The sequence below is a fragment of the Triturus cristatus genome, chromosome 4_2 (assembly GCF_964204655.1).
Source record: "Triturus cristatus chromosome 4_2, aTriCri1.1, whole genome shotgun sequence".
In the NCBI taxonomy this organism is placed as follows: Eukaryota; Metazoa; Chordata; class Amphibia; order Caudata; family Salamandridae; genus Triturus; species Triturus cristatus.
In genome coordinates this window covers 160,039,855-161,193,287 of record NC_140586.1, presented here as the reverse complement: position 1 = coordinate 161,193,287, position 1,153,433 = coordinate 160,039,855, and the positions used below count along the sequence as shown (strand labels likewise).

Here is a 1,153,433-nt window from a genome sequence, read left to right as displayed (position 1 = left end):
TCACTCACTCAATAGACTTTTTATGTTTCATCCCTCACCCCTGAGTTGTCCCTCCACATCCCTCATCCCTTATTCCATCTCTTTATCTCCCACTCTTTTTTTACTCACTCTCCATCACTTATTTGTCATATTCCTTTCAATGAATGTCATATTCATTTCAATAATGTCTTATTCACCTTAACAACTGTCATAATTTTGACATGGGTCATATTCGTTTCAATATAGGTTATATTCATTTCCATACATGCAATATTCATTTTGATGTGTATCAAATTAATTTCAAAACATAACATTCATTTTGACAAGTTTCATTTTAATTTCAGCATTGGTCATATTAATTTTAAGGCATGTTGCATTATTACAATGTGGCTCATATTCATTTCAAAGCATGTCATATTCATCTTAGCACAAGCCATATTCATTTCAATAGATGTCTCATTCACATTAACACATCTTATATTCATTTTAACATGAATCATAACCATTTCAACACGTATCATAATCATGTCAATGTGTATCATATTACTTTAAATGCAAACCGTATTAACTTTGATAAATGTCATATTCATTTCAATGCATGTCATATTCCTTTTTACATATTACATATTCCTTTCAATCAATGTTATATTTATTTCAATGGATGTCATATTCATATTAATACTAGTCTTATTAATTTTAAGATGCAACGTATCTATTTTAACATGTATCATATTCATTTGAATATGTATCATATTCATTTCAAAGCATGTCGTATTCATCTTAGCACATGCCATATTCCTTTCAATAGATGTCTCATTCACATTAACACATCTTATATTCATTTTAACATGAATCATAACCATTTCAACACGTATCATAATCATGTCAATGTGTACCATATTACTTTAAATGCAACCCGTATTCACTTTGATAAATGTCATATTAATTTCAATGCATGTCATATTCCTTTTTACATATTATATATTCCTTTCAATCAATGTTATATTTAATTCAATGGATGTGATATTCATATTAATACTAGTCTTATTAATTTTAAGATGCAACGTATCTATTTTAACATGTATCATATTCATTTGAATATGTATCATATTCATTTCAATGCATGCTATATTAATTTTGACAAATGTCGTGAGAATTTCAGCTTTGGTCATACCTATTTTAAGACATGTCAAATTCAGTTCAATGGGGCTTATATTAATTTCAACACAAGCCATATTCATTTTAAATCAACTTCTATTCATTTCTGAAATTCTCATATTCATTGCAATCTGGGTAACAATAATTTCAACGCAATTCATGTTCATTGCAACATGTCTAATGTTCATTTTAGTGCAAGTTATAATATTTTCAATGTGCATTGCATTCTTTTCAGAATATAATATATTTATTTAAATCTGTTATATTCATTTCAATGTATGTCATATACCTCTTGGCATATGTGAGTCATTTCAAGAAATGTCCCATTCTGTTTGAAGCATATTGTATTCGTGTCAGTGATTGCTATATTGTTTATAGTGAGGGCCATATTCATTTCAGTATGATTGATATATATTTAGGTATATCTCTTATTTAATTTGGAGTGTGTGTTATTCATATTAATCACAAAGTAGCATATTCACTCTGCCAGGTTTCATATTTGTTTTGATTCAAGTCAGATTCACTCTGCTAGGTATCATAATTATTTCGACACATATTACATTTATTCTGGTGTGTGTCATATTCATTTTGTAGCATGCTATGCATTTCAGGAGGTGGCTTATATGGGGATCTGTAATTTTGACATGAACGGCTTCCCATACTTACCCGAGTACTTCACAGGTCTTTAAAAGACCATGTACATGTTAATGAGGCTTTGTTTATTTTTTCACCCCTTCATCTCCAACAGGGGCATGGCGAAAGGCGACACATCCTTTCTTTGGCCTCGGTAACCTTTGCCTACTGTCTTGCTGCGTGGATATTCTTTTTCTATGCAGCGCAGGAGAAAAGAAGTTTGTTTATTTTGATTCACCTTTCCCAACCCCTGCAGCTGCTTATCACTTCAGGCTGCGACACTAAGATTGACTCACGGAGTAGGTAGGAGAATGTGTCACTATTTGTTTTTCTATTTAAATTCTGCACAGACGCAGCAGGACATGTACTTTGTGTGTGCTTCATTTAATCCGTTTTTATCATTATCATGGCCGATGCAGGACAACAATAAGACAATAAAAAATGCCCAGATAACGCTGGGGATTAATGATCCTGCTGGAGAGCAATCATTTCTCTGTTAGTAGTTACGTGCAGATGAACTGTATTTTATGTGGAAGCTCAGTGGGTTACTGCCTTTGTCACAGAGACCCTTGTGTTACTTGCAGTTCAGAAGTTACAATCCTAACATAGGACAGTGACCAATGAACTGTCATCAAAGAGCTGTATGCAAACCTGAATGATATAGTTAGAACTTCGCGGTTTTTGTTTTGTGATATAGTTAGAACTTCCCCAGTCTTTCATTATTCTAATGTTGCTAAAATGAGTATCTTTGGGCAGATATACCTTTTTATCAGTAAAGCCAACCCCTAACCACTGGAGTACTCTTTAAATCCTGAGTTTGTGCTTCTCCAGACCAAACCCTCTTATAATAACTGCCCACCAGTATGGATGACATGTGATTCATACACCTTGTAATCCTCATTGGCTTATGTGACATTCCCTGTAGGCTGATTTACATACTTGTGTGATTCGTTGTCTCTGTGTGCGTGGTGTAAAGTACTGACACACACTACACTGATATGAGTAGCGCTACACAACAAATGAAATGCATATGAGAGAGGGGCTACATAAAGATGAGGGGCACTGTTGGAGGGTGGCAGTGAGGGAATCCGAGGAGGAGGTAGTGGGAGTGGCTATGGAGCGATGAGGGGCACTGTTGGAGGGTGGCAGTGAGGGAATCTGAGGAAGAGGTCATGGGGGGAGGGGGGAGCTAGGGAGAGATGAGGGGCACTGCTGGAGGATGGTAGTGAGGGATTCTGAGGAGAAGGTCATGTGGGGGAGGGGCTACAGCGAAATGAGGGGCACTGGTGGAGGGTGGCAGTGAGGGAATCCGAGGAGGAGGTGATGAGGGGGAGGGGCTATGGGGAGATGAGGAGCACTTGTGGCGTATGGCAGTGATTATTGGTGAGGTGCCAAAAAAGACTTTCGCATCAGCGCTAAAGCCGGCCTTGTCATGGCCTTTCTGTTTTTGTTTATTTAATTAGCAGTCGGGTCATAAGGGCTACTGTGGAACATACTTTAAAGTGTGTGCTAATTATATTTACTGCTATATTCAATGTTTTAAGTTTGAAGGTGATTTTACTAATGTTTTTACCTGGAAAAATGAAAGTGGAGCCCGATGGTGCCTGATATGGGGCAGGGGCCCAAGGTCAGCTGTGAGATAAGGTGCACTGGAGAGGAGTAGTGGATAATCAAGCCTGTAAGGAAGTGCGTTGCGGAGTCTGGGGTCAGGTGGAGGTAGCAATGAAGAGGGATCCTCCATGAAGGCTCGAACAGAGGGTGCCCAACTAGTGTCACTTGCCTGATACTACCACCTCAGAAACCTCCTCTTCCCATCAAAGGAAAATTACATAGAAAAAACAGTTTTTGAGAGTGATAATATTTAGAAAAAGATTTGGAAAAGAGTGCGATTTACTGGGCCTTGTAAGACTAAGAAGAGATAAAGGAGGGCCCGGAGGATTTGCAGTCTGGGTGTTGCTACTCCCAAGATAATTTTGAAAAAAAAACTATAGGGTCAAATACTGCATTTTATTTTCAACACCCCATTTTTACACAAATTCTCTCAAAAGCCATTACTGTGCCAAAACAACATCCCCAGGAGTTGACCACATTTTTTTTCAAGATGCACAATATGTTCCTCCCATAAGTAAATATTTACCTCCACTTTGCCAAGGCCTGTGTTTTGTCCTGCTTGCTCACATGTTATCTCACTCAGGCTCACTACCCCCATTATTCATTCTCATTCACTTTCCCTTTTACTCAAAATTGCTCACTTGCACTCCCTCTTCAACATTCGGTATCACATTCTCACTCACTCAGTCTCACCACTTTTTCATACTCTGATTACCTCATTCTAACTTACAGTTTCACTTACTCTACGTGACTCCTTCTCACTCACTTTCTCTCACTTTCATCGACATACACTCTTTCACTCATGCTCAGTTACATTCAGGCACTCAATCATTCACACCCACATTTACTTACTCGCACTCATTCTTCTTTGCAGGACACTTGAATACATATGTGCTATACTATGTTTAGAGAGAGCTTGGGGAATGTGCTCTGGAGGTAGAAGTAAGACTTCTGGCAATTGGAAAGGTGCTAGATATATGTTGGGTGTCCTCAAGTGAAAGATCTGTGAGAGCTGTTTGGAATAACTACAAAGGACTTATTAAACATTTCATGGAATCTTCCGAAGACTCAACGAGGAGTGACATTGAGCAGAGGAAATATGCTGGTTTAAACCGTTTATTAACCTCCCTGGTGTTTGTTGAAAATATGGGCATTTTATATGATGCTCTCACAGAATTGGGTGACCTATCCAGAAGGCTGCAGCGGCGTGATATGACCATATATGAGGCCGATCGTTCAATACAGATGCAGATTTTAGTGTTTGAATCAATGGCTGATGCACCTGGGCCCTTTGTTTGCTACAACTGCGTTAGATGCTGCTGAACGGATGCAGTTTGCTGGTGTAGGACTGCAACAGAACAAAGGCTGTGTTAGCATCAATAGGGCACAGTTCTTTAGGAGCTTAGCAAATAACCTGCGAAAAAGGATGACAATGTCTAATGCATCAAATGTTTCTAGATGCACAACCACAAACAATGATGAAATAGAATACAAAGAGTTAGTACATAGAATGAAACTCCTACAACCAGTTTATTGGCCAGATCCAGTAGACATCTTATACGGTGAGGGAGAATTACAAAACCTTTGTAGCAGGTTGCATGTATTTGATACCAGGCAGTACATCCTTGGTTTCAGAGAGTACAAACAAAATAAAAATTGCATCTCTGAAAGCCTGAAACCATTAATGCACATTATAAACACCTTTTGTACCTCAACTGCTGAATGTGAACGGGGCTTTAGTGTAATGAATGATGTGCTCACACCACTGCGGAACAGAATATCAATCAATCGTCTGCCTTCTACAATGTTCATAAATATCGTGGGGCCACCTGTCATAGAATTTAAACCTGAATTTTATGTTCAGAAATGGTTAGAAAAAGGGAGGAGAAGTGCAGATGAAAGAAACTGCATGGCTCGGAGACAAATGGCTTATGATTCCACTTATAAGCGTATTTGGAATATTCTGTGATTGGAAACATGTCCCACATTGTAAATGAATTAAATATAAACAACTTATATATTAAACCTCAAATAAACATGTTTATTGATTCTTTGAATTAAATAACGTTATAAGCTGTAACTGGTCAGTGAAATGCCAAACGTTCAAAAATTGGTATGTTTTGCTATTTCTAGCCACACCTCAGACTCCGCCCACTAATCCAATCCTTGGGTTATTCCCGCCCCCTGAGTCTCCGCCCACAGTTCCCCTACTTTTTTTCCCCCACTTCGACCACTGTCCAAACCCAGTGAGATAGTTCGTGGGGTTAATGTGCCTACTCATGAGATGTGTGTGCAACTCACAGCCACAGGCTCCATTCGCAATATGACAGTTCGCTGGGTAAACGCAGCGGTGCCCACTACACCCAAGGTTTCAATTCCAGTGAAATAGCCATGAAGGTAAATGCACATGCTGCAGAGATGTATGCTACAGGCTCCATAAGAAATAAGGCAATGCGGCGTGTTATTGTGTTAGCTGAAGATATATGCAACAAGCAGGTCTGCAACAGCCGAGTAGGAGCAATTCATCTTTCTGTGATTGGTCTCGAGTACCAATGGGTTGGATATACTAACATCCCCCAACAGAACTTTCAGATAGCTGCTCTAAAACTGAACACCGCCATCCATTCACCGCGCCGAGTCCAACCTATGGAACCAGGAGCATGGCTTCCATTGGTGCAGCGGCACCAGGGCTCCGAGGCCTGAGGGGCCAACTGAACCCTGGTTGCTGCTGTTATAATTCAAACAATAGCGAGGGAAGGGGGGGGTTGCTTCTTGCACTAGTGTCAGTGACACACATCATGAGAGGCAAACCGGCAACAAAGATGTTTCTAGAGCCTCGCGAGTTGGCGAATAAACGAGTCTTACTGCCCACTCCCTCACTCACTCACACCTGCCCTTCTCGTCAAACAGGTGACTGCGTCAGCCTGAACATCCATTTACCGGAAACACGTCGAACCCCCCTTCGAATCGGCGTGTGGCGCTGGGACGGAGGCAGATACATGTCTAGGTGCCTGGGGGGTGGGTAGGGCTGACAGACACAATCTGTCACGTGAGCCTGATAGGTCTGGAGCAATGCTAATCACGGTAAGCCAGTGTCTCTGAATGCGGGCCCCGGGGGAAGTACAGGTCGCAGACCAGTCTTCCCCCGGGGTATTCGCGCAACGACCGGAAGGACATGGTGGGGGTGGGATCATAGGAAGGAGGGGGACGGGAGTTGGGAGGGTATATAGGTGTCAGGAGAGGAGTGTCCGGCCTCTTCCTGACACCTGAGCACCACCGGGAGGGAGAAAAAAGTTTGTAGCTGATAGGTCATGCAGTGTTAGGCCAGCTGCCGATTGGTCGATCGGCGGGGGGCTGGCACTGGTAGTCAGAGTAGGGAAAGGGAATTTGCCACAGCGGGCTGGAAGGCATGATGTCGTCGATGCGGCGGACGTTTGAGCGGCATGAGGTCTTGGATGGGCCGGCCGGGTGGACATCCTACGTCCTGGGGCAGTCTCATCAGGCGTGTGGGCCGGGAAGGCCTCGCGTGCGCTGGAGGGGGATTCCGTACGCTGGATGGCAGATTCGACCGTCCGCTTCAGGTAGGGGGCGGGGGGGCTGCCAGATCACGGTTGTCCGGGATGCGCGGGGGCAGGGGGGGCTCTGAATGCGGGCGCGTCTGTCGTTTGCGCGAGCGTGCTGTCATGGGTCATGTGGGAGGGGGGCGGGCGCAGGGACGGCACTCACGGCGGCGCGAGCTTGTCAGGCGGCCCAGGGCGGGACTGAGGCGGGGGAAGGCGGGGTATGCGTGTGTCGCCCGGCATGGTGGGAGCGCCCTAGTTTCTTCACGCGGGGTATACAACGGAGTCTGGGGGGCAGAGGCGGGACCCCTCCTCTTTCTGCTTCCCGGAAGGGGGAGCTGGTTTTTCCGACGGTCTGCTGCGCTGCCGCCGCGGGTGCAGGAATTCAGGGTTCGAGCCTCGGGGTCGCGCTCACGTCCGGTGATTCTGGGCAAATCACTTACTCTCCCCGTGCCGGAATGTGTAATGCAGATAAGGTGCGATGGAAAGCGCTCCAATACCTTATGGTCGAGTTAGCGCTATATAAATATGCATAACGGGCTCTGCACATTGCCCACGGGGGTTCAGAGGGACGTGGTTTGGGGTGGGGGGGCGGCATTGGTAGTTTATTACGGTTTGCCCCAGCATTTGTGGAGCCGCTCATGGTAGCGGACAGTGGGCCCACCCCAGCGGCTTTACCCTCGGCTAGGCAAGGGCCGGCATAGGTTTCGGGGGGGGGGGCTGTAGCAGGTGGCAGTGTAGGAAGAGCGAGGCAGGGCTTTGCATAGGTGCTGCTGCTAGGGAAGGAGGTGTAGGGGGTGGGCCTAGGGGGAGGCGGGGAGCTGCAGGCAGTAGTGGCTAGGGTCATCAGAGTCCGGGTGAGGGACTGCCAGCACGGCACGAGGCCCGGTGGTGCTGGGGACCCACTTAGTTTCGCGACCGAGTGGGGGGGGGGGGTCCAGGACCGGAGAAGAAGGCCGGCAGATAAGGGGTGATGCCAGCGGGCCGCACAACGGCCCCGAGATGCTGGCCAGAAGCAGTAGGGGGTCCGCGGCGGCCTGCCCTCCTTCGAGGGATTCGCGCATTGAGCAATACGACCTTGTGAATCCTACCAAGTTCTGAGTATGTGCTGTGTGAAGGGTGGTATGGATGGTGTTGCGGTGAGGATGGAAGAAGGTGACAGTGTGCGACGGAGGAGAAGTTGGCGTGCCGGATACAGTGCGATAGGAGGATGTCCGATGGGGCCTTGGAGTGGGGGGTTGCCAGTGGGGTGCGGGGGGGGGGAGTTCCGGTAACCAGTCCATTTTGTTGTTTGTTTCAGGCGAGTGCGGCCTAAGATGGAGCGGGGGCAAGGAGCTCCAAGGGGGATGGAAGCTTCAGTCTGGAAGAGGAGGTCCCGGACGGACACTCAGGTAAATGAATGGGGGGGTTTAAAGTCTGGGAGTCGTACTTTGAAGATTAGGTGTTCACGCCCTGGTTGTCACCGGGTGCTCATTTATAAGTATATGCAATGGCATTTCCTTCGGTAAGGTTGGGACAATGCTGGGGGCCTGGGGAACCCAGGGCCCAAATGACGCACAGCTGGTCAGCTGGGGAGTTCGTGGTGATACAAGCAAGGAGGCGGCGTACGTCAGACGATGGGAACCTTGGGGTGACGCGAGGAGAGGGTTTTGGGTTTCGAATGGGCGATGGTGATATCAGGCGAACGGAAGGCTGGCAAACAAGGGGTAGCTTGTCCCTATTTGCCGTGTTTAGCGGCTATTTGCCATGCTTGGAGGGTGACTTTTGAGCTGGGGGTGCCAATTGACGCAAGTTGTGGATATCGGTCTCAAACACATGGGGCAGCATATTGAGGTGTGAGGCCCGGGGACAGCTGGGGGTATTATAAGATGGAGGGGGTGTGTGCTGGGCTGGAACGGTGGGAGAAGGGTTAAGGTCAGCCCGAACGTAGCTCAACTTGGGGTGGTCTTTCTTCGACGCAATATTCAGCCGCTACCCACAGCTGGGAAGGCTGGCAGGAGAATTTTCTCGGCACTTACGTTGATGGGCCAGTAATCAGACGAAGGGTGGACCTGGAGGGAGGGGGTGTGGGTTTTTCGGGGGACTTTGTCACGGGGGGACGGAGGCGATTGGTGAGGGCTCCCGTGTCGGTTGAACAATGACGTGGGAGGGACGGAGTCATTCCGGGGCAAGCTGGGCCGCACCGGTGGATGGGGGAGAAGCCCTTGGGGATAGGCAGGGGCCTGGAGGTCCTTCTCGATCAGTTGGAGGCCATGGGTCCATGGCACTAGTTGACTCACATGAGGAAGCAGTGGCTGCGGCGATCAGGAGCACTGGGAGTCGTGGCTGGCCATCACGGATGCCCCCTCCCCCCCCCTCTTTTTTGTACAGGAGACCTGGGTGCAAAGTCCATCTGCACAGGAAGCATTTGAGGACTGGGAGTAGGGGAGGTCTCCGGGTGGGGGGGTGGATGTCGCTGGGTGCGAGGGCAGCTGTTGGACAGGGCAAATATGCAGAGGAAGCGGGATTGCCTGACTGACTGTGCACACTGGGTGGGGGCTTAGGTCTTGAAGAAATTTGGGGCTCTGGGGCCTCAGTATCTGGAGCGCGAGCGTCGCGAGGCGTGACGGGGGCAGTGTTATACAGGTAGGGACTTGCCTGGGGAGTGGGACTGGTAGAGGTAGTTTGTTGGCGACTTGATAAGATAATCACCTTTGGCTAGGCATCGCAGTAAAGGAGGCTGAGGGGGTGCGCCTGAGGGGGGGGCTGACGAGATGGAGAAGGCTTGGGCCGCTGCTTGGGGGAACCAGACAGGGTTAGGGGCTTTCGGGCACTGCAAGATGCGTTTGGGGTTGAGATGGTCACCGGGGTTGTAGCAGGCAGTAATTTGGAAACAGGGATTCTGGCTCACAGGACGCAGTTTTAGTTATAGGGGCGGGGGAGATGTGTTACGTGTCGGGAGCAAGGAGCCAGCACACGGTGGTCGTGTCGTAACACCACTGACAATATGGCAATTTCGTCGAGGGCATCTGGGAGTATGGTATTGCAGGACACAGGAGACGCGATGATATGGTACCGGTGGGGCAGCAGACATGGGTGCAGTAGCTGTGGTGACGGGCGGTTTGTGCCTGGCTTGTCTGGGTGAAACAGGGGCACGACGTTTTTTCGCAATAGGGCAGCGTTGGCGCTTGAGGCGTAGTGGAGAATGAGGGTAGTGGCCCGGGAAAGGGCGATTGGGAGGTTTGGGTTGTTGTTCGGCTACAGCGGTTGGGGGGAAGTGGAGCGGGTGGCAACGGAGCTGGGGAAAGCGAGGAGGGGGAATGAGGCACCAGTGATTGGTGGTAAGAGAAGGGAGGCCTATGGCTGGGGAATTGGGGTTGCCAAATGCGGAAGCTAGTTTAGCGGTGCTACAGGCTATTTAGGTTTCGTTTGAGGGCTGGGCCGACGGGAAGTGGCTCCCTTAAGGAGAGGCACGATTCTTACACCTGAGGGCTGGCACAGAGGTGACATCATGAGGGCTGTTCGGGGGTGGGGGGGAAGTCGGAGATTGGGGAGATGGCAGTATAGTAGGGTGTGTTGTGCCGTTATAGGTAAAAGAAGGGGTTTTGCAGGGGTTTTGGAGAAACTGGGGAAGGAAGGGAAAGAGACATAATCCTTACGGGACTAATCATTCTTTTTCTACTGCAGGTAGGGGTAGTGGCCTGGGATCCAGTGTGGTCGCCTGGACAGGCGGACATTCTCTCGAACGTTGGGCAGCAACAGAGGCGACATAGCGGGTGTACGGATGTCATCAGGCGGGGAACGCAGTCATTTGGGATGTTTGATGATTGAGAGGGGAACAGTAGAATTGACTCAGGGTGAGCGTTGTGGCCAGTGAGAGTGACTGTGTCATACGATATGGGACCTGGCTCTAATACAAGCAAAGCTGTGGGAGAGAAGGTACTCAGGAAAATGGCAGGTCTGGTTTTAATCCAAGAGGCATGGCAAGGTATATGGTTCAATGACAAGGAACTTCAAAAGTGGGTTATGGGGAAACACTGCGCCTTGCAATGAATGGTCTCTGGGGACGTCTAGCATACTTACAAGGAAATGGTCTGCAGTGAATGAGACGGTTTGAGGGGAAACTGGTGGCCTGGTTGGGGATGGGGCACTTTCATGGATGGGGATGGTCCTGGACATGTTTCTTGTTTACAAGGGACACTGGAGTAAGGGTGGATGGTCATCCACCGATGGTGCCTTGCAGAAGAGGGAATTTTTGGGGGTTGTTGAGCATGCTTAACAGCTACTAGCCCACAGGTAATGGGGACTGTTTGAGGGGACACGCCACTTTATACGGGACGCAGGTTAGGGGATGGAGGGTTGTCCACAGGGTGCCGTAAGGTAGACTGGATGGAGGCGAAAGGTGCACTAGAACTGGGGGTGGGGCAGGGAACCGCCCTCCGGGGGTTTCCCTGGTTGGCGGTACTTTGGAGGGGTGGGTAGTCACATATGGGCGGATCCACCCCTCGGGGGAGAGAACGGTACACAGGTGACTGATAGCGGGCGTGGGAAGCAATGACCAATGAAGGAAATTACACAGAGGATGCTTGGAGGGCAAGTGAAGGTGAGAATGGGGAGAGGAAGGAGGTCACCGAGTGAATGGGGGAAGAGTCTAACAGGTGAGATGGTTTTGAGAATGGATGAAAGGAGAATGAGTCGGTATGGGATGGGGAAAGTATATTTATTGCATTTATGTACTGTTGAATAAAGTCTAAACGATTGCAACCATGTCCTAATAAAATGGCCTTTTACGCTTCAAGTAACAGCGTGGAGTGTGGTTCTTGCTCGATGCGGGCCCCGGGGGAAGTACAGGTCGCAGACCAGTCTTCCCCCGGGGTATTCGCGCAACGACCGGAAGGACATGGTGGGGGTGGGATCATAGGAAGGAGGGGGACGGGAGTTGGGAGGGTATATAGGTGTCAGGAGAGGAGTATCCGACCTCTTCCTGACACCTGAGCACCACCGGGAGGGAGAAAAAAGTTTGTCCGCCCACCCACCCTACAGACGTTAAGCGAAGGGTTGGGATAGATTTTGGGCTGAGCGTGCCATTTTAGGGCAGGTTGCAGAGTAGAGGCGTCACGGTACTTTGGAGGGGTGGGTAGTCACATACGGGCGGATCCACCCCTCGGGGGGGGGGGGAGAGCGGTACACAGGTGACTGATAGCGGGCGTGGGAAGCAATGAGCAATGAAGGAAATTACACAGAGGATGCTTGGAGGGCAAGTGAAGGTGAGAATGGGGAGAGGAAGGAGGTCACCGAGTGAATGGGGGAAGAGTCTAACAGGTGAGATGGTTTTGAGAATGGATGAAAGGAGAATGAGTCGGTATGGGATGGGGAAAGTATATTTATTGCATTTATGTACTGTCGAATAAAGTCTAAATGATTGCACCCATGTCCTAATAAAATGGCCTTTTACGCTTCAAGTAACAGCGTGGAGTGTGGTTCTTGCGCGAAGGCGACTGAGACTCGAACATGTTTTCTCAGCTCGAAGGTCGGCTGCTCTACCACAACCTCGCCCACAAAATCGAGCAGCATTTTCAATATTATATACAAGGAAGTGATAGTTGTTGCTTATTTATCTTATGCAACTTGTTACAACCATTGATAAAGCCAATAGCCCTGGCTTGTTGCAGGTGTTATGTTACCTGTTGTGTTATATATCTGGATGAATGGACAGAAGCAGCAAAATGCAAGTGGGGCGGCAGGCTATGCTAAGGACACATTTTTAGCTTGTGTTTTAAGCCACGCCCTTATGAGAGACTCCCCATTTTTTTCCATCCCTTTAAAGCCCTGTGGCAGGCCATAGCCTCTGAAAGGCAGGAAGGGTTGTAACAGGGTCAATCAGGTGTCTGATTCTGCCAGTGAAGCCGAGTGTGCTCGGGGTAAAGTCCATCGTAGCTCACTTATGTCGCTGAAAGAGAGGTAGGGCTGGGCCAAGGTCAGTCACATGTGATACCTCCGATAGGTGGAACGAACTGGAGGCTGGTTAACAGCATGACAAGCCGCTACCTCTGAAAAGTGGGTAAGGAAACGGAGCAGAGTTAGTCAGGCCAGGCCGGTCCTCTACAATGTGAATGAGCCAGTCAGGCCTGGAGCAGTGTCAGTCAAGAATCACAGCACTAAAACATGAGCGCAAACACCGAGTCTCACTGACAGAGCTGCACTTAGAGCCGAGTTTAGTAGGGCAGTTTACTCTCTGCATAAATCTGTGCGAACCCTGCAGGAGGAAGGCTCGACCTCTACGAGAACAGTGCGGCTTTCATCTTTCCGAAGTCGATCAAACGGGGACCGATGACGTTATTAATTACATCATCTGCTCCGAGAGCTCAGAGGCCCAAGCCATTCTGTACGACCCGCTATGAAAACGTAATAATGATTGGAGCAGATCAGTGCTTTAAATGGGGAAAAATAAGTGCAGGTACGCATTAAAATAGAGGAGTGGGCGGGGCTAGGGGCGGGGCTAAGGGCAAAATAACATCATACATAGAGACTTCTGTACCAGCTGCAGCACATATTAAAACACATGAGAGATGTGTTTATGTCAAAAAACACAGATTAATTCATAACAAAATGAAAGTCATGATGGCACTTTTCCCCCGAATGGTCGCTGCGCACCTGATTGACAGTGCAGGGTCTGTCTAGAGACCCTGCCCTGTTAATCACAGCGTGACTGCCGTGGCACAAACCCTCTCACCCCCCTGCAGTTTGGGGACAATGAAATGGGCGCTGCTGGAATCTTCACCAGCAACTCTGTAAAAGGATACTTCAGCCGAGTGTAGTACAAGCTCCTGGGAGGCAGAGCGGCCTCTGCCCTGCAATGGAGCAGAGAAACCGAGACTGCCGTGCCTTGGATCAGGGTACCGGTACTCTCCCTGGCTACAGAGAAGTGCCGGTACTGACGGCAAAAAAATTAGGAAGTGCCGGTACTCAGTACCGGTGAGTACCGGCCCATTTAAAGCACTGGATCAGATCTCATCTCTAACATGACTCCTTGGCGGATCTCACTGGCTGGCTGCAGTCACACACCCACACGTCCAGATAACAGGGCCAAAACTGGCGATAAGAGCTTCTGTCATGATAGAAAGATAAAAGAGAAGAAGAAAGATAAAAGAGCAGAAAGCCCCCGTTCCCCTGCGGGACCTACTTTGGGCAAGTCCAGAACTCTCATGTTTGTGGTCTGTACTGCGCCCCCTGCTTTCCAAGCAAGCGCATCAGGAGACATTACATGGAACCACACACATAAAATAGCAACACTTCACTGAAAGTGTACCTCAACAGCAGCGCTTGACGTGTACAAACATAGGTGTCAGGGTCCTCTGCACCTTGGCAGTTAGCCCCACCCACTGCCCCTGCCACGGCTGCCAATAACAATTGACAGAGACAATTCAGAATATTCTAGGCCCCAAAAGCTATATGAATGGCTTTGGCGACAGGTATTAGTCATTTTTTGAAGTGTATTTAATAAATAAACAGCTGTTTTGCTCATCTTTAAATTAGATAAACAGCACCACCATAAGGCACACTGTTATAAGTGCTGGTGATAGAGATCAGGGTGTATATAATATCCCTACTTCCACGGATAGAGTAATCTCACAGTTACACGCACATACATTCTTCATACACTAGGGCCCATTTCACTAACATACACTCAAATACTCTACCAGCAATAACCTGTGGGAAGGAAAAAAAAAACCTAAACACCCTGCATCTATATCGAGGTCGATAAGATCTGGTTATTGAGACTGCCTTTAAACATAATCTAAACAATCTATACAATAATAATCAAAATATAATACTCAATGATTGACAAGAAATAATAACCAACACCATATTCAAAATTATATTGCTTTATCTAAAATTAGTCAAAGAAAATCAATCAGAATAAATCATTTTTCTCATAGTTACCTATTCTAGCTAAATGTCAGAACGGGTCAGGACCAGTCTCTCGGTAAAGTCTCTCAAGACGAAGTCCTCTCAGCAACGATCCTCACCAACGCAGATTCGGAACGCGGCAAAAGGCAAATGGCAAGTGGCAAGTGGCAAAAACCCTCTCTAGGCTAACAATTCTTATAGTGAATTAAACAAAGGAAAGACACAATTTGTATTGACTTTTTCCGTCGAACCTCTGAGCAAAGCGAGAAGGAAAGGATGTAGCATCGCTACATTTGAAAATCTCCGCTCAGGAAAAATCACAAAATAAACATAACGGAACAGGAACCAAAAAAATACATTTGTATCTTGTAGTTTCCACATCTCCTCGGCAATGAGATCATAGTTCAGAGTCTTTCTTTAAAGCTCCGTGGTTTCCCAAAGCTGCCAAGGATGTTTCATTTCATTTGGAGATCGCCCAAAACTGCTGCTGTCCTCACGGAAAATTTTAACCAGGCAAAGCGAGGACTGTGGTCAGCTGACTTCAGGACCATATTCAGCAAGGCTCTCTCTCGTCACAGTTTTCTACTCGAGGCCAGGCTCTACATGTCGGCCATCTTTACTTAGGCCACAATAGGCCACAATAGACCATCTTAATTAAAAGAGACAAAAACAACATTACCACAGCATAGTGATTGAACAGTGTTAACCCCACTAATACCCTTATGTGTATGTAATTATCTAGCTCTTGCAACATAGAAAAGCATTAATTCGAAAAGCGTTTTGTGCTTAAAAATAAACAGCACACAGCAATCTTTAAACATGTAAACACGCACATTATTAATAAACAGCACACTTATGCGTTCCCACGTGTAATTCTCTCTTGTTAAAACAAACGAGTTGATTAGTATAAACACTTACACAAGACAAATAATTAATAATTAATAATTAATAAATTAATATAACAAATAGACATGCCAGAGCTTCAAAACCCAGTTAATTTTCAAACTGAAAACTCTGCTCTAGCAATCCCCCCTTTGGTGATTTTATCACCAAATAAACCCCAAAAAAAATTAGTGAAAATTTAGTCCCATTTTAGGAGAAATCGGAAATGTCTTTTTCTCCTTACACAACACTACACACCAGTCACTCTTTCATCATCCCTCTTTGTTTCTAAATAAACACTCTCCCTCAATTCTTCTAATTCAATTTCTTGTGGTTCTCTTTTCAACCTTTTGTTTTTCTTCTCTTTATTTAATTTCTTCCTCCCTCCCCTGTTTTTACAACACACACACACTAATCTCAGTATCAATAAAGCAACAATTATACAAGTTAAAGGAAACAATATTCTACCTATAATAGTACTACCTATTTTTGCAATAAAATCTTTAACAGCTATCACCTTATTAGCTATTTTAGTCCATAAACTCTCAGCTTCAAGTGGTACTAATTCTTCATGCAAATCAGTAATATTTTTGATATAGACCTTCAGGTCTTTGCTTTCGTCTGGAATGTAAGTGCAACAATGTTGAACTTTCAACATTCCACAAACTCCACCCTCCTTGGCCAATAGAATATCAAGGGCAAGTCGATTTTGCATTGACATGGCACGTACGGCACTTAATTCCGTATTCACAAAAAGAAACCCTCCAGCGGTATTTGTCGATAAGCGATCCACCACTGTTGACAGTTTCCGAATTCCATAAGCATTTAAAGAAATTCCCACTGCTGGAATTAAAACCCCAAAAATATCACCCACTATTTCAGACCAAGTTTCTCTCTTGAAACGCATTAGTAAATTAATATGTTCTACATCTCTTATTTTATCTATATGAAAAATCTTTGGAAAGACCAGGCCCACATAACACGTGCCATACCAATGGTCAGGCAACTTGTAATAAGCCTTGTTCCCACAAACATAATACACTCCTGGGAAAACTGTATCTTCTCCACCTCTAAAACCCCAACCTGTTGCAATGAAGTATGTATCATGGCACTCACTAGTCCCAACAAAATATGTATCATATTGGGATTTCCTCCTTGTAATGCATAGCTTACCCTTCTGTGGTGCATCTAGAGCTAAAGTTGGACTAGCCCCATTTCTCAATTCTTTTCCCATCTCAATGTCCCAAATTGTCTCACTTACTTCATGTTTCCCTGCTTTCTCATGCATGTTCAATCTCCTTTCCTCTACCATATCCAGGAAAGCTTTCTCCTCTTCTTTCAGACTGCAAGTTAAATTATTCTTAAAAATGTAATCTAATGTTAATCCTTTCTCTTCAATAAAAATCTCACCAAAAGTGTTAGCTTCTTTAGCTGGATTCAGCTCTTTGTTCATTGGCAAATGCCCAAAAATACTATCTCTGTTAGACATCTTATAATCTATTTTCCCTAACAAATAAAAAACACTACTTAATATACTACATGAAATACCATATGTAGCTGGCAAATGATGATAAGTAACACCCTCTGAAACGGATGCAGGTAATTGCATACAAACGTAGCAATCCCCAACTTCCATTGTTTTCACATATTCGTATAACAACCTTGAAAAAACATTACTAGAAAAATTATTAATTGACCTATCTTTGTGTATGTAAGTATTACTAATTCTAGTCGGAACTACTTTTTGCGAATTCTTCTCTATATCTGTCATATTTTCTGTATGCATCTCAAATGTAACTTTAAAAGTAACTAATAAAATTAAAACTCCCCATAGTAGCATTAATAATCCAGTACAGCAGCAGCACATTCTACACCATCTTTTAAAGAAGGCACATCTACTTTGATTATCCTCTATGTTAGCCATTTTACTACTTTGACCTTGTCTTTTGACTTAGCCTCTACTACTCCACTACTGTGTTTCTCAACTTTGGATTACTTCAGACAACTGATTTTCAGACTTTCTCCTTTCACTTTTTCTACAAGTGATTTCTCAGTTCACTCAATTTGGATATTCATCAGTTTTCACTCCTTCTTCTTCAGTAACATCAAATTGTATCAGATCATCAACAACATCCTGTGCATCATCTGACTCTTCTCCAATGTCAGTCAGGATAACTTTTAAGATTCCTTCTTTTTCCTCAACCACTTTTCTCAAGATCCCCTCCGGATTATCTCGAGTCACTGTTTCTTCTTCTCCTTCTTCAGACAGTGCCACATAAGACCATTCCGGTGATCTGTACTTTTGGTTGGGTTTTCTTATTCTTTTTATTTCCTCAGGTTCTCTTGATTCTTCTTGCTCCTTTCTTTTTACTTCATTTTGACTCGATACTTCATTCACTTGTTCAGCTTTTGATGTATTTGCTCTTATTACTCTGTATCTCAATCTCTTTACTCTGTTGTTAGGCCAACGATCTCCTTTTATCACCTTTTTCGGCCTAATTTCTTTATTATTTCTTTCTCCAATCCAAGTTCTCTTTCTCAGAACTCGACCCTCTGTTTGTTCATTCTCACTCTCATCCAATTCTGTTTCAAGTGCCTTCTGTTTTCGTTTTCTAGCAGTTTTCTTTTTCTCCACAGTTTCTTTCACCACTGTTTGAGACTTCCCTACTCCTGTCCCTCCTCGGGTCTCCGACACGCAATCTTCTTGCTGTCTACTTGTCCCTTCACCTAGCTTGTCAAGAATGTTCCCTACACCTCCTCGGGGGTCTTCCGCAATCTGTCCCTCTCTATCTTCTTCTGACCCTGCTTCTTCAAGTATAATCTCAAGTGGTTCTTCAGTCTCCTCCTCTTCTGATTCAGGAGTAATCTCTGTGGAATTGCTCTTTTCTTTTCTTTTTTCTTCACTGCTTTTTGAAATTTCAGGCTCTCTTACAGAATCTGATTTCTTTTCTGAGACTCCCAATGGTTCTTTTGAACCTTTTTCTGCTTCTTTTCTCACTGGTTCTGGGTCTTCATCATCACTGGAATCCGATTCTTCAAAGTACTCTTTACCAGTTCCCTCTTTTGGATTTGGAACTCTCAGAGTATGACTCGCATGCACCCAGTTTTTCACACCAGCACACTTCACTGCAGTCGTCGTAGTTAGAATGACTTGTCTCGACCTTCCCCACCTTGCAACTAAGCAATTTCTTCTTCTGTGCACCTTAATCCTCACCCAGTCTCCTGGACTCAGATCATGGGCTTGCTTCTTCTCAAGTGTGGTAGCTTCTTCTCCAACCTGGTGAATCACAGAATGAACTGCGTCAGCCAGGCCTTTACAGTAATCCAAAATCATGTCATCAGTTATTGTCATCAACTTATTGACAGGTACAAATGCATGGCGCATTGCACGTCCCATGATTATTTCGTGCGGACTTAAACCAGTAGTTCTATCTGGAGTAGATCTAATAGTCATTAGCACTAGAGGCAAGACGTCGGGCCATTTCATTCCAGTGGCTAAGCACATTTTACCAATCCTGTTCTTAATTGTGCCATTTATCTGCTCAACCACACCAGAAGCCTCTGGTCTGTATGCACAATGTAGCTTCTGCTGTATGCTTAATGCTTCACAAATCAAACTCATGAGTTCATTATAGAAGTGTCCACCTCTATCAGACTCAATCGTTACTGGAAACCCGTACCTAGGAATTAACTCTCTTAACAGTAATTTTGCCACTGTTACTCCATCATTTCTCCTAGTCGGATAGGCCTCAACCCATCTTGAAAACAAACAAACTACCACTAGAACATACCTCAGTCTGTTCACTTGGGGCATTTCAATGAAATCAATCTGCATTCTTGTAAAAGGACCTCCTTCTCTGCCTATTGTTCCCAGACTCACCACTGTCTTTTTCCCAGTGTTAAATTGCTGACAAATCAAACACCTTTGACAGATGCTCTCTGCAATTGTCCTGAACTTTGCATTGTACCAGGTCTGCTTGAACGACCTAATCATCGCATCCCTCCCCAAATGTCCCTGGCCATGATACATCCTTGCCATTGACGACAAAATGGAGTTTGGCATTACTGGTCTGCCATCCCTATAGACCCAAACATGGTCTGTTTCTCTTGGGGCACATCCTGCCTTAATCCAATCTTTTTTCTCTTCCTCTCCTGCCTCATCCTGCAACTGTTTCACTTCATCCCATGTCTCTAAGACATTAGTAAACATCACAGAGCAAAAAGACATTTCACCCTCTCGTTCCCGATTAATAGACTGATTGTATTTCGCACAGTATTGAGCAATGTCATTAGCATAACGGTTTCCGACCGTTATAAAATCCTCCCCTTGTCCATGGGCAGCACACTTTACAACTGCTAACTCCTTAGGCAGCTGTATCGCCTCAAGTAATTTCCCAATCACTTCAGCATTCTTTATTGGAGTTCCACTCGATGTCAAGAAACCTCTTTGTAGCCAAAGCTGGTCAAAATCATGCACAACTCCAAATCCATATTGACTATCAGTCATCACAGTCGTCCTCAAATCTTTCCCAATTTCACAAGCTTTTGTCAATGCCACCAATTCAGCAACTTGTGCAGATTTCACTCCTTTCAATGGTGATGCTTCCATAACCTCTGAAACTTTGCACACTGCATATGCTGCACATAGCACACCATCATCATTTCTCAGGCATGAAACATCCACAAACAACACATGATCACTCTCATGCAAGGGAAGATCCCTTATGTCTGGTCTCGGTTTTGTACAGTAATCAAGCACATCCAAACAATCATGATCATCTTCTGTTTTCACACCCACATTTTCAATATCCGGCAAAAGTGTCGCTGGATTCACATTTACACATCTCTCAAGAGTCACATTCGATGCTCCTAGAATCACTTTCTCATATTTAGTCAGCCGACTATGTGACATGTACTGTGTTCTGCTTCTTGTCAAAAGAATTGCCACATTATGAGGTACGAATACCCTTACAGGATATCCCATTATGATTCCCTCACTCTGTTCCAGACTCCTGCATGTTGCAGCCACAGATTTCAGACAACCTGGTAAACCCACAGCTACAGGGTCAAGTGTCGATGAGAAGTACGCAATAGGCCTTCTCAGTAATCCATGCTTCTGAATTAACACTGAAAGTGCACATCCATTTCTCTCACTGCAGTACAATTCAAACTCCTTTTCGTAGTCAGGCATACCCAAAGCTGGAGCCTCACACATTCTATTTTTGAGCTCTTCAAATGCTGCCATTTGTTCTCCATCTAGTTCCAATGGGTCTGTCATCTCACTTTTTGTCAGTTTAATCAGTGGCTTTGCTATCAGCGAAAAATTAATTATCCACTGACGACAATAACCCACCATACCCAGGAACATTCTCACTTCCCTCTGGGTCTTTGGGGCTTTCATTTCCCTGATGATTCTGATTCTGTCATCAGTCACTTTTCTCAGACCTTTTTCAATATTGTGTCCAAGATAATGCACCTCTTTTTTGCAAAATTGCAATTTAGCTGGAGATACCTTTAACCCTCCATCTGCCAGATGATTCAGTAAAGCTATGGTATCTGCTTCACGTGTCTTTGATGCCACAAGTAGGTCATCAATATATTGTACTAGTACTGAGTTTTCAGGCATGATCAAACTCTCCAACGATTTTTTCAACAACTGATTGAATATCGAAGGACTCTCTGTGTACCCCTGTGGGATTCGACACCATGCTAAAATACGCTGGCCAAACCTAAATGCAAAAATCGGCTGGCTGTCATGATGCAATGGAATTGAAAAGAACGCATGACACAAATCAATCACTGTATACCACTCAGCATCATGTGGAATCTGATACAGGATCACTGATGGATTTGGCACAATAGGACAACATGCCACCACAATTTGATTAACTTTTCTCAGATCCTGTACGATCCTAAATTTCCCATTAGGCTTCTTTAGCCCCATTATCGGTGAATTACACGGACTACTCAGTAGTTCTCTCAGGACTCCCTGCTGAATCATTTTCTCAATTATAGGAGTTATTCCTTCAATTATTTCTGGTGTCATTTTGTACTGAGGAATGTTAGGATATGTAATTCCCTCTTTCACTGCAATTTTCACTGGATCTACATTATTCATCAATCCCACATCCTCTCCAGTAAAATCCCAAACTGTCCTTTTCACTGTGTCCCTCAGCTCTCGAGGCAAATCCTCTGGATCAAACACAGCAAATGCACCAATTAACTCACTTTCCCTATTTTCTAGAGTCACTCGGTACAAAACATCCTCATCTGGTGTTTCAAAAGCTATTCCATCCGGTGTACAGAAAATTGTGCAGTTCATCTTGCACAACAGGTCCCTACCTAACAGGTTCACTGGACTCGTGTCACAGACAATAAATCTGTGCATGTCTGAAAATTTCCCTATCTGTACTCTTACTGGTTCCGTAAGACGTGTCCTGATTTGTGTATTGGCTACACCAACTACTTGGATTGCTTCATCCGAGAGAGGAAGATTTCTAACATCTGTTGACCTGACAGTTGATCTCGTCGCACCTGTGTCTACCAAAAAAGTAACACTCTCTTCATTTATTTTCCCATCTACAAATGGTCCTGCCTGGTCTATTTCTAGAGTTGCACCAAGTATGCACTCTTCCTCCTCTCTTCGGCACCGTCAATAATCACCCTCAGATTCACTCCCTTCATTCTTTAACAAGTACTGTTGTACCTGATTAGAACGCCTTTGTTTGTTTACCTGTTCATCATTGTAGAATCCTGAATCCTGATTATACTTTTGTGCTCCTCTATTCTGCGGCAAGGGCGGTTTTGGCTCTTGACTCTGCTGTCTCACAACTTTCTGTTGTTGCTGCTGTTGATTACTTCCTTCACTCTGCACCTGTTGATTTAAGGTTTTATTCTCATTACTCACTAATGGTGGATTGGTACACTCAGACCTCCAATGTCCCAATTGGCCACAGTTGTGACATGGGAACTTCTTTTTTGCTTCCTCAAGATTCCCCTTTCCTTTCCCTGCATATCTAGGTCTATTCCCTGCATTATTTCCTGGATTATTCGCCTGTTCCATCAACTGTGCTTCCTGTCTTTCTGCAACTTTCACTTGTGCCCACATTGCTTTCTCTTTCAGCTTTCTTTGTTTTGCTTCAATTTCATCACTGAAGTATTTCGCATGTCTCAAAATCTCATCTATTTTCTTACTCTGCCAATCCACTGTGTGCTCACGAATTCTCTCACCAATTTCAAGTCTCAGGCCATATACAAATCTGTATACAAAATGACTCAAGTCTTTGTCACCCAGGTGTTCATCTCCACTGAATTGTTTAAACGCCAGTATCAGCCTTTCGAAAAAAGCATGAACTGATTCTTTTGCTTCCTGTTGTGTTCTATCTATTTTTACCCAGTCTGTCTCTTTTGCAGGTACTTTACTCTTCAGGTATACCATCACCTGATCATACTTTCTCATTACTTCTGGATCTGGTGCTCCTGTTCTTGGATCCCTTGGATATTCCTCAGTAGGCCAACTCACAACTATTTTACACTCAGTCCACAAGTCTGCTGGAACAATTATATCAAACAGACTATTCAGGTCAATCCACAGCACTTTTGACAATTTCACAAACCTATCTACCTGCCTATACCACTCGACGGGCTTTTCTCTCAATCGAGGGAAATCATTCGTAAATGATAAAATATCCTGTCTGGTCCATGGAACATGTACATATCCTCCTCCAGGTATTTCTCTCATAGGATAATTATCCACTGGTTTCTCTTTTTCTCTCACTGGAAATGCTGAATAAGTTGTTCTATCTTCAGATTCCTCTCTTTTCTTATACCACCTATCCTTCCATTTTTCTACATCTCCCCATCTTCGCAATAATGCAACCATTTCTTTAATCTGTCCTGTTCTACCAGTTGCATTCAAATTTTCAATATCCTTTTCTGTAAAATCCATCCTGTAGATTTTTTGCAAAGCTTTCACTTTATCAATGTCAACTCCCTGCTCATTCGCTATTGCTCTTAACCTGTCATGTGTATTTCTCGCTCTCCAGGTAATATTTTTGCACATGAACATTAATTCACCATCATGATGACTCTTAAGAATTTCTGTTGGAACTGTCCCTGTAACAAGCTCTTCTAATTCTACACGTAACCTAGCCACATCAATTGCTTGTGAATCTTTATCCTTTTTCTGAAGAACTTTCATCCAATCATTCAAATCTTCAGCTGTTATTGCAGTAGTTTTTCTCACTGGAACCACTCTCTTTTGCGGTTCTAAAATTGGCATCCCTGAACAACTAGCTTCACTAGCATCCAATATTTCATTACATGTGTCATGTCTGGATTGTCTCAGGTCACTACTTTCTGTCCTTTTTCCTGAATCTCCTGAAGGACCAACTGAACTTATCAAATTATTCCCAACATATGGAATCACCAAACCATTTTCACCTATTCTCTGCTTGTCAAACACAGGCATAACCGGACCTATGGTTACAGGCACCGTAACAGCTTCCAGATTCTTCGTTAACTCCCTAATCTTTTCGGTCAGCTCTGTTGTAGTTCTGGCTAATTCTCTTGCATTTTCGTCACCACTTCGATTCCCTTTCTCCCTGAAAGAATTACCACTTCTTGATTCAGGTGTCACATTTTCTGTCTCAATGATACAAACTGTATCTCTTATCGGAGAAACAACTGGTGTACTCTCATCTGGTTCTGGTCTATATGGAGGTGGTCTTTTGTAAATCATGTCATTCAAGACCTCATCCTCATATTCATTAACTCCATATCTTCTCATTTCTGACTCAGGAACCCTCTCTGCTCCCCCTTCAACTGTTCTCATCGGATATAATCCCTCTGACATACTAGCATCTCGCCACCTTTTCATTCGATCATGATGAGTCTCACGATCATGTCTCCTCCCAAACATGTACCTGTACTGTCCTCCAGATCTCTGTTTTTCTCGCTCATGTACTTCCTCTTCCCATTCCACTAAAGCCTCAAACTGTGTAGGTCTTGGTTTCGGGTCTAGACATAACATCTTTTCCTGTACATTTCTCAACACCGCCAGATTAAATGAACCATGTTCTGGAAATGCTAGAACACCATCCTCTTTGGTATACCTAACCCAATTCTCCAACCATATACAGGTATGATACCCATATCTTGCAGCCATGTAGGATGCAGGTGTTTTCGTTGGAGGTAACAATTCACCCTCTCTCGTCTTAACATCTTTATCCTTGTTAAACCACTTTTTAATTTTTCCAAAGAATGTTTTCTTCTTTTCCTCTTCTTGGTAATACATTTTAGCTTTTACCAAAACTTCTACTCTTTTCCGTATTACAAATATACAATACGAATTTTCAACCAATAACAGCGCGACTCACACTAACGCACCAATCCTGGAGCGTCTACGTCACTAGAATAGCTCTTCCAATCCTTGCGCGGCTCACACCAACGCACCAATCCCAGCGCGAACACTATTCTGATCTATTATCCAATCAGAGCGCGGTCTTCCTGACGTCAGCAGTCGCTGCAGTCGCTTGTCTCCTGTCTCCTGTCACTCGTCTACCCCTCCTTTACAAAATCTTTTCAGTAGACTTCGTGTCAAAATTTCTACAAAATCTATTAGTTACAACATATAAACATCTCCATTGTCTGCTTCGCTAACCACAGAATAGTAAAAGAAATCTATTTCACAAGAACCATCAAACTTTCATACATCTCTTAACTGTTTCCTCCAGGACTTATCCAAAGAGTCTTACAATCAATTAAATGTATATACATTCACGCACATTCATACAAGAAAATATAGTACATACACACAGAATCCTGCTTCCCGAGAACAGCGAACAATCTGCTCCACTACAGAATTATAACACACGTTAACCAAGCAGCTTACCCCTGCCCAGTTCCTCAAACAAGCTCAGAGAATACCTATTACTCCTCCCGCGATAAGCTTTAACGGTGAACCTTACGGATCCCTGGGACTTAAGACCAGAGTTTCACAGATAACCTTCACTACCATACACACTCCTTATATACCAGAAATATATTCTAATAGTAACATACAATAATGTCACTGATTCCGAACTCAAACAATGTGAATTTTCCTGCATACATACAGGACCAACAATCCCGTCTTTCCCGAGAGCAGCATATACTTCCCTCTGCCCTACTACGGAACTGCTACCAGCTTCCAAGTTCCAGAAGCACTACATATAACTCAACATGACGACTCCAACATATAGTATTAGTACATATACCAACATCAATAATCAATAATCAATATGTAATCTAATCAGATCAAGAAAATCATCAATAACCATCCTACTCTGCTACCAGGAAATTGATAGAGATCAGGGTGTATATAATATCCCTACTTCCACGGATAGAGTAATCTCACAGTTACACGCACATACATTCTTCATACACTAGGGCCCATTTCACTAACATACACTCAAATACTCTACCAGCAATAACCTGTGGGAAGGAAAAAAAACCCTAAACACCCTGCATCTATATCGAGGTCGATAAGATCTGGTTATTGAGACTGCCTTTAAACATAATCTAAACAATCTACACAATAATAATCAAAATATAATACTCAATGATTGACAAGAAATAATAACCAACACCATATTCAAAATTATATTGCTTTATCTAAAATTAGTCAAAGAAAATCAATCAGAATAAATCATTTTTCTCATAGTTATCTATTCTAGCTAAATGTCAGAACGGGTCAGGACCAGTCTCTCGGTAAAGTCTCTCAAGACGAAGTCCTCTCAGCAACGATCCTCACCACAGCAGATTCGGAACGCGGCAAAAGGCAAATGGCAAGTGGCAAAAACCCTCTCTAGGCTAACAATTCTTATAGTGAATTAAACAAAGGAAAGACACAATTTGTATTGACTTTTTCCGTCGAACCTCTGAGCAAAGCGAGAACGAAAGGATGTAGCATCGCTACATTTGAAAATCTCCGCTCAGGAAAAATCACAAAATAAACATAACGGAACAGGAACCAAAAAAATACATTTGTATCTTGTAGTTTCCACATCTCCTCGGCAATGAGATCATAGTTCAGAGTCTTTCTTTAAAGCTCCTTTGTTTCCCAAAGCTGCCAAGGACGTTTCATTTCATTTGGAGATCGCCCAAAACTGCTGCTGTCCTCACGGAAAATTTTAACCAGGCAAAGCGAGGACTGTGGTCAGCTGACTTCAGGACCATATTCAGCAAGGCTCTCTCTCGTCACAGTTTTCTACTCGAGGCCAGGCTCTACATGTCGGCCATCTTTACTTAGGCCACAATAGGCCACAATAGACCATCTTAACCCCTTCAGTGCCCATGACGAGCTGGACTCGTCATGGGCTGCGGTGGCGCTGTGCCCATGACGAGTTCAGCTCGTCATGAACTCCGCCCGCTAATACAAAGCGCGGCACTGGGCGGGGAAAGGGGCGGGCATGCAAGGGGTTAATTAAAAGAGACAAAAACAACATTACCACAGCATAGTGATTGAACAGTGTTAACCCCACTAATACCCTTATGTGTATGTAATTATCTAGCTCTTGCAACATAGAAAAGCATTAATTCGAAAAGCGTTTTGTGCTTAAAAATAAACAGCACACAGCAATCTTTAAACATGTAAACACGCACATTATTATTAAACAGCACACTTATGCGTTCCCACGTGTAATTCTCTCTTGTTAAAACAAACGAGTTGATTAGTATACACACTTACACAAGACAAATAATTAATAATTAATAATTAATAAATTAATATAACAAATAGACATGCCAGAGCTTCAAAACCCAGTTAATTTTCAAACTGAAAACTCTGCTCTAGCACTGGTGTTAACAATTAAGTGCGGGTGCCCAACACCGGAAACCACGGGCTCAAATTAAGCATTGCAGTGTGTGCAGGTTCCACTATTGTGACGGTGTTTTAAAGCTTTGGAATCTTTCTTAACTTCACAAAAAATAAAATGGAAAAAAAACGGTAAAGGAAAAAGCCTAAGCGAAGCAGATTTACTGGACAAAAACTTTGCAAGAAAACCCTCACTTTTTGTTTGAGAATTACATCACAAGAAAAAAACAGAAGTCTAATTACCAAAATTCAGAGAATTTCGGGAAAAAAATATTTTGCCAACTGTGTGGCAGAAGTTTTCACCTTCGCCCACCCTAACCACAACAGATCGCGCAGTGCAGAATAAAATAAATTATAGAATAAAATAAAATAGAAAATCCATCTTTCCACTATCTACACCACACACTCAGATGCTTAAGAGGTGTTTCTGTCAATACCTATTAACTTGATCAACACTTCACACTAAAATTCAACTAACTCTACCAGTGGTGGACCAAGTCCAAAAAACGGAAACAACCAGGAATAAAACCAACCACCTACCCAGGAACCTGGACTACCAAGAGGATAAGCAATGGCAAAGCCAAAATGTGCTAACACATCAGAGAAAGACAAACAAGAGGGAGTGGACAGAGAATGCTACAGTTAAGTAGTCTCTCATGCAGTTTGATGCAAGCACTGGAGTGGAGGCAAAAGGATACACCCAAACAGTTAGTTGAGAAATTAATAATCCACCGGTCTGAGCCAAGATGTGACTGACAGTCTCCAGCCAATGGCTGAAAAAGGGTAGTCAGAGAAAGTTAATGGTTGAAAGGTGCAAACTCAAACTCAACTTTATATATGTTGTTACCAAGAGGTCTGTTGAAAAGTGTGTGGTCAAAACCCAGACCTAAAAAGGAACATCCTTTTGAACACAACAGGTACAACACAGCAACTAAAATTGGACTCCCCCACAAAGAAAGTACTTTGAATCGTCCAAACAAGGGATTGCAAGAGAACCAAAGACAACAAAAACACGATTACTACAAGGATCACAGAAGCTCCCAGCCAAACTAAAGCTCTATGCAACCCCAACGGTGGGCCACTTGTTGTATCGTGTCAGTGCTTATGTGGTGCTCCCAATTCAAGATGGTCCTATGCCCGGGCACCGTACTATTCCACTATTTGCGCCTCATTTTAGTGTTATTATCCAAATATCCTCATTTTCTCACACCTACACAGAATGAGTAACAATACATCAACGTTCCTCAGCCAACCACCTTGTAATTGTACCAGGACTAGCCCAATCTAGATTCTTTAGGCAGCTTTAGTTGCCACTTTTCCAATTCTGCCCAAAACATCACAACTTCACTTAACAGTACTCCTCTTCACTGCCTTCTCACACCTCAAGACCCCCACCCTTGCCAGTCACAATAACTTGTCTGTTGCCCATATGCTAAACAACCGACTGGCCTCCCTTTTGCCCCACCATCTCCCATGCTACAAACAACCGACCGGCCTCCTTTTTATCCCACTAGCTCCCATGCTACTACATCCCCCCTCCAAACAACAAGCATTTACAATGCAACGGTCTCGGCATTGTTAAAGTTAGAGCTATTGGCATTGCTCATGACATTATTCTATAGCTATCATTTGAGGACAGAAGGACAGAAATATGGAAGACAGTTGGTACAGCCATACAGAGGAGGTGATAAACTGGTAAGACCAAGGAGGCATGAGAAAAAGGACACTAACTGACCAGACTGCTGGACCAGGCCAAGCAAGATGTTGAACAGGACGAATCTTGGTGGGAATAACCTAGTTCAGAAAATGTGCCAAAACTTATAGACCAAATAAAGAGACATATGCTGGAAGTGAAAAACAGGAGGTAACAATTGTTTGGAGACAGCTCTTACAAAGAAGACTGTGGAGGCGGAGCTAGAACACCAGCAGCTGTCACAGGACCAGGAAGGAAGTACACAAATAGGGAGGTATCACATTTCTGCAAGTGGAATAATTTGAGCCGGATGAAACATGAAGAAACTGCTCACATGCATCCTTAGTTCTTTAGGCAGATGATGTACTCTGGCTGTTATTGAGCACTACTAAGTATCTGACGTCTTCTGGGTTAAACAAATGGAAGAGTGGGTAAAAACAGAAGTTCTGAAGGAGAGGACACATAAGGGTTTGTTGTCAGTAACATGCCTAAGAGAGCAAACAGTGATGATTATAAACGAATGTAAAACTACTGGAGGGGTAGATGGAGGACTAGAAATGTGGGGGACTGACATGACAGCCCAGGAGCACGGGGAGCCAGGCTATACAGAAGAACAATAGGTCTGGGTTGGTGAAAGAGCACTAGGACTAAGGAGGAGAGGCTGGTAGGACACATACAGATACCGATTCTGGTTAGCTCCAGGCTCCGTGAGGTCTCTATAGAACAGCAATGCCTGGAGCTCGCACCTGGCGTATGTTCTGGAGTTCATGCAGGTAGAGTGTAAGGTGCCTATTTTTGCTTGTTTCGCTCCAGGATTTGTGGGCCCTGAACAAAGATTTCCATTACCTGGCTTATGACTAGAGTATGACGGTCTTCAAAGGATGCAACGTCCATTCAAGGATAGGACTGGAGTAGCTGTCTAGAACGAGTAATGTGATGACCGTATGGAGGCAAAGGCTTAAGTAGCTGTCTTCTCTACAAGTGTTTCTGTCTTTGCTTTTCACAGGAGGGCTTGAGTTGTGGTTTCCTGTAGACAGGAGAAGCACCATTATAGGCCATATCTGAAGTGGGTGCAGCCATCTGAGGGCGCTGGACCTCCTTTCACACGTAGAGGCGTCAGTGAGGGTCTCTCCCGAGAGCTGCAGAGACTGCCCACAACAGGTGGTGTGATATTCTTTCACAAGAGATGGCTGCTTTTCTACAGATACCAGATTAAGTAGTGGTCTACCCCGTACGCAGAGTTTCCTAGTACACGAGCGGAGTGAGTGCAATGTCACGCTGTCTAGGAGAGGACGAGTGGTAGGGTGACCGGGCGTCCCGGATTTGCCCGGACAGTCCCGGTTTTTCGCCAGCTGTCCCGGAAGATTTCAGGAAATTAAGCTCATGTCCCGGTTTTTGGAGAGGGACGGCTGAAAAGAGTAGGAGTTGCCTTTTTTATGTTTTGCAAAGAAGGGATAGCTAGCAGCTGTTATAAAAAAGCAATTTAATTAACAGAAATGCTACCGGCTTTAAAAACTGCATTTTATGTATGTTCTTACTGCCATGTCTGTATTTCTCTGCTAATTAGCACTATATCATTCTGTGCGCTGGGTTGAAGTAAAAATGTAGTCCTTCTTCCATTTTTGGGAAATGTTCCGGTTTTTGGCTGTAAAGTTCTTCTGGTCACCCTAACGAGTGGTTGTTTTTCTCAATAAATGCCGAGGTGTCTCTTTGTGGATGCGGGCTGCAGTGGGTGTCTCTGCCTCACCTACAGTGCTTTGACTGGGAAGGACCAGTCCAAGTACAGATGTTGTCTCCCCCGATTGTTCAAGTGTCTCTTAGAGACAAGGGCTGGAGTGGTCGTTGCTTCCCCCTCATGCTTCTTTACAGGGGAGGGACGGACTGGGGGGGGATTCTCTAAGCCGGATGTCTCACAAACTCCTGGGCTGGAGAGGTTGTCTCCTCGTGTGAAAGTTGCTGGTGCCTCTCACTTCTAATACGCGTTGAATGTTGTGCGCTGATCAGTATTCTCATGGGGCACCTGTTTGTTTGTGCCCCACCCCCACCGCAGTGGAGCAAGCGCCGCGCTCTGTTCACACACAGACCCTCAGTTCAGAGCGCCTCACTCACACTACGACCTTTGTGCCCGCGCCTGTGAATGAACCGCCTTCTTCCCATTCACTCGTTGGGCACGGCTGCCAAGAGTGGGCAGGGCGCCAACTGCGGCCTGCGGGGGGCCTCGTCCAGTCCTGGGAGGGGCATCTTCTCACTTCCCTTTACTCTAACTCTAAGCTCGTTTTTTGGGAAAACACCTTCGCAATGTGAACCTATGTAGCACACCTGTTTGGAAGTTTTCAGCAGCGGGGGCAAGGATTGAATGGGCATGGAGTTCGAAATTTCTTCTCGCCCACTGGAGCACGACGGTGTGTGGGCGGGGCGAAGACTGCCACCGCGCACAATATGCAGGATTACAGGCCTCGCTTTGAAAGCCATTAGCCGACACCAAACAAACATTGGCTCCGCAAGCAGGTGTCACTTTCCTTCCGAGTCCTGCTTCAAACAATGAAAAAAAGCCTGCCTGCTGAGTGAACAAGCACACCACTGCCTTTCTCCGAGGCGAAGGAGAAATGCCTCGGAGAAAGGCAGCGGCATTTGCGGATTCGGGGGCGTGTTTGTCTTTTCTCTTTCTGCAAAAAACACGCCCCCCGATCCGAAAAGGACGGGGCCTAATCGGAATGACGGGACCTCTTCTCCAATGGCTGGCCAGCATTGAAGAGGCCAGCCAATGGAGAACAGGGGAGAAGAGGGGCGGGTTCAAGCCCCTCTTCTCCAAGTCATTAAATCTCGGATCGAGACTGCGCAAGCGCAGCCTTCGAGCCGAGACCTAAAAAGCACCATAGCTTTTTGCTTGATTCTAGTCTGCGCCTAATTGTTCTGCCCTCCTCGCTGCCAGAATGCCACCGGTTCCATGGGCCATCTATACAAAAGGCTTCTGCAACCACAAACCCTCTGATTCAGTAAAAAACAAAGTCTGCAAAAGTCCTTTTGCATATCGACAAAACAGATTTTGTGATTAAGAAATGTTTTTGTTATCGCTGCAGGATATCAAAGGGGCGATAGATGGGATGCAATCTTCGATTGGGCGACAGTTTGAGACCCTGGCGCACAAGGTGGACATGATTCTGATCGATGTCAACTTGATTCGCGCGGACCTGGGCAAAACCAACGAGCGGGTCAAGTCCCTGGACCTCAAGACCACTGGTCTAGCGGACGATGTCTCGGAACTTCAGGCTGAGGTTCGTAAGTTGCGAACCGCGAGTGACCTCTCCGCCCGCCGGCTCGAGGACTTCGAAGGTCGGGCCCGGCGCAATAATGTGCGCCTTATTGGGGTCCCGGAAACCTCAGAGGATGTCTCTGTGGATTTACTCGTCGAGGATTTGGTGGTGAATCATCTCGCGCCTAAGGGCCTCAGCAAGTTCTTTGCGGTGGAGCGGGCTCACCGAGTGCCTGGAGGACGGCCTAAGGTGGGAGCCCCCCCGAGACCGAATGTAGCCCGGATCTTTAATTTTCGGGATCGAGACGCTATCCTGCAAGCATCGAGGGTGACAGGCCCGGTCCCTTTTCAGAACGCCTCTGTTAGTTTTTATCCTGACTTCACCCAGATGGTGCAGAAACAGAGGCAGAGTTTCCTGGGGGTGAAGCGGCGGCTCAGGGATATGGACCTGAAGTATGCCATGCTTTTCCCCGCCAGGTTACGTGTGGTGTATGAGGACCGGACTGTCTTCTTCGAATCACCGGACATGGCAGGGGACTGGTTGGATGCACTCCCTCGGAGGCGGCCCGGCCGGGACAGCGTGGACGGAGCGGAAGGCGATCGTGATGGACAGAAGTGATACCTCCGGTGTTGGCACCTATTGACTCAGCCCCGGACAGTGACTCGCACCTTCCTGCAGTAATGAGAGGGCGGCGGGGGGAAGATAGGAGCTCTTTCCTCCCTTGGGGTACTTTTTGTAGATTTGTTTTTGATAGGGCGACAGGCACACTGCAAGTTGGGGGGGCTTTGTAAGCTGACGCAGGGGTGCAGGGAGGGGGGGGGATTTGGGATGTTGGGGTTGTTGTTGGGGGGTGTGTTTTTTTTCTTGCAAGGCGTAGCAATTGTTGTCAGCATTGTCCGATCATGGTTCTCCGGGGGGGGTGGAGGTCTCTTTGTGTTCGGGGATGGGGGATTGGGGCTTAAGCATAATCAGCTGGAATGTTAATGGCTTAGGGGACCGTATTAAACGGGGGATAGTCCTGCAATTCTTGAAACGGACCTCGCCAGATGTGGTCCTCCTGCAGGCGACCCATCTTATAGGGAATACGTGTTATGCACTCAACAGAAAGGGCTATAAATTCATAGCTCACTCGGGATTCTCCTCGGGCTCCAGGGGTGCGGGCATACTTGTTAGAGCTTCCCTACCATTCGAGGTTGATTCCACCATTGCCGATGACAGGGGGCGCTTTGTGGCTGTGGCGGGGAGGTGGGAGGGCAGAACGTTGGTATTGGTTTCCGTTTATGTCCCTCCTGCCCTGCAGGCCTCCACGTTTGCTGATCTGGGCAAGGCCTTGTTGGAACTCCCCGAAGGGACGCTGGTGGTGGGAGGAGACTTCAATGCGGTTGGTTCTGGAATGCTTGATAGGTGTCCGCCCAGGGACACCGGGGGTGCTCAGAAGTGGCTTCCCGATTTTATAGACACTTTTGGTCTGGTAGACTGTTGGAGGCTACGGCACCCCACTCAGAGACAATATACCTTCCATTCCAGGGCCCACGGGAGTCTCTCCCGGATTGATTACTTGCTCACTCTGGCTGCGCACGCCTCCTTGGTATCTGAGGCTAGGCACCTGGCCCGGGGCATTTCTGATCATTCACCGGTGTGGGTCCGCTTGAATATTGGCCGGGTGGCGGGGGCAGGGTGGCTCCCATAAACCCCTGGTATTTTCGTGACCCCAAGCTGCGCAGTGCGTTGCTGAAGTCAGTTGACCGTTATTTTCAAGAGAATCAGGGATCAGTCGAATCTGCGGTGTCCTTGTGGGAAGCTTTTAAGACTGTGTTGAGAGGGGAGGCCCTTTCCCTGGTAGTGGCTGCCAAGCGGCGGAGAGATGCCGAGGTGACGCAAGTAGAGGACGAGATAGCGGCCTTGGAAGTGGCCTTGGAAGAGGATGTTACACCGGCCACACTGCATAATTTGAGTCTGAAGCAACGGGAATATAGGGATCTGGTGACGAACGCTGCTCAGACCCTTCATAGGGAACAGCAGGGTCGACTGTATGATGTCGGCGATAAGGCCGGGAAATTGCTGCCGTGGCTGGACAAAAAAGAGCGTGTCAATCGAGTGGTGCCGGAGTTGTCTACGGATGGGGGAGAGGTTGTTACTGACCCTGACGGTATAGTTCAGTGTTTCTCGGACCATTTTCGCACGGTATACACCTCGGTCTCGGATAGGCCGACTGAGGATTCGTGTGACCTGTTGCGGGATATCGCTCTGCCCTGCCTTTCTGCCACTGATAGGGATGACCTCGATGGTGATATAACTGTCGACGAAGTGGCTGGTGCCATCCGCGCGTTGCGCTCCGGTAAGGCCTCGGGCCCAAATGGTTTGCCGGTTGAGCTGTATAAGCTTCATCTGGATAAGTTGGCTCCTCACCTGCGCGCCATGTTCGTGGAGGCGCGGGTGAATGGGTTTCTTCCGCTCGACCAGCGGCTGGCGACGATCGTGGTAATACATAAAGATGGTAAGCCCCGTGACAAGTGTGGCTCCTATTGGCCGATATCACTTCTCAATGCCGAGTCGAAAATCCTTGCTAAGCTCCTTGCTAACCGCCTGGTCCGGGTGCTTGGCGACATGATCCACCCGGATCAGTCGGGCTTTATCCCGCACCGTAACACTGCACTGAATCTTCGACGCCTTCATGGTGTGATTGCCAGGACGGGCACGATGCGGGAGCCGGCTGTGGTGGCGTCCCTCGATGCCACGATGGCCTTTGATACGGTGGAGTGGGCGTACCTGTGGGCTGTGCTAGCCAAGTTCGGCTTTGGGCCTGGATTTGTGGGCTGGGTGAGGTTGCTCTATGAGGGACCTCTCGCCAGCGTCGTGGTGAACGGGCGGGCGTCGGCACCGTTTGAGCTCGGGAGAGGCATCCGGCAGGGTTGTCCCCTGTCGCCGTTATTGTTCGCTCTTGCTCTTGAGCCGCTGGCGGCGTGGATACGATGGCACCCGGACATACGTGGGATTCGCTGGTCGCCTGACCACGAAGACCGTATTTCACTTTACGCCGACGACATTCTGCTATACCTCGCCTCGCCTAAGAAATCTCTGATTGTGGTTTGTGACGTCTTGATTTCTTTTGGTAGAAACTCTGGTCTTGTCATTAATTGGGGGAAGTCCTACTTGTATGTCCTGTGTGGTGATGTCCCGCCTGTCCCGCGCAACTGCCCGCTCCAGATAGCCCAGCAGGGCTTTTTGTATTTGGGGATCTATATTTCCATCGATCCCATCTTGCGGTACGAGAAGAATTTGCTCCCTCCCTTGGCGCGTCTGCGGCGGGACGTGGCGGGCTGGCGGCGGTTGCCGCTTTCCCTCCTTGGCCGTGGCGCTCTGTTCAAGATGATGTCTCTTCCCCGTTTCCTCTATGCCCTGCAGAATACTCTTGACTGGGTCCCGGCCAGTTACTTCCGCGAGGTTGAAAGCCACCAGCGCACGCTATTGTGGGAAGGGCATCCGCGTATAGCGATTGCTAAGTTGACGCTTCCGTGGTACGACGGGGGTATTGCGCTTCCGGACATCCGACGTTATTATTGGGCCACCCAGTTGAGTGCGATTAACCATGGTGTATAAGGTCCGGCGCTGGGCCCTGGTTTCGCCATGGACCGATGGTTGCTACGTGGGGGTAACTACTCCAGAGCGCTGTATTCGAAGTCGTCAGACTTAACCCTAACGGGGCCCACTAGGGTTGCTGTGCATGTATGGAAGGTTGCGACGGATTCGCTGGGTTGGAAAGGTAAGCTTACCCTCGCCACCCCTCTATTTGACTCCGATATTCTGGGTAAGCTTTGGCACACAAAAGGGTTTGAGAAATGGGACCTGATCGGCATATCCAGGGTTGGAGACCTCTTGGATAAGGGTAGGATAAAATCATTCGAGGAGCTGCAGAAGGAGTATGAGCTGGGGAGCAAGGAGTTCTTCCGATACGCTCAAGTGTTCCACGCCTTGCGGTCAGTTCTTGTAGACGGGGAGAAGGTGCCCGAGTCTTCCCCGTTGGAGGACCGGATCCTGGATGGCCATATGCCAGAGAGTACGATCTCGCTCATTTATAAGAAACTTATTAATGTTCGGGCAGATCTTCTTCTAGGGTTACGTGCTCAATGGACCAGGGATGGACTTGAACTAGATGACGAGGACTGGCAGTACGCAGTTTCCTCTCCCAAAGAGGTCGCGATCCCCGCGCGCCTGCGGTTGGTGCAGCTTAAAATACTCCATAGGGTCTACGTGACGGGGCCCAGGCTGGTCCATATGGGTTTCTCTGAGGAGGGCTTATGTAAGAGAGGCTGTGGTATGGTGGGCACCTTCCTACATATTATTTGGGAATGCGGTGCGATTATGGAGTTTTGGAGGCGCATCCACGAGGTGATGGGAGAGGTGACGGGCATCGTCATGCAGCCTGAGGCGCGGTGTTGTCTTCTGAATGTTTGGGGTCCTACTGACCACGACGCGGCACAGACTCAGTGGGTGACCCTGGGTAACATGATTGCCAAGCGCGACATTGCTCGTCTGTGGGGCTCTACTGGGCCTCCTACATTGACAGCATGGATGGAAAACATGGATTGGAGCATGTTTAGGGAGAAGACAGTGTATTGTGCTCGAGGGCGCCCTCGGAAATGGCATTCTGTATGGGGGCGCTGGAACCAGTACAGAGGGGGCATATGCCTGCCCCCGGACCCGGATCCGCCCGAGGAGCAGCTTTCCCCTTAGCTTTCTTTCCGGCTTTGAACTTCTTGCTGATATGTGTATGTTTTCTTGAGTCTCTGACTTCCCCTCCCTTCCCTTACTACAGACCTGTGCCTGTTAGACGAAATGGGGCTCGCCTCCCCTGATGAGAACCCCTTCTGGTGCTTACGGTACTTATCGCCTTGCTTGTGTTTAGGTTTGGATTTGTGTTTATTTAAAACAGAACCTTCGATTCTTCTGTCATTGGAATGTTGACGCTAGCATGTGTTGTGTTTTTAAAGCTGCCGTACCTCCGGGTTGTCGGCTGAATAGCTGTGTCAATGATTTTACAGAATAAAGGTTTAAAAAAAAAAAAAAAAAAAAAAAAAAAAGAAATGTTTTTGCGATTAGCAAAATGGCATAGAAGTGATGACCAAACGGCAATCTGGAAGGGCCATGCAAAGGGAGTCCCTTCTGTATTTCGATTCAGTAAGCCATGTATCAGTGGTTTGTGGCTATAATCCCAGTCACAAACTATTAATCAGTTAGTTACCTACTGGCAAGCTGAGGTGGTAACTGATTCTCAAAGGGGAAGGGGTCCATTTGGTCCCTTCCCCCTTGGGAATCAGGATGGCTGCTGCGGAGAAGCAGGCAGTGGTCCCGGTGACCACTGCCATGTCTCATTGAAGTTTTTTTTTTAAAGCAGTTCAGTTTTCTTTAAGGAAATCGGGCTGCTTACAAAATATTCTGTAGTGCAATGACAAATACGGTAGTCTGCTGTCCCTTGCAGGCCACCATTTCAATCACTGCAGTCAATAACAGGGTGTCATACATTGGATATATCTAATGAATATTATTGAGGTTATTCATTTTGCCGAGTGTTTGCCGAAGCATGGACCTCTGAGGGATACCCACGTCATGGGTAATTTTTTAAGTATGTTTACCAATCTTTACTATCTCAATTATGCAGTTTGATAATGTCCGCAAACCTGCTCGGGAATGCACTGAATAGGACATAACAGAGGTAAAAACCCTTTGGAACTTCCCAGCTGCATTTGGCAGGAGCAAATGGATGTATCTGAAAAAAGTTCTTGTGGGGTTAGGGGAAAAGATGATATGCTCACACGGGTTTTAGCTTTAAATTTCAGGTTTGCTAATTTATATTGCTTTCTCACATCTTCTTCTTTAGTTTTATGTTTTATAAGAGGGATTTTGAGACTAATTCATTTTAAGCTTTTTGACAAGTCTCCAAAGGGAGTCACTGAACCCTAGTTCTGATTATCTTTTGCCTGCTGACGACACTAAAGTCAACATGAACATCATAAACGGCTTAAGAGCCACCTCGGAAATCCAAAGCTTCAATGTGGCAGTGAATGAAAGCTAATGACTTTAGCTCAAAAACAGAAAATCCAGTCTTAGGCAATACAAAGGTTGTATGTCAGAATCTCATCTACAGAAATATTGTCTGATATAACTTCTATATCCTAAATTTTGTATACAATTCACTGAAAAAACCATAGGTTTCAGGGGCTTTATAGTTAGCTGGACTTTTCACTCGTACAAAACCATAGAAATTCCCCCGTTATAGTTAGTTCAGCTAACTATAACTCGTGCGCCCGCAATGCACTGCTGATGACGTTACATATTACATCACTCATGACATGGTCAGTGACATCACTCATGACATCACTGATGACATCTCAAATGACATCACTGATGACATCACTGATGACATCATCCAGTGAATGTGTGTTTTTCTGAAAATTACATATGTTTTATATATGTATATCTCAAGGTCGATGGAAAAATAAATGGGTATATAAGTGTCTAAATGGATGATTTGTTTTTGAAAAGTTGATTGTATAACTGACTGATTAAGTGTATCTTAGTGAATACATGGCTTAGTGAGTAATGTTTAAATATGTAAATATCTGTATCAGTCTCTCACTTTGTGTATAAGTGGCTGCATGCGTTGGTGAGTAGCTACATGAGTGTCTATATAGGTTATTAGTTGTTTTTTTGAGTATCAGTATAAGTGTCTGATGTCTGTATGGTTCGGTGGGGGGTATTACGTAGTGCAAAGGTGCATGAATGAGTGACTCACTGTTTGTATGTGTTGAAGACAGCATGTGTGAAGGACTGTATGGGTGGATGAGTGTGTGCATGGGTGTGTTAGTGAGTGAATGACTGTCTCAATAGTGTCTCTATGAGTAACTACATATGTTTTAAACTAGTATATGTGACTTTTGGTGTATATAAGTGAGCATATGTGAGAGTGAGAGATTGAAAGAGTTCCTGTATGAATAAGTATGTGTTTCTATAAGTGATTGTTAAAAAGACTAAGTATGTGTAAGTTTCTGTAGAAGTAAGTGTGGTGGTGTGTGTATAACTGTATATGCAGGTAAACGGATTTTTGATTCTTTATTAGCATGAGTGACTATGTGTGTGAGTAACTTTATGGATGAGTGGTGTTGTGTAACAGGATGTATAGGTGTATGAGTACATATGATGAGTGAGTATATGTATGAGTGACTGTATAGGACTGTTGGTGAATGAGTGGATGTGGATGTGGATCTTACAATTACTGAATAGGTTGTTGTAACTGGTATTGGTATGTCCATTGTTTTGAAAATTTTAATTTCTATTTTTGAATGTGTGTATCAAAGGTTATAGTAGGGGGAGAGGAGGTTTGCCACTCTATCACAAGGATGATATAATCAGTGATGTCATGAGTGATGTCATGAGTGATGTCACTGACCATGTCATGAGTGATGTAATATGTGACGTCATCAGCAGTGCATTGCGGGCGCGCGAGTTATAGTTAGCTGAACTAACTATAACGGGGGAATTTCTATGGTTTTGTACGAGTGAAAAGTCCAGCTAACTATAAAGCCCCTGAAACCTATGGTTTTTTCAGTGAATTTCTAAGGTTTTTTAAATGCTAATTCCTAGCTATAACGTGCCTGAAACCTATGTTTTTTTCAGTGAATTTCAAAGGTTTTTTTTAAATGCTAATTTCTAGCTATGCCTACAGAGATAGGACATGTGAAGAAAGAAGGAAAAACGCACAGAAAGAAAAAAAAGAAATGCAGAAAGAAGCAACAGAAGTCCTCAAAGACGAAGACAAGTGCAGGAAGAAGTATAACGTGCAGAAATAACAAACAGAAGAGCAGAAACAAGCCTTGTTGCAAAATCATCCTGTACCCTCAACTTTTTCAGACGGATACTGGTGGTAACTGAGTCTGACTAACCAGTCCTAGAGCCAGTGCTATGTTAAAAGACACTCAGAATACAATGAAAACACCTACATACACTAGGGCACACTATGTGTTGGGGTCCCCCTGTGATTAGCATGACCTCCTCTGTAAGCCCCTAGTATATAATAGGGCAGGGGATTAAAACTACCTCTTAAAACGCACCACAGGGCGTGTTTGAACACGTCACCTCACGCCCCGTCCCCTCCCTTCCCCACTGTGTAAACACGCCCTGTAGCCGTTTTAAGTTGGGAGATTAAGTCCCCTTGAATCCTGAGGGTCCCTAGGGTCCAACTAGACCACTAGGTACCTCCAGTAAGAGCCACAGAGCTGCGTTGCAGAGAGGTGTAAAAAGTGGCACGGCCTGCACCACCTCTCTGCAACGCAGAGCAGTGGTGCTTACTGGAAGCACCTGGTGGGCTAGTTGGACCCCAGGGTCCCTCAGGATTGAAAGGGAATTATTTCCCCAACTTAAAAACGCGCCACAGGGCCTGTGGGCGTTCTGAGTTGAGAGATTAAGTCCCCTTGAATCCTAAGGGTCCCTAGGGTCAAATTAGCCCACTAGGTACCTCCAGTAAGCGCCACAGAGCTGCGTTGCATGGAGGTGTAAAAAGGGGCGTGGCCTCAGAACACCTGTCTGCAACGCAGCTCCCTGGCGCATACTGGAGATACCTGTTAGGCTAGTTGGCCCTCAGGGACCCTCAGTATTGAAGGGGAATTAATTTGTCAACTTACAACTGGCCAGGGGGCGCGTTTGCAGAGTGCTGCAAGGAGGGGGCGTGGCCTTCGGCGCGATGCCGGTCTTTTATTTATTTATTTTTAAGAAGGAGGACTGTGTGGCCCCCTTTCTTTTTCTAATTTATTAGCCCTGGGGACCCCATCCCCCAGGGCCTGCACCCTAATTTTTTTTGTTGAAAAAAATTAATTTGGTGCTCCCAAGGCCTTAATCGGCCCCGGGGACCCCAACCCCCAGGTCATGGCCTTTTTAAAATTTTTTTATTCTTTAGGAGGGGGGCTGTGTTGCCCCCCTCCTCAGGCCACTTATGGCCCCGGGGACTCCATCCCCCGGGGCCGGCTTTTGTTTTTTAAAAAAAAAAATATATATATATATTTATAGAAACACCTATCACCATGACGATTTGCGTGATATTCATGAAAAGGCGACTATGCATACAATGAATCCACGTAGAATGTATTCACACCGCTAGTGAAGCTCTGACATGTCTGACACCCTACCGTGCCTAATCCCGGCGCCCCCGCTGGTGGGTACTCTCCAAGTAGACACCCTTGTCGTTTATTTACACAAACATGGGTAGCTATTGATGGGCACATTTAATACACATGCACACCAAGCCATTCAAAGGGGATTCGACAAAAATTTGACCAAACTATGCAAGAAACCCCCTCACGGTTAATAAAACACACATCCACTGCCGGTTGTGTGATACTTTTTATTTTACTCTCTGGAAAGGAGACAAACCTCACTTGAGAGTCACAGCGTGCTCCTGGCTGAGCCCAATGCTGTGTTACACCCACCAGTGCCCGCCGAGTGCCACACACCTCTGTGTTGTATTCCACCAGCTAGTGCGTATGCTATGACACTCTCTAGCCCATGTGCACTGTAACACCACCCCGTGAATATGTCATGCGACACTTACCTTCGCACGGGTTATATTGCCCCATCTAACGTGCCTTCCTCGATGCCTATGTTATAAAGCACAGCGCTATGCCATACATATTACAATCTGGGATCCATATCTTTGTCACAGTGCATATGCAATGTTACACTACCCAGCACATATTTTATATTACAACTTTAGAGACTACTTAGGTTACACAACACTGCCCTGTGCATATTACACTCCAAGGCACATATCACATAGCAAGCGCTAGTGCCTGTGCTATCTCGCGCTCTCCAATGAATCTGTCATTGCGCACAATGTATTACATATTATATTTCACGCCCCGGTTCATCTTATATCACACTTTTTGGTGCATAGTTTATACCATATACTATATCTAGTTTTCATTTTCAATCGTGCTCTCGGGACTATGTTCTATATAACACTGCGTCCACCTACCCTTTTCACGGGCATTACATTTTGCGATGGGGGGTGGAGGGTCAGGGGATGTTTCTGCCAAGTGAGCCCGGAGTCACAGTCCCAAACGTCCTCTTCTTCCTGAATAAAAGTGAGATTATGCTGCATACTTGTTCATATTTTAAGTAGTTCACACAGACACACATTTTAAAAACAATAAAGTTCCTAATACCCACCTTCTATGAACAGTTAGCTTGCTGCCCCATCCACCTCCTCCCTATCCTCTGTTGTCTGAATCCATGGACTAGCCTCCTCCCTCCTGCCATGCATGGTCTGATGTGCTGCCACTGCCCTGCATTTAGCATGATGTACCAGTCCACTCATCCTGCCCTCCATTGCCCAATTCTATGGCCCATCATTGAACTCCTGCTTAGCCTCTGTGCTTTGCTTGCTGCCCCTATTCTCCTTCCCCCTGCCCTCCGATGTCTTTGTGCATGCCCCTGCTCCATCCTTTTTGACCACCATGTTCCATGGACCTGCCACTCCTATCAACTCTGAGTGTTCTGTTGAGCTGCCACTCCCCTACCACCCGCCTAGCATTTTCAGATGACTGTACCCTGTCCCTGCCACCTCCACCCTGCCTGTCCACATGCCATGCCCCTATCCCCTTCCTCCTGTCCTCTATGGTCCATATTACTGCCACACCCTTCTGCCCTCCCTGGTCTGTTGTGCTGCAACTTCTCCTCCTGCCTGCCCCGCGCGGTCTGTTGTGAGGCCCCTTCTCCTGAACTCTCTTGTCTGTGCCCAGGTCCTGACCCTCCCTTCTATCCTCCATGGTCCTTTGTGCATGCCCCTGCACCCTCCTTCTTGCCCATCATAGCCATTGTGCTGCCACTAACCCTCCTGCTTGCCATGGATGGTCTTCTGTGCTGCCATGGCCCCTCCCACCTTCCCTGTGTGGTCAGCTAGCTGCTCCTGACCCCCTCCCACCTTCCCTCCATGGTCTGCGTGTATGCCATCATAGTCTCACTGTTGCTCTCCATGGTGTGTCTTGTTTCTAGTGCCCATCCTGCCTGATCTCCATGGTCATCTTGCTGCTCCTGCCCTGCCCCCTTGCCCCCAGCCCTCTGTTTCCATGTGCAGACCCCTATTCCCTCCCTCCTGGCTTGTCGGTTCCATTGTAATGCCCCTGATCCGTCCCTCCTGCCCTTTATGGTCTGTTATGCTGCAGCTTTCTCTCCTGTCTGTCCATTATGGTCAGCTAGCTACCATTGCCTCTTTCCCCTCGGTTGTCTGTTGTCCATGTGCATGGTCCTGTCCCCTCCCTATTGCTTTCTATGGATTGTTGTGCTGCACTCCCGTCCCGCATGCCCTGTGTGGTGTATTGTGCTGCTGCAAACCCTGATGCCTGCCCTGTAGGGTCAGTTTGGTGCACCTCTCAATGTCCCTCCTGTCCTCTGTTATCCGAGTCCATGTCCCTACCCCAATTCCTCCTGCCTACCATGATCCAATGTACCATACTTGCGAACATTTTGAACTTGGTAAGAGGGAGATTTTGAAATAAAACTGGGGTATTGATTTTCCCCTTTGAGTTACATTGAAAAAGAGAAGATTGTAGACAGGAAACAGATCAAGTAAAGCCCATTTGAGCTTAAAAACATTGGACGTTTCCAGGCTGAAACGGGTCTGTTGGCATGTATGGTTGTATGACCACTGCCTCTTCCTTCTGCCCACAATGATCTATTATATTGCCACAGCCTCTCTTGCCAGTCCTGTATTGCTGGTTTGTTGCCCCTGCCCCCCTTTCCACTGCCCTCCATAGTCTGTTGTGCTGCCCTTCCTGCCTGCCTAGTGTGGTCAAATTGTTGCCTCTGCACTCTCCTACCTGCCTTCAATTTTCAGAGTCCGTGCCCCTGGCCTCTGCCTCTCAACAATACCCCAATGAACAACTAGATTGCTAACATTCTATATTTATTACAAAAGTGTGGAATGCCTGACGTCATCTTGATGTAATCAAAACTGTAATGCCTAGAGCATTTCCTTTAGAAATTACATATATGAGAGGGTCTTATTTGCATCAAAATTATGGTTAGTGCTCTAAAAAACTAAAATGAGGACATATTTTCTGAGTTTTCGAATAGCGACAAAGAACTTTTAAATTATTTGTAATCTTAGTTTTTTTATCCAGTTGACCACTTGATTAAATGTTGCATATAAGGGGAGAGGGTGTGGTGTTACTTCCAGAGCTGCAGACTTTGCAACTGGGGAACCAGGTTGGAGTTTCTGCTTCAGCTCAACATTCTGTGATTCTGGTCAAATCACTTAATCTCCCCATGTCTACAACCAAAATGAATTTGATCTTGTGTGATGTGACCAATGTTCATGTAAAGCACTCCAATACCTGACAAGTCTGCACTATATAAAACTGCAAATACACAAAAAATAAGTGTTCTGCACACTTCTGTCATTGGGCTACATTTGGGCTACATCTGGGTGATATTTGGGCTACATTTGGGCTCTTTTGTCTCTGGTGGCCATTTTAGGAGATTTATTTGTTATGAAGTTTCCTAATTTCCTCATTTACTGCAGTCTCCTCAGTAGGAAATGCTTTCAGTTTTTTACTTTGCTTCCATCAAGAAGGTATTCAGATATGTCACACATTTGCCATAAATTCTGAATGTTAGCACTCTAGTTGCTCATTAGATCACTGTAGTAAAGCTACTGCTCACCACGGAAGTCTGCTGCTAGTATTAGAAGTGCATGTTTCAGTCTGCATATCAGAATTTTTTAATGAAATAGAAGAGGATTTGAGAAGTCACTCAAAATGTGCCCTAATTTTTCTTTCTTCAGCACTAATCATAATTTCTATGGCAAAATGAACCCCTCATTGTGTTCCTTTTTAAATTAAATGTTTTAAGTGTTACCAGTTTATTCCAATCAAGATAGCTTCAGGTGTGCCATACTTTTGTCATAAGTGAGACAGTAAGCGCCCTAGTTGTTCTTAAGAACACTCTGGGACATTCTGTCATTGGGCTATACTTGGGCTACATCTGGGTGATATTTGGGCTACATTTGGGCTCTTTTGTCTCTGGTGGCCATCTTGGGAGATTTATTTGTTATGAAGTTTCCTAATTTCCTCATTTACTGCAGTCTCCTCAGTAGGAAATACTTTCAGTTTTTTACTTTGATTCCATCAAGAAGGCATTCAGATGTGTCACACATTTTCCATACATTCTGAATGTTAGCACTCTAGTTGCTCATTAGATCACTGTAGTAAAGCTACTGCTCACCAGGCAAGTCTGCTGCTGGTATTCAAAGTGCATGTTTCAGTCTGCATGTCAGAATGTTTTTATGAAATAAAAGAGGATTTCAGAAGTCAAAATGTGCCCTAGTTTTTCTTTCTGCAGCACTAATCATAATTTATTTGGCAAAATGAACCCCCTCATTTTGTTCCTTTGTAAATTAAATGTTTTATGTGTTACCACTTTATTCCAATCAAGATGGCTTCAGGTGTGCCATACTTTTGTCATAAGTAAGACTGATAGCGCTCTAGTTGTTCTTTAGAGCACTCTGGGAAGCTGCAGTAGAACACAAAGGAATCAACTGACAGTCTCTGCCCTTGTTGGATGTACATGTTTTACTGAGAATGTCAGACTTCATTCTTACATGACTGAGAAAGATAATGTGAATTTACGGAAAATATGCTCTCAGTTTGGCTTATAGATCACCTTCCAAACCTCTGCAGGGGTGTGGAATTTTCCAAATAATCTAGTTGTCCAAGGGACAAAATGCCACTGAGATCTACATGTCCTGTAAAATCCACTTGTCCCACCTACCCCCGTTCCACATCAAACCTAAGGGCTCCGGCTGACAGAGAAACATTAATATATTTTTGCTTTATTAAAATCAGTAAACCCTTGAATGCTGTGCAATAATAATGCTAAAGGAAAACTTGTCAAGCGATATTATCGCGTCCCTGCCCCCCTGCGCCCCCTCCCCTTAACCCTGACGGCAATTCTTTTATTTCTATTCCCCTTTTTTCCCATTTTTTAGGCTGTGTATTTATTCCCACAAAATACGTACATTTCATACCATACGTAATGTACTAATTTACCGTCACCCTTGGCTGTGTATTTATTCCCACAAAATACGTACATTTCAAACCATACGTAATGTACTAATTTACCGTCACCCTTGTTAAAACGTATGGGTGGGATATAAAAGGTGTCAGCCAGCGTGCCTCCTGCCATTTCCCCCTCACATTTGCAGCTGGCCAGACGTGAGCCCTACGTTCCTTGCGAATCGGTAAGTTGTATCGAAAAAGAAACAGCAAAGTTGGGAGCTTCCTTTAATAAGAATTGTTTTTTCGCCAAATGTACCCTCTTTGCAACATTAATCAATTGTGTAATGTATATTTGTCGGTGTGTTTACGCAGTTATGGGCTGAAAGTTAATAGCTCACTATTCTATATTAGGACTTTAAGTTATAAATTGCAAGTCACCAACGGATGTCTCTTTTGAAAGCATTAATCTGCAGATCTGTTTCCATCCTATGCACTCTGTAATCGACTTCGTACATGTTCTTTGCAGCAGGCATATTAACCCTCTGCACTAACTTCACAGAGGTCACAACCTCAACTATACAAAACACGGATCTCTTTCTAGGATGGTAATTCATCACACGAGTTTTCTACACATTTCTGTGAGGCCTGGTAATTGCCGGCGGAAAGAAACGCTGCAGCAGGTGCTTCGAAAGCTTTTAGTGCTGGCTGCGCCGTATGCGACAATGTTTTTTTGCCCATAAGCCAAAGGAGTGAAAGTGTAGGAGTCACATGTCACCCATACTGGTAGGCAGTAGTTTAAGAGTGCTTGGTGTGGAGAAGCACAAACGCAGAGTCGAAAAAGAAACAGCAAAGTTAGGAGCTTCCTTTAATAATAAGAATCGTTTTTTTCGCCAAATGTACCCTCTTTGCAACATTAATCAATTTTGTAATGTATATTTGTCGGTGTGTTTATGCAGTTCTGGGCTGAAAGTTAATAGTTCACTATTCTATATTAGGACTTTAAGTTATAAATTGCAAGTCACCAACGGATGTCTCTTTTGAAAGCATTAATCTGCAGATCTGTTTCCATCTGCGGTATGAAGGCTCCGGACCCGCAATGTTAAACCCGCGTTGCGATGGCAGCGCGTGAATCTGAATTCGTTGTAATGGGTGTTTCCCCCATGAAGCGGTGGTAGCGCACCGCGCCTGCTTGCGATACGCTTTTTTGACGTCCTCATCTGAGGCGCCGAGGCGGGCCAGTCCTATGCTTTTGTACTAATTAATCTACCCACGCACGGTTGCTAAAAATATAAATAAAAGAAAATCGCAGCACCTCCGTCACAATATCACACAATTCAAACGGGCAAAACTGCTTATTTTACCTGAATGCTTATTGCAAGCCTCGTGGCGGCCACGGACTACTGCTTGCAGAGGCTGAGTGACGTTTCACTCCCCCAGCCAATCACTAGCTAGAGCCCAGTCATGGGCTGCTAGCCAATCAGATGCCGCCAAAGGCTCTCTGCAAGCTTCGGATTGGCTGTGAGCCCCAGAGTGCCCACAGCCTGTTGTTTTAACGTGATTAAAACGTGATTAATGTCTACATGTCCTTCGGACATAAATAGACAATAAATCTTCTTGCCCGTCAATATAAACAACATGGTTCGGGCGTAGGGCGATATGATTCCCCCACCCCTGCCTCTGTGGGAAAAGTATGAGAAAATAGTTTTCTCTCAAACATGGTTCGTAATATCACAGCAGAAGGCTTTTTCACATGGTAAAATCACCTTAGAACACACCACAATTCCTAAAATGAGTATGGTACCATCAACAAATGATTTATAATGTAACTAAAGTCTTAAAACCTTCTATTAACTGCAATGCTTTTTAATGAGGTGCTATCATGTATATTGGTCCCAAGATGGCTGCCAACACTTCTTGGATGAAGTACTGACAGCCAATCAGATCTCACGATGAGATGTGTGGTTAGGCTCCGCCCAGATATGTATGTGATTTTACTTTTGATTTTCTCAGGAACTACTGAACAGATTGACACCATATATGCAAAAGGCACATGCCTGACCTGAGGACTACCTCTTTGCCAAATTTCAAGTAATTCTGTTCAGCCGTTCGGGCTGTACCTTGGACTAAAGGTCCCTATGGAAAATTGCACGGGGAAAACGCGTTTTGGGACCCCCTTTTTTCTCAGCCCCCGATTGACGAATCCCCCCAAGACTTTCAGGGTAGGAGCGGAGCGCCCCACCTATTTTGAAAATTGTGCGAGGATTCGTCAACCGGCGCCAAAGTTATTCCAAATAGAATGTTGCGGATTTCCTATGGAAACACGGTCCTAACTACAGTGGTGGCTGGTGACATTTGAAAGTGGTGGGCGTAAAAAAAGGGTCTAAATGTGTTTTGTGTCATAGCGAGCCTGATTGACTAAAGGGGAACTGCAGGACCCTCACGCCAAGGAAATTTTGAAGAACAAAAAAAAAAGGCCCAAAGGATGCAGGTTAAACCACATTTCAGAAAGCAAGAATATTTATAAAAGTAGGTAGGATATGTAGACTTGAAATAATTAAACACATTTAAAACTGTCCCATATCGTGCTTCATTCCTGCTTGCACCCGTGCCATCCATTTAGCCTGACTGCATTATTTTAAAAGAATAGGGAACATTGGCGTTAGCCGCCTGACCTTATTGCCAAAGAAAGATGAACTATATGTCACCTCAGGTCTCCATTAGGGCCAAAGATTGGGTGGCGAAAACAGTGACCAAGTCTCCATAACCACACTCTCTCAGATGCATTGAATTAGTTATATAGCGCCACTCATACCAGTGCAGGGTGTCTGAGCACTTTGCATCACACGCATATTACACACAGACATTCAATCATACATGTGTAAATCACTGTGTAGGAAATGTTACGTAAGCCAAAGGACTAAAAGTGTAGGAGTCACATGTCATCCATACTGGTAGGCAGCATAGTTTAAGAGTGCTTGGTGTGGAGAAGCACAAACTCAGAGTCGAAAAAGAAACAGCATAGTTGGGAGTTTTCTTTAATAATAAGAATCGATTTCTAGCCAAATTAACCCTTTTTGCAACATTGATCAATGTTCTGTACTTTGCAGAGTGTATGCAGTTCTAGGATGAAAGTTAATACCTCACTATTCTATATTAGGACTTTAAATTATACATTGCAAGTAACCTGCTGATCTGTTTACATCTGTAATCTACATGGTACACGTTCTCTGCAGCAGGCATATTAACCCTCTGCACTAAGTTCACCTAAGTTAAAACCACAACTATACAAAATGCTGATCTCTCTCTCCAGGAAGATAATTAATCACACGAGTTATCTTGACATTTATGTGAGCCCTGGTAATTGCGGGGTGAAAGAAACGCTGCAGCAGGTGCTTCAAAGACATAATAAACTTTCAAACACGGCGCCCCCAGGATTCCAGCAGCCGGTGCGGTGGCACCGATCGCACCGCCCTAAAGCCAGCCCTGACTGGCATTGATACGGCACCGGAGGGTCTAAAATAGTAATGAATGTGCATAACTATTTTAGGCCTAAGGAGGGCCTAAAATAGTTTTGTACATTCATAACTTCACAGTAACGGCCGGCATGATGGGGGTGGGGGTCGTCACGGGGGGTGGAGGCGGGTGGGTAAATTAAAAATTATTATAAAACTTACCATCCTCGTCCTGCAACATCTTCTGGATGCATTTCAACTCCCGCTCCGTCCTGCAACACCGCAGCTTCTGGATGCGTCCAAACTGCCGCTCCCGCCGTCCTGAAGCTCTCGTCGTCATGTTGTCATCAATGAAAGGCAGTCTCCCTGCCTCCGCTCTGCCAATCACAACGCTGAGGCGCAGTGGAGAGCGCCCCAGCCGGGACCATTTTCACTATGTAGAGTGGGCCCCGTGGGCGGTGCTGCTCGAGGGCATGGGGGGAGTGGCTTGCCCACTGTTGTACATACGGACTGTTTGATCGGCCCCAGGGGGGACCAAACAGTCCCTATGCACAACAGTGGGCAAGCCACTCCCCCCTGCCCTCAAGCAGGACCGCCCACCCCCGATCAGGCACTTCTGCTTTCTCGCAGTGCGAGAAGGCAGAAGCATAAATGGTAGTTATTACCATTTATGTTTCTGCCTTCTCGCACTGCGAGAAAGCAGGGGGGCGGCGCCCAAACGCCCCTATGGAGGAGCCGTAACTATCTACTGGCGACCGCCAGTAGATAATATATCTTCCTATTGAGTGTAGATGTTATTCATTAACTCCAACGGGCTGATATTTTTGTAAACGGTATTTAGGACACAATATTTATGGTAGACAATAGTATCATACCCAAAACACAACTGAATGCTTCGTGACCACCAACTTTAGGAATGGTTATCTTTCTGATTGCAAAATACCAAGAATAGGAGTTGAGTTTGACAAAGAGTTCTCATTCATGCCAGGGAACAGTCCGTTATAAAACCACAACATTCTTACGGCGACAAGAACAAGAAATACATTTGCTTCTACCAATTCCCAAAAAAGAAAGTCCTCAATTTTACATCCAGTTTTTAAGCTACAACTCCATGTAGACATATCACAGCATATAAAATGTTAAGACATTTTTTCCAAATAAGTGTTGTTACATTAACTTTCTCATACAGACTCGATCTTAGGAAATTATAGCACCTATCCTTCATTGTAAACAGGATTCTATAACCATTATAGAAACAGCATGTTTTCAACAGAACAGAATATGCAATTAAAATAGACACATTTTGACTCAGTCTAAAAAAAAAAGTTAGTGCAACAAGTCTGAAAAACAGAACACTGATCTCAGAATACATTGCGAAAAGAAGAACAGTAAGTTTGAGACCATATAAAAAAAACTGCATATACAATACAGATGTCAAGTCTGAAAAAAGTTACTTTTAAGCCTTCTCAGAAAATGTGCGAAGTTCAAATCAGATCTCAAAAGTCAAATTGATAAATGTTCAGTCATCTCTGAAAAACTGCAAGTAAAATACAGATCTCAAAAGTGTCATCTTCATCTAAGAATAAAATATGCAGGTAAAATTGATGTATAGCCATCCAAGAAAAAGTGCAAATATACGTCAAATTTCTAAAGTATAAACCTGTCTTCAGAATAAAATGTGTATTTAAAATTCATACATTTTGTACCATCTCAGAAAAGTGCAAATGCAATCAAATCTCAAAATGGTAATCCTTACCTAAGAATACAATATGCACTGAAAACGGGCTTATTTTAAACCAGCTCAGGAAAGTGACCTCTACAATGTAATACTGTTCTCAGAAAAAAAATTGAAAGTGCAAACGCAATCCAAAATTCAATTGCCATTTCATTAAAAAAGCGCAAGTACAATAAAAATGTCAGGAATGTAACCCTGGTGCCACAATATGAACATTTCTGAAAAAAACTGCAGGTGCAACACAGCTCCTGATTTCGCCCCTTTTATACATACAATAAACAGCACCACTGCTAGTTAGGGATATAATTCCTGCGACTGCAGAACCCCAACAATGATACTGTAATTAATTATGTCTAGATCTACCACAAAAAATACAGTGAGAATTAGAAACGGGGCAGTTTCAAGGAGCAACACATACTACAAAATGCAAACAAGAGTTTGCCTTCTCTAGCTCTCTCCAGAGACGTAATTGCCACCAATCTCATACAGAAACACCTAAAAACCCCATGCCTAGTTTGCCGCCATTTTAGAAGAGTGGACCAAAATAGTAGTGGATGCCTCCATTGCAAGCATACCCTCCAAGTCAAGTTATCAAAGCCGTCATAGGGGAGACTACTCTCGACTGGATCACATACTACCTTCAAAACAGGACTAATGTCATCCATACCCCTCTTTCTCATCCAAACCGTACTTCACAAAAGCCGGGGTCCCTCAAGGCTCTATCATCTCACCCACGCTTTTCAACATCTACATTAAGTCATTACCAGTACCAGGGCACAAGTCCTAAAAAAAGAAGTGGGGGAACGCTGACGTCACGTCAGGAAGTGCCGTCACAAAAGTTGGCTTGCACCATCAGACTCATTGCCTCCCCTCGTTCACCCCTTAGATGCGATTGCATCAGAGAAGCCAGCGCGTGAGCAGCGTTCTGAATGAGCTCCGATCTCGCCCTAGAGAGGCCAAAGAGTGAATGTGTGGCTCCATTTGCTCCAGTTATCGAGCTCCCGGTAAAATAAGTGGGGGGACATCGCCGTCCACCCGCGTGGTACCCCGACTCGAGCCCTGACCGGTACTGATCAACTAATTTCACCTCACATACTATAACTATGCAGATGAAGCACAAATACTCCTTAAACTGGAAAGCCCCAAAGACAATGGAAACTCACAAAATTGCAATTGCCTCAGAGCCATTGATCATTGATTGGAAAAATTATGACCCACTCCCCACCTGGCCTGACGATCTGGGAATACCGGCTAAATTATCTAAGTAAGAAACCTCAGAAATACAAAGTGAACATACTAGCAAGATCAAGTTTCATTACTATAAAAACTCTGCGATGCATCTTCTCCCAGCTGGGATGTCCACACAAAGTCCAGGCTACCATCTCCCTTGTTTTGTCCAAACTTGATTACGCCAATTGCCTCTACCACTGATCATCTTTAACAACTATGAAAAGACTACAACGGATTCAGAACTCTGCTGCCAAACTATACTTACAAGTAAAGCCACAAGCCCACATCGCCCCTGCCTTGAAGCCCTACATTGGTTACCAGTTGCCAGAAGATCCACATTCAAGCTGCTTTGTATCAACCACAATGCGATACATAGAAAAGGACCACTCTTCAGTAAGAATAAACTCACCAAATACATTCAGCAAAGGAACCTCTGCTCTAGATTGGCACCGCGCTTCAAAATCCCACTATACAAGAAAAAACACATAGGTGGCACATCTTTCTCTGTTCAAGCAGCCAAACTATGGAACTCTTTACTCCCAAACATAAGATCCACGCATAACTACCTAATCTTCAGAAGACTACTCAAGAGTTGGCTCTTCCCCTCATAACCACCACACTCAAACATATTTATACTGCATATCCATGTGTAAATAAGCATTTATTTGGATTATATATACGTACCTGAATATGTGTATACATTTGTGTAAATGTGTATAATAATTGTGTTTCTAAATGTACGTATTACTTATAGTTATAATTTAAATTAGTTATTCAGTCAAATAAAAAATAGACCATAAAAGCAAATGATATCTCATACAAATCTATAGTGTAACAATAATATAAATACAAATTTACATTAATTAAACATTTTTTTAAGTGTAATTACATCAGTGCGCTTTAAGTCTCTGAGTTCATCATTTAACCAAATTAAAAGAGACACAGTTTTCAATTAAGAAAGGAGCACATAAAAACCTCAAGTAGGGTCCGCCATGTGCTCCTAACTGATACTGAAAATGAAATATAATAAAAGAGAAAACACCTCAACCTAATACTGTCTAACAGAGGGAGGTTCGGTGCAGGAAAGTTAGCCATTCATAGTTTTTCTGTCCCAAATGGCTGCTTTCAGGAAGGCACACACAAAGTATAAAGTTTCACATGAGCGTGAAATCTGTAAGTGGAGCAGAGCTACTCTACACCGTCGAAATCCTAGCTTGCGTAACAAAGGCTGGATAAAGTGCTTGTGTGCTAGACTGTACGATTTGCAAAAAAATCGTAAAGTGCAGGAGTGATTTGTGATTGGTTATCACAGGAGCAAATCAAATCTGTGTTTTCACCAGAATCAGGATTTATTTTTAAAACAGCGACCAATAAATGGATCCTGCCCTGAAACGGAAACGGAGAGATCTCTCCCATCTTGTGAGGTCTAAAGACAGATACACAGCAGGTATGCCTGGGAATAAGGATCTATAGAAAGTCGAAACTGAAGGTTTTTATAACTCAGTTTTCATTCTTAAGTCTACACTGAGCTCCATGTATGTTGCTCTCACCTCTGCCTAAGCAGTTTTAGGAATGCTATTAGGTTCAGAGAACCAGGCAGATAGACCCAGAGTTCCTAAGGTATCCCGAATATAACTTAGCCATGGGATAGGAAGGACCTTATGGAGTGCAAAGCAATCACGTATGATATCCCTACATAGCCTTGCCGCTGGGCTCGTCCAGACGTTGACCCACAGTAGGAGTGGTGCCACATGTACTTTATCTGATATGTAACCCTGATTTTGTTCCGAGTGATTAACAAAGCTGGAAGTAGTAGGTTTGTAAACTCAGCAACTTCCGAAGGAAATGTTTTTCCTCGGACTGAAGGCCAACGCATTTGTTAAAACCACAAACACCTGCACAATAAGTGGCTGCACTTATGCATTGAGAATTATGCACTTTCAGAGGAGGACGAACATACCCTCTAAAGTCTGCTCTTAACGGAGTACAGACGGGTCCTGCAGTTCTACTAAGCTTTATGCTAGCCTGCACCAGGTGGGGGTTCCAGGACCCAGATGAGCTAAAAGTTAATCCTAGGTAGAAGAAACTATCCACAGTCGTTAGATCTTGCCCATTGAGGCTGATTTTGTTCAGCCTAATTTTTCCTGGTCCAAAGGACATGATGTGCGACTTTGTTGTGCGACTTTGTGTAATTAGTTTTCAAATTCAGTTTTGATATAAAAGAGGTGAAAAGCTCGACCTGATGTCTCAATGCATTCGGGGTGAGGGCAAGCAGCACTGCATCGTCAGCATAGAGTAGCGCAGGGATTGGGGAACCTGCTATTCTAGGGATAACTGAGGGGCGGGAAGTTAAATGGGCTGTTAGTCGTTATACATATAAAATGATTAATAGAGGGGTAAAAATGCATCCCTGTCGCACTCCACTCTTCAGGGGGAAATCAGCAGAAAGCTCACCATAGGAATTCAAACGCACTCTAACCGAGAGACCTAAATGTGATGAGAATAAAATATTAACCAGAAGGGGTCCACTCCTTGATCCAGCAACATTTACCGTAGCTTGATTCTTCCACCGAATCAAAGACAGTGGACAAATCCATAGCAGCAAAGTAGATGGGAGATCACCTGGCATTGGTGTATTTAGAAATTATCGTGGCCAGGTTCAAACACTGTTCATTAGTACTTAGGTTTGAGCGGAAACCAAATTGGAAAGGGGACAGAATGTCCTTGTTCGCCGCCCAGTTTACTAAGCGGTCGTAGATGACTCTGCCGATAATTTTAATCATACTGTCGATAAGCGATATGGGGCAGTAACACTTTGGGGACAAACGATTACCCTTTTTAAATATCGGCACGACCATTGTGGTAGCCCAGGAAGGGGGGATATTGTTTGTTACACAAGAATTAAATATATTCGTAATAAGGGGGCCCTCAATCTTAGGCATGGATTACACCAGATCCATTGGTACCTCGTCTAGGGCTGGTGCTGTCCCTCCCTTAGTATGATGGATGCCCAATTCTACTTCCTGCAGCATTATTAAAAGGTGTGGGGAGCTCTGTAATCTATTATGTAGTTCAAATAGCGTACTAGGATCTTCCTCAATAGAGTAGATGGAAACTTATGGTTATATTAGACTATGTTTAAAATGTACATAGTTCACTGAATAAATAAGTACATTTTTATCATAACTATTTATTGACAATTGCTTCACTATTGAACAAAAAATATATAAATTATTAAAACAAATAGATTAACTTAAAGTATAGCAATACTTGAAAGTCTGAGTTTATTATTCACTACTCTATATCTCACTCTATACCTCTCTCAATATATTTATTTATTTAAGAGTTTTATATAGCGCTAGCCAGACCCAAAGGTATCAGAGCGCTTTACAACATATATCGTGATGCAATCAGTTATACAGTATTACAATAAGCAGCATTGTCTTGTGTTGATTCTTGTTCCAGCAGTCTTGGGAACGAGAAACAAAAAAACAGGCGATGGAAAGCCTTCTTATTGAAGTGTCTAAGTTCTGCGCTGGGCAGGATTCCTTTGGTGGAGGGGCTCTGTCACATTGTGAGGCATCTCTCCCTTCAGATAAGATTGGTTGAGAAAGAGGTCTTTGAGCTCGCTTTAGAAGTTTACGAAGGAGGGATTAGTCCTGATGTGGGCTGGTATGGAGTTCCATATTTTGGGCACATTTCCCGAGAAGGAGCGAGACAGGGTTTTTTTGTTTGCGAGTTTTCGGCGGAATGAGAAGAAGAGTGTTGGTGCTCCTGAGGTTCCTCTTTTGTCCTACTTTTTTGAGTTTGGAAGCCAGGTAGGCCGGTTTACCGCTGTGAAGAGCTTTATGTGTGAGACAGGCAGTTCTGAAGTTGGCACGCATTTCGATTGGGAGCCATTTTAGTTCTCTTAGAGAGGGAGAAATGTGGTTGTATTTCTTTGCTCCAGTGATCATCCTAGCCGCTGCATTTAGAGTTACTCAGAGGGGAGCTAAGTGAGATTTTGCTGTACCCGTGAGAGTTGCGTTCCCGTAGTCCAATCTGGACAGAACCAAGGATTGTGTAGCCAGTTTAAGGCAATTGGGGTGATGAAGGGTTTTATTTTGTTGAGTAATTTTAGGTTCAGGAATGCGCTCTTTGCTGAGTTCTTGATATGTTTGTCCATGTTTAGTCTTGGGTCCAGAGTGATTCCCATGGATTTTACAGAGTCTGCCAGGGTAAGTTTGCAATTAAGAGCGTCAATGGATTTTAGCCTTTATGTGACTAGGGGGGTCTGCTCCTTGTTGGAAATGAAAAGGATTTCCGTTTTGTCTTGGTTGAGCTTTAGGTGGTGTGGGATAGCCAGTGTTGGACTTCTCATAGAGTATTATTTCATTTCTGTATGTCTCCAATTGATGATGTTTCTAGGTAGATCTGGGTATCATCTGCATAGAGATTGAAGGGATGTAGGCTTGAGTATGGAGGGGAGAGGCTCCATGTAGATGTTAAACAGTGATGGGGAGAGAACTGATCCATGTGAGACTCCCCTGGTTATGGAGAGAAGGTCAGACGTAAAGTTGTTAATTTTTATTCTTTGGGAGCGTTTCTTAAGGAAGGAGGTAAACCATTGTAGGACCACCTCGTCTGCACCAATTCTCTCTCGGAGTGCATTTATGAGCAGATTGTGGTCAACCGTATCAAAGGCTGCCGATAGGTCAAGGAGTATGAATAGGCAGCCATGGTCTGCATCGAGTGATTTGTAGATATCATCTATGATGTTCAGGATCGCTGTCTCTGTGCTGCAACCTTATCTGAAGCCTAATTGGTGAGTATCTAAAAGGTTTTTGCTGTCAATGTGTTGGTTAAGTTGAAGGAGAACACATCTTTCCAGGATTTTGGATAGGAGAGGGAAATTGGAGACCGGCCTGAAGTTGTTGGGGTTGTTTGGGTCCGAACCTGTTTTTTTTAATAAGGGCGTGACTTGGCCGATTTTTAGACAGTCTGGCATGATTCCAGTACTCAGGGAGCTATTTATGATCTTGGCACAGAGAGGGGCTAGGATGAGGTTGAGCTTTTTAGCCAGTTGAGCGGGAATAGGGTTGGCTATGTGTGAGGAAGGTTTGGACCTGATAATTATTTCTGTGATGTCTGCTTCGGAGATGGGGTTGAATGTCTTCCAGCTGCTCGAAGGGTGCCGAGGGGTGTTGTTTCCTTCGTTGCTGGGAGGTGAGTTATGGTTGGGTGACAGGAGGTGGTCATCAAGGGGGCGTTCGATCTTGGTGATTTTTTCGCGATAGAAATTAGCAAAGGTGTCACATAGTTCTTTGGAAGCCTGCATGGTTGATGCGGGAGGCTTGGCTGCTTGTTGTTTGATGAGATTGAAGAGTTCTTTAGGGTGTTTTTTGGCATTGTCTAGTGCACTACGGAAGAAGAAGGTAGATTTTTCATTCTTATTACGTTTTTAATATTTCCCGCGTTCTGATTTGAGTTGGTCAAGGTGGGTTGAGGACGGGTTTGTCCACCAGAGTCTTTCTGCAGCTCTGAGATGTCTTCTTTCAGAGTTTAGGTCTGTATTGAACCAGGCTCTTGATGGGTTGTTCCTGACTCTTTTTTGCTTCAAAGGGGCTATTTGGTCTAGAATGGTTGTCATTGTTGTGTTGTAGTGTGTAGTAAACTCAGTTGTAGATAGGTCATTCAAGTTGGGGGGGAAGTAGTGTTCTTACTCTTTCTTCCAGGTCAACAAGGGGAATCTATCTTAGATTTCTTACCCAGTGAAGGGCATCATGTGGACAGGGAAGGCAGTGGGTCAGATGGTTAATGTAAAATAGAATGATGTGGTGGTTGGACCAGTCGACAGGGAGGATGTGGTCGATAGTAACTATATCTTCCTGCGCTATAATGGTGTCCAGGATTGAGCCTCTATTGTGCGTTTGCTCTGTGCAGTGTTGGATAAGGTTATTGTTGAAAAGAAGTTCATTTAGGGATTGGATCAGAGTGTTATTTTCATCATTCCAATGTAGGTTGAGGTCCCCTAGTATTATGTTGTTGGAATCTAAGAGTGAGCAGTGTGTTATCAGGTCGGAAAGGTGTTCTCCGAAAGAGGGAATGTTGCCTGGTGGGTGGTAGAGGAGATGGCAGTATATCGTTTTGTTGTCCTTCGTCTTAATGGTGGAGGATAGATATTCAAATGTGTTGTAGGAGAAGGAGTCGATTTTGGTTATAGAGAAGTTGCCCTTGTGGATGATTGCTATATCCCCCGCTCCAATGGTTCTTTCTGTCTTTGTTTATGATTGAGAACCCGGGGAGCACAAGCATGTCAAAGATTGGTAAGGAGGATTCGTTCAGCCAAGTTTCTGTGATGAACGCAATGTCGTGGGTTAGGATGGTTGTTGGGTAATAAATCTTTCAACCCTCCTCAGAGCGGCGCAAAGCAAACAGACTCCAGCAGCCACAAAACACAGCAAATGTATTTGCACCTTTCTCCGTTTATTGGCATGCCAAGGCAGAAGGCAGACGCAGTGTCACATCTTGGAACAAGCTTCTTCTGCCCCACATAGATAATCAGGGGAGCATTTTTAGGGCAGAAAGTGCTGTCATGAGTAAAATCCTTAGATGTGGACAAGGCCAAATACAGTTGTACATATACAAATAGAATTGTCATCCAAGCACAAGACAGAGCAAAAATAAGGGCACAAGGGGACAGAAAGCAAGTTTAAGCAAAACCTGCAAGAATCAAAGGCTTTTGACAGCTGTTAACCCAGGACGTGTCAGAGAGGGCAATAAAACGTCCTTGGGTCAGGCTGGAATAGATTTGTAAAGGAGGGGAGATTTTAGGAGCACAGAGCAAGCAGTTTGGTCAGAGACAGACATCGTTAGCTCAGTGAGTCTGAGATAGTGTGGGGGAGAAATTGGTATTGATTCACTTATTTGGCTGATGCAAACATATAGTCATATATATTTTTCCTCACAATGGTTTCCACCAGTTCTGTTGCGTGTGTGGTGGCAGATCTGCAGTTCATAAGCATGCAGTGGGTCATTGTCTTGTCGGGTTTCTTCTGAGGAGGGGCCATGGGTACATTCGTGAGGAGGGCTGGTGGTCTCTCTGTTCTTGGTGAGGTGTGATCTCTCCCATATCCAGTGATTCCCTGATTGTGTGCTTGTGGTTGTTAGTTGTAGAGGAGTCATAGGAGTTGGCAAGATCGTTCCCCTCTTTCATGGACATTGTGGCGCTTGTTCTTTTGGGTCTCTGAGGCTGGTTAATGAGGGGGATTGAGTTCCAGTTGTGTGTCTGTGGATTGTGAGGGCTTGGGTGTTTTTTGTTGGAATCAGTAGGGGAGTGTAAGCGTTGGATAGGCTCCAGATGTGTGGTGATGTTCGATAATATTTTGCTTAAGGCCTGTATTATAATCTCTAGTTGGCTTTCCACCAGAGAGTGTCTTTGAGACATATTCATTGAGTCAGGAGAGTTTAGGCTCAAGATGTCTTGTGTGGGACAGTATAGGGATAATGTGAGCCTGTCGGTGAGAGGGTGAGGTATGGTATCATTGGTACCTATGTTGCTCCTGTGGTTGGCCGAGGGCATGTAGTGGGAGTACTCTTGTCGTGTTTTAAGCAACGGTTTGTTGAGTATTGTTGTGTGGTGAGAGTTGGGAGACTTTGATCGTGTGTCGGTTCCCTTGGTTATCTGTAAGGACAAATTTCTAGGAAAGGGAAGGGAGGGGAAGATGTCTGTAGGGGGATGGTGAGTTTTAGCAGAGACATATCTGGGAGAAGCTCTGGCTGAGAAGTGTTTGGTGTGTGAGTGGGAAGTTGTGTAAGAGGAAGAGAGGGTGGTGTCGGAGGGAGTGAGATTAGCTTCGGTGGAGTGAGTCTGGAGATTGTTTTGTGAATTTGCAGTAGGGGATCTGGCTGAGAAGTGTTAAGTGTGCGAGTGGGATGTTGTGTAAGAGGAAGAGAGGGTGTTGTCGGAGGGAGTGGGATTAACTTCGTTGGAGTGTGTCTGGAGATTGTTTTGTGAATTTGCATGAGTGGATTGTAGGTTAGAGGAAAGGGGGATTGGCTATAGGGGCTTTGTGAGTGTTTAAAGTGTAAGTGAGTGATGGCGTTCCATAGCTTGTGGAATAAGGAGTCAAATGAGTCTAGGTTGGTGTTGTTGGCTTGAATCATGACTATACTGTTGCTGTAGATGGTAGCCGAGGTGTTGCCGCTGCGCGAAGGGTGTTTCTCGTTAGAGATCGTCAGTTTGCAGCTGAGAGGGGTGCTAGTTGTTTTGGATATGTGGAGGTGGGATCTAAGCATGGTGTTCCATTTCGCGGGATGCTGGGTGTGGAAGATGAGATCCATTTTCTGTTAGCCTTTGGAGGAGCAGTGGTATATATCGGCAATGAGAGTTTCCGGGAGTTGTCTAATCAACCTATGTTTGAAGTTTCTTTTTGCTTTGAGTGAGAGATTAGGTGGGAGGATGATGGAGAAAGAGTTAGGACCATGGGTTTTCGAACATTTCGTAGCGGGGAGGAAGGAGGTTGATGGGGCGAGAGGCATCTTGCCTCAGTGGGTGTCTTGATGTCGTATGCACACAGTTGAACGGGTCTCTGCTAAGGGGTCTCCCAGGGTGATGGAGTAGGAGGGGCAGATTTGGGAGGTGCTGGAGGAGGTTTAGGACCTTAGTGATCTGCAGATTATCCAATATTTGTTGATTTTAGATTCCCAGGTGGTTTAGTTTCCTCCTTAGAGAAAGTCAACTTTCAGTTCCCTAATTTCCCAGCCTGTCTTGGGAGAAGGGATTAGACCCTTTATAGTTGTTTTTCTCTTTCCAGGTTCTTAGCCTGGCTAGTGATGGAGGGCTTAGTCATTTGTTCTTTTTCCAGAGTAAACTGAGTGGTTAGGCATTAGAACCCCAGTCAGGGATTGTTCAGAATTGGCTCATTGTATATAAAGGAATAATACCCTTTATTGTTCGCTTTCTCTTCCCATGTTCTCAGCCTGGCAAGTGATGGAGGGCTTAGACCTTTGTTCTTTCTACAGAGTAAACTAAGTGGTTAGGAATCAGAATCCCACTCAGAGTCTATGCGTTGGCATTGTCAAGAGGCGAGGTCACAGTTTTTTTTTTATTAGGGTCAGTGACTGTGCGATCACTATTCCTTTGCTGGTCTGAGAGTCGCCATCTTGTGAGGCTAAGCCTGGAGTCCATGAGGAGGGAGTAAGAAAATGGAGGGCAGGATGAGGGCCTTGTGAGAGTAGTGCCCCGACTGTAAGGAGAGGTGCTAGGGAATACTCAAGCTAGGCAAAAGACATTAGCGCTGTTTGTCTCAGTAATAGAGGAAACAGCCCCAGTGGGAGTCTTACCCGGTATAAAGTTACTTCCAGTCCGGTCGCAGGTTTCCCCTGCCTCATCACGTCATCCAGGGAAGTGTGAGCGAGGTGTGTAGGGCAGCTGTTGCACTGTAGGGGATCGGGATGATCTTGCATGCCCCAGCAGTGTTTCACCGGCAGGTTCCAGTTGGCTGGCAGGGTCACCCGGAAAATGCAGGCAGAATATGAGGCACGCCAGGTCAACCGGGAAGTGCTGGCGTCTGTGAGGCAGGCCGGGACGATCTGAAAATGGTGGCAGTCTGAGAGGCGGCCGGTTCATCCGGGAAACGCTGGCAAATTTTGTGGCAGATTTGCGGCGGGTGGAAGCTACCTCAGTGTAAATGCCCTCGCTGGAGCCGAAGACCTCTGGGTCAACTGGAAGATGCTGGCAGATTTTGCGACGGGCAGAAGGCTACCCCAGAGCCGAAGCCCTCGCTGGAGACGGAGACCTCCGATATATCCTCTACCCTCCCTCTCTGACTCGTCCCAAACCCCATTCTACTACTAGGATCCTCAAAATAACCCTTTCTAGACTCTTCCCTCTTCTACCACTCCTTGCATCACTCAAACCTCTTTTACTAGTCACATCTTCCAAACAAGCCTTTCTAAACCCTTCCCTCTGATTATTCCCCCTCTCCTTTACTCATCCCAAACCTCCTCCTACTGCCATGATCTCCAAATAAACACTTTCTAGAGCCTTCCCTCTTCTATCCCTCCACTATCCTTTTCAATCCAACTAACAGACTCACATGTCAACTGGTCAAATTAATTTCCTATTTTGCTATACTAATTCACCACTAATCCTGTTTGGGTTCCAGAGTAGCGTGAGAATGATGGTAGGCTGAGTTGGGCTTGTCGTGATTCACACTCAGTGCTTCAGTCACACGTGAGAGAGTCCAAGTGTGAGTTTGGCAGGCAGCTCACACCTCTTCTTCGTCAACCGAAACCCAAAAATGCCTTAGTGGTGAATTAGTAGAGGGAAATATGAAATTAATTTGAGCGGTGGACATGTGAGTCTGATATTTGGATTGAAAAAGGATAGCGGAGGGATAGAAGATGAAAGGGTTTGCATATATATATATATATATATATATATATATATATTACCTACTGGCAGTCGCCAGTAGGTAGTTATAGTTAGGACCACGTTTCCATAGGAAATCCGCAACATTCTATTTTGAATAACTTTTGCGCCGGTCGACGAATCCTCGCGAATTTTTCAAAATAGGTGGGGCGCTACGCTCCGCTCCTACCCTGAAAGTCTCGGGGGGATTCGTCAAGCGGGGGCTGAGATAAAAGGGGGGTCCCAAAACGCGTTTTTCCCATGCATTTTTCCATAGGACCTTTAGACACAGCTACAGCCCGAACGGCTGAACAGAATTACTTGAAATTTGGCAGAGAGGTAGTCCTCAGGTCAAGGAAGTGCCTTTTGTAGGTTTGGTGTAAATCTGTTCAGTAGATTCTGAGAAAATAGCCTTTAAATCAATATATATATCTGAGCCAGCTTACGGTGCGCTTACGGTGCGCTTACCGTACGCGTACGGTGACGTGCGCGAGAGCGCGATTCTGATTGGCTCTTAGATCTTAGTAAACATTCGAAACGGCCGAAACCAGGAAGCGGCGGCCGCCATTTTCTCTCTCGCACTCTGAGTGGGGCAGCATAAATGAAGCCCAAAAATGTGTAAAGGGGCAGTAAATTGAGATAATAAGCACCCAGCAGTGATATACGGGCCCCCAAACAACCCCCAAGGCCAAAAAAATTTTTTTTTTTTTTCGAAAAATCCCCGATTACGCTTACCGTACGCGTACGGTAAAAATTTGTTTAAAAAAAAAAATATATCCACACTCTCCCCACCCCATGTTCAAATGGTGCCCAAATGGCACCATTTGTGCATGGCTTAACAACTAAACGAAAATAATAAACAAAACATTTCACAACGATGAGCATAATATGTCCTCCATGTGCGCACGGTGCGCGAAGTGCATCGTGCGTACATGGCCCATCCCGCATAATGTGGGCACGCGGTGCGCTGCGCGCACCGCGTGACCACCGTGCGTGCATGGCACTAACTGCGTAAAGTGGGCGCGCGGTGCGCAAAGCGCACCGCGTGCTCTCTGTGCGCGCACGGTGAACGAACTGCGTTAACTGGGCGCACACGCCACGAATGGCGTAAAGTAAGTTAGCATTTAAAAAACCGTACAAATTCACTGAAAAAACCATAGGTTTCACACACGTTATAGTTAGGAATTAGCATTTAAAAAACCTTGCAAATTCACTGAAAAAACCATAGGTTTCACACATGTTATAGTTAGCTGTACATTTTACTGATAAAAAACCAATGAAATTCCCCCGTTATAGTTACTGTAGGCAACTATAACTCACGCGACCGTAATGCTCTGCTGATGACATATGTGTCTTTATGAAAAAAAAATATTTGTAATATATGTATAGCTAAAATTTAATGGAAGAAGACATGGGCAAATAAGTGTCTAAATACAGTATTAGCATCAGCAGAGCATTACGGTCGCGTGAGTTATAGTTGCCTACAGTAACTATAACGGGGGAATTTCATTGGTTTTTTATCAGTAAAATGTACAGCTAACTATAACATGTGTGAAACCTATGGTTTTTTCAGTGAATATATATATATATATATATATATATATATGGTGCTTGCTACTCGGACTTGCCGAAAAGCACTTTAATGCCTTGTCAGGGGTAGTAAGCGCTATATAAATGCAATTACAATAAAAAGCCTTGACGAAGAAGAGGTGTGAGCTGCCTGCCAAACTCACACTTGGACTATCTCACGTGTGACTGAAGCACTGAATGTGAATCACGACAAGCCCAACTCAGCCTACCATCATTCCCAGGCTGATAAACCCAGTGCCACAAAATCATTTAACAGTAACCTCCTACGACGTAGATTAAGTTCAACTCATCATGGACACTGAGTAGTGGCTGGTTATTCCTAAATAAACAAATATCCGCTGTGACGGATCTGCCTCTCTTGTACAGCGCCTACTGTACTGTGCAATCTATTGAATATATATGTACTGTATAAGTCAACTGTACCTATGCGCCTTTCTGTGACATGAGGAGACAGTGAATTGGCTGTTAGCTCATATGTTTTGGTCCTAACAAAGATAAATGTAAAAAACGAAAATAGTGTCTATAAAATACAGTAACAGTTGTCATATGTCTGTGGTGCTTAGAAGCAAAAAAATAAAGGTTACACCATACTCAGTAACTTAGAGACTGACATATATATTTCAATATGTCAATGACAATGGTGCTAGGGTAGACTTTTTCTGGTGGCAGAGGCCAGCTCCCTCAACTTTGGTGTCTTTGGTTCCCTGGTGTAAAAGAATGACTGCAGCAGCCACTGTTTTGGTGCCTTCCCATAGTCAGAGCCCCATCATTCGTGTGGCAGGCAAATATATCATGATAATGCCTGCTTCACACACCGCTAAAGCCGGAACATGATACTCCATGCCACACAAAATGGGACACAACATTTTAAAACATATTGAATAAACTAGCATTCATAAACATTCTAGAGCGCCTTGTCATGAGACGAGTGTGCACCACTTGTGCGTCACCCTTGTAAGTCTCATTGTAATGATGATATAAGGGAGGTGAAGGGCAATTACTCAACGACGATGTCCTTTGAAAGCTCCACTGATGCTCTTACAACATACTAAAGGGAGGAGACTGGGATTAAACAAACTTCCATCGGGGCTTAATTCTAACAAACGGTCATGGCTGCGCTCTTTTGCCCACACCTCTTGCTAAAAACTCGTGACTGGCAGGCATCGGCACAACATCGCGACTCTTGTGGAAAGCGGGCCTTTATGACCGCGAAAGCCCTCCTTGCAAGTGAACGAATAACCGCTCGCCAGCACAGGATGACCATTCCGTTGAACATTTTAGGGACCCAAGTACACAGAACATAATTAGGTGGCACTTAAGTGTGACTGCCAGAGCGCTCTGTGGCCGGGAGGACGCCCCCTCCCTTTACTACGCAGTGTTTATTTCTCTCTTGTTGCGGTCAGTAGTATTTCCCACTATCGCTGCGGTGTCGGTGACGACACTTCTCATTTTCTCGCGCGGCAGCCGCGCGCCCTCAGAGCCCTGATAAGGGCTGATAGAGTGACTCGGGCTGGGATCTGGGAGCGGGGACTCTGCCGTGAGTCAGGGGCGGTGAAAACCTGGGGGTCCCCCGGGGAAGGCGTTTTGACGCACAAGGGGAGGGCGACAAAGAGTGGCCATTGGGTTCAGTGAAGTCTGGAAAGCTGTGGGCACTGCCACGGATAGTGGGGTTTGAACTAATACATGAAGAATTACATTCGGAATCCCCAGAAGCTATCCCTTGGGATACACATTAGCACGAGACAGCGCAGCTATCTCTCACATGTACAAATCCTATGGGCTCAGACTGCAGGCAGCAAATGTTAACCATCAGGTTTATATATATATATAGCGTCCAGGCACAGTTCTCAGGCAAATGGATACCTAGGGGCTCACTCCCTAGACAGGAGATCTATTCCACAGGTTACACATACCTAACAGGCTTCAGTCTCAGCACAAGCTTTCCACAAGTTTCACTTACTTTACTAGCTCGTCGTCCCTGAAACAGCAGAACTGTCTGCGTGTTACGTAGACCACCAAAGGCTCAGAGCGGAGGTTGCACACCTGTCTAGTGACGCGTTTTCAATATCGTAACACAGCAGCAGCTCGCTAGTATAGTGCCAATATCGGCAACTGTTGTCACATAACACACAAGTACATAAATAAACCACACAACACTTTTGTAAGTGGAGAAATATTGCTGCAGGTTTATTAGCATAACCAATATGCAAACATGGTGGGTTATCTTACGGGCGATCCCAGGGCAGGCCAGCCCCTATGCCGCCTGCCCGTCTGATAAGCCTAAAGTACACCGTGGCAATCGCCAATTGGTGTATACCAAATATTGGGAGGGGCCACCTCTCCCATCCGTGGACCCCCAGTCCACTTGCTTATTCACGCCCCCCCGTGAGAGGTGGGTGGAGCGTTCATGGCAGCCCCCGGTTGCTCAGACCCACAACCGCCTGTCGGCTAACGGGGCGCCGTAGTTCTTCCAGGGGACAACGCTAAGACATCCCTGGGTATCCTGGCTTAGCACCACGCTGTGCTGCTGCATGAAGTACCCCTTGGTATCTGCAGACTCTGGATCGCCCTGTAACTCCTCCTGCAACACAAAGTAACATGTTAGAAAGCCTAACCCCCCCCCCCCTTTGTACCTCCGGATGCTGGGTAAGCGGAGGGGCGGGCAAGGCGAGACGAGAGGGACAAGAGGGCGAGGAAGGGGCGGGGACAGCATAAATACCCCTGCCCCTTCCCCCCCCCCGCCGGAAGTAGCCATTTGCTGGACGTCTTCCCTGGCCGAACCCAGGGACTAGACCTCCCACCCCCAGTGTCCTTCCTGTGGCACTAAGGCGGCCGCCCTTTTAGGGGGGCTGCGCCCGGGCAGCCTTGCATAGTACCAATATCGGCAACTGTTGTCACATAACACACAAGTACATAAATAAACCACACAACACTTTTGTAAGTGGAGAAATATTGCTGCAGGTTTATTAGCATAACCAATATGCAAACATGGTGGGTTATCTTACGGGCGATCCCAGGGCAGGCCAGCTCCTATGCCGCCTGCCCGTCTGATAAGCCTAAAGTACACCGTGGCAATCGCCAATTGGTGTATACCAAATATTGGGAGGGGCCACCCCTCTCATCCGTGGACCCCCAGTCCACTTGCTTACTCACGCCCCCCCCCCCGTGAGAGGTGGGCGGAGCGTTCATGGCAGCCCCCGGTTGCTCATGCCCACAACCGCCTGTCGGCTAACGGGGCGCCGTAGTTCTTCCAGGGGACAACGCTAAGACATCTCTGGGTATCCTGGCTTAGCACCACGCTGTGCTGCTGCATGAAGTACCCCTTGGTATCTGCAGACTCTGGATCGCCCTGTAACTCCTCCACAGCCTTAGGAGTGGCCACCGTCACTACCAGGGCCCCCCACCAAGGTAGGCCTTTTTACTTACAACATGCTGATTACCGGGCTTCTCCCAGGTCCAGCCAGAACAAGTCTTAGCCCATACAGGACCGGAGTCCAGCATGCCCTGATAAGGACAGGTGCCCCCATCCTTTCTAAACTCCCCTGTGGATTTTTGACTTAATTGACCTGAAAAACTGAATAGGCGTTGGTCTCATATTACCTTTGCCTGGCTGAAGAACAATACCTTTGACAAGCCACTCCTGCCCGGCAGTGCCAATGCGGGAGGGGGTAAGAGTTGACAAGCCCGCCTTACTTCCTCTTTCACTTAGTTGTCTGAGTCTAGCGCTAGTCGGAGTATGTCCATTGCATTACGTCAGTCACTACCCAATGTGAAGCCTTGCCCTCCCAAACTTCTTCTGATGTACCAGGGAGCAGACAGGACAAAGTGACCTCAGAGGGGAACCAACGTGTAAAATACCTCTCAATTTTGAATACTGGGAATGCCAATTGTTCTCCTGCTACTTTGTAGCCCAAATGTGTTTCCCAGGGGTTCCCCCTATCTTATGGACCAACTCCCCCCCATTGGAAGGCAACTTCCACAACCTGCACAGCTGCCAGCCAGTGCTGGGGGGCGGGAGAAATTACCCGTTACCGTTACTCAAATCAATGGTACCTGTTTCATCGAACTCAAGGACGGGATACTAAGTGAACCTACCAGGATCTGCACCTGCAACCAGAGGTCGGACCCAAGCCCCTCTAAGTTCTGCCGCTCCACCTGCCTGTGAACATGAATCCCAGGGCAGACCTCAGGCATCTAACCCATGCGTGGCCATGCCTGCGCCTAAACACTTCTGAAAAAGGCATGACAACCGGCAAACCACCAACGTTGCAGTCCAAGTGTTTACTGACGACTCCCACGGTAACTTGGCCTCACTGAAGCAACTGGTAACATGCCAACAATAAATTAATATAACCTTCACTATGGCTGCCACATGTGCTCTGGAATTGTCCGTATGGTGCTCCATCCCCTCCAACTCAGCACTAACAAGGCAACGCGCACTCTCTTGGGAATGGCACCCACCCGCACCTGCTGACAGAAAGTGCCTATTCGTGTGTCACCCACGGCCTCCCGTTAATTACTGACGGTACACCTGGAATATGTTCAGACTAGCTGGTTCTACAGTTTAGTGCCCGAGCCCCGTCCCAGGTACGACTTGTCCTCGTCAGTTTCTTGCTGCAAAGCATTGTGACATTGCCAGCTCCCATCCCGGTGAAATGAAAGAAGCTTTGCTGCTACCCCTGTGAGCCGCTGCTGGTGCTAATAAGGTACAAGTAGCACCGCTAAAGTAGACCGGGAGTGTTCCTGAGCATAGAAAGGTATGACCACCACCATACTCCGCATGTGAGTTACCTGCCAACTGCAGTAGTGCAGCCATAATTTGCCGGCATCTAATCTGAGCAGTATCCTGTTCTGTGCAGTCCCCCACATGCATCCAGCTGGGCATCTCTGCCTGATGTAAGTGACTTAGGTACAATGTCTCCCTGCCTGGCGGCCTGCCAGTGAAAATTACATCACATACCCCATAAGTACCCTACCTGCCTTTGCAATTTTGCTAAATTCTTGCCTGACCTTCCTTCCTTCCCCGATGTACCCAGCAGAATTGCTGTATTCGTCCTGACCAAACATCCAAACCCACCAGTTTGGGCCACATAACCTGCCCCCAAACTCTGCTGCCACGACCAATAACAAGGAATGACATAAGGGAAGGGGCTCCCTGGTGTACTTTAACATTTCCTACTGCCCAACCAGAAGTGCTCCTCGGAGGCTACCACAATCGCTTTGGATTTGAGCATCACTCAGCACAACCCTTTCCTCCTGGACCTACTTCCAACATGACGTGTAATTGAGCGCGCTGAAACCTTAGGGGTCTGCTGGCTCTGGCAGAGCAGTGGCAGGATGATGCCTGCTACCCTGCCCCCAAACTCCCAGAACCCCTATGTGTGCGAGCTAAACACCAATGTTCTGCCAAAGTTTGCCTACCCATATGTTTACTTCCCCTAGAACGAGAAGGGGCAGTCCTGTCCAAAGGCGCATGTATTGACCCATATGCGTCCTGTAATTACCTATGAATTGAGTACAACTGAATAATTCATAGTACCTGGGGTTATTAGTAACTAATAGCAGGCCTGACAGCCACAACAGGCATCCTTAGCTTACCTCAGGAATGTTGGATTAAAGGGATCCAAGGACAGGAAAATTATGACAGCATCCCATCTAACCAATAGTGGTAGGAACCACCTCCTGTCTAATCTAGTACACATCGTCCCTGTTAACCTGGCACTGCCTGATATGTGACCTGTGTACATGGTCCCCTTGCCTGATGGCCTGCCAGTGAGACAAACCTCCAATACACAATGAGTACCACTACCTTCCTTCGGTAGAATCCTGCCTGGCATCCCTACGTGCCCAGCTATCCCAAGCGATACTGGCTCTCTTCAGTCAATTGACCCGACCACCGGGCTTGTTGACACCCCCCACATTAAACCAAGTGTGACAAACAAGGAGATTCCAGATAAGCTACACCCCATTTCGCGTAGAACGACCCCCCAAATGGCCGTGCCCAAATAACAACCATCCCGCACCAACTGACACGATGGAAAGACAACAGGAATCTCACACTCTACACCCGGGGTAAACACCGCAAGTAACTAAAAGTTATTGAATCGATCGAATAAATAACAAAGGACATCTTATCAGCATCTGCTACGCGAGGCGCACTACCTACACCAAGCCCATCTATTGTATAATCAGTGCTTTTAAATCCTATAGTGAACTAATTCCCCATTATAGCTCAGTTGCATGGCCAACCGAGGGCTATTCTACCTCATGTCAGACTGGCAGCGAATACGAAAGCTGGGCTGGCATCCCCACACCAGCAAACAGCCAATTCTACACAACACCCGGAGGAGCCCTTAATAAAAGGCGAGGAAGAAGGAAATGCACAGGCTATACAGTGACCTCCTCCGAAGGAAGGCCCCCCCAGCTCTTCCCTTTCCGTTAGAGGCAAACCGTCAGCACCGCCGAATCCTCACTCTCAACGCCAATAACGATATAATTCCATAATCATCGTAACCTGTTGGGCTTTTACCTTAACCTCCTACTCTTAACAACATAATGCCTATGTGTGGCAAGTTGCGGCCCCTGTAACTGCTTTTTTTTTTTTTTTTTGGAGATAGTTGCCTCAGTAACTTAAGCAACAACTGTAGCTCCGTTGTACATGTAATGGTTCTGGAATGATGAGGCTGTGTAAATCCTAATCAGTCACTTTGAAGTTACATCCCCATTACAACTGTCTACCAAACTACACTTTATCACTGCAATGTCCCGACCGCAGGCGAAACCGCGCTGAGACCAGACAAAAGCCAAGCTCCTGGACTGTTGTGTCGCTTTTCACCAGTTTTTAATTTGTAAATGAATGTGTGCCTGTGCACGAACCGCTGCTCAGGAACCCGCGACCAGCGCTAGCACGTTTCCACAACCAAGGCTGCTTAGTCTTGATTAAAATTATCCATAAACTGGTGCACGCATCCACGCACACATTGCTGCAGGAAATATGGATGAAATGCGCTCATAGCGAGCACAGGCACCTAGACTGCAAGGCACGCGGACAGCAGGGGCGCCCAAGCCAGGCGAAGGTCCCACCCCTCAACCGGATAAAACCAACTGGAGATGCCGGGGGTTGAACCCGGGGCCGGCCTTGGTGTTGGTGGCGCCCTGTGCAACAATGTTTGTTGGCGCCCCCCAATGCCACCTCCACCACGGATTCTCTCACTAGCCCCCTTTAACAGTGACCAAGTCTCCATAACCACACTCTCAGATGCATTGAATTAGTATATACTACCAGTGTAGGGTGTCCGAACACTTTGCATCGCACACAAGTTACGCAGAGCCAATCAATCATATGCGTGTGAATCAGTGTATCGGAAATGTTACCTAAGCCAAAGGACTCAAAGTGTAGGAGTCTCATGTCATCCCTACTGGTAGGCAATATAGTTTAAGGTTGCTTGGTGTGGAGAATCACAAGCTCAGAGTCGATTTCTGGCCAAATTAACCCTTTTTGCAACATTAAGCAATGTTCTAATAATGCTTTGCGGTGTGTATGCAGTTCTAGGATGAACGTTTGTAGCTCACTGTTGAATATTAGGACTTTAAGTTATAAATTGCAAGTAACAAAAGGAGCCTCTTTTGAAAACAGTAACCTGCTGACCTATTTACATCATACGCACTCTGTAATCTACTTGGCACATGTTCTTTGCAGCAGGCATATTAACCCTCTGCACGAACTTCACCGAAGTCAAAACCTCAACTATACAAAATCCTGCTCGCTCTCCAGGAAGATAATGAATCACACGAGTTATCTTGACATTTATGTGAGGCCTGGAATTGCCACGGAAAGAAACACAGCACCCGGTGCTTCAAGAAGCATAATAAACTTCCAAACCCGGCGCCCACAAGAAGCCAGCACTCGGTGCGATGGCCCCGGAGCACCGCCCTAAATCCGGCCCTGCCGGGGCCTCCCATACGCAATCCATGAGCTCTACCACTGAGCTACACTCCCTGGCATAATGACGACCGAGCTCCCCACCACGTATGCCTTGATGAACAGCACCGCACAGGGCCCACCCGGCCACGCAACCACACCAAGCGCATCACCCAGCCGCTCCACAAAGACTCTCGCTCTCAACAACCACCAACACTCACCGGGATAACCGGGATCACGAAACAACCCGCCGCAAGACCCGGAGGAGCGAACGGCGTCAAGGCGAGACGACAAGATAGTTGAGGATGCATCTACTTAACAACGACAGACAACACATGCAGGCGGGGGCAAAACCCTGTGGACCACACAGCATAAAGAGCCCTCAATGCTAAACCATCCTGCATGCTCAGTTATTCACGGTTGTGGAACCGTGACATAATTGCATTCAATATCAACCATGTCACCATGCGCCCAGAGGGTTTGGAAATACTCCAACAGAAGAGTAAGGCCTGGGGATATTACTATGCTTCATACTCTTAAACTGAGGTCTACCTCATTTCCTTTGTATAATAGATGTAGCAGCTTAGCATAGTGCGGACCGACTAGCATGCCACCATGACATGGACACAGTCCCCTTACACGCCCACAGCCTTGCGATCGCGTTGTGCCCGGCCGCAAGGAAGGCTCATCTGCTGCCAGCATATCAGGACACCACTGTATGCACTCAGACTGCGAGTGTGGGGCCCAATGCACACTGTAGGGAGCAGCCTCAGCCACTGCAGTGCAAACAACCAATAGTGCGTTACCTGTACATAGAGTTGGTTCCTTCAAAAGGGGGGAGGACCCAGCTACAATCACGCAGCTTGAGCCTGTCACCACCTGCAGCGAGCCCGAGAACCCTGGCCTATCGCAGCTAAACACAGTGCAAGGGCCACGTCCTGCTACCCAAGCCCACTGCCAATGAACACTTACAACAACTGAGGCAGCCAATCCCATACCCCCATCCCTCCTTCTCGCAATGTTTGCGCCCACGCCGTTGGCTGTGAGCCTTTCGTGAAACTGCTGGCTGCCACAGCGGCCGTTACCGGAGCATTGGAGAACATTGAAATGGAAACTCGCAAATGCCTGATTTCGTGGGGTGTATGGTAAAGGTTGGAAGCAAAATGCCAAGGTGAAAATCTGTAGAGCCGCAACAGGACACCGCCCTGGGCAGCCAAGGCCTCAACGCCGCCCCCTCTCCATGCCGCGGCAACGCTAGCCTGGGAACAGAGGCAGCCCTTCCCCCAAGGGCACACCGCCGGGAGGTAGTAGCCCAGAGGGGGCCCAGCACCCACCTCAAACACCGACCCACATGCTGCTTGGTTGACCCCACCTGCCGGCACCCCCCCCGGAGTCTGGAGAAACACACCACACCCGTCCTCTACCCGCGGAGCTATCATGAGGTGAGCCACTAAATAAGGCCCCCCCCCCGTGCCGTCACGGGGTGGGGGGGTTTAAAACATCATCCCATCCGGCACTCACACAAAACCCGGTCACCTGCGTCCCATTCGCACCACCCTGTGCGAGCGGTGCGCTGGGAACTTCACAAGCCGTGAGAAGCTTTGCGGACTTGGTGCAAGGGGGATGTGGAGAGTATGTCTGGGATCCGCGGGGACAGGAAAACCCTAAAGGTATCCTAAACTGCGCTGCTGAGGGAGCGTGGGCACGAGGCCCCACTGGGGGCGAGGCAACCCCCCCACCAGCCCACCCGGTTACACCCGGACACACCGGGATCCCCAGCAGATACACCGGAGCCAGACTTGCAGGGGAAGAACATGTCTCCACCTCACCGCCTGAAACCGACCCCCAGGGGGTTGCAAGACCAGGGGACACAGAGGCGTGCTGGACAGAGTAACTGGCAGCGGCGGGCACCGGAGTCTCCGAAGAGACGGAGCCAGGCAAAGCGCCTCCCGGCAACTTGCTCGCGCATGCAGAGGCACTGGCGGCAGCCCTGCCAGCGCGTTAAAGAAAGAGGGTGAATATATTTTGCATCTCAGATGGGAATCGAACCCACAATCCCAGGCTTGAGAGGCCAGTTACTTAACCCTTAGGCCGCGAATGCACACATAAGCAGAGAGGGACTCTGACGAATCAGGAGGGAGCCCCTATAGCTCGCTGCTCCCCCTCCAACATGCCCGCGCGGGCCAGCGGCCCGCTAACAGCGGCCAGTTATAATGGAGCAATGGAGGTGGAAATCACGTGGTTCTCTCTCCCCCCACTCACTGGCCCTTCCGCACCCCCCCGGCCACCCCGGGCAGGGTCCTGCCCTGAACCACACGGCAGCCTAGAGACCTGGGCCGGGCGAGGGCTCTGGCCTGTGCCCTCCAGGAGCTGTCACCCCCACCCCCCTTCAAGGCGGACAGACGCATCGGCAATAGCCGGGCTGAACCGCCCAGAGGGGCTGCCCCGTAATAGGGGAAGAAGTGGGGGTAGACTCACCGTGAAACAGCTGCCGGAGGCTCGCACACATCCAAACGGCGTCAGGGTCAAGGCGAGACGAGAGGGACAAGAGGGCGAGGAAGGGGCGGGGACAGCATAAATATATAGATAGTTAACTGGCTTAGGAATAAGTCTTAGTATCACCCTCAAATTCTTGCTCTCCTGCCCTCTTGGTGCCCCTGTGACCAGCTGAAAAGCACAGTGGTTTGGAGATTTCAAACTATTGTTTTTAGCACTTTTGTTAGGCCTGGACCAGTTTCACTCTTAGCTGCCGGGGTTTGACTCTCAGATTGTGTACAGATTGAACAGCGCATAGTGGTAGACCTAATTCCGCTGGCCACCAATCATCAGTCCAGAATTGAGGATTCAGACCAGGGCACAAGTCCTATAAAAAGAAGTGGGGGGACTGACCAAGTGAGGTAGTATGCAAGTAACATTTTAGTGCGTGCCATCACAGCACATGACGTCAAGACGCATGACATTCCATGTGGCATCACAGTAAGTGACTTCACAAGAAGTGACATCACAAGAAGTCACATTAGATACTAAGATCTCACACATATGTTTATCAGGTTATCATGAGTACATTTAAGTGCAGTATGATATTTAACAAATGAGATTTGGAGTCGGGATTGTGCCAAAAAAAGTGGCGCCATGCTGACGCAAAATCTGGGTCTCAACTAATAATTTTTTTTAAACCCTGCCACATAGAAATTGGCAACAAGGAAAAGCAGGGTAGTAGATCTGTTCTGCTCAATTGGTTGCAAAGTCTGCATTTTATAATATTTTATTGGGTTAAGGTATCTGCTGCAGAGGTTCCCAGTAAATCTCAGAGAATAATAATAATGCTGAGATAACGCTGGAGGTTAACACATTTGTTGGAGAGAGCTGTATTTTGTGTAGTCCCACATTTGAATCAAAGTAGTATAGAAGATTAAGTTGTCTCCTAAAAAACATAATCACCCACTGTACTTAGGGAATAGGGGGCGTTTGGGGATTTCATTACAAGACCGGAGGCTACCATTATGCATATTACTTTTAATACGTCACCAAGCAGCCGCATACATCATAAAGAAGAAAGGTTCTAGAACAGAACAACAAGAAGACATACAAAAGCCATGAGGACATAACAATCAGCCTCTTTTAAATGCGGCTGCCAAGCAGATAAGTCATCCTTTACTCATCTCCTATTGATGTTATATATTTATATTATATTTATTATTTGTTCATTGCTAGTTTAATTACTCTCTCTACTACCTCTTTATACCCTCTATGGGCTGATTCTCCTTGTTTGTGATCACGACCTCCCCTCCCCCCCCCTCCTTCCGGTCTACCAATGTCCAATTTATGGTCCTTGGTCCTCCCCTGACCTTCTACCCTCATTCGCGCACTTTCCGTGATATACGACTCTTTTCTTGATATACGAGCCTATTACCACATACCTCGCTCTCTATTTTCACCGCTTTTCACTTAGCGGGCTTCCCGTCACAGCACGCTCCTCCTCGATAAACATCTACTCGAGAGCTGCCTCTCCCTAACGCTTACCGGGCCTGCCTCCCGCAATAGCCACATCGCTTCCAGGCCCACTTCCATAACGGAAGCAACTTGGAAGAAAGTACCTTGGCAACACGCGCGCAACGTTTGCACGTTGCCAAGGTACTTTCCTCTAACCACCATGATGCATAGCAACCATCCTACGCTCGAGCTGAGCTACTGTTGCTCGTTTACTTCGAGCAAAGATTCAACCGGCTAAGCGCTCCTGAGGCCCCCTTGATTCAATACACCTTATTTATATCTCATATTTAAACAACATTTAGCTTTCTTGACCCCATCTACCCCATAAAATATAATAATCTTTTAGAGAAAGGCAGATCCTATATTTATACTCCCATAATTAAAAAAAAAAAAAAAAAAAGAGGAGTTTAACTACTTTTATCTTTATTAATATATATAAACTTAAGATTAAAAATATATATATATATATATAAAAGTTATAATAATATTTAGTTTTGAATACAGGGGATTAAATAATTATATATTTTTCTTTATTCATCTTCCCCTAAATCTCCATGTCTGATATAGACTCGGATGAGGCTAGCGCTCCCATCCCTAATATGGAGAACGAGGCAATCAAAAATATGATTCATGATGAGATGAGATCCTGTATGTTGTCAACTTTATCTAAAGTTATTTCTTCAAAAAGATCACTCCCCCCTGAGGAGAATGACATTAACGAAACTCAACATACACTTCCTGATAACGATCTCATTGAAATACGTGTATTTTATCCCCAAGAGCACTATGGGAGGTCACAGCACCTCAAATCTCATGGGAGGTCTTCGCACCTCAAATACTTCAGGTGTCCATAGCGGCACGACTTTTAAAGGTGTCCCTTGCAGCACAAAATATATGGGTGTCCCTAGCGGCACAAACTATCGAAGTGCTCATTTAATTGATCCACATTTTGATCAAGATGATGATGATGCCTCTGAACTTCCTGATGAATATATCCTCGACCTAGATGAGGACAATCAGGATTTTAATTCTCTACCCTTCGATGATGATCTGCCTTCCTCTTCCAAGGACACCATCCTAGACCCTTTAGGCGGAGAGATGTTCTCTCCCCTTAATATTAAGCACCCAAGAAGCAATGATTGGGTTCCACAAGAGCATGTTTGCAAATTTATTGCTAAATGGTTAAGAAACCCTGTGGAAAGAGACACACGAAATCTGTTAAGATCCAAGTGCTCCAGACCCTTTATTGAGGACAAGGTCTGCCAAACCCCAAACCTCGACCCAGAGCTAATCAAATACCTTTTTAAACTTAGGCGAGATCCCAGGAAAGGCATGGAAAGATCAGTTAAAATCTGCCAAGATCGCCTCCTAGACATCCTTGGACCTCTGGCTAAAATCATCGATGTTGCAGAAGATAGCCACCTCAATGGTTCCACATTGAATACTGATGTAATCCGAGGGTGGAGCCAAAGGGCATTAGTCTTTTTGGGCAACGCCAATGCCAGCATCAATTCAGAGAGAAGAAGAGTTGTCCTCACAAAAATTAGTCCCAAAATGAGCGACCTAGCGGATAAAGAACCCTCTATCAATCCTAAAGGTTTACTCTTTGGTGAAGATATGATCAAGACCGTAGGTAAATACGTCTCTACCTTTACCGCACTAGACAAAGCGAATCAAAATATGAAAAGAGTCTTCAACAACTATAACCTTTTTAAAAGGACCGGAAGAAGGGGCCAATCTTCCGGCCGCTTCAACCGCAGGCCATACTCCAGATTCAGAGGTTACGGTGGAAGAGGCTACCAACCCTCAAACATACCACAATTCTACCCCCCAAGAGGGAGAGGATTTCGCTCAAGAAATTTCAGAGGAAGAGGAGCATCCAGTGACATCAACCCCCAAAGTGAGTACTATTATTCTTCCCACCCCCCCTCCCGCTCTCCAAAAGTAGGAGGCAGACTGAAACTCTTTGCTCACAACTGGAAACTAATTACTCAAGACCCTTGGGTCCTGAATACCGTGAATGGATTTATGATAGACTTCATAGACATTCCGACTCAATTTACACTACCGAAAAACATTCCCCTGACCTTAGATCAAGAAAAAATTATAGAAGAAGAGATTTCCTCTATGCTTCTGAAAGGAGCAATCGTCAAAGTCCCTATGCACATGCTAAGATTTGTGAGCACATTATTCCTAGTAGAGAAAAAGGACAAAGGTTGGAGACCGGTTATAAACTTAAGGGAACTCAACAAATTCCTTGTTTACAGACACTTCAAGATGGAGGGAATCCATCTTTTGAGAGACTTGCTACTACAGGGAGATTGGCTAGTCAAATTAGATCTAAAAGATGCTTATTTTACAATTCCCATGGCCAAATCTCATCAACCCTTTCTCCAATTTATTTGGAAAAATCATCTTTTTCAGTTCCAAGCTCTTCCTTTCGGTCTCTCCTCAGCCCCTTGGTGTTTTACCAAGGTGATGAGGACAGTTGCCTCATGCCTACGGGAAAAGGGTATTCGCCTTATGATATACCTGGACGATATCCTGATCCCGTCTCAGGATCATTCTCAAATCATTCAGGACCTGAACTCCGTAATAAACCTCCTAGAAACTCTGGGTTTTATCATAAACAAAGAAAAGTCAATTCTATCCCCACCAAAAACTTTGAAATTTCTGGGTTTCACTGTGGACACCACAAATTGTCTCCTCCTCCTTCCTTTAAATTTTTTTTCAAAAATAAGGAAAGTGATAAGACACGTTCTCAAACAAGAGGATTTATCCTTAAGAGAACTAGCCAGACTTCTCGGTCTCCTTTCCTCTTCTATCCAAGCCATCTTTCCAGGTCCTCTAAACTATCGAGCTCTACAAAGAATAAAAGCGAAGGCTCTGAGATCAGGTCTGTGGTACAGAGATCGGATTTCTCTAAACCAAGATGCCAAGTTGGAACTGAACTGGTGGTTTGAGAACTTAGACGCTTGGAATGGCCGAGCAATCTTTGGCTCAGCCCCAGATTTTATCTTAGAATCAGATGCCAGCCTTCATCGCTGGGGTGCATGTTTCCTGGATCAGAACACAGGAGGAGTGTGGTCTCAAGAAGAATCTTCTCTACATATAAACTTTCTAGAGCTCACTGCCGGTCTTTATGCTCTAATGAGTTTTAAAAAATTCCTTCAAGGGAGATCTGCTATCCTAAAGATGGACAACATGTCTGCTGTCGCCTACATAAACCGTCTGGGAGGTACGAAATCCGCAGATCTCTCGAACCTAGCAAAGAAACTTTGGATGTTCTATCTAGAACACAAGATCTCCCTAAGAGCAGAATATCTCCCAGGAAAGTCAAATCTATATGCAGATTATAACTCAAGGTTCCTCTTAGATCACAGCGACTGGAAGCTCAACACCTCTGTTTTCAATTCTCTCAACAATTTCTGGGGTCCTTTCCAAATAGATCTCTTTGCGAGCAGACTAACATTCCAACTGATGAATTACTACAGCTGGATGCCCGACCCGGGTGCTCTAGCAGTGAACGCATTTCTCCAATGCTGGAAAGGGATCAACGCCTATGCCTTTCCCCCTTTCGCCATGATACAGAGAGTCCTCCAGAAAGTCAGACTTCAACAAGCTTCAATTGTCCTAGTAACTCCCTTCTGGCCATCCCAAGCATTGTTTCCCACTACTCTGGAACTTTCTTACGACCTTCCCTACCCAATTCACCCCCTCGCAGATCTACTCTCAGACGTGGACGGTCACATTCACCCTCTAGTCCTATCAGGGAATTTGAACCTTCTTGCCTGGAGAGTGTCAGGAGATCCAACCATCTCGCAGGACTTTCATCAACAGCTTCAACTCTCCTCAGCGAGTTTTGGGCCCCCGGTACACACTACCGGTATAACAACATCTGGAAGGTTTGGCTACGTTGGTGCTGGGAAAGGAACCTGGATCCCGTGGAGGCTCCTATCGTTCACATAGTTGATTTCCTTGTCGATCAATTCGAAAGGGGACTTAGTTATAGATCGATCAATTGCTATAGATCAGCAATCTCCGCAGGCCATGCTCTCATTAATGGTAAAACAATAGGCAAAAACAACATTATTTGTAGAGTCCTCAAAAGTATCAGACTTAGAAGACCTCCTAAACCTAGATACCAATCTCTATGGGATGTCAATGTCATTCTTGATCTCTTTTGTAGTTGGCCCGATAATCTTTTGAATAGAAAGAATCTCTCCATCAAATTAGCCACTCTACTCTGCTTAGTTTCCTGCCATAGAGTTTCTGATGTTAACGCTCTTGATATTTCATATAGATCCTATGACATCTTTGGAGTCAATTTCGATTTGTATAGAAGAACAAAAACTATGTCTGACTCTATCTTTTACCCACAATTTGACCTTTGCCCAAAACTTTGTGTTGTAAACTGTATGAAAGAATACGACAATAGAATGAGTTCTCTCCGTCCTTCTGGTGTAAATCAGTTACTCATCTCCTTCGTTAAACCTCACCTAGGTATTAGCTCTACTTCTATCGCTAGATGGGTTAAAATCGTTATAAAACTAGCAGGTATTGATCTAAATATATTTAAACCTCACTCCATCAGAGGCGCTATGACCAGTAAATCCTTCTACTCAGGTGGTAAGTTGAATGATATTCTTAAAGCTGCTGATTGGTCTAATTCTACTACCTTTGCAAAGCATTACTGTAAACCAATCTCTCATATGTCTGATGTGTACTACATAGCTACCAACATGCATAATGGTAGCCTCCGGTCTTGGAATGAAATTGCGATTCTCCTATTACCATGACTAGAGAATCTAGATTTCATTAAAGAAATGGAGGCTAACATTATCCCTCCCACCCTTTCCCCGGATGGTTGATTTATGGCTTACAGTTCTTATATTGCTATTTCAGTGTGACACTTTTATATTGGTATTTTATTCAATGTCTAACTGCATTAAATAATTTTGTTGTTCAGTATAAACGCTTACTTGTCTTCTCTTTGAATATTTGTACCATTCTTGTTATTCTTATGACTTTACTTTTCTTTTCAAATAACTAATTCCTAAACTTCACGATCTTCATTTTTGGAGGAGTTCTTTCATCGTTTCTTCCATATCTTCATGACGACCTAAAGAATCTACATGGACTCTAAAGTTTATTGGACTTATCCTTCTCTATACCATATTTTAAAAGAGGCTAATTGTTATGTCCTCATGGCTTTTGTATGTCTTCTTGTTGTTCCGTTCTGGAACCTTTCTTCTTTATGATGTATGCGGCTGCTTGGTGACGCATTAAAAGTAATATGCATAATGTTAGCCTCCGTGTCTTTAATGAAATCTAGATTCTCTAGTCATGGTAATAGGAGAATCGCAATTGTTGAACCTCAATTTTGGTGCTACCTTATTAATGACATTGCAACACACATGGTGTGCATCTTATACAATTTTGTGAGGATAAATGTACCACTTAATTGCGCAATAGTGCTCTGATATGTGTATTACATTGATTTGAACAATTACATGATTTATTTTGAATGGATAATGTGTATATTATGTAAAGCACTCCAACACCCTGCATTGGGATGAGTAGCGCTATAAAAGAAATAAAATAGTGCTATTTAAATTGTTATTTGTGTAAATACTGGGTCAGACTAACCCATCTGACATTCTTACATGCATGCACTTATATACAGGCACTGAACAAAGTAAAAAGCATGCATCTCTCAAGTACATGTGAAGAGAGAACAAGCTGCCTGCTTTGATTCCTCTCCTCTCCGTTGCATTTGCATGTGCATGTTAGTGTGAGGTTCCAGGCTGCCTCCAGCCCGATAGTCGATTAAAAGGAGGCCTGATGGCCCCTTAAATTCAGCCTTTATCTTTAGCACAGCTGGAGGTGAAAAAAAGCCCCCTCGCTGCCTGCACGTTGCTGCTGGGAATGGAAAGGAGACAACGTGCAGGAGCTGCTGAACATATCCTGGTGTCTGAAAGTTACACTGTGACAACTTCACCATATTTCTGTGGGGCCCAACTTCTTGGCAGTGTGGAGGGCGTCAGCCCTGTAAAAAAAGTGGGAGGACGCTATGTACCCCTGACTCAGACCACAGATCTGTAACTCAGTTTTATCGGAGTTTAACCTTAAATGATTTTGAGATATCCACTTAGTGACTGATGTCGTACATTAAATAAACTTGAGTCTTGTTTGTCCATCCTCCAACAATAGAAGCACAATTAATTGAGTGTCGTTTGCGTAGGAAAACACTTCAAAACCATACTCCGACACAAATTTCCGGCAGATGATGCAAAAGATAAGTGTAGTAACCAATGCAGGAAATGAGGAGGAATCGTACAGGTTCCCGTTTCCAGCAGCTACTTCTGAGCTGGATGTCATTTTTGGCTGACCCAGTGAAATATGCTTAATTTGTTGTGGTGTAACTTTTCGACATCAAGACATAATTCAGACGTGCCTACACATTGACTGAATTCAGTTCGGAGCAGCAACCTGTAGGCAGAGAGGGGGCTTTCTTATTTTCACTTCTAGCTGAGTACAAAACAAAGGCCTGATATAAAGGTTCACCAGTCCATCTTTTGTTTAAATATCATCCTCGCTGGGAGCCATCTGGAGCCTAACTCCCAAACGGCAAGGCAATGAACGGAAATAAAGGAACACAGCTTATCACTTCACAAGTACATTAAAAGAAACTATGATTTAGATGCAGGTATTTGACTTTGTTCAACAACTCCTTCCCTCCAATTCAAGAGATGTGCATGCACTGCAAGAATGCCAAATGTATCTGTGTACACAAGTTATTACACAAATAATGATGTACGGCACTTACTGATTTCGATTTTAATCCTTGTACAGAGCTACTCATCTCAGTGTAGGCTGTCAGAGCGCATTACGTCTCACAAACACACAGACAATAAATCATGCAAGTGTGTAAATCAATGTACAGGAAATTTTACATAAGACAACGAGGCTTATAAGGTGTAAGAGTCACATATCGTCCATACTTGCAGAACTTATATGTTAAGAGTGACTGGTCGTGAGAAACATTATGTCAGAATTTTATTACTACCCAATGGAACCCTTCTTTGGAAACTTAGACGAACAACAGATAGAGAGAAAAACACAATAAGCATCTAAACCCAAGGCTTGCAATCTGCATACAGCTTCTTGGTGCTGGTTCATAGCTCATTGTACTATAATAGAAGGATTGCAACTTATGAACTGGAAGTAGCAAAAGGATCTCTGTGTCAAAAGAAGTAATCCACTTACCTATATACATAAACTACAAATCAGTGATTTGCTACATGATGTGCTTTGCAGCTGGCACATTACCCCAATGTTACTTTATGAGTCAAAACTGTGACTGGACAAAAAACAGAACTCTCTTGAACTGCATTAACCAGATGTGATGTCATATCATGTTGTGTTTTCTTGTAGAGCACACAACTCACCCGAAAGGGTATCCCAGGGCTGATAAGCAGAGGCTAAAAAGCCTGGGGCCTAAGTAAAGAGCCACAGCTTCAGATTTATAACCACAATTCCAAGGTTCTTGGCTTGGGGGCCTAGCAGAGTGAAGGGGCGAGATGCGCTGGCCATAAGGTGGAGTTCAATAGTGAGGAGTCTCCACAGAAGAGTACTACTTCTATTTTGTCGGTGTTGAATTTCAGACAGTTGGTCCTCATCCACCAGGCTATTTCAGACATGCAGGTGGTGAAGCTGGCCCAGGTGCCAGGAGGGAGAGGTTGAGCTAGGTGTCGTCAGTATAGGAGATGGTGTTGACTCTGTGGTTCCAGATAATGTTTAAGAGCAGAACCATGTAGTTATCGAAAAATGTGGGACTGAGAGATAATTCTTGAGATACACAGCAGATGAGTTTGGCAGAAGACGAGGAGCAGGGAGCCTGGCTGACTGACTGGGTGCAGTCACTGAGCAAGGAGCAGATCCAGTGAAGTATGGGTCCTTTTACGTCAGCGTCGTGGTGACATCGGATGAGAATGAGGGGAGTGACAGTGTTGTAGGTGGCAGATAGGTCATGAAGGATGAGGGCTGCGGTGTCTCCTCAGTCCATGATTATTCAAATGTTGTCTGTGGCAAAATTACAGTGGTCTTAGTGCTAGCCTGAATCTGTATTGAGTTGGATTGAAGAGGTGGTTGTGGTAAAGGTGGGTGGCTAGTCGCTTGTTGATGATCTTCTTTAGGACTTTTACAGGGTAGGGCAGCAAGGGGATTAGGCGGTAGTTGGAAAGCATCTTCAGGTCTGCTGAAGATTTCTTCAGGAGAAGCAGAATCGTGGCATGCTTCCACATGTCCAGGAAAGTGGCTGTGTAAATGGAGTTGTTTAATGTTGGTGTTAAAGCAGAGCAGATGGGGTCCTGTCCTTTAGTGAATTTGTGGTAGGGACAGGGGTCCAATGGCTTTCCAGAGTGAATGGGCTGCAAGGCTATTGTGGTTTCCAAAGCAGCGATGCTGTGCCAGGTGGCCATGGTGGGCGTCTGAGGGCGCGCCCCCATGGGTAGTATGGCAGCGAGCGTGAAAGGTTCCACTGTGGCTCGAAGATGTTGTAGATGTTGTTGATTTTGCTACTGATCAAGCCAGAGAGCTGGGTGGAGGTCCTTCGAGAAGGTGATAGTTGTGGGGATTGCAGCAGATGTGGTAAAATGCGTGAGGGTGGCTAAGATTTCTTTGGTGCTGTTTTCGGTGCTTTCAGTGAGAGCTGTGTGCTTAGCACACCTGATTTTCTCATGGTAGAATCTGAAAGTTGTTGTGTAGGTGTTTTTATCGGTGTTGTCATGAGTCTGACTATATTTGTGTTTGAGATGCTTGCAGCGGAGTTTGGTGAGTCCTTCTGTATATCAGCTTGCTTGTTGCCTTGTGCTATTGGCTGTGGTGCTCTTGAATGAGCTGCTGGTGATACTTGTAAAGTACAGTGAGAGGTCATTATGGTGTTGTGGTTGGTGGGCTAGAAGTTCTGAGGTCCTTGTTTCGTCTGAGCTCCTATCCTATTCCAGTTTCATCTGGTAGATTTGGTGGGTGCAGTTTTCTGAAGGTGTGGGGTGGAACAAGAGCATGGTCAGGTCACATGAGAGGTGTGCGATTGTCCACCATAATGTTGTTAAAGTTAGTGAAAATGGGTCCAGGTGATGACCAGTGGCATGGTTAGGGTCACTTGCTGGGTTAGTCCAAGAGTGGACAGGTCCGTTAGGACGTTGTTTGTGATGGGTGTCGGTGAGGTCCTCCAGGTGGTAGATGAGGTCACCAAGGAGGATGAGGGAGCTGGAGTAGAGTATCAGAGGAGCCAGGAAATCTGAAATGGTGTTGCCGAAGTTGGTGCATGGTCGGGGAGGTCAGTAGATGAAGGAGCCGCCCAGGGTGGAGCTGCTGGAGATATGTAGTTTGATGGCCAGGTGTTCCTTACTATAGGAAGTGGACGAGATGGATCAGCGGATGTTCTCTTTGAAAATAATAACAAATCCTCCTTCGAGTCTGCTGGCTCTTTCGTGTCTTATGATCTAGTAACTGGGAGGGATTGCCAGTTCCTAGATCTTTCTAGTTGGGGGCTAATGACTAGCTGTGTGGGGGTGAGGAGTGGGGTGCATGGTTGTGAGAGTCGGGAGGAGAGGGGAGTGTGGGGGCAGGAGGCGTGAGGGTGGGGAGAAGTGCAGAAAATGGAGTGGCACAGAATGGCGTACAGTGGAAGGAAACAGAGTCGAGTAGTAAAGTGGAGTGTCGTGGAGTAGAATGGAGAGGTGTATAATGGAGTGACATACAGTAGAGTGGTGTAGAGTAGAATGGCAGATTATAGTGGAGGAGAGTGTTGTAGAGTGGAGTGGAGTAGAGTGTTGTAGAGTGGAGGAGAATAGAGTGTCGTGGAGTGGAGGGTTGTAGAGTAGAGTCGTGTAGAGTGGGGTAAAGTATCATAGGGTGGAGTGGCCTGGACTGGCATGGAGTGGAACAAAGTGTCACTGAGTGGCATGTCATAGAATGGAGTGAGAGAGAGGAGTGGCGTGGTGTAGAGTGGAGTGGCATGGTGTAGCATACAGCGTAGTAAAGTGTTGTGGAGTGGCATGGCATAGAGTGGTAGGGCGTAGAGTGGAATAGAGTATCGTGCAGTGGCACAGAGTGTTGCAGAAGGGAGTGGTATAGAGTTTCAGAACATAGAGTGGCATAGAGCGTCATACAGTGGAGTGGTCTAGAATAGAGTGGAATAGAGTAGTGTACAGTTGATTAGAGTATTGTATTGTGGAGTGGCTTACAATGGAGGGGTGTAGAGTGAGCGTGGAATTGAGGAGCGTACAGATTGGAGTGGCACAGAATAGCGTAAAGTGGAGTGGAGTAGAGTGGAGTAGTCGATAGAGTAGAGTGGAGTAGTAGAGTAGATTGGAGTGTCGTAGAGAGGAATTGAGGGGCGTATAATAGAGTGGCATACAGTGGAGTGGCATGGAGTAGAGCAGAGGTCTTCAAACTGTGGGGTGCACCCCCCTGAGTCTGCAATTACATGTAAAAACAAAATAGCCTGGACGCATGAAAAGTGCGTTTCCAGGCAGTCTTCATTTACATGCAGCAGTTAAAGCCCATTGAAAAGTGTGAGGAAGGTACGCTTTTGATATGGACGGTCAAATATATCGTTTTAAATGGTGAGGAGTTATTGTAAACATTGAAAAGCATAGATACAGCCATTAAACGGCATTAAGGAATTGTTGATTTCTCTTTTAAGGGTTGGATTGCTTTCCTCTGTATTCCAGTGGGAAGTCGTGTGGGGTTTTTTCTTCGCGTTTTACTTGCTTTCTACTGTTGAAAGTTATTCTGATGTAATTTTAATTAATCATAAAAAAAATGTATTCTGGTTCTGATTCTTTCTGTGAGTAGGTGTTGCTGTGTATGAAAGAGAGCTATATATGTAACTGGGTTATTTAAAATGGTCGTGCTTATGGGTGTCTCAGAGAAAAATACATTTTTGTAAGTATAATTTCCTGTGTGCATGTAAGAGAGTAAAATATGTGGTGGTGGGTGGTGGCGGGTTGGAAGGGGTGTGTGTGTGTGTGTGTCTGTGTGTGTGTGTGTGTGTGTGTGTGTGTGTGTGTGTGTGTGTGTGTGTATGTGTGTGTGTGTCAGAGTAGACAGCCTGCTTCGCAGAGCTGTAGGCTTCATTGGTGCTGCAGGCCATAATTGCTGTGCCAGTGTTTCTTTGATCCTTGAAACAATGGTCCAAGGGAGGGTAATACGTAGGCAGAGGAGATCCTCACCTTGATTTGGGCATCAAAGAGGGAGAGGGACTCAGAGATGAGAGGGATGATGAGACATGGGAGGGAGAGGAATAGTGTAAGATGGGAGCTAATTTTAACAAACTTCAGAGACAACAGCAAGGCAGTACCTATCTTTAGTGAAACCTGTCCAGTGACACATTTTCCCAAGGGCCCACTGCATCATAATTATGTATGCTTTGCAATACAAAGTGGACATGGGGGCTCATTTTCTTTGCTAGTGTTAGGGCAGATGGAGTCCTTGGCACAAAAATGGAGGGCAGCATGCAGTAGCTCATTTTCTTTCAGAAAGACAAAAGACTTGTTTCGAGTTTGAAGTAATGGTCAGACAAAAGAGGAAGGAGTGAAAGAAGAGGTGATAGTGCAGAAGGTGGAGTGCATTGGGGCCCACAGAACCCCAATTATGTGCAGTAGTGTTTTTGGTGAATTCTTTTTTTGTTTAATGTTGTCGCTTTTTTATAAGTCCCACATTTAGTATGGATTCTGAGCTACAGAAACTCAGCCCTGAAATGATCTCATGATCCCCGCCCTCTGTTATCATCCCTACTCCTCCCACTCCCAAATCCTTGGCATATAGTTTTGGAGGTGGGGCCATTTCAAAATATTTTGCTTAGGGGGGCTCAGAGCAAAAATGTTTGAAGACCGCTGGAGTAGAATGTTGTAGAGTGGAGGGTCGTAGAGTAGAGGGTCGTAGAGTGGAGAGGCAAAGAGTGTCGTGAAGTGAAGCTTCATGGAGTGGAGGGTTGTAAAGTGGAGGGGCATAGCATGGAGTAAAGTGTTGTAGGGTGGAGTGGCCTAAATTGGAGTGACATGTAGTGGAGTAAAGTGTCGTAGGGTGGAGTGGCACAGAGTTTACTAAAGTGGCATAGAGTGGAGTTTTGTAGAGTGTCATTGAGTGGCATAGGGTGGAGTTGAGTCATAGAGTGAAGTGGCGTAGAGTGGCCTAGACTGAAGTGGCACAGTGTTGTAGAGTGGAGTGGCGTAGAATGGAATAGAGTGGAGGGGTACAAAGTGGAGTAAAGTGTCATAGAGGTAAGTGGAGTGGCATAACGTAAAGTGGAGTAAAGTGTGAGAGTGCCGTAGCGAAGCTTGGAGTGGCGTAGAGTGATACAGACTGCTGTAGAATGGAGTGCTGCTGAGTGGAGTGCGGTAGAGTGGACTGTCATAGAGTGAAGGGTCGTAGAGTGGAGTGGTGTAGAGTGGAGTAGCTAAAGTGAAGTGGCAATGAGTAAAGTAGAGTAGAGTTGAATGGCATAGAGTGGCATACAGTGGAGTGGAGTGTCAGAGAGTGGAGGGTTGTGGAGTGGGATAGAGTGGAGTGGCAGGGAGTGCTGTGGAGTGTCAGATAGTAGAGTGGAGTGGTGTAAAGTGTAGTATGCATGGTATGGGAGCACAGTGCCATTACAGACAGCACATTTTCAAATGAAATGACCATTGAATATGTACATACAGTTCTACTGATAGAACTATACAGCGTACAAATGATAATGTGTAGGAATGGCATTATCTAGTGTACTTATTTGTTTTGATCGTATTAAAATATTTGTTTCTACAACACTTCAGAATTACAAAACATTAGCTCCATTTGTGCTTTCTGAATTCTGATATATGCTGGAAAAACTGCAGTTCATTTAAAGGCACTTACATGTTGTTGTGTGCTAGAAAAAAAACCTTTCCATTCCCAAACCAATATCCAGCAAGATTGTCAAATAAATTCTCTCACTTTGAAGTCAGCGAAAGAAAAGTAAACATTATGCTCCCTCAGAGACATAACCTGAAATTTGACCTCTAGGTTTGAATGTACAGGAAATGTGACAAGATAATGACAAAAGTTGAAGGCCTGTTAACAGAAAGAAAGCACTCACGGAAGAATACATGAGGCGATGATAAACAGGCTATACTCCACAGGAGGGACAAAGAAATGCTGGACATAGTAAAACAAATAAAGTCAGCAAATAGAAAGCAAGCAAATGTTAGTTACAAACCACAAAGTCAATGGTAAGAAATGGGCAGAATGCATTCCCAGGGAAACTTACAGAATGTCCACAGGATGACAGCTGTCCTATCTGGTAGATTTTGACTTAAAAAGGAGGCACAAAAAAGCAGAGAAATACACAGAAGAAGAAATAAGAGAGAGAAAGGATATGGAATAAGTGATCAGTCACAGTTCAAAGATAAAAGCAGTGTGGGAGAGAGCAGTAAAGTAAACAAGCATAGCCATAGCCAATAGGTCTCGCCTTTGGGACCTTATAAGTGGTTAGCCAGAGGTACACCTCTTCCTGCTGAAACAACTGAGCGCCAACCTTCAGTCACCAGCGTTCACTCAGCCTCTTAGGACCTTCCAGAAGACACACCTCTTCCTGTTGAACAAACTGACCTCCCACCTTGGAGCACCAGAGTTCATTTAGCGTCACTCACGCCGAGAGATGCACACCCTAAAAATGTATTCATTAACATGGAATTAATCCAAACTACAATTGTTTTTACCATCTTTTATATTTCCTGAACGACGGTGTTGCTTGTTGGTGATTTTTGGGACACTTATGGCACATTCATAGCCAAATGAGTTCAAAACCACTTCTTTGCTTCTAAGTGGGGAGGAGGGTGCTTCTTCTAGCAGGCCAGAAAAAGTACAGCCACGGTCAGCAGAAGTCTGTAATTCAGGGACTGCAGTGTTTTCTGCATAATTATGTATTTACCATATTTGCTGCATAATCTGCCATCTGCTGCACAATTTCACATTTCAACAAAATATGTTTCTAGCTTCAACAAATCAAAGTTACTAAAACGCTGCGCATAAAAAATGCAACCCAGCCACTGACATCGGTCGCCTTCCACCTGTTGCTCGCTGCATTTATGATGTCAGAATTCAGGCCACATGGGGGGTAAAGATCCCGCGCGGAGGGAGGGACCTATATGTCGACAGCAGAACATTACCCCAGATGTTTAAACATAACTGAGCCTCTCTAGTTCACCACCTGCAGATGGTCACCACAGGCCGCTACATGAACACCCCACTCCGTTACCAGCTCCATCTTGAGGATGGTTAATTCATCACCTCACTTATCCTTGGAAAACTGTCTCTTTATGCCGGGCACGTCTTGTAAAATATGTATAAACTAATGTCTCCATATTAAGCAGACACAACGAAATCTATTGTTTCCAGAGTTCAGACGGTCGGTTAGCACCCAGGTCATCAATATGCATTTAATCGACATCAAAAGGATTAAAGGCTGAGTCAGCCCCGTCGAGAATGAATCCTATACTCTTTCAGTGGGTGATGACCCACCGAGTTACTGAGCTTCTAAAAACGCATTGTACATGGTCAGCTGGACTTCCCAGCAGGCACAGGTGAGTTTTGCACAGCGGCAGAAGCGCTCTCCCTGACGTCCAGCGCTGCCCCTTCAGAATGTGGCATCTCAGACAAGCAGCGCAGCTGCAGCACCTCCCTCCCTGACACCCAGCGCTGCCTCTTCAGGTTTTGACACGTCAGACGAGCTGCACAGCAGCACCACTGTTTCAATGCTGTAGGCTAAAACAACTTCAGGCTGCGTGAGACCCCAGATGTGTAGCACGGAAGCCAATGGCAAAGTTAGGGTCCCGTGGACCCCGAAGCAAGCATGGGATATGGACCCAATTGGTAGTAAAGCAGAGCCACCTTTGGGAAGTGGAGGGCCCCTTGCTCACCTGTGACCTGGTGCCACTGCACCTCTGACAGCAGCAGCACTACCCCCCTCTGGTTCCTAGAATGCCCCCTCCTGCCGTGGGACCCAGCCGGGCTGCGGTGCTGGCAGCTCCGGCCCAGTCAAGCGGCAGCTCTGTTTACTCTACAGCAGAGGTCTTCAAACTTTTGGATGCCGAGACTCCCCTGTCAACATTTTGAGGTGTAAGGACCCCCTCCTGACAAAAATGTCTAAACCTGTAGGCAGCGCTACTGGAATTATGAGGCAGGTGAGGACCAAATTACACGACAGGCTTGACTAAATTGTGTGGGAAGAAAATGTAAATTATGTTATGTGATGCAGCGTATTTTGGGATAGCATTGCTTCATTATTATGAAACTAATTTTTTACACACAGTAACACAGAGGAAAGATTCCATCCCATCAGTACCTGTTTATAACCTAAATACAGCAATTAACATCAGAAAGACTTCTAGTCAACCTTTGTGAAGGGGCTTCCACTCCGCAGGAATACGTGCTGCCACATTAGAAGCTCACCTGGCCTGGGCCGGGAGAAGCAGGGGTCCCTCAAAACCCTTGCGGTTTTGAGCAGAGTTAAACAGTTTACCCATGCAGCTTTCCTCTCACTCACTCACTCCCTCCCATCCCTCTCTCCTCTCCCAAACCAGGATCCCTCTTCCACTTTGCAGGCCATTTTCTTTCACCCCTTTTTACAACTTCTGAACTCTCCCTATTCAACCTCTCACTTCACCTTTAATCGCCTCTTGCCAGTCTGTCTTTTCACTGCCCTTATCTCTAACAGTCTCTCGCACTTATCTCATTTCCTCTCTGGCCCCGTCACCTCCCGTGCTCCTCAGCACTTCTCATTCACCTCTTCTCTCCATTCAATTTTTGTCTATTTGTATCTTACACCTCTCCAGTCCCCCCCATTCATCTTTCACATCTCCCCTTTGTTCTAACAGAAGCCCTCACATTTGGCTCACACTCACTTCCTGCGTGTCCACACTTCTCTTCGGCAATTCACATTTCTCCTCATCCCTGACCTCTTCAATCGAATTCTCTCACTCCCTTGATGTCCTTTCTCATCCTCTCATCTCTCCTCACCGAGCACACGGGTTGGACCCGTATGCTCCTCTCTGCCTGTGCCACTCTGCTTATTGTTCCCTAATTCAAGAAGGCATGAGTTGTCTGTCTCACTGTTTTGGTGCAGGCCACGCAGTTATGGAACTTGCACCCTCCTTTGCTTCACTCCACCAAGAATCTATTATCATTTAGGACAATATAAAAACCTTTCTCTATGCTCTGTAGGTTTCCCCATTTGGCTGCTTCTCCTTCTGAGTGTTGCTCATTGTCCTTCCGGCAGCAGATGTTTATTAGCCCCAGGACATCTTTTGGTAACAGTAGCGCACTACAAATGTAAATAATTATAATAGGGAGAAGCAGGGGAGCCACTAGACCAGAACTTCGGGGGTGGGGGCTAACACTCCTAGCCACGGCTGGCCCTAACACTGGTTACACACTGTGCAACAGTCTTTTTTGGTGCCCCACCCCCGTTTCCTTTTCTCCATGAATTCCCTCACTACCACTCACCAACAATGCACTTCATCTCTCTATAGCAGCTTTGTGACAAATATTTCAATTTTTATAGCACTACTCATACTTTAGTCACACTAATTTCTGTGATCGGCATGGTACATATTCTTTGTAGCAGGCACATTAACCCTCTGCACTGTGTGGGTGACAAGAGTGCCCATGTGAGTGCACGGTGAGAGATGCAACATTGTGAGAGTAGGGTGAGAGGAGTGACTGCAGGGTGAGTGAGGTGGCCGTACGAATTTGAGTGTGGATGCAAGTTCAGAATGGGACAAATGAATGTATGATTACTGATGGGCTTGTTTGAGCGAGTTGCATATTGAGCAGTGAGGGGGACAGGTGAGTGAAGTGTCACATGAGTGCAGGGTGAGTAGTGTGCTTGTGTGACTGCAGGGAGAGGTATAGGGTGAACAGCGCAAGTGCATTGTGAGTGCAGAGTGATCACTGTGAGTGCAGGGTGAGCAGGTGAATGGTGTGAGTGCATGGTAATCAGTGTGAGTGCATTGTGAATGCTGTGAGTGCAGGGTGAGCGTGAAAGAGAAGGGCAAGAATGATGAGTGAGTTATCTGAATGCAGGGTTTATTCCCAGGCACTTGAAGTAACTCAGCATGTTATTGGAGGCAGAGTAGGGTTTAAGATCTAAGTTAAACTATTGCTATTATGGCATCAATCTGGGATCGAGGGTGGAGGAAATAAATAATGTGCTGATCCTGCTACAAACTTCCAGTCCTATGGTTAGGGTAGCCAGCAGATTATTTTGATGGCCCAGTTGGTACAAAAATAAGCAATCACCTAAAACAGTATTTTAAGCACGTATCTGTGTATACTTTGAACAGCAAATATAAATAGAAAGCACTTTTAATTGTGTTCTAGGGCTGCCGCAATGATCCATGACTGATAATTAAAGAGAACAAAGACAGAAAAGTCACATAACGAATGAATACATACTTTTTTATTTATAAGTCTATTTGGTGTCAAGAGAAGGTCTTTGTAGGCTCTTTAAATAACACATGGCTCGCATTTTTCTTTTGGCAACCCTACTTTATATTCCTTTTTATTAAATGCATTCTCACACTACAGCAGTAAATCTAAAATACAAATGTAAGGAATAGGCAGAGTGAGGACTCAGGGGGTACTGGAAGGGGGGGGACACTAACCCTTTGTAACCGGTTCACAAAGGCATGCAAATATGCAAATGGTCTTTAACCCCTTCCCCACTCATGACGGAACCACTCCGTCATGAGCCACGGTCGCCGTGTGCTCATGACGGAGTGGTTCCGTCATGCTGCGGCCGTTGGCGGCCGCGCCGCCCACGCGGCGCTAATTCCCCACCTGTGCGGGCGATTAGCGCAGTGGGCGGAGTCATGACGGAACCACTCCGTCATGAGCACAGCTCAACCACGGCTCATGACGGAGCGGTTCCGTCATGAGCACCGCGCCACCGCGCTGCCCCCAAACCTCCCGCAGCGCTGCGGCGGAATTCCCGCCGCAGCGAAAGGGTTAAAGACCTGTGAAAAACTCGGACGGGCATGCCGGAGATAAGACTCCAGACACTGCCCAGCTGAGCCTCCAGCAGCTCGAGTTGCACTGCAGCAGCCCGGGCTGAGACACAGGATGGAGGAAGAGGGGGGCTGAATCCCTTGGGCCTCGGCAGAAGTGTGCTTGGGAATGCACGACCCCCTTTGCATCACTCCACGCCCACCCTGGGGGTCGTGCCCCACAGTTTGAAGACCCCTGCTCTACAGCTTTGCAGCGCTGCACAGAAAGAGCAGCGCGAAGCGCCGCACACAGACACCTAGGCGCTGCCTTTTGAGTCGCTCGCAGCTCTAGAGGATTTGGGACGGTTGGTGGGGTGGGGGCTACAAGACGCCATCCCAGGCTTAAAACAAGCACTGGCAAAGTCAAAAGGTCTTGCCATCATGACATTGACAATGGTTTTCTTAAAAATGAAACACGCTTCTAAGCGTTGCTATACAGTATCTGTAAAACAAGATATGATGAACGGATGCGCACATATGTGTCTTTACATTATGCAGCAGCGTCACTCAGTAGACATGCGCTATGACGTATTACGCATATATGCATGCACATGCCTACAGACTGGCACGGGCCACATTTTATTTAAAAAATGTATTTACTGATCCAAAATAGTGGGCATCACCTGGAGTGATAAAAATTAATTTTCAAGTATGCAAAAGTCAATATTTAAAAGTGGAGCAGCCAGGAGCATATGGGTGCTGCTGAGCCCTCCAAAATATGTTTCGAAATGTATTCTAAGGAGTGGGAGAAGAAGGCAAGTGTCAAGTCAGCAAGTGGTCCGGGCGTTAATATTTTATGTACAAAGGGGTCTATAAAAGACTGTCTTGAAGTACTTACAGAAATGTTTGAGTGATGAGGCTCCGGTTGATTTAAAAGGCCGTCACTGTCCATTCCAGAGGGGTCATCCGCCTTCCCTGCAATGGCCATGGCGACCGCGCGCTGCAACAGCAGCCACCAGGAGACAAACCAGGCTGTGACCACGGCTCACGTCATTGTATTCACCTTCAACACTTTAGGGTGAAACCTGGTATAAAAGGGGAGTGGGAGGAACACCGATGAAACTGGCATGAGAGAGTATAGGGAATCTTCAGACAGACAGTTGTCTCAGCCCCTGAAAGCTTCAATGGTCAAAACGGGGTATTTTTTGACATATATCTGACCTTCTACATTACTACTGACCTTTCAAAGCCAACAGGCTCTTAGGGTACCTATCATTTTGCAAATAGGCCAACCCTTTATTTCAGCGATGAGAGTCACATTTATAGAGTGCGCTTTAAAAAAATAATTGGCCTCCAGGCGCTTTGAGTTACTTTAAATGCACACATTCTAGAAAAGCTCAGTACTTCCCAACAGCCACTAAACCCTGGAGTTTGTGCTCTCCTGGGTCACTCTAATGCTGGGAAGCTAAAGCCGCATAAGTCCGCCCACGATTAGGAAAAACAGGCTGACTCGTTTTACACAAGTGGTAAAACGGCATTTAGCACAGTCGTAGCACCCTGTATCCATGGTGAGTTCTGCCTCAAAGCGAGAGTGCGCCGTCACCCACAGAAGCCACACACAGGGTGCCATGCAAACCACACCGGCATAATAAGTAAAGGCAGTGAAAATGAACCAGACGCGGGGGGAATATCACCTCTTCATGCCCATCATCCTGACCCCCTCACCCCGTACAACTCCCCTGCCCCCTCTCCTACACTTTTTGAGGACAAGCCATGAGTGACGACGAGAAACTGGGTCACTTCCCTTGCAGAGAGTGAGCGGGCTCTCTCATCCCCTGAATGGTGCTGCAAGAAGGAAGTTGGACAGTGCAGACCCCCTCTCATCCACCCTGAGCGGGCTCAGCAAGGGCTGCACACATCTGACCAGTGCTTTCGGTTTCTGAATGACAAGCTCTGTCCGGGGTGGGCTTCTCCTCCTAGTCGGGTGCCAGTCACATCAGCCGGTTGCTCCTTTGTAGCCCGCTCACAGATTTGGTTAGGTCCTCTGTGAAATAGGACTCGCCTTTTTGTAGATGCAGCACAACAAACAGGGCCACAGACGTTCGAAAAAAGAATGCGAGTGGTGCACGCGCGCGCCACAGCGAGCGATCTGTTTTCAATTATCGCGCCCGTGTCTGGGCACGATAATTGAAAACAGATGTGGCCTGCGCGGGTAACCGCAGGCAAAAGGCCGTGGGTGGAGCAAAGGCAGGACATGCGCCCGCCTTTGCCCAATTGCGTGCTGTTTTTCTTAGAAAGACGCACGCAAAGCCCAATAGCCTGGGAGAAAAACATCACCACTCGCACGAGCATGTGGTGAGCTTTCTAAAGCCCGTTACTAAAAGTCGAGCAAGCAGCGCATGCGCGTTGCTCTAGGCTCGACCTAAAAAGCGGTCACAGAGCATAGATAAAAGTGGTGAGAGAGAGAGAGCAAGAACAATGAAAACAGCAGTCACACAGCAAGGATAACAAGCATTGGCATAGCCAATAGGTCTCGCTTTTTGGACCTTACAAGTGTTTAGACACAGCTATTGGCTTTGCCAATGTTATGTTTTTAAGCTCTGCTGTAGAGCAGCGTGGCTGCTGTACTGCATGGCGAAAAGTTATAATAAACGAGAGTTAGAGCTATTGGCGCTGTAAATGACAATGTCTTTAGCTATGTTTTTTGCTGTGGAGCGGAGTGGATGTATGTGGTTTGGAGTAGAATTATATGTGTTTTATTGGAATTGTTAGTTGTGGAATTGTGTGGGAGGGAATTGTGCAGTGTAGAGTCTATTGATTTGTGGAATGAAATTATGAGGCATGGGCAACAGATAGGGGTTGGGGCCTGTAAAGATTAATTAAGAAGACAAAAGTAGGAGCTGCAGGAGCAAACGGGAGTAAGGAGAACAACAAAGGAGCTGGGTGGGATGTGGGCTGTGTTTGTCTAAAACTAAACATTGGCGTTGCTAATGATAATGTGTTTTACCCATGTGTTATGGAGTTGAGTGGATGTATGTAGTGCAGTCTGGAATTATGTGGGTTGGGTTGGAATTGTTAGTTGTGAAATTGTGTGGTGTGGAGTGGCATTGTGTACTGGAATTATGTGACATGGTGTATAGTGGAATTATGTGGATAGTTATTATGTGGTATTAAGTGTGGAGTGTAATAATGTGAATTAGTATTTTTTTGTTGTGGAGTGGTATGTAGTGGAGTTTAATTATGTGGCATGAGGTTGAATTATGTGGTTTGGATATATCTGGCATGTTGTGTAATTGTGTTGTTCAGTTGAAATATGTGGTTTGTTGTCGAATTAAGAGGTGTAGAATGGAAATGTCTGGGGTTGAACTGTGTGGTGTTGAGAGAAATTATGCGACTGGAATTATGTGGCATGGTGTGCAGTGTTTTGTGGATTGTTGCTATGTGGTATCAAGTGGTGTTATGTGGGGTGTATGTATCTGGTATTGAGGTGAGTGTAAATATGTGGAGTTTAATTATGTTGTGCAGAGTGGTATTATGTGGAGTTTAATTATGTTGGGTGGTGTAGAATTGTGTGGCGGTGATCTGAGGTGAGGAATTGTGTGTGTAATAAGTTAACCCACACTTTAAAACGGATGTGCAATGTTACCACATAGAAAAATAGCTCCCGATAGCAGTGTGCCCTCTACCTCAAATCTTTCTTTAACATCGAAGTATGTATGTTTTCGTGAGGGTAACTCTGTAGACTTATTGCTGTATTTGGGTGTTCAACTGGTCCTCAGGTGAAACCTAAGCCCTGGCAGGTAAGAGTGTAAACAGATCAAAACAATATAGTAATACTATCAAAAAACGTGTTGTAATGCACCGCATAACTTCCTTTCCTTGCCTGCAGAAGAATTTGGTCCCCCCTGCCGCATAATTTCAGTGACTCTCATTATAATGCTCTAGAATGCCTGACCAATGTACTGTAAACATTGTGTTCTACATTGCTGCCAATCAACGCAGGGCTCACTTTGCCTAGAGTGTTCATACATTTTCTCTATACAACGCTCTGAAATCTGATTGGGTATAGTTTACACTTTACAATGCGACAAATAAACCAAGAACATCACCAATAACATCGCATGTGATCCCCCTCTGTATATCCCAGTAAGTGTGCTCAGAGGCAAGCTATCCTGGTTGGCATTACCTTGCCCTCTGCAGTGTGCAGGGCCAGAGTAGAGAAATTTGGAAAAAAGTCCAAATTAATTTTCTCTACCTCTTCCTTGAACTTTGCGAAGCAAACTATTTTTAAAAGTCACAGCAAGACGCCTGGCTGAATTTTGCACCATGTGCAAAATGACATTGCAAACTTACGTGACGCACAAAAATCAAGAAAAAGTGCGGTTTTTTCATTTTCTTTCATGAGGTGCTGTAAATTCTTTCTGCGGACCGGCTTGGGAGTAGACAGCAGGAGGGCACCTGCCTACAGAAGGCATTGTTACCTACCAAATATTGTCTTTCTCCTTAAGACTCAGTCAACAGTGCTTCGAAGTAACAGCGCTCTGCAAAGACCTAGATAAACAAATCAGTTCTTCAGATCAGATTCAGATTCGCTGTCAAAGAAGGAGCGAGGAATGCCCATGCCTCTCCGACTGATCCTGTCCGTCCTGCCTCCCTCACTCCTAAAATATATATGAGTGACCAAGAGTCCCCTACCCCAGGAGCCATTAAACCACTTGAAATCACATGCAGTGTAGACCGCGCATAACTAAAAACAACATAAAAAGAAATAATCGAGAAGAAATGTTTGTAAAAAGAATAACAGAAAAATGCATAAGTAGATTAACTTTATATAGAATTAAAGGCACATGACATGACATGGTTTCGTGACTTCACCCCCTTTCCTCTGCCACACCTTGTCCCCCAATTTATGAGTTCCCAGAGTAAACTGATGTTCCAGCACTGATAGTAACCCCATTCATGTCCAATGTCATTTTATGGTAGGGCCAAAGACCGAGTGAACACAGAGGGTGCCCTCCTTTCATCTTTCCGTTTTCAGGGATTGAGTATACCTGGAGTCCTGGACCACTAATCGTCATTGCTTTCCAGCCATTTATTTGCCCGTGGCTCAATCCACTATCATAAAGCGGCTCAATCCATTATTATTAGGCACGGTCCATCATTTCTAATAATTATTATTTGTAATCTATCCTTAGGCATTCAGCCAACCACCTCTCCACTTGCCTATACGACACCCCTTTAGCGACGAGAGGGCGCGGAGGCTGCACTCACCCCTTAGGAGATCTATGTCGGGATGACCTCAGTGCCAGTGACGGCGTAAACATGACTAAGATAGTGAACAGGGAAGCTGCTACTCATATGTCAAAAGTTTGTCACCTCAAACAACAATAGGAACCGTGGGCATTTTTAATTTTTTTTAATTTCCTTCCACGGGGACCGGCAGGGGAAAACAATGTGTGTTGAAAACCTCAAAATCTGCATGGAGGGACGCAATTCCTGAAAAGCATGGCGACGCCGATGACGTGAGGGCGCAGAGCGTCCAGGCTTCCGCGCTGGGCACGGCGGAGCAGCACCGGGGCGCCTTATCTGCAGAACGTGGGCGCGTAGGTTGCTGGGGGCTGCCTCGGGCACTCCAGAGGGGGAACCCCCACCCCACACGTGACCTACCTGAGAAGAATAAAAGGAGCCGGTCCCAGCCTTTATGGTTAGAGGCAGCACGTCGAGATGCAAGCCGGCACGTGCAAGATACAAGACTAAACCGGGACACCGAGGCAGAACAGGCTCATTTACAAGGGCAACACGCTAAAGCTCAGAAGACAAAGTCCCCACAATTCGGGGTCCCGCAATCGAAGAACAACCTGCGCTTCACCGACAAAAGACACGCACACGCCAACAATGAATGACAAGACGACCATGGAGCGCCATAGAAAGCGAACCCTTCGAAAAGTCGGGAAGACAATGCAAGCGGACCTCGCATCCCCCCAGCGGTTCACCTTTACGGCTCGGGCCTGGTTACTGCTGGCAGCTTTACTCTACACGCTAAGCCAGTGTGAGCAGAATATTGGGGCGACGGCCATCCCGCTTAATTATGAGCAGAATATTGGGGCGACGGCCAGCCCGCTTAAGAACCGCAAGCCCAACTGGGGTGAATGTCAGAAGGAATCCCGGAATCTGTACTTGGGCGCCCTGGACCTGTACAACGCCACTTGGGTAAGTGCGCCTGCCCTCCCTTCACTTCTACCCCCTCCCTCCCCCAAACCACTTCTTGCGTTACTTTTCTCCTACATTACACCACTCTCACATCTTTTCATACATTCCTTCAATCTTATTTCACTTTCCCATTCCCTTTTCTCACATTCTTCTTCCCACATTTATTTGATAACACTTCCTTTCTCCATCATTCACCCTTTGTTTCAATCTATTCTCACGTTCCTTTTCGGATATTCCCTTTCTCCCGCATTCCTCTTCTCTTCCATTCTTTTCCTGACAATACTTTTCTAATGCATTCAGTTTCTCGCATATTTCTGTTTTCCCTTATTCCTCTTCTGCCACATTACTTTTTCTCACATTTCTGTCCTCGAATTCCGTTTTCCCTCCGCCCCCTTACCAAATTCCCTTTCTCACATTCCACATAACTGTTTCTTATTCCACTGTTCACATTCGAATTCTTGCATTCATTTTCGGTCATTGAAATTCTCTTATATCTTTGTTCTTTTTTCTACTTCCATGACGTACAACTTCTTGCATTCTTTTTCTGACATTCCACTTCTCTCATTTCTTTTCTTACATTCATTTTTTCTCATTTCACTTCCCACACATTCACTTTCTCTTGCATTCTCTGTGCCTCACTGTCAAGTCTCTCTCATTTAACCCTCATGGACTATAACTCAAAGCCTTTTACAAGTCCGGAAGAACTCTTGCATGTACATACATCTAAGGTGAATCAAACAATCAATGCACCAGTGAAACTCTGAAGAAGAGCTGAAAAGAAACCTGAAACCTATCTGTTAGTAAGATGCATATGGATTCTGGTTCTCATATACTGAAACAAGTGAATTAAGAGAATAGAGAGTGAATTAGGAAAACATTGTTTGGTGCATTGAATATTAAAATAGAGTCTAAAGGAAATTTGATTGGCCTTGATGTATGTTCCTGCAAGGTTCCCTGTCAAGTTCCGGAAGAGTTTATGGTTGCTCTAAGGGGATCCTGGAATCCAACACTACCAGGTAAAACACCCACCTTGGTTTGATTTGGGAGGTACTGCTCAAGTGTTGCATAATATAAGTACAGCCTGAAGCTGCTGTTTGGTAGCTAGCTACAACACCTGAGATCACAGGAAAGACAATCCAGCTAATTAAACGTTTAAATAATACTTGAGTCTCACCAGGTAATCCAAAGTTCTCAAGTAAGGTGTCATGTGCATTGAGCGTTTTTTTTTTTTTTACATCATCTAAGGATAGATATGATTCAAATTTTGCAATATCACCACGTGAGCAAGACATTGATTGCAGTCTTACTATTGCACTAAGGACCTTAGCTGTACTAGGGCAAGTTTTGAACAGACTGTAATCCCCTGGTCTTGGGAAGTCCCCAAGCTAGAATGTTTGGATAGCCACGGTCTATGAAAACAGTTCTACTTTAGATTTTTTACTGGTAAATGTACCAATGTAGAGATTCTGAAAATCTGACATCGATCCAGCCTTGGTGACAATTACTGAACAATACTCCATAGTCCAGTACGGACAGCACTAAGGCCTAGGCCATAATTCTAAGTTCAGCCTGCTGAGTAGAATTTCTGGATCTATCAAACAGGTGGGTCTGTGCAGAAGCTGACCATTAAAATCTTTATGGGAAGAGCAGACTGCCGTGAAAGCCAGAGGTCTTGCATAAATGCTATAGTGAGGCATCTTTTGTACCCGTTCTATTAGCTGAAGATTATCAGAAGGTGAAAACTGTTCACTGGGAAAAATTAGCCAATTTCAGGCCTGACAGATTAGTAACCAACAACCTGATTTTCAATTTTCAAAAAAGCAGAGTAGGTGGCCTGATCCTAGACAATTGGAAGTGGGAGTAATGGTTCGCGGATTCGGGAATTAACCGGTCACAGGATATAGTCCAATACCCAGCAGGCTCAGGGAAAGTGAGGAGCTTTCAGGGCTGCAGCCTAAAGGCCGCCTTTAGGAAGCTTCACACAATTTCCTTCACAGTAACCCTAAAGATTTGCGGATGAAGAGAACAAAAACACTTCGGAATACCGTGCCAGACCATGATGTCCTGGAGTATGTTATGCTTTTCTCTTCACAACTTTCTGTTTAAACGTATGGTTTTCAATCAGTATATTTCAAAAGTGTGGTGTGAATGTGCCTGTCCCAGTTTATAAAAAAAAAAATGAATTGGGGAAAACACCCACTCTCTGAAAGCTTTGTGGACAGGGATGGGCTCACTCATGGGCGCATTTACCATAGATACTTTTAGCTTGTATTCAATGCATAATCACTATGATTGGAAATGTACCCAGAAGACCCCATTTGGATATACCTGGGGATAGAATAGCATGGAATAAAGAGACCTCTGGGGTAGCAGGAGAGCAAACCTAGAAGTAAGAACGCTCACAAAGTGTTGCTGTAAGATAGATTGCAAGCTGACCACAGCCACCACTGATTCTCATGATAATAAGTTAAGTGTTCTGGTGGTTAATGGTGTCAAATGTCGCTGAAAATTTTAGAAAAACTAAAAACCAGGATGTACTCTCACCGGGCTGTGATACGTATCAGGGAGAATCTGCACTGCTCCTTGAGCAAGAGTGCTAGCTAGACCCCCTGAGAGGCTGTGTATCTTCCCAGAATCATTCTAGGTGCATGCAGAGAGGTTAACTATAGCAGTCAAATTATTGTGGTCAGCGACCATGAATTGAAGCTTCCTGGTTTAGAATGCCTTAACACCTCCGAGTATGCAGTGCTTGCATCGGCACTAGCATGTCTATATTTTGCATATATATATATATATATATATATATATATATATATATATATATATATATATATATATATATATATATATATATATATATATATATATATATATATATATATATATATATATATATATATATATATATATCCTAATATTCTAGTTGGAATTAGGATTAGTAAATTCTGAATTTGGAATATTTGTGCATTTTCAATGCCTCCTTTCCACTTTTGAGGCTTAGCATGGAAACAAGGTAATTTTTTACTGAGTTTTAAATAGCGCGAACTTGACCCGAAGGTATCGGGTATCAGAGCGCTTTACATAGCACCAGTTGTGTTACATGAGGACACATTCATTTTTGTTAGGTACGGGGAGATTACGTGATTTTCCCAGAATCACAGGAAGTTCAGCGTTGTTGCCGAGACTCGAACCCAGTTCACTAGATTCGAGAATGACCGCCCTAGCCATTAGGCCAACTCCTCTCCCATGTTCCATGTTCAATCAGAATACCTGCTTTTTGTTGAAGGTAATTCTTATCCCTCCCCCCCATACTCCCCTTCCCCCCATGGGAAGCAAACAACTTGTTGCAAGCAAGAAGTGGCCTTTTTCAAGCCGTACCCCTATTGGCTTTTCATCAGGACCTAGGGAATTTCCTGGTACAACTCCTGCTCTTTCACACTGGACGCATACTTATTGCATGCCAATAAAAGGGTATATGCATTTACCACCTATCTGGTGATCACTGTCTGCACTGATTTAGATTGCTTAGCTATTGTCTCATGGTTCTTCAGGGGAGAGTGAAGCTATAGTCACAATGACGTCTGCCCTTCTACCTATTTGGTTTAACCACCGGGCGGCGGACAGGAGTATGACTTTATTAGCATGAAATAAGTGTGCGCACAGTGTGACAGAGCAGGAGTGGTACCAGGGAATTCCCTAGGTCCTGATGAAAAGCCATTAGGGGTACTGCTTGAAACATGTCGAACTTTTAGAAAAACGGGTACCCTGACACCCCTTCCCCCACCCCCCCCCCCTCCCCCGTAGGTTGCTTCATGTCCTGCAGTGGAACGGGATGGACCCGATGATGAAGCATTCTACCAAGGGGTAACCCTGGTGGGCGAGGGTTTTACAAGAAAACTCCGTTTTCTCCATTGAATGGTTAGTCTCTTAGGCTTAGCTGGGTTCTTGTTTTTTGCTTATAACTTTGCTTTTTTGCTGTCAAAAACATTGATTTGTGAACAATGAATGTAAGAAGCATAAAGGTAATCCGTTTCCGCCATTTAGTTCCCGGTTATATATTTGACATGTTTCACTTAATCTTGCATCCCCTAAGGGTGTTCCAGAATGTTAGGTGTCATTATGTTTTTTCGTGCAGCACACTACTCTTGGATAGTGCATACTTTGAACCGAGTTGCCTCTAGGTGTTTTTAACCATCCCGATTGATTGGCCTGGATTTGAAGCTGAAAGCAGTGCGAGTTTCTCACAGTGCCTGTCACTGTGCAAAATACATGGCCATCCATTCCTTGGCCTCTCTGCAGAAAACACAAAATAATGGTCTCGTATTCCAGTTCCAATTGTGATTCTGTGCAAATGTGTATAAAGGTGGTACACAGTTGGCAACATATTGACAAAGTAAAAGGAAATGCATTGGGTGCATTGTGTGTTTGGAGGCTGGTGAAATGAAGGAAATGCAAAGAAGTGCATTCGGGAAAGAGTAAAACGAGTGCTAAATAGGCAAGAAATGGCGTGTAAGATATGCAGAAGGAGGTGATGTGGAGAGACTAATAGAATCACAGAAATGTAGTTAAGCCGTACCCTTAATTACATGGGCTACAAACCTGTAAGATCCCCCTACACACACACTTTATTTTCTCCCACTCAAAGCGCTGCTAATGCCTGTGCTAGAGGTTTGTATGTTGGACTGGGCAGTGAGTGTGCGCTGATCTTCAGCTGCCTAAAGATGATGTTTGCTGCACATTATTGCTGCCAGTGCCGCCGGACAGGGTCGCCTCGTGTTTACCGACTCTCGTACTCTTCTCTTTTGCAGACTTCCCACAGCGTCAGTGCAGACTTGACAATGGAGATCCCCCGAGTGAGCTGCGACCACCACTGCGACCCCTGGACCCTCAGGAAGGATCTACAGGTAAGTAAACCCTCAGTCCCAGCGAGCCGCACTGAGTGCGAGCACGGAAACAGCACAGGGGGAGGGACAGCAGACAGGGGATGCTCTGGACAGAGTGGATATGAAGGGGGTCTCGAAGGGGGGCAGGGCTTGTGCATGGTCACTGACATGCCAGGCACGTGCCTGGTTTTAGGCAGTGTCAAAACCCACCTCAGGTGCCTCTAAAAGGCACACAGAATCAGTTTCTCATTCTTATTTTCATTTGTTAGGTTTCTGGAAATAAACTGAAAACCCTTTGCAGCTTGTTTTTTGTCCTCTAGTTGTTGCAGTATTATGTCATGTCCCTCTAGCATATGATGTTATTTAGGTTATGTCTTTCCTTTATGTCTTTGCTCTGAAGGAGGGCCATTTGAGCCCTTGATTATTTCAGATGCAGATAGTGAAGGTCGTTCTGATGTAGATTTCCATTCAATTCAAACCAAAAAGCAATGTCTGTTGCCCTGGCTTGCAAGAGATGTTCTAGTTCTGGCAGTGTGTTGCCTAAGGATGGGCCATTTTGTTTTCTGCACCTCTGGATTCAGTTTGGTAATTTGTGATACTTCTTTCACCAATTTCTGGCCTGGGGTCCCAAATTCGTAGAGCTTTGTAGGGTTCCATTGCTTGGGTGTCTGTCGAGGGTCTCTTTCAGTAGGTTGCCTTTTATATCTCTGTTGCTGATCCCCTAGAGTCACCATGGTGGTTTACCATTGCCTGTGTTTGTTTTTGTAGATCTTAACTGCTACTGTTCATTTAATGTTGTCTGTGTGGTTGAGGGTCTTTGTTCCTTTTTCAATCTGTGTGCTCTTGCTCCTATTTCGTTGTGGAGTTTCTTTAAACTTGTTTGAAATTCTGGTGAACCTCAATTTTCTCCTTCATGTCAATTTTATCTATGTGATTGCCCCTAGTCTTGTTCTCACTTCAGGTTGCTGGTCTTGAATCTATGCAGCAACCTTGTACTCCTTTCTGAAGATGGAAGATATGATTGGTACGCAGTACAAGGGCGGGCCCCGTGTTGTTATCATTATCTTGCTGTGGATTTGCCAGGATCCATGTTTTCTTTGCAATCCTTCATCAGCGGATCGCCGGTATGTTTATCCCACTTTAGCGCAGTATACCTGAGCTATCTAGTTAACAATCTTGGTGTTGTTGAGGCAGGCAGTGTTCTGCACACGATTGCTGTTGAGGAGAGGTATCACTGTATGGGAAGGCATGAGGCGTCATCTGTATCTTTTTTCACCTCTCACTCACCTTCTATTTTCCTTCCAGTCATGTCTGCAGCAAGTTCACAAAGTCCTGCACTGGTATCACAATGCTTTCCAGTTGGAAAATGTCTTCAGCAGCTTCGAAGCGCATCTGATTCGTGGCATAAACCACTCACTGCACAGGCTGGAGGTGAGAGAGCTCAGATCCAAGCAGGATTATTCTATGGGAGAGGGCAGGGATTGGTTAGGTGTGAATGAGCCCCTTGTACCACCCAACTATCTGACAACAGCAACCCACCATGGCAGATACTCAGTGAAACAGCCGTCTTTGGAGTTTGCACCAAAGAAGAGGAGCTCTTATTTTGTGTTGCAAAGATTCTGCACAATCAGACCCCTCCCACCGGTATTCTCACAAAGATTCATTAAAAAAAAAAAAGTCATGCAGGCCATTACACGGTCAACTTAATTACAAAACTCATTAATATAAGTCTACATAGGTGCCCAGAGAAATAGAAAGATGCTTACATTGATAGGGAATTACCAGTCCTTTGAGATTCCTCTGGAAAAGTATTACATATCTAATGAAACAGTGTCAGGAAATGGTGGGTAAATGCAGCCAACGCTTGTGTAGCTCAGCACTGTATGGCCCAGCATGTATCTCATGCTGACTGTCCAGTGCAGCGATTATACTCAGAGGAACCCAAGTTTCGTGAGGCATTTCCTAGGGATAAGGATTCACAGCAGGACCATGCGGGGGCTGTGTTATCTTCCATCAGTCGGTTAGATATCTAGTTGCACAGCTGCTGCCCTTGTACATCTTTTGCAGAAGAGAAGCTTGCATTGCTGCTGCCCATCCTGTACTCCTTCTGTGTATGATGGACACTTGCACTGATGTTATATGATTGTCCTGTCCTGCATATGAACACGGCTGCCTGCTCTGGTTAGTGGGAGGCTAAACAGAGAGAGGTTTCAACCTTGGTAATGGGGATCCAGGACTGAGTCTTGTGTCGGCTCAAAGTCCTATGACTCTGGGCAGATCACTTAGTCTCTCTGTGCCTTAAAGAAATCCGAACATATGGAATGTAATTTGTGCTCATGTAAAACGCTTAAATGCCATTTGCCCAAGTTTGCGCTACGTAAATGCAAAAAAAACACGTGAGTAATATTGATTGTTCCCTTTTAGGTCTCCCTATATGCAGCTACTAAGCAGAAGATCGAGGCACTGGACATCCCCCTTGTAGAGAACTGGGAAATAAATTACTTTGCACAGCATGTTGCCCAGAACCTGCTCACCTTCTCCAGCTTAGTCGCTCGCATCTTCCACCCCGGGAATCCTGCCAACCACTCAGAGCAGTAGAGCTGGTGAATGAACTCCGGGAGCAAATGTGGCTCACCCCTCTAGATCAGCACAAGGTCACAAGGGGAGACCACCTTTATGTGTTGACTGTGACAGGGAATCTCTGTTTGCGGTCAATTATTTTTTTTACTTTTAAACAATTTTTTTTCATAAAAAAATGTTTGTCTCGTTACACATGGAGATATTAAATATGGAAGTGCCTGGTGCATGTTCAGTACGCCCAAGTGGGCGAATAGCGACTCGGTACCCGCGTTTTAACACAACTGGATCCCTATTATAATTGGATATGTTTATTATTTATTTATTTATGTATTTAAAAACAAGAAATAACATATTTGAAAACGTTTTAAACTAATTCAGCCTGTGGTGCAGAAATGTAAAAGTAACTCGTACATAAAAGTTGTTTGCATCACAGAGTTCTGAATGGGCTACGATGCCATAAGAATTGCAGGTTGAGGACTATATATGACAAATAATATGCATCACATTTGAATTATGCCATCACATTCAGATCTGATGTCTGCACAATACATCGTACCCATAGAACGTGTATTAATAATACAAATGTGAATTCCTGTGTTAACTATTTATTTTTTATTTATAACTGTTGATTTGAAAAATGTGTCCATGTCTTTTGCCTCCCCTGGGGGGATATGTATTAAATAAACCATGCAAAATCACTTTTTGGCATTTTCCTTTTTACAGTTTAATATGCATGAGAAAAATAGTAAATTTACCAACGAGATATATTTGCTTATATGCTACTTACGTAGCGCCTCATCCATCATTTTCAGTGGCCCCTTGGCGCTGTTAGGAATTGAGAAGCCCTATTTATTGACCCAGTCTGGAGTACGGGTCTGCTGGTGGATCACGTAATGCGAATTTCAATCAGTGCCTTTGGATTTGTACCCCTTACTTGATTGTGTGGCCTGTACCTCTTTAGTGGTTGGGCTTATATTAAGCGTCAGACCAGTAGCTGTCAACAGCAGGGTGTTTTTTCCCATTCATGGACTCCGAGTGACAATCTAGAAAGTGCAAGTAAAGCTACAGCTGTCCATGATGCCAGTGAGTCCTTGAGGTGAAAAACAACCCGTTTGTTGAAGGCAAACAAGAACCATAAAAGCGAAGCTCAAGTGGTCTGTGATGACTCCTAGAACCTTTATGAAAAGCTTTTCTAAATTGCAGGCTAACCCAGTGGCGGCTGGTGACATTTGAAAGCGGCGAGGTGTAAAAATTAGGAATGACTGGTAAGTAGCGAGTAAGCATTGCCTATTCTTTCACTTTCGCATTGACAATACTTTCAAAACGATGTACCCCATCATACCAATTTGTACAGAGTCACTAATACAACTAAAATACGTGACCACTGCCCTGTGTGCTCTGCAGGGAGGCCAAGGACAAGATGGACATTTTGACTCGCTGACAGGTACTGTGGGAATCTCGCAGTGCCCTCAACCTCCGCTCCAGAGCTCTCAATTGTGGCCTGTAATTAACACCTGGTGCCACTCAGTTCAAAGTATGTACTGTACAAGAGTTACGTGCTTCGTGAAAAAATACAGAAACAACATCCTGGAAATAGCTAACCCTATGCAGTATTAACTAAAAGTACCCACAAATAATTTTGACTTGGACTCTGAGGAGACCTCCACCCCAATTGTTTGAAATGTTAGTACCCACCCTCACTCCCCTTCCTGAGACGTTTGCGGCTAAATGCACTCAAACCCTACTACCTGTATGTTTTTGTGAGAGCAGTGTATTAAAACATGCAGTCTAATGACTTACTTTGTCGGCTGTATTGTACTCCTAGCCATAGCACATCATTAAACAGATCTAACCTCCCAGTCATGCACCACTGTAGTGTTGGTGCTACAACACATTTCATTGCACATACACGCCTTGGACCTATATACAAATCGCTTTATTCGTACAGCACATTGCCCGAGTGAAAGATTACACCGCTGTTGAAAGGAGTTGGCCAAAAGGCTAGGACGCTGAACATCCTGTGATTCTGGGCAAATCACTTAATCTCCCCGTGCCTAACAAAGAATGAATGTGTGTCCTAATGTAACGTAACTGGTGTTATGTAAAGCGTTCTGATACCCGATTGGATTCGGGTCAAGTTCGCGCTATATAAAACTCTGCAAAAAGAAAAACCACCTCACAATCTGGTGCATTAGACATATCGGTGTTAACTAACACCATCCCTTTGCCTAATTTAGTTCATGGTATTGTGCGAGGTATCTTGAATTTTAAAGCAGTCCGACTTAGAGAGAAGTACTGCAAATGCGAAAATGTAGAAACCACTAGTGCCTAGATGGAGTATATTGAGGACCTTTCATGCAGTGAGGCCATTATTTAAATACCTGAACATTAATCTCTTTTTTCCAGTCTATTGTTTCCAGGTGAAATATCAATGTAACTAGACTAATTCGCCCCGATTCAATAAAACCACAATTTAAAGCACTTTTTACTTTTGGGAATTCTTATGAAGCACTGACTGTTTCACTAACTGCCTCACAGGGATCATTTGTTTGGTCAGGCGAACGCTGGGGCTGGAGAAAGTAAATGTTACAATTGTTAACACCTAATTATATCACTCAATAAATGTTTATTTTTGTCTTATTATATTAAAACGTATAATAGAATGTTACCTCGATGAAGCTGCGGGGCATGGATACGAGCGCGGGGTCTCAGAGTAGTGATAACTAACTTTACCATTCCAGGAGCTGCTCTCATGAAGCGCCATGATTGGAAGGAGCAGGCTAACTCATCGCTCTTTTTGAAACTGAGGGCCTGTGTCTGTGCCCCACCCGGCTGTCTAACACAGCTCGGGTCGAAGATGTCTGAAATGCACATGTCAGGCTGGCCGTTGCAGGATAACCGGCCAATCTGACATGCGCACTTAGACTTTAGGCGGAGGCGTTCCTGCTGCAAATCAGCAGGAATGGCTCTACTCTCCACCCTCACATTTGCGTGCTTGACACTGCAATCAAATGGTAATGACCATTTTACTACCATTTACTTTTGCTACTGTTGCAGGCTTGCAGCATGGGGGCGGCGCTCCTCTGCTCTAGAGTCAGGGTGGCGCTCCTCTGCCCTAGAGTGGGAGCTGCCTCAGAGCTAACTGAGAAAATGAAAGCAAACCTCGATCTATGATGTCACTCAGACCTGTTTCAGGTGTGGTGAGGCATCCTTTGCTTTTAGGTAGCAGAGCCTGGTTAGAAGAGGTGTTATTGCAACCTTTTGAGATGTCACCACAGTGAAAAAACAGGCTGCCTTTTTACTGCTCTAATGTCAGCAGGGAGGACATGTGGGGGAGTTGATGCTTTGAAAGGAAGCAGTGGCGGGCTGGGCTTGGGAGTAGTGGGGAAGGGTGTAGTCGGTAGAGCAGGGTCAGAGCGGCTCAGAGGTCTGAGACTTTGAGTGCTGGGAGTGAGAAATAGATAGCAAGAGGTGACAGTGCACTCTCACGCACATTGCGGAAGGAGAAATGTTTTCCTACTACTGTGAAAAGGCCACTTGAGCACCCCTTTTTTGTTAAAAAGGAGCTTCATAACTATGTGGTGTTGACAGAAGGTCATATGTCTTCTCTCATGGTCTGGCACTCAAATGTCTTAGTTGGGGTGGGAATGTGCCCTGCATGGCTTACAGTTGTGTTCTCCTGCCTTTAGTGCCCACGTGCATTTATTTGGTATCATGTTTTTTTTTATTTGAACTCCGCCTCAAGCTAATCTTTTGTGCACGCAAAGGCTTAGGCCTGTTCCTTGACATGAGTGAGGTCCTACATGGATGCAGGAAAAGGACTAACATCCCTAACACAGGTTTAACATGTAGAGCAGTGGTAGCAGACTTCAGTGTTTTGTGAATCAGTAGTTGTGACCAGACCTTTTTATCTTTGTCTCGGAAGTGAAGACCTGCTGGGCCAAACATCTAGAGTTCTGCTTCTAAGTGTTGACCCAGGTTCTAGCACTAATATTTCAGTGTATATTATGCATGTACTTATGTCTATGTAGCATGTGTGGTCCATGCACTGTTTGTATGAGGGAGTGCAGAGTAATGGTGGCCAGTGTTTTCCATTGTGGAACCCCCTGGCCTGCCCAGGTACACAAGATGGAGGAGAGGTTGTTTTCTCAGACTGTGGAAGTGCATTGCCGGCATTCCTGAAACTGGAAGAAGGAGACCTAGACACTGAAGTGGAGAAAGAAGAGACAAGATCAATGTCTTTTGTCTCTTTCCTGGTTATTGTTCAGTGCTACTGTTGATAGCAGGGTGCAGATAGCTCACTCCTTTTTAGGCCTCTGTGGCGGGTATTCCAAACGGAAGAAAAGCCGGCTGTGAGGAGCATCACTCTACCCAAAGGCTGTATCAGGAAGTAGCCTGGAAAGAGCGCATGAATTATATTAAAGTGGGAGATGATGCCCACTCCTTCCAGTTCCAAGTTCTCTCTAACCAAGTGAAAGAGTGCCCCACAGAATAATCAAAGGACCGTGGAACCAGATCCGGTGTCTGCCTGATAACCAGCTTTCCTGACGTGAGGCAACATCACCTGAAGTTTAACGTTAAAGGAACAGCTGCATCCCTGTCCTGAAGCCATTTAAAGTTGACCTGTTTGCCGATGATGGAAGGAGTGTAGCAAGCAGCACAGTTGACAAGAAACAAATTTAAGGTAGGAGCCTTAATGGACGTAACCCCTTTCACAGTCCTACACCAGGCCAGTTGACTCAGGTAGAATCTTCATAACATCAGTCCTGTAATGCATTCTAGAATGGAGCACGTCTAAACACAGCAGAGTCATCATTATTAGCGTATTAAGTGTAAATGCATGCACAATTAAAGTAGTATACACATAAACAACAATCAACAATTCTACACATCTTCCCTCCAAACAACAAAACAAAATACATCATAAGAAATGTTGAAATAGCAGATGTACTGAAGTGAACCAACACCCAAAATAAATGGCACCGACAGACGAACACACACATTAACTAAACAAAGTCTTTGAAATATCCAGGTCTCCTGGAAACCCTTTTGCCAACACACTGGCTCTTACCATCATTCTGGCACTCTATTCAATGCTCTATATGGGAACCAATTTGGAAGCTATATCACAAGAAACCCCAACATCTGCAAACATATAAACCCTGATTAATTTACAAATCCTACAATCTGTGACCTTTAAGGCATTTTTAAATTTACCACTTCAATTTAAAAACTGTACAAAGCTTAGTACATTTAGAGAATTTGTGACACCCCACAGGAGCTTTAATTCGCACCCAATCACAGACAACAAATTCACATTCTTTGTGGCCCACCTTTGATCAAAGTTTGTGTTACGCTTTTCCTGCAACTTCTTCTCATGCTCTCTCAATGAATCATCAGAAGGCACATTAACACATCCATTCTTCAAGTCCCGCCAACCTGGAACAACCTTACAATTGGGTATCCTATCTCTGAACCAGTCAAAGAGAGGTTTACCCGTTGTTTGATGTGAGGACAACTTATATGCCTCCACCGTTTTTCTTTCCAGTCTACACCTGACATGCTAGCTAACTGAATACCTTTCTTTACTGTATCATTCAATCTTTAAACCATACAGTTGCATTCAAGGTAGGTACATGTGCCTTTCCTAGGATAAATCCCACATATATAAAAAAATGAATCAATTTCTCGCGAACAAAATTGCAATCATTATCAGTAATTACAACCTTGGGATATCTTTATCTAAGGAAACCCTCTTACAATAAACATTTTTCACACTGCTAGAGATAATATTGTTTACCCACAGTGTTTCTGGCCAACACAAATACATAGAGGAACAAAACCACACCTGACAATGGTCCTATCAAATACTTTGCAACTTATTCCCAAGGAACACTCTGGAACTTCCTGCAACATACTGTTGGTTTACAAGTCTTCATATCTATCAAAGAATTTCCAAAGAAGGGAGGGGGGACTAGGAGCTGGAAAAAGATCCAGTGCCCGTGCTCCTTGGGTTGAGATAAACGAAAAAAATGGGGTCACTGTTCCTAGAGAGTAGAAGAGGAGGCATGAGCAGGTTGAACAAGGTTCGGGCACATGAAAACTGGCAGTCAGCAAGACTGTTTGATGTTGCCCTCGCACAGCCCAAGGGATTTCCTGCTTCATCATAGTGCTGTTGCTTCTCGTTGGGCCGGCGCTGCAATGCAAATCAGTCTTAACCGTGCTCCTCATGGGAACAGCCCAGTCCAAACTGCCAAGCTCTGTCATCCCTGAACCAGAAACTTCATGCAAACAGCGACCGCTTGCTTCTCTGGCCCACATAAAACTCCAATGGCGACTTGATCTTTGCATCAACATCTGTCTCCTTGCAGTTCCCAGCCGAGGCTCCTTGCTTGGGCTTGGACTGTGAGAAGGTAAACTCTTCACCAGCACTAATCTGGTCCCTGTACCAGACCTGTGCTCCATCATGGTCGGCCTGAACGTGTGACTTTAACCCAGTCCAGCACAACAAGATAACCATGAGTAGCATTTTCGGCATTTTGTTGCTATTTTCACCTGAAATTTAAAAAAATCATAACTCTGGTTGGACTGACTGAATTTTTGTTGTTTTGGTGTCATTCTATTTATTACAATGTATTCTATTTTCTAAATTGATTTGGGGTTATTCTTGTATTGTGTTTTCACTTTATTACTGTTTGAATGTTGCATAAATACTTTACACAGTGCCTCTAAGTTTTAAGCCTAACTGCTTCTGTGCCAAGCTGCTGGAGGGTTAAGCACAAGTTTTCAGCAGATTTTGTGATTCAACCTGAAATGGATCGTGATTATCACCTGAGTGGAGCTCTTACCCCTCTCAACTAAGAACCCAATTTCTTACAAACGTGGTCCATGCTTTTCACAATAACAATCACTGCCTTTACAGGAGGATCACTGTATTCCCACAATTCCTCATGAATTTGAGCACAATAACATTTTAGCACAAATTGATCCCTAATAGGTTCATCTGTCAGTACACAAAATATGCAACTAGTGGTCAACTTCCTCAAGGCTGTTAGATATTCCTCTCTATTTTTATTACTCCTTGAATTCGCTTACCAAAATAATATCTCTTCATAATAGTACTGATCCGAGGTAAATCACGAAGATCTAATTTTTGTATACACATCTCAAAGTCACTCGGGCCTGTTTCTTCTCTAATAGGAAGTTTAGGTAAATTATCTAACACCTCTTGACCTTCTGCCCCAAACAATTTAACAATAGTGACATTTCCACTACACCCCTAAATTAGTTCCACATACTCTGGCATTGTTCAAAAATAAATGTTTCCATCTAGCCCATCTTATGGCTGTTTCTCCTGATTTATTCAAGAAAAATAGTGGTGGTATAATATGCTCTATGGTGCTTAGCTTTGTTCACTTACACCCCAATAACCAAATAAAGTCATATTCTTGCCCAAAAATATATAAACTTTCAGGAGTTACTTTGTGCTTCAATCAATCAGTCAATCAGGAATTTTTTAAGCGAGCTACTCACCCGTGAGGGTCTCAAGGTGCTTGGGGGATGAAGGGTGGGGGGGAATGGCGTGAAGATCCGAATCAGCCAAAGAGCCTGGTCTTGAGGCTCTTCCTGAAGATTTGCAGAGTGGGGAAACGTCTGATGTTGAGCAGGAGCTTGTTCCAGGTCTTTGTTGCGATGTAGGAGTAGGATCTTCCGCCCGCTCTGGCTCTGCGGATGCGCAGGGTTTCGGCGAGAGCGAGGTCAGCGGAGCGGAGGTTTCTCTTGGGTACGTGGAAGGAGACTCTTTCGTTGAGGTATTGGGGTCCGGTGTTGTGGAGGGATTTGTAAGCATGAGTGAGTAGCTTGAAGGTTACTCTCTTCTCGATGGGGAGCCAGTGGAGGTCTTGTAGGTGCAGGGTGATGTGTTCATGTTGTAGGATGCCGAGGACGAGTCTGGCAGCAGCATTCTGGATGGTCTGGAGTTTTCGGAGCAGGGATTGGTTTATTCTGGTGTAGAGAACGTTTCTGTAGTCCAGTGTGCTTGTAATGAGTGCGTGAGTGACGGTCTTTCTGGATTCGGGGATCCACTTGAAGGTCCTGCGAAGGATGCGGAGGGTGTTGAAGCACGTGGAGGAGAAGGCATTGATCTGACTTGATCTTGAGATGGAAGTAGGAGCCGAGTTTGTTGCAGAGGTCTTGGGAAGGTGTGACATCCGATGCTTCGCTGAGGGGTTTGGTGTAGTCCTGAATAATGCTGAAGAGTTCCTTCGAGTTGCTGGAGTTGACGTGGATTTTGTTTTGGATGAAAGTCCTTTTGGTGGATCTGATGCGTTGGTGGTATTCTGTCATGGCGTTCTTGTAGGTGGTTCAAGCTTCTGGGGTTTTGGTGTTTCTCCATACTTTCTTGAAACATTTGCAGGTGTGTCTGGATTCTCTGAGGTCGGTGGTGAACCAGGTGGCTTTCTTGGGGTGCTCTCTGTCAGAGTTATGGAGGGGGCAAGCTTGTCTGCGCAGTTAGTGATCCATCTGTGTAGTTCGTTGGTTGCTCAGTTGACGTTGGTGTGGTGGGAGGGGGATAGTGGTTGAGAGTGGAGTTGAAGTGCTCCTCGGTGACCTTGCTCCAATTCCTTCACGGAGGGCATGGTGTAGGTTTGTGAGGGCTGGTTTCTTGAAGGAGAAGTGTACGCAGTGGTGGTCTGTGCTTCAAACTAATAAACAGTGGCGGTGCGTCCATTGGGGCGGTGGGGCGATGCCCCACTAACCCAGCCTGCCAGCACAATGATGAGCACAGAGTCAACTCAATCAAAAAAAGAGAAATCCTCGAGAGTCTGCGCGCTGCGCATTATGTGTTCACGGTCGCGGATTCAATCGCGGCGCTGATGGGTGGGGGCAGGGCCAGGCTGAGTGACAGCAGAGGTAGCTGGCAGGTGCTGCAATACTAATACCAGTGCGGGTAAGTGCGCATGCTCGATTTTGAGAGCTGACCATCCCGAACATGCGCACTACCACTCAACCAGGGAAGCGAGTTGAGGAGGGGGGGGGGGAGAAATCAGAGCCGAGGGTTGCTTCATGCAGCAGCCCCCGGTCTCCAAATGGGCGAGCCGTCATCAGTGCTCTAGCCAATCCAATCCGGGCGCTGCTAATGCAGCGTCTGGATTGGCAGAGACACCGCGCAGCCTGAGCCTGAGGGCAGGCATTTGCCGCATTGGGTGCCGCGCGTGGGTGGGGTGGCCCTGCCGCTGTGCCGCACTGTGATTGGCTGGCATACATTTGTGACATGACCGGAGCTTGCACAGGCTCCGTCACGGTCACCGCGTCGTCGTTACTCAGTGCCACGAGGAGACTGACTGCTGCTGTGACCACGAGACCTCGTGCGGTGCAGGCGCAGCCACAGGCCTACTACTTTTCTGGTGAGTGGCGATTCATGTCTAATCGAAGACGTGTGTGTGATTGTGAACTTAACTTAACTACTTAGTCCGAGTCGACAGCACTCTGCAAAATTGTGTGCGGTAAGGGCCTCCAGTTGCCGCCGTGGCTGCAGTGCACTCCTAGAATAGAATAGTCAAGCTCCCTGAGGCTGAGAGTATGACATTGCGTCACTTGGAAAATATATTTTTTTGTTGCATGACTTGTTGTGCCCTTCGAATGAATGTATGATATGTAGCCTTGTGTAACGTAACCGGTGCTCCGACTTCGAGTCGAGTTCGCGCTATATAAATCTGCAGCAAAAAAAAAATAATAAACTAAATCCAGCCGACCAAAACACAGAAAAAGGCCGCAAAACTATTAAACTGTCAAATGACATTCACGGACGTTCCTATTATATGACGGCTGTTTCAAAATCATGCGCAACGTTGTACCAAGTCCATTATCAGGCAAAAAATCATAACATTGAAGACATATATTTTGGATTCTTAAATGGTGGAATTATTTAATGATTGCGAGAGAGGGTGTGTTCATGCGCAGCGTTGCTTATAAACCTGTGGGGGTATACCATGGTTTCGGTTCGTAGTGCAAGCTGCAGTGGCCTCCGGACAAGGGCCCTGGCAATTATGTATTTTTTTTGTTTTTACAAATTAAGCACTGAACAGCACTCAGCAGCCAATGAAGGACCCAGAATGAAGGGGTATGCCCTCACAGAATGTGAGTAGCATATTTTGAGGATGTCAAATGACTAATCAAGGAGACTAAGGCCAATGAAGTAGATCGTTTAACGATTTCTTAATGAATTACATTTTGAGAACCACAATAAAGCAATGTACTGTATTTTTCTTTTACTATAGGGTTTATACAGTAGTTATCATGTCTAGGAAGCGTATTTTGTTTCCATGTCGAAACCACAAGAACCACATTTTTTAATGCAATCAGAGTTTTGGGTGGGTTTTTGTTAACAAAGGGATTGTGCTTAAGGACTCTGCACAGTGACGTAAGGAGCGCAGGGTCACTCTCTGGCGCGCGTGCGAAACCTCACCACGCGCCTTTATAAGTAGGCCTCTCGGGGGTGTACGGTACCCTCTGCCCCTCGGGCTGTGGAACCGTGGGGCTGCGCCTGTTTAGATACTAGTGAGCATCCTGTGTTTACCCTACTTTTTAAACAAGAATCTGGGTTCAACCTTAATGTCAACCTAGGTAGTGGGACGAATTGCGGAGGGCCAACCCAAAACAGGCAAGCAAACATTACGTGCCAAAAACAATAAGGCGCACTGGACAATAAAAACACCCTGCGAAGGTTTTAACATCAAACACAAAGCAACATATCTCAACAGTTTGGGAGCCTCGTGCAGAAGTGTTCCTGATAATTCCTTTCACTTAAAAGGTGAGCCGAGTCGGCTCACCTTTGTGACAGGCCTACTACTTTTCTGGCGATTCATGTCGAATCGAAGTGTGAACTTTACTTAGTCTACTACTCTGCACAGCACTCTGCAAAATTGTGTGCGGTAAGGGCCTCCAGTTGCCGCGGCGGCTGCAGTGCACTCCTATTATTTAAATAATAGAATAGTGGGGGGAGGAGCTTAGCGCCTGACCAAGATGGCCGCGTGAGCTTTGAGCTCCCGGGACCCACGCGCCCTCCGTCGATTATCCTGTCTTAAATCCTGTTTTATATGCACGGCATCTTGCAGATGACTCATTGCTGAGGCGATTGATGCTGCCCGGGCTCGGATCGCCCACCTGGAACTGGAGTTGTGCACGGCGGAAGATTGAGGCCTATCTCCGAGGGATGCCAGGGGCTGGCGTTGGCAGGATGCCCGGCCTCTAATTGAACAACAGCGGCCTGGCGAGGTGTGAACTGGCGGACGGAGAACGCCGTACTTTCACTTTCACTTTCTCGCCCTTTGTTTGCCTTGGCCCGGGAGTGCCTTCTGATGCTTTACTATCCTCTGGACGCCTTGCGCCCTACTCTGACTGGTTATTGCAGATCTGGCTTCTCCTGTTCCCTCTGACTGAGAGAGGGTCGTCTCTTTGCACCGGATTGCTCGGTGCCAGACATGTCGGGTAAAGCAGAGGTGGATAGGCTGAAACCCAAGGCTACCAGGCGGGGAGCCTATACCCAATCCAATAATATGGATCGCTATGCCCAGCAGAAGGGATCGCCTGGTGGATCGGGCCAGTCGCTGGACGTACAGAAGGCTGCCTCATCCCCGACCTCGGAGCTCTCGTTGCAGGATGTCATGGGTGCGCTCGAGGGGATGCAGGCCTCGATTGGGAGACAGTTTGATGCCCTGGCGCATAAAGTGGATACTATCTTGGTGGATGTCAACCTGATCCGCGCGGATTTGGGCAAAACTAATGAGCGGGTTAAATCCCTTGATCTCAAGACCACAGGCCTCGCTGATGATGTCTCGGAACTTCAGACTGAAGTTCGTAAGCTGCGGGCCGAGAACGATCTCTCCGCCCGCCGGCTGGAGGACTTTGAGGGCCGGGCCAGGCGCAACAACGTGCGCATTATTGGAGTCCCGGAATCCTCGGATGAGATCTCCGCAGATCTGCTCGTGGAGGACTTGGTGCTTAACCATCTGAAGCCTAAGGGCCTTGGAAAGTTTTTTGCAGTCGAGCGGGCTCACAGAGTTCCTGGCGGGAGGCCCAGGGCGGGAGCCCCTCCGAGACCGATTGTCGCCCGGCTCTTTCACTTCCGAGATCGGGACGCTATCCTGCAAGCATCGCGGGTGACGGGCCCGGTCCCTTTTCAGAACGCATCAGTGAGTTTCTATCCTGACTTCACCCAGCTGGTGCAAAAGCAAAGGCAGAGTTTCCTGGGGGTGAAGAGACGTCTTCGGGAGAGGGACCTGAAGTATGCTATGCTTTTCCCTGCCAGATTACGTGTGGTGTATGAGGACCGGACTTTCTTCTTTGAGTCGCCTGCTATGGCCGGAGACTGGTTGGACGCTCTGCCCCGACGACGGACTGGCGGGGATGCTGCCACAGACGTGGAGGGTGACCGGGATGGGCAGGGTTGATGCCTTTGGAGCCGGCCTGACTTGCTTTGGTTCCGGACACTGACTTGAGCTGATTGCAGTTATACGGAGGTTTGCGGGAGGAAGATGGGAGCTCTTTCCTCCCTCAGGGTACTTTTTGTAGTTTTGTGTTATGGTGGGGCGACAGGCACACTGCAAGTTGGGGGGGCTTTGTAAGCTGCAGCAGGGGTGCAGGGTGGGGGGGAGAGTTGGGATTTTGGGGTTGTTGTTGGGGGGTTTGTTTTTGCAAGGCGTAGTAATGGTTGTCAGGGTTGTTCAATGGTGGCTCTTCGGGTGTGGGGTGGGCCTCTTTGTGTGTGGGGATGGGGGGTAGGGGCTTAAATATTATTAGCTGGAATGTTAATGGCTTGGGAGATCGTATTAAGCGGGGGATAGTCTTGCAGTTTTTGAAACGGTCTTTGCCGGATGTGGCCCTACTGCAGGAGACACACCTTATAGGTAATACTTGCTATGCTCTTAATAGAAAAGGTTACAAATTCATCGCTCACTCGGGATTCTCCTCAGGCTCCAGGGGTGTGGGCATCCTTGTTAGAGCTTCACTCCCTTTCGAGGTGGACTCCACCATTGTTGATGATAGGGGGAGGTTTGTGGCGGTGACGGGGAGGTGGGAGGGAAGAACGTTGGTTTTGGTTTTGGTTTATGTCCCTCCTGCGCTGCAGGCCTCCACGTTTGCAGATCTGGGTAGGGCCTTGCTGGACCTCCCGGAGGGTATGCTAGTGGTGGGGGGAGACTTTAATGCTGTCGGCTCTGCGTTGCTGGATAGGTACCCGCCCAGGGACACCGGGGGGGCTCAGAAGTGGCTTCCCGACTTTATAGATACACTCGGCTTGGTAGACTGCTGGAGGCTCCGGCACCCCACACAGAGCCAATATACCTTCCACTCCGGGGCGCATGGTAGTCTCTCTCGGATTGATTACCTGCTCACTCTGGCTGCGCACGCCTCATTGGTATCTGAGGCTAGGCATATGGCGCGGGGCATATCTGATCATTCGCCAGTGTGGGTCCTGCTGGATGTCGGCCGCGAGGGAGGGGGCAGGGTTGCTCCTATTAACCCCTGGTACTTTCGTGATCCCAAGATGCGCAGTGCGCTGTTGAAGACAGTTGATCACTATTTTAAGGATAATCAGGGTTCCGTTGATTCGGCTGTGTCGTTGTGGGAAGCATTTAAGACCGTGTTGAGAGGGGAGGCCCTCTCCTTGGTAGTGGCCGCCAAGCGACGGAGAGATGGCGAGGTTATACAGGTTGAGGATGAGATCGCGGCTTTAGAGGTGGCCCTGGAGGGGGAGGTTACAGCGGCCTCACTGCATAATCTGAGCTTGAAGCAAGCGGAATATAGGGACCTGGTGGCGAATGCCGCCAAGACCCTCAGTAGGGAACAGCAGGGTCGCTTGTACGATGTTGGCGATAAGGCCGGGAAACTCCTAGCGTGGCTGGACAAAAAAGAACGTGTTAATAGAGTGGTGCCGGAGCTGACGAGAGAGGGGGGAGAGGTGGTTGTTGATCCCGAGGGTATAGTACAGTGTTTTTCGGATTATTTCCGTATGGTTTACGCCTCGGTTTCGGATAGGCCAACTGAGGATTCGCGTGACCTCCTGCGTGACATCGCTCTGCCCTGCCTTTCTGACGTAGATAGAGATGACCTCGATGGAGATATAACGGTTGACGAGGTGGCGGGTGCTATCCGCGCGCTGAACACGGGCAAGGCCTCAGGCCCAAATGGTTTGCCGATTGACTTGTATAAGCTGTTCCCGGATAGGGTTGCCCCTCACCTGCGCGCCATGTTCGTGGAGGCGCGGGGGAGTGGGTCCCTTCCGTTGGACCAGCGACTGGCGACGATTGTTGTGATACATAAGGATGGTAAACCCCGGGACAAGTGTGCCTCCTATCGGCCAATATCACTCCTTAATGCTGAGCCGAAAATTCTGGCTAAAATTCTGGCGGGCCGCTTGGTCAGGGTGCTTGGAGACTTGATCCACCCGGATCAATCGGGTTTTATCCCGCACCGTAAGACTGCGTTAAACCTTAGGCGTCTTCATGGAGTGATTGCCAGGGCGAGCACGCTGCGAGAACCAGCTATTGTGGCGTCTCTTGATGCCACAATGGCTTTTGATACGGTGGAATGGGCATATCTGTGGGCTGTGCTTGCCAAGTTCAGCTTTGGCCCTGGTTTTGTGAGCTGGGTGAGGTTGCTTTATGAGGGTCCCCTTGCGAGTGTTGTGGTAAACGGGCGGGCGTCAACTCCGTTCCAGCTTGGGAGGGGCACCCGGAAGGGTTGCCCCCTGTCGCCTTTGTTGTTCGCCCTCACCCTCGAGCCGCTGGCGGCGTGGATACGCTGGCACCCGGATATACGTGGACTTAGATGGTCGCCCGATCACGAGGACCGTATTTCGCTCTATGCCGATGACATCCTGTTATATCTCGCCTCGCCCAAGAACTCGCTTATAGTGGTTTGTGACGTTCTGACATCTTTTGGTAAGAACTCGGGTCTCGTCATCAATTGGAGTAAATCATATCTGTATGTTCTGAGCGGCGATGTTCCACCTGTCCCGCGAACTTGTTCGATCCAGATCGCCCAGCAGGGCTTCGTGTACCTGGGGATTTTTATCTCCACTGACTCCACTTTGCGGTATGAGAAGAACCTGCTCCCTTCCCTGGCGCGTTTGCGGCGGGATGTTGCGGGCTGGCGGAGGATGCCGCTCTCCCTCTTCGGGCGCGCCGCCTTGTTCAAAATGATGTCTCTTCCCCGGTTCCTCTACGCCTTGCAGAATACTCTTGATTGGGTACCGGCCAGTTACTTTCGGGAGGTCGAAAGCCTCCAACGATCGTTGTTGTGGGATGGGCGGCCGCGCATAGCGATTGCTAAGTTGACGCTTCCGTGGTACGACGGGGGTATTGCGCTTCCGGACATTCGACGCTATTACTGGGCCACCCAGTTGAGCGCGATTAATCATGGTTTCTATGGTTCGGCTCTAAGCCCCGGCTACGCCATGGACCGATGGTTGTTGCGCGGTGGTAATTATCACAGAGCGTTGTACTCGCGGTCGCTGGACTCGTCCCTCACAGGGCCCACTGGGGTGGCGGTGCGGGTGTGGAAGTTGGCGACTGACTCGCTGGGCTGGAAGGATAGGCTCACCCTTGCTACCCCGTTGTTTGACTCTGAAAAATTGGGGAAGCTTTGGCATACGAAAGGTTTTGAGAAATGGGACTTGATCGGTATCTCCAGGGTTGGAGATTTGCTGATTAAGGGGAGGGTGAAGTCCTTTGAAGAGCTGCAGAAGGAGTATGAGTTGGGGAAATCCGAGTTTTTCCGCTATGTTCAGGTGCGTCATGCCCTGCGGTCAGTCCTCGTAGAACTAGAGAAGGTGCCTGAGTCCTCTCCATTGGAGGACCGGATCCTCGATGGCCATATGCCAGAGAGTATGGTCTCTCTTATCTATAAGAAATTGATTAATGTTCGGGCGGACCTGCTATTGGGGCTGCGGGACCAATGGACTAGGGACGGACTTGAGCTGGACGACGAGGACTGGCAGTCTGCGGTTTCCTCTCCTAAGGAGGTCGCGATCCCGTCGCGTCTGCGGCTGGTGCAGCTCAAAATACTCCACAGAGTCTATGTTACGGGGCCAAGGCTGGTTCATATGGGATTTTCTGAGGAGGGCTTATGTAGGAGGGGCTGTGCTATGGTGGGTACCTTCCTGCATATCATTTGGGAATGTGGCGTCATCATGGAATTTTGGAGGAGAGTCCATGCGGTAATGGGGGAGGTGACGTGCATTGTTATGCAGCCGGAGGCGCGGTGTTGTCTCCTGAATGTTTGGGGGCCTACTGATCACGATGAGGCACAGACCCAGTGGGTGACACTGGGTAACATGGTGGCTAAGCGAGACATAGCGCGCCTGTGGGACTCCGCGGGACCCCCCACATTGGCTGCGTGGAAGAAAAACATGGACTGGAGTATGCTCAGGGAAAAGACGGTATATTGCGCTAGAGGGCGCCCTCGGAAGTGGCATGCCATTTGGGGGCGGTGGAACCAATATAGGGGGGCATATGTCTTGCCCCTGATCTGGATCCCCCCGAGGAGCAGCTCTCTCCTTAGCATTCTTTCCAGCTCTGTACATATATTTAATTGTTAATTGACTTCTTGGGTCTCTGTTTTTCCCCTTTTTCCTCTTATCACAGCACTGTGACTGATAGACGAGGGGGGTCCGGTCTCCCCTGAGGGACATTCACCAGTTGTACTCAGTGTTTTTCGCCTTGCTTGGGTTTGGTGTGTGTTTGTGTTTATTTAAAATAGAACCTTTTTGCTTCTCCTTTTATGCACTGTGGACGCTTCTTTGTACTGCCCTCTTGAAGCTGCCGAACCTCCGGGTTGTCGGCTGAATAGCTGTGTCCCTGTTTTTTGATGAATAAAGGTTTTTAAAAAAAAAAAAAAAAAAAAAAAAATAATAGAATAGTCAAGCTCCCTGAGAGTATGAGACTGCGGCACTTGGAAAATATCTTTTTTGTTGCATGACTTCATTTTCTTTTTATTTTGCCAAAGTTACCATGTTTTTCAAATATGGCCTTTACTTATGGGAAAGCAAAGCCATCCTATGAAAAGTAAGGTTTTTTCATGTCGATGGGCATTTTGAGACAGCCAAGAGCAGCCCCTTCTGAAATGTTTTGAAGCCATAGAAGCCAATGATGAGTTTGATTACAAAAGTCAGATTGAAGCCCATGGCTTTGGTAGAACACTACAAGACAGAGAGTTTCAGTTCTCACTGTTTTTATTTCATGATATAATGGTAGCTGTCGACCTGTTATACAATCAGTTACAAGCACGAGAGATAGATACTGTCAAAGTGCAAGTATATACTACTATGTTTGTACAAAGCATAAGCAAAGTGAGAGATGGGGTTGACAATTTAGACAGCAAACTGCCAGAGAAATCTATTTTCGCAAACCGCAGGAAAAACATCACCACTATGGTCCGAATTGCAAAGGAGATCTGTGACATTGTAATTGTGCAGGCAAAAGAGCGTTTTTCTTTCACAAAACATTTGGTGAGTGCCACATTATTGCAAAGTCAACAGTTTGCCAAATATGATGAATCCTTCCCGGAGCGTGCTCTGAATGAGGCTGTGGGAGCTTATCCTATGCTCAATAAAGAAGAGCTGAGAACTGAGTTGACTGTACTGTACGCAATGCCTGTGTACCGGATGGCCACAAGTGCCTTGTCTTTGCTGGCTTTAATTCATAAACTTAATATGGAAAAGTCACTTGGAGAGACAGTGGCTTTACTTAAAATTGTCATAACCACTCCTATGACAACAGTCGAGGCAGAACGATGTTTTTCAGCCTTAAAGAGGATTAAGACATTCCTGAGAAACACCATGCTTGAGGAAAGACTCAATGCTTTGGCAATGCTCTCTGTAGAGAGCAAGCTAGTTCAGAAAATCCCGGACTTTAACACTAAAGTTATTGAAAAGTTTGCTGCTCTTAGAGAGAGACGTGCTGATTTCATTTACAAAAAGTAAACAATTTTCAATGCTGCTACTTTGCAACCAGTTTAGTTTGTTAAATAAAAAACATCTGTGAGTGAGGTACTCAGAAATGCATTGTATCTCGAAGTCTGTTATGAAGCTCTGTGGTTATACACTGAATAAGCAGCTACCTATGTTATATGACATCTCTTTATTAATGTTATAACTGCACTTTCACAATTGCTTTATTAACCTTCCTGCTTTCTCAAATTTGCTTGAAAATGCACCATTTCTCTTCTCTTTTTTCAAAATTTTCTCCGGGGGAGAACCCCCCCGAACCCTCCTTATAGAGGTTCGGGCTCGCTCGCTACGCTCGCTCGCAACGGATAAGTATACCAATCATTTTACGCCCCACCACTTTAAAATGTCACCAGCCGCCCCTGCTAATAAAATCTATACATTTTTACTGATCTTAAAATGGGGTAAAGCAATAAGTCATATGCACCTGTCTGAAATGTACAGCATAGGCATGATAGGCGTTCCTGTCACCAATGAGCAGAGATTCAACTTAATATAGGTAGAAAAGTTCCTCAGTCTCCTTCTGAGATTGCCTTGACTGTTCTTACTCATACCACACTACCAGACTACATCTTCATAAGCATCCTTGGCAAAATTTTCTCTGTCTTTTTGCCTCTGATTCCTGTATTTCTTGATGTTATGCTGGACTTCCTTTTTACTGGTTTAGGTACTCTGGGCACTTTACCACTACTGATCAGTGCTAAAGTGCACATGCTCCCTGTGTCGACCTGGCAAGTGCACCCACTTGCCAGTTCCAAACCTTCCTTTTTATTATGTATAAGTCACTCCTAAGGTAAGCCTAAGGTAGCCCCATGCAGTGTATCTGAAAGGTAGGACATGTACAGGTGTGTTTTGCATGTCCTGATAGTGAAATACTGTGGATTTCATTTTTCACGATTGTAAAGACTCCCATAGGTCATCATTGAAGCTGACTTGTAACTTTCAATTGGGAATAGCTAGAGATTTGGAATTTGGGCTCTTTAAGCTCAGAATTTAAAACATACATCTTTTAGTGGAGGTGGTTTTTAAATTGGGTATTTGAAGATTCTACTTTTAGAAAGTGGGCCTTCTCTTGCTTTACCATCCTGTGCCTCTGCCTGCCAATGGATTCAATGTCTGGCTTAGACTAACAGGGGACTGTTTGTGCATTCACTCTAGACAGTCACACAAAGGGAGTTGAGGTGTGCCCTGCATATCCTGATGGCCCATCACCAGGCTGATTGGCCCTCCTTAGCTAGAGGGATGTGAGGAGTTGCCACATACACATGAATAGGGCTGTGCCTGGCCTCTCACAATGCTGTCTCCACTCCCCTGGAGTGAGTCTTGAGCCCAGACAGGGCAGAACAAGAACTTGTACACTACATAGACAATTCTTTGAAGAATGCCTACTTCAAAGGCCAAAAAGGGTAAACGTATTGGACCTAAAACCACAAACTTTTAGAACACTTCTGGATTGAGGACTCTGCCAAGAAGAAGACCTGAGAAGCTGTCAGGAGTACTGCCCCTTTGCTATGTGTTGCTTTGCAGGGTTTGCCTGCAGTTGCTGCTTCTGTCTGTGAACAGTGAAATTACTGGACTCTGCTTTTTGAAAACCTGCTTTCCAAGTTTTTCCAAGGGCTTGTGCGTGCTTGCCTCCTGTTGGAAGTCTCGGGGTCATCAATGACTTCATCTACAGCACCTGGACTCTATTCCTGGGAGTCCAGAACCTGGGCAAGTGGTGCCAAATCCAGTACTGGGCAAATGGAGGTGTTTGCTGGGCTGTAATCTCCAGAAAAGCATTCCCGACGCCATCGCCGACATTGCTGCCAGCACCGACGCCAGGGTCACTGTTCCCTGAGTGAGCGCAGAACGGACCTTGACAACACCGCAGCCCTGGTCTCACCAACGGCACTGCTTCTTGCTGACATTGATGCTGCTGCCTGCACCATGGTGTGGGCACCGCCTCGCTGCACCGCCCTTGACGACACTGCAGCCTCGGGCTGCCGAGGACTGCATCATTGACTCCAATGCCAGCGCTCCGCGCTGATGACACGCCAATGCCTGCACCCAAGCCACGGACACCACGTGAAGTGCATGACGCACCGCCCACAACGACATAGCAGCTCCAGCACTGCCGACATCAGCACTCTTGACTTCGACCTCACAGAGTTCGATCTGCATTACATGTGACTTCAAGGACTCACCGTCTTCTGCACTGATGTGCAGCCCAACGCCTCTCAACTCCAGCGACGCCTCATCGCTACACTTCACCGCAAAACCCATGCGGCCTCTCGGCCCTCGACTCCACTGAGGTTAGACTGGACTGTTGGATTTGTTGGTCACGACGCAACAATAGCCCTGGTTGGCGCTATCGACTTAATGGAACTGTATTTTTGCTTTATTCTTTGAAAATTCATATCTTTGCTTGTGTATGTTGGATTTTTGTCGTTTCAGGCTTGTTTTGATTAGATAAATATTGGCTATTATATCTTTCTCACAATTGTGGCTAGACAGATACTGGAATAAATGAGTGGAAGGTGATGATGGTGGTGATCGTAGGGGAATGCTTAAACAGGATATATGGCACCAGGCGACAGCTGCAGCATGATCTATTAGAGAGTGAGGAACAAGTAGCCCGTCTGCAAAGGCTGCACCTGGCAGGGAAGAAACGTTGGAGAGAAGTCATAGGGTTGAGGACTTCTCATATGCACTGGATCGATTTACCCGCAAAGAGTAAAGGCAGAGACTGCATTAGGAGGGTGACAGATCCAGGCGACTGTTAGCCTGGGTCTTGAGCAGAAAGCAAACCTCTCCCCTTTAATATTAGCGCCATCTAAGCCAGAAGGCATGGTGGTTGCAACTCAAACAGTTATCAATGAGATCCTCCACGACTAGTTAGCTAATCTATATACTAAACCAACTACACAGGAGGGTACCCAGGTGAAGGACTTTCTGGGGCTGGACTTGATATCTAGCCTCTCCGAAGAGCAGAAGGCTGTCTTGGAGGTGGGTGTCAAGAGAGAAGTTCCTAAATGCCATGAAAGATATGCCAAGAAGCAAGGCACCTGGAGTTGATGAATTTCCACCGATGTTCTTCCCGTCCTTTCCAAAACTGCTTCCTGACAGAATGTTAGCAGTTATTAATGAAGCCAGCGAACGCAGTGATTTATTGCCATCCATCGAGGGAGGCCATATTAACGATGGTATTGTAACTCCCTAAATCTAGGTTAATATAGGCTTTTTTCTGTGGTTAATGTGGATACTAAGGTGTTGTCTAAGGCCCTGGCCTGCAGAATGTTCTGCGAGGTGGGTATACTGGTCCATAAGGATCAATGTTGCTTTATGCCAAAGAGGGACAACCAAATCAACCAAGGGTGACTTCATCATGTGATGCACAAGGTAGAAGGTACTGAGGTTTAAAGTGATTGTCTGGTGCTCAATATTGAGAAAGCCTTTAACACCCTGAACTGGGAGTGTGTGGACTGTGCTGAACGAGATTGGATTTGGCTCCAGCTTTATAGGGTGGGTTAGGTAAAACTGTTGTATACAAAGCTACCAGCATAGGTCCAAACTGAGGAAATGGTATCAGAAAGCTGGACAATACAGAGGGGTACCTGGCAGGTATGCTCCCTGTTCCCTTGTTTGTCCGTGATGGTGACGGAAACCATTGCAATATGCCTGAAGAGGAAGATGTGAGTGGGGAATTAAGGTTGGCAATACTCAAATACAGTGTCCACATATGCAGAGGATACTTAAATGCTGTGGTACTCATAGTACGGCCCGTGGGCTGCCAGCGGCCCGGCAGGCCTTCATTGGCAGTCCACGGACCTTTCCATGGCCGGCACTAAACACAGAAGATGACCGCAGGAGCATACGTAGTGAATACGTATTAAATAGGTATCCACTACTATGCTCCTGTGGCCATCTTCTATGTTTACTGCCAGCCTCTGTGACGTCAGGGCACCTTCACAACTTTGGAAAGCTTCTCAAAAGGCCCTTTAAAGTAACTGTAAGCGCCTTCACAGCTGATTTTTAAAAGGGCCTTTTGGGAAGCTTCCTGTTTGGACAGAGACAGATAGAGGCAGAGACAGATAGAGGTGATGGATAGAGGCAAAGACAGATAGAGTTAGGGACAGACAAAGATAAAGATAGAGACAGGCAGAGACAGACGGTGAGAGATAGAGGCAGAGACAGATAGAGGCAGGGACAGATAGACACAGGGCCAGACAGAGACAGATAAAGGCAGAGACAGATAGAGACAGATACAGATAGAGACAGATACAGATAGAGACAGGGACAGACAGAGACAGGCAGAGATAGAGACAGAGACAGACAGAGATAGATAGGGAGAGACAGGGACAGGCAGAGACAGATAAAGACAGAGAGGGAGACGGAGGGAGACTGAGAGGAAGACGGAGGGTATGAAAGAGAGAGAGAGAGGAAGGTAGACAGAGGGCGACTGAGGGAGGGAGAGCGAGAGAGAGGGAAAGAGACAGAGGGAGGGAGAGAGAGAAAGGGAGACAGAGAGAGAAAGGGAGACAGTGAGAGAGGGAGACAGAGAAAGAGAGAGGGAGACAGAGGGCGAGAGAGAGGGAGACAGAAGGAGCCAGAGAGGGAGACAGAGAGAGAGGGAGACAGAAGAAGACAGAGAGGGAGACAGAAGGAGACAGATAGAGAGGGAGAGAGAGAGGGAGACAGAGAGAGAGGGAGACAGAGGGACGCAGAGGGAGACAGAGGGAGGAAGACAGAGGAGGGAGACGGAGGGAGACAGACAGAGGGAGACAGACAGAGGGAGGGAGACTAAGGGAGGGAGACAAAGGGAGACAGTGGGAGAGAGAGGGAGACAGACAGAGGGAGAGAGAGAGAGGGAGGGAAAGAGAGAGAGGGAGGAAGACAGAGAGAGAGAGAGGGAAAGAGACAGAGAGGGAGAGAGAGCTAGAGAGAGGGAGGGAGACAGAGAGAGAGAGGGAGACAGAGAGAGAGAGAGAGAGAGATATGTGTGTATGCCGGGTCTGGTGGCTCAGTGGACGAATGCGTCCGCTGCAGGGGCCTGTTTTCAACCTCATGGTCTAAGTTTTTTTTCTCTAGCCCCGCCTCCTCCACCACTGACCCACCCCCACTGGTGCGGACCTCGGCCACAAACCACACTGTAAATTTGGCCCCGGAGAGAAAGTTTGTGAGTACCCATGCTTTAATGTATCTTCTGCAACCACAGAGATTGGTGTCTATATTGCTACAGACTGTCAATTGATTTGAGTTGGCCTCGGATCTCTATATGAATAAACATAAGACAGTCCTCTTCGCTTAGCGGACCTCACTGAGCGAAGGTTGGTGGACGAGCCGGATGATAGAGTACCCTGGGAACTGTATATGTTCTGTTATTTAGGAATCCAGATAGCTCACACATCTGACAAGCAGTATGCATATACTATGGACAGAGTAGTACAAGGGCTTAAATCGTCAGTGACGTTATAGAATGCACTACCGGTGTTGGGTATGGAATATACTACTGGTGTTGGGAATGGAGAGAAAACAGATAAGCACGATAGTACTTCTCCCTTGATGCCTATAAGTCCTACAGGATTCTATTTGCCTGATACTGAGGTCCCCCTTTAGGAAGAGAAACAGCCTGTTGATTTCCTTGGTATGGGCTGACAAGAGAAGCAGAGCAAACATGGAAATATAAAAAAATGGGTAGGAGTGAGGGGGCCTTGGGATACCAGATCTACTATATCGCAGCGCAGTTATATATGACTGGTCTCCACAGCTTTCAACGCGTTCAACAGGTATCAGTATGAGACGCTGACAGGAAGGAGGCTGTCAAAGTGGGAGATTTGTATCCAGGTGGTGTTTATTACTTTTAAGGAAGTCCAGCAGAAATTGAATCTGGGCCTGGGTCCCGTTTGCCCGGCTAACAAAGATTGTGCTGGTGATATCGCCAGGTTTTCCAGATCCACTGGAGTCTTCTGGGACCCTTGAGCTGCTGCTAGAAGCTGGGTCACCTAAGGGCCTTGTCTTGTGCCGCTATGTCGCTTTGAAAAGGGACGTTGTTTAAAGAGAGATGGCTGTGGCACTGGCAGGCAGGCTTACAGTGAGAGTGAATGGAGCAAGGCGTGTGCATAGGTGCAAGATGTAACTAGTAACGACAGGTTTAAATTGTCACATTCTATTATTTACACAAAACCAATCATACACCACTGAGACTTAACGGAATATCCCTGACCACATCAGCAGTCAGCCAGAGTTGCGATAACAGTTGCCTCGTTCTTGCACGACATCGACACGCGGAATGCTGGCAGATTACTGAAAGTCAATAATGGCGATACGTAGTCATGTAACTAGTCTAAAGCTGGCCAGCCACAGTGAAACATTGGCCATTAGGAATAATACCCATGCTAAACAAGCATTTGCAATGCAATAGGTCTCGCATTTACGCGAGTTTAAGCTATTAGCATTGTAATTAACAATGCCTTTTATTTATGTTTTAAAAAACAAAAATAATAGGCATTGTCTTTTACAATGCCAATAGATTAAAATCTCTTAAATGCGAGACCTAATGCATTCCAAATGCTTGTTTTTAACAGCAATCTCCACTAATGCAAAGTGAAAAAAACAGTACAAAATATGGTTTAACAAAGCATCAAAAGAAAAGGTTGCATAGTCTTACCCCAAGATGGGCAAAACGGCGCCATGATGGGGTCAGTCTCAAGCTCGCTCCGAGTCTTGACAGAGCCATAAAGCCTGCTGTGCACAAAAAGGATTCTTTTCTGCATACAAGGCATGCATGACACAAATAATGAAATGTGCTAAGACAGTGTTCTTTTGGAATGTTAAATAGGCCCTGTTAGATCTGGGGGTCTCTAGTTGGCAGAGGTATGCACCTTAGACCAAATAGGGACCCTTGCTTCTAGTCAGGGTACAAGGACACACACGGTAGATAACCCCTGCTCACCCTCTAGGTAGCTTGGCTCGAGCAGAAAGGCTTATCCCCAAGGCAATGTGTAAGGTATTTGCACGTAGACACCACAATGATCCCCCCCCCGCACACCACAAACTTAGACCACACAGGTGAGTTATATCAAAAATAATATATCTTTATCTAGTTTCCACAGTTGAAATCGAGCATCACAGGTTTACACTATATTCGCTTTCTTGGTTGGTCGGGATCTTTAAGACGATAGTCTCTAGTCTCTTGCGTGATTCGATACTCACTGAGAATGAATCAGTTCGTAGGCTCTTGGTGTTTAGGCAGCTACGTCGCTCCGTCGGTGTCACTGCGCTCGTTGTACAAAGCGCTCCTCTGGCTGTTCGGTGCACGGTTTCCACAACTCCCTCGACGAGCCCCCAGTGACGATGTCGACGTCACCGGAGTCAGCCACTCACAGTGCAGCTTCGTAGAGCAGGGAAGTACGACTCTCGATCTGCTTCAGGCCTCCGGGTCGCGGCAAGGCACGTGCCGATGAGCACGTCGGTCTTCTTGATGCGGCAACCGGCGTCAGGCCCGGGTCAGTGCGGCACTCTCCAGCAAAACAGAGAGCAGCCAGCCCACTTCACAGGCAGATGTTGAGAAGCTTGGTAGAACAGTCCCCGGTCCCTGCAGCACACAGCAGCGCAGGGGGGACACAGCAGAGTCTTGAGTTCTTGGCAACCTTTCTATCCCTGGGTTGCGTAACAGGAGGCCAGCTCTTCTCAGGCCCTTGGAGATTCGGTTTAAGACACAGCACACAGCAAAGTCTTGTTTGGTCAAGTGGGTAGAGTCAGCACACAGCAAGACCCCTTCTCCTCCTCAGCTTCAGTTGTACAGCAGAACAGGTCAGCCCTTGGAGCACACAGCAAGGCAATCTTCCTTTAGTTCTTCAGCGGTCCGTCTTTCAGCAGAGGTTCCTCTTGATGGTAGAATCTAAAAATCTGTTGTCAGGGGTCTTGTACTTATAGCCCCTAAAAGTCTTTGAAGTCTTTGTGCAAGTGGGTCCTGAGCCCGGTCTGATCCAGTTCTAGGTGTTGCTGGAGCACTTTGTTTTCCTGGCTCCTACATTCTTTTCAGAGCGAGGGGCAGAGTCGTCAGCCGCCCAGCAGGAGGTGGAGCCAGCAGTGTGGCAGGCAGGCACAGCCTTATTCACTCCCAGGTGCTATCTCCTCCCTCCACTCTCCTTGCAAATGTCGCCATTCAGCAGAGGGCTGACTCAGCCAACCTCCTGGGGGATCCCCAGCCCCTGTCTCTCTCAAGCCAGACAGTCAATCCACAAGCACGCCCAGGCACACAGAAGGGTCAGACAAGAGAACAGCTACTCTCTAAAAAGTACTATTCTCCAACTCAGGATTTAAAAACAACCTCTCCTAAAAGATGTGTTATTAAATGCTGAGCTCAGGGATATCAAACACTCATGTCTTATCTTGTTCCTATGAGAAGATAGGCGGATAGCCATTGGCACCAGCCTCCCCCATGTTAGCCTATGGAGCAAGATAACCTTGCAGCAGTGAACACACAAAATGGCCGTTGTTCACTACCAGAACATGTTACCTGCACTAGTACATGCTCTACCTTTTACATACACTGCACCCTGCCCAGGGGGGTACCTTGGGCCTTCCATAGGGATGACTGACGTGTATAAAAAGGGAAGGGTTAGGCCCGGTCAGTGTGGACACTGGCCAGGAGGACATGGCAGCCCGGGGACTGCAGGCAGGCCTGCGGTGGCAGGCCTGAGACACCATTTTAGGGCTACACAGGTGGGTGGCGCAATCAGCGCTGCAGACCCACTAGTAGCATCTGTCATCACCAGCCCTGGCACACACAGTGCACTTTACTAGGAACTTCATGGTGATACAGATATGCCAATCAGGTATATCCAATCAATATGATATTTTACACAGGGAGCACTTACACTCTGGCACTGATTAGCAGTGGCAGAGTGTCCAAAGCTTCTAAACCAGCAAAACGAAATCCATCACAGCATCAAAAATCCAGGTAGCAGAGGCAAAAGATAGGGGAAAAACCCACACCAAGGATGTCAGGTCTAACACGTGTCCCCTCCAGCTGAAAGTGGGGAGAACTACCCACCCTCTTGGGAGTTCTCATCGCTAAGGCAGAAAAACCTGGACAGACCATCAGCATTGGCGTGCTCTGTACCGGGACGGTGTTCCACCGTAAAGTCCATTCCCTGTAGGGAGATGGACCACCTCAACAGTTTTGGATTCTCACCCCTCATCTGCATTAACCATCTGAGGGGCCTGTGGTCGGTCTGAACACGGAAGTGAGTCCCAAACAGGTAGGGCCTCAGCTTCTTCAGGGCCCAGACCACAGCAAAGGCTTCCCTCTCAATAGCGCTCCACCTCTGTTCCCTGGGGAGTAGCCTCCTACTAATGAAAGCTACAGGTTGGTCCCCGCCCTCGTCGTCCATCTGTGAGAGTACTGCTCCCACACCTTGCTCTGAAGCGTCTGTTTGCACTACGAACTCACTCGAAAAGTCGGGCGCCTTAAGCACCGGTGCTGTGCACATTGCAGTTTTCAGGGCATCAAAAGCAGTTTGACAGGCCTCGGACCAATTCACTTTCCTGGGCTGATTTCTAGAGGTTAGTTCTGTCAAGGGGGCAACAAGGGTGCCGTATCCCTTGATGAACCGTCTGTAATACCCGGTGAGTCCTAGAAAGGCTCTCACCTCTGTCTGCGTCTTGGGGGGTTCCCAAGCCAGAATGGTATCAATCTTCCCCTGTAGGGGCGCCACCTGGCCGCTCCCCACCTGGTGTCCCAAATACACCACCGAACCCTGCCCTATCTGGCACTTACTGGCCTTGATAGTGAGGCCTGCCTTCTGCAGCGCCCTCAACACTTCACAGAGGTGTTGCAAGTGTTCCACCCAAGTGGAGCTGAACACAGCAATGTCATCCAGGTACGCGGCGCTGAATTGCTCCAGCCCGGTCAGTACCCGGTTGACCAGTCTCTGGAAGGTGGCAGGGGCATTTTTCAATCCAAAGGGCATGACGCGAAACTGGAAGTGCCCCTCTGGTGTTGAAAATGCCGACCTCTCCTTTGCCCCTTCAGTTAAGGCAATCTGCCAGTACCCCGAAGTCAAATCGAAGGTGCTGAGGTACCTGGCAGCTCCCAACCGATCCACGAGCTCATCAGCTCTGGGGATGGGGTGCGCGTCAGTCTTGGTGACCGCATTGAGCCCGCGGTAGTCCACGCAAAACCGAAGTTCTGACGGGCCACCGGGTGTAGCATACTTCTTGGGAACGAGGACCACTGGGCTAGCCCAGGGACTGCTAGAGGGCTCAATTACCCCTAACGCCAACATCTTGGAAACTTCTTCCTTGATGCTGGCCCTGACCTTGTCAGCTACTCTGTAAAACTTCTGTTTCACAGGCAGGCTATCTCCAGTGTCCACATCATTGACGCACCAATTGGTGATACCTGGTGTCAGGGAGAACAGGGAGGCAAACTGACCCAACACCTGGCGACAGTCTCTCTGCTGCTCTGGGGTCTTGCTCCTTGGTTGCCAGGAGGTCAGGGAGAGGATCACTATCCTCCTCCCCACCGTCATCGGTAGCCATGAGCATCGTCACTTCAGACCTCTCGAAGTGGGGTTTGAGGCGGTTCACATGCAAGTCTCTAAGGGGCTGCCTAGGAGTCTTCATGTTGATCAGGTAGGTCACCTCACTCTTGCGCTCTACCACCTCATATGGCCCGGTCCACTTGTCACGGAGCGCACAAGGCTCCACCGGCGCCATTACCCACACTTTCTGCCCAGGATGAAATTCTACCAGAGTGGTATTCTGGTCGTACCATCTTTTCATCTCCTCCTGGCTGGCTTCTAGGTTCTCCTGAGCGAGCTTCCTGAAGCGCTGCGTTTGGTTGCGGATGGCCAGCACATAGCTGAACACATCCTGGGGTGTTTTCCCACGGGATTTCTCCCACCCCTCCTTCACCAGTGTGAGAGGTCCTCTAACAGGGTGGCCATACAGCAGTTCAAAGGGGCTGAACCCTATGGACTTCTGAGGCACCTCCCTGTAGGCAAACAACAGGCATGGTAACAAGACGTCCCACTTCCGTCTCATGGGCTCCGCTAGGCCCATAATCATACCTTTCATGTTGCGGTTGAACCTTTCAACCAACCCATTTCCTTGAGGGTGGTAAGGAGTGGTGAACTTATAAGTTACCCCACACTCCTCCCACAGAGACTTCATATACCTAGAGATGAAGTTGGTACCCCGGTCGGAGACCACCTCTCGGGGGAACCCCACACGGGAAAAGATCCCCATCAATGCACGGCCCACCACGGGTGCTGTGATTGTCCGGAGAGGGACTGCCTCCGGGTACCGAGTGGCGTGATCCACCAAGACCAGGATAAATCTATTGCCTAAGGCGGTCTTGGGATCCAGGGGCCCTACTATATCGATGCCCACCCGCTCGAAAGGGGTGCTCACTACAGGAAACGGCTGGAGGGGTGCCACGCACTTCCCTCCGCTCTTACCACTGGCTTGACAGGTTTGGCAAGACTTACAAAAGGTACCGACGTGCTTCTTCATCTGGGGCCAGTAGAAGTGGGTGACAAGCCTGTGATAGGTCTTGTCTTGCCCCAGGTGTCCTGCGAGAGGCACGTCATGAGCCAGACCCAGTAAGAAGTTCCTGAAGCGCTCGGGTACCACCAGCACACGGGCTGCACCGGGCTCAGCGAACTTAGGCTCACTATAAAGTAAGTCATCCTCCCAGTAAATCAAATGTTCCTTGGACCCTAGGCCCGCTGCCTGGTCTGCAGCCTGCTGCCGCACACCAATGAGAGAAGGGCACTCCTGCTGAGCCTGGCAGAATTCCTCCCTGGAGGGACCACCTTCTTGCTGCCAATGGGTCAGCTCAGGCAATTCCCCTAGTTCGGCCACCTGTTCCCCTGTAGGTTCCAGGGCATCCCCCTCAGGTTCTGCTTCCTCCTGGACCGTGGGAACAGTGGGGGCCGGTTTCCCGCACCCTCTGCCCCTTCCTCTCCTGACAGGTCCCTCGGCCATTGTTCCAGGCTCCAGTTCTACTAATCCACCCTTACTGGCTGTCATGGCACGTGTGGATACACAGATCCACGCTGGCAGTCCTAACATCTTCAAGTGAGTTCTGTGCTCTACGTCCTTCCATGGAGAACTCTCCAGGTCGTTACCCAACAGACAATCTACCGGCAAGGCATCACTAACACAGACTTCCAAGGTACCAGAGACTCCCCCCCATGTAAAGGGAACACGCGCCATCTTGCAGTGGCGCACTGAAGTGTCAGCTGCCACTACTGGGCGGAGCACATTGGGAATGACTTGCTCTTCAGACACCCACTGACACCTGACAGATGTCACACTAGCCCCGGTGTCTCTCAGAGCCTCTATCTCCCTCCCATTGATGGTCACCTTTTGCCCGTATTTCTTAGTGTTAGCGGGTATCAAGGTATCCTGGACCATCTCTTGGTCTCCTAAAGAGACAAGGGTCATCATAGCTAATCCCTCCTCCCCACTGGAAATCAAATCCCCTCCCAAAGCTACACTAGCTAACCCTGGGACTGGAGCAGCAGCTGGTGCTGGGGGTTTCTTGGGACATTTAGGGGCGATGTGCCCCACTTCCCTACAAGCATAGCAAGTAGGCGGTGGTCTGTTGCCCTTAGGGGGCCAAGACCTCTTTGGCTTGGGGGCTTGGGACTCCTTCTCCTGGGAACTGTTTTGGGGCCCTTTAGAGAACTCCTTACTGTTACCCTTGTCCTCCCCACCTTTCTGCTGGGGACCCTGTCCACCCTTGGCTGGCATACTTACCACCCCTTTGTTGACCCTGGTGCTAGTCCAGCGGTCTGCCTCTTTAGCAAGCTCACTGGGATCAGTTAACTTGCTGTCTAAAAGATGCTGGCGCAGCACTGGAACACATAGACTACTCAAGTGCTCCCAACTAATCAAGTGACACAACCCCACATAATCAGTTACTTTGCTGCCCTTTATCCAACCTTCCAGTGCACGTGTGTACATACTCACACACTCCACCCAAGTACTCGAATCAAGTTTCTTGAAGTTCCTGAACTTCTGGCGGTACTGTTCTGGTGTAAGCCCATACCTTAGGCATAAGGCCTCCTTCATCGTGGGGTAGGTTAAGGTCCCTGCTGCTTCTAAGGGTGCCAAGACATCCCTCCCAGAGGTCTCAAAATGCTTCCACAACCCTGCTCCCCAACTCTTCTCAGGCACTTCATTCATCTTCAAGGCAAGCTCATAGGATCTAAACCATGCATAGATATCCTCACCCCTCTGATAATTCTGTACCAAATCTTTCGGTATGTATACTTTACCCGCCTGTACTGGTTGTGCGCTGCCACCATTCGGACTGGACTCCACCTGTTTAGCTTTAATGTCCAGCTCCCTCATGCTCAACTCATGAGCCAACTGGAGTTTTCTCTCTTCCAAAGCGAGAGCATTCCTCCTCTCCTCCGCCTCCTTCTCACTGTCAAGGTGCAGTTTCCTTTCTTCCGCTTGGGCTTTGAGCTTAAAAAGTTCAATCTCATGGGCCCTAATCCTCTGATTTTCCTCCAGCTCCTCTGGAGAAAGGCTCCTACTGGAGTGGGTGCTGCCAGCCCTAGACGCTGGCCTATTCACTGGCAGATCATCGGATCCAAATCCGTGCTCCGGTGTGCCATCCCCTTCAGTAGTTTCCTCGGTTGCGCCATTCTTGGCCTCCCACCAGGCCCTTAGAGCTTTCTGTAGCTCCGTCTAGTTTGCGCCGCCCTTCACTGGGCATCCTAGCTGCTTGCAGAATTGCTTTAGTTGCTCCTTCTTATATTCGAGCAACTTTTTCACTTCGAACTGCAATTCCGACTCCTCACCTACTCCATTTAGAGACATGATGCTTCGTCGATCCTCCAAGAATAGTCTTCGCAAAAACTTCGTGCAATGCAACTGCTTACTATGTTAGTGATGTACGAAGAATCACTGCAGGTCAAGGTCAAATACTGGTTCTAATCCGCACCGCTGACCACCAATGTTAGATCTGGGGGTCTCTAGTTGGCAGAGGTATGCACCTTAGACCAAATAGGGACCCTTGCTTCTAGTCAGGGTACAAGGACACACACGGTAGATAACCCCTGCTCACCCTCTAGGTAGCTTGGCTCGAGCAGACAGGCTTATCCCCAAGGCAATGTGTAAGGTATTTGCACGTAGACACCACAATGATCCCCCCCCCTGCACACCACAAACTTAGACCACACAGGTGAGTTATATCAAAAATAATATATCTTTATCTAGTTTCCGCAGTTGAAATCGAGCATCACAGGTTTACACTATATTCGCTTTCTTGGTTGGTCGGGATCTTTAAGACGATAGTCTCTAGTCTCTTGCGTGATTCGATACTCACTGAGAATGAATCAGTTCGTAGGCTCTTGGTGTTTAGGCAGCTACGTCGCTCCGTCGGTGTCACTGCGCTCGTTGTACAAAGCGCTCCTCTGGCTGTTCGGTGCAAGGTTTCCACAACTCCCTCGACGAGCCCCCAGTGACGATGTCGACGTCACCGGAGTCAGCCACTCACAGTGCGGCTTCGTAGAGCAGGGAAGTACGACTCTCGATCTGCTTCAGGCCTCCGGGTCGCGGCAAGGCATGTGCCGATGAGCACGTCGGTCTTCTTGATGCGGCAACCGGCGTCAGGCCCGGGTCAGTGCGGCACTCTCCAGCAAAACAGAGAGCAGCCAGCCCACTTCACAGGCAGATGTTGAGAAGCTTGGTAGAACAGTCCCCGGTCCCTGCAGCACACAGCAGCGCAGGGGGGACACAGCAGAGTCTTGAGTTCTTGGCAACCTTTCTATCCCTGGGTTGCGTAACAGGAGGCCAGCTCTTCTCAGGCCCTTGGAGATTCGGTTTAAGACACAGCACACAGCAAAGTCTTGTTTGGTCAAGTGGGTAGAGTCAGCACACAGCAAGACCCCTTCTCCTCCTCAGCTTCAGTTGTACAGCAGAACAGGTCAGCCCTTGGAGCACACAGCAAGGCAATCTTCCTTTAGTTCTTCAGCGGTCCGTCTTTCAGCAGAGGTTCCTCTTGATGGTAGAATCTAAAAATCTGTTGTCAGGGGTCTTGTACTTATAGCCCCTAAAAGTCTTTGAAGTCTTTGTGCAAGTGAGTCCTGAGCCCGGTCTGATCCAGTTCTGGGTGTTGCTGGAGCACTTTGTTTTCCTGGCTCCTACATTCTTTTCAGAGCGAGGGGCAGAGTCGTCAGCCGCCCAGCAGGAGGTGGAGCCAGCAGTGTGGCAGGCAGGCACAGCCCTATTCACTCCCAGGTGCTATCTCCTCCCTCCACTCTCCTTGCAAATGTCGCCATTCAGCAGAGGGCTGACTCAGCCAACCTCCTGGGGGATCCCCAGCCCCTGTCTCTCTCAAGCCAGACAGTCAATCCACAAGCACGCCCAGGCACACAGAAGGGTCAGACAAGAGAACAGCTACTCTCTAAAAAGTACTATTCTCCAACTCAGGATTTAAAAACAACCTCTCCTAAAAGATGTGTTATTAAATGCTGAGCTCTGGGATATCAAACATTCATGTCTTATCTTGTTCCTATGAGAAGATAGGCGGATAGCCATTGGCACCAGCCTCCCCCATGTTAGCCTATGGAGCAAGATAACCTTGCAGCAGTGAACACACAAAATGGCCGTTGTTCACTACCAGAACATGTTACCTGCACTAGTACATGCTCTACCTTTTACATACACTGCACCCTGCCCAGGGGGGTACCTTGGGCCTTCCATAGGGATGACTGATGTGTATAAAAAGGGAAGGGTTAGGCCCGGTCAGTGTGGACACTGGCCAGGAGGACATGGCAGCCCGGGGACTGCAGGCAGGCCTGCGGTGGCAGGCCTGAGACACCATTTTAGGGCTACACAGGTGGGTGGCGCAATCAGCGCTGCAGACCCACTAGTAGCATCTGTCATCACCAGCCCTGGCACACACAGTGCACTTTACTAGGGACTTCATGGTGATACAGATATGCCAATCAGGTATATCCAATCAATATGATATTTTACACAGGGAGCACTTACACTCTGGCACTGATTAGCAGTGGCAGAGTGTCCAAAGCATCTAAATCAGCAAAACGAAATCCATCACAGCATCAAAAATCCAGGTAGCAGAGGCAAAAGATAGGGGAAAAACCCACACCAAGGATGTCAGGTCTAACAGGCCCTCACATTCAGGCTCCCTGAACAACGTACGACCGAAGTACTCCTACAGGCACAAGAATCTACCAAGCAGGGCGCGTTAAAAAGAGACGTTTCAGGAAGGTACGGTGGGAGCTCAAGAGAGGGGCTCTGTGCTCAGGGGGAGTGGGAGGGGGGGGGCTCGGAGAGGACGAGGGGATCGCCAACACCTGGAACCACACCCTGCAGATGCTTCCAAATGTCAGAACGCACGAATTCTTCTGAACTACCAGCCCCCGAGGAGACGCTGCTTCCTGGCCCCGCATGGACGTGCAGGGGAGGGAACATCTTCTGGTTCTGTCCTGTGGACGCGTTCCTCAGGGGGGTATATTGCACTGCAGGAAACAAGGGCATATTGTTCTAAGAGGGCGGGTTAAACATCCTTTTTCAAGTGTGGGCATTTTGAGCCAAGTGTCATCAACTGTTCTGCAGTTGCAAAGTCTGAGATCTGCAAAAACATCAAATTACAACACACAAACATACTATGTGAGTCGGAAATGTCTCTCTGGCTGTGAAGTACACCTTGTGGCTTACTGCAAATCGGAACGAGGGGGGGGGGGGGGCATGAAAGGGACCATCCAGTCCATAATGCATTGTACGGATGCTTTACAGCTGTAACTGGGTTTGTAAACTGTTGACAAGTTAACAAGCTTTGAAGCAGGTATTAATGATCTGTAAAGTGGACAACTTCCACTCTTCAAATTACACCTGGGAGCTGGGGGGGTTGGAACAGGCAACGATCCAGGCCCGGTATCTTCCCGGTGCTATTTGCCAGACAAAGAAAAAAGTAGTAGACATTCTGAGTATGCAGGGACCGTGGCTTGGCAGTCGGCTGTCCCTCACAGGCCTCCATCCCTGCAGTTGCAAAGGATCGCGAGAAGAATCCTGCCTTCTGTATATTAGAGAGGAGCAACTTTTTGTGACTTTTTGCGAAGGGTGGTTTTGGGCTACGACTGATTTGTAAATTTGAGGCCATGTCATCAAGCAGTCACTGTACAGAAAGCAGCCAACAGCTTTGTGACATGGCTTTAGTACCCAAGGCCTCTGGTTCTGAAGGAAGAGGCGACACCTTGATTGTTTAGGTGTTGTACATCGCACTAACAGATTGCCTTCTGGCAGCTTCAGAGCACTCTGAGACACTGCAAGCATACACAAATGCCAAAGCAAAACGCTATGAAGGTAGTCGCAGTGAGCACAGTGCATTTTGTTTTGAAGAGTCCTGTGTGCTTGTTCTTTTTGGTGAAGGCATCTTCTTGGCACGATTGGGGATTAGGTGAGTTGGTCCTGTTCTGTGGGTTTGTACCTTGCTGCACTGTGACATTCCTAAAATGATGGAGCTGGCCTGGGAAACTGAAAGCTCCGTTAGTGTGACAGCTCCTTGAGGTCAGAGGCGTGCCTGGAGGCCGGTGGGCACAAAGCAGCGCTAGAGAGACTCCAGGTGCTTTTGGGCTTAGAAAATACTTGGCAAAACCCTTCTCCTGCTGTACAGTGGGAAAGAAGAAATATTTTGGATTCCTAAGCTCTTTTGAGAGCAAATCCAAACATCAGACGCGCATGTCTGCAGCCAAAAGTGGTAAGAAAGGGGACAATTAATCGTTTTATAAAAACTTGGTAACAAAACAAGGCATACCCAACAAGGAATGTAGAGTTGTTGTAAGGGGTACCGAGCCTCGTTAATCCAAGACAGCCCTTCTAGGCCACATTAGTTAGAAATGGCCGGAAGGAAGCTCCACGAGGTGGGCGCGAACACTCCAGGGCTCCCGCAGAAGCCTGTGCGGGAGCCAGGGAAGAAGAATCAGAGCAGACAGGACCAAGGCCTCTGGGGATCTTCCCGAGGAAACAAGCGCCGAGAAGGAGGCGCCCAGCGGGTGCCCCGCCAAACACGGAACATCACCGTCATTTCCTGTCTGAATACTTGAGGCTCGCCGGGTGTTGATTCAAGCAGAGGTGCGTGAGCCAAGGACGGCTCCAACCCCGCTTGAGCCAAGCCTCTGCCTGGCTCTGGGCCGCAGAACGGTACAGTTGCAATTTTAAGTCTGGCGTGAGCCAAGACCCTTTGTTTTTGGCACACTCTTTAAGAAGCAAGCGCTGAAACAAAAAACGCGGCCCCGCGGCTGCGAAAGTGAAACAGTACTGTAGTGGGAGGGGTGGGGGGAGTGCGAGAGAACACACAGCGATTCCCTTGCGGGAGCGAGCAAACATATGTTGCCAAAGCTCGCTCCCGCAAGGGAATTGCCATACATGCACGCATTGCCATTGAAAGCAATGCAATGCGTGAACGTTTTGGGCTGAAAAGCCAAAGCGATTTCTATAGGTCTTTTTCCTATGTATCGCATGCGCACTGCGTAGGCGAGACCTAAAAACAGAAGGAAAGTTCAGACCAGATTTGAAGCACTGGGGCTGCTGCTGGCTAAGAGAAGGATATAAGTGTCAACAATAAAATCTCTTAGAGGAATCTATTCTTTCACCTCATATGTACTGCACTTCTTACAATCCATGCATTCCTTTGCATCAGTCTTGAAAAGGACCCACAAGACAATTATTAACAATCAGTATTTAATGTATCAAACCATATGGAGTCATTTATACAGTTACATAACTGGGCACCCATCTCTGTTAAATTTGAGGAACGATGTATATTATATGTTGAAAACGGCACAGATAAATTCATATGATTCCTTCAAATTAACAAAGTTTTAAAAACAAATTTGTATGTCTTATGTGTTGTCTGTCGTTACAGTGTATTTGTGATATCTTGTGCAATATAATTTTTTATTGAATCTTAGACTGTTAAATTGATGAATTGTATGTAACTGTATAAATTACTCCAAATGGTTTGATACATTAAATACTGATTGTTAATAATTGTTTTGTGGGGGCGTGGCCGAGGCGTCAAGATGGCGGTCGCACTCTAAGAGTGCTCTGGACCCCCTCCGTCATCCGCCTCACATCCGCCCGTATGCAGCTGCCATCGGACCCTCTAAGCTGCCCACAGAGGTTCCCTGTCCTGCCTGCATCGCTTTGATCCCTGATGCTGGTAGATTTGGGCTCCCGCCGCCTGGATCTGACCTCTCTCCTCCCGGGGCCTAGAAGCTGCAAAATGTCGGCCTCCTCTGCTCTCCACTCCATCCAATGCCTCTGCCCTGGCGCTCCGCCGCCTGGCTCCCCCCTTGCTGCTGCGGAGTGATGGAGGTGCCTGACTTGAGTCCGCTTGTCTCTCCCACTGCCTGAGACACCCTGAAGCTGCATCTCCGTGTCGGCGCCTACCTGCGGCACAGCACCGCCTGAGGCCGCGCTTGGGGGATCGCTTCGAGGCCTGAGGTGACCGAGGAGAGCCGAGGAATGTGCGTGGCCCGGCCATCCAGAGGACTCCCTCCTGGCCCTGCGGAGAGCTGTGCACCCGCCTGGTGTCCCCGGTGAGGCTAAGCCCCAGTTCTACGCAGCTGCACCCGCCTGGTGAGTGAGGCCCTGCAAACCCGGCCACCATTATAGGGTGGCAGCGCAGGAGGTCGGATGTCGGCTCCCTCTACCCCCCTACTGCATTTTGTGTCCCCAACTCCGTGCCCAGAAGACCCATCCACTTCTTTTGGGGGCGGAGGGTCGTTCTTGCCCTCTGGACGCCGCGTCTTGCCGGTCCTGAGGGGGGACGGCGGACTCGGCCCTTGGCGCGGCTTTCCATCACTGGGGGCTGCCTTTGCTCCGCAACTTGCTGGTGCACCCTATTGTTGTTCTGCTGCCACTCCTGGCCCTGTCTTGCCCCCCCTGCTCTTCATGGCCCAAGGCAGTGAGGCGGATCCACCCTGGCTCCCGGGCATCGCTGGCCTCTGAGGATGGCGGGAGGCCCCCGTGACCTTCGCCTACGGGCTCCCGGTGAGTGGGGTAGGGGGTGAGGATCGGCTGCCGTGTCGGGTGGCAGAGCGGGGGGAGGCAGTTGGTGCTTCCGCCCCCCCCTCTCTTCCTCAGTGACTTATCCCCTCTCCCCCCTTCTGCCTGCACCGGCCTGTTGTTCCTGGAGGGGCCCAGCCCAAGATCTTCTCACCGCCACACGCTCGTGGAGAAGGGAATCGCTGGACACCGCCCACCCTCCTGGACCTGCCTATACCCCGGTGTTTGGAGCCCGCGGTACCGGACCCCTGCACTGGATTGGGCTTCACCCTACTGCGTGGTTAAATAATGGACCGGCTCCCTGGGACCCCCTCAACATTGACTCACTGTGGCCTATCTTGAGACTGGGAGGGGGTGCCATCCTGTGTCGACCGTCGCACCGGACGGAGGTGGGAGAGGGATTCGCGGACTCGCGCTGGTCGACCTCGGGGGCTCACGGGGACCTGGGGGATTTGACCTGGACACCCGGGCCCGAGTATTGACGGTCTGGGTGCCGGCTTCTTCCCCCTTTGGGACCGCTGACTGACTCTCTCGCTCGTTCAGCGGCTGGGCCCCCCCACTCTATGGAGCAATGGGCAGGGAACGTGCCCCGAAGACAACTGCCCCACAGACCCAAATGAAAATGGACCAATACACCACCAATGACCGGGATCCTGGAGGGGGGGCGTCCAATACCCCTGCCCCCGTGGGGGAGATCTCTCCACTATCTTCCAAGCGATTGGCGCGTCGCAGGCCTCGGTGGAGAACAAGATTGGCGAGGTAAGGGTGGACATGGCCCTCATTCGTCAGAACCTGCGCAACGCCACAGCCCCAATCTCGGAAGCGGAATCGCGAATCTCGACGGTCGTGGATGATATTAGCCAACTCAAGACCCAAGTGGCCCGCTTCCAAGCTCAGACCTCGGAACTCCACCGTCGGGCCGAAGACGCCGAAAATAGATCAAGGAGGAACAACCTGCGCCTCATAGGATTTCCTGAGGGGGCCAAACAGGATCGAACGCACACATTTGTGGAGACCTGGGTGAGATCCTGGATGCCAAGGAGTCCCTCTCCCCATGGTTCGCGGTCGAGCGCGCCCATCGCTAACTGGCTCCACGGCCTCCACCCCGGCCCATCATCTTGAGGGTCCTCAACTTCCGGGACAGAGACGCTAGCCTTAGAGCAGGGAGGACACAAGGTCCAGTGCTTTATTCAAAATAAGAAGATCATGCTTTTCCCGGACTAGACCAAGGAGGTACAGGCCCAACGACGAACTTATTACGATGTCAAACAGAAGCTCCGTAACCTGGGTTTTCGCCATGGCCTCCTCTTTCCAGCGCGACTCCCAGTTGTATTTTAAGAGAAGACACTCTTTTTCAATACCCCCAGGCAGCCTGGACTTGGCTCATGGAGGAGCACCCTCTCCGGACCCGTCCTGCCTCCCCCCCTGTTCGACGGGAGCCTACGCAACCTCATCCGACCCTTCCCAAGCCAAAGCGACGTCAGGCGGGGTCCCGCAGGAATGGAGACCGGCGTGGCGGGGCCTCCCGGTCACCGGATGCAGTGTCCCAATTGCTCATTACCTCTGAAACACCTCGGCTGACTGGGACCCACAGCCTGACTGGTTCCTTGATTGATCTAAGCCGGATCCCAGACCCCTCTGAGATACTGCGCCCTGCCATATCTGACTCTGACTTGTCAAGGAGCACTGCATTTCGAGGTTCTGGGGAGGACGACGGAGTCTGACCCCTGGGGCCCACCGGCTTAGAGTCCATTATTTAATTGTTCTTACAGCTGTTAACGTTATCATATCCGTCTACATGGAGGGGTCCATCTCTGCCACGCTCATGCTCCGCTAACCGTTTTAGCTTAGCACTCAGAATTATTTGTATTTCTGTTTTGTCGTTTTCGTTTTCAGGGTGACAGATGCTTCAATTTCAGAAGTGTAGGGTGGGGGTCTTGGCGGGCGGGGGGGTGGGAAGACCGTTGTCTCCCGATTGTTTATTGTTTTTGGCCGCCTATGGGCCAATGTTTTTTGTTTTTTATGGCAGCTTTCTGTGCATATATCAAGAATGAACAGGGGGGGGCGTAATGGGCTTTGCGAGGAAGGTCCAGCTGAGTATGCCCTTAAAGTGTACAAGAAAAATGACAAAGCTGTTCCTAAAAGTGGGTGAGACAGACCATGTAGTGTTCAAGGACAGGTTTTATTTGGATATTGAGGCCCTCACACAACCATCAGGATGTCGTGAATCACGGACCCCTCAGGATGTATCATGTCATCATCGGGCTGCTCCTACGTCGAGTCGGCTGGTGCAATACCCAACGGGCTCCTGTTTAGGGAGCACTCTTCTGGAGATCTTTTTATCCAATGCAGCCGGTGGGTGAATGGGAGTATGGGGCTCTTTTGTGATGTAGATGAAAGACAAAGGTTGTTAAAAATAGGGGTCGGAGTGCTTACTCAACCAATTTATTAGGAAGCCTCCTCGCCTAATTAAAAACTGTGAGGTTGAGTGTTAGTAACTTAGGATAATGGGCTAGGTTATATACACTGCCTCGTTAGGGTCGACATGTTTCTCGCTCTGATAGAGAAATACTCTGGCGATTCTTCAGGACCAAAAATTATTTTCTATCTACATTCGAATCTAAACTGTTTATTCTAAATAACAGTGAGCATTCTCAATCATAACTGTTATTTTACCTGCAGCTCGGTCTACCTGGAGAGGGAGAGGAAGACCATGATGGTTATAGAATGCGTATAAACAGTCACTGTATATTTACATGGTGTATCTCGTGAACAAATGAGTGCAACTATGGTGATGGTGCACTCTATTCGTAGTGAATAAATAAATAAATATATACATAGTGAAAGTGAGCCATGTGAAGTGATCACTCCAACTGGTGGTAAAAAATTATTAAAACCACAATACTCCGGGGTTATGTAAGCCCCTTCTCTTAATTGTAAAGTTAATAAATGGAATAATGTTGTCATCTGAAGAGATCATAGAACAATAAAGATTAGATGCAGAATTACCAGGCTCAAGAATGGTATGGCCCCTAGTCTCTTTCTTTCAAACAACATGTGGTATGTTCAACTAACACAGGTTAAAAGTCCCAAGTGTCAGTGCCAAACAGCCCGTAAATGCTGTGGTTTTGTATCAGATTCCCAAATGCGAAGAACCCCTTTGTCTCATAAATATCTGAGGATGTTTGTTTGGTTAAAGTGATGACTTGTTTAAGCTTATCTCTTTTCTCTTCTATTGTTATTTGAAAATACACCCAATACACGAAGGTATTATATAAATCATGTGAAACATGGAGACTCGATCACTTGAGTATAATTAGGAACTTAGATCTCCAGTGTAACCTTCTCGTAGTGGAACATGGAGAATCAATAGCTTAGAAGCGCTTCGAAGACTATGTTACTATTGTGCCCTCCTTATCGTTAGAATCCCTATGACAACGGACTTAGTCCGGGGTGTCCCACATAATCAGGCGTGCTCTTAGTTAAACAAACAGGTCAGTAGGTAAATTATTTGTATACTTACTGACACGCCGAGTCCGTGTCTCCAGCAAACCTACCCCGCTCTACCAGGACTGGGTGGAGGTGTTTCAAATGTCGCGCGGAAATATAAAGGGAGCGTTTTTTCGTCTCGAATGCGGAAATGGAAGTGATGATGTCAATCGCACGTAACGAGCTATACTGGCGGTTCAGTTTGGTCGCCATCTTGGGTGAGGATCTATCTACCGGTTAAGGGTGTTCCTGGTGTATAAATCATTGACTCGTTAGCGGATGTAGTCATCTGTATGTCTTATTCTTTATTGAATTGGCAACAACGGGTATGTATTACAATTAGAGTAGACTTATTGTTTATGAAATCAAAGCCCTTTATACCCCGCCCTAGCTTAATGTGTCAATGAACTATAAGTGAGTGAGGGCGAATTTCATGCTCGAAGTGGGGGATGATGTAATCACCAAACGGGGGGTTGTCTATGTTTTAGGCTAGAAATGTAGATATGACATTCCTTGAACACTACATGGTCTGTCTCACCCACTTTTAGGAACAGCTTTGTCATTTTTCTTGTACAGCTTTTTGTGCACACACGTCACCAATGACGTCAGGAGACCTATCAGACCACACAAGCTCTATCCCCGCGCCCCGGCTATGGGATGTTACCTCCCTTGGGACCCGGGTCTACCCACACTGTTCCACATACACACTACCCACTCTGATGACGTCCACCCTTAATAGACCCCTCCACATTTTGTCGTGGAACGTCAATGGCCTACTAGACCGAATAAAGCGAACCGCAGTTCTTCACAGTGCCCAACGCCAGGCGCCCGACATCCTCTTTCTACAGGAAACACATCTTCTGGGAACTCATTGCACCTTCCTCGCCCGTTATGGGTTTGACAGGGTCGGGCATTCTGGTTTCACATGGGGCTCCCGGGGAGTGGCCTTACTGATTCGCAGGGGTCTCCCCTTTACTTTGATACAGGCCAAGACTGACGCACAGGGCCGCTATGTGGCCTTGACCGGCAGGATTGAGGGTCATCTTCTTAATATCTTGTGTGTATACATTCCCCCTGCCACAATGCCCTCTGTCCTTCGATGCCTTACGCAAATAGGCTCACCCTTCCCTCAGGGTTCGACGGTCATCGGGGGCGACTTCAACGCTGTTATGCAACCTCCTCGCGACATGACAGGTGCTCCCTCTGCGTCCCGTCTTGCCTCTGCTAAGCGCCTTTCTGATTGGTCATCCACCCTAGGTCTCTGCGACACTTGGAGGGTGTGGAACCTCGCCGAGAACAATATACTCATACTTCGGCGGCCCACCGTACTCACTCCCGTATTGACCTGCTCCTGTTGCCGGCCATCAACTGTCAGTTGGTGTCCAGGTTTACTATCTTGCCACAAGGTTTCTCAGACCACTCCCCTGTCTCCCTCCATCTCGGGAGTTCCCCCGGTCGAGTCCGTACAACTTGGTGGATGAACGCTTGGTTTCTGCAAGATGCGGAATTCGTCGAAACCCTCGGTCAGGAACTGCGATAATACTTGTTGATCGATTAGGATCGGTCCCTCGCCGGTTACATTGTGGGAGGCCGGCAAGGCCACTACACGAGGCATGGCTAGAGGCTTGGTCCTTGCGATGCGCACGGCTCAGACCGCCCGCCTTGTGCAGCTCGAGGCCCGCACTGCACAGTTGGAAACAGCCCAGGCTTCTGCCGAAAGCTCTGACTCCAACCGACAGCTCGCAGTGCTCCGTGAGGAGATCGTCAGATCTCTCTGGAATCCGCTAAAATGCTATGGCGCTCCTCAGTGGCGCGCGTATATGGCTGGGGTGACAAAAATGGCGAATTACTCCATAACCTAGTCTCGTACCCCAAAGCCAACCGCGTAATCCCCAAGGTCCGCGATGCGGCCGGCGCTCTCCATTTCACCTCTCAGGCTATCGCCCAAGCCTTTGCGGGCTACTATGCTAACCTTTATGCGGTCTGACCTCCCGAAGCCACCCTGGCTGCATTGTTGTCAGAGACAAGGACCCAACTGCCCTGTCTTCCCCAGGCGGTCTCGAAGACTCTGGACCTCCCCCTTACCCCGGAGGAGATACACGGGCCATTTCACTCTTGCATTCCGGTAAGATTCCAGGGCCGGATGGCTATCCTCAAGAATACTACGCGACCTACCACGACTTGTTGGTTCCGCACTTAGTGGATCTGTTCCAGCATGTGTTGGACACGGGGTCCTTTCCCCCAGAGACTGACGTGGCCACTATTGTGGTTCTTCCAAAGACACAACCGCCTTCCCTTGCCTGTGTGGACTATCGCCCCATTTCCCTCATCAACACCGAGGTGAAAATATTTGCCACTGCCTTGGCCCAATGTCTACGCCCCCTCTTGCACGACTTGGTCCACCCAGACCAATGTGGCTTCATGCATGCCCGGGGTACCCGGCATTGCATACGCCGTCTCCACCTCGCCCTCGCACACCGCCATCATCTCACTCCGTACTTGGCCCTGCTTTTCATTGATTTTGAAAAAGCATTTGATACTGTTGACTGAAGCTATCTTGAGGACGTGCTGGAGGTGTTGGGTTTCGGCCTTCCATTTCGGCGCTTCATCCGTGTTTTATACTCCAGCCCTAAAGCGAGGGTTCTAATTAATGGCATGCTCTCGGAGGCATTCCCCATCCACAGGGGCACTTGCCAATGCTGTCCGCTCTTGCCGCTTTTATTTGCGCTAGCGATGGAGTCCCTGGCCTCTCTCATACGCCAAGATCCCCACATCCGGGGTTGGGCTTGGGATCCTTATCAGGTCGATAAGGTCGCCCTTTATGGCGATGACGTCCTCCTATTCCTGGCGGACCCCGAGAACTCCGGTCCACGGTGCTTGGATGCCCTTTCCGCCTTTGAACGGGTCTCTGGCCTTCGGGTCAACCCGGCGAAGTCCACTCTGGTTCCCCTCCACTCGTCCCGTACCTGCTTCGATTGGCAAACAACCATTCCTCTGCGTAGGCAGACCTTCAAATATCTGGGGGTCTGGGTTGCCCTGCTTCCAGAACTTGAAGGGGCCCTCAATATTACACCCCTGGTTACCAAGGGCAAGGCGGACAACAGGCGATGGCAATCCCTTCCTCCTAATCCCCTTAGCAGAAGTGCCCTTTTTAAAATGATGGTTCTCCCCCGTTTTTTATATATTCTACAAAATATACCCTTTCACCTCCCGGGGAGCTGGTTCTTGGAGATTGATGGTTTCCTCACCTGGTTTTTATGGAGGGGCGGGAGACCGCGAATGTCCCTGGCACACTGCCGCAAACCTCCTTATGACGGGGGCATGGGTGTGACCAATCTTCACCTTTACTATCTGGCCACGAGACTCATCGTGGTCATGACTGGTTCGCAGGTTCGCAGGCAGCTGGTACGATCCGGCGTACCAGGTTGAGCTCCGATTGATGGACTTTCCACAGCTCCAAGCCTACTTGTATGGGGCCCCCATACCACAAGTCCTCCCCCCATCACTAGGATGGTCCTACTGGCTTGGCGCACTGCCCTGCACCACACGAAATAGGATGGGAAACTTACCCAACAGATACACCTGTGGCATGGTACTTGGCTGCGGGAGGCCTCGACCCTCCGGGACTTCCGTCGGTGGGACCACATTGGGATCTCGCTTCTTGGGGACGACTGGGTTGGGGACCATATCAGAACCTTGCAGGCTTGCAGTGGCGCTACTCCCTCCATTCCTCCCAATTTTACAAATACCTACAGCTTAGGCATGCCCTCAGGGTGCACATTCCTTCTCCCACCTCCCTCCCTGAATTTAGTCCCCTCAAAGCCCAAGTGATGATGGGGAACCTAGGTAGAAGGGGGTGTCACAGATTTATAGCTACCTCGTGAACAATGGCCCCGCAACCCTAGATTCATTGTGAGCCCGCAGGGAGGGTTGTTTGGGCCCCTTAGAGGATGCGGACTGGAGAAACGCTCTTATGGCCCCCAAGATCTTGACGACCTCCTCCAAACTGCATCTAATCCAACTCTACTATTTACACATGGCATACCTAACCCCTGCACGTCTATATAGAGCCTGACTGCGGCCCTCCCTGACCTGTACACGATGCAATCACGCCCCAGCTGACTTTTATCACATGATCTGGCAATGCCCTGCCCTTGCACCATTCTGGGTGTGTGTGGAACTGAAACTTACACAGACCCTGGGGTGGATGGTTCCCCACGACCCACTACCTCTGATTCTAGGTGTGTTTGACGGCCTGGTTGGCTCTCGGGCCGACATGCGCTTCCTCGGGACTGCAGTGACGAAATGTGACATTGCGGCACTCTGGTCTCAGGCCAAGTCCCCCACTATACGGAAGTGAAGACGGGCGTAGACTGGTGCGGAACTCAAAAGGAATCCCTCTTTGAAGCCCGGGGCTGCCCTGAACTATTCGGAAATATTTGGGTAAATGGTTCAATCTATTGTCCTGAAGGGGGTGTGTGTTTTTATGAATCGTGATAACCTCGTGCAAGACTCTATCCTGAAGAATGATTTACAGGTCTCTGTCATCTTCCTTGCGGTTGTATACTATCCAGACAATGTGCTTGATTTTGCTGCCAATGTAATTTTGTGGTTTGTTTTAAAATCAATAAACTTAATTATCAAAAAAAAAATTGTCTTGTGGGTCCATTTCAAGACGGGTGCAAAGGAATGCATGGATTGTAAGAAGTGCCGTACGTATGAGGTGAAAGAATAGATTCCTCCAAGAGATTTTATTGTTGACACTTATGTCGTTGATGGAACCCTGCCTCTTGCAGTAGCGGGGCCTCTCTCTTTAATTTTGAGATAAGAGAAAGATAGCCATACATTGGATCTTCTCTGTAGCACATAGGATCCAGACCTGGATTGGAGACATCTCCAAGCGGGCAGTCGCTGAAGAGTGATGTATGAGAGAAGTGCGAGTGGATGAGAATGCAGAGGAAGACTTTAAAGCATGGACAGTGATGATCAGTCAATTGACAGTAGGTAGATCCAGACGAACGACCTTTGCAAGATGAGGAACAAACAGAACAGGGGGTAGTCATCGATGCCAGCGAATGGTGTAAGAGAGCAGAGGAGAGACCTAGGAGAGCGAATACTCCTAGTGGCGGAGCTGGGCAAGCTGGCCCTAGGCCAGATAGGCGTGCATAAAAGTTGCTGGTCCACAGGATGCCCAGATGGAAAAGAAAGTTGTGCAGTCAGGGAATTGTACTGTATATTTAATTCTTGTAGAACGACGGACATTGGCTGGAATATTATAATGCTGTGTTGCTGCATTCACATGTATTTCTGAAGCTAATGTTATTATGCATGTTATAAAATGACTAATAAAGTTAAAAATAAAAAGCAAACAAGATGTCAGGTTGATATCCTGGTAAAAATTAGCAAATAAAGTGCCTGATTTGTTTTGAAAACACTGATTCCTGCATGTCATTCCCTATTCCAGCTGCAAAACTCAGGATGACCCGAGCAAGGGAAGAAATACTGCATGGTAATAGTGTACTGAGTATTATTACTGCGTCCATGTACTGGGCCACTTGTGATCGCCCCCTTAGATGTGTCAGATAGCTGGGAAGAAGTAAATACCTGCGTATCAAACAAATTCTAGAAATTACCTAAAATGAACCTCACCCCTACAGAGTGATAAAAGTTGGACATACACATTTAAATGTTTCGTATTGTCTTCTTTTATCTCGTTCTACCTTCCTTGAATCATTTCTCTGTATTCTTCCCGACTGTAAAGGGACACTTCCTCAACTATTTTCCTTTCATATTCCGAGCAATGTAATAACATTCTAACTAACAAGTACGAACATTGATTGATGTTGTAAATGCGTACTTGCAGAGGAGTACAACCTGGGTATTCCACGTGAGAAGTTTGAAGATGACGACACCGTGTTTAAGGAACCTCCTGGGCCAATGTTTACCTGCTTCAGTCACATACCGTAGAAACCCGGGCAGCGAGTTCTGCATTTGGGAAGCGCCCCGGGGCGGGCAGGGCCTGAAGAGATGACAGACCAGTGAGGTCAGACGCCGGTTACCTTTGTCCCACTAGTGAGTGACGTCACTTCCCTGCCGGAAGCGCTGTGCACTGGGAAGGCCCCGTCCCGTGCACTCCCTCCACGCGCAGGGCCTGGGAAGTACTCACTTCGCTCGAGCAGAGCCGAGTCCCTGAGCACCCACCGCGGATTGTGCCCACCTCTGCTGCAGACCCCGAACCCTTCGGACAGAGTCACCTGTCGCTGAAAGACAGGACACCCCCTTGCCAATCAAAGATGTCTAACCCGCGTAACACCACCAACAAAGTACGAAAAGCACAGTAATAAGTTTCCAGTCTCAACAAGGATTTTGGAAAAATAAAGTTAAAGAAAAGATATACAAAATCCGAAGGATGGGTGGAAACTAGCAACCAGAGCTAGCAAGTGGCCAACAGGTCGCTTTTAGGTCGCACTCTGGTTCAGTGCTTAATTTAGGGAGGAAAAAGTAAGTGCCAGGGCCTGTCTCAGGAGGCCACTGCTGCTTGCACCGCCCACTGGCCCAACATGGCCGGCTTTAGCACTGGTGGCGCCCTGTGCGACAATGCTTGTTGGCGCCCCCCAATGACCACATCTACCACGGATTCCCTCACTACCAAAATGTAGTGCTCCTCAAGTCTCTATAACCACTCTCTCTCAGACTGATTTAGTTTTATAGTGCCACTCATACCAGTGTAGGGTGTCAGAGCAATTTAAATCTCACACACACATTGGCACAGAGACACAGGTGTAAATCAGTGTATAGTAAATGTTACATAAGACCGAGGACTACAAGGTGTAGGAGTCACATGTCATCTATACTGGTAGGCAGTATAGTTTAAGAGTCCTTAGTCTGAAAAAGCACAAATTCAGAATTTAAAACATATATTTGTTCGGGGTTTTCTTTAATAATAAGTATTAAATTCTACCCAAATGAACCCTTTTTTGCAAGTTTACGATAACGAAAGACAGGGCTAAAAGACATATAGCTCTAATACATATCTTTGAGTTCGCATGCAGCTCTTTGATGACAGTTAGTAGCTCACTATGCTATATTAGGATTTTAAGTTATAAACTGCAAGTAACAAAGGATCCCTGGGACACAAGCAATAACCGACTGACCTATTTACATTATATGCACTTTGTGATCTGCATGGTACACATTCTTTGCAACAGGCATATTAACCCACTGCACTACCTTATGATGAGTTAAAACTTCCACTAGTCAAAGTACAATCTCTCTCCAGCAGGAACCTTAATCACTGGAGTGATCTTGACGTTTTTAATAACAGCTGAACATTGCTGAAAGCAAGGAACACAGCAGCAGGTGCTTATGAAAGGAAAATATACTTGCAAACAGGGAGCCCCCAACCCAAGTCAGCGCCCGCTGCAGTAGCACCAATCGCACCGCCCTAGAGCCGGCCCTGCTGCCTATGTCAGTACCAACACAAGCACTAACCATCAGTCTCCTACAAGTGTGACAATTCAGACTATTCTAGGCCACCCAAAGCTATTACAAGCATTTGCAATGCAATAGGTCTCGCATTTGCAAGAGTTTAAACTACTGGCATCGTAAATGACAATGCCTTTTATTTATATTTTGAAAACCTGCAAGCGGTGCATAAACATGCACTTTGTACTTATAGTCCCTGCTTACGGGAAGTAAGGATGGCTGTAAATAGAGGCGCAGTTACTGCCAGCCGTGCTTCTAGTAAGAGGAATTCAAAGAAGCAATAGCTTTCCCAACAGTCTCTGTTTAATCACCGGAGTTTAGACATTTTGTTTTAAAGATTATGTGCAGTTGCCTCCTTTGGCCACAATTATTACCAGACTTTTGCCATTCTTCCTCCCACCTCCTGTTAAGTTCTATCTTATTTTAGTAGCAACATTTTTTAATTCTTTTGATGTACCTTCTGCTGCACAACTCACGTTTCTAAGTGGTGTAAATAAAATGCATTGTGAAAACCTATTTTAAGTGTACCCATAAAACTGAACCTGAAAGGATGGAAGCCTTAGTTGGCCTCTCTCTGATTGGTGCTTTTGACCTGCAGATCAAAGCAGATGTCAGCGGTGAGTGTTTACTGACTGTGTCATCCTTTTAACATATTGGAACGATGGCTCCAGTTGTGCAACGCAAAATGATGGGGCTCTCCTGCAGAATGTGAATAGGGGCCCCTTAGTCTCCCACATCTCACAGATATTCCTTGGTCTAAATGGGGCGTGTTGAAGGTTTGAGGGGACCCTGAAGCGGTGTGCCATCCCCCGCACCGCAGAGGCTGCTGAGGGACAGAGCTGTATGTCCCTGGCTGACTCCACTTACCACTGAGCTAGTGTTCAAGAAGAGGCTTGGAGATGGAACAATTCAAGGAAACAGAGTCACAATGAAAAGGAGTGAAAAAGAGGATAGAAAAAAGAAAAGAAAATTGTGACGGATTGGGAGGGAGGGAGAAAAGAACAAGAGATAGACATGACAAAGGGAAGATGACAGATGGCTGAACCAATGAGGAAGGGTGGGAAGCTGGTAGGGGAAGTGACGGGTAGCGGATGGAAAGGGAAGAGCGGAGAGGAGGTGAGGGGAGTGATTCTGTTGTCATAGCTCTTAACTGTTTCAGTCTTAAAGGTGGGTGAGATCAAGGTCTTAGGTGATGAGCCCTCTGAAATCAACAGAGAACGAAAACAAATCTGAGGGTGAGGTGGGGTTCCAGAGTGGGTGTTCATGTGGAAGTCAATGGAAGGCTTTTTGCTTTGTTAGAAGGTGACCAGGGCTTTAAGAGGGCTGGGTCCTTCTAAATAGCAGGTGCTAAGACAGGTCCCTATCGGGCTCTCCATTTCTGCCCTCACCCCCAGGGTGAAAAAAATCTTCCCTTTGCAGCAGTACCACCCTTCACTGCATTTGATGTAACCTCGAAGAGACTTGTTGTAGGTGTTTTATAGTCTCATTATTTCAGAACTGAAGCATTTTCACTATTATAAACAACAAAGCCATGTTGTTGTTTATTTATCTTATGCAACTAACAACCACTGGCAAAGCCAATAGTTCTGGCTTGTTGTAGGTATGATGCTACTTGCTGTATTATATATCTGGATGTAATGACAGAAACAACAAAATACCAGTTGGACGGCACACTATGCTAAGCACAGGTTTTTAGCTTAGGTGCTTTTAAGCCACGCCCCTAATTACATAGGCCAGGTCCCTTTGAGAGACTCCCCAAGTTTTTTTATCCCACTTAAAGACCTGAGGGGAACAATGATACTACCGTGAGTGACACCCCCCAAAGGAGGGTGAGAGGAGAATGACACCAATATGTTTGTTTTCTGACTTCCTCTTCACTACGAATACTTTTGATTGTGAATTGCTGAGTTCCTGAGTTGAATAAAGTGTATTATAATTAAGGCTCCCTGTTTTCCGTCTTTACTAATTTTTACAGATAAATACAGAGAGAAACCCATTTATTTTCTAGTCTGTGTTTATTTTTAAATGTGGATAAAAACGGAAATTGGGTGCTTTTTTGAGTGATTCTAAATACACTTTGCCATGACTGCCAGGCCAATAACTGTGTGGATTGATAGGTAAGGAGGTTAAAAAAGAAAGGAATTTTAGTAAAGAGGCTTAAACAGCAGTAGCTATGCACAAGGCTGATACTGAAATGTGCATATTTTTATATGGGTGCATTGATTTATCTTCTACGGGTATTCACATCACTGAAACCTGGCAGGCATTCAAGCATGACTGCATGGTTACATAAATGTGCAACTATACCAGTTTTACCTTTACTTTTTTCACGAAACCCATAATAAATATGGATATATACAGATAAAGTTGACAAAAAATAAATATGGATAAATACAGATGGAAATGACATAAAAATAAATACCATAAAACAGGGAGAACTAATTATAATCCCAAAGGCTTCAACCTCCTGCCAAGCGCATTCCTCGGTTCTTAGTGTAACAGAACGTCCGGTAAGGTCACCTCCAGTGATGCCATATGTTTGAAAGGTCATATTTCACAGCTCATCAACCCCTACCCGCCCCGTCAAAGTCTGGAAGTTGGCTCCCCTTTCGCTATATTGAACAGGCCAGACCTGGTTGGATACAAATTGGTACAAAATGTGAGGTACTTCCTTTGTGGGCATACTTAGCTAAAACAATTGTGCCTATGTGCACTGCATGTGAATATACCTTATGGGGAAATCTAATCTAATCTTGTTTCAAAGCAAAAGAAGCAAACACACATGTTCAGAATAGGCTGCACCACAGCTGACAGCCATCCCGCCATCGCAGCGTGCAGCGGTTTTAGGGAAGGCATCTGAGGACAGGGCCTGGCGGATGTATGGAGCTAAAGGTTAAAGTACACAAACAGTTCTAGAAGCAATTATACTTTTGTTTTCTTGGAGTACTATATGTTATTTCATTACAGCAGTTTACTGCATTTAGCAAGAAAAAAACAAGCACAGGTAACCAGTGACTACCCACATTTGTATTTTACAAACCTCTCTCACTGGTGTATTACAGCATCAAAGTGACCAGTAAACGCCTGCAGAGACTATGGTCGGTGCCGCAATGATTCATGCTTTACAATCTTATCATGCAACATAAAAAGTATCCAGTTTCAACACGTACACAAAGCAACAAAAGGTTTTTCTAACCTTTTCGCGAATTTCAATACTCAATGATATACTTGTTTTAATCTGGAAATCCAAAATATAACGTGCCCAAGTTTTAGTTCAAAAAGCGTGTGCGCACTTTAACTGAAGTTACAACAGGTATCGGTTTCCATTATTTGTAATGATATGCACATCGCATACATGTCATTGAACTATACTCATTACTTTACATAGTAGATGATGCGAGTGCATGCTTTTATGCCGTCAAGAAAGAACGTATGTAATGTTTTGTAGAGACCTGTTTATTTTTTTAGACGGCAGCGAAACAACATATAGCATTTCCATCCTGAATTATTCATTCAAGAAAAAGAATCTACATTTTATTCCACACGAAAAACAAGACCATAAATTGGACTAAAAAAGGACTTCATACCTCACACTACTCGATTTAACATGTCGGTATGTTTAGCAGGATATTCGCTGACCCTTCCATTTAAAAGCTGCAGGTATAGATTGTTTTACCAAATGAATCAACACTACATGGTCAATCTCTTCTTGCCTTTAGGCATTTTACTGTTTTGCTGATCAGGAAAGAAAAGTAGTAGTCCCCACATGAACAAATAAGCACCTACAGTGTAAGGAAACTGTAGTTGGCCGGTGCTCCTGTGCAAAAAATGTCAGTGATGTATCGGGAGCACCAACCAATGAGGAGCCAGCAAAGAACACTGACACAATGAATCAAGTGGCTTGTAAAGTGCGACTACTCCTCCGTAAGGGTCTCAAGGCTTCGGGGGGTGGGGGGAGTGGGCCGGGGGACTGCAGATGCATCTAAGGCAATGTGGTTCAGTTGAAGAGCCAGGTCTTGAAGTCCCTCCTGAATTGGGGCACTGACAGTGATTGTCTTAGGGGGAGAGGCAGGGTGTTCAAGATCTTTGCTGTGAGGTAGGAGAAGGATCTTCCCCCGGCCGTGGTCTTAGGAATATGTGGGACAGCGGCCAGGGCCAGCTGGGCAGAGCAAAGGCCTCTGGTGGGTGCGTGGAACGAGATGCGGTGGTTGAGGTATGCAGGTCCCGTGTCATGTAGGGCTTTGTAGGCATGTGTGAGGAGCTTCAAGGTGATTCTTTTGTTGACTGGCAGCCAGTAGAGGTCTCTCAGGTGGCTGGTGATGTGGCTGCGGTCGGGGATGTTGAGGATGAGTCTGGCAGAGGCGTTATGGATGCTTTGCAGGTTCTTGAGGAGTTTCTGGGTGATACTGGCGTAGAGTGCTTTGCCATAGTCGAGTCTGCTGCTGATGAGTGCATGAGTAACCGTCTTTCTGGACTCGGTGGCCATCCACTTGAAGATCCTTCGGAGCAGACATAGCATGTGGAAGCAGGAGAATGACACTGGACAGGAGTGAACCTATGGTAAGCAGCAGGCGGGATTACACGCCTAGAGTGAATACAACAGGTCTTGCAGACAGCGCATAGGCAGTGACGCGCTACCTAAAAATGGCTTCGGAGGCAAGTATGCAAGACACAGGTCCTAAATAAGCATTGGCATAGCCAATAGGTCTCGTCTATGGCTTTGCCAACATGTTTTCGCCATGTTGTGCTTTGTAGCTGTAAATTTCCACAATTCCAATGGCCCTGCTGATGGTGCAGAAAACTTTTTAGGGCACTGGTGAACTCCTGGGCCTCTTTATTTCTAGGTAATGTTTATGTTGTAGACCTGACCAGTTAATGACTCAAGATTACACATTGAGATCAATTGTAACAAAGATTACTGCCCAAAAAAGTTGCAGACTATCAATGATGATCGTGAGAAAGGCAGGTGGTGGGGAGCCCTGGAGTGCTACAGTACAGAGGCAACAGAAGCCTTTTCAGGGGGGAGAGTACAGTGGGTGGGTAATGCGGATAGCATGTGAATAGGACAAGGGCATGGGAGTGGGACATGGGGGCAGAGCACAATACAAAGAAAGAGGAGATAAAACACATGCAGGAATAGTGATGTATGCAAAACACCAGTTGAAATTGAATGTGTAAAGCGGCTTTTTTAAGGGAACCAATAGCCAGGAATAAGAAAACGTTTTAAAGGGAAAGTGCACCTCAAGGTATGTATTGTGTTGTCTTTAGAGCAACAGGGCCCTCAATGACGTCGTCCTCCCAGACCCCAGTGAACTGGATACAAAATAGAGCAAAACTCAAACATTCAGAGCTTCTTCAATACACTTCAAACAGCACTTACACTCTAGATAGCTGAAGCAATACACACACACAAGCATTGGCAAAGCCAATTGGATGCAGTGATCCCAGGTATTGGCATTGGTGTTGTCAATGTCTTTTAGCCATGTTTAGCCTGCTCTAAAACTGGGAGGATATGAAATGGTAAGTGCTTAAGTGACTTAAAAATGGTGCAGATAGATGGATAGATAGAGAAAAGATAGATAGATAAAAGATAGATAGGTAAATAGATAGATAAAAGATAGACAGATAAAGGATTGAAAGACAGATAAAATATAGATGGATAAAAGATAGATAGGTAGATAGATAAAAGAGAGATGGATAGATAGGTAGATAGATAAAAGATAGAAGTGAATGTCTTTTAGAGACAGCACATGCCCAGTCTAGAGCAGAGACCTAAAAATAAGGTATAGTTTCTAGTTTACTGCTACCTACTAATACATTCCTGCTACAATACTCTACAAGAGGAAACGGAAGATAGTGAAGCGATGCCCATAAACACTAACGGCAACTGCATGCAATCCGTACTGGGACTTAAATAGAAAACATCTTGGGCCTGTTTTAGTGGTTTAGTGTTATTTTTTGTTCATTTTATTTTGTTGAATTTAAATGACATCTTAGAGCTTCATGAAACCAACACAGACTGTAATAATAATGAAATCCTGTTCCTACCGCTGACATTAGTAAGAGCCTGCTCAGTCCTGGATACTGAATCATGGTAAAGGCTCTCATTTTGTTCTAATTTGTATGGCACACAGACCAGTCCGGCCAGGGGCGGTTGCCCCGGGCGAAAAATTCTTAGGGGCATTCTTAGGGGCGTAAAATTTTAAAAGAAAAGTGGAAGGATACTTGCCTTGCCCCAGGTGCTGGCAACCCACGCTACGCCGCTGAGTTTGGCCCATTGTTTTTGTTCAGGAACATGAAAGGTTATTTACAGGCCTTCCCTGAGAAAGTGGGTGGGGGTTGTAAAAGATGATACAACCCACCCAGAAGAAATGTCATGTATGCAATCAGGGGCAAACTCCTAGATAGGGGGTTAGGTTTCAAAGGCGGTGGAGAGAAGCAGAAACTCTCCAGCTCCCACAGAGCAGAAATCCATTTAAAGTACGAAGGCCATCACTACTTATCAATGCTACTGGGATCATGAACTCTTTCAGTGCTAAGGACAGAGCAGACTATGCGCCCCCTTTTGTAGTGGGTGGAGCAAATAAAAAATTGCACATTTGCTCTCCCAGCGATGGCATACATATGTTTTCAGCACAATTCACACACAATCTCACAGGTGAACAGGTTCACTTGGTAACTATGCAGTGTCCTGTCCGTGTTACAGAACTACAGCAGCGTGCTTCACACTAAAGAGACAATTCATTCACATTGAGCTGCAGAATTGTCATAGATAAAGGTCAAATCGCACTCATCTCCGAGCAACTCTACTGAGCTAGTTGCGATTTTAGCCGCAAATACTTATCGCATGCATTTTTGCCCTTTTCCTAGGGATTTCTTTTTTCAAAATGTTGTTTTCAATGTAATTTCTGTACAACACCTATGTCTTCAAATAATGTAAAAAATGCCTTGACACTGCAAGATAGATTAACAAAGTGCAGAGCTCGTGCACTCACGTCCATCCAAAGAGGAATTTTGGTAAGCATTCTTTCCAAGACGTGAGCAATGCTGTCAGGTAGAAATGTAGGAAACATCTGGAAGACATTCTGTGCTCCATAACACAAATGTAATAAGAGAAATGGGGAGATGCTAAAAATTATGAAAAGCGCACATAAATCAACAAATGATCTCTCTGGCAGCCTCTAAATATGGTGTATTCCACAAAAAAGCTCAGTGTTTTATTTTCCTTTTTCAATCACCAAAGGCAACGCCCCTTCAGTTCACCAAATTAGCTCGGCATAAAAGAGATACACGGTCATCTAAAAAAATTGCAAAACCTTGTCCGGTGGCTCCTGCCCACAAACCAGAAAGTGTAAAAGCAGGCCCAATGTTAATGTTCTCTCTCTCTCCCAGTTCTTCCCCGCTCTCTCCTGCTGCAGTGTGAGATCACATGCGAACGTGTGGAAAGAAAGCAAAGAACGCTTCCTGGAACAAGTCTGGGTTGATAGCACACGCTGGGTGCCCTCGGAGCAAATGTGACAAGAAAAGAACAATATTTACAGGCCTCTTCGTGGAGGAAGCGTGATCGGAATGCTGCATTGCTGAGTCTGTAGATTGCACTGGGAAATTAAGTGAACTCAAATGCAAACAGTAATACCAGCAGGAATCAAAGAAAAAACTGTCCCACAAAACAACAGATAAACAATCCAAAGTGTGAAGATACAGTGCTTGGTCCCTCCTCTGAAATCCAAAAAGGAGGGACAAAGAGGCAGGACTGACCACTAGCAAGCAAGGATTTTTAAAGGACACTGAAACAAACAAATGAAAAGCAGGGGGTTGGTTTTAAGCCAACAAGAGAAGTAAATAATAAAGCATATACAACAGGTCTCAAGCTCAACCTTAAAAATAGGTGGGGGACTAACGAAGTTAGGCAGTATGCAAGTGATATCATGGCGTGTGGCATCACAGTGCATGACATCACGGCGGGTGCCATTACAGGAAGTGACATCACAACCCATGACCTCACAGGAAGTGACACCACAAGAAGTGACATCAGATCTTAAGACCTTACACATATAATAAGCAATTCGGATTTGAGTACATTTGAGTGCATTATATTTAACAAATGAGATTTTATGTAGGGTTGTGCCAAATAATTGACACAACCCAGACGCAAAGTTTGGGCCTTAAATTATACATTTATTTTTTAAAACCCTGCCACAAAGAAATAAGCAACAAGGAGCAACGTGGCAGTAAATCTGTTCTGCCTAATTGATTGCAAAGTCTGCATTTTAAAATATCTTATGGGGCTAAGGCACCTACAGCAGAGATATTTGTGTGGCAACTAAATCTCAGGGAATAATAATAATTTTAAGATAACTCTGGTGGTTAACGTATTTGCTGGAGCAATCTGTGTGTTTATTTTTTTATTAGCATAGAAGGTTTATATGTCTCCCGCAAAGCATGTTATGTCACAAGCAGATGACGGATATTTATTTTATGTAAATGAGTAAGTGGATTACTGCTTTAACACAGAGATCCTTTTGTTACTAGCAGTTCATACATTGTAATCCTTCTAATGTAGCCGAGTGGGCTGTGAAGGACATGTGGCTGTTACACCTTTTAACCCTCACTGTCTTAGATAACACATCCTACACATTGATTTACGCACATATGATTTAATGTCAATGTATATTTGTATGTGTGATGTAAAGCGCTCTGACACCCTGCATTGGGACGAGTAGTGCTATAAAAGAAATAAAACAAAATAGTGGTATTTAAATTGTTATTTGTGTAAATGCTAGAACAGACCAACACATCGGACATTCCTACAGTGCATGCACAGCTCTCATATGAAGGGACTGAACAAAGTCAAAACCATCCCTATCTTAAGTACCTGTGAAGTGGTAAGACGTGTGCCTTTGTTTCCATTCCATCGCATTTAGTTGTTAAGCTCCCGATACCTCTGGGCCAGGCTTCTTCAACAAGAGGAGGCTTGGTGGCCCCTTAACGTTGGCCTTTGTTGTAGGCTTAGCTGGAATCTGATGAGCCCCCTTCCAGCCTGCACATTGCTGCTCGGAACGAAAGCAGGCAATGGGTAGGTGCTACTGAATGTGTCCCAGTGTCTGAAAATTACACCAGGGCAAGTGTAGCCTTTTTCTGTGGTGCCCAACCTCTTGGCAGGGTAGACGGCGTCCATCCTGTGAAAAGAGTGGATAGACGCCGTCTACCCATGTGTAAAAGAAACAGTTGATGGACGGAATGCTGAACAATGCAAACATTCACCCCCAGTCACAAGGATCTGGGTTAAATCCATCATTCTTTTGCTCACCACCCCACCCCTGTTTGGACCCAGCCATATGCAAATCAGTCTTGACCCTGTTCCTTGTTGGAAGAGTCCAGCCCGAACAGCCAAGCCAGGTCCTCACTGGACCGGAAAAAAACCGGTTTCAGGGCATCATCCTACTTCAGCCAGCATAGCTTGAATCCAGTGGTGTAGTGAGCACGGGACCCACGTCTGGGCATACCCTTCCCACTTAGGGCGACGTATGCAAAAGAAACAGTTGATGGACGGAATGCTGAACAATGCAAACATTCACCCCCAGTCACAATGATCTGGGTTAAATCCATCATTCTTTTGCTCACCACCCCACCCCAGTTTGGACCCAGCTATATGCAAATCAGTCTTGACCCTGTTCCTTGTGGGAACTGTCCAGCCCGAACTGCCAAGCCAGGTCCTCTCTGGACCGGAAACAAGCATCCTAGGACCGATTTCAGGGCATCACCCTTCTTCAGCCAGGCTAGCTTGAATCCAGTGGTGTAGTGAGCACGGGACCCACGTCTGGGCATACCCTTCCCACTTAGGGCGACATATGCAAAAGAAACAGTTGATGGACGGAATGCTGAACAATGCAAACATTCACCCCAGTCACAAACATCTGGGTTAAATCCATCATTCTTTTGCTCACCACACCACCCCAGTTTGGACCCAGCCATATGTAAATCAGTCTTGACCCTGTTCCTTGTGGGAACAGTCCAGCCCGAACTGCCAAGCCAGGTCCTCTCTGGACTGGAAACAAGCATTCTACGACCGGTTTCAGGGCATTACTCTTCTTCAGCCAGGCTAGCTTGAATCCAGTGGTGTAGTGAGCACGGGACACATGTCTGGGCATACCCTTCCCACTTAGGGCGACATATGCAAAAGAAACAGTTGATGGACGGAATGCTGAACAATGCAAACATTCACCCCCAGTCACAAACATCTGGGTTAAATCCATCATTCTTTTGCTCACCACACCACCCCAGTTTGGACCCAGCCATATGCAAATCAGTCTAGACCCTGTTCCTTGTGGGAACAGTCCAGCCAAAACTGCCAAGCCAGGTCCTCTCTGGACTGGCAACAAGCATCCTAGGACCGGTTTCAGGGCATCACCCATCTTCAGCCAGGCTAGCTTGAATCCAGTGGTGTAGTGAGCACTGGACCCACGTCTGGGCATACCCTTCCCACTTAGGGCGACGTATGCAAAAGAAACAGATGATGGACGGAATGCTGAACAATGCAAACATTCACCCCCAGTCACAAACATCTGGGTTAAATCCATCATTCTTTTGCTCACCACACCACCCCAGTTTGGACCCAGCCATATGCAAATCAGTCTTGACCCTGTTCCTTGTGGGAACAGTCCAGCCCGAACTGGCAAGCCAGGTCCTCTCTGGACTGGAAACAAGCATCCTAGGACCGGTTTCAGGGCATCACCCTTCTTCAGCCAGGCTAGCTTGAATCCAGTGGTGTAGTAGCACGGGACCCATGTCTGGGCATACCCTTCCCATTTAGGGCGACATATGCAAAAGAAACAGTTGATTGACGGAATGCTGAACAATGCAAACATTCATCCCCAGTAACAAGGATCTGGGTTAAATCCATCATTCTTTTGCTCACCACACCACCCCAGTTTGGACCCAGCCATATGCAAATCAGTCTAGACCTTTTTCCTTGTGGGAACAGTCCAGCCAAAACTGCCAAGCCAGGTCCTCTCTGGACCGGAAACAAGCATCCTAGGACCGATTTCAGGGCATCACCCTTCTTCAGCCAGGCTAGCTTGAATCCAGTGGTGTAGTGAGCACTGGACTCACGTCTGGGCATACCCTTCCCACTTAGGGTGACGTATGCAAAAGAAACAGATGATGGACGGAATGCTGAACAATGCAAACATTCACCCCCAGTCACAAGGATCCGGGTTAAATCCATCATTCTTTTGCTCACCACACCACCCCAATTTGGACCCAGCCATATGCAAATCAGTCTTGACCCTGTTCCTTGTGGGAACAGTCCAGCCTGAACTGCCAAGCCAGGTCCTCTCTGGACTGGAAACAAGCATCCTACGAATGGTTTCAGGGCATTACCCTTCTTCAGCCAGGCTAGCTTGAAACCATTGGTGTAGTGAGCACGGGACCCATGTCTGGGCATACCCTTCCCACTTAGGGCGACATATGCACAAGAAACAGATGATGGACGGAATGCTGAACAATGCAAACATTCACCCCCAGTCACAATGATCTGGGTTAAATCCATCATTCTTTTGCTCACCACCCCACCCCAGTTTGGACCCAGCCATATGCAAATCAGTCTTGACCCTGTTCCTTGTGGGAACTGTCCAGCCCGAACTGCCAAGCCAGGTCCTCTCTGGACCGGAAACAAGCATCCTAGGACCGGTTTCAGGGCATCACCCTTCTTCAGCCAGGCTAGCTTGAATCCAGTGGTGTAGTGAGCACTGGACCCACGTCCGGGCATACCCTTCCCACTTAGGGCGACGTATGCAAAAGAAACAGATGATGGACGGAATGCTGAACAATGCAAACATTCACCCCCAGTCACAAGGATCTGGGTTAAATCCATAATTCTTTTGCTCACCACACCACACCACCCCAGTTTGGACCCAGCCATATGCAAATCAGTCTTTACCCTGTTCCTTGTGGGAACGAACCAGCCCGAACTGCCAAGCCAGGTCCTCTCTGGACCGGAAACAAGCATCCAAGGACCGGTTTCAGGGCATCACCCTTCTTCAGCCAGGCTAGCTTGAATCCAGTGGTGTAGTGAGCACTGGACCCACGCCTGGGAATACCCTTCACACTTAGGGCGACATATGCAAAAGAAACACTTGATGGACGGAATGCTGAGCAATGCAAACATTCACCCCCAGTCACAAGGATCTAGGTTAAATCCATCATTCTTTTGCTCACCACACCACCCCAGTTTGGACCCAGCCATATGCAAATCAGTCTTGACCCTATTCCTTGTGGGAACAGGCCAGCCCGAACTGCCAAGCCAGGTCCTCTGTGGACCGGAAACAAGCATCCTAGGACCGGTTTCAGGGCATCACCATTCTTCAGCCAGGCTATCTTGAATTCAGTGGTGTAGTAAGCACGGGACCCACGTCTGGGCATACCCTTCCCACTTAGGGCGAGATATGCAAAAGAAATAGTTGATGGACGGAATGCTGAACAATGCAAACATTCACCCCCAGTCACAAGGATCCGGGTTAAATCCATCATTCTTTTGCTCACCACACCACCCCAGTTTGGACCCAGCCATATGCAAATCAGTCTTGACCCTGTTCCTTGTGGGAACAGTCCAGCCCGAACTGCCAAGCCAGGTCCTCTGTGGACCGGAAACAAGCATCCTAGGACCGGGTTCAGGGCATCACCCTTCTTCAGCCAGGCTATCTTGAATTCAGTGGTGTAGTAAGCACAGGACCCACGTCTGGGCATACCCTTCCCACTTAGGGCGACATATGCAAAAGAAACAGTTGATGGACGGAATGCTGAACAATGCAAACATTCACCCTCAGTCACAAGCATCTGGGTTAAATCCATCATTCTTTTGCTCACCACACCACCTCAGTTTGGACCCAGCCATATGCAAATCAGTCTTGGATTTAGGCCTAGATCTCTGTACTGGGGTGAATGTATGACATTGTTCTGCATTCTGTCCATCAACCCTTCTTTTTGCATTTGTCACCCCGAGTGGGACGGGTATGCTCAGATGTGAGTCCCGTGCTCTCCATGCCACTAGAATCAAGCTATCCTGGCTGAAGAGGGGTGAAACCCCGAAACTGGTCCTAGGTTACTTGTTTCCAGTCCAGGGAGGACCTGGCCGGGCAGTTCGGGCTGGACTGTTCCCACTGGGCACAGGGTCAAGACTGATTTGCATATGGCGGGGTCCAAACTGGAATGGCATGGTGAGCAAAAAAACGATGGATTTAGGCCCAGATCTCTGTACTGGGGTGAATGTATGACATTGTTCTGCATTCTGTCCATCAACCGTTCTTTTTGCATTTGTGTACCCATGTGTAGCCTAGACTTGTGCCGTGGGTATTAGACATTTATTTTATTGTATATTGAAATATAAAACAACTGCTGTTGTGCTCATTTCAAAATTACAGACATTGCCACCATGTGGCCGGCTGTCCTAAGCGCTAATGTTGATAATTAAGTGCCAGTGTCGAGCACTGGAAACCACTGGCTCAAATTAAGCACTGGACTCTTTGCAAAGACATCTTGAGTCAGTCTGAAAGTTGACCTAGGAATGCATTACGTCCATTGCTTACAATTGTGTTTTTGTTTTGTCACTCAAAGTTCAATTCAATTCAAAAGCATTTTTTAAGTGCATGGCTACCCAACAGGCTTCCCAGCGCTTAAAGGTTTGTCAGACTCCAAGGAAATCATGATTACACAAACAGGTACGTTTTAAGCTGTTTCCAGAAACTGAGTAAATTGTCATTCTGCCTGAGAACCAGAGGAAGGGCATTCCATAATTTGAGAAACCAAGTGTGCAAACAAACGCCCCCACCTCCAGGCCTTATTTACCCATGGTACGACCAGCAAATTTAGGTTCCTGAATCTTAAATCTCTTATGGGTCAGTAGGGGGTGAATCAAATGATGTAGAATTTTCAGCCCCCATAAAATGAGCACATATTGCACATTTAGTCGGGTGGCTGCAGGGAGTACAGTGAGCAGCCTAGCACTGCAGTGCAAAAGAACAAGATGACAGTTACGTTTAGTGAGCAATACACTACTCTGGTTTGCGGGGAGGGACCCAGTGGAGGTGCCTGTGATGTTGTTGGGCTGTCAGCCAAAAATAAATGAAAATGTTCAGACTTTCCAACTGTAGAGGCAGATAGGAGTGAAAATGTTTAAATAACCTTGAGCGCTAAGGGGAAATAAAAACTTAACACAGCCTGCGTCTTCACCGGCACCTGCGACGGGGATGACACTGAGTCGACCCTCCTAGGCCTGTTCTTAATCCGGGCTAATTGTCATCATGGCAAACCCAACTCCTTTGTCACCCCCCCCCCCAGATATGTGACTTCTAATTCTAAATGCCAGGGGCATGCACACGGTAAGAAATCGCTACGCATCTGCCCTTATATTAACCGCCGGAAAGCAAACAATATTTTGCTCCATGAGACACACAAACACACTAACCGAACTGCAGAGCCTGCGCACACGATGGCAGGAGCACTTTATAGCCATCACCTACTCCGCCTGCGTGGGCGGTGCACTTATCTGGATCCGGTACGGAGTTGTCTTCCAGGCCTTGGATCCCATAATAGACAGAGAAGGCCACTTTGCCATTGTGGAGTTTGTCTGGACGGCTCCAGAGTCCTTCTTGGCAGCATATACACGCCCAGTATGGAGCAAGAAGCCTTCTGGGTGACACTTTCCAGGGTACTGGCACATAATACAGGGATACCATGGATTCTGGTGGGTGACTACAACTGCTCACTCGATCTGTACATAGACTGCTCCCGCCTTTCCCGTGCCCCCTCTCTTACCTGCACACAGACAGATCTTTTTTAGAAATGGGTCCACCAGTTGGCGTTAGTAGATGTGTGGACATCCTTACATCCTCATACGTGAATCTACTCCTTCAAATTGACAGTTCATGATGTATATGTGTGCGGTTAGAAATGGGGTCTCTAGTTGGTAATGGTTTACACCTTTGTCCAAGTAGGGACCCTTCTTCCTAGTCAGGGTAATGGAGTTACACTCCTAAAATAATCCCTGCTCACCCCCTTGGTAGCTTGGCACGAGCAGTCAGACTTATCTCAGAGGCAGTGTGTAAAGCATTTGCACATAACCAAATGTAATACGGTGAAAACACTACAAAAGGGCACCACACAAGTTTAGAAAAATATCCAATATTTTTATATATCCAAAACAAGGCCAAACGTTAAGAATCCAACATACAGTACTTAAAAAGATATACTTTGCAAGATATCCTTAAAATTGCAGAAATATCCGAGTCGGTGGTTCTGTTTGGGGCTACAGCGAAGCTGAAAACAACAGAGTCGAACAGTGCCAGCCGACCGCGTCAGTACAGGTCAGCTAAAGCATGAACAGACTTGTGAACAGTACCTTTCTTGTTGCGGCTGGTACGTTGGTGCGAGCCAGTCGGGGTAACCGTTGTGGTTGCATTGCAAAATGGAAGTGGTGCAGGGTGCAGTGTCCTCACGATGCGGCGCAGGCAGCGGCTCAGTGCCGATCGTCCAGACGGTGTCATGAGACCAAGGCTTACGGTGAGAGGGGAGGTGGTGCTCGATGCGGTGCTGGCAGGTTGCGGTTCAAGCGACAGAGCCGGTTAGAGGGAGCTGGCATCGGTCCTCCCAGACTGCTGTGTGGGATGAGGCAGTGTGTCGTGAAACTTATGAACAGTGCCGCCAGCCACGACGCAGTCATGGGTGTCGAAGTCAGCAGACAACGACGGCGTCGGTGAGACCAGGGTGGCGAAGTGAAGTGAGGCAGTGCGGTGCCCACAGGTCACGGTGCAAGCAGCGGCTCGGTGGTGGTGGCGGCAGCGGCAGTCGTAGTCGTCAGTGAGACCAGGGTTGCAGTGTGAGATGTGGCGGTGCCTTCAGGACACGGCGATAGCGAGTCGGTAACGGAGTCGGTACTTTTTCCTTCTCTGTGGCAACTGAAACAGCAGTTCCAGAAGCTGCACCCGAAGGTTGGTAAATTCTTTGCAGTCTCTGAGACTTCAGAACAGGAGGCAAGCTCTACTTCAAGCCCTTGGAGATACCCAGCACAAGTAAATAAAGTTCAGTCCAGTCCTTTCACTGCCCAAGGGAGAAGCAGCAAATGCAGGCCAACCCGACAAAGTAACAACACAGCAAAGGGGCAGTACGCCTCCTGGCAGCTCTTCCAGCTCTTCTTCTTGGTAGGTTCATTGATTCTAGCAAGTTTTCTGAAGTCTTTGATCTCCCTGAGACTTCCAACAGGAGGCAAGCTCTACTTCAAACCCTTGGGGAAAACTCTAAGAGCAGGATGATTAAAGTACAATCTAGTCCTTTCCCTGCCCAAGGCAGAGCAGCAAGCAGTAGGCTAACACAGCAGAGGATGCAGCAAAGTGGCAGTTCCTCCTGACAGCTTTTCCAGCTCTTCTTACCGGCAGGTTCCTTAGCTCAAAAGTAATCTGAAGTTCCGGGGTCTGAGCCCTGATATTTATACTCCGTACTCATTGTTCTTTTGGGCAGAGACCGTCTGCACTCAGCCCAAACCAGTTCTGTCCTCTCTGGTCCAGATTCCGGCAGGAGGTGGAGACAGCATTGTCCACGGCAGACAGGGCTTATTCAGGTGCAAGGGAAATCTCCTTCCACCACTCTAAATGCAGACCAGGACTGTTCAGGTGCTAGTGAAAACTCCTCCCACTACCCTAAATAGAATCCAGGTCTATTCAGCCCAGCCCGACTCATTCAGGAAAGGCAGGACACACATCAATCCTCTCCCACTGACCGTCTGAGAGAATGCGCATCCCCAGCCCCTGTCACTCCAAAGCCAGACAGTCAATCCACAAACCAGCAGAGGCACACAGGATGGCTAAGCAAGAAAATACCCACTTTAGAAAAGTGGTATTTTCAAACACACAATATAAAAATCATCTTTACTAAAAGATTCATTTTTATATTCTGAGCTCAGGCATACTAAACTCCATCTTTCTATCTTTTCCCAATTCTATCTTTTCCCAATGGGAAGTTATATTTATAAAATGTTATAAATAAACTCTCATTCTATCCTATGTGACAGATAGCCTTTCAATAGTGAGAAAAAAAAATACACTGTATTTCACTATCAGGACATGTCATACACCTCAGCACATGTCCTACCTTTCACACACATTGCACCCTGCCCATGGGGCTACTTTGGGCCTACCTCAGGAGCGTCTTACATGTAAGAAAAGGGAAGGTTAGGGCCTGGCAAGTGGGTGCACTTGTCAGTTCGACATGGCAGTACCAAACTGCTTACAGACACTGCAGTGGCAGGTCTAAGTTACATTTACAGGCTGCTCATGTGGGTGGCACAATCAGTGCTGCAGGCCCACTTGATTTACAGGCCCTGGGCACACACAGTGCACTGTACTAGGGACTTACCAGTAAATCAGATATGTCAATCATGACATCACCAATCCATAAACACAAATTACATGGAGAGCATTTGCACTTTAGCACTGAATAGCAGTGGTAAAGTGCCCAAAGTCCTAAAACCAACAAAAACAGGGTAAAAAACAGGAGGCCTAAAAGCAAAAAGTCTGGGGGTAAACCCATTGAAAAAGCCAAGTCTAACATGTGCTTTGACCACATTCTTTTCTCATCCTCCCTCCTACACGTCATACACCAGGATGACTATCTAGGCTGCTTTATATCCACCATGACGCATACACTGTTGACTTGATATGGAGTGCTCAGCTACCCCTGGTGCCCTTATGGAGGCTGCCAAGAGAGACGTTGGAGGATCCCTCCTTCAGGGAGTCTAAGGGCCAGCTCATTATCCAATACTTTGCAGACAACCAGGGTATGGCGTCCCTAGGGCAGCAGAGTGGGACGCCTTAAAGGTGGTCACCCAGGGATACTGCCTACAAGAAATAATGGCCATCAGCAAGACACTTGAACATGATATAGCCAACTCTGAATGCCAGATAGCTGACCTAGACAAAGCAGTGGCTCTGGACGCCTCCAACAGGGATGCACTCAGAGAGACCAAAACCCAAGCGTGGCCCTCCTGGAGCAGCTGAGCTGCTTCAATATCAGGCCTATAAGGTTAAGATGCACAGAGGGGGGGGGGAAATCCAGCCAACTTCTTGCATGGCTGGTCAGCTAGTCAATCCTTGAGATCACTTCACCCACAGGTGATAGCCTCCATGCTCAACACGATATTCTATGTGCATTCTTCACCTACTACTCCGCTATCTATGCGTCGACCCTGCAGAGGTCAGCTCGTTCCTGTTGAGGACTCCTCTTCCGTGTATCACATCTATTAGTAGAGAAGACCTCAAAGAGCCCCTCTCGATTCCTGAGATTAAACAGGCTACCTGTGTCTTAGCTAGAAATTAAACCCCTGGCCTTGATGATCTACCAGTTGAATATACAACACCTATGGTTCACTTCTCGAACCTCTGGCTTAGCCGAGGTATAAGAAGAAGATCAATGAGTTAAGAGACTACCTTCATCTCTTCTAGAGGCCCTGATATTGAAGCCCGATAGAGACCCAGCTCAATTAGCCTCTTACCGACCAATTGCCATATTAGGCACAGATTGTAAGATCCCGAGTAAAATCCTGGTTGAGCCCTACGCCCAGCTCCTCCCAAACCTAGTTCATCCCAATCAAAATTGCTTTATACCAGGGCGTAGCACCTCACACAACATACGTTGTCTGTTTCATCTGACGGATGAAACTCCTCATCGATTTCCCTATGCAGCCTGCCTCATTCTTGATCTGGAAAAAGTATTTGATACACTGAAATAGGAATACCTTTTCCAGGTGTTGCCCACCATAGGGATAGGTGAATGTCTCAGAGCCAACAGACAGCTGGTTTACACTGACCCCATCTCCAGGACGCGTCTGGGCTGGCTAGTCTCCCTGCAATTCCATGTAAAAAGGGGCACCAGACAAGACTGTCCCTTCAGCCCCTATTGTTTGCGCTAGTGATGAAGCCGCTTGCTGCTAGACTTCAATTCGATGGATTAGCCTGGGGGATCCCAGTGGATGGCATAACCCATATGGTTTCCCTCTATGAGGACGATCTCACCCCCATCTATACCACACTATGATCTTTTGCACGCATCGCCAGCTTGCGAGTCAATTGGGCCAAATCTTGTGCATTTCCCCTGAGTGACACTCTGCCCCCAGTCGGGTTATTAGACTGAAGACTGGAGGGGTGCCACTGTCAGATATCTGGGAGCGCACCTTTACCACTCTCCCATTGACCTCTTTGAGGCAACCTCAGGAGGAACTTTACAACCCTGAAATCACAGGTACAATTTTGGAAAGGCCATAACTGGCAAAATATATTTCTCTATTATTTTACCAACCTACCCGTTGTCCCTCCCTGCAGTATTTTCCATGACTTTGACACAATGCTCGGAGGCCTTATTTGGGGCACTATACACTGTCGCATTGCAAAACACAAATTGCAGTTACCAGTAGACAAAGTCAGCCTTGTTTGAGGCTGCAGTGGGTCTAACGGTTGCTCACGCAAGGCACCCTAGTCAAAATCAGTGCAGGCTCAGGTACCCTTCCTCCTTCAGTGCTCCAGGGACAGCTCTTCTGACTCCACAGTCGCTACATGTCGCATGCGCTCACAGATGCATCAGGAAGGTAACTTGCATTACCTGCCAAGTCCCTCCACATGCCCCAGCATTCCCCCTACTGGGCCTTCCACGCCCCTCTGGTTTCCATTCTTCATCAGACTTAGCACCCTGTCTCGCCTGCTCTCTATCTACTGTTGGCGACCTAGTTGCAGATGGCCACCTCCTCTCTCTTGACCAACTAATAGATGACTTTGCCCTCTCCAGAGCTCTATACCTGATATATCATCAACTACGCCACACATTTTGCACCCTTTGGTCTATAGTAGATGCGGAGGCCCATATCTACTCTGTTGTACAAATTCTACTAAACATGGGAACTGGCCATCATCTAATAAGTTGGCTTTACAAGGCAATAAGAGAGCACACTAGGGTCTTGCTGACATTGCTAAGGGACAAAGGGGAAGCCAACATTGGGTGAGCTTTTCATGATACTCAATGTGACAGGGCACTACAATTCCTACACCGGTTCTCCTGCAATTCCCCTTTCAAAAGCATCCAGTTCACTATTCTCCACAGGGCCTACTTAACACATGAATAGCTTAATTGCTTCTTCCCAACCGCTCATTTGGGCTGTCTGCGCTGTCACACACTATCAACAGATCTTCAACACATGTTGTGGTCATGCCCCGCCCTCGCCACATATTGGTGCATGATCCACAGAACATTCTAGGAAGTAACGGAACTTACTGCCATAAACACTTAATAAGCTTGCGTCATGGGCATATTCAAGCATGGGAAGCGCATAGCGGTGAGGGCATGCTTTGTCAGCCTTGATCTTCTTCTCGCCTAGCGAACCCTCACATTCCACTGGAGATCGAGTCAAGCCCCAGCACCTGAAGCCTGGTATGGAGCTGTGCAGTGTTGAGGGAGAGCTGAGAGGGAGGCCTTTCACTTTGAGGAGGTCTGTCACCTGCACAAATGCCCCATTTCCCCTGCATGGGACACCCTCCTCGACCACTTTCTCCAATTAACGCGGAATGATGACCTACTCCGATGAACCCCGACTTCCTGCTTCTCTAGTAGTAAACCTCCTTACTATTACTGCTGTCCCTTTATTCATCCATGCCCTCCACTCACTCCAGTTAACACTAGACCTGCTGACCCCCCCACTCCCTTCTCTCCTGGGGACCCCTCTTTTAATAATCCAACTTGGACGCAACCACACCCGTTCGCCTATCGCACACTTTATACCTTACCAACACTCTCCCTTCATGACGTCCTGGTCCTACTCCACCCCTACCCTCCCTTCACTGTTTTCTCGCTCTCCACCGGTTTATGGACCCGGCCCCACTGCGTCCTGTTTAGGCATATCATCAGAACTGATCTCCACGACATGGATCTCACGATATTCATCTGCTCCTCCGGTGCCCTTATGTCTTACATTATCCAGCAGTTGCCTTTTTTTTTAATGCGATTCTATATGTTGTATGGGCTGTTCACTCCTCTGTTATTGTTCAATGTAAAATCTCAATAAAAACACTTGGTAAAAAATAAAAATAAAGGGCAGGTGATAATTGCAAGCCCCTCTCCCCTGAGGATATTTTGATTTATTTTTGTTTTATTCCACAAATGGAGACAACAGCTTCGAGCCACCACATATCACATGAATCACTCCACTCCACACAATGCCACTCTATGCCACTTTACTCCACTCAGCGCCACTCTACTCCACTTTAGGTCACTCTTCTCTTTGCCAGTTTACTGGACTCTATGCCATTTCACTCTACGCCACTCTACTCCACTCTATAACATTCTATGCCACTCCACTCTTGACATGACTTCATTATGCCACTCCACGACACTCTACTCAACTGTATACCACTCCAGTTTACTTCACTCTATGACACTTTGTGACACTCCACTCTACGCCACTCTACCCCACAGCATTTTACAACACTCCACTCCACCTTACGGCACACCACTCTATGCAACTCTACTCCACTTCTCTCTACTCCACCCTACACCACTCCAATCCATGCCACTCCACTTTATTCCACTGTATACCACTCCACACCACACAATGACACTTTACTGTACACTATGATACTAATCCACTCTGCACTCTACTTCACTCTACACCATTTCACTCTACCACATTCTACTTCACTCTATGACACTCCACTCTACAACACTCTATGCCAGTTCACCCTACTACACTCTGCTCCACTCCACAACACTCTACTCAACTCCACACCACTCCACCCTACTCTATGATACTCTATGCCATTCCACCTTTACACCACTCCATTTTACTCCATTCAGCACCACTCTTCCACGCCCCACTCTACACCTCTTTATTGTACGACACTATATTCTTCTCCACAACACTCTATCCACTCTCTGTCACTCCTCTCTACAACACTTTTCTCCACTCTATGCCACTCCCTTAGATGCCACTCTTCTTTTCACCATTCCACTCTACAACATTCTACTCCACTGTATGCAACTCCACTCCTCAACACTCCACTCTATTTCACTATGCCATTCCACTCTACGACACACTACTCAACGTCACTCTACTCCACTCTTTTCCACTTCACTCTATAACACTCCACTTTAATTCACTCTTTGACACTCTTCGATACACCACGACATTCCACTCTTTGCCACTCTACTCCACGCAACTCCACAGCACTCCTCCACTCTACGTAACTTCACTCCACACCACTTTCCTCCACACTACACTCCCACTCCATTCTACCCCACTCCACCCTACACCACGCCACTCCGCAACTCTATGACACACCACTCCACGTCACTAACTTTGAGTAATGCTGAACAGCAGCCATGCTGGTGTACAATATGGCTAAAACACATTGGCAAAGCCAATAGCTCTCACATAGGCGAGAGCTAGTGGCTTTGCCAATGCTTGTTACATTCTTGCAAACAGAGCCAGTTTAATTATTTTGGGGCCCCCAAGCAAGATATACGTCGGGGGTTGAAGTTGAAATTTCTAAAAATGTTTTCAGCTAATTCATGTTCTCACGATGATAAACAGTTTTAAAAGTAGATACTAGTTTTTGTCTTGCAGCAACATTTTACGTTGGAATTCAATATAAAAACAACCCCTACCTTGCATTATAGGAAAATCACGCTGAGGGTGACTTGAGACATGTTTGGTGGACTAGAACATATCATAAAACAAAGACGTACCCACATAGCACTTAGAATTGTACACTAAAATGCCAAATATTGGTTTGACAAAAAAATCTCTTTTAGGGCTCTCATTCCTACTTCAGGAGTAAAACTCAAAGCACTGTTCTTTGGATTTTCACCAATACATCCAGTCGCAGCCGGCATGACTCGCGGATCGGGGAGTGGGGGGACGCATGCGGGGGCTTTAATTTTAAATAAATATTTTTTTAAAATGTAAATTTCCTTCCCGGCCCACTCGGTCTGGTCCCGCGTCGCGTCCTCTCCACACAGGAAGCAGCCAAGCAGGCAGCCTCCCTCCCCTAAGCCAATCACAACACTGCAATGGCAGCGTTGTGATTAGCAGGGACGCCGACCGCAAAGGCGTCTATGGGGAGGCCGTTTTCTCCATGCAGGCTGCATGCAGCCTACATGGAGAAAACGGAGTGTGCATGAGTCAGCACCATCAACTGTGGGCAAGCCACTCCCCCTTGCCTAGAGCAGGACCACCCACCCACCCACCTGCCCCCAACCAAACCCTTCTGCTTTCTCGCAGTGCCAGAAGCAGGAACATAAAATGGTATTCATAATACTATTGAGATTAGTTGAGCTAGAGTGAGGGGTTAGGTACATAGAGCTGTTGGAATAGAGAGAGGAAGAGAGAGGAGTAAAGAGAGATGGGTGAAGTGAAAGACGTGAGGTGAAGTAAGGAGAGAGCAGGAGACAGAAAGATTTAAAAAAAAAAATCAAATTACCTCCATTGCTTGAGAGCTCCATGGTTAAGGCTGGACATGCTAGGCACGTGCGATGGTCAAATGAAAAAATAATCTATTTTCATGCACACTGTTATTTTTTGCCAAATGGGCCCTGGGAGATGGGGCCATGTGCAGTTGCCCACTCTATCCAAACCTTACAAATACTCTGCTTGTGAGACAAGTGAAAATAAAAATAAGCAAGCATTGGCAAAGTCAATAGGTCTTGCCTCTGAGACCTATTGGCTTTGCCAATCGTTTTTGGCGATGTTGCACAGCATCAGCAAAACACATATTTTGCAGACGTTTTGCAGCATTGTGCAAAAGAAAAACAATTTAAAAAAGGCATAATGATGTAGAGCAGCCATTCCGTAAGCGTGCATATGTGATGTGCGTGTGTGCCCATGCCATCACGCATGCAGTCGCCTATAAAATTATAAGCCTTTTTTATTTATTTCTAGGTGCAAGATGGATAGGTAAATAAAAAAGATGAAATTGGAGTAGCCAGAATTATTTTTTGGTAAGGCAGAGGAGGCTGCTGCCCCCCCCCCCCCAAAAAAAGCAATTGAAATTAAAAAAGGACCATGGGTGGGGGACGGAGGAAGCAACATGAAGTGAGCACTGGGGATAAAAAACAAATTAAGCCGGTGGGAGGAGGAGAAAAGGAGCTCATAGGTGCAACACGGATGGGTGCAAGGGGAGAAGCACACGAGGGAGAGAGCAACATGTAGCATTGGTGGAACGGGGCGTTTGGTTGGGGAGAGGCACACAAGAGAGAGAAGGTGAACAGCACAGGGAGATAGCAACACGAAGTGCAGGGCCGCGCATTTCAGCAGGGGGGGGGGGAGCACAAGAGGTAGCAAACTTGAAAACACATGCATTCTCATGGAGTGTTTAACCAAATAGAAAAAAGTAGTTCCCCAAAAGTGAGCAGTGTAAGATTACAAGTCAACCAATCAAAATGGATGGTAAAGAGGAAATGCTCTAGGGGAAGGGCACACACAAGAAGAAGACAAGGCATTGAATAAGAAGCAGGCAATTGGGAGTGACAATAAAGCCAACCATTGGTAAGCAATGGACAGGCTGGCAGCCCACAGTAAGTTTTTGGGAAGGTCACAAAAGATCTTTTGCAACCAGAAAGCCTGCTTTGTCTGGTAGGTGAGACCTAAAGGTGATTAACGAGTAAGAACAATTAAGAAGAAATGGCATTGAATATAAGTGATGCTTACACAACTTAGCTCCTGATAAAGTTATGAAACATTTACAATTCGACCACGGGAAAGGTGCTTGGGCCTTCTGTCATATATTGATATCTCCGTAGGATCCATCAACGTTACAAACACATTTAGATAACAACCGAAGAACAGATATCCTTAACATTGTTGAGCAGTTGTAAAATACATTTTGACTGGCTAGAAAAGTGACTCTTCGAAGTGGTTTAGTTTATCTCGCTCACTTTCGGATATTAACACTTCTGCGATTTAAATGGCCAATAGAAACTCCTGTGGCACCATTCTTGTTAGTTCAACTTACATGTGCAGAAGGCTTGGCTTGTCTGTGCTTGGCTTACAAATGCAAGGAATTCATAAAAGTTTAACTTGTACCGGTAAATTGTTTTATTCATGAGCAATATAAACCCATGATGTCTTAATATATGAGAGTAAATTCTCCAAAACGTGGGGAGTGGCTGTTCTGTGGAAGGGATGCCAAGGTCATCTTGGGAAAACCCACAAACTCTTAGATATGTGAGTATTCAACAACTTGTGTCAGCTCCATTCCCACCATGGACATGGTTGGAGATTTAGTCCTGTCCAGAGGGTGATCCCTTGCCAGGGCGGGAATGGTCTCAGAATCCACCAAACACTGTGATGTAACTTGGTTTCAAAGATCATATAATGCAGCTTCAGTTGTCCTTACCATTTTAGTGATTCAACACACCTCACTACAAATGTTTCCTCTCCACAAAATGTGTTAAAAAAAGCCCACAGGCTCTGCTATGCCATGTATAAAAATATAAAATAAACATGAAAATGAATAAAACCATTCTTCACAAAGCACAGACGGGTCCTGTTCCATAGCATGAATCAGTCAAGCGCACTAAGGGCGCTTTAAGACACTTTTCCTGGATCCCGTAGACTGGCAGCCAGACTTGCATTAAGTGAATGTATGTAGTGGGCAGTTTAGAGATATATGTCTTCTTCACACATTTGCTTAATGGAGTGCATTTAATATTGCAATTTCCCATTTGAATAAATCTCATACGGTACTATATTATATCATTTGTGTAGCGTGTTCATAGCATAGGTGTGGCCAGGAAGAAATATCCAGCAAATGTCAGGTATAAGGCTACCAGGCCACCAATATATGATTGAGAGAGTGTATGTTCATAGAGGGAAGTGTTTGGTGGGAAGCACAGGGTAACATGTTGTAGAATCAGAGGGGTGCTGTAAACTTGTTACTGCACTTGGGGATGTGAGTGAAGAAGGGTGTGTGAATGATAGGTCTCTAGGTAAGCACTGCCTGGTGTTTATGGCCATGACAGTTCATGTTTTCAGTAGGAGCTCTATAGGAAACATAGGGCCAGATGTACAAAAATTAGGAATACCGATTGTAGGAGAGTAGGGTCTGCTTTCTATGTTCACCCCCACTTTTTGCTTTTGCTTTACTGGTTTTCGACTTAGATGTGGCTGTGGGCCTGCTAATCAGACCCACAGCCCTGCTGTTCTCTCTCTAAATTAATACTATGTACTTTAGGTGCATAACCCAATTGGATAGGATCACCTTATTGGCCCCTGTACAGTGTACCTTAGGTACCCAGGGCATAGGTGTACCCTAGGCCTACCAGGGGCTGCAGCATGTATTATGCCACCCCTGGCCTGGCCTTCCATTATGACACAACTGGCTGATCACTCAGCTGGGGCAAGGTCGTGTAATCACCCCTTGCTTAGGTGTAGTATTCCTATACCTACCTCATATATAGACACATGTGTACCTATCAGCCACTCCTATGGCAGGCCTCAACAATCCTGGAGGCAGAGTGCTTTGTAACATGTGAGATAGTGCTCTAGCATGAGCTGAGCCTGTCTGCAGCTTTCGGACCCATGTCCTTATAGCTGTTCTATGATATAGCCTACCATATACTCTTAAAGTGCCTTATAATCTTAAACGGTTATGGTAACTATGGTTTGGCTTTATCAAAACATGTCGTGTAAGGTGTCTAACACTTTGGAATAATACCCCCATCCCATTTCTGGTGATGAGGATATTATCCCGCCCTTCTAGAGGGAGAAGACATGTTGAAACCTACTTACCCGGTTAAAGTTAACCAGAGCCCCAGTATCATAAAATGGATGCTGCTGCCACGACACAAGTCTGACCTCCTGCTGTTGGGAGTGATCCCAGCATGGAAGGCTTGGACAATAGGTTTCCTGCCTTGGGAGGTGCGAGCACCACCCCAGACAGGCCTTAGTGTATTGGGGCAGGGAGGGATGAAAGAAACTAGACACTGCCTGGAGCACACAAGGTGTCCCATGCATAGTCCAGTTCAAACCGGTGCTGGGGCACTCCAGCCCCAGTCCTGGCGTGAAACTGGACAAAGGGAAGGGGGTGTAACCACCCCCCTCCCAGGTCCCACCCATAAGGCGTGACCTAGCATGCAACCCAGCCCCCCGGATTAGTATAAGTGTGGTAGCTGGGCCCCAGGAGACTAGATTATCCTGAACCTGCAACTTGAACAGAAACTCTGGACCTTCGACATTCGACGAAAGAAGAAGACTGAAGAATCTCCCTTGTGGCCAAGGAGTGGCCACCCTGTGCGAACAGGCACCATCAAGAGACTTACCCTTTGCTTTGCTGAAGTTCTACGAGGGACCAACTGCAGAGCCTGACCAGAGCCTTGACTTCCAGACTTCTCCGACCCTGATCCACATCCACAGCCGAGCTGAGATCCGTGGAGGCGACGAGAGACGTGGGACCGGCTACCTGGGAAAAGTGGCGAGTATCTTCCAGCGCAGCTTCTGAGGCACCCTCGAGGTTGTGCACCGGGGATTGAGAAGCCCCAACCCCAAGCACTACCTGCACCGAAGATCAGCCCCCCACACTCCACGAGTCCTGCGTGGGGCCCTTCTGTATTTTCCTGCTTGCCGCGTCTGTCCGGTTGCTTGCCCGTTGGCTAGCAACCTTTGCGACGACACACCTTCAATTTTCCACTGCTGGTTTGGCTCCTCCAAATTGGCTCCTGCTCCTCTGTAAACGAGAAGCACCCCAGACCTTCCTGGTCTGCACCAGAAGCAAGTCCTCCATTCTTCGTGGGTTCCGCTTGCCAAGGCTTGGTGAGTCCTAGTTCGACTTCGACGCCGCCGACAGCACGAGCCTTCGTGGGACAGCTCGCCTCCTGGTCCTGGTCGTCCTCGACGTCTCCTGGTACCCGTGGCTGCTGCGACAAGCTTCATCTCTTCACCTGCAATCTCCCGACATCGCCTGGTTCCTTCCTGGTTCCACGTGGTCACTGGCTAGTGACCAAGACTCTGTCCCTTCTGCTTGCAGGTATCCTTCCTTCTTGATCCCGGCCTTGGGATCCACCGGACACTCTTCACTGACTGCCTGTCAGCATCTTTCCTTCAGACATCCATAGGAGTCGACGACAAAACCCGACACAAGTTCACACCTATGCACCCGCAGCCCGTGGGCTAGGTAACTTGGGTACTCCGGTGCTCATCAGGGTATTGACTATCCTAGTGTCTAGTTCTCAAGTCTCGACTTCCTAGCTACTCCAGAAGTGTCCTAAATCTTATTAATTCTAAACTGTACTATTTCTATCGATTATACGCATTACGTGTGAGTGTTTCCACTCTGCACCTGAATCCCGTGGGTCTCCCACTTCCTAACTGTTGGTAGTATAGTGTAGCCCCAGCGATTCCCTAGGCCTAGGCCTATTTCCGTGACAGTGGTCCTTATACCACTTACTTAGTATATGGTTTGCGTGGCCCCTAGGGCCTAACTGTATTACTTACCTGTGTGACTTAATGTATGCTTGAATAAGACTGTGTTGTACTTACCTCGAATCTCATAAAGAGTGCTGAGGGTTTGACTAGAATAAATACACTTTATGTTATATATATATATCTGTTGTGGTGTCCTTTCATTTGGTATTCAAGGGATTACATATGGTATAACAGCTGGCTTCACATGCCATACAGAGTTTAGCCTAAGACTGTTCTTGTCCATGCTACCACTGGGATAGCTGGTCTATAAGGTTGACTTTACAACCAATCACCATAAGGGTTGTTTGGACTGAAACAAGGTGTACACTAGAATTAGTGACATCATATATCAGGCCAACTTCTCACACCAATTTCCAAATTGCGATTCTCTCCAAATCGCAATTAGGAAATCAGTATTCCTAATTTATGAAACTCAGTGAGTTTCATTTAGGGAATCCTTGCGGGTCGGAAATCGACCTACCTCATGAATATTAATGAGGTAGGTCACAGTTTGTAACCCATTGGGAATCACAGCCATCACAGAGGTCATTACTGAGGTCAGCAGACCACCATGTCAGTGATTGTTTTATAAAAAACAATCTTTTTTATTTTAAATGCAGCCCATTTTCCCTAAAGGAGAATGGGATGTGTTTAAAAAGGAAAAAAATGAAACCTTGAAGTTTCTGTTTTTTTAAAGTAAGCAGTGGTCCCTGGGACCACTGCCTGCTCTTAAAAAATATTATTATTTACATTCTCAAAAACGTTGCGAATGGGTTACACCAGTTTTAAACTGGTGGTAAAGTATGACTCTTTTGCGACTGGAATTTGGTGGCAACATAGTAATACATACCATACCGATTCAGAATTTGGAAGGGACGCACTAAATAAGCCCCTTCCAAATACCGAATCGCAAATGCAAAATGTGATTCTGTAACAAGTTACCGAATTGCATTTTGCACATTTGAAAAAGCATTGTTCTGGTCACAAATGACCGATTCTGCAAATCGGGCCGTTTGCGACCGGAAAAATTGCTTTGTACATCTGGCCCCTAGTGTATAGGTGATGTGGGCCAGAGAAGGAGTGCACCAGTCATGTCTCTGCAGACTTTGTGTTGCACAGAAAAGCATTGGATAGATGGAAAAGTTATGTACTTTCAGTAAAGATCTTTCTGAAAGATACATAATCTTCCTGCAGATTCCTAACTTTATGAATACTTCTTCCAGACTAGGCCTGAAAACCTTTTCCCCAGAAACTGCCTTCTGGTGCCACCAGGGGGAGCCACATAGTCAGACTGATCCTGCATTAATTACCTGGTAATTTCCCTATTCAAAACCTCATTACCTATGGTTTACCGCTGTAAAGGGTGAAAAATGATGGACCTTTTGATGACCGTGTTTCACCAAATAGGAGACTTTACATAAATATGAAAATTAAATGCAAACAATATTAGAGGCAATAATGAGAGTGGTGAGTTATTTTAAAGGGTTTTATTTTAAGTCAAAAGTTAAGGTTCTCTGACTCTTTATTATTCATTAGTCAATTCAATTCAAATGAACTTTATTCGGTTATTAAAAAATAACCATAAAAGCACAATTAAAATATTACACCAAAATTCCACAAATTTTGGTAAATGGATAAAAAATCAATAGATGCAGATAAAAAACTTAGTTAAGACATCACAATTGACTTACGATATCTAAAAACATTTTTTAAAAACACGGTTACAGAGGCAATAACATAAACGTTGTCCAAATACTGCAAAGCCAAAAATGCTGGTCGACATTGTCTCAGACCCAGTTTTTTTTAAAACAGGAATAATCCATGTTTTCCTAGGCTTTGAATAAAATGTGCAAAAAAACATAATGTGAATAGATGACTGGGCTGATATATCATCACATGGACAATTACAGAGTATTCTAGACCAATCATTTACCTCTGGGAAACTCAAAGATCGATGCAAAATGTCTAGTCTAAATCGTGTCAACAGAAACCTGTCATAATCCCTAGTAGTTAACAGAATATATGGTTGGGCATTTATCGAAGTCAAGGTAAGATGGTGTGCTACCACGGAAGTCTTGGCCATCTCGCTTGAAAATCTGACTTCATTCATGTATAGCAAGCAAATATTTTTAAGATCCTTCCTTGATACCCTACACATAGTCGGTGGGTCATTATAATATTCAGCATGGCCTATTTGAATCAAGAAAGATTTGACGTATTTCAACCATCTTATATGTTTTGTCCCATCAATACCCAATACATCCTTTAAAACTTGGCGATTAAAAGCAGATTCTTCGGTCATCCAAACCCTATGCCACAAGAGAACAGGCTGTATCTTAATCACATCCCCGATATACGGCAGACCCAATTCAGTGTGACAAATAAAAGTTGACGTACTCTCTGGTACTGCTAAAAGATACCTGAGGAAGATGTTTTCTGCCAATTGTAAAGAATTAACATTGGCGTATCCCCAGATACCAGCCCCATAAGTGGCAATCGCCACACATGAAGCTCTATAGATTCGTAGCAGTTCACCCGGAGAGCGTCTACCCAATTTCCTACTGAAATTGGTTAGGGCCATCAGTGATTTGCTGAACAACAACCGTCTTTCTTTAATGGCCCTGCTCCAAGAACCTGAGTGATCAAATAAAATCCCCAAGTATGAGAAGGTTTCCGTACACTCTATGGCCCTAGTATTAATATAGACAGAATTTTTCTTTTTGATAGTCCCAATCCCACATTTCATAGAAAATGTTTTTGAGCAATTAATTGTGAGGCCCAGATTGGTCATGAAATCTGTAAAAGAGGTTACTACCCTTTGAAGAGCAACGGGAGTGCGTGCCATCAGGACCGCATCGTCAGCATAAAGGAGTGCAGGGATAGGTCGTGTGGCTACCATCGGTAGGTCCCTGCACTCCTTTACTAAGACACCTTCTAGATTATTTATATATAAAGAAAATAGGAATGGGGCAAGGACACAGCCTTGCCGTACTCCTCTAGAAACCCTAAAGTGCTTAGTGCAATCTCCCCCTTGTCCAAAACGAACCCTTGCCTTCGCTCCCGAGTATAGCTGCCTTAAAAATAAAATAATGTGATTATCCACCCCCAGCCCCTCTAAAATCTGCCAAAGCTTTTCATGAACTACACAATCGAATGCTGAGGTTAAATCAACAAAAGTCAAGTACAGCTTTTCCTTTTTAGCTTTGATGTATTTGTCTAAAAGAATATGTAGATTTAGACCCTGGTCGATTGTTCCTAGACCCTTACGGAAGCCGTATTGCAGGTCGCTTAGAATAGAATGATCTTCAGCCCACGCATGTAATCTGTCCAAGACCACACGTCCAATGATTTTAACGGTAGAATCCAATAGTGAAATTGGACGATAGCAGGCCGGATTCGATCTGTCACCCTTTTTAAAAATAGGGACTATGGTAGATTCATACCAGGATGATAAAAACCCACAAGAACAACATGCATTAAAAAGTAATGTTAAAAGTGGTCCCCATAAACCCATATTATTCTTAAAAAGGTCGACCGGGATACCATCCGGCCCCGGCGCCTTACCCCCTAGACTGGCCGATATAGCCAGTTTAACCTCACACAAGGTAAAATTCAATCCACAGTCCTGAAAAATAGGTGTAGACTCCACAGCAGCCTCATGTAACATATTTCCCTGGGCATCCAATGTTTGATTAGTATAAAGCTTGGAGTAATGAGAAATCCACTCTATCTCGGAAATAGCTATCTCGATAGTGGCTTTAGGTTTGTCTGCCAGAAAGGGCGCATTAACTGCCTTCCAGAAGGCAGAGGAATCCCGATCAATGGAGGCCTCATGCAAAGCATTCCAAGCTTCTTCTCTTAAAAGATTCCTCCTGACAGCCAGTGTCTTCTTGTAATTTCTTCTGGCTTCCCTAATGAGATCCTGATCCTTCACGATCGCCTTTAGTGTATATTTGAGGTGCGTGTAAGCCTTGGTGCAAGCCTTATCAAACCAGCCTTCTTGATGGTTCACCCTTTTTTTAGGGTTAATCCAAAGAATGTCTTTTATTTGCGATGTAATAGTCAAGAAGTTGTCTATAATTACTAGTTGGGAGGAGTTTTCATTGAGGCAAGCTTGGAACATACAGTAGCACCTCTTCACTAACTTAATAATAAAATCCTCCGGGTCAACTTTTGCCCATTTCAATGCAAAACCATTTTGCCTACTCAGGGTAATATTCGTCAAGGGATGTATGTCTCTACCTTTAGTGTTAAGGTCTTTATAAGGTGCCATAATGTCGATACTTATTGGGAAGTGGTCACTTAAGGCAATATCGTGGGTAGTAAAACTCACAACACGGGAAGAGTGCCTGCTAGATATCAAAATATAATCTATTGTTGAAAAGGCACCTCGTCCATTAAAAGTAGGATTAAAAGGGACCTCGGTTATACAAAGATTGTTAGCAAACCCCATATCACAGGAGAATACTATGTTATTCAAGAGGTCTCCATGTGTTATATGGGAAAAGTGCGGAGGACTAGTATCTATACCATATGATAACCCACAGGTGCCCTTATCAGCATTTGGACATAAAGAGCAATTAAAGTCCCCCCCCCATATAACAAAAGCGTCTTTAGTTGTCTGTGTTTGTGAGTTGGTTAAGTCTTTATATAGGGATCTAAAAACTTCCTCCCGCAGTGCCATGGATACATTATTATAAAAGTTCACTATTGTCACAGATGATGTCTGACTTATATCCAGACTGACAATTTGGTAGTAGTTATTGGTAGTGACTAATGAGGCTTTCCTGATGTTAAGGTGGTTGCTAATATAGGTACATAGCCCCCCTTTAGCTCTACCATGGGTAGATCCAATTGCAGGGGTATGGAATGTTTTAAAACCACACAAATGAATTGGCTCTTCTGCCCATGTTTCTTGTAAGCCTAGTATCTCGAATTTGCTTACAAAATCCACCCAGACTTTATTTCCCACTTTTGATTTCATGCCAGCCACATTCCAAAATACTAACTTCCAATTATTATTTTTACCTGAACTATCACTATTCCCCTCAATACCCTCAACAAACATTGGTACGTTAGCATTATGAGGCATGGGGGTGTGCTCCAAAACGGCTGCCTTCTCTGTATAGGTATCTTCCACTACTTCTATATCTGCTTGTGGTTCCTTGGGTAATTGTACTGTTTTAATAACTTCAGAGCTCATCATCAATTGGCCCTTGGTGCAGCAATCCCTCACTCCCCCAGTAATTGTGCTTTGGGTCAAGACCCCCAAACCCAGTCAGTCAACACTCTCGAGATTATTAAGACTATCAAATCGGTTTTGAATTGGAATGTTAAACTGGCTCATGTAATGCGGGGTGGGATTCGCCGGGATAAATCTAGTGTTGTTCCTTAATGGCGGTTGATAAAAGTATCCTAAGGGGACGGCACTAATGTGTGAGTCACTCAAACAGTTAACACCAAGCCTGTTCAAAATCAGTCTCACTAATATTGGTGATCTAAAATTCAATATGATACAATCTCCTGGAGATTTTTTAGGCCCTCTCCCTAACCATCCCACTCTCCTTACCATCTTAAACTCCTCAAATAGCTTCTCTGTCAGTCCTGTCCTAGTGCCAAGCCACTGTAGGGATTTATTTCTCAAGGTCTCCCAGGATTCTTCCAGCTCGTGGGTCAATGTAGGAACATTAATTAACACCACTACATATGGTGTGGCTGCTGGTGGTAAATCAAGGAATGCAGCCTGTTGGTTCCCATGGGACGTAACCACGCAGTTAGCATTAGCCAAAGATGGAGTAAAACTTGTCTTGGGCGCAATAGGTATTATAGGTATTGTGGCAGCTGGATGTACCTCAGGCTCGACACAACGAGGTTGTTTAGTTCTCAGAGAAGATATATTACCAGGGGCATTATATCCAGCTGCCGCAGAGCCGGCATAGCTTGACCTGACACCAGTACTAGGATTCTCGTCATTCGCACTAGGGCCAGGCAATGTCATTCTATCGGGTGGTAAAGGAAATAAAGTGTTCAGACATTTGGCTAATTTGGCCTCCATTGAGTCTAATCTGGATGTCAGGTTATTTAAACCTGCCCTAATAAACGTGTCCAATGCATCCAGTTTGGCATTTAAATTTCCTACCTCGCACTGGGTGCGCATATTAGCGCTAATGACAGTCTTTTCCCAGTTTTCTGCCTTGGTAACTGTGGTACATTTTCCCCTTTTGGAATATCTTTTGTGGGTTGTAGATGAGAGCTTTTCGGGTAGGGGGCCTGGGAACTCAATGGTACTCTGACAAGAGTCCGGGTTCCTGGCACGCTTGTTTGGCGGTTGCTGTAATTGCTGCGATACATCGTGTTCCTGCTCACTACCCGACAAGTGGTCAGCAGTAATCACTATGCAGCCATTTCCACCCACAACACTAGACTGGAGTTCGTTATTATCGTGACCAGTTTTCGCTACAGGACAGATCTCCCCCCCCGGCTTTAAAGCCTGGCTTTAAAGCCTCCTCAACTGTAGTGATCTGGCGTTCAATGGCGCCTACCGCTCCGGTAAGGTATGTGAGTAAGGTTTGGCGAGAATGCTCGCCAGCATTAGTAGGTTTCTTATTAGATGTACTCGCTATTTTCCTTTTCCCCATGGTTGAACCGACACAAACAGATCGTTACTATATCGAGTAAAGTACCATTAAGCAGCAGCACATATACAAGAACAGGATATTTAGACGGTTTACGCCAGAGTCCAGAGCCAAAATACAAGTAAGAAACCCCAACACAAGCCCCCTTACTAGTAAAACATATGTGCCAGAGATGTGGCCCAGCCCGGCCTCTGTCGGTCTATGACGGGCGTAGACGGGCCCGTCTTGGCCCGGTCTTCGCCCGGGCCCGCCCCGCGCGCGTTCCCGCGCTGCGGGACCGCTGTTCAGCTTTTGTCCGTCCTCCAGGGACCAGGGCTAAAGTGCGGCAGTGCTTGACGGCTCCAGGGGCAGGCAGAAAGTGTCCAAACTCGATTTTGCGGTCTCCCGCGCTGCGGGACCGCTGTTCAGCTTTTGTCCGTCCTCCAGGGACCAGGGCTAAAGTGCGGCAGTGCTTGACGGCTCCAGGGGCAGGCAGAAAGTGTCCAAACTCGATTTTGCGGTCAAATATCAATCAGGTTACAGAATTGAAAAATAGGAAAAATAGCATTAATACAGAACATATTACAGTCTGCATATAAGCATCACATATTGGAAGGGAAATGTGGTGCAAATTGTCAGTCAAAACTCTTACAGAGTTTCTAAGAAAAAGAGTAAGTCTTACAAGGTTAATCAATAATTATTAATGGCAAAAATATCCCATAAAGAGAAATAAATGCAGTTTAGCACCTTAAAATCTAAATCTGTTCTGATCCTTTCAGCTCTTTCTCTCTGCTTCGCTGTGTTAGTCTGTGTCTCTGTCTCAAGCTGCACCATAGCCCCCACAGAATGCAGCCCCTCCCCGTCTCTGTGTCCAGCACAGAAACTGGGCCTGGCCCTCAGAAAAAATGAAAAAAGAAGAAGCAAGGCAAAAGCACTCCTCCCACTTGTAAGCCATATTTCAAGTAAAAGTTCACATGGTCAGTCCTCATAGCTGGTCCAATCAGAACTTCAAGACACATCATCTCCCCATGAGGTGACTGGATACGTCATTAATCAGGCGTGTTCTTGTTCAAATTTCAATCTTGTGAGTTATGAAAAAAAAAAAGTGTGTTCTTCTCTCCACGTTTAAACAGGCTACAAAAATATGCAACATAGTGAAGGTCGAATGGAAACCGGAGGCAGGATTTTTTAACAGAGCCCTTTCATTGAAAGTTGCTAGCAAAAAGGAGCACATTCCAATATAATGTTTCAAGGGCAAACTGCAGTGAGCGGAGTCCACTAAAGCAAACTAAAATCACGTGTTTTTCTACACTGTGAAACACAATTCAGCACATTTCTACTCTTGCAAAAATACATGATGCCATTTTAAAAGTACAAATACATTTTCTAAATTAATGTTCATTCTATAGTGAGATTACATATGGATTAATCACATATAAACATGGCTGTTCAACTAATTAAGCATGTTTTCACATGAAAGCACCTCCAAACTGAAGCATTCTGATCAGGCCCTATGTTTTCATCTTGCTTGCGCCACAATCTGCGTGCCATTTTAGAACTCATGTCTGCAGCTTTTTGTCATATAATAATGCATACATTTTATAGGTGAAATCTAAGGTCCATCAATTCACCCTTTTGATATTTTTCGAATCATTGTACCTCAAATGATTTCGAAATTTATCACACTTATTTAATTTCGCATGTTACATTTGTTTAAAAAAAAAACATCATTAGTTGAGTCAAATATATGTTTTTCTCTACCTAAAATATTACTACTCATCTTTAGTACACAGGTGTCTAAAAGAAAACCCTACTAAATTAGTATGTTCTTTATCACTGGTTATTACAAAAGCTGAGCATATAACAATGTTACCTCTATTTCTAAGGCCACACAAATTTGGTCTGAAAGCAGATCATATATGGCCAAGCTCAAATGTTGTTGTGCAGATTTCTGTAAGTAGCTTCTTGGAACAGTTTGACAGTTTTCATTTATTGTTTCAGCAAATTGTGGCTCCTTGTCACCTGCTTGCCTTCAGGGTGGCTCAAACAGTGTGGTATCCTGTACTTTTTCCATGCATTTTGACCACTCAGGTGCTGAAAAACTCTGACAGAGCACCATCAAATCCCTGCACTTTTCCAATCCAAGCCTTTCACTTATATTTACACTTTGATCAGATTCAGAAGTTTCAGCTATGGGTGCAAATGATTTTTCAAGGGACCACTGCAAACTTTTTGGATTCCCTTTCAGCCAGCTTTTTCCTACCTCCACTCGTAGGCCCACAGCACTAATTTCTTCTTCAGAGGCTGCATCTGACTCTTTCACCCTTTGTCTACCGCTTTCATCTGAGTCAGTTTCCACTTTTTGCTTTTCCAGTGCCACCTCAGTTTTCTCTAGTGCTGCTTCAAACTCTGTGTGTTCCCTTATAGCTTGACTGACCCTCTTCTATGGACCTTTGAACACTGCTGGCATCTTTTCTTGAAGAGGGGCTGTTTTATCAGGGGGACACAGGACCATACGTGTGTGAGAGGCATGCACCCAATTTGGAAAGCTACCACATTTCACAACAGTCTTTGCCAGGATCATTTGGAACAGACCTTTCCAATTCACAGCATCTCTCAGATCAAAGTTTTGGCACCATTCATTATGTAGATCTTGTGTAGCAGCTGCAATCTGGTGAGAAACTGCACGCTCCACATCACTCAGACCTTCACGGCAATGGCTAGTCTTTTCATTAGTTGTTTTCACAAGTGCATTTGCATGTAAATACTCAAGCAACTTTGGTGATGTTGAAACACAGTCTTTTGCAAAGTGTAACTCTGTGCTGCCTTTGTGTTGCTTTATTATGCTTGAAACTTCAGGCAGATAGCTACAATCCACTCCTTGTCCAGTCCGTGGTTCTGAACTCATCATCTTTGAGATCTCATTATGATCTGATTTCAGAGAAACTGGCAATCTATACCTGGGCATCAGCTTTTGCAATAACACATTTGAGACTAACAAGCTACAATATTGTGCAACTGAATTAGCATTTCTCTTTCCCAGGACAACAGTGACTCTCAATTGAGAAATTATATTGCATGTTATGGTAAGGGCAATCAATCTCAATTTTGGGCTGAGGTAACTGCTGACAGCCATGAAACTCTGACAACATAATATATAGGAAGCACAGCATGTGCTGCTCTTAATGTGTCATTGTTACCTTTCAAATATGGGCCATCTACAAAATGGTTGGGCTGAATCAGACGTTCATCATTAAAGTGTAACTTTGGTTTCAGGCAGAAATTCATGACATTTAAACATTTAGGTTCAGTTTGATCACAAACAATTTCATTTGCTGGCAGTCAACTAAATACATTTGAATTTAGACATTTCTTGGTCACAGTATTTTCCCAAAATAACTCCACAAAGGAAGCAACCATTACAATAATTAGAAATGCCATTATTATGAACTCACTCTTTTTATGACTGACATCTACCACAGCTCCTAAATTAAGGCAGCTGGGCATTTCTGTGACGTTGGGGTCAAGGGTCATTGAGAAATACGTCACAGACCTTTGAACAAATTCATGTTTCTGAACAGGCACTGAGAGAGCGCAGCCCTCCCTCTCACTGCACATCAGTGTATTTTCATTTAAATAAACTTGCATTCCTAGTGCCGGGGCACGACACCTTTTCTCTTTCAACTCTAGGAATGTTTTTGTGCAATTGTTGTCCAATGGAAGCGGATCAGACACATCCTTGTGTGTCAGCATCAGTAAAAGCTTAGCCACTAGGGAAAGGTTTAGTAACAACTCTCTACAGCAGCTAACCATTCCCAAAAACTTCCTGACTTCTTTCTGAATTTGAGGTGGATTCATCTGGTAAATTATTTGCACTCTCTGTGGTGACACCTTTCTACTTCCCTTTCCAACTATGTGTCCCAGACATTCATTTTCTTTCTCACAGTGCTCCTCACTAGCTTCATGCAATGGCACTGTGACATGAACTTGGCAAAAATCAATAACAGTAAGACATTCTTTAGCACATGGAATGTGAAAAAATATATTGGCTGGATTCGGTACCATAGGACAACATGGAAAAATTATGCTATTAATCTCCTGCTCTAATCTGTTCTTTTCATTTAGTTTCTGTGAACCTGTGATCAGAAAGTTACATAAACTTCCAATCAATTCCATCAAAAATCCTTTTATTTGTAAAATTCCTGCAACTGATGCTGTTCTTGAATACATGTCATCTAATTCTAATTTGAATAAGACATGCTCTGCACATTTTATTAATCTGGCATCCTTCTCTGTGAACTCTCTTATTTCTGCTTTTATTATTGCTTTCAAATCAGAAGGTAATTTTTCAACTGTCTTTTCTGAAAACAATGCTACAGCTGTCTCTTGTTGGGCCATTTTAAAATGTACATCCTCATCAGGAATCTGAAAATTAACATTATCTGGTGTACAGTAATCTGGGCTGTTTAATTTGCAAAACAATTGTTTTCCTGTCAGGCCTTGTTTCTGGAAATAATTCACATTTGCTCTGGACAACTTATTTAAATTAATTTTAGCATTTTCCATATTTTTTGGGACCATTTGGGCTTGAAAGATTCCTGCCGTTGGTACCTGTTTCTGAACAGACATTTGCATTTGCTTAGCTGGCACCTCTTGCACCTGCATTTCTCTCTGTTTTTGCACATTTCCTACTGCTGCATCATGTTTAAATTTAAATTTCTTCTTCCAGTGCTCAAATCTGCCACAAAGATGGCAAAAGGACACTTTTTCCAGCAGTACAACATCAATACCTGAATTTGCACAAACCAAAACACCTTTATTTCCATCCTGTGGAACATCAAATCTTCTTTGAGCACTTTTTACCTCCGCTTCTGAAACATCACCCTGTACCACAATGTTATTCTCTGCAAACAGCTTATTCTGAAAACGTTTCTGTGCAAACCTTCTCTGTACCATCATAGGTTTGTCTTCAAACTCTTTTGACTTCATTCCCTGACGATCACAATAGTAACCTTCATCCTTCAGATGCCATTCTATAAGCTTTTGCTGTATGTGCACACTGATCTGATCAGAAAATATTAAACCAATAACCAACTGAGTCACAAAGAAAATTATGCTAGCGGCATCTGGACATACTCTACCGCTGTGTTACTGTAACATTAAACACACACTTTCACAAAACTCATGAACCAATTTTAGCTCCTGTTTTGTTCTTTTAGTCTGTACCCAATAAACATATTTTGCTGGCACTCTGCCCTTCAGAAAAGTAATCGCTGCTTCATTTTTCTCAACAAGAGAAAATGATGGTGCATTCATGCAAACATTTTTCACTGTCTCCTCACCTGGCCTTTGCATCGCAACTTTAGATTTAAACCATAATTCAGTTTGCATGGCAGTGTCAAAAATCATTTCCAAATTAATACACAACTCCTTTAAAATTTCGATAAATCCATCAACTTGTGGGTACCACAGCATAAGTTTGTCTCTCAATTTCGGGAATGTATTCAGAAATTCTGCAAGTTCACTTTTGTTCCGTGGCACATGAACATGCACTTCTCCCACCATTTCTCTCAATGAGCAAGCAAAAACTTCTCCCTCATTCTGCTTATTATTTTCCTCAACTAAATCTGGTGGTTTCTTTTTCTTATCCAATTTCCTTGCTAGGTCTGGTGGTTTCTTTTCTTCTCATGTTTTCTTGTGCACTTGTCTCCTAATTTCTCAAATCCATTGCATTTAAAAATATATTTTGTTTCTGCAATGTGCAATTGCATTCCTGAAGAACACATTGTCTCATTTGCCTCTTCATTCATGTATACCTTGAAGCTTTTCTGAAATGGATAACTTCCTGAAACATTAATTTCATATTTTTGAGCCAAATCGGTCAGTCTACCATGTGCAGTTACTACACATGTATTTGTTTCCTTACTCAGGGAAATTAATTCTTTTTCCTGACACTGGTTCACATTTTCCTGATTTAAATAGCAAGGACTGTTAATTTCTTCATGCTCAAATGTTGAATTTAAAACACTAAGCTGTTTCTCTTTTTCGGGGTCTGGGTTAATTTGTTCCCCCATGCTTTCTATCTTTTTAATTACTGCTGCTTCCTCAAACCAGGTTTGAAAAATCCCATCTTTAAATATATTCATTTTATCCTGGGCTGTGGGTGCTGTAAACACAATTTGTTCACCATCTTTCAATGCTTGGACTGTCTGGGCTAATTTCTGTTAAATAATCTGTGCATTCTGAGTTTCTGGAATAAACCCTGACATATTTACTCCTTCTACAACTCTTTGAACCTTTTGAGTAGGGCCCATATTAATTTGAACAGTCATAATTTGTCTAGGCACTGTCTGTGCATCTGCAGCTTGTAGTTTGTATCACTGTCAGTGCTGAATTAACAGGTAGTGGGTCAATCTGAAATGTCTGCACATTTCTCTCATTCTGTATTTCTCTCTGTTCAACAGAAGCAGTAGCCACTGTAGTACTTACTGGTACACTATTTTCAGTATTTTTAATGGGAACCACATAAAGTGGCGGACACTCAGTTAACAATGTATCCATTATTTCATCCCCTGAATCATTATTTATTTGAAGCTTTTTATCATCATTAATTCCCTTCTCCTGCATCTGGTGCTTTACCTTTTTATCCTCACTTGCTTTGTCTCCTGCTGCTTTTTCCCACATGCTTAAGGCCTCAAATTGTGCAGCTCTAAATGGTGTCTTTCTTTCACATAACACTTCCCTTAATTTGTCAATAATTTGCAATTCAAAAGTTATTTTCAGTAATCTTGCACCATTGGTGAACCCACATACATGAATTTTGTCCCAAATTGGTAGACATAAAATGCACAGGTGTTCCTTCAGGAGCATCACCAACAAAAAACAAATGTTTCACTTTACCTCCAAACAGCTTCTTTAAACCTTTAAACAATTCCATTTCTGCAATATTTTAATGCAATTTATTTTCTCCAATCCTGCCACAATTGACAGTTTCAGTCTGTTTAACTCCTGCTACTGACCCCCTCTTTACAAACAGGGCTCACTGCACACCCACTGTCTCGTCCAGTGCCAGCGTGGCCCTTTGGGACGTCAGTTTTCCTCCTTCTACTAGCCCTCCCTTTACAAAATCTTACGGCAATCTTTTTCTTACGTTCTCTTTTACTCAAAATCTGTTAGTAACGACATAAAAACGCCACCATTATCTGTTTCGCTAACCAAAGTATAGTTAATGACCTTTTTCACAAGAATTCCGTCTTTCCCGAGAGCAGTGCTTACCTCTGCCCTACTAACGGAATCGTTACTGCCGTTGATAAAGTAGCACATCCCTCTACCTTACCCTTCTAACAAGCATTAGCTAACTGTTTCTCCAGAATCAAGAGACCTAGTTGGAGATGCTCTGCTCCTGAGAAATAAAACCAGAGTTTCACAATTAACCTGAATGCTATTTCATTCACGCACTTTCATACGGAAAATGTAGTTCATTCACAAAGAATTCTGTCTTTCCCGAGAACAGCAAACAGTCTGGCCTACTACAGAATTATGACACACGTTAATAAAGTAGCACTTCCCTCTACTTTATCCTTCTAGCAAGCTTAGGGAACACCTATTACCTTTCCAACGATAAGCGTAATCAGATTGCCTTTTGGAGTCCTGGTACCTAAGACCAAAATTTCACAGGTGACCTTCGCTACCACCTACAGGGCACCAATAATTCTGTCTTTCCCGAGAGCAGCACTTACCTCTGCCCTACTACGGAATCATTACAAGCATCCGACTTCCTACATCCCAGAAGTCTTCAAAACAACATAAAACGCGACGTGACTCAACATAGAATGTTAGTACATAAATCAATAATCAATAAATCTGTCCTATGAAATTACCAATTTAATCAATAAAATAAAATAAAAAACATCAAGTCAAAATGAGCAAACTTTCATCCACAGTCAAAACCCTTACTATTTTTCACCACCACAAAAACATACTTGCAGGCACATTAACATTTCACAACCCTATTAATACTCACACCACTCCAGCAATCTCCTTTTTTTTTTTTTTTTTGAAACCTTTATTACAGAATTCAAAAGATATACAAAGATGGGCCTACAACCTTCGGGCCGGCCGTTAGCAAACAGTATGAGCATAGAATACAGTCAGTAAACAGTCGCTGCAGCGTGAGAGAGGTCACAGGAGTTGAAAGAAGCGTTGGCGGCCACACCGTCCGGACCCTCCACATGGCGGTTCCATTTTTATATAAGAAACGACAAACAAATCCACAAGGCAGCCAAAAGTCAAAGCAACAGTATGAGCTCCCCTGGGGAGGACCCTACCAATCCACAGGAATAGCGGGGGGGGGGGGATAGGAGAGAAAGTGGACTCAAAGCCCAGAACCAAGGCGACAAGCAGACTAAGGAGACGGGGCCAGTGCCAGATCAGGCGTCAGCGGCGGGGTACAAATTCCGCCACGGTAGGTGTTCCAGGGGCCCCACACTTTCACCCATTTCCCAGGCTTACCTCTCGCAACATACACTACCTTTTCCCGAAACATACACCAATCCATGTTGTCCTTCCACGCCGAGACCGTTGGCAACCTCTGGGAACCCCACAATTGCGCAATATCACGCTTGGCCACCATATATCCCAGAGTCACCCACCACGTCTGCGGCACTGAGTAGTCAGTTGGCTCCCACACATTTAGCAGACATCTCCTCGCCTCGGGAAGCAGCGTCACATGCGTGACCGCCTGCAACACTGCGTGCACATCACGCCAGAATCGCGCCACCTCCGGGCATTCCCACAAAATATGGAGGAAGGTCCCTAAAGAACCACACCCACGCTTACACAACCCATCCACGGCATATCCCATACGCATCAGACCCGGCCCCGTAACATAGACCCTATGGAGTATCTTGAGCTGGACGAAGCGAAGGCGAGCCGGTATGGCCACCTCTTTCGGGGGGGCCACCGCAGACACCCAATCCTCGTCATCCAATTCAATCCATCGGCCACCCACACCTCACGAAGGCTAGTCAGCAGTCCCGAGCGATCGTTGATGAGCTTTTTGTAAATCAATGAAATCGTGCCGTCCGGTACATGCCCATCTAGCACTCTATCTTCCAGAGGGGAAGACTCCGGGATGGAGGCAACATCCAGGAATACGGAGCACAGCGCGTGACGGACCTGAATATATCGAAAGTACTCCCTGTCCTGCAACTGGAATTCAGTCTGCAGCACATCGAACGTTTTGAATCCCCCCCTCGTCCAGAGATCGCCCACCTTGCTGATGCCTATCATGTCCCACTTCTCAAAGCCCTTCGAGGTCCACAGAGAGCCCAGCCGCTCAGATGCATACAGCGGCGTCGCCCGGGTCAACCGATCCTTCCACCCCATCGCCGAGTTTGCCGCGTGCCACACCCGTACCGCGACCCGCGTAGGGCCCGTCAGATGTGCGTCAAGCGATCTAGAATAAAGCGCCCGATTATAGTCGCCACCCGGCAGTAATAGTTTATCCATTTCAAAGGCCGGGTTAAGAGCGGGCCCATAAAGGCCGTGGTTTATAGCAGCCAGCTGGGAGGCCCAGTAATATCGTTTGATGTCTGGGAGGGCGACCCCCCCGTCGTACCACAGGAGCGTCAGCTTCGCAAGGGCGATACGCGGCCTACCCTCCCAGAACAAGCGTCGCTGCAGACTCTCCACCTCGCGAAACTAGCGCGCCGGGACAACGTCCATCGTGTTCTGTAAAGCGTATAGGAAACGTGGCAGCGACATCATCTTAAACAATGCCGCACGGCCGAGTGGTGAGAGCGGCAAGCGCCTCCAACGCGCCACGTCCTCCTTCAGGCGCTGGAGGGGGGGGAGCAAGTTCTGTTTATATCGGGCCTCAGCGTCCAGGGTAATGAAAATACCCAGGTACTTAAATCCCTGCGGAGCGATCTGGATAGGACAACCCCGCGGAAGGATAGGAGCCTCCCCGGAAAGGACATACACACAGGATTTAGCCCAGTTGATGACTAAGCCGGAGTTGCGGCCAAATTAATGCAAAACATCCACAAGTACAATCAGCGATTTACGAGGGGAAGCAAGGTATAAGAGAATGTCATCAGCGTAAAGGGATACGCGATCCTCATACTCAGGGGTCCATCGGAGACCACGGATAGAAGGGTGCCACCGCAGCCACTCCGCCAGGGGCTCCAAGGCAAGCGCGAAGAGGAGCGGCGATAGCGGGTAGCCCTGCCGCGTGCCCCTGCCCAGCTCAAACGGAGCCGACACTCTACCGTTTACCGCCACCTGCGCCAGCGGTCCGGAGTATAACAGTTTCACCCAACCAATAAATCCCGGGCCAAAACCAAACTTAGCCAGCGTCGCCCAAATATATGGCCACTCAAGCGTGTCGAACGCCATAGTGGCGTCCAGGGACGCCAAAATGGCCGGCTCTCGTATGAACGGGACCCGCGCGAGCACCCCATGCAAACGCCGCAGGTTGGGCGGTGTTGCGATGAGGGATAAAGCCGGACTGGTCCTGGTGAATCAGATCGCACCAAAAAACAATTTTATAAGAGGGTCAAGAAAAGGGGGGACTTGGTTTAAGGACTGATACACCTCCAATCCCAACTAGACAATACAAAACCAACAGAAGGTGCACAGTCCGTTCAGAACAAAGTAGCTAACCAATAGTTATTGTGGAGAAATGCATGAGATCCTACAAGTAGTTGAGACACCACCTCGCAGGAGGTAAGAGTCCATCAGCCCACCCTTATTGGCGGAGCATCGTCATTTGGAACTCTAAGGAATCACTGTCTGAGCCCGGGGTCACAGGTCACCAAGGACTCTACCTGGTGCGCAGGCCAGTGATACCCAGAAAGAAAATGAACTCCTGCCAGGGTGTGTACCCAAGTAATCGAGGGCTCAAGTGATGTGCAGTGCTAGTGAGTGATGTGAATTTAAAAATGAATACTTGATCAAAAAATGTGTTTAATATGGATCAACCAAGTTTCATATCTAAAAGAACCTATAGTCTGATATGAATTTTTACAGGCTAATTCTTGGTTCGTATAAAAGTGTGGTCGACATGTTTCAGCCGTAGTGGTCACTTGACCCGGCTTTCTTCAGGACCGAAAAAACACAAAAAAGTGCTACTGCCAAACTAATCACAAAGTGAAAGATCTAAACCCATGCAAACCAAATGTGAGTGTTGGGTACGATAGTGGCAATTGCCACCCTACCAGATAAAAAGGCTCGTGCTTGAGCGTAAGGACAATGTCTTCATTCCTGGAAAAAAGATTTAAACATAAACCATAGGAAATGGACATCATGCACATCAGAACAGAACTACTAGTCGCCAATAGGCAGAGCTGTGTCAGCATCGCCCTGATTACCAAAGAAACTCTTAACGATGTTTGTAAACACAATTGTATGTAACTTAAAAAAATGAAGAAACTCACCCAGCTTTATGTGGGAGAAAAGCCTCACCTCACCCGGCTGACTGCTCGGAGAAGGAGGCACCGCTCTGTTTAAATGTGGAGAAAGAAGCCAGACAGATTGCAAATTGATACCCATCTGCTCAAAACTCAACACGCATACTTTTAAACATATCAAAAAGAGACCTACAGTATTTAAAAAAAGTCCAAAACCTCGAGACTCCCTAGATGTATCTTATATTATTTTGATGACGTCTATTTGCAAACCCCTGTCAGTCATCTGGTGTAGCCAGGTAACAAGTAAAACTATGAATAATTATTACCTATGTGAGTAGGGGAGATGCTGTAAATAAGTAAAAGGCTTACTATAGTGGCTGAATGTGTCCACATTTCTTTAAAAACTTAGTCTGGAATGAAATTACATCCAAAAGAAGCTTACAAGGACAATCAGCTGAGGCCCAAAAACCTCCAACCTTACCTGTCCGTCGATACCTCTGACTGACTCACGAGCTGTCTGGGAGGTACCGGCAGGAAGGGGAGGATGCTATTTATAGCGTTAGCGATTGACGTGATCGCCTGTAATCAAAGTCAGCTGTGAATATTTGTTAGCAAACACGAGCGTGTGAACAGAAAAACGCATGCGCCTAGTTAGGACGCATTACGTCAAAGGCTAGACGAATGTCTAATGCCCAATGCGCAGGCGTCAGCGGTGGACACTCTGAGGTTGCGCCGTGTCTACAAAAACATTTATTGTTCAAAAAGTTGTAATAAAGATAAAGGTAGCCACGTGGTGAGAACACAGGCGTATAGATATATACGCGAAGCATACAGCATAAATCACGCCTCAGGTGAACACTTCGTATGCCTTTCGCGCACGCGCTAGTTAGCAGTGTAGTCGACCCACGCATGCGCGAAGCACCGCAGCATTGTAATAAAGAATAGACAGCTAAACCATTGATAAGGGTCACCCTAACGGGATGTCGCAACCGTAATTAGGCACTCTAGTTAAAAGTCACAAAAGTCAGGGGAGGATGAAGTAATACTGCCACCTCCCAATTAAATATATAATAGGTGGCGCAGTCTTGTATTGGTTGATTACAGACTCCATGTCGGGACTGGATCATAAAAATGATACAAGGACAAAAAATATGTGTGACCACACATGACAGTAGGACAATCAAGAAACATATAGTACCAGCAGAATTTACTGCTATGTCCATACACCCGAGGCTGCCAAGACAGGTGTCATGTCAGAAAGATGTAGCAACCTCATCAGTGTAGATAGTGGCCAGAAGGGCTCGCTAATAAGTCCTACTGGGAAGTGTTTCAATTTAACCCCTCTAATGCCGGTTTAGTACAAAACTGACATCCCGGTTATGACAGCGGGGGTCGGAGTAGTGGTGACTAACATTAATCGGCCCAGTGCCCAGATTGTATGCTGGTCAGTTGTATTCTCATTATGAGACGACCTATCGGGATCCAGAAATTGTCTGAGGACAACAATAAGCCCAATATCAAAACAGATGAATATAAAGCTTAATATATCAGCACAAAGGTGGGTGCTGTGATAACAACACCTCAGTTAACGTGTAAGGTGTCTATTGAGAGAAATATGACAACTAAACCCTGGGATTCCCACTAGGGATTGAATATCTAATCACTCAATATGAGAAATGCATCTCGTGATGATCAGAAACAACAGGAGTAGGTCAACTCTCAGTGTTCATTCAGATTCGAACGATCTTCAAGGAAGTAGTTTCGCTGTCTTAAGTGTAAACAGAAGCCCACGGTATGTTGTCGTTCAGTCCTTTGGTGTCAGTCTTCAACTTGAAAATCCATCTTTTTTCTTTGGAAAATAAGAACTGGGAGACGTCCGTTATGTGTTGGGGAATAAACGGGCGTTCTAGTACAAGCCACCTGAGGTCCTCAGCCTTGTGTTTTTTGGCTAGGAAATGCTCAGTCAGACAAGTGGATTGTTTCATGCAGCGGATGGTACTTTTGTGCTCGCTGATGCGAAGCTTAACTTTACGTGTGGTGTATCCTATATAATGTAGGGTACATGGACATGTGATTCTGTAAATTACGCATTCCGAATTACAATTTGTGTGGTTGCGTAATATCCAGGGACGTTCTGTGCCTATGTCCACTGATGTAGTCTTGGTGGTCTGAGGACAGACGCTACACGTACCACACGGAAAATGGCCTCGAACTGGAGGTAGTGACCACAAAGTGTTGGTCTCACAAGTGGGACGTGACAGCGGTCTTGTGTGGACCAATCTGTCGCGCAAACTTGGGCCCCTCTTAAATGCAAATAAGGGAGGCAAAATGTTGCCAGCCGCTATATTCAGTATCTGCCAATGTTTCCGTACTGTTTTTTGTATGTGATTAGACAGAGTACAGAAGGTGGTGACAAATGTGAGTCTCTCGTTGGTAGTCCTGGACACGTTGGTGTCCAGTAGAGCATCACGGTTGTTATTTGATGCCCGTTTCCAGGCTTGTCGTACTAGACGTTTAGGATATTGTCGTGATTGTAATTGTGTGGCTAGTACTTCAGCATGTTTGTCAAACAACTGTCTGGTGGAACAGTTTCTGCGAATCCGCAGAAACTGGCCAACTGGAAGATTCTCCCGGAGTGCCTTAGGATGATAGCTGTTGAAGGACAACAGGGAATTTATAAAATTGTTTTTTGGTTCTTAGAGCAGCTACGGCTGCGGGTCATTATTTTGAGACTCTAGGAATCTCTAGTAGTCGTGTTCCGCTCCCTATTGTCCTTGACCTCGAGTTTCTCCCCTACAATGGCCGACTTTGCAGGCCTCGCCTTTGATGATGAAACCTTGAGCAACATTTTATCTGACAATCCCAGTATCCTTGATTCCTTACCAGAGATCACAGGGAATCCCAAGGATGACTGGGCCACTTTACTCAATCTCAGGAAAAATCAATCACGCACTGCAGTTCATGGCCTAGTCATGGCTGAATATCTGCGAGGGAAATGTGCCCCTACGGGGTTGATTGTGACAAACGCTCCGAGATTGTTCCTCACAGATAAACAGTTTATACGAGATTGGTCACTCATAGCCTGGCGTTGTACCCGTGACTGGCTAATTCTAATTATCAGCACGGCGAAACGCCAGGCTGATGCCATTCTCGTTGAAATTCAAACTTTGGAAGGGCAAATCAAAACTACCATCACAGCAGCCCTTTTCAAAAAACAAATGGATGAGACGAATAAAACCAATAAAGAGTACAGGGATAACATCTTGATCAATAAAATTGACAAATTCAAGAAAGATCTGGCCCGTTTCTCGTGGGAGAAGATCTACACATATACAAGTGACACTTATGTAGCCCCCACATTTAACAACAAGGGGAGACGCTATGGATCCAATTATTCATCGTCCGGGTCTGAAGTTGGATCTGATGATGACCAAGTTTGCACGACAGATTGGTCCACACAAGACCGCTGTCACGTCCCACTTGTGAGACCAACACTTTATGGTCACTACCTCCAGTTCGAGGCCATTTTCCGTGTGGTACGTGTAGCGTCTGTCCTCAGACCACCAAGACTACATCAGTGGACATAGGCACAGAACGTCCCTGGATATTACGCAACCACACGAATTGTAATTCGGAATGCGTAATTTACAGAATCACATGTCCATGTACCCTACATTATATAGGATACACCACACGTAAAGTTAAGCTTCGCATCAGCGAGCACAAAAGTACCATCCGCTGCATGAAACAATCCACTTGTCTGACTGAGCATTTCCTAGCCAAAAAACACAAGGCTGAGGACCTCAGGTGGCTTGTACTAGAACGCCCGTTTATTCCCCAACACATAACGGACGTCTCCCAGTTCTTATTTTCCAAAGAACAAAGATGGATTTTCAAGTTGAAGACTGACACCAAAGGACTGAACGACAACATACCGTGGGCTTCTGTTTACACTTAAGACAGCGAAGCTACTTCCTTGAAGATCGTTCGAATCTGAATGAACACTGAGAGTTGACCTACTCCTGTTGTTTCTGATCATCACGAGATGCATTTCTCATATTGAGTGATTAGATATTCAATCCCTAGTGGGAATCCCAGGGTTTAGTTGTCATATTTCTCTCAATAGACACCTTACACGTTAACTGAGGTGTTGTTATCACAGCACCCACCTTTGTGCTGATATATTAAGCTTTATATTCATCTGTTTTGATATTGGGCTTATTGTTGTCCTCAGACAATTTCTGGATCCCGATAGGTCGTCTCATAATGAGAATACAACTGACCAGCATACAATCTGGGCACTGGGCCGATTAATGTTAGTCACCACTACTCCGACCCCCGCTGTCATAACCGGGATGTCAGTTTTGTACTAAACCGGCATTAGAGGGGTTAAATTGAAACACTTCCCAGTAGGACTTATTAGCGAGCCCTTCTGGCCACTATCTACACTGATGAGGTTGCTACATCTTTCTGACATGACACCTGTCTTGGCAGCCTCGGGTGTATGGACATAGCAGTAAATTCTGCTGGTACTATATGTTTCTTGATTGTCCTACTGTCATGTGTGGTCACACATATTTTTTGTCCTTGTATCATTTTTATGATCCAGTCCCGACATGGAGTCTGTAATCAACCAATACAAGACTGCGCCACCTATTATATATTTAATTGGGAGGTGGCAGTATTACTTCATCCTCCCCTGACTTTTGTGACTTTTAACTAGAGTGCCTAATTACGGTTGCGACATCCTGTTAGGGTGACCCTTATCAATGGTTTAGCTGTCTATTCTTTATTACAATGCTGCGGTGCTTCGCGCATGCGTGGGTCGACTACACTGCTAACTAGCGCGTGCGCGAAAGGCATACGAAGTGTTCACCTGAGGCGTGATTTATGCTGTATGCTTCGCGTATATATCTATACGCCTGTGTTCTCACCACGTGGCTACCTTTATCTTTATTACAACTTTTTGAACAATAAATGTTTTTGTAGACACGGCGCAACCTCAGAGTGTCCACCGCTGAAGCCTGCGCATTGGGCATTAGTCTAGCCTTTGACGTAATGCGTCCTAACTAGACGCATGCGTTTTTCTGTTCACACGCTCGTGTTTGCTAACAAATATTCACAGCTGACTTTGATTACAGGCGATCACGTCAATCGCTAACGCTATAAATAGCATCCTCCCCTTCCTGCTGGTACCTCCCAGACAGCTCGTGAGTCAGTCAGAGGTATCGACGGACAGGTAAGGTTGGAGGTTTTTGGGCCTCAGCTGATTGTCCTTGTAAGCTTCTTTTGGATGTAATTTCATTCCAGACTAAGTTTTTAAAGAAATGTGGACACATTCAGCCACTATAGTAAGCCTTTTACTTATTTACAGCATCTCCCCTACTCACATAGGTAATAATTATTCATAGTTTTACTTGTTACCTGGCTACACCAGATGACTGACAGGGGTTTGCAAATAGACATCAAAATAATATAAGATACATCTAGGGAGTCTCGAGGTTTTGGACTTTTTTTAATACTGTAGGTCTCTTTTTGATATGTTTAAAAGTATGCGTGTTGAGTTTTGAGCAGATGGGTATCAATTTGCAATCTGTCTGGCTTCTTTCTCCACATTTAAACAGAGCGGTGCCTCCTTCTCCGAGCAGTCAGCCGGGTGAGGTGAGGCTTTTCTCCCACATAAAGCTGGGTGAGTTTCTTCAGTTTTTTAAGTTACATACAATTGTGTTTACAAACATCGTTAAGAGTTTCTTTGGTAATCAGGGCGATGCTGACACAGCTCTGCCTATTGGCGACTAGTAGTTCTGTTCTGATGTGCATGATGTCCATTTCCTATGGTTTATGTTTAAATCTTTTTTCCAGGAATGAAGACATTGTCCTTACGCTCAAGCACGAGCCTTTTTATCTGGTAGGGTGGCAATTGCCACTATCGTACCCAACACTCACATTTGGTTTGCATGGGTTTAGATCTTTCACTTTGTGATTAGTTTGGCAGTAGCACTTTTTTGTGTTTTTTCGGTCCTGAAGAAAGCCGGGTCAAGTGACCACTACGGCTGAAACATGTCGACCACACTTTTATACGAACCAAGAATTAGCCTGTAAAAATTCATATCAGACTATAGGTTCTTTTAGATATGAAACTTGGTTGATCCATATTAAACACATTTTTTGATCAAGTATTCATTTTTAAATTCACATCACTCACTAGCACTGCACATCACTTGAGCCCTCGATTACTTGGGTACACACCCTGGCAGGAGTTCATTTTCTTTCTGGGTATCACTGGCCTGCGCACCAGGTAGAGTCCTTGGTGACCTGTGACCCCGGGCTCAGACAGTGATTCCTTAGAGTTCCAAATGACGCTGCTCCGCCAATAAGGGTGGGCTGATGGACTCTTACCTCCTGCGAGGTGGTGTCTCAACTACTTGTAGGATCTCATGCATTTCTCCACAATAACTATTGGTTAGCTACTTTGTTCTGAACGGACTGTGCACCTTCTGTTGAATCAGATCGCACACCACGCCAACCAGCCGATTAGCCAGCACCTTGGCGAGAATTTTAGGTTCCGCATTCAACAGCGAGATGGGCCTGTAAGACGTGACCCGATCCCGCGGCCTCCCCTCCTTATGAATAACCACGATAGTGGCCAGACGCTGGTCCAGCGGGAGGGAACCCGCTGAGCGGGCCGCGAGGAACATAGCACGGAGATGCGGCGCCAGCGTATCCGGTCGTAGTTTGTACAATTCGATGGGAAGGCCGTTAGGACCCATGGCCTTGCCGGAGGCGACCGAGCGTATGGCGAGGGCAATCTCCTCAGATGTTGGGGTCGCGTCCAACAACACTTTATCCTCCTCCGAAAGGGAAGGCAGCGCAATGTCTTTAAGCAGGGCATGGGAGTCCTCTTCCGGGCGGGAAGATACCGGGGAATACACCCCACGGAAATATTCTGCAAAGCAATCAACAATTTCTCCTGGTTCAGTGACACACACACCATCCAATTTCTCAATCGACGGGACAACTCGACTCGCTCTCTCCTTTTTATCCAGCCACGCAATCAATTTACCAGCCTTATCACCCACATCATACAGTCTCCCCTGTTGCTCTCTACTGAGGCCCCTGGCTGCCTCCGAGACGAGGGCCTTGTAGTCCGCCTGCTTGAGTCGGAGAGCATGCAATTTGTCGTCCGTCACCCCACACTCCAAATCACCCTCCAACTCGGTTATCTCAGTTTCAATACGGGTCACCTCCTCCCGCTCGCGCCTCCGGGAATGGGAAATAAGGGACAGGGCCTCCCCCCGGAGTACCGTCTTAAACGCCTCCCACAGAGAAACCGCGGACGACACAGACCCCACATTGTCTTCAAAATATCGCTTAAGAGATTTAACCAAATCTGCGCGAATTGTGGGGTCACGCAGGTACCAGGGATTAATCGGGGCCACCCTCCCCTCCCCCCTCGGGACAATGTCGAAGTGCAACAGGAGCGGGGAGTGGTCTGAAATACCCCGCGCCAAATGTCGTACCTCCCCAACCCGCCCCGCCTGTACCGCTGGCATCAGGACATAATCAAGTCTCGAAAGACTGCCATGAGCCCCGGAATGAAAGGTGTACTGTATCTGCGTAGGATGTTTCAACCGCCAACAATCCACCAGCCCCAAGGTATCCAAGAGGCCGGACAACCACGCTTGGGCACGGGGGAGATCCCTAGGAGGGTGACGATCCTCAGTCCCGGAAACCACAGTGTTAAAATCCCCCCCAACCACTAGAATCCCCTCCGGAAGGCCAAGGAGGAGGCGCCCCAGATCCGCAAAAGTAGTCGTTTGCAACCCTGGTGGGACATAAACAGAAACGAAAACAATCACTCTACCCTCCAATCTACCCACCAGAACCGTGTATCGTCCCCTGTCATCATGAAGCACCTCATCAACTTCCAACGGGAGCGAGGTCTTAGCCATAATGCCCACACCCCTCGAACCGGACGTGAAGCCCGAGTGGGCCATAAGGCGATAGCCCCGTCTGTTCATGGCACGAAAGGAGTTTCCAATGAGGTGTGTTTCCTGCAGAAAGACTATATCTGGTGAGATTCGTTTTAGGAACTGCAGGACCACCCCCCATTTTATCCTGTCCCCCAGTCCATTAACATTCCAGGACAAAAGACTCAGTCCCCTACCCCCCATCATAGCCGAAGTCGATCAGTCGCCCCCCAGAGAGCACGTTAGAAATAGCACAACAATACTTCTGCCTTGTGGTACAAATAAACAATACCCAACCCCAACCCAACAGCCCCAACAAAACTCCCCCCTCCCTGCACCCCTGCATGAGCCCAAACAGCCCCCCCAACTTGAAGTGTGCCTGTCGCCCCTATGTGATTTAAACTACTAAGACCCCCTAGAGGAGGAAGGAGAACCCCCTCGAGACCCAGCACCTCCTCCAATGGAGGGGAGACAAGACACAACAGACAAAAGACCCTAAGCTTGGCCGAAAGTGGCATCATCCGGAGTGAGCCCCCGTGTCAGTACCTCAAACCCGGTCCGGTGGGCACTCTCCTCCCGTCCCCCCCCCCCATCCCGACCATGACCCCCAGACAAAGTGTCCAGCCAGTCCCCGGCCGTTTCAGGACGATCAAAAAAGTGAGTGCGACCATCCGCCTCCACCCGCAGCCTGGCCGGGAAGAGCATGGCGTATTTTAAGTTCATCATCAATTTAAAGGGGTTGCACTCCATTCTTGAAAATGTTAACTCACTTTTATACCACACGATTCTTCTTAAGGCGTGCTCACTAGAGACGTGCCAAGCCCAATAGACACGTTATCAAACTTAACAACATCTTCATGAGGCTACTTTTTACCCCAATACCAGTGGCGACAGCCTATTGCTGCAATTGCAGATGCTTTTAATCATTCATCTTCCATTAGGTTTATCGTTTTCCTCCATTATATTTTTCCACTTCAGATTTTACTCAGCATACAATGTTCCATGCAAGGAAATGCAATTTTCACTTTTTCTTATGTTCTAGTGGGCCATCCGAACCTCTTCAAAGAACACGAATAAAGCAATGTTCGACGAAAGCAGTTTATTAAAACCCAATGCATTTCGGGCCCCTTGGGACCCTTCATCAGGGGTAACTGTAAATGAACAATAAAAACTTATTTTCAGAATTGGATATACCTTAGCATTATATATTGTTAAGCCACTTCATTTCTCCATATGTTTTTAAAAAAACGTTTAGTAGCAATCAATTAATGTCCCACATATAACCTTGTCTTTTCAATTGTATTTACCTCTCTCTGTAATTCCCATGCTTTTCTTTGCAAAACCTTCATTTTATAAAAATTCCTCTTCTCTACTTATACTCCATTACTGAAATTAAACCCTTGGTCTTATGGTTCCCAAATCTACTTCACTACTCCCAAGGTTTCTCACCGCTTTCCGTTGTTCTCAACCCTTCTCTTTACGCTCACATTCCCTTTCGCGTACCTGCTAAAACACAAGCTTCCTCTTGTCCGTTTGCCAAGGAATTACCCTCTCTCATTATCTCCACCCTCTTTAAACTGCTCGCACTCTTTCTGATCCCTCCTCTTACTGTCACATGATTATTTCAATCAACATACCTCCCTCGGACACTACATTTCCCACAATGCGTTCTAAACGTAAAATTGAACTTAACATTTTTACAATGCATGCTCTCCCATTTAATGTGACTCGTTTTCAATATGCCGATATGTCCAATGTTTTCGTTTGTCATTTATATAAACATCTGACATTCTAAAATAAAGTTGCTTAACGAACAAAGATGTTCCGCCTTGCATTGAAACAACCACGCCATTTCCGCGACTGTCCATTGTAGAACCGGGTTGGCACCCACGTGAACCTAACAGAGTTTCTACAATGGACAGTCGCGGAAATGGCGTGGTCGTTTCAATGCAAGGCGGAACATCTTTGTTCGTTAAGCAACTTTATTTTAGAATGTCAGATGTTTATATAAATGACAAACAAAAACATTGGACATATCGGCATATTGAAAACGAGTCACATTAAATGGGAGAGCATGCATTGTAAAAATGTTAAGTTCAATTTTACGTTTAGAACGCATTGTGGGAAATGTAGTGTCCGAGGGAGGTATGTTGATTGAAATAATCATGTGACAGTAAGAGGAGGGATCAGAAAGAGTGCGAGCAGTTTAAAGAGGGTGGAGATAATGAGAGAGGGTAATTCCTTGGCAAACGGACAAGAGGAAGCTTGTGTTTTAGCAGGTACGCGAAAGGGAATGTGAGCGTAAAGAGAAGGGTTGAGAACAACGGAAAGCGGGGAGAAACCTTGGGAGTAGTGAAGTAGATTTGGGAACCATAAGACCAAGGGTTTAATTTCAGTAATGGAGTATAAGTAGAGAAGAGGAATTTTTATAAAATGAAGGTTTTGCAAAGAAAAGCATGGGAATTACAGAGAGAGGTAAATACAATTGAAAAGACAAGGTTATATGTGGGACATTAATTGATTGCTACTAAACGTTTTTTTTTTAAAAACATATGGAGAAATGAAGTGGCTTAACAATATATAATGCTAAGGTATATCCAATTCTGAAAATAAGTTTTTATTGTTCATTTACAGTTACCCCTGACGAAGGGTCCCAAGGGGCCCGAAATGCATTGGGTTTTAATAAACTGCTTTCGTCGAACATTGCTTTATTCGTGTTCTTTGAAGAGGTTCGGATGGCCCACTAGAACATAAGAAAAGTGAAAATTGCATTTCCTTGCATGGAACATTGTATGCTGAGTAAAATCTGAAGTGGAAAAATATAATGGAGGAAAACGATAAACCTAATGGAAGATGAATGATTAAAAGCATCTGCAATTGCAGCAATAGGCTGTCGCCACTGGTATTGGGGTAAAAAGTAGCCTCATGAAGATGTTGTATTTTAAGTTCATGCCTCGAAGCCGCCGCTTGACGCCCAGGAAACTCAGTCTCTGCTTCTGGACCGCCTGCGTGAAATCAGGATAAAAGTTCACTTCCATGTTCTCCAGCTTAATCGGCCCTTGCAGTCTGGAAGCTTGCAAAATCGCATCCCTGTCCCGAAAGTTGAAAATACGGGCAATAAGAGGCCGCGGAGGGGCTCCGACCTTCGGTCTGCCTCCGGGAACTCTATGGGCCCTCTCCACAGCAAAGAATTTACTCAGTCCTCGAGGCTGGAGATGGGTAGAGATCAGGTCCTCCACAAAGAGATCCGCCGCCAACTCCTCCCGTCCCTCGGGTACTCCGATGATGCGGATATTATTCCTCCGGGCCCGGCTCTCGGAGTCCTCCAGGCGCCGATCCATGAGCGCACTTGCCTGACGGAGCCGGTGCACCTCCGTTTGAAGGGCCGCTACCTCAGTCGTGAGGCCCGACGCGGTGTGGGCCAAGGAGTGGACCCGGTCATTCGTCTTGGAGAGATCAGCTCTCACAAGGTTGACATCAATGAGGACCGCGTCGAGTTTGTGCGCCAAAGTGTCGAATTGCTGGCCCACCGAGGTCTTCATCTCAGCAATGGCGCCCATGACGTCTTGCAAAGTCAGATCCGTAGGCAAATCCGGGGCATCCGGGGGGCACTCGGAGGACTTGTGCGATCCGCCGGGAGACGCCTTCGGGAGGGTGTAGCGGTCCATGATGTTGGCCTGATGTGCGGTGCCACGCCGGGTCGACTTGGCCTTCAACCGATCCCCATCCTGCTTCGTGGCCATCGTCGTGTATCTCGCACCTGCACCAGCCACGCAGTGGAGAGCAGGCAATCAAGGCCGAAAGCCTCGGGGGCCACCCCAGGACGGCAGAGCGGGCCACCGCAGGCAGGCAGGCAGGGTCTCCCAGCGAGGCCACCCCAACACAAAGAAGCGCTGTGAACCCACCCGCGATAATGGCAAGGGGACTCAAAAGCGAAAGTGAAAGTGTGGGGTACGCAACTCGCCAGGCCCAGCCCGCCGTTGTTGTTCACTTCGCCACAGGGTCGCCCCCAAACTCGAATCCGGGGTCAGGAGAGAAGTAGGCCGCAAACTTCAGTCGGTGCTCACTCCGGCACCCGGGGTCCAATTCGAAAACGGAAAACGGGTACCACCTCGGCTCAGGCTCACCGACACAGTCCCCTCAACCGATTCAGGATGAAGACAGGATAAACGTAGGAGGTTGCGGAGGTCCTCGGGAGCCTCGCACCTACGCGGCCATCTTGGTTGCGCGCTAGGCTCCTCCCCAGCAATCTCCTTCTTGTATCACCTTTCCAGTACTGCTTTGTCAGTCTTCAGGTTCTGAGCACAGGAATCAGGACTTTATCTAACTGGGGCAATTATTTTCTAGCGCTAGGCATTAAACTGACTATGCTCCTTTTGGTGATGGCACTAACCTTAACTCTGCTACCAAAAACGGATCCAGCGGTAATTACCTTGTAATTTCCCTATTCAAAACATCATTTCCTATGGTTTACCGCTGTAAAGGGTGAAAAATGATGGACCTTTTGATGACCGTGTTTCACCAAACAGGAGACTTTACATAAATATGAAAATTAAATGCAAACAATATTAGAGGCAATAATGAGAGTGGTGAGTTATTTTAAAGGGTTTTATTTTAAGTCAAAAGTTAAGGTTCTCTAACTGTTTATTCATTAGTCAAATATCAATCAAGTTACAGAATTGAAAAATAGGAAAAATAGCATTAATACAGAACATATTACAGTCTGCATATAAGCATCACATATAGGAAGGGAAATGTGGCGCAAATTGTCAGTCAAGAGTTTCTAAGAAAAAGAGTAAGTCTTACAAGGTTAATCAATAATTAATAATGGCAAAAATATCCCATAAAGAGAAATAAATGCAGTTTAGCACCTAAAATCTAAATCTGTTCTGATCCTTTCAGCTCTTTTTCTCTGCCTCTGCTTCGCTGTGTTAGTCTGTGTCTCTGTCTCAAGCTGCACCTTAGCCCCCACAGAATGCAGACCCTCCCCGTCTCTGTGTCCAGCACAGAAACTGGGCCTGGCCGTCAGAAAAAATGAAAAAAGAAGAAGCAAGGCAAGGCAAAAGCACTCCTCCCACTTGTAAGCCATATCAAGTAAAAGTTCACGTGCTCAGTCCTCATAGCTGGTCCAATCGGAACTTCAAGACACATCATCTCCCCATGGGGTGACTGGATACGTCATTAATCAGGCGTGTTCTTGTTCAAATTTCAGTCTTGTGATTTATGAAAAAAAAAGTGTGCTCTTTTCTCCACGTTTAAACAGGCTACAAAAATATGCAACATAGTGAAGGTCAATGGAAACCGGAGGCAGGATTTTTTAACAGAGCCCTTTCATTGAAAGTTGCTAGCAAAGAGGAGCACATTCCAATCTAATGTTTCAAGGGCAAACTGCAGTTAGCTGAGTCCACTAAAGCAAACTAAAATCACGTGGTTTTCTACACTGTGGAACACAATTCAGCACATTTCTACTCTTGCAAAAATACATGGTCATTTTAAAAGTACAAATACATTTTCTAAATTAATGTGCATTCTATAGTGAGATTACATATGGATTAATCACATATAAACATGGCTGTTCAACTAATTAACATTAGGGGGGTGGGATGCACTCCATTATTCCAGTATGTCAAATTCAACCGTCTTATTCAATGATTGCGTGCACATTGGTTAGGTGCCATGCCCAAACGGCACCAACTTAGTAACAACTCCAAAGGATGGGGCGTCATCTCGCCCCAAACCAATTGCACTGCTTTTTGGCCTTGGCCGCATATTATACTCCAATTATATCAATGTAATCCTGGTAATCCTTTTAATTCTCAAACATCTTGGTTTATCAATACAGTTGGAGTTGAATTCTTAAATTGAAAACAAACTCTTTATTATTCACTATTTATAAAAGGAAATATATTTTTATATTAAAAGCCAATTTTGAAATGGTAGTCATATATTCACAACTTTGTGTTTGCGGTTTCACCTAGAACATTGCATTATGGGAGATGGAGTTAGGCAGATGGGAAAACAGCTCTGTGTGAATCATACGTGACAAACGGACCTATCGGGAGGGAGTATTACGTTTGAATCTGGTGAAATAGGGGAGGAGTAATGGCGGGAATTATCATTTCCGGGAAAGCAGATCAGGATGGAGGTTTTTTTAGCGTGAATGGCAGGTAATGAGAATATTTCCACAGGTCACTACGGGAGATGGGTAAAAACGAAACGGGTGGTTTTCAGCTATGATTGCACCGTAAGAGCAAATATGTGCGCAAGCACTAACTTGAAATGTAACAAAGTGACCCTGGGTGAAAACGGGAAGGTTAACAGCAGGGTGTAATAATCGTGGTGACCGCAACGTTTCATACATGCGAGATAAGAATTGAAGTTGAAGGAAAGGGAAGGGAACGTAATAACAGATACGAGTAGGCGGTTTGTGAAGCAGAGTGATTTACATAAATGAAAGGAAAGAATAGGTAAAGTTTAAGGAATGATATAAAGATTGGGTTTTTGTGATATAAAAGGAAGGAAATAACTTGTATAGGTGATGTATGGGTTCATGGTGGGGGTCAATGACTGGGTTGTAAATCATACGGTATTGAGATTTAATGAATGTACTTGTGAAAATTATGATGAACATATAATTGATTAGAATTTTATTTGTTATTTATAGTGATCCCTGACGAAGGGCATCTGTAATGCACGAAATGCATTGGATTTTTTGAATAAACACTGCCTGCGATGAATCGTGCGTCAGTCGTGTTTCCTAAAGAGGTCCGGATGGGCACATTTGAAACATTAGAAATTTAGAAAATGGCACATAATCTCACATGTGGACCAGCAAGCAAGAGAAACCATATAGGAGAATTAAAAGGATTACATTGTTATAATTGGAGTATAATATGCGGCCAAGGCCACACAGCAGTGCAATTGGTTTGGGGCGAGATGACGCCCCATCCTTTGGAGTTGTTCAACTAATTAAGCATGTTTCACATGAAAGCACCTCCAAACTGAAGCATTCTGATCAGGCCCTATGTTTTCATCTTGCTTGCGCCACAATCTGCGTGCCATTTTAGAACTCATGTTGGCAGCTTTTTTTCATATAATAATGCATACATTTTATAGGTGAAATCTAAGCTCCATAGCGACCTATGAATCTGCCCCGAGATATGACATCACTGGAGAACAATAGACTCTAAAGGGCAGGCACACTGGTGTCAGTTCCTGCCAATATTTTCACACTTCACTGAAACTTGCGGAGAGGAACCGAGAAACCACAATGGTGACAAATACAGCACGTAACATGTTTATCTTGAGTTAGTATTAATCATGTCACTAGCTCACTGAGGAGGAGGAAGGGTGGTGTGAAATCTGGGCACTTGTTTTTTTGATACATCTTCCTGCAGATTCATAATCCTATGAATGAGTTGCAAAGTAGTACCACACTGGGAGGTAGGTCTGAGTAGTGCACATTAACCGAGGAAGTCATGCAAGACAGCTCGGGCAAAGTACCGATTGTCACTGTATGCCTGAGACTTAAGGCATTAGTGTTTTACAAAAGTCGGCAAGGATGAACAAGTGCTGTCCGACAGTTGTCGGCAATTGGGACAGCTCTGGAAAGAGCTGTGGAAACAGTCATGGCTCTAGTGGAATGAGCACAAATGCACTCCAGAGGGTCTTTCTTGGTCAGGGCATAATATATTTTGATACAGAGGATGACCAAGTGCAAAATTGGTATACTTGGTCACCACTTTAGCCTCCTTAGCTCCAGAGAAGCCCACAAAGAGCTGGTCATCCACTCTGCCCTGTTGCATGAAATCGATGTAATAAGACACCACATGTCTGAGGGCCAGTCTGTACAGTTTCTCATCCTGCTTGGCTGAACATGGAGAAGGGAAGAAAGATGGAAGTGTAATAGACTGGACCATGTGGAGCACAGAGTCCACTTCGATAAAAAAGGTGGGTTTGTGTGAAAACCATGTTTTCCAGGTAGCAAACTGTTGAGGAAGGATGAACACAAGGGCTGGAAGTTCTTCGACCATGCAAGCAGAAGTAATAGCCACTAACAGAACTGTTTGCAGAGTAAGACATCAACTAGATCACTGTACATTAGCTTGAATGGAGATGCCATAAAAAAGTCAAAACAAAGTTCAAATGCTACTGACGAACAATAAACGGAGTGGGAGGGCATAAATAAAGCAAACCTTTCAGAAAACGTGCCACTATTGGAAATCCAAACAGGGAAGGTTGATAAGGTAGCCACATAAAAGCAGATCTGCCCATGAGCTAGCCACCACAATGCTGTGTTCAACAAGGAACACTGCAAAGCATAAAATGTTGGGATTGAGAGATTTAAAGAGGTTGATGGCTTCCAACTCTCACCATTAATTGAACTTAACCCAGTAAAAGGTTATTGACCACCAACATGACAACTTCCAACTCATCAGGAAGGAGAAAGGACTGACAACACACAGTGTCCATGCATGCAGCACATGGGTACTGGGGTGCAGGTTTTGACCATCCTGCTGAAAGAGCAGGTTCACTGAGCATGATAGAGGAAGGGTCTTCCTTACGCCAAGTGCCAACAGAACAGTCTACCAGATCCTCCTTGCCCAATCTAGAGTCACCAAAATTAGCGTTCCATGCTCCTCCCACATCTTCTGCAGAACTCTTGATAGAAGAGGGATCAGTGAAAATGCATGCATCAAAACCTGAGACCAGCTACACCTGAATGCACTTCCAAGGGAAACGTTGAGGGGTTCATCCACCAGTGCAAATCCTGATGAATGGACTAGAAACTATGCACCTGAACCGAGAGACTTCTTTGGAGTTGCCTCCTCAAACACTATTGGTGGGTTCTCACAGTCTTCCAGGCATGAGGCACCAGCAGGATGCACAAGGCCACAAGACCTAAAAGGCACAAGACCTACAGTACTGGGATCCGTGCTTGAATCAGACACATCGGAATCATCACATGCAATTGTCTGTGAGTCATTAGATAGGTTGCGTCAAGCACTGCTCCAGTACAAATTAGCCTCTGTGTAGGAGTGAGGTAAGATTTTTTGACATTGATGTTAAATCCCAGATCATCATTTTCAGATGTTCCTGGACCAGCATCAGGGCTTCTGCCTTCACAAGTCAGTTGAACAGGTATGGAAATACATGAACTCCAAACCTTTGCAGGAAAGCTGATAAAACCTAAGCACCTTCGTATCAACTTGTGGGGTTCTCATCTGTACTAATGGGAGGACCCCGAAACTGGGACCCCCACCAAGAACCTCAAATAGCACCTGTGGCCAGGGAGAATTAGAACATGGAAGTAGACATTCTGGAGGTCAAGGGGCACCAGCTACTATCTTGGGTTCAAGGCCAACAGAACCTGGCTCAGTGGCAGCATCTTTATCATGTCCTGCCAAATGAACAGGTTAAAAAGGCAGAGATCCAGGATAGGGCTCCACCCTTCTTGGGGGTCAAGAAGTAAAGGAAGTAAAGTTTTGTGCTCCAGTCCTTTGGAGGCGCCACTCTATGGCCCCTTTTTCCAGCAAGTTAAGGACTGCCACCTCCAGCTTCAAGACATGAGATGGTGAGAATGCTCTGAAACAGGAGTCATTAACCTTTTCTGTAGTGAGAGCTACTTCTGATCATTAAAAATTGTCGTGAGCTACTATAGGCCAAACAACTCATGCATTTTTCAAAGAGACCCCTCACGCCAAGCTTCATTCACTTTAAGCCTAATTTCTTTGGAACCCATACTGTGGTTTGAAAAAAATACTTAGGAGTTTCCGTCGGAACACTAATAGGAATGACTTGAATTTGTGTTGTCATCACGCATCAAGACCTGTCAATTAATAGCTGTCACTGAAATAATCATTGTAATGCAGCTCAATTAACTCACATACAAGGAAATCAATCTTACCTTCAATGTGGAACTGTGTGATGTCCTCTAATATTGTGTAATCTGGAAGCCTGGGAGGGCGATTCTGAAGACGTCATTAGTAGTCACAGTGCGTGGCATTCAGCCGGTGCAAAACTTTGCTGAATCTCGAGTACAGATGGATTCAAATAGGTATTTCTCTTCTATTGCAGCTGTGTTTTTTAATGTCCAGACCAGCTGAACTTCAGCTTTGTTTTATGCAGCTATTTGGACTGGAGCATGAAGGAAAGTATTGAATTCGTCCTCTACTTTGCATTCTTTGAAAGGTTAACATTTTGACTTTAAGGTTTTTATGGCACCAATCATGTTGGAAATTATATTCTCATTGCTCGCTTTGCCTTCTTTTGGGTGTCAGTAAACTAGGTCTGCAGTACACATTGCTTTGATCTTGTTAAACTAATAAAAAACTTTGAAAAATGTTGAAGATTCTGCTCTATTGCTATATTTTAACTTGATTCTAACAAACCAGGCTTGCAGTAAACCCTGCTCTGTTCTTATATTGTGCAGCAATAAGAAAGATGATGAAGATTCTTCTCTCAAACTACTTTTTCTTGGTGTCTGAAACCCAGGCCTACAGTGCACATATCTTTGTTCTTCTTCAAGTAATAAAAAAACTTTGAAAGATGCTGAAGATTCTTCTCTATAGCTATCTTTTGTCTTGATCTCAATAAACCAAGCCTCCAGTAAACACAGCTTTTTTCTCATCTTGTGCAGCAAAGACACATTTGGAAAGGTGCTGAAGATTCGTCTCTGCAGCAACTTTTTCCTGGTGTCAGTAAAGCAGGCCTGCCGTATACATTCCTTTGTTTTTGTTCAATGAATAAAATAACGTTGCAAAAAGCTGAAGATTAGTCTCTGCAGCAACTTTTTTCTTGGTGTCAGTAATGAAACAGATACTTGGATTTGGGATTTCAAAAGTAACTGTCCCTGGATATGTATTCATTGCAACTGCATACACCCCATTTCAGTGAGTGACTCGACACTGCCTAGTGTCCACCAATACCCTGTAATCCAGGGTAGAGCCTGAGAGGGTAACTCTAATGGAGTCATTCAAATGTATGTCAATCAGACGTGTTTGGAGCTTAGATTTTACAAAGTTCATTTCAGGGAACGCTGATTCACAAAGATAAATAGAACCAAACATGGAAAAAAGTTTCATTGCAGCTGTGTGGATGTTCTTATACTTTTCAATGTCCACAAGACTCCAGAAATTAATGTCAGATTGCCTTGCTTTCAAATAAATGTAATTTTGAAGTGTGACAATCTCCATTTTCATGGTGGCAGAGTCGAGGTTAAGAAGCACGCTAACAGCCACTTCCATGAAGGTATTTGAAGTAAACATCACACAGGGCTCCAGTTGCTCAAAATCTCTAAATCGGTCATTGAACTCTTGATTAAGTCTCATCAGGAGGTGTCAGGAGCCACATGAAAATGAAGGGCCACATGAAGGTGACGGAACCGAAGACCAACCGGAACTCCTGTGCTAGTTGGGTTCTGATGCAGGACCTGCAAAACAAAACTAAGGAAAAACTGTTAGAAGAGAAGAAGGGCTAATCCTCACAGGAAAGAAGGAGAAAAATAAAGGGGTTTTGTTTTAACAGGGAGGATGAGACAAAGAAATAGAAGACGGATCGGAACAGGTGAGGAAGTACAAAAGGAGAAGCAAGCGTTCAAATCAGAGGAAGAGAAGATGCTGAGAGAGGACTGCACAACAGAGTTACGGGATAAGAGAAGACAGACCATACAAGAGGAGAGCGCCATTCCAAAAACCGTGGCTGAGAGGCAACCCATAGAGGACTGGCCGGCAGAAGCCCACCGGAGCAGTGTCTCGACCTGCCACACTGAAGGAGGAGAGTGGTTGATCTAGGTGTGTAGGAAGCGAACCGGGTGGAGGGGGGAGAATGGAAGTGGCTACAAGGTAAATAGTGGTACACACCCGTACTTCCCGCTATTACACCAAACATTGCTTATGGGAGGAGTTTCATTATACTGAGCTTTCTATTTATAAAATATTGGTCTATTCTTAGTAACCTATCCGTCCTACAGGAGCCAGGGTAAAGGGAAACCCCTGTTTTGTTTTTGTTTTTATCCATAAACCGCCTCAAAGTAAAAGAGGTGGAAAGATCTAAGTAAAACTTCCACCAAAACAAAGATATAGTGGAAGCAAGGATAGGGGAAATAGAGGTCTACAAAAGACAAGCAAGCACGTTGAGTAGTGTTACATTATAGAAGAGATGAAGACAGTTGTAGACGATCAAGGAAGAAATATTCAGAAGACAATAGATTTATCCTTACCCAAGAGAGCACAAACCTGTGGTTAGGTCTCATCTAGGCAGTGGTTGCGCTGTCTCTTCAAGACATGCTGTATCTAGGATATGGGCTTGAAAAAACATCCATCTTTTTCATTGGTTCCTCTTGCTGTCCTTTAGAAATGCTGGCTTTTCATTGGTGAATATACTTAGTAGTCCCTCCTTTTGGAATTTTGTATCCTCCTATGAGGACTGCCCATCTTACATGTGTTCTTACTGTTCAGGTTATTTATACTTAGAGAGAACTCTTTTTTTTAGTTGGCCTGACTCTTTGCTTGTTAACTGTTCTGTTTACTGTTGCAATAAAACTTCTGTCACTTAATTTGCTTGCCGTCTCTTTATCTCCCCCTCACCCCTCCCGACAACATTGCTTCGAAGTGACATGATCTCCCCATGCCTCCCCTAACCCATCCCCTAACACTGCTCGCAGGCCCCCTCCGACTCTTGGTGGTCACTGCTCCTTTTTTCTTTTTTTAATGTACCTTGAATTTACATTACCACGTCTCACAAGTAATCTCCCTGTGCCGTCTCTCCTCAACCACCAACCTCTCACACAACACTGCCTGCCCGCCCCACCACCCTAGAATTATATAGCGCAGACAGGGGGGGCAATTAAGTGATTTGCCCAGATTCACAGGATGTTGAGCCGGCGCTGATGCTCAAACACTGATCTCCAGGTCCTGAGTCAGCAGCTCTGTTGCACTTCACCACAGAATACAACTCTGTGCAGGGTACCGAGTCACGAGTCTGGTAATATTTTTTGGGGTTATATATTACCCCTTCATATTAATTTTTAATTTTATTGGAGGCTGTGTTTCTCTAGGACTGAATATTAGGCATGCTTGTTTTATTCTGCACATCTCCATAAACACCACATTTTGCTTAGGAACGGCGGCGCTTTGAGATGTGTTGTTTTTGATGGACTTGCGCATGTTTAGTTGACAGCGTCTCTCCGGGACCATTATTGTCAGAGAAGTGCTTGCTGTCTATTTCACATCTCAATACCACTGAGGCTAATTATCTATACTTCTACTTCCCATTCCAATATGTTGCTCAATCTCACATAGCTAGAATGACCCCTTTAACACCACTTCACTTCCTGGTCGGGCGAGCACTTTCGCTATACACCACATTATTGCAGCACTCTCAGCCACTGCCTCTGGGACCGCAGAGACCTTCAAGCGACTAACTTTGCCGACATACTCTTATTATTTCAGGTACAAGCCAATGGCTCTAAGCTTAAAAAATGTGAGATCGAGTGCATTGCAAATGCTTCTTTCCTTTTGTTTCTGTTGAGGGCTCTGGGACGGGTGGATTCATAGAAGACCAAGAAAGAAGACCAAGACATAAATACAAAGGAATATCCAGGTCATTACAGATGGGTTAAGGACCTGAGAAAGACTTAATGAACTTATATTAGAATTATTTAAAACAATATTCTATTTTGAGAAAAAAATAAAAGGCCTTGTATATCCTACTGACAAGATGTCCCCCCATATCTTGAGAAGATATCTAACAGAAGGCTACTGAATTTTTTATGTCCAGAGCTCAGCCTCAGCTTTTTTATTTTTAAACAATTTGGGTCACAGAGGGACAGTGTTGCATCTTTCTTTTCTGTACGTGATGTATGAAAAGGTTAAGTTTTGATATGAATGTTTTCACAGAACTAATCATATTGCATGTTGATGTGTAATAGAATGGTAGATCAATAATTGAGGAAAATATGGAGATGCTTTACAATTGGCAATGAAACCAAATTAACGCCCTATCATTGCGGGTGCACCATCAGTTGTTGGTGCCACTAACTTTTTCAACAGGACACTTTGTTTCACAAAATATTTTTGAACTCATTGTGGATGTCAGCACCTCTGGTTGTGGTTTTCAAAGGCAATAAAATTAAAATTTCCTCTTTATCAGTGAAATCTTCCAAAAACATTTTAACGAACATTGCCAGCTGGGTAATTTCACTTTCATCAAAGGATTCATTACACTAAATTGAAAAATATGTGAATGTCTTTAAATCCCACTCTAGCGGCTCTATCATGTTAGCCAATAATGCAGATCCCAGTCTTGCCATGGTTTCAACCCTAACTGCACATCTGAAATGGCAGACATAATTTCAGGGCTACTTTTGAAATCTTTGATTAAGGACTCTGCCATTAGAAGCATTGCTTCCTTTACAAAGGATCTTTCTGAAAATGTGGCTATGTGCTTGATGAAGTTATATGAGTATTTTTTAAAGATGCTTCAGTTGCCGCAGTGGCTTTCTTTGTTGGCTTTGTAAAAAAATGGTTTGCTGTATCTGCAATTTAGATTTCAGTTTGTTTACTTTTTACGATCTCAGGCTGCTTCCGTTAGGGAACTTCCTCTCAAAATGTGTGTGCATTACTGAAAAAATGCCTGTCAACATTGCTCTTTTTTACCACTGCAACTTTTGCTACACAGATTAAACATACACAGTTGTCTTTAATTTGTGTAAACAAAAATTGGTTCTACCACTCTTGATGGAAGTAGTATGTCTTACTCTTTGGTCTTTTGGAGGCAACCGACTCTTCATTCATGATTACAGTTGTCAAGGCTGTAAGCAAAAGTAGATATGTTGATGAAGTCAACATCCAGTCCATAACAGGCAAGAGTACCATGTGGAAACCTTTAATGATGTTATATTTTAGGCCATTTGTGATTAGCAGCCATGGTGGTAAACTAAACAGCACCACTGGAAAGTGAGATAACTACCTCATATTACCTATGTTTAATTTAATGAATGCGTGTCCTCATGTAACGTAACTGGTGCTATGTAAAGCGCTCTGATACCCGATTCGGGTCAAGTTCGCCCTATATAAAACTCTACCAAAAAAATAAATAAATAGGAATACTGGATGACTGTGTATCACAAAGGGCCCTAGATGTAATTAGCATGGCTTAAGAAGAGTCACAAACTATGGGTTGTGTGGAGTTTATATGACTCCTAAAAATAGAAAGAGGACTACAGTTTGCACCACACAAAGCACCTAAGGTTTTTGCAATTCATTTCTATTGGGTACTACTACCTTTCTACCAAGCATTCGACATTTTTGAATTTTGGACAAGCTTTCAAAATTACTCCAGATAATGGTATTCCATGGCAGCTACATATTTGATGACATAACCCTGTGACCTCTGACCTATGGCAACTGGGATCACCCACATTTCAAACCAATATCACCCTCCTAAAGAATATTCATTCTCCATTCCCCTGGGATCACCCTCTTAAATGCCTGCCTTCAACTGCATTTGTGAGTCAAGAAGTTCAGACGTACGCAAGACAAGTAAAAATTCAGAAAAATCATTAGAATAAGTACACATTCTTTTTTAGCTGCATAACATGAAAGCAACAATTACAAGAAAAGATGTCATGAACCTAAAGCCTAACTGAGTTTTAAACCAAACATTGCTTCATAGGGTGAGGTGTGCCCTATGCCATATGCATAATACACATTGCGCACAGCTGACTGAGGCAGGGAATGATGTTATCTGATTATCTCATTATACTTAGGACTGAAAATGTCTTAGTATCAGGATGGTCAGTTATTGTTTCACTCACCCTGTTGCAAAGAGCCAGGTCGTTCAGCACTGCTGCTCTGAATTTCCCCAGTGCTCTGCTCATGTCTTACCTTCTTTATCAGTACACCACAGGCCGAAACTCATCCTCTGAAGCACTAAAGGTGGCCAAGCCATTTCTATTGAGAAGGAGATACCTATTTGGGTGAACTGTACAACATGAAACCAGAAAACCTTGTGTGAATCCCGGCTCCCCTCTTCAAAAAACTGTGTGAACCAGACCTCAGTAGTAACCAGCTAAGGCTGCTAGCAGACTACTACAATCATCAGTAGTACCAATGGGACCTATAGGGCTGTTCAAAGCTGTCAGCAGACTGAAAATCATAAACTGTATATCTATCTGTTTCACAGCTCATCACCCACCACACTGCTAAACGCTGAGTCCAATAACATCTTGGTGCTCATCAGGCAAGACATGGAAACACTTCCCATAGAGGATCACAAACCAAAGAAAATACTTCCAACCACATACCCTACATGCCATAGCTTGCTGATCATGTAGGTAAGTGCTTCAGTGCCACACATTGGGTTAGTAAACACTATAAATGCTGCAACACAATACCTCACCTTTCTACATTATCACACATGGCAGCACCTTGAAATGCATCAGTTCAGAGGGTGCACTGTACAAAATATGTGTCTATAAATCCCTGTATGTAGTAATAACAACCTAGGCCCCATATATGATGCACATGATAAGTGACTTTACTTCCTTGTCATCAGAGTTGGAGGGAGTCCATCCATGATGTTTAAAAACTATCACTTCTAAAAATGCCTATCAAAGCAGTAATATCATCTGATGTTCTGAAATTAAATTCCTCTGCAAGTTAACGAAATACAATTTTAACTAAAAGCTCATAATGTTATATATATATTTGGCATTGGTTTCACTTAGCACTGCCACCTGAACTGTTGTCTACCGGCACCACCGGTATTTTATTGTCCAAGCCAGTAAAAAAATAGTGTAAAATCACCTACAGGCGGTATTTTTAGTGAGCTCTTTGTACATACTTCAAACAGCAAATATAAATGGAAAACACGTTAAAATGTGTTCTAGTTTTGTGTAGGAAACTGGGTTTTTGTTACAGGTGTCCCCCCCAGTTTTGCCCGCTTATTAGCTACTAGATGCTGGGTTTTTTCTCTGACAGTGCACTGAGGCCTGCCAACCAAACCTCAATGACAGTGCTCTTTCTTTAAATTAGTAAGTCCCTAGTAGACAGTACCTCTAGTACTGTCCTAGGGCATAAGTAATAAAGAGGGTCTCTAAGGTCTGTAGCATATCTTATGCCACCCTAACAGACACACACACAAATTCCACACAGACTGCCAGTGCGGTATGTGTGACATGGTGCAAACCAGTAGCGAAAAAATGACATGGCACTCTCCTGTGTGCCATGCCAAAGTCACTGCATTTAATACAAGTAAGTCACCCCTACAGCAGGCCTTTGAGCTCTAAGGCAGGGTGCATTATATTTTATCTGAGGACATATCTGCATGAGAAGATATGACACTGTGATGTCAAGTTTTATTGGTAGATATTGCAAGTGAACTGGGAAGCTATCTTAAATTATGTACTGGGCACTGGTGAAAACAAGTTACACACCTACATAATGGCTTAACTGAAGCATATGGTGTTTGGTATCAAACACTTCGCTATTAATAAATCCACACCGATTCGAGTGATGGATTAAGTAATACCTGCACCGAGAGGGACCTTAGAGGTACCGCCTGAGCCCTACTAATCCTCTAGTGTACTGGATGACTGGTCCTGTTCAGCCTGCCACCACAGACACGTTTCCGGCCCCCTAGGAGGTGAGAGCCCGGTCTAAGAGGTCAAAAAAAATGCCTGCTCTGGCAGGAGGCGCTTTTCACCCCCTCCAGCAGGAAGACTATTAAATTAGCATGTCAAGGCAGGGAGCTTCAAAGAGCACACCCCCTTTGATATGTGGGCTTGTCTTACCCCAGACCTTGAAGATGCCACCCCTGCCCTGAGGCCAATTTGGCACCAGTACATGTGGGAAATTAGCTATGGAAATAGATAGGTGTGTTGCACCTCCAGGCTAGTCACACCCCTAAGGTGGGCTCCCTGAAGTGAACACGAAAATTTGGATTTCACCATCTTGGTTGTGGTGAAATTAGGAACTTTGGGATGTCCACTCCCCAAAGGGAGTGGTCATCTAGGTGTGTAGTGACCCCAGGGGCAAGTAACCTGTTGGCTACTACCACTCACTCACCTTAACCCCCCCAAATTGAGTATTTAGGTGGCCCCCTGAAACCAGGAAATCAGATGCGTCTGCCTGAAGAAGAAAGGACAAAGAAGAGCCCACAATGCGGGAACTGAGGAGCAGCAACTGACCTTGTGCCAACCCTGTCAGCCTCTCTGCTGTCCCCAACAATCGCATGGACCTGGCTTGTCCATAAAGAGGTGACCCCTCCAAAAGCTGTGGAGGAGTGACCCAGAACTTCAGCTGGCCAGCAACATCTCCCTTGGAGCAGAGGAGCTGCTTCCCTGCACTGTTGCAGACCACAAAAGGGCCAACAACGAGAGTCTCTGCGAGCGCGGCCCTGCCGGACAAAGCTGCACTGCACATGGGCCCCCAGCCCAAGTTTGCCGTGAACCGACAGTGCCCCTGAGGCACACTGACCCTCAAGAGTTGAGCCCCCACTCCTTATTCACCACCGGACTGGCTCCCCAGTCCCCGTCTACAGCCTCTTTTTGCAGGAAAGCAGGAACCGCGAGAGCCTTTTGACCCCCGCAAACCGAAGCCTGAAGACACCACTGCACCTGACCTAGTCCCCATTGATTTAAACAGGACACCTGACACTATAACGCACATATGCACCTGGATGCCCCAGGGTTTACCGAGGTGACCTGTTGCTGCTGCATTGGACCTTGCCTCATACCGAATTTAAATCCAGAAGGACAGTCACGTAAGTCGCTGCTTAGTACCCATATGCAGTATATGTTTGTTTCCCATAGGATGCCATTATAGCTCTACCAACACAAGTGCTAGTGTATTTCTGTATGCTGCAAAACCCTGATAACTCACCAAATACAAGTGTATTTCTGTCTACTTTCAAAACAGTGATATCTCAAAACAAAGTACTTACCCAATTACAAAGTTCTTGGTGTTAAAAATGTATATAAAAAGAAGTGTTATTTTCTAAAATTGGTGTGGATCTCCTTTTTTGAGTGTGTGCATCATTTAGTGACTGTGAATGTGCAGCAAATGTCTAACACTCCCCTCTGATAATCCTAAGGCTGCCTGACCACACTACCCTAGATAGAGCGCAATGGGATTGCTAGAGCAAGCTCCTGTCCATTTATAAGGGATACCTGCACTCCTTACACAGCAAACCTCTTTTTGGCATACTATATAAAGAGACAGTTTCCTACATTCTGCATTAACGATCCCGGACTTAGCGTAAACAAAGGGAGACAAGTTATGTTACAAATGAATACATACGATTTCTTTGGTGTCATAAAACAACCACAAATGGTGCTTTATTTCAATCATTAAATCTAATCATTAAAATAAGCCAGAGTTTCACATCGATCTTTTTTTAGAGTTTCATGTGCAAGTAAAATCTGCTTACTTGCAGTGAGCTGCCTCACCTATGCAGCTATTAGCCCAGGCCAGGGGCTCACTATGCAGCTATGAGGGCAGGGCAGAGGCTCACTATGCAGCTGTGAGGGCAAGGCAGAGGCTCACTATGCAGCTATGAGGGCAGGGCAGGGGCTCACTATGCAGCTATGAGGGCAGGGGCTCACTATGCAGCTATGAGGGCAGGGCAGAGGCTCACTATGCAGCTATGAGGGCAGGCCAGGCTTGTTGAGCTGCTGCTCCGCCCACATGTCAAATACGCAGTGCCAGGCTGCAAAAGGCAGGTGGCACGGTTCCCGGTAGCAGTTCAATACTGATTGCACCACCTGCAATATGCAGCTACCAGGCTTTCCGGCACCTGCTGCTCTGCTCTGGCACATGTCGCTAAGGATCAAAAGCGCAGTGCCAGGCTGTGAAAGGCGTGTGGCGTGGAGATGGAGTTCAGGAACATCATCATCTTCTCTGGCCCGCCCCACCCCAGCTAATTCAGTTCAGCCAATCTGAGCAGCTGGATTGGGTTAGACCGGGGAACGGCTTTAAAAATAAAAAAGGCCTACAAATGTGAATGAGAATAAAAGACTACAAAACAGAGATACAGGGTGTGAGCTGCTCACGGTGTGCCGGCGAGCTACCGGTAGTTCGCAATCGACCGGTTGGAGATACCTTCTCTGTAAGAAGGATGGCCTAGTGAGCAGCATAGGAAGAGAGGGCATAGCTCCAGCAGCTCAGCTGGAGCAACCAGCAGTCTTTCTTGATCACCTCCAAATGAGTGGCAAACTGGGAGACCCTCCTCCCAATGGAAACTGACATCATGAGGTGAGAAGTCAAAGTGGTTTGTGAGTGGCAGAGCCCGCAGAGGATGGTGGGGACTGCATCTGCTGTACGGCTTGTAAAAACTCCTTGATCGACCAATGCCTTGAAAGAATGGCCACCTTTGCTGTGGCATTTGTACAGGCTGGAATGGAAGCGAATCTTTGTACTGCAGATCCCTGGAATGACCACAGAAAGTCTGATACTGCCGGTGGACTTGTCGTGCAGGTGATGCCAGATCCACGGGGCGAGCCATGGCCACGGCCTTGCTTTCTTGACATGTCCCAAGGAGGAATTGGCCTGCTTTCCGAATAGTCACTCCCCATCCAGGGGCATTTCCATGAACGTCACCTGGATATCACCTGAACTCTAATAGAATGCATCCAAGCATGTTGACGCAGCATTTTTTTTTTTGTAAAACCGTTTTTATTGCAGAACAATAATAGCAGCAGCATACATTATTACTTTGCCTGCATCGCTGATAACAATGCCATATATCCTGTGGCCATTCAGACAGCCGTACACAGCTCATGAGCCCACATCCCGGAGGCCGGGCAGCGATGTTCAGGGATCATCATACTGAACTGTAGTTTAAGCTTTACTTTTGCTGCTAACACGGTAGGGTGACTACGTTCCGCTTTAGAGTTTTCCCCCCCTCCCCGTCCCCTGTCCCCAACACTGCCCCCCCCATCCCATTCCCCGTTCCCCTCCCTCCCTCCCCACTTCCCGTGCCCACGCCCGCAACTGCGACTTTTCCCGGCTCTCACTTGTAAACTGGGTACCATTCAGAAGTACATAACTATTCACTGTGTTTGTGTGGATGGATTGCTCCGGGGGGCCCCTTCGGGCTCGGACGGCGTCTCGTCCTCCTCCAGCATACTATTTCGCAGGGCTTGCACTAGTCCCTCCCATGCCGCGGCCGCCTCTAGCGCCCTGTCATCAGCCTTGCGGGTCGCTAATTGGTATCGAAGCGTGCTTTCACTCGCTGCCCATTTCTGCAGCTCCTTGGCCCACCTCCCGTGCGTGGGGCCCGCTTTTGACTTCCAGAGTCTCGTCACCTCCCTTTTAGCTAATAGGAGGCCCATGTCAATAAATCTACTTGTATTTTTGTTCTTGGGTGTGTGGGGACCCAGTGTAGGACACAAACCGCCTTAGTGTATTGTAAGTCCCTGTCCGTCACCTCGGTCAGCGTTTCACCAATCGCCCTCCAGTAGTCCTGTGGGTGAGGGCAGTCCCACAGCATATGCCCCAGCTCCGCTCCCACCATTCCACATCTAGGGCACGCCGCATCTGCCACCCCAAAATACTTCCCAAGGTTACTTGGTGTAAGGTAGGCCCTGTGGAGAATATAGAAGTGTATCAGCTGGAAGCGCGCGTTCCTGGTACTTTTCCGAGCTCGCCGCACCAGCCCCGCCCACGTAGCGTCAGGGATCTCAGTCTGCACTTCCAGCTCCCATTTCGCCTTTAGTGCCGTTAGCGGCCGCAGAGTCTCACGCAACATTCTGGAGTACAGACAAGTCACCGCCTTATAAGTGCCAGCAGACATCATGGTGTATTGGCAGGCTGCGGATGTGGCGGGTTCCATGAGCCCCGCTCCCCAATGCGCCTGCATCGCCCTTGTCACTGCCGCATGCATCAGGTAGTCTCCCCGCGGGAGGTCGAAGCGCTCCTGCAGCGTTTGGTAAGGGACCAGCGCTCCCTCTTCGTATAAGTCACCCAACATTTGGAGGCCCGCCTCCTCCCACACCTGCAGTCCCGACCAGTCTCCGCCATGCGGGAGCGCCGTTACCATCCCCAATGGGATCTCCGGCGCATACGGACGCCGCACCCCGGCTCGACGTTGCGATCGGTTCCAGCATTGCCGGAACGTCTGCTCCTCCAGAGAGAGGTCTCTGATAACCAGCCGCTGCTGCAGCGTAATATACGCCAGTACATGGCGAGGGGTGCCCTCCTCCCTGTCCTGCTCTGGCCCCCGGTATACTCGCGCCACTTCCTGCGTGAAAATCTGCAACTGCGCTGCTAGGTAATAAAGTTCGAAATCAGGCACCGCCAGGCCTCCGTCGTCCTTTGGCCGGGTCAAGGTCGCCATCGCGACCCTGCGCCGTCCCGTGCCCCACAAGAAAGAGACTACCAGCGATCGCAACTGTCGGAAAACAGAGCACAGGATCCACACTGGGAGCGTGCGAAAATAATACAGAAGCCGCGGTAGTGCAATCATTTTTAGCAGTGAGATACGCCCCGTTACCGAGAGCGGGAGGGTGGACCAGAAGGACATGTTGCCCTTCAGTGCCCGAATACACTGCCCCACATTGCCATCCAGCATATCCGCTGCAGTGTGGTATATGTGTACTCCGAGGTATTGAAGGCAGTCAGGCTCCCATTTAAGCAGTGGCCGGTCCTCTGGGCGCGGCTCGCAGCGTCGCAACGGGTATAAGCAGGTTTTGGACCAGTTCACCCGCAGCCCAGAGAGCCCGCCAAATCGCGCGAGGAGTCGCTCCGCTCCGTCCAGTGCCTCCGCCGCGTTCTCCAGAAACAGGAGCAGATCATCGGCATATAAGGAGATGAGTTGCGGGGCCCCTCTATAATCCAATCCCCTGTAGTAGCGGCCTGTTCTGGCCTCCTCTGCGAGGGGCTCCACTGCTAGTGCGAACAAAAGTGGGGAGAGCGAGCATCCCTGCCTGGTGCCCCGGCCCACGCGGAACTGACGCGATACTAGGGGTCCCACCCACACCCTTGCCACCGCCGAGGCGTATAGGACCTTCGTCCACCCGATGTACCCTTCTCCAAGGCCGAATCGCCGCATGGCTTTGTATAAATACCCCCACTCTAGGCTATCGAAAGCCTTCTCTATGTCTACGGATAAGACGAGTGGCGTTCGAGCATTCACCTGCGGCTCTCCCATCAGGCGAACAAGTCGTCGGATGTTAGCCGTGGTGCTGCGCGCGGGGATGAACCCCGACTGGTCCCTGTGTATCAGCCTCGGCATGTGCCGCAGCAACCTAGTCGCCAGTATAGTGCTCAGTATTTTATAGTCCGTCGTCAACATCGACAATGGCCTATAAGAAGCGGGGTCTTGTCCTTCCCTTCCCGGCTTCAGCAGTGGGATCATCAGGGCCTCACACATGGATCGGGGCAGCCTACCTCTCGATTTGGCCTCCTTATAGACCTCCTGAAGCCGCGGGGCCAGCTTGTCCAAGTATCTATCATAAAATTCTATTGGCAGGCCGTCTAGGCCCGGGGTCTTGTTGCGGGCCATCCGGGATACTGCCCCTCTGATCTCCCCGAGGTCAATATCACCGCCTAGGGCGTCCGCGTCTTCCCGGTCAAGGCGCGGGAGTTGTAATCCTTCTAGGAAATCGTCGATGTCCCCCTCCCGTCCCTCCGGCGCGCTTTTGTAGAGTGTCTCGTAGTATGAGCCAAACCTCTCCACTATATCCATCTGGGCCGTGACCACTCCGCCTCCCTCCCTGTCTAAGGCCACGATCGATTGACCACGTTTGTTGGGGTTGGCCAACCAAGCCAGCAGCGTTCCCGCCTTATCCCCTTCCGCGTGCGCCCTCACCACGTAGTTCTTATGGTCGAAGCTGCGGAGCCTCTCCACCTCAACCGCCACCGCCTCCCTCGCCTCGCTCACCGCTTCTTGGAGCTCGGGATGGCCAGGCCGCGCCAACTCCGCCGCCCTCAATGTCCCTTCCGCCTTATCTAAGTCCTCCAACAGAGTTCGCCTCACCCCGGCATATTTCCCTATGCAATGCCCTCTAACAGCGACTTTGAAAGCGTCCCACTCCGTTGCTCTAAGCGCCGTGGACCCAGTGTTCTCATTAAAGTAGTGGGTAATCCTGTCATCCAGTGCCGCCCGGTAAGGCGGGTCGTCTAGTGTTTCAGGCCTTAGCTGCCATGTCGGGACCCTCGAAATCTCGGTCATCCAGTCCAGCGTCAGTAGCAAGGGGTTATGGTCGGAGAGTGTACGGTTTAAATATTCTGCGTGTGCAACGGATTGTAGTACAGTTGGGGATCCCAGAAAGGTGTCCAGCCTAACATGGAGGTCATGCAGTGACGAATAATAGGAGTAGTCCCTCAGTGTCGGGTGCCGCGCTCTCCAGGCATCCTCCAGGCCCCACCTCCCCTGCCATTCAAGCCTGCGCTTCGCTAGCCGGTGCACCGGGGATGTCTCTAGGGGCGGGTGGGATCTATCCAGTACGGGGTCCGCTATTGAATTAAAGTCTCCCCCCAGTAGGAGAGGACCCGTTAGGTAGCTGGCCAGCACTCCAGAGAGCCTCGCAAAGTATGGTCCCTGATCCACGTTAGGTACATACACGCTGCATAGCACTATGTCTCGGCCCCTAAGTGTGCCCTCAACCGCCACATATCTGCCCTCGGGGTCTATCGTGTGCCTGGTGACCTGGAAGGGGGTCCCCGCTCGTATCCAAATCAGAGTGCCCCTCGCAAACGCTGAGTACGTGGTATTAAATAACTGTCCTCGCCACCTACGCTGCAGCGCCACGCCCTCTTGCTTTGTTAAGTGCGTCTCCTGCAAGAACGCTATCTGAACCCCCCTGCGCAGCAAGTAAGCGTGTATCTTATGTCTCCGTGTCATTGTGTGCAGCCCCCGTACATTCCATGTCACACATTTCACCATCCCAGTGTTAGCCATAGTCCCATGTCCAGAGCCAGGGTGCCATGCCCCTCCAAGTCCAGTCGCAGTCCGTAGCACTATCCCTCCCTCCCCTGAAAAAACCCCGTGCCCCCCCAACAACTCCCCCACCTCGAGTCCCCCCAACTACTCTCGGCCCCACCCCCCCCAGAACAGGACCTAACTTCGAAAAAGCAGCTCCCATCCAAACTGTAAGGAAGAGCAACCTCGCTCGACCGCCCACCGAAGCCGCAGTCGACACTGCGGCGGCCTTAAGGGCCTCTAGGGTGCGACCCGGCACCAAGGGCGGCAGTCACAATCCCGTCCCCCCACCCCCAATCCCCCCAGTGTCACTCACGGGAATCCAGACATTGCGGCAGCCAGATTCCTCCTCAGGGGCAGCCGGACCTTCCGACCCCTTCACCCCAGCCATGCGGGAGGGTCTCTCCTTTAGCCTTCAACTATTTCACCCGAGGTCTGCGGAGTCACCACCGGGCCCCCGGCCCCAGTGAGTTCCGATTGGTCCGAGTCCGAGCTGGTAACACGGCTTTCCGAGCCCGACCCGCGGGTCGACTGGGTCGCTGCCGTGCCCGACAAGGCCACCACCGCCTGCAGGGCCGCCTTCCTCTCTTCCTCAGTTTGCGAGACCGTGGGCCGTCCGTCTCTTCGCTTCCTCTGCCGGAGATGTTGACGCAGCATGACAGCCGTACCCATAGACCAAGCAAATGTTCCCTCTTGAATTAATTACATTTATTTAGTAGGTGCTTTCGGGGACAAGAACTGCATTTTTCACAAGAAATACAAATATAATAATGACAGAATAATAAAGACAAAGATGCAGCAAATAGAGAGGCCAAGTCATATTACTGACTGAGATCAGTCCTTAGTGTCCTCCACTAGCTTGGGAAAAGGGCATATTTCGTCTGTCTTGTCCTAGCTAATGCAGCCTCTTCGTACACAAAAACAGATTCCCCATAGCACACAAGGAGCGTAAAGTATAAAAGACAAAGTCCAGGACCTATCGCTTGATGTCACTAGGCATTGGTAGCCGCTGATGGTTTTCAGAAGAAGGTCAGCTTGCCTCAGTTGCAGTCTGGTGGATGGTGGCCCAGTTTGCCATGAGGATCACAATGGAAGACATTGGCCGAGAGACTGATTGTTTTTTCTCCCATCTTTTTCCAGTTTCTCATAACTTAGGTCCCTGCTATTAGGTAACTGCAGATATGTTCTGCCCTTGCAGATGCCCCAGGAGACTTGGCTGCTATACTGCTAATCCGTCCTTGCTGGTACCTCAGGAGACATGGGTGCAGCACCATTGGAATTTCATTTTTCAAGTTCTTTTCGTCCTGTACCAGCTTTTGATGGGAAACCTTCCAGTCTGTTCTGTTATCTCCTCTGTGTTGTCACTGAGGGGAAAACAGGTGCCTTCTTCATCGCTGTGCGGCTGTCCCTGTCCAAGTAAGCCTTTGAAGGCATAGCTTCTGATCCTGTCAACGTGGACTGTTTAGCAGGAAACGCGCCAGGTCTTCAGTTTGACCACAGGAGCAGGTATCTGAGGAGGGTTGGTTTCTTTTCATTGGAAGAACTCTCAATGGCAGTGTGCAGATAGGACTGGACGCGTTGTGAGGGATCTAAGAGGTCATCTTGCCCTAGTGGATGAGAGTTCTTTTGGTCTTTAAGCTTTTATTCCATCTGGTGTTTGGTGAACTGTTTGCTGATGATCATCTTCGTTTTCTTTGTTGACATTATCTTTAGGTCAGGATTGTCAGGAGTTAGGACTAAGGTGAGCTTCTTTCTCGCAGCAGATGGTAAATTTTGACTTTCAGCTGAGATTGAAATGCTCTCTTCAGGCTTTGTCTAATAGATTTCCCCCTGCAGATTCCAATCTTTTCATTACAGATTTTACTGGGGAAATTCGACATCCACTCTGAATGGAGGAGTAGCTGTTGTCTGATTCCAGAGCACCGGTGGGAAAAACTGGTAAGACCATCAGCAGTGACCGCCATAAGTTCTTTTTTCATGATTCTCTAGTTTTGGTGTCATTTTGTCCACTCCCCAAAGCTCAGTATTAGCTTCCTACTCTTGCCAGAAAGACTCAGTGGATGTTATGTGAAAAACTGTGACTGTGGATATGTCATTCTACGGATGGCATTTAGTGTTGCTTCGTATTTTAATATGTGTGTTCTAGTGAATGTTATATTCGATGGACAAGCCCCGATATATAAATAAAGTTGACTCGTTCTAGTCTTGTAGCATTGATCAGGAAAGCCTTACAGGTTTTTCTGGTGTTTCTAAAATTGATTCTTATTGTTTTTGCCATGTTTAACCGTAGCTCATTTTCTTTGCAGTATGTGTCCACTCCTGTCGGTTGTGCTTGTAAGCCCTTTGTGGAGTCTTGGGATTAAGATAGAGCCATCAGTATATACAAGGGGGCCGGGACTTGGAAGCTCTCCATTGCTGGTAGATCTTGGGTTGCCGTCAAAAGTACACTGTAAAGGCGGCTTGTATACAGTGAAAATAACAGTGGTTCAAGCAAGCATCAATCCCTGCATTCAGTGCGAAGGAGACCTTTTTGGTTTCGGATGTCCTGGGGTGTTGTATATGAGTATGGCATTTTCATCAGGGACAGCAAAGCAGGGTTTAAGACGATGTCCCTGAGTTTTCTCCAAAGCCTATACCTCGGTATAAGTTCAAAGCCGGCAATAAAGTCCAGAGATGCTACATTCAGCGACTCTTTTTTTGCCATGCATTATTTGTTTATGTTATGGAGGGAGTTAAATGTTTGGTCAATAGTGGACAACTTTCCTTAAATCCTCCTTGAATTGGATGTAATATTTTTCCATTTAGAATTCAGTCATTTGGAGAACATTTTGCAATTGATATCTATAAGGCTGATGGGTCTGTAAGATTTAGGGTTGGTTTTGGTGCCCTAATTGTAGTAAAGCCACGATTATGCTGTTCTGCTAGGATACAGGCCATGTGGGTATAATGGCAATCTCAATAAAATTTGCTGTTAGAATACTTTGCCCTCTACATGGGCATTGCATGAAAACCTTTGATGGTATAATGTTTGGGCCCAATCTTTTTCCCTTTGCTAAGTCCTTTATTGCTAAAATCTAATTTTCCTCTTTGAATCTTTGGATACACTTTCATAGACGTTTTTCCTACCAGATTTGTTTGTTTCAGTGTCTCCAACAGGTGGCCCACGTAGACTGTAGAGGTTTCTTGTATGATCTTGCTCACTTGTTGAAATATTTAGGGGAAGTGTTGCTCCCAGTTGTCTTCTGGAAGATAGGTGTACAATAAATTTCTTTTTTCCCTTTTTTTCCAAGGCATCCCCTAATTTTCCAAATACATTAATATTCCCCTCAGTATAAATTCAGGTGCAGAAAGGGAAAAGTCACATACAAGCCAATATATTCAAACCATAGACAAAAATCTGAATCCGTCTATCATGCATTTCATATTGCACTTGCATGAGCAAAAAAAGGCTAATGTAAATACCACGTCTAAAAATATATATGTATATAATGTAATCTAGTTCATTAAAATAATACACAGTATTAAAAATTACATTGAAATTTATTAAACATATATTGCACATAACCAGGGAAGACAACCCAATTTTCTATCAAACAGCCAGATCTGTCTTTAAACCATTGCACTTATACTAGATATATCACTGAGCATTGATGAATTTAATTGATCATAGAAAAATGCCCAGTGTAGGTTGATTGTGACAAAAGCAATCGACGATGCGTTTCAGTGGTTTCAATTTTCAATATCACAATCTTCAGGACAACACACTTTTTTCCTATTCCAATGGTTAAAATTAGGTTTCAGACAAACCTCTTTATTTTCCATGAGACATAATCACACAGATTACATAACAATATCCCTTTCATACATCGTAATCCAGGCTTTCTTTTTGGGATTCAATTATTTGGTTTTATGGGAACACACCTGATAAATTGCCTTTACAATGGGTTGGTCCATTAATTATCTTAATAGGAAACTGGGAACATGCAAATATTGGGCTCATGTCTACAGACCTTCTACAGCACTATACTCTTAAGTACTATTTGTCCTCGTCCATCACAGAATCACAATGGTCTATCTGCTGTAAATATCATAAGGGTGGTCCCACACCTCACAGTACCGATACCACATAAGCAAAACTTGTTCCACCAGAAGGTCCGCATGGATTTCTCAAGTGCACTTTTTCTAGCGTTAGACGCATTTTCTTAGAGGTCTTCTTCTTTCATGTTATCAGTAGTTTGTGGGTGCTTCATGGCTTCTTGATTTCATCTGGTGCTCCATGTGTCTGGGCTACAGCTTTCAGACCTTTGTTCACCATCTTAAATTTGTCTTCGAACCATTCTGTATTTGTACTCATTCTGTGTATTCTTTTGTTTGTAGAGAATTATTTTGAGACCGATAGTAATAGGGGAGTCCATTACGCTCCAGATAGCCCAATCCTCAGTTTCCATGGGTGGTTATTTCGTACCTTAGATTTGAAACTAGTTTATATGTGTCTGTAACCTTTTGCCATTCTTCGATTTTGGGTTCTTAGGCCTGGTTCCATCTTACTCTTATTGGAACACCGATTTCCAAGATACTGCTCAAGTTTTGGTATGTCCTTTGGCTCGTAGGATATGTCTCCTTTGACATCTAAGGCCAGGGCATTACGATCGCTTTTAACTCTCTATAAGACACTAGGATTTCTGAATGAGGACTAGTCCTTGAACCTGAAGAAAATAAAGTCAATGACCATCTGCGTCCAATGAGCATAGTAAGTTGTAATATGAGAGCCTCGTTTTCGTACAAGTTGTGGGCTGAGACCAAGACTTTGCTGGTATAGAATTGGAGGGGTTGTTTACCTCTTGCATCTTTTTTTATGATATTGGTTGACTGATGCAATACCAATTGCTAATTTCAGTTCCATTGCTTCTTCTAAATCCTCCCCTCAACCTCCCATTTTGCAGTTAAAACCACAACAAACAAAATCAATAGGTTTTGGCTGGACAGGGTTGAACATTGCTTCTGTGATGCAAGTGAGGAGACTGAGGAAGCCCTCAAGACTCTGTTGTTGTCCATAGAAATGTATTATTCGAAATGTGGACTTATCTAGTAGGGTGATGTCACACATTTGTATATTCTTGTGGATATTACCCCATTCTTTAATTTTGAAACAGTTTTCAATTCTGCATGCTGTTTGTAGTCCTCCGCTGTTTGTTTCTTGTGGAAGGCAGATGTTTGGCGCATTTTGCATGGTTGATGTAACCTGGGATTTCCTGTGCTGTATATGACCAGGATTCCTTAAGAACTAGAGTTTCATGGTTTGTCAGAAGCCTCAGTAGGTCTGTATTCCCTAGTTTTTGTGGGATGCCGGCCGCGTTCCATGATAAGGGTGTGGTTTTCTTCACCAGGTCCACCTCTTTGAATCCGATCTTTTTCAATTTTGATTCTAGTCAGTCCAGTTGAGTTTGATTTACTTTCTCAAGATCTTGTTTTGAAGTTTTATTCGACGTATTGGTTTGTTGCATACTAAGTATCCTCTTCACTTTGGATTTTAGATTTTTGGGTGATGCATTAGTCATATATGGTGGTTTTTGGGTGATGCATTAGTCTTATATGGAGGTGTTTTCTCTTTAAGAACCTTCTTTCTATATTCTGTGGTTCTGTTTTCTCCCTATCACTACTTGAAACAGTGTTCTCATTGATACTTGTGCTCGTCATCCAAAACGTCTTCAGATGTTTAGGTCCAAGTATTATTCTAGTTTCAGAAAAGGAGATGGTAAGAGGGCCAGATTTCAGCATGCAGTAATTAGATCAGATTTAAGTTTACTGTGCACACGAGGATATAGTCATCTTTTGGTCAAGGGCCTGTGATTTGTCTTTTAATCATTTAAAAGTCACTCATTTTAACAGTGCTACCTCCCAGAAGTGTCTGTTAATCACATGTAGGTTTTTTTGGACTGATTGAGAGTCTGTTTTTGTTTTCTGGGACTTTGTGAATGTTGCCGAGGCCGAAGTTTCGTGCATCCAATAGCCAGTTTTTAACTGTTTGGTCATCTGGTATGCTCTCATAGGTGTGTACTACCCTCAGGTTTTCTGTAACTTGCACTCTTCTATTTTCTGGCCTTTGGGCAGACCAAATTTAGTCACTTATATAATATTAGGCAACATGTTTGTTTGCTTCTCTTCTACTGAACTGTCTGAGTGGGCCCTTTCTAGGCTGTGGACATGGAGAGTAGGCCTATCTTGGGCAGGTGTCTTTTCCTCCGAAACTCAATGGGAGGCAGGGTTTGAGGATAGCACGGTGTATCTTCTAAGTGGATTTTTGTGGCATACCCATATTGCTTTCCCCAAGTTAGATTCTTTGGTCGTATTGTTATTTTTCGGTTTGATTTCCATGTGAGGGCTTGCTTAGCCTTTAGAGGTTGTATCTCTTATTTTGAGCTCTTCTGTGTCATTTTGTAATTCCCTCACCTCTTGGTTTTGTTTCAGCATCAGTAGAATTAGTTTTGTGTATGTGCTCGGTTATTTTCTTTTTATTAATACCATTGGTTTATTTTCGGATTGATTAGACTTCTGGACTCAGGTGCTATTTGTTCTATCTCACAGTTGAAGAATTTACTTTTATTTTCATTTATTTCCAACTTGATATTCTCATGGAAGTTCATTTTGGATCTGCAGTTGTGGATTTCATTGTGCATTAGTAGATCCAGATTTTTTCTTATCTGTTCAATTACCTTAGTTTGGGTCTTTACTTAATTCATGACACTTTGGCTTTTTTGTTTGTTCTTTAGTGTTCTTTTTAGGGTCTTGCCTGCTAGAGCATGCGCTAGAGCAGTGGTTCCCAAACTTTTTTGACCCATGGCTCCCTTAACCTAATTGGCAGTTGGCCGTGGCTCCCCAACATTTTTTTGCGGGTGGGGGGGGGATGTAAGCCCGGCCTCGGGAGTACTTCCTGTTGTCTTCCTTAATTTAATTGGGATGCAATGAAGGTAGTATAATCATATTTGTAAGAAAATACGAAGATAACAGCTGTTTAATAAAACTTTGTTAAGTGTGAAACGATACAAGATTAATAGCCAAATATGCTTCCATGCAACTTTTATTAACCACACAACAATAGTTCACAAATTTCTATATAATAAAATATCTTTTCAATGAACAGGTAAAACAGAGTCCGAAATTTACCTTACAAATCCTAGTGAGATGGATGTGCTTGTTTTTCCTTACATAACTCCTGAAATCTTGGAGTTATTTTTGAGATCGCAACACGCATTTCTTTTTCAAGGTTAATGTTTGCCCTATATTTAGACTTTATCACTGCAACTGCTGAAAAACCTGCTTCACAAAGGTACGAAGTAGCAAAAGGGCTCAAAACATGCAGGGCTCTCTTGCTAATCATTGGATATTCATCTCCAGCTTGGCACCAGAACTCAAGCAGTGACTGAGACTGGAACCTTACTTTCAATGTTGAGTCACTTGACACATCAATAAGCTGTTCTGCTTCCTCATTGTTGAAATGCTGAGGTATCTCAGCGTTGAAGGGGTCTCTCACCCATTTTATTGGCTCCACTTCATCCTCTGGAAAATATTTATCAAGGTAAAAACGCAGTTGAGACAAATACAGAACAAAAACTGTCCTCAGTTCCTCCTTTAACGCCATCTCATTCTCCTGCAGGAACTGGTGCAATGAAGGAAAACATTTATAGTCACCTTTGCTTACACTGCTTTTCCAAAGGATCACTTTCTTCTTAAAGCCTGAAACTTTGTCTGACAGTTGCAAGATATTAGTATTATTGCCTTGCAAGGACTTGTTCAGTGCATTCAGTTTTTCAAATAGATCAGAAAGAAAAGCCATTTGTATTAGAAAGTCTGCATCAATAAACTTGTCAGCAAAACAATGTTCATCACCATGTAGATATGAGTATATTTCATTCCTCAGTTCATACACCCTAAGCAGGGAGTTACCTAGAGACAGCCACCGAGAACTGCTGTAGAACAAGAGACATGAGTGTTCCGCACCCATGTCCTCACACAGTTTAGCAAAAAATCTTGCTTTCAATGGTCTTGTTTCAATATAATTTACCACTTTGATGACAATTTTCAGAATACCATGCAGTTCTTCACTGAGGTTTCCTGCTGCCAGTGCTTCTCTGTGAATTATGCAGTGTGTCCAAACAGCATTAGGAGCTTTAGATCGTATGCGAGCTTGAAGTCCTTGGTAGCATCCTGCCATTGAACGGCCCCCATCTGTACAAACTCCAACACATCTCTCCCTGTCAATTTGATTCTGTTGCATGAAATCATCCACAACCGCATACAAGTCTTGACCTGTGGTTCCACCTTTGATTTCTTTACAGAACAACAAATCCTCAACAATTTGTTTTTCGTATAGAAACCTGACATAGCAAATAAGATGGGTGTCTTTGTGGTTGTCTGTTGCCTCATCCAACTGGAGTGCAAAGTCGTTGCCTCTTAGATTACAGATGAGCTGATCGTTAATATCTTCAGCCATATCATTTATCCTCCGGCTGATAGTATTATTAGAAAGAGGCACTTTCAGCAGCTGTTTACCCGCATCTTCGCCGATCATGATTGTTACCATCTCAACAGCAGCAGGCAAAATCAGCTCTTCTGCAATTGTGTGGGTTTTTTTACTCTGTGCAACTAGATAGGCCGCTTTATATGAAGACAGGAGGGTGTTACTATTAGTTTTGGTTTGTTTTGAGAAAGTGGACTTTTGTAGTTTGGCTTCTGCAACTTTTCTTACAAAAAAATCCCTTGGCTTTCCGACCACATTTGGGTGAAGACTTTCAAGATGTCGCTTAAGTTTACTTGGAAGCATGGATTCCTGAGCCAAAACTTTTAAACAGATTGCACATTGAGGACGTTCCTCGTTATTAACCTGAACACACGTGAAACCATAATCCAAATACCTGTCATCGTACTTTCTGTACTTGGCCTTTCGTTTCCCGTCCTCTTTTTTGTCAGAAGAACCTGCAACTTCACTTTGCTCAGATGAACTTGGCATTAGAAATCTCTTCATTGTCAATCAGAAAGATGGGAATCAGTTCCTCTCGTCTTTCTATCTGTAAAGTCCCTGGTTGTCGATTCTTTTCCTTTGCTGAAGTATTTCCAGGTTTCTTCCAGGTCTCCTCCACAGTCTCCACGGAATAATAAGCCTGAAGTACAAAACATCCAGGTAAGACAAGTATAAGTAGAACTAAAGTTATTGTCTGCCTAATGATGGATCTATTATTTCTGTTAGTTTACAATAGTAGCCCATGATGATGGTGACCATTTGGACTTATTATTCTTATTGGTACCCCGCACAGACAGAAAGAGCATTCAGTTTTCTAATGAAGTCTAAGGTCAAATAAAATGGCAAATTGTAAGTTTGCTGCAATTTAGCCCAGCGGTTGGAACCAACAATAGAAAACATGAGCAGCTCTGACTTAGAACCATTTTGCAGGCTCAAAAATGTATACATCAGTAAGTACGCGGGTATAAATAAAACAGCGCTGGATTCCTGGGTGGTCCGGCTTTAGAACTGGTGGTGCCCAGTGCGACAATGTTTTTGGGTGCCCCCCCCCCTCCCAATGACCACCTCCGCCGCAGATTCCCTCCCTACTACCTTTTAACAGTCTCCATAACCACTCTCTCTCAGATGCATTTAATACATTTATAGTGTCACTCATAAAAGTGAAGGCAGGGCCGGCTCTAGGGTGGTGCGACTGACAGAGATATTTGTGGGTACTAAAAGCAGAGGTTAGTCTTGCCGATCTTCTGTCCAACCTTCATTTTACACCCGTATCACCAGCATTATTTTTACTGTAAAAACGAAGCACGTTACAAATCAAACATAAAATATAAGCCAAGCCAAGGCCTTCTTCTCTCTGAGAGAAGTCCTTGGCTTGGCTTACATTTTATGCCTGATTTTTAACGTGCGCCGTTTTTACAGTAAAAATAATGCTGGTGAAATGCCGATCACAGTTTGGGAACCACGGCCTTAAAAGTGACAAAAGGGACAAAAGGTGAAGGCAGCGAGAGGAAAAGCCAAAGGCACAGAAAGGCAAAACTGAAAAGAGGTGCAAATCGCAAGAGACAGAGGTGTAAAAGAAGGCTAAAAGAGAGAAGCAGATGTGCGTCTCAGATTTAGTGCAGCAGTGTGTCAGAGCACTGTACATAACACACACATTACACAGAGACTATCAATCATAGGTGTGCAAATCAGTGTATAGGACATGTTACATAAAACAAGGGAGAACAAGGGGTGAATTCACATGTCATCCATATTGGTAGGCAGTGTAGTTGAAGGTTACTTGGTCTGGAGAAGCACAAACTCAGAATTTAAAACGTAACACAATGGATTGGGGCTCTCTTTAATGACAACAGATTTGTACACAAGTGAACCATTTGCGCAACATTTGAATAATGAAAATCTGGGGGGAAAACCCATATGTTCTAATCCAGTCTATACCTTGAAGTCTGCCAGCAGTTCTTTGATGACAGTTAGTAGCTCACTGTAAACTGCAACTAACAAAAGAGAATCTCTGACAAACGCAGTAACCCACGGACCCGTTTACGTTACAATCAAGAGACCTCTGCACATTCTCCGGAGCTAAGACGCACAGACATATGGCAACACTGAACCGAAGTTCCCTAAAGCTGTCCTGTACTTTCTGCAGTCAGCTGTTCACATAAACAGGGCCGGCTTTAGCACTGGTGGTGCCCTGTGCGTCAATGTTTGTTGGTGCCCCTCATGGGCGCCCCCCACAGATTCCATCACTACCACCCTTTTAGCAGTGCCCCCCTCAAGTCTCCATGACCAGTGTTGAAGCAGGTGATACCCAACATGTGATGGATGAAAACGCAATGGATCACCCCTTAAGATGCAGAGTAAACTCTTCTGGTGGGACATGGCACTTGTAGTGAAGTCGAGGACATGTTTGTTTCCAGATGCACAGAAGAAGAGAGTCTGTCGCGGGGGTGCTTTTTTGTGGCTAAGATAGAGTAGGAAAGGTGAAATCTAGGTATGGCTTTTCTTGTAATGTCTGCATGCCATTAAAAACCAGCTGGCTTCAGTGTCCGAAACGTTGCCTGAAATGTATTCTACATGTACTATTATTTGTATATTATGCAGCTGCTATATGTAAGGAAAAGTAGAGTGCTTGTTTACACAGTTAAATGCCATCACACACAGGCTACTGAGGCAGAAAGGGACATTTACTTGTGATCCAGTGCTATATAAACCCGAAGTCATATGCACCACTTAGAAATTAAGTTAATTTTACGGTACTTGAAACAAACCCAACATAGACAGCAGCCCTTGGGAGTTACTAGGTTAGCTTACAAGACACTTCCACAGACCCACAAGTCAGACGTCTTCTCTGCACTACACTGACTTTGACAAACACTGCTTGGAGGTATCCCCATGAGATAACCTTCGCCCTCGTGTGCAGGATCTCATGTAATCTAAAACTATCGTTCATCAAGGCACTTGAACCCCACTTGTTCAACAACTCCAGCCTCTGCTGCAAAGTGCCTAGATTTGACTGGATTTGGATGCTGCGCTTCAACCCGGCTTTTGCAACCATCACAGCTACCTCAAATACGCTTTACCAAAGTAACTTACTGCTTATTAATTATTAGCCTTATTAACTGGACCTACCCCGACCATATGCCACCTGTCTGTCAATGCTGCCATCAACCCTGAGGCCCCTACCCCCAGCCGCCAGGGCCAAGAACACACGCTTCTCCCGAACACCCCCTTGAAAGAGCCCCCTAACACCTGAAGGCGGCTGTTTAGGTGTTGAGAACCCTGCACTCATCTTGCCCCCCCATCTCTCGCCAGCCCCCTGTGTGCGCGCGAGAAGTCCCCCAGCTGCTACAGAGCCGCATAGTTGAGTGTCAGGTGAGCAACAAATATGTAAAACGAGAGGGTTAAAAGCGCTTTCTAAGGAGAGGCCCTGCAGGTGCTGGAGGGACAGAGAGGCATAGATTCCTGACGACCACCGGACATCTAGGGGTCCCCGGTCACCCACGCGGACCTTCATTCGGATGTGCGGTTTGTAGAACATCCACAGGGCACGCATAAGAGATTAGCATTAGAATTATTTGATAAAATGTTGCTTTCGTCATAACGATGTTTAATCCAGCTCCCCGCCTTTTTACGCAGAGTACAGCACCGGGCTCTAATTGGCTGGTTTGAAATGCTGCCACGCCGTGTACCCCCGACACCAGTCCTTCAGGTGCATGACAGAGACATAATTCACCTCGTCGGTGATAATCATTCTAACTTACCTTATATGTCAGTCAGATCTTATGTGCGAACGGCAGAAGACGGCCGGCGGTAGAAGACGGCGGGCGGCAGAAGACGGCAGCAGTATCTCCCCTCTATCGTCAGAGCTGCGTATGGCATGCGTATGCCAGTAATGGAGACTACCTCCGACGCCTGTGAATGCGCATATACGTACGTACGCACGTATCGCGGCAGTGCGCCTCTAGGAACAGACCATGTCCCCAGTTTTAGCAGGTGACATGGTCTGTTCCTAGAGGCGCACTGCCGCGATACGTGCGTACGTACGTATACGCGCGTTCACAGGCGTCGGAGGTAGTCTCCATTACTGCCATACGCATGCCATACGCAGCTCGGCTCCCTTCACTACGCATGCCATACGCAGCTCGGCTCCCTTTTCAACATTGTGGTCGCGGCGCCCCTGGCTCCTCATTACGGCGCACCGGGGTGCCGCGGCGCACAGTTTGGGAACCACTGCGCTAGAGCATGCGCTAGAGCTTGCGTCTCGCTTGCGAGATACTGTTGCATACATAAAAGAGCTTGGAGCCTGCGCGTTGCTTACCATTTGTTGGCTTGTGTGGCACTCTTCTTTACAGCCTTGTAATTCGACAAGACAAGCCTAACATTATTTCCTTTCCTCTCTGTGGAGCAGGGACCAAGTACTAATTGACTCAACATCATCAGTGACTGTCTGCTGCTCCCGTTGTAATTGAGGTACTATTTTGTTCTGTTTAACTGTTAGTGCTCTACAAACAGAAGGCATGTGACTGCCAAAAAGGTGCCCAGCAGGACAAACAAAATTGCTAAGATTTTTTCTATAGTTAACTTTCTTTTATTTTTCCAAGTCTTCTTCTCTCACTTTACACTCATGTTTTCTATTGTTTTTGCTCGTGGGCACTGGTCACAAAAGATGAGGATTATTTTATTGCAAGGCAACATTGTTTCTTTCTTATGTGTAATTTCTGAAATGATGTTTTAATACATAATCATGCAGAACACCCCAATACACCCCACTATAATCTGCCCTACTCCAATCCACGTCAATTCACCCCATCCCACACCAATCCGACCCACTCAATCCAATCTGCTCCAGACCAATCCAGGCCACCACACTCCGAATCCAACCACTCACCACTATCCAATCCACTCTAATCCGCAACACTCCAATCTTTACAACCCACCCCACTCCAATCTGTCCCCCTCCAATTCGCTCCCCTCCAATCCAAAACAATCTGCCCCATTCAAATCCAAAATAATCTTCCCCTTGTCAAAACAATTTGGTCCACTCCAATCTGCTCCATTCCCATCCTAAATAATCGCCCCCACTCCAATCATAAACAAGCCACCCTATTCCAATCTGCCCCACTCCTACCCACACCAATCTACCCCACCACACACCAATCCGCCCCACTCAATCCAATCCCCCCAACACCAGTTCAATCCATTGTGCACACAGTTCAACAAGTACTTACTTGCACCCACTGGGGTGAACCACTCAAGAACTTCATGTACCAACTTCCCTTGGGGCGACCCGGAGGAGGAGCTAGCGGAGTGCGGTCCATTGCGGTTGTTTATACCAGTTCAATCCACTCTACTCCAATCCAAAATACTCAACCCAATCTAATCCACTGCATACACCACACTCCAATGGCCCCAACCCACCCCTACTCCAATTTGCCCCACTCCCATTCGCCCCACTCCAATCCAAAACAACCTCATCCACTGCAATCCTGAACAATCTGCCTCACTGCAATGTGGCCCACTCCAGTCTAAAACAATCTGCCCTTCTCCAATCCAAAACAATGTGCCCCACTCAATCCAAAACAATCTGCCCCATTTCAAACCAAAACAATCTGCCCCACTCCAATCTGCACCACTCCAATTCACCCCACTCCAATACAAAACAATGCTCCCCACTCCAATCTGCCCCATTCCAATCCAAATCAATCCGCCCACTCCAATCTCCCCCCCTCCAATCCAAAACAATCTGTTCCATTCAAATCCAAAACAATCTTCCCCTTTCCAAAACAATTTGGTCCACTCCAATCTGCTCCACTCCCATCGAAAATAATCGCCCCACTCCAATTGTAAACAATCCACCCTATTCCAATCTGCCCCACTCCAATCCACACCAATCTACCTCACCACACACCAATCTGCCCCACTCAATCCAATCCACCCAACACCAGTTCACTCCACTCCAATCTACTCAACCCAATCTAATCCACTGCATCCACCACACTCCAATGCCCCAACCCACCCCTACTCCAATCTGCCCCACTCCAATTCGCCCCACTCCAATCCAAAACAACCTCCTCCACTCCAATACAGAGCAATCTGCCCCACTCCAATGTGGCCCACTACAGTCTAAAACAATCTGCCCTTCTCCAATCCAAAACAATCTGCCTCACTCAATCCAAAACAATCTGCCCCTTTTCAAACCAAAACAATCTGCCCCATTCCAATCTGCTCCACTTCAATTCACCCCACTCCAATACAAAACAATCCACCCCACTCCAATATGCCTTGTTCCAATCCAAATCAATCTGCCCACTCCAATCCGCCCCCCTCCAATCCAAAACAACCTGCCCCATTCAAATCCAAAACAATCTTCCCCTTTCCACAACAATTTGGTCTACTCCAATCTGCTCCACTCCCATCCAAAATAATCACCCCCACTCCAATCGTTAACAATCCACCCTATTCCAATCTGCCCCACTCCAATCCACACCAATCTACCCCACCACACACCAATCCGCCCCACTCAATCCAATCCACCCAACACCAGTTCAATCCACTCCACTCCACTCCAATCCTCCAATCCAAACTACTCGACCCAATCTAATCCACTGCATCCACGACACTCCAATGCCCCCAACCCAACCCTACTCCAATCTGCCCCACTCCGATCCAAAACAACCTCCTTCACTCCAATCCAGAACAATCTGCCCCACTCCAATGTGGCCCACTCCAGTCTAAAACAGTCTGCCCTTCTCCAGTCCAAAACAATGTGCCCCACTCATTCCAAAACAATCTGCCCCATTCCAATCCAAATCAATCCGCCCACTCCAATCTCCCCCCCTCCAATCCAAAACAATCTGTTCCATTCAAATCCAAAACAATCTTCCCCTTTCCAAAACAATTTGGTCCACTCCAATCTGCTCCACTCCCATCGAAAATAATCGCCCCACTCCAATTGTAAACAATCCACCCTATTCCAATCTGCCCCACTCCAATCCACACCAATCTACCTCACCACACACCAATCTGCCCCACTCAATCCAATCCACCCAACACCAGTTCACTCCACTCCAATCTACTCAACCCAATCTAATCCACTGCATCCACCACACTCCAATGCCCCAACCCACCCCTACTCCAATCTGCCCCACTCCAATTCGCCCCACTCCAATCCAAAGCAACCTCCTCCACTCCAATACAGAGCAATCTGCCCCACTCCAATGTGGCCCACTACAGTCTAAAACAATCTGCCCTTCTCCAATCCAAAACAATCTGCCTCACTCAATCCAAAACAATCTGCCCCTTTTCAAACCAAAACAATCTGCCCCATTCCAATCTGCTCCACTTCAATTCACCCCACTCCAATACAAAACAATCCACCCCACTCCAATATGCCTTGTTCCAATCCAAATCAATCTGCCCACTCCAATCCGCCCCCCTCCAATCCAAAACAACCTGCCCCATTCAAATCCAAAACAATCTTCCCCTTTCCACAACAATTTGGTCTACTCCAATCTGCTCCACTCCCATCCAAAATAATCACCCCCACTCCAATCGTAAACAATCCACCCTATTCCAATCTGCCCCACTCCAATCCACACCAATCTACCCCACCACACACCAATCCGCCCCACTCAATCCAATCCACCCAACACCAGTTCAATCCACTCCACTCCACTCCACTCCAATCCTCCAATCCAAACTACTCGACCCAATCTAATCCACTGCATCCACCACACTCCAATGCCCCCAACCCAACCCTACTCCAATCTGCCCCACTCCGATCCAAAACAACCTCCTTCACTCCAATCCAGAACAATCTGCCCCACTCCAATGTGGCCCACTCCAGTCTAAAACAGTCTGCCCTTCTCCAGTCCAAAACAATGTGCCCCACTCATTCCAAAACAATCTGCCCCATTTCAAACCAAAACAATCTGCCCCACTCCAATTCACCCCACTCCAAAACAAAACAATCCACCTCACTCCAATCTGCCCCATTCCAATCCAAATCAATCTGTCAACTCCAATCCGCCCAACTCCAATCAAAATCAATCTGCCCACTTCAATCCAAAACAATCTGCCCCACTCCAATCCATCCCACTCTAATCTGCCCCACTCCAATCCTCTCCGGTCTGCCTCACTCCGAACCGAAACATTCTGCCCCACTCTGGTCCAATCCGTCCCACTCCAATCCAATCCACCTCACCCCAGTCCACCCACTTCATCCCAATTCACCCCATACAATCCAAACCACTGCACACCAATCCAATCTACCCCACTTCAATCCAATCCACCTCACTCTAATCCAATGCACCCCAATAACTCCTCAAACAACCCCATCCCACTCCGATCCATCCAACTCCAATCCAAAACAATCTGCCTCACTCCAATCTGCCCCACTCTAATCCAAACAATCTGGCCCACTCTAACCAAAACAATCTGCCCCCTGCAATCAAAAACTATCCACCCCACTTCAATATAAAACAATATGCCCCACTCCAATCCAAAACATTCTGCCCCACTCCAATCCAAAACAATCTGCCCCACTCCAATCAAAAACTATCTGCGCCACTCCAATCAAAAACAATCTGCCCCATTCAAATCTGCCCCACTCAATCCAAAACAATTTGCCCAACTCCAATCCCAAAAAATCTGTCGCAATCCACCTCATCCCAACCCAATCCACTTTACTCCAATCCAATCCACCCACCCAAGTCAAAACTACCCTACTCCAATCCACCCCACCCCACTGCACCCCACCCCACCCAATCCACCTCAATCCAATCCATCCCATCCCAATCCAGTCCACTCCACCCTAATCCAATCCACCTCAATCCAATCCACCCCACCTCACTTCAATCCAATCCACCCCACTGCAATCCAATCAACTCCACTCTAATCCACCCCATGCCAAACCAATCCACTCAAAATCAATTCACCCCAATCCATTACACCCCATGGAATGGATCCACCCCACCCCACCCCAATCCACCCCATCTAACCCTTTTCAACCCACCCCACTCCAACATTATCCACGCCATCGATTCCAACCCACTCCAATCCAGCCAACTAAACTGCTGTCCAATCCACCAAATTCTACTCCAATCCACCCCACTGTACCCCAATCCAATCTACCCCAGTTCAGTCCACCCCACTCAATCCAATCCATACAGCCCACCACACTCCACTCCACCCCGCTCCAATCTAATCCACACCCTCCAGTCCAGTCCAATCGACCACCCTTGACTCCACTCTAATTCACCCCACTCCAAACCCCCTACTCTAATCCAACCCACCCCACACCAATACAATCCACCCCACCCCACCCCAATCCAATCCACCCCACTCCAATCCATCCCATCCAGTCCACCCACTCCAATCATCACCACTCCACTTAATCCAACCCTCTCTACCCCAATCCAAGCCACCCCAATCTACTCTAATTCAATCCACCCCACTACCTCAATCTACTCCAACCCACTCAACCCTATTCCACCCTACTCCACTCCACTCTATGCCACTTTATTACACTGCATTCTATGAAACTGCATCCTACCACACACTCTCCCACTAAACCACTGAACTAAACTCCCCTCTATTCAACTCTACGACACTCTACTCTGACAAATCAAGTCTACGACACTCTACTTCGGCTATTCCACTCTAGGAAACTCCGCACCACTAACTGTTAGACATGCTGAACCGCAGCAACCCTGCTGAAAAACATGGCAAAAACACATTGCCAAAGCCAGTGGCTCTTGAATAGGTTTGCTGACGGTTTTATTTGTATTGCTGTTCGTCTGTATCTCTTGCTTCTTTACTGTTGGCGAGGTGAGGCTAGAGTGCTGCTTTGATGAGCTCAGCTTTCCTTTTCTCAGACACTTGCTGCCTTTACCCTTCTTAATGTGCCGTTTTTAGCTTGGGTGTCAGCCCAACATCTGCGGGGGCGGAGTTGGGCGATTTGTTACTATTTTTGTTTAGGACTGATGGTTGTGCAATTACTTCTCTTCTGTGATAATAGAGAGATGAGAAAGACAGTAACCCTTGGAACAATTTGTTTCCTGTTCAGTTATTTGATTTTGTCATCAAAGTCCGATTTCAGCTCGGTCTGCGAGGCACTTCCTCCGGCTCCTGTAGAAGAAGATTGGGAGGCTTTGCAGACATATGTGTCCCTGTTGTGCTTCCGGCTGTGGGCACACTCCTCTTTCACTCCAGAGGATGGATTTTTTTTCAAAATGATTTGTGATGGATGACTCAGGTCTGGAGACTTTCAAAATGCAGCCCTTTATTGATGCTCCATCGTTTTTGTTACTCAGTCCTTCCTTGGTGTCTTTGCTTTCTCTAGTAAATTGCTATTTCAGCAGCGCAACAAATACAGATAAAATAATGATAACAGAAAGTTATCATTTTATTTTTCCATGCAGGACTAGTAGCCATGTCGGGCAGGGCTCCGTGACGCCAGAGCAGAGCGAGGAGTGGTTTGCACTCCTCCAAGTGCGCATGATGGATTGGCCGGCCCTCTTGGGCCGACCAAACCATCATGCGCACTTAGCATGTTCTCTGCAGGACTGTGTTGCACAGCCCCGTGGAGAACATGCCCAGGGTCCCAGGTACTGCCTGGGCAGCCAAACAGGTCTCTCAGACCAATGCCGGCGCTGCTCATGTAGCGTCGTGATTGGTTGGAAAGGAACGGGAGCTTGAGTGCTTCCGGTGCTACTAGCCATCTGCTGCTCTTCATCTAAGAGGACGGAGGAGAGCCAGCGTGAAGGTAAGTCCCTTTTTTTTTATCCATCCCCTACCACCCCTGTCCCGAGGCAGCCGCCACTGGGTTCTTGACAAATCCAAAAGTGAAAAGAAAGCTTGCTATTGTCGCGTCTGTGATGGGACCACAGAGTTGAATACACACTCTTCAGGATCTGTTTCGATGCATCTAGGCCATCACTCACCAGGTCAGAGAATGGTTTATTCATGTTTTGTCAGGCTAACAACTGTAAGTTTAGGCAGTTCCCTTAAAGGATGGACATATAATATGCCTAAAAGGCAGATGCTGTTAGCTGTGTAGACAGACAAAGTGCTGGAGGCAAAAACTTAGCAACCTAAGGCTTCCACGTTCCTGGACTTCTGGGGGGCCTAGTGAAGGTGTTTGGGTTCTACTTACAACATAATGTCTTCACAACCAGACTCTCCAGTGATAGGTAGAAAGACAACAACTGTAAAACCGCAGGGCATGAAAAGGGTGCCTGCCATGCAGCCATTATAGGGTCTAGGACAGCCTTAGTGAACAGAAGCAAGGGGTCTTCAGAGCACATGGGGGATAGCAAGATTTATATCAGTTTAGATTTGCATATGCAGAAGGCAAAGTCAGTTCTAATGCCTCTGCCGCCTTCCAAACAACTTTTGTGAGAGAGGAGATCTCCAACAAAGCAGAGCCAAAGGTGTAAGAAATGTCCCACTCTGGGGAAGTAGTTTGGCCGCTGGCATTTGAGTTGTCAACCTCTACGCAGCCATAGCCATCATTCTCCATAGCTAAAGCATCTGAATACGAACTGCACATCTCCTCCAAGTAGGTGAGTCTTTAGACCCTGGGAAGATGCTAACATGATGGGATCTTCTCCTTTGCCACAGTTATTTTCCCCAATCGACTCCTTGGTTGGTGTCTGTCGGCTCCACAAGCAGCGGTGCTATTGACGCCAAGATTGGTGCCGAAGAAGAGCCTGAACAAATGGGGGCCAGTGCCCTGGTTGGTCTCGACCTCCTCTTAGGTGCCCGGTCAGCAGCCCTTGGAGCTCTGGTGTCAGGAGGTGTCTGGGTAGGAGCCACCGATATCATCAAATATATATGAATTGATCAACTCCTGGGGGGTATCCTCCAGGGTTGCAGAGACATCTGGAAAAGGTTCAACAGTGCTAGCTGGAAGGTCTTAACCTTCCCACAGTTGGCCAAAGACCCAGGTTTTGACTTCTTAGGTGCCACAGGTTAGTCTGGCATAGGGAAGGAATATCAAGAAAGGGACTGCTTCTTCAAAGAAATGGAGAACTATGAACCTCCTTGTGCTTATTTGTGGGAAGATCTTTTAGGAGAACACCAGGGACCCTTCCTGAAGACATTAGGCAAGAAACACCTTGGCCACTCACTCTCCAATGGCTGTCGAGTGAACAAAAGCACAAAAGTCAAAGACTGCAGCGTCGTGTACCAACTCCAGGCACCACATTCAGTCACAATGGTGGTCCAAGAGAGACTTATTCATGTGGCTTCATATGCACGTCTACAAGCCTTAAGTCCTTCGAGAAGAAATTTCACCTACTCAGTGAAAATCTGAGAAATGTGTCAGAGAGAGCGTGAGAAAGAACTTCAGACCATGTTAATGAGGCATACAAAAACAGCAACTGACATCGGCATGCTGTTTGGTGTTTAATATTCTACAGTGGCGTCACTTCCAAGGGCACAACTGGAGCTCTGTGACACTACATAGCAGCACTGGAGGGTCCATCCTGGGGAAAAGGTTTTCCAGACTGGTCTGATGCCTGGGAGGAATATACATAAGATAAGGAGTATGTGGGAAGATGTATTCATCAGAAAGAGTTATGATGTTGTTTCATACCGTAACCCATCTGGGTTCACTGGTTGGAGCCTCAGTGGTGGCTTAAAAGTGGAGGTTATGGTCTGAGGTAATCAGTTTAGAGGCAGATGTCAGTCAGATGGCATCCATGGCAGGAATTTAAGGGTAGTTTTTGGGGGTGGGGTCGGTTTTAGGGCTCAGGGAGGTAGGGGGTCGGATAGTTTTGGTTACGATGCATTTGTGGTTGGGACCGACCGCGTTGTAGATCCAGGCGTGGTTCCACCATACATGCCTCTGTCATACAACCATGTGTGAGGGATTATGATGGGGCGTTCCTCACCCTCCTCTGCTACGTGCTGGATCTTTTTGTTCTTCAGGAAGATCCCTTGAGTGGGACAGGAGACAGGCATGCTGCTGCTGCCTATCCTTTGCTTGTGAGCCTCAAAAACACACAGACCATCGGAAGTGGCGGGCGGGCGAAGTTTGTGTGGGGGGGATAGCTACTGAGACCAGACTGGGATTAGGCTGGAAATCTAAGGAGACAAACAGATCCACGCAGGTTTGCCTGATGCAGGACTGAGGAGTGGGTGGAACCTGCCTCTCCTGTGGGTGGGAGTGAGTGCTCAGGGAAATGGAAGAGAGGAGCGGGCAAGATACCCAGGACAGTGGTTTGCTCAAGAAAAAAAAAGAGAATGAATACAATATACTATTAACCAACACAATTTGCACAAGAGCAGAAATTGGTGCATTTACCTTCTATCAGAAAGGTGATGTGTTTATATTCATCCATATAACATATCAAAACATTTATCCCTCACCAGATCAGCAAAAGTCTCTATATTCCTGACACCCTCCCTCCACTCTCACAGGAAGTACAAATACAACAAGAAGCACAGACTGACACACAGCATACACCAGGGAGGACAGACTGACAATGCCAGTATCCACACATCGTAAGCCAAGGCACAAAGGCTGAGAATTCCAACATTTATGCCAACAAGCACAGATTGACAATGACCAGCAATCATCCCCTGCATATGGCAAGGAACACAAGTTGACAATGCCCAGCACTCACGGTGCATATGCCAAGAACAGACAAACCGTGTCGGTACCCGCCCCATGTTTGCCAAGAAACAGACTCACAATGCTCAACAACGACTTTCCAAATACAAAGAAGCAGGTGATGAGAATGCCCAGGAACCACCCTACCTGTATGCCATGAAGCACAGACCGAGAGGTTCATCAACAACTCATACACACAAAGAAGAACTGAGGGACAGTGCCAACAAACACCATTTATAATACACCTAGCACAGACAGAGTATCCAGCAACCACCCACCATACACCTACAAGTAAAAACGGACAGTGCCCAGAAACCACACTCAATGCACCAAGAAGGACAGGCTGACAGTGACCCAAAGAAGCACCTTCCATGCACCAAGCAGCATTGCCTGACAGTGCCAGTAACTGCTTTCTGTAGACCAAGATGTGCAGGCTGGCAGTGCCAGCACACACCCTCTATATGGCAGGAAGTGAAGAATGACGGTGACATCCTCCTAGTACCAGCCTGCCAAGCGTGGCACAGTTGCGTTTCAAACCACAATGATGAAATACTTTTCTTTTTGGGAACCAAGTAAAGGAAACTGAACAGACAACCTCAGCAAATTTTCCCGACGTCGGTGTCATAAATAAACAATGAGTGTAGAAAAATTCTAGGAAGGGGAAGGACAAAAACATGTCCTAATTCCCGACACTACTCAAGTGGTTTATGCCCATCCATCCGACTTCTTACTCAGGCGGTCAACAATCCAAGGACACATGAATAAAATCACTTCTGCACTCAGATCACAACCTGCAGTAGTCCCTGATCTTCCATCACAGTGGAATGAAAAAACTAGGAGGGGGGGGGGGGGGGGTCTCTCAAAGGGGCGTGGCCGATGTAATTAAGGGCGTGGCTTAAAAACACATAAGCTAAAAACCTGTGCTTAGCTTAGTGTGCCGCCCGACTGGTATTGTGCTGCTTCTGGCATTGCATCCAGATATATAATACAAGTCACAAAACACGAACAACAACCCAGGACTATTGGCTTTGTCAATGGTTGTTAGTTGTGCAGGATGAGTAAGCAACAACTATGGCTTCGTTGTATAGAATATTGAAAATGCTTCAGTTTTGAAATGATGAGACTGAGAAACAATTATAAGGAGTCTCTTTTAAGTTACCTCAAAGGCAGTGAAGGGTGGTACTGCTGCAGAGATAAGATTTTTTTTTCACCCTGAGGGTCAGGGCAGAAATGGAGAGCCCGATAGGGACCTGCCTCAGCACCTGCTTTTTAGCACCAGCAGGACCCGGCCCACTTAATGCCCTGACAGAGCCCATACATAGCTCTTTTGGGGGCGCCAGAGTGGCTGGCTCCAAAATGGCCATACTCTGGGGAGGCTCCGTGTGCTGGTGCAATAATTAGAATGAATCACAGCAGCATTTTTTGCTAATCGGACCTACAGGGGTTCCGTGCTGCACCCCATACCCCGCTGATGCTGCCGCTACCCCCGCTGAAAAACAAACTGAGCAGTGAAAACGAACATCAGAATGTCCCGGTCAGCCCCAAACGCCGTATTCCACTGCATGGTGCTGACTTAGTGGCGGCAGCCACTTGAGACCTGCACTGTGGGAAGAGAAACCAGCAAACCGCCCTGGAGATCATGAGAGGATAAAATCATTTCTAGCTGACGCGTCTACTAGTTTTCAATTCTATTAAGAACATGGAGGCGAGGATTCTGCTTTCTCTTTCTTTGCTGTTTATTAACATTTATTTCACAGCAGCCAATCAAAATTGAATATTCCACAAAACTACATTTCCCAATAAACCACTAATGACGTCATCATCAGGCACCCAATTAGGACATGTCTATGCCGATATAATGTAAGAACGCCATATTTAATCCTCTTTCTTTGCCAGCGATGGCAAACACTCTTATAAACTTGAGAATGCGGCGAACTGGATGAACTGGACAAACCCAACTGGTCACACAAATGTTAAACTGGAAACTTCGAAACACCTGAATCAGAACAGGAATCTGGGATCATCCTGCTGAAATCCGCTCATTCTGTTTTCTGCTCAGAACCTAGAAAAAAGAAAGAATGTGTATTTTCAAGAACACTGGAATAGGTCCACACTCCATGATACCAATAGCCTTAAGTTAGCATTGAAAGAATTCAACAATCTCATTAATTCAGCATAGAGGAAGGCAATAAACATCATACAAACTCACAGATATAACTGGAAAGATGAATCAGTTGGGATAATCCTGGCCTCTGAGCCCAATAGAATTGAAAATTCTTAGATGCGTCAGCTCGAAAAGTTTTTATTCTATGTCAGGACCGGAAGCTTTCGGATCATGCTTGTTCAAAGCTGATTTACAGCTGATGAAGCTACATCTATAATAGGTTTGCAAAAGAATGTTTTAAAGTAGAATCTGAAGACCAGCCAGCATCCTTCATAATGTCTTGTAGCTGAGAACCCAGGAAAAATTATTTGGAGGCCATTGCTTCTCTGACGGAGTGCACCCCAACTTTGCTGGTTTCCACACCTGCTTCTCCTAAAAGCCTCTTCACCCATCTAGCCAAAGTGGCGAAGGAAACCAAATTAAAAGGCTTTTGAAGGAAAATAAATAACTGATTGCCACCAGAACGGCTGAATTCTCTAGCCCAGTCCTCATATTCTTTCAAACATTGCACAATACACAATTTGGGATTGTTCGGAAAATGTGGTTATGTAATCATTTTGGAATCTGTCTCAGTTCTCCTAAACAAATTAAAAGAAACTCTGTTGGGAGTAAACACTCTACCTGTTAAATCCAGAGCCTTAACATCGGACACTCTTCTGCAAGATACCAAACAAAGCAGCATAGTCAGCTTTGCCGACAACTGCTTCTGTGAAAGGTCAAAATTGGTCAGCCATCTCTGTAGGAAAGAAAGGACAACATTCATGTCTCCTAAATAATCGGATTAGGGGGATTACTCAAATGAATCCTACGCATAACTTGGCACACCAAGAGATGATCACCTACCGGTTTCTCATTTACCAATGTGTGCCCAGCTGAGATCGCAGAACATTAGTTGTTAACCGAAGAGTAAGTCAATCCTGAAGATACTAGTCCTTCTAGGAAATTTATCACAAAGACAATGGGGGCCCCCAGGGGATCCAAAATCTGCTGGTCGCACCAACCCATCCAGCATCACCAAGCAGAGGCATAACACTTGTGTGTGGCGTCGGACAAGGAATGGAGAAAGAATCTCTCAGATTGCTACGAAAGCCCAGGAAGGAGCCAAGTGTCCCCGATATGGGCCACGCCATGAGATGCAGATGGCCCTGGATCAGTAAAGAATGTCGGGCTCCCGGCAGGTGCAGAAGAAGATCAGGGAAATTGAGAAATCTGGGCCGGACACGAGCAAGACATCTCCACTAGAACAGGGAACCATGATTTGGACCTCCATAATGAAGTAATCTGAATGATTCCGCTTGCTGACTGCGGGCTTTGGTTGACACCGTTGGAATCAAGAGAAAGGGAGGGAAGGCAAAATGGAGAGGGCCATGTCAATCCTGAAGGAAGGAGTCTGTGGCCTGAGCCATAGGGTCCGGGCGCCAAGAAAATAATTTTGGAAGCTGGTTGGACAGGCAGGAGGCAAAAAAGTCTGTGTTGCACGGGCCCCACTGCTTCTGAAGTAAGAGGAATATGGACGGATGTAATTTCCATTCAGTGGAGTCTTGAAGACACAGAGAATTCCAGTCCGCAACTATACTGATCTGGGAGATATTCAGCAATCATCGAGATGTGATGCTGAAAACAGTAGTGCCCAAATTCGAAGGCAATCTCCACCAGCACTTGGAACTTGGTCCCGCCCAGTTTTTTGATGTGCTGGACTGTGGAGATGTTGTCCATCCTCAGTTATACACAACAACAGGATAGGTGGGGGGCCAAAGTTTTGATAGCCAAAGTGCTCACCAAGAGCTCCAAGCAATTGATATGGAGCTGAGATTCGTTGGAGTTCCGTCACCTGCCCATGGAGACGTTCCTGCGCTGGATCCCCAACCCCACTGGATGGCATCCGATTAAATCACCACTTCTGGACAGGAGCCAAAAATTGCCCTGCCGTTGCAAGTGGCCATGTGATCGAGCCACTAAAGCCATTAAAGCTCTGCTCTGGTGTCTAGAGTGAGAGTGATCATCTCGTAATAGGAAAGACCTAGTTGAAGATGCCTTTTCTTCAGACGTTATAAAGCCCAATAGTGTAAGGTGGGCTGGGAATATTGCCTGTATGGAAGAGGCTAACAGCCCCACAATTGTGGCCAGGGCTTTTAGAGAAATTCCGTCATTGGAGAGGGCAGATCGAATTTCTTTTTGAACCAGTTTCTGGCAGGGCTTCTGACGGGGAAGGGAAAGAAGAGCCTACACCGAATTCATTTGGAAGCTGAGAAATTCTGTGCACTGGGTGGGACAAAGACTGGACTTATTTTGATTGATCAGAAAACCCAAATCCTGAAGAAGTTGAATGGTCCACAAAAGATGGGTTGGAAGGAGATTTTTTTCCTGTGCCATCAAGAGGATGTCGTCGAGCTAAATGATAAGACGCACACCCTTGGCAGGCAATTGTTCCACTACTGGTTGCATCACCTTGGTGACGCACCATGGTGCCGCGGACAGACCAAAAGGACCTTGAAATGAAACCATTGAGCTTCCCATGTGAATTGGAGAAACTTGCGATGAGGGGGAAGACAGGGATCAAAAGATATGTATCCTTCAGATCGAGAAGTATCCTCCAATCCCCGTCCTGAAGGAGGCCCCCCGAGGAGGTGAACCCCCTCCATCTTGAAGTGGCGGTACAGAGTCCAGGAATTTAACTCTTTCAAATTGATGATTAGGCGGGTACCTTTCTCTTTTATGGGAACCATGAAAAAATTGCTGCAAAACCCTGCCGAATCAGGATGGCAAGGACAGATCGCCCCTTTCTAGAGGAGTTGGGCCAGTTCATTTTGAATAAAATGTTGATTTTGTGGGGAAAAACGGAAAGGGTGTGGAAGGAGGGGCTGATGGGGAAAACAGCCTCCAGCACCCACAGGTCCTGTGTAATGGCTTCCCAATTGTGGAGGAAGAGTTGTGTCCTGTCCCCCAGTTGAACGGATGAAATAAGGCTTACCTGCAGCGCATGAAGAGACGTTGAAATGTCCTTGACTTTGTGAGGGGTGCCTCTTTGGTAGCGATATTGCCCTCCTCGGGGTCTGGCTGGATAGAAGATGGGACATGCCTCAGCGTCATAGTTATGGCCTCTGCCCTGGTAGGCTCTGGAAGGGCTTGGAGTGTATCTGCGGGCGGTCGAATGCCCTCTGTATCGGCCGGCCTGCATAAAAAGGTGATGGCTGTGGAAAACTTTATGCAGGGATGATTGTGCTTTATCAAGCACTGTGAATGTCTGTACGAAGTTACCAGTATCCTCCATGAACCTGTCTTCAAAGAGGAGGTTCTTCGCCTTAGCGCCTGGTTCTGCATTGGCCAGTTCCATTAATTTAAGGTCTATGCGTATGAGTATGGACCTACTGCGCTCTACCGATAAGGTACAATTGGTATTCCCTAGCATACATAACGCTTGCTGGGCCCATACAGCTAAGGCATCAGGGTATGGGAGAACCTGTATCTTTAGTAAAGACTGCCATTTCTAGAATCTTGCATAAGGGTCCAGGCTGGTCAAGGACCTTATCTTGAAAGGCCTTCCACGACCTGTCAATGCCCTTCTTGGGATCCTTGGAAGAGCGCTTTAGGAAGGTTGCCAAATTGGGTCTCTCTCTAGCGGATCAGTGACTCTGTCCACAATGTCAGGGCGGGGAATTCAGAGTGCAATCTACTGTGCACCTCCTAATCAGATCAATTCCCGATGCATTCATGAGCATAATCTGTGAAAGGAGAGAGAGGGACCCAAGCTGAGGAGCAAGGGTGGATAATGGTATCAGGATCAAAATCCAGGGGATTCAGCAGAAGTGGAGGGATGAAGGAGGTGGAGGGAAGGGGGGGGAGTCAAGTTGGGCCCTCTGGCATTTCTGGGGTGGGAGAGTCAACTCATCGGTGTCTGTAGGAGGGGAATTGGGGGATCAGAGTCAGGGTTGTACGAGGCAGAAAGCGGAGAAATATTTCCCTCTAGTGGTCTGTTGAGTGCAGAGTAAGCATGATCTGAGGTAAATGCGCTGGAAATGCTACTCGTTGGATGGTGCATCATTATCCGAGTGAAAGGCTGAAGGGCAGCTGCTAGGGCCTGAGTTACTGAATGTGTTACGGAGGCATCAAGGGCCTCGACCATGTTCTCCTCAAAGAGGGATGGGTCATCCTGCATATCAGAGTGGTAATCCTCCTTAAAAAACTGGCAGCCTGCTATTGTTAGGCAGATATTTACTGGTGCAGTGAGATGGTTGAATGGAAATTACCAGCAGCAGAGGGCGGTGTCAAATCCAATGATGGCAGAACCTCTAGGAGGCACTATATATAACGTGACACTGGCTCCTCAGGCACAGCCTGTATATCTGGTTCCACTTGCCCCGTGGGCGTAGGGAAGTATTTACTGTGCACTCCGATGCTGTATGGAGGGGCCAGCTCTCTTGCGAGGCAGCGTGCTCGTAATGCCCAGTATACTAGGGCTTCAGCGGAGTGTGCAAATGCACAGGCTGCAAGCAGGGAGATAAAACTAGGACAGGGGTCCAAGCGATAGAACACACCGCTTTCCGCCTTCTGGCACCCACGTCGGGTGTGATAAATGTGCACTCAAGCGCCCGCTGTGCTAAAAGGAATCAAAAGTACACAATATCAGCAAATAACAACATGAATAAAATAAGGATTATCACAGCACGTATCTCTAATGCAGAGCAGCAAAGAAAGAGAATTAAATATGGTGCTGAACATTATATCGGCATTGACATGTCTTGATTGGGTGCTTGACGATGACATCATGAGTGGTTTATTGGGAAATGTAGTTTTACGGATATTACATTTTAATTGGTTGCTGTGAAATAAATGTTAATAAGCAGCGAAGAAAGAGAAAGCATAGTCTGAAGCCCCCTGTCCTGACGCAGAATTAGAGAGTAGAACGGGCAGACATATCAGTCCCGGTAATGAGGCCAGATCCCCGGATGGTGCCGACGACATCCAGGATCATGAATCACTGTAGAGTGTGCTGTATATTAGAGGGGGAGTAAGCTTGTGCCTCCCTGTGTTGCAGTGACAGTCTGGGGGCAGAACCCCTCCTTTCCTCACCTGCCTGCGCTGCATGCCGAAAGAGACGGCCCAGCGGAGTAAGTGAGGCAAGCCCATTTCACACTGGCTGAACTGGGCTTTTACCTCACTGACTGCGCTACATGCTGAGCGTGGCAGCCTGTGGAGTAAATGAGGCAGGCTAGGTACGTGGCTGAAACCGGGCCCCTTCCCTCACCTGTCTGGGCTACATGCTGAATAGGGCTGTCTGTTGGAGAAACCGAGGCAGGCCTACACAACATTGACTGCCGCTGGGTCTGCTGAGACAAGGCTTTGAGGGATAAAGAGGCACCACTGTTATCCATGCATACATTGACACACAAGGGATCTGGATGGCACAAGTGTTGTTAGTGCCTACCTAGGGGATGCAGCTTGACCTATCACTCTTGAGGCCAAAGGCTGGGCTACCTGAAGGGCCCGCCCGACAAACCTATATAAGGTAGTCTTGCATGATGCAATTTCACAAATACTGGGAGATGGCCTACTAGTTATCTTCAGGAGCGCACACTGTGGGTTTGTAATAATGACGAGCAGAAGGGGATACTGAGGTGAACTCTTGCTGTGGCACCGTGTGTGCTCGTCAATAATTGTCTCTTTCACCAGCAACAGCCAAAATGGGAAAGTCCAGCGCCAAGCAGACAAAACTGCAATTTGAGGCTAAAAAAGCAAGCAGTGTGCCCTCTTCAGAGAGAGCGTCTTTGCCACAAGGACACCCACCAGATATGGATGATGTTGACATGAAAACACTACTGCGCCATATCCAACAAAGTTTACCCTCAATAGATAACACTGTTCATCCAAGTGTACAAGTTAATAACTGCACTTGCCAAACACGAAAAGTTAATCATCACCGCTGAAAGTCGAATCTCCAACCTCCTTAATGACACACCTGGCTACAACGAAAAACTGATAGACATGAGCAAAGTGCTAAGTGTTATCATGGCAAAGAATGACGACCTGGAGGCTTGGAAGAAACATTACAACCTGCACATAGTGGGCATCCCTGAGACAACCAACACAGGCAACATGGCAAACTATGTAGAATCACTTTTTAAAACACTACTGGGAGATGACAAATTCTCCTCGCTTTTTTTGGTGGGGAACACCTTGCTAGCCGGGCCACAAACCTCCGTCGGGGTGGCCCCATGTCCAACCACTGCTGGACTGTTCAACTTCAGGAATAGAGATACTGTCCTGCACCTCGCCCATGAAAAGCAGACATTGACGCACAAAGAATCCGTACTTTCTATATTCTAGACCTCCAAGGAGGCTTGCTGGAAGTACCTGCCCATCAAGCAGAAGCTGCGTCAGTCTCGCATGCAGTATCCCATGCTGTACCCAGCATGTCTCAAGATCATGTATAGGGAAAAATCCCACATTTTTGCTTCATTGTAGAAAAACGAACCACTTGTGAAAAAAACTCATTAAGGACTTAAGAGCTTCCCTACATCACGGATCACTGTCACCTTAGAAGGGCGCTAGTGATATAGAATGAGATTCCTAACGCTTTCCCTTGGGATCCAGCGAGCAACACAGCATACTGACCCCCCTTAGTATTGGCAACACGAGCCACTGGGGATAACGATACCCCCAAAAGATAATTATATGCAACTCTCATTGTTGCACTTTTGATGACTGACAGGCACTCAAGACTTCTTTCTGATCAACAGAACGGATCTGTGAGAGACGATGGGTGGCACAGAAAATGATGTATGATAAGACTATGGGCCATCACTGGCAGGTATCTTGCTGAACCACAGTCATAACAATAAATAATGCTGCTCTTTGCCATTGTTCATTATCTCCTGAATGGCAAGCACCCCTATATGGGTAGTGTTGATAGGCCGGCACTTTGAACTCCCACATCAGGACCCAGTAAGAATGTTTATGTTTGATTATCCTATAATGTTTGGGGTTCTGATGGTTGTGTCTGATTGTTTTGCAGTAATTTCACTGGCAAGTTGGGGTGGCTAGTGTAGGTGGGGGTTGGGAGGGTTGCACAGCTGGGTATCTCTTAGACCTTTTCATTATAGAGGTCACATTGCTGATTACTTGCTTGTTACTAACGTAATTCATAACAGCTTTTATAGCAGCACTAAGCAGACTGAACCCACCGCTAGCTCCCTTTCTATGCAGGATATAGAACGGGCAACTTTATCCCACTCCAATCATTAACTAGGAATGTAAGAAGCCTCAACAACCCTCGCAAAGCACGACAATTCTTTGCATATTTCGATCCACATAAAATTGACATCACATGCCTGCAAGAGACGCACATTGCGGCACAATCACACCCGCCCAGGACTTCGAAATGGAACTGTCACCGCTCATTCTCCACTTACTCTTAGAAGGACTGTGGGACACCTTTCCTGGTGAAGTGTGTGCTACCTTTCAGACTTTTGCACATGGAAAATGATCCTCAAGATAGACACAACGTTCTCCAGGTATTGGAGGGGGGAAAGCCCATTACACTTCTTGATTGTTATGGTCCCAACGCTGATCACTCAGGTTTCATTAAGTGCCTATGGAATAAATGTAATGCCCTTGCACCACAAACAGTGCTACTGGGAAGGACTGACTGTTCCAATGGCACAACACATACACATCACTTGGTAGCAACGAGTCTTACCCATATAATGAATACTTCTGAGTTACGAGATCTCGGGAGAACCAGATTTTCCTCCTACATCCAAGGATTGAATGTTTATACGGCTAGTGAGACCTGGACACATCAGATCTATTGGTTGGGCACATCAAATATCTGTGGGTGGACAAGATGTGTAGAGCATCTCCCTCCTGTGCATGCTGTCTGACCACTAGCCATTCAAACTAATAGTATAAACTCTTGCTCCTAAGCATTGTGCATTCACCTGCCCCCTCTCCCTAAAGACGCTATTAGGTACTGCATTCACTGAAGAACTTAAAAAGCAAAACATTAATTTACTTCCTAGGTAATAAAGGGTCTGTGTAGTCACCAGGTACGCTGTAAGAGGCCTTTAAGGCATATATGCAGGAAATAAAGCCAAACACCATGGAATTCATACTGCCCTCCACCCCGGCCTCAATCGTATTACAGGAGACATATTCAGTTGCCCCATCTTCTGAAATACGGACTGAAATTAGACAAAAACATACTGAATTAATTGACACAGTGGACCTAGAGGTTGAAACCTTACATAAATATGCCAGGAAGTACAGCAAGACAGGAAGATCGAGTAGGACACTTGCTGCACTATTGCGGCCTGGCAGACACATATAAACCATCAGGTGTTTGCAGAGAGAGAATATCACCAGGCTGTACTGCACCATTGACACAATGACAGAACCAGTCGATTTTTACTCCGGACAGCATACCTCAAGGGTCTCCCAACCGAGGGATGTCTTTACTGAGTATTTCGAATGCATAGCTCTGGCATGGATTGAGGGACCCCCAAAAAAGATTCTGGAGAAACCTCTTACTTTGGAGGAGATCAGGGCAGAAATAGCAGGGTTCCCACGTGCAAAGCACCCGAGGGAGATGGGTTCTATGCAGAGTTCTACCAGGCTTCACTGAGAAAATATCGAACCTCTAAATATCCCAACCAAACTATCGATTACAAAAATATAGCCATCATATCTTTATAAACAAAATATCAGGGGGAAGATATTGATGTAATTAATATTGATGTACTGAATATAGTTTATTAAAATATATATAAAGTAAATTAATAAATATTCAATAAAGTAAATAACATTAATTTAAAAAAATGTAATATAGTAATATATATTTTCACTAATTTAACAAATTAACTCAATTTAAAAAGTTAAACATTAAAAATGTATATTTATTTACATATATCAACTTTAAAAATGTATATTTATATTATAATTTTAAAATATTAAATAATGTAATATTATAAATATATATATATATATATACATCCTAATAAAATATTTTTTAAACATACCATACTAATTAAATTAAAAAACTAAACAACTTCAATTTCTTAAAATGTAGTAACAAAATGTTCAACTATAAAACATCAATAATTACTAATATTATAACGTTAAATAAACAAAAAGACAATAATATAAATTATAACAATATCAAATAAAAATAAAATGTAAAATGTAATACATATACACCACAATTTAATTAAAAGTACCTAAAGTATTATAAAAAATATATTACACAATGTACAATTCCCACTTCACCCAACACACACAAAATAAAACTCGGTAAAATGTACAAATCTCCCTCCCAAAAAATACAATAGTAGTAAAAATATTTAATTACAGATAGGTTTTATTTACTATAACCCTTTGAGCCTCTACAACAGAAGGGAAACTGTTGCAGTACAGAAGGGCAAAATTTACTATTACCACTCCAATCAAAACAACAGTAGGGAAATTGTTGGATTGCAGAACAGCAAAATTCACTATTCCCACTCCAGCCACTACAACAGTAGGGAAAGTGTTGTATAGTGGAGGGGTAAAATTTACTATTCCCACTCCAATTAGTACAACAGTAGGGAAAGAGTTCAATTGCGGAGGGGTAAAACTTACTATTCCCACTCCAGACGGTGCAACAGTAGGGAAAGTGGTGGATAGGGAGAGATAAAATTTACAATTCCCACTCCAGTCAATGCAGCAGTAGAGAAAGTGTTGGATTGCAGAGGAGTAAAATGTACTATTCCCACTCCAATTAGTACAACAACAAAAAGCAACAAAATATCTTAAACAAAAACTCTGTTTTGCTACAACGCAAGGCTTTCCCTAGCAGCACTTCCATCAGGATGGGATGTTTGATGTCCTGTTCAATTGCCAGATGCACCATGTATAGGGGCGGTGCCATAAGTGTGCAATGTGCCTGCGCACAATAGTAGCAGAGCTCAAGTTCATGGACAGGAAAGCCGCCCAGCCCATATGACAATGCCAAAGTTTCCCACTACGCCTAGCTGCTTGCCTCTCTTCACAAACCGATGGATTAGCTTCCTTTACTTCCAGGGCGGGTATAGGAAGTAGGGCTTTTCCTTCGTCCTGTGCTTGAAGGAGAAGACAAACACTTAAGAGTACTGTTCCAAGCAAAGAATCCCTTTGTGTTGGTGCAGCACAACTCTTTAATCAGTTTCAAATAAAGTGCAATGTATTGTCTAGAGGAGGCAGCATTTAGCCAGCAGCATGGAATTCCATGGTTTCTGTAGAACAGGGACCAAGTGTTCAGTTTGTAGGTTCAAGGGAGAAGCTGGACAGAGAGAAAATGCCAGGCCACAACACAGAGAGGGAGGCGAGCTTGGGTGCTGTTGCCTGGCCGATGTTGGCCTGAGAAAGAAACCTGAAGAAAAAAACACCATTTTGTGTAGCACTCTGTGCCTTTCATGGGGTACATTCACATAAAAATGTGGTGTTTCTGCTGCAGAACCCACAGGATGCATGCCATCACACGCACACACGCGAAAGAAGACCGGTCTGGAGTACTGAGTGGAATCCACCAAGGAAGATGACGCCTCACCACAGAAACCGGTAAAAGGCCTTTGTTTCAGAACCTAGAATCAGTTGCCTCCAACTACCAGTCTTCACTGGCCTAGCTTGAGGGGGCACCAGTCACACTTGACTTTGAGCATACTATGGGCAGATAATCCCTGGCCAGAAGAACCTGGCACTCTACACGAAAGTGTCAGCAAATACTGGAGCAGCCCCAAACTGATTCACAGGGGCGTAGCTTGGTCAGTAAAAATGCGGGTAAGGGGGGTGAGCATCAGATTTCCTGACGATCACTCTAGCATATAATGTTAAAATATATTATATGACAAGCAGGGCGCATAAGAGGGGCTTAAGAGGTAGTGTAAAGGGAGATGAATACGGATTAATAGAAGTAGTAAATGAGAGAAGCACAATATTTTGTAAAATATTTTTTTTTTTAGGACTCTCAAAACAGAGATGTGAGTGCGTGTGTGTTTTTGTCAGTGTATGTATGCAAAAATCCCAGGTGAAATCCGACAGACACCTCACCCTACCCGACTGAAAGCACCTGTACCCAACCCTTCATCTGAAAATATATTTATGAGTGGGGTGTAACTCCCCAAACACCGCCCCTGGAGCTACACCCCTGCTGACTCACTGATTGCCGAGTCCAGTCTGAGAAAGGGAAGGGCAGGCCAGATCAACGAGGCCAGGCGGCACACTCATATCCCTTGCAAAGACATTACATCAGCCCCTTTAGCCAGGGCGGACTGAACATGCTAAGCAATCAAGAAAATGCCAGAGAGGCAGCTATCTAAAAATAGCGGAAGGGCCACTTCAAAACCACATGGCTGGTTTCATCAACATGTGCTTGAAGTCTCCGAGACTAGGGTTGGGCTGCCACATACTTTCTTGTGGCTTTCACTGGCCCTGACACGCCAGACGAGGCAATGAGGTAAAGGGCTCACCCTTCGGGCTGCCTCCCCCTGCCTCCTTTGTGAAAGTGTGCGTTTTCAGCACAGTCAGCACCACATCAGACCTTAGAGCAGCATTTGGGACTTGAGTGAGGACGCCTTGTTTTTTGTTCGATAAGAGCAGTGCTTAAGCTTAATTTGAGCCTGTGGTTTCCGGTGCTCGGCACCAGCACTTAATTCTCAACACTTGCGCTTGTGACAGCTGCCACAAGTTGGCGCTGTCTGGCTAATTTGAAGATGACCACAACAACAGGTAATCATTCATTCAATATGGATTAAAAATAGCTATCACCTGCTGCTCAAGCCATTCTTATAGGTTTGGGGGCCTGAAATAGAGTTGGCGGCATTGCAGGGGCAATGTGTGGTGCAAGCTGCAGTGGCCTTACTGACGAGCGCACTGGTACTTATATATTTTTTTTACAAATTAAGCACTGGTTAAGGGTTGTTTGCTTCTTCACATTAAGGGGTCCTGTTTGTTGCCTTTCCTTGCCTGCTTTGTAGGGCACGAGCAAGATGAGCAGATGGTGATCTGTGGGGGTTCTGTCTCTTATAGAGATATACCAGTCCTCATTCCCATCCTTTGTGAGGGATAAAACAAAGGGGTACAGAATGCTTTATTCCAGACCTCATGGTGCTCCCTTTTGCCCTGTTGTTGCACTCCTGTGTGTAATGTTCTGAGGTTTCTTCATGTAAAACGGAATGACATTCTGGTTTGCTGCTTCAAAGTTCACCTCCCTTTGGGAGATTACTTGCGGCTGGCAGGGCTGCTAGTTCAAGGATGTGGCTGGTCTTTGAAGAGGTTTTCTCAAGATATGCGGGCAGTACTGGTGCAAACTTCCACAAGACAAACACACTTCCCCCTCTTTACTTTCTCCCCTTTCTTTCCAGTTCCCTCCCCTCTTTCTCTTCTCTAGGTGCACATCCACAGCTCCTCAACTGTTTCAGTTTCAGTTTTCCTGACAGTTTATAAAGGTAATACAAACAATTCATGCACACACTTAATTCAGAAAGGCACAAATCGTAATTAAAAACATATACTTTTGATATAAAATGTTTTTGTTACTAATATACTTTACCCACCCACATACTAGCATTTAAAATCAACAAACATAGTTCCTCTTCTGCACCTTCCTTAGTCTGAGCCGGGCGTCCATGGAGGGCACTGGCAGAGCAGTGGGAAGGGTTCATGGTTTGCAACAGCCCAGGGCGCTGTATTGCACGATTCAAGGCGCACTGACAGAGAAAGCATTGGTTCATATTATCCTGCTCTGTTGCAGTCCTCCCCCTGGCCCCTCATCACCACATAGCGGGCAGGTGTGAGGCAAAGGGTGGGCCAGTGAAACATGTGACGTCACTGGGGTCAAAAAGTGTTAAGATGTCCCTGTCGCAGCTCTAGCATTTCAGTGAATTGACATCTACGGGCCTGGACCGGAACTGACATGCCACCCACATCTCTGGTCACAGCAGTTGAGAAAAAGAATGAGTACACAATATAAACCTCATACCCACAGCTGCTTCAGCGCACGTCAGTTTTCCCTCCAGCACAAGAGGGTCCACAAATCCCAAACCTCGCATCAGTACACCTTCATCCCAGCCTGCAAACCACAGGGCTGCTTTGAACATTAACCAAATACATGTCAAGACTGCTAGTTCACGTGGACTTCAATCAGGAGTAGCAGTTACTACCCTTTGCTCGCCATTTCATGTCACTGACACTACCTGGCTGTCCCAGATACCAGGTCTAATGAAAGCAGCAGCACCAGGGCCAAGTAAAAAGGCATCCGTGTACCCTAATTTCGTTCTCTAGTTTCCACTGTTCGCCATCCCAGCAGTGTCAGCACTGAATAGAGCTTAACAAAGGGTTTATGTCAGGACAAAGGGCTGACCACATTATGAATTCATTAGAACATTGACTTGTGGCACTGTGAATTCCAAGTGAGTGTCTAACAAAGGTATTGTGTTGCTGAAACAATACCCTGAATTCGTGGATGATACAAACCGAGGACTAGGATTCATTCTAAACATGAATCTGCTTTAATATACAGAAGAAACAATATGGGGTGGGTGAGACGCGTGCTGCTATTTCAGGATTGGGACTCACACAGACTCGTCAAGGCAGCTCAACAATTACCTACACCACCCCTGCTACTGCGCACCCTGAGGTCCCATACACGTTATTGAGAAACCTGATGCGTGGGGCGTCCCCTCAAAACTACTAGGGGCAATAATCTCCCTGTACAGAGGCACGTGGGTGCAAGTGAAAACAGGACCCTACACTGTTACCACTAAAATCGACACCCACCGTGGCCTAAAGCAGGGCTGTGTTCTTACCCATCTCCTTTTTAATGGACTTAGGCAAAGCCATGGAACGTGGCTGTCTAGCTCCCCCACAATTGGGCCAATCCAATCTACATATCCTTCAAAACACATACGATATAGGGGTAATGGACCACTCTAAAGCTGGTATACAACGGCCCTGAGTAGTCTATACATCTACACTGGGGAAAATACCTCAGGTCAAATCAGAATAAGACCATGGTCCAGATGTTTGTGAGCTACAGAAATAAGAAACGCCTCAGACAGTGGCGGCTCCTCCGCTAAGGCGGCGGAGCGTCGCCCCACTACTTTTAAGCAGTAAGAAACATAAAATGATAATACCTCCGTTATTATCATTTTATGCTGCTTAGTGGGCGGACGGGCTGCTCTGCTCTCGCAGCAGGGCAGGGGAGGAGTGGTCTGCCCACTCCTAAGTTTGCAATGACTGTTTGGTCGGCCCTCTCGGGCCGCCCAAAACAGTCATGCGTGCTTTCCCTGTTCTCCATGCAGGGTAGATTACAGCCTGCATGGAGAACAAGCCCAGTCCCCCATTCCCTGGTAGATTGTTGAACCAGGATGCTCTAAACCAATCGCGACGCTGCACTGCAGTTTGTGATTGGTCAGGGGAGCCTGGATGCTTAACAATCACAACGCTGCGTTGCAGTGTTGTGATTGGTCAGTTGAGCCTGCTTCCTGTTCCTCTAGTTCCACGAGGAGAGCAGGAGCAAAGACACGTGACCCGGCACAAAGGTCAGTTTATTATTTTTTTAATGTTTTTTTTTTTTAATATGCACGACCCGCCCGCCCTGCCACCCACGAGCCATGCCAGCCGCCACTGGCCTCAGATGGCACATAGGCAGCAAGGTCATTAATACTGCCAGTAATTACAACTACCTGGGTGTCTGTTCCCAGAGACTTCTAAACCTACTGCTCATTTAAACTCCCTGGAAAAGAAAGGTGCAACAACCTTTCACAGTATCAACCAACTGAATACAATATGAAAAAGCACCTATGCAGCCCCCATGCTTAGGGTCATGAAGCCGCCCCTCCTTAATGCTCTTCAATAAGGAAATCAGGCCTACCATGGGGCCTGCTCCTCCAGCCTAGATCAGATCCAGTGCACGGGTCACAAGAAAACACTAACAGCCCCACCATATCCACAGGACAAGACTTCGACTGGAACTTGGATTTTGTGAAACAAACTTTAGCCTGCAAGTCAGATATATTGAAATACTACATACTACGCTAAAAGCCCATCTGAAGGCATCTTCGAGACCCCGGGCATTGCTTGGCACCAGCAATTGTAAGAAGCTATTAAGTCCATCCAAACCAAAGAGACAGCGTTAAAGATAGGCGACACTTTCTACACGGCCTGGGAAAAGGTAATCAACAGGTAACTGAAGTCAATTTACAGTTCCCAGGACTTATACTCCCTAAAGAACTCTTTCACCTTACTCCCCCTGACCAAGTCTTTTTTTTTTTTATTTTATTTTTAGTTCAGCAACATTGTGTGAAACACTTTAAGAAGCCAAAATATTATTGGATTTGTTTTCTATAAAAACAGATAAAACTGAGATTTGCTTTAGAAGTAAAGTAACCTGAGAAAACCATGTATGTCACATAAAACTGGGTATTGCAACAAAATCTAGACTTCCATAAGCAATAGCTCTATGCGAATGTTCTGGCGAGGATGTCATCTTCTTGCTGGCGGTGTATGGTTATAATACCCACTGCTGGTACTGGGAGCGGCGGTCTGCTCACTAAACGAAGCTGACGTGCCAACTGCTTTTCGAACCTTGGTGCTACAAAAGTCCAGGGGCCCATGTTTTGCGGTTCTTCTTGACTCCAGACCCAATCTTTGGCATGATCATATTTGTTTAACTCCAGTTGCAGAGCTTCAAGTGGAAAAGGACAAAGCTCCTCTATCCTGACAACAGCAGTGTTACAGATCTTGTCACCCATTGACTCTCTTTGTTTAAGTATAGCATAGTAATGTTTGCCAGAACACAAAACCACTCTGGTGACCTTTTTGGGATCCACAGATGAATCGCCTATCACAGGTTTGAAAGATGTTCCTGGTGCCATTTCCTGAAAACTTGACACTGCAGCCGGGTATCTAAGCAGCATTTTGGGAGAAGCCACGATGAGAGGTTTCCTGAAGTTTCGTACCATCTGCCGGCGTAGTAAGTGAAAATACTGTGCAGGAGTGGTTGGGTGTACAATAAACATATTGACATTATCACCATCTACGCCTTCCTCTGCACTGTCACATAACTGAAGGAAGCGTTCAATTCTGCAAGAGGAGTGCTCTGGACCTGCACCATCATATCCGTGAGGGAGAAGAACTGTTATTCCACTTTGAAGCAACCATTTGGCCTCACCTCCAGAGATAAACGTGTCAAATATTATCTGTGCGCCATTGAAGAAATCTCCAAACTGAGCTTCCCAAACTGTCAGCAACTTTGGACTTTCAATGCTCATTCCATACTCAAAGCCCAGAACAGCTTCTTCTGACAAAGCACTATTGCTGACCTCTAAGAAGCCTTTCTGCTCAGGTGCTATATGATTCAAAGGAACATATGTGTCGTTGGTCTCTTGACAAACCACCATAGCATGCCTTTGACTGAAGGTCCCACGTCCAACATCCTGCCCACTTATTCGAACATTAAACCCTTGGCATAGCAATGAACCAAATGCTAAAGCCTCAGCTAAAGCCCAATCAAGTTTTGATCCCTCTTGCAGCTTTTGCATCCTCCCCTGTGAGTGCATCTTTAGAAGGTGGCTGTGCATATGAAATTCTTCAGGAACCTGCACAGACTTGGCTCCAATGAACTTTAAAAGGTCAACAGACACACCTGTATCCCAAGCAGTGATCCTAGACGTGGGCTCCACCATATCACTCCAGTGAGCTTGTAGGTTTGTAGCAGGTGGGCTGTACAAAGTCATATTGGCCAGGTGGTTGTTCATTTTAGAGAAATGGTTAGTCTTCATTTCTGAAACTTCAAGTTCTGTCATAAGTCCTTCTCCTATTAAACTCTCTGCATATGCATCTGGAATGCTTTTACGAGACCGTATCATTTTGTACATAGCAGGGTTTGTGAAGAAAGGCTCAGCGAGTTCATTGTGACCCCACTGTCGATAGCACAATAAATCAACAATAACATCTTTACGGAAACGGCGCTGGTACTCAACAGCCAATCTTGTGGCACGCAGCACTTCTTCAGGGTCATCTCCATTGACATGAATTATAGCACATCCAACTACTTTGCCAACATCACTGCAGTACAGGGAAGATCTCCCCCTCTCAGCTGGAGTGGTAAAACCAAGCTGGTTATTAACAATCAGATGGATACTTCCACCAACGCGATAATGTGGTAAGTTTGAAAGTGTGAACGTCTCAGGAACAATGCCTTGACCAGAAAAGGAAGCATCTCCATGAACCTGAAGACAGATGACTTTATCCCCTGGTTGTGCAGAGCTGTCTTGTGAGTAGTCACCATCCATTCGAGACTGCTGTCTCGCTCGTGTTTTGCCCACAACAACAGGGTTGATCGCTTCCAAATGTGAAGGATTCGGAAGCATGGTAACATGCAGGGGACGATGAGAACCAAAGTCCAAATCTACAGATGAAGTTAGGTGAGATAAGACATCACTCACTGCAGGGCAATTCTCTGGGAACTCACTCAAGCCACGCATCTTACGAAACATTAGCTCAGGTGGGAACTGAAGGAGGCCTGTCAGCAGGTTTAGTCGTCCTCTATGAGGCATTCCAAGGATCACGTCAGTAACACCACTGAGAGCACACATTCGTAAGAGTTCATGGAAGAAACCCATCATGCTTTCTGCCCCTTCACCACCATACCGCTTTACTGTCGCAAATTTCTTGGCCAGGAAATAGTCAAACTCCTGACATTCCAACATAAGTTTAGCAAGACAGATTCTCTCTTCTGTGGTAAATGTTTCCTGTTTTAATTCCTCAAATCTTTCAGCAAACCAGTGCTTTTCCTCAGCATTCTGTAACTGGCTAGTTTCTATAGAGGCATGTCCACAATATGTGCGATCCAAGTATGCCAAGATGTCCTCCAAGGAGGCTTCCTCTTTGACCATCTTCAGTAAGCCTGTGGTCCTGAAAGGTCCCTGTAGAATTTCAGTTAGAACTTGAACTTCAGAAACCATATTGATCACAGCCTGACCAGCAAACAGTGGGTTGATTTTTGCAGCCTTATGCCCATGTTCACGGTATGCGGTTACTAGCCGAGCAAGGCCATGATCAACTTGCCTGCTGTGGTAAGAGATGTTGGGAATGGCTCCTTGTACGTCACTTTCCGCCTTGCGGGACTTGTAGCCATACACTCCGCGGTCCGTATGATAGATTCGCAGCCCGGGATGTGTACGCCTCGAGGCCCTGCAAAGCAGCAACCAAAGCCCCGACATGTTTACAGTAGAGATCAGGATTAGACTACAGCAGACATGTGCGACTCTCAGCCCCCTGACCAAGTCTTACCTGGTTGGGCAGTGACGACCAGTAAGGTGTGGGGGGTGGATGGGACACACTCTCTCGCACACATACACAACACTCTACGCAATGTATTCACACACATGCAAGCACACAAACACATCCATTCACAACACTCTTCACCAAACATTCATACATACACTCAACCACCAAACAGTTTAAAAGAAAAACAAAAACGTACCTGCAGTCAGCTCTGCCTCGAAGGTTCCAGGAGGCTTGGGACTGCTGCCTTCCCTCATTGGCTGACCTAAGGTCAGCCAATGAGGGAAGGCAGCAGTCCCAACGTCATCACAGAGTGGGATGGGGTCAGTGAGACTGCTGACCCCACCCCACTCTGTGATAAAGTGTCACTGATTGACACTCGACCCTGGGCGCTTCAGGGTTTAAAAATGAAGCGCCCAGGTGCGAGGCAATCAGTGATGCTACCCCTCGTCACTGAGGGGAGGGACTCAGGGACCTTTGCTAAGCTGAGAATGTCACGCCCACAGGACCTGTGACTTCCTCAGCCCAGCAAAGTTCATCTCAAGCAGCTAGGAGCCTGTGCTAAATGTGCATGTCTGGCTCCTGGCTGCTTTAACTGAAAGTGAACAGTGTCTGTCAGGCTGACCTTTGTGCAGCCTGACAGACACTGTTCATGAGGGACAAATGGTGGAGGGGCGTGGCCCCTGAGCCCCAATGGACCGGCCGCTCTTGTTGGGAACCCACAGCCATATCTATGAAAAGCCATAAAAAGACAGACTCATAAAGAGAATTTGTACATGTGTTTATTAGGCTTACCACAACTTTAATCCCTCATGGGCACACCAGGGTGGGGTCGGGGCGTGCTGGTTATGCAGTTAAAGAAACGAATCATGGCTGCACATTCTGTGTTGTTGTCCCAAGCCGTTCTTACTTGCATGGAGGCATCATCGCTATGTTTCACTCATTCGGGTTCAAGTGCCTTATCGAGGTCGGGATAATTTGTTAAAGATCTCAGGGCTAAACTTGCACCGCAAAACACTGACCATCAATCCCAAAATAATCCAAAAACTGATAATGGATTATTGTACAGAGAAGGCATGAATCGTGTCATCAAATGCGGCTAAGGTGCATTTAGAATAACAGGGTAATTGAAGTCGAGTCAGAGGCAATAATCATCACTATGACCACTTCAGGAGTTAGACCTGTAAGGTAGCATTTTAGTTATTTTAATCACATCAACCATCCCAATCATGCCTTTTTGTACATTTTAACGCACTTCGATTTTGACCTGCATGCCTACTTTCGTTTTACGAGCCAAATACCCTTGTTGCATTTCACCTGCATGCCAACTGCCTTTTAACAACAGTTCGTATTTTACAAAGCACTTTTCACTTTGCTTTCACGAAATAATCTTCGTGCTCTCCAGTGTGTCAGCTCTCTCATATAACATCTTCCTGCACTACATGAGGCACTTTGACTTTGTATTCCTGGCCGTTCACACCTTTCAGCCTAAGAGGTCTCCTTTGCACACGGGGTGCAGTGGACAGAAGGCACGTTACTAAGATGCCCAAGTTTGTATAAAATGAATATTTTCTTTTTTAGCAAATGAACTAGCTCTCTTGCCAATCATTTTAACACCATTTTTAATACAATTGCTCATTTTATTGTATGGATGTACTTTTTTAGGTCTCGCCTGAGCCAGCGCATGCGCTGCTCTGGTGAGACTTTTAGTTAGTGGGCTTCAAAAATTCCGACCACAGCTTTTAGTGAGGCATAGAGCGTGCAGTTTCGCGCACAACCGCGCGCCCCTCGCTCTGCCTCCGCCTCTCCGTCTTCCTCGCCTTCAACGTTCCTCCTCCTCCCCACGACAGAGCGCGTCTGGCGGCCGCGCGTCTTGTTTTTTTGCTTATGCATTTCATGAGAGTGCATGTGTTTTCAAGTCATCTCCTTGGTGTGCCTCTTATCCGCATTATCTCTCATTTGGGATTCCTCTCCCCCTGCCTTGTGTTCTGTTATGCTCTTTCTCCTGTGTGCTTCTCTCCCTCGCCAGTGTGCTTCTCCTCTGTGATGTCCTCCGTTGAGTGCTCCCCTCCTCCGGCCTCTCCCCATTGGTTCTCCGCCCAAATTCTCCTCCGCTGCTGGTAGTAGCTTGAAAGCACTTATTTAAAATTTACCAATCTGTTTCAGTTCGGCAAATAAAAAAAATGAATAAAGACACTTGTATCATTTTGGAAGCACGCATGCATGGTCACACATACCCACATGCTTATACATACAAAATGATTGAACCTCTGAAATCACTTCCTACTTAATTGAAACTGTACCCTAACTTGCCTTCATCCACCTACAACAAACCCCTGCCAGATGGTATTCTTTTTGTCTCGACGTCCCATCCGCATTTCTTTTTACCTCATGAATTCCACAATTACTTTGATTAGTCGCATTCATTAAGTTTTAGTCATCTGATGAGACAAGTAAACCTTATAGTGTGCAAGTTCTTCCAGGAGACTGAGAATTATCTCATGCCGAAAAAAACACCTAAAAAAGTTAGCCATAAAAAATCTTGCACTTCCCAGTTCACTTCTTTCCCCACTCTGTTAAATGTTGTCAGAATGTGCTGCTCCTCATGCTTGATAGAGAAGTAGCTGAGCCCAAACAAATTCAATTTCAAACCGCCAACGCTTGTTTCAAGACAAAACAAATCTAACCCTGTGAGGTCACATTTCCAGAGGTTGGAAAAGCTGTATTGATGGAGCAGAAGCAATTTTATACTGCAAGTCTTTAGTAACTAAAGGTACGTTTACACGAAAGAGATGTTCACACCTCCCTTGGCCTTGGGTTTAGGGGAATGGCGTGTCCTCTCTAAAATTAGCAGGGCAGGGAGTGTTCTGTCCACTTGTGGTCTTTCCAGGTATGGTCCTGGAAAGCAGGTAGCCATACAGTCACATCGTTTTGTGAGGCCGGGGCATCCTTTTGTACCAGCCACAAGGATTCAGACCTGAGCATGGGATTAAGTCTGTAATGACCGACATGTGTACAGTCTTCTCTTAGCCTCAGTAAGGATCAACAAGCATCACGTCTATCTTGACCTGTTAGCACCACATCGTACTGGAGATAACCAGATACTTTGGAAACGATCACTGGATAGGATTTCCTCTCAAACGTTAGCATTCCCATCAGAAACGGCATGCACATTCAAGCATCACACGACCGGTGGTGCTGCACAGTGGCCTGCGCGGTCACTGCTGCTCTTTAATGTGTACTTGGGCATGCTAGCTGGTGTCTTTAATTTACACTGTTTAAAGATTTTGATGACTGCTTATCATACCCAGATTTAACAACCATTAAGGTGTCTCTTTAAATCTAAAGAAAATATTCAGTTGTCTGGAGCGTCCGACTGGATCGGTGCTGGAAGTGAGGGGATCCAGCCACATCAGCAATTTTTGGCCTCAGTGAAATATGTCTCCATGTAATTTGCCAAGACTGGGACGCATTCAGCAGCACCCATATGTAGTTTGCTTTCCATTCGGAGCAGCATTCTAGAGGATTTGAAGGGGCTCTTATTTTCACTTCCAGTGGGCCCAAATCAAAAGTCTGCTTTAAAACGCCATCAGCCCTCCTTTTGTTTAAGTTTTATCTTGGCTGGGAGCTATCTGAGCCTAACACTTAGGTGCTTCTACTATGGAGGGAAACAAAGGCACACAGCTTGTTATCTGTTCAAGAGCTAAAGAGAAACTAGGATCTGGTGCCAGGTGCTCAAGAGTTTGCAAGACTTTGTTCAAACCCTGTGCGTAAGAGATATGCATGGACTGTAAGAATGTCAGATTTATCTTTGTTTGAGTAATTACACGAATAACCATTTCATTTGAACTTTTGAATACATTTTTTATAATTCTTTTTATAGTGCTTCCCATAGCAATGCACTTTACGTAACCCATGTCTAATACAAATACATTACATCATGCAAGTGTGCAAACATATACATGAAATAGTACATGAGATAATGAGGGTTACAAGGGGTACAAGTCGCGCATCATGCATCAGGGAGGCATTTTTTGTTAAAAGTGCATTGTCGGGAGAAACACAAAACCAGGATTTAAAACATAACCTAGTAGTTGGGGTTATCTGTATTAATTAGACTTCATTACCTCCCAAATGCACCCTTTTTATCAACCTAAGATTAACAACAGAATTAGAACTAAAACAATACCTTCTGCAGTCTGCGTACAGTTCTGTGATGCTGGTTCGCAACTCACTGTGCTGTATTTGAAGGACTGCAACTTATAAACTGCAAGTAACAACAAGCATTGGCATAGCCAATAGGTCTCGCCTTTGGGACCTTACAAGTGTTTAGCCATGCAACAGTTGATGTTGTTGCACCAAGAATATTGTGCTGCATAACTAAATACTTATAAGGTCCCAAAAGCGAGACCTATTGGCTATGCCAATGCTTGTTTTTGTATGGCTATTCATTGTTATGGTTTTTATTAACTAAAACAATATAAATGACATTGACACATACAGATCTGCCAATGAACCTCGTTCTAGACCAGCCGGTAGTTTGTTCTTAAACGCAGCCCCCATGCTAATACATCTTATATACTTGAGGACAAACTCCAGTTTGATGTGAAAAGGTTTTTTCACTGTATTTGGTCTTCCAATCTGTTAGAAATCCAATGAGATTGGCACACTCCTGCCATCTAGTGGTACAAATTGGAAAAGTTAAAAGGTTTTGAAAAAAAATAATCATATTTTTGGTGAATGTAAACCAAAAACGGTACACTTACATTATGTTTACACTTGCTCCTGTGTATGAGGAAATGATGGGCAGGTTTCGTGATGTGCCTGTTTCCTTGACGATCTATGGTCCCTCCCTAAACACTCTGTAATTAAAACACAAGTCTAGCGAATGTTCAGGCAGGGATGTGGTATCAAGGCCCGATCACAAGGCCTACGTGCAAATAAGACCTGGACAATGGCTTTGCATTAGGGACTCAGACGCCCATTTATCTATCACGTTGTTGCGTGTGACGTCATGGCGTGTGTTTTACACCCGCCCGATAATACACTACATCCCTTCTCGCTTTGGTTAGCTTCTGTCCTCCACAGAGGCGCAACTAGAGCCAAATTTCGGGGGGGGGGCTGAGCAAAAATTTCGGGGGGGGCTGAACTTTAAGCAATAGGCAGAGTGGAGCTGCAGGGGCTCTTAGAAGGGGTGAAACAACAGCGAGGCCTCATTAACATGCAAATGGTCTTTTAAAGACCTGTGAAGTGCTCGGGTGCGGCTGCTTTTTTGCCCAGGAGGGTGTCTCATCCCGGGCTGCCACACACGACGGGGGGGGCTGAAGCCCTTTGAGTCCAATGGGTGTTGCGCGCCTGGTCCTCCATATCAGAAGCACACTGTCCTTCTCGCCTCCCGTTTCTGCTGCTTTTAAGTGATACAGTTCTGACTTTCAGGTGAGGGACAAGGCGCACAAAGTCTTTCAGTTTCTGGCCTGGCGCTGGTTGTGGCCAAATATGGTAACGTTGACTGTGGAGTGCCTGTTCCCTCTCCCCAACAAAGCCTAGCTGTTCTTCAGACGCCGAATTCTCTGAGCTCCAGAGAAAGAAGTATTGGGGGGGGGGGGGGACGGGACTCTACCACCGTTGATGGTGATGAGGTGGGTTAAGAGGGTGATGGCCACATCAGGCTTTCTTCCTCAGCCTACGCTCTCGCATGGTCAGGATCAGGAGCTGAGGATGATCGAGTGTTCTGCAGGCAAAGGACACTTTCAACTCCTTCCCTCCCGTGGCTTCCTTAATTGCCGCTCTCAGTGGGTCGCCTGGATTCCAGGGTGTGCACAAACGCACACCATTGTGTAAATGTGATTGACAGAGAGTGTCTGAATGGTATGGACACTGCTCTGTCAAGCACAGCGTGAAGGTGACATTTTCAACACCCACGTATCCAAGAAGACATAATGCAACTGAGCTGCTGTTGAACAGTTCAGCAGGGGCTCAGCACACGGCTCCAGGGGCACTTTACCTGTCAGAGTATCCGGGAGGCAGGCTCCACCCTGCCTCCGCAGAATTAGCAATAAACAGTATGTCAGACATGAGTACCAGTACTCTCCTTGGCGGGGGGAGAAGTGCCGGTACTTGAAGGGATAAAAGTAAGAAGTGCCGGTACTCCGTACCGGTGAGTACCGGCCCATTTAAAGCACTGGCTGCATGTGCTCCTTTCATATGGAGTGCGAAAAGTCCAGTGCCAAAGATAAGTCTATTAGTAATACTATATCCCATGGGCTCAGCATCCTACTGGCAGCTCTTTCCCGGAAGTGTTGTTGTTCTGCACCCTCTTCTGTTGAGTGGCAGTCACAGCGAGGCTGGAGGCCTGCCAATTTCTTGCTGCCGGAATGGTGTTCCTTACTCCACCATCAAACACCATTGATGATGGCAAGCAATGAGTCACATAGTCCAGGGTAATTTGGTAGGCTCACAGGATGTTGTGGAGCCTCCTCTCTGGGTCCTTTCCCTTCATCTCACCACTTCATTGTGCTTTGTTATGTATTCTCATGAACCTCTCTACATCCCCGTTGGCCTGCGGCCCCTTGGGTGTGTTTTCCTGGGGAATTAGCTTCAGATTATACAGGTAAGTCTGGAATTCTTGTCCCTGAAAAGGTGGGCCTTTGTCAGTTCCTATTTTGTCTAATAGTTCAAATGTCTCAATTAAATTCTCTAGCTGGGGCAGGACGTGTTCGACCACCGTAATCTCTACAAGCTCTACAATCAGGAACCAGCAGTACATGTCAACAGCAACTAGCATGTTCTACCCTTCGAGGATGCTCCTGTAGTCGGCGCAAAGCCAGGGCCTCACTAGGTGCTTCAGTCATGTCCTTGGCGGGTTGTTCTGGTTCATTGTTCAATTGACGAGCATGCCATCCCTGGATCAAATCTTCCACTTAATGATCCACCCAGGGAAACCACACCTTTTCTTTCGAGCAATGCCATGGTATCCTTGCTGTGCCTGTGCCACAACAGCCTGATCCATTGTTCGGTGGATGACGGTCCGCAAAGCTCTTTGCCGAAGGCTTTCCTCCTTGGGGTTGAGGCAATACCTTGTCTTCCAGAATTGCCTCACGGTTTCTCTTGCTTTACCATTGTGTTTTTGCAGGTTGTTCAGAAAATACTTCCACTAATTCCCCACTGTGCCCCTCTTACTTTCTGCTGGCAGTCATCTCCATGAGTTTGACGGGTAATGTTGCTAAGGTCTAAAGCTCAGGTGCAGGCTGCTTCAACAATGATCTTTATGTATTCCACTGTATTTTCCTAAAGGAATATATAGAAGAGGTTGAGGCAAAATCCTACCGCACCTGACCCTACCGTGGGGAAAATAATTGAACACTCGTAAGGTGCACTGAACCGAAAGTTCAACCCCTTTAAACTTCTAGTAGAAATATATTTTTAACATGAATCAATTAATGTGGTTCAGCACAAGGAAATTCTTATTTTTCAATAACTGTGGCTTTCAATTTTAAAGGAAGAATTTGAAAAAGAATAAAGAACTTAAAAAAAAAATACCTATTGAAGAAAATGAATTTTCTTAATTGTATATATCATGAGTTCTGTGTTGAATGATCATGAGCAAGAACTACTAAGGTCTTCCACAAAAAAGGGCGCTGAACCACATTAATTGATTCCTTTGTATTTTCCACCTGATGAAGCTTCTGTGGTGGTGTCACTTTTTGGATGGTGAGAAAGGAAGTCAACAGCATTGTCTGCACCCAGCCTATATACGATTTCTAGCTGCAACTGCATAACCCACCTCTCTATTCTCGATGGGGGATTATTGGATGTATCTTGGAACAAAGTTACGAAGGGTATGTGGTTGGTTATGCCCTTGAAAGTCTTGTCATCAAGGTACAGGTGGAAGTGAGTGCACTGTCACTTGATGGCCAGCACTTCCCTTTCAATTTGAGCCTAGCTTGTCTCATCGTCAGTAAAAGCCCGGTTGGCAAAGGCAACTGGCTTCCATGCCCTGGGACTAGGACAACACCTAGTCCTATTAGACTGGCATCTACTATCAGTTCAGTGTTTTGTACGGGGTCAAAGTGGCTCATTGTCGTACTATGAGGTAATGTTATGAACTTCTAGAATGCCTTCTTTTTTGGGACTTACCCCACTCGGTATGTGCCCTCACCAGAACTCTTAGCGGTTTGGATAGTGTTGCCAGGTTGAGAATAAAGCGGGCACAATAATTTGCCATTCCCAGGAGACCTTTGTTGCTGACTTGGGTGTCAGCGATCTTATAATGTTGATGGATTTCTTGGGATCAACATAGATGCCGTCCTTACGGAAGACATACCCAAAGAATTCGACCATGTAGAGGGATTCTTTGTAGTGCTGTCTTTAGGTGTTGATGATGTTCTGCAGCAGCTTGAGTAGATGGGAATATTTTTGATGATATTTATTACTCCATCCAGCCCTGAGACAGTTTCTCGCACTGCGTTCTTGAATATCTCTGTCACAGTGGATATCCCAAAACGGAGTCTCTTATTACACCTTAGCCCCATGTGAGTTGAGAAAGTGGTAATAGATCAGCTTACAGTGTCGAGAAGGAGCTTGTGGTATCTAGCTTTTATGTCAATCTTCAAAGACCACTGAGTCCCTGTGAGAACTGCGATTATGTCATCCATTGCGAGGGTGATGTGCCTTTTGCATTTGTTGGCCTGACTGGGTAGCCTCATGTCTATCCATATGCACACAGCACCTGGATGCTCTGGTTTGGGCGTGATCACCATTGGCTTCAAGCCGCTCTAGCTCCTTCTCCACCAGGGATCGAAGGAGTAAGGTCACTCAACAGTGACGCAGAGCGACAGGCTTCACAGTTTGGGCAATCTGTAATTTCACTTGGTAATTCTTCAGGTACCCCAGGCCAGTGAAGAAATATTCAGATTCTTTTCAGCCTGGTGTACTTGGCAGTCATGGACTTAACAAGCAAATGAGATTAGCTCGAGTTCTGCTGTATGGCAACTGAAGAGGGTGCCCTCTGTGCTCTTAGTAACATAGAAATTGGCCATAGCTTCCTTAGTGCTATGTCATATGTCTCCTTCAAATGTTCCAACTAGGGGTATGGTGTGAGACCTCGGAATGCATGGATTTTTGTTTTGGTTGGGCACTGCCTCGGGCAGCCTTTGAGTGCTTCGAATTGGTGATAGTACATCACATTCACAGAGGCCCCTGTGTCTATCAAAGCTAGGATGGGTACTTCTATCTCAAAAATGGGTTGGGGTCACCTCATGGCTGTGTTGTTAATGGTTTATAATATAAAAAGGGGTCTCAATCCTCTTCTTTGACACCTGGTGTGACTGCTTCTGCAGAATGCGAGCTCGCCAGCCATGCTGCTTGGATTCGATTGTGTATATAGGTGGTGTGGCGGGCTGGTCGTGTTGTGTTTGTCGGCAACAATCTTCTCCTCTGCATGCCCATGCAAAAATGATTGAGTTGCCGCACTTGAAACAGGATTTCCCCTGTGCTGAGCATCACTGTGCCAGCCGAAGTGGGTCTCGGCCACAGTACCTTGGGGTGTGTAGATGCGTATTCGTGGCTTGTGGCACATCTTCACAAAACTCACCAGCCTGTTTGGTGGGATGGCTATTTCGAAAAAAATTGGGAAGGCTCTCAGGCTTCATTGCAATGCCATACTTATGGCATAATGTGTTCTATACAAATGCTTTTAAAATATCACCTGAACGTCCCCTCAAAGCATTGAAGAAACATGTGAAGGAGGTATGGCTAGCAGTAAGATGAAGGGAAGTAAAACAAGCATTGGCATAGCCAATAGGTCTCGCCTTTGGGACCTTATAAGCATTTTAGCCATGCAGCACATCATCTTGGGTGCTACAACATCTCCTGTTACTTCACGTGCCACTGGTGACTGGCCATGCTGTGGCTAGAAGCAGTGCAGCCTGTGGGGTGCTGCGCGTGCCAATGATGCCATTAATATGTCCTTAAACGATCCATTCTATGATAGCAATGTTATGTTATGTTAAATTGGATTTGTTGAGCGCTTAATACCGGGAGGTCTCTAAGCGCTATAGGAAGAGTAGCGATTGAGTCCAGGCAGTACAGTGACGAATTAGGCCCAGGCTATGGTCACGTTTCATGATTATTTCTGTTTAGCAACCCCTGAATAATTCCAGCCACTGGCAGAGGTTATTTGCAAACCTTTTTGTTATTTGATTTAATCCATAACAGAAAATACAATGTTGCCTTCACTAACTGCTTGATCTGTTGTTTCTATGATGACTGTTATCTAAATTCTCCCTCCTGATGTCTTGTGAATCGCTTTAATGCCCTAGGGATAAAGTTGTGCTATAGAAAAATGCTAAAATGAATAAAAATGGTGCCATCTTAATAAAAACCACAAGGGCCCATTGTAAGCAATACTCAAGCTACAAGCATAATTGATTGTAGAAAATAAACTCAGATCATGACCGCTCACAAACTACATTGGTTGGATATATAAGAATCCTCTGAAAAAGGAGCTTTATAGTAGTTGTGGAGACACTACACTAACTTCGCCAGCAGTCCAGGGAATGGTGGAACGTCCGGTCCCCCCATATGCACTGCATGGTGCCTCTGCTTAAACTTACTGCTGTCCAGCATGATGCCGAGCATTACCCGGCACTTGTGATTGAAGATTAAGAGGTTTTGAGACAGGAAAGAGCCCCCTTGCAGTTATCCTCGTCTCTGTCTATATCCATGATCCTCCTCCTCCTGGCGCTGCTGTCCCTCCATTGGGCTCTCAGGATGTGACATATAGCCAAAGCTTATCTAATATCCCTGACCAGTTCATTTTTGCTACTTCAGCTGTCCTATTCTTCAGAGCATGGGGCATGCAAGGGCTCACAAATCACGTAGTATGAAACATATTTTCTAAGTGGTTGGGAAAGTTTGATCAATCTAGATTGGTTGGGGAAGTTTCACCTGGATTGGCTGGGAGTGTATTTGTTGTTTATTGGCTGTCATGTCCTCGAGCCTCCACCCAGCAACAGAAGTAGTTCCACTTTCCTAATCGAAGATCTGTCAGCGTATGGGTTCACGCTGCAACACTGGTGTGCAATTTTATTTATTGTTGTCTTTAAACCCATTGAGGCGCAGCAACAACAACACGTGTACATAACTTAAAGGAGGACGTCCTATCTTTATAATTTCATGGGTCAACCTCAAAATAAAACTTCTCTCAAAAAATAAAACACACCCTCTAGGAGAAAACCTGCACTTTTATACGGGGCAAACTTGCTTCACTTTCACACATGATCTTTGTTTTTAAATTGTTTAATTACATGTTAATTAAAACCAACAGAAACTATGTTCCTAAATCTAGATACAGTAGCTGGGACAGCAACACGAGGAGCACCGTGGCTGGTATACCGGGTGACAGTGGCAGGGATCGACCTATGAGGTGTCCCTGACTTTCCCCTCCAGGGTTACCATGTACGCCCTGCAAAAAAAAACCAGACTCTATGGCCATTAAATTAAAAGAGGGACGGAATACAAAACAAAATGTAAACGGAGCTTGGAGATACAAAGCGGAGCTCGGAACATGAGCAGGAAACTGAAAGTGAAAGCGACATCAAAGCAATTCACGAACATTGAGGGTGTTACTTTTAAAACCAAATTGAAACAAGCGCGGCCGCGAAAGTGATAATTGCAAACAGATGGCGCAGCTGCTCGCTCCCGCAAGGTAAATGTTATACATGAATGAGTGCTCATTGGAAACAGTGCAGTACATGCACGAGTTTCCCAAACAGTCCTGAGTGATTCCAAGAGGTCATCCTACGCAGCGCTTCCGTGCTGCGTTAGGCTCAACCTAAAAAGAACCAGAAGAGAAGGTGGGGTGGCACAAGGTGACAGCAATACAGAGATTGTGGAAGGAGCCCTCTAGATGGAGCGGCCTTACAAATATCACACAACAGCCTTCAACCGCTTATCTCAGATGGGAAGCAAGACGGTATTTGGGGGTGGGAGGCAGAAAATGGGTAGGGGGTACTTGTAGATTCAGAGGATTTAGGGCAAAGAATGAAAAGCATACAAAGCAAAATCGTGAGTTTGAAATACATTTTGGCAAAACCCTTAAAATTATATGTTTGGGTTCTGGTAACAGTCCGTGCTTCTTCTACATGAGCATCTTGCTTTTTCCATGCCCTTATTGTGCTAAATGCACTGGTTAAAATAATTTTCATTTGTTTCCATTAGAACAAACCCTGAGAGTGCACTTTAATGGGATAGTTCTGCAGAAAAGATTATACGTACAATGTGTGCCTGAGTGCAGCCTTGTAGGGAATTATTCAGTCTCCGCCCCCTACCTCATTTGTCAAAGCAGCGAGATTCCACATAGCACTTACTGCCATAATGCTTCTCTTGGCCAGAGACTGGCGGCCCCCCTGAGACCACTTAGGGGCGGGGGAGTGCTCCCCAGTTTTAAGACCTCTGCACTAAAGTGACCCCTGCAAGAGCGCTTGCAGGATCACTCCACAAGCGCATGCACAATCGCCATGATGACCGCCGCATGACAGACTTCCAGACCCCCGAAGACCTTTCATGATGACAAACTGCATGACAGGCTGGGAGACCACTGCAAGCTCTGTGCAACAGAGTGCATGACAACTCCTCACAAATGGTGTGACAACCAAACATTGCGGCAAAATGTAAAACAATATGTGTTTCCCATGGAGTAGCGCTTATACCTTCTTCGGTAACAATGTATCTGGTAGAGACGACTCTAGCCGCAGATTCCTTCGCGTAGAATTATCCCCAGGCGTGAGACTGGATCAGGAAACGTTTTGCCACAGCAACCCTGCGCGCCGGGGGCGAGGAGACATCACATACTCCGCCCAGGCGGTGTCCACGTACATGACATCAGCGAGGTCACATAAGACCCGCCCCGGCGCGCCCACGTCAGTTTTCTTCGGAGAACTTTTCCGCACCACAACGCGGAACCACCAGATAAAAAACTGTGGAAGCATGGGAACAGTGTGCTTAGAGTAGAAAAATTTGAAAGAAACAGTGACTAACAACACCACCAGAGTAGTGCCAACACCGCAGAACCCAAGGGCAGGGAAAAAAGAAGAACAAACAGAAACCAGCGCAGTCACCCTGCCAGCACATAGACAACCTCCCATCCCTGTGCCCCGGAGGCAAGAACATGCGTAAAAGGCATGGCACACGTAGGACCCCCCCCTCCCTCCCCCCCATCCTGAACAAGGAAGGGGACCAGTCCCAAGACAGACAGGGACAACAAACCTCTAAGCCACTCCAACCTAGAGGGCAACCAACCACAAGGGACAAGGGCAAGACAAGGCCAGATGACCCTTAATCAGAGGATAGCAATGGAAGGAAGGGAGGGGAGCGAGGACAGGGATAGAAAGCAATCCCCCCAAACCTGGAGTAGCCAGAGCAGCAGGGCACCGGAGCACTGGAACCCCATCCTCCAAAGAAAGAATGAACCGCCCCCAGACGGAGCCACCCGTCAAGAACAAGGAAGGCACTCGCAGGAGATACAGGCCCCCCTCCCCCCCCGGGAGGCGAGTACCGAAGACCAGCCCAAGGGTCCTTGCAGAATAGGGGAGGAAGGGTGGGCCGTCAAGAAATCTGCGGCTAGAATCATCTCTACCAGATACATCGTAACCGAAGGTTAAGTACCTCGTACATCTGATAGAGACTACTAGCCGCAGATTCCTTCACATAGAATAGATACCCTAGTAATACCCCCTGGGAAGGAGAGTCTGCGAAAGGACCCCACCAGCCAATGCAGAACAGAGGGCCCCACAAGGGACCAGATCTGTGGACCAGGTAGAACCTCGCCCCTGCCAGGCCAAGGGAACCCCCACAAGCAGGACCCCACCGACCCCAAGGGGATGTAGGAGGGAAAGAAGGCTGAAGAGGATCATACACTCACAGCAGAGGAACCAAGGGCAAGGACTGAGAGGCCGAAGCACCCCACTCCCCCACAAGGCAACATAGCTTCCGCCCAATGCCAAGACAGGAAAAGCGGAAGAAAAGAAGAAGCATAGAGGGCCCAAGGAAACCAGGGGAAAGAAAGCGAACCCACTACAGATGGAGAGCAGCCTGCCAGCCAGAACAGTGCCGGCAGTCAAAGCCAGAAGCAAGAAGACCAGCCAGAGGCCCCAGGAAGGCCAAGTAGGCGACGCCCAGCAAGGGAGACACAGGATCATCCCAGACCTCAGGACAGGAGCAGGGAGAGGAGGAGAAGTCCGGGCCACCACTACGAGTGGCCGCGCACACGACCTCAGGAAGCAAAAGCAACCTACCTAAACGCCATGGAGAACGGGCACCCGAAGGCGACCAGAACCCTCTAGCAGAGCGCAAGCCATATGACAGCTACCACTACCCCACATAGGGTACGTTAAGTCCCAAGATATGGGAACCCTCTTTGGAAGAACTTCCACAGCAGAGGAAAAAACAAAAGAGCCACGGGGAAAAAAATACCCCCGCTGAAGGCTTAACAAGCAGCCCAAGCAAAGCAGAAGGTCCAATCTCAGCGCCAAGGCTACGCAACAACTCCTGCAGAACCACACACAATCAACACAAGGGCCTTCCAGCAGCCAACAATTCTAAAGTCCCAAGGAAGGACGTAAACAGCCAGACAACACACTGCACAGCCAGAACAGCCAGCTTAAGAAGGTCCAGAATCAACCCAACTGAGAAATCACTGAGGAGGGGACGGAGGAGGAGGAGAAGGCGGAGGAGGACGTAGCCCCGCCAAGAGCCTTTGGATGGCAGTGTCGGCCGGGGCATGGAACAACAGGCTGCCATCAAACGGAAGGTCGATGAGTCGCTCCCGAATATTCTCAGGGAATACTCCGTCCCGAAGCCAAGCATGGCGACGGAGAGCGACTGAGGAAGCCATGGCCCGGCCCAGCACCTCCGAGATGTCCAGAGCGGAGCGGAGAATAAACGCCGAAAGCTCCCGGCCATCCAATGCTTGATGCCGTAAGTCCACCAGGCCAGACTCCTGGGACGCTGCAGATCCCAGAGACTCAGCCGAGTCCCACAAACAGGAGGAGGCCCTGGCCAGCACACACAAGGTGTTAAGGGCCCAGAGGCGAACATGTTGCGTCCCCAAGAGTCCAGCCAGCGGGCCTCTCGGGACGGCAGAGTCAACAGTGGCGGCAGGGAGGGAAAAGCAGTCTGCAAAAGGGAGCTGGCGGCTGAGGGGTGAAGGGAAAGACATGCCAGGTCACGTGGCGCCGGGTGGTGCCGGTGCAGAAGCTGCTGAGGCACGAGGTGCCCTGAGGCAGGACGTCTCCAAGCCCCTGTCAAGGAAGAAAGGAGCGAGCCTTCAAAGGGAAGTAAGATTTCCCTCCCACCGGAGCCCTGGTGGAGGACCTCCAATAGATGGTCCGCCGGAAAGTGAGCCACCGGGTCACCCATGCGCAGAATGCCCACAGCCGTGGACACCCCGTGAGCGAAGGCCGCACCCGCCTCCGTAGGGCCCCACGGTAGAGAAAGCAGCTCCTCCGTGGGCGACGGCTGCAAACTAAGGCGGCCGTCCCCGAGGCCAAGCGGGGCAGGCAAGGGCCAGACCTGGAAGTCAGAAGGAGCCGAAGAATGAGGGATCTGCCGCTCTTCCAACGAACACCTCTGCCTCAGGAAGGGCGGGGAGCCGCCCTTCGACGCCGGTGAAAAAGACACCCCACGGCGGCCAGTCTCCGGGGAGGATGACACCAATATACAGCCTGCCTCCGGGGAAGAAGGAGCATCCGAAGATGAATCCACGGTACAACCCCTGCGCGGAGCTGTAGAGTCCGCTGCTTGAGGTAGGACGTCGGCACTAGCCGGCGTCACCGGACAAGGTACCTCCAAGTCACCCCGCACCTGAGAGGACACCAGAGTAGAGCTGGAGCCGCACTGGCCCGAGGCGGTGCCGGAGTGATGCCGACCCGACCCCCGCCGAGGCAGCCACCTGCGTGGGGGAACGAGACGGGCCTGGGGAATGGCACGAAGCCCTCCGCCAGCCGCGGCCCAGAATGAGGCAAAGATCGCTCGGCAACCCATGTGGTGGTGCCAGGGACAATTCAACCTCCGACGAGGCAACCGCCTGTGGGGAGGGACGAGAGGGGCCTGGAGAGGGACGAGGGATCTTCCCTCGGCCTCGACCCAGAGCGGGACGAGGAGGGTCCACCGACCCCTGTGGCCCCGCACGGTCATGCTGCTGCTGGCGCCGTAGCAGCGTCACCTCGGCCTTAGACAGGACCACCTTGGCAAAGGACCGAGGGGGGCTTGGGGATGAAACCCGAGCCTCGGCAACCTCCTGCGACACCACAGGGACTCCTGCGGGAGTTTGCGGCAAGGCAGAGACGCCATGGCCTGAAGGAGGTGCCCCAGAGGAGCCCTACCCCAACAGTACCACATCCTTCAAGCCTGGATCCGAACCAGTCGGCGCCGGGGCGGAGACATCGGCGGTGCCGCAGAGGGCCCGGCGCAGAGCGAGGGATCCGCCGATGCCCCAGGAGGGGAAGGAGGAGGAGACGCCGCGTATGTCTCCATTTGGACTCTCGACGCCCCAACACTGGGAAACGGTGGATAGGATAGGATGACACGTGGGGACGCATCACCCGCAGAGAGCCCAGGCCCTGGTAGGCCGTAAACCAGCCCCCCAGGACAAACTGCGACACTTATCCACCGGGGAGCGATACTCATGTGACATCGGAGAAGGGCGAGGACAACGACCACGGCAGTATCTGAAGCCGTCAACCGAAGCAGACCGAGGGGAGGACGCCGACCTGGAGAGGCGCGCCAAGAGAAGTTTCATCCGGCGCTCCCGCCGCGACTTCAGCTTCAACTGTTGGCACGCCGTACAATCTGTGGTGCCGTGATCCTCCCCCAAACACCACATACAAATTAGGTGAGGGTCCGTCGCCGACATAAGATGCCCACAAGATGTGCAAGTCTTAAAGCCCGAAGGCATTCGCACACTGTTCCACCAAAAGGAAATGGAAGAAAAAGGGGTCCTAACAGGCCTGTAGCAAGGATAGGATCCGCATAGCACGCGGAAAAGGAAAAAACTGACGTGGGCGGGCCGGGCCGGGCCGGGTCTTATGTGACCTCGCTGACGTCACGTACGCGGACGACACCTGGGCAGAGTCGCGTGATGTCGCCCCACCCCCGGCGCGCAGGGATGCTGTAGCAAAAAGTTTCCGGATCCAGTCTCATGCCTGGGGATAATTCTACGTGAAGGAATCTGCGGCTAGTAGTCTCTATCAGATAAACCACTTCTATCCTGGCTAGCTGTGAGGTGGACAACACCAACAACCACAAGTAGAACCTCAGCACCCCCGATATCCCTACGCCAAACTATTCGATGCCAAAAGGAACACAGGTATGAAAGGCAGACTGGAGGACTTTATACAGTTCCCCCCTGTAGGTGTTGCTCCTTCCCTCAGCATTTTCTAACCTGACAATATAAAAACAATAATTTGTGTATTGGGAGACTGTAATGCAGACCATCAAGTCGGATCGCTGTCCTCTCTCTACCGCTCTAGGCCCACAGGATTTACAGAGCGGAAATCCTAACATTGGTGGCCAACACAATTAAGAGGTAGTGGGGCGGGGGGGGGGGGGGTTTCAGGGGAGCGTGCGGGGCAGGGTAATATTTAGAAAAGAAAAAAAAACACTCACTGTAACCTGCTGGCTGCCTCCAGCATCGCATCGCGCCTCAGTGAACTTTCTTGTCCCAGCAGGCACTGGGGCAGTGTCACAGACTCCCTGTACAATCCTGGCTCTGCTCTTCTATGAGAGCAGTGCGGGGATTGGCCTGAGCGGGCTGAAAAGACGATCCGCTCAGGGAGGCTGTGGGGTTTCTCCAGCTGGCTGCTCAATGCAGCTGGGCTGGAGAAACACAAGTGAGGTGGGTGTTTGGCTGGCCTGAGACAGCTGGCCAAACACACATGTGCAGTTAGAATTCCTCCTCCCCCTCCCATGCCTTTGCCCCGCCCTGCAAACACTGGCTCAGAGCCAGCAAATGAAAATAAAGCGATAGTAACAAATCATTTTATTTTTCACTTGATGGCTCTGAGCCAGTGAGGCGACGCTCCGCCGCCATTGCGGAGGAGCCGCCCCCGAGTCCTAATGGCTGTGTGTTGCACAGAAGGTGCTTGTAATGTTCTTGGACACAGGACCTGGAAAGTGACTTATAGCAGTGCGCAAAGGTGATGCAAGAGCGCTTTGTCGCTCACTCAGCCTCCTCCATCACAGTGCTAAGGGTTGCGACCCAAGACACGACAAAAGCACCACTCTGGTCACACATGCATGACATCAAAACACTTTCCACCTGGGCCCACAGCACAGACAACACCAAGTACTAGACCATGGTGTAGGGTGCTCCTCATCCGTAATGTACCTCAATGCCTCACAAAGGTATGAAGCAACAGACAAACGCAAATACAATACAATCTTAAGATAGTTGGAGAAAAGCACCCTCAAGCAACAATAAAGGATATTACACGCTCCACGTGTCTATTGCTGTGCTGCACAGAGTTTCACAGCACTGTCCAGTACCTGAAACCCTTTGCAAAGACGCCTCAAACAAACTGCTGCTTAACCAAAAGTCCCCCCACGTGCACACCTCAAGCCTAGTTTGATAAGTTTACAGAGTTAATACTCTCTTTCTGCTGCAAAGCACAGGTGGATGCCGTGCTGATGAAAGTTGGGAAAAGGTACACTGCCCTGCCCTTTTCATCACTTCTGGTCTGCAATGGGCTTTCCCTCCAGTGAGCTTGACAATCCGAGTCCTCTCAGGTGCTCCGTGTTGTACTGTGCTGATCAAAAGCAGAGAGTCTAGGTCAACAAGTTGTCACCCTACCTTTAAAATGGTGAATACTGCACCCTTCATCCCAGGCTATGAGATAAATGGCGACGCTCCTTACTGGGAGAAATTTTAGTTCAAGGATATGACCCTCTTTAACTGACACCCCCTGGTAGGGAGAAAACCTCTCTGTTCTCTTCTGTAAACCATAAAGTAAAAAATGTGTTTTCCTTTTTGGATAGGATATTTGCTAATTCATTCACACATTCTATTCATTCAAGCTACCAAAATCAGGTATTCACAAATCACTCTTTTTCATGGAACACTTCAATACAAAGGAACGTCAATTTATATAAAAGCAAACGGTTTATTTGCATCACAAAATTTCTTTTACCACAATATAATCATTATAAAAAATGCATTTGGTTTTTAATAAAAAAGCAACAAATTTAAAAAAAACAATTGAATAGATAATACTAAACAAGACAAAAGAAGACCAACAAGGAGATTAAAAAGACAATCTATTTTGTCATGAAACAGTTAATTCAGAAACCTTGTGGGCAACAATTGAATAAGGATTGACTTCCGTATTTGACAAAGGTTTGTGTGCCCCTTCCAAATTTAACACAACAGTATTGCGTCGACGCGTTTCGGAGGCTATTCGTTGTTTAGGGCCTCCTTCTTCAGGACTATAAGTAATGGTATCTCCTTATCCAGGAATGATTGCCTGTGCGAAAACGCACTAGGCTTGCTTATTTATTTAGCTGCACTCCTGCGGGAGTTTTTTCAATTTCTCACGCTTCCCTGAGCTTTTGGAGTTGTTCGTGGGCGTGGGCATGGGACGTCCTTTCTGACCCTCGCCGCGCACCTCCGTGTTATTCACTTGGTTCCTTTTGTTAAAAGGTTGTGGGCTGTAAGGGATTCTTTTACTGCTCCGGGTAAGATTTGCTCGTGGCTGATTAAGTCCGACGATCAGCGTTCCCGGGCAGCTACTTCCGCGTCTTTACGATCACGGGCAACATCAATGCTTCCCCTACAGGCTATCATTTGTCCATGGTAGACATGGCTCCCCGAACATCCCTGTGCTCAGGACCCCCTTCCTGAAATCGGTCTTACCTATTGGGGGGCACATTCCTTTACTTTGTGTGCAGAAGGTTTCCGGACACAGTGAAACATCCACCAGGAACACTTCCTGATTTGCTGGCTGTCAGTGGTCTTCAACTCTGTCACCCCTTGAGCAGTTAAGAGTGGTTTTGATCTTGGGTCCTTCCAGAAGAAAACTACAAACGTTGAAGATGCATCTTCTCTGACTGGGAGACATTGGTCAGCTTAGACTTCCACCATGGCCATCAAAGTTGAGTACATAAAGGCCCCATCAAACCAGCAGCGTGTGCATATCGAGGAGACCCTTCACACTCCCAGGACAGAATCTCTGTTGGAAGCCGCCTTCTCTCAGGTGGGGGTAGGGCATGCAAGCCTGTAGCACCTTTTTGCTGTGATTTTCTGTAGAGGAGCTGCTGGACTGCCCCTTTAAAGAGATATGCTACTCTCGGCTATCCAAGATCTACACAAAATGCCCAGTTCATCAGAGATCTCCCTTAGGGAGACCACAAATAACTGTGATTACCTAGGAGCCAAGGAAAAGAGAAACATAATCCCAGCTGGTCTCAAAGCAAGACAAAAGGCAAGAACTGCCTGGATTCTGGAGCTGCAGAGAAATATTCCTGCATTGTCATTGGTGAGCCTGCACCTTCTCTAACCCATCTTTACGTTAGGGCACCTGCACTTCCATAATGTTCTTGCACCTTCACAAACAGGTTCTCAGTTTTGGTTCCATTTCCTGGAGATACTCATTTTGGAATCATTTGAACCATCTCATCACTGTCTCAAGTAATGGTTGGCTCTTATGTCTACAGCTTAGAACCCTGGTGACACTGGTGAAGCCTTTGTGGCTGTCCTTATCAAAAGAGAAGTTGGAAAAAGACTGACATTAAAATAGGAGACCCTGTTGTAGGCACCACTTGGGAACTGATCCATTACCGCATCTGCTGCCTTTAAAGCCCTAAGACATGCTGGGTCTTTAACTGGCCTCTGTATCCTGCCTGGTCCCAGATGATCAGATCCCAAGTATCCACTGAAATAAGACACAGAGACTCTTGGCACCCTAACTAACTTAGGGTCTTGTTTATAGATTGACTAATGGTACTCCTGGCAGAGGACATTACGTTAACGATCCTGATAGACCACCATCAGGTTCCAGTGCTGAGGTGACGCCTGGTCGTACAAGAGACAGGGTGCAGGCACCAACGCCGGTCGTGCTTTGCTGAGCAGGTTGGCGATAGTCTAAAATTTAGTACGCCCCTGCAACTGGTTGGTGGCTGGTACGTGGGCCCATAGCCACAACTAGTCTTTTTAAAGGTGTGTGTCCTGAGAAGGTGATTTTTTGACCCCTTCTTGCCCTGATGAATTTGCCACAAACTCTATTGGCAATGAAACATGTTGGCCGTCATTGTTAAGGTATGCAACATGCTGTGGTTTTTAACAGAGTGATAGACTCCTAACCAGAATAAAACAATCATTTGTGAGTCTATACACTTTCACTATTTTTATATTTGTCGTTGTATGCACAATGTATTTGTTTGTTGTGTGTTTCACATTACACTGTCTTGTGTTTTGTGTTTTTCATGGGACACTGCACACCTTTTTCACGAGAGAGAGTGACCGATGATGAAATAAACGTGGGCAAGCTGGTGAGAACCAACCAGTAGCTCCTCTGGTGGTGCGCACGTGAGGTACTCTCTCTCTCTCTCTCTACATATTTTCTCACCTCGTCACCATTTGAGGGTTTCTGTAGAGTGTATCTGTTTGTGGACTGACTACACATTCTCCTTTTCTTACTTTTCTATTTATTTTAATTGTTAAGTTTGTAGCATTCTGGATGGGTTGTCTCCAGACTTTATAAACGAGCATTGGAGGTCTGTGATAACGTACACTTCCTCCCACCTAGCCCAGAGTAACAAGAAAGTTCTTTGCTACATTGTGCCAGTACTTTTTTGTTGAGACCACCATCTGTCACATTTAGATATGATCACCAGCCCATCGGTCATCTTTGTACACTGAAAGGAACTGCTAGCATAGTACTTCTTTTCAATGTACAAAACGTTTGGTGGACAGTTTGGATAACTGTTCACCAAACTTTTCAAATGTTTTTGTTTTTCTGAAACAAACTCTCAAAACGGGTTTGTTTCAGAAAAACAAAAACCTAATGACCGCAGCATACTGGGAGTCTGTTTTATCAGGCATATCGTCCCGAGTGCAAGCCGATTGGAACGCCAAGTCCTCCTGATCTAATCTGGTGCCATCACTTTCTCTCGGTTGTCTTATTTTTCTTATAGAAATTGGTGGTACTGCATAAGGAAGGATAAAAGACATCTCCATGTGGAACACTTCTCCCAAATAATCCTCTTAAGGAAACTAGAAGGAACAAAGCATCTATGTTTTGTGTTGACCTTTGATGCAGAGTTCTACACCCAGGTCACACCACCTGCAGAAAAGCCGCTCAAATCAACAGTAATCTCCCACTTGTGGTTCACCACATTGAGTCTGCTGTGGGCGTCCACCACATACCAAGTTCCCGCCAAATGGCTGGCTACCAAAACCTACTCCTTGCCAGGGCTTAATGTCAAATGTGCATAGCCTCTAGACTAAGCTTCTCCAATGAGTAGCTTGTGAGTTACCAATAGCTCTCCAACAACAACAAGTAGATCTCATGCTTGCAGCCCAGCTTACTAAATTAAAAGCTTTGGCTTGGATAAATTAATATATGTATACCAAAATTCAAGACAAAATGCGTTTATTTTCAGAACTCATAAACTGTTTGGAGAAAAATGGCTACATTTTCAAAATATATTTAAAGCTGATTTTTCAGTGATAAATGATGAGGCTTTTTGTTTTAAGGCAAGGGGTTTGCAGCTATGGCTCTTATGTATTATGCACAAAGTGGCATTCCACATTTGCAAATCCTTTTTATGTTACTGCTAGCAACTGTGCCTGATAAACAGGGCTGATCGCTCCTAGTAATCTTGCAAATGGTGGCCACTAATGTAATCTTGTCTGATGTGGTCCCTGTTAAAACACTAATAATATTAGCAGCTCAGGATAATTTTCTTCGATGATAAGTAGCTCTTATTACAGAAAAGGTTGGAGACCCCTGCTCTAGACACAGCCAGCTCAATTTCAGAGCACCGTATTTGTTGAGGTAATATATGGTGATGTAATTGTCAAGAGACACCGATGGGTTGTCGTTTAAGAGCATTTATGTGAAAGGGCTGTCCTTGTAAATCCAAAGGGTACTCATCGACTCGTCCACCAGGTGACCTCAACACTGTGATAACAAAATGTCTGTCACCACTGTAACTTGGGGCAGGCAAGAGCGAAAATCTTGACCACTCACTAGATACTGCAGATCCCTTCACCACTGCCAGGACAATTGATAAGTCTTGCAGATGTTGGCTCCACCGGCTATTGCAGACACCTCTTGAGCAGTCCCATTCTCATCCTAGCACGAGGCACCAGAAAAATGCAAGTCACAATAATGCCCAGTAATCTGAGCAATTGATGGACAGAAGAGAAGCTGTTCATCGAAACACTGGAATCATATCCGGAGGGTCCTGTACCCTCTACATTGGAGGAAACTAGTTTCTCATTGCTGTGCTGAGAATGACTGAAAAAAGTAACCTTTGTGTCAGAACCATATTCATCTTTTAAACACTGCATATGAACCGCAGTTGGAACAATAAGTTAGAAGTACGATGAAGACGTAGATGAGTGATCGCTTCTTGAGAATTCCCCTTTGTTATACTTGGCATCTTTTGGCGTGTTTCCCCTGAGTTTTTGCTTTCTGCCCTCCTGGTTGTGACTGTTTTTGCTGGCGTATTGTTTCTGCGCACTTTTCGCACTGCTGATCAGTGGTAAGGTGCAAGTTCTCCTGTGGTAAAATATGTTATGGATTGCTGTTTCCATGATTGGATGTTTGGTTTTCTTGTCAGCCCCTAGTAAAGTGCACTGAGTGTGCCAGGGCATGTGAATCAAATGCTACACGTGGGCCTGCAGCATGGATTGTGCCACCCACGTGAGTAGCCCGGAAAAGGTACCTCAGACCTGCCATTGCAGAGTCTGCGCGCAGTTTGTAACTGTCATGTCGACTTGGTCCGTGCGCACACTGGCCAGTCCCTAACCTTCCCTTTTCTTACATGTCAGGCACCCCTAAGGTAGGCCCAAGGTACCCCTGTGGGCAGGGTGCAGTGTATGTGAAAGGTGGGACATGCCCTGGTGTGTGTGGCATGTCCTGATAGTGAATTACAGCCCATTTCGTTTTTCACTATTGTAAGGCTACCTGGTTCTCCATAGGACAAAAAGGGAAGTTTGTTTATAACATCTTATAAACACTAGGTAGGAAGCTCAAATTTAGTATGCCTGAACTCAGAATCTAAAGATGCATCTTTTAGTAAAGATGATTTTTACATTCTGTGTTTCAAAATACCACTTTTAGGAAGTAGGTATTTTCTTGCTCAGTCATCCCGTGTGCCTCTGCTGGAATGTGGATTGCTTGTCTGGATTTTGGACGACAGATGGCTAGGAAGCAGGGGTGGCTCCCAATAGTCTAGGCTAGGTCAGGAAAGGGCTGAATAGACCTGGGCAGCGATGGGGGAAGAGGGTGGAGATTTCCTTGCACCTCAAAGGGCCTGGTCTGCCTCTGACAATGCCGTCTCCACACCAGAGAAGGCAGAACTGGTTCTGGCTGGGCACAGACACCCTCTGCCTAGAGGATCAAAGGAGTTTTGGATACACATACTGGGGCCCAGACCCCTGAATTTTAGAACGCATCTGGATCAAGAAGACTGCCAAGAAGAAGAGCAGGAGAAGCTGTGAGGAGGAACAACCACTTTGCTGAGTGCTTTGCTGGGCTGACCTGCAGTGGCTGCTTCTGTCTTGGGCAGTGAACGGCATTTACTGGACTTTCTGCAACCTAATTTGTGAGTCTCTCCAAGGACTTGAGGTAGAGCTAGTCCCCTGTTCATGAAGTCTCAGGAACCGCAAAGACTTCAAGCTCTTCTGCCAGCAGCACCGGGGACTGTGTTTTTTGTGCTGCAACAGAGGAAAAGTAACTCGACGATGTCTACGACGCCGCTACTGACTCCGTGTCCTGACGGCACCGCAGAGGGCACGGCTGCAACGCCGAACCGCGACCCTGGTCTCACCGACGATGTCTGCTGAGGCCGCCACCGAGCCGCTGCTCGCACCGCAACCTGTGGGCACCGCACTCTGTACCGCCTTGCTTCAAACCGAAGCCTGGGCACCGCAGAGAGCACCACCGCAACACCACAACGCGACCCTGGTATCACCGACGACGCCTGCTGACGCTGCCACCGAGCCGTTGCTCGCACCGTGACCTGTGGGCACCGCACTCTGCACCGCCTTGCTTCACGACGATGACTTGGCTTCCCCGATGACGCCGCTCCACGCCGAAATCAACGCCGCTGCTTGCACCATGGTTCGAGGGCACCATTCATACAGGTACACGACACTCCGCCCTCATCCCGCACCGCAGCCTTGGCCTACTGACGCCAGTACCATCGACTCCCATTTGTCAGCCGATGACAGCGCTTCAGCAATGACGAAGACGACGCTGCTTGCATCGTGACCTGCCAGCACCGTGACGAGAACCGCCTTCATCTCGCACCACGACCCTGGTCTTACCGATGACACCATCTGACGCCGCCACCGAGCTGCTGCTCGCACCGTGACCTGAGGGTACCGCACGCCGCACCGCTGCACTTCGCACCGCAGCACCCAACGCCTGCAGACGCCAGCACTCCCGATTCCAACAGAAAGAAGCTCGACCTGCAACGTGTGTGACTTCAAGGGCCTCGGCGCCCTGCATTTCTAACAGGTACTGTTTGCGGGTCTCCCCAACACCATAGCTGGTCCGCAACCAGCCTGAACTGTGTGAATTTGTTTGTTCACGATGCCGTGATAGCCCCGGACGGAGCTATCGACATCAAGGAACTGTTTTTAAAGCGTATTTTGATAACTGTAGAACTTTAAGTACTGTATTGTGGATTTTTATCATTTTTGGTCTTGTATATAAAAATATTGGATATTTTTCTAAACTGGTGTGGTGTCCTTTTGTAGTGCTTACACTGTATTACTGTTGGTTATGTGCAAATGCTTTACACACTGCCTCTAAGATAAGGCTGACTGCTTGTGCCAAGCTACCAATGGGGTGAGCAGGGGTTATTTTAGGAGTGTAACTCCCTTATCCTGACTAGGAAGAAGGTTCCCTACTTAGACAAAGGTGCAAGCCCTTGCCAACTAGAGACCCCCATTTCTAACACCCTTAATGAAACAGTCATCCAGATAAGGAAGTGCATGTGTACCTGCCTTGTGTAGATGAGCAGTGAATATAGCAGGGACTTTATAGTCTTTGTCAACAGGCCAAAATAGAGCACCACAAATGGATAATGCTCAAACTTGGCCATATAATGAAGTTAACACTTGTGTTTCTGAAGGACCAGAATGTAAATATAGGCATCCTGTAAATCCATGGACACCAGCCAGTCCTGCTGATTCCCTGCCTGCAGCACCTGCGCAGGAGCCCCATTCGGAATTTTTTGGGTGCCGGAGGTTCCACATTGGTTTTAGGCCACCATCTCTTGTGTATATCAGAAAGCTGTGGGAATAAAATCCCTGACCACTTTCTCCTGGTAGAACCCTCTCTATGGCTCCTTTCACCAACAAGGTCTGTAACTCTGTCACGAGGATGATTGTGTGGGGGGATGGATTGGAAGGGGTTGGAGGCATGGTCAATGGTGTTTCCACAAAAGGAAGAGCATAAACGTATTGTTCTATCTGGCAGGCCCAATGTCTGAGGTCAGAGCTGTACTTTGAAGTGCTGTAGTAAGGACTCTCGAACAATAGCCCTTCACAGTCAAAGTGAACGTCTATTAAGTTAGCCTGGGAGTCTCCCAAGAGTCCTGTTGAGCTCATCACAGCGTGTCTTCTTAATCCAACAGTGGTGGTCAGTGCTCTGGTCACAAGGTCATTTGTGTTTAAAACGGTCTTTACATGTTGCTTCAAGGCATTCTCAACATCGTTTACTAAGAGTGTAAAGGGTCCTTCATGCAACCCAGGATACCGACTATAGCTAAAGCCGCTATTTGCCACAGGGAATGTGTAAAGTGTGGAAACAAGCATAACGCGTTGGATGTGCGAAGGGCTAGGCTCCCAGAACCAAAAATATTTTGCTGTGCAGCATCCAGATTCTTTGACTCATTTTCAGCAGCTATTGTTGAGAAGCCATTGGTCATTAACTTGGCCGAACATGCTTGCCCCTCTGAATTTTCCAGAGACGGATGAGTCGAAAGGAAGGTAGGGTCTAAAGGTGCTGAGCAGTGGCATCTAGCACATGTCCTATTCAATGCCAGAATGCAGCACAGCGCTTCCCAAGTGGACAAAACAGCATAAAAACATCAAAAGAGGTGATGTGGTTTGTAAAATGACAATGAGCAAATTCAAACTCACCTCTGCAGTGGCCAGGGGGACTCTAGTTCCTCTGCAACTTTTTTAAATGGCACCAGTGAAAAAGTTACACTCCTCTGACGTAAGTCCATATGGATAAAACAGGTCACCCTCATGCGCGGTGTCCAGTCTGCTCTCATTTTGAAAATAGGAGTTCACGCCTCACTGTCGAGGTCATCAGTATGTTGGGCTGCCAGAGGTATCTTGAGGCCATCTGAAATGGAACTGAAGAGAGCTCTGAAACAAGCCAACTTATAAGGAGGTGGGCCTCCTTTGGACAGAGACCCCTTCTTTGAGGCAGGTGAGGACCATTCCTTCTTAGGTTTCCTCTTATGTTTTTTATGGGGTGGATAATGAGGATCTCGAGAGGGTGGCTCGCTGTTTTTGGTCACTAACACAGCAGAGGGAGCGTGATCACGATACCTTTAGGTGACAGCGTTAAGCCATAAAATAATATCCCCGCTCTCTCTTTCTGCACTCTTGTGTGCATGCGCACACATTTATCATAGTTGAGACGTCACGGCGGACACTCATACATGAGACACATGAAGCATTGTGGGGGAGGGCGGCTGCTCATAAACAGGTGTAATTTTTACATGTCACACATAGTTTGTAGCCCTATACCTTTAAGGGAGACATTGCCCTTACGAACATCAGGACAATGCAACAGAAAATAATGTTATTGTTAGGAAAAATAATTTTGAAAAAAAATGCCAAAAAGTACAGAGGAAACTCTGGATGAACGTCAAAGAAGAAGAACCAGTAGGAAAAACTACCCCTCAGAAGAGGAGTTAAGCAAAACAGAAAATGGATAACGTTGTGAAAAGTGGGTGATGGATACAGGCGAGGAAATGATCTATAATATAGCAATTAAAAAATGTCAGATGTGTTAACTGTCTAAATCACCCACTTTTCTTTTCATCTTTAAAATAACGGATATCAAATATGCTTTAATCTAAAAGAATAAATATGCACATCCATATTTGCAAATTTCCTACAAACTACATCTGAAAGGTGAACTAAGGAGACATGCATGCAGCACAATACAAGCAACTTGGGAAAACACAGGAAACCCTTCCAGAATTCACGAGCAAATAGAACTACTGAAAACAGGAAACACAAGTTATATTTTGAAAATGGAACAAATGTTGCTCTATGGATTTAGTGCTCACCCACTTAGCATCATTACACTGTTTATCTAATCACATTATCGACAGCTTAGCATAGGGTGGCCAGTTCACTACTGGTCATTACGCAGACTGTTTCGAGTCTTGTACTATTGAAAAATAACTTAATACATTCTGAGTGTTGTAGTCTTGTTTTCCTTCCATTGAACTAATCAGACTAATGTATCTTAAATCAGTGGTTTGTAGGTGAAAGGTTCAGGACTAGATCCTTTGTCTTAATGACATGGAGTGAGGCTGTCACCCTAGTTTAGCATTGTACTTCCTGTGAACACATTTTTGCCGGCATATAATGAAATTGAGCTAAATGCAATTCAGGGCTTTTGTGCTTCTGGGTCCCATTCACAGGCAATGCCAATTTTGCCAATTAAAGGTTTAGCTTCCAGAGTACAGAAGCGGTCTGGTAGCAAAACACACATTGTGGGCTTACCGAGAACTTACAAGGGCTTACACACTCACCTATTGCTACAACTGCATTTCTTTGTCCCTCTCATTTGCTTGCTTGCTTCTCATTCTATGGCTTTCCTTGTCCTAGCTTCAGTAGCGGCTAAAACCGGACCCGGGTGGTGGGGGGAGAAAAAGAACCTGAGGTAAGTACTCAGTAGATAAGTTAAGAAAGTACTTTATTAAGTCAGAAATTAACAGGCACTCCAAGCAGCTGGCTGTCATGACATCTGTGAAGGCAGTCTGTCAACATTCCAAGGCTGCCTTCACTCCAACATTCTAGGCTGTACCAATTGCTGATAGGAGGAGGGGGGGAAACATGGAACCTACCAAGTGGCAAGTTATAACACATCTTCCCCCTTTAATATAGACAGTTACAAATGATTGGCAAACAGATAACCAAAAACAAGACCTTGTGAGAATGAAAGGGTTAAGTAGCTACAAAGATCACTCCCTTCTGAAATCCTTGAGCCATCTGGGGGGATTACGTTGTCTGAATCCCCTTCCCTCTTGGGTTCCCCTTGCTCTGGGTCCCGTTCCCAGATTCCCACTGCGCCCCTCATGGACAGACTCCCTCTGTCCTGTGGCCACCCGATCCATGCTCCACTTCCGCCCATCATCCATGATGACAATGTTTCTCTTGACCTCCCTTATTTTTTCTGGAGCATAGAACTTGTCCTCCTTACTTCCCCTTGCCACAGGTTTGCGAATATACACTTCCTGTCCTCTGCTGAATGTTCTTTCTTTGGCGCCCCATTTGTTGTCATAGGAATCTTTGTACCTCTTTTGCCTAGCTTCCACCTTCCTACTAAACTCTTCTGGATCGACCACCACCGGATCTTTGGTCTTCAACCAATTAGGTGACAGTTTGGATCCTGCTTTCCTTCCTCTCAACAGTTCGAAGGGTGTGTGTCCCGTGGATAGACTAGGCGTCGTGTGGTATGACCAGAGCATGTCTCTCAATGCTGCTTCTATGTTCCCCCCAGACTTAACTGCTAGTTGGATACTTTCCTTCAGCATACGGTTGGCTCTCTCTACTTTTCCGTTAGCTCTCGGGCAGTACAATGGAGTACGTATATGCTTTATGGACAAGTCCCTGAGGAACTCTCTCATCTCCTCCGACACCAGTTGGACTCCATTGTCTGTGATCAATGTTGAGGGTATGCCCTCCTTTGAAAAAGTGTCACTCAGAAATTCAACTATAGTCTTGGTGTTGATGTTGGTCACAAATTTGTGGGAGACCCAGTTAGAATAATAGTCAATGATCACTAAAAGGTACCATTGCTGCGGCCCCTTTGCCCTGATAGGGCCCGTGATGTCAAATCCCAACTTGTCCCACGGGAACTTTGGAACCTCCACCGGACTAAGTGGGGATCTCCTGGTGTTTTTTGACTTGTCGCTAACTTCGCATGCATAACATTCTTTCACTCTCTCTTCCTTGCTAGAATCCATGCCTGGGAACCAATAATCTGATCTCAATCTAGCCTTGCACAGACTCCTTCCCAGGTGACCTTCATGGGTTAGGTCAATAATTTGCTTCCTTAACCCCTCCGGGGGAACTAGTCTGCCTGCTTTGAGGAGGTACTCTCCTTCAATTGACAGTTCATTTCGTACATTCCAATAGGGTCGTATGTTCTCCGGCAAGCCTCCACATTTGTTAGGCCCCCCTCTGACTACCCATGTTTTCACTTCTCGAAGGATATTGTCCTGTTCCATGTGACCATCCCACAGCTCTCTGGTCATGGCCGGGATTTTTATTTCCAAGACCCTCTCACTGTCTACGATTCCTTCTTCCTGTCCTTCCACTGGAGCTCTGGATAAAAAGTCTGCCACTTTATTCTGTTGGCCAGGAACATACGTAGTTTTGAAATTGTAGCCTTGTAACCCCAACACCCACTTTGCGATGCGGGGAGTGATATTCTCCAACACTTTGTTTCCGAACAGGTTGACCAAAGGCTTATGGTCGGTGCATACTACGAATGGTAAGCCCCAGACATAAAAACTGAAATGTTTGATTGCCCAGTACACCGCCAGAGCCTCCTTCTCGATGGTGGAATAGTTGGCTTCCGCCCCAGACAAGGACCTTGATGCAAATGCCACTACTTTCACTGTATCATCCACTCTCTGTGAAAGCATGGCTCCCACGCCTTTTCCACTTGCATCAGTAGTGATTACGGTGTCCTTGTTTACATCAAAGTTTCCAATGTAAGGTGCCGACACGATAGCCTCTTTAATTTTCTCAAAGGCCAGCTCCTGATCTTTCTCCCACTTGAATGGTGTGTTTTTTTTAAAAATTTCTCTGAGGGGATGGGCTATCATGGCAAAAATTTTTATGAACCTAGCCATGTACTCGGCTAATCCCAGAAAAGAAAGTACTTCTTCCTTGCAAGATGGCATGGGTGCTTTTCTTACTGCCTCCACCAAGTCTATTTTGGGCTTTATCCCATCCTCGTCGCCAAGATGAGGTAAGTACTCAGTAGATAAGTTAAGAAAGTACTTTATTAAGTCAGAAATTAACAGGCACTCCAAGCAGCTGGCTGTCATGACATCTGTGAAGGCAGTCTGTCAACATTCCAAGGCTGCCTTCACTCCAACATTCTAGGCTGTACCAATTGCTGATAGGAGGAGGGGGGGAAACATGGAACCTACCAAGTGGCAAGTTATAACAGAACCACTTACCTCAAAACAGCTGGCTGCCGCCTCTCCTTTGTCCTCTTTTTACTGTCTCCGGTCCGGCAGCAGGGAGCACCCGGGCTCCCCAGAGCCAATCACAACGCTGCGATGAAGCGCTGTGATTAGTCTGAGTGCCACGGTTCGGCGCTCAGACGGGGAATGTGAGGCTAGGCATGTTCCTCACCAGGATGTGCATTACTGCCTGGTGGTGAAGATGCAAAGTGCACATGACTGTTTGGCCGGCCCAAGAGGGCCAACCAATCAGTTGTGCGCACTTAGGGAGTGAAACCGCGCCTCCCTCTGTTCTGGCCAGCCCCGCCCTGCCTGAGAGCCACTGACTGCATTAGGAAAACTAAAATGATAATTATGATACATTATCATTTTATTTGTCCTTTTGAGCAGTGGGGCGACGTTCCTCCACCTAAGCGGAGGAGCCGCCACTGCCTAGCTTGTCCATCTTGTGTTTGTCATCCCCTAGATGTGGTACAGTGGAAAAAGCCCATAGAGACTTGATGTTTAATCCTATCTTTACTACTTTGCCAAAATATGCTCGATATAAGCTCTGTAATACAATTCTGGGCAGGTTCTACAACACAGTTCCACCAAACGATTGATTACAGTCAAATCAGGTCCTTACTATGTCGTTGTTCCCTTAATCACTCTTAAGTGGCACAGGTGGGCGAGCCATTGAAGGCTTGAGTCAAGATGCCCTGCTCTGGCTCAGCTTGAGGGTCTTTGAGATCCTCAGCCCACAATTAGACGAGTCTTCATATGGCTTCTGTCTGCCACCCACGATCTAACCTCATGCACCAAGAATTAAGGATGAAACATTAACTTTTGATGTAAAACACTGTGTTTGATAATAGACTATAATGTTGGTCCATACATAACAACCCAGGCCAGATATAGGATGCACATACCAACTGACCTGCCTCTTGGTTCACTAATGGCATTGCCGTCAGAGATGGAGGAAGGAGCATGAATGTTTTTGAGGTCATGTTTGAAAACTATCACTTCTAATATATGTCACTCAAGCCAGAGATGTAATCTGATGTATTAAGGTGAAACACTTCCACGTTAGAGAAAGTTTTTGGAGTTTTGAAGATACTTTCAACATGTCTGGTGCACATTGTCTTTAAAAATGAAGATGTTAATGGAGGAGGAGCCTAGCGCGCAACCAAGATGGCCGCGTAGGTGCGAGGCTCCCGAGGACCTCCACGACCTCCTGAATTAATCCTGGCTATATCCTGTCCTTGTTGAGGGGACTGTATCGGTGAACCCGAGCTGAGGCGCCACCCGTTTTTCGTTTTCGAATCGGACCCCGGACACCGGTGGGAGCACCGATTGAAGATTGCGGCCTTCTCCGCGCTGGCCCCCCGGATTGGAGTAGTGGGGCGATCCGGGGACAAAGCGAACAACAGCGGCGGGCAGGGCTGGGCGACTCGCGTATCCCGCGCTTTCACTTTCGCTTTTGCGCCCTCCTTGCCCTCAAGCGAGGTAGGGTTGCGGAGCGGGGTGCGGTGGTGTGGCCTTGTCCAGGTGCCCGGCTGACCCGCCGGCTGTGAGTCGTCCTGCGGTCCAGTGGTCGCCCTCCCCCCCCGGAACCCGTGAACTGGTTTATCGGCCCTTTCGAGGAGATTGGCACGACGGTGGGAGAGCAGGCATGTCCACCAAACAAGATGGCGACCGGGCGAAGGTGAAGACGACCCGCCGTGGCCCGGCGCATCAATCCAACAGTATGGACCGCTACACCCTCCAGAAGGGATCTCCGGAGGCATCGCGCACATCCCCGGCGGGCCCGACGGAGGCGTCTGCTCAGCCGGTGGATCTGACCCTCCGGGACGTCATGGGCGCCATCGCAGAGATGAAGGCCTCGGTGGACCAGCGCTTCGACACCCTAGCGCAAAAGATAGACTCGGTCCTTGTGGATGTTAGCCTTGTGAGGGCTGACTTGTCCAAAACTAACGACCGGGTCGATTCCCTGGCCCACACCACAACGAGCCTCACGACGGACGTGGTGGCCCTCCAAAAGGAGGTGCGCCGGCTTGGCCAGGCGAGCGCCCTGATGGACCGGCGACTGGAGGATTCCGAGGGTCGGGCCCGGAGAAATAACGTTCGCATTGTGGGGGTGCCGGAGGGACGAGAGGCGGAGGCGGCAGATCTTTTTGTGGAAGAATTGATCCTTACCTATCTCCAGCCCCGGGGGCTGAGTAAGCTTTTTGCGGTGGAACGTGCTCACCGGGTCCCTGGGGGCAGACCTAAGGCCGGTGCCCCGCCGCGGCCTCTCATTGCCCGGATTTTTAACTTTCGGGACAGAGACGCTATCCTGCAGACCTCCAGGCAACAGGGACCGGTCAAGCTTGATAACATGGATGTGCATTTCTACCCAGACTTTACTCCGGCGGTCCAAAAACAGAGACTGAGTTTTCTCGGAGTTAAACGTCGCCTACGGGACCTGAACCTTAAGTACTCAATGCTTTTTCCAGCTAAGCTAAGGGTGGAGGTGGATGGTCGCACGCACTTTTTTGACCGACCCGAAGCGGTTGGGGACTGGTTGGACACGCTGCCTGGAGATCGGGGCCGAGGGGGTGGGGGGGGTGCGGTTGGCGGGGAGGGCCCGCCGGATCAGAACTGAGGGGTGAATAATAGGCCTTGCTCTGGACAACATTCCTTTACCATTTACTGATCGTGTATGTTCCCCTCCTATGGAGGTCGTGCGGGGTCTGTTGGGGGCTTCCCTCCTCCTCTGGGGGACTAGTTAGTTTTTCATCTATGGGGCGACAGGCACACTGCACTTTGGGGGGGCTGTCTGGGCTCATGCAGGGGTGCAGGGAGGGGGGAGTTCTGTTGGGATGGGGGGGTGGGGGGGGTGTGTTGTTTGTTTGCACCGCAAGGCAAGCACTTTACTGTATTGTTGCTCTCGAGATGCTCTGTGGGGGACGACTGATTGCTTCTACGTATGATGGGGGGTAGGGATTTGACTGTGTTGTCATGGAATGTTAACGGCCTGGGGGACAGGATTAAGCGTGGTGTGGTCCTGCAGTACCTGAAACGTATTTCACCAGATGTTATCTTCCTGCAGGAGACACACCTTATAGGTAACTCCTTTCATGCCATGAATCGGCGGGGCTATCGTTTGGTGGCCCACTCGGGCTTCACCTCGGGCTCGCGGGGGGTGGGTATCATGATCAAGAACTCGCTCCCGTTGGAGATTGATGAGGTGCGCCATGATGAGAGGGGACGCTACACTGTTCTGGTGGGTAGAATGGAGGGTAGAGTGTTTGTTTTTATATCAGTGTACGTCCCGCCTGGGTTACAATCTGCTACATTTGCGGACCTGGGGCGCCTCCTCCTAGACCTTCCGGGTGGCCTGCTGGTGGTTGGGGGGGACTTCAATGCGGTAGTTTCTGGGTCTATGGATCGTCATCCCCCTAGGGACCTCCCCTGGGCACAGGCTTGGCTGTCCGGCCTTTTAGATACATTGGGCCTGGTGGATTGCTGGCGACTAAAGCATCCCGCACAGCGGCAATACACCTTCCACTCGGGTGCCCATGGTAGCCTCTCGCGGCTTGATTACATCCTTGTCCCGGCGGCCTACGCTGGGAGGGTGGGAGAGGTGTGCCATCTGGCGCGGGGCATTTCAGATCACTCCCCATTACTGTTACATTTCGATGTCTTCCCGAGGGGGGAGGGCAGGGTGGCTCCAATCAATGCTTGGTACTTGCGCGACCCCACTATTCGTGCCGACTTGATCAAATCCTTACAGCGATACTTTGATGAGAATGTGGGGTCTGTCCCTTCGGCCATCTCCCTGTGGGAGGCTTTTAAGGTAGTTCTCAGAGGGGAGGCCCTCTCCTTTATCTCCCATGCCCGGAGGCGCGAGCGGGAGGAAGTAACCCGGGTGGAGGCCGAAATTGCGGAACTAGAGGGTGACCTGGGGAGCGGGGTAACGGACGCCAAGTTGCATGTTCTGCACCTCAAGCAGGCGGCCTATAGGGCCCTCGTCACGGAGGCGGCCAGGGGCCTCAGTAGAGAGCAACAGGGGCGATTGTATGATGTGGGTGATAAGGCTGGTAAATTGATTGCGTGGTTGGACAAGAGGGAGAGAGCGAGTCGTGTGGTTCCTTTGATTGAGGGGATGGATGGTGTGCGTGTCACCGAGCCGGAAGCCATTGTCTCCTGCTTCGCGGATTACTTCCGCGAGGTGTACTCCCCGGTTTCTCCCTGCTCGGAGGAAGATTCCCATGCCCTGCTTCGGGACATCGCGCTGCCCTCCCTTACGGTGGAGGACAGGGATTTGCTGGACGCTCCTCCCACCTCGGACGAAATTGCCCTGGCTATTCGCTCGGTCGCATCCGGCAAGGCCATGGGCCCCAATGGTATCCCCATCGAGCTTTACAAGCTGCGACCGGATGTACTGGCGCCCCACCTGCGCGCGATGTTCCTGGCGGCCCACTCGCAGGGTTCCCTCCCGCCGGACCAGCGTCTGGCCACAATCGTGGTGATCCACAAGGAGGGGAGGCCCCGTGAGCGGGTTACATCCTATAGGCCTATCTCGCTCTTGAACGCGGAGCCCAAAATCCTCGCCAAGGTGCTGGCCAACCGGCTGGTCGGCGTGGTGGGCGATTTGGTCCACCAAGACCAATCTGGCTTTATACCCCATCGCAACACGGCTCTTAATCTGCGACGCTTGCACGGGGTGCTCGCGCGTGTCCCGTTTGTGCGGGAGCCGGCCATCTTGGCGTCCTTAGACGCCACCATGGCGTTTGACACGCTCGAATGGCCATACATCTGGGCGATGCTGGCGAAATTTGGATTTGGCCCGGGATTCATTAGCTGGGTCAAATTGTTGTATTCGGGCCCATTGGCGCAGGTGGTGGTGAATGGGCGAGTCTCGGCCCCATTCGCGCTGGGGCGGGGCACGCGTCAGGGTTGCCCCTTGTCGCCGCTCCTGTTTGCACTGGCCTTGGAGCCCTTGGCGGAGTGGCTGCGGTGGCACCCCTCTATCCGTGGTCTCCGCTGGACTCCCGAGCATGAGGACCGCGTGTCCCTCTACGCCGATGATATCCTTTTGTATCTCGCCTCCCCGCGTAAATCGCTGATTGTCCTGGTTGATGTTTTGCGCTCCTTCGGTCGTAACTCAGGCCTTGTCATCAACTGGGCGAAATCCTGCGTATATGTGCTTTCCGGGGAGGCTCCGGCCCTACCACGGGACTGCCCGATCCAGATTGCCTCCCAGGGGTTCCGGTACCTGGGTATATATATTACTCTAGACCCGGAGGCCCGCTACGAGCGGAACTTGCTACCCCCCCTCCGGCGCTTGAAGGAGGACGTTGCGCGTTGGCGGCGTCTTCCGCTTTCGCCGCTTGGCCGAGCGGCCTTGTTTAAGATGATGTCCTTGCCGCGCTTTCTGTACGCGCTCCAGAACACTATGGACTTGGTTCCGGCGCGCTACTTCCGTGAGGTGGAGAGCCTGCAGCGGCGCCTGTTCTGGGACGGGAGGCCGCGTATTGCTCTGGCTAAATTGACGCTCCCGTGGTACGATGGGGGGGTTGCCCTCCCGGACATTAAACGGTATTACTGGGCCTCCCAGCTAGCTGCAATTAATCATGGCCTTTACGGGCCCGCCCTGAACCCGGCATTTGAAATGGACAAGATGCTCCTGCCCGGTGGCGATTACAATCGAGCGCTCTACTCTGGCGCGCCCGACTCCCGTCTGACGGGACCGACGCGTGTCATGGTGCGTGTCTGGCACGCGGCTAATGCAGCTATGGGGTGGAAGGACCGTTTGACCCGGGCGTCACCGCTATATGCGTCTGAGAGGTTGGGCTCCCTGTGGACATCGAAGGGCTTCGAGAAGTGGGACACGATCGGAATCAGTACAGTGGGAGATCTCTGGACGAGGGGGGGATTCAAAACTTTTGAGACACTGCAGACGGAATTTCAGCTGCAAGGCAGTGAGTACTTTCGGTACTTACAAGTCCGCCACGCGCTGGGCTCCGTCTTCCCTGATGTCGCGTCCATTCCGGAGTCTTCCCCCCTGGAGGACAGAGTGCTGGATGGCCATGTCCCAGACAGCACGATCTCCCTTATATATAAAAAACTGATCAATGACAGATCGTGCCTGCTGACTAGTCTCCGCGAGGCCTGGGTTGCCGACGGGCTGGAACTGGACGACGAGGACTGGATTTCCGCGGTGACCTCTCCGAAGGAGGTGGCCATCCCGGCTCGCCTTCGCTTCGTCCAGCTTAAGATCCTCCACCGGGTTTACGTGACGGGGCCAAGGCTTCTACGTATGGGCTTTGCTGGTGACGGATTGTGTAAGCGTGGCTGCGGTGCCTTGGCAACTTTCATGCATATTCTGTGGGAGTGCCCAAAGGTGGAGCGATTCTGGCGTGGTGTGCATGAGGTCCTGCGTGTGGTGACGCGTGTTGCGCTGTTGCCTGAAGCGAGGAGATGCTTGCTGAATATGTGGGAACCAAATGACTATTCGGTCCCGCAGACGCGGTGGGTGACTCTGGGATACATGATAGCTAAGCGTGACATTGCTCAATTGTGGGGATCCCAGAGGCCCCCGGCGGTGTTGGCCTGGACAGAACATATGGATTGGTGTATGTTTCGTGAAAAGGTAGTGTATGTGGCGAGGGGTAAGCCTGGGGCGTGGGTGAAAATCTGGGGCCCCTGGAACGCCTATCGCGGGGGTATTTGTGAGCCGCCACTGCTACCGGCTGCCTCACCAGCTCCGTCCCCCTAGCGGACCCCCTCCCTCAGCCGTGGGCATGTGGTTCCCCAGTCCCTGATCTATTCCCATTCCCCTCTTCAGAGTTTGGCTGCTGGTTGGGATCCCCCACTTAAGGAGCACGTGCCGTCACTTTGGATGGCGGGTTGCCTTGCGGGTGTGGTTTTTTGTGTTGTTCTGTTTTGAAAAAAGGAAACCGTATTGTGGGCTTGGAGTTATGTGGCCTGCGCTATTGATATCTCCTGATTTACCAATCTGCACCGCCAAGAGACTCTTACTGTAGGTATGTCATATGCTTCTGCCACTCTAGCGGCCGGCCGGATGGTTGTAGGCCCATACTTGTAACCTTTTTAAAATGTAATAAACGGTTTAAAAAAAAAAAAAAAAAAAAAAATGAAGATGTTCCTAAAGATAAGTTTTGCAGGGCACCTTCGGTGCTTCTTTTCCTTTGCTTTATCTTGTAAATAATTGCTTGCACCTTTCTAAATAGTGCTTAGTCAAGTAAACAGCAGTCCAGAGCTGCTGTTCACCATGGGAGCAAATGTAAAGTCAAGGAGGGCTGCAAGCAGCCTCGTGATGGACGATGAGTATTCCTGCTTTAGAGCTTTGCTAAAAGGTACTGGCAAAGCTAAAACTGCCAAAGATGAGGTCTATTGAATGTGCCAATGGTTGTTTTTAAATGTGCTCTTAAGGCACACCTAATGCAGCAAGAAAACAAGGCTTACTGTCACACCTCCTCCTACTATTCCTAATCACACCGTGGACACCGATGTAACCATTGCGTAAAGTGTAGATACTTTATATGGTATGACGGCATGTCCTGCCCTATATCTCCCACTCGATGAACTGTGCGTCACTTTATATCTCCACCTCTGCACCGAGCTATCACTTCTGGTTCGGGGGCTGCACAAGAAATATACATACAAGTGCAAATTATGGTGGTCCAGGCATCCATCTTTCTCTAACTCCAAGAAGCAAAAGTTAACCATGGTCCGTACACTGGGAAGCAGTGACCAACAGTGCCCAAACACACACGATTCACACACAACAAAATGTGCAGATGTCAGGCACTCCCAATCCATACACCCATGACACATAAGATGATGATAATGCCAGCTTTCATCCTCAATGTACACTTAACCAGCACAGTTTAACAGCGCCTATTACCACCAACCATCCATAAATTACACTCAGACCGACCACAAAAGCTTCAAGCCTACATACAACCTTTCAGAAGCACAAGTCAGCAGGGTCAGCACCCATTCCACATACCCATAAAGTGCACTGCCTGAAGTCTCAAGGGACCACCAAATCTCATTACACCCAGAGGCACAAGATGCAAGTGCAACTACCACTCTCCTGAACTTTTGCATGGGTTCATCAACAGTGCATTCCATATTCTGTTTTTCACACAGCTTCAAGGAACACCCACCTTTGTTCTTTTTTCTGTATTTAGGACTCTACCTTGTTGGGGGCACCTCCAATATGATACTACGCCCCTAGCCACCTTCAAGAGGGAGAGAGTTTCTGTGGCAAGTAGGTCATTCCCTCCGTATTGTCCCAAGTGCCAGGGATTAAACCATACAATGGACCATGGCTTTGACATGCAAACATAGCTGTTGTGTCAAGTTTGGGGTGTTGTGATCCCCAGGTCTGAGCTGGCAGAAGACATGGAACGCCCAAACTTAGCGCACGTTTAAACCGTGATGTAGAATACATCAGATAGACCATATGAATGTCATTGTGGTAATCAATGCTATGGAACACGGTGGTCTCAAGCAAGACCTCTCGAGTATGCATGCGCACTAACTGCATTTTTTACTAGCTCAACTGAAACTGTCTGGTCCGGTTGGAGGAGGAGTGGTCAAGAGCTAAGAATCCCAGATGCGCTCCTCCTGCATCCACCAGACATTTTAATAACTGCCCAGTTCTGTCCCTGAGGACACACTATTGGCCAGAACAACCACTAGCAGGCAGGAGAGGATTCATAACTCTATCTTTGAAGACTTACAACGCTTAATGGATAAATCACTTGAGTGCATTGCACTCCGCTCCCCACACAGTGCGGGAGAACCATGGATGATGAGGTCATCACTGCCGCCATGGAGATGGAGTGCAGTGGATAGACATGGGATGCGCTCACGGCTGCGACGCGACCTGCTGGCAGGTGCCATCTCTGGTTGAGGAACTGATGCACTGCAGAACTTGCAGGCAGCAGTATGTATGCGAAGCAAACAAGGCCAAGCCGAGTTGGGTCTGTGTTATGTGGGCTCAAGGAGTCTGCTTGGTCCCTGGAGGATCTTTTAAGGACAGTGAAAAGAAAGGCACTTAGGGGTGAGAGGAGTAGAGAGAGAATGGCGTGTGTAGTCGGAAGCACCTCTGACTTATGAGACATCCATAAGAGCCTGGTAGGATGTTTTTGTCCCGAGGGAGGGCAGGGAGAAACTACATTTTCGACTTGCAAAGGTTACAGACGCTGCTATGGAGGCATATCTCTGTGGTATTTAGGATCAGTTCCGAGAGAGGCTAATTATTACCACTAGGGCACTGGGCCCAGCTCTACGATTCTGGCTCTGGGAGGCCTATGAAGAAGCCTGGATGGGCCATGAAGATACATGGTGAAGCATGCAAAAAACAGGCTTTTTGGACATCTGTTTCAACTCTGGCGGCATCTGTTGAAAATGGACATGTCTAGCAAGTGAAAGTAACATTTCAAGCAAAGTTGGATCCAGTGGGTACAACCTGTGGCCATACCCAGTGCCTGATGTTTTGGTCTTTGACTTTTGGGGGAGGGGTTTATATAGCGTGAACTAGACCTGAAGGTATCAGAGCGCTTTACATGAGCACCTGTTACGCTACAGACAGACACATTGATTTTTTTTTGTTAGGCACTGAGAGATTAAGTGATTTGCCCAGATTCACAGAATGTTAAGCATCCCTGTCGAGACTCGAACCCGGTTCCCCAGCTCCGAGGTAGACCGCCCTACTCATAAGGCCACATTTTCTCCTTCTGATGGGAGCTTGCCTTCTCAGTGTTAGATTGTAGTGTAATGATGTGGCATATTCGGCTGTTCATTGATGATGTGATAAAATCAACTTTCCTCCTCACTGAACTCATATCTATCCGCACAACAGGCTATTCAGAAGGTTTTGTGGGATCCTGGTGAAAGACTGATTGTGGAATTCGATTCTTAGTTTGCTCCAAAATGTTTTTGAGCATGCATAGCAAATGTTTCATTGTAATAGTAGTTGTATCTATTAAAGAGGGGATAAGCTCAGACTGATTCAGCCAAATGCTGTGCGACAATATAACTGAGGTATTCCCTGAAATGTGATTAACTTTAATCCAGCCCTATCAGCTTTTCAAAGACAGCAGCTGTAATACATCTTTATGGAGTTTACCAAGTTGTGATAGGAGCTCGACCACTGGAGGCCCTTTTTTTTTTATCACCAATAGACCTCTTTGTAGAGTGCACCCAGGAGTAGTTGAAGTCCCAAGCCATGGAGGAACATATTGGTCAAGGTAAGATGATTACTATATATTGAGGTGAAATCCAGCTTAGTGGTGTGCACTCCACTACTGCATCAAGACAGTCCTGGAAATGGAAACAAATGACTTCGGGGTCCCATACATTAGGGGTCAAGGTGTGGCAGCAGAAAGGGGGTGGAATTGGGAATGGCGCAGTCATGTCAACAAGGAAAATGTGTCTGTACATCTGTTCTGGCTTAGTTATTTGATCATAAACAGGCTGCATTCTAAAATATCTTATGAGGTTAAGGTACCTGCTGCAGAGATCTTTGTGTGGCCAGCAATGCTGTGGGGATAGAAATTGTAAGATTACTCTGAAGGGAGGGACAAGGTGGAAAAAGAGACCTTAGGCGAAAATTATTAGATTTCATTTGATAGATGGATTGGAGAAAATGTTTCGAACAGTGCTTTGATTTTCAGCATTGAAGTACAAATGAGAGATGTAAAGGGAAATATTCAGCATTTAAATCAACAATTCAAAGTGATACATGCATATGCCTTCATTTAATATGCACTAGTCCACCAAACATCCCTCAAGTCATCAGTGTTTAATTTGTAAAAGAATGAGTTCCGGAGCCCAAAGTGCTCCTTAGAAGCCTGAAGCCAGTGCTATTAAATGTTGGTGCACGAATACCAAGGCTGTGTGGTCTTCAATCCACCTAATGTCACTTTAATTCACTACCAGACACTTCCTGCCCATTTATCTCACTCATGCAGGATCCTGATTTCTCCCTTTGTGATGGGTTTTCCACCTCTCCTGTACTCCTTTCCCTCTAGTGTGTTTCTCTCTCTCTTGCCCTCGGTAAATGTCTGATGAGGAAACATAAGTCCTGGACTCGAGAAATTAGTGCTGCTGGGCCACATCAGCAACCACCGCCTAAATTAAGCACTTCAAGTCACCCTCACCATGTATTTCCTACAATCCAAGCAGGAGGCTGGTTTTATACTGAATTCGAAGCCGTGCTGGACTTGAAAGCAATATACTTCGGCAACCCATCAATTGGGGGTTCAAGGTGTGGCAGCCGAAGGAGGATGAAGTCTCCAAGGACATAGTCTGACAGTCAAATTATACATTTAAAAAAAAAACGGTGGCAAATAAATTGCCAGCATGTACATGTGAGAGTAAGTCTGTACTGACTACTTAACTGATCACAAGGAGGCTGCATTTTAAAATATTTACTGGGTTAAGGCGCCTGCTGCAATGCTCTTTGTGCGATCAGCAATTTTGAGAGGATACAAATGGTTGTTAATGCACCTGTTGGAGATACGCGTTTTGTCTAGTCACAGTTGTAGCATAGAGGGTTAATGTGTCTGCTGCATGGAACAACGTAACATGCAGATCACAGATTTGTATTTTATGTAGGTAGCTCATAGGTTACTGATTTTATAATAGAAATCTATTAGTTCCTTGCATTTTATAAGTTACAATCCTAATATAGCACAGTAAAAAAAAAATGGTTACTTAACTGTACACTGTGGTTCTCCAGTATTGGTATCTTTTATCGATTCACATGCTTGAATCTTCCCCATCGTCATGGTGGGAGTCCCACGGTAAAAGTAAAATAGCAGTACCAAACTTTAAACTTAATTCTCCTTGATATTCAATAGTATTCAGCAACCAGTTAACATCATTTTAGAACATCCAAACTCCACCCAATCAGAGCATAGACCCAGAGTATCCATCTCCTGCAGGGCCACCATACCTCAGATTTCGAGCACGAGTGCAGTTAGAAGAATAATAAAGGTATGGATTTGTGAACCTGAAAGGAGAGGACAGAGGGACGCATGTGAATCTATAAAATATATTAATACTGCAGAACCACAGTGTACAGGTATCTTGTTTTTAGGTCTCGCGCCTAGCGTTGCAGTGCGGAGCACTGCTTGCGCAGCGAGAGACCTCTTGTAGGGGGTTTCTAAACGGACCTAGGAATCGCACAAGCTCGTGCTTTTCCTTTTGGCCCACGCTATTGGCCTTTGCATGCGTCTTTTTTATAAAAGACAGCACGCAATTGGCCAAAGGCGGGCGCATTGCTCCGCCCATGGCCTATTGGTGTCTATTACGCGTACCGCTGCCATGTGGTTCAATTATCGTGCCCAGACATGGGCGAAATAATTGAAACCACATGGCTCGCTGTGGCGCACGCAATAACGATTACACTTGTACAGCTTGGCTTTAAGTTTTGACGATAATACTAAATAGCTAACGACCACATGGCCCACTGCAGCCTTCTGACGTGGACAGCGACACTTGAACTCTTGAGACGTGAACGAAGTCCGTTTTGCACTTGGACTGGCAATATTATAAACCCAAAACATGTCTGCATCCCGAACGGAGCCCCTGCCAACGACAGAGACGCTAAAGCAGCCAGCAAAACTAAACAAAGAGGTGCCTTTCGTAAACCGTGCAAGTGCGGACAGGGAGCGCCATGTTTGCCGAGCTTTGATGTCGAGCATCATTTTGTAGGGAGACTTTTGGGGGTCGGGGGGGTGAAGGGGGTTGTTGTTGAACATGTACTGGTTACATCCTTATTTTAATGCCTGTTTGGATACAAACAGTCGGGTTTTACTTCGTCACTGGTGAATGCGGGCCTTGGTTCATGCCATGCAATGCGCAGACACAAAGGTACAGCCTGGAATTCATTCGCTCCAGTGTTTTTTTCAATGACTCATTCAGTCAGGCTTTGTGGGTCTGTTGTTTCAGTGCGTGTCGCTCTCGCTACAATCAAAAGCGGTATTATTTTGCGGTCCTTCGCCCAGGGCTCACGGTGGTGTCAATGCCTGCCAAGCGGCCCAGTCTAAACAAAAACAGCACTGGGGAATTTCAAAGGAAGGTTTGGGAGCAGTTTCCGGGGTCTCACCCCGACCCGCCCACGTCTGAAATGTTAAATATGCAGCTCTTTAAAGTACGCGTGAGAACGTGCTGACCCACCCGGACAGTCGGATGTGATTGTCCGTTCCTCGCTGGATTCCATGTCAGGGCACACAGAGCGAAGCGTGGGCACTTCATTTCCTGCGCAATGGCCGAAATCCCCCCTCAAGCACAAGTCTGCAGACTGCTCAACTTCTCCTTCGGAAATCTAATTAAAGAGCGATTCCTTTAATATGGCATTTTCATTTAAATTTTACAAGCTGAGAATGAAAACCACGTATATTTATTTTTGCAGCTTTAGCAACAAAAAAGTGCAAATGTATCTGGAAATTAAATAGCACAGTGATTCTAGTTTTGAAAACTTGGAAATCGCTTAGAATTCTGTGGGATGAGTTACATGGGATTGTGTACCTGCACATCATCACGTTAGTGGCCAGCGGTCAGCTAGCTGAGCACACCGCTGGCCATCTCAAACTAGGTGCTGCTCTGTTACTTTGCCTCCAATTTAAAATTCGGCATTTGCAGGAAATGGGTAGTTTCGGTGAACATACAGTGGCCAAGGCGAGATAAAGCACTAATAACGACTTGCTGTTTATAGTGCTTCCTATCAAAGGCTACCTGTTTTGAAGCACTATTCTTTCTCTTAGTTACCACTGCCCAACTCGATGCTTCTCAACAAAAAGACCGCGGGGGATCAAATAGCCATTCAGACATGCATCCTTTCCTAAACTGGCCTGTGGGTTATGTATTGCTTGTGTGATTGGAGTAAAATACACCTTATGCTTTTTATGTCAATGCACAGCTGCCCTGCTGAGCTCTGAAGCCTGGCTCCTTGCTCACTTGTTCTCTCTCCACTCACAGGAAGCCCATGTACAAAACAATCTGTTTCCTCCTGTGAACGCTTTCCTGCCCGTTACGAGAGGTTGCAACATTGCACCCCCAGTGACCAAGCGGTGGTCATAAATATCCCGCAATAGCATTAAGCAGATATGAAAGACATTGCCACTTGCAGAAAGCCAGAGTTCTATAAGAAAAAAAATAACAGATGCTCCTTGGTCAAAAAGCAAAACGCGTGTTTTCCGAAGAACACAAGCATTTGCAATGCAATAGGTCTCGCATTTACGCGAGTTTGAGCTATTGACATTGCAAGTAATGCCTTTTATTTTTGTTTTCGTTTTTAAAACATAAATAAAAGGCATTGTCATTTACAATGCCAATAGCTTAAACTCGCGTAAATGCGAGACCTACTGCATTGCAAATGCTTGTTTCTCCAGTATTGTATCTATTATAGATTCACATTCTTGAATCAGAATAGTAAGCAGTTAAAAGCAACAAAGGAAGCGGGAAAACAGGTGAACCATCCCACCATGCGACCCAAACAAGAGAATAATATTCAAAAGCAGACAATGCAAATATAGAAAAAGAGCCAATCACCAAACAGCATCATAGGAAAAAGAATAGACCTTAATAAGAAAAGGCCTACCTTATGCCTCCTCCTTCTGTCAAGCGCTAAGAGACCTGCCGGTATATATGCGCTATATAAATAAACAAACATAAACATAAACATGCAAATAGTCGTTGCAAGGCCGCTTGTCCAACTGCAATATCTGCCTTCCGCCATGCATCCAGGCAATAGTGATTCGTAAAGGTATGGACGTTTGCCCATGTTGCTGTCCTGCAGATGTCGGGTAAAGACACCCTGGCAAATAGGGCCGAGGACGCTGCCATCTTCAGGGTGAAATGAGGGGTGGCTTTAGCTGCAGAAGGCGTTCCGCTTTCTCATGGCAGAGGATTATAGTCGAGGAGAACCAACATGCAATAGATACTAGTGCCAAGGCCAGACCCTTACTAGGAGCAGAGAAGGCGATCAGCAGCTGGGTTGATTTACGGAAAACCTTAGTTCTTTCAAGTAAAATTTTAAGCAACGCCTAATGCCCAGAGAATGGAGGACTCTCTGTGGGCATAGACGGAGAGGGAAAAACAGGAAGGCAGAACCACCGGCTCATTGATATGGAACATGGAAGGCACCTTGGGAATGAAAGAAGGATTGGTGCGGAGTACCACTCTGATGTGATAAAACTGCAGGTATGGCTCCGTTGCAGTGAAGGCTTGAATCTCACTAATGTGTCTAGCAGACGTGATGAGCAAAAGAAAAGCCACCTTTCATGAAAGATTTTTCAAATCACATGTGAATCTGCTTGAAGGGAGACCTAATAATGTTCAATGTTCAGCTGCCAGAGGACTGGAGTAGGCCTTATCGGTGGGTAGGCCCTTAAGAGACCCTTCATAAACTCCTTCACCAGCCTGTTGGACCACAAGGACAAATGGCCTTAACGTCTCCTGTATCTGGAAATTGCCACCAAGTGCATTCTAATTGAAGAATAAGAAAGGCCAGCTCTGGCGAGATACAAAAGATATGGTAAAATGTCCTTTCGAGGCGAAGTGAGAGGATGACAAGGATGCTTGACACACCATGAACAGAACCTCTTCCATGAGGCTGAGTAGCACTTGAGCGTGGAAAGGAGCTCGGACTCTATTAAGTATGGATTGGCATTCGTTAGAGGGTACTAACTCCCCAAATTGCGTGTGGTGAGGAGCCAAGCTGACAATTGATGAGTGTAAATCTGTGGCTGAACTGCTTGGGTTTGGTTAATGGTAAGTAGATTCTCCGTTGGTTCAAAACAGATTGGGGAAGACTCTGATAGGCGATACAGCTTGGTGGACCAATACAGCCTTGCACACGCCGGGGCAGTGAGAATAATGCAGCAGGGGTACCGCTTGAGTTTCTGTAGAACATTCGGAATGAGTGGGAATGGAGGGAGCACATAGGCAAATGTTTCTTCCCAGGAAAAGTAGAAGGCGTTCCCCAGAGAGCCTGGTTAAAGAAATCTGCTGGCATAAAACTCACATTTTTTGTTAAGTGATGCACCGAATAGATCTAGGGTTGGAAACCTCCAATACCTTCCCGTAGCTGAGTCACGCTTAGCTCCCACTTGTGACATTTTTTTGGTGTCCCAGCTGAGGGAACCGGACCATTTTTTTTGTATTCCTGGTCCATGCTGTACTTGCATTGATATGTTGTGGGCTATTAGCCAGTCACAAATCTGTTGCGCTAGGATTGACAGGGCATGATATTTCATCCCCCATTGCTTCTGTAGGTAGGACATGGTGGTGGTGGTGTTGTCAGTGTGGATGAGTATCAACGGTCCTATGATCTCTGGCAGAAAAGACTGGAGGCCCAGAAATAACACTTTCAGTTCCAACAGATTTATGTAACACAATGCTTCTTGGTCTGACCACTACCCCATGACCTGTAATTCCTGAAGGTGAGCTCCCCATCCTTCCATGGAGGCGTCCGATGTCATCACCATATCCGGATTTGCTGGGAGGAAGGGCAGGCCTTGAGAGAAATTGTTCTTGATCGCCCACCAGGACATTGCCACGGTCATCTCTGGAGTGACCGAAACAATGTTGTCGAAGGAGCCTCAAGATTGAATCCACTGAGTTTGGAGCTGCTCCTGGAGAGGTCTCATCCTGAAGCGGCAGTGTGGGAATTAATGGGAAGCAGGATGACATCATCCTCAGCATTGACTTGTAAGTCCTTACAGAAACGCACCTTTTTGAGAAGAGGGACTGTGCCATACTTTGTAGATGCGAAATCCTTTATTCTGTGGGATAGGCCATTGAGCGGTTGGTAACAAAGATCGCCCCCTGGAACACCAATGACCTGGAAGGGGTGAGATAGGACTTTTCAATGTTGATATTGGGGCCCAGGGAGCGAAAAAGTCAAAGACAGGCTTCTGTAGATTTCCTGGCGGCCAGGAAGGATGGGGCCTTGACCAACCAATCGTCCAGGTAGGGAAATACCTGGTGACCGGATCGCTGGAGAAAAGCTGCAGTGGCGTCAAGCACTTGTTGAAAGCTCTGGGCGCTGACTTTAGCCCAAAAGGTAGCACCTTGAATGGATAATGGCACCCTGCCACCTCAAACCAGAGAAAGCGACGCAATGCTTCGGGTGTATGGGAATATTAAAGTACGCGTTCAGAAGATCTAGGGAGGTCATATAATCTCCTGTATCCATGAGTAGTAGAATCTCCTGAAGCGATAACATCCTGAAAGGTTGACTTTTGATGAACTTGTTCAACAACCTGAGGTCCATAATTTGCCTCCATTTTCCTGTCTTTTTCTTGATTAAAAAGAAATGAGAGTAGAAGCCTAGATTGGGTTGTCTGCACCTCGTCGAATGCTTGTTTGGAGAGGAGCAAACTGATTTATTTTTTGAGAAGTGCAAGCTAATGATTGTAGGAGAGTAGGGTCTGCTTTCTATGTTCACCCCCACTTTTTGATTTTGCTTCACTGGTTTTCGACTTAGATGTGGCTGTGGGCCTGCCAATCAGACCCACAGCCCAGCTGTTCTCTCTCTAAATTTATACTATGTACTTTAGGTGCATAACCCAATTGGTAAGGATCACCTTATTGGCCCCTGTATAGTGTACCTTAGGTACCCAGGGCATAGGTGTACCGTAGGCCTACCAGGGGCTACAGCATGTATTGTGCCACCCCTGGCCTGGCCTTCCATTACGACACAACTGGCTGATCACTCAGCTGGGGCAAGGTCGTGTAATCACCCCTTGTTTAGGTGTAGTAGTCCTATACCTACCTTATATATAGACACATGTGTACCTATCAGCCACTCCTATGGCAGGCCTTAACAATCCTGGAGGCAGAGTGCTTGGTAACATGTGAGATGGTGCTCTAGCATGAGCTGAGCCTGTCTGCAGCTTTCGTAACCATGTCCTTATAGCTGTTCTATGATATAGCCTACCATATACTCTTAAAGTACCTTATAATCTTAAACGGTTATGGTAACTATGGTTTGGCTTTATCGAAACATGTCGTGTAAGGTGTCTAACACTTTGGAATAATACCCCCATACCATTTCTGGCAATGAGGATATTATTCCTCCCTTCTAGAGGGAGAAGACATGTTGAAACCTACTTACCCGGTTAAAGTTAACCCGAGCCCCAGCATCACAAAATGGATGCTGCTGCCACAGACACAAGTCTGACCTCCTGCTGCTGGGAGTCCTTCCAGCGAGGTAGGCTTGAACAATAGGTTTCCTGCCTTGTGAGGTGCGAGCACCACCCCAGACAGGCCTTAGTGTATTGGGGCAGGGAGGGATGAATGAAACTAGACACTGCCTGGGGCACACAAGGTGTCCCATGCATAGTCCAGTTCAAACCGGTGCTGGGGCACTCCAGCCCCAGCTCTGGCGCGAAACTGTACAAAGGAAAGGGGGTGTAACCACTCCCCTTCCTGGTCCCACCCATAGGAGGGACCTTGCAGGTAGCCCAGCCCACTAGCCCAGTATATCAGTAGGTAGCTGAGCCCTGCTAGATTAGATTAACCTGAATCTGCAACTTGAACAGAAACTCTGGACCTTCAACATTCGACCTCAGGAAGAAGACTGAAGAAATCTCCCTTGTGGCCAAGGAGTGACCACCCTGGGCAACCAGGCACCATCCAGCACCTGCTGCTTGCTTTGCGACTGATCCTACGAGGGACGACTGCAGAGACTGACCAGCGCCGAGACTTCCAGACACCTCTGACCCAGATCCACATCTGCAGCGAAGCTGAGACCCGTGGAGGCGACGAGGGACGTGGGAACGGCGACTTGGGAAAAGTGGCTAGTAACTGACTAGCGCGACTTCTGAGGCTTCCTCGAGGCTGTGCTTGGGGAATTGAGAAGCCCCAATCCCGAGCACCATCTGAAAAGAAGATCAGCTCCCCACACTTCACGTGTTCTGCGTGGGGCCCTTCTGCACCTGAGTTGCTCGACGTGTTGTCTGGTTGCTGGCCCGTTGGCTAGTAGCCTCTGCGACGACGAACCTTTGTTTTCATCTTGCTGGTCCGGCTCCTCCAGACTGGCACCCGCTCCTCTGTGAAAGAGAAGCACCCCAGACCTTCCTGGTCTGCACCAGAAGCAAGTCCTCCATTCTGCGTGGGTTCCGCTTGCCAAGGCTTGTTGGGTCCTGACTCGACATCGACGCCGCCGACAGCAAGAGCCTTCGTGGGACAGCTCGCCTCCTGGTCCTGGTCGTCCTCGACATCTCCTGGTACCCGTGGCTGCTGCGACAAGCTTCACCTCTTCACCTGCATCTGCACGACATCGCCTGGTTCCTTCCTGGTTCCTTCCCGGCTCCTGGCTGGTGACCTAGACTCTGTCCCTTCTGCTTGCAGGTATCCTTCCTTCTTGATCCCATCCTTGGGATCCACCGGACACTCTTCACTGACTGCCTGTCAGCAACTTTCCTTCAGGCATCCATAGAAGTCAACGACGAAACCCGACGCAAGTTCACACCTATGCACCCGCAGCCCGTGGGCTAGGTAACTTGAGTACTCCGGTGCTCACAAGGGTATTGACTATCCTAGGGTCTAGTTTCCGAGTCTCGACTTTCTAGCTATTCCAGAAGTGTCCTAAAACTGTTAAATTCTAATAACTAATATTTCTATTGACTTTTACGCATTACGCGTGAGTGTTTCCACTCTGCACCTGAATCCCGTGGGCCTCCCACTTCCTAACCTTTGGTAGTATAGTGTAGCCCCAGCGATTCCCTAGGCCTAGGCCTATCCTGTGTTCGTGACAGTGGTTCTTATACCACTTACTTAGTATATCGTTTGCGTGGCCCCTAGGGCCTAACTGTATTACTTACCTGTGTGACTTAATGTATGCTTAAAAAAGAAAGTGTTGTACTTACCTCGAATCTCATAAAGAGTGCTGAGGGTTTGACTAGAATAAATACATTCTATTTTTATATATATCTGTTGTGGTGTCCTTTCATTTGGTATTCAAGGGATTACAAATGGTATAACAGCTGGCTTCACATGCCATACAGAGTTTAGCCTAAGACTGCTCTTGTCCATGCTACCACTAGGATAGCTGGTCTATAAGGTTGACTTTACAACCAATCACCATAAGGGTTGTTTGGACTGATACAAGGTGTACACTAGAATTAGTGACATCATATATCAGGCCAACTTCGCACATTGGTGAGCAGCGGTTGGGATCTGAGCTTGCTGTTGTAATACCATTGTAATCTTGCGATACTAAATTGAAAGATCACTCAGATATTGTTTAGGTACATATAACATAGATTATAAATACTTAAGTCCTACTGGACTTAGTTGTTGTAGGTTGAAGGGCCTAGCACATCCTGACTACAACTACTAGAGAGGTTTAGTAGATACAACTAGTGTAGGTAGGTGCACACACCACACCCTCACTAGATCCTGTCTCTGAGAGGAGATCAAGATGATACTCTCTCAGGGGAGGGTCTCCCTAGAAAGATACCCCCCAGATATGATGCACTAACTTTTCAGGAGATGAGACAATTGTGTACCTCCAGAAAGTTAAAAGAGGGTGCAAACCCTACCCTCATCTATCTAGTGGAGCTCCTAGAAGAATATGATATTCAGAAAGCCTCCCAAGATGGTACCCTAAGTACCAATGAGGGCCTACCCTCTACAGGAGATTCCCCTCACCATACTGATACAGATGAGTCAGAGGAGACTTCAGAAGAAGAGGTAGACAGCCAGGTTAAAGTAGGAAGACTTAGCCAGGCTAACTTAAGCCTACATGGGAGTCTGAATAGGGTCCCCCCATTCGGACCCTCAGGTGGACTTAAGCAGAGAAGCAGGAGAGGAAGATCCCCTTCAAGGGAATCAATCCACTCCCATGTCTCTAGTAGCTCCCATGCCTCTTCTCACAGGGGAATGACTTCCCCCCCAGAGAAAAGAGCATCAGGCCAGAATGAGGGAAGCCAATCTGAGGATTGAAAGGGAAGAACTTGCCCTTGCCAAGGAGAAGCTTGCTCTGGCCAGAGAGCAGAAGTTAAGTGGGTTAGATCCCACTGGTGGCAGCAATATCCCTAAGGATAGAGACAGGACCTATGATAATAGAAAACTGAGCAAGATTGTCCCTCCCTACAAGTGTGGGGATGACATCCACAAATGGATAACTGCTTTGGAGAGAGCCTGCAAAGTACGGCAGGTACCCCAAAGTCAGTGGGCAGCTATCTTGTGGCTCTCCTTCTCTGAGAAAGGTAGAGACAAGCTCCTCACAGTTAGTGATGAGGATTCTGACAATTAAACTGTCCTGAAGAGTGCTCTGGTTGATGGGTTTGGCCTAACCACTGAACAATACAGGTTGTTGTTCAGGGATACCCAGAAGAGACAGACTCAGGACTGGACTGACTTTGTAGATTGTGCCACTAAGGCTTTGGAAGGCTGGTTATTGGGTAGTAAGGTTAAGGACTATACAGGATTGTATAATTTGATCATGAGAGAACAAATCCTTAATAACTGTCAAAACCAGCTGCTGCATCAACACTTGATTGACTCTGACCTAACTTCTCCCCAGGAATTGGGAAAAAAGGCAGATAGGTGGGTCAGGACTAGAGTTAAGCAGAAAAACCAGAACCAGGGTGGTGATCAGAAAAAGGCAGACCAGAAGGGTAATGATCAGAAACAAAAAGACCAGAAGTCTTCACCAGGCCCCCAAAAGGCTCAGGGGGAGGGTGGTCCCAAAAAGGATAAAAAGAAAGATGGCCAAAAGAAACCATGGTGCAACTATTGTAAGTCAAACTCACATTGGTTTAGTGAGTGCACCAAAAAGGATAAGCCCCCAGCCACCATTGCCCCTAAGGCAACTGTACCCCCTAGTCCAGCTGTAAGTGGTGGTTCCCAGCAAAAGGGTGTAATAGGGTTAACCCTGGGAACTGAAGTGGGGTTCTGGCCTAGTCAGGATACCCACTCATGCTGTTCTGATCTGTGATGGGCACATAGATTTGTCCTCTACTATAGGTCCCAGTAACCTGGGCAAGTACAGACAGACTCCTTTTATCAATAATAGAATGGCTCAGGCCTACATGGACACTGGGGCTAGTGTCACAATGGTGACACCTGCCTTTGTGGACCCTGGACAGATCATGCTAGGTGAGAATTACCTAGTGACCAACGCTAGCAATGCCACTACCTCCCATAGTGTGGCAATTGTTAACTTCTCCTGGGGAGGGGTAACTGGCCTCAAGAACGTTGTGGTAAGTTCAGACCTTCCTGTAGAGTGTCTGTTGGGAAATGACCTTGAAACTTCAGTTTGGTCTGAAGTGGAGTATAGGACCCATGCATAAATGCTGGAGATAGATGCACATGTCCTTGCTGTGACCAGGTCACAGGCCAAAAAGTGTAACACTGAACAAGTGCTGGATCCTGGGACAATGGACTAGACACAACCCAAGAGGAAGAGCAGTAGGGTAAAGGCTGTGCCTTCCCCCCTGCCTCAAGTGGTGGATCAGCCCTCACAGGAGGATGATTTTGAGAGCCCTGAAGGAACTGTCCTAGAAGAACTGGAACCTGATCAGGTTGAGTTTCTTGGGACAGGGGGACCTTCAAGGGCAGATCTGAGGCAGGGTCAATTAGACTGTCCCTCTCTTGAACCCCTCAGACAGCAGGCTGCTGCTGAGGCTGCAGGGAATGCTCAAGGTACCTATAGAGTGTATTGGGATGAAGGGCTGCTGTATTCAGAGGCTAGAGACCCCAAGCCTGGTGCGTCCAGGAGGTTGGTCATACCCTTGAGTTTCAGAGGCTTCCTTCTTACCTTGGCCCATGATATTCCCCTAGCAGGACACTTAGGCCAGAACAAGACTTGGGACAGACTTGTCCCTCACTTTCACTGGCCTCACATGTCAGAAGATACCAAGGAGTTTTGTCGCTCCTGTGTCACCTGCCAAGCCAGTGGCAAATCAGGTGGCACCACAAAGGCCCCCCTCATACCACTACCTGTGGTGGGGGTTCCCTTTGAGAGAGTGGGGATAGACATTGTAGGACCAATGGACCCCCTACAGCATCTGGGCACAGATTTATACTGGCGATAGTGGACCATGCCACCAGGTATCCAGAAGCTATACCCCTGAGGACCACAACAGCACCTGTTGTGGCAAGAGCCCTGCTTGGAGTCTTCTCCAGAGTGGGTTTTCCAAAGGAGGTTGTGTCTGACAGAGGTGCCAACTTCATGTCAGGATATTTGACTGCAATGTGGAAGGAGTGTGGTGTCAACTACAAGTTCACTACACCCTATCACCCACAGTGCAATGGGCTTGTGGAGAGATTCAACAAGACCCTAAAAGGGATGATAAAAGGTTTACCAGACAAGCTTAGGCGAAGATGGGACATCCTTTTACCCTGCCTTCTGTTTGCTTACAGAGAGGTCCCACAAAAGGGGGTTGGCTACAGCCCTTTTGAGCTTTTGTTTGGGCATCCTGTAAGAGGACCCCTATGTTTAGTAAGGGAAGGATGGGAGAGACCTCTCAGACAACCAAAACTTGATATAGTGGATTATGTACTTGGTCTCCGCTCTAGGATGGCAGAGTATATGAAGAAGGCTTCTAAAAACCTTGAGGCAAGCCAATAACTCCAAAAAGCTTGGCATGACCAAAAGGCTGTGCTGACTGTGTACCAGCCAGGGCAGAAAGTGTGGGTGTTGGAACCAGTGGCCCCAGCAGCACTCCAAGACAAATGGTCTGGACCCCACACTATTGTTGAGCAAAAGGGAGAAGTCACCTACTTGGTGGACCTTGGGACTCCCAGAAGCCCCCACAGGGTGCTTCATGTCAACAGATTGAAGGCATATGTTGACAGGGCAGACATGGGCTTACTCATGGCTACAGATGAGTGGCAGGAGGAAGAGAGGGGCAGGAGGAAGAGAGTGACCCTCTGCCAGACCTGTTGACTCAGAACCCTGATGATGGCTCAGTTGATGGTGTGGTCTTTTCTGACAGCCTCACTGATCATCAACAACAGGACTGCAGACAAGTTCTGCAATCCTACAGACATGTTCTCTCTGACCCCAAGTCAGACAAACTGGTGCACCCATGAGGTGGACACTGGTGACAGTCTGCCTGTGAAGAGTAAAATCTACAGGCAACCTGACCATGTCAGGGACTGCATAAAAGTTGAGGTACAAAAGATGTTGGAGCTGGGAGTCATTGAACCTTCAGAGAGCCCTTGGGCTAGTCCTGTAGTTCTTGTGCCAAAACCTCACACCCAAGATGGTAAGAGAGAGATGAGGTTTTGCGTGGATTACAGAGGTCTCAATGCTGTCACTAGGACAGATGCCCACCCAATACCTAGGGCAGATGAGCTCATTGACAGACTGGCAGCTGGCAAGTTTTTGAGTACATTTGACCTGACAGCAGGCTACTGGCAAATCAGACTAGCTGAGAATGCAAAGGCCAAAACTGCTTTCTCGACCCCAGGAGGACATTATCAATTTGTGGTAATGCCCTTTGGTTTGAAGAATGCACCTGCCACTTTCCAAAGGTTGGTGAATCAAGTCCTTACAGGCCTGGATGACTACTGTGCAGCTTATCTTGATGATATTGATGTCTTTAGCTCCACCTGGGAGGATCACCTGGTCCACCTGAGGAATGTTTTAGAGGCCCTGCAGAAGGCAGGCCTCACTATCAAGGCCACTGTTGGAAAGGCGTTCTCTGGGGGGTTTCGGAATACGTTCCTGACCACCCGTTGACCCACCTCTCCCAGAGTTAGGCCGAGCAAGGGCGGGGAGTCCCTTCCTGGGAGGGTCTCGTACCTAGGATCGCACACGCTGAGCTTGCACTCTCGGACAGAGGGACACCACACAGTAGTTCTTCATAAGACAGTATACTTTATCGTTAGCTTTAAGGGATCTTTATGATCCGAAATGCAGGTATTGAATCAGTGTCACAAGCGGCGGCGGGTTCGTGATGGGGGTATGGGGGTAGCAGGACAGTCTTTGAGTTCCGTGTCTCTGCGGAGTATCCTTCGCACAGCTCTCAATCCTCGAGCTGGGGGATGTTATTTCTCTCGGCAATCGCTGCCGATTCTCCTGGAGGAGAGTGCCGCGAGTCACTCAGCAGGCACAGATGGTTTCGGAGTCGGGGAGCCGCGACAGCGTCAGCAGGGCTCAGATGGTTCAGAGTTCGGGGAGCCGCGACAGCGTCAGCAGGGCTCAGGTGGTTCAGAGTTCGGGGAGCCGCGACGGCGTCAGCAGGGCTCCGATGGTTCAGAGTTCGGGGAGCCGCGACAGCGTCAGCAGGGCTCCGATGGTTCAGAGTTCGGGTAGCGTTTCTTCGGTTCAGGGATCGATCGAGCCGCGACCAGGTCAGCAGGGCTCTCGTAGGTCCAGGTCTTCTCTGCCTCCCATCCCTTCGGCACCCCTTGTTATACTCCCCCTCCTCTTTGAAGTCCGGAGTCCTCGCTGGGAGGGGTCTTGGTGCCTGGGGTCGGTGTGTCGGGATTTCCTGTCGTTCGGCCCTTTGATCTGTTCAGGTGGGTCTGGGAGGTTCTCCAGACGCCCAGCAGGCGAGGTGCCCGCTCACCGGGGGCCTGGTGGCCGATCGAAACCCTCCTTGGGGAGGAGACCAGTGGTGTGACAGGGACGGCGCCTCCTGGTCTGGCTTGGGCGTTTCTCTCTCCCTCGGCCGGGCATGCGTGGTGGGGTCTTGGGTGTTGCTGGGGCCCGGCTGGCCATCGGGATGTTGGGCCATGGTGGCCGGAAGTCTGTGACATCGGGGATCAGGTGCGGTTGCGGGGTGGCTTGCTGGTAGGGAGGGCCCACGCCACGAGGCCGGTCTCACACGTGCCCCCCCCAGCTGAAAGGCGGGGAGAACTACCCATCCACTTGGGGTTCTCCTCGCTGAAGCGGAAGAATCGGGACAGCGTTGGCGTGGTCAGTCCCGGGGCGATGTTCCACAGTGAAGTCCATCCCCTGGAGGGAGATTGACCATTGTAGCAGCTTGGGGTTTTCTCCTCTCATTTGCATCAGCCACCGCAAGGGTCGATGATCCGTTTGCACTCGGAAGTGGGTTCCATACAAGTAGGGCCGTAGCTTTTCGAGGGCCCAGACTACTGCGAAGGCCTCTCTTTCGATGGTGCTCCACCGCTGTTCTCGAGGTAGCAACCTTCGGCTGATTAAGGCTATGGGCTGATCTATGCCTTTGTCGTTGAACTGTGAGAGGACGGCCTCGATGCCGTGCTCCGAGGCATCCGTCTGGACCACAAACTCCTGAGAGTAGTCGGGGGCTTTGAGTACCGGAGCAGTACATATAGCGGCTTTCAAGGCGTCGAACGCTTTTTGGCACGGGGGAGTCCATTGTATTTTCTTCGGTTGCTTTTTGGAGGTTAGCTCTGTGAGGGGGCCTGCGATGCTGCCATAGTTCTTAATAAACCTCCGGTAGTAACCGGTGAGGCCCAGGAAGGCCCGGACTTCCGTTTGGGTCGTTGGGGGTTCCCAGGACAGTATGGTGTCGATCTTCGGCTGGAGGGGGGCGACCTGCCCGCTTCCCACCTGGTGCCCCAGATAGATCACGGAGCCTTGTCCAATTTGACATTTGCTGGCTTTGATGGTTAGGCCGGCCTGGCGCAGGGCCAGCAGTACTTGTCGGAGGTGCTGGAGGTGCTCGGTCCATTGGGAGCTTAATACTGCTATATCGTCGAGGTACGCTGCGCTGAACCCCTCTAGTCCGGACAGGACCCTGTTCACCAGTCGCTGGAAGGTGGCCGGGGCATTTTTCATTCCAAACGGCATCACCCTAAAGCGGTAGTGCCCGTCCGGGGTGGAGAAGGCGGAGCGCTCCTTGGCTCCCTCAGTGAGCGCAATCTGCCAGTATCCGCAGGTTAGGTCGAAGGTGCTGAGGTAGTGAGCGGCCCCAAGGCGGTCGATGAGCTCGTCTGCGCGGGGGATAGGGTGAGCGTCCGCTCGGGTGACCGCATTGAGTCCCCGGTAGTCCACACAGAATCTCAGCTCGGGGGCGACACCAGCGGCGGCCGCTTTCGGGACCAGGACTGGCCCAAGGGCTGTCGGAGGGTTCAATCACCCCGAGGGCCAACATCTTGGTTACTTCGGTCTGGATGCAGGTTCGGACCCGATCAGGGACCCGGTAGGCTCGGTGTCTCACTGGCGGGCTGTCGCCGGTGTCTACGTCGTGGACACACCAGTCGGTGACCCTAGGGTTTAGGGAGAAGAGGTCCGTGAATTGTCTTAGTGGCCGGCGGCAGTCGTCGGACTGTTGGAGGGTGAGGGTGGTTGACAGTTTCACCCCCTCTACGGAGCCATCTGTTTCTTTAGCACACAGGAGGTCTGGAAGAGGCTCTGTGTCTCTTCAGTCCCATCGTCGGTGGCCAGGAGCAAACTCAACTCCGTCCTCACACAGTGGGGTTTGAGGCGGTTCACGTGGAGGACCCGGAGGGGGTTCCGTGGGGACTGCACATCAACTAGATAGGTAACTTGGCTCTTCCGCTCGACCACCTTGAAGGGACCAGTCCATTTGTCTTGGAGGGCGCAGGGTTTCACCGGGGCCATGACCCAGACCTGTTGGCCCGGCTGAAACTCGACCAGCATGGCATTCTGGTCATACCAGCGCTTCATCTCTTCCTGACTAGCCTCGAGGTTTGCCTCTGCGAGTTCTCGGAATTTCCGGGTCTGGTTGCGGAGCGCCAGGATATAGCGGAACACATCGGGGGGGTCCCCCGGAGAGTCGTTTCCCAGCCCTCCTTGACCAGGCTCAGGGGTCCCCGGACGGGGTGTCCGTACAGTAGTTCGAACAGGCTGAACCCCAGAGATTTTTGGGGAACCTCTCGGTAGGCGAACAGGAGGCAAGGGAGGAGGACGTCCCATCTCCAGCGTAGGGGTTCTTCGAGGCCCATGATCATCCCTTTCAGGGTCCTGTTAAATCGCTCGACTAGGCCATTCCCTTGGGGGTGGTATGGGGTGGTGAACTTGTATGATACCCCGCACTGCTGCCATAGGGACCTCATGTATTTGGAGATAAAGTTCGTGCCACGATCACTCACGACTTCGCGAGGGAACCCCACGGGGGAGAAGATCCCCATCAAGGCCCAGCCTACCACGGGGGCCATCACGGTGCGGAGGGGAATGGCCTCGGGGTAGCGGGTGGCATGGTCCACCAGGACGAGGATGAATCGGTGGCCCTGGGCGGTCTTGGGATCCAGGGGTCCCACGATGTCGATCCCCACCCGCTCAAAAGGTGTACTAACAACGGGGAAGGGTTGTAGCAGAGCCTTGCGCTTCCCCCCACTCTTTCCGCTGGCCTGGCACGTGAGGCAGGACTTGCAGTGGGCCTCCACAGTCGCTCGCATCTTGGGCCAATAGAAGTGGGTAACTAGTCGCTGGTAGGTCTTGTCTTGGCCTAAGTGACCTGCCAGCGGTACATCATGGGCCAGGCCCAGGAGGAGACTTCGGAAGCGCAGGGGTACCACCAGTACTCGGGCCGATCCCAGCTCGGCCGACTTCTGTTCGCTGTACAGGAGGCCGTTTTCCCAGTATATCCAGTGGGTTCCGGACTGGTTGCCTGCGGCTTGGGCTTCGGCCTGTTGCCGGGGTCCAATGAGGGAAGGGCAGGTGTCTTGTTCCTGGCAGAATTCTTCTCGGGAGGGACCTCCCTCGCAGTGCCACTGGGCCATCCCGGGCAGGTCCCCGAGCTCGGTCAGTGGTTTGGGATCTGGTTGCACTGACCCGTCATCGGGAATGGTTTCTTCTTCCGGAAGAGGGTTGTCGGGCTCGGGTAGGGCGTCCCGGACCTCGGGGACGGCGACGGTGTTCGGCGGTGTGGCCTCAACTCCCTCAGAGGAAGGCATTCGGATAGTCATAGAGCGCGTGGTGGCGCATACCCATTTGGGTAGGCCCATCATCTCGAGATGGGCCCTTCGTTCCACTTGTCCCCACGGGGAACTCTCAAGGTCGTTGCCCAGGAGGCAGTCTACGGGTTGGGAGGTTCGGACTGCCACCCTCAATTTACCGGTGACTCCCCCCCATTCGAAGGGTACCAGGGCCATCCGGCATAGGCTCTCGGAATTGTCCGAAGATATGACCAGACAAAAGGCGTCGGGCAGGATCTGGTCTTCGGAGACCAGGTGGCAATGGACCGCTGTGACACTCGCCCCGGTGTCGCGGAGGCCCTCGACGCGGTGACCGTTGACCATCACCTGCTGTCGGTACTTCTTCGTGTTGGCGGGTAGGGGTGTTCCGGGGACCATCTCTCGGTCCCCTAGGGAGACCAGGGCCATGGCGGCTGGTTCCCACTCTTCGGAGTCTTCCCTCTCTTCTCCTAGGGCTACGGAGGCCATTTGTCGAGCCGGAGGGGTTGTCGTTGCGTGTCGTTGGTACATGGGACACTGGGGGTCACTGGCATAGTGTCCGGTCTGTTGGCAGCGGAAACAGGTGATCTTGACTCGGGGTCCCGACCTCCCCAGTGGCCCGGTGCTGGCTGGAGGTGGGGCTGGACATTGCGGAGGTTGGCCTCTGGGGGGACTGTGCTGGGAGCCCCCCGGGAATTCTCTCGGTCGGCCTTGGTTCCCTCCGCCCCTCTGGCGGGGGGGGTCCCTGACTGTGGCGACCGTAGTCTCCCACGGGACCCCGGGAGGCCCGGGTGTTCACCCATCGGTCAGCTTCGACGGCCAGTTTTCGGGGGTCAGTGAGCTTGCTGTCCAGGAGGTGCTGGCGTAACTCCACAAAGCAATTGGCGGACAAGTGTTCCCACGTGATTAGGTCAAACAGTTCCTCAAAGGTGGAGACCTTGCTGCCCTTGATCCACCCGTCCAAGGCCCGGCTGTAAAAGTTCACGTACTCCACCCATGTGGTACCGGGTATCTTTTTGCAGTCTCGGAACCGTTGCCGGTACATTTCAGGGGTGAGCCCATATCTGGCTACTAGGGCCTCTTTCATGTGACTGTAGGAGTTCAGCATCGTGGAGGGCAGGTCCAGCAGGGTATCTCTCCCCTCGCTCAGGAACCGGACCCACAAACCAGCCCCCCGGTCTTTCTGTGGGACTCGGTGGGAGGTCATGGCCACCTCGTAGGCCTTGAACCATTGCTGGATGTCATCGTTCTTGTAATATTCTTTCACCACATCCTTGGGGATGTGGACCTTTGGTTCTACGGTGGGGGAGGGTGGCTGATTTCCCGAGGGTCTGGACTCCTCACTTTTAGCCTTGAGCTCGATCTCTTTCAGGCTGCGTTCGTGTTCTAGTTGGAGTTTTCTTTCTTCGTGTTCTCTCTGTCGTTTCTTTTCCTCAAGTACTCCTTGTAGGCGTAATTGTTCTACTGCCAACTTTTTCTCGGCCAGTTTTAGCTCTCCCTCGATCTTCAGTTTCGCTAGCTCTAGTTCATGGTTGTGGCCCCTTTCTCGATCCGCTAGCTCCTCCGGGGATAGGCCCCCTTCTGGGGCGCTGCTCCTCCCCAGGATGCTTCGTGGTTCGTTTTGCGGCTCTCCTTCTGTTTGGGCCCGGGAAGCTCCTGCCTCGACCCAGGTCTTTAATGCTCCCTGGAAATCCTCTTTCGTGCTTAATCCGGTGGTAGCGATTCCAAGGTCTTTGCAGAATTGCTTTAATTCTCGATGTGTATAATATTCCAATTGGTCCTCTCGGGATGTCAGGCTTGTGTTGGTACCTGCGGCACCTAGAGAGGTTTCTCCTTCCATCTCTTTTCGGTAGTGCGTCAGCCGTTTACTGCACGATCTCTAGGTGTCGGCTCGGATCCCACCGCTTCCACCAAATGTTGGAAAGGTGTTCTCTGGGGGGTTTCGGAATACGTTCCTGACCACCCGTTGACCCACCTCTCCCAGAGTTAGGCCGAGCAAGGGCGGGGAGACCCTTCCTGGGAGGGTCTCGTACCTAGGATCGCACACGCTGAGCTTGCACTCTCGGACAGAGGGACACCACACAGTAGTTCTTCATAAGACAGTATACTTTATCGTTAGCTTTAAGGGATCTTTATGATCCGAAATGCAGGTATTGAATCAGTGTCACAAGCGGCGGCGGGTTCGTGATGGGGGTATGGGGGTAGCGGGACAGTCTTTGAGTTCCGTGTCTCTGCGGAGTATCCTTCGCACAGCTCTCAATCCTCGAGCTGGGGGATGTTATTTCTCTCGGCAATCGCTGCCAATTCTCCTGGAGGAGAGTGCCGCGAGTCACTCAGCGGGCACAGGTGGTTTCGGAGTCGGGGAGCCGCGACAGCGTCAGCAGGGCTCAGATGGTTCAGAGTACGGGGAGCCGCGACAGCGTCAGCAGCGCTCAGGTGGTTCAGAGTTCGGGGAGCCGCGACGGCGTCAGCAGGGCTCAGATGGTTATGAGTTCGGGGAGCCGCGACAGCGTCAGCAGGGCTCCGATGGTTCAGAGTTCGGGTAGCGTTTCTTCGGTTCAGGGATCGATCGAGCCGCGACCAGGTCAGCAGGGCTCTCGTAGGTCCAGGTCTTCTCTGCCTCCCGTCCCTTCGGCACCCCTTGTTATACTCCCCCTCCTCTTTGAAGTCCGGAGTCCTCGCTGAGAGGGGGCTTGGTGCCTGGGGGCGGTGTGTCGGGATTTCCTGTCGCTCGGCCCTTTGATCTGTTCAGGTGGGTCTGGGAGGTTCTCCAGACGCCCAGCAGGCGAGGCGCCCGCTCACCGGGGGCCTGGTGGCCGATCGAAACCCTCCTTGGGCAGGAGACCAGTGGTGTGACAGGGACGGCGCCTCCTGGTCTGGCTTGGGGGTTTCTCTCCCCCTCGGCCGGGCATGCGTGGTGGGGTCTTGGGTGTTGCTGGGGCCCGGATGGCCATCGGGATGTTGGGCCATGGTGGCCGGAAGTCTGTGACATCGGGGATCAGGTGCGGTTGCGGGGTGGCTTGCTGGTCGGGTGGGCCCACGCCACGAGGCCGGTCTCACAGCCACTAAGTGCCAGATAGGGCAGAGCAAGGTTGTATACCTGGGCCACCTAGTCGGTGGGGTCAGGTTTAACCACTGGAGAGCAAGATCCAGACCATAAAGTACTGGACTCCTCCAATTACCTAGACTCAGGTCAGAGCTTTCTTGGGCCTGACTGGGTACTACAGAAAGTTTGTTAAGAACTATGGGTCCATTGTGACACCACTTAATGACTTGACCTCTAAGAAGATGCCAAAGAAAGTTCAGTGGACAGTGAGCTGTCAAAAAGCATTTGATGACCTGAAGCAGGCCATGTGCAGTGCACCTATTCTGAAAAGTCCAGACAACTCCAAAGAGTTCATAGTCCAGACAGATGCTTCTGAGTTGGGTGTGGGAGCTGTTCTTTCACAACTGAATGTAGATGGTCAAGACCAGCCCATTGCTTTTATTAGTAGAAGGCTGACCCCTAGAGAGAAACGTTGGTCAGCTATTGAGAGGGAGGCCTTTGCTGTGGTTTGGGCCCTGAAGAAGCTGAGGCCATACTTGTTTGGCACTCACTTCAAGATTCAGACAGACCATAAGCCCCTCTTGTGGCTAAATCAGATGAAGGGTGAAAATCCCAAACCTTTTAGGTGGTCCATTTCCCTACAGGGGATGGACTTCACAGTGGAACATAGACCTGGGACTGACCATGCCAATGCAGATGGACTCTCCAGATATTTCCACTTAGAACATGAAGACTCAACTGGTCAAGGTTAGTTTAATGTCCCTAAGTTTGGGGGGGGGGGTTGTGTAGGAGAGTAGGGTCTGCTTTCTATGTTCACCCCCACTTTTTGCTTTTGCTTCACTGGTTTTCGACTTAGATGTGGCTGTGGGCCTGCCAATCAGACCCACAGCCCAGCTGTTCTCTCTCTAAATTTATACTATGTACTTTAGGTGCATAACCCAATTGGTAAGGATCACCTTATTGGCCCCTGTATAGTGTACCTTAGGTACCCAGGGCATAGGTGTACCGTAGGCCTACCAGGGGCTGCAGCATGTATTGTGCCACCCCTGGCCTGGCCTTCCATTATGACACAACTGGCTGATCACTCAGCTGGGGCAAGGTCGTGTAATAACCCCTTGCTTAGGTGTAGTAGTCCTACACCTACCTTATATATAGACACATGTGTACCTATCAGCCACTCCTATGGCAGGCCTTAACAATCCTGGAGGCAGAGTGCTTGGTAACATGTGAGATGGTGCTCTAGCATGAGCTGAGCCTGTCTGCAGCTTTCGGAACCATGTCCTTATAGCTGTTCTATGATATAGCCTACCATATACTCTTAAAGTACCTTATAATCTTAAACGGTTATGGTAACTATGGTTTGGCTTTATCGAAACATGTCGTGTAAGGTGTCTAACACTTTGGAATAATACCCCCAATACCATTTCTGGCAATGAGGATATTATTCCTCCCTTCTAGAGGGAGAAGACATGTTGAAACTACTTACCCGGTTAAAGTTAACCAGAGCCCCAGCATCACAAAATGGATGCTGCTGCCACAGACACAAGTCTGACCTCCTGCTGCTGGGAGTCCTTCCAGCGAGGGAGGCTTGGACAATAGGTTTCCTGCCTTGGGAGGTGCGAGCACCACCCCAGACAGGCCTTAGTGTATTGGGGCAGGGAGGGATGAATGAAACTAGACATTGCCTGGGGCACACAAGGTGTCCCATGCATAGTCCAGTTCAAACCGGCGCTGGGGCACTTTAGCCCCAGCTCTGGCGCGAAACTGGACAAAGGAAAGGGGGTGTAACCACTCCCCTTCCTGGTCCCACCCATAGGAGGGACCTTGCAGGTAGCCCAGCCCACTAGCCCAGTATATCAGTAGGTAGCTGAGCCCTGCTAGATTAGATTAACCTGAATCTGCAACTTGAACAGAAACTCTGGACCTTCGACATTCGACCTCAGGAAGAAGACTGAAGAAATCTCCCTTGTGGCCAAGGAGTGACCACCCTGGGCAACCAGGCACCATCCAACGACCGCTGCTTGCTTTGCGACTGATCCTACGAGGGACGACTGCAGAGACTGACCAGCGCCGAGACTTCCAGACACCTCTGACCCAGATCCACATCTGCAGCGAAGCTGAGACCCGTGGAGGCGACGAGGGACGTGGGACCGGCGACTTGGGAAAAGTGGCTAGTAACTGACTAGCGCAACTTCTGAGGCTTCCTCGAGGCTGTGCTTGGGGAATTGAGAAGCCCCAATCCCGAGCACCATCTGCAAAGAAGATCAGCTCCCCACACTTCACGTGTTCTGCGTGGAGCCCTTCTGCACCTGAGTTGCTCGACATGTTGTCCGGTTGCTGGCCCGTTGGCTAGTAGCCTCTGCGACGACGAACCTTTGTTTTCATCTTGCTGGTCCGGCAACTCCAGACTGGCACCCGCTCCTCTGTGAAAGAGAAGCACCCCAGACCTTCCTGGTCTGCACCAGAAGCAAGTCCTCCATTCTGCGTGGGTTCCGCTTGCCAAGGCTTGTTGGGTCCTGACTCGACATCGACGCCGCCGACAGCAAGAGCCTTCGTGGGACAGCTCGCCTCCTGGTCCTGGTCGTCCTCAACGTCTCCTGGTACCCGTGGCTGCTGCGACAAGCTTCACCTCTTCACCTGCATCTGCACGACATCGCCTGGTTCCTTCCTGGTTCCTTCCCAGCTCCTGGCTGGTGACCTAGACTCTGTCCCTTCTGCTTGCAGGTATCCTTCCTTCTTGATCCCATCCTTGGGATCCACCGGACACTCTTCACTGACTGCCTGTCAGCAACTTTCCTTCAGGCATCCATAGAAGTCAACGACGAAACCTGACGCAAGTTCACACCTATGCACCCGCAGCCCGTGGGCTAGGTAACTTGAGTACTCCGGTGCTCACAAGGGGATTGACTATCCTAGGGTCTAGTTTCCGAGTCTCGACTTTCTAGCTATTCCAGAAGTGTCCTAAAACTGTTAAATTCTAATAACTAATATTTCTATTGACTTTTACGCATTACGCGTGAGTGTTTCCACTCTGCACCTGAATCCCGTGGGCCTCCCACTTCCTAACCTTTGGTAGTATAGTGTAGCCCCAGCGATTCCCTAGGCCTAGGCCTATCCAGTGTTCGTGACAGTGGTTCTTTTACCACTTACTTAGTATATGGTTTGCGTGGCCCCTAGGGCCTAACTGTATTACTTACCTGTGTGACTTAATGTATGCTTAAAAAAGAAAGTGTTGTACTTACCTCGAATCTCATAAAGAGTGCTGAGGGTTTGACTAGAATAAATACATTCTATTTTTATATATATCTGTTGTGGTGTCCTTTCATTTGGCATTCAAGGGATTACAAATGGTATAACAGCTGGCTTCACATGCCATACAGAGTTTAGCCTAAGACTGCTCTTGTCCATGCTACCACTAGGATAGCTGGTCTATAAGGTTGATTTCACAACCAATCACCATAAGGGTTGTTTGGACTGATACAAGGTGTACACTAGAATTAGTGACATCATATATCAGGCCAACTTCTCACAATGATGTGCAGTCTTTTGTGGAGGGAAATTCAGAGGCTGGTAAAGAAATTCCAGGGTGTGACCATGATGGAACACCCATTTGTCAGAAGAAATGATATTCCATTGAGCGAAGAACTTGGAGAATGTTTGGGCTAATTGAAGTGGGACTGCGGTGACGGGTGCCTGTGAATCCTCATTGTCTCCTGTTGGCGTCCTGGGATTTTCCTCCAGAAGCGGAGCGTCTGCGTGGTGATGCTCTAATGTATGCTGGCGTTGAGGTTTGGCGAAAGGACTGTGCAGAATATTGCGGCTGAAACCCCAGCTGGTAGTAGGGTTGAAAACTCTGCTGGAGCTGAGGCCGAGAAAGAAACTGACCTCTGCCTTTTACCCGGAAAGAACAACATTTCTTTTGTTGCAAATTAGTTAGGGAGTTGGCCGTGTTTGTGCCCGATTTTATCGACTGCACCTCATCTACGTGCTTGCTGAAGAACTATTTGCTGTCAAAGTGCATATCCAACATCTTAGCCTGAACCTCTGGGCGGAATGAAATTGCTCTAAGCCATCCCTGCCTCCTCAACACGAGTGCTCCCGCCATTTGCCTAAAGGCAGTAAATGAAATGTCCAGCACCACATCAATGATCTCCGAAGAGGCTCTCTCCCCTTCTAATAGGATGTCCTTTGCCTCCTCCTTGTTATCCTCGGGAAGATATTACAGCAAGAGGGAGATGTCGGACCACATTTGCCAGTCGTATCTCCCGAGGATAGCCATGGCGTTGGAGGCCCTGATGGCTGCTGCTGCCAGCGCATAGAATCTCTTACCAATGTTGTGCAACCTGCTTCCTTCCGTATCCGGTGGGGCAGCACATGGCAACGCAGGATTTTTGGATCTTCTTTGGGCAGCCTGCATAGTAACGGAGTCAGGTTTTGTATGGTCAATAAGGCATGCAGGAGAATCCTCAGGTGCCCTGTATTTTTTGTCCAATTTTGGGATAACGGCAGGAACAAAGGCTGGGGTCTTCATTAACTTCAGGCCCTCTTGCCACAGGTAATCCACTATAGGGATGGCTTTGGTGGAGAGCTGTGTATCGGCCTTAAGATCATACAAAAAACACTCCGTCTGCTTGACGGACATAGAAAGATCGAAACACTTTGATGCCTGTTCTAAGAGGTCATGAAATCCGCCGGTGCAGAATCGGCCATCGGCTGAGTGGGAGAAGGTGGTGTGTACCCCACATAATGGTTGCATTCGTCCTGGTCATCTGGGTCCAACTGCTGGTCCCCATTGTCAAGCGCCCGGACAGGAATTTCCAAAGGCGGTAGATTTTTGTGTCTCGGCAGCGTAGGCGTGGCCTGTGGATCTGGAATGGTGGTAGGTACCTCCAGTGTAGGAAGTGGCTGCTGGCTAGCATTAGCCTCAGGAAAACGTTTGTAATAATCACTGAGCATCAGATGCAAGTCAGTGACCAATGAAATAGGGATGTTGATGGAGGGCTCCTGCTGACGCTCATCTTCCTGTTCCTCATATTGATAATGCTCCTGGAAAGTGTCTAAGTGTTGCACGCTGTGTCAGAGAAGGAATTTTCGCCCTCTAGATATGTAGAAGGGTCATCCAGCTCTTCCTCGGATTCCTGGCACTTGACCCTGAGCTGTGAGGGGGTATAGGACCATAAGGACCCTCGTCCTCTGATTCCAGGACGTCCAAGAGGCGAGTAGGAGGCGATGGAGAGATCTTAGAAAAATCTTGCAAAAGAGAAGGAATCACCTTTGGAACAGCCATGCCTTTTCCCTTCATCAACGAGGCCGTCGACTGGATCGTAGACACTACTGTCGACGGTATATCTGACTGTGTTGTCAGGGTGGAAATGCTCATTGACTGTTCGGTGCCGAGCGGGACAGTCGATGGTGAGGCTCCAGTCAATGGAGATGGTCGTACAGCAGCTGCCGACGATGACACCACCACTTCCGTCTTTGATGATGCTACAGCCATCGTCGTCATGACCGTCGATGTCATAGAAGTTGCTGACGAGACCGTCGACGGCATACCTGATCTGATGGAGACGGAGGTCGTAGACAGAGTGCTTCATCGACATGGCCGTCAACAGTTGAGTTTTCTATGAGGGAGCATCTTTGTAAGGAGTATGCGGCACAGATAGCGCAGAGTCAGTTCTTTGCTGTGCGTGAGAGGGGCCAGGCTATTCTTTTTCAGTCCTCTTCTCCACAGATATTTCCTTACTCTGAGATCTGGATTTTTTCAGATCTCTTTGGGCAGAAGAAGAATCTTCTCCCTTCCTCTTCTTGGAGGAGGTATGAGGCTTCTCCTCACTCTCAGAATCCGATTCCTTCGCAGACTTCTTTTGTAGCCAGAGGAGCACTCTTCCCTCACGGTCTTTGAAGGGATTTTGAAGAGAAAGTAGGACAGTACTTACAGTCTCTGGGCTTATAATCCAGATACAGACAACACAGGGATTCCTAATGTGGATCCTCAGAGAAAAGCCTGGACTTTCCACCCGTCTTTCCGGGCCTAAAAAACCCTTTTTTAGACTCAGACACTCCGAAGAAAAGGTACATTCACTTCCACTGTACCTCAGCTGAAGAGTTTGAGTTTTAAATTATTTTTAAAGCGCACGTACACCTGGCGGTTTCATGGCGCTACAGTATACTGAGTCCTTGAGAGGCAAAGGAAAGCAGGGGAGGGACTTGACTTATTGGGGGAAGGCTTTAGAAAATAGGTAGGTTTTCAAAGCTTTTCTAAAGAGGGAGTATTGGGTAGAACATCTGAGATTGGCTGGGAGGGAGTTCCAGAAGATGGGGGCAAGGGTAGAAAATTTTGAGCCTCCCCATTTTTTTCGACGAAAGCGGGGGATTAACAGCAGGTGTTGAGAAGAAGAACGTAGTTCCCTGGCAGGGGCATAAGGTTTGATCTCCGAAGAGATAAAGGCAGGAGCAGAGCCTAGCTGAGCTAGGAAGGCGAGGCAGCCCACCTTGAACTGAGAGCGTTCACGAATGGGGAGCCAGTGCAAGGATTTTAAGAGGGGAGTGACGTGGTGGGATTTGGTGAGATTATAAACCAAGCGGGCGGCTTGGTTCTGAACCAGCTGTAGTCGTCGTACGTTATAGGCGGGCATGCCTTGGTAGAGGGCATTGGCGTAGTCCAACCGAGCGACGACCATAGCTAGTACAATAAGTTTTAGGGCCGTGAAAGAGAAAAAGCGGGGAAACCTTGCGAATAGTTCGAAGAGATAGAAAGGAGGAAGAAACCACCGAGCTCACCTGGGAGTGCAGAGTGAGTTGGTTATTGAGTTTAATGCCAAGAGTTTTAACGGAGGAGGAAGGGGAGGGAGGGGACCCAAGTGAAGGGGGCCAAAAGAGGGGAGACCAGGGACTGGAGGAACCACCTGTCAAAACCAGCTCTGTTTTATCTGGGTTTAGTTTTAGGTGGTTGTGATTCATCCAGTCCCGGATGAAGAGCATTGTAGATTGGAAGTTAGATTTAGAGTCAGGGGATTGAGATAGAGAGAATATGAGCTGGAGGTCATCCGCATAGTTATATACGGAGACCTCCATTTGCTGAAGAGCAAAGATGAGGGGAGCTATGTACAGATTGAAGAGTAATGGGGAAAGGGAGGAGCCTTGAGGGACCCCACATAACACTTTCCGTGGTTCGGCCGAGAAATCGCCCAGACGCACCGCTTGGGTGCGATCACTTAGGAAGGAGGACAGCCAGACCAAGGCCGAGCCGCCGATCCCTGCCACCCTGACACGGGAAAGTAAGATGGAGTGGTCCACCGTGTCAAAGGCGGCGGAAAGGTCGAGTAGGACCAAGGCCTGGGGGAGGTCAGTGTCCAATCCGTCTCTAAGGTTGTCAAGTACTGAAAGCACGACTGACTCGGTGGAATGGGCTGGACGAAAACCGGCCTGACGGGGAGCTAAAACTCGGTTTTCTTCCACGTAGGTGGTGAGTGCTCTGGTGACATGTCGCTCCAAAACTTTCCCTAGAAAGGGAAGCAGAGAAATGGGACGATAGTTGGCGGGGACAGAGAGGTCTGCGCCAGGTTTTTTGAGAATGGGGAAAATTATAGCAGTTTTGAGAGTAGGGGTAACAACGCCCTGAGACAGGGAGCAGTTGAGAAAAGTAAGCGGGGGTAACGAGCAGTTCATGAAGATGTGACGGAGAATATGAGCAGGGCACGGGTCAAGTGGAGACCCAGATTTAACCAGAGGGAGGAGGGAGAGAAAAGATTCCTCTATTAGAAGAGGGAATGAGTCAAAACAGGCCACTATGGGGGAGCCGGGCGGGTTAAGAAACGAGGGAGAGGGAGGGGGAATATTGGCTTTGATTGTAGCTATTTTTTCCAAGAAAAAAGAGTTCAAAGAGTCACAGAGAGATTGTGACGGGGAAGGTTTGAGAGTGGTTCTGTCGGAGTAAGCGAGTTTATTGATAATAGAGAAAATGTCTCTGGGCTTGTTCTCAGCGACTAGAATTTTTAGAGGAAAAGTAGTCCTTTTTGGTGGACAGGATAGATTTTTTATATTGCAACAAGAGAGAGATGTACTGGGCTTTAAGGATGGGACAGTACTGTCGTCTTCAGCCTCGTTCAGCGTGACGAACTGAAAGCTTTAGCGCCTTCAGTTCATCATTAAACCAGAGATTGGAGTCGTTCGTCCGTCTAGAGGAGACTCGCCTGAGTGGGGCGATGGAGTCACAGGCTGATAGTATCCAGGTGTTGATGGAGTTGGCTTGTTCTGAAGTGGGCAGACCAGATAGGTCTGGGCTGGAGGAAGAGAGAGAGGCAGCTAAAGAGGCCATATCTGCCCGACCCCAGGAACGTACCCAGATGTTTTTAGGGTGCGAGGGCTTGGTAAGTGGGCCTAGTTGAGAAAAAAAGGAGATGAGGGAGTGGTCAGACCAGTGACAGGGGGAAATGGATAGAGACATAATGGGACAGTTCAGAGTCCAGATCTGGTCAAGGATGTGACCTTGGGTGTGCGTAGGGGAGTGAACATGTGAAATGAAATTAAGGGAGCGTAAGGTTTCGGAGAATTCTTTGGAGGTGGAGCATTCGGCTGGGTGGGAGGGCCAAAAGTTGAAGCCGCCTAACACCAAGATGGAAGAGTTGTTATAGAAAAAGAACTGCTAGCTGGAAGTTCAAAACGGTAAAGTAGAAACACTGACTGAGCATATCTCAGGGAGACTCCCTAACACACAACGTGCGGTAAGAAATCTGAGGTATGGTGGCCCTGCAGGATATTGATACTCTGGGTATATGCTCTGATTGGCTGGAATTTGGATGTTATAAAATTATGTTAACTGGTTACTGAATACTAATGAGTTTCAAGGGGAATTAAGTTTAATGCTTGGTACTACTATTTCACTGTTACAGTGGGACTCCCAGCATGACGACGGGGAAGATTCAAGCATGTGAATCTATAATAGATACAATACTGGAGAAGTTATGAACCATCATCAAGGAACTACATGCAAACTACAAGGCACAGGTTTAGAACCGTATTGTTTTTTCTTCCATCTTTCAAAATTCAAAGGTTTCTAAAAAAGGATCTGTTTGGGTAGTAAGAAAGTCTAATTAGAGCAGACAACCTCAACCACTTTACATTTTAAATTCCTATTTTGTGTTTCTCCACAGCCAAAACAATTAACATGGAAAGCCCACCAGTATAAATGTGGCTTCTACACCTTGTAAACCTCATTGTCTTATGTAATGTTTTCTGTACACTGATTTACGTACTTGTATGATTTATTGTCCATGTGTATGTGGTGTAAGGTGTCTTGACACTACATTGGGATGAGTAGAGCTACAAAATAAATGAAATACAATTAGCATATGCTATTTAAATCTTTAATAGTGTTATCACTTGTACAGATACATGTGAAATTCGTACAGAGGTTGAACAGACTCAAAAATTTGCCTCCATACCATTGTTTATCTTAAGCACTGGCGAAATAACAAGCTGTGTGTCTTCCATTACATTGGCATCTTGGAGTTAGGCTCCAGCTAGCTCCTAGCTGAGGTGAGACTACAAGAAAAGGGGGGCTGTTAGCCCTTTAAGGGAGTCCTTTTTATTGGGCCCAGCTTGAATTTAAAATAAGAAATCCCCCTCACTCGACATGGAACCAAGTCACAACTTTTGGTAAGGATGCTCGTGTTCACAGAACCAGTTTGTCTGGGAAGCAGGTGCTGTACAGTGAGTTAACACAAAGAGCCTGAAGCTCACTTCCTCATACGGATGCTGAACACCTTCTTGAGGGTGAGGAGCCGCAAAGGACAGCTGTGAAGAAGCTCAAAGGGAGCGCATATCAAATATGCGAGGACAAAATTAAGGTTCCATTAAGGCATGATGAAATGATAGGGAGGAAACAAGTGTTGGAGACCTTTTGAACAACCACATCACAACAGGTGACTTAAATAATATGGGTTGGTCCGGCAACTGTAAAAAGGCAGAAAGAGCCGAAAGGTATCCCTTATGTGAGCCCAAAGCAGAGTCTTGCCAGGCAAGAGACAAAAGAAACAAAATGAAGAGCCTGAAGAGGTTCAATATGGCGTGTGCCACACCAAACGCCAAATTTGTCCCTACAACAGACATATATAGTTTTGGTCGACGGATGCCTGGCGGCCAAAATGACATCCACTACCTCTGGAGTAAGGCCAGAAGTGTTCAGTGGTCACCGCTCAATCTCCATGCATTAAGGTGGAGATTATAAAGGCCGACTTGCAGAAGCCTGCCCTGTTGGTCCTCCCAGAGGGGCAGCCTGATTGGGGGGACAGATGCTCAAGCCCACATATACCTTTATCTCCATGCCCAATCTGGGGCCAGTGGGATGACTTGGGCCCAGTCGTTCCTGATCTTCTTCAGAACTCGGGGCAGCAGTGGTATCGGCTGGAAGGTGTACAGGAGTCCTGAGTTCCACACTAGGTGGAATGCATTTCCCAGCAGGAGGCACCTTGGAAACGCCAACACACAGAACTCTTAGCATTGAGCGTTCTTGGCAGTGCCAAATAGATTAAGCCATGGTTCTCCCCATTTGCAGAAGAGACCTTGCGCCACCTCTGGGTATAAATGGCACTTGTGATCCGCTAGAAGTTAATGTCTGAGCGCCTCCATCCTGGCATTCAAAGAACCTGCCAGGTGATTCACCACCTGGAAGATTTCTTGAGGGTTCAATCATTTCAAGAGGCACAGTCCCTCCTGGCACAAGGTCCAGGACTCCACAATTCCTGCTTGTTGCAATACCACATGGCAGTGGTGTTGTCCATAAGAGCCTGCACCAGACTCTCTTTGATGAATGTAAGGAAGGCTTTCAACGCCAAGCATATGGCCCTCTGCTCCCGGGCCAGGAGGTCGAGCTGGAGCCAAGCTTCTGCCAGATACCAGAGGCGTCTGATCTCTATCGCTCCCAGATGACCACACCAACCCAGAAGGGACGCATCAGTCACCACTGTCAACTCTGGGTGGGGTAGGGAGAGGGTTCTGCTGTGGACCCAGTCACAGTCTAGTAACCACAACTGCAGATCCTTCGCAGTCTCCTCCAAGATCTGGATGTGGTCGGAGAGGTTCCCTTGAGGTTGGACCTACTGAGACTTCAGATCCCACTGCAGAGCCCACATATGCCACCTTGAGTGCTAAACTAACAGAATGTAGGAAAATATAGATACCAGTAGCTTTAGTTCATCTCACTGAAATCCAGGACAGAGGCTGAAAGACTGTCCTGGATTCTCCTTTCCGAGGAAAGGCACAAAGCCGAACTGTGCCCAAAATGGCTCTGATGAAGGGAAGCGTCTGAGAAGGACCAGGTGAGACTTTGGCATGTTGATAGGAAACCCCAAAGATGACAGGAGGTTTGCCCTAACCTGGAGGTGGCTGACGACTGCCTCGGGCAAGCCCGTCTTCAAAAACCAGTCATCAAGGTGGATGAAGACTGGGTCCCCTAGCCTCCTTAGGTGTGCTGCTACCACCGCCATCACTTCCATGAACACCAGAGAGACACTGGTGAGACCACAGCGAGTACTGCGAACTGGAAATGCTCCTCTCCCACTACGAACTGCAAATAGCATCTATCGGCTGGCAGGATGGGACTATGAAAATAGGTATCCTGCAGGTCCCAAAGCCACCATCCAGTCTCCAGGGATGAGGGAATACAAGACCTGGGCTAGGGTGTGCATCCTGAATTTCTCTTTTTTGTGTTAGACGTTGAGAGGGGGCAAGTCCAATCTAGGGCGATGCCTCCATCCTTCTTGGGCACCAGAAAGTAGCGAGAATACCAACCAAGCACTACTTCCGGCATCTGCACCCTTTCTGCAGCCCTGTTGCCCGAAACAGCTTCATCTTCGTGCCGCAAAATGGAGAGATGGGGGGGGGGGGGGAATGGGGGGTAAGAAGGTGCAGTGGGTAAGAAATGAATTGGAGAGCATACCCCCTGAGAAACAATCTGCAGGGTGAGCCTAAGTGATCACCAACCAACCTGGAAAGAATTGCTGGATTCTGCCTCCCACTGGGGCTGAGCTCTGTCAAAAGCGCACTGAAGAGTTTTTGCACCAGGGGCTGCGTGTTGGGGGTTTTGTGGTGGTGGATTTGGCGGCACACTGAGCCTGGTTGCATGGGCACCTCAGCCACAACTGCATAATTGCTTGGTCTCCTTGAGGGGGTTGAACAGGCCTGCGGTAAGAGGTGCCTTGACGAAAACCGCAAAAGGAGCGTTGGAACTAGTGTGGTAGGCAGAGAGAAGTAGAGAGGCCCAGCAAGCGAACAGTAGCCCTACTCTTTTTAAATTGCTCAAGAGCGGAATCAGACCACATACAGGTGTGGCCTGTCAAAGAGCCTGTCCATCAGAGAGGACTGGACGCCACCAGAGAACCCAGTTTATTGCAGCCACGCATGGGGGTCAATGGCAATACTGGTGCCAATAGCTTGCCCGATGAAATCGATGGTGTCCATGCCACAACGAATGGTGAACTTGGCCACATTATGACCATCCTGACTTGCTTGAGCCAGGACAGGGCATCAAACACACCAGGGTGGACTTGTGCCACCGAATCCCCTTGGGTATGAGAGTAGTGCCCCAGCAAGTAGCTGGGGTTGACAGGCTGGTGGCGGAGTAGACCACTTGCTGAATGTTTTCACTCGCTTAGATTCCGTCAGGGGAGTGGTAGGAAATGTGTTCAGAGTTGACTGATTCGTGGAGGCCTGAACCATAAGGCTGTCGGGTGAAGGGTGACGTGACAGAAAAGAAGCATCACCCAGCACAGGTCAAGGGTGCCTGGCAATTTGGTGGTTCACAGGTGGGAAAGGTGTTGTCAAGGTCTCTGCTAAAGTCCGTTAGTGCCTCATCAAATGGGAGAAGAGGCTCTGTAGAATTCTGCACAGGTTGTAGGACCTCGGTAAGAACACTGGTTTTACCTCCATGTATGGGAGCTAGAGGTCGCCCTATGCATAACAATAGCGTAGGAAGCGGATTCCTCTGTGGCAGGCCCAGGAGGATAAAAAGAGCCATCTCTGGAGCGGTATCAAGGCCACTAGCCTCCTCCAAGCCCTCATACCAACTGTTATCATTGTAGAGCTGAGCTATCTTATCACCCTGGTCATATTTATCAGAATAAGTGCCAAAGGGAGAGTGCAAAGTGGGCTGCCTCCCTAAGGGGCTGGTATGCCCAATGAAGGAAGACACCCCTCAGGTGGATTTTGCAATGACACGATTTCAGAGAGAACGATTGAGTCCTCCTCCTCCGGCTTCAACATAGGTATTGAGGAACCGGGGACCTAAAGTGGGGTCGACAGTGAAGCCAGGGACAAGAGTGTTCAACTAGGGCTGAGGGTGAACCCGCTGGCGATACTCCAGATGGAGGGCTTCGCGGCTCCTTGGGCCCAGAGATGCACCAGAGAGACAGCAAGAATCCAAAGAGTCGGAGCATGGCTGCGCAGAAATCTGGATTAGAGTGGCATTTAGCCCCATAAATTCATATTTTAGCGACACGAGTTGCTAGATTGGTTCTAAAATCTGCTAACTTCGGAAGAGAGATTGAGAAAAGTGACCCCACAAGGGAACGGAATCACGCTTTGACTTTTGTTTCTTTTTAGATTTACCTGAAGACTTGGAGTGCAACAAAGATCAGCCTCTTGAGTGGCTCTGATGACTCCAGGAACGATACTAAGAACAAACCGTAGCCACGTACCACGACTTGGAGCGTCATAACGGCGTGCTCTTTTGCTTGGTGATGTAGAGTTTTGCCCCATGATTCCTGATGGCCTTTGGGATCATCTAAGCACAGTTGGCGTAGGCCTTGGACTTGTTTCTCAACCTCAGGAACCACAAGCATACCTAGCAGGAATCTGTCAGACATTTGTTTGTGACAGTCCCTACTGGGCTTGAAATCTGTAGTTTTTCCGGGTGACATTCCTGGAGGAATTGGAGGTACAATGTCTCTGAGAGACACAAAGGGAGCTCTAGATCCGCGTCTGTTGGTGCAGAAAGAAAGGAACCAATGTCAAAGCGCAGGAGTGGCACCTATAGATGACTCAAATTAAATTTCTGGAGCAGAACCGCATCCACGCACCACCACAAGGCACCACCTTCCGCCACGCAGAGGTACTACTGAAAAGTTTCCGGAACCAGTCTGACTCCTAGGGAGTATTTAAACGGTAAGAAATCACAACTAGGTGTCTCAGAAGTGACAGAGTGGAGCTGCATATAAGCACCACCCTGCACGCTTATGTTAGTGCCCTCAGACGCAGAACACTCAAAACAAATTATGGGTGACAGAGTGCCAAAATCAGCCTTGGAACGTTATTAGGGTTGTTCAATAGTCCTCCCAACAGAACAAGGTGGTGGTGGTGCAATGAGGCATCGTACATTAGAGAGAATATCCACCAGAAAAAGCGTTACTGAAAGTAAGGCTGTGGATACTTTTAACTAAAGATCCATCACGTTTAGAATTCATACCACAGCAGAAGCTCCCAATCGTGGGGGCTATAGGCAGTGGTCTCACTCTTCTTTATTAACAGCTGATGATGTACAATTTACTTACTTGTGTAACGATACATCTCTAAGAGACATTAGTTAGTGATAGATTCCTTACCTTAGAATATCCCCAGGCATCAGACTGGATCCGGGAAGTTTTCATCAGCAATACCCCTGCGCGTCAATAGGTGTCGTCGTACGGCTCTGCGTACATAGCTGGCGTCGTAGCCGCCGAGATGACATCGGAGCTACTTAGACGTGCCCACGTGCTCTGATGTCAGTTCTGTACACAACCTTTGCGCGAGAGAAGCGCAGAGCCGTGGCAGAGACCGAATACTGGTGCAATATAACTAGGGCCCTGAAAGGCATGACCTGAACCCTAGAGAACAGTTCGCAGAACGGGGAGGATGGGCGGGCGGTAAGGAATCTATCACTAACTAATGTCTCTTACAGATACATCGTTACACGAGTAAGTAACTTGTGCATCTGAAAGAGACACATTAGTGATAGATTCCTTACCTTAGAATACATACCCAAGCAATACCTACCCCGGTGGTGGGTCTCCGAAGTGAGATTACACCAGAAAGTCACGGAGAACTGAACGGCCAAAGAAGCCGTCTCTCCGGACCTGACTGTCAAGGCAATAGTGCTTAGTGAAAGTATGCAACGAGGCCCAAGTGGCCGCCTGACAGATGTCTTGCAGGGGACACCACATCCCAATGCTGTAGTAGATGCTGTCGCCCTGGTAGAATGGGCGCGCAGCCAAACCGGAGGTTCCTTTTTAGCCAGAGAGTAACAGGCTTTAATGCACAAGACAACCCATCGGGAGATAGTTCGCTTGTGCACAGCCCGGACTTTCTTGGCGCCCACGTAGCCAACAAAGAGCTGGTCATCCACCCGGAACTGTTGTGTGCGGTTGAGATAGAACGAAAGCGCACGTTTTGGGTCCAGACGGTGGAGCCTCTCCTTTTCTCTTGAAGGGTGCGGATGCGGAAAGGAAGTGGGCAGAGTGACAGTTTGCCCGAGATGAAAGGCAGAGACTCCTTTTGGTAGAAAGGAGGGACGCGGTCAAAGCACAACCTTGTCCGGATGAATCACCAGGAAAGGAGGTTTACAGGAAAGAGCCTGGAGCTCACTCACCCACCGTGCGGAGGTGATGGCCACCAGAAAGACAGTTTTCAAAGTTAATAACTGCAAAGGACAGTTATGAAGAGGCTCAAAGGGGGCGCACATCAAGTATGTGAGAACCAGGTTCAAGTCCCATTGAGGCATCACAAAAGGAATAGGAGGGAAAAGGTGAATAATGCCTATGAGAAATCTATTAACAACTGGGGACTTGAAAGGGCTGACCAGGCAGCCTAAGAAAGGCTGAAAGAGCAGAAAGGTAGCCCTTGATAGTGCCCAGAGCAGAGCCCTGCTGGGCCAAAGAGAGAAGGAACAATAGGACCTCAGAAAGAGGGGCAGCAAGAGGATCTACAGCTTTCGCAGTGCACCATGCCACAAATTATTTCCACCGACAGGTGTATACCATTTTAGTGGAGGGATGCCTGCTGCCCCATTACAGACTTCAGGAGGCAAGTCAAATGGAATCAGCTGTCGCCGCTCAATCTCCACGTAAGGAGGTGGAGGGTGGACAGGTTTGGGTGGAGGACCGTCCCCTGTTGCTGTGACAAGAGATCCTCCCGAAGAGGCAGTCGGATCAGGGGATCCACGCTCATACTGAGTAGCTCGGGATACCAAACTCTTTGAGCCCAGTTCGGTGCCACAAGAATGACTTGGGCCCGGTTGTGTCAGATCTTCTTCAGCACTCTGGGCAGAAGTGGTATAGGCGGAAAGGTGTACAATAGACCGCAACTCCACTCATAACGAAAAGCGTCTCCGAGCGAGTGCCGCCCTGGAAACTTCAATGTGCAGAACTGCTGACATTGCGCGTTCTCTTCGGTGACGAATAGATCTAACCAAGGTTCTCCCCAGTACTGAAAGAGACCTTGTGCCACCTCTGAGTGAAGATGCCATTCGTGATCCAACATGCAACCCGCCCTGCTTGTTGCAGTACCACATGGCGGTGGTGTTGTCTGTGAACACCTGCACTACTCTCCCCTTGACAGAGGGAAGGAATGCTTTCATTGGAAGTAGGATCACCCTAAGCTCCAAAAGGTTGATATGGAGCTTGGACTCCGCTGGAGACCAGAGGCCTCTGATCTCCGCCTCTCCCATGTGGCCGCCTCATCCCAGGAGGGACGCGTCCGTCACTACTGTGTGCTCCGGTTGGGGAATCTGCTGCTGACCCAACGCTGGTCCGTGAGCCACCACTGCAAGTCCTGTGCAGTGCCCTCCGAGATCTGGACTTAGTCAGACAGGTTTTCCCGATGCTGCATCCACTGGAACTTCAGGTCCGACTGCAGAGCTCGCCTATGCCATCTGGCATGATAGATCAGCAGGATGCAGGAGGCCATGAGGGCCAGTAGCCTCAGGATACTTCCTGACCGAAACCCAGGACCAGGGCAGAGAGATCGGAATCATAGCCTGAATGTCCCAGACTCGCTGTTCGGGAGATAAACCCGAAAGAACAAGTTACTTACCTTCGGTAACGATGTATCTGTAAGAACCATTAGTTAGTTAGATTCCTCACCTTAAAATATCCCCAGGCGTCAGGCTGGATCCGGAAAGATTTTTCATCAGCAATACCCCTTGCGCGTCGCTAGGCGTCGTCTGCGGCTCCGCGTCCGTCGTCGGCGTCGTGCGCTGGAATGACTTCGTCGGAGTACTTAGACGCCGCCCTCACGCGCTGACGTCAGTTCTTGTACATAGCTTTCCGCGCCAGGAACGCAGAGCCATGCAAGAGACCGACACTGGTGCCAAAAAATCTAGGGCCATGAAAAGGATAACCTTAACCCTAGATGTCAGTTCGCAGAACGGGGAGGATGGGTGGGTCGGTGAGGAATCTAACTAACTAATGTTTCTTACAGATACATCGTTACCGAAGGTAAGTAACTTGTTCATCTGAAAGAAACACGTTAGTTAGATTCCTCACCTTAGAATAGATACCCCAGCAATACCAACCCCGGTGGTGGGTCTGCGAACCAAGATCACCCCAGAAAGTCCTGGAGAACAGAACGGCCAAAGAAGCCGTCTCTCCGGACTTGGCTGTCCACGCAATAGTGCTTGGCGAACGTGTGCAACGAGGCCCACGTCGCCGCCTGACAGATGTCCCGCAAGGGAACTCCCCGGCCCAGGGCAGTAGTAGCCGCTGTGGCCCGGGTGGAATGGGCTCTCAACCCAACAGGAGGGTCCTTTTTTGCCATGGAGTAACGAAGTTTAATACACAACACGACCCACCGCAAGATGGTCCGTTTGTGTACCACCTTCCCCTTCTTGGCTCCTACGTATCCAACAAAAAGTTGGTCATCCACCCGGAACTGTTTGGTGCGGTCCAAATAAAAGGACAGCGCCCGTTTTGGGTCCAGACGGTGGTGCCTCTCTTCCTCTTTTGAAGGATGCGGAGGCAGAAAGAAGGAAGGCAACGTGACAGATTGCCCGAGGTGAAATGGGGTCACCACTTTCGGTAGAAAAGAAGGACGAGGCCGGAGGACAACCTTGTCCGGATGAACAGAAAGAAAGGGAGGCTTAGATGACAGAGCCTGGAGCTCACTCACCTGTCTAGCCGAGGTGATAGCTACCAGGAAAGCAGTTTTCAGGGTCAGAAGACGAATGGGACAATTGTGAAGGGGCTCAAAAGGAGCGCACATCAGAAAGGTCAGAACAAGATTCAAGTCCCACTGAGGCATTACGAAGGGGACAGGAGGGAACATGTGAGTAATGCCTTTAAGAAAGTGCGAAACAACAGGGGACTTGAAAAGAGAAGGCTGATCAGGAAATTCCAACATGCAGAACTGCTGACATTGCGCGTTCTCTTCGGTGGCGAATAGATCTAACCAAGGCTCTCCCCACTGCAGAAAGAGACCTTGCGCCACGTCCGAGTTCAGACGCCATTCGTGATCCATCATGCACCGGGTTCGTCTGCTCTGGCGTTCAGAGAGCCCGCCAGATGTTGAACCAACAGGGTGATGCCCTGGTGTTCCAGCCATGTCCAGATGCGCAGAGCCTCCTGACAAAGGGTCCACGACCCCACCCCGCCCTGTTTGTTGCAATACCACATGGCAGTGGTATTGTCCGTGAACACCTGCACTTCCCCGGACAGAGGGAAGGAAGGCTTTCAGTGCAAGCCGGATCGCTCTCAGCTCCAAAAGGTTGATATGGAGTTGAGTCTCCGCCAGAGACCAGTGTCCTCTGATCTCCGCCTCTCCCATGTGGCCCCCCCATCCCAGGAGGGACACGTCCGTCACTACTACGTGCTCCGGTTGGGGTAGGGAGAGGCATCTGCCGCCGACCCAATCGTGGTCCGTGAGCCACCACTGCAACTGTTTCGCAGTGCCCTCCGAGATCAAGACATGGTCGGACAGGTTGCCTCGATGCTGGGCCCACTGAAACTTCAGGTCCCACTGCAGAGCCCGCATTCGCCTACTGGCGTAATGCACCAACAGGATGCAGGAGGCCATCAGCCCCAGAAGCCGCAGCACCAACCTGACCGAAACCCAGGATAGAGGCCGGAAGATGGGAATCAGAGCCTGAATATCCCGGACCCGCTGTTCCGGAGGATAAGCCCGGAACTGCGCCGAATCGAGAACCGCTCCGATGAAGAGGAGCTTCTGAGAGGGACTCAGGTGTGACTTCGGCACGTTGATGGAGAACCCCAGCAAATGCAGGAGGTCGGCCGTAGTCTGGAGGTGGGAGACGACTTGCTGGGGCGAGCCCGCCTTCAACAGCCAGTCGTCGAGATAGGGGAAGACTGGAATCTCCGATCTACGCAGATGAGCTGCGACCACCGCCATCACGTTTGTGAACACCCGAGGGGCATTGGTGAGGCCGAAGGGGAGCACGGTGAACTGAAAGTGCTCCTGACCCACCGTGAACCGCAGGTAACGCCGGTGGGCCGGCAGGACGGGGATGTGAAAATAGGCGTCCTGCAAGTCCAACGCTACCATCCAGTCTCCAGGGTCGAGGGCAGCCAGAACCTGAGCTAAAGTTAGCATCTTGAAACGTTCCTTCCGGAGGAAGGTGGTGACGCTCCTGAGGTCCAAGATAGGGCATAGGCCCCCCTTTGCCCTTCTTGGGAACCAAAAAGTAGTGGGAATAGCAACCACGGCCTACTTCTGGACCAGGAACGTGCTCGACGGCCTCTTTGGCCAAGAGGGCCGTAGCTTCCTCCCGCAGAAGATTCAAGTGATCCTCCGATATACAGTGGCATGGCTGGAGGGGTCGTCTCGTAGGGGAAGGAGTAGCCCCTTCGGACGATTTGCAGCACCCACCTGTCCGAAGTGATGGAGCGCCAGTGGAGCAGGTGATGGCGAACTCTGCCGCCCACTGGCGTGGAATGGGCCTGAAAGCTCGGACTAGGAAGGCTTTGAGGCGGATGCTGCCGGGTTGGATGTGGACTGACCGGCACGTTGTCCTCTAGAACCGCCACAGCGGAACCCACGTCCGCGTGCAGGTTGGTTCTGCGGCCGGTGGCTAGGCGGACGTGAGGAGGCGCCCCTTCCTTGGCCACGAAAGGGGCGAAAGGCAGAAGTGTGCGGCCGTGGGGCCGAGAGACCCAAGGACGTGGCCGTAGCCTGGGAGTCCTTAAAACGAGCCAGCGCACTATCCGCCTTCTCACCAAAAAGGCGAGCGCCATCAAAGGGCATATCCATGAGGGTACTCTGGACATCCCCCGAAAAAGACGTGGACCTCAGCCAGGCGTGGCGCCGGAGCGCCACCGTGGTGGAAATCGCCCTACCCAGCGAGTCCGTGGTGTCAAGTCCACACCGTATGGCATGTCGCGCTGCATCTCGCCTGTCAGCAAGTGCCTGGGATAGACGTGTACGAACCTCCTCCGGACACAGTGGCAGCACGTCCTCCACCGTATCCCACAGAGAGTGGGAGAAACGGTCCAAGAGGCAAGCGGTGTTCAAAGACCGCAGGCCCAAACTCAGGGAAGAGAACAGTTTCTTTCCGAACTGTTCCAGCCTCTTGGATTCCCGATCCGGAGGAGCGGACGGGAAGGAGGATTGGGAAGTGGAGGCCTGGATAACCAGGCTCTCGGGGGTGGGGTGTTGGGACAGGAAACTGGGGTCGCCCGGAGCAGGGCGGTGGCGCCAGGCCACGTTCCGATCCACAGGAGGAAATGTGGAGGGCTTGGACCAAGTGCCCTGCAGAACGTCGACGAGGGCCTCATTTAACTGCAGCAGAGGCTCTGTGGAGCTTGCTGACGGTTGAAGCACCTCTGTGAGGATATTAGTCCTCACGGCCACAGCAGGCAACTCGAGCCCCAGGGCTGCGGTCGCCTTACGCAGCACCACGGAAAAAGCTGCACCTTCCTCCGAAGCCACAGCTGCACCTTCCTCCGAAGCCACAGTCGGAGGAGAGATGAAGCCAGCGTCCGGCGAAGTGTCCAGACCACTGGCATCCCCCAGTTCGTCTGCCCAGTCCTGTGAAAGTTGACCTTGGAGGGCCATAGGGTCCTCAGACCCCTCCCAGTCGCCCCCGTTATCCGATTCCTGATAAACAGGAGGAACGATCGGAGCCAGACGGTAGATAAAACGTTCATCCATCGGCGTCGGTTGCGACGCCGTGCCGGCGTCGGGTCCGGACAGGGGCTAAACCGGGGAACGGCGTCGTACGGAGACGGCGCCGGAGGTGGAACCGATGTTGGCGCTGGCGGAGGAGGCGTTGTGAGGTCGACCGGCGCCGACAGAGATCCAGTTCTGGATCTCTCGGGGACCTGCGGCATCGGGACCGAAGTCGTCGACGGCGCCGGGGCCAGAGCCGCCGGCAAGCGAGGTCGCCCAGTCGAGCCCGCGGGGCCCTTAGGCGCGCCGGTAGGCGTCGACGGCGGAGCCAGGCCCCTCATGGCCAAGAGGAAGGCACTGACCTCCGCCGGAGTCGCGTCAGTCCCAGGGACCGGCGGGTATGGAGACGGACGCGGCTCCTGCGGCTCCGGCGGAGCCGCGGGGGTGGGACCACCCTGACCCTCGGCCGAGTCGCGCGACCGGCAAGGGGAGTCCGAAGAGCGGTGTCGCCTCTTGCACTTCTTCGATCGCTTCGACTTACCCGAAGACTTCGAGCCCGACGAGCGATGATGATGACTGCGGCTCCGCGACCGGTCCTTGGAACGCCTCCTGGACCAGGACCGTGAGCGGCGCGGAGCCGAGTGCAAAAGCTCGAGAAGCTTACGGGACCGCTCCCGCCTAGCCTTCGAGGTCAAGGCCTGACAGTCGGGGCACGACTCCGCATCGTGGTCGGCCCCCAGGCAGTAAAGGCACCGGCGATGGTGATCCGTCACCGACATCAGGCGATGACAGGCGTCACAGGCCTTAAATCTAGGCATCCTACCGGCACCAGAGTCGAGACGACAAAAGACCAAAAAGAGTCAAAAAGGGGTAAGCTCTTCGCGGATCGGCGCTGTCTGGCGCGGAAAAAAGAAGAACTGACGTCAGCGCGCGAGGGCGGCGTCTAAGTACTCCGACAACGTCATTCCGGCGCACGACGCCGATGACGGACGCGGAGCCGCAGACGACGCCTAGCGACGAGCAAGGGGTATTGCTGACGAAAAATCTTTCCGGATCCAGCCTGACGCCTGGGGATATTCTAAGGTGAGGAATCTAACTAACGTGTTTCTTTCAGATCTGCTCCGTATCCAGAACAGCTCCGATGAAGAGCTTCTGAGAGGGAATCAGGTGCCACTTCGGCACGTTGTTGGAAAACCCCAGCAAATGCAGGAGGTCGGCCGTAGTCTGGAGTCGGGAGACGACTGCCTGGGGCGAGCCCGCCTTCAACATCCAGTCGTCCAGATAGGGGAAGACTGAAACCCCTGATCTGCGCAGATGTGCTGCGACCACAGCCATCACTTTCGTGAACACCCGAGGGGCGCTGTTAAGGCCTAAAGGGAGCACAGTGAACTGAAAGTGCTCGTGGCCTACCGTAAACCGTAGGTAACGCCGGTGAGCCGGCAGGATGGGGATATGAAAGTCCAACGCTACCAGCCAGTCTTGCGGGTCTAGAGACAAGACCTGAGCAAGCATGAGCATCTTGAACTTCTCCTTCTGCAGGAAGCGATTGACGTTCCAGAGGTCTAAGATAGGACGCAGGCCATTGTCCTTCTTTGGAACCAAGAAGTAGTGGGAATAACAACCACGACCTACTTCTGGCGTCGGAACGCGCTCAATGGCCCCCTTGGCCAAGAGGGTCGCAACTTCCTGCTGGAGAAGTGACAAGTGATCCCCCGACATGCGGTGGTACTGAGGTGGCATGGCTGGAGAGGTAGACTCGAAGGGAAGGGAGTAGTCCCTTCGGACTATCTGCAGAACCCACCTGTCCGAAGTGATGGTGCGCCAGTGGGGGAGGTGATGGCGAATCCTGCTGCCCACTAGCATCAGGTGGGCCTGAAACACCGGACTAGGAAGGTTTTGAGGCGGTGATGGCAGGGACGGTGGTGAATTGACCCGCCGGCTAGCCTCGGGACCCACCACGGCGTGCCCCACGACCGTGGCTGCGCTGAGATTGCGGCTGCGCTGGCCGGTGGTTCTGAAAGGAACGCGCTTGGGCGCCTCGACCCTGACCTCGAAAGTAGCGAAAAGCAGACCCCAAGGGGGTGCGCGCATGGTGGCGAGACCTAAGGACTGGGCTGTAGACCGAGGGTCCTTAAAGTGTTCCAGGGTGCTATCCGCCTTGTCACCAAAGAGGCGTGTGCCATCAAAGGGCATGTCCAACAAAGTGTTTTGGACATCCCCGGAGAAGCCAGTAGTTCTGAGCCAAGCGTAAGGGCAGAGCGCAACCTTTGCGGAAAGTGTCCTGCCGAGGGAATCGGCCGTGTCAAGCCCACAACGGATTGTAAATTTAGCAGCATCTCTCCCTTCGGTAATGGCCTGGGAAAGCACTGCCCGAGCTTCCACAGGGCACTGAGGCAGCACCTGTGCCACGGTGTCCCACACAAAATGTGAATAGCGGCCCAACAGGCACGCATTATTCACCGCTCGCAACCCGGAACTGGCAGAAGTGAAAATCTTTTTCCCAAACTGCTCCAGTTTTAGATTCCTTGTCCGGAGGAGCAGAAGGGAATGCGCTAGGCGAGGCAGAAGCCTGGACAACCAGACTCTGTGGCGTCGGGTGTTGTGTGAGAAAGCTGGGTTCGCCCGGCGATGGCAGCGGGCCACACCCTTATCTACAGGAGCCTCTGTGTTAGGTTTGTTCCAGGTGCTCAACAGGATGTCAGGAAGTGCATCGTTGAAGGGCAGCAGCGGCTCCGTGGAGGAGGATGCTGGTTGCAGCATCTCGGTCAGGAGATTGGTCCTGATAGGCACAGAAGGGAGCTCGAGGTTAAGAGCCTCAGCCGCCCTACGCAACACCACTGAAAAAGTCCCAGCCTCCTCCGTAGCCACGGAAAAAGGGGACAGTGTACCAGGGTGTGCAGAGAAATCCAGATCCACTGGACCCTCCATGTTGCCTTCCCATTCATCACTCATCCTCGCATTGAGCTGCAAGAGGGTTGTTGAAGAGGCCGCTAAGGATGAGGTGCCCGGGGAAATGGGACTAACTCCCCACCAAGAAATGGAATCGGGGGGTAAGAGACCAATCTTGGTTCGGCGCCATCTGGCATAAGGCCGGATCCGGTGCCGAGTCCGGAGGCGCAGTAGGGTATGGTGCCGGCATAGCCGAGGCCAAAGGCGGCGGCACGGGGGCAGACCCACCCAATGGGTCCACGGGGCCCGAAGGCGCTCTGGAGGGACCCGATGGGCCAAACAAACGGCCCAAGGCAGACACGAAGGCCTGTACCTCATCCGGAGTGGAATGGGCAGGTAGTCCGCAGGCAACGGAGGCTCCATCGGAGCCGTGGGGGAGTGACAGCCCGCCCCCTTCACCCCGTCCCGCAACCGGTGAGGGGTTGAGGAAGAGTGACGTCGCTTCTTTGACTTTTTATGGCGCCGTGACTTACCTGTCCCCCTTTCTGACAAGCGATGGTGATGGCTCTGCGACTGGTCCCTCAACCTCCCACGGGAGCGGGACCGCGATCGGCGTGGAACTGATTGCCGACCTCCAACAACTTTCAGGAACGCTCCTGCAAAGCTTTCGGCGCCATGGCTCGACAATCGGGGCACGGCTCGGGGTCATGGGCTTGCCCAAAGCATAAGAGACGCACGTCATGTGGGTCTGCTACCGACATGTTCTGGCGGCAGGCCCTACAGGACTTAAACCCAGGCATTCCTACTGCACCAGGAGTCGAGTACTCGACAAAACAAGAGATACAAGTTCTCAGAAACCAAGTTAAAACTTTGAACTAGGGGTACCGCTCTCTCTCGGAACTGACGTCAGCACGCGTGGGCGTGTCTAAGTAGCTCCGACAACGTCATATCGGCAGCTACAATGCCAGTGACGTACGCGGAGCCGTACGACGATGCCTACCGACGTGCAGGGGTACTGCTGACGAAAATTTCCGGATCCAGTCTGACGCCTGGGGATATTCTAAGGTAAGGAATCTATCACTAACATGTCTCTTTCAGATTGTTTTTTTTTTTTTATTGAAGTAAAAGCAGACCACCTAGCTCGGGCGCAGACATTCTACCGGCTAGATTTCGTAAGGAGCTTTGTCTAAAACTTCTAAAACTATATACCGCATCCACGCTATATTTAATTCTTCCATCAAATCAGACTGTGCTACTAATGAACTAAAAAGGACCTTGATTTTGCTATTGTGGAAAACAATCCTTATTGTTTAGCGAATTATTAACCAAACGCAACATTGCCATAACTGACCATATTGTTAGAACATTGTTTGTTCAATCAAATGTTTTTGTTGAGTCACAAAATTTGTTCTGTCCCTGCAAAGATGTTTTCCAATTAGGCTGCAGCACTGAGGAGGTTGAAACTGGGCTGTGACAGCAGTTATGGATGGTCCCAGAGTTGTGCAGAAAAAGACATCCCAGCAGCCCTAATCTTACTGGATCCGATGACAGCCTTTGATATTCTCAATCACTAAATGTTATTACATCGCTCAAATGGTTCAGTATCAGAGCACTGTCTTTTCTGTTGTTTTCTGACAAATCATAGTATCCAAGTTAAGTTGGACTGCTATTATTTGAAATCAGAATCTGGACCTGTAGGGTCCCAGAGTGGTCAGTGTTATACTCCGTGCTCTTCAATCTATGTATGGTGCCACTGGCTCATTTGAATCAGTCTTATGAACTCTACTTATATACACCAATGATACACAGATACTTTTAGATTTGGCAGCGATCCTAGTGGCAAAGCTGAACATTTCCTGAGAAATTGCTCAATAAATTACAACTTGTTCCCTAAATGCTGCTACCAGGTTTATATTTGATGTGAGACAATTTGTCTCAATTTCCTCATCAATAGCTCAACGTCACTGGGTTCCAGGGAGGCAAAGAATAAAGTTTGAGTCTCTCTGTTTGGTTCATAAAGCTCTGTACAACCACCGCCCTATTACTCTATTAAAGGTATTTTCTACACAAACCAAACAGATCTCAAAGATCTGAAATAGCCTCTCTACTGGTTGATCCTAAATATCTCAGTTACAATTGGCAAACAATCTCTTTTAGTAGCAGGAGCAAAATTGGAATAGCACGCTATTCAAATGGCGTGTGGAATTAATCCTGCTGACTTTCAGGAAGTCGTTCGAAACTTGGCTTTTTCAAACTTAAAAGATGAGCTGATAATTTGTGGTGTGACAAGATCCTATACATTGACCAACTTTGGCTGAATGCAGTGCATTAAAACTACCAAAACACAAATACTCAGACCAGGAAGTCCTGCACAACTGAGCGAGAAAGTGGCCTTCCCGCCAGACAAGATTGTCAAGGTAGAAAAGCTTTGACATGTGAGCCCTGACACCCATCCTACAGCTTTGCAAATGTCTAAAACCGGTACTACTCACACAAATGCTGTAGATGCCTTGGCTTTGGGGGAATGATGAGCACACAAGGCGGTTGACTCTAGGACACTGCATAACGTCACACCTGGTGATTTCAATAGAGATGGTTAGCCAGATAAATACAAAAAAGCTGAAAGGCCTGAAAATCAACCTCCTCTTACTGTGTAAGGCCTTGTTAGGGCAAAAGAAGGAACAGACCTAAACGCATTTGAAAACTCGTCCTGCTGGGTCGGAGGTTAAGGGAGGTTTCCACGTGTCAAGCACCACATCACGTAACAAATTTCTCACAGCCCACAGCATAGATGAACTACATGGAAGGGCGTCTGGCCTCAGGGATAACATCACCTACCTTGGTAACAAATGGAACACAGTTGTAGATTCTGATGGATTGGGTGAGGTGCCCTGCCCTGTTGCTGAGAAAGGAGGTCCTCCCGCAGTGGTAGCCAGATTGGAGGGCAAATGCTTAAGAGCTCTGAGTAACATGCCCTTGTGGCCCAGTCCAAGGTGATTAAAATGACTTGGGCCTAGCCCCTCCTGATTTCCCTCAGACCTGGAGATGTAGTGGTAGAAACACGTACAGGAGCCCTGTGTCTCATCACAGATGGCATAGTCTTCTTGTGAGTGCTCCGGAGTAAATCTCAATATGCAAAAGTTTGGACACTATATGTTCTTTAGGACAGCAAATAGATCTTGCCAGGGTGCACCCTATTGGTCAAAGACTCCTTACACCTCCTAGGGATAGAGACGGCACTCATGGTCCGACAATCGACATCTACTCAGCTCGTCTGCTCTGGCTTTCAGGAACCCTGCTAGATTTTTGGTAATCAAAAAGATGTTTGCTGGTCCAACCAGATGTATGGCTTCCTGACACAGAATCCTGACCACACTCTGCTCTGCTTGTTGCAATACCATATGATGCTCATATTCGTGTTCTGTTGGAGACCAGAGGCCTCTGATCTTCACGTTTCACAGTTGAACCCCCCACCAACTGAGCAGTGATGCATTGCATTTCATAAATTATCTTCTGTAAGAACTGAATGGAGTCGGAGAGACAGCCCTGATGCTGGACCCACTGGAATCTAAGGTTCCACTGCAAGACCCACTTATGCCAGCTGGCATTTGGGATCAGGAGTATGCAATAGGCCAGGAGTCCACGAAGCCTCAAAACCATCCTTACCGAGAACCAGGATTGAGCCAAAAACATTGAGGTAATATCCTGAAAGTCTCAGACTCGCTTGGGTGGTGAATAGACCTTGAACACCACCTTGTCCAGGATAGACCCAACAGAAGGAATCTGTGTGTGAAACTCAGGTGGTAAAGCCCATAGATTCAGGAGTTCGGCAGCCATCCGGAGATGGTCTATGACTGACTAAAATGAGTCTGCCTTTAACAGTCAGCCATCACGATGCAAGAACACATGTTTTCCTGACCTCTGAAGCTAGGCAGAGATCACTAACATCACTTTCATGAACATACAGGGAGCCAAAGTAAGTCCAAAGGGGAGCACAGTGCCCTGGAAGTGTTCTGACCCCAATGTGAACTGCAGTTGATGCCTGTAGGACTGCAGCACAGATATATGAAAATACATGTTCCTGAAATGCAGGGACTCTATACAGTCTCCAGGGTCCAGAGCAGGACGTTTCAGAGACAAAGTGAGCATTTTGAATTTCTCTTGCCTCAGAAAGGCATTTAATGGCCAAAGGCCTGGTTTATTCTGAGGCCTTCTCAGCAACAAGGAAATAGTATGAGTAACTCCCCCCTTTCTATCTGACTCCAGCACTGGCTTGATGGAATGCTTGGTAAGGAGAGGGTTGACTTATTTCAACATGATTGCAAAATGGTCCACTATGATATGGGAGAAAAACTGAGCGGGGATGAAAAGATAGGGCATTGCAGGCGAGGAAATGTCACATTATGTCCCAGACCGGTATTTTAAAGGGGCTTGACAGCCTCGGCTGTAAGAAAGAAAGTTAGAGAAAAGCTGGAGCTGCTGCCTTTGCTAGTCCAATAAGCCCCAGCTGCTGCCACAATCTCTGCCTCGAAAGGACTAGGTGAACTGCTGCTGCACAGTTTGAGATTACTTGTGATGTCTTTATGGTATCCCCCTGGAATAACCCCTAAATATCCAATACTGTTGGCTGAACGTCTTGGCCGGAGACGAGAATCCCAAGGAACAGGCTGGGGCATGTCTGTCAAACAATTTGAGTACTGAATCAGCCTTCTCCCCCAAAATGTCTGGAGCCATAAGAAGGCATGTCCATAATGGAAGCTTGGATACCTCCTGAAAACCCGGTTGATCACATCTAGGCATGCTTTATAAGCACTATACTGCTACAAATAGCTTTGCCATCACAACAATGCATGCCAGTCACTGGTATCCAAACCAATACGTAAGACATACTTTGTTGTGTCCTTGTCATCATTTATCATTTGAGTCAGCAAGGCCGTGTGGTCTTTAGGGATGGCTGGCAAGATCTTGCTGGTCATGTCCCATAAAACATATGGGTACCTGCTCAGAAAGCATAATGCATTCAAGAATCTGGAGGCCAAACTTGTAGATCATTTTCTTTCCGACTGCGTCTATACGTTTCATCTCTCTATCCTGAGGATTAGTCCTGAAGGTATTAGGAGTGAGCTTATTTGACGACACCTGTACCAAGAGGCTTTTAGGCATACGAGGTCGTCAGAAAATTGGGATTACCAAGCACTGTTCTATGTCACTTGGCAACAAGATGAATGACAGGAGGTGCCAAGCACAGCTTGGACCAAGTAGCCATTCAAGTGTGTTGCAGAGTCCCATTAAAAAGCAATCGTGGCTCAGAAGAGGACGGACAAGGTTAATAAGTTTACCTTAGTTTTAACAGAAGGCAACTGTAAGCTTAGCACTTCTACTGCCCTCCGCAAAACTACTGTGAAATAGGCACTTTCTTCCATTGGTGGCACAAGTGGAGAGCCTAGTTAAGTCTCTGGAGAAAACGTCAAGCCCAGTTGTGTTCTGTAGTTCTAGATTTTGCACATCACCAGTAATATGAGGAAGGAGCAGGCTGTCTGCCTCCTCGTCATCATGAGTGTCATAATTCTGCATGGTCCAAACCACATCAGTCTCAAATCCAAATAAGGTCTCTAGCCTCTACTAGGAGGGCACTGAGGCAAATGGCAAGGATTAGTATCTGGCTGCAAACTGGCATTTTGCGCTTTTGTAATCCTGTAGCGCAATATACGCCAGAGTGGCTGACATCGGCTCGGGTCGGAGACTGGATCAGAGTCAGGTCCTGGGCTGGTGAAGACTGTAGGGGAGGAACTGGTGTGGACTCTGCGGCTGAAGAAGAAATTTGAACGGATGTCAGAACAGGTTCATGATGTTAATTGTCACTACACCAGAGGAAACCAGAAGGGACTGAAAGAGCTGGAACCTCCTTGAAGGCGAGTATTTGCTGCAGGGTTGACAATGGTCTGGGGAACGCAGGGTGTCCATGAGCAGTTGCAGAACCAGATCCGAATGAGAAGAGGCTTGTGGGATATGATCTTTTGATTGGAGTCCTAGAACCTTCTCCCTTGATTGCGAGCAGCAGGATGGGGTCAAGGCCAGCTAACCTTTCTTGTGCTTATGGTACAGCTTTCACTTTCTCAAAGACCTCAACAGGAATGAAACTTTATACAAGACTGACTTGCTTAAGGGGATCACAAGTAGCCCAGCAAGTGTGAATTATGTTTCGTACGTGGCCTCTTCCTATGTTCAGTGAAGTAGTTTCGACTACTACCCCTGAGTTGCCTTCGGGTAAATTATGGCACATTTATCTCATGACTGTGAAGTCAAAATATCGAGTTGGAAATGTCCACTTACAGTAATATCAAGTTTTAAATATCATGATATAGAAATATCGACAGCAAGAATATCGTGGTCAAGACTATCGACTTTAAGGTAAGAAATATCGATTTGAAAAATATACAAGTCATTAATATGGTTTGCAAAAATATAGTTGTTTAAAATATCGACTTTTTAATTAGTGTTATGTATTTAAGTATATATTTTAAATGTATGTGATGTATTTTTTTAAGTATTGTTTTTTTTTTAAATATATGTGTTAAATTTGTAGTAGTTATTAATTTTATTTCAATTACATTTGGAGTTTTTAAGTTCCATAGCGGGTTGTTGGTTTATAGGGGACTATGGTGGGAAGTAATTTAATTATAATAAATTAATGAATATATTTATCAGTATTTTTTTTATTGAGATTATAAAATGGTAATTTTGTTTTTACGTTTTTTTGGGTACATTTTAGGTGTGGACTGTGGGGTTTATATGGGTAATGGGTGGGAAGTAATTATTTTGAATTTTTTAATAATTAGTTGTTAATTAACATTAATTATTTAACAATTAATTATGGCAATTGTGTAATTAATTTTAGGTGCGGTGCGGGGTTAATAGGGTGGTAAGTAATTTATTTTTAATTAATTAATATTAATTGAGTTAAATATGGAAATTGTGCAATTAATTGTAGTTGCGGGGGTTTTAGGGGTAAAGGGTGGGAAGTAATTTATTTTTAATTAATTGATTAGTTGATAATTAATTGATAACTATTGTAATTGTCTAATTATTTTTTGTGTGGGTTTTGGGTTTATAGGGGTTAAGGGAGGAACAAAGTAATTTTACTTATTTTATAACTAGTTCTTAAATACTATTAGGTATTTAATTGAATTTTTGTTTTTTAATTGTGTAATTAATTGTTTTACCATTTCATTTTAGGTGTGGGTTGTTGGGATTATAAGTGCAAAGGGTGGAAAGATAACATTTTATGTGTTTTAATTTGTTTTTTAATTAATATCGGTTTAATTGATAAATAATTATGCAAATACATTTTTTTATTTTTGATGTAGGTTGTGAGTTGTGTGGTATTATAGGGGCAGGGAGTAAATAGACTAAATTGATGTAATAAATAAGGTTTTTGTTAATAAATAATTTCTAACTAAAAACATTTATTTGACTTTGTTCTTATTTTTTTAATGTAATATTTGTAGGTATTTGTGATATGTATTCAACATTACAATATGTTTTTTTTTTTTTATTGAAAAAAAGGCACGTTACATAATCAAGGCATTGGTAATCAAGTAACCTTACACGGTACACAGTAAATGATTCCTCTTGGTGTACATATCCCAATATCTAGTTGGCAATATTCATTGTGTGGCATCAAGTCCCCCCTGTAATGTCTTCTCTAGCTCTCGGTGGCTCACAAATCTCCCATCTGTAAGTGTTCCACTGCCCTCATATTTGCGTTCATTTACTCGGGCACCCCCTGGCTTCATAGATCGATTTTTCTGTCACCATGCACCAGTCCATATCGTTGGTCCAGTCCACTATTTTCGGTGGGTTTGGAGCCCTCCAAAGCCGCGCGATGTTCCTTTTAGCGACCATGAGCCCAAGTGTGACCCACAATCGCTCCCTGGAGTTTCAGTCAGTAGGATCACAAATATTTAACAATCCTAACTTTCTATTGCAGGGGATCTGTTGCCCCAGTGCTTCCTCTATTCGGCTTGCCACCCGTTCCCAATACCCCTGGATCACAGTGCATTCCCAGAGAGTGTGAATAAATGTGCCCTCTTGCCCACATATCCGTACACAGTCACCCTCCAGGACGTAACCCATGCGAACCAGCAAGGCCCTGACAAGTAGGATCTATGAAGAAGTTTTAGTTGGACCAGTCGGAGCCGGGAGGTGATGGCCACCTCGCGAGGGGAAGCCACCGCCACCCGCCAATCCCTATCATCTAGACCCGCGACATCATGGTCTCATTTGGCTCATAAGTGGGTCAGAGGATCTGCCATATTGTTAATGAGCTTTTTATAGATGAGGGATACAGCTTTGTCCGGTAGGTCTCTGTCTAGTATCCTATCTTCAAGTGGGGAGGAGTCAGGGAGATCGCTACCTCTTGGGAGAACCACGAGCAGGGCATGTCTGATTTGAAGAGATCTAAAATATTCAGACTGGGCGAGTTCGTACTCCTGCTGCAGTCGGGAAAAGGGAACCACATCTCCCGATTTCCATAGATCCCCTACCCTGGAGATGCCTATGAGGTCCCATTTGCCAAAGCCCTTCAAACGGATCAGCCTAACCAATTGTTCACTGTGCCAGAGTGGCGTTGGCTTGCATGAGTCTACCCTCCCAGCCCAGACTCCTATTGGCCGCCTTCCATATAGTAACTGCGTGCCCGGTCGGGACAGGCCTCAAAGATCGTGCATATAGCGCACCTCCGAAGCCACTCCCCGGGAGGAGCCACCTGTCGATATGAAAGGCCGGATCGTCCTGTGGTCTATAGGTGCATTGGTTAATGGCTGCGAATTGCGAAGCCCAATAGTACTTCGTAATATCAGGGAGCCCTATACACCCTTCGAACCAACCCAGCGTAAGTTTATGGGTGACGATACGGGGTGGCCTGCCCTCCCACAATAGATTTCGAAGTCCCTGAAGTACATGTCGGAGACTGGAAGCGGGGTGTTCTGTAGTGTATATAAAAGTCTGGGAAGGGACATCGTCTTGAACAGGGCTGCACGCCCCAAGAGAGTCAATGGGAGTGATTTCCAGTGTTGGACATCCGATTTAAGACGCACCAGAGGCGGCAGGAGATTAGCTTCGTAGAATCTGGAAAGGTCTTTGGAGACCCAAATTCCTAAATATTTGAGGCCGTCAGCTGCCTCCGCTAGTGGACAACTCCGGGGGAGTGAAGGCCATTGCCATAAAGGACGTAGAGCACGGATTTAGACCAGTTGATCATATATCCTGCAAACCTGCAAAATACAATTGTCCAGGACCATATTGAGGGATACAGCCGCACCCAGTCGGTAAACAACCACTTGTGCAAGCGGTTGGCAGTATAGAAGCCGTACCCAGTCGGTAAATTCAGACCCAAACCCCAAATTACGGAGTACGGCAAACAAGTGTGGCCATTTGATGGTGTCAAAAGCTGATGCAGCATCCAGGGATACCACGACTGCATCTTCCCTAATTGTATCCACCCGGCCCAGCACTCCATGAAGCCTGCGCAGGTTGCGAGAGGTAATACTTGCAGACATAAATCCCAATTGGTCCGGGTGGACCAGGCGAGTGATGACCCTGAGCAACCGAGTGGCAAGAACCTTTGCCAGAATTTTTGCTTCACAGTTGAGCAGTCAGATGGGCCTATAGGACGAACATTTGTTGTTTGGCTTGCCCGCTTTAGGAACGACGACAATGTTTGTCAGGCTCTGATCCTCCGGCAGGATACCACTTTTCATACTTTCGCGGTACATTTCGGCAAGAAAGGGCGCAATCTGGCTCGCCGTGATTTTGAACAATTCTATGGGGATACCATTTGGGCCCGATGCATTCCCTCCCAGCAGGTCATGGATGGCTTTTTTAACTTCCGCCATTGTAATATCAAGAGCTAGATCGGAGCGCTCCTCCTCGGTGAGGAGTGGCATCGAGATGTCACGTAGGAGAGAAGCGGCTTCCTCCTCGGTGTGTGTCGTGTGGGACGTGTAGAGCGACTGGTGATATTGGCCAAACGCGTCGGCTATGTCTTGTGGCGCGGTAAGATGGGGAAGTGAGTCTATTTCAAGCTTTACCACAACGCGCTGAGCCCTATCCCTGCGATCTAACCAGGCCAGTAGTTTGCCCGCTTGTCGCCCACGTCGTAGATCTTACTGAGCCTGGTGGTATGTCTTAGTGGCCTCTGTAGCTAAGTTGGAGAATTCCTTAACTTTAATGCGGAGTTTCTGGCACACTTCCACCGAGTCCTGTGTTTGAACTGCGTTTTCTAAGTTGAGGATCTCTTCCTCCAAACTCGCCATGTCAGCCCCCCTTTATTTCCGCTGTCTGGCGATCTGTGCCAAGACCACCCCCGTATAACTGCTTTATAGGCCTCCCACAGTACTGTCGACAAGTCAACTGAACCCTCGTTTTCCTGAAAATAGAGATCCTTCTCGCTCAGGACCCTGTCCCTGGTGGAGGGATCCATGAGATACCAGGAGTTGATCGGCGCCACTTGGACAACCGTGGGCTCACCCACCTCTAAATAACACAGAATGGGCGAGTGGTCAGAGATCCCCCTGATGCGCTAGCGTCAGCACGTAGTCTATCTGGGACATACTACGATGAGGCCCCGAGAAACAAGTGTATTGGAGATCGGTCGGGTGCAAGCCCCTCCATATATCGACAAGGCCCATTGCGCCGAGAAAGTTATGGATCCGCTTGAGGGAAGGCGGCAATTCCCTCTGGGGCCAACTATCAAGCGAGTTAGAGACAATGGAATTGAAGTTGCCCCGATCAATAATCTTCCGTCTGGTAAGCCGAGAAGGAGCCGGTGAAGGCTTGGGTGTGCAAGCCTGGTGGTATATAAACCGAGACAAGATTGAGTGTGCACCTTTCCCAAGTCCCAGAGATGGATACAAATCTGCCTAGAGCGTCAGTGCGAACCGAGGCAACAGTTAGGGGGAACGATTTCCGGACCAGTATGCCCACACCCCGGGAGCCAGAGCAGAAAGCCGAGTGGGCCGCTAAATGGAAACCCCAGCGGGACAAGGCCTTGCATGCATTCCCAAGCAAGTGGGTCTCTTGTAGTAGTACAACATCAGGGGACTAGCGCTTCAAAAATTGGAGAACAACACCCCTCTTAATTTTGTTGCCCAGCCCGTTGATGTTCCACGACAGTAACTTAAGGTTCTGTCTAGTCGCCGTGCCCATTACTCCTCCTTAGAGGAACATATAATTTTGGAGAATACCACCCAGAACAGTCCCCGAAGGGAGCCTGTCCCGAGCACCATGGATCAATCACCAACGGGTACTCCAAAGAAGAGGAACCTGCATCTGCCTTTGTGCGAGACCAGTCAAATGTGTCATGCCTGTGCAACAAAATAACTACAATACACAATAAAACAATCCCCCCAACCCGAAAAACAGCCCCCAAATCCCCCCTCGATGCCTGGTGGTGTCATAACCTCCCGCCCACCCAAACTAGCAGAGTGCCTTTCGCCCACCCCTCTCGAACTTGTGGGTGCGTGTAACCAGCCGAGCACCCGTCATGGAAAATTAGCAACTGGTAACCACATTGTACAAACTGAGATAGTTCAGAAGCAGCCATCAAACCCCCCAAAACGTTGTGGGATCATTACAGGAGGGCCTGGGACCTATGGAAAGTTACTTTAAGTCTATTGTGAAAAAGTCACCAATAAAACCTTATCACAGTTTGGTTACAAGGTCCGCAGCACGGGGGAGTGATGCCCCGATCTATCCCTAGGGTGGAGAAGAAGCCCACCACACTTAAGGAAATAAACATACAGACCAGTCGTTCTGATCCTCCCGTCGCTGCCTCCTGCGCTTCAGGCGGGGTGTCTCTGCCGGATTCGCCAGTCCATTCTCGCTCTCCGGGCGCGATTGTTTCTCGGGCCTGCCGTACGCCATCCGTCCAGCCTGTCCCAGGCCTCCTCGGGGGTGGTAAAAACCAGGCCTGACCCTCCGATTCCACCCTCAGTTTGGCGGGGAAGCACATTGCATATTTCAATTCCTTCTCACGAAGTGCCTTTTACACATCCAGGAAGCTGCGTCGTTGACGCTGCACCTTGCGGGTAAAGTCTGGGAAGAAGGTGATGCGACTGTTCTGGTATTCCACCAGTGCTGCTGACCGGGCACACTGCTGGATGACATCTCTGTCCCGGAAGTTGACGATCCTAGCCAGCAAGGGCCGCGGGGGGGCCCCGGGCCTCAGTCGGCCGCCCGGCACTCGGTGTGCCCTTTCGACAGAAAAGAAGTTGGAGAGACCTGTCGGCTTTAGATAGGTGGTGATCAATTCCTCCACAAAGAGGTCGGCCGATGGTCCCTCTGCCCGTTCCGGCACCCCCAATATACGGACGTTATTGCACCGAGAGCGCCCATAGTAGTCGTCCAGCTGCGCCTCCAGTTTTGTGGTGTGGGTCTGTATGACCTCCATCTGGCGCTGCTGGCCAGAGGTATCCTCGACCAGTGAACTCGTTTTGATCTCAACGTCCTTCAGACACGAGTTCATCGAGCGCATGTCTGCCCGGATAAGGGAAACCTCAGAGGACACAGAGTTGATGCAGGATTCCATCGACGTGCGCAAGGTCGTGATGGCTGCCAGGATGTCTTGTGGTGTCGGCTCTTTCTTTTTCCCACCAGATTGTGGCTTCTCTTGCGCAGTAGGTTCCTCCTTCGGGCCTGCGCCGTGGCCACCATCCTACGCATATTTGTTCAATTTCACGAGTGAAGGGACACAGATATCCAGGCTCAAGCAGCAGAATAGGCCGCACTTAGCAGGGTGTCGGGGTCATTGTCCCCCGCGAGGCCACACTTCCATCCGGGCTTATCACCAGCTTGGCCAGGTAGTCCACGAGACCCCCGAAAACAACAGGGGTCAGCAGCCCCCCCGCAGCGTCCACCGGCAGTCCGCACTGGGCCCAAGATGGCCACAGCGTGATTAGTGTCTCTCACTGGCCCCACGAGGAGTCAGACCTTTCCCAGCTCTCCACGTATGTCCGTTGGCTTCACAAAGCCTATAAGCAGACATGGAGTTTAACATGAGCCCGCCGGGGGGATACCATGAGGAGCTCAGGGAAATCACGTAATTCCCGCCGGTAACAAAATGCGCCCAGCCTTGATCAATACAGCACAGTTCGACGAGGCCTCCACCCCGCTTCCGAATACAGTGGGAAGCATATGGGCACTAACCCCAGAAGTTCAGGGTATACTGCAGCCCTCACTCACCGGCACCGATGGTTGGTGCAATCAAGTCTACCAATGGCTGGCGGCAGGCAGGCAGTCCAGGATATCTATTTACTTAAAAAAATATATTTTTAATTTGTTGATGATATTTTGTTTGTTTTTCATTTAAAACTGACTGGAGTAAGAATTGTAAATTTTACTCCTCCACAATTCAATACTTTCCCTATTGTGCACTGACTGGAGTAGGAATAGTAAATTTTGTCCCTCGGCTATCCAACACTATCCCTATTGATGCACTGACTCGAGTGGGAATAGTAAATGTTATCCCTCCGCTATCAAGCACTTTCCCTACTGTTGCACTCACTGGAGTGGGAATAGTACATTTTATACCACCGCTATCCAACACTTTCCCTACTGTTGAACTCACTGGAGTGGGAATAGTGCGTTTTACCCCTACACTATCCAACACTTTCCCTACTGTTGCACTCATTTGGAGTGGGAATAGTAATTGTTAACCCTCCGCTATCCAACACTTTCCCTACTGTTGCACTAACTGGAGTGGGAATAGTAAATGTTAACCCTCCGCTATCCAACACTTTCCCTACTGTTGCACTCACGGGAGGGGTAATAGTAATTTCTACCCCTCCACTATCCAACACTTTCCCTACTGTTGCACTCACTGGAGTGGGAAATTTAAGTTGAAAGATTTTTAAATAGATTAATGTCTTAATTTATAATAGAATGTTTAATTAAATAGATTTTATGTTATTGTTATATGTGTGTGCGTGTGTGTGTGTGTATGTGTGTATATATATATATATATATACAGCGACGAAGTAAGCGCTCACTTAGGGGATAGTTTGTCAAGCTAGGATTTAATTACCAGTAACGCGTTTCGGAGAACCAAGTCTCCTTGTTCTTGAGGAGAGTTGTAGCCAGTTTGCAAAAATATAGTAGAGAGTAAGGCAGACAGTCGTGCAACAGGGTAGGCTACATTCAGAGACAGTACGACATGTAGGCAACATAGTGTAAGGTGTGGATCATTTCCAATCGACAGATTTGATTCAAGGTCAACATCATGCAGGGGTCTAGGATTATAGTGGAAGGAGGCCGGCGACTGCATGCAATCTGAGCCTGCAGAATCCGTAGCAAGAAGGGTTGATGGGTCCTGCCTATTGGAAGATGCTGTATGTTGTTGGATCTTTGGTTGTTCTGTTTGGCTGTCAGTGGCACTGAATTGTTTAATCTTTGAAAGGTTAAATTGATAATGAAGATTATTTCCAATCTTTTTGACTTTGTACTTGGCTCTAATGTGATGCTCTGTGGTATGTTCTTATAGCTGGTCCTTTTGGATTATCAGGAAGGATTTGGGGCAGTGGAAATCTCTGTGATTTGTACTGGCCAGTCTGTTCTGTATCTGATTGAAACAGAGCAAGGGTGTTATGTTTGTAGAGGGATATGGTTCTCCCCTGATATTAGTAAAGGGAAGTTTGTAAAGGGTTTGTGCTGATTTAGGTCTTCCTTGATCTAAGAGGGCCCGGTAGAGGCATCCGTTTGTAGGCAGAGAGACCATAATTTGTGATGGCACTCGTTTTTTGTGAACAAGATCATATAGATTTTCGGATAGATCACACTGGGGATAACCAGGTCTTAACCAGTCTTCTGAACTTTGAGGGTTTCTAATTGTCTCTAACCTTTGCAGGCTTAGCAACTTAAATGGAAAAGTAGTGCCACCAATAGTTGTCTTCTTGTAAGCAAGAATTATCAAATGTGGTGCCAGGCTAAAATGCAAGTTCCTCAGTTGGGGGTATTTGGAATGTTTGATTGAAGGAATTTTGGAACTTTGCCATTTACTTTTCTGTGACTTATGCATACTAACTTAAAAGAGTATCATCTCGCATTTGAGAGCCAGTGTAGATCCTGCAGAACTGTAGAGATGTGGCTTCATGTGTTGACATTTAGAAGTAGTCTTGCTGCTGAATTCAGGATTTGTTGCAGTCTTCTCATCGTTCAAAGTGAATGCTATGGTATAGTCCTTTAACATAATCATGTTTAAAGAGAAAAAGTGATGTTGTTGCTTGTATCTTTGATGTTGCTGCTATTTTATTTTACTGAAGATTTATAGTCTGTTGGCTGGAATAATTAAAAGCATATGTTCTAAAGCATATGATTCTATCAAACATATAAAGCTGGATAAACAACTTACACTAAAACTGACTTTGGCACATTAGATTTTGACATACTGTTCTAACCCACGACTGGTGCTTTCTCACACAGTCCCCTAAGGGGATGTTATTAGAATTGGCTGTACTCCCGGTTTACAACCAAAACTCCTTAACCATGCATGTCGCTGAACCACAGAATCTGTACTTAGCTGCCTGTTAGCTGGATTAAAAGAATCAAGAGCAGATTTTAGGAATGTATGTGTGATTGATTTTCCCCTCGCACATTTGCAGTCACTCTCTACCTTGGTTCTTCCAGATCAGCTCCTCAATCTCCTCCTTTTCCTCACTGCATCAAAAATTTGAAAATCTCGTTTTCTATGTAAGCAAATATATATGCTGGACTTTCAAGAGATAAGCTATGTTTTCACTATGTGCATTATGGATGACACTTAGCAAGACTGGGAAGAAATGACTCTACTTTAGGGAAAAAATGAATTGTTTCCAAAAGTAAACAGTACTCTAGCTCTTTCACCATTTTAACATTGTAAGTATCGGTAGCCCTCCTCATCACTACATGATAGGTAGAAATATAATCAGGTGGCGGAGGACATGCAGAGTACCCTTCCTGATCCAGCTCAAGAGAATATGCTATAGGATCCTCTCAAATCCTTTGTTCCTTCTCTTCCTCTCAATCCTTTCAACATTAGGTTCTTCCATTTGCAGAGTGACCTCGGTTTTCTTATCTTCATCCTCATGGGTCTGTTGATTAGTTGTCATTGGTATTGGTGAATGATTCAACCTCTTGGGTTCTGGCTGTCCTCCTGCCTTTTATGGACAGTTTTCTAATGAATAACACAAAATATATGGCCTAGCCAAAAGAGTTTTTATTTTGATATAATGTAGTATTTATGACTGCAAAATGTCTTGTTCTATTTTTAATGCCAATTATTAATAGTCAAAACAGATTCTTTCAGAGTGGTGATATATTTTGGCTCTGGAAAAATTGAACTCATTTTTGTTTTGCCGAAAAGTTGAGTTGTGCTATAATTCTCAAGTGTTATCAGTGGGCTTGTTGTGTTGGACCCGATAGACAATTTTTCAGCTACAGACAGACCCAGAAGACACATTTTCAGCTACAGACTATGAGGCGTGCCCTTTTTCCTTTTTCTCTGTCAGTGAATTTAAAGCTTTAAGTGTGGTTTGATCCCACCACAAAACAAGATCTGTCTAAGGTATTGCTGGCTTTGGGATGTTCTGCACCAAAAATATTATTTTGGTGACCAAGGCGGGGAAGCCATCATTAATCCCCCTTCTATTCTGCATTTGAGTGAGAAAACTGATCCCCGCTATGCTATCTATGTACACTCTACTTCCCACCCATCATCGTTTGTGTCAAATCACAGATTCCTCGACTTTGAAGCAGAAGGTCACGGAGTTCTGCAATTGGAAATCAATACATGGCTTAACTAGATTCATACCTCATATAGTGGTAGTGCAAAGCATGTGGTCTACGTGATGGTGAGACAGAGCAGAAATTAAAAGGCGTTCTTTCCAGAAACAAACACATTGAAAACCCTTGAACAAAAGCAAAATCATTACCTCTATCAAACATCCTATATGACTTTGTTGTTATTTTTGGTAGCAGTATTTATGGTGAAAATAATCCAATCTTTTAATGATTTTCAAAGAAGCTTTGATATTAATTTTTCAATTCCTTGAATCGAAAATCTTCCCAGATTTTGTTCTCGGCAATAGCTCTAAAAACCTTAAGAAAAACAATTATCATCTGGTTACGTGAGTGCCCATGCTCCCCTGGCAAGCAATATAATCTGAATGCTGATCATATAGTGGTGCATTATTGGTTTACAGTTCACACCATCATGAGTCATTATGACTCAGCCTCTGGTCAACACAGGAGAGCAGGAATTGTTCAAGAGTCACGAGTCACGAAAGTCGACACGGAAAGAGGAGGAGGAGGAGCTTCCCTGCTTCCCGCGGGCTGCCAATGCAGGAGGTGCTGCGGAGCCGTGACGATCCGGCGGGGAGAGAGACGGGTCGGGTTGAGCGGGCTGGAGCGGCAGTTCAGTCCAGTCCAGTCCCCCGCCCCCTCCCCCCCCCCGCGGCTCCTGAAGCTCTGGCTCGTTTTCCGCCTCGCCTCGGCTCTGATCTCAAGTGCGACGGACGTAGGACGGAAGACGGAGGTCGCAGACACAGGAGGTGTTACCCTGTTTTCCGCCCCAAAACGCTGCCGTGACCAGAGAGGAGCAGCACAGCACAGCGCAGAGTCCCCGCAGGACAGGACAGTACAGCAGTACAGCAGAAACCAACTGAAACACCAGCGAGTGATTAGAGGAGACGAGAGGGGCGAGGTGAGAGCGGCAGCTGCTAGCGGTGAGTGAAAAGAAGTTGGAAAGGAGAAAAAGTATCAACAATCTGAATCGGGCAGAGCTGGGTTGAGTGGAGGGGCAGCTACTTAATCCCTGTCCTCCCGCTCCCCGCCGCCCCGTACGCTCCCAGCGCTCTGCCCACCGCACAGTCTACTGCTCCCAGTACCTTATACTCGCACCCACACCTGCACTTGGGCTCGAGCCAGCATTTTGAGAAATAAATAAGCACGAGCCATGCCTGGCTAGGCAGCTGGACAAGGTAGTGCGGAAACAGGGAGTAAGGAGCAAGGAGCAAGGAAATTGTAAAGTAAGGCTGACAATAGCTCCCTCTGTTGCATCTGTACGGGACTGAGGGAGCTCGACGCTGTGAAAGCACCAGAGAGTACCGGAGAGCACGGTCTGTGGTCTGTAGTGTGGCGGACTAAAACACGCCTGACTCCACCAAGTTTGGCCATTATACTCCACGACCTGATCCTCGCCAGGGCCCAAAGGAGTGTGGGTCCCAGACAGAGGAAATGAGATCGGGGAAAACACGCCAACTTGTGGAAAGTAAAAAACTCCCCAAAAAGCCCAGAAAGTTAACTATGGAAGTAAAATTAACATCGGAATCGGGACATGAACCAAAAATAAGAGAAAAGTTGGTATCGGTACCAACTCCCGAGCCAAGACCCGACCCCAAACGGAAGCCCGGCCTCTTAAAACTCTTTTACCTAAAAGACCCGTTGGCACCGATCTATGCCCCAACAGCGGAGGCTTTAAAGCTTCCTAGCCCTCTTGAGCCATCAAACCTGCTAAATAGCAAACCAGAGTCTCCAATCATCCCTATGCACTCCCTTCAAAGCAAACATGGGCTGACCATCGCACAAGTGCACAGTCCCAATACACCAGCTACCACAAAAGAAAGTAATGGAAGCAGCGCTGTAAGGGCCACGGCAGATAAGTGCCTCGAAAAGACCTCAAGGCCGACACAGAGGAAAAGTGAGGTCATAGCCACAATACTTGACGACATTGCTAATATGGGTGACCTCATTAAAGGAAACATGGGGGTCCACGAGGGAATCTCAGGCCAAAAACACCAATCCATCTCTTTAGGGCCAGAAGTGGATTTATGGTTAAACCCCCTTTTTTTATCAAATGACTCTCGACTAGAGGAACTCTCTGAGAGAATTACAAAATACATCGACACTCAAGAGAGAGCTCCACAAGTAACATCCGGCCTTGGCAATCAGCACTTGAGCCCAGGTATGCTGGCTTCAACCCCTCGAGGCCTGGATCCAAGTAAAGACCAACAAAAAACTGGCACAAATGACCGCATAACAACGCAGGTCATTCAGCAATTCCCGAGTCTCCCTTTGCCAATCACAATCTCATCAGGGAATATGTTGGATCTAGAACTAAAGGACCTGAGTAATATAGAAAAAAACAAACCCTCATCATCCTGGACCAAATCCTTGTTAAGCACCCTAGAGCAAGCAATAAGGGTGCTGAACTACCAATATGACAAGATGGAAGTCCAGATCGACCTTATTACATTAATGGCGGGACACATTTCAGGCATAAACGCAAAATTGGACTCCCTTTCTACACTCCTGACAACTCAGGGGAGACCAGACCTGACCACAGGAAGGAGTGATCAAATACAAAACTGTGGTTGTGGAAGCATAATAGAAAAACTAACAAGCCTACCGGCCATTCTTATGGATATCCTTGGGGAGGTGAAACTTTCACGTGCTAACAGACAGGCGCAAGATTTAACCCCTTCCCCGGAAAAACCACAAATACTCAAGAGTAAGGCCTCAAACAGCATACAAAAAATGGATCCAGTCCAATCCGAAAAGGAAAGTAGCCTAGGTGAAATTGTGCCAGCCAACGAAGACCCTCAATCTATCATCCAAGCTAACTCCAAGAAAAGTCTAACAAAGAGAGAAAGGAAAAGGGCGAGAAAGACAAGGTTTAAGAATAAGAAACAACTCAACGGGGCTCCTGAGAAAATCTTCCCTATATTTAAAACTAATCCCCACCCAGGAAACAACCTTAGCCTTATGAACGGGTCAACAAGTGGTGAGGGCCTTTTAGCAGATCAAACTGATAAATTAAACCCTGTATCCATACGTAGGGAAGAACGCCCTAGTTCAGGGGCCGACCTAAGCCTAGACCTGCCCAGGGGCGATGAATGCAGAGAGTTTACAAGAACAAACCATCCTTCCTTAGTTCAAGTGAGGGGACGTATTGATGAAAAACAATCTCAAGGGGGTGAACATAGAGCGTATGAGGAAAATAGCATGATCCAAACCCCGGCAACAAATAGGTTGGCTACAAAAAACATCCATCAAGAGGTCCCAAATCCAGTATTAGTAAACTCTATTGAACAACAACTATTTACATTCCCCGAAAGGGATTTACACAATCAACGCGGCGAAGCAGTAACAATCACAAACAATCCAGTACTGACCCCTCTGCGGATTACTATCCTGGAAAAAGAACGTAAATGCTCTTTTTTACAAAGAGATCAAAGCACGCCCCGACGGAAGACAAAAAATACTACCATTATACAGAAGCAAGCACTAGCTTCTGAACAGAACGGGCAAGAACGACAACCGATAAAGTCCATCAGCACCAGGTTACAAGGTTGTAACCTTACTTCTGGCAAAAAAGACTTAAAATTCAAAGAGGGAAGAAACCACTCAGATTTATATGAGCAAAAACTAACATTTATTCCTGATTACTCGACAAGGGGCTGCCAGGACCTCTTGAACCGAGGTAATCTGTTAACTCTGTTTAAAGAAGTATCGAATTTAAAAGATATTACCTCCCAGGATCTCTATTCAGTGGAATTCCAGCAAAATCCAAACAAAATGGACACAGAAGAAACAGTTACAACCTGGGCCTCAAAGGACCTGGCAGACAGGATATATCTTGCAAAACCTCAGTTCGAAACATGGGGTATTTCAATAATGCGCCATAAGCGCCCGAGATACCCATACCCATTACAATCTAGTACAAGGGTTCAAGCAAAGGGGCAAGAGAGCAAAGGCCAAATGTCCACTTGTCTATGAGGCGCAAGGGCCTCGACGCCAGAGTCATCTAGCGCAGTCCATCAGGCACAAGCAATTGATCGCCGTCACAAAGACAGATTGGATTGGTCCTGGATTCCTGCTGTCTTGAGTAATAAAGCTACCTAACCCACTTTTGAATTCCACGCACACCTCATGGCTTTCGTTGCCCCGCCAGAAAATAATAAAGGAGCCCATAGTCTCAATCTGTTCATGGAATGTCCATGGCTTTCGAGAAATGGCCTATGACCATGATACCCAAGCCTTTTTTCAACGTCAGGACATAATTCTGATTCAGGAGTCCTGGAAACTAGCATCAACACCAATACCAGGCTTCCAAGAATTTCAAATATACGCAGAAATAGTCTCCATGTACGGCCACTTTCGCGGTGGTCTCTCGACATATATTACCCTTAAGTTCAACTGGACATCTGAGGAGATAGACGTGGGACTGAGGTGGGTCCAAGTGATTAGAATTACGGGAAACCAGTCATCGGGTAGGGAACCTTGGAAATTGTTAATTCTCAATGTCTACATCCATCCTGATAGACATTCACAAAAAGAAAAACATGTGACCTTGCTATCTCTTATTCAGTTCCTGCAAAAGTCTCACTTACAATATCCACTGGTCATCTCAGGTGACTTCAATACAGTCCTCATTGATCAAAATAAGGCGAGGGTGAGGATAAAAGCAAACAGTGTAGGGAAACAGCTAGCTTCAAGCCTTAAAGTTCACGGCTTGTCAATCCTAAACGGGAATTTTAAGGAGGACATGCCAGCTGCCGCCACATATTTACGTGGTAGGGCTCAATCAATAATTGATTACACCATAACCAGTGACGAGCTAATTCCTTGTATTAATGCATTTGGTATTGAACATCGAGCGGAAAGTGACCATCTCCCCCAAATTATAAGTTTGAATTTTGCACCAAGTATGGCCCCAACAATGAACTCCTTATTACAACACGCAGTAAAGTTTAACTTGAAAAAAATAAAATGGCGTGGGGAGGGGCTGGGCAAAATCATGGCCACAGTTAAAGCACAGATGGCTGACTGCGGCTCTCAAAAGGAGAAGGACATAGTATCGAACTGGGAACAAATGATTCAGGCTCTGCAACGCAAGTTCCCAGCAAGTTCAGGGAATCACAGAAATGATTACAACAATAAGGAGCCGTGGTTTAATATGGATCTCAGAACAAAAAAAAGAATAGTGGCTAAGGAGGTCCGGGCCCTGGCACATCAAAAAAAATTAGGTCTAACGATTAATACATCTAATCTGAGGAAAGTAAGGAGAACATATAGGAAGGCTCTGAGTGCTGCAAAGTACTCATACAAAGAATCCATCTGGCACAAGCTGTTAATTTCGGGAAAAAATCCGAACAACCGGGATTTTTGGGGCATCATAAATGACCTTAACCAAGGGACTAAATTCCAGCAGGAAGCCGGGGTTGGAGCAGACATCTGGATCAGACATGTGCAATCTCTATATAGCAAAACGGAGGCGGGTCAAAACAATTGCTCCGGGGTGGAGAAATTAAAAGGAGACAATAAAAATAAAGAAAGGGAATTGAAGCAGGGAAACATGGAGAATGGGCCAACAAAATCAGACGACATAACCAGTATCAACGAACTAAGGATGATTATCTCAAGACTAAAGATAGAGGGGGCAGCAGGACCCAACGGGCTGCCAAATGCAATTTTTAAACACGACCCGGACTTGTGGTCGGAGATTCTAACACCACTGTTTAACCGAATATACAAACAGGCAGAGTTACCCGCCTCCTGGAAAAGGGAGTATTATCCACCCCATCTTTAAGAGCGGTGACCATCGAAACCCTGCGAACTATAGACTGATATCCCTAATAGATGTAGAGGCAAAACTATATGCCTCTTGCATCTTAGCAGAACTACAAGCTTGGATCCTAGAGCAAAAGATCATGCCAAAATTCCAGACTGGCTTTAGGCAAGGAATGGGAACTACAACCAACCTAACCTGTCTGTCAATTCTAATACACCAAGCTGTAGCAAAAGGTACTCGACTGTACGCTTGTTTCATTGATATCAAGACTGCCTTTGACCGAGTAAATAGAGAGTGCTCATGGAGTAAGCTGCAGAGCTGGGGGCTGCCACAACAGCTATTAATAGCCATCCAAGCCCTATACCAAAACACTTGGACAATGGTGAAACTGGGGAACGGAGGCAGCACCACAGGGAATATTCCAACACACAAAGGTCTAAAACAAGGCTGTGTCTTAGCCCCCACCCTCTTCAATCTCTTTCTTGCTGACCTCACTAAGGCTATTGATTCAGCAGATAGTCATCCCCCCTTCTTGGCAAACAACCCAATCTACTACTTACAATATGCGGATGATATAGTGTTGTTGAGTAAAACCCCAATCGGCTTACAAAGAGCCATCAACAAACTAACATCATACCTGGAAAAGGAAAGTTTGGAATTAAACAAAGAAAAAACAAAAGTGGTCCGGTTGGTTGATCCGAAGAAATTAAAATATAAATGGATGGCTCAAGGGATAACAGTAAAAGAACAAGTGAACTACAAATACTTGGGCCTAATCATAACAAAAGGAGGTATTCATAATGATCACAAAACAGCTTTAAAAACAAAGGCTCAATCACTTATTTTTGCCCATCGCTCCATAAAAGGTAAAATGGACTGTCCCAACTATAGCCACCAATTAAAAGTTATGGCAGCACAGATAATGCCGACTCTATCTTACGGCTTGGTAACATGGTGTGGGAAGGAAGCTGAACTTTTAAACACCTTAGAGACCAAAATTTATAAAGCGGTCTTTAACCTGCCAAAATCTGCATCAACAGCACAAGTCAGACTTGAATTTGGTCTGCAAAACCAGAAATATCGGAGTATGAGCAGGTTTGTGAAACTTTGCCATAAACTTCGATCTGCTCATTCAGAAACACTGGACTGGCTAAGCTGGGAGGAAATAAAACAAAGCGGGAAATCTGAAAAGCTGAACATTTGGGGCCAACACCTGAAATATTGTGTGGAAATGCTGGAGTTGGAATCAGTATGGAAATCAGGATCTGACAAGGCAACGTTAAGTAAACTAGCAAATGCGGCGGCAAAAAGGAAATCTTTTGCGGAGGATAAAGAGACATTGGCAATACGTCGGCATGGTTGGACAATCATGAACTCTTTTATACCTTCAAAACCATTGCCCTACCTAGCATCCCACTTTAATGTACACCTCAAAAAGATATTTACAGCTTTTCGGATGGGGATACATGTCTCAAAAGATTTATTACCATCTTGGAAACCGCCGCATCAGACGAAAGAATGCCGCCTTTGCGGGTACCACACAGAAACCTTGGTTCACCTTTTCTGTATATGCCCGGCCCTGATAAACCAGAGACGACTTTTATTGAAACCTATTTTTAACGTGCTAAACATTCGTTCTTGCAGACAGGCAGTCATATGTTGGCTCAGTGGCTCCTCCATAATCTTAGCTTGTCGTGGAGTCAAATTCCTTGAAGAAGCAATAAAACTCCTTTCTTAACTACTGGACAATTTAAGTACATTTTCTGAAAGTAAAGAGTATTTTACTCCCAGTATTAACTCTTTTAAAATGATAAATGTTTTACTTATTGTAATTGTAATTTACCATGCAAATTTTGTAATAGTTTTAATTAATTATGCAAATAAAAGTTAATAATAATAATAAAGAGGTCTTTAACTTTAAAAAAAACCACATGTTTTTTCTGGACTCAACCACTAGATACCAATAATGTACTGTATATAAACCTACACTAGGCTCACTCTATTAAAAAGTTGATATATAGCAGATTAACTGCAAAACGTGTGATCCCCAGAGAACTAGTGTGAATAGGATCAGTTTGAGAATTATCAGCACTATCATAGTGGATAATATCAAGGAGATTTATGCATTGGGAGCATGGAAAAGGCCCCAGAGCAAGGCCTTTACTTTTAATCTTCTTTCAAAGATAGTCAACGCAATTTTTACTTATTTGAAAAATTGATTTATTTAACTTTCTAACAATATACAATTTTGGCTAGTGGTTAAATGTGGTTATTGCAGGTATTAAAGGTTCCACAAATGGATGCAATGATTACTCTGAAAGTTTTTGAAAGTACTACAATGCAGGATAAAACGGCACATAGAGAAGAGGCAGGCCTGGTGGCTCAGTGACATTCTCATCATTAAAAGTTGAAGAGTTTCGGCAATATCAAACAGAAGAAGCCCTGGAAAGTTTTTTCGAAAATGTTGGAAAGCTATTTTTTCTTGGCGACATTCCTCTCTTAGCAGGTATGCTATGTTATCAGCATTTGTATAGCACTATTTGTATGGTTCTAAATGCATTTGCTGCCGGGGTATCCTTTCTGTACAATTCAGGAATTCTCTTTGACTGGGCTGGAGGTGGTCTGGTGTCATTTGCTTGGTTATTGAAAATCAGTCTGTTCAACATAATGGTCCATAATGTCTTGTAATGGTTAGTTGGAACAATAGGAATGTGTCAGTTCCTGTGATATTAATTTAATGGCTTTAAAGCCCCAGATAAGGCACTAAAATAAGAAATGATTAATGGTATAATGGGATAAATATTGCATCAGTCATGCCTGCAAACCAACACTGTCACATGAAACTGTCATTAAGAGACTATGATGGTTTATGCAACTTTAAACTGTGAATATTTTTGCATCCAGTATACACACCACAACCAGTGAAATTTATTTTGCTTCCACACATTCTCGTTTTTGGAGAGCAAGTTTTTTTGTTTGTTTCCCACACTGATAATAGACACCCTTTTTGGTTTTTGATTTGCATTCCCATAAAAATAGGGCTATATTATAGACAGTGAGAAAAAACCATGCCCAGGTTCAGAGGGTAGTCAGTCAGAACAGAGCAAAGATGTTTATTTGATACATTTTCAGTTTCGATGGAGGGCATTCAAGGAGACTGGGGCTTCAGGGCTAGATGCGAAGGCTTTCTATAGTTTATGACGTCTTGGACAGTGCTAAAAGCTCAGGTTCTTAAGTGCTGTTTCAAGTACTGAAGTCAAGCCCCTTGAGTACCCCTTTTCCAGGGCCACACCATCTCCCACTCCACACTAAAAAGTAAAAAAGAGACTGCAGTCTCATGTCTGAATCTCATCTATGTTTTTGCTATGTCAGACGGCTGGTAGGCTTCTTCTGTCTCTGGTGGCTGTTAAGCTTGAATCTCCTCTCCACAAGTGAGCGTTTTTCCCTTAGAAGATCTCACTCCTCTGTTATACTGTGTGCTCAGAGCCACTCTCTCGCTGCTCCTCCTCACTCTGAGCAAGTCTGCGGTCAAAAGGAACACATACATTTTCCTGTTTGGTGGTCGGGGTGAGGGTTGGGTCATGCTTCTTGTTGGATCGGTTGAGCTTCTGCAGAGCATGCTTCTACTGGTGTGAGGGGTTCTAGGCTGTGCCAGCTTTTCTTCAAGCATGGCCTCCTGCTAAGGTGAGGCGAGCTGCAGCTCCTACAGGGAGCACTCAAGCTCTGGCCTCTTGTCAAGCATTGCCCTCTCCAACTCGGATAACGGAACACTCCTACTTGAAGCACACGTCTCGACCAGGGTCTGGTTCTGTTTATGCAGTAGTCCTCCAAAAAGCTGCTAGCTTGGCCTGCTGTCATGAGTAGGGAGAACAGTGTATTAAAAACAGAGGTGGTGGAGGGGTTTTCTTATAGTAAATAGGGAAAGCAGGTTGTGTTTGAAGAGCCCATAATCTTGATCGTTTTCAGGACACAATCCAAAGCAGTGCATGATGGCAGAGGTCCCTGGGTCAATAGCCTTCCTCTTCACCATCACTGCCAACGATTGGCATCATGGGATCATCGGGACCCGTCAGCACGAGTGCAGAGAAGTCGAGCTCTGAAACAAAGAGAGCAAACGTGAAAAGAAGAAGTAAAAGGCCCAACACAAAGTGCACACTTGATCTCCACATCCTTTCCACTCAACACAATAATGGTGCTCGCTTGTATCCAAGTCTGATAAGCTATCCAACCCTCCCATTACATTCCTTGTGACCTAAGCTTACAAAAGTGGTGAACCCTCACATTGGTGGCTTTTGAGCAAGCCAACCACTATTAACTCCCCCTAATGTCCAATACCAAAGGGAAGTGCCACTAGTATGCGCTCTGCCTTGTCAGCTGCTGAGAGGCTTCCAGCTCTAACTTGCGCTGCAGCTTTCAGTCGAAGCCATACATTGACAGGAAAGTGGATGCAAGAGCTGCATTTGCATTTTTTAGCTGGACCCAGCTTGGCTCATCAATTTGGGTTGAAGCAGAGATTGGGGATGTCTACCTTCAGGCATTCTGAACACTGTCCACGCAAGACTAACCCAGGAGGTAGTTTTTAATAAAGAACATAGATAATGGGGAATCACACTGGGCCCGTCACTATACTCCACAGGTAGACCAAAATGTCCTCATTTTGAGAGTCAGTTCCCTTTTGGACAGAATCATTTACACTGCTGAAGTGCGGTAGTGGAGTCTGTTTATGACAGAAAGCCTATGGCGGAGCAACAGATAATACACTCTAGTGCAAGGTGCACAACTGTCAAGGAGAATCAGCAGCTGCATCTCCCACCAGTAAGGCTTGTGCCCAGAAATGAACCCAGATCGGAGCATACCAAGAAGCTTGTGCCAGTCAAGATGTTTGTTGTTGGCAAGTTGAAATTTCAGCAACACTTTTATGGTGCCTTACTTTCAAGGATCACACCCCCCCCCCTGCGTTCCCCCGTTAGCACAAACACATGTATTGGTAAGAAGGAAGGAGGAAAACAGCAGCATGGGGCTTAAGTTGCCATAGGAGGGCTGATCAATGGTAAAGGATGTGGATTTCAATTTTTCGCAAGCTGATGAAAATATGCTGATCAGTGAGGTAAAAAACGTCCCTGCTGGCTAATAAGGCAGTATACTACCAGTGTCAACAGGGGCAATGCATTTAGATTGGCTCCAGGCTTAGCCTGAGAAGATTCCGTTTTTTTTGCTATATTGCCATGAAACTGCAATGGAATCATAGTCTTGCAGGTTGGGAACACAATTGAGTTAAAGTGGGTGAAGTTCCCAGTACAAAAACATCTCCTGAGCTTTGATGTGTGTGAAGATGGTTTGTACCTATGCACTTTTCATACCACTTAGCTTGCAGCTTCTGGCCTTTGACCTCAGTGGAATATAAGCTCCATTTGTGTTAAGTGATATCTTTTTAGGCTTTTGGGCCGCAGAGTTCACAGTCATACGATATACTGAGCATTTGCTATCTTAAAGATTCATTTAAGACATGACAAAAATTGTATTTTTGATTGTCGGCTTGAATTAGTCGGAATCTTTCTGACAGAAGCATTTTAAGAGCCCTGGTCACCCTTTCTCTACTCAATCACTACATCAAGTTCCCTTACATTTAATGCAGTGGGCACTGCCCCAGACCCCATTTTTAGGTCTCGGCTAGTGAAGGCTGCGCTTGCGCAGTCTCACTCGCAAGATTTAATGTTTTTCAGAAGTGGGGCTTGAACCCGCCCCTCTTCTCCCCTCGTCTCCATTGGCTGGCCTCTTAAATGCTGGTCAGCCATTGGAGAAGAGCCTTGTCTCGCCAAACAAGCCCCGTCTTTTTCGGATTCGGGGGCGTGTTTTTTCGCTTCTTTCTCTTTTTGAAGCCCGTCCCTTTTACACTGGTGGGCGTGTTTGTATTTTTTTTTCTCTTCATGGACGTTCTCGGGTTTATTTGTGTCTGTTGCTGGGATGTGCAGAGCGATTTCCGAAGCTCTAAGGTAAGCGATCTTTGTTTATGTGCACTTGTTGTTTTTGCCATCTTGTTTCTGTTTTTTTTACAGGTCTTCCCCGGCTTGTTTTCTGTTTTTTTTACAGGGCTTCCCCGGCCCGTGCCGTCCCCGTGCAGCGTCGTGCATGGAGTGCTTTGCCCGGTATGTAGGATGCTGTTTGCGGGTCTTAGGTAAGCCATCTTGTCTATGTTTCTCATCTAACGCTTTTTTCTGCTTTTTTTACAGGGCTTCCCCGGCCCGTGCCGTCCCCGTGCAGCGTCGTGTATGGAGTGCTTTGCCCGGTATGTATGATGCTGTTTGCAGGTCTTAGGTAAGCCATCTTGTCTATGTTTCTCATCTAACACTTTTTTTCTGTTTTTTTTACAGGGCTTCCCCGGCCCGTGCCGTCCCCGTGCAGCGTCGTGAATGGAGTGCTTTGCCTGGTATGTATGATGCTGTTTGCGGGTCTTTGGTAAGGCATCTTGTCTATGTTTCTCATCTAACGCTTTTTAGGTCTCGTCTAGCGAAGGCTGCGCTTGCGTAGTCTTGCTCGCGAGATTTAATGTTTTTCAGAAGTGGGGCTTGAACCCGCCCCTCTTCTCCATTGGCTGGCCTCTTAAATGCTGGTCAGCCATTGGAGAAGAGCTTTGTCTCTCCAAACAAGCCCCGTCTTTTTCGGATTCGGGTCGTGTTTTTCGCTTCTTTCTCATTTTTTACTCCCTGCCCCATTTACGCGTGGTGCGCGTGTTTTTTTTTACCGTCGGAAGGTTCGGCCATTTTGTGCGCGGTCGGAACGGAGTGGGACGTGGGGTCGTCTCTTCCTTGCTCCAAGGCTGATCTCGGCGTTTCCTGGCGCTCGAGGACACGTGGCAGATTAGTAACCGGACTCGGTCTTAACCTTCTTACTTAGAGAAGAAAAATACAGTGTCCGCTTCTGCTCTTCCGCTTCAGCTGCCCCCCCACTCTTTCTCCTCCTGCTCACCCCTCTCCAGCAGTGTTTTGTACAGCGCCTTTGACGCACACAGGGCCGGCTTTAGTGCCTGTGGCGCCCTGTGCTGCAATGCTTCAGCGGCCCCCCTCCCTCTCTTTCTGTATAGCAGTTCTTCTCTTACTGAAAACCTTGACTTCAAGATGGGGTTCTCACTCTCTTTCCTCTACTTTCTTTTATTTGCTCCCCTGTGAAATGGATCCAAAAAAGAAAATCATTTTTGCTGGAAATGTCGTATTGGGTGGCGTAAGGCTGGGTGGCGCCCTATGAAGCCTGCTAACGTGATCCGCGGTTCGCTGGTAAGGGACATTGTTCCATCGGTAAACATAGGTAGGTTTTACGTATGCGCAGAGCGCAAGCGATTGTGGCTCCAGGTTCTTCCGAATACGTCCTTCTCGACGCCGAGCACGGGCGGAGATACTGTCATGACGTTGGGTCATGCCGCGTGGCTCGCGCCAGTCCAAGTTCACCTCCTGCTCCAGTCCAATCCACAGTAGAGTCCCGGGTCTCCGAGGGGCGGAGGCTGCTCATTGTCAGCAACCGGCTGGGGCAGCAGTGGATACCGCACCAGCAGGCAGGTGAGTGCGGGGCTTCTGTCACGAAGGAGCCTGATGGGTGCCGGTGTGTCCAGGGTGCACTTGTGTCCTCCGTGGGCTCCCCACGGAGGGTCCTGCAGAGGTAGCCTGAAACCCTGGATACCTCTCGGCTCACCCCCAGCCTAGTGCTTATCCACGACCCTGCCCTTTCAGTGACTCCAGAGAGGGACTTCACCCAGCTGGCCTTTCTTATCAAGTGACTCTCAGAGATGGGCCATGAACTATACCTGCCTGGCCCTCCCAAGTAAGTGACTCTCACGCCTCCTTATCAAGTGACTCCCAGAGACGTACTTCACCTAGCGGGGCCTCCCAAGTAAGTGACTCGCACAGAGGGGCTTCACCTACCTGGGCTTTTGTTTTCTTGTCTTTGTTTTCCCTGGGCTTGCAACTAGTGCACCAATCCTGGAGGTACTGCAAAGTGTGGATTGGAAAACAAAATGTGTACTGCGGCTCTGCGTCCAGGGATGTGGTATTTTTACCATACTGCTAACGTTTTGTAAGGATATCAGCAATGGACATTGAAATGGGACCATTCAAGGCCCCTTTCAGGCAAAAGCACTCACTGATTTCTGAATAGTGAGCGTAAAAGCGTTAAGGTAACAATGTTGTTCCTGCTTGAATTTCACATGGTTTGCTAAATTTTGCATTCCCCTATGAGTGTTTGCTTTTTCCAGGATGATGTTACTTTTTTCTGTAGGCCGCATATTGCTCTTGTCTATTGCGTCATTTAAATTGAGCCTCATCCAGGTGTTTATAGCCGGCAGCAATTGGGTTGTAGTTGAAGGCAGTGTGAGTTTTTCTCAGTGGGACAGTATGGTGTTCAGTGGGGGAGACGATGTGGCACTACGGCCAGAGCTGCTGAATTTGGAACTGGGGAAGCAGGTTCAGCCTTAATAACCAGTCCACCAGACGACTCTCCTGAGAGAGCACAATCCCATGCTAGACCTTAGAAGGCTGCGCAAGACCTTAGAAGCGCTGGTGTCTTAGCACCAGCAGGTGGACCCTAGCACTGGCACGTCTGGGTTAACCTTCAAGGTTTGTCCACCACAATCCATACTGAAGTTCACCTCCAGTCTTGCTAGCAGGCCTATAAAGCAGCACAGCCAAGAACAACAATGTCACTGAGGTCACAGGACCCTTGAGCAGGGCCAGCTCTAGGGCAGTGTGACCGGGTGCTGACTTTGGGTGGAGACATTATGTTTGCAAGTAAATTAATGTTTTAAAAGCGCTTGCTGCCTCCTTCCTGGCCTCCAGCAATTTTCGGCAAAAATAAAAATTTCATGATGACTCTTGTGTTTAATGTTCTTCCTAGAGAGAGATCGGAGTTTTGTCTAGTGGAAGTTTTGACTCCTGGAAAGGTAGCACATAGGGTTAATGTGCCTGCAGCAAAGAACATGTACCATGCAGATCACAAAGTGCACATAATGTAAATAGGTCAGTGAGATACTGCGTGTGTGTAGATGGCTCTATCTGTGTGTGTGTTGGTGTGTGTGTGTTGGTGTGTGTGTGTTGGTGTGTGTGTGTGTGTGTGTTGGTGTGTGTGTGTGTGTGTGTGTGTGTGTGTCTCTCTCTCTCTCTCTATGTGTGGGTGCAAATGATATAGGTCCAGCATTTGAGAGTGATTAAGCTATTGACATTGTAAATAACAATGCCGTTTCTTTAAATGTTTTTAAAAACAAAAACATAAACAAAAATAATGTCATGAGCAATGCCAATAGCTCAAACTTTAACAATGCCGAGACCATTGCATTGTAAATGCTTGTTAATTGTCTGCCCCAGTTTCTGTCCACTGAATTGTTCCATTCCTTCATCCACTGCTGCTGCCTTTACCTGGTTGCTCTTTAAGCAGTCTCTATCCATTCATCTCGGTTTCATTTTCTGTGACACCGTTGTTTGCATTGAAATTAAATGAACAGGGAGTAGGTAGCCGTAGTAATTTGCCAATCTTTGCCCTGTCCTTCTTCCACTTATTATTCAGTTACTTATTCCTTATCGCTATCTGTAAGCAAGTACAACCATCAACTCTAGTTTTTCTTTTCCTGCGTTCATTGAAGTTTTTCCCTTATGCAAATATTACGGGGAAACCACAAAGACAGACTATAGTAACCTGCTTTTCTATTATCCCAAAACTTTGTTTTAGCTTCTTATATATTTCTTTTAATAAATTCAAGTTTCCATTTCGAATAGTTTAGGTTTTCTTTTTCTTTTTTCGCGCTCTAGATTTTCTTTGGGATCCCTGTAATTTTGTCAATAAGAATTACTGCCAATTATAAATTGACTATTTTTAATCCTAACATTTAATCATGGCAAGCATTTGTCAAGGTGAGCATTTGTTACATTGTGTTTGCCTGGTAAGTATTCTTCAATTATGTAAATCATGAAGCGAAATTACACCCCAAACTGAAGCCTTTTAAATGGTACTGAGGAAAAAAAGGTGATGGGAGGAATGTTATACATAATCTCAGACACTGGTTGTCTGGGCTGCATTCCTATACATCATTTTATTGTTCATTGTGCCATGTCACACAGGAACCAGCCATATGCAAATTAGTCTTCTACCTGCTCTAATAGGAACAGTCCATCACCAACTGCTAAGCCTGCTCTCCTCTAAATAGAGAAAGAAGCAACCAGACTTGTTTTGGCCTGTTTAGACCCTAATCAGAGAGGCACTGCTTCATCTATATGGCACAGTGAGCACAGGGCTGTAGGAAAGTGCCCCTTTTTGACATGGTCACCCCCACTTTATGCCTGGTATCTGATGCTATTTTGACAGAAGTGTGCTGGGTTCCTGCTATCTAGGTGCCCAGTGCCAGATCCATTTCTCCAAAACTGTACAATTGTTCCCCCAATTGGCAATACCTATAGCACCCTCTGTAAGTCCCTAGTAAATGGTAGCCCTGGTACCTAGGACATGGGGTACTAAAGAGGGTCCCTTAGGGCTGCAGCACGTATTGTGCCACCCTAATAGACCCCCCAGCACACTCATGCAAACTGCCATTGCAGGCTGCGTGACATCGTGTAGAGAAAAGTGAAGACACAACGAAGCACACCTCCTGTGTGCCATGCCTGCAGACAATGCATGCAGTATAGGTAAGTCACCCCTACAGCTGGCCTTACAGGGTGGACTATAATACATGTGTGAACACATATGCATGAGCAGATATGACCCTGTGATGTCTAAGTCGATTCTTAGATATGCCAAGTGAACAGGGAAGCCATTCTAAGTACATGTGCTGGACACTGGTAATTACGAGTTCCCCAGCTTCATGATGGCCTCACTGAAACCCAAAATGTTTGGTATCAAACACTGCATATTAATAATCCCACACTGATTCCACTGATGGATTTATTAATATATGCACCCAGAGGGCACCTTAGAGGTGCCCCCTGAAAACCTACTGACTACCAGTGTACTGGCTGACTCATGCAGACCATCCTGCCACCACATACAGGTATCTGATCCCCTGCAGAGCCCACACTCTGAGGGCAGAAACAATGCCTGCTTGAGCCGTAGGTGTTGTCATCTCCTCAAAGCAGGATGGCTATGTAATCAGAATATTAAGGCAGGAGTCTTCAAAGACCTCTGCTGCCTTTGATATGCGACCCTGGGGTCCCCCAGACTTCCTACCCTGCAGCCATTTGGCAATAGGACAGGTGAAAAAATTAACTAGTCAGAAGGCGTGTTCCCTATCAGGCTAGTTAAACCCCTAAAGTGAGCCGCCTGATGTTAACATGAAAAGGAGAATTCCACCATCTTGATTCTTGGTGAAATTCGGCTCACTGGGTCAGGGTTGTGACCACTTCCCACAGGAAGAAAACAAGTTACTTACCTGTAACTTTAGTTCTCCAGTATTTCATAGATTCACATGCTTGAATCATTCCCCGTTGTTGAGATGGGAGTCCACGGTATATAAAAATAGCAATGCAAAGCCATTACAAACTAGAAACCAGGCCTAGGCCCATTCCAGATTTGTAACATATCCACCTCTTTTTGTAAAAGAGACCAAATAAAATCCACAACCAATCAGATTAGCCTCACCCCTTAGAACCTTCCTGAGAGAACTTCAGACCTTCAGATTTTCATAGCATAGTGCCATAGGGTAACCAAGAACATGCAGAAGGGCAGAAGGTCAAGCTTTCCCAGGGGAGGAGGGTGGGTCGCATGTGAATCTATGAAAGTTTCCAATACTGGAGAACTAAAGCTACAGGTAAGTAAACTTGTTTTCTTACTCCAGTATTGGAACTTTCATAGATTCACATGCTTGAATCAGAGTAGCTAGAAGTAATGAGCACATTTTTTTTCGTTATTATATTGAACAACCATAAACAATGCACAGAAGAATAGAGAAATATAAAATTTTCTCAATTTAAACTTCATAAAATATCCGACTAAATAAAGTGTAACCCAACAGACAAAACTTAAAGAAGTAGAGAAACAACAAGAAGCATCATCAAAGCTTACAATCCCACAGACTATAATCAGAAACGGTACATTAATCAAACAATGTGCGCAAAAGTCAATAAAAAGGAAGGAGGGATGAGAGGGAAAGCTCACCAATACTGAAACAGGTTCCTCAGGACTGCTTGTCCCACTGCAGTGTCACTCTGCGTCGAAGAATCCAAGTAGTAATGTCTGGTAAAGGTATGGATACTCTTACAGGTGGCTGCTCTGCAGATGTCCCGGATAGGTACCCCAGCAAATAGGGCTGTAGAGGAAGAGACTGCCCTCGTGGAGTGAGCACAGACTTTACTCTGCATGGGTTTCCCAGCTAATTAATGACAATACTGGATAGAGCTGGCAATCCAATGTGTAATTCCTTGTTTAGAAAGGGAAAACCCTTCCGAGGAGCACTGTAAGCTAGAAAGAGTCGAGGTAACTTCCTAAAGTGTTTAGCCCTTTGGAGATAGAATTTTCAGCAACGCAGAATGTCTAATGAATGAAGTTAACTCTCTGTTGTAGTTGCAGGTTTAGGGAAAAGAGTCTTAAGAGCCACAGGTTTGTTTAAGTGAAAATCCGAGGGCACCTTGGGGATGAACTTTGGGTTAGTGCGGAGCACTACCATGTCATTTTTTAACTGCGGAAAAGGCTCCTGGATAGTGAGTGCTTGTAATTCACTAACCCTTCTAGCCGAAGTAAGAGCCAGCAGAAGAGCCACCTTCCACGACAGGAATTCCAAGTCCGCCCTATGGACTGGCTTGAAGGGATGCTTCATGAGCTGAGCCAAGACCACGTTAAGGTGCCACAGTGGTGGTGGAGGCTTAATCAGAGGGAAGACTCGAAAAATCCCCTTCATAAACTGTTAAATTATTCTTACTGACCAAAGAGAAGGGCCCCAAGTTGTTCTCCTGTAGCGAGAGATGGCCACGAGGTGAACATTAATGGACGCACGAGCCAGGCCTGCTATTGCCAAAGACAGAATGTAAGGCAGGATTTCATGAGCCGAAGAAGAGAACGGATGCACTCCCGATTCTTGGCACCAGGGACAAAATCTTTTCCACTTCATGCGGTGTGTCTTGTTTGTACTCTGAGCACGAGCTTGGGAAAGGATTTCTCTACATTCTGCAGCCAGCTTTAGGCTGAGAAACTCTCTGTGCTCAGGAGCCATGCTGATAATTGCAGGGATTTGGGATCCAGATGCAGTATCAGGGCCTGGGACATCATCAGTAATGACGGAATAGGATCCAAAGGAGTAAGATGCTGAACTGACGGAAAGGAGAAGCTCCATGTACCAGAACTGGCGAGGCCAGGAGGGCGCTATAAGAATCATTGTGCAGGGTTGCGTCTTCAATTTCCTGAGAAGCCTCGGGAGAAGAGGAATGGGGGGCGAAAGCGTAGACAAAGGCGCCTGACCATGCCATTGAAAACGCACTCGCCCAGGATCCCGGATGGTGATGCCAGCTTGCGAAGTACCGGCATTTCTTGTTGTCCGGTGTCACAAACAGATCTATGGACTGTTTGCCCACAGTCTAAAGACGTCTTCCAGTGTCCTCTGGTCCAGCTCCCACTCGTGGCAGACTGAGTTCAACCTGCTTAGCGTATCTGCCCTTTCATTGAGATTCCCTGGAAGATTCTCCGCTTTCAGAGATACCCCATGAAGGATCGCCCATACCCAGATACACTGAGCTTCCACAGACAACAGACGGGATCTCCTGCCGCCCTGTTTGTTGACATAATGCATGGCCGTGGTATTGTCTGTTCCTATCAGAACCAATGAATTTTTTATTCTCTGGAGAAACGCCTGCAGGGCTAGGTGAATTGCTCTGAGTTCTAGCAGATTGATGTGTAAAAGGCGATGATGCTGTTGCTATCGACCACTTATCTGGAGGTTCTGTGAGACCGCTCCCCAACCCTCCAGGGATGCATCTGTTGTGATTATCTGAGGAACCGGGGTAACCAAGAAGGAGAGACCCTGGCAAATGTTTTCCTTGTGAATCCACTGTGAGGCGGCTTCTCTCATTGGTGTAGTGACCATGATTATGTCCTCGAAAGATCCTTGCGCTTGATGCCACTAAGTCCAGTTGCTCCTGGAGAGGACGCATTTGTAGCCTGCAATTGGGTATTGGAGGAATGCAGGACAAAATGGATCCCAGCAGGGACTTGTAGAGGCAAACTGAAAGTGACCTTTTTATGAGTATGCAGGCCATAGACATCAGTTTGGTTTGCCTTTCGAGTGACACAAATGCCCTGTTCATAGATGTGTCTCCTAGAAAAATGACGCTCTAGGACGGATGCAAGTTTGACTTCTCCCTGATGAGGGTAAGACCTAGACTCTCGAACAACTTTGTGCAGGCCGCCACTGAATCCCTGGCTGAGGTTTTGGAATGGGGCTTTTAGCAACCAGTCGTCCAGGTAAGGGAACACCTGGTGTTTTTGGCGCCTGAGGAAAGCTGCCATCAGAGCCAGAATTTTCATAAAGATTCTTGGGGCTGGCTTGAGGCCAAAAGGGAGAACACTGAATTGAAAGTGTCTCTTGGCTACTGTAAAGCAAAGGAACTTCCTGTGCGATGGATTAATGGGGATGTGAATATATGCGTCCTCTAGGTCCAACGTGGCCATTAAATCGCCTAAATTTAGAAGTCAAAGTATGTCCTGTAAGGAGATCATTCTGAACGACTGCTTTATGAGATAGGTATTGAGCTCCCTGAGATCTATGATCGGGTGCCATTTTTCGACAGTCTTTCGAACCAGAAAGAACCGAGAGTAGAAACCCTTTCCTCTTTGGACTGGTTCTAGTGCCCCTTTTAGCAACATTTGTTGGACTTCTAGGCGCAGGAGATGAAGATGTTTTGTTGAGTGGGCGTGAGGAGGGGTGTTTGGAGGAGGATGAACAAACTCCAATATGTGGCCAAATTGAACAACGCTGAGCACCCAACGATCTGATGTTATTTGCTGCCAATTTTGGAAGTATTGGAAATCCTGCCCCCTACAGGTGTTCGATGAGGGGTAGGAACAGTAGTCAGAGCCTGCAAGCCGCTATTGACATCTCGAGGAATCCTTCCCCTTACGTCCTGCTCTGCCTCTAGGGGCCGATTTTAAATAGGCCACTGACTGACCTTGTCGCTGATTATATTGCAGACGGTAAGACTGAGAGGCAGCTGTTTAAGAGTAGTACCTATATTGCTAGTACCCTCCTCTAAATTAAAAAAAGAAGCCCTCTACCTCTCGCTCCTTGAAAGTGAACCTTTCGATATTGAAGCGTCCTCAGCGACTTCGCCGTGTCAGTGTCCTTTTTTATGTCTAGGAGAGTGTCATCCACATGTTTACTCAAGAGTGCCTCTCCATCAAATGGAAGGTCTAAAATTTTGTTCTGGACCTCTTGTCTAAAGGAGGTAGCTCGAAGCCAACCCTGGCGGCGTAGGACCGCTGCTCCCGCCAAAGAACGAAAAGCGGTGGTGGCAATATCCATTGCACAATCAATAACTTCAGAGGAGGCCCTCTCTACCTTCAGGAGGATCTTTTTTGCTTCCGTTTTACTGTCCTCAGGTAGTTGATCAAGGTAAGGCGAAAGATCACACCACATCTGGCGGTCGCAGCGGCCCAGAATCGCTGAAGCGTTAGCTGGTTTGACTAGGAGGCCTGACATAGAGGAGAATCTCTTACCCGCATTGTACAGATGTCTGGCTTCCCTTGTCCGGAGGTGTCGTAAGAGGAGCTACCGGATTTTTAGACTTCCGCTGTGCTGCCTGAGATATGGCTGAGTCCAGATTCGGCTGACTCACTAGGCAAGCCGGGCTATCCCCCGTGCTTTATATTTTTTCTCCAATTGAGGAAGCACTGGGGCCACCGTAGCTGGGGTCTTCATGACTTTAAGACCCTCTGCCCAAACATGATTCACAATAGGGATGGTCCTCACAGTCTTTTTATAGGGCTCCTTAAAACCATATAGGAAACAGTCTGTCTGAGCCGAAGGCATAAGTAGATCAAACCTCTTGTACGCCTTTCCAGCAGATTGTGGAAACCACCAATATCCCCCAGAGGAGAATCCACAGAGACCAGTGAAGGAGAAGAAGCAGTAGGGATAATAAAATCATCCCTCTCATCATGCGCGTCTGGAAGATCTGTATCCCCCTGGTCTTGTTGGATAATAGGAGTAGTCGTTGGAAGGTTGTCTATTTGCAGCAGCAGCGGTACCCGGGGGGTGGAAGGCACCGAGGGTAGTCCAATGGGAACTGAGCCCAGTTCTGGAGCTGCAGCCGATGTTGAAAAGCTCAGTTTATAGTCTGATTGCATAAACTGCAAGTCCGAAATCAAGGAGGACGGCATGCAGACCATCTCCTGTTGATATTCTCCATGGTAGTCCTGGGGAGGATCATAATCCTGTTCCTCTTCATATCCCTCTTCAGAATCTTCCTCCTGGCACTTAACGTGCAATTCAGAAGGGCTATGGGCATATCCGAAAGGACTGTCATCATCCGAGTCCTCTCCATCCAGGAGGTGAGAGGGTAATAGAGTCACCCTGCTAGGAGAAGTGACTTCAGGGGTCACCTGGCGCTTTCTCTCCTTTCCTGTAGAATTTTTCATCCCTGTCGACGATGTCATCGACAGTGCTGCCGTTGATACAGCCGACGTTACAGTCGTAGACAGTCATCATCGTCTTAGTTGCTGCCGCCGTCGTCTTCATCGACGTCTTTGCTGTCCACAGCTTTGTAGTCACTGCCGTTGCCGCCTCCGCTGTCGATGGAGTTGGGACTGTCTTCGTCGCCAAAGCTCTCGGCGACGATCCAGTCGTCAGTGTAGATGAAAGTTTAAGAGACTGGTCCTTGTCACTCCGCGTCGACGATGTTGATGACGGTTTCTTCGTCGACAGTGTCGTCGACGATGGAGACTTTTTCAACTGTCACTCCTCAAGAGGAACCAAGGAGGTTTTTTCTTTAACACCTTTCTTCCCTCCGGAGGGGAAGGAGGAGGAACAGAGCTCGACTTCCTCACACCACTGTCTCCTGTTGTAAGTCCCTTCCTCTCCTTTACACCTCGGTGAGGAGATTTAGATGGACTGCGCCTGTCAGACCCATGACAGGTCTTTTGAGGCTTTTTGAGGGCGCTCCTCAGAAAAAGCACGGTCTGATCTTCTTTTCTCAGATCTTCTAGAAGACGCAGCTGATGAGGCCTCATCACTGTCATCACTAGAGACTAACTCTCTTCTGGATTTTAGCTTTTGGAGCCAAGTAAGGAGACGTCCCTCAGGGTTTTCATAGAAAAGGTAAGACGTACCTTGCAGTCCTTGGCCTTGTGGTCTGGATACAGGCAATATTTGCAATCTTTATGAGGGTCATCCACATAAAGCCTCTTTTTAGCGCAGGTGGCACAAGCTCTAAAAAGCCCTTTTTTCTCCTTGTCTGTCATGATGAAAGAGGAACAGACTAAAAAAAGTAGTGTAATCTGTTGAAAAAAGCACTGAAGAATTCTCTAAGAAGTAGTAATAAGGAAAAACTGAGCAGAGCTCAGTTGAGACTCCATAACACAATGTGCGGTAGGAAATCTGAAAGTCTGAGGTTCTCTCATGAAGGTTCTAAGGGGTGAGGCTGATCAGATTGGTTGTTGATTTTATTTGGTATCTTTTACAAAAAGAGGTGGATATGTTACAAAACTGGAATGGGCCTAGGCCTGGTTTCTAGTTTGTAATGGCTTTGCATTGCTATTTTGATATACCGGGGACTCCCATCTTGACGACTGGGAATGATTCAAGCATGTGTATCTATGAAAGTTCCAATACTGGAGTAAGTGGTCATTTAGAGGGAATAGTCACCCTAAAGGTAAGTAGTCTATTGGTTACTACCTGTTATTCCCCTTAGCGCCCGAATAGGCAGCATTTTAGGAAATTGCTAAAAACTTGGCGGTTCCCCGTGAACTAAGGTCTGGTATAGCTATCGCAGTTCCTCTATCTCACCTCTCAGCGCCAAGACGCCTCGGAATTAGGGCACTTTAAAAAACTCTATCCTATCCTATATTGAGTATTTAGTGGCACCCCCTCATGCCAAGATTTCATATTTCTACGGATCAAGAAGAAGAGGACAAAGAAGAGATGCAAGAAAACAAGAACATAAGACTAATGTTGACTTTTAGCACCAAACCATGCATGCCTGCACCAGCGTCGACAATCGTGACCGAGAGACTTGTGCTGCTGCTGCTGAGCAGCTACCAAGAACCTCGGTAGACTGCCAGCCCTTAGCAAATTGCTAGCAATCTCCCTTGGAGTAAAGGAGCTACTACCCTGCAGTCCGCAGGCACTGAAGAAGCAGAGTTTGATTCACTAAGTTGCCGCTCCTCAGACAGCCCGACACAGCAGCTTCCCAGGAAGAAGCACCCGTGCTCCTAAAGGTCAGATCTGTCCCCCCAGTAAGTGAGAGGGCACCAGGAATGACCTGAGCTACACAGGACCAATACACGGGGTACCGGACCCTTTGCAGCAGCCAAGGCCTGTTTTAAGTCCAGTCGGTACTCTAAGGGCACCAAGACTGAGCAGTCATTGAGGGACGTCTGCATCACAGGGACTTAATTCCAGAATGTCTCAGCACTCCTGATGTTTGCACCCTCAACCGGCGAGACTGACAACCGCAAGTACCAAGAATGCACAGAGCCCAGCCGACCTATTCACCCTGCACCTGAATGCCCCATCTCAGATACGACGACCCAGCTGTGTCCCCTTGTCCCCAAGACTCAAGGCAGGTAACAAGTAGCTGCTAAGTCCCCAGGGAGACCCCCAGAAACCAACCATAAGTACCTGTATGCAATATATGCCTTTTGTCCCATAGGAAAGCATTGCTGTGTAAAGACGCATTTAAGTAAACTGGTTACTTATCTGCGAAATTCAATATTTAAAAAAGTACTTGCTTGATAACGAAGTTCTTGGTATCAAAATGTATATAAAAATAATACTTATTTTTCTAAATTGGTCTTGGATTCATTCTTGAGTGAGTGTCTCATTTATTGCCTCTGTGAATACAACACATGCTTAGCACTACCTTCTGATAAGCCTAAACTGCTTGCCCACGCTACCACAGAAGAGACCATTTAGTATTATCATTTTTGCCTCTGTAAACCAATTAGGGTTGCTTGGAATCTGTACACATTGTACTTCGTTTTGGTCCACTAGATAAAGAGCCAGCTTCCTACAGGGACCCATGTCTAGGAGTACCTCAATGTTTTTAGGCCATCACAGTGAGGAGAATAAGAGCATAATTACTCAGGGCAGCATTGTAATCCATTGTGTTTTTTTGCCACTGAGTCACCTCAGCCACACTCTGTTGTGGGAGAGCAACAGAAGGAAGACAGCACTCGGACTGAGGAAGAGCATCCATGAAGAGTGTAGCAAATCTGCCTTTTCTGCATGGTCACCCCAGATCTTTCGCCTTTTTCCGGACCCTTTTTTGCAGTTTTTTACTCTGTCCCCTTTACTCCCGCTTTAAACATGCCTAAATCGGCTTATCCCTGATTTATTTATTTATGGTGTCATCCACAGGGCTGGTCTGTAAAACACAGCTTCCCAGTGTGCAGTCTGATTGCAGCAGCCTAAATCCTGCTGTGCAGTCCTGTTAAAATAACCCTTTAGCCTACGTAGGAAAAACACAAATGAAAATCAAAACCAGGCTATTTGAACACAAGAGTAATATTAGAACTGAGAACCCATCATCTACTGTAGCGGTACATGTTAATACAGCATTACCCAACATCAGGCATTTGAAATACACAGTACTGGAAGTCGTGTTATTGAAATCGGGATTGACAATAGAAAATGACGGCTACAAAGAACTATATTGGATCAGGAAACTGCAAACAGAACTACTGAAAGGTCTTATTAACTGCATTGAATACAGCTGTTTTCTATGAATTGTTACTATGTGCTCATGTTTAATCCTGGAATTATTTGTTTTCTGTTTGGCACTATGCAATGGTTTTATTAGTACACATGTTCCTTTGTAGAACAGACGCATTCATATCAGTGTGTCTTGAACGTACTTACCAAGGGTTATCAACACGGTCCAACAGGTAGCTTTTGAAATATTTTTTAGCAAATACAGGGGACACGCTAATGCTGAAAACATGATTTCTTTCCCCATACTCATTTCAATGTGGTCGGCACTTTTTGATACATCAGACACATGAGGCAGGTCCGGTTTCTATCTCCAAACAGGGAGCTGATAAGTAGAGAGGTCTCCAAGCAGGGAGTTTGCATTTGGACACAGGGGTTTTAGGAGATAACTTGAAGCCTACTTGTTGGGGTAAGTGAAATTAGTGGGACCACTGTGGTTAGTTTGGTCATGGTAATAAAAGGAGGATTCACCACTTGCTTGCATGTACATGCAGATTTACCACTGGGGTTGATATTGGGTTTACATCTCTTGGTCCTTATGAAGGACGGACCAGGGTGCTAACACTATGTTAATGAGTACTGGGTTTAATTAATTATTGATTATTACCCATTTACCAATATGAAAATGAGCTTATATTCATATGGCGGTTTGGAGAGCAGGTGACCTTCATGGACCTGGAGCAGCATAACTTTGGCTTCACCTTTTCAAGTTTAATTAGGCCACATATATGTGTAATTATGAACTTATGTACTCGTGAGATGTAACCTTATTAATGTGATTTAGTGTACTTGCAGTAACAGAAAGAGCATCTACTGTGTAATCTCGACATTTATAGGAGTGTGTATGTAACGTTTTCTTTACAGTAACGAGTTATAATTCTCACATATATCAACATCTGTGTGGTTTAAATAACATTGTATTTCTTATGTTCACATATTCCTTTAAATAATACTCTCCATTTATTTTATACCTTGAAATGTACCCATTTGAATAGTGCTCTACACCTGTATTAAAGCTGTATATGTACCTGTAATCATGCATTTAAAATGTGCACTGAAATGCTTGCCGTACTAAAGTGGACCATGGGCCTTAAGCTTTTGGATTTCGCAATGTTAAATTTTTTACATGAATGCTTGCTTTGGATGCAATGCTTTTCTTTCCTCTGCAGGTGTAGTTGCATTAGCTCATGGATAAAGAAAGGCGCATTGTGTGAAAGTTAATGAGGCTCACAAATAGTATCTCTTGGCAAAGATAAGAGGATTTAAAGAAGGAATGGAGGGCTACTGTCCAAGCAGAATAAGAAGACGGGAGGAATTTAAGGATGTTTTAACGTGTAAACTAAAGGAAAGAAATCTCGTGTGTGGTTGCCAAGTTTGTTGTTTGAAGATGGGAAATAATTGGACGTGACCTGGAATTCTCAAAGGCTCTTTGAGTGGTTATAATTGGTCACCGCACTAACTTTGTTTCGATTCCCTTTAGACTCTTAGAGGTACAGACCACTTTGCAACATTTGATTCCCAGGTTTGAATAGCGTTTAGTAGGTTTCCTTAGACAACCTCATGTAAAGGCAAGAGTATAGAAACTTTTAATGTACACATCAGACTTTATTTTTTATTCTTTGTATATCAGCTACCGAATAACTCATTTGTTTTCTGTTATTAAGGATCAATTTTATATGTCGCTTCGGATATCCTTCAGTAATTCTGTACTTTTATACTATGTTTCTGCGACTGATTTATATCAGTGTTGCTTTGAGTTTCTAATAAATCCATACTTAATCCTATCAATCGACTGAGCTTTACGTGTGACCAAATAGGTTACGCTATAATTGGTATTTTGAAGTTGATCCCAGCTCCATTTATTTCTCAGGCACCTAGAAGCTTCCATTGCAGGCGTCCAGGAAGAAGGAGTCCATGTTCTATGTGTTCTGAGACACATACCTTAGGTTGTAGGCTATCACTCGATTTAAGTACATATTGATTTGTGTCAGTCTGATTTAAATTGATGATTAGAAATAATGAAGATATGCATAAAATTAACATATGCTTTTGATATAAATGGTTGATTTGTATTATTTAATTTGTTATGTGCTAATCAAAATTTACTATTGGAAATTATTGCGGAAATGTACCACATACAAAATAGTTAATTGTGTTATTGTTTTCTTCGGATTTTAGAACACTTTCCACCTGATGAAAGGTCTCCCAGGCCTGAAATGCACTAGGGATCGGTGGAGCATGGGTTTGTAAAGCCATCTGTTAATGATGGAATTTAGGAATGAAGTGGTTACACACCTGGATGTTTGTCACACTGTGAAAACAAAAGACTAATAAAATGAACTATTCATGAAAATTGGAACTTTTTGGTCATTAAGACAGATGGAATGAAACTACGATAATATTGATTAACAGTGGAGATTCCTTGACATACCTAAAGTAGTGTTTAAGGGGACGCATGTAGTTTTCTATATATGCATATGGTGTCAGCCATGAGTGGAGGATGATACCCACGAGCAAACTAACCAGGGACATTTTGATTAACTATTTATAAATTGGAGTACATTGAGGAGTGCACAGGTTTTCTTCTAATAACTGTAAAATAACCCCTTATGACATTTGGCAAACCCTGCTTTTTAATATCAATAATTCATCCCAAAGTACACCTTGTCGCCCTCAAGGTAGGGTGCCGGATATTTAATAGAGAAACCTGCAAAATTAAAACAGGCATGCTCCTCAAGTAACTACGCCTCAAAAGCTATTTTAATGGACAGGGTTGTAGCCCAATCCTAAAAAATGTCAAATTACAGTTTATAATCCTTAATGTGTAACTTTTGACAGGAAATGGCCACAAGTCATTCAAAGACTAATTTTCATATTTATTCTAAGTCCAATTCATTGGTGAAATTAAATGTTTCATAAATATTCAGAAAAATGCACTTTTAGAAAACTTCCTTTTTCCTGCCTGAAGCTCCTGGAGACTAATTTGCATTAGCTCTCCAGCATCTTCTCAGCCAATACTTAGCCTTAATGAGGTGTAAGAACTGCTCGCACAGCGGGAACAACGGCCTGGATGTGGGGAGCTGTTTTTCTTCCTCTTGCAGGAAAACCAATTACGGTGGCCCTTGGGACTTCATTAACTTGTAAAGGGGCCTGTCCTTTCATAAGTAAATAAATGGTGAGACTTGGAGAAGGCAACAGTTTGTCCCCTCCATCGAGGCTGGCAGCAACCCTAGAGGGGAGCTACTCTCAACTGCTCATTTCTCTGGCCACACCTCTGGGTGGACACACACACAAGAGAGCTCTGCAGAAGAGAGAAAGGGTTTCCCTATCTTGAAATTTAGAAGTAAGGTCACTGTGGGATTGTTTGCAGTAGGACAAACAGGAATTGTTGAAAAAGTGAGTAGGGTTGATCCTGGGAACTTTTTCCACATTGGCTAGGCAGTGTCCAGAAGTTATCTACACACACTGGCTTGTGCCAACCATATGTGGCACACCAAAGCATATTTATCAAACATTTCTGAAACTGTAGAACATCAGAAGAGGACTGAATCTTCTGTCTGTTACTTGGGGGGAGCCCTGGTTAGACCTGCTACCCCCTGTACCCAGGACAAAGATGTGGCCTCCAAGGGTCAACTGGCTGATCTCCTGGGAAGCTACAGGGACAGAAAAAACTGCATGAGGTCTTGTTCCTGAAGTGACTAGCTGACCAGTACCAACTGAACCTGGACTAGACCTTGGTAGTGGCCTCTGCTGCAGAGAGTACCATGGGTGCTGGGAACCTAAGATGTTACTGAAGGGAGCTGCTGTAGAAACTCTGAAAAGTTTAGACTTAAAAATGTTTTTGACTTTTAAGACCTCTGGAGCCAACAGGGGGGCCTCCCAGCAAAGGTGTCAGATTTTGATGAATCTTCCTCAGATACAGCTGACAGCTTCCCCTGCTGAAGGATTTTGGGGCATTATAAAATAAAACTCAATAAGAAAATAAATCTTTGGTCAGGATGAGCCTGCTTACTGTATCCATTAACACAGCCTAAAATCTCACTTAGGTACTCGCCTACCGCTTCCAAAGACTATCCGTAGCATTCAGTGCTTTTCGGTGCTATCTTTACTTCAAATTTAAAAAGGATTATCCCCAGTTCTTATTGGATCTTTGTCACTTTGCTTATTATAATTGAATCTAACTTTTTAGTTCAGTTTGGGACTTTTATGGTTTAGTGATTCAACTTTATTACTGTTTGGGTACTGCCAAAATACTGCACACATTGTCGTAAGGTAAGCCTGTCTGCTCTGTATCTATGAGGGGATTGAGCTCAGGTTATTTTCTTTACTTTTGGGGTTCACCCTGACAGGATAGTGTTATTAGTCCTTGAGGCGGGGGACCACACACCAGAAATAGCAATTCACTTTATTCTTACAAAGAGACAGAAGGATTTTTGGTGAGAATGAAATCTAAAGTGCAGCTAAACTAGTGTGTGGGACGAGTGGGCATGTGAAAGCACCTGTATATCACCTAATGTTAAGCAAAGCATGCATTTAACTCGGGTATAAATTTACAATGATGTGAGTGGAAATGGGAATAAACTCCAGCATAGAGCACATGACACAAGATCTGATACAACAGCAAGAATTTACAAGCAATACATTCTGTATTATTGATACTGAGGGAGATAGTGTCTGCTCTAACTTTGGCTTTATTATTGTAAGGTATGGTGATGTCTTCCTACTCCTTGGTAGAGGTGGGTAAGCCACTGAAGGCTTGAGCCAGATGCCTGTCTCAGGCTCAGCTCAAGATCCTCTTGGTCCATCAAGTCCAAAATGAGCTTAACTTTCATTTGGTTTCTCCCACTTGCTGTTAAGACAAAACATAAAACTTTGATGTAAAACAGGAGAGGGAAAGAGACACCCATCTAAATGGGTGAATTGCATAACCTGGAACCAGAAAACCTGGGCTCAATTCTGGCTTCCCCAAACTTTGTGATCTTAGCCAATATTTTATTTCACTGTGTCTCTATTTTCTTCATTTCTGCATAAAAGAGCATCTTGAAATATGAAAGTTTATAATATAAACAGTAAAAGAATCTTCTGTTGAATAGACTAAAATGTTTCTCCATATATAAGAATCTAGGCCACATATAGGATGCACATAAACTAAATAAAAAACTAACTTGCCTCTTAGTTCCCCAAGAGCCCACGGCAGGGTGACGCATGAATGTTTCCAAGTTCATGTTTAATGAAAAATACTTTTAATAAATAATTTTCAATGCAGGAGATAATATGAAGTACTAAAGAGAAATGACTCTGCATGTCATAAAAATATGATAAAATGTATTTCCTTATGATGTTTGTTTCATGATTTACACGACAAACATTTTCATGGTTCGTCTTGAGCAATGGCTCTTAGAGTCAAGCCAGACCCAAGGCTTGGCTCGCCACGTTAATTTGTTTGCTCTCCCGCCTTTACTGCAGGGCCATGTATTCAGACCACATTTGGGGTGGATTCAGGGGTCACTAAATATTTATTTATTACTCCCTCTGCTATCATTTTCCAGCTACTTCAGGTATTAGACCTTGCAAGGGTCACCAAAGTAACAGATACTCTTACTCTGCTACTGTTCCTGGGGGTCTGGGAATTTGACCAGTGGGGATGCAACCTCTCAACTACGTTCCCCTAATATGACCGAAGGAAAAGTCAACTTTTAGGAGCATTACTTACGTTCCTCTGCCTCAAAGGGAGGGGTCTTCTGCTCTTCGTCGTCACCTGTCAGCGGGGACCCTATCATGTCTGGTTGTCTGTAAAGAACACAAGAGGAGAATACCCATTTCTGTTAAACCACAAGTTCAACAGTTAATGATTTGGAGGTTGAATGGGTCTCTGAGGAAGTGGAGCATGGCACTGCGCATCAACTTACTAAAAATGGTTCAAAAGTAAAGGAAAGATATGCTGATGGTATGCCTTCCATCAACAATAAATAATTTTAATTAACTGATTGTTAGCTTCACCATGATTCATTTCCTACTGTCCGTTCTCTAGCTTATGGGTTCCTCTATGTGTACCTACTACATGCAGCAAACCGGGATACATTCTAAAACACACAAGCATAAAGGCAATAAAAATCCTGGCAAACCTGCTTTGAAAAGACACTGAAGAAAAAGACAAATTAATGAGAAACTCATTTCTTGCTCACCTATAGCAGGGGGAGACCCTTTTGTATCTAATTGTCATTTTATTGAAGATTTTTAGCAACAAAGAAAACCTAAATCAAGAGCAAAGAAGAAACCGTGAGGTACAACAATATATGAGCATTGATCATCTCAGTCTTAAGACTGCATGCAATCTGCGGAATGTACTATAAATACCAGGTGCTAAAGCCACAAAACCCAGTCCAGCACTAGGTGTAGACTGTGTGACTGGACATCACAATTTCGCCCAGGACTGCTGAGAGTGACTTTCTGCTCAATGATAAGTTGACAAGAATGGGAAGTACTGAAGTTTGTAGCAGTGCAGCGCTTTGTAGGCAATGACTGTAACAATGAACTGTGGAAAGGCACAACTGGAGCACAGTACAAAGAGTTGAAAGCAAAGTGTTCATAGCTGGCAACGAACCTCAGCATTCAACCTTTTTCGATCCTCACTAGCCAGAGCTTTGCTAATACATAAACTACTTATCTGAGCAGGAGGGCTATTCTTGGAGACCAAACCATATACTAAAATAGTGCTATGCAAACAACGAGTCCAGTTGAGATTATACCCAGAAGACGTAGAAGTGCAGGGGACCCAAGGAACCACGTGAGGTAAGTAACCAGGAGCCCCACGGAGGCTGTGTGCAGAGTGGGAACCTGACTGCGGAATCAATACAAGTCAATGGGTAAGGCGCGATTGCAATTTTAAAGAAGGACCCTTCCCAGTGGACCCTGAAGAAACCCCATGGAAGACAAAAGGTTGGAGAGCCACCGCACCCGTGAATACCCTAGGAACCAGGATATCTACACCAGGGAAGCCAGGTGCATAGGTGTGAAGTGGCATCAGAAACCACCGTCAAACTCAATGGAGGACTTCAGGAAGATGCCGCTGCTGGAGAAGGTGTAAGTCTGCTGTGGAACCCAAAGGTGGATTCAAGATGAGAAGTATGTGCAAGCAGAAGGGACAGAGTCTATGTCAACTGGGAGTGACCCAGAGGCCCGGAAGACAAATGCCCACTTAAGACAGATGTTGCAGGAGAGCCGACAATGACCTTGGAGCTGCAGCTGTGCCGACCAGGCGACTCTGGAAGACCAGGAGCCATTCACAAGCTGTCCCATGTTGGATGTCGGGAGTTGGGGGGTCGGTGCTCGTCGGGAGCACCAACAAGCCTTGGCAACTGAAAACAATGTGGAAAGCGAACAAGGTGCAGTTTCAGAACCAGCAAGGTCCAGGTGACTCACCACAAGCAGGGGAGTCAGAGCAGGCCCAGAGCAATCAGTGGAACCCACTGAAATCAAAGAAGACCCTCAAGAGGACCCACAGGTCGGATGCATTGGAGTCGCAAGAGGACATCGAGCAGCTCACCAAAGATGCAGGCAAGTGAGACAGTGAAGACGAAGATCTTGGTCACAGGAGATGGTTGAGGTTGGAGCTACTTGGAGCCCGTAGATCTGGGTGATAGGAAGCGAACAAGCCTTTGCAACAGCAAGTTGACGCGGTGCACAGGGGATCGGTCCCTGTAGTTCCGACGAGGGATACCTGCCTCAAACTTGGTGAGAGGACAGGGCAGCCCTCGAGGCATATGAAGAACCACAACCTGTGTTGCTGAGCCTTTCGGAGTCTGTGGAAGCCCAGGATCAGCAGACCGGTCAACTTAGTTGCGGTGCCCGCAGATGTAGGGAAGGGACTCCTTCATTCCAAGGGAGATTCCGTCTGGAGTCTTGGATGTCCACAGGCCTTGGAAGGTTCCTGTATGGAGCACAGGCATGGATGTTGCAGCAGACGAGCAGGGCGATGATACCTGGAGCAGCAGGAATCTTCCTAGTTGCAGTCTTGATGCCCAGAGTGAAGTCCAGAGTGCCAAGAGGGTCAAAGTGGTGTCTTGAAATGAATCTTGTCTCACGACAAATCTAGGGACCCACCCACAGGTAAGACTTTAAGTACCTTAGGGAAATGGTTGGAACAATTCAGGGTTCCCTCGCAGGGGAGGGGTCGCACAGTGGGGAGGATACTTCCATGTCCTTTGTCCAGTTTACACCAGAGCGGCAGCCAACTGCTCCCTGAGCTGGTGTGAACTGAACTATGCAAAGAAGGCACCAAATGTGCCCCTCAAGCAGACTGAATGGCGCTGGCAAGCACTCCCACCCCGCCCCAACACACTTAACCCTGTCTGTCTGGTGGTCACTCCTCCTTGTGACAGGATACCTATTGTTCTGCCTTCCCCTGCTGGAGCTTGGCTCAGCAGCAGGAGGTCAGAATTGTGTCTCTGGCCGTCAGCAGCCATGTTGTGCTGTCTGGGTCTAGAAGACTGGTACCGGGAGCTCTGAGGGCCTCCTGGGGGAGCTTTACACTGCATGGAATCATACCTCTCACACCGTTTACGGTGATATCAAACATGACAGGGTTTGTTACAGCCAGTTTAAGAGATGGTCATTGCGTAATGACGCATGGCCACTCTATGTATAGTAAGGCCTAATGAACTTACAACTCGGGAGAATAGACTTTGAAGGTTGTAGGGGTGTCCTGCTCATGCAGGGGCACCCTTCACACTTAGAACCGAGCACCCTACCTTCTGGATTGAAAGGCCTGCTTTAGGGGTGACTTATAAGTTTTAAGTGCAGTGTCCTTAGATATAGGGAACCTATATCCTTCGAAAGTGGTGCTAGCACCAGCGTATACAGGCTACAATGGCAGGCCTGTAGTTATAGTTTGAGTGGTCCCCCATGGGTGACATAATACATGCTTCAGCCCATGGGGGACCCCTGGGGTAGCTATGCCCTGGGTACCTCAGTACCATATACTAGGGATCTATATGGGCACACCAGTATCCAATCTGGGAGGTACCCAAATACTTACCATAAACAATTTAGGGGAGAACGCACCGAGACTGGGGTCCTGGTTAGCAGGATCCCAGTCAGTCTAGTCAGAAAGACCATAGTACCAGGCATAAAGTGGGGGAAACCATAAAACCAGATCCTACTTTCCTGCACCCCCCATGTCCTGTGGTTTTCTATTTGGGAGAACCCACATGCCTCATTTAACAGAAAGGTCATCAGTGACTGCCTATCATGCGGTAGAGGACTGAGAATCCCCTGGCTCAAATACATTAAGACGGAATTGATGAACCTGGGGAGGCCGGACCTCTTTTCTAATCCCACTGCCATGACTAAACTCGATACAGTCTGGGTTTAAAAAACACAACTTTTAAGGCTTTGGGGCACTGCCAAAGGGAGAAAAACGAAATCTAAAAAATTACTTAAAGGGAGTATGTTATGCTCCAGACTACACCAACCTAAGAGCCGTACCTAGAGTGGGTCAACAGTACCTGGGACAGATTGCTCTTCATCCGATTTAGGTTAGGTTTTGTGAGATGCCACCTCGGTTTCCCTCTTGGTCAATTTGATACAACTAACATCTTAATATGCCCTTGTGATGAATCCTCCCCCAGAGCCTGCTTCGTTTAATTTTTTGGGTCAATTTTATTTAGTGTTCACTAAAAGGATTTTAATCCCAATTATTAGGGAATTAGAAAAAGTGGTGCTGCCCTGATTTGCAACAACTTAATTCTCCATCCAACTGTGTTAATATTTTTCCTTTTTTAAATGCCCTATTAACAGAAGAAAATCCTTGTTGTTCTAATCAGTAGGGATCTCTTTGTCGGTCGGACACCAGCACATAAGCACTTCTTTGGGGCATTTTGGGCCACTTTTTACTTATGAAATTATTCTGTGTAGTTTTTATGAATTTGTATGTCTCTGTTTCATGTATACTCACAATTTCTCTTTGAGTCTTGTCTAACTTTCTGTCACTCTTTACCTGTATTTATATCAGTTGGACTCAAGGAAAGAAGGAAGGACTCGACAAGGTCTGGCATGGTCTAAGCCAAATAGGTTGTTGGCCCATGTTTTGTATTAGTTTCCGGTGCTTTTATATGTTGTATTTTGCACAATGGAATTTACAAGTATATTACTGATGAGATTTTGATGTACTTTTCTGGTTCGTGCGTAACCGAAAAAAAGTTTTTTGAATGACTTGTTCATGGATCTGTTTCAAAAGTCTATAAACTTAACTTCTGTTTGAGACATGATCTAGCCGCAGATTCCTTACCTTTGAATTTTCCAGGCGTCAGGCTGGATTCGGACGACTTTTGCTCGAGCAATACCCTTGCACGTCGGTAGGTGGAGTCAGTTGACTCTGTGTGACGTCTGCGGCGTCGAACATGCCGGAACTGACGTTTGCGTCACCTATATAGGTGCCACCTTGGTGCGCTGAAGTCAGTAACTTCTCACGACTTTCCATGTCAGGAGTGCAGAGCTATTGTTTTAAACACAGACATTGCTTTGTTTAAAACAATTAGGGCCCTGAAAGGGAACAGCCCTGACCCTAAAAACCTGTCCGCAGTGCTGGGAGGATGGGTAGGTCGGTAAGGAATCTGTGGCTAGATTATGACCACAAAATAAGGCGTTACTGAAGGAAAGTAACTTGTCCATCTGATACAGACATCTAGCCGCAGATTGCTTATTTTAGAATAGATAGCCAAGCAATACCATCCCCAGAGGAGGGACTGCGGACAAGGTTAGACCATAATGTCCTGCCGGACAGAGCGGCTAACAAGACCGTCCCTTCAGACTTGACTGTCGTTAGGTAAATGCGTGCAGGTTGCCCACATTGCTGCCTGACAAATGTTGAGGACTGGACCTCAATGTTGCATGCTGTGGTAGGAGCCTTAGCTCTGGTAAACGTGTGCAGGGATGCCCACGTTACCGCCTGACAAATATCGAGGACTGGAACTCCACATTGCAATGCCGTGGTAGCAGCCTTAGCTCTGGTGGAATGAGCCTCTTAAGCCTTTAAGAGGCTGCATTTTGGCCAGAGCAGAGCAAATGTTGATGCAGAGGATGACCCACCTCGCACAACCTTTCTTTGATCTAACATACCCCACGAAGAGTTGGTCATCCACCTGAACTCTTTACAACAGTGAAGGTAGAACGACAATGCTCTTTTTGGGTCCAAACGGTGGAGTCGCTCCTCTTCTTTAGAGCGGTGCGGAGGAGCGGAGAAAGTGGGCAAGGTGACTGACTGCCCCACGTAGAATGGTGTTACCACTTTCGGTAAGAAAGAGGCCCTAGTGCGAAGCACCAACTTATCAGGGAAGATAGTCAGGTAAGGAGGCTTGTATGACACGCCTGCAATTCACTCACCCTCCTGGCAGAAGTTATTGCTACTAAAAAGGCTGTTTTGATGGTAAGCACATAGAGGAGGCAATTGCGCAGAGGTTCGAACGCAGCACACATTATGAAGGTGAGAACTAAATTAAGGTCCCACTGAGGCAGGATGAAAGGGGCAGGTGGGCAAGCCCCTTAAGAAGCCTATTTACAATAGGGGATTTAAATAAAGAGGGTTGGTCTGGCAGCCTCAAGAAGGCAGACAAGTGCCGGAAGGTACCCTTTAAGAGCTTCCAGAGCACAGCCTTGCTGGACAAGGGTACAAATAAACAATAAGACTTGAGAGAGGGGAGCAGAAAGAAGATAGATGTTTCTGTACAATATTTTACAAATGTGTTCCACCTGCAGGCGTATACAGTCTTGGTAGAGGGACGTCTGGCTGCCAAAATAACATTATTGACTTCAGGAGGAAGGTTGAATGCTGTCAACTGCTGCTGCTCAATCTCCCCGCAAGAAGGCGTAGGACCCTCCCCTGCTGCTGCGACAGAAGATGCTCCCGAAGGGGCAGGCTGATCGGAGGATCAATGCTCAATTGGAGAAGCTCGAGATACCAGACTCTCTGTGCCTAGTCTGGTGCCACAAGAATTACTTGGGCCCGGTTGATCCCGCTGGATCCATTGGAGGGCGCAGGGGCTGGAGCCGCCGGCACAGAACCCAATGGAGCCTCCGGGGACCAAAGGAAAGCCGGAAGGGTTAGGTCGCTCAAATATGAGGCACATGGCATCATAAAATTCTTTAAGCTGGGCGAAGGTCGCTCCGGATCCTGGAAAGGCAGGGAGGCGTAGAGCCGACCCAGGCGCAGGTTCTGCAGAACGAGGACTCGAGCATGGAGACTCCTCCATCACATCAGCCGATGGACGGGGAGAAGCTGAAGCACGCTTCAACGTCTTTGGTTTCTTATGCCCCTTACCTGACCGACCCGATGACTTAAGAGTGGGAGGATGAGGACTCCTGATGTGGTGCCCAGACCTTCCTCTTGAAAGGGACGCGACTGCCGAGGAGAATGGTGTGAAGCAGAGCGCCAGGCTTTTTAAGGACTGCTTCCTTTCGGAGCCATGGCCAGGCAGTTGGAGCATGACTTCGAATCGTGGTTGCGCTCCAGGCACTAGAGACAAATTAAGTGTGGATCCGTCATCGACATGGCACGATGGCAGACACCACATGGTTTGAATCAGGAAGTCTTCTTCAACTTGTTGAGAAACCTACACATTAAAAATCGTCGACACGGATCTGCGCAAGAACTTACATTAGCACGCTGAGGTGGTGCCTTTATAGGTGATGCTGACGTTACGCAGAGCTGACCGATGCCACCTACCGGCGCACAAGGGTATTGCTCGAGCAAAAGTCTACCGTGTCCAGCCTGACACCTGGGAAATTCAAAGGTAAGGAATCTGCAGCTAGATGTCTCTATCAGATATATTTACCCTATGGATTTTCCGAAAAAAAGAGCAAACTTTCTTTTCTAAACTTCCTATTGCCAGAATAAAAGTTTGCTTGTCTTGGCTTACTAAGCAATGTTCTACCCAAAGATAAACTGCAGGAAAGATGATGATACTTGTGAATGGGCAGGAGAAAGGCATGTCACCTGAGATTTTGGCCCTGCACAATGAAGTTAATTTGGAAGGAGGATGCATGTTTTTTGAAAACCATAAAGCACAGTCATTGCAAAAATGTATTAGATATGTCAATTAACCAAATGCAATCTACTTTCCGATCCTGTCTCGGCCCATACAGCTTCTGCCTCAGTGCCAGGATACCTTCACGGCGAGTTGTGCACTATAAAGATACAAATAACATTGCATCTACCGGGCCTCCTTTCCACTAATGGAACATGCCCTGTGCTACCTCGGGATGCAGACATCACTTGTGATCTGCAAGACGGTGTCTGCTCAGTTTGTCCGCTCTGGTATTCAGGGTCCCTGCTAGGTGTTTGATGGTCATAAAGATGCTGTGACGCTCGAGCCACCTCCAGAGATGCAAATCCTCCTGGCACAGGACCGCACTCCGCCCTGATTTATGCAGTAAAACATGGCGGTGGTGTTTTCTGAGAGAACCAGCATCAGCCTCCCCAATGGATGGCAGGAAGGCTTTCAGGGCCAGATTAGTGGTCTATAACTCCAGTAGGTTGATTTGGAGTTGACCTTCCACAGGCGACCTGAGCTCTCTGCATCTCTAGCTCCCATACATAACCCCCTCCAACCCAGCAGCAATGCATCCATCACCACTGTCAGCTCTGGCCCGCTACAGGACACGGTGCGATCTGCAGATCTTGAGCAGTTCCCTTCAAGACCTGGATAATGTTGGGAAGACAGCTGGAAAGCCGGAATGATTTTAAAAACCACTGCAGGGCTGGAATGCGTCAACTTGCATGGTTGACAAGGAGGATGCACGAAGCTAAATGACAAAGAAGCCCCAGAGCTGTCCTTCACCTGGATGCAGTGCCAAACCTGGAACAGCCCAAATGTCCTAGACTGAGCGGCACAGTGACCATGAGTGGCCCAAAGAAAGGAAGCCTCTGTTGGGGATTCAGGTGAGGGTTTGCCTTATTTATGGTGCAGCCCAGCAATGTTAAAAGTTTTGCATTTGCCTGAAGGTGATCCACAACTGACTGCGAAAAACCAAACTTCAGCAGCCAATCACTGAGGAATGGGAACACTAGTCCTCTAAAAGACAGGCAGGGACCCCTGTCAACATTTTCACGAACATCGAAGGGGTGCTGGTGAGGCCGAATAGGAGCACAGCAAACTGAAAAGCACCTGGCCCACATTGAAAAGCAGGCATTGGCTATGGGACTGCGGGAACAGTATATCAAAGTACACGTCCTTTAAGTCCAAGGACACCAGTCTTCTGGGTCCAGAGCAGATAGGATCTGACCCTATTTGAGCATCTGGAATTTGTCCTTCTACAAAAAAGCATTCAGGGTCCAGAAGGCCTGATGTCTAAGTTGGTGCATGCACCACTTACTAAAGATATAGGTTTACTATATCTAAGGGTCACTGCACTTAAAATCTATAAGTCACCCCTATAGCAGGCCTTTACAATCCTAAAGGCAGGGTGCTCCTGCATGAGCAGGACACCCCTGCAGCCTACGGAGTCTAATCTCCTGGGTTGTCAGTGAAGCAGCCATCTATACATATAGAGGGGCATTATTAGCGACCGCTTGATGACAAACTCTAAAACGGTTGAAACAAACCCTATCGTGTTTGGTATCAAACATGTTGGAATCATACCCCTACACCAGTAACCCGTGTGGGAGGTATGATTTCACCCCTCAGAAGCGTGCTTCATGTGGTCCCTGGTGTTCCCGGTACCAGCCTTCTAGCTCCGGACAACATAAAGTGTTTGCTGCCGACCAGAGACACTTTTCTGCCCTCCTGCTGCTGAGTCAAGCTCGAGCAGGAGAAGGCAGAACAATCTGCATCCTGTCACAGGGAGGAGTGACCACCTCCCAGACAGGATTTGGTGTATTAGGGCTGGGTGGGTGCGCTTGCCAGTGACTGAAAGTCTACATGAGGGGCACATTTGGTGTCCCTGTGCATAGTCCAGTTCAAACCAGTCCTGGAAGCCGTTGGCTCCCACTCTGGCACGAAACTGGACAAAGGACATGGGAGTAACCTCCCCTCTGTCCAGACCCTCCCCTGGGAGGGTCCCCTGAATCTTTCCAACCTTCTCCCGTGGGTACTTAAGGGCTTACCTGGCTGTAGGATCTTAGATTTGTTGTGGACAAGATTCTAACTTGAAACCACTGTACTCTGACCGTCTGGGCACTCTGGACTTCGTTTGGGCTGACTCCGTCTCCCTCTGAGTCTGCTGCATATTCTGTGCACCATACAGGATCCATGCAGGACCAGTGGAGCATCAAAGACAACTGAAGATAATCTCCCTTGGAGTGAAGGAGTCACTCACCTGCATTCACAGGCACCTCAACACTGCTGACCGGTCTGCTGATCCTGAGTTCCTACGGACTCTGAAGGGTTCAGCAACACAGGAGGTGGGTTTCTAGGTGCCCCGCGGCCCGAGCTGCCCTCTATCCGAGTTTGAGGCCAGTATTCCTCGTGGGGGCTCCAATACCCGAACCCCTGTGCACAGCATTCATTTGCAAGTGCATGTGCTTGTTGGATTTTCTTTAACAAGTGCATTGGGCTCCGTGTAGCCCCAACCTCTGGCACCATTTCCTAACAAGATCTTTGACCTCCTCACACCAAGTGCTCCGTGGCCTGTTTGGTGAAACTGCTTGAGGTCCCCTCTCAAATCCTGTGCCTCCGGCCTGTGGGTCCATTTGAGGGTCAACTTTACTTGTCTTGGGATACCCTGGTTGCTCTAGGCCTGCCCTGACTCCCCTTGCTGTGGTGAGTCTCCTGGACCTTGCTGGTCTTAACTGTACACGGTCTTGAGTTTCTGCGTGGGTTGCTGTTGCCAAGGCTTGTTGGTGCTCCCGCCGGACACCGACCCCATAGCACTGGACATCTTTCGTGGGACAGCTCGCATCTGGCTCCTGGTTGTCTTCAACGTCGCCTGGTCCAGAGCTGCAGATTCAAGAGCAATGTCAACGGACCTGCAGCACCCGATATCGGTGATCATTTGTCTACCGAGCCCCTGGTCACTGCTAAGTGACCCAGACTTTGTCCCCTCTACTTTCAGGTACTCTCCTTCAAGAATACACGTTTGGATTCCACCGAATATTACTATCCCTTCCAGCAGCGGCAATTTTTCGAAGTCCTCCACTGAGTTTGACGTCAGTTTCCGACGCCAGTTCATCTCTATGCATCCGGCTTCCCTGGGATAGGTAACTTGGGTACTTCGGTATCCACAGGTGGGGTGGCTCTCCAACCTGCTCTCTTCCACGGGGTTTCTTCGAAGTCCACTGGGAAGGGTCTTTAATCTCTAAAACACCAACCGCGACTTTCCCATAGAGTTGTACTGAGCATGCTGTCATGTTCCCACACTGCACCCGTCCTCCGTGGGGTCCCCATCTACTCACCTTGGGTGGTTCCTGGGGGGGTCCAAGGATTCTACGTCCTCTCGACATCATTCTGACTCGAGTCATGGTTCTTATACCACTTTCATAATATATGATGTGGTTCCCCCCGGGACCCACTGTGTATAAGTGCTATTTACTGTCATTTCTGTGCTTAAGTATTGTGTGCTTTATGATTATTTCCGTGTATGAGATACTGTGTCGTACTAGATAGGGTTATATTAATAAGGAGTAGTTTCTTTTCTGTAACTCCAGTTCTGTAGTAGGGGTATCTCTGTTATAGTCATAATCTAGTGAATAGTCCTGCCCATGTGCGTGGACCCCGGAGCAATAAAAAATAATCTCTAAAAGGTGACAAATCATGCAGACCTGCATACACCTTTAAGAGAGAATTTAATTTAAAGACAGATAATGCAGCCTATACCCACAGGCTACACTGTGCAGTACTTCAACTAGAATTCCACCAACATCCACAAACAGCACTGCCTGTCTAGTTTTTCTCCACATAGGAAAAACCCTGCCTCTACCAGCAAAAGCCTCTGGAATGATAGAGAGGAAGGAGTGGACAGACAAGCCCCATAGGCTGCCATTATGTGGCTTAGAACAGGATACTGTGCCTTTAAGAAAACTTTCCAGATCTTTCCCCAGTATCCCAGAATGCCCAGCAGGTCCCATTTACTTTCAGTTCTTTTTGAAGGCGTAGCACGCCAGACCTGTAGCATTCTTCATATGAATAAATATCTCTCCACCGGGGAGGAGGGCGGGCGCTTATGACTATAACAGAGATACCCCTCCTACAGAACTGGAGTTACAGAAAAGAAACTACTCCTTCTGTAGTAGGGGATCTCTGTGTATAGTCATAATCTAGTGAATAAAATGGCAAGCCCATCCCCACACAACAAAAGCGGTGGAGAACACACAAGACACTACCACTACTGTGCGAACAAATTTCGCAGCGAAGCCTGCCCAACCTGAGCATCTGCCCTGGCATCCGTGTCCAGACAGTAATGCGCAGCAAAGGTATGGACCGACTTCCAAGTGGCCGCCTTGCAGATTTCCGCAATCGGAACATTACACAGCAAAGCCGTCGTGGCAGCTTTGCCCCTGGTGGAATGAGCCTTAGGTTTACCCCCTAAGGTCTTATTAGCCTTTTGATAACACAATTGTATGCAGGACACAATCCACCGAGAAATGGACTGCTTAGAGGTCGCAAGACCAGTCCTGACTGAGCCATAATTAACAAACAATTGGTCAGACCTACGAATATCCTTGGTCTTATCCAGATAAAATTTCAACACCCTCCGAACATCCAGGGAATGGAGAGACCTTTCCGCTGGCGAAGAGGGATTCTGAAAGAACGTAGGTAAAGTTATGGTCTCGTTAACATGAAAATCAGAGATAACCTTAGGAAGAAATTTAGGGTGAGTACGCATCACAACCTTCGCAGCATGAAATACAGTATAAGGTTCTTGACAACATAATGCCTGAAGTTCACTCACCCTGCAGGCCGATGTAATGGCCACTAGGAACGCCGCCTTCCAGGATAGGTGCTGCAATGAAGCCTTGTGAATGGGTTCAAAAGGCTCCTTCATCAGTCTGGACAGCGCCACATTCAAGTCCCAGGAAGGCGAGGGAAGTCTGACGGGAGGAAACACTTTCTTCAAGCCTTCCAAAAAATCCTTGACCACAGGGATCTGAAAGAAGGAAGTCTATGAAGGGCATTTCCTGTAAGCAGTCAAAGCAGCCAGATGAACCTTAATGGAATGGAAATTAAGGCCAGACTGCGCCAGATGTAAAAGATATGGAAGGATGACATCTTCCTTACATGTTGTCGGATCAAAGTTCTTGGACTTACACCAGATACAAAACCTCTTCCACTTGTAAGCATAGGATGTCCTAGTGGAAGGTCGCTTAGACTCCTTCAGTATGTCCATACAATCGTCTGGTAGATTCAGATGGCCATATTGCACTATTTCAGGAGCCATGCCGCCAAACTCAAAGACGAGAGGTTGGGGTGCACCATCCGCCCCCCGAACTTCGTGAGAAGGTCCGGCCTGCACGGCAACCACATGTGAGGAAGGAGAGACCGGTGAAGAAGGTCCGTGAACCACCACTGCCTGGGCCACTCCGGGGCGATCAGGATCATCCGCGCCCTGGACTGGGACAGCTTGATGAGCACCGCCGGAATCAGGGGAATGGGTGGAAAAGCGTACAGAAAGCTGTTCGACCAATCGATCCATAGCGCATTCCCCAGCGTCCCCCGCTGGTAGTACCTGGATGCGAAGTCTCGGCATTTGCTGTTTTCGGCGGTGGCGAACAGATCTACGTCTGGAGTCCCCCACCTTGCGAAGACTTCTCCTAGTACTTCGTCGTTTATGACCCATTCGTGGTTTTCCTGAATCAGCCTGCTCAAGGCGTCCGCCTGAGCATTCTGCACCCCTGGCAGATGCGTGGCCGTAATCGTCAGTCCTCGGGCCAGCAGCCAGCGCCAGATCGCCTGCGCCTCCTGCGACAGAGTGCGCGATCTCGACCCCCCCTGCTTGTTGAGGTAATACATCGCGGTTGTATTGTCCGTCTGTATCAGCAGCGAGTTGGTCTGGAAGGACGGAAGGAAGGCCTTCAGTGCCAGGAAGACAGATCTGAGTTCCAGGAAATTGATGTGGTACGTCGATTCCAAAGGAGACCACTTTCCTTGAATCTGCAAGTCCCCGGAATGCGCTCCCCAGCCCTGGAGAGAAGCATCCGTCACTACACTCGTCGTGGGAATGCTCTTGTGGAAGGGAACCCCCTTGAGGAGGTTTTCCGCCGAACACCACCACTTCAGAGACTGAAGAGCATGCAGCAACAGTCGTATCTTGTCGTCCCAAGAGCCTGTCCTCTGATCCCACTGATCCTCCAAGCACTCCTGCAGTGGTCTCATGTGTAGCCGTGCGTGAGGCGTGAGGAAGATACAGGAGGCCATCGATCCCAGTAGAGAAGACACCTTCCTCACTGTCGTCGATGGAGCAGTCCTGAGGTCCTGAGCCTTCCGAAGGAGTGATAACCGTCTCTCCTCCGAAGGAGACACGCTTGCTGACCGCGTATCGATGGAGGCCCCCAGGTACTGTATGCACTGGACTGGAGTCGTGACCGATTTGGACATGTTGACGTGTAACCCCAGCTTGTGTAAGAGAGCGCACGTCCATCGGAAGTGATCTTGTGCTTCCGAGAAGGATGAAGCCTTGATCAGCCAATCGTCCAGATACGGGTAGACAAACACCTTGTTCCTCCGCAGGTGTGCCGCCACCACCGCCATGCACTTCGAGAAGGTCCTGGGCGCAGACTTTAGCCCGAATGGCAGCATTGTGTATTGATAGTGATTGGCGCCGACTTGGAATCGCAGGAACTTCCTGTGCTTCCGTGCTATGGGCACATGGAAGTACGCATCCTGTAGATCTATGGCACAGAGCCAGTCTCCCCGTTGCAGCTGAGGGTAAATCTGGTGCAACGATAGCATGCGAAACTTCTCTCTGCGAATCCATTTGTTTGCCTGTCGCAAATCCAGAATGGGCCTGAACTCGTTCTTGTCCTTCTTGCGAACGAGGAAGAACCGAGAGTACAGACCTCTTCCCCTTTGAGACAGAGGTACCTCTTCTACTGCCTTTTTTCTCAACAAGATGTCTGCCTCCGCCTGGAGCTCTCTCAGCTGGAATCGAGAGCTGACCGGCGGAATCGCTGGAGGCGGGCTGATAAACCGAAGACTGTATCCATTGCAAACAATATTCAGCACCCACTTGTCCTGAGTAATTTTTCTCCACTCTGCCAGAAAAAATTGAATGCTTCCCCCCCACTGGAGTGGGTAACGGTTGAGGGGGAAGTAGCCGCTCAGGGCCGAGACCCGGCCGGGCCCTTGTTAGTGGTAGTAGCCTGCTGGCCTCCTCTACCCCTCTGGCGCTTCTGGAAGGGCTTGCGGAACTGCTGCTGTTGTTGCTGCTGCTGTCCCGAACCCTGCCCACGCCCTCTGCCCGAAGACCCGAACCGCCTCTGGAACGGGCGCTTCTTCTTCTCGGCCTTCTCCAACCCAACGGCCGTCAGGGTTTCCGCCTCCGCCTTCATGCGGGCCATTTCATCGTCCGCATGTTTCCCGAACAGGGTTTCCCCCGAGAAGGGCAGGTTTGCCACTCTTTGCTGCGCCTCTGGCTTGAGGGACGTCAGGCGCAGCCACGAATGCCGCCTCTGGTGGACGCCATGACAGTAGGCGTGGGCAGCCAGCAAGGATACATCCGCTGCTGCACCGATCACCTGGTTAGAAACCAGCATGCCTTCGCGCACTGTCTCCAAGAAGTCCTCCTTCTTGTCCCGGGGCAGCAGGTCCGCATACTGCTGCAGGGACTCCCACAGGGCCCGGTCGTAACGGCCCAACAAAGCCCCTGCACTCGCCGCCTTCATGGTGGTGGCGGCGGTCCCACACACCCTTCCTGCCCGCAGAGTCCAGCCAGCAGCTTTCCTTGTCAGGCGGGACCGTCGACGAAGGGGCGGTCGCATGTTGTTTCCTCGCCGCCGTCACGATGACCGAATCCGGCTTCGGGTCCACTCTCAAAAAGGTAGGGTCCGACTCCGGGGCCCTATACTTTTTCATGAGCCTGGAGGGGGCGGCCTTCGTCATTGCGGGAGTGAGGAACAGCTCCAACGCGGGTTCCACCAGTCCTGGTACAAGAGGCAGTAGAGGGCGAGACAGATGTTTCTTATGAAGTGTCTCGAATATCACGGACGTCGTGGGTGTTGGAACAGTCACCGTGATACCCAACTTTGCTGCCCCTCTCAACAGCACCTCTTGGAAAGAGACCAAATCGTCCACCGGAGACACCCTAGTCCCCGGTGAGTCCGACAGCGTCGGGGAAAAGTCTCTGGTCGAGGAGCGCGTGTGCGACCAGGACCTGTGCCTCCTACGGCGTCGTCCTGAGTCCGACGATGACCGTCCACGGCTCCGTGACCTTCTCCTCCTGTGAGAGCGGGAGCACGACCTCTTCGGCTTCGGCCTGTCCGCCGGTCTAGCCGGTCCCGGCGACCGCGGGCGTCGTGGCTTCGGGGTCCCCTGCGGCGGAGTCGGGTACCTCGGAAGGGAAACCGACCGCGGGGGAACCGGCGGCGGTCCCACTGGAGTGCGTGGCAGCGACCGAGGTGGGGGCGGCGGAGGCAGTGTCCGTGGCTGTGGAGGCGGTGGTGACGGTGGAGGTGGCGGTGGTGGGGGTGGAGGAGGCGGCGTTGGTGGTGGTGGTGGAGGAGGAGTCGGAGGAGGTGGGAGAGGAGGCGGTGACGGAGGCATCCGAGGAGGCGTATACACCACAGAGTACACCGATTCCGGTGACTCTCTCTTCCTCGACGTCGACCTCTTCCTCGACGTCGACCTTCTCCTCGACGTCGATCTGCTCCTCGAAGGCGACCTCCGCCTCGACGGCGACCTTCGCCTCGACGGTGACCTGTGCCTCGACGGTGACCTGTGCCTCGACGGCGACCTTCGCCTCGACGGCGACCTGTGCCTCGACGGCGATCTGTGCCTCGACGGCGACCTGTGCCTCGACGGCGACCTGTGCCTCGACGGCGATCTCCTCGACCTCGAGCGTCTCGACGTCGATCTCCTCTTCGGCGGCGACATCGACCGTCTCCTCTTCATCGACGGCGAACGGCGATCTCCCCTCGACGGCGAGCGCCGACGCCGGGTCCGATCTCGACGCCGACTGCTGGACGGCGCCGTGGACGGCGTCGTCGCCGACGATGCGGATGTAGTCGACGGCGGCCTATTCAGGTCCCTCGACGTCGATCGTCGACGCCGCTTCTCCCCAGAGCCCTGGGGAGACGGCGAACAGACGGTGGTCATCCTCCTCGACGTCGCCGTCGATGCCCTCGACGGGGAGTGGGAGCGCTTACTGGTCTTCCTGCCCCTGGGGAGCCCCCCAGAGGCCTCAGTATGGGCCAAATCAGCCCCTCCAGACCCACCTGGTGCCTTCAGTCTTCTCTCCTCCAGAACTTGAAGCCTGATTTTCATTCTGTCCCTCAGGGTCCTGGCTGAGAACGAGTGGCAGATGGTACAGTCTTCAGGCACGTGGGACTGGGGAAGGCAACCTATACACACCTCGTGTGGATCAGTCTTAGCCTTCTTTCTACCACATTCCGGGCACTTGTCGAACAAGCCAGGCATGTCGACAGTACCAGCTACTAAGCACTTGAAGAAATGACAAAAATTGACAAAATCTCCAAAAAACCCTTGAAAAGGGGAGAGCTCAATGCTCCAGGGTCCTGCTAGCAGGAGGCGGAAAAAAGAACTGAAAGTAAATGGGACCTGCTGGGCATTCTGGGATACTGGGGAAAGTTCTGGAAATCTGGAAAGTTTTCTTAAAGGCACAGTATCCTGTTCTAAGCCACATAATGGCAGCCTATGGGGCTTGTCTGTCCACTCCTTCCTCTCTATCATTCCAGAGGCTTTTGCTGGTAGAGGCAGGGTTTTTTCCTATGTGGAGAAAAACTAGACAGGCTGTTTGTGGATGTTGGTGGAATTCTAGTTGAAGTACTGGACAGTGTAGCCTGTGGGTATAGGCTGCATTATCTGTCTTTAAATTAAATTCTCTCTTAAAGGTGTATGCAGGTCTGCATGATTTGTCACCTTTTAGAGATTATTTTTTATTGCTCCGGGGTCCACGCACATGGGCGGGACTATTCACTAGATTATGACTATACACAGAGATCCCCTACTACAGAAATACATATTTTTATAACTACTGCGTGGTTCTCATTTAATTTACTATTAATCAAGTGGGGGGAGGAGAAAGAGGCTGTGATCCATTCAGCTTCCTTGCCGTAGTATTCGATATCAAAAAAGAATGGATCACTTGACCTGAGTAACCAGGGCTAGCAACTTTGTAATTAAAGAACCCTAATTCACGTTAGAAAGGTCGTAGGGCGGTATGTCTTGGTTCTCCGCCAAAAATAAAACCAGCACATAGCAAATCATACAATTCGGACATAAGTATAACCTTTTGATGAATAAATGAGCCACACTGATCAATATACAATTGAACTATCACTAATGTTGACTACAAACTTGATCTATATTTTTTATTACAACCATATCAATTCGAATAGTTCTCCAAAATTAATTACATTAAGAGACGACCTTCCGACGACACAAGAGATAAGTAATGCGTCCTTTACAAAACTGCTCTGAATATAACTTTACTTTCCAGCAGGTCAAACGTGCCCGCCGGTCCCCTGTTGAAGCCCGTAATAACAGACTTGGAGGTATGCCGTGATCTCATTGTATCTCTGCACGCTTAACTTCAACCACAAACGCACATTTACTTAATCGAGTATCAGCCATAAATCTCTTGTTGCCCTCAAACTTTCATTCTAACGGCTATGACAGCGCGCTTGCACTGAGTTTAGCGCATATCAGGAATTAACATCCTGCTGCTTACTATTTGACGAATAATGTGCGTTAGAAATATCGACACTTCAATCTGCGCGCTGTTACGAACAGACACAATGCCAAGATACCACGCGCTTGCACCCAGTTTAGCGTGCCTCAGTAATTAACATCTTGCTGTTTACATTTTGATGAACAATGTGCATTACACTTCTATCATAAACAACGACACATTAACCTGTGCATTGTTACAGACTGGCACAATACAAAGATCATTACTAATAATACCTAACTCCTCCCCAGCTATTAGCGCGATATTACAAACACTATTGTGAATACTAACAGATCGCACCATTATTAATCCATGTATTGACCACCCTACAAGAGAGGCTCAATGTACACAATCGTGCCACATTGCTATGTTTACCCAGACACTATTCCTGGTGATAATGACTGCATAACCACACCTCTGACTATTGTTGATTAATAAGGATAAAGAATTGCCATTTCTCTTCCTAGAGCACTACAAACAGTGTTCTTCCTCTTTTTAAAAAAAAAACAAAATAGCACAAATTACATCATTCAACACCTTGCTAGTCACACAATATGACTTCTTATTTGCAAGAATGTGTATGTATATATATATATATATATTTTTTTTTTCTTCTCCTTTTTCTGCTTCTTTTTAGACTAATACTTTCTCTGCACAAACAACGGAACTAATATGTTCATTTAGGTTGCTGTGAAAATTCATAAGCTACCATCACCATCTTTTGAGGTCCTGAAAAAGCCCCAACGACCCGCAAGGGTGTGTACATGGGGCTGAAACATGTCGACCTACTTTTTGGACACCGACAGTGTGACAGACCAATAACTCGTCTACATACGCATCACTTTGTTTTTACTTCTTCTTGATTCCGGACTAATTAAAATATTGTCTAGGATATGCAAGCTTTTTAAACTCACTTCACTTGAGCACTTTCACTTATTCTTTGATCACTACTGTAATAACCAGTGGTTCTCCTCCGGATGGAGGTAAGCATACTACAAAAAGAAGCCCAATGATGATGCTCTCCTTTCATTTAACCATTAGTATAAGATTGCATTCTAGTAAAACAAGCTGCTTTACATACCTTCAAGACTAAGCCTGAAGGCTGCTCTCCACTGCTACCACTTGGATAGCTTTCTAAGGTTATCTTAGACCGCCTAAATCACCATAAGGGTTGTTTGGACTGGTGCAAGGTGCCAACTTTAATTAGTGGACATCATATACCAGGCCAACTTCTCACACAAAGCTAAGAGAAAACTAAAGCAGTTTGGTGGCTATTGTAGCAGGGGAAGAGGACTTAGAGGAAGATGCCCTTGCTGGCCCACACTTTTTCGGCCGGCTCAACAACTGCAACCCCATAAGTACTGGGCTGTCAGCTGTATCATTGGCTCGAAAAGAGTTATCCCTGCCTTTATGCCAACCCCTTGGAATAGCCCCTAAATTTCCTGAACTGATGTGGAAATTGTTTGGCAGGGGTCAACGGGCCGGGTAATGCGCAGCAGGTCTGCTGTCTTTAAAGCGTTTCAAAGTGAAGTATGTTTTCTCTCCAAAGAGGCAGTGCTTTAAATGGGCCGGTACTCGCCGGTACGGAGTACCGGCCCTTTTTAAATTTATCACTCTGAGAACCGGTACTTCTCCACTGCCCAGGAGAGTACCGGTACTCATGAAATGGTAGGCTCAAAGGCTGAGGCTGCTAATGAGCAGGAGTAGAACGTGTCTGGCAGCCAAGGCGCCGTTTTTGTATCCCCGATCTGAGCCCCAGCTGAGCTATTCAGCAGGGCTCATTTGAATATTGTCTGGGTGCTCACCATCACGTTGTGCTTGACAGAGCAGGGTCCATTCAGGCCCTGTGCTGTCAACCACATTCACACTATCCTCTGCATTGCGCCAACACAGGAATCATGGCAGCGCCCTGACAGTGGCAATTAAAAAAGCCATGGTGAAGAGTATAACATGGCTTTTAACATACTGGAGGCGTTTGTGTGTCTGCTTATGTTTGTGTGTTTGCCTGCATTTGTATGCCTGTTTTTTGTAAGAAAAAAGCGAGAGAGAGAATCAAGACACTCTCAGGAGGTATTTTAAAGAAAATGGGTGGCACTTGTGTACATGTTTGCTCGGTGACAAAGGTTCATAAATAACATAGTAGGGAGGGTTGGTGGGTGAGTGAGTGGATGGATGAGTGAGCAAGGGTGGATGAATAGATGGATGAATGTATGGATGGATGAGTGGATGGATGGATGAGTGGATGGATGAGTGAAAGGATGGATGGGTGAAAGAGGGTGGATGATTGGATAAAAGGGTGGATGATGGGTGGATATGTGAAAGATTGGATGGATGAATGAATGGGAGGGAGGATGGATAAAGGGTGGATGGTATAAAGGAGTGAAAGGGTTGATGGATAGATGCGCAAAAGGATTGATGGATGAGTGAAAGGGAAGATAAAGAGATGGATGAGTGAAAGGATGAATGGATAGGTTTAAAGATGGACGGATGGATGGATATGTTTGAATATGAAGGGTGGACAGACGGAATGATGAAAAACTGAATGATGGATGAACAACTGAATAGACAACAGAATGTAAATGTTAAATGGTGGACATCAGCAGGTAAATGGTAGGATGAAAGGATGAATGGATAGATTGATGGAAGAGACAAGAGATATCTTCTTGGGAGGGTCATGATGATTTGCTTGGTGCCATAAGAGCTTTGGTTCGAAGTGGGGGTATTTTTAGTTTCTTCCTACTCACATGCTCAAAAATATATAGTATTGTGCCAAACAACAGCAATTAACAGTATGGCATTAAGAAGGTGCAACTATAGCAAAAAAAGGAAATGTTAACATTTCTCTTTCATTTTGTGTAATGAGTTAACCTGCTTTGTTTATATAAACACATTTATCATGTGTTTTGGTGTGTGCTGCAACTATTATAGAAGTCGTTAAGTGTCATCATGCCCCGTCCCTAGCCCCGCCCACTAACTACACCTCTAGCTCATTTTAATGATTACCTGCACTTATTTTTTCCCATTTAAAGCACTGCAAAGAGGTGAGACATTTCTAAGAGCTTGCCCATTATAGAAGCCTGCACATTCACAGGAAAAGCCAGTGAACATCAGACAAGCATGTCTACCAAGGACAACACTAGTACTGACCACATTGCCAATGCAATCTCTTGTATCAAGACCAGCACAGACCACATACTTGACTGTGTCCTACACATCATGTATGACCTGAGCCAAAAAGTCCCAGAGATCCTCAGGAATTGCCAGCAAGATCTCGATGGCCATATCCCAAAGGGTGTGTGTATGTATATTGGCTCAACAGACAGACCATGTTTACATATTGTAGTGCCAAGCTAGCCGATGATGATACAACCATTGAACCGTTCATAACATGGCTCAACAGCATGAATCCCTACTTGAGATTCACTACGACAGTAGACTGTATACCGTATCCTTTTTCATCAGCATTACAGCGAAGAGTGGCAGACTTACCACCTCCCAATATAAGCCCACACAGCCTCCTGCACTTTAACAGCGTACACCCCCGGGCACTTTGTGAAAATCTACCAATGGGGAAGTTCTTACGAATTAGGAGGAATTGCCCTGATGTGCGAGTCTTCAAAAAAGAAGCAGAGATTCTCACCATAAAATTTAAGCACAAAGAATATCGTGCGAAGACTATCAGAAGAGCTAACAAAAACGGGCACATACTGTTCCGAGATAGGCCTTGCTCAAAACTAACGCCAAACAGGATTATGATACCTTGATCTTTGTCAGCACTTACCACTTCTCATCCAACACCATCAAAAAGATTGTAAACAAGCACTTTCAGATACTTGCATCCAACCAGCTGTCCTTTACCAAACCACTATTTTCGTTCAAACGAGACTAAAAAAACATTAGACAGACTGGCCTATAGCAATATATGGAAAATAACACCTGAACGACAGACTACGCTGTGGACCTTCCTCCAGTGACAGGGCACTACCCCCGCGGATACTGTGCCGTATGCCCTCTAATCAAAAACATGAGATCTGGGACTCCCAACTGTGTGGGAACAGAGAACACACACTAATTACAACAGTAGCAATATCATATATGCCATCACATGTCCATGCGGCGCCCGCCCCCGTAATATCGGAATGACCACCAGAAAAGTAAAAATCAGGATCAGTGAGCACAAGAGCACGGTAAGGTGTAGGAGGGCTTCCACGAAACTAACTACACACTTCTTGGAGAAAAACCATAGCGACAAATACATAAAATAGTCAAACAGTGAAAAACCCACTCCTCAAGCAGGCATCAACAACAAACTCCTAGTGAATCAACTGAGGTGGGTTTATAAACTGCAGACAAATAAAGAGGGTTTAAGTAAAAGATACCATGGCAGCAATTAAAACTCCGGTATATCATGTTCATTTTGAGTTCGTTCTGATGATTTCACCTCACTAGCATTATGCCAGGAGCATCATATATAGATCCCTCACCTTTTAAGAGTGAAATCTGCCATTAACTTTATGGTAGACTCTTCTTAAAGAATAAGAGTTTCACAAACAGGCTTGCGCACAGACGCCAGATCTTCGGGACCCCCTACTGATATTAAAATTAATTCACCAACTTTATCTCTCATATTATGTCACTGGCCCAGCGTACCAGTGTAAAAGGAAGAAATATGCATTTTTTCCACCCGTTTTTATGCATATACAATATTTGTATATGTATGGGTTACATTTCTGTAAAGAACTTAATATTCCAGATTTAAATACAATTTCCCCTGTCAGCGCTTCTAGCAAAAAAGACTCCAATCCAATGAAAATCTTTTTTTTCTCACGAGTCTCGCACCGTGCTTTGATCAGTATTGAATGTGACTTCTATATTCAAGGACATTGGGGAAATACATCCCCAATATTTCTCGCGCCAGGATGTACGTGCATGCCTTAGGAAATGAAGGCGATGCTCTGCCTGCACTGATGTGCACCCGTTGCACTGGTGGTCCATATGAGCTCCAACGCTGAGAGAACCCTTGCACATGCTTAGGCTCACTCATCTGCGGCCTTGCAGCAACTGTGAGTGCCTCTGGAATGCATTTGCAACACCAGCGCCGTCTCATAGAACACAAGTCCTTCGGCCCCATTGGCTCCCGGGAATAACATCCCTCTCCCATGGTATTTTGTGATCACCAGCCGGGGAGAGTGGAAGCCTAGTAGGTGATTCTGAGTGTAGGGACCCATGACTATGTAAGTATACTGATACTATGGCATCCACGCCCTGAGATATCCTTTGAGCATTGGGCCTTATAGAATTCAGTTAAACTCTGTTAAAGCATTCTTTCAGACATCCCTTCTTCATATGGCAAAGCTAACAATACAACATCTTTTGTCTCCCTGTCCATCATTTTATCTGCAATGGGTTTCCAGTGTTTGAATACATGGCCTACCCCCTACGCCCCCGAAGGGTAAAATGTATTCACCACTAGGGTAAGTGTAAAGAATTCACAGCTTGCCACTACTTTTTAACATATTTTTGCATACCACAGGTCTTTTGAGACACATCAAGTTGTTTTATATATAATATGTGAATGGCCCTCAAACCAGTAGTACTTCAAGTACATTGTTTGGTAATAATACTGACTGATGTATGTTTTGAGTCAGCGAAAGCACCAGAATGGAGTTCTAAATCGCTGATGTAAAGCATGGCATGAGCAGGTTGACATGTTTTCTTATAATGAGTGCAACACCACAATGTGGAGTGCAGTGGTCACCACTGGCAGTATGTAAGGTAACATACACAAGAGGGTGGTGTGCGCTTCATGTATGAACACACCCTATGGCACTAAATCTCCATGCCATATATTGCTTGTTTTTTAGGTACTTCCAGAGAGGCAAGTATATACTGCCTTTGCATGCACAAACATGAGTATGCAAGGCACACACAATTTGGGTAGAACATAATTTACGCCATTGGGGAGTATTAGGATAAGAAACCTGCCCGACAAATGCCCAGGACCTATTAAGGCCAAAAGTGTAGGGCAGAAACATGTTGGCGTTTTAAAGGCCCTAGGACTACAATATCCTGAATGCCTCTGCCATAGTTTTTAATCTTTCCCATCCTCCCCGGTAATAAAGGGATACCTTGGGGTTGGATGAGGTATTTTTTTTTTGTTGCTACATCCCCCTAGATAGAAATATTCAAAGAGCTCCCTAAAATATGATCGAGCCCACCCTCACTTTATGGGTCAGGGTGAACCCGATGATAAAGCATGCCACTACTTAAGTGGGTGAGGGTTACTAATTAAAAAAAAGAAAATGGATTTCCCCCCATTTTGAGGTGGCATATAGGCGTGACACATTACCACGAATGCTTCCCCCGTTATGAGATCTGCCTATTCTAGCAGAGGGATACCTTGCAGGTTAATGTATTATTTCTAGGGAGTACGTATCCCCGACAGACACGAAGGAATCTCCCCAGGCTTCCAGGTTTGGCAGGTCTCTAGACCTCCAGTACCAGGGTTTTGAGTAAAATAATGAGCACCCTTTTAGCTAAACTATTAGGCTTTTAGTGAGTTCTACCAACATCTATATACACAAGGAGGTGAAGGCAAAGAAGACCAATAGAGGAAGTAGAAATAAGAAAAGCAATAAAAGAAATGCAACCAAATAAAGCACTAGATCCCAATGGCATCATGGTATACTTTTATAAAACCTTTCTCCTACAAAAAGGAAAATCACCAACAGACCTTTTCAACCATTTACTACAGTGGGGCGGTGCTACTTCATCTCTGAGAGAAGTGTCTATTTCCTAATCGCTAAACCAGGACAGAACCCAACTGAATGTGCCTCCTAAAGGCCGACAGACCTTTTAAATTTGGACACCAAGATGCATACAAAGATACTAATGAATAGACTTGACAAATGGATGCCATACTTGATATATTGGAATCAAGCTGGATTTATCAAGAGCGACCAGGAATCATTTAATGCAGGGTTCTCCAAAGTCGGTCCTGGAGGGCCAGATCCACGCCAAATTTTTAAGATAACTACATTTATCTAAATGGGGATATGCTAAAAATATGGCATGGATCTAGCCCTTCAGGACTGACTTTGGAGAACCCTGATTTAATGTAAGAAAATACACACTTAATAGAGAAGGCAATGTGGAAAAAGATACCAATGATCCTGCAAAGCTCGGATGCTGAAAAAACATTTGAACAAGTTAGAAGGGTTTTTCAGGAGAGGTACTCGAATGAAAGTCTCAGGCCTAACATTAGAAAGTGGATACTTGCGGGATATGTATCCGCAACTGCTAGAGGGGTAGGGGGGGGGGGGGGAGGTAAATGGGAGATGCTTTGACCAACTAAGTCTACCAAAAGGCAAAAAGGCAGGAATGTCCCTGTCACACCCGCTGTTTGTACTAAAAGTGATCCCACTGGCAGACAGAATAAGGAGAGCAAGGATTAAAGGCATTAGATTCTTATCTGAACAACACAAAATATGTGTCTTTGCAGATGTTGTGGTGCTAACTCTGGCTGACCCACTGAATCCCATTAACGAGCCACTTGTTGAACTACAAAACTTTGAAAAAGTCCAAGACTTCAAAAAATCTAACAGAACTCTGACACAAAATGCCTGCACTCCAGAAGAAATAGAGCAAGAAAAGAGTGTGGGCTGCCCTTTCTGCTGGCCCACTGAAAATACTAGATATCTAGACCTCAGCGTACTAGCCCGTTGATCGGACGTGTGCAGTGAATTGGCCCACCCTAAAGAGACAAATCCTGGAAGACTTTAAAAGGTGGCAACCTCTGTACATTTAATGGCCAGGCAGAATAAATATACTGAAGAAGAATATTTTACCTAGGTTGTTCTACTTGCTCCAGGCACTTTCAATGTCAATCCCAATAGAAATGAAAATAATTCTGAGGAAACCAATGCAGTTTGTTTGGGCGAGTGGTAGGGCTAAAGTTAATACATGAATAGAGAGGATAAACATGCCCAGATGTCATTCGCTACTTTCAAGCAACGCACTTTCACTTTTTTGTAGTGTGGACAGTATGAGAATCCGACAATAGGTGACTTCCCATTGACCGAGCCGTAGGAAGCAGATCTCTTTGGAGTATGGCCTGGCTAGCTAGAAATCAATAACTGCGAAATGCCTACGAGCTATGTCAGCCAAAGCAGTGCTGGAGCTCTTGGACAGAATCACTGAAAAGGGATAAGATCACTACATTCCCCTCCCCTATACAAGATAACTCACTCTTCACCTCAAGGCTTCAAGGGGAAAAGTTTAAGACATGATAGAGGTGGGAATTCGAGCTCTCAGGCATTTTCCATCAAAACCAATTCAAAACTTGCACCCCACAAATAAGGCAGAGGACAAAAAAGTCAAAGCCCTGCGGAGGAAATTTGAAAGAACACACCTAAGAACAAGGGGCATGTTCTCAGGCATTTATAAAGCTATGAGAGAAGAACATATTAAGTCACAATGGAGATACCAAGAGAGGTGGGAGACAGCTCTGAGGAGGAAAATCTCAGACAAGGGCGGAGAGTATGCCCTAGAGAGTCTATAAAGTGCTTTATCAATGGTACATTACACCGAAAAACCTCTACTGACAGTGCCAGAAGCAAATAATGAATGTTGGAGATGTGCGGCAGAAAGGTACAGTGCTATATACATGCTGGGTATTACAAATGTTTACTGTTCTGGAAGGAGATTCTCAGTCACATTAAGGAGGTGCTGGGATACCGGGTGCCAGATGAGATGGGAATGATGCTGCTGAGCAGGGGCGTTGCCACCTGGCCAGTTTTGTATGGGCATGACCAATCCCAACCAGTAAAAAACGTTTTAAAAAAATTAAATATGCTATTTTATACCCCTCATTAGTATATAACTTAAACAGTAAATATAAGAAGAAAGGACTTTAAAATGTGTTCTTCAGCTGCCTTAATGATCCCAGACCAATAATTAAAGTAAACAAAGAGAGAAATCTATGTTAAAAATGATTATAGACTTTTTTCTAAAAATCTACATTTCAGTATCAAGTCTGGACCCTTGCAGAGTTCTAAAACATGAATGGATGGGTGGTATTTTTCTCAGGCAAAGGCGGCAACCCTATGCAGGCCTGTGGGGTGAGAACTCGCACCAAGTACATGTAATGCATAGAGCCCTCCAGAGGCAAATGACGGGGCAGCCAGTCCCTAATTGCACTAGACTGGAAGAGAAAGAAGAGCCCCCAAGTGCAATGCAGTGGATTCAGAAGCAATGGCAATGTATGGCTTTTAAAAACCGAATCCGTGACTTCGGAAGAGAAGAGAAACGCTCTGGGGTGCGGGGGGTTGAGGAGGGGAGGTGGAAACTCCAACTGATTACCTGAAAGAAATTAATCATAAGCAATACGCACCTGTCACACTAAGAGTAGTACAACCATTTGATTACTAGCATGCCAACAACACCTAACTAATTCAAAAATGATACCATCCAGGGAGACAATAGCCCAGATAAGTAGATGAGTGATCCACAATCACTGCTCAAAGACTGACAGAAGAATCAATGACAGCAGCAAGGGGGTGGAGGCCGGGGAACAGAGTTTTCAAGTTAATGTTAAAAAGTACTTGACTGAGGGGAAAGTTACGGTCTTATTGTTATGTGAAATCCTACTTCAAAAAGACCTTGATCAAAAATGTAATATAATAAACGCACCTGCAGGACAACTGTGAGATCTTCTATGGACACAGCCAAAGGCATCACTGCTGCAATTAGACTAAAATGCTATGGCAACAATTTCTAAGGATGACAGACTCACCTTTCAGATACCACGATAAGCCTGCGCTTCATGTACCGCCTATACTCCTCCATGCTCTCTGTAACAGAAGAAGGCAGAGAGACAGAGAGTGAAATTGGAAGTTTTGAACTCTGTGGAGCCTGTGGTGAGAGTAGGCCATAGTGAGGAATTTGAATAGACTCGAGAGGTCCCTTCCACGGCCCCTGATCATACATGTCTCTCTCCTCTTTGCCACTACACTTTCCATGCATTGTTTTTTTTCTTTTTTACCCTTGCTGTTGCTCCACTTTCTTCCTTCTTGGATCCACTGCATAGTTTAAACTCTCCCTGCAGCTCCTGAGTTCCCTGTTAGCTCCAAGTCCATGCCTTTCTGAATGTCATCCCTCCGTCCTTAGCAGTGGAATCTCCTTCTTACCTTTCCTGCTTTTGGTCCTTACCATAATGCAAGACCCCAATTCCTTTGCTTCACGCTGTGTGAGGCCTCCCCTCCTTCTCCCCTACCATGCTTTTATCATTCCATTGGTTATTACTCCTTCCACTATCGCAGATCCCAATGTTTTTTCTCTTGTCTTAGTCCTCCCTCCTTTAATGATATTACCCCTTGTTCCTCTTCCTCTTCATCCTTCTGGAGGGCCTTTCTTGCTGCCATCCACATCCTGATCTTACCATTCCTCACAGGTTCTCTCTTTGTCGCCTTTTGTTCTCACCCAACCAGCAGTATTTATTTTCGTACTATTTTCACAGCCTTGCTACTTCCTTCCCTCGCTGCCTTAAATCTTCCTCACCATTTCACAGCCTTTACCCTGTAGACTGTTGATTGTCCCTCCCTCCCGCATGGTCTTTCTTATTTCCTTTCTCCATGGCCTTTTGGCTATAATTTTTTAAGCACAACTTACCCCTTGCAAGAGCCTTCTGTTTCTTTTCTTGTTCTGTTTCTCCCTTCACCCAGTGCTGCCTGGTGGATTCTCACTCCTGACTAACCCTTTTGCCCTCATTTCACAGATCGTCTAGAGGACTGTGCGCAGATCCTGAAGTTACAGAGAACTAGTCAGACCACCTCCTACATTCCCGAATTCCCAGGAAGTGTTGGGTCATTAACCACCTTTCAAAGCAGGACAAGTGGTAGAGAGACCAGGAGCTCACCTTCATTGTACTCTGCATAGTATTTGCCAAAGGCCTTGTCCTTGGGGATATCTGGGTACAGATATAGTAGGGAGGTCTCTGGAATATTTTCTTCCACCAAGGTCTGGAAGCTTCGGACAATCTCTGGCAGCGGGATAGACGACAGGTCACGCTTGGTGTATGGCACAACGGAGCGCACAGTGGGATCTCCTGAGCAAATTGAAGAAGGTAGAACAGCAGGTTACCAGACAGAGCATATGAAAAACAGAGAAGTGAGGAAAGAGGCGAGAATGATAGGTGGGAAACCTGCATTAAAATGCAGGACCCCTACAGTTCTCGTGGAAAGACCACAAGATCCAGAAGGCAACAGCATGGCTCTGGATAAAAATGGGCTTAGTCACTACAGCTCAATACTTGTGTGACATGTAAGGTCGTCTGTGCGAACTGGAGTGGAGTAGTGTCTGCACTGTGGTCAATGAATGTCTTTCACGGTTGTATGGCTAAAGATAACTACTGGGGCTGTAGATATATCGGTGTACATCCGCGGTTGGGGTTATTGGGATCTAGACATGGAGAACATAGTGCATGGTCAATACAGTAAATTGATTATGCTGTTGTAAATAAACAGTTGTTGAAGTGCATTTAGAGATATTGCATCTCCTTGAATGGAGATTGACACAAACCCTTGTGTTTGTATCCCTTCTTCACTATATCAAATTTGTAATACCTGTCCTGACTGGCTCTTGTTTCCCGATAAGAGAAAGAACGGGGCGGTTATGGAGAGCTGCTGCACTGCTAAAATCTATGAAAAGCTTATGTGAAGGGGCATGCTCAAGCTGAGAATTAAATGTAGTAACAGTTTTGTAGTCTGAAATGATGTAGATTCACATGATAAGAATACATCTGCCATCAAGTGGTAGGGTCAGACATTCTTATTGCTTTTTTATTGAAAAAGGTTTTCAGGTTAAGGTGGGCATCAAAAGGGGCAAATGCCAGGGTTCTATGATGAGATTCCTGTGAAGCTGAGACACAGCTAGCTCCCATCTTCAGATTTGTTTTTGCACCATAATTAGATGTGTGCTTGTTTGTTGTAATTCCATACCATCTTAAGTAATCAACTATTGTCACAGACAATTACGTCAGTGTGCAGCATGAATCTGGAAACGATTCAAATAGGTTGCATAGAAAAGTGAGCATTTTTTTCCAGCGTGGAGGGAAAGAGATCGAAGCAGTTTAAAAGACTTTACTCGCCACTTACTTCACTTGCGTGTCTCTCCTTGTATTTGAGTTGATTAAATAGCATGATGTGTAGTGTGTGTAGTACTCCATGTTGCTGCTTTGGTTATTTAAATGAGAGAGTTGTTCACTATAAAGGTGAATGCTGATCTTTATGCCCTAACAGAGTCTACACTTGGTCCAAGTATTGATTGTTTATTTTGTAATCAGCAGCCCATCTGTATACATGGTACAATCTTTTGTCCTATGTCTGTCTTGGTTCAGGCAGCTTAAAATTGAGAGATGGATAGAAGAGATAGGAAAGTGAGCTACACTTAAAAGAGCAGCTCTGAAAGCCAGTTGAAGGAAGGAAATATTCTAGAATGTACGGGGAAACTACATACAAATAGATCACAACTAGCAGTGGCTGATGAACATTATTTCTGAAGACAGCCAACTGTATCTTGTAAGCAATGAAATCTCCAAAGTCTTCTACCCTTACTACCTTGGGTGCATGACAGTATTTTTTGTTTTCCTAATCTCCTCTGCATATAGCCTATTGCTAACTGCACCTCTAACCTACGATGGTGGCACGAAAAAGATAACATAAGCATAGAGGGTAACCTTGGGTGTGTATGTAGCACTACCTCATTCTTCTGAAACTGAACGAGAGGGCATTCATTAGTAAGTGCCTGAAGTTTACTTACTGGTCTTAGAGAAAGGTTCTTTTAACATACTATTCTTAATGTTTGCTTTATGAATACGCTCAAAAAGGTGACACATGAGCCAACAGAAAAAGATGTTAAAATTAAAGTTTTGTTCAGACAGTCCTCTTAATGGCAAAGTACATTTAAGGCATTTTGTTAAACTGCTAAAAAAGCGATGAACTCTGAATGAGGAATACGACAGTCCTTCTTTGATGGGTATAAAATGTACTTTACAATACCTGGAGCTGTGAACTGCAAAACTAAGGCGTGACTGCCTAGATACCATACCACCGATCATTTCCACCGTGGTGTATCGAGTACTTCCATACATTCAGATGGAGAATAAAGGCATCAAACTATGTGACCTCAGGAGCACTACTATGTCTATTGAGCTTGGAATGACATGGAAAGTGGTCTCTGCCCCCAAATGAGTAGCCTAGGATATACCCTGATCTTAATCTGCAGTACTAAAGATAACCCCAGCAGGAGGCAGTACCTTAACTGTCAATCCCATGCCAGTGCTAATACGATCTTTGTCAAGCAAGAGCTTTGCATTTCTTGATCACATTTCCTCTTGGGACAAAAATTGTCTACATTTTGTTTTGCTCCAACCATGTCTCCCAGCCTTTGCACGTTTCTGGACTGCCATGTAAGTTTACAATCGCAATTAGCTTGACAATCATGTGAGCCCACTGGAGATGTTCACATGTTTAATCAACATTTTTGTTCAGAGCACAGCAGCCCTCTTCTGCAGGGGGACAACCAAAGTGTACCCCCGTGAGTGACAACCAAAGTGAACCCCCGTGAGTGACTATGTCAACCACCAGTTCAACCCGGGCATGCAGTAACTGACGCGGGAGAGTCAACTAAATATAGTTCGTTGGGGCAAAAGGGGGGAACTCACGGAGGAGATACCAGTCAAGAGAGGGGTGCATCAAGGATGCGTCCTGGTGCCAACCTTGTTCCTCTTATATGTTAACGATATGGTCCAGTTTCTCTAAAAATCACAACATGATTCCCCAACACTTGGAGGGACTCACATTTGCGCACTAACATTCACAGATGACACAATTCTGTTATCCCAAAACCCAAAGGCCTTGCAAAACTCACTAAATGAATATTGCATACTAAAAGGTCTGGAAATTAACCCAGTTAAAACAAAATATATGGCTATAAAACCCCACAAATATTTTATAAACAACTTATCACTGAACGGAGTGACCCTAGAGCGTGTCTCTAATTTCATTTATCTAGGGGTAACCATTGATTCAAATCTTTCATGGAACCCACAGATAATGAAATCAAAATCAATTTTATTAAAAAAACTCTGCTCCAATTATAAAAAAACAGTATGCGACTATGACACAGGCAGTATCACCAGCCCTGAAAGTTTACAAGTCCAGAGGGCAAACTGCAGCCCTGTAGGGTTCAGAGCTGTAGGGTGGTGAAAATCTCTCCTCTCCAATTGTGGGGGAAAATACAGTTTTAAGAAGATTTGTGGCACTTCCCCAAAACACTCTTCTGATTCCACTAATATATGACCTGGGTATAAAACGACTTGAGCAATTTGGATGACCCTTTCATATTGGATCAGAATCTGGACTACCAATGAATTAGTAACATATAGACAAACATTGAGTGAGTTACTGACACTTGACACTTATATTACTTTCCCCTGGTTGGCACACATCCGCAAGTGGTTCTTTAACTTAAGTCTGAGCAGATTCTGGGAAAGCCCGAAAGCGGGAAATTAAAACCATTTATTGGATTTTCATTTGGCATAGAGCCACTTTAAACAGTACATCAGGAACCCTCACAAACCAATTCCTGATGTTCAAAATAACTCCTCATTTCGAACCATTTTTGGACAATATTGAACCCCAACTGGCACAAATGTTATACCTGAAATTCAGGTATGGTATGTTGCAGATAAAAACATTTACATCAAAATGGGGACAACAACAGAATGGAGGTAAGGATCCTAATTGTACGTTGTGCCATCTGGGGGCCAGAGAGGATATCGCCCATGTTTTATTCTTCTGTCCCAAATACATAAACCCCAGAAGAAAATGGATAAAAGCCCTAGACAGAAGCTTGAATAGCAGAAAATTTAATGATATGTTGCGTATATTAAAAACTGATTCCTCAAAATTCATTGTCTTCAGTTTTTACTGACTACAAACTTTATAAGGAAGGGCTAAAATTTTGAAGATATTATAGGCTATTTTTAAATAGGGGTATCCTCAGGGATTACTAACTTGGTATTAGGATGTGTATTTCAAAATGTCGATTCTTGAAGGTATATTTTATTGAGTTCTAATCATATTGAAATCTTTGGTATCATTGAAGCATTGCCAAATATTTTTAATAGTGAACTTCTGAATAAGTAGCATACGCAAATTTACACTTGCCACTTTGTGAAATATACTGTTAAAAATTGTATATGGGGACCAAATTTTCTACTACAAGTTTAACCAAAGTCTTTTAAATGTGTAAATGTAGTACGTCATAAAATTGTGCTAGTACATACTGTAAATAATATGATGAAAAATGTATTATAATTATTTTTAATAAGGTCGAACAAATCTGCACTTGACACTTTATAGAACTCTACGCTAAATCTTATACATATGGAACAAAACAACTTCTGTGATAAAAACAACGGAAGATTTCCAACTATGTAAATGTAGCACAGCTATACAACTGCTCCTAACTGTAAATATTATGAGGATCAATGCACTGTATGTGTTTTATCTATCAATGTTTTTAGTGTTTTAATCATTGCTTTGATGATTCTGTGAATCGGATTAAGTTTTTCTGATAATGATGAAATATAGTTCAGGTCTTTTTACCTGTACCGGCCTGGTCCCAACCTGACTTGTTCATTTCCCCAACTGTGGTTATTTGCCTTCATATTGCCTTGGACATACATGAAGAGTGTTTATTGTATCTTTGCACTGGGGTCTTTTGAACCCAATGTGCATGTGCCACACAAGATAGTAGTTTCCTTTGTGTTGGGCTGTCCCTGCCCACCTTAAATCTAGTCCACATTTCTCCAGCCTATGCAAGGCCTTGGCTAATTGCACCCCACTGTGCCTTCCTGTGTTTAAGCCATCTCCCATCACAAAAAGCTTCCTGACCGAGGCTAATACATACACAGGTCACCTCAAACTGGACCCCATGTGGACAATGGGAAGGGAGCCGATGAAATCCGACCAGCAACAATATGAACATGCTCCTGCGGAATTGGAGGGGCGTTTCAACTTTTGAAAGTAGTAAACCCTCTGACTGGCTCGGACAGCCCTCCTGGGCCACAAAAAGACTGGTGGTTTCGGCATCATCAGCCAGTACATGTTTTACCTCCGTCGGCAAGACATCAAGAAGGCCTTCCCATATGCGTGAGGAAGGACAACAAGGACTAGTATGGGAACATCTCTGCCTGGCTGCCATTCTCCCTCTGTGTTGAGCCTAGAAAGCCTACAGGTTGGCTGGACCAGGAGAAAGAAATTAGATGTCCCTGCCTAGATGAGGAGCTAGACATCACATGCCCAGAGGAAAGATCACATCTCCAGGAGCTAGCAGAAGTCCAGGATGACTGGAAAGCACAACATGCGTACAGTCTGAGAACTTGATTTTCTGCCCAGGAGTCAAAAAGCAACACCGGCCCAGCCGTCCAGGAGAGAAAAAGTGGGCATCTGGGCTGAGTACCTGTTCCACCGCCTTCCGCATTGAGAAGGGTGAGTACATAGGGAGCACTCTACGTCCTTTGCAGCTCTTGAGAAACCATAAGAAAGTTGATCTTCAAGTACAGGCATAGACTAGAGGCACAGGCATAGACTAGAGGAGGGTGACCTTACTGCAGAACAGTTTGAACCATCATTCTAGCATTTACCTTAATTTGAGAAAACTTTGGTTTCGTAAAGGCTAAAATTACAGTAAGAGGTTATACAACCTCTATGAGATTTAGTCTAGGAGTTGTCTTAACAGGTGTGCCTTGAGCTGCTGATGGAAGGTCGCGAGTGGGATGAGTGTCCTCAGACTGGGTGGCAGCGAGCTCTAGATTACAGTGGCCTCTTCAGAAAACAACTGTTTCTTTGCAGTAGTTATTCTGAATTTAGGCGGCTGCAAAAGAAGGGGTCTGACTTCTACGTTTCCTTGATCTGCCAGAGAGGATAAGAAGATTGGCTAAGTAGGACAGGGTGTTTTTGGGAATAGTTCACTGCACAAGGCAGCACATATTGAATGTGATTATGGCTGTGATGGGTAGCCAATGTGTGTTTTGGAATATAAGGGTAATGTGATAGGATCAGACTGCTGAGTGTACCAGACTTGCAGTCGAGTTTAGAAAGATTGGGTTGAGCGAAGCTTTTGCTAAAAATGGAATTTCCAAATCAATACTTGAGACAACTAAAGAACTGCTGTTTTCAGATGATCATTGGATATGAGGTACTCTATTATTTGAGGGACTGGATACTGACATCTGAGGAGTTGAACATGTTGCTAATGTAAGGTATTAGTATGAGGTTAGCATCCGGGGTGAAACCTAAGTATTTAGCCACTGTTGTTGGTACTGGTGAGAACCCCTGTTCTTTCAAACATTCCAGGAGATTTAATCAAATGTGCTCTTGAAGGATGATGAGAAATTCTGTTTAAAGGGCATTCGTCATCAGTTGTTGAAGTTTTTAATTTGCATGATTAGGATGTACATAATAAAATCCATCAGAACATTTCTATGATAACAGGTATATTTCAGATATAGGCCCCTGCAGAAAAGGCACATGTGTGATACATAGTTGGAACTGGTCAATTCAAAGGAGTCCATCACTAGCCATGGGACCAATTGGATTTTTAACTGGTCCGAGGACTCCAGTAACTTAACTGTGCCTCTCAAATGGACAAAGGTGGCTGGGCACGGAGTCCAGCAGGGCACCACCAGGAACCCCTAGGAACCTTCTTCTGGATGGGAATCTTGTTGTTTGTGTGGTGGTTTATTGGGCATATCATTTTAAGTGTGCGCCCTTCTTTTATCCTTGTCTGAAACTAACTTTAGGGATGACAGCTGTTAATTTGAGAATATCCCTTGGGACCAAATCTGATACTTAAAAGAAGAACTTGGGTGCCAGTATCCCTGCCAGTATTCCATCTATCACCTCTATATTTTCCTAAGAGATGCCGACACTTGAAAAGGTCAGATGGCCCACAGCATCTCCTATAGGATAGCACGAATCATCACTGAAAATTCCGGGCATAGCACAAGGGAGCTATAAGGACATTTGGGTCTAGTTTTGGCTATAGTGAATTCCTGTGGGAATGTTTCCCTGTTTTCTAATGAGTTTAAACATTGAAAAAAATCAGTGGCTATCCATGTTTACACTTTTTGGCTACACAAAAAAAAAAAACATCAACGGGATGGTGTTTTTCCACTGCTTGTACAGAACTTTACTTTCATTATCTTTTGTTCATTCCTGTTGTCAATTCTTTCTTCCTTTATTCTTGCTCCAATCTTCTTTGCACCCTTTCCTTCAATTTGCTTTTTTAAAACAACTTTTGGTTATTTGATTCACCTCCTTGTCTGCCTCATTTTCCAGCCTTCGTGCTCCTCCTTCCAGCAATCCAGTCCCATCAAACATCAAGGATGTGTATGAATGGAAACAAGTTTGCACCTCATCCTGTTTTGACTGAAGCAGATAAAAAGTTAATGCAGAGCATTTAACTCATTTGTCTGCTAATCTAGTCTTCAGACAAATGGCAAAGATCATCTGAATGAAGATTTTCTATTTAGTACATGAAATATTCCTTGTGGGGTGCTTGGTGTTCTGTTATTGAAATCCAGTGTGAAACCCTGTTCATTGTGTCACAAACCCAAGAAAGGACTGGACTAATAAATCTATTATCAATGTTGGATCCTAATTTATTCCGCTTCTACTTAGTCCTAAGGAGGAAGGCAGCAAATACATATTGTTAGCTGTAGGTCCTTTGGTAACAGTCAACAGTGCTGCTATAAAAAAGTGGCTGAGGTAGTTAAAAAAATAAAAAAGCTTTGTTACCTGCAGGATGCCCCGGTGTGTTTGCTTGTGCAGTTCACACCCACTGTGAATGAAGTTTATTTTACATTGTTGGGGCATGCCTTTGGGATTTTGCTTATATTTGGAATCTAGCTGAGGATCCCTATGCACAGCACGTAGGCATTTAGTTATCTGAAAACAGTGCAGGACTATGCTCTTGGTGGGCATTCGTGAGAGTTGTACTTTGTGTCCTGTGCAGTGTGTACTGTTGTAGTGCATATTCCATCTCGGGTGAAAGGACAAGCACAGCTCAGTATGATAAATGTAGGACAGCAAACCAGAGTTGTTTGTACAAGTTATGTGGCCAAGTGTGAAGCATTGTTTAAACATTTAAATGTTCCACATTCATTTTGTAATGGAGGGAGCAGGAGTGAAAGTTGAACTTGGTGATCCTGGGACATTCTACATGGGTGCTCAGGTTCAACAATGATCCATGCACCATTTTCGCTCAAATTGCATGTCTGCAGCATATGCTAGAAAACACAGAGCAGTGGCTGCCTCTTCATGCTTCCACAACTCAAACAAGCTTGTAGCTTTTCTGTGTTAATTTATGCACAGTAGGCAGTGCAGCTTCAGCAAAAGTCGGCATGTGGACCCCTTTGCACATAGCCCTGTGGATGGGTGTTGAAGATGTTCATAACATGACGGTTACACCTTCTGTAGGAGAGGATGAGCTCTTATAGTCATGCTTTTCATACCATCACAAGGTTAATCTAGAACAAGGTCGTTGCTTACATATGGGAGGATATTCAAGTAATCATTTTGCCACAATCCTCCTAGCTGAGCTTTAAGAAACCAAGGCTGCATCAGTGAATTAAGATGACATCATAGTGATGCTTCTTGCCCAGCACTGAGACCCTGCTCAGAGTTCAACTGCAACCTGCTGGCCACTACACAGCAACATGCAGTGAACAGTGAGCTGAAGCCATGTAAGGTCCTTGGGGTGTCACATAGGAATGGCGCAAGTAGAGTCATAGTGGGAGCATTCATCAAAGAAACATGCTCAGAGGTAGACGGTGCGCTTACACCGCTTTGACATCAGATGGTGTCAAAACTGTAAAAGTGCAGCAAACCTGGTGTTTGCTGATTTCTACTGAAAAGCTAATTTTCCTTTTTGTGGTGTTTTATCAGGTCTAATTTGCTTTAACTGTAAACCAGAAACTCTACTAAGATTATTTTTTTGTAAATGTTCTTATCTGTATTAAAATCCCTTTCATTTTTCAAAGTAAAACAGTGACTTGGCATGGAAGAAATGAGTTACTACCCTGTAACTCAAGTTCTCGAGCATTGGTATCTTTCACATAGTCACATGCTTGAATCATTCCCCGTCATCAGGCTGAGAATCCACAGCAATATTAAATAGTAGTAAAAAGTGTTAAGATGGACAAAGGTCTCAAAAACAGTGTTTGTTTAGTAGCAAAGCCACTTAATTTAAAGCTATACAAACTTTAGCCAAAGAAGTGAAAGGGCTAGCACTCCTACTCCCTCTAGAGGTCACGATAGCTCAGATTTGTAAATCCAAAGTGTGAGTATGGAATATGCTACTTACCAGTATGCATCTGTTCTTGGCATGTAGAGCTGCAGATCTATACACTGTGCATAGATCGCCATCTGGTGTTGGGCCGGGATGCTTGCAGTTTGTTTTTCCTCTTGGAAAGTCTTTGGAAGTCACGAGGTCGGTGACTTCTCCTTTGGTTCGTATTGCGCAAGGGCTTCGGCTCCATCCTCAGATTGTTTTTCGCCAGCAGGGAAAGATGGAGCGTAGTAATAACAGTAAAGAAACCCATGTGTGTTGTATCTAAATAAGATATACTGTAACGGATACAGGTAGCCGGGGAGGCGGGTGGGCGTGTATTGATCTACAGCTCTACATGCCAAGAACAGATACATACTGGTAAGTAGCATATTCCGTTCGAGGCATATGAGCTGCAGATTATACACTGTGCATAGACTATATAGCAGTACCCAACCCTAGCGGCGACCACCGGCATCCGTTGCAGTTGTTTGGAACAGTGTTTTTAGTACAGCCTGGCCCACACTAGCTTGTTGCTTGGTTTGCAAATCTAAACAGTAATGTTTTGTGAAAGTGTGCGGTGTTGCCCATGCCGCTGCTTTGCAGATGTCATCTAATGGTATGTTCCCTAGAAAAGCCATAGAAGCCCCTATCTTCCTTGTAGAGTGGGCTTTAGGGGGAACAGATAGCGTTCGTTTTGCTTTGTGGTAGCAAATCTGTATGCATTTTACAATCCACCTAGCTATCCCTGATTTAGAAATAGGGTTGCCTTTATGTGGTGGAGAGAAAGAGACAAATAGCTGTTTGGTTTTTCTGAAAGGTTGTGTTCTTTGGATGTAGTAGAGTAAGGCCCTTTTAACATCCAGTGTGTGTAAAGCCCTTTCCGCAACGGTTTGAGGTTGTGAGAAAAAGACTGGTAATTCTACCGACTGGTTTAGATGGAAGGGAGAAATTACTTTGGGTAGAAATTTTGGATTGGTGCGGAGTACAACCTTGTTCTGATGCATTTGAAGAAAAGGTTCCTGTATAGTGAGTGCTTGTATTTCACTAACCCTTCTAAGGGAAGTGATGGCCACTAGAAATGCTGTTTTCCATGTGAGAAATTGCAGCTCACATTTATGTAATGGTTCGAAAGGGGGTCCCATTAGCCTTGTGAGAACTATATTTAAGTTCCAGACAGGTGAGGGTGGTACTCTGGGTGGAATTACTCTTTTGAGGCCTTCCATAAAGGCTTTGATGGCAGGCACCCTGAAAAGTGATAGGTGCTGCCTGTTTTGTAAGTAAGCAGCAACTGCTGCGAGGTGTAACCGGATGGATGTATATGCTAGGTTACACCTTTGTAGATGGAGCAAGTAACATATGATGTGCTGTATGGACACATTTAGAGGGTTGATTGTGTTGTTGTGGCAGTAAACAACAAATCTTTTCCACTTTGCAGCATAGCATGCCCTAGTAGTAGGGCGTCTAGCTTCCCTGATAATATTCATGCAATCAGGGGGAAGGTTAAGGTATCCGAATTCAAGGACCTCAGGAGCCAGATCGCAAGGTTGAGCTGAGCTGGGTCCGGGTGCCTGATCTCTCAATGGTTCTGGGTTAGGAGGTATGGTGAGAGGTGCAGCTTTTGGTGTGGTACTACCGAGAGTTCCAGCAGTGTGGTGTACCACGGTTGTCTGGCCCATGTTGGAGCTACTAGGATCAGTGTGAGGGAATGCTGTTGTAGCTTTCGCACCACTAATGGAACTAGTGGGAGAGGTGGAAAAGCGTATGCAAATTTGTTTGACCAGTTCATCCATATCGCATTGCCTTTGGACAATGGGTGTGGATATCTGGCGGCGAAGCTTGGGCATTTTTTGTTTTCGTGGGTGGCGAATAGGTCTATCTGTGGATGCCCCCACTTCTGAAAGAACAGGCGAAGAACCTGTGGGTGAAGTTCCCATTCGTGAATCTGTTGCGTTTGCCTGCTGAGCAGATCTGCCACGGTGTTTTGGACTCCTGGGACGTGTTGGGCCAGGAGAAAGATTTTCTGCGGAATTGCCCATCTCCATATGCTCTGTGCTAATTGAGAAAGCTGTGGAGAGTGTGTGCCCCCCTGTTTTTGAATGTAGTACATGGCAGTCATGTTGTCTGTGCGAATGAGGACTGCCTTTCCTGAAATCTGCGTCTGGAAGGATTTTAGGGCTAGGAAGATTGCCAGTAACTCCAAATGGTTGATGTGGAGTAACTTCTGTTGCGGCGTCCATGTGCCCTGTACTGTGAGATGTAACAGATGAGCTCCCCAGCCGGAGAGCGATGCGTCTGCTGTTAGGATTATTTGTGGAACCGGGTCCAGGAACGGTCGACCTTTGGAAAGGTTTGTGGTGTTCCACCACTGCAGAGAGCGATGGGTGCGACCGTCCACCAACACCAGATCTGTCAGTTGCCCCTGGGCCTGGTTCCACTGGCGCGCTAAACACTCTTGGAGTGGACACATCTGGAGTCTTGCATGAGGCACTATAAAAATGCAAGAGGCCATCATCCCTATCAGTTGCATAAACACTCTTGCTGGGAGAGAGTGTTGAAGTATGAATTTTTGACGCAGAGCCTGTATGTTTGCAATCCTGGCAGGATTGGGATAGGCTATGGCTTTTGAGGTGTCTATGGTGGCACCGAGGTATTGTTTTGTGTGTGATGGTACCAGGTGGGACTTTTGGTGGTTCACCGTGAAACCTAGCTGGTGAAGTAGTTGGATTGTAGCGGCGGTATGGCGCACACATTGGTCGTAGGACGTGGCTTTTATTAGCCAGTCGTCCAAATATGGGAAGACGTGAATGTGCTGTCTTCTGAGGTGTGCCGCCACTACTGCTAGGCACTTGGTGAATACCCTTGGTGCTGTTGTGACCCCGAACGGGAGCACCTTGAATTGGTAGTGTTGCCCGTCCACTACAAATCTAAGGTACTTTCTGTGAGCATGGTGTACTGGGATGTGAAAGTATGCATCTTTCAAGTCCAGTGTGGTGAGAAAGTCGTTCTGGGAGAGGAGTGGAAGAACCTGTTGAAGGGTTACCATGTGAAAATGGTCTGAATGTATGTAAGTGTTTAGAGGTCTGAGATCTAGAATAGGTCGTAGAGTCTCGTCTCTTTTTGGAATCAGAAAGTACAGGGAGTAGACCCCTAAATTTTGTTGATTGATGGGGACTTGCTCTATGGCTTGTTTTTGCAGGAGGGAGATTACCTCCTGTTTTAGTAATGTGGCATGTTCTTGAGACATTGGGCGTTGCCTGGGTGGAATGTTTGGGGGGGGTAGATGTTAATTCTAGGCAGTACCCTGAATGAATAATTTGGGTCACCCATCTGTCTGAGGTGATTGTCTCCCAGACGTGAAGGAAATCTTGTATTCTGCCCCCGACCGGAGTGGAATGGTCTGGAGGGAGCGGGGGAAAGTCATTGGGTAGGCGGTGTGGCAGAGCGGGCGGTATTTGTCTTGCCTCTGCCTTTATTATTATTGCCTCTGTAGCCGCCTCTTTGATAACCCCTTGTGAAGGTAGACTGAGGAGGGGATTTAAAGGACGTGGATGCGCTATCTGAGGAGTAGCCTCTACCCGTGCCCCGAAAGGAAGAGCGGCGAAAGGAGCGCCTAGGAGTGTGTGACTGTAGGGCTCCCATGGATTTTGCCGTATCAGTATCTTTCTTCATCTTCTCGAGGGCTTCATCAACTTTTGGACCAAATAAATGTTGTTGATCGAATGGGTGGTTTAATATGGAGGCTTGCAGCTCAGGTTTAAAATCTGAAACCCTTAGCCAGGCGTGGCGACGGAGGAGGACACTGGTGTTTATGGCCCTGGAGGCTGTATCTGCCGCATCGAGGGCACAGCGTATAGAGGTATTAGTCATAGTTTTTCCCTCTTGGATCAATTAGTTAGCCCTATTTCAGTATTTTTCAGGGAGATGGTGCATGATGGTCTCTAACTCATCATAATGCGCTCTGTCGTATCTGGCCAATAGCGCTTGAGTGTTGGCGATACGCCATATATTGGTGGCTTGTGACGCAGTGCGCTTCCCTGACGCGTCTAGGAGCTTGGACTCTTTGTCAGGTGGTGGTGCTTCGCCTGACGCCTGAGAATTTGAACGCTTACTAGCTGTGGATACCACTAAGGAATCCAGTGGTGCAGGGCCTTTAATGTATGAAGGATCTGTGGGGGCGGCATTATATTTTTTCTCTATACGTGGGTTTAGGACCCTAGCCCTGACTGGGTCTTTAAAAACCTCTGGTGCATGTTTGATTATTCCTTTTAACATAGGTAGTATAGCCGTGGACCTATGTGCAGTATCGAAGGTGTCTAGGAGAAAATCTTCCTCTACTGGGCCAGTATGTAGCTCTACCCCGTGATAATGTGCCGCCCTCTGTAGTAGGTGGTGAAAGCCTAACGATTCTTCTGGTGGGGATGGCCTAGATGGATAAAGGTCATCCTGTGGGACATCTGGGATGTCCGGATTGTTATAATCATTCCATGGGTCTGGGGATCCAGTAGGGGTGGGGTCTTGTGGCACATCTGCTTGATCGTAGTAAGGGTCCCCTTGATCATCATGGTCTGGAGACAGGGTCGGAGAGCGATGAGGCAGGGGTGGAGGGGGCGGAGGTGGAGAGGGTGGAGGAGGTGGGGAAGGCACTCTGAAAGGGGAGGTAGCAGTGTCCTTCCTCTTTGTAGGTGGAGGTGGAGCTGGTTTGTCCAAATGTCTCTTCTTTGAAGACAGTGTCAAATGTCCAGTTTTTGGATCCCTGGTAAGTGTTTTTTGCAGAGGATCTGGTGTGAATAGTTCTTGCGACACTGGTTGTTCGGTCGGCGCCGAGGTTTTCGGGGGCGATGGCTTTTTAGGCTTGTCTGTGCCGTGTTTTTTCGGGACCTCCGATTTTCTGTTCGGTGTCGAGAGAGGCTTCGGCACGGGAGTGTCGGCGCCGAGGGCCTTCTGATGTTTAGTCGGCACCGAGAGGCCGGGTTTCGACACCGAGGGCTTTGGTGCTGAGCTCGGTGTGGAGGTGGGGGCCGATTTTTTCTTCGGTGCCGAGGAGTGTTTTTCGGCACCACTGGTAGGCTGGCTCGAGCCCGAGCTGCCGGAAGGCTTATGAGGCTTCTTTACCGGGCCCGAAGGTGGGGTGTTAGAAGCAGTGTCCTTGGTCTTGCCTAGGCGCGAAGGCGTGACCGAAGCCTTTTTGGGTATGGGCGCGGGTGTGGGAGGGGGTATAGTACTCACGACCCTCTGCGCCGGGGTGATGTCCTCCACATCTGAATCGTCGGCCTCGGAAGCACTGACGAGGTCGTCATCATCTTCTTCGATGTTCTGCTGTCCCGGAGCTTCGACGTCGTCCCCGAAGATGTCGACTGGAGCGGAGGTCGAGGAGTGCGCCATGTTGCGTCTGGCCCTTCGATCTCGAATAGTCTTTTTCGACCTAAAAGACTTGCAGGCGGGACAGTCTCGAGCCTCGTGTTCAGGGGAGAGGCAGAGGTTGCACACCTCATGAAGATCGGTGTGGGGGAATTTGGACCCACATCGAGGGCACTTCTTGAAGGGAGTTCTTTCCATCAGCCGAGACCGGAGCCGGGATAGGCCCGAAGGCCGCCGTCGACGACCGGAATCGAAGAAGTGTCGAAGAGAAGTGATTAAGATGATTTATTTATCTGAAGAATCTCGATGAGCGAGGATTTTGCGTCGATCGTTGAACTGGAAAAGTTCGGAACCGGAGCGCGAAGTATTACATCCGAGCCCGATGGCGGAAAAAAACAATCTGAGGATGGAGCCGAAGTCCATGCGCAATACGAACCAAAGGAGGAGTCACCGACCTCGTGACTTCCAAAGACTTTCCAAGAGGAAAAACAAACTGCAAACATCCGGGCCCAACACCATATGGCGATCTATGCACAGTGTATAATCTGCAGCTCATATGCCTCGAACATTATATAACAAATAGACAAGGGAGGCGGGAGGGTCCCATGTGAACACATGAAAGATAATATGGGCTGGAGAACTAGAATTACAGGTGAGTAACTAATTTCTTCTCCAGCATTGGAACTTTCATATATTCATATGCTTCAGTCAGACAAGTAGACAGTGTAGCACAATCACAACAAAGTATAAGAATGCGGGAGCAGGCTCACCTTTACCGAAACAGGTTTTGGAGGACTGCCTATCCCACTGCTGAGCCTGCTTTGGCATTCACATCTAGGCAGTAATGCATAATGAACGTGTGCCTGCTCCTGCAGGTAGCTGCAAGGCAGATGCTTTACAAAGGAACACAAGCGCAAAGTGCAGCCGTCTTATACAGACTCCTGGTGGAATGCACCCTCACTCTCTCCTGGAGCAGACGCTTGGCTTTGTTATATCAAGAAGGTGATACAGGCTGGCATGTGTCGACCCCTTACCCGCTGGCCAAGAGAGACAAACAGTTGGTCTGATGAGATGTGCTTTGTCTTGTCCATATAGCACCTAATGCATCTGCGAACATGTGAACAGTACACTGATCTTTCTGCTGATGTTGTTGGATTCAGGAAGAATGTAGTATAATGGGTTCATTCAGATGGAAGTCAGTAGGGACTTTAGGTATGAATTTAGGATTGGTTTTAAAATGACTTTGTGCCTTGTGAATCGGAGGAAGGGTTCTTTTATTGGGAATGCATGCATCTCTCCTACCTTACTTCCGGATGCAATCACTAGGAGAAAATAACCTCTTCCAGGTGATGAACTTAAGCTGTGACTTGCGGATCAGCTCAAGGGGAAGTAGCATTAGCTGGTTCAAGACAGTGTTGAGTTACCGTGAGACTGGCTAGCACCATACAGTCTGAAATGCTCTAAACAGTTGTTATAGGATTAATGTTTTGTACCTACTGTTCTTGTACAGTGCTCTGTTGCAAATATTGTGGTTATATGGGCAAGAACCAACTCTTGACTAATCTGAGGCTGATTTAGTTGTTAATGGATCTTATGTTTGGGGGTAACACATTACAACGTTTAGCTGCTTGGACAGAGAAAGATGTACCACCCATTGTTTTTTTCTTGTATGCTGCGTTTTTGTGGCAGGGAGCCAGTTTAGAGTGAAGGTTTGTTAGTTGTATGTATTTTGTGACTTTCTTAAAGATTAAAAAATGGTCCTTTGCCATGTATTGCTTTTGTGGGTGATACAGAGCAGCCTGAAGGAAGATCATATGGCAACTGGTAACCAATGTAGGCCCCTCAAGGCATGGGAGATATGTGCTTGTGGCTTTACGTGTAGGCATAGTCTGGCAGCAGAGTTCTGAATTCTCTGCAATCTTCTCATGGTTGATAAAGGTGAGCCATGAAATAGACTATTCATGTACTCTAGTTTTCATAGGACAAAAGCTAGTGTTGCCTGGAACTTGTGGGAGAAATCTTAGGTGCAGGGAAATACGTTGGAACATTTTCATGGTAAAAAAGCTTGATTTGGCTACTTTATCCTCTTAGGGATTTATTGAGCGCTTGGAGTCCATAGTAATTCCAAGCTTTCTTAAACTCCTTGGGCATTTTTGGTGGTGGTCCCAGATCGTCAGGCCAGGCACAGAGAGGATCGTAATTTTTCAAGTCACCAAAGGTGAGAATTTCAGTAATGGACAGATTCAATTTGAGGTGCCTCCATGTCATCCACTGATCAACGGCCCAGAGGCAACTGCAGATTTGTGAGTTTCCAGTGTCCTTGGGGCTTTCCAATTTAAGAAGTATCTGTGTGTCATCTGTGTAGTTAAAGCAGGTGAACTCAAAATCACTGATCATTCCCAGTAATGATTTCATGTAGATGTGGAAAAGCATGTGTGTCATGAAAGAGCCTTGATGTACTCGTGCATTTATGCTGTAGGGGTTGGATGAGAAAGGAAGAGTATTGTTTAAATGTTTCTATTAAGTAGGTAGGACCTGATCCAAGCAAGACTGGTATCCTCTATGTAGGCTTTCTCAAGTCCTTGGCTTAGTGTGGCTCGATCGCTTTGTCAAAGAGGGTGGAGACAAATTTGTGAGTGTAAGTTTCTCAAATCCACAGGAAAGAATGTTAAATTAAATAATCGAAAATACTTAAAAATTAACGTAAATATAATTCAATATTAAAAATAACTTAACATAAAACATTTAATTATAAACTATCGTAACCTGTTTTGCATTTATAAATTAATATAACATTTATTTTTCGTAAAATATTATTACAATTTTATTATATGATTTATGTGGGAATTAATTTTTCATTTGAACTACAGAAAAAAATTAATTTAGTTAAATGTTTTTAGAGTAATTAAAGATGCAATTCAAAATTAAGTTAATAGTGCTGTAGCAGTTTTTTTATTTTGCTCCACATTCTTTAAGAGGATAAAAATATTTTATAATTTAAGTTGGACCTGCTGTGAGTGGAGGTGAGGAAGTACATTAGCAGTAATGAACAAAACATTCCCGCTTTAAAACATAGCACACATGCGTAGTTGGGTGACGTGCTTCTTTCACAATACCCATTGACTTGCCAAATTAGCAGACAGTGACTGCGGATTGGGATGATAAATCTGGCTATTAGGCATAGGAAGCAAATCTGGACAAACCCTTAACATTTATAGCAATTCTCTAATATGGTTCTCCAAGGGTCCAACTAATATTTATTTCATGTGTCTTCAATGCTTGGACAATGTCATCACATGGCTGACCCTGATAATCCTCTTCATCTGTGTGAACGCATGACAAAAATTATGAATATGTTGTATCATGTTGAAAAAAAAGTGAACAACGATATATTGGCTGTGGCTCTTTATCTGGTTAAGTGGACTTGCCCTGAGGTGGTAAACTATAATACGTAGGATTCGTTGATTTGACAGCTCTTGTAGGCCTAAACATATCATTTTTTATACGTTTTACAACTATAAAGCTTGCATCTGCATTGATAAAACTATGCTTTTGTCAAGTTCTGCCTATCTTCTGGTGTCAGTGAATCATGATTCAGTGTACAAATCAAATTTAGGTGGTCTTGCATCAGGCTACAAAGATGGAGTGTCTTCAGAAGCAGCCTTTGGAGACCCATCATCCTTTGGTGTTGAAGATCTTTTGGGACCAAATCATTTCATGCAGTGAGGCAGGTCCAGTCAGCTGACCAGAGTAGAATTAGACTCTGTTGGTCATGTCTTGTAATCTGCCTGACCCTGGCATGGAGACATCACTTGCTTTTTTTTTTTTTTTTTTATAAAACCTTTATTTCTTCAAGAATCTGGACACAGCTATTCAGCCGACAACCCGGAGGTTCGGCAGCTTCGGTAGGAGAGGACAAAGAAGCGTCCACAGTGCATTGAAGGAGCAGTGAAAAGGTTCCATTTTTAAATAATTACAAACACACAACAAACCCCAGCAAGGCAACAACACTGAATACCCACGGTGTTAGCCCCTCAGGGGGGAGCCGGACCCCAATCGTCTAACAGTTACAGTACTGTGAAAAGAGGAAAACGGGGGGAAAGCAGAGGCCCAAGAAGTCAATTAACCATCACATCTGCATACTAAGCTGGAAAGAAGGTCTAGAAGAAAGCTGTTCCTCGGGGGGATCCAGATCAGGGGCAAGACATATTCCCCCCCTGTATTGATTCCACCGCCCCCAGATGGCATGCCACTTCCGAGGGCGGCCTCTAGCGCAATAGACTGTCTTCTCCCTGAGCATACTCCAGTCCATATTTTCTTTCCACGCGGTTAACGTGGGGGGCCCCGCGGAACCCCACAAGCGCGCGATGTCCCTCTTAGCAACCATGTTACCCAGAGTCACCCACTGGGTCTGCGCCTCATCATGATCAGTGGGCCCCCAGACATTCAGGAGACAACACCGCGCTTCCGGCTGCATAGCAATGCCCGTCACCTCCCCCATCACCGCATGAACTCGCCTCCAAAATTCCGTGATGACACCACATTCCCAAATGATATGGAGGAAAGTACCCACCATACCACATCCCCTCCTACATAGGCCTTCCTCAGAGAATCCCATATGAACCAGTCGCGGCCCCGTCACATACACTCGATACAATATCTTGAGCTGCACCAGCCTCAGACGCGACGGGATCGCAACCTCCTTAGGAGAGGAAACAGCAGAATGCCAGTCCTCATCATCCAACTCGAGTCCGTCCCTGGTCCACTGGTCCCGCAGCCCCAGAAGCATATCAGCCCGAACATTTATCAGTTTCTTGTAGATGAGTGAGATCGTGCTCTCTGGCATATGGCCATCAAGGATCCGGTCCTCCAAAGGAGAGGACTCAGGCACCCTCTCACCCTCCACAAGGACTGACCGCAGGGCATGACGAACCTGAGCATATCGGAAAAACTCAGAGGCCCCCAACTCATACTCCTTCTGCAACTCTTCAAAGGACTTCACCCTCCCCTTAATCAGCACATCTCCAACCCTGGAGATGCCGATCAAGTCCCATTTATCAAACCCTTTCGTATGCCAAAGCCTACCCAACCTTTCAGATTCAAACAACGGGGTAGCTAGGGTGAGCCTATACTTCCAGCCCAGAGAGTCAGTCGCCATCTTCCATACACGCACCGCCACCCCAGTGGGCCCCGTGAGGGACGAGTCGAGGGACCGCGAATACAATGCCCTAAGGTAGTTCCCACCGCGCAGCAACCATCTGTCCATGGCATAACCAGGGCTGAGAGCCGGGCCATAAAAACCATGGTTAATCGCGGACAACTGGGTGGCCCAGTAATAGCGTCGGATGTCTGGAAGAGCGATACCCCCGTCATACCATGGAAGCGTCAATTTAGCAATCGCTATCCGCGGCCGCCCATCCCACAACAACGTTCGTTGGAGGCTTTCGACCTCCCGAAAGTACTTGGCCGGCACCCAATCCAGAGTATTCTGCAATGCGTAGAGGAACCGAGGAAGGGACATCATTTTGAACAAGGCAGCGCGCCCGACGAGGGAGAGCGGCAACCTCCGCCAGCCCTCAACATCCCGCCGCAGGCGCGCCAGGGGGGGGAGCAGGTTTCTCTCATACCGCAAAGCGGGGTCCATGGAGATAAAGATCCCCAGATACATGAAGCCCTGCTGAGCAATCCGGATCGAACAAGTTCGCGGGACCGGTGGAACCTCACCACTCAGGACGTATAAATACGATTTACTCCAGTTGATGACGAGACCCGAGTTCCTACCGAAAGATGTAAGAACGTCACAAACCACTATGAATGAATTCTTGAGCGAGGCAAGATACAACAGGATGTCGTCAGCATATAGCGAAATGCGGTCCTCGTGTTCGGGCGACCAGCGAAGACCACGTATGTCCGGGTGCCAGCGTATCCACGCCGCCAGCGGTTCAAGGGCAAGGGCGAACAGCAGAGGCGACAGGGGGCAGCCCTGCCGAGTCCCCCTCCCAAGCCGGAACGGAGTCGATGCCCGGCCATTTACCACCACACTCGCAAGGGGTCCCTCATACAGCAACCTCACCCAACTCACAAAACCAGGGCCAAAGCCGAACTTGGCTAGCACAGCCCACAAATACGCCCATTCCACCGTATCAAAGGCCATCGTGGCATCAAGAGACGCCACAATAGCCGGTTCTCGCAGCGTGCCAGCCCTGGCGATCACACCATGAAGGCGCCGAAGGTTTAACGCGGTGTTGCGATGCGGAATAAAACCGGATTGATCCGGGTGAATCAAGTCTCCAAGTACCCTGACCAATCGGCCCGCCAGGATTTTAGCCAGAATCTTCGGCTCGGCGTTGAGGAGTGAGATGGGCGTATATGAGGCACACTTATCTCTTACCACTTACCATCTTTGTGTATCACAACAATTGTCGCCAGCCTCTGGTCCAACGGGAGGGTCCCACTCCCCCGCGCCTCCACTAACATGGCGCGCAGGTGAGGGGCTACCCTATCCGGGAACAGCTTATACAGGTCAATCGGCAAGCCATTCGGGCCCGAGGCCTTGCCCGGGTTCAGCGCGCGAATAGCTCCCGCCACCTCATCGACCGTTATGTCTCCATCAAGATCATCTCTATCTACATCAGAAAGACAGGGCAGAGCGATATCCCTCAAGAGGTCACGCGAGTCCTCGGGCGGCCTATCCGACACTGAGGCATAAACCTTACGGAAATAGTCCGAGAAAGACTGTACAATCCCCTCAGGTTCCACAATCACCTCTCCCCCCTCTCCCGTCAACTCCGGCACTACTCTATTAACCCTTTCTTTTTTATCCAGCCAAGCTAGGAGCTTCCCGGCCTTGTCACCAACATCATACAGGCGGCCCTGCTGTTCCCTACTGAGGGTCTTAGCGGCATTTGTCACAAGGTCCTTATACTCGGCTTGCTTCAAGCTCAGCTCATGCAGTGAGGCCGCTGTTACCTCCTCCTCTAACGCACCCTCCAAAGCCCCGATCTCCTCCTCCACTTGCATAACCTCGCCATCTCTCCGCCGCTTGGCCGCCACTACAAGTGAGAGGGCCTCCCCTCGCAGCACGGTCTTAAATGCTTCCCACAACGACACTGCCGAGTCCACGGACCCCTGATTGTCCTTGAAAAAATTATCCACTGTCTTCACCAGTGCGCTGCGCATCTTGGAATCTCGAAAGTACCAGGGGTTAATAGGAGCCACCCTTCCCCCTCCCTCGCGGCCTATATCCAGCCTGACCCACACTGGCGAATGGTCCGATATGCCACGCGCCATGTGCCTGACCTCAGACACCAGTGGGGCGTGCGCAGCCAAAGTGAGCAGGTAGTCAATCCTAGAGAGGCTACCATGCGCCCTGGAGTGGAAGGTGTATTGACGCTGTGTGGGGTGCCGGAGCCTCCAGCAATCTATCAGGCCGAGTGTGTCTAGTAAGTCTGGGAGCCACTTCTGAGCCCCCCCAGTGTCTCTGGGCGGGTACCTATCCAGCAGCCCAGAGCCGACAGCATTGAAATCCCCCCCCACCACTAGCATACCTCCCGGGAGATCCAGCAAGGCCCTACCCAGATCTGTAAACGTGGAGGCCTGCAGGGCTGGAGGGACATAGACCGAAACCAAAACCAAAGTTCTACCTTCCCACCTCCCCGCCACCGCCACAAACCTCCCCCTATCGTCAACAATTGTGGAGTCCACCTCAAATGGTAGCGAGGCCCTGACTAGGATGCCCACACCCCTGGACCCGGAGGAAAATCCCGAATGAGCTATGAATTTATAACCCTTCCTATTAAGAGCATAACACGTATTACCTATAAGGTGTGTCTCCTGCAGTAGGGCAACATCTGGCATTGACCGTTTCAAGTGTTGCAAAACTATCCCGCGCTTAATGCGATCTCCCAAACCATTAACATTCCAGCTAATAACACTTAAACCTCTACCCCCCATCCCCAAACACAAAGAGGCCCACCCCCCACCCGAAGAGCCACCATGGAACAATCCCGAGAATGATCATTACGCCTTGCAGAAACAAACCCCCCAACAACAAACCCAAAATCCCAACCATCCCCCCCACCCTGCACCAGCTTACAAAGCCCCCCCAACTTGCAGTGTGCCTGTCGCCCTACCAAACCCGAAATCTACAAAAAGTACCCTAAGGGAGGAAAGAGCTCCCCTCGTCCTCCCGCAACCCTCCGCATTTACTGCACTCTATTCAAGTCATTAGATAAAGTCAAATCGAGTCAGACCAGCTCTGAAAACATCACCCTTGCCCATCCCGGCCACTGTCCCCATCCGCGGCAGTGTCCTCTCCCGTCCGTTGTCGGGGCAAAGCGTCCAGCCATTCATCGGCCATGGCGGGAGACTCAAAAAAGAATGTCCGGTCTTCGTACACCACACGTAATCTGGCAGGGGAGAGCATGGCATACTTCAGATCCCTCTCCCGAAGGCGCCTCTTCACCCCCAGAAAGCCCTGTCTCTGCCTCTGCACCTGCTGAGTGAAATCAGGATAGAAATTCACCGACGCGTTCTGGAAGGGGACCGGGCCCGTTACCCTCGATGCTTGCAGGATAGCGTCCCGATCTCGAAAATGAAAGAGCCGGGCGACGATCGGCCTCGGCGGGGCTCCCACCCTGGGCTTCCCACCCGGCACTCTGTGGGCCCTTTCAACCGCGAAGAACTTCCCAAGACCCTTAGGCTGCAGATGGTTAAGCACCAAGTCCTCCACGAGCAGGTCAACCGAAGCCTCATCCGAGGACTCCGGGACCCCGATAACGCGCACGTTGTTGCGCCTGGCCCGGCTCTCAAAGTCCTCCAGCCGACGGGCGTCGAGATCACTCTCGGTCCTCAGCTTACGAACCTCGGTCTGCAGTTCCGAAACCTCATCGGCGAGGCCCGTGGTCTTGAGGTCCAGGGTTTTAACCCGTTCGTTGGTTTTGCCCAAATCTGCGCGGATCAGGTTAACGTCCACCAAGATGGTATCCACTTTATGCGCCAGGGCATCAAATTGTCTCCCAATCGAGGTCTGCATCCCCTCGAGCGCCCCCATGACATCCTGCAGCGAGAGCTCCGGGGCCAAGGGCGAGACCGCCTTCTGGGTATCCGGCGACTGGCTCGACCCACTCGGTGACCCCTTCTGCAGAGCATAGCGGTCCATATTATTAGCTTGAGAATAGGCTCCCCGCCTGGTAGACTTAGGCTTCAGCCGATCCACCTCTGCTTTGCCCGACATGGTTGGCACCAAGCAGTTCGGTTCCGATAAGACGGCCCTCTCTCAGCAAGAGGAATCAGGAGTGATCAGGTCTGCAGTGAGCCGCCAGAGTAGCATGTAGAGCGTCCAAAGGAAAATAAAGCCACCAAGAGCTCTCCAGGGGCAGGGCAGACAAAGGGAGAGAAAGTGAAAGGACGGGGACCTCCATCCGACAGTTCACACCTCGCCTGGCCACTGTTGTTCAACTAGAGGTCGGGCATCCTGCCAACTCCAGCCCCTGGCATCCCACGGAGATAGGCCGCAATCTTCCGCCATGCATAACTCCGGTTCCCGGTGGGCGATCCGACCTCGGGTAGCATCAATCGCCTCCCTGACAAGTCATCTACACGATGCCATGCATGCAGACAGGATTAGAGACAGGATAGTCGACGGAGGGCGCGAGGGTCTCGGGAGCTCAGAGCTCACGCGGCCATCTTGGTCAAGCGCTAGGCTCCTCCCCCCATCACTTGCTTTTTAACTGGATGCAGAATCCTACTGCTTTTTGGTTTGGTCATGTAATAAAATTGTGTTCAGACCACACACCTTCCAAAAAATGAGCTACACGCGAGTCCTCATCAACGTTCTCTAACTCTGAAGCTATATTATTCCGAACTTTCATTGCCATATCAACGTAGTAAATCCATCTAAAAATACACTGGTTACAGAAACACATACATGTCAAACAGTTTTATTCATTGTGATCTCGAAGGGCCTACAGATTGCTAACCCTATGCCGATCAGGTTCTGATAACTTCGCAATGTATTGATGGTTTATCTCAACAAAGAAATTTTTTCCATTCCACACTCTATAACGAGTCATTAACTTAAGACTTGGAAGATGAGTATGTAGGATTCGAAGATTAGTTTAATTGATCTCAAGTCTTTTCGGGGCAGACGTATAGTAGAAATTATTTGGTAATATCTATTCTCTTGATTTGATCAGGTGGAGCCTGTTAGCTGAAGCATTGTGGGTTTGGGCTACATGATCACAAGTCATTTCTGCATTCCGAAACTAAATCTTTGAAGTAAACAAGCTGCAATGTTTCAAACACAACACTAGTTGACAGGATAATATGTTGAGTGTGACCTACCATTACACACGCTGCAAACACAGGTTTGTAACAAAGCTTTACTTAAGCATTGGCAGGACTATTGCAAAACAAGCATTCACACGCATAGAAAGATGGGAAGTACTACATGGGCATCAGGAGTGCAAGCTCAGATCAGCCGACAAACCGCATGTACAGCAGAACCAGAGTAAGCTTCTCATACATGCAGAAAAGGTATACTGAAAACAGCAGTACTGCCAGCTTTCCACATTCACACAGAACATGTGCAGCCCAGAGCAAGCTTCCCACACTAGCAGAGAAAAGGTATAGAGCAAGCAATATAAGTAAATGTGTATACACACACAAATACTCCCCCCTCGCTACTGATGTAGCTCAGATTTCATCTGGAGTCAGGCATTGCTTTATTTTTGTGCTTCAGACAGACTGCATTTAAAATGACGCAGATTTTAGCGCAAGCAAAATGAAAACATGACATAAGGCCTAGTCAAATGTATTCTTTTTAAGTGGCAGATTTTGGTGCATGAAAAGTGAAAACATGAATCAGATGCTTTTAAAGGGTAACACTTTTAGTACCTACAAGTGCAAATATGAAATAAGGCCTGGTCAGAATGCGTTCGGTTTAAAACTGCTTTCTTGTAAAAAAAAAAAAAAAAAGTGCTAAACAGCCATGTTTAAATGTGATTAATCAATATGTAATCTCACTATAGAATGCACATTAATTTAGAAAATATATTTGTACTTTCAAAATAGCATATAATTGTACTGAATTAACATGTATTTTTGCAAGAGTAGAAATGTGCTGAAATGTGTTTCTGCACTGTAGAAACCCACGTGATTTCAGTTTGCTTTAGTGGACTCAGCTTACTGCAGTTTTGTCCCTTGAAGATTAGAATGGAATGCGCTACTCTTCCCTACCAACTTTCAATGAAAGGGCTTTGTTAATAAATCACGCCCTCCTGTTGCATATTTTTTTTATTTTTTGTAGCCTGTTTAAACAATGGAGTGAAGAGAAACTGCAGAGCACACATTTGTCTTATGAAATTTATTTTTCTGTTTTCTCATAAATAATACTTTGTGTTACAGAAAATGTAATTGCTTTAAAATGTAAAAGGATGTGAAGTCATGTAATGAGGAACACGCCTGATTAATGATGTATCCAGTCAGCCCATGGGGAGACGATGTGTCTTGAAGTTCTGATTGGACCAGCTATGAGGACCAAGCACATGTACATTTGCTTGAAATATGGCTTACAAGTGGGAGGGGTGGCTTTTTGCTAATTTTGTTCCTGAACGCAAGGCAGGACAGTAGTCAGATAACTGGAAGCCTTAGAGAGAGAATGAGGGGCTGCGTCTGTGGGGGCTATTTTGCAGCTCCTGAGACAGAGGAACAGCACAGCGAGGCAGAGAGAGCAGTGAGGATCAGAACAGATTTAGATTTTAGGTGTCAAACTTTACATTTCATGCTTTGACTAATTGCTTTGAAAAGATGTATTTGTCCTATGCATTTAGTTCTCTTTATGGGAGATTTTTGCCATTTATTAATTATTGATTAGCCTTGCAAGACTCACTCTTTTCTTAGAAACTCTTTAAGAATTTTGACTGACATTTTGTGCCACATTTTCTTTTCTACATGGTATGCTTAATATGCAGAATGTAATATGTTCTGTATTCATTTTATAATTTCCAAATTCTGTAACCTGATTGATATTTGACTAATGAATAAACGGTCAGAAAAACTTCACTTTTAACTAAGAAAATAAAGCCCTTTAAAATACTCAGGAACTCTCTTCATTGGCTTAAATAATAATTGTATTTTGATTTTTCATGTATATGTAAAGTCTCCTGAAGGTAATATACAGTGGCAAGGGTCCAGTACCTTTACAGCGGTAAATTGAAGGAAATTAGGTTTTGCATTCAGAAATTACCGTGAAATAACCGCTGCATCACCACCTACGGCCAACACATTAAGAAAGCAGGCATGCTGGGTAACGAAGTAGTAATGTTGGGGTATGAGTTATTTTTAGGCAATTAACATTTTGGGGACATGGATAGAATGAACAGAGGCAGATTGATTTTTTGGTAAGATGACACTTCAGGAAGGAGCGCGTCTTAGCACAAGACAAATCAATGCAATGCTGGCTTGGCAAAGGGTGAGGCCCTTTTGTGCATTGGAGACTATAACATAATGGAAGCACTCTTTTGAAGTTTCAACAGAAGTAGTGAGAGAGAGAGAGAGAGGAGTCTTATCACTGCCATGCCTCCTACGCCCTTTTCATACACTTACATGTAGTGGCTGTCTCATAAGATGACAAAATGTCAAATATGTTGCCATTATAATAAGACTTCACTCAATCAGTTGTTATTGATGTCAGTACTTCATGCTAAAAAATACAATCTCCCCATTTCATTTTGGAAAAAAGTACCCACTCTTAACATTGCAAGGTGACCCATTGGAGGAAAATCAATGTGAGACTTGTGAATGGGTAGGACGAGGGAAGGTGGACCTGTGGCTCAGCATCAAAGAGAAGCCTTATTGAATCATTTTTCTTTGGGTTCAACACTCATTTCCTCTTACAAATACATTTTAAGAAGAGACACTAAGAATTTTCAACCAGACCACTTGATGGGAGAAATGCATAACAAATTAATCTAGGCCAGACATTTGCTGGAAAAACACACAGGAGCCAAATGTGGGCACAGCCAGAAGTAAAAAAAACAAACAAGCATTTGCAATGCAATAGGTCTCGCCTTTGTGAGAGTTTGAGCTATTGTCATTGTAAATGACAATGCCTTTCATGTATGTGTTTTGAAAACCTGTAAGCGGTCCGTAAACACACACTTTGTACTAACAGCTGCCAGGAAAAGAGTGCAGCTTCTGCCAGCCTTGCTTCTCGTAAACAACGACTATAAGTACAAAGTGTGTGTTTACACACCGCTTTCAGGTTTTCAAAACACATAAATAAAAGGCAGTCATTTACAATGCCAATAGCTCAAAGTCCCACAAAGGCGAGACCTATTGCATTGCAAAGGCTTGTTTTATTTTGTTTTTATATACTACGGTCTTGACCCTATGTAAGGCTGCTAGAGTGCTTTAAATATTGGAGAAAAATGCGCATAACAGGTCGTAATATAAACTAATTCTTAAAAAAGGAGCTCGAAATGCAAGGAGGGATTAATCAACGTTTAAGTGTTGATAGTCAAATAAATCCAGTTCGGCCAAAATGGATAAGCGTGCCGTTTAAAAGAGCTATAAGGCAGCAGGGTAGGCAGGGATGAGGTCTGAGGCTGTTCTTGAGCGTAGTGAAGGTGGTGGCCATGCGAGTCGCTGCTGGGAGTTTTGACTTGGTCAAGGCGTAGGGAAGCCTTCATAGCTTAGGTCTTTGCTTCTTTCGTCTAGGATTAGTTTGTTCTCAGGATATTTTGCACTATTCTGATCTCGCCTTCCTTGTAAGTGGTACTAGCAAGCTTGAACGTATTTCAAGCCTCCAGAGGCAGTCAGTCCAGTCATGGAAGGACTGGGGTGACCTGATATAATTGTCTTCTTATGGAGACAACCGAGCAACAGGGCGAGTCTCTAGGGTGGAGGTCGAGGCGAAGCCAGACCTTTGAGTGAAGCATATCGTATTCAGTTCCAGAAATCACTGTGGCCTGAATGGACGTATTCAGATCCGTTCCGGTAGGAAAGGAGTCCAGCTTTGCGCCCTTTTCTATTGTTTTGATGTGGGATTCCGTGTTGAGCTTTGAGTCTAAAATGACACCACAGCATTTCAAAGATACTTTCAGGTGTTTTGCCCTTTCCCTTCATTCTTCGGAGGTTGTCTCCAATCATTTGGTAGAACGATTACTTTTGCAATTTGAACAAGGAACCTTTTTTTCGGTGGGTTTAATTAATGTTTTTTGTGTTTTTATCCAGTTCTGGATTTCGGTTGTGCAGGTGGTTGGTAGTCAGAAGACCTAGATCCGTCGGTTTCCATGTATATGTGGGTGTCCTCTCCATAGGAGCAGAGCCAGTAATATTTTCTTTGCATCACATGACTCTCCTGTATAAGTGGAATGCACACTTTTACACCACCCATCTTGATCCTGAATGAAGAGTTCCACCGGGGGCGCTCCGGCCTGTCTGCCTAGCTACAGGGCGACCGCTGTGCCCGATGCCCCGGTTGCTGGGCTGGGGCAGGCAGCCTGCTATTTTAGGTTTCATGGTGTGGTGCGTGCTCTGTAATCCTCGGTCAGCAGCGATCTCTGGACCATAGATACAGCGCCTTCACGGGGATTGGCCTCTCTTCCCCTGACCTTTGGCGCGGCCCCGCTGTTGCGAGGGCTGTGGGATGCAGGTCCACATTCCTGCAGGTCCCCTCGGGTGTCAGTGCGGACGGCCGGACGCTATTGGGTGCTTTAAATATAAACAAAAGCCTTCTGAGCATGGCGTCTGTGCACATGGCCTCCAAAGCTCACGTACAGACGTTCTTTGTGCTGTACAGCACTGAGTACACACAGTGGTTTGTGTGGAAAATAGCACTTTATTGATGATTGGTTTGACAGACCATTCCCATAGGGTGTAGGGTCAAGACTGATTTGCATATGGCTAGGTTTAAACTGTAATGGCATAGGGAGCAAAAAACGATGGATATAGGCCCAGATCTCTGTACTGGAGTGAATGTTTCACATTGTTCAACATTCTGCCCATCAATTGTTGTTTCTGCACCTATCTAACCATGGCCGAAACACCACGAAAACAAAAGCAATATCAGTCTTCTAGTTTACTATTTAGGTGAGGTGCAGCTTGAATCCGGAATCTGCATCCTGATAATATCCCCCAAGAGTGCGCTATCTAAGTTCGGGATTCCTTTTTAAAGTCCCATGGAAATTCCTTCTTTTCTTGAACCATAAACATCATGAACACAAGTGAAAAATTGCTTGTTTCTATAAATCTTTCTCTATGCCCTGTTTGTAAAAGACTCGGGCTCTATCCAGCAGGCCTTTCAGACCCTCGACCGTAGGCTAAACAAGGCTTAGCCCTTGGATTCCAGTCCAGACTCTTGCGCTGCCTCGCCAAGGTCAACGGCCCACTGAGAGCCTCTCTCCTCTACCAGAGGCACGGCCGCCATCTTTGCTGAAGTGCCTCTGGTGGCAGCAAGAGGGAGGGCAGCCACATTATTACTATAACTCTACTACTAAGATGGTGTTGGAGTTTAGCTTGACATCGCCTGAGGTGGTGTTGGACAATCTCGAGATTGAATGTGACTGGAAAACGAGCGCAAAAACGGTGAACTTTTCCGACCATATGCGTGTCATTTGGCTAACTTTTGGCGTTGCAAGTCTGCCGTTACTGAAGGTTTTTCTGCTCACTGGCGAAAGAGAATAGATTGTGAGACTGCTTGCTGATGTCGGTCAGGAGGGTGCACGCGTGCTGTGCTCAAGCGGCGTCACAGAGGTGGGTGCGCGCGAGCTGCGCTCGGGCGGCCTCGCAGAGGACCGTGCGCGCGAGCTGTGCTCCGCTGCCTCGCAGATGAGGATGCGCTCGAGATGCCTCGCAGATGAGGATGCGCGCCAGCTGTGCTCGAAGGCAGCCTTGGAGGGGAATGTCGAGGATGCTTTCTCGATGCTCGGCCTACTGCTGTGTTGAGAGGGAGACCTCTGCACATGTGTTGCAGCCCTTACGCTCCGGGTGCAGAAGTAACCCCCCCCCCCCCCCCCCCGCAGTATGGTATGTAGAGCATGTCAGCAGTTGTAAAGGGTAACAAGAAACAAACACTGTGCTTTGGGCGGCTGCTGGGCTTCTCTGGTTGGGCTGTTGCTGTCATGTTACCCATCCGCTTCCGGGGTCTGAATGAAGCAACATGTTAATCTGCTGCGCTGTTCCCCCGCCCTTACAGCTGCTACAACTGTTATTGCGAGATGAAGATGCCTCCTTGCGTGCACCTGATTACTCAGCCGTGTGCATGTGGCCTTGTGTTCCTGTTAGTGCCATCCGTAGTTATCTTCATGTGGTTTGTTACTTTACGTAATGCGCAAGTTCAGGGAGGGCCCACCCCATTATTCATCTTGTGATACAAAACCCTTGGCAAAGAGATCTACTCTTGGCAAAATACAAAAAACAAGCGCTCGCCAGGCATCCGCTGTTTATTTTTGCATCACGCTTGCACTTTAAAGTGAAAGCAAGAAGCAAAAATAAATACCTTTTTTGTCAGGCCCAATCAGACAGCCGGACTGGCACATGCAAGGCAGCGTGACGAAGCTTCTGATAAGAAACTTCGTCACGACAGCCGTAATGCAGGAGATCCAGCCTAGATGGGCCGGGCAAAAAAGCCAAACGGAGGCAACAAAAACCCCTCCTTTCCAATGGGAAGCCAGCGTTTACCATAAACGCTGACGCTACCAAAATGGAAATGAGGGGCGGGGCTTGAGTCACCTTCTAAAAAAAGGAATATGCTACTTACCAGTATGCATCTGTTCTTGGCATGTAGAGCTGCAGAGTTGTACACTTAGCATAGATCGCCATCTGGTGATGGGCCCGGATGTTTGCAGTTTGTTTTTGTTCTTTGGACAGTCTTTGGAAGTCACGAGTTCGGTGACTCCTCCTTCGGTCCGTACTGCGCATGGGCTTCGGCTCCATCCTCAGATTGTTTTTCGCCAACAGGGAAATGATGGAGCGTAGTAATAACAGTGAGAAACCCATGTGTGTTGTATCTAAATAAGATGTACTGGAACGGATACAGGTAGCCGGGGAGGCGGGTGGGCGTGTACAACTCTGCAGCTCTACATGCCAAGAACAGATGCATACTGGTAAGTAGCATATTCCGTTCGCGGCATATGAGCTGCAGATTGTACACTTAGCATAGATTATATAGCAGTACCCAACCTTAGCGGCGACCACCGGTATCCGTTGCAGTGGTTTGAAAAAGTGTCTTTAGTACAGCCTGGCCCACCCTAGCTTGCTGCTTGGAATGCACATCCACACAGTAATGTTTTGTGAAGGTGTGCGGTGTAGACCATGTGGCTGCTTTGCAGATGTCATCTAAGGGTATATTCCCTAGAAAAGCCATAGAAGCCCCTAACTTTCTTGTAGAGTGGGCTTTAGGCGGAACAGATAATGTTCTTTTTGCCTTTTGATAGCAAATTTGTATGCACTTTACAATCCACCTAGCTATCCCTGATTTAGAGATGGGGTTGCCTTTATGTGGTGGAGAGAAGGAAACGAACAATTGTTTAGTCTTCCTGAAAGGTTGCGTTCTTTGTATGTAGTACAACAAGGCCCTTTTAACATCGAGTGTGTGTAAGGCCCTCTCTGCAACAGATTGAGGTTGCGAGAAGAAGACAGGTAATTCCACCGATTGATTGAGATGGAAGGGGGAAATGACCTTGGGCAGAAACTTCGGATTTGTGCGAAGTATGACCTTGCTGTGATGTATTTGTAGGAAGGGTTCCTGTATAGTGAACGCTTGTATTTCACCAACCCTTCTAAGGGAAGTAATAGCTACGAGAAAAGCTGTTTTCCAGGTGAGAAACTGTAGCTCACATTTATGCATTGGTTCGAAGGGCGGACCCATTAGCCGTGTAAGAACTAAATTTAGATTCCATACAGGGGAAGGTGGTGCCCTGGGAGGAATTACTCGTTTAAGGCCTTCCATAAAGGCTTTAATAGCGGGCACTCTGAAGAGTGATAAATGCTGTCTGTTTTGTAGATAAGCAGCGATCGCTGCTAGGTGTAGGCGTATGGATGAATATGCCAGGTTACACCTGTGAAGATGGAGCAGATAGCATATGATGTGCTGTATGGATGCATCTAAAGGGTTGATTGTATTGTTACGGCAGTAAATTACAAATCTTTTCCACTTTGCGGCATAGCATGCTCTAGTGGTAGGACGTCTGGCTTCCATGATGATGTTCATGCAATCAGGAGAAAGGTTAAGGTATCCAAATTCTAAGATTTCAGGAGCCAGATCGCCAGGTTGAGCTGAGCTGGGTCCGGGTGCCTGATTTCTCCATGGTTCTGGGTTAGGAGGCATGGGGATAGGTGCAGTTTTTGATGTGGTACCACTGATAGTTGTAGTAGTGTGGTGGGAGAGGTGGAAAGGCGTATGCAAATCTGCCTGACCAGTTCATCCATATCGCATTGCCCTTGGACAATGGGTGTGGGTATCTGGTGGCGAAGCTTGGGCATTTTTTGTTTTCGTGGGTGGCGAAGAGGTCTATCTGAGGATGCCCCCACTGTTGGAAGAATGGGTGAAGAACTTGTGGATGCAGTTCCCATTCGTGTAGTTGTTGCGTTTGTCTGCTGAGCAGATCTGCCATGGTGTTTTGTACGCCTGGAACGTGTTGTGCCAGGAGAAAGATGTTTTGGGGAATTGCCCATCTCCATATGCTCTGGGCTAAGCGGGAGAGCTGGGGAGAGTGTGTCCCCCCCTGTTTTTGGATATAATACATTGCAGTCATGTTGTCTGTGCGAATGAGGACTGCTTTGCCCGAAATCTGTTTTTGGAAAGATTTTAGGGCTAGAAAGATCGCCAAGAGCTCCAGATGGTTGATGTGGAGCGATTTTTGCTGTGGCGTCCATAGACCTTGCATTGTGAGGTGTAGGAGGTGCGCTCCCCAGCCGGAGAGCGATGCGTCCGCTGTTAGAATCACCTGAGGAACCGGGTCCAGGAACAGCCGCCCTTTGGAAAGGTTTGTGGTGTTCCACCACTGCAGAGAGTGATGTGTGCGGCCGTCCACCAACACCAGATCCATCAGCTGACCCTGGGCCTGGTTCCACTGTTGTGCTAGGCACTCTTGAAGTGGACGCATGTGGAGTCTTGCATGGGGCACTATGAAAATGCAAGACGCCATCATTCCTATGAGCTTCATAAACACTCTTGCTGGAAGAGAGTGTTGAGGAAGGAATGTTTTGCGTAAGGCTTGAATGCTTGTGATTCTGGCTGAGTTTGGATAGGCAATACCCTTGGAGGTGTCTATAGTGGCCCCGAGATATTGCTTTGTGTGAGATGGTATGAGGTGGGACTTTTGATAGTTCACCGTGAAGCCTAGCTGGTGGAGCAGTTGGATGGTGCTGTTTGTATGTTGCACACATTGGTGGTAGGACGCGGCTTTTATCAGCCAGTCGTCTAAGTAAGGGAAGACGTGAATATGTTGACGTCTGAGGTGTGCTGCTACTACCGCTAGGCATTTGGTAAACACCCGTGGTGCGGTGGTGACCCCGAAGGGGAGAACCGTGAATTGGTAATGCTGCCCGTCCACCACGAACCTGAGGTATTTCCTGTGAGAGGGGTGTAATGGAATGTGAAAGTATGCGTCTTTCAGATCCAAGGTAGTGAGAAAGTCTCCCTGACAGAGGAGCGGGAGGACTTGTTGTAGGGTGACCATGTGGAAATGGTCTGAATGTATGTAGGCATTTAGAGGCCGGAGGTCCAGAATGGGCCTGAGGGTCCCGTCTTTCTTTGGTATTAAGAAATATAGGGAGTAGACCCCTAGATTTTGCTGATTGACGGGGACCTGCTCTATAGCGTGTTTTTGGAGGAGGGAGAGTACCTCCTGTTTGAGCAGTGTGGAATGTTCTTGAGACATTGGACGGTGCCTTGGTGGGATATTGGGTGGGGTAGATGTTAACTCGAGACAGTACCCTGACCGAATGATTTGGGTCACCCATTTGTCCGATGTTATGGACTCCCATACGTGGATAAAGTTTTGTAGTCTGCCCCCGACCGGAGTGGGATGGTCTGGGGGGAGCGGAGGGAAGTCATTGTGCGGGCGGGGTGGCAGAACGGGTGGTGTTAGTTTTGCCCCTGCCCTTATTGTTGTTGCCTCTGTAACCACCCCTTTGGTTGCCCTTTGAAAAGGTATTTTGAGGAGGGGACTTGTAGGAGGTAGAGGCGCTATCGGTGGAGAAGCCTCTGCCTGTGCCACGAAAGGACGAGCGTCGAAAGGAACGTTTAGAGGCTTGTGTTTGTAGTGCCCCCATAGACTTTGCTGTGTCTGTGTCCTTTTTCATCTTTTCCAACGCTTCGTCTACCTTTGGCCCAAAGAGAGTTTGTTGGTCAAAAGGGTGATTGAGTATGGATGCCTGGACTTCAGGCTTGAACCCTGAGATCCTGAGCCAGGCATGGCGACGAAGCAGGACACTGGTATTTATGGCTCTAGAAGCAGTGTCGGCTGCATCGAGGGTACACTTAATGGAGGTGTTTGTAATTAGTTTACCCTCCTGTATCAGTTCATGAGCCCTGCGCTTGTGTTTTTCGGGAAGGTGTTGCATAAGAGCCTCAAGTTCGTCGTAGTGTGCTCTGTCATAGCGCGCAAGTAGCGCTTGTGTGTTTGCAATGCGCCGCATGTTTGCAGCTTGAGAGGCGGTGCGTTTGCCAGACGCGTCTAGGAGTTTGGATTCCTTGTCTGGCGGTGGGGCTTCTCCTGAGGACTGGGAGTTAGCCCGCTTTCTAGCTGTAGAGACAACTAGGGAATCTAAGGGAGCAGGGCCCTTAATGTATGCAGGGTCTGTGGGTGCCGCCTTGTACTTTTTCTCTATTCTAGGGTTCAGTACCCTGGCCCTGACAGGGTCTTTGAACACCTCAGCGGCATGCTTGGTGACACCCTTAAGCATGGGCAAAATAGATGTGGATTTGTCCTGTATGTCAAATGTGTCCAGTAGGAAGTCGTCTTCCACTGGTTCGCTGTGCATGTCCACCCCATGGTAGTGTGCTGCTCTCTGCACTAAATGATGAAACCCTAAGGAGTCCTCTGGAGGAGACGGCCTGGATGGGTATAGGCCGTCCTGAGGCATATCAGGTATATCAGGGTTGTTGTAATCTTCCCATGGGTCTGGGGTCCCCGGTGGAGTGGGATCCATTGGGGCGTCCGCCGGGTCATAGTCCGGGTCCCCGTCGTCCGGATCTGGGGACGGGGTCGGAGAGTAATGAGGTAAAGGTGGCGGAGACCTGGGAGGGGGAGGAGGGGGAGGGGGTGGAGGAGGTGGAGGAGGTGGAGGAGGCAGGGGAGGAGGTAGTGGGGAGGGCACTCTGAGGGGAGAAGTAGCAGAGTCCTTCCGTTTGGGTGGTGGAGGAGGAGCCGGAGTATCAAGGCGTCTTTTCTTGATAATTAAAGTCAATAGCCCAGTCTTTGGATCTTTAGACAGAGTCTTTTGTAAAGGGTCTGGTGTAAACAGAGCCAGTGGCGCCGAATCGTCCGTTGGCACCGATGATTTCGGAACCGAGGGCTTCGATGGTTTCTGTGCGCCATGCTTTTTTGGGGCCTCCGGTTTTTTCGGCGTCGAGGGAGTTTTCGGCGCCGGAGCGTCGGTGCCGACGGATTTGTGTTTGTGTTTGGTCGGCACCGAGAGTCCAGGCTTCGGCACCGGTGGCTTCGGAGTCGAGCTGGGTATTACTTTCTTCGGTGCCGGATGCTGTTTTTCGGCACCGGGCGTCGGCTGGCTCGATCCCGAGCTGCCGTGAGACTTTGGAGGCTTCGACACCGGGCCCGAAGGTGGGGTGATAGAAGCTTTGGTCTTGGTTTTACCCAGGCCAGCAGGCGAGGGTGTAACCTGAGTCTCTTTGGTTTTGGGCACGGGGGTGGGAGGGGGTACAGTACTCACGACCCGCTGCGCCGGTGTGATGTCCTCCACGTCGGAGTCGTCGGCCTCGGAAGCGCTGACGACGTCTTCCTCCTGCTCGGTGTGTAGTTGCCCCGAAGCTTCGGCGCCGTCTCCGAAGATGTCCGGTGGAGCTGCGGACGATGAGTGCGCCATGGTGCGTCGAGCTCTTCGATCCCGGATGGTCTTCTTTGATCGAAAAGACTTACAGGCGGGGCAGTCACTGGCCTCGTGTTCTGGAGAGAGGCAAAGGTTACACACCTGATGGAGGTCGGTGTGGGGAAATTTAGACCCACATTTTGGGCACTTTTTGAACGGAGTCCTTTCCATCGGCCGGGACCGGAGTCGAGGAGGGCCCGAAGGCCGGTGCCGATGTACGGGATGGAGAAAAGTGCCGCTTCGAGAGATGAAGATGATGATGAAGAAACTCGAAGAAACGAGGATTTTCCGTCGAGGCTGGAACCGTAGAAGTTCGAAGCCGGAGCACGAAGTATCACATCCGAGCCCGATGGCGGAAAAAAACAATCTGAGGATGGAGCCGAAGCCCATGCGCAGTACGGACCGAAGGAGGAGTCACCGAACTCGTGACTTCCAAAGACTGTCCAAAGAACAAAAACAAACTGCAAACATCCGGGCCCAACACCAGATGGCGATCTATGCTAAGTGTACAATCTGCAGCTCATATGCCTCGAACATCTTGTTTACTATAAGTCTCAAGGCGAGGAGCGCATGTGTGCTCCAACGTCAGCCGGGACCTAAAAAAAACAAGAGTGTAGTATCAAAAGAGGAATGGGCAGTGATGGAGGAAGGCGGAGAAGTGGTCAATGTCAGCATGGTCTGGAGACTGGATGATAAGGGTACAGAAAAATGAAAGAGTCAAACACCCATACAGACCAACATGGTAAACAGGGAGCCAAGAAGACAATGGCGAATTTAGTGCCAAAAAAGATTGGCATGTTGCTACTACCCCCTAACCTCTCCTCAACATAATCAAAAGTCTATAACCAGTCTGAGTAATGCCCCTCACCTTCTGGCCCAAAATGAAAGACCCCGCTAAGTCTAGACCAATGCCCCTCTTTACTGACGAGTGACCAAGAAGCTCATTTGAGAGCACCTCCAGGTCCGGTCTCCCCATTCTCTACAGTTATGCTTTGTAAAAACCACATACTGTTTCCTTTAATTCTTAATTAGCAGGTAGTGGAAATCACATGGTTATCCGGGGTGAAAGTCCGTGGAAATGGTGAAAGGGCCAGTAGGAAAATGGGGAGATAGTGGATGTAACCCTAGCCGGAGCCATTAAGGGCTATGTAAAGAAAGAAGAGGTAACCAAGTTTGTGAATTGGGCTAAGTTAGTAGGAAGGAGCGGACAAGGCCAATTACACCAGCAAAAGAGAAAAAAAAAGTATAACTGTAAACAAGGCTACTAAAGACTTGCAAGCAGTGGATGAAGGCGGGCTGCATGTGGGGCTATAAGGGAATAGGTAACTGAAGGTTTATATGGACAAGATGAATGTGGAAGGTGGTGATGTGAATGGGGCCAGTGTGGGAATCTGTCGAAAGTGCCAGGAGTCAGTTTTGGCTTGACTCTCATACATCCATCAAAGCTTCACACTTTTTGCCACACACAAAACCCTTATGAATGCATTTTTGTTTTGATGAAATGACCAAAACCAAATTCCTAAATATTCCATATGATCTAAAGCTACACAGATCCTTCACAAATGCAAACTGCTTGAGGTGCTTGTTATTGATACACAAGAATCCGGAAGTATGGCAAGGCTACACTTTTTTTTAACAAAGGGACGGTGCACTCAAGGAAAAGTCTTTTCAAATATCCCAAAGGTTGTTCCTTTATTCTTATTCAAATCCCAGAAAAGTCAAACTCAGCCAACGCGTTTTCGCCGGTAACCAGAAGAAGCGCGCTCTTTTAAAGAAATATGGAGCCCACACATTGGGCATAAATATACAACAACAGTGTTGACCGAATTTTGCCTATGATACGTATTGACGAAAAAAGAATCTGACTGTTATTTGTATTATCCGGTGACGCACATACGATCGTACTTATACGCATACCTTTCAGCTACTTGGAAAGGTTATACACCTTTTTACATGAACGTTTATATCTTTTGGAAGCCGATCCTTTTGAAGTTCGTGAAGTTCGTTTCCTAAAAAATCCATGCCCTGACGAAGTTCGTAAAGAACGAAACGCGTTGGCTGAGTTTGACTTTTCTGGGATTTGAATAAGAATAAAGGAACAACCTTTGGGATATTTGAAAAGACTTTTCCTTGAGTGCACCGTCCCTTTGTTAAAAAAAAGTTTGTATATCTGGTTTTCCAGTAGAGCACAAGTGCGGCTTGCTCTGGACGTGTTTTTGCACCAACTAAGAAACTGTATATTGAATTTGGATCTGGTGTGCTTAACATTGGTCAGCCGTACGGTCCTTTTGTTCACACATGGCAAGGCTACACTTCTAAACACCACTAGAGTTTAATTTAGGCAGTTCTGATTCATGAAACAAATGGAGTCAAGCATGCAAATGTACTGAAGATTGCTCGGTGGTGAACAACACTAATCCCTTTGATACTGGCAAGAAAACTTAAAATCCAAAGAGAAGTGATAAGCAGGCTTACCATTAGTCTGGAATTCTACCCATGAAAAGGTGATGGCACCATCTTTACAGCTCTCACTAAAGCGTAGAAGGAAGGTACCAGTCCTTTTTGTCTTCAGCAGTAACTTCTCCTTCCTACGGCTCACAAAACCCATGACCCACCTAAAGGAGTGAAAATAATTATTGAGTGCTGCTCAGTCTAAACATACTGACCAGAACATGCAGCTTTATTAAGATGGACAAATCTCCACCCATGAAATCACCCAACTAAAACAGGTCAGATTACGGCTTCATACCATCGTGACTCATTTGTATGCAATCTCTCCAAAGGCTAAATCAAGTGAGACAGAGAAAAAGGAACACACAGTTTTCATCTAGTCTGAAAGGTCCCTCTAGTCCGGTACCAATAAGTATTCTTCTTGTACACTTTTGAGAAGTCATCCGGAATGAATGACCAGTTACATGGCCCATGAAACTTGTCCTCATTTTACTTTTCCAGTTAAAATTGCTGGAACTAAAGGACTGGGGTGGCGTGGTGAGCAAAATAACGATGGATTAAACCCAGATCTGTGACTGGAGGTGAATGTTTTGCCAATGTGCAACATTCCGTCCATCATCTTGTGTGTTTTGCGGAACTAAAGGACAGCAGGTAGCTTGCTGACACCGACCTTTCTCGCATTTAGTCAACCAGTCGTACTCCCTCTGGGCCTTGTAGATACAACCAGGCATATATGAGATCCTTTTTATTTTTTTTACTAGTTCTCTTTTGCTTTCAGAAGCTTACATCAAAAACCGTTAACATACAAAAGTACACAGTACATTTGTATAAATAATCAAAAGGAAACAATAAATACGATCAAATTCAATGGCAGACAAGAATTAATAATGAATCTGAAGTACTGACTTAATTAAAGTGCAATTGTGCCTAAATATCACTCAGAAAAACATCTTTAGATCATTAAAATGGTACAAAACTGTGTATAATCCACAAGACTTGTATTTTCACTAAATTTTAAAATACATCTCTTAATAAAGTGCAACATAACCAATTTTCCTAACTGAAACAGCATTCTCATATCTTTGTAGATCCCAACAATATACAAAGCATTAAACAAGAAAAGTATGTTACATCTATAAAAATATATTGTTAGACATGATCTTTAGCAAAATATGTACCTTATATCTTTATGACTTTTGAGATAGCACCGACACGTTTACAATATAATTCTTCACGTTGTCTGACTTGAATCATTTTATCGTACTAGTTGGAACTAATGAAGTCTTCCACCAATGAAATATTAGTGAAAAAGCCACTAACATTGCTGTGTAAATCAGCTCCTGAAATGTCCTTGCGGTGCCATTCAAATGATAATATCCCAACAGGGGAAACATAGTATTACATGGAATATTTATGCTAAATACTTCAGCCAGATTTCAGACACCTAACAAAATTTATAGTATTTCAGGCAACCTTTTCAAGGGACGGCCACGCTAGGTATCTACCAACAAAATTACTTTCCTCAAACCTTTTGCTGATATGTAGAATTAGGATCAAAATTCATGATACAATAATATTGGCGCAGGTGGATTCCAGTTTTTTCAAAATGAATTCAGTTTTCCTGTGTGTCTCATCTTGATACTCTTTCTTAGGCGCACGTAAACTAATCTTTGAGATCGGATTTTTCTGCGGCCATGGACTTCCTAATTGTAATATCTTAAGTTATTAACAGTGCTCGTAAAGAAGCTTCAAAAGTTTCCCAAACCACTTCCGGGGAGGGATGAGTCACAATAGTTGGCAACAAAAATCGGAAGGAAAATGCTACTTACCAGTATGCATCTGTTTTTGGCATGCAGAGATGCAGATCCACACACTTAGCATAGATCGCCATCTGGTGTTGGGCCCGGATGTTTGCACTTGTTTGGAAAATCTTTAGAAGTCACGGGATAGGGGACTCCTCCTTTGGACTATAGTACGCATGGACATCTGCTCCATCCTCAGATTGTTTTTCGCCAGCAGAGAAATGATGGAGTTTTGTAAGAGACAGAAAGATGCCCGTGTATGCTGTATCTAAATAAGATAGTACTGGAACAGATAAAGGTAGCCGGGGAGGCAGGTGGGCGTGTGTGGATCTGCAGCTCTACATGCCAAGAACAAATGCATACTGATAAGTAGCATTTTCCGTTCGAGGCATATGAGCTGCAAATCACACACTTAGCATAGATTGCATAGCAGTACCTACCCCTAGCGGCGACCACCAGTACCTGTTGCAGTAGTTTGAAATAGTGTTTTGAGTACAGCCTGGCCCACACTAGCTTGTTTTGGATTGGTTCTGAGGACAACCTTATTGTGATGGATTTGTAGGAAAGGTTCCTGAAGAGTTAGTCCTTGCAGTTCACTAACTCTTCAAAGAGAAGTGATAGCTATTAGGAAAGCAACTTTCCATGTTAAAAACTGGAGGTTACATTTATGTAGAGGTTCAAAGGGAGGACCCATTAGTCTTGTGAGAACGATGTTTAGATTTCACACAGGTGAGGGTGGTACCCTGGGGGGAATTATCCTTTTGAGGCCTTCCATAAAGGTTTTGATGGCAGGCACTCTGAAAAGTGATAGGTGTTGTCGATTTTGTAAATAGGCTGCTATGGCAGCGAGGTGCAGCCTAATAGATGTGTAGGCTAAGTTGCACCTTTGGAGATGTAGTAGGTAACCTATGATGTGTTGGATAGACACGTCTAGGGGATTGATGATGTTATGACAGTATATTACAAATCTCTTCCACTTGGCTGCATAGCAGGCTCTATGGTGGGACATCTAGCTTTTTTACTGACGTTCATGCATTCAGGGGGAAGGTTAAGGTAACCAAATTCTAAGACCTCAGGTGCCAGATCGCAAGGTTGAGCTGATCTGGGTCCGGGTGTTGGATCTCTCCACGTTTCTGGGTTAGGAGGCGTGGGGAGAGGTGTAGTTTTTGGTGGGGAACTACAGACAGTTCCAGTAATGTGGTGTACTACGGTTGTCTGGCCCAAGTTGGAGCAACTAGTATGAGAGTTAGTGCATGTTGCTGTAGTTTGCGCACCACAATTGGAATGAGTGGGAGAGGTGGAAAGGCGTACGCAAATCTGCCCGACCAATTGATCCATATCGCATTGCCTTTGGACAATGGGTGTGGATACCTGGCGGCGAAGCTTGGGCATTTGACGTTTTCGTGCGTGGCGAAGAGGTCTATCTCTGGTTGCCCCCACATTTGAAAGAATGGCTGAAGAACTTGTGGATGAAGTTCCCACTCGTGAAGCTGTTGCGTTTGACGGCTTAACAGATCGGCTATTGTGTTTTGGACTCCTGGGACATGTTGAGCTAGGAGAAAGATGTTCTGCGGTACAGCCCATCTCCATATGCTCTGAGCCAGTTGAGAGAGCTGCAGAGAGTGTGTCCCGCACAGTGTATGTAGTACATGGCTGTGATGTTGTCTGTGCAGACTAAGACAGCTTTGCCTGATATTTGTTTTTGGAAAGCCTTTAAGGCTAGGAAAATGGCTAGAAGGTCCAAATGGTTGATGTGGAGTAACTTTTGTTGAGGAGTCCACCTGCCTTGCATGGTGTGATGTAATAGGTGCGCTCCCAAGCCGGACAGCGATGCGTCTGCTGTCATGACTATCTGTGGCACTGGCTCTAGGAACGGTTGCCCTTTGGAAAGGTTCTTGGTGTTCCACCATTGCAGAGATCGATGAGTGCGACCGTCTACCAACACCAGATCTGTTAGCTGACCTTGAGCCTGGTTCCATTGGTGTGCTAAGCACTCTTAGAGAGGACGCTTCTTGAGTCTTGCATGAGGTACTATGAGTATGCAAGAGGCGATCATCCCTATTAGCTGCATGAACACTCGTGCTGGGAGAGAGTGTTGAGGCTGAAATTTGGTTATGAGAGCTTGCATGCTTGCTATCCTGACAGGGTTGGGATAGGCTAATGCTTTTGAGGAGTCTATTGTGGCACCGAGGTATTGTTGTATGTGGAACGGTTGTAAATGAGATTTTGCGTAGTTTACTGTGAACCCCAAGTTGTGGAGTAGTTGGATAGTGTCGTCAGTGTGATGTACACAGACTGTATGAGCTGGTTTTTATGAGCCAGTCGTCCAGATATGGGAAGACGTAAATGTGTTGTCTTCCTAAGTGGGCTGCCACTAACGCTAGGCACTTGGTGAATACCCGTGGTGCTGTTGTGACTCCGAAAGGGAGTACTTTGAATTGATAGTGTTGGCCGTCCATTATAAATCTTAGATATTTCCTGTGAGCTGCGTGAATGGGAATATGGAAATAGGCGTCCTTGAGATTTAGAGTAGCAAGGAATTCGCCTTGTGAAAGAAGAGGAAGGACCTGCTGGAGTGTAACCATGTGAAAGTGGTGTGATTGTATGTACAGGTTTAGAGGTCTGAGGTCTAGAATAGGCCTGAGCGAGCCGTCCTACTTTGGTATGAGAAAATATAGGGAGTAAACTCCTGTTTTCTGTTGGTGCAGGGGAACTGGTTCTATTGCACCATTTTGTAGGAGGGAGATCACCTCCTGCTTTAGCAGAGATAAGTGTTCTGATGACATTAGGCGTTGTTTGGGTTGTATGTGTGGTGGGGTAGAAGTAAGTTCCAGACAGTAACCTGATTTAACTATTTGTCGCACCCACCTGTCTGTAGTGATGTTGGTCCAGACAGGCAGGAACTGTTGTAGTCTTCCCCCGACCGGAGTGGACTGGTCTGGGGGAAGTGAAGGAAAGTCATTGGGTAGGGGTGAAGGCAGAGCGGGTGTTGTTGGTCTTGCCTCTGCCTGTATTATTGTTTCCTCTGTAGCCTCCTCTCTGGTAAACTTAGACTGGGAGGGAGCCTTGTAAGAGGTGGAGGGGTTGTCTGAGGAGCAGCCTCTGGGGGTGCCCTTGTAAGGTGAGCGACGAAAGGAACGTCTGCGAGCTTGCAACTGCAAGGCTCCCATTGATTTAGCTGTGTGCGTATCCTTTTTCATCTTTTCAAGGGTTGAATCTACATTTAGGCCAAATAGGTGCTGCTGATCAAATGGCTGGTTGAGGATGGAACTTTGAACTTCAGGTTTAAAACCCGAGATACGTAGCCAGGCATGCCTACGCAAAGGGACACTTGTGTTTACTGCTCTGGAGGCTGTGTCAGCCACGTCAAGAGCGCAACGGATGGAGGTGTTGGTGATAAGCTTACCCTCCTGTATGAGTTCATTGACCCTGTTTTTGTATTTATCTGGGAGGTGCTGCATTATGGACTCTAGTTCATCATAATGTGCCCTATCATACCTGGCTAACAGCGCCTGAGTGTTGGCGATGCGCCATATGTTAGCCGCCTGTGAGGCTGTTCTTTTGCCAGAGGCGTTCAAGAGTTTAGACTCTTTGTCGGGTGTTGGAGCATCACCTGATATCTGGAAATTGGCCCTCTTCCTAGCATTAGAAACTACCAGGAATTCTAAGGGTACTGGCACTTTAATGTAAGCTGGGTCAGAAGGGGCCGCTTTATATTTTTCCTCGATCCTGGGGATAATAAATCGAGCCTTAACAGGATCTTTAAAGACTTCAGGTGCATGCTTAATAACCCCTTTAAGCATAGGTAGTATTGAGGTTCACCTTTGATTGGTGTCAAATCCTGCTCTATGGGGTCTGTATGTAAGTCAACCTCGTGGTAATGGGCAGCTCTGTGGAAGAGCTGATTAAAGCCCATGGTGTCCTCTGGAGGGGAAGGCCTGGAGGGGTAGATGTCATCCTGTGGGACATTAGGGACATCTGCCGTGTTATAATCATCCCAAGGGTCTGGGGAAGAAGGTGGACTAGGATCCCCTAGTGGCACATCGCCTGGACCCTCCCCAATGTCATCCAAAGTGTCATCATCGTCTACTGGTGTAGGAGATGGTGTAGGGGAACGGCGTGGTAGGAGAGGTGGAGGAGGAGGTGGTGGAGGAGAAGTTGGAGAAGGGACTCTTAGAAGAGCTGTGGCAAAGTCCCTCTTTTTAGGTGGGGGAGCCGGTGCAGGCGCATCTAGTGGTCTTTTCCTATAACTAAGAGTTAATTGACCAGTTTTAGGATCCCTTATCAGGGTCTTTTGAGTAGGGTCTGGTATGAACAGCTCTTCTGCTGGAGGTTGGTCTTTTGGTGCTGAGCGTTTCGGTTCCAGTAGGCTTCTTCAGCACCGACTTTGTAGTGGTTCTGTGTTGTTTTGGTTTGGTTTGGAGCCGTGCGTATTTACAGTCTCCTTGGCCTGTGGAACTTGTTGTTTTTTCGGGTTCCGAGGCTTTCCTTGGCTCCGAATCCGAACCATTTGGGAGTGGTTTTTTGTTCGGCTTCGAATGTCTTCTCGGTGTCGACGAATCGGTGCTTGTCGGTTTTGGTGCCGTGTGCTTAGATGTGGAAGCAGCTGTCGGCATGGAGGAGGGCTGTTACTTTTTCGGTGCTAGTGATTGTGTTTCGGTACCGACGGTAGGCTGACTCGAGCCCGAGCTGCCTGAAGGCTTAGTAGGTTTCTTTGCCGGTCCCGAGGGTGGGGCATGGGAAGCAGTCTCTCGGTGTGCACCTGTGCCCGAAGGTGTGACCAAAGCCTTTTTCGATGGTGCAGGGATCCGGAATTGATGTCGACGAGCGAGCCATGGTTCTACGTGCGCGTCGGTCTCAAATTGTCTTCTTGGAGCGGAAAGAGGCACAAGCTGGACAGTCTCTGGCCTCGTACTCTGGTGAAAGGCAGAGGTTGCACACCTCATGCAGATCAGTGTGGGGAAACTTCGACCCACAATGAGGACAAAGGGTGTCCTTTCCATGAGCCAGAAGTCAAGGCCCAGGTAGGCCCGGATCTGCGTCCCCGGGGTAGATGTATCGTCCCCACCATATTCCTGCATTGTGTCCGATTCAGAAGGGGTAGGAGAAAAGGACTGCGGAGCTAGTGGGAGGGGATGGAAGTTTTCTTGCAACACTGGTTCCTGCTCCGCCGGTAGCTTGCGTTTGAGAGGAATTTTGTATGGCACCTCTTCCCTGACTGGCGTGATCTTGCGCTTGTGGAGCATGAGCCTGCCAGTGTTGGCGTCGATAAACTGTGGCCCTGAAGGGTCGTGTTCCGTTAGGCCAGAGGCGGTGGACTGTGTGTGGAGGACACGTGTCCGAATTTGAAAAAGTTTCGGTACCGATGTCGGTGGCAGCCCAAAGGTGATGTTGGTGGGCTCCGAGTGCACTGTACCGGGTGAGGTAGTGTGGGGACCCGAGGTAGAGTGGAGGGCTACCTGGTCCCGGATACGTTGAAGAGAGGCAGAGACCTGCTGCACAGCAAACTGAGATGGTGGTTTGGTGGGCATCTTGGTAGTAGGTGTGGAGGCCGACCCCGACTTTTTTGTCGGAAGGGGGTCACTGGCTTGAAGGGATGCATCGATAGTCGACGTAGTCGAGGACTTCTTTGGCATCGGTGCTTTAGGCGTCGACGTTGCCGAGGCGGCCATTTTGACTGCGGAGGCGACGGGCTTCGGTGTCGGCGCCTTGTGGTGCACGAGGGCGCGCCTCTTCTGAGCGTCGACCGCGTCTGCTGCGGTGAGCTCGGCGCCGAAGTCTTTCTGTAAGCGTTCGGAGCCGGCGACTTTTTTCGGCGTTGGTGCCGGGCCAGCGGACTGTTTCGACGCCCTTGATCCGACCACCACCAGTTTCGCTTTCGATTTTGAAGGGACTGGAGCGATGGATGTTTTTGGGTTTAACAACCCGGTCGTCTTGGGCAATATTGCCTCTTGCATAGTGTTCAGTGCCGGGCCGGAAGGCGGGGCCGAGGAACCATGGATTAGGTCTTGGGTAAGGCCCGAAGGCGATCCCTCGACCGGAGCCTGACGACTAATTTCGGCCTCCGTTTCGACGGATTGGCCTAACTCCTCGGGAGAGCTGTCTTCTTCAGCCCCATAGGCTTCGTCGATGTCCCCTACCTTGTCGACGGCTTCTTCACGTCGAAAGAGCTCTTCGTCATCGTCGTCCGATCGGACGTCGATGTGAGGGTACTTGGCGTGGCACAACGGACACCTCTTGAACGGAGTTCTCGATTCCATCGTCGATGGAGCGTCGAAGTTTCGACCAAGTCGAATCGAAAGTTTGAAAAGGGTGTGGAGCACTAGGACTAGTAGTCGACACCGAACGGTAACTGTACCGACGAAAACTATAGGCCTTTTGGCCTAAACTAAGTATTCCGAAGGTGAGCTTAGATAGTTGCATCCGAACCCAATGGCGGAAAAAAACAATCTGGGGATGGAGAGGATGCCCATGCGCACTGTGGTCCAGGGGAGGAGTCACCCATCTCAGGATGCTTCGAAGACTCTTCCAGGACAACAATGTGCAATCATCCGGACCCAACACTAGGCGGCGATCTATGCACAGATATGAATTCAGCAGCCCACATGCCTCGAACTTTGGTCTTCCAGTTCAGTTACCTTTTTCCAGAGTCCGTCAATATCCTCCGTCCTGGCGTCCATTGTTCGTTCAAGACCATCAACCCTGTTGCCAATCTCGGTGACCTCCCTGCAGATGTCCTGCAATCCGGCCTTTAAATCCTGCCGAAGGGAGCCACTTTCAGTCTTAATTTCCTGTAGGAAGAATGACATATAGGCCTGGGTGATGGGCACCCCAGAGGCGGACGACCCAGAGGGTGCCAACAAGGCAGTGGGGACCTCCTGTGTATGAGAGAGCGTTCTGGACCACAAGGAGGTCACCGGGGTCTGACTCTAAAGGTGCCTCTATGCTTAGGAGGCATGCCTACGAAGATCAAAGACGTCAAGGACCCAGTGCAAGAAAGACTAGAGCACTCCAGCCGATGGCAGGGCCCGGGAGGGGCGACGGCAAGTCAGCAGAGGAGCGGAGGGCCACTCAGTGCGAAGATGGCGTGCCCCTTAACACACAGGACGAAGACAGGGACCAAGAGCTCCCAAGTGCGTGGGGTCAGCGAAGGTTAGAGAGATACAGGCAGACGCTCTCTTGCAGGCAAAGGAGGGATGATCAATCAACAGCAGTGCGGGGCCAGCGCACCCACCAGAAAGCAGAGATCCCTGAAAGGTCAGCAGAAAAGCCTCGTAGCAGCAGTGGGGTTCCCGACCCAAGGGCAGTCTAAGTAGGCCAGGAGTGGGGGTTCACAAGTCTGAGGGGCAACAAACGTCTCTGGGACCCCTCTAAGGGCCCCGCAAGCAGCGAGGCTACATCCAGTGCAGAGCAGACTCCCACAGTATTTGGAAGGCCCCCAGGGGCTACACAGATCGAAATTGCAGCAGCACTGGGCGCAGAGATCAAAAGGGCTGAGTCAGGCGGTAATGGAGTGGTTCCCTCAATGTATGCCCCCACTTGGAGTACTTCTTGAAGCCAGGGCCTCAGGGGAAGAGTAGGAGTGCTGAAGCAGGGGCCAGAAAGTCATAGGCTGCAAGAGGAGACAAAATGGATGGCCCCGCGTCGGAGAGCTAGATAGAGCTTACCCGAACCGGACGCCCTCTTAGAAGCGCTCCCCCCGTACCTCCAGCTTCAGAGTGGTCCAACGCGATCCGATGCACCCTCAGGACATGAGGGGGGGGGGCGACTGCCCACACAGCTAGGCACCCCGTGCAGTAGGGGGGCTGCCGTATGTCTCTGCCAGCACTGAAGTCCAAAGGGGGTACAAGCCACAACTCGGGGCCCCAAGCAGGACGGCGGAGGTTAGGGCAGGACCTCTCCGCCACCGTCAGCGCCACTCTGCAACAACAGTTAAGGCTGCCAGGCGCCTACTGGATCGCTGCCGTAGCCGGCGCTCAAAGTGGTGACTGGAGCGTTCCCGGCCAGGGAGCTCAGTCGAACTGAAGCCCCCGAGCAGCCCCCGCAGCACTAGGCGTCGCCAAGGAGCCCCCCCCCCCCCCCGCAGATGTCCAGGCTTCAGAGTCTGCAAAGCGGGCCCAGTGACCTGAAGAAAAGCAGTTACGGGAGGCGCCGGAGCGGAGATTCGATGGGACACGTCTCACTCCATGCGCGCCCAAGCCACATCTCCTTTGCTATTTTTCATTGCGTCTATTTGGTGTTTACAAATTAGCAAAAGAGGGGTTCTTCATTTAAAGGAACATCTATAGTGTTTGCCTGAAAAATCTTTTTTTAAACCCCGATATGCTTAGCCAGGCATGTCTCCTCAACAGTGTCCCAACATTGTCCCATTTGAAAGCTCACCTGTAGTTTCTGTTCTGTCTTAACTAATTTTAGGCATGTGTTGAGTACTATTTTGTCTTTATTCACCTTAGCCCTTTTCTGATACTCTTCATGTAATTGTTTTATTAAATCTCCCACACTTTACCTTTGATGGTGGCTCTACTGACTAAGGAGGTCATTAGAGTTAGAGATCCTCCACTGACAGGCCTTCCACTTCGACTACCTTTGATGATTCTTCTCATTCGGCTTCAAAGCCTAGCCCTTGTGTTTATGAGGTGGTTCTTGTCAAGCTGAGTATCTTGTCTATGGAGGGGATGCCCCATCTATCAACTTTAATCAGACTTAGTGGTTGAGTTGACGCCCTTGGGATTTTCAATACCAGTATCTTTTTTTTGTTTTTTCTAAACAGTGATTCTTAACCTGAGGTCCACCAATTGTTTCTGTATTTTTGTATTGTTTTGAGGTTCAAATCCTAGAAATTGCCCAGGTGGGAGTTGCCAGTCAGTCAAATAATCTTTAATTCGGTCATAGACCCTAAAAGATTCATACTTACAGCCAATATCATTACTGATATTTACAACACTTAAAAATAGCAACACAGAACAGTTTTATGAAATATAAAAACATTTAGGAAGGACACAGGTTTGCAATTCTTGATTAGTTTCTGGGAGATAAATATATATATAAAAAAAAAAATCTTCTCTCTTTCCCCTATTTTTTTTTATAAGAAGGATCTTCTCCCGCGCCACATAGCATCGATGAAACGCGAAACAGAGAATACAAGAGGAGTAGAAGTGTTACATTTAAGTATTCTGAGGGCCTCATTATGATGTCTAAACCCCAGATTTCTGCAAAGTTGGACAAGCCACCGTTGCCGTATGGATTTATACTTTGTGCAGAAGAAGAGAACATGGGTCTCAGTCTCTTCCTTAGCCCCACAGGCCGGACATTCTACTGTCTTGTTGGCCGACCATTTATAGGAGAAAACCCTAAGCGGGAGTGTGGGAGTTGCAGTCTTCCAGTAGTGATTCAGTAGGGTGTCTACGAAAGTCAAAGATCATGTTTTTTTGTTGTTGATCTTTTGATGTTGATTTCCTTCGTTCGATTGTATCTCTTCTCTTTTTCGAGCCTTTAGATGTCAACCGTCTATCCTTATCGCTTTTTCACTTGATTCTCAAGCCTCCGACATCAAGGATTTAACATCCACTTTGGACAATTTAATGTTTGGGCTAGACAGTCTTTGTTTTCAACGCTTTGCAGCCCTAGCATTCTTGGATGTCCTACCAAGGATATTTTCTAAGAACTCTAGATCTGTAAGGTTAGCCAGGAAACATCTTTGTCCTTTAGTATTGATGGATCAAGGTTTCGTATGAAAGAAACTTGCTTGTATGCAATCCTCTCAAATAACACGTAATCACGTAACCAATCTGTTTTGTAAATACTAATATTGCATTGCACACGACATACTGTATCTAGGGGAAGATTTTATAGATGTATTACTAACAAATAACCCAAGTGTCTTAAAATGGGCGCCAAAAACGTGGGAACTTCACTGTGCATGCGTCTACTGCATCTATGTAGTATGACGTCTTCTATGCTTGGGGGAAAACTTTGCAGCTGCGCAATAGCTCTTAACATGGCCACTTGAAACTCACATGTTAATGCGCATGCTATTGCTTAAACTAAACCTTATACGTTCTACTAAACACTAATGCGAAAGATTAAAATAAGTAAATGGGGCTAGAGTAGAGAATAGTGGTATGCAGTGAAATCATTTATTTCCGTATTTTAACGTGTCTTTTTCTGACTTAATTATCAGTTTATATTTGGGCCTCGGAAGGTTCTGAAATCCCTACCCCACCTGACTTGCGCGCAGGCGCAAAGAAACCTGCCGGAAACTATGATGGCATAGTTGAAACACAGCCAAGGCCACATTTGAGAGAAACGCATGGGAACTCAACTTATTGACCTGGACAAAGGAAGAACATTAAAATAATATTTCAAAATGTATTGATTATAACGTAAAATGTGGATGGGAATAAAGCTTGGAAGAACGAATTAAGGGGTGGGAACATCAAACAAAAGGATTCTCAGAAATTATTACATCTAGTATGGTGCGATGACCTCCTCTCCTTGCCTTGCCCAATCAGAAGTAGGGGTTTTCACGAAATTGAAACATTGGGGGGTGGAACATACACATAGAATAGTATAATTGAGGTAAGTTTAGTTAGTTGCACTGTGCGGGATTGATGGATGGCTGATGACACCGTCATCAGATGCAGGGGACAGCCACAGACTCTATGCTGATTCCAGACGCCAGAGACCCTGCTTGAGAGAACGAGATACTGATCGAGAACCTATCATCTAGCAGGGGAGCTGCGGAAGAACTATTCGAGGAGAGTAGTGCCAGAGAGGGGTGCGACGCAGGCTTTGCACTTAGAAGAGGTCACCTTCCCGGTCCTGAACCTGTCCTGATCTGCATCTCCCGTCTTGTTTGGGACCCTTCACCCGACTCCTAGGCCAGGGGTTCGGACATCGCATTATCCTAGGTTAATAGAAATCTGCACCGTATGTCCTTGTATTGCTCTCTATTTCTCTCCTTCTCCAGGTACCATTTTCATTGATATTTTATTAGTAACTTTGCTTTGTTTGAATTTAAATTCTTCTTGAAGGAAGAAGGTGTTAAACTGTGTTTGATTTGACTCACAAAATTATTGATTAGATAAAGATTTTAAAACTTTTCGAGTTTGTGGTTATTACAAAGGAAAGTTAATGTCATTTCTACTTTAAACTAACTCTGCAACCTGATTCATTGAGCAAAGGAAAATTATTGACAAGGAGATCGAGTTGGTAAGATTTGGTAAAGGTGAAAATCAAATTACAGGTAAATCACAAAATTCATGACAGCGGGTTTTTACTAGCTTACTTGTATGAATGTTATGGCCCCAGGTGAGTATATGGAATATGTGAGTAATCCAAGCTGGTAACCCGCACCATCAGTATCAGTATCTTGTAGTCACTGAGCCTTTTCTTTTACCATACTTTCCTCCTACCAAAAGATGGAATATGCTACTTACCAGTATGCATCTGTTCTTGGCAAGTACAGCTGCAGAGCCACACACTTAGGATAGTAGATCGCCATCTGGTGTTGGGCTCGGATGCTTGCGGGTTGTTGTTGTCTTCAGAAGAAGTCTTTGGTCACAAGATAGGTGACTCCTCCCTTGGAAAGACCACAAGATCCAGAAGGCAACAGCATGGCTCTGGATAAAAATGGGCTTAGTCACTACAGCTCACCCACCTCCCCGGGACCTGCATCTGTTCCAGCATTGTCTTACTTAGACATCACACATGGACATCTCTCTCTTTTCTACAAACTCCATCATTTCCCATCATGGCGAAAAACAAGAACGATGGAGTTGATGCTCATGCGCACTGTCGTCGTAGGACCGTTTTCTGGCATTTCAGCCGTCTTCAGCCAGGCTTGCTTGAATCCAGTGGCAAAGTGAGCAAGGGACTCACGTCTGAGCATACCCTGCCAACTTATGGCGAACAAACCAAATCCAGGAGGATTCCGAGGGTCGGGCCCGGAGGAACAATGTCCGCATTGTCGGGGTGCCGGAGGGACGTGAGGAGGCGGCGGCGGACCTGTTTGTGGAGGATCTGATTCTCACCCATCTCCAGCCCCGGGGGCTGAGTAAATTCTTTGCGGTGGAACGTGCCCACAGGGTTCCCGGAGGAAGACCTAAGGCCGGAGCCCCTCCGCGGCCTCTCATTGCCCGGATTTTCAACTTTCGGGACAGAGACGCTATCCTTCAGACTTCTAGGCAACAAGGACCGGTCAGACTTGACAATATGGATGTGAACTTCTATCCTGATTTCACCCCAGCGGTCCAGAAGCAGAGACTGAGCTTTCTCGGAGTCAAACGTCGTCTACAGGACCTGAACCTCAAGTATGCGATGCTTTTTCCAGCTAAGTTGCGGGTGGAGGTGGATGGCCGCACGCACTTTTTTGATCGTCCCGAGGCAGCCGGGGACTGGTTGGACTCCTTGCCCGGGGATCGGGGCCGGGGGGGTGGGGGGGGGCGCGGTTGGAGGGGAGGGCTCGCCGGATCAGGACTGAGGGACTAATAGTAGGCCTTGCTCTGGACAACATTGTCGTCATTTTTGACTGTTCGTTAAGTCTCCCTCCTGTGGAGGTGGTACGGGGTCTCTTGGGGGCTCTCCCTCCTCCTCTGGGGGACTAGTTAGTTTAATCATTCATGGGGCGACAGGCACACTGCACTTTGGGGGGGCTATTTGGGCTCATGCAGGGGTGCAGGGAGGGGGGAGTTCTGTTGGGATGGGTGGGTTGGGGTGGGGTGTTGTTTGTTTTTACCGCAAGGCAAACCCTTTATTGTATTTGTGTTTTTAAGGTGCTCTCGGGGGGACGAATGATGGCTTCTGTTTGTGATGGGGGGTAGGGACCTGACTTTATTGTCCTGGAACGTTAACGGACTGGGGGATAGGATTAAGCGAGGTGTGGTCCTGCAGTATTTGAAACGACTTTCGGCAGATGTGGTCTTTCTGCAGGAGACACACCTTATTGGTAATTCCTTTTGTGCCATGAATCGGCGTGGCTATCGTTTGGTGGCCCACTCGGGCTTCACGTCGGGCTCACGGGGGGTGGGCATCATGGTGAAGAACTTGCTCCCGTTGGAAATAGACGAGGTGCGCCATGATGAGAGGGGACGCTACACTGTCTTAGTGGGGAGAATGGAGGGTAAAGTAGTTGTCTTTGTATCAGTGTACGTCCCACCGGGGTTACAGTCTACCACTTTTGCAGACCTGGGGCGCCTCCTCCTTGACCTTCCGGGGGGGCTTCTGGTGGTTGGGGGGGGGGGACTTCAATGCGGTGGTTTCTGGGACCGTGGATCGTCACCCCCCTAGGGACCTCCCCCGGGCGCAGGCGTGGCTGGCCGGCTTCTTAGATACACTGGGATTGGTGGACTGCTGGCGCTTAAAACATCCCACGCAGCTGCAGTACACTTTCCACTCGGGTGCCCATGGTGCCTCTCACGGCTTGATTATGTCCTTGTCCCTGCGGCCTATGTTGGGAGGGTAGGAGAGGTGCGCCATTTGGCGCGGGGTATTTCAGATCACTCCCCGCTCCTGTTGCACGTTGATGTCTTCCCGAGGGGGGAGGGCAGAGTAGCTCCAATCAATGCCTGGTACCTGCGCGACCCCACCATTCGCGCGGATTTGATTAAATCCTTGCAGCGGTATTTCGATGAGAATGTGGGGTCCGTCCCTTCGGCTATCTCCCTGTGGGAAGCTTTCAAAACAGTTCTTAGAGGGGAGGCCCTCTCCTTTATTTCCCATGCCCGGAGGCGCGAGCAGGAGGAGGTGACCCGGGTGGAGGCCGAAATCGCTGAATTGGAGGGTGATCTAGAGGGTGGGGTGACGGATGCTGCACTACATGTCCTACAACTTAAGCAGGCGGCCTACAGGGCCCTCGTCACGGAGGCGGCCAGGGGCCTCTATAGAGAGCAACAGGGGCGACTGTATGATGTGGGTGATAAGGCTGGTAAACTGCTTGCATGGTTGGATAAAAAGGAGAGAGCGAGTCGTGTGGTCCCGCTGATTGAGAGGATGGATGGTGTGCGTGTCACCGAGCCAGAAGACATCGTCTCTTCTTTCGCGGATTATTTTCGCGAGGTGTATTCCCCGGTTTCTCCCTGCTCGGAGGATGATTCCCATGCCCTGCTTAGGGATATCGCGCTGCCTTCCCTTTCGGTGGAGGACAGGGTGTCGTTAGATGCCGCTCCTACCGCCGACGAAATTGCCCTCGCCATACGCTCGGTCGCATCCGGCAAGGCCATGGGCCCGAACGGTATCCCTATCGAGCTGTATAAGCTGCGACCGGATGTACTGGCACCCCACCTCCGTGCGATGTTCCTGGCGGCCCACTCGCTGGGCTCCCTCCCGCCGGACCAACGTCTGGCTACAATCGTGGTGATCCACAAGGAGGGGAGACCTCGAGACCGGGTTACATCCTACCGGCCTATCTCGCTCTTGAATGCGGAGCCCAAAATCCTCGCCAAGGTGCTAGCCAACCGGCTGGTCGGCGTGGTGGGCGACCTAGTCCACCAAGACCAGTCCGGCTTTATTCCCCATCGCAACACGGCCCTTAATCTGCGGCGCTTGCACGGGGTGCTCGCGCGTGTCCCGTTTGTGCGGGAGCCGGCCATATTGGCGTCCTTAGACGCCACCATGGCGTTTGACACGCTCGAGTGGCCATACATCTGGGCCACGCTGGCGAAGTTTGGATTTAGCCCGGGGTTCATCAGCTGGGTCAAATTGTTGTATTCGGGCCCATTGGCGCAGGTGGTGGTGAATGGAAGAGTATCGGTCCCATTCGAGCTGGGACGGGGCACACGACAGGGCTGTCCCTTGTCGCCGCTCCTGTTCGCGCTGGCCTTGGAACCCCTGGCGGAGTGGCTGCGGTGGCACCCTTCCATCCGTGGTCTCCGTTGGACCCCCGAATATGAGGACCGCGTGTCCCTATACGCTGACGATATCCTTTTGTACCTAGCCTCCCCGCGTAAATCATTGATTGTCCTGGTTGATGTTTTGCGCTCATTCGGCCGCAATTCAGGCCTTGTCATCAACTGGGCTAAATCATGTGTGTATGTGCTTTCCGGGGAGGCTCCCATCCTCCCGCGGGGCTGTCCGATCCAGATTGCCTCACAGGGGTTTCGGTACCTGGGGGTTTACATTACTCTGGACCCGGAGGCCCGCTACGAGCGGAATTTGCTTCCCCCCCTCCAGCGCTTGAAGGAGGACGTCGCGCGCTGGCGGCGCCTGCCGCTTTCGCCGCTCGGCCGGGCGGCATTGTTTAAGATGATGTCGTTGCCACGCTTCCTGTACGCTCTCCAGAATACTATGGATTTAGTCCCGGCGCGCTACTTCCGTGAGGTGGAGAGTCTACAGCGCCGCCTGTTCTGGGACAGGAGGCCGCGTATTGCCCTGGCGAAGTTGACGCTCCCATGGTACGACGGGGGGATTGCCCTCCCGGATATTAAACGGTATTACTGGGCCTCCCAGCTGGCTGCAATTAATCATGGCCTTTACGGGCCCGCCTTAAACCCGGCATTTGAAATGGACAAGATGCTCCTGCCTGGTGGCGATTATAATCGAGCGCTCTACTCTGGCGCGCCCGGCCCCCGCCTGACGGGACCTACGCGTGTCATGGTACGAGTATGGCACGCGGCTAACGCAGCTATGGGGTGGAAGGACCGTTTGACCCGGGCATCACCGTTGTACGCGTCTGAGAGATTGGGCTCCCTGTGGACCTCGAAGGGCTTCGAGAAGTGGGACACGATCGGCATCAGTAAAGTGGGGGACCTCTGGACGAGAGGGGGATTTAAAACATTCGAGACGCTGCAGACGGAGTTTCAGCTGCAGGGCAGTGAATACTTTCGGTACTTGCAGGTCCGTCACGCGCTGGGCTCAGTCTTCCCAGACGTCGCCTCCATCCCGGAGTCTTCCCCCCTGGAGGATAGAGTGCTGGATGGCCACGTTCCGGACAGCACGATCTCCCTTATTTACAAAAAATTGATTAATGACCGCTCGGGCCTGCTGACTGGCCTCCGCGAGGCTTGGGTTGCCGACGGGCTGGAGTTGGACGACGAAGACTGGATTTCCGCGGTGGCCTCTCCGAAGGAGGTGGCCATACCGGCTCGCCTTCGCTTCGTCCAGCTTAAGATACTCCACCGGGTTTACATGACGGGGCCAAGGCTTCTGCGTATGGGCTATGCTGAGGATGGGTTGTGTAAGCGTGGGTGTGGTGCTTTGGCGACTTTTTTGCATATTTTGTGGGAATGCCCGAAGGTGGAGCGATTCTGGCGTGGTGTGCATGAGGTCCTGCGAGTGGTTACGCATGTCGCGCTGCTGCCTGAAGCGAGGAGATGCCTGCTGAATGTGTGGGAACCAACTGACTACTCGGTTCCGCAGACGCGATGGGTGACTCTGGGATATATGATAGCTAAGCGTGACATTGCTCAACTGTGGGGATCCCAGAGGCCCCCGGCGGTGTCGGCCTGGAAAGAACACATGGATTGGTGCATGTTCCGAGAAAAGGTGGTGTATGTGGCGAGGGGTAAGCCTGGGGCATGGGTGAAGGTATGGGGCCCCTGGAACGCCTACCGCGGGGGTATCTGCGCGCCACCATTGCTGCCTGCGGCCTCACCAGCCCCGTCCCCTTAGTTGACTCCTTTCCTAGCCCCGAGCACGGAATTCCCCCAGTCCTCGATTTGTTCCCCTTCCCCTCTTTAGACTCCTGTGGATGGCTGGGGTCCCCCATTCGGGGAGCACGTGCTGTTACTGTCGATTGCAGGTTGCCTTGCGGGTGTGGTTTTTGTGTTGTTTGTGTAAAATGAAACCGTATTGTGGGGTCAGAGTGATGTGGCCCACGACGCTGATGCCTCCTGATTTTGCTCCTCTGCAACGCCAAGTGTTTTTGTATGTATGTCATATGCTCCTGTCATTCTAGCGGCCGGCCGGAAGGTTGTAGGCCCATACCTGTATATTCTTGAGATTGCAATAAACAGTTTAAAAAAAAAACAAACCAAATCCAAAGGAAATGATGGACGGAGTGTTGAACATTGCAAGCATTCACCCCCAGTCAACTGACCTGGGTTTAATCCATCATCATTCTTTAGCTCACTCCGCCACCCCAGTTCAGACATGGCCATATGCAAATCAGTCTGACCCTGTGCCTCATGGGAACAGTCCAGCCCGAACTGCCAAGCCATGCCTTCCCTGGACCGGAAACAAGCTTCCTAGGACCGGTTTCTGGCATTCTAGCCGTCTTCAGCCAGGCTTGCTTGGATCAAACCCAGATCTGTTGACTGGGTGTGAAAGTTTGATTGGTTCTGATGCTCCGTCCATCACCACCCCCTTTTGTACCGCTTTGTTCGCCATAAGTTGGCAGGGTATGCTCAAACGTGAGTCCCTTGCTCACTTTGCCACTGGATTCAAGCAAGCCTGGCTGAAGACGGCTGAAATGCCAGAAACCGGTCCTAGGAAGCTTGTTTCCGGTCCAGGAAAGGCATGGCTTGGCAGTTCGGGCTGAACTGTTCGCATGAGGCACAGGGTCAGACTGATTTGCATATGGCCATGTCTCAACTGGGGTGGCAGAGTGGGCTAAAGAACGGTGATGGATCAAACCCAGATCTGTTGACTGGGTGTGAGTGTTTGATTGGTTCTGATGCTCCGTCCATCACCACCCCCTTTTGTACCGTTTTGTTCGCCATAAGTTGGCAGGGTATACTCAGACGTGAGTCCCTTGCTCACTTTGCCACTGGATTCAAGCAAGCCTGGCTGAAGATGGCTGAAATGCCAGAAACCGGTCCTAGGAAGCTTGTTTCCGGTCCAGGGAAGACATGGCTTGGCAGTTCGGTCTGGACTGTTCCCATGAGGCACAGGGTCAGACTGATTTGCATATGGCCATGTCTGAACTGGGGTGGCAGAGTGGGCTAAAGAACGGTGATGGATTAAACCCAGATCAGTTGACTGGGGGTGAGTGCTTGCAATGTTCAACACTCCGTCCATCATTTCCTTTGGTTTTTCCTTACTTTTGTATGTAATACATGGCTGTCATGTTGTCTGTCCGTATGAGGACAGTTTTGTTCTGGAGATGTAGTTGGAATGATTTTAGTGCTAGGAACACTGCTAGCAGTTCCAGGTAATTGATATGGAGCACTTTCTGTTGAGTGGTTCATTTGCCCTGAGTGGTGTGGCCCAGGAGATGGGCTCCCCATCCTGTAAGCGATGCGTCCGTTGTCAGCACTATGTGTGGAACAGGCTCTAGGAACGGCCGCCCTTTAGACAGGTTTGTTATGTTCCACCATTTCAGAGAGCGATGTGTGCGGCTGTCCCCCAACACCAGATCTGTAAGTTGTCCGTGAGCCTGGTTCCACTGACGTGCTAGACATTCTTGCAAGGGACGCATTTGAAGTCTTGCGTAAGGCACAATGAAGATGTATGACGCCATCATGCCTATGAGTTGCATGAACACTCTTGCTGAGAGTGTTGGACTTGAAATTTTGTGATAAGAGCTTGTATATTGGCTATCCTGGCTGGGCTGGGATATGCTAGGGCTGGGATATGCTAGGGCTGTGGAGGTGTTTATGGTGGCTCCTAGATACTGATGTATGTGAGAGGGTTGGAGATGAGATTTGGGATAGTTTATTGTGAATCCCAAGTTGTGTAAGATTTGGATGGTTTGGTGAGTGTTTAGAACACATTTGTTGAATGACTTGGCTTTTATTAGCCAGTCGTCTAGATACGGGAAGACATGAATTTGTTGTCTTCTGAGATGTGCTGCTACTACTGCCAGACATTTCGTGAATACTCTGGGTGCGGTTGTTACCTCGAATAGAAGGACTGTAAACTGGTAGTGTTGTCCGTCCACCACAAACCTTAGATACTTCCTGTGGGCAGGATGTATGGGAATGTGGAAGTAGGCGTCCTTGAGATCTAGTGTGGCAAGGAAATCGCCTTGTTGCAGTAGTGGGAGCACTTGTTGAAGAGTGATCATATGGAAATGATCTGAGTTGATATACAGATTTTGGGGGTCTGAGGTCGAGTATTGGTCTTAAGAGTCCCGTCCTTCTTGGGGATTAGGAAGTAGAGTGAGTATACCCCTGTATCCTGATGTTCTAAGGGAACTGGTTCTATTGCGTGTTTTTGAAGCAATGAGAGAACCTCTTGTTTGAGGAGCGTAACATGGAACGCTGTTTGGGCGGTATGTGTGGGGGTAGTTGTGAGTTCCAGGCAGTAACCATACTGGAAAATTTGTCTTACCCACTTGTCTGTTGTGATGGAGTTCCAGACAGGTAGGAACTGTTTTAGTCTTCCCCCGACTGGAGTGGAATGTTCTGGGGGAGTGGAGGAAAGTCACTGTTTTGTGGCAGGGGAGGTACGAGTGTTGTTATTACCTCAACCTCGCCCCTTGTTTTTGTTTCCTCTGTATCCGCATCTAAAATATCCTCTACTGGGGGATGTTTGTGTAGCGGTTTTGAATGTAGAGGAGGTGTCCGCTCCCATATTTTTGGAGGCTTCTCTATAGAAGGAGCGCCGAAAGGAGCCACGTGGTTGGGGAGACTGTAATGCTCTCATGGACTTAGCCGTCTGTGTGTCCTTCTTCATTTTCTCAAGGGAAGTGTCTACTGCTGGCCCAAAGAGCTGTTCCTGGTTGAATGGCTGACTAAGTATGGTAGTTTGTACCTTTGGCTTAAAGCCTGAAATGCGTAGCCAGGCATGTCGTCGATGGAGCACACTTGTGTTCATTGCTCTAGAGGCGGTGTCTGCGGCGTCAAGCGCACATTTAATTGCCGCATTTGAAATAAGTTTTCCTTCCTGGATAAGGTCATTTGTCTGGGTTTTATATTGCTCTGGCAGATGTTGTAATAAAGTCTCTAATTGGTCGTAGTGGGCCCTGTCATAGCGTGCTAGTAGGGCTTGGTTGTTGGCAATACGCCAATGATTAGCGGCTTGTGCTGCTACTCTTTTGCCAGAGGCTTCTAACAGTTTGGATTCTTTGTCTGGGGGTGGTGTATCTCCTGTGGTTTGGGAGTTGGAGCGTTTCCTAGCATTGGAAACGACCAAAGAATCCAAAGGGAGTTGCCCTTTGATGTAATTAGGATCTTCAGGGGCAGGCCTATATTTCTTTTCTATCCTTGGGTTAAGAACCCTGGCACGGACGGGGCTTTAAATACTTCTGGGGCGTGTTTTATGAACTATTGGAATGGGAAGGAGAACTTTTAATCGTGGTGATTTCAATTGTATAATTGATTATGCTATAGACACTACTAAACATAGTGGGTTTCAACGTATGCAGAAGACACGTGCGGCTATTTTAGAACTCGGCCGGCTACATTGCCTAAAAGATGCCTGGCGAACTCTTCAACCTAATTTACCTGGGTATACGTATTATTCCGCACCTCAAACTATGCTCTCGGATAGACATGATCTGGGCTACTGATAAGATTCTAGAATCTAGTACTATTGATATTTGCCCAAGACTCAATTCAGAACATAATCCCATTCTTTTTACTTTCCGTACACTCTCAAGAAGACAAGATATAAGATTATTCTCCTTCCCTCGATATCTTCTTTCAGATTCAGAATTTATCCTACAACTTAAGAAACATATCTCTGAATTTATTGATATCAACCTTCATTCTGCTTCTTTAATTTATGTATGGGATGCCTGTTAGGCTAGCATAAGGGGATTTATTCAACAATTTATTTTTACACAAAATTTCAAACTCCGCAAAGAAAATAAGACTATTACTACCAAAATTCTGTCGTTAGAAAATCAATTAGCAGACGCTTTTATACAAGGTACGTCGGATGGAGATAAATTAGGACTAGAGTTAATCAGTCTTCGATCAGCCACAAAAAACGTTCTTAGAGAGCGAGCCAGTGCAAAATTACATAAATTTAAAATTTCTCAATACGAGAGTGGCGATAAAATTGGTAAGATCTTGGCTTATAGAATTGCGGATGACAAAGCCAATACAACAATCAAATATATTAAAGGCCCCAATAATATCATCTACGATCAAACTACAGATATTATAACACAATTTGTTAAATATTACCGTCATTTATACACTCCGGAAAATACCCCCACATTACATAATATTCAATCATACATTGGTAATAATGTTACTAAGAGTATAATAGGCGAACATAATAGGCAATTAGGGGAGAATGTTACCACCGCCGAAATCAGAACGGCTATTGCTTCTCTCCCGTCTGGCAAAGCTGCAGGGGAGGATACACTCCCTATAGAATTTTATAAAATTTGTATTGATGAAATACTTCCCCTCTTTTGTTCAGTAATCAACTCGATTGGCCAAACAGGGAAGGTTCCAGAGTCTTGGAATTCTGCAAAAATGGTCTTCTTCCTAAAAAAAACCAAATCTGCTGAGGAATATGGCTCCTACAGGCCTATTTCTTTAATCAATGTAGACGCCAAAATATTTTCTAAAATTCTTGCGCTTCGATTGGCTCCCTATATGCCTGAGTTGGTTAATCCACAACAACATGGATTTATAACCGGACGTGACACTACGGCCCATGTAAATATGGCAATTACTGCTTTTGACGTAGCAGCGGTTAATTCCACCCGACTCGGTATGATACTTTTAGATGCTGAAAAGGCGTTCGATCGAGTCGGGTGGGATTATCTTTGGGCCGTAATGGGGGCGTTCGGTTTCAATGGTCAATATCTAAGATGGATACAGGCCCTATATGATTCCCCAACTGCTAAAATTAGCTATGCAGCCATGATCTCCCCAGGTTTTAAAATACTTAGGGGTACGCGGCAGGGGTGCCCGCTTTCACCCCTGCTATTCGCACTATCCATGGAACCGTTTATAAATTCATTATCAACTCAACCACATATTACCCCATTGGAATTCGGCTCTAACTCTTTAAAAAAAACTGCTTATGCAGATGATATCGCTATATATTCTACTGATGTAGAAAAAGCGCTTACAACGATAATCGAAGAATCTAATGTCTTTGGATCAATTTCAGGATATAAATTAAATTTAAATAAAACACAGGTAATACTAAACTATAAACCACTGACTTCTGTTCAAGGAATTTGCCGGGTGGCGACGTACTTGGGGGTTAAAATATCTGCTGATGTAAGCGATATAAATAATCTTAATTATGATGCTATGTTGAAAGAAACAGCTAGCCTACTTAAAAAATGGCATAAAGTACCCTTAAGCCTTATAGGCCGGATTAATTTAATTAAAATGAAGATTTTGCCCAAATTTATGTATTTATTTAGGTCTATACCCTTGCGTGTTAACAATTCCTTTTTTAAGAAACTAGATGGGATTTTAAGTAGCTATATCTGGGGATATAAGAAAGCTAGAAGATCGATTGATCTGCTTAAATTACCAACTAATAAAGGCGGTTTAAATTTCCCCGATTTCAAATTATATTTTTTGGCTACTTTTTTTGGTCGTCTTCGTAGTTTATTCATTCTCAATAGTCAATACTACTATCACCAATTTATGTTGGGTACTGACTCTAATCGATTTCTCGCAAGAGTAAATGACCCTAATTATTTTAAAAGGGTCAAGTTTAAGACTGCGAGAGATACAGTCGCGGTTTGGAAATCTTTATTAACTATATGTAAGACTTCCTTTTTTCACTTAAAGCTTCCTTTGTGGGGTAATCCTGGGTTACCAGACATATTTAATGATGGACTTGGGACTGTCTGGGCTAATTTTGGAATTAATTTTTTGGGAGACCTTTATGGCAATCAGGGATTTTTAAATTTCACAACGCTTAAACTTCTCTTTAATTTAACCGATGTTATGCGATTTAAATATATGCAAATTAGAGACTTTTTGGTCTGTAAAATGAAAATTAGTCAAATTTCGGACTCAGATTTGTGGACATGTTTCTATTCAGAAAATCAGAAATCATTAATTAGTAGGGGTTATAAATGTTTAAATAATTTTAAAGAGGATAACTGTCCAAAAATTGCCTTGAAATGGGCATCTAGATTAGGGACTAACATTACTTCTACTAATATTTCGGTGTCACTCTGTAATATTAATAAAGTGGTACAATCTTCGAGCTTGAGGATCCAGTTGTATAAAACCATTTGCTTTTTATATTATACTCCGCTTAGAATTTCCAATTGGTCTCAAAATCTTTCATCAAGCTCACGCTCTAAGTGCCCCAAATGTGATCTTGTGGCTGCCGATATTACTCATATATTCTTTTCATGTCCAGTTTTGTCTGAGTTCTGGTCTGGACTTGAAAATATCGTATTGCAAAAACAAATTCTTTTTGGTTCTCTTTCGCCATTATCTATACTATTAGACATCCAATCTGAGAATTACCCACACAAAGATTTATTAACAGTACTATTCTCGTGTGCTCGATTGACAATTGCTAGGGCATGGATATCTCAGAAACCCCCACATATTTTGGAATGGTGGTTCTTGGCTAATGAAATTCATACTATGGAGCGTGCTATTGCTAAAACGAAGGGATTGAAATCAATGAAAAAGTTTGAAAAAATTTGGGGAATTTTTCTTTAATTCTTTTATTTTTACGTCTCTATTGTTTATCTATTTGTACGGCCTTGTGGAAATCAAATGTATATGTTATTATTATCAGCTAATATCTGGTTTCTGTTTTATTTTGTGTTGTCAATAAAAATATTAAAAAAAATAAAAAAAAATACTTCTGGGGCGTGTTTTATGACTCCTTTAATCATGGGCAGAATTTGTACAGACTTTTGAGATTGTTCAAAAGTGTCTAATAGGAAGTCTTCCTCTGGTGCGTCGGAGTGCATTGTAACGCCGTGGTAAAGTGCAGCTCTATTTAATAACTGGCTAAACCCCAGGTGATCGTCTGGAGGCGATGTTTTGGAGGGATATGGCTGAGGGTCAGGCATGTCTGGTAGAGGGAATGCCCAATCATCCAGTGGTGAGGTTTCTGGATCAGTGAACGGATCATTAGGGTCACCCACACCCCCTGGGTCATCATCATCATCCTGTGGAGGTGGTGTATGTGATGGAGATGGTATAGGAAAGGGTGGAGTAGGCAGAGGAGGTGGGTTAGGAGGCAGTATAGGAGAGGAAGGAGGCATAGGGGATGTTGCAGAGTCCTTCCTGTTTATAGGAACTAGGGCAGGTGGTGTGTCCAGTTTCCGTTTTTTACATGGCACCGCGGTGACATGTCCAGTCTTTGGGTTGATATAAATCTTTTTCTGCCTTGGGTCGATGGGATCTGGATGAAAAAGTTCTTGTTCTTCAGGAACAGTGTTTGGTGCTGGTTTTTTCGGTTCCGATCGAGGTTTTGGTTGATTGGTGGAGTGTTTGGCTTTAGGAGGTGTATGAGAGTCCTTAGCCGTTGGTTTCGCTACCGATGATGGTTTCGGTGCTGATGTGGGTTTCGGAGCCGAAGTTGTATCTGTAGGCTTGGGAACCTTCGGTGCCGGTTTATCTATTGGCCTTGGTATTTTCGGGGCCGAAGGCGTCGGAGCCGATTTCGGTGCCGAGTGGTCTTTTGTCTTCGGTGCCGGTTGGACAATGACATGCGGTTTGCTCGGTCCTGAGCTACCGGAAGGCTTATGTTTCTTCAGAGCTGAGCCCGGAGGCGGGGCTTCTGAAGGATGTTTTCAGTCTCGACTGGGGCCAGCAGGCGAAGTCTTGACCAATGCCTTTGGTTTTGGTGGGGTTGGGGCAGGGGCAGTAGTACTCACACGTTGCCCAGGAGTGATGGGGTCGTCTGAGTCGTCTGCTTCGGAAATGATTTGTAGATCTTCGGAATCTTCTTCTGGGACATCGGGGCCTTCATCAAAGATGTCCTTTGGTTCCGGAGCTGTCCTCTGTGCCATGATGTGTCTTCGAGCCCTTCGATCTCGAATGGTCTTTTTGGATCGAAAGGATGCGCAGGCTGGACAGCTGGATTCGTTGTGTTCAGGTGAGAGGCACAGGTTGCAGACTTTGTGGTGGTCACTGTGCGGAACTTTTGCTCCACACTGGGGGCATTTTTTGAAAGGCGTCCTTTCCATGAGCCATAGGCCTCATGGCGCAGATAGGCCCAGCGGCCCACGTCGACGTCCGGAATCGAGCCGATGAAATCGGTGTTGAGAATGAAGGTGCTTCGATGTTTTGCGCTACGAAAAGCTTGGAATTGATATTTCCAACCGGAGCGGAAAAGTTCCATCCGAACCCAATGGCGGAAAAAAACAATCTAACGATGGAGTTGATGCCCATGCGCACTGTCGTCCAAGGGAGGAGTCACCTATCTCGTGACCAAAGACTTCTTCCGAAGACAACAACAACCTGCAAGCATCCGAGCTCAACACCAGATGGCGATCTACTATCCTAAGTGTGTGATCTGCAGCTCATATGCCTCGAACATCAGTTTTCAACATGGTTGGGCTTCGTCTTTTAAACTTAAAAACTTCAATGGACATTTCTATTTTTTGTCCAATGAGACAGAATGTTTTTCCTGATATTTAATCACATTAGATTTAAAAAGAGAACATGCAAAACAATCTTCAGGGCAATAAACCCTTGGTAGCCATAGCATGCAAACAGAACACAGTGCTGGGACAGCAGCGTTTATCAGTTCAAATGCTATGCTCTCAAATGTTAACACAATGCTTTGACAGATGTAAACTAGCCTGTTTGTCTGTGGCCTGCAGCACTTTGAGGGTTAAACAAGTGAGGCAGCAGCGAATGCTCACTCTTTCTTTTTACACACCCTCACACAAAGCAAGGGGCTTTTGTATGAAAAGGCTTTTCCATCCTTGGGCAAATGCAGAAGTGTAATTCCCCCTGCTCTTTCCGTACAATGAGAGAGGTTTGAAAGAAAAGCCCTCCACACTTGGGCAATACAAGTTGAGGGGGGATTTTACATACGTTCACCCTGTGCTTAAAGCTTATATCCCACGCTAAAGAACGATGCGTCGACTTTGGAGTAAGGCATGGGAGGGTTGTGGGCCAATTGTCCTTCCTTGATGACACCCTGGCAATCCCAAGGAGGGAATAAAACAAACCCCACCATGCCGAAATACTAGGCAGAGAAGGGGGTATTTTTAATACATCCAAATAAAGTGGCAGTTTTGTTTGTAGTCATACCTGAACCTTGAAAGATGGGGAAGGGGGCGAAAGATACGACAGAGAGATATGCAAACTTGGCTGAACCAAAGGCTGCTAATGAATTAATAAGGTAGCAGTGGCTCTCCAGCTGTATTGCTTTCTTTTTTTCTGTTTTACCTCCCAATGTTCGCGAGCATTGGGATGGATGGGCAGTTACTGTTGACTGCACGTGCATAAAATGTTGTGCATATGCCATTTTCTATTGTGTGTACGGTCAACTACCTGTAGCTCACAAACTACTAGAGATATAGAGGTATACTGACCTGCTTTGGACACACTAGTTTTGTTTTGTTCCTTCAAAATGGATGAAGATTTTCATCAAACCACGAAAAGGCACTAATGACAGAAAGGTCACCACAGTTCCATAAAAATGAGGTCAATATTCATTCCACAGTTTTGGAATTCTGCGTGAAGAAAAATCTCCTGTGGGAAATCTCACTGTATTTGCCCAAAAGTCACTTGTTTTGGACTCCTCCTTATAACTTTTCACCGAGCTGGTCAATATGCTCCAAAATTAACCTGCTATTATATCTTCTACAGAGGCCTGTTGCCTCAAGTGTGGCACAGGTTAGTCAAAGGAAGAGGGGCAAAGCTAGTAAGAGCGCAGAAATGGTACTTTATATGAAGTGAGGTGTCGAATTTAAATACAGTAACAAAACTGTGTCTCTATAATATGGATAGGGCCTATTATAAAGTTATCAAGTCATTTAAAATCGTCTAAAACTATGAACCCTGAATGCTCCAGAAGGGTCTGGAGTCAACCTAAAAACATTTCCCAATAGGATAACCTTGGCCACAGGGCTAAATGCTAAATGAAAACTTTGCGCCTAATGCAAACGAGCTATAAATACTTTTCATGTTGTAACTTGGGCACAGAAGGAGAATAAATGTTTCCTCATTTTAACCATACAGTTTACTTAGCTGGCAATAATAATTATTTTCTTTTTATAAAACTAACTGGACATTGAAGTTAGTGACTTAACTATTAGGTCACATTGAGTCAGTGTCTCTAAACCCTACCAACTCCTGGAATTAGCCGCGGCTAATCATAATCACTATCTTGAAGGCGTAAAGTGCCTTAAGAGGAACATCATCTTGATTATTCAAATTGACTGCACAATTATTGTGACCCTGCAACAAAGTAGTTACCCACAATACCCACAAACGTTACTGTCGGCAACCTTCGAAAAGATCCAAGAAAAGGCCTCATATTTAGTATGGGTGACCTTGAACAACATTCATGGAAGTGGCTGGACATGTCCGTGTAGAAAATGTTCCCATAGGCTTGGCAGGGAAGTTGGCATGCCAAAGTGGTGCATTACTGTAGGTATCATTGCTGAACACCTTCACCTACCCATCATTCCAGATATCCTCCAGATGTGTCTTGACCAGTTCCAGGACCCCATCAAACCAGGTCCAAAAGGAGAAGTTAAATCCGGATTGGTTCTCCTGTATAGAAAGACATTGTCAACAGGTTTAGAAAGCCAAAGAAAACTAATGGAAAGAGAGTTTCGAAGTGACTACGGAAAGGAGGGCATAACGAAGTAGATGGGGCATCTACACAACAAAAATGAGCTACAGGAAGGGACAAAACTAGAGAAAGGGGACAAAACTAGAGAAAAGGGACAAAACAGAAAAGCAAAGTTATCTGTAATAATCACCTGTTTCGAAGTTGCATGGTGCCAAGAAAATGATCAATGGCACAACCTCACTTTCAAAAACAATTGCAGCTGCCAGGCCATTTAAAACTAAAATAGGCATTGGCAAGGCCAATACTTTTCGCCTCTGTGACCTATTCTCTTGATTGACAAAAAAGGCACATTGTTTTGACGATGGGCCAAATACAAACAAAGAAACCAAAGACACAATGAAATGTTGCACTAAGACACATCTAGATGTCATGCAACTGCATCATTCAGTAGGAGTCCCCATGGAAGATGACGTGCGCAGGCATGCGTCACAACGCATGAGTGTCCCTACTGAATGATGTGGTAGACATTTTAGTTATTTATTTACTACCAAGATGGCAGGTGCCACTTGGAGCGGTGAGTTAAAAATAAAATTACTTGCATAAAAGAGTGTTTTTTAAGGTGGAGCAACTCAGCACTAATTGAGAGCTGTGAGGAACTCTAAAAAAGTTGCCATCTAGTGTGGGACCCAGACTTTGCAAGTTGTTTTTCTCAAAGAAGCATTATGATCAGCGTTGTGCATTGATTCTTTCTTCTTCTCCATCACCTGGAGACAATCATTCTGTATGGTTGAGTGCATTCGGTATCTAGGAAGCCCTTCCCCGGTGTAAAAATCAATTCCTATGATTACTTTTTTTTCCTGTACGCAGCGTGGGGTCGAATCGTGAACAGCTTCAACGTAATCCGTCCGAGCCGATGGTGGAAAAAACTTTCTGAGGAACAAAGACTTCGAAATGTGCAATGAATGCCTCGAGGGGAAGGAGAATCGATGCACGACGCTGATCATAGAGCTTCCTCAAGAAAAACAACTTGCAAAGTCCCGGCCCAACACTAGATGGCAGGAGTATGCAAAGCATGTGTATCTGCAGCCAACACATGCTGCAAATAGTTTCCTGAAGTCACCAGCGGAACGATACAACTGAACAAAAGGATGGTAAAGAAACTATGCTCGCACAGTGGGACAATAACAAAAATAGGGAGGAAAGCCATTGAACTGAGAGACAAGAAAGAATTCAATCATGAGCAAAGGGCTGGCCCATCTCTATGTACTGTACTGTAGAGAATAGGTCTTTAACAATAAACAGATAAAGCTGTCTGAAGGCAAAACCTAAAATGAAAGAGGAGGACAGAAACTTCAGACTGAAAGTGCAGGAATAAAGTAAACACCAAGGTGGGTCGCTTGTGCGTATGAAAAGATGTAAAGGGTGAGGTGTTCTCTGTGCAAAACATTGACAAGGAAGGTCACAGATAGCAGCCCACACCAGGTTAAAGGGCTATGTTACCTACCCTTGCAAATCTGGTCCACTTAACCTGGCTGTCTGGTTTCGGTTGAGGCCCTTTGAAAAGAAAGAAATATTTCATACTAACACACCAGTAGAAAAAAGAGGAAATACTATCTTTTTAGTTTTGAGGAAATTGCTGTGATCTGTTGTAGAGGTTAGGTTTGGGGGCCCTCTGTAATGGAGGAGAGGAAGGTTGCAGATGGCAGGGATCAAACAGCAATGCAGGTCTTTGCCTCAATTGGAAGGACTATGCAGACATATACTGATGTAGCAGTGTTGACCTATTGTCAGTCAAATCATAGCATTGACTGAGGTCCATAAAGGATCAAACACTTGTGCAAGAGGTAAACCCAGTGGTCAGTCAAAGTAGGACACTGGCTTAGGTCACCATTAAAGAGGGTTTTAAAGTACAATTCTTTAGACACCAAAATCAACATATATACTTGCTCCCAATTGAAAGTTAGCACTTATTAAACGTAATAAGGTACCCCAATTCTATCCTATGGGAGAGGTAGGCCTTACAGTAGTGAAAAACAAATGTAGGAGTTTTTCACTACCAGGACATGCAAAAGTTACAAGTACATTGCCACTTTTAAATAAAATGCACCTGCCCTCTGGGCTGTTGAGGGCGCAGCACAGGGGTGAGTTATAAAAAGGAAGGTTTAGGCCTGGCAAGAAGTTCATCTTAAAGCGAGAAAGCAAAAGACACACAATTCAGCCAGGTTAGCTTGAAACCAGTGGCACAGTGAGCCCGGGGACGCACGTCTGGGCATACCCTGCGCACTTAGGGCGAGAAAGCAAAAGACACACAATTGATGGACGGAATGCAGAACAAATCAAAACATTCACGCCCAGACAATAGATATGGGTTAAACCCATCATTCTTTTGCTCACCATGGCACCCCAGTTTAGACCTGGCCCTATGCAAATCAGTCTTGACCCTGTGCCTCATGGGACCAGTCCAGCCCAAACTGCTAAGCCAGGTCACCGGAAACAAGCACCCTAGGACTGGTTTCGGGGTTTCACCCCTCTTCAGCCAGGAGAGCTTGAATCCAGTGGCACAGTGAGCCCGGGGCCCACGTCTGATGTGCATATGGCTGGGTTCATACTGGAATGGCATGGTGAGCAAAAAAACGATGGATTTAGGCCCAGATCTCTGTACTGGAGTGAATAAATGACATTGTTCTGCATTCTTTCCATCAACTGCTGTTTTTGCGAGACGTTTATCTTGCCAGGTTGAGGTGACAGTTTACAAGTGCACACACAGGCTGCATTGGTAGGGCTGAGACATTATTAAAGGGCTACTTAAGTGGATGGACCAATTAGTGCTGCAGGCCCGCTAGTAGAATTTAATTTACAGGCCTTGGGTACATGAAGTTCTCCTTTACTAGGAACTTGCAAGTAAATTAAAGATGCCAATTGGGTGTAAGCTAATTTCAACATGATTAAGAGAGAGGAAGCACAAGCGCTTAAGCACTGGTTAGCAATGGTAGAGTGTGCAGAGTCCAAAAAGCCAACAAACAAGGGTTCATAAAACAGGAAGGTGAAGGCAAAATGTTTGGGGATGACCCTGCAGAAAGTGCCAAGTCCAACAAGCACAATAATTTGTTCTGGAAAAACTGCCAGGCCTAAGGAAGTTGTGATTAATTGGATCGTTTTACATGGCATCACTTGGGATTTATTCTGGTCGATCAAAAATTCTAATATTACATAATCTCTTAAGTCTTCCCAGTGTCTGCAACAACCTTTGTCTAAAGACAGGCAAAAGACGGTGAATATGCTTCCCATCAAAGAAGGATGGACACCAGAAAAAGAAAGAGAACTTGTAAACACTAGTGGCAGGGTTTAGACTCAATAGCTAGCATCTGAACTGAAAGCATTTATACACATGCTACAAACCACAGATAGTTTCAGTGCTTTTACTTGATGGGAGCAAGGCTGTAAGCACCCTGGATGTCCTTATAAATACATGGCCCATATGGAATTTAAGGGAACTTGGCCAAGGGAAAGACTCCACAAAAGGAACTGTCGGAGATCATACTGAGGAAGAACGAGTCTGATGCACTATGTCTTTCTGGGTACCAGGAATTACCTGGAGAAGATGCTTTGGCCCTCTTCATATGAAGATGTAAATCGTAGTCTAGTATAATCTTTACAACCAAGGCGTCTTGGGTGATAAGTGTCCTTGTTAGTAAATACGAGATACTCTTTCTACAACTAGTAATTTATTTGATTTTTTATTGATATTCCAGATTGATCTTAGGGGGAGAGAACTGTGGCTTTGTGCCAAATTCTAGATTTGTGGTGGAGTCAGCTTGCTTCCACCACTTAACAAGCTGCCTGTCACTTTACAGGACCTCAAAGGATGTAGAAAGGAATATGCTACTTACCAGTATGCATCTGTTCTTGGCATGTAGAGCTGCAGAGTCACACACTTAGGATAGTAGATCGCCATCAGGTGTTGGGCTTGGATGCTTGCAGGTTGTTGTTGTCTTAGGAAGAAGTCTTTGGTCACGAGATAGGTGACTCCTCCCTTGGACGACAGTGCTCATGGGCATCTACTCCATCCTCAGATTGTTTTTCGCCATAATGGGAAATGATGGAGTTTGTAGAAAAGAGAGAGATGTCCATGTGTGATGTCGAAGTAAGACGATGCTGGAACAGATACAGGTCCCGGGGAGGTGGGTGGGCGTGTGTGACTCTGCAGCTGTACATGCCAAGAACAGATGCATACTGGTAAGTAGCATATTCCGTTCGAGGCATATGAGCTGCAGATCACACACTTAGGATAGACTATATAGCAGTATCTCCCCTAGCGGTGGTCACCAGTATCGGTTGCAGCAGTTTGAAATAGAGTTTTAAGGACAGCCTGACCCACAGAAGCTGGTTGCTTTGCTTGCACGTCAACACAATAGTGTTTAGTGAAGGTGTGTTGTAGACCATGTGGCTGCCTTACAAATATCTTCTAAGGGAATGTTTCCTAAGAATGCCATGGAAGCCCCTATTTTGCGTGTGGAATGCGTTCTATGGGGGAACCGTTAGTGTGCGTTTAGCCTTGTGGTAGCATATTTGGATACATTTAACTATCCACCTAGCCATCACAGATTTGGAAATGGGGTTGACTTTATGTGGTGGTGAGAAAGCAACAAACAATTGTTTTGCTTTGCGGAATGATTTGGTTCTGTCAATGTAGTACAGAAGGGCTCTTTTGACGTCTAAGTTATGAAGAGCTCTTTCAGCTACTGAGTCAGGATTTGGGAAAAACACTGGTAGCTTTACTGATTGGTTAAGATGGATGACTTTTGGAAGGAATTTCGGGTTTGTTCTAAGAACCACTTTGTTACAGTGTAATTGTAAGAATGGTTCTTGTGTGGTTAAAGCCTAGATTTCACTCACCCTCCTGAGGGATGTGATAGCGATAAGGAAAGCTACTTTCCATGTGAGGAACTGTAATTCGCATTTATGCAGAGGTTCAAATGGGGGTCCCATGAGCCTTGTAAGAACAATGTTTAGATTCCACACAGGAGAGGGTGTTAATCTGGGAGGAATAATTCTTTTTAGTCCTTCCATGAAGGCTTTGATCGCAGGCACTCTGAAGAGTGACAAGTGTTGTCTATTTTGTAAGTAGGCTGCTAACGCTGCTAGGTGGAGACGTATGGATGAGTATGCCAAATTACACCTTTGCAAGTGTAGCAGGTAGCAAATGATGTCCTGGATGGATGCATCCAGTGGGCTTATATGATTGTTAGTGCAGTAAATGGCAAATCTTTTCCATTTTGCAGCGTAGCAGGCTCTAATGGTAGGTCGTCTGGCCTCCCTTATAATATTCAAGCAGTCTGGTGGTAGGTTGAGATAACAAAACTCTAGGACTTCAGGAGCCAGATCGCTAGATTCAATTGACCTGGATCTGGGTGTCTGATTTCTCCATGGTTCTAGGTTAATAAGGACGGGGAGAGGTGCAGTTTTTGGTGTGGAACTAGCGAGAGTTCCAGTAGTGTTGTGAACCACGGCTGGCGTGCCCATGTGGGAGCTACTAGTATCAGTTTGAGAGACTGTTGCCTGAGCTTGCGTACCACTAATGGAATGAGTGGGAGAGGCGGAAAAGCGTACGCAAATCTGCCTGACCAGTTCATCCATATCGCATTGCCCTTTGACTCCGGGTGGGGGAACCTAGCGGCGAAGGTTGGGCATTTTGCGTTTTCTTGTGTGGCGAACAGATCTTTGTCTGGTTGGCCCCATTGTTGGAAAAAGGGTATTAGAACTTGGGGATGTAGTTCCCATTCGTAGATTTGTTGAGTCTGTCGACTTAACAGATCGGCAATGTGATTGTGAACCCCTAGAAGGTGTTCTGCAAGTAGGTATATTTTCTGGGGAATGGCCCATTTCCAAATGTTCTGTGCGAGCTGGGACAGCTGGAGAGAATGTGTGCCTCCTTGTTTCTGTATGTAATACATGGCTGTCATGTTGTCTGTCCGAATGAGGACAGTTTTGTTTTGGAGATGTATTTGGAATGATTTTAGTGCTAGGAACACTGCCAGGTAATTGATATGGAGCATCTTTTGTAGAGTGGTCCATTTGCCCTGACTGGTGTGGCCGAGGAGGTGTGCTCCCCATCCCGTGAGCGATGCGTCTGTTGTCAGCACTATCTGTGGAAGAGGCTCTAGGAACGGCCGCCCTTTGGAGAGGTTTATTATGTTCCACCATTTGAGAGAGCGATGTGTGCGGCTGTCCACCAACACCAGATCCGTAAGTTGTCCGTGAGCCTGGTTCCACTGACGTGCTAGACATTCTTGCAATGGACGCATTTGAAGTCTTGCATAAGGCACAATGAAGATGCATGAACCCATCATGCCTATGAGTTGCATGAACACTCTTGCTGGAAGAGAGTGTTGGATTTGGAATTTTGCGATAAGAGATTGCAAATTGCCTATCCTGGCTGGATTAGGATATGCTCAGGCTGTGGAGGTGTTTATTGTGTCTCCCAGATACAGATGTATGTGAGCAGGTTGGAGGGGAGATTTGGGATAGTTTATTGTGAATCCCAAGTTGTGTAAAGTTTGATAGTTTGGTGAGTGTGTAGGACACACTTGTTGAATGACTTGGCTTTTATTAGCCAGTCGTCTAGATACGGGAAGACATGGATTTGTTGTCGTCTGAGATGTGCTGCTACTACAGCTCGGCATTTTGTGAATACTCTGGGTGCGGTTGTTACCCCGAATGGGAGAACTGCAAACTGCTAGTGTTGTCCGTCCACCACAAACCTTAAATACTTCCTGTGGGCAGGATGTATGGGAATGTGTAAGTAGGCGTCCTTGAGATCTAGTGTGGTAAGGAAATCGCCATGTTGCAGTAGTGGGAGCACTTGTTGAAGAGTGATCATATGGAAATGATCTGAATTGGTCTGAGGTCGAGTATTGGTCTTAGAGTCCCATCCTTTTTGGGGATTAGGAAGTAGAGTGAATATACCCCTGTACCCTGATGTTGTAAGGGAACTGGTTCCATTGCGTGCTTTTGAAGCAATGAGAGAACCTCCTGTTTGAGGAGTGTAAGATGATCTTGTGACATGGGAGGGACGCTGTTTGGGTGGTATATGCGGGGGGGGGGGGGTAGTTGTGAGTTCCAGGCAGTACCCATACTGGATAATTTGTCTTACCCACCTGTCTGCTGTGATGGAGCTCCAGACAGGTAGGAACTGTTTTAGTCTTCCCCCGACTGGAGTGGAATGTTCTGGGGGGAGTAGAGGAAAAAGTCACTGTTTTGTGGCAGGGGAGGTGCGAGTGTTATTATTACCTCGACCTCGCCCTTTGTTGTGGTTTCCTCTGTATCCGCCTCTAAAATATCCTCTACTGGGGGATGTGTGTGTGGCGGTTTTAAATGTAGAGGAGGTGTCCGTTCCAATATTTTTGGAGGCTCCTCTATAGAAGGAGCGCCGAAAGGACCCCCGTGGTTGGGGAGATTGTAATGCTCCCATGGACTTAGCCGTTTATGTGTTTTTTTTCATTTTTTCCAGTGCAGCGTCTACTGCTGGCCCAAAGAGCTGCTCCTGATTGAATGGTTGACTAAGTATGGTAGTTTGTACCTCTGGCTTAAAGCCTGAGATGCGTAGCTACGCATGTCGACGAAGGAACACACTTGTGTTAATTGCTGTAGAGGCGGTGTCTGCGGCATCAAGTGCACATTTAATTGCTGCATTTGAAATGAGCTTTCCCTCCTGAATGAGGTTATTTGCCTGGGATTTGTATTGGTCTGGCAGATGTTTTAAGAGAGTCTCTAATTGATCGTAGAGGGCCCTATCATATCGTGCTAGTAGAGCTTGAGTGTTGGCAATTCGCCAGTGATTAGCGGCTTGTGCTGCTACTCTTTTGCCAGAGGCTTCTAATAGTTTGGATTCTTTGTCTGGGGGTGGTGTGTCTCCTGTGGTTTGGGAGTTGGCGCGTTTCCACGCATTGGAAACAACCAAATAATCCAAAGGGAGTTGGCCCTTGATGTAGTTAGGGTCTTCAGGGGCAGGCCTATATTTCTTTTCAATTCGTGGGTTGAGAACCCTGGCACGAACGGGGTCTTTAAAGACTTCGGAGGCGTCTTATATGACACCTTCAATCATTGGCAGGATTTGTACAGTCTTTTGAGACTGTTCGAAAGTGTCTAATAAGAAGTCTTCCTCTGGTGCGTCTGAGTGCATTGTGACGCCGTGGTATATTGATGCTCTATTTAATAATTGTCCAAACCCCAGGTGATCGTCAGGAGGCGATGGTTTTGAGGGATATGGCTGAGGGTCAGGCATATCTGGTAAGGGGAATGCCCAATCATCCAACGGTGTGGTGTCTGGATCCGTAAACGGATCATTAGGATCACCCCCAACCCCTAGGTCATCATAATCATCCTGTGGTGGTGGTGTATGAGATGGAGAGGGTATATGTAATGGTGGTGTAGGCAGAAGGGGTGGGATAGGAGGCAGTGTAGGAGAAGAAGGAGGGATAGGGGAAGTAGAAGAGTCCTTCCTATTTACAGGAACTGGGGCAGGTGGTGTTTTTTGCATGGCACCGTGGTGACATGTCCAGTCTTGGGGTTGATATAGATCTTTTTCTGCCTTGGGTCTGGATGAAAAAGTTCTTGTTCTTCAGGAACAGTCTTTGGTACCGATTTGTTCGGTTCCGATCGAGGTTTTGGTTGATCGGTAGCGTGTTTGGCTTTAGGAGGCGTATGAGAGTCCTTAGCCGGTGGTTTCGGTACCGACGATGGTTTCGGTGCCGATGTGGTTTTCGGAGCCGAAGGTGTATCTATGCCTTGGTGGTTTCGGTGCGAGGGCTTCGGAGCCGATTTCGGTGCCGAGTAGTCTTTTGTCTTCGGTGCCGATGGTGCCGGTTGGACAATTACATGCGGTTTGCTCGATCCCGAGCTACCGAAGGCTTATGTTTCTTCGGAGCCGAGCCCGGAGGCGGGGCTTCTGAAGGATGTTTTCGGTCTCGACTGGGGCCAGCAGGCGAAGTCTTGACCAATGCATTTGGTTTTGGTGGGGTTGGGGCAGGGGCAGTGGTACTCACACGTTGCCCAGGAGTGATGGGGTCGTCTGAGTCGTCTGCTTCGGAAATTATTTGCAGATCCTCGGAATCTTCTTCCGGGACATCTGGGCCTTCATCAAAGATGTCCTCTGGTTCCGGAGCTGGTCTCTGTGCCATGATGTGGCGTCGAGCCCTTCGATCCCGAATGGTCTTTTTGGATCGAAATGCTGCGCAGGCTGGACCGCTGGACTCATCGTGTTCCGGTGATAGGCACAGGTTGCAGACTTTGTGGTGGTCACTGTGCGGAAATTTTGCTTCACACTGGGGGCATTTTTTTAACTGAGTCCACGCCATGAGCCGTAGGCCTCACGGCGTGTATAGGCCCAGCGGGCCGCGTCGACGTCCGGAATCGAGCCGATTTAATCGATGTCGAGGATGAAGGTGTTTCGATGTTTTGTTGTGAAGTTTTTCGCTTCGAGAAACTTGGAATTAATATTGCCAACCGGAGCGGAAAAGTTGCATCCGAACCCAATGGCGGAAAAAAACAATCTGAGGATGGAGTAGATGCCCATGCGCACTGTCGTCCAAGGGAGGAGTCACCTATCTCGTGACCAAAGACTTCACCCGAAGACAACAACAACCTGAAAGCATCCGAGCCCAACACCAGATGGCGATCTACTATCCTAAGTGTGTGATCTGCAGCTCATATGCCTCAAACATAAAGGTTATACTGCTTGACAACATGCTGTGCACCTTATTATGTATGCTACAAAGCAGACAAGCAGTTCAAAGCCAAGCATGGCCCTGCAAACAGCCCCAAGCATCTGTAACACCCTTAGTGGTCTCAAAGGTACAGCAACCTTTTTTACCCGACAGCCCAAAGGAAATCTTATCTTCCACCTCAGGTAAGAGCAAACAGACAACTGTTCTGTTACCTCCGTTCTAAAGTTTGCAACGTGCTGTTTTAATCTGTAAAGGGATAAAGAAATATTCTGTTTTCTGATACAATATTTAGTTCTGAGATTTCCAAACTTTAGATTCTGGGTCCAGCACCGAAGAAGCATTAATAACTACTGCTGACTCGCAGATACGTTCTCAATCACCATAAATGAAATTTTGCATCTAATGAGTTAAAAACAAAAATCTTAAAATGTTTTTTTTTTCAAAGCCATAAAGGATTGCTCTAGGATAGAGGTTTTCAGTCTTAATAATGACAGGCTGTGTAGGAGGAACTCATCCAGGAACTCCACAGCCCTTATGTTACCAAACAGTCTAGTACAGAATAGAGAATCATTTCCTTTATCAGATCAGGAGTTTCAAGATAATCAACCAACCTCAGACTTGTGTATTTACTATTGAGTATTTTGATGGAATTTAGCTTCTTTGAAATATATTACTTATGTGAAAGCTGCCCATGGAAGCACACAAAACACATGGGAGTGATGTTGCACCTACTGGACCAAAAGCACAAGTTACTACTTGTGTAACAATATATCTGTAAGAGACATTAGTTAGTGATAGATTCCTTACCTTAGAATATCCCCAGGTGTCAGACTGGATCCGGAAAGTCTTTTCATAGCAGTACCCGTGCACGTCAGTAGGTGGCGTCGTGCAGCTCCGCGTCCGTCACTGGCGCCGTATGCGCAGAGATGACGTCACAGAGACAACTTAGGCGCCACCCATGCGCGCGGATGTCAGTTCTGTACACGACTTTCCGCCCCAGGAACACGGAGCCATGCAAGAAACTGACCACTGGTGCCATGAAACTAGGGCCCTGAAAGGGATGACCATAACCCTAGAAATCAGTTCGCAGAACAGGGAGGATGGGCGGGGCGGTAAGGAATCGATCACTAACTAATGTCTCTTACAGATATATTGTTACACAAGTAGTAACTTGTGCATCTGAAAGAGACACGGTAGTGATACATTCCTTACCTTAGAATGGATACCCCAGCAATACCAACCCTGGTGGTGGGTCTGCAAATAAATTACACCAGAAAGTGACGGAGAACAAAACGGCCAAAGAAGCCGTCTCTCCGGACCTGACTGTCAAGGCAGTAATGCTTGGTAAACGTGTGCAGCGAGGCCCACGTAGCTGCCTGACAAATGTCCTGCAAGGGGACGCTGCGTCCAAAGGCAGTAGTGGCTGCCGTTGCCCTGGTAGAATGGGCACGCAGCCCTACAGGAGGCTCCTTCTTAGCCAACGAGTAACAGGCCTTGATGCAGAGAATGATCCACTCAGAGATGGTCTGTTTGTGCACAGCCCGACCTCTTTTTGCGCCCACGTAGCCAACAAAGAGCTGGTCATCCACCCGGAAAAGTTGCGTGCGCGTCAGGTAGAACGACAGTGCATGTTTTGGGTCCAGACGGTGGAGCCTCTCTTCCTCTTTAGAAGGATGCGGAGGTGGAAAGAAGGTAGGCAAAGTGATGGTCTGCCCGATGTGGAAGGGCATGACAACCTTTGGCAAGAAAGAAGGACGGGTCCATAAAACCACCTTGTCTGGATGAACAGAAAGGAAAGGAGGTTTAGAAGAAAGAGCCTGGAGCTCCCTCACTTTTCTGGCAGAGGTGATAGCTACCAGGAAAGCTGTCTTGAGAGTGAGAAGATGCAAAGGACAGGTATGAAGAGGCTCGGAGGGAGAGCACATCAGATATGTCAAGACAAGGTTTAAGTCCCATTGAGGCATTATAAACGGCACGGGAGGAAACGTGTGCGTAATGCCTTTCAGGAAACGGTTAACAACCGGGGACTTAAATAGAGAAGGCTGATCAGGAAGCCGCTAAAAGGCGAAGATGGCCGAAAGATAACCTTCGATAGTACCCTGAGCAGAGCCCTGCTGGGCCAAAGAGAGAAGGAACAGAAGAACTTCGGAAAGAGGGGCAGAAAGGGAATCCACAGTCTTAGCTGTGCACCATGCCACAAACTTGTTCCATCTGCAGGCGTATACCGTTTTAGTGGAGGGACGCCTGGCTGCCAGAATGACATCACAGACTTTGGGAGGAAGATCAAAAGCTGTCAACTGTCGCCGCTCAATCTCCACGCATGGAGGTGGAGGCTGGACAGGTTTGGGTGGAGGACCGTCCCCTGCTACTGCGACAGAAGATCCTCCCGAAGAGGTAGTCGGAGCGGGGGAACAATCGCCATGCTGAGTAGCTCGGGATACCAGTATCTTCATGCCCAATCCGGAGCCACAAGAATGACTTGGGCCCGGTCGCATCGAATCTTCTTCAACACTCTGGGCAGAAGTGGTATAGGCGGAAAGGCGTACAACAGACCGCAACTCCACTCGTGACGAAAAGCTTCGCAGAGTGAGTGCCGCCTTGGAAATTCCAACGCGCAGAACTGATGACATTGCGCTTTCTCTTCGGTGGCGAATAGATCTAACCAAGGCTCTCCCCACTGCTGAAAGAGACCTTGCGCCACGTCCGAGTGCAGACGCCATTCCTGATCCATCAAGCACCGGTGCCTGAGTTCGTCTGCCCTGGAGTTTAGAGAACCTGCCATGTGTTGAACCACCAAGGTAATGCCTTGATGTTGCAGCCATGCCCAGTGGTGCAGAGCCTCCTGACATAGGGTCCAGGACCCCACCCCGCCCTGTTTGTTGCAATACCACAAGGCGGTGGTGTTGTCCGTGAACACCTGCACCACACTTCCCCGGACAGAGGGAAGGAATGCTTTGAGTACAAGCTGGATCGCCCGAAGCTCCAAAAGGCTGATATGGAGCCGGGTCTCCGCCAGAGACCAGAGTCCTCTGATCTCCGCCTCTCCCAAGTGGCCTCCCCATCCCAGGAGGGACGCATCCGTCACCACTGTGTGCTCCAGTTGGGGAAGGGAGAGGGATCTGCCACTGACCCAATCGCAATTCGTAAGCCACCACTGCAATTGTCGTACAGCGCCCTCCGAGATCTGGACATGATCGGACAGGTTGCCCTGATGCTGCGCCCACTGGAACTTCAGGTCCCACTGCAGAGCCCGCATATGCCATCTGGCTTGGCGCACTGGCAGGATACAGGAGGCCATCAGGCCCAGGAGCCGGAGGGTCATCCTGACTGAAACCCGGGACAGAGGCTGAAAGATCGGAATCATAGCCTGAATATCCTGGACTCGCTGCTCGGGAGGAAAAACCCGAAACAGCGTCAAATCCAGAACCGCTCTGATGAAGGGGAGCTTCTGAGAGGGACTCAGGTGCGACTTCGTCACGTTGATTGAGAACCCCAGCAAATGCATATCGGCCGTAGTCTGAAGGTGGTTGACGATTGCTTGGGGCGAGCCCGCCTTCAACAACCAGTCGTCGAGTTAAGGGAAGACTTACACCCCCGACCTGAGCAGATGAGCTGCGACCCCCGCCATCACATTCGTGAACACCCGAGGGGCGCTGGTAAGGCCGAAGGGGAGCACAGCAAACTGAAAATGCTCCTGGCCTACCGTGAACCGCAGGTAACGCCACTGGGCCGGCAGGACGGGGATGTGAAAATATGCGTCCTGCAAGTCCAACGCTACCATCCAGTCTCTAGGGTCAAGGGTAGCCAGGACCTGAGCCAGAGTCAGCATTTTGAACTTCTCTTTCAGCAGGAAGCGATTGACGTTCTGGAGGTCCAAGATGGGGCGCAGGTCCCCTTTGTCCTTCTTGGGGACCAGAAAGTAGTGGGAATAACAACCACTCCCTACTTCCGGCCCAGGAACGCACTCGATGGCCCCCTTGGCCAAGAGGGCCGTGACTTCCTGCTGGAGAAGTACCAAGTGATCCCCCGACATGCGGTGGCACCGAGGTGACATGGCTGGAGGGGAGGACTGAAAGGGAAGCGAGTAACCTCTGCGGATGATCTGCAACACCCACTTGTCCGATGTGCTATCGCGCCAGTGGGGGAGGTGATGGCGGATCCTGCCACCCACCGGCATGCTCCACAAAGCTCGGATTAGGAAGGTTTGGAGATCGAAGCAGCAGGGGCGGAGGTGGACTGACCCCCACGCTGGTTCCCAGACCCGCCACTGCGGTAGCCGCGTCCACAGCCGCGCTGAGGCTGGTTCTGCACAGGCTTGCTGAAGGAGAGTGCCTGGGCGCCTCAGCCGTGGCCACGAAAGGAACGAAACCCAGGAGTGGCCGGGCTTTTTGCGGAAAGACCCAAGGACTTGGCCAAGGCCCGCGAGTCCTTAAAATGCTCCAGTGCACTGTCGGCCTTATCGCCAAACAGGTTAGTGCCATCAAAGGGCATGTCCATGAACGAGCTCTGGACATCAGGCGAGAACCCGGTGGATCTCAGCCAGGCGTAGCGACGAAGCGCCACAGTCGTAGAAATCGCCCTGCCCAGTGAGTCAGCGGTGTCCAAACCACACCAAATGACATACTAAGCCGCATCCTTACCCTCAGCAACTGCTTGGGACAGCAAAGCGTGGACCTCCTCAAGACACTGAGGCAACACCTGAGCAACCGTATCCCACACCGCGTGGGAACAGCGGCCCAATAAGCAGGCGGTGTTCACCGACCATAGTCCCAAGCTGGCCAAAGAGAACGACTGCTTTCCGAACTGTTCCAGCTTCTTAGAGTCCTTATCCGGCGGTACCGTGGGAAAGGCACCCTACGACATCGAGGCTTGGATGACCAGGCTCTCAGGCGTAGGATGAGTGGTCAGAAACGCGGGGTTACAAGGCGCCAGCACCTGGCGACATTCTTATCCACAGGGGCCCCTGTGGCCGGCCTCGACCAAGTGCCCAACAAGACGTCAAAGATTGTTGTTAAAGGGAAGCATGGGCTCCGACGAAGTGGACGCCGTCTGAAGCAACTCAGTGAGGAGATTAGTCTTGAGGGACACCGTAGGAAGATCGAGGTTGAGGACCTCAGCTGCCTGACGGAGCACCATTGTGTAGGAGTCGCCCTCCTCCATGGTAGGCGGGGGAGAGGCAAACCACGGTTCAGAAGAGACATCGAGGTCGCCGGCATCCTCCAAGTCGTCCACCCAGTCATGCTCGGAGTCACACTGAGGAGCAAGAGGGTACTCGGACCCCTCCCAGTCATCCACCACCTCTGTTGCATGGGGAACAGACTGCCGTGGCAGAGCTGGAGCCGGAGAAGGATCATACAGCGCGGTGAACGGCGCCGGCTGGGGCCGAGCCGGTTCCGCATCCCAATGCGGGTCTCAGGTAGGAACGAAATGGTCCTGGAACCGGAGCAAGGGCGGGACAAACGGCAACCACTGTGGCGCCGGAGGCGAAGCAGAGGGTGGCGCTGGGGCCGGAGCCGGCAGCGCTGGACCTCGTGGCCCTGGAATCAGAATCTGGACACGGGAACGCGTGGCTCGAAGGCACGCCGGCGGGAGCACGAGGCCTAAAAAGGCAGTCCACGGTGGCAAGAAATTCTTGCACCTGTTCAGGAGTCGCCGACGGACCCGGGTAAGGCGGGTAGGCCGCGGGACTCTCAGGCTCAAAAGAGCCGCAGGGGCAGAACCCCCGTCCCCCTCATCCGCATCCGAGGATTGACGGGGGAATGTCGGAGAGCGAACAAGCTTCTTCGACTTCTTTTTATGTCGTCACTTACCGGAATCCGAGGGCAAAGACTTGGGAGCACGAGGAGCGACGACTGCGGCCCCGCGAGCGTTCCCGGGAACGGTCCCTGGACCTGGAACGGCGTTGGGACGAGTGCCGGACCTCCAGCAGCTTCCGGCGCCTCTCCCTCAAGGCCTTCGAGGTCATGGCCCGACAGTCCCGGCAGGACCGGGAGTCGTGGTCGGTCTCCAGGCAAGGGAGGCAAACATCGTGGGGGTCCGCCACCGACATATTACGACGGCAGGCCCCACAAGACTTAAATCCAGGCATCCGTACGTGCACCAAGGAGAACAAGCATTGAAAATACAATAGGTCTCGTCCTTGTTTAAGTTAAAGCAATTCTGTTTGTAATTAGGTGGCTTTTTAGCTTAGCTTTTATTAGTGTTTTTCAAACTTTCATGTACATAACATGCATATGTATGCATATATGTATATGTATGCATGCATTTATATTTAAATAGATATGCAGATGTATATATATGATTATCTATGTATATATATCCACATACATATATATAAATGCATATATATACATATTTATATCTATATATGTGCATATGTGTGCGTGTAGAGAAAGGTAGAGGTAAAGAGGTAGAGAGGTGGGGTAGAGAGGTAAGGGGGTAGGGGTAGAGATAGAGGGATAGAGAGGTAGAGAGAGAGGTAGAGAGCAGAGAGTGAGTAGTAGAGAGTAGAGAGTGAGTAGTAGAGAGAAGCAGAGTGAGAAGTAGAGAGTGAGTAGTAGTGAGTAGTAGAGAGAGTAGTAGGTAGATAGTAGAGAGTAGAGAGAGAGTAGTAGAGAGAGAGTAGTAGAGAGTGAGTAGTAGTGAGTAGTAGAGAGTAGTAGAGAGTAGTAGAGTAGTAAGTAGAGAGTGAGTAGTAGAGAGTGAGTAAAGAGAAAGAGTAGAGAGAGTAGTAGAGAGTGAGTAGTAGAGGGTGTGAGAAGTTGGCCTGATGTATGATGTCACTAGTTCTAGTGTACACCTTATATCAGTCCAAACAACCCTTATGGTGATTGGTTGTAAAGTCAACCTTATAGACCAGCTATCCTAGTGGTAGCATGGACAAGAGCAGTCTTAGGCTAAACTCTGAATGGCATGGGAAGCCAGCTGTGATACCATATATAATCCCTTGAATACCAAATGAAAGAACACCACAACAGATATATATATAAAATAAAGTGTATTTATTCTAGTCCAACCCTCAGCACTCTTTATGAGATTCGAGTTAAGTACAACACAGTCTTATTTAAGCATACATTAAGTCACACAGGTAAGTAATACAGTTAGGCCCTAGGGGCCACGCAAACCATATACTAAAGAAGTGGTATAAGGACCACTGTCACGGAAATAGGATAGGCCTAGGCCATCGCTGGGGCTACACTACACTACCAACAGTTAGGAAGTGGGAGGCCCACGGGATTCAGGTGCAGAGTGGAAACACTCACGCGTAATGCGTATAATCGATAGAAATAGGACAGTTCTGAAATAAGCAGTTTAAGGACACTTCTGAAGCAGCTAGAGAGGCGAGACTCGGAAACTAGACCCTAGGATAGTCACTACCCTTGTGAGCACCGAAGTACCCAAGTTACCTAGCCCACGGGCTGCGGGTGCATAGGTGTGAACTTGCATCGGGTTTCGTCGTGGACTTCTATGGATGCCTGAAGGAAAGTTGCTGACAGGCAGTCAGTGAAGAGTGTCCGGTGGATCCCAAGGCTGGGATCAAGAAGAGAGGATACCTGCAAGCAGAAGGGACAGAGTCTGGGTCACTAGCCAGTGACCACGTGGAACCAGGAAGGAACCAGGCGATGTCGTGAAGATTGCAGGTGAAGAGGTGAAGCTTGTCGCAGCAGCCACGGGTACCAGGAGACGTCGAGGACGACCAGGACCAGGAGGCGAGCTGTCCCACGAAGGCTCTTGCTGTTGGCGGCGTCGAAGTCGAACTAGGACTCACCAAGCCTTGGAAAGCGGAACCCACAAAGAATGGAGGACTTGCTTCTGGTGCAGACCAGGAAGGTCTGGGGTGCTTCTGTTTGCACAGGGTAGCCACTCCTTGGCCACAAGGGAGATTCTTCTGTCTTCTTCTTTCGTCGAATGTTGAAGGTCCAGAGTTTCTGTTCAAGTTGCAGGTTCAGGATAATCTAATCTCCTGAGGCCCAGCTACCACTCTTATCCAAATCTGGGGGGCTGGGTTACCTGCTAGGTCACGCCTTATGGGTGGGACCTGGGAGGGGGGTGGTTACACCCCCTTCCCTTTGTCCAGTTTCGCGCCAGGACTGGGGCTGGTGTGCCCCAGCACCGGTTTGAAATGGACTATGCATGGGACACCTTGTGTGCCCCAGGCTGTGTCTCGTTTCATTCATCCCTCCCTGCCCCAACACACTAAGGCCTGTCTGGGGTGGTGCTCGCACCTCCCAAGGCAGGAAACTTATTGTCCAAGCCTCCCTTGCCGGGATCACTCCCAGCAGCAGGAGGTCAGACTTGTGTCGTGGCAGCAGCATCCATTTTGTGATGCTGGGGCTCTGGTTAACTTTAACCGGGTAAGTAGATTTCAACATGTCTTCTCCCTCTAGAAGGGAGGGATAATATCCTCATCCCCAAAAATGGCATGGGGGTATTATTCCACAGTGTTAGACACCTTACACAACATGTTTTGATAAAGCCAAACCATAGTTACCATAACCGTTTAAGATTATAAGGCACTTTAAGAGTATATGGTAGGCTATATCATAGAACAGCTATAAGGACATGGTTCCGAAAGCTGCAGACAGGCTCAGCTCACGCTAGAGCACCATCTCACATGTTACCAAGCACTCTGCCTCCAGGATTGTTAAGGCCTGCCATAGGAGTGGCTGATAGGTACACATGTGTCTATATGTAAGATAGGTATAGGAATACTAAACCCAAGCAATGAGTGATTACACGACCTTGCCCCAGCTGAGTGATAATGGAAGGCCAGGCCAGGGGTGGCATAATACATGCTGCAGCCCCTGGTAGGCCTAGGGTACACCTATGCCCTGGGTACCTAAGGTACACTGTACAGGGGCCAATAAGGTGATCCTATCCACATGGGTTATGCACCTAAAGTACATAGTATCAATTTAGAGAGAGAACAGCAGGGCTGTGGGTCTGATCAGCAGGCCCACAGCCACATCTAAGTCGAAAACCAGTAAAGCAAAAGCAAAAAGTGGGGGTGAACATAGAAAGCAGACCCTACTCTCCTACAGAGGGTAGTAGAGATTGATTAGTAGAGAGTGATTAGTAGAATGAGTCGTAGAGAGCAGTAGAGAGTGAGTAGTAGAGAGTAGTAGAGAGTGAGTAGTATAGAGTGAGTAGTAGAGAGTGAGTAGTAGAGAGTGAGTTGTAGAGTTAGTTGTAGAGAGTGAGTAGTAGAGATTGAGTTGTAGAGAGTGAGTAGTAGTAGAGTAGTAGAGTGAGTAGTAGAGAGTAGTACAGTGAGTAGTAGAGTGTAGAGTAGTAGAGAGTAAGTAGTAGAGAGTAGTAGAGTGAGCAGTAGAGAGTGAGTAGTAGAGAGTAGTACAGTGAGTAGTAGAGTGTAGAGTAGTAGAGAGTAAGTAGTAGAGAGTAGTAGAGTGAGTAGTAGAGAGTGAGTAGTAGAGAGAGTAGTAGAGTAGTAGAGAGTGAGTAGTAGAAAGTAGTAGAGAGTGAGTAGTAGTGAGTAGTAGAGAGTGAGTAGTAGAGAGGGAGTAGTAGAGAGTGAGTAGTAGGAAGTAGTAGAGAGTGAGTAGTAGAGAGTGAGTAGTAGAGAGTGAGTAAAATGCAATCGGTCTCGCCTTTGATTAAGTTAAAGCCAATTGCTTTGCTAATGGTACTGTATAGTAAAGCAAATGGCTTTAACTTAATAAAAGGCGAGACCTATTGCATTTTTAATGCTTGTTTTTTTTGTCATAACTTTTTTGTTACAAACGAACAAGTTACTTACCTTCGGTAACAATGTATCTGTAAGAAACATTAGTTAGTTAGGTTCCTCACCTTAGAAAATCCCCAGGCGTCAGGCTGGATCCGGAAAGATTTTTCGTCAGCAATACCCCTTGCGCTTCGCTAGTCGTCGTCTGCGGCTCCGCATCAGTCGTCGGTGTCATGCGCCGGAATGACGTCGGAGTATTTAGACGCCGCCCTCATGCGCTGACGTCAGTTCTTGTACATAGCTTTCCGCGCCAGGAACGCAGAGCCATGCAAGAGATCGACACTGGTGCCAAAAAAGTCTAGGATCCCGGAGGAACAAGTTACTTACCTTCGGTAACAATGTATCTGTAAGAAACATTAGTTAGGTAAATACCTCACCTTAGATAGAATGTCCCCAGGCGTCAGGCTGGATCCGGAAAGATTTTTCGTCAGCAATACCCCTTGCGCGTTGCTAGGCGTCGTCTGCGGCTCCGCGTCCGTCGTCGGCATTGTGGGCCGGAATGACGTTGGAGTACTTAGACGCCGCCCTCGCGCGCTGACGTCAGTTCTTGTACATAGCTTTACGTGCAGGAACGCAGAGTCATGCAAGAGACCGACACTGGTGCCAAAAAGTCTAGAGCCCTGAAAAGGATAACCTTAACCCTCGATGTCGGTTCGCAGAACAGGGAGGATGGGTGGGTCGGTGAGGAATCGAACTAACTAATGTTTCTTACCGAAGGTAAGTAACTTGTTCATCTGAAAGAAACACGTTAGTTAGATTCCTCACCTTAGAATAGATGCACCCAGCAATACCAACCCCGGTGGTGGGTCTGCGAACCAAGATCACACCAGAAAGTCCTGGAGAACAGAACAGCCAAAGAAGCCGTCTCTCCGGACTTGGCTGTCCAGGCAATAATGCTTGGCAAACGTGTGCAGCGAGGCCCACGTCGCTGCCTGACAAATGTCCTGCAAGGGGACTCCCCGAACCAGGGCAGTCGTCGCCGCCGTGGCCCGAGTGGAATGGGCCCTCAGCCCAACAGGAGGTTCCCTTTTAGCTAAGGAGTAACAAGCTTTGATGCACAAAACGACCCACCGAGAAATGGTCCGCTTGTGCACCGCCTGCCCCTTCTTGGCGCCCACGTAGCCAACGAAGAGTTGGTCATCCACCCGGAACTGTTTTGTGCGGTCCAGATAGAAGGAGAGAGCACGTTTTGGGTCCAGACGGTGGAGCCTCTGTTCCTCTTTCGAGTGATGCGGAGGCGGAAAGAAGGTGGGCAGCGTAACAGACTGCCCGATGTGAAAGGCAGTCACAACCTTAGGAAGGAAGGAAGGGCGAGTGCGGAGCACAACCTTGTCCGGATGGATTGAAAGGAAAGGAGATTTAGAAGAGAGAGCCTGGAGCTCACTAACCCTTCTAGCAGAGGTGATGGCTACCAGGAAAGCAGTCTTAAGCGTCAACAGACGGAGAGGACAATTATGAAGTGGCTCAAAGGGAGCGCACATCAGGTATGTCAAGACAAGATTCAAATTCCACTGAGGCATTACGAAAGGGACAGGAGGAAACATGTGAGTAATGCCCTTAAGGAATCGAGAAACAACAGGGGATTTGAAAAGAGAAGGCTGATCAGGAAGCCGGAGGAAGGCAGAGATAGCAGACAGATATCCTTTAAGAGTGCCCAGAGCAGAGCCCTGCTGGGCCAAAGAAAGAAGGAAGAGAAGAACCTCAGAAAGAGGGGCGGAAAAGGGATCCACAGCCTTTGCTGTGCACCATGCCACAAATGTATTTCACCTACAGGCGTATACCGTTTTAGTGGAGGGACGCCTGGCTGCCAGAATCACATCGCAGACTTCAGGAGGCAAGTCAAATAGCATCAACTGTCGCCGCTCAATCTCCACGCATGGAGGTGGAGACTGCACAGGTTCGAGTGGAGGACCGTCCCCTGCTGCTGCGATAGAAGGTCCTCCTGAAGAGGCAGTCGTATCGGGGGATCTATTGACAGACTGAGTAGCTCGGGATACCAGTATCTTCGTGCCCAATCCGGAGCCACCAAGATGACTTGGGCCTGGTCGCGCCTGATCTTCTTCAGCACTCTGGGCAGAAGTGGTATATGCGGAAAGGCGTACAACAGACCGCAACTCCACTCGCGACGAAAAGCGTCCCCGAGCGAGTGCCGCCTTGGAAACTCCAACGCGCAGAACTGCTGACATTGCGCGGTCTCTTCGGTGGCGAATAGATCTAACCAAGGCTCTCCCCACTGCCGAAAGAGGCCTTGCGCCACGTCCGAGTTGAGACGCCATTCGTGATCCATCATGCACCTTTCCGCTGAGTTCGTCTGCTCTGGCGTTCAGAGAGCCCGCCAGATGTTGAACCACCAGGGTGATGCCCTGATGTTCCAGCCATGTCCAGAGGCGCAGAGCCTCCTGACAAAGGGTCCACGACCCCACCCCACCCTGTTTGTTGCAATACCACATGGCGGTGGTGTTGTCCGTGAACACCTGCACCACACTTCCCCGGACAACGGGAAGTAATGCCCTCAGTGCAAGTCGGATCGCTCTCAGCTCCAAAAGGTTGATATGGAGCCAAGACTCCGCCGGAGACCAGAGTCCTCTGATCTCCGCCTCCCCCATGTGTCCCCCCCCATCCCAGGAGGGACGCATCCATCACCACTACGTGCTCCAGGTGGGGTAGGGAGAGGGATCTGCCGCTGACCCAATCGCGGTTCGTGAGCCACCACTGCAACTGTTTTGCAGTGCCCTCCGAGATCAATACATGGTCAGACAGGTTGCCCCGATGCTGGGCCCACTGAAACTTCAGGTCCCACTGCAGAACCCGCATTCGCCACCTGGCGTGATGCACTAACAGGTGCAGGAGGCCATCAGACCCAGAAGCCGCAGCACCAACCTGACCGAAAACCGGGATAGAGGCTGAAAGATTGGAATCAGAGCCTGAATATCCTGGACCCGCTGCTTCGGAGGATAAGCCCAGAACTGCGCCGAGTCCAGAAAAGCCCCCTGAAAAGGAGCTTCTGGGAGGGACTCAGATGCGACTTCGGCACGTTGATGGAGAACCCCAGCAAATGCAGGAGGTCGGCCGTAGTCTGGAGGTGGGAGACGACTTGCTGGGGCGAGCCCGCCTTCAACAGCCAGTCGTCGAGATAGGGGAAGACTGGAACCCCTGATCTGCGCAGATGAGCTGCGACCACCGCCATCACTTTCGTGAACACCCGAGGGGCACTGGTGAGGCCGAAGGGGAGCACGGTGAACTGAAAATGCTCCTGATCCACAGTGAACCGCAGTTAACGCCGGTGGGGCGGCAGGACGGGAATGTGAAAATAAGCGTCCTGCAAGTCCAACGCTACCATCCAGTCTCCTGGATCCAGGGAAGCCAAAACCTGAGCTAGGGTAAGCATCTTGAACCTCTCCTTCCGGAGGAAGGCGTTGACGCTCCGGAGGTCCAAGATAGGGCGTAGGCCCCTTTGCCCTTCTTGGGAACCAGAAAGTAGTGGGAATAGCAACCACGACCTACTTCTGGACCAGGAACACGCTCGACGGCCTCCTTGGTCAAGAGGGCTGCAACTTCCTCCCGTAGAAGATTCAAGTGATTCCCCGACATGCGGTGGCACTGCGGTGGCATGGCTGGAGGGGTTGTCTCGAAGGGGAGGGAGTAGCCCCTTCGGACGATTTGCAACACCCACCTGTCCGACGTGATGGAACGCCAGTGGAGCAGGTGATGGCAAACTCTGCCTCCCACTGGCGTGGAATGGGCCTGAAAGCACGGACTAGGTGGGCTTTGAGGCGGATGCTGCCGGGGTTGATGTGGACTGACCGGCACATTGACCCCCGGAACCGCCTCAGCGGAATCCACGTCTGCGACTGCGTGCAGGTTGGTTCTGCAGCCGGTGGCTAGGCGGACGTGAGGGGGCGCCCCTTCCTTGGCCACGAAAGGGGCGAAGATTGCGGTCGCGGACCCAAGAGGCCCAAGGACTTGGCCATAGACCGCGAGTCCTTGAAGCGCACCAGCGCACTATCCGCCTTTTCGCCAAAGGGCATATCCATGAGGGTGCTCTGGACATCCCCTGAGAAAGACGTGGACCGCAGCCAGGCGTGGCGGTGGAGCGCCACCGTGGTTGACATCGCCCTACCCAGCGAGTCCGTAGTGTCTAGTCCACATCGAATAGCATGTCGTGCTGCATCCCGCCCGTCAGCAAGAGCCTGGGCGAGCAGCGTCCGGGCCTCCTCCGGACACTGGGGCAGCACGTCCTCCACCGTATCCCACAGAGAGTGAGATTAACGGTCCAAGAGGCAAGCGGTGTTCATGGAGCGCAGTCCAAAATTAAGGGAAGAGAACAGCTTCTTACCGAACTGCTCCAGCCTCTTGGATTCCCGATCCGGGGGAGCGGACGGGAAGGAGGATTGGGAAGTAGAGGCCTGGATAACCAGGCTCTCTGGTGTGGGGTGTTGGGACAGAAAACTGGGGTCGCCCGGCGCAGGGCGGTGGCGCCGGGCCACGTTCCGATCCACAGGAGGTACTGTGGAGGGCTTGGACCAGGTGCCCTTCAGAACGTCCACTAATGCCTCACTGAACTGCAGCAGAGGCTCCGAGGAGCTTGCTGACGGTTGAAGCACTTCAGTGAGGAGGTTAGTCCACACGGCCATAGCAGGCAGCTTCAGCCCAAAGGCTTCGGCCGCCTTGCGCCGCACCACTGAAAATGCAGCACCTTCCTCCGAAGCCACAGTCGGAGGAAAGATGAAACCAGTGTCCGGGCTGGTGTCCAGACCACTGGCATCCCCCAGCTCATCTGCCCAGTCCTGAGATAAGTTGGCCTGCATGACCAGAGGGTCCTCAGACCCCTCCCAGTCGCCCCCGTCATCCAATTTCTGAAAAACAGGGGGAATAATCGGAGCCGGACGGTAGATGAAATTGTCATCCATCGGCGTCGGCTGTGTCGCCAGACGCGCCGCACCGGGCCCGGACCGGGGCTGAACCGGGGAACGGCGTTGTCCGGAAATGGCGCCGGGGGTGGAACCAGTGTCGGCGTCGGAGGAGGCGTCGTGAGGTCGATCGGCACCGACTGAGATCTAGGCCTGGATCCCACGGGGACCTGCAGCGTCGGAACCGAAGTCGGCGCCGGAGCCGCCGGCTTGCTAGGTCGCCCAGTCGAGCCTTGGGGCCCGAAGGCGCGCCGGCAGGCGTCAACAGCGGAGCCAGGCCCCTCATGGCCGAGAGGAAGGCACTGATCTCCGCCGGAGTCGCGTCAGTCCCAGGGACCGGTGGGTATGGGGACGGACGCGGCTCCGGCGGAGCCGCGGGTTGGTACCACCCGGACCCTCGACCGAGTCACGCGACCGGCAAGGGGAGTCCGAAGAGCGGTGTCGTCTCTTGGACTTTTTAACATGCTTCGACTTACCCGACGACTTGGAACCCGACGAGCGGTGGTGGTGGCTGCGGCTCCGCGACCGGTCCTTCGACCTTCTCCTGGACCCAGACCGTGAACGGCGCGAAGCCGAGTGTCGGAGCTCGAGAAGCTTGCGGGACCGCTCTCGCCTAGCTTTCGAGGTCAAGGCCTGGCAGTCGATGACAGGAGTCACAGGCTTTAAAACCAGGCATCCTACCGGCACCAGTTCGAGTCGAGTAGACAAAAGAGTTCAAAAAGTTTTAGTCAAAAAGTGACTAAAGAGGTAAGCTCTTCCCGGATCGGCGCTGTCTGGGACAGAAAAAAGAAGAACTGACGTCAACGCGCGAGGGCGGCATCTAAGTACTCCGACGACGTCATTCCGGCGCACGACGCCGACGACGGACGCGGAGCCGCAGACGACGCCTAGCGACGCGCAAGGGGTATTGCTGACGAAAAATCATTCCGGATCCAGTCTGACACCTGGGGATATTCTAAGATGAGGAATCTAACTAACGTGTTTCTTTCAGATATATTTTATGTTCTGTAATACGCAAGCTGTGGCCAGATGGAGATCAACTGGAGTGGAGATCAAGCCTTGGTACGGAGAAGACATCGTGGGCAAACAAAGAAGCAAATGCCCTGTAAAAGTCAGCTGTGAAAGCACAACAGCTGACTTTTAAAGGGCCTTTGCTTCCCGCCATGTGTGACGTCACAGAGGCGAGCAGAGAACAGGGTCACTGGAGCATACATAGTGAATACGTATTGAATCAGCGCAGGCTCCAGTGACCCTCTTCAGTGTTTAATGACACTTTTGAAAAAAAATGGGCACCTTTCCTGCATGGTCCGCGGGCCGCAAATGAAGGCTTGCCGGGCCGCTGGTGGCCCGTGGGCCGTACCATGAGTACCACAGCCCTAGAGCATATAGCATGGGGCAGCTGGTTAGCCCACTTCAGCCACTGGTTAGCTACACGGGGAGTGGCGCCATTCTGGCTTTTCACAAGAAGCACATTCTCACACAAAGCAGTTGCCTGTCTGGCATAGACTACAATACTAATGTGTTCTTCTTGACACTACAAAAATATTTTTTGCTTTTAATCAAAATGTATATATTGGAGGCGGCATGTCAATAATAAAATTGTACAAAAGTAATGATGATACAAAACGAGCATTAACAAAGCCAAAAAGCTGGCAGTTAATCCATGCTAGACCAATTGGCTTTGCCAATGCTTAAATTCCGTTATATTTTCTGCTCACTCATCCTTTATATCTCCCCTTTCATTTACCTCTATGTTTGTCATTTATGCACTCCGTAGCTTTTTGCATTATATAAGTATGCATAAAGTACATGCTACATATTACTTTTCCTTACTGTGCTTTCCCTTTCATGTGGTGGGACGGAGGGTGGCAAGAGACAGATGGCGTGGCGGCTCTGAAGGGCGAGAAATGTGCTGACAGGAAAGGGTGGTTCAGCTGCTGGGAAGTTAAGATAACAAGCAGCCTCCTCTCTCGTGCCACCTCCCCCAGTAGCCGCAGACCAGCTGTGGCCCTTGTCTAGCTGGGTTTACTTTGTGAAATGCCTTCAAGTGCACCCCGACACTGCTGACATCCAACACCTACAATTGTTTACTATGGCGTTGACAAATCCCTATGAAAGGTTTGTACCTCTTACAGAAGGGTTTGTTTTTTTACTTTTGCATTTTTCTATTATAAATTAAATACATGGTAAAATGCATGGATGTAGCCACAACTACCCACAGAGGGAAGGAGATTCGAAAGAGATGTTCAACAAGCATACAAAAAAAGTACAAATAAAGTGCGGCAAGCTAATATTAAACCTTTGGTGTCACGCCGCGGTAAGAGATCCAATCCCGCTGGGCGTGGATCAAAGGAGACAGGGTGGCAACAAGCAGCGAGTGGCATGCCTACAGTGCAATCATTGCACTGGCTTTGGCCTAATTTGTGACGCACAACGACGCGCACAAATGAAAACGTAAGGCGGAGCTGGGACGAGGCTTTTGAATCATATCGATTCCAAAAAGCCTCGTATGACGAGGCAGTGCATGCGTGCTGCCTACGTCAGGCCGAGACCTAAAAAGGGAGACAAAAGTCTCTAAAGTGTAGTCAAAAAGTGATTACGGTACGTACTCTAACCGGATCTGCGCTTGCTGGCGCGAAAAAAGAAACAACTAACATCAGAGCGCATGGGTAGCGCCTAACTAGTCTCTGTGACGTAATTTCGGTGCATTCGACGCCAGTGACAGATGCGGAGTCGCACGACACCACCTACTGACGCGCAGGGGTACTGCTACGAAAAAACTTTTCCAATCCAGTCTGACACCTGGGGTTATTCTAAGGTAAGGAATCTATCACTAACATGTCTCTTTCAAATATCACAGTATCGGAGATTGAGGTGAACTGTAAAGCTAGCACCCTTCTTTCATAGGGCTGTCAATGAGCAATACAATACCATCACATATATATTGTAATTTAAGAGCATGCTAAATAAAAACAGTGATTTATGAAACTGAGTCCGCTCTTGCCCAACTCATAACTATTTTTCCACTGCCACAGCTGCCTCAGAGGTGTCATCACCATTCCAGCTACCCTAGGTGTATTCATGGCTATCCTTGCTAGCTCCACTATACTGGCCCATTTTATTTGTTTAAGACAATTCCGTTTTTCTCCGGTGACGTGGTCCATGCAGCATTACCTCCTGTGAGCGCTGCCAGAGTAATGCCGAATCCCTTGCCTTCTCACCAGGTATCTCACGTGTTCAATTAAAGGGCTCGCCTCTTTCCAACGAAGGCTGGCCTGGGCTCAGCAATTCTGAAAACATCTTAAGTGCGTGCCTGTCTGCATCTTCCACACCCACATCAAAGAGCAGCAAGCACTCATTTCATGAATGCTGTGACAATGATCGAGAGACTCAATTGACCTGGTGATCTTAAGCACAGGTTACTTACCTTCGGTACAGCTCTGTTAGAGACTCTGTCTAATCTTGGATTCCTCACCTTTTGAATACTTCCTCAAGTGTAAGACTGGATCTGGAAACTTTTAAGCAGTACCTCTGTGTGGCGTCAGGTGGCACCGTGAGGCTCTGAACCGACTCCGTTCCGGAAAGGGCGTGCAGAGCCAAAAGAGGAACCACTCCCGTTCGATACTGTCCGTGCCTCCAGACACAGAGCCCCAACGGCAAATTTGCATCAAGCAGTGTGCAGATCGCTTGTCTTGGGATATTTTTAACGGACAATTCACAGAATGTGGAGGATGGGATGGTTGGTGAGTAATCTATGGTTTGAGTTTCCACCAGAAAGAGCATTACCAAAGGTAAGTAACTTGTCATACTGATAGAGACTTTTAACCTCAGATTACTCAGGTTTTGAGTAAAAGGTGTGCAAGCCACTGACAGCTCGAGCCAGGTTTGTGTCTGAAGCCTGGCTCGGACTCAGCTCAAATTCATGTTGGAACCTCGAGCCCACAGCGAGCCGAACTTTCAAATGGCTTTTGCCTGCCACCCTCCCTCTATCCAAGATGTAGCATTATGACCAGAGCTGCTGACTACGGAACTGGGGAACCAGGCTTGAGTCTCTGTGTCGGCTCAGCATCCTGTGATTCGTGGCAAATAACTTAAACTCCACATGCCTGTCAAAAATTAATGTTACCATGTGCAATGTAACTGGTGCTAATGTAAAGGGCTCGAAGCCTCCCTGTCGAGTTCACAGGATATAAAATTGCACAAAAAAGTAAAAATAAAGAGTGAATATTAAAAGTACAGACACATAGATGCCAATTTAGTGGCTGATTTGCAGAAAGTGATCTTAGGCAAATATTCCATTCCACCAAAAATCAATTTTTGTCATTATCATGTCAGAAAGAACTTTCGAATATGTGAGTTCAGAATACAAGCTGTACAAAACCTTTTGTCAATCAATCAATCAATCAATCATAACACTTGTATAGCGCGCTACTCACCCGGAAGGGTCTCAAGGCGCTTGGGGGAGGGGTCCGCTACTGCTCGAACAGCCAGGTCTTGAGTTGTCTCCTGAAGGCGAGGTGGTCCTGGGTCAGCCGAAGGTGGATGGGGAGGGAGTTCCATGTCTTGGCCGCCAGGTAGGAGAAGGATCTGCCACCGGCAGTGGCTCTTCGGATGCGTGGTACGGTGGCGAGGGCGAGGCTGGTAGACCGTAGCTGGCGGGTGGGCGTGTAGAAGGTCAGGCGGTCGTTGAGGTACTTGGGGCCCAGGTTGTGGAGAGACTTGTGTGCGTGGGTGAGGAGCCTGAACGTGATCCTCTTGTTGACGGAGAGCCAGTGCAGGTCCCTCAGGTGGCCGGAGATGTGGCTGCATCGGCGGATGTCCAGGATGAGTCGGGCGGAGGCGTTCTGGATGCGTTGGAGTCTATTCTGTAGCTTGGCTGTGGTTCCGGCGTAGAGGGTGTTTCCGTAGTCCAGGCGGCTGGTGACGAGGGTCTGGGTGACCATCTTCCTGGTTTCGGTCGGGATCCATCGGAAGATCTTGCGAAGCATGCGAAGGGTGCGAAAGCATGATGAGGAGACGGCGTTGACTTGTCTGGTCATCGAGAGGGAGGAGTCCAGGATGAAGCCCAGGTTGCGTGTGTGGTCTGTTGGCTTGGGGGCGGTGCCCAGGGCTGGGGGCCACCAGGAGTCGTCCCAGGCGGAGGGTGATGGTCCCAGGATGAGGACTTACGTCTTGTCTGAGTTCAGTTTCAGGCGGCTGTTCTTCATCCACTCGGCGACGTCTTTCATCCCTTTGTGTAGGCTCGTTCTGGCGGTGGCGGGGTCTCTGATGAGGGAGAGGATCAGTTGGGTGTCGTCGGCGTAGGAGATGATGTTGAGGTTGTGCTGGCGTGCGATGGCTGCAAGAGGTCTCATGTAGACGTTGAAGAGGGTGGGGCTGAGTGATGATCCTTGCGGGACGCCGCAGATGACTTCGGTGGCCTCGGATCGAAACGGGGGGAGGCGGACTCTCTGTGTTCTTCCGGCGAGGAACGAGGTGATCCACTTCAGTGCCTTCTCTTGGATGCCGGTGTTGCTGAGGCGTTGGACTAGGGTGCGGTGGCAGACAGTGTTCAATGCTGCAGAAAGGTCCAGGAGGATGAGTGCTGCTGTTTCCCCGTTGTCGAGCAGGGCTCGGATGTCGTCGGTGGCTGCGATGAGGGCGGTCTCGGTACTGTGGTTGGCTCTGAAACCGGACTGCGAGGGGTCGAGGGATCCGTTCGTCTCGAGGAAGGCGGCAAGCTGTCTGTTGGCGATCTTCTCGATGACCTTGGCAGGAAAAGGGAGGAGCGAGATGCGGCGGAAGTTTTTGAGGTCGGTGGGGTCCGCTGTTGGTTTCTTCAGTAGGGCGCTGAGCTCTGCATGCTTCCAGCTCTCCGGGAAGGTGGCAGTGTTGAAGGAGGTGTTGATGACGTCCCGGAGTTGGGGTGCGATGGTGGAGTCGGCCTTGTTGAAGACGTGGTGGGGGCAGGGGTTGGTTGGAGAACCGGAGTGGATGGTGTTCATCGTGCGGGCTGTGTCCTCGGTGGTCACCGTGGTCCAGGTGCGGAGGGTGGCGGTGGGGTGCGTTGGTTCGGTGGTTGGGTGCGAGGATGGTGTGCTGAAACAGTCAGCCACTGCGTGAAGTTGCGGGCTGCTTCGTTGGGGTCCGATGTGCTGGCAGGTGGGTTATGGCTGAGGGAGGCGGTGAGCTGGTCGGCGGTGATCTTGCTCCAGCTCCTGTGAGGAACCTGATGCGGGTGGTGGTGGGTTGTGGTTTTTCTGAAGCCGAAGTGGACGCAGCTGTGGTCGGTCCAGTGGAGTCCGGTGGAGTGGCTGAAGGTGATGTGCTTGCTGGATGAGAAGACGGGATCAAGCGTGTGGCCGGCATAGTGGGTGGGGGTGTTGACCAGTTGCTTGAGTCCGAGGTTGGCGAGGTTGTCCAGCAGGGTGACGGTGTTGCGGTCGTTGTTGTTCTCCAGGTGGAAGTTGAGGTCCCCTAGGAGGATGTAGTCAGCGGAGGGGAGGGCGTGTGGGCTGATGAAGTCCGTGATGTCTTCGCTGAATTGCGTGCGTGGTCCCGGGGGTCTGTAGATGAGGGTGCCTCTGAGGGTCGTCTTTGGGTCGGTGTGAATATGGAAGTGGAGGTGTTCGGCGGTGGCGAGGGTGTCGTCGGCGTTGGTCGTGATGCAGATGGTGTTCTTGTGGACGATGGCGATGCCTCCTCCGGTCCGGTTGACGCGGTCCCTCCTGATGATCTTGTATCCATCCGGGATGGTGATGGCGATGTCGGGGGCTGAGGAGGCGTTCATCCATGTTTCAGTGAGGAAGGCGATGTCTGGTGATGTTGTGTCGAGGAGGTTCCAGAGTTCCACGGCGTGTCTGTGGACGGAGCGGGTGTTGAGCAGGATGCACTTGAGGTCGCTGCTGGAGTTTGGCATGGCGGGCGCGGTGCAGGTTCGGAGGCAGGTGAACTTGCAGGTTGTGCAGGTGAAGGGTCCGTGAATGCGTCTCGGGGCGGCCCGGCAGCAGGTGGGGTTCCGGCTGGCGTTGAGTGCGTTGAGGGCCGCGGCGTCGTAGGTTCGTCGGGTGGGCTGGCAACGGCGGGGGCCAGGGGTCCTGGCACTGGGCGCGGTCCAGGCACGGACGGGCGCAGATGGGCTTGCCTTTGGCGCGCCTTCGGCGCACAATCGGCGCATCCGCTGCGCGTGAACGCTGCGCGCACGCGTGGTCTCCATTTAAGGCGAAGTGGGAGGGAGGGGCAGCTGGGAGGCGGGAGCGGGGAGGGCACAGAAGAAAAGGGGGCGGGGCCGCGATGTCCGGCGGCGGGGAGCGGGGGTCACAGGGAACAGGGGCTAGAGTACAACAGGAATACACGGAGCAAAACAAAAACAGGGGCAATCCAGGCAGCAAGTGGAAAAATAAAACACAGGGCACAGCACTTATCAAAAACGGCAACGATCAGCAGCGAGTGAGGGAGGGGGCACACAGACACAGCTGGAGGGCCGTGCGGCGCGGGGGTGTCCTGAGGACTGGTCACACTCACCTGCGCCGCGCGGTCTCCATTTATATTGTGTTTGATTTAATAATCTATCATGTTGCTCTGTAATAATCTGGGCCATGTACCGGGTTTACACAACTGTCTTTTAAAAAGTACTTCTCAGTGCAGTGCTGTAATGTGATGTATTCAAAGCTTCCAGATGTTAAAGAAACAGGCTTTATTCCATTTTACGTGATGTTTGTTGTACGAGTTCCACAGGAAACATTTTCAGGGCTCAGCCCGGGCCAGGCTCAAAGAGTTGAGCCAGGGCCTTGGCTCTCCCTGTTAATTTGTTGGGTCGGCCACCTCTACTTTTGAGTGTATACCAAAGCAATGCCTATTCAGAGGTGGAGGTATATTTACAAAGCGAAAGGACACCAAGTGCCACGACATGCAAGAAAAAGCCAAGGGAAACATGATTTTTATGAAGTGACATTTGTTAAAACCAAACAGCAGCGATTATATAATGCATGAATTCCCACTATTAACAGAGGATGACAAGCTGAATGTGCCATACTCATTGTCATCACAACTTATGTGCATACTGTTATGCTTTGCATTTTCATGCATGTCGTGGCAGTTCATGAAGTTTTGCTTTGTGAATACATTTCCATACTTATTATCATTACAACTTATGTGTATGTTATGATTGTCAAATGAACATTAGATCTTGTTAAGCTGCAATCTCCTCTGGCAATGTAAGGTTGTATGACTGTTTGATGTGACAGTCACCCCTGTTCTCTGTATCCACAAAGCGACAAGTCGACCAATCTACACTGCTCTTCTCTTTTACGATTAAATTTATGGTTGCATTCACTCTATGGGGATGGTGTCCCTGGCGTTACTAATTCCATGGTGCCTAGGTTGCCGGTCCAGACTTCAGATAGTCTGTTATTAGTCTTTACGGTCTTTGTGCGTACCACGACGTTGCTCCTCATAAGTTCTATAGATACTTTTGGCTCTTCACTCGGGGCACACCTCCTTGTCACAGCATCGCGTCGGTGCATGACGCTCTGGATTCTTTGCACTCTGCAGGTATATCACCACTTTTCATGTTACCTTACCACGCACGATTGTTTCACATCAGACTACTTAAACACATATCCTAGTTTACAGTGTCAACAGCTAGACCAGTGTTTCAGCACATGGCTACTGTTGAACACTGTGTGAATCCCAAAGGTATTTTTATTTCACACCCCACACAAATTTGGTGTTGGTATCATTAATCCATCATTTATCTCATAGTATTGCCTATATTTTTGTGTTGGCAGGGGATTGTCCCGACTCACTTTGCAGCGATTCCATTGCTTTCTCTGATTCGTATCATTCATGGTTCACTCCAGGTATTGATTATATGCACCACTGTCTTTTACTCTGTACTTCACACCCATAGCCCTGTGAACTCACCATTTCGGATTTGCATACAACAGTCGGTGTCAACACCATGCTGGGATTCCATCCACCAGTACATGCTGGGATCTGTTGTTCATGTTCACTTCTTCTTTCGCCCACTGAAGAGACTGGTCGTTCTTGCTAAGGGTTCTTACTTCCTTTCTATGATTCCAAGTGTTGCTTTTTATAGCCTGCTATTACAGCGCACTAGTTCACGACAATTCGCAGTAATGCTCAGCACGCATCGCAGTGAGGGTTGGCTTAAGGATTTAGTTGCAATGTAGTCTCTCCTAATTCAATATTGCCTGTTTTTTGAACCTATGATGGTTTCTCAGATGTATAATTAGCTAATCTTTTTCTTGAATTCAGTTACCCCTGATGAAGAGTGCTTTTCTCCCAAAAACCATTGGGTCATGTGTTACAACCATGAAAACCATTTCAAGTTGAGAATGCTATATTTACATTTCCATACAAGTGTGATGTAACATTTGTGACAACACGACAAGCCTACAAGCAACTCATTAAATCATTTTACATTTTCGCATTCCTGTTTCTATCTCTTTTTAATTTTATATCATTTGACTATTTGGAATATTTTCATTGATATTGCTCACTATAAAGCCTTAGGGCACCAGTAGTCTGTGTTGTCACTAGTACGCTTTGGTGATCTAGCTTTTTCTCAGGTTAATACACAGGGATGTGTGCCATGTTTGGTGAGAGGTCCCTTAGGGTGACAATTCATGCTGCAGCTCTTAGGGACCCTTTTTAGTAATCCATACCCTAAGTACCAGGGGTATTATTTACTAGGGACGTATAGGGACGCTAAAGGTAGTACCAATTGGGGTACAATTGCACAGTTTTAGGGAAAGAGATCTAGCACTGGGGTCCTGGTTAGCAGGAACACAGAGAACTTCCAGTAAAAATTTCATTGAATACCAGGCAAAGAGTGGGGGTGACAATGTAAAAAAAAGGGCACTTTCCTACATCGACCACTTGGTGTCTTCTGATATGATCAATGTAAAAGCTCAGCACACTTTTGGGGTCTAGGCGATGGACTATCTTCCTCCTCAGAGGATTGAAGTGAAGCATAGAACGCTGGTAAGGGTGATAGGTTGACCGACGTGGAGCAACATCACTACTTTTGGAAGGAAGGATGCCTGAGTCCGCAGAACACGTTTGTCTGGGAAGAAGGTGGTATACAGCAGGTGGACATACAAAGCTTGGAGCCTGCTTACCTGCCGTGCCAATATTATGGCAACTAGGAACATTGTCTTGAGGATGAATAGCCACAAAGGACATCTGTAAACCGGCCCTAAGGAAGTGTGCATCAGATTTGTGAAAATCAGGTTAAGATCCCCCTGTGGCGTAACAAAAGGAAGGGGAAACAAATGCTGGAGTCCTTTAAAAAATGCATCACACTGAGCCGTTGAGTAACGAGGGCTGCTTCAGCAACTGTAAGAAAGTGGAAAGAAGTGCAAGGTAGTACACTTTAACCATGTGCAAAGCCTTGCTGGGTCAGCCAGAGAACAAACAACAAAACATCAGCTGGCCTGGAGGGGGACCTGCTGAATGCCACACCAAAACACAAATTTGTCCCCAAGACAGATGTAAACAATATTTGTTGATGGATGCCTGGCTGCCAAGATGACAAACCACTACTGGAGGAAGGTCAAATGTTATCAGCTGTCACCTCCCAATCTCCAAGCATGACGGTGCTGCAACAACAGATCCTACCAGAGGGGCAGACAAATCGGAGGACAGATGCTCAAGATAAGAAGCTCCTTATACCATATGCTCTTTCCAATGGGGGGCCACTAGGATGACCTGGACCTGGCAATTCATGATTTTCTTCAGAACTCTGGCCAGAAGAGGTGTTGGTGGGAAGGCATACAGATGTCCGAGGCCCCGGTAGGCGGAATGTCTCTCAGCAAGAGAGGGCTTGCAAACTCCAAAGTGCAGCACTGCTTATATAATGCAGGTTCTAGGAAGTGGCAAAGAGACTGAGCCAAGGTTCTCCCCATGAGTGAAAGAAACTTTGTGCCACCTCTGGGTGTAACTGCCACTCGTGATCTGCTAGGCACTGACGGCTCAAAGTTCCCGCTACGTGGTTTCTCAACAGAAAGGATCCTTGATAGTCCCGCCATTTCCAGAGGTGCAGTGCCTCCTGGCACAGGGTCCATAATGCCACCCACACGGTTTGTTGCAGTACGATGTGGTGTTGCCTGTAATCACCTGCTTCATTCAGCCTTTCCTTGATGGATGGCAGGAATGCAATCAAAGACAACCGGATGGGTCTTGGCTCCAGGAGTTTGATGAGGAGCTGGGCCTCCACCAGAGACCAGAGGATTCTAATCTCCATCTCTCCCAGCAGGCCAACCCAGCCCAGAAGCAATGCATCTGTTACCACTGTTAGTTCTGAGTGGGCTATGAAGAGGGGTCTGTCGCTGACCCAAATGCATTCAGGTACCACCACTGCAGGTTGTTTACAGTCCCCTCTGAGATCTGGACATGATCGGAGAGGCCCTCTTGATGTTGAGCCCACTGAGACTTCAGACCCCACTGCAGAGCTCGCATTTGCCACCCGTTGGTTTCAAGAGACTTGCAGTCCCAGCAACCGCAGAGTCGCCCTCAATGAAATCCAGGACCAAGGCTGAAAGATCTGTATCACAGCCTGAATGTCCTTAACTACTTTTCAGGGAAAAAGGATGAAACCGGACTGTGTTCAGAATGGGTCAGATGAAAGGAAGCATCTTAGAAGTAGTCAGGTGTAACTTCAACAGTGAGCTCCAATAAGTCAGCAGGTTCACTGTAGTTTGGAGGTTGGTGAGAACTGCCTAGGGCAAACCCACCTTCAGCAACCATCATTATGGTAGGAAAAACCTGCGACCCCCCTGACCTCCGAAGATGTGCTGATACCACTGCTATTGGTTCTATGAGTACCAAAGAGGTGCAGGTGAGACCAAAGCAGAGAACAGTGAACTGGAAATGCTATTTTTCCTCCATGAACTGCTGATAGCAACTGTCGGCCTGCACGACAGGGGAGTGAAAATAAGCATCCTTTAGGTCCAACACTACCATCCAGTCTCCAGGGTCGATGGTAGACAAGATCTGGGCCAGGAAAAGCATCCTGAATTTGTCCTTATGGAGGAAGGTGTTGAGAGGGCGCAGGTCTATTATAGGATGAAAACCTCTGTCCTCCTTTGGCACCAAGAAGTAGCGGGAGTAACCACGTCTGATGCAGGTACCGTCACAATAGCCCCTTTGGCCAAACCGGCTTTCACTTCTAACCTCAAGATAGATAGGTGGTCCTCCATCAGGCGTTCTGAGCGTTCTGAGAATAATGGAAGTTGCAGTGGGAAAGCCAGGAATGGTAGAATGTACCCCTTCTGGATAATTTGCAGGACCCACCTGTCCGAAGTTATGCCTTCCAAACCGTTATGAAATGATGAATCTGGAGTCAAACCTGCTGGCCATGCTTCACTAAGTACACTCTAAAGAGGTTTGGCAGGTGGGGGCGGGGTTGGAAGGGAGCTACTGACTGGTGCGCTGTCCTTGACCACAGGGTCAGTGTGTACCCTGGCCTCAGCTACGAAATGGCGCAAAACCCTAATGAGGCTGAAGTGGCTGTCATTATGTGACACACCTGCCACAACCGTGGATGGATCAAAATGGCTGATGTGGGTAGGGGGGTGAACCTGTGGCCCTGCTTTTTTAGAAACGCTCCAGATTGGAGTACAATCTATCCCCAAAAATGTGAATCCCATCAAAGGGCATGTCCATGAGGGACAACTGAACACTGCCAGAAATACCCATTCATCTCTACAAGTCATGGCGATGGATAACAAAGCTGGTGGCAATGGCTCGCCCGGTAGAATCCAGGCTACAACCAATGGTATACTTATTGGCCTCACAGCAATCCTGTATGGCCTAGGTGAGTATAGGACAAAGGTTTTTCTGGATACCTAGGAGGACAGGAGCAAGAGAATCCTAGAGAGCATAGTCATCACAGCGCAAAAGGCAATTGCCATTGAATGACCGAAGAACCAAACTTGTGAAAAGAAAATACCGCTTCCTAAAGGTCTCTACTCTCCTAGACTCCCTATGCGGGAAAGTAGTCAGGAATGCATTCAGGTTTGTCTGACTGGTCGAAGCCTGTAACACCAACCTCTCACAGGAAGGGCGCTGAGTCAAAAAAGCAGGGTCACCGGGTGCAGGGTGATGGTGCCGTGCAACCTGACGATTCATAGCTGGATCACAGCAAGGTTTGTCCCATGATCCTAAAAGAGTGTTGGTAAGAGACTCACTAACAAGCAACAGAGACTCAGTATTGTGGAGCCAACAGGTGCACCAGGAGTCAGAAGGGATTGGCCCTGATGTCAACTGACTTTGGGAGCAGGATTGAGAGGCATGGTGATGCACTAGCTCCTTCTCAGGGGTACAAAAGCCGCGGGAAGGGGCAAAGTCCCGCTTGGATTTTTAAATGTTTTATCTAGGACTTACCCAAGGATTTAGAACGCAACAATGTTCAACCTTGAGACCGACTTTTAGACCGGAAATTGGCCCGATCTTTGGACTTGTCCTGGCTCCAATGTGAGGGTCTTGCAATGGTTGGTGAGCTATAGCTTCCCCTCGCGGTCCCGTATGACCTTCAAATTCATCAATGCGCAGTTACTGCAGTTAAAGTCATGGCCTGACCACAGGCAAACCTGATGTCAATCTGTCACAGAGATTTGCTTGCAACAGTCTTTACAATGTTTAAAACCTGTTGTCTTGGGAGGTGACATTTCACACTGTGTAAATTTGAGGTAAAATGATTCTAAAAAGAAACAAGAGGTAGCTCCAGATCTGCGTCTGGAAGTGCGGAAAGAAAGGGAAGGACAGCTAAGTATGGGAGTGGCGCCTTTATTGTCTCCGCAGGTCATTTCTGGAGCGTAGCAGCGTCAGTGGGGAGCTGTAAGGCTCCAAATAGCACAGCACAGATGTACTGTTCCAAAGTTTCCACACTGGAACAGTACACACTGAGGAAGTATCCATAAGGTGAGGAATCTGTGGTTAGAAGTCTCTACCAGAAGAAGAGACTATATTTAGTGAAGGCCATGAAGGAAGAACCTTAGAATAGCCTATACAATACTAAAATGTGTGACTAAAATAAAGAAAGCGAGAAAAGGGGGAAGAGGAAAAGAATTAAAGAAAGGAAAAGATGGAGAGACAGAATAGACCGAGAAAGGAAAAAAGAGGATGACAATGTTATGTCTATCTATGGAACCCGTGAATGGGAAGTTTCAGATGGGAAAAACACAGATACTGGAGAGATGAATGAAGAGACCTGGATGTCCACCAGAAAGAGAGGTACCTTACCACATAGTTTCTCAGCTAGCATGGAAAGTTGATCAGAATTAAGCCCCCGCTTAGTGGTGGTGCTGAATTGCCAGCTTAATGCGTCGGCCAAGCGAGTCCAGACAGCAACAGGAGGATTGGAAAAGAATGTCAGGTTCTGCAGACAAAAAAGGCGGGGAAGAGAATGAAGCCACTTCAATAGCAGCAGGGAACAAACGTGCCCCACAGACCATTTCACCCATACAGAAACCTTTTTGTATTGCAGGAATATCAACCAATTAAACGTGTGTGCTTCGACTACAGCAACACATTCTTCTCATTCTACGTTAAATTCCATTCATACCCTTTTGTTAATGTTATATTTATCACCAGAATTAGGAGCAGACAGTTGGAATTGAAAAAGGAGATGTGTGTTAACTTCTTTCTCTGTTAAAGCTCGTTACTAAACCCTGACCATTCAAGCAAGAGTCCCCTAAACTAATGCACTGAAATCAATGATTTCTCATGTTTCTGCAGTTGTTGCACTTTTCTGAATAATTACAGATTTTCTGCACTAGCCAAACATTCCACCACATGCTGCACAATTTGAGTATTTCAATTAAAAAAAATTCTAGCTCAAAACAGATCAAAAGCTACTGCGTCAGATATCAAACAGGTGCAAATGAGGTAAAACATTTCCCCAGTTAGAACTAATCTCCCCATCCATGAACTGGGGAAGAGTTGCTATAGCATGAAAAATTATTTTCATATTTAAATTTAATTCTAGCAGGGTGGAAGTAACGATTGTTTCTTTGTCATTAAAATGTCTTGCTTAATTCTGCGCAAGTTTATGTTATTCTACCTACTCACACACACTGCTCTCAATACAGCATTTACTTTATGAGCCATTCAAAACACAGAAAAATCCCAACCACTGTATTTCTCTATTTTAGGTCTAATATCTTGAAACCTATGGTCCCTTGTAGTGAGGAAAGGAAAGCAATCAAGTATAATAATGGAAAATACTATTCTGCATGGCTGTTTCCATAATGGAAAGATACACTTTCAGAGGCTCAAAAAGTGGAAACCCAGAGCAGAAGACCAGTTCTAAAATGTCACTGGGATACAAAGAATAAAGTATGGCATAACTTTTAGTATGGGAAGGCTCTCTTTCTCAGTGCAACACTCTGTTTTACACAAACTATTTTACTGTGGGAGGGGACAATACTAATACAATGGTGCTGCATTACGTCTAAGCAGGATACAATTATCAATTGTTGAATATGTATAATTTTTTCTTGAGAAACCTTTGAATTTTGCAGAGTGGTGGGATTCATTTTGCATCCAGGTTTGTGAAATTTAAAAGAGCTAGATAACACTGACGCAGAATGTGCTACATAATGTGTCTTGTCACACTGCATAATTTAGCCAACTGCGTTGCTAACTTGGCTCTCCTTTTTCACACAATTTCAGTCGTCTTGTCCATTTGCTATAGCTACTGGGTTCAGTCACATCCACAACTGGAAACTAGTTCTGATGTGGAAATGTCATTAGAACTATAAAAGCTTTCGTGCCATTTCCAGGACATCATAGAGATCTTGCAAGCTGTTTGTAGCAGTTGGAGCAAATACACGTAGACATCAGATTGTTCCCCAACACGATACCTCTCCGGAGAGACTATGGAGAAAGGCCAGGATTTCCACATCTACCCTTTTCCTGCATGCCTCCATCCTTTGAAGCATCTTACCTTAGTTTCGGTAGACAGAAGATTGAACCAGATGACAGATGCCCAACTACTGGACTGCTGGCTGACGTTTGAAATAATCACCAATGGCAGTGTGCTTGTCTGGAAGATAGGCAGAAGGAAAATGTTCACTGATAGCTACCAAAAGAAGCTAGGTGAAAATACTGATGAACAACACTGCACTCCTTGCCTCCTCTGAGAACATTAACATCTGTGCCTTAACAAATGTCACCATCCTAAACTTTTAGCATAATGTAGTGTGAACACTTTTGAGTGACTACAGCATTATAATTGACATCCAACCATATTGTTGCCCACAGTAAGATAACTCCTTTATTCAGCCTCCACTGTAGTGACCGATTAATGCACAGTGAGCATTTGTTTTCCCTTGTCGGTATAATGCTGTATTCCGAGCAATCTGCACTCTAGAGAAATGTACAAAATTGAAGCTCTGCAGTTTTAATTAAAAAAAATTACTTTACAAGGTTTAACGGTCTTACTCAATATATACTTAATAATGTTTGTTTCTCTGCAAGAAAACAATGTGGGAACTATTTTACCGCAAACAATCAAATGTAGGAACTTCTTAGCTGTGAGGTTTAGCGGATATGGGTACGAGATCATGCCTGCACATTCCATGTCATCACTGACACTGTTTCCATCCCTAAGCATTTCACCCACAATTAACTGCTTTTTGTTACATTTTATTTATTTTTATTTTATTTATTTAATGAGTTTTATATAGCGCTGGCTAGACCTGTAGGTATCAGAGCGCTTTACATTTGGTTACACAATGTTACAGAAAATGACAATTACACATTACGTCAAAAATAAGCAACACATTGAAAGAGGAAAAAAGGTGAGAGAAGTAGGGAGGAGGGGGAAAGGGGGAAGTGTGAGGGGGAAGATGAGGGAAAAGACGGCAGGAGAGACGAAGGGAAGTCTGCCAAAAGACCGACTGAGTAGGTGACGTCCGAGGAGGGAATCCACAGCCCGTCTCCCCTGTAGCTAAACAAGGTAGCTCCATCGGGCATCAGTCAAATAGCTAGGTCTCAACTGACGAGGGAAAAGTTCACATAAGAAAGTCCAGTGGATAAACAGGGTGGGAACAATGAGTAAGGGCGGGTGAGGGCAGGGGTCAATAGCTGGAAAGAAGAGAAGAGTAGAGCAGTAGGGGGTTAGGGTGAAGGGGGAGGAGGGAGATAAGGTCAGGAGAGACGCAGGAGAGTTTGCCCAAGGACCGGTTGGGTAGGTGATGGCCAAGGAGGGAGTCCAAAGGCCATCTCCCCTTTAGCTCACGAGGTAGATCTACCGGGCATCAGTCAAAATGGCTGGGTCTCAGCTGTCGATGGAGAGTCAATGACTGAGGTGACCATCTTGAGGTCAGGCAGGGGGGGATGAGTCCTTGATGTACGAATTCAGAGGATCCCCACAATTTTATATAATCCGGATGAAAGGGGGTGCAAACTAAGCAGAGGATCGGCATGATGAGCTAAGCCAGGGTCCGCATGTCTTTAGGGGGAGCTTGTGATGTCGAGTGATAACCGCCGGAAGGAGAAACAGCCGCCATTAGCAGGACAGGCCGGGCGACTCTAGAGTCTAATTTGCATTATTTATTTCGCTAATCAAGGTCGTCTCAGAAGGACAGAGCAGTAGTTGTAGTATCAAAAAACATTTTTTTTGCTGCCTTTACGCTAAAGAAGAGGGCAGGGGTTTCAGGGACCTTCAAGATTATCCTGTCTGTCATTGTGGAGTTCTGGAGGAGAGTCCATGCAGTTATGGGGGAGGTGACGGGCATTGTGGTACAGCCGGAGGCGCGGTGCTGCCTCCTGAACGTCTGGGGCCCCACTGATCTCGATGAGGCGCAGACCCAATGGGTGACTCTGGGTAACATGGTAGCTAAAAGGGATATCGCGCGATTATGGGGCTCCTCAGGAACCCCTACACTGACCGCGTGGAAGGAGAACATGGATTGGAGCATGTTTAGGGAGAAGACGGTCTACTGCTCTAGAGGTCGCCCCCGGAAGTGGCATGCCATCTGGGGGCGGTGGAACCAATACAGGGGGGGAATATGTCTTGCCCCGGACCTGGAACCTCCCGAGGAACAGCTTTCCCCCTGACCTGCCTTCCAGCACAGTTTGGTTTTGGTAACCGTTCTGGGCCTCTGCTGGTCCCCTTCTTCCTCCGCACACAGTCTTATACTTAGTAGATGAGTGGGGTCCTGCCTCCCCTGAGGGCTTTCGCCATGGGATTTCAATGTTTCTGCCTTGCTGGGGTTTGTTGTGTGTTTTTTCTGTGTTTATTTAAAATTGGACCTTTGCATTACTCATCGTACTGTATCTGGGACACATTACTGTATCTAACTTGCAATGCTGCCGAACCCTCGGGCTGTCGGCTGAATAGCTGTGTCCTGAATTTCGAAATAAAGGTTTTCCAAAAAAAAAAAAAAAAAAAAAAAAAAAAAAGATTATCCTGTCAACCTATGGTCTCATACAGCCACTGACCCAGGGACTGGCACAGGGGCTCTCACCCAGTCTCTCATACCTCGGGTCTGTACTGTGATCACTGTCTCTGCCTCCCTGGACGGCTCACAACTTCTTCAGTTGCAGCTCCCTCGTTAATCACCGGCCTCTCGCGGTTGCTGCCATGGGTTTCCTATGGTCCATGCACCGGTGATCTCACCGCAGGGCTGCATTACAGGGCCGTCGGGGGGGCCTCCCCAGCCTGTGCGGGCACACATTAGGCCGAGATCGAGCACAGCCGCAATATCAACACGCTGCCTGACTGTAGGGCCCCGGGACAGCTTCCTGTTTCTTCCGACCCCTCCCGAGCCAGTGCTTTGCCGTCAGGCTCTGAGGGAGAGCAAGCACTCCGCCTCAGCTCCCTCACGTCGGGTGAAGAGTTCTTTCCGCGGGCCGCTATTGATTGGACACGTGCGCAATCCTTGCGGCAGGCAGCCTAAGCAAATTCAAAAGCACCGCCGGCTCCAAGCTCCACTCCTCAATGGCGATATCAGTGCGATCGCCGAGCCGCCATTAATAGCATTAGTTCAATGGAAACATACAAGACAATATCACAATGTATGAAGTTAACACACAAAACAAAAGGCTAGGAATGGAAATAGGGTCAGTGATGACATGGAGTGAGGTGGACACCATGACTGCAAGGTTCAGATGATTCTTACTCACCTCCAGGTCGAGCTCCACATTCTGGTACTTGAACTTCATGGAAAAATGTATCAGGTGTAGCTCTTCTGTCACCAGCCCCTGGAACAAAACAACACTCAGCCAACGATTCAGTAGGCATAATTTTATTTACCAACAAACATCTGAATTCTGGTTAACGAAAGGAATATGGGTCTGGAAATCACGTCTTATAGCATGCAGTCTTTGATCAACAATCAAATGTCAAAAAACACCTAGCCATTTCCTGGGAAAAGGAAAACATGTGAATAAATTGATACGTGGGATGTGTAAGGAATCCCAGTAAATTGAAAAGCAAAAGCTCCCAAAGATGTTGTGAAGACTTCAGGGAAGAGTGACTGCAGACCTTTCAGACAGAAGCTAAGCATTCTTCAACCACATTGCCTTCACACAAAATATGCCTAGCTTCTAAGAACTTCATAAGATGCAAGAGGGCCGACGTCTCCAGGATCCTGGACCAGCGTAATAATTGAATCTCTTTAGAGGCATTACATGTGCTTGACTTAAAAACTCTAGTGTAGATGCTGATTTACACTAACCATTGCAAAAATCAGTAGCCACATTACTTCCATAATTTCAGAAAAAAACACATTGGCTGAAGTTTTCTCTGTCCAGAAACCAAAGCTCTGGCAAACCCTCCTCCTGACACCAATAAGCTGTTGCCAGATAGTTCTTGAGCTTGCCCAGATATGGAGTCAACAGCAGCCTTTGGTTGTGATGTCCACCTACACCAATTCGATCAGGAGAACTGGAGTGCTGAAAGTGCCATGTTGGGACTGCTAACAATCCCATCTAGTCTCCAACATAATAAAGATAAGCAACAACCACCTAGACCCTAAAAGTAACGCTTGCCTGCTACTTAACATGTGATCCGTCAGGCACAGGTTATAAGATGTAAAAGGACATGTATGCAAACTGTGATCTTATATCTCTTTCACATCTACTTTTCTGCATAGGCACTCCTACAATGTAGCTGCAACACAAATGGAGCACTCCTTCATATCATATGCACAACAATTCACATATTACACAGACTACACTAAAAATAAACACTAACAATTATACATCACTACTTAGTAATCACAAACTCAACCACCAAGAAAGAGCTTTGGGGGGCTCATGAAGGGTGTGAAGCATTATAAAAATACTAAAATAATATTTATTACTGTACTTATGCCCTACTCGGTTAAAGTCAGCATCTTTCCTATACTGGAGGCACTGGTGTGACCACTGAATTATCCCTATTTAAGGAAAACACTTGAAATTAAGGTGCATTTCTGAGGACTGAATAGGGGTAGGGATTTCAACATTCATGACTGGCTAGAAAGAGAAGACACTGCTTCAGGCAATAAAAGTGGGTGTTATCCCTAACTGGCAGACCATGAATGGCTCCACATGCTTTTGAGACACGGTCCAACTTCATTGCCCATTGAGAGATTTTTATCCTGTGTAATGTCACAAATGAAGACATAATTGTACAAAAAGAATAAATCTATTATTTAGTTAGATGTTAGAATAAAATAGTGTCTTAGGCCATAAGACACCAATGGTAAACAACTGTCTGAGCCAAACATTTGCCCATTAACCACCAACTTGTCCCAATCCCTGGGTATTTCACCTAAATATAATTTCGAATATATATCATGCTATCATAATATAGTGGAATAATATCAAGCCCCAAAATATGGACAAGGTAAGACTATACAGGTACGTGTAAGTTTACTTTACTCCACATACATGTACCTTGATGATTATATATATATATATATATATACACACACACACACACACACACACACAGACACACATGTTCAAGGTATGCAAATGTGCAGTTAAGACTAGTGAGTCTATAGTTACCAATAAGGATATGAATATGGACAATTGATATTAGGAAGACTCTTCTAAAATATAGATATGAATATAAACAAGTCATATTCAGAAGACTCTTTCATAATATTGTAAGGTGTGTTTTTCAAAACGATAATGTTTATCCATCCCGTGGAGCTATTGCACTGCGCACCAAAGCCTGAGGTGGCATTGTTAACGCTTAACAAAAAACTTTACTAAATAAATATAATCCATGGCAATCCTTTCTGCACTGGCGTTCCTAAACCCTAAACACAGCATGTTTTTAATTTTGGACGATCTATATTTGTAGAATACAGTCTGCACTATATCAAAGCGCCTTAAAGCTATACAAATGCATTCAAGCAAAATATGCAAATTCGACATTTCTACCTCCCCTTATAAAAGAACCACCAATGTGTTGCTGATTAAAAGCCTATATCATTGATCAAGGAGGAAAATTATGTCTGTGGCATTCCCTATACAGTTGTGAAACGTTCTGAAATACTCATTAAAAAGGATATTTTTGACAGGATGGTCCACCTGAAAGGCCAGTAGTCAGTCACATACAAGGCTATGCCTCGCAGTGGGTCTGATCTGTGACTGATATATCTTAACCATAGTCTACTGCCTTTCTTAACGGCAGGAGTTATCACAAGGTACAACAGACCACCCCACAGCAGAGTGCCAGGGCACAGGTATCTCTCTAGGTGCTTTCTTCCACTCACTGACTTAATCACTTCCATGTGGGCTTCTGAATTCTCTGGCCCTGGGCTAAATTACATGTTTATACAGCCTGACTCCCCTCAGCGAACCCTGGTAGGCTAGGAATGCCCAATATGATGTAGAGGTTGAGGAGCCACTGAAAGGTTGAACCAGCCTTAAGCTAGATCCTCTTGGAGCCTTGAGCCCAAAACGAGGCAAACTTCATGTAGCTTCCAACTGCCAATATGCTTTAATCCTATGTGGCAAAAATTAAAAACATAGCAGTAATCTTTGATGTAAAATGCGTGAGAAAAAGACACCCAATTTATGGCTGAACTGCATAATGTGGATACAAAAATTGGGCTCAGTCCTAGCTTTCCCGTTTCACCAAATAATGGGAGTCTGTGCAAATATTTAATTTCATGGTGTTTCATTTTTAGGGCTCACCTGAGGCAGCACATGCACTGTTGCTTTCAAGACATTTTGTTTATTTACTGACAGGGGGCTTAGAGCCCACTCATTGCTTAACACTGGTTGGCTTCATTGTCACTTTCATTTCCTTGCTTCTCTTTGGTCAGTTTGTGTCGGCTGCACTTCCTCTTCGAATGTTTGTCCCTGCCTTGGAGCTTGGCCCAAGTACTGCTTCCTTTCTCTGTGTCCTTCCACTGTACGTGCTTTCGGAGATACTTTTTTCTTATAGCTGAAGCACTTCATGAGAGTAGATGTGTTTGCAGGCATTTCCAGTCATGCTTCGACCTCTGTTCCGGCTCTGTTTTGTTGCTTTTTCTATCCAAGTTGTTGCTTGCCTCATCCCAACCTCCTGTGCTGTTGCTTTCCCTCTCTGTGTTGTTGCTTGCACCCCTCACCCATCTCTGTGTTGTTGATTGCCCCTTCCCACTTCACTCCATCCCGTTGATTGCCCCCCTCCATTTCTTGCTCCCTCCTACCTCACCCCATGTTGTTGCTTGCCTCCTCTGCCCCATCCGTGCTTTTGGTTGACCCTTTCATGCGGTACTGACTTACTGCTTGCCCCCTCCAGCCCCATCACACATTGTTGCTTGCCACCTCTCACCGCATTCTGATTTGTTGCTTGCCCGCTCCCGCACTTTCGCCCTGCCTGAATAAAGCAAGCATTGGCAAAGCCAATATGTCTCACCTACGCATCCTATTGGCTTTCTCAATGTTTTAAGCCATGTTGCAAAGCAACGTAACTGCTGCGCACGACTTCTGAAAGTTAAAAAAAGAAAAAGCGCTATGATGTAGCCAGTATTTACTGCTTCTACCCGCTTTTCTATTGCGGGTAGACTGGTTGGGAGATTTCTACACCATCTGTGTTGCATGTCCTCCCTCACTCCGAGCAGCCTTCCACCCTCCTGTCAGCATTTGGCTGCGTCATAGCATTTTTTGTAAACTTTCAGCCACATTGCTGTGCAACATGGCTATAGACATTTACAAAGCCAACTGCTTGCATCGGAAAGACCTATTAGCTTTACCAATGCTTGTTCTCATTATCAGAAATTAGATCATCTTCACTACAAGAGTTCAGGATGGGCGCTGCACAAAATCCCCCTTTTTTTTTTTAAAATAGACTATAATGTTGCTCTATGTTTAATAAGAATCTAGAAAGTATATGGGGTGCACAACACATCTGATTTTCCTCTTGATTTGTTGTCAGAGCGCGAGGCCTGAATGTGTCTAAGTTCATTTAAACAAGCATTGGAAATGCAATAGGTCTCGCATTGACATTAGTTTGAGTTATTGACATTGTAAATGACAATGTTTTTCTTTTTGTTTTCTTTTGTAAAACAGAAATAAAAGTCATTGTTATTTACAATGGCAATAGTTGTCCTTGTTGACTTAATAGCACCAAGAGAGGTTGTTTTGGTAGTCTTTGTTAAAGCTGTACACAAAGCCATTTAAAAATTAAAATATTAAGGACGCTCTTCCTATACTGAGAGTGAAGGGAGCTTGCCTGCTGCTGTTTGTGCTATATCCTTGTGTGTGAGAGAAACCAGTAGTGCTGCTAACTATGGTGTACTATTCTATACATGAGGGAAGCTTGCACTGCTGCTATTTGTGCTATAACTGTTCTGTATGCAAGGGATGGTGTGGGTGTGTGTGTGTGTGTGTGTGTGTGTATGCGCCCTGCTGCTGCCTGTGCTGTACCTTTTGTTTAGGCAAAGGATACTTGCACTGACATTGTCTGTGTTTTACCTGTTTTTTAGGTTAAGGAACAATAACGCTGCTGTGTGTGCTCTACCTATTCTTTCGGTTAAGGAAACTAGCACTGCTGCTGCCAGTGCTGTACCTGTTCTTTAGGTTAAGGAAACTAGCACTGCTGCTGCCTGTGCTGTGCCTGTTCTTTAGGTTAAGGAAGCTTGCACTGATGCGGCCTGTGCTATATCTGTGCATGCATGTGTGCATGTGTGTGAGAGAGAAACCAGTAGCGCTGCTGTCTGTGCTGTAGAATTCTCTATGTGAGGGAAGCTTGCACTGCTACTGCCTGTGCTGTGCCTGTTCTTTAGGTTAAGGAAGCTTGCACTGATGCTGCCTGTGCTATATCTGTGCGTGCATGTATGTGAGAGAGAAACCGGTAGCGCTGCTGTCTGTGCTGTAGAATTCTCTATGTGAGGGAAGCTTGCACTGCTACTGCCTGTGCTGTGCCTGTTCTTTAGGTTAAGGAAGCTTGCACTGATGCTGCCTGTGCTATATCTGTGTGCGTGCATGTATGTGAGAGAGAAACCGGTAGCGCTGCTGTCTGTGCTGTAGAATTCTCTATGTGAGGGACGGTTGCACTGCTGCTGCCTGTGCTGTACCTGTTCTCTACAAAAGGGTATCTTGTAGTGTTGATGCCTGCACTGTATGCGAGGGCAGCTTACACCATTGGTGCCTGTGCTGTAGTAGTTCCCCATACGAGGGAAGCTTGAACTGTTGGTGTCTACACTGTATATATTCTCTCTGTGAGAGAGGCTTGCACTGCTGCTGACTGTATTGTGCATGTTCTCTATGAGAGGGAAGCTTGGACTGATGCTGCTTGTGCTGTACCTGTTCTATGTGTGAGAGAAGCTTGAGCTGATACTACCTGTGCTGTACTATTCCTCATATGATGGAAGGTTGCACTGCTGCTGTCTGTGCTGTACCCATTAGGTATGAGAGAGGCTTGCACTAATGCTGCCTGTGCTGCACCTTTTCTGTATGTGAGGTAAATTTGGATTGATCCTGTCTGTACTGTACCTGCTCTCTACGTGAGAAAAAAATTGTAGTTCTGCTGCCTCTGCCAGACCTGCTCTCTATGGGAGGGGAGCTTGCACTGCTGCTGTCTGTACTGTACCCGCTCTCTACAGGAGGAAAGATTGCAATTCTGCTGACTGTGCTGTCCTTTCTGTATCAAAGAGAAGCATGTAGTTCTCTGTGTGAGGAATGCTTGTAAAGCTGCTGTCTGTACTGTATGTGCTATCTATACGAGGCATGCTTGCACTGCTGCCTGTATTGTACCTGCTCTCTACTGGAGGGAAACTTGCACTATTGCTGCTGGCAGTGCTCTCCTTTCTGTATTGCAAGAGAAGCTTGTAGTTCTCTGTGAGGGAAACTTGCACTTCTGTTGACTGTACTTGTTCTCTACGGGAGGGAAGCTTGGACTGAACCTGCATGTGCTGCATCTGTTCTCTATGTGAGGGAAGTGTACACTGCTGCTGACTGTACTGTACCTGTTCTCTATGTGAACGACACTTGCACTGTTGTTTACTGTACTGTACCAGCAATACAGGGACGCTTTGACTGATGCTGCCTGTGCTACACCTGTTCTTTATGGGAGGGAAGCTTGCACTGCTGCTGACTGTAGGGTACCTGTTCTGTCTGCGAGGGAAGCTTGTGGTGCTGCTGCCTGCGCTGTATTTATAATGTGGCAATGGAAGCTTGCACTGCCTACTCTCTGACTCTTTGTGGTCACATCGAAGCACTGTTCTTGTTCTTTCTGCTTCTGCCAGGTCTAAAGTACAGAGTTCTGTGCTATCAGTTCCCAACTTGTGCTGTACTCGGAATAAAGACCTCGTATTCTCCTGCCCAGCAAAAAAAAAAAATTTGTTTCCTGTTCTCCAGCATCTAACACCGGTACTTTGTCTTTCCCGTCCCTCAGCCCACTTGGGCCCCCACTACTTCAAGCTCCTTCCCCAAGCTCCCCAAGATGTGAGGTGTCAGAGCTCCTACCTCATTACTAACGACTTCAATGCACTCACCAAGAAAACAGGAAAAACGCAAGAGATACCAACCTTGTTAATTAGACAAAATTGAAAATGCCGACATTTTGCTAAATATTTTTTTCTACGCGTTTTTAGCACATATGTCTGTCTTGATATCTGGAAAGACTGACTCGGTTGGGGGGAGGGGGGTTTGGGGAGTGTTGCTCCCATCTCAGGTGCCTGACAGATCCTTCAGTTCACCCTTTAACAGAGAGAGGGCTTTGCATATGTACCCTGGAGTAGAGGGGGTGCTCTGGCTCATGACTGAGGACTCTGTTCATCTCACTCCCAACACACGTTTAACAAACATCCCACCGTCGTTTGCTGGGGTGTGCGCCCCATCTGCAGAGCATTTTATGGGGGCTAGGCTCAAAGTGAACAAAGACACAAAACAAGTTATCAAGAACCTTTTAAAATAAAACATTGTTTTCATGTATGCAGCAATAAGGATGAAAATGCCTGTGTTTCTAGGATTTTAAAATGTATAAATAAATAAAAATTCTTTCAACGATTGCAAAAAGTGAGACGAAGGAGCTGGGAAATAGACAATGAGAGAGAAAACAGCGCAGCGCCTGTCAGCACTCATAATGTATGTCAAGAATTATTAAACAAGCAGGGGGGAGTGCATGGGACAAAACAGGCGCCCTGTGAAAATCGTGTGCACTGTCATCCTGATAGTTATGTGAATTTGAGGCCCCCACACATTAAACAGTTTGTGTACTTGCAAGTGAGAAATACTGCAACTCCCAGAATGCACTGCTTTATGAAATCAAAGCCTATGACTGGAAAGAACAAGTCGACGTGAATGACCCCGTCCTCCTTTATCCTTAGGAGTGAATGTCACGTACAGCCTCCTCCTCCAGGGTCTGCGTCCACTCCGGAGTCGCGCTCCCCCTCCCGCCGCGCGCACACACGCCCATGGCGAGCTCTCCAACAATAACTCCTCCCAGTAAACCCCAACTCCCGCTTGCTTTTCCCGAAGATGGGACATTATTATTTTGCATTTTTGTGTTTTTTTACTCACTGCCTCCTCCAGGGTCTACGTCCACTCCCGGAGTCGCGCTCCCCCTCCCGCCGCGCGCACACGCCCATCGCCTGTGTATAGCGCACAAACTGTGATTAGCCGGGCGTCCCAGCGCTTGTCAACTGTTGGTAACTTTATTCAAATTAGGTCTTCCTCGATTTCGCTATGTGTTACACGTGTAATGTTAGCTTTCTTTTGTCTTCTATTCCGCTTTTTTGTGATTACTTCCTCTCCCCCGTTACAGCAAGTCTTCTAAACAAGCATTGACAAAAACAATATGTTTGGCTTTGCATAGTAAATCCACACGCGAAGCACAACGTATGGACGGTAATACCACAAAATGACAGCCACATATTGCCAGGCCCGATCATCTTTAAAAACTTGTGGAGACTGTGCTTGTACATATTCTTCTGCATCACTTGTCAGAGTTAGGTCAGTGTTTGTTGCTGCTGTAAACAGGCACAGCTTCATGGTGCTCTCTGGTGTCATTAGTGATGTATTTAAAGAGACCAGATTAAAGTTTGAGCTATTGGTGTTGCATTATTTAGCAATGCCAATAGCTCAAACATTAATAATGCGAGACCTATTGCATTGCAAATGCTTGTTCTATTTCTATTCTTTTAAAGACCTGTGAAGTACTCAGCTGCGGCTGTGTGTGTGCCCGGGTAGCTGTCTCAGCCGGGCTAACACACACGCCATAGGAGGGGTGGGTGCCAACATCGCAAAGTGAAATGCAGCACCGGACCATCCCATCACAACCGGTGTGGGAGACCTCTTAGCTAATATAGCACCTCGAAGAGTTTTTTCACGGACTGGATTCTGAGAACTACTTGGCCCGGAGCAGAACTCTAGGCCTCCCGAGGCGTCAATGTGCACAAATATGACACAAAGGCCTGGTAGTGCCCCGTCATGGGGCATCTCCGCAGCGTAACAGGGCACTGTGGACAGGCCCCACAGAGATTGAATCCTACCAGTCTGCACCGCCAGGGGTTCAGCCTGCACCGTATGGGGCTCAGTGTGTTTAAATAAGGCCTCTGCTGGCATCGCTTCTGAAACGGTGATGACCTAAGGCTCTCTCTCGAAACACAGAGTACAAAACGAGCGCGGTGTGCCTAGCGTGCGCCGCGTTAAAAAAAACATGAGAGCACAACGAAGGGCTCCTCTGCAGGACGTTGCTATTGTGCTAAGACAAGAAACAAGCAGCTGATCGCTCCTCATGCCGAGTCTCAGAGGCAGAGAAAAGTGCGTCCGAACACTCATGGAAAGCAGACACTTGTTTATATTGCGCTTTCTCCACCAAAAAATAGTGCCTACACCCAGTAATATAAGAGAGAGTGTCACGCCGCCAGTAAGGCATCCAGTCCAGGTGGGCGGGGCCTAAACTGGACAGGGTGGTAACCAGGAGGGACTAAAAAGCCTTACAAAGTATGGGAAGCCAGTGTTTAGCATGCACGAGGACGCTAGCGAATGGAAACAGGGGGCGGAGCCTACACTCCACTTCCAAAACTGTATCGATTACAAGAAGCCTTCACATGGCGAGAGCAACGCATGTGCGCTACTAACGCCAGGCGGGAACCAAAAAAAAAAATATATCAGTTTTAATAAATGTCTCGCATTGACCTCCACAACACTGTTCCTCTTATCGACCGCTCGCACTTTCGAATTTGAACACAGAGATCTTCGCTAAAATTTTAGCTAATAGACTGAGCCCCCTAATGTCGACTCTTGTGGGCGCTGAGCAGGCTAGTACCGGGACGAACACTCACACACAATCTACGTACAGTCTTCGGAACCATTCAGCATAGCAAACCAGACACCAAGGCCGCCGCGATTTTATTGATGCTGAAAAAGCATTGGACTATGTGGAGTGGAAATTTATGTTTTTGACCCTGGAGAGAATGGGGCTGGGTGGAGTCTTTATACGCCTGATCAACACATTATATACGGACCCAATAGCCCGAGTGCGGATGGGAGATGTAGTTACGGCCCCATTGCAGATATCTCGGGTTACCAGACAGGGTTGCCCACTCTCCCCGTTACTATATGCATTGGTGGCGGAACCGCTAAACTGTGCAATGCGCGAATATCACAGCCACAGAGGGATTCGGTTCCCAGGGTACAACCTCATTATATCAGCGTACACGGATGATACTTTGCTCTATATTCGCGACCCTGCTCAAAACGTATCTCTTGTCCTCCGCGAGGTAGTGGGATTTGGTGAATGCTCTGGGCTGAAAATTAATTGGGAGAAATCGGTTATATTTCCTCTCACCCCGGAGACGCTCCCTGACGAATTAGACTTTCCTCTGCAATGGATCTCGGACACAGTACGCTATCTGGGTATTCAGGTCCATACGGACCCAGACCAAGTATTCCGAGAGAATTACGCTTGGGGCATCAATAAGCTCGAAGAAGATATTGCTAGGTGGATTCGCATCCCCCTCTCAGGCAGAATATCCCTTATTAAAATAGTGGTTCTCCCCAGATTTGTATTCCCGTTTCTTAATATTCCGATGGTATTACCTGCACAGTTCTTTAAAACTGTACGAACACTACTGATTAGATTGACTTGGGCTGGCAAACAACCGCGGGCAAGTTGAGCGGTCCTCACTTTAACATACTCTATGGGAGGACTTGGTGCTCCCGACCTTGACTTATACTATCGAGCAGCCCAGGCCTCACGAGCATATTACTGGCTACACCAACAGACGCTCCCTCCGCATCTGCTTATAGAGCGACTATCCACAGCACCCGCTCACTTGGCAACAGCATTTTGCCATGCTCCGTGTCGCACTACAGGTGTCTTAGACTCGATCAACGCCACTACGCATGCTTGGCATAATCTTCTTAATCGACAAGCACTTTCAATATTATACTCCCCGGCTGCCCCTATTGCTTGGTGTGAATTGCTGCCGACTCTCACCGCACCAGAAATTATAACTGCATTACATGCCCTGGGTCTAGATGCTATTGGTGACTTCTTCGAGGACGGGGTTGGTAGAGATGGTGTCAGTTTGTTTTAAATCGAGCCCCCGCCATCTGTTTTAACCACCTTCCATTACTTCCGAGCCCACAGTGCACTGCGGGAATTGCTCGAAGAGGAATTACAGGAAAACCCAGAGGTACACTCCTTCACAACTTTAATTCGAGCTAGCTCCCCCGAAGCGACTGGTATCAATAATTTATTCTAGAATCATGGAGCTGCGGCGACACACGTACACAAAAGCTAGGCTTGATTGGCAGGCTGACCTAGAGATCATGATAGATGAAAGCATGTGGACATATTGTTGTGAGGCCACCAAGCGAATCTCACTCAATCGCCAGCACCGCCTTATACAATTTAAATTCCTCATCAGGATCTATCACACACCAGTGCGGTTACGCAGATTTGGGCTACGTGAGACAGATGACTGTGAGAGATGTGGGATGAGGGAGGCTGACTTTATACATCTTGCCTGGTTGTGCCCCGCTATCGCGACCTTTTGGCTATAGGTCTTTGCCGAAATAAGTGCAGTGACACAAGAAACCCTCAGCCCTGACCCGTTGTTAGCCCTGCTTGGCTATTCCAAGAAACAGCAGAAGCCAATCAGACGTTTGGTCAATATGGCCCTATTAATCGCTAAGCGCGCCCTTGCAATACATTGGTCAGGCGGTCCCCCTCCCACCGTGGCACAATGGTCCAGAGACATGTTGTATTGTAATACTCAGACAGAAGTGTATAGTGAATTGTTGCCTCCCAGGAATCGCCCTAAAAACTTTTGAAGTCTGTACACCACTTATATGGCATCTCGAGTTCAAGAGTCTCCTTCTCCACCTGCCAGTACGCGGGGGGCTGGTCAGTCAGAATGACCTCTGCTGGAATTGTAACACCTGGGATACGCTTGGGGTCTGGACTTGGGATGATGTGTCCTCAATATTAAAATGTTTGTATTAATACTTCCCTTTTTGACAATTTTATAGTTCAGGCTATTTGAGACTTTTTATGTTTAATTTTGGATTTTGTTTTCATTGTTTGTTATTATATCATCAGATTGGATTTAGTATGGTAGCATCATGTTATTTTATCTTTCATGTCAATATTGCATGAGTATATGATTTATTTTTGTGTTGTATTAATGAAAAAGGAAAATAAAATATATATATAAAAAAAATGTCTCGCATTGTTGTAATCTGACTAAACTGAGGTGAAACATTCCAGTGGGTTAAAGAAACACTTTCTGAATTTTGAAAAGCCTTTATCATTTTTAGGTCTTGCCTAGCGTTGCTGTGCACATGCGGAGCTCGCTCGGCGAGATTTATTGTTAATAAGGAGTTTGAGAAAAGGGCTTGAAGCCCCGCCCCTTATTACCATTGGCTTGCATCACCATTTATGGTAAACGGTGGCCTGCCATTGGAAGGAAAATGCTACTTACCAGTATGCATCTGTTCTTGGCATGTAGAGCTGCAGATTCACACACTGTGCATAGATCGCCATATGGTGTTGGGCCCGGATTTTTGCACTGTTGTTGTAGTGGAAGAAGTCTTTGGAAGTCACGAGATAGGTGACTCCTCCTTTGGACAATAGTACGCATGGGCATCGACTGCATCTTCAGATCCTTTTTACGTCAAGAAGGGAAATGATGGAGTTTTGTAAGAAACAGAAATAGATGCCCATGTATGTTGTATCTAATTAAGATAATACTGGCACAGGTAAAGGTAGCCGGGGAAGCGGGTGGGTGTGTGTGAATGGCTTTGCAGATATCATCTAAGGGAATGTTCACTAAAAATGCCATTGAAGCCCCTATTTTGCGGGTAGAGTGGGCTTTAGGGGGAATAGATAGTGTACGTTTTGCTTTGTGATAGCAAATTTGTATAAATTTGACAATCCACCTTGCAATCCCAGACTTTGATATGGGATTGCCTTTATGTGGTGGTGAGGATACAAAAAGTTGTTTTGTTTTGCGAAAAGGTTTTGTTCTGTCAATATAGTAAAGGAGTGCTCTTTTTACGCCTAGTGTATGAAGAGCTCTTTCTGCTACCATTTGTGGTTGCGAGAACACTGGCAACTCAACACATTGGTTGAGATGGAAGGGAGATATAACTTTAGGAAGGAATTTGGGATTTGTCCTGAGCACCACTTTGTTATGATGGAGTCGTAAAAATGGTTCTTGAATAGTTAGTGCCTGTAGCTCACTGACTCTTCTAAGAGATGTAATTACCACAAGGAAAAGCGACTTTCCACGTAAGAAATTGTAGCTCGCATTTATGCAGAGGTTCGAATGGAGGACCCATTAGTCTTTTGAGGACGATGTTTAGATTCCACACTGGTGAGGGTGGTACCCTGGGAGGAATTATTCTTTTAAGGCCTTCCATAAATGCTTTAATGGCAGGCACCCTGAACAATGACAGATGTTGTCTGTTTTGTAGGTAAGCTGCTATGGCAGCGAGATGTAATCTAATCGATGTGTATGCTAGATTACATCTTTGAAGAGGCAGCAGATAACAAATGATGTGTTGAGTGGAGGCATCTAAAGGATTGATGGTGGTGTTGTTACAGTATATAACAAATCTTTTCCACTTGGCTGCATAGCAGGCTCTAGTGGTGGGGCGCCTAGCCTCTTTGATAACTTTCATACAATCAGGTGGAAGGTTGAGATAACCAAATTCTAGGACTTCAGGAGCCAGATCGCCAGGTTGAGCTGTGCTGGATCTGGATGTCTGATCTCTCCATGGTTCTGTGTTAAGAGGTGTGGGGAGAGGTGTCGTTTTTGGTGCGGGACTACTGATAGTTCCAGTAATGTTGTGTACCATGGTTGTCTGGCCCATGTTGGAACAACTAGGATCAGTGTTAGTGACTGTTGTTGCAGCTTGCGCACCATTAATGGAATGAGTGGGAGAAGTGGAAAAGCGTACGCAAATCTGCCTGACCAATTCATTCATATCGCATTGTCTTTGGACAATGGGTGTGGATATCTGGCGGCGAAGTTTGGGCATTTTGTGTTGTAATGTGTGGCGAAGAGCTCTATCTCTGGCTGCCCCCACATATGGAAAAACGGTTGAAGAACTTGTGGATGAAGTTCCCACTCGTGAATCTGTGTCTGACGACTTAACAGATCTGCCATGTGATTTTGAATTCCTGGAAGATGTTGGGATAAAAGGAATATGATTTGAGGAATAGCCCACCTCCATATGCTCTGTGCTAGTGGAGAGAGCTGCAGAGAGTGCGTCCCCCCCTGTTTTTGTAAATAGTACATTGCTGTCATATTGTCGATGCGGACTAAGACAGCTTTGCCTGATATCGGTTTCTGGAATGATTTTAATGCCAGAAAGATTGCTAGCAACTCCAAATGGTTGATGTGGAGTAGTCTTTGCTGAGGTGTCCATGTGCCCTGTATGGTGTGATGAAGTAGATGAGCTCCTCAGCCATTGAGCGATGCGTCTGCTGTTAGCACAATCTGTGAAACCGGCTCTAGGAACGGTCGCCCTTTGGAAAGGTTTTGGGTGTTCCACCACTGCAGAGAGCGATGTGTGCGGCCGTCCACCTACATCAGATAGGTTAGCTGACCTTGAGCTTGGTTCCACTGACGTGCCAAGCATTCCTGTAAGGGGGGCATCTGGAATCTTGCATGAGGTACTATGAATATCCAAGAGGCCATCATCCCTATTGGCTGCATGAACACTCGAGTTGGAAGTGAGTGTTGCAGCTGGAATTTTGTTATATGGGTTTGCATGCTTGCTATCCTGGCTGGACTGGGATATGCAAGGCCTTTTGAGGTGTCTATTGTTGCACCTAGATATTGGTGGATGTGGGACGGTTGGAGGTGAGACTTTGTGAGGTTTATGGTAAGCCCTAAGTCGTGAAGTAGTTGGATTGTGTTGTGCGTGTGATTTACACACTGGGTATGAGACTTGGCTTTTATGAGCCAAATATGGGACGACATGGATGTGTTGTCTTCTTAAGTGGGCTGCTACCACTGCCAGACATTTTGTGAAGACTCTGGGTGCTGTGGTGACTCCGAATGGGAGAACCTTGAACTGGTAATGCTGACCGTCTACTACAAACCAGAGATATTTCCTGTGAGCAGGGTGAATGGGAATGTGGAAGTAGGCGTCCTTGAGATCTAAGGTGGCAAGGAAGTCGCCTTGTTTGAGTAGAGGAAGGACCTGTTGAAGAGTAACCATATGAAAGTGGTCTGATTGTATGTAGAGGTTTAATGGTCTGAGGTCCAAGATGGGTCTCCAGGTTCCGTCCTTCTTTGGAATGAGAAAGTAAAGGGAGTAAACCCCTGTGTTTTGGTGATGCAGGGGAACTGGTTCCATTGCATGTTTTTGTAGGAGGAAAAGCACCTCCTGTTTTAAGAGCGTCAAGTGTTCTGTTGACATTGGGAGCTGCCTGGATGGCATGTTTGGGGGAGTTGAAGTGAGTTCTAGGCAATAACCGGACTGGATGATATGTCTCACCCACCTGTCCGTGGTAATGGTGTTCCAGACAGGTAGGAACTGTAGCAATCTTCCCCCGACTGGAGTAGAGTGGTCCGGGGGAGTGGAGGGAAGTCATTGTTTAGAGGTGGAGGCAGTGCGAGTATTTGTAGTTTTGCCTCTACCCTTGTTGTTATTGCCCCTGGCCTCCTCTGTAATAGCCTCTGGTAGATGAGGTCTGGGTGGGACTCTTGTAGGAAGTGGAGTGGTTGTCATTGTTAAAGCCTCTAGAGGCGCCCATATAAGAGGAGCGACGAAAGGAACTTCAGGGAGCTTGTGATTGCAAAGCTCCCATTGATTTGGCAGTGTCGGTATCTTTTTTCATCTTCTCCAAAGACGAATCCACACTAAGTGTTCCTGGTCAAACTGTTGGTTTAATATGGTAGTTTGGACTTCAGGTTTAAAGCCTGAAATGCGTCGCCATGCATGTCTGCGTAAAAGGACACTGGTATTAATAGCTCGGGATGCTGTGTCTGCAGGATACAGAGCGCAACGAATGGAGGTATTAGCTATGAGTTTGCCTTCCTGGATGAGATTGTTGGCTCTTGTTTTATATTGATCTGGAAGGTGGTGTAGTAGGGTCTCTAGCTCGTCATAGTGTGCCCTAACGTACCTAGCCAGCAAAGCCTGTGTGTTGGCAATTCTCCATATGTTGGCTGCTTGGGACGCTGTTCTTTTACCAGATGCGTCCAACAATTTGACTCCTTATCAGGAGGTGGAGCATCGCCTGTGGTTTGGGAGTTAGCCCTTTTTTTGGCGTTGGAGACTACAAAGGAATCCAGGGGTAGTTGCCCTTTAATGTAAACAGGGTCAGTTGGGGCAGATTTGTACTTTTTTTACACCCTGGGGATAATGGCTCTGGCCCTTACAGGATCTTTAAACACTTCAGAAGCGTGTTTGATTACTCCTTTTAGCAATGGGAGAATGGAAGTGGACCTTTGAGATGGTTCAAAAGTGTCGATGAGGAAATCCTCTTCTACAGGGTCTGTGTGCAAATTGACACCGTGGTATTCTGCAGCTGTTAGACCTGGCATCGTTTGGCGTGGTTACCCCTGACTTTTTGCCTCTACCACCTGTATTTTTGATGCTATGCTGGATGTCGTTTTTACTGGTATAGATGCTTTGGGTACTTTGCCACTGCTGATCAGTGTCAAAGTGCAAGTGCTCCCTAGGGAAATTGTGATGTAATTGGCTATACATGTTTGGCATATTTGTTCTCCCGGCAAGGCCCTAGTAAAGTGCACTGAGAGTGCCAGGGCTGGTAGTACAAATGCTACTAGTGGGCTGCAGCACTGATTGTGCCACCCACAGGAGTAGCGCTAAAATGTCGTCTTAGGCCTGCTTGCGGTGCCTATGTGCAGTCCAGGACTGCCATGTCGACCTGGCCAGTGCAACCACTGACCCGGCCTTATCCTTCCCTTTCTGTACATGTAAGGCATCCCTATGGTGGCCCTAGGTACCCCCCTGGGCTGGGTGCAGTGTATCTGAAAGGTAGGGCATGTACTGAGGTGTGTAACATGCCCTGGTAGTGAATTACAGCCATTGTCGTTTTTCACTGCTGAGAGGCTATCTTGCCCATAGGACAGAATGGGGGAGGCTGTTTACATGCCTATCTTCCCCTAAAGGCAAGATAGAAAATCCAAGTTTGGTATCTTTGTGTTCAGAATTTAATTATACATCTTTTTAGGAAGATGGTTTTTAAATTCACTGTGTGAGAATGGCACTTTTTAGAAAGTAGCCATTCTCCTATTTAACCTTCCTGTGTGCAGATTGGCTGACTGGTGTCATGTGATGGGCTAGGTGGCTCCAGGAGTCTGGATGAGTCAGCAGCAGGGTGAATAGGGAGATCTGCTCTAGATGGGTGGAAGGAGTAGCCCCTGGGTTTTGAATAGGGCTGCCTCTGCCAGCACAATGCCGGCTCCACCCCCTGCTGGCCAGGCTGAGGACTCTGCCTCTGCCAGCACAAAGAAGGCTCTACCTCCTGCTGGGCGTCCAACGACCCTGCCCCTCACTCTGAAAGGAACCAGGTGCTCCAGGGCAGAGCACACCCAGGAACCGGTTTGAGCAGGAGAATCCCCCCACTGAAACAAAGAGAGACAAAGACTTGGAGGGGTATAAGAAGAGGACCCCAGACACCTACATTTCAGATCACTGTGGAACTAAGAAGGAACCTCTGCCAAGGAGAAAGCTGGAAGGAACTGAAGAGGAGAAGACTGCCTGCTTGCTGTTTTGCTGCCAAGGAGAGGGGAAGGACTCTGCTGTGTCCCCTTCTTTAAATTCTGATCTCTAAGGGCCTGAGGAGAGCTGGCTCCCTGTTAAGAAGTCCCAGGAACAAAAGGACTTCACCACCAGCTCCCCTGGAACTCTGCTGAGGGAGTTCTGACCTGCCTTGGAGTGATTGCCTAGTCTTGGGGCCTCAGGAAGTCGTTTTGCTGTGTTTGGGAGCTGGAAAGCAGAAAGCGTGAACAAGAGTAACTGGTACCCATCGCATCATCCGTTTGAGGCTCGCATCATCCGGTTAAGAGTCGCAAGATCAAGAGTGAGAGAAGAATTTCATTGCGCCGTCATCGCAGCACCCGGAGTCCCCGCATCGCCGAGTGCGTCGAGCATCGTCCCGGTGCATGAAGATTCCTGACACTGCGAAGGTTGTCGCAGAACCAGTTTGCGGGCCGCACCACTGCCGGTGCGTGAAAGTATCCAGTCGCTGCGTGCGTCGACGCAGGGTCCCGTTCCGTGGCGCATCGAGGGTTGCGGCGCCAGAAGTCAACGCCACGCATCGCGCCCCATCGAAGAGCGTCGCATCGTACCTGGGCGTGAAGCTTCCCCCTAAGAAACCTACGCAACGAAAGCCAAAGTCATCGCATCCTCCCCCTACAGATCGGAGCCGGCGCATCCACCTCTGCTGCGTGAAGCAGGGCTGCTGCAAAGCCTCCCCAAGGTCTCAGGAGTATCGCATCGCCTTTGCCATCTTCATTGTTATAGCTTTTGGGAACCTTAGCGCAACTACAGGTACTGTTGGGCACGAGAGTGTAGCATTTTGTGCATTGAGAGTCGCATTGTGTAGGACACTGATTTTTACACTCTGGAGTACTTTCTACAAACTCTTGAACTATCTTTAAAGTAACCTTTTTAATTGTATGTTGGTTTTTCTGTAGTATTTGGTCTTGTGAAGTTTTTAGTAAAAATACCTTATTTTTCTAAAACTGGTGTAGAGTAAATCTGTGGTGTTTTCACTGTGTTACTGTGAGTAATGGTACAAATACTTTACACATTCCCTTTGATAGCCTAGACTGCTCAGGCCGAGCTACCTAGAGGGTGAGCAGGGGTTATCTTAACAGTGTATCCCCCTTTCCCTGACTAGAAGCAAGGGTCCCTACTTGGACAGTGGTACATACCCTGTCAACTAGAGACCCCCAGATCTAACAGCAGCTCTGTGTATGAGCTGAGTGAACCCTATAGTGTCCTCTGGAGGGGATGGTCTAGATGGGTAGATATCATATTGTGGTGCATTAGGGACATCAGGTGTGCCATAATCTTCCCATGGGTCCTCTGGTGTGTTAGGGTGACTAGGTTCCCCTAAAGGGTCATTATCTTCTTCCTCCCCGGAGGTGTCCTCTTCATCCTGTGGTGGAGGAGATTGTGAGGGTACTGGAGATGGGATAGGAGAGATGTGGGGTGGGGGAGGAGGTGGTGAAGGAATTCTCAAAGGAGAAGTGGCAATGTCTCTCTTCTTTGGGCGTGGAGCTGGTACAGGTTTGTCCATTTTCCTTTTCCTGGAAGGACTAAGTATAAGTTGACTTGTCGTTGGGTCTATTTCAAGAGTTCTTTGGGTTGGATCAGGCCGAAAAAGCTCCTCCTCAGGAGTGTTTTGTTTCGGTGCTGATTTTTTCGGGTCCGATTGTTTGTATGGCACAAGTTTTGGAGTGGTTCTCTGCTCCTTAGGCTTGGAATCGGGAGTTTTCATGGGTTCTGTTGGGGTCTTCGGAACCGACTGTTTCTTTGGTTCTGTTGATTTTTTCGGATCCGAAGGTTGAGCACCCGTGGTCTTCAGAGCCGGTTGCTTGGTTGGCTCCGATGTTTTTTTAGAAGACTGAGCGTCAGTCTTTGGAACCGGTTGTTTGGCTGGTTCCGATGATTTTTTCGGAGCCGAGATAACCGTACCAGCGGATTTCGGTGCCGAAGGCGCCGATATGGAACCAGGTGTCGGTGGGGATGAAGACAGTGGTTTCTTCTTTGGTGCCGGGGATGGGTTTTCAGTACCGACGGTAGGCTGACTCGATCCAGAGTGGCCTGAAGGCTTATGTAACGACTTCTTTGCCGAGCCTGAAGTCGGGTCGTGGGAAGTTTTGTCCCGGTGTGCACCTAGGCCCGAAGGTGAAGGTGTGACCGAAGCCTTCTTGTGAAAGGGTGTGGGGAATGGGTCGACGTCACGACCCGCTGCCCTGGAGTGTTGTCAGAGTCGTCGGCACTAATGTTGCCCTCTTTGATCTGCTCCTGCTCCAGTACATTGAGGCCTTCTTGGAAGATATCGTCCGGTATCGATGTTGAAGATCGAGCCATGCTTCTTTGAGCTCGACGATCCAAAATTGTCTTCTTGGAGCGAAAAGAGGCACAAGCTAGACAGTCTTTGGCCTCGTGCTCAGGCGAAAGGCAGAGGTTACACACCTCGTGAAGATCGGCGTGTGGAAACTTGGATCCACATTGAGGACACTTATTGAAAGGAGTCCTTTCCATGAGCCAAAGGCCTAATGGCGCACATAGGCCCGAAGGCCTGCGTCGACGAGCGTAATCGAAGAATTCAAGTTTGGAGAGATGTTCGTCGAATGGGAAACGCGATTTAAACAATACCGAAGAATGGGTAAAGGATTGCACGTTGAAAGGTAGAACGGTAACGACACCGAACTGGAGCGCAACTAACACATCCAAGCCCAATGGCGGAAAAAAACAATCTGAAGATGGAGTCGATGCCCATGCGCACTATTGTCCAAAGGTGGAGTCACCTATCTCGTGACTTCCAAAGATTTCTTCCAATACAACAACAAAGTGCAAACATCCGGGCCCAACACCAGATGGCGATCTATGCACAGTGTGTGATCTGCAGCTCATATGCCTCGAACATAAGCTTTCTGGGGTGCCTCCTTTTCGCTTTTTGGTCCGGCCCACCCAGACTGGCTCGTCTGCTTTTCTTCTGTCGTGAAGGTATTTCTGATCTTTGTGGCTACCATCGGTTTTCACTCAGCCCCGTAAACACAGGGCTGAGTGAAAACAGATGGCGAGCGCTTGTTTTTTTTTTCCGCTGAGACGGCAACAAGAGCTGGTCTTCACGCAGAGGTGCGGCAACGAGAGCGGGTCTTCAGAAGGCTTAATGGGTAGATAGAAGTATCTGATCTCTGCCCATAGCAGGGTACCGGGGTAAAGAGCATTCAGGTGGCATCTGAGTTCTGCCCTGGGGCACTTGGGTGGTAAAGAGTGAAGGGTGAGGTAAAGAGCAGCTGGAGGGCACCTGGATTCTGGATGCAGGAACTGAAGGGGTACAGCGCAGCTGGGGGCAAGCCTCCCGTACCCCCGGGGGTAAGTCTGTCTAACTATACTTCAGAACCGGATTTAAGCAGCCCCTCACTGCCGTCTCTGCACCGTAGCGCTAACACCGTGAGTTATTGCACCACGTGGGAGGCAGGATTGCCTAACGAGCCCAAGAGTAAAAACACACATTGTCTCTTCCTTTAGCTCGCACCCATAGTGATGCCTGGTTGCATCCTAAGCAGCAATTCGCTTTGTAGTTTTGTTGAAGGCTAGATGCGAGTGCACATACCCTGTTTGTATGTATTAGTAGGCACATCTGTGTGCACCTACACTTTTAAGTGCACTATAAGGGGGCGAGTTTGTGCATCCTGGTGTGTGTGTGTGTTTTTTTTTTTTTTGCACAATGTGTGCTTGCGTGTTTATTTGTGCGGTCGGTACTTGTGTTTCCCTCCTTAGATATACGCATCGACTCATTAACAAGGCAGAACACTGAAGTTAACTCATGTTGTGTGTGTATTTTGTGAGTGAGCATGTACGTATTTGTTTGTCTGTGAACTGTTTGCATCTCTCCTTAGAGTTTTGTATACAAGCACACCTATTCTAACCAGGAGGTGTGTGCTTAAAGTGAGAGAAGTCAAAGTGTGTGTGGGTGTGTGCGAGCGAGCGCGCGAGTGCGTATGTAAAAATACGCTAGTGCAGTGGTTCCCAAACTTTTCACTCCTAAGGACCCCCATTGAGTCACTACTGGAAGCCGGGGACCCCCAAGCAATTTGTATGATTTAAATGTCAAACATTAAAACTGTAATTCAAAAAAATAAACACACACGTGTGCACATCAAACGAAGACTAGACTTGAATTACTAAAGATTTTATTATTTTTATATTACAAATATTTGCAAAAATCGAACAATCTTAATAGGAAGATTGGTGCTGTATCTCGCAACTAACTTTTCATTGTTTGCTTTTATTTCGCAGCCCGAGGCTCCTGCTCCTGCCAAGGCTGGACTGGAAACCTAAAGCTGCTCTGGCAAATGTTGTCAGACTAGTCCCCGTACAGTGCACACCAAGTGCAGCGAGTGAGCCTGACCATTACAAAGGGGGCTTTCGGGGGTCTCCCCCAAGAAAACTTTGGGGAAAATGGTGCATATGATGACACATTTGTCATTATATATTGAATTGTATTAGCTTTTAAAGCATAGTAAATAATGACCTTACTATGCAACAGAATACATCAGTCTTTGCCAATCTCCAATGATTGACAATCTTCAATGATTCCCTCACTACTACCCTCCAACAGTGCATCTCATCTCTCCATAGCCCCACTGTCACAAATATTTAATTTGTTTTATATCACCTCTCATACCACTGTAGGGTGTCAGAGCACTTTACATCACACACATACAGAGATAATGAATCATACGTGTGTAAATCAGTGAATAGAAAATGTTACATAAGGCAAAGGCGACTAGAAGGTGTAGGATTCACATATCATCCACACTGGTAAGCATTTTTTAAGAGTGCTTGGTCTGGAGAAGCACAAACTCAGGATTCAGAACATAACATAGGGGTTAGCTTTCACTTTAATAATAAGGATTTATTTCTACCCAAACAAACCTTTTTAGCAGCATCGGGGTAATAAAAGACCGAAAAAAGCATAACTTACTAACTTGTACCATGCAGTTTGCATGCAGCTCTTTGGTGGCAGTTCATAGCTTACTGTACTATATTGCGATTGGAACTTGTGAAATGCACAATAACAAAAGAATCTCTGTGGCAAAAGCAGGAACCCACTGAGCTATGCACATAACAAAATACAGTTTAAACAAAAAAATGCTTTGTAGACATTTTTTGCAGCAGGCATATTAACCAGTGGTGCTTCCTTAGATGAGTCTAAGCTGCCACTAGACAAAACTCCCATCTCTTTCCAGCAGGCACATTAATCACCAGAGTTCTCTTGACACTTTTATTGCTGCCCCAAAACTGCTGATTATACAAGAAACTTTGCAGTGCTTTTAAAACCTCTGCCTGCGGACCCCCTGGGAATAAGTCAAGGACCCCTGGGGGTCCACGGACCCCAGTTTGGGAACCACTGCGCTAGTGTGTGTGTAATCGCCATTTGGTGAGCGTAAATGGGTGTTTTGTTGATCTGTGTTGGAGAGTCGATGTTGTGCGCCTGTGCCCTCTGGTCTGCTGTCTTGGACAAGTCAACCTTAAGACACAACAAAACCATATCACATACTTGTGTGTCTGAATTTAGGATAGACGCGCTGTTTCATTAGGCTTCTTTCTGCCTACGGCGTTCTGAGAATTGCTCGAAAAGAGTGCATTTCTGAACGGATTCTCTTGCATGTGGGCCCCTCGAGTTGGGTCCAGTGTTTCTTGGAGGAGTAAGGTAGCAGTGAGGGCCGGTCGCTCTCCCAGGCACATCTATACTAAAAGTAAAACCAGTAAGAATATGAGCCCTTCCTACGCCGCTTGTCAGTGGTGGACTACCCTGTCGCTCAAGATTCCAAGTTGTTGAAAAATGAAAAGTATATACAAGTATAGTCGGGGGAACATGCTAATTACAAGATGTAGAACATGCCAACAGAATAGGTGGGGGGGGGAGGGGGGGGAGTGTCAGTCTGAGATGTAAAGCATTTAAAAATTCCATTAGTTTATGTGTTAGAAAGTTGGTACGTAAATTTATACTGCGCATGGCAAGAACACGTCTTTTATATCCTACAGCAAAACACTTCCTAGGTGTGTACCTGCACATCGACCAGAGGGAAGCAGAAGTGTGCATGCCACACTGAGCTAACAGACAATTGGTTCGAGGGTGGACGATGAGCGAGATATTAGAGTTAGTTAATGCAGCACAGTGCTTTTTAGGTCTCGCCTGAGACAGCGCTTTAGCGCTGCTCTCGCGAGAGCTTTTGTAAATGGGGGATCTGGAAGTGCAAACGAGTGCTTTCAGGCCTCCAAATACAGTGCATGTGTGCCGGCCGGGCGCGCGCACCATTTAGAGGCCTGAAAGCACTCATCTGCTTTCACTTTCGCGGGCCGCACAGCAGTAAAGATCGGCAGTAACGATTGCAATCTCTTTGTTCTCAGCATCAGTGAGATGCAAATGAACAAACAGCGTGAGGCCAAAGGTCTTATTTTTTTTTTAAAACAAACCAGGTCACTGCTACAGTGAAAGGAACAACAAGCCTTTACAATGCAATAGGTCTCGCATTTACGCGAGTTTGAGCTATTCACATTGCAAATAACAATGCCTTTTATTTGTGTTTTCGTTTCTCAAACATAAATAAAAGGCATCGTCATTTACAATGCCAATAGCTTAAACTCGCGTAAATGCGAGACCTATTGCATTGCAAATGCTTGTTTCTATTGTGGGAAATCGTCGTGATATACTGGAGCTCTGCATGCATATTTTACCTCTGTAACACTATTCCATTACCAGTACACGCTGCAGTGCGCAGTCGGCACCATGTCCATTCTTACTCGAGTATCAATAAGAGCACCGCACTGCGCCACTTCGATACTACACACATGGACCACGACCTCTGCCCACTTTACCGTCAAATGGCTGTGATATTACATACGGGGTGGCAGAGAGAAGGTGCTTTTGAGTGCACAGATGATAGACAGAGGGGGGCAGAGCGTGTGAGCACAAGTGGGGAGAGGCTAGAGAGATTGTGGGTGTATAGCTATAGAGAGAAAAACAAGACGAATGGAGAAAAGAGTGGGAGAGTAACAGGGAGAAATACAAAATGCAACCCAGAAAGAGACCGAAATATACATGGAAGGAGATATACAGCAATAAAGCGAGAGAATGCCCAAAGACACCCCAAATGGGGATAGACAACATCATGGAGGACACAGCATAGCCCGGAGGCACAAGATGGCGGACGAACCAGCAGGTTATTCCCCCACCTTGGGCCCGGCCTGCCATCTAATCCTACATGGAGCTTGCAAGGGGGAGGGGGGTGTCCCTCGGCCAGAGTTGTCGATAGGCCAAGCCAGAGGGCCACACAGGTAAAAGGCGCAGCTAGGCAAACATCGGACTCTTTGCATCCAGCCCTGCTTGCCACAAAGACCGTTACCTCCGCACACCCTCAGACCCGCAGTTTAGAAGCTACTGCATGGTGGGGAATCTCTTCTTTACTCGTCCACCCATCCCCGAAGTTAGTAGACTCAATTTGGTGTAAGTTTTTCATGTTATGTCAGGTTCCTTCTGTCATAGGTATAAAGTTGTTGCAAGCTGCTGTCGCCTTTAACTCTCCGTTTCTGCTTCAGGTAGATCCTATGTTTGTTATATTATTTTAATTTGTTATGTTATGCTTTTTGTCACATTAAGGAGAGGTGAGTTAGTTAATGGTTGGCGGGGAAAATTAAGGTCCCCTTTGCATCTCAGATGAAGTTAGTTACAGAGGACGCAAATGTCTCGTAGACCTCAAAGGGGTTGCTTTCCTCAATTGTTAAGGATTCTGCAATTTTGCAGGGGTTGGACCAGTTGCTTTCTTGGTCCCTTACATCACATTTCAGTCGTGCGCAGTTGGCGCTTCGGAACAGTGACTTTTGGGAATGTTTTTCGGATGGGTCTGCGCCAGGGGACCATGGCCACGTTACCCAGACTAGCTCTCCAGCGGGTGTAAGGGGTGCCCCAGGTAGGGTTGGTCTGGGGTGAGCAGGCCTCCTGCACTACTATAAACAGCAAGGATTCCCATAAGAACAGTTGTGCTACTCACACCCTAAGTAGAGCCCCCAGAGGGGTTAGGAAGGTGTGAGGTATTGGGGGCGGAGTTGAAGGGTAAACAGTGAGTTCACAGATTGATGTTTGATGCACAGGGAAGTACAGGAGTTGTAGGTGAGACTCAATGTCGAGCGGACTATGTATTGCGGGGGAAATACTGTGTTGCAACCTGTATATAAGAGTGCGATACAGTGATGATGTGAATTTGTATTTATGTTTACTTAATAAATACGGCTTCAGATTTTTATATCTGTAACCAAACAACAAAGTTTGGTCTCAGGCTGTCATTCGGAACGAGTGAGAGGTGTTTGTAGGGGGTGGTGATAGGTGGAGGCAATCTAGTGGACAAGGGGTGCAGCAGAGAAAGCCAGCAAGATTGTATATGTGCATGTGACTGAATCCACTAGGCATTATAAAAGTTGTATTACGGTTGTGAGGAATTCGTCTATTTTGCTTTACTTGAACTTAGTGAGATTTCATTGGTTCAAAATCCATTTTCATGGATTGTGAACCATTGCTTTGATTAGGAAATGCCTTTCAAGCACAATGAAATCACTAATGTGACACATTTTGTCCTGCCTAGTGATAGTAGCTCACATTCGTTTTCAGACCACAATTCTTTTTTTATTTAAAGTATAGTGTCGTTACTAAAGTATTTATGACTCCCACTGACGACTCAAGTGTACAGAAATTATTTATTCATGACCTAAAATTTTTTATCGCCAACATTTTAAAATATAGCTGGACGAAAATGCCTGGCAAATTTGAGGAAAAACAATTGCTTCTAAAATTGCGCTTCCGTACACACACCAGTGTGGACACCCGTTTGAGATGGTGGTCGAGGACAACCATCATTCCTTGGTGTCCTGACTCAGAACAAGCTCCTTCCTGCTGGACGGCTCACACCACCCTCAAACAGCCATCTAGGAGGGGGCAACCACAAATCTTAGACCTATCCCTATAACCTGTAGACCGTAAGAATTGCAACTAGAGAGTCCAGTGTTATATCCCGCGCTCTCCGGCATATGAGAGAGATGCTAATAACCTCGGCCTCAAGCTGGGAAAGTTATGCAAGTTATTATTCTTCTATATAATTTATTTTGCAAAGTTCAAAATATCACGAACGTAATCTTCCTCATACGATCAAAATTAAACACACAAAAACTCCTTATCCAGTCAAATGATAAAAGGTCGCGACAAGCAAGTTCAGCTAGCTGTTCGTGCGCCAAACGCAGTCATATAAAGCAGGACTCCTGGGTATGCAATAGGTCTCGCCTTTAATTAAGTCAAAGCCATTTGCTTTGCTATACAATACCATTAGCAAAGCAAATGGCTTTAACTTCATTAAAGGCGAGACCGACTGCATTTTCAATGCTTGTTCTATTTGATATTGGTTTCTTGATTTACATGACAAATATTTGAAAGGCTCCTCGCCTGCACAGACTCTTAGAATGAAGTGAGGCCATTGATTTGTCTTAGCTCTACTCCTTAAATGTATTGCCTTGTGAGCATCTAATCTGGTCCTATACCTGCTCCCACCTGAGGACATTCTAAAATTGAGGCACTTTAGGCAGCAGGAGAACTATTGTTAGGTTTGAGAACTATTGTTAGGTTTGATGTTTACTTGTAGAACAGCACTTCGAAGACAACATTAAGCGCTATATCAAATGTGCACTTGTTTCCCTTATCTACGCTTTGTTCCCTTTTACTAGACATTAGCATCCCACCCCACATTCATAGTAGAGGGTGGGTGTGAGAAGGCAGACATCAAAAAAACGCCACAATGTAATTGTGAATCAAGCGGTGAGAGCGGCCTTCTCCATCTCTCAGAAGCCCCCCACCCCCTTGCATGTTGTCAATTCCAGGATACTTGCACACCTTGCTCGCATCACAGAGCATGGGAAGTCTGACCCCCTTCCCGGCTGGGTTCCTTAATCTTCCTTTGCATGCTGTCCACCAAGAGACATAACACCTTTCACATCTGTCAAATCAAGAAGCCAAGGTGCACCACACATGTGCAATGATAATGAATTAAGACAATACATATAGTCTCATTCCAATTACAAGACGGAAAGGTATTCCTTAATTTTGTTCTTTAAAGAAACAAAATTAAGGAATACCTTTCCGTCTTGTAATTGGAACGAGACTATATGTATTGTCTTAATTGATTATCATTCCACATGTGTGGTGCACCTTGGCTTCTTGATTTGTCTGATTAAGTTCCCTAGGGAACTAGCATTGTAACAGTGGGTGCTGTTCAGAGTGCACACATATCCCTAATCTATGTGAAATATAATTGACTAGGGAGAATATTTTGGGAGTGATTTTAGGACAGGTGCTGTAAACTAGAAGGTTCCACTGTTAGCCTCAATAGTACCTTTCACATCTGTGCCTTTTCAAAAGACATGCATCTAGCACACAAAGACTCTTTCCTGGTTTTTGGAGTGGCCTGCGTGCTCGATTAATATTCTGGGAGCTTTGGGTAAGCAGGCAACCTGGAGGGAACATAGGTCACCATGTAATTCCCAATGCAGAGCAGAGGAATTACGTCTTGGAGAGCTGCCATCTTGAAGTGCTCTGATGTAACTTATTGATGAAGCGGTCAGGGGTAGAGTATCTACAGTCTTAGGGATGAGAAAGTACAGAGATTAGACCTCCTGTTGTTGCTGGTGTGGCGAGCTTAACTGCACCTTTCTCTAGCAATGTTTGCACCTGCGCTTGCTTTGGGTGCCTCTTGTCATACCGCTAATCCTGGGTGGTTTGTTGGGGCTAGTACACTGGGTAATGGTAGGTGGCCAGTGACTTGACTCAAGCACATTCTTTTGCCTTCCAAAATCCTGACTTTGGGGGCTTGGTTTGGCGTGCCCCAATGGCTTTCGACCTGTCTGTATCTTTCTTAAATATTTCTCAACAAGGAGTCGGCTTGTGTGCCAAAAATCTGAATCCCATTGAAAGGTATGCTGAGAAGGTGCTACTGTACCTAAGGTCAGGGCCCAGATACTCAAAGCTGCACATGGCGTGAGAGGAGAATGCTGGTTTTGGTTTCTCTGCACACAATCTCAGCTGCATCTGGGGCACATCTAATGTTAGTGGTTGAGAGGACTTTCCCTTCTTGAAGGGGCTCTCTTCCACACTTTTTGTAGGCATCGGGAAGGTGCATCGCGAACACCTTCACTTCGTCTTAGAGGTATCTGTCATACATTGACAGCACCCCAACAGAGATGAATAACAATCCCTACAGCTACATGGTTGCCTGCAGCATTGATTTGATTGCTTTCTGTTTAGGGGGAGTGTTAATCTCCCACCAGAAGTGAACCTTGTGGGACGTAATCTCCAATATAGATGGGGGGGGAAACTTGGTGCACCGCTTTATACATCTGCAAGAAAATAGGAATGACAACTCTTTGATTGAAGTTTTTTAATTTTCAGTACAGCAATAAGCATGCTATTTCAAATCAGTAGAAAATGGACAGGCAACTAAGTCTTTGAGAGCGTCTCAATGTAGAAGTCATCCTCTTCCTCTACAATATGAAGTTTGAACTTGAAACGATCTGCTGCACACAGGATGGCTGTGTGGCATGCTGTGGTAGAAGTCAGGTTGGGTTGGCTAGACAGTATACAAATCCTAAGTAGGGTTATCTGGGGGAGGAACATTACAGTTGTGCCATGGGTTGGCTCTGTCATCTGTGGGTATTGAGTCCTCATAGGGGTCCGATTGAAATGTACTTCGATTCCGATCAGAGTCTCAGTGAAAAGAATGTTGTTGTTGATGGTGACGGTACATCAGGAGCTTCTCAGAGGTCACCTCTTCAAATGTGACGGGTAGCTTTTTTTGATGTGCGGCAGACCAGTTTAAGGTGACGGTGCTACAATGTGGCAGGAGACAGGGTTTATATAGACCTTCCAATGTCTTAGATCAGGCTGCTTACCATTGTCTTCTGCTGGTGGTGGCTCATTCAGTGCAGAGGCTGATCTGTAGATCAACATCGGAGTCCATCTTAGTTTAGAGGTGGGCAGAGCAGACTCACAGGTTGAAGTTCAAGCCCTCAATGCTTTGCCTGGGGCAGAGATTGGCTTGCGGGCCAAGTTGGTTTGGGAGCAGTGGCCATAGATGACTGGTAAGGCCTTTTTAGAGGGAGTTTTGGGCCTGAGGCATGGCTCTTGCAGGGCCGTTCCTTGCCCTACAGCCAGGGAAGTTGGAGGTCAAACTACGTTGCAAAGTCAGTCCAGGGAATAGGTTTTGGTAAGGCTCCTTGAGAAGAATGTTCTCCACCGTCAGATTTATTGGAGGAGACATATTTGGGGCTCAGTTTCCCTTAGGTTGCCCAAGTACCCGAGGACCCACCCCTTTTAACATCTGAATAAGTTCTCGACCTTTTCGAAGCAGTGTGAGTTTGATGACTAGAAAGAAACTTGGTGCTGCATTCTATATTGAGCTCACTGTCTATCGCTTCGATGTTGGATGGTCTTTTTACAGCGATAGGACTTACAGGACAAATAAGTATATTTTTAGTTGTCTATTAGGAAACATACGTTTTAAATGCAGGCCCGATGTTGGCATAATTCTTGCCCAAAGGATTTAGCTCCAATGCCGTTAGTGAAGCAGAAGTCATATGCTTCTAGAGTGCAACAGTCCCAGTGCTTTAAGAGCTATTTCTAAACCCGATGGCGGAACAGAACAGTAACGCTAGAGTCTCTGTTCTAGTACATTGTGTGTTTTGGGGGAGGTATCATGAGTAGCTTTCAAACTGAAACCTCTACAATTTGCAATCTTCACATCCTGCACTAGATTACAGGAGTAAGATAAGGTAAGATAGTAGTGAGATAAGATAATCCTTTATTTGCGTGACTAGTTAAAATCCTTGCAACAATTTACATTAAAAAAACATCGGCAGAGGAGCGCTAGGTGGCGCTAACCAAGATGGCCGCACTGGAGTGAGGCTCCTGGATGCTTGACCCCTCGCATCCGTCCTACATCCGTGGTGGCTGTCCTAGGTGTGATCTGATGACCGCCGAGTGTTGAGGAGCTGCTGCCCTGCCCCCGGTGCGACTTTTAGCTGATTCGGTGCCGCTGGAGCCGAGATAGAAGGCCCGTGGGCTGCGCCGGTGGCCGGGACGCGCCCAGCCGGTTCCTTGGACGGCAGTGTCAGCTACGTGTGCCCCCGGCGCTCCACGAGGGGCGGAGGCCGCGAGACCGCCTGCGGCTGGCCAGTGACCGGAGGACTATCGGAACGGAGCCCGAGCTGGTGCCGGACCTTAGGTGAGCTGGGGGGGGCGGCGGATGGTGAGCGCCCCCCGGTGGTGGAGAGGCCCTGTCCGGCGGGCAGATCGGCCCTAGCTGAACGGGCCTGACTGAGGGGCTGGATCCGGTCTTACCGCTGCCTGCGCCCGCTCTTTCCCGGCGCGGGGCCAACGCTGCCTGAGGGGGGACGGCTCCCCCAGGCCCCCTGCGGACCTGTCTTGGCGGATTCCTGTTTGGGTGATCCCGGAGGCGGTGCGGCCCCACCGGACCCTGCGGACAACCACTGCACTTGGGGCGGGGACGTTTCCTTGGCACCCACGGTGCCGACCTGCGAGAGCAGCTGTGCCGGATCTCTCCTGCCCTGCACCATTACCCGGGAGCCATTGCCAGCGGGGAGGGCCCCCCCCTATCGCGCCTTGACTGTCTTCCCCGGCGCTGTGCCTGGCCCCCGGAGCTGGGGGGGGGTTCGGCTGTCGGCTCCGGACCGAGGGTGGACACGGAGTTCCCTGGTGACTTGGTCGAGCCGGTGAGCTGGGGCGATAGACGGCACCTCCCCGGCCTGCACGCTGAACATCGACGGAGGACCATCGCGGGCGCGGACTGTAGCGCGAGGCCCACGACGTGGTGAAGGCGGCTCGGCCCAGATCCATCGTTGGGGATAGGACGCGCCTTCGCCCTTCCCCTTCTCCTCGATCTCCCCCATTTCTGGCCTGGTGCTGGGGGCTGCTTCGTTTGGCGGGTGGGAGCCGCCTGCTGGTCCACTGCGCCCACCTTCGCGCCCGGCACGTGCTCCCTGGGTCCGCCATGGGCAAGGAAAAAGGCTCCAGACCACCGACTGCGTCCCACCAGACAAGGATTGACCAGTTCGCGAACTCGGACCCGCCGGGCGCGGGTGGAGGGGGGGCGCCGGCCCCGAACAAGGACTTGGCCGTCATCCTTCAGGCCATTGATGCCTCCCGCACATCCTTGGAGGGGATGGTTGGGGAGGTGAAGGTCGATGTTGCGCTCCTGAGGCAGGACCTCCACAACGCCACGGCTCGCATTACGGAAGCGGAATCCCGGATCTCCACGGCAGAGGATGACATTCGCTTGCTACAGGACCAGGTCCGGGAGCTCACAACCCACTCCAAAGAACTGCACAGGCGGGCAGAAGATGCCGAAAATCGCGCCCGTCGCAATAACCTTCGCCTGGTGGGCTTTCCGGAGGGGGTCGAGTCTGGCCGAGCAGATGACTTCCTCGAGACATGGTTTAAGTCCTGGATGCCGGCGACCGGTCTGTCGACCTGGTTCGTGGTGGAGAGGGCGCACCGGTCGTTGGCGGCCAAACCTCCCGTGGGAGCCCCCCCCCGCGCCCCTTTATTCTTCGGATCCTCAATTTTAGGGACAGATGCTATCCTGCGGGAGGCGCGGGTGAGTGGCCCTTTGACTTTCAACAACCACACCATCATGGTCTTCCCGGACTACACCCGGAATTCCAAGAGCAACGCCGCTCCTACACGGAGGTGAAGCAAAAGCTGCGCTCCCTGGGCCTTCAATACCAGCTCCAATTCCCGGCCCGCCTTCGTGTCGTTTTCCAGAACAAGACGCTGTTCTTTGACACTCCCAGGGCAGCCTGGACCTGGCTTACTGAGGAAAGGCCTCTGCGCCAGCCCGGTGGGGTGTCGTCCACTACTGTGCCCCGGGGCCACGATGCAGCTGGGTCCCAATGACCACGGCGCAGGAAGCGCACGCACTAACGACAACGCCGAGGCGCGGCGATGGCTCGGACCCGGTCTGCGAGCACATCTGGGAGAAAAGTGAGGGACTCCTCGGCCTCCTCTGGCACGTCATCTCATGCGGCTGGGGGACCCCGGCGCCGCTTGTCGCCCCGACCGGGCGGGTCTCAAACCCCCCTCAACGTGCAAATTGACCTGTCCGACCTCTCCTGCAGTCCTGCCATGTGACCTACTGTCTGCTTCATGCATCCACAGGGGGAGGCAGCGGCCCTGCCCGGTGGCGGGGGTGGGGGGCTTTGCAATCTCACGCTTTCCCGCAACAACCTAGGGCGAGACACTGGAATCCATGCTTCAGGAGGGGTCCACCACGCTCTTTACACCCGAGCGCTTAGGCTTGGGGTCTTGTAATTGTTAGTTCAGTTAGGGCGACAGATGCTTCCGTTCTTGAAGTGTAGGGTGGGGGGTTGGGGTTGGGTAATTGTTGGTTGTTCCTCCTAGGGAGACTGTTCTGTTTGGGTTGGGTCTGTTTTCCTTTGAGCCTCTTATGCAGCATCGCACTCCGCGTGTCGCCACGCTTCTCCATGCAGTCGCCCGCACGGGCTCCGCCGCCGATCGCTCTCCTGCGCAGCCCGCTGGCTTCCCCTAGCGTGAGATCCGTAGTCCTGGCTTCCCCTGGCCGCTTCACTCCTAGCGCGCTCCGTTCCCATCACTACCATGGATGACCTAGCCTCCAAGGCTCAGGTGCGCGTCCTGTCCTGGAACGTGAACGGCTTATTGGATAGACTCAAGCGCACTGCCGTCCTTAAGTATGCCCAGCGCGCGGAAGCTGACGTCCTCCTGCTTCAAGAAACCCACCTGCTTGGCGAGAACTGTCCCTTTCTGGAGCGCTATGGGTACGACCGGGTATGGCACTCGGGGTTCTCTCGCGGGTCACGGGGGGTCGCCGTCCTGTTGCGCCGCTCCCTCCCTTTTGTGTTTACCCGGGTGATTCATGACCCCCACGGGTTGGGGATTGCCGTTTGCGGCACACTTGAGGGTCGGCCGCTCAGTCTCCTGTCACTCTATGCGCCGCCTACCGGGCTGTCCCAGGCCTTATCCCACGTCGCATCTTTGTTGGCAACTCCCCCGCCGGGCGCTACTGTTTTGGGAGGGGACTTCAATGCTGTCTCGGCTCCACAGCTCGACTCCTCGGGTCCGGTTTCGGCGCCCCGTGCCGCGCGGGCGAAGCAGCTGGCGAATTGGGCGGAGGCTCAGGGCTTATGCGATGCATGGCGGATCTGGCACCCACGCACACGGCAATACACTCATACCTCGGCCGCCCACCACACCCATGCGCGATCTTTGTCCCCCCCACCGACTGTGTAGGCATCCAGGACGTCCGCATCCTTCCCAGGGGGATATCTGATCACTCTCCAGTCCTACTGGGTCTGGGCCCCCCGCCCCGTGGGGCCCGCCAGATGTGGCGCTTCAACGCCTGGTTTCTCCAGGATAGGAAGCTCTGTAGGGAGGTGGGGTCCGCACTGACGCAGTATTTTGGTGACAACGACGGGTCGGTCTCCTCGGCAGGTACCCTTTGGGAGGCTTGTAAGGCCACCATCCGGGAAGCACTGGTGGTGCGGCACCGCCAGACGCAAATCCAGCGGCTCACTGCCTGTGAGGCCCGGGCACTACGACTGGAACAATCTCTCTCTGAGACCGGTGATCCGGCCGGGACTCGGCAACTGCGACTTTTGCGGGAGGAGATTCGTCAACGGTCGCTCGATGCGGCTAAGCTCCTCTGGCAATCCTCGCTGGCGAGGGTTTACGGGTGGGGCGACAAGAATGGTGCGCTGCTGCATCGGCTGGCTACTTAACCCAGGGCATCGCGAATCATCCCGGCGGTGGCCGACTCTGACGGCCTGCTCCAATCTTCCTCCGTGGCAATGGCGGACGCCTTCGCTCAGTATTACTCGCAGCTATATCGGGCCAGGGTGTCGGACTTCTCCTTGGCTTCAATGCTTGCCGCTAGTAACCTACGGCTTCCCTGTCTTCGGTCAAGTGACTGGGAGAGTCTGGAGGTGAGTAGCAACAATAAAGGGTACAAAGTTCCTCGTGTACAGTAGCGAAGAGAAGTGTAAGGAGCAGATGAGAGTGTATCTCAACCGATCAGTGATAAAAGAAACCAATCAGGGAAAGACAAGGGGAATTGCCCTTGGTTGAACTAGTGCTCTCACACACCCAGCAAGCTAGGTGTCATGCTTCATCATATGAGCACTGCCCCTCGTCAAGTCGGCGCTGCAATCCTTGACGGGCTCCCGAAATCGGGGCTCTTTGTCAGGGATCTTTTGTTCCTGCCGAAGGTGCTTGGGGGTGAGGGGCCTAGGATGAGGTGATGTAGCAGAAAAAAGGGTTTAAAAGGGGTCAGTTAGTCCTAATTGATTTTATTCCGAAGGTAAACTGCCCTATTAAAAATGTGTAGAGTGGCTAAGTGCTAGGAGTCCGGTATCTAGACATAAGCTCTACTCTATAGGATCAACATGTTTCTTGCCGTGAGTGTCAGGAGGATCAAGGCAATTCATCAGGATCAAATAAGGCTGTCTACAATACGTGGTAAAGTGACATCTACATACCACTTCCTATGGTCTGTTACCTGTTGAGGATGAAAAAGAATTATAACGATTCTTAAAAGAACTCTTCATACTATACATAATTGTGAATAATTGTGTCGTAAAAGATCACCGTGCTAGAGGCGTGCATCACACAATTTTATTACATTGCAGTGCCTAGAACGCCATTCGGGAGTGAAGGGTGGGGAGATAAAAACCACTGATTTGGTAGGCGATGGTTCTATGGAAGGCAAGGAGACTCACCTAATGGGGTTGCTACTATTGTTAGCAACGGTACTGGCGGCTAAAAGAGGGGACACCGATTGGGTCCTGAAAAAACATGAAAGTTGCCAAAGAAACAATCATTACATGTACCTTTTGTGGTAGAAAACGAACAAGAAATTGCCATACATGAGGTGGCACCGTTGTGGAGGGTAACGGGTAGCCGGAAGCAGCCACAGCAACCACAGCCCAGGCCGATCAAAACATAACGGACCTTAGGACCGGGCCAGGGTGTCCTGGCCTCGGTACATGGTATCCGAAAGAATCAATCAGGAGGGCTCCGATAGCCAGTAGGCAGATGTAGCTCCACAGGCGGGGGGGGGGAGAAAATATAGTTAAAATACTCACCAACGTGGATTCACGTTCAAGCAAACGAACTACCCAGACCGCCAGGAACCGGGGTGGTGAGTATTGAAAGGGAATACGGGAAAATATACCACCTTTACTCCTCACAATGGGATGGTCCCGATTGAGATTCTTACTTTCGAAAAGGCGGTTCTGAAAGATCTAGCCTCGCTACCTTCCCCAACCCCTTTTCACAATTTGTCCAAGTCGGAGACAGAAACAGCGAATGCACTCGCAAGAGATGAATGAATCAATCAATCAATCATGGAACTTATATCGTGCACTACTCACCCGTAAGGGTCTCAAGGCGCTTGGGGAAGGGGGTCTGCTACTGCTCGAACAGCCAGGTCTTGAGCTGTTTCCTGAAGGCCAGGTGGTCCTGGGTCATCCGCAGGTGGACGGGTAGCGAGTTCCAAGTCTTAGCTGCCAGGTAGGAGAATGGACTTCCTCCAGCGGTGGCTCTCTGGATGCGAGGGTCGACGGCGAGGGCGAGGTTAGCGGAACGTAGCCGGCGGGTGGGCGTGTAAAAGGTGAGGCGGCTGTTGAGGTACCCTGGGCCTAGGTCGTGGAGGGACTTGTGTGCGTGGGTGAGGAGTCTGAACGTGATCCTCTTGTTGACAGGGAGCCAGTGCAGGTCTCTCAGGTGGCACGAGATGTGGCTGCATCGGGGGACGTCCAGGATGAGTCGGGCGGAGGCGTTCTGGATACGCTGAAGTCTTTTCTGAAGCTTGGCTGTAGTACCAGCGTAGAGGGTGTTTCCGTAGTCTAGTCTGCTGGTGACAAGAGCGTGGGTGACCGTCTTCCTGGTCTCGGTCGGGATCCATCGGAAGATCTTTCGGAGCATGCGGAGGTTGTGGAAGCAAGCTGAGGAGACGGCGTTGACTTGTCTGGTCATCGATAGGGAGGAGTCCAGTATGACGCCCAAGTTGCGTGCGTGGTCCGTCGGTTCAGGTACGGTGCCTAGTGCCGGGGGCCACCAGGAGTCGTCCCATGCGGAGGGTGATGGTCCCAGGATGAGGACTTCTGTCTTGTCCGTGTTCAGTTTCAGGCGGCTGATGTTCATCCAGTCAGCGACGTCTGTCATCCCTTCGTGCAGGCTGGCTTTGGCGGTGTCGGGGTCTCTGGAGAGGGAGAGAATTAGCTGGGTGTCATCGGCGTAGGAAATGATGTTGAGGTTGTGTTGGCGTGCGATGGCAGCGAGGGGTTTCATGTAGATGTTGAAGAGAGTGGGGCTGAGCGACGATCCTTGCGGGACGCCGCAGATGACTTCGGTGGCCTCGGAGCGGAACGGAGGGAGGCGTACTCTCTGTGTTCTGCCGGAGAGGTATGAGATGATCCATTCCAGAGCCTTCCCTTGGATGCCGGTGTCGTTGAGGCGTTGGACTAGTGTGCAGTGGCAGACAGTGTCAAATGCTGCGGAGAGGTCTAGGAGGATGAGTGCCGCTGTTTCGCCGTTGTCGAGCAGGGCTCGGATGTCGTCGGTGGCTGCGATGAGGGCGGTCTCGGTGCTGTGGTTGGCTCTGAATCCGGACTGTGATGGGTCGAGGGATCCGTTCGTCTCGAGGAAGGCTGCCAGTTGCTTGTTGACGACCTTCTCGATGACTTTGGCGGGGAAAGGAAGGAGCGAGATGGGGCGGAAGTTCTTGAGGTCGGTCGGGTCCGCTGTTGGTTTCTTCAGCAGAGCGCTGAGTTCGGCGTGCTTCCAGCTCTCCGGGAAGGTTGCTGTGTTGAAGGAGGTGTTGATGATGTCTCGGAGGTGGGGTGCGATGGTAGAGGCTGCCTTGTTGAAGACATGATGGGGGCACGGGTCGGTCGGAGATCCGGAGTGGATGGTGTTCATCATGCATGACGTGTCTTCGGGGGTCACCTCGGTCCATGTCTGGAGGGTGGCGGCGGGGTGCGAAGGTATGACCGATGGGTGCGGGGGTGAAATGTCGAAGCTGTTGTGGATGTTGGCGATCTTGCGGTGGAAGTACGAGGCGAGGGAGTCGCAGAGGTCCTGTGAGGGAGTGATGTCGTTGTTGCCGGTGCTGGGGTTGGAGAACTCCTTGACGATGTTGAAGAGCTCCTTGCTGTCATGGGCGTTCTTGTCCAGTCGTTCGCGCAGAGATTTCTTCTTGGTGGTGCGGATGAGCTGGTGATGTCTGCGAGTGGCAAGTTTGAGTGCTGTTCTGTTGTCGGCGGTCTTGTTGAGGAGCCAGGCCTTCTCGAGGGTGCGGCAGGCCTTCTTGGAGTCCTTAAGTTCGTCGGTGAACCAGGGGGCCTTCTTGCTTCTGGGCCTGGTGAGGGGGTTCTTCAGTGGCGCGAGGTCGTCGGGACAGGAGGTCAGCCACTGCGTGCGGTCGAGGGCAGCTGTGTTAGGGTCCGTGGTCCTGACAGGTGGGCTCTGGCTGAGGGAGGTGGCGAGCTGGTCGGCGGTGATCTTGCTCCAGTTTCTGTGGGGAGCCTGCTTCGGGTGATGGTGGACCGTGTTCTTTCTGAAGCTGAAATGGACGCAGCTGTGGTCGGTCCAGTGAAGTCCGGTGGAGTGGCTGAAGGTGACGTGCTTGCTGGACGAGAAGAGTGGGTTGAGCGTGTGGCCGGCGAAGTGGGTGGGGGTGTTGACCAGTTGCTGAAGTCCGAGGTTGGCGAGGTTATCCAGCAGGGCGGTGGTATTGCGGTCATTGTTGTTCTCCAGGTGGAAGTTGAGGTCCCCGAGGAGTATGTAGTCGGCGGAGGGGAGGGCGTGAGGGCTGATGAAGTCGGTGATGTCTTCGCAGAACTGTGCGCGTGGTCCCGGTGGTCTGTAGATGAGGGTGCCTCTGAGGGTAGTCTTGGGGTCGGTGTGGATCTGGAAGTGCAGGTATTCGGCGGCGTTGAATACGTCGATGGAGTCAGTCGAGATGCGAATGGTGCTCTTGTGTACGATGGCGATGCCTCCTCCGGTCTGGTTGACGCGATCCTTCCTGATGATCTTGTAGCCGTCCGGGATGGCTATGGCGATGTCGGGGGCTGAAGAGTCGTTCATCCAGGTTTCCGTGAGGAAGGCGACGTCTGGAGATGCGGTGTCGAGGAGGTTCCAGAGTTCCACGGCGTGTCTGTGGACGGAGCGGGTGTTGAGCAGGATGCACTTGAGGTGGTTGCTGTTGTCCGTCTTGGTGGGCGTGGTGCTTGTTTGGAGGCAAGAGAAGTTGCAGGATCGGCAGGCGAAGGGTCCATGGGTGCGTCGCGGGGACGCTCGGTAGCATCCGGGGGCTCGGGCGGTTTTGAGTGCGATGAGCGTAGCGAAGTCGTTGATCCTGCGGGGGGGCTGGCGGGCGCGGGGACCAGGGGGTCTGGCGCTGGGCGCGGTCCAGGCGCGGACGGGCTTACCTTTGGCGCACCTTCGGCGCACATAAGGCGCTCCCGCTGCGCGCGTCCGCTACGCGGTCGCGGAGGGGGCGTCATAAATAAGGAGCCGGGAGGGAGGGTCAGCGGAAGGCGGGAGCGGGGTGGCCAATGGGCAGGGAGGGGGGGCGGGACTGAAGGAGGAGGCGGGAGTGGGAGTGTGTGCCTGGGGCAGCGGCGCCGAGAAAAAACGGCGGGAAAACCGGCGGGAAGCGACGGAGCCCAAGGAGTGACCAGGTAAGTGGCGGTGGTCAGCGGGCGTGAGGAGTGAAGGTAGCGGCGTGGGTAGCGACCAGGAAGCAGCAGGCGTTACCTGGGAGGCGGAGGCGAGATGCAGGCAGCGGCGTCAGGTAGGTGGTGAGGAGCGGCAAACAGGCGTCAGGCAGCGGAGGCAGGTAGGTAGCAGCAGTGGGAGGGAGCGTCCGTCTGTGAAGGCACAGGGGGTCGCACTGACCAGCCCGCGGGGTCCCCTTAAATAAGGAGCCGGGAGGGAGGGTCAGCGGGAGGCGGGAGCGGGGTGGCCAATGGGCAGGGAGGGGGGGCGGGACTGAAGGAGGAGGCGGGAGTGGGAGTGTGCGCCTGGGGCAGCGGCGCCGAGAAAAAACGGCGGGAAAACCGGCGGGAAGCGACGGAGCCCAAGGAGTGACCAGGTAAGTGGCGGTGGTCAGCGGGCGTGAGGAGTGAAGGTAGCGGCGTGGGTAGCGACCAGGAAGCAGCAGGCGTTACCTGGGAGGCGGAGGCGAGATGCAGGCAGCGGCGTCAGGTAGGTGGTGAGGAGCGGCAAACAGGCGTCAGGCAGCGGAGGCAGGTAGGTAGCAGCAGTGGGAGGGAGCGTCCGTCTGTGAAGGCACATCATTATCAAACAAGCCGATAAAGGTGGGGCGACTGTTATTCAGTCCATATATGATTATGATGAGAAATGCAAACGACAACTAAACAATGATCAATACTACGCCCCTATCACCATTGACCCCACTCCTCGCCTCTCTAACACTATTTCGATACTAGTTAATGAGGCAGTAACCAATGGGTGGATTAACAAGAAAGAAGCAGATTTCCTAACTGCTACAGAGCCTAAGACGCCCTATTTTTATACTTTACCAAAGATACACAAAGGTACAACGCCAGTTCCCGGGCGCCCAATAGTTTCGGGTATTGGCTCAGTACTAGAACCGCTTTCTAAATTTGTGGATCACTTTCTACAACCTTTGGTGAGGGATATACCATCTTTCATCAGAGATACGACTGATGTCCTCAGAATAATTGACTCCATAGAGGTCTCATCACGTATTGACCTTCTCATCACTCTTGATGTAGAGGCCTTGTATACTAACATTCCTCAAGGAGATACCTTGACAGTTGTAGAAGCAGCCTTGAATTCACTAGAGTGGGATTCACCTACCCCAGTTACATTCATAATGGATTGTGCGTCCTTAGCATTAACTGAAACTTTTTTGAATACCAAGGGCAACTATACCATCAGTGCCAGGGTACATCGATGGGGAGTACCTTTGCCCCGAGTCTGGCCTGTCTATATATGGCAACATTTGAAAAGGAAGTCATCAATACTGTACACAACCCGTTTCAACAACATCTTGTCCTCTGGAAACGGTTTATTGATGATATTTTGATTTTTTGGCATGGCCCTGTTGACACCTGTAACAGATTTGTGCATTGGATCAATCAGCAAAACCCATTTCTGAAATTTTCCCATACTATTTCAGACACGAACGTTGCATTCCTTGATTTGAACATCAAGTTATCAGGCGATCAGCTCTCTACATGCCTGTATAAAAAACCCACAGATCGCAATAGCCTTCTCTTATACCAGAGCCACCACCCCAAAGCGCTTAAAGATAATCTTCCTGTGGGACAATTCCTACGTATTAGGCGCAACTGTACATCCACTAACGACTACAAATCAGAAGCCTCCTCTTTAGCAAAAAATCTCAAGACTAGGGGCTATCCATCCAAGGTGATCAAGGACTCCATGAAGAGAGCCTTAAATATTCCTAGGGAGTCCTTATTAGAAGTACACCAAAAACAACCTGAGGACGTTATCACATGTGTTACTTCATTTACACCCAACTCTGCCCCTACCAAGAAGATCATCCTAAAACATTGGGGCATTCTCAACACAGGCGACCTACGGATACCTAAACCTAGGTTTGCCTATACTAGAACTAGTAGCCTGAGAGATATTTTGATCCACACAAGACCTAAGAAATACACTACCCCATCACAAACCACCCTTTGGGGTTTACCACCTGTCAGAGGACACTTCCCTTGTGGCACATGTACAGTTTGCAAATTCACGACAGCCACTAAAGAGATTGAGTTACGATCCAATTTTAAGTGGAAAATACAAAAACACACCAACTGTAACACTAAACAGTGCATTTACCTGATTACTTGTCCCTGTGATCTACAGTACATAGGGATGACCATGCGTCCAGTTAAAGTCCGCATAACTGAACATAGGAGCAACATACGTTGCCAACGCACGACTACAAGACTATACAGACATTTCTTGAAGGCCCAACATACTCCCGATTCACTACACTGGGTCATACTAGAATCCCATGTTCAGATTTCCAAATCCTCTTTATTCAGGCTTGAACAGAGATGGGTACATAGATTATCTTGCCATACCGAGGGTCTCAATGACGATATACCCTGGAGTACCTTATCCTAAACTGGGAATTCATGTCCAAATCTCCTGACCCAATTTTGCTCTGACTCTTGAATTTGGTCCATTCTCTGTTGCAGTCAGCGCTATTAACATTCTATTTGGCAGGATACGATGTTCCTTTTTCTACTGTGATCCTCTGTTTGATAAACATAAGTACACCGATTGTGGGTCCATTCTTTTAAATTTTAATTACATACCGATGCGTCAATCTGCACATTAATTGATTATTGACACATCACTTCCTTACACCTTGACCTTAGGAAGATAGATTGTAAAGGGATTTATACCTTTTCTCCAACCATACGCCATGTTGTGGACACACAGATTGCTAGATCTGCAGCATCACGACACAGCCCTCGAGCAATGTAATGGTTTTACATCATCATAGATGATTAACACTCTCTAGATCGACACACCACTGCCATGGACTTCGCATGTGTTAATACTGTGTTACAAACCTAACGCCATTCAGGAGTAGTATAATTACACCTTTACCATTCAATGCAGCTTGTTCTTGTGAACAACACCGCTACCCGCCATTGTTTGCCGTCCCGTTTGGATAAGTTGTCCTAAAGTTGAATAGACCTTTGTGTAGTCTTTTGATTCACAACCATATGCGCCGCTAGTCCACGACGCATCATGGTGCTTCGCGCGCTGTAACCTAGCAGTGAGACACGTCACTTTCCCCAGGACATACCACGCTGTTGCCTAGCAATGAGACACATCATTCCTCCGAGAACCTATCACATGACTCCACCCAGCAAACGTGATACGTCATGACGTGCTTGACACACTCGATGACGCACCCGGAAATAAAGTATATTTTCCCGTATTCCCTTTCAATACTCACCACCCCGGTTCCTGGCGGTCTGGGTAGGTCGTTTGCTTGAACGTGAATCCACGTTGGTGAGTATTTTAACTATATTTTCTCCCCCCCCCCCGCCTGTGGAGCTACATCTGCCTACTGGCTATCGGAGCCCTCCTGATTGATTCTTTTGGATACCATGTACCGAGGCCAGGACACCCTGGCCCGGTCCTAAGGTCCGTTATGTTTTGATCGGCCTGGGCTGTGGTTGCTGTGGCTGCTTCCGGCTACCCGTTACCCTCCACAACGGTGCCACCTCATGTATGGCAATTTCTTGTTCGTTTTCTACCACAAAAGGTACATGTAATGATTGTTTCTTTGGCAACTTTCATGTTTTTTTAGGACCCAATCGGTGTCCCCTCTTTTAGCCGCCAGTACCGTTGCTAACAATAGTAGCAACCCCATTAGGTGAGTCTCCTTGCCTTCCATAGAACCATCGCCTACCAAATCAGTGGTTTTTATCTCCCCACCCTTCACTCCCGAATGGCGTTCTAGGCACTGCAATGTAATAAAATTGTGTGATGCACGCCTCTAGCACGGTGATCTTTTACGACACAATTATTCACAATTATGTATAGTATGAAGAGTTCTTTTAAGAATCGTTATAATTCTTTTTCATCCTCAACAGGTAACAGACCATAGGAAGTGGTATGTAGATGTCACTTTACCACGTATTGTAGACAGCCTTATTTGATCCTGATGAATTGCCTTGATCCTCCTGACACTCACGGCAAGAAACATGTTGATCCTATAGAGTAGAGCTTATGTCTAGATACCTGACTCCTAGCACTTAGCCACTCTACACATTTTTAATAGGGCAGTTTACCTTCGGAATAAAATCAATTAGGACTAACTGACCCCTTTTAAACCCTTTTTTCTGCTACATCACCTCATACTAGGCCCCTCACCCCCAAGCACCTTCGGCAGGAACAAAAGATCCCCGACAAAGAGCCCCGATTTCGGGAGCCCGTCAAGGATTGCAGCGCCGACTTGACGAGGGGCAGTGCTCATATGATGAAGCATGACACCTAGCTTGCTGGGTGTGTGAGAGCACTAGTTCAACCAAGGGCAATTCCCCTTGTCTTTCCCTGATTGGTTTCTTTTATCACTGATCGGTTGAGATACACTCTCATCTGCTCCTTACACTTCTCTTCGCTACTGTACACGAGGAACTTTGTACCCTTTATTGTTGCTAGTCTCCTGGGGTATGTACACTGGACCTCTGTAAACAACAACACCCCTAGTCCCTAATTTTTGATAGTAGAGTCTGGAGGTGCCCATTTCTCATGAGGAGATTGGGGATGCGATAGGGCGCACGTCCGCGGGGAAGACCCCGGGACCGGATGGCTTCCCCCAGGAGTTTTATGCCACCTATAAGGAACACCTGGTCCCACGGTTGGGTGCCCTCTATGCCGAGGCGGTCAAAAACGGCTCCTTCCCTCCGGAAGCCGACATAGCCACGATTGTGGTCCTGCCCAAGTCTACGCCGCCTTCTTGTGATAGGTCGGCATACCGGCCGATCTCTCTTATTAATACTGATATCAAACTTTATGCGGCGGTCCTGGCCCAGAGGCTCCCGCCCTTTCTGTCATGCTTGGTGCATCCAGACAAATGCGGCTTCATGCCGGACCGAGGCACTCGCCATTGCCTTCGTCGCCTTCACGTGGCCCTGGCTCACCGCCATCGCATATCTCCATATCTCACTCTCCTGCTTGCCGATTTCGAGAAGGCCTTCGACTCGGTTGGGTGGCCCTACCTATTTGAGGTCCTGACCCACATGGGTTTCGGCCCCAAGTTTGTTGGAATGGTGCGGGTCCTTTACGCGCGCCCCCGCGCCAGAGTGTTGGTTAACGGGGCGTTGTCGAGACCATTTCGGATCAGCCGGGGAACACGGCAGGGGTGCCCACTGTCGCCCCTCCTCTTTGCTCTTGCCATGGAGCCCCTTGCTGCCCTGATCCGAGCGGATCCTCTCCTTCGGGGCTGGGAGTGGCCGGGCCTTGAGTCGGACAGAATAGCCCTCTACGCGGACGACGTTTTGTTGTAACTTAATGATCCGGCGCGCTCGGGTCCCCGTGCACTCCATTTCTTGGGCCGCTTTGGCCGCGCATCTGGCCTCTATTTATACCCGCACAAATCGGTCCTTGTGCCTCTACACCCCTCCCGGGAATGTTTTGACTGGCAGGACAATATTCCCCTCCGTCGGTTGTCCTTCAAATATCTGGGCATCTGGGTCTCCCTTCTCCCGGAACTGAGCTGGGCTCTTAATGTGACCCCCCTGGTCAAGAAAGCTAAGGTAGATCTGGCACAATGGCAATCGCTCCCGCTTAATCCGCTGGGGAGGGTGGCACTCTACTAAATGATGATTCTCCCCCGGTTCCTTTATGTATTACAGAATACTCCCGTGTCCTTCCCGAGGCCTTGGTTCCGCGAGCTGGATGGGTTGGCGACTAGATTTCTCTGGGGTGGTGGGAGACCGAGGTTGGCCCCGTCGACATGTCGCCTGCCCACCTTTGATGGAGGGCTCGGTATGACCAATCTTTACCTCTACTATTTGGCCACCCGCCTCCTAGTCATTCATGATTGGTTTGGAGGGGGATAGTCCGATCCGGCCTACAGGGTGGAATTCGAGGACCTGGGTTTCTCCTGCATTCTAGACCGCCTATATGGCGCCCCCATCCCCGCCTCCTGCCCAGACATCACCAAGGCGATCTGGCGCTTCGCCATACCCGGTGGACCGGGAGGCTGACTCGTGTCACTCCCCTCTGGCATGGGACATGGCTGCGGGACGTTGCGGACCTGGAGGGTTTTAAATCATGGGACGTGCTCGGCATCTCCCAGCTGGGGGATGTCTGGCGGGGGGGACGCATGTGCTCATACTCGGAACTGCAGGCGCGCTTCTCCCTCCACTCATCTCAATTCTATAGGTACCTCCAACTGCGACACGCCATACGCACCTACACCCCTCTGGACATCAGGCTGCCGGACCACAGCCCCCCGGAGGCTCAGGTCCTGCTGGGCAACCTAGGGAGGGGGGGCATATCCCGAATACATCGTTCTCTTATTAATAATACCCCATGGCCCAGGAAGGCTTGAAGGAACGGTGGGAGGGTCCCCTGGACGAGGTCGACTGGCGGGATGCCCTTATGGCCCCCAGGCTGGTGACGGCCTCCGCCAAACTGAGGCTTATTCAAATTTACTATCTTCATACTGCCTACCTCACACCGGCGCGTCTGCACCGTGCGGGCCTCTCCGTTGACGCAGCTTGCCCCCGCTGCGGTTTTGACCCGGCCGACTTCATCCATATGGTGTGGTCGTGTCCGGAATTGGGGGGATACTGGAGGGGCATAGAAGCCGATCTCACGGAGGTCTTGGGCTGGGCGGTGCCACACAACCCTAGACACACCCTTCTGGGCATCACTGACTGTCTAGATGGCACACGTGCTGAGAAGCTATTCCTCTGGTGGCGAAAAGAGAGATTGCAGCGGCCTGGAAGCACCCACAGCCGCCTAGCCTGGCCAAATGGAGTACTGGAGTGGACTGGTGTGCGGCACAGGAACGGACTCTCTATCAGGCGAGGGGCTGCCTTAAGAAATACCGTAGGGTCGGGCGGAGGGGGCTTCGGGTGAGGGCGGGCGCGGTCTTGTGCCGTGCGATTGTAAATTGATGGCTCGACAGGCTCAATGTTTCTTTTGTTGTGTCACTCAAAAAACAATAAAAACTTGTTTATCAAAAAAAAAACATCGGTAAATAGGCAGGGAATCGGAATATCTGATTTTAAGTGCGCTTTAGTTTACATACAAGTTCAAAAAGAAGTTGATTAAAATATTCAGAGTAACATCATTAGTGTATAATGTTACACGTCCCTGACTGGCGGGAGATCAGATGCTAGTTCTGTGTGCAAAGTCGCGGATGCAGATGGGAATAAAGTACAAGTTCTGTGTTAGATGGAAGGGTTTCCGGCGCAATTGAGACCCAGAGACTGAAGTAATATTTTTGAGTTTATGGTTTGATCGGGTCCATATTCCTGGTTGAGGGAAGGTAAAGTGCAGTTTCTATGTGCCAAATAAAATAAAGTGCAAGCTCTGTGTGCAGAAATCGCAGATAAAGGAATTTCCAGTGTAATTAAAACCCGTAGATCATCGGTAGCAATGTTATTAGTATAGGTGAAGATGGTGGAGGTAGAGGGGATTGCAAAGTAGGGTGGATAGGACTTGTAGCAATGTCCTTCTTATTCTTAAGAGGAATCTTGTATCCAGTGTCCTCTGAACTCACTTTCCTTTTGGAAGGAGTTTGAGCTAAAATATGTCCAGTATCTGGATTTATGTATAGCTTTTTCTGTTTTGGATCTAATCTGTCCATCATAATATTTCAGATCGGCGGGTCTGGAAGATCTTCTTTTGATCTCAGCGCCGAAGGTTTCAGTGCCGAACCGGACTTCTCCTTTTTGTCTTTCGAAGCGGAAGATTTCGGCTCTGAATCAGACTTGTTTTTCGGAGCAGAATGTTTTGGATCCGAAGATGATCTGTCTCAACAGAGATGGTAGTGGTGTATATATGGATCGCACATCAAAGAAATATTTAAATAAACTCAGGGCTGACAAATTTAGATATGGATTTTAAACGTACTAAAGAACAGACAAGTAAATTGTGGTGCCACTCAGGATTACCAACACCCCACTACCATAGGTGTAAAAAGTTACTGGAACCTAAAGGGTCCCGGTATACCAAACTGCACTTCAATAAATCCCGGCACTCCTATAATTTTTCAGAATTTACAAATAAGTGACCTTGATAAGTCTAACACCAACAAAGAAACATTCTATTCGGTCATAAGTGAAAACTCAGAGATGGGTTTAGACAAGGTATCTTTGAACAAAATATCATCAATTTATTTTCATACAAAAGTTAAAGCCACGAATACGATGAGGGTCCACGATGGAGGACAGCATCTCTAATCGACAGGGGCCTATGCGTTCTACCACTTACTCCATTTCTTTCCGGGGAAACTGAATAATTTTGAAAACATAGAGTCTATTTAATCTCTAAAAAGTGCTGCCCATGGGATTGGCCCACAGACATCTACACAATTAATGTGAATGATTATGGACATTTAATAATTTCCTATATTTACACGGACTTCTGAATTATTTGTACGACAAGTTCCTTATTACAACAGTTCTTCAAAGATCATATATTTCTTACATAAAGCCTTGAGGAAGTCACTGGCTGTGACAAAATACGCGTTGGTTGTTTCTTTATCTTCTTACTTGAACTGATGCTCATCATCGCCAAAGGAAATGTATTGCCATCTGTATTTATTGAGGGACCAACTTTGAGTGCATCTGATCTCAATGTAACAACTTATAACAATGCTTTTTAGCCTGCATGTTTAAAGAAAGTAACTTTTGTAAGAAAATAAATTGATGATATTTTGTTCAAAGATACCTTGTCTAAACCCATCTCTGAGTTTTCACTTATGACCGAATAGAATGTTTCCATATTGGTGTTCGAGTTAACAAAAATTCTGAAAAATTATAGGAGTGCCGGGATTTATTTAATTACGATCTGTCTCAACTTTATCCCGAACGGAATGCTTGACTATTTGTTTTGGTGCCGGGCCTGAGGGCGGGGCATCAGAAACATCATCTTGGTGCCCGACCAAGGTCCAAAGGCAGAGGTGGTGCCGAAGATTTATGCTTGGTGGAAGATAGTTTATGGGGTACGGGGTTTTAGTAGTCACTACACCCTATCCCGCAGGAATGTCTTCAGACTCCAATTCGATCTCTAAGTGGGAATCTGAGTCTGGAACCGAGAAGGCCTCTTCTTCTTCCGCAGCTGTCGTTTCGTGTTCGGATTCTTCTCCAAAGATATCCGGAGTATGTTGAGTACCTTGGCGTTGCATTTCTGGTCATCGAGCCCGACAATCTCAAAGAGCCTTTTTCAAATTGAAGGACCGACAGGCCTCGCAGTCTTCTTCCTTGTGCTCCGGTGACGAGCACAAGTTGCAGACTTGGTGTAGATCGGTGCAAGGGTACTTGGAGTGGCACCAAGGACAGAATTGAAACAGAGTCTGTTCCATCGGCAGAGGGGTTGATAGACACGGCTAGGCCCGAAGGCCACCCACAATGTTTTCGACCGAAGATGAGGCTTTACCGATTGAATGGATACGCGGAGAGAGGGAAACGCGTACGATAACAATACTGACGAGGGTAGAGTGGATTGCACACCAAGGAGAACCTGGAGGACAGTTTCGAACCGGAGAGCTGCAATACACATCTGAACCCGATGACGGAATGAAAACAATCTAACAATGGGGTCGATGCCCATGCGCACTATGACCGAAAGGAGAAGTCACCTTACCTCGCGACTGAGAAAGACTTCTTTGAAGAACAACAACTTGCAAACATCCAGACGCAACACTAGATGGCAGGAGTGTGTAAAGCATGTGTATCTACAGCACACATTTATTTTATTATTATTTGAGTTTTATAGAGTGCGAACCAGACCCGTGAGGGTATCGGAGCGCTTTACAGAATTGATAGGTGGAATACAGGACTTAGGATGGGTGGATACAAAAGGGGTAAAACAGTAGCTGCATTAACAAAAATAAAAAGAGAGATCAATAGCACATCAAGGACACAAGAGGGATAAAAAAAGATAGAACAATAATACAATAATGTAGCCTCAAATCCAGGGAAGGATGTCCAGTAGTGTCAGGCTAGTATCATCCGAGACACCGTGGATAAAACTATACAAGAGTGAGAAACTAAAGTCGCTGAGGTAACTGAACTGCAAGCGTTAGGAGAGGAATTTGCCCATCAGGAATGTTTTAGCCTCCTTTTTAAAGTATGTCAGAGACGGAAGTCTTCTGATGGCGGGCGGAAGCGAGTTCCATATTCATATTCCACATGCCTCGAACATTATGTTTCCAGATTACTAACTTATGTTTAGGTAGAAATACTTCACCCCCCAAACACCTCGAGATACGCTTCTTGCAAGTCTCCCAACATAGTGAAGTTTCGCCAGGACATTGCAGGAGTACTGGCATGCTATCATGGACTACATTACCTCTTTGATGCTTTTCAACTATGCCAAGATAGTAAATAACAAAAGAAACCACAAAGAGTCACTTTTGCCACGCTTTCTCCTCCTTGAAAAATCTCAGTGGCTGATTAAGTGCACTTTGTTATACAGAAAACAAAACGTTTGCACAATTAATGTGGTCACCATTGTCAAAACGTGTGTTGTTGAGTAGCTACGTCTTTAACTGCAGTTCCTTCAAATTGTTTAATTTTTATTTCATACTACTCCTATCCTGTTGCTAGTTTCATAGAAGTTGGTTTCAAAGTCATCAATTTTGTATACTATCTAGTATACTGAATTGCATATTACAGAGCACAGCGAGAAAAATTACTAATTTTTCTGAGTTTGTTCCTTTGCAGAGTTACTCTAGAGACGGTTTTCTTTCTGTTTTTGCCTCGAGCACTGCTTCAGTCTTCTGCAAAGCTCTTTCTGCCTATGGTCCCTTGTTATGCATTCTCAGGCTGGTACATTCCATATGTTACTATGTGTTTCACACTTCAACCCACCCAAGCGCCAAATGATTTCCACACTTGCTTGCCTGTACGCCCTATCTAGTTGTCGATGTGATTCCCGTTTCATAAACACAATAATATAAACATCAGACACTCGATTGGCTGGTTAATTTCATACATCTCGTAGGTTTTGCAGACAAACGTTCTGCATTAAACCGCAATCCACATTAACCTATGAGTTCAGGATCTTGAATGGTTTTTGTAAATGACTGCCCACGGAAACAGTAAAACCAAACAAAACCCCAATTGTTAAAAAAAGAAATAAAAAAAAAAAAAGAAATTGACTGGAGAGGTACAATGTGTCCACAATGTACTAAATGCGAGTGATAATCATACACCTGTGAAGCTGATGCAATCAATGTTAAACAATATAACAATCAGTGTTTATATCTTCTCTAATGCCTTTATACCTACAAAGGGTTAAGAGAGTAAACACCACAAAGAGCAAAAGGTTACTAAAGAGAAGTTTAAACATGCTTTTCTCTTGAAAACACAGTTCTCATGTTAGAAATCCACTTTACTAATGGAAATTATTTGTAGTGGGACACGTTTTTAAAAATGCCCTACTATATAACCCCTTTGCTACAGAGATGCCTTGGACACTCCCATTTCAGGTAACTTTTTTAAAGTATGCAGACAGCTGGTGCAAACGTAGCAGGGGCATCTCTCTTAACAGTGCCTGTATGTACATATAGGTGTGATAAGGGTGTTCATGTGTATACCTTTATATGACGTGTATATAAGTAAATGGAGTGCTGAAAGTATTAAAAAAGTTTCCGACTTCACGTAAAACTATATATTATCACAGAGTGGCAAAATCTTTGCCACGCTGTTTTGGCTTAGAAACAGACTTTTCTCATTGTTGACATTGCCAAAAACTGTTAGTTAATGTGCAGTTTTGAAGGTTGTTTCAGGGTCCATTTTTTAAACTTTTTTATTTTTAGCAACCCATACATTTCACGCAAAAGTCCTATATTGTATGCATTTCTACAGGCAACCTGGATGTCAAGCAAAGAACAGGCTGAGAGGCAAGCAGGTCAGTAATAGTTCCCTAAACATCGGCATAAATTCCCAGCATAAGAATGAGTTCTGTCCAAAGGCTTGCAATAAGATGTCTGTGTCTACTACAAAGCCTAGGACTGCGTTATAAAAGCTCTGGTCCTTAAAGGTCAGCATAAGGAAGAAATTGCCTGGCTGGGAATGACACAGACTAAAGATGCATACTTACATCATTAATTCCTTTACTTCCCTTGCCTCCAGCTCGCTGCTCTTTAAGAGTCTACAGTCAAGAGAAAAAAATAGATAAACGCACAGTCTGAATATGAGCCATGGTCATACCCTAAGCCCTCTCTGCACAAAGACAGTATGGACAAGCGTCGATACAACCACTCAGCCTCGCTGAAATGTGGCTGTCCAGTACAGACAACTTCATGTTACCAACCAATAGAATGTTGCATTTGGCAACACATTGATGACATCTTAATCAGGCACAGCCATGTCTCAAAACAGGCAGCTTAAGAGCAACAGAGGTGAAGAATAAACCCCTTCAAGAAAAACGTTATCTTTTTATTTGTATTATCAAGTTTTATCATACTGTGCACCCTGCAACCCTTCTGCCCTTACACTCCTCACCATCTCTCACTGTGACCCCACTGAACAAGTGTTCTTTTGTTATTAAATTACCGCCTCCCATCACCTTTCTTACTAATGTATCAACTCACAATTTTGCATTTATTTAAGAACAAGAATGTGACCCACAATCCAAAATACTATTAGCAGTAATGAGACTTTCAATTTCTGCAGCACACACCAGGTTTCTACAAAGCACATTCAATGAGTCTCTCTCCATTTGTATCAAAAACTCCGTTACCTTCTGAAAAGAGCTGAACGCTAGCTTTAACTACCTGCCACTATTAGACTTTTCACTGGCTGTCAGTCGATTTGTTTCTGAGGTTAGTCTAGGCTTCCACATAAGCTTCACGTCACTCACGCCTGCAGAGGTTTGATTCATGGAAACAAAACTAAGAGACAAGCACATAAACGAGAAGTTGCCATGCTGCTAGAAAACCAGAGGTTCCACCACCCAACGTGCCACACATGATCTACAGGCAGCCACCCACTGTGACGGAAGAGCAGACAATGTTCTCTTTCAAAGGGGCTATAACCCTGATCTTTGGTATAGGACATGGAAGAATAGGGAGCATTCCACTGCTCCCGCCTGTGGGGTATCAGGGGAGTAGGACTGCTTTTAATACTCTCCTGAACAGAAAGATTAGGAGGGCTGCCACTGCTCTGTTTTGGCTGAGGAAGATGCGGATTGCTTCCAATACTCTTCTGCGCGGTGAGAGGGGAGGTAAGGGTCGCTTCCTCTGCTCTCTCCTGGGTGGGGGGTGGGGTGCCACTGCTCTTCAGGGTGGGGAAGACCAGAATTGTCTCCATTCTTCTCCAGAGCAAACACAAGGAGATGATGGACGGAGCGCTGAAACTTTTCAGTCACAGATCTGGGTTGAATCCATCATCGCTCTTTAGCCCACTCTGCCACCCCAGTTCAGACCCAGCCATATGCAAATCAGTCTCGACCCTGTGCCTCATGGGAATAGTCCAGCCCAAATAGCCAAGCCAGGTCTTCCCTGGACCGGAAACAAGCATCCTTGGACCAGTTTCGGGATAACACCCCTCATCGGCCAGGCTAGCTTGAATCCAGTGGCAAAGTGAGCAAGGGACCCACGTCTGGGCATACCCTGCCAACTTAGGGCGAACATTCAAACACAAGGAGATGATGGAGAGCGCGCTGAAACTTTTTTTTCTCCAGGGTAGAGTAGTGGAGGGTAAGATTGCTTCTACTATTCTCACCTCAGTAGAGGACAGAAGGCTTCTATAGTTCTAGGCTGGCCATGGAGTGTGAGCTGTCTTCCACTACTCTCTAGTGTGCAAGGATACATAGCCAAAATCCAATGGCTTCTTCAAAGTTGAAAAGTTTAACATAAATGTCACTTCTCTCTTGTATGGAGTGAGTAGGAATGCTTCTATTACCCTCTCGCTGCAGGGTGAAAGAGGCTGGGTTCCACTGCTCTCTCCAGAGATGGTGAGAGTAGGATAGCTTCCACCACTCTCTCTTGGGTTGGACAGTAGAATAACTACCACTGCTGTACCCTGGGGGGGGGGGGGGGCTAACATGACTCCCACGTTCCCCCCTTGGGATATCGGAGTTAAGGACACCTTTCTCTCTCATGAGCCGAGGGGTGAGCATGACTGCTTTCTCTGCTCCCTCCTTCACAAGGAGTGCAAGATGACTTCCACTGCTCCCTCCTGGGACGGATAGAGGAAGGCAGCTTCCACTACTCTCTCATTCTTATGGCCTCCACTGTTCTCACTTGGGCAGAATTGGGTATGGAGCCTTCCACTGCTCTCACGCTGTCAGAGCCCAATCAGAGATTCCTTTCATTAACATGCACAGACTTGAGGTATTAAAATAAACCTTGCTGCATGCAGTCTTTAGGGACTTGATCCAGTACAAGAGGGGATTCAGATCACAGCTCAACATACTGCCTATTGCGATCTATACACTACCTAGGACAAGGGGCTATGGGTAGAGATGAATGATAGTAAACTATAGTAAGCGCTGTTGCCCTGAGAGGGTAGCCTGGTGCTAACAATAGATCCCAATCCCTTCCAAGCATTATAAGTAAAAGTGACATTACCAAGAATTTGAAGTCCGCCACAAGCCCCTTCTTCTGCACATCATCCATGCCCAGCACTTTGTTCAAGGTGCCCAGTACATTGAACTTCCGATACCTTTCGACAATCCCAGAAAAGGAATGGATACAAGGGGTGTTAGAAAGCAGAGTCATAGCGGTTTTAATTTTGCACCAGACATCGTAATTCCTCTTTATAGTCAAACATCATTCAGGGAAATGTTAACATTTCCATGACGGAATGGCTACTGGTGGGAGGACTGGACCAGAGTCAGTCAGTCAGTCAGTCACATACTTTTATTCGATAATTTAAGATCATAAAAAGACACAGATACAATATTGATCACATTTGTGCAAATCCAAAATTAAAATTGTACATTAAAATTTCCTTAAAAATCCATTCTAAATACTGCGCATAAAAATAGCAAACAGTTCCATATACAATAGACTAAAAATAAACCACATCAACATTCATGGACAAACTACAGCATCCATAGGGTCTACTCTTTTCTTCGTATTATTGATCCGCACGGCTGCCACTAGGAAGTTTGCAACATGGAAAATAATCCGGGCACTACTCAACAGTTGCAAATAAATAAGTGCCGGCCTAACCTGAACAAACCCTGCTCCCCTTAACACTGGAATCAAATACTTCTTCCTAATGTCTGCATAATACTCGCAGAACATGACAAAATGCAGAGTATCTTGTAATGAAAATTTGTCACACTTACAAGGCTCAGCATTGTCCGGTATTCCCCATTTAGGGAAATCTCCCAGAGTGAGGTGAATTATGTTAAATCAAAATCTGGTTAGCAGGTACCGATGGAAAGGGCGTGTAACTAACTTCAGGTAAGGCTCCAATCCTGGTGAGCTCACTAGCCCAAAGTTCAGTCTTACCATAGGTTTTTTCAGCTCTCTTTCCTCCCTTTCAAGAGATAGAAGGTTTGCCACAGCGGTTTTTATCAAATCCACATCTACTTTCTTAATAGTTTCCGGGGCCGAAAAGAGCCCAGGACGTCCAAGTTTTTTAAAGGTGGATTTGATATATGCTATCCCTGGAATTTTACCAGCCTTGTCTAGAGCTAGACAGTCTTTTAGAATCATATGATTCAATGTGATCTCCTGGTTAAGCCAGGTATTAAGCCAGCATATTAGCGGGGCTATTTTCAGTATATCGGAAACATAACCCAGCCCCATCTCTGCATGGATCGAAAAAGTAGGGGTTGTCTGTGGTACAGATAATAAGGTTCTTAGAAATATATTTTCTACCACTTGGATTTGATGATCTTGTGAGCTATACCCCCAAATCTCTGAGCCATATGTAGCTATTGCAAGGCACTTGGCCTTGTACACCTTCAAAATAGCTTCCATGGGTCTAGCCCCAAGACGTTTTGAAAAGCCCATAAGGGCTGGACCAGAGTGAGAACAATGCCAATCTAGTGGTTCTGGCTGCCCAGGGAGCCTAGTTCAGGCTCAATTATATTAGTAGAGGGAGCCCAACCCTGCCATGCTTTCAAAATGGAATGACCTCTTAAGAACACCAGTATGCCCCATCTCTGCTACCAAACTTTGCTGCAGCACCTAAGCAACTCTGCAGGAATCCAAACTAAGAGGGATCTGTTATAGGAAGTTACATCCTCAGGGGCTAAAGCAATTAATTACTCTGATCAGTACACCCCTTTCAATGTCACTGAACATCTGAAGTGGTTTTCACCTGAATTAAGGGTTTACAATTATTGACACAAACTAGAAGTGACTAAATCATTCTGGCAAACTGTGCATTTCTGAATTTCAATGTCAAGGCTGACAAAGTCAACGTGACAATGGCCATTTCAGTCTAAAAGTTTACATCGATTCTTTCCCAACATTACCCTGACCTCCAACCTGCATTCTTTCTTTTTTTCCTCTGTACTTTTTTTTCTTTTTTTTCGTTCAACGTGAACCCTCCAACTCCTTTTGTTCTTTTTTTCGGGAGTGTTTTAACCAGGTATTGCTTCAAACGTCTTGTGAGAGTGGAATCCCCTTTAGGGCTTTCCTACCAGACAGTGCATGTGCCTATTAGTCAGCCTGTGGGGGATTTCCTTACTTTTCTTGTGTTTGTCCCTCCCCTGGAGCATGGGCGCTTTACTTATGTCTTTACACTGCTAGCTTTTGCAAAACTTTTTCTTTAAGCCCTCCACGGGAGTGCATATGTTTTCTAGCTGTCTCCCTTGTGTATTTCTCTACCCCTCGCCACGCTTCATGTTCCTCTCACTCACCTGTGTACTGCTGCCTGGCAGCTACATGTTGCCCCATCTTGCCAGTTTGCTTTTCTCCCACCCACGTTCTCAGTGTCGCTTCCATCCCACAGCCCTCAGTGTTGTTTGTCCCCAGTCCTATGTTTAGCTTCTGTCCCCTGCCGTTTCCTCCATATCCCTGCTCTCTGCGTTTCTTCTCCCTACCTACATCATTTGTTTTTGCTTCGGAAAATGCCAGTGTTGCTTCCCACCAGCCTCTTCAAATAAAAAATGCTTTTCTACTTTTTTTTCTTCTTAGCCATGGATGCAACATGGACAGGTACCTACAAAAGAAAATCAAGCGACTACTTCATTTTGTAGGCACACAGAGGTGAGGTGTGTATGCCTACAAAAAAAAACATGCTGGCCTTGTCAATTTTTGTTATTCTTTAGCCATGGTGCACAGCATCATCGATGCTGACCAGCTTGGCTAAAAACCACTGACAAGGCCAAAAGGTCCCAAAGGTGAGACCTACTGGTTATGACAATGCTTATTTTAGTTTCCTTGCCCGCTTGCTTAATCTCTGCATGCTTTTTTAATAATATTTTTGGATGAGTATTTTGCACAACTTCCTTCTAACCCTCAGCTCAGTATTTCTCCCAACTATTGCTCATCTAAGCCCTCTATAGATTTCTTCCTGACCATCTTCTTCCTTTGGTATCCTCGCCTCATCATCTTTGCTTCAGGTAATGGAATAAATAGGAAACAGATTACCTCAACACAATCGTTTCTTTATCCAGTACCCCTTCTTCCTCTTCTTTTAAATATAAAATATAGGATTTTCAACTACTTTCATTTTTATATCAGGACCATAGGATTCCATCCTAGGGCCCCCTACAGCTTTCTCCTTTTTACGTAAAAATGAAATGTTATCATTTTGGAGGCAGATTCGGATTCTCTAACCTGTAAACCCCTCAAAATTGCATAAGCCTGGGCCACAATTTGCAATCCACGCATACCAGTCCTGGTAAAGACACTCGCTGCAAGCGTACATATGTAGGGAGCATGCTGGTAATAAGCAATGATTATTCCGCCTCTGTGTAGTAGTTGGATCACTCTAAGCTACAAATGAAACTCCCGCCTCACTTTAACTAAAGAGGTTCCTTTTGAGTATGAGAATAACCCCTCTGGCATCTTCATAAAGGTGGGGTTCACTCTTGTACCAAGAAATGATGCACCTGCAACCTTCTAGCAGTGGGGTGTTACACTTGTAGCTGGTGTAATAATCTCATCTCACCTGTAGCAGCAGGGGTTACTCATGGTGCTATGCCTCTTTCACCACCTTCTAACTTCAAGGCTCACTCGGGCAAGTAGGACTGTCCCTCTCTTCCTTGAAGCCGCCCGCCTTGTATTTAAACTACAGTGCGCCTAAACTCTCCTTGAAACTGCCAGGCTGTGCGGAACATCCACTGCCACCTTAACTTAACTGAGGAACACACTCACAGCCAAAAGCTCATACCCAAGGCAATTCAGTAAGAACATTAACATAACCAGATGTAGGGAGAGACTTACCCTTTGGTGGACGGAGGATTTCTGCAAAATAAAAAAACAGAAATGTTTAGATTTTCACGATTCCATCCCAGGTCCAAAGTGGTTATTTTCTTTTTTTTTTATCAAAAGGTGATTTAAACATTTGGCAAATCCTTCAAGTTGGAGTTTCTTCAGACTGGGCTCATCTGACTGGGATTTTCCAGAAAGGGAAATATATATAGTCTATGATAACAAGTGAATGCAACTTTTTAAAAATGTGTACAAGCCAATATGACTTAAAACCTTTAAAAACAATTTTAAAATGTATTTTTAGAATGCTAATGAGGTTTGGATAGGGCCTGCAAAGCCCTAGACTTCATCACCTCAACTGTCAATTAATCCTGCACTTATCACAGGCAGCAGACATCTACAAACTACAACTGCCTGGTAATATGTTGCTTATGAATTAGAGAGAGACCTTACAAATGTGCAGAGATCACAGTCAAAATATGGAATATAGTATGGAGACTGAAGTTGTGCCAGACCTTAGCTACATTTGTTGGTTGCTAACATGTTATTGTAAGGTGTGCAGTACGCAATGTCAATTAGTGAAGTGGCAGAATTGAGAGCATCCGCGAAGGTAGAAACAATTCCAGCTCACGTAATGCGGTACTGATGCATGTAATGAAACATGCACAATGTCTGGTAAAGATGTCACCATGGCAGCTATGTCACAGATTACTTACCACTGATTGTATGTATGAGTGCATTTATGTGGCTTCTAACCTACTACTGGTGCAGAATTCAGATTTGAACCCATCACGATTAAATAAGGAACCTTTGACAATTTATTTTCTAAAATTAACGTGGCCAACCCCTCTTCTTAATATGCCTGGAAAAGCATGCTAGTATACAACTTGTAGAAAGAACTGTAGAATGCATCCAGGTGACTATGCCTGCTCTATCACAGTTTGCTCTATATTTGTCAAGAAACATTTTTGAAAAGGCTTCCGTAGCACATAGTTGGGAGATTTTGGATTATAAAGGAATTCTAAGTGTGCAAAAACTGTATAACATTTAATATGAAATTTAAGGGTGCTCTGCAAGTGAATGTAGGCTGCTTAATCATTGAACCTCAGAAAGAGCAAGGTATCATAGTGTGAAAACCAGCTTGTCATACTTTTAAAGTGACCTCATAACTTAAAAGTGGGATCAAAGGAGTTTAGGAAGATTAAGCTGCTGAAACAAAGATACCTAAATGGTCAAGAGGAAAATGCCAAAGGTAAGAGATACATACGACCAAACTAGAGACAAACAGAGTGAGAGACTCGCTATGTATTTAGGGATGTGTGGGGACAAGAGCCAAACCTCTGGTGTTCTAACTGAGAACACACAGCCTTCCAGTGTTAGGTGAAATATATCAGGCCCACACCCTTTTACAGTCTAATGCTATAAACACTGGGAGAACAAATAAAACAGAGATGCTTGTAACCAGCAAAAGTTTAAATGTCCTTACAGAAAACTTCCATTTCAGAAAGATAACCTGTTACTAGTGTGGGGTGGTGGGTCACACAATATTCTGCATGCATTCTCAAAGCAAGAGATTGCTCACTGCATTTGAGGTGTGTACTAGCTGGATTCTCCTTTCCAAGCAAAGGACATTTTTTTAAACTTGGCAGCCCTGTGGTAGAAACCTGTGAGCACAAAGGGATGCACCAGGAACTCTACATCTTGGGATAATAAAAGCGGTCTGTTAAGTTGCTTTTGACCCATTTCCGAATTCCGCACTTTCTTAGATTTCCAATGTTGAATGGGGTGGAATATGCTAGGGATTAAAGACTGCACCAGACAAAGTATATGAATCGGGATGGGTCAGGGCCCAACTGTGCTATGAAACACTATTAAGTTCTCACTGGTGTCTTTGGTTGGGGTTGTGCGCAAGTTTAAGTAGGAGAATACGCAGCATGGTAAGAATTTGATGAAGTACATGTATGTATGTTATGCTATAGACAAACTACGTTGGACAGTATTGTCTTTCCCAGTACATTTCTAGGATTACATTGCACTTCTACGTGCAACGTTTTTAACACTGTGAGGCAGTGGGTTTAAAACATAGATGCAGGAATGTCTATACCGTGTTGCTCCTTTGGGTGTGCGGCCGTCTAATTGTACTGCTGTGCATGGTAGTGTACTTTACATTTTCAATTCATGAAGACACAGGGTAATTCTGTTCATGTGAAGGACATGTATAGCAACTGCTTATTTAAACGACACTCGAGTTGGTGCTATGTATACATAAAGCCTAAGGTTTTGCTATACACAATTAAATGAAAATGGAGGATAATGTTATACAATTCTGGGGCTTTGGAGGGGTATGTGTTTCAAGAGTATAGAGGGGTCATTTTAACCATGTAAAAGGGATATGGGTGACACCGTTTTAGTGGATATTTGATTCCATTTCAGATAGAGCCGGGTTAACGTGTCAATTATAAAGCCATGTGGCAGCTGTTGTATGCATCCATCAATTTAAGAAATATTTAGGAGCTGCTATTGATCTGAAAGATATTTTGATGGAGCTAATAATTTCAGAGCAGCTCAGACGAATATGTATCACTTCAAGAGGAATTGAGACACATGTACCACGTTCAGAGGTCAGGTAGTGAAAATCCATTCTAGGGGAATGCAGGAGTGGCTGTGTCCCCTTCCGAGACTCAAGGAAACAGAGCCAATGTCTAGTGGATTTGAGGGAATCCTACTCTTTGATGGGAGTATTTCGTGTAGCTATCAAGCAGGGAAGAAGGCTCCTACATAATCAGAGAGACTCAGAGTTCAGGCAGTCTCAGGCTGAGTAGTACAGGGTCCGGTCAGAGGAGACTTAACAGCACAATGTCTTCTTTGCTTTTGGTTACTCACTTGTCAATGGAAAGCGTCACATTTAGCGAATGGTTGAGTTCCTGCAGCTTCACCAGCAGCCTGAGGGAAAGGAAGCACCCATGACACAAAGGCAATATAAACAGACAAAGAGGTGCACATTCACTCACCCCTCCAGCTGACGTCAGCGTCATTTGGTCTAAAGCATGGTTTCATCACATGATCACGAGTCGAGCAGATATATTGCACAATCTTCTCTCATGTTAATGGCAAATAACAGAAGCTCAATGAACCACAAGAAAAGGTAAACCATTTGTGAATAGTTCCGAAAAATAGATGAATTTGGGGAAATCAGTAACTATTTTGTGGAAGTCTACTTAAAGGCAGTACCAGACACTCTCCGTGCTTGGTTTCTCTAGAAGTTGAGGTCTGGAGAAAACAAATCTACCTGGAGCACCGGAGGGCGTAATTATCCAAGATTAGTGCAGAGTTTAGAAGCTCACTGCCAAGTTGATTTAGATATTAAAGTAACTTAAGCCAAAGTAATAACCTCCAGGCCTGAATCAACATACAAGAGACGAGCTGCACTCACAAGAACAAAGGGAAACTGCACAGATGACATCACCAAAGGTGAGGCGTGTCAAGGTGTAGATCATATCACCTGTTATATTCTCATCCCTTTCTGACCCCTTCACTGTCAACATTGAGAAGTGTGCAGACAGGATCTTGACCCTCTATGTGCATGAGCACTGCTGCTAATAATGTATCTTCATTCCATTACAGAAACTGCCCTGTTTATTCACCACTTAAGGAACAGAGGGGCAGATTTACATGGAACTGACGCATCTTCATAGATGCGTCAGTTTCCTTGTGCCAGCGTCAAATGTCCTTGCGCCACCATGGATGCGCTGTATGTACAATACAGTGTTCCATGGCGCAATGTTCACCCAAAAATGACACATTGCTGGAGTTACTCATAAAAGTGATGCAACTTCAGCAATGCGCCACAACAGATAGGGGAGTCCTATTCAAAAAGCCCTGCGTCATTCCTTATGCCTGGTCTGAGCAGGCATAGGGATTTTGACACAGTTAAGGCGTAGAGTGATGCAATGAAATGCACACAATTTCAGTGCGTCAGTTCCATATGGCTTTTTGCGTGGGAATGCCCACCCTACATACATTATACCTGACGCAGGAATAAAGTGATGCAGGGCTTTAAAACGGGACGCATATCCCTAGATGCGTCACGTTGTAAATTCGCCACATTGTTTGCACCGCCATTGTGTAAAAAAAAAAGGGACAGAAAAAAATTATTTGCTTTTGTTGTGTCCATTTCAGACAGATCCCATTTGCCAATTTTTTCTTAAAGTTTGATATGCGCCCTGAAGAAGGTGATACCCAGAGAAGGGGTGGTCTCACCGAAACGCGCGTCGGCGCTTAAATAAGTTCCCGTCTTAGATTATTTTGTCCCCACTATGTTGGATCACTTATCAATACATTTACAAGTTATTTGTCTATGTTGTACTTCTTTTCATATTTGAAAGCATATTACAAATTAAGTTCTGTGAGATCCTTAAGCAAGACTTCAGCTGGGCTTATCCGTTTCATATCTATGCTATATGGGAACTTTCATTTTCAGCACGTTTCTAGATTCATTTTGCTATGCTTGTATATGTGGTATGAGTGAGAATGATTAAGTATGATTTTGTATGCATGTTGTGAGTGGTGGATGAGAAATGGGATCTGTTTTTTCCTTATGATATATGTATGATATGATATTTAGTTGTGACATACCATTTTGTACACAATGACAAAATAGAACAAAATAATACAATAAAATAAATGTTGAATTCGACCTGTTAGTATTGAAGATTTTGGTCATTTGGATTTAACCAGAGTGGTAAATTAACAGATGACGAACAGCTTTTGTCAAAATACGCAGGTAGAGTCTTTGCTTGTTTGTTTAGTCCCTCGTCTAAAAGAGCCAAACCTCCCTACGTAAGATAGACACGTGGCCTTCTGGACGTATTTCTGTTGTAGATGGCATGTTTGAAGGGTTTGACAAGAAAGGAAGGGCGTAACCATAGTAGAAGATTTGAAGCACCTATCTGTCCGATGTGATGCTCTGCCACCTGTGGAGGTAATAACCTATTATACCTCCGATAGGGTGACAATGTACAGTAAAGGTTGAACTAAACGCCCTTTGGAGTGGCAACACGGCCAGAGGGATGGCAGGGTAGTGCGCTCCCCATGAGGGCCTGGAAACTGTCAGCTGGAACCCCAGCTCATCCTTGAAAGCATTAAGAGGACTATTGTTGTGGAGGCAGGTTTTTGCATTGCCTCTGCTGATTGCACCTTCTGAAGCCTCAAAAAGGGTGATACTGCTGGGAAATTGGCACCTGGGCACCAAAAAGCTCATACAGCGAGCTGTGGGTTTGCTTTCTTTATAGCACTTCATGGCTGAGTCTGCATTGTCTCCAAAGAGACAAGTGCCATCAAATAGCATGTCAATCAGTGATGCTTGGACATCACTTGAGAAGCTTGTGGCTTTGATTATGAGCGGAGCTGAAGCACCATGAAGGTAAAAAGTGCCCGACCCCAACAGTCCCATTGCCCAAGTATGATCTGAAGACATATTTTGCAGTGTATTGGCTATCTTGTATTATCTGAGCCAAATTGACCCAAATATCAACAGGGACCATGGGCAAGATCTCGCCCACCATGTCCCACAACCTATTCAAGTAAAATCCCAGAAGGCATTTAGAGTTAACGTTTCAGAGGCAGAAGCTGGCACTGGAGAACATACTTTTCCCAAAGCCCTCCATGAGTCTGGATTCTCAGTCTGGAAGTGTGGTGGGAACAAGCTAGAGTTCAATCTGACTGTAGATGCTTGTACTACAAGTCTTTCTGGTGTGGGATGCTGGAGGAGGAAAGATGGATCCCCTGGAGCTGGTCAATGTTGCCACGCAATTTGTCTGTTGTGGGGGGGTGGGGGTGTCAATATTCTGGTTTTGCCCAAGTACCCATTAAGAGGTCTGTGAGGGCTTTGCTAAAAGGGAGGAGAGGCCTTGAAGAAATCTGCCCTGGCTGCAAAGCCTCAGTTAGGACATTTGTTTTGACTTCCATTGAGGTCAGTTGGAGGTAGAGAACTTCCACAGCCCTCCTAATAACCATGGCAAAGGAAGCAGATTATTCTGCAGAAGGGCCAGGTGAATAGTTGAGATCAGCGTGAGGAGATTTATTCCAGCACCAGGCAATTTGGAGAGCCATAAATAAACACTCCTCTTCATAGAAGTTGGACTTATCACAATAGTCATCATCATCATCCTCATGGGGTTCAGGGACTGAGAAGTGCCGTGGAAAAGGAAGCGTACCTTATCAGTCCGAATTAGGCTAGGGTTGAGGTCTAGGTGGGCGTGACTTCAGCGGAGGTCGCCCTGGGTTCTCTTCCGAATCAGATAGGACTATAGGTTCTCGCTCTGGTGTCTGTATCAGAGCACAGGGAACCAAGCAAAGGTCTTGGTGCCGGGTGGAGTGTAGAAGCAGGAGTCAGACCCTGTAATGGGTTTGAGGCACAGCCAGTGTCAGGGAAGGATCCATTTGTGTTAGGACAACTTGAGGCACTTTCAGATTCTTGTGACCCAGAAGTGCTGCTAAAGGGTACCAAAGATACGCAACATGGCCTATTTGAAGGCCTGGGTCTGTTGCAACATTTCAGATGGCCCGTTTATTGGGCTGGATTGGGACGAGCTGAGGGATCGGATCGGTTTTATCGCTGGAGATCGAGACCAAGGTACACTGACATCTGCATGACTTCTCTTGACCAGAGTGGCTGGAAGACGGGTAGTCACGGTTAAACTTTTTATGTTTCTTTTTTCATTTCTTCTCACTCAAATTCATGAGGTAAGTCAAAGACCTTTTTTGAGTGTAGGCTTGGATGCATTCTAAATCCTCGACATAAACCAAAAACAGGCTTGTGTGCTTTCCTGCAGCGTTTGGCGATGTAGAGTTTGCCATTATGGTCACGAGTGGCCTTTAGATTCCTCCAAGCACAGCTGTCGCATGATTTCGTGTCATGCAAGGAGCCAAGACACAGACCTCGTAAGGGTCCATCCCTAACATCTGTTTATGGCACTCCTTGTACGGTTTCAAATTTGTTGTTTTAGGGGGAGATGTCCCTTGCACGCTGATAACATTTTGAAAAAGCTTCTGTCAAGTGGCAGAATTGAAGGAGCATGCTTCAGATGTGCTTTAGAAATTGGGGAAAGAAAGAAACTGACGTCGCACAGGGGTACCATTATATGTGGCCCAACATCACTACCGGAGCAAGACTGACTTGATACCGAGCTAAATGACCCCACCTCCCCGGCAAGCAAGGGAATTGCTGAGGAAAAAGATCTCCAGACCCACTCCAGCTACTGGGGGGATTTACAAGGTGAGGAATCAGCAGTTAGGAGTATCTGTGAGAAAGGCAGTTTTACAACTGCTGGGAGAAAGAAGACAGAGGATGAGGTTGTCTAAAGTTGATTCAGGAGATACATGACTAATTTTCAGGGTATCTGTAAAAAACAAAAGCTACATCAAATAAATGTAAATGGAACTCACTCACCTTTTTAACCATCTAAGTAGTAACAAATAGACCTATTTGGGGAATTTATACCACTCACATGAATCTCCGCAAATAAGCTATACAGGACTCCTGGTTCGCTAACACCAGAGGTAAAATCATTGTAAACTAACAGAAAAACCCTTGAAAGACTCTGCAAGAAACCTTACAGCAACAATGAAAGGATAGCACTGACTCTAGTCCAGAAGAAGTTATACAGTCACTGCAATGATAGTAAAAAAAAAACACTACTAGCCCCATATGTCAGTATCTGCATGCTGAACGATGGAACTCAATAACAATATTAACCAAAGTCAAAACCAGAATGCATTGATACAAAGTGATCTACTCCCAGGGGCTATGCCATTATTTGGCTTGCAATTTCTTTGAAAAAATAACAAAAAATCAAAAATTCCTGAACTTTACTTTAAGAAGAACAAGCATTTGCAATGCAATAGGTTTCGCATTTAGGCGAGTTTAAGATATTGGCATTGTAAATGAAAATGTCTTTGTTTTATGTTTTAAAAACAAAAACAAAAATAAAAGACATTGTCATTTGCAATGTCAATAGCTCAAACTCACGTAAAGGCGAGACCCATTGCATTGCAAATGCTTGTTATATTTCACTTGTGTTGGAACCTCAGCTTGTACCAATAAAGCGAGCATGGATGACTGGATTCACAGTCACAATAAATCGATACCAAGTACCTCACCCTCTGATCTCAGCTATTTCTTTAGTGTCACAGCGTGAGTGGGCTCTGCTGCTCGGCGTGCGCACCAGAGGGCAGACAAGGCGAGATAGAAAGAGGAGGAGGGGGAGAAGAAAGACGAACGGAGAGGGAGACGAAGCAAGAGGTGTAGGACGGCAGTGGCTTGGCGAGTGATGGAGAGAATTATTATTTTTTTTTTTTTAATTAGTCATACTGAAATGTCACTACAATCCTGTATATCAAGAATTTCGATTTCTTTCCGCATGTGCAAAATGTGGCGAAGAATAAACATGAGGATACGAGGAATATCTGATTTGGGGCATTAAAAAAAAGAAGCCGCCGCCACATAGTCCTCACAAATCCGCCTTGGGGGATGACAAGATGTCTGAAAATAAAACCAGTAGAACAATGCTGCTTCTGTTTTGCATACCGCTTTGATTCGCCGAATATGAAACTGATTAGAATGCAATTACTAAAAGCTATTGCGACACACTGAGGGTGTAATTGGCAGGCTTGCAAGTTAAACGTGCTAATCTCCCATAAACATCAGCTGTAGCTTGTCTTGTTAGGTAAACAAAATGTGTCTTAACCATCATTCCCATAAAATATTAATGCACTGGAAGTCTCTAAACCTTCCTAAGCATACGGCCTATTAGCACACCTAAGAGCAAAACAATCTAATAAATCGCTGGCTGTATAAAAACTCAGTCAGCTGGCAGAAACAGTTAACTCCCGAGGGGACGGTGAGAGCCTACCTTCAGCTATAGCAGCTGCGGTTGCAGAGAAATTATGCTTCCTCTGCTCAGTGGAAAAGCATTTCTGCTGAATTCTGTTATTTAAACACTAATTGAATAATTACGATTATTCACATATTATGAAGCATGGAAAATTAACTAGCAGCATCGCAAAAAATATCATTTGTGTAGCAGAGGTTGTATTTTTACTTTACTGATAATACTTTCTTGAATCGTCGATTGCCATGTTTGTTATGGGGTTTTCGATACCATAATACAAAGAGTGCTATCTTACAAATTCGTCGATACCCGTTTACATAGCAAAGCCGTATGGAATATTAGGTTTCATTTAAAACCAACATCGTAGCAGGAGCCCAACTGAATTTAACCTTCTAACATGTCAAACAGCCCCAGTCATAAACAAGCGCTGGCCATGTGTTTTCACTCAGCCGCTTGTTTATATTTGCATCGCGCTTTCACTTTCACTGAGAGCGCGATGCAAATATAAACACGGGGCTGAGTGAAAACACATGGCCCCCATAAAGATAAGAAATTGCTTTGCGACAGCAGCAAAGCAGACGAGACAGTTCGGATGGGCCGGACAAAAAGGCGAAAGGGCAGCGGCTACAAAACCCCATTTCCAATGGCAGGCCACAGTTTAGCATGAACGGTGACGCAAGCCAATGGAAATGAGGGGCAGGGCTTGAAGCCCCCTTCTGAAATATGTTCTCACAAAATCTCTCACCGAGCGAGCAGCGCTTTGCACAGCAACGCCAGGCGAGACCTAAAAAATGAGTCCACCATGGCCTCAGTACTCAACCTATCTACAAATCTAATCCTGGCCTGATATTTCTACTGTTTGACCCTGTTTGACCCTCTTTCTTTAGAAGATTTCACCAGCACAAAAAACAGACCGCAGCTCATCCAGTTCACCAGTGTACTCAAGCACAGCCCATATTTTCAAAAACATTCTCCTCAAATATTCTAAAGTCACCCTAACCAGGGTATCGTTCTGTTTACACTTAGTCGCTTTTTACTTTTATTCATCTTTTTGCAAGGGTATGAGATCGGTGAATTTTTAACTAGCACTCACACAACACTCGCAACGCATTGCGCGCTCTATCAGTGGTCTTCACTTTTTCCTAAGTACAGTCACTTGCTTTTCACCTAGACTTCTGGATACATTTTTAGTTTTGCTGCATTTAATAGAGTCTAACTCTGTCAGCACCGATAAAGTTACATTACAGCTCTTTTTTGGATTGGTCATGTGATTAGTAGATGCCACGGACACGTGACCAAGATCGTAATTTTTACGCACAGGAGCTTATGGTCGTCACTTTGAAACTCAAACACGCTGCGGACTCGTCCGCTGATACCGTGTTGTACCGGTTGCTTGTCAACTTCTCGGTAAGTGCACTGGACACCTAAATAAGCAGTAGAATGTGACGTTTTTTTCGATATTTTGTATTAGGACAGGTTTTATAACCAAACGCACTGCTTTCTATTACAGAATACCCCTGATTTATTTTCTCGCCATTTTTTGCCGTTCTTTGGATTCTTATGGTCCGAGTTTTCTCGGTCAGCAAATACTATACGGTGTCGGCTTTCAGCACTAATATACATTCACATTATTCTTATATAACTGATAAAATACTCTCTCGCATTTACAGATTTAGGTCAACTAATAGAGGAGCCAGTTGATGTTGACACTAATGCTCAGTTACCGGAACGACTTCCATTATTTTATTCGGGAATCATCCTCTCTCGGTTGTCAATGAGAGAAGGTATGCGTTTCTTTTTTCAGTAATTTAAGCGATATCACGGGCTTCACTTGTCACCCTCGGATTTCAGCACTAGTTGCATCAGGAATCAATACACTCGTACACGTTTTTTTTTTTACTTGTGGCCCGATGTTCACTTTATTGTACACTCGTGCCGTCGGCACTGAGTAAGTGCACTAGGGTGATGTTTGCACTGATGCTTTACTTGAATTCCTTCACTCTAACTCTTTACTGGCACTCTGTCATTCGTTTTCCTTTTTCACTACACAAAATGGCAGCAAGTACAAACACATGAGGTTGATGTGTTAATATGCACATGCGTTGTATACATGGAAGCAGCATAGTCTGCATAATCCACTTACTGTGATTTCTATCATTTACTGTTCCAGCAATTTGGTTGGGAATATAAGCCTGAAGAGCAGATCATATTGTGCAGTTTAACCACAAGCCCCTGAAGAAGGGAACTGTCCCGAAATGCATTGGGCATTTTTCAACTTTTATTCTTTGATTTTTTCATTTGTGATTTGTCTTTAATTTCTGAACTAATGTTAATGATGTAACAGATGCAGCATATGATGTAATATGTTTTCTGTTCAATTACTGCTTGAATGACACAAACGTTTACTTATAATAATTTCTCTAACTCACAGAATAAATTGTGTTGAAGAAATTGATATAAAGACAAAAGATTGTTTATATGCCTTATTCTCATATAAGATTGTTTGAAACCTTAGGGACTCAATTTTTTTTGCGTCGAGTAAGGGAAGTGGACGTTTTTCACCTCTTTTTTCTTAAATCAGTCAATACAGGTCTATAGGCTGGACCGCAAGTACTCAACAGCACACACATTAACTTTACTCACCACACAAACTTTGATATATATTTTTTAATAGAACACGAGTGCGGTTGGCTCTGTCATTTGTTGTCTTAAACACATCCATGTGTGCCATGCCTACAACCCACTGCCCTGGCATAGGTAAGCCACCCCTCTAGCTGGGTGCAGTATATCAGTGGTGAGTGTACCCCTACTGTGTCTGAACCAATTCTTAGACATTGTTTGTCATTACGAACTCCACAGCACCCTAATGGCTTTACTGAAAACTGGAAAGTTTGGTATTAAACTTCTCAGCACATTAAACCCACACTGATGCCAGTGTGGGATTTAATGAAAAATGCACTTAGAGGGCATCTTAGAGATACCCCCTGAAAAAAGACCTAACTAGTGTCCTGGCTGAGTGGCTGCTCGCCAACTGCCACCACCAGACATGTTTCTGGACCCCTGGGTCGAGAGCCTGCTGATCTCGGGGGTCTGGAACAAAGCACATCCTGGGATGAGGTGCCAAGTCTCCTCACCCAGGATCGTTAGGGTCCACGAAGGGGAAGCTTCAAAAGCTTGCCGCCTTTGCGAGCTACCCCAGCCATTTGCTGCTTCCAGCAACTGGCCCCCACCGGTTCTGACCCCCACTTTGGGTGGGAGAATCGTCGGGAAAACCAAGTGAGGAAATGAGGTGTGCCCACCTTTGCCAACCACCCCCCCCCCTTCAGGTGGGGATGTCGAGGTGAAGCACAGCTTTCAGTCCCCTCCATCTTGCAGATTGGGGACCCAGCCAACCAGAGAGAGGCATATACCCCCTCCCACTGGAGGGTGATATAATAGGGGGTGTACCCATTGCTTCCGATCTGTACTTACCTGTAACACCTCTAAATTTAGCCTTTAGGACCAACCCTGAACCTTGCCTCCTCAGACAAGAACAGACCAGAAGAAGAAGAACCGAAAAAGCCATGCTGAATTAGGAAGAGGAGGATACCCACTGACTTGGCCCCATCCCTACCGGCCTGGCCCCACCTCGAACCTGCTCCAGCGAAATCCTGGTGTGTCCTGCAGCCAGCAGCTCCCAAGAACCCTGCCTTCTTCAACCAAGGCTTTGTCTCCCATGAGCACTGGATTTGCTCACCCACAGACACTGGATCCAGCCAAATCCGTGAGTCTGCACCACTCTGCAATCGAAACCCACGGCTCGAGTTCGAGTGGCCCAATACCACAAGGAGGTCTTTCCGGCGATCCTCACCTAAGATCCGATGATCTCTGACCTGCCTCAAATCTCAAATTGACGCCTGCAGCCCCTTTCTGGAGAATCCCCCTGACCGCAGCTGGTAAGAAAAACTTGACATCTAAAGACACCCCTGCACCAGACGTCCCATGGCCTTGGGTGGCCCAACCAATGGCGTCCTAGCATCCCCAGGCATCGCAACTTACCTCTCCAACTGGTGGTCACCTCCAGAACATCTTCATCCCGAGCCTGCAATCTGTGTTGCAACCAGAGAATCCTCAATGAAACCAACAGGGCACCCGATGCCAAACCAGCACCCTGCACCCCCTGTGGCGCTGTGGGTGCACCTTGTGTGCTAAATGGGATCCCCTTTGCCCTGAGCCTAACACTAGGAGCTTTGCTCCCACAACCTTGTGGCCTGCCCATGAGCAGCCACCAACCAGAGGCCCCCTATCCCCCACTGGATACCACTGGGCCTCAGCACCCTGCATCCGGCTGCCCTAGTGCCGCTGATGGTGCGTTGAGAGTGCATTCTCGACCCGGAGGGAACCCTGGTTCTAACCTCAGAAACACAACTCCCACAACCAAGTACTTACCTGTAAACCGCTAACTCCATTACCTCCCATTGGATTCCATTGACTGCTTTTCTTTGAAAATTGTGTGGAGTTGGTTTGTATGGAACTCTAAGAAACTGCAAATATTCAAAAACTGTTTTACTTACCTTTTCTCTAGGAAATGTCCCAGTGTGATATCTAGGCATATCACAGTAGAAAACGTTATCTAAAAAGTACTCTAAAAAGTAATCAAAAGTAATCAAAAGTAATTGAACAGTAATTTCACCTGTATTCAAATTATTTACAAACCTATAACAAAATCATTTTCATTCAGCTTGCTTGTATTGTTCAACCTGCCCTGAAAAGTACCATTTACACTTACCTGTGCCAGGCTTGCTTGGTTCTGGATAATAAATATAACTAAATAATATTTTTATACAAACAAACTGGTCTGAGTTCAGTCTTTGAGTGTTTGACATTGTTTCTTGCCTGAGTGTGTACAATAAATGCTTAACACTACCCTCTGATAAAGCCTTACTGCTTGCCCACACTACCACAAATACAGAGTACGGTATTATCTGCTTTTACCTCTGCCTACCTTTGGGATTCCACTGGACTCTGTGCACACTATACCTTACTTTGGTATAGTATATACAGAGCCAGCTTCCTACAGGATCCCTTTGTCACTAAACACTACTGACCAATAGCCAATTTTTAGGCAAACTGACTCCAAATAAATATCTACATTAATTGCCAAACAACCTGCTGACGCCAAAAGGGGCTTCTGTATGTGCTGTGGCACAGCAGCATTATTAATAGCTTAGGGTGAACAACGCAACCACAAGGAGATGATCGACAGAGCGCTGAAACTTTTCAGTCACAGGTCTGGGTTTAATCTATCATCGTTCATTAACTCGCCAGCCCAGTTCAGACCTAAATGAAGTAATAGCCCTCCTCTTGCTTAACGCCACATCAGCCTTTGACACAGTTCGTAACCCCATGCTTCTTAAAGACTTTGGCCAAGTGTACTATTACCATTCACAAACTAAAGACTTGCACATCATTTATATTTAAGAATTTACTTTACAATGAGACAAAATTACTAATAGGCCAAACTGTCCATTCACAGGGGGTCAAAAAACAACCTGCCAAATAATATTAAGCAGGTCAGAACTTGTGGCATGCTGTGATTACCTGAAAATGCAGGGATGAAGGTCTGCAGGGGCAGTAGACATACTTCTGATGCTGCATTTGTATTCCATACTTGAAACATTTTTTAAAGCAATCCACATATGATAAAAACAAAGGTTTTGATTAAAAAATGTTTCTCATTTGGGAGGATATCCGAGGGAAAAGGCAATGGTCTTCCTGACTACCACCTTTTCCCCCCTGTGGTTGATTCATCCACCTCTGAAGCACAAATAGGAAGGGAAAGCTGCTTGCACACCACCTTCTATTTGTGATTTGAAGGGGTTGAAAAAGCCCTATTGCGAGTCAGAAAGCATTTCCTAATTTGTAAAAGGGATTTTATTCATTGTACAAAGCCCTTTTGCTGTTGCAAAACATGCAATGTTCCCAATCGCAGAGTTTGCTATTGCAAAATGCTTTGTTCATCTGACCCTTCATGACTTGAGAATTCAAGGACCAGTGTAGGAAAATGCCCCTTTTTGACATGGGCACCCCTACTTTTTGTCTGGTAAATGATATTTCGACTGAAAGAGCACTGGGTTCATGCTAACCAGGTCCCCAGAGCCAGAGATCTTTCTCAAAACTGTACTAGTTCCCGAAATTGGCAAAACCTTTAGCACCCTCTGTAAGTTCCAGGTAAATGGTACCCTGGTACGAAGGGCCTGGGGTACAAAATATGGTCCCTAAGGGCTGCAGCACAAATGATGACACCGTAAGAGACCCCTCACCAAGCACATGGAAGACTGCTATTGCAGGCTGCCTGTTTTGGTGCAGACAAAAGTGAAATTACTTGTCACGCATCCCGGTGTACCAGGTCCCCTACCACTGCATGTCATATTTGTACGTCATCCCTACAGCAGGCCTAATATCTTTAAGGCAGGGTGTTGAATATTACATGTGAGGGCATACCTTCATGATCAGATATGCCCATGTGCTGGTCATTCCTCTTAATGCCAGTACAAGTGACCAAAGTAGCCATTTTAAAACATGTGCTGGACACTGGTGAAACCGAGTTCCCCAGCTACATGATGGATTCACTGAAAATAGGGGTGTTTGGTATCAAACATATCGAATTGGTAAACCCACACTGATGCCAGTGTTGGATTTACCGATATATGCACCTGGATGGAACCTTAGAGGTGCCCCCTAAAAACCTACCAGCCTCTGGTGTACTTGCTGACTAGTTTCCACCAGCCTGCCACCCGAGATGCTGTTATGACCACCTAGGGTGAGAGCCGTTGTTCTCAGGAGACCCAGAACAAAAGTCTGTCCGGGAAGAGGGTGCCATACCCCTTCCCACAGGATGACCCGCTGATTAGCCTCCTTGGGCCGGCGAGCTTCAAAGAAGCTGCTACCTTTGGAATGCAAATCTGGCTCCCCTCACAGGAGAGGAAGGCTCCCCCTTGACACCTGGACAGGCGGGAAAATTAGCTATTCAGGTAAGCGTTCCACCTGCAGGCTGGGACCACCCCTGAGGTGGGCTACTGTGAAGTGGACATGTTTTTTCAGCAGTGGCCATCTTTGTGATGGCATACTAAGGAATTCTGGGATAGGGTTATGCCCACTTCCCACAGGCAGTGGTCATATAGGGGGCGTAGTGACCCCAAGGGTCAGTAGCCCACTGGTTACTACCCTATACTCCCCTAAATTCATTATTCAGAGGAACCCCTGGCACCGGAGAAGCAGATCCTGACAACCTAAGAAGAGAGAGGACACCGAAGAGCCGCAAAAGCAGAGAGGAGAGAAGCAGCAGCTGACCTGGTCCCAACCCTGCCAGGCTGTCTGCACCCTTTGTTAAAAACTGCGGCAAAGTTGACTCGTCCTGCAGCAGTGACTCCAGAACCTTGAAAGGACTGCCTGCCTTTGATAAACACCAAGACTTCCTGTGAAGAGAGGACCTGTTCCTCTTGCATCCTGCAGGAGCTCCAAAAGACTCTGAGGCCTTCAGAACCGGAAAAAACACCAAAATCCAACACCTGAAGCCACCACTGCACCCGTCGCCCCTGAACTGAGTTGAAATGGGCTACCTGTGTCCACAAGGTCCCCTACAGAGTCCTCAAGAGCTCAAATCCATTGTGTTTTCACCCGTTGTGGACTCCCCAATGTCACCTGCAGCCTCTGCACGCAGGCCCTCTGTCTACAACTGCTCCTGGTAAGGAAACCCAACGCCCAAAGACACCTCTGCATCCGTCGCCGTGGTGTAGAGGACCCGAGGAGTCCCTATGTCCAAGAGCATGGCAAACCTTGAACCCCCCTGTTAGTTCACCCTAACTGGCCTTCCAGTCAGAGCCTGCAGCCTCTTTGCACAGTGACCAATCTCCACAAAAACCTATTAGGCTCCCGATGCCGTTTTGCACCCAGCACCCGGTCGCCCTCGTGCTGCTGGTGGTGTACTGTTGCTGCTGTCTTGGACCTTAACCACCACTCACTTTAACTCCTGGAGATTGATCTTGTAAGTCGCTGTACTATACCTGTTTGCAGAACATGTTCTTCCTTCTATAGGATACAATTGCAGAACTCAAATTGAACTGTGCCTACTTTTTAAAGTGAAATGAATTTATATTTCAAAACATACTTATCTAAATGATTTTCTCTGATGTCTAACCATATAAAAAGATGCTTGCTGTTTTTATAAATTGATGTGGATCTCTTTCTTGAGACGTTTAGGTCATTTATTGATCATTGTGTGCATTTGCAAATGTCTTGCACTCCTCTGTGTTAAGCCTAAGGCTGCTCGATCAAACAACCCCCAAACAGAACACTTTGGAATTGCACAGGAAGACCCTGACCACTCATAAAGGAACCCCTGGACTCTTGACATAGTATGTCAGATTGTTGATATATCACATAAAGAGCCAGCTTTCTACAAACAGTCCTAAAACAGATTACACCATACATCACTGACAGCAGGCTTACAGCATCACTTCTCCCCCTTCACCTCACAATTATTAAATTCCACATCTGGCGTACCTTAGGGTTTAACCACTGCTCCTATCCTGTTTAAAAACAACATTAGTGGACCACGTGATTGGATATCTTCCTTTAATCTTCGCTTCCAATGCAGAAAACAAGCAAATCATTCTAAAGCTTGAAAGTTAATCTTAGCTTGACTCTGGTACCATGAGGAAATGTGAACATGCCATCAAATAATGGATGTCTGGTAACACTCTTAAGCTTAATACTGCAAAAACTAAGAATTCTACCTGTGGTAACTACACTAATCATCATACATCAACTATTTTGTTCCAGAATCTATGATCTTTACAACCACACTCAACTGAAATGAGGAACTTAGGGGTTATAATGAATCCCAACCTATAACTTAAGCCTTTAGTACATTCATGGTCTAAACAAAACTTAGACACATGATTTCCACAAAATGTCTATGCAACAATCTCACTAGCACTCTTCATGCTGAATATATCCATGGTTATATCTTGCAACACCTTTGGTAATACTTTGGAAGCTACAGAATATCCACAAGACAGCTGCCAGATTGCTACTCAGCCTACCAATGCAAACCCCTATCCCTCCTGGTCTCATCTTTTTACACTGGTTCACAAGAAATAGAAGGATCACTTTTAAAGCAACATGCATACTTGACTGAGCAATAAACTGGCCTAGATACTCCTCGTTTAACAAAAACTATGCACTTATCATTGTGCTCAAGGCTGGCATCCGTACTGAAAATGTCTTCCTTCGAAAAGACACAAACTGGTGAAGCCTCCTTCTGCTTTCAGTCAGCCAAAGGTTGAAAAACAATTCCTGTTGGAATAAGGAGGATTAACAAGCACCTACAATTATGTAAACCATTAAAAGTTAGATCATATTCTATACATTTATGAGATGATGCATGGAAACTAATTAGTAGGTATGTATTTCTCACACTCTGCAACACTACATTATTGAACTTTGTGATGCATGCCTCTAAATCTCAAGCACATCAATACACATCTCTCAACATGGACATACAACTTCCATCACCCTTCCAGACACACACTCGTAAAGTACATTCAGGGAACGATGTAAACTAGGTCACTTTATTGTATCCGAAGGGTAAAAAAGTGCTGTACAAATGCTGCAATACAATCGAACACAATAATTTGCCAGTAGTTATCCTGAACATCTGCCATTGATCCAGCTCCCTCTATTTATGCTTTACATTCAAGACAAACATGTATGCCTTTGGTAATGCTCTTTTTGGTTGAAACTCTAACTGCAGATTGCCCACTTTTTGAATATTCCTCAGGCGTCAAACTAGAGCTGGAAAATCTTCCGCTGTACCCCTGCGCGCCATCAGGTGTCGCCGTGGGGCTCCACACCGATGTCGTATTGCTTTCAAGGCTGTCCGCGCCCCTAGACACACAGCCCAATAATTCATTTGTTTAGATAAGTGTGCAGTTCTACAGACATGGAACCTTAGGAGGAAGAGAGTCCAATTCACAGAACAGGAAGCATGGGAGGGCCGGTGAGGAATCTGTTCTAGTATCTACTATAAGGAGTGTTACCGAAGTTAAATACTTGTTCTTCTGATAGATACTTTTAACCGCAGATTCCACACCTTTTTAATAGATATTAAAGCAGTACCTCCCAGGTGTTGGGTTTGTGAACTGTTTTAGAACAAAAAGTCCTGCAGGACTGAGCGAGCAAAATGCCCATCTCAATGGACTTGGCTGTCCAGAATTTAGTGATTACTGTACGTACGCAGTAACGCCCACGTAGCAGCCTGGCAAATATCCACAACAGGCACCCTGCGTGCCAACACAGTCATATAAGGCTTGGCTCTGGCGGAATAGGCTTGCAAACCTTCTGGGGGATGCTTCTTGGTCAATGCACAGTCGGTTTTAAGGCACAGCATGATTCACCAAGAGGTGGTCCTCTGCTGACCTTCCTTGACTGTGTTTGCTCCAGCAAATTCCACAAACACCTGATCATCCGCGCAATGTTCTCTGGTACCATCTACCTAAAAGCTAGAAACTATTTTATAACCAGATAGTGGAGTCTCTCCTCTTTAGAGGGGTGAGGTGAAGCGAAGAATGCTAGCAGTGTGATATTTAGCCCAACATGCAATAGGGTCACCATGTTATGTAGGTAGGATGCCAGAGTTCTCAGGACTAGTTTGCCTGGGTAAAACATGCTGTATGGCAAATTGACGGAGATGGCCTGCAGTCATCCTTTGTGACGATATTTTCATGACATGAAAGACAGGAAGACTCTTTAGAAAGCCGTAGGAGACAGCTATGCGGTAGTTCAATAGGAGTACAGACGAGGAAAGTAAGGACTAAATTCAAATACCACTAGGGCATTGTAAACAGAGACGGTGGAAGCATATGTTATAAACATTTCAAGAAAAGCATCACAGCAAGTGACTGAAACAATGAAGGCTGATCGAGCAACTGCAAATAAGCTGAAAGAGGTGACAAGTACCCTATAACGGTGTCCAAAGCAAGGGCTTGCTGGACTAAAAAAAGAAACTCCACCACTTGGGACAGTATGGCATGAAGAGCGTCAATCAGGCAGTCACTACACCAACTCACAAATTTATCCCAATGGCAGTCATATACAGATTTTGTCAAGAGACATATGGCTGCCAAGATAACAGACAACATTGGAAGGTAGGTCAAAAGCAGTCAACTGCTGCCGCTCAGTCTTCAAGCTTGGAGGTGGAGAGCGGGTAGGCCCAGATGCAGGATCATGCCCTGCAACAGAAGATCCTCCAGAAGAGGCAGCCTGATTGTAATACAGATGCTTGCGCCCATGCACTGCTACTACCACGCTCTCCTTGCATAATCCAATGCCACTAGGATGGTTTAGGCCTAGTCGTTCCTGATCCTATTCAGAACTCTGGGTAGAGGAGGTATTGGAGGTAAAGCATACAGGAGTTCTGAGATCTACTCTAGACAGAACACATCTACGAGACAGATGCCATGGAAATCCCAACATGTAAAAGTGCGGACATTGCACATTCTGTGCATTGGTGGAAAGATCAAGGCAATGTTCTCCCCATTCACGGAATAGACCATGTGCCACCTTAAGGTGCAACTACCATTTGTGATCCGCTAGTCTGCCCTGGCGTCTAGAGATCCTATCAGGTGGTGTAACCAAAAAAACCTACTGGAATTCCAGGCTCGTCCAGAGGTGTAATGCCTTCTGGCACAGAGTCCAAGACTCCACCCACAGTGCTTGTTGCAGTACCACATGGTGTTGTCCGTGAGCACTTGCACCAGCCTCCGTCCTATGGGTGGTAGGAAGACTTTCAACAGAAAGCTGATAGCCAGCAGCTCCAGAAGTTTGAGGTGGAGCCGGGCCTCTGCAGGAGACCAGATGCCTCTGATCTCCAATCCAGAAGCAATGTATCTATCACTACTGTGAGCTCTGGGTGGGGTAGGGAGAGAGGTCTACCGTGGTCCAGCAAACTACGCTGTAAATCATTTGCAGTCTCCTCTGAAATCCAGACATAATCAGAGAGGTCCCCCTGATGCTGTGGAACCAATGAAACTTCAGATCTCACATCAGAGCCTGCATTTGCCACCGGGAATGCATGAGACTAGGATGCAGGAGTCCATCAATACAGGAAGCCTCAGTCATCTTCATTGAGATGAAGGACCGTGGCTGGAATATCAGGATTATAGTCCATATGTCCTGGACTCTTCGTTTTAGGGGGAAGGCACAAAACTGCACCATATCCAGAATGCCACAGATGAAAGGGAGCATCTTTGAAGAAGTAAGGAGTGACTCTTACACACTGAAAGTGAACCTCAAGGATATTAAGAGGTTCACTGTAGTGTGGAGGTGGGTGGCAACTGCCTTCAACAGCCAGTCATCAAGGTAGGTGAAAGCCTGTGACCCATAACCTCCAAATATACGTTGCAACCACCGCCATCACTTTCGTTAACATGCAAGTGGCACTGGTGACGCCAAAGGAGAGCACAGAGTACTAGAAATAATACTGCCCCACCGTAAACAGCAGGCGATGCCTGTGGACCTACAGGATGGGGATGTGAAAATAAGTGTCCCGCAGCTCCAACGCTTCCACAGTCTCCCCAGTGTGGAGGGTAGACAAGACCTGGCCAAGGTGAGCTTCCTGAATTTGTGATTCCGAATTAAGGCATTGAGATGGTGAAGATCTAAAATAGGACACAAACCTCCATCCTTCTTTGGCACCAGAAAGTAGCAGGAGTAGCATCTACAGCCAACTTCTGACTCTGACACCCTTTCTATGGCCACTGTGGCCCGCAGGGCCTGCACGTTCTGCTGCTAAAGGGGAAGATGATCCTCAGTTAGCCAGTCTGAGGATGGTGGAAGATGAGGTAGGGTGACAATGAATGGTAGGGCATAACCCCGATGAACAATCTGTAGGACTTACTTGTTCATTCACCACCAGCCACACTGGTAGAAAGTGCAAGATCCTACATTCCGACAGGTGGCTGTGTGTTATGAGGGACAGTGTGAGAAGTTGGCCTGGCATATGCTGGTCATTAGTTATAGTGGCCACCTTGCACCAGTCCAATTCGACTCTTATGGTAGATAGGTTTAAGACAACCTTTTAAAGAAAGTTATCCTAGTGGTAACTGTGGAGAGCTGCCTTCAGGCTAAGTCTCAGAGGAATGTAAAGCAGCTTGTTTTACCTTATAATCAATTGAATTACCAAATGAAAGGACACCACACAGGTATATATATCAAATATATATGTATTTATTTCTAGACACACTCTACTAATTCCTTTATGAGATTAGAAGCCAGGAACACATTCAAATATCAACGTTTCACAATAAGTTAAGCACAAATATGGCTGGGGCCCTAGGGGCGTACCAGACCATATACTAAAAAAGAGGGTTAGGAAAGTCGACCTGCAAAATGACAAGGCCTAGGGCCTGTAGAATCGCTGGGGCTTCACTACTGCAGTGAAAGCAGGTAAGTAACAGACCCACGGGAGACGCATGCAGTGTGTGAACACAGCCGCGGGTTCCCTATTGATTATAATGGAGCAAGTCGCGGTTTGATTTTTAAAGTTTTAGGGTACTTCGAGGAAGTCTACAAGCAAGCCACTTACAAGCTAAGTAATTCGAGGGCCAACACACACTAGGGCACCGGAGTGCACAAGTTACCTCACCCAGGGAAGCCGGGTGCATAGGTGTCTTTTAGTGTCGGGTCGCGTCGCTGTTTTCTATGGAGACCAAAGAAGACTTGCTGCTTGCGGCGACTGAAGAAGTGTCCGGTGGAATCCAAGGGTGGATTCAAGATGCAGATGACCTTAAAATTGAAGGGACAGTGTTCACAGTCACTTGCCAGTGACCGGGGGCCAGGAAGCTGGTTGCCCACGGAAGTCGGGTGATTTCAGGTGATGAAGGGTGTTTTGACTCTTCCCTCACGAAGTCCAGGAAGGATCGACGACGACCAGCAGCTGGATTCGGAGTGTCCCACGACGTCTGCAGCTGACTGCGGTGTCGACAACCGGATTTGAGCCAACAAGCCTTGGCAACAGCAAGTCTCGTGTAGAGTGAAGAAAGTCGATGGTGCAGACCAGCAAGGTCTGAGGGACTCACCCAGTGAGGGCAGGCCTAGAGCAACCAGGGGAGCCCTTTGAGTCGATAAGAAAGTCTTCGGGGACCCACAAGCCAACAGGCAAGGGATCGCGAAGACGCCTCGTGAGGAAATGCTTCACCGGAGCCCGCGGTCACTCGGGACGGGGTAGGCCTCTGATTTTCGCTGCACAACCTGCTGGAGGCTTGGGCCACAAATGGTCCAAAGCACAAGTTCGTAGAAGGTCGTGAAGGGGTTGCACTCGACAATAGTGCACGGTTCCCAGGTATTGCAGTTCCTCGTCACTCGTGGGGTCCACTCGCCTCAGCTCTGCTGGGGACTCACAATGGCCGTCGAGAAGTCAGGAAATCCACTTCCGGGGCTGCAGGGACTTCGAACTCCGGCGGGAGCGGGAAAGTTTGCGACCGTTGATTAGAGTTTCTGGTGCCTGCCAAGCAGGGGAGTCACTCCTTGACTCCAAGGGAGATTCTTCTGTCTTCCAAAGGTAGTGGAACGTCGAAGGGCCAGGATTCTTCTTTGTAGAGTGTCGTCCAGGGTTATCTGTTTTGCAATGGCAAAGTTTGCTATCTTATACTGAAGATAGGGGAGGGACTAGCTCTATGACCACTCCTCTGGGAGGGTCAGGGTAGGGGGTGGTTACACCCACTTCCCTTTGTCCAGTTTCGCGCCAGAGCAGGGACAGGTAGCCCCTGAACCGGTTTGAGCTGGCATATGCACAGAGGAGCCTACTGCTCCCCCAGTGCAGGACTTCAAACCACTCTAGAAGTGCACCCACCCAGCTTCAATACACTAAATCCTGTCTGGAAGGTGGGGACACCTCCCTGTGACAGGATGCCTATTGTTGGGCTTCCTCCACTGCGAGTTTCAGTCAGCAGCAGGAGGGCAGCCCACTGTCTGTGCTGGTGGCATCCATTTTGTGATGCCAGGGCTCCTTCAGATTTCTACCGTGTTACCACAGTAGGCACATGTCGTCCCCTCTAGAAGGGTGGGATCATGCGCCCACATCATGGACTGATGTGGGGGTATGATTCCAAGTTGTTTGACACCAAACAATACATGTTTTGATGCAGTCATTCCAAATTTAGCATTATAATGCACTTAAGAGTATATGGTTTAACCGCATCCACAAACAGCCACAGAGAATAGACTCTGCCAGCTGCAGAGGGGCCCTGCTCATGCAGAGGCACCCCCTCACATTGTAAACCAAGCACCCTGCCCTCAGGATTGATAGGGCCTGCCATAGGTTTACATGTGTGTGTAAGGTGAGATATAGAAACCTATACCTCAGTGAGGAGTGCTAACACTACCTCACCCAGGCTGCAGTAGCAGGCCTGTGGTGTCAGATTGAGTCTGCTTCCCAGGGGTGGCATAATACATGCTGCAGCCCCTGGTAGGCCTGTGAAGTGCCTATGCACTAGGTACCTAAGGTACCATATACTAGGGGCTCATACGGTACCACAGTATCCAATCACTAGTGCATCTAATAAGCACTCCAAGTCGTTTAGAGAGAACAGAGAGACTGGGGCCCTGATTAGCAGGGACCCAGCCAGACTATAGCCAGAAACCAGTGTATACATCAGAAAAAAAGTGGGGCCAACATAAGTGCAGATCCTATTCTCCTACAGACAGAAAGAGGTTTTGAGTCTGTGGAAGCTGTAGGGATTGAAGACCGGGCTGCACACGGGTCCTGTTGACAACGTGGTCTGTGGGTACCGCAGTTACGGCCACAGAAGGGCTGAGGAGTTTGTCTGACTGGCTGCATTGGCTGGCGGTATTTTAAACCCTCAGAGGGGAAGAAATTGGTGATGAGGCTGACATGGAGGAGCTCGCAGACCCAATGACAGTGCCGTGGCCCTGCTATTTTTAAAGCGCTCAAGGCCGAGTCCGTTTGTCCTCCCAAACAGGTGGGAGCCATCAAAGGGCATGTCCATCAAGGTAGACTGTATGTCGATGAAAAAACCCATGGACCTCATCCAGACATGGCGTCTAAAAGCCATTTTAGTGCCAATTGCCCTACTAAGGCAACCCATAGTTTCTAAGCCACATCGAATAGTAAATTTAGCCGCATTACAGCAGTCCTGAATGGCTTGTGTGAGAGTGAATGCAAATCTTCTCTGACATCAGGCAAGAGTTGGGCACCAGAATCCAAAAGGCGTGGTTATAATGCCCCAGGAGGCAGCTGGCGTTAACCAAGGGCAGAGCCAAAGTAGCAGAGCAAACATGTGCTTCCCAATTGTTTCCAAGTGCTTTGATTCATGGTCTGGTGGAGTGGTAGGAAACGTATTCAGGCTGACCTTACTCCATGAGGCCAATACTCTGCACTGCTCTCTGCCGTGTGGTGGGGAGTAAAAAAATATTTGGCATCCCAGGGATGGCCATGGAGTCTCGCAATTAGATATGTTTTGAAGCATGGGCAGAGTGGGCACTGGCGCGTGGCCCCAACCCTTCAGGGGGCCCCCTGATGACCTTGAATAATTCTTCTACAAATTGTTTTAAATACCATTTTCCTTGGATTAATTTTCAAAATGGGTGATCTGTGAAGGGAAATATTGAGTTAATGTTTCACGCAACAGCCATAAAAAAGTTTCTGTCTGAGCAAAACAGTACCTCACATAGGAGAAATGACAGGGGGTCACATATATTATCTGCAATGATATTAGTGAGCTGTTGCTGCATTACAACATTGAAAACACACATCATTATCCCTGATATAAACCCATTTAGAATTTGGATGAGTGTGCCTTTGCACTGTCAATGACCTGGCCAAAGAGGGTATGAAAGAGCTGAAACTGGATCATAAACTCAAAGCTGTTCCGAACAAGAGCCCCCAAAATATGCTTGGCGCAGGGCCCCCAAAATCCTTAAGATGCCCCTGCTTGTAATTTGTCTGCTCACAGGAGGTCTGGAACCGAGTTTCAAAAGGGTCTGAAGAAAGGTGCCTGAAAAGCCCTCATTAAATGGAAGTATTGGCTCCGCAGTGGTAGGCCCAGGCTAGGGCAACTTCAGTGAGGAAGTTGGTTTTCACCTGGATGCTCTCTGCATAACCATTCTGAAAGAGATGCCATCTACTGTAGCAGAGACTGGTAGAGAAATGTATACAGTGTATGGTGAGGTCTCCAGGCCAATGGCATCCTGGAGATTTTCAGGCTAGTTATCTTTGGTGTATAGTTGGGTAATATCATCCCCAGGATCATATTTGTGGTTATCAGAATTTGTTCTGAATAAGAAATGTAGTGTTTTGGCCCTTCCATGAATAAGAAATGTAGCGTTTTGGCCCTTCCATGAATAAGAAATGTAGCGTTTTGGCCCTTCCATGAGGCAAAGGCAGTGTATTGGAGTCAGATGAGATATCCAAAGGCTGAGACCCAGACAGATCAGGGCTTGATCTCATGCAAGGTAAAATCTGCCCCACTTCATCATCCAGCGTCAATGCTCCATGATCCGACTTGTGTCCTGGTGATAGGATCAGAGTCTGTGGCAAGGCCAGAGGGTCCAACAGGCACTGAGGACGGAACCGCCAGTGGAGTTCCTGATGGAGGTCCTTGTCATTTCTTGGCGCCAGGAAGTGCAACAGAGGGAGCAGGTAATGAGCCAAGTAGGTCTGCATGGCTTCATGAAAGTCCTGGAATTACTGGGGTGTGACCAATAGGCCCAGGAATTCGGATTGGCTCAGAATTGGCTCTGAAGGGAGATCAGCTTAGGGAGCGAGACCAAGAACGTTGATGGCCTTGCGCCTTCTCTACAGTTCGAGGGGGGGGGGGGTCGAGTCCCACTTCTTCGACCTCGCCGAAGACTTTCAGTGTGATGAAGATAAACCACAGGAATGACTTTGGGAGCGAGACCGGGTCCAGGACCTTTTCTTCAACCTTGATCAGTTAGGGCATGGAGTTTTCCAGTGCTTGGCAACGTAGAGTTTGTCCTCGCATTCCCGGTTGGCTTGGGATTCATCAAGGTACAGTTGCTGCAGACCTTCAAGGTCAGGTAATGCAGCACTTATCATGCTGGACCTCTCCGCGGACTTCGAAACGGTCTCTCACAATGTTCTGATGGACCGTTTATCAGACTGTGGGGTAGAAAGCAAGGCCTGGAACCTCCTACGGAAAGGATTCAAACTGTGGACCTTGATAAAGCTCGCTCACAACCTTTTTCCCTGCCATGTAGAGTACCACAGGGGTCCTCCCTCAGTCCCACGCTTTTTAATGTCTATGTGACACCCTTGGCTGCAGTGATCAGATCTTTTGGATTCCAGCTGACATCCTACACAGACGACATAAACATAGTGATGTCACTACAAGCTGGACAAAAGGCTGAGAAAGGGAAAAAGTCCCATGACTGCATGAAAGCAGTCAGGCTGTGGATGACCATGAACTGTTTGAAGCTTAGTTCAAGCAAAACGGAGGTCATCATTTTTGGCAGCAATGTCAATTTTTAGACACCAGATTGGTGGCCAGAAGAACTAGGGAAGCTCCCGGAGCCAACTAGGAAAGCAAAAACCCTAGGAGTCTTAATTGACAACAAACTGACATGTTAAGACCAGGTGAATGCGGTTACCTCTACAAGTTTCCATCTTCTTCGAATGATCAGGAAAATTATGTCGTCCTTGCCGGCAGACAGCCACAAGGTAGTGATAACATTCTTAATCTTATCGCGTGTCGACTACTGCAATAGTCTATACCTAAACATCCAGAAGAAACATCTAAACAGGCTTCAACTTGTGCGAAACGCAGCAGCAAGACTTCTGACTGGAACACCAAAATTTGTCTCAATCAAAAAAGGAATAAAACAGCTGCATTGGCTCCCTGTCAAACACAGTCTTCAAGGCCCTCCCTGGAGGAGGTCCGGAACACCTAAAACAGTGTTTTAAATGGTATGCTCCAAAGAGAGCACTCCGATCGGCCGGAGTAAGATATGAGGTAGTACCCACATTTAAAAAAACAATTGGGGGGGGGGGGGGGGGAGGGGGTGAGAAGTTTCACTACATGCATTGCCAGGGCCTGGAATGAGCTTCCTTTCCACCCCAGGAACACCACAGATCTGTTGACATTCAGGAAGGGACTTAAAACTTAGCTTTTTCACTCAGGTTAACACACACCTTGTCAACCCGGAATGCAGCACTCAGCACCAGGACACCTTCGGGTAACCATCGAGCCTTAGAAATACAATTAACATAACATAAGAATGAACATGTTCTGTCTCGAGGCACCATATACACATTTGATAGGGACCTGTCGCACACATTTGCTTGCAACAGTCCCTACTAGGTTTGACCCTTTAGTTTTAGGGGGTAGCGTTTTGCCAAGCACATTGATTTTTAGAAAATATGTTTAAGCTAAAACACTCTCAAAGAGACATAGGGTAACTCTGTATCTGCATCAGGTGGCATGGAAAGAAGGGGGCGTGGCTAGCAGCCGAAGATGGCGGACGTCTGTTAGGCGAGCACCGGGCCGGGGGCTCTATTATCCTGAAATCTGCCGCATCTAGTTGGGCTGTGGCGGTGTCCAACGCTCGGGCGCTGCTTCCGGAGCCCGGTGAGCTGACCTGGTGTTCCCGCAGAGGCGCGAGTCGCTGCTTCCGGCTGTGGCGCTGTCCCCGACTTCGCGCAAATCCAGGCCTAGCAGCGGTGAAGGTGAGCTGCGACCGCCGACGTGGGGCGGCGTGCGGCAGCGGATTGCACTCGACCCCCCCGGGTTGCGGCCTGGCGGAAGGCGACCGACGTCCGGTACCGGGTGACCCGGGGCCCCCCTGCGGAGCGACTCTGCAGTGCCCATCAGCTGATTCTTGGGGGTACTTCCCTGGGGGCCGGCTGGAGTGGCCGGTGTGCCCGTGCCCGCCTTGGGGCCTCACCTAGCCGGGACGTAACGTACGGCCTGCCCGGCCCACCCAAATAGATGGTCCCACAAGCGAGCTGAAAACCCAGACTGTATGCTGGGCTGCGGCGACCCTGGTGGAGTGCTGGCCCTGGGGCCTTATCGCGCCACAGTTCAGTGGCGGTGGGTCGGAGGCCCTGGGTGAACCTGTGGTGGCTGGCGGTGGCCTTTGGAGGGCTGCTGTTTGACCTCAGGTGATACTGAAGGTGCGAGCCATCTGCCGGGTGGCGACTGGCTGAGGAGGAGGCTACCGTAGCGACCCTGTAACCCGTGGGTAGACACCCACTTGGTGGACTATGCTGTTCTGAGAGTCTGTGCGGAGCTGCTGTGGAAGGAACGCGTGGTGGCGGCGCCAGCGGCAGGCAGCCTTGAATCGACGGCTTTCCTCGCGCCACATATCGGTGGTGGCCCGACGGACCAGTATTGATGTGCTGTTTGCTGGGGGAGTCGTCTTTGGTTGGCGCCTGGAGCCCTGCCTAAGGGGGAGCGGTACCGGTGGAGCCATAGTGAAGCCCTCAAACCAGTAAGACTTTGGGACCCTGGATGGACTAACATTCTGCTGAGAGGCTCCTTCCTTGCGTTCTCCTACGCACCAGAGCATTGTGTCTGATTGTTGGCCTGCTCGCCTTGTGGGGACTTGTGCCTGACCCGGAGGGCGGCTGCGGAGGTGCGCCTCGGAGCCCGAGGTATTGCTCTTCCCTCTGCCTATCGTGGGGCGTGGACGCCCGGCCTTTCCAGCTTGTTGCCTCTCTTTCACCTTGGTGACAAAATGGGTAGGGTTAGACCCAAGGTACCTGTGCAGCCGTCTTGTGTAAGCACTATGTCTCACCCCCCGGACCGCGCGGACAACCGCCCGGGCCTGTCAACAAGCATGGGGCCGCCTACTCCGTCCCCGGACAAATTGGACATGATCCTCAAAGAGATCAGAGACACTCGTTCGGCGTTGGAAGGCCAGCTGGGAGTGATCTCCGTAGATCTGAACCTCCTGAAAGATGACCACAAGAAGATGGTGGACAATGTGCGGCACACGAACCAGACGGTGGAGCCTTTGATATCCCAGGTTGCGACTCATACCGAACAGCTAACCCTCATGCGCCAGCAGATCGATGCCCTACAGGCACGGGCTGATGATGCGGAAGGGCGCGCGCCGCAACAATCTCCGGATAGTGGGATACCCTGAGGGCGTGGAGGGCCCGAACCCCACGACTCACATTGAAAACTGGCTGAGAATGGTGGTAGCCCCTACTGGTCTATCCCCCCACTTTACCGTGGCAAGGGCGCATCGCGTCCCTGCAAGAAGACCTCCGCCGGGGGCCAACCCCCGCCCTATTCTAGCACGTATTCTCAATTATAGGGATCGCGATCACCTACTACAAGCGGCCAGAGACAGTAGTCCACTCTGTGTTGACAACGCCACAGTCCTCATCTTCCCGGACTATACACAGGCAGTCCAGCGAAAGCGCTTCTCCTTCATGGAGGTGAAGGCGCGGGTCCGCGCTGCAGGCCTTTCCTTTGCGCTGCTTTTCCCGGCCAAATTGAAGGTGGTCCATCAACAGAGAGCTATCTTTTTCGACACACCGGACAGTGCATGGGACTGGCTGGACAGAAACTTCCCGGAGGTCCTCCCGGCTAGGAGGCTGGACTCTTCAATGCCGCAATCACAGCGATTCCCACGAAAGCGCGAAAAGACTATGCTAACGCAGAGCACGTCCTCCGGCGTTCCGCCGCAGCAGCAAATCAGAGAGGGCCAACGCGAGGCACTGTGCTCGGCCTCATCTTTTCGCTCCACCCGGCCTCCGATCAGCACTAGCCCATCCTTAGGAAATTCCTTAGACTCTGACACGGATGGCAGCGTGGCGCTATTCCCGTTGGATTCCATTCACCTGAGCAAGGACCCCCTAAAGACCCTCCCAGACGGACATTCAGACTTCTTCTCTGTGTTATGGGGCTTGTTCTCCGTGGGTGGGCTTGGGAGTGTCTACCCCCTCACCGCTTGGCGGTGGGATCTCCTATGTAGTTTGCTCACCTCAGTGGGCCAGTGGACCAGATTGTGTACTCCGTTCATGTATAGATAGTCCCCCGGCCTGCCCTGTCTTGGGCGCTTCCACAATTTGTATACGCTACTGTTCACTCACTGTGACGTTAACCTTCTCCCCCATTAGGCGATAGCACTGGTTCAGGTTCTGCAGTTATGATTCGTTTACAGTTTGGTCGGACGCAGTTGGGGCGTTGGACCCAGTATTGGGCAACAAGGGTTTTGTTTAAAGCTTTGCCGCGCGGTCTGATGGGTGGGGGGGTGGGGCGGGGGAGGGGGGGTGGGGGACTGGGGGGGAGGGGTGATTTTACCCTGACACGCTGACGATTCCAAGGTCACATGTCTTCATATCCTGGAATGTGCGGGGCATGGGCTCCATTCAGAAACGCCATCGGGTAGTGGCCCAGTTGCACAGCCGTAAGGCTCAAATTGTATGTTTTCAAGAAACACATCTGATCTATGCCGAATCCTTGAAATTGCAAAAACGTTGGACCGTTGGAGGGGTCAATTCTATGCCACTTCATACTCCGCCTTTTCTAGAGGGGCTGCAATATGGCTCCGGGCGGGGGTCCCCTTTTCCTTGTTAGAGAGCCGTATTGATGAGCTGGGTAGGTATGTGTTGTTACGGGGCCTATTAGATGGCTCGCCTGTAGTGCTGGGTTCTTTGTACGCCCCTAATGTAGATCATACCCAATTCCTCTCCCGGGTTTCCGTGGCCTTGTCTGACTGGAGTGATTGTCCATGGTTGCTTGGTGGAGATCTGAATGCTGTGTTTGATGTCGAGTTAGATCGATCTCACCCTCCCTTGGCGGGTACCGCTGCGCGGACCCGAGCCGCGGCCTTGGGTCAGTGGGCACGGGGTTGGAATTTGTTAGATCTTTGGAGATCGCAACACCTGACTGATAGGGAGTATTCCTTTTATTCTTATCCCCATCACTTGCATACACGCCTGGATTACTTCTTGGGCTCGCCGACATTGTCCTTTGCGGTCTCCCATTGCACTTATTTGGGCAAAACCCTATCCGATCACAACCCTATCGAATTGTGCCTTCAGTGGGGCCGTTCCCCAGCACCGATACCGACTTGGAGGATGCAACCCCTTCAGTTAGAAGACCAGGTCTTCCGTGATACCTTACAAAGGGCTATCAATACATACTTTACTATCAACGAAGGCACTGCCTCGTCACGCTCCATAGAATGGGAAGCCTTTAAGGTATCTATGCGGGGGGTGTCCCTGAGCTCCTTGGTGGGGGCCCGTAGGGAAGTGATCCGGGACCTAACGGACCTGGAGGCTGTGTTGCAGGAACATGAAGTAGAGGCCCAACTGGACGAACAGGCTGAGGAATCCTTATAGACGGTCAGAATAAAATATGCGGAAGCCCTAGAGCGTCTTCGCTTATTGGATTTCAGGGCGTACACTCAGCGAACGCACTCGGAGGCTGATAGGGCGGGCCCATTGCTGGCGCGGCTAATTGCCCCCCCAACCTGCCCTACTCCCATCCTGGTTATTAATACCGCACAACACGGACAAGTCCAGACCCAAATGGGGATAAACTTGGCGTTCCGGACCCATTACGAGACACTCTATGAAGCGCATCCAACGCCAGGCGCAGATGCTGTGACTGAATTTCTGGCGCAGGCAAACCTCCCAGTGCTCTCTGCAGCAGAAATCCACGACTTAAAAGCGCTGATTACATCGGCCGAGATCAGAGTAGCTATTAAGTCCTTAGCTCATGGGAAGACCCCTGGCTCTGACGGGCTGCCCATCGAATTTTACTCCACCTTTTCTCCTCTATTAATCCCCAAACTACTTCAACTCTATACGACATCACTCACAGAGAGGAGGCTGCCCCCTACCACTCGGGAGGCGATCGTCACATCCATCTTAAAGCCAGATAAAGATCCCTTAGATATGTCATCCTACCGGCCTCTATCAACCCTTAATACAGAATATAAAATTCTCAGTAAGCTCCTTGCTAACCGCCTTCTCCCACTCCTTTCGCGGTTGATCCATACAGACCAATGTGGATTTGTCCCAAGGTGGAGTACATCGCTGAATCTTCGGCGTTTTCATGCCATCTTGCACGCATCCGGGCTCCGACCAGTGGGTGCAGGGTGTTTATCCTTGGATATATCACAGGCCTTCGACACTCTCAGTTGGTCTTATATGCTGGAAGTGTTGGCTAAAATGGGCGTCCCCCCAGAACTATGTGCCTGGATTCAGTTGCTCTACACCGCCCCCACGGCCAGGGCGATGACAGGCTCGATTATCTCTTCAGCCTACCCCATCTTTCGGGGTACGTGCCAGGGGTGCCCATTATCGCCTATTTTGTTTGTTCTGGCCCTTGAGCCGTTGGCCCACAACCTTTGGAGGGCCATGGTCCCCCATGGAGTTCAGATGGAGGGTGTCCTGCATTCAGTCTCGCTTTACGCAGACGACATGCTGCTGTACTTTCGTGATCTCCAGGCCGACATGAGGGAAGTGGCAGATCTCTTTCTTCGCTTCGGGGAGATATCCGGACTGCACCTCATTGCTTCTAAGTCCATAGCCTATTCCTTCAGTGGCGCGCTTATGGCTCCGGAGCTCCGTTTTGGGCCCTTGTCCTTAAGGGTGGCACCTGTCACGTTTAGGTACTTGGGGTTTAATATCTTTCGATCCGTGCCGGATGTCATAGCAGGTAATCTAGTGCGTACAATCTCTTCCATACGTTCCCAAATTGCATTTTGGAATACATTGCCTCTTACTGTCGCGGGACGGGTAGCGATATCTAAGATGGTGATGCTGCCTCGCCTGCTTTTACCATTTCGTCAACATCCCAGTGGTATACCCCGCTTGGATTTTTCAAGAGTTGGATGCACTGCTGATCTCGCTGGTCTGGGGCCCAGGGAGACGTAGGATGGCATTAGCTAAGTTATGGCTACCGAGTGGCGCCGGTGGTATGGGAGCACCCGACTTTAGGGCATACTGCATTGCAGGACAGCTGCAGTGGTTGGCCTATTGGCTGGCTGGGAAAAACCTGTTTGAAATCGGCTACACCCCGGCCCAACTAGCACGTGGTACCTTGCAGTCGTCGTCGTGTCCCGGTGCCCCTAGACCATTGGACCCCCCGGCCCTACTGAAAATAGCGCTTCATTATTGGACAAGGGCATGTAAATATGCTAAAATCCAAAATCCATATGCTTCCAACATGCCGCTGTGTGGCCTCCCGACAAGGCAGGGAATTCTGAGTGCCAGACAAGTACGGCCTTGGACACAACAGGGGGTGGAAACAATAGGAGCCTTCTTCCAGGAAGGCAGTTTGTTGCCCCACGTGGAATTCGTGAGGGTAAACATGGTACCCGATACCCAGTTTCTGCTACATGCGGCGATCTCCCGGTATATCCGGGCACACTGGCTGGCGACACCTGTGGAACCCCCAACATTCCACCTCCTGCGCTCCCTCCACATAATGGGACATGGACGTTTCCTGGTTCGTTGGCTTTACCGGGGCCTTCGGGAACACACCCTGATCTCCTTGGCTCCTCTCAGGTTGCGGTGGGAAACAGACTTGTCCCGGGCATTTAGTGATAGAGAGTGGTCCTACATACTGGAATACCCTAAGAAAGCGTCCCGCAATTGTAGGTTGAAAACTATTCAATTGTTTGTCCTCCATAGGGCTTACCTTACACCCCATACACTAAGTAAGATGTACACCACAGCGGTTGCGGCCTGTCCTCGTTGCCCGGCACCGGATGCCGATCTGATGCATATGCTGTGGCTCTGTCCGGCGCTGCGGGGATACTGGGGTAGGATAACGCACGTCTTAAATACAATTACCGAGCGCCCCTCCTGGGACACAGCAGAGGCTTGTTTATTGGGTCTTTTACCGCTCCCCCCCTAAAGCGAAACTGTTGCGTCGTTTTGCCAATCTGGCATTAATGCTGGCATAGCGACTGATAACTCAGCATTGGAAGTCTCGAGCCCCACCGCGTGTAGAGGCCTGGGGAGAGGAGGTGTTGAGATGGTCGTGGCGGAGTGTGAAGCGCTGCACCGGGAGGAGAGTCGAGGGCTGCGAAAGCGTCCTATGTCCCTAGAATAGGCACACTTGACTGAGCTGTTTAAAAGTGAGGTGGAGGAAGGAGAGGGGGCTATAGGGAACAGTCCCCAGAATCCCCCTGTATGAGCTAGGGTACATGTCGGTGGATGTGACTGGTGATTACTGGAACCTGTGCCCCGGTACTGGGTGATGTGGTCTTCCGGATGATTGTAGCCACTTCCTGGTGGGTGGTGGTGTACGCCTTCCCCCCCCCCTGTTTCACTTGCTCTCATTTATCTAGGTCCCCCCTCTTGCCGCACTGTTCGACCTCCCTCCTTCTCCTACCGCACGCTTAGGGTGCGGTTTCCTCTCCCTCCCTTTCCCCCTCCAGGGAGATGCTCTACGGCCCTCAGACTGAATTTTTGTGGCATGGTTTGGGTAGGTGGGTGGGTCCAGGGTGGGATTGGGAGTTGGGGGGTTGTTGGGTGGGCATCACTCCCCATAGATATAGTATCTTGAAGGATGGGAATGTAGCACATAACAATGTACATAGCTGGTGACCTTCCAAGCTGTCTTGTGTCATTATCGGAGTGTATCGTAGACTATACTGCATCAGTTACAGGGTTGCACAAGATACCTGCATTGTATCCTCTGACCTATATATACTTAATGTGATAAATGCAGTTTGTAACTCATTGATCCTTCCCATGAAAAATCTCAATAAAATTTTGTGAAAAAAAAAAAGGTGGCATGGAAAGAAAGAAACTGACATCAGCAACCTTGAGACTCCGCATGGCACTTCTGGAGCGGAAATGTGCCACATTAAAGCGTGCACAGGTGTACTTTTGAAGATTTTCTAGATCCAGTCTGATGCCTGGGGAATATTCAAAAGATGAGGAATCTGTGGTTAGAAGTATCTATCAGAAACAGGATATCAACAGCACTGGGAAAAACTTCAAACCTGCACACACTAGCCCTACACTGTTGTCTTTTGGCTTAATAAACCTCAGTTTCATGTTTTTGATTACCATCACCCTACCTGGCCCTCATAATTCGGAACGGTAACTCTTCAAAGTATTAATTTTAGCATGAATTGTAATGCTGACTTATTAATGGCAATGATAAAAATAGTTTATTTTCACTGAAAAGTACAACTTTTATTTATGTGCTCACAAAAGGACAGATACATGATAAAATCGAAATGAAAACAGTTCACCTCACATACTAACTGCTCTCTTGGTGCTTTTAATGACAAAATGGGTTATAACCCAGATGAAATGAGATTGCGGATACAGAACAAATTTGCACGAGTGCCAACAAAAGGAAACATCACAAAACATACTGGAGAGTTCCATACAAAATGATTTCAAAAAACAGATTTTGGATACATATTTGTGCTACATAATCGCATGTGTGCAGACTCCTTTGCAACACTCTACCCACCTTGTGCGGACAGCGAAGCGGACGCCGGTTCGTAACACTAATGGCCTCTTACAAGGGAACATCATGCAGGGCTGGTCCTCCACCACAAAGGCCCTAAAGGAAAAGGGGAGAAGAGGACTTTTGGTTGACCATTACTTGTTTGAGATTGCATATCCTAGGACAGAGTCACATCTGCTAAGTAGTGATTCGAAACAGAATGCAGCAATATCAGTTTCCCACAGAGGTCAACATGATGTTCTTTTTCCATTGACCGTTCTTACCCTTTTCCAACAGAACTATTTTTCTTTCGACTTCAAAGAATGTTGTTAAATTAATCCCTCAATCTGTAAATGGCAGATAGCTTGAACCAGTCTTTCAGACTTGCAGGCCACAAGCTGGAAGATAACAGCTCAATGTTGGAGAGGCGATGTTGTACTTTTTTTTCTCCAAATAGTCATGTTTGTTTACATTAAAAGTAGGGCACCAGCCTAAGAAAGGGATGGGCCCAACACAGCAGGACCACCTTCATCCAACGTGCGTGTGGTAGGATGGGAGGTAGACAGGATGGCGTGACCTCTCCTTGCGCCAACACTGGGGCATTACCAATCTGGGCAGAGGTGGTGTGCCAGATGCCTCTGGTCGGTCAAGCAGCGATAGCAGGGTCACGGTGTGTTTCTATGTTCCCCAACCTTTGTAACTGTGGTTAGTCTGACTCATCCAGTCTTGATTTTGAGGTCATATGATGGGTACAGTAATACTAAGATTGTGTTTTTAGTGTTGGGATACTAGAATATAGCGGTGGAAAGCAGTACATCCAAAGCTATTGAATTCTTTTTCTTAAAAGTACTGATGACAGTGTTGCACTGGCAAGAGAGGTGGCGGGCTAGGGCTGCGAGCCCCTGCCCATGGGGACAGCACAGCTGCTGCGTTCTCTCGCATTCTCTCTACAATAGTAGCAGAGGAGGAGAGTCCCCAAATGAACTGTCAAAAGAGGTAACGTGGTAAAGACATGAACAGGGGTATTTGTTTCTGCGTGTTGCCCTCCTCACTGCTCTCTAACTTTACTGTCCTGAGGTTTCTGTGAGGCGCTGAATGATTTCAGTTTGGTTACTCCGCTTACAACTCCGGCTGCAGAGCAATGTCTTTTAAATGCTGCACGAAAGACTGTGACACCTTCTCCTTTAAGGGAAATCAGCAGGCCAGTTATTTGTGTACAGCGATCCATGATTATTAAAGGTTAATGCAACACTTTTATACTGCAGCTACATGAAAACAGCATGGCCCTGCCAAGAACCAGTGTGTGCAAGTTATCCCGGTAGCTGCCCAGCGCCAGAGATGTAAACAGGGTGATGCGGGTATACAAAGGGCGGCATTCGGTTCGTTCAGCTCTTAAAGATGCAAGCGATGTGTATCAGGTTCCAATTAAGGGCCAAGTTGTTGTGTTTATTAATTTTGGAAAACAAAACTTTTTCTTGAGGGTGAGATGGTGTGAATTTAATTCAGCCCCAACTGACCAGCCCATATCCTTTCAGCTCTGTGTATGGTATTTGTACGTTAAACAATCTGCCTATAGTTGTATAAACACAGAATTTTCACTTTACTCATGGTGCAAGGGTATCCACGGTCTCTTGCATCAGAACAGGTGTGGGGGGAGTCCTCTTTTCATATATCTTTTCAAGGCAGCTCTCCAGATACAGCCTTTGTGTAGTGATGCCTCTCACAGCAGGGTAGTCTAGAGCCTGGAGCACCCACGACAGACTCGCAAAGAGAAGCGAGATGTCTGGACTAGGCAGCCCAACTGAAAATGAGCTCAAGGAGGACAAAATGGCGGGCCTCACTTACAGGCCCCCCTTCACCTTGTGCAAAAAGTCTGTAGTTCCACGCCTCACCCTTACTATTTACTAAAGGGCAGTACTTCAGGAAGTCTAACCAGCAGCACTTCGCTAACAAAGCCTTCTCTGAATTTCTCAAGGGAGCCCAATCACCAACGTCAAACCTCAGTGTCTGGAGCTCCACCCTCAGAGATGAAAGCAATACACTACTACTGTCTGGGGAAGCTGATCATATAGCACTGCATTCACATGCAAATTAACGCCATATCTTTCTACAGTCTTGCATCATCAAATTGCATTCCATCTCAAAAACGATCCTCCATATCTCTAACGTTTGGCATGAAAAACCGGCAATTACCTAAATCGTCTTTTTGCCGTCTTTCCTTTATTCTTTCAAATGTCCCTCTCCTTCATTTCCATCCTCTGCATGCCTTCTCTCGGTGAGCACAAATTATTCTGTCACATGGATGGTTGCCTTAATCTCTATTATTCTATTTCTGCAAACTGCTTACAACCTATTTACAAGATCACAACTTGTCCTCCTCTGAAAGCTATGCCTCTGCAACTTAGCAATTCCTAACCTCCTCCAGATCATCAATTAATAACACCAACAATGGGTGTGTGTCACATTTGCCCCGCTAATGACCAGAAACAATTTCAATTAGTTTAATCCACCACAAAGAAACGAATGCCAGGAATTGTTTGATTGAGCACACAAGACTAATTCCAGTAGCTAACAATAACCAATAATTGTAATTATATGTATATAGTGCTCACTACCCCAGATGAGGCGTGAAGAACTTTACATTAAGTAGCACAATGCTCTGGAACCCAAGGTTAGTGGTTAATCCAGTATTACACTCCTACTACAAAAAAGTAATGCCCAGTGGGCTGCAGAGTCCGCTTAAGCTTATTTTTGTTCCTTACACGCAAACTCAGTAAGTGGGGTTTGCTTTTGAGAAAGAAATGGTCAACAGCCCTGACGTGAGGTTTCTGCCTGCCTTTGTGAGGGGGCCACTGATTATTTTTCCCTGGCCAAGACTGCCATGCTTTGTGTGAAGGTCCCATGCAGGAACAATGTTGTAAAGCCGGCTGCATGGGGTGTCTCTTCGGATGCACACAGACCGGCAGACTTGTCACGAAAACTCTGCCTGCTTCAAACGCCAGTGCTAGCTAGTGATCTACCTTAAACTTTGTGGCTCCTCCAACTCTAAATAAGAAGGTGCAAACCACAAATTTGGTGGGGTGAGAGCCCTGCCTATTTAAGGTGAGGCTACATCTTCTCAAAATTCTAAATGTCCCCGTAAATTACAACAGATATGGCTGCAACTGTCGTAACCAGTGTATTTGTAGAACCTATGTTCACCGCTCTCAACACTATTGACAGATAACAGGTGTTCATGGTTAAACAACCCATTATTAATTATTCTATCAACCACAGAAGGATAAAAAGGTGAGCGATCCCCACAGTGGATACACTGGTCCAGTTAGCCATCAGCCTGACTGATGATGGTGACTATATGAATATTAAATGAATGGGTGTATCTCTCAGTTTTATTAGAAGAGATTCTATGGAGGTCAGTGAGGCCACGAAGCTTGATAATATATGTGAACCACTTATTCTAATGGAAGACAATGCACTGAAATGACATGCAAATCCATTTATTGCTGTGAATTGCAGTAGCAGTGAGGAAAAACAACTGTAACATCAATACATCATGATATGATGGACAGCAATTCCCTAGATAGTGCCTCTGTGTTGCTTCTGCTCTTGGCAGAGAGCGAGTAAAGTTTTTCTGGCCTCTGTTTTGGGGTTTTCAGCGTACCTCTAGGTATATTTCTTATTTAATTTATATTTATTGCATGAGGAATCCTTCCCCTGTAAGCTACTTTCCTCCAGCTTCCATGCACTGAGCAAAGAAAGACATGTTCGCGCTAAATGTAGCAACAGAGAGGGATGGTTAAGCACCTGCATGATAAATACACCAATTCATCTGGTTTGGTTTGCATCACTGTCTGTCTGGATGCTAAGCTGATTATTTGCTGTGCGGGGCTTGAGGCTTCTTTCACAGTAGTTGTAAAGCTGTTCCAGCTTTCATCTACCTGTGAAATATCCCTCTTAGTTATTATATCTGGTGCAAACATAGCCCCTCCCCCATTTCATGTTCCCTACATTATTGAGGCACACCCAATAGATTCTGTATGGCTAAAAAGGAAACTGACCCTTTTGCAGAAGAGGAAGATTGGAAGAGGTCTCACCCCTCCAAATTAGTTATGCAAATTTTGCTAGCAATGTTGGGAGCTGAGCAAACCTGTCGGAGCTCTCTCTGTGCAAATTCTGAGGAGACTCGGCCCGAAACCCAAAGAAAAAGTTACTTTCAGTTGGTAATGATCTTTTTGGTGAATACTGCGGTTTCCTCACTTCATCCACCACTATGCCAGGCTCCAGACTGGATCCTTAAATTCTGCGAACACTCTCCTAAAATGGTAGGTGGTACCATGGCTCCAAGTCTGCTCTAGCACCTCTTGGACATGATGACACAGAGCCACACATGGCACCACCCAATGCTCTTCCGTCAGGTCTCATCCTTTTATCCCCACACCCTTAGAGAGACAAGCCTGATGAACATAAAGGAACGCAGTGCACAAAACCAACATCAGTACCACAACTAATCCCCAGAGTGGGAATCGGGCGGGCTGGCGAGGAATCTGCAGGTATATTAAGTATGCTCCAGAAAGAAAATGTTACTTACCCAGAAAGCATCTGTTTGTGGCAATGTAGTGCTGTAGAATCACATGCTTAGCATAATTCTGCCATCTAGTGTTGTTGTTCTTTTAAGAAAGTCCTTCGATTCATAAGGTATATTGACTCCTCCTCTTGCTGGTAATCTACATGGTCATCAACTCCATTGTCAGATTGTTTTCCTGCAAGGCGGGTGATGATGGAGTGTAAAGGATAGTGTAGTATAGTGAGATGACCGTGCAAAAAGAATGTAGGATACGTTATAAAAGTAACTGCAACAAACATAGGTGTCCATGGAGGAGGATGGGCTCACGTGAATCTACAGCACTACATGCCATGAACAGATGCTTACTGGGTAAGTAACAATTTTCGTTCGAGGCATCTGTGGCTGTAGATACACATGCTTAGATAGACTGTAAAGCAGTCCACCTCTATAAGCAGTGGCTAACCTGTGGGGGCTGCAGTTTGAAAGAACCGCCTACCCACCTTAGCATGCTGACAGGCTAACACATCGCCACAGTAATATTTTGTAAATGTATGCCGCGTAGACCATGTAGCAGGTTTTCAAATTTCAGTGATAGGTATATTACCAAGGAAGGCCACTGAAACTCCTTTTTTTGAGTGCAGTGAGCTTTTGGAGGGATAGGAAGAGTTCTTTTAGCTTTAGCGTAGCATGTTTGGATGTATTTAACAATCCAATAAACTTGAAATGCCTGATTTAGAAATGCCCATCCTTTGTGTGGGTTTGAAAAGACAACAAAGAAATGTTTTTCTAAATGGTTTGGTTCTATCAATATAGTACATGAGGATGCGTTTTACTTGTAGAGCCCTTTACGCAAATAAGTCAGGTTGTGGAAAAAATACTGGGAATGTGATAGATTGATTTAGGTGGATCTGAGACACCACCATTGGAAGAAATTTAGGATTGGTACGCAGTACCATCCTATCTTTTTGCCATCTTCAACTTATCTAAACATGCTTTGACTACTGAAGAGATTTCCATCCTCAGCAAGGGCCTTTCCTTTGTTCCTACAAATCGCAGTAATTTCTTTAAACTACAGGAAGACCTCCTATTGTTTTTTAGACGTATTCGCCTAAAATATTTCTTTAGGGATGAAATTGACCAAACTTACTCTCATGAACAAAGATTTCACCCTCCTTCAACTTTCCTTCCCCCTGCCTCGACCATGCCCCCTGAAATTTTGACTTTTGAAAAACTAGTCCTACACGAAGTGAAGGAACTACAGACCAAATCCGAATTTGTTCCCTATAACATACCTATGAATGAGAAACACGCCCTAAAAAATCTCAGCGAAAACTCACAAATAGTTATAAAACCAGCAGACAAGGGTGGTGGTATTGTGATTATGGACTTAGATAAGTATGACACCGAAATTCTACGACAGCTCAACAACTCTGCCCATTACCGCCCCTTGCCAACAGATCCCCTTCCAGATATCCGCAAACAAATACAGACAGTGACCACCCAAGCTTTGCACTTGGATATCATTTCCAAAAAAGAATTTCTTTTCTTAAATAATGCACATCCCCGTACACCAGTCATTTATGTATTACCCAAAGTCCACAAAGATTCCATCAATCCCCCAGGACGACCAATAGTATCTGGTTGTGGCTCCATACTGGAACCTTTAGGAAAATATATTGATTCTTTTCTAAAAACTTTTGTGCCTTTGACAGATACCTTTGTTAAAGACAGCACACATTTAATTAACATCATTGAAAACACTGCCTTTGATAACGACAATGACCTGATGGTGGGCTTAGACATTGAGTCTTTATATACCAACATACCCCATGCGGAAGGCCTCACTGTCATAAAATCACTTCTAGATACCCGCCCCAGACCCACCCGCATTCCATCAGATTTCCTCATGGATTTACTACATATTGCCCTCACCAATAATTACTTTCTCTATAAAGAAACTTTCTTCCTACAAATCAAAGGTGTAGCCATGGGGGCTTGTTTTGCTCCAAATTTTGCTATACTGTATGTCCATCATTTGGAAACCACTATTTTTCTCACCCCCATGAATCCCTTCCTCAATAGGATTAACCTATGGCGTCCTTACATAGACGACATCCTTTTACTATGGCATGGCACACAAGAACATCTGTTGTCTTTTTTGACCTGGCTAAATAGTTCACAGACCCATCTCACATTCACTAGTGTTGTCAGAACTAATGATCTTCCCTTTCTTGACCTAATGCTACATGCTGAAGATGGTACCATTGGTACTAATCTCTTTCGAAAACCTACAGAACGCAATACTCTTTTGATGTATTCCAGGTACCATCCCAGAGGCCTAAGAGATGGCCTCCCCTACGGCCAGTTCATTCCCATTCGTAGAAATTGCAAATGGCGAAAAGACTATTTTAGGGAGGCAGCTATCCTATCAGACAAGCTGATCTCGAGAGGGTACCCAAAACGTATTGTATCCCGCACCCAAAAACGAGCCTGGTATTGCCATAGAGAGATTCTCCTTGCACCCACTGTGAAAAAAACTAATTTACGCATTCCCTTTGTCTCTACTTACAGCCCCTCTAGCAATTTGATCAATAAAATGATTAAAAGAAATTGGGCAATTCTTCGCACTCATGCGCAATTCAAAGACCCCCACTTTTTTCATACAAAAGGGGTACTAACTTGGCCGACAAATTGGTCCATGCCATTACATGGCCTAATAAAGAAAAGCCTCAATCCTTGACCACCCTCTGGGGCCTCCCCCCGATCGTGGGACACTACAAATGCCAAACTTGTGCGGCCTGTGCTTTCACCCGTAACACCAAGGAATTTGTTACACCAGATCAAACATACTCATTGAAAACCTTTTCAAATTGTCGCACAAATAATGTCATTTATGCCATTAAGTGTCCTTGCAATCTTCTCTACATCGGACAGACAACCCAGATGGTGAAACAACGGATTTTCCAACATCAAAGCCGCATAAGATGCAATGTAGAAACTGCACCTCTGGTTGCGCATTACAAGGACAAAAATCATTCTAAAAACGATTTGATCTGGCAAGTAATTGACCGCCCAGTACTCCCACCACGAGGGGGTAATCTTCAACTTCTGTTAAACAAATGTGAATGCCGCTGGATCGCACGCTGCGACTCAGTTAATTGTGGGTTGAATACTCTGGATGAATGGAATACGGTTACCAATACGGGGTAATCTCGTTTCTCCCACTATCTCCTTTCAGCGCTTCATAGACTGTTTTACATTGAATGCTTACTCAACTTGTGCCTCCTGATCCCTCTCCCGCCCTCTTCTTCCCCCCCTTTTTCCCCCCCCTCCTTCCCCCGCCCCCCCGACTCCCCTCGCTGCATTCCCTTTTTCTTTCCTTTCGAATTCAGATATATGTACCTAATGGACATACTTGCTCTATGGTTCTTATACCTTTACCTAATGATGTAAACCTCTTTTTCTGTGCATAAGTCTGTCCTTTATATTGGATACATTATTTATACAATTGTATGTTTTATCGTTTTTAACTATTAAGTTCTATACTATATGTCAATTCTATATATACAATAACTGGTTTTGAGTTAACCCCTGAAAACGCTATTTTTTGTCCTCTGTATATCGTCTTAATTTTTGCAATCAATGCTTGTGGTGTCAATCGTAATCTTCCTGTTTCCTTCTCTACCCATTCCCCACTCCTTCATCCCTCCCTTCTCCCCCCACCCCGGCGTGCCCTCCACCCTCCCATCCTTCCCTTCCTTCAAATTGTCTCTTGCCTCGTGTCAATTTTGTTGCTTTTTTTATTATAATTTATATGTTCACAGTATTTATTATTTATGTCAATTATGCATATCAATGTAATGTAATTTAACTCACATGTGTATAGTATTTACTGCCAATACTACATATGTATATTCTGGTGTCCTACACCAGTCTCGAACCATTCATTCTTGCACAATTTGTTTGGGTTTGATTTTTCCGCTTTCCTCCCTCCTTCCCATCTCACTTGTTCCCCCGGGGCACCTTCCAACTACTTCATTTTCTTACTCCAGTTGTTTTCCCATTCGGCCCGGCTCACGTGACTTAGCCCTCTCCTGATTAATGGCGTTTCTACACACACGCCGCTACCGGCACAGACGCTTTACTCGTCCTGGCGCCCTTTATTGTTGGATTTACTTCCCGTCTTCTTGATTACCATTTTTGGTTCCTGCCTCCTCGAACTTCTTACGAGGTAAGACTTCTGTAACGTAGGACGGGATTTTTCCTACTCCGCTCCTTCCCTTCCCTTTTACCCTAACTCCCCCCCTTTTTTTCCCCCGGACAGATTTGATCCCTTCTCTTCGAGTCCCGGACTTTTATTGCTCCTGGCCACGTTCCCAACCTTGGATGTTGTGCCCTAAGTGCCTGAACTACTGGTAAATGCGTATTTCTTTCCCCCTCTGACCACTTTCTTCAGTCTTAGGGCCATTCACTAACCGCGTTTTTTTCGCTCTTCTCCCTTTCACTTTAGATCACACGCTGATTTATGTCCAAATTTCACCAATCTCTAAGGATTCCCTGTACTTCAGTTGTACTACGCCCAGGTATTTCTCTTACTTTTGGGGTCACCTTTCTCACTTTGGTTCTCGCCTTAAGGATCATTTACACCTTATTTCCCCTTTTGCCCTTACAGCACACGTTAAAACTATGACCATTGTCCTGATGATGGCCTGAAATCAACCAGGCTGAAACGCCGTCGACTAAATCCAGCAAAGAACTTTTTGGCTTATTTGTGGTCATTGAAGAAAAATATGTTCATAGCAGATTGTAAATAATCATTCCGTTTGACCACATTGTTATTTTCTTAATTTGCGCCGTTCACGCTGTTTTTTTCACTCATTGTGTCACTGCGCCGTTCACTATCACTCGCACGCCCAGTGCTCACTTATGTGTGTTTTTGGTCATTTGTACTTTTATTGTACTGTAGTGCTGTAAAAACTACCTACAATATACAATTCCTTTCTAATTTCCTTGGTCTCCCTTTCTCTTTCCCCCCCCCCCTCTGTGATTTATATCACTAAAATATTTGTTCTTTTCCAAATGATATCCAGCTGAGACGTTGTTGTTTTATCATAACCATTGCCCGGTCTCTGCTGGGAAAACGGGTGAACTCCTGTTTTTTGTTCCTTTGTTATTGAGCAACCACCTGGTTGCGAGAGTTTATACTCATATCTACACTTATTTATGTGTAACATAATGTGCATCTAATCTACACGATTATGTCATTTAGGGAGACCCCTGCATACACGGATGACTATATCCAACGCATTCTGAGCGGCCCTTCCCTTCTCTCACATACCTCTACCCCCTCTACAACAGCACCCAATTCTTCCAGGGTCCTGTTGGAGAAACTTGAGAACCTCAAAAAGAAACAGATACGCACAGACTTACATGCGCGAATGTTAACTGAGTATCTTAAATCAGATACTATACCAGTGGGTTTACAGATACGTAATATACCTGCCATTTTTACACAAGATCCTAAATTTAGAAACGGCTTCAGCCATCTAGCCACAACCTGCTCCAGACATTGGATGGTCCTAGGTATTGAGACAGCCATTGAACATAGCAAAAAAGAACTTGAGGAAATCGCAGAATTGGAAAAACTTATCCTATCAGATACATCTATCACCGATGCAAAAGCATTACTGGACAGAGTAAATAACACTATTGCAACATTTCATACTTTTGAACAAAATAAGAAGATAAATAAAATACAAAAAGATATTAAGAATTACAACAAGGACAATACTTATCCATACCTTTTGGATACATTTTTCAATACACCTTATCAACCCCCTAGGAGTCGTAACTGGGGTAGATACAGAAACAACCAGGCCATTACCTTCTCGGACTCATCTAACACCTCGATTGAAGACTCAGACCCCGGTGAAGGCACCAGTACTGAACGTCCTCAGAGTAGACCTCTACTCCAACCTCCACCACCTCTACTACCTTCCATTTTTTTAGGGACACGCCGCGGCCGCGGTCGTGTACAACCAAGAGCAAATTACCAATATCAGTACGCAGGCGAGAGACAAACACGTCGAAAATGTTACCAATTGGGCCTACAATGATGATACTCAGTGATCTCGAACATAATCTGGACACACAATCTCTAATCCAGTCTCTAGACCCTTCACTTACAGGAACTTCTTTATTACCATTTTTTCCTTCTACTCAAGCAGACTCTACAGTAATTGAACCTACAATTACATCGGAACCTGTCATTGAAAATCAGCCAGACATATCTATCCTTCTCACTTCTGTACCCTCACGGGAACACACTACGGTACCTGAGTGCCCACTCCCTATTCCTTCCTCTATTCCTATCTTCAACTTATCTAAACATGCTTTGACTACTGAAGAGATTTCCATCCTCAGCAAGGGCCTTTCCTTTGTTCCTACAAATCGCAGTAATTTCTTTAAACTACAGGAAGACCTCCTATTGTTTTTTAGACGTATTCGCCTAAAATATTTCTTTAGGGATGAAATTGACCAAACTTACTCTCATGAACAAAGATTTCACCCTCCTTCAACTTTCCTTCCCCCTGCCTCGACCATGCCCCCTGAAATTTTGACTTTTGAAAAACTAGTCCTACACGAAGTGAAGGAACTACAGACCAAATCCGAATTTGTTCCCTATAACATACCTATGAATGAGAAACACGCCCTAAAAAATCTCAGCGAAAACTCACAAATAGTTATAAAACCAGCAGACAAGGGTGGTGGTATTGTGATTATGGACTTAGATAAGTATGACACCGAAATTCTACGACAGCTCAACAACTCTGCCCATTACCGCCCCTTGCCAACAGATCCCCTTCCAGATATCCGCAAACAAATACAGACAGTGACCACCCAAGCTTTGCACTTGGATATCATTTCCAAAAAAGAATTTCTTTTCTTAAATAATGCACATCCCCGTACACCAGTCATTTATGTATTACCCAAAGTCCACAAAGATTCCATCAATCCCCCAGGACGACCAATAGTATCTGGTTGTGGCTCCATACTGGAACCTTTAGGAAAATATATTGATTCTTTTCTAAAAACTTTTGTGCCTTTGACAGATACCTTTGTTAAAGACAGCACACATTTAATTAACACCATTGAAAACACTGCCTTTGATAACGACAATGACCTGATGGTGGGCTTAGACATTGAGTCTTTATATACCAACATACCCCATGCGGAAGGCCTCACTGTCATAAAATCACTTCTAGATACCCGCCCCAGACCCACCCGCATTCCATCAGATTTCCTCATGGATTTACTACATATTGCCCTCACCAATAATTACTTTCTCTATAAAGAAACTTTCTTCCTACAAATCAAAGGTGTAGCCATGGGGGCTTGTTTTGCTCCAAATTTTGCTATACTGTATGTCCATCATTTGGAAACCACTATTTTTCTCACCCCCATGAATCCCTTCCTCAATAGGATTAACCTATGGCGTCGTTACATAGACGACATCCTTTTACTATGGCATGGCACACAAGAACATCTGTTGTCTTTTTTGACCTGGCTAAATAGTTCACAGACCCATCTCACATTCACTAGTGTTGTCAGAACTAATGATCTTCCCTTTCTTGACCTAATGCTACATGCTGAAGATGGTACCATTGGTACTAATCTCTTTCGAAAACCTACAGAACGCAATACTCTTTTGATGTATTCCAGCTACCATCCCAGAGGCCTAAGAGATGGCCTCCCCTACGGCCAGTTGATTCGCATTCGTAGAAATTGCAAATGGCGAAAAGACTATTTTAGGGAGGCAGCTATCCTATCAGACAAGCTGATCTCGAGAGGGTACCCAAAACGTATTGTATCCCGCGCCCAAAAACGAGCCTGGTATTGCCATAGAGAGATTCTCCTTGCACCCACTGTGAAAAAAACTAATTTACGCATTCCCTTTGTCTCTACTTACAGCCCCTCTAGCAATTTGATCAATAAAATGATTAAAAGAAATTGGGCAATTCTTCGCACTCATGCGCAATTCAAAGACCCCCACTTTTTTCATACAAAAGGGGTACTAACTTGGCCGACAAATTGGTCCACGCCATTACATGGCCTAATAAAGAAAAGCCTCAATCTTTGACCACCCTCTGGGGCCTCCCCCCGATCGTGGGACACTACAAATGCCAAACTTGTGCGGCCTGTGCTTTCACCCGTAACACCAAGGAATTTGTTACACCAGATCAAACATACTCATTGAAAACCTTTTCAAATTGTCGCACAAATAATGTCATTTATGCCATTAAGTGTCCTTGCAATCTTCTCTACATCGGACAGACAACCCAGATGGTGAAACAACGGATTTTCCAACATCAAAGCCGCATAAGATGCAATGTAGAAACTGCACCTCTGGTTGCGCATTACAAGGACAAAAATCATTCTGAAAACGATTTGATCTGGCAAGTAATTGACCGCCCAGTACTCCCACCACGAGGGGGTAATCTTCAACTTCTGTCAAACAAATGTGAATGCCGCTGGATCGCACGCTGCGACTCAGTTAATTGTGGGTTGAATACTCTGGATGAATGGAATACGGTTACCAATACGGGGTAATCTCGTTTCTCCCACTATCTCCTTTCAGCGCTTCATAGACTGTTTTACATTGAATGCTTACTCAACTTGTGCCTCCTGATCCCTCTCCCGCCCTCTTCTTCCCCACCTTTTTTCCCCCCTCCTTCCCCCGCCCCCCCCCCCCTCGCTGCATTCCCTTCGTCTTTCCTTTCGAATTCAGATATATGTACCTAATGGACATACTTGCTCTATGGTTCTTATACCTTTACCTAATGATGTAAACCTCTTTTTCTGTGCATAAGTCTGTCCTTTATATTGGATACATTATTTATACAATTGTATGTTTTATCGTTTTTAACTATTAAGTTCTATACTATATGTCAATTCTATATATACAATAACTGGTTTTGAGTTAACCCCTGAAAACGCTATTTTTTGTCCTCTGTATATCGTCTTAATTTTTGCAATCAATGCTTGTGGTGTCAATCGTAATCTTCCTGTTTCCTTCTCTACCCATTCCCCACTCCTTCATCCCTCCCTTCTCCCCCCACCCGGCGTGCCCTCCACCCTCCCATCCTTCCCTTCCTTCAAATTGTCTCTTGCCTCGTGTCAATTTTGTTGCTTTTTTTTATTATAATTTATATGTTCACAGTATTTATTATTTATGTCAATTATGCATATCAATGTAATGTAATTTAACTCACATGTGTATAGTATTTACTGCCAATACTACATATGTATATTCTGGTGTCCTACACCAGTCTCGAACCATTCATTCTTGCACAATTTGTTTGGGTTTGATTTTTCCGCTTTCCTCCCTCCTTCCCATCTCACTTGTTCCCCCGGGGCACCTTCCAACTACTTCATTTTCTTACTCCAATTGTTTTCCCATTCGGCCCGGCTCACGTGACTTAGCCCTCTCCTGATTAATGGCGTTTCTACACACACGCTGCTACCGGCACAGACGCTTTACTCGTCCTGGCGCCCTTTATTGTTGGATTCACTTCCCGTCTTCTTGATTACCATTTTTGGTTCCTGCCTCCTCGAACTTCTTACGAGGTAAGACTTCTGTAACGTAGGACGGGATTTTTCCTACTCCGCTCCTTCCCTTCCCTTTTACCCTAACTCCCCCCCTTTTTTTCCCCCGGACAGATTTGATCCCTTCTCTTCGAGTCCCGGACTTTTATTGCTCCTGGCCACGTTCCCAACCTTGGATGTTGTGCCCTAAGTGCCTGAACTACTGGTAAATACGTATTTCTTTCCCCTTCTGACCACTTTCTTCAGTCTTAGGGCCATTCACTAACCGCGTTTTTTTCACTCTTCTCCCTTTCACTTTAGATCACACGCTGATTTATGTCCAAATTTCACCAATCTCTAAGGATTCCCTGTACTTCAGTTGTACTACGCCCAGGTATTTCTCTTACTTTTGGGGTCACCTTTCTCACTTTGGTTCTCGCCTTAAGGATCATTTACACCTTATTTCCCCTTTTGCCCTTACAGCACACGTTAAAACTATGACCATTGTCCTGATGATGGCCTGAAATCAACCAGGCTGAAACGCCGTCGACTAAATCCAGCAAAGAACTTTTTGGCTTATTTGTGGTCATTGAAGAAAAATATGTTCATAGCAGATTGTAAATAATCATTCCGTTTGACCACATTGTTATTTTCTTAATTTGCGCCGTTCACGCTGTTTTTTTCACTCATTGTGTCACTGCGCCGTTCACTATCACTCGCACGCCCAGTGCTCACTTATGTGTGTTTTTGGTCATTTGTACTTTTATTGTACTGTAGTGCTGTAAAAACTACCTACAATATACAATTCCTTTCTAATTTCCTTGGTCTCCCTTTCTCTTCCCCCCCCCCCCCCTGTGATTTATATCACTAAAATATTTGTTCTTTTCCAAATGATATCTAGATAGACTGTAAAGCAGTCCACCTCTATAAGCAGTGGCTAACCTGTGGGGGCTGCAGTTTGAAAGAACCGCCTACCCACATTAGCATGCTGACAGGCTAACACATCGCCACAGTAATATTTTGTAAATGTATGCCGCGTAGACCATGTAGCAGGTTTTCAAATTTCAGTGATAGGTATATTACCAAGGAAGGCCACTGAAACTCCTTTTTTTAGTGCAGTGAGCTTTTGGAGGGATAGGAAGAGTTCTTTTAGCTTTAGCGTAGCATGTTTGGATGTATTTAACAATCCAATAAACTTGAAATGCCTGATTTAGAAATGCCCATCCTTTGTGTGGGTTTGAAAAGACAACAAAGAAATGTTTTTCTAAATGTTTTGGTTCTATCAATATAGTACATGAGGATGCGTTTTACTTGTAGAGCCCTTTACGCAAATAAGTCAGGTTGTGGAAAAAATACTGGGAATGTGATAGATTGATTTAGGTGGATCTGAGACACCACCATTGGAAGAAATTTAGGATTGGTACGCAGTACCATCCTATCTTTTTGCCATTGGAAGAAAGATTCTTCTAAAGTGAATGCCTGAAGCTCACTGATACATCTGAATGTAGTGCTAGTAACTAAGAATGTTACCTTCCACGATAAAAACTGTAGGGGGCAGGAATGGAGGAGCTCGAATGGAGGGCCCATTAAAATTGTTAAAACAATATTGAGATTCTAAGTAGGAGCTGGTGGTATCCGAGGAGGAACAACTCTTTTGAGATCTTCCAGGAAGGCTTTAATGACTGGAATCTTGAATAGTGAAGAGTGTTGTCTGTTCTGTAGATATGCAGCTACTGCCACAGGTGTAGGCTTATAGATGTAAAGCTTATAGATGTAAAATAATGAAATACATAACAATGTCTTGAACATTGGCCCCTAGAGGATCAATGTGTTTGAAACGACAGTAGTGAATAAATCTTCTCCACTTTGCAGCACAACAAGCCCGAGAAGTGGGCCTGCGTGCTTCTTTGAAATGTCATACAAGGTTGCAGTAGATTTAGAGGGGCCTGGGGTTGAGGTGTCTGATTTCTCCATGGTTCTGCGTGAGAAGGTCTTGCCTGTTGGGAAGCACTTGGTGGTGAACTACAGATAGTCCTAGGAGTGAGGTGAACCATGGCTTTCGCTCTCATGTGGGAGCCACCAGGATGAGGGTTAGAGATGTCTGCCGAAGATTGCGAACCACAAACGGAAGCAGTGGGAGCACGGAAAAAGCATAAGCAAATATCCCGGACGAACTCATCCATAGTGCGTTGCCCCTGGACTGTGGGAACCTGAAGGCGAAGTATGGGCATTTGGCATTTTCTGCTGTGGCGAAAAAAGGTTTATGTCTGGGTGACCCGAATGCTGTAAGAATGGGAGGATGACTTGCCGGTTAAGATCCCACTCATGGACTTGTTGGCGTCTCCTGATGAGGAGATCTGCAGAGTGGTTGTCCACTCCGGGTAGATACTCCGCTAACAGGTGTATGTCGTATCGAAGAGCTCACCTCCAGAAGTTCTTGGCTGGAATGAGAGAGCTGGAGGGACCAGGTGCCCCCCTGCTTTGCAGATAATATTTGGCAGGCATGTTTTCTGTCTTGATCAGGAATACCTTGCCAATTAGATGTGGAAGGAAGTCTTTGAGCTGTAGATGAACAGCGAGCAACTCCAGGTGATAGATATGGAAATGTGTTTGGCTGGTTGTCTAGTATCCTTGAACAGTCATATTTTGAGAATTTGCTCCCCAACCCGTGAGGGAGGCCTACTTTGTTAATGTCCTCTGAAGAACTGGGTCTAGGAAAGGCCATTCTTTTAGGAGATTGTGTTCCACCATTGCAGAGAGTGGCAAGCTTGATGGATGATCAACACTAGATCTTCCCATTGACCCTAAGCTTGAGTCCATTGGTGCGCTAAGCACTCGTAAAGTAGACGCATGTTACGTCTGGCATGAAGTACTATGGTTATACATGAAGCCCTCATACCGAGAAGACGCATAACTGTCCTCACTGTTACCTAATGATGAGGCTGGAACTGGGGAATGAGTGCCTGGAAGGATTGAATCCAGGAGGCATTGGGGTAAGCTATCCCCCGATATGAGTCCAGGATGGCTACCAGGTAGTGATGCATATGAAGGGGTGAGAGGTGGGGCATGGCCAGCCAGCCAAACATGGCGGGCGCGATTTGCTAGAGCTCCGGCTTCGCACCCCTAATTATCCTGCTGAACATTAGCATCCCCCGCCATCTGGGCGCAGCCAGCCGCCGCAAACTGCCTGTGCAGTGGCGGCCTACGTTCGTGGCCGGAGAGGAGCAGGGGAGGCGAGGAGAGCCACGACTGCGAGCCCCGCAGGACCAGACGACGAGGAGCACGCGAGTGGTGCAACGCCGAGGCCTGCAAACACGCCATGCCGCCAGACTCACCCAGAAGCGAGAACAGAAATCGTGAGGCGCTGGGCTCCCCGGCCAGAGAGAAAAACGTAGTGGCCACTGCTGCGGGGAGCCTGTGCGCGCCCAAAATACCTACGAGCCATCGTGACAACTAAGAACCTCACAGATGCCCAGCGGTGACGCACTTATAAACAGGGAAACACTGAGGTCTACATATGTGGCCTATGAGGTGCATGCCAACACTTACAAGCCCGCCAGAGTGAAGTGGCAATGAATTACCGGGCTCCTCCAGCTTAGGAACTGAAGTGCCCTCCACTGAAAGGGAGCAGCGGATGCCCGCCATTGGTGTGCGCCTTAAACACCTGAGCGTCACCGCGAAGGCAGGGAGAGAAGGAAACCGAGGCGGGTCAGTGACCCCGGAGAAGAACTGTGAGCATATCGGAGCTGTGTTGCGGAGCCATTGGGGGAGGTTGCCACGTGCGTACAGAGGTCAGCGGCCTGACCCTGACCCCCCCTTCCCGGACTGATGCCATGTGTGTGTGGCTGGGGGAGGTCGCCGCCATATCCTGTACCGCACTGGGGCCACTGCGCAAGACAGTGAAGAATCAGGTGGGCACCGCCTGACCCTGAGCGTGGCCCCATGGTCGAACTGGGCCTAGACTGCACGGACACGGTGGGAAACAGCGCAGCATCAGAAAAGTCACTGACTCGCCCTGAGCTGGGCCCGGGGGTGGGATTGGGCCTAGGCCGTCAGCACACGGAGGTGAGAGGCGCAATAACACCCCTCCCCCCCCCCCCCGCCTGCTCGGGAGTAGATACGGCACCAAGGGATAAAACGCCATCAATCATGCAAGCCCTCAGAGCTCCAAGCTGCCTTTTGCTAGGAAAAGGGACAACAGACTGTTAGGGGAATCATCTTGACCACGGCAAGACGCCACACTGGGATTGATGCATGATGCCCCCCCCCCCCCTCTTCTCAGACCCACCCAGCGAACAAGAATGCCAAATGCATGGGCAGGTAGGGGGAGGAGAAACAACCCAGACATCCTGCTAACAGGATGATAAGGCTAGAGAGAAAAAGACACGGAGACGCATTTGTGGAGCACTAAAGACTCCTGGTCCCACCTTAAAGCAACTCTCTCCACCTACCCTGAAGTAAACACAGCTACTCGGAGGCGAACAATCCTGCAACGTTAATGCAAGGACATGAGGAGGCAACGCAGACCCGCCATGCGCTGAACACGGCGGTTAAACTGGACCCGAAACACAAAGGTGAAGAAGACGGAGTTGACCAGCGAAAATAGCAGGACCGCCCTCCCCCTGCACTGAAGCATAAACGGGAAAGAAAACCGCCGGATAGTGCCCAGAGACATCTAAACACATACCAGCAAGCCCGTAGCTGAGACACGGGGAAGTCAAGAACCAGTGAAGGCTCATCGCACTTCAAACAAGTGGATTGGATCAGGCCCAGGCCACGACAGCACAAGACAGAGGCAGTAACCAGTGAATAAAAGGTTAGTGTGTAAAGTCACACACACACACCCCGGTAATCGACAGCCTAATATAGCGAGCGTGTAGCTCCTCCATGAGATTGGGCCTACTGTACAAGCGAAGCCACGGTCCAACCCTAATACTGCCTACACGTACTGGTGACGAATGCTGGCAGCGCAGCAACTAGTAATGGCCCACCTACGCACAAACACTCAACAGCTAAACACACGCACTGTCAGTTCGGAATCGACAACTGCAGAAGGCGACATAACCGCAGAGATGCCACGCGCAACACTCGCTGCCAAGCTGGACTCTGTTCTGGCAGCGGTGGAAAAGATAGGATCTGCATTAGACCAGACCCACTCTTCGGAGTCAAAAATTGACAAGGTCACCTTGGAATTTACCCTTCTGAGAGCCGACCACCACAAAGTTGGGGACAAAGTGCGCTTACAGAAGCAAACGATCGCTGAGCTTAAACCAGTCACAAAGCCACACCGCAGCACTGCAAGACTTAATAGACCGTGTGCCCGACCTAGAAGAAAGTAGAAGATGCAGAAGGGAACACGTGCCGCAACAATATCTACGTCGTGAGACTTCCGGAGGGTGCAGAGGGATGAAAACCAGAGGCCTATGCCGAACACTGGATCAGAGAATTGCTTCCCGCTGGCACCCTGTTCCCCCTACTTTGTGGTTCAAAGAGCGCACCAAGTCCCTGCTCAAAAAACACAGTGGGAGCCCGCCTACGTCCATTCCTGTTTAAAGTCCTCAACTATAGGGACAGGGACTTGATCTTGCACAAAACCCGCAAACTGGCAGACAAAGATCAGAAACAACCAAATCATGATCTTCCCGGACTACACAGCGCCGCAGAAGTGCATATACAGCCGTGAAAAGGCAGCTAAGTGACCTCGGTCTAAGCTACTCCTTACTAATTCCTGCCAGGCTATGCGTGGTTGCAAAAGGATTGGCACGCTTTTTTGATATACCCGTCGAAGTTTGGGACTAGCTGGAGGAATTGGGAACATTGACGGGACCTAGGCCACCTGTAGAAGAGGAGCAAAGAAAATTCAACAGGAATAGTCGCTGCCAGGGTGCGGCTTGCACCCTTCCCCCGTGCTACGAACTGGCAGGGGGATGCACAACCACAACAAGACATTGAGGGGTGAAACATTCCATGCCGCCAGCGCGCCGCATAAACCCACGCCACACGTCAGTTTGACACAGTTTTAGCCTTATGCTGGGCAATATAGTTTTGACGAACACCCACTTGGAACTCGCCCTAATAATTATGCATAGTTATGTTCACACGTATACCATGTTATTAACAGTACTGAGCTGGAGCGCACCCACACTGATCAAGAGTCGCAGTGCGTTGTCCCCCTACGCTGACCTGGTCAATGTAAGAAGGAAACATGGTGCAGGTCAACGTAGTCACATGGAACGTGCGCGGTGTACACACACCGACACTCGACACATATATACCAGATCTATGCCTATCTGCGGCGCAGCGCCACTGACATTGCGCTGCTCCAAGAGTTGCACATGTTCCACGTGGAACTGGGGCGTCTACGCCACAGATGGAGGCCAAGTGCACGGTACCGGCTACTCAGCCCACGCGCGGGGTGTCCTCATCTGGGTGAGAGCGGGGTTCCCGTTTACAAGTGAGGAGGTGCTGGTCAACCCTGAAGGCTGATATACGCTCGTGAGCGGGCGACTCAATGGCCAACCAATCCTCCTTGGGTCGATCTCTGCCCCGAATGTCAGCCAGCCCCCCTTTTTAAAAGGCCTCACTAAGATTTTAGCAGGGTGGAGCGGAGGCCCCTGGCTCCAGGGAGGGGACTTTAATTCTGTGGTTAACATAGACTTGGACAGATCGTTTCCAACATTGACCAAGACCGCAGCGAAGTCTAATGCACAGGTTCTCACAGACTGGCTGGCACACCGGGCGCTATTAGACATATGGCGCCCCATCAATCCGGATGCTCGGATCCAGTCACACTATTCAGAGGTACACAGACTACATGTACGCCTAGATAGAATAGTGGGATCCCCAGCGCTGCTCCCTCTGGTCTGACGGATAGAGTACCTAGGCGGGACACACTCACCACAATCCCCAAATACTGCAACTCACCTGGGAACCTGAACGCCCCCGAGCCCCCACGTGGACTCGAAACGGCCGCACTCGCAGACTCACCATTTCGCTCCTCTCTGGGTACAGCGATCCTTGAATATTTTGAACGTAACGAAGACACAGCAGGGGGCAGGCTAGAGGAATGGCAAGCTTTCAAAGTTACGACAAGGGGACACTGTATGGGAGCGACTTGGAACATACGAAAGACTCAACTCCAACCTGAGCAAAATAGAACTGAAACTACTGAGATATGAGATAGAGGGTGGGGAAAGAGACAAACACTGTCTGGAGACACTGCGCACACAGCACGCAGAGTTGATAGACCGCCTCCGCTGTCACAACTACACCGCGCACACGGCCCGCACTCATGCCACCGCTGATCGTGTAGGCCAATTTCTGGCCTGGCTGATCCGCCAAGCACACACCCACAAACCAATAGGCGAGATGGCGCAGGGCTTCTAGTGCACACGCAACGGGACATTCACGCAGCCTTGATACAGCACTATCAATAGCTGCATCAATCCCAAAGCCACTATGAACCACACACCTCCCAACTTTCCTAGATCAGGTGCAACTGCCTGAGGCGACGCGGGAGCACAAAGAGATACTAGATGCGCAGATTTCACCAGAGGAGATTAGGTAAGCAATTATGTCCCTGGCTGCAGGGAAGACTCCGGGACCAGACGGGCTCCCTGCAGAATATTACAAGGCGTATCAGGTGTCATTAGTGCCACAACTGCACACCCTCTACACAACCGCTATGGATGAGGACGACTCCCTCCTTCACTGTGCGAAGCACACCTGATTTCACTGCCCAAACCCGACAGGGACCCAACAGACATGGGTTCAAACAGACCCCTTGCCCTGCTTAACACAGACTACAAAATCTTAGCGAAAATCCTAGCGGACAGATTAGCGCAGGCGGTCTCCACCCTGCTGCACACGGACCAAAACTGCTCTGTGCCGCTCCGAGACACCTCACTCAACCTGCACCGCTTTTTTCAAATCGCAACCTATTCCAATGGAATTACAGGTTTGCGACTCTCGAAAGGTTCAAGTTAGGCCTCACTTTCTTACAGTTGACCCGCCTACTTTACACGAACCCTGTGATGAGAGTGAAGGTGGGACCATACGTGTCTGATGTGATCCCAGTGCGGCGAGGTACAAGACCAGGCTGCCCGTTGTCCCCTCTCCTTTTCGCGCTCGCGATGGAGCCACTGGCGGAGTCGCTAAGAACACAACTACATGATGGCACACCGCTAGGCGAAGGCACGCACACAGTGTCACTATACGATCTGTTAATCTACCTAAGAGACATCACTCAAGTACCAGAACGACTAGCCCAAATTCTTCGGGAATTCGCGGCCATATCAGGGTTAAAAGTAAATGTCACCAAATCTAAACTATATGCCTTTAAAGAGGAGTGCCGCGACCCAGGCCTAATACTCAACGACATGGGGGTGCAGTGGAGCGCAGATACATTCTGCTACATAGGCATACGTGTGTATCGCCAGCCGCCAGACCTCTTCGACAGTAACCTAGGCAGAGCACTAACGGCCGTGAGATTCCAGATGCAATTCTGGAGTACACTCCCCCTTGCAGTCGTGGGTAGAGTGGCACTGGCAAAACGGTGGCCCTGCCGAAATTCCTGTATTACTTCGCCAATTTGCCCATTTATGTACCCGCCTCCTTCTTTACCACGCTGGAAAAGATGACCAGAGACTTCATCTGGGGCCCCAATCGAACATAGGGTGGCGTTTAAAAAACATCATTTACCTACAGAACAGGGAGGCCTGGCATTGCCTTGCTTTGAGTACTACTACCTGGCGGCACAACTTTAATGGATCACCAGATAGATGGCAGACTGCCAGCGTGACGACACGGCGACCACATGCCCATCGTATACAATACCGCAGATCCTTGCGCTTTTCCACCCCGGCACACAAGTGTGGCCTCCTGAGCCCCAGTTTCTGAATGGGGCTTACAGGTGCTACCGCAGAAGCCTCTACTTAACCCAGGGCACAACACCCTACGCTCCCGCGCTCCACTTGGAGGGCGCCCCTAGGGGACAGGCAACACTCACAGCTGCCGAACTGCAACATTGGCACGAAGCGGGTATACAAACCCTAGGAGATCTTTATCGTGAAGGCTCGCTTATTCCTACACTACACTGGTAGAAGACGAGAGACTCCCTGCAGGGCAATTTCTTCTACATCGGTCATTGGTGACAACACCCTTGGTGAAATGGGGAGACCTTGCCACTGAGCCACAAATGCACCTCACCGTGCAATACTTGCATGTCATGGGACGAGGTAGGCACATGATGCGGTGGTTCGCAGCCTCGTTGCGACAACATGCAGCGGTAAATCTAGACCCCCCATCAGACACAAATGGGATCATGACTTGGGCTGACAATTCACAGACAAATAACGGGAGCGGGTGTTAGCCAGTCCAATTCAGATCCCAGGAATGCGAGATTTAGGCAGATGCAATACTACATCACACAGAGGGCGTACCTCACGCCAGCCAACCTCAACAGATACTTTCACCGCACCGACTCAGCCTGCCCCAGGTGTGCCACCATAGATGCAGACTTGGTGCACATGCTCTGGGGTTGCGCCAGCCTGAGCTCGTATTGGGACTGGGTAGCGAACTCACTTCGCACCTGCACAGAGAGAGAGAGATACCTTTTGACTGGACAACGTAACGACTGCAAATATTCCGTAGGACACGAAACACTAAAGCCGCCTCCAGGTTTCTGGCCATGGTGACAGCCAAGAGGCTAATCACAAAGAGATGGAAGGCACCTGAACCCCTGCACATACAAGCATGGAGGCGCTTTACTCTTGCATGGGCCAGGGCAGAAGGTATAGCGATTCGGAGTAAGGAAACCATGGGCCTCAGGAAAATACCTATATCCACAAGTTGGGAAGCGATCCTGGCAGCGCTACAGCAGAGCGTGGACCAGCCAGATCAGTCCCTGCAGACGCCTGACACGGTGGAGTAATTCCGTGCATGCAACTTACACCCTTAGGCCATTCATAGACACCAGACTCGTTGTCCTTAGCCGTGCACTGGCACTCCGATGCGCACATACACCGGTTACCAACCGTCAAGGAAATGGACAGGGGCGCACTAAGCGACGCACGTGCGCACAAGCACTAGTAGACACATGGGGCTGTTCCAGCTCACTTACAAGTTTTATACCCAGTCTCCTTGTGTTTTTGTATCGAATGTACAATATACCAGATTTACCAAAGCTGATCTAGGCTTAATGTGATACTTAACATGTGGCAAATCCGTAGGACAAATGGTTTACTTGGGCATGTGCGACGTGGCCAGACAAATGTAACGCACAAGAACTAACACACCACCATACCTACTACATAAGCACATGTGAAGTAATAACCATTGTTAAGGCAAGACAAATAACAGAGGTTGTTGCTACATGTAGCATTATGTTCTAACTGCTGGTGATAAAAGTATAAAACTGAAAATCAATAAAAACATTTACAAAAAAAATTATTTAAAAAAAAATGAATGGGTTGGAAGTGGGATTTGGCTACACTGTTGGTAAAATCTAGTTGATGAAGTATATCTATGGTGGTCTGACTGTGTTGGAAGCATTTTTGATTTGATAAGTTCTTGGTGAGCCAATCATTTAAATATGTGAAAAAGTGTATGTTTTGCCGTCGTAAGTAAGCAGCTACTAATGCGAGACAATTGGTAAAAACCATGGGGGCTGTAGTGATCCCGAAGGGAAGCGCTTTGAATTGGAAGTACTGCCCATTCATTACTACCTGAGGTATCAGCGATGCGCTGGGTGAATAGGAATGTGGATGTAGGCGTCTTTCAGGTCGAGTGCAGCCATGGAGTCGCATTGTTGTAGTAAAAGAATGACATCTTGAAGAGTGACCATGTGGAAGTACTTTGAGAGAATGTAGTATTCGTTTAGGGGTCTGAGGTCCAAAATTGGCTTTAAGGACCCGTCCTTTTTAGGCATAAGGAAGTAGAGTGAATTGACCGCTGTGCCTTGATGGTGTAATGGCACGGGTTCCTCTGCCCCTTTTTTCAAGAGTGCCTGAACTTCCTCCCTGAGCAACTGTTGATGCTCTGTTGAGAGTTTGTGCTTGCAACGTGGCATGTTTGGAGGCATGGAAGTGAGCTCCAGACAATAACCATGTTGGATAATATTCAACACCCACTGGTCAGAGGTGATGTTCTGCCAGAAGGGAAAGAAATCTTGTAGTCAACCCACGACAGGTGTTGTGCGATCAGGGGGATGGCTGGCACGTCAAGGTTTGGTGGTGGTGGTAGAGGGTTTGGGGAAGCTGCCCTTGCCTCTACCGCTGGAATTATTACCCTGGTAAGAGAGTTTGTAGTCTCCCCTAGGAGAGGATGTCCGGGCCTGGGTCGCTGGTAGGAGGTGGAGTTCTTGGGGGAGGTGGTTTTGGATCCTCCATGATAAGAGGAGTGGTGAAAAGAGCCACGTTGCGATGGCGTTAACGATGTCCCCAAGGTTTTGGCCATCTCATTATCCTTTTTTATTTTTTCTAGAAGGGAGTCAACTTGATCAAAATGGTGTTCCCCATCGAAGGGAAGAGCCAACAGGTTTTGTTGAACCTCAGGTTTAAAACCTGAGACTTGGAGCCAGTTATGTCTATGAAGGAGAATACTTATATTTGTGCCTCTAGCTGTGGTGTCAGATGCATCAAGGGCACAGCAAATTGTGGTGTTTGAAATTAACTTTCCCTCTGAGGCAATTTGGCACGCCCCATTCTTGTGTTCTATAGGGAGCTATTGGAAGATGTCCTCCATTTCGTCCCTGTGGGCCTTGTCATAGCGGGATAAGAGGCCAACTACTAATGAGTCCGGTGGGAGTTGACCTTTTCTGTATGAGGGGTCGCTGGGTGACGGTTTATATTTGTCATTCCTGGGTGTGAAGATTCGCGACCTAACAGGGTCGTTAAATATATCAGGCATGTGTTGTAGCATGCCTTTAAGCATTGGCAAGTATTGTACCAATCACTAAGTAGAGGAGAGGGTTTCAAATAAAAAGTAATCCTCTAAAGGTTCAGTATGTAGTGGAAGGCGGTGGCTCTGTCTATCAGGTCCTAGTAGGTGGTAGTGTCGTCTGGGGGAGAGGACTTAGTGGGATAGAGATCTGGGTCTGTATCTGCAGGCAGCTTCACATTGTATGAGTCCCACGAGTCATGCTGTCGTGGAATTGAAAATTTGTCTCCGTCCCCTGTTTAGGAGTGAATAGAAACCTCTGGTTAGTATCTTATGGGTTGAACAGGTGAATGCAGTGGCAATTGAGTGGGGTGCACAGCAGACGGTGGGGGACTGATGAGCACCAGGCTTGTCTGTAGGAAAGTTGCTCTGTATATACTGTTCCCAAATAGGTACAGTGTGTACAGAGTCCACAGTCCCCAGAGGTTTGGCAGAGGCTAAAATTAGATATAACCTTACTCTCTAAAATGGTAGCTTGGTCGAGCAGTAAGGCAGTATCAGAGGACAGTGTAACACATTTGTTGTACACACTCAGTCAGCAAATGGTCTCACACACTCAAGAACTGAACTCTAGGCCAATGGTTTGTATATAAAAATATATGGTTGTTTTATTTTAGAGCCAACAATAGGTATCAAGATATACTTTCTCAGAGTGAGATGCTTTAGTTAAATACTTTTCAATAGGCAAGAGTCTTTTGAATGCAATAGTTACAGTTTGTTGCAATTGGCAACACAATTCAAACACAATTATACATTGAGCTCAATGGGAAATTCTAAGTAAATGCAATTGATTACTCTTAGGATTACTTTTCTAACTCCAGGACTGGATCCTAGATTAAGTCCTGGGACAGTTCCGCGAAACAGGTGAGTAAATACGTTTTAGTTACTGTTGTGATTTTTAAGCAATATTTTGGTATTTTAGAAACTTTTTCTGCAAAAACCAGGCAATGTTATAATATGGAAGGAAATTCAAGTTGCAGGTAAAGTATGTTCTTGTTACTTTTGTAATCCAGTGCTGGGCTCCTAGGCTCAGTACTGGGACATCTATCTAATACATGTAAGTAATGACGTTTTCACAGTTGGTACGATTTTTAAAGAATATTTGTAGTTTGCAAAAATCGACACTTAGAAAAAATTTCACGGAAAAACAGTCAATGGTTTCCTATGGAAGAAAAGTGAGTTATCGGCTCTTGGGTAAGTACTCGACTGGCAGAGTTAAGGTTCTGGGCATAGACTCAGGGGTCTCCCAGGGTCAGGTAAGTACAGTTGTTACACCCTCAGCGGCACAGGGGCAGCTGGGTGCAGAGTGAGTTAGGCCCAATGTTATCCTATGGAAGGCAGGGGTCCCTTGGTTGGTGGCTGCTGGCTAGCAGGCCACACGGCTGTGGGAGCTGGGCTCCTGGTCACTTGCTCAGGGCAAATGCGGAAGTAGATTGAAGTAGAGGTTGCACTGCCAGGGGCACTCGGGCGGCTGGGTGCAGGGTGCTTTTGAGCCGTCGGGCGCTCAATGGATTGCAATGGAGAAGTTCAAGAACGAACAAAGGCTGCAAGCTCAGGGGCGAAGATTCTTCAGGTGCGACCACCACTTCGAGAGATAAGTTGGGTAGTTGGAGGATAGGTAGGTACCCAGGAGTTGGGCAAAGAGGGCCGCCGGGCGCCTTTTGATGTCGGGAAATCTTACCCTCTGTTGATCGCGGTTGGGGGGGTTCCGGGTTCTGAGGCTGCAGGCATCGTCAGGAGCGTCGAGGTGGGTCCTTGGGTGCTGGATTCGGGAGTCACAGTCGCTGGGGGGACGTCCTCGTGGTCTTTATCCACTCCAGCACAGGCCAGGCTTGGCGGGTGCAGAGTGTGCAGGGTTCGTGGGTTCCTGGCTGATGCCAGGGGTCAGTTACTTGCTTTGAGCAGTACCACTGCTCATGGGAGTCCCAGATGCTTAGAGTCACAAGGTAGCCAGGTCCTCCGGGGTTTGTGAGGTTGCTGGCCACGGGAGATGTCGGGATTTAGCAGGAGCAGGTTCGAGGGTCGACAGGCCGATAGGGCTGGGGCCAAAGCAGTTGGTGTCTTCCTCTTCTTAGCAGCTGCAGGGCAGGTCTTCTTTCTTCTTGCTCTTCTTTGTATTTCGGAATCTGGGGAAGGAAAGTTCAGGGTGCCCCTAAATACTAGATTTAGGGGCGTTACAAGTAGGTAAAGGGCAGGGACCAATGGGTCCCTGCCCTGGGATGGGTACACCCCCTATCCTGCCACTCTCCTGTGGGAGGGGGGCAGTAGCCTAGTCCTGATAGGGCAGGGCTTCCCATCTTCAAGATGGTGAGAGCACGGAGATGTGCTTCACCTCGCCTCCACCACCTGAGGGGTGGGGTTGGCAGAGGCTGGCACACCCCCTTTCCTTCCTTGGGGTTCCGGACAGTCTTCCCGCCAGAATGAGGGGTCAGAACCGGTAGGGGCCAGTTGCTGAGTACAGCAAGTGGCCTGGAGAAGCTCACAAAAGCGGAATGCCTTTGAAGCTTCCCCTGCCCATCCTGGGAGAGGAGACCTAGCACCTCACCCAGGATGTGCATTGTTGCAGGAGAGCGGATGGCTCTCTACCCAGGGGTCCAGCAACATGTCTGCTGTGTGGCAGCCTAGGCAGCCCCTCAGACAAGACGTGGATTGTAGGTTAGGTTCAGGGGGCATCCCAAAGATACCCTCTGTCGTGCATTGTACATTAAATCCCACACTGGCATCAGTGCGGGATTAATGTGCTGAGAAGTTTGATACCAAACTTCTCAGTCTTCAGGACAGCCATCATGGTGCTGTGGAGCTCGTGTTGACGATCTCCTGGCACCATATACTCTTAAATGGCAGCACTGCACTTACAGTGCCCAGGAATGGACCTGGGTACTGTGGGGGCAGAGGGCTCATGCACCTGTGCCCACACGACTGGCATAGGGCACCCAGCTAGAGGGGTGGCTGATGTATGCCAGGACAGTGTGTATTGTAAGCAGGGCACACAGGGATGTGTGCCCTGTCGACTCTCTGTGTAGTTCTGCACCCAGACACTCTGCCTGCAAAGGCAGTGTGTGTGTGTGTGTAAGGGTACAGGGCCCCTAGGGGCCTTCTCTGGTCACAGTGCCCTGGGTACCTATGGTGCCATTTACCAGGGGCTGACCTGTGACCAGAGATGCCAATTGGGTTTAGGTTGTCATGCAGTTTTAGGAAAGGAACACAGGCCCTGGGTACCTAATTGGCAGGAGTCCAGGGCACACCCAGTCAAAGTACATCAGCAATTCAGTAAAAAGTGGGGGGCATACCATGCAAGAAAGATGGCACTTTCTCACATTGTGGTCTTGTTCACCTTTTTCCTGTGCTTTGCTGTAATTGAAACTTCCAAAGTTTCTTCAAATGATAATTGTCTTTTAGCTGGCTGTGCCCCTGAGTGAGGAGGTCTCGCAATGATACGACCAGTGTCCGGATGTATCATATGCTTTTGTCGTGAGTCCAACTCCTCTTGAAGCTTTTGAAACACTGGGTCCACAGACTCTGAAGAAGGTGCATGTTTGCTGAAGGTGAACAATTTCAGTTCCAACATCAAAGTTTTCGAAGCCAATATCTGCGGTTATGAGGGTTCGGGGTCCGAAGCTGGTATTTTCGGCATCGAGGTAGAATGGTGTTTCGATGCCGAATGTTTCGGCTCAGAAAGTTGGATCAACTGCGATGGAGAAGGTGTGGTTTCGGAAGCATGTGGCCTGTGCTGTTTTTTTTGGTGCCGAGGCCAGCCGTGCCCAAAGAAGGCAGTCGTGCCAGCCATGACACGCAAGTAGTGGTGGCCCAACAACAGTCTTTGGTCGATCGGAGGGGGGGGGGGGGGGGGGCGGGTTCTGCAGTGATTGGGGTGAAGGTGGAGTGGACAAAGTACCCAGCAACCTGCCCGGGAGTGATATCCTGATTCTCCATCTCGGAACTGGAATGTCCTCGACGTACGAGTTACTTACCTTTGGTAACGATGTATCTGGTAGAGACGATTCTAGCCTCAGATTCCTTCACGTAGAATTATCCCCAGGCGTGAGACTGGATCCGGAAACTTTTTCCCACAGCATCCCTGCGCGCCGGGGGCAGGGCGCCATCACGCGACTCCGCCCAGGCGCCATCCGCGTACGTGACGTCAGGGAGGTCACATAAGACCCGCCCCAGCACGCCCACGTCAGTTTTCTTCGGAGAACTTTTCCGCACCACAACACGGAACCACCAGATGAAAAACTGTGGGAGCATGGAAACAGTGTGCGAAGAGCAGAAAAATTGGAAGGAACCGGTGACTAACACCACCACCAGGGTAGTGCCAACACCGCAAAACCCAAGGGCAGGGAAAGAAAGAAAGAAGAACAAGCAGAAACCTGCGCAGTCACCCTGCCCGCACATAGACAACCTCCCATCCCTGTGCCCCGGAGGCAAGAACAGGCGTAAAAGTCATGGCACACGTAGGAAGACCACCCCCCTCATCCTGAGCAAGGAATGGGACCAGACCCAAGACAGACAGGGACAACAAACCTCCAAGCCCCCCCAACCTAGAAGGCAACCACCCACAAGGGCAAGACAAGGCCAGCTCATCCTTAAGCAGAGGATAGCAATGGAAGGAGGGGAGGGAGGACAGGGATAGAAAGCAACCCCCCCCCCCCCCAATCCTGGAGTAGCCAGAGCAGCAGGGCACCGGAGCACCGGAACCCCATCCTCCAGAGGAATGACCCGCCCCAGACGGAGCCACCCGTCTAGAACAAGGAAGGCACTCACAGGAGACACAGCACACCACCGGGAGGCAAGTACCGAAGACCAACCCAAGGGTCGTCCCAGAAAAGGGGAGGAAGGGCGGGCCGTGAAGGAATCTGCGACTAGAATCGCCTCTACCAGATACATCGTTACCGAAGGTAAGTAACTTGGACATCTGATAGAGACTACTAGCAGCAGATTCCTTCACGTAGAATAGATACCCTAGCAATACCACCTGGGAAGGAGGGTCTGCAAAAGGACCCCACCAGCCAATGCAGAACAGAGGGCCCCACAGGCGACCAGATCTGTGGACCAGATAGAACCTCGCCCCTGCCAGGCCAAGGGAACCCCCACAAGCAGGACCCCACCGACCCCAAGGGGATGTAGGAGGGAAAGATGGCTGAAGAGGCTCGTACACCCACAGCAGAGGAACCAAGGGCAAGGACTGAGAGGCCGAAGCACCCCACTCCCCCACAAGGCAACATAGCTTCCGCCCAATGCCAAGACAGGAAAAGTTGAAGAAAAAGAAGAAGAAGCCTAGAGGACCCAAGGAAACTAGGGAAAAGAAGGTGAACCCACTCCAGATGAAGAGCAGCCTGCCAGCCAGAACAGCGCCGGCAGTCAAAGCCAGAAGCAAGAAGTACAGCCCGAGGCCACCAGGAAGGCCGAGTAGGGGGCGCCCGGCAAGGGAGACACAGGATCATCCCAGACCTCAGGACAGGAGCAGAAAGAGGAGGAGATGTCCGGGCCACCACTACGAGTGGCCGCGCACACGACATCAGAAAGCAACCTACCTAAACGCCATGGAGAACAGGCACCCGAAGGCGACCAGAACCCTCTAGCAGAGCGCAAGCCATATGACAGCTACCACTACCCCACATAGCGTACTTTAAGTCCCAAGATATGGGAACCCTCTTTGGAAGAACTTCCGCAGCAGAGGAAAAAACAAAAGAGCCACGGGGAAAAAAAACACCCCCGCTGAAGGCTTGACAAGCAGCCCAAGCAAAGCAGAATGCTCAATCTCAGGGCCAAGTCTGCGCAACAACTCCTGCAGAACCACATACAATCAACACAAGGGCCGTCCAGCAGCCAACAATGCCAAAGTCCCAAGGAAGGACGTAAACGGCTAGAAAACACACTGCACAGTCAGAACAGCCGGCCTAAGAAGGCCCAGAAACAACCCAACTCAGAAGTCACTGAGGAGGGGACGGAGGAGGAGGATAAGGCGGAGGAGGAGGACGACGGACCCTGCCAAGAGCCTTTGGATGGCGGTATCAGCCGGGGCATGGAACAACAAGCTGCCATCAAACAGAAGGTCGATGAGTCGCTCCCAAATATTCTCAGGGAATACTCCGTCCCGAAGCCAAGCATGGCGACGGAGAGCGACAGAGGAAGCCATGGCCCGGCCCAGCACCTCCGAGATGTCCAGAGCGGAGCAGAGAATAAACGCCGCAAGATCCCGGCCAACCAACGCATGATGCCGCAAGTCCACCAGGCCAGCCTCCTGGGACGCTGCAGATCCCAGAGATTCCGCCGAGTCCCACAAACAGGAGGAGGCCCTAGTCAGCACGTAGAAGGTGTTAAGGGCCCGCAGGGCCACGCTGGTCGAGGCGAACATGTTACGTACCCAAGAGTCCAGCCAGTGGGCCTCTCGGGACGGCCGAGTCAGCAGCGGCGGCAGGGAGGGAAAAGCAGTCCGCAAAAGGGGGCTGGCGGCTGAGGGGTGAAGGGAAAGACACGCCGGGTCATGCGGCGCCGGGAGGTGCCGGTGCAGAAGATGCTGAGGCACCGGGTCCCCTGAGGCAGGACGCTTCCAAGCCCGCGTTAGGGTAGAAAGAAGCGAACCTTCAAAGGGAAGTAAGATTTCCCTCACACCAGAGCCCTGGTGGAGGACCTCAAATTGATGGTCCGCCGGAAAGTGAGCCACCGGATCACGCATGCGCAGGATGCCCACAGCCGTGGACACCGCGTGAGCGAAGGTCGCACCCGCCTCCGCAGGGCCCCAAGGTGGAGAAATCAGCTCCTCCGTGGGCGACGGCTGCAAACTAAGGCGGCCGTCCCCGAGGTCAAGCGGGGCGGGCAAGGGCCAGACCTGGAAGTCAGAAGGAGCCGAAGAATGAGGGACCTTCCGCTCTTCCGATGAACACTTCTGCCCAAGGAAGGGCGGGGAGTCACCCTTCGACGCCGGTGAAAAAGACACCACACGGCGACCAGTCTCCGGGGAAGACGAGACCAATATGCATGCCTCCGGAGAAGGAGCGTCTGAAGACGAATCCGCGGTACGACCCTTGCACGGAGCCGTGAATCTGCTGCCTGAGGTAGGACGTCGGCACCAGCCGGCATCGCCAGACAAGGGACCTCCAAGTCACCCCGCACAGGGGACCGGAGTGGGGACCGGAGTAGAGCTGGAGCCGCACCAGCTCCGGGGCAGTGCCGGAGTGACGCCGACCCGACCCTCGCCGAGGCAGCCACCTGCGCGGGGGATCGAGATGGGCCTGGGGAGTGGCATGAAGCCCTCCGTCAGCCACGGCCCAGAATGAGGCGAAGATCACTCGGCAACCCATGCAGCAGTGCCAGGGACGATTCAATCTCCGACTCGCCCTACGACGAGGCAGCCACCTGTGTGGAGGGACAAGAGGGGCCTGGAGAGGGGTGAGGGGTCTCCCTTCGGCCTCAACCCGGAGCGGGACAAGGAAGGTCCACCGACCTCCGTGGTTCCGCAAGGTCCAGCTGCTGATTGCACCGTAGCGGCGTCACCTCGGCCTTAGACAGGACCACCCTGTCAAAGGACCGAGAGGGGCTCGGGATGCGACCCGAGCCCCGGCGACCTCCCACGACACCACAGGGACTCCCGCGTGAGCTTGTGGCGAGGCAGAGACGCCGTGGCCTGAAGGAGGTGCCCCAGAGGAGCCGCACCCCAACAGCACCACATCCTCCAAGTCTGGATCCGAACCAGTCGGCGCCGGGGCCGGAGTCACCGGTGGCGCCGCAGAGGGCCCTGCGCAGAGCGAGAGATCTGCCGACGCCCCAGGAGGGGAAGGAGGAGGAGACGCCAGCGAGGCCTGCAAAGCCACCGCGTATGTCTCCATTTGGCATCTCGACCCCCCAACACCGGGAAACGGTGGATAGGACGACACACGGGGCCACATCACCCACGGAGAGTCCACACCCCCGGGAGGCCGGAAACCAGCCCCCGGGGACAAACTGCGACACTTACCCACCGGGGAGCGACGCTCACGTGACATTGGAGAAAGGCGAGGACGACGACCACGGCCGAGTCTGAAGCCGTCCGTTGAAGCAGACCGAGGAGAGGACGTCGACCTGGAGAGACACGCCGAGAGAAGTTTCATCCGGCGCTCCTGCCGCGACTTCGGCTTCAACTGTTGGCACTGCATACAGTCTGTGGTGCTGTGATCCTCCCCCAAACATCACATACAAATGAGGTGAGGGTCCGTCGCCGACATAAGATGCACACAAGACGTGCAAGTCTTAAAGCCCAAAGGCATTCGCACATTGTTCCACTAAAAAATGGAAGAAAAAAGGGGCCTAACAGGCCCGTATCAAGGATCGGATCCGCGCTGCACGCGGAAAAGTTAAAAACTGACGTGGGCGCGCCGGGGCGGGTCTTATGTGACCTCGCTAATGTCACGTACGCGGACGACGCTTGGGCGGAGTCGTGTGATGTCGCCCCGCCCCCGGCGCGCAGGGATGCTTTGGCAAAAAGGTTCCGGATCCAGTCTCACGCCTGGGGATAATTCTACGTGAAGTAATCTGCGGCTAGTAGTCTATCAGATAAGGAAGGTGTCTAATGGGGTGGGCTTGTATGTCCTATTGAGGGTCATCGGAACCGAAGAGATCCGGTGTGTCTTCTGCGCTGGAACATCTTGAGGCACTGAGCTATGCAGTCGCGCAGCATCTTCTTTGATCGAAAAGACATTCAGGCCTCACAGAACGCTTTCTTGTGTTCGGGGGAGATGCATAAGTTACACACCTGACTGAGATCGGTGCGTGGGAACTTGGCATGGCAACGGGGACAGAAACAGAAAGGAACCCATTCCATCACTGGGTAGACGTGGAGGGAACGTCGAAGAGGAAGACCCCCCCCGAAGGGCGAAGGCCCATGAGTGCAACAGCAGTCTTGAGTCAACCCGGTAAAGTCAATGCTGATGCACTGACTAGGGAGTCGGAGAACAGCCACGATTGAAAACCATACCTATGGAAGTGTTTGTAAAGCGTAAATGACGATGGTGTTGAACCGAAACAGAGGAGCACACGTCCGAACCCGATGGCAGAAGAAAACAACCTAACAATGGAGTCGATGACCATGCGCATTACCAGCAAGAGGAGGAGTCACTATACCTTGTGACTCGAAAAAAATTCTTTGAAGAAAAACAACTACATACATCCAAGCCCAACACTAGATGGAGGGGTTATGCAAACCATGTGTATTTACAGCAACACATGCCTCAAACAGAACTTTACCAATGATAAATTTCTTTTTCTACTGATGGCTACTTCTACCTCACCTCTTGAATCAATACCACAGCAGTACCCCATGGAAGTAGGTCTGAGGAGAAAACAAGTAGGCTAACCAGCCCTAAGCACTGACGGGTCAGAGCACAGCCTAAATAACACACTAAATACAGGACAATTCAGCAGTAATCCAATAACAGTCTGAAAACCAGGGCAACTACCAAACTCAAACAGCACACTCCTGCCCATCACAAAAAACAATAGAAGCCAACCGTAATAACAAAGCACAGGGAAGAGAATAAAACACCTAGCCAGAATGAATACTGGGGGTCAAAACACCTGACAGACAAGAAGCTGTTGACACCAGCAAACCAATGGCAAAGCACATGAAAGGGAAGAATACAGAATATCCCAGACCTCAAGTCTCCTGCAACAAAAAAGGCACAGGCAAAAATACAATCCAACACAATCAACCCCTCAGGGCATAAGACATTAGAAAGGTGGCCTCAAGTGGTAACAGAAAGTAGTAATCATTCATCACACTACAAAGTCCCAAGACAAAGAAAACAAAAGCGCTGCCCAACTAACAAGGGCATACCAGCAGAAACAATCGCCACAAATAGAAAGCCAAGCTGCGACTATGAAAAGACAGTACGGTGCCAGAAATACAACTACCTAACAGAGGCTGGAGGTACAAGGTGAGCCCTCTGTGCAAGAAGGGCCTGTTAAACTAAGAAGCCAAAAAAGAGCTGAAGCAGAATTAATACAACTGGTCCCACTAGTGTGTGCCAAATTGGTCATCCACTAGCCCACGCGTGTAAAGAAGAACATGCTATGGTGAAAACAATGCAAACCACAACAAGCAGTAGAAAAAGCCAAATACAGAAATCACAGCAAAAGCCAAGTGCATCCAAGGCACAAACAAAGGATAAGCCATGCTACCAAAGACAGTGACTGACCATCCATAGAAGTGAAAACAGAACACAAGGACATCTAATCTGCTACAAATCATACATCCAAATATAGCCACCACCCCACAGCGCACAGAATAAGCAAGAAAGACCCAACAAATAGTTACTGTATCATGCACCACCTGGCTGGTCCAAAACAGATGGAAATCTGTGGGACCAATACATAACACCTCCACAAAACAAATCTAATTTACACTGCAGATCGAAATCTGATGCGAAAACTACCCCCGCCAGAAACAGCAACTAAGAACAGTAGGCAAAGAAAAACAAACTAAGGATATAGTAAAAGACCCTGCAGGACCAGAAGCAAAACCCCACACTGCACTGCCCAACAGTACTGCAACAGACAATGCTGATATTCGAACGTCATGTAACAGCAATGGAAAACCAAGAGAGAAAAGAGCCACTCAAGGGGGCAGGGGCCGAAAGAGGATCAGGAGTGGGGAAAAGTCAGAAGGTAAGCAGCATGCCACAGACCCTGCTATAAGCAAACAAAATAAGTGAAAAGAGAATACAGATTGTCTGAGGGGTATGAGAGATAAATAATGTAAAAACAGGAACCATCCAGCCGGTCACAGGCCTTAACAAACAAACCATGTAGCGCAGAAAAATAGATGCCCCAAGCCCTGAAACAGGGTTTCACATTGATTCTCCAAATAAAACCACCTCTAACAAGGGGAACAATCTTAGGAAAGTCAGAACATGGCACAGACACCAGTCCAATTAGGCTTGATCCACAACAAGAACTTCCAACGGAAGTAGTACATTGTTTGCAAGAACCTGAGGCACACGGTTGATGAAAACATTGTCAGGAACACCATAATAATGAGTACATCTGGCAACTACCGGAGGGTGTGAGACCCAACAGACCTAAAGCAGTCTAGAACTCAGTACCACACACAGTGAAGCTGCCAGGGAAACAAAGACCAATAAGACATCTAGGGCAACCAAAGACGGACTACAGCACTGCAAAATCTTCAAAACATAAGAACTTTCTAAGAGAGCAATATTGGAATCGTGTCGACGAGTGCAAAAAAACGAAATGATTCCAGAGTTTCTCATAGAGCCGCATATGTCCCAATGATGTCACATCAGAGCGCCACCTACTGTCGCAGGAAAGCTGTTGCTATATCTCCAGATCATTCCTAGCGTCTTAGGGAGATTCAAGAGGTGAGGAATCTGCAGACAGAAGTATCCATCAGAAATGTTTACACACACATGCACACACTGGTATTTGACAATATACTAACTATATAATATGTACTATACTTCTACAGATCACTCAAGTAAGAACTACCACAATAATGATCTACAAATTAGTGAATAAAATGATTATTAGACTCAACATGAAATATACTCCATCATATCTCATCACAGATCCATATTTGATTAGCCTAATATCCTACTCAACTTCCTACTTGTAAAAGCGCATACAGCTATTACATTACTATAGTAATATGCAAGCCATGTTTAGACCACCTCAAACCTTAAAGTATGAAATCTGAGAATTACCGGTTAGCGTCCCTCTAGTAACCAGTCCATCTCTTTTGACCCCCCCAAGCACATGTATCTTTTATATGTTTTATTATACTGTAGTCTATGGCACAAGCAGGGGGGAAATCCAGAGCATAGTGAAACAATGCCCTAATTTTAGTTTCAGAAAGTACAAAGACGCTGCTGCCTACTGCATTTCCTTTGGTTAAGTATAAGAGGAACTCTACAAGGTCATCTTATTGAAGTGTGTGTCTAGTAAATCTGTAATGCAAAATTCAGCACAGAGTAGAAACATTCCATCTCAACCTACTATGAGTAACAGAACGGTAAGTGGAAATCAATTATCTCCGGCTAGTACAAGCCATAAAATCAAGCCATCTCATTCACACCAATGCATAAAACAAGATTATCATAAATGACAGGTGTTTGGTACAAACAGAGTTCGCTAATTATCCTCCTCACATCCTGATAGGCATCTGAGAGATAAAATATGCTGGTATTCAAGGTGAGGCTCTTGCATAGGTGAGACCTATGGAAGAGCTATTGGCTTTGCCAATCTGTTGAAGACATGTTGCACACCAGGATGGCTGCTGTTCAGCATGGCTAAAAGTTTGGGGGTGATGGAACGTGGAGTTTCATAAATTGAGTAGAGTGGCGTGTTATGGAAGGAGAGAGTCATAGGGTGGTGTAGTGTAGCGCAGAGTTGAATGGTGTAGAGTGTTGTGGAAGAAGTAGAGTGTTGTAAAGTGGAAGGGCATAGAGCGGAGTAGAGCTGAGAGGCTTAGAGTAGAGTACAGTGTTCTAGAGTGGAGTAGCAGTGAGGTAGAGTGTGTTGCATGGAGTAAAGTACTGTAGAGTGAGGTAGAGCGAAGTAGATTGTCAGAGTGGAGAAGTGTAGGAGAATGGAATGGCAGAGTGGAGTAGAGTGTGGCAGATTGGAGACGTGTTGTAGAGTGAAGTGGCATTGAGTGGAGCAGTGGAGTAAGAGGGAGTAGTGTGTTATAGAACAAAGTGGAGTAAATTGTCATGGAGTGGCATAGAGGGAGTTGCATAGAGCGTTGTAGAGTGGAGCAGTATCGTACAGTGGCACAGAGTGAAGTAGAGTGGGATAGAGTGGAGTAGAGTGTCACAGAGTGGAGTGGTGCAGGGTAGAGTGCATTAGTGCAGAGGTTAGTAGAGTAGAACAGAGTGCAGTGTACAAAGTGCAGTGGACAGAGTAAGTTGGGCAGAATTCAGTGTCAGAAAGTGCAGCTTTGCAGAGTAGAGTGTAGTAGAGTTGAATGGAGAAGAATAGAGTGGCACAGAGTGTTGCAGTGTAGAGTATTGAATATGCTACTTACCAGTATGCATCTGTTCTTGGCATGTAGGGCTGCTGACATTCATATCTGTGCATAGATCGCCGCCTAGTGTTGGGTCCGGATGATTGCACATTGTTGTCCTGGAAGAGTCTTCGAAGTATCCTGAGATGGGTGACCCCTCCCCTGGACCACAGTGCGCATGGGCATCCTCTCCATCCCCAGATTGTTTTTCGCCATTGTGGCAGTGATGGAGTAGATACAGGAAGTGATGACCATGCTATACAGTAATTCTGAGAGCTGCAGCTGCAACAGGCGCCGGGGAGGAGGGTGGGCGATATGAATGTCAGCAGCCCTACATGCCAAGAACAGATGCATACTGGTAAGTAATAATAATAATAATAATAAAAGCTTTATTCGGAAGCAAGGCACATCCATAAAAGCAAAATACAAATACAACAAATGCAGCAAAATTAAAATTTCTATACTGATATTGCATTGAGAAATCTGACAATCCATTCTCTTTGTAAGTAGAGACAGTTAATCACAGAGATAGCAAAACATGTCAGGTATAAAGGAATCTTAATTATGAACAGAGTTCATATACAAAGTGATTTAAAATATGATTTTAGAACGCAATTTTTGGGATTGGTTCGCAAACAGCCAACAATCATAGCGTCTAGGTATAAAGATTTAAAGATTTGTTCTGTGCCTTATACAAAATTTTAAGAACATAGCAATATTAAAACATGTTGCGGGAGTGTCCAGCATTTGTAATGCCAATAAGGCTGGGCGACATTCGCGTATTGACATTTGCTGCAGAATGGGTTTCAGCCACCGTTTTCTAGGTTCAGAAAAGTATTTACAGAAGAAAGTGACATGTAAAAGGGACTGTAAAGAAATATCGTCACAGGGACAGATGGAAAGAACCCTTGACCAGTCATTTGGTTTGGGAAAGGTGATTAGTCGGTGAAAGTTGTTGAGTCTGAATCTAGTAAGTAAGAAAACATCGTAAATTGGGAAGTTTGAGGACAGGTAGGGCTCAATTTTAAAAGAAGTTTGAATTAATAAAGAATGCTGAACAGAAGGTTTGTTGACTTCTGTTACTAACCCAAGATCGTCAAGATGTTTTAGACATTCCGCCTTAAGTGATTTACGGGAAATCCTTAACATATCATATGGAGCAGAGTAGAAGTTGGGATGACCCAAATCAGTAAAGAAATTATGAATATAGTGTAACCATGGAATTTTTTGGGAATGGTCCAGTTTTTGACAATCGGTGATAATTTCTTTAGTTAAGGACGTCTTTTCTGAGGTCCAGATGCGGTGCCACAGCAAGATTGGTTGCAGTCGGATGAGATCGGTGATAAATGGCAAACCGAGTTCTTGGTGGCAGGAGTAGGTAGATGAAGATTGAGGGACTGATAGTAAATATCTCAAAAAGGTGTTTTCTGTTTTTTGGATGGAATCTACTCGGGCATGTCCCCATATACCCGCACCGTAAGTGGCAGTGGTAATACATTTTGGGCGGTAAATTTCCAGGATTTCCTTCGGGGATCTCTTTCCGAGTCTCTGGGTAAAGGACACTAGGGCCATTGTTGCCTTTAAGAACTGATGGTTTCTAGACTCGATTGCCCTTTTCCAAGTCTCCCTATCATCTATCACCACTCCTAAGTAGGGGTAGGTTGTTGTGTGTTCAATCTTGGTGGTGGTAATAAAGATACCTAATCCCTTTGATGGTGTTTTACCAGAGGACATGATGAATGTTTTATGTGGATTAATTTTTAGGTCCAAATTGGACATGAAGTTATAATAACGGATCAGGGAGCGTTGAAGTTCTAATGGAGTACGAGCGAGGATTACCGCGTCGTCAGCATATAGTAATGCGGGAATTGGGCGGTTGTTGATCAGAGGTAGGTCCTGGCTCCCTTCCAGCATGGCTGCCTCCAAGCCGTTGGTATAGATGGTAAAAAGGAAGGGAGCCAGGACGCAGCCCTGTCTTACTCCCCGCTCTACCTTAAAAGGTGAAGAAAGTTGACCCCCTGTGCCGAACCTCACTCTAGCAGTAGCGCCAGAGTAAAGTTCTCGGATGTAATTCACTAGGGTCTCGTCCACCCCTATGTCCAACATAATGGACCATAATTTTTGGTAAGTAGCATATTCAGTTCGAGGCATGTGGGCTGCTGAATTCATATCTGTACATAGAATACACAGCAGTACCTCCTATTAGCGGCGGCTACCCGTGCCAGCTGCAGCAGTCTGAAAAAGAGTTTTGAGAACAGCCTGTCCTACAGCTGCCTGCTGTTTTGAGTGTACATCTACACAGTAGTGTTTTGTAAATGTATGGATTGTGGACCATGTGGCTGCTCTACATATCTCTCGTAAAGGAATGTTTCCCAGGAAAGCCATGGAGGCCCCTAACTTCCGTGTTGAGTGGGCTTGTGGTGGAATCGTTAATGTGCGTTTAGCTTTTTGATAACAAATTTGGATACATTTAACGATCCATCTGGCTATACCTGCTTTGGAAATGGCGTTGCCTTTGTGTTGTGGAGAGAAGGCAACAAAGAGTTGTTTAGTCTTTCTAAAGTTTTTAGTTCTGTCAATATAGTACATGAGGGCCATCTTTACATCTAGTGTGTGGAGCATCCTCTCAGCGACATTTTGTGGGTTTTGAAAGAAAACAGGCAGTTCGATGGTTTGGTTCATGTGGAACTGCGATATTACTTTAGGCATGAATTTGGGGTTGGTACGTAGTACGACCCGGTTTGCGCGAACTTGTATAAATGGCTCTTGAATGGTTAGTGCCTGGAGTTCACTAACTCTTCTTAAGGAAGTGATGGCAACCAGGAAAGCTACTTTCCAGGTAAGGAATTGAATCTCACAAGAATGGAGAGGTTCAAAGGGTGGACCCATTAGTCTGGTGAGGACCAAGTTGAGGTTCCACACCGGTGCTGGGGGGTGCCTTGGGGGAATCACCCGTTTAAGTCCTTCTAAGAAGGCTTTGATGGCAGGCACTCTGAATAAAGAGAGGTGCTGCCTGTTTTGGAGATAGGCTGCTATTGCGGTTAAATGGACACGTATTGAGGTGTATGCCAGGTTGCATCGGTATAGGTGTAATAGATAGCAGATTATGTTCTGAATGGATGCGTCTAGCGGGTTAATGTCATTGTTGTTGCAATAAATGACAAACCTCTTCCATTTGGCTGCATAGCAAGCTCTGGTAGTGGGTCTCCTAGCTTCCTTAATGATTTCCATACAGTCAGGTGGTAGGTTTAGGTAGCCAAACTCTAGGACTTCAGGAGCCAGATTGCCAGGTTCAGCTGTTGCGGATCTGGGTGTTGAATTTCTCCATGGTTCTGCGTCAAAAGCGTGGGTTTGATCCGCAGTCTTTGATGCGGCACCACGGAAAGTTCCAGAAAGGTGGTGTACCATGGCTGGCGTGCCCATGTTGGAGCAACCAGGATGAGTGTCAGTGAGTGATGTCGCAGTTTGCGTGCCACCAGCGGTATCAACGGCGCTGGGGGAAAAGCGTACGCAAATCTGCCGGACCAGTTCATCCATATCGCATTGCCCTGCGACTGTGGATGTGGGAACCTGGCGGCAAAGCTTTGGCATTTTGCGTTTTCCCTTGTGGCGAATAGGTCTATCTCTGGATGACCCCACTGCTGGAAGTACGGTTGGAGTACTGATGGGTGTAACTCCCACTCGTGCATTTGGTGGCTGTGTCTGCTGAGCAGATCCGCCATCTGGTTGTCCTTGCTGGGGAGGTGTTCCGCCATGAGGAATATGTTCCTCTGGATGGCCCACTTCCACATGCTCCGAGCCAGATGAGACAACTGTGGAGAGTGTGTTCCTCCCTGCTTCTGTATGTAGTACATGGCAGTCATGTTGTCCGTCCGGATCAACACGACCTTGTTGCACAGGTGTACTTTGAATGCTTTCATTGCCAGGAAGATTGCCATCAGTTCCAGAAGGTTGATGTGCATCTTCTTTTGTTGTGTAGTCCATAGTCCCTGCACTGTGTAATTGAGTACATGAGCTCCCCATCCTTGGAGAGACGCGTCCGCTGTCAGTATTATTTGTGGGGCAGGCTCTTGGAACGGTCGGCCCTTGCAAAGGTTTTGTGGATTCCACCAATGCAGAGAGTTGTATGCCCGACCGGTCACCAACACTAGGTCTTTCAACTGTCCTTGAGCCTGATTCCACTGACGTGCTAAGCACTCCTGAAGCGGACGCATATGTAGTCTCGCGTGTGGGACTATGAAGATGCAGGAGGCCATCATGCCTATCAACTGCATGAACACTCGCGCCGGAAGGGAGTGTTGAGGTTTGAATTTTGAGATCAGCAGTTGCATGCTGTTGATTCTCACCAAAGTTGGCTGAGCTGTGGCAGCCAGAGTGTCGATTGTCGCGCCTAAGTACTGTTGTACGTGCGCAGGTTGGAGACTTGATTTTGGGTAATTTAGTGAGAATCCCAGATCGTGAAGAAGGTGAATGGTGTGGGACATGTGGGTGGCACATTGTTGTGCTGATTTTGCCTGAACTAGCCAGTCGTCTAAATAAGGGAAGACGTGAATATTTTGTCTTCGCAGATGCGCGGCCACTGTCGCCAGGCACTTGGTAAAGACCCTGGGTGCTGTTGTTACTCCGAAGGGGAGAACTTTGAACTGATAGTGATTCCCTTGAATGGTGAATCTGAGGTATTTCCTGTGTGAAGGGTGTATTGGTATGTGGAAGTATGCATCCTTCAGGTCTAGTGTAGCTAGGAAATCCCCCTGAGTGAGTAGCGGGAGAACCTGTTGGAGGGTGAGCATATGGAAATGCTCCGACAGTATATATAGGTTTAGGGGTCGCAGGTCTAGGATAGGTCGGAGCGAGCCGTCCTTTTTTGGGATCAAGAAGTACAGAGTACACTCCTGTGCCCTGCTGGGCGGTGGGCACCACTTCTATGGCCCCCTTTGCGAGCATAGCAAGCACTTCTTGCTGGAGTAAATCTAAGTGTTCGGCTGACATAGGACGGTGCTATGGTGGTATATTGGGTGGAGTGGAAGTTAGTTCCAGACAGTACCCATGTTGAATGATGTCCCTGACCCACCTGTCCGTGGTGATGTTCTTCCATGCGGGCAGGAACAGCTGGAGTCGTCCCCCGACAGGTGTTAGGTGGTTGGGGGGTAGGGAGAGGGCGTCACTGTTTGTTTTTTGGGGAGGACCTGGTGTTGCCATATCCACGTCCCCTGCCCTTGGTGCTGGATCCACGATATCCACCCCTGTTGTTTTTGTCGTAGGTGGTTTGTGTGCCACCTTTGGCATACTGTTGTTGTGACCCCTGGCCCCTTGGCGTTCCCCTATTTCCAGTGCGACGAAAGGAGCCACTACGAAATTGTTGGGTTTGTAGCGCCCCCATAGATTTGGCAGTGTCTGTGTCTTTTTTTATTTTCTCTAGGGTAGTGTCAACGTCTGGGCCAAATAAAAATTCCGTGTTAACCGGTAAGTTGAGGATATTGTTTTGGATCTCGGGTTTGAAGCCTGAGATGCGTAACCAGGCATGGCGTCGTAACATGACACTAGTGTTTATTGCCCTGGCCGCTGTGTCAGCTGCGTCGAGGGCGCATTTTATGGACGCATTAGTGAGGAGTTGTCCTTCTCTAATGAGGAGCTCCGCTGACTCTTTATACTCCTCTGGTAGGTGTTGGAGCAGTGACTCTAGCGTGTCGTAATGTGACCTGTCATAACGTGCCAGGAGTGCTTGTGTATTGGCAATGCGCAGGATATTGGCTGCTTGCGCTGCCACACGTTTGCCAGATGTTTCAAGGACCTTTGACTCTTTGTCTGGGGGAGGAGCATCACCAGTTGTCTGTGAGTGGGCTCTTTTGCGAGCGTTGGCAACCACCATAGAGTCTAACGGCAACTGACCCCTAATGTATTTAGGATCACCAGGTGCAGGCTTATATTTCTTCTCAATCCTGGGGTTTAATACTCGGGCTCTTGTGGTGTCCTTGAAAATGTCTTTGGCAGGCTTCAGAACCCCTTTAAGCATGGGCAGAGTCTTGACAGTTCTTTCCGAAGATGCGAAAGTGTCAAGTAGGAAGTCCTCCTCAATGGCGTCAGAGTGCAGTTCCACCCCATGATGAGCAGCAGCCCGTTCGATAAGGGCATTAAATGCGGCCGTGTCCTCTGTAGAAGTTTTAATATTGTAGAGTTGCGCATCCTCAGCATGTGGCGTGACACTTGGGTCTGTGGGGTCATCCCATGCCTGATCAGGATCCTGTGTGTCATCGGGATCTGCGTCCCCGGGGTAGATGGTGTCGTCCCCACCATATTCCTGCATTGGGTCCGATTCAGAAGGAGTAGGAGAAAAGGACTGCGGAGCTAGTTGGAGGGGATGGAAGTGTTCTTGTAGCACTGGTTCCTGCTCTGCTGGTAGCTTGCGTTTAAGAGGAATTTTATATGGCACCTCTTCCCTGGCTGGCGTGATCTTGCGCTTGTGGAGCATGAGCCTGCCAGTGTCGGCATCGATAAACTGTGGCCCTGAAGGGTCGTGTTCTGTTAGGCCAGAGGTGGTGGACTGTGTGTGGAGGACACGTGTCCGAATTTGAAAGAGTTTCGGTGCCGATGTCGGTGGCAGCCCAAAGGTAATGTTGGTGGGCTCCGAGTGCACTGTACCGGGTGAGGTAGTGTGGGGACCCGAGGTAGAGTGGAGGGCTACCTGGTCCCGGATACGTTGGAGAGATGCAGAGACCTGCTGCATAGCAAACTGAGATGGTGGTTTGGTGGGCATCTTGGTAGTAGGTGTGGAGGCCGACCCCGACTTTTTTGTCGGAAGGGGGTCACCGGCTTGAAGGGATGCATCGATAGTCGACGTAGTCGAGGACTTCTTCGGCATCGGTGCTTTAGGCGTCGAAGTAGCCGAGGCGGCCATTTTGACTGCGGAGGCGACGGGCTTCGGTGTCGGCGCCGAAGGTGTCGGTGCCTTGTGGTGCACGATGGCGCGCTTCTTCTGTGCGTCGACCGCGACTGCTGCAGTGAGCTCGGCGCCGAAGTCCTTCTGTACGCGTTCGGAGCCGACGACTTTTTTCGGCGCCGGGACAGTGGACTGTTTCGACGCCTTTGATCCGACCACCACCAGTTTCGCTTTCGATTTTGAAGGGACTGGAGCGATGGATGTCTTTGGGTTTAACAACCCGGTCATCTTGGGTAATATTGGCTCATGCATAGTGTTCAGTGCCGGGCCGGAAGGCGGGGCCGAGGAACCATGGATTAGGTCTCGGGTAAGGCCCGAAGGCGATCCCTCGACCGGAGCCTGACGACTAATTTCGGCCTCCGTTTCGACGGATTGGCCTAACTCCTCGGGAGAGCTGTCTTCTTCAGCCCCATAGGCTTCGTTGATGTCCCCTACCTCGTCGACGGCTTCTTCACGTCGAAAGAGTTCTTCGTCATCGTCGTCCGATTGGGAACCATGCTCCGAAGCGGGGCTAGATAGTATTTCTTCCACGCTCTCAACGTCCTCGGTGCTGAATATGTTGGTGGGTGCGGGCGCAGCCTGCTGCGCCTCGAGCCTCGCCGCCCGTCGGTTCCGTAGAGTTTTCTTGGATCGGAACCGGGCGCAGGCCATGCATTTTGACTCGTCGTGATCCGGCGAGAGACATTTGTTACAGACCGGGTGGACGTCGATGTGAGGGTACTTGGCGTGGCACAACGGACACCTCTTGAACGGAGTTCTCGATTCCATCGTCGATGGAGCGTCGAAGTTTGGACCAATTCGATTCGAAATGTTGAAAAGGGTGTGGAGCACTAGGACTAGTAGTCGACACCGAACGGTAACTGTACCGACGAAAACTATAGGCCTTTTGGCCTAAAAACAAGTATTCCGAAGTTGAGCTAAGATAGTTGCATCCGAACCCAATGGCGGAAAAAAACAATCTGGGGATGGAGAGGATTCCCATGCGCACTGTGGTCCAGGGGAGGAGTCACCCATCTCAGGATACTTCGAAGACTCTTCCAGGACAACAATGTGCAATCATCCGGACCCAACACTAGGCGGCGATCTATGCACAGATATGAATTCAGCAGCCCACATGCCTCGAACAGAGGCGTTCAGTGCAGTGGTGCAGAGTAGATTGGTGTAGAGTATTGGTTTTGAGTAAAGTGGAGTAGAGTGCAGTGTCAGAGTGCTGCGGCTTACAATATTGTGGCGTAGAGTGCAGTGGGGTAGAGTGGTGCAGGCTAGATTGCAGTGGCCTAGAGTACAGTGCCATAGAGTAGATTGTTTCAGAGTAGGTTTTTTCAGAGTAGGGTGTTTCAGAGTAGGGTAAAGTGGCATAAAGTGCAGTGGCATAAAGTAGAGTGTAAAAGTGCAGTGATATAGAATGCAGTGATGCAGAGTATAGTGGCTTGGCACAGAGTGAAGTGGTGCATTGTAGAATGGTGTGGGGTGAAGTGCAGTGGCATAGAGTGGTTTAGAGTAGAGAGGCGTTGAGTTAAGTGGTCTAGAGTGAAGTGACGCGGCGTGAAGTGGCTTAGTGAGGAGTGGTGCAGAGTACAGTGGCATGGAGTGGTGTGGTGTGGTGTGGTGTAGAGTAGAGTGGAATGGGGTAAAGTGGAGTAAGCATGATGTTGTAGCACCCGGCCAGAACAGACAGCTGATTTTTAATTGAAATGGCCATTACATTTGTCCAGACATACAGTTGTACTGATAAAAGTATACAGCACACAAATAATAAAGTGTGGAATGTAATCACCTAGTGTATTGATCATATTCAAATATTTGTTTCCAACACACTTCAGAATTACTAAATTTCCTTACTTCATTCGTTCTTTCCCTATTCTGAAATATCTTCAGTTCATTTACAATTTGTTTTACAGCAGATTTTTTTTTTTAACTTTGTACAGAACACCCCAAGTACCCAGCATGATTGTCACATAAATCCTCTCTCTTTGAAGTCAGAGAAAGAAAAGTAAACACCAAGCTCTGTGGAAGACGGACCCGGACATTATTCTTCTGTCTTTGAAAGCACAGTAAATGTGACTAGATAAGAACAAGATTTAAAGGCCTGTTTACAGAAATTCAGTACTGGTGGAAGAAAACAGTAAATAGAGTTTGGGCAATGGAAGGGATGAACTCAAGCTGGGCAGCCTTAAACAAATAAAGGCAGCAAATGGAAAACAAGCAAATGCAAGTTACAAACCACAAAGCCAAACGTAAGCAAAGGGTGGAATGCATTCTCATGGAAACTTTCCGAATGTTCCCAAGATAATGTTAGCTAGGCCTAAAAATTCTACTCAGCTCTTCAATGCAGTACTTTGGGTCTGCAGAGACTTTCTGGGACTGTGTAATAGTACCACAGGGTATCACACAAGTACTCACCTTTCACAGTTAACAAATGATTTTGACTTAACATACATTTTACCACTGGAGGAATATATGACTCAATCCTCCCCTTTCGTATTTGCACTCATTGGCTTCCGTTCAGCAAGGTTCCGTTAGCTTAGTGCTGCCTGAACAAAGGTAAGGAAGGCTGAATGCTGCCAAAACCAGCAGCTGAAAATATAACAGTTAAGAGCAGCTGCAGTGCAATGAGGTGTGAGAGTACTAGCAGAGTAACTGAACTGTTAGACACCAGAGGTCTGCATCAAGACAGCAAAAAGACTGGATGAGCTCCAGATATGGTGTTTCTTAAAAGTGCTATTCATCAAGCTCAAGTCCATCAGAATGCGGAAAGGATGTATAAAGTGTTTTCACATCTAATTTAAAAAGTTGACATGCTTTTCCAGTGCTTGATCAACTTTTGAAAGAGTACTGAGCAGATGGGTAGTATCTTTCAAGTAAGATGGTTGTTTTGTACAACAGGTTGCAAGTAGTCTACGTATTTGCCTGTAGTCTCAAGAACAGACCCATGGTTGGTTACAATGGCCACAACAAGAAGGTTTCTCGCATCTTTATGGATTATGGAGAAAAAGTATATCTGTGGATGTTTATAATGCTTTTGCAGTAGAAAAATGTGGAGTCTCTATAAATCCAATCTATCTATTCAGATTCATCGAGAATCCTGTTCAAAATATTTCGGGAATCAACCATAGTCAGTTTCCAATTTCAGATATATTGTCTAATCGGTTACATGTTCAAGGGCTTTCTGTTTCTAATATTGAGTATCCATTGCATCCACTGCATCTTCTTAGTTTTATATTGTGTAAGGGGCCTGATGGTTGTTATTCAATTTTTGAAGAATGCTTTTTTGTTTTATAGTAGCTTCTGTTTGTACCATATCTGAGACAATGCAAAATTTCCTAGCTAACGTGCAGGAAAGTTTCAATTCTATTAAGGACTCGGAGTCGAGGATTAGGCTAATCTTTCTTCCATTTATTAGCTCCAGCAGCCTTACAAAGTACCACAGTCCATGAAACACACTACATTTCCCATGAACACAGGGAAAATGAAAACAGAAAAAGTCCAACATAGGCCTCCAATCATGAGCGAGGACGTCCCATAACTTCCCGCGTGGATGCTCTATCCTCCTCTTTCTTCGTGCAACTCCATCAAGGCAGTCTTTGGTCACTCCTGCTTGCCAGCATCCGATCCTAGGGCCAGAAAAAATGTAGGTAAGATCGAGAGTTAAGAACTCTATGTAACAGTCTTAATCAACATGACATGTCCAAAACAAGTAAACCATCATGGCATAACCAATGTGTCTCTGACAAGAATCATCACAGTGAAACAGTTACTCACCATCCGTACGCAGAAGCTCTGGGCGGGTCCGGATGAAAAACCGGGTAGGCTAATCCTCACCTCTGAGTCCTTAATAGAATTTAAACTTTCCTGCACGTTAGCTAGGAAATTTTGCATTCTATGGCAGGATCGGAGGCTTCGGATTAGGCTAGTTTAAAGCTTGTCCACCACCAAAGATCCCAGAGTCACTACTGGTTTAAAGTAAAAACTCTTAAAGGTGGAAGCCGAATACCAGTCTGCTGCATTCAAAATGTCTTCTAGTCTCGCGCCCAGCAAAAAAGCCTTGGATGCCATTGCCCCCCTCACCGAATGAGCTTCGAAACGGGAAATATCTATACCTGCTTCCTGCATCACCCAGCGGACCCATCTTGCAATCGTACGGGACAAAACCGCCCCATGTGGCTTAGTGAGAGCAATTAACAATTGTTTAACGCCCTGTGGATGTATATCTATTCTCGCCACTTCATAGGCCTTGAGCGCTATGACCACACACAACTTCGGGGTGTCCGGGAAAGCAGGGTAGGATACAGACCGTGAGTTACACTTAGTTCGTCTAGAAATGTGAAAAGTAACTCCTTCCGGGGTAAACACCCGTCCCGTGAGATCTAGGGCCCTCACATCCGAAACCCTGCTACACGGCTAGGTTAGCCGACATTTGCTTCCTTGACAGATACTTGTTGGACGGCCATGATCGAAACAGGTTTAAGAACCCTGTTTACATCCCATAACAGTGAGTAACGCGGTTCTGGAGGTACAGACAGCCTGATACCTCTCAATAATTTACAAACCAACGGGTGTTCGCCAATCGGGCGATTATCCAATGGAACATGGCCCGTCGAGATCACTGAACGAAAGGTGTTGATTGACCTATAGGCCAGCCCCTCCTTAGCTAGCGAGGCTAGAAAGTTAAGGACGTAGACAATGTCTGCCCTCATAGGATCCATCTGTTGTCGAAGACACCAACTTCCCCACCGTGACCATGCGGACCGGTATCTCTTTTTGGTGCTCTCGGCCCAGGACTTAGAGAGTAAAAGGGCAGCGTCCTCCAAAAGGCCTGGGACCTTCCAGCGTCGTCTGTAACCCGCCAGGCCATCAAGCATAGGTTGCCCGTGGCCAGAAGATGGTGAGGATTCCCCCGAGGATCCTTGAGGAGATCGTGACCGAGGGGTAGAGGGATTGGAAAATCCCAGGAAAGTTCCATCAGAACTGGAAACCAGGCTTGCGGCCAGTCTGCCACTTGGTTGGACGAACCCGGCAGATGTTCTGCTGACAGGGATATCTGGTTGGAAAGGCAATATTCCCACAGATCGCGGGCCAAATTTGACAATGCTTTGGATCGTGTGTCCCCCGAGATGGTTGATGTAGCGAACCGCTGCTACATTGTCCATCTTGTGACTGTACCACACGGATTGAACAACGTTCTTCCGCTGTAGTGCGAGGCGGTATACTTATATATCCCAACGACTCCGAGAGAGTTTATCGAAACCCTCGAGACAGGCGAGATCCAGTACACGGCTTGCTCATTTTGACTATATCCTTACGCTAAGAATTACCCATCAGGTTGCAAGCTGAAGACAAACATCGATTGGGCAATTGTCTTCTTCTGAGTTGACTCTCACAGGGCACCCGGCTGGGTACCTTGTGAGTAATTTTGTTTCACATCCAACACGGTGACACAATTTTTATACATCAGGCAGCACCACCGCCGTTCAGGTGTCCCTATATTAGATTGTCCTGAAGAGACCCTTTATTTCAAACAGGGTCGAAATGTCTTTGACGAGAAATAAGAGGCGAAACATTATTCGACACTCACGATGATTAAGTGTTGATAATTACATTTTATTATTCACTATGATCACCTCCAGAATGAATTATTGAAACCTTTTATGTTGCACTTTAATGTCACTTGTTTAGTTTAGGTTTAATCGCCTTTTTTTCACTGGGACACTTTTCAGAATTGTTTATCAAGACTGCTATTTTGTTTAGAATGTATATTGTGAGATTGTTTCCCAAAAAAACTTTTTCCATTGTAAATATAAAGAACAATGTTTTTTACTAGGTTTCTAATGTGTATGGTTAACTTTTCTGTCTGACGTCACGCTTAACCCTTTCTTTATTGCCATTGTGTTTTGTATATCATATATTTGGTTATTAATCCACACGAGCCACTGTTTCCCTTTTATACATTGTCCATCTTGAGCAGAACACAGCTCTGGATCTTGTCCCTTGTCCAGCACTTTACCGCGAACGAGCCCGCCATCAACTCCAGGCAATTGATGTGGAGGGCCTGCTCGGCAGAGGACCATCTTCCGCCGGTAGATACTTCTCCGCAACGAGCACCCCAACCAGAACCACTGGCGTCCGATTCTATTACCAGGTCTGGCTGTGAACCGAAGATTGCCCAGCCATTCCAGGCCTCCATATGTTCGATCCACCAACTCAGTTCTGTCTTGGCCCCGTCTGTGAGAGGCACGACCTGAGAGTAGGTGAGGCCTTTGCGAAAGTGATAGGCTTTGAGGCGTTGTAGGGCCCTGTAGTGCAAGGGGCCCGGAAATATAGCTTGAATCGAAGACAAAAGAAGGCCCACCACTCTGGCCAGGTGGCGTAGGGAAATCGAAGGCTTTGTCAGCGTACGCTTCAGCTCGTGCCTGATCTTGGATAACTTCAGAGATGGCAGGGACAAGGTGGCCGCAACAGAGTCTATCATGAAGCCCAGAAACTGCATCTTCTGGGAAGGGATCAGGTCTGACTTGGTCTCGTTGATGACAAATCCCAGAGACTCCACGAGGGACACTGTTTGCTGCAGTTGCAGCAGCAGACGTTGGGGACACTGACTCATAATGAGAATGTCGTCCAGATAAATTATCAGCCGGATGCCCTCCGACCTGAGGCGCTCCACCACAGGGCTTCATCACCTTGGTGAAACACCACAGAGCGGAAGATAGCCCGAAAGGAAGGGAGGCGAATTCGAAAATCCAAGAACCCCATTGGAACTGCAGAAAACGTCTGAGGGGGAAAAACCGGGATCGTAAGGTAAGCATCCTTGAGGTCCAGGCGGACTAGCCAGTCTTGCGCCTGCAGGAAGTCTCTCAGAAGGTGCATGCCCTCCATTTTGAAATGGCGGTAGATGAGCCACCCGTTGAACTCTTGTAGGTTGATTACGGGTCGGTAGCTTCCATCCTGTTTCTCCACCAAGAAGATGTTGCTGAGGAACCCCCGGGGTGCAAAGTAGAGGGGGTAATCGCCCCTTTCTGCAATAAGTCCGAGCTCTCCCTGTCTATAAGCTCCCTCTGCTCCCGTGTGAAAGTTATGGCTCTGGGGCGTAGGGGTTGGGTAGGCTGGTCGACATACTCTATCTGAAAGCCTCTGACAGTTTGTAGAACCCAAGCATCGGAGGTGAGCAAAGACCAATTGTGAAGAAACAATTGTAGTCTGCCTCCTAACTTCACCTCCCCCAAAGTCTGGACTCTCACCTCTTTGGTTGTTATAGGAGCCATCTCCACGTCCTCTGCGACCTCTGCGACGGGGGAACTTCCTGGTTGGATAGAAATTACCGAATTTGTCCAGTTCCTGGTACCGTCCTCTATGGGATTTACCCTGCACAAAGGAGGCTCTGTTGTAAGGGCGGCCGGTCAAGCGCCCCCTGCCACGACCAGCTGCGCCAAAAAAATGCGGGGTGAAGATTCGTTTAATCGACGTTTGGGCCTTGTCGAGTGACTTAAAGGTATTAACAAATTTCACTAATTACTTGACGAAGGGGTTTCCGAAGAGATGACCCTCCACAATCGGACCTGCCTCTGAGGTGGCCAACTCCCCCAACTTAGGATCTATTTTTATGAGCAGGGATCTGCGATGTTCCGTCGATATCGCCACACTGGCGTTCCCTAAGATGATGATGGCCCTCTGCGCCCAACTAGAGAGGGTGTCCGGAGAGATCAGGGTGCCCAAGGCCTTGGCGTCTTCAGCCATATCGAGGATTTTTGCCAAGGGTCCTGCCGTGTCCAAGAGTTTATCTTGGCATGCTCTCCACGAGCGATCGATGCTTTTCTTGGGATCGCGTATAAATATTGCCAATAAGGTGGACATTTTAGGGTCAACTTCTGGAGTAACTGCAACTTTACTAAGCCTGGGCAAAGCGCTACGCTCGCGTAGTTTGCAAAGTTTGCTCTACTTCGCACTACGCGAATTGCACGTAGCACAGTGCAAACACACGTAGCGTAGTGTTGCGCAGTGCAGCGGTCATTTTTTGCTTGCTCGTGGTCCTCAACGTCTAGTTGGTGACCGCGAGCAAGCCAAATGACATTCCGGCGAGAATTTTTCCTCGTTCGCGATCAGCAGCATCAAGTTGGCGATCGCGAGCATGGAAAATAAACCTCCCGGCGAGATTCTCAACGCGGAGAGGTCAGGTTTCTCATTGCGAGTGGTCGCGTATGCTCGCGACTGCTCGCGATGAGAAACTACCAGTCCGCGTTGAGAAAGCTGCCGCTCGAGTAAAAATCTACTCGAGCGGCAGAAAACTACAGCTCGCAATGTGCAAGATGCCGTTTTCAATGATTGCACAGTGCCGGTTGCTTGTCCGCACTGTGCAATCATTGAAAACGACATCTTGCACAGTGCGAACAGGGTACTACGCAGTTCGCGAAGTGCTACGCGTAGCTCGCGTAGTGCGAAGTGCACTTTGCGTAGCTACGCGTAGCGCTACTTCGCGAACTACGCCCAGGGTTAAACTTTACCCTCGAGGGTAGGTCACGGGCACACCGCGCGCAGGCAACTCCTCACTTCTTGGTCTAGGGGTTTGCGTAGTCTGACTGCCATATAGGCCGCCGCCTTAGGGGCAGGAACCCACCGTGATGAGCGTGGATGTAGTAGCTCGTCAGGATTCAGCATGTCTGAGCTTAGGTCGGGAGGTGCAGACTGGGCAGGCTTGGATGGGCGCTAAGGCCTCTCCGACTCCCCGTCCCCGTCCCCGTCAGACGCCTGGGGGACTCGTCTGGGTCCATTGTAGCCCCATCGTCTAGAACACAAGAGGGTTCCCCCAGAGCCGCCTCCGGTTTGCTGGGTGGTACGGGAGTCCTGGTCTCCATGAAAGCCTTCTTGAGGCGAGCAAAAGCGTCCGTGTCCACCCCCGCGTCGGAAGGACGCTTACGTATGGGGTCCACCGCGTTAGTGGAAGGTTGGCCTGGAGGTAGAGGGTTGTTGCCCGACAGGACTTCCCTCTGCTCGAGGGGTTGCTGGCATTGTGCCTGCAAGAGATTCATTTTCCTCTCCAATGGCGCAACCACTTGGGACACCACCTTGAGGATGGAGGAGTCCATGACCTGACAGAAGTGATCATCCACCGGCAGGTACATGACCTCCTCCTCATAATAATTGTCATACTCCATTGTGGGGTACCCACACGCAAATATGCACTCAAATCAAAGGGGGCCAATATAAGGGGTAAAATCCCCAAGAGCAATAAAGCACAGAACGTGCAATTCACAAGAGGCAGAAGCCTGAGACCAGAGCGCCCTCGATATTCTGAGGGTATAGAAAAAACCTCCCTGGGTCGGTCCCTTTCAAAGTCACAGTCCTACCCGCGATGCGGGTGTTCAGGCTCCAGGCAGGGGCTCTCAATAGTGAAAAATCAGCCCAAAAGTTTTTAAACACATACAAAAGACCTTCCCCCGCGGCTGCAGCAAGTCTGTCTGAACCACGTTGATCGTTCCGGTGGAACTAGACGACTCGCTGCCGCGCGGGGGGTAACGCACTGAGCAGTGCGCAAAGCGAAAGGGCGTGCGGTCCCCTGGTGGCGGGAGGCCGCACCGCGCCGAGAGCCTGAGGGAAAACTACCCCGGCCGCGAAGGAGCGAACGGCGCTCCCGCGGCCGAACCTGCAAGGGAAAAGCTCTGTCAATGCGCAAAAGTAAACAACAGTGGAACGGTTACATCCACAATGAGCCGAGTAAGCAACATCGGTAAAATAAACACAATTAAGCACAATTAACCCAGAATAGAATAGGAGAAAACAAAGTCACTCATCTTGATGCTGCTGGAGCAGCGAAGAAAGAGGAGGATAGAGCGTCCGCGGAGGAAGTTATGGGACGTCCTCGCTCATGATTGGAGGCCTATGTTGGACTTTTTCTGTTTCCATTTTCCCTGTGTTCATGGGAAATGTAGTTTGTTTCATGGACTGTGGTACTTTGTAAGGCTGCTGGAGCTAATAAATGGGAGAAAGATTAGCCTAATCCGAAGCCTCCGGTCCTGCCATAGAATTCTCTATCCACTAGGTTTCCAAGAGTGTCTATTACCTTAAGGCTAATTGTAGGCATATAGTTGTAGCATAGCTTGAAAGTGCAGTGTTCTTGTTGGCTGGTGTCTTGTACAATGTCTACTTTAGGCCATACTTTTAAATATTAAGATGTAGTAGAATTTGCCAAGAAATTATACTTAACACACAAGGAAAGTGTTTGTGATAAGTACCCACAAGCAACTGAAGGCTGATCAACAAGTGATGCACTGCTCTTCAGCCTAGGAACTCCCATAATAACTTTATAAAATTGCACAGTCCAAGTTTAAGGTTTCTAGTCAAATGTGAACTACATTGGTATTAAACATATACAAAGGATTTCACTTTATCCAAGCTTAAACACCGCATGCAGATTTCATTTAAGTCTAACAAGGACATTTTCTTGCAGCATCACTAGTTTGTGAGGAGACATGTGAGCTGGTTGCTGTCAATATCCTGAGGAACTGCTGCATCAGTGACGCTCCAAGAGAGTTCTGAACTGATGCAAGAGCTCCGGCAAGCGCTAAACATGCTATAATCTGGTCATTGCAAGGTGGCAGAGTTGCAGCTGTAATCGTATGGCACTGCCTGGCAGTCTTAGACAGCTACTGCTGTGGAAAAATCTTCCCTGTCAGTCAGGCACCTAGAAAGAGATTCAAAGAATGAGGAATGTAGGGGTAGATGTACCCATTAGAAATACCATGGAGGGACACTGAAAAGAGACAGCTCTCCATCAGTACTGTAATGTAGGTAAATGAGTGTTACCTTCTATCAATCTGACAGCATTCTAGGGGTTCTCTGTTAAGAGTCCCATGCAGGTTCTTCCAGGTGCTGGTTCCGAAAGGCCAGTCAATCACTGTTGGCAAGGGCACTCCTCTTCTTCAGCAGCCCAGTTTCACAACAGCTTCTAACAAGTCATCTACCACAAGCTTCTCAAGCATAGGATGAAATCACAGTCCTACTTCTGGTTCTTCAGATGTCTCTCCTCCATCAGTATGCTGGCTAGGAAGGAAGTATTCTTTTTCTCCACATAGGCCAGGCCTGACCAATCAAACAGTCTGCAACTTTGTCAAGGTCAAGTAGCCCTAGTACCGCTCAAGACACTGGTTCAGGTTGGCTCACAAGAAAAGTAGAACAGCTAAGAGGGGGATGGCCATTTCTTAAATAAAAGTGATCTCAAACAGGGGAGCAGGAGACACAGGTATCATTCTATAGGAGGTGCTGTGGCCACATCAAAGGGGCTCTTTATGGGTTATAGCATTCCATCCACAGCAACATTTGGTATCAGAGCAGCACTGGGTAGGACCAAGTACTCAAAGTCCATTAACAGCCTCACACGAACAAGACCATCATCTAGTAACAAACAGAGTTCACTGAATTGCACAGTTCAACAATGTAGGTATACTCGTGAAACCAACACACAAACCATCAATCTGCATGCACATCCCGGACATCATCAGAACCCTAGTTACAGGATTTAGTAGAGTATTACTCCATATAGCCAGAAGTAAAAAGACCTGCAGCCCTGACTACGGATATTGCTGCCACCACTGTGTCTCATATCCTGATTAGAGGGAATGGTAGTCATCCTCACACAGAGGGGTGCACTTCCTGTGCTCTCTGATGTCAGATTCCAGCTCTGATTCCTTACAACAGTTAACTGGAATATCTCCAAGCAGGGCTGTGAAGACTACTAGGGAGAAAACTCTCAGGGATGTCCAGAAAAACATACAAGGGCATGGCATCATGGCTTCAACAATCTTTGCAGACGACTTGTGTCCCATAAGGAATATGCTACTTACCAGTATGCATCTGTTCTTGGCATGTAGAGCTGCAGATCTACACACAGTGCATAGTTCGCCATCTGGTGTTGGGCCCGGATTTTGCAGTGTTTCTCTTGGAAAGTCTTTGGAAGTCACGAGGTATGCAACTCCTCCTTTGGATCGCATTGCGCTTGGGCTTCGGCTCCATCCTCAGATTGTTTTTCGCCAGCGGGGAAATGATGGAGCTTTGTAAGAAACAGGAAAGATGCCCATGTGTGCTGTATCTAAATAAGATAAAACTGGAACAGATAAAGGTAGCCTGGGAGGCGGGTGGGCGTGTGTAGATCTGCAGCTCTACATGCCAAGAACAGATGCATACTGGTAAGTAGCATATTCCGTTTGAGGCATATGAGCTGCAGATTACACACTGTGCATAGATTATATAGCAGTACTCGCTCCTAGCGGCGACCACCAGTATCTGTTGCAGTTGATTGAAACAATGTTTTGAGGACAGCCTGGCCCACACTAGCTTGTAGCTTAGTTTGCACGTCTACACATAGTGTTTAGTGAAAGTGTGCGGTGTAGAGCATGTAGCTGCTTTGCAGATATCATCTAAGGGGATGTTCCCTAAAAATGCTATGGAAGCCCCTATCTTACGTGTAGAGTGGGCTTTAGGGGGGAACAGATAGCGTTCCTTTTGCTTTGTGGTAGCAACTCTGTATGCATTTAACAATCCACCTAGCTATCCCAGATTTGGAGATGGGGTTACCTTTGTATTGTGGTGAGAAAGACACGAATAGTTGTTTGGTCTTACGAAAAGGTTGTGTTCTCTCGATGTAGTAGAGTAAAGCTCTTTTGACATCTAGGGTGTGTAGAGCTCTTTCTGCAATGGTTTGTGGCTGCGAGAATAATACGGGCAGTTTGATTGAGATGAAAGGGAGAAATTACTTTAGGAAGGAATTTTGGATTAGTGCGGAGAACAACCTTATTATGATGCATTTGCAGAAAGGGTTCTTGAATGGTGAGTGCTTGTATCTCACTGACCCTTCTGAGCGAAGTAATGGCTACAAGGAAAGCAGTTTTCCATGTTAAAAATTGAAGCTCACATTTATGTAGAGGTTCAAATGGAGGTCTCAGTCTGGTGAGAACGATGTTTAGGTTCCACACAGGTGAGGGTGGCACTCTGGGGGGAATTATTCTCTTAAGACCTTCCATGAAGGCTTTAAAGGCAGGTACTCTGAAGAGTGATAGATGCTGTCTATTTTGTAGATACGCTGCTATGGCAGCAAGGTGTAGTCTAATAGATGTGTAGGCTAGGTTGCATCTTTGTAGGTGTAGTAAGTAGCCTATGATGTGTTGGATAGACACATCTAAGGGATTGACGTTATTGTTGTGACAATAGATCACGAAACGTTTCCACTTGGCTGCGTAGCAAGCTCTAGTGGTAGGTCGTCTAGCTTCTCTAATGACGTTCATACAGTCCGGGGGAAGATTAAGGTAACCAAATTCTAGGATTTCAGGAGCCAGATCGCAAGGCTGAGTTGGGTCCGGGTGTCTGATCTCTCCATGGTTCTGGGTTAAGAGGTGTGGAGAGAGGTGTAACTTTTGGTGCGGAACTACGGAGAGTTCCAGCAATGTGGTGTACCACGGTTGTCTGGCCCAAGTTGGAGCAACTAGGATGAGAGTTAGGGAATGTTGCTGTAGTTTGCGCACCACTAATGGAATGAGTGGGAGAGGCGGAAAAGCGTACGCAAATCTGCTTGACCAGTTCATCCATATCGCATTGCGTTTGGACAATGGGTGTGGATATCTGGCGGCAAGCTTGGGCATTTGGCGTTTTTGTGGGTGGCGAAGAGGTCTATCTGTGGTTGTCCCCACATTTGAAAGAAAGGTTGAAGAACTTGTGGATGAAGAGCCCACTCGTGGATCTGTTGTGTTTGACGGCTCAACAAATCTGCAATGGTGTTTTGGACTCCTGGGACAATGGTCGGCTAGGAGAAAAATGTTTTGAGGTATGGCCCACCTCCATATGCTCTGTGCTAGCTGAGAGAGCTGCAGAGTGTGTGTGCCGCCCTGTTTTTGGATGTAGTACATGGCTGTCATGTTGTCTCTGCGGACTAAGACAGCTTTGCCTGAGACGTGTGTTTGAAAGGCTTTTAGAGCTAGGAATATGGCCAGTAACTCCAGATGGTTGATGTGGAATAACTTTTCTTGAGGTGTCCACCTGCTCTGCATCGTGTGATGTAGTAGGTGAGCTCCCCAGCCGGAGAGCGATGCGTCTGCAGTTAGAACTATTTGAGGAACTGGCACTAGGAACGGTCGTCCTTTGGAAATGTTTTTGGTGGTCCACCACTGCAGAGCGCGATGGGCACGACCGTCTACCAACACCAGATCTGTCAGTTGACCCTGGGCCTGGTTCCATTGGCGCGCTAAGCACTCTTGGAGAGGACGCATCTGGAGTCTTGCATGAGGTACTATGAATATGCAAGAGGCCATCATCCTTATAAGTTGCATAAACACTCGGGCTGGAAGAGAGTGTTGTGGTTGAAATTTGGCGCGAAGAGCTTTTATGCTTGCTATCCGGGCAGGACTGGGGTAGGCTAACGCTCTTGAGGTGTCTATGGTGGCACCGAGGTATTGTTGTACGTGGAACAGATGCAGATGGGACTTGGCGTAGTTTACTGTGAAGCCCAGGTTGTGAAGTAGTTGGATAGTGGCGTGAGTGTGTTGTACACACTGGTTGTATGAGCTGACTTTTATGAGCCAGTCGTGTAGCTATGGGAAGACGTGGATGTGTTGTCTTCTCAGGTGTGCTGCTACTACCACTAGGCACTTAGTAAACACTTGTGGTGCTGTTGTGACTCCGAATGGGAGTACTTTGAATTGGTAGTGCTGACCGTCCACTACGAATCTGAGAAACTTCCTGTGAGCGTCGTGAACGGGAATGTGGAAATAGGCGTCCTTGAGGTCTATGGTGGCAAGGAAGTCGTTCTGGGAGAGCAGAGGAAGAACTGGCTTGAGTGTGACCATGTGAAAGTGGTCTGAGTATATGTATTGGTTTAGGGGTCTGAGGTCCAGAATGGGGCTTAGAGAGCCGTCCTTTTTTGGTATGAGAAAATATAGGGAGTAAACTCCCTTGTTTTGTTGGTGGGTAGGAACTGGTTCGATTGCACATTTTTGTAGGAGGGAGATCACCTCCTGCTTTAAAAGTGACAGATGTTCCTGTGACATTGGGCGCTGCTTGGGTGGAAAGGTTGGGGGGGGGGGTAGATGTTAGTTCTAGACAGTAACCTGATTTAATTATCTGTTGCACCCATCTGTCTGAGGTGATGGTAGCCCAGACAGGAAGGAAATTGTGGAGTCTGCCCCCGACTGGAGTGGAATAGTTTGGGGGGAGTGGAGGGAAGTCACTGGATGGGGGTGGAGGCAGAGCGGGAGGTGTTAGTTTTGCCTCTGCCTTTGTTGTTGTTACCCCTGTAAACTGCCTCTATGGTAACCCCTAGTGAAGGTGGATTGGGTAGGGGCCTTGTAGGAAGTGGAGGCGCTGTCGGAGGAGTAGCCTCTGGTGGTGCTTCTAAAGGAGGAACGGCGAAAGGAGCGCCTGGGAGCTTGTGACTGCAAGGCTCCCATAGATTTTGCCTTGCCTGTGTCCTTTTTCATTTTTCCGAGGGCTACATCGACATTAGGGCCAAACATGTGTTTCTCATCAAAGAGGTGGTTGAGGATGGAACTCTGAACCTCAGGTTTGAACCCTGAAATGCGTAGCCAGGCATGCCTACGCAGAAGGACGCTAGTATTTATTGCCCTGGAGGCGGTGTCAGCTGCATCGAGGGCACAACGGATGAAGGTATTCGTGATAGTTTTACCCTCCTGAATTAGTTCGTTGGCCCTATATTTATATTTGTCAGGGAGGTGTTGCATTATTGATTCCAGCTCATCATAATGTGCCCTGTCATATCTGGCTAGGAGCACTTAGGTGTTAGCAATGCGCCATATGTTGTCCGCTTGGGACGCTGTCCGCTTGCCAGAGGCATCCAGGAGTATATAATTTACTTATCTGGTGGTGGAGCTTCACCTGATGCCTGGGAATTGGCACGTTTCTTCGCATTGGAGACTACCAGGGAGTCTAGTGGTGCGGGGCCTCTAATGTAGGTTGGATCTGTTGGGGCGGCCATATATTTTTTCTCAATGCGAGGGTTGATGACCCTGGCCCTAACGGGGTCTTTAAAGACCCCTGGTGCGTGCTTAACAACCCCCTTAAGCATGGGCAGAACTGAGGTGGACCTCTGTGCAGTGTCAAATGTATCTAAGAGGAAATCCTCCTCGATGGGATCTGTGTGGAGATCAACTCCGTGGTAGTGGGCAGCCCTATGGAGTAGCTGGTTAAAGCCCATTGTGTCCTCTGGGGGGGGGGTCTGGAAGGGTAAAGATCGTCCTGCGGGACGTTTGGGATGTTGTAGTCGTCCCATGGGTCTGGGGAGCCTGTAGGAGAAGGGTCCCCGGTTGGTTGGTTGGTTTTCCGCCCGGTCCCCTGTGTCGTAGATAATGTCATCATCATCATCCACATCTGGAGATGGTGTGGGAGAATGATGGGGTGGGGGAGACGGAGGAGGAGGAGGTGAAGGAATCCTCAACGGGGAGGTGGCAAAGTCTCTCCTTTTTGGTGGTGGAGCTGGTGCAGGCTTGTCCAGTGATCTTTTTCTGGTGCTAAGCGTCAAATGCCCAGTCTTTGGATCCTTTACAAGGGTTTTTTGGTAAGGATTGGGTCGAAACAGTTCCTCTGTAAGGGGCAGATCCTTCGGTGCCGATGGTGTCAGAGCCATGGGTTTTTTAGGCGTGGATTCGGCACTGGTTCTTGGTTTGGAACCGTGGGGTTTAGAAGTGTCTTTTGACTTCCTCGGTTCCGAGGTGGGTTTAGGGCTTTGAGGTTTGGGAGTGGAGGCTTTTCGGTTTCTTGCTCAGCTCCGAGGATGTTATTGGTGCCGTGGAGCCGGTGCCAGTCTTCGGCGCCGAGTGCTTTGGTGTCGAGCTCGGCACGGACGAGGAAAAGGGCGTTTTCTTTTTCGGTGCCGGTGTTGATGAGAGTTTTTCGGCACCGAGGGTAGGCTGGCTCGAGCCCGAGCTTCCTGAAGGCTTGATGGGCTTCTTAACCGGGCCCAGAAGCGAGGTATGGGAAGCAGTCTCTTGGTGTAGACCTAGGCCCGAAGGCGTGACCAAAGTCTTTTTTAGTGGCGTGGAAGGGGGTTTGGGGTCGGGGTCGACGTTCGTACTCACGCCCCTCTGTGCCGGAGTGATGTCCTCGACGTCAGAGTCGTCCGCTTCGGAGGCACTGACGAGGTGTTCTTCGGTGTGCTGCTGTTCTGAAACATCGACGCCTTTGTCAAAGATGTTGTCGGGGATCGAAGTCGACGAGTGAGCCATAGTTCTCCTTGCTTGTCGGTCCCGGATCGTCTTCTTCGATCGGAAAGAGGCGCAAGCTGGACAGTCCCTTGCCTCGTGTTCTGGAGAGAGGCAGAGGTTGCACACCTCATGTAGATCAGTGTGGGGAAACTTCGACCCACATCGAGGACACTTTTTAAATGGCGTCCTTTCCATGAGCCAGGACAGGAGCCTAGGTAGGCCTGAAGGCCTTCGTCGATGACCGGAATCGAAGACTTCGATTGTTGAGAGTTGCGTCGAGTGTGGAGAATGCGACCGAGACAATACTATCGAAGGGGGAAGGATTGCGCGCCGAACAGGAAAACTGGTACGGTTCCGGACTGGAGCGCAAAGAACCCATCCAAGCCCAATGGAGGAAAATAAACATTCTGAGGATGGAGCCGAAGCTCATGCGCAATACGATCCAAAGGAGGAGTCACATACCTCGTGACTTCCAAAGACTTTCCAAGAGAATAACAACTGCAACATCCGGGCCCAACACCAGATGGCGATCTATGCACAGTGTGTAATCTGCAGCTCATATGCCTCGAACATAGTGCTTTTAGGAAACATTTTGATTTGCTATGGGTTCTTATCTAGGTGTTCAACCATGAAGGAAGTCTACTGTTCCCTATGAAAATATAGCCCCTGCATTTCAGGCTCTCCTTTATCTGACTGCAAATAACTGTATTTGAAGTTCTGACGCAGATTCAAGAAAATAATCTGCAGCCTTATTGACATTAAAGTCTACATTTTACTGCTTGATGCTGATCAAATGTTCCTCCAGAATACATGATCCCTGACACTTAACTATATAATATCAGGAAGAAGTTGGACAATTGCTAGAGTACAGGTGATCAAACTACTCCCTGATGAATGAATGCAAAGGGCAGGATCAAGGGTGTAGGAGAGAATAGGAAATTGTAGATTTGAGTTGCTGATGTTCAGCATAAAGTCCCTAAGTACCTGCAGATGCTGACTGTAATGGCCTAACATGCTCCTGATTGTGGAAGAACTCTCTCTCCCTTCCTCATTACCGTTTTAGAAGACAGGTCAGCAGTTCATGAACACGCTGCCGCAGAATGACTGCGCCCGTTCTTAGTGGATCATTCTCATAAGACACCTTCTCAGGTAGAGCTGCCAAGTCCTTCATCAGATGGCGGAGCTGGAAGAAAGCCTCTACTGTCCCAGTGAACCTGCAAAAAAGCAACAACTCAGTAGTTTACAAACACAAATATAACTATGTACTGTAGAGAGCACTCTAAATCTCTCCATATGTGTGCTTCCAAGTTTGGAAAATGAGTGAGAGAGATGGATGCTCTCCCAGAACGATCTGTGACAAGAGTTGTAGTTGAAAGGCTGTTGATTTCACACTGCTGAACTGTGACCACAGATCACATACATAAGATGCTGTGCGACCTTAGGTAACCACTGACCTCTTAGTACTTTGGTTTATAAACTGATTTATCAAAGCCTTGACCCAGCACATGGACAAATTGAAATCTAACCACTGTCTTTTCACAATGGGGCTATGACTGAGCTGCAATGGTCATGCGTGGCAAAAGAGGTGTGGGTTTTACAGAACAAAATGGCACCATAACACCCAATAAATGGTTGGTGTCATCACAAAAATATTGTGCTGCTTACAGGGCCCTTACATGTGAAGAGGTTATCTGAAATGACTTTACATGCCTCATTCCTACTCAGAACTTTGCCTTGCCCTGAAAATGTTCTCACATGAACTTTGTCTCAATGGTCAAGTGAGCACCTTGCTTACTCTATCCACCCCCCAAAAGAGGAATGTAAAACGTTGAAGCATCTACACTCCTCAAGGCACACAGTGATGATATCAAGAGGTGACACCTACCAGTCCTCCAGAAGGCTCAGGCTGACATCCACTGGGGCTCCGATGCAAGCCTCCTGTTGCCGACGCATCCACTCCCCAAGCTCTTCTTCAAGGAAATGCACCAGAGTCTCACATCGGCCCAGAAGTTCTTGCAGCTCGGCCAGAATTTCCTGTTGAGTTTTAAAATACATCTGAAACCCCATTGAAAAAGACAAAATGTAAGGCACAAAGCTTTGATTGCTCATTGCTAACCTCGCTTTCACTATAACAGTCTAAAATAACTTTCCATTGCCCCAGTTCTTTCCGTCCTTCTGCTAATCCAGGTCCTTAAAATGCAGCTACACATTTAATTGTATTTTTCTATCAGTCAGCAACAAGGATCAGCTCAAAAGAAGATCTTCTTGAAAGGACACTTTCAACAACAAAACTAGTACGGAATTAATTCAGTGGCGGACCAGCAACATTAAAATATGGTGAGACGCGAGGACCAAAAATACTCACCATATATATTGCACGTTTCTCTCCTTTGCAGTGACTCCAGCAGGCAGCAGTTAAGGGAAGGACTTCCTCCCTAGTGCAACGTGATTCCACCACACAGCAGCTCCAGGAGTGGTTGGAGCTGGCTAGCCCAGCACTCATTTTGCGGTTGGGGGCATGTGGCTGCAATCCCTTGGTTGTTTCCAGCCCTGTTTCTTTTTTTTTTTAACTGTAGATTGTCATTTTACAATTATACATGCTACAGTACAGATATATAATGTTAACAGTAGAATCGGTTGGAGTCAAATTACAGATTATACATTGTATGCTAACATTGTCTATGTCAACTGTAATCATATAGCACGTTAGTATACAATTCATACAACCATTATACATCCGTATTCAGAACTATTCACTGGATCGCTACATTTGCAAAGTATGTCTGCAAGTTACGAATCAACAAATGATCCTCCTAAGCATTGTTCTGATGCCTCCTTCCAACATTGTCGTGTGACTTCTTCTAGTAAATAAATTATTAAGACTGTAACCATAGATTAATTATCTTCAAATTAACAGGGGGAAATAACCATGAAGGGAGGTTAGGAGGGAGTGGAAAAGAGCGGCATTTACCCCTATATCCCCTCAATTTCGGCTCATCTGCATCATTCACAATAATGGATTATGGTACACTAATCTACTATATGTGAATAGTACATAATAATAACAAGTCATTTCACAGTCATTGTAAATCTAAGTCAATCTGTGCCAGAAACATCTGAAGGGTCATGCGAGGCCGATGCAACTTGTAATGCCGTCAAGACTGTACCCCTGGCTGACAAAATGGGATAGTTACGCAACCCTAGCATGTCCTCGCTTAACAATGAGACCACCTCGGCCTTGGCCCAGATTAACATAAAGTTGGTCCATGCTGTAAGTGGGGGTTCCACTGTTTTCCAGCAGAGTGTAATAAGCCTTTTAGCCACCACCAGGCCCAGATCTAAGAATCTAGAGGTCTCCCTCTGCTCCTTCCTAGGAAATATACCCGTTATGCAGGCCTCCCACATGTTCTGCAGTGGTCTATCCGTGCTGATGGTCAATAAATTAATCACACCATGCCAATAACCCAACAACCTGGGGCACGACCACAACATATGCTGTAGATCAGTATCCACCAAGGCACAGCATGGACAGCATGCATCCGTTCTTTTGAAATACCTATTAATTTTATCTGGAGTCAAGTAGGCTCTATGAATTATATAGAATTGAAAAAGTCTAAACTTAGCATTTCTAGGGATCTGCCTAGGACTGTCCAACAACATTCCCCATTCTTTAAGTGTGTAGGGTCTAGTCAGGTCCATTTGTTACATAGGGGCGTTAAATCAATACCAGCATGTTAGCGGATGGATTCAGTGAACCATTTTATTAGATGACGTCCCGTGCCCAATACATGAATATATTGCAGTAAAAGATGTGTTGGGGGCTCACGTTTGAGGTCACCCAATTCACGTTTCAAAGTAGTTATCCATGAGGTATGATTGAGAAATTGTCCCAGGGGGACGCCTTCCTCCTCAATAAACAAGAGGAATGGCTTCAGCTCATCCTCTACAAATAAGTCTCCTAGAGTATGTATATCAGCCTCTCGCCAAGCTGTAAGCGACGTCGCAGTAACCCTGCCTCCCCCTCTTGGCATTCCTAATATTGGTATCACGGGTGCATAAGGTGGGACATGTCTAGTAAGGTATAGGGCCCTGCGAAAACATTTCTGAGCTACCTGTACCAAAAGTGGGAGGGGCGCGCCTGGCCTGGCACACGGTTGAAAGGGAAAAAGGAGCTTGTCCTGTGTGTGTATAGGGCCCCTCCTTGTACTGTGTCATCAAGGTTCCTCCATCTATTTTACAATCCACTGTATGTGGGATACCAGGTAATAATGCTCCATGTTGCACTAGGCTAAACCACCCTCCGCCTGGGGCAAAAACAATTTGGTGAGCGCCACTCTGCATTTTGTGTTATTCCATATGAGATCCCTCATCATTCTTCCAATGGCCTAAAGAATAACCCCGACAAATACAGTGGGAGGTTTGCAAAATAATATAGCAGGCAAGGCAGCATCACCATTTTAATAATCGCCACTCTGCCACCAAAGAAAGGTGTAGTGTCTTCCAGAATTCAATTTGGGGCCTTAATGCTGCGATGGCTCTAGTCAGATTACCATCCAGTAGGTCTCTATCTGTGTGATATATACGAACACCTAAATATCTAAACACATCTGGTTGCTGAGTCACCAATGTGCCATCCACCATTAATTGGGATGCGTGTGCATCAGAAGTGAAGGGGAATAAATAGGACTTCCCCCAGTTCTCCCTCAATCCCGACACTTTTGCAAACAATGTGTGTTTTGTTTGTATAATCGGGGGTATCTGCTGTAAATCTCTTATATGAAGTAGGATATCATCCGCATATAACGATACAGGATGGATTTCCGTCCCAAGTGGAATGCCCCACTGAGCCGCAGAATGGCGCAAGGTTAGCGCCAGTGGTTCTATGGCTAGATACAATATTAGTGGGGAAAGAGGACACCCCTGCCAAGTTCCCTTCCAATCAGACTGGACTTCGAGAAAAGGGTGCCCAATCAGACTCGCACAGTAGGCGCATCGTATAGTATTTGAACTAGATTAAGAAAACATGGTCCGAACCCAAAACGGCGTGGCACCGCAAACATAAATGGCCATTTCACCGTGTCGAATGCCTTCTCTAAATCCAGCACCAGACAACCCGAAGTTGGCCAGATCTCAATGGAACCCCTCCTCACCCGAAAAACCCTATGGATATTAAGGGATGTGTTGCGCTCTGGAACAAATCCATTCTGGTCGTGGTGGACCAGTTGCTGAGTGATCAGGGCCAATCTATGCATACTATTTTATAATCCCCATTCAGTAGCGCCAAAGGGCGATAGGCACCTGTGTGGGTGGGATCACTGCCTGGTTTCGGGAGGGAAATCAAAGTGGCCTCAGTGATCACAGCTGGAAAGGCTGCGCCCTCCAGTGCCTCTTCATATACCTTCAACAACTGTGGACCTAAAATGTCTGCGTATGTCTTATAAAACACGTGCGGAAAGCCATCTGGCCCAGTACCTTACCAGTGGGTAGTGCCTGCATCGTACCCTTCACTTCCTCCAGTGTAATAGGTGTATCTAACGCTCTGCGCTGCTCTGGCGTTAGCGTGGGAAAAGGAAGACCATCTAGGAAAGACTGTATATCCATGTCAGAGAGGAGGTGTCTAGCCGAGTGTAATGCGTAGTCGGTTCACTGTGAATTTCGCGTTGTGTGTACTTAAGGCCACCATCTAGTGTAGTAATGAGGCCCGTTGACTAATCGCTTTTGATTAACCAGGCCAACAAAGCCCCAGAATGATCAGCCTTTGCATGCGGTGACGCAGAGTGAGCTGCATAATTTAAACATCTCTGTCGCTCCAAGAGTTCAGTGTGTCTTTTACGCACCTCCAACAACGCCGCTGGGTACAGGGAAGCCTCCAATGCTCGAGTTTCTTAACTCAGCAGATCCACTGCAAACAACTCAGATTCTATCTGCTTCCTCATACCACTGCCTATCCCTAGGCATCTCCCACGTATCGTAACTTTCATTGCGGCCCACTCCACCATGGTAGATGATGCCGTCCCTGCATTGTATGTAAAATACTCATTGAGGGCCTCCCTCTACTTGAAGAACGGGACTTCTATTGCAGACGGTTGAAGCAGCCACGTAGGAACACTAGAAGGGCCATTTTCCCAACACATTGTAACATAATGGGGATTATGATCGGATTATGTGCCACCCCGCTAATCCAAATCCACTACATAAGGGAGTAATGAGGCTGAGTTGAGAAAACTGTCCAGTCGAACGTGCAAATCATGTGGTATGGAGTGGAAGGAGTAGATCCTTGCTGAAGGATTCTGATGTCTCCAAACATCTGCCAGATCCCACCCGTGTACCCGGGCGTTCAGGATAGCAGAATTGGTTGTAGCTGCTGTATTTTTAAGGGGCGGAAAGGATCTAACCAACCCAGTGTTCATGACGCTGTTAAAATCATGCCAAATGAGCCGCTGTATGCCCCACCATTTGGTTAATAGTGGGAAAGCGAACTAAAGAATTGTTCTAGTTCAATATTAGGGGCCTATACATTACCCAATAGCATGTGATGCCCATCTATTCTACCCTTCAAGAACAAATATATACCATCTTTGTCAAGAGGTACCTCTTCCACATTAAATGGTGTGCCTGGGCGAACTCATATTAGGGCCCCACGCGCAAATAATGAGTAGTCAGTAGCATATACTCCATTTCCTCTGTAGTTGAAGCGCTTCAGCACTGTTCAAGTGGGTCTCTTGTAAAACAGCAATTTGTATGTTGTGTCTTTTGAGATATGAGTAGACCGCAGATCTACGTGAAGGTGTTCGGAGGCCTCTCACGTTCCATGTAAGTATTGTATGATTGGTCATGACATTGTGTTATGTATCATCATAGTGTGATCCATTCTGTGACCGCAGGTAGTAATATAATGTATTAGGGCCCAGCAGCCCCGCCATCCCTCCCAAGGAGACCTCCATAACCATAAGGGAAGATACTAACGTCAACAAGACGGGGGAAAAGCTTTACCAGGGTGGCCCCCATAAACAAGGGATGCTGCTCAAATCCGTATGCAATGAAAAACTATCAGTGAGAACAACTGATTCCCTGTATTAGGGAGAACGAGGGGGGTTGTTTGAACTTGCAAGGAGCGCCACTATGCGATCCCCCAATTCGATTCAGAATTATACCTATATAATTGCAGCCATCACAGAAAATCTACGAATACCATTTAACAAACTGGAGGTTATGACAGCGGCATGCACTCCCACAGTATAATCAGCAATATAACAAAGTCAAAACCCAATGTCTGTGGGGTGCAGTTCTGTGCAAGTTCACTTTATCTTTAGTGCCCCAGCAATTTTACGATACCATCAGAAGATTGCAGTGTTAAATCGAGAAGCTGCAGCGACACCACATACGAAAGTCCCACCACTGACGAACCATCATCCTCCTATGAGCAAGATGGCGTTCCCTTTTTCTAGGCGATTCTACAGCCTCCGCAATCCGTTCTACTTGACGTACCACTGCCTGTCTTTTCTGTCTAATTTGGTCCTGTCCCGGTGCCGCCAATAGACCTAGGTCACGTCTCTTGGGTCTCCTCTGACATTGTCGAGGACTGCTCATCTCTCCTCTTCCGGTGACCAACGTACCCGTAGGTCTCGGGCCTTCTGCTTTAGCTGAAGGAAAGAACCTTGTTGACGCTGTAACCTGAGTATATAGTCCAGGAAGAAGAGGACCTTGACATTATCAAACATGATTTCCCCTATCTTCCTGGTTTCACATATGTCCCGGTCATTAAAGTGCAGTAATTTAAATATTAGTGGGCGCGCCCCAGACCACAGAGCTGGCTTCCTGCCGGGTATTCGGTGTGCTCTCTCTATGGAGAAGAACGAAAAGAGGAAGGAGGGGGGGGAGAATATCTTTAAGCCAACCTTCCAGAAAGACGACTGCATCTTGGCCCTGTGTCCCTTCCGCTAGCCCGATCAGGCGAACATTATTTCTTCGGGAGCGTCCCTCCGCATCCTCCACTCTGTCCTCCAGGAACCGAATGCCAGCATCAGGTGCATTCTGCTGTTTCTCTAAAAAGTCTGTTGCCGGCTTCAGCTCTGCGATATCCTGTCCCACTGCATCAACAAGGTCTCCCAGCTTTCGATGGTCTGCGTGCAATAACGTGAGATCTATTGAGACTTTGTCTCCATCGATTCCCTGGTTCGTCCTATGGCAAGTAATATGTCATCCAGTCAGTCTTCCGGGGAGTCCTGTTGTACAAAAGGCTTAGTTTGATTCATATCTGAGCTTTCAACCTGTGAGGAAGCTCTCGATCCAACACCTCTATTTGTCCAGCCAAGATCTATGATGTGCACCAGGTATTCGCAGATGCGGGGAAGTACGCGGAACAATCGCCCCGTCTACCGTGTCAGTACCAATCACAACAGTTTCAAATGAATGCCCACTTCCTCTCCACCAGCGCAATCAGGTGGCGTACTTGTTAAATACCCCGCCGTTACAGTGATAACAGAGGTCACCCCACAGTGTCCACACTCGCTCTGCAGCAGCACAGTCCTCTGTAGCAGGTCCTCCGCGGCTAAAGCGACTACTTTCAGCAGAGCTCCAGCCTAAATACCACTAGTGTTTTCCCCTCTAGGTACTGTGTCGCAGCGTTCCTAACCTAGGTACCTTGGGGTCACGATCACTGTCCCGGGCTTCTGCTTCCCAGCCCCCGCTAATGGAGTCTTTAATTCAGCAGAGCTCTGTTGTCAGCCCTCGCAAGATACTATATTGTGCTCACTCCGTTTCTCCCAGCTATATGGGGCATGTGCGATTGTGCTGATTGTACCACACCGGATTACAGGGTGGTATCCCTGGTACTCGTATCTATGCGTTGGGTGGCCGTGCTATATGTCTTCCTCCCACAGCAATCAGGATTAGGGACAAGTTTGCTCACCACGTGTCAGGGACTTCCCGACGTAGGCCGCTAACCTTGCAGTATTATTACTGCCCGCGTAGCTTCTCTACCCCAATCCAAGCCGCTCCCTTAATTCACTTTGTTGACCAGCACGCTCAACGAGGGGTGCAGTCATCCCTCTCTGGCCCACAGGAGCATCTGATGTGCACTACCGTCGGTACTCCCATCACTTGGCTGGATTCCTCATGACAGCTAGGCGGGCAGGCAGCTGAGTCAACGCTAGGCTCGCATTGCTCTCAGGACCGATACGCTGCTTGGCCGCAGTGCCTGCTGTATGTCCTGTTCCAGGGATTCCTCCGCTGGTTCCTACCGCTATGAGCGGCTGCCTTTGTCCGTGCTGTTCACCCTTCGCAAAGTATCGGGGCAAAGGGGCCGATGTTTCCCAGGACTCCGGCGAGTTGCGCCGGACGTGGTTTATCCGCTAGGGCAGCACCTCCGAGGTACTCTGCATTGCGGCATCCCTGCAGGCGGTGCAGACCATACCTCTGTCTCCCAGCCAGTACACTAGGCCGCGGTCACATCAGATCCGTGTAAGCCATGAGTCATGAGCCGAGATATCGGTGCTGGGCTACATTCGCCTTAGCGTCCAGTGTTTTGCGATTGCCTGCACTCCGGTCGGCTCCTGAAGTCACTCAGAGTTTCCCTCTTCGATTCAGCGCCTTGGATATCGCAACTATTACGTAGAAATGACTCGGATAAGGGGATTTGTGGCGGAGCGAAATCAAAGCGCGTCCTCCATGTTGCCCCTGCAGGCCACGCCCCGGCTGTTTCTCAGCCCTGGTATTGTGCAGGCTGAAGTGTGTCCGATTGGCCGGCTGCGCACTGGCAGGGACAGAAGTAACAGCGCAATTACAATTACATAAATCAACCCCGCCCCCTCAAGCTGTAACGAGCGAGACTGTGACCAAAATAAAATGGTATTTATTACTATTTGATTAATGTGTGTGCCTGCTGTGCTCTCAGCAAGCGAGGCAAAGCTCCTCCACTATAATGGAGGAGACACCGCTGAATTAACTACTTATCTGTAACAACAGTGTAGCAGGTTATTTTGTCGGGAGATTTAAGTGCTGTATACTCTACTGTCATCTGATGTTGGGTTCAGATTATTGCATCTTGTTTTTCTTTTGAAGTCATTTAATTTTGGCTTGCAACATTTGTTGATCACATTCCTTGAAATCGCAAGTATAACAACCTTTGATTAGGCAGTTCCTCTCTAATGCAGTATGTCTGTGTGCTTAAAGAAGGTGAAGCGTTTTGCTATTCTGTTAATTGTGTACCTTTCGGTTGTTGGGAGGATCACATGTGAACCTATAACACAAGCAGCTGAAAAATGATAATCACAGGCAAGTAACTTTTCTCACACTAAACAAGCGCATTTAACATATTTGCAGCACTTTTTAAATATGTTCTTGATTTGCATGCTGTGCAAATACTATTTATAATTTAGCAGCACCCACTAGTTTCTTTTTTTAAATATAAACATATCTTTATTGCACATTTTATTGCTTAGTTTTACCCCCCTCAAGTGGACAATCCATTCTTAAATAAATTCACATCACGTCATATACACAGAACAAACATTTATACACATATTCCTATCTTTCCCACAGAAAAGCCACCGCGGAAGAAATTACCCATCTGACACCCATTCTCACATCTTAGAAAAGTAAAAAGATACTCAACTATCCCTCCTCAAACGCAGCTATCCAGCCCATCAGAGGAGCCCACACCCTTGACTCTTTCTTCCTAGCACCCTTGCCTTTACTTGCAAATACTGCCACCTCAGTGTGATAAATAGCCATTAGACGGACGAGCCGTTGTTGGACCGAAGGTGGAGAAAGGTCACACCATGCCGTAGCCAAGCACAGCTAAAAAGTCGTCATTGCAATAAACACAAATGCCTGTGCCTGGCTAGGGATTAATTAATTGCTAACCCCAAATAATATGAGTTGTGAGTTCAATTCTATACTTAGTCCCAGTCTTCTCTCCAGGAACTCAGTAATGTACTCGATCATGCCCCCTAGGGCCGGACAGGTTGCGAACATGTGTATCAGATCCACATCGTGAGAGTAGCATCGGGGACAATGCACGTTTCTGGTTCCACCCCACTTAGCTATTTTCCCTGGAGCGTGGTACAACCTGCAATAGGGTTTAAAGTGCTGTAATTGCAAAGAGGCAGAAATTAAGATAGTCCGGGCAAGAGTTCGGGACTCCGAGAGGACATCTGTTCCTGTCTGTAGCTTTGCTTTCCACCACTTTTCCTGCTTTTCTGTATCATCTGTCATAAACCCATTTAACAGCTGATAAAACCTCCTGATGGAGGTTTTTGTAATCATGACTATCAACCAGCTCTATCCTAGAGAATTTTTCCGCAAAATATCACGGATCTGAAGATATTTAAAGAACTAATGGTGCCCTAGATTAAACCTGTGCCGTAGAGTCGCAAACGAGATAGCTTACCCCTCCTGGAAGAAATCTCCTAATTTTGAAGGGCTGTCCTTTTCTTATCGAGTCATATAGGAGTCCCGAAAGATAACCAGGAGATTAGGGTTTTTATGGAATGAAGTGTAAAATTTCAGCCAGCCCAGCCCAACTTTCTTCCGAACCGCTGCCCATATTTTAAAAGAGCAACGGATTGTATTAAATCTAACTCTTTTGTGGCACCCATACTCAAGCTGCCGCCAAAGTACTCCCCACACCGCATCCCCAATCAGAAGTTCATACGAGGTGGGACTTTGATGAGCCTTTCCTTTTATTCCCCACAAAATAGACATCAGTCACAGGGCAGTGGCCCAGTAGTGGATTTTTATATTGGGTACAGCTATACAGCTACCCCCCCCCCCAGTGCTCTCTCGGGAGGGTCAGATATTTCAGTGTTCTTCTTGGCCTAGTGTATGCCCACAGAAATCTAGAGATCACCCCTTCAATAACCATAAACCATTGGTTTCCTACTTCGAAAGGGATAGCTCTAAAAACGTAGCGTATTTTAGGCAAAAAAAACATCTTAATCAAGTTAGTTCTTCCTATCAGACACATTCCTAAGTTATTTATTCTACTGAATTCTACCCTAGTACTTTTAACCTGTACCGTGCGTCGGACGGCCGGGAGCCGTCTGACGTCACAGTGGGCGTGTGCGTCGGACGGCTCCCGGCCGTCCTAGCACCCAACCACGGGGGAAGTGCTGGCGCTCCTCCTGTGGGCCGCCCTTAAAGGGGCCACCACCGGGGAAGGCAGGGGAAGCCCTTCTACTACCTCCCCCCGCTCCCTCTCCACGTCATTAGAGGATTCCCAACGCGGTGGAAGCCATTTGCTTCCAGCGTGTTGTGAAGAGAGGAGGTGAGTTTCTCCTCGGAGAGGGGGGTATTTAAACAAAAGAGGCATTGGGGGAAAGGAAAGGGTTTTCCTTTCCCCTGATGCCTCTTTTGTGCATTCCTGCCCACTAGACGCCAGGGAATTTTTTTTTATCTTGTAATTGAAATTGAATTACTGTTTGGGGGGAGCGGCCCCTTAGGCAAGGGTCGCTTCCCTCATGGGGGCAATTTTTTTGGGCTGTGTCTGCTCCCCTGGGGGAAGATGTCGCCATTTTTTTTTAAGTGGCCCACTGAACCACCAGGGAATAATTTGTGGAGAGTGGCCACTTGGGCAAGGGTCGCTCCTCTTTGGGGGCCATGTTTTTGGCTGTCGCCATTTTTTTAATATAGGGCCCACTAGACCACCACTGTCTTATTTGTGGAGAGTGACCCCTTGGGCAAGAGTCGCTCTCCTTTGGGGGCAATGTTTGTCGCCATCTTTTTATAAGATTGGGCCCACTAGACCACCAGGGATTTGTTTGTGGGGAGTGGCCACTTGGACAAGAGTCGCTTCCCTTTGGGGGCAATCTTTTTGGCTGTGTCTGCCCCCTAGGGGGCAGATCTCACCATTCAAAAAAATAATTTGGGCCCACTAGAGCACCAGGGATTGGTTTGTGGGGAATGGCCCCTTGGGCAAGGGTCGCTCCCCTTTGGGGAGCATTAATTTGGCCGCATCTTCCCCCTGGGGGGCAGATCAGCTTATTTATTTTTTTGTTATGGCCACTAGGCCACCAGGGATTTATTTGTAGGGAGTGGCCCTTTGGGCAAGGATCGCTCCCTTTTGGGGGCAATCGTTTTGGCTGTGTCTGCCCCCCAAGGGGGCAGATCTAGCCTTTTTATTTATTTTTTTAATAAATCAGGCCCACTACACCACCAGGGATTTCATTGTGGGAAATGGCCCCTTGCGCAAGGGCCGCTCTCCTTTGGGAAGCATTAATTTCTCCGTTTCTGCCACCCTGAGGGGCAGATTAGCTGATTTATTTTTTTGTATGGTCACTAGGCCACCAGGGTTTTCTTTTTTTGATGTTGGGGAGCGGCCCCTTGGACAAGGCTCACTCCCCTTTATGGGAGGATAATTGTGGCCATTTTTGCCCCCTTTGGGTTGCAGATTAGCAGTTTTTTTAGGCCCATCTGCCCCCAAGGGGTCAGAAGCCACTGGACAAGAGGGGTTTTAAAAAAATTGTGTGGGAGAGTGGCCTCAAGTGCAAGGGTTGCTCCCCTTTAATGGGGGTGAATATTTAATTTATACTCTTAGGCCAACCTACCCCTTAGTTTGGCTGGTGGATTTTGTGTGGTCTGGGGCATTATTGGCATATGTGATTGCAATGTTCTTTTCTCCTTTTAATTCTAGTGTAAAGCTTTTGATTCTTGTTTGCAGTTTCGGCAGTGGTTGTTCTGCAGTTTTGCGTAGTTTCATTTTTTTGGTAAGAAAAACATTTTTGTAGTATTTACTCCAAATGAGTATTATTGTTCTGCATGAATAACATTTTTTTTGTAAGTGGTGTCATAATGGCAGCATATTTAGTTAGTGTTTTGAGCATGACATTCTTTACAATGTGTTTTGCTTTGTCTTATGTATAATTTTCTTTTCTTTTTCTTTTTTAGTGGGATATTGTTGATCCTTACTGTGTCTGTGCAGAGTAGGTGGTGGTGAGTCTAGCTGCTTCTGGCAAGTGAGTGGTACAGGTTTGGAGTATACAGGTCTTTGTGATAAAGACACATTTTGTTTATTACTTATTTTACAAAGTGTTTGTTGTTGTTGACTTGTTTGACAAGTTACCTTTATTAGTAAGGATTATGGCTAGCCATAGAATTACTGCTCAGCAGGTGGTTGGTATGCTTTTTGAATCTTCATCTGAGCAGGATTATAAGACTGGAGGAGGGAGTGCAAGATTCTGGCAGTGAGTTTTCTGTCCACGAGGAATCATCTGATGATGAAGCTACTCAGTGCAGATGAAACTATTCAAAGTGCGGATGAAGTGCTTGTTTTAGAGGAGGACACTGATGTGCCGATGGTGCAGCAAGAGACATCGGTATTGCAGCCTGAGGCTGAAAAGTTTCCGACTGGACGTGCTGGACTCTGGGTTGATCCAAACATGGTGCAGCCAGTGTTGCCTGCCTTTAATGGGGATGCAGGGTATAGAGTGGATTGTGAAATTCTTTTGCCTGTACAGTTTTTAGGTCCCGCCTGACCCAGCGCATGCGCTGGTCTGGCGAGACTTATTGAGAGGGCTCCAAAAAGTGCTACCAGGCCAGCCTAGAGCTACAGTGCATGTACGCGGGCGCGTGCGCCGCGATTACCTTCGCGGCCGCACTGCTACTTTGATGTTTGATCGTGATCCCGATCACTTTCACTTTCGCGGCCGCACGGCTGCTTTGCATAGCCAATAGGTCTCGCTTTTGGCACCTTGTAAGTATTTAGTTATGCAACTGTTGCATAGCTAAACACTTCTAAGGTCCCAAAGGTGAGACCTATTGGCTATGCCAATGCTTGTTTCAGTTGTTTATGGATGATGTATTTTTGGCTGAGATTGTTGAGCAGACTAATATGTATGCCAAACAGTTTTTGAGGGACAACAGTGCCAGACTTAGGCCCCGCTCTAGAGCTACACGGTGGACTCCCACAAATCTGGATGAGATGAAGTTTTTGGGTTTGATTTTTTTGATGGGCTTGATAAGGAAGCCATCCATGGCTTCATATTGCTCCACCAGTCCCCCTGATGGCAACGGCCATATTTCCTGCAATAATGAGTCATGATCGTATTTACTTTTGCTTCAGATGCTGCATTTTGTTTGTATTGCTTTGGCGTTGCCACGAGATCACCCTGACTGACCGTCTTTAGAAGATTTGGCCTGTTCTTGATCACTTTGTAGATCGATTTTCAGAGATCTATACTCCAAGGAAATAAATATCTATAGATGAGTCTTTGGTCTTGTTCAAGGGCCGTTTGGTTTTTAGGCAGTACATTTCTAGCAAGAGGGCACACTATGGAATTAAGATGTATATGTTGTCTGAGAGTAGGACAGGATAGGTCTATAATTTCCGGGTGTACACTGGTAGGGATTCCACTATTGACCCCCCTAGTTGTCCGTCCACTTTGGGAGTTTCTGAGAAAATTGTGTGGGATCTTGCTAGAGGACTGTTTAACAGAGGCCACCATTTGTACCTTAATAACTTCTACACTGCTGTGCAATTGTTTAAGGAATTGTTTAAAGTGGACACTTTTGCTTGTGGCACAATCCGCTCTAACCGTAAAGGTTACCCAAAAGAGCTTGTTTGCAAAAAGCTTCAGAGGGGATAGTGCAGTGCCTTGCATAGTGAGGAACTGATAGCTGTGAAATTTGTGGACAGGAGGGAAGTGTACATGCGGACTACCATTCCGTGCGCAAACCTGTGTGCATTGTAGACTACAATAAGCACATGGGTGGTGTTGATAAGAGTAGATCAGAGGTTGGAACCTTACACTGCTGTTCGTAAGGCTTACATTTGGTATAAGAAGTTGGCCATGCATCTCTTCAATTTAGCAACTTTCAATGCTTTTGTTGTGTTCAAGGACTGTTTTCCTGCGTCAAAGATGACTTTTGTTCAGTTTCAGTAGTCTGTGATAGGCAGCCTTTTTGTTATGGAACAGGCAAGTGTTCCTAGAGTTGGAGTGGTGGAGGATGTGGCTAGATTGAAAGATCACCACTTTCCTGATTTCATTCCTGCCACGCCCAAAAAACAATCCCTGTAAGAGATGTAGAGTCTGCTTGCGAAGAGGTATGTGGAGCCGCATGCACTGTGCCAAATGTCCTTCTAATCCTGGGCTGTGGGTGCCCACATGTTTCATATTGTATCACACTCAAAAGAGTTTTTGGGAGTAACTGTGAGTCTAATAGTGTACTGCCTGGTCTGTATCGTTTTATATAGTTATTTTTGAGTTTCACGTTTGGCACGTTACTGCTGTTGTTTTTGTAGTTATAGTTTTGTATCTAGTAGCAATTGGTTTGTGTTTTCTTTCTTGATAAAAAATAAATTAATGACGGTGTAAGTGGACTGGCGCTTGGCTGGCGGTGTGCGTGGACTGGCGCTTGGCTGGCGGAGTGCGTGGACTGGTGCTGTGCATGGACTGGCTCTTGGCTGGCGGTCTGTGTGCACTGGCGCTTGGCTGGCAGTGTGCGTGGGCTGGCGCTTGGCTGGCAGTGTGCGTGGGCTGGCGCTTGGCTGGCAGTGTGGGTGGGATGGTGCTTGGCTGGTGGTGTTCGTGGGCTGGCATTTGGCTTGCAGTGTGGGTGGGATGGTGCTTGGCTGGCGGTGTTCGTGGGCTGGTATTTGGCTGGCAGTGTTTGAGTAGTGACTTGCTGCTGGTCATTACACACAATGCTAGTCAAACGCCACTGCAGACACTATGTCAACCACCAGCCGGTGTGATTGCTGTGTCAGTCATGTGGGCGAATGAAAGTGGTGGGTCCTTGAATGGTGCTGTCTGTTGATGTGAATGTTGTAATATGCTGGGCCCGCGGCTGGCGGTGTGAATGGTCTTGTGTGTCACGTATGAAAGGTGTGTGAATGGCCTGTAGAGAGGTTGGTGCCTTGCCGTGGCTTTACAGCTCACAAGCTGTGAGTCACTGGTTCAGGTTTTTAACCTTTTAAATATTTTTGTGAAATCTCTTGTTAATAGAATTTTACGCTCTGAACCTTCACTCGTGCCAAATCCAACCAGTATGTGCGAGTACATAAGGAATTGTTCATTTTGAAGGAATATTTGTCTTTTTTGTCTCTCTCTGCCAGGGTCTACATTGTCTGTGAATGTGAGTGTTGTAATGTGCTGGGGCCGCAGTTGGTGGTGTGAAAGTATGTCAAGTATGAAAGGTGTGTGAATGTCCTGTAAAGAGGTTGGTGCCTTGCCGTGGCTTTACAGCTCACGAGCTGTGAGTCACTGGTTCTGGTTTTTAACCTTTTAATTATTAACAGTGCATTTCGTTTATGTGAAACCTCTTGTTAATAAAATATACATTTTGAACTTTTCACTCACCCTCGTGCCAAATTCAAACAGTATGTGTGTGTACTTGAGGAACAGGCGGATAGGCAGTCATATTTGTCTTTCTGTGCTAAGGTGTAGTCTGTCTCTAGGGAAAATTTACCAACTTTACATATTTCTGTAAAGTAAAAAAAAAAGGGAGTGCTGGGTGCTGTGCCTCTCATGGATCCCAACATGTTTTTTTACTCACGCCGCACAAACCTCAAAATGTGACTATAGTCACTCATTTTCCTTGCACTACTGTGTCATAATATTCTGTTAGAAAAACCACAATTTTCCTTCCACCCTGCCTTCCCCCCAGGTCTCACTCGCGTGGGTGGGTCAAGTACCCGCGACAGGCAAGGGCCCAAAACTTATTGAGGCGGCCATCTAGGGAAACCTACCAAACCCACACATTTCTGAACACTAGACACCCGGGGAAGTCCAGCGAGGTATGGCTTGCGTGGGTCCCCCAACGTTTTCCTACCCAGAATTTCTGAGTGGGCAATTTCTGGAATCTGCGTGGATCCAAAAATGTCCTCTCACCCAGCGTTCCCACAGGTCTCCCGATAAAAATGGTACCTCACTTGTGTGGGTAGGCATAGTGGCTGCTACAGGAAATGGCACCAAATCGTACTGTGGAGACTTCAAAATTACCATAACAAAACTACCTGGTTTTTGGGGGTGGGGGGGGGGGGGGGGGGGGGCACCTGGGGTTTTGGCCCAGGGCTTGCCGCCATCTAGGGAAACCTACCAAACCCACACATTTCTGAAAACTAGAAACCCTGGGGAGTCCAATGAGGTATGGCTTGTGTGGATCCCCCAATGCTTCCTGAGTAAAATGATACCTCACTAGCATGGGTGCATAATGCAGAATTGGCTAAAAACGCATTTTAAAAAAATGTAGCGCTTAGAATTGTCGGTGCTATACCCTTAATCCCTATGTTTTGGGCTCTTCCCAGTCACAGGCCCTTGCCCCACCCACACAAGTGAGGTATCATTTTACTCGGGAGACTGAGGGGAACGCTGTGGGGTAGGAAATTTGTGCCGGGACGGTGATTCCACCCAAAACTATGTGGAAAATGTGTTTTTTCCAGCTACATTTGAGGTTTGCAGTGCATTCTGGGTAGGGAAACGTTGGGGGATCCACACAGGCCATACCGCATTGAACTCCCCCGGGTGTCTACTTTTCAGAAATGTGTGGGTTTGGTAGGTTTCCCTAGATGGCGGCAAGCCCGGGGCCAAAAACCCATGGGACCCCCCTTGCAAAACCAGGTTGTATTGCAATAGTTATTTTTGATGTCACCTCATTAGTTTTTGGGCCCTTGCCTGTTGCGGGTACTTGACCAACCCACGCGAGTGAGGTATCATTTTTATCAGGAGACCTGGGGGAACGCTGGGTGGGAGGAAATTTGTGGATCCATGCAGATTCCAGAACTTTCCCACACAGAAATTTGAGAAAAAAAGTGATTTTTTTCAGCTAAGTTTGAGGTTTGCAGGGGATTCTGGGTAGGAAAATGTTGGGGGACCCAAGCAAGCCATACCTCGCTGGACTCCCCCGGGTGTCTAGTTTTCAGAAATGTGTGGGTTTGCTAGGTTTCCCTAGATGGCCGCTGAGCCCGGGGCCAAAAACTCATGGGACCCCCCTTGCAAAACCAGGTTGTTTTGCGATAGGCAATTGTCATGTCGCCTCAATAGGTTTTTGGCTCTTGCCTGTCACGGGTACTTGACCCACCCACATAAGTGAGGTACCATTTTTATCGGGAGACCTGGGGGAATGCTGGGTGGGAGGAAATCTGTGGATCCACGCAGATGCCAGAACTTTTCCACACAGAAATTTGAGAAAAATGTGTTTTTTTGGACAAAATTTAAGGTTTGCAAGGGATTTTGGGTAACGGAACCTGGTGAGAGCAAGTCAAGTCACCCCATCCTGGATTCCCCTGGGTGTCTACTTTTCAAAAACGTATAGGTTTCATGGGTTGCGCTAGGTGCCGGCAGAGCTAGGGTTCAAAATCTACAGCTAGGCACTTTGCAAAAAAAGGGTCGTTTTGGGCCGTTTCCTGCCGCGGGCACTAGGCCTACCGACACAAGTGAGGTACCATTTTTATCGCGAGACTTAGGGTAACAGAGAATTGTGAAGCAACTGTTATAACCTATTGACTTTCGATGCATTTCTGCCTTCCAAATGAAAGACAATGTGTAAAAAAAGTCATTTTGAAAAATGACCTATAATTCTCATGCTAGTATGGGTACTCACAATTTCGGAAATGTGCAAATAACTACTGTTTCTAAACTCTATATTTTGTTCCAATTTCAGAAATACATAGGTGTCTTTCATGCCGATTTTTCCATGTATATATTTTCTCAGATTAATTGCTATATACCTGGTACATAATATAAAACCATGGCAAGACGCTGCTCAGTTATTGGCTCTGGGTTCGTCGGGTTCTTGGTGAACCTACAAGTCCTATATATCCCCGCAACCAGAAAGGTCCAGCGGATGTAACGGTATATTGCTTTCAAACAGCTGTCACAATTAGTAGTAACAGGTGAAAACGTTGGCACAAATGGCTTTTTTTTCAACTAATTTTCCTATATTTAACTGTTAGTTTCGATAAAGAATCCTTAAGGAATCTACACAAATGACCCCTTGCTGAATTCAGAATTTTGGCTACTTTACTAAAATGTATAGCTTTCCTGGATCCATTATTGTTTTCATACCCATTTCTAACATTAACTGGAAGAAGGTTGAAAGCACAAAATATAGCAAAAATAGCCTATATACCAGTAAAATGCCAAAACTGTGTAAACAAGCATTTGCAATGCAATAGGTCCCGCATTTGTGAGAGGTTGAGCTATTGGCATTGAAAAATGACGATACCTTTTATTTATATGTTTTGAAAATCTGCAAGCGGTGCGTAAACACGCACGTTGTACTTATAGTCACTGCTTAGAAGAAGCAAGGCTGGTAGTAAAAGAGGCGAAGTTACTGTCAGACTTGCTTCTCGTAAGCTACAACTATAAGTACCAAGTGTGTGTGTGTATACGCACCGCTTGCAGGTTTTCAAAACACATAAATAGAAGGCATTGTCATTTACGATGCTAATAGCTCAAATTCAAACAGTAAGTCTGCAGTCCTCTGGGCACTTCACCCCTGCTACTGCACCACTCTGGGCACTGCACCCCTGCTACTGCACCACTCTGGGCACTGCACCCCTGCTACTGCACCACTCTGGGCACTGCACGCCTGCTACTGCACCACTCTGGGCACTGCACCCTTGCTACTGCACCACTGCCACACGTAATCACTGCTGGTGAAGCCCTTTGGGAACTGGACAGGTCCACAGTGAGTCTGCAGTCCTCTGGTCACCGCACAGCTACTGCACCACTCCAGGCAGTGCATGGCTGCTCCACCACTCTGCCAACTGCACACAATCTAGAGCACTCTGGGTGCTGCACTGCAGATTTCAGGGCACTGCCTGGCTCCTGCAGAACTCTGGGCATTAACCCAGCGCTGTGGGCACTGCATGAATATCCTCCTGCTGCCAGTGCAGTGGTGTGTGAATCTTTCATCACCACCAGTCTAGGTGCAGGAGGAGCGAGAGGGGTGCACCGCTAGCCACAGTCGGTGTCGAGGCAGCTACAGCTCTGTTCTCATTGCACTGTCCTTGCAGCAAAAGGGGCTTGTATTTGTACTGCCAGGGCTTGTGCAGTAAGTAGGTGGAGTCTCATACCACTGCCAGTGTAGATGCAGTGAAGGTTTACCACTCGCCGTTCAGGTACGGCAGCTGCAGAGTTAAATGTGAATCTCTGATCATTGTTGGTGCCAGTTCTGCTGCTCTACGCATTGCCGGTGCAGTGACAGCTCTGGTGCGGTTTGCTCTGCCAGTTTATCCCCCCTGTAGTGTCAGACTATCAGTAGTAGACTGTAAAACTCTCTATAGTGGTACTAAACCCTGGATACCCCTAGTATAGTAATATTAAACCCTCAGCACCTCTTCTATTATAGTAGTAGACTCCCTCCTGTAGTCTCAGCAGACTAGCAGTAGTGGACTGTAATAATACTATCTATAGTAGTAGTAAACCCTGCATACCCCCATATGGTAGCATTAATCTCTCAGTACCTCTTCTATTGTAGTAGTAGAGTCCCCCCTGCAGTGTCTGTAGACTATCAGTAGCAGACTGTAAAACTATCTATAGTGGTAGTAAACCCTTGAATGGTAGCATTAATCTCGGAATGCCTCTTTTATGAAAGCAGTAGACTCGGTATCCCCTGTGTAGTGTCAGTAGACTAGCAGTAGTAGACTGTAATAATACTACCTATAGTAGTAGTAAACCCTTGATATCCCTTGAATGGTAGTATGAAACCCTCAGTACTTCTTACATGTGGTAATGCAGTCTCTGGCCGCTCTGCAGTGGTAGTTACCCAGCTCTACTGCTGCTGTAGTAGTTGTAGCCTCTTGGTCACCTCACTCCCCACCCCCACTGCACCCATGGTAGTCACTTTCACTATTAACAGTTCCCACAGTCACTCAGCGCCACCTCTTCAGATGTTGCATCAGGGCGCTTCCTGCCCTCAGCGGTTTGTGTGAGCGCGCTACACTGCGCAGCTATTTTTTATTTTGTAAATGAATCAGGTCTGGTGTTAGCCACGATTTTTTTTATCTAACTAATATATGTATAATACACTGACAAGAGTGCTGTTTATTCTCTGGTGCTGTGCTTTGTCATTCATCTTCCTTCAGCGCCCTGAAGCCCGGGCCAGCCCACTTCAGTCACTGACTGATGTGCCCTGCGTGAAAGAGCAGGAGGTCGTCACTCACAGAGCGGTTGCCTTCAGTGTCAGGTTCACTGTGGCAGTGTGTGCCTGGGGATCAAAGAAATAGGTTTCCTTTCAGTCGGCTGTTTTTTAAATAAATGACGGCGCAGGCCTGCCAGCTCCCCCAACAAGCGCTGGGAAAGCTGAAAAAAGATTGCTTTGGGAGAGAGCAGATAGAAGATACAAGCGCGGTGAAAGCAAATCGGGGGTAAAATAAATAAACAAGCGTGCTGACAACTGGAAAACAAGCGGCAGTGAAATGTAAAAAAAAAGAAACGCCCGCGAGTGGTGCCCGCGCGCGCGCCACAGCAAGCCATATGTTTTTAATTATCGCGCCCGTGTCTGGGCACGATAACTGAAACCACATGGGCTTTGGTGCTCATAACAGATACCAATAGGCCATGGGCGGAGCAATGCGCCCGCCTTTGGCCTATTGCGTGCTCTGTTTAAAAAAACACGCAATCAAAGCCCAATAGCGGAAGCCAAAATGAAAAGCACACGCATGAGCGTGTGCGATTCCAGGCTCCGTTTTCAAACCCCGGTCAAAAGGACTCTCGCTGCGCGAGCAGTGCTATGCACTGCATCGCTAGGCACGAGATCTAAAAATGTTGGTTATCTGACAAAAGTCTGTCAGTCCCTAACAGCTGGGGAAATCGTTTTTTGCACCCCACAAACCCTTTGTTGATACCATTTACAGGGAAAGAACCAGATGCTTTCATTTGCAGCACTTTTTCCCCATTTAAAAAAAACAAAAACAAAACTTTTGCTGTATTTTGGCTAATGTCTGGGTCCCCTCCGGGGGAATCCACAAACCCTGGGTACCTTTACAATCCCCATGATATTGGAAGAAAGGGATGCAAATTTGGCGTGGATACCTTATGTGGTCAAAAAGTTACAGGGGCCTAAGCGCGAACTACCCCAAATAGCCAAGAAAAGTCTTAACACAAGGGGGTAAAGGCCTAGCAGGGAAGGGATTAATGAATGGATCTAAATTTGTCTGTATAATTTGATCTACTTCAGCTACTATATTTACCCTCAAATAGGCAGCACCCTCAACCACAAGTTTGATGAGAAGACCCACGCAATTAATTTTTGCTGGAGCCGCCTGGATCTACGCTGATTTTCTACTGCTTTTTGTGGGCTTCTTGCTCTGTTCCCTTTATTGCAGGAACAGCGGCATCCTCCAGCTTGTTGACCGGAACGCCATGACGGGACAGGGTCGAAGCTCATACCTCTGCAGAGACATCCTTCCCTGACTTGTTGAACCTACGTGACATTTGCTGTGGGAGAAGCTCCCACACCTCCTGCATAGACTGCTGACCACGGCCCTGACCAACTGAAAAGCAGTGGTAATTACGGTTTGTGCTCCTTGAAGCTGCAAACCGCTCTGCCTACAGAGCTGTGAAGGGTCAATAAGGTATGTTTCTATCTCCATATTATTCTTTTAATACAAGAATGATCCTTCCACCATATTTCTGTTCATTAGGGCTAGAGCCACTGGAGCAGGTAGCACAGCGGTCAAGCAGCCGCCATCTTGCTCCCCCACTAGTTTCTTAATGCAGTGGTTGGCCCACAGCAGCAGAAACGGAGATAAATAGGTGTGGCAGTTTTCATCAGGACGAAAGTGAGATATAGGTCGGTTTGCATGTGTTGCAAAACGAATCAACCATAAAAAGAAATTATATACTAGACCAGTGGTTTGAGAGGACCGCCACTCTGGCAAGACTCCACTGGATGTAGTATTACCCGCCATGTCAGGTAATCAATATCACCTCAACCTCAGCGCAAACTAGAGGGGGCATCTAAGTCCTGTGATCAAAGATGCAATCGGCGCTGAATTGCACCTCTTTTTATGGCTGATTATTTTTGAGACACATGCAAACCGACCTACATCTCATTTTGGTCCTGATGAAAGCCGCCACACCTCTACGGAGTGTAAGAGGCTGAAACATGCTGACCCTCACTATTTTATGATAGATTGAATTACCTCCTATCATAGTATTCTTTTAAGCCATAACCTTCAGATGCCCCAATAACGTTTTGGCATACCTTGGAGTTAGTTTGATCTCTCATACACTTCTTCTCCTTTTCTTTTGTCCTCACCACACCCTGCTCATCTACAGGTTTTAGATGACCTCTTTCTAACACTGACACATCCCTGCGCTCCTCCCTCACAGAGAGGGGGTTGTAGCCTGCATTGCAACCAGGTTCGCAATCCGAGGAAGTTCCTGTATGATGAAGCATGCCACCTACGGGTGGGTGAAGGTCACTCTCCTGTAAAAGGGACACTAGCACTAATCCATTCCACCCAGACCAAGGGGCTCTTGTGTGTTTTGCTTTCGATTAAGGGGAGTCTCCCCCTGCTGGTCTTTAAATCTCCTCAGGCCCTCTTTTGTGTGTTATTGCACTTCAACATATACATGCGTTGCAAGTTATTCTGGCTGCATGGTTTCCTAGACTGTAACGTTTATTTTGCTGTGTTATTATATGGTGAGAACTCAGCTGCCACACACACACACAATGTGACACCTGGTGTGTCATCCAGTACTAAACCTGGCCTGAGCACACAGGTTCAGGTAACAACAGCAGGATAAGCGAGTGTCATGTCTGGTCAGTATCTCGCCTGTGCTCTACACTGGCAAAGTGACTAGAGCAAGTGACCAGGAGCAATTCTACACTTGGACTGTGCCAATTGACGTCTGCAAATCTCCAGCTGGATGTCACATGCACTAAAGCCCTGCTGTGCACTACCTTTGACCATGTGCAGCGCAAGTTGGCTGCAGTGTCTGGCTTATGGCTATGCAATGCAAACAACCCACCATTTTTCTCAACCTCTCTGGCACACAGACTTTGGCCTTACTCAGTGGGAGTTGGCTACAGGGCCTGCAATGAACCTGCTGTGGGATGCCAATTACTTTTCACTTACATCCACCTCCTATAATAAAACACATCAAACAGCCTCTCCCAGAAGAAAATATAGGGGATCCTATAGAGGCAGATGTAAAGGAGGTTTTAACAAAAACACTAACTCCACCAACACCAAGGCCTGACGCACCTACCATTTCTCCCGATCACACAACATATGTCGCAGGAAGACTACAACAGTTCCTTCCTGCAAGGATACATATCACATCCGATCAATGGGTGTTAGATATTATCCAAAATGGTTTTTGTCTCGAGCTCACTGCAACACCTACAAACATTCCACCTCACATTTACAGGCTATCATCACACCAATAAGCACTTTTAACAGAGGAAATTCAAGCTCTACTAAAAAAATAACAAGGCACAGGGGTCTATTCCCTTCACTTCCTCATACCAAAAAGGGATGGAGCTCTAATACCCATCCTAGACCTCAGACCTCTCAACAGCTACATCCTTTCAGAACAGTTTCATATGGTCACTCTTCAGGATGTCATTCCACTTCTCCAACAGAGAGACTTCATGACTGAATTAGACCTAAAGGATGCATATCTTCACATTCCAGTTCACCCAGAACACAGGTAATATCTCAGGTTTGTTTTCAACCGACAATACTTTCAATTCACAGTGCTCCGTTTAGAGGTCACCACAGCCTCCAGTGTGTTTACGAAATGTCTTGCAGAGGTAGCAGTTCACTTGCGAAGACAAAACATACATGTTTTTTCATATCTAGACGACTGGCTTATTAAAAGCAACACATATCACAAATGTTTGCAACACACAAACAACAATAAATTTACTACACCAACTGGTTTTACAATCAATGCAGTAAGTTCCCACCGGTATCCTCTCCAGATACAGCTTTGCTTAGGAGCCATACTAAATTGTCAAACAGGAGTAACCTACCCAAATACAGCCAAAATACAAACTTGCAAAAAATCTGCTGTCACAATATCAATCTCAGAAACAAATATCAGTGAGAACCATAATGCGTCTCCTAGAGACCATGGCATCATGCATAGCCATAGTACCTCATGCCAGACTCAATATGCGCTCTCTACAACAATGCTTAATGCAACAATGGTCTCAAACGGATGGTCAATTAGAGGATCTAGTATTGATCACCCGTCAAGTTTGCAACTCTATGCAATGATGGGACTCCAAAAATCTGTTACAGGGACAACCGTTTATTGACCCAGTTCGGCAAACAACAATAATAACGGATGCGTCAATGACTGGATGAGGAGCGCACTCACAGGAAGTGACTGTACATGAACACTGGACACACAGTCAATCTCTTCTACATATAAATCACCTAGAGCTGCTAGCTGTTCATCTAGCGATAAAAGCATTTCTTCTCCACCTCACAGGTAAAGTTGTCTTAATCAAAACAGACAACATGACTACCATGTATTAGCTGCAAAAACAAGGGGGGGGGGGAGGGGGGGCACATCTCCATAGTTGTCTTTCCTAGCACAAAAAAACCTGGAAATTTGCTGTACAACACAACAGTCAGTTGTGTGCACAGTACATTCCAGGAGTAGATAACTACTTGGCGGATCTCCTCAGCACGACACGCCAACAAGTCATCGAGTAGGAACTCAATATACAAGACCTACACCCGTTCTTCCAACAATGGGAAAAACAGGACATAGACATGTGTGCAACCACCCCACAAAATTCAGAATGCCAAAACTTCGTCTTTAGGTTCTAACACCCACAGTCCAAAGGCAATGAATTTTGGATCAATTGGTAAGGGATATTTGCTTACGCTTTTCCACCTCTCCCCCTGCTTCCATTTGTAATTCATAAACTGAGGCAGAAATCCCTGACATTCATCCTAGTTGCTACCACATGAGCCAGGCAACCATGGTACACAACATTACAAGAGTTGTCAACAGTCCCACATCAACTACTATCCAACAGACAGGATCTCATCACTCAGAACCAATGAGCAGTAAGACACCCAAATCCCAGATCACTCAATCTTGCAATTTGGCTCCTGAGGCCTTGAAATTTGGATACCTAAATCTACCACAAGAATGTATGGATATTTTAAAAGAAGCAAGAAGACCCACAACACAGGCATGCTATGCAGCAAAGTGTAAACGCTATGTTCATTATTGTCACCCAAAAAATATTGCTCCACTAAATGCCTCACCTCAAAACATTCTATGGTATCTACTTCATTTACAAGCAGCAGGGTTAGCTTTTACTTCTATAAAAATACATCTTAAATCATCTTAAATCATTAGCTGCACACACACACACATATTGTGAAATTTGGCCTTTCTAAGTTGGATTACTGCTATATTTGTACCCAGAAGCATGTGTGCATATGCAGGGCAATACGTATAAATGTGTAACTAAGAAATGAGTCAGCCCTTAATATGATTTTTATTTAGTTACTGAACATATACCATGTATTAAAGGAATTAATTAATGTACCAAAGTACTCTGGCATTGACATCATACCAAGGAATTAATATAAAATCTAAATTTTGGCAGATTTATATATTAGTATTGCTTAAAACATATCAGACATTAGATTAGGAAAATTTTGTTTTTACTAAATTGATTGCAGCCTTGGACAGATTGCACAAGATGTATACTATTGAGCATGAAGCATAAAGTCATCACATGATAGGTGGGCCATATGAAGCTCAAGAAGGCCGAAGAAACTACGGTTGTTTGAAGCTGCTATTAGTTTTTATCGAGATGGATTTGGGCTAATTAAAGAACTTCCTGATTAGGTGTGGTGAATTGGAGGACAGGTGAGTTAGGTATATCCTTTAAAAAATGCAAGTCCTGATGGCAGAGGACGACTTTGGTTCAAATAGCACTTGGGTATCCTACACTTGTTACCAGTGTCAATATCATTTTCTCCATTGTGTCAAAAACTCAGTTCTTAAGGGTACTCTGGGTTTGCATTCCCATTTTTCCAAAAGTATGTCAGTTAACACGTTTTGCAATCACTCCAACTATACTCAAATGAGCTGTCTGTGAATCCTCACATTCCAAGGAGCAAGTTCAGATCTAGATCTTTGTACACTGGACTTCTAATGATCACCCTCCTCAAGCTGCAAATGATCTAAATTAATTTGGAGATACTCATCGTTATCACATCAGACCTCAAGTCACTACACTGGTCCCGATTCAAAGCGAAAAAGCAATTCAAAATGTTGTGCCCTGCCCTTAAGTCTCTCTCTTCCCATGCACTAAGCTACCTAACAAAACTCTTCTGACACTTGAGATTAATTCCCCCTAATACTAATGCCCAACTCTTTCATACTTTTCACATTTATCGGATCATTCCAGCATGATCATGGCTCAGCCCTCAGTAGCTCATTTTCCATTCCTCCTAAATGTCAAGACTTCTTAAAAGTTATTAAGAAGTCTTTAGACACATCTCTTCCATCTGGCAAAGGGATCAACTGTTGGATCTTCCTGACCAATGCCTCTTTGGGAGAACGTTCTCACCTCATTTACTGCCCATTACCTGTCATATGCCTAAAACAGATTTTAATTTTGGGACCTACCCATGCAATCTAAAGGATGAATTCAAGCATCAGTTATGTACGCTGTCATTATCCTAGAAGTTTACGCTGAACCTGTGTGTTGTTGCTCTACCAATACTCCTCAAAGCACTCCGAAAACAGTAGAAAACAAGTTACTTACCTGTAACTTTGGTTCTCTAGTATTGGTAACTTTCATAGATTTCCATAGCTTGTATCATTCCTCGTCGTCGGAATGGGAATCTCGGTAAATAGAAAAATAACATAGCAGTATATATAAGAGAGAAAGAAAGGCCTAGGCCTCATCTCATTTTGTAGCATATCCACCTCTTTTTGTAAAAGAGACCAAAATAAAGCAACAACCAATCAGATTAGCCTCCCCCCATAGAACCTTACTGAGAGAGCCTCAGATTTTCCTAGCCGTTGTGTAACAGAGTAACCAAATTTGCTGAAGGCTGAGCTTTCCCAGGGGAGGTGGATGGGCGCATGGGAATCTATGAAAGTTACCAATACTGGAGAACCAAAGTTACAGGTAAGTAACTTGTTTTCTACACTTGAGATCTTATTTTTTTAAAGCACACAAGATAAAGACGACAACTCGTCAGAACACCTGTCGGTGGTACAACAGTGAATGCCGGCAGACAAGAGCCCTCCTAGGAAAGGCCGTTAAAGAAGGGGACCTAGCTACAGTATGCGCTGCTAGACAGACATATAAAAACTCTATGGCCAAATCAAAACGCTCCTGGGATGAAAAGAGATGGCAGGATTTGAAATAGGCCAGTAACAAGAAGGATAGCAAGCACTTCTGGGCCATTATCAAGTGGGACAGAGATTGTATTCCTGACTCTCCAATTAATCACGTTTCCCAGGAAGAGTGGGTAACACATTTCAGGCCACAATACGCATGTAGCTCCTTGGAGTCTACAGTGAGTGAGACAATCTGTGTATTTTATGTAGATGAGGCTTTCACCATTAATGATGTTGAGGTAGCCCTTTGTGCAGTTGTTGGAGGGAGAGCCCCCGGCCAAGATGGTATCCCCGCTGACGTGTTTTTATATGACAAAATCAGATGGGGAAAATACATCTTACTACTGGTTAACGCAATTGCACGAGGAGCTCCCGTACCGGACTCCTGGAAAGGGGCTGAAATAATCCCCGTGTATAAGAAAGGTGATAAATCTGTGCCGGGGACTATCGTCCCATTAGTTTGATTGACTCACTACAAAAAACATTGGGGAGATTAATTCTTAATAAGATCAATGACTGGGTGGACGAGCACAGCATACTATCACCTCTGCAAGCTGGTTTTCGCGCTTATACAAGCACTATTGATCAGGTGTTTTGTTTTGTTTTATTATACTGGAAGGTGGTGGTCCTGGGCAAATACAGCATGTATGCTGCCTTTATGGACCTAAAATCGGCCTTCGATCTCATCCCCCGCTCTAGGCTATGGTCGACCCTTCAAGATTTAGGTCTATCCGCTGAACTTTTGACGCTCCTAAAGAGATTGCATGAGGGCAACTATGCAACAATACGCTGGGGCTCACAGGGCCAGGTGACTGATTCTTTCCCGGTTGAGCGTGGGGTGCATCATGGCCCCGTCATTATTTACTGTGTTCATAAATGGGATAGTTGATTTTATGGCTAGAGTCAATACAGATGCTCCGGTTTTGGCAGGCATTAAAATTCCAATTTTAATGTTTGCTGATGACACTGATAATTTCGAAGACCCCGAGTGGGCTCCAAAGAGCCCTGAGAGTATTTGAGGAGTTCTGCTCCGCTCGGGGACTCGAAGTCAACGTGTCAAAAACGAAACTCATGATATTTAATCAACGTAAAGTTTTTAAAGGTGGCATTTTAATGTATAGTCGTCCCCTGGAACAAGTTAGGGACTTTACATACCATGGGGTGAATATTCAGAATGATTTAAAGTAGAACCACCAGATTGACAAGGCCACCCTGAAACATCGGCAGTTGTTAGGGGCTCTACGCCTTGAGCACAATAGGTCTTTGACGAAACCCATTAAACCAGTGCTCCAAGTTTACAACGCTAAAGTGGTAAGCTCTGCATTGTATGGCGTAGAACTTTGGGGGCTAGAGAACTTGTCGAAACTAAGCTCATCTGAAAATAAGTTCCTGAGAGGCATTACCAATCTTCCACAAAGTACACCGCTTTGTCCGCTCCTTCATGATCTTGGGAGGAAACCTCTTCAGGATATTGCAAAGCTATGCACCATGCTATACTAGCGAAGACTGTGGACAACACCGGAATTGAAAGATTATGCTGAAGGTTTCTTGGATATTATAAAAGCTGATACCTTTCATAAAATTAGCTGGTTGTGTGGTGTGAAAAAAATCTTAGTTAAAATTGGAATGTCAACACTCTGGGACGAACCTACTTCGGCTTGCTTTCCAACTAAGAAGTTTTTAAAAGAGAAATATTGGGAGATGGTCTCATTAAGTGTCTTTAGTGCCAGTGAAGCATCCTCCTTAACAGGTACATTTTTGGAATTCAAACCCATCTCGACCTATGAACCATATTGGGATACTGTCACCAAACCTTTAGACAGGAAGCTTTATTTTCAGCTGAGAGTGGGTTTGTTGCCACTAAGGTCTTTCACTTCGAAGTGGACTAAACTTGGTGAGAGTAAGTGTCCTTGCTGTTCGGCCCCCAACGAATCTGTTGCGCACATGTTATTTGCCTGTCCAGCCTACAAGCATGCTCGTAGAGTTTGGCTAAGGCCCATATGTAAGCTTTTGGGGACAAGATGTAGTCTGGCAGCTGAAAGAATATTGCGTACGAACATTTCATCCCCCATATTCGTAGCAGTTGCCAAATACTTAGGATGGATGTGGACAATTAGGGCAAAGTCCAAGCTATTTCAAATTGTACTGTGTTAAACTGTGTTAATATATTTTTATCATCATGAGTTTTAAAAATATGTTCTGTCAAACAGTGTTTTTTATATCTACTGGGTTTTAGCCAACTTGTCTAATTACATTCTTTTTTAACACTGTTTATTATGAATTTTATTAATTTTGTTTACAAATCATATGCTATGAAATGATTGTGTCAAGCTAGACAAACTGTAAATACAGAGTTTTGTTTAGGAAAGTATGATCCATGGGGACACAAAGTGTAACCATTGTCCAATTAGGCTTTTATAAATAATTGAATGACCCTTTTATTGTAAATATCATAATTTTTATGTGCTTTTATGACGATGTGTCGAATAAAGCTGGTTTGAAATTGAAATTGTAACTTGTTTTCTTACTCCAGTATTGGAACTTTCATAGATTCCCATAGCTTGTATCAGAGTAGTTAGCAGTTGGCAACAATGCACATTTTGTGAAATAAACACTGGCATAACCCTGTATGTATAGTCACATAAGTAATAACCAGATATGCAAAACATTAGTCAGAAAACATCATATGATACAAAATGTGCAATAGCAATAACAGGAAGGCGGGTTAGAAAGGAAAGCTCACCGCTCACTGGAAGAGGTTCTTGAGGACTGCTTGTCCCACTGCTGTCTCGCTCCGCGTGGAAGAGTCCAAGCAGTAACGCTTCGTGAATGTATGGGCATTGCTCCATGTAGCCGCCCTGCAAATGTCCTTGATCGGCACTCCAGCGAAAAAAGCAGAAGACGATGAAACTGATCTTGTAGAGTGCGCCCGGACCCGCCCTTCTAGGAGCTTACCAGCCGCTTGATGGCAGTAATAGATCGCAATGGCAATCCAACGTGCAACTCCTTGCTTTGAAAGGGTAGATTTTCTGAAATCCTTGGTGCGTTGGAGATATAATTTTGAACATCTTTGGACATCCAAGGAATGAAGAGACCTTTCCAGTGGAGTCGTAGGTCGAGGGAAAAAAGATTTTAGAATGACAGCTCATTCAAATGAAAAACCGAAGGCACTTTGGGAATGAGTTTCGGATTTCTTCTCAGAATAAGAGTGTCCTTCTTAAACTGTAAAAATGGATCCTCTATAGTGAGAGCTTGAAGTTCCCCAACCCTCGTGGCAGATGTTAGAGCGAGAAGGAGGGCCCCTTTCCATGAAAGGAATTTAAGATCCGCTCTATGAACAGGCTCAAAAGTAGGTCTCATGAGTTGAGCAAGAATCAAATTGAGTTGCCACATGGGAGGCGGAGGTCTGACCGGAGGGAAAACTCTAAAGAGTCCTTTTAAAAATTGTTTGACAATTCTTGCCGACCAGAGAGAAGGACCTGAAGCCGTCCGTCTGAATCTAGAGATCGCAGCCAGGTGCACTTTGATAGAAGAATGAGCAAGACCTGACTTGGCCAGAGACAAAATGTAAGGTAAGATTTGATGAGGAGCAGAAGAAAAAGGATGGATGTTCTCTCGGCGGCACCACAAGCAGAAACGTTTCCATTTGGAACAATAAGTTTTATTCGTACTCGGTGCACGGACCTGAGCTAGCACTTCCTTACATTCCTGAGGGATATCAAAGTTCTGAAATTCTCGGTGTTCAGGAGCCGCGCAGTCAACTGAAGTGAGCTTGGATCTGGTACACCACTTGGCCCTGGGACATCGTCAATAGAGAGGGAATTGGCCGCAGATGCATTGGATGATCCTGAGAGAGCAGAAGGAGCTCCGTGAACCAAAACTGGCGGGGCACGCTGGTGCTACTAGAATCATTGTGCATGGTTATGTTTTGATCTTCCTGGGCAATCTTGGAATTAGGGGAATTGGCGGAAAGGCGTAGACAAATGCGCCTGACCAGGCCATCAAAAGCGCTTTCCCCAACGACCCTTGATGGCGTTCCCTGCTAGCGTAAAAGTGGCATTTCCTGGTCTCTGGAGTGGCGAACAGGTCTATGGACGGAGTACCCCAACGATTGAAAACCTTTGAGAGTGGCTTGATCCAACTCCCGCTCGTGACAGACCGACTTCAAACGACTCAACGTATTTGTTGTCATGTTGAGGGTACCCAGAAGATGTTCTGCCGAAAGAGCGATTTGGTGATGAATAGCCCACTCCCAAATCTCTTGGGCATCTTTGGAGAGCAGCTGAGATCGTGTTCCACCCTGTTTGTTCACATAGTGCATAGCCGTCGTGTTGTCTGCACGGACTAGGACGGTTGAATTCCGTATTCGTGGAAGGAAAGCCTGTAACGCCAGCCGAATTGCCCTGAGCTCCAGAAGGTTGATGTGGAGAATGCGTTTTTCGGGCGTCCCGTGGCCGCTCACTTGAAGGTCTTGCAAGACCGCTCCCCAGCCTTCTAGAAAGGCGTCTGTTGTAAGTATCAAAGGAGCTGGAGCAACTGTGAAAGTGAGACCCTTCGAGATATTGTCCTTGATCATCCACCAGCTGACCGCCTCTTTCATAAGAGGAGTGACTATTATCTTGTCGTCGAACGATCCCTCTGCTTGGCGCCACTGCATGTCTAGTTGCTCTTGGAGCGGACGCATACAAAGTCTGTAATGCGGAATTAATGGAATGCAACTTGAGATCGATCCTAGAAGAGATTTGTATAGGCGAACAGACAGAGACAGTCTTGTTTGTAAACGACGGGCGGAGGAAATTAATCTGTCCTGTCTTTCCTCTGATGGAAAAGCCTTGCAAGAAGCTGTGTCCAGAATGGCCCCCAGAAACTTGGCCGACCTGGAAGGATAGAGGACTGATTTGTCTTTGTTCAGCTCAAGTTCCAGATGTTGGAAAAGTTGAATGCAACTTTCGACTGCCTTTATAGTTGCCTGAGACGATGGTGCTTTCACCAACCAGTCGTCCAGGTAAGGGAAAACTTGTAACGATTGATTTCTGAGAAACGCTGCAACTGGTGCCAACACCTTCGTGAACATCTGCGGCGCGGATCTGAGTCGGAAAGGCAGAACCTTGAATTGAAAGTGGCTCTTGGCTACTGTAAATCGTAGAAACCTCCTGTGGGCTGGGTGAATAAGAACATGGAAGTATGCGTCCTCGAGATCCAGAGTTGCCATGTAATCACCTGGGTTGAGAAGCTTCAAAATGTCCTGTAGGGATACCATCCGAAACGATAATTTTATGAGATAGGTGTTGAGCTCCCTCAGGTCTAAAATTGGACGCCACTTTTCTACTGTCTTGCAAACGAGAAAGAACCGGGAATAGAATCCTTCGCCTCGTTGGGACAGAGGCACCGGTTCTATTGCTCCTTTGAGAAGCAGTTGGTGAGCTTCTAGACGTAGAAGGTGTAGATCTTTGGATTCGGTGGCGCGAGGGGCTCTGGATGGTGGAAGGTGTTGAAACTCCAGCGTGTGGCCAAACTGGATGATATTGAGGACCCACCGATCCGATGTGATGATCTCCCAGTTGTGGAGGCATTGTGATATCCTGCCCTCCACTGGTGTTACAGGGGGCAAAGGAACAGTAGACAGAGCCTGAACGCCGCTATTGACGTTTTGAAGAATCTCTTCCTATACGTCCCTGTCGTCCTCTTGAAGGCTGGCGAGAGAAAGACGACGATTGGCCCTGGCCCTGAGAATACTGGGGTCTGTAGAATTGGGCTTGCTGTGAATAGGAGGAATAGCGCTGCTGTTGATAACCACCTTTGTACGAAGAAAAACCTCTCCCTCTTGACCCACGGAAAGGTACTTAGCGGTAATGCAAGGTCCCAAGGGATCTTGCCATATCTTCGTCCTTTTTTATTTGCTGCAGCGCATCGTCCACATGCTTACCAAAAAGCATTTCTCCATCAAACGGTAGGTCTAGGATTTTATTTTGAACCTCTGGGCGAAACCAGGTGGACCGAAGCCAACCTTGTCTTCTAAGGACTGCCGCACCAGCCAAAGTGAGAAAAGCAGCGGTAGCAATGTCCATTGCGCAATCTATGATCTCTGAAGAAGAACGCTCTCCTTCCTCCAGAATCTTCTTTGCGTCAGCCTCAGATTCATCTGGTAGCTGGCCAATGTATGGAGATAAATCGCACCACATTTGGCGATCATATCGTCCCAGAATTGCTAAGGCGTTTGCTGCCCTGACAAGAAGGCTGGACATAGAAGAGAATCTTTTTCCCACATTGTCTAGTCGCCTACCCTCCTTATCTGGTGGTGTGGTAAGGGGCACCGACGGATTCTTTGACTTTCTTTGGGCCGCTTGAGATGTGACAGAATCCGGCTTCGGTTGGCCAACCAGACAAGCGGGACCATCAGCAGGAGCCTTATATTTCTTCTCCAGCCGCAGAAGAACAGGGATGACGGTAGCTAGAGACTGCAGCACCTTAATCCCCTCACTCCATACATGTTCCACAATCGGGATAGAACGGACAGACTGTTTAAAGGGTTCTTTAAAATCATAAAGAAAGCAATTCGATTGTACAGAAGGTATGGGAAGGTCAAACTGTTTGGAAGACCTTTCCATGATGTTATGGATACCTCCAATGTCCGCTGGAGGAGAATCCACAGGATCCGGGGACGGTGATGTGGGACCCGGAATGACGTAGTCGTCCCATTCCCTATCTGGATCTGGGGTTTGTCCTACGCTCTGGTCATCGTCTGATGAATCGTCATGCCCCGTGACGACATTCTGGTGACGTTCTGATGGTTCCTGGTCCGAAGGTTGAGGAAGTTGAGGAACTACCATAGACGGCGGTGGCAGTGGTGGCACCTGCACTGATTGTTGGTCAGAGGGATGTGATGGAAATCTCCTCTTATAATCCAACAACATGAGCTGAAGATCATTAATAAGCGAAGACGGCATGGCTTTCATGCCCTGCTGCAAATGTTCCTGTGGTCTTGTTTGCGGCATGTATTGTTGCTGGTCCATAAAATAGTCTTCCGAGTCTGAGTCCTGGTATTTTACTCGTAATTGGGATGGACTATATGCATCCCCATAAGGACCATCCTCCTCATCTGAAAATTCCTCTTCTTCTAAAAGGAGTGCCGGAGGTAATGGTGTCACCCTCCGAGGAGATGTCATCTCTGGTGTAATCTTTCTTTTTATTGAAATTTCCACTTTTTGAATCGTCGACGATGTCGTCGTCAGGATTGTCGATGAAAATTGGACCGTCGACGATGATGGAATGATCGTCGACGAGCTCGTCGTCAGTACCACGTCGTTTTCCTCGTCGACACCATCGCTGATGTCATCCTCGTCGACGTAGTCATCATCGTCGTCGACAATGTAACTGGCATTACCTGTTGCTGTCGACGAAGTCGTTGTCGACGCAGTTCTCGTCGACGGGAGCTGGAACTAACGTCAGGTGAATCTTTGATGTCGTCGTCGACGTATCTGAAGTTGTCGTCGTCGACGGATGGATTTTCTTCTCAGTTTTCCCCCCTGGAGGTACTGAAGCTGGTTTTTTGAACAGCTTTGGTTTCCCAGATGGTGGAGGGGAAATAGAAGGACCCTGGCTCGCCTTTTGAGTAGAAAGTACCTCAGACTGCGCTTGTCAGACCTATCAGAGGTCTTTTGCAAGGCCTTAGCAGGGGGGTCAGCTGAAGTTGAAGGAGAAGACCTACCCCTCTTTCGGGATCTCCTCGAAGATGTTGCAGAGGAGGTCTCATCGCAGTCACTGGATACAGCCTCCTTTCGTGACTTTAGCTTTTGTAGCCAGGTTAGTAAACGTCCCTCGCGGTCGCTAAGGGTCTTTGATGAGAAGGTCCGGCAGATTTTACAGTCCGTGGCCTTGTGGTCAGGGTACAAGCAATAAATACAATCTTTATGCTTGTCCTCCACATAAAGCCTTTTCTTTGAACAAGTGGCACAAGCTTTAAATAAAGCCTTTTTCTCCATGTCTGACATCCTGAAGAGAAATAGCTGTGAACAGATGAAAAATCCAGAAGTTAAAGAGAAATCGGAGCAGAGCTCAGTGGAGACTCCCTTAGCACAACGTGCGATAGAAAAACTGAGGCTCTCTCAGTAAGGTTCTATGGGGTGAGGCTTATCTGATTGGTTGTTGCCTTAGTTTGGTCTCTTTTACAAAAAGAGGTGGATATGCTACAAAATGAGATAAGCCTAGGCCTTTCTTTCTCTTTTTTTCTACTTACCAAGACTCCATTCCGACGACGGGGAATGATACAAGCTATGGGAATCTATGAAAGTTCCAATACTGTAGTAAATATTTGATTTCACAAAAGCCCAAATCCAGAAGTTAAAATAATTATGAGAATTTCGAAGGAAAATAATTATGTTATTTCAATGGGGTGGAATTTGCACAAATCTATGCAGAACATTGGCAGTGGTTGCAGAACAAGTGGTTCTGGACACAATCACATCCTTCTATTCCCTTGTCTCAATCCTCCTTGTCCCTGCCATTCAGACTCACCTTTCGGAGTTGGTCCAGATTGTTGAGCATGCCCTGTAGCATAATCTTCATTTTCTGCCGGTTGGGCTGGTTACTGGTGTCTGCAAGAGGGAAAAAGGTGCCTGTATTACTTTTCAATGATGTACAGAGGTATGTGAGAGAATCTGAGCCCATAATTCCGCTTAATAAAGAAAGTCAGGAAAACTTCTATAGGTAGAAGTGCCCAACATGCCTTTATTAGAGGTTTAGAAAAATAAAAGAAATGACTGCCTTAAGGTGGGAGAATCACCAACAAGCCAGCAGAAGTTAGCATAGTATGCCCAACACACCACCACAAACGTATGTTAATGCTGCAAAGAGAAAATGTATACAGCTCAAAATACTGCTAATGTTAGCGACAAGCATGTGACTAAGTGGAACACAGCTCAGTATGCCAGCACAAACTTGTACTAACTACAGCAAAGAGTGCATGACTGCATGTTTGAGACTCTGCAAACAATTGCTAAAGTGCCTAGTAGGTACTGCAAAAAAGTGAACGTCTGCAGGTGTGAGTCCTTAATATACCTACACATGCTACCCAATAACTACAGCAATGAGCAAATATCAGCAGGTTTGAAAAAGCCCTACATTTGTGCCCAAATTCCTACTAATTACTGCATGCACCAGATATTTGAAAGCTCAAGAGTGCATGTGCGACAGTGTCCAACCGGTCAGGTAAGAAATGTATGAGGATGATGAGTAATTGGTTTTATACATTGCTGCCATGGGAAAGACCTATTGATCCTTGGCTGCATAAGCTAATCTCCACGGCTTGTCAATAAGAGGGACTGGGAGTTGGCCTATGTCTGACCACATTCTTCCCCTCATCAGTTTCCCCTATGTCACCTTGTGGTGTGCGCTGTTGCATGTCAACTAATGCAGACAAGACAACACAATTAAAGTGGGTCAGTAAGTCAGCCCAAAACTATAAACTATTCAAGTCCTTAACTATAGTCTTCTCTGGAAATAAGCTTCAATATAGGGAAGAGGTCAACAAAACTCAGAGTGTGAAGCAGACATTTAAAGTGAGAGGGTCCTCCAGTGTCAGTTCAAATCAGTGGAGAAGGGTGGAGATAGAAAAAATCATGAGGTGCAGAATAAACACGATTAGGTAACAAGCCAAAACAGAAGGAGGGGTTAATTAGATCCTGGAAGGTATACAAGACAACCTTGTCAGTCCTCGAGATGAAGAGGAACTGATGGGGAATGCACTGACAGCCCCCCTATCTCTCTTACGAGCAAGTGGGGGTCTCGGGGAAGAGGAGTACCTTAGGTGATGGGAGATGCAGTGGAACGAACAGGTATTGTGTTACCTAGCCCTCTAGGGAGAAGGGGTGTTGAATGTAAGAAGCTTTTTAGAGGACTATTGCTACTAAGTACTATTACCATATATAAGCAATCTCCTACATAATGGGGACGTGGAGGCTATCCTATTACACTCCTTCAAGCAGATAGAGACGGAGGAACCACTGTCTCAGAGCACTCATGCCTCCGCAGCGCGCGTCGTGGATATCCACTGCAGTCTCCCTGTAGATTAGGCACCTGCTGGTCTCGGGGATGTATTAATCCGCTGGCTCATATTATGCAACGCCAACATAGACACAGTGTATCCCTGTTCTGCCTCCCAGTTTAGTAGAGTTCAAATCGTCATTTTCAACTATAGATTCAAGTCGCCTGCTCGGCTAACTTTGAGAGCCTACGCCCGGGTTTCAGTACAGGCAACAGACTATCTGTCATGGACACATGCTCTATACCCATGTACCCTCTCATACCAGTGACGTTAACTAATGAAAAGATGGTGGGGTTATTTGATGTGACCAGGCAATAATGCACATCATAGTGTACAAGTAGCATGATGTTTCTCTATGAGATCACGGTTTGTATGTACTGTTCTATACAATGAAATGCAAATAAAAACGATTTACAAAAATAATAATAATGGGGACGTGGAGGTTAATGACAACACATATAGCAATATAACAAAAGACTGGTATGTGCTAAAACACTGATACTAACATGGAATTGAAGATGATGTATAATTTTACAGCTAGATAACTAGTACAAATTGGAAAGTCTGACATGAATAGTTATCTAGCTGTAAAATCGCCATGAAGGGAAATGATGGAGCTTGTAAGAAACAGAAAAGATGTCCATGTGTAATGTATCTAAGTAAGATTACCCTGGAACAGATAGAAGTAACGGGGAGGCGGCTGGGCATATGTGATTCTGCAGCTCTACATGCCAAGAACAGATGCATACTGTTAAGTAGCATTTTCCGTTCGAGGCATATGAGCTGCAGAATACATACTTGTGCACAGACTGTATAGCAGTGCTCTCCCTTAGCGGTGGTCACCTGTATCTGTTGCAGTGGTCTTTGAAAAAGTGTTTTAAGAACAGCGTGGCCAACAGAAGCGTTTTGCCTGCACATCTACACAATAGTGTTTGGTGAAGGTGTGTGGTGTAGACCATGTTGCTGCTTTACAAATGTCATCTAAGGGAATGTTTCCTAAGAATGCCATGGAAACCCCTAGTTTGCGTGTTGAGTGCGCTCTAGGGGCAATTGTTAATGTGCGTTTTGCTTTGTGGTAGCATATTTGAATATATTTGACTATACACCTGGCAATTCCAGCTTTGGAGATGGGTTTCCTTTATGAGGTGAAGAGAAAGCTACAAACAGTTGGTTTGTGTTTCTAAAAGGTTTAGTTCTGTCAATGTAATAAAGTATAGCTCTTTTGACATCAAGTGTGTGAAGGGCTCTCTCTGCAACAGAATCTGGATTTGGGGAAAAAACGGGTAATTCCACAGACAGATTGACTGAGATGGAAAGGAGAGATTACTTTGGGAAGGAATTTTGGATTTGTTCAAAGAACCACTTTGTTATGATGTATTTGTAAGAATGGTTCTTGTATGGTTAAAGCCTGGATCTCACTTACTCTTCTGAGAGAGGTGATTGCGACAAGAAAAGCTACTTTCCATGTAAGGAATTGCAGTTCGCATTTGTGTAGAGGTTCAAATGGAGGACCCATGAGCCTAGTAAGGACAATGTTTAAATTCCACACTGGAGAGGGTGGGATTGCAGGAGGAATTATCCTTTTAAGGCCTTCCATAAACGCTTTGATGGCAGGTACACTAAACAATGACAAATGTTGTCTGTTTTGTAAATAAGCGGCAAGGGCAGTAAAATGTAGTCTTATGGATGTGTATGCCAGATTACATCTTTGTAGATACAGTAAATAGCAAATAATGTTTTGAATTGAAGCATCTAGTGGGTCAATTTTGTTGTTACTGCAGTAAATGACAAATCTTTTCCATTTGGCTGCATTGCAAGCTCCAGTAGTAGGGCGTCTAGCTTCTTTAATAATGTTCATACAGTCCGGTGGGAGGTTGAGGTAATCAAACTCTAGGACTTCAGGAGCCAGATTGCTAGGTTTAGTTGAGGTGGATGGCTCATCTCTCCATGGTTCTGTGTAAGAAGCTTTGGGGAGAGTTGTAGTTTTTGGTGTGAAACTACCGAGAGTTCCAGGAGTGTTGTGAACCATGGTTGCTGTAAGAAAGTGGGTTTCTGTTGCAGTAACCCCCCCCACCTTTTTTGCCTGATAGCTGATGCACTTTTCCTTGTTGTGCCCTGGGCTCCTGCCAATCAGGCGCTCAGAACCTGTGTTCCTTCCCTAAAAACTGCCTAGCAGCCAAAACCCAATTGGCATCTCTGGTCACCTGTCAGCCCCTGGTAAATGGTACCCTAGGTGCCCAGGGCCTTGTGACCAGAGAAGGCCCCTAAGGGCAGCAGCACTTATTGTGCCACCCTTAGAGGCCCTGTACCCTGACACACACACACTGCCTTTGCAGGCTGAGTGTCTTGGTGCAGAACAAAACAAAGAGTCGACATGGCACACATCCCTGTGTGCCATGCCCACAACACACACTGCCCTGGCATACCTCAGTCACCCCTCTAGCTGGGTGCCCTATGCCAGTGGTGTGGGTACAAGTGCATGAGCCCTGTGCCCCTACAGTACCCATGTCCATTCCTGGGAACTGTAAGTGCAGTGCTGCCATTAAGAGTATATGGTGCTGGGAGGTCGTCAAACACGAACTCCACAGCACCATGATGGCTGCACTGAAGACTGAGAAGTTTGATATCAAACTTCTCAGCACAGTAAACCCACACTGATGCCAGTGTGGGATTTACTGTAAGATGCACAACAGAGGGCATCTTAGAGATGCCCCCTGAACCTAACCTACAATCCACGTCTTGTCTGAGGGGCTGCCACACAGCAGACAGGTTGCTGGACCCCTGGGTAGAGAGCCATCTGCTCTCCTGGGCCTGCAACAATGCACATCCTGGGTGAGGTGCGAAGTCTCCTCCCCCAGGATGGGCAGGGGAAGCTTCAAAGGTATTCCGCCTTTGTGAGCTTCTCCAGGCCACTTGCTGTACCCAGCAACTGGTCCCTACCGGTTCTCAACCCCCTCTCTGGCGGGAAGACTGGCCGGAAACCCCAAGGAAGGACAGGGGGTGTGCCAGCCTCTGCGAACGCCAACCCTCAGGTAGGGGATGCGAGGTGAAGCACGTCCCCGGGCTCTCGTCATCTTGAAGATGGGGAGGCCTGCCCAATCACGACTAGGCCACTGCCCCCCTCCCACAGGAGAGTGGCAGGATAGGAGGTGTACCCACCCCAGTGCAGGGACACAGTGGTCCCTGTCCTTTACCTACCTGTAACCCCCCTAAATTTAGTATTTAGGAGCACCCTGAACCTTCCTTCCTCAGATCCCGATTCGAAAACAAGCAAGAAGATCAAGAAACCAGAAGACCCGCCGCGCAGCTGCTAACAAAAGGACGACATCAACTGACTTGGCCCCAGCCCTACCGGCCTGTTGATCCTTGAACCTGCTCCTGTGGAACTCCGGCGCCTTCAGTGGTCAGCAACCTCAAAAGCCCCGGAGGACCTGACCACCTTGAGACTCTACCAAGACTGGGACTCCCAAGAGCAGTGGCTCTGCTCAAAGCAAGTTTCTAACCCCTGGCATCAGCCCGGAACCGCGAACCCTGCACACTCTGCACCCGCCAAGCCTGGCCTGTGCCGGAGTGAACAAAGACCCTCAGGACGTCCCCCCGGCGACTGTGACCCCGAATCCAGCACCCAAGGACTCACCTCGACGCTCCGGAGGACGCCTGCAGCCTCAGAACCAGGTACTCCCCAACTGCGATCAACAGAGAGTAATATTTCCCGACATCAAAAGGCACCCCTGCACCCAGCGGCCCCCTGTGCCCAACTCCTGGGTACCTACCTATCCTCCGACTACCCAACTTACCTCTCGAAGTGGTGGTGGCACCTGAAGAATCTTCGTCCCCGAGCTTGCAGCCTTTGTTCAACCTGGAGCTTTCCCATTGAAATCCATGGAGCGCCTGAAGGCTCAAAAGCACCCTGCACCCAGCCGCCCGAGTGGCCCTGGCAGTGTAACTTCTACTCCTACCTACTTCCCCATTTGCCCTGAGCAAGTGACCAGGAGCCCAGCTCCCACAGCCGCGTGGCCTGCTAGTCAGCAGCCACCAACTAAGGCCCCCCTGCCTCCCATAGGATAACATTGTGACTAACTCACTCTGCACCCGGCTGCCCCTGTGCCGCTGAGGGTGTAAAAACTGTACTTATCTGAACCTGGGAGACTCCTGAGTCTGTGCCCAGAACCTTAACTCTGCAAGTCGAGTACTTACCCAAAAGCCGATAACTCACTTTTCTTCCATAGGGTGACATTGACTGGTGGTTTTCTCTGAAATTTCTTCTAAGTGTGGAGTTTCTAAACTTTAAAATACTCACCTAAAATCAACCGAGTAACGAAAACGGAAATACTCACCTATTAGGAGAGATACCAGTGCTGAATCTTGGTGCCCATCACTGACCCTGAAAAGTACTCACATCCGTACTTACCGCTAACTCAATTTTCTCCCATAGGAAACCATTGACTGTTTTCCTGTGAATTTTTTTCTAAGTGTCGATTTTTGCAAACTACAAATATTCTTTAAAAATCGTACGAACTGTGAAAACGTAATTACTTACCTGTTTTAAATAGATGTTCCAGTACTGAGCCTAGGAGCCCAGCACTGGATTACAAAAGTAACAAGAACATACTTTACCTGTAACTTGAATTTTCTTCCATAGGGAACCATTGACTGTTTTTCTATGAAATTTCTTCTAAGTGTCGATTTTGAAAACCTATAAATATTCCTTAAAAATCGCTTGTATAACTTAAACGCAGTTTCTCAACTGCTTACAGGTGGTACACTAGTGCTGGATCTAGGATCCAACACTGACCTAGAAAAAGAAACCATAACCCCACTTACCTGCTAAGTGAATTTCCTTCCATAGGATAACATTGGTAATTTGATCAGAAAAAGTTTCGAAGTGTCAACTTTTAAAATAGCAAAATATTGCTTAAAAATCACAACAGTAGAGGGGGCGTGGCTTAGCGAGCCAGCATGGCGGACGTCTTTTAGATAGGCTCCGTCTAGCCCTGCATTAATCCTGCACTTATCCTGCTCCTTTGCCCCTCAAAACCCTCGCTAGTGGTACCTGGAGGTGGCGTTAAGTGGCGACACGCGCCGATGGTGAGCTGGAGGCTGTGGCGATCCTGCGGCCGCGGCAGAGCTGGATCATCTCTGAGGCCTGTGGGCGGCGCTGAAGCCGCGGCCTCATGTGCTGCTCCACTGACGGACTCCGGCGCGGCTGAGCGAATGCGGAGAGGTGGGACGCCTGGTTGGCGGGCGCATCGGCGGGGCGGCCTATCCCCCCCCTCCAGATCGGCGGTTGATCGGACCGCGGGGCCGGGGGCCAGAGCGACGTTTTGCTGTGATGGCGCCATCCCGATCGCCTTGGAGGAGGAGTTCCTGGGGCCCGGATCTGGCTTGGCGGTGTCGGCGGCTGGTGGCGGCTCGCTCGGCTGGGGGCCTAGCCGCCTTGGACACACTTGAGGCGGGCCTGGCGCGTGGCTCCTAGGTCGAGGAGGCAGACGCGCACATCATGGCCAGTGAGTGGACCTCCGTTCCTCCGCGTGAGGCCCCCGGTGGCTTCTGGTCTTTACGGAGGAGCATTCCCTAATAACGGCAGCCAACTCGGGCTGCGGGGAGGATCCGAGCGCCGTGGGGTGAGTGGTGGCGTCCCCCGAGTGAAGTCGATAGTGCCGGAATCCTTGGCCCCCCCTCATCGTCTCCAGCTCTGTGTGGGGTTCGGCGGTACTGTCGGACCGCGTGGGGGTACGGCGTGGCGACTGGGATCGGTTGGGCCTTCGGGGTCTATCAAAAGGCCTAGAGGTGTATCCTGCTCGTCCCTGGGCTCGGTGGGGGTGCCGTCGAGGGTCCAGACCTGTGAGACCCTGCGCTACTGGGAATCGGTGGGGCCCAATACGACGCCTTGGTGGAGCACGCATCACATGAGGGCTAGTGGTAGAGCGCTGACTGTCACCTGCTGGATTGCGTGGAGCAGTGCCGCGGGGCCTGGGGACCCGCGGCGGGGGTGCCTGGACGGCCGCTTCGGCAGTGGGATCGTGCTGCGCGGACCGTCGTTGGCCGGGGCAGTCACCCGGGTATCGCCTGCGGGGCCCCGCCGGAGTGCGCAGAGATAGAGCCTGCCAGCTGGAAGTAAGATCGCCGCAATATACCTGGTCCAACATGACGAGGGACAAACATGGTGGGGGGCCCTCCAAGGAATGCACGCTGGACAAGTTTGCTGGTCCCGGAGGCGGCGGCTGGTGGATCACAGGGCGCTGTCCCAGATAATGCTGCCCTCATGGCGGCGATCACACAGTCTAGAGATGCCCTCGACGCCAAGATAGGTGCGGTGGGATCTGATGTCATGTTGATACGCCAAGACCTGCGGAACGCGGTGGCACACATCACCGAGACTGAATCGCGTATCTCCGGCGTGGAGGATGTGGTGACGACCCTGCAGCAGCGGGTTACATCTTTAGAGACTGCTCAGCGGGGCTTGGAGTCTAGGGTGGAGGATGTGGAGGGTAGGGCTCGCCGCAACAACCTTCGCTTTGTTGGTTTTCCAGAGGGGTGCGAGTCTGGAAGTATGGAGAGATTCATCGCCCAGTGGCTGGAGGGATGGCTTCCCCCCGACTCCCTCTCTAAATGTTTTGTTGTGGAACGAGCGCACAGAGCCCTGATGCAGAAACCTCCCGCAGGGGCTCGGCCGCGGCCAGTGATCGCGAAACTGCTCAACTATCATGACCGGGACGTGATTCTGAAACTGGCTAGGGCCCAGGACTCTTTGCGATACAATAATGCGCGCATCCTGATATTCCCGGACTATACTAAGCGGACCCAGCAACTGCGGCAGTCGTTTCTTGCGGCTAAGGCCCGCCTGCGGGAACTTAAACTTCCCTATGCGCTGCTCTACCCGGCCCGGCTGAGGGTGGTTTATCGCTCACGCACGTACTTTTTTGATTCCCCGGAGGAGGTCTTCCGTTGGACAGACGAGACGGTGCGGCTGCGCCCCCACTCCCCGCCAGGGAAGGACTCGGACTCCTCCTCGGGTGATGTGGTCCGGAGGGTGCCTGGTGGCCGGGGGAGGGGGTCTCTTCGCTCCAGGTCCAGAAGGCGGTCCAGATCTGGAAATGCGCCATCGCTGAAAGAATCGGCTGTAGAACAAGTGGCGCCAGCTGGCTGATCAATGTTTTTATGTGTGTTTACGCATTCTGGAGAACTGCTTGTAGGGGGCAGAGGAGCTCAACCAGGGCCAGTATTCCTGTCAGGCATCTCAGACAGGGATAGGGCTGAGGGACAATGGACTGTAGTTTGGGGATCCATTGGCGGGTGAGGGGTGGTTCCCCCTGTTGGGGAATGCCTGCTCTGCCTGGCGCGACAGGTACTTCATTGTTTTCGAGGTACAGGGTGGGGGGGTGTTGGTTGGGTTGTTAACCCCTTCGCCGCGGCACGAATTTTGCTGCGGCGCTGGGGGGGTTCGGGGTGAGCGCGGCGCCGCCATGCTCGTGACGGAACCACTCCGTCATGAGCCACGTGCGCGCTGTGCTCATGACGGAGTGGTTCTGTCACGACTCCGCCCACTTGCATTATTCGCCCGCACAGGCGGGGAATCAGCGCCGCGTGGGCCGAGCGGCCGCAATGGCCGCAGCATGACGGAACCACTCCGTCATGAGCACACGGCGCCCGTGGCTCATGACGGAGTGGTTCCGTCATGAGCAGGCAAGGGGTTAAGGGGAACTGTTGTTGTTGTTTTCCATCGCACTGTCCACTTGCAGGTAGGGATCGCGCTGTGTGTCATGTCCTGGGCCAATAGGCCCTACACGGCTGGGATGTCCTGGTATGGCTGCCAAAGGGGGTAGATCCGTGGATTCCCTGGGGTCCTTGCGTATTCTAAGTTGGAATGTCAGGGGAGCGTTAGACAAGATTAAGTGTGGCGCTATCCTTAAGCAGGCTAAACGTGCCAATGCTGATATCCTGATGCTCCAAGAGACACATCTTATGGGGACTAAGGCTCTCTGTTTTCAGCGCTTCGGCTTTACCCAGGTATTTCATGCGGGCTTTGTGCGAGGTTCAAGGGGGGTAGCGGTCTTGATTCACAGACGAGTCCCCTATATCCACATAAAAACGTGGAGTGATACGCAGGGCAGATATCTTTTCCTGCAGGGTACGTTGAGGGGCGAATCCATGATTTTGGGTAGCGTCTATGCCCCGCCGCCATTGTCCTGGGGCTTTGTGGAGAAACTTGTGACCGTGTTGACGGATGTCCCGGAGGGCCAAGCTGTGATTGGTGGGGACTGGAATGATGTGATGGATGTTGCTGTGGACAGGTGGAGGCCTGACGGGGCCTCGTTGGTGCGCGGCCCCACCAGGCTGTCTTCCCTCGTGCTAGGGCAGAATTGGGATGATCCGTGGCGTCGGCTGCATGGCGCAACTCCGGGGTTCACAACTCCTTTTCTCGTATCGATTACATTTTCGTGTCTCAGGAGGTAGCTAGCAGGGTGGCGGAGGCTGATATTCTTCCCCGAGGGTTGTCTGATCACTCGCCTGTAGCTATTACACTACGTGCTGGTCTTGCGCGGGAACCTTTCCAGTGGCGCCTTTCTACGTGGAACCTTCAAAGGGCAGAATACAGGGAGCACCTGGGCGAAGCCATGGATCATTACCTGTCGCAAAATATAGGTACGGTTTCGGCGGCAGTTACCCTGTGGGAAGCGATGAAGCCCACACTGCGGGGGGTTGACATCTCCTATTGTGTGGCGACTCGTAGGGCCCACAGGGAATCTCTTGTTCGGGCAGAAGCAAAGGTATTGGACCTAGAAGCACGCAGCGGAGACAAGGGAGGAGGGAGGTTGGTCCGCCGCCAGTTAGTGATGGCGCAACAGGAATATTCGTCCCTGTTGCTCGAAGAGGCCAGACAGGCGTGGCTGGCGACCCGTAGCAGGATATACCAGTGGGGGGACAAGTCGAGTAAGCTTCTGCACAGATTGTGTCAGGGAGCGACGGGCTCCCTGGTCCTCCCGGGGGTGGTCGGTCCTGACGGTCAGCCGATGTCAGATCCGTTGGTTATTGCAGAAAGCTTTGCTGTCTACTATGCGGGTCTCTACGCTCCCCAAGAGTGTCTATAAGCGGAGGCTATTGCCCGATTTCTGGACGATCTACCGCCCAGGGCTCTGGCGGATGAGGTACGCGTTGATCTGGATCGCCCATTCTCGGCAGATGAGTTGAATTCGGCTCTTCAGGAGCTTCTGCTCGGCAAAGCGCCGGGTCCTAATGGCTTCCCAAATGAATTCTTCAAACGATATTTCCGGCAGCTGGGTCCCCATTATTGCAGGGTGGTGGAGGAAGCGAGGGAGGCCGGCCGCTTGCCCAGAGATTGGAGACATGCGGAGGTGGTGGTCTTTCACAAGCCTGGCAGGCCCCCGGAGCATCATGCCTCTTACCGTCCCATTTCTCTTCTCAACGTAGAGGTTAAATTCTGGCCAAGGCGCTGGCTAACCGTCTCCGTCCCCACATTTCGACTAATGTCCATCCGGATCAGGCGGGGTTTATGCCTCAGCGGGCGACCCGTCACAATATTCGCAGAGCCCATGCGGCGATAGCGGCGGCTGAGAGTTTGGGGGTGCGAGCGGCTCTATTGCTTGCTGACATGGATCGGGCTTTCGATTCATTGAGCTGGGAGTACCTATTCGCCCTCCTACGCCGGCTAAACCTGGGGCCCCGTTTTCTCTCCTACTTGATGCTACTATATACGGACATAACAGCGTCAGTACGTGTGGCGGGCTCGGTCTCCTCGGTTTTTTCCATTGGTCGGGGCACCAGGCAGGGGTGCCCCCTGTCGCCCTATCTGTTCGCTTTAGCAATGGAGCCCCTAGCTGCATGGGTTCGTATTGATGCGCAGGTGTCCGGCCTGGAGTGGGCAAACCGATTGTCGGATCGAATTGCCCTCTACGCGGACGATGTACTATTCTTTCTTACTCAACCGGATAGGACCGGCCCGCGGTTGCTGCGCATTATGCAGGTGTTTGGGGAGACCACGGGATTATATATGAATGAGCGCAAATCTACGTTGTGGGTCCTGGGGGAGGGGCCGACCCGGGGGCTTGGGCTTCCGCTGTGCGGGTGACGCGTGGAGGGCTGAAGTACTTGGGGGTGTTTTTATCGGACGCGAGGCTGGTCTCCTGGGAGAGGAACCTGGTGCCGGTGTGGAACAGGGTGCGTGAGGATCTTCAGGTTTGGTCTCGCATGCCCCTATCCATATATGGCAGATCGGCCATATTCAAAATGGTCTCTCTTCCCCGCTTGCTATATCAGCAGCAAAATCATCCGTATCCCATCCCCTCGGGATGGTTCCGCCAGGTTGACGCGGCCCTGGCGGGGGTGTTGTTCGGGTGGCTCTCCGCACCTGCTTTAAATCCACGTACTGTGGGGGGCTTGCGACCTCAGACATTCTCTCGTATTATATGGCCTCCCATTTGTTAGTTCTTAACGAATGGTGGTATGGCGACAGATCGGATCCAGCATATGCCTTGGAGCGCCGGTTGATGGGAGACCACTCACTACACACGCTTCTCTATTCTGCACCTCTGCGGCGTTCCTTGCCGAATGTGACACAGTTAGTGTTTCGGGTCTGGAGACAGGCGTTGCGGAGGATGGGCTGGTGGAATCGCCTGACGGGTGAGACGCCGCTTTGGCAAAATGACCGTCTGCCGCAGTTAGCGGCTTTGCCGGGCTTTCAGGACTGGGATGCGATTGGGATCTCTACCCTGGGCGATGTCATGCGGGGACATATCCTGAAGTCGTTTCAGGACCTGCAAAAGGAGTTTCATATGCACAATTTTTTAAATATCTGCAGTTCCGACATGCTCTCTCTCTCCTAGTTTGGTGGGTCTGGAGGATTTGGCTGACTTTAGTCCGGTGGAGGCGAAAGTCTTCATGGGGGATCTGCATGACCATAAGGTGCCGAGGATCTACCAGTCTCTAGTAACGCACTGCTCCCCGTCATTGCAGCGTCTCATGGCAGGAGGACGTGGGTACGCTAGAGGAGGAGGATTGGGTGGAGGCTTTGGCTTCCCCACGTGGAGCGGCCATTGCGGTAAGCCTTCGCCTAATTCAGTTCAAATATCTGCATAGAGTGTACTTTACTAGGGTCAAACTGTATAGGAGAATTGCCTTCGCTGTCTGCGCGAGGAGGGGACTTTACTACATACCATATGGGAATGTACTGCGTTGTCTAGGTTCTGGCGGGGTGTGCTGACATGCATCTCGGAGGTCCTGGGCTGGGATCTCCCCCGGTCTTCTAAATTAGTACTCCTGCATGTCATGGAGGATATAGGGGGCAATGTTTACAAGCGTCATTTGATGCTCCTGGGTTTTACCATTGCAAAGCGTGACATTGCAAGGGCTTGGAAGGCGACGGCCGCACCCTCCGTTTCGGTGTGGAAAGCAGGATTGGATTTCTGCATGGGTCTAGAGGCCCCCATCTTTCTAGCACGAGGTTGCCCGCGCAAGCACTATAAAATCTGGAAGCGCTGGGCGGATTACAGGGGATTGGATTTGGAACCCCCCCCAGAATAGAATCCATGTGTCTTGCTGTATCTTCCCCGTTTGTCTGGGGGTGGCATGTAACACACGAGTGTTGGTGACAGGGTGTAGGTGGGGCATGTCTCATGGCGAGAGTATAGCTGCGGTTTGGATCATACCTGCGGATGGTGTTGGACTGGGTGTGCGATGGGGTTTGGGGTGGTGGAGGGGGTTTGGGGGAGGGCTTGTTCAATGGGGTTGTATTTTATATGCATGGCCCTTATGTATTCCACTTTTGTTATTCTATGGTAAAATGGTCAAAATCAAGATGTGGTACATTGATGCTACGGATGTCTCTGGGGTACAGAGCTCCGCTGATTGTACAATTGACTAATAAAATTTGTTCCCAAAAAAAAATCACAACAGTAACTAAAACAAATTCACTCACTTGTTTCCAAGAACTGTCCCAGGACTGAATCTAGGATCCAGTCCTGGAGTTAGAAAAGTAATCTTAAAAGTAATCAATTGCATATAACTTGAAATTCCCATTGAGCTCAATGTATTATTGTGTTTGAAATTGTGCTGCCTATTGCAACAAACTGTAACTATTATCTGCAAAAGTCAATTGCCTATTGCAAAGTATTTAACTAAAGCATCTCATTCTGAGAAAGTATATTTTGATACCTATTGTTGGTTCTAAAATAAAACAACCATATATTTTTTATACAAATCATTGGCCTAGAGTTCAGTTCTTGAGTGTGTGAGACCATTTGCTGACTGAGTGTGTACAACAAATGCTTTACACTGTCCTCTTATACTGCCTTACTGCTCGACCAAGCTACCACTTTAGAGAGTAAGGTTATATCTAACTTTAGCCTCTGCCAAACCTCTGGGGATTGTGGACTGTGCACACTGTATCTATTTGGGAACAGTATATACAGAGCCACTTTCTCACAGTTGCCGGGCCCATGTTGGAGCAACCAGGAATATCTTGAGAGACCATTGTTTGAGCTTGTGCACTACTAATGGAATTAGCGGGAGTGGTGGATAAGCGTACGCAAATCTGCCTGACCAGTTCATCCATATCGCATTGCCCTTGGACAATGGGTGTGAATACCTGGCGGAAAAGGTTGTGCATTTTGCATTTGCATTGGTGGCGAACAGATCTATGTCCGGGTGGCCCAACATCTGAAAAAACGGATGAAGAACTTGTGGATGAAGTTCCCATTTGTGGATGTGCTGTGTCTGACGACTGAGCAGATCCGCAATCTGATTGTGTATCCCTGGAAGAAGTTCTGCTAGAAGGTATATCTTTTGTGGGATCGCCCATTTCCATATGCTTTGCACTAGTTGAGAAAGTTGCAAAGAATGTGTTCCTCCTTGTTTTTGTATATAATACATTGCTGTCATATTGTCTGTGCGGAAAAGGACAGTTTTGTTGATGAGATGTGTTTGGAATGATTTTAATGCTAGAAAGATTGCCAGTAACTTAAGGTGATTGATGTGGAGCACTTTTTGTTGAGGTGTCCACCTGCCCTGAATTGTATGGTTTAAGAGATGGGCTCCCCAGCCGGAAAGCAATGCGTACGCTGTTAGAACTATCTGTAGAACTGGGTGTAGGAACAGCCGCCCTTTGGAAAGGTTTTGTGTGTTCCACCACTGCAGAGAGCGATGTGTGCAGCTGTCTACGAACACCAGATCTGAAAGTTGACCTTGAGCCTGGTTCCACTGACGTGCTAAACATTCTTGTAAAGGGTGCATCTGGAGTGTTGCGTGAGCTACTATGAGAATGCAAGAGGCCATCATTCCTATTAGCTGCATAAACACTCGAGCTGGTAGTGAGTGTTGGGGCTGAAAATTTGTTATGAGGTTTTGCATACTGGCTATTCTGACTGGATTGGGGTATGCAAGGGCTTTGGAAGTGTCTATTGTGGCGCCTAGATACTGCTGTATGTGGGACGGTTGAAGATGTGACTTGGTGAGGTTTATTGTGAACCCCAAGTTGTGGAGAAGCTGAATTGTTTGGTGAGTGTGGTGAACACACTGGCTGTATGACTTGGCATTTATGAGCCAGTCGTCCAGGAATGGAAACACATGAATTTGTTGTCTTTGCTAGTGGGCGGCTACTACTGCTAGACACTTTGTGAAGACTCTGGGTGCTGTGGTCACTCCGAATGGGAGGACCTTGAATTGATAGTGCTGACCGTCCACTACAAACCTTAGATATTTCCTGTGAGCAGCGGGAATAGGAATATGGAAGTAGGGGTCCTTGCGATCTAGAGTGGCATGGAAATCGCCTTTTTGGAGCAGGGGGAGGACCTGTTTGTTGAAGGATGACCATGTGAAAGTGGTCTGATTGTATGTAGATATTCAAAGGTCTGAGGTCTAGTATTGGTATGAGAGTACCATCTTTTTTTGGGGATGAGAAAAAAGAGGGAGTAAACCCCTGTGCCTTGATGCTGAAGGGGAACTGGTTCTATTGCATGCTTTTGAAGAAGTGAGAGAACTTCCTGTTTCAGGAGCGTTAGGTGTTCCGTGGACATTGGACGTTGTTTGGGCGGTATGGTGGAGGGAGTTGCGGTAAGTTCCAGGCAATAACCATACTGGATAATTTGTCTTACCCACTTGTCTGTAGTGATGGAGTTCCAGACAGGTAGGAACTGTGAGAGTCTTCCTCCGACCGGAGTGAAATGGTATGAAGGGAGAGGAGGGAAGTCATTGTTTGGTAGTAGGGGAGGTTCGGTTGTTGTTACCTCGGCCTCTACCCTTGTTATTATTTGTTCTGTACCCACCTCTAAAATGTGCCTTGTTGGGGGATGTTTGTGTGGGACTCTTGTAGGAGGAGGTAGTGTCTGTGTTTAAGTTATTGGATGTGCCCCTATAAAAGGAGCGACGAAAGGAGACTCATGGTGTTTGAGATTGTAATGCTCCCATGGATTTTGCAGTGTCTGTATCTTTTTTCATTTTCTCCAAAACTGTATCCACAGCTCGGCCAAAGAGGTGTTCTTGATCGAAGAGCTGATTTAGGATAGTTGTTTGCACTTCTTGTTTAAAACCAGAAATGCGCAACCATGCATGTCTGCGAAGTAAGACGCTGGTGTTGACAGATCTAGATGCAGTGTCTGCTGCATCGAGGGCACATTTGATGTATGCATTTGTAATTAACTTGCCCGGCTTGACCAGATCGTTGGCCTTGGCTTTGTATTGGTCAGGTAAATGTTGAATAAGATCTTCAAGCTCATCGTAGTGAGACCTGTCATATCTGGCAAGCAGTGCCTGCGCATTAGCTATTCTCCAGTGATTGGCTGCTTGAGAGGCAACTCGTTTGCCTGATGCATCTAGCAGTTTAGACTCTTTGTCTGGAGGTGGAGCATCACCCGAGGTTTGGGAATTAGCACGTTTTCTTGCATTTGAGAATCTAAAGGGAGTTGTCCTTTAATGTAAATTGGATCGTTAGGGGCTGGTTTATACTTTTTATCAATCAGAGGATTGAGAATCCTGGTCCTGACAGGGTCTTTAAATATGTCTGGTGCATGTTAGATTCCACCCCGTCCCCGTCCCGTCCTCATCCAGTGGTGTTAAGGGGGGAGTTTGGCAGTATTGGAGAGAGTCTAGGCGAGTTTGCAGGAGACAAAGGTTTGATAGGAAGAATCGGAGAAGAGGGTCTTAGGGGTGAAGTTGCAAAGTCTCTTTTCTTCACAGGTACCTCAGGAGAGTGTGAGGAATCCAATTTCCTCTTCTTTGCTCGGATATTGACAATATGGCCTGTTTTAGGGTCAACATGTAATGTCTTTTGTTTCAGATCAATAGGATCTGCCCGAAAGCGTTCTTCTTGCTTGTTGTCTCCTTTCGGTGCCGATTTTTTCGGTTCCAAGCGTGGTTTAGATGTCAGCTCTTGAGCCATAGGAGGGGTCTTGTGCTCCTTTGGCTTTGATGTCGGTGTCAAGTCTGAATTCTTCTTCTGATCCAAAGGTTTTTGGTGTTTGTTCGGTTCCGAGGACTTATGGTCTTTCGGTGCCGAAGATTTTGATACCGAGGCCTTTTTCGGTGTAACGGGAATAGGGTGTGTCCCTGATTTCGGTACCGAAGGTGTTTTATGGTACCAACATGAGGTCTGCTCGGTCCCGAGCTGCCGAAAGGCTTTTCCCTTGTATTCGGAGCCGGGCTCTGAGGCGGGGCTTCTGAAATTTTCCCTCGGTCTCGACCTAGGCCTTCAGGCGAAGTTTTGACCAGAGCATTCTGTTTATCGGATGGGGCAGGGGCATGGACGTTTGTACTCACTTGTTGACCTGGAGTAATGTGGTCATCGGAATCGGTGTCATCAGCTTCAGAGACTATGTTAAGCTCCTCTGACTTCTGCCTCTGGAACATCAGGGCCTTCGTTGAAAATGTCGTGTGGCACTGGTGTAGCCTATTGAGCCATAACGTGTCGTCGAGCCTGGCAATCACGGATAGTCTTTTTGGAGCAAAAAGAGAAGCAGGCCTGGCAATCCCTTTCCTCGTGTTCTGGAGAGGCAAAGGTTGCAGACCTTGTGGTGAGCACTGTGTGAAAACTTAGCTCCACACTGGGGGCATTTTTTGAATGGAGTCCTTTCCATTAGCCGTAGGGCCGAATGGCGCAGATAGGCCCAGCGGCCCGCGTTGACAACCGGAATCGAGGATTTTGAGGTTAGCACGTCGAAGGGCACGCAAACAAATCAATACTGTTGAGAAGTGATGGGCTGTGCGACGAAAAGGGTTGGAAACACGGTACCGAACCGGAGCGCAGCAACTCACATCCGAACCAGATGGCAGAATAAAACAACCTAAGGATGCAGTCGATGCCCATGCGCACTATCGTCCAAAGGAGGAGTCACCTATCTCGTGACTACGAAGACTTCTTCCAAGACAACAACAAAGTGCAAACATCCGAGCCCAACACCAGATGGCGATCTATGCACAAGTATGTATTCTGCAGCTCATATGCCTCGCACATAGTGTGCCAAAAAGAAAGATACATCTTTGAATTAACCACTACAAGTGGCAACGTACTCTAATATGAATTAACTAACACAAGTGGTAATGTACCATTAAATGATTTCAAGAAACGGATCTTGTAGGTAAGAAGAACACTGTTTGCAGAACGGGAAGGATGGGTGAGTCAGTAAGGAATCTGCGGCTAGACTATGTCTCTAGCACATAAGGCATTACCAAAGGTAAGTAACTTGTCAATCTGATAGAGACATGAAGCGGCAGAATCCTTACTTTAGAATTAGATACCAAAGCAACACCATCCCTAGAGGTGAGTCTGCGAACTGACCTTCCCCACAAATTCGTACATAGAACCAACCGGTCTACTGAAAGACAAAAAAGACCAGTTGAGTGAGGAAAAATACACCTCACCATAAGCAACGTAGAAGAACCACAGACAATAACAGTAAATAAGAGATATGGGGAAGCATGGGAAAGCAGAACCCATGGCAATTGGAAAACAATGTGTTGAAAAACACTAATTAATATGATTCAAAATATTACCTAGACCCAAAGTGGGAACTGGAACTATGAATAGTTGAGGTCTGGAAGGTCAGGGCCACAGGAACCATAACGGAGCAAAGCTCCACATACCAACAGCAATTGAGACTACATGGGGTGAAAACACAGAGAAGAAATCTCGAACACGTGCAGTAGAGGAAGCACAAGGCGCGTTTGCACTACAAATCTGCTTGGACAAAACAAAAAAAACACATGTCTTGTCCTGGGAGAACTCCAGAGGAACACCACCAGAAACACCCAACAGGGATATCCACAGAGAGGTGTAGAAGAAAAGCAATGCATACAAAAGTACTTCAAAAACTATCTCAAAAGGGTGACACTGAGGTTGTGTACGAAAGAAATATAGATATATAAACCTCAAGATACAGAGATATATATATATATATATACCCAAATCTAAGACATATACATGTCTACAGAACATTGCCATACCCATAGTAGATATATAACAATATACTGATGAAAGAACGACAGTAGCACCCTGCGGACGTTCATAAACATAATTAGTATATGGCTGAACAATCAGCAACATAGTAGAGAGAAGAAGAGAGAGAGGGAATCACACCCCTCAAAAAAAGAAAAAAACTGCGAAGCATTAAGAAATCATGCTAGCTAATCAGAAGCCTGAAAAATGGTAGTAAGAGCCACATCCTGAAAGTAAACAACAGGAAAATTAACGCTGTGATAAAGAATACAAGGTTGAACTGTCCCTAAAATAGGCCAGGGTGAGTTAAAGGCCAACTATTGTAAGGCCAATACTGATGGAATGGTGAGGGCTATCAGATGCAAAAGTCAAAAACATAGTCCCATAGGGAAAAGAAGCTGCCTAAAGCATAAGGTCCAAAATGTTGAGCCAACAATGAAAAAGCCAACCGAAAGGAGAGGCAATTGAAAAATAAGCAATACATATTCATTAGATTAAACCGAAGTTCCACCAAAATCAGAAATAATCAAAATTGAAAGAAAGAGAAGGGCCATCACTGGTAAGCCCTGAAAGAAATAAAAGTAATTGACAGGACCAAGTCCTGCACAGAATATGCTAAATGCAGTGTGTCCAAAGAATTGACGCAAATGCTGTAAAAAGAAACTAAAATTACCACAAAGTGGAAAAATTACCTAATGAAGAAACGGACTCCACAAATAACACCAGTGGCAATAACAAAATCTTGAAGACAAGGCTATATGACACAGTATTGCACAACCAAACAGAACCGTCTGAGAAAGAACAACCAATTCTAACAGGAACCGAAGGCCAAAGACAAAACAATTGGTTAACACAAGTAGTAAAAAATACATATAAAGATGGATGAAGTCATTAACCTACAGAAGGAGCATTGTGAGAGAAAGAAAATCTAACATCTTGACGCCATGCCAAATATAGGCAGCAAGGAAAACTATGTTGCATATATGCAACAATTGTACTCAGGACCTGACAGAAAGAGTCAGAACAACGACACCAGGCAGACAGATAAAAAATGTGAAATAACACTCCGTAACCTGCCAAAGAAAGGTGACAAATGTCTCCCAATGAAAATGGGGACACAAGCAACAGAAGTCCCAACAGAAATCACTGGCCAGGCCCAGAACATGGATTGTCGAGTAGGTAACCTACCGGCTGCTACACTTCTCCAGTGGAAAATCCTTTAACATGAAGGGTACTCCCTGAGATAATCAGGAGAGACCAACAGTGCACCAGTAGTAGCATTTCAACAAATTGTACACAACCTTCCCAAAGGGAAAACACAAGATCCCATAAGGGATAGCAAATTAGTAAAAAGAATGGCAATAAGCCTACCGCGAGGGGCCTCCAAGAGCAGGTAACGCCATCAATAAATCTCGCTCACGAAAGAAATACCATCAAAAAAAGATCTCTTGGGAAGGAGCCCTTCAGCACAGATAACATAAATACCTATTCAATAGGTAGTAGACCCCCATAAGGTTTCAAAGAAAGACAACCTGTTGTCGACAGTGTAAATATAAAAAAGAAAAAGACCTACAGAAGCAGTAACACCACTCCAAGTGACATGCTATACTGAGCCAACCCACATAGAGGCCCTCCAAAAAAACCAGATGTGAGTCAGTGACAAAACATAGATAAAAAAAGCCGAACATGAACAACTGAGATGTAGGATAACAATAGAGGTTGATAGAAGGGAAACTGAGCTAAGTGACTGCACCACCCTGATTGTCTCTAAAACGGCACAAAGCAGTGTCAGCATGGGTGCCAAATCAATGGAGGCCATCAAAAGGCATGTCACCTAAAGTGGATTGGACTGCCGCTGCAAATCCAGTGATACGAAGCCAAGCTCGCCTGGTCAATACCACAGAAGAAGACAAAGCACGGCCAACCGAATTGGTAGTGTCCATCCCACACCGAATGATTAATTTAGCAGCCTGCTGCGCATCAGAAAACAACTGGGCCAGATCGTTCCAATTTGCCTCCGGGAGTGATGGCATCAGCTGTGCCAATGAATCCCATAAAGCATGAGAAAAACGTCAGAGGACGCAAGATGTGTTAATGAAATATAAAGCAGCGGTGGTGGAAGAGAAAGGAAAATGCTACTTACCAGTATGCATCTGTTCTTGGCATGTAGAGCTGCAGAGTTGTACACTTAGCATAGATCGCCATCTGGTGTTGGGCCCAGATGTTTGCAGTTTGTTTTTGTTCTTTGGACAGTCTTTGGAAGTCACGAGTTCGGTGACTCCTCCTTCGGTCCGTACTGCGCATGGGCTTCGGCTCCATCCTCAGATTGTTTTTCGCCAACAGGGAAATGATGGAGCGTAGTAATAACAGTGAGAAACCCATGTGTGTTGTATCTAAATAAGATGGACTGGAACGGATACAGATAGCCGGGGAGGCGGGTGGGCGTGTACAACTCTGCAGCTCTACATGCCAAGAACAGATGCATACTGGTAAGTAGCATATTCCGTTCGAGGCATATGAGCTGCAGATTGTACACTTAGCATAGATTATATAGCAGTACCCAACCTTAGCGGCGACCACCGGTATCCGTTGCAGCGGTTTGAAAAAGTGTCTTTAGTACAGCCTGGCCCACACTAGCTTGTTGCTTGGAATACACGTCTACACAGTAATGTTTCGTGAAGGTGTGCGGTGTTGACCATGTGGCTGCTTTGCAGATGTCATCTAAGGGTATGTTCCCTAGAAAAGCCATAGAAGCCCCTAACTTTCTAGTAGAGTGGGCTTTAGGTGGAACAGATAATGTTCTTTTTGCCTTTTGATAGCAAATTTGTATGCACTTTACAATCCACCTAGCTATCCCTGATTTAGAGATGGGGTTGCCTTTATGTGGTGGAGAGAAGGAAACAAACAATTGTTTAGTTTTCCTGAAAGGTTGTGTTCTCTGTATGTAGTACAGTAAAGCCCTCTTAACATCAAGTGTATGTAGAGCCCTTTCCGCAACAGATTGAGGTTGCGAGAAAAAAACAGGTAATTCCACCGATTGATTGAGATGGAAGGGGGAAATGACCTTGGGCAGAAACTTTGGATTTGTACGAAGTATCACTTTGCTGTGATGTATTTGTAAGAAGGGTTCCTGTATAGTGAACGCTTGTATTTCACCAACCCTTCTAAGGGAAGTGATAGCTACGAGGAAAGCTGTTTTCCAGGTGAGGAACTGTAGCTCACATTTATGCATTGGTTCGAAGGGCGGACCCATTAGCCTTGTAAGAACTACATTTAGATTCCATACAGGGGAAGGTGGTGCCCTGGGAGGAATTACTCGTTTAAGGCCTTCCATAAAGACTTTAATAGCGGGCACTCTGAAGAGTGATAAATGCTGTCTGTTTTGTATGTAAGCAGCAATCGCTGCTAGGTGTAGGCGTATGGATGAATATGCCAGGTTACACCTTTGGAGATGGAGCAGATAGCATATGATGTGCTGTATGGATGAATCTAAAGGGTTGATTGTATTGTTACGGCAGTAAACAACAAATCTCTTCCACTTTGCGGCATAGCATGCTCGAGTGGTAGGACGTCTGGCTTCCTTGATAATGTTCATACAATCAGGGGGAAGGTTAAGGTACCCAAATTCTAAGATTTCAGGAGCCAGATCGCAAGGTTGAGCTGAGCTGGGTCCGGGTGCCTGATTTTTCCATGGTTCTGAGTTAGGAGGCATGGGGACAGGTGCAGTTTTTGATGTGGTACCACCGAGAGCTGTAGTAGTGTGGTGTACCACGGCTGCCTGGCCCATGTTGGAGCTACCAGAACGAGTGTGAGGGAGTGCTGTTGTAGCTTCCTTACCACTAATGGAATTAGCGGGAGAGGTGGAAAGGCGTATGCAAATTTGCCTGACCAGTTCATCCATATCGCATTGCCTTTGGACAATGGGTGTGGGTATCTGGCGGCGAAGCTTGGGCATTTTTTGTTTTCGTGGGTGGCGAAGAGGTCTATCTGAGGATGCCCCCACTTGTGGAAGAATGGGCGAAGAACTTGTGGATGCAGTTCCCATTCGTGTAGTTGTTGCGTTTGTCTGCTGAGCAGATCTGCCATGGTGTTTTGTACGCCTGGAACGTGCTGTGCCAGGAGAAAGATGTTTTGAGGAATTGCCCATCTCCATATGCTCTGGGCTAAGCGGGAGAGCTGGGGAGAGTGTGTCCCCCCCTGTTTTTGAATATAATACATTGCAGTCATATTGTCTGTGCGAATGAGGACTGCTTTGGCTGAAATCTGTTTTTGAAAGGATTTTAGGGCTAGAAAGATCGCCAAGAGCTCCAGATGGTTGATGTGGAGCGACTTTTGCTGTGGCGTCCATAGACCTTGCATTGTGAGGTGTAAGAGGTGCGCTCCCCAGCCGGAGAGCGATGCGTCCGCTGTTAGAATCACCTGAGGAACCGGGTCCAGGAACGGCCGCCCTTTGGAAAGGTTTGTGGTGTTCCACCACTGCAGAGAGTGATGGGTGCGGCCGTCTACCAACACCAGATCCGTCAGCTGTCCTTGGGCCTGGTTCCACTGTTGTGCTAGGCACTCCTGAAGTGGACGCATGTGGAGTCTTGCATGGGGCACTATGAAGATGCAAGTGAGGCTTCGACACCGGGCCCGAAGGTAGGGTGATAGAAGCTGCGTGCTTGGTTTTACCCAGGCCTGCAGGCGAGGGTGTAACCTGAGTCTCTTTGGTTTTGGGCGCAGGGGTGGGAGGGGGTAGAGTACTCACGACCCTCTGCGCCGGTGTGATGTCCTCCACGTCGGAGTCGTCGGCCTCGGAAGCGCTGACGACGTCTTCCTCCTGCTCGGTGTGTTGTTGCCCCGAAGCTCCGGTGTCGTCTCCGAAGATGTCCGGTGTAGCCGCGGTCGATGAGTGCGCCATGGTGCGTTGAGCTCTTCGATCCCGGATGGTCTTTTTTGATCGAAAAGACTTACAGGCGGGGCAGTCTCTAGCCTCGTGTTCTGGGGAGAGGCAAAGGTTACACACCTGATGGAGGTCGATGTGGGGAAATTTAGACCCACATTTTGGGCACTTTTTGAACGGAGTCCTTTCCATCGGCCGGGACCGGAGTCGAGGAGGGCCCGAAGGCCGGTGCCGATGGGCGGAATGGAGAAAAGTGCCGCTTCGAGAGATGAAGATTGATGAAGAAACTCGAAGAACGAGGATTTTCCGTCGAGGCTGGAACCGTAGAAGTTCGAAGCCGGAGCACGAAGTATCACATCATAGCCCGATGGCGGAAAAAACCAATCTGAGGATGGAGCCGAAGCCCATGCGCAGTACGGACCGAAGGAGGAGTCACCGAACTCGTGACTTCCAAAGACTGTCCAAAGAACAAAAACAAACTGCAAACATCCGGGCCCAACACCAGATGGCGATCTATGCTAAGTGTACAATCTGCAGCTCATATGCCTCGAACATAGTGTTTTTAATACAGTCTGGCCCACACTAGCTTGTTGTTTTTCCTGCACATCTACACAATAGTGTTTTTTGAAGGTGTGTGGTGTAGCCCAAGTTGCTGCTTTGCATATGTCGTCTAATGGAATGCTCCCTAAGAATGCCATAGAGGTCCCTAGCTTACGTGTAGAGTGAGCTCTAGGGGGAATGGTTAATGTGCGTTTGGCTTTGATGTAGCATATTTGTATGCATTTTTTACAATCCACCTTGCAATTCCTGCTTTGGATTTGGGATTACCTTTATGAGGTGGGGAGAAAGCCACGAAGAGGTGTTTGGTTTTCCTAAAGAATTTTGTTCTCTCAATGTAGAAGAGTATTGCTCTTTTAACATCTAGGGTGTGTAGAGCCCGTTCTGCCACTGAGTCTGGTTGAGGGAAAAACACTGGAAGCTCAACAGACTGGTTGGGATGGAAGGCAGATACTACTTTGGGTAAAAAATGTGGGTTAGTCCTAAGAACCACTTTGTTATGATGGATTTGTAAAAATGGTTTTTGTATTGTTAATGCCTAGAGTTCACTAACTCTTCTGAGAGATGTGATAGCAATTAGAAAGGCTACTTTCCAAGTGAGGAACTGTAGTTCCCATTTCTGGAGAGATTCAAAAGGTGGACCCATTAGTCTGGTAAGGACTATATTAAGGTTCCACACTGGAGAAGGTGGAGCTCTTGGTGGAATTATTCTTTTAAGTCCTTCCATAAAAGCTTTAATAGCAGGAACTCAAAACAAAGACAAGTGTTGTCAGTTTTGTAGATAGGCCACTATGGCAGCTAGATGATGGCAGCTAGATGATGGCAGCTAGATGTAACCTAATAGATGTAAATGCTAGGTTACATTGTTGTAGATGCACGAGGTAACAGATAATGTTCTGAATGGAAGCATCTAGTGGGTTAATTTTGTTGTGCGTGCAGTAAATGATGAATCGTTTCCATTTTGCTACATAGCATGCCCTGGTGGTAGGGCGTCTAGCCTCTTTAATAACATTCAGTCTAGTGGGAGATTAAGGTAGCCAAACTCTAAGATTTCAGGTGCCAGATCGCAAGGTTGAGTTGATTGGGATCTGGGTGTTTTATCTCTCCATGGTTTTGAGTAAGACGTTTGGGTGAGAGGCGTAGCTTTTGATACGGTACTACTGATAGTTCCAATAGGGTTGTGAACCATGGTTGCCTTGCCCATGTTGGGGCAACTAGGATCATTGTGAGGGAATGTTGTTTGAGTTTCCGAACCACTAACGGAATGAGTGGGAGAGGTGGAAAATCGTATGCAGATTTGCCTGACCAATTCATCCATAGCACATTGCCTTTGGAGAATGGGTGTGAATACCTGGATGCGAAGTTTGGGCATTTTGGTGTGTGGTGAACATATCTATTTCTGGGTGTCCTCATATGCGAAAGAATGGAAGAAGAACTTGAGGATGAAGTTCCCATTTGTGGATCTGCTGTGCTAGGCAGCTGAGCAGATCTGCAATCTGATTGTGTATTCCTGGGAGATGTTCTGCCAGGAGGTATTTTGCAGAATGACCCATCTCCATATGCTCTGAGCTAGGTGTGAAAGCTGCAAAGAGTGTGTCCCCCTTGCATCTGTATGTAATACACTGCTGTCATGATGTCTGTACGGATCAGGACAGGTTTGCCTCCGAGGTGTAGTTGAAATGATTTCAATGCTAGGAACACTGCTAACAATTCCAGGTAGTTGATGTGGAATTGTCTTTGTCGGGTGGTCCAGATACCCTGAATGGTATGGGATTGAAGATGAGCTCCCCAGCCGGAGAGCGATGCGTCTATTATTAGTACTGTCTGTGGGACTGGCACGAGGAATGACCGCCCTTTGGAAAGGTTTTGTGTGTTCGACCATTGTAGAGAGCGATGGGTGCGGTCGTCCACCAACACCAGATCTGTTAGCTGACCTTGAGCCTGGTTCCACTGACGTGCTAGACACTCTTGTAATGGACGCATTTGAAGTTTTGCATAAGGAACGAGAAAGATGCAAGAGGCCATCATCCCTATTAATTGCATGAACACTCATGCTGGTAGTGAGTGTTGCGACTGAAATCTTTAAATTAGCGCTTGTATAGCACTTATCCTGACTGAGTTGGGATATGCTAGGGCTGTGGAACTAATTATTGTAGCTCCTAGGTATTGTTGTTTTCTGGACGGTTGGAGGTGGAATTAGCCCAGGTTTACTGTGAATCCCAAACTGTGAAGCAGTTGAATTGTGCTGAGTGTGTGTTGGACACAGCTGTTGTTGGATTTTGCCTTTATGAGCCAGTCGTCCAGATAAGGGAAGACATGAATGTGCTGTCTTCTCAAATGGGCTGCATACACTGCGAGGCACTTGGTGAAAACTCTGGGTGCCATGGTGACCCCGAATGAAAGGACTTTGAATTGGTAGTGTTGACCGTCTACCACAAACCTGAGATATTACCTGTGAGCGGGGTGAATGGGAATGTGGAAGTAGGCATCCTCTAGAGTGGAGAGAAAGTTGCCTTGCGGAAGTAGTGGAAGCACTTGTTTTAAAGTGACCATGTGAAAGTGGTCTGATTGGATGTAAAAGTTGAGTGGTCTGAGGTCCAGTATTGGCCTGAGAGCCGTCCTTTTTTGGAATACAAAATAGAGGGAATAGACCCCTGTGCCTTGATGAGGTAAGGGAACTGGCTCTATTGCATGTTTTTGTAATAGTGCAAGAACCTCTTCTTTGAGAAGCGTCAAGTGTTCTAGTGACATTGGATGCTGTCTGGGAGGAATGTTGGGAGGGGTAGAAGTGAGTTCCAGGCAATAACCATACTGGATAATTTGTCTTACCCACGTGTCTGTTGTGATGGGATTCCAGACAGGCAGGAACTGTGAGAGACGTCCCCCGACAGGAATGGGATGATCGGGGGGAAGCGCTGGGAAGTCACTGTTTGGTGTTAGGGGAGTTGCGGGTGTTATTACCCCTGCCTCTGCCCGTTACCCCTGTAACCTCCTCTGGAGTATCCACTGGAAAAGGAGCCCTGATTGGGACTTTTGTAGGATGAGGACGGGTGTTCTGGTGTATTTGTTTTTGAGCCTGCTCTGTAGAAGGAGCGTCGAAAGGAGCCTCTAGTGGAGGATGACTGCAGGGCTCCCATAGACCTGACAGTCTTTGTGTCCTTTTTTTATCTTTTCCAAAGATGTGTCCACTGCAGGCCAAAGAGGTGCTCATGGTCAAAAGGCTGATTAAGGATACTGTTTTGCACTTCTTGCATAAAGCCACATATCCTGAGTTAGGCATGCCTGCGTAGTAAGACACTAGTATTCACTGCACGGGACGGGGTGTCTGCTGCGTCCCCCGTGCTTTTGATGGATGTGTTGGTGATTAGTTTGCCTTCCTGTAGAAGGTCATTGGCTTTATCCTTATATTGTTGAGGTAGGTGTTGAATGAGCTTTTCCAGCTCATCATGGAGAGCCTTGTCATACCTTACCAAGAGGGCTTGTGTGTTGGCTATCTTCCAATAGTTTGCAGCTTGAGACGCCATATGTTTGCCTGATGCGTCTAATAATTTAGATTCCTTGTCAGGAGGCGGGGTATCACCTGACCCCTAAGAATTCGCCCTTTTGCATGCATTAGCCACGAAGAGGGAATCTAAGGGGAGTTGACCCTTACTGTATATGGGGTCAGTGGGAGCTGCCTTGTATTTTTTATCTATTCTGGTGTTAAGAACCCTAGCCCTAACTGGGTCTTTGAACACTTCGGGAGCGTGTTTAAGAAGACCTTTTAACATTGGCAAGACATGAGATGATTTTTGTGGTTGGTCAAAGGTTTCTAAAAGAAAATCATCTTCTACAGGGTCTGAGTGTAGATTGACTCCATGGTATGTTGGGGCCCTATTTATTAGTTGGGCGATGCCCACATTGTCATCTGGCAGAGATGGTTTTGAGGGGTATAGATTCGGGTCATTGTGTAAATTAGGATCGGTATTATAGTCATGCCATGGGTCGGGATCCTGTGGTGGCTCATCAGTATCATCACTGTCTAATGGGGCTATATTGTCATCTCCTTGCCAATCCCTAAGTGCATCATCACTATCCTTTGTTTGTGGTAGTGGGAAAGTATGTTCTGGGGAATGTACTGGAGAAATCATTAGATGTGGGTTAATTGGTGGAGGCGGTGAAGGAGGTAGTTAAGTATTAGTGCCCATGTGTATCTTCTTTGAAGGAACCGGTGAATGATGTAAATGTTCTGGTTTCCCCTTTGTAGTTAGTGCAGTAACTATAGGACCAGTCTTTGGATGAATAAGGATGGTGGTTTGTTTCGGATCCGGGAGAAAAGGTTTTTCGAATTAGATAGTTCTCTTTGGTGTGGAAGATTTCTCTTTAGAAACTGACTTTGGCAGTTTAACAACAGTGTCTGGTTTAGAAGCTTTCCCTGGCTCCGAGACCTTCGGTGCAGAGTGTTTCAGCTCCAGAGGTTTTTGTTTGGGAGGCTTAGTTATGGAAGACTTCTCCTTGGGTGCCGATGAGTCTTTTGACGGATTTGGTGCCAAATGTTTTCCGGTGACGGAGAGGGGCGCGGCATCTCGGGAGACTTAGTTTTCGGTGCCGACTGTGTTTTTTCGGGAACGGGTGGCTGGCTCAAGTCGGAGCCGGCTTTGTCTTTCGGAGCCGAGCCTGTGGGCGGGGTGCTTGAAATATTTGTTCGGTGTGGACCTGGGCCTGGAGGCGAAGGTGTTACCAGAGCCTTTGGTATGGGCTTGGGTGGGGCAGGGGTCTCGGTACTCACGGCCCGTTGAGATGGGGTGACGTCATCTTCGGTGTCGGAGTCATCTGCTTCGGAGACCGAGACCTGTTCTTCCTGTTCTGGTTCCGGGAGACTGTCGGGGCCTGGATGGAAGATGTCCGGAATGGAGCCGGTGCCTCAGGACATCTCGTGGCGTCAAGCCCGACGATCACAAATGGTTTTCTTGGACTTGAAGGAGAGACAGGCCTCACAGTTGTTCTCTCAATGTTCTGGAGAGAGGCACAGATTACAAACAGAGTGGAGGTCCGAGTGTGGGAATTTAGCACCACACTGGGGACATTTCTTAAAGGGAGTCCGTTCCCTCGACTTCCGTCGTGACTGGCGCGGGTAGGCCCAGCGGCCCGTGGCAAAGTTTGCATGTTTTCGGCGAGTGTCGAGGGTGCGTGTTGAAGGGTACGCGATCAAGACAATACTGTAGGTTACCAGTGATTGCGTGTCGAAAAAGGGGGGTTCGATAACAACACCGACCCGCAAGTCAAGCAGCAAGTCACATCCGGACCGGATGGGAAAAAAAAATCTAAGGATGGAGCCGATGCCCATGCGCACTTTTGACCGAAGGAGGATTCACCAACCTTGTGACTACAAAGACTTCTTCGAAGACAAAAACAAGGTGCAAATATCAGAGCCCAACACCAGATGGCGCTCTAAGCAAAAGTACACAATCTGCAGCTCATATGCCTCAAACATATGCTTTCCACAAGACTCCAACTCCGGTAATCTCTGTCAAGCAGAGTATGAGGCAGACAATCTAAATCATGAGAACCCGTAGTGACCTTCACCACAAATCTGCGGTGTGTCGGATGGTCGAGGAGATAATCTGGGTCTGAGTGTGCAGGGTGGTGTTTGTGGGCAATAGAAGGGCCCACTGTTGTGTAGTTCCTATATATTCCTATACAGAATCTGCGCTTTTGGATAACTAACTGTGAGATTGGTGGCAGACTGGTTCAGAGCACCCCCACCGAGAATGTTAGCCTGTAGCATTAGCTAGCTCACAGTGTCACTATTATCTCCTCTTATCGGGGAGAGAATAGTTTTTGGCAACCTTAGAACATGACAACACTGATCCCTCAGGATCGTGGAAACAATGTACTACTTTTCGCTCAGTCACTCGTGCTCACAGAGATACACAGAATAAACAGTCTGGGCACTTCAATAAGGATTTATTGAACAGTTGTTATTCTCGTGTAGAATATATGAGCTGCAACAACCATTAAACAGTAGCAGAGATATATGATTAGCAGTACAGTGAATATAAAAGGATAGTACAGTTCTACCTTCTTGCAATAAGCATGAATAAATACATGAATATAAAATTCATGATAAAAGTGCGTGTACTCCTACGATGCCTATCTGGATGTACATAAGTGTACCAAGCATATGAATAGGTGTGAAGCCAAAAATCCCTCTAGGATTTAGTTGAACCCCATTACCTGAAGTGCGAATATGTAGGAGCCCTTCTTGGTCTCGAGTTGGACACCCATGAGGGTTGTTCAGACTACTGTCAGCTGGAGAGAGTGCATGCAGGAGCCTCAGCTTCTCTGGTCAGTGTGTTGGCCTGGAAGTCTCGGTTCCCTCTAGCTAATACTAGCAAGAGGTGCTGTATGTATACAGAAAGTATCTAGGGTTCCTTTGTCCCTTGTTTCTTGTGTTAGCCATTGTTGGATCTGAGGATGATGTATGGGATGAACAGTGTACGTAGATATGGGGAGGAAGGTGGTGTAGCCCCAGTCTGGTTTCCAAGAAACCTTATGAATATTCATTCATATTGTGTGAGTCTATAGATGGAGTTATAGGACTCTATTGTTTAGGAGAAACTCTCCTTCTGCACCCAGGACTAGAACTAGGTAAAGGTTCAATCCGAAAAGGCTTGTTACAGTGAGGTGTAAGGGAGGTAATGTAGGTGAAAGTGTATGATGTTACCCGGGCCTATATTAGGGTACCTATATGAAACATAACACCCACTCCTCTTCCAAACATTGAACAGTGATAAAAATGCTAGTGAACTATTCTCTTTAATAGATAGCAGTGCATAAAACATTTACCAATGAGCTTTGTAAAATCCTAGTTTTAAAATCATTTTAAAAACAGTCTAAAAAGGGAAGAGAACATTTATTTTTACTACGAAAGTCAGTTGTTTGAAAGGGTCACTTAAGCCACAGTCCTAATTGAGTTCGTTTATATAGGTTGAATTTCTACAAGCGTCAAAAAGGCTATGCTTTCCAGCGAAAAAAAAGTCAGGGGACGGTCCTTGTAACACCTCGCAGAGTACGTAAATGGAGCACAGATGATATTCAGTACTGCAAATAGCTGGTGTAGAAGCAGCCGGTGCTGTAGTCGATACCTTGGTGCTAGTGGTAGAGCTGATGCTCAACCCAGTTGTAAAAGGCACCTGCGGGTTCTCGAGGGATGCAGCCATCAGTATAGGAATACACTGCGGACACTGCCAGGCATAAGACATCAGGGGTTCCAGTCTGGTATTCAAGTCCGCAGGCATGTCCGTTGAAAGAGTCAGACAGAGGTCCAACACGCATTCGTCACTGCAAAACAGGCATCGAAGAACAGGTAAGATTCAGTCCATCTAGATTGGTCTAAACGATAGGAACCAAGAGCCGCTCAGTTCCCGTAGGCGAGGTATGCCCAGAGGCTGTACCATGCGTTCACGGTATTTACGCTCCAGAAATGCTTTTACCATCTCATTGGTGATTGGGCCGTCCATGGATAAACGACAAGCAGGATTCCCGCTATTGACAGCAGGATCAGAGGTAGACCTTCCAAATACAGAGTGTATAAAGTTTGGCATAACTCCAAGGATTGTCTGAAAGGTGCTTAGAAATCCTGACCCTATGGTCTTAAATAGCTGTACAATACCACTCGTATCAGACATATTAAAGATACGACCCACCATTTCTGCAAAATTAATGAGGCAGTCTGTACGTATAAGCGCCTGTATCTCAGTTGAGGTCCTCGCAATTTGAAGATCAAAGGTCTCTCGAGCGGAGGTTAAGGGTACAGTTTGCTGAAAAAGCATGGCTTTCAGTCTGCTAAAAGTATCAAACTGTATGAAGGAAACATTCATTGAAGGCCATAACGGTGCCTCCCTGACTGTACTTGTTGGGGGAAACAATACTTGCATACAGCAAGTAACCCTGGAGTTCACAGTGACCAGATAGGCAATGCCCGGAAGCATCCCACAGCAACCTTGAACGTTCAGCATCAAGTAACTCCCATTCGAGAGCAGCTTGAATACCAGTGTAATCATGGCAGCTGGAGTCCCTTTCAGGTGGCAGGACAAGTTTGCTACCGACCCATTACAAGTTCCGTGCAATGAAATGTCCTGGCACGAGAGAACCGCTTAAAGCATTCTTGCAGTTTGTACCACTTAGAAACCCTTCTCGATCCCCACTCTGGCATCAAAATCTTAATGTATTCCATACCCATCTTTTCATATTCACCCGCCTGCCTCTGTTCGAGGCAATATTGAAACTGAAAAGTAGTGACCGGCAGAGTTATGTGGCACACCATAGACGGAGCCACACCATAGACAGAGCTTCCGCTACTGTAAATGGTAGACGGTCCAGTTTTCAATATGCAGCATTGTATATTTAGCTCTCCTTTGTGCCATTTCAACTTGTTTATCTGTTCGATTATATTCAGAAAACAGAGACGTACTCTTTATAAAACGCCAAGGCACAGAGCCTGCACACAAAGATTGCAGTGTCCAGCTCAATAACATAATAGAACGTAACTCAGATTGCCCGTGTTGTAATATGGCCAAATCTTGTTCTAGTATGTCTATCGCAGAAGACACAATGTTGCCTAAAGAATATATTCTGGAGGTCAAAGTTGTTAACCGATTGTCTACCACAGCTAACGATTTTTTTAAGTTAATACGGTCTATTTCCCGTATTCTCTCTGCGGTTTAAATTAATACGTCTATTTCCCGTATTCTCTCTGCGGCCTCTTGTTGGGATATTTTCCAATTTTCATTATAGGCAGCATAAATGCCAGCATATATGAAGCGTTTGACTGTATTTCCTGGGACCTAGTAAAAAATCCCTAAGATCCATGTCTTGTGAGAGTGAGGCTAAGTGTTGTTTCTTTAAATGTTGAGGTTTCTAGCCAATCAAAGCACAACTTCCCAACACTGTAGGATGTCATTACTCCTGTGTGTTCTCTTTGTACATAACGTGGATCTGGCCTATGGATACTAAACCCTTCGGTGGTATCCCAGAAACTTCTCTGATATCTGTTCGTGTCCAAGGGCCAAACCAACCATTCTTTCCAATGAGGGTCTGAGCTATTGTACTGTAAAATGTTATCTATTGTTGCCCCTTCCTGTGAAGTTGAATTTTGCCAACCCCCACCCCCCCATCTGTGATGGTGTTGGAAACCGAGGTATGTTCAGGGCCTTGTTCTTGGCTAATCCAAGACAGGATGGTTGTTGCACAGTTACGTTTAGAAATATCATCTGCTGTGGAATGAGGCTGCTCTAAATAGCGCTTCTGTTCCCTGGACTTGTTAGTCTCTAGAACCCCAGACTGATTTTAAGTCTACTGTGTCCTTCCATAGGTCAAAACCCTGTTCAGACAGTTGGGCAATAAAGGAAGCAGAGTAAATCTGTTTGGTGTTTGTCAACTAAATTTTTAGTGCTGATGTTGGTGTATCCTTATAATAATATAAGGTTGGGTCATTGGTGTTAAATCCTGAAAAATATGAACATTTCTGTGCAAATGTGTGCAAACTACTTTTTGGTGGTGTAGGGCAATGTGCCCACTGATGGTACTCAAAAACATTTCTAGGTGAAATAGATTTGTGCAGAAAATGACGATCATAATGTTGTTAACAGTACAAAGTGTCAGTCTGAATTTCCTTCTAACATTTCAGTGTTCGGAAATGCAGCAGTTTTTTCTAAATCAGACATGTTATGAACAGTTTCAGAGTCCCAATCGTCAGAAAATGTACTGGCGGTAATGATAACACAATGAAATTTTAAATACATGAAAAAAATGTAAAAGTTCAGTAGGACCGAATATTTTGAAATCAACCTTGTCCCAAACTATACCATCCGGTATAGGAACCGCTGTGATATTCACTGATGCCAAGTCTCTTTGTTCACAATGAGACGATTGATGTGGTTTTAAAATCAAATTACCTTTCTGGGCTGTAGAGGTTTGTTGAAGGTATCATCTTTTAATAAGCATGCTAAAAGTTATAACTAAACCAAGCCAGAAATGAAAGTAGTATCCCAGTAATTACCCAGAGTTCTAACCAAGGGGATACCAGGTAAGTCTTTTTGAGAAAGTTCAGAATGTCTATAACTTGCTGCTTGAGTGAGTTTTGGGCTGGGGTCGTTTCAGGTTCGCTTGGATCCAAAGAAAACGTATCAAAGTTCATGAAGTAGCCAGAAGCAGTTCGATCAATTGTTGCAACCTGGTTATTATTCCGAGTTTGATTTTGAAGATGGACTTCGGGTTCAAGGGGAAGGAGATCCATAGCATTATTGCATAAACCTTCATTCCACACAGGAGGCTCTTCAAATGTGATGAGTCTTTCTGTTTGCACTTCTTGGATTGTAGCTAGAGGAGGGCGTCTGCTTCTGTGGAATCCACGAGGCCTACTGTTCAGTATCGGCCACATAGTGTGGATCAATTAAGTCAATTGAGGCAAATAGTTTCTCCTTTTTTCCAGAAAAAGGCGGCAAAAGCACAGTTCTTGTTCCTTGTACTGCTAGGACCGGTACAGGCTTTCTGTAGGATGGCCCAAATTCTTCTATTTTCTCTCTGATAAAATCCCCGACTTTTGGGATCAGACAGGTCTTGCAGTAACTGCCTTGACTACACCAGTGGCGGTGTGTTTTGTGTGGACGTTACTTTGTCTTGTCCTGGATTCATTTAGATCCTGTAAAACAGCCAAATGATCATGGATATCAAATTGTTTCCCATCCGCCACTGCGCCTTCACAATCAAGATCAGGTACCCACATTCTCATCCCAAAAAGAGGACCTCATATGGAGCGACACCCCCTAGAGAAGTTCTTGGTTGGTTATTGAGGGCTCTCTGTACCTCATATAAGTGATTGACCCAACTACTGCCCTTGCCTAATACCCTAGCTGTTAAAGATTGCTTTAAGTCCCAGTTTTTTCTCTCCACAACCGAATTTCCCCCAGGATGGTACTGAGAGGAGTACCGCAATGCTACGCCCATACTTTTCATGTCCTCTTTGCAAGCCCAAGAGCTAAACGCTGGGCCATGGTCAGAATGTAACGTGCCAACTGCATATGACCCTATAAAGACTCGCAAATCTTTGATAACAGTTCGAGCGTCAGCCGACCTCTGAGGCCAAACCCAAAGGAATCTTGAGCATGAATCCACTGCCACCAAGATATACTTGTATGCCCCATTAGATTGTAAGGGATCGCAGTGATCCAAATATACACAAGCAAGTGGTTTGTCTGATTTTAACAATGGTGTCTGTGCCGGGCGTGTTATGGTGGACCCCTTTATCTGCTGGCAGATGTCACATTTCAAGACATAGTCTTTAGTTTGTTTTGTTAGTCCTGGCCACCAATAGCACTGTTTCAATACAGAAATAGTTGCAGTAACGCATGTGTGCGCAGAGCCCAAACCCTCGTGAGCTGCTAGTATTAAACCTTGCCTACGATCCATATTTGGTATTACTCCATCTCCCACTCCAGGAATCTGAACATATGGAATGATGTTTGCATTTAATTTCTAGGAGTACTTGAGTGGAAATCTTTTAGGTACTGCTGAGCTGCCCTTGCATGAAACAATGACAGCCACCATTATCTTGCCGTCTATTCTCGTTTTAGAACGAGTGATTGCAGCAATGGAAGCCGTGCGTACAGCCCCCTTTGTGGCTCCGTCAGCCAATGAATTCCCTTCAACGTGGAAGCCATCACGTTGATGACTCAGTGTGTGTATCACGTGAGCCCGTGGTAGTTCGTTTTTCAATTCAACTACCTGTTCCCACAGCATTTTATGCTTAATAGTGCCAACTTTTGCATCTTTAAACCCGTTTAGTTCCCAATGATGTAAGTATTCATTGTATGACTGCACATAATAAAAGGAATCTCACACAATTAGTGTGGGGAATTTATGATACGTATTTACAAGTGCCAATATCAGTGCTTTTAGTTCTGCCAACTGTGCCGTGCAGTCTCCTAGAGATTGCGCTTTAGTCCAACTTGGATGGAACTTTCCATCCTGCATGCAACCTTCAACGATAGCACACGCTGCGCTGTATTATTGTTTACTCCCTATGGCCAGTTGAGCAGATCCGTCAGTGTAAATAATATGTTCATACTGATCTAGAGGCAAAAGTTCATTTGGTAGAGGATATTCTTGTTCATATTGCAGAAATGCTTGTGTTTTTAGACTTGGATCAACTCTATATTCAACATCCGTTGCAGCAAGAGAATTAGCCCACTGTATCCACTTTGGATGTAATGCTTTGGCATTCGGAATGCTAGCCTTTGTAACAGCCTCTAAAGCTGGTACTGGGGTTATGACAATTATGTGTTTTCCCTTAGCAAGGGCTCTTTCTCTTGCTACAGTGGTCTGAACTGCTGTCAGTATTTTTTCTGTTGAAGTGAAAAGCATTTCTGCGTTTGTGTACAGGTGTGATTTGTATGCGATTGGTATTGTTTTGCCTTCATTAAAGGTTAAGGAGGTGTACCCGCATTAACCCGCTATTACACGGATCACTAAATTGCGTACATTTAAGCGTGTCTGTAAGTGTTTAGAAGTTATCATGTCTTCTTGTAGTGAACGTAGGATGTTTGAATTTTCCGGTGTCCAAAGTCTAACTGAAAAATCGGGTTTTATTAAGTCGTAAAAAGGTTTTACTCTTTCTACGTAAACCAAAATGTATGTCCTGCCAAAATGTAGGAATCCAAGAATTTTTTCATGTTTTTGGAGGTTGGAGCAGCGCACACTTTTCTAAAAAGTTAGCTGCCAGGCTTTTCCCTTCACTTGAAAGCTCATATCCTAAAAATAGGACACTGAGGTGGGCAATTTTTGATTTTTTAAAGTTACATTTGTAGCCCTCAGAAGCGAATCCCATAATAATGGTGCTCATCCTGGTCAAGTGCCTCTAAGTCATCATCCAACAGATACATATCATCCACATAGGACAATGCTTCTTCATCAAAAGTTTGGAGTAACTCAGTCACCCTTGCTGAAAATACCCCGGGGCTGTTCTTAAACCCCTGGGGAGATGACAAAATTGTCGCTGGGACACCAACGCTGAGAATGCGGTCAAATACCTGATTTCAGGCGCTATATTTGGCAGAAAAATCCATTTGAGATATCTAGTGTTTTGTATTTTTTCCGCACAATGTTATTTATTAATGCAACACTGTGTGTGTTTTGGACAGCGAATGTCTTTGTGCATGTGTTTAAATGTCTGAAATCTAAAACTAGACAGTATGAGTTGTCTGGTTTTGATATGGGAAACAAAGGATTGTTCTTTGGTGAGGTGCATGATTCAATGATCCCTTGTTATTCAAGTTAATCTAAGATCTCCCTGACTTGTTTTTTAACTTCTTGCTTTATCGGATATTGCCTTTGTGCATTTGGTGAAACAGGATCACATGATGGGTTGAATCCTCATCCCACCCGGCATGATTTTTGTACAGTGCTGTAGCTAGGCTACTGCCCACTCCCGTGCATATGCATGTTTAAGATGTATGGGAGCAAGGTCGGACAATGCTGGAAAAATTATATCTCCCCCCCTAGAGAACTCCATAACGAATGCTGGCGGCCAATCTTGTTCTGCTAATAGGATGTCATACCCATATGACAGATTTTCCCAAAAGAGACCCTTAACTTTCCTGGGCTTGTCCCCCTCCATTTGGAGTGTTATTTTGAGTAACTTATGTGGGAAACTCACCATTGTGTCTTGTGTTTCTACCGTGATGTAATCATTCAAGTCCGCTGTCACCAGAAATTCCATCAGATTCTGGCGAGCTATTGTTACTTCTGCCGCACTGTCCAGCATCGTCATAGCCCATTCCCCGTTAAGAAGCTGCGTCCTCAGAATTCTGGGCATGTCTGGTCTTCAGGCCTGCAACTTTCTTTTTCTTAAAATGAGGTTTTGATTTTGGATTGTCTTTTTTTTGGGAAGTATAGTATTGAGCGTGCTGCTTGTCTCTGGACTTTGTACGCTCTTCTTTGTGTTCTGACTGTCCTCCTCTCTCTGAGTTTTTCATCGAGCCCTGAAAGGAATGAGAGGAACATGTATCAGTATACTGATACCTGTCAGGTTTCATAATGTTATCTCTATTCCTGAGATTATACCTCTTTTCAGAGGGGTCCTGTGGAGGAGATCTACCTCGGGATTGAGATCTCTATTCTGTAAAGTTTTGTTGTTTTTTATTATCCCACTTCTTTTTAGAAGAAGCCGGTGTCTGCTTAGAAGTGTCCTTTTCAGGACTGCCCATCAGTTGGGGTTTTAAAGCTTTCCCACCCAAACTCTCTCTGCCTAATTCTGAATATGCAGTTTCAATTATTTTGGGCAGTTTGTGTTGTTGGTCCAATGAACTGAAATCCCTTAGGCGTTTGCGGATTGCTACTGAAGCTGCTTCCCCTTTAATACCAGCAAGTATTATGGCTGATGCCTAGTCATAGTTGTTTCATAACTTCATCCCTACGATCAGAGCAGGCTCTGCTCCGTACTCGTTCTGTATTTGTCTTAATACAACTGGTATCACCGCTAATGAAGGAATACCATGTGTCCTGGTATATATGGCAGCAAAGACTGTACCCCAAGAGGTGCGATGCTCTAATTGTGGTGTTATTGAGCGGAGTTATTTTCTGAGCTACCCAGAATGACATTTGTTCACGTTTTGTGGGCATTTTGCCTATTATTGCGTGTAACGTTTGGGGAGTTATTTTAGTTGCTGTACCATGAGATTGAGTTCCATTTGTTGCAACTGTTGTTGGTTAGACTGTGAAAGTCTGCATGACGAATTGCGTCAGGTTTCTGTAGATTCCAATTAAATCTTTGTGTTGTATGAGTAAGTCTGGTTGTGGAATTGTATCAATGTCAGGATGTGGTGTGTAGGCCGCTAATATTGGCCATGTTGCCCCGTCTCCTCCGAGCGGGCCTAATCTTACTCTGTGTCTTATGTGGAGTAGGGCGCCCTTAAACCAGAATAAATGTTCCTGGTACATGAGTGGAACCTCTATGTCCTCACATGGACCATATTCCACTGGTGTATCTCCTTCTGTATAGTAGTGAAATGTCTGTATTGTAGCATCTGATTCTGGGAATGTAACCCATGAACAGAATACCTCTGTTTTGTTTGATTTGTGTGCCTCAATCACGAAAGCTACTAAGCCACCCCTAGGTGTTAAACCACATTCTAGAAGTTTCAGGGTGATAGTACGTCTGAATTTAGGTGCAATCATAATTCCAGTCTAATAATCTTCTCCTGAGAGGTGCAGATCCACTACAGGGTTATTTTCGCCCTCTGTCATTTTGAAACAAAGTTTGTTCAAGGGAACTAATATAAGGTATTAGTGCACAATTTTAGGAACACTGTGTCCTGTCAAGTTTGATTAACCAGCAGCTAATAAATAGAATTTTCGTCTACTCAGCTGTGGCGGAGTTTGTGCCCACCCACTCCAGATGTGTCTGGTGTTTTGTGAGTAGGGTTCCCTGAGAAATAGCACCACTCAGATTCCACTGTTAAATAAGTACCCAACAAACTTCGGTGGCGCCATGTCGTGTAGTTCCTATATATTCCTATACAGAATCTGCGCGTTTGGATATCAAACTGTGGGATTGGTGGCAGACTGGTTCCAAGCAACCCCACGGAGAATGTTAGCCTGTTTACATTAGCTAGCTCACAGTGCCACTGTCATCTCCTCTTATCGGAAAGAGAACAGTTTCTGGCAACCTAAGAACATTACAACCCTGATCCCTCAGGATCATGGAAACAATGTACTACTTGTCGCTCAGTCACTCGTGCTCACTTAGTTTCTCTCAGACATACACAGAATAAACAGTCTTGGCGTTTCGATAAGGATTTATTGAACAGTTGTTATTCTTGTGCAGAATATATGAGCCGCAACAACCATTAGACAGTAGCAGACATATATGATTATCAGTACAGTGAATATAAAAGGATAGTACAGTTCTACCATCTTGCAAGAAGCATGAATAAATACATGAATATAAAATGCATGATAAAAGCGTGCGTATTCCTACGATGCCTATCTAGATGTACCTAAGAGTACATAGCATATGAATAGGTATGAAGCCAAGAATCTAAGAAGTATGGGATGAACCGTGTACATAGATATGGGGAGGAAGGTGGTGTAGCCCCAGCCTGGTTTCCAAGAACCCTTATGAATATTCATTCATACTGTGTGAGTCTATTGATGGAGTTCTAGGACTCTACTGTTTAGGAGAAGCCCACCTTCTGCACCCAGCACCAGAACTAGGTAAAGGTTCAATCCTAAAAGGCTTGTTACAGTATAGCGTAGGGGAGGTAATGTAGGTGAAGGAACACCAGTATCTGGCTTAGATCAAGCCCCTAACAAACATCATGCACCTGATTGTCCCGGGTGTATAACTTCAATGAGGGGGTCTGTGGACTTTACCACTGAAGGAAGGGACAAATTGAATATGCTACTTACCAGTATGCATCTGTTCTTGGCATGTAGGGCTGCTGACATTCATATCTGTGCATAGATCGCCGCCTAGTGTTGGGTCCGGATGTTTGCACGTTGTTGTCCTGGAAGAGTCTTCGAAGTATCCTTGGATAGGTGACTCCTCCCCTGGACTACAGTGCGCATGGGCATCCTCTCCATCCTCAGATTGTTTTTCGCCATTGTGGCAGTGATGGAGTAGATACAGAAAAGTGATGGCCATGCTTACAGTAATTCTGAGAGCTGCAGCTGCTACAGGCGCCGGGCAGGAGGGAGGGCGATATGAATGTCAGCAGCCCTACATGCCAAGAACAGATGCATACTGGTAAGTAACATATTCAGTTCGAGGCATGTGGGCTGCTGAATTCATATCTGTGCATAGAATATATAGCAGTGCCCTCTATTAGCGGCGGCTACCAGTGCCAGCTGCAGCGGTCTGAAAAAGGGTTTTGAGAACAGCCTGTCCTACAGCTGCCTGCTGTTTTGATTGGACATCTACACAATAGTGTTTGGTAAATGTGTGTGTAGTGGACCAGGTGGCTGCTCTACATATATCATGCAGGGGAATATTTCCTAGAAAAGCCATGGAGGCCCCTAACTTACGTGTTGAGTGGGCTCGTGGGGGAATAGTTAATGTGCGTTTCGCCTTTTGATAACAAATTTGGATACACTTAACTATCCATCTGGCTATCCCTGCTTTGGAGATGGCGTTACCTTTGTGGTGTGGGGCAAAGGCAACGAACAGTTGTTTTGTCTTCCTAAAGGGTTTGGTCCTGTCGATGTAATACATGAGGGCCCTTTTGACATCTAGTGTGTGGAGTGCCCTTTCCGCGACAGTTTGTGGGTTTTGGAAGAAAACGGGCAGTTCAATAGTTTGATTCATGTGGAACTGCGATATTACCTTGGGCATGAATTTGGGGTTGGTACGTAGTACGACCCTGTTGGCATGAACCTGTATAAATGGCTCTTGAACTGTTAGTGCCTGGAGTTCACTAACTCTTCTTAAAGAAGTGATCGCTACCAGGAAAGCTACTTTCCAGGTGAGGAATTGAATCTCGCATGAGTGGAGAGGTTCAAAAGGTGGACCCATCAGGCGTGTGAGGACCAGGTTGAGGTTCCACATTGGAGCCGGTGGGTGGCTTGGTGGAATGACTCGTTTGAGTCCTTCCAAGAATGCTTTGATGGCAGGCACTCTGAATAGAGAGAGGTGCTGCCTGGTTTGTAGATAGGCTGATATTGCGGTCAAATGGACACGTATAGAGGTGTACGCCAGATTGCATCGGTATAGGTGTAGGAGGTAACAAATGATGTTTTGGATGGATGCGTCCAGCGGGTTAATGTCATTATTACCGCAATAAATGACGAACCTTTTCCATTTGGCTGCATAGCAAGCTCTTGTAGTGGGCCTCCTGGCCTCCTTGATGATGTCCATACAGTCAGGTGGCAGGTTGAGGTAGCCAAACTCTAGGACTTCAGGAGCCAGATCGCCAGGTTCAGCTGTTGCGGATCTGGGTGCTGAATCTCTCCATGGTTCTGCGTCAAATGCGCGGGTTTGATCCGCAGCCTTTGATGCGGCACCACGGAAAGTTCGAGGAAGGTGGTGTACCATGGCTGGCGTGCCCACGTAGGAGCAACTAGGACAAATGTCAGGGAGTGTTGTCTGAGTTTGCGAGCCACCAGCGGTATCAACGGCGCTGGGGGAAAAGCGTACGCAAATCTGCCGGACCAGTTCATCCATATCGCATTGCCCTGCGACTGCGGATGTGGGAACCTGGCGGCAAAGCTTTGGCATTTTGCGTTTTCGCTTGTGGCGAATAGGTCTATCTCTGGATGACCCCACTGCTGGAAGTACGGTTGGAGTACTGATGGGTGTAACTCCCACTCGTGCATCTGGTGGCTGTGTCTGCTGAGCAGATCCGCCATCTGGTTGTCCTTGCCGGGGAGGTGTTCCGCCATGAGGAACATGTTCCTCTGAATGGCCCACTTCCACATGCTCTGAGCCAGATGAGACAACTGTGGAGAGTGCGTTCCTCCCTGCTTCTGTATGTAGTACATTGCGGTCATGTTGTCCGTCCGGATCAACACAACCTTGTTGCACAGATGTACTTTGAATGCCTTCATGGCCAGGAAGATTGCCATCAGTTCCAGAAGGTTGATGTGCATTTTCTTCTGTTGTGTCGTCCATAGTCCCTGCACTGTGTAGTGGAGTACATGAGCTCCCCATCCCTGGAGAGACGCGTCCGCTGTCAGTACTATTTGTGGAACAGGCTCTTGGAACGGTCGGCCCTTGCAAAGGTTTTGTGGATTCCACCAATGCAGAGAGTTGTATGCCCGACCGCTCACCAACACTAGGTCTTTCAACTGTCCTTGAGCCTGATTCCACTGACGTGCTAAGCACTCCTGAAGCGGGCGCATATGTAATCTCGCGTGCGGGACTATGAAAATGCAGGAGGCCATCATGCCTATCAACTGCATGAACACTCGCGCAGGAAGGGAGTGTTGGGGTTTGAACTTGGAAATCAGCATTTGCATGCTGTTGATCCTCACTAAATTTGGCTGAGCTGTGGCCGCCAGAGTGTCTATAGTCGCACCCAGGTACTGTTGTACGTGTGCGGGCTGGAGATGGGATTTCGGGTAATTTAGTGAGAATCCCAGACTGTGAAGGAGGTGAATGGTGCGGGACATGTGGCTGGCACATTGCTGGGCTGACTTCGCTTGAACGAACCAGTCGTCCAGGTAGGGGTAGACGTGTATGTGCTGTCTCCGTAGATGTGCCGCCACAGTAGCTAGGCACTTTGTGAAAACCCTGGGTGCTGTTGTCACGCCGAAGGGCAGGACTTTGAATTGATAGTGCTGTCCCTGAACAGTGAACCTGAGGTATTTTTTGTGTGAGGGGTGAATGGGTATGTGGAAATACGCATCCTTGAGGTCCAGTGTGGCCAGGAAGTCTCCCTGCTTGAGAAGCGGAAGGACTTGCTGGAGAGTGAGCATGTGAAAGTGCTCGGAAAGAATGTACCGGTTCAGGGGTCTTAGGTCTAGTATAGGTCTGAGTGACCCGTCCTTTTTCGGTATTAAAAAGTAGAGGGAGTACACTCCCGTACCTTGCTCGTGGACGGGTACGACCTCTATAGCGCCTTTTAGAAGCATACTTTGCACCTCCTGCTGTAAGAGCGTTAAGTGCTCTGAGGACATAGGACGGTTTCTTGGAGGTATTGTGGGTGGAGTGGAGGTTAGCTCTAGACAGTAACCGTATTTGACAATATCTTTGACCCACCTGTCCGTGGTGATGGAGTTCCACGTGGACAGGAACCTTTGTAGCCTTCCCCCGACAGGTGTTATGTGGTCGGGAGGAAGGGAGAGGGCGTCACTGCTTGTTCTTGGGGGAGGACCTGGTGTTGCCGTAGCCGCGTCCTCTGCCCTTTGTACTGGAGCCACGATATCCACCCCGGGTGTTTTTATCGTAGGTGGTTTGGGTATTGCCCTTGTTGTATGTCTGCGGTGACCCCTGTCCTCTACCTGCTCCTCTATTTCCGGGGCGACGAAAGGAGCTGCTCCGAAAGGACTGAGTCTGGAGAGCCCCCATGGACTTTGCAGTGTCCGTGTCCTTTTTTATTTTTTCAAGGGCTGTGTCAACCTCCGGCCCGAATAGATAGTCGGGGTTGACAGGTTGGTTTAGTATATTATTTTGCACCTCAGGTTTGAACCCGGAGATTCGCAACCAGGCATGTCGTCGCAGCATGACGCTTGTGTTTATGGCCCTGGCAGCCGTGTCTGCAGCATCTAGTGCACACTTGATGGAAGCATTTGTGAGTAGCTGTCCCTCTCTAATAAGAATTTCTGCACCTTCTTTGAACGGGTCAGGGAGATGTTGGAGTAGTTGCTCCAATGTGTCATAGTGCGCTCTATCATATCGAGCGAGGAGCGCTTGAGTGTTGGCTATGCGCCATATGTTGGCAGCCTGGGCGGCAACTCGCTTGCCAGAGGTCTCTAATACCTTGGACTCTTTGTCCGGGGGAGGAGCGTCACCTGTTGTTTGCGAGTGTGCCCTCTTGCGAGCATTCGCAACGACAATGGAGTCGAGAGGTAATTGGCCTCTGATGTAAGTAGGGTCCCCAGGTGCTGATCTGTACTTTTTGTCGATCCTGGGGTTTATCACCCTTGCCCTGGTGGGTTCCTTGAAGATGTCCTTGGCTGGTTTGAGGACCCCTTTCAACATGGGCAGAGTCTTTACATGCCTTTCTGAGGAAGCGAAAGTGTCCATAAGGAAGTCGTCCTCGACGGTGTCAGAGTGAAGCTGCACTCCATGATTATTCGCAGCACGTTCAATAAGAGCGTTGAACGCTGCAGTGTCCTCTGTGGGAGATGTTTTCGCTCCATAGAGTTGTGGGTTCTGTGCATCTAGAGGTGCACTGGGGTCTGCAGGGTCGCCCCAAGTTTGATCAGGGTCCTGTTGGTCATCAGGGTCCATGTCTCCGTGGTAAGGGACTTGGTCATCCATATAGTCTGCCAACGCATCCGTGTCGGAGTGTGTGGGAGAGAATGATAGAGGATCCTGGTAGGGCGAGTCGAAAGATTCGCAAAGCACAGGTTCTGAGTCCACAGGCAGCTTTCTTTTTAGTGGGATCCTGAAAGGGTCCAAGGGTGGCTCCGAAGTTATCCTCCGGTCATGGATAATCATCCTGCCGGTGTTGGCGTCGATGTAATGTGACGGAGACGTCTCAGCAGGTGTAACCGTGGTGTGGGTGACCCGTGTCCTGAGTTGGAACATTTTCGGGATCGTGGATGGCGGCAGGCCAAAAGTTATGTTGGCTGGCGCCGAAGAGGCTGCTTGAGCTTTTAGTGGGCCGGAGCCCGATGTGTCCTGGAGGACCGTTTGGGTTTTGCTGCCTTGTGCTGCAACGGTTCGCACTTGAAGCGCTTTCGAGGCCTTAGCGCCGACCAGGTTTGTAGAGGCGGCCGTAGACTTTTTCGGCGCCGGTGGGTCATCGGGTCGAGGGGCGGAAATGGCCGTCGACGTTTTCGATGCAGGAGGCTTTGGTGTTGCCGTGGAAGCGACGTGAGACGCAGCAGGCAGTATGACCTTTGGTTTAGGAGTCGATGGCATCGGCGCCGCGAGCCGAGCAGGTTTGATGGCACCGAGGGCCTTTTTCCGTATGCCGACTCCGACATCGGCCGCTTCAAGTTCGGCACCGAAGTCCCGTTTGTTGCGCTCGGTGCCGATGCGTGTCGCTGGCGTCGAAGGTGTGGAAGGCCTCGATCCGACTAGCGCCACTTTCGGTTTCGGTTTCATTTGTACCAGTGCAGCTTTCGGTTTCGGTTTGGTAGAAGGGAAACCAGCCGGTTTAGGTAATAATGGCTGCCGCTGAACGTCCGAGGCCGGGCCCGAGGGCGGGGCCGAAGAACTGCGGGATAGGTCTCGGGTAAGGACCAAAGGCGATCCCTCGACCGGAGCCATAGACTGTGGCACTGGGCTCTCGTCAGTCTGAACGGGTAGGCCTTGCTCGTCATTGGAGCTACTCTCTTCGGCCCCTAAGGCCTCATCGCCGTCTCCTACCTCGGTGTTGTCTTCATCTCTGCGAAAGAGTGATTCGTCGACGTCGTCCGAACCGGAGTCATGTTCGGAACCGGGATTGGAGGGTAGGATTTCCAATTCCTCGACATCTTCGGCGTTGAAGATGTCTGCCGGGGCCGGTGCCGCGTGCTGCGCTTTGAGTCTCGCCGCTCGTCGATTCCGTAGAGTCTTCTTGGAACGGAACCGGGCACAGGCCATGCATGTCGATTCGTCGTGGTCCGGCGACAAGCATTTGTTGCACACCGGGTGGACGTCGATATGGGGGTATTTCGCATTGCATACCGGGCACCTCTTGAATGGTGTCCTCGACTCCATCGTCGGTGTCGTCGATGGTCAGGTAAAAAGCGAAAAGTTGTTTCCAAAGTTAGTAAGCTAACAGGTAGAGTCGAAACCGATCGCGTGAACAGTACCGACGCGAACTAAAGGCCTTTTGGCCTCGACAAAGTTTTTTTCCTAACTGGAGTTAAGATAGCACATCCGAACCCAATGGCGGAAAAAAACAATCTGAGGATGGAGAGGATGCCCATGCGCACTGTAGTCCAGGGGAGGAGTCACCTATCCAAGGATACTTCGAAGACTCTTCCAGGACAACAACGTGCAAACATCCGGACCCAACACTAGGCGGCGATCTATGCACAGATATGAATTCAGCAGCCCACATGCCTCGAACCTAAAACTACACCCTTTCCAGCATGTCCACCAGGGAGCCCTATGTCGCAATAGCAACCCCCGAAGGGTTGTGCACTGGAGCCGACTCAGAGTGGATCGGCACAACAGGAGTGAGCCCCAAAGCCAAGTCAAAGTCGATCGGTGCTGCGGGTGTGAACCACGAAGGGCTGTGCACTGGCGTCTGTGTGTGTAAGGGTGTAACTAGCTGAAGGCGGACCCGCTGGCGTGGGTCAAAGCACCTGTCACCTCCTTAGGGCCCGAAGGCGTTCCAGGGGAAGGTAAAGTCCCAAAAATGGTGCGGAGAGCACAATAATAATTACTCATTTGGGCTAATGTCGCCCTGGCTCCAGGAAAGGCAGGGAGGCATGGTAGAGACTCTTGCATGGGGTCCTCAGCTTGTGAGCGTGAGGAGCTGTGGGAAACCATGTTGTGAGAAGACAAAGCCGAGAGATGTTGCAGCCTTGACTGCATGCGACGCGGCTTACCACAGGACATCGATGACGAGCGACATTTACGGGAATGGCTCCCAATACGACCCTGTGAAGGGACCATTGATCGGGAAGGAGACCAAGATAGGCGAGATTCAGCGCCATCACTAACTTCATCCGTCGCTCCCTCAACGCCTTCGGCTTCATCTTTTGACAGGTTTTGCACTCCTAGGAGTCGTGATGCTTGCCCAAGCACCACATACAGACAGAATGAGGGTCCATGCCCAACATCTGCCGGGTACAGGACTCACAAGGTTTGAAGGCAGAAGGCATAGAAAAAAGGCACAGTGCATGATAAATTCCACGTCCTATCAAGTCAAAAAACAACCCGAGAAACTGCTTCTCCAGATCCACGTTGTAGTGAGGAAAAGAAGAAACTGACATCAACGCTTTGGGGAAGGGCTTATATGGACTCCCTCGACATCGCTACGGAGTCGCAGGGCGCCCTCAACTGACGCGCAGAGGTTCTGCTGGAAAACTTTTGCAGATCTAGCCTGATGCCTGGGGAGAATTCCAAGGTAAAGAATCTGCGGCTAGATGTCTCTATAAGATAATTAGTAATATTTCTATGACATATAAGCACACTAATTAAACTACAAGTGGTGTCTAAAATAGACATTTATCTCTGTTGTGTTATATTAGTCATGCAGTTAATATATCGTTTCACCAATATTATTTATTTTGATGTCATCAGGGTTAAGTTCATGTGATATGGCCTTCTGAGACGATCCAAGGTGTGGGTTTGCATCAAATCCTCTACAAATGGCATTTTGGTGAGCTGATGGTAATGTTTAAAAGCACCCTACACCCATGCCCAGGCCTCCACTAATTACTGTAAAAAGTCAGTGTCTGCGGGATTGAGAGCCCCAGCAACATGCCAAAGTTCTCACTAATTACTTTAACGAGTATGGCTGAGTTTCCCACACACCTGTTATTTAGTTGTCTGACAAGAATGAAGGTTGGAAGGAGTTGATGCCGCTTGTGACGGAGGCGGCGGCTGGATGGGGGTGGAGTGAATATGCTACTTACCAGTATGCATCTGTTCTTGGCATGTAGGGCTGCTGACATTCATATCTGTGCATAGATCGCTGCCTATGTTGGGTCCGGATGATTGCACATTGTTGTCCTGGAAGAGTCTTCGAAGTATCACGAGATAGGTGGCTCCTCCCCTGGACTACAGTGCGCATGGGCATCCCCTCCATCCTTAGATTGTTTTTCGCCATTGTGGCATAGATGGAGTGTAATACAGTGAATGATGACCATGCTAACCAGTAATTACTGAATGCTACAGCTGCTACAGGCGCCGGGGAGGAGGGTGGGCGATATGAATGTCAGCAGCCCTACATGCCAAGAACAGATGCATACTGGTAAGTAGCATATTCAGTTCGAGGCATGTGGGCTGCTGAATTCATATCTGTGCATAGATTATATAGCAGTCCCTCCATTAGCGGCGGCTGCCCGTGCCAGCTGCAGCAGTCTGAAAAAGAGTTTTGAGAACAGCCTGTCCTACAGCTGCCTGCTGTCTTGAGTGTACATCTACACAGTAGTGCTTGGTAAATGTATGTATAGTGGACCATGTGGCTGCTCTACATATCTCCTCTAAAGGAATATTTCCCAGGAAAGCCATGGAGGCCCCTAACTTACGTGTAGAGTGGGCCCTTGGAGGAATTGTTAGTGTGCGCTTAGCTTTTTCATAGCAAATCTGTATACACTTAACTATCCACCTAGCTATTCCTGCTTTGGAAATGGGGTTGCCTTTGTGCTGTGGAGAAAAGGCAACAAACAGTTGTTTTGTTTTCCTGAAAGTTTGTGTTCTGTCAATATAGTATAGGAGAGCTCTTCTGATATCAAGTGTGTGGAGCATTCTCTCCCCTACATTTTCAGGATTAGGATAAAACACGGGCAGTTCTATGGATTGGTTCATATGGAACTGCGAAATCACCTTGGGCATGAATGTAGGGTTGGTGCGTAGTACTACCCTGTTTGCATGAACTTGTAGAAATGGCTCTTGAATGGTTAGTGCTTGAAGTTCACTAACTCGTCTTAGGGAAGTAATGGCAACTAGGAAAGCTACTTTCCATGTTAGAAATTGAATCTCACAGGAGTGTAGAGGTTCAAAAGGTGGCCCATCAGTCTGGTGAGGACCACATTTAGGTTCCAGACTGGTGAAGGAGGGTGTTGTGGGGGAATCACATGTCTGAGTCCTTCCAAGAAAGCTCTGATGGCCGGCACCTTGAACAGAGAGAAGTGCTGCCTATTCTGAAGGTAAGCTGCCAGTGCGGTTAAATGTATACGGATGGAATTGTATGCCAGATTGCATCGGTATAAGTGTAATAGATAACAGATAATGTTTTGCGTTGATGCATCCAGCGGATTGATGTCATTATTGTTACAATAAATGACACAAATCTTCTCCACTTAGCCGCGTAGCAGGCTCTGGTAGTGGATCTCCGTGCCTCCTTGATGATATTCATACATTCTGGAGGCAAGTTTAGGTAGCCAAATTCTAAGATCTCAGGAGCCATATCGCCAGGTTCAGCTGTTGCGGATCTGGGTGCTGAATCTCGCCATGGCTCTGCGTTAAAAGTGTGGGTGTGAGCCGTAGCCGTTGATGCGGTACCACGGAGAGTTCCAGAAACGTGGTGTACCAAGGCTGACGTGCCCACGTCGGAGCAACCAGGATGAGCGTCATTGAGTGTTGCTTGAGTTTGCGTGCCACCAGCGGTATTAACGGCGCTGGGGGAAAAGCGTACGCAAATCTGCCGGACCAGTTCATCCATGTTGCATTGCCCTGCGACTGTGGATGAGGGAACCTGGCAGCAAAGTTTAGGCATTTTGCGTTTTCCTTTGTGGCGAATAGGTCTATCTCTGGATGACCCCCCTGCTGGAAGTACGGTTGGAGTACTGATGGATGTATTTCCCACTCATGCATCTGGTGTCTGTGTCTGCTGAGCAGGTCTGCCATCTGGTTGTCTTTGCCTGGGAGGTGTTCCGCCATGAGGAAGATGTTCCTCTGAATGGCCCACTTCCACATGCTCTGAGCCAGATGAGACAACTGTGGCGAGTGTGTTCCTCCCTGCTTCTGTATGTAGTACATGGCAGTCATGTTGTCCGTTCGGATCAACACGACCTTGTTGCACAGGTGCAGTTTGAATGCTTTCATGGCTAGGAAGATTGCCATCAGTTCCAGAATGTTGATGTGCATCCTCTTTTGCTGTGTCGTCCATAGCCCCTGCACTGTGTGATTGAGTACATGAGCTCCCCAGCCCTGGAGAGACGCGTCCGCCGTCAGTATGATTTGTGGAACAGGCTCCTGGAACGGTCGGCCCTTGCAAAGGTTTTGTGGATTCCACCAATGCAGAGAGTTGTATGCCCGACCGCTCACCAACACTAGGTCTTTTAATTGTCCGTGGGCCTGATTCCACTAACGTGCCAAGCACTCCTGAAGCGGGCGCATATGTAATCTTGCGTGCGGGACTATGAAGTTGCAGGAGGCCATCATGCCTATCAACTGCATAAACACTCTTGCTGGGAGTGAGTGTTGAGGTTTGAATTTCTTTATGAGCAACTGAAGGCTGTTGATCCTGACTGAATTTGGTTGTGCCGTGGCTGCCAGAGTGTCTATGGTTGCGCCTAGGTACTGCTGTACGTGGTTGGGTTGAAGGTGGGACTTTGGATAATTCAGAGAGAAGCCCAGGCTGTGAAGAAGGTGAATGGTGTGGGACATGTGGCTGGCACAGTGCTGTGCCGACTTTCCCTGGATAAGCCAGTCGTCCAGATAAGGATAAACATGTATGTGTTGTCTCCTTAAGTGTGCCGCCACTGTAGCCAGGCACTTGGTGAAAACTCTGGGTGCCGTAGTTACCCCGAAAGGGAGGACTTTGAACTGGTAATGCTGATTGAGAACAGTGAACCTGAGATACTTTCTGTGTGAGGGGTGTATGGGTATATGGAAATACGCATCCTTGAGGTCTAATGTTGCGAGAAAGTCTCCCTGACTGAGCAACGGTAGTACTTGCTGCAGAGTGAGCATGTGAAAATGCTCCGAGAGAATGTAACGGTTTAGAGGTCTTAAATCCAGTATGGGTCTGAGAGATCCATCCTTTTTGGGGATCAGAAAATACAGTGAGTACACCCCTGATCCTTGTTCCCTTGCAGGCACGAGTTCTATGGCTCCTTTTTGGAGCATACTGAGAACTTCCTGTTGAAATAATTGCAAGTGCTCTGCGGACATATGATGGTGTCTTGGTGGTATGTTGGGTGAAGTGGACGGGAACTCTAGACAATAACCGTACTGGATAATATCTCTCACCCACCTGTCCGTAGTAATGGACTCCCAGACCGGCAGGAACTGTTGGAGTCTCCCCCCGACAGGTGTTATGTGGTCGGGGAGCAGTGACAAGGCGTCACTGTTTGTTGGTGGCGGAGGACCTGGAGCTGTTGTTTCCACGGCCTCTGCCTTTGACGTTGTTGCCACGGTATCCACCTCTATTATTTTTATTATAGGTGGTCTGTGTACCTCCTTTAGTGTACTGCGACTGTTAGGAGTTTTGGCTTCTTGATGGCCCTCTGTTGCTGGAGCGACGAAAGGACCCACTCCGAAATTGCTGTGATTGCAGAGCCCCCATAGACTTTGCCGTCTCTGTATCCTTTTTGAGTTTTTCTAGGGTGGTGTCAACCTCGGGGCCAAAGACGGAGTTAGGGTTGACAGGTTGATTAAGTATAGTTGTTTGTATTTCTGGTTTGAATCCAGAGATTCTTAACCAAGCATGCAGTCTTAACAGGACGCTGGTGTTAATAGCCCTAGCTGCAGTGTCAGCTGCGTCAAGAGCGCACTTAATGGAAGCGTTGCTGATAAGCTTCCCTTCCGTAATCAGGGATTCTGCTCCTTCTTTATACTGATCCGGGAGGTGCTGGAGCAGTGTCTCTAGGGTATCATAATGTGCCCTGTCGTATCTAGCTAGAAGCGCCTGAGTGTTGGCTATTCTCCAGATGTTAGCTGCCTGTGCAGCAACCCTCTTTCCTGATGTTTCAAAGACCTTAGACTCCTTGTCTGGGGGAGGAGCATCACCCGTTGTCTGCGAGTTGGCTCTCTTCCGAGCATTGGAAACCATCAATGAGTCTAAAGGCAACTGTCCTCTTATGTATGCAGGGTCCCCAGGAGCTGGCCTATACTTTTTTTCAATTCGAGGGTTAAGGACTCTCGCCCTTGTGGTCTCCTTAAAAATGTCAGTAGCCTGTTTGAGGACCCCCTTCAGCATGGGCAGAGTCTTAACAGATCTTTCTGAGGTAGAGAAGGTATCCATTAGAAAGTCGTCCTCAATAGGATCAGTGTGGAGCTGTACGTCATGATTGTTGGCGGCTCTTTCGATTAAGGCATTGAAAGCAGCCGTATCCTCAGTAGGAGATGTTTTTACCACATATGCTTGTGTGTCTGGAGCAGTATGTGGGTCCCCTGCATCAGTAGTGTCCACCCAAGGCTGGTTCTGGTCTTCAGGGTCAGTGTCCATAGGATAAGTGCCCTCTACATCATCAACATCTCCAGCATCCACATTAGCGTGTGTGGGTGAGAATGACTGAGGTTCTGTGGCACAATATTGAAGTTGTTCCACTAGAACTGGTGATGTGGGTCTTTTTCTTTTCAATGGAATTTGGTAGGGCTCCATTGGTGTCTCTGTCACTATTTTCCGTTTGTATATGGAAAGTCTACCAGTATTGGCGTCGATGAATTGTCTGGGATCCTCATCGTCGCGAGGTATAGCAACCGCTCTCCTTTCTGTTGGAATTCCTGTCGGTGCCTCGACAGTTTTCTTCGGGTCGATAGGTTCTTTGGGGTCGAGACCCTTCTTGGCGTCGAACATTTTCAGTCGCACCGCTGGTGGGAGTCCAAACTTGATGTGCGTCGACGCGATGTGAACCGCGCTGACCACTTTGGGCTGCGGGGCCGTGTCTGTGCCAACCATGGAAGCCTTGGTTTGGATGCGTAATAACGACTCCGACACCTTCTGCTTTACAAAGGGAGACGGTGCCGCGGATTGGACACGATCCTTCGACGCCCCTTTGGTTGTGGCCTCAGGCCCCGTACCGGAGGTCGTTTTCGGGCCACGAAGACTGGAATGGGGTGGCTCCCGAGGGCCGCTCGCCATATGTGTGTCGACGCTCCTCGGCGTCGATATTTTCGGGTCGGCAACCTTGACCTTGATTGTAGGTGCCGCCTTTGGCTCGACGTTCGTAAGACCCTTTTCGGCGTCGACAGCCTTCTTTTGCGTCTTCAGCTCCGAGGGCTTCGAGGCCTTGTTGCCGTGGAGAGACTCTTTCACTTTCGGTTTCGCTTTCGGTGCCGTTGCCTTCAGTTTCGATTCTCGTCGATCGAGTGATGGCGCTTTCGATACCGATGGCTCTTTAGGATAGTTTGACGCCGGGCATTTAAGCGGGGCGGAAGAACGAGAGGAATGATCTTGGGTAAGGCCTTGTGGCGATCCCGCGACCTGAGCCTTATCGAGTGTCAACTTGGGTCCTGAGTGGACGTGTGGGCGTAGCTCCTCTTCCGAGCTATCCTCCTCGGCCCCAAGGGCCTCTCCGTCGTCTCCTACCTGTTCGACGTCTTCGTCTTCCTCTTCATCTAGGATATGTTCGTCCTCGGCATCATAGTCTGACTCACGCTCCGACGCCGGATCCGACAACTCCCCTTGAACTTCAAGGTCCACGACCTCCTCATCTTCGGTCCCGAAGATGTTGTCCGGGTTTGGCGCAACTTTTTGCGCCTCGAGCCGAGCTGCTCGGCGAATGCGAAGTGTTTTCTTCGATCGAAACCGGGAGCACGCCATACAGGTGGCTTCATCGTGGTTTGGAGAGAGGCACTTGTTGCACACCGGGTGCACGTCGAAGCAAGCATATTTAGCGTTGCAAAGAGGGCAACGCTTGAAGGGGCTATTCGATGACTTTTGTTCCATCGTCGATCTGGAGCGGCGCTGACGTCGAAGGGCAAATGGCTAACTTCGATGAAGATACTCGGCGCCGAACGAAAACAATACCGACGAGTAGTAGGCCTAAATACTCTAAGAGCTAAGATTAGGACATCCGAACCCAATGGCGGAAAAAAACAATCTAAGGATGGAGGGGATGCCCATGCGCACTGTAGTCCAGGGGAGGAGCCACCTATCTCGTGATACTTCGAAGACTCTTCCAGGACAACAATGTGCAATCATCCGGACCCAACACTAGGCGGCGATCTATGCACAGATATGAATTCAGCAGCCCACATGCCTCGAACCGAGAGATCGGAGCGGTCTGGTCCGAGGAAGTCGAGACTAACTGGATCGACGCTGCGCCTCCGAGTTGCAGGAGCCCGGTGGTACCCGCTCCAGCCCCTGGTGACACTTGTTGCCCCCCCACTGCTTGAGGTGTGTGGGAGAAGAATGGGGCAGAACGGGGCGGAGCTGCTCAGCCTGCGACCCTGCCTGCTGCCGAGGATACTGAGACCGCCGACGCGTTGCTGTGCTGCCAGCGGCCCCCTGCTACCGCTTGCTCCAGCTCCTACCCACACCATCTCTACCCCTGCTTCTGCACCAGCCTTCACCCAGGGTAGTACTAAATACGTACAAAGCCTTAAAACCTCAATCGTACTTGAACATTGGAATAAAAACCACCATCAAGGAAAAATTCTTAAAACTCCACTTGGGGATCGGTGCAATTAACCAGTTTCTTCCTCCTTGGGAGAGAAGAGGTGGTGACCTTGTCGCCTCTGCGGTTGCGAAGTGGAGGACCTAATTCATGTTATCTGCATCTGTAAGAATCTAAGGGATATAAGAATAACCCTGTCAAAACCTATGTTCAGACAGCATGGAGTCAGGACCTGCAGACAAGCGGCACTGCTGTGCTTCAATCCAGAGAGAGTGCAGCTAAATTGTCGACTTACAAACTTTTTCGACATAACAGCCAAGAGACTGAAAAATTTGTCCATGTTGCCCATGGAACAACTTACAACAGAAGTTCCGCTAGATGGATTAACTTACTTAAAAGCAAGTGGTAGAAGATTTACCAACTGAGCCTATGCCTTAAAGACTCTCCTTCTCTTCTCCTTAAAACAGTAATCCGTGGCAAAAAAAACGTGGGCCTTCCATCAGTGCCTCTTCATTACAGTCGTGCTGTTGAGCTTTATCCTGGTGGAGTGTTGTAATGTTGTTAACGTACAATATGTTTTTATGGCAAAGACATTGAAGAATCTCTCCATGCTGGCCACGAAACTACTCACAATAAAACAGCTATTATCTGAACAATTGTATAGGGTACAATGGAAAACGGTTTAACAATTGTGTCCAACGACCTTTTCCTTTCCTTTTAAATTGTAACTGATGTTAAAAATGTGGTCTTATAATAGTGCCTTAACTGTATATGAACAAGATACTTTTCAAATTATGTTTTAATGTATGCAATGGTTTTAATTAATGAAGCATAATAAAAAATTGCTACCTAGTTGTCTGACATGATGTCAATTTTTTCCATTATTTTAAACATACAAGTTTTTGGTGAACGCGCTGTATAAGGTCAAAGTTACTTACATGTAACTTACTATTTGCAGCTTGTCATGAAGATCACGTGCACTCTCCTGACATCTAGTATTGGGTTCGGAGTATTACAAATGTTTAATTGAAAAGCTTTTGTGGCTATCTATTCAAGACTAGGCGTTCTTTTTTCCCAATCAAAATACATGTCTGCTTATGTGTTTATAGAAAAGTATGAAATATTTAGTACAGCTTGCTATCAATGACTTTTCGTCAGAGGGTAAGTGGGTGGCACATCTGCGTCTACAACATACCAAGCTACAAATGGCTTGTTAAAGGTAAGTAACTTTTTCCCATTGCAGCTCGTGCTGTTGTAAATCATGTGCCATGTACCATCTTAAAAGTAGATGCAGGTCACCTTGAAAATGGATTGGACGGAAAGCAGTAGTAGTAATGCATAATGTTTTTAGAACAGTTTGACCCACTTGGGCTGCTTTTTTTGCATGAAGCAACACAGTTAGGTTTGTGAACATATGAAGGTATGTGATGAGTAAGTTGTCTGTCTATTTGTAACAAATCTGAATGTACCACACAACCTACTGTTCTATGCTCCCTTTAGAAATGGGTAAACCAAGGTGGGAGGTGGAAGAGGACACAGAATATGAGTGCTTGCTTGACATCTAATGAGTAGTGATCTATCTGCCCTGTTTGAAATTATTTAAGTATTTACAAGCATGTTAGAAGTTCAATGGTTTGGGTTGAGATGAAAAGATAAACCCTTTGTAAGGAATCATGCATGAATGTGGAAGACCAGTATGTCATTATGGACTTGAATGAAAGTTGCTTCCACACACAGCGCTTAAAGTTCTCTAACTCTGCATAAGGAAGCGACTGCGACCAAAAAAGACACTTTCCATGTAAAGGCCTGAAGTGAAGTAAATATATTGGTTGAAGGGGTGGACCACAATATTGATTAGGACAATGCTGAAGTTCCATGTATGCACACTGGATGCTCTAGGTGGGATACATTTCTGTAACCCTTTCATGAACGATTTAACAGAAATTTTACAAGCAGAATAATCTGTTTTTGAAGTAAGCAGCAACAGTTGACAAGTGTTCTTAAACAGAAGTAAACATGGTGTGCCTCATGCATGGAAAAGAAATATAGTACAATTTGCAATATAATTGCAGTGAATTAATAAATAGAGGAACATTGTCTAGAGTGCAGACTATCTGCTGTGTAGTGGTGTGATGAAGTCAAGATATCACACCTTTTATCCTCTGGCTTTTTTCGGTACTGAGGCTCCTTTCTAGGCCAAAAATCACAGGTTCTGAACAAGGTCCTGAAAAGGATTTGCCTCTGACCATTTGTTTTTAAGGCCAATTCGGTTTTCCAGGACTGAATCACACTGTATTTTGAGGCAGACTTACAGAAACCCTCAGGTGACCGAAACTGAGATGTGGACAGAATGAGCTTGGCCCCTCTATCATAAGGTGTTTGATCAGAGTGGCACTCTTGTGGAGGCAGTGTTCGTTTTGCAATGAGGTGGAGGCGTAGTAGCCTCAACTTTTCTTTTTCGACACAAATACTTCTACAAACCCTTGATGTTTAGAGAATTGTGTTTCGCTACTCTTGAAGGACCGTAAGAGTCCTCAGCAGAATCCTCTTCAGAGTCCTCAAATGCCCCTGAAGCTAATACGTGGAATATTTCAATTCCAATGGCATAAAATGTCTGCCTACAGTAACACCGGTTACAGATAGTCCATTTGAAATGCTTACATGCCAAACAGCTCTATTTGCAATGATCCACTAGGCATGTTATATACCAAATGTCAATCGAATTGTGGCAACTGTATTTTATAGCCGTAGAGGAGACGGAGGACCTGTAGTTGTTGATATTCTTAAGTACCGTCTAGTCTTCGATGACCTGCTTGAACCCTTTTTCCTCAATCTCGACAAATTCCAAGGCAAAACACGAACATGCAAAATCCCAACAAATGCCAGGAGGTGTTAACCACTGAGACTGCATTGATGGCTTAAACACCCCAGCACATGTTCACAGTTTCAAAATTTGGTAGTTTCTTCCCAAAACATTTCATGCTACAATTACTGCCCATGCCTTAGACAATGAGGCACCTGCGTAGGTTCCAGGTTCTGCAATTGGTTCCTATATCTGAGGAATACCCATTCACCATGAACCACAATAACACCCAGTAAGGCATTGAGCAGAGCGAGAGGTGAGTGTTAGTGGAAAGAACTTAAAGATGGTCCTGATGAGTGAAGAGGTAATTGTTTAAGCTCTGCAAATAAAAAAAAATCTAAACTGTGCATAAATTGAACTGTGTCTACCATAATGCGCCTAAGGAGAACAGACGCAACATCCATCTGAGTGAACCACAGCATGTGAGAGATTAATAGCTTTCTAACAGAAAGGAAATCAAATTAAGTTGTCCGTGTCTGTGAATGTGCAAACGCTTTATTTATTTCATATCAAACAAAACCAATATATAAGCAGCCTGCAATCACCTCTGTTGAAAGGAAAAAAAATTGAAACTCACTTCAGGAGATTTACACAATTAACTGAGCTAATATATGTCTGCTAAAATAATTGAAATGTAAGTAAACTGAAGATCAAAAATTACTAAAATTTGAGAAACGCCATCTACTGTAATGTACTGAAAGCAACTGGCAAATAGAGAGAAGCACACACCTGTGAAGTCTTTGCAATTGTAATCATAATCTAGTAAGCACAGATTGTTTCAGAATTGAACAGAAATGTACTCTTAGATCTCTGACTCACAGAGGCTATTCCGTGAAGATACTACCTGCAGCTAATAGCAATACTTTGTGTCCGGACTCAGTGCGAAACCTTGGTTGTACCACAATGTCTGATATGTTGAGTTTTAGTATTCTTTTCAATGGATTCTAAGGTGCAACAAACCAAATCCCAGTGCTTTGATTCGGACTTCTTATTGTTTCTGTTAACCAGACGAGAACACTGGCTAAAATGGCTGAAAAGGTGTGCTGATTGGGACCATCAAGTGAGCTTTCAGTGCTGGGTGACTGATGGACTAGTTAATAAGTACCCACTGATTTAAAGGATAGGGCAAGGGGAGCTAACTGGCGTCCTTGAGCAAGTAAGGGATGGCTATTAGTTTCCTTAAGTGGCAAGGGACAAGGATTAGAAGGCATGAGCTTGCAAGGTGTGCTGGCAGGCTTCCTCCAATGGCAAGAACTGGTACTTAGCATCCATGAGTGTGAGGGGTGTACACTGGCTTCTAGTATTCAAAAGTGGTGCCCACTAGTTTCTGTAGAAAATCTGCCTTTTCGGTCAGGAAACCCTGGATTTTTCGCCTTTTTGCTGAACCCTATTTTTGCTGACTGTAGATCACTTTCCACGTTACCCCTGCTAATCAGTAGTAAGGTGCTTGTGATCCCACTTTAAACATGGCGGAATCCATCATGGACTCTTTGTAGCATTTATTAAAAGCCCAATTCACAGATGAACTAGGATTTTTTATACATAGTAAGAGTTCCTGAGGCACCAGGGCAGTCAGGGGTTACTGGGCTCAAGTTATATCAACTGGAGTTGTTCACCACTCGTGTCCTGAGGCCACAGTACTACAGGATCGCAAACTGGATAACCAAGTACTCCTCTCCAGCACTTGATTCTCTCACGGTAGCGAGACAGAGCAGTCCAAGGCTTACTCAAGGAGGTGAGGTGGGTTTGACATTCAAAATACAGCTTACACCATAATACCAGCTAATAAGATCCATGTCCAATCACTGCTTTACATTATAACAGAAAAAAGTACTTTAATATATACAAGAAAAATATACCACACCTAAAACGGAGATAAAAAGTGAAAAACAAAAGTCTCTACCACCCTCTGGTCCCGAGTTCTGACCCCAAACAGTATTATAGCACCTGAATGCTAAGCACTATAAAAACAGTTAACAATGCACAGGGTTAATTTTCAAAGCTTGAGCAATGGGACCAATAATTGTTTTTCCATTGTATGGTTTCATCAGTTATATGAAGTCAAATGTTCCTGGTCCACCCATTGGTCTACCACCCAAAGCAACAGGAGTACCCACGCTTCCTTGGCGAGAACACCGCTCTGGTGGTGTCAGGGGTCTGGATAGGCGTGCTTGGTGGCTTGGCACAGTTACTGGTGGTCCACTAGTCCAACACCCACTGGGCTACCCGTAGGAAGGTGGTGGGTGGCCTTGGTGCCAGCCCACCCAGATTACTTCAGGTGACAAAAAAGAAGGCCTGTACCACAGAGCCCTCTAGTCGAAGTCTAGATTTTCTAACAGCAGGGCACCCAAGGGGATGGTGCTATTAGTTCAGAACAGGCAAGGACAAAGCTGGAGACTGTGCAAGTCCTGGGGCAGGGACCAAAGGTTGGAATGTTAAGTTCTTTAACAGGGCACTGTATCCCCAGCAACAGATGGTAAGTGAAAGCACCCACAGCACATGGCAGGGGTCAGGGGCGAAGGACCTGAACTTCAAAGGCAAAATGGAACATCCTCTGTCTTCCCCAATGTTGCTGTGCACCAAGATACCTTATCTTGTGCAGCTGTCTGAAATCTCCTTACGTCTCAAACGATGAATAGCCTCCACAAGTTGCAAACAGCTCGTTCTCTGCTGGGACACAGCTTGACGAGTGGCAGCCCAGCTCATTCCGTCAGACTGCTAAATGTATTCCTGGGTCTGAAAGGAGAATGGCAACCTAACTCCTGGGCTCAACTCCTGAATCTCAACTTCCTCGGCGACCCCTAGTGGGTGCCTTGTCAGAAAAAGTGAACAGCCTTGAACAAAAACTGGGCAATGGGGCCAGACTTTTATCATACCCTGAAAGACAGGCTATTCTAATCAAGAGGCATGCCATTTTTGCCCTCTAATCCTGTGCATGTTTCCTGCAGGTTCACTGAGAGATCAGTCCTTGTGAGGACGGCTCTCCCAGTCTCTTGGGACCTGTCTGTCCTATCCCGTAGAGAGGAATTTTAATTCACTCCAGACAAGGAGGCCCTGTCCAACACCCAGCAGAAAGGGAGAGTGTCTTCCAGCAGAGATAGCCCTAGCTAAATACAGATGCGCTAGTGCCTACCTCAACTCACCAAGCTTGTAGTAAGAATAGGGAGGGGCACCAGGGAGCAGCAATGTCCAGTAGAACAGATACCAGCTCTGCTCACATTAAACACAATGGCTCACCATCCTCACTCAGTGAACCCACTGGCTCTCAATACACACATCCCAAATACCACTGGGACTGCACAGACTACCATGAAGGAGCTGGTAGGCAGCCCCTCTTAAAGGGTACAGGTACCCTCCAAGTACATATTAATGCTGCCACCACTGTCAGTCTTCGACAGCCTGAGTAGAGAAGGCAGTAGCCACTTACTGTAAAAGAGGGATGCACTATTACATGCCTTCGACCTCAGAGCCAAGCTCTAGATTACATTACAAGTTCCATGTAAAGAGGAAGACCCTAAGTGGACATGCGAGATTGTAAGGTCCACTGAGGTAGAGATTAAGAAAACGTACACTACTTTAAAGCGACTTGACATGAGATCAACATAGGATAAGGAAGTATCCTCTCCAGAGCCATTCAGAAGATGTCCCGCCCCAACATAAGGAAAAAGTATTTTAAGAAAGTTACCTTTACCCTGCTTAAAGCCTCTTGAGGCTCATTTCCATGAGCCTCCAGCTGCAGCCCTCTAAGTGCTCAACCCTGAATGAGGTGTAAAAACTGCTCCCAGAGTGGAGACAAAGGCTTAGGTGTGGGGAAGTGTTTCTGTTGCTCTGGAAGGATGGCTATTTGGGCAGTGCAAAGAAAGGTAATTAACTTAAAATGGACCTCCCCTATCACACGCAGATGTCAGATTACACCCGGACAGGGCCCTCCCTTTGTTTCCCCAGTCAGTCAGGGTCCAATCCCAATGGGGAGTGAGCTGCTCCCAGAACTGGTTTGAAATGACCACAGAGGAGGGGCTGTATTGCTCAGTTCCCTGGACACACCTTTTGGGTGGGTACCCAGGTTCTGCACAAGTGGAGAATGGTTTCACCATTTAGGCAGAGAGGGGCACTCACTGTGGCACCATTTGCCAAAGGACACATATGAAATGCTGCAAAAGAGGGGAACTTTTACCCCATTGGTTATGGAGAAGTCAGGAGTCACCCCAACCCAGTAGCTGGTGTACGGCATAAATGTGACTCGCACCCTCAACCCTCTTTAGAACACTACCGGACCTGAGGAAGATCAGAAGGGGATTGAACCAGCTATAAGAGACCCGAGAAGAGCCCTGAAGGACTAGGCCTGCTCTCCTTTGTACCCAGGACAAGGTAGTGGACTCCAAGGGTCATAAGGCTGACCTACTATTCAAGCTACAGGGACACAACAAGCTACCAGAGGCCTTTCCTGAAACTGCCCAGCTGACCTGTTCCAAGTGGACCTGCTGGTGGGTTCTGCTCGAGTGAGTCTGGACCCCCCAAGAGCCATTCCTGAGGCCCTGGGACAACTGGTTGTGTCAAAGTGCACTCCTCTTGGCATCCTGCAAAACCTGGAGCTTAGAAACTATTTGGCTTCAAAGACCTCCAGAGGGCTGGCACAAACCTGCCAAACCATTCCAACCTAGATGCGTTGCAGCTGGGCTGAAGATTCAGGTTTCCACCACTCGGAGCAGCAGCAAATCTGATTCAGCAGAAATTCATGGAGACAATATCTGGCCTCCTGAAGCCCTCATTTCTGCAGCCTTGCCCCACTGGAAGAAGTTGGGCTCCGAAAAAGTGACTAAGAGCGTACAGAGAAATCTTAACTTGGAGAAGGCTTCAAACGTATCAAGCCAGCAAGGGACCTTCCTTGGAGCACGAAAATAGAATTCCTCCTGTTCAGGGCTTTCTTTTACTGCCAAAAACCAATGGCTTCACTGGGACCTCATCAAGTTATCCAATCTTGTGGAATCCTCCTCAGCAACAGGCTATTATGGCCTGCTGCCTTGCACAGCAGAAGATTGTGGACTTCCATTTTTTAGACTAAGCCAAATGTAAAACTTATGATCATGTCGAACTTCAAATCATGCCTAGATCCCGGTCTACCATGACCAGTTGACTGTTGGTGGCGCTTAACACTTTTTGTTGATATTTGTATTTGAAACTTGAAAAACTCACATCTCTGGTTCCCAGCATTGGATTTTTGTAATTTTGGTGTCATTTAATTTATTAAACTTGACTCTATACGTCTAAATTGGTTTGGGATTTATGTGCATTTACATTGTGACTTTATTGCTGTTTTAGTACTGCAAAAATACTTTTCACATTGTCTTCAAGTTAAGCCTGTCTGCTCTTTGGCATAACTACCAGAGGGTGAAATCAAATTCATTTAGTGACTTTAGTCACTGACAAGGGCTGTTTCTATTACATAATGTGGGTGAACATCCTCCGCAACTAATAAAGCAATTTCTTACAATTTCCAAGACAGGGCGAGTCATGTGCATTGGTTTCATGAGGAGAGGGGTGATGACTAGATTCCATGAGTGGGTGTGTGGCGATGACTCGGTCCAACTCACCTTGAGCTTGGTAGGTTTTGTATCGGAAATCAAACATCTCCTGCAGTTCCTCCAGGGATTTCACTTCTAGACCGATGGCCTGAAAAATAAATTGGGCTCAAGTAAAGAGACTTGTCTCAGCAGAGGTCCATACACAGACAGGGGAAGCGACAGATGTGTGGATTTCACTACTGCATTAAAAGTGGGTGCAGCCAGTCAGGGATAAGGTGTATTAGCAGAGCTGTCTGTGTGCCCCAATAAAGGGACAGCGAAAGATGCTCTAGTCAGGACTGAAATCCACCGGCTGCTGTGGGGAAAGCAAGGGTGTGTGTTTGTATGTGTTTGTGGGACAGACAGTGGGAGTGTGTGGGAGAGAATGTTTGCAGGAGAGTGTGAGAGTGTTTGCTGTGTGTGTGGCAGATGAGGGAGTGTCTGAGTGTGTCCCATTACAGAATAAAGAGCATGATTTATTTTAAATCAGATCTGATGTAAACTCGCTGAGGTATACAAGTTCCAGAACAGCAACAATGGATGTACTCAGGCCGAGCTGTATGTCAGCCCAAGTCATGGATTGACTTTTGGTGCTATAAGACAGAAATAAGGTGCAATAGCTGAGTGATGCGTGTGTCCCTGAAAGATACAGCAGTGTGTGCTGCAGGTACAGACTTGTGCACAGCAAATTTGCATGAAGAATAATGCATGTTGTTGAGCCTACCTGCACCCTCTTTTTCATCTCCATCACTCGATGTTCAATCTCTTGTTGTCTTTGGTTCACCATTGTAATAGTTGAGTCGTGTTCTGGAAGACTCTGAGAAGAGGAGGAGCACATTAACGTGAGAGCTTTAGGTTCACCAAGGTCACAATGCAATAGCGGGCCCTCGCAAAGGAACCCAAGCTGGTACTATGGAATAAGAGAAAATGCCATCTTCCCTTAACTTCACATTTCCCCCTCTAGGCATTCCCATAAAGAGTAAAAAGAATGAAAGCATTAGCCTCTTCAGGATTACATTCTGCTTTGTCCCTTACATAAACCTGAAACCATAAACAATATATTACAGGAATGCTGTAGCGGGGCTCCTGCTTTCCCTGAAGAAGCGAAACCACATCACTCTGACTGGTATCGCATCACTGGCTTCTATGCCAAAAGTTCAAAGAATTTACAAAAGTATGTAGGCTGAGCAGTGCTTTCAACAAGAAAAGACCAAAACATTCTCATGAAAGCCTGTCCCATGCACACCAAGTTGATCACACTTTTGCACTAATCGTTCAACATTGCAACGCTAAGCAAAAGAAAAAAAATACGTGCTAGGGATTGCAATGTCCTATGTGCTCATACAAATCCCATTTGCAAGGCCGGTTACAACTTTCAATTTACGAAAGCACTGAAAAGTTGGACTATTAGTACGGAACACTACTGTTGCCAGGCACGTCACATCTTACTGAAATGATAACTCATTGTCTGACTTGTTTTTCAGTGCTAAGAAGCCTTCTGAATGTGGGCGCTGTGCTATAATAGCTAGGAATTCATGTAATTGTGAATGGAGGGGTTAGAGACTAAGCTCCCTAGTTGAAGCAGAGTCACACCAAGATAGTACAGTGCCCAAGATCAAGTTGTGTCACAAGAAACCAAGTCACTGTCACAAAGCATGGTCCCACAACCAACAAACTCAATGTTAACTCTCGCTGATCAGTGACAAGTGAACAGGATGTCGAGCTTTCCACAACAGTGCTAGATACCCAATGATTAGTACAGATCTCGTTCTGTTTTAGTACAAAGAAAATTATTCCAAATCACCCCAGCCTTTCAAACTGGGTTAAGCAAGTCAAGGGCAGGAGAAGTGGGAGAGCTGAAGTGGGAAGGCTTCTGGCTCCTAGGAAATGTCCAGCTTATAAATGGGGACAGTGAATGAGCGAGCTGTGTCAGCTATGCTTTCAGGAGGGAGGTCTAAAGAGAAAAAATAAACGAACACATCAGAGGTAGACAAAGGTGAATAACTGTACAGAAAGTTAAAACAAGCATTTGCAATGCACTAGGTCTCGCATTTGCGAGATTTTAAGTTCTTGGCATTATAAATGACAATGTCTTTTATTTATGTATTTTGAAAACCTGTAAGCGGATCGTAAACACACAATTTGTACTTACAGTCTTTGCTTACAAGAACCAAGGCTAGCAGTAACTGTGCTTCTTTTACTGCCAGACTTGCTTTTCATAAGCAAAGACTATTCGTACAAAGTGTGTGTTTACGATCCGCTTGCAGGTTTTCAAAGATATAAATAAAAGGCATTGTCATTTAAAATTTCATTTGCAAAGAATACATTGGATCCAGTGCAAGTCTTGCCATCTCTGACCTCGACCATCCCCGTTCTGCAAACAGGAACTTTGAGAAACCTTACATAATGCGGTCACCAAGGTAGAAGATTCTGTCCAGGAATATTCTACGCTTTTGTCTACCATGAGCTCGGTATTTAGCTTAGTAAAGCGGGGCTACGGTTCTTTAAAGGAACCACTCAGTGTATCTCATCCACATTTACTCGTGACTATAAGCGTAGCACGATCAGATGAGAAATAAAAAATATTTAAAACACTCCCGTGCTAGAACGATAGTACAGACTTACTTTTCCATGCAACTTAAACACAACAGGAAGATGCATGCACATTACAAATATGATCATAATACGCAGGAGGATAGAGAACACACTGCATGCATGCAAAATCAGGACACATTAGCTTACAAAGAAATAATCATACACAAACCCAGGAAGTATAAGTTAAACATACACTGTGTCATGGCTCGCTCAGGTTACACTGAAGGGTGTATACACAAGACTGTGGCATGCTCAGGTTACAAAAGATAGAAGAGCACTGGCTCAGGTCACTTAAGGCACTTAGTAAGAGGACTTCTATCCACTGAACATTTCAATTGACAAATACTTGGGTGCAGTTAATAAATAACAACAAATTGGAACAGGAAACTACAAAACTCATCACGTCTAGCACTGTTTAACTGAAGCTCAAATTAAGCCAGAATTTCCAAAACAGCGCTACTAACCTCAATATACCATATCCCAAGTCACCCAAGCTATTTTCAAAGACTGATGGCTCACTAATAACCAGTTTCCAATAGAAAACTCACATTTTCCGTGTCCCTCTCATTCACAGTGGGCAAAGGTGTTCTTGTGGACATCGTACTAACTGTTGTGAAAATCAGCTGGACAGGGGAGGATATCCGGGGATCCCTGAAAGGATTGTCTCAATAGCTGTAACTTAGTCCAGAGGTGGGGCGAGTTACAGTCCGTTAACGCAGAGGGTGCGGGGTATCCTGCCCCCGCTCTAAGCGGCACAGGGTCATTGCACAGACAACAGCAGAGCTAAACACGGGAGGTGGGGGTCAGTGCATCGATATAAAGTGCTAATTAAGGGGAGTCAAACCAATGGGGAAAGAGTTAGCCAGGCCAGAGAACCCCAGCGCAGCCCATCAAAGCAGAGGCCGTAGCACAGCAGTGCATTCTGCAGAAAGCTCACAAAGCACGAAAACTGACACTGCCAGGACTCCTTGGACGTCGCAACTCTCGGACCCGGCGACCGGTTCTCATGGGTGTCAGCAGATCCCCTGTCCACTGCTTCACTCAGATCCTCCACCAATACCTCCGCTCCCATCCATGATGGACACTGCACTTCCGTTCTACCCAGCCAAATAATCGAATGCTGGGCTCCCTGCCAAAAGTAACGCAACGGTGGCCTGGCTGTACGGTCTGTCAGTGAGGCCGATGTTTCTAAGGGAAACAATGGTTGTTTAAGCTATCGGAGAAAGGAGTCTGGAGCAGGACTGGGCTGGAAGAAGGCCCATTCGGTCGTAACCTGAGGGCCCCAATAAATATGACAGGCACACAATAATTTGTGTCAGGGACTGACCCTGAGCGTTCAGCCTCCCTTGTATTTATACCCTCGGCCCCCAGGTTGCTCGTGGTTATCAAGGCTGTTGTGACAAAGTGGCTCACGATAGTGAATTAGTGACGGTGTTGCTTGAAGGACACCGCGTTGTTTTTTTTTAACTTTAACACTGAGCTTGGTGTCCTTAAAGCGGGCGCTGAGCTCCGTGTTAAACCAAAACAAAAAAACATTAAAGTAATAAATGAGCATAGCACTGCAGCCGCCATTATCCCCAAAATAGTGCTCACCCACCAGAGAAAGCCCACGTGTAACGTTGCAAGTAAAGGATCCAGTCGGGATGGGCCGTCCAAAAAGGAAACAGGGCGGTAACAAAGAAGCCTCATCCTCAATCGGAGGCCAACGTTTTACATAAACAATGACGCCACCCAATCACAAAGATGGGCGTGGCTTTAAACCCACTACAGAAATGTATCGATTACAAGAGGCCTTGAAGAGCGAGGAGCTCATGTGCGCTCCAACGCAAGGCGAGACCTAAAAAACGTTCTAACGAATGAGTGGGTTCTAAATGTGCACTGAATGGAGGGAGAATTATGCCAGCGTAGTGGACACTGAAATTATACATCTCCACCCCGCTTTCATTATACTATATTACATCATTTTAAGAATGCATTCACATCATGGGTATGACTAGAAGAGCAATGTAGTTCCTATCTGTTGGCCTGATTGTGATCTATATGGGAAGAATTGGGTGTTGTGCGTGAGGGCTGGAGGGTTGCTCCAGTCTTGTCACCACAGAGTTGGTACTACACACATGCAGGTCTCTGATGCAGAAGATGCTTTGGTTGTTAGGGTCACGCATGTCGCTATGTACCATCTTCAAATGAGTGGCTTAAGCCGGATGCCTCAGTTGTGCCTTACTAGTGAAGCAGGCAATGCTGGTGGCTCTGGATTCAAGACAAAGGTGGGTGAGTGGAATACAGCTGGGAAACAAATCATTTTTTAGTGCTCTGCAGAATTCCTGATGATTAGGAGAGTTTTGTGATTTATGCTGGGATAGGATTTTAGAGTCTAGCCATCTCAACAAAAAAAAGCACTGAATTTCTGAACCAGGCATTGGTCAAGAGTGGTGCCAATTCCGACCAGATGGCCCTTCTTGGTCACTGTGTGAGGAGTTTATGTTGCATAAAGGTCGGTCTAGAACCACTGATGGCTCAAAAGATTGATGCAGTGAGCCTTCAAGGAGGTAAACCTGTCCATGGACAGGATCTGATAAGCTAGAAGGACAGGAGTGTCATGGTTACGGCTTCGAAGGTGTAAAAGTCTGAAGCCTGTGCAGAACAAAACCTGGCCACTAGGGTACAGTTCACTGGCAAAACCTAGGCAAAGAGGACTACCTTGGATTTCCAAGATCTTGAGGGAGTAGGATATGTGTTGCAAGGTCCTTGTTGTTTAGAACCTGGTTTACCTGGGATACGAGTGAGAGTGAATATAATCATCTCAAAGTTCCTCACCTTGCTGGAGGCGGGTGGGAAGGTCCTGGTTACAGAGATCATTGAACCCTCGGGTGGGCCTGTTTTGGCAACCAAAGAGTTCAACACCAAGAGTCCAAGACAGAGAATTTTTTCAGTTTGAAGAATATAAGATTGTAGTCAGTGTACTTGTGAGGCTGAAGGATATAACCAATTCTCAGAAAGTAATGAGGTTAACATTGAAGAGAAGGGGAGCAATACTGTGGTCTCATAGATAGCTTGAGTTACTAGGAAAAGTGAAGCCATAAATGGAATATCTTGTATTTTGAGATCACCCAGACTCTAAGACAGAATGGTGGAGCAAGATCATAAGCCAAGGGTAGGTAAGGTGGGAGAGCAGCGGCTCCACTCTGATTGACTGTTGATACGATGATGTACTATATAGCAATCAGCAAGGTTTTATTTAAGCTGCAGAGGGAAATCCTATTTGGTAGTTGGAAAGAATGTTGTTTTCCTACAAAACAAACAGTTGCAAGAAGGCCTTTCTCTCTGTAAGCTTTCCCAAGAGGCCCAATTGCAATAATCCTGAGGTTTGCAGGTCTGAGTAGTCAAACACTTGTTTCTTAGATATATGCTTGATGTAAGAAATTTTGAGGTTGATACTAAATATGCTGGTGAGGGAGTGTTAGATGAACTCTCTTACCTGGCGAGCAGTCAACTGAAAGTGGAAAGAAGCCTGTGGCAAGGAGTCTTGGGTTTGGTGGTTGTTAGTCGGAGGAATTAAAGGAATTTGTAGTGTGTGTGTGTGTGTTTTTTCGTAGAGCATGTATATAGCCGATAGGCTGCAGACCTCTATCCGGTCAACAAGTGATTAGAGAGGTAAACGAGAGTGGAATTAGATTGCTATTTTGTCACTATGTACAGTTTTTCAAGACATGCGTCCTCAACTATTTCCTCTACTGGAGTAGGGGTTAGGGTGGGAGGGTCCGGCTGGATATTGGGACATAATTCCAGATCCTCATTGCATAAATCGAGAAGACCTGCTGCCTTGTGTTTTTTAGGTCTCACTGAGTCAGCGCGCATGCGCTGCTTGGAGAGACTTTAGTAGATGAGTTTTCAAAGTGCTGCTGGCTGGCGACAAGCTTGCGTTCACGCGAGCGTGCATGCGCGAACCGCCAGCCTTCAGCACCATCTGTCTTTCCTCTCCCTTGCTCCCTGCCTCTGCCCCTCCCCCACCACGTCTCGAGTTAATTCGCACTTACAAGCGCTTTCACTTTTGCCGTCTTGTATATCGCGCTGCCCTTCTGTACCTCTCTATGCCCCCTGTATCCCTCGTTACACTCTGTTGCCACATCTACCCATATGCCTACTTGTGTGTATCTATGGACCCCTGCTGGCTTACCTGCACCATTATCCGACACCCTGCATATCACGGCCTTTCCTGCCTGTGCCTACTCTCCACTCTGTGCTCACACACTACCACTTCGTCCTATGTGTCACCAACTCTGCTCTCACTGTTCCACCCAGGACGGCAGTCTCCTCAGGGTTTCCTCCACATGTTATCAAGCAGACATGAGTCTTTCTCCTTTAAAATATTGTCTGTTTAACATGTTTTTTGGTACTATAAGTGCGCTGATGTCCCCCAGTGGCACACCCGAAATAGTACATAGCAAATGCTGAAAGGTACAGGATGTATCAGATAACAAAATCACTACTTCTTGTAGTAATAGTGTAGAAATTGAAACTTGGATGTTAGAGAGCCTGTGAATAAATGCAGATATAGGTTTATTTATTTTTGTAGGTCTTGCTCAATTGCTTAGCCATCTGCAGACCATATTGTTGCGAATTCTTTACAAAATACGTATAGTAGGCTTTAGCGCCACCCACAGAAATATTACTCTTTGAGCTCATGCGATTGGCTGTCTGATGTATTATTTCACCTTCTATAAAGTGCTTTCACTGGAATGCATGAGAGACTATTTGGTCTAAAAAGCTTCTGTGATGGAGGACCTGGCATAATATAGTATGGTGTTATTTATTTTTGGATTCTTTGTTAAGAATGCTGGATATCCTTCTGCCATCAAGCCAGAACTAATTATTTCTTACTTTCACTTAAATACGGAAACACCAAAAACTCTCCTATTATTTTTTATGCTGTGTCCCCCTCCTCCTCCTTTATTTCTGCTTCAGGTACCTCCTCTCTGCTTCTCTTCAATCCTTTTTGAAAAAGGAAAACAAATTCATACGCACCTTCCTTTAATTGCTGTTTTTAGACCTGACTTTTGAGACTGCTTTATCCATCTCACCAGACTATTGTTTATAAAAACAAGCATTGGCATAGCCAATAGGTCTCGCCTATTGGCAATAATATAAAACATAACAAAAAACATAAGAGCCCGAAGGCGAGACCTATTGGCTATGCCAATGCTTGTTTAATTTCTTCAGCGGCTGCACGTGTGCCAAGAGCCACCACAGAGGTGGTAACATCGTTAGCCAGATAGCGGGTGTTTCTGATTGTGATGGCTTAGTAGAGGATGCAGTTGGTTTTGAAGATGATGAGGGCCAGCAGGCAGAGTCAATAGAGTTCAATCAGTGTGTGGGCAATGTGGTCACATTTTTTTATGCACTTAAAGAGGTGTGAACCAGCACGCAGAATGCCCCTAAGGGAGGCGAGTGAGGAGTAAATTAGGCTATTGAGCATGGTGTAGCCATCATCCATATGCATGAATGAGATGGCTTGATAAGCAGTGAGGTGGGAGTTTGACCATGAGGTTTGGATCAAGGGTTCGGGTTTTGGCTGTGTGGAAGTAAAGGTTCATTGAAAGTTATGGAATTTTTTTTAAAGTGCTCAGTTCTTTGGATGAGCAGGTGGCTTTGGTAGCACTTGCCATGTAAGGTTATCTCTGCTTTTTCTGAGGCTACTTTTCTATAACCTACTCGACCAAATGGTATAAAAACATAAAATAGGCATCCAGGTGAAGCGTCACTGTATGTTCAAAACATAGGTTTCAGGAAGGTTCATATAAGGGAGGGTGCCATATAGGTAATCTTTCTGATTTCTCCTTTTGTTCCCCAGGTTCAGACAACTCATGGGTTGATGATATCCATCATGCGGCTATTTTAGGATGTTGATCCACCACGGCACTTGAGGGGCCTGGAAACACCTTGCGTGCGGGATACAGTGCGCGTATGGTGTCTATACCATTTGGTCAAGCCAGAAAAGTTACAAATCCATCGACAGTACCTGTATCTGAGGTGTTTTTTTCCTGAAGAAGGCATTTTTATGCCGAAACGCGAGTAGAAACCACCCAGGAGCTGAAGTCGCTTCACAACACAGATACACACTTGTGTTCTAATAACCTACACACAAGGCGCATCTACAGAAAATGTTTAAGACAATCATGTGTGTCATAAAGATATAGAATACATCAGATTATATATAGTACATTTTGCTTGATTAATTTTTAAATTGCTGCTTATATTCATATATGTATATATATTTCTTTGAATGTTCAGTCTGAATACTGAGATGGATGCGGTGTGTGTGTGTTTTGCTTAATTTCATGTTAAAACAAGGAATACTTCAGTATCAATAAATACTTTTTTTACTTTTTCATTATATTGGCTTGTGTCTTTCCTGATATTTCATCCATTTCTGTCATTATAATTGTCTGAAATTGCCCTCTGAATTTACAGTATGAATTATATCGATGGCAACAGCAAAGGTAAATGAGCCATTATGGCAAGTTATCTGAGAAGATACAGAAAAAGTTATCAAGCATCAAGCTCTTTCAAGCACTAAGAGGACCACACAAGGGAAGCAGCTACAGGAACTCCCTCCTAACTTCTACGCCCCAACTGGATTTGCATGTTAGCTGCTCAGGCTCGACAACCTGGGAGGTTAATAAAATACAGAAATTGAGAGGAAGATAGATGAGAAGTCTAATCAAGCCAAAGTAAGTAACTCCAGCATGGTGATTGGGTAAGGGGAAGGAGAAGACAAATTGCAACAGTCATGTGATCAGAGTAGGAGGAGGCCTGTGGATCAAGTAGCACAGAGGTGGCAGGGAAGATGGACTACTGCAGCATAATGGAGAAGCAGATTTAAAATTTGAAGTAGGTGCAGATTGAAAACTGAGCACCTTGGTAAAATAAATTAAAGGCACAACCAAAAGAATGCAAGCAATCAGCAATGCAATGCAGCAAGCACAAATGGAAATGCAAATATCACCCCATCTCTTTATTATCCGCTCTCATCAGGGCCTGGATTAAGGCTCATTTACAGAGCTCACAAATCTCGTACATCGGAGGGCGGGAACGACAACATTCAGTCACTTGATTTACGCTAAATTGTCAGCAACACCTCTACTGAAGCGACTTTTTCTCTATTTAACATCATTATAAAGTTCCTGCTCCCACTATTTCTTTACACCCAAGTAAAACACAAGTGTGGGTTATATAAAAACAAGGTAGCGTAATAAATGTACCTGCTTAGCATCATTGGCTGCAGATATGATCTTTCGCTCTTCCTCGAGGACATCAAATATAATCTGTGCTAATTGTACCGGGCACTCCTGATACTGAGCCTGTGGATTAATAAAAAAAAACACACATTTTATCTCAAATTGCATGATAATCCGGTGAGAGGGCAGCTGCAGGGTGGAGGTGTCTCAGAACAATGAAGGAAGGAGAAGAAATTGGGCCAATGTGCCCAACTGCTAGAGCATGAATCCTTGGGTACTGATGGCACCAATGCATAGCCACTACTGCAGAAATTGAGAGCTCCAGCGGAAAAGGCACCGGCATGGGGTTTGGAGTAATCAGGCTGGCTGCAGAGGAACCCAAAGCCCCAGTGCGGTTCATCTATTTTTGGAAACTCCAGTGGCTATTGGAAGGCATGCTGTACTTCAGACAGAGACAACACGAAACCAGCGTCATGTAACCACGTGCTTTAAAGGTAGTATGCCATCTGCAGGAACAGTTCTACCAAGAAATCTCTACCCTCCCTCCCCAATCCGCCTGAGGGTGGCGCTGCACTCGCTTCCAGCCCTTACACCGCTCCCAGCACTGGTGCTGCACTGCACTTGAACGGTGCTACGTTCCCTAGGTGTCCACACACTGCTGCACTCTCCTCCCGCACGTTCACGCCTTAGGCAGGGCGTGCATTTCCTGGCCGTACACTATGCTGTCTGTAATCTGGTGGATTGTTGCACAGTACCTGGATCTCCTGCTTGAACTTGAGCATGCTGCGCCGTTCTACGATTTTCTGTTCCTGGGTGAAGCGGCTGTGCTGATAGTCCAGGTGTTCGAGCAGATTCTGAAGCTGGACCCGAGCCACAGAGCGATCCCGCTTGGCATGATTCCTGGGGGAGAGGTAAAGAGGGGGGGGGGAGAGAGGGAGCAAGAGAGAGAGGGGGGGGAGAGATGTGTAAAGACAGGCGAGAAAATACCACTCGGCTGCTCCTGACCGGACTTCCACACTCCTCCTGGTGACATAAGGTGTGAGAAGATTGCAGGTCTACGGTCAGTAGAACACTTTAAAGCTTTCACACTGCACCTATTGTGGGGGGTATCTGATCCTGGCAATTGAGGTACTCTTTGATTACCTTGAAATGGTTGTACAGCATGAAACTGTTCTAGAGGCACATGGTGTGCAGCTGTCTGCCATCAAGATTTTGGGTATGGAAGTTTTCTTTGAAAATGAAAAGTTGTAATATTGGATGCCCAGCCTCGTTGTCATTGGCTGCTTTGGGCCTAACTGGTATGTTTTTCTGGTTAACTTATTTGAAATAATCCCTTGCTTATTTGTACAGTATATGTTTGCCTTCAAGACAATTCGTTCACAAGCATCCACACTGGGTGGAGAGGATTCAGCTAGCCTCACATATAGTTAAAGTGGCAACCAACAGGGAAGAAGAACCCTTGCGGCATTAGTTATACCTGCTCTTAGACAAACCGTGGGAATGGGGATGTTTCACACTCACCAGTCCTGAGACTCAATCCACGCGGCCAGGTAGTGGCGCACCTCCATCGGCAGGACCCCAGAGCTGTACAACTGCCAGACCTGCTCTTTGTACTCCCCGTCCAAGTCGCACAGCGCTTCCCACTGTCTCATGGTGGCACAGGCTGGGAGGTCGGCTCGCCAGACAGGGGGCATTCAGTACAGATAAAGACCTGTTTGGAAACAAATACAGCATCATCGGTTGTCTTATGATGTCCTCCGGCCGCTGTCCATGTATATCACCCAGAGCAGGCTCGACAGACCCTGCATACCCAACAAACTGCTGAGGAAGGAGCAACTCACCGGTGCAAACTGTTCACAGACTATGAGGAAGACATCTTTTCGAACAGTAAACACAGCACAGGAGCTTCAGTGAACAGAAATAGCAGAAAGATATTGACTGCTAAGCAAACCTTGCAGAGACCACACTTCAAGCAAGCAGAGGAACAGAGACCAGACCACCAACACGCTTATAAAGCAAGCTACCCATGCTCACTGATAACAGATCCTCTTCGCTGTTACCAATGCTGTGCTGAAAATCGTGGCAGATACATAAACAAAATACCTCTGGCACCATTAATCACAGTGTTCTTTTAGCCACACTAGTCTTTTTAATTGACTTTGGACATCAACTCATAATTTTAAGTTTTTCATCAAATCTTTTTTTTCCCTGAGACATTTCCTTCATCGAGTATATTTACACATCTCCTACATTTATGACAACATGTAAAACATTTATATACAAAACAAATACACATTTATGTTGTTCTTAAACACACTCTCGACTAGTTAGACAAAAAGACATCATACATTTTTTGACATTACACACCATATATACACATTTTCAACTGATATTGAAAAGGGGTTTGTCTCCCTTTCTGTCCTACTGTTTTGATAACATGATGTTTTTGGGACCGTATAGCCCTTGGTCCTCAAAATGTTTTAATTTGTAAAGTCCTAAATAGGGTCGGAGAGTATTTCCAAAAGCTAGTGTAGAGGGGCGGAATTTAAACCGCTGAGCAGTCCATAATGGATCGTTCTCTTCTTTTTCTAGTTGGCTCCGAACCGCTATGTGATTAGTGCCAACGCGTTTCGACCGTAAAAGTTAGGACCAAAGAAATTCTGTTCTCATTAAGATCTTCTTCAGGGCTAGGCGTATTTTTGGTAGGACATCTTTTCACCTAAAAAGATGACATATGGTGATTTTTAGTGTGTATTCTTACATAGAATATACAAACGAACTGCTGCGTTAATATTTACTCACATACTGAATTTTATCCTGCTTCATGCAGGTGCAGTAACTTCCTGCCTGTTTAAATAGAATTCAAGATGACTTCATGAGATTGGAGCTCCTTATCTTATGTAGATGTTTCCAATGGTTATAATGGGATTCAAGCACATACCCGACTGTTGTGTATAGAGTCCTTCCAATGTGGTGTTTCTGAGGCTCTATTCTACGTTTCCTAGTGGATAAAACAAATAATACCATAATCAGTTCCTAACCTTTTTTTTGTAAAATTCATTACTTCTACTGTGTTTTCTGTGTTCCATACATGCTGCCGTTTTTGTATCGATTAACGCCTGTGTGCAGATCTTAAGCATTTTTTATAATAGAATATGAACTAATACTTCTTTCCTCGTCCGCTTTGTGGTCTACATTAGCGTGCATTCTCACGCTGAGTGGTATAAAAGGAGGTGCTTATATACACATTCGCTCATGCCTTGACTTCAAAGGCTGGTTACATCAATTGCGCAGCGTATTCACGTACTCCCACTTTTCGTGCAGTATCGCTCTGAGTAGTATGGGAAAGCGGTATTTGTGAGCGCACCCGCTCGTACCTTTACTTCAAAGACTTGTTGCTTCAGGCGTGCAGCATCTTCGCATATTCCAACTCTTCATCTGATTCCTTCACCTCTCGTTTCCGCGTTTGGTGTGGATGGCGTAGTCCGTTCTCTACCGTCCTTGGATATTTATATTCGTTGTCATGGCGACGCCTGACGTTCCGACATCGATTGTTCTCAATGGTTGGTTACGACCCAGCGTCACTAGTTGGTGTGACGTATTATGTCTGTGCTTTTTTTTTAAGAGAATTTCTTTATTTGTATACTAAGCATTTTTTAGAAAGATGCATATATCTCCCATGGTTTCACGCATAAGTTAAATGCACATTTGGCGATTTTTAAAGATTTTACAGGCATACTTGACAAAATTGCATGTTCCTCCCATACTTTCGTGTCATAGTTGGATTCACGGACATTTTTGAAGTCTTATTTCGATCCAGCATTTCCATAAAGCTTCCATAGGACTTCCCTACGTCATCCAGTGCTTTTTCCACCATTGTGTGTGTTGTTATACGCTATATCAGCACGTTGCACTCTGTCTTAGGCTCGTCTAATTGGACAGCACGTACTAGCGGCGCTGTCTGCTTTTAGTATATTTCTTACTGAGTGTCTGTGAAAGCTTTGTTATTTTGAGCATACTCAACGGCGGTGCTGCAGGGCGCCTATGATACTTTGTTGAGGTCAACCTTTTTATTAGTTACAAGGGTTAGCCTTTTGGTTGTGTACGAGTGTGGTTTATCGTAACTTGCATGGTTCTGAAATGCAGTTGTTGGGAGATCAGTCAAGTATATACTGTATTTCACATTTGTTGGCAAGTCTGGTGGATTTTATTTAACTCACCCAAATTGCTTAACCGCAATTTATCAATTCCGACATTTCGTTTAAACCGTTTTCAGTTGTACCCAAAAATGTAATGGTTTTTGCCTCAACTTTGGAGAGGACAATGTCAATATTGCTTCCAGTTATATGACGTAGCACAGTCCACCTCATATAGTTTGGCCAATGTCCTTTTTCTATACAGTGAGCCACCATGGGTGCATTAGGGGTCTTACATCTGATGCGAGAACGATGTTGTGAAATGCGTTTTTTTACAGGCTGGCTTGTTTTTCCAATATACGCTTTAGTGCATGGACAGATAACACAGTAGATGACATTGTGGGTGTTGCAATTCGTGAAGTCCTCATGTCTGATGTATTTCTTGCCATATATGAATTTTGTTCCTTCATAGTGCAATCGCAGGATACACAGTTGCACATTTTCAGTGGCCTTTAATTGGTGGTAGGGCCAACATTGTTCACTAGGTCGTAACCAACCATTGAGAACAATCGATGTCGGAACGTCAGGCGTCGCCATGACAACGAATAAAATATCCAAGGACTGTAGAGAACGGACTACGCCATCCACACCAAACGCGGAAACGAGAGGTGAAGGAATCAGATGAAGAGTGGAAATATGCGAAGATGCTGCATGCCTGAAGCAACAAGTCTTTGAAGTAAAGGTACGAGCGGATGCGCACACAAATACCGCTTTCCCATACTACTCAGAGCAATACTGCACGAAAAGTGAGAGTACGTGAATACGCTGCGCAATTGAAGTAACCAGCCTTTGAAGTCAAGGCATGAGCGAATATGTATATAAGCACCTCCTTTTATACCACTCAGCGCGAGAATGCACGCTAATGTAGACCACAAAGCGGACGAGAAAAGAAGTATTAGTTCATATTCTATTATAAAAAACGCTTATGATCTGCACACAGGCATTAATCGATACAAAAACGGGAGCATGTATGGAACACAGTAAACACAGTAGAAGTAATGAATTCTACAAAAAAAAGGTTAGGAACTGACTAGGAAACTTAGGATAGAGCCTCAGAAACACCACATTGGAAGGACTCTATACACAACAGTCTGGTATGTGCATGAATTCCATTATAACCATTGGAAACATCTACATAATTAAGTCATCTTGAATTCTATTTAAACAGGCAGGAAGTTACTGCACCCGCATGAAGCAGGATAAAATTCAGTACGTGAGTAATATTAACGCAGCAGTTCGTTTGTCTATTCTATGTAAGAATACACACTAAAAATCACCATATGTCATCTTTTTAGGTGAAAAGATGTCTTACTAAAAATACGCCTAGCCCTAAAGAAGACCTTAATGAGAACAGAATTTCTTTGGTCCTAACTTTTAAGGTCGAAACGCGTTGGCACTAATCACATAGCGGTTCGGAGCCAACTAGAAAAAGAAGAGAACGATCCATTATGGACTGCTCAGCGGTTTAAATTCCGCCCCTCTACACTAGCTTTTGGAAATACTCTCCGACCCTATTTAGGACTTTACAAATTAAAACATTTTGAGGACCAAGGGCTATATGGTCCCAAAAACATCATGTTATCAAAACAGTAGGACAGAAAGGGAGATAAACCCCTTTTCAATATCAGTTGAAAATGTGTATATATGGTGTGTAATGTCAAAAAATGTATATGTCTTTTTGTCTAACTAGTCGAGAGTGTGTTTAAGAACAACATAAATGTGTATTTGTTTTGTATATAAATGTTTTACATGTTGTCAAATGTAGGAGATGTGTAAATATACTCGATGAAGGAAATGTCTCAGGGAAAAAAAATATTTGATGAAAAACTTAAAATTATGAGTTGATGCCCAAAGTCAATTAAAAAGACTAGTGTGGCTAAAAGAACACTGTGATTAATGGTGCCAGAGGTATTTTGTTTATGTATCTGCCAGTATATTGATTTCGGCTTCTGGTTTCCTAAATTGAATAATTCCCCTATGTTTTATACCCACGTGCTGAAAATCGTGGCACTGCTTAAGGAAGCTTGCTTGTCTCTATAGCTCTGTAGCTTTCAAACACAAACACACCCAAAGACAGACACAAGGAGAAGCAGACAGGTTGAGTGACAGGCATAAACATTGATGCTAGATGGATGGATGCAAATTTCATGTCCGTTGGCTACAAAAATTAAATTTAAGTTAGACACAGGATTGTAATATCAAGAACCCATCAAATTGGAGGTCTTATTTTGAGAAAAACATATTTCCACTGTGTGATTGAGTATTTCAGTCTCCACGCACATTCAATGCTTTCCTTAAAATGGAATAATCATCCCTTGGTGATAGAGGGAACTCTTTTTGCTCATTCCATCCTTGGTTGTTTTAGTATACTGATTACAATTCAGCACTGTCATCTCTCAAGAATCAACATTTGACAACTTGCATTGCTGGATCTCTCCATGTATGCAGAATAAATCACATCCAAGTCCTTGCCATTCACTTTGCAAGTCACTGATATAAGATGTCATGGCTCAAATGATGCAAATAAAAACTGCATACATCACAATGCACAGATTTTGTTTAAATGAAAGACCTTGCCCGAACAATATGGTGTTATGTTAGGTTAACAAACTTGTAGAGCGCAACGTATACCCGGAGGTGTCTTGGCGCTGGTCCAGCGAGCAAAGATGAGGGAGAGGAAAGAAGAGCCGACTGATTGAAAAGCTAAGTCTTCAGGTACTTCCTGAATTGGAGTAGAGAGGGGGTTGACCTTATAAGGAGCGGGGGGAGATTCCAAGAGTTGATGCTCCCACACAAAATTGCTTCCTCCTCATTTAGCTTTCTTGAATCTGATGGAATTTACTTTAAAGGAGCCTAATGGTCTTAGATTTCTGGCAGGAGTATACCAGGATAAGGCTTTCTTTAGGAAGATAGGTCCAGAGTCATGATGGGCTTCGTAAGTAAGACAAAGAGCCATGAACGTAATTCTGTTTTTGACCTTCAGGCAGTGGAGGTCTTTCAGCGCGAGTGAAACCGACCGGTGTCTAGGCAGTCCTAGTAACAGTCTTGCTGCAGAATTCCGGAGTACTTGTAGTTTGTTCAGGTATTGGGCCTGCAAGGCATTATAAAGGCCATTGCAGTAATCTATTTTGGATAGTATTAGCGTAGAAATAACTGACTTCCTAACAGAGGTGAGAAGAAAGATTAATATTTTCTTAAGAATTCTTTGTGTGTTATAGGAAGAAGAGACCACAGCATTGATTTGTTTGCCGAACAGAATCACCTCAGTTTTCCCTAAATTAAGATGATCATCTACGATGATCCCCAAGCTTTTGGCTCTGCTTGTAGGAGCAGGGAGGGGTTATATTTCTACAGGCCAGCAAGAAGCTGATCAAAAGTTAGAATTGTTACCGAACAGTATTACCTCGGTTTTCCCGGCATTGAGCTTGAGACAATGTTTGCTTATCCAGGCGTTGATATGTCTCATACAGTTTTGAAGGCGAGGACTTGTATGGTTCGTGGTTTTGGAGGCAGAGAGCATGATATGAGTGTCAACCGCATAAGTAGTCAGAGCAAAGACGAAGGAATGGACCAATGGGGCCAATTCCGCAACATACACATTAAAGAGGGTAAGACTGAGCGAAGATCCCTGGGGAACTCCGCAGGGCCGGCGAAAGGAGTTGGATCAAAAGGCATACATTTTGATTGTATTCTCCCTATCTGACAGGAGGAGGCGAGAAGAGTTTTAAGGCAAGATTTTTGGTACCTATTGCTTCCAGACGGTGGATCAGAGTTGAATGATCCATCATTTTAAATGCCGCTAATACATCCAACAGGATCAGAGCAGCTGATCCACCATTGTCCAAAATAAACTTAAGTTCGTCGGTGGCCTTGATCAGAGTAGTCTCGGAACTGTGTTCCGCTCTAAACCCAAATTGGGTAGGATCCAGGCGATTGTTGCCTTTGAAAAACTGATTTAATTGAGTGTTCATCCCCTTTTTGACAGGAAATGGAAGTCTAGAGATGGGCCGGTATTTGGCAGGGTTCTCAGGGCCCAGTTAGATTTTTTTTAGGAAAATGGCTGTTCTAAACATGTTGCTAAAGAGGTCTGTAAGGTTGGATGCGATGATGTCAGGGACCAACTTAAGAACCGAGGGCGGGCAAGGATCATCCGGGGAACCTGATTTAGGGGTTATGATAAGATATTTTATTTGTGTAGTGGTTACCGGAAGGAACGTGTCAAAGACGTCCGCTGCCGAGTCACAGACTGGGAGATCTGCCCTTATACCTTGATGAGCGGGCAAAAAATGGTTGCCTGAATGATTAAAGGAGTCAAAGATTCAAATAATTTTGCTCCTGAGATGCAAGGCGATCTTATCGCAGAATGACTGGCTAACCAAGTCTCCTTTGTAGTCAGGTTGTTTGGAGTATATTGATCACCTGATATAGTTCTTCCAGAGAATTTTTAGCAGCTTCGATTTGCGATGCAAAGTACGTTGCCTTTTCTTTTACCAAAAGAGACTTATATTTGGTTAGCGAGAGTTTATAAGTTTCTCTCTTATGAGAGTTGTATTGAGCTCTCCATTTCCTCTCTTGACGTCTGCAACATTGTTGTTCTACCCTAAGCGCTTGTGTAAACCAAGGAGCAGAAGGACGGATCCTGCCTTGGCGAGCTTTTTTTGTAGGGACCGTTTGGGAGAAGGTAGAGTTAAGCCAAATAGAATAGTTTTCTAATGCTAACTCCGGATTTTTGACTAGTGATGGGGCAAATGAAGACCGCAATCACTGCAACTGATTCTGATCAAGTTTAGCACAAGCACAGTACTGACCTGAAGAGTGCAGCTTGTTAGGAGCTGTGTCAGATGCTGGGCAGTTGAGCGTGAAAAAACAGAGCTGAGTGATCAGACCAAGTCAGAGGAAGTACTTTAATGCTAGAGATGGCTTTATTAATACAGAATAGAGTGTGTGCCTTGCACTGTGTGTGGGATCAGTTATATGTTGTGAAAGATCGAAAGCATCCATGATTTCTAGTACAGAGATGGTGTCCCTGTCGTCTTCCTGATTTAAATTAATGTTAAAATCTCCGAGAATCGAAGGTCAGAGTTAAAAATGTCAGCCTCCAGAAGAGAGCTGATAGAGCTTAAATAAAAGAATTTAGGGCCAGGAGGGCGATAAATGAGAGAACCTCTGAAAGTGTGTTTTTTGGTTAGTTCTATTTTGAAAGACAAGGCTTCGCAGTCATCCGCCTGTATGGCCGCGACGTTTACCCTGAAGTGTTCACAGGAGATGATGTCTAACCTCCACCTCTTTTTAACCGATGATCTTCTCTGTACAATCGATAACCAGTGTGAGTCGATGAGTGGAGTTCTGGCATAGATATATCAGTAGCCCAAGTTTCCGTTATAAGCGTGACATCAGGCTTGTATAAATCAATAGGTTCTGCCATTTCATATGCATGTTTTACTAGAAGGCAGGCATTTACAAGTGTACAGATGAACGCAATAGAGTCATCTTTTCAGAGAACTCTCGGGCTAGAATAAAAAAGACTAGGAAGGGGAAAAGGGCCAGAAAGCAGATACCCACAAGTGTTACAATCTTCCTCTCTCCCAAGGCAGAGAGCAGACATATCAAAATGTTTGCAATTTATGTTGCCATTATTAAGACTTAGGGGCTCCTTACTGGAGAAGGAGATTCTAGTCCTGGGGTCTGGAGCAAAACCGGCAGGGGTTCTGGCGCTCGGCACAATCCAGGAGCGGACGAGCGCAGACGAGCTTGCCTTTGGCGCGCCAGTGAACGCGCTTAGACATCCTCAAATACCCGAACTAAAAACAGAAGGCCAAAATAAACAAGAGGCAAACCTGGTGCCAAGCAAACCCGCTTGCCCTACACAGGCTCCCCTGCGTGGGGAAAGATACTGGGAACAGAGATAAATAAAGTAAAAGATGGGAACAAACGCATAAAATCATAAAAAATGGGCTATTTAGCCCTACCAAGAAGGCGCCCCCTAGGGGAGATGGGACCAGTCTGGCGAAGCCAGGAAACTCCAGAAAACCTGAGCCGTGAGACTAGCTCTCTCGGTGTCTACAAGGAAATCACAGCGTGACAGAACAGGTAAAGAGGTGAAATCACTCATTGTTGCTCGATAGAGCAATAGGTGCCTGATGTACGTCTACCAAACCTAGCTGCACGGCAGTCCACATGCACTAGATTTATCTGGCTTCATAGCCTTCACAAAACATACAATTGATGTTTATGATGTTGACAATTTCACCTATTTTCAATATCCTGTTTCCGGAAGGATTTAAAAGTGGTTCCTATTCACATTTTGCAGGACAGTAGAAGAAAAAACAAAACCTAATAAATGGATTATTTTGAACTACTTAATTTTGCTGAATTCCACATTTTTCATTGGCTTGTGACTGCATTTGCCTACAGGCAATGGGTCCACTGAAATAAATGTTTGTAATATGACAATGGACTTCAAGACTCCCTGCCCTACACTGAAAATCACAACTTTTCGTGGTCAGGGAGTGTGTTAATTGCAATAAAGACAAGCATAAAAAATGCAATAGGTCTCGCCTTTCATTAAGTTAAAGCCATTTGCTTTGCTTTACAACACCACTAGCAAAGCAAAGGCCTTAACTTAATCATAGGCTAGACCTATTGTATTTTCATTGCTTGTTTTAGGGCTTGTTTTACGGTCTGCTGGGCCGTGGCTTACTGTTGATTCCCTGATATTAAAGCAAATGTTGCCTGCAGCTAGCTCAAATTCATGCGGTCTCCCTTACCTTGCAAAACGCTATTACAGCAAGTCTTTACAAGTGCAAAACTGCCCAGGTTTTTAAAGTCGGGCCATTTCTTTTTTAGGAGTTCTATTCAATGATGGGCCACTTTTATGTTGGTGCCTGGGGTTATTTTCTGGCGCAGGCCGACCCCGTGTAGCATTTAATCCTGGAGGAGGAGTCTGCTTAATTAACATGTTCAGTGTTCTACTCTCTCGCCTAATTAGGCCGGATTCATGCCCCGGCCTGATTGCATTTACTCATAGCTACATGTAGGAATGTTGGTGGCTTCTCGCTTCACGGCCTTCTCGTGGTTTGAGAGACTGTAAATAAGAACCAAACTGGCCGAGGTGAGGAAGAACTGAAACACGCATTTGAATGAATTGCAAATCAGGCAATAGTTCTCTTTTTGAAAAGCAGAGTGCGATTACTATCCCTTTCCAAATATATGAAGAAAAGTTATGAATACTCCCAAAGCTACAATTGTGTGCGCAGCATTATTTTACATCTCGTGTAACCTTGCTGGGGACTGCTTTGAAAACACTATTGTTTTGGCTAGGGAAGAGCAAGGTCATACGTAACGTAACTTAGCTACACTGGTTATTAGCATACGACACTGACCTCTCTGGCACGGTGCCGGCACTCACTGGCCCGGAGTTAAAACAGGTTACAGGGAACTTGTGTGGCACAAGGTAATGCATTGCAGAGCAAGTGGTGCAAATGGTAGTGCCTGTTAACGTTCATGCACGAAACTACTTTGCGCTGATATTATTATATTATATTAATATATTAGACAAGTGGGGTAGTAAAATCATTTTAGTCTTAGAAGCGCCAGCCCACTATCATATGTGCAAATGGGGCATTGCAAAGTGGGAGTAGCAGAAACACCCTCAGGTTTTCACACAAACATAGATCTTCTAAAATACAGTGACCTGACTTTTGATGGAAACATGTCAAACGAAAATGAGGTGCGGACAAGGCATGACCGGAACTTCATGTAAACCTTAACTAACACACACAAGACCCACAGACAGACACCGACGTACAGAGACACACAGATTTCCACGCACACGTTCACGCATTGAGAACATTAAAGTTAATGTTACATTTATACTGGGTGCATTCTTGAAATTCTTTCTACATGCGTGTCCTCCCACACTGCCAGCTTGTAGTATGATGCCTTGGTGCCTCCACAAACAGCACTAGTATTACTAGCATTAACTATGTTATTTTATGACAAAACTGCTTCCCTGCGCACCAGTCCAGCGCTGCTTGCACTGCAACCACACTTACTTGACATTACAAAGTTATCCGGACTGAGAGTCAATGCACTAGTGATTCTTCAGAGGCTTTCTGTACTCGCAAGACCGAGCTGGGCGAAATAATCTTCATAACGAGAATTAATTGGCCGGGACTCGAAGCATTTCTTGGGCACTGCTAAGTTCAAAGCACTAAGCGCTCAGTGTAGTGAGAACACCACCAGTCTGTTGGAACATATCCTGAAACCCGTGTAATGAAAAATGCACTACAATGAAGGTACTTGAAAGTTTTACATTGAAATCTGAAAAATGTAACAAAGTTTATGATGGAAACGTTTGTTATCAGTAAATCTGTTTCTTTTGAAGTAACCATCGTCACTATTTTCACCTTCCACAACCCATCTAGGGATTTTTACATCTATAACATAGACCAGATGCCAATCAGTGCTGGAATTTACTGAATGTGGCCCAATGCTGCAAATACAGAGAGTCGCTCCAAACATGTGGTGGGACCAGTCATCAATTTCTAAAAATAACAAGCATTGGCCGCGCGGCCGTGAAAGCGAAAGTAATCGCGATCAAAGCGAAAGTGATTGCGAGGACGGGAAGCGCTGTGTGGTAAGCACGCGAGTGGTGCGCGCGCAGCAGTGATTGGCGGCAGCGCGCGTGCACGCAAGCTTTAGCACACAGGCAGCACTTTGAAAATCCCACATACATAATGTCTCTCCGAGCCAGCGCAAGTTGGTCTTATCTCTTTGAGACCAGAATATTGTGAGGAAAAGGTAGATGATATGGAATTCCCTCTATAATAGTCAAGCCTCCCTTAACAATGTGGCCATCTCAAAGATAAAGCTGGGGGGGAGATACAAAGCCTGACTGAAAATGTATGCAATAGCATACAATAATCATACATTCCAACAGTAATGATGTAAGAAAACTAGGGCCCAGACTTTCTAAGGCATTACAACAGTGCTAGCACAATGCAGAGCTTGCTATTTACTATCCAGCGCAATGATAAAACCTATAGATTTTGAGGCAAAGGCTGATCTAGGATAGCTAAACCAGGCTTTGCATAAAAAACAAATGCCTACTTGAAGCAGGCCGAAAGAAGGGGAAATTTGCCAGGTTTTTAAAACAATTTTGAAAGATGACAGTTAAAGAGGAAAGTTGAAGATTTTGAAAAACAAATCAGTGGAATGTATTTTCCCCACTGACTTCTATTGAAACAGAGCTATTATAGGAGGGATAAATCTAAAAGCCATCTTTGGCGTAAAAAATTGGGAGTCTCCCACCTCAACAGTGTCTTTTGACATGTATGCAGTGCACAGCATACATTCGATGCGTGGGAATGTTCCGACATACTCTAATTTGTACTGGAAAGGTATGCTTCTCGGACAAATTCTATTGTACACAGTGTACACTCACCTCTGCTCCATGGTGGTGTTTAGAGTAGACTCACTGGGTGCCAATGCGAGAAAAGACACCAGTAGCAGGTCAGTCTCACTACATATGGCTCAGAGGTGGTTATTCCTCCTTGCACTACATAGCGCCTCAGTGTGAAATATTAAGAATCCTTGGCCACGCAGGTGAGACCATGACAACACCTTTCCCTCGTACCTCTGCTTCAGACAGACAGTTGGCACATCCCCTCACTAACAATGGCGGCGGGACACCATTTTTTTCCTTCACAAATCTGAATACAAATTTAAATCAGTCTGTTACGGAATGTAAGTTACGTATGTTACATTCAGTGGTCTGAACTTTGTTTTTATCACAGAACAATTTCTTCAGTGTTTTGAAAATTATTCAAATAATGGTCACTAGATGACGATAACAGATAAGAGCTTTTCCTTCTATAGTACACATGAAACACACCTTTATAAACAATTGAGAAATTATCCTTGCTATGCATTCATATTGTGAAACTTTGCCCTTTTCACTTAAATTTGAGCCATTTTCTACATAATAGAGAAGTTAGTTTATCGATGTGAAAGAATTAAACCTGTCACTATAGTACTGCCTATAGGATATGTGAGAGTAAGCAATTCTGCAGTAGAGATAACCTGGTATTGCGACTGGTTGCTTGCTCAATTTTTTTTACATTTACTGCTTCATTGTACAGAATCCAACGAAGATTCGAGTGTCTCCTCAAAAATCAAATGGACTACATGTCCCAGCAGTAGCTGCTCCTTCAATAAATGCAGAACGTGGCCCCGCCCGAAAGGGTGTTTATCTTAGCTGTCTAACGGGGACAACAAGTAAAAAAAAAAACAACACAAAGCGAAGCGACCGCACACTAAACACAAAACAGAGTTATTAAATCAGAATACAAAATACAATACCATCAAATTCGGCGCATTTTATTAAAGAACCCAAAAACACAACATTTCGAAAACCCGACCCAAAGCAAATGAAAGAAATAGTCCAACTAAACTAGCAGCGAGGTACACAAGAGAAATGATACATGTGAAAGGAGGGACAAATCTGAAGAATTCACCACAGAAATTAAAAGAATGTCGAAAGTCACACAAACGAACAAATCAAAAGCGAGTGGCATGCTGAAAGCCCACAGAGGAGATACAGCATGTCTCAAGGACAGCACATGCGCTGCCTAGGCTTGACCTAAAAAGTGGTTTCCCCGCAGGCAGTGTTCCTTGATGGTGGACATGCCATCCTAAATTACCTTTGTTCTGAGGCCATTGCTGATACTGTGGCTGTCTGGCAGGAGTCGGGTTAATCAGCATCTGCTTGCTGCAGAAGCAGTGTCCCTATTATTCAACAAAAACATCCTTCCCATTCTTCAGTGTTGTGTTGTGTATGTGGCCATGCAACCCGACACCTGTGGGAAAACAGTCTTACTCGAATCAGCACTCACCCTGGATTAGTTGACTGGATTGGTACAAATTGGTATCGGTGAAAGAAGTCTATAGAAAACGTTCAGGCTATGCTTTAAAGAAAACCAAGAGAAGCAACTGACGGCGACACAGATTCTGGTGAAAAGTAGAGAGGGAAGAATTGACAGCAGCAAATGCACACTGAGACGAGGAAAAGAACATTTTATAGACCACTGATAATCAAAAGTATGGCCCGGCGGCCGCATGTAGTCCCCTGGTGTACAGCAGCACTCGGCTGTTGTTTACTGGAGAGATGCGAACAATAAAAATATGTTAAATAAACAGGCAAGCATTTATTTAAAGGTTAATTTGTGTAAAAGAAACGAAGTAACTGTTGAGTCCTGCACCACTTAACTTTAAGAGCACCTTTATTTTGAAAGCCATCTTGCAGCAAAAGTGTAAAAATATGAGAAAGTGCATTTAATTAACATGCAGTCCTTTTTCACTTTAGGACATCAGATTATATCAGTGCATTGAGAAGTATTATTTTTAAAGTGATAGTTTTCAAACATGAATCTAGAAACATTAATCCTTCCCCCCCACCGTGACAACAATGTCAATAGTGAACTAAAGAGGCAAGTTAGTTCTTATGTGCACTCTTTGGGTGCCCTGGGTTCCTATTATACAAATAAATCATTATAGTTTATTGAATCAAACACAGGAGAAGGTATTGTACAGCGCACCTTCTGAAGTAATGTATTTCTAGGTCCTCGTAGATGTAATAATGAAGAAAAGGAAGGAAAGTGAAATAAAACGATTGCATAGGATGTAAAGTGGGAAAGCCGGGATCAATTACAGGTTTTCTGTTTTCACATTGTGGATTTCAGCAAATAGATGTATATGCTTTGCTTCTCCTACACCCACCTTACCGTCAATGAATTCACCCCCCCTAAACCCCACACCTAGCCCGACAGCACAACGCCGGCATCAATGCGGCCCTCGGTCACATCAAAGACAACACTTTTTTGCACAGGGAAAATGTTTGTGTGTATCCATGTTATAGGCAGTGTTTGGAAATCCTTAAAAGTGGAGACACACACACAACGGCTGTCATCAAATGAAAAAGAATGACATTATACTCCTGGGATACAATTAATGTGATTAACACTGAAGAGCTTTAGCAATAAAGAGACAATTACCGTGCCAAAAATATAACCAAGCTTAATTTTTGTACAAATGAGATCTAACCAATCAATGTAATAAACATTGATCTGGGGGAGACTTGGTGCTAATTAGATTCAGTCACTAACGATCGCTGAAGAGAAGAACATTTGTACTAGTAAAATCCATTCTATGTAAAGAGTGCAAAACATTTATAGTAATGAGATGCAATCACTGGAAAGAGCACTGACGTGGGGAAAGCATTTTTATTAATAAGATGCAATCAAGGAAAAAGCTATTGGAAGACAAGCATTTGCAATGCAATAGGTCTCACATTTACGCGAGTTCGAGCTATTGACATTGCAAATGACAATGCCTTTTATTTTTGTTTTTTGAACATAAATAAAAGGCATTGTCATTTACAATGCCAATAGCTTAAACTCGTGTAAATGCGAGACCTATTGCGTTGCAAATGCTTGTTGTATGTATAGTGCTTATATGGAGAATTCTGGCGTCTTATCTCTGAGCATAGGTGTAGCCTCCCTGGTGCCCACTGTCAAACTGCCTCTGTGGCTGGCACACTCAAAACGCGAAGCCCGCATGGAGCTAGGATGGGAGTCTCTAGGAAATACATGAACCCCCCGAATGGCACGCAGAAATGCTGTGAGCACCCGCTTCGGTCCAGTTACAATCTCTAGTAGCTTTCTTTACATTATTATGTAAAATAAATATTACCCCTGAAACTCTTTTGAAGCGGCTCACTCAAACAGTACCCTTCTATATATGCATACTCTTTTTGAGTTTTTAGAGCACAACAACGCTGGGCAGTATTTGGGCAATATGGTATAGCATATTGACTATTTTCCACACGTATTTTGTCTGGATTCCTTGGACTGTGGCCATTTCTGCCGGTGACACACGAGTCTGCACTGTCGTTGTGCATGGAAACTGTTGCGCAACTCTGGGTGCTGCCCTCTGACCTTTGCATGCCCTAAAGGCAGGCTCATCCGCTCAAGGTCCCGTGGACCTCAGCAATTACACTCATATGTCTGGAAAGGCGACACCGGTGATTCTGGTGAGCACGAGGAGTCACTTCAGGGTAAAAATTAACAAGGTATGTTGCCATTTCTGTTTCAAGGTTGTATCAACAGAATTAGAGGTTACTCTGACCGAATCTGTGAGAAATGCATACACGCAACCTGTAACAAATACCCTTTATGTACAACGTATAAAAACGTGTTTGTGGACACATGATGGCATTCAGTTTAATGACAATTAAGCACTCCCGTTTACGCCACACAGACTTCAAACTGATTTGAGGTTTACTACATCTGATATTGCAAGGAACAGATAAACTGATCAAACCCTGATGCAAACTCGGCGATGCTGTTCATCGGAGACCATTTGATGGTCACATGGGCTGCACCTTCCTTCAAAGTGAAACATTTGATAAAGGGTGGTAGGGATGGCCCGTAGAGAGCTATTGCGAATGCATATTTTCTTTTCTTACACAGGAAATACGTTGTGCACCGCTTTGACTTCTGATCACAAAAACAATATTTTTGTCTAGTTGTGATTGCATCCTGGACAGTCCTCTGGAGAGAACGACCATTCAGCACAAGCAAACATGTTCCACGACAGTGAGATTTCCCGCCATCGCTCTCTTGCTGTCATCTCACCGATGCTGACTCCCAGGCATTCGCACAGCACACCGGCTCCCAGAGTAGCCATCTGCAGTATGCGACCTTTCACCCACTTTTGCAGCAGTCACATGTCTGCTTGCTGTGGGGGGAGGGGCAGAGGCAGGGAGGCAGTGGCACTTTCATCCTCGCTACGAAGCCTGAGCGGAAGGACTCACCGGGCGGGTGAAAAAAGGACGCTCGTAGTAGTAACCGGTGCCCAGCAGGCTTCTGTACTGGTGAGGAGACTTGAGGGGTGAGTTGGGGGGCGGGGACGGGTTTCGCTATTGAGTGGTGTTGTGAACGGAGGCGGGTCAGCGCTGTCACTGCAGTATTCAGCGGATGCGGTGAGGGGGGTCGGCAGCGGCGGGGTGTGTGCGCGCGCGTGTGTCTGTGTGTGTGCGTGAGCATCTGCGCCTGCGCAAGCGCGTCTCAGAAGCGCGTCCACAGACCCCGATCGCTGCGCGTGCCCCGGCCTGTCTCCCTTGAGAGGCATCACGGCAACTATAGTTCTCGTTGGTGGCAGCGCTTCGTGCAGCAACGCCAGCGAGACCTAAAAAAGAATAATTGCACTACTGCGAAACAATGGGATGTGTTTGACTGATCACATAAAATCCATGTAATAAATTCGGTACAGATGTGAGCCGCTATACTAATGATACATTCAAATGATCAAAGTGGGGACAGCCTGTAAACCAACAAGTTACAACTGAATATAGATTAACAATGGCAAATCATTCTTACTACTGATGCATAACGAAGGGAAGAGCCTTTGTGCTCATGAGATACAGTTTAACAAATATTAAAGAGAAATCAGTCTTATTACTAACAATACAACCTATTTAACAAAAACTAGGCAGAGAACAGTACTGTGTCCCTGGGGGTATCCTGTCCTGGCGTGATACGGGTATGTTACACTAGGGGCACCATGGTGAAGCTAGCTAGGGTGCCCTTTGTCCCCGAGATGTTACTCAGAAGTCAGGTGGTCCTTGGGCTTAGATGAAGTAATATCACGGCTCCTGGGGGGATAAACAAAATGGGTTTTGTGCCAGACTGCCTCAAATATTCTCTACAGTATGTATAAGGTAAATGAACTGGAATAACGTTTTTGAATACTGTGGTGTTTAAAAAAAACAAATTGTTACTGGGAATCTTAGATTGTCCGACATTCTCTGTGATATGTAATTACCATAGAAGTTGGGCTGTCTTAGTATTACATTGAGCGACCCTTGACCCTTCCTTAGGCAGGTCGCTCTCCACGCCGCACAGCACCACCTGTGCGACCGTGCCCTGAGCCCAGCCGCCGCTGCTGTGCCTAGTTTGAGGCCCACCTCCACCCGCAGGCTACCACTTGCGCCTCATCCCTGGTGGCCAGTGGTAGGCCGTAGGTTTGTCTTATTTTGTTAATTGTTCGTTTCTGGTAATTGTATTGCTTCTGCTTTTTTAGTTTGCTTTTGTACCTGTATTGCCCATTTGTTTATCTGCCTGTTTTCTTTCCTCCTTCCCCTTTGCATTCTGTGCCCTTTGTTTTTGTACCTGTATTGCCCATTTGTTTAACTGCTCATTATCTACCTCATTCCCCCTGTACTCTGTGCCCTTTTTGCCTTCTGGTCCTTCGCCGCTCCTGCCCCCGCCGCTGTGTCCCCTGCGGTCCCACCCCCCGCACGCCCATTCGTCCACTCCCTCCTCCCAGCTGCTCCTCCCTCCCACCTCCCCTTCTTATGGCGACCGCTGAGCGGTAGGGAGAGCGACCCTTGACCCTTCCTTAGGCAGGTCGCTCTCCATGCCGCACAGCACCACCTGTGCAACCCTGCCCTGAGCCCAGCCGCCGCTGCTGTGCTGAGTTCGAGGCCCGCCTCCACCCGCAGGGTACCACCTGCGCCTCATCCCTGGTGGCCAGTGGTAGGCCGTAGGTTTGTCTTATTTTGTTAACTGTTCGTTTCTGGTAATTGTATTGCTTCTGCTTTTTTAGGTTGCTTTTGTACCTGTATTGCCCATTTGTTTATCTGCCTGTTTTCTTTCCTCCTTCCCCTTTGCATTCTGTGCCCTTTGTTTTTGTACCTGTATTGCCCATTAGTTTAACTGCTCATTATCTTCCTTATGCCCCCTGTACTCTGTGCCCTTTTTGCCTTCTGGTCCCTCGCCGCTCCTGCCCCGTCTTTCCTGCTGCTGCGTCCACGCCCCCCCGCACGCCCATTCGTCCACTCCCTCCTCCCAGATGCTCCTCCCTCCCTCCCCCTCTTCTTATGGCAGCCGTTGTGCGGCCGAAGGCGCGCCTAAGGCAAGCTCGTCTGTGCCCGTCCGCGCCTCGACCGTGCCCAGTGCCAGAACCCCTGGCCCCCGCGAACGCCATGCCGCACGACTCCGCTACGATGCCAGCGCCTTCCACGCACTCAGCACCGGACGATCACGCACCTGCTGCCTGGCCACCCGAAGCGCACACAAGGAACCTTCTCCTGCCGGTGCTGCAGCTTCACCAGCATCCGACCCGCCGACCAGGAAAGAACCCAACTACCTCACCTGCATTCTTCTCAACACTCGCAAACACACCGTTGAACTCTGGGACCTACTCGACTCAACCTCCCCAGACGTCACCTTCCTGACGGAGACTTGGCTGAACCCCTCCTCGGCACCCGCCATAGCCATTCCGGAAGGCTACAAGATTACCCACAGGGACCGCACCAACGGAGGAGGAATCGCCATCGTCCACAGGAACACCCTCAGAGTCTCGACCAGCACCGACGACACCCTCAGCACCGCCGAACACCTGCACTTCCAGATCCCCACCGACCCAAACACCACCCTCAGAGGAACCCTCGCCTACAGACACCCCAGACCCCGACCACAGTTCAGCGACTCCATCGCAGACTTTGTCAGCACTCACGCCTTCGCCCCCACGGACTACATCCTCCTCGGGGACCTGAACTTCCACCTCGAGAACAACAACGACGCCAACTCCGCCACCCTCATCAACAACCTAGCCAACCTCGGACTCAGACAACTCGTCACAACACCCACCCACTCCGCCGGCCACACGCTCGACCCCATCTTCTCCGCAAGCCCCCACATCTCCTTCAGCCACACCTCCGAACTCCACTGGACCGACCATCGCTGCATCCACTTTACCTTCCGGAAACCCACCACGCACCACCGCTCCCAACAGATGCCTCGCCGCTGCTGGAGCAAAGTCACCGAAGGCCAGCTAACCACCACACTCACCCAGAGCCCACCCCCGAGCCCACCACCGCCCGCAACCTCAGACAGTGGATCGACGACTGCGCCAACACCCTGGCCCCGCCCAAGAAACCCTCCAACAGTCACACCAGCAGGAAAGTCAGCTGGTTCACTGAAGACCTCCAGGCCTCCAAGCAAACCTGCCGAAAGATGGAGAAGAACTGGCTCCGTGAACGAACTCCGGACAGCTACGCAGCCCACATGAACGCCACCCGCATGCACCATCACCTCATCAGATCAGCCAAAAGGGCCTCCTTCAAAGACCGCCTAGACAACAACGCACACAACAGCAAAGAGCTCTTCAACATCGTAAAGGAACTCTCCAACCCCAGCTCCAACACCAACGACATCGCACCTTCGCAAGACCTATGTGACTCGCTGGCCACCTTCTTCCATCGCAAGATCGCAGACATCCACGACAGCTTCAACAACACGACCGCCCCGACAACCACGGAGGCCCCCGCCCCCACGATCACAATCCGCACCAACCGCCTGCTCTCCTGGACCAAGATCAACGACGACGACACCATCAAGATCATGAACACCATCCACTCCGGATCTCCGTCAGACCCTTGCCCACACCACATCTTCAACAAAGCCAGCACCGCCATCGCACCCCATATCCAGAAAGCCATCAACATCTCCTTCGAGACAGCAACCTTCCCGGAGAGCTGGAAGCACGACGAGATCAACGGCCTACTCAAGAAACCCACGGCGGACCCCAAGAACTTCCGGCCCATCTCCCTGCTCCGGTTACCGGCGAAGGTCATCGAGAAGACCGTCAACAAACAACTGACCCGCTTCCTCGAGGAGAACAGCATCCTGGACCCGTCCCAGTCTGGGTTCTGCAGCAACCACAGCACCGAAACCGCCCTCCTCGCCGCCACCGATGACATCAGGACCCTGCTAGACAACGAAGAAACCGCGGCCCTCATTCTCCTGGACCTGTCAGCCGTCTTCGACACGGTCTGCCACCGCACACTACGAACACGCCTCCACGACGCTGGGATCCAAGTGATGGCCCTGGACTGGACGACCTCCTTCCTCTCCGGCAGAACACAGAGCGTCCGCCTCCCCCCCCTTCCGCTCCGAAGCCATCGAGATCTGCGGCGTACCCCAGGGCTCTTCCCTCAGTCCAACGCTGTTCAACATCTACATGGCACCGCTCCCCCACGTCACCCGACTGCACGACCTCAACATCATCTCCTACGCCGATGACACCCAGCTGATCCTCTCCCTCACCAGGGTCCCCCACACCGCCAAAACAAACCTCCCCGAAGTAATGAAGGCCGTCGCCGAATGGATGAGGAACAGCCGACTGAAGCTGAACTCGAACAAGACTGAGGTCCTCATCCTCAGATCCACCCCTTTGGCCTGGAACGACTCCTGGTGGCCGACCGCACTGGGAACAGCTCCAACAACCACCGACCACGCACGCAACCTAGGGGTCATCCTCGATTCCACCCTCTCCATGACCAAGCAGGTGAACGCCATCTCTTCCTCCTGCTTCAACACCCTCCGCAAGATCTACAAGTGGATCCCCACTGAAACAAGAAGAACGGTCAGCCAGGCCCTCGTCAGCAGTAGGTTGGAGAATGGAAACGCCCTCTACGCAGGAGTCTCAGCCAAACTCCTGAAACGGCTTCAAAGCATCCAGAACGCCTCTGCACGCCTAATCCTCGGCGTCCCTCGCCGCAGCCACATCACACCCCACCTGAGAAAACTGCACTGGCTCCCCATCAACAAGAGGATAACCTTCAAGCTCCTCACCCACGCACACAAGGCACTCCACAACACCGGACCAGCGTACCTCAACAGCCATCTCAGCTTCTGCACCCCCACCCACCACCACCGCTCCGCCGACCTCGCCACAGTCCCCCGCATCTGAAGAGCGACCTCCGGCAGCAGATCGTTCTCCCACCTCACCGCCAAGACCTCCCCATCCACCTACGGCAGACCCAAGACCTGCTATCCTTCAGAAGACTCAAGACCTGGCTTTTCGAGCAGTAGCGGCATGCCCCATTCTCCACCCCCCAGCGCCTTGAGACCCTCACGGGTAAGTAGTGCGCTTTACAAATGCTATGATTGATTGATTGATTAATGGAGCTGAATAATAAAGTCTAAGATTTGGTATAGCTAAACCTCAGTCTTCCTTATCAAATTCAAGTTAAGCCAGCCTAGTAGATCTCTCATTATGACATAAAAAATTATGCATATAGGGAAAAATATTTTGATTATAATTTACAAGGCACATGAACAAACTGATATTCATAGGAGAATAAAAGGTTCCTTTTTATTAATGAAACTCTACCACTTAGAGAGGAAGGGTTTGCCACCTTCTTTATGAACCCTTTGTTTTTTCTCAGAATTGCATGATAGTTTAATCAATAAAGATCATAGCATTCTCAGACATGAATTCCTAAATACATTACATTGTATGATTTAAATAGCTTCTCTATTTAACAGCATGGTTTAATTTTTTTAATTATTAACTCTATAGCTGCCTGCAGTAGTACAATTTAAAATCTTTTTTAGAGCAATATTGGATTTTGCAGCTTGCAAATATAATTTTATGTTATAGGCGTACAATTTAAGTTTTGCCATTAACCCCTTAACTGATGGGGCTCCTCCCGCCAGTGCTGAGCTTTTTTTTTTGCGATTTGGGGTAGTTCACACTTATTGTTCCATAGAGTTTTTTCCACATAAGGTATCTGTGCCCAATTTTTGTCCTTTTGTCCAACATTCAGGGGATTCTAAAAGTACCCAGGGTTTGTGGATTTCCGTTGAGGGGACGGAGAAAATAGGCAAAATATAGCTACATTTTGATTATTTTATTTTTAATTTTTAGGACAAATATGAAAAAGTGCTCTGGATAAAAGTGCCTGGTTATTTTCCTAAAAATGGCATAAACAAACCGTTGTACGTGCTAAATTCACCATCCTCCCAGATTCGAAAAACATACAGAGCTGAGTAAAAAAAAAAAAAACGAATTTCTTACCACAGTTTTGGTATTTTTAAAATAAGTATTCTATTTTTCCTACATTTTATGCTCTCAACCTACTTCCAGTTTGTGGTAGAAACCAGTGTGAAACCCATGAGTGATCCAGAAAAGCTATAGATTTCTGAAAAATAGACAAAATTCTTAATTCAGCAACGGGTCATATGTGTAGATTCCTCAAGGTTTTCCCAAAGAAACTAACTGTTGAAATAAAGAAATACTAAAAATGAGCAGGAAAATACAACTATTTGTGACGTTTCCATATGTAACTTTTTGTCACAATAGTCAATTTTACAAAAGCAATATACAAATGCACCTTCTAGGCCCTTCTGGTTGCAGGAATATATAGGGTTTGTAGGTTTTCCAAGAACCCAAGGTACCCAGAGACAATAACGGAGTTGCACCGTACAATGGTTGTTCATTGAGTACAGAGTATAGACCAATTCATATTGTGAAATATGTAGAGTGAAAAACGGGTATCAAGGAAACCTATGTAAATGTAATTTTCTTTATATAGCGCTTACCACCCCTGACAATGCGTCTAAGCGCTGTTCAGCTAGTAGCATTCTACTCCGGAACCCAAAAAGAATTCGTGGTGGATTAGTATAGGAAAATGTGAATTAATTTGAGCCGTGGACATGCAAGTCTATTAGTTGGACTGAGTAGGATAATGGATGGATAGAAGAGGGAAGAGTCTAGAACGTGTTGTTTGGGAGGTCATAGTAGTAAAATGACGTTTTGGATGAGTAAAAGGAGAGATGGAGGAGGGAAGAGCCTCTAGAAAGGGATTAGGGAGATCATAGTAGTAACATGACGTTTGGGATGAGTCAAAGGAGGGATACATGAGAGAAGAATTTAGCAAGAGTCGTTTGGGAGATCATAGTAGTAAACTGAGGTCTGGGGTGAGTCAAGGAGGGATAGAGGAGGGAATTGTCTAGAAAGGATTATTTTGGAGAGGAGTGTAGTAGAATGAGGTTTGGGTTGAGTCAGTGTGAAGCTGGAGGATATATTGAGAGAGGTATAGGGTGAGACAGAGTAATGCAGTGGAGAGAGCCAAAGGTGTTTTTCTTCTCTTCTACAGTAGGAGTAAAGTAATAAATAAATAAGTACATAACTACATAAAAAGGGTATACATATATAAGGAACATAATATATTGAGATTTGAAGTTGCATTGCATAAACTCAGACTTAAGTGTTACTGTAGTTGAAGTGAAGCTAATCTATTTGTGTATTTATAACTTTTTTGTAATAAGTTTCCTCAATTTTTCAGCAGTGAAGCACTTGTAGATAAAATAGTTATGATAATATTTACATATTGTGATAGATAAATAAAACAGAGACCCAGAAGCATCTATTCAATAACTTATGTGAAAACTATGCAGTGAACTAATAAAATGTTAAACATAGAACACATATATATATATATATATATAGATATCCGACAAAGCAAGGTTACCCTTTAGAGGACGTCCTCCCAGAAAGTTGAACTTCAACCATTGAGGACCACAGCCAAATCAGGTTTGAAACTTTAATCAGGTACATCGGCTCTACGCGTTTCAAACTGGTCGTTCTTGATCACGAGCCCAGGACAAATGTGGCTTTAATCAATCAATGTAGTCCCGCCCCAGTGGGCATGTCTTTACCTCCGATAGGAGTGCCGCTTAGCTTCTTGCCGCTTGGCATTCTGGTCACAGCAGTTTCCACCAAGCACAACAATGTCCTGCAATAAAATTATAATAAATCCAAGTGGAGAGATTCAAAGTTCAAAGAAACTGATAGCGCTGCAATACATTGTCTCCCAAAGTTGAGCTCTCTGTTCCAACGCTGCGCCTCTGTTTGAAGCACCGCAGATCCACTATTCAGTGGCGGGCCGTCCTCGTGACCGGGTATGGCCGCTAACATCCGACAAAGCAAGGTTACCCTTTAGAGGACGTCCTCCCAGAAAGTTGAACTTCAACCATTGAGGACCACAGCCAAATCAGGTTTGAAACTTTAATCAGGTACATCGGCTCTACGCGTTTCAAACTGGTCGTTCTTGATCACGAGCCCAGGACAAATGTGGCTTTAATAGAAACACTTGCTGATTCAATCAATATAGATATATATATATGACTCGAACTCCTCTTAAGTTTGTCCAATCCTTTGACAGAAGGAGCGCAGACCACAAAGCTTTAGCGGTAAAATAATTTATTGTTTCCTCAGCATAGCGATGGAACAGCCATTACGCATTTCAGCCCCGGAGGGCCTTGATCACATGACGCGCTCAACAACAGTCACATGACTTTTAAACCATTTTTTTCCTTGCTTTTTCTTCCATTTCTTTTTTTTGTGCAAGTTTGATTAAAGTGACAGTGCTTTATACCCATGTGATACATTGACAACAACGCGACAAGTTTCTGCAGTCAGACTTGTATACATGTTAGATGACCCATTTATAATCTGTTTGTTGGTGTCCATTGGAGACCCAACAACGCCAACTTTGTGCAAAATAGCAAAGCAGTACAAATAAAATATATATTTTTGTGCAAATACCATTAAGATGAACTGTGCAAAGATGGCAAATAAAACAGATTTGACCTTAGTTTTTGGTTTCTTTAAAATTCTGGCTTCAATGCCTCATAAAAAACATATTTTTCCAAACATTTCAGAAATTGATGTATAATAGGTACTTTATCCAACATGATGAAATGCTGCTCATTGTTTGCTGTTTGCATAAAAACACTCTTAAATAGTTAAAAGATTTTTTTTTTAGCATTATGTTTTTCCCTTGTAGGTATGGAAATAAAACTTTTAGGTCAGGGTTTACAGCGATATTTGGTTAACAAGGCAATTGCAGATTTAAAAGGCATTGTCACCCAATAAAAGTGTTAAAAATATATATAAATAAATAAAGTGCGAGTGTAAAAAAGCATTTTCTATTATGTGAATATTAATAAACAATGAAGTTAAAAACATTTGACAATCTAATAAACACCATAATGGTTGTGTTGGTACGTGACCCTGTAGATCAGCTGCCTAAATGTTTGATGTCTTGGCTAATACTTTATGGTTACTGGTATAATACCTTAATGTAGTTTTAAATTCAGGCCTAATTGTAACTAGAGATGTGTGTGGAGGTCTTCGGTCATGTTAAGGCCTCCCGGATGTTTGGAATCTAATTCCAAAATATATCTAGTTTCAAGTCTGCGCAGTACCTTTTCTCTGTCGCCACCTCTTTTAGTGATGGGTATAGCATCAATCGCATAAAATGTTAGAAACTTGGGATCTGATTGATGCATGTCCTTGAAGTGGCGGGCCACTGGGTATGTTTGATCAGCGTTCTTTTTTTTTTTTTTTGAAAAAAGTTTTATTGTGCAGAGAAAGGTTACAAGCACGGGCCTACAACCGCCAGGGCCGGCCGCTAGTAGTTAAAGTGGTCAAACAGATCAGAAAAACAATGACTGGCCCACAGGGGCTCCGCTATATTACAGTAGATCAGACTGCACATAAGGGAAGTCAGGATACACACTTTTAATATAAATAACAACAAAAATAAAGAAAAAACAAAAAGCAAGGCGAAACGACTTGAAATGGGCGTCGAACCACAGCCGGGGGAGTCCAAACCCGACCACCCGAGGGCGGTCATTAAAAGGAGGCCTGAGAGGGAGGGGGGGGCCACGGGAGAACCAAATCTGTACTCCGAAGTACGAGATAGGCAAGGAACCCTCAAGGATCAGGGGGACGAGGCAGCCCCAGACGTATCCACCAGGGGGGGAGCACAGATAGACCCGCGATACACGTTCCACTGCCCCCAAATTCTACCCCATGCCCCCGGTTTACCACGAGCCACATACACAGTTTTCTCCCTGAACATGCACCAGTCCATGTTCTCCTTCCATACGGACACGGTGGGAGGCCGTTGGGAACCCCAAAGCTGCGCTATATCTCTCTTTGCGATCATGTTCCCCAAGGCCGCCCACCGAGCCTGAGCCGCATTATAGTAATTGGGCTCCCATACATTCAGAACACAGCGACGCACCTCCGGCAGCAGAGCGACCCCGGTGACTCGTCTCATAACATCATGCACCTGGCGCCAATATGCCGCCACCTCGCGGCATTCCCATAGAATGTGGAGAAAGGTGGCACTGAGCCCGCAGCCACGCTTACAGAGTCCGTCGTCAGAGAACCCCATCGAGACCAAGCGGGGGCCCGTCACATAAACACGATGGAGAATCTTAAGCTGGACCAGACGGAGACGGGCCGGGATGGCCACCTCCTTAGGGGATGACAGTGCAGTCTGCCAGTCCTCGTCGTCCAACTCCACCCCATCTCCCGTCCATGCCTCCCGAAGACGCACCAAGAGGTCAGCCCGATTATTTATCAGTTTTTTGTAAATCAAGGAGATAGTACTGTCGGGGACGTGACCATCGAGTATGCGGTCCTCGAGAGGCGAAGAAGCAGGGACCGTGGTCCCCTCCCCAAAGACCGAGAGCAGGGCGTGCCGAACCTGTACATAACGGAAGAACTCTTTCACTAAGCTCGTGCTCGCTCTGGAGCGCCGCAAAGGATTTACCCGCACCTTTAACCCATAGGTCCCCCACTCTGCTGATGCCGATCATGTCCGAGCGCTCGAAGCCTTTCGTTGTCCATTGATCAGCGTTCTTAATCGCCCGGATGTGTTGTATTATCTTTTATGTTCCTGAAGCTTGGTGCTGCCCACATACTTCAAACCACAGGGACATTCGAGAACATAAACAACGTGATCCGTTTTACAAGTTAGGGCCTTATCAATTTTGATTTCGTGCGAATTGAAAGGTGTGGTGTAGGATGTTTTGTTTATACCATTCAAACAGGCCTTGCATGTTCTACATTTAACAAAGCCTTTTCTGCTAGAGAGCCAATTGCTTTGCGGTTTGTCAATGGGGTTGTTCTGAACTAGATCATCCTTCATTGAAGGTGCTTTACTGTAAGTTATGGTCGGTTTTTTGGGTAACAAATGGCCTATCACTGGATCATTAGTTAAGATAGGCCAATTTCTTTTAATGATTTGATAGATTTCTTTTTCTTGTTGACCGTAACCCAAAATAATCCTGAAATCGCCCTTTTGGTTGTCAGCATTTTGAGATGACATATTGGGTTCGATAGGTAGCGGTTTGGCTAAGAGCAATTGGGCCCTAGTGTGTTTCATGCTTTTTTGAATTGCCTTGCCAATACATTTTTGAGAGTACCCCCTCTCTAAGAATCTGTCTTTGCTAGCTTGCTGTGCCACAAATAAATCGCTAGAATTACTGCAGATTCTCCGCAGCCTTATCATTTCACCATAGGTAATACTTTGGATTAGGTGTTGAGGGTGGGCACTAGAGGCATGTAACACGGAATTGCCAGCTGTGGGTTTTCTGTATGCTTTTGTAACTAGTGTTCCCTCATTAATGTAGACTTCTACATCTAGAAAAATGACTTTTTCAGGATTTATGTTAGCAGTAAATTCTAGGTTGAGGTCATTTGAATTCAGAATATTGACAAACTCTTTAGCTTCTGCTATTGTACCGTCCCAAACCACAAACAAGTCGTCGATATATCTCAGCCAAAGTTTTACATTTTTACGAAGAATAGGCTCGTATTTGTTTTTGAGGACCAGCTCTTCCCACCAGCCCATATGCAGACAGGCATAGCTGGGAGAAAAGCTGGCCCCCATAGCTACTCCACGAATTTGTTGGAATAGAGAACTCTGAAAGAGAAAAATATTGTTGTGTAAACAATACTCAATCATTTGAATCAGCATTTTATTGTGTTGATCTTGTTCAGGGGGTCTTCTGTTTAGATAGTATTGGATAGCCCTTATCCCATCTTGATGGTTGATACTTGTGTATAACGAAGTGATGTCCAGTGTCATTAGCACAAATTGTTCTTGCCAAATAAAATCATTGATTTTTAAAAGGAAATCACTGGTATCTTTAAGATAGGAAGGTAGTCCTCGAACATGTTCCTGCAGAAAATAGTCTATGTACTGGGATGTTCTTTCCATTAGACTATTACGTGCGGAGATTATAGGTCTTCCTGGTGGTCTGACCGGATCCTTGTGTAGTTTAGGTATAAAGTAGAGGACTGGAGTAGTAGGAGTATCATTTTTGAGATATTTGTATTCGTCAGTCGAAATCAGCCTGCACTTTTCCAAGCCAATAACTTTGTGTAGTACATGTTGTAACTTGATTTTAAACTTATATTGTCACTTCGGCCATAACAACTGCGGTCTGATAGTTGTTTCATGGCTTCTTCGATGTATTGTGTTTTCTCCCAAATTACCAGATTGCCCCCCTTGTCTGCGTTTCGAATGATTATCTGTGGATTGGATTTGAGCTTCTTCATAAGTTGATGGTACTGTGTTTCTTTATTATTCATTTTATTTTTGAATGTCTTTTGTACTTTGTGGTTTAGAGATTTGATGCCCACCGTGACTTGTTCATTGAAGATGTCAATTGAGTCTCTAATAGCCATTGGGGTAAAGGTGGATTTAGGTTTAAATGGTGTTTTCTCCATGTGTTTCATTCCAACGTTTTTAGCAGTATCACTGAGGCTCAAGGCCGTATCAGACTGCAAATTTTCTTGAGCTAGGTCTTCCAGGTCTTTTAGGATGGGTATGTCTGATCCTGTAAGGTTGAAAGGAGGCCAAGTAAGTTGATCCAATATTTTATTCTCGCTGTGTAGCGGTGGTTTAGGTTTTTTGTTGTTAAGCAAATGGAATTTCTTAAGTTTTAACTTTCGTATTCCTTTGAAGATGTCAATTCTGGTTTATGCATAGTTGAATCGATTCTTTGGACAGAAAGACAACCCCAATGATAAGATCTTTTTTTCGGGTTCAGTTAAGTAGATGTTGGAAAGGTTAACAACAGTGTTGTTTCGTGCTGTTAGTTCTTTTGTGGTTTGCGCTTCCATTTCCTTACATTTTGCCTTTTCTGATTTCCATTTTATTGCGTGTCGCCTCTCCCTTCTTTTGATTGTATTGGTCTTACTTGTTGTGTCTGTTGCTGGATTCTTGGGCGGAGTGTTTGGCGTCGTTCCTCGCATAAAAAACCAACCTCTTGCTCCAGAGTATGTTTCGCTGAAATCTGTGCATTGTTAGGATATCTAGCGTCCTGTTCAGTTTCACTTTCAATGGCAGAACTTAGTTCAGAAGTGGAGGAGTCATCAAATGTTGTCCTATTGGCGCCTGCAGCATTTTTGGATCTGACTGATTGCGATTCTGTCTCCTTTGAGCTTCTGAGAGAATTGTATTTTCGCGCAAGGTAAAAATGCGTCCGCATTCATAATCCGCCTTATCACGGTGGAACTTAAATGTTTTGCGTTCTCTTATTTTTTCCTCTTCCTTGCGTAGGCGCTTCATCATTTCCGCCCTGAGTCTTGATTCTTCCTCACTTTGGTTTAATGCATCGATTTCTGTGTTGATTTTTTCAATTTGTTCCTGTGTCTTTAAAAGATTGCTTTCGGCATATTTAACCAGAATCATTACTAACTTTCTTGATGATTCTAGGTTGGTCTCCGCCCACTCCATCATCCTAGGGTCTGGAGTTTCATAGCTGGGGGCTATTAGTATTTTTAGCCCCCGTGGAATTCTTCCCACGTCTAAGTATCTTTGGAGGGATATACCCTCCCACCATTTACTCTGTTCGCCTTTCATCAGTTTTTCTAGGCAGCGCATTTTGTCTTTTAGGCTTGTTACTGAGTTGTTAATTGATAAACTCTGAGTTGTGGTATTTACAGAAGGATTCCGCGCATCATCAAACATTTCTAGGGCTGCCGTCTCACGATCACGGATCACGTCGTCTGACATCTTGCTTGCTGAGGTTTAAATATCTTGATAGTTTGGGACAAGTTTGCCAGGGAATCTGTACTTCGTTTGTTCAACAAATAGTATTCCCCCTGTTACTGGTCCCCGCTGTACTTCTCACCCAGCCCGTTTGAAGAACTGATCCTACCTTCACTCCTGCGCTTGCGTAGCTCCGCGTCCTCCGACCCGTTAACGCCGCACTTCGAGCTCGGCTTCGGATCCTAAAGGTAACGGCTGGGGGGCAAAACTGCAGAAAATCCTCCCGGATTGTAGATTCGGTGTCCGAGACCGGCCTTTGTCCTCCTTGTCAGTCTGTTTGCCCGGGATGAGAAGGGGTCCACGTTGAGCCGGGGACGACAACAACCGGCTCCATATACGACTCGAACTCCTCTTAAGTTTGTCCAATCCTTTGACAGAAGGAGCGCAGACCACAAAGCTTTAGCGGTAAAATAATTTATTGTTTCCTCAGCATAGCGATGGAACAGCCATTACGCGTTTCAGCCCCGGAGGGCTTTGATCACATGACGCGCTCAACAACAGTCACATGACTTTTAAACGATTTTTTTCCTTGCTTTTTTTTCCCATTTCTTTTTTTTGTGCAAGTTTGATTAAAGTGACAGTGCTTTATACCCATTTGATACATTGACAACAACGCGACAAGTTTCTGCAATCAGACTTGTATACATATTAGATGACCCATTTATAATCTGTTTGTTGGTGTCCATTGGAGACCCAACAACGCCAACTTTGTGCAAAATAGCAAAGCAGTACAAATAAAATATATATTTTTGTGCAAATACCATTAAGATGAACTGTGCAAAGATGGCAAATAAAACAGATTTGACCTTAGTTTTTGGTTTCTTTAAAATTCTGTTTATATATATAACCATAAGCAATATATACATTTTTTAAGACTTATAGAATATCTATATTATTTAAAAACAATTAGACATATTTGTACAAAAAAATATGCATATCTAGGTAAAATACTTATAATCACATTATAAATGTTTACAAACAAAGGAACAAGTTGTACATTAGTGTTTGAGTATGGTGCTTATGTAGGAAAGAACCAACCCTTGAGTAGTCTTCTGAAGATAAGGTAGTATCCATGGATCATATTTTTGGAGGGTAATAAATTCCATAGTTTAGCTGCTTGAAAAGAGAAAGATGTACCACCTATGTTTTTTTTCTTGTATGGTGGGGTTTTTAGGCAAGGTGCCAATCTTGAGGGGAGGTTTCTTCGTTGAATGTATTTGGTGATTTTATTCCTGATGAAAAGCTGTTGTGTTCCATTTATTGCTTTGTGGGTGGCTGCAAATTCTGGGTCCTAACTCAGGTGGCCCCTAGGGAGACCTAGCAAAGCTGCACATTTTTGAAAATCAGACAACTAGGGAAGTCCATAGTGGTGTGCCTTGTGTAGATCCCATGAGGTATTTCTGCCCACAATGTCATGCAAACCTCAAACATTCCCTGAAATGACACATTTTCCTTACTTTTTTTTGATGGAAACATCTGGAATCTACAGTCATCCACAAAATGATATTAGGAGTTAGCCACACTCTTCTGGCCCATATGTAAAAACGGCACCAAAAAAGAATCAAATGTCTCCTTTCGCTTGCCATTGGGATGTGGTGCGTTAGTCCGCAGGGGAACAAAAAAGACTGTTGAGGTTTTAGGGGTGAAGCTGAAGCCTGATTTTACAAAAGATAAGAGCCCATATATTGCTGCCATACAGTGGGCATTTGCCTCACCAGCGGGGGACGACTGGGGATACTTACCCTTATGTGCTCCTGGAGGCAGAAAGACTATCGTCCCATTTAATTGGGGTTGCGTGTATGGCCATGCCAATGCTGTGCAGCCCCGAACCCTATGTTTAAAAAATAAAAAACATTCCTTGGTATCTAGTGGGCTTTTTGCCACCCCAGAGGGGCAGATCGGGGGGAATTACCCCAATCTGCCTCCTTGTCTGTTGCCCCCTTTAGTGGGGGAGGAGGCATAACCACGGTCATGTTGGGCAGCCCCCACCCCTCTATTTGGTCGATGTGCTTGTGAGGTGGGCAGGGAACACAAACTGCTCCAAAATGCACCATAATTTCTTAAGAATTGGAGACAAAATCAATTGCCTAAGTGAGATAATTAGTATTTGCTACAATCTACCTCCCAGGAATAAACACTCTCTGATCCCAGTAGAGTAACCCCTTTAGTTGGGATTGTTAATTAGCTAATATTTACTTATAACCTGAATTTAGTAGGCCGATTTCCCTATAAGAGGTAGATCTTCTGATCTTTTAATATCTTTTTGTAAAAAAAAAAAAATCCAAATAAAACTAACCAGTATGAGAATGAGCCAGGGATGTCTCACTGATCAAAAGGTTACTCAACAATGGCGTTTAAGCGTTTTTTAGTTCCTCTACAAAACTTTTATGAAACTCAGGGGAGAACCCATAATCATCACACAATTTCCGACTGCTAAACGAAGATATACATAAATTCTGATGGTCTGCATTTAATTTTACAACTCCTATCGCAGCTAGGTAGTTATAAATTTTTGAGACAATGTTTGTAGCTACATGATAAGCTGACCATGCTAACATTTTTCCAGTGTATCATTTTCTTTATAACTCTGTTGTCCTACTGTTCTGTCATTGACCAGTTGTTCTTAATAATAAAAGAAATCCTTCTTAACACCTTTTGCATTACCTATTGACTCCTACTGTTGTTCAAGGCAGAATAAATCATTTCCAGAATGGCTGTCACTATTTTGTGATCCATTTCCCTTATTTAATCTCTTTTACATTGTGCCTAGAAGATATTATATGTATTGATCTTGCCCTTCAAGGTAGCTTCAAAGGTCTCCCAAGCTAGTGGCGGACTAGTCGATCAAAGTATTAATCCGACAGAATTCTGTAATAAACCGCTGTGTGTGATCTACCCAGCTTTCATTGTGTAACAATAGTTTTAAACAGTTAGCTTTACATGAAATAATAGTGAGCATCTCTATAGTCTGCTAAAGGATGTCAGATGAGCCTGTTTGTTTTCCTTCCTTATACTAAACACCATAAACTGATTCTGTCTTTGTGAAACTTAAACTCAACAAGTTTTTTAACTTTTTACACCAAGGTTTTTTTATTGACTTTTTCCTTCGCTCATTTCGAACCCCCCTTAACACACCAATCTCACAACTGCTTAGCCATACCTGGCCCTTACACTTTCCTCTAAGGTGCCATGGATTTACACCAAGGTCACGCCACTCCTTCTGGGAGAGGTGCAACCCTAATTTTGGATGGATCTTATTTTGCATACCCTTTGACGTGAAGATTATAAGGCCAGACTCCATTTTAAGTAGGCCAACGCTCCATTTTCTGTATTTCCGCAGAATCATCAGCATGTTTGCCTTTGAGGTTAATGTCGTCTGTCCTTATCTTCCCAAGAACCTGTGAAAGTTTAAAGCCACTGTGCTATAGACATCAATAAGACACCTGATGAGACATCAGTCAAACAATTGTCTTGCTACCTCAATTTCAAGGTCAAACAAGACAAATAGCCAAAACAACGTAGTTTGAATTGTCGTATTTTTACTTTTTGTTTAAAAGAATACGTCTTAGACTTGCATCTTGATGCTCATTGGTAATATCAAACATTCCTAAGGTGATGTAGAAAATTCCATCTCAGATGAGATATAGTATAAAAGGTCTTCCACTTGACAGGAGAAGTCCTTCTCCCTAGGTTATCGCAAGCAGGATACTGCCAGAGAAGATCTTGCCTGACAGAGATACTGCTGTATTGCACTTTCTATTAAAAGCTGTTATTGTGTCATAGTCCGGACGAAGCAGTTGCTGATGGTCCGGGAGAAGCAGTTGCTGATGGTCACTTATTTGCCTTTCACATGGAACACGGCCTTCCCGCCCACTGATAATTACAGCTTTTTGCTGCAAACAGGTATGAAGTTTATTTCTGATCTCCATGGTGTCCCTGGATCCCTGTTTGGGGACTGGGGGTAAACCAAAAGCATTGATGCCACTTAAACTATGTAATGGGTGGGGTTCTGTGGGGATACAAAAACCTGGCTTTCTCATTCAAGCGTTGGTACAGTGAACTAAGTTCACTTGTCTCACCTGTGAGTATGAAAATAAACCATGTAGAGCTGAGCCAGAGACCCAATTTATGCAACACCTTCTCTTTAATCCCACCCGTGAAGAAATCAATTTGGATTTGAATAATGCTTTTAATGTAGCTTGTCAGGAAAGAGTTGCATGGGTCCATTGTGTGTGTTCATAACAGTACAATCATTGTTTTAAATTCTTGGTGCCTTCTAGCATTCTTGATCTTCATTGCTCATATTAGAAAATCCTCCAACATCGAAGTTGGTATTAACTTTAAATACACTGGATGTAATCACTTGAGAAGAAACTGTTGCTTTATTCTATAATCAGGTTATATAAAGTGCCCACATTATCATTGAAGTCTTCAGTTAATTCCGGCCAAATGTTCTTCGTAGTTAGATCCTCAAGTTGTATGACTGAATTTGAATTTGAGCCATCTTCTTTGTGTGCAGGGATACCATTTGATTGCCACCACATCCTTACTGAATGCTGCAGCACACGTTTAAGAAGCTAAATGTTGGTCCTCGAGATCTGAGACTCTGTTCAAATTTTGCTGCTCTGGCGGGGTACTGTAAACTTTTGTTATCAAGTTTTTAGAATTCAGCATTTAACTGTGAGGCCATAGCCATTTGTGTCAGTTGAATCACTTTTATATCCTTCAAGATAAGTCTCAATGTCAATTATTGGGCTCTGCTGTGAATATTGGGATTGCAGCGCAACAGAATTTTTGGCAGATGTCGATCTGAGCATCCTAAGTTTCTTGATGCGGATTTAGATATTGGTGAAAAGAACTTGCATACCAATGCAGAGACTTGCTATTCAGAATTTGATTGGATCATTGCACCCCCTTTGTTTCATTGAGAAATTCAAGATCTGAGACCGGTTCGTAATCGGCTTTGAGTTAACTTTCCCAAAAATAGACAGTCTTTCTAAAGTGGGGAAGGCTAACTATTTAAAGTCTGCTTTATTTAGAGTTAGTAATAGTCTCTCATCAGTGTCAGGCTTATTAACTGTGGTAGTGGATTCCTTTGGCTTTAAACTGATTTCCCAAGATTTACAGTTGCTTGTTTCCAGCCTTCTCTTTACTGATTTTACATCAGTCTCGATTGTTTTATCCTTACCCCGTAAGCTTCCATTTTAACTCACCTGGGTAAACCTCTTGACCTTGCAGGGAATAAAGGCTTTTGACTAATGCATCTTCATCAATGCCACTTAAACAGGACAGTGGATATCGATTAACATCACTCTCAAAGTCCCTTATTGCCCCTTCAGCAGTTTGTCAACCTGCATAGATAGCCACCAGGTGAAGCGGCCACACTCACAGCTCAATGAGCCTTTCGCCCTGCAAATAGCTGGGGATATGGGCAACTTTTGCCATCTGGCACGTGCGCTTTCCCCCACCATTACCGCCAGGAACTTTTTCTACTGTTATGTTCCCCTGCAAAAAGGTGGGAATTGTTGCAAGAAGCCCAGGAAAGCTTCCATCACTTCCCTCAAGAAACTGCTCTTAAAGTTGATAATCAGGACAGCACCAACCAACTTCTCTTTTGGTGTCGTGTTCTCCACCAGAAGGTCAGAGCGTTCAGAAACAGCTCACTAAAGCTGCTCCTCCTCCTCCTCCTCTCCCTAGCATAAATAAGATGAAAATAGAATAAGCACAGAAAATTAAAAGATGTTAAGATAGCTTCTAGGTTGCAAGTACTATAATTTCATTAACATTGCCCTTCTGATCAATGTTATCCTGTGGGGCTACAAGGGAGTCTTAAGTGAGAGATTTTCTCACATTAGAGATTTAGGTTAGCACAATGAATGCATATGCAGAGCTCTGGAAGTAAAGTAGGTACTGGTTTAACATTCCATTAAACACATGGCAACTCAGTGAGCAGAAGCTCTAGCAGTTGAACGGCCATTACACAAGGTAACGTCAGATGAAAAAGCCATCAAGCTGTGGAAATATGGATTTTTATGGTCGGTTATGTCCCCTATCTTGGACCCCAACGGTTTCATGTATAAATCACAAGTACATGTATGTTCCCTCCAGTACCAGTTATGAAGACGCAAACACATGTGCGTCCACCGTCAACATGTCCTCTTTCAGATCCGCCGTGAATGGGCCGGATATTCTATTCTTAAGTATGAAAGGCCACCGGCTTTATATGGTTCATTTATCCCATTTTACAGTCCAGGCGAGTAGGCCCTGATTCTGCCATTAAGCCTTTTCCTGCCTTCTGCCTCTGAAAGCTCCAGTCTGAGCCTGCATCTGTGACCATGAACTTTGTCTTACTCCCTGCGCGGCTAACGGTGCCTGACTCGGCCTATCTGCCTGCCAAAAACTGTATTTCACCTTCAAGATTATCTGCTCTGCTCCGCTCCTCATCCGATGCATTCCTGTCTAGCAGTTTGGGTAAACATTCCTCCAGCTACCGTGCAAAGGGCCAGGCCTCGCTGCCCTCATGCAAGTAATTCATAGCCCTGTTACCATGGAATATTCCTACCCCCTCGCATCTAGTGTAGACACTTAGACGCTTGTACACGCACTAACAGTCAGTATAGTCAGTATAGAATAAGATTCTATCCTAAGAGACCTCTCTTTGTGGATAACACAGTTCCTTAAACATAGGATATTAGATATGATTTGGGATTAGGTTGACATAACCCCAGACTTCTGTCTCCACATGTAGAGCTAAATGTCAAGTCCCTTTCTCCCTCTAGTTGCACGTCAATCACACGTCATGCGGCTGCGCGCGCATCTCTGCCAACTATTTCTGCTGACATTGCAGGATTCTCTTATGGATCCACCCACATATTACATCATGTATGATGACGTTTATTAAATTACGCCCTCTATTAGCTACGTATGCACCTCTTATCAGCTGTTACGCCTCTTGCATCTGTTTCATTGTAATGTATTTTCTATAAAACTGCTTATCTGTCAATAATATATGTTCCTTCCTTCCTGAACTCTCGTGGTGATGGAATAGAAGGCCCATAATTCGAATTATGTTCCTTTGTATAGGAATAAAGCCCGTTCCGAACCTCTAATACCACGGATTCTGCCTCTTATTTTACTGAGCTATTATTATAGATTTTCCGCATTAAATTAAGTCCCGGTAATTAAATTATTTACCACAAAGCGCAAAACATCTTTCACTTGGGCAGAAAGGACAACCAAGCTCTTTGCTTTGTTTAACACCTCTGTCACACAGTGAGATGATAATTCAGAACGGCCATGAAGTCAAGGGTGTCAAACACAACATTGACTTACAGCAAGATCAAAATGGTGGCTTCATCCCTATAAAGAACTTCTAAGAGAGCTTTATGAACATCTATCAAAGACGTCTGAATAACCTTGAGTGGACAAAAACCCCAGTGCTGATCTCAGATTATGTTTACAGACAGATATTCCCACAGTGAGCACCTCTTTCCAGATCATTAAGGTAGCTATCTACAGTCCTGAACTTTTCACCTAGAAATCATTATTTTCAGATATTTGCCAAATTAGTTTACATCCAAAAGTCCATGACTGGGTACAGTGTCCTTACTGACCTTAATATTCCTGGAACTGTATAGCCTGCAATCTAGTAACCTGAAAAAGGGGGAATGTTAGATAGTGGGCAATAACTACAAACTAAACTACAATCCATAGAGGTATTCTTTATGAACAGGGTAAAGCAAACTTTTGTAAGGTATTCTGAACACTAGCTGTTTGAAACAAGTTGCTAAAGTCCAACAGAAGGGGAGCTAAAAATGGGACAGTGCCTTTGACAATTGAGCTATAACATAGATGAGGGTTCTACAAAGTTGGTCCTGGAGGGCCAGATCCAAGCCAGGTTTTTAGAATAGCCCCATTTAGATGAATGTAGTTATCTTAAAAATATAGAATGGATCCGACCCTCCAGGACTGACTTTTGAGAACCCGACGTAGTTCACCAGGACACACAGTGGCCTGCAAACAACTGCCTTCAACTAGGTCATCTGCAGAAATGCCAGTACAGTTAAAGAAATAGTCTTGCACAAAGCAGCACTGACAATATCACTGCCACAAGTCTCACTATCAAGAAAAGTGGACTATGCTATCTATCAAGTTTGTAATTCATGAAATAAGGACTGTAGTGGACTAAAGCACTTGTTTCTTTAATACGTCTTTCATATCCTAATTACAATCAATTAAATAATTCTGTTATTCAGTTAACTTGTTTACATGAATGCTACTGTAAATGTTAACTTCTTTTTCTAATATGTTGACACTCTGAGCTCCTCTTGGATTTGATTTTAAAGTTCTGAGCTCCAAGTCAAATCCCTTTTTTAATATATATATTCTAAGTTTGATCACTTTTCCACGTTCAGGGTGTTAGCAATCAGAACCTTTATGACACTGAAATTACACTGGGTAGCTATCTCCTTTGGGCTAGATTCTGACAAATGCTAAGAAACTAAATCCACAAAAAAAAGTGTCAGTAGTCAACTTTAGATCTTAGCAGTAGAGCTTGTAAATTTGCAACTACATTGGAGCGGGAAGTAACAACCTAGTCCAAAATGTGACCCTCGTCACATGTGGCTTGATGGACCATTAGCTGTCAGCTAACACTAATTAGATATTCAGTAAGGCTCATGGCAAATTTATCACTTGAGTCATTATACCCGTCTTTGGCACTGCAACTATTAAAAAGGACTTTACTCAAAGAAACACTACTTAAATATTCCAGAATTTTCCCTCAAAAGCAGCCGAAGACCCCAGGGGGTGAGACAACAGAAAATGATGATTTATGAAATAGCCATAGGAGCAGAAGAAATTTTAGCAGCAGTAAATGGCTTTTCCCTGTTGATGCAGTGCACTTAGCAGCTGATCCCAACATACTAAAGACATATTACTCTGGTTCCTAGCACAATTATTAAGAATTCTTTCGAGAAAAAAATTCCAAATAAGTGGTATGTGAAGTGATAGCTCTAAAAGCACTTCAAATAATCTATGTTTCTACCCACAACATTACATAAAAAATCTAATGAAACAATGATGCAATCTGATTTCAAGATTGTTACTGTGGGCCAGATGTGCAAAGTTATTTTACAACTGCAAGCCCTGCGATTTGCAAAATCACAGGGTTTGTGACTGTAAAATGTTTTTTTATGCATGCTAAAAGCATTTTGCGATTTAAGCCATTTTGCGATTCAGAAAGACATTTCCGACTTGAAAATGGGTTTATTCACCCATACTGAATCGACATTAGGAAATTATATGGAAAGGGCAATCTCTCCTAAATGCAATAAGACATGATATGTGTAAATGAATTGCGACTGCAATTCCATCAGTTACCTACTCCTTAAAGAGGTTGTAACTGATTCACAATGGGGAAGACCACTGAATACTCCCCTTCATTGTTACCCCTCTGCTTGTTTTTTTTTTAAACAGCAACAGTTTCTATGGCTTTAAGTGGGAAGACAAATTGTGTGTGTTAGAGGAGTGGGGTCTAAAAGAGACGAGGCCTATGAAATTAAAGGCATGGCTTAAGCATGTAAACTACATTTCTGTAATTTGCATAGTGTGCCACCTCGCCGGTATTTTGGTGCCTCTCTGAGATTACGGTATTGCAACCAGATATATATCACAACAATTGACTTACACCTAATACCAGCAAGGGCGAGTGGCTCTGTCAATGGTGGTTAGCTGTTTAAAGTAAATGACTAACAATGATTTTGTTGTAAATAATTAATATTTAAAGTGTTTTAATTCTGAAATTATGAGACTTTGAATTAAATATTATTGAGACCTATGGTGTTCAAAGTGTCGCAATCACTCCAATTGTGTTCACTCTGTTACACATAATATTTTTATTCCTACAGCTCCTCTATCTGCATATCTTATACCTCATCTCTTTCCTCTTCAGCCCCCTCTTTTGACTCCCTCCTAAATGCACTTGTTCGCATCTCCTTCACTTCACCAACATCAAACACACAACGTACCCACTCACTTGTAAACACTGCATTTTATTTTACTGTCACCTTGTCAGTATTTTGACACCCATATAAATCCTTCACATGCATCATCTGCACAGAATCACAATTGCAACTGGAATACAGTGAGTCACTGCACTCTGCAGAAAGGCCAAGGATTGGATGAGCATATATTATGAACACCTTTCTGATCCACTCGCAGGCACTGTGAGAAACTCACACAGCCCTCAACCTCAGCTCTAAATCGTGGACCCTTATAAACACCTGGAGTCGATTCAGTTCAAGGCATGGACTATACCAGAGCAATATGGAAAAAATAATATAAGAAATTGAGTTATTAGTTGAAGGTGGTAGTACCCACCTCAAGCAATAATCACAATCCTTATCAGGATGAACCACTAGTCACTGAATAAACCTAAGCTGAAACCCTAGGTAGCTATGGCACAGATCAGACAGGCTTAACATAGGGAAATGTGTAAAATAGTTATGCAGTACTACAATAGTACAAAGGCCAAATGCGAAACAATAAAAATCCCCAAACGAATTCGAAGCAGAGTAAAATGTAATAAAATGACAAAAATCTAATTGGGGGAACTGGAGATGTGACTTTTTCAAGTTTTAAGTAGAAATAGCACCAAGTGCCAATCACAGAACAAGATCTAGGCGTAATTTAATGTTCACCACGATGGAGGGCAAGCCAGATAAACTAAGCCGTGGGGGGGGGGGGGGAGGATTTTTAAAGACAACTGTAATGTGTGAGCGAGCGCTGAGAACGCCTCAAAGTAAAAAAGAGGAATAAGAGGGGATTCTTCCCTTGTAAGACATTTTTGAAAAATTGACACAAATAGCGGCGGGATAGGACTGGGACAGAAAATAGGCTAGGCATCACATTAAAAAGTGGTCCCCTCTGGCGCGCCCGACTCCCGTTTGACGGGACCGACGCGTGTCATGGTGCGTGTCTGGCACGCGGCTAATGCAGCTATGGGGTGGAAGGACCGTTTGACCCGAGCGTCTCCGCTGTATGCATCTGAGAGGTTGGGCTCCCTGTGGACGTCGAAGGGCTTCGAGAAGTGGGACACGATCGGAATCAGTACGGTGGGAGATCTCTGGACGAGGGGGGGATTCAAAACTTTTGAGACGCTGCAGGCGGAGTTTCAGCTGCAGGGCAGTGAGTACTTTCGGTACCTACAGGTCCGCCATGCGCTGGGCTCCGTCTTCCCGGATGTTGCATCCATTCCGGAGTCTTCCCCCCTGGAGGACAGAGTGCTAGATGGCCATGTCCCGGACAGCACGATCTCCCTCATATATAAAAAATTGATTAACGATAGATCGTGTCTGCTGACTAGTCTCCGCGAGGCTTGGGTTGCCGACGGGCTGGAGCTGGACGACGAGGATTGGATCTCCGCGGTGGCCTCTCCGAAAGAGGTGGCCATCCCGGCTCGCCTTCGTTTCGTCCAGCTCAAGATCCTTCACCGGGTCTACATGACGGGGCCAAGGCTTTTACGTATGGGTTTTGCCGGTGATGGAATGTGTAAGCGTGGCTGTGGTGCGTTGGCGACTTTCATGCATATACTGTGGGAGTGCCCGAAGGTGGAGCGATTCTGGCGTGATGTGCATGAGGTTCTACGAATGGTTACGCGTGTCGCGCTGCTGCCTGAAGCGAGGAGATGCTTGCTGAATGTCTGGGAACCAAATGACTACTCGGTCCCGCAGGCGCGGTGGGTGACTCTGGGATACATGATAGCCAAGCGTGATATTGCCCAATTGTGGGGATCCCAGAGGCCCCCTGCGGTGTCGGCCTGGAAAGAGCATATGGATTGGTGTATGTTTCGTGAAAAGGTGGTGTATGTGGCGAGGGGTAAGCCTGGGGCGTGGATGAAACTCTGGGGCCCCTGGAACGCCTACCGCGGGGGTATTTGTGAGCCGCCGCTGCTACCGGCGGCCTCGCCGGCTCCGTCTCCCTAGATGGCGCCCCTCCCTTGGCCGCGGGCGCGCGGTCCCCCAGTCCCCGATCTACTCCCGTCCCCCTCTTCAGAATTTTGCTGCTGGTTTGGATCCCCCACTTATGGAGCACGTGTTGTCACTTTGGATCGAGGGTTGCCTTGCGGTTGTGGTTTGTTTACGTTGTTTTGCTTTAAGAAAATGGAACCGTACTGTGGGCATGGAGCTGTGAGGCCTGCACCATTGATCACTCCTGTCTTCCTACTGTGCACCGCTGAGAAAGTTTTTTGCTGTATGTATGTCATATGCTTTTGATGCTCTAGCGGCCGGCCGTGTGGTTGTAGGCCCATACCTGTAACTTCTATAAACTGCAATAAACGGTTTCAAAAAAAAAAAAAAAAAAAAAAAAAAGTGGTCCCCATCAGTGAATTTGACAGCATAAAAAGTGGCCAATGTTTGCAAATTGGGGTAGTTTCGAACTTGTAAAGACATGATGTTTTGCTAAAATAGAAGACTTTATGCATTTGTGCTTTGCTGCAGGTAGCGTTTGGTTTAATACCAGGAAAACCAACAGTACAAATAAGCCCAGCAGACCATGAAACAGGCCACAAACAGACAAAAAACCGACCCACACACTGACCAGTCAGACAAGCTCATTGGACACTGCCTGATTGCCCTGTGGGCCAGTCGATCCTGAATGGTGGATTTTACTGAATAGAGTTACATCACATTTTACATCACGATTTATGTTAAGTGCCCAAGATCAATTCAGAAGAACACTGGCCTTCTAAATTTATTGTCACAAAAGTTCTGGATGTTAATTCTGACTCACCCCAACTGCAAATCTAGCGCTGACCCCTGCACACACTTCTGCCAGTGGATGTGTTGTCTTGGGAAACAAAATTAACTGATGCAGGTTTGCTGTTCTCTGCAGCCTACCATCCCTGTTTCTCTAGGTAATAACTGGAGGAGGCAAGTAGAGACCTGCCCATAAGATATTTGCAAACAAAAACAGTTGAACAGAATGCGGAATAATGTCATACATTCACCCCAATACAGAGATCTGGGCCTAAATGCATCGTTTATTTTGTATACCATGCCATTCCAGTTTGAACCCAGCCATATGCAAATCAGTCTTGACCCTGAGCCTGAAACCGGTCCAAGGATGCTTCTTTCCGGTCCAGGGAAGACATGGCTTGGCAGTTTGGGCTGGACTGTTCCCATGAGGCACAGGGTCAAAACTGATTTGCATACAGCTGTGTCTGAACTGGGGTGGCAAAGTGAGCTAAAGAAAGATTATGGATTCAACCCAGATCTGTGACTGGGGGACGAGTGTCTGAAATGTTTCAGGGCTCTGTCCATCATCTCCTTGTGTTTGCTTTGTTCGACCTAAGTTGGCAGGGTATGCCCAGATGTGTGTCCCTTGGTAACTTTGTCACTGTATTCAAGCTAGCCTGGCTGGTGAGGGTTGTTAGCCTGTAACCGGTCCTAGGATGCTTTTTTCCGGTCCAGGGAAGACATGGCTTGGCAGTTTGGCTGGACTGTTCCCATGAGGCACAGGGTCAAAAGTGATTTGCATATAGCTGTGTCTGAACTGGGGTGGCAAAGTGAGCTAAAGAACGATGATGGATTCAACCCAGATCTGTGACTGGGGGTGAGTGTCTGAAATGTTTCAGGGCTCTGTTCATCATCTCCTTGTGTTTTCAATAGATATTTATAACACAGGTCATTTCGACTCCCCCCTGCAACCAGAGATTTTAAGAAGCATCCTATTAGTGCATAGGTTGCATAGTAAAATTAAAGACTGGTCACAAAAAGTTAGTGTTCAATGTGCAACCACTTTTTGCAACACGTCTTTTGGTACATCTGGCTTTATGTCTTCTAATCATCGCTAGAAACTAGAAACTAAGAAGCACACAACTCATCCGTTCTTCTGCATAAAGGAAATAACTACTATCTTGTACCCATTTCCATTCACTCCCTGACCCCTCACTCTCTTCCAGCCTTTCAAAATGTATAACAACTTCAGTACAAGTGTGACTGGGTTAACCAGTCTTTCTGTGATAAGATTGCAGCACATTTCCAAAACAAAAGCGACTGAATTATTAGCTTTTACAACCACTCAGGTAATGTCATTACTAGATCAGATCAATCTACCAGTGACCACATGGTGGAGGTTTTTAACACATTCTGTCCTGTTACAGTTGCCCAAGCTAAAGAGCTTATTATCACCACTAAATCTGGTTCTGCGGATGATCCGTGTCCGCCCTCGGTCCTTAAACAGGTCTTAGATATTATTGCATTAAATCTTACTGACATTTTAATAATATATTCAGAACAGGCATTTTTCCTTCTTGCTGGAAAAAAGCTTCCATCCTGCCCTTACTTAAGAAATCAAATCTTGACCAAGAGGACCCAGCCAACTATTGACCGATCTCGAGACTCCCATTTCCTGCTAAAGTAGCAGAAAAGGTCATGAACACTCAAATGAATCAATTTATCAAAGACAGTAACTGCTTGGATCCCACTCAGTTTGGATTCAGATCGGAGCATAGTACTGAGACAGCTCTGATCAAGGCCACAGATGAACAAAAGTTCATTCTGGATGATGGTGGCTCAGCAGAATTGATTCTGCAGGATCTATCTGCGTCCTTCGATACGGTGGATCGTTCCATCCTGATCCGTCTGGAAGATATTGGCATTAAAAATCTTGCCTTACAACTACTCTCCTCCTTTCTCTCAAATAGGCAGAACACTATCAACATCGACGCCTACAGATCCAATCCTTTTAGTTTCCCCTGCGGAGTTCCCCAGGGATCTTCGATGAGCCCTACCCTTTTGAATGTTTATGTTGTGGAATTGGCCCAATTGGTTCAATCTTTCGGCTTTGCTTTGACCTCTTATGCAGACGAGACGCAAATCATGTTCTCGACGCTTATCACTTCTAATGAGATGAGTCATCACATTCAGCAATGCATGAGACATTTCAACATTTGGATGGATAAACACAGTCTCAAGTTTAATGCTGGGAAAACAGAGGTGATTCTGGTTGGTAACAATCCAAACTTCTGGTCAGCTTCCTGCTGGGCGGTCAAAATGGGACCCCTCCCTATTCCCGTTAGCAAAGCAAAAAGTTTGGGAGTCATTTTGGACGATCACCTAAACTTAGGCAAACAAGTCAATGCAGTAATTTCGTCTTCATATAATGTGCTAAGAATTCTAAAGAAAATAGTCATATTCCTCTCTATTGCAGTCAGGAAATCAGTTATCTCCACACTCATACTATCTAGAATCAATGATTGCAATGGTCTCTACAACGGCCTACAGGTCCAATATTTGAACAAACTGCAAGTATTACAAAACTCTGCAGCAAGGTCATTATTGGGACTTCCCAGACACCAATCAGCCTCCCATGCATTGAAAGACCTTCACTGGTTGAAGGTCAAACACAATCAAGTTTAAAGCACTTTGCCTTACCTACAGAACCCTTCATAACTCTGGACCCTTGTTTTTGAAAAAAGCATTAACCTGGTATACGCCACTAGAAATGTACGATCATTAGGCGCTTTTAAAGTACATTTTATCAGATTTAAAAAAGCAAAATGGGGAGCAAGCAGTTTTGTGGGGTGAGCATTCAGAGCTTGGAACCTTCTTCCGCTCCCCTTAAGGGCAGCCCCATCCCTTCTCTGATTCAGAAAACATTTAAAGACATGCCTTTTTAATCAGTAGGCTCTCGTATCAAGCTGGCTCACTGTTGTTGGCAGGATTAGCGACCGCCTCCGGGTAAAAGCTGTGCTCTATAAATTGGCTAACATAACACATTCTAGAGAAGATTGCAAATCAGCTTTAAAACATCCGGGTCCAACACTAGATAGCAGGACTATGCAAATCATGTGAATCTACAGTTCTACATGACAAGAACAGATGCTTAAAGGGTAAATAACAATTCTTTTTTATTTCGAGTGTGATCATTCAAAGAAGTCTTTTGAGTCACGAGGTAAGGTGACTCCTCCTCTCTATGATAATGCACATGAGCATCGACTCCATTGGTAGATTGTTTTCCCGTAAGAGGGTGAGAATGGAGTAAGTAAGTGTAAGTACAGAGATGTCCATACATGTGGAATGTAAATAGGAAGTACAGTAGCCATAGGTGCCCGGGGAGGAGGAAGGGCACATGTAAATCTGCAGCTCTTCATGCCAAGAACAGATGCTTACAGGGTAAGTAATATCATTTGTTTGAGGCATGTGTGCTTTAGATACACATGCTTTCCATGAACTGTATAGCAGTGCCCTCCAAAAGCTGTGGCTAACCTGTGGGCGTTGCAGTTGTCTGAAAATGTGTTCTTAGCACTGTTTGTCCTACATTAGCTTGTTGGCATGCTAACTCAACCACACATTTTTTTGTAAATGTATGTGATGGAAACCATGCAGCTTCTTTATAAATGTTAGCTATAGGAATGATACCTAAAAGAGCCATGGATTCTCCTATTTTGCGAATAGAATGGGCTCTTGGAGATATAGCCAAAGTAATTTTGTCTTTAATATAGCATGTTTGGATACATTTAACAATCCATCTAGAACTGCCAGGCCAGATTTTGAAGTAGGTTTCTCTTTATGAGGGGAAGCAAAAGCAACATAAAATTGTTTTGTGAAAATCCTTTGTTCTATCAATATAATACATTAATGCTCTTTTGACATCTAATGTACGAAGAGCTCTCTCTGCTACAGATTCTGGTTGAGGAAAGAAAACAGCTCAGTGTTAATATGAAAAGCCGACATCACCTTTGGAAGGAATTTGGGGTTTGTACTAAGAACCACCCTATCTCTATGAAGTTGAAAGAATGGTTTTTCTAATGCTAGTGCCTGAAGCTCACTTACACGTCTTTGTAAGGTGATAGCTATTAACAAAGCAACATTCCAAGAGAGAAAATGGAGGGGACAGTTATGTAAAAGTTCAAAGGGTAGGCCCATAATTCTTGTTAAAACAATTTCAAGGTTTCATGCGGGTGCAGGTGGAACATTTGGTGGTATCACTCTTTTAAGACCTTCCATGAAAGCTTTAATTACTGGTACTCAGAATAAAGTTAAGTGTTGTCTGGTTTGAAGATAGGCAGCCACAGATGGCAGGTGTAGACGTACAGAGGTGTAGGCAAGGCCTGAACGTTGTAGAAGCAAGAGATAACAAATAATGTCTCGTATAGATCCATCTAGTGGGTCAATTGTTTGGTTATTACAGTAGATAACAAATCTTTTCCACTTAGCTGCGCAGCATGCTCTGGTGGTAGGTTTGCATGCTTCCATAAGAATGGTCATGCTATCTGGTGGTAGATATAGATATCCAAACTCTACGACTTCAGTAGCCAAATCGCTAGGGTGAGCTCCTTGAGGTTTGGATGTCTGATTTTGCCATGGTTCTGAATCAGAACATTTGGGGTGAGGGAAGCATCTCATGTGGAATTACTGAAAGTTCTAGTAGTGTTGAGAACCTTGGCTGACGAGCCCATGTGGGAGCCACGAGAATGAGGGTGAGAGACGTCTGCCCGAGCTTTCGAACCAGAAATGGAAGAAGAGGGAGAGGCGTAAAAATGTAGGCAAATATTCCTGACCAATTCATCCATAGGGCATTGTCTTTGGATAGAGGGTGTGTGAACCTGGAGGCGAAGTTTGGGCATTTTGTGTTCTCTGCTGTTGCAAGGAGATCTATTTGGGGAAATCCCTACCTGTGGAAGGATAGGAGGAGGGTTTGAGGGTGGAGTTCCCACTGCTGAGGAGGTTGGTAAAGTCGTTGTCTGTCCCTGGAAGGTGTTCTGCTAGCAGTTGTATTTTTCGATGTATTGCCCAATGCCAAATGGTTTGAGTGAGGCGTGATAACTGTAGAAGATGTATGGTAATTGGAGTGTATAGTTGACACCTGTGGTATGGGTTGGCTTTGATAAGCCAATCGTCTAGATATGGGAAGACATGAATCTGTTATCTCATCCACTGTAAGCATTTTGTGAAACGTATGGGTGCAGTATTAACTCCGAATGGGAGTACTTTGGATTGGAAATGCTTTCCCGCTATCGCAAATCTGAGATATTTGCGGTGTGCTGGGTGAATAGGGATGTGAAAATATGCCTCCTATAAGTCTACTGCTGACAAAGTTGCCTTGCTGTAAGAGTGGAAGCACTTGTTGAAGTGTGGCTGTATGGGAGTGCTATGATAGTATCTATAGGTTTAAAGGGCTGAGATCTAAACTTGGCTATAGAGAACCGTCCTTTTTGGGGATTAGGAAGTAAAGGGAGTAACCCCTGATGTTGCATTGGAACAGCTTCTATAGCGTCTTTTGTTAAAAAAGCTTGTTGTGCAATGGGGAGGTATGTGTTGGTATCCCTCTACCTTTGGAGTTGTTACTCCTATATCCTCCTCTGCAAAATCCTCTAGAGGGGGGGATTGAGTTTGGGGCCTGTATGAAGATGCGTAAAGATCTGTGGAGGTAGTTTTTGAATCTCCTCTATAGAAGGAGCGACGAAAGGAACCTTTATTAGAGGGTGTCTGAAGTGCTCCCATAGAATTAGAAACTTCAGTATCCTTTTTCATCTTTTCTAACGTTCCGTCCACTTGAGGTCTGCAAAGATGCTCTTTGTCAAAAGGAGCATTTAATAGTGCCTGTTGGACTTCTGGTTTCAAACCAGGGATACACAGCCATGCATTTCTTCTGAAGAGGATGCTGGTGTTAACTCCTCTGGGAGGCATTGGATTAAATCTTCCAGTTCGTCTCAGTGGGCTCGATCGTACCTAGCATACCCTGTGTGTTGGCTATACGCAGGTGATTGGCTGATTGTGCACACACACTTTTGCATGAGGCATCCATTAATTTTGATTCTTTCTCTGGAGGTGGTGCATCAGCTGATGTTTGTGAATTTACTTCTTAAGAGCATTATATGCTAATAAAGAATCTGGTGTAAGCTGACCCCTATTAAAAATTGGGTAAGATAGTGGGGGTATATATTTTTTAGCAACCCTAGGTGTTATAATGCATGCCTGTGCAAGGTCCTTAAAAATGCCCACTGCATGTTGCATCACACCTTTTAACAATGGGAGAGACTGTGATGTTTTGTGTGTAGCTCCTAAAGCTCCAAATAGAAAGTCCTCCTCTAAGGCTTCTCTATGTAAGGTGATCTCATGGTTTGCAGCTGCCCTGGCTATTAGCTCCTGATACAAGGTGTTGTCATCAGGCTCTGCAGGATAAAGATCAGGATCTGTGTCCCCTGGAGGGTCTATATTATTGTCATGCCATGGGTCAGGTGGTGCTTCATAAGTGTCAACCCCTACATCTGCATCCGGGTCTGTGTGCGGAGAACCCTGAGTGTGATATTTAAAGTTTCCTGGTGAATAAGATATTAAAGGCACAGGTGAAGATAGTGGCGGAGGAGAATGTGGAATCAGGTGGAACTAACTGGTAGCTATGTTTTTTTTCTTCTTGAGGAGAATTTTAAACCCAGTTCCTCTAGAAAAGGAATTTTCCTTTTGTATGATGGTGATAGCGCAGATTTTGTCATGATGCGGCCAGCCTCTAGATGAATATGTATTTTTTTCTGTTTTGGATCCAGTCTCTCTTGCAGTTTCAAGAATTGGCTCCGAAAGCGATGGAGGAGTAGATTTGTGTTTCAGTGCAGAAATTTTCAGAGCCGCACCAGGCTTCTCTTTTTTGTCCTTTGGAACCGAAGGTTTGGGAGTCCAAGAGGTGGTATCTCGGCTCGAGCCGGAAGGCTTTGATTGTGCTTTCAGTGCCGGGCCGGCGGGCAGAGTATTAGAAGCAGAATCTCGATGCCTACCATGGCCGGATGGCGATGGTGGCCCGGAAGCCTTTAGTTTGGTGGGCTTTGTAAGTGCAAATGGGTGGGTACTCACAGCACCTTGACCAGCTGGAATATCATGGGACTCCAGTAAGATTTTGAGTTTGGAATCGGACTCTTCAGCTGCCGACTCCTCCATGTCTTCTGATTCGATATCTTGTTTTCCAAAGCTATCAGGAGTGTCTTTAATACTCTGCCTCAGCATCTCTTTGCGTCGAATCCAACAGTTCCACAAGGTATTCTTGGATCAAAATAACCGACAGGAGTCACAATCCTTTTCTCGTGCTCCAGGGAGAGACACAGATTACAGACTTTGTGAAGGTTGTTGCGCGGTTATTTAGAGTGGCGCCAAGGGGCAGAAAGGAAACTGAGTCTGTTCCATAAGCGGATTACTCGATGGAGTTGCTACTGACTGGAAGATAACTCGAACGGGCTAAGCCCAAAGGCTACAGTTGAAGTGTTCCGACAAGACTAGAGAAACTTCTCTGATTTTTGAAATGCAAGGAATGGGAAACGTGTTCAAAACATTACCGACGAGGGTAGAGTGGATTGCGCACCAAAGGGAGCCAGAAAAACTGGTCTCTAACCGAGCACTGTAATTCAAGCCCAAACCCAATGACTGAAAGAAAACAATCTAACAATGGAGTCGATGCCCATGCACATTATCACCGGGAGGAGGAGTCACCTTACCTCATGACTAGAAAGCCTTTTTTGAAGATACACAACTTGCAAACATCCGGACCCAACACTAGATGGTAGGAGTATGAAAAGCATGTGTACCTATAGCACACATGCCTCAAACAATATGATTTTGCTGCTACCAAGTGATGGAGAGTTCAGTTCATGTTTGGGAATATGTTCAGTTGGGAACCCGCACCATAGGCTCTAAGTATGCAAAAGAGAGAAACTACTAACATTCCACAGTCTGTTACTCCAGAAGGTGAAAGAACATCCTTCAATAAATCCTTTTGCAGTCAAGGAGCGAGCGGGCTGCTCATTTAGCCTTAAGAATACGCTCATTGAGCTAACAAAAGAGGAAAACAGACCAGTCGCTCATAATTTCCAATTGTCCTGGCTGCACTACACAGATACTGTCCCAAACCTGAACATGTGTTCTATTATTTGCAAGTATTATGCAACTGCAGAGCAGTTTCAATTGCTTCATCAGACAGAAAAAGGAAAGTGTATCACACCAGAACTATCTCGGCAAAAGTTGGCAGGATTTAACATTTTTCCTACTGCATGTCTAGCTATAGACATCTTAATATCACTATTGCAGATTTTCATCTGCTTTCTTGATTGATCAAGATGCAAACAAAGTTTTGGGGATTCGGTAGGCCTTTTACTTTAATTGAATAGTCGGTAAAATATTTTTAGACAGCTTTACACCACACTAGGGAACTAGATATGAAGTGGAATAAGATGGTATACTTTGACCACATTTAGTGCTGTGATCAAAGTTTAACCTCTTCTGTGACCATGAAAAGATAGTCTCGTCATGGAGCACGGTCACGCTGTGCCCATGACGAGACTATCTCGTCATGAAACCCGCCCACTAATGAAACGCCCGGCACAGGAGGGGGAAAGGGCGTGGCACAGAAGGGGTTAAAAAGTAAGCACACCTTTTTGATAAGTGAGCATTTAATAAATTCTCTTACTGTCAAGTAAATGATGGTAATGAGGCAGCAATATCAGTTGGATGGTTAATTGCTTGGAGCCTGCAGTTCAAACCAAAGGAAAATAAGCATTGGCAAAGCCAATATGTCTCACCTATGCAAGAGCTATTGGCTTTGCCAATGTCTTTCAGCTATCTTTTACACCATCGTGGATGCTGTTCAGCATGGCTAAAAGTCAGTGGTGTGGATTGGAGTGGCGTAGAGTGGAAAGAAGTAGTGTTATAGGATGGAGTAGAGTGGCACAGAGTGGAGTAGAGTGGCACAGAGTGGAGTAGAGAGGCACAGAGTGGAGTAGAGAGGCACAGAGTGGAGTAGAGAGGCACAGAGTGGAGTAGAGAGGCACAGAGTGGAGTAGAGAGGCACAGAGTGGAGTAGAGAGGCACAGAGTGGAGTAGAGAGGCACAGAGTGGAGTAGAGAGGCACAGAGTGGAGTAGAGAGGCACGGAGTGGAGTAGAGAGGCACGGAGTGGAGTAGAGAGGCACGGAGTGGAGTAGAGTGGCAGAGTGGAGTAGAGTGGCAGAGTGGAGTAGAGTGGCAGAGTGGAGTAGAGTGGCAGAGTGGAGTAGAGTGGCAGAGTGGGGCAGAGTGGCAGAGTGGAGCAGAGTGGCAGAGTGGAGTAGAGTGGCAGAGTGGAGTAGAGTGGCAGAGTGGAGTAGAGTGGCAGAGTGGAGTAGAGTGGCAGAGTGGAGTAGAGTGGCAGAGTGGAGTAGAGTGGCAGAGTGGAGTAGAGTGGCAGAGTGGAGTGGGGTAGAGTGGAGCAGCGTGGAGTGGGGTAGAGTGGAGCAGCGTGGAGTGGGGTAGAGTGGAGCAGCGTGGAGTGGGGTAGAGTGGAGCAGCGTGGAGTGGGGAGGTGTAGAATGTCATGGAGGAGCGTAGAATGGAGTAGAGTGGAGTAGCATAGAATGGAGGGGCATGCAGTAGAGTGGAATGTCGTAGATTAAAATATCCTAGAGTGGAGGGTACCAGAGTGGCACTGAGTGGAATGACATTGAGTGGCCTAGGATAGAGTGGAGTTAAATGCGGTACAGTGGAGTAAAGCGTAGTGGAATGCCGAGGAGTTGAGTGGTGTCAGAGTTGCATAGTGTTGCAGAGTGGAAAAGCGTAGACTGTTGTGGAGGGACGTAGAGTGAAGTCAAGTTGCCTAGAGTGAAGTGGCACAGAGTGTCGTAGAGCTGAGTGGCGTAAAGTGGAGTAGAGTTTAACGGAGTAGAGTGCCAGAGTTGGGGGATTGTAGAGTGGCCTAGAGTGAAGTAGAGAAAAGTGAAGTGGCATAGAGTGCTGTAAAGTATAGTGGTGCAGAGTAGACTGGTGTAGTGTGCATTCATTGTGAATAAAATGGTGTAGACTGCAGTGATGTAGAGCTGTGCAGAATAGAGTGGAGTGGCGCAATGTAGACTGGAGTGGTGTAGTGTGTAGTGGGGTAGAGTGTAGTTGCAAAGAGTGATTGGTGTAGAGTGCAGTAGAGTGGTGCAGAGTAGAGGGCAGTAGTGCTGAGTTGCGTGGTGTAGAGTTCAGTGGCAGGAATACAGTGTTGCACAGTAGAGTGTCATAGAGAGAAGAGGTGGACAGTAGAATGCATTAGACGAGAGTGTGGAGGTGTGGAGTAGAGTTGCTCAAAGTAGAGTAGAGTGCTGTAGAGAGCACTAGCGTAGAGTACAGTGGCGCAGACTAGAATACAATGGTAGTGAGAGCAGTGACGTAGAGTTCAATGGTGTCGAGGATAGTGGCGTAGAGTGCAGCAGTACAGAGTAGAATGGCGTAGAGTGCACAGGTTTTGAGTAAAGTAGTGTACAGTGCAGTGGTGTGGAGTGGCACAGAGTGGAGTGGCGCAGAGTGGTGGAAAGTGCAGTGGCATAGATTAGAATGTTGCAGAGTAGAGTTAAGAGGCGTGGAGTGGTGCACTGTAGAGTGGAGTGGTACAGGGTAGCGTGCAGTGGTGTGGAGTAGATTAAGAGGCATAGAGTACAACAACATGGGATGCAATGGCGGAGAGTGCAGTGTTGCCGAGTAGAGAGTCGTAGAGTGCAGTGGTATAGAGTAGTGCTGCAGTGACAGAGTGTTGGAGAGTAGAGTATAGTGGTGTAGATTGCAGTAATGCAGAATAGATTAGCGTAGAATGCAGAGATGTAGAGTGCATTGGTTTTGAGTAAAGTGGTATAGGGTGCATTGGTGAAGAGTGCAGTGGTGCAGTGGAGTGGCATAGCATAGACTGTAGTGGTGTCGAATGCGGCTGAGTACAGTGGAATGGCACAGGGTGGATTAGGGAGGCATAGAGTGCAGAGCCATAAAGTGCAGTGGTGTAGAGTTGGTCTTTTCAGAGTCGAGCGGAGTGGTGAAGGGTAGGGTGGAGAAAGGGAGAGCAGAGTGGTGCAGGATAGAGAGGAGTGGTGCAGGGTAGAGAGGAGTGGTGCAGAGTAGAGAGGAATGGAGTAGAGAGGAGTGGTGCAGAGTCGAGAGGAGTGGTGCAGAGTCGAGAGGAGTGGTGCAAAGTAGAGAGGAGTGGTGCAAAGTAGAGAGGAGTGGTGCAGAGTAGAGAGGAGTGGTGCAGAGTAGAGAGGAGTGGTGCAGAGTGGAGTGGTATAGAGTAGAGTGGCATAGAACTGCAGTGTTGCAGGATGCAGTGGGGAAGAGTAGATTAGAGTGGCTTAGAGTGGATTGGCCTAGAGTGCAGTGGTGTAGAGCGCAGTGGCATAGAGTAGGGCGATGCAGAGGAGAGTGGCTTATAGTGCAGTAGTATACAGTGCACTGGAGTACAGTACAGGGGTGCAGAACAGAGTACCGTGGCATAAATTAGGGTGGTGCAGAGTAGAGTGTCGTAGAGAGCAGAGGTGTAGAGTACAGTGGTGTAGAGTAAATTAGAGAGACATAGTGTGCAATGGCGTTGTGTTGTAGAGTATGGTGGCATTTAGTTCAGTGGTGCAGAGTAGATTTGCTGTGTAGTTCCCACTAATCCGTAGGACCTCCACGTTTGTTGGACCACATCAATTTTGAGTGAGGTGCCTAGACTGATTCCGAGCACCCCCACAGGATATGTTGGCCTAGAGACCAACTAGCTCACCGTGCCATCATAAGCCCTCCTAACCTTACCAGGGAGCAAATGGCTTCTGACAACCACTGAACATGACAACCCTAACCCCTCAGGGATCGTGGTAACAGATCAGAACCTTTCGCTCAGTCACTCGTGCTTACTGGTGCTCAGAGAATTATACAGAGTACACATTGGAACGTTTTCAATATATTTATTGAACAAATGTTATTCTTGTATAGAATACATGTGTTGCAATAATCAGTAGGCAGATGAAAGTGATAACACCAAAAGAGTGAAGAGTAGATATAGTTCTACCATGGTGCTAAAACAGTGTATATATGCAGCCATATAAACAAGTCAGTAATCAGGCTTACTCATACTATGCGAACCCTACTCTGCGTGTACCTAGAGTCTGAATAGGTGTGAATCCAAGAATCCCCACAAGGGATGACCCAAACCCATTACCTTGCGGGAGAGAATGTAGGAGCCTGTCTTGGTCACAAACTGGACACAACCCTCACGGATTTGTCAGACCGCTGCGTAAATAAATCGCAGAATGCAGGGACCCTCTGTGTCAGCTGAAGTTCCTCTACTGCTAATCATTTGAGATGCTCATTATTTATAATAGAAAGCATCATTGTGATGCGAGTATAGATTAGCGATGATATGGATATGCAGGTAGCCCTGTCACCCCGTGGATGAAGATAGAACGAGAATTGTACATAGTGAGTCAAGAGGCCTTGTACATGGTGTTCGAGGCATCGTGATGTTATGTGAAGCTAGGTGTGTAAACAAAGTAGTTTCAGAGAACTAATCCAACATGGCCACACACGCAAATATGTGGAAATGGTCACAGCAGACATGTTACTGTGCAAAATTAGGACGATGTAACAAAAATGTGTAGCTTCGTTACTTGGGCCTAACCCGGGCACAGAACACCCACTCCTCACACTAAGGGTCGATATATAAAAGCTATCTAAAAAGCCAACAGGCCATATTGTAATTAAAACTAAAATGTGTAAAACCACTTTTAAAACTATCTAAAATTAAAATTGATCCCAGACTCTCAATAGGAGAAGGATGTCACTGGTACCATTTCACGTTCATTTAAGCCCTGCTTTTTCATGGTGGGCGATATTCCTAGGTTCCTGGCTCGCTAGGAAGGGGTTGGGGTGGGGGGGGGGGGGGGTTCTTTTTCATAGGGTATCTTCTGTTTTTAGTTTTTGAAATGGCAAGTTGGAGGGCTCAGCAGCTAATCCTTTACAAAAGTAGCATTTGGAGGATGTAATGCAATGTCTAATGACTTTCTTTGTTACTAAAGGTATGAGGGCTCCTCTGTTGGTGCGGCCGGCCAATGATGGGTTGTAGGTGGCTTGCTGTGTAACCTCTATTTCGTATTTTGCACTACATTGTTGCTTGCAGTGTCTTCTTTGGTAACTCTTGTTGCGGCCAGCCCATTAGGGTTGTAGGCATCTTGCTGTGTATAGCTATTAGGCGTTCTGCTCATAAAAACGGATTTAATTCTAAAATCATCTAAAGCAAGCTTCCCTTTAAAATATTTATAAAAGTCTTTAAAAGTCATTATACTATTTGAAATCCCAAGCACTCAGAAAGTCAAGGTGCCTAGGAAAATAAAGCAAAAACTCTTGCAATTTGTTGTTTAAAAAAAACAGGCCAAATCATTCCCACCACACAAACAAGCTGACTGTTGCTCGCAAACACAGATGACGGTCCCAGAAGCGCACCTCAAAGCAGGTTTAAGCTAATTGTTTGTGTGTTCCGAGTGGTAGAAGCAACATTGCTGTTGCTCGCAAATGCAGTTGAAGGTCCCAGAAGCGCACCTCGAAGGAAGTTTATGGAGAAAAGGTGATCCCATCCAGTTTCCACAGTAGCTTTTGAGGAAGGGACTGCATCCTATAAGCGTATCGTTGAGCCAGTTTCCATTTCACTAGGAGTCAAAGCACCCCAGGGTGGCTCAAAGAATGCATTCATCAGCAATGGAATATGCTAGGGACAACAATACCCATGGGCCTTTAAGGCGTCCCTCAGCACTTCAATGTCCATTGGCACAACTGACTGTGAGCCGAGGCATAGATCTAATACGCATTCATGACTGCAAAGCAGAGAATGGAATACAGGTTATACGCAGTGAAGCTAAACAGGCTATACAATATTGGAATTGGAAAGTCGTGACCAGTAGTGTGATGTAACCATGGATTATCCAGTCTGTGGATGGTGTGTCTGCCACAGTTAAAGGTAATTAATTGGTCTAACTTTTCAATGTGCCACATAGTGTATTCGTTATCTCTGCATGCTAATACTATCTGTCTTTCCGCTAGATCATATGCAGAAAACAGACTTGTGCTATTGATGTAATGCCACGGCACGTGGCCAGAACGCAGTGTTTGAAGCGTCCAGCTTAATATTACAAAGGACTGGAGTTGTGGATTGTCCATGTTGTAAAATAGACATATCGTGCTGTATTAGGTCAGTTGCTGAAGATACTATGTTGCCCAGTGAATAAATTCTGAATGATAATGTGGTCATACCGTTGTCAATCACAGCCAAAGCCTTTTCTAAGTTAACACTGTTGATCTTGCGCAGTTTCTTAGCAGCTTCCTGTTGAGAAACTTTCCACAGCTCGTTGTATATTGCATACAAGAAGCGCTTATGACATGGGTTCTGGGGACCTAACAAAAAATCCGTGAGATCCATGTCATCAGAAAGAAGGGACAAGTGTTGCTTCACCTGTGAAAGTGTTGAGGTTTTTAGTCAATCAAGGCACAACTTCCCAACACTATATGATGTCACCACCCCGAGTGTTTTGATTGTACATATACCTAATCAGGCCTATTGATCCTCAATCCAATTGGGGTCTGGTGAATTAAAAGAACTATTACCTATCATTGTATCTAGTGTAGCCTCACTGAAGTGTGTTAAGTGCTGCGAGTTCTCAAAGCATGAGAAAGCAGAAATTAAGAGGTGCGTTCAAATCCATCATCTTGGCTATTCCAAGACAGGAAGTTTGTTGCACCATTTTATTCAGGAAATTTATCTGACATGGTAGGAGGAATGCTCTGAATAAAGTCTTAGTTCTCGGAACCTGGCAATCTTTTGTCCCCCAGACATATTTTTTGTCTAGGGTGTCTTTCCAGAAGTCGAATTCCTATACAGACAGTTGGGAAATAAAGAAAGCAGAGTATATCAGCTTGGTGTTTGTTAGCATATTTCTCTTTGCAGGTGAAGCTGCCAGCCTATAATAATAAGAGGCTGGGTCTGATGTGTCTAAACCAGAAAAATAAGCAAACTTTGTGCAAATGTTTTTGAACTACCTTTTGGCAGTGTTGGACAGTGTTCCCATTGAGTGCAATTGTAAATAGTGCATGGGTGTTGGACCTGCGATCGGCAAGCCCAGCACAAAGGGGGGTAGCTTGGCTCGAATGACAAGGCGGTAGAAGGCTGTTGTGTTAAGCCGGCTATGACCAAATAATAACTCCCTGCACACCACATAAAAAGAAGGACACCACACCACTGTTATAGAAAAATACGTTTGGTTTATGTAAAAGTTCTCTGGGTTGGAAGAAGTTCAATTAGTTAATCACATTCACCTTTCTTACATAGGTTTGATTAGCTGTGTAAATGTAAATGTAAATGTAAATGTCAAGGTACTTATAGAGCGCACTGTCACCAGACGGCCACCTTGCAGTGTCGCCTTTGCGGTTTCCTGGCGCTGATACTCATACCGCTGTGGAACCCCTCCTGGCTTTCCCTGTGAAGTGTCCACTCCTGGGCACCCCCAGGGTGAAGCCAGGCATCCTTAGCGCTGTTGGGGCCGGTGTGGAGGCTAAGCAAGCTATTGCCCAGAGTTGCAGCGTGGGGCCCGTGATTAGAATAGGCACCGAGGCGAGAATAGACAGGTCCGAGGAAATTGAGCCCGAGCCCCACCGAGGTGGGAATCGAACCCTGGTCCCTGGCCAGAACTCTGCTTGTGTACTGGTTGCGTAGGAATAAATGGTTGGACTCAAATAAATATACTGGATAAATATCAGGATTCAATACATTTGGAATAAATATCGGCAATGACTGGAATAAATATCAGCAATGACTGGAATAAATATCAGCAAAACATCACAGTTGCATAGCAAGTTAGATACCGATCGTTTCACATAAATATCTCAGGGTCATACTGGTATCGCTGCCACCAATTAATCACTTTCAGGGTAAACACATTTAGATTGCCATTTAATGCGGAATGCGCGCTCTTACAGTTTTTGAAGTGTTCACGGGTTCGGGCTCTCTGGGCACAAGATACTCGTGATAATCCTTTAGTTGCACTTAAAGCATATTGCGCGTGTATCTGGAAGATAAAGACATACAATGACTACGGCAATTACACTCCGCGGCCAGCCGGTTTAATACTACTGCGGCCGGAGGAGTCTGTGCGCTTCTGTCAACGCAGGCGGGGTCTCCGAAGGCGGCTTCAGTTCACGAGTCCTCAGACCGTCGAACGGGCTGCCGGAGGGGTCAAACTACCTGCGCGCACAGTTCAAAATTGGAGCCGCACCTCAGTCCCGGAACAATGCGGCAACTTCAGGGGAAGAGACGGTCCCACCTCACTTTAGCTGCGCCAGTAAGCGCTCCAGTCAGTATGGCCCTTCTCCCAAGGGCGAAGGGGGGGTTCCAGGGGCTCCGCGATCCTCCCTCCGATCTCACTCACGGGGGGGGGCTCCCGCCCACAACAACAGTCCCCAAGTCACTCGGGCAGGGCAGAGACGGTACTCTCGCCCAAATGAAGGCCAGCCTTTCCCCGCCCCAGCGCAGCACCTCACCTTCTGTCCACGATCAGCGCTTTGACGGCGGTGGGTTCGGAGACGTCCGAACGCCCGCCAGGAGGCACTTAAGTTGAAGGGGCCCTGTCAAGGGTCGCAGTCGCGATCTCACCACTGGGGGAGGCGGGGAGGCTCTAACTATGGCCAAAGTCTCTGAGGGGCAATTGGGCACTCGCTGGCCAGGCGCTGAAGGCGAGAGGTCACTGCTCGCGCTTCTGACTGGAACGCCAGTCAGGGTCCACGCCAACAACCTCGGCTGTACTTCTGCCTGCGCTATCAGCTGCCTCAGGGGGGGGAACAGGGCAGGTGTCAATCTGGTGTCAAGTCCTCTTCTATGTTTCTTCTCTTCTCCACTTTTTCTCATCATGGCCGCCAGGGACTGGGCCTTTTATAGCCAGTGCCCTGGGGTGCCAGCACGAGCCAGAAGGTTCTAGAACCTTCCCTGGCTGTGTCAATGACATGGCCCTTCCAAGGTGCCTTTTTGGTCATTAGGAGCCACCATACTGGGCTTCCTAAGGCAGCCATTTTGTGTACTTGTAACTTCTGAGCAGATTCCTGTCAGGTTTGCAGGTTACACAGAGTGCGCCAAAACCTCCAAAGGGTCAGAGGTCAGAAGGACTCCAATGGGAGTCACTCTCATAGGGGACAATGGTGTCCACCATTTTAGGGTTGACAACCTCAGTGTGTAATGCCACCGGTTCCGTCAGGCGCCTTGTACATAGGTGTCAGGAACTTGGTGAGCAACTGAGCGTCAAGGAGCATCTAGCCCCATGGGACAACACACAAAAAGGTCCTGGTAGACAAATAAAAAGCGACAAATTTTAGGAGGCACGGGGGAACAAAATAAATCATGGTGTGAGGGGACTCTCAGAAGCAGACAGGTCTAACAATGGGGTACTAGCTTTGTGTAAAAAATGGTGACCGTAATGTTGATAGCAAAACATGTTGCCAGAATTAGAAGTACCATTATACAATTCATCATCAGGAAACGCAGCCGATTGCTCTAGATCTGCAAGTAAATTGTGAACAGTTTTAATGTTCCGATCATCAGAGAAAGTACTAGAGGGGATTATTTAATTCAAGGAAATTTTAAACCAATATGGTATTTGTAAAAGTTCAGTAGGACCATACACATTATCCTATACCCTTTCCCACACTATTCCTTCCGGAACTGGAACTGCTGTAATGTTCACTAGGGGCAGGTCCCTTTGGTCACAGTGTGAAGATGCATGTGGTTTCAGAACCAAGTTCACAAGTTGTACTCCAGAGTGTTCTGGGAGATAGTGTAGATTCAGATGTGGGAAAAAAAGGTAGTTACCAAACCAATCGAGAGGACCAGTAAAAGTAATCCAATTCTAATCTAGAGATGTAACCAAGGAGTAACAAAGTATGTCTTTTCAGCTAAAGATAGAGAGCATACACTCGTAGCTTGAAAGGGAGAGGCGCGGTGGTAGTTTGGATTCACTTAAATCCGATGAAAAGTCGTCATAATGCACAAAGTAGTCAGACAACGTCCGGTCTATTTTTGGCAGCTCAGCAGGTTTGGTAGAGCTGGGAGATGACTCAATATGTAGTATATTCACAGAGACCTAGTCAATTTTTCTAATTGAAATTTGAGTTTCTGTTATTGACTGTACATTTGTAGTTGTTTCAGCAGAAGAGGTAGTACTTAATTGTTGTTTACAGTTTCACTTTGGAGAGGGGAATCTTCTGTTGTTATTAAAGCTTCCATCTGAACTTCCTGAGCAGTAGCAGGAGGAGAACGGTGGCTACCCAGGAGCCCACGCGGCCTACTGTTGAGAATCGGCAACATAGTGTGATTTGATCAGATCAATGGAGACAAACCTTTTGTCTCTGCGGCCAGCAAGGGGCGGAAGAAGTACATTTTTGGTACCTTTGACAGCCAGGACAGGTACAGGAACTCTGTAAGATGGCCCAAATTATTTCTCTTCTACAATTCTTTCCCTGACCAAGTCCACAATCTTTAGGACCAAGTCGGTTCTTGCCAGTACGACCTTCACTTCTCCAGTGGCAGTGCGTTTTACTTGGACGTTGCTTTGTGCGCCCCAGAATTCATCGAGTTCCTGTAAAAAAGCCAAACGTTCATTGATTTCAAATGGTGTTTTCGCCACCACTGCACTGACATTATTGAGGTCTGGTACCCACATTCTCACACGAAACAGGATTGTGCATGGAGTACAACCCCCCCAGGGATTTTATTGGCATGTTATTGAGTGCCCTTTTGACCCCATATAGGTGAATGACCCAACTGCGACCCAAGCCTTATACACTTGCTGTTAGGGACTGCTTTAAGTCACAGTTTTTCCTCTGAACTATCGAATTTTCCTCAGGATGATAGGGGAAGGAGTAGCACAAGGCCACACCAAAACTTCCCATGGCTTTTTTGCAAGCCTGAGAGCTAAACGCCGGGCCCAAGTTGGAAAGTAGTGTGCCAATTGCGAATGTCCCGATGAAGACTCGCAAATTCTTTGTAACAGTTCGAGCATCAGCCAAGCTCAGTGGCCAAACCCACAGAAATCTGGCGCATGGACCTACCAGCACCAAGATGCACTTGTAGGCCCCATATGAGTGTAAGGAGCTGCAATGATACAAATAAACAACTGCCAGAGGCTTGTCCGATATCAATAGAGGTGACTGGGATGGGAGCGCTATGGTTACGGCACCCATCTGCTGGCTGAATTCACATTCTAGGACAAAGTCCGTGATCTGTTTAGTTAGACCTGGCCACCAATAGCGCTGCTTCAGTAACAAGGCTGTAGCAGTAACCTCTGCGTGTGCTGAACCCAGACCCTTGTGTGTAGCTAGTATCAGTCCCAATCTGAGATCAGTGTTTGATATTACTCTATCCCCCACTCCTGGAATCTGAGCATACAGAATATTTTGTACATATAACTTGTAGGGGTATTTGAGTGGAAAGCCTTTCGGGCCGCATTGACAGCCACCATGATATCTGTCTAATCTTGTGCTTGAACGAGTGATTGCAGCAACGGCAGCAGTGAGGACTGTTGCCTTACCGGCTTCATCAGTCATGGAATACCCTTCAACATGAACACCAACAAGCTGATGACTTTATGACTCAATGTGTGGATAACATGAGCCCGTGGCAAGCATTCTTTCCACTTTGCTACTTGTTCCCAAAGCAGCTTGTGCTTTATTGTGCAACCCTTGGAATTTCAAAATCCATTTTGGCCCCAATAGTGAAGATATTCATTATAGGACTGGACACAGTAATACAAATGACTCACTAGGAGTATAGGGAATCCATGATCCGTACTTTGTAGTGTCAGATTTAGGGCTTTGTGTTCTGCCAGCTGCGCTGTACAATCACCTAGCGATTGTGTGTTTTTTTTCAGGGCTGAATTATCTGTCATGCATGCGCCCTTTCACTATTGCGCATGCTGTGGATTATTGGTGCTGTCTCCCTACAGCAAACTGAGCAGATCCATCGGTTTACATGATGTAATGATATCGATCTAGAGGTATTATTTTGTTCAGCAGAGGATATTCGGTCATAATCGATTAACAGCTTTCAATGAGGCAGCAAGCTGTGAAAGTGTTGTCCACTTTTTTACCATCCTTAAATGGCTCAGGAAAATCCTCTGGATGATGCCATCTTCCACACAACATACTGTGGTCCATTCCCTTATTACATCTAGGCTGGACTATGGCAACATTCTATTTCTTGGAGCCAATAAGGATGTAGTACGAAAGCTGCACCTGGTTTAAAATGCGGCGGCCAGGCTGCTTTGTAAGATCCCCAAAACATCTTCTGTTTCAGGTGCCCTTCACGACCTGCATTGGCTCAGGGTTGAGAACCGCTTAAAGTTCAAAGCCTTGAGCTATATGTTCAGAATCAAAAGTGGCAAAGCGCCTCAATATCTGAAGGCTTTAGTTCATCTTTACCTTCCATCACGTACTTTACGTTCGTCCACACACAGTGCCGAGGATCAGGCTGTCCCGCATGGGCGGCTGGTCGTTTTCTTATCTTGGTCCATTGATGTGGAGCTCCCTTCCGATGGCACTTCGGACTGAAACCAGTTATGAGAACTATCGCGAGGGTTTAAACACTTGGCTGTTTAATATGTAGAGCTTATCTTTCTTGTCCTTCCTCTGCCCTGACAGGTTGCGCTGGAAAACCCTTGGGTAACTGTGCGCCTAATAAGACTAAATTAACACTAACAATAAAAATATTCTTGTTCGTACAGCAGGAAGGCTTGTGTTTGTAATGTAGAATAGAATCTGTAACCTACATCTGTTGCAGTGGGAAAGTAGCCCATTGTATCCATCGTGGATGTAATGCTTTGGCATTTGGAATGCTCAATTTTGTAACGGCCTATAAGGTCAGTACTAGGGTAACGACAATTATTCGCTTACACTAAGCTAGTGTTCTCTCTCTCACTACAGCAGTCTGTACCGCTGTGAGAATTTTCTCAGTGGGTGCAAAATCAAATCCATGTTTGTGTACAAATGTGATTTGTATATGTAAGAAACAGAGGGATACCCCTAATTATTTTTCCTAAATCAGGGTATAGAAGAATAGAATGCAAAAAAACATAGATTTAGGAAACAGATTCAAAAACATAATCAGCATAACTCTTGAATGCAAAATTAGTTAGAACATGAATTCTTTTTAATAAACATTTTTAGTGGTTTTGTAGAAAAATATAAGATTCATATTTAAATTCACCATCCATATATAAATTGATCACAATTGTTTAGTTGTTATATATATGGGGTTTCGACTCCTTGAGATCCCTAACGGTAGTCGAAAATAAATTCCTACGCAGTATTACAGGCCTACCGCAGAGTACTCCATTGGTCCCCTTAAGATATGATTTAGGTAGGAGAGCTATCCTGGAATTAGCTAACCTCCGTCCTGGTTTTATACTGGCGGAGGTTGTGGTCTACTCCGGAGCTCTCCTCCTACGCCAGGGGACTCTTGGATGTTATCAAGTCTGACACTTCTCACAAGATTGGCTGGCTTAGGAAGATACGTGCTGCCTTGGTTGACTTGGGCTTGGTGGGGCTGTGGAGTGATCCACTGACAACGACATTCCCTTCTAAGAGCTCCTTGAAAATGCTGTATTGGGAACATATTGATTTTAAGATCTGGAGCCAAGTTAATAGCTCCTGGATGACTAATTGGTTCCTAGTGACAAAAATTACTCCAGCCCTAGAAACTTACTGGGACCTGATTACCAAACCTAGTGACAGGAAATTATATTTTCAGCTACGAATAGGTTCCTTGCCACTCAGGTCACTGACTAGTAGCTGGTCAAATGCTGGTAATGATGCATGCCCTGTATGTGGCATGCAGCCTGAATCGATTGGTCATTTCTTGTTTGTATGCCACGCTTATATTGTCCCAAGACGCATTTGGTTGGCTCCATTGTGTAGGGCTTTGGGCACTAGGAGTAGTATTGTGGCCCTGAGGATCTTACGTACTAATACCCTACCAATTATTTCCATTGGTCTTGCCAAATATCTGGGCTGGGCATGGTATCTAAGGAACAAATTGTTACGCCCTCTCTGTCATTCTTAACTGAGCTTTGTGTAATAGAGTTATGGAATACTTTTGCTATTTTAACTCCCCTTATTTTATATGATATTCTATCATCTAGTCGTCTGCTTTACTGTTTAATCCTTTTTTAATACCCATTTTAATATTTATTATATGATGTCTTTTATGATCCTGTTACATTTATTTTTGTGTTTTTAATGAATTGTAACTTTGTGATACTTGTGTCTTTTATGAATTTGAACTTTCGAATAAAGACTATGATGATATATATGCAAATAATGGGATAAGGATAACATGGATGGTCTCCACAGATTGAACATCAATGAATACAAAATGTAAAGATTACACATTCGAAATGACAATATTCGCAAACTGCTGAACAAAGGATTCAATGTATCTATGGCCTTAGGATGTATCCACAATCCTACGCGCGTTTCGGCATGTGCCTTCGTCAGGGGGCCATACAATATGTTCGCCAGTGCCTAGGTAAAATATAGACAACTATCAAGAGTGTGCTGAATAATAAAGTGAAAAACAATCGAAAATTGCTACTAAATGCCAATGGTTCACATATTATATGTAGCATTTTCTGAAAAAAGGCATTTAAAATCACTAGTCAACTATACACAATTAGAAATCTCTTTGATGTGAACTAGAGAATGCTTTACACCTTATATAAAACCATAACCAAAAGTGACTATTTGTCCAATATCCAACTGATTCTAATACATAGAGGAAAGACTAGAAAATTCTGAAAAGTAATCATAGGAGAAGAAGAAGAAAGATGTGACAATAAGCTAAAGAGAGTCAATTTGCATAAGAATGATAGAAACTCACAATGGGTGTGTGAAGTGAGGAAAAGGCTTACGCGCCTCAAACGTGATTCACGACGACTCTAGTTTCCATTGGGTGTTTATGGCTACTACATATCTGGAAAAAGAAAGATGAATATGTCATTGGTATATGGAGGCGGATGCAATTATATTTAGAATGTGGGAATATATGGAACCGACCTAAGTTCGAATGGTTGATTATTCAATCCAGCTATGTATTTTCTAAAGATGCGATGGATATGACGTTCCGTTTACATTCAGTCTAATTAAGCTTAGACCCATACGATTGTCTGGACAGGAAAGAATAAGGCCGAGTATAAAGGAAAATCCCACAAGTGTTTGAGCATGAGGTATCTGAAGGAAAGATAAGAATAGTAGTGCGACTTACTCTAGAGAGGGTCCAATTGCCGTGAGTTCGTAGGAAGAAGAAGGAGGGGCTAGCTTGTGGAAGTCTAGTAATCTAAGGAACGCAAAACAATATGTTAGTGTTTGCGGCTTCACTATCAGTCATGGCTGTGCGTAATATATTTTTACAGCGAATATGAGTAGACTTACTTGAAAGTATATCAAAGCTCGACCCAGAGGTTCGTCATTGTTTGGTACGGTAACGCAGAGATAGTTTCCTACAGCTCACGATACACCGGCCGGAAAGGTGGAGATATGTACTAGGGACACGTGTTAAATACTTGCGTCCCGTGATTGGATATTTCCGCTATGCTACAGAAATCAAAAGGTGGACTACCACCTACGTGGATACTGCGTGTGGGTAAATGCAGTGGCCATCTTGGAAAGGATAAATGAACGATAAAAAGAAGTGCGATAGTTGATGCAGAAATGGATGCATTTATGAAATTTGGATATGGGGCTACTACTTATTGTTATATATAACAGTGCAAAGTGCTGTACAATCAAAGAGCCTACATAAATGGGGAAAGTTACGCAAAAAGAATTTGCGTACACTAAAGTTACGATAAAAACAATGTATGACCTACAGCTTAGTTACTATTGTGTTTGATAACTTGTTCCCAAGGAATTTCGCTGTTCATACCTTTCAGGTATGTATTTAGATGGAAAATCCAATATACTTCTCTTTTTTTACGTATGTTTGTGCCCATAGTGCTGTAATTATTTCTAATTTTCTCTAAGATGAGCCAACGTATTTGATCTGTATTATGGTTCGCTTCCATATAGTGGCGAACCAAAGGAGCTTGAATCTTCTGAGTGCGTATTGCCGACCTATGTTCCGTCAGTCTGGTAGACAGCATGCGAGCTGTCTCTCCAACATAGCCTTGGTTGCAGGGGCATATTAGTAAGTAGATGACATTGGTGGTCTTGCAGTTAGTGAAACTCGTGAGTGGTATGTTTCGGTTGTTGAATGTGAATTGTTTCGTTTCTATAGCAAAATCACATGCTGTACAAGACATGCATTTAAAGTTGCCTGTCACTTTAGTGAGCCCGGTGCTAGATAGCTGGGTTTGAGTGGCAGCAGATTTAATTGGCAAGCGCGATCTTACTACCAGATCTTTGAGATTTTTATTTTTCCTATATGCATATAGGGGTTTAGGCAAGGCTTGATTTTTGGGTTTAGTGGCATTAAGAATATGCCAATTTGAATTGATGACATGATGCACTTTTGCATTCATGGTGATATGTCTTGATATGAAGACTAATCTAGGATTAGAGATTTTGGGACGTGGTGTTAACAGATGTTGTCTGTCAAAAAATCTTGCTCGCTTGTACGAGTCTCGTATGAGGCGTTTGGGATAACCTCTAGTAAGAAATTTCTGCTTCATTTCTTCTGATCTCGAGTCAAAGTCTTGCAAATTGGTGCAGTTCCGGCGCAGGAACTGACTGAAAGGTATGCTAGTTTTTTGTGTAAGGGGATGGAAACTGTCAAAGTGGAGTAGTGTGTTGCGTGCTGTAGGTTTCACGTATAGATCTACCTCAAGATGGTCTCTATTTATTTTGGATTTGTATATCTAGAAATTCCACTTTGGCATTGTTGGAATTAGCTGTAAAAAAGATGTTATCATCACACAAGTTTAGCCAGGAAACAAATTGTGGTAGGTCCTCAGGGTCTGCTGTCCAGATGAAAAAGACATCGTCTATATATCTGGACCAAGATGTTATTGATTCACTGAAGGGGGCAATCTCATTGTATATTAATCGAAATTCATATAGGGCCATATAAATATTAGCCACCGTGGGAGCACACGATGCTCCCATACTGACTCCCTTTGTTTGTTTATAAAGGAAGCCATTGAATTCAAAAGTATTTTCAGTGAGTATCACCGTCAAACAATCCAAGATAAATGGTCTTGGGCAATCGATGTTGAAAGTTTCCATGAACCAGGCTACCGCTTCTAAAGCTCCAGATTGTGGGATATTAGAGTATAAAGCCGTAATATCCATGGTGACCATGAGTTGGGTGTTCGCATTAAATGGTAGATTTTCAATTTTGGTAATGATGTCACTGGTATCCCGTATATAGGACGGAATCTGTGATACAAATGGTCTTAAAATAGTATCTACATATTTAGATAGTGGTTCTGTGACAGATCCTATGGTGGTTACTATTGGTCTGTATGTAATGTGATTTGTACGCAATAGATACTGTATCACCTTCATTGAAATTGATATAGGTGTACTTGTGTGGTCCAGCGACTAAGCGGATCAGTAGGTTAGTAGTGTTTATACATGTGTGCAAATGTTTGGAAGCTATCACATCAGCTGGTACAGAAGGTAAAATTTTGTATGTTCCTGTGATCAATGGTTCATTGAAAAATCAGGTCTAATTAAATCGTAGAATGTTTTTACTCACTCTGTGTAATCCAAAATGCATGTTCGGCCGAAAATCTAAATTCTTAAAACGGATTGCTGTATTTTCAGATTGGTTGGAGCAGTGCTCATTTTTCTAAAAAATGTGCTGCCAGGTTTTTGCCTTCACTTAACAACTCATACCCCAGAACCGGACATTGAGGTGGGAATTTTTTTTAATTTTTTTAAACTAAATTTGTAACCCAGATGAGCTAACCCTAGGATTATGTCGTTTACTCTAGCCAAGTGTTCTATTAACTCCTCATCTGTCAGATAAATATCGTCTACATAGCACAATGGCTCCTCATAAAATTTTTGAATGAACTCTGTTACCCTGGCTAAGAACAGCCCAGGGCTGTTCTTATTCCCTTGAGGTAAACGGCAAAATTGACGTTATGAACCTAGCGCTGAAAATGCGGTCAAATATCGGCTTTCAGGCGCTATATTCTGGCAGAAGAATCCATTTGAGATATCTGGTGTTGTTTTGTATTTTTTCCGCACAATGTTGTTCATTAGTGCGGCACTATGTGCATGCTGTACTGCAAATGTGCATGTGGATATGTTCAAATGTCTGCTGTCTAAAACTAGACAGTATGAATTGTCCGGTTTCACAATGGGAAACAAGGGCTTCTTCATGGACGAGGTGTTACACGCTGGTACTCACGTTGTTCTAGGATTTCCCTAACTTGTTTTATATCTTCATGTTTTATTGGGTATTATCTCTGGGGTTGAGGAGTTGATTTTAATGGGATTTTGTAATGAGGAGACTCATCATCCCACCCAACATGATTGTGGTACAGTGAAGGGCCTAGGGTCAACGCCCACTCCTTAGCGTATAAATGTTTAACTGATTCTGGAACGAGTTCAGAGAAAGCAGGTAAAATTATCGTTTCTCCCATTGGGCACTCCATTCCAAAATCAGGTGGCCAATCTTTTTAGCCAAAAGAATATAGTAACCATATGTCAGGTTCTCCCAAATGAGAGCACTGATGTTTCTGGGTATGTCCCCCTCCATTTGGAGCGTTATTTTGTATGAATGATGTGGGACACTTACCCTTGTATCAGGGGTTTCCACCACAATATGCTCATTCAGTGCTACTACCACCAAATAATCCATCAGGTTCCGGTGAGCTATTGTGACTTCTGCCACACTGTCCAGCAAAGTCACAGCCCATTGTCTGTTCGGAAGCAAAGTCCTCAGTAGCCTGGGCATGTCTTATTTTAATACCGGTTACTTTCTTTTTGAATTGAGGTTTAGGAGTCTTCGGTGTGTCTTCTTTTTTAAGGATGTAGTCTGAAGTGTCAAGTGTTTCCTTTTTTGGCATCACACGCTCTTCTGATCTGCGCTCTGACCATCCACCTCTCTCCGAATGCTTAACGAATTAATCCTGAAAGGAACCAGAGGAAAGTATATCAGTATCCTCATACCTGTCAGGCTTTCTATTGTTATCACGGTTTCTTAAATTATATTTGTCAGTGGTTTCCTGTTGAGGAGACCCACCCTGTGATTGTTTAATTTGTTGTTTATTGTCACATTTCTTCTTGGAAGAATCGGAGGCTTGCTTAGAATTACTCTTAACATGTGGTTTCCCAGACCTGGCTCCCAAATTATCTCTACCTAGCATAGCATAGGTTTCTTCGATAATTTTAGGCAATTCTCGCTCCTGCTGTGCAGGAGTGAATTCCCTCAGGCGTTGGTGTATAGCCAATGCCAAGTCATTAATACGGTTTGCAAGAATATATTTGTTTTAAATATTGATTTAATTAATGTTATGTATTTCAGTTTATATTTTAAATGTATGTGATGTATGTTTTTTGTATATGTATTGTTTATGTTTTTTAATATATGTTACATTTTTAGTAGTTATGAATTTTATTCTAATTACATTTTGCATTTTTTAGTTCCGTAGCGGGTTGTGGGTTTATAGGGAAATAGGGTGGGAAGTAAATTATAATAAATTAATGATTACTATTCATTTAATTTAGAGTTTATAGTGTTGATTGTGGGAAGTAACTTATTTTTAATTAATTAATAGTTGGTTGGTAATTAATATTTAATTAACAATTAATTATGGTAATTGTGTAATTTTTTTAGGTGCGAGTTGTGGGGATTTAAGGGGGCAACGGGTGGGAAGTAATTTAGTTTTGATTAATAATTAGTTGTTAATTTATATTAATTGATTGACAATTAATTATGGAAATTGTGTAATGAATTTTAGGTGCGGGTTGTGGGATTTATAGGGATAAAGGGTGGGAAGAAACTTATGTTTAATTAATGAATAATTAGTTGTTAATTTATATTAACTAATTATTTGACTAATTCACTGATAATGAATTATGGAAACTGTGTGATTTGTTTAGGTGTGGGTAGTGGGGTTTATGGGGTAAAGGGTGGGAAGTAATTTATTTTTAATAATTAATAGTTTTTGATTAAAATTAATTGATTGGAAAATGTTTATGGAAATTGTGTCATTAATTTTAGGTGCAGGTTGTGGGGTTTATAGGGGTGATGGGTGGGAAATAATTTATATTTAATAAATTAAAAATTAGTTGATCATTAATATTAATTAATTTATATTTAATTAGGGTATTTGTTTATTTTTTGTGTGTGGGTTTTATTGTTATAGGGGTACAGTGTGGGGAGTAAATTAAGTTTACTTACTTTATGATTAGTTGTTAAATAGTATTAGGTTTTTATTGAAAAATAAGTTTTAATTGTGTAAATAATCTTTTCACCGTTTACATTTAGCTGTGGGTTGTGGGGTAAAGTTTGGGAAGTGAAATATTTTTTATGAGTTTTAATTTGCTTTAATTAATAATATTTCTTTCATTGGTAATTATGTTAATTAGGAAAGTAAATTTTTAAAATTTATATGTGGGTTGAGAATGTGTAAATTTATGTAATAATGTTTTTGTTTCTAAATAACTTCTGATTAAAAATATATATTTGTTTGGAAAATATGTTTTATTTTATTTAATATAATATTTGTAGATATACATCATTTATTTACCTTTTTTTTTGATTTAATATTAAATATATTTGTATTTTTAACATATTTAGATATTTTTGTAACTGTTTGTTTTTTTAAATATTTTTGTTAATTTTTGTTTTTAATTTTGAACTTACTGGAGTGAGAATATTAATTATTACTCCTCTGCAATCCAACACTTTCCCTACTGTTGCATTCACTGGAGAGGGAATAGTAATTTTTACCCCACCGCTATCCAACACTGTCACTACTTTTACAATTATTGGAGTGGGCATAGTAAATATTATCCCGCCAGTAGCCAACACTTTCCCTACTGTTGCACTCACCGGAGTGGGAATAGTAATTTTTACCCCTTTGCTAGCCAACACTTTCCCCACTGTTGCCCTCACTGGAGTGGGAATAGTAATTTTTAACCTCCCGCTATCCTACACTTTCCCTACTGTTATACTCACTGGAGTGGAAATAGTAATTTTTACCCCTCTGCTATCCAACACTTTTCAAACTGTTGCACTGACTGGAGTGGGAAAATTAAGTTTGAAGAATTTTAAATAGTTTAATGTTATAATTTATAATCATTTTTTTTAAAATGAGATTTTATGTTATTGGCACACATATATATATATAAATATATAGATATATTTGTATATTTTTGTATAATTTTAAAATTATAAAATACATTAAAATTAATAGTTTATTAATTGTTTCAAAGTAAACATATGAAATATATATGTATGTTTAACTTTTTTAAATTAAGTTTATTATATATTTTTAAATGTATATTAAATCTACTCTTTTTTATATTAATTTTATTTAACATTTATTATGTATTATTTTATAGATGTATAAAATACGATATTTTGTACAACGATATTTTTTACATCAATATTTGTTTTTCAATATTTTTTGTACTTACCTGTTTAAGTATAGGGAGTCGATATTTGTGTATTCTATATTTTTTACATCGTTATTTTGCCAGTGAACCTTTACTTAACATAATGGCTGATACTGCGACAAAATTGCCGATCAGCTTTATACCCAAGTCCAGCGCTGGTGCTGCCCCATACTCATTCTGTACTTGTTTCAGTACTTTAGGTAAAACTTATATTGAAGGGTTACCATGAGTTCTGGTGTAAACTGCAGCAAAGACTGTACCCCAAGTGGCACAATCTTCCACCAAGGGAGCCATTCCCATTGGCAAGCAAATTGTTATTATGTGTTTGCTCCCGACTGGTGGGAATCTTTACCATTACGGCATTTAGCGTTTGGGAGCGGATACTGTGGTAGGCAATTGTGGTTATGCAGCCTGAATGGTCCGCGCAGGGGTACTTGTGAGTGTTTCTATTATTTACTGTGTAAGACTTCTGCAATTTTTTTCTATATCTTCGTATAGTGCTGCTAATTCTGCTGCATCGAAATAAAAATATTAGGATGAAGTGTGTAAGCTGCTAGGACCAGCCAAGTCGTTCCTTCTATACTGAGCAGATTGAGTCATTACATTTTTTATAGTATGGGTGAGGGTGCCTTCAAACCAATTTAAATATACAGAATGCACAGTGGGATGCTTTCAATATATTTATTGAACCAACGTTATTCTTGTATAGAATACATGTGCTGCAATAATCAGTAGACCAAAGCAGATGAAAGTGAGAACTAGCACCAAAAGGGTGAGGAGTAGATATAGTTCTACCATGGTACTAAAACAGTGTATACATGTAGGCATATAAACAAGTCAGTAATCAGGCATACTCCTACTATGTGAACCCTACTCTGCGTGTACCTGGAGGGTGTCTATGTGTGAAGCCAAGAATACCCCCAAGGGACAATCCTACCCCATTACCTGGCAGGAGAGAATTTACAAGCCTGTCTTGGTCACGAACTGGACACCCCCTCACTGAGATGTCAGACCTCTCCATGATGGAGTTTCAGCATTGAAGGACCCTCAGTGTCAGCTGAAGTGCTTCTTGTGCTAATCTTTTAGGAAGCTCATTATTTATTTATAATAGAAAGTATCCTTGTGATGTGCATATAGATTAGCGATATTATGGATATGTAGTTAGCCCTGTCTCCACGTGTATGAAGATAGAACAGCATTTCCACATAGTGCGTCAAGAGGCCATGTACATGGTGTTCGAGGCATCGTAATAAAGTTAGGTGAAGCTAGCTGTGTAAACAAAATAGTTTCAGAGAAACTAATCCAACATTGTCGTGCACGCAAATATGTGCAAAAGGTCACAGCAGAAACGTTATTGTGCAAAATTCGGACAATGTAAGAAAAAGGTGTAGCTCCGTTACTTGGACTTAACCAGGGCACTGTGTAGTGGTGCAGAGTGCACTGATTTTGAGTAAAGTGATGTAGAGTTCTGTGCGTGTAGTGCAGTGGCGTAGAGTGCAGTGGTGTAAAGCAGAATGGTGTAGAAAATAATGGTGTAGAGTGGAGTAGTGCACCGCTAATTGCAGTGGGGCAGAGTGAGCAGAGTGGCATAGAGAGTGGTGACAGAGTGCAGAGGCATAGAATAGCAGTGTAAAATGCAGCGGCGAGGAATAGAGAAGAGTGAGATAGACTTCTCTAGAGTAGTGCAGATTAGAGAGGAGTAGAGTGCAGTGGCGTGGTGCAGAGTAGAGTGCAAAATGGATTGCAGTGACGCAGAGTGGATTGGCGTAGAGTGAGGTGGTGTAGAGTGAGGTGGTGCAGAGTGCAGTGTGGTGGAGTCGTGCATAGTAGAGTGCAGTGGCGTAAAGTGGAATATGCATGGCATGGTAGTGCACTGCCATTATAGACCACACATTTTCAATTGAAATGAACATTAGACTTGCACAGAGATCCAGTTTTACTGATAAAACTATACAGCGCACAAACCATGTGTGGAAATGCCATCATCTACTGCATTGATTTGTTTTGAGCATATCACAATATTTGTTTACGCCACACTTCAGAATTACAAAAAAGATTTGCTTCATTTGTGCTTTCCCAATTCAGAAATATTCAGAATTTTCTGAAAAATTCTTTTATAGACATTTACATTTTGTACTCAAGTATGATTGTCACATAAATCGTCTCACTTTTAAAGTCAGCTAAAGAAAAGTAACTACCAAGCTCCCTCGGAAGACAGAGCCCGACATTTGACCTCTGTCTCTAAATGCACAGCAAATGTGACAAGATAAGAACAGGATATAAAGCATGATTACAGAAAGGAGCATTATTGGAAGTATACAGGAGGCCCTGGTAAATAGGCTAGGCACCATGGTGGGACAAACTTAAGCTGGACAAACTAAAACAAATAAAGCCATCAAAAACAAAGCAATCAAATGTGAGTTACAAACCACAAAGCCAATGGTAAGCAATAGAAGCAATGCATTCCCAGGGAAGCTTTTTAAATGTCCCCAAGATGTCTTTAGCAAACCAAACAGCTGCACTGTCTGGTAGGCTTAAACCTAAAAGTCACCGGTATTCGGGGTAAATGGTAAATAGGGCTGCACATTAGTGAAACAATCTCAAAATTGCAGTCCAGAAGCGGGCAATATAACCTTTAATTTGGCCTCCCTGAAATGCCTCCAACCCCAGGTAACTTAAATACATTAAAAAACAATGTAAAGTCATATCTAAAATGCTAATTATTCCAAGCTCCCAGGCCCAGAAATTAACTACCTCTAGGGGGATGAGGGAAATGGGACAAACACCACATCCCTTGTCCTGGATATCCCCAGTCAGGAAGAGAATAAATGAGACAAAAACCACATCTTGAAATGACAGTATGATTAGGAATTTTCTCCTAGACCATTGCAGGATGACCTGCAATGGTCTGTTCTCTTTTATAATAAAATTTACAAACCTGAAGAAAGAAAAGAAATCCTTAAAGATTACTTTTTAAAACATCACGTTAACACTAGATTAAGACACATGCTCCATTTGAAAAAACTGATTATAATAATCGCATACCGTTTACATGAAACCCCCTTCCGAGTACTATATAACAGGTCGAATGTTATAAATCAGTGTTTTTACCAGATTGAAATTATTTTTCATAGAAAGTGTTTCTGAAAGGATTTAAAGAAAATCTTATAAAGGAAAGATGTCTAATAATAAAGTACATGTCCCATATAAAACTAATTATAACACAAAAGCAAAAAAAAATTGAAGAAATTGTAAAAAGGAAGCCGGGAGGGAAACATGGCAGCAGGCTGACGCCTGTCATGGGAGCTCCCAGAAAAAAGAGAGGCATTGGCTGAATTAAAACGGAGACTTAACGGAGATTCAGCCAGAAAAGATCATGTGAACGAACATAAATTGGAACGGACCCCAAATAAGTTAAAAAGAATCCTTACCGAGGCCGAATATATGGGTCTGGACATCGAGGTACAGCAGGGGATCTGGCGGCGTGCAGCAGACCTCTGGAGGAGAACGCGAGCGGCATCAGTGTTGGTTGGATTCCGGGCCGGGAGAGGCAGCATCAGAACAAGATGTTGGCTGCTGGAGAACTTGGAGAAGCCAGAGAAGGGATGCGGTGTGTGTTATGCCTTTCATTTAAAAAATATTCCGCATGTTTGCATATAAGACTGATAGGTCATCACTGGGCCTATTGTTTGAAGCTATGTTAGGGGATGTCTGCCAAGGTCAGCACCATTTTCTCTTTAAATATAGTGACCCAAATTTGTATTTAAAGTGAGGCTGAAGATCTTAAGGTATGCGTTAAAAACCTGGTTTTACATAAGAATGAAACTGAAAATTCCATACTACTCATCGTGGGCTCCGATCTGGGAATCTCCAGGCACCCCTGAATGCCTGAGAGATCAACTTAGTCAGCCTTTAAAAGCAGGAGGCATATATTACTGGACAGATCTTAAAAAAGACTCCAGTTTAGTGAGTTGGGTAGTGCTTAATAATCTTACTAAAGGAATGACTGGTTACATGCACCGGCGGATCACCCTACGTATAGGTTGGAGAGGGGGAAGCTAGACGGCCGATCCTGCCTGCACTATATCTATGGAGAGAAGGGGAGGGCAGCACTTCTGTCGGCAACAAGAGTGACAGTGGAAAGTTGGCATAGGGCGACGAGACGCATCGGGTGGTGGCACAAACCATCGCGACAAACCCCACTCTGGAAGTGTGCGTGGCTAAAGGAGCTGCATAAGCTGAAAGGCTTCCGACGGCAGGACGATATCGGCATTTCGGTGCTGGGAGACCTCCAGCGCCGGGGTGCCCTGAAGTCCTTCCAGGACCTGGGGGCAGATTTCGGCCTGCATTCCACTCAGTTCCTCAAATATGCGCAAATACGGCACGCATGGCAGGCAGAGGGGGCGCTAGCGGACCCCCTGCCGGAATATGCCCCACTGGAAGGCCGCCTGCTACAGGAGCAGGTGCAGGCCAAGCTGGTTTCCTTGACATACAAAACCCTCATTAATAACATCCCGGACGGACTGGTGAAATTGCGGATGGTTTGGGAGGCGAACGTGGGGGAGATGGACACACTCGATTGGGAAACTGCCCTAATGCACCCTAGGGAGGTGGCGATCAAATTTCGACTCAGACTTATCCAACTCAAGATACTCCACAGAGTCTACTATGATAGACTCCGCCTACACCGGATGGGGCGGGCCATCGACCCTAGTTGCTTACGGTGTGGCCATACCGAGGGCAACTTCTACCACACCATTTGGGAATGTGAGGTTCTCCAAAGGTACTGGGCAAGGATAATAACAGAACTGGGGGACATTCTTGAAGAGCCACTGCCCATGGACCCTAAATTAGTTCTACTGGGGATAGCGAACGATATAGATCTGACCCGGCCCCACCTCATCTTCCTGACACTAGCATTAATGGTAGCCAAGAGGGATGTGGCGCGGGAATGGGGAGCCCCGCACCCCCCTAAGCTTGCTGACTGGAGGAGGGGGATGGACATCTATATGGCGGCTGAACGAGTGACATATGCAGCGAGAGGCTGACCGAATAAATTTTCCAGAGTGTGGGGGAAGTGGAGACGATATCATGGCATGGATTGGGGGCTTTGAAGGGGGAGGGGGGCTGCTTGGTCACTTTCATGGTGGGTGGAAGGGTGTTTGAGGCGGCTTAGGCACAGGAGGGAGGGTGCTTTCCTCTCTATTATGGCACTGTCAGGCACTGCGGGGCGCTGGGGATGGAGGGAGGAGGGTAGTGACGGAGGTAGATGGTGTTGGACGATTCATTCTGACATGCTTGTTATGTTTCGGTGTTGAAAATGCAAATAAAAATATTTTAAAAAAAATAATAATCTTACTAAAGGAAGACTGACCAGGTTTAAGTATCTCCAGCTATGTTCCTGGTGGGCTACACAAGATTGGTCTCAGGAGGAGGAGGACTCAAAGTTGGACCAGGTGATGAGAACGGATAAGTGGAATAAAGAAATATCCTTCTGGTACTGAGCCTTTTGGGAAGCAGAGGACAACATAGGAACTGAAATTACAAACTAATGGGGTAGAGAGCTTAGGGACGAAGACATAAAGAAACTGTGGTTTGACTCCTTTGGTATGCTGCAAACAGTGGTAAAACCTGCATTGCTTAAGTGGAATCATTTGTTTACCACATACAGAGTCTACTGGTCTCCCCTGAATCTATTAAAGGTTACAGTCAATACATACAATTGTCCAAAGTGTATGCATATGGCAGCAGATGATGTGTACCTGTTCATGGAGTGTCCAAAAATTAAACCTTATTGGACCGTGGTATGTAACTTTTTGGGGGAGATACTCGGCAAACCGATCAAGGTAAGCCCCTGCTTAATAGTCTTTGGACTTACTCAAGGCTATTGGTTGGATGCACCCAGTTCTAAGCTTATATTCTATGTGATAGTATTGGCAACATGGGAGATTTTTAGGCTGTGGAAATCTGAAACTCCTCCATCTTTCACAGAGTGTTTAAAGAACATTATTTATACAAGTGAATCAGATATGGCCTGAGACCCAAGAAGTAGAGAGAAGATCTGGACTGCACTGGTGGACTGGAGGGAGAAGACAAGTGGGTCCTATGATTAAGCCAAACATGCTGTTGGTCCCGGTCTCTCCAGTATGTTCCGATGGTCCCCCCATGCGAACAGGAGATGGAAGTGGAAACAGCACTGTTCTTGTGGGGAACTTCTGTTCTTTCTCTCTCTTTGAGGGTCTCCACATTGAGGCATAGAGAGATAAGGAGTCCAAACAAGAGAGTTGGCAAAATGAGGGCAAAAAAGAAAAAAAAAGTTAAAAAAGAAATTGTAAAAAGAAAAATATAATTCCTGAAATATGATTTCATTACAAGACCGGAGGCCACATTATGCATTAATCTTTTAATGCATTAATCTTTTATTGCAGTCACAAGCAGCCGCACTACATCATAAAGAAAACAATTCTAGAATGCAGTGAACACATGGTATAAAAGGCATGAGGAGGAAACAGACTGCCTCTTTTAAATGCGGCTCGCAAGCAGATAAGTTGCTTTCATTTCATTATTCGCTTTGTATGCCTTTGCTTTTCATTATATTAAGCTTTCCTTGCCTTATAGACTTGTAGACTGAACTGCTTTATGGGCTCATACACTACCGACTATCTGTTTTTCTTCCCGAACTTGAACCTTCAAGTTTACATCTAACTCTGTTTTTCCCCCCCAACCTTTCCCCCCCCCTCGATTTCCAATCTATGGTCATCGAGTTTAATGCATTAAAAGTTTAATGCATAATGTTAGCCTCCGTGTCTTTAATGAAATCCAGATCCTCTGGTCATGCTAATAGGAGAATCGCAATTCAGTGGTAGCAATGCAGGAAACAGAGCATCAACGCAGGGAATAAATCGGTGCGGTGGAGGTTTGAAGAAGCAATACAAAAACTAACATCCAAATGGAGAAGGTAAAGGTGTACAAAAATGACTTCATTACAGAAACATTCCAACAATAAGTAACTAAACAAGCTGATGTTTCGGCCCCACAGCAGAATGGGTGGGTTTTCCTCGAGACATACTGCAGAACCAAAAGCCAGCAATAATTTCCAGGTTTTATAAACAATCCCAGGTTATGGCTTGCAGCAATTAAGAATGATGGAGGTGTAGAAAATGAAGAAAGTTTGTTTATGTCAATGTAAACAACAGCAGGAATACGTGTTCAAGTGTGTGTTAAAAGAACGATACAGGCCTAGTCTTACTAAAATAGCAGAATAAAAACCAGCACAAATGGGGTTGAGATTTGCGTGGAGGAAAGCAGATCTACGTTCTGGTAGGATAAGGAAATATATTTAGACACCACAATAGCAGTCAAGGCCACAGGCCTGTGTTGAAGGAACACGTGTTTCAGAAAATATGCTGAAAATGCTGAATAGAAGTGCAGGACAGATAGGGCGTTAGACTTCAGAGCAGCAGCAGCCATGTAGTAGACATGTAGGAGTGGTACTGTTAGGCTTCAAAACCCGACAAGCCAAGGACACCAAGCTAGTGTAGAAATGTATCAAACCACGGGTGTAGATAGGCTGCATTCTCTTGTCATGTGAATAGTTATTTTTGTAGAATAGATTTGCCTTTTTTTTTTTTTTTTTACAATAATACTGTTCTATCAGTAATTATGCATGTGACGTATTTACCTTTAAAAAGGTATATAAATCACTGTGCGTTGCATTGTGATTTGAAGTTCACTTTACAGTTCTGCTAAACTGACCATCCACGTGTGCACGAGCTTATGTTTTATTGCCAAATAAAGTTTTATTTTCTTAATTGCGAAAACAGAGGTGTCATAAAACGTTGCAAAGTGACACTGCACTCCACACAATGAAAAAAAAGAGGAGTATATGATTGCTTTATGTCTTCTAATCATCGCTAGAAACTAAGTAACACAACTTATCCGTTCTATATATATATATATATATATATATATATATATGTACTTTCTTGACTCTGTACCCATTCCCTGACCCGTCAGTCTCTTCCAGACTTTTAAAATGTAAAGCATTTTAGAGAAGATTGAATGTTCACATTAGAAATGAAAAAAAATATATGATTTTATTGTTACCAAGTGATGCAGAGTTCAGTTCGTGTTTGGGGATAAGTTGACTTGCAACACGTAGAACCAGAGACTCCAAGTATGCAAAGGAAAAAAATACTAACATTCCACACTGTTACTCAAGAATGTGAAAACATCCTTCAATCAATACATTTTGCAGTCATGAAGCGAGTGGGCTGCCCATTTAGCCTTCATAATATACTCATCCAGCTCTTAACAGCGGAAAAACAGACGGTTCACTCATAATTTCCACTTGTCATGGCTGCACTACACGGATACGGTGCCAAACCTGCACATGGGTACTATTATTCACATCTATTCAGCAACTGCAGAGCAGTTTGTTATTTACATCTTAATATCATTATTGAAGATTTACATCTGCTTAACTGATTTATCAAGATCCAAACAAAATGTGGGGGATTCAGGAGGCTTGCGCTGCAATTGAGTAGTCGGAGAAATAGTTTTAGACAGCTTTACACCACAGTAGGAAAGGAGATGTGAAGCGAAAGAGCATGGCACACTTGCATTTTTATATGAGAGTATTAAAAATATTCCCTTACTGTAAAGTAAACGATGGTAATGAGGCAGCAAAATCAGTTGGATGAATAATTGCAAGGAGCCTGCAGTTCAAACCGAAGGAAAACAAGCATGGGCAAAGCCAAAAGATGCAAGAGCCATTTGCTTTTCCAATATGTTTTAGCCGCCATGTTATACACCAGCGTGGATGCTTTTCAGCATGGCTAAACGTTATTGGTATAAAGGAGAGTGGAGCGGCATAGAGGGTAGGAAAGTAAAGTGGGGTAGAATGGAGTAAAGGTTTGTAGAGCAGAGTGGCATACAGTGGAGTAGAATGGATTGTCGTAGAGAGGAGTGGTGTAGTGTTTCATGGAGGATCGTAGAGTGCTTCTGGAGTGGCACAGAATGGAGTGGAGAGGCATAGAATGGAGTAGAGTATCAGAGTGGAATGGCACAAAATAGAATAGAGTAATGGGCGTAGAGTAGAGTTTCACGACATGGAGTGGAGGGGCATGCAGTGGAGTAGAGTAGAGTGGAGTACAGTGACACTGAGTGGAATGACGTAGAGTGGCGTAGCATATTGTGGAGTAAACTGTCGCAGAGTGGAGTAGAGTGCTGTAGAGTGGAATGCCGCAGAGTGGCGTGGTGTAGTGTAGAGTGGAGTAAAGTGTCAGTGTGGAGTGGCAAAGCATGGAGTGGAACAGAGTCGAATAAAGTGGCAGAGTGTCATTGATTGGAGTGGCGTAGAGTCACGTAGTGTTGTGGAGTGTCGTAGAGTAGAAAGGCGTAGACTCTTGTGGCAAGACGTAGAGTGAAGTCAAGAGGTCAAGAGTGAACTGCCACAGAGTGTTGAAGAGCTGAGTGGAGTAGAATGTCGTGGAATGGAGTAGAGTTTAATGGAATAGAGGGTCCTGTCGTGGAGGGGAGTGTCAGAGTGGCCTAGAGCGAAGTAGCATAGAGTGCAGTGGTGGAGAATAGACTGGCGTAGAGTGCATTGATTTTGGGTAAAATGGTGTAGAGTGCAGTGACAGTAGAATAGCATGGTACAGCATAGATTGGAGTGGTGTAGAGTGGCATAGAGTGGAAGATTGCAGCGTGGTGTAGAGTGCAGTGGCGTGCACTGTACTGATGCAGAGTAGAGTGGCACAGAGTGTAGTAACAAACAGTGCATTGGTGTCGAATGCAGTTGAATGGCGTAGAGTAGAATGCAGTGGCATAGAGTGCAGTGGTGCCGAGTAGAGCGGTGGAGAGTACAGGGCAGAGTAGTAGGTCTGGGCGTGAAATTCCGCTCTGGTCACGGAGATTTTCCCACTCCGCGTAGCGTAGAGATTTTCTGAGTTTTTTTCCTCACTCAACGTTAAGTAGGCAATCGAGAAAAATCTTACTCCAGACCACCTCCCGGCGAGATTTCTCAACACAGGCGGTCGAGGATAGCCGCTACAGCTCATGTTGAGAAACCTTCCATTTGTGTTGAGGAAGCTGCCGCTCGAGTAGAAAACCTACTTGAGTGACAGAAAGAAGCCACACCCTCTTGCGCTGCACATGGTGCTGTTAGCACTGATTTTCCAGCGTGGGACACACGCCCAGCGCTAAAAATCAGCACGAATGGCACAACCCAATGCACTCCACCGCTTTCGGGACTCCACTTAACACCCCTGATTGTTTGGTCACTTTGCAGAATTCCACGTGGTGGAACTCCACAAACTCCGCCCAGGCCTACAGAGTAGTGTTGTAGGGTGCAGTGGTACAGAGTAGATTGGCATAGAGTGCTGAGACAGAGTGCATTGGTTTTTAGTAAATTTGTGGAGCGTGCAGTGGTGTGGAATAGAGTGGCGTGGAGTGGTACAGCATAGAGTGCAGTAGAGTAGGGCAGAGTGGAGTTGGGTGGCACCAAAAGCAGTGTCATTGAGTGCAGCAGCATAGACTAGATTGTTTCAAAGTAGAGTAGAGTGTTGCAGGTTAGAGTAGAGTGTTGCGGTTAGAGTAGAGTGTTGCAGGTTAGAGTAGAGTGTTGCAGGTTAGAGTAGAGTGTTGCAGGTTAGAGTAGAGTGTTGCAGGTTAGAGTAGAGTGTTGCAGGTTAGAGTAGAGTGTTGCAGGTTAGAGTAGAGTGTTGCAGGTTAGAGTAGAGTGTTGCAGGTTAGAGTAGAGTGTTGCAGGTTAGAGTAGAGTGTTGCAGGTTAGAGTAGAGTGTTGCAGGTTAGAGTAGAGTGTTGCAGGTTAGAGTAGAGTGTTGCAGGTTAGAGTAGAGTGTTGCAGGTTAGAGTAGAATGTTGCAGGTTAGAGTAGAGTGTTGCAGGTTAGAGTAGAGTGTTGCAGGTTAGAGTAGAGTGTTGCAGGTTAGAGTAGAGTGTTGCAGGTTAGAGTAGAGTGTTGCAGGTTAGAGTAGAGTGTTGCAGGTTAGAGTAGAGTGTTGCAGGTTAGAGTAGAGTGTTGCAGGTTAGAGTAGAGTGTTGCAGGGTAGAGTAGAGTGTTGTAGAGTAGAGTGTTGCAGGGTAGAGTAGAGTGTTGCAGGGTAGAGTAGAGTGTTGCAGGGTAGAGTAGAGTGTTGCAGGGTAGAGTAGAGTGTTGCAGGGTAGAGTAGAGTGTTGCAGGGTAGAGTAGAGTGTTGCAGGGTAGAGTAGAGTGTTGCAGTGTAGAGTCGAGTGTTGCAGGGTAGAGTCGAGTGTTGCAGGGTAGAGTCGAGTGTTGCAGGGTAGAGTCGAGTGTTGCAGGGTAGAGTAGAGTGATGCAGGGTAGAGTAGAGTGATGCAGGGTAGAGTAGAGTGATGCAGGGTAGAGTAGAGTGATGCAGGGTAGAGTAGAGTGATGCAGGGTAGAGTAGAGTGATGCAGGGTAGAGTAGAGTGATGCAGGGTAGAGTAGAGTGATGCAGGGTAGAGTGCAGTGGACTAGAGTGGCGGAGAGTGCAGTGATGCAGAGTAGAATGGCACAGAGTGATGAGGTGTAGAATGCACTGGTGCAGAGTAGGTTAGAGTGGTGTAGAATGCAGTGGCGTGCAGTGGAGTGATGCAGGGTACAGTGGCATAGAGTGTAGTGGTGGAAGTGCATTGGTGTAGAGTGCAGTAGAGTGGTGCAGAGTAGAGTGCAGTGGTGGGGAGTAGAGTGGCATAAAGTTCAGAGTTGGAGAGTACAGTATTGCAGAGTAGAGTGTTGTAGAGTGAAGTGGCGAAGAGTGGAGTAGAGTGCAATAGCGTAGAGTGCTGAAGAGTAAAGTAGAGTGGCATAGCGTAGAGTGGGGCAGTAGCATAGAGTACAGTGATGCAGAGTACAATAGAGTGCAGTGACGTAGAGTGCAATGGTGTAGAGTATAGTGGCGGAGAGTGCAGCAGTGCAGAGTAGATTGGCTTAGAGTGCAATGGTTTTCAGTAAAGTGGTGTTGATTTCATTGGCGTAGAGTGCAATTACCGAGTGCATTTGGCATAGAGTGGAGTGGTGCAGAGTTCAGTGGCGCAGAGTAGATTGCTTTAGAGTAGGGTGAAGTGGCATAGGGTGGAGTGGTGCAGGGGAGAGTGGAGTGGTGCAGGGGAGAGTGGAGTGGTGCAGGGGAGTGTGTGGAGTGGTGCAGGGGAGAGTGGAGTGGTGCAGGGGAGAGTGGAGTGGTGCAGGGGAGAGTGGAGTGGTGCAGGGGAGAGTGGAGTGGTGCAGGGGAGAGTGGAGTGGTGCAGGGGAGAGTGCAGTGGTGCAGAGGAGAGTGCAGTGGTGCAGGGGAGAGTGCAGTGGTGCAGGGGAGAGTGCAGTGGTGCAGGGGAGAGTGCAGTGGTGCAGGGGAGAGTGCAGTGGTGCAGAGTAGATTAGAGTGGTGTAGAGTGCAGTGGTGAAGAGTGGCGTACAGCGGAGTGTCGCAGTGTAGATTGCAGTGACGCAGAGTGGGGTGGTGTAGCAAAGTGGAGTAGGGTGGCATGGAGCGCATTGTCAGAGTGCTGTGGCACAGAGTAGATTGTTTCAGAGTAGGGTGGAGTGGTGCAGGGTAAAGTGCAGTGGCGTAGAGGGCAGTGGTTAAATTAGAGCAGCATAGAGTGCAGTGCTGTAGAGTAGAACGGTGTAGAGTATAGTGGCACAGAGTGTAGTAGTACACAGCAGATTGCAGTGGCATAGAGTGACGTATAGTGTAGTGGCGTAGAGACCAGAGGCGTAGAGTAGATTGTTTCAAAGTAGAGTGAAGTGGCTTGGAGTGGAGTGGTGCAGGGTAGAGTGCAGTGGGGTAAAGTGGAATATGCATGGTATGATAGCGCACTGTCATTACAGACAATAAATCCTTAATTGAAATGTCCATTACATTTGCACAGACATACAAATTTACTCATATAATATACCAACCACACACAATATTGTGTGGATATGCCATCACCTAGTGTATTGATTTGTTCTGATCGCAATATAATATTTATTTACACCACACTTCAGAATTACCCAAAAATATCCTTCTGCGCCTTCCCAATTCGATAAATTCTGAAATTTCTGCACAATTCATTAATATACATTTACATTTTGTTGTGTACTAGAAAAACAGTAACATTGTACAGCCTTTCTCCAGGACCCCCCAGTACCCATGCATGATTGTCTCACTTTGAAGTCCGAGAAAGAAAGGTTAACACCAAGCTCCCTCGGAAGACAGATCCTCACATTTAACCTCTGTCTCTAAATGCACAGCAAATGTGACAAGATAAGAACAAGATTTAAAGGCCTGTTTAGAGAAAGGAGCACTACTAGAAGAATACAAGAGGTCCTGCCAAATAGGCTAGGCTCCATGGAAGCGAAGATCTCAAGCTGGACAACCTAAAACAAATAAAGCTAGCAAAAAGAAAGCAAGCAAATATGAGTTCGGAACCACAAAGCCAACGGTTAGCGATGGACGGAATGTATTCCCGGGGAAGCTTTCCGAAAGTCCCAAAGATGTCTTAAGCAAAGGCTTCAACTTAACAAGCATTAGCATAGCCAATAGGTCTCGCCTTTGGGACCTTATAAGTGTTTTGTTTTCCAGCACAATATCCTTGGTGCAACAACATCAAGTGTTGCATGGCTAAACACTTATAAGGTCCCAAAAGCGAGACCTATTGGCTATGCCAATGCTTGTTTTAAAAGTCATGACTAATGCCAGATCTAAAAACAGAGGTGCTATAAGGAGAGACTCAGAAACAGAAATTTATATTAACTGTACACCACAAAACACAAGTATCCTTAGGGGTAAAATTGCACTTAGTACCAAGGTTAATAATTTGTGATGGTACGTGGCCGAACTGGGGGTAAAAATAGAAAATATTATTTAATATATAGAGTCTTGATTTCACTGAGAAACTAGAAGCATAAGAGGTCGAGTCTAAACTAAATACTGGGGAGTCAAATGGCCATAGATTGGACATGCCTGCACTAAATACATTTCGACTTTCCTGTAACAGTTAGAGTGGAATAATAAATGTAACTGTATAGCTGTGGTAAAGTGGAGGCATGCAGTCTGAAAGTTACACTTAGCAAGAAAATAGACCGACTGCTTGCCTTTACGTGGAGCTGACACTACTTCCGCGAGGAAGAGGCCTGCTGCCGAGTTTATGTTGCTACTCTGAGTGGTACTACCCTGTGCTATGGCTGGCATCAATCTAAGACGGGTGGGAATCAAGTAAACACTGTATCCCCACATACACACACAAAAGAAGCAAAAGGCGGCAGTCTGTTAAATACTAAGCTAGGGAATGGAAGCCCCTTTGAATCCTGTGAACTCTAGACACGATAGGCTGGTTTGTTTACAAAATGTTCCGGGCCTGTTCCATCTGTCTCAGCAGTTCGTATTCACTGCTTGGAAATACTGCGCAGAGGTATGAAACTTCCAGTGGGGTTGGGGGGTGCTGTGGGTCAGCGGTATTCACAGAAGACTTCAGATTCGGAAGTTAAAAGAGGGCCGCTTGGAAAAACAATGCGCCAGTCAACGACAGGCCTCGTCTATTAGTGCGCTGTGCCAAGACCTACGCTGTGCTGGGTGCTGAGATTGTAAATATCGCGAAGCTGCCTTCGTGATATTTACCCATGTTGGTTCCACAGACACGCCTACTTTGCATCTCATTAGCGATGCAAAGTTAGGCGTGCTGGAAACGGGAGCAAAATCAGCAAAACACGCGATAGCGTGTCTTTGCTGATAAGGCGATAAAATTATCGCCGCTTTTCGGCCGAAAAAGCGGTGATAATTTGTTATCGATGCATTGTTAATATGCCCCTACATTTGTTGCGCATCTTTGAAATCAACCTCCCTGATTAATAGAGGCTGACATAATAGTAAACAAAAAGGCTGAATAATTTTTGCCGTCAGAGCGACTTTGATTAAGAGAATCTCTCGAAAAATGCAAACAAAACATCAATGCAGTGAAAGCTCAACACTTCAAATAGCAAAAAGATATCATGAAAATGGCTTGCATGGCAGGCTTATAAATTGGAAAAAGTGTGTACTTCGTGAACGATGTGCAGTTGTATCTGTGACACGCATGGAGATATTGCGACCCGCGGGCCGGAGCACATGCTGCAGAGCTGTACTCTGTCACCGGGTGAGCTGCTTCAAACTGAGAATTAATCTTCATACAGCTGAGTAGAATCGGTGTCATCGCGAGAAATATTACAAACCGAGGCCCAGCGTGCAGGTTGTAAAGTTGATCAGTGCCACGGGTTATTACAAAGGAATGATCAGTGTTTATGCTGTTGAGTGGCATCAGGTGAGATACTGAAGACCAGTATGCATGGTGCTACCCTGGAAGTATATAGTGAGGGACATTCTAGAATGAATTCTAGAATGATCACAAGTGTACAAGCTCTGGCCGTATATCACGAGGTATGATATTCGAAAAATTGTAGACTGCTATGCATGCTGTAGTGCTGAATCATAAGGTGAGATTTCTGGAAACTGATGACCTGTGTGCATAGTGCTGCCCAGGAAGCATTTAATGAGGGAAAAATCCTAGAATGAGTATAAGTGAGCATACTCTGGATGTCTATAACGAAGTGAGATATTCTGTGAAATTTACACTGGTGTGTATAATCTGGGGTGTGAATAACTTAATGAGTGAGGGGTGAGTTGTGTGAATGCACTGGGTGAGTGGTGTGCCTTTGTGAGTGCAGGAGGGGTGGTATGCTTTGGTGACTGTAGGGCGAGCGAAGCAGTGTGCATCTGTGAGTGCAGAGTAAGCAGAGCAAAGGGAGAGTGATGTGTCTGTGTGAGTTCCGGGTGAGTGATGTTTCTGTGTGAGTGCAGCTTGAGTGTAGTGTCTGTGTGAGGGCAGCTTGAATGGTATGTCTGTGAGTTCCGGGTGAGTGGTCTGTCTGTGAGCTCTGGGTGAGTGATCTGTCTGTGAGCTCTGGGTGAGTGATCTGTCTGTGAGCTCTGGGTGAGTGATTTGTCTGTGAGCTCTGGGTGAGGGGTGTGTCTGTGAGTTCAGAGTGAGTGGTGTGTGAGTGCAGGGAGAGGGGCGTTTCGATTCAAGCTCGCTCACACTTAATTTTTACCACAAAGCTTTCTGCCTCACCACTTTTAAAATTCACGAGCCGCCACTGGTAGTATGAGATCACCCTCTGCACTTTGCTGTGAAATAGGGTCCCGCCAAAAGCCCTTGCAGATTCTCAAAATCAAGTGGGAAGATGCCTGTATGGAGCTTGCAAACTTTCATAATAAGCTATACCAGTATGCTGTACGAACTTGTGTTGGAACTGTACACTTATGCAAGCTGTTTCTGTCTTTCCCTCAGTTTCTGGAAGATGTCATAGGAAGAGTCTTCTGTTGTTATCGAGGCCTCTTTCAGTTCAGAGTTGCTTGTGTTCCAATGGAAAATTCAAAGACATTGATTGTGGAGAATTCATCATCACTCTTCTCTCTATAAGCAGTTGCGCTTATGCACAACTCTGTTATGAGGTGTGAATTCTGTTGGGTACAAGCAGAGATGATTGGTCTAAGTGCCATGTTGATTAGCAAGCAAATTATTCTTAATCAATTACTGTTACTTCTACATTCCTCTTGCCTATACTTTGTTCATCCTTTACTAACTACTGCATTAACTAAACATGTTCTAATTATTACCAAATTATTACACAGTCTCCTCAATGGGACGCTTGTTTCTCAGCTACACAAGTGGTGACCACGCTGACGTGGCATGGCCTGCATCGGCATCTGGTGACCAGAGCAGTTGTCTGTCAGGCCATGCCCCGGGCAAAACAACAACAAGCAGGAAGTGGGATAAGGGAGGGGGTAGGGGAGAGAGGCACGCAGGCTGGCAAATGGTGAGCACTTTCGCGGCCGCTTTGATGTTCTCAGTGGCCGCGCGGCTACTGAGAACATCAAAGCGGCCGCGAAATGATCACTTAGGCTGCCAAATGGTGCGCGCGCCTGGCGCACATGCACTGTATTTGGAGGCCTGAAAGCACTAGTTTGCACTTCCAAATCCCCCCGTTTACTAAAGCTCTCGCGAGAGCGGCGCTAAAGCGCTGGCTCAGGCGAGACCTAAAAATCACCGGTGTTTGAGGCAAATGGTAAATAGGGCAGAACATTAGTGAAACAATCTCAAAATTGCGGTCTACTGACCGGTAATATAACCCCTGTTTTGGACTCACTGGAATGACTCCAACCCCAGGGTACTTAAGTACATTAAAAAAACACACGCACACAGACATCTTAAACGCTTAAAGCTAAGTACCCCAAGCTCCCAGGCCCAGAAATTAACCAACTCTGGGGTGGGGGAAACAGTGAAATGTGACAAGCACCAAGTCCTTCATACTGGAAATTCCCTGTCAGAGAAAGGGCTATTGAGAGAAAAAAACACGTCTGGAAATAGCAGTGTGGTTAGGAATTTCCCTCTAGACCATTGTAGAATGACCATCTCTCTGTTCTCTTAAAAAAAAAAAAAAAACATTTTAAAGATTACTTTTTTTTAAAATGATGTAAACTCCGGATTAACGCAAATGCTTCTTTCTGCAAAAACTGATCATAATACTCCCACACTGTTTATATGATTTCTCCTTCAGAGCGTTGTATAACAGGTCGAATGTTATTATAATCAATTTTTTACCTCATTGACATTAACTTTCATAGAAAGTGTTTCTAAAAGGATTTTTATAAAATGTGCTTCTTATATGGAAAGTGATGCCCAGTAATAAAGTCAATGTTCCAAATACAATTGATTGATTATGAAACAAAAGCAAAGAAGATCAAAGAGATTGTTAAAAAAAGACGATTTCCTTAATTGTGATTCAGTGGTGGCAACGCAGGAAACAGGGCATAAATGCAGTGAATAAATAGGTGAGGTGAAGGTTTGAAGAAGCAATACAAAAACTAACATCCGAATGGAGAAGGTAAAGGTGTACGAAAATGACTTAATTACAGAAACATTCCAACAATAAGTAACTTAACAAGCTGATGTTTCGGCTACACAGCAGAATGGGCGGAGTTTCCTCAAGACAAACTGCAGAACCAATAGCCAGCAATAATTTCTAGATTGTATAAACAATCCCAGGTTATGGCTTAAAGTGATTAATGATGGATGTGTCAGAAGATGTTACAAAGTGACACTGCACTCCACACAAAGAAAAAAGAGTAGTATATGACTGCTTTATGCCTTCGAATCATCGCTAGAAACCAAGATGCACACAACTCATTTGTTCTTCTGCAAAAAGAAAACATATATTTTCGTGACTCTACACTCATTGCCACTCACTCCCTGACCCCTCAGTCTCTTACCACCTTTCAAAATGTAAAGCATTCTAGAGAAGATTGAATGTTCACATTAGAAATTAAAAAAAATATGATTTTGCTGCTATCAAGTGATGCAGAGTTCGGTTCTTGTTTGGGAATACATTGAGTCGGAACATGAAACAGAGGCTCTAAGTATGCAAAGTAAATAAAAAATACTAGCATTCCACACGCTGTTACTCAAGAAGGTGAAAGAACATCCTTCAATCAATCCTTTTGCAGTCATGAAGCGACTGGGCTGCCCATTTAGCCTTAATAATATACTCATCAAGCTCTTAACAGCGGAAAAACAGACGGTTCACTCATAATTTCCACTTATCATGGCTGCACTACACGGATACTGTCCCAAACCTGCAAATGGGTTCTATTATTCGCGTCTATTCTGCAATTACAATGCAATCTCAGTTGCTTCATCAGACAGAAAAATTAAAGTGTATCACACCAGAAGTATCTCAGCAAACGTTAGTAGGAATTAAGATTTTTCCTACTGCATGTATAGCTATTGACATCTTAATATCACTATTGCAGATTTACATCGGCTTACTTGATTGATCAAGATGCAAACAAATTTAGCGGATTCGGGAGGACTTCACTGCAACGGAGTAGTCGGAGCAATATTTTTAGACAGCTTTAGACCACAGTAGGAAAGCAGTGGCGGCTCCTCCGCTAAGGCAGTGGAGCAATGCCCCACTGCGCAAAAAGGAAAAGTAAAATGACAATAACGTATCGTTATTGTCATTTTGTTTTTTAGGTCTCGCCTGAGCCAGCACGCATGCGTTGCTTTGCGAGACTTCTAGTAATCACTTTCAACTCGGACCATACACTCGTGCATGTGCTTTTTTTTTTACTCACACGCTATTGGCCTTTGCGTGCATCTTTCTAAGAAAGACAGCACGCAATTAGCCAAAGGCGGGTGCATGTCCCGCCTTCTCTCTCCCCTGGCCTAGGGAGCGAGCAGCAGCGCGGTCGGGTGCAAGCTGCAAACCTCACTTTCCTTGCTGTGCGCGCGCACCGCGCTTGTTCTTTCTGTCAATTAAAATGACGTCTCTCTCGCGTTCCTCGCTAATCTCTCACTTTCGATTTTTATTCCACTAGTTTTCAGTCTCTAAACCTCCCTGCATTTTTTCTGTCTTCGTGCCTTTCTTTATTCTGCCTAATTACAAGCTTCATGTTTCTTTCTCTCTCGCCTCATTTCCAAGCGAATTTGGTCTCCCATTGTCTGTGCCCGTGTCTTTTCATTTCCCTTCCTCCACTCCCTCTCTCACCCCAAGGTACCCCCTCCCGTTCTTTGTGCTCAGGTGGGGGATGGGGCTTCAGGACAGGTGTCTGTAACGTGCCCGTGTGGGGACATGAAATTAGAGGCAGATGGACATCTCCCCGCCCACCATCACCATAGCAACAGCCACTCCCCTGAGCGAGCCTTGCTGTATATGGTACTGCTGACAGCTCGTGTTGCACTGAAAGGGAACCTCGTGCATGGCTTGGCACACTCAATGAGGATAGGGGCTTTGCCAAAGGAGGAGGTGGTGGCACCATATGATTGGCTGCCTCAAGCGATCACAGTGAGTGAGAGCATGGTATGCAGCGTGACGTCAATGCGCTGACGACGCTCTCATTAGGAATCCGGTCCCCCCTGGCACTGTCTATAGGGGTAAAGGACAGATGAAGGCAACATGGACAGCTTGGCACCCCCTGTGTCGGTCTGACACTTGTGAGTGTCCATCTACCAATCAGCGTAGCATAGACAATTGAAATATGACGGGCGCCTGCTGTTTGCAAAAATTCTAAGGACAGTGCTTTTTAGATAGTTTTATTAATTTGATTATCTGCTTTAAAAATTTGTCTGAACGAACAGATATTTTGTTCATTAGGGTGACTAGGTAGGTCCAGACGGGCTGTTTACTGTATTTTTAAGTACAATTAGAATGTGTTTATGGGACATTTTGCGATGTTGAATGAATATGCTACTTACCAGTATGCATCTGTTCTTGGCATGTAGGGCTGCTGACATTCATATCTGTGCATAGATCGCCGCCTAGTGTTGGGTCCGGATGTTTGCACGTTGTTGTCCTGGAAGAGTCTTCGAAGTATCCTTGGATAGGTGACTCCTCCCCTGGACTACAGTGCGCATGGGCATCCTCTCCATCCTCAGATTGTTTTTCGCCATTGTGGCAGTGATGGAGTAGATACAGAAAGTGATGGCCATGCTTGCAGTAATTCTGAGAGCTGCAGCTGCGACAGGCGCCGGGGAGGAGGGAGGGCGATATGAATGTCAGCAGCCCTACATGCCAAGAACAGATGCATACTGGTAAGTAGCATATTCAGTTCGAGGCATGTGGGCTGCTGAATTCATATCTGTGCATAGAATACATAGCAGTGCCCTCTATTGGCGGCGGCTACCCGTGCCAGCTGCAGCGGTCTGAAAAAGTGTTTTGAGAACAGCCTGTCCTACAGCTGCCTGCTGTTTTGACTGCACATCTACGCAATAGTGTTTTGTAAATGTGTGTGTAGTGGACCATGTGGCTGCTCTGCATATATCATGCAGGGGAATATTTCCTAGGAAGGCCATGGAAGCCCCCAACTTACGTGTTGAGTGGGCTCGTGGTGGAATAGTTAATGTGCGTTTTGCTTTTTGATAACAGATTTGAATACACTTAACTATCCATCTGGCTATCCCTGCTTTGGAGATGGCGTTACCTTTGTGGTGTGGGGCAAAGGCAACGAACAGTTGTTTTGTCTTCCTGAAGGGTTTAGTCCTATCGATGTAGTACATGAGGGCCCTCCGTACATCTAGTGTATGTAGTGCCCTTTCTGCAACAGTTTGTGGGTTTTGGAAGAAAACTGGCAGTTCAATAGTCTGATTCATGTGGAACTGCGATATAACTTTGGGCATGAATTTGGGGTTGGTACGTAGTACGACCCTGTTGGCGTGAACCTGTATAAATGGCTCTTGAACGGTTAGTGCCTGGAGTTCACTAACTCTTCTTAGGGAAGTGATCGCTACAAGGAAGGCCACTTTCCAGGTAAGGAATTGAATCTCGCATGAGTGCAGAGGTTCAAAGGGTGGACCCATCAGGCGTGTGAGGACCAAGTTGAGGTTCCACATTGGAGCCGGTGGGTGGCTTGGTGGAATGACTCGTTTGAGTCCTTCCAAGAATGCTTTGATGGCAGGCACTCTGAATAGAGAGAGGTGCTGCCTGGTTTGCAGATAGGCTGAGATTGCGGTCAAATGGACACGTATAGAGGTGTACGCCAGATTGCATCGATATAGGTGTAAGAGGTAACAGATGATGTTTTGGATGGATGCGTCCAGCGGGTTGATGTCATTATTACCGCAATAAATGACGAACCTTTTCCATTTGGCTGCATAGCAAGCTCTGGTAGTGGGTCTCCTGGCCTCCTTGATGATGTCCATACAGTCAGGTGGCAGGTTGAGATAGCCAAACTCTAGGACTTCAGGAGCCAGATCGCCAGGTTCAGCTGTTGCGGATCTGGGTGCTGAACCTCTCCATGGTTCTGCGTCAAATGCGCGGGTTTGATCCGCAGCCTTTGATGCGGCACCACGGAAAGTTCGAGGAAGGTGGTGTACCACGGCTGGCGTGCCCACGTGGGAGCAACTAGGACGAGTGTCAGGGAGTGTTGTCGGAGTTTGCGAGCCACCAGCGGTATCAATGGCGCTGGGGGAAAAGCGTACGCAAATCTGCCGGACCAGTTCATCCATATCGCATTGCCCTGCGACTGCGGATGTGGGAATCTGGCGGCGAAGCTTTGGCATTTTGCGTTTTCGCTTGTCGCGAATAGGTCTATCTCCGGATGACCCCACTGCTGGAAGTACGGTTGGAGTACTGATGGGTGTAACTCCCACTCGTGCATCTGGTGGCTGTGTCTGCTGAGCAGATCCGCCATCTGGTTGTCCTTGCCAGGGAGGTGTTCCGCCATGAGGAACATGTTCCTATGAATGGCCCACTTCCACATGCTCTGAGCCAGATGAGACAACTGTGGAGAGTGTGTTCCTCCCTGTTTCTGTATGTAGTACATTGCGGTCATGTTGTCCGTCCGGATCAACACGACCTTGTTGCATAGATGTACTTTGAATGCCTTCATGGCTAGGAAGATTGCCATCAGTTCCAGAAGGTTGATGTGCAACTTCTTTTGTTGTATTGTCCATAGTCCCTGCACTGTGTAGTGGAGTACATGAGCTCCCCATCCCTGGAGAGACGCGTCCGCTGTCAGAACTATCTGTGGGACAGGCTCTTGGAATGGTCGGCCCTTGCAAAGGTTTTGTGGATTTCACCAATGCAGAGAGTTGTATGCCCGACCACTCACCAACACTAGGTCCTTCAACTGTCCTTGAGCCTGATTCCACTGACGTGCTAGGCACTCCTGAAGTGGGCGCATATGTAATCTCGCGTGCGGGACTATGAAGATGCAGGAGGCCATCATGCCTATCAACTGCATAAACACTCGCGCTGGAAGTGAGTGATTGGGTTTGAACTTGGATATCAGCAGTTGTATGCTGTTGATCCTCACTAAATTTGGCTGAGCTGTGGCCGCCAGAGTGTCTATAGTCGCACCTAGGTACTGTTGTACGTGTGCGGGCTGGAGATGGGACTTTGGGTAATTTAGTGAGAATCCCAGACTGTGAAGAAGGTGAATGGTGCGGGACATGTGGCTTGCACATTGCTGGGCTGACTTCGCTTGAACGAGCCAGTCGTCTAGGTAGGGGTAGACGTGTATATGCTGCCTCCGTAGATGTGCTGCCACCGTAGCTAGGCACTTCGTGAAAACCCTGGGCGCTGTTGTCACGCCGAAGGGAAGGACTTTGAACTGATAGTGCTGCCCTTGAACAGTGAACCTGAGGTATTTTTTGTGTGAGGGGTGGATGGGTATGTGAAAGTACGCATCCTTGAGGTCCAGTGTGGCTAGGAAGTCTCCCTGCTTGAGAAGCGGAAGGACTTGCTGTAGAGTGAGCATGTGAAAGTGCTCTGAAAGAATGTACTGGTTCAGGGGTCTCAGGTCTAATATAGGTCTGAGCGACCCGTCCTTTTTTGGAATTAAGAAGTAGAGGGAGTACACTCCCGTACCCTGCTCGTGGGTGGGTACGACCTCTATAGCGCCTTTTAGAAGCATACTTTGCACCTCTTGCTGTAAGAGCGTTAAGTGCTCTGAGGACATAGGACGGCTTCTTGGTGGTATTGTGGGTGGAGTGGAGGTTAACTCCAGACAGTAACCGTATTTTACAATATCTTTGACCCACCTGTCCGTGGTGATGGAGTTCCACGTGGACAGGAACCTTTGTAGCCTTCCCCCGACAGGTGTTATGTGGTCGGGAGGAAGGGAGAGGGCGTCACTGCTTGTTCTCGGGGGAGGACCTGGTGTTGCCGTAGCCACGTCCTCTGCCCTTTGTACTGGAGCCACGATATCCACCTCGGGTGTTTTTATCGTAGGTGGTCTGTGTATTGCCTTTGTTATATGTTTGTTGTGACCCCTGTCCTCTACCTGCTCCCTTGTTTCCGGGGCGACGAAAGGAGCCGCTCCGAAAGGACTGAGTTTGTAGGGCGCCCATGGACTTTGCAGTGTCCGTGTCCTTTTTTATCTTTTCGAGGGTGGTGTCAACCTCTGGCCCGAATAAATAGTCGGGGTTGACGGGCTGGTTGAGTATATTGTTTTGTACCTCAGGCTTGAATCCTGAGATCCGTAGCCAGGCATGTCGTCGCAGCATGACGCTTGTGTTTATGGCTCTGGCAGCCTTGTCTGCAGCATCTAGTGCACATTTGATGGAAGCATTCGTGAGTAGCTGTCCTTCTCTGATGAGCATTTCTGCGCCTTCCTTGAACTGGTCAGGGAGATGTTGGAATATTTGCTCCAGTGTGTCATAGTGCGCTCTATCATAGCGAGCAAGGAGCGCTTGAGTGTTGGCTATGCGCCATATGTTGGCAGCTTGGGCGGCAACTCGCTTGCCAGAGGTCTCTAACACCTTGGACTCTTTGTCCGGGGGAGGAGCGTCACCTGTCGTTTGCGAGTGTGCCCTCTTGCGTGCATTCGCTACGACGATGGAGTCGAGTGGTAATTGGCCTCTGATGTAAGTAGGATCCCCAGGTGCTGATCTGTATTTCTTATCAATCCTGGGGTTTATCACTCGTGCCCTGGTGGGTTCCTTGAAAATGTCCTTGGCTGGTTTGAGGACCCCCTTCAACATTGGCAGAGTCTTTACATGTCTTTCTGAGGATGCAAAGGTGTCCATTAGAAAGTCATCTTCGATGGTATCAGAGTGAAGCTGTACCCCATGGTTATTTGCAGCACGTTCAATAAGAGCGTTGAACGCCGCAGTATCCTCCGTAGGAGATGTTTTTGCCCCATAGAGTTGTGGGTCCTGTGCATCGAGAGGTGCACTGGGGTCTGCAGGGTCGCCCCAAGTTTGATCAGGGTCCTGCTGGTCATCAGGGTCTGTGTCTACATGGTAGGGGACTTGGTCATCCATGTAGTCCTCCAATGCATCCTAGAGGCGGCCGTGGATTTTTTCGGCGCCGGCGGTTCATCGAGTCGAGGTGCGGAGATCACCGTCTAAGTCTTCGATACGTGAGGCTTAGGTGTCGTCGAGGGAGCGATGCGAGACGCAGCAGGCGGTACGGCCCTCGGTGTCGTTGGTGCCGGTAGCCGAGCAGGTTTGTCGGTGCCGATGGCCTTTTTCCGTTTGTCGACTCCGACGTCGCCCGCTTCAAGTTCGGCACCGAAGTCTCTCTTGGTGCGGTCGGTGCCGACGCGTTGCGCTGGCGTCGAAGGCGTGGAAGGCCTCGATCCGACCAGCGCCACTTTCAGTTTCGGTTTCGGAGGAACCGGAGCAGCTTTCGGTTTCGGTTTTGCGGTAGGGAAACCAGCTGGTTTATGCAGTAATGGCTGCCGCTGAACGTCCGAGGCCGGGCCCGAGGGCGGGGCCGAAGAACTACGGGATGGGTCTCGGGTAAGGCCCGAAGGCGATCCCTCGACCGGAGCCATAGGCTGTGGCACTGGTGTTTCTTCGGTTTGAACAGGTAGGCCTTGTTCATCATTGGAGCTACTCTCTTCGGCCCCTAAGGCCTCCTCGTCGTCTCCTACCTCGGTGTCGTCTTCACCTCTGTGGAAGAGTGACTCGTCTACCTCGTCCGATCCGGGTTCGTGTTCGGAAACGGGACTGGAGGGCAAGACTTCTAATTCCTCGACGTCTTCGGCCTCGTCGAAGATGTCTGTTGGGGCCGGTGCCGCGTGCTGCGCCTCGAGTCTCGCCGCTCGTCGATTCCGTAGAGTCTTCTTGGAACGGAACCGGGCACAGGCCATGCATGTCGATTCGTCGTGGTCCGGCGAAAGGCATTTGTTGCACACCGGATGGACGTCGATGTGTGGGTACTTCGCATTGCATACCGGACACCTTTTGAATGGCGTCCTCGATTCCATCGTCGAAGTAGTCGATGGACAGGTAAATGCGAAAAAAGTCGGTGCTGAAAGTTAGTAAACTAACAAGATTGTATCGAAACCCGATCGATAAACAGTACCGACGCAAACTAAAGGCCTTTTGGCCTCGACAAAATATTTTCCTAACTTGAGCTAAGATAGCACATCCGAACCCAATGGCGGAAAAAAACAATCTGAGGATGGAGAGGATGCCCATGCGCACTGTAGTCCAGGGGAGGAGTCACCTATCCAAGGATACTTCGAAGACTCTTCCAGGACAACAACGTGCAAACATCCGGACCCAACACTAGGCGGCGATCTATGCACAGATATGAATTCAGCAGCCCACATGCCTCGAACAAATACGTGAATCATTGGCTTGTTTTTCCAATTCAGTTGACCTGTTCAGTAATACGTCATTGTTAATTGGCTGCCCGTCAGGCTGATCGTTACCTGCAGAGAACCCCTTATGTCAGTATATTGCCCTGGCACGTTGCCACTGCCTGTGATGGCATGCTACCAGTCATGGTGACAAAAAGCTTGGTTTCTTCTGAGCAGCTGGTACTCCCTGTGATGGCATGGCACCAGGGAGGGCACCACTCTAAAGAGCTTGACTTGCCCTGGCAGGTTGGCACTGCCTGTGACGGCAAGGAACGAGCGAGGGTGGCATACAGCATGACTTCCCCTGGCACATTGGCACTGCCTGTGATGGCAAGGTACAAGTGAGGGTGCAAGGTTGGCACCACCTGTGATGGCAAGGTACGAACGAGGGTGGCATAGAGCATAGCTTCCCCTGGCAGGTTGGCACTGCCTGTGATGGCAAGGTACAAGCGAGGATGGCAGGTTGGCACTGCTTATGATGACAAGGTACGAGCGAGGGTGGCATAGAGCATGGCTTCTCCTGGTAGGTTGGCACTGCCTGTGATGGCAAGGTATGAGCGAGGGTGACATACAGAAGGGCTTTCCTTGGCAGGTTGGCTCTGCCTGTGATGGTACAGTACGAGTGAGGATGGCAGGTTGGCACTGCTTGTGATGGCAATGAACTGCAACCCAGCACGCTGATGCCTTTGCCTCTCATCACACTGACGTAGCCTCAAACCGCCTTGGCAGAGCTTCATTTATACCAATGGTGGTCTAGATAAAATATCTTTGTTATTTTTCAACGAATTCTGAACCTCTACCCTTTCGACCCGCAGCCAAACAGACGACGAGATACTGGTATGCTATTGATTGCAGGCACACATGTGCAACATTTACATTTTAACACAATAGTAATGTTATTGTTATGCTGCTTACATTTTCTCTGAAGATACTTTTCCTTTTTTCGTAGTAAAAGCGCATTATATTTTAGATTAAATTTATGCTTTAATACTAGAGCTCAGTCTGTGAATACAGGGATGGACACAGGTGGCACAGAATGCCTACTTGGCTACAGGTTTTCTGCTGCGTTTCTCCTGCCTGCACGCGCTGCACCATAATCTATGTTGAAGGCTCTTTGGTGAAATTTGTGAACTGTAGTTAATGTGAGGGGAATGATAAACTTGTGGAACCAGCAAAAGGCAAATGTTTTCTTTTGCCTTGCAACTCTGAAGATAAATATTTTTTGTGAACATAAATGGATGACAAATATATGTGGCTACCGAATGAATTATTCTCAGACATTTGACTGTTTTTGAATCTGTCTGCTCTTTTGAAATAAACTCAATTCTACCTTAGTAGAGAAAGTGTTTTTGAAATATGGAATCGTTAACAAAGTATATAAAGAGGAAATAATGATCTGTTTCTTCTCCAAATGGTTACCATTTCTGCACTTCGTACGCTGCACCCTTGATTGCACCTAAGGAGAACTCATATTCCACCTATGTGGGAGTTTGGCAAAGAGAGAACTGGACAAGCAAATTTGCCCTATATCTTTACACTGCCCTCTAACTCCTCGTAGTCATTCAACTGAGGGAAGGCCTCTCAAGCCCACACTCCTTTGAACGATTAAGTCTTTGCCAATAATAAAATATTTATAATCTATTTTATTGTTATTCTGTTCTTTCACTCTTCAGTGCGTACACGACAGATGAAAAACCCATCCTTCTTTGATTTATAATCAGTTCATCATTTTACTTAACTGAGTAAGTTGATGTCCTAGATTGCCTGTCCATAACCTGATTTTTTTTTCTGCATAAAGGTACATGTAATTTTTAAATAAAAAAAATACTGACAAACTTTTTTTACAGTTATTAATGCATAATAGTGGATGCTCAGTACTAGCCGACACAAACTCCCTTGAAAAGGCCTTCAACTACACTAAAACAGTAATTTGCTACAATTGGGTAGTTAATTTACATTTACAAGACACTTTACAAAGTATTACTTATGGAGCACTCATATTCAGCAAAACTAATAACACCTCCCAAAGGCGAGACCTATTGGCTATGCCAATGCTTGTCCTATTACATGCTGTCAGCAGCCTGTGTGGGGTGGGGCTGGTCAGGGGAGGAGTTGTGTGCACACCCAAAGTGTGCATGAACTCTTTGGCCGGCCCTCTTGGGCAGACCAAACAGTTCATGCACACTTTGCATGTTTCTATCAGGGGAACATGCACACGCACCCTGTTCCAGTCTGAGCACCGATCCATGGTGCTCAGACCAATCAAAACGCTGCATTGCAGCGTTGTGTTTGGCTCAGGGGAGCCTGTGTGCGCGGTGCTTCATGCTGCCACCGGACTGCAGAAAGGAAGAGGAGGTGGCATCGGGCAGGACGGCTGTTCCGTGGTAGGTGGTTTTTTGGTAATTAACCGCCCCCGCCGCACCACTCCTATCCGGTAGCAGCCGCAACTGTAGGAGTGGAGATGTGAAGCAGAATAGCATGGTACACTAAGACCACATTTAGTGCTTTGATCAAAGGTTAAAAAGTAAGCATACTTTTGTTTTTTAAACTGTCAAGTAAATGATGGTAATGAGGCAGCAAAATCAGTTAGATGATTAATTGCCAGTAGCCTGCAGTTCAAACCAAAGGAAAACAAGCATTGGCAAATCCATTCGTTCTCACCTATGCAAGAACTATTGACTTTGTCAATCTGTTTTAGCCATGTTATACACCAGCGTGGCTACTGTTCGGCTTGGCTAAAAAGTTGATGGCATAAAGGAGAATGGTATGGCGTGGAGTGAAGTAAAGTGTTATACAATGGAGTAAAGTGTTGTAGAGAGGAGTAGAGTGGCAGAGAGGAGTAGAGTGGCAGAGAGGAGTAGAGTGGCAGAGAGGAGTAGAGTGGCAGAGAGGAGTAGAGTGGCAGAGAGTGGAGTAGAGTGTTGTATATTAGAATGTCGTAGAGAGTCATGGAAGGCTGTAGAGTGTCGAGGAGTGGCATAGGATGGAGTAGAGTGGCATAGAATGAGTAGAATAGCATAGAGGCGTGGAGTGGAGGCGCGTGGAGGGGGCATGAAGTGGAACACGAGTGGAGTAGAGTGAAATGTCAAAGTGGAGTGTCACAGTGAAGTAGAGTGGAACTCAGAGGGATGACGTAGAGTGGAGTAGCACTGAGTGGAGTAAAATGCCGTAGAGTGTTGTACAGTGTAGTGGATTGCCACGTAGTAAAGTAGAGTGGTGTAGTGTAGAGTGGAGTTAAGTGTCAGAGTGGAGTGGAAAAGCATGGAGTGGCAAAGTGTGGAGGGGCATAGAGTAGAGTGAAGTGGCACGGAGTGTCAGACTGGAATGGCACAGAATTGCATAGTATCGTAGATAGAATGGCGCAGAGTGGAAAGGTGCAGAGTATCGTGGAGGGACGTAGAGTGGGAGGTCGTAGAGTGAAGTCGAGTGGCCTTGTTGAAATGGCGCAGAGTGTCGTAGAGTTGGGTGTCATAAAGTGGAGTAGAATGTCTTAAAGTGGAGAGGCAAAGAATGGAATAGAGTTTAATGGAGTAGAGTCCCAGACTGGAGGATCGTGATGTAGAGAGGCCTACAGTGAAGTGGCGAACAGTGAAGTGGCAGAGTGTTGCAGAGTAGATTGTAGAGTGCACTGGTGCAGAGGACATGGAGTGCATTTGTTTTGAGTAGAGTAGAGTAGAGTGCAGTGACAGAGTGGAGCGGCGCAGCGTAAATTGGAGTGGTATGGAATGGCGCAAAGTAGAATAGTGCAGAGTAGAGTGAAGTGGCATGGAGTGGTGCAGGGTAGAGTGGAGTGGTGCAGAGTAGGGTAGAGGGGCGTAGAATGCAGTAATGTAGAGTAGAGTGGCATAGAGTAGATTAAAGTGGTGTAGAGTGCAGTGATGTACAGTGGAGTGATGCAGAGTGGTGTAGAGTGTAGTGCTGAAAAGTGCATTGGTGTAGACTGCAGTAGAGTGGGGCAGAGTAGTGTATATTGGTCTAGAGTGCAGTGGTGCAGAGTAAAGTGGAGTGATGCAGCGTAGATTGCAGTGGCATATAGTGGAGTGGCGCAGAGTGGAGTAGGGTGGCATAGAGTGTGGTATCAGAGCGAAGTGGGGTAGAGTAGATTGTTTCAGAGTAGAGTGGAGTGGTGCAGGATAGAGTGGAGCGGTAGAGTGTAGTGGTATAGAGTGGAGTTGAATAAAGTGCAGTGCCGTAGGATGCAGTGGTGCAGAGTGGAATGGCCTAGAGTGCAGTGGTGTAGAGTACAGGGGCACAGAGTGGAGTAATGCAGAGTAGAGTGGTGTGTAGTGCATTGGTGTACAGTGGTACAGAGTAGAGTGGTGTAGAGAGCAGAGTGGCATACAGTATAGTGGTGCAGAGTAGTCTAGAATGGCACAGAGTGCAATGGCATAGAGTGTTGAAGAGTAGAGTATAGTGGCATTGAGTGCAGTCGTATAGATTAGATTTGCGCAGCGTGCAGTAGTGTAGAGTGCACTGTAGCATTGGACATTCAGCGGGTCCACCGAGACCCATATAAAAGAAATTCTGCTAAATCTAAGCCAAGAAGGATCATGGTTAATTTCTTAACATATTCCTTAAAAGAAAAAATCCTATCCTCAGCCCTCAAAGAAGGCACAGTTAAATGTAGTTCTTTTTCTAGCCCATTCTCGTTCTCAATCAGGTCTGATATATCTCATATCACTGCCACAAAACAGTGGGAGCTGGGTAAAAGAATGAAGATTTTGACTTCACTAGGGGCTAAGGTCCAACTAAGGTTTCCGGCATCCCTTCGAATAATGTGGTATAATCACATGTATAATTTTCGACAGACTGAGGAGGTAGATGCCCTTATTGAGAAAATCAGATGGGGGAGTGAGATATAGACTAGGGAGGGGTGGCATGAAGGTTTTACTTTTAAGTACAGTATATACCATAATGGTTGTAATGGATATCTTGCAGGCTCTTGGGAGGTTGTTATAAAATGTTTCTTTTTTTGTTAGCATCAAGGGACCTCGCCCATAGGGCTCATGCCCGGAGGACCAGGGGGGGGTTCCCATGGGTATAAGGGGTACACAAGGGGTTGTGAGGGGGGGTGGAAGGGGGAGCACGGGAAGGGAAGCATGGGGAAAAAATAAAAATGTCCTCAATCACAGATTCGTGTTAGTAACCTTATCTTCGATAGGATAATGGAAGGGAGAAACTGGGGAGCTAGGTTTGAGTCGCGGCTTCGGCTCAACATCCTGTGATTCTTAGCAAATTGCCTAATCCCCCGTGCCTAAACAAACAAAAAAAAAACAAATGTAACATTGTGCAATATACTATCCCAATGCCTAAATAAAATACAAACAAAAAACACCATGAATGTAACATAACTGGTGCTTTTGTAAAGCGCTCGAGTTTGCACTATATAACACTGCAAAACAAAGTATATACAACACTGGGGCGTGAGCAACATAGAGAAGGGGGTAGGTGGGAGTGGAAAGAAGCACATGGAGGAGTGTGAGGGGGAGGAAAGAAATAGTACCTCAATCACAGTGCAAGCAGGGGACGGCCACTAATTAAGTGGAATCAATCTGTGCTTGGTCCATGCTCCAGGAAGGAAAGAGAAGTGACGGTTTAGCCTATGCTAGCCAATAAAGAGGCACCAAAGAAGAGTGACAAAGAAGCCCATGAATGGTAGGCAATGGGCGGGCTGCAATCCCCTTGCTATACACAATAGTCTTGCAAGTGAGAGCGCATGTGCAAGTAGCGCATGCAATGTCGCATGTTCGACCTAAAAAAAATAGCCATTGTCTCAAAACAGCATTTAAGTTTTATCGAACTACTGACAGCTTTCAACAAATTGACAATATTTCTAACCCCAAACTACAGTCTGCAGTGCCTTTATACAAGGGCTATCAAGGTAAACCCTGCTGCCAGCAATGGGAGTCACCCCCAGGAAGATGTGACCATGCAAGTTTACACCAATCCTTCCCAGAAGCTCAACTTAGAAGCTTTGGGTAGCACTGTAAGAGTTCAACAACACGACAGAGCATAATAAATGGAAAAATACAAGTATGAGAGACAGTAAGTCATAGTGATGCTTACCTTAAGACAATATTCCAATTCCTTTTCTTACGACATGATGCTGTGGCTAGTCTGACAGGTTTCAACACAGATTTCTCCCTGGAATCCTAGAAGTAACAAATCCTGTTACATGATAAATATACATTTAAATACAATTACTTTCTTTGCACCTTATCATTCACAATGGGTTTAAGGGGTGGGATTCATGAAGGTGGACACTGACATGCAGGTTTACAATCCCACTTCAAGTACTGGAACGTGATGCATGACAAGGGCTTTACTTTTCCAAGACTTTCGAAAGGTCTGTCCCTTGTATTTAATATGTGACCATTGTCACTTTTAACACTTGAATTGTGGGTTTATTCAATGGAGTCTCCATTTATTCAACTGTCAAATAATGATTCAGATTGAACTGAAAATAAGTTTGAAAATGGTGATGATAATTAAGTGCAAAACACTGTACGGAGCAAGCAGACATGAAGGCAAACGCTGGATAATTTGAGATTAGTGCAATATTTTCAATTTAAGAATAAATACTGAACTTGTAAAGCAGCTGTTGGGTTATAGAGTACCTGCTTGCAAGCCTGATAGAGGAGCACAGTCAAAAATGACAATGTGGCTGTCACGTGTAGCACGCACTCCTTTTGATTGTGTTAAAATCATGAGTTGGTTATTCAAGATGTAAATAGAAATGTTGCACTTAAACTATGAACACGTATTTTTGGAAGATTAAAAAAAAAATGTTTGAAAGAAGTCGAAACTGAGGGAAAAGTGGCTAGGTGGCTAATTTACTTCTCAGGAGACAAGCGAGGATGGATCATTCAGATGCAGGACAGAGATTTTTTATTTTTTTTTCCAAATGCATGCACTAATAGGCAACAGCTGAGAGCTCTCCAGTACAAATCATAATAAATGGGGTGCTCAAGGGAGTATTCAGATATTTAAAATACCCCCCACTTTAAACGAAAGCTCTGATGGCACCAAGCAGGCAAAGCAAGTGAGCCCAACCCTCCAGAGAAGAGTTCCCTTGGATTTTCTATCCAAGTATCTATCCTTTCATACTTTCTCCATTCCATCCACCCGCTGATGTCCACCGTTTCACATTTATATTCTGTCATTCATTCATTCTTTCATCTAACATTCAATCATTCCCTAGTCCATCTATGTATCCACTCTGCCATTCATCAATCTATCCATCCACTCTACCTGCCATCTATTCCCTCTGTTACCTATTCATCCACCCAACCTCTCAGCCATCCATTCACTCTGCTATCAATCCATCCACTGTCATCCATTCATCATCCATCCATTCACCCATCCACTATTTTATCCATCTGCCCATCATCCAGTTTCCTATCCATACAGCCATCAATCCATCAGATTTGCCATCCATCTATCCATTCATCCACCCTGCCATCCATTCACATATCAATCCACTGTGCAATCCATTCACTAATCCATCAACTCTGCCATCCATTCACTTGTCCTTTCACCCACTCACCCATCCCTTTACTCTGCCATCCATTCACCTGTCAATAACATCTATCCATCCCTTTACACTGCCTTCCTTTCATATGTCCATTCACCTATTCATTCACTCATCCATACATCCCTTAACTGCCATCCTTTCACCTGTCCATCCACCTATTCACCCACCCCTTTACTCTGCCATTTGTTCACCTGCCCATCCTTCAACCATTCTCTCATTCATCCATCCCTTTACTCTGCCATCCTTTCACCTATACATCCACTTATCCACCCACCCACTAATTAATCCACCCACCCTTCCAATATTTTTTCCTTGTATCCCTTTTCTATTTACCCATCTTTCGTTCTTGCTTGCTCCCGTTTGCTCTTATATTGACACTGTAATTATAGCGTTAATTATGAGCTTTTGTCTGCCCCGTTGCAGACAGTAGAGCCCCACCCCACTGCAACTGCTAAAGCGGGGTGTTCACTGCGCCCCCCCGGGCGGGAGGGGGGAGGAGGGGGGTTGGTTGCTGGCCATCATCTTTTCACTGCAAGCACAGTTATCTCCCCGGTTGTGCATTCAGCCTCTGCCAGAGCCATCACCTGAGGGCGGAGGGAACCTGGGAGTCTCCTAGGCCAACACCTGTCACCTGACTCACCTCGCCTAACTGAGGGTGGAGTCAGCAGATGGAGCCCCGCAGGATCAGTCCATCCACCTGCGCGGTACAGCATATTCATTGAGAAGGGGCCCAAACATGCTTACAGCACTATTTCAATTGAAATGGCCGTAATGCCCCGGCGTTTGACAAACACCTCAACAGGAGTACATTTATATTGGTTTGTAAACTGCAAATGTCCTAATTATAACACTACTAGTGGGGCGAATCTGGTCAGTGACCAGAAAATAGGAGCTGACGTCGGCGAGCAGGGGTGGTGCCTATATTGATTCTGTCTCCTCATTTCAAGGGGCAGAAGTGAGCTGCGACAGAGGCCAATATCACCAACTGCGAACTTTCCGTAGCTATTGTAGACATTTCCATGATCTAGTCTAGTGCCTGGGGAAAATCCCAAGATAAGAAGTGTGCCACAAGAAAATCTATCAAAAAGAGTGGGTTTTAGGACTGCCTTTTCAGCAATTATCTTTCCTCAGCCAGTCTTTTTTAGCCACAGGCTTGACACTTTGTCAGCCACATCCTGCTTCACCCAGCAGAGTATACATCTCTCATTTAATGTTTTTGGATGCTTGACTCTATCCTTTTGCCTTCACTCGAGTTCTTGCACTAAAACCCTCCCTGCCCACTCCTGTTGGCTCCCTTTCATGTGTCTCGCTCTAATGTGTTAATGCTGTATGCGTAACCACATTAAAACCAGTGCTACTAGAGTTTGCCAATGCATGTTTTATTAACTTGAAACTCGCTAATGGACATGCAGGTGATTTATAAGAGAAACAACGGCAAATCCTGTTAAGGCCCTGCCATCAGCGAATGCCTTCGAACCTATCTTCTAGTTATTACAGGACACAAAATAAAATTATGCTCATCCAATCCTTGGTCTCTCTTTGCAAAGCACACAGAGAGAAGATCACATAAGTACCAACAATAATTACAGATCTATAGGAAAATGTGTTAGGAGATACACAGCAGCCAGAATACTGACAGCACCAAAGGGGTTTACGGCAGAGTAATGTCTGTACGTGACACTGTTGATGGTGGAGGAGATACAAGGTAATACATGCACAAAAAGAGTCAAAAGGCACTGATGATGAAGAAAGGGGTGAAGTGTGAAACATGCAAATGGAGGAACGTCAGAATGAAAGAATTGGGAAAAGAAGGGGGTAAGTGACTAACGCAGAGGTAGAGACTACAGAGGAAGGTGACGAAGTGGAGACAGGATGTCAGGGTTGAGAATGTCATACAATATCTACTTTGCAAGTGACTAGAAGCTAAGAAAATTACTGGTCTTGTAAAAAAAAGAAAATAATTGTCACTTTTGCTGCTATGCAGAGAGGTATAAAACTATCACAGCGTTCTCTAAACATCAGAGCTTTGATAAGTCTCTCTATTTATGCATGGGCTCATTATCACAGAATATGGGTTCTATCACAGCTCTGAATCTGCCACCTTTCAGCAGATCTACATACAGGGGCTAGAAGGTAGGAATGAAGCAGTAGTTCCATGTTTGGAATGTCCTGCGAAACTGTATAGTGCTTAATTTGAGCGGGTGGTGGCCAGCGGGGGCCACCAGCACTTATTTTTTGGTGACCTGCACCTCTTTTTCGGCATCAGACATTTACAGAGCGAAGGAGAGGGGAAAAAACAGGGACGGAGGAAGGAAAAAAAAGAAAAAAATGTCTCAAAGGTAGAAAGTGGTAATCTGCAAGAGTGAGATAAAGGGGCAAGGAGTGTCTGATAGTGGATTAAAGAAGCATGATTCAAGACTTTGGCATGCTGACATTTAATAGTGTTTACTGCAGGCTTCTAGGCTGCGCTTTGGGCACCAGCCCTTATTCTTTTCCAATGACTCACTGTCTGTGCACACCCACAAACTAACATGTTAAGCGGTATTCAATTCTGAGAGAGAGAGTCAAAGATAAGGGTCCATGCTCAATTAAACTATTAAATATATATACACACAAGCCTACAAAATAAACATTCATTGATAATTTTAAATATTATAAAATGCTCAAATATCAAGAATTGAACACATTAGAATGAATAAAAACATCAAGTAAATTAGACCCCCTTAATATCCTTTCCAATTGTTTGCAAAAAGCTTCCCTCTGCAATTATTCCCTCAAATGAATTAATGGCACATAAAATCGTTTAAGCTGCCTGGCTTGTTTTGATATCATATTTAAAATGTGTTTCAATAATCTACGCTTTTCCTCAATATAAAACTAACAATCCAATAAAATGTGCTCCCTACTACATTTCATATAAAACCACATTTACAGTAACCACTATTTTGAACATAAGAGTTGGGTAGCTTCATCCTGTAGAGTATTGGGTTAATACCCAATCTATATTTCACGATGATGTTCCATTGACACGGATCAGGGCCAGCTGCTCCTCCCTCCCGATCCCCCTTAAATGGAGGCTGCGCAGCAGTAGGGAGAGCGACCCTTGACCCCGGTTCAGGGTAGGCCGCTCCCCACACTGCTTACTGCTGCTTATTTTGTGCCACCGTTGTGTTTTTGCCCTGCTGTTATTGCCTCCCTCTGTTTAACTGTTGTAACTTTGTGTTTTTTGTTAACGTGTTTTCTTTTTCCATCATTCCTCCGTTTCCCGCTGTGTCCGCTCCCGCCGCTTTTCTTTTCCCGCCGCTGTCTGCCCTGCGGCCCCGCCCCCTCAGCGCCCATTCGCCGCCCCGCTCCCACCTCCTAGCTGCTCCTCCCTCCCTTACCCCCTTACATGGAGGCCGCGCAGCGACTGCGCGCAGCGGGCGCGCCTAAGGTAAGCCCGTCTGCGCCCGTCCGTGCCTGGACCACGCCAAGCGCCAGAACCCCTTGCCCCCGCAGCTGCGACAACACGAGACACCGCTACGACTCTAGCACCCTCCACGCATCAACGCCAGACGATCACGCACCTGCTGCCTGGCTGCCCCGAAACGCACCCAAGGTCCCTTCTCCTGCCAGAACTGCAGCTTCACCAGCATCCAACCAGCCAACCCACCCACCAAAGAACCCAACTTCCTCAGATGCATCCTGCTCAACACCTGCTCCGCCCGCAAACACGCCGTTGAACTCTGGGACCTACTCGATACCAACCCCCAGATGTTGCCTTCCTGACGGAGACCTGGCTGAACCCCTCCTCGGCATCCGACATCACCATAGCCATCCCGGAAGGCTACAATATCACATGCAAGTACCGCACCAACAGAGGAGGAATTGCCATCGTCCACAGGAACACACTCAAAATCTCGACATACACCAACGACACCCCCAGCACCGCCGAACACCTGCACTTCCAGATCCACACCGACCCAAACACCACCCTCAGCAGTACCCTCGTCAACAGACCCCCTGGTCCCCGACCACAATTCTGCGACTCCATCGCCGACTTCGTCAGCACACACGCCCTCGCCTCCACGGACTACATCCTCCTCGGGGACCTGAACTTCCACCTCGAGAAGAACGACTCCAACTCTTCCACCCTGATCGACAACCTCGCTGACCTCGGACTCAGAGAACTCGTCAAAACAACCACCCACTCCGCCGGCCACACGCCTGACCATCTTCTCAGCAAGCACCCACATCTTCTTCAACCAGACCACCGAACTCCACTGGACCGACCACCGTTTCATCCACTTCACCCTCCGGAAACCCACCAAGCACCACCACACCCAGCAGATGCCTCGCCGCCACTGGAGCAAAGTCACAGAAGACCAGCTAACCACCACCCTCGCCCAGAATCCACTCGCAGATCCGACCGACCCAGACACTGAGGCCCGCAACCTCAGGCAGTGAATCAACGACTGCGCAAACACTCCCGCCCGCTCAAGAAGCCCTCCAACACCCACACCAGCAAGAAAGCCAGCTGGTTCACCAAAGACCTCCAGGCCTCCAAGCGGACCTGCCGAAAACTCGAAAAAAACTGGATCCGCGAACGAACACCGGAAAGCTACACAGCCCACAAGAACGCCACCCGCAGATACCACCACCTCATCAGATCCGCCAAAAGGACCTCCTTCAAAGACCGCCTAGATAACGCACACAACAGCAAAGAGCACTTCAACATCGTGATGAAACTCTCCAACACCAGCTCCAACACCAACGACATCCCACCTTCACCAGACCTGTGCGACTCGCTGGCCACCTTCTTCCACCGCAAGATCGCAGACATCCATGACAACTTCAACGCCGTCACAACCCCCGGCAACCACTGAGACCCCCGTTCCCACGACCACCACCCGCACCAACCGCCTGCTCTCCTGGACCAACATCAACGACGACGACACCATCAAGATCATGAACACCATACACTCTGGATCCCCTGAAGAACCCTGCCCAGACCACATCTTCAACATAGCCAGCAACACCATTGCACCCCATCCCCGAAAAACCATCAACATTTCCTTCAAGACAGCGACCTTCCATGAGAGCTGGAAGTACACAGAGATCAACGCCTTACTCAAGAAACCCAAGGCAGACCCCAAGGTCCTCAAGAACTTCCGACCCATCTCCCTGCTCCCGTTCCCGGCGAAGGTAATTGAAAAGGCCATCAACAAACAACTGACCAGCTTCCTCGAGGAGAACAGCATCCTGGACCCATCCCAGTCCGGGTTTCGAGGCAACCACAGCACCGAAACTGCCATCATCGCCGCCACCGATGACATCAGGACCGTGCTAGACAACGGAGAAACCGCAGCCCTCATCCTCCTGGACCTGTCAGCCGCCTTCGACACAGTCTGCCACCGCACACTACGTACACGCCTCTACGACGCCGGAATCCAAGAAAAGGCCCTGGACTGGACCTCCTCCTTCCTCTCCGGCAGAAAGCAGAGCGTCCGCCTCCCCCCCTTCCGCTCTAAAGCCACCGGGATCATTTGCGGCGTACCCCAAGGCTCATCCCTCAGCCCAACGTTGTTCAACGTCTACATGGCACCGCTCGCCCACGTCGCACGACCTCAACATCATCTCCTACGCCGACGACACCCAGCTGATCCTCTCCCTCACCAAAGATCCCCACACCGCCAAAACCAACCTCCACGAAGGAATGAAGTCCGACGCCGACTGGATGAGGAACAGCCAACTGAAGCTGAACTCGGACAAGACGGAGGTCCTCATCCTCGGATCAAACCCTTCGGCCTGGGACGACTCCTGGTGGCCAACTAGACTAGGAACCCCCCCAACACCCACCGACTACGCACGCAACCTAGGGGTCATCCTCGACTCTAACCTCTCCATGACAAAGCAGGTCAATGCCGTCTCCTCATCCTGCTTCAACACCCTCCGCATGCTTCGCAGGATCTTCAAGTGGATCCCCGCCGAAACAAGAAGCACGGTCACCTAGGCCCTCGTCAGCAGTAGACTGGGACTACGGAAACGCACTCTACGCAGGAGCCCCGGCCAAACGCCTGAAACGGCTCCAACGCATCCAGAACGCCTCCGCACGACTGGTCCTCGACATCCCTCACTGCAGCCACATCACACCCCACCTGAGAGACCTGCACTGGCTCCCTGTCAACAAGAGGATAACCTTCAAACTCCTCACCCACACACACAAGGCACTCCACAACACCGGACCAGCGTACCTCAACAGTCGACTCAGCCTCTACACCCCCCCCCAGCTCCGCTCCGCAGACCGAGCCCTCGCCACTGTCCCACTCAACCGAAGAGTGACCGCTAGCAGCAGATCTTTCTCCCACCTCGCCGCCAAGACATGGAACACCATCCCCATCCGTCTACGGCAGACCTTCTGGAGACTACTCAAGACCTGACTCTTCGAGCAGTATCAGCTCCCCCCCTTAGAGCCTTGAGACCCTCACGGGTATGTAGAGCGCTTTACAAATGCTATGATTGATTGATACGGGTCAGGGAAACTAGAAATATCTGGGTACACTTTTGTATTACTCCATGAATCGATTAGATGGGTAAGCGACATTTTCGAGCATGAATACTTCAAACCCTGTTCTTTAGACAAAATCACCATTTTCATATTTGAGCCTGTTAGAGACATTTTCATTGGTAAATCTAAAGTGTGAGAATGTAAGGAGAGTAAAGTAAAAGATTTCTTTAAAATTTCTCTTACACTTGCAGCCCACAACAATTCTCTTTTTAAAAGCAATTTTTTGCAAAACTAGAAACTGTCGTCCTCTCCATCCGGTAATAAATTATTCCACAATTGCATTTCCTGTTTCATACAGGAAAAACACTATGAGATACGCTTAAGTTCTGTCCTTACTGATTGAACCATAGACAATTAAGATACACTTAATTTTCTTCTTAGACGCTGGCCTTCCAGCTTGTTCCAGTCATGCTGACCTCTCATAAAAAAGATTTCTGTTCCATATAGAAATGTTTGCACCATCGCTTTTAAAAAAAAGAGTAATACCGAGGACATGTCATCGCCTCTATAAATTCTATCAAATTTGCGTAACCCTACGACATACTGAAGTGCACATGCTTTAAAAAACAAAAAAAACACAGATGTAGTTTCCAGACTAAATTGGACTAGAAATTAAGACCAAGGTACCTATATGATGTGACCTCTTCTACCTTTTCCCTGTTAATAAACCATTGGTATTTTTTCCTTTGATGACCTAATCTCAAAGTTTTAGTTTTATGCATGTTAATCACCATTCTTCTTATCACAATATCTAGAGAAAACCTCCTATTCCCTTCGTAAGCCTATTGGTGAAACATTCATAATTACCAAGTCGTCGGCGTATAACAGACTAACAATGTGACATGCCCCAATTTTAGAAGAAAATGCAAGCGTTTTGGACAAAATACACGGAATCTCGGATAGGTAGAGAGCAAACAAAGTGGAGACCAATACACAGCCCCGACTTAAACCATTTTTAGGTCTCGCCTAATCAGCGCGCAAACACTGCTTAGGAGCGACCTCTTGGGATCGGTCTGCACTCTTTGAAAAACTCGTGCATGTACTGCACTGTTTCCAATGAGCGCTCGTGCATGTACGGTATAAACCTTGCGGGAGCGAGCAGTGGCGCCATCTGTTTGCAATTATCGCGCCCGTGCTTTGGAAACAGATGGAGCCGCTGCTCGCTCCCGCAAGGTAAACGCTGTACATGGACTGAGCCTCAAAGCCGTGTCCCCGTTCCCCACCGCGCAGCCTGCTATCTGTTTTTTAGGTCTCGCCTAGCGACGGCTGCACTTGCGCAGACTCGCTTGGCGAGATGGGGCTTGAACCCGCCCCTCTTCTCCATTGGCTGGCTTCCTAAACGGAGGCCAGCCATTGGAGGAGAGGGGCGTCTGTCCATTTAAGCCCCGTCTTTTTCGGATTCGGGGGCGTGTTTTTTAGTTTTTTTCTCATCTCTGGAATGTAAACATTCCAGCCAATGGGAAGAGGAGAGAAAGAAAAACACACGCCCGAATCCGAAAATGACGCTGCGTTTCTCCGAGGCATTTCTGCTTGACCTCGGAGAAACATGGTGGTGTTCATGGCGATTCCCTCAACGACTGGCAGCTGGGCTCGCTCGCCGCGGAAGCACCAACTTGGCGACCTACACTCTAGTTCCCATCAACTTTCCGGTGACGTACTTCCCTTGACCCTGAGCTACACGTAACCCGAGGATCTTGAATGGAAGCTGCCTTTCCACCAGCCGTCGCTAAAATGGAGACTCCAAGCCCACTGGCAGCGCTGCCTCCCGAGGACGAGCTTGATGAGGACGATGACGAGGTAGGGAATGCTGTCCACGGGAGTGTGGGTCCGTCTTCAATAAGACAGCGCACACGTTTCCATACAAGCCAACATTTCAGAAGAGCAAAGTGGGAGATTGTTTAGAAAAAATCGGGAGAATCGGGGCGTGAATCGGGTTACTGTCACGTATGGGCTTTGGAAGTGTGCTGCAGTCAGGCTGAAGGAGAGAGGGACGTTCCGTCGGGTGCACGTAGGCCTACGGGGGCAGCAGCGGCGGTAACGGCGGCAGCGGTGACAGGTTCCGATCCGACCGCAACCGGCGACCCCCTCCTCCCCACTTTTTCTTAAGCTTAAGCTTTTTCCTCCGCTCCACACCGCCCTGATGCCGCCGGCCACCCCCCAGTAGGAACAACAGCTCCGCGCCGCCCGGCATGGGGAGCGCGGCGACTCCAAGCCCTTTTGAACCTGTGCTGTGTCCGCACTACTCACAAGAGGTCCTCACATCCTGGCCGCTAACCCCCGAACACGGGGCAGATAGGACTTGGGGATAGAGTGGAGCGTTGATCAGTCCTGTCACACCACCAGCACAGGCTCCAGGGACGTATGCTGCCCGGACCGTGTCCCCTCCGGATGACCTTTTCCTGTTACGATCGGGTTTACTATTGAGGGGAGAGCCCCCGGGATTAAAGTGGGGGGATTGTGATGCGCCACTCAGTCTCGACATCGCTTTCTATTGGGGGTCAATGACGTCACAACTTGACATTACGAGAGGAAGGGGGACGTCAAGTATTCTTTGTTAATACTCCGTGCCTCTTAATAGATCGTCTCCCCGCTCATTCGGGCTGTATCAAGACTCTCCCCTGAGACGGGTGGGCGTTCGGGAGTGGGACAGTTTAAAGATGGCACCACCTGCCCTTATATGTTTTAATGCTGTCGTCGCCTGGCTTTGCCGGTTAGAAATCGAAAAACTGGAACGGCCCCGGCAGATCTCAGATATCTGGTCACAGTATAATTTCTCAGGAATTAATCTACTGACTAAAAAAATGAAAACGTTATTTGCGTGTAACTGCAGTTCTCTGTGTCGGTGGCTCTGTGTGGGTGGCTCTATTTGTGTGTGGGTTGCTCTATGCGAATAGCTCTGTGTAGGTGGCTGTGTGTGTGTGGGTGGCTTTGTGTGTGTGGCTCTGTGTGTGGGTGCAAATGCAATAGGTCTCGCATTTGAGAGAGATTAAGCTATTGACATTGTAAATAACAATGCTGTTTCTTTAAATGTTTTAAAAACAAAAACAAACAAAAATAATGTCATGAGCAATGCCAATAGCTCTAACTTTAACAATGCAGAGACCATTGCATTGTAAATGCTTGTTTCTCCTGCAGCAGCAGGCACAAGCGCGCACCACTTCCGGGCTTGTCTACCAAAAGGCAATTTAATCGAACCGGTTTCTGTCACTTTGTCAGATCTACAGTTACAGATTAGTGAGAAACCCTTGTATAGCCCTCTCGATGTTTCTAGTTACATTTCACTTTTTTACGCACTGTCACAGATACCCTCTACTACGGAGTGACCGTTTTTATCAAATCGAAGATCCAATACACTATTGAAGGTACTTTAATCGATATTCAGACACGTGTCCAACAAACCAGACCAGTACAGATAAATATCTAATCTTAGCAACAACTAACTATACATTTACATTATCTATATCACAGAGCACTTTCGTTTACTTGGGCATGATAATCTACACGATGACACGTTTATCATAAAAATGCATGTTTTCACATATGGGATAGCTCCTTTCAATTTCATATATGGAGTTATAAATCTTATTTTATTTTGCTTCTTCACAAACAGAAGAACGGAATTCACATACTACTTCAATGCTGTTTTTTTGACAACTGGAGTGCCAGCAACCTGTATATAAAGCTGATCAGTAAATGCAGATTATTTAGTCTTTCCTTAGCCACAAATGCAGCCATCAGTAGTTCTTCCATTCTGAGTTTATTGTAAGGAGAAACTCTCATATTTTACTAAGGAGCACCAGAACCATTCTTTGATGAGGCAGAAAAATAACACTTGAAAATCTAATTGTTGATTGCTGGTAGAAAACAACTGCATTGCAGTATTAAAGAAAAAAGGATAAACAAGTATGACGATAGGTTCAAGCAATATTGGAGATATTCATAGAGACCTAAAGTTCAGGTTGCACAATACCATAGTTTGAGGCAAGCATTTTAATACATATATTACAGCTGCATGAAATTTATTGTGCGAGGGTTAGGATGTGTTGGTCTCAGTTAACCCATGGTAATTGGTACAGTGTGTAAACCTCTGTTGTCAAACAAGGCGATGGGGGAAACTAGCATGTCGCTGCTTGGGACACACAATTCCAACCGGACACAATTTATTATAATGATTAAGCATTCTACTCCTCACTTAGCTGCCTGCCTAGACCCACCAACCTCAGTCAGGATAAGGGCAGCGCACACACGACATAACTTATCCCTGATAGGTCAAAATTAAGCTTAACTTTCCCCAACCAAGCAGTGAATGGTGTTGCATGCTAATCACTACGCTAATGTGGTTCACCGCCTTTTAAGATGTACAATACATTACAAAGGGTGCCTGTGTTCGGTAATGGATTGCTATGTCCTGCAGGGAACATTGCTTTGCAGGGCCAAACATCAAGCCCTTTGAAACCAATTCGCTATTTGAAATGCTTGGTTGGAGATATCTGGAAATCTGGGACCTTTCGATCAAGGCAAAAAATCCATTCAACCCTCCAATCCCTGAGTTGTCAGGAGAGCTGAACAAGCCTGGCATGGGTGGGTAGAGGGATGCCAATGCAGGTTGTGGAGTGCCATGTTGTGCTGTGGTTGTCATGGGTTCAGCTGCTGCTCCTCTGTTATGGAGGAGAGTCACCCCCCCTCGCCCCCCACTAGCAGAGACAAACAAGCATTGGCATAGCCACAAGGTTTCGCCTTTGGGACCTTATAAGTGTTTAGTTATCCAGCAAAATATCCTTGGTGCAACAACGTCAACTGTTGCAAGACTAAACACTTATAAGGTCCCAAAGGAGAGACCTATTGGCTATGCCAATGCTGGTTATCAACATGTTTGGGGATTTAAGGCCTTCCTGATTTAGTTTGAACCTTGCCCAACAACCCATAAGCAATTTCTTCACAATGCTTAGAATCCCTATATTTATTTAGAATTTCTTCAATTGCTCCCACGGTGTGTCCCGATTCACTAAGTCAAAGGCAGCCTTAGAACAGACAGCAGCAGTATACATTGCCCACCATCTCAATCGATTTCTCGCCTATAGACCATAAGCTAAAGTAATGATTGATAGTCGAAGGACCTTTCTTAAAGCCCCCCTGCTCTACCAGTATAAATTTCATAATGCTTACGTGCTGGACTAAATAGTTTAATTTTAAATGTAAAGAACACTTTGAGGCTCACGTCAGAGAGGCTAATAAGCCTATACTTTGTGGGGTGTTTGAGGTCCCCTTTTTAGGTCTCGCCTGAGCCAGCGCTTTAGCGCTGCTCTGGCGAGAGCTATAGAAAGCGGGTTTTGGTAGTGCAAACTAGTGCTTTTCGGGCCGCCAACTACAGTGCATGTGCGCCGGGCGCGCGCACCATTTGTCAGCCTGCTGATCACTTTCGCGGCCGCTTTGATGTTCTCAATGACCCGCGCGGCCACTGAGAACATCAAAGCGGCCGCGAAAGTGATCACCATTTGCCAGCCCCTCACTTATCCCACTTCCTGCTTGTTTTTTTGGGCTTACACTCTCCATGCCCTCTGGCTCCTTCGTGCTGCTTTAACCCTTCCCTCTGCTTGTGCTTCCTATCTCCTCCCACTCCTGCTGTTATTTCTTTTTTTTTAAAAAGTCATTTTACTGAGCGCCAACGCGAACTGAAGGTATCGGAGCGCTTGCCTCTCATCTACTCCTTTTCTACGTTTTTCTATCCCCTCTGAGCCTCTTTTCACCTTTTTTCACTCTTGCCTTTCGTTCGCTTTTTCGCCCTTTGTGCATCTCCTCTTTCACCAGTTGTTGTGCCGGTTTCTGTGCCTTCTTAGCTATCTGCGCCTCTTTCCTCCATTCAGGCCTTCGGTCGTGCTCCCGACATCTCCCAACACATTTTCCCGCCTCCTTCCTTCTTATGCTCAGAGTTGTGCTCAGTATTTTGACCTCTATTTGCATGTCGCTCGTATTTTTTCCTCAGTAGCCCAATTTTGGGTAGACCATCTTCTTTCAGACATTCCATCGTACTTTTAAACAGCCCCAACTGCAACTGCCTCACATTCCCTTTCAATTTGTCCAAATTCACAACTAAAAAAGCCGATACTTTTCATTAGGATTAAATGCGACCGAGCTTAAAATACTGTAAAAGTTTAGCAAAGGAGAGACACGCTGCCTTTTTATGCGACACAAAGCGCCTGCGAATAGAAAAACAGCGCCTCCTTCTCTCGTTTACTAAACTGCTACAGTATTTTATTCTACATCGTGTTTGTGGTTTATTAAAAAGTATGTACTTAATTATTCAGAATTTGATGTTTATCGCTGCATTTATGCGAATTAAAAGGTTGTGTCTTTTACAATTGTTTTTAGGAGCATCTGAAAAGTTGTGTCTTTTCTTTCAAATTTATGTTTTGAAATTGAAAATACTGTGTTTATAGGTATACTGTTCAAATAATGTGCTTGTCTATGTATCCAACGTTTGCAATAAAAAAAAATAGATAAGAACTAAAACAAGCGCTGCCTTTTAGATGCTCTAAACGCACATTTTCCACCAAAACACGACTATTTACTCTGTAGAAACTAAAATATTTGTAAAACACACCAGACGTGGTTTTGTAGCTACATCAAACTTATTTGCAGCTGGTAAACTAGGGTCATATCTCTAGGGAAGCTTCCCATCCTGTAATTTCGGACAATTCCCTGAAGGGATACATTGCCAAACAAGAGCCATATGCAGCTCACGAGAGTGATAGCAATCTTTATAGCTATGCGTGTAGTTTCACAACACAACCAGAAAGTATTTAGCGGTCATCCAGCCACCCCCCCCCCGCCCCCTCCCATCCCCCTTGTCGCATCCTTCTCACTTCCAATACAATAAGATCTCACTCAGCCTTTCCGAACAGCTTGCATGCTGGCAGCGTCTCTCTTCCCCGATCAGAAACAATTTATGCAAACAATGTGCCTACACACTCGCTTTCCAACCTCCAAAAAGCCTTTATATGAGAAACAAATAGGATGCACAGTTCCATGTAGTTATATCAAACCATCTCAACAGAATACAACATTATCAATATAAATCCATAGAAATAAAGTCAAAACCACGTGTCTTTAAATGCCACACAACCATACCACAAATAAAACAAGCATTTGCAATGCAATAGGTCTCGCAGTTACACGAGTTAAAGCTATTGGCATTGTAAATGACAATGCCAATAGGTATTGTTATTTGCAATGTCAATAGCTCAAACTCGCGTAAATGCGAGACCTAATGCATTGCAAATGCTTGTTACAAAATGATGTTATCGCAACTTTCGGGCATAGTGCCAGTGGTTATCACTATTCTAAATAGTTTAAGAAAAAGTGATGCCCATCAGTCGCTTTCGGCCTTAATGTTCACTGTGGGCAAATTGTCAAGGCCAGCTCCTCTGGTAAGTTTATGCAGTAATCATCTCTTTGACCGTTATACTCTTTAAAAAATCCTCATAAAATGTATACTCTACTGTGAGATGATCATTATACCCTTTACTATATCTCTGTTCCAGAATTTTTTTTTTCCCCCGGGTGGTGAGAGGCAAGATTGCCGCTGCCCGCGTCCCAAGCAGTGGGACATCAGCAGGGCAGCATTCTAGTGGCCGCCCGTCGGAGCCTTCCCCCCCCCTTGCTGCCTCGCGCGCGAGGCCTACGCCCACTTGGGAAAACCCCCTATCGCGTGGAGCTGGGGGGGCGCGGCTGACTCCCTACTTAGTGGGCTCTCTCGCCCAGTTCCTCCTCTGTCTCCTGCGCGCCGCACCCAGCCTGGACACGCGTTCTCCCACCCTTTCCTCTTACCCCGCGTGTCAGGCTCAGCGCGTTATTGGAATGTTAATTTTTCTTTTTTGCGTTGCAGGCGGAGTTACAGGGCGATCTGGATGCAGACTGGTACAGTAAGGGTACCTCTGCGACAGGCGGTACAGTAAGGGTACCCTTGTCCGGCACAGTAAGGGTGCCCGAGCCAAGGTCCAGGAGCCGAAGGGGGTTCTGGGAAGACCGCGACGGCGCCCCGTTAGTCCTTCGGGCGGTTGGGGGGCCTGACCAACCGGGGGTGGCCACAACACGCTCCGCCCCTGTCGGAAGGGGCGGGAGTAGGAGGCAGATCACGTGACCCAGTGGATGATCTGCAGATATTTATGTGCCACACTGCCGGGCATCGACCCACCGTGTGTGCTGGCTCACCAGGCGGGCGGGCAGCAAGGGGCTGCCTGCCCTGGATCGCCCGTAAGATAACCCAATTTTATTATCATACTGTGTTGTATGAAATAAACCTGCAGCAGTTCTTCACCCACAAATAAAGTGTCAGTGTAATCTTTGGGTGATGTCTGTGTATGCGTGTTGACTGAAGCGGATGACGGTGTGGTCACTAGGCAGACGCGTGAGTGTTGTTGGAAGCCGCCTTTCCCTACCACTGTAATATGATAGTAGCCTGAGAAAGGGAAGAAGAGAAGCATGCTGTAATCTCCGGGCCACGGATTTAAAAACTCACCTAATCCAAATCTGCAACTTTGGGTGCGAGGCTGATGAGGCTGCTCACGCAGGCCGCTTCACTGACAACACAGGCTCTGAGAGCGTTCCTTTCAGCGGCGATAGCGATACATTGTATCCAAAGGTTTGACCGTATTCACCGCGGGGAAACGCTACACTGACACAGCAGCCGCTGATATGCCACCGAAAGGGAAACCACTGGGTAAAGACTCCAGCTCGACTGGAGGAGTCAAAGACTCATCCCTGAAACGACGCGCTGCAGCGGAGGGAAAAAAACCTTAATCTCAGTCTGGACATTCAACAGGTCAGCCTGAGCAAGGACGGTTCGCCTAAGGAGAAACCAGAGGAGAATGAAGCAGGAGACAGAAAGGGTTACCAAACCCAAAGTGCCAACTGTACCTGTAATGTTCGCTGGGAAAGGGCTCTCAACCTTATCAGGGGAGAAGAACTTAACCAAAGGTAAAAGCATCGGTAATTTAAATTCAAAAATGTTTAAGGATAGCTCTAAAAATAAAACTGCAATGGGCAGGATGTCTAACAATATGCCTGCTAGTATAGCTAAGACTTGTCCAGAGGCAGTAGATTTAAATGGATCGGCTGCTGAACTTGCCATCATTTCTAGCAAGTCTGAAACCATGCAACAGGGCTGCGATGAAGAGGCGCCGTATGAGGAGAGTATTTCACAGCAAGGGGCTAGCAATAACATCTTGCTAGTTATAAAAGATCCTTTGTGTACACCTGCGTCAAAGGGGAGTCACAGATTGTTTACCCAGGCAGACGGCAATCCTGTAGCGACACGAGACTGCGAAAAATTGTATTCACAGACAGACAAATCAGAGTTATCCTACAACAGCGGCAAGGATAGAACAGATGAAAACTCTGAGGAAGACAGTGGCAGCCCTTTCATGAAACCTGACACTCAGAAACGTCTCCCAATCCGCATAAAGAAGAAGAGTACAAGGGGATCAGATAAAAATAAGGGCTTCACGTCAGACTACAGTCAGTAAAGCCAGCTTAAATGGAATAACTCTGCTTCCCAGCTTGAGGGAGGAATGGAGAATGAGCTCGGAGTCCGAACCGAAACTTCCGCAAATCTAGGTGAAATTAGTAACACTACAGGGGCCCAGGCTTTGCAACCTACGATGAAATTAATATACGCAACACTGAAACAAATACAGACAGAGGCCTGTCAGGAACATAAGAGGCCCCATTTGGCAACCAAAAAATTACAGGGCACAGTGCAGAAAGTGAACAAGGCCTGCACAGAAATTTCAGAACGCACTACGGCGCTAGAAGAGCGCATAGTGCAATTACAGGCCAGTGTGGAAACTTCGGACAAGCAGTCCACCTCTAACGAGAGCAGAATGACCGACATCCTTTGGAAGCTGGAGGATTTCGAAAATAGACAATAGAAAATAGACAAAAAAGTGCAAAACTACTAGAGATTCTTATATGTGTCACTCCTAAATGTATGTGTAAATATTATACATCATGATAAATGTATTTGTCATGTATTTTACCCAAGAAAAACACTTACTACAGTAAAAATATGATCAGAATACTTGTTTATCTAATTAACAACCCTTAATTATGATTTATCGACCTTTATTTGCCAGACACAGGCTACCAAAAACATGCCCAATCCAAGATGGCCGCCGTTAACACCCTCCATGGAGGGTTCGATTCCTGATTAATCAAGGGGTTTCTGGTTTTTACAAAAATATGAGGTAAATGTTAGGAGTAGTATTTTGATTATTAAGAAATATTTTTCACACCTATAGTGAGCCTCATAACCAAATAGTTACAATTTGGGAATTACAAATCCCAACAAAATGGCGCGCGCATTGTGCCAAAATCAAGTTTTCAAACCATACACGCACTAGTCTTTTAACAACAATGCCAACATGACCTGGCGATTTACAGAATATAAAAACAGCACCGAGGCAGAGACACGCTAATATGCGGTCGAGCCTAGGACTTACAGGTCACACTGACGGAGGGATGCCGAAAACAGTAAGTTTTACCTCGTTTTCTCTCCTAACAGGAACCCGATTTGGTGGTTATTTAAAACAGATCCAGCAGAGAGAAAATACTCTAATCCTAACGTGATTGGTGTTTCTTCCACTTTTCTCTCCTCATTTTTAGGGTCCTACAGGCCCCTCCACCCAGACAGACCATGGGGCATATAGTGCTACCATATAAGTATGTTGATATGTCTATATGTTTGTACAACGTTACATGTTGAGTGTGTGTTTACTGTCACAAAGCTTGTCCACGAAGAGGAGTGTTTTTAAAAGGTGGCGATTTTTAAAAGGTGGTGTTTTGTAACCAGTTCCGTTTTCTCTAGACTGGAGATTTGTGTGATAACATGAAAACAAGCACTACTAACTGTTCCTTCTTAATAACATTAGATCACTTTCTTATTTTATTTTGAAAGGCACTGACAAGATGAGCGTGCCAAAACGCGAATACCAGCACCTGCCCATTGAGGCAGGATGAATTTTTCTAACCTGCATTTCTTTTTCTCTAATACAGATAATACGTGTTCATCAATAACCGTATGTATATAACCAAATGCACTCAATAGGCGCACGTTATTAGTCTAATTTTTCACCTTAATTTAGGTGTCTGCACGGAGTGGTACACGTGGGGCTGGATGCCATGCTGTCCTGAAGAAGAGGTTAGGGGATACCTCGAAACATGTTGACAAAATAATAGGCAATATAACCACAAAACAGTTATATTTTTCCTGTTATTAACCCCTTTTTATCTTACCAGCTAGGAGTAGGAATAAATTGTTAACTCACTTGTTAGGTATTTTTAACTAACACAAACACCACTCCCCCAACACTGCACAACACATAGTTTCACACAAAAAAGTGCTCCTAGGTAAATCTCGCAAGTTGTAGCACGCCCCAAGCAGTAGATGCTTGGGATGGCCCCAATGATGAAGCATGTCACCTAGGGGCAACCCTGGGTGAGTGAGGGGACTCTAGAAAAGCATTTTTCTTTTCTAATTTTTCTTTTCTAAATTGTTGAGGCTCACCAATTTGATGAACCCACTGTCTGTTGACTTAGGCTAGTTTCTCATGATCCATTATTTATGGATCAATTGAGTGGATTTCGAAAATAGACAGCGACGGAACAATCTTCGCCTACTTGATATTGCAAAAAAGCAGAGGGTGATGACATTCGTGGCTTTGAACTGAAGCTCCTCAAGGAGGCTTTACCAGAATTGGCTCATTGGAACTGGGAAGCCGAGGTTCAAAGGGTACAACGATATCCCTTGATGCTTATAAAAAAGCCAGGACAAGACGAAAAACCCAGAGCTATCCTAATATTTTTTGGTAACTTTCTCCTTCAACAATCCATATTCGAAAAGGCCAGGCCTGATGCAAGGAGGATCGTAGCTGGACATTCTTTCTTTGTTCGGCCCGACTTTTGTCATGCCACAGTGGAGAGGAGATGGAGGCTCCGTTCGCTAATCACACCATTTCAGAAGCTGGGCTGTGAAGTTTTTGTAATGAACCCTGCCAGAGTCAAAGTTATATGCAAGGGCACAACCAGGAGTATTCTCATCAGAGATTCAAGCCCAGGAGTACCTACAAGAGCTCTCTAAGCGATAAATTAGGATTTGAGTTGTGAAAGGGCAGAAAAATCTCTAAATCTCTTTCCCTTTTTTTTTTTTTGGCCTTTGGTAGGAGGCGGCTAGGGGCACAACCACATGCAGGAGGCATCACAAGGGTCCATGGGCCTTTTTTGCTTTTTTTAAAGGGGGGGGGGGGGGAGCCGAAACCACAGGGAGGCAGGGAAGAATTTTTACACAGTAATGAACACTTGATATTTTGATTTGGTATAACTCGGTTTGTGCTGCTATATGCTTTGGAATCTTTGTTTTTCCTTTTTTCTTTTTTTCAATGAGGAAAATTAGAATAGCATCCATTAATATATGTGGGCTGAATGACCACCAAAAAAGGAGGAGGATTAGTCTCGATATTCAATTTTTAAAGGCAGATATTTTATGCCTCCAAGAGACTCATATTGAAGGCTGTAGGAAATGGCTTTTAGAGATGACTGGGTACCAACTTATTGCAAACACGACACAAGAAACTCGGACTAAAGAGGTGGCGATATTGGCCCGAAAGGGTATGGGCAGTTTTCCTCGCTCACTTGTAGACAAGATGGGAAGATGGGTTATTTTGCAAGTATGTATTGATAACAAAATGTTTACTCTCTGTTCAGTGTACGGTTCAGTGTTGGATGACCCTGCGCTTTTTGATTGGTTAAAGGCTGAGCTTGTGGGGTGGTCTCTTTCTTTGATCTTCTGCTGGGATTTAAATATTAATATGAGCTATCAAGCTGCCACCCATAAGGTTTTGTACCAAGGCCGGAAACCTAAAGTTTTAAAATCATTGTCACAACTTAAAATATTGCACGGGTTAGAGGATGTATGAGCGGCACAAAAGGGGAATGATCCTGGTTTTACATATTTTTCTGCACCACACCAAGTTCATGCAAGACTGGATTATTTTCTAGTGTTGCATGAACTTCTACAAGGCAGCATAATAAGTAAATTCCCCAAAGTAATGTCAGATCACAACCCTTTGGTGACCGAGCTTGATATCCGGTATCCATCCTTACAGACACGTGGACATTTAATAGGGCCATATTAAGTGAAGAGGGGTATATACAGCAAATGGTGGAATGGGTCCCTAGGTTTATTGAAGAGAACCAAGGGAGTGCTAATTTAGGTATCGTCTGGGACACACTAAAAGCAGGGGTCAGAGGAGAAACTACCAGGTATGGCTGGGAGGCGCAAAGACAGGATAAAACCCTGCTGCGATCCTTGTATGAGGAATTGGGCAAGGCTGAGGCCAAACAGATAGAGGTATTGTCCGCAGGAGCAGACTCGGGGACAGCTCAGTTAAAGATTCTATTGCAGATCTGCCATTACGGAAATTTCACTTGAGAACGCGGCCGGTAAATATTTGGCCTGGAGGAGCACGGTATATGAGAACAGCGAGGAAGTGGGGCATCTTTTAGCTGTGCGCTCAAGGGAGAAAACGGTACAAACTCGGATCAGGGAAATTAGGGATCCTGATGTTGGTACGGTAAGCGAGACCAATGCTATCCTCATTGCATTTCAAAAATGTTATCAAAGTTTATACACGGAAGAGGTTGGGAGCCAAGAAATTGAGGACTATTTATTGGGGCTAACTTTGGATCAGCTATCGACTGAGGAGAGAGATATATTAAGTGAGCCAATCACTATAGATGAACTAACTGAAGCTATAGATTACCTTCAATCCGGTAAAGCTGTGGGCACCGATTTAATTCCAGGGGAGTTTCGGCACTTATGATGCTGGAGGTATTCCAAAGAGCACAATTAGATCTATCCGCCCGGATTCCTGGAGAAATGCTAACATTATAGTCTTCCCAAAAAAAGGTAAATCAGTTAAGGAATTGGGATCATACCGGCCAATTACGCTGGTTAACAGTGACGTTAAAATATACTCTAAAATTCTGGCTAATAGGTTAGCTGCAGTCATTGAAAAGCTAGTTTCCCCTTTTCAACACGTGTTTGTACCTGGAAGGGGCACGACGGAGCATATCCGACGTATAATCACACTTTTTAATTATACAAAGGTTTCAGGAGACCCTATAGTGGCAATACTTCTTGACACTGAAAAAGCTTTTGATAGGGTCTCCTGGCCCTTTTTATAGGCAATTATGGAAACGCAAGGTCTGGGTAAGGGTTTTATCGGTGCTATTAGATGTATGTACCAGGAACCTGTGGCTAGGATCGCATGGATGGGTGCTACATCTGATGTAATTAAAATCACTCGCGGTACGGGGCGTGGCTTAACAGGCCAGTATGGCGGACGTGTGTTAAGCGAGCTCCGTCCAGCCCGCTATTAATCCTGCATGTATCCTGTTCGCCCCGACACCTAATCGAGTCTGGAGGAGTCTCTGCGGCGTGGGTCCACCATAGCTACCACCTGATGTGAGCTGCCTGCGTGAATGCAGGTTTTTGCCGGAGCGATCGCGCAAAGAGGGCGGCGCGGCCTACCTGCTGAGGAGGAGCCGGGGTGTTGCGTGATTCTGCCTGGTGGTGTCGGGTGTCCCGTTCGATCTCACCCGCGGGCGGAGTTGGCTGCTAGAGGGGCCTGTGACCCGGCTGCCATGAGGAGACGCTGGTGTAGGGAAAACCAGAGAGCAGACGGCGGCCGGATCGGGCCGCGTGAGTGAGAAGGGGCGCAGCGCGGCCGGAGTGGCGGCAATGCCCTAGACTTCAGTCGGGCAGAGCGCACTTCGGCGGTGGAGCCCCGTGCAACGGAACCAGCGGTAACGGGAGCCGGATTTGTATTCTTTTTTCACCCCCCCTGATTGGGACCGCAGCCCGGGATCGGCACCAAATCGAGCCGCGGTGGGGCTGCCAAACAAGTGCGGATTGGTCCTGAGCCCTCTTCCTCCTCACCTATACGAAGCGCTGGTAGTGGCGGCCGGCACGACATTGGCCCTCTGCATGTGTGGGTGGTGGAGTGTTTAGGAGGCCCTGGAAGCACAGTTGAGCGGCAGGGTTATAGGATAAATAATTGACACCCTGTACATACGTCTTGAAATGTATATCAAGTTATTGTATTATTAGAAGTATATGCTGGATGTCTAAATAAAGATTTAATTTTTTTTTTTAATAATTTTTTTCCAATTCGTTTCATGCAATTTTATTTTTTGTTTAAATCGATTTTGTGCCTTTTCCATCTTGAACTAGCTTCCAAAATGTCGATGTTTGGAGACTGAATCAGTTTAAACACTTTTTGCCATTTTTCCATGTGGAATTCCCTTTTTTTCTGCTTAATTAGTGATGTATATTCTTGCTTAATCCTAGTTATCCCCCCTCTTCTGGAAGCTATCTAAGGGCCCTTCTTTCGCAATCTCATTTTTCTGTTTACTTTTTAGGTCTCGCCAAGGCAGCACATGCACTGTCTCTATTTGGCATGCTGTAGCGAAGATATGGGCTTCACTTTTTTTTCACTTTGATAGCTTTATTTCGGTCAATGACCATAAAAGCACAGATAAAATATGTACATACAGAATAAAACATAAATATTAATACATACAAGTAAAAAGTTATTAAACAGAGTTATCAAAGTTGAGATTTACACATTAATGGTTCAGTTAATAAAAGTGAACCTCCTTCGCCACATGTTGTGCAAGAAACGGGAAACAGTGAATACGATAGGGGGCGAAGTGTCATAACGCAATATCCTACATGCTTGTGCGCATTGTTTTAGGCCTAGATTTCTACATAATGGTACAAGCCATGATCTACGAATTTCTTTATAGGCAGGGCAGAAGAATAAGATATGAACTAAATCTTCTTTGGTTGTGTTGCAGGCCGGGCAAAGCCCCTCACTTCTTCTTGGCCATTTGCAAGTAAAGTCCCCGATTGGGAGGCAGCCGTGCCTTAACTGAGTATATAATTTTTTGGCAAGCGGGGGCTGAATTTGATCTAAGAATTCCTCCCTGCTGGGTGCCATCTTGACTTGCAAAAATTCTGTGGTCAACCTACCCATAGTCTGTGAGCGGTACAGCAGAGTTAGCCTGTGCTGCTTTAGTAGCACTAGCAACTCCTTCTTCTGTACCGCTAAACAGCTCACCCATGGAGAGTCCCAGAGTTGAGGCAGACCTATCTGGTATATTAATGCTTTAAGGTGAGATAGCCAGGGTATACTTTTAGCCTTCAGTTGGTCCCAAATAGCCAAGAATTCAGCTCTATAGTCATTGAGCTCGGGCGCTGTCCATAACCTTCTCCAGTATAGGAGGGGTCGGTTTGACAGAAATTCAGAAATGGGTTCCAGGTCTAGATCTAACCTCAAGGGGACGAGAGGTGTACTCTGGGGGAGCCCTAGCAAGTTTCTAACAAATGTGTGTTCAGCCTTTGATAGGGGTAATACACGGGTGTGGCCCCAGAGTTCTGCACCGTATGTAGCGGTAGGTCTTGCTTGAACCCTATACATTTCAAGGGCTGGAGACACTGGTTTAAATTGCGTTTTCCTGTGAAACTTGCTAATGCCACCAGCTACCTGTGTCAGCTTTAGGGCAGATTTGGTCACCTGGGGGCCCCAACCGAAATCTTCGGTCAGGGTAACACCCAGGTAAACAAATGTTCTGACCCTTTCGAGCGGAATGCTATTCAAAGATGGGCAGGGGCGGGTGCGCTTTGGTGGGCCGAAAATCATGTACTTTGTCTTATCTAAGTTCATTTCAAGTCCACGCAGAGCGCAGAATGTTACAAATCCATCCAGGACCCTCTGGATGCCCGTTGATGTCCGTGATAACAATAAAGTGTCGTCAGCGAACATCAAAGCGGGCACCCGTCCAGATGACAGGCGAGGGGCGTCATTATTCCTGACCGAGTCCAGGTCACCAACCAGGCCATTTATGTAGAGACTGAAGAGTGTAGGTGCCAAGGCGCAGCCCTGGCGAACTCCTCTGGTGACGGGGAAGGGGTCGGATAAATCGCCATTCTTCCCACAGCGTACCTGGGCATAGTTCCCTTTATGGAACCGCTTTAGGAGCTCTAGTAAATATGGGGGGAGCTTTAGATCTTCCAATACCCTCCATAGCTTTTCCCTGGGCACGAGGTCGAAAGCGGCCCGTAGGTCAACAAATACCAGGTATAAGCTACAACCCTCCAGTATTACGGTCTTCCAATACATAACCTGCAACCTAAAAAGTTGGTCCAGAGTCGAAATCCCGGCTCTGAACCCGGCCTGCAGGGTGGTTAGTATTTTGCTTTCATCTGCCCATTCTAGGATTCTGTCCAAAATGATCCGACCCATAAGTTTCTGTGAGGTGTCCAAGAGGCTTATCGGTCTATAGTTTGAGGGCACCAAGGGGGAACCTTTTTTAAATATAGGGACAATTTCGGCCCCGGCCCATGTATCTGGGATGTTAGCTCCCTCGAGTACTGCATTGAACAGTGCCGCTAAATAGGGTGCCCAGATCCTAGGTTGGGAGTGGAAGAGGTCGCCAGGGACTTTGTCAAGGCCGGGTGCTTTATTATGAGGCTGCCTGGCGATGGCATGCTCTACTTCCTTGATTGATATTCTAACAATGCTTTCTGAAGCTACCCTGACTCTGGCATCTACGGGGTCCAGGGATTCCACAGGTATCATGGGTCTTTGCGTACTGGGGTCACTCTGGCAATCCAAGTTTGTTAATGTACCAGTGAAGCCTTCCAGATGAGGTGTCCTCTCGCCAAGGGGGGAGCTGTATAGGGTCGCAAAATGGGCTTCCCACACTGCGGGCGCAATGTTTGGGAGAAAAGATTCCGCACTATTTCCCCTGGTGTTATTCACTAGGGCCCAAAAAAGTTTGGCGTCCTTGAGGTTCAGGGCATTCTTCAATTTTCCCCATATATCCTCTTCCCAGTCCAGCCGGCTCCTACGTAATTCCTCCTTGTATGCCTTCCTAAAGGTTCTGATATCTGCCTTATTTTTTGACTTAATTGCCATTAAAAGTTCCCTGCGTAATCTCCTGCAGTCCGTATTATACCAAGGATGGGTGTTTGGTATATGTTTCTTAGCACGGATTACAGGATGGAAAACATCCGCCAGTGCCACAACTAGTTGTTTATGAGTGCACAGTATTTGCGCGTGCTCTTTGCCTTCGGCCATCTGAGCTATAAATGGCGTGGCCAGTTCATAGATTTTGGCAAGTTGTTGGGGTGACTGTGCCAATTGGGGCCATTTCACCCGCCTTCTGTTATTGGTTAGTACGAGGGGGTGAGTTGCTAGAGCAGGATTAATCGCAGTATTTTTCAAGCCAAAAGACCCTGGCTTCAGAGTAAGGATCAGTGCATTGTGGTCACTGTCCTGTCTATTCTCGATTCTGAAATCCAGCAGCTTGTCCCAGTTTTTAGCCTCAATCATTACATAGTCAATGATGGAGGCTTTGCTGGATCTGTTGAATGTTCCAGCTGCTGGGCGATCGGATTCCAATCTACCATTGCATGCCCGCAGAGACATTGCAAGGGAGAAGGATTTTATTTGTAGTGCCAAGGGTGTCCAGGCTCTCACTGGTGCAATATCAAGAGTAGGGATGTGCCACAGCTCATCAACTTCGTCCTGTTCACCCAACTCGGCTTCTCCCAGCGGTTCGAACTGGCAGTTAAAGTCCCCTCCAATCACTAGGGCAAAAGAGGGATCAAGCCCTAGAATAAATGAGGCCAGGTCGCTAATTACGGGTGATTCTTTTCCGCTTTTTGTAGGTCGAGTATACATTTATTATTGCCACTGGGGGGTTACCTAAGGGTTTTAAAAGGACGCACTGGAAGTCCAGGGATTTTGTTGGTACTTGAGTGGCCTGGACTCCCAGGTGTGTGGCTATCCAGATTGATAGTCCACCAGAAGGCCGACCTTTTCCTGCAAATGATGCCAAGGTGTCGTAAGTGGCAAAGGTTGTACAGGCGCTGTTTTCAAGTGCCCAGGTCTCCTGCATAAGGCAGATGTCGAATTTGGCCATAAATCCTGCCCACTCCGGGGGAAGGCAATTTATTTTTAATACCAGCTATGTTCCATGAGACCAAATGAATACAGTGTTTGTTCGGATCCTCAGAACCCATATTATCCTCGGTATTGGCATTGAATGCCCTTTCCTTAGGTCTTAGTTCAAGTGATAAAGTAGTTCTCAGATCTTCCGGCAGTATTTTCTCCACCCTTGTCTCTACCCGGGTAGAAATCTCAGCAATGGGATGGGAGTTTAGTTTTCCTTCTGGGATAAGTCAATCCACCTCCTCCAACACACTGAATCTATTCCAGTGCGATTGTATCGGGGGAGGAAAAGAACGGGTGAATCCGCATTCCCTATATAGCCCTCTATTTTCTAGGAGTGGCGGACGATAATGCCCTCTTCTTGTTGGTCTGACGCATTGCCAGGATAGTTCCAAACTGGGGACGGGGTAAAAGTGTGAGAGATGTACTGCAGATATTTGAGTGTTTTGTATATAGGTCTTAGAGCTGCATATATAATGCACAGCACTGGTATCCCTGAAATTTAAGATTATCACATCTCCTGCTATGGTCTTGGGGTTCCTCCCTATCCATTCCACTCTTCTAGCAAGAAGGATTTCGCCTGAAATATTATTTGGTAAGGGCATATTGGCCGTTAGCCATTGGATACATTTATTTTTGAGTTCATCATCCCTTTCTCTTTTCCCCTCAGTTAAGGGTGGCACTCCCACAAGTGCTACAACAAATGGCTGAGCTTCTGGGGGTAAGTTTATTGTTGGGAGCTGATAGGAACTCGTTCTCATTATAGTGTCATTTCCCATGGGTGTGGTGGTTTTAGGCCCCTGGCTCATTTCCTTCATCCTCGTCACAGTTTTATCTGATGTACCTGTCAAAATTGTTGTCGGACGGGCACTAGTATCTTGGTGGTCATTTTTTGATGGAACAAAGGTTAAGCTTGGTGTGTCTGTGGTTAAATCTATATTACTACTCTGTGTTGGAATTTTCTTGCTTCCGTCATTTAAATGGGAAGAGATTTTGGGTGGTTCAGCTTCCACGGTAATGGGTCCCATGTTTTTATGGGGATTGGCTATCCCTGTTTTGTCTCCCCCTTTAGCATTAATTGCAGAGATAAGTTTATCAATTTTTGACACTAATGGCTTTAATTGTGTTATTATTATCCTCTCTAGGGACGTTTGTAACTCCGTAACCATACTGGCAACCCAGCATGGTATCCCTGTGGTGGAGTCAAGGGAGCTATTAGAGGGGGTCACCAGATCATGGTTTGTATGGTTGAGTTTACCTGGCCTAGTGGTATTACATTTTTTCCTAGTTCTAGAGCAGGATTTTCGTATATCTAACTTATTCCCAGCAACAGCGGGCGGGATTAAAGTATTGGGCCTAGTGTGGGGCTGCTTGTCGTTCTCTACAGGCAGCTGGCTACAAGGCAAGTCTACATATGAAGATGACATGCATAAGCTGGCTCCCAGCATCTCATTCGTGGTAGTAGAAATGTTCATTTCCTGTGTTGGAATACATAGAGATGGAGTGATGGAGAGCCTTCTCTCAGTGTTCTCGATAGCGGTGGCCACAACCCCAATAGTCTGCTGGAGCATTTTGTCTATAGCAGTCAGGGTTGGTAAGGGCTGCGAGTCCGTGGTCTGCAATCTGGTATGTGACCGTGTGGCAGGAGATTTGGTGTTAGTCTTTTTCCCCCGTTTCATCATTTCACCCTGTGCTGTGAACTATTATTACAGCACCGGCTGGTGCCTGGTCTTATAGTAGCAGATAGTAAGCTTGGTCAAACAAAAATAGGGGGACTAATAATCACAGTGCAAAGCGTACGTGCCAATGCAGTATACTACTTCACAAGGGTCACGGCCTAGCAAACTTCAGAGTAGAGGTTATAATCCAGCAGAGAAAAATAGATCGTTAACAACGGTACTGACCAGGAGATATGGCCCGGCCCGGCCTCGTCCAGCCCCGGACGGCCACAGACGGCCCGCCCTTTGCCCGGGCTTAGCCCGGCGCTGCCCGCGCGCGGACCCGCGGGGCGGGGGCTCAGGTTGCTTTTAAGCGCCTCCGGGCGCGAGACTACAGGAGGCGGGTTCAAGTTCCGCTTCCCGTCCGCTGCAAAGGGTCCTGGGAAGGGTAGTCCCCCTCCGCACAGCGGCCGCGTTGAGAATGGCGGCGGCGGGAGGGAGACGACGAAGATGGCGGTACTGCACCCCGGGAGTCTGTCAGATGGAGAAGAGCGTGTTGGTCTCAGAAACAAGGTAGGATGTTGCCCGCTTTGTCAGGGGCTCAGGTTGCTTTTAAGCGCCTCCGGGCGCGAGACTACAGGAGGCGGGTTCAAGTTCCGCTTCCCGTCCGCTGCAAAGGGTCCTGGGAAGGGTAGTCCCCCTCCGCACAGCGGCCGCGTTGAGAATGGCGGCGGCGGGAGGGAGACGACGAAGATGGCGGTACTGCACCCCGGGAGTCTGTCAGATGGAGAAGAGCGTGTTGGTCTCAGAAACAAGGTAGGATGTTGCTTCAAAAATAGCCCATCTTTCTAACTGGTTCCTCTTGCTGTCCTTTAGAAATGCTGACTGTTCATTGGTGAATACTCTTAGTAGTCCCTCCTTTTGGAATTTTGTATCCTTCCATGACGACTGACGGTTACATGTGTTCTGACTCTTCAGGTTATTTATACTTTGAGAGCACTCTTTTTAGTTGCCCTGCCTCTTTGCTCGTTAAGTGTTCTGTTTACTTGTGCAATGAAACTTCGGTCCAACTCATTTGCTTGCCATCCCTTAATCTCACCGGGCCTCCCCCTCACCCCTCCCACAACACTGCTCACAGAATTTGGAATTGCCCATGAGAAAAGAGAAACAACTAGTGAGACTGTCCTGAGGACTTACAATGAGGAATTACCACTGGGAACAGAGACACAGCTGCAGCACTACCTAGAGGACTTAGAATGAGGAATTACCGTGGGACCAGAGTAGCAGAATGCAGCACTGCCTAGAGGACTTATAATGAGGAATTACCAACAGGACCAGAGAAGCAGCTGAAGCACTGTCAAGGGGACTAAGAATGAGGAGTTACCAATGGGACCAGAAAAGCAGGTAGCATGACTTAGAATGAGGAATTACCACTGGGAAGAGAGACACTGGTTAAAGAACTAATAATGAGGAATTACCACTGGGAACAGAGACGCAGCCAGCAGCACTGGCTTGAGGACTAAGTTTGAGGAATTACCACTGGGACCAGAGACACAGCTGCAGCAATGTCTAAAGGGCTTAGAAGGGAGGAATTATTGACAAGACAAAAGAAGCAGCTGCAGCACTGTATAGAGGATTTAGAATGTTGAATTACCGATAATTCCAGAGAAGCAGCTAGCAGCACAGTCTAGATGACTTAGAATGAGGAATTACCAATGGGAACAGAGACACAGCTGCAGCACTGCCTAGAAGACTTTGTATGAGGATTTACCTATGGGACCAGAGTAGCAGCTAGCAGCACTGCCTAGAGGACTTAGGATGTGGAATTACCGACAGGACCAGAGAAGCAGCTGCAGCACTGTCTAGAAGTCTTAGAATAAGGAATTACCACTGGGACCAGAGAAGCAGCAGCAGCTCTGTCTAGAGGACTAAGAATTAGGAATTACCATTGGGAACAGAGACAGAGTTGCCACATTTGTGACCTGATAAAAAAATCAAGATTTACATCCCTTTTCACAGAAACGGAGCTCTGAGCAAGTGAAATATAATTAATGCTAAAAACAAAAGATTAGGTCAAAGGGAGCAAGCAACTGCCCAACTCCATATTCAGTGACCCACACTCTGTAGCTCATAAGTGAAAGCTACGGTGCGAAGGGGAGAACATTCAAGGAAACGGTGGGTGGGAGGGGAAAGCAGTAACACTGTTTAGCTGCTCATGTTTGCAATATTTCCATAACATGAGGCAGGCAATCGGAAAAAATAGTGCACGAAACTAACTGAAATGGACAGAGGCAAAATGAGCCCTGTACCAGGGCCAATTGCTACAGGAGGAAACGACATACCAAGAGGGACAAATGGGTACGATTTACAATTTAAAAGTAAGGAATTTAGAAAGGCGCCTAGAACAACCAATGACAAGTGATGGGCAGGTTTGAAGCCCATGTACTGTGAATACACCATGCCTCGCAGAGCAGCAAATGCGTGTTGCAAGGGTCGACTAAATAACAGCAGAGGCTTTGTAACTCAGCAGATCTGTGTTCATCCTTCAGTGTTAGGGTTTCTGACGGAAGATTGGGCAGGGCACACAGTCACGTGTCTTGCGCCTTGTCTACAACCAATTTGAAAACACCAACAACCATGTTAAGGGCTATTCACCAACTCCTCTCCAATCTCTCTCTACACTGGAAAAGGTTGGGAATTTACTCTACCAAGGGCAGGAGCAAAACTATTTCTAGGGTGGGGGAAAATGGGGTGTAGGGAAAGTGACTATGAAATTGCTCAGTAATAGAAACATACGTGTTTATATTTCCTCCGTTGAAAATGGAGGTCACCAAAAGTTGCTAGGAGTAGTTTTCAGGCAAAATGTGAATTCACAGATGCCCGAAATCGGCCCCAGTGCCACAATATATATCTGCATGTTTATGTTTGTAATTTTCATCAAGCATCGGGACACGAATTTATTTTCAAGTTGCCCATAATATCGACGATAATGGTTTCTACAATGAGTTTCGTTTATTTATTTTAAGTAAAAAGTATTGGTATGCATCAAACACGTTTTACAAAGTAAATCCTCAGAAATAGAATCCAGAGTTGTACAAGTTTAGAAAAACATTTTTTTTTAATCAAATTGCACATTTTTTGTGTGCATTTTATTTTTAAAGCCATCATCACTTTTTGCTTTAAGACTTCTCTATGTATTTGCATATAATCATGAGCATACGTAGCCTCAAATAGTTACATTTTGCAGCACACGTAGCCTCAAATAGTTACATTTTGCAAAGATGTGTACATATTTTAATACTGGCATCACTGCTAGCAAAGCAAGCTCAGCTCACAGTTCATTGCATATCCGTACAACGCTTGCCCTAATAGTAAAGACTTTGCATTAACTGTATCTACAACTCTGAACAACTTATACATGATATCTTGCTTTGTTTGCAGACAATCCTCTTTCATAGACTAAAACTGTAAACTGGCAGCCAAAGAGTTGGCATGACAACGGTTGGGCCTACTTGCCCGCTAGAAAAACATGAAACATAAAACAGTAAACGTGAAAACTTGTCCTTAAAATCAAACAATATGTCCTTGGGGCAAAACATTGGACGGTCACACCCATGGGAGTGACTAAAGCACTCAGCACGACAACCCCCTTTCATACACCTTTTTATGTTTCATTCTCAATATCATATTCAGAGTTTTTCACAATCTAATTTTCAAAACAAACATTTTCCATTCCAATTATTCATAACATCTCTAACACTCATTTGTCTGAAATTTAAAAAAAAAAAAACATTGGCATAGCCAATAGGTCTCGCCTTTGGGACCTTATAAGTGTTTAGCCATGCAACAGTTGCATAACTAAACACTTATATGGTCCCAAAAGCGAGACCTATTGGGTATGCCAATGCTTGTTTTAACTGCTGCAATCTATTGAAGCCTCACGGAGAACATCAAAGCGACATCAAAGCGGCCGCGAAAGTGATCGCTATCAAACATCAAAGCGGCCATGAAAGTAATAAAGGTAAAGTGCGACGCGCGCGCCCGTGCACATGCACTGTAGGTCTAGGCTGGCCTGGTAGCACTGTTTGGAGCCCTCACAAAATGTCCCGCCAGACCAGCGCATGCGCTGGGTCAGGCGAGACCTAAAAATGTGCTAACAAACATTGTCATAGTCAATGGGCCTGGCTTGTATGTTTTAGGTCTTGCCTGACCCAGCGCATGCGCTGTTCTGGCGAGACATTTTGTGAGGGCTCCAAAAAGTGCTACCAGGCCAGCCTAGAGCCACAGTGCATGTGCGCCGGCGGGCGCTCGCGTCGCGCTTTACAGCGATTACTTTAACTTTCACGGCCGCTTTGATGTTTGATCGCGATCACTTTCGCGGCCGCAGGGCCGCTTTGATGTTCTCCGTGAGCCTTCAATAGATTGCAGCAGTTGCATTGGCATAGCCAATAGGTCTCGCTTTTGGGACCTTATAAGTGTTTAGTTATGCAACTGTTGCATGGCTAAACACTTCAAAGGTCCCAAAGGCGAGACCTATTGGCTATGCCAATGCTGGTTTCTAATGATGCTCTGTTGTGGTGTGATAGGTTTGGATGTACATACACATACAGTTGCACCCTTCTGCTTGTCAGGTGGCATACTGAGTCAGTGGTAATTGTAGTTCTAGGTCTGTGTAGTATAGCATTGTGTCTGTAGTTGTAGTTCACGTTTAAAGCTGTTAACTTAATTTCATAGTAATCAAGAAACTTGTTTTGAGTCTGAAAATTTGTCATTTTAAATTAATGACCAAACATCGGCCCTCGTGGTACCGAGAGCAAGTTTACAGGTAAGAGAGCGAGTTTTGTGGAACGTCATAACTATGAGACTACTACATAGTGTGTTGAGGGATTCGTGTTGGTTAGGTAGTGGCGAAATAGTGATCTGGTGTCTGCAAATACTGCCAGGACTCTGGGCATGGATAAGTTCACACTGGTAAACAACACCTGAATATAAGTTAGGCCACTTCTGCTCGCTCCCGCCCCCCCCCCTCCCCCGCCCAATCTGCATTAAATAATGACGCCTCCGCCCCCTTGGTAAAAGGGAGGTAATAGGGGGCCCATCTTCCTCCGTAAAGGTCGCTGGCGTTATCTAAACAGAGCAGACACTGTCCAAATCGGCTTTTATTTTATTTAATGCATTTTTATAAAGCGCGGACTTTACCCGAAGGTGTCAGAGCGCTGTACAATAGAATTATGCTGCTTCAACTCAGATACCAGCCCATTGCCGGCCTTACCAATCCTACCCTGATGCGCCAGGTCTTTCTTTCAATGTTGTAAATATACTCGATTCCATACACCATGCTTCTTGCAAATTATTGATTGTATTGATTTTTCGACAACCCTCCATTTAGAGACGCGCTTCATATAGTGTTTTCCATGCCACTCAAAACATTGCTGACACACTAGCACCACCAAAACTAATACCTTTTATTTACAACCCTAGAGAATGGAGAGGTTTGGCACGAAACCACCGTATAAAACAATGTCTGTAATAATGATTTGAGCAGAACAGATCACGATAGCAAGTTGACAATCAGGGTGGTACTTGGATAGAAAATAGGGTCGTGTACCAAAGTTGCCCCCAAAAGTGAATCACATAGCTGAAAAGTGGTCCACGTATGCAAAGCAGGCCAGTTTTAAGTGTGTAAAGGTGTTTGGAGAGTAATGGAAGACCGCATCAATGTGTGCCCGTCGCCGGCAAAGCTTGTAGTAATATAACAGAAATCAACAGTAAAAGACGGAAACACGACCCATAATAAGAGGCCTACAAACAGCCCAAAACGAGTCAATTGCACTTACATGTAATGCCTACACTTCGGGCACGACCAGATTGCTCTTTAGCCCAGGCGTATCCAGTTTACAATGAAAAATCGTGATTCCAAAAAGGTGGTGTAAACGTGCCCAAGGCTCTCACTGGCCTGCTCTTCAATGAGACAGAAAGCTATTATATGGCAAGCTTCCAATAACAGAAGTGGTGGGTGCACTCGTAAGTCACCCACATCCCGCAGAGAAGGCCATGTTAAACATATGGGCAAGGGTTTATCTCCTCACCACCGCAGGTCAGACTCACCCCCCTTTGTAGCTCCCCCTGTCGGTGGCACAGCTCACAGACAGACGACGTAGGCATCGGTGGTGAGACAGTCCGGGCGGAAGTCAGCAGAACCGCTTCATGCACTGCGAAGGCACGAGCGAAAGCAACAAAAAAAAATACTTGGTGACGTTCAACAGATCGGGTGGCTCGCGGTGGTGGCTTGCACCACCAAAGCTGCTGCAGGGTGGAGCAAAGATCTCAGTCGAAAACAAGCATTGCCATAGCCAATAGGTCTGGTCTGTAGAACCTTATAAGTAGGGACGTAGCTGGGGAGGATAGCAGGGGAGAGGGGTCACACCACCCTAACAAATGTATTTTTAGATAAATAGTTGAGTATTAGGAGGTCAGCCGGATTTCATCAGGAATTTTTACACAGACAAAAAACACACATACACTGTTTTCTAAGTCCTCAAAAATATTGGCTATTTTACAAAATATTGTGTTTTCGGTCTTAGTACTCCTACAAATCCACATTCCTCTCCCTTTCCACAGACCTTAGGCTTTTCTAATGCACCCTGCTTGATGTATAATGTATTTAAGCATTATATGCCAGTGGTATTCTTGGATAATCTGAAGTTCACCCCCAGTCTTACTGACCAAGCTACACCCCTGCTTATAATTGTTTAGCCGGAGCTATTGGCTTTGCCAATGTCTTTAAACGTTGTTACCTTATATAACCAAGAAGACATGTGCTACCCTATTAAAAAAAATAATTAACATAAAAATGTCTTCTAGTTTTTTGTCCTTGCAATGCTGGCAACTTCTTCCTGCCTGTTCTAATGCTTGTTTGTTATAGCTTTTTTTGTTATTGACAATTGACAGGGGGGACATAAACAAAAGGAGGGTGGAGGTTGGGAAATAGTAACTGAATTACAATACGAGCAGCGGAGGGTCACTAGGGGAGAATCAACAGATGTCAGATTCCGTGGACAGACTGGGGTGGTGCTGAGTGATGCTGAAGTCGTGGGGTGCAGGTGCGGAGGTGATGCTGAGGTGGTGCTGAGTGATGCAGTGGTGCAGAGTCATGTCGAGGTGGGGGTGTTGCACTGGTGCTCAGGTGGTGCTGAGTGATGCTGAGCTGCTGCTGAGGTGGGGCTGCGCTGGTGCTGAGGTGGAGCTGCAGTGGTGGTGGCACACTGATGGGGAGGGGGTGCTGTGGTGGTGCTGCGCTAATGCTGTGCTGGTGCTGAGTGATACTGAGGTGGTGCTGGGATGGTGGTGTGCTTGTGCGGAGGTGGTGCTCAGGTGGTGCTGCACAATACTGAAGAGGCCCTAAGTGATACTGAGGTGGTACTGACTGATGCTTTGGTAGTGCTGAGGTGGGGCTGCGCTGGTGCTGAGGTGATCCTGCACTGGTGCTGAGATTGTGCTGCGCTAATGCTGAAAAGGTGCTGCGTTGGTGCTCAGTTGCCGCTGAGGTGGCTCTGCGTTGGTGGTAGTGCACTGATGCAGAGGTGGTGCAGTGCTGATGCTGAGGTGGTGCTGACGAGAGGCTGCTCTGGTGGCGCTGAGTGATGCTGTGCTGGTGCTGAGTGATACTGTGGAGTCATGCTGAGGTGATGGTGCTGAGAGGGTGCTCAGCTGATGCTGAGCTGGTGCTTAGGTGGTGCTGAATGATGCTGAGTTGCTGCTGTGCTGAGGTGATACTGCGCTGATGCTGAGGCGAAGCTTCACTGGCGCTGAAGTGGGTCTGCGCTGGTAGAAATGCGCTGATGCAGAAGAGGTGATGCACTGATGATGAGTCGATGCTGTACTGGCGGTGGCGCACTGATGAGGAAAAGGTGGTGCTGAGCTGGTGTTCAGATGGTGCTGAGTAATGCTGAGTTGGTGCTGCGCTGCTGAAGAGGTGATGCTGCGCTGGTGCTGAGGTGGTGCTGAGCTAATGCTCAAGCGGTGCTGTGATGGTGATGAGATGCTGCTGAAGAGGTGCTGCACTGATGCTATGGTATTGCTGCACTGGTGCGATGGTGGTGCTGCAATGGTGGTGCTGCACTGATGTGGAGGTGGTGCTGCGCTGATGCTATGGTGGTGCCGCACTGGTGCGATGGTGGTGCTGTAATGGTGGTGGTGCACTGATGTGGAGGTGGTGGTGTGCTGATGTGGTGCTGTTGAGTGATGCTGCTGCACTGGTGGTAGTGCACGGAGGCGGTGCTGCGCTGATGTGGTGCAGTGTGATGCTGTGGTCGGACAGAGTGATGATGTGCTGTTGGTGATGTGGTGCTGCACTGATACTGAGTTGATGCTACACTGATGGTGGTGCACTGATGAGGAAGCGGTGCTGTGCGGATGTGGTCCTGTGGTGTTGCTGTGCTGAGGTGGTGTGCTTGGGCAGAGGTGTTGCTCAGGTGGTGCTGAGTGATGCTGAGGAGGTGCTGAGGGATGCTTTGGTGGTGCTGAGTGATGCTGAGTTGGTGCCGTATTGCTGCTGAAGTGGTGTTGCGCAAATGCTGGAGTGGTGCTGCGTTGCTGCTGAGGTGGCACTGTGCTGGTGCTGAGGTGGTGCTGTGCTGGTGCTGTGGTGGGTCTCTTCTGATGCTGAGTTTGTGCAGCGCTGGTGGTGATGCATTGATGAGAAGGTGGTGTTGTGATGATGCAGAGGTGGTGCTGTGGTGGTGTTTAGTGATGCTGAGGAGCTGGTGTGTTGGCGCTGAGTGATGTGGTGGTGCTGAGGTGGGAGTGTTTCACTGGTGCCCTGGTGGTGCCGAGTAATGCTGAGTTGGTGCTGTGCTGAGGTGATGCGGAGGTGGTGCTCCACTGGTGGTGAGGTGATGCACTGGTGAGGAGGTGGTACTGTGCTAGAGCCGAGGAGGTGCTGTTTGGGTGTGGAGTTGATGCGGAGGTGATGCTGCACTTGTGCTGAGGTGGTGCTGCACTAATGCTGAGGTGGTGCTGAGATGCTGCTGAAGTGGTGCTGCGCTGGTGCTATGGTGGTGCTGCGCTGGTGCTCAGGAGGTGCTGCACTGGTGGTGGTGCACTGATGTAGAGGTGGTACTGTGCACATGTGGTGCTATTGTGTGATGCTGAAGAGATGCGCTGATGCTGAAGAGATGCTGCACTGGTGCTGAAGTGGTGCTGTGTTGGTGCCGAAATGCTGCTGAGGTGGTGCCTTGCTGAGTTGGTGCTGCACTGGTGCTGAGTTGGTGCTAAACGGGTAATGGTGCACTGATGCTAAGGAGATGCTGAGGTGGTGCATTGTGATGCTGCGATGGTGCTGAATGATTCTGTGGTGGTGCTGAGTCATGCTGAGGTGGTGGTGCTGCACCGGTGCTCTCGTGGTGCTGAGCTGGAACTCAGGTGGTGCTGAGTGATGCTGAGTTGGTGCTGCACTAGTGATGAGGTGATGCACTGGTGCGGAGGTGGCACTACACTAGTGCTCAGATGGTGCTGAGGTGGCACTACACTAGTGCTGAGGTGGTGCTGCGCTAGTGGTGGTGCATTGATGCAGCAGTGGTGATGTTCTGATACTGCGCTGGTGGTGAATGATGCTATGGTGGTGCTGAGTGATGCTGAGGTAGGGGTGCTACACCAGTGCTCCGGTGGTGCTGAGCTGGTGCTAATGTGGCTGAGCTAGTGCTGAGGCGGTGCTGCACTGATGATGAAGTGATTCTGCATTAGTGTTGAGTTGGTGCTGAGGTGGGGCTCCTCTGGTGGTGGAGCACTGATGCAGCGGTGGTGCTGTGCTGATGCTGAGATGGTGCTTGCTGATGTTGAGGTGGTGCTGTGCTGGTGCTTCCGGTGCTTAGGTGGTGCTGCGCTGAGGCGGGGCTGCGCTGCTGGTGGTGCACTGATGAGGTGGTGCTGTGCTGATGCTGAGATGTGCTGATGCTGAGAGGGTGCTGCAGTGGTGACGGTGCTGAGGGATGCTGAAGTGGTGCAGAAGTGGTGCCCAGGTGGTGCTGAGTGATACTGAGGTTGTGCTGAGTGATGCTTTGGTGGTGCTCAGGTCATGCTTTGCTGGTGCTGAGGTCGTGCTGAGTGATGCTAAGTTGGTGGTGCTGCTCTAATGCTGAAGTGGTGCTGCGTTGGTGCTGAGTTGTAGCTGAGGTGGTGCTGGACTGGTGCAGAGTTGGTGCTGTGCTAATGCTGTGGTGAGGCTGTGCTGGTGCAGGGTTGGTGCTGCGCTGGTGGTGGTGATCTGATGCGGAAGGGGTGCTGTGCTGTATCTGAAGTGGCGCTAAGTGATGCTGTGATGACACTGAGTTATGCTGTGCTGCTGCTGAGGTGGTGATGCTACACTGATGCTGAGGTGGTGCTGTGCTTGTAGTGAGGTGGTGCTGCACTGGTGAAGACGTGGTGGAATGCTCGTTCTAAGGCGGAACTGCACTGCTGCTGAGGTGGATGTGTGCTGGGGCTGGGTGAGGCTCATGTAGTGCTGTGCTGGTGTTGTGATGGTGCGCAGGTGCTGTTGAGTGATGCTCAGGTGGTGCTGCTCAAGTGGTGATGAGCAAAGCGGACTGATGCTGAAGTGGTGCTGCCCTAATGCCGAGGTGGTGTTCCATTGTCTACTTGTAGGATATATTGTCCCGTAACCTCACATTACATGCTGCATTTGAAGAGCACTTGATATTGGTTGAAAGCACACAACTTAAAGCTGCTTCCATTTTCATAAAACAGAGCAACAGCATGATCACCTTTTTAATAGTATCCAAATAATCACACTGTCAAAAGCACAATGTAAATAGACTGATCCTACTGTCAGTTGTCTTCTTAAACTGCACTTCCATTAAGTAAGTGTATTAATTAAGGTTTGGCCATTTGAGCCAATGAAACCAAAAATGTTGTAGGATGAAAAACAACATAGCCTCTGGATGAAAAAGCGCTTGTGAAACCAAAGACAGTGGAAAACAAAATATGGACATGATTTGCAGCCCTCTGCTAAGCGTGTTCGGAAAGCCAAACAAGACCAGGCAAAAGAAAAATGAGTGCACCAAAACTAACTTATATGGTCGATAGTAAAGTGATCCATATAACAGGGCCAGTCTTCAGGGCATGACCAAAACAGCAAAAGAAGGGAGAAATGTCAACTATTCACCAATGAAAACAAAGGAATTTCAAAAGGCACATGAAGGAACGAATCAAAACAGATCTGACAGCCCACATAGTAGAACCAACTAGCATGTCTCGAGGGACAGCGCATGCGCTGCCTAGGTGAGACCTAATTAGCCAGTTTGAGGGAAAATGTATTAATCCATAGCACCATGACACCGACCATGGCTGTCAAGTCTTGTCACACTTAGGCCCCTGTCCCTTATAAACGTAGATGCCAAGATATACGCAAAAGTAATTGCCGATAGATTACAACCGATGTTGCCGATGATAGCGCTCCCAGATCAATCGGGATTCATCCCTGGCCGAGCAACATCACATAATCTCAGAACGATCTTTTCGGTCCTTCACTATTTACACCCGTCAGTACAGGCAGCGGTGGTGTTTTTGGACGCCACCAAAGCCTTCGACTCCTTAGAATGGCCCTACCTCTTCAGTGTACTGAGGCGGATGGGATTCAGCCAAAACTTCCTGACCCTTATCAAGCTCATTTACACGAAACCCAGAGCCCGAGTGAGCGTTAATGGTCTCGTCTCCAAGCCATTCGATGTCTCGAGGGGTACTAGGCAGGGATGCCCTCTGTCCCCGCTCCTCTTTGCGATTGCGATGGAGCCACTTGCGGCTCGAGTTCGGCAGCACCACACTGCCAGGGGCATCGGATTTAGTGCTAGAAGCTTACTGATCTCGCTGTACGCGGACGATGTCACCTTGTACGTCCTGAACCCTAAAGACAACCTGAGCCCACTACTTCGAGAATTTGTGAGATTTGAGGGTTTGGCAGGGATATCCATTAATTGGTCGAAGTCAGTGGCCTTCCCCCTGACGGAGAGCACTGTTAGACCTGCCCCTGACTACCCCCTCAGGTGGGAGACGGAAGCTGTCAAGTATTTGGGCATCTGGATCAGCCGAGATGTGCAGGAGTTGTGGTCGCTGAATTTTGGTAGGGCGGTGGACTGGTTGGAAGGAAAGGTCGAAGTCTGGAATAGGCTACCGCTGTCCCTGGTCGCTAGAATTGCACTGGCCAAAATGGTGGTCCTTCCCAAATTCTTGTACTTGTTCGTCAACGTACCACTACCTATGACAACGCACTTCCACACCCGGGTCCGCTCACTACTGCTGAAACTGGTGTGGGCCGGCGGCCAAGCCAGAGTCTCCTGGGACCTACTCACGCTTCCGCTCCGACAGGGAGGCCTGGGGGCCCCGGACTTGAAGCTCTATTCACTCTGTGCACAAGCTCAGTTCCTGCATTTCTGGGCCTACCCCACCCCCTACCAGCCGCATGTGGCGGTGGAACTGGCAGTGGTCGCCCCCTTGCCATTACGAGTGGCACTATATGGAGAGGTTACGTGCCCGTCGCGTGGTGTAGACACAGTGGAAATGGTCCGCTGGTCCTGGCGTGAACTTCGGAAACGAGCTGGTCTCTCCCTGCTTTATGCGCCGGCGGTTCCTCTGAGGGGCAACCCGATGCTGCCTTGTTTGACGGCAAGAGGTGACGTCCTCACTATCCGTGGGAATCGACTTCTCACCTTCGCTGACCTATATCCAGATGGCTCATTTTTCGAGATGCCTGCGGATGGGGATGACCAGCCCTGCACGTTTGCTGACAAATTACTATATCATTCCCTTAGGGAATCTTGCAAGAAGATAGGACCGTGCTTCCCGGAAGAGCCTTGCGCACTAGCCGCCCTCCAAAACTTGCTCTCACGACCTTCCCCTAAGAAGCTGGTGTCCAGATTATATAACTGCATGCAGGAACAAGCCCCGGTGACAGTAGCCACGGCCGAGACCGCTTGGGCTGAAGACCTAGGGGACCAGCTGCCGGATGACGCATGGGAGTATTGCTGCGCGCAACTCACAGCTCTATCCCCTAGTTACCGACTGCGGCTTATCCACTTCAAATTCCTACACAGATACTACCGCACTCCGACACTACTACGCCGTATGGGTATCCGTGAGGATGCCTCTTGCTGGAAATGTGGGGGTGACGATGCCACCTTTATTCATGTGGCTTGGAGCTGCCCCAAGCTGAGGGCATACTGGTCAGGGATCTTCAATGCCATCAATCAAATCACACAAAGGAGTGACTCACCGTCTCCACTGCTGGGATTGCTGGGGTATGTTAAGCACACTGAGCCCTGCGACAGGAAACTACATGCATTACTCCTGTTATATGCCAAACGACAGATCGCTATACACTGGGGCAGGCCGGCCCTCCCCACGCTTGAGAGCTGGATCAGGGATGTGACTTACGGCCACACACAACTGACGCACTATTGGGAGACCATGCCCACCGCTTCCAGACCCACTGACATATGGGGCCCGTTTGTACAGTGGACTACAGAACGCACGGCCCCTGACTCCACAGGTACCTCACGTGCTACGAGTATTTCAGACGACATGGGCTAAAGGTACGCGCTGCGTAGGTTAATGATAGGGGTCCCGCTGTCCCGCGCTTACACTGACAGGAACTGCCCAGACGCAAGTTTTGCGTTTACTGCCTCCACTGACCCGGATGGAGTCCCCTGCCCCCCCCCCGTCCTACTGGTCCTCCTGTGGACAATTCACTGCCCCTCCCCCCCTCCCCCCCACCCCATACGTCCTTCGCTAATTCGTACACAGCCAAGATGCCTTTCCGTGCCCGCCCTGAACATGGCTGGCCCTCTATCTGGACAACCTGTGGCGGGCCCGCGCGACCCCTTTGTGAACTGGAGTGTTGTATGGATGCTGTTTCCAAGTACTTGCACCTATGTTTGAAGTTTCTGGTTTAGCTTGTTGGGGGGTCCTGTTGGGAGAAACATGGTGCTGACAGACACATCCTTTTTATAGGCTGCTGCAGCGGGTGGTTGACTGCTGCTTACTCGGGGGCGGCTTCATTGATTTTCGCTATCTTTCAATTGTCAGCAGCACTGTAAGAAAAGTAAGACCGTTTACTCGCTAGAGATGCACTGTAAACACTGAAGATTTTATTGTATCTTAAGTTTACCTCTGAATGATCAACCCGGCCGGATGATGGCCTCTGAGATATTTTTATGTAATCTTTGTATAACCTACCTGATAGCGGCCGGCCTCCGGGTTGTTGGCGTGACGCAGTGTGCATCATCTATTTCATTTGTTCATAATAAATGTCTTACAACAAAAAAGAAAAAAAAAAAAAAAGAAAAGTCTTGTCACACTTGCTGGCTAGGTCTTACTTCCATTGACAGTCAGTAGGTCTTGTAAACGGGCAATGGTTATTTTTATATTTTTTTGCAATCCTGTGGAATAGCTTAAACGTAAAGAAAGCTGTAGGCCTACCAGCCATAGTACTGAGGTGCCCATTGTTTAACTATTTTTATTGATATTTTATTAGGAAAAAAAGGCAAAAAGAATGACAGCCGCATTCATTACATCACTCCTGTATATGCAGCTTCATTTGATACATTCCAAAACCTGATGTACAGTCAGAAGTCCACCCAAATGGAATAAATCAGAAAAGGAAACAGGATGTGAAATGAAACAAAAACTGAATCTCATACACCCCACCTACTAGTCTATCCCTAACCACCAACTGGAGGGGTGAAGGCTAACCCCACCACAGAAGCAAAAAAAACCTCTTCGCTCAGTCCTCAAACTAATAGATGGGAACTTCCACAGCTCATTGAAGGGAGTCACTTCGTCTCACTCAAAAAGGCCTAAGGACCGCCACTGTGGTGGAAGTACAGTGTTATTCAGCCCTTCACACATCTGCCTGTACACAGGTCTCCGCTTGGCCTCAAAGTGCAAATGGGCTCCATACATATTGGTGGCAAGCTGTTACATTGCCAAGAGTGACCAAAGTCTGTGGACCAAGTGCACATTTTCTTAGGAGGCTGTACATATGCTATGATGCAAAATGCTTTCATTCAAAGTGCAATAGTGCCAATGCTTTAGTGGCCTGACCCACTAACTTATATTATTTTAGGCAGGTGCAAAGTGTGAATGACAGTCGAACAGACCAAAGGATGAAGTGGGCTGACCCAAAGCCTCTCTATGTATGCACATGAATAGATTTTGAACATTTATGGTGTTTTTCTTTTTGAGGTTGCATGGTGCTGGTTGCTGGTACGAAAGGAATGCGATTTCTAAGTAAGACCTAAAACCGAGCAGCCACTGAAATGAAGGCCATAAAAGTGTAAGGTTACCACAGAACACCCACACTCATGAGAAATGTTTAAAGTGGAGAATAACAAAAGTTAGGTAAACAATGCATCAAAAAAAATCCTAAAATAATGTGCATAGAGTTGCACAGAACACCTAATAAATGGAGCTAATAAAAGGGAAAAATATTTCAGCCTAAATAGGTCCAGACTGTAGAACCATCTAACGGAATAAGGCCCCTGAAGCAGCTTCATTTGCAGATAGTATTTTCTGCAATTACCTTTTTGATTTGATACCTCTTAAAGGTAAGGAATCAAATTACATTGTGGTGCGTTTTTACAACAAACTTGATTTATTTCATGCTCTTATTTTTCAAAATAAGTATGTTAAGCACAAAAGAAAATATTAGCATCCAAACCCTTTCCTGCACTTAATACACATTTTCTTCACTTTCACACCATAAAATGTGTATCTTTTAAGGACAGAGGTAAAGAGTATGCTATACTTACTTTTTAATGGCATATTATATTAGAATCTTAATAGCAAAGTAATAAACCATACAACTTTCAAAAATCAAAATGCTGCATAACATGTGAAACAGTCAATCAAAAATGTTCCCAACAATTCCTAAAACTCTACTGTGCAGCTATTGTGTTTTCTCTTTATTGTGAAGACATATCATTCCATACAATTTCTCAAAAAAAGAAACAAATTAAACTATTATAGAAACAATAGCGTTTTATTAAAAAATATTTCAACAGGAGGTTATAAGAATAAGCACTACATATAATCCTTACACAAAGCAATCATCATAAACACTAAAAATGTAAATCCGAGGTGGAGACAAACCCACTCCGTATCTTTAACAGAAGTAAAACTTGCAGAAGTGAAAGGTTAGAATTACACTTTCTATTACAGGATTAAAAGTAACGATAATGCTACTTCAAAGCTTACATAACACCTGCACAGCCATAGTGGGAAAGAAATGAACCACATTGGGGGGCATATTTATCAAAAAATCACGCAGCGCAGCAAGCCAACTTGCTGTGCTGCATGGTAGGGAAAGGGCAGCAATGCACCATATTTAACATTATATGGTGCATTCCTGTCTTTTCCCTGCGCTGGTGCACAATATGCTGCCTAGCGCCAACGAGGCCTCCTTGCAGCATGGTTCACATGTTGTAAGCAGGATCGTTTTTGTCCAGAAAGGGACACCTTCCTGCACAAAAACAATCTGCTAAGCCATTTTTCTCTTTCCATATGTGCTTCAGAGTGCAGCACACATAAAAAGCGGAAAAATCTAGAAGAAATACAGATATTTGTCCTTGTTACGCCTCCCCTGAGGATGCCTAGCATTTTGTCGCATTTCCAGGTCTACCAGTAATAGCAAATCTGGAAATGGGCAAAAATCCATAGGTGTATGCATGGGAGCACCAATGCTCCACCCATGGAATGCCTCCCTGGGGCACAGTAACTCAACGCAGCGATTTGTGCTTCATTGCACTACTCTAGATTTATTAAGCCACTCAGGGACAAGCCAGGTGCCCTTGCTTGGCCTGATTAATCTAATTTAAGAGTTGCATCTCTCTTGTGCCCTGTTGCATGGCGCAAAAGCAACGCAACTCTGTAGTGGCCGGCTCTGCCTCGCGCTGCTAGAACGCGAGGCGTACATTCAGTGTCTCGCGCTGTCCGCGATGACGCGGTGTTTCTGACAGTTATGACAGTTTGTTTATGATTACTGTGAAGCCACAGGCAAGCGGCGTGCCCGTGGGAGTTCGTAAAATAAAGACTTGCTGTTTTCTACGTTCGACTTCGTCTGTTTACTACAAGACAAACTGGCGACGAGTACGACTCCCACAGAACCCACAGGAGAATCCGAATCAGGTACCTGAAGAGTTGGACGCCCTGCGCACTCCTCACGAAACGATCGGTGAAGGTCCACTGCCTCAGCCTTTCACGGAGTTGTGACCGCCTGTCTCCTGACGTCTCCGGGTATTGTTCGGAACAGCCTGAGGTGAGGGAACGTGTTACGAGAGGCGTTTCGCGCGTCTCTGCTGTTGCTGTAACCCCGCCCAGCTCTTAAAGCGACAGCCTCATTTGGGTCAATTTCATTGCCGCGCATGGTTTAGATAAGCATTGTAAAGTCATCTTGGACTGGAATACCCTGGGCAGCATTAACATGTGGGAAGAACATACGCTTTGGAGCAAAATAAAAGGGTTATCTACATTTGACAAAAAACGACATGATGAGGGCACGACCTTAAGATGTACAAGGATATAAACATAAATTCTCTCTCCATCTCCCGTGTGGGGGTCACAGAGGCTGTTTCATAAGTTGTGGCTTATTTAGAACATTGGCTTATAGGCTATTTTGACCGCTCTGATTGCCACCATTAAATACTTAATTGTAGTAACAAGAAATATATATTTCCTTATTTGCATTTTCAAAGGAAATTTCACATTATGCAGTCCATTCTTCCACCATCTCCTTTCCTGGACACACCGGGCGAACCTCCTGTGCCTTGGAGGAAATGGTTCGACGCGTTTGAAAATTACCTGGGTGCTATAGGAGCACATAGGTTCAGGGCAGAAAGGAAAAAGTTTTTACTACTCCATTCCCTGGGGTATGAAGGGAGAGAAACCCTTAAACATTTACCGGATGTAGTTGTGGAAGAAGACGAAGAAACTGATGAATACAAAGACACAGTGAAAAAATTAAAAGCCAGATTTGATAAGCAACCCAGTGTGGTGGTGTCTAGACACAAATTTTTTAAAAGAATGCAGAAAAATGAGGAAGATGTAGACACATACATTACTGCTTTGAGGAAGTTGGTGGCAGAACGTGAGTTTGAAAATTTCAGTGAACAGTTGATTCGTGATCAGTTTATAGGGAAATGTCTGGACAAGACTATAAGACAAAAACTGTTATCCTTGGAAAATCCCTCCCTGGATGAATCTATTCGCATAGCGAAAAGTATTGAAACGTCACAATCTTCCATAAAGGAACTGGAAAGTAAAAGTATTGAAGTCGTTACCCCTGTCCGCTTTAAAAAGCATGAGAGGAAAAAAGATTATCAGCCAAATAATTTCTTCAAAAGGACTGATATATGTTACAGATGTGGATATCCCTCCCATGTGAAAAGTGGTAGACCGTGTCCTGCGAGAAATGCAACCTGTCGCAAATGTGGAAAATTGGGACATTTTGACAAAGTATGTCAAAGCCAAAAATATAAGAAAGAACAGGTAGCATGTGCCATGGATGCAAGTGGGAGTGACAGTGACGACACCCTTTGCGAACTTAAGGACATGGTAGTGGTTGTTAGGGAAGGGAACATAAAAAGTGGTAACCCTGATGACTGTGTAGATCCCTATGCCATCATCGGTGTAGGGGAAGAGAGTGTGAGGCTGCTTGTAGATTCTGGTGCTAGGATCACAATGATCAGTGAATCTTTGTTCAGGAGAAAATGGGGTAACAGACCTCTGCAACCGCCTGACCGTGAGCCTGTATCCTATGAAGGGAGAAGTATAGAACTGATGGGGTACTTTGAGGACATTTTGATTTTCAAGAACAGACACATTTACGGAAAAGTATATGTCGCCGTCAATGGACTAGACATATTAGGATGGTTCCACCAAGGTTTGTTCAGTATGATGCTGTGCCCTGGAGCCAAGGAACAGATTCTAGTGGTTCGGGACCAAACACAGGTCGAGGAACTACTCAATAAATATCCCAGAGTGTTTTCAGGTGAATTGGGGAAAATCAAAGGATTCAAACACAAGATCAAGATAAAGAGTGATGTGGTACCTGTAAAACACAAAATAAGGAGTATCCCTTTCAGCATCAGAGAAGACCTGGAGAAAGAACTTTTGTCCATGCAAAAAAGAGGGGTTATTGAACCCATAGAGTCGTCTGATTGGTCCTCAGCATTGGTCGTGGCAAGGAAGAAAAATAATGATCTCAGAATTTGCATTGACTTGCGCAATCTAAACAAGGTCATCTGGGTGGACTCGCATCCTCTACCGAACATATCGGAAATGCTGGGTGTAGTCGAAGGTGCCAAGGTCTTCACCAAACTCGACCTGGCCTCGGCGTATCACCAAATTGAACTGGACAAGGATTCACGCCATTTCACAGCGTTCAACTCCCCTGCAGGTTTGTTCCAATTTTGTCGTATGCCTTTCGGTTTGGCCTCAGCAGCCTCTGTATTTCAGAGGGTTATGGTCAATTTACTGAAGGGAATAAAGAACGTGGCCATATTCCAGGAAGACATTCTGCTGTTCGCAAAAGACCAACAAGAACACGACATTGCACTGAACAAGATCCTGTCCAGATTCCAGGAACATGGGGTGGTCCTAAAAAGGGACAAGTGTGAATTCTCTAAAGACAAGATGGATTATCTGGGTCACACTATATCGAGTGAAGGTGTCACGCCCAAACCGAGTTTGGTTCAAGCCATTGTTGATGCTTCCGCTCCCAAAGACAAAGCTGGTGTCAAGTCTCTGTTAGGTCTCACAGAATTTTATGCCCGCTTTATTCAAGACTATGCTACAAAGATTCGTCCCATTTCCAAGCTGCTCCAAGACAGAAGTGAATTTGTGTGGGATGATGAATGCAAGGCTGCCTTTGACTGGATCAAGGAACAACTCAGCACGGTCAAGGCCTTGAAGCCGTTCGTACAAGGGGTCCAGTGTACGCTGACTGTTGATGCTAGCAGTTACGGACTGGGCGCTGTGTTGATACAGATGGTTGACAAAAAGGAACACACTGTAGGGTTTGCATCCAGAGTACTCAGAGAAGCTGAAACTCACTATTCGGTCATTGAGAAGGAGCTTCTAGCATGTTGGTGGGGCATTGAAAAATTTAAAAATTATTTGTGGGGACAAAAATTCATTCTTCAAACGGACCACAAACCATTAGTAGCGATTTTAGGGTGCACCAACAGCCGGGGGGCCACTCCCCGCATCGCACGCCTAGCCTCCAAACTCTTACAATACAACTTTGAGATTGTACATATTGCTGGGGGAAAAAATGTAAGAGCGGATGCACTGTCACGTTTGCCTGCTAATACGAGTCAGGACATACAAGGCATAGATGAATGCTGTTTTGATGAAAAGGAGGATTATATTATAGCCAGTGTTGAACTTAGTAATGTTTGTACTATTGATCAGCAAAAATGGAGGGAGGCGGTGGCTGGAGATGAAGTCTCTAAAAACCTGATGAAATATATTTCCCAAGGGTGGCCCAGGGAAAGGAATGTAGATGTCATGTTACAACCCTATGTCAAGGTGTGTGATGAACTTTCGATTGAGGATGGTCTGGTTTTCAGGTTAGAGAAACTTGTTCCACCGGTGGACATCAGACCCACTCTTCTCACCAAAGCACATGAGGGGCACCTTGGTGCCACATTAACCAAGCGTAGAGTAAGAGAGTACTTTTGGTGGCCCAAAATGGATAGAGATATTGAGGAAATGGTGCAAGAGTGCACCGTGTGTTCGTCAAGTGACAAAAGTCTTCACACTAGTAGTCCTCCCCTCACTCCTATTCCCCTCCCGGGTGGCCCGTGGGAAAAACTTGGCATAGATGTTCTAGGACCCTTTCACAGCCTTCCCCAACAGTGCAAATTCGCCATTGTCATGGTGGACTATTACACTAAGTGGCCCGAGGCCAAGTTTGTCTCTAAGGTTGATTCCCAAGAAATCATTGACTTCTTAAGGGAAACATTTATGAGAGAAGGGTTTCCCCAAACTTTAATCTCAGATAACGGGGTACAATTTGTATCGTCTGAGGTACAAGAGTTTCTTAGAGAATCTGCCATCATTCATCACCGTAGTTCTCTCTATCATCCTCAAACCAACGGCTTGGTAGAGAGACTTAATAGAGTCATAGGTGATTGTGTCAAATGGGCTCTCGCCCACCACAAAGATGTTCCCCATAGTGTCAGGACAATGTTGTGGTTCTATAGAACCACTCCTCATTCGTCTACTGGGGTGTCCCCCTTTGAACTACTGAGAGGTAGGAAACCATGTACCGAGTTTAGACCGGCTTGGATGTCTAAATGGAATAAATCATATTCTTCTCCCCAAGAGATGGATGAGAAAGTGAGGTCCAAGTCTGCGGAGGTCCAGGTCAAACAAAAGGAGTACTTTGATGAAAGGAAGCGTGTTAAGATCAGAGAATTTACTGTGGGAGACAGGATCAGAATAAAGAAACCAGGTTTTGTAAGGAAAGGAGAAGCCAAGTATGGGGAAATTGTGGTGGTGGATAAAGTGTGTGGTAATGCTGTTCGAGTCAATGGAAAAGACTGGTGGAATAGTAACAAGGTGGCGAAAGTTAAAAATATGCTCAATGATGTCAAGTATCCCATGTCGAGAAGTGAGGCCTCTCTTAGGATCTCTCACGGTAAACTTGATGTCCCGAATTCTTCTCCCAGCCACGCCACTGTCAGGAGGAGTACCAGAACAGTTAATATTCCTGTTAGATACCGTCAATGACTTTCGGTGTTTTTCCTTTCCACTGTGGTGTTTCTCCTGCACTGTTTCTCTCTCTCTCTCTCTCTCCTTCTCTTTCTCTCTCTCTCCTACTCTCTTGTGGTTTTCCTTCTTTTCTTTTCTTTCCTATCTTTCCCTTCTTTCTTTCTTCCTTTCTTTCTTTCTTTCTTTCGTGCATTCGTTCTTCCATGTCCTTTCTCTCCTCATCGCTGCTCTCTCTCTGCTTCTCTAATTTCTAAGGAAAGGAGATATGTAGTGGCCGGCTCTGCCTCGCGCTGCTAGAGCGCGAGGCGTACATTCAGTGTCTCGCGCTGTCCGCGATGACGCGGTGTTTCTGACAGTTATGACAGTTTGTTTATGATTACTGTGAAGCCACAGGCAAGCGGCGTGCCCGTGGGAGTTCGTAAAATAAAGACTTGCTGTTTTCTACGTTCGACTTTGTCTGTTTACTACAAACTCTTTGTTAAATTTGGCCAACAATTTTTAGTTCTTCTTACCACAATAAAAGTTACACCCTCCGGAACAAAAAGTCCCCAGTCCTGATCCAGAGTTTTCAGCCTCACAATTACAGGAGAGCAAGCAAAGCAACACAGCCAAGTTAACAGTTGTTTTCAAAAAGGTCTGCGTTAGAAGGCCAATTCTCAAAGAACCTAAGATCCCACTTCACATCAGAGAAGGACGAATACTTTAGTTCTAAGGAAACCAACACAAATTATTTTCTACAACTTCTTAACCAATGGATGATTATCCACTGCAACATTAGTGTAGGAAATCTGCCCTCTCTGTGTGATCACCCCAGATTTTGTGCCTTTTGCCGGACCCTGTATTTTCCTGGCTTTAGCACCCTGTGTATTTTACCCCTGTTAATCAGTGGTCAAGTGTCCATGCCCCCCCCTTTTTAAATGGGCAAATTAACGTGCAGATAATTGGTATATGCAAGGAAATGCCTCTTTTGGCATGGTCACCGCAAAAATTCTGACTGCTGCCGCTGGTTGACTCTGTAGTGCACGGAGGCCTTCTAACCAGACCTCAGTGTCAGTGTTCTAACCCATTAAAAAATGCATGTTATGGCGCTTAAACTCAAAGCACCCGGGCCCGATGGCCTCACGGCCCTATTTTACCGTACTTTCGCACCAGATCTGGCAGTCCCTTTTTAACGCTATCATCGCTCAGGGGGTGGTTCCCCGTCCATGGTGGAGGCTGTCATCACAGTCATCCCAAAACCGGGGAAACACAAGGATCAATGTTCCTCTTACCGCCCTATCGCGTTGTTGAACTTGGATGCTAAATTGTACTCCTCTATCCTGGCTGCCAGGCTCAATCCCCTTATGGCAGCGCTGATACACCCCGATCAATCGGGTTTTATTCCGGGGAGGCAAACTCATGATAACACACGACGTATTGTGCATCTGATAGAAAAAGCCTCTAAAATATGAATGCCGGCCCTCCTAGTCGGTCTGGATGCTGAAAAAGCATTCGACCGGGTGGATTGGGGATTCCTATTCTCCACTATGCGACGGATGGGCTTAGCAGACGCATTCATCGCAATGATTCAGGCCAACTATCGGATTCCCACATCGCGCGTCCAAGTCAATGGGACCTGTTCGGCTCCTTTTACCCTTTCTAGAGGCACGAGACAGGGTTGCCCCCTTTCCCCCCTGTTATTCGCCTTGAGCATTGAACCCCTGGCGATGGCCATACGACACAACCCACAGATATCAGGTATTCCGTTTGCGGGAGAGGACCACAAGATATCCCTTTTTGCAGACGACGTTCTCCTCCCCCTCACTCACCCTTCCACGTCGCTCCCGACTCTGCATGCAGAGTTACGGCGCTTCGAACAGGTGGCGGGGTTCAAGATTAACCTAGACAAGTCCTACATTCTCAACCTTACGATACCCAGGGAGGAGCTCCCGAGGCTCCAGCAGAGCACGACTTTCCGATGGGCAACTAAATCGCTCCAATACTTAGGAGTTCGGCTTACTCCGTGTTTGGAAGATTTGTATAAGGCCAATTTCCCCCCCCCCTTCTCGCTCAAATTAAGGCGGATCTAGCTCGCTGGAAACCACTGTTCATATCCTGGCTGGGGCGCATTCACTCACTTAAAATGACGGTGTTGCCGAAACTGCTCCACTTATTTCAGGCCCTCCCCATTGAAGTCCTCCTCTCCTTCTTCTCGACCATGTGCTCTCTTTGTTCCCGTTATATCTGGCATGGAGGGAGAGCCCGCCTGTCGTATTCCCTGTTACGAAGGCCCCGCTCTGCGGGCGGAGCGGGCCTTCCCGACTTCCTCCTCTACTATAAGGCGGCGCAACTGCGTGTGTTGATTGAGTGGTCTAAAAGAGAGTCGGACAAACATTGGTTACATATGGACAGGTCAGTGGCGGGAAGGACTATCTGGGACTTGGCATGGCGCGCTAAACGAGATCGGCCGGATAACACGTACATTAGTACACCCACCAGAACGACGTTGCGGGTCTGGGATACTATTTTTCAGGACGACCGGTGGACCACTTTCCCTTCCCCTCACACCCCCATCCACGGGCATGCGGCCTTCCCGCCGGCGTTCACCAGAGGGCCATTCGCCGCTTGGGAGGAGGGGGGTTGCTTAATGATCGGACATTTGCTTAGAGGTTCTAGGTTACTGACGTTCTCAGAATGTAGAAATGACGTTAGCCTTCCGCAGACTGAACACTACCGATATCTCCAATTATGGCACTGGCTCCAGTCATCTGAGATGCAGGTGGCGATCAATAGGCCCCAGACCCCGTTTGAAAAATTCATTCGATCTACCACTACCATGAAGGGGGCAATTTCTTTTTTATACGGCCACCTTCTGGCCACTGTGGTTTCACCGTCCCCGCGATTCAAGGCTAAATGGGAAGAGGTGGTGCTTAGGCCGATTGAGGAGCGGGAATGGGAGGCACTATGGTCCGATATCACAAAACACAACCACTGGATAGAATTAAGAGAAGCTCACACGAAAGTGATGGTGGATTGGTACTTATACCCAACTAAACTGCGGCGCATTTTTCCGGGCACTTCTGATCGCTGTTGGAGGGACTGTGGGTTGCTGGGGGACTTTCAGCACATCTGGTAGACCGGTCCTACTATCCGCCCCTTCTGGGAAGAGATACTGGTGCAAATTAAGACTATGCTGGGCTACCCGATCCCCACCTCCATTGAGGCGGCACTGTTGGGCCTTCGGGACCCCTCCCTGCGCTACCAAACCAGAGCAGATAAGGCCATAATGTGGCTTTGCTTGGGGGCGGCGAAGGTGGCTATTGCCGCTAACTGGAAGAAACAAGCGGCCCCTACGGCCTCGATGTGGCACTCCCGCCTTTGGAGGCTTCTGAGTTTAGAGAGAATGGCGGATATCTTCAGAGATGACTATGCCGCATTCAAGCTCAAATGGGGACCGCTGGTGGCATTCCTCTCTCAAGGTCTGCCGGCGGCTGTTTGCCCGCCCCAGGCCAGGGGGATACGGTTGTTCCAGTTGTAGCCCGTTGCGGCTCCCACGGGTCGGTCCCCCTGGTAGTCCACTTCGCAGTTACAGGGCCGCCTGGATGAGGCATTGCCCTGACCCCGCCCCTGATAGGTCTGTCTCCGGCCCTGGGTCTCTGGGCTCCTTCCTTGGGTCTCTCCTCTCTCTCTCTCTCTCTATTGCTTTTGCTTTTCTTTCTGTTTTTTCTCTCTCTTCTTCTCTATGGGGTATGTGGGGTGGGGAGGGTGGGATTTTGGGGAGTTGGGTTGATTACAAAACGAGTTTGCTGTTCCATGGCACAGAGGCTGCGGGTTGAATGGACATTACCTTTCTGCATAGACTACCGGCGCCGGACTATTAGATTTAAGATACGGCCCACAGGGATCCTCTAGGGCATAGTTTCAGGGCTTGCTTCGCCTTATTTTTCGCATTACTGTACCCCTTCATTAGCATATGTTATTACTGGTGAAGCTTGCCTCTTTCATGTCCGGTTTTGGGTCGGTACTCCTTTCTTTCCTAATCTTCGCTTGCTGGTCCACTCAGTTGTATTGCAATAGTCATGGTCTGTTTCTTTTGTCGCCTTTTTTGATGCTAATAAACACAATTTTGACCAAAAAAAAATGCATGTTAAATTGGCTATCCCCAATAGGCCTAAACTGACTTACATATAAGTACCCAGTATATGGTACCCCGGGCATGTACAACAGTGTCCACCCAGATTTGCATCACTGGTTGTGCCACCCTGTGTGTGACTAGGTATAAAATAGCTCCTAGCCTTACGCTGCAGCCTGGAAAAGCAGTTTTCACACTGCTTGTTCTACTTTGCATTTAAACCAATAGCAAAGCCCCCCACTTCCCATAACAGTATATATGTGTCTCTCCTAAGGAAGGCCTACCAAACCCTGAGGCAGGGAGCTGTATATTATTAAGTAGGACATATATATTTAATAAGCCCTAACAGTAAACTCCTCAAATTATTGCTTTTGCTGTGGAAAAGTTAGTAGCCAATGGCTAGCACCAGTGGCAAAGCTAGCCCTCTGGCTACACCTGGCGGTCGGTCCATGCGCCTTTGCTGCCCGCGGCGGCCACAATGGACAGCCGGAGGGGTGGCTAATTTTCTCTGCTTGCCGGCCCGCGGCAAACGCATTGGGGAGTGGGGGGGCTTGCTATTGCTGCCCTGAGATGGTAGATAACAGTGGGGGGAGACCATCCCCCCCCCAAAACTCGTGCGGCCAGGGGCGGTCCGGCCCCCCGCCTCCCCCTAGCTACGCCACTGGCTAACACAGAGTTACCAGCTGACCCCTAAGCACAGCAAACTTCTAAATGGGACTACTAAAATGGTTACTTTGAGGTATCGAACTAATCGTGGAATTAAATCCGACTTGATGCCCAAGTCGAATTTAATGTTACCTTTAAGCAAAGACAACTTTTCGAAATTTGCCACTCTGTAGACCAGTCTGTCCAGTGGCTTCACTCTGCTGTTGGCAACCAGACAGCCTTCTGCCCTCCTTGGAAATCGTGTGAATGACTCCTAGGCCCAGGAACAATAGAAGCCTTCTTCAGTGAGAGGGGTTACTTCCCCCTTGCAGGAAGACCATCAGGGTGTTGACCCAAAAGGTGAGCTTCAAAGGTAAAGCCACCTTTGATGGGCAAATGGCGATCACACTTCTGAAGGGCTGCTCCTTTGTCCAGGTATACAGGCGGGTGGAGGGAACAGAGAGGTGAAACCAGTTTTCCTGTGGGCGTGTAGCCTACAGGTAGTCACACCTCTAGGGTGGGATACCAAACTCCTAACATCCAAGGAAGGGTTCAGACATTTTGGGAGTGGGCAGACTAGTGCACTCTGGGATTGCTAGATGCCACACATAGCCAGAAGTCCTCACAGGGTGGGAGGGATCCTGGTAATCCATTGGCTAGTGACCACATCCTCTCAGGGCTCTTTCTGCCCATATATAAGGCACCCCTGGCACACTGAACCACAGATCACTAAAGAACTGGAGAAAGGACCGAAGGAGGACGGCCCTGCTGATCCCTGGATCTGGCAGAGAGGGGCTACACCGTATGCTGGACTACATCTGCCGCACCTTGGGCTAGCAAAGAGAGGCTCACTCTGGCTAAGCAGGACATAGCACAGCACTGGAAGGACTCGTCCCCACCGGGCATAGTCAATTGGAAAAAGGCCTTGGATAGGTGCATGTCAGCAGAGGTTGCAGTGTTCCAGGCGAGGGGGTGCCCCCAGAAGCATGGGAAGATTTGGTCTAGGTGGGCCAAGTACAGGGGTACCGACTTGTCCCTAATGTCCCAGACTGTTACCAGGGATCCGAATGAACGACTCGGGGTGAGTGATTCACCTGTATAAAGTGTTGGTGATAAGAGAACATGAACGTGATCTCTTCTGGTTTGTGTATACAACGTTATCTAAGTCTATATGGTGCGCTCAAGGGGGGTGGAGGGGTGCCTTCTGTGGTGTGATGTTTGGCAGACCTTTGGGGTGGGAGTTATACGGTACCCGAGGACTCATTATTTTACATTCCGATTGTATTCCGCTCGCTGGGCTGCGCCCTTGTGGTACATTGAAAATCTCAATAAAATATGTTGTGGAAAAAAAAAAAACGTATTCGTAATAATTATTAAAAATCCAATTCAATGGTGAAGCCCACTTTTTAATAAATGTTAAGGAAACATAACTTTTAGAAAGTTACGTTTTCTATTCCTGAAGTTCCTGGAGGCTAAATTTGCATTTGCTCTCCCACTTCTGTCAGCCAGTAATTAGCATCTAAATAGGTATGAAAAAGGTGCAAAGTGCTTCCAAGGAAAAAAAGCAATAGACCAAACTGAACAGGCAGAGAGGACTCCTCTGAACCTGACACAATATGGTGGGTGGGGCTGTAGGCATCCCTTTTGACATTACAAATCCTGCTTGAATGTCAAATTTTGCTTAACCATTTCGCTGGGTTTTACATAAATTACTAAGGGCGCATTTTAAACGTAGGGAGAGAGAATGCCAAAATATTTTTTGGATATCTACAGTCTGGTAGCTGGAAAACCCTACTTTTATTCTACCAGACTTCTATCTCTGGGTTTTACATTTAACACTGTTGACACACTTACAATCAAGGGAGACAGTATGCTAAAACATTTGCATATCCACTGTCTGGTTGATGCAAAGCCCTACTTTTGTTCCACCAGACTAGTGTCTTTGGATTTATTGTGGGCACCGTGACAGCACCAAACTGTATTTTAGTGTTAGAAGTGGGAGGACACTAGGATTACCATAGTGTACTCCCCCCATACACTCAGCCCAAGTTTAGTATGGCTGAAGACTTCAACATCTTGCAAATGCCCAAAGTGGATAGAGTTGGCACTAGGAACGTTTACCCCATTGGCCAGGGTGTGCCCAGGAATTATTTTCACCCACAAGCTTCTGCTAGGCATAAATGTGTCATCTCTAGGAATCCACTACCCAATACTTCTGGACCTGAGGAAGAACAGAAGAGGACTGAACTTACCATCTATGATCTGAAAGGATCCCTGGAGGACTGGACCTGCTCCGTCTTTTACCTAGGACAAACAAGTGGACTCCAAGGGTCATAAGGCTGACTACCTTTTAAAACTACAGGGACCCAACAAGCTGCAATAAGCCCTTTTTCTGCAACTGCCCGCATGACTAGTGGTAATTGGACCTGGCCTGGACCTCTGCCGACACTTTATGAGTTTCTAAATGCCTCCTGTAGGAAGCTGGCTCTTAATATACTACACCAACGTGAGGTATAGTGTGCACAAAGTCCAGTGGATTCCCAGAGGTATAGCAGAGGCTAAAGTAGATAACGCCTTACAATCTTTTGTGGTAGTGTGGTTGAGCTGTCAGGCTTATCAGCGGGTAATGTTAAGCATTTGTAGTACACACTCTGGCAAGAAATGATGTTGTATACTCAAAGACTGAATCCAGACCAATTGTTTGTATAAAAAGTTATTGTGTTTTATTTCTAGAACCAAAATTGCCTTAGTAGCAGGTAAGTTAAACTCTTCATACAATGGTATTTTTCAAAAGACATTGAATACTGGTGTGGTAGGAACATTTAGATTACTTTAGCAGTAGAGAAAACAATTGGTAAGCTGTTCCAAAAACCGTTGAAATTAAATATACAGTACTTTTAGATTACTTTTCTAGTTAGGCATGGTGCATGGGGTCCTTTTCTGTCGGGTTCTTCTTACCTGTTCCAGTCGCAGTTTTTGGGAAATTCAGAATGAGGCTGCAGGCATCGAGACGAAGGTCAGTTAAGGTCGTCCAAGGCTCGAACATGGTCTGGATTGCCGGGGGGATCTAGCTGGTGTATTGGGCCACTCGGACTTGGACCATGGGTGTCAGCTGCAGAGTGGAAAGGACTCGCGGATCCGGCTGGATCTGGAGTCTTGGCATAGGTTGCTGTTGGACAAATCTGGTATCCACAGAAGATAACAGTTCTTTAGGAAGGCAGGGCAGGCTCCCGGGATTCTTGGAGGCTGCTGGCTGGAGCGCACGCCAGGTTCAGCTTACAGGGCTTCAGGGCAGGAGACAGGCCGGTAGGGCTAGGGCCAAAGCAGTTGTCATCATCCTCCACTTCTGCAGCATGGCTTGGACCATGGGTGTCAGCTGCAGAGTGGAGAGGACTCGCGGATCCGGCTGGATCTGGAGTCTTGGCATGGGGTTGCTGTTGGACAAATCTAGTATCCACAGAAGATAACAGTTCTTTAGGAAGGCAGGGCAGGCTCTCGGGATTCTTGGAGGCTGCTGGCTGGAGTACACGCCAGGTTCAGCTCACAGGGCTTCAGAGCAGGAGACAGGCCGGTAGGGCTAGGGCCAAAGCAGTTGTCATCATCCTCCACTTCTGCAGCATGGCTCTTCGGTCCTTCTTCCTCTTGCCACGTTGAATCTGAAGAGGCAAGGTTTACGGGTGTCCCTAAATACTAGATTTGGGGACGTTACAGGGATGTGCAGATTGGGACCAATGGGTGCCTTCCATGGGGTGTCTACACCCCCCAAATATGCTACCCTCCGGTGGGAGAGGGGCATAGGCCTCTTCCTGATTGGAGGAGGGGGCCTTCCCTTCGCTTCCCCGCCTGAGGGGTGGGGATGACAAAGGGTGGGCACAGCTCCCTTCCTGGCTAGGTTTTCCCGCTAGTTCTCATGCCCAAAATGGGGGTCAGAACCAGTGGGGGCCAGTAGCTGATAGCAACAAAGCTAACAAAGGCAACAGGTCTTTGAAGCTTCCCCTTCGAGCACACTGCCTATCCTGGGGAGGAGGCATGACACCTCTGCCCAGGATGGGCTTTGTTTCCAGACCCAGATAGCGGGGGCTCTCTACACAAGGGTCCAAAAACCTGTCTGGTGTTGGCAGATGGCTGGGAGCCAGTCAGGAACCACACATGGGTTGTTCATTTTTCAGGGGGCATCTCTAAGATGTCTTCTGAGTGCATTTTACATTAAATCCCACACTGGCATCAGTGTGGGTTAATGTGCTGGGAAGTTTGATTCCAAACTTCTCAGACTTCAGTAAAGCCATTATGGAGCTGTGGAGTTCAAAATGGCTTCACTGCACTTACAATGTCTGTGAATGGCACAGACACTGTAGGGGCATATTGCTCTGGATTTGGTGCACCCTGCCTTTAGGGCTGTAAGGCCTGCTAGAGGGGTGACTTACCCATGCCCCAGACAGTGTTGGTGGGCATGGCACACAAGGATGTGGGCCATGTCGACTCTTTAGTTTGGTGTGCACCAAAACACCCAGTCCGCATTGGCAGGGTGGGTGTCAGATCCCATGCGATGCGCACACGCTAGAACACTGCCATCGGGAGTGTTCCAAACTACACTTCCCAGGAGGCAATGCGGTCGGAGACACGTATGCATCATCACACGGACCGGCATAACTTCTATATTTACACTTCCAGGGCATTGCAGAGCTGAAGATTATTCTGCTCGACTTCGATGGCTGTATCATTGCGAGCCGGTCCAGTAAAGGTGTCTGTAGCACCACCTCTCCTTGTTTCGTTTAACGGTGGGCTCCAGTGTGAAACCTGTCCGGTCTTCTCACAGACCTTGTTTTAGGCTGAAGACTTACTCTTCCTTCTGTTGGTGGGTCTTTGGAGTGACCCTTGCAGCGGCGGAGAGTTGTTCCTTAATCCTTGGGGAATATTTAGACATCCTGATCTCTCTGTTGGTGGGTCTTTTGCGAGGCCCTTGCAGAGGGGGGGAAAGAGTTCGATCCTTGCTCCTTGGGGATCGTTGGCGTCCCATTCTCTCCTCTGTTGGCGAGTTTCAGTGGAGCTTTGCAGAGGAGGGGAGGAAGTGAATAGTCATTATTCACTTATCCTTGCGTTGTTTCTCTATGTTGATGAGTCGGAATACAAGACTCATGCGGAGGGGAATATAAAAGGGGACAATCTTAACAGTTATTGTTGAAGCATTATAAAAGACATTACCAACTCTCATTCGGAGTGAAGGTAACTCCATTGTTGTTTCTCGTCTGACCGTGGAGTGTAGTGGCATTTCGCTTCTCTAGGATTCCTGAGAAGTACCAGCTTTTGTTTATTGACTTTGCCTATATCACGATGAACTATCTGATCGTTTTCAGTGGAACTATATATCATACAGACGCTATTGGAGTAATAGCTTGTTGATTCTCTGTTTTCATTTTTCTTTTGCTATTTGTTATGCCTACTGTAGGAGAGTAGGGTCTGCTTTCTATGTTCACCCCCACTTTTTGCTTTTTGCTTTACTGGTTTTCGACTTAGATGTGGCTGTGGGCCTGCTAATCAGACCCACAGCCCTGCTGTTCTCTCTCTAAATTAATACTATGTACTTTAGGTGCATAACCCAATTGGATAGGATCACCTTATTGGCCCCTGTACAGTGTACCTTAGGTACCCAGGGCATAGGTGTACCCTAGGCCTACCAGGGGCTGCAGCATGTATTATGCCACCCCTGGCCTGGCCTTCCATTATGACACAACTGGCTGATCACTCAGCTGGGGCAAGGTCGTGTAATCACCCCTTGCTTAGATATAGTATACCTATATCTACCCTTAAAATAGACACATGTGTACCTATCAGCCACTCCTATGGCAGGCCTTAACAATCCTGGAGGCAGAGTGCTTGGTAACATGTGAGATGGTGCTCTAGCATGAGCTGAGCCTGTCTGCAGCTTTCGGAACCATGTCCTTTTAGCTGTTCTATGATATAGCCTACCATGTACTCTTAAAGTGCCTTATAATCTTAAACGGTTATGGTAACTATGGTTTGGCTTTATCAAAACATGTCGTGTAAGGTGTCTAACACTTTGGAATAATACCCCCATCCCATTTCTGGAGATGAGGATATTATCCCTTCCTTCTAGAGGGAGAAGACATGTTGAAACCTACTTACCCGGTTAAAGTTAACCAGAGCCCCAGCATCACAAAATGGATGCTGCTGCCACGACACAAGTCTGACCTCCTGCTGCTGGGAGTGATCCCGGCACGGGAGGCTTGGACAATAGGTTTCCTGCCTTGGGAGGTGCGAGCACCACCCCAGACAGGCCTTAGTGTATTGGGGCAGGGAGGGATGAAAGAAACAAGACACTGCCTGGGGCACACAAGGTGTCCCATGCATAGTCCAGTTCAAACCGGTGCTGGGGCACTCCAGCCCCAGTCCTGGCGCGAAACTGGACAAAGGGAAGGGGGTGTAACCACCCCCCTCCCAGGTCCCACCCATAAGGCGTGACCTAGCAGGCAACCCAGCCCCCCAGATTAGTATAAGAGTGGTAGCTGGGCCCCAGGAGATTAGATTAACCTGAACCTGCATCTTGAACAGAAACTCTGGTCCTTCGACATTCAACGAAAGAAGAAGACTGAAGAATCTCCCTTGTAGCCAAGGAGTGGCTACCCTGTGCAAACAGGCACCATCAAGAGACTTACCCTTTGCTTTGCTGAAGTTCTACGAGGGACCGACTGCAGAGCCCAACCAGAGCCTTGACTTCCAGACTTCTTCCACCCTGATCCACATCCACAGCCGAGCTGAGATCCGTGGAGGCGACGAGAGACGTGGGACCGTCTACCTGGGAAAAGTGGCGAGTATCTTCCAGCGCAGCTTCTGAGGCACCCTCGAAGTTGTGCACCGGGGATTGAGAAGCCCCAACCCCAAGCACCATCTGCACCGAAGATCAGCCCCTCACACTCCACGAGTCCTGCGTGGGGCCCTTCTGCATTTTCCTGCTTGCCGCGTCTGTCCGGTTGCTTGCCCGTTGGCTAGCGGCCTTTGTGACGACACACCTTTGAATTTCCGCTGCTGGTTTGGCTCCTCCAGACTGGCTCTTGCTCCTCTGCAAAAGAGAAGCACCCCAGACCTTCCTGGTCTGCAACAGAAGCAAGTCCTCCTTTCTTCGTGGGTTCCGCTTGCCATGGCTTGGTGAGTCCTAGTTTGACTTCGACGCCGCCGACAGCAAGAGCCTTCGTGGGACAGCTCGCCTCCTGGTCCTGGTCATCCTAGACGTCTCCTGGTACCCGTGGCTGCTGCGACAAGCTTCACCTTTCACCTGCAATCTTCACGACATCGCCTGGTTCCTTCCTGGTTCCACGTGGTCACTGGCTAGTGACCCAGACTCTGTCCCTTCTGCTTGCAGGTATCCTTCCTTCTTGATTCCGGCCTTGGGATCCACCGGACACTCTTCACTGACTGCCTGTCAGCATCTTTCCTTCAGGCATCCATAGGAGTCCACGACGAAACCCGACGCAAGTTCACACCTATGCACCCGCAGCCCGTGGGCTAGGTAACTTGGGTACTCCGGTGCTCATCAGGGTATTGACTATCCTAGTGTCTAAGTTTCAAGTCTCGACTTCCTAGTTACTCCAGAAGTGTCCTGAATCTTATTAATTCTAAACTGTACTATTTCTATCGATTATACGCATTACGCGTGAGTGTTTCCACTCTGCACCTGAATCCCGTGGGCCTCCCACTTTCTAACAGTTGGTAGTGTAGTGTAGCCCCAGCGATTCCCTAGGCCTAGGCCTATCCTATTTCCATGACAGTGGTCCTTATACTACTTCTTTAGTATATGGTTTGCGTGGCCCCTAGGGCCTAACTGTATTACTTACCTGTGTGACTTAATGTATGCTTAAATAAGACTGTGTTGTACTTACCTCGAATCTCATAAAGAGTGCTGAGGGTTGGACTAGAATAAATACACTTTATTATATATATATATATCTGTTGTGGTGTCCTTTCATTTGGTATTCAAGGGATTATATATGGTATCACAGCTGGCTTCACATGCCATTCAGAGTTTAGCCTAAGACTGCTCTTGTCCATGCTACCACTAGGATAGCTGGTCTATAAGGTTGACTTTACAACCAATCACCATAAGGGTTGTTTGGACTGATACAAGGTGTACACTAGAACTAGTGACATCATATATCAGGCCAACTTCTCACACCTACCAACAGGGGAAAAGTGTAGGAATGCAAGAGGACTCGCTAACACCTCCCCTGTGATACCTTGAATGACAAATAAAGGGGTATGTAAACTAAGCATAGGAGCTAATCAGAACATTAGTAATATAGCAGGATATTTATGGTCTTTTTTCTTTTCCCTTTAGTTGTACCTATCACTATATTACTAGTTCCACTGTGAAGAAACCACCCATACCACTATCCTTACAGTTATTTTTGTTTACAGGTATTGTTATTGTACTATAGAGTATAGGGGAAGGATAATTATTATGAGCATAAGAAAATACCTTTATTACAGATCTCCCTCCCCGACGATCCCTACCTTACCTTCTCCCACTTAATCACTTCAATAGTCTATGATGTAATATCTGTCAGACTTGAAGCTATTGAGAGGTGGACCCATTTGACCATCAAACCAACCCTGAGGACATGTAAGGATTACATACCCTTGGTCAACTCCGGGGATGTTCTGATTTTCTTTGTCCCAATCTATGGTCCAATTTGACCACTAGGTCAATTAATTCAGCGCAATCTTCAGGTAAGTCAACTATATGCGACAAACTACCTTTTAAGTCATCTCTCAGACCTCTATAGAAGAGTGATGTGGGCTTCTCTGCGGGCCACCTTGTTTCAGTTATCAACCTATTAAAAGTGGTGATATATGCGAGAAGGTCCTTTGACCCTTGTCGTAGGTTCAGTAACTCATAGTCACTAGACTGAATGAAGACATGTTTGGCAAATAAACGTGTCAGTGCTGCCTTGAAGGCTGATAAGTTATACAGAAAGGGGTCATTAGTCTCTATGAGAGGGATAGACCAGTTGGCTGCGACTCCCCCTAGTTAGGAAATCACAAAGGCAACTTTTGCAGCATCTGATGTAAATATTTGAGGCTTACATAAAACAATTAATAGACACGGACTCAAAGGCAGCGTAACGTGAACTATCGCCAGTTAACCTTTCAGGATTGGCTAATAGTACCGATTCAGGGGTTGTTACTGTGACATGTAGATTCTGATCTTGAGTGGAGGCCCTAGGTGCAGTGTGGAATCACTTGTATGGTGATCCAAACTTAGGGGGTCTAAGGATAGGGTGTGGTTGTGTAGTATCCCTCCACTCTGAACGGCCTGTGGTGGGCTAAAGCTCCCTTAAGTTCCTGATTTTCTGTTTTGAGCTTTTGCATTTCTTCCTGAAGGGTCTGAACCAAATTGGTTTATTGTTCTGTGTCGGAGTAGGATTCAGGTAAGGCTTGTGCTAGGTCCATGACTATGTCACCCAAAGGGAACACTAATTTTGTTGCTTGGCTTTCTGTTGCAGGCCATTCACCTGAACTTCAGGCGGTTCAGACGGGACAACGTTAGTCCCCAAATCCCAATGGGACCCAATGCTGTAGCAGTGAAAAAATAAACTACGTCCACATAAGTTCCCAAGGGGAAGGGGGGTTGGGAAGAGAGAGAGAAAAAGCGGTTCTGTTGATAGCGCTGCTTCTCTAGGTCGGGAACTGCTGAGTTCAGGATAGACAGGGCCTTGATGCAAGATTGCAAGGACTGGGGCCAGGTATAGGGATGCAGGCTTTTAGTTCTGTAATGGAAAACTCAATTAGATGGTTTCATAACAGTACTCAGCATTAAATTACAGTCACACTATGAAATACATACACATAAATTAGGATTTGTGCATAAAACAGCTTTTCTAGAAGAATGTCCTATTCTGTATTACTCTTATACAGTTCTTGCTTGTCCTTTAGCTTAACTCTTGATTTATTGCCAAAGAATGCACATTAAATCCTGTATTTTGATCAAGGTTTGTGGAATATTAAAGTCTTGTGTTTTACAGCTCACTTTTGGAGTCCAAAGGATGAAATCACTCTTTAAATGACTTTCAGTTTAAAGGCACAATTACTACAGAAAATACGTCTTTTCTGTATTGCTAATCCATGCTTGAGTGCCTTTCAGTACAAGCATTTACTCAATTCTGTGCCCAAAAGCTTGCAAGGCTAAACACTGCCAGAATACTTGTAATATATTTAAAGTTTAAATCTGTTGCCTTAATTAAGTGAGGAAAGGAGTCTGTGTGCAGAGCATGAGAAAACCTTGAGTCACCTTATGTGCTTTGCCTCTCTTACAGGAACTACTGTGTCTTTCAGAAGCAGGAAGGGAATCTCTGGAAACACAATGCTGGACAGAGAACTAGAGCTGAGGATCAGCTGAAGCCAGGCAAGTGATCGGTAGGAATAAACGAAGCCAAGCAGTGACTGAAGGTATGTATTCAAGGATTTCTAGATTCTTCCTGTGGAGGCATGTTGAAGCAATTACGATAATGAAGTGCAGCACATTACTCACAGAGACAGTTGAAATGTGACAGTTGAAATGCTGCACGTTTCTCATATTGCCATTTGGCACAAGGTTCACATGTTGTTTAACCAGTGCATTTTTAAACAAGCCTTGGCTGCTTCAGCATTTCTTCCTCAATACTGTATAACAGAACTTTGCACAATAAGCACAAGCTAATGCAACCAATAATTCACATGCATATTGCACAATAAGCAAAAGCTACAGCAACCAATAATTCACAGGCATATTAACCACTGCATAGTTGCTATAAAAAAACATTGTGCCTACAGTAAAACCAATCAGGTTTACATCAGGGTTCGTGTGGTTGAGCAGTGGCAAGTGTGATGCTACCTATGACAGTTATTTAATCTCAGAAAAACGTTTAGGGCAGGGGACACCCCAGACATTCGCTGGGTGCCCAAAAACTACCTCGACCATGGACAAACCAGTTCTAGAGTGTGCTGTGGTTCAAGTTGCCAAAAGAGCTAATGGAAGAGCATCCTGCCATTGCAGCCCTGTGGTTTCTTTAATTTTGGCCAATTACAGTTTGAGAATACCGTTTTACTTCTCAACAAGGCCCGCTGACTGTGGGTGGTTGGCAGCATGAAATTTCTGTTTAATGTGTAGACCCTCACAAATTAATTTAAACAATTTTCCATTAAAATGAGACCCAATGTCACTCCAGATAACTCTGGGAAAACCAAATCGAGAAAAATACTCTTTAAGGAGTACTTTCGCAGTTGTAATGGCCGTATTGTCTTTAGTGGGGTAGACCTCAACTCATTTACTGAATGTGCATAAGACCACTAAAACATACTTAACATTATTGCATCCCTCCAGTTCATTGAAATCCATTTGAAGGACCTCAAACGGAAAAGTAGGTGGTGCAAAGTTACCAGGTGGTGTAGGGGTACACTTCCATGGATTGTGTTTCATGCGAATCACACAATGTTTCACCAAATGTGCAGCCGTTTTTGAAATGTTATCATTGTGCCATACAGGGGCTAACAATTTACAAATACCTTTCGCACTAATATGGGCTGGACCATGCACCATAGTAACCACAGGAAGTACATATGCATCAGGCAACATCCATTTCTGTTCCCCACTTTTATCAATCCAACTTCCTTCCTCATTTAACTGTGCTGTACTTTCCTGCCATTCCGCTAATTCCTCTATCATGGCTTTACTCTGTATCTCCTTTAAACTCTCAACCGTGTTTTCAAACATGGCGTTCTTTGGAACCCATCTAGCTGGACCCGCAACAAACATTCTCTTCATCTTACTTTGGGTAGTCTCCTTGGCTACCTGATCTGCAAATGCATTCTCTCTACCCACATCATCAGTGACCTTTTTAGTGGTGCTGCATTTAATTATTGCCAATTTCTAAGGAAGCGTTAGTGCAGATAACAATTGCAATATGAGGTGTCAATGCTGTATTCTAGTGCCTTAAGAGGTAAGGAACCCTCTCTTAGCCCACAATCGGCCGAAATTGTGAGCAACCCCAAATGCATAATGGCTATCTGTGTAAACATTAATAACCAACCCTTCACTCAATTCACAAGCTCAAATAAGGGCTTGAGCCGACTGATTGGGGAGCCATGATGTCTCTACCACCATAAGCAACACAGTGATAGCATAAGCTACACTCGTGGTGCCATCTGGTGATTTACAACAAGAGCCATCAACATAGAGTTCTTCTTGGGAGTCATATAAGGGAACATCAGTCAGGTCTACCTGTCTCTTCGTCTCTTGTTCCATTCGAAAAATACAGTCATGCTTGTCAACTGCATCATTCTCAGAAGGGAAGGGCAGTAACGAGGCTGGGTTCAGAGTGGCGCATCTTTTGATCATAATATGCTTAGCAAACAATGTCAATTCATAACCAGTAAGACGTGCACTGGTGAGGTGCGGTGTCTTGTCTTATTCAAGAGTGTATCCATAGCATGGGGTACCATGACTGTGAGGTCTGTGTCAAACACGAGTCCAGTAGATTGCCTGATTGAAGTGGCCACAGCTGCGACCGCTCTCTGACAGCGCGGAAGGGCCCTAGCAACAGGGTCAAGCACAGCAGAAAAATAAGCACAAGGCTTCTGTCTTTCCCCAAATTTCTGGGTCAAGACAGAAAGTGCGCTGCCGGCCATCTCATGGACATAAAGCACAAACGGTTTCCTATAATTAGGTGTACCAAGCACTGGAGCCGAGCAAAGAGCAGTTGTTAATTGCTCAAAGGATTGCTTACATTATGGCTTCCAAGGCAAAGGTTCATGCACTGCTTTCGTTGTTAATGCAAGCAGAGGTTTGATTAGTAAGGAATAGTTTGGGATCCACTGGCGACAGAAGTAATATCTATAAAAGCACATACATCTTTTTGAGTTTGTGGAATGGGCATTTTAACAATGGTACGAATGCGCTCAGGGGTCAACCTCCTAACCTCCTACCCTCCTTCGACAGTAGGTGACCTAAGTAGGTAACCTCCTGTCGACAATACTGAAATTTCGCCAGTGACACCTTATGTCCGTGATGCGCCCAATGCAACAACAGTTTCACTGTACTGTCCCTACAACCTTGTTCCGTACCAGAACCAATTAACAGATCATCTACATACTGCACGAATACATTACCTGGGGAAAGCAAGAGTGAATTCAACTGACTTTTTAATGCTGGACTATAGATACTAGGACTCTGTGTAGCCCTGAGGAGTGCAACAGGATCGAAAGCTTCTGCCAGCCAATATAAATCCAAACAAATAACTACTATACAGGTGTATTGGAATACTAAAGAATGCATTTTGCAGATCAATAACAGAAAAGAATTTAGCGGTAGATGGAATCATTGAGAAAAGTGTAGTGATAACTGGAACCAATCGAAGATTGCAGAACCACTATTTTATTAACCTCTCACAAAATCAATCACAAAACGAAAGACATCATCAACAGCATCAGAAGAACCCAAGGGTGTCCTTTTAAGAACCGGAAGAATGGGACTATTATAGATGTTGGCAGACATTTCTTCAACCACTCCCCATTATCAGAACGGCCCATAGGTGCCTCGGCATTCTGGTTTCCGTCGGTCTCACTGCCCCAACCACCAGAACCAGGTCCTCTAGGGGACGAAACCTTCTGTAAAAGTACAGGACACTGGCTACGCCCATGTCCTTCCACCTTACAATATGCACACTGATTCTGCCCCAAAGGTGTCGTGGAAGGCTGCGTAGTACGTGGGAGTTGTCATGCAAGACCTCCCCCATCCTCTGGTGTTACCCCAATATGCCTGCTGCAACAACACCTTTGTCTTTAAATCCTTATGTATTTTTTCATTTTTATTTTTTTCTTCCTCATCTTGGTGTTCATAATACTGGGCCACATTTAAAATAACAGAGGGAGTAGACGTAGACCAAGTGCTTTCAGACGCCTGCAAACAAGACATTATTTCAGGAAGGAGGTTGGTGACAAACCTGTCAACCAACAAACCGACTCCCCCTTCCGTGGACATATCCTGCCCACTGTAATCCAAAAACGTAACTTCAAACCTAGTAAAGAAATCAGACACACACTCATCCTTCTGTCGACAGGTAGTCAGTTTAACCCAACGTACCTTTTTAGGTGCGAATAAGTGTATGCATATATGTAATAATACGACCAGGCAAAGCAAGTATTTCAGCACGGGGTTTAGCTCCTGGCTTCCTTTCCCGATCCCACCCCCTAATCACATCCCATGCTGCCGTCAAATATCAACTGGAACAAGAAGACCAAAGAACATTTCAATATCAGCAAGAGTCATCACAGTCGAAGAGGCAGCTTCTGACAGTTCTTTGTAATAAGCAGTAGGGTTTTTTCTTGGATCGGGCAAAGTAGCCTTAAAGGCTAAAACCTTACTCCTTTTCCATGGAGTATAAACCCATTGCTCCTGGAAGCGGGCAGCCACGGGCAGTTTAGTGACCGTACCGCGCTGATCCATTAACTCCGGTATTTCTGGACGATAAATTGGGTAGACTTCACGCATAGGGTACTGAGCAATTTGAGTAGGACTCTTGTCGTATAATCGACCTCTATAAGAGACTATGGTGGAAATATTACCAAACACTTGTTCTGGCGCTAAGTCAGTTACATAAACGCGGTCTCTAATATCAAATAATACTTGGGAAGCCTCCGATTTAATATGTGTGTGCCAAAGGTCAATCAATGTAGCAGACGTGTTAAAGAACATGCTGCTGTAGAAAAAGTTCGAAATCGCGTACCACCTGCCAAATATCCTCGAGACCATAAACCGCATTACGATACCCTCTTATCCTCTCCTACTACAGATTGCACCAACGAGCCTGTTCGTTCCCTAAATCTCACCAAATCCCTGTCTTCAAAACCACGTAGAGGTGTGTCAATACCCAAAAATGATGGAGGATGAATTACCATAGCAGGAATAATAGGAGTAGTAGGTAGAACTGTAGCCAATGATTGCATCGGAGAAGAAAGAACAGAGGGCATAGGAGTCGGAACAGTAGATCTAACAGATGACACGGTCGGCAAAGATGGTGAAGGGAGAGAGAGTAGGGGGCACAGTAACCGGAGCTATGGGTATAACGGCCGTAGAAACGGGGGCAGCTTGGGCAGGTGGCTGCGGCTGGAGAGGAACAACGGGATATATCCTTTGCGTGGCATAAGAGGGCGGGGTCGAGTGTCTAACAACTCTTCCACGAAAGTATCCCCTTCCTCCATGGCCACATAAGACTTACCATTATGCAACCGAAATCTCCTATCTTCACATTCTATTCCTGTCTCCTGTTTTTCTTTATCATAAGCTACAGCTTTCTGTGTAACTGTTTGCATCCTCCCTCTCCATGGTTCTTTCTCCATTTTTAACCGCCTTTGCTTGGCCTCTTTCTGACAAGTCCGAAGGGAGTCAAACATCGACTGTCTACTACGTCTCTTAAACAAATATTCCTTGAGAAATCCAATCTTCTGTTCATCAAAGGAGCCTGTCAGAGGCCACTGCAACTCGGCATTGTCCCTCGTATATTTGTGCAATAACATACTAAACATAATAGGGCCAAAACCATGTTTCACATACATATCACAATTAGGGCTGCCTTCAGGAGGCGCAGGCTGAGCTTCTTCCAACCGGGCATCTGCAGAACAACGACAACACAAACTCCAAATCTTACTAAAACCAGGCATTGCAAAAGTAAAACAGGATCGTTATTTTAACTTGGCAAAGTATTTGCAAACACTTTCCCCCCAAAAAGTCCTTAGACCGTAACAAACTCAAACCACAATGGTACCATATCCACATAGAACCAAAACAGACTCACCGGATATCAGATGTACAAACAAACCAGTTCTCCATTGCGGACTCTTCAGACCAAACAGTGAGATCAAGGGTTTCACCATTCAAGACTCCAGTTGGGATGACCACTGGGCAAGGCACCCTTCAGTGGGACAAAGGCCGCAGCTGTGAGAAACAAAGCTCTTCGAGCAGGGATCCCTGAGCTGTCCATCTGACCTGAAGTTGTCCTCGCCCTCCCCTCCGTCCATGGACAGGGGATGGGTCAACAACCCGAAGGAGTCCCTGTTCGGGCGCCACTTGAAGGAAGTGACCCGCTTAGGGCCACCCAAGTCACCACTGACAACCTCTCAGCCTTCCTTACCAAATGAAGAGTTGGTCAGACAGCGGAGAAAACGAACCAATAACTGTTTATTCATATAGACAAAGAATTGAGCCTCATCTGTACAGTCACTAGGAGTGCTACAGAGGGAACTAAAACTAGCAAGCATAGAGACACATTATGTACGTTTCATACCCGGGCAAAGACACGCCCACAATGGAAAGATGCAACTGAACAGTGAAATACAAAAAAAAGGTTTCAGTTCTCGTATCTAGCACAACCTAAGATAGTCCAAGGTCATTTCACCCTGGGCCCGCCACCAGACAAGTGGGAGAGGGCCTCTATTTACTGAGAAAGGTATGCGCTGACATAAACAGTTTACTCATTACTGAAACAAAACGTAACATTTCAGACACAAAACTTAGCAGAAGACATTTCTCAGAAATGAACGAGATCCGTTTCGAACAGCCTAAAATGGCACCTGCAAAGAAAATGGTGCACCGTATGCAAACTAAAACATCTAATTGCGTGAGCATTTATGGGCCTAATCTAACAAACACTCTCAAGACTATGCAGATGGGGCCCCGCTCTGAGTGTATATGAATAAACAGTTATTGGTATTTATTCTCCACTGTCTTCTTGACTCTTCATTTGGTACGGAAGGCTGAGAGGTAGTCAGTGGTGACCCGAGTGGCCCTTTGCGGGTCACTTTCTTCAACTGGCGCCCTAACAGGGACTCCTTCAGGTCATGACCCATCCATTTTCCACAATCGGAAGGGAGGACGAGGACATCACCTGGTCGGACTGATGGCTCAGGGATCCCTGCATGAAGAGCTTTGTTTCTCGCAGCTGCTGCCTTTGTCTCACCGGAGGGTGCCTCGCCAGTGGTCATCCCAACTAAGGTCCTCAACGGCGAAACCCCTGATCTGACTGTTTGGTCCAAAGAGTCAGCAGTGGAGAACGGGTTTAATTTTATCTCTGATATCAGGCGAGTCTGTTTCGGTTCTATGTGGATGTTTCAGTCGAAGGGCTGTTTTCATTAGAAGTGTTTGCAAATACTTTGCCAGGTAAAATAACGATTTTGTTTTCTTTTTCCTTTGCAATGCCTGGTTTTAGTAAGATTTGGAGTTTGTGTTGTCGTCGCTGTTCTACAGATGCACGGTTGGAAGAATCCCAGACTGCACCTCCTGAGGGCAGTCCTAATTTTGATATGTATGTAAAACATGGCCTTGGCCCTATTATGTTTAGTATATTATGGCAAAAATATATGAGAGACAATGCAGAGTTACAGTGGCCTTTGAAGGGCTCTTTTGACAAGCAGAACATTGGATTTCTTCAGGAACAGTTGTTTAAACGACGCAGTAGACAGTCTATGTTTGACTCCCTTTGGACTTGGCAGAAGGACGCCAAAGAGAGGCAGATAAAAATGGAGAGAGATGCTAGAAAAGGAAAGATGCAACCGCTTACACAAAAAGCTGTGGCTTATGTTAAAGACAAGCAAGAGACGGGACTAGAACGTGAAGATAGGAGATTTCAGTTGCAAATGGATAAATCTTATATGGTTCAGGAAGACGGTGACACTTTTATGGAGGCCTTGTTATATACTCGACCCCCGCCACCATATGTCCCAGGAAAGGATATATCCCGTTGTTCCTCATCAGCCACAACAACCTACCCAGGGTGCCCCTGCCTCTGCGGCCGTTACAACTACTGCTCCAGTTAATGTACCCCCTACTCCTTCTCCTTGGTTACAATCTGTGAATACAGTACCATCTGATAAACTTGTTCCAGTTATTCATCCTCCAATGATACCAATCACTGACACACAGGTACGTGATTCAGAAGAAAGAGATTTGATTCGATTTAGGGAACGGTTAGGTCTGTTAATGCGATCCAGAGTAGGAGAGGAAGAGAAGAAAGTAATAGCGGATCAAGCCATAAGGTGGGCTTGTAATATAATATACAGTCTCGAATATATCTGCCAGGTCATGCAAGATTTTGAACCTTTCATACAACAGCATGCCCTTAAGTATAGGTCTACCGCACTGATTGACCTTTGGCCTACACATATTGAAACAGAGGCTCCCCAAATATTATTCGATCTTAGAGATCGTGTTTATGTAACAGTCATGGCTTCGGACCAAGTGTTCAGTAATATTTCCCCTTTGCTTTCTTATAGAGACAGACTATATGATAAGCGTCCTACTCAAATAACTCTGTTCCCAAAGTGTGAAGTTCACCCAATTTACCACCCAGAAATTCCTGAAGTGACGAATCAACGTGGAGTAGTCACTAGACTGGAGGTGGCAGCCCGCTTTTAGGAACAGAGGGTTTATACTCCATGGAAAAGGAGTGAAGTTTTGGCTCTTGAGGCTACTTTGCCTGATCCTAGGAAAAATCCCACGGCTTATTGTAAAGGAGGCTGCCTCTTCTACTGTAATGGCATTTGTTGATATTGAAATGTTTTTTGGGCTGCTAGTTCCAGTTGATATTTGGCAGCAAGTGCAAACTCAAGACCATTTCGCTGAGTTGGGCGGCACCTGGGATGCGATTAAGAGTTGGGACCGGGATAGGAAGCCGGGAGATAAACCATGTGCTGAGTTACTTGCCTTGCCTGGTCGTATAATAGCATACATGCATACCCTTATTCCGCCTAAGAAATTAGTTGGGATAGATTGACTGCCAGTCGCCAGAAGACAGTTGAGTGTGTGTCTGATTTCTTCACCAGGTTTGAAGAAACGTTCCTGGATTACAGTGGGCAGGATATGTCTACGGAAGGGGGAGTATGTTTGTTGGTTGACCGGTTTGTCACTAATCTCCTCCCTGAAATAATTTATAGACTTCAGGCATCTGAAAGCACCCGGTCCACATCCTCTCCCTCTGTTATTTTAAATATGGCCCAATATTACGAGCACAGAGACAAAGAAGAAAAAGACAAATGACAAGAAGCATAAGAATCTGAAGACTAAGGTATTATTGCAGCAGGCATATCGGGGGAACAATAGATGACCGGGACCCCAACAACCCTCCCAAAAAACTAGACAGCCTCCAATGACACCTTTGGGACAGAATCTGTGTGCTTATTGCAAGAAGGAAGGTTATTGGCGCAGTCAGAGCCCTGTACTTTTGCAAAATGTTTTGTCCACTCGAGGAAGGGGTTCTGGAAATAGGGGTCGTGTGACTGACAGACAGCAAAACAATACAGCCTCTGTGGGACGTTCTGACTATTATTTGGATGACCCTAGGGACGGACAGTACTATAATGACGACTATGACTGATGATGAAAAAACATTTCTCATAGCTAAGACAGCCAGGGACAGGGTAAGTGACCAGTTCACATAACTGTAGATCAGTGTGGCCCTTATGTCAAGGCAGATTTGCAAGGATGGACTAAGGAATTTTTGGTGGACACAGGTGCTACAAAGAGTTTTGTCTCCCAACATATGGGCCCTGAGGTGGCCCTGACTGGCCATAACAATATTTGGGTGGGTGTTTCAGGATTACCGGTAGAAAGCCCCATTTCGCACCCCTTTGCTGTTACCATTGGTCATTTTACTGTGGACTCTCCATTTTTTTAAACTTCTAATTGTGGTGAGAATTTGATGGGCTTTGACCTAAAGTTGCACGCTCCTGTTTATAGTTTCCCTGACAGTGTTTATATTATAATGAGTCCAGACGTGGGTACTAGACAGTGTCTATCTAAAGATACCCCCCTTACGCCTGAATTTGATCAAATACCGCCTACTTTATGGGCCACTGGTGACACCGATGTAGGCTGATTGCTTATACCCCAGGATAATGCTGTATTGCCTCGCATTCCTCAGTATAAAATACTACAGGGAGGAGAACGAGCCCTTCTTCAGATTGTCCAGGTTTTAATATGCAAGGGGGTTGTCGAAGAAACTACAGGCAACTTGTCTAATAGTCCTATTCTTCCTGTCCTAAAAAGAGCTCCCTTGGATTCCTCTCATAAAGCTGATGATGTATATCATTTTGTGAATGATTTACGAGAGGTTGATAAAATAGTTCCACAATACCCAGTGGTTCCTGATATCACTACACTGTTAACTATGATTCCATCCACCGCTAAGTTTTTCTCTCATTGATTTGAAAAATGCATTCTTTAGCATTCCTATACATTCAGATAGTAGGTATTTGTTTGGATTTACACTAGGTGGCAAACGTTTCCGATTCTGTTGCACTTCTACACGCTATACTGAAAGTCCTAGTATTTAAAGCCAAGCATTAAAAGGTTGGTTGGATTCACTCTCACTTTCTCCAGGTAATGTATTGGTACTGTATGTCAATGATTTGTTAATTGCTTCTGATACGGACCAAGGTCGTAAGGAAAGTACAGTGAAATTATTGTTGCATTTGGCACATCATGGACATATGGTCTCTCTTTTGAAATTCCAGTACTGTCAACAGGAGGTTACCTATTTAGGTCACCTACTGTCGAAGGAGGGTAGAAGGTTAACACCAGAATGCATTAGCACTATCATTAAAATGCCCCTTCCACATACTCAAAAGGATGCACGCGTTTTTTAGGCATTACTTCCTACTGTCGACAGTAAATTCCTAATTATTCCTTACTAATCAAACCTTTGCTTGCATTAACAACGAAAGCAGTGCATAAGCCCTTGCCTTGGACGCCAGATTGTCAGCAACCTTTTGAAAAATGAAAAGCTACGCTTTGCTCTGGTCCAGTACTAGGTACACCTAATTATAGGAAACAGTTTGTGCTTTACGTACACGAGATGGCTGGTTGTGCTCTTTCTGTCTTAACACAAAAATTTAGTGATAGACAGCAAACTTGCGCTTATTTTTCTGCTGTGCCTGACCCTGTCGCAAGGGCCCTCCCGAGCTGTCTGCGAGCTGTCGCGGCTGTGGCCACTTCCATCGGACTATCAGCTGGACTCATACTCGATACTGATCTCAGTCATTGTACCCCGTGCTGTGGACACACTCTTTAATAAGACAAGGACACAGCACCTCACCAGTGCACATCTTACAGACTACGAATTGAGGTTGTTTGCTAAGCATATCACAATCAAAAGATGTGCCACTCTGAATCCAGCCACGTTACTACTCCTACCTTCCAAGCAAGATGCAATTGACAAATGTTATTGTATTTTCGGAATAGAGGAGTAGACGAAAGGACGGGTAGACTTGACTGATGTTCCCTTATCTGACCCCCAAGGAGAACTATATGTCAATGGCTCTTGGCTTATGCTATCACTACCTTGGACACAGTGGTAGAGACATCACAAGTCAGCGACCAGTCAGCTAAAGCTGCAGAACTTGTTGCCCTTATACTAGCTTGTGAATTGAGTGAATGATTGGTTGTCAATATTTATATAGACAGCCAATATGCATTTGGGGGCGCACATAACTTTGGGCGACTGTGGGCAGAGAGAGGGTTCCTTACTTCCCATGGCATTGAGATACAACTACGATTGTTATCTGCACTAACACTCCCTAAGAGAATGGCGATTGTGAAGTGCAGTGCCCATAGAAAAGTGGCAGATGATGTGGGTAGAGGGTATGCCTTCGCAGATCAGATAGCTAAGGAAACTGCTTGAAATAAGATGAAGAGAATTTTTGTTGCAGGTCCAGCTAGATGGGTCCCCGAGAACGCCATGTTTGAAAATACGGTTGAGAACGTGAAAGCAATACAAAGTGAGGCCACGATGGAAGAATTAGCGACATGGCAGGAAAGTACAGCACAGTTAAAGAAGTGTGCTGGATTGACAAGTCTGGAGAGCAGAAATGGATGTTACCTGATGCGTATGTGCTTCCTGTTGTTACAATTGTGGTAAATTTTAAATTACCTGTACTTAATTTATGCGGTAAAATTCAATAAGGATAACTCAGAATAAATAAGAGGCAGAATCCGTGATATTAGAGGTTTTAAAAGGGGTTTATTCCTTACAAAGGAATTGGTTCGAACCAGGCAATCGGATTCCGTCACCACGAAGGTTCGGGAAGGGATTGAGCATACTTTATTGACAGGTTATCATATATATAGTCAATGCATTACAGTAAAGGCAGATGCAGAAGGCGTAACAGCTGAGAGGAGAGATAAGAATACACATACGTAATGAAAAAGGCGTTACAATAGGCGTGCATAAGGGCGTGTACTAGAAACGTCATTATGAGGATGTCACAGGTGGGTGGATCCATAAGAGAATCCTGCAAGGTCGGCAGAAATACATGGCAGAAATGCGCGCACAGCAGCATGACGTGTGTCTGACGTATAACTGGAGGGTGAAGGGGACTTGGCATTTAGCCCTACATGAGGAGACAGAAGTCTGGGATGTCAGAACAACCTAATCCCAAATCGTATCTAATATCTTGTGTTTAAGGAACTGTATTATCTGGAAGGAAAGGTCTCTCAGGCAGAGGCTATCCTATACTGACTGCTAGTGCGTGTATAAGCGTCTACGTGTCTACATGAGATGCGAGGGGGCATGGGCCTACCATGGTAACAGGAGCTATGAATTACTTGCACGGAGACAGTAAGGCCGGGCCCTTTGCTCTGCAGCTGGAAGGACGTTTACCTAAACTACTAGACAGGAATGTATTTTTCGAGGAGCGGAGCAGATAACTTGAAGGCTAAATACAGTCTTGGCAGGCAACAGGCCGAGCCAGGCACCGTTAGCCGCGCAGGAAGTAAGACAAAGGTCATGGATACAGATGCAGGTCCAGGCTGGAGCATTCAGAGGCAGAAGGCAGGAAAAGGCTCGATGGCAGAATTCAGGGCCTAACTTGCCAGAGCTGAAAAACGTGAAAGGTGCACCATATAAAGACGGTGGCAAGGCATACTTAGGAACGGAATATTCGACCCATTCATGGTGGATCTGAAAGAGGACATGTTAACGTTGGACACAAATGTATTTGCGTCTTCATAGCTGGAAGTGGAGGGAACATACATGTACTTGTAGCACGTACATGGAGCCGTTGGGGTCTAAGATAGGGGACACAATTGATCATAAAAATTCATATTTCCTCACAATGGCTCATGGCCCGGCTCAATTTAGTGCAAAAGGTATTTGTAAACTATTGGCCCCAGTTGGGTGTAATGATAACATTTCCAAAACTGCTGCACATTTGGTGAAAAAGTTTATGATTTGCATGAAGCACAATCCAGGAAAGGGTACCCCTACATCATACAGTAATTTTGTACCACCTACATTCTCATTTGAAGTCCTTCAAATGGACTTTACTGAGCTGGAACATTGTAACAATCTCAAGTATGTCTTAGTGGTTATATGCACGTTCAGTAAATGGGTTGAGGCTTACCCCACTAAGGACAATACGGCCACCCACCACAACTGCAAAAGTACTCCTTGAAATGTATTTTCCTCGCTTCGGAATGCCCCGAATTATCTGGAGTGACAACGGGTCTCATTTTAATGGGAAAGTGATTAGGTTAATCTGTGAAGATGTGCACATTAAACATAAATTTCATGCTGCCAATCACCCGCAGTCAGCGGGTCTTGTTGAGAAGTACAATGGTATGCTCAAACTGAAATTGGCAAAGATTCAGGAAACAACAGGGTCCAAATGGCCAGATGCTCTTCAGTTAGCTCTTTTGTCAACTACAGCTCATTCTAGAACTGGGTTATCCCCATTTGAGGATGTGTTTGGATGCCCAGTGAATGTCTGGGGCGTCCCGAGGGCTAAGAAATTTCCAGATATTGAATATTCTGTGTAGCTTGATTACCTTGGACAGTTAACGGAAAGTTTGTGTTCTATTCACCAACAGGTTCAAGACTCCTTACCTCCTAAACCAGAGGGACCAGGCCACAACATCCAGCCTGGGGATTTTGTGCTGGTGAAAAAGTTTCAGAGGAAGAAAAGTTTGGAGCCCGGATGGAAAGGTCCTGAGCAGGTTTTCTTGGTTGCACAGACGGCTGTAATGGTTGCTGGTCGGAAGAACTGGGTTCATGCAACCCACTGCAAAAGAATACCTTTGCTTTATGACCAGTGGGTTAAGGACGGAATAGGAGTCGTTGAATGTGAGCAAGTGCCCAGATTTGTGCCTTTTAGCGACACACAACTAATATGGACCCAAATGACAAGGAAAACGAGGATGTTTTGAACGAGGCTGTCCCACCAGAAATACGAGCTATCCAGGAGCCTCTGTTCAGTGATCACGCAGTGCCTGGAGCTGCCAGGTACAAGTAATGTCCAGGGACCACCGAGCCTTAGGAGAAAAAAGATTAGGGATGGACTGTACAAAGGTAGGAAAGTACTGAGTAACAGTATAAATGAGGGATTGAAACAAGTGAAAATTCGGTGCTCAAGAGCGCCAACTAATTGATGGATGATAAGAGCCTGTACCATTGAGGCTCTGACGGACACTGGGAACATTCATATTTCCTTTGCATCTTCCTCCTTTAATTCACTATGCATCCTTTCGGCAGGAAAGTTAATGAGGAGGCGCAGCCAACTGTCACTATACAACGTAGTATGACTTGGTCCCTTCGGAGTAAAATTGCATATAGTACTTTTTTAATAACAATTATAGTAATAATATGTGGGGTATCGTGGTTTTTGGAGAAATAGTATACCCACACGTACTAAGGGGGAAGGCATCTCCCCTAGGTGTAATAAGAGGACTGTTCTGAGTAATGTGTTTGTGGAGACTCATAGGAGATTCTTTGGGAAAGGGACTGCTTGCTACTCCACTGGATCTGTTACTAGTCTTTGGACTGCATACCCACTATCACTTGTGAATTACACGTACAGTCTGCAACCTCAGTTTGCAGAGTTTAAGGGAATGTTTGGATTTGGTTATCCTGGGCCATGTCGGTATTATAACAAGCCCCAGGGGATGGGTTATCCGGGTTGTGACAACAATACATATTGTGATCATTTCTATATGGAAGCGCAGAATATATTGCTGGTGGGTTGGCATTAAAAGGAATTGACATCACCTCGAGAGGCTGGTTATTATCCTGCTTGTTGCCCCATAGTGAACAGTTCGGATACCTTTTTGTACATCAACTGTTCAGGGATGATACTATATAAACACATCTCTCCTCTAGTCAATAAAAATAATCCACACTCTTCAGGATTGAATTCTAGATATGCTGCAGTGAATTATGAGGGGCCGATATATGCACATCCAGGGTTTTTATTTTTGTCTAATGGGACTTATTCAAACGTCCATAATGGCACTGATGACGTGGCTCTTGGAATGGTACTGCATTTGGGTGTGCTGTGTAAATATGCTCGACCCAAAACAAGATGGGTAAAAGGGACGTTAACAAAAGAATTCTGTGAAGGAGTAACAGATTTAGAAGTAAATAGCTATAGTAATGGTATTACATTTGGATACATCCTCTCCCCCATTTCCACACTGGATGGTACTGCTATGGCCAAGGGTGAGAAAGTCATAGAATATTTTGGGTGTAAGCTGCAAATTCTGTCCAATACTACAGTGGCAGCTCTGCTCGACAGCACTACTCAGTAAGTATGCAGGGGTATTCGGAGCAAATTGGATTTGCAGTGAAGTTTATCTTGGCTAAGAGCGGTGGTGTATGCGCAGTGGTTGGCGACCAGTGTGTGGTTGGTATAAAAAATATGGAAAAGAATATAACGCAACATATCATGGATATCATGGACAATGTGAAGGGGATGGAAAGTGGGAATTGGAATTGGGCCCTTTTCAGCAGCTGGGGTTGGATTTTTAAGGAAATTATTTATCTTATAGGTATTGGTGCTTTGTTGCATTCTCATTCAATGCCTTCCTTTTGTTCCTATTGTGCCTCTGTTTTTACATCTAAACAGAAAATATAAGCCCATGTTACAAATGTCGCTATCATGCTCCAGGAGGATATTGATGATCTCATGAATACTGACGAGGGAATTTGAGGATTCCTCCCTCCTTGCTGTTCCCCTTTCTAATGCGGATTGTAAGGAGTGCCCATAGTTTCACTCTGCTTACATTTCTCGATTTTAACGCTCTGTTAACTTCTGATGTGTTGATGCGGTTATAGGAATGCGATCCATGGATCACTTTTTTCCCGTCTATATTAGGAAATGTTTTAGCTCATGCTAAAAGGAGGGTTTGTTAGATTAAGCCTGTTGATGCTCACACTGTCATGTTTTAGTTGGCGTTCGCTACACCATTTTCTTTGTAGACTCCATTTTGTATGCTGATCGAAACTAATCTTTCTTAGTTCTGAGAAATGCCCTTCGCTAAGTTTTGTTTCTGCAATGAAGAACTGTTAGTGCCAGTGCATAGCTTTCCCACTAGATAAAGCCCTCACCCACGTGTCTGGCAGTTTGATCGCAGCCCAGGGTGAAACGGCCTTGGACTGTGCTGGGTTATACAAGATACAAAAACAGCAACTTTGTTTTGTCTTTCACTGTCCAGTTACACCTGCTTGGACAATTCCACTGTGTTCTTACCCAACCATGAAATGTAAAAATAATGCATCTCTATACTTGCTATTAGTTAGTTCCCTCTGTAGCACTCTCAAGACTGCAGACGGGGCCCTGCTCTGAGCGTATATGAATAAACAGTTATTGGTATATATTCTCTACTGTCTTCTCGACTCTTCATTTGGTACAGAAGGCTGAGAGGTGGTCAGTGGTCAGTGGTGACCCAAGTGGCCTTTTGTGGGTCACTTCCTTCACCGTCCAGGACATGAACAAATGCAATCAGATACCTATTCTAGACTAGATGAAGGCAACAATAAAGACAATTGTCAGTCACCTAAAAGCATCATTCCTTCTGACAATGTAATAGCCATGACTCAAACGGACACCTTTTTACTAAATATTAAAAGGGCATCTAAACATGTAAACAACCAAGTCTAGTTACAAAAACCCCTGAATACAATAAAAGTGGATATCTTTTTCATGGAAATAAACTTTTCATTCCACGAGAAGCAGAGAGACAACAAATCCTGACATGGCATCATGATTCAGGTATAGCTCGACATCCCGCTATGCTCATATTAGAATTATGCCTAAAAGATTTCTGGTGGGACACCATTCGCAAAGATGTGCAGGAATATGTTAAGACATGTCCCATTTGCGCTGGTTATAAAACACAACATATAGTTCCCGCTGGACTATTGCAATCATTAACTGTTCCATCTACAACTTGGCATATCATCAATATAGATGTTATTACTGATTTGACAAAATCAAACAATTATACTACTATTCTAGTAGTGGTGGACATGCTTTCCAAAAGGAGCCATTTCATTTAATTGAAAAAACTACCCAAAGCTACTGAATTTAGCGACATCTTTTTACAACAAATTGTAAAATTACATGGGCTTCAAGCAAAATTGTTTGACCGGAGCCCCCAGTTCACTTCAAAATTCAGGAAAACTTTATGTTCAAAATGGGACTAGAAGTAGCATTATTATCTGCTTTCCATCCCCAATCAGACAACCAAACAGAAAAAGTCAACCAGTATCTGGAGCAGAGTCTACGTTGTTTAACGTCCAGGTTGACTTCCCAATTGGATCAAGCTCTTTCTCTTGGTGAATTCTCTTACAACAGAACTCATGCTGCACTGGGTTTCTCCCCCTTTTACTTCCTTACTGGTTACCATCCTCGTTCTATAACACCTTCACTCCCATTACAATCTTGTGTCATGCCCTCTGTATCAGACAGATTCGAACAGTTACAACTCATACAGCAAAAAGCATGAAAATGTTTAGCGCAAAATAAAGTCAGTACAAAAAACACAAGGTGATAAACACAGAACTTCAGAACCATCGTATAAAGTCGGCGAATTAGTTTGGCTATCTACATGCAACATTTATCTAGACGGTCCCCAAAAATTGCAACCACGATTTATTGGTCCCTTCCCTATTAAACAAATCTTGAATCCAGCTCCTTTACAGGTGCAATTACCAGATGAATATTCAATACATCCAGTATTACATAAATCACTCATAAAACCTTACCATACTTTGACACAATGATAACCCTCCACCGCCAGTAATAATGGGTGATCATCCAGAAAACAAAGTACAGCGCATTTTAGATGCTAACTGATTTGAGATAAATTGTACTATCTACTTGATTTGAAAGGTTATGACCCATCTGAAAGATCATGGGAACCAGCATCCTATCTGCATGCGCCCCGTCTTGTACAATGCTTTCATGCTCTTCATCCTGACAAACCCCGTCCTGTGAGGAGGCCTTTGGGGAGGAGAACTGTTATGGGCACCACCAAATCTTTGCACACCTCACCCCGAAGTAGAGTGTTGTGAACTCACATTCATTAAAATGCTGAATAAAAGATTGATTAATTTCAGTGTCTATCACAACTGTTTAATTCTTAAAGTACATGTTCTTGTTATTACTGTATAAGGGATGTAATCACGATCATCTAAACCGTGTATTTCACTTAAGCACATGTACAAATATGTAAATAAGATACAAGCTTCCCTCTTCCAAAACCGGCAGTTCCAGATACACGTGTAAACTGTTACTGTAATGGCGTGTAAACTGCAAAGCACTGCAACGTTCAACACGTGTAGGGAAATTAGCGGCAAGGGTATTTAAACCGCTCCCCGCATGGACTCATTGCTCAGCCTCGTTGAATTGAAGCAGTTACCTGGCTCCAGTTCCTCAGTTTCCCCGGAGGCTTCTTTCGGCATTCCTTCTTCTGGACCCAATGTCTCTTGGCGGCCTCTGGACACGTCCTTCCCTGCCTTTCGCTCCAGTGACTTCTACCGCAGAGCCTGTAATAGAATCACAATAAAAAGAAACATCAGAAGCAGAACAGTTTCTTCAAGGTAAAAACTGACCAGAAAACCCAATAAGCTCAAATTTGATTTGTTATCCCTTACTTTAAGGAAATGTGCACAAGAGACTTTAACAATTGTGCATAAACAACAACTCACAGAAAACGAGCTAGAATTTGCAGTGAAGAGGGAAATCATAAATTTCAGACCAGCAGGACAAAGCAAGTAGACTATCCTTGAACTCGTGTGCACGTACAAATGGACTATCATTGAACTTGTGCATTTTTTTAGCACAATAGTTATTGAGCACAATTGTTATTGGTATGAGCAAAAATATTGTATGATTAAGACAATTTCTCGCATTGTATTTTCTTTTTATTTCTCTCTTTATTAGTGACTTTGAGAAGAAGTGCCCAGCATAAGTATGTTAGGTACAGTACATGTATAAAAACGTATGTGTTGAATGATGTCACAATGATGTCGCAATGGGAATATATTGCTAGCTTACTAATGCGTATATTCTGTTCACAGTGTTCTTATGATACCTTAAGAAACTGTCTTAATGTTTAGCCTAGTTCGAACCTTTCAGAACAGAACATGCTTCCCACTGTTAAAGCCCTTATTTCACAAATCTAGGTAGGATATGTTTTAGAAGAGTTTGATGTACTTCAGGTATTTTAGTTTGGTAATGTATGTGCTTTTATTCCAGTAACTGAATACAACCAAAGTGGAACACAGTAGATAAACCCCCATCTCCTGAAGCAGCTAGGTCACATCCAGAACCCAAATCCTGAATGCCAAAAGCTCGTCCTGAATCCCTGTGAGACTCTGGTATTTCTCCTCATCTTTTCTAATGTCTCTCATCCCAATCCCCTATCCCCCTGAGAACTTCCAAAGTGGCACTGTGTTTATCTAAACTGCCATTCCGTCAGTTCTCATTGGGATAAGGAAATAGTTGTCACCAAACTGGAAAAACCTGGAGTTTAGGTGAGGAGCTTGTCGTAAGACCTGGCGGCATTATCCACCACAACAAGAATGTAATGGTTGCCTGAGGAGGATGGAGGTTCCAACGGACCAACTACATCAATCCCCACCCTCTTGAAGGGTACCCCCACAACAGGTAGGGGCACCAAAGGTGCTTTCGTCTTGCCACCAGACTTGCCGCTAGCCTGACAGACCAGACAGGTACAGCAAAACCTCTCCATATTCTGACCAACTCTTGGCCGGTAAAACAGGTGATAACATACCTTTTGTCTTTTTGATGCCAAAGTGACCAGCTAAAGGTACCGCACCTGAGGAACCACCAACATTGTGCCGGCTCCTGGCTCTAGATCAGTGGGCTCACTGTAAAGAAGTCCATCTTCTTAAGCCACCCTGTACTTTCTGACTACTCCAGTAGAGACTTGTTTCTGAGCAGTCTTGCACAGGCCAACAAGTGTAGGACCCTCAGCCTGTGCCTTAAAAAACTCATGGGACGGTCCTCTTGCCACCACCAGCTGCTGCAGCTCTGGCAAGGACCCAGCCTCTGGAGGCTCACCCTCCTCTCCAGCTGGAGCTGGAGGTGCAGACACCAGGACAGGTGTCTTCATAGAATCGGTCCTTGGTTCTTGTTCCAGCCTATTCCTCTCTAGTGTCTCTTCTACTAGAGTGGCCCCCACCTCACTAAGAAGTTGTTTTACCATCTGTGCCCTATTGAGCACAGTTCATGAAATCCAGGCCATATAGGCCTCAGGTACTGGAACTAACCCGGGTTGAACCAGATAATTCCCCAGAAACCACCCAGCACACAGCTTCTCTCGCACCCCCATGTTAACCATGGCTGCCTTGCCATTCACCTCTACCTCCACTCTGGCAAGAGGGTACTCCTTGCCATCACCGGTAGCTACAAGTCCATAACCGTTGGAACCGGGGATGATCTCCTCGGGTTTGAGATCTTTCCGTACAACCATAGTCCTGTGGGTACCAGTATCCCTCACGGCAGGAACCTTCCTTCCATTGATACTTGCCACACTCCTATACCCCCTTGAGTTGGAGTGAATATGCTTAATGAATGAATGAATGAAATATTATTTATAATGCGCAACTATGCCCAGTGGGCGTCAAGGCGCCTAAACCAAAATATAGAGCTGATAGCAGACAGAAACAGAACCTACTGGTATGCCTTAATAAAGAGCCAAGTTTTCAAGGACTTCCTAAAGAGGTCAAGGGAAGGAAGTCGTTTGATTTCAAGGGGGAGTGAATTCCACATTAGAGGTGCCAATATGGAAAAAGCTTTGGACCCCCATCTAACCTTCTTGGCTCTGGGGATTACCAGTTGGTGTTGCTCGCTGGAACGTAAATATCTACTCGGAACATATCTGGTAAGTAATGAACCAAGAGCATCAGCCGAGCCTGCAGTTAGAGCCTTAAATGTAAGGCAAAGAAGTTTGAAAGTGATCCTTGACGGAATGGGGAGCCAATGGAGGTTCTTCCTCGCTAAGGTCATTGATGACAACCAGGGCAAAGCGAGGGCAAACCGCGCTGCAGCGTTCTGTATGACCTGTAGACGCTGGAGCAAGCCCTTGTTGGCCCCGGCGTACACAGAGTTACAGTAATCGAGCCTTGAGCCAACAAGGGCAATCACCACCTGTTTCCGCGCCTGAGGGGACAAATAATTCACAATCCTTTTTAGGGTCTTGATGACACCCCAACAGGTCGCCACCGTTCTATTCACCTGTAGCTCCATGGAGAGCTGGGTGTCAAAGATGACACCTAGGTTTCTAGCAGATTTGGTAGGTATAGGGCAGCTGCCTAAAGAGGGGGGCCACCAGTCATCTGACCATATGTCCTGGTCCTTGCCAAAGACCAGGACCTCTGTCTTGTCCCCGTTCAACTTTAGGGAGTTGGAGACCATCCAATCTGCAACAAGTTGCATGCAGGCCCTAAAGTTAGAGGCAGTTTTACTGACAGAGTGGGTCAGGGATACCATAATCTGCGTGTCGTCCGCATACGACACTACCTCCATCCCCTGAGATCTTACAAGTCTTGCAAGGGGGGCCACATAGATGTTAAACAGGGTCGGGCTCAATGCCGACCCCTGTGGCACCCCACATTGCAACGACTTGACAGGGGAGAGGTATTCACCTAGCATGACACGTTGCTCTCGATGTTGTAAGAAGGAGCTCATGAGACTGAGCGCTGGTCCGACTACCCCTGCCTCCCTTAACCTGGATGTTAAAGTCAGGGGAGACAGGGTGTCGAAAGCTGCTGAAAGATCAAGCAGCACCAGTACGGAGGTAAGACCCAAATCTACTTTTCTGCGGATGTTATCCATGACTTTTGTCAATGCAGACTCCGTGCTATGTAGCTTTCTAAAGCCGTGTTGGGACCCATCCAAGAAGCCAGAGGCGTCGAGGAAGTTCGAAAGATGGAAGTTCAAGTGGGTCTCCAACATCTTAGCAGGGGCTGGCAGCAGAGAGATGGGTCTAAAATTTTTCAGCACTCCAGGGTCCAAGGTGGTCTTTTTCAAAAGCGGCTTTACGATGGCTCTCTTCCAAAGTGATGGAAAAATGCCCTGTTCCAAGGCTCCATTCATTACCTCAAGCATCGGAGGAAGAATGATTTCTCTGCAGTTTTTAAGCACCTTGAGGGGCAGTGGGTCAAGGGGAGATGAAGATTTAGTTTTATCCAACAGGCTGTTGAGATCTTCTAGCGTAAGAGCCGGGAAGTGTTCAAGGGACTGAGGGGAATCTACATTCCAGGCCTCCAATCGTGTGATTTGCACGGAATCCTCCAAACTGAGTGAGTTCCTCTGCGTCTTTAGGGCTGTGTAAATATCGTCTATCTTTGTATAAAAAAAGTTCGATATATCGTCACATAGCTCCTGGGAAGCAACTACTGGATCAGGAACCTGAAGGGAGCAAAGGGAGTCTACAATTTTAAAAAGCTCTCTGGAGGATGTTAACGAACAGGTTAAATTAGAAAAATAGTCCTGTTTTTCCTTAATGATTCGCTTTCTATACTCCCGTAGTAGACTCTTATAGCCTTCTCTATCTTTTAAATCCCAAGATTTACGCCAGCCACGTTCCTTCTGTCTACATTTTTGTCTGAGCAACCGCAGATCGGCAGAAAACCAAGGGGCGGATGGCTTCAGTCTAGCTGCAGATTTAAAGGAAGGGGGGGCTAGCTCATCAGCAGCTTTGATAATGGCATCAGTTAAATCTTGAGCCGAGTCATCAACCTTCTGTTTAGTTGAAATACTGATGTTGCGGATAAAAGGTGCAAGTGTCTCCTTAGTAAAATTTTTGAAGCTCCTTTTAGATTGTTTTTTACCAGTGTCAGCCGTGACATCAGGACAGGAAATGTCTAGGGACAGCGGGACTGCTAAATGGTCAGACCATGTAATTGGTACCGGCAAACCGACTTCTAGTCTGGAATCGTTGGTGAAGATCCCGTCAAGAGTGTGCCCCGCCTGGTGGGTCGGATGAAGAACGAGTTGGACAAAATCACATGCCTCCAAGGAATTAATCAGAGAGGAGGTGTCTTTTGATATAGAATCCTCTAAATGGAAATTGATGTCGCCCAAAATGGTAAAGTAAGGCCTACCAAAATAGGGTTCTAAAATTCTAAAAAGTTCTGGGCAGAAGTTGACTCTAGACCCAGGGGGTCTATAGAGTAATATGCCAGAAAAAGAGCTCACCGGAGTGTGCGTAATACAAAAATAAAGCGCTTCAAAAGGATCTGTAGAAACTGATACAGGTTTTATTATGCAGGAGAGAGTAGATTTAAAAAGAATGGCTATTCCACCTCCTCTACAACGTTCTCTGTCTAATCTTAGAAAGGTGTATCCTTCAGGTATAGCCAAAAGCAAATCATGACCAGCGGACTCAGAAGCCCAAGTTTCAGTGACAAAGACCCAGTCTGGATTCCTCAGACTGACGAAATCATGAAATTCGATCCCATGTTTAATCAGGGAACGAGCATTGACCAAAAAACCCTGTTTGGGTTGACAGATGTGGCTGGTAGACTGAAGAGGGGTAGCACGAGTACCGGATTGAGTAGGACGAGTAAAAAAACTATTGCAAGAGGGACATAAACGGGCCCGGCTCAGGACTTCAGGTCTAAGCCGGTGATGGCAACAAAGTGCACGAGGTCTCAAAGAAAGAAGAGTACCATACAGAATCTCTAATGGAGGGGAAGGATGAACGTCGGAGGGCCCAGGGTCCAGCCCGTCCTGCAGCGCGTCCTCAGCGCGGACGGGCGCAGACGGGCTGAACTCTGGCGTAACTCCGGCGTCAGTCTGGCGTCCCCGCAGCGCGTATCCGCAGCGCGTCTGCATGATTCTCTTAAGTATCCGCCTAGCGTCCTCCTGGCGACTAGAGCGCGATACCAGCCAATCAGCGTTAGTGTTGAGCCATCCCCATCCAAGATGGCGCTGAAAACGGACCTGCGCCGGGAAGCGGACCCGCCAAACAGCGGTGGGTGTCCCAATTTAAATGCAAGTAAGGGCCAGGTGCAATAAGCGCTAGTTAAAAGCAGGGTATAATAAATGAGGAATTTAAAATAAATGACACAAACGAGGCAATATTAAAAACGAGCAGCAGCTCGGTTCCTGCAGTGCATTAAGAACATGCACAGATCAGCTGCCAGCTATAGAGAGAGAGCAGGAGATTTACCTCTCTTAAGTATCCGCCTAGCGTCCTCCTGGCGACTAGAGCGCGATACCAGCCAATCAGCGTTAGTGTTGAGCCATCCCCATCCAAGATGGCGCTGAAAACGGACCTGCGCCGGGAAGCGGACCCGCCAAACAGCGGTGGGTGTCCCAATTTAAATGCAAGTAAGGGCCAGGTGCAATAAGCGCTAGTTAAAAGCAGGGTATAATAAATGAGGAATTTAAAATAAATGACACAAACGAGGCAATATTAAAAACGAGCAGCAGCTCGGTTCCTGCAGTGCATTAAGAACATGCACAGATCAGCTGCCAGCTATAGAGAGAGAGCAGGAGATTTACCTCTCTTAAGTATCCGCCTAGCGTCCTCCTGGCGACTAGAGCGCGATACCAGCCAATCAGCGTTAGTGTTGAGCCATCCCCATCCAAGATGGCGCTGAAAACGGACCTGCGCCGGGAAGCGGACCCGCCAAACAGCGGTGGGTGTCCCAATTTAAATGCAAGTAAGGGGTTCTAGGTTTAGTTCCCAGATGTCGCAGGTGACTAAGTTAAACTCAGTTAAGTCTTCCTTCATGTCTGCTCCCAATGAAAGCACACTTGCACTACCACTCTGGTTTAGGGCCAGGCTGCTGGGAGTTCTCCCCCCGCCCCCCTTAGGCTTCGAACTGTGTTTCCCATGCCCCTTGTTCACACTGTAGGCAAGCCACTTATCTGCCAACACTGCAAGTTTCTCGGGATCCCTCTCAGCAAGGTCAAAACAAATATTGTGAGTCGGTTAGAGCACTCCTCCCTGAGACGCTCAGCTATCATCACCAGATTTAGGGACTGGTAATCATTTGCTTCCATTCCAGTTTCTCATATTGTCATGGACCCAATTCTCAAAAACCATCCATCCACCTTCTTGTTCTCAGAGAACCTCTGCAAGTACTTGGCTGGTCTTTCTTAGGTATACAGTCAATGACTTCAGACCCTTGCGAAGGAGGCAACTTAGTAGAGTCACTGCTCTAGACTGATCATTCAGATACTGAGCCTTACATGTGAGATCAAAGGCATGCATCCATCTGAGAACATCAGTGGTTGGAACATACATGTTGTAGGAAAGTAGGATCTGCTTACGTGGTTACCCCTACTTTTTGCCTGTTGTCAGTATGTTTTGACTGTAGTTTGCGGAGATCCTGCTAACTCGGAACCCAGCATCTGTGCTCTTGCTCCCAAAATGGCTCTAGTAAGTACATTTGTACCACCACAATTGACTACTGGTGTACCCTTATAAGTCCCTAATATATTGTACTAAGGTACCAAGGACACAGGTACACCAGGGGTATCCCATGGGCTGCATCATGTATCGTGCCACCCATGGGAGTCCACTTAAACTCGGACTACAAACCTGACATTGACGCTTGTACAAGGTGGTGCTTGCAGCTCTCACGACAGTTAAACGTTTCCTTATATCTGAGGTCACTACACTTAAAACCCAAATGTCACCCCTATGGTAGGACCTTCAGTCCTGAGGGCAGGGTGCCTGGTTATAAGCGTTAGGGTGCCCCTTGCATGAGCAGGACACCCCTACTAACCCCAGAGTTGATTCTCCAGGCTTTGTATGTGTGGTTAGCCATTTTAAGGCATATAGTGGACATCAGTCATTACAAAATGTCTGGCTATATATTAGCTGTGCGAACCTGGTCTTGGTATCAAACATGTTAGACTCATACCCCAACACCGATTCCACTGTTGGAAGTATGATCCCATGTACTGGGGAGCCCATAGGGGAGCCCCCTGTTCTCCTGGTTAGAGCCTTTCAGGGTCTGCCAGCAAGCTAGTGCCAGCTGCAGACCACAGACACTATTCTGCCCTCCTCCTGCTGCTGAGCTCGAGTAGGGGGAAGATAGAACAATGTTCCTGTCATAGGGAGGTGTGACCACATCCCAGGCAGGACTTAGTGTATTGGGTTAGGATGGGGGCGGATTCCAGTGCCACCTGACTACATTGAAGGGCACATTTGGTGTCCTCCTTCAATACACCAGTTTGAGCAAGCTCATGAATCCTTGGTTCCCGCCCCAACGCGAAACTGGATAAAGGACAGGGGAGTATCCCCCCCCCTCTGTCCAGCCAGTTGTTCCAACCCTTTCGTTGGGTATTTAAGGGCTCCCCCATGGGTGGGTTCTCAGATTTGTCATGGACAAGACTCACCTCTGAAACCAAGACACTCTGACTGTCTAGACACTTGGACTTTGTTGGGCTTCGCTGTGAACCGAGACAGCATGAATCAAAAACTCGCTGCTCTTGGTCTCGCTGTTCTGCAAGTCTTCTGCCTCATCTGTGCTTTGCTCAGGTTACCCAGAAGACCAGTAGGTATCAAGGACATCATAAGACATCTCCCTTGGAATGAAGGAGTCACTACCCTGCATCTGCAGGCACCATAAAGCGGAACAGTCTGCTGTCCTGAGGCCCAGCAACACAAGTGGTGGTTCTGTGGTTCTCCAAAGGCCTCACCTGTCTTCCTTGCAATTTGGCGGACAGTATCCCTTGTCAGAGCCACTGGGACCAAACCCCTGCGCACCGAGTCAACTTGCTGTTGCCAAGGCTTGTTAGCTCTGCACTCCAGAGATCTTTGGGCTACAAGAAGCTCCAGCATCCACCACTTTATCCCTTGAAGACCACCATTCTCACTGCATCCCTTGCACCGTGGGCCTCAAGCTTTGGTGAGCTGCCTGAGGTCCTCCTGTGAATCAAGTGCCTTTGGCGTGGGTGTCCTCTCGAAGGTCTTCCCCTGCTTTGGTGGGCTCCCCTGCTTTCTCTAGACCTACCCGACTCTCCTGCACTTAGAGAGTCCCTTGGACCTTGCTGGTTCCAACAATTGCATCTTGTCATCCACACCAGTTGCGGCTACCAAGGCTTATTGGCGCTCCTGCCAGAAACCGAGCACCTAGACACTGACATCTCAAGTGGGACAGCTCCTGGTCTTCTTCAGTGTCGCCTGGTCCCCACAGCTGAACCAAAATGGTCCTCAACAGCTCTCCTGTGCTCCCTGGCAAGGGTGGGCATTGTGCTTCCATGTATCCTGGTTACCTCCGAGTGACAAAGACTCTGTTCCCTCTGCTTGCAGGTTCTCCTCTTGAAGAATTCACCCTTGGATTCCACTGGAGATCTTCGGAGACTTCTCCAGAGGCCTTTCTTCCCAAGTTTACCATAGTAGTATACAGAGGTTCCGACTCCACTTAACCTCTATGCATCCGGCTTCCCTGGTGCAGGTAATCAGGTTCCTGGGGCATCCAGGAGTGGGGTGGCTCTCCAACTTTCTATCCTTCAAAGGGTTTCTTTGGGATCCTTTGGGAATGGTTCATTCTCTTTAAAACTGTAATTGTGACTTCTCCACTGACTTCCATTAGGCATATAGCTGTGTTAACACTCTGCACACAGCCTCCGTTGGGTTCCTTGTTACTTACCTTGGGTGGTTCCTGTTTCTCCTCTGAACCCTTTGGTCCAATTCCTGTTCTTCCTTGCAGTTCCCATTCCACTTCTTTAGAATGTGGTTTGACCTCTTCTGGAGACCAGTGTATATTAGTGCCACTTTCCCGATTTATTTGAAGTATTTTCATGTGTATTGTTGATATCTTCGGCTATACCAATGTGATAGTGACTATGTTGTATAATAAGTAGCCTTATTTTTCATAAACACTGAGTGGTTCTTTTTCATCTAATCTACACTATTGATTACATGTGGTAAACCAAGCTGCTTTACACTCTTTCAAGATAAGCCTGAAGGCTGCTCTCCCCAGCTACAACTTTGAAAGCCTGAGGTTATTAAAGACCACTAGAATCACCATAAGGGTTGCTTGGATTAGAGCAAGGTGCATCACTCTTAAGTGTGTACCATATACTAAGGCAGCCTCCTACATTTGTGTGTAGTGGTTGGGATTAAAGCCTGCACTGTTTTACCACTTAATCAAGTGAAGGTTACATGTGAAACCATCACTAGCTAGGTACATATAAATACTTTATCAAGTAAGTTCTACTGAACTTTTTAGATTGGTTATCAAGGGTCTTAGCACAACCCTTTCTCCAATCTTTGGAAGTTTAGGATCACTAGGGTGGGTAGGTGCACTACACCAAACTACACCTAGTACCATGTGTAGGAGAGTAGGATCTGTTTCTTATAGTTACCCCCACTTTTTGCTGATGTTTCACTGTTTTCGACTTAGTCTGGCTGGAATCCTGCTATCCAGGACCCCAGCCTAGCTGCTTTCTCCTATAAATTGATTGACCTAGTTCTCACCCAGAGGGTGTTCTACCCTTTCTTATCCTGCTTCGTTCTCGCTCCATCCTCTAATTCGGCTTGCATGCTGCTTCCTTCTCCTTGTTCCTTTCTCTTCTGTCATACAGTTGTCCCTGGTCCCCTCTCTTTCATCCTTATTATAGCTGCACTTGCTTTGTGGTCATACATTACCTCAGGGTCTGGTGGCTCAGGGGACAAATGCGTCCACTGCAGGGGCCTGTGTTCAATCTCATGGTCACAGGTTCATATCCCAATGGGTCCACTCAGCCTTTCACCCATCCGAGGCTGATAAAATGAGTACCACTGAGTTGGGTCACACTGAACATCTGTCATTCTGCGCCAAGATGCCTCCAGGTGAACGTGCGCTTTACAAGTACACATGTTACATTTTTATATTTAAATATACACATTTAACATGAGAGAAATACAAAGATAACTATTTAGCAACATATAGTGTCCCTTAATTAATATTTCTTTGAAGTTATTGAAGGTAGCCTAACTAAACACATAGAATTACAATCTTGTTAAGGTGAAGAAAATAGGTTATTTATAACATTTACAGCCTTGGTTAAGTACATTCAATAAATTAATCTATATTGTAATACAGCTACCATCCTAGAATCCTTAATAAAGAGTATAAGTATGGCCAAAGTGGGCACTGGGAATGTACATCTTAAGCTATCAAATTTGGTTATCAAATTCACTCCAGAATTTAATAGCATTTCAGGGATCAATCGAGAAGTGCGATCCAGGCACAGGCTTGGCCATTATAAATTGGCTTGTCAAAGTGGCCTGTGCAATCTCAATGTCTTGGGAGATTGCTTAGTAAAGGCATTCTTGTATGCACTGTGTACAGTGTGCCCCCGTTCTGGAAATGAGGCATGTGCAGCAGTAGCTGGGGAATCTTGGAGAGCGTGTCTACATATGGATTGCCCGGCATCGCAAAGAGGGGTCTGTTTGCCACCGAGAAGGGGACCATGGCACAGTGGGATGTGATTTCAGCGTGTTAGTTTGTGGGTGTGCACGTGAGTATCTTAGATCCTCCCAGTCTGTATCCTCGTGCTTAATGACAGAGGAAATGTTACCTACTGGTTTCTCCGAGAAGGGGCATAATACAAAGGAAGAGGACAGCATCTTCTCATTTCAAGTGGTGCTCACATAACATTCACGCATTAAATCAATCTTATCCTTCCAAAATAGTACCCAACAGTGTACAAGATATTTGCTTCATGCAACGCATGTGCAGCTGTATCAAGTATCAACGCAACAGCACCCACCTTTCCTTTACAACAGACGAATAATGGAAAGAAGATGCAGCAATAGAATGGGAGAACTGATATAACTCTGGCACCAAAGATTTGGAATAGTTTCCTCCTTCACTCTACTAGGTATGACAAATCCCATCCACAAGCAATGCACAAGTAATCTTTTATACAGTAGGTGCCTAATAAGGCCACATTGTAAATACCAAGGTATCTATGTGGCCAATAATATTAGAATCTAAATACTATACTCAGTGGCTGATTGACACCATGTGCATTTGGATGTTCATTGCTGCTAATCCTGTAGTTTTGCAGGTGAAGGGTTTCTGATATACGAGCCCTTCCTGAAACTACTACTTTTTTTTTTGGAGGCATTCTATTTGGGCTAAAAGACGACAAATAGAGAATGTGCACCTCCACATCCATTCCTCATGCACTGCAGCCCTCCTCAAATTATCCATGTAAGGTGGGGAGCCAGACTTATCAGTGCCGTTAACCTCTGCATACTTTTTCAAAGTTCTGACTTCTTCGGTCCATCTGTGTACACAGGCACCGGTACAAGAGTTGTGGGCCACTGGAAGTAGCAGACAGACAAAAAAAAAAGATTCTGACCTTCATTAGTGGTAGGTATGCGGCCACAGATTCACACCCCGAGGTAAAACATTATTTGTCCCTATCTTGTTGACATTTAATGTAATCTGAAGAATTGATTTATTCCGACAAGTTTATTTACTTTCAAGAGAACAGCTTCTCAAGCTGTGTTACTCAAAACTACTCCAACAACGTGAATCCCAAACTTTCCAACCAAAGATTCTTCCTCAATCAATAAGAAAAGATGATCACCTTTCTGGAGCATGTGGGACGTTCCAAGCTTAACACAATGCAACGTGGCCACTCTAAGGGAAATGGCTGTCTATGAACCTTGTGGTCTACTTGAGAACTGAGAGTAGCATCCAGAGGAGCATGGACACAATACACTGAATCTAGTGGAGGAGAGTACAGAACCTTTAATCCTGTTTGACGAGCTTCAGCTGTCCCCAGGAGTAGCAGGAACATGCCCTTGTCTACCGGGGTTAATTGTGCTGCGGTTTCTTTTCCTATGTATACGGCCTGTTGCTGTGCCACCAGAAGAGCAGAGGGACCATGTCGAGCTCTTTACAAAGAGGTCAGGTAGGGGCAGCTGATCCTAAAGTATCAACAATAGGATCAGAGACAACACCCCGAACCATGGAAGAGGAATGTTTTGGGGTCTTCTGTGTGATGTTCGAATGGAAGTAGGAGGAACTCCACCCACTCTGTAAAAGAGAGACAGCATGTGGTCTTCTAGGTCTATATGTGTCCTGCTAGTGGCTGGGAAAGGCAGATAAGAGCAGGGGAAAAGAAGACTGCAGAGGATGTAGTGTCACCAGCAGTGCCCTGGAGGAGCTGGTTGACTCCGGCAGATAAAAGTTTTTCAAGGGCCGCCCTAATGGAATCAAAAATGCTAAAATGTGATAGCGGGGAGAAAGAAGATGGACATGGAGGGGCCAGTATAACCACTACAGACAAGTAATAATTACTGACTCCATGGACGAAGAGGCAGGGGCAATTTAGATGGGATCATTGAAAACAATGAGGCCCTGGTGGAGACTGTTAACATTAGGACAAAACAGATCATTGGCATGGAGGGACCGGTGTAAGTTTGGGAACCCCAATGGAGTGCAGATTGTTGAACCTGGCAGATAAAGTAGAGGTGCCTTTACAGCTCAGTGCAATTATTCTGGTCTAGAAAGTGACTAGTTTTGCGAGACAAAGGGGAGGTTCATGTTGAGGATCAGTGCAATCACTAGAGTCCTGGGTGTGACATTTTGACAGTTGAATGAAACCGTCAAGGCCGTGGAGGTAGATCCATGGTAGAAAGAGACTAAGGAAGGTCCCTGACTCTAGGCTAGGAAAGAAGCAATAGGGTCAGGACTGCAGGGGCCAACGACTAGCACAGGAACTGCACCACCGGCGGCACTGGGGCGGCCGGGTGCAGGGTGCAAAGAGGATGTGGGGGACCCTGTGCTTTTCAATGGAGACCTTTGGTTTTGCAAAGCTGCTGCAGGCTCGGGCAGGGAGACCTACTGAAGGCGACCACCAGCTGGACAGGTGTTTTGGGATCTTGGGGGATGTCTTGACACCGTTGGTTAGGCCACCAAAGGCCATGGGGTGTCGGGTGCAGGGGTGTCTTCTGAAGTCTGTTATTTTTTTACCAGCTCAGGTCGCAGTCAGGGGGACCCTTCAGGTTGAGGCTGCAGGCGTCGTTTGAAGGCTTGAGGGATATTGTGATCACCAGATCCCAAGTCAGGATCGATGGGGACACCTCCTTGTGGTTTTGGGCCTCAAACTCGGCCCATGGGCATCGGGTGCAGAGTAGTGCAGAATAGCAGAGTCACAGGAATTCGGATTCTGGAGGTAAGCCATTGCTTGAGCAAATCCAGTGCTCAGGGGAGACCGAGTTGGTAAGATTGTAGCAGGGCAGGTCCTCCGGATTCTGGGAGTTGCTGGAAGCTGGACTTGCCAGAGTTCTTGCTGAGATGTGTGCTTCACCTCGCCTCCCCCACCTGAGACGTGGGGTTGGCAGAGGTGGGCACACCTCTCTATCTAGCTTGGTTATTCCGTTGATTCTCCCTCCCAAAGTGGGGGCCAAAACCGGTGGGAGCCAATTGCTGGGGGAAACTTCCAAAGGCGACAGGCCTTTGAAGCTTCCCCTTTCATGGACCCAGCCCATCCTGGGGGAGGAGGCATGACACCTGTGCCCAGGATTGGCTTTGTTTCTGGATCCAGAGTGCGGAGGCGTCCAGAAACCTGTCTGGTTTTGGCAAATTGCAGGCAGACATTCGGGAACCACACCAGGGCTGGTTAATTTTCAGGGGCATCTCTAAGATGCCCTCTGAGTGCATTTTACATTAAATCCAACACTGGCATCAGTGTGGGTTTAATGTGCTGAGACGTTTGCTAACAAACCTCTTAGTTTTTAGTAAAGCCATTATGGAGCTTTGGAGTTCTTAATGACCAAATCCCAGACCATATACTCTTTATGGATTTACTACACTTACAATGTGTAAGAATGGTCTTAGACATAGTAGGGTTACAAGGCTCCTGCCACTGTACCATCACATTAGGGCTAGTGCACTCTGCTAGAGGGGTGACTTACCTAGACCACAGGCAGTGGGTTGCAGGCATGGCACACAGGGATGTGTGCCATGTCGACTCTTCACTTTTCTCTGCATCAAAACATGAAGCCTGCCAAGGCAGTGTGTGGGTGTTAAGGTACATGGCCTCTAAGGGCGGCACAATAAGTGTTGCCGCTCTTAGAGGCCTTTTCTGGTCACAATGCCCTTGGTACCCATCGTACCTTTTACAAAGGGCTTACCTGTGGTCAGAAATGTGCCAATTGTGCTTACAAAGATACAGTCTTGGGAAAGAACACAGGCCCTGGGAACCTAAATGGCAGGAACCCAGGGAACATCAAGTCAGGTTGCATCAGATGTCAGTCAAAAAGTGGAGGGGTAACCATGCAAAAAGAGGCACTTTCCTACACTCTGTACTTTCTTCTTTTGTCAATCCCTTTAGCCCATGTTCTGGCTAAACCACAAACACATTGAAGATCCTCTGCTTTCTGATCAGTTGTTGGAGGTGGATGAGGGGTAGCGATCAATCTTCTAAGTAGATGTGTATTGGGTTTGGTTGTCGTAGCGTTCTCGGAAGACTCAGTCTTGTTAGGATTCACTGGGTTTCTGCTATTTTTTGAGAAATTTCTTTTATGTTTTTTTCATTGTATACGGCTTGTAGCACTTGTTTCAATGATAAAACGTTGAAGGAGCCTTCAGATTTTGTAGTTTGCAACACTCTCATGAGGTAAAGATCTTCTGCTACCACCTGCTTCACTCATGTTTAAGAATTTCAATCAACGGAAAACCTGAAACAAAAACAATTTCGAAATGAATTTTAATATGATGTATAAAGCACATTATAGAGCTGCCGTTTTGAAAAATGATGGAAGGGTTGCTCTGAAGAGCGATTTCTGTTTCTAGAAGGCTACTTGACCCCTAAAACTTATGTTTTAATACCAAAATTAAGTATATAGGTCTTATGGTTCCTGAAATATTACATCACTGCAACACAGCCACCATTTTAAAAATGTCATCCAGAACAATTCGGCCCGGATTAGCAATGTCTACCCAAGCTAAATGACTTCTCTAATGATACAAAAATACAAATCAAAAATGAAAATCTCTGGGTAACAATTTTTTATGGCGTTGTATAAAGGGGCCCAGACTTTAATGGATTTATGCCTGTTGCACAAGTTACTACTTGTGTAACAATTTATCTGTTAGAGACATTAGTTAGTGATAGATTCCTTACCTTAGAATATCCCCAGGCGTCAGACTGGATCCGGAAAGCAGTACCCCTGCGCGTCGGTAGGTGGCGTTGTGCGGCTCCGCCTCCGTCGCTGGCGTCGTAAGCACTGAGAGGACGTCACGGAGACTACTTAGGCGCCACCCATGCGCACTGACGTCAGTTCTGTACACGACTTTCCGTGCCAGGAACGCTTTAATGCACAAAATGACCCACAGAGAGATGGTTCATTTGTGCACGGCCCGACCTTTTTTGGCACCCACGTAGCCAACAAAGAGCTGGTCATCCACCTGAAACTGTTGTGTGCGCTTCAGATAGAACGAGAACGCACGTTTTGGGTCCAGACGGTGGAGCCTCTCTTCCTTTTTTTGAAGGGGCCGGAGGCTGAAAGAAGGTGGGCAAAGTGATGGACTGCCCGATGTGGAAGGGCGTGACAACCTATGGCAAGAAAGAAGGACAGGTCCTTAAAACCACCTTGTCCGGATGAACAGAAAGGAAAGGAGTTTTAGAAGTAAGAGCCAGGAGCTCACTCACTCTTCTGGCTGAGGTGATAGCTACCAGGAAAGCCGTCTTTATAGTGGGAAGACGTAAATGACAGTTATGAAGGGGCTCAAAAGGAGCACACATCAGATAGGTCAAGGCAAGAATAAAGTCCCATTGAGGCATTATGAAAGGCACGGGAGGAAATGAGTGTGTAAAGCCTTTCCGGAAACGGTTAACAACTGGGGACTTAAAGAGAGAAGGCTGATCTGGAAGCCTTGGAAAGGCGGAGATGGCCGAAAGATAACCTTTGATAGTGCCCAGAGCAGAGCCCTGCTGGGCCAAGGATAGTAGGAACAGAAGGACCTCAGAAAGAGGAGCAGAAAGGGGATCCACAGACTTTGCTGTGCACCATGCCATAAACTTGTTCCACCGGCAGGCGTATACCGTTTAAGTGGAGGGACGCCTGGCTACCAGAATGACATCACAGACTTCGGGAGGAAGATCAAAAGCTATGAACTGTCGCCACTCCATCTCCACGCATGGAAGTGGAGGCTGGACAGGTTCGGGTGGAGGACCGTCCCCTGCTGCTGTGACAGAAGATCCTCCCAAAGAGGCAGTTGGATCGGGGAATCGATCGCCATGCTGAGTAGCTCGGGAAACCAGTATCTTCGTGCCCAATACGGAGCCACAAGGATGACTTGGGCCCGGTCGGGTCGAATCTTCTTCAGCACTCTGGGCAGAAGTGGTATAAGCGGAAAGGCGTACAATAGAACGCAACTCCACTCGCGTCGAAAAGCGTCGCCGAGCAAGTCCCGCCTTGGAAATTCCAACACGCAGAACTGATGACATTGCGTGTTCTCTGTGGTGGCGAACAGATCTAACCAAGGCTCTCCCTACTGCAGAAAGAGACCTTGCGCCATTTCCAAGTGCAGACGCCATTCGTGATCCATCAAGCACCAGCGGCTAAGTTCGTCCGCCCTGGCGTTCAGAGAACCTGCCAAGTGTTGAACCACCAAGGTAATGCTTAGATGTTACAGCCATGTCCAGAGATGCAGAGCCTCCTGACATAGGGTCCATGACCCCACCCCGCCCTGTTTGTTGCAATACCACATGGCGGTGGTGTTGTCCGTGAACACCTGCACTACACTTCCCCGGACAGAGGGAAGGAATGCCTTCAGTGCAAGATGGATCACCCGAAGCTCCAAAAGGTTGATATGGAGCCGGGACTCCGCCGGAGACCAGAGGCCTCTAATATCTCTGCCTCTCCCAAGTGGCCAACCCATCCCAGGAGGGACGCATCTGTCACCACTGTGTGCTCGGGGTGGGGAAGGGAGAGGGATCTGCCATTGACCCAATCGCGATTCGTGAGCCACCACTGCAATTGTCGTACAGTGCCCTCCGAGATCTGGACATGATCGGACAGGTTGCCCTGATGCGGTGCCCACTGGAACTTCAGGTCCCACTGCAGAGCCCGCATATGCCATCTGGCATGTTGCACTAGCAGGATGCAGGAGGCCATCAGGCCCAGGAGCCGGAGGGTCATCCTGACAAACCCGGGATAGAGACTGAAAGATCGGAATCGTAGCCTGAATATCCCGGACTCGCTGCTCGGGAGGATAAATCTAAAACCGCGTCGAATCCAGAACCACTCAGATGAAGGGGAGCTTCTGAGAGGGACTCAAGTGCGACTTCGGCACGTTGATGGAGAACCCCAGCAAATGCAGGAGGTCGGCCGTAGTCTGAAGGTGGGTGATGACCGTCTGGTGCGAGCCCGCCTTCAACAACCAGTCGTCAAGGTAGGGGAAGACTGACACCCCTGACCTGCGCAGATGAGCTGCAACCACCGCCATCAATTTCGTGAACATCCGAGGAGCGCTTGGAAGGCCGAAGGGGAGCACGGCAAACTGAAAATGCTCCTGGCCTACCGTGAACCGCAGGTAACGCCGGTGGGCCGGCAGGACGGGAATGTGAAAATAGGCGTCCTGCAAGTCCAACGCTACCATGCAGTTTCCAGGGTCAAGGGCAGCCAAAACTTGAGCCAGAGTCAACATCTTGAACTTCTCCTTCCGGAGGAATCGATTGACGTTCCTGAGGTCCAAGATGGGGCGCAGGCCCCCTTTGTCCTTCTTGGGGACCAGAAAGTAGTGGGAATAACAACCACGCCCTAATTCTGGCCCAGGAACGCTATTGATGGCCCCCTTGGCCAGGAGGGCCGTGACTTCCTGAGAAGCGCAAAGTGATCCCCCGACATGCGGTGGAACTGAGGTGGCATGGTTGGGGGGGGGTAGACTCGAAGGGGAGGGTGTAACCCCACACGACGATTTGCAGCTGCCACCTGTCTGAAGTGACAGAACGCCAGTTGGATGTTGGATCCTGCCGCCCACTCGCGTGGGGTGCACCCCAAAGCTTGGACTAGGGAGGCTTTGAGGCGGATGCTGCGGGAGCGGAGGTGGACTGACCTGCACGCTGGCCCCCCGTGCTGCCACGGCAGCCTCCACGCCCACGGCCGCGCTGAGTTTGGTTCTGTGAAGGCTTCTGGCTGAACGAGCGTGCAGGGGCGCCCCTTCCGTGGTCACGAAAGGAACAAAAGTTAGACGTGGCCGGGCGTGTGGTGGAGAGACCCAAGGACTTGGCCGTAGCCCGAGAGTATTTGAAACGCTCCAGTGCACTGTCTGCCTTACCGCCAAACAGGCGAATACCATAAAAAGGCATGTCCATGAGGGAACTCTGGACGTCCCCAGAAAACCCAGTGGACCGCAGCCAGGCATGGCGACGCAGGGCCACTGTTGTGGAGATCGCTCTCCCTAAAGAATCCGCGGTGTCCAGCCCACACAGAATGGCGAACTTCGCGACATCCTTCCCCTCCACAACAGCTTGGGAAAGTATAGCCCGAACCTCTTCCGGGCACTGGGGCAGTGCCTGCGCCACTGAGTCTCACACAGCGTGAGAGTAGCGGCCCAAGAGGCATGCGGTGTTGACTGACCGCAGCCCCAAGCTGGCAGAGGAAAATAACTTCTTGCCAAACTGCTCCAGCTTTTTCGATTCCTTATCCGGCGGGGCGGTAAGGAACACACTTTGGGAAGTGGAGGCCTGAATGACCAGGCTCTCCGGAACCCCTGTGGCTGGCCTAGACCAGGTGCTCATCAAAACATCCGTCAAGGCCTCATTAAACGGAAGCAGAGGTTCCATAGAACTTGCCGCCGGCTGAAGCACTTCAGTAAGGAGGTTCGTCTTTGGAGTGACAGTAGGCAGATCAAGGTCAAGGGCCTCAGCTGCTCTACAGAGCACCACAGTATATGTGTTGCCCTCCTCCAAGACAGCGGGAAGAGACACTGCCGTGCAAGAGGGTCCTCTGACCCCCTCCCAGTCATCCCCCTCCTCCATGGCCCGAGGCACAGGCAGCAGCGGCGGGGGAGGTACAGGGGAAAACAAATGCTCCAGCGCGCCGGCTACATGTCCCAATTAGGGTCCCAAGCCGGAGCAAAATGGCCCGGAAACTCGGGCAAGGGTGGAGGTGGGATGAACGGAACCCATAGCAGAGCCGGGAACGGAGCAGCAGGGGGTGCCGGAGCCGCCAGCGGAGGACCTTGCGGCACTGGAGCCGGAGGCAAGCAAGGGCCCTCAATAGGGACCGCGGGGCCCGAAGGCGTGCCGGCGGGAGCCCTAGGCCTGAAAAGGCGGTCCATGGCGGCAATAAACTCTTGCACCTGGGCCTGAGTCGCCGATGGACCCGGATAGGGCGGGTAGGCCGCGGGACTCCTAGGCTCCAACGGAGCCACAGGGGAAGGACCCCTGTCCCCCTCATCCGTGTCCGAGAGCGAACACACTTCTTCGACTTTTTCTTGTGACGTCGCTTACCCGATTCAGAGGGTGAAGACTTTGACCCCGAGGAGCGATGATGATGGCTCTGCGGTCGGTCCCTCGAGCGACCCCTGGACCTCGAACAGCGCGGAGACGACCGCCTGGCCTCCAGCAGCTTTCGGGACCGCTCCCGCAAAGCCTTCGAAGCCATTGCCATACAGTCGCAACATGACCGGGAGTCATGGTCGCGCTCCAGACAGAGAGACGCCATGGGGGTCGGCCACCGACATGGTACGGCGACGGACCCCGCAGGATTTAAACCCAGGCACCCCTACGCGGCACCAGGAGTCGAGACTCAAAAGTCAGTCAAAAAGTGACTAGGGTACGTGCTCTAACCGGATCTGCGCTTGCTGGCGCGGAAAAATAAAGTACTGACGTCAGCGTGCATGGGTGGCGCCTAAGTAGTCTCCGTGACGTCATCTCGGCGCTTACGATGCTAGCGACGGAAGCAGAGCCGCACAACGCCACCTACCGACGCGCAGGGGTACTGCTGACGAAAAACTTTCCGGATCCAATCTGACGCCTGGGGATATTCTAAGGTAAGGAATCTATCACTAACGTGTCTCTTTCAGATCAAATTCTTCCCTTTCAACATTCAAGTACAGAGACTGAATATGCCAAAGCTTAGACACATGATAATGATAAGTGACACTCCACTATTCTATAGCAAAACCTCTACGTATCCTGCCTAATCCCTCTAATTTACCGTGCAATAGAGTAAATTAAGGTTCCTTTCCTGACTGCCAAGCAAATGTATTTGTTGAAAATAGTTTGTGGCAGAGGGCAAGGCCAGGGAGTAAGTGCCTGATTTTGAGTTTTGTGGATGGGATACTCTGAGATGAACGTGACAAATGCAATATATACATCTTGTTCCTTTCCCTGTGCTGTAGTGCATTGTTTTTCCCACCATCTACTTATGGCAGACAGGTTATTCGCATTTTATACGAGACGTGTGTGACATACCATCATTATTATTCACCTGCCTCTTTATAGTGAGGGTAGAATTGAAAGGCATTTGGAGAAGAGCAAGGCCATTGGAATTAAGATAAAATAAATCTCCATTAAAGCTGCCCCAGCTGCAGACTACAGAGAGCCAGCTAGCAAGCCTATATTAATTTAGCACAAGAATACTTGTACTGCGTAGTGCATAATGCTTTTCTCATTAATAAGAGGTAATTTATTTTACACACAAAGTGTCTGTTTTTTACTAGGAAATCCGTTAAAAAGAAAATAACAGTTTTAATATGGTGTGCTGTTAGTCGGCCTTAATTGCTTTCAAGCAGACATTGCTTTTATGTGAGGCATGTGTGGATAAAATATGTCCCTGTGATTAGTAATCACAACAAATTCCAATGACCCTAAGAGACCAGCAATGTGCTGCTACTGTGCCACTATGATTTTAAACAAGTGCTTGCAAAGAGCACTGTTTACAATTTGTCTTTTTTCTTGATATAGCTACTCCTGCAGGTCCACCTACATGCTAGGAGATTCCAGCCCAGCTGCAGAGGCAGAGGTTGGAGGTCAACCGTCTAGAATATTAACGGCTGGTGGCTCCAGAGGAAGAGGAGAAGGAGCCTGATACATCTTCTGCTTCCCAGGACCCCAGTTCCTCCAGCCATCAGCCAAGTACCTCCAGCCTCCCGGCAACATTGCCACTGCTGGCTGCAGCTGCCTGTCCAACAACCACTGCTGCCCCCACCCGCTCAGGCTGCCATTTTCAGCGCAGTGTCCTGAAGCTATCAGCGCACCTGGACCGCAGGATGGCACACATTGAGGCAAAGTTTGAGGAACTCAGGACCCGCTGTAGAACACCCTCTTCTGGTCCTTCTTTACTTTTTATTTTGGTACAAGCGACTTTAGTTGTGGGAGGAAGTTAGGAGTTACTTTGGACTTTGAGTTTTCTTTGGACATTGGTTTGGGATGGGGGGATTTTTTCGGGGAGAGGGGTGAGCCTGTTGAGGGTGTAATTTTATTCTCAAAAACAAGTAAAGGGAAAAGGTATTGTACATTATTGTCTTTTTTGTGTTTTATTTTTACTTTTCACTGCTGGGTATTTTGTGCAGCCTGTTTTTTAATCTCCTTTCTTATCAACGTATAAGCATACCCGTTAGTTATACCCATGTCAAACTGCCCTCTGTAACTATATTATTGACCATTAGGGGGTAGGGTATGCTGCAATTGCCTATACTGCCTACAAACTAGATAAACAGGAAAGGAAAGGAAAATCTGCAATAGACGTTCCTTATTTTCTAACTAAACTAGTTCACTTCACTCAATAGTTCGCTTACCTCAATAGATAAAACGAGGGCTGCTACCTCTCTATATTTTCCAAAACTAACTGCAGGGTTACCCAAGGTGCCTTTTTAATGGTGGTGGTAGTAGTAGTAGGCTAGTACGGTAACAGGGAAGGCATCACAACAAGCGAGGGCGCACTCCCACCCATCTGTAGGATTAACAAAAAAAGACTATCAGAGGCAACTAAATTGAAAGAAAAACTGAGTTAATAGGTTACATATTTATATCATAGCTTTAAAGACATGGATACCAGACTAATACCACCAAGACACAAAGAAAAGAATACCTAATATTATAACAAAACAAGCAATAGTAGCTTCTTCTAAGCAATGGGGAGCGACTTAATTAAATCTAAAGTTACAAAATCATTGAGTCAGAAAAGTGGAACACAAGGTCTGAGTGATGATGTTGACGAATGATGTTCTATATTTAAGCCCCTTTTAAGCATGGGTGGGTAACTGGGGCTGGTGTGGGGTATATTTCTCAGCTAATAAAAGATTTTGCAGAGAGTTGGTGTTGCTTTCACCACATCTGCCCCACCAAGTGTGTGATCCATTTATGGTGTAAATTGAGTCACCTCAATAAATCGCACAGCCCACGGCAAGAGGGTTAGCGAGTTGATGAATGGATGGGAAAGGGAATTTTGGGAAAGGTGTGACATAGAAAAACTCTACACAACAACAATATTCATCATGGCGACAATGAGCAGCACATCAACATCAATCTGTTGTGGAAGGAAAGGAAGTAAGGAGTATTGCACAGTTCACATAAATCCATGGCAGACAGCCCTTCAGCCACAGAGGCCCAAGTTATTATATATCTAAATGTTCTCTCATCTAGGTGTGCTTCCTTCTTCTGGCTGTTGAGGTAGTCCAGCCCTGAGTCCTTCTATCCTCCTCCTGACTCGGAATCGGTCCAACTCCGTCGCAAGACCTGTATTGCACTTCTTTGGAAGAACAAGAAGATAAACAGAATTTTATTTTATTTTTGTGCGTAGATTTGTGTTTGTTAACTAAAGTCCCTGTTCTGGTCTCTCAAGAACCAGAAAAAAGGAGTGGACCCTGCAAGTAAATGTCTCTAAGTGTTAAAGGGCAGTCCGCGCTGGAGGCCGGGGGTGAAGGTACCGTCCGGCTGCTGGCTCCAAGCGCTGTTCTCCGGGGCGGGATCAATTCAACTAATTCAGCTTGCGATGAGATGCAGTGACCGGGGGGCACGACGGGGCTCGGCTGCCACTGTCAGGCAGTGGCGCAGAGTGGAGGATCGTGACCAGACTCCCCCTTGTGCCCGGAGCCTGCCCCCGCCCTGTGGGCCCTCCGAGCGCTGCTGTTTTGGGGACTCGCCTGTTCCCCCCCCCCCCCCCCTTTTGAAAGTGACTGGGCCTGCAGGGAGTGCAGCCTGCTAATTCCCGACCAGACCTGCATAAGCCCTCCGGCATTGCCCTGAGGGGCCCAGCCCCCTGCTTGCTGCTGCACTGCCTCCCGTGGCGCCGGGACCTTGGCGTGGCCCCTTTGGGGACTTCTGATCTGCAGAGAGCTGGGGAGTCTTGGCTCGGCCTCCGCTGTTGGTCCTCCGGTGAGTGGAGGGGGCCGATGTGCGGGAACAGGTCACCAGCTGAGAGCCTTTTCCATCCCCCCCCTTCTCCGGCCTGGCCTTGCTTCACTCAGCGCCCCACACCTGCCTGCCGTTGGTGAGGCCCAGCGACCTGGTGGCGTACTGACCCCGGCTGCCAGATGGGGCGGCGGCGAACATGCCCTGGACCCATCTTGGGGGCCCCGGTCGGGCCACCGGGGGCGCTGGCTGGTGTGGAGAAAGGACCGGAATCCTGCTGGTGGCGCTGTGGGGGTGCCCCCCCACTCTCCCTGTTACCGGTGAGTTGGGCTTGGGGACCGGCCACTATGTTGGGTGGCGTGGCGGAAGGGTGACCTGGTGCCCCCGCCCCCCCCTCCCTCAATCGTTCCCCTGATCTCCCACCCCCTTGTAATCTTGGGCCTGCTCCTTCAGTCCACCATTGCTGTCAGCCACCGGCCTATTTCCTGACCAGTGTGGGGCCTCCCCTAACACGGTCGACTGGGCCACCCGGGGTCTGATCCCCCGCACCACTGTGACTCTACGTGGGAGCAACGGCACACCTGACGCTACCAGGGGGTTCGGGCCCCAGGGACGTGAGTGACTCCCATGTCGCCCTGCCAGTGGAAACTCCGGTGAGAGGTCAGGGGGTGGGGATCTGCCACCGCGTCTGGTGGCAGCGTGACGGAGTACCTTCGGCGCTTCCACCCCCCTCCTTCCTACGTTACCTTGACCCCGCTCCCTTCCATGTCACACTCCCTGCCTGAGGGTGCTTCTCCGGGTTCAACAGGAGGAATCAATAGGGGCTCCACCTGCTCCGGCCGGCCGTGTCGGAGGCGGAGCCCACCACAGACCTCAGCTCCCCCTTGGCCCCCGTTCAATCCAAGACACTCACTCGGAGGGGAAGCCGTGTCGGCCGGACTTAGGGACGGGGCTGTTGTCATAGCTGTCGTCTGGCCTGACCCAGCCGCCCTCTGCTGGAACACTCCACCCGGACCTGCCACTGGGCCTGGGGCATTGAACTGGCCTTGCCTTTCCTGGGGGAGGACTCGGGCGCCCGGACTTGAGCATTGATGGTCTGGGTGTCGGAGGACTCCCCTCTTCCTTGCGGGACCACTGCTCGCCCCGGTCTGTGCTGGCCGGACTTTCCCCTGGGGGCAAGGGGCAGAAACCGCACCCTACAGAATCCTGCCCCTCCAACTCAAACAAAAATGGATCAATTTACCACGTCGGACCGGGATCCTGGCGGTGGGACGCCTAACATACCTGGTGCCACCGAGGGTGATCTCACCACCATCCTTCAGGCAATAGGCGCATCACAGGCCTCTGTCGAAAACAAGATTGGTGAGGGTAGATATGGCTCTCATTCGCCAGGACCTGCAGACCCACGTGGCACGCCTCCAGACCCAGACCTCGGAGCTCCACCGAAGGGCTGAGGACGCCGAAAACAGGTCACGCAGAAACAATCTGCGCCTTATAGGATTTCCCGAGGGAGTGGAGCAGTGGCCACGCCGACACGGTCGTGGAAACATGGGTGCGCTCTTGGATGCCCAGAGAATCCCTCTCACCCTGATTCGCCGTTGAGCGACCATCGGGCAGAGGCATCCCGATCACCAGGTGCACCACCCCAGCGGCCTCTCTCCCAGGCTTCAGCTCGGAGGTCCGTCACCCCCAGCCCGACCACCTCACTGTTTGACCTGGGCTGTATCCCGGGGCCCTTTGAAACCTTGCGTCAGGCCAGGTCCAACTCCGACCTGTCTAGGAGCCCTGCGCTCCGCGGATCCGGAGAAGGCGAGGGCACTTGAACTGTGGCCAAAAAACAGGAACTTTCCGTTTCACTTTTCAGAAGCTCCTACAGTAAGTCCGCTCCCTAAATCCCCAAGACGGAGGCGATCCGACTTCAGTACACCCACAGGTTTTGTGAATTATTCCCAATTTCAACCCCTGGACTTACTTGCAGTCCTTGTTGCATACTTGTCCTAAATGTACTTGCCCCACGATAGGGGGTGATCCGACTTCATTGCAACCTTAAGCTCTGTGAATTGCTTCCTACTTCACCACCTGGTCTTACTTGCAGCCCTTGTTGTCTAATTGTCCTACATCTAATTGCAGCTGTTGACAAATCTTTATCCGACCACATGGAGGGGGGTCCATCTCTGCCATGTTCATGTTCCGCTACCGTTTTAGCTTAACACTTCCTTTTCAGGGCGACAGATGCTTCCTCTTCAGAAGTGTAGGGTGGGGGGAGTTGGGGGATGAGGAGGGGGGAACCGTTGTCTCCCAAACGTTTGTTGTTTTTAGCCACCTACGGGCAGCTGTTCCCTGTTTTTATTGGTAGCTACACATGCATGTATGCCTTTGATGACGACACGAGACTCACCAGATCGCACGCCTTCGGCCCAGAGGCCCCAGCTACGGAAAGTTGTTTCCCTTGGGACCCGGGCCTATTTGCGCTTGCGTCCCCTCTTCCACACACTACCCACCATGATGGCGTCCACTTTACATAAGGCCCTCAACATCCTTTCCTGGAATGTTAACGGTCTACTGGATCGTATAAAACGTACTGTTCTTCGTAGCGCCCAGCGACACGTGCCAGATATCCTGTTCCTGCAAGAAAAGCACCTTCTGGGCTCACAACGTAACTTCCTCGCCCGGTATGGATTTGACAGGGTCTGGCACTCAGGGTTTACATGGGGCTCCCGGGAGGTGGCCATACCACTTCAGAAAGGGCTTCCCATCACCCTGGCACGGGCCGAAACGGACACACAAGGCCGCTATGTGGCCCTGACGGGTACGATTGAAGGACACCCCCTCAATCTCCTGTGTTCATACATTCCCCCCGCCACCATGGCCTCTGCCCTCCGCTGCCTCACACTCGTACTCACCTCCTTCCCACAGGGCCTGACGGTTGTTGGGGGCGACTTCAATGCCGTCCTGCAACCCTCGCGTGACATAACAGGTGTTACATCGGCTTCCCGTCTAGCCTCTGCAAAACGCACATCTGACTGGTCCTCTGCCCTGGGTCTCTGCGATACCTGGAGGGTGTGGAACCCCCGCAAGGAACAGTACACACACACTTCAGCGGCCCACCACACCCACTCTCGTATCGACCTATTCCTGCTATCTGCCATAGACTGTCAACTGATGTCCGGGGCCACTGTCTTACCCAGGGGCATCTCGGATCACTCTCCCGTCTCCCTCCGTCTTCGGTACTCCCCTAACGGCGCAGCAGATGAATGCCTGGTTCCTGCAGGATGCAGACTTTGTAGAATCCCTTGGGCAGGAATTGAGGCTTTACTTCTTAACTAATACGGGTTCAGTTTCCTCGCCAGGAACACTATGGGAGGCCGGTAAGGCTGTGATACGAGGGGTGGCTAGAGGTCTGGTCCACGTCAAACTTATGGAACAGTCCGCCTGACTCGTGCAGCTGGAGGCCCAGGTGGTGCAGCTGGAAGGCGTCCAGGCTACCAATGATAGCGATGACTCCGCTCGACAACTTACGCTGATCCAAGAAGAGATCTGTCAGATCTCGCTGGAGTCCGCTAAAATGCTTTGGCGCTCCTCTGTGGCGCGCGTGTATGGTTGGGGCGATAAAAATGGCAAACTACTCCATAACTTAGTGTCCTATCCCAAGGCCAATCGCATCATTCCCAAGATTCGGGACGAGAACGGGGCTCACCATGACACTTCCCAAGCCATCGCCCGAACGTTGGCGGGTTATTCCGCAGCCCTCTACGCGGCTCAACCCCCTCGGACTTCTTTGGCGACCTTATTGGCCAAAACCGGGACTCAGCTGCCCTGCCTTTCCCAGATGGCCTCAGAGACTCTGGATCTTCTGTTTACCCCGGAAGAGATACACGGGGCTATTTCACTGTTGCACTCCGGCAAAATGCCCGGGCCCAACGGTTACCACCAAGAGTATTACGCGGCCTACCGGGACACACTGGTCCCGCACTTAGCGGAGTTGTTTAAACACGTAGTGGACAAAGGGTCCTTCCCGCCAGAAACTGATGTGGCCACTATTGTAGTCCTCCCGCAGACACAGCCGCCCTCCCTTGCCTGTGCGGATTACCGCCCCATCTCCCTCATCAATACGGAGGTCAAAATCTTCGCCACTGTGGTGGCCCGACTCCGGCCCCACTTGCAAGAGCTGGTTCAACCAGATGAATGCGGCTTCATGCCCGTCCGGGGTACCCGACATTGCATACACCGCCTCCATCTTGCCCTTGCACATCACCTCACCCCGTATCTGGCCTTGCTCTTCATAGATTTTGAAAAAGCATTTGATATGGTAGATTGGGGCCACCTTGAGGATGTGTTGGAGAAGATGGGACCCACGTTCCGACGCCTCATCCGGGTCCTCTACTCTACTCCCAAGGCAAGGGTCCTTATTAACGGCGTGTTTTCGGAAACATTCCCTGTCCAGAGGGGCACTCGCCAGGGCTGCCCACTCTGGCCGCTTCTATTTGCATTAGCAAGGGAACCCCTGGCTTCCCTCATCCGCCAAGACCCCTTCATCCGTGGTTGGGCCTGGGATCAGAACCAGATCGGCAAGATTGCCCTGTACGCTGATGATGTCCTCTTCCTGGCAGACCCAGAGAGCTCCGGCCCACGATGCTTGGACACCCTCTCTGCCTTTGAGCGGGTTTCTGGCCTCAGGCTCAACCCGACGAAATCCACACTGGTCCACCTACACTCATCCCGGGCGTGCTTCGACTGGCAAACGACCATCCCCCTGCATAGGCAATCATTCAAGTACTTGGGGGTGTGGGTCGCCCTCCTCCCGGAACTTGAATGGGCCCTGAACATCGCCCCCCTGGTCACCAGGGCCAAAGCGGACCTCAGGAAATGGCAATCCCTCCCTCTCAACCCCCTTGGCAGGAGTGCCCTTTTTAAAATGATGGTCCTCCCCTGCTTCCTATACATCTTACAAAATGTTACCACTCATCTCTCAGGCAGCTGGTTTCGGGAATTGGACGGTGTCCTCACCCGATTTTTGTGGGGAGGAGGGAGGCCACAAATGTGTCTAGCACATTGCCGCATACCCCTCTACGACGGGGGCATGGGGTGACCAATCTTCACCTCTACTACCTGGCCACAAGGCTCATCGTGATCCGCGACTGGTTCGCGGGTGGCTGGTCCGACCCGCCGTATCGGGTGGAACTCAGGTCAATGGACTTTGCACAACTCCAAGCCTACCTGTATTTGTGCCCCGTGCCACAGGCTCTTCCCCCCGTCACCAGAACGGTGCATATGGCTTGGCGAACCACCTTACGCAACGTAAAGTGGGACCGGACACTCACCAGACTAACGCCTCAGTGGAATGGGGATTGGCTGGAAGAGGTCTCATCTCTCCAAGACAGATGGGACCACATAGGGATCTCGCTATTGGGAGACGTCTGGGTGGGGGACCATGTCAGATTGTTTGCAGACCTACAACACCGTTGCTCCCTCCATTCCTCCCAATTTTACAAATATTTACAGCTGAGGCATGCCCTCCAAGCCCACATTCCGTCCCCCACCTCCTTCCCAGAAGTCTGCCCCCTAGAGGCCCAAGTGATGGGGAACCTGGGCAGAGGGGGGTGTCACAGATTTATCGCTCCTTAGTGAATAATGGCCTGCATTCCTAGACCTGCTTCGTGCCCGCTGGGAGGGGTGGCTGGGTCCCCTAGGGGATGCGGATTGGAGGGACGTCCTTATGGCCCCCAAGACCTTAACAACCTCCTCCAAGTTGCGTCTAGTCCAACTCTATTATCTCCACACGGCATACCTCACCCCAGCACGCTTGTACAGCGCCCGCATGCGACCCTCTCCATACAGCACGCGCTGCAGTCACGCTCCAGCGGATTTTTATCACATGGTATGGCAATGTCCCACGCACGCACACCACCTGGCTGGGCACGCCGGCGAGAAGACATAGCCACCCCGCCGCACTTTGCCCTTCTCCCCCGGGCGCAGTAGGGCGCCACGCGCGCCGAAAAAATACATGTGGGCGTCACAGCTTTGGGCTCCTAACCAGCCTGGGGGCTCCTCCCCCCCCTCCGCCTGCTGCTTTCTGCACGTAGTGTACTGCCCCGCTGGGCCCCATTGGACAGCTGCCAACCCCTCCCGCTACCTCATACCATGATCTCCCCCCTCTCCCCTTGACCTCACCTGCACTTACAATTTCAGTCCCTACTCCCCCTAACGCCGTATACGCGTGGGGGACGGTTTGTTTACTGGTCATGTTCCCTGACCAGATTCCTATCTTATAGCGGATACCAGTGGACAGGCGCGCCGTCCGATCTCCCCGGAGCGACACCCTACTAGGCATACACCGCTCTCTGGCAGCAGAGATGCGATGACACAAGCACCCCATCACGGATGGGTGTGTTCAGAGCTCTCAGTGAGATCTTGACCAGGACTCGTTGAGGTGAATACTGGACATAGCCCCGACGACCAGCGACCCTGGGGGTGCAGCGCAGGAGGGACAGACGAGCGCCTCACAACCCGCGCATAGACCCTAACTGTGCAGCTGTAGGCTGCACTCGCCGTCTTTAAGTGATAGTTTTCATGTCACAGTGAGCTATACCGACACACTACTGCCGTGCTCCGGCCAGCATTGCACACACGACGCCGACACTGCGCTGCCCGGGGACCCCCACGGTCAAGAGCCACCACGACACATAGGGCGCTTCCCAACTAGGGCCTGGGTGACGACCACACTGGCCGCAATGCGGGCTGGAGTGCCGCGTCATCTCCGTTGCTGACACTAAGCATACAGAACCACACAAACCAAACAAGGAGGAAAGAATAAAAAACGCAAACCATGGACCTGTACTTTCTCAAGGCACTTGCCTGATGACTGTAACAATTCTAGTGTGTACAACGCCGCCGGACCCCCGGGTTGCCGGCTGAATGGCTGTGTTCTAATGTCTGGAACTAACTGATTACTGTCTCCTTGATTAGCAGCCATGGTTGGCGAATGTGTACTGTACGATAACGCAGCTGTGCATAATAAAGGTCTTCCAAAAAAAAAAAAGAAATGGTATGGCAATGTCCCGCCCTTGCGCCGTTCTGGGCGGGGGTGGAACTCGAGCTTACACAAACTCTTGGGTGGGAGGTTCCCCACGACCCACTGCGCCTGATCCTGGGGGTGTTTGACGGCCTTGATGGATCCCGGGTCGATAAGCGCTTCCTGGGAACGGCGGTGGCGAAGCGCGATATAGCGACGCTCTAGTTCCAAGCCAAACCCCCTACTATGAGGAAGTGGAGACCGGAATTGGACTGGTGTGGAACCCAGGAGGAACCCCTTTTCGAGGCCCGGGGATGCCCCAAACTTTTTGGCAAAATATGGGGCAAATGGTTCAACTTACTGCCCGTTTGAGGGGTTACAGAGTGTCGTGTACAGGAATATTTACAAGCAAGTGTTATACTCAATCCACGAGTGCCTTATGAGTCAGTCGTCTTCTCTTGATTGTACTGTATCTAAAATGATGTGTCCGAATTGCTACCAATGTATTTTTTGTTCTCTTAAAAATCTAATAAAAAAGTGAGGAAGGGCAAATCACCTTCAGAACAAATTATCACCCATCAGGCCCCAAACATGACAGATCCTCTAAATCAAATTTACAAATTATTAGTTAAACAACCTCCCTCACTGTCTGCCACCACATGAATCATCACTTACAATCACTCGGTAATATATCCGTCATTGGTGCAATAGTTTGTTACAAGTTCCAATCCAAGCTCAGTGGTAGGTACACAGTTGTATCTCCTCTTTGATGCAAGCAAAACATTTGAAGTTGGCTGTCTTGTAAATGAAATTATAGTTATTGGGGCAGCCCAATGTTCTTGAAGAAAAATGGGAAGGATTCTTTATTGCACACTGGGCCAACTCCAATCCGGCCATGCATATGCCTAAAAATGGTGGGGCTGCATAAGTCCGACACAAACCATGTTCTACTCACCTTATCTTTTTTTTGCCAGTGTAGATACACAATAATTAAAAAGGTCTGTGGTAGCATACTCTCAGTCAAGGAAGTAGAGTTCATCCTCAAACTCAGGTGTTTCACCCAGAAGTTGGTCATCATGATCCAACACACTTGAGTCTGACCAATCACCTTATCCTCCTCCTGTGGTATTTCAGGAAAGGTGAAGTTGTGTGGTATGAAGTGTTGGTGTTGTCCATGGTCAACGTTCTCCACATTTCGAGGTGAGAGACTAGTCCTTCTCACTGTGACAACTGCAACAGCTGTGAAGTAGGACTATTGAAGCTAAAATGCTGGATCTCATCAAGGTCCCAGGGGAACACCCAAGTGTGTAAAAAACTGCTCTCACACACAGCGAACTGTGTCATGCTTCTTCATAGGGCTGCTATCACACCTCCGTGCTAGCCAACGCTGGAGGTGGAGCATCAACTATGTGAATAAATGTGCAGAAAAAGTGATATAAAGTGATATAAAACTGGTGCCACGGGGTCACATTTTAATGTGACGTCCTGAAGAAAGCCGGGGTAATGATTGTCTTTTTTGATTCGGCTGAAAGATGTCAACATTTGCTTGCAGAGTGGAGGGGTAGGTGTTACATAATAATTCACTGTACCTTCATCCACTGGGCATACATGTGGCCCTTTCTTTTAACTCTGGGCGAGGGAGTCCATGATTAAAGTTGGATTGAGGACATCGTGTGGGACTATTTTTATATCACTTTTTCTGCACATTTATTCACATAGTTGATCCCTCGATCTTTATATGTTGTATTGTCTTCACCCTCCTTTTTGCTCCACCTCCAGCGTTGGCTAGTGTGGAGGTGTGTTAGCAGCCCTATGATGAAGCATAACACATGAGATACAGCATTTTAGCTTCAATAGTCCTTCTTCTTTGTTGTGTGTCATAGTATCCGAGGAGGTCGAAGTAGGACTGTAATTCCTCCTACCTCGTCTCGTTTTTGTGTGTCTAACTGCAACAGCTGCACTGAACACATGCTCAGCAAACACACTGGCTACCCGACAAATCAGATACGTTATTGCCAGCCTCCTGAGCTCTGGCCATTGGCACATCGTCCCATACCAATACAACAGTGGGGTTTGATCCACATAGACCTCTCTTGGGTCATCCAGATAGCCCTGGAACATCCTCTGAATGCCCATTGGTGCTGCCACTTTCTCAACCTCTTTTGTCATCGCCCCTAAACTGGAATTAAGATCTATATATTGAAACCAACCCAATTCAGAAGTTCTGGACTGCCCTCTCTGGAAATTGGAGGTGGCACCTCAGAACTTGTGTCCAGCGGTGGGACTCTAATTTCCAGCCGTGCTTCTTCCATGTCTCTGGCTCGCTGAATAATTCAAGACTTGTATTCTGAAGCATCCCCTTCTGAAAAAAGGAATGAGAGCGGTAAGTATTTTTTTGTACCATGGATAAAGTATTGTGGCACAGATGTACTCTTTGGAAGACACAATGTTGCTATGCAGCCTTATATTATCAGCCAAGTGGAGAATTAAGCTCTGAACCAAATTATGTGCATATTCATTTATACCTACAAATCTTTCCTATAGCAGATACAATAACGGGATAGCTTGGCCCATTGTACTGTTCTCCTTGCTGACATCCCGTGTGAAAACCTCAAAAGGAAATAGCATCTCTATCAGGCTTGTGACTACACCCCATTTGCCCATGACAATGGACATGTTTATCCACAGTTGCATCCTCCCCTCTTTAAATTACATACTCATTGATTGATTTGTAGTGCTCAAACAGACGTTGCAACATGTAATAGGCCAAGCTCCAATGTGTTGACTCTTCCTGTATGAGGGCTTCAACTGGTACTCTATTTTCAAGCTGAATGATCCTCAACTGCTTCCTGGATTTAAAAGAATGGCTGAAATGAGTGCAGATTCTTTTGCAGGCAGTCAGTAAGCTACTTACTAGGTTTTTTTAAAAAAAAAAGCCCTGCGCAATGATGTTGATGCAATGCGCCAAACACAGGACCCTAACATATTTACCATCTGCCGTGGCCCTAACTGCCATTGTCCGTGGTAACAAATCAGATTCTGGGACCTCTGGGTCACAGCCATTTAAACACTTTGCTGTTATAGTCTTCCAAGATGTTCGCAGCAGTAGCAGTATGGGATTTCTCAGTTGTGAATATGGATACTGTTGGATGCCACCACAAGCCCTTAAAACTTTAAGCACCAAGACCTATAGATATTTGCTGCTTATCCCCCACAAAAGAGATCCAGTGTTCAGTGATACACATGTACTCAGTGGCTTGACAACTGGTCCACATGTCTGCTGTCAGGTGGATAGTGTGAACAACACTCTCCTGTAAAGCTTGTCCAACCAATTGTAGTACAACGTGATGAAGCACTGAAACAGCAACTCAGGCAAATTAGGTCTATTTGGGGCAGATGGCCGCCTCGAACTCCAAGAAGCCCACTCCTTCCACAAAAGGAAAAGGGAAGAGGCCCAACGCTAACATTTTAGCCAGCTTCCCGTTGTACAAATGTGCCGTTGGGTGGTTCCATTAATAGTGCCCCTCCTGCCTAAACATGCCGGTCACAGTAGACTGGATATTTTTAGGTCGAGCCTAGCGCAGCACGCATGTGCTGCTCTAGGTAAAACAACCTCTTTTAATCACTCAGGACACGCTCCTGTGTGTGGTTTTTTTGTTACATTTTTCCTATTGGGCTTTGCGTGCCTAGACCGCACGTAACTGGGTGAAGGCGGGTGCATGTCCCACATTTGCCAGGAATTGTAGCTGCCCACGGCCTACGGCTTGCCGTTACGCGCAGTGTGCCAACTGTTTTTGGTGTGCAGCGGCTGGCAGAAGCGGGCGCTTACCACTCCTGGTCTTGTTTTCAATGGGCTTCATATTGCTAGATTACACGGCGCTGCTAAAGAACGCCTCACGCCTCCTCCAACCGGGACCCTTTCAGAATGAAAATGCTTGAAACGTTACCTTCCTTCAGGGCGGGAGACGGCTGGCGCTGTTACTCGGTGGTCGCAGGCATCCGACGCTCCACGGGAAGGTGCCTGGCCTGGCACCCAGCATCCATGCACACGCTCTCCGCCGGTCTCTCTCTGGGCTGTTTTTTTTTTTTCCTTATTGCTAGAATTCCGCCCCAGCCCTTCCTTCCCCTCCTCTCTCCGGGGCTGTGTGCAGGGAGCTACCACATCCCATCTGCCGGGCAGCTAACGGTCTCCGGGAGAGGCACTGGCTGCAGTCCAGGGTGCGCCACGCCAGGAAGCATCCCCTCCACACTACAGCGCGCAGGGGCCAGCTGCCCGGGCAGGAGCACGGCACGGGCACGACAACAGAGCCCTGGAAGTAGCTGCGGTGCCGCGGCCCCACCGCCGGCTCAAAGCCTTTTACTCCCTTTTCCGCCAGTTCATGAGCAGACAAAAATAGACTTTACAATAAAGGTCAGTAGAGGATGGGAGGTGGGAAGACCAAAGCAAGAAATACAGCGGCAGCCTCTGGTGCCGCGTCACGTGGGAGCAGGCAGGCACCCCTGGAACACGACAGGGTTGGTGTAGACCCGCCTACCCACAAAGAGGGTTGAGAACATTTCCCACAATGTTGGCACCCCTTTCTGCAGAACATAGGGACGTGGAGGAGTAAACATTAAATAGAAGAGGTCTAGAAGATACATTTTGTGAAAAAAAAATCTCTTACCATTTTAATTTTCTGGAAGGCTCGCAGTAGGAAGTCGAAGTTGTGGCATCCTCTGCTGAGAAGGTCAGAAACCCCACCCAAGAGGAAATTTAGTTCTCAGTCTGACACACCCCAGTCACCCATGAGTCAATTTCAATTTCAAATAATCTTTATTCGGTTATTAAAAAATAGCCATAAAAGATACATATAATACAATCGGGCCTTCATCTAATACAGAATAATTCATACATCTATACATCATTCATATTAAAACAGACATGTTAAAAACAATCGATCAGTATAAATATTAAAAACCAAGACAATGATGCTCTGTTCATTTGGTCAAGTAAAAGTTTCCATCCTCCCTGGAGAGAAGGATCATGAGGCGCCAATCTAAATTTGGTTCTTTCATTTCTGCTCCCTGTAATGAGGGCAGCCTGATTAATCCTCTCCCCTGGTCTTTCTTAATTTGACTGCCAAACGCAAAAAATGTACCATACTAAATAGAGTGAAAGGTTCAGAGGCGAGTTTGAGAAATAAGAGAGCCACTTTGGCCTGTTTTATATTGGAGCGTTTTAAGATTGTTTTTAAAAACAGTGATCGTGGGTAAGCATAAAAGGGACAAATTAGGACGAAGTGAAGGGTGTCTTGCGGAGATCTAAGATCGCAGCCGCAACACCCTTTTAAGCTAACGTCATGTACAAAGCCCGCTGGGACGGACAGGATATGATGCAGCAAATCCAGTCTAAATCTGGACATTAGAAATCTATCCTGTCTATTATACATATTGGCAAGATAGAATTCCATTCCAACTTTAATGAGCTGGTATGACCTGACTGTGCTTTTCAGCCCTTCTCTTACCTCTCTGGCCCTAACCAGATGCTGCCTACAATCTATCTTTATGACACCCTTGTCTCTGCTAGCCAACGTACATGGTTCATAAAAAAGGTTTTTATGCCCCAGGCTAGTCAGTACATCCCTTACATATTTAAGCCATGGTATTCGGGGCCACTTGTCCCCTTTCATACAATCCTCTAAAATCAATCTGCTTAAGCTTGCCTCTGGGTTTGTCCAGATTTTTATCCAGCAAGTGATTGGTTTAAGGGCAACCTTATCGGTGAGATAATCTATACCTAGCTCCTCATGTGCAATAAATGAAGAAATGCATGTTGGCACTTGCAAAAGCCTTTTTAGGAATTTGTCTTCTTCACGTTGGATGTTCCCCACATCTGAAAAACCCCAGACCTCGCTCCCATATAAGATCTTTGCACAACATACCGAACTATATAGTTGAGCGATTTCATGCGGGGACCAGCTACCCAATCTTGTCGCATAGTTCATGATAGACCCCACAGCGCTGGGATGTTGGCTACATTTATAACTTACTAGGGGATTAAAGTTAAGGTCTTGGACAAAAATAATCCCCAGATAATTGAAAATTTTAACTTTTTCCAGTATATGGGTTCCTATTGAGAAACTACAATTCTTAGCTGGCTTTTTGCCCACTTCCATGATATATGACTTTGAAAGATTGGGCACTAGATCTAAATCCGCCATGAACCTAACAAAACCATTAATAAGTGCCTGTAAACTCCTTCCTGTAAGGGCCAAAAGGACTGCGTCGTATGCATATAGGAGGACTGGTATACTTCTCCTACCTATGCAGGGGCAATCTGCCTCCAGTACTCCCAACGCCTTATCTAGCCCATTTATGTAAAGCGTAAACAGAAATGGCGCTAAAATAAAGCCTTGCCGCACCCCTCCCCGGCATTGAAAGTCGTCTGTGAGGTCACCGTCATCGGTGAATCACACCTGTGCCGTTGTATCGAGGTGAAGTGTCTGCAAGACTCGTATCAGTCCTGGTTCAATGCCCATCTCTGCCAATATCTCCCACAGCTTTCTTCTGTTAACACAGTCGAAAGCTGCTGAGAGATCCATAAAAGCTAGATACACAGTACCTTCCCTAGCCAGGGTGTATTTGGCCACTAGATGATAGAGATTAAGGCACTGGTCTGTGGTAGAGCGCCCATTTTGAAACCCATACTGGAGATCGGTGATAATATTATGTTCTTCGGCCCAATCCAAGAGATGATTTAAGATGACTCTCCCCATAACTTTCGCCGTAACATCTATAAGGGATATTGGGCGATAGCATTGTGGGTCATTTCTGTTTCCCTTTTTGAACATTGGGACGATGACAGCAGTAGACCATGATCTTGGCATGCCCACCTCTCTAGCTGCATTTAGTACCCTGGATAATATTGGGGCCCAGAGGTCAACTTGACTTTTGAATAAGTCTGGTGGAATCCCATCAGGCCCTGGCGCCTTTCTCAATGCCAGGCCATCTATTCCTATTTTAACTTCTGCAACCGTAAATGGAGTGCACTCACCCTCAGGTAGTTCTATGACTTGAGATTGCTGCATCTCATGATTGCCCCGATTATATAAACTTGTGAAATGCGCTACCCAAGCCTCTGGCAAAATGTGGGACGCCACTTGTGGCTTGTTCGGGGCTTGGAAACATGGGTCATTTATTATTCTCCAGAAGCTTGTCGTATCGCGGCGCTCCGCTGCTTCTCTTAGAGACTCCCAGGCCTGAGATTGGAGACAATTTTTCCACCTATTGATAGCCTTTTTATACTGATTCCTGCAATCAGTAATCATGCCTCTGTCCCTTGGGGCTGTCTTAAGTGCCTGCTTCAGATTTCTGAGAGCCTTAGAACATTCCTTATCAAACCATCTAGGGCCGAGTTCGGTCTGCTTTTTCAATTTACGCCTTAAAAGACTGTCAATGTGCTGGGCAGTTCCCTCAAATGCTGCAATCAGGTCGCTCCCCTCTACAGTGCTGTCCAGGCATTTCCACGTGTGTCTATCACTGTCTGCAAGGAGCGCTCTGTGTAATGCTAGCCCATTGATCTTGCTCCATTTAATTCTCCTGCCCTGGTCCTTTGCCTTATATTGTCCCTTGGTGATCCTTATGTCCACTTTAGAGCGCAAGTCTAAAATCCCTATTGTAAGTTCTAACGGGTTGTGGTCGCTAAATGCGCTAGGGACTATCGAAAAATGACTGACCCTACCAATTAAGGCATTAGAGACAAAGATGTAGCCGATGATAGAATCGCAGCCCCGTCCCTTAAACGAGGGGGTCATTGTGTTTGGTGATCCATCATCGATTAGATCCATCGTGTGTGTTAGGGCCAGTTTACCCAAAATTGTGCCTAATGCCATGCCCTCTCTGGAGTGCTCTGTGTGCCATCCCTGTATGGAGGGGCAAGCGTCCCATATACCTCCTTCCCATTTCAAGTAGGGGCACGGGTGGGTGTTAAAATCCCCCATCAAAATTAACTGGGTACTTGAATCCCCCGTGTCGTTTAACCCCATTAATCTTTCATCTAACTCCACCAAATTTGACATCGATTGTCCCACATTATAAAAATTTATAAAAATGACCTTGAGGCCCCTTGTAAGGTATCTTATACCCTGGAGACAATCAGAGTCCCACCCCAGGTCTTGCCAGGTTCCTTGCAGCGTCAGTGCCACATACGTAATTAGGCCACCCTTGGCTCGACCCATAGGCGATTTGCGGGCCAGGACAAAAAACAGTTTGTATCCCTCCAGGAATAGCCCACTGCAATCCGTTTCCCAAGTTTCCTGCAGGCAGATGACTTTGTACCCTTTGATAAAGACTTGCCATTCACTATTAGTGACTTTAGTTGCAAGTCCCGCGATGTTCCAGGACGTCAGCCTCAGCTCCGAGGTTATTTGAACCCGGCAGCTGTTTCCTCCCCTGATCTTCCTTTGTAAAGTGTTAATCTCTAAGCAGGGTACTTTCAGGGGTGTATCTTCTGCGTCCCTCACCTGCCCTTCGGCTATACCAGCTTTTAAATCCTGGGCATTATTTCCTATTTTAGTTACAATTCCCAGGTTCCCTTGGGTGTCTCATGCTCTCTCAACCTCAATGCTCACCGGACTCCCCAGTCAATCTTGTTCGTCCAAAGCAGAGAAATTGGAGAGGGCTGCAAATCTATTTGAAGCCAAGCGCATATTATCATCTCTGCTTTTCTTAAATGTTCTTGGCCAATGCAGATTCTGCCCGGGGTCAAGGGCACTGTCCCTATAGAAAAAATACAGTGGGAGCATCCTTATGTGGAGAAGTGTGGCTCACTGGTTAGAGTAGGCAGACATGGAAGCAGAGGTCAGCCTGGGACCAGGGTTCAATTCCCGGATCGGCTGGGTCTTGAGTCCATAAATTGTCCATGGACTCGATAATTCTCGCTCCAGTGCATACTCGATTCATGGGTTCACACTCTGCGACTCTGGGCAATAGCTTGCTTAATCTCCACAATGGCCCCTCGCGGCGGGATGCCTGGCTTTCACCTTGTGGATGCCCTGCTGGGTTATCTCACAGGGGAATACCAGGACGGGTTCCCTAAGCAAGCGCTTAGAGACCGGTTGGTGATTTGCGCTATATAAATATCTGCACATTTACATTTACATTTATACAAAACCCTCTCTCACTCTCCCCAAACCAATTATATAGGAGTTCTTTAACTAACTCCAGATGTCTAAAATTTACAATAATGCAATCACCTGCGAATTTTTTCTCTCCACCCCCGATCCAAGCTACCCTCCTAGCCATGAAAATTTGATCGTGCTGAAATCTCCTTACTGGTATATTGTTGTTAATCCAGTGCGCGGCCTTATTAATCAGAGTACTGGCAGATTCCTCGCTGCCATTATTTACTCCTGGTACTCCTACTAGCACTACTGAGTAAGGACAGGAGGCCGGGGGTAAGTCTAATGTCTGGAGTCCTGGAGTGCCCCGGATACAGTCCATGCTGTTATTCTTAAAGGACCTCTTGCGCTCCTTATATACTAGACCAGTATCCCTGATCTCATGTCGTATACCTAAGTTATCCGGGGCCTCCCTGCTCGGGTCCTTGCCACTAGGTTTGTCTGTTTCCGGGGGTATATTTCTATTCTCGCTCTGGGTTTTCTCCCCATTGTTTGTTACCTTGTTTCTACAGTCGGTCACTGTGGTGCCCTCCTCTCTCTCCTGCGGGAGATCCTTAGTGGGTTGCCCCCTATTTTTGGCCACAAAGCTATTTATAATCCCTTCCATATTAGAGATTTTCGCCATTACTGGCCCTAATAGGCGGTGGAGAAGTTGTTCCATTTTATTTTCTAGTGCTGAAATAATTTCTTGGGTCCCATCCCTCCCTTTTTCGTAACGACAATTTGGACAAGCTATGTTATCAGGGTTCTTACTAGTGCCTTTGGTGGGCTTAGCCGGCCCTTTTCGACTGGGTTTACTGGTACGGGTAGAGCATTGTGAGCCACCCGGCACTGAGAGCCCTGCTGAGACTTGTAGTTTTTTAGAACGTGTAACTACCTCTCCACTAGGGCTCCGTATGGGGTTAGCTTCTCCTGATACTAGATGAATACTAGACCCCTCCCTTGGGGCGTCCCCCTGCACTACTCTTTGTTGTGTAATCGATTGAATGTCCCCTGTGTCTTGTAAACTCAGTACTGCATTTTGCCTGTCGTTAGTCGGCCCTATTGAGCCCACAGTCGTGGTATCCCCCTGTGAACTTAGATCAATAGTTAATGGTGTGTCAGAAATGTCAGACTGAATCTCATGGACCGTGGAGGGTTCAATTGAATGTACCCCTCCACCGGGCATTAAGCAGGAGGCTATGTTACCCAGAGAGGATCGTTTCTTTGCTAGTTGGGAATCCAGTGAGAGTCTATGCTCAGCCAACTGAATCTCGTGTACTAAAAGCGATTCGGCTCTTGTAATAAAAGCATCAAGGGTCCCTTTAACCCCTCCCTCCACCCTCGGCTTGGAGATCTTGTTTTTAACCATTGTTAGGTGACACAATGACTATTATCCCTTTTACAGACCCTCTTGTTTTAGATACACAGATCTAATACACTAACAATATTACAATGAAACCGGCTATACTCAGTACCTGCCGCTTTCAGGCAATCTTCCTGCGAACAATATGCACAAGGCCGGGTCAGTAAGGCATACAACATAAAATTGAGTCACCTGAATAGCAGCATATCATGTGGGGCCTCTCGTGTCCACGCCTGCAAAATGCAAGTATCAGTAGATGACTTAATGCCAGGAGGAAAGCACATTAATGAGGAACGGGACGTGGCCCTGCCCTGGCCTCCTTTGGCCCCTGACGGCCACAGACGGCCCGTCCTCTGCCCGGGCTCAGCCCGGCGCCGCCCGCGCGCGTCCCGCGACGCGGAGGGAGCCTCTCGGTTTTAGCGCCTCCAGACGCGGAAGTGCCGGTGATTGGGGGCATGGCTGCTACTTGGAACCCTGGGAGCTGTAGTTCCTGCGCTCCGTTAGTCAAGCCCAGCAAGCGCCGCCAGCAACGGGAGGGAGAGCGTCCGCCTTTCAGGTGAGTCCTGCAACCGCTGTTCTCTCCGCAATCAGACCCCAGTCAATGGTGCTCCTTGCCCAAAAGCGATGTCACCCGCTCCCCCGAGGGAGCCTCTCGGTTTTAGCGCCTCCAGGCTCGGAAGTGCCGGTGATTGGGGGCGTGGCTGCTACTTGGAACCCTGGGAGCTGTAGTTCCTGCGCTCCGTTAGTCAAGCCCAGCAAGCGCCGCCAGCAACGGGAGGGAGAGCGTCCGCCTTTCAGGTGAATCCTGCAACCGCTGTTCTCTCCGCAATCAGACCCCAGTCAATGGTGCTCCTTGCCCAAAAGCGATGTCACCCATGAGTCAACAGAAGTAAGGCTCAACTAGAGCAGTTGTGCTTCCTTCAGGGAACGGTCGGTGTTCAGACTTCATAAACGAGGATGACAGGGCAGGTGCAAGGAAGAAGCTTTTCTATAATTAGCAGCAAAATATTGGACTCCTAAAGTAAAGGGTACTGATGATGCACAGTGCTTCCAGGTCCACTAAGTTCCTCATTTAGATACTCTTCAGAGTGTGCGCCCCGGGCCGCCTCCGTTCATGTCCGATCTTAACTGGAGACAGATAGTCAGGGCCACTGGAATTATGCGATTGTAAGACTGCTGCATTTTTTGCATAATTATAGATTTGCCACCTTTGCCACATAACCCAACAGCTGCATGATCTGCAGGTTTTAACAACAAAAAAAAACATTTTATAGCTCAAACGTTTCAAAAGTTGCTAAAAATGAAGCAACACATGTTGCTGCAGAAGTTTGCAAAGGTTGACTGATCACTTTTTATTATTGCTATATTTGGGAATTAAACTGGTACTAACGAGGTACAACTCATGCCCAGATAGTGCGAACAAGTGTAAAAAAGACAAAAAAATGAAGTAATACTTACACCAAATGTGGCACATTACGCTGCATAATTTGCCTTTTCTTGCAGACTAATTTAGTCAACCCTGCCACATAATTTGGCCCTTAGCTGCCACATAATTCCAGTAAACCTGCAGATAGTCCAAGAAACATGCTGTGGTCATGTTACGTGCAGCCATGTCTTCACAATAACTATATTAAAAGACCAGATTTTAATACTGTGCTTGTGCCTGTAGTGGAAAGAACTGGTATATTTCTATGCAGTAGCCCCTGCACTGGCCCCCATGACACTCTATTGACATTGACTGGGAAGACGTTCAGATATCCTGAGATGTTTTTAGCTGGAAGCGTATCCCAACACCAGGGAGCTGGCGAGGACACCGCAGGGTGCAGAGTACATGCGGCAGCCCCTGCCCTCCACTTAGTCAGCAGCTTTTAGCTGACAGGGATTTCCTTATGAGTGGGTCTTCCAGTCAGAAAAACTACTAAATAATTCTATTCACCATATGTCCGTCTCAGCGGTCCAAATACAACCCCCTTCCACTCTAATGGGCTTCCTTGCCAGAAGGGAACATGTACAACGCATGTTACTTCACACTAAAAGGTCACAAGGAACCATTTTTTATTGCTAAGTATCACCATCGGAAAGAACCAACACATTTGTTTTCCTTTTGAGACTTGGATGAATATTAAAGTGCTCTAAAAATGGTAAATTCCACAATTCCTATAATTCATTTTTTTCAGTGAGACAAAAATTTGTAAATCTGCTTATTCCATAATTCCTGCAATTCATTCTCTTTCCGTGATACAAGAATGTGTACATCTGCTTATTCTGGACACTGCTCTAAGGAGTCCTTGGCAGCCTGTATATTGGACTATCTCATGGGTCTCTCTGAACCCTTTGCACACCTTTCCCTCCTACAGGTCTGTGCATCCTTGGACATTCGCTTCGCTGCTGTAGCTGTATGAATGTACGTATGCAGCTGACTTCATCTTCAGTTGTGGCATGTTGCAGCTCCGGGGGACTGCACAAAGGCATCTGGGATTTCGCAATGTCCTGTGCCAGACAGTGATAATCAAACATGGAGTCAGAAGGAACATGAGCTGTACTTCTGAATGCTTATCGATTGCATGGATGGCCTTTATGAACCTTCCCACCCCCACCCCACCCCGCCCATCTACTTCTATCCTTTTCCTGTGGTCTTGTACTTTACGGGTGTTGGTGATGACATCAGAGGCCTGGTGCAGATGTTCCCTCCTCCTTTTGTCAGCGTACTAAGAACTAACAGTGGGCTTAAAGCTCACTTATTGCTTACCATTGGTTGGATATATTTCCACTCTCATTTGCTTGCTTCTTATTTGATGGCTTGCCTTGTTCATCTTGTGTTTGTCCCTGTCCTGGAGCACAGCCTCTTTACTTGTGTCCTTCCACTGCTCACGTTTATTGAACTACTTCTTTTTTCTTATTCACTCCATGAGAGTACATGTAATTTCCAGTAGTCTCCCTTGTGTGCTTCTCTCCTCCTGGTTGCTGTGTAGTACACTCTCACTCATGTGTTTCTCTACCCTGCGCTCTTTGTTTCAGTATCTCACTTTTTTGTTTCGCCCTCTTCCCTGTGTTCCTCTCCACTGAGTGCTGCTTCCACCCCCCTGCCCATTCCCGGCCTCACCGACTTCTCTGTTCCCCCCGCCTCCACAATCCAATTTGTTTTATTTTACCTTATATTTTAACTTTTTTTTTGTTTTTTTGTGAAAGACAGCAAATTGCTGGCGGTCCTTTTGCTTTCTAAATAAAAGCGTCAATATGCATACCGAAAAATTCAAGCTGTGTCACTGTGCCTTATGTTTTTTTTTTTACTTTTGTTCATACAGTACAGCAGATGCTGTACAGCCTGAACAAAGGGCATTACCATAGCCAATAGGTCTATTGGCTTTGCCAGTGCTTGTTACAAATGTTTTTTTGACTTAGTGAGGAGATTAACAAGACTATATACTACAGGGTACAAAGTTAGCAGAACATCACACATCACTGGACTGCCAGAGAGTGTCTCTTTTGCTACATGCATGACGAAGTCATCAAAATGCAGTGATCTCTGTCCTGCAAATAGATGCTTTTCCAAATTCCTACAGCAGCCCCTGAGTTTAAGTTGTTTCTAATGTGGTAGAGACTAAACAGCAATACCAATATCCCTTATGGTACAAGTGGGGATGTTTTTTTACATTATAGATTTTAGACAGTCAAATTCTACTATTTATTGCACAGTTTTAAAAAAACTGTCTAAAATGCCACAGGTTTCGCAACACATTGAAATAGTCAAAACACATAATTTAGCATTACTCATTGCTGAGGACATCAATAGGGTATGGCTAGACTTTGGAAAATCTACCACTTCTCTTACTACCCCTGTTCTCAGACGTCAAGAAGACAGGAACAAAGTAAAACAAGCATTTGCAATGCAATAGGTCTCGCATTTACGCGAGTTTTAGTTATGTTTTAAAAATGAAAACAAAAATATAAGGCATTGTCATTTGCAATGTCAATAGCTCAAACTTGGTAAATGCGAGACCTATTGCATTGCAAATGCTTGTTCTTTTCTTGTGCCATTGATGCAAGTGACTTTCGGAGAGAACCAGCAGGTGGTAGACTAAATGTGACTCTTGGGGCAGTAACTGTATGCTGTTGCTGTGGTGTCTCCATCTGACTCTTGTGCCATTGTGGGTTTCTCTGGTAGGTGACATCCCGCGACTAACATTTGCCTGGCAAATGGAGCATATTGCAAGGATATCATCCTGCTTGCTAATCGTAAAAAAAGTCACAAACAGGGAAGGTGAACTTTTCAGTGGGCCATTGGTGCCACTGGCAATGCCCAAAGTGGAGGTATGTGGGTGCATCGACAATTGGCTCTCTGCAGTGTGTGCTTCTACTGAGCTAGTGGTGCAGGTCTCAGTAGAGGTATTACAAATATGGCAGCTGGCGGTGGTGCACATTCCTCCGAGCAGGTTGACTAGGAGGGGTAATGTCTGTCTCACCTGGTCCAGCTTCCATGAGGATGACTCGATCGTCATTCTCACCCTTCCCAATAATTGTAAGGCTTTCAGGAAATTTACTTTTCCTGAGCCTCTACTGGCTTGTCTCAGACTCAGCTGGGTCCAATCCATGTCCAAATCATCAGAAGGGGGTGGGGGTGGGGGGTTGGGCTGAAGAAGATTGGGGAGTACCCTTCCTTTTTCTTGCTGGATATCTGGAAGCCAATGGTTCATCTAAGAAGGTTACTGCTCAGCAGGAACCTAAACATCCTGTTCTACTCCTACTTCAGGAAGATCTACTGTTACTGGCTGTGGCTTTTGTCCACTGTGCTCAGTTTCCTGTAACGATTGTGGTGGAAAGCTGCTTCTTCTTACTGGCCACTTTCTTGGCAGCATCTTTCTTTGAGGCCATCTTGAAGCTGTCAGTTGGCAGTTACACAAAGTTTGGAGGACTCACCTCATGTGTTGTGTGGTCACATCTCTTTGTACAGGCCTTTTGTCTAGCTGTACTCTGGGTGTTGTCTCTTGTGCACCTAAAAAGCAAACAAGCAAAAAAAACATTTATTGAAACATGGCACTGTTGCAGTTTGAATTCAGTACAGACAACGAAAACATAATGCAGTGTGGTTACTTAAGTTATTACCCTAAATAATTAACAAGTGTATACATTTCAAAGTCAAACCTCACCACCATAACAAATATTTCATTTCCAATCAGCATAACAACATACATATATAAACCTTTGCTTTATGTGCATCTAAGTCAGGGAGACACCTGTGGCAGCCAGGGGAAAATGGAATAATCCTTACAAAATGAATGCTGGTGCGTGCACATGGCAGGCACAGGGTTGAGGTGAAAATTGAATAATGCTTAAAAAAATTTTACCTTTGTGTGACTGTGCACCTATGGCAGGCAGGGGGTGGATAGATGATGGAAAATATACTTAAAAAAATAATATAAACAATTAACATTAAAATTTAATTTATAAAATAAAAAAAATAAAAAGGGAATTGCTGGTGTACTAAGGGACTATGAGAAGTCCAATGGTAGGCATGAAAGTACAAGTAAAAAAAAAATACTATTAAAGAATGTTCATAATCATAACATACATATAATACAATAATAATCGAACATTATTAAACTGAGAAAAGTAAAAAATTGGACAAAAACAAAAGGATATAGCCCTCTACCATAAATCTCCCTAGAAAATGACTGAAATGAAAACTGATAAATGTAAACTAAGGGTGGCTCAACAAAATGGACACCGGCCACATGGTCACAACAGCAAGCAAAGAAGCATGCCTAGTGATCACAACATAGAACACATGCAGGTCTATGGAAAAAGGACATTGGCTGGCTACACAATATGCTCACTGGCAACATGGTCAAACACCACCAACCAAGCAGGCATAGACAACAAAGAACACATTGAGGCCTATGGCAAAAACACACTGGCTGGATACACAAAATGATTGCCACCCACATGGTCAAACAACAACAACCAGCAAGGAGGCATGGCCACAACAAAGAACACATGCAGGCCTATCAAAAGCACACTGGCTGGCTAAATAAAATGGCCACCGGCCACATGGTCAACACGGTCGGATTGGGAACCGAAACCAGCCTGGCAAAAAGCTCAGCTGGCCTCGGGGGAGGACTACAGCATGTTACATCACATGCTAAAACAACGCGTACTATTACAATGTGGTCGTTACAATGACCGCGTTGTTAGTACGTAATACTTTTACATCGCAAGTCATTATAACGACTTGCTGTAGGGGGCGTACAGGACTTAGGAATAGTATTATTTACTATTCCTACTCCAGTTTGCGCAACAGCAGTGAAGGTGTTGGATGTTATATCCAATACCTTTGCGCCCCCTACAGCAAGTCATTATAATGACTTGCGATGGAAAGGTATTGCGTACTAAGAACAAGGCCGTTGTAACGTCCGCGTTGTAATAGTGCACGTTGTTTTAACAGCGTTGTAAACGCTGTTACCCCCGGGGGAGTGGGGGCGGCCGAACTGTTTCCCAGGGCACAGTTTCGGACGCTTTTGTTACAGTGGCCAATATTGCAGCTATGCTGCAAAACCAGCCCCCGGTAGCAAAAACGGTCCCCAGGGGTTCAAAACCAGCCCCCACCCTGGCAGCCCATCAGAGAAACGCCCGGTGCCCGCTATGGCCAGTCCAGCCCTGATGTTCAAACAACCACCAATAGCAAGGAGGCATGGCCACAACAAAGAACTCATTCAGGTCTATGGCAAAAGCGCAGTGGCTAGCTACACGAAATGGTTGCGGGCCACATGGTCAAATAAAAAGTAAGATGGCCTGGAAAACAAAGACCTTCTGCAAGCCTATGGACACTGACTACACAAAATGATATCTGACCACATGGCATGCAGAACAAAGACAAATGGTGGCCTATGGCAAACACATTCACTAGCCAGACAAAGGAGGCATGTTAACACTGAAGAAAACACTACCATTAAATCAGCAATGCCAAAAACAAAATCCTCCCAAGGCATCAAATATGAACGCATGTGTAGATGTTTTGCAGACAAACTTTCATTACCCCCACAAAACCATATTTTATATTTAATCCAATGACATCCATGCCCCAAATCAGGACTAGGCTACTGCCCCCCTCCCACTGGAGAGTGGCAGGATAGGGGGTGTACCCACCCCAGGGAACCTTTACCTACCTGTAACGCCCCTAAATTTAGTATTTAGGGGCACCCTGAACCTTTCTTCCTCAGATCCCGATTCTGAAACTACCAAGAAGAACAAGAAGAAAGAAGACCTGCCGTGCAGCTGCTAACAAGAGGACGACACCAACTGACTTTGCCCCAGCCCTACAGGCCTGTCGACCCTCGAATCTGCTAAACCCCGGTATCTCCAGTGGTCAGCAACCTCAAAAACACCGGAGGACCTGACTGCCTTGCTCCTCTAAAAGACTGGGACTCCCACGAGCAGTGGTTCTGCTCAAACAAGCAACAACCCCTGGTGCCAAGCCAGGAACTGCGAATCCAGCACACTCTGCACCTGCCGAGCCCGGCCTGTGCCTGAGTGAACAAAGACCACGAGGACGTCCCCCTGGCGACTGTGACCAAGAATCCAGCACTCAAGGACCCACCTCGACACTCCTGATGTCGACGCCTGCAGCCTCACAACCAGGGACCCCCCAACCGCGACCAGCTGAGGGTAAGATTTCCCGACGCCAAAAGGCACCCCGGCACCCTGCGGTCCCCTGTGCCCAACTCCGGGGTGCCTACCCAACCTACAGCTCCCCAACTTACCTCTCGAAGTGGTGGTCGCACCTGAAGAATTTTCGTCCCGAGCTTGCAGCCTTTGTTCGTCTTGCAGCTTCTCCATTGAAATACATTGACACCCGATGGCTCAAAAGCAAGTGCAACATCTTTCCTATCTTACTTCCCCACTTACCCTGTGTAAGTGACCAGGAGCTCAGCTCCCACAGCCAAGTGGCCTACCTGCAAGCAGCCACCAACCAAAGGCCCCCTGCCCGCCATAGGCTAACATTGGGCCTACTCACTCTGCACCCAGCTGCCCCTGTGCCGCTGAGGGTGTAACAACTGTACCTACCTGACCCTGGGAGACCCCCGAGTCTATACCCAGAACCTTAACTCAGCCAGTCAAGTACTTACCTGAAAGCCGATAACTCACTTTTTTCCATAGGGTAATAACATTGACTGGTTTTCACTTGGAATTTCTTCTAGGTGTCGAGTTTTGAAACTTTAAAATATTCACTAAAAATCAACCGATCAACGAAAATGAAATTACTCACCTGTTATCAGGAGAGAACCCAGTGCTGGATCTTGGTGCCCAGCACTGACCCTGAAAAGTAATCACAACTGTACTTACCGATAACTTGATTTTCCTCCATAGGATAACATTGCCTGGTTTTTGCCAGAAATTCTTCTGTCGATTTTTTAAACATACAAATATTCTTTAAAAATCGCATGTTTAATAAAAACGATTTCTTTCAAATGTTTACAGAAGATGCACCAGGGCTGAATCCAGGATCAAGCCCTGAGTAAGATAAACCTATGCAATGTAATTGATATTACACTTACTTTAAAATTCCCATTTTATAATTGTGTTTAACTTGTGTTGCCTAATGCAACAACTAACTATTACATTTAAAAGTCTATTGCTTATTGAAAGTATTCAACTAAAGCATCTCATTCTGATAAAGTATTTTGATATCTACTTGTGGTTCTAAAATAAAACAACTATATATTTTTATATACAAAACAATTGGCCTAGAGTTCAGTTCTTGAGTGTGTGAGACCATTTGCTGACTGAGTGTGTACAACAAATGCTTTACACTGTCCTCTGATACTGCCTTACTGCTCGACCAAGCTACCACTTTAGAGAGTAAGGTTATATCTAACTTTAGCCTCTGCCAAACCTCTGGGGACTGTGGACTCTGTGCACACTGAACCTTACTTTGGTGCAGTATATACAGAGCCACTTTCTTACATTTGTGTAACATTTTTCTTTTACAAAAGATTGAAAATTAAATGGAATAAATAACTAGCCCCCTATTGAAATTATAGGCCACCTACCACACTAAATTAAAAACAATTGAAGAAAAATACATACAATTACTGGTGCATGCCCTCTGTCAAAAAATAACACCCTTATACAACAGTTTTATTTACTTACCTGTGATATCACAAAAACAAAGTCCTTAATTCCAATGGTATATATGCAGCAGACAGAGTGATGCTTTCAGCTCCAAATATAAATAAGTGACTATGAGATGGACAAAGCACTGGGAGGAGTCTGCTGGACAGAAAAAAGAAGTTTGAGTCTCTGGGGCACTTCCTTCTTGTTAAAATTTTGTTTTAAAAAGGCTTCTTGCACTAAACACAACTTGAACTGTCCGTCGGAGTCAAAAATGTACTTGAAAACATCTTCTCTTGAGTAGAGAATCTGCTTGAAGTGCAGCCACGGTCACTCACCAGCGTCACAAAAATGACGCCATTGTGGCTGGAAGCCGCAATAGCAGTTGCCAAATCTTGCATGCATTCGCTAGTGGCCAGCAAGTCTCGTACACACCAATGGAAAAAAAATTCCACTAGGCACCGGATCGCGGTATGTAGCAAGAACTCGCATTGTACGTGGAGCACAGAGTTCCCGAATTCTGTAAACTACGCGAACAGACAATTTTTCCACCCACCACTAAGCAAAAGGAGGAAATCTGGGGTGTGCATGCAAATAGGCAGATTTCCTACAGGCAGGATGTTCCAGAGTTTTGGGTCGGGATAATGAAGGGTTTACCCATCTGAGTGTGAAAGCATAAACTTTCTGAATTGAGAGCAGTAACTAAAAACTAGATTAGTGGTCTGAGCGTAACCCGTTTCAAAAAAAAAAAAAAGGCCTTTAGGGCATTGTTCAGACAATAAAAATTAGCATGATTCAGAGTAGTTCAAATTCTACCCTCTGCTAGATGAGCAGCCAATGAGGCTTTTTCCTTATCCTAGTTATGTTGTACAGCTTGAGGCCGCACCTTGTTCAAAAGGACTGATTTTGAATGTGCTGACACATCCTCAGTACAGCCTTCAGTCATCCAAGGTAGAAGCTGTTATAGAAGTCGAGTTGTAAAAGATCATGGACTATGATCTCTTTGTGCAGGTTCTTGTGTAGAAAAGGCAAAACCATAACATTATATATAAAAAAAGTCAACCACAGAATTATTTTGATCACTGAGGTTAAGATTGTGATCAAGACAGAGATTAGATTATTTTTACACGGAGCTGTTTGGGAAGGGCTTCCAGAGAGGAGGCCAAACTGAGCTGTGCCACCTATGTCTTATTTTGCTAATGAAAAACAACTTTGTTTAGTCACCGGGGCGGAGCCAGACACCATGCTCTGAGGACACAGGCGAAAGAGCTCCTCACTGTCTGCACTCCCTACTCAGCCTTGACTAGCGGCCGTTGCCTCTATGCTTCAATGGGAGAGGCTCCCCAAAACATGCGGGTCCCTGGGGAGCACCTGAAGTTCTCTGGCCGTGCAGGACTAAGATATGAGTCTGCTGTACTGTTTCGGCACTGATGTCCACCATGTAATGGCAGCCCTGAGTGTGGAGGCCGCTTAAGTCATGCCTGCTGCTGTGGTGGTGAAACTTTAAGGGGTGGGAGCCCTCTTAAAATTTATTTGCAGGGGCCAGAGGGATTCCCACAACCCCACTTTGGAGCTTGCTACAATTGGCACATGGAGGCCATCTGTGCTTGGCCCTGGGACAGTATCAAGCTTGCTGCCCTGCGTAGATCACAGAGGCCACTCGAGTATACCCGAGAGGGTGCACCTTGCTAGACTGGTGCCCTATAATTGTTTTTGCTGAGGGGGAGCACGCAGACTATTTGGCCCCCAATTTTCTGCATGAAGAGCCTCTGGGCTCCAGTGTTTTGTTGTTGGCCCCCTCTCTCTTTGGAATGTGAGTTGGATTAGGGGCATCAGGCCCTATGCTGCCAATTTGTGATGCAGACAGTGCTTGTTGTAGAGACTTAATGGAAACTTTTCGGGGGTGAGGAGGCCTTCTCTCTCTGTCGTCGTTGGGACTGGCTGGATGTAGGGTACGAGGCACAGGGTCAGACTGATTTGCATATGGCCATGTCTGAACTGGGGTGGCAGAGTGGGCTAAAGAACGGTGATGGATTAAACCCAGATCTGTTGACCAGGTGTGAGTGTTTGATTGGTTCTGATGCTCCGTCCATCACCACCCCCTTTTGTACCGCTTTGTTCGCCATAAGTTGGCAGGGTATGCTCAGACGTTGAGTCCCTTGCTCACTTTGCCACTGGATTCAAGCAAGCCTGGCTGAAGACGGCTGAAATGCCAGAAACCGGTCCTAGGAAGCTTCTTTCCGGTCCAGGGAAGGCATGGCTTGGCAGTTCGGGCTGGACTGTTCCCATGAGGCACAGGGTCAGACTGATTTGTATATGGCCATGTCTGAACTGGGGTGGCAGAGTGGGCTAAAGAACGGTGATGGATTAAACCCAGATCTGTTGACTGGGTGTGTTTGATTGGTTCTGATGCTCCGTCCATCACCACCCCCTTTTGTACCGTGCGGATGTAGGGTAGTGGCATGTACTCCCGCAGGACACCCCCTTCACTACCTTGTTCCTGGCCCTGTATTCTGAAACACATGGCTTAGGGTCTCCTGCACTCCATTTGGGAGCCCTGATCTTGAGTTCATTTGTCTTAGGTTGTGCCACTGTGGGAGTTTGAGGCCTGTTTTGTGGCTTTGCTTCTGGCCTTCACTGGGGACCCTTCGTCCTTTCTTGGTGTCATTATAGGGTGAACCCAAAGCTCTAAGGATGACGCAGCTGCGAGGTCACCCTTGCAGGGGATCAAGCATGGCACTGATGGCGGAGACAAGGCACAAATGGATGATACGTTTGAGAAACTTCTACCTACCACTGACTCTTCTGGGGAATGGCTGGAGGGCAAAATTGACTCCCTTTATGTGGAGCTGGGTCTTATCCAAGAGAACTCGTAGAAGGTCTGAGAACGGGTCACTGCCCTGGAGACCACAGTGCAGACACTGATGCCAGCGGATCATCGCTTCTTGGCTATTGAGGTACAGACTATGCGCCAGCCACTCGCTTCAATGACCAGAAAAACCGGCCTGGCATAATAATGTCTGCATTGTGGGGCTACCCGACCTTGACGAGGCAGAATAATTGTTGGCTTTTCTCGAGACCAGGCTCCAGGAGGTTGTAGTTCCTGAGGGTCTCTCAAACTAACATAATCCAAGGTCTTCCCTTCTGGGCCCGCCACCAGACAGGTGGGAAAGGGCCACTATCTAGAGGGAAAGGCATGCGCTAATATGAACAGTGCACTCATTACTGAAAAAAAACCTAAGTGAAGAAACGAAACTCAGAGGGAACATTTCTCAGAAGTGGACGAGATCAGTTTCGAACAGCCAGAAAAGGGGACCTAGAAAGAAAATGGCATAGCGAATGCTAACTTACATAGAGCACTGCCTTAAACCCTAACTGTTTCTATTCTACCAGATTCTCCTTTCAGCATGAGCTAAAACATTTTCCAACAACAACAAAAGGAAACCAAACTTCGAACAACAATAAAAAACACATTAATAACCAGTTATGAATACTCCATACCATCAGCATCAGAAAGTGAAACAGCAAGGAGGGAAGAATTCTTGAACATTCCCTCATTGATATTCTTCAGATCCTCAATATCCTTTTGAATCATTATAGCGGCATTTGTGTCATGAATTGATATCTTCTGTCTAGGTGTGAAAATAGTGGTACAGTAGGAGCAGCAGAAGGGAAAACACTGAATAAGAGCACAGCAGAGTACCGATACTACAATCAAAGAAATCACTTTTTCAAGAATCCAGCCCCAGCTGCCAAAAAAAGACCAACTCCAATTCCCACTTTCCACTGCTTTGATGTTTTCAAGGATATCTAAAATGCGTTTGGTAATATTCTTTTCCAAATTCTTGATCCCGACTACACACTGATCGCCCGCTACATACACCACCACTCTTACCTAGAATAAGATCAACTGCATAGCTGGTCTGTTCTTAATATATTCGCATACTCTCCATCTGTGTGATGTCACCCAAAGCTGCTACGGTGGTATTAGATATAATTTGCAGCTTACACCCAAAATAGTCTCTAGACTTTTTACTCCTGGCCATAGAGGTACCACCCAAGGTGAAAATAAAAGGAAGGCTGTATCCAAAAGTGATACCATTACTATAATTATTGACTTCTATATCGGTCACTCCCTCACATAAATCTTTCGTCAGAGTCCTTTTAACCATTTGTATGTTAGGCTTGACATATTTACAAGGTACACCCAAAGTCAATACCATTCCAACAGCTACATCATCTATACCATTGTGGACATTAGAATACGTCCCATTAGACAAAAAGAAAAACCCTGGGTGTGCATTAAATCGGTCCCTCATAATCCAATGCTGCATACCTGGAGTTCATTCCGAAAGTACTTGGATCCTCGTCATTTACCAAGGGGATCGTATTTTTATACAACACTATTCCCGAGCAATTTATATATAGTGAAGTATCAGTGCTATTCACAATGGGACAATAATAGCCGGCCTCTCGGGAACTATCAATTCCTTGTAATGCCAACCCACCAATGTGACATTGTGTTTTTCGATATAGAAATTGTCGCAATATGTATTGTAATCACAACCTGGATAACCCATCCCCCGTGGCTTTCTATGGTATAGACATCGTCCCGGATAACCAAACCAAATACTCTTTTCATGTCTGTGAAATGAGGTGGCAGAGTATAAGTTTAATTTACAAGTGACAATGGATATGCAGTCCACAGACTAGTGACAGATTGGGTGGGGTAACAAGCTGTCACCTTCACGAAGAACCTCCTATGTGTTTCTAAAATTATCCCCTTCAGTGCCCCGCCCTTTCCCCCTCCTGTGCCGGCCGTTACATTAGCGGGCGGGGTTCATGACGAGATAGTCTCGTCATGGGCACAGCGCAACCGTGCTCCATGACGAGACTATCTCGTCATGGGCACAGAAGAGGTTAAATTACTCAGGCCATTCTTTTATTTCTTTTCAGGGAAATAACCTGACCCTTGCTCCGTAAAGGTACACTTTGATCATTCTCCAAAACCCATGACATCACACACAATATTATCAGCAAAACCAAAAGAACACATTATTTTGTTTTTCCGTGTCCACACCATATTATGCTGTGCAACAAGATCCATTTGCTGACTTCTTCAACAACCTTTTTACCAAAGGGATGCATAATAAATTGCAAAGAGGCGAAAATGCAAAGAAAATATACAAGTTCCCAGTGTCCGTGGAGCTTGCTCTGTCCTAAGCTCTTTTAATCTATCCCACGTCAATAAGGATGGTATACCTTCTGATCTCCCTAGCTAAAGGTCAAATAATAACGACAAAGTGAGCACAAAATTCTCCACCAATTTTAGTTAATGCCGTAGGTACTGTGACTCAGTACTACCTATCTTGCGCAGTCCATCCCTAATCTTACTTCTCCATGGACTCAGTATTCCTCAGCCGAGGGCTCAATTTGTATCTGGTAGCCCCAGGCACTGTATGATCAATAAATAAAGGCTTCTGAATAGCTCGTATTTCTGGGGGAAAAGCCTCATTCAAAACATCTCCGTTCTCCTTATCTGTCTGCGTCCAGGTCAACTTAGCATCGCTAAAGGGAACAAACCTGGGCACCTGTTCACACTTGCTGTCTCCAATGCCCGCCTTGACCTACTGATTGTATGGCAAAGGCAATGGAATCCTCCGGCAGCGGGTGGCGTGCATCCAGTTCTTTCGAACAGCAACCTTTACAGCCATACATGTCACTAACAGAACCTGCTCAGGACCCTTCCAGCGCGCCCCCAAACTTTTCTTCTACTGAAAGTTACTGATGAGAATGAAATCTCCAGGCTCAATGTTGTGGCCAGGCCCCTCTGGTACAGAAGGTAGGGATTCCTGCACCAGTTGGTGAATAGAGCAAACGTTCTGTTAATTGGCCAAGATAATCAAGCAACACAGAATATTAAATATCTGAGTATTTACGAGGGGGTGGGATGCCCCAAACATTCGCTGGGTGTCCGAACACAAGCTCGTATGGTGACAATCCTGTTCTAGAATGAGCTGTGGTTTTTGTTGACAGAAGAGCTAACGGTAGAGCATCGGGCCATTTCAACCCTGTTGTCTCCTGAATTTTTGCTAGTTTTAGTTTAAGAGTACCATTGTACTTCTCAACCAAACCCGCTGACTGTGAATGATTGGCAGCATGAAATTTCTGTTTAACATGCAAACCTTCACAAATCAATGTCATCACTTTTCCATTAAAATGACTTCTGTTGTCACTCCAGATAATTTGGGGCAAGCCGAAACGAGGAAAGTACTCTTTAAGGAGTACCTGCGCAGTCATAATGGCCGTATTATCTTTAGTGGGGTAGGCCTCAACCCATTTACTGAACGCACATACAACCACCAAAACGTACTTAAGATTATTGCACCTCTCTAATTCGATGTAGTCCATTTGGATGACTTCAAAAGGAAAAGTAGGTGGTGCAAAATAACCAGGTGGTGTAGGGGTACCCTTCCCTGGATTGTGCATCATACAGACTATACAATATTTCACCAAATGCGCAGCCGTCTTGAAGATGTTATAATTATGCCATACAGAGGCTAACAATTTACAAATGCCTTCGGCACTAATATGAGCTGGACCATGTGCCATAGTAACCACGGAAAGAACATATGCATCGGGCAACATCCATTTCTGTTGCCTTGATTTATCAATCCAATACCCTTCCTCATTCAACTGTGCAGTACTCTCCTGCCATTTCGTGTATCCCTCTATCGTGGCTTCACTTTGTATCTCCTTTACACTCTCAATGATATTTTCAAACATAACCTTGGGAATTCATCTAGCTGGACATGCAACAAACATACGTTTAATTTTACTTCGGGCCGTTTCCTTAGATACCTGATCTGCAAAAGCATTTCCTCTACCCACATCATCAATAACTTGATTATTGCCAATTTCTTGGGGAGCGTTAAAGCAGACAAAAGCCGCAATATAAGGAACCCATGTTGAATCTTGGTATCATGGGAGGTAAGAAACCCTCTCTTTGCCCAGAGTTGCCCCAAAATTATGCGCAACCCCAAATGCGTACTGGCGGTCAGTATAAATATTGACAACCAACCCTTCACTCAATTCACAAGCTCGAATTAGGGCAGCAAGCTCAGCAGCTTCAGCCGACTGATAGGGGACTCGTGATGTCTGTACCACTGTATGCAACATAGTAGTAGCATAAGCTGCAGTGGTAGTGCCATCTGGTCATTTAAAACAGGAGCCATCGACATATAGTTCTCCTTGGGGGTCAGATAAGAGAACATCAGTCAGGTCTACCTGTCCTTTGGTCTCTTCTTCCATCCGGCAGATACAATCATGTTTGTTAACTGCATCATTCTCAGAAGGAAGGGTAATAACGTGGCTTGATTCAGAATGGCATATCTTTTAATCGAGATATGCTTAGCAAACGATGTCAATTCATAACCAGTAAGACATGCACTGGTGAGGTGCTGTGTCTTCATCTTATTCAAAAGCGTATCAACAGCATGGGACACCATAACTGGGAGGTCAGTATCAAATACGAGTCCAGCCGATTGCCTCATCGAAGTGGCCACAGTTGCAACCGCTCCCAGACAATTCGGGAAGTCTCTAGCAACAGGGTCAAGCACGGCAGAAAAATAAGCACAAAGCCTCTGTTTATCCCCAAATTTTTGTGTTAAGACAGAAAGTGCACAACCAGCCATTTCATGAACATAGAGCACAAACGGTTTGTTATAATTCGGTGTGCCAAGCACCGGAGCCGAACAAAGATCAGTTTTTAATTGCTCAAAAGACTGCTGACATTCTGGTGTACAAGGCAAAGGCTCATGCACTGCTTTCATTGTTAATGCAAGGAAAGGTTTGATTAGTAACAAGTAGTTTGGGATCCACTGGCGACAGTAGGAAGTCATACCTATAAAAGCATGTACATCTTTTTGAGTTTGTGGAATGGGCATTTTAACAACAGTCCTGATACGCTCAGGGGGCATCCTCCTACACTCCTTCGACAGTAGGTGACCTAAATAGGTAACCTCCTGTCGACAATACTATAATTTCGAAAGAGAGACCATATGACCATAATGTGCCAAATGCAACAACAATTTCACTGTACTGTCTTTCAACCTTGTCAGAAGCAATTAACAGGTCATCGACGTATTGTACCAATACATTATCTGGAGAAAGCAATAGTGAATCCAACTGACTTTTCAAGGCTTGACTATAAATACTAGGACTCTCCGTATAGCCTTGAGGAGCACGACAGAATCTAAAGCTTCTGCCGGGTAGTGTGAATCCAAACAAATACCTACTGTCTGGGTGGATAGGAATACAAAAAAAATTGTTTTTCAGATCAATAACAGAAAAGAACTTAGCAGTAGAGGGAATCATCATTAAAAGAGTAGTGATATCAGAAACCACCGGAAACTACGGTAATACAATTTCATTAACCTCTAGCAAATCAATCACAAAATGGTAAACCTCCTCCACAGCATCAGGGGAACCCAAAGGTATCCTCTATAGGACCGGATGAACAGGACTATTACAAATGTTGGCAGACGTTTCACTCCCTTTCGTATCAAATCCTGAATAATCTAAGAAGGGCCCGTTCACCTGCCTGCGGTATCTGATACTGAGAAATGCGAAGTAGAATAGCATTGTCTTTAACTTGTATAGAAACTAGTGGTATATGTAAAAAACTAACATCTGTATCACCTATGGCCCACAGTGTGGGTGGTACCTGAGCAAATTCATCCGGAAGGGGTGCATCCTAAGACAAACACTGCCTAGTACTCACATCCGGACCCATAGTAATATAAACACCTGCAGGGGAACAATAAATAGTAGCATGCAATTTCTTCAACAGATCCAAACTTATAAGATTTTCACAACATATGTTAACAAGAACAGAGATTCCACAGTGAAAGAACCAACAGTCAATGCAAGGGATTGTAAAATGGGGCTTATAACCGGTACACCTGGAAAACCTACCGAAACATTGTGGCCAGACCGAGCCGCCCGTGGACCATATGTCGAGAAACAGAACTCTTTGCCGCACCTGTATCCACCAAAAATTCCTTAGTCGAGCCTTGCAAATCCACTGTGACATAAGGACCATGCTAATCTACAGGTATATGAACTGGTCCCTCACTCTGTCCCTGGCTGTCCTAACTAGAAGACATACCTGTCACATCATCCATGTCATAATCATCATGATAGTACTGTCCATCTCCCAGGTCATCAAAATAATCAGAACGACCCACCGGAGCCACAACATTCCGATTTCAGTCAGTCCCACGGCCCCTACCACCTGAACCACGTCCTCTAGGGGACACAACCTTCTGCAAAAGCACAGGGCACTGGCTACGCCAATGTCCTTCTTCCTTACAATTTGCACACTGATTCTGCCCCAAAGGTGCTGTTGAAGGCTGCCTATTATGTGGAAGTTGTCTAGAAGGACCTCCTCGTCCCCTATTATTTTCCCTAAATGCTTGCTGCAACAATGCTTTCGTCTTTAAATCCTTATGTTTCTTGTAAGTTTTAGCCTTCTCCTCTTGATCACGATGAAGACGTAGACCAAGTACTCTCAGATGCCTGCAAACAAGTCATTTCAGGAAGAAGATTAGTAACAAACCTCAACAAAGAAACTCCTCCCTCAGTGGACATATACTGCCCACTATAATCCAAAAACCTATCTTCAAACCAAGTAAAGAAATCTGACACATTCATCGTTTTTCTGCCGCTATGCTGTCAATCTATCCTAATTTACCTTCTTAGGTGGAATAAGTGTGTGCATGTAAGTAATATTACAACCAGGCAAAGCAAGTAACTCAGCATGGAGTTTATCTCCTGTCTTCCTTTCCTGATCCCATCCTTTAATCACATCCCATGTACCGCCCAATTCCGCAACATGATCTTGAGTATGCGCCCGTCTCCAAATATCGACCGGAACAAGAAGACCAAAAAACATTTCAATATCAGCAAGAGTCATTACAGTAGAAGAAGCAGCCTCTTAATTCCTTATAATAAGCTGCAGGATTTTTCCTAGGGTCAGGCAGAGCAGCCTTGAGGGCTAAAACCTCACTTCTATTCCATGGGGTATAAACCCATTGCATCTGAAAGCGAGCAGCCACGGCTGGTCTAGTGACCGCACCGTGCTGATCAGTCAACTCAGGTATTTCTGGATGATATATTGGATGAACTTCAGGCATAGGGAAGAACTGAGTAATTTTAGTGGGACTCTTATCATACAATCGAACTCTGTAAGAAACTATGGTGGCAATATTTGATAGCACTTGTCCTGGGGCTAAATCATCTACATAGACACGGTCCTTAATATCAAATATCACTTGTGGGGCCTCCATTTTAATGTGTGTGCGCCAAAGGTCAATCAATGTAGCAGATGTGTTGAAGAACGTGCTGCTGTAGGAAAGGCTCAAACTCATGCACATCTTGTCAAATATCCTCAGTGCCATAAACCGGATTACTAGCCCACTTCATAGCCTGTCTTGCTAATACATCCTTCTCATCCTCACCTACTACAGAGCGCACCAACGGACCCACTCATTCCCTCATTTAGCCCAATCCTTGTCCTCAAACCCTCGTACTGGCATTTCAGCATCCAAAAATATCAGAGGATGAATTACCATAGGAGGGGAAGCGACAGAGGTAGTAGGTACAGCTGTGGTTAGTGTTTGCACCGGAGGAGAAAGAGCAGAGGAAACAGGAGTTAGAACAGTAGATGTACTAGAGGTCACAGTCAAAGGTGGCAATAAAAAAAAGTAAGAGTGGGGGCGCCATAGCCAGAACTGTTAAAAAAAACATGTGTAGATACAGGAACAACCGAAGAAGATGAAACAGGCTGCTGTGACTGTAAAGGAACAGTGGAATATATCCTCTGCGGGGCATAAGAGGTAGGGGTCGATATATCCTCTGCGGGGCATAAGGAGGTGGGGGTCGAGTATCTAACAGCTACTCTACAAAAGTATAATTTTCCTCTTTGGCCAAATAAGACTTGTCAATGTGCAGCAGAATTCAATTCCTATCTCCTGCTTTTCTCTATCATATGCTACAGTTTTCTGTGTCAACATTTGCATTTTCCTTTCCTGTGAGTCCCTCTCCATCTTTAACCGCCTCTGTCTGGCCTCCTTCTGCCAAGTCCGGAGGAAGTCAAACATCGACTCTCTACTTCGTCTCTTAAATAACTGTTCCTGTAAAAACCCAATCTTTTGTTCATCAAAGGTGCCAGTCAAAGGCCACTGCAACTCAGCATTGTCCCTCGTATATTTGAGCCATAATGTACTAAACATAATGGGGCCAAGACCATGTTTCACATGAGTATAAAAATTAGGGCTGCCTTCAGGAGACGCAGGTTGAGCTACTTCCGACTGAGCATCTACAGAACAACGACAACACAAATTCCAAAACTAACTTGCTAAAGGCAGGTATTTCGAAAGAAAAACAGCCGTTTTTTTTTTACCTGGCAAAGTATTTGCTAATACTTTTTATCGAGACATTTCATAGACCGTAACAAACTCAAACCCAAAAGGTACCATATCCACAAAGAACCAAAACAAACTCACCTGATACAGTGGTACAAACCAATCAGTTCTCCACTGCCGACTCTTCAGACCAAACGGTCAGATCCAAGGGTTTCGCCGTTCAGGACTCCAGTCGGGATGACTACTGGGCAAGGCTCCGTCCGGCAGGACAGAAGGAGTAGCTGCGAGGAACAGACACTTTCTCAGCCTTCCGTACTAAATGAAGTCAGTCAGACAGTAGAGAATACAAACTAAAAACTGTTTATTCAGCCCCATCCGTTCAGTCTCTAGGAGTGTTGCAGAGGGAACTCAAATCGACAAGCATAAAGATACATTATGTATGTTTCATAGTCAAGCAGAAACAAGCCCACAGTAGAATTTTCCAAGCAGGTGCAGATAAACAGTGAAATACAAAAAAAAAGGTTTCAACTTCTCGCAAACTAACATAATTCAAGATCGTTCCATCCTGGGCCTGCCATCAGACAAGTGGGAAAGAGCCTCTATCTAGAGGGAAAGACAAGCTCTAATATGAACAGTGCACTCATTACTGAAACAAAACCTAAGTGAAGAAACGAAACTTAGAGGGGAGCATTTCTCAGAAGTGGACGGGATCAGTTTAGACCAGCCTGAAATGGCGCCTAAAAAGAAAATGGCGCAGCGAATGCTAACTTACATAGAGCACTGCGTAAACACAAACAGTTTCTATTCTAACAATAGCTAATAGGGAAGGTAAGACCTTTGAGTACACGTTTTGCGACCTACTAGCAGATTGGACTGAGGAGAGGGACCAATATGTAGGTCATGGCCGAGGGCAGGATCATTTGAGCCAGAGGACATGGTAGTAGCAGAGGACTGCATCAGGCATGTAAGTGGAAACCCTAAGTGAGACTTCTCCTACATGAAGCAATGCCTCGTAAGATGGGAACGTTGTGTTGAGGAAAAACACGTAGTCACCTAGTGTGAGTGAGTGCCCGTTACTTCAGAAAGGTGCAGCGGGGATTATATACGTGCCATGGGCTCAGATGGATAAAGGACTAAGTTATTGTCATTGCTGGATGGGTCAGGGAAGTGAATTACATGCTTTGATTAAACACTGCAGGTATCAATCGAGTGATAGGAGACATTAAAATCTGCTAAGCAGTTTAAGTAGGGAGCAAACTAACTCTGTGTTCGGCCAAGCTCGCATTCCAGCAATCTAATAGATATCCTGCGTGACATGACGGCATTTAATATGCACAGGCACCGGATTTGGACCGCCCTGAAAGAAAATCCCCTGACCGCCCAGACGTAGAAGGGCTAATGGCAGAGACCATGAGACCAGAGGGAAAGATGGGGACAAGAGACCGGACAGCCGTGGGCTGATATGGTCCCACAAGTCACATTTTTCTACAATATTCTTAAGAAATGGTTACCCACAGAGATACAAACTAGTTGGTTTAGATACCAAACCCTGGCAGGAGATACAAGCCTACATACTCCAATACTATAAGAAAAAGCAAGAAAAAGGAAGCGAGAAGTAGGAGCATGCCCAAAGTGACACAGAAAAACATGGCCAACATAAAATGAAAAAGACTGCTCTTGAGGGGGCAACGATATCCGCAACCGTGATGATGGCACCTGTCACAAAGGGGGCTCCACCGCAAAACTTTAGAGGGTTCCAAACAGGACTTCAAAGACTTCAAACAGGTTATGGTAGTGAAGGCCAAGTCAGCTGTTTGCAACCAGATACTAGAGAGCGCTACTATTGCCATAGGCGGGATCAGCAGGTAGAGGTGTACCGGGTAAACGCATACTATGAGCAGCAAAAACAGCAGAGGGTAGTGAGCCAGAGCCAAACACCACAATACCCCACGAACATCCTTCATCAGTACCAAGCATGGGGTAATCAGAATGTACCATACACTCAATCAATGGGAAGCCTGCCATTTACCACACAACTGTAGCAGAGATCAAGCAATTGGGCGAGCAACAGTAGAGACAGTCAGGGAACCCACAGCAACAGGTACTGGGGATACAACCCCAGCACGGAGGGGTGACAGTGTGGGGAGGTAGCGCCTTCATGCAATCACAGAGCAAGATACACAGTAGAACAGACTCCCCAGTAGATGAAGACAGTTAACATGGAGCCCAGCGAATCCTCCCAAAGTTGTCCACCTTCGATGGTAAAGACTAGCATCACCCTAAACTCTTTTCCAAAAACTGCATCAGAACAAAAGGATGACAGGCAGCACTGGGAGTTCAAAACTTTTTTTTTACTTGCTTCCAGGAATTCAGGGATGCTGTGTCATCAGGTGTCCACATTAGGTCCAGCATTAATGATGAGTCCTTGGGAGCACAGAATAATCAGGTTGCCTAAAGCCCTCACAGAAACCAGACGCCCCTCTGCTGCGATTCCCCCAGGGAGAGGTTTGCTGGCCACGACCCAGGAGCAGGGTAGTCTGACGAGGGGATGGAGAAAAAAAAAGGTTTAACGAGAAGTCAGCCAGATCTCTCAAGGTCAGTAGAAGTGTCTCCGTTGATCCGGAAATAGATTTTTACTTATAGAAAGAGGCATCCATGCTTTGGGCTGATTGAGATCAGGCTGCGATTGTTTTCGTGTTACAGATAGCTGTGTCACTATATGGCCTAAAATAACAAACAACTGCACAATATACATGTGGGCCTTGTACACAGGGCCAAGGCAATACAATAAAGTTCATGCGAAGTTGACTCATGTAAGCAAAGTCAGTGTTCTCTAGGAAACTAACCCAGAGTGTCACGAATGCAAATGTGTGTCAAAAGTCAATGAGAAAAGTGATGCCAACTTTAGGCAAGACCCATATTCATGAAAAATTGCACATTTCCTTCTAGGCTTAACTGGGACACGACACCCACTCTTAGGCCATAAGTCGACTAAGAAGCTATCTAATGCAAAAATCCCATTTACTAAAAATGCAACTGTATAAGTAAAGGAAATTCGCTAAAACATCCTAGTCTAAAATCATGATAAAATGACATTTACAAATTTAAAGACCCAAAGCATAAAAAAGTCAAATTTAAAAACATAAAAGCATTAAAAAATAGGTCAATTTAAAATGTATATGGTATGTAATAGCAGGCCAAATAAAATGCTCCCATTAAACAGAATAGCCAGACCAAGTGAGTTCCCATCCACCCCCCCCACAAGACGCTGCTAGAGCAAAAATAGCCGGTCGGTGTTCTGTCGAGCCAGAGTTCAGATCAAATCCACCAAGCGCAGAAGCAACCCAGGCAGGCTCGTAGAATGTGGCCAGGAGCAATGAAATTTGCAAGGGACAGCTATACAAAGGGGCCTTTAGTGGGTCCATCAGTACATTTATGTCCGAAGGTTCAACCAATTGTGACTCCAAGCACAAATCAAAGGCACACTCGTAAGTGCTTAAGAGACAGTGGAACACGGGAAGTGCACAGTGAAGCCTTACAGGCCTAAATGACTGAAACCAATGCTCATTCTGTTCTTGAAGAAAATGTGCGCCAAAGCACTGCACCATGTACAACAGGACGTAAGGCAGTGCCAGCTCCATTCGTTCTCAATATGGGACATCCATTGTGGAAACATTTGAAAATCAGTATCCCTCTAATTATGAGCAGGACCAGCAGAAGGCCTCCTAAGATGCTTCAGAACAGGAGTAGATAAAAGATGGAATGACTTCAAATACCGTATGGAAGATGCTGATCAACCCGGAGCCTATAAAAAAACCTTGCTATCCCAGTCATACCAGACATGTTAAAAATACAATGTACCTACACTCTAAAATGGTGTGGGAAGTACGTACGGAGTAGCACCTGTATTTCTGATGCTGACCTCGCCACATAAAGGTCAAACGTCTCCTTGGTAGAAGTTAAGGCCATATCATTTAGAAATTATAAAGCTTTCAGTTTACTCAGGGCATCAAAACGCACTCTGGTATGATTGATCGAAGACCACAGCGTATATATTCCCAAATGTAAGGGCAAGTGGAAACAGCACTTGTGTGCAACAAGTAACAATGGAAGACAACCACAAAGGCAACCCCTGGTTTCATCCCACAGCAACCTTGACTGTTCAACATCAGGTAACTCCAATTCAAGAGTAATCTGAAATACAAACAATTCATGGCTGCTGGGGAGTCTTTCAAGTAGCAAGACGAGTTCGCCATGGAGGCATTACATGCTCCATGCAACAAAACATCTTTGCATACTAAAGACCCACTCAAATTTTTCTCGCATTAAGAAAGTCGCTGTGAAAAAATTCAGTATCCTTATTCCGACACAGCAATTTCAAAGGAAGCCCCCAATGTTCATGTATGAGCCCTTCAGCTAACGCCTTATGTCTGCCCACTTGATGGTCTTGTTGTCAGGCCTGCTCCGCTCCTGGACGATTATGTCGCAAAAGGCAGAGCAGATCAGGCATTAAGCCGCTTTGCATGAGCGGAAGAACACTTTGTTCTAGTTGACACGTGCGTCTCTTCTGCCCTACTTTCACTTACCTTCCTCTTCCAGGTCACGACGCATTACGGTCCGTGTTCTCGTCGGGCTGCATTGCGGAGGCTATTCATGCTCCTGATTTCTGGTATGGGTCACTTCGGTGAATTGACTTGAAACTCATGTTCCTTGAAAATCTGCAAATTAACCCAAAAAGATTAAAAGACTCATTAAAGCATCGACATCTGCTTCTTAGGAGGTAACACACTTTGCGTTGGCTTAGTTATTTGTGTGAAACTTATCTGATAATTGTTCCACCAGTGTTTGGCTATTCCATTAACATTTGTGCACTCCTGTTGAAGCTGTAATGATACAACATACTATTAGTTTTTCTCCTGAGACTTAAGTAGATATTTAGTACTTAGCCCTGCACATTTTTGTGGCTCTTCTTTTTTGTTTTTGCTATAGAGGAACAGTTCAAGTTGTGATTGCCTCCTCTTTTCCTCTAATCTATATGTGTTTTTTGGGCTTTCCTTGACTATCTGCCATACAATGCTTTAATGTGTGTTTTCACGCTGTGGCTTTATTACTTATATTTCTTTCCTCATTGTTGTGCCATATATACAGAATTTGTCTCCTTTCTATGTATTTAGAGGGTACACTGGTCCTGTGTTTACAGTTAGTTACTTATATGCAGAAGAGGGGAATTAATCAGGTAGCTACCACATTAAGACATAGATACATTTAGAAAGAATTGTATGTTCTCTGACTGGAATCCTGGCTCAAACCCTAACATTCATATTCTTTTCTTTTAATGCAAAAAACACATAGGAATACCTTGAACCATACCTTTTTCACTGAGTACACCAGGGGATGTGTGCCTTTTCACTTTCCCTTTTCTCCTCTTCCCCCATTTCACCATTTCTTACTTTGGCATTGTTGGGCATTCTTGGTGGGTGAAGAAAGTTGGGACCCTGCTTCATACCTTGCAAATCGCGCCTGTGGAAAAATCAGGTGAGATCTCAGAGAACGCAAAGCCCACGATTACTTTCTGCCCGGGCACTATGGAAGAACAGCAGATAACCCTTGCAGATTTAGCCCACATGATAGGGAATCTGCAAGAGGAAACCCAAGCCCTTACACTTAGTGTAGACTCTTTACAGCAGGACACTATACACGATACAGCAGCTGGGGCCAATACAGGGGCTACTAGTAATTTGTTTTCTCCAGCCTCCTCCTCTGCTAGTTCAAGTAGTCCTGTTATTTATGTTACCACTCCTCCTGCTATACCACTAGCCCCTCCTGAACAGTTTATGGGAGATTCCACAAAATTTGCTACATTAATCAATGCTAGTTGCACTTCATGTACAAAGCCTCATGTTTTCCTACTGAACAGGCTAAAGTAGCATTCACTTTATCCTTCTTTGGTGGAACTGCCGCCACTTGGTCAAATCCTTTAGTACAGCTTAACAACCTTCTGCTTTACAATTACACTGCTTTTAAAGATGAGTTAAGAAGGTTATTTGATAGGCATTCCTTTATGCATTCTGTAGATACAGAGTTACTGACTAGTGGCTGAAGCAGGCTGGCTTGAGGCAAAGCGCAGTGCTCTCTTTTACAAACGACTTAGTGATGAATTTAAAGACTTGGCTCAAATAGTGGATCCCCCGGAGTCGTGCAGTGCACTTATTGACCTTGTAGTCAAATTAGACAATCCATTAAACTAAAGATGTCGAGAGAAGGGGTACTCAGACAACAGGATACTGATATACAAAGAAAAAAAAGCAGATCCTGAACAACTGTCAGAAGAACCCGAGCCTATGCAAATAGGTAGTATCAGGGGCCCTCTAAGTGAAGAAGAGCAACAGAGGCGTAGAGACAAGAAGTTCTGTCTCTATTGTGGGAAGCAAGGTCTTTTTTTGAGTGATTGTCCTGTGAAACCCAAGAGACGAATCGAGTCAGTAAACTACTAAGCCCGAAGCTTGTTGGGACGTGTGCTTCAAGTAGGTCAGGATTAATAGTCACACAACTTTTAGCTCAGAATAGTTCCCTGCCTTCTCTCTATCATATTTTGTGTTTAAACTCATCTTAAGTGGGAAGAGCAATCTATTGAAGTCCAGAGTATGATAGATTATGGTACTAGAGGGAACTTCATGGGCATACAATGGGTCAAACAATTGAAAATCCCTTTTGTGACCAAGGTCATTATGGATGCGGTTAAAACCATTGATAGCAGGGAGCTTGGCAGGTCAATGTGGCGGACGCCCTCTAAGTAAGCTCCGCCGGCTTGAGCCATAATTGTAACAATCCGTACAAAATCCGTACCCCAACACAATAACCCAGTCATTAAAGAAACATCGCGGACCGGACTCTACGACGATCCGGCAACAAGCCCTGGAAATGCCGCAGAACAGACGCATTGGGAGGTGGATCAGGCCGGCCCACGTGGCCTAAGCTGACGTCCCAGTCATGCTGAGGACTAGACCGCGGGATTCGTGGTGAAACGACAGGCAGTGTGGAGTGAGGCGTCAGGTGAGGAGCTCCAACGACAGCCTGCAGGGGTGGACACGGCCCCGCCGTGTTGGGGTCGCCTGTGGCCCTGACGGCAGCGATGCAGACTGATGTGAGAGCCAGGCTGCTCCGGTGATCCGAGCAGGCCTTGCAGGCTTCTGGAGAGTTTTGGGTTCAGCCACCCCCCCTGGGAGGTTCTTGTTGAAATTAAGGCCCATTACCATTGCAGCGGCTGACTAAAGGCCTGGTAGGGGCCGCATGCGACTGCCTGCCCCAGGGCTAGATTGAGACACGGCAGCTGCGGGGCAGAGGGTGCAGCCCTGCATTCAGAACTGCATTGGACGCCCCGGTGCCTACAGCCACCGCTAGGGGCCCGGGCCGGTCGGGTGATCACGTAAGCTCCTGTATGCGGCAGCGGGCACGCGCAGGGAGATCTGGTATCCTGGGGGTACTGTGGCGCAAGGTACACTGCCTGATATTGAGGACCCCCTGCTGACCAGTGACACTTGGTGAAACCTCTGCCATCTTGCACTTAGTTGGGCGCTGGGAGTTCTAGTTCGCCCACTAACCACCTGGCATAGGCATTGGTGAACAGACCACTTACTGATCTTGACGCTTCCCCGATGTGGCCCTACAGTATACTCCCTGCTTGCTGGGCCCAACCTGCTGCAGCTGCGCTTTTGAACTGCGAAGATACCTACTCTCTAGGGCGGAAAACAGGTCGGGGGTCCGGCGAGCCAGGTCTCTTTAGGGGGCCTACTTGGCCAGTCTCCTTAGGCAGCAGAAGCGACTAAGCTAGGCTCGGTGCAGCTTGCGGTCTGGGAGCTGGATTCTGTGAGGCCAGACCTGGGATCCTGCCCGGTGTGATCCTAGGAGATACCTTGGAGGCATGTGGACTTGAATCCACTTACATGGTGGCTAGACTAAGGGAACTCGGACCAACATCTACCATAAGGAGTACCCACTCGCAGGGCCTCATTAGATTGCCCTCCTTTCCCCTCGACGCCCTCCCAGCCAACATGGGTAAAAACAAACAGGCGACCACCGGCTCAAAATGGAGTACCATGGATTCCTAGACGACTGCTTCCGGAAGTTCCGGAGGCGAAGCAGTTGGCAACCCGGCCCCAGATAACGCAATGTTGCTGGCGGCGATCAATCAGTCACGAGAAGCCTTGGAGGCGAAAATAGGCGCTGTGGGATCCTAAGTATCTTTTCTGTGCCAAGACCTTCGCACAGCAGTAGACCGCATCACTGAAACCAAAACCCGGGTCTCAACGGTAGAAGATATAGTGGCCTCCCTTATAAAAATAGTACATAAGCTCAGAGTAGTGACACAAGAATTAGCGGCCCGAGTTGAAGACGCAGAAGACAGTTCGCGGCGAAGCAACTTACGCCTAGGGCTATGAGTGACCATCGATGAACAACTTTCTGACAAAAAGGGCTGCGATCTTTGTTGCCAAGCAACTCCTTATGTTTCAGCTTCATAGTAGAAAGAGCCCATTGGGCGTTGACAAAAAAGCCCGCTCCCGGTGAGCGGCCACAACCGGTGACAGCTAACCTCCTGAACTACGCAGACCGGGAAGCAATATTACAATTCGCAAAAACGCATAAAATCGTCTGCTTTTCGACTCGCATCCAATAATGGTGTTCCCGGACTATACCAAACTTGTACAGCAACAATTGTTTGTCGCAGCTAAACGTCGGCTCCGAGAACTTAACATGTTGTACATGCTACTCAATCCAGCCCGAATACGAGTGATCTATGAATCAAAGTCATACTTCTTCGACTCTCGGAAGCAAACTTCTCCTGGACCAATGAAATTCTACATCTTAGGCCGCATACCCTGCCGCCAATAGAATCGGACACCTCGCAAGGTTCGCAAAGGAACGGCCGAACTAGAAGTAATTCCAAGCGGCGACACAGATCTCGATCCAACTGGCGCTCTCAAATACAAGGTGAAGTGCCATAAAACTGATACGTACAGCTGACAGGTGAGCCCGATGGCATGCTATGTCAACACTGAGTAACTTCCAGATGCAGACATGTGGGGCCATTTGAATTGGCTCTTGGCCCCAGAGGAAGCTGCTATGCCCCTAGACTGTTATTGTTATATTTAGTAAATTGGGAATGTTCGGATCCAGTTGGTGGAGCTCCTTGGGTCCCACTGTTGGGGCCCAAATGATGTCTCCGCTGCCACATATACTCCTTGTTTCTGGATGTATGGGGGTGGGAGGGAAGTTTTATATTGTTACATTTTTACCATCGCATACACACTGAGAACATACTCCAACACCACGGTGTAATGAATGTGGCTTCTCACCAATAAGCCACACCCAACCCCTGCCCTCCCACCTGGGAGGCAAATATACCACTTCACCTTTAAAAATACACTTTGAACAGCACTTCCTTTAGGCAAGGCAAGAAAACAAACCCAAATATAGGTAAAGTAACACACACATACATTTATTAATGAACGGTAGACCAATCAAACACTTTTAAATTAAGTAAAATAAAATGTAGGGACTCTGTTTTAGAATAAGGCTTGGGGTTTATTACACAATGTTCTCTAAACAAAGGCTATCTCAGATACCAAATGCACAAGATTCAAATATATGTAGCAAACTTTTAATCTAAAGGCATGAATCAATAACTGAACAATAATAATCTAAATGCATCAATGATACTGATTAATACACAAGCAGTAATTGATATAAGTTAGGATACACTGGATGTCCTGCAAGAGATCAGAAAGATATATATATATTATCTACTGGTCGTCGCCAGTAGATAGTTATAGTTAGGACCTATTTTCCATAGGAAATCCGCAACATTCTATTCCCAATAAGTCTGGCGCCGGTTGACAAATCTTCGCGAAATTTTCCAAACTTTTGGTCAGCTCCGCTCCGAAAGTTTTGTGGTGATTCGTCAAGCGGGGCCCGAGAAAAAAGGGGGGGTCGCAAAACGCGTTTTCTCCATGCAATTTCCCATAGGATCTGTTGTCGCAGCTACAGCCCGAACCGCTGAACGGAATTACACCAAATTTGGCAAAGAGGTAGTCCTCAGTTCAGACTCGTTTCTATTGCATAAATGGTGTGAATCCGTTCAGTAGTTCCTGAGAAAATTAGAGTTAAAAGTACATATATATCAAAGGAGGATCCACGCACCCTACCCGCACCTTAAGCGCACCCTCCCCGAACCGATCGCGCACCCTCCCGATCGCGCGCTGAATGCTAATTGGCTGTCGAGTGTCTGTCTACATTCGAAACCAGGAACTGTTGGCGGCCAATTTCTGCCTCGGTAGAAGCGAGGCTGAAGAAGCAAGGGGAATAAGTGTGTAAAACATATAAAGGGGGTGCGCGCATCCTATCGCGTTGGGTGCGCGGATCCAAAAACATGGGAAAAAAATATATAAAATAAAGTTTTGAACATATAGTTAAAAAAATATTTTGAAAAATATAAAAAAATATGTTTGAAAAACCCATTCAATTCAAATAATATTTTTTAATTTTTAAATAAATTAATTGAAAAAATGGTGATAAATAAGTATTTTTAAAAAAACAATTAATGAAATTGACACACTGAATTGGAAAAATATAGAAATGCAATCAAAATCATTAAACATGATATCTTTAGAGATAAGTTATAGATAGGAATTGGCATTTAAAAAACCTTTGAAATTCACTGAAAAAACCATAGGTTTCATGCACGTTATAGTTAGGAATTGGCATTTAAAAAAGCTTTGAAATTCACTGAAAAAACCATAGGTTTCAGAGGCGTTATAGTTAGCTGGACATTTCACTCGTACAAAATCCTAGAAATTCCCGTGTTATAGTTAGTTCAGCTAACTATAACTCGCGCCCCCGCAATGCACTGCTGATGACGTCACATATTAAATCACTCATGACATGGTCAGTGACATCACTGATGATATCTCAAATGACATCACTGATGACGTCATCCATGTGATGAATTAGTGCATCTTCTCACACCCTAATATAACCTTTGATACACCGACTCAAAATTTCAGACGGCCATTTTGAAAAACCATAGATACTCCAATACCAATAACTACATACCCACTCATTAACTCTTAGGTCTACATACACCTCCACTCACTCACCTGTACAGTCACTCATACTTACAGTCACTCAGTACAAGACTATCATATGCATTTATACACCTATATAGACACTCACACACCGCCAATCATCCATTGAGGTACTGACACACCTAGTCAGTCGTGCAAATAATTAAACACAGTCCAATTTACTCACCTATACAGTTCAACACACTCAAGTTCACTTACTCATAAAAATAGTACCACATTCTTACGCTCTTATACAATAATTGATACAAGCACACACTCATCCATACATCAACTCTCCCAATCACACACACTCACATATACCCACTTATATACTCTTACACACATATATATTGCCTTTCACATATGTAGTTAGTCACACATGTACCACTGAGATATACATTCAATCCCTAACACACCCATACAGTCCATCACAGATGCACTCTTAAAACCATGTACCCATAGAATCACCCACTCACACATCTATACATAGTCACACACACCCTACCCACACAAACACTCAGGCACCCATACAGATACTCAGACAACCAATCAATAACCCATATAGACACTCATGTAGCTATTCACAAAACCATGCAGCCACTTATAAACCAACATACAGACATTCACACAGTTTAGTCACTAGTCTGCATTAAGATACATTTAATGACTCACTTACAGAGTCAGTTACGCACCTAAAAAATCATCCATTCACACACTTGTACACCCACTCATTCTAAACATATTAAAACTGTACAGAAACACATACTCACTGGATGATGTCATCAGTGATGTCATTTGAGATGTCAGTGATGTCATCAATGATGTCACTGACCATGTCATGAGTGATGTAATATGTGACGTCATCAGCAGTGCATTGCGGGGGCGCGAGTTATAGTTAGCTGAACTAACTATAACAGGGGAATTTCTAGGGTTTTGTACGAGGGAAATGTCCAGCTAACTATAACGCCCCTGAAACCTATGGTTTTTTCAGTGAATTTCGAAGGTTTTTTAAATGCCAATTCCTAACTATAACGCCCCTGAAACCGTTGGTTTTTTCAGTGAATATATATATATATATATATATATATATATATATATATATATATTCACTGAAAAAACCATAGGTTTCACACACGTTATAGTTAGGAATTAGCATTTAAAAAACCTTGCAAATTCACTGAAAAAACCATAGGTTTCACACATGTTATAGTTAGCTGGACATTTCACTCGTGAAAAACCATTGAAATTCCCCCATTATAGTTAGTGCAGGCAACTATAACTCACGCGACCGCAATCCTCTGCTGATGACGTCAGATATTACATCACTGTATTTAGACACTTATTTACCCATGTCTTCTTCCATTAATCTTTAGCTATACATATATTACAAATATTTATTTTTCAGAATGACACATATGTCATCAGTGATGTAATATCTGACGTCATCAGCAGAGGATTGCGGTCGCGTGAGTTATAGTTGCCTGCACTAACTATAACGGGGGAATTTCAATGGTTTTTCACGAGTGAAATGTCCAGCTAACTATAACATGTGTGAAACCTATGGTTTTTTCAGTGAATTTGTACGTTTTTTTAAATGCTAAGTTATGTTTTTTGGTTTTTTTTTTTTAAGGTTTTTCACTGTGCGCGTACCGTACGCGCACGGTGATGTGTATATATATATTACCTACTGGCGGTCGCCAGTAGGTAGTTATAGTTAGGACCCCTTTTCCATAGGAAATCCGCAACATTCTATTTTGAATAACTTTGGCGCCGGTCGATGAATCCTCGCGAATTTCTCAAAATAGGTGGGGCGCTACGCTCCGCTCCTACCCTGAAAGTCCCGGGGAGATTCGTCAAGCGGGGGCTGAGATAAAAGGGGGGTCCCAAAACGCGTTTTTCCCATGCATTTTTCCATAGGACCTTTAGACAGAGCTACAGCCCGAACGGCTGAACAGAATTACTAGAAATTTGGCAGAGAGGTAGTCCCTATGTCAAGGAAGTGCCTTTTGTAGGTTTGGTGTAAATCTGTTCAGTAGATTCTGAGAAAATAGCCTTTAAATCAATATATATATCTGAGCCCGCTTACGGTACGCTTACGGTACGCTTACCGTACGCGTACGGTGGCGTGCGCGAGCGCGATTCTGATTGGCTCTTAGATCTTAGTAAACATTCGAATCGGCCGAAACCAGGAAGCGGCGTCCGCCATTTTGTCTCTCGCACTGAGTGTTATTTATCAAACAAGATCCCCAAAAACATGTTACGGGGCTGTTTTGACAACTCCCTCCCACATAGTCATGTTGAGGGAGTCCCCAAACATCCCCCAAGTGCAAAAACGGTTTTATTTTTTTTTCGGCAATTTCGCCGAGTACGCTTACCGTACGCTTACCGTAAGCGTACGGTAAAAAATAAAAATAAAAAAAACACTATCCACACTTACCCCACCCCCTGTGCTTTTGGTGGCCGTAGACCACCAAATGTACAGGGCTTATTACATCAGTAAAAAAACTATATTTTGGCAACATGAAATTATAAAATCGAAATAAAAAAAACACTATCCACATTGACCCCACCCCCTGTGCTTTTGGTGGCCGAAGGCCACCAAATGTACAGGGCTTATTAAAGTTGATAAAACCGTGCACGGAACGCACTGCGTTAAGTGGGCGCGCACGCCTCGAATGGCGTAAAGTAACTTAGCATTTAAAAAACCGTACAAATTCACTGAAAAAACCATAGGTTTCACACACGTTATAGTTAGGAATTAGCATTTAAAAAACCTTGCAAATTCACTGAAAAAACCATAGGTTTCACACATGTTATAGTTAGCGGAAATTTTACTGATAAAAAACCAATGAAATTGCCCCGTTATAGTTAGTGCTGGCAACTATAACTCACGCGACCGCAATCTTCTGCTGATGACATATGTGTCTTTATAAAAAAAAATATTTGTAATATATGTATAGCTAAAAATGTATGGAAGAAGATATGGGCAAATAAGTGTCTAAATACAGTATTAGCATCAGCAGAGGATTGCGGTCGCGTGAGTTATAGTTGCCAGCACTAACTATAACGGGGCAATTTCATTGGTTTTTTATCAGTAAAATTTCCGCTAACTATAACATGTGTGAAACCTATGGTTTTTTCAGTGAATATACATATATATATTATCTACTGGCGACCGCCAGTAGATAATATATATATGTATATATATATACACATCAGAGGATTACTCTGGATGTGCACCTCCCACACCACAAAGAAAACACCTCAAATGATCAAAGAACCATACAACTAAATACATCACCTGGTGCATACACTGCCCACTTCTGAGCGGGGGAATCACAGCCGGGGATCCGAGCTCAGCAAGCCAGGGTTCAATCCGAGATAGACACGTCTGCCCTCGCTCGGAATCCAAACTTCCAGTTTCTCAGCTTTCAACCCTCAGCTTTAAACACACTAGAAGATTTGCGAAAGACCTCCTCCCACTGCCAGAGGACTTTTACCAGAACTGGCCAAGTTCCCAGCAAGCATCCTCATGGCAGTAAGGAGCTCTCAAGTCTCTTCCTCCATTCGCACTTTTTCCAGCCTCAGTCTTGATGAAGCTCGCACAAGGCCTTCCACAGTACACTAAACCAAAACAATCGCTCGGGAAAACAGCAAGACCTTGAATGTGAATAACCCAAACAACTTGCAAGCACTGCTGTGCATGCAGCAGCAAGGCAGGGTCAGACATGAGGCCCTGTCAAAGGCAATAGTCAGCACTATAATTCTCATCCACACAACTTACAAGCACCACTGTGCACACAGAAAAGTTTGAAGCAAGATAAAGTCAGAAAGCAGGATGACATGAGGCCATGTCAAAGAAAGACAGCAAGATTACAGGATATAAGAGAAGCAAGTATATGCAGGACCGTCCTACATTAAGGTTAGGGTAATATAACACACTAAAGTCAGTTAAAATGGTGGCAGTCGGAGGTCATCATAGGGTGCCAGACTACAAGAGGGGCTCTTTCACTACACGGGGCAACGGAACATACTGACGTCCAATGGCATCACACACCCCTAACTCCCAGCTCAGGGAGTTCAACATTGTGACTTGGAATGTCAGGGGTCTACTCATGAAAATCAAGAAAGGGGAGGTGTTGAAATTAGCTAAACGTTATGAAGCCGACGTTCGTCTATTACAAGAGGGACACTTTCTAGGCAACAAAACTCCATGCCTTCGCAGATTTGGATATACTATAATTTACCATTGGGTTTCACAAGAGGATCACGAGGCACTGCAGTGCTGGTGCACCAACGGGTTCCATATACCATCTCCAAGCATTGGTTGGACCCAGGAGGTCGATACACCCTGTTCCCTGCGCACTATTGGGAGAACAACTAACCAGTGGCAGTATCCATGCCTCGCCCCCATAGGGGCAAGCATTCATAGACAAGAATTCCTAGGTGTGGGGGAACTCCTAGAGGGCTCAACCATACTGGGGGGTGATTGGAATGACCTGATGACACACCAAGACCACTGGCACGCTTCGGGACAAGTTCATCAGACCAGTAAGTCCAAACTCAATCTCCTAGCCGGCACCCTGGGGTGGTCGGATGCATGGTGTGTCCATCACCCCTCCGAAAACAGATTCACATATCCTACAGCAGTACATGACACTATCTCGACTAGATTATATTTTCCTACCCCATAGCTAAATGCATAGGGTGTCCTGTGTCTCCATCCTTCACAGAGGGCTGTCCGAGCATTCTCCAGTTCAATTCAAACTACACATTAAATCTCAACGGCTCCTCTATCGATGGCGTATGTCACCCTGGCATCTTAAAGATCCCAATTACCAGGTAGCCCTCCAACGATCTATCACGGACTATATTTTGGTAAATAGGGACACAGCTCCTTCCAAAATTATCCTTTGGGAGGCCCTTAAACCCACAATCTGGGGCATGGATATTAGTTTTCGGACAAGCGAACGACACAAACGCCTTGCCCACATAATAGACTTAGAGGATTGTCACCGATCGCTAGAGAGGCAACTGATAACCAGTGCCAACCCAAGACTGCGGCGTAACCTCCTCCAGACTCAGCAAGAAATACATGCACTCCTAATAAACGAGGCACAGGAGACCGGGCTGGCAACAAAGCATAGGATCTACCAATGGGGCGACAAGTCAAGCAAAATGCTACACCGTCTTTGCCAGGCTAAGACGGCCCTATCCCTGTTCTAACACAACACGATGCGGAGGGCGAGCTATGCACTTCTCAAGTGGTGGTTACGCAGGTCCTCGCCACATACTATGCCTCCCTCAACCAGCAAAGAGAATATATATCAGAAACCCTCAGACAAATTTCTTTCAGACATACCCCCCATTAGACTCTCTGACCACCAGCGTGACACTTTAGTCCCCTAAAAACTCTTGACGAGCTCAGGGCAGCACTAGCCAACACTCACCCTGGTCGCACACCTGGCCCCAACGGATTCCCCACTGATTTTTTTAAGGCCGCATATGACAACATTGGGCCCACACTTTTAGCGGTCCTTCACAAAATACTTGAACAACAAATCTTACCAAATTGTGGTTTTCCTGAAGGCTGGCCGCCGCCCCCCCGAAGACCCCACTTACTACTGTCCTATCTCTCTGCTCAACTTTGAGCCTAAACTACTTGGTCAAATCCTAGCTGATCGCCTCAGGTCGTGTATCCACAACCTCATCCATCCAGACCAGTCAGGCTTTATGCCACAGCGATCCACCAGGGGTGACAAATGCAAAAAACTATTGATGGACAGAATGCAGAACAATGTCATACATTCACCCCAGTACAGAGATCTGGGCCTAAATCCATCGTTCTTTTGCTCACCATACCCTTCCAGTTTGGACCCAGCCATATGCAAATCAGTCTTGACCCAGTGCCCTATGGGAACAGTCCAGCCCGAAGTGCCAGGCCAGGTCCTCCCTGGACTGGAAACAAGCATCCTAGGACCGGTTTCGGGGTTTCACCCCTCTTCGGCCAGGATAGCTTGATTCCAGTGGCATGGAGAGCACAGGACTCATGTCTGAGCATACCCGTCCCACTCGGGGTGACAAATGCAAAAAGAACAGTGATCCACCAGACACAACATTAGACGAGTCCACAATGCCCTTACCACACCCTAAATCCCCAAATTAGCCAACTAGAGGAGCTGCCTGAGTTCCACCCCCTAGAGGGCTGACTACTAATGGGAGATTTGGGGGCACATAAGATCAGACAAATATATCAGACCTTGATTACTCATACAGGCAATACACTGCACAAGACCAGAGCCGCCTAGGAAGTAGATATACCAACTATAACTGGCGATGAGTGGGTCGAGGCCTTGGCTAGTTTCCGATGCGCTGCGATCTCTTCGCGAGATCACCTCATCCAATTTAAATATTTACACCAAGCATATAACCGATCCTGTCTATGGAGAATGGGGGTTATCCAATCACCCCAATGCCTCCACTGTGCGAAGGCTGAAGGCACTTTCCTGCATACGGTGTGGAGCCCTGAGGTGATCCAGTCATTTTGACGGAGAGTTGCTTCCTGTCTTGGGCAAGTCCTGCGATGTACCATTCCCAATGACCCCAGAATGATGTTACTTCATAGCACGGAGGAGATTGGTGGAAACTGCTACAAACAGCACCTGCAGTTCCTGGGCCTCACATTGGCCAAAAGGGACATAGCCCAAAAATGGAAAGCAACTGATCTGCCGAGCCTGGGGGGATGGAAAAAAGCCATGGACAAATGTATGAGTGCCGAGATTGTAGTTTTCCAAGCCCAGGGCTTCCCGCAGAAACACCAAAAGATCTGGTCTAACTGGGCGACATATCGCGGTATTGAACTGCCCCCCTTGCCACCCTGACCCTCCATAAAGTTTCTAGTAACGCATATGACATATTAATATGCCATCAACAGACAACCAAGAACAAAGATCAATATACAGCTCATTGCACGCGGCCATGAGTTACCAGTGAAGTTCAGTGCGCCGTATCAGTTGCTAGGCCTGATGTTCCACAGGTCAACTTGTATTGGAATAAAAAAGCATGGTACTTTCAATATGGCTGGTTAATTGTAATATACCTATTGAGCATTGCCCATTCTGTACCTATAAAAATAATAAAATCTGTTGTGGAAAAAAAAAAACATTGATGGCAGTGACATAAAATCTGGTCCCATAACACATGCTAGTGTTGATTTAATCCTCATTCTACATGACAAACACAAGGAAACTGTACACTTTAATCTTATTCAATCACTCCAGTTTCCAGCCATCTTGGGCATTCTATTGACTGGTACAACACAATCCTGACAGATTGGAGGAATCATTTTTTGTCTTTTCTTTCCGAGTTCTATAAACAGGGCCGGCTTTAGGGCAGTGCGACTGGTGCTGCTGCATAGGGTGTTGACCTTGGGAGGGGGTGCTGATCTCAGGGGGGAGTACTGTGTTTAGCAATAACTTACGATTTAAAAACACCATCAGCGGAGTTCCTTGTGCCTCCAGATTTCAGGCAGCAATTAAAAATGTCACGATAACTCTAGTGAATAATGTTCCTGCCAGAGAGAGAAATCGGAGTTTTGTGTAGGGGCAGTTTTGACTCATCATAAAGTAGCACAGAGGGTTAATGTGCATGCTACAAAGAACACGTGCACTGCAGATCACAGGTCTCTATTTTATTTGAATAGTTGAGTGGATTACTGCTATTGTCACAGAGATCCTTTTGTTACCGCAGTTCATAAGATACAACCCTAATATAGAACAGTGACTGTCACACCGAGTGCCAACAGCTCTAAAGCCGGCCCCGTCTGTAAAACTCCTTGTACGTATGGAACTGATAACCAGACGGAAATAGCGGTGACCACGGAAGCAGTTGTACCTGAGTTGCCTTCTTGCTAACATGACTTAGCAGATGTATTTGATAAAAAAAGGTGTCTACTCTTCCGCCTCATAGACCTATGACTGTCAGATTGATTTGATTACAGGTGCACAAATGCTCTGCAGCAGAATCTATGCCTTAACTGAAAAAGAGAACCTCTATCTAAGAGAATATTATGATGAAATGTTACCCTTGGGTTTATCAGACCTTTTCGTTCACCCACTTCCTCTCCGCTTTTTTAATTCCAAAACGGGAAGGAGGTCTTAGATGTTGTATAGACTATAGATCTCTCAATAACATCAACACTCTGCCCACTCCCCCCAGTCCATGGCATTCTATTTCCATAGATTTAATCATGGAACTACCAGGAACCACACAAGGTTTTACAGTCATATTAGTTGTGGTGGATATGCTTTATTCCTATGAAAGCCATTCCTACATCCAAAGAGTTGCCAACCGTATTTATACACAGAGTGCGGTTGCATGGAATTTCTTCTGTGGTGGTTTCAGATCGGGTCCCCAGTTTATATCTACATTTTGAAAGGGGTTTGGCACTCTGTTACAGATAGACATCCGCCTTTCATCTGGCCATCATCCTCAAATGGATGGTTAGACAGAGAATGAATCAATGTCTTGCGCAGCACTTACGGTTACAGCAATCCTCCTTAGATTGGGACACATTTTTATGGGCAGCTGAATTTGCTTTCAACAATGGCATGCACTCCAACATTGTTTTTTTTTTTACATCTGTTGTACTGTAGTTATGGCTTCTGTCCCCTTTTTGCTTTTACCTACTCTTGTTTCTACTCCTACTCCACTAGAGTTTGTTGATTATATACATGATACACAGAAAACAGATAAGGTTAATTTGGATAAGGCCAAGATGGTGTACAAGGGAGATGTGGATCTCCATCGTCGCTCCAGTCCTGATTATGTGTTAGTGGACATGGTTTGGCTGTCCACACAAAATATTGCTCTGAAGGGAACCCACAAATGTAATCCTTGCTTTATTGGCCCTTATAAAATCATCAAAGTGCTCAATCCAGTGGCCATGAAATTGGAACTCCCTCTGCTCTTAAGATACATCAGGTTTTTAATGTTTCTTTGTTTAAGCCTGTGATGGAGGGGATGCGATTACCAGTCCAGCCCCCTCCTCCCCGTGGTGGTAAATGATGAGCCCGAACATAAAGTAGGAGCCATTGTGGACTCTAGGAGAGTGAGACGCAGATTGCAGTATTCGGTCAAATGGAAAGGTTATGGTCTTGAAGATCGTACATGGAGCCTCCTGGCTATGTGTATGCCTCTCTGTTTTTGCGTCTTTTTATAGATGTTACTCTTGAAAGCCCAAATCTATTGAGGGGGAAGTTTAGGTGGGTGTACTATCAGGCCTGCTCTGCTCCCGTCCGATTCTGTGGCAGAGCAGTGCGGGCATTATGCCACTCTGTATGAGCGAAAGAGCGCTTCGCATTCTAGTTGACGTGCGCGTCTCTTCCGCCCTACTCTCCTTTACCTTCATCATCCGGGTCACGACGCATCGGGTTTGGCGTTCTCGTCAGGCTGCATTGGGCGGCTCTCCTTGCTCCTAATTCCTAATCTCGGTCACTTCGGTGAGTTGACTCGAATCTCCAGTTCCTTGAAAATCTGCAAATCAACCAAGAAAGATTCAAAGACCTCTTAAAGTATCAACGCCTGATCTTAGGCAATAACGGGCTTTGTGCTGGCTAAGTCATTTATGTGAAACTTATCTGATAATTGTTCGCATGGCATTTGAAGATTCCATTCTCATTTGTGCATTCCTGTTGAAGCTGTAATGATACATCACACTATTCGTTTTTCTCCTGAGGTTAAGGAGATATTTAGCCCAGAGCAATTTTGGTGTCTCTTCATTTTTTGTTTTGGCTATAGAGGAACAATTCCAGATTGGATTGCATCCTCTTTACCACTAATGGATATATGATTTTTGGGCTTTCTTTGACTCTCTGCTATACAATGCTTTTAGTTGTGTTTTAAAACTGTTTCTCTATTACTTGTATTTCTTTTCTCACTCTTGTGCCATATATACAGAATTTGGCTCTTTTCCACGTTTTAAATGTTTATATGTGGTACACTGCTCCTGGGTTTGCAGTTACTTGCTTATATGCATAAGAGGGGAATTAATCAGGTAGCTACTACATTAAGACGCAGATACATTTACAAAGATTTGTATGTTCTATCTGATTGGAATCCTCGCTCAAACGCTAACATTCATATTCTTTTCTTTACATGCAGAGAACACATAATACCTTGAAACATACCTTCTTCACCGAGTACGCCATGAGACGTGTGTCTTTTCTCTTCCCCTTTTCCCCCATCTCACCATTACTTGATATTGTTAGGCATTATTGGTGGGTGAAGGAAGTTGGGACCTTGCTTCATACCATGCATATTGCTCCTGTGGAAACATCAGGTGAGATCGCACAGTACTGAAAGTGGAAAGTTGAGATTGGCAGTGAAATGTACCCAACGATTATCCGATCCGAGGATGCAATTTCAGCAACAGTAAAAGGTAATTTCTCCAGTTTCTCAATATGTAACGTAGTAAATTTTGCAAACCTCCGTGCAATAACTATCTGTTGTTCAGTAAGGTGAGATGGTGAAAATAGATGTGATGTTAATGTGTTGCCATGGCATGTGGCCAGAACGCAGTGTCTGTAAAGTCCAGCCCAACAAAAGAATAGACCCAAGTTGGTACTGTCTGTGTTGTAATGCAGACATGTCTTGCTGTATGACGTCTATGGTTGATGGTACAATGTTACCAAGGAGTATATTCTAGATAAGGTAGTAATACCGTTGTCAACTACTGCTAGAGCTTGTTTAAAGTTGGCCCTGTCATTCTCACGTAGCCTTTTGGCAGCCTCCTGTTGAGATATTTTCCATATATTGTTATAGACGGCATAAAGAAAGCGTTTTTGACGTGGTTTCCCAGGACTAAACAAAAAGTCCAGTAGATCCAGGTCATCCAATAAAAGTGACACATGTTGTTGCACCTGATCTAGTGTTGAGGTTTTTAGCCAATCAAGGCACAACTTCCCAGCACTAAGTTGTCACCATCACTGAATGTTCACTCTGCGCATATCGCATGATGGGCCTATTCTGCGAATCCTTTGCTGTTAATCAGGAATCGAGCCTGACATTTATTAGTGTCTAGTGGGCAGACCATCCCTTCCAATTGAGGTCTGATGAGTTATGCCTACTTTTACGCAGCATGGTGTCTATCGTATCCTCATCGTAAGGTGTTAATTGCTGCCAATTCTCAAAGCACGAAAGTGTTGGAACCTGTGGTGTGTTCAAGTCTTCCATCTTGGCTAGTCCAATGCACTTTTGGTGCACAGTTTTGTTAGGGAAAATAGTTTGTTGCGGTATTAAGCAGGCTCTAAATAAAGCCTCAGTTCCCTGAACCTGCCAGGCTCTAGTCCCCCAGATATATTTCACATCTATTGTGTCCTTCCAAAAGTCAAAAACCTTGTAAAGAGAGTTGGGAAAGGGTTGAAGCAGAGTAAATCAGTTAGGTGTCTATCAACATATTTTTCTTTGCAGGTGACGGTGCAAGCCTATAATAAAAAAACGTCCGGGTCTGAGGTGTCATACCCAGAAAAACATTCAAACTTCTGTGCAAATGCTTTTGAACTGCACGGTAGTGGTGTAGGGCAATGTTTCTATTGTGTAAAGTTAAAATCTTCACAAGGAATACTAGCTTTGTGTAGAAAATGATGTCCATAATGTTGAAGCCAAAACGTCTCATCAAAGTTAGCTGTACCATCATAGAACTCATCAGAAGTAAACACAGTTTAATGCTCTAGATCTTCTAGTTCAGAGGGACAGTACACATCAAATGATAATTTTTCCCAAACAATCCCATCCGGAACGAGAACTGCGAACATTTTCACCATGTGCTACCCCGTACTCATTCTGGACCGGTTTCAGGCTGCAGGCAAAACAGCCAGAGAAGGGGTACCATGTGTTCTAGTATGTACTTCATCTAAAACCATACCCCAAGTTGCGCATTCCTCTCAGAGGGAGCCATCACCATCAGCAAGCAAATTGTCAATATTCTGTGTTATTCCTGAGGGCCCTTATGTGGAAATACTGCTTCAAGCTGGTTTGTTGTCTGTGCAATCCAAAACAGAATTTCTTCCCACTTGGTGGGAACCTTTCCCATAACTGCATTCAGTGTTTGTGGGCTAATGTAACTAATGGTGGTGGTGCAGCTTGAACAGCCTGTGCCGGAGTAAATGTCAATGTCTGCATCACAAACTGCGTAAGGCATCTGTAATATTGTTACTATTTTATTGTATAACCCCAGCATCTGAGCAGCAGACATTATTTATACCGGGATGTGGTGTGTATCTGGATAGGACTGGCCATGTCTCTCCCTCATTGCTGAGTTGGCCTAGTCTCATTTTCTATAGTGTGTGGGAGGTAACCTTTAAACCAATTAATATGTTCATGGTATGAAATACTCATGTTACATCATCTGCAGCTGGGAATGTAACCCAAGAAAAAAACACCCCTTTACTATATGCTTCGTGTGCCTCTATCACAAAGGTAATAACCCCACGATCTAGTGTGAGGCCATTTTGTAGTAGTTTTTGAGTAACTGTATATCTGTACTTCTCAGAGATGTTTTGCGCTATGTAATGCAAAAAATAAAGTACAGAGTAGGCTATCACAGTGGGAATTAGATACTTTAAAGCTTGAACTACCAACAGCCAATACATAGGATATACCTACTAAGCTGAGGAGGATATTCCCTACCACCACGGACGTATTCGGTTAAAAGGTGTGGAGGGGTCTCTGAGAAGGCACGATTTAACTACCCAGTGTTACATACAAAATAAGAACCCAACCAAAATTGCCAACACCATGTCATGTAGTTTCCACTTATCAGTAGGAACTGCAAGTTTGTGAATGACAAATTTTGGGCTGTTCCAGACTTATTCCGGGGACTACTGCAGAATATTTTGTTCCATGGATCAGCTAACCCACAGTGCCACTGTAAGCCCCCTAACTTAGACAGGCAAAGAATAGTTCTGGCAACTACTGAACATGATAACCCAGACCTCCTAGGAATCATGGTGACAGATCTAGAACTTTTCGCTCATACACTTGTGCTCTCATTTGTTCAGAGAAATATACAAAGAATACACACAGGGACGTTTTCAACGTTTATTGACCCAAAAAGATTCTTGTATCGAATATATGTGCTACAGAGATCAATAGACAGAAGCAGATGAAAGTTATAACAAGCATAAATCCAGTGAACAGGACAATAGGTTCCACCCTCTTGCTGAAATAGCATATATATGTGATCACATAGAAAATGATATAACAATCTGGTGCACTTCTACTATGCAGACCCTAACCTCCTTGTCTAGGTTGTATGTGTATCTTTTGTCAAGAATCCCTTTACTGGATGATCCAACCCCATTACCTTGTGGATAAGAATGTAGGACCCTGTCTTGGTCACGAGCTGGACACCCCTCACTGAGATGTTAGCCAACACCTGGGCAAAGCGTCTGCATGCTGGGACCTCTCAATGTCAGCAGAAATGTTTCCACAGATTATTTCCGGAAACAAATGTTTATTTATAGAAAGAGGCATCCTTGATTTGGGCTGATTGTGATCAGGCTGCCATTGGTTTCATGTTACAGATAGCTGTGTCACCATATGGACTAAAATAAACACATTTGCACAACATATGTGTAGGCCTTGTATGGAGGACCAAGGCAATACGACAATGTTCATGCAACGCTGACTCATGTAACAAGGTTGATGTTTTCTAGGAAACTAATCCAGAGTGTCACAAATGCAAATGTGGGTCAAAAGTCAATGTGAAAAGTGATGGTAACTTTAGGAAACACCCACATTCATGCAAAATAGCAAAGTTTCCTTCTAGGCCTTACTAAGACGTATGACTGCAGCTTAAGGAAAATGTCCAAAACTAAAAGTAAAACCACCCAAACCACCCCAAAAGAAACATTCCAGATGAAAGGCGGGTTTGAGATAAGCAAAACTAGGTATCTGAGGCCACAAGGGGGACCACGCTACACACCATGTGCCGGGAACAGGGAAGTGCACAAGCACCAAAATGTGTCCACGGGGCACATGGCAAGCACCAGAAACCCCAAATGACTACACACCCCCTCTTCCCCCATTTCCACGAACATATAGCGATACTGAACTATACAACGTGTAACAAGAGCAACTGGGGGCAATATCAAAAAGAGGTAGCCCCCCCAGCAGGAAAATAGCCACAGGAAGAAGACACACAGCAACCAAACTCCTAGGCAACCACCGGGTGAAGCACCTTGACAAAACCAGTGTCACCCATACGACTCCTGATAAAAGCTACAATTCTATCCCTCCCTTTACTCGAGTCCACCTCTTATCACTCAATTGAAATGTTGAAGGTACGAAAAAAGTAGGTATACTGAAAGGGGGGGGGCTCCAAAGCTAATAAAAATATGAACTGTCTAGAGAATAATAATCACTCTCACTCCCCAAAACCCTAAAAGACGTTTGACAGGGTTTGCCTTCCGATACCTCACTATATCATGACTGGTGGGTTGACAGGATCACAACCTGTGGTAAAAATATATTGTCTCCGAAAATATTAATAATGGAGTTTACTTGACTTGCTGAATTAACAAACAAAAATGTTCTTTCAAAAGAGCAAATAACGACACGAGGTGCAGCAACACCAATTCTTCACCAGTCCCCACAACCCAAAGGGGAAAAGGATATTTTCAAACTTGCGCCAATGGAAGGATGAAAAACCCACGGGCCCTCAGCAAGGGGAATGCTTAACACCTACGTGGGTGCACTGTCCCAATGTATAATCAAATACTTCCATGACGTTGACACCATTGGACTAAATACTGCGAACATTTCTGAGATGGTCAGAAGAAGCACAGCCACTGAAGGGGCACAGAGAACTCCCAGGGGACCCATATCCCAAACTGCAATATCCCAACAAAAGTTAAATATATTTCTGAAGACTACTCACTTCTGTGAATATGTACGCTCTGCCTGTTATGGGTTGTCCCACATTTGAGTACTCCAGAAGAACTGCTGCGTCAAAAGATTCACTAAAGGGGAACTACGGTGCCTGCGTAGGGACTTTTCTTATGTCACCTACAATTACAATAAACAAAACTCTAGCATCTCACATGCACTGCATAGCAATCTTTTACATAACACCTTTTACCAGCAGAAGACCACAGGCGGCTCCCAAGCATCAGCCAGGTCATATTATGTCTGCTCATTAATATGAAAAACTAGGCATACATCGATGGAATTGAAATTTCATCTTTAACAGATTTGCTCATTGTAAGCTATATATCAACTTCAACTTGCAAATATGCATTTAGGCAGGCCCTGAGACCTAGGCCCAAAAATTGCTGATTGATAAGGCACATGTGGGAGGATAGATAGCTGGCAGGCAAACACTCTGGCAGGACACTCGATCAATTCAACAGATAAGCGCAGCAACATTAAAATGGTCAGAGAAGATTGCCCCAATAAAGCACACGTTGCCAGAGGGGTACGCACACTACTAAAAACATCATAAAGTCAGATGCCACATGAGTTAGGAACACACAATCAGGTCCCAGCACACGTAATGATCATGTGCTCCCTTTCCGGACATATGGACACCTTCACCACTGGCCACACTGTGTCCACTCAAGTGAGAGACCTCACCTGTAGTAGTCATTGACCATTAATTTAGGACTTTAAAGGCAGCAACCAACATTCATCACCATATATGGTACGCCAGAAACGTTTTATCACCTCTAGTATTTTGTATAAATATTTTGTTGGGGGGGGGGGGTTGTTTCATTATTAACAGATTTATACAGCACATAGCTGCCCCAGCAACGGGGTGTCCCAGCGCTACCCCACTGATACCCGTAAGTAGTGACAGCCCGGGAGAGGGAAGAGAGTTACGCTGGTAAGAGTCAGGTCTTTATGGCTTTCCGGAAAGCTAGGTGATCCCGAAGTCCTCTAATAGCAGCCGGAAGGGAGTTCCAGAGTTTAGCCGCCAGAACTTAAAAAGAACGACCACCGGCTCTGGCTCTTAAAACTCTGGGGGTGAATGCCAGCCCCTTGGCCTGCTGACCGCAGGCAGCGACTTGGAACATACAGTGTTAGCAGGTCTGATAAAACTAGGGGGGGCTCGTTGAGTTAAGATTTTTTGATCAACGCATAGGGTCTTGAACTGAATTCTTTTCTCTACCGGAAGCCAGTGTAGTTTTGGTAGGGACCTAGACACAGAACATGTTTTCGGCAGCACCAATAAAGTGCGGGCTGCTGCGTTTTGTATTTTCTGAAGGCGCTGAAAACAGGATTTGTTGGCACCTAAATAAAGGGAATTGCCATAATCCAATCTAGATAGGATTGTGGCCTGTACTATAGTCTGCCTAACTTTGGGCTCGAAAAAACCAAGTAGGGGTTTTAACCCTCTCAGGAGCCCGAAACATGTCCCTGCGACTACTTTGGATTGTGCGTCGAAAGAGAGACCTCTATCAATCCAGAAGCCCAGGTTCTTGACCGCCTCCTTTGGCGGTGGTGCTGGTTTTAGGTCTGGCCACCATTGTTCTGACCACATCTCACTATCTCTTCCGAACAGCAAAATTTCTGACTTACTGGTATTTAGCTGCAAACAGTTAGTTGTCAGCCAGTTGGCGACTACCAGCAAGTCCTCCTTAAATTTAATAAGATTGTTTTTACAATTCTTGGAAAAGGCGATGACTAATTGGGTGTCGTCGGCATAACAAACCAACGACAGCCCTCTACTTTTTGCCATCACTGCCAAGGGTTGTACATGGATGTTAAAGAGCACGGGGCTCAGTGTAGATCTCTGTGGAACCCCGTGTCTGATCACCAATTCCTGGGAGTGACAGGGTGGGAGTATGACCTGGAAAGAAGGCGCGAAACTAGTCCAAGGCCAAACCCTCAAACCCTATCTCCTATAGCCTGCACAGTAGTATTTCATGTGGGACAGTGTCAAAAGCGGCACTTAAATCTAACAGAATTAAGACCGCGGACTTTCCATCATCTAAGCTACTACGAATTTCCTCCGTCACTGCTTTATATAGCACAAACTTGACGCGATGGTCTCGGAGGGCTTTACAGGAGCACCAATTACGTTACAGATGGACATATTGTTTTTTTTTGCTAGGCACAGGAGATTTGACCAGAATCACAGCAGGTTGAGGGTCCCAGCCAAGACTCGATCACGGTTCCCCAGCTTTGAGGATGACCATTCTAGCTGTTAAACACATCCTCCAGAAGGTCACCAATGAAATGTAAATTGAAACATCCTCAGTCCTAGTGCCTGTAACTCTTCTACCTGCCAAACTGTTAAATAAACTGTTCTTGTTTTGCCAAATACCTCTTGAATTCAGATTTTTTTTTTAACCCCTTCCATTTGTTGGACGGCCGGGAGCTGTCTGACGTCACGGTGGGCGTGTGCTTCGGACGGCTCCCAGCTGACCTAGCACCCACCCACGGGGGAAGTGCTACCCCCCCCGCCCGTGGGCCGCCCTTAAAGCAGCCCCCACCGGGGAAGGCAGGGGAAGGACTTCCCCTCCCTCCACGTCATTAGAGGATACAAGATGCACTGGAAGCAAATGGCTTCCAGTACATCCAGAGAAGAGAAGGTGAGTTTCTCCTCGGGAGGGTGGGGGGTATGTTTTAAAAGGCATTGGAGGAAAGGATAGGGCTCTCCATTCCTCCGATGTCTTTTATAAACCTTTCCTGCTGCACAATCGCGCCATTTCTGCCCCCTTTGAGGGCAGATCGTCTATTTGTTTTCAGGCCCATTTGTCCCTGAGGGGGGCAGAAGCCACTAGACACCAGGGCTTTTTAAATGTTGGTGTTGGGGAGTGACCCCTTGAGAAGGGTCGCTCCCCCTTTATGAGGGTGAATGTTTTGGCTGTTTCTGCTCCCCGCGGGGGCAGATTGGCCTTATGCTTTTAGGCCCACCTACCACCTTTGCTTGGCTGGTGGATAGTGTGTGGACTAGTGCATTATTAGCATATGTGATTGTAATGTGTTTTTTTCTCCTTTTTATTTTAGTGCAAAGCTTTTGATTCTTGTTTGCGGTTTCGGCAGTAGTTGATCTGCAGTTTTGCATAGTTGCATTTTTTTGGTAAGAAAAACATTTTCGTTGTGTTTACTCCAATTGAGTATTAATGTCATGCATGGATGAATTTTTTGTAAGTGGTGTCATAATAGCGGCATATTTAGTGTTTTGAGCATGAAATTCTTTGCTATGTGTTTTGCGTTGTCTTATTTGTAATTTTCTTTTCTTTTTCTTTTTTAGTGGGATACTGTTGGGTCCTTACTGTGACTGTGCAGAGTAGGTGGTGGTGAGTCTAGCCGCTTCTCTCAAGTGAGTGGTATAGTGTTGGAGTATACAGGTCTTTGTAAAATAAGTAATAAACAAAATGTGGCTTTTTCACAAAGTGTTTGTTGTTGTTGACTTGTTTGACAAGTAACCTTTATTAGTAAGGATTATGGCTAGCCTTATAATTACTGCTCAACAGGTGTTGGTATGCTTTTTGAATCTTCTTCTGAGCAGGATTATGAGACTGACAGTGCGTCTAAGGGAGAAGAGGGAGCACAAGATTCTGGCAGTGAGTTTTCTGTCCACGAGGAATCATCTGATGATGAAGCTACTCTCAGTGCGGATGAAGTGCCTGTTTTAGAGGAGGACACAGATGTGCCGGTGGTGCAGCAAGAGTCATCAGGATTGCAGCCTGAGGCTGCAAGGCTTCCTACTGGAAGTGCTGGGTTGATCCAAACATGGTGCAGCCGGTGTTGCCTGCTTTTAGTGGTGATGCAGGGTGTAGAGTGGATTGTATAGTTTTTCAGTTGTTTATGGATGATGTATTTTTGGCTGAGATTGTTGAGCAGACTCATTTATATGCTGAACAGTTTTTGAGGGACAACAGTGCCAGACTTAGGACCCGCTCTAGAGCTACCCGGTGGACTCCCACAAATCTGGATGAGATGAAGAAGTTGTTGGGTTTAACTGTTTGATGGGCTCAATAAGGAAGCCGTCCATGGCTTCATATTCATCTACCAGTTCCTTGATGGGAACGGCCATATTTCCTGCAATTCTGACTCGTGATCGGTATTTACTTTTGCTTCGGATGCTGCATTTTGTTGATAATGCTTTGGCGTTGCCACAAAATCACCCGGACTGTGACCCTCTTTTTAAGATTCAGCCTGTTCTTGATAACTTTGTAGATCGATTTTCAGAGATCTATACTCCAGGGAAAGAAATAGCTGTTGATGAGTGTTTGGTCCTGTTCAAGGGTCATTTGGTTTTTAGGCAGTACATTCCTAGCAAGAGGGCATTTTATGGAATCAAGATGTTTATCTTGTCTGAGGGTAGGACAAGATATGTCTATAATTTCCGGGTGTACAGTGGTAGGGATTCCACTACTGACCCCCCTGGTTGTCCATCTACTGTTGGAGTTTCAGAGAAAATTGTGGGAGATCTGGCTAGAGGACTGTTTAACACAGGCCACCATTTTTACCTTGATAACTTCTACACGGCTGTGTAATTGTTTAAGGAATTGTTCAAAGTGAACACTTTTGCTTGTGGCACAATGCGCTCTAACCGTAAAGGTTACCCAAAAGAGCATGTTTGCAAAAAGCTTCAGAGGGGACAGTGCAGTGCCTTGCATAGTGAGGAACTGCTAGCTGTGAAATTTGTGGACAGGAGGGATGTGTACATGCTGACTATCATTCATGATGAGTACTTCACCTGTGACTGTTTTGGGTCAGGTTGCTGAAGTGCGCAAACCTGTGTGCATTGTAGACTACAATAAGCACATGGGTGGTGTCGATAGAGTAGATCAGAGGTTGGAACCTTACACTGCTGTTCATAAGGCTTACATTTGGTATAAGAAGTTGGCCATCCATCTCTTCAATTTAGCAACTTTCAATGCTTTTGTGGTGTTCAAGGAGTGTTCTCCTGCGTCAAAGAGGACTTTTGTTCAGTTTCAGGAGTCTGTGATAGGCAGCCTTGTTGTTATGGAACAGGCAAGTGTTACTAGAGTTGGAGTGGTGGAGGATGTAGCTAGATTGAAAGATCGCCACTTTCCTGATTTAATTTCTCCTACGCCCCCAAAAAAATCCCTGTAAGAGATGTAGAGTCTGCATGCGAAGAGGTATGCGGAAGGAGAGTCGTATGCACTGTGCCGATTGTCCTTCTAATCCTGAGCGGAGTGTGCCCACATGTTTCAGATTCTATCACACTCAAAAGAGTTTTTGGGAGCAACTGTGAGTCTAATAGTGTACTGCCTGGTCTGTATGGTGTTATATAGTTGTTGTTCAGTTTCACGTTTGGCAATAAATTGATGTCTTTAGTTACTGCTGTTTTTGTATAGTTTTGTATCTAGTTGCAATTGGTTTGTGTTTTCTTTCTTGTTAAAAAAAAATGAGGACTGTGCGTGGACTGGCGCTTGGCTGGGCGTGTGAGTGGTCTGGCACTTGGCTGGCTGTGTGGGTGGGTTGGTGCTTCGGTGGTGGGTGTGTGGGCTGGAATGTGGCTGGCAATGTGTTAGTAGTGACTTGCTGCTGGTCATTACACACTCTGCTAGTCAAACGCCACTGCAGAAACTGTCAACCATCAGCCGGTGTGATTGCTGTGTCAGTCATGTGAGAGTATGAAAGTGATGGGCCCTTGAATGGCGCTGTCTATTGATGAGAATGTTATAATGTGCTGGGCCCGCGACTGGCGGTGTGAATGGTCTTGTGGGTCACGTATGAAAGGTGTGTGAATGGCCTGTAAAGAGGTGGGTGCCTTGCCGTGGCTTTACAGCTCACGAGCTGTGAGTCATTGGTTCAGGTTTTTAAGCTTTTAAATATTAACAGTCCATTTCCTTTTTGTGAAATCTTTTGTTGATAGAATTTTACGCTCTGAACCTTCACTCACCCTCATGCCAAATCCAACCAGTATGTGTGAGTAATTAAGGAATTGTTCATTTTGAAGGAATATTTGTCTTTTCCGTCTCTACCTGCCGGGGTGTACATTGTCTGTGAATGTGAGTGTTGTAATGTGCCGGGGACGCAGTTGGTGGTGTGAAAGTGTGTGTCAAGTATGAAAGGTGTGTGAATGGCCTGTTGAGAAGTTGGTGCCTTGCCGTGGCTTTACAGCTCACGAGCTGTGAGTCATTGGTTCTGGTTTTTAACCTTTTAATTATTAACAGTCCATTTCCTTTATGTGAAATCTCTTGTTAATAAAAGATACATTTTGAACCTTACACTCACCCTCGTGCCAAATCCAACCAGTATGTGTGTGTACTTGAGGAACAGGTGGATAGACAGTCATATTTGTCTCATTTGTCTTTCTGTGCTAGGGTGTAGTCTGTCTCTACGGAAAATGTACCAACTTTACATATTGATGTAAAGTACAAAAGAGGGGGAGTGCTGGGCGGTGTGCCTCTCATGGATCCTAACACGTTTTTTTACTCACGCCATGCAAACCTCAAAATGTGACTTGTCAGTCATTTTACTTGCATTACTGTGTCATAATATTCTGTTGTCAGAAAAACCACAATTTTCCTACCACCCTGCATTCCCCCCAAGTCTCCCGATAAAAATGGTACCTCACTTGCGTGGGTGGGTCAAGTACCCGCGACAGGCAAGGGCCCAAAACCTTTAGAGGCGACATCAAAATGACCTATCGCAAAACAACCTGGTTTTGCAAGGGGGGTCCCATGAGTTTTTGGCACCGGGCACGGTACCAAACCCACACATTTGTTAAAACTATACACCAGGGGGAGCCCAGCGAGGTATGCTTGCGTGGGTCCCCTAACATTTTCCTACCCAGAATCCCCTGCAAACCTCAAATTTAGCTGAAAAAAATCACTTTTTTCACAAATTTGCTGTGTGGGAAAGTTCTGGAATCTGCATGGATCCACAAATTTCCTCCCACCCAGCGTTCCCCCAGGTCTCCCGATAAAACTGGTACCTCACTCACGTGGGATCTTTTTACTTGGGAGACTGAGGGGAACGCTGTGGTGTAGGACATTTATGCCGGCACGGTGATTCCAACCAAAAATATGTGGAAAATGTGTATTTTTCAGATAAATTTGAGGTTCACAGGGCATTCTGGGTAGGGAAACATTGGGGGATCCACACAAGCCATACCTCATTGGACTCCCCAGGGTGTCTTGTTTTCAGAAATGTGTGGGTTTGGTAGGTTTCCCTAAATGGCAGCGAGCCCGGGGTCAAAACGCCAGGTGCCCCCCCCCCCCCCAAAACCAGGTAGTTTTCTTATAGGTAATTTTGACGTCTCCATAGTATGATTTGGGCCATTTCCTGTTGCAGCCACTATACCTACCCACACAAGTGAGGTACCATTTTTATCGGGAGAACTGGGGGAACGCTGGGTGGGAGGAATTTTGTGGATCCGCGCAGATTCCAGTATTTTCCCAAAACAGAAATTTGAGAAAAAGGAGATTTTTTCAGCTAAATTTGAGGTTTCTAGGTAGGAAAATGTTGAGGGACCCATGCAGGCCATACCTTGCTGGACTCCCCGGGTGTCTAGTTTTCAGAAATGTGTGAGTTTGGTAGGTTTCCCTAGATGGCAGCCGAACCCGGTGCCAAAAACTCATGGGACCCCCCCTTGCAAAACCAGGTTGTTTTGCAATAGGTAATTTTGATGCAGCCTCAATAGGATTTGGGCCCTTGCCTGTCGCGGGTACTTGACCCACAAATGCGAGTGAGGTACCGTTTTTCTCACATTTCTTGATAGAGTCAGTCAAGTTAACCCATCCTGGATCCCCCCTGGGTGTCTAGTTTTCAAAAATGTATAGGTTTGCTAGGATTCCCTAGGTGCTGGCAGAGCTAGGGTTCAAAATCTACAGCTAGGCACTTTGCAAAAAAAGGGTCCGTTTTCACTGTGAAAATGTGGTGTGCCCATGTTGCAATTTGGGCCGTTTCCTGTCGGGGGCACTAGGCATACCCACACAAGTGAGGTACTATTTTTATCGAGAGACTTAGGGTAACACAGAATTGTACAACAACTGTTATTACCTATTGACTTTTGATGCATTTCTGCTTTCCAAATGAAAGAATGTGTAAGAAGAAGTCATTTTGAAAAATGACCTATAATTCCCATGCTAGTATGGGTACTCCCAATTTCGGAAATGTGCAAATATCTACTGTTTCTAAACTCCATTTTGTTCCAATTTCAGAAATACATAGGTGTCTTTCATACCGATTTTTCCATCTATATATTTTCCAAAATTAACTGCTATATACCCCGTACATAATTAAAAACACAATTGCAAGACGCTGCTCCGTTATTGGCTCTGGGTTCTTTGGGTTCATGTAGAATGTACAAGTCCTATATATCCCCACAACCAGAAAGGTCCAGCGGATGTAAAGGTATATTGTTTTCAAACGGTGAAAACTTTGGCACAAATTGCTGTTTTTTTCAACTAATTTTCAATTTTTCCTATATTTAACTGTTAGTTTCTATAAGGAAACCTTGAAGGATCTACACAAATGACTACTTGCTGAATTCAGAATTTTGTCCACTTTTCTAAAATGTATAGCTTTCCAGGATACATTATTGCTTTCATACTATTAACTGAAAGGCGGTTGAAAGCACACAAAATAGCAAAAATAGGATATATCCCAGTAAAATGCCAAAACTGTAAAAAAAAATGTTGGTTTTCTGACAAAAGTCTGTCAGTCTCTAAAAGCTGGGAAAATGGTGAATTCAACCCCGACAAACCCTTTCTTGATACCATTTGCAGGGAAAAAAACAGACGCTTTCACTTGCAGCACTTTTTTCCCCATTTATCCCCCCCCAAAAAAATTTGCTTTATTTTCGCTAATTTATGGGTCCCTTCCAGGGGAATCAACAAACCCTGGGCGCCTTTAGAATCCCCATTATGTTGGAAGAAAAGGACTCAAATTTGGCGAGGAAACCTTATGAGGTCAAAAAATCACAGGGGCTTAAGTGCGAACTACCCCAAATAGCCAAAAAGGGGGGGGGGTGAAGGCCTAGCAGCGAAGGGGTTAAATAATTGTATTGTGGGCAACATTACCTCAAAGGGACCAAGGCCCACTCCTTTCTATGACACCTCTCTGTAGGTGAAAAGAAGGCATTGAAGTGATTTCCCTTCTGGGCCCACTTTGGTTCTCCCTTAGTTTTGCAAAATAGAAGTTTTAGCCTGCCTCTGCTTTGCACTGCCACGCAAAATATTTTGTTTTTGTAAAATGACATTATTTTAGAAATACACTGCACATGTTATTTGTTATTTTGTGACTGTTCTCTGGATTCAGTGTGCACATTTTGTACAAGGTCGAAAAACATGGTGTACTGTTTTCTTGTGCCCAGTCAGCAATATCACATAACGCTTTAGATATGCCACTGTAGCAAGGCTGCATCATTCCAAAACAGTATTTCTTATCATATAAACTGTGTTTGGCCCCCTTGGGGCCAGAGAGAAGAATTCAGTCAGAGACCCCGGTCCTGGAATTAACGTAGCCAGCCTTGGGCAAACTGAGTTTCCACCTATGATACACAGCACTGAACTACAATACCAGGTATGAGTCTGTGCTAATCTCAGAGATCATGATTACATCCCTATGTTCACATAATGAGGGTAGGCCTAGAAAAATATATAATTTGCCATGGTGGGGTTGTTTACTGTATACAGCCTGCTAGTAATGATGATTACATTGCTTAGTTGTATTTGCCTACTTATCGCAGCACATTTGCTTAATAATAAACTACGATAGTAAGTTTCAATAAATATATATTTTCTTTTATTTACTATGCACATGCAGGAGTGAGAAACAAATGGTGATCATCTGTTTGCAAGGTACCTTTGGGGACTAGATTGTTATAAGTTGCGAAAATCTCCTATTACTCTGGGAAGGTTATGATTTTAGGTGAGGCACATGAGCTAGCCAGGAACCGGTAAACAGATACTGACGTGGTAGAGAGACTCACTCCTTACATTCTGTTATCCCAAGGTACAGTCCTGCTTTGCTAGCAGAATCCCTCCATCATGGCGCTACCAACAATTGGTCAGGTACTTATTTAATGGCTCTCCTGAGCAGTACTTGTGCATGCTCATAGTACCCTTAAACCTACTCCAGAGACGTCTGTGGTGTTTGGGATTTTTCCTCCACAGTATTTTAGTAAGCACCTAATTGTTTCTGTTGATTATTGAAGCTTGAACCTTCAAAAGGATTACACATATTTGTGTTTGCTATCTCTTTAATTTACTGTTTTATTAATGGCAGCACCACAGCCAGTACTAATTGCTGAAAATTGCAGACCTGCAGTCCGTGCATTGGCAATCTAGGCGATGACATAATCCTTGTGGTTGAAACGCACAATGCCTTTCGTTTAGAAGTTTTTATTATTGGGTCAATTTTCCAGCTGTGGTTGCTAATACAGGAACATTTAATAAATACCCAGTTTTTTCAAAAACTTTATGAACTTTTGGCATTATACAGACATGAGGCTAAAAAAGGACATAATAGGCAGAGCGCATACAACGGGAACACAGCTGTAGACAGGACAATTGTGGACAGCAACATCTGGGTCTTAGAAGGACCTCTCCTCTCACCCCCCTCCCTCTCGAGCGCCCACGCCCCTTGCACTCAAGACAGTGCATTACAATTTTGAAGAACCTCCTGGAGAGGCAACATTTCAATCGCCATGCCACGCTGGGTTCATGTTGGGAGGGGTGGTTTGAGGTAGAGTGTCTGCATCATGACTGTCTAGAACCAAGGAGGGGGGTTCCGCTTGGTTAAGTTAAGTGGTAAAGGGTTCCCAAATGTCCCTGGGACGAGTCTTCAGGGGCACCAGGTCCCAATAGTTAGATAATTGTTCATGACAATATGTAATGTCTCTGATCCAGTCTCGGGTTTGCAGCGTCCGTGTGCCTCCACAGTTTATTGCGATTCTGCGCTTTGCGAGGAGGAGCATTAGAGCAATAAGTCAGCGGGAGCTGCCGGGCACATCCTTCACATAGCCCAGCAGTATCAGCAGTGGAGACGGCGATACCAATACATTTACGACTCGCCCTATTATGCAAAAGATCTCTACCCAGTAGTGGGCAATTACGGGGCATTGCCAGGCAAGGTGAATGAAGTTCGCCAGGGACGAGTGGCAGCGTGCACAGTGGGAATCTGGGGACAACCACATTCGGTGTATTTGCACATGGGGACGGTATATGGGATGCAAAAATTTGAAATTAATAAGTTGTAATCTGTAGTTGGGGGATAGCAGCTCAAGTTGACCACAGCAAAAAGCCCACTAGGCATCGGTTAGAGTGAGGGCGCGGTCTCTTCCCCAAGCCTCCCAAGCCGTCATGGCCACCGTGGGTGCTGCATGTGATTGTATAGGGATGTTATTAGCTTGAGGGTTAAAGTCGTCGTGTATATGTGGTCCAAAGCTGTGTCTTCGGAGGAGCTGGAAATGTGTTGTATAACGCAGGGCATGTCCCTCGCAGTTGATAGTACAAAAAGGTCTCTATGGGTGTGTATGTAGTGGTGGCCGGGGCTGGAGGGGTGAGGAACTGGTCATCCGGATAAAGGTCTGCAAAGGTGTGAATTTTGAGCTTGCTGGCATGGATGCCGGCGCCCCCGTCAAGCAAAGGAGGGGGGGGCAGCACGGGATGTTTCACTACCAGGACTGATGGGGCATAAAGTTGTGTGATTCCTGCTCGTCGTGCCATCTCAATCCACGCCCACTGCATACATTGCTGACTGTCAATCTCGGAGGTAGGCTGTTTGTATGGGAGGATCAGCAATGCAGATAATGGCAATGAGGAAACCGTGTCTGTCTCTACAGCTACGTGTGGTTGGAAAGGTGTGGGGTGGGTCCAGTAGTGCAGAAAGTGTGCCTGGGTACACAGTGTATATAGCTGTAGGTCTGGTGCACCCATCCCTTCCTGTGATTGTGCCAGTGTTAATTCATACATCACGCAGGGTTTTTGAGCCGCCTAGACTAGCGTGATGAGGTTAGAGCGGAGACGCCTAAAAAAGGCATGTGTGATTGGAATAGGGATGTTCACCAATAGACAGAGAAATGTAGGTAATACAACCATTTTTGTAATGGCGATACGTCCTGCCATGGACAGCGATAGCTTTGACCTCAGTGGAACTCTGTTTTCAAACCAGGTCATGGCTCTGCCAAAGTTGGCTTGCCAAAGTTGTTCGACATTTCTGCTGACGAATACCTAAATATTTAACGGGGGCCGGTGCTGGAGCAGGTAGTCCATGGGGAACAAAGCCGCGGCGAAAGTTAAAGGGAATAGCACACATTTAGCCCAGTTAATTTGAACTCCAGATAGGCCCCTGAGTTGTATGATTTCGCAAATTAGTGGGGAAAGGTTGTGCTCAGGATGGCTCACTTAAAGAGTAATGTCGTCCGCATATAAAGATATAACAGATCTGGGCTGCCAGGGGTCCCATCGCAGTGGCAAAAAGTAGAGGAGAAAGTGGGTATCCTTGCCGCGTGCCCCTACTAACCTGGAAGGGGTCTGATATTTGTCCGTTGAGGCACACTCGGGCGGTGGTAAGGGTATAGAGAAGACGTATCTGTGCAATGAAGTTGGAGTCCAGTCCCAATCTGCGCAGCAATGGAAACAGATACTCCCACTCCAAAGTGTCAAAGGCTTGTATAGCATTGAGTAGGGTGGCCACTGCAGGGGTATGGGGATGCAGATAGTGCATGACTGCGAACATGGTCCTTAGGTTATGGGCTGTAGATCAGCGAGGTATAAAACCAGATTGTTCAGGCCTGATCACTACTGGGAGCAGGAGTTGCTACCTGCTTGCCAGTACCCAAGCAAATCATTTGTTGTCTCTACTGATAAGCGACAGGGGGCGGTAGGAGTCGCAGTGGCTAGCTGGCTTGTCAGGTTTGAGAAGTGTGAAGATTACAGCCTCCTGCATCGATGGGGGAAGCAAGCCCACCTCTAGGGGATCATGGTAGACATCCAGTAGCTTGGGAATTAAAATGTCAGAGTATTGTTTATAAAAGGCGGCCAGAAGCCCATCCAGAGTAGATCTATCTGGGGGGAGACCATCAATTGCCTGTTGAACCTCCTCTGCAGTGACGGGGGAGTTCAGGAACTGCTGGTGTGCATCTAATAGCCATACCAGCTTGATGGCGTCGAAATAGGCGTGAACATCTGGGGGTGTTGGTGCCTAGGAAGTGGAGTAGAGATGTACGAAGAAATCAACCATCATTTGTAGCAGTTCTGGGGTGGAGGAGCAGTGTCGGCCGTCGGATTTAAAGAGTTCAGAGATGTAGGATGCGGCGAGGGGCTTCCGGAGCAGCCTGGCTACTGTTTTGCCATGGCGATCTCCCTTGCCATATCTGCGAGCTGGGATCTCTTTTCCCAGGAAGAGGGTTTCTCTCAGTGCCTCCTCCGGATATGCCTACATCTTTTCGCATATACTGGCCAGAGTGCTGGGGTCATTAGAGCGGTAAAAATGGGTTTCAAGTGCTGGGATGTCGGTTCTCAAGTTTCGAGATTGTCCTGCGAATAGATTTAAGAATACCGTCCTGTTTGGCTATACATGTGCCACAAATGACCGCTTTGAAAGCATCCCAAAGCAAAAGAAACAATTGATGGACAGAATGCTGGACAATGCAAACTTTCCCCCCAGTCACAAGGATCTGGGTTAAATCCATCATTCTTTTGCTCACCACACCACCCCAGTTTGGACCCAGCCATATGCAAATCAGACCTGACCCTGTTCCTTGTGGGAACAGTACAGCCCAAACTGCCAAGCCAGGTCAGCCCTGGACCGGAAACAAGCATCCTGGCACCGGTTTCTGGTCATCACCCTTCATAAGCATCCCAAAGCACGGCAGGGGTGCCAACCGACCCGGTGTTATGTTCAAAATAGTCATGGATAGCTGCGCGTACCTCCTCCCTGAAGACAGAGTCACTAAGAGCGCCCAGGGGTAATCGCCATCAAAATGCACTCAGGAGCGTTCGGAGGTTGGAGGACCAATTGTACCGGGGCGTGGTGAGAGTATGTGGCAAGTGGGTGACTGTTGGTTGCCAGGGCAACACATCCCTGGTCGCAAACCAGTAGTCTATTCTTGACCACGCTCAGTGAAGCATGAGCCCTCACGCGCGTTGTAGTGTGTGTCGCCAAATGTACGTGAGGTGGTGGTCTGTGATGATTGCGGCAGGGGTCAAGGCAGCCTGAGTTCTTCTGCCAGCTCTGCACAGTGCGTCTACCAGCTGGACAATGAAGTCGCCACACCAGAGTACAGTCCTCGGGCCAAAACCAGCGATTAGGTGCCAGAACCTAGTAAAAAAAAGTCAGATCGTCTACATTGGGACCGTAGACAGTGGTCAGGGTTATGGGGTGGTTGTAAAGTGTGCCATTCAAAATAACATATCGCCCTTCATTGTCGCAAATGTAGTGAGTGGTGGTCCAAGCCAGGCCCTTCTGAATAAGGACACAGATCCCTCCCGTATAGTTGGAGTATGTGGTGGATGAATAGGATAGTCCCCAGCCCCTAGTGAGCAGGGAAGGGAGAGTGTTGCTGATGAAGTGAGTCTCTTGCAGTAGACAGATATCGAGGTTGTCTCTATTCAGGTAAACATGCACTAGGCAGATCTTCCTGCTGTCATTTAGCCCCTTATGTTCCATGTGATGAGTTTAACTGAAGCTGCCTTACTCATCTCTACATTGGGGGGCAGCAGCGGCCCTCCAGGGAGGGATGCCGTGTTGCGAATGTGGTGGTGTTTACTGTGTCACCGCTTGTGCTCGCAGTGATGGAAGAGGTGTATGTGCGCCATTGAGCCAACAACTTTGTTATGCATTAAACAAAACTCATTGAATTTTTTCTCAAAAATGCCACCCCCCACCCACTCCAACTCCCCAATTAGGTTGAGATACCCATACCCTTAATAGTTACATCTGGGAATTATCCCTAGGAGCAGTGGAATCTCCGAGCAAACTACCCGTCATGAATGCGAGGTAGCCGAGCGTCAACCATAGAGAGTGGACCTCCGGCCGCCGGGAGTACAGCGGAGTGCCCCGCAGGTCCAAGCAGGTGTTCCAAATAATGCAGTGGTATAGAACAACTGGCACCATGCCATGATGTTAGAGAGAGACATCATATTAGAAAAGAACAAAGCGATCAGTGACTTCAGGAGCAACGGCCCCTCAGCAGAAACGCAACTCTTGTGTCCCTGAGTCTTGGAGGGAGGAATAGCAGCCTGTGGCTAATCGCCTCCTGGGAGCAGCAAGACGTGACCTGTTGTTTAGTGAACTTAAGAGCTTGTTTCGGATAAGTGAAGTGGTGCATTTTGCCGTTGTGTAGTACTCTAAGGTTGGCGGGATACAACATGGCGTATTTTATGTTGACTTGCTGCAGGAGGCGTTTGGTTGGTTGGAAGTGCTGACGGGCCGCCTGCACCGCCATGGTGAAGTTGGGGAAAAATATGTTGTGTCCTTAGTATTGGATTTGGCCCCCTTCCCTGGCCAGCCTGAGGACCATGTTGCAGTCTTTGTAATTCAGCAGACGGGCCACGATCGGCGAGGTGGAGCACCCGGAGGGTGATTTGGGCCCAAAGACATATGAGCTTGTTCAACCATGAAAACTGGGGAAAGTTCCGTGCCAAAGAGGTCTCGCAGCATGGTTTCCACTAAGTTTTCCATTCTTGAGATCGCAGCAGATTCTGGCACTCCCACGACTCGAGGTTGTTGCACCTCGAGCAGGTTTGAAGGGCTTCATTTTTTTGCTTGATAAGGTCTAGCACCTTGTCCATACGCAGGAGGCATTCAGAGGTAGCCGCTTGGTTGACCTCTGCTTCAGACACACGGGATTCCATATGATCAAGCCGAGAGTCGTGGACATCTACCCGTTTTTTTACCTTGTCAAGGCGAGAGGTAAGTATATCTAATTTGTCATCGATTTTTTTTTTAAGTTGACTTCACCTCCAGCAGGATTTCTTTCAAGTCCAGTTCCTGCTCTTCAGCGTGGGGTCACCCTGCCTGGCAGTGCGTTTCTTTTCAAAGGAAAGTTTGGTTTAACTACCCTCCTGCTATCCAATGGCTGTAAATGGGTGGGGGCTGGCAGCGCAGTGCACTGGGTGAGACAGACGCTGCCAAGAAGACAGGTAGCCACGTGGAGATAGTAGGTCCTTAAGGGTAAATTTGTCTGTTAATTCGGAGCCGTGCTGGAGGAATGGTGTATTGCGAGGCTACTCCAACGTTGCAAACCACTACGCCCGTCAGCCTCATAGCTCAGCTGAAGGCAGACTATGGATTAGTGCAGTCCGGAGCAGCATGGCTAGCCACTTTCCCCAGGGATTTCAGTTGGGACACAGCTCCGCCCTCATTCTGTTAGGCCGGGGGCAGCCCGGGCTTCAACCAAGTGCTAGGCTCGTCTTCACAGGCGCCGTATCACCTCCACAACTCGTGCGGCAAGGGGCGCCAAGGATTCTCGATGATAGAGGGAGAGGGTACGGCCCACTCTGGTTCGGCACAGAAGAAATGCGACCGCCGGGGGTGGCAATGCAGGGTCGCAGGTTACGGCATGCAGCTCGGCCTGGGCTACGGCTTCTTAGGGCCCACCAAGCGCAAGGTACATTGGTATCTCCCTGGGGAAGGCGCTGCAGTGTGGATGGTGATTGTGAGCTTGGGGGGGAGCGGGGCCCTGCTCCTTCGCGCCGCACCCACTATATGGATACCCCTTGCGGTGTGGTATCAGCCTCTTACCGCGGGTTCTAGCGGGGAGATCTGGCGAGTCTGGGAATGGCTCCATAGGATAGGGTTCTGACTGCAGCTAGGTCTCCCCACCTCCAACACTGGCACAGTTGTCTGGCCCCGCAGGGCCGATGTAGTTACACCAGCCGCGAGGCCCGGATAGGGTGCCACACCTGCAGTGTTGCGGACGGATGGGTCCCACAGCGAATGGGCCATTCAGGATTGTGAGCTTGGCCGGCAGAGCTTGCCTACAATGCGGGCATCTTGCAGCACGGAAAGACTACGCCCCCCTAAATACACTAATGTTAATCCACCGGAAGCATACAGAGCTTCTCAGCTCTTAGCCATTCCACTTTCACATTTGGAACATCACCATTCTTTTTGAGGTGCTCTAATGCACATATTTGCTCCTGTACTCATAGGTCCCTTTAGTTATAAAGGGGCCACCTGGCCAGAGTTAGTTCGTTATATACCATTGCCTCACTTACAGGGTCTCAATGCTAAAGGGCTACAGCAATTATACACTGGTCTAGTTAGACTACATAGATGCTTAACAAAGTTTGTTTTGCACACATTGATGGCTGTCTCAACAATGGCAGGCCTAGCAGGGCAACCACAGTTGCCTGCAGAAGCAACAAGTACTGCAAATATTTATTCAATTATGGGTAAGACTCACGCAAATCGTGAGGAAATTCCATTTTGAATATCCCCCCAAAAATCGATCAGATTGAAGGACTGTTTCCTCTAACGGGACCACAAGACAAGCACAGAAACAAGATGTCTAGGAGGTTCTCCACCACCGCAGCACTCTGACAGAAGCTATAATTTGCGTGATGGCACACAGTTGAAAGCACCTGATAGGCATAAGCTTTCTGATACTTGTTCTTACGTTACTTTCAGGACTCATCGGGAAAAGAATACGGGAGAGGATGGCGTTCTGAGCGCAGTATATAACAGGAAACAGCGGCAACCAGAGTTTTCAAATATAAACAGCAAGCCCTTTTCTGGAGTATATAGAGAGAAGACAAATGGTTTCGAAAGTCTAGCTTTCTTTTATTCTTTTCTTCTTCAAACAGAAAAAAAGTGTGCAGCCACAGCCAATGCAGTTCACCTAAACATAGGCTTCTTGAGGGCAGTGTATATATGTTCGATTCGGTCTCGAGTTGAATCTGTGTCAGACTGTACTGTGACCATCGAAAAAACAATGGCACGTTTTATTGTTTGATAGAACACTGAGGCACAAACATCAACGTCTGATTAGACTCCAGGGTTGTAACCACATTTTTCAGAGATCCTTAGGACAGAGTAACTGGAGCGCCGTGATCGGTATGTAACGTATTTGTAACAGCCTCTGCAAGCTTGTTTCACCTGCTGTAAGTTCTGAGCGCAGACAAGAAGAGTATGTGAAACCAAAAAAGGACTCACAGCGCTCATTCGATGTGAAGATAAAGGAGGAGGAAAAACGGTCACAATTTAAGCTCCAATTTCAGAAAAAGCAAGTTGGGGCTATGTTCTGCTTGGGTTTTCGGATCAGATAGAACCCGCTCATCAGAGCCTCACTAACCCAGCCAGAACGTTACCCCCTCCCTAGAACCTTTTTACAATAGTGCAACCACATATATCTATCACCTAAGGACAGGGAATTCCTACTATACATACCAAGACCTCTTATAATCGGCGGCCTCGCGATCCCATACGGATCCAGACCTCTCTGCCCATACACGACAGTATCACAAGTGGCGGCCTCGCGATCCCATACGAATCCAGACCTCTCTGCCCATACGACAGTATCACAACTGGCGGCCTCGCGATCCCATACGAATCCAGACCTCTCTACCCAGACGGCAGTCTCAGCACAATCGGCGGCCTCGCGATCCCATACGAATCCAGACCTCTCTACCCAGACGGCAGTCTCAGCACAATCGGCGGCCTCGCGATCCCATACGAATCCAGACCTCTCTGCCCATAAGACAGTATCACAATGGGCGGCCTCGCGATCCCATACGAATCCAGACCTCTCTACCCAGACGGCAGTCTCAGCACAATCGGCGGCCTCGCGATCCCATACGAATCCAGACCTCTCTGCCCATACGACAGTATCACAAGTGGCGGCCTCGCGATCCCATACGAATCCAGACCTCTCTACCCAGACGGCAGTCTCAGCACAATCGGCGGCCTCGCGATCCCATACGAATCCAGACCTCTCTGCCCATACGACAGTATCACAAGTGGCGGCCTCGCGATCCCATACGAATCCAGACCTCTCTACCCAGACGGCAGTCTCAGCACAATCGGCGGCCTCGCGATCCCCTACGAATCCAGACCTCTCTACCTAGACGGCAGTCTCATACGACAGTTCATCCTATGATCACCATAACATACAAAAAGGGAATCAGTCTCACTATTCATCAGATCACACAAGGATTGCCAGTTCGAGCATAGCCTGTTCTCAGGTTCGAGGGGCTCCTCTTTCCCTTATTCAGTTACCACTTACCTGATCAGGGTTAACATCTGTTCATGTAGCCGCAGCTGACTAGAAGAATAGGCTACCCTCTCATACAAGAACACGCAGCACATGTTGGTTCACTACAAACTGGGTACTTTATTACTCATTACATACGCAATCACATAACATTACAATATAACACATAACCTGCAAAGAAAAGTGAAAGATTAAGTTGTACACTCTAATAAGAAAGGGTCGACATCACCTTAGTAGTATGTAGCCTGCACTCAGTGGTCATCTAGGTTCCCTTCTCGTCTGTGCCTCGGCTCGCCTGGAATCACCCTTCTCCGAGTCACTGGGACCTCTTCCTTATCGGCTACTCTCTCCTCTCTGGCTATTCTGCTAGGAGAGCATCTGTCTCTCGGTTCTTCTCTGCCTTCAAGATGGCGTCTGTCTTCCCTGGAATAAGTAGTAGCTTTACTGCTAACGGCTAGATGCCGCCTACGGACTGAACATGTAACTGCCTCAGACTTTCACTAATATAGAGGTGCGTTTCCTCATGGAAAATTCCGGCCCGTAACCTGCCGCCCACCAAATTCTTGTACCTCCCCGTACCAAGGACACGTTCCCAGCCGGCCGGCCTGATGTAGTGTCTTCGGCATGAAGAAAAATACAATCCTTCGATAAGGGCCGGCCTGAACCGGTTCTCTCCAAGCGAATAACACCTCATAACTAAAACATTACATTTGACCTAGAAGCATCCCAAGCTGCCGGAGCAGAAAGAAAGATGGAGTCTCTCCCGTTTGAGGCCTACCAGGCCTGAATTCAGCACAACTCCATGAAATACCCTCACTACAGGACAGGTTATCCCTAATACTAACGAATCTATCCCCTAGGCTATGTGTGCAAGCCCTGATCTATGGGGAAGAGCACAGAATCATGTCGAAGTGCCTAGTAAATAGGCTCCATTCACTACTCTAACCCTTAGACTTGAATGATAAGAGACTGAAGTCACATTCCATCATTGTTCCTCACAAGAAGGCCGGGAAAATCGAGCAGAACAGGCTATTACCGCAAAATATGCCACAGACACTGAGAACACTTCTCCTGAACAGGAGGTGGGCAGTGGCCCTCCTCAACAGCGCAGTAGAAGTCACTATTATGCACTGGAATCTCGGGGAGGTTTTGACAGCAAAAGCAATTGATCAATACTTTACAGTTGAAACCCCAGACAGGTATGTAGCCCTTCCAGACAGATTATAGGATTTGGAACACAAAATAAATAAAATACACAGTGCAATATTCGAGTAATAGTCTGGGAAAATGTAACATTGTCCTGTGACATTCTGTTAGTGGAGGTCGACAGGCCCCTAGAGTTTATGCAAAAATACCTACAGGGTGAGGATGTAATAATAACTTCATTTTCTGCATGTGTCCCTGATGAGGTCAAACAAGCTATGCCTCAGAATGGACTCTTGCACAAGCCTCTGCATTATATATTGCAATCATGTTGATTGGGAAAAGACTCTCCTTATCATATTATACCCACACTGTCCAACCCACAATTACAACCACAATACCCAACAATACGGGATGCTACGACACCTGTTAGAGAAATACTCTCCCAATTGGTGTACCAGGGAGTAATTGAACCCTGTATTTCTAAAATGAATAATCCCCTTTTTCCTGTCTTGAAACTGGATCATTCATATCCTATAGTCTTAGACTGCATCCAGTTAAACAGTCATACATGCACTTTTGCAATACAAAACATACACAGTACGGCACTTATAATAAAGTACGTAAAAAATACAGAACAACATTGGATATAGCATCTGAAAGCAGGAATTGGGCTGCCTGCTTGGCGCTGGGCTTTCAGTGTTGATTTTCTAGACTTCCTATGGCCTATAAGAACAGTCCAAGACTGTTTGCTTCCCGCATAGTGTCAATTCTACATGATATTGGCCCAGATGTATTGTCCTATGTGGATGATATCTTCTTGACGGATGATGAGTTAAACACACTTTAGCCAGGGTGGATCGCACAATATTGGGATTCATTCAATTTCACTACAAGTTCAACTTTAAGAAATCTAATACAGCATATCTGAGTATCCTAGTTCTGAGATACAAACTTACCCATGAGGGAAAAAGCCTGGCACCACACTTCCTTGAGAAGTGTACTCTGCTACAACCACCAAACATTCTACAGAAACGACAATCCTCATTAGCATTCCTTAATTTGAGCAGAACGTTCATACCCGATTATGGACAACACTTTAAATCTTCATATGAACGAATTCATCCTGATTATTCCATGTCACATTGGACTTCAGAACATACAGACAGGCTCAGATCACTACAATCTAATTTACTTGCAACATGTCACTTACATACACGTTTCAATACAACAAACCTGATGGCTATTCTTAAAGAGCGGTCACTAGCATTTATTATTGTTACTCCCATTCCAGCCTGAAAGGCTGTCCCATAAGCTAGCGTTCCAAATGCTAAAGTCCTCCATCCTAGATGGATATAAAGCACAACATCCTTAACAGATACGGATGTAGTCATAGTCTTTGACCTGTCTTTACAGACACAAGAAGGTCTTCAATAGGAGCATGTCTATCCCATCTCTAGCAATGTTTTGCCGGTTGAGCAGTATAAATATTTTACACTGATGGTTCAGCAGCCTGCTATAGGGGCCACATAGCATTATTCAGTGGCATGCGCCACTGTTCTGGGTGTTGGAAAATTCCAAACAAAACCCACACACAGTTCTCAGGGACTGTACTGTAAACTTAGATGAACTAAAATTCTTGCTTCTTGCACTAGAAAATTCCGATCCTGAATTTCTCAACCTTCTAGTGAGTGATTTGCATTATTGTGTCCAGTCTTTTAATGGCATTTTGCATTATTGACGCCAAAATAGATCAAAGATTCTAAATTCAACACAATAAAGAATAAATCGCTTTGGGAGAAGATGGCAGACCTAAAAGACAGGTTGCCATGGACTCATGTCATATATACATTGACTCACCAATGTGTGAGAGCACATGCCGTAGGGAAGTTGTTGGCAGATGAAGCGGCCAAATTTGCCTCTGCAACGGTTGCTGGGATTACTCGGTCTCATACGACAGTAGATGACGATATACTGGTTGCCGTTAATGTTACGCACAACAGCACCTTTTTCCTAGGGGCATTCCAGCAAAATATGCATACCATTTAAGCGAACAAAAAGTTATTTGTTACAATTCCCGGGGTTGGTGATCGTTTGAGTCCCAAACCAGACCACAGAATAGCCTCAGTGATAGCTGTGCATTAAAGTGTCTCTTCTACTCAACCAGGAGTGGCGGTCACAAATGTGTTACTACACAAATGTTATTGGTAACATGGCTTATATAACATTAATCAAGAAGAGCGAGAGATAGGTACGTAGGGGACCTTGCCTCCTGTATCAAATATATAATCGAAAGAAACCCACCAGAAAGCTTAAACTGATATCATTCCAGATATAGTAGTATTCCTTAAGGGAAAAGATTTACTTTTCTTAAAATAACCCTCAACCACCAAAAGGTCCCTTGGTGGCATGCTTCATCATCGGGTTCTTCCCGACCCGGCGCGGGATGGGGCGTGCTGCAACCGACGGAGACGTGGGAGCACTTTCTGGAAGGTGTGGGCTATATTACTAAAAAATAGGAGTGGGTCAGTGAGATAGTGAACAAAAATTCTAAAAAATACCTGGCCACTAGGGACCTAAATGTATTGAATTCTGTGGCTGGCATTGTTACGGGTTTGTTGGAAATGCACAATATAATGTGTGTATTACTCCTGGTCTACATGTTTCAATCCTTCCCCTTCTGCTTTTCTTCAGGGCCAAGTATGATTGATCCCTAATACCACTCCTGAATATTGGCTATTGTATTCTTTAGTGCCTATTCATGGTATATCATTGTGCGTTATACGATACCCAATCGGTATGATGCTTCAATACTTCCTATTTGGTAAGATGTCTCAATTCATTCTGGAAAGGTAAAAGTATGCATAACATGGGTTAAATTACCGGCACGTTGTGTTGTAAACCACATCACCATCCAGTGGAAAAATGTGTGATATTTTTCTATCAGGGGGACATTGTCAAGGTGCCTTTCACTCTGTGTAAAAAATAAAAATGTATACGGACAAGACAGTACACAACAAATAACAGAAAACACCCACTTAATATCGTCATGTCCAGGCGCGTTTTTGCAAAAAACCATGCAGTATGTCTACTCGTTTTGCTTCATAGTCAGTTAAACACTAAAGCCATTTTGTGAGAGTACTTAGCTTGAAATATTTACTTATTATTGTTCTAACTTTGCCCCATGAGCTCTGCACGGGAGGGGAGGGACACTTGTAGTCAAACTCTGAAGAAAGAAATGAAATTTGCAAATTTTGAAGTTTAACAAATAAAAGGGGTTGTGGTCCTCAGTGACTGGGGAAGTGGCTATGCTGTTCTTACTGCCTCAAAGCTACTCCCTCTCCCTGCATACTGTGCCTGCCCGTGGCTCCATGGGTGAACGTGAGTGACTCAGCCGTCCTGCTTAAATATCAGGTCTGCTTGTTCCTACTGCCTCATGTTAGTTTTGCATGGACCGCTGACCTTTCAAAATGGCCGCCACACCATGGCCTCATTTGGTGCATGATGGGAGGAGTGTTGTAGTTGAGGAACGACATCCTCCATCTGATAATGATACTCCATGATATTGGTGATATTATAAGTGTTCTTGTGCAGACATACGGTATAACAGGTGTTTTTAAAAGAAAAGACTTTCTATTCTCTTTTATGGGGTATTGGTGGCTGATGTTAGAAAAAATCCGTAAGTAAAGAGTGATTTGGTTCGTGCCTATGTCGAGGCATGTCGTTTTTCCAGAGGGGAAAAACTCCGGTTATGCAAATTGGCTCCACGGGATTCCATCGTTTGACCCATTTGTGTGGGTTTTCAAACGAAAAACCCATCACAGTTCCTTTTCAAATAGATGCAATTCATTTGGAATGTGTTCAATTACAGTCCACTGTAAGTCTTGCGCAGTATGTTTTTTGTCAATGTAATGTGCAGACATTTTGGTCATGGCCCTCTCACAACGTAAGTTACTCCGGTGTTCACAAAAACGGGTCTTCACCATCCTCTTCGTCATTCCTATGTAATGTAATTGGCATGTGCAGGTGATCATGTAGATCACCTTTTTAGTGTTGCACTTGGTAAAACTGCATTTTACCCAATCAGTGTTGTCATTAAACCGTATTCTTTTACTTCAGGTGGTGAGATTGCAGACACTACATATCCCACATGGGTAATGACCAGACAGCGGGCTTAGAAAGGTTTGTGTTGTCCCTTCTTCTCCGACTTTGTGTTGATGCAGCGGAGTTTACCAGCTCTACACATTCATACACACAACATGCATTTGGGCCCATATACATTCATACACACAATGAGCTGGCAAATATCCACTGGTCATCAATTGTATTTCACCCTAGGAAACCTTTACACCAGTATTCTTACCATTCCTGTCTCCTGAGTAAATGTACGTGCGATAAGATCCAGTAGTAGATTAGAATAGGGAGAAAAGACAATAATGCATTTAACTTCAATTTTAAAGAACCACAGACTCAGGGAAAGTTTTAAATGTTTATCTGAATTAATAATTTTGTGAGTCAAATCAAGATACACATGAATACACCATAAATCTCCATCAGGTAAATAGTACAGTTAGCTTATAATCAGTTTGCATTAATAACTCTTTGCAATGACAGCACCTGAGGAGAGAAAGGACAGAAAGCAAGTACAGAGCATTTACCATACAATATATATATTTACCTAGAATGGTGTGAGGACCCCGACATCAGACTGTCAGAGTTTCGGGATGGGAAAAGTGACCTCTTCTAGTGTAACCCCAGCGTTACACCCCTCTCTGGTGCTACTCTGTCCGGTTCAGGTGCGTCCGGACCGTTCCTTGAATGTGCCTCTTTGGTAGTTCCGCGAATTTCCCTAGTGTAGGATTCTTCAATCAGGTTGCAGTAAAATCGGGCAGCATCTCAGAACAGCATCAGCATCTCCGCATCAAGTGTGTCTAACTATCTAGAACTTACCTCTGTTCTACCAAATTCAAGTTTATGATCCACCCCCAAATGTTTCAATTCTATGCTCACCCGCAATTTGATTGGGCCAGCAGTGGGGAGAGGACATCACACCATACCAAGTGCAATATTTTTCTTAAGTCTATTGTCGAATTCCCCGCCCTTTAATTTTAATACCCACAAGCTTTATTCCCACAAGTATTTCGTATTAGGAACGATAATTTTAAGGTACAATGTTGCTGGGTCTTCCTTTCGTAGGGTCAGGAGTTTACTTTCTCATGTCCTTGCTGGGTTTGGGTTTTGGCAGTAAGTCAAATGACTTCATTGACTTCGGAGTAGAACTGTAAGGCGCTTGCGTGGCTGCCACAAAGGATGATGACATCAGTCAACCTCCAAGGCCCAAATGCGAACTATTAATAAAGTCAGAGAGAAACATGTTAGAATACAAATTTAAATGAATTCACTGTATACCACTTATACTCTAACCCCATTTACTTAATAAATCTTTCGCATTAATAGCTTAGTAGAACTTGCATGGGTTAGTTTCAGCTCGGCATGCACATTAGTATGTTGCTTTGAAGCGGCCATATTAGAAGCTATTGCGCAGCTGTACAGATTTCCCCCCCCCCAAGCGACAGAAGAACGTCACACCACGTGATGCGGTAGACGCATGCGCAGAAGATTTCCCGCGCTTTAGCGGCCATTTTAGGATATTCGGGTTACCTATTAAGACAGCAAATAGACAGGCTTCCCCTACATGTGGTTATATAAAATGTGGTGCAAGATTAGTACTCAAAGACAAATTGGTTATGGTATTACAGGTTATTCAAGAGGATTGCATACGAGCAAGATTCTTTAGATGGGAATCCTTGCTCCATCAGTGTGCTCTAGTGTGTACCAAGAGATCCTTCAGATTCTTGCTTCTTTTGTGTGAGAACATGGGTTTGGGAAAAAGAAGCTCCCCACAATTCAACATGCACCAATGTTTGTTGAATATTTTGCTCACCTGATTACTAGCTGTGTTATAAGTAGTGATACAGATGGGTCTGTCTTCCTTTGTTTTTGGCGGTCTTATCTCCAGTAGAGCTTCTCTACTGTTATTTCAAGCACGTTTTATTGCCTTGTTTATGACTTGTGTTGGGTAGTTCCTTTTTACCAGTTTCTGGTGCAGGTCCGCTGCTTGCTCTTTGAAGTCTTTGATGTCCGCGCAGTTCCTTCTCAGACTTAGGAACAGGCCACATGGGAGGTTGTTTCTCAGGTGTCTCGGTGGAAAGGATCATAGACCAAAAGACAAATGTTGCCGTTGGCTTGATATGTGTAGTCGTTTTTATTGTGCCGCTTTGACAGAAGATATTGAGATCCAGGAATACTAGTTCTTGATTGGAGGTGGCGTTTGCAAATTTCAATAAGTAATTTTGATAATTCAGCTATGTAAGAAATTTCTGTGCTGTTTCCTCAGCTCCCCTTCATATTACCAGAACATCGTCAATGTATTGTTTCCACAGGCTGATGTGGTACAAGAAGGGCTTACTGTTGTGGAGCATCCTGTGTTTCTCTGGGTGGTAAACGTATAGCCCTGCTATGCTGGGGGGCAAAGATGCTCCCCATGCTGGTCCTGCGCTTCTGCAGGTAGAGCGTATCTTCGAACTGGAAGAAGTTTCTGGTTAGGGCGAGTTTGCAGCACTCCATCACAATGTTCCGTGGTGTCTGGTATTCCCAGTCAATTTCATACAGGAATTCCTCAATGATGTTTATCCTCAGCGCCCGACATCGCCATAGCCATCCCGGACGGATACAAGATCACCCGAAGGGACCGCATCAACCAGACAGGAGGAGGCATCGCCATCATCCACAAAAACACCATCCGCATCACGACTAGCTCCGACGACATCCTCACAGCCGCAGAACACCTTCACTTCCAGATACACACCGACCCCAAGACCACACTCAGAGGCACCCTCATCTACAGACCCCCAGGACCCCGCACAAAATTCAGCGAAGACATCGCAGACTTCATCAGCCCCCACGCCCTCTCCTCCGCCGACTACATCCTCCTAGGGGACCTCAACTTCCACCTGGAGAACAACAAGGACTGCAACACCACCACCCTGCTGGACAACCTCGCCAACCTCGGACTCAAGCAACTGGTGAACACCCCCACCCACTACGCCGGACACACGCTCGACCCAATCTTCTCCTCCAGCAAGTACATCTCCTTCAGCCACTCCACCGGTCTCCACTGGACAGACCACAGCTGTGTCCACTTCAGCTTCAGAAAGACCACGACCCACCACCTCCCGCAACAGGTTCCCCGCAGGAGCTGGAACAAGATCACCACCGACCAGCTCACCACATCACTGAACCAAAACCCTCCCGCCAGATCAACAGACCCCAACCAAGCAGCCAACAAACTCACACAGTGGATCACCAACTGCGCTGACGACCTCGCACCCCTGAAAAACCATCCCAGCAGGCCCGGAAGCAAGAATGCCTCCTGGTTCAACGACGACCTCAAGAACTCCAAGAAGAACTGCCGCACCCTCGAGAAAGCTTGGCGAAAAAACCCGACCACAGACAACAGGACCGCTCTCAAGCACGCCACCCGCAAACACCACCAGCTGATCCACACCACCAAGAAGTCAGCATTCAAGGATCGACTAGACAACAACGCACACAACAGCAAGGAACTCTTCAGCATCATCAAAGAACTCTCCAACCCCAGCGCCGGAAACAACGACATCACTCCCTCACAAGACCTCTGCGACTCACTCGCCTCGTTTTTCCACAGCAAGATCGCAGACATACACAACAGCTTCGGCGAACAGTCCACGCACCCTACCACAGAACCAATGCCCCGCACCATCACCCTCCGCACATGGACCCCGGTCAGCACCGAAGACACCATCCGCACGATGAACACCATCCACTCCGGATCGCCAATTGACCCATGCCCCCACCACGTCTTCAACAAGGCCGACTCCATCATCGCACCCCATCTCCGGGACATCATCAAGTGCTCCTTCAACACCGCCACCTTCCCGGAAAGCTGGAAGCATACCGAACTCAGCGCCCTCTTGAAGAAACCTTCAGCAGACCCCACCGACCTCAAGAACTACCGCCCCATCTCGCTCCTCCAGTTTCCTGCTAAAGTCATCGAGAAGACCGTCAACAGACAGCTTGCCGCCTTCCTCGAGACGAACGGATCCCTCGACCACTCACAGTCCGGATTTCGAGCCAACCACAGCACCGAGACCGCCCTCATCGCAGCCACTGACGACATCCGAACCCTGCTCGACAACAGGGAAACAGTAGCCCTGGACCTCTCCGCAGCGTTCGATACTGTCTGCCGCCGCACCCTAGTACAACGCCTCAGCAACGTCGGTATCCAAGAGAAGGCACTGGAGTGGATTATCTCGTTCCTCGCCGGAAGAACCCAGAGAGTCCGCCTCCCCCCGTTCAGATCCGAGGCCACCGAAGTCATCTGCGGCGTACCACAAGGATCATCACTCAGCCCCACCCTCTTCAACGTCTACATGAGCCCCCTCGCAGCCATCGCACGCCAACACAACCTCAACATCATCTCCTACGCCGACGACACCCAGCTGATCCTCTCCCTCACCAACGACCCAGCCACCGCCAGAACCAACCTACACAAAGGGATGAAAGACGTAGCCGAGTGGATGAAGAACAGCCGCCTGAAACTGAACTCAGACAAGACGGAAGTCCTCATCCTTGGATCATCACCCTCTGCCTGGGACGACTCCTGGTGGCCCCCGGCCCTAGGCAGCGCACCTAAACCAACGGACCATGCACGCAACCTGGGCTTCATCCTGGACTCCTCCCTCTCGATGACCAGACAAGTCAACGCCGTCTCCGCATCATGCTTCAACATCCTACGCCTGCTCCGAAAGATCTTCCGATGGATCCCCACCGAAACCAGGAAGACGGTCACCCAAGCACTCATCACCAGCCGACTGGACTACGGTAACACCCTCTACACCGGAACCACAGCCAAACTACAGAAAAGACTCAACGCATCCAGAACGCCTCCGAACGACTCATCCTGGACATCCCCCGACACAGCCACATTTCCGGACACCTGAGAGACCTGCACTGGCTCCCCATCAGCAAGAGAATCACGTTCCGTCTCCTCACCCACGCACACAAGGCCCTCCAAGACCTGGGCCCCAGGTACCTCAACAACCGCCTGACCTTCTACACTCCCACCCGCCAACTGCGATCGACCAGTCACGCCCTCGCTGCGGTTCCACGCATTCGAAGAGCCACCATGGGAGGAAAATCCTTCTCCTACCTGGCAGCCAATACTTGGAACTTCCTCCCCATCCACCTCCGTCGTACCTAAGACCACCTCTCCTTCAGGAAGCAACTCAAGACCTGGCTGTTCGAGCAGTAGCGGACCCCCCCCCCCCAAGCACCTTGAGACCCTCTGGGTGAGTAGCGCGCTATACAAATTTCTTGATTGATTGATTTCCTCATGTGGGAGGCTAATGTACAGGCTCTCCACATCTAGACCCATCAGTAATTCTGTATTTGGATCGAAGGTTTGTCTAAGATCCAAAGGACATCCTTGGTATTTTGCAGGTAAGTGTGTTTATTTAAATTAGTGGTCTTAAAGGCGTCAGCGAATTTCGATAGTGGTTCCAGGATTGACCCAATAACTGAAACTATGGGTCTTCCAGTGGAGGTTTTAAGTTTTTATCGATTTTTGGTATCGTGTATAAGTAAGGTAAGCCTGGGACCTTACTTATCAGGAATTCGCCTTCCTTTTGAGATATCCAATCGTGTGCAAGGGCCTCTTCTACCATATTCGCAATCTGTACCCTTAGCGTTTCTTCATAGTTTCTTTGGTCTTGTAGGAGTCTTATAATTCATGGTGGTATGCAACTGCTGTTTGAATGACTATAGCTCCACCTTTGTCGGCCGGTTTTCTGACCAGGTCTCTGTTGTTTCCCAACTCCTTTATTGATTGTTTCTGTTCTTTTGTAATATTATGAAACACTTTTGTTCTGTCTGGGGTTAGACTTTCTATATCCTTTAACACCGCTTTTTCAAATGCCAAAATTTCCACTAGCAAGGTAGGGTTTGGGGGTTCTAATATCGGCAGTTGCACTACTTACTACTTGTTTTTAATCCTAGCACCAAGTAGCAACAATAAACTGTGTCAGGCTAACCTTGTAGCTAGTTTTACCACAGTTTATCCAGCTCTGCACTCCCTCCACCACAACTATGTTCACATTGGGTTTTATTACCACCACTTGTATAAAAAAAAATCCCTGAGCTCCGCAGCCAAGGGGTTGAAGCCTGCATCACATTTAGGCTCGAGATGCGAGGAGGTATGCCGATGATGAAGCATGACACCTCTGGTGTGTGAGGGAAACCGTCCCGAAAAGGTACTCCCCCCCCCCCCCCACTCCCTCCACGCTCCTCGTACGACTATGAACCAAGGGCTTTTTGTGTGTTCCATAGTCGTGTGATGGGGAGTTTGCCCTCGCTGGTCCTTAAAACCTCCTCAGTCCTCCCCTTTTGTCTTTTAAGAAAAGGTTGGGACCAATGGGTCCCTATCTTGGGGTGGGTACACCGTATTATGCCACCCTTCAGTGGGGGGGGCTTAAGCCTCACTGGTTGGGTCCCCCCATTCTGCAAGATGGCGGGGACAGAGCTGTGCGTCACCTAGCCTCCCCACCTGAGGAGTGGGGTTAGCAAAGGTGAGCACACCTCTCTTCCTCACTTGGTTTTCCCACTGATTCTCCCACCCAAAGTGGGGGTCAGAACCAGTGGGGGACAGTTGCTGGAAGCATCAAAGGCCTGGGGTAGCTCACAAAGGAGGCAAGCCTTTAAAGCTTCCCCTTCGTGGACCCTACCCATTCTGGGGGTGAAGGCTTGGCACCTCATCCCGGGATGCGCATTGTTTCAGACCCCCGAGAGCAGCAGGCTCTTGACCCAGGGGTCCAGAAACTTGTCTAGTGGTCACAGCTGGCAACCAGCCACTAGAGTTCAGTCGTTTTTCAGGGGGCATCTCTAAGATGCCCTCTGAGTGCATTTTTCATTCAATCCCTCACTGACATAAGTGTGGGTTTAATGTGCTGAGAAGTTTGATACCAAACTTCCCAGTATTCAGTAAAGCCATTATGGTACTGTGGAGTTCGTAATGACAAACTCCCAACACCATATACTCTTAATGGCATTAGTGCACTTACAATGTCTAAGAATTGATTTAGACACTGTAGGGGTACAGGGCTCATGCACCTGTACCCTCACCACTGGTATAGTGCACCCAGCTGGAGGGGTGGCTGACCTATTCCAGGGCAGTGAGTTGTAGGCATGGCACACAGGGACTCTTCACTTTGTTCTGCACCAAAACACGCAGCCTGCAATGGCAGTGTGTGTGTAAAGATACAGGGCCTCTAAGGGTGGCACAATAAGTGCTGCAGCCCTTAGAGGCCTTCCCTGGCCACAGTGCGCTTGGTCCCTATGGTACCATTTACAAGGAACTGACCTGTGGCCAAAGAGTGCCAACCGGGTTTTGTTTTTAATGCAGTTTAGGGAAAGAACATAGGCCCTGGGTACCTGTTTGGCAGGAACTCAGAACCCACTCAGTCAAAGTACATCAGCAGGTTAGCAAAGAAATGGGGACAACCATGCAAAATGAGGGCACTTTCTTACACTTGGCCACCAATAACATTGTTTCAGTAGTGAAACTGTTGAAGTAATACCGGAGTGTGCTGAACCCAGACCCTCGTGTGCAGCCAGATTTAAACCTAATCTGCGATCCAGGTTTGTTATTACTCTTTTCCCCCAATCCTGGAATTTGAGCATACAGAATATTTTGCGCATCTAACTTGTAGGAGTACCTGAGTGGAAAGCCTGTTGGCAAGGCTGAGCTGTTATTACGCGTAGCATTGACAGCTCCCATTATTTGTCTATCCTCGTGCTAGAACGAGTGATCACAGCAATGGCAGCAGTTCTCACTGTCGCCTTGGTGGCTTGATCAGCCAGTGAATTCCCTTCAATGTGCACACCAAAACGCTGAAGACTCAATGTGTGAATTAAACGAGCCAGAGGCAAGCCTTTCTTCAGCTCTGCCACATGTTCCCACAACAACTTGTGTTTTATTGTGCAACACCTCTGGAATCTCTAAACGGATCCTGGCCCCAATAGTGAAGATATTTGTTGTATTACTAGACAAAGTAAAATGAATCACACACAATAGGAAACCACTCCTCATCCTCCCAGTTACCACTCCCTAATGAAGCAGAGCAACCTAATCCCAGTTTGTAATCCTAAATGAAGTACATCAGTGTACTCCCAGTTACCACCTCTCCAGAAAGCACAGCAGTATAATCCCAGTTACCATCCCTCAAATGACAGTAGCGTAATCCCAGTTACCAGCTCTCAATCATAAAAATACTTACTCTGTAACCACCCCCCAATGAAGCACAGCAGTGTACACCAGTTATCACCCCTCGAAGCACAGCAGAGTACTCCAGTTACCAGCCCTCAATGTAGCCCAGTAATGAATTTGCAGTTACAAGTCGTAAATGAAGCACAGAAGCGTATTCCGTTATCAATGCTCAATAAAGAACAGCAGCTAATTCTGTTCCCACATCTCAGTGAAGGATAGCAGCGTACCCCCAGTTACCCCCTCATAGTCCGTACCACTCTTCAATGAAGCCTTTTCAATGAAGCACAGCAGTGTAGTCCTAGTTGCCACTTCTAAATATAGCACAGTAGTGAATTTGCAGTTACAAATTGTCAATTAAGCACAGCAGAGTACTCCCTGTTACCAACTCTCAATAAAGCACAGCAGCGTATTCTGTTACTACACCTCAGTAAAGCAGTGTACTCCCAGTTACTACTCCTCAATGTAGCACAGTGGTAAATTTGCAGTTACCAATCATCAATGAATCACAGCAGGGTATTCCCCATTACCAACGCTCAATAAAGCACAGCAGCATATTCTGTTACCACACTTCAGTGAAGGACAACAGCGTACTCCCAGATACCCTCCCACATAGTCTGTACCACTCTTCAATGAAGCACGGCAGCGTACTCCCAGTTACCAACCATTAAACTCAGAAACACTCTTCAATGAACTACAACAGCGTAAACCCATTACCAACCTTCAATGAGCCAAAGCAGCTTATGTCCGGAATCAGCAAGCTATTGGCGTAACTGGGTTTCCCAATTGTGTCATTTGTGTTTCAGCATTGTTAAAACATATGAATCATGTTTGTCTTCCTCAACTTCCTGAACAATGCGTTTAAATACAGTATTTTCTATTGTGTATTTATTTTATTGTGCATTTATTTCATTGATTCATTATTTCCTTTTTTGAAGGAGCAGTCAATGTTCCTCTATTCGCTGTTTATGTCTTGCACTTGCTGAACAGACACGTGCAGTAGGGACGCTTTCAATGGTTGCTAGGTAACCAGCCGGCCGAAGAAGCGTGTCTTTAACTGTTTGAACACGTGCTCGGTAACACCCTACTGCGGCTATAAATAACCGCAAGGCTGTCGTTGTTTTGCTTGACTTCGTTACACAATCTCGAATGAAGACGCGTCATCGCCTAGAAGCCAGAAGAATCGGAGAACAGAGAGCCGGCTCCAACGCAGCAGCTACACTTCAAGAAGCTAAGTCCTGTGAACGTTATTGTCTCGGGCTATTTTACTTTTAAGACACTCGATGTAAACCAGACGCTTTCAGCGCTTTCACGTTTATTTAGCGCTCCTTAGGATATGAATGTAGCGCTCCCCAGGGGTTGTTTATTTAGCGCTTACATCTTTTTGAACTTGGCGCTTTCTTGAGTAATGCTATTTAACTCATTTGATGTTCATTGGTGTGTTCATTTGGTATTGAGTAAACGCTGAGGTTAGTGCAGCGCTGCCATCACAGTGAACTTTACGATTGTTTGATGAATGGTGTTTATCACCCCCTCGCTTAAGCAAACCTTTGTTTATCAGCTTTTCTGGCATCAAGCTGAATTTATGTTTTGTTATGGATATGATTGGAATCTTATTGTACTAGGTTAAAGGTCAACATTCGAACACTTTCCAGACTCCTGGTATGTTAATACTTGACTACTTAGGTTATTACTCGAACAGTTTCGTTTGAAACATCTAGGAAGTAATACGCTCCAGTTCAACAAAAGTGTCTTAAGGTGAGTGTAAGTATTAAGTATATTATTGTTGCCTTGAAAAGAACAAAACTAAACCGGAAGACACTTATCTAGGAGTGATGTTCTCTTTCTTCTTATTTACAGTCTGTGCTAAGAGAGTAGAATTTCCTGCACTTTAATTAACGACGAAACACTCAAGAAAAAGACAAAGCATAACGTGCTTGGTTTGGAGAATGTTGCAGGTGATTCCCTAAGTTACCCAAACAGAAGTAATTGCTTCCATCTAGTTGCCTGATGGTTATATAGAAGGTGTGTGTTTGTCTTTTCCAGCACAAAAAGACGTAAGTGACTTCCCATGTAAGAACCCGGCTGGTCCAGGAGTTAAGTTGCAGTGTCTCTTCTTTTTCTGTGTTGTTAGTCGTCCCAATCCCCTTCCTTTCAGAGTATTTTCCAGCACCACTGTAACAGTCAGTGAGGTTGAGAAATAGTCTGGACGAGTTTGCGAAGAGCCTTCGCCATCGCCCCTGCCAACTACCTGGATTTCAGGTGAGTGGATTGACACACCTCAACAGCTTACACCCAGTTAACACCCCTCAAGGAAGCACAGCAGTGGATTCCCAGTTACCAACCCTCAATGAAGCACAGGAGCATACTCCAAGTTAGCACCCCTAAATGAGCAGCGTAATCCATTACCATCCCTTAATAAAGCACAGCAGCGTAGTCCGTTACCACACCTCAATGAAGAATAACCGTAAACTCCCATTTACCACCCATTAATGCTCCCAGATACCACTCTTCATCCTCCCAGCTACCACCCCATAATGAAGTAGAACAGCGTACCGCCAACTAGTAACCGTCAGTGAAGCACATCAGTGTACTCCCAGTACCCACCTCTCCAGAAAGCACAGCAGTGTATTTACAGTTACCACCCCTCGAAGCACAGCAGCGTAGCCCAGTTACCACCCATCAATTTAGCACACTGGCAAACTTGCACTTACCAATCACCAATACACCATAGCAGCGTATTCAGAGTAACAACGCTCAATACAACACAGCAACATATTCTGTTACCACAACTCAGTGAAGCACAACAGCCTACTTCCATTTACCACCCCTCAATTTAGCATAGTAATGAATTTACAGTTACAAATTGTCAATGAAGCACAGCAGCATATTCCCTGTTTTCAATGCACAATAAAGCCCAGCAGCATGTTCTGTTACAACACCTCAGTGAAGGACAGCAGCGTACTCCAGTTACCCCCACTCATAGTCCGTACCACTCTTCAATGAAGCACAGCAGTGTAGTCATAGTTACCACCCCTCAATATAGCTTAGTAGAGAATTTGCAGTTGCAGCACAGCAGCTTATTCCCTGTTACCAAAGCTCAATAAAGCACAGCAGTGTATTCTGTTACCACACCTCAGTGAAACACAGCAAAGGTACTCACAGTTACCACCCCACAATGTAGCACAGTAGCATTTTGGTAGTTACTAATCAACAATAAGCACAGAAACTTATTACCAGTTACCATCGCGCAATACAGCACAGCAGCATATTATGTTACCACACCTCAGGAAAGGAAAGTAGTGTACTCCCAGTTACTACTACTCAATGTAGCACTATGGCAAATTTGCAATTACCAATCATCAATGAGGAACAGCAGCGTATTCCCTGTTAAAACCGCTCAATCAAGCACAGCAGCATATCGCCAGTTACCACCCTTCGAAGCAGAGCAGCATAATCTCAGTTACCACACATGAATCAACAATACTTACTGTTACCACCCCTCAAAGAAGCACAGCAGAGTACACCAGTTATCACCCCTCTAAGCACAGCAGCATACTCCAGTAACCACCCATTACTGTAGCACAGTGGCAAATTTGCAGTTATTAATCACCAATAAACCACAGCAGCATATTCCCACTAACAAACTCTCAATACAACACACCAGCGTATTCTGTTACCACACCTCAGTGAAGCACAACAGCGTGCTTCCACTTACAACCTCTCAATATAGCACAGTAGTGAATTCACAGTTACAAATCGTCAATGGAGCACAACAGCGTATTCCCTGTTACCAACGCTTAATAAAGCACAGTAGCGAATTCGCAGTTGCAAATTGTCAATGAAGCATAGCAGTGTATTCCCTGTTACCAACGCTCAATAAAGCACAGCAGCGTATTCGGTTACAACACTGAAGTGAATCAAGGCAGTGCACTCCCAGGTACTTCTCAAAGTAGCACATTGGCTAATTTGCAGTTACCAATGAAGCACAGCAGAGTATTCCCTGTTACCAACACTCAATACAGCACAGGAGCATATTCCCAGTAATATGCGCTCAATAAAGTACAGCAGCGTATTCTGTTACCATACCTTACTGAGGAAAACAGTGTACTTGCAGTTACTACTCCTCAATGTAGCACAGTGGCGAATTTGCAGTCACCAATCCTCAATAAAGCACAGCAGCGTATTCCCTGTTATCAACGCTCAATAAAACACACCAGGGTATTCTGTTACCACACCTCATTGAAGGACAGCAGCGTACTCCCAGTTACCCTCCTCATAGTCCGTACCACTCTTCAATAAGTACAGCAGCGTAATCCAAGATACCACCCCTATACCCCTATATATAGCACAGTAGCAAATTCGCAGTTACAAATTGTCAATGAAGCTCAGCAGCGTATTCCATTACCAATGCTCAATATAGCACAGCAGCGTATTCTGTTACCACACCTCAGTGACGCAAAGCAGTGGACTCCCAGTTACTGCTCCTCAATATAGCACAGTGGCGAATTCGCGGTTACCAGTCATCAATGAAGCACAGCAGAGTATTCCCTGTTACCAACTACCAATAAAACACAGCAGCATATTCTGTTACCACACCTCAATAAAGCAGAGCAGTGTACACCCAGTTACCACTCCTCAATGTACCACAGAAGCAAATTTGGAGCTGCAATTTGTCAAGAAGCAGAGCAGCGTATTCCCCATTACCAACGCTCAATAAAGGACAGCAGTGTATTTGGTTGGCACACCCCTGTGAAACACAGCAGTGTACTCAGAGTTATCACCCCCCAATGTAGCACAGTACCAAATTTACAGTTACCGATCATCAATGAAGCACAGCAGTGTATTACCAGTAACCAACGCTCAATACATCACACCAGCGTATTCTGTTACCACAACTCACTGAAGCAAAGCAGTGTACTCCCAGTTACTACTCCTCAGTGTAGCACAGTGGCCGATTCAAAGTTACCGATCATCAATGAAGCACAGCAGCATTATCCTCGTTACCATCCCTGGAAGCAGAGCAGCGTAATGCCAGTTGCCTCACCTGAATCCTAGAAATACATACTCAGTTACCACCCCCCAATGAGTACACCAGTTATTACCCCTCGAAGACGCACAGCAGCATACTCCAGCTACCAACGATCATTGAAGCACAAAGGCAAATTTGCAGTTACCAATCGCCAATAAACCACAGCAACTTATTCCCAGGAATGAACTCTCAATAAAACACACCAGCGTATTCTGTTACCACACCTCAGTGAAGCACAACAGCGTACTTCCAGTTACCATTCCTCCATAAAACACAGTATTGAATTCACAGTTACAAATAGTCAATGGAGCACAGCAGCATATTCCCGGTTATCAAACCTCAAAGCATAGCAGCGTATTCTGTTACCGTACCTCAGTGAAGAACAGCACCGTACTCCCAGTTACCCCAAGCTCATAGTCCTTACCACTCTTCAATGAAGCACAGCAGCGTAGTCCCAGTTTACACCCCTCAATATAGCACAGCAGAAAATTCACAGTTGCAAATTGTCAATGAAGCACAGCAGCTTATTCCCGGTTACCAAAGCTCAATAAAGCACAGCAGTGTTTTCTGTTAACACAACTCACTGAAGCAAAGCAGTGTACTCCCAGTTACTAATAATCAGTGTAGCACAGTGGCCAATTTGCTGTTACCAATCATAAATCAAGCATAACAGCGTAATCCCTGTTACCAACGGTCAATACAGCACAGCAGTGTATTCTGATACTACACCTCAGTATAGCACAGCGGCGCACTCCCAGTTACAACCCCTCGATATAGCACAGTAGCAAATTCACAGCTGCAAATTGTCAATGAAGCATAGCAGAGTATTCCCTGTTACCAACGCTCAATAAAGTACAGCAGCGTATTCTGTTACCACACCTCAATGAAGCAGAGCAGCCTACTCAGTTACCACCCCTCAATATGGCACAGTAGCGAATTTGCAGTTACCAATCATCAAAGAAGCACTGCAGCGTATTCAAGTAATGAACGCTCAATACAACACAGCAGCGTAATCTGTTACCACACCTCAGAGAAACACAGGAGAGTACTCCCAGTTACCACCCTACAATGTAGCACAGTAGCGAATTTACAGTCATCAATCATCAATGAAGCACAGCAGCGTATTCCCAGTAATGTACGCTCAGCACAGCAGCGTATTTTGTTACTACACCCAAGTGAAGGACAGCACAGAATTCCCAGTTACCCCTTCATAGTCCGTACTACTCTTCAATGAAGCACAGCAACGAAGTCCCAGTTACCAACGCTCAATACAGCACAGTAGCATATTCTGTTAACACAACTCCCTGAACCAAAGCAGTGTACTCCCAGTTACTATTAATCAGTGTAGCACAGTGGCCAATTTGCAGTTACCAATTACCAAGCACAGCAGCGTATTCCCGGTTACCAACGCTCAATACAGCACAGCAGGGTATTCTGATACTACACCTCAGTGAAGCACAGCGGCGCACTCCCAGTTACAACTTCTCAATATAGCACAGTAGCAAATTCACAGCTGCAAATTGTCAATGAAGCACAGCAGCGTATTCCCAGTAACAAACGCTCAATACAGCACAGCAGGGTATTCTGTAACCATACCTTACTGAAGCAAAGCAGTGTACTCATAGTTACTACTCCTCAATGTAGCACAGTGGCAAATTTGCAGTTACCAATTGTCAATAAAGCACATCAGCATTTTCCCAGTAACAAACGCTAAATTCAGCACAGCAGCGTAATCTGCTCCCACACCTCAGTGAAGCACAACAGCATACTTCCATTTCCCACCCCCCAATGTAGCACAGTAGTGAATTCGCAGTTACAAATTGTCAACGGAGCACAGCATCGTATTCCCGGTTATCAACGCTCAATAAAGCACAGCAGCGTATTCTATCACACCTCAGTGGAGGACAGCAGCGTACTCCCAGTTACCCCCGCTCATAGTCCGTACCACTCTTCAATGAAGCACAGAGAGTAGTCATAGTTACCACCCCTCAATACAGCATAGTAGAGAATTTGCAGTTGCAAATTGTCAATGAAGCACAGCAGCTTATTCCATTACAAAAGTGCAATAAAGAACAGCAGTGTATTCTGTTACCACACCGCAGTTAAGCATAGCAGTGTACTCCCCGTTACTATTCCTCAATGTAGCACAGTGACGAATTTGCAGTTACCAATCGTCAATAAAGCACAGCAGCGTATTCCCAGTAACGAACGCTCAATTCAGCTCAGCAGCGTATTCTGCTACAACTCAGTGAAGCACAACACTGAATTCCATTTACCACTCCTCAATATAGCACTACAGTGAATTTGCAGATACAAATAGTCAATGAAGCACAGTAGCGTATTCCCCGTTATCAACGCTAAATAAAGCACAGCAGCGTATTCTGTTACCACACCTCAGTGTAACACAGTAGAGTACTCAAAGTTATCTCACCTAAATTAGAGGCAGCTGGGCATTAATCAAAACCTTCCGGGGTACCAACCGCTCAAGCGCCCGAAAGGAAGCAATTCCTTTTTGTTAAATAACCCTCACATACTCTAGTAGTAGACTCGTAAAGGTCAGGGTGGGCTCGATCATATTTCAGGGAGCACTTAAGAGAAAATGGCCAGGGGGTTCAAAGATTAAAAATCCTCCTACGGCTCCAGGTAACCCTTTATTCACAGAATCGTAGGGGACATTCAAAATGGAAAAGGGGCGGGGTCGCACAGAAGTAATGGTTCTATGACCCTAGTGCGGACATTTTACAGTCCTCAAAAAATGGCATGTGTGGGTCCTGGACTTTCTTCTGGGCAAAAAGTTTTCCCTCCCTGGTGTTATTTATCTAGGAATTTCCTATATTTTAGTAGAGGGAAGAAAGCTGCACTCAAACGAAAAGGTAAGTAGATCACATATCTCTCATCCTGTTCCGTAATGTTTCATATCCATCTGTAAAAGAAACATATTGGAATACTTGTCCAATCCACGCTGCACCTATGTCACTCATACATGCCATTTGGGACGGGTGCTATAGTGTGATTATAATCTGTGGTTATCACAATCGTAACCAAGCCTTAAGGATGTCAAACTCACTTAAGGCTTTTACTAGTGTGAGGTAGTGATGCCATTTGCATCCAACCACCTAACCCATGAAATAAGTATAACGGAACACATCTTCACGTAACATTCATTATGCATCTCACCGCTCATACAAAAGTTGCTGCTTGCGTACTGCCCGTTATTCTTTTCTTTTCATCTCAAAACCACTCGTAATGTAAACATCATCTTACCTTAGAGTGGAGGTATTAAAGTACTTTGAGAGACTGCAGTTTAGAGGGGGGTAGCCTTGTAGTCAGACTCTAAATTACGAGTCAAAAGTAATGGAGGAGACAAAATCAAAGAAGCATTTGGTTCACTAGAAGTTGTTGTTTTTCGTTTTTGTTTTTACACACGTACTCCCACTTCTTCCGCTTCTCGCTGGCAAAAAAGAAAAGAGATACGTCTTCATTGATATGATCAAACCAAACTATGTGGCCGATACGGAGTAGTAGGGCTCGTGGGCTCCGTGTAGACGACGCTCTCCTCTCGCTACCATTAAGGAGGAACAGACAGAAAGACTCATAACATTCGAAGAGTCACCATTTCGAAGTAATGGAATTTCCAACAAAGAAATGGAACTAGTTCCTCTGGAAACAGAACTTCAAAACATAGATTAAAGACAAATGTACATTTAGCCTCAACACAACCTGCAGAGTTACCAAAGATTGATCGAACTGCATCTGGCTAATTCATCAATTTCGATACCTTCTCTCGATGCCAGCAAACCTGAGACACCGCCAGCTCCAGTTTCCCTTAAGCAACAAATTCGTGAATTTTACACTTTTTTAAAAGGGACTTACTTAGTATCACCTTGGCTCCAGATCTGGATAATATCTGGAATATTTTTCTTTCTGTTCCGGATTGGCCTGACAGTTTTTTGCTTACTTGTGAATGGAAATTATCTCCCAGAACGCTCTGTAGTATCCTATGTGAACTTGGTCTTGGAACCTCATAAATCATCTCATCGTGAACAGAGTCTGGGACAAGGTTGATTATGATGCATTTGGTCCCACTGAACTTTTGAAGATTCCACATTTATTTAAAATTTCTCTTAATGACATTACCACCTCTGCTGCATTTTTAAACAATGAAATGTTAAAAGACATCTGATTTTGATACTATGTACTATGTGCTGTTATCATCATTATGGTCATCACTTTTTACACAAATCGAGTATCCCTCGTACTGTTTTCACCTACCACCAATGGGAAAATTGTCCAACAGAGCAGAAAGTTAGTTCAAAAACTTTTGCAGAGAATTTTCATATTTTTCAGGGTTTAACACTTCTGACCCGAATTCATTTTACTATATGGTTGCACCTGCAACGGCACAGAGAAATATGCTGACTAACACCAAACAGATGTATTCTGCATTCTTTATTGTCCAATTGTCTGAACAAGGTTTTGACTTATGGAAAGATACAATAGACACAAAATCAGTCTGGGGTGCTAAGGATGGGCAGGTTCATGGATCAGAAGCACTATGACAGCGTGCCTTATTCCGCAACAAATTATATTTCAGAATGAAACTGTGCAACAGACGTCCTGTCTTGGACTAGCCAAGAACAAGGACTTAAGCATACCACAGTTTCCCACACCTTCACACATCAATTTTACATCACGCGGAGGAGACAATAGATAACATCATGCAGTACAATACCACAGACCCCAATCGGAAGTGATGGTTACTTTGGCCCACATACAAAAACAGATGTCAATCCAGATTCAGTGGTACAACTGAAGGGTTTAGAATCCATAGGCCAGACCCATGATATTTAAAACAAGAATATCCAGGGGTAGTGACATCATACAGTGTTGGGAAGTTGTGCCTCGACTGGCTAAAAACCACAACACTGTCCCAGGTGAAACAGCACTTATCCTTACTCTCAGATGAGGTGGATCTAAAGGATTTTTTTTTACTAGGTCCCCGAAAGCCACGTCAGAAGCATTTCTATTATGCTTTCTATAATGAACTCTGGAAAATCTCTCAACAAGAAGCTGCGGAGAGACTTCGTGAAATAGATAGAATTAACCTAGAAAAGGTCTGACTACATTAACTTCCAGGATTTATTCACTGGGCAACATTGTATCTTCTGTATTGATATACTAGAACAAAACTTGTCCATACTATACAATCTCAACTACGTTCTATTATGTTATTGAGTTGGACGCTGCAATCCTTGCGTGCTGGTTATGTGCCTTGGCGATTTATCAACAGTACGTCTATTTTCAGCGTACAATTTAACTGAAAAACAGATTACAATGGCACAAAGGGGAGCAAAATATACAATGCTGCTTATTGAAAAATTGGACAAATTACCTTTTACCGTGGCAGAGTCACCATCCACAGAATGGTTAATCCATGGCCATATAACACTACCGGTCACTACTTTCCAGCTTCAATATTGCCTAGGACACAAACAGGCAGGCAGATAAAAGGAATCTTGGGAATTGCCGTACAGATTTCGATGTAGGAATGGGGACACAGAAGTGTTTCTTAGCGGTACTAACTGCGAGAATTCCTAGAGTGGATCTCTCATATGCCAGGAGATCATACTTCACAGGGCCTATAATGGTTCAATTGCAAACTTATCCTGCCACTTGAAAGGTTCCCCAGCTGCCGTGATTAATCCGGTGCTAAGAGTTACTTTCGAATGAGAGTTACTTGATGCTGAATTAGCTAGGTTGTTGTGGGATGCACCAGGGCATCGCATATCTCGTCACTGTAAGCTCCAGGGTTACTTGCTGTATGCAAGTATTATTTCCACCGACCCCCACAATCAGGAAGGTGCCATTATGGCCTTCATTGAATGTTTCCTTTATACGGTTTGATACTTTGAACAGAATAAAAGCCATGCTTTTACAGCAAACCGTACCCTTAATCTCCACCCGAGAAACTTATGATCGTCAGGTTGCAGGGTCCTCGGCTGAGATACAGGCACTGATATGAACAACCTGCCCTTTCCATTTCACAGAAATGGTATAACTTATCTTTAACATGTCTGATACAATGGGTATTGACCGCTTATTTAAGATCACAGGTTCAGGACTGTTAAGCACCTTTCAAACAATCCTCTGAGTTCTTCCCAACTTTATACACTCCGTATTCAGAAACATTTTTGGAGGATTTCCGCTGATCCTGTTTCTAATAGAAGGTATCCGGATTGTCCTTTTTTCTGCTACGCAATGGACGTACCAGTCATCAAGGAGATGGAACGCACGCTCTTGGAGCACCGATACTGTGATAGCATGGTAATCCAGCTGGGCACACCTCTTCTTCAAGAAATAAGCTCTTTTCATATAGACCAGTCTGGATCGACTGTATTCTGCCTGTCCTCCGATGCCTGTTCTGCAGACAAGAATGCGTGTTGGACCTCTGTCTGACACTTCCAACAATTGCACCGCCGGACGTTGAGGCTTTACTGGACCCTATAACAGCCCATGTTCTGCAGTGTCCTCAGCGTATTCCAATGTTGATGTCTGCATTATTAGAGCCTTCACGGGATGCTTCAGCTCCTGTCGGGAAGGATACCAGCTCCTAAACAAACACTCACGCCTCGGATGACAACGGCTGTGGTGAATACAGAGGAACATCTGTGCTTGATTGACCTAATCTGCGAGATGTTGCAGGAAACGTCGTCTGCGATTGCAGGCAGCAGTGAGATTGCGTCTCCCAGCCAGGACACAAACATTTGGCTCATCATGTGCTAGAAAAATTCAGTCTTTTTAAAAAAAAAGAAAAAATTGGGAATTTTGAGCAAGACACGTTGTCTAAACTGCATGGCTTTCAGTCTCTCATTGTTCAGACTATATATATAAACTTATTTTACCTCATGCACTATTTATTTTAAGAATTTTTTTGTTTTTTAAGTACTATTTTTAATGGACTTAATAGTTGCGTACCATGTTTAGCAGTATGTAGAATTTTTTGTATTTCGTCCAGTCGGATGAGGAGTGGTTGTTATGTTCCATATAGGTACCCTAATATAGGCCCAGGTAGTCACCTAAGAAACAAGTTACTTACCTGTAACTTTGGTTCTCCAGTATTGGTAACTTTCATAGATTCCCATAGCTTGTATCATTCCCCGTTGTCGGAATGGGAGTCTTGGTATCCAAAATAACATAGCAGTAGGTACAAAAGAGAAAGAAAAAAGGCCTAGGCCTCATTCCCTTTTGTAGCATATCTACCTCTTTTTGTAAAAGAGACCAAAACAAAGCAACAACCAATCAGATTAGCCTCACCCCACAGAACCTTCCTGAGAGAAGCTCAGAGCCTCAGATTTTCGTAGCCGTTGTGTAACAGTACAACCAAACCTGCCGAGGGCTGAGCTTTCCCAGGGGAGGAGGGTGGGCGCATGGGAATCTATGAAAGTTACCAATACTGGAGAACCAAAGTTACAGGTAAGTAACTTGTTTCTTACTCCAGTATTGGAACTTTCATAGATTCCCATAGCTTGTATCAGAGTAGCTAGCAGTAAGAAACACATTTTGCCTCCCTGAGACATCTCATTGTCTATAACTATATATCACCGTACTTTACTTTGTTCTTTTTGTTTTTGCAAACATAAAAGTACCATGCAATCACATAAGAAAAGTACATAGCAAAATGTGCAAGAACCATACAAAGGAAGGAGGGAAGAAAGGAAAGCTCACCACTCAATGGAAGAGGTTCCTCAGGACTGCCTGGCCCACAGCCGTGTATTCCTGTGCCAAGGTCTCCAGACAGCAATGTCTTGTAAAGGTGTGCACGCTGCTCCAATTCGCAGCTCTGCAGATGTCTTTAATCTGGACCCCCGCAAAGAGAGCCGTAGAAGAAGCCATGGACCTCGTCGAATGTGCTCTAATTCTGCCCCCTAGAGGCTTGTCCGCTGCAGAATGACAGAACTGTATAGCACTGGAGATCCATCTAGCAATACCCTGCTTGGACTGGGGTAACCCTTTGCGGGGAGCACTGAATGCAACAAACAATCACGAAGATTTTCTAAAGGCTTTAGTATGGTCCAGATAAAATTTCAAGCACCGCTGCACGTCCAGCGAATGAAGTGCCCTTTCCGCCGATGTAGAAGGTTGAGGAAAGAAAGCCTTGAGAATCACCGGCTAATTTAAATGAAAGTCCGAAGGCACCTTTGGTATGAACTTTGGATTAGTCCGTAGAAGGACAGTATTCCTTTTGAATTGGAGAAAAGGTGTCTGAATTGTAAGAGCTTGCAATTCCCCAATACACCGTGCTGACGTGAGAGCAAGAAGGAGTGCCAATTTCCATGAGAGGAACTTCAGATCCGCTCGAATAACCAGTTCAAAAGGAGGCTTCATCAGCTGGGTGAGAACCAAGTTCAAATGCCATGTGGGAGGCGGAGGCCTCACGGGAGGATAAACTCGAAACAGTCCCTTGAGAAATTGCTTGACAATTCTAGAAGACCAAAGAGACGGTCCAGAGGCAGTGCGTCTGAAGCGAGAAACTACAGCCAAGTGCACCTTTATTGAGGAATGAGCCAAACCTGCCTTAGCCAAGGACAGGAAATAAGGAAGAACTTGATGAGGCGGAGACAAAAAGGGATCCACACCTTGCTGATGGCACCAGATGCAAAAGCGTTTCCATTTGAGATGGTAAGTCTTGTTAGTCGAAGGGGCTCTAGCCTGAGAGAGAACATCCCTTATTTCGTTCGAAAGAGGAAGATCTAGGAACTCTCGCTGCTCAGGGGACATGCTGAGAGGTGCAAGGAACGAGGATCCGGGTGCCAGATCTGGCCCTGGGACATTGTGAGAAGATCCAGAATCGTCCGTAGAGGATGAGGAGGGACCAGAGAAAGAAGGTGAAGCTCCGTGAACCAAAACTGCCTCGGCTATGCCGGGGCTATTAAGATCATTTTGCATGGTTCCGCCTTGATCTTCTTGAGTATCCTCGGTATTAACAGAATGGGGGGAAAAGCTTACACAAATGCGCTTGACCAAGCTATCGAAAGCGCATTCCCCAGTGATCCGCGATGGTGAACTTTGCTTGCGTAAGACTGGCATTTCCGGTTTTCAGGGTGGCGAAAAGATCTATCAAAGGTTTTCCCCACTGGCGAAAAATGTCCTCGAAGACCATCTGGTTTAGTTCCCACTCGTGGCTGATGGATGAAAGCCTGCTGAGCCTTTCCGCCTTTTCGTTGAGGACCCCTGGAAGGTGTTCCGCTGTGAGAGATATTCCGTGGAGGATCGCCCATTCCTAAATCCTCTGGGCCTCCCGTGACAACGGAAGAGACCTGGTGCTCCCTTCTTTGTTGATGTAATGCATAGCCGTGGTGTTGTCCGTGCGGACGAGAATCGCGGAACCCTGCAACCGCGGCAGAAATGCTTGAAGAGCCAGACGAATCGCTCCGAGTTCCAGGAGGTTGATATGAAGGAGACGGTGCTTGGGTAACCAATGCCCGCTGACCTGCAAGTCCTGAAGCACCGCACCCCAGCCGTCCAGCGAGGCATCTGTTGTGACAATATGAGGAGCCGGATTGCTTACGAAGGATAGACCGCGGGAGAAATTCTCCTCCTGTGTCCACCACAAGGCAGTGGCCCTCATCGCCGCCGTAATCACCACCTTGTCGTCGAAAGAGCCGTGAACTTGTTGCCACTGCCTGTCTAGTTGCTCTTGAAGAGATCGCATCTGTAATCTGCAATGGGTTATCAGAGGGATGCATGAAGAGATCGCGCCTAGCAGGGATTTGTAACGGCGTACTGAAAGACACCTTCTTCTCAACAGACGTGCCAAGGATTTCAGCTTTTCCTGCCTTTCGACGGTTGGGGAAGCCTTGTTGAGAGACGTGTCCAAGATAGCACCTAGGAACCGTACCCTCTTGGACGGACAGAGCGACGACTTCTCTCTGTTGAGAGTCAGACCCAGATTTTTGAACAGAGCTGTACACGCCCCGACTGTTTCCTCCGCTAGGAGCCTGGACGGAGCCTTCAGCAACCAATCGTCCAGGTAGGGGATGATTTGATAATGCTCCTTCCTGAGGAAAGCTGCTACCGGTGCCAGCACCTTGGTAATGATCCTCGGGGCAGAACAAAGTCCAAAGGGTAACACCCTGAATTGGAAGTGGCTCTTGGCTACTGTGAAGCGTAGAAACCTCCTGTGGGCTGGATGAATAGGGATGTGAAAATACGCATCCTCAAGATCGAGAGTGGCCATGAAATCTCCCGGGTTGAGGAGACGTAAGATATCCTGGAGAGACACCATCCGAAAGGATTGACAGATGAGATAGGTGTTGAGCTCCCTGAGATCTAAAATGGGTCGCCATTTCTCCGGCGTCTTCTTGACCAGGAAAAACCTGGAGTAGAAACCGTCCCCCCTCTGAGACAGGGGAACCGGTTCCACTGCTCCCTTGAGGAGCATCTGATGTACTTCGAGCCTTAAGAGACACAGATGTTTTGAAGGCATGGCAACAGGGGGCTTGGAAGGTGGCATATGAAGAAACTCCAGCGTATGACTATCTCGAATGATGTTGAGGACCCAACAGTCCGATGTTATCCGGGTCCAGTTGTGGAGGCAATGGGACACCCTGCCTCCCACAGGTGTCAACGGGGAGAAGGGTACAGTAGGCAGTGCCAGAACGCCGCTATTCTCTCTTGGAGGAGTCACGTCCCTGGCGAGCCTGTTTCCCTCTAGTGGGAGAGCGAGAGAAAGACGAGGACTGGCCTTGTCGTTGTTGGTACTGCGGGCGATATGACTGGGGCGTCGAACCATAAGAAGAGTACCTTTGTTGTTGGTTCGAGCCTCTGTAGGACGTGGTACTCTTCCCTCTGGCCCCACGAAAAGGCACTTTACGATACTGAAGAGTGCCTAGAGACCTCGCCGTCTCCGTATCTTTCTTAATGTCCTGGAGGGCATCATCGACATGTTTCCCAAACAATGCCTCCCCATCAAACGGGAGGTCCAAGATCTTGTTCTGAACCTCCGGTCGGAACCAAGTCGCCCGGAGCCAGCCCTGCTTACGAAGAACAGCCGCACCTGCCAGTGCACCGAAAGCTGTAGTGGCGATGTCCATGGCGCAGTCAATCACTTCCGCAGACGTAGCCTCCCCCTCCTGAAGAATTTTCTTGGCCTCCGATGGAAGTTGGTCCAAGTAAGGCGAAAGGTCACACCACATTTGGCGATCGTACCTGCCAAGGATCGCCAATGCATTAGCTGCCCTTACCAAAAGACTGGCCATAGAGGAGAAACATTTCCCCGCATTATCAAGGCGCCTGCCTTCTTTATCCGGAGGGGTGGTGAGTGGTGCCGAAGGGTTACGTGACTTGCGTTGCGCCGCCTTGGATATTACCGATACTGGCTTCGGCTGTCCAATCAAGGACGCTGGACTGTCCTCAGGCGCCTTGTACTTCTTTTCGAGGCGTAGCAAAACCGGAATCACCGTAGCCGGGTTCCTCATAGCCTTCAAACCCTCGTCCCAAAGATAGCCAACAATGGGAATTGAACTAACCATTTTCCTGTAGGGCTCCTTAAAATCATACATGAAGCATTCCGTTGGGGCCGATAGCATAGGAAGCTGGAATCTACTGGAGCCTCTTTCCATCAGCTTGTGGAAACCCCCAATATCTGCCGGGGGAGAATCCACCGGATCAGGAGTAGGTGAAGCCCGATCCGGAATGACAGTCCTCCCACTCAACACACTGATTAGACGTGTTGCCAACATCTTGATCCTCATCAGAGGAATTATCTGGAACAACCTGGATCACTGGAGGCAACCCTGGGCTGGAAACTTGCAGATGAGAAACCACCGGAGGCGGTTGCCCTGGAGAAAATTCTGTAGTATGCACTGCAGACAAAGTCGAAGACGGAGGAGGAGGAGCGTGAGAAAACCTCTTCCGATAATCATGTAACATGCCCTGGAGATCTGCCAGGAGTGATGAAGGAACTGCAACCATACCCTGGCCTGCGCTGTCCTGGCGCCCATAGGATGGTGGATAGGAGTACCCAGGTGTGTAGTCACCC

General features: G+C 46.7%; 2 protein-coding genes, 1 long non-coding RNA gene and 1 pseudogene across 11 annotated transcripts; 1 reads left to right on the top strand and 3 right to left on the bottom strand.

The window, feature by feature from the left end:
- The first annotated feature begins 100,530 nt into the window (after positions 1-100,530).
- On the top strand, positions 100,531-108,578 carry IL23A (interleukin 23 subunit alpha). The gene is made up of 4 exons (XM_085599895.1): positions 100,531-101,097; positions 105,906-106,001; positions 107,286-107,411; positions 108,405-108,578. The coding sequence occupies exons 1-4, from the start codon at positions 100,783-100,785 to the stop codon at positions 108,576-108,578; spliced, it is 711 nt and encodes a 236-aa protein (XP_085456021.1). The 5' UTR covers positions 100,531-100,782.
- Positions 108,579-276,574: 167,996 nt separating this feature from the next.
- LOC146833250 (2-oxoadipate dehydrogenase complex component E1 pseudogene) lies at positions 276,575-279,549 on the bottom strand (annotated as a pseudogene). The gene has a single exon (XR_014960553.1). The product of XR_014960553.1 is annotated as a 2-oxoadipate dehydrogenase complex component E1 pseudogene (transcript).
- A 112,362-nt stretch (positions 279,550-391,911) lies between these two features.
- STAT2 (signal transducer and activator of transcription 2) lies at positions 391,912-966,657 on the bottom strand. 8 transcript variants are annotated; one of them, XM_085600900.1, is made up of 26 exons: positions 966,512-966,657; positions 931,655-931,740; positions 915,737-915,958; positions 826,602-826,791; positions 825,836-825,980; positions 825,105-825,203; positions 815,972-816,064; positions 815,278-815,356; positions 751,600-751,679; positions 715,686-715,855; positions 714,856-715,014; positions 650,613-650,705; positions 617,126-617,185; positions 614,255-614,275; positions 610,472-610,565; positions 607,999-608,049; positions 556,539-556,616; positions 553,354-553,452; positions 551,649-551,784; positions 514,529-514,578; positions 512,908-513,002; positions 483,716-483,855; positions 444,345-444,533; positions 443,223-443,280; positions 415,308-415,384; positions 391,912-393,811 (listed from the first exon to the last, which is right to left on the bottom strand). In XM_085600900.1, the coding sequence occupies exons 4-26, from the start codon at positions 826,772-826,774 to the stop codon at positions 393,723-393,725; spliced, it is 2,328 nt and encodes a 775-aa protein (XP_085457026.1). In that variant the 5' UTR covers positions 826,775-826,791; positions 915,737-915,958; positions 931,655-931,740; positions 966,512-966,657; the 3' UTR covers positions 391,912-393,722. The 8 variants fall into 8 exon arrangements, with proteins under 8 accessions (XP_085457026.1, XP_085457029.1, XP_085457024.1 ...); XM_085600903.1 differs by having other exon boundaries at positions 715,686-715,834; positions 966,512-966,647; XM_085600898.1 differs by lacking the exon at positions 915,737-915,958 and adding an exon at positions 850,659-850,922 and having other exon boundaries at positions 966,512-966,647.
- A 49,014-nt stretch (positions 966,658-1,015,671) lies between these two features.
- On the bottom strand, positions 1,015,672-1,077,821 carry LOC146833248 (uncharacterized). Its single transcript, XR_014960213.1, has 3 exons — positions 1,077,732-1,077,821; positions 1,061,974-1,062,049; positions 1,015,672-1,015,783 (listed from the first exon to the last, which is right to left on the bottom strand). It is a non-coding gene; the product is annotated as an uncharacterized LOC146833248 (long non-coding RNA).
- Between the last annotated feature and the right edge of the window lie 75,612 nt (positions 1,077,822-1,153,433).

What these genes read in the sequence shown, in the direction of transcription:
- IL23A (XM_085599895.1), top strand. Translation starts at nt 100,783, where the DNA reads ATGAATGACAAGACGACCATGGAGCGCCATAGAAAGCGAACCCTTCGA. An exon ending in ACCTGTACAACGCCACTTGG is followed by an intron (nt 101,098 to 105,905) that starts GTAAGTGCGCCT and finishes TCTCTTTTGCAG; the next exon opens with ACTTCCCACAGCGTCAGTGC. An exon ending in CCCTCAGGAAGGATCTACAG is followed by an intron (nt 106,002 to 107,285) that starts GTAAGTAAACCC and finishes TTTTCCTTCCAG; the next exon opens with TCATGTCTGCAGCAAGTTCA.
- STAT2 (XM_085600900.1), bottom strand. Translation starts at nt 826,774, where the DNA reads ATGCCCCCTGTCTGGCGAGCCGACCTCCCAGCCTGTGCCACCATGAGA. An exon ending in GGTAGAATTCCAGACTAATG is followed by an intron (nt 444,534 to 483,715) that starts GTAAGCCTGCTT and finishes CAATTTGCTCAG; the next exon opens with GAGATCCCACTGTGCGCTCC. An exon ending in CTATGCAGAGTACAATGAAG is followed by an intron (nt 443,281 to 444,344) that starts GTGAGCTCCTGG and finishes CTTCTGTTACAG; the next exon opens with AGAGCATGGAGGAGTATAGG.